Raw genomic sequence first — 1,085,476 nt, 5'->3', positions numbered from 1 at the left:
GGGTTTTTTGACCTTTGCTGGGAAAAGAATGAGCTCACATAATAACTTTAATATATGATGCTTAGTGAAGTAGAAACAATTCATCCAGAATACTATTTCAAATATTGCATCTGCAAGACATTGAGGCACAGCTACAAAGAAATGAAAGACAAGTTCAGGACTGATGTCAGAAAGCATTTCTTCACATCAGTACCTAGAATGCTTCTTTGGCTGGTGTGGTTGCATGGCGTCCACAGCATGGAAACAGGCCAATCGGCCCAACTGGTCTATGCTGCTGTTAATGCTACACACGAGCCTCCTACCACCCCTCATCATTCAGCCTAATCAGCACCTCATTCTGTTCCTTTTTCCCTCATGTGCTTATCTAGCTTCTCTTTTTAAATGCTGTTCACCTCAACTAATCCTTCTGGTAGCATGCCCCACGTTCTTACCACTTTGGCTAAAGATTCTTCTCCTGAATTCCCCATTGGCCTCATCAGTGATTGTCTTATATTTTATGATCTGTAGTTTTGGAGTTCTCCACAAGTGCATCTACCTTATCAAACTTTCATAATCTTAAAGATCGAAATCAGGTTACCCCCAGCATTTTCTATTCCAAAGAAAAGAGCCCCATCCTATCAGTCATAACGGCACAGAAGGAGGCCATTTAGCCCATTGAGTCCACGCCAGCTCTCTGCAGAGAAATCCGATCAGTCCCACATCCTGGCTCCATCACTGTAGCCCTGCAAGTTTATTTCCCTCAAGTGCCCGTCCAGTTGCCTTTCGAAATCATTCATTGGCTCAGCTTCCACTACCCTTGGTAGGCTGCAGGTTCCAGGTCATTACCACTCAGTGCGTAAAAGAGTTCTTCCTCACACCCCCTTGCATCTCTTGTCCAAAACCTTAAATCTGTGTCCCCTAGTCCTTGTGCCATCAGCTAATGGGAATAGCTTTTCTTTGACTATCCTATCCAAGCTCGTCAGAATCTTGTGCACTTCTTTCAAATCTTCCCTCAATATCCTTTGCTCCAAGGAGAACAACCCCAGTTTCTCCAACCTAATCTTGTAACTAAAATCCATCATCCCTGGAATCACTCTGGTAAATCTCCTCTACGCCCTCTCGAGGATTCTCATATCCTTTCTAAAATGCGGTGACCGGAACTGGATACAATACGCTAGTTGTGGCCTAACCAGAGCATTATAAAGATTCGCCATAACCTCCCTGCTTATTACTCAATGTCTCTATTTATGAAGCCCAGGGTCCCATATGCTTTTTAACTATTCTGTCAATATGTCCTGCCACCTTCCAAGATCTATGCACATGAATCCCTCTGTCCCTGTACACTCTTTAGAACTGTACCATTTAGTGTATATTGCCTCTTCCGAGCCCTTTTGCTAAAATGCATCACCTCGTGTTACTCTGTATAAAATTTCATCTGCCACTTGTCTACTTTTGCTGGCCTATCTATGTCCTGTTGCAGTCAATTGGTATCATCCTCACCATCTGCCACTCCTCCAAGTTTGGTATCAGTGGCAAATTTGAAATTTGAGAGAGCGAGAGCGAGAGGGAGGGGGCAGAGAGAGAGAGCGAGAGCGAGAGGGGAGGGGGCAGAGAGAGAGAGCGAGAGCGAGAGGGGAGGGGGCAGAGAGAGAGAGAGAGCGAGAGGGGAGGGGGCAGAGAGAGAGAGAGAGCGAGAGGGGAGGGGGCAGAGAGAGAGAGCGAGAGCGAGAGGGGAGGGGGCAGAGAGAGAGCGAGAGGGGAGGGGGCAGAGAGAGAGAGCGAGAGGGGAGGGGGCAGAGAGAGAGAGAGAGAGAGAGAGCGATGAGGGGAGGGGCAGAGAGAGAGAGCGAGAGGGGAGGGGGCAGAGAGAGAGAGCGAGAGGGGAGGGGGCAGAGAGAGAGAGCGAGAGGGGAGGGGGCAGAGAGAGAGAGCGAGAGGGGAGGGGGCAGAGAGAGAGAGCGAGAGGGGAGGGGGCAGAGAGAGAGAGCGAGAGGGGAGGGGGCAGAGAGAGAGAGCGAGAGGGGAGGGGCAGAGAGAGAGAGCGAGAGGGGAGGGGGCAGAGAGAGAGAGCGAGAGGGGAGGGGGCAGAGAGAGAGAGCGAGAGGGGAGGGGGCAGAGAGAGAGAGAGAGCGAGAGGGGAGGGGGCAGAGAGAGAGAGAGAGCGAGAGGGGAGGGGCAGAGAGAGAGAGAGAGAGAGAGAGCGAGAGGGGAGGGGGCAGAGAGAGAGAGAGAGAGAGAGCGAGAGGGGAGGGGGCAGAGAGAGAGAGAGAGAGAGAGCGAGAGGGAGGGGGCAGAGAGAGAGAGAGAGCGAGAGGGGAGGGGCAGAGAGAGAGAGAGAGAGAGAGCGAGAGGGGAGGGGGCAGAAGAGAGAGAGAGAGAGAGAGCGAGAGGGGAGGGGGCAGAGAGGAGAGAGAGAGAGAGAGAGAGAGAGAGAGAGCGAGAGGGGAGGGGGCAGAGAGAGAGAGACGAGAGAGAGAGCGAGAGGGGAGGGCAGAGAGAGAGAGCGAGAGGGGAGGGGGCAGAGAGAGAGAGAGCGAGAGGGGAGGGGGCAGAGAGAGAGAGAGAGAGCGAGAGGGGAGGGGGCAGAGCAGAGAGAGAGAGAGAGAGAGCGAGAGGGGAGGGGGCAGAGCAGAGAGAGAGAGAGAGAGAGAGAGGAGGGGCAGAGCAGAGAGAGAGAGAGAGAGCGAGAGGGGAGGGGCAGAGAGAGAGAGAGAGCGAGAGGGGAGGGGGCAGAGAGAGAGAGAGAGCGAGAGGGGAGGGGGCAGAGAGAGAGAGAGAGCGAGAGGGGAGGGGGCAGAGAGAGAGAGAGCGAGAGGGGAGGGGGCAGAGAGAGAGAGAGCGAGAGGGGAGGGGGCAGAGGAGAGAGAGAGAGAGAGAGCGAGAGGGGAGGGGGCAGAGGAGAGAGGAGAGAGAGAGCGAGAGGGGAGGGGCAGAGAGAGAGAGAGAGAGAGCGAGAGGGGAGGGGCAGAGAGAGAGAGAGAGAGAGCGAGAGGGAGGGGGCAGAGAGAGAGAGAGAGCGAGAGCGAGAGGGAGGGGGCAGAGAGAGAGAGAGAGAGCGAGAGGGAGGGGAGGGGCAGAGAGAGAGAGAGAGAGCGAGAGGGAGGGAGGGGGGCAGAGAGGAGAGCGAGCGAGAGCGAGAGGGGAGGGGGCAGAGAGAGAGAGAGAGAGCGAGAGCGGAGGGGAGGGGGCAGAGAGAGAGAGAGAGAGCGAGAGGGGAGGGGAGGGGGCAGAGAGAGAGCGAGAGGGGAGGGGAGGGGGCCAGAGAGAGAGCGAGCGAGAGGGGAGGGGGCAGAGAGAGAAAGAGAGCGAGCGAGAGGGGAGGGGCAGAGAGAGAAAGAGAGAGAGCGAGCGAGAGGGAGGGGGCAGAGAGAGAGAGAGAGAGAGCGAGAGGGGAGGGGGCAGAGAGAGAGAGAGAGAGAGAGAGAGAGCGAGAGGGGAGGGGGCAGAGAGAGAGAGAGAGAGAGAGAGAGAGCGAGAGGGGAGGGGGCAGAGAGAGAAAGAGAGAGAGCGAGAGGGGAGGGGGCAGAGAGAGAAAGAGAGAGAGCGAGAGGGGAGGGGGCAGAGAGAGAAAGAGAGAGAGCGAGAGGGGAGGGGGCAGAGAGAGAAAGAGAGAGAGCGAGAGGGGGAGGGGGCAGAGAGAGAAAGAGAGAGAGCGAGAGGGGAGGGGGCAGAGAGAGAAGAGAGAGAGCGAGAGGGGAGGGGGCAGAGAGAGAGAGAGAGAGAGCGAGAGGGGAGGGGGCAGAGAGAGAGAGAGAGAGAGAGAGAGAGAGCGAGAGGGGAGGGGGCAGAGAGCGAGAGGGAGGGGGCAGAGAGAGAGAGGGGAGGGGGCAGAGAGAGAGAGAGAGAGAGAGCGAGAGGGGAGGGGCAGAGAGAGAGAGGGGAGGGGGCAGAGAGAGAGAGAGAGAGAGAGCGAGAGGGCAGAGAGAGAGAGAGAGAGCGAGCGAGAGGGAGGGGCAGAGAGAGAGAGAGAGCGAGAGGGGAGGGGGCAGAGAGAGAGAAAGAGCGAGAGCGAGAGGGGAGGGGGCAGAGAGAGAGCGAGAGGGGAGGGGGCAGAGAGAGAGAGAGAGAGAGCGAGAGGGGAGGGGGCAGAGAGAGAGAGAGAGAGAGAAAGCGAGAGGGGAGGGGGCAGAGAGAGAGAGGGGAGGGGGCAGAGAGAGAGAGAGAGAGAGAGAGAGAGAGCGAGAGGGGAGGGGCAGAGAGAGAGAGAGAGAGAGAGAGAGTGAGAGGGGAGGGGGCAGAGAGAGAGAGAGAGCGAGAGGGGAGAGGGCAGAGAGAGAGAGAGAGCGAGCGAGAGGGGAGGGGCAGAGAGCGAGAGAGCGAGCGAGAGGGGAGGGGGCAGAGCGAGCGAGAGGGGAGGGGGCAGAGCGAGCGAGAGGGGAGGGGGCAGAGAGAGAGAGAGAGCGCGAGAGGGGAGGGGGCAGAGAGAGAGAGAGAGCGAGAGGGGAGGGGGCAGAGAGAGAGAGAGAGCGAGAGGGGAGGGGGCAGAGAGAGAGAGAGAGCGAGAGGGGAGGGGGCAGAGAGAGAGAGAGAGCGAGAGAGGAGGGGGCAGAGAGAGAGAGAGAGAGAGCGAGAGAGGAGGGGCAGAGAGAGAGAGAGAGAGAGAGAGAGAGCGAGAGAGGAGGGGGCAGAGAGAGAGAGAGAGAGAGAGAGAGCGAGCGAGAGAGGAGGCAGAGAGAGAGAGAGAGCGAGCGAGAGAGAGGGGGCAGAGAGAGAGAGCGAGCGAGAGAGGAGGGGGCAGAGAGAGAGAGCGAGCGAGAGAGGAGGGGGCAGAGAGAGAGAGAGAGCGAGAGAGGAGGGGGCAGAGAGAGAGAGAGAGAGAGCGAGAGGGGAGGGGGCAGAGAGAGAGAGAGAGAGAGCGAGAGGGGAGGGGGCAGAGAGAGAGAGAGAGAGCGAGAGGGGAGGGGGCAGAGAGAGAGAGAGAGAGAGAGAGGGGAGGGGGCAGAGAGAGAGAGAGAGAGAGAGAGCGAGAGGGGAGGGGGCAGAGAGAGAGAGCGAGAGGGAGGGGGCAGAGAGAGAGAGCGAGAGGGGAGGGGGCAGAGAGAGAGAGCGAGAGGGGAGGGGGCAGAGAGAGAGATAGAGAGCGAGAGGGGAGGGGGCAGAATGAGAGAGAGAGAGCGAGCGAGAGGGGAGGGGGCAGAGAGCGATGAGAGCGAGCGAGAGGGGAGGGGGCAGAGCGAGAAGAGGGGAGGGGGCACAGAGAGCGAGAGGGGAGGGGGCAGAGAGAGAGAGAGAGAGAGAGCGAGAGAGGAGGGGCAGAGAGAGAGAGAGCGAGAGAGGAGGGGGCAGAGAGAGAGAGAGAGCGAGAGAGGAGGGGGCAGAGAGAGAGAGAGAGCGAGAGAGGAGGGGGCAGAGAGAGAGAGAGAGCGAGAGAGGAGGGGGCAGAGAGAGAGAGCGAGCGAGAGAGGAGGGGGCAGAGAGAGAGAGCGAGCGAGAGAGGAGGGGGCAGAGAGAGAGAGAGAGAGAGCGAGAGAGGAGGGGGCAGAGAGAGAGAGAGAGAGCGAGAGAGGAGGGGGCAGAGAGAGAGAGAGCGAGAGAGGAGGGGGCAGAGAGAGAGAGAGAGAGAGCGAGAGAGGAGGGGGCAGAGAGAGAGAGAGAGAGAGAGAGCGAGAGAGGAGGGTGCAGAGAGAGAGAGCGAGAGAGGAGGGGGCAGAGAGAGAGAGAGAGAGAGCGAGAGAGGAGGGGGCAGAGAGAGAGAGAGAGAGCGAGAGAGGAGGGGGCAGAGAGAGAGAGAGAGAGCGAGAGAGGAGGGGGCAGAGAGAGAGAGACAGCGAGAGAGGAGGGGGCAGAGAGAGAGAGACAGCGAGAGAGGAGGGGGCAGAGAGAGAGAGAGAGAGCGAGAGAGGAGGGGGCAGAGAGAGAGAGAGCGAGAGGGGAGGGGGCAGAGAGAGAGAGCGAGAGGGGAAGGGGCAGAGAGAGAGAGCGAGAGGGGAGGGGGCAGAGAGAGAGAGCGAGAGGGGAGGGGGGCAGAGAGAGAGAGCGAGAGGGGAGGGGGCAGAGAGAGAGAGCGAGAGGGGAGGGGGCAGAGAGAGAGAGCGAGAGGGGAGGGGGCAGAGAGAGAGAGCGAGAGGGAGGGGGCAGAGAGAGAGAGCGAGAGGGGAGGGGGCAGAGAGAGAGAGCGAGAGGGGAGGGGGCAGAGAGAGAGAGCGAGAGGGGAGGGGGCAGAGAGAGAGAGCGAGAGGGGAGGGGGCAGAGAGAGAGAGCGAGAGGGGAGGGGGCAGAGAGAGAGAGCGAGAGGGGAGGGGGCAGAGAGAGAGAGCGAGAGGGGAGGGGGCAGAGAGAGAGAGCGAGAGGGAGGGGCAGAGAGAGAGAGCGAGAGGGGAGGGGGCAGAGAGAGAGAGCGAGAGGGGAGGGGGCAGAGAGAGAGAGCGAGAGGGGAGGGGGCAGAGAGAGAGAGCGAGAGGGGAGGGGGCAGAGAGAGAGAGCGAGAGGGGAGGGGGCAGAGAGAGAGAGCGAGAGGGGAGGGGGCAGAGAGAGAGAGCGAGAGGGGAGGGGGCAGAGAGAGAGAGCGAGAGGGGAGGGGGCAGAGAGAGAGAGCGAGAGGGGAGGGGGCAGAGAGAGAGAGCGAGAGGGGAGGGGGCAGAGAGAGAGAGCGAGAGGGAGGGGGCAGAGAGAGAGAGCGAGAGGGGAGGGGGCAGAGAGAGAGAGCGAGAGGGGAGGGGGCAGAGAGAGAGAGCGAGAGGGGAGGGGGCAGAGAGAGAGAGCGAGAGGAGAGGGAGGGGGCAGAGAGAGAGAGCGAGAGGGAGGGGGCAGAGAGAGAGAGCGAGAGGGGAGGGGGCAGAGAGAGAGAGCGAGAGGGGAGGGGGCAGAGAGAGAGAGCGAGAGGGGAGGGGGCAGAGAGAGAGAGCGAGAGGGGAGGGGGCAGAGAGAGAGAGCGAGAGGGGAGGGGGCAGAGAGAGAGAGCGAGAGGGGAGGGGCAGAGAGAGAGAGCGAGAGGGGAGGGGGCAGAGAGAGAGAGCGAGAGGGGAGGGGGCAGAGAGAGAGAGCGAGAGGGGAGGGGGCAGAGAGAGAGAGCGAGAGGGGAGGGGGCAGAGAGAGAGAGCGAGAGGGGAGGGGCAGAGAGAGAGAGCGAGAGGGGAGGGGGCAGAGAGAGAGAGCGAGAGGGGAGGGGCAGAGAGAGAGAGCGAGAGGGGAGGGGCAGAGAGAGAGAGCGAGAGGGGAGGGGGCAGAGAGAGAGAGCGAGAGGGGAGGGGGCAGAGAGAGAGAGCGAGAGGGGAGGGGGCAGAGAGAGAGAGCGAGAGGGGAGGGGGCAGAGAGAGAGAGCGAGAGGGAGGGGGCAGAGAGAGAGAGCGAGAGGGGAGGGGGCAGAGAGAGAGAGCGAGAGGGGAGGGGGCAGAGAGAGAGAGCGAGAGGGGAGGGGGCAGAGAGAGAGAGCGAGAGGGGAGGGGGCAGAGAGAGAGAGCGAGAGGGGAGGGGCAGAGAGAGAGAGCGAGAGGGGAGGGGGCAGAGAGAGAGAGCGAGAGGGGAGGGGGCAGAGAGAGAGAGCGAGAGGGGAGGGGGCAGAGAGAGAGAGCGAGAGGGGAGGGGGCAGAGAGAGAGAGCGAGAGGGGAGGGGGCAGAGAGAGAGAGCGAGAGGGGAGGGGGGCAGAGAGAGAGAGCGAGGGGAGGGGGCAGAGAGAGAGAGCGAGAGGGGAGGGGGGCAGAGAGAGAGAGCGAGAGGGGAGGGGGCAGAGAGAGAGAGCGAGAGGGGAGGGGGCAGAGAGAGAGAGCGAGAGGGGAGGGGGCAGAGAGAGAGAGCGAGAGGGGAGGGGCAGAGAGAGAGAGCGAGAGGGAGGGGCAGAGAGAGAGAGCGAGAGGGGAGGGGGCAGAGAGAGAGAGCGAGAGGGGAGGGGGCAGAGAGAGAGAGCGAGAGGGGAGGGGGCAGAGAGAGAGAGCGAGAGGGGAGGGGGCAGAGAGAGAGAGCGAGAGGGGAGGGGGCAGAGAGAGAGAGCGAGAGGGGAGGGGGCAGAGGAGAGAGAGCGAGAGGGGAGGGGCAGAGAGAGAGAGCGAGAGGGGAGGGGGCAGAGATCAGAGAGAGAGAGCGAGAGGGGAGGGGGCAGAGAGAGAGAGAGCGAGAGGGGAGGGGGCAGAGAGAGAGAGCGAGAGGGGAGGGGGCAGAGAGAGAGAGCGAGAGGGAGAGGGGAGGGGGCAGAGAGAGAGAGCGAGAGGAGAGGGGAGGGGGCAGAGAGAGAGAGCGAGAGGGAGAGGGGAGGGGGCAGAGAGAGAGAGCGAGAGGGAGAGGGGAGGGGGCAGAGAGAGAGAGCGAGAGGGAGAGGGGAGGGGGCAGAGAGAGAGAGCGAGAGGGAGAGGGGAGGGGGCAGAGAGAGAGAGCGAGAGGGAGAGGGGAGGGGCAGAGAGAGAGAGCGAGAGGGAGAGGGGAGGGGGCAGAGAGAGAGAGCGAGAGGGAGAGGGGAGGGGGCAGAGAGAGAGAGCGAGAGGGAGAGGGGAGGGGGCAGAGAGAGAGAGCGAGAGGGAGAGGGGAGGGGGCAGAGAGAGAGAGCGAGAGGGAGAGGGGAGGGGGCAGAGAGAGAGAGCGAGAGGGAGAGGGGAGGGGGCAGAGAGAGAGCGAGAGGGAGAGGGGAGGGGCAGAGAGAGAGAGCGAGAGGGGAGAGGGGAGGGGGCAGAGAGAGAGAGCGAGAGGGAGAGGGGAGGGGGCAGAGAGAGAGAGCGAGAGGGAGAGGGGAGGGGGCAGAGAGAGAGAGCGAGAGGGAGAGGGGAGGGGGCAGAGAGAGAGAGCGAGAGCGAGAGGGGAGGGGGCAGAGAGAGAGAGCGAGAGCGAGAGGGGAGGGGGCAGAGAGAGAGAGCGAGAGCGAGAGGGGAGGGGGCAGAGAGAGAGAGCGAGAGCGAGAGGGGAGGGGGCAGAGAGAGAGAGCGAGAGCGAGAGGGGAGGGGGCAGAGAGAGAGAGCGAGAGCGAGAGGGGAGGGGGCAGAGAGAGAGAGCGAGAGCGAGAGGGGAGGGGGCAGAGAGAGAGAGCGAGAGCGAGAGGGGAGGGGGCAGAGAGAGAGAGAGAGAGCGAGAGGGGAGGGGGCAGAGAGAGAGAGAGAGAGCGAGAGGGGAGGGGGCAGAGAGAGAGAGAGAGAGCGAGAGGGGAGGGGGCAGAGAGAGAGAGAGAGAGCGAGAGGGGAGGGGGCAGAGAGAGAGAGAGAGAGCGAGAGGGGAGGGGGCAGAGAGAGAGAGAGAGAGCGAGAGGGGAGGGGGCAGAGAGAGAGAGAGAGAGCGAGAGGGGAGGGGGCAGAGAGAGAGAGAGAGAGCGAGAGGGGAGGGGGCAGAGAGAGAGAGAGAGAGCGAGAGGGGAGGGGGCAGAGAGAGAGAGAGAGAGCGAGAGGGGAGGGGGCAGAGAGAGAGAGAGAGAGCGAGAGGGGAGGGGCAGAGAGAGAGAGAGAGCGAGAGGGAGGGGGCAGAGAGAGAGAGAGAGAGCGAGAGGGGAGGGGCAGAGAGAGAGAGAGAGAGCGAGAGGGGAGGGGGCAGAGAGAGAGAGAGAGAGCGAGAGGGGAGGGGGCAGAGAGAGAGTGCGAGAGCGAGAGGGGAGGGGGCAGAGAGAGAGTGCGAGAGGGGAGGGGGCAGGAGTGCGAGAGGGAGCGAGAGGGGAGGGGGGGCAGAGAGAGAGAAAGCGAGAGGGGAGGGGAGGGGGCCGAGAGAGAGAAAGCGAGAGGGGAGGGGAGGGGGCCGAGAGAGAGAGAGAGAGAGAAGAGCGAGGGGAGGGGGCAGAGAGAGGGAGACAGAGCGCGAGAGGGGAGGGGGCGGAGAGAGAACGTGAGAGGGGAGGGGGCGGAGAGAGAGCGGGAGAGGGGAGTGGGCAGAGGGAGGGAGAGAGAGAGAGCGAGAGGGGAGTGGGCAGAGGGAGAGAGAGCGAGCGAGAGGGGAGTGGGCAGAGGGAGAGAGAGCGAGCGAGAGGGGAGTGGGCAGAGAGAGAGAGCGAGCGAGAGGGGAGTGGGCAGAGAGAGAGAGCGAGCGAGAGGGGAGTGGGCAGAGAGAGAGAGCGAGCGAGAGGGGAGTGGGCAGAGAGAGAGAGCGAGCGAGAGGGGAGTGGGCAGAGAGAGAGAGCGAGCGAGAGGGGAGGGGGCAGAGAGAGAGAGAGCGAGCGAGAGGGGAGGGGGCAGAGAGAGAGAGAGAGAGCGAGAGGGGAGGGGGCAGAGAGAGAGAGAGAGAGAGAGCGAGAGGGGAGGGGGCAGAGAGAGAGAGCGAGAGCGAGAGGGGAGGGGGCAGAGAGAGAGAGCGAGAGCGAGAGGGGAGGGGGCAGAGAGCGAGAGCGAGAGGGGAGGGGGCAGAGAGCGAGAGCGAGAGGGGAGGGGGCAGAGAGCGAGAGCGAGAGGGGAGGGGGCAGAGAGCGAGAGCGAGATGGGAGGGGGCAGAGTGCGAGAGGGGAGGGGGCAGAGAGAGAGAGAGAGCGAGAGGGGAGGGGGGGCAGAGAGAGAGAGAGCGAGAGGGGAGGGGGGGCAGAGAGAGAGAGAGCGAGAGGGGAGGGTGGCAGAGAGAGAGAGAGAGCGAGCGAGAGGGGAGGGGGGCAGACAGAGAGAGAGAGCGAGAGGGGGCAGAGAGAGAGAGAGAAAGCGAGAGGGGAGGGGAGGGGGCCGAGAGAGAGAGAGAGAGAGAAGAGCGAGGGGAGGGGGCAGAGAGAGGGAGACAGAGCGCGAGAGGGGAGGGGGCGGAGAGAGAACGTGAGAGGGGAGGGGGCGGAGAGAGAGCGGGAGAGGGGAGTGGGCAGAGGGAGAGAGAGCGAGCGAGAGGGGAGTGGGCAGAGAGAGCGAGCGAGAGGGGAGTGGGCAGAGAGAGAGAGCGAGCGAGAGGGGAGTGGGCAGAGAGAGAGAGCGAGCGAGAGGGGAGGGGGCAGAGAGAGAGCGAGCGAGAGGGGAGGGGGCAGAGAGAGAGCGAGCGAGATAGGAGGGGGCAGAGAGAGAGCGAGCGAGAGGGGAGGGGGCAGAGAGAGAGCGAGCGAGAGGGGAGGGGGCAGAGAGAGAGCGAGCGAGAGGGGAGGGGGCAGAGAGAGAGCGAGCGAGAGGGGAGGGGGCAGAGAGAGAGCGAGCGAGAGGGGAGGGGGCAGAGAGAGAGCGAGCGAGAGGGGAGGGGGCAGAGAGAGAGCGAGCGAGAGGGGAGGGGGCAGAGAGAGAGCGAGCGAGAGGGGAGGGGGCAGAGAGAGAGCGAGCGAGAGGGGAGGGGGCAGAGAGAGAGCGAGCGAGAGGGGAGGGGGCAGAGAGAGAGCGAGCGAGAGGGGAGGGGGCAGAGAGAGAGCGAGCGAGAGGGGAGGGGGCAGAGAGAGAGCGAGCGAGAGGGGAGGGGGCAGAGAGAGTGCGAGCGAGAGGGGAGGGGGCAGAGAGAGAGCGAGCGAGAGGGGAGGGGGCAGAGAGAGAGCGAGCGAGAGGGGAGGGGGCAGAGAGAGAGCGAGCGAGAGGGGAGGGGGCAGAGAGAGAGCGAGCGAGAGGGGAGGGGGCAGAGAGAGAGCGAGCGAGAGGGGAGGGGGCAGAGAGAGAGCGAGCGAGAGGGGAGGGGGCAGAGAGAGAGCGAGCGAGAGGGGTGGGGGCAGAGAGAGAGCGAGCGAGAGGGGTGGGGGCAGAGAGAGAGCGAGCGAGAGGGGAGGGGGCAGAGAGAGAGAGAGAGCGAGCGAGAGGGGAGGGGGCAGAGAGAGAGAGAGCGAGCGAGAGGGGAGGGGGCAGAGAGAGAGAGAGCGAGCGAGAGGGGAGGGGGCAGAGAGAGAGAGAGCGAGCGAGAGGGGAGGGGGCAGAGAGAGAGAGAGCGAGCGAGAGGGGAGGGGGCAGAGAGAGAGAGAGAGCGAGCGAGAGGGGAGGGGGCAGAGAGAGAGAGAGAGCGAGCGAGAGGGGAGGGGGCAGAGAGAGAGAGAGCGAGCGAGAGGGGAGGGGGCAGAGAGAGAGAGAGCGAGCGAGAGGGGAGGGGGCAGAGAGAGAGAGAGCGAGCGAGAGGGGAGGGGGCAGAGAGAGAGAGAGCGAGCGAGAGGGGAGGGGGCAGAGAGAGAGAGAGCGAGCGAGAGGGGAGGGGGCAGAGAGAGAGAGAGCGAGCGAGAGGGGAGGGGGCAGAGAGAGAGAGAGCGAGCGAGAGGGGAGGGGGCAGAGAGAGAGAGAGCGAGCGAGAGGGGAGGGGGCAGAGAGAGAGAGAGCGAGCGAGAGGGGAGGGGGCAGAGAGAGAGAGAGCGAGCGAGAGGGGAGGGGGCAGAGAGAGAGAGAGCGAGCGAGAGGGGAGGGGGCAGAGAGAGAGAGAGCGAGCGAGAGGGGAGGGGGCAGAGAGAGAGAGAGCGAGCGAGAGGGGAGGGGGCAGAGAGAGAGAGAGCGAGCGAGAGGGGAGGGGGCAGAGAGAGAGAGAGCGAGCGAGAGGGGAGGGGGCAGAGAGAGAGAGAGCGAGCGAGAGGGGAGGGGGCAGAGAGAGAGCGAGAGCGCGAGAGGGGAGGGGGCAGAGAGAGAGCGAGAGCGCGAGACGGGAGGGGGGCAGAGAGCGAGAGCGAGACGGGAGGGGGGCAGAGAGAGAGAGCGAGAGGGGAGGGGGCAGAGAGAGAGAGCGAGAGGGGAGGGGGCAGAGAGAGAGAGCGAGAGGGGAGGGGGCAGAGAGAGAGAGCGAGAGGGGAGGGGGCAGAGAGAGAGAGCGAGAGGGGAGGGGGCAGAGAGAGCGAGAGCGCGAGAGGGGAGGGGGCAGAGAGAGCGAGAGCGCGAGAGGGGAGGGAGGCAGAGAGAGAGAGAGCGCGAGAGGGGAGGGAGGCAGAGAGAGAGAGCGAGAGGGGAGGGGGCAGAGAGAGAGAGCGAGAGGGGAGGGGGCAGAGAGAGAGAGCGAGAGGGGAGGGGGCAGAGAGAGAGAGCGAGAGGGGAGGGGGCAGAGAGAGAGAGAGCGAGAGGGGAGGGGGCAGAGAGAGAGAGAGCGAGAGGGGAGGGGGCAGAGAGAGAGAGAGCGAGAGGGGAGGGGGCAGAGAGAGAGAGAGCGAGAGGGGAGGGGGCAGAGAGAGAGAGAGCGAGAGGGGAGGGGGCAGAGAGAGAGAGAGCGAGAGGGGAGGGGGCAGAGAGAGAGAGAGCGAGAGGGGAGGGGGCAGAGAGAGAGAGAGCGAGAGGGGAGGGGGCAGAGAGAGAGAGAGCGAGAGGGGAGGGGGCAGAGAGAGAGAGAGAGCGAGAGGGGAGGGGGCAGAGAGAGAGAGAGCGAGAGGGGAGGGGGCAGAGAGAGAGAGAGCGAGAGGGGAGGGGGCAGAGAGAGAGAGAGCGAGAGGGGAGGGGGCAGAGAGAGAGAGAGCGAGAGGGGAGGGGGCAGAGAGAGAGAGAGCGAGAGGGGAGGGGGCAGAGAGAGAGAGAGCGAGAGGGGAGGGGGCAGAGAGAGAGAGAGCGAGAGGGGAGGGGGCAGAGAGAGAGAGAGCGAGAGGGGAGGGGGCAGAGAGAGAGAGAGCGAGAGGGGAGGGGGCAGAGAGAGCGAGCGAGAGGGGAGGGGGCAGAGAGAGCGAGCGAGAGGGGAGGGGGCAGAGAGAGCGAGCGAGAGCGCGAGAGGGGAGGGGGCAGAGAGAGAGAGCGAGAGAGAGCGAGAGGGGAGAGAGCGAGAGAGAGCGAGAGGGGAGGGGGCAGAGAGAGAGCGAGAGAGAGCGAGAGGGGAGGGGGCAGAGAGAGAGCGAGAGGGGAGGGGGCAGAGAGAGAGCGAGAGGGGAGGGGGCAGAGAGAGAGCGAGAGAGAGCGAGAGGGGAGGGGGCAGAGAGAGAGCGAGAGGGGAGGGGGCAGAGAGAGAGCGAGAGAGAGCGAGAGGGGAGGGGGAAGAGAGAGAGCGAGAGGGGAGGGGGGCAGAGAGAGAGAGCGAGAGGGGAGGGGGCAGAGAGAGAGAGCGAGAGGGGAGGGGGCAGAGAGAGCGAGAGCGCGAGAGGGGAGGGGGGCAGAGAGAGAACGAGAGGGGAGGGGGGCAGAGAGAGAGCGAGAGGGGAGGGGGCAGAGAGAGAGCGAGAGAGAGCGAGAGGGGAGGGGGCAGAGAGAGAGCGAGAGGGGAGGGGGCAGAGAGAGAGCGAGAGGGGAGGGGGCAGAGAGAGCGAGAGGGGAGGGGGGCAGAGAGAGAGAGCGAGAGGGGAGGGGGGCAGAGAGAGAGAGCGAGAGGGGAGGGGGGCAGAGAGAGAGAGCGAGAGGGGAGGGGGGCAGAGAGAGCGAGAGAGCGAGAGGGGAGGGGGGCAGAGAGAGCGAGAGCGCGAGAGGGGAGGGGGGCAGAGAGAGCGAGAGCGCGAGAGGGGAGGGGGGCAGAGAGAGAGCGCGAGAGGGGAGGGGGGCAGAGAGAGAGAGCGAGAGGGGAGGGGGGCAGAGAGAGAGAGCGAGAGGGGAGGGGGCAGAGAGAGAGAGAGCGAGAGGGGAGGGGGCAGAGAGAGAGAGAGCGAGAGGGGAGGGGGCAGAGAGAGAGAGCGAGAGGGGAGGGGGCAGAGAGAGAGAGCGAGAGGGGAGGGGGCAGAGAGAGAGCGAGAGAGAGCGAGAGGGGAGGGGGCAGAGAGAGAGCGAGAGGGGAGGGGGCAGAGAGAGAGAGCGAGAGGGGAGGGGGCAGAGAGAGAGAGCGAGAGGGGAGGGGGCAGAGAGAGAGAGCGAGAGGGGAGGGGGCAGAGAGAGAGAGCGAGAGGGGAGGGGGCAGAGAGAGAGAGCGAGAGGGGAGGGGGCAGAGAGAGAGAGCGAGAGGGGAGGGGGCAGAGAGAGAGAGCGAGAGGGGAGGGGGCAGAGAGAGAGAGCGAGAGGGGAGAGGGGAGGGGGCAGAGAGAGAGAGAGAGAGGGGAGAGGGGAGGGGGCAGAGAGAGAGCGAGCGAGAGGGGAGGGGGCAGAGAGAGAGCGAGCGAGAGGGGAGGGGGCAGAGAGAGAGCGAGCGAGAGGGGAGGGGGCAGAGAGAGAGAGAGAGAGCGAGAGGAGAGGGGGCACAGAGAGAGAGAGAGAGAGCGAGAGGGGAGGGGGCAGAGAGAGAGAGAGAGCAAGAGGGGAGGGGGCAGAGAGAGAGAGAGAGAGCGAGAGGGGGGGGCAGAGAGAGAGAGAGAGAGAGCGAGAGGGGAGGGGGCAGAGAGAGAGAGAGAGCGAGAGGGGAGGGGGCAGAGAGAGGGGAGGGGCAGTGAAAAAAGGTGGCAGAGAGAGGGGGCAGAGAGAGAGAGAGCGAGCGAGAGGGGAGGGGGCAGAGAGAGAGAGAGCGAGAGGGGAGGGGGCAGAGAGAGGGGAGGGGCAGCGAAAAAAGGTGGCAGAGAGGGGGCAGAGAGAGAGAGAGAGAGAGAGCGAGAGGGGAGGGGGCAGAGAGAGAGAGAGCGAGAGCGCGAGAGGGGAGGGGGCAGAGAGAGAGAGGGGAGGGGGCAGAGAGAGAGAGGGAGAGAGCGAGAGGGGAGGGGGCAGAGAGAGGGAGAGAGCGAGAGGGGTGGGGGCAGAGAGAGAGAGAGAGAGCGAGAGGGGAGGGGGCAGAGAGAGAGAGAGAGCGAGAGGGGAGGGGGCAGAGAGAGAGAGAGAGCGAGAGGGGAGGGGGCAGAGAGAGAGAGAGAGCGAGAGGGGAGGGGGCAGAGAGAGAGAGAGAGCGAGAGGGGAGGGGGCAGAGAGAGGGGAGGGGCAGCGAAAAAAGGTGGCAGAGAGAGGGGGCAGAGAGAGAGAGAGAGAGAGCGAGAGGGGAGGGGGCAGAGAGAGAGAGAGAGAGAGCGAGAGGGGAGGGGGCAGAGAGAGAGAGAGAGAGAGCGAGAGGGGAGGGGGCAGAGAGAGAGAGAGAGAGAGCGAGAGGGGAGGGGGCAGAGAGAGAGAGAGAGAGAGCGAGAGGGGAGGGGGCAGAGAGAGAGAGCGAGAGGGGAGGGGGCAGAGAGAGAGAGAGCGAGAGAGCGAGCGAGAGCGCAAGAGGGGAGGGGGCAGAGAGAGAGAGAGCGAGAGGGGAGGGGGCAGAGAGAGAGAGAGAGAGAGAGAGCGAGAGGGGAGGGGGCAGAGAGAGAGAGCGAGAGGGGAGGGGGCAGAGAGAGAGAGAGAGCGAGAGGGGAGGGGGCAGAGAGAGAGAGAGAGCGAGAGGGGAGGGGGCAGAGAGAGAGAGCGAGAGGGGAGGGGGCAGAGAGAGAGAGAGCGAGAGGGGAGGGGGCAGAGAGAGGGGAGGGGCAGCGAAAAAAGGTGGCAGAGAGAGGGGGCAGAGAGAGAGAGAGAGAGAGCGAGAGGGTAGGGGGCAGAGAGAGAGAGCGAGGGGAGGGGGCAGAGAGAGGGAGAGAGAATGAGAGGGGAGGGGGCAGAGAGAGGGGAGGGGCAGCGAAAAAAGGTGGCAGAGAGAGGGGGCAGAGAGAGAGAGAGAGAGAGAGCGAGGGGAGGGGGCAGAGAGAGGGAGAGAGAATGAGAGGGGAGGGGGCAGAGAGAGGGGAGGGGCAGCCAAAAAAGGTGGCAGAGCGAGAGGGGAGGGGGCAGAGAGAGGGAGCGAGAGGGGAGGGGGCAGAGAGAGGGAGAGCGAGAGGGGAGGGGGCAGAGAGAGGGGAGGGACAGCGAATAAAGGTGGCAGAGAGAGAGAGGGGAGGGGGCAGCGAAAAAAGGTGGCAGAGAGAGAGGTGGGAGGGGCAGGGAGTGAGAAGGGGCAGAGAAAGAAGGAGACGGCGAGGGGGAGAGGGGACGATACAGAGGTGGGGAACACAGAGCGATCAAGATCACTCCTGACAGATGCGCATCGATCCGGAATACTCCGCATTGCAACAATAAGTGTGCGGGCAGACATTGACTACTTGTGCAAGCAAAAGAATCACTAAATCAGTCTGCAATGTAATGATGAGAAAGTAAGTCAATAAATAAATCTTCTCATTTAAAGCTTCTTCACAAAAATGCACATTTGTTGTTGTTTTGATTAATAGTAAGCTGCATTTTTAACGGCCTTTATCTTTCCGAAATTTCCAAAATAACCTTGCAGCTAGGTTATTTTTAAACACAGGTTTAAAGGCTTGTGTTATGTAAACTCATTTTAAAATGGCAAAATTTAGGGAATGTCACAATTTCTACACTCTGAGATACATTAGTTTCACTTGGGAAACAAGCTCAGTGACATGGTGAAAGTTGCTGGACTTGTACTTCTGTATAAATGTATGCTGCTATCCATTTGGAATCACGTTGTTCCAGAACTTGTATTGAGGGGAAAACGGGCAAGAAAATCTAAGGAATTAGCAGAGGTCAACATTGTAAGTTCCTCATGAATACAAGAGTACGGCGTAATGGGGCTGAGTGATATTGGCAAAAACAGGATGCTGCTGATCCATATATAATAGCTGGTAAATACAATGTAATGGATTGCTTTTATAACCTTTAAGCTATGATGAGCTGTCTACAATTCCTTAACAATATCCATGTTGCATTTGCAGTTTTAAAAAATGTCAGGGTAGGCATAGTAAAAGTTTATTATGTTTCAATGACCATGTTAGAAATAGTCATTAACTGATTTGCTGCGAATTGGATCAAAGGACAAGTTTGCAAGTATGTCAAAGATCAGTAACTGCAATGTGCATCATTTACTATCCAGTTTGAGAGCAGATGACCTGAGTGGCCAATGTCATTTGAAAGCTATCTGTATCATCTTCTTTGGCCTCCTTGTCTTGAGAGACAATGGGTAAGCGCCTGGAGGTGGTCAGTGGTTTGTGAAGCAGCGCCTGGAGTGGCTAGAAAGTCCAATTCTAGAGTGACAGACTCTTCCACAGGCGCTGCCGATAAAATTGGTTGCCAGGGCTGTTACACAGTTGGCTCTCGCCTTGCGCTTCTGTCTTTTTTCCTGCAAACTGCCAAGTCTCTTCGACTTGCCAAACTTTAGCCCCGCCTTTATGGCTGTCCGCCAGTTCTGGCGATCACTGGCAACTGACTCCCACGACTTGTGATCGATGTCACAGGACTTCATGTCGCGTTCGCAGACGTCTTTAAAGCGGAGACATGGACGGCTGGTGGGTCTGATACCAGTAACGAGCTCGCTGTACAATGTGTCCTTGGGGATCCTGCCATCTGCAATGCGGCTCACATGGCCAAGCCATCTCAAGCGCCGTTTGCTGAATAGGGTGTATATGCTGGGGATGTTGGCCGCCTCGAGAACTTCTGTGTTAGAGGTATGGTCCTGCCACCTGATGCCAAGGATTCTCTGGAGGCAGCGAAGATGGAATGAATTGAGACGTCGCTCTTGGTTGACATAAGTTGTCCAGGCCTCGCTGCCGTAGAGCAAGGTACTGAGGACACAGGCTTGATACACTCGGACTTTTGTGTTCCGTGTCAGTGCGCCATTTTCATACACCCTCCTAGCCAGTCTGGACATGGCAGTGGATGCCTTTCCCATGCGCTTGTTGATTTCTGCATCAAGAGACAGGTTACTGGTGATAGTTGAGCCTAGGTAGGTGAACTCTTGAATCACTTCCAGAGCGTGGTTGCCAAACTTTGTTAAAAATGCAGCTTTGTTAACCGGTGAGAGATTTGGCTTGGACATAAATTGGTTAGTCTCGAGTACAATCTTATAGATAGTGACTAAACATTTTGTTGCTGCATAATGCATGCAGTAGCAACCGCTCAACTTTTATCAGAAATGCTTTTTGTTAATAATTATCTTGTCAGGGCTGAATCAGAATTGACAGATCTAGACATAAGTGAATTTAAGATAATCGCTTTATTGGAGGAACTGAAAGGTGCTCTTTATTTGTAATTGTGTTTATCTAATTTTGTCACTAGCTTTGGTGAGTAAATGACATTTTGTCCATGAGAGATGCTGTTGTTTCTGTATTTTAGAATCCAGTACCCAGTTTAACAGCCTGTCAAGATGAATAAACTAGTCTTGGCGACCTACTGTTAATCTCTCTGACCCTTCCTGTCCCACTCTACTTTTCTGTTATACATGACTCTTCTGAAGTACTATCTGCTCCATCCTATAAAATTCTCCTGATTTGGGGATTACTGCCATTTTATTGGCTGCCCTGTCTTCAGACACATTACAAGCAGGTGGAGAAGTTGTACAAACATTGACCATCACGGGTTAAATTGTCTTGTGACGATAGTGCGAGAAATGGTCCATCTTCCTATTACTGATTTTTCTACTGCCTCACCTCATCTCATCTTCTCATCTTTGGCCTCCTTATCTCGAGAGACAATGGATACGCGCCTGGAGGTGGTCAGTGGTTTGTGAAGCAGCGCCTGGAGTGGCTATAAAGGCCAATTCTGGAGTGACAGGCTCTTCCACAGGTGCTGCAGAGAAATTTGTTTGTCGGGGCTGTTGCACAGTTGGCTCTCCCCTTGCGCCTCTGTCTTTTTTCCTGCCAACTACTAAGTCTCTTCGACTCGCCACAATTTAGCCCTGTCTTTATGGCTGCCCGCCAGCTCTGGCGAATGCTGGCAACTGACTCCCACGACTTGTGATCAATGTCACACGATTTCATGTCGCGTTTGCAGACGTCTTTATAACGGAGACATGGGCGGCCGGTGGGTCTGATACCAGTGGCGAGCTCGCTGTACAATGTGTCTTTGGGGATCCTGCCATCTTCCATGCGGCTCACATGGCCAAGCCATCTCAAGCGCCGCTGACTCAGTAGTGTGTATAAGCTGGGGATGTTGGCCGCTTCAAGGACTTCTGTGTTGGAGATATAGTCCTGCCACCTGATGCCAAGTATTCTCCGAAGGCAGCGAAGATGGAATGAATTGAGACGTCGCTCTTGGCTGGCATACGTTGTCCAGGCCTCGCTGCCGTAGAGCAAGGTACTGAGGACACAGGCCTGATACACTCGGACTTTTGTGTTCCGTGTCAGTGCGCCATTTTCCCACACTCTCTTGGCCAGTCTGAACATAGCAGTGGAAGCCTTACCCATGCGCTTGTTGATTTCTGCATCTAGAGACAGGTTACTGGTGATAGTTGAGCCTAGGTAGGTGAACTCTTGAACCACTTCCAGAGCGTGGTCGCCAATATTGATGGATGGAGCATTTCTGACATCCTGCCCCATGATGGTCGTTTTCTTGAGGCTGATGGTTAGGCCAAATTCATTGCAGGCAGACGCAAACCTGTCGATGAGACTCTGCAGGCATTCTTCAGTGTGAGATGTTAAAGCAGCATCGTCAGCAAAGAGGAGTTCTCTGATGAGGACTTTCCGTACTTTGGACTTCGCTCTTAGACGGGCAAGGTTGAACAACCTGCCCCCTGATCTTGTGTGGAGGAAAATTCCTTCTTCAGAGGATTTGAACGCATGTGAAAGCAGCAGGGAGAAGAAAATCCCAAAAAGTGTGGGTGCGAGAACACAGCCCTGTTTCACACCACTCAGGATAGGAAAGGGCTCTGATGAGGAGCCACCATGTTGAATTGTGCCTTTCATATTGTCATGGAATGAGGTGATGATACTTAGTAGCTTTGGTGGACATCCGATCTTTTCTAGTAGTCTGAAGAGACCACGTCTGCTGACGAGGTCAAAGGCTTTGGTGAGATCAATGAAAGCAATGTAGAGGGGCATCTGTTGTTCACGGCATTTCTCCTGTATCTGACGAAGGGAGAACAGCATGTCAATAGTCGATCTCTCTGCACGAAAGCCACACTGTGCCTCAGGGTAGACGCGCTCGGCCAGCTTCTGGAGCCTGTTCAGAGCGACTCGAGCAAAGACTTTCCCCACTATGCTGAGCAGGGAGATTCCACGGTAGTTGTTGCAGTCACCGCGGTCACCTTTGTTTTTATAGAGGGTGATGATGTTGGCATCGCGCATGTCCTGGGGTACTGCTCCCTCGTCCCAGCACAGGCATAGCAGTTCATGTAGTGCTGAGAGTATAGCAGGCTTGGCACTCTTGATTATTTCAGGGGTAATGCTGTCCTTCCCAGGGGCTTTTCCGCTGGCTAGGGAATCAATGGCATCACTGAGTTCCGATTTGGTTGGCTGTATGTCCAGCTCATCCATGACTGGTAGAGGCTGGGCTGCATTGAGGGCAGTCTCAGTGACAGCATTCTCCCTGGAGTACAGTTCTAGGTAGTGCTCAACCCAGCGGTCCATCTGTTTGCGTTGGTCAGTGATTATGTCCCCCGATTTAGATTTGAGGGGGGTGATCTTCTTGATGGTTGGCCCAAGAGCTCTCTTCATGCCATCATACATTCCTCTGATGTTTCCGGTGTCTGAGGCCAGCTGAATATGACTGCATAGGTGTTGCCAGTAGTCGTTTGCGCAACGCCTAGCTGTTCTTTGTGCAGTACTTCTGGCTGCTTTAAGTGCTGCGGATGTTAAATCGCTGGGGGCTTTCTTGTAGTTCAAAAGTGCAATGCGCTTAGCGGCTATGACAGGTTCCAGCTCTTCATTATGAGATTGAAACCAGTCTGCATTTCTCTTCGCACTTTTGCCGTAGGTGGTCAAAGCTGACTCATAGATGGCGTCTCTGATGTGGGCCCACTTGGTCTCAGCATCCCCTGTGGGAGTGTTTTGAAGGGCTGTTACAAGTGAATTTAGAAATTTTTGTAACAGCTGTGAGTGAGAAATTCTGCTCGTGTTGATAACAGTCCTCTCCTTGAGTTTCATGGTTTATTGGTGTGGATCCACAGAGGTCATTGATGAGGCCCATCTACCACCCTGTGACACGGTGTAGCTAGCTCTATTCTGTCAACAAAAGTAAATTGCATTGGCATTGCATACTATTTTGTTTGCCAGCTAGCTAATACAGTTGTGCTGCACTCCATTGATGTTTGTATGCTTAGCTACTTTTTAGGGAGATATGTGTTTTGATGACATGAGGTTGGCTATACACTTTTTATACTGATTAATTGCCCCCATGTCCGTGGCTGAGTCAATAATTTTGTCAAATGTCCACAGTGCAATATGTTAATATCTATCCCTGCCTTCTCTGTTACTTCATCAAAAAAATCAATTACATTAATCAAGTATGATCTGCCTTTTACAAATCTGTGCTGACTCTCCCTAATTAACTCACATCTCTCCAAGTGCCCATTGATTTTTTTTTTCCCCTGATTATTATTTCTAAAATCTTACCCATCATAGATCTTAAACTGACCAGCCTGTAGTTACCAGCAATGTCCTTTTTTGAATAAGGGTGTCCCATTTGCCACTCTCCAGTCCTCTGGCACCTCCCACATATCTAGGGAAGATTCGCCTTTTTTGTTAAGTATATCTTCTCAGTTCAGGTATCACTGTTGTGATTTTTTTTCTTGCACCTTCAGTGTCTCTATATACTTTTTATAATAGAGACCAGGTTCTTTACAAGTTTATGATAATTTGACACCGAGCCACATGAGATATTAGGGCTGATAACCAAATGTTGGTCAAAGGTAGGTTTTAAGGAACATCTTAAAGATGAAAGAATCATAGAATGGTTACAGCACAGAAGGAGGCCTTTCAGCCCGTCTTGTCTGTACTGGCTGTCTGTAACACCAACTCATGTAGTCCCACTCCCCCGCCTTTTCCCCATAATCCTGCACATTTTGTCTCTTCAGCTAATTATCCAATTCCCTTTTGAAATCCATGATTGAATCTGCATCCACCACACTCTCAGGCAGTGCATTCCAGATCTTAACCACTCTAATAAAGAGAGGCGGAGAGATTTAAGGAGGAAAGTCAAAAGCTTAGGGTCTAGGCAGCTGAAGGTAATGGTGGAGTGATTAAAATCGGTGATGCTCAAGAAGAGGAGCATGGATATCTTGGAAGTTTAAAAAAAATCATTCATTGGATGTGGGCGTTGCTGGCTAGGCTGGCATTTATTGCCCATCCCTAATTGCCCTTGAGAAGGTGGTGGTGAGCTGCCTTCTTGAACCGCTGCATTCCTTGGGGTGTAGATACACCAACAGTGCTGTTAAGAAGGGAGTTCCGGGGTTGGAGGGGATTGCAGGCTTGTGGGGAGATGGGGGGGGGGGGGGGGGGGGTGGTGAGGCCATGGAGGGATTTGAAAATGAGGATAAGAATTTGAAAATAGAGATGTTGTTTCACCATGAGCCAATGTAGGTCAGTGAGCAAAAGGGAGACGGACATATGACGGGACTTGGTGCAAGTTAGGATGCGGGCTGCAGAATTTTGGAGGTCTTCAGTTTACGGAGGGTAGAACTTGGGAAACCTGCCAAGAGTGCATTATAATAGTCATGTCTAGTTGATGAATTAATTCGATTTCAAATTAATTACTATTTACTCTGATTATTTATGTATGGAAGATACTTATTTAGTCCAAACACTTTAATGCCGATTTCCTGTCTTTGTATTTATATAGTCTATTTACCTAAAGGATATTATCCTCTTAATACTTGAGATAAATGATAAGTTAAACACTTAGCTCTAATTCCTTGCGTCCAACACTCCTCACTCTGCTGATTTTGATGCCGCTTTTTTTTTTGGAGTTTTTTGCATCGTGTCTGCTGCTCTGATTCTCCCGAAAAGCTCTGCTGCTATCTCGCACACTCTGTTTGCATCTTTCACTGTGGGTCTCCCCGAAGGCTGTGCTGCTGCTACCTCTGACGTGCTGTTTAAATCTATCACTGTGGGTCTCCTGATAAGCTCTAGATCTATCTCCTGAAGACTAAAACTCCAGAAATATTGAAAAGGCATTTAGATGCTGTGATGGAGCTGAGGGCTGGGGGAATTGTAGACATCTATGGAAGGATCAGCTAGATGGGCTGAATGGCCTCTCTTATCTGCACTGGTTGTTGCAATTGTCACATACCCCCAAGTGGCTAGCTTGAGCTTGACATTGGCAGGGGATGACAAACTGGTCACTGGCTCTCAATTTGAGAAACTGTATGGTTGAACAAACTTCACCAGAATGAAGGTGTTTGTGTGTTTTTGGGGGCAAATGGAAGGGTTTAATTGAAGAGAAGCATCACATTTAACTGGACTAGAATCTGGTATTCTAGTATGTCTGAAGTGGGGAAAAAACTATTCTGCGGTGAAAATTTCTTATCCGCTACCAGTAAAAGTTGGCTGGGCAGCTGGGAATGTGACTTCACAGCTGTAGCTCCCAGTGTTAGCCGAATTCTAAGCCATATTCCATATGTTAATTTTTTTTCAAACTGGGTAAATTTCAATTGGGAAGCCAGCAAATGATTGCAATGTGCAATTAAAACAAGACATACCCTTCTGTGGTTTATTGGCAACTTTGCTACTAATTCCAGCTGTTTCCAAGCAGAGCAGCTGCTTTAATAAAAGCAAAATACTGCGGATGCTGGAAAACTGAAATAAAAACAAGAAATGCTGGAACCACTCAGCAGGTCTGGCAGCATCTGTGAAAAGAGAAGCAGAGTTAATGTTCCGAAGAAGGGTCACTGACCCGAAACGTTAACTCTGCTTCTCTTTTCACAGATGCTGCCAGACCTGCTGAGTGGTTCCAGCATTTCTTGTTTTTATTTTATATTAGAGCAGCTATTTTATTTGATGATTTATTTCTATATACTTTTTTTTTTAAAAGGCAGAAGATAGAAGACTGCCTTTGGGAGGTGAAAGGTTGCGAAGCCATCGGATATTTCAGGCACACTGCTGAAAGATGGGAGATAGAATAGTAATCAATAAATAACACAGGAGTCGAGATGCTGGTTCTGACCCTGTATATTCAGGGGAGTGTGAGGTGAGCAGCATTTTCACTGCTTTGCTTCTGTGCCTGTTTCACGAGGAGAGATGCCAAGAACAGTAAATGCAGTCTTAAAAAGCAATTGCCTATTAGCTGCGTAAGGCATGACTATATTTGTCAGCTAAATATTTTCTTTTTAGCATAACAGTTGAGATCGAAATAAATTTACATTTTTTAAAAAATCCTTTTTAATTGGCTCTTTCATTTAAGGCATTTTGTTGCCGAGAATAGCGCACGTTTTATCAATTGGATGGGAAGGAGGCTCCTTGGTACACATCCTATTACTTTCAAATTTTTTTTCCTTGCTTTTCCTAAAGGTATTGTTTTGCACTGGCCTATGAACATATCAAAATGACAAGGAGCAAAAGACCAGCTGGTCCATCAAACATGCCGCACACTCACCATGACTGGAGCATCGTGACTGGACAGTTCCTACTTAAACCCCGCTCTCCACTTCCTCCCCTCCCCCAATAGCCACGTAATCTCCTGGGAGAGGATTTAAAAAAGAAAATTGACAAAAATGGTGGAAAACTGCAACTGGTTGCACAGATGCCACCCTCTAGTACCTGATTAGGCTGGGCACTGTCCACACAGGACCCTGGACAGTGACTGTCCACAGAGATGTCCAGTCCTCTGTGTCAGCTGTTTGTGGGATCATGCTGTATGCAAATTGGCTGCTGCATTTTCTACATTGCACCATTGAGCACACTTAAAAAGTAATTTCATTGGCTAAAATGCACCTTGTGTTGTCCTGAGGTCATGATAAATGCAACATCAATCACCCTAAGTCTTTATTTTTTCTTTCATGACAGTATGTCCACGTGGACTTTCCAGTGGGAGGTGATGGGTAGCAATGAGAATTGGAAACCATGGCTGATTTATATGACATTCAAGAAGAATAAATAGGAAGCTAGTTAAAGATGGAGGGGTATCACTCTTAATCAAGGATGGCTTTGGTGCAATAGTTAGAGATGAACCTGGTTCAGAAGATCAGGATGTAGAATCTGTTTGGGTGGAGCTGAGGAATAGTAGGGGTAAGAAGTCACTAGTGGGAGTGGTCTACAGGCCCCCTAACAGAAACCACAATGTAGGACGAAGTATACAAGAAATAATATTGGGTGCTTGTGATAAAGGGACGGCAGTAATCATTGGTGATTTTAATCTACATATAAACTGGAAAAATCGAGTTCATAGAATGCTTTTGAGAGAGTTTCTTAGAGCAGCATGTTCTGGAACCAACCAGAGAGCAGGTTATATTAGACCTGGTATTGTGTAATGTGACAGGATTAATTAATGACTTCAGAGTAAAGGCACCTCTAGGTAGCAGTGACCACAATATGATTGAATTTTACATCCAGTTTGAAAGAGAGAAGAGTGAGTCCAAGACTAGTATTTTAAACTTAAATAAGGGCAACTATGTGGGCATGAAAGCTGAGCTAGCTGAAGTGAACTGGGTTATTAGGCTAGGAGATAGATCAATAGAGAAGCAGTGGCAGACATTGAAGGGGATATTTCAGAATTCTCAGAATGAGTATATTCCGACGATAAAGAAAAATTCTAAGGGGAGGATCCACCATCCGTGGTTAACTAAAGAAGCTAAGGAAAGCATCAAGGAAAAAGCATAGAATTGCGCAAAGATGAGTGTCAGGTCAGATGATTGGTCAGAATATAAAGAATGGCAGAGAATGACTAGCAGGTTAACCAGGAGAAAGAAATGAGAGTATGAGAGGAAGCTGGCTAAAAATGTAAAAATGGATAGCAAGAGTTTCTACAGGTATTTAAAAGGGAAAAGAGTAAGTAAAGTGAGTGTTGGTCCTATAGGGAGTTAATAGTAGATAATAATGAAATGGATGAAATGAACAAATATTTTGCTTCTGTCTTCACTATAAGAGGATACAAAGAACATTCCAGTAATAGCTGTAAATCAAAAGGTGGAAGGAAGAGAGGAACTTGGTGAAATTACAATAACCAGGGAAGCGGTACTGGCCAAACTAATGGAGCTGCGGACTGACAAGTCCCCAGGTCCTGATGGGCTTCATCCTCGGGTCTTAAAAGAGGTGGCTAACGAACTAGTAGATGCATTGGTGTTAAATTTTCAAAATTCACTAGATTCTGGAAAAGTTAGAAACATAGAAAAATAGGAGCAGGAGTAGGCCATTCGGCCCTTCGTGCCTGCACCGCCATTCAATACAATCATGGCGGATCATCCAAACTCAGTAACCTGTTCCAGCTTTCTCCCCATATCCCTTGATCCCATTAGCCCTAAGAACTATATCTAACTCTTGAACATATTCAATGATATAGAACATAGAACAGTACAGCACAGTACAGGCCCTTCGGCCCACGATGTTGTGCCGAACCTTTAACCTACTCTAAGATCAAACTAACTACCTACCCTTCATTCTACTATCATCCATGTACCTATCCAAGAGTCGCTTAAATGCCCCTAATGTATCTGCTTCTACTACCACCGCTGGCAGCGCATTCCACGCACCCACCACTCTCTGTGTAAAGAACCTACCTCTGACATCTCCCCGAAACCTTCCTCCAATCACCTTAAAATTATGCCCCCTGGTGATAGCCCTTTCCACCCTGGGAAAAAGTCTCTGACTATCCACTCTATCTATGCCTCTCATCATCTTGTACCCCTCTATCAAGTCACCTCTCATCCTTCTTCGCTCCAATGAGAAAAGCCCTAGCTCCCTCAATCTTTCTTCGTAAGACATGCCCTCCAGTCCAGGCAGCATCCTGGTAAATCTCCTCTGCACCCTCTCTAAAGCTTCCACATCCTTCCTATAATGAGGCGACCAGAACTGAACACAATATTCCAAGTGTGGTCGAACCAGGGCCTTATAGAGCTGCAGCATAACCTCGCGGCTCTTAAACTCAATCCCCCTGTTAATGAAAGCCAACACACCATACACCTTCTTAACAACCCCATCAACTTGGGTGGCAACTTTGAGCGATCTATGGACATGGACCCCAAGATTCCTCTGTTCCTCCACACTACCAAGAATCCTGCCTTTAAGCCTGTATTCCGCATTCAAATTCGACCTTCCAAAATGAATCATTTCACACTTTTCCAGGTTGAACTCCATCTGCCACTTCTCAGCCCAGTTCTGCATCCTGTCAATGTCCCGTTGCAACCTACAACAGCCTTCCACACTATCCACAACTCCCGCAACCTTCGTGTCATCGGCAAACTTGCTAACCCAGCCTTCCACTTCCTCATCCAAGTCATTTCTAAAAATCACAAAGAGCAGAGGTCCCAGAACAGATCCTTGTGGAACACCACTGGTCACCAAGCTCCATGCTGAATACTTTCCATCTACTACCACCCTCTGACTTCTATGGGCCAGCCAATTTTGTATCCAGACAGCCAACTTTCCCTGAATCCCATGCCTCCTTACTTTCTGAATGAGCCTACCATGGGGAACCTTATCAAACACCTTGCTAAAATCCATATACACCACATCCACTGCTCTTCCTTCATCAATGTGTTTTGTCACATCTTCAAAGAATTCAATAAGGCTTGTGAGGCATGACCTGCCCCGCACAAAGCCATGCTGACTGTCTCTAATCAAACCATGCTTTTCCAAATAATCATAAATCCTGTCTCTCAGAATCCTCTCCAATAATTTGCCCACTACCGAAGTAAGACTGACTGGTCTATAATTCCCAGGGTTATCCCTATTCCCTTTCTTGAACAAGGGAACAACATTTGCCACCCTCCAATCATCCGGTACTACTCCAGTGGACAGTGAGGACGCAAAGATCATCGCCAAAGGCGCTTCCGGTAATATCCTTGGGTATATCCCGTCTGGCACCGGGGACTTATCTGTCCTCGTATCATTCAAAATTTCCAGCACATCCTCCCTCTTAACCTCAACCTGTTCGAGCATGTCAGCCTGTTCCACGCTGTCCTCACAAACGACCAGATCCCTCTCACTAGTGAATACTGAAGAAAAGTATTCATTTAGGACCTCCCCTACATCCTCCGACTCGAGGCACAAGTTCCCTCCACTATCCCTGATTGGCCGTACCCTCACTCTGGCCATCCTCTTGTTCCTCACATAAATGTAGAACGCCTTGGGATTTTCCTTAATCCTACCCGCCAAGAATTTTTCATGTCCCCTTCTAGCTCTCCTAAGTCCATTCTTCAGTTCCTTCCTGGCTATCCATTCTTCAGTTCCTTCCTGGCTATCTTGTAACCCTCTAGAGCCCTGTCTGATCCTTGCTTCCTCAACCTTAAGTAAGCTTCCTTCTTCCTCTTGACTAGCTGTTCCACATCTCTTCTCATCCAAGGTTCCTTCACCCTACCATCCCTTCCCTGCCTCATCGGGACAAACCTATCCAGCAGTCGCAGCAAGTGCTCCCTAAACAACCTCCACATTTCTGTCGTGCATTTCCCTGAGAACATCTGTTCCCAATTTATGCTCCCCAGTTCCTGCCTAATAGCATTGTAATTCCCCCTCCCCCAATTAAATATTTTCCCATCCCGTCTGCTCCTGTCCCTCTCCATGACTATAGTAAAGGTCAGGGAGTTGTGATTACTATCACCGAAATGCTGTCCCACCGAGAGATCTGCCACCTGGCCTGGTTCGTTGCCAAGCACCAAGTCCAACATCGTCTCCCCTCTAGTCGACCTATCTACATATTGAGTCAGGAAACCTTCTTGGACACACCTGACAAAAACTGCTCCATCCAAACTATTTGCACTAAGGAGGTTCCAATCAATATTAGGGAAGTTGAAGTCACCCATGACAACAACCCTGTCACTTCTGCACCTTTCCAAAATCTGCCTCCCAATCTGTTCCTCCATGTCTCTGTTGCTATTGGGGGGTCTATAGAAAACTCCCAACAAAGTGACTGCTCCTTTCCTGTTTCTGATTTCCACCCATAATGACTCAGTAGACAAACCCTCCTCGACGACCTCCCTTTCTGCAGCTGTGATACTATCCCTGATTAGCAATGCCACTCCCCCACCTCTTTTCCCTCCCTCCCTATTCCTTTTGAAACATCTAAACCCCGGAACATCCAACATCCATTCCTGCCCCTGTGATATCCACGTCTCTGTAATGGCCACAACATCGTAGCTTCAAGTACTGATCCATGCTCTACGTTCATCACCCTTATTCCTGACACTTCTTGCGTTAAAATAGACACACTTCAACCCATCATACTGGCTGCAACTTTACCCTGTCAACTGTCTAACCTTCCTCACTGACTCTCTGCACTCGGTATCTGCCTGTTCAACAGCTACCCCATCCACTGATCCGTGGCTCCGGTTCCCATCCCCCTGCCAAACTAGTTTAAACCCTCCCAAAGAGCTCTGGTAAACCTCCCGCCCAGGATATTGGTGCCCCTCCAGTTCAGATGCAACCCGTCCTTCTTGTACAGGTCCCACCTTCCCCAGAAGGTATCCCAATGATCCACATATCTGAATCCGTCCCTCCTACACCAACTCTGTAGCCACGTGTTCAGCTGCACTCGCTCCCTGTTTCTAGCCTCACTAGCACGTGGCACCGGTAACAATCCTGAGATTACTACTCTGCTCGTCCTGCCTTTCAGCTTCCAACCTAACTCCCTAGATTCGCTTTTCAGGTCCTCATCCATTTTCCTAGCTATGTCATTGGTACCGATATGTACCACGACCTCTGGCTGCTCCCCCTCCCCCTTAAGAATCCTGTGGACTTGATCCGAGACATCCCCGACCCTGGCACCCGGGAGGCCTCAACTGCTTTCTGTGTTAGAGAATTCCACAGGTTAACCACTCTCTGGGTGAAGAAATCCCTCCTCATCTCAGTCCTAAATGGCTTACCCCTTATCCTTAGACTGTGACCCCTGGTCCTGGACTCCCCCGCCATCGGGAACATCCTTCCTGCATCAAGTCTGTCCAGTCCTGTTAGAATTTTGTAGGTTTCTAGAGATCCCCGCTCATTCTTCTAAACTGTAGCGAATACAAGCCTAATCAACCCAATCTCTCTTCATATGTCAGTCCTGCCATCCCAGGAATCAGTCTGGTGAACCTTCGCTGCACTCCCTCTATAGCAGAAACATCCTTCCTGAGATAAGTAGACCAAAACTGCACACAATACTCCAGATGTGGTCTCACCAAGGCCTTGTTTAATTGCAGCAAGACATCCTTGCTCCTGTACTCAAATCCTCTCGCTATGAAGGCCAATATACCATTTGCCATCTTAACTGCCTGCTGCACCTGCATGCTTACTTTCAGCGACTGGTGCACAAGGACACCCAGGTCTCGCTGCACCTCCCCCTTTCCCAATATATGGTCATTCAGATGATCTGCCTTTCTCTTTTTGCCACCAAAGTGGATCACCTCACATTTATCCATATTATACTGCATCTGCCATGTATTTGCCCACTCACTCAACCTGTCGAAATCACACTGGAGCTTCTCTGCATCCTCCTCACAGCTCACACTCCCACCCAGCTTTGTGTCATCTGCAAACTTGGATATATTACATTTAATTCCCTCATCTATATTATTAATATATATTGTGAATAATTGGGGTCCAAGCACTGATCCCTGTGGTACCCCTGTCACTGCCTGCCACTCGGAAAAAGACCCGTTTATTCCTACTCTTTGTTTCATGTCTGCCAACCAGTTCTCTACCCATGTCCGTACCTTACCCTCAATTCCATGAACTTTAATTTTGCATGCTAATCTCTTATGTGGGACCTTATTGAAAGCCTTCTGAAAGTCAAAATACACTACATCCACTGGTTCTCCCTTATCTATTCTACTAGTTACATCCTCAAAAAATTCTAGTAAATTTGTCAAGCATGATTTCCCTTTCGTAGATCCATCAGACTGGAAAATAACAAATATAAATTCTGTATTCTAGAAGTGGGGTAGGCAGAAAATGGGCAACTATAGGCCAGTTAGCTTGACGTCTGTCGTGGGGAAAGTTTTAGAATTAATCATTAAGGAGGCTATAGCGGAGCACTGAGAAAAACTCAAGGTAATCGGGAATAGTCAGCATGATTTTGTGAAAGGGAGATCATGTTTAACCAATTTATTGGAGTAACATGTGCCGTAGATAAGGGGGAGCCCGTTGACGGACTGTACTGGGATTTCCAGAAGGCATTGATAAGGTGCCACATAAAAGGTTATTGCGCAAAGTAGGAGCTCATGGTGTAGTGGGTAACATATTAGCATGGATAGAAGATTGACTGGCAGAAAACAGAGAGTATGCATAAATGGGTCCTTTTCTGATGGGCAGGATGTGACAAGTGGAGTCTGCAGGGGGCTGTGCTGGGGCCTCAACTTCTTACAATTTATATCAATGACATAGATGAAGGGAGCGATGGCATGGTAGCTAAATTTGCAGATGACACAAAGATGGGTAAGAAAGTATGTCATGAAGAGGACATAAGGAGGTTGCAGACCGATATAGATAGGTTGAGTGAGTGGGCAAAAATCTGGCAGATGGAATATAATGTGGGAAAATGTGAAGTTGTTCACTTTGGCAGGAAGAATAAAAAAGCAGAGTATTCCTTAAATGGAGAACAACTGCAGAACTCCAAGGTGCAGAAGGATCTAGGTGTTCCAATGCATGAATCACAAAAAGTTAGTATGCAGTTACAGCAAGTAATAAAGAAGGTTAATGGATTGCACGAGAGGAATTGAAAATAAAAGTAAGGATGTTATGCTTCAGTTATACAGGGCATTGGTGAGACCACATCTGGAATACTGTATGCAGTTTTGGTCTCCTTATTTAAGGAAGGATGTGAATGCATTGGATGAGGTTCAGAGGAGGTTTACTAGGTTGATACTCGGAATGAGCAGGTTGTCTTATGAGGAAAGATGGGAGAGACTGGGCTTGTTTACACTGGAGTTTAGAACAGTGAGGGGAGACTTGATTGAAGTATATAAGATCCTGAACTGTCTTGACAAGGAGGATGTGGAAAGGATGTTTCCTCTTGTGGGGGAGTCCAGACTCGGGCACTGTTTTAAAATTAGGGGTCGCCCTTTTAGGACAGAGATGAGGAGAAATTTTTTCTCTCGGGGTTGTGCTACTTTGGAATACTCTGCCTTGGAAGGTGGTGGAGGTGGGATCATTGAATATTTTTAAGATGGAGGTAGATAGATTCTTGTTAGGCAAGGGAATCAAAGGTTATCGGGGGTAGATGGGAGTGTGGAATTCGAGACACAAACAGATCAGCCATGATCGTATTGAATGGTGGAGCAGGCTTGATGGGCCGAATGGCCTACTTCTCCTAATTCATATGTTCGTATTTCCACCCAACAACCCCCCCCCCCCTCTGGTTCCTGGCACAGGAACACCAAGGTCAATGAAAACACTCTTTGCAGTCAACCCAGCTGAGACCAGCTAACTTGGCACTATCTGGTGATGGAACCTGGAACCTTTCTGGTCTGTGTAGCTTAGTTCCACAGTACACCAGGGAACAGTAGTGTAATGGTAATGTTACTGGGATAATTATCCAGAGGCCTGGACTGATGATCTGGAGACATGAGTTCAAATCCCAGCATGGCAGGTGGGGGAATTTAAATTCAACTAATTAATAAATCTGGAATAAAATACTCGTCTCGGTAATGATGACCATGAAGCTACTAGATTGTTATAAAAACCCAGCTGATTCACTAACGTCCTTCAGGGAAGGTAATCTGCTGTCCTTACCTGGCCTGGTCAATATGTGACTGCAGACCCACAGCAATGTGGTTGACTCTTAACTGCCCTCTGAAATGGCCTAGTAAGCCACACAGTTGTACCAAACCACTACAGTGAGTATACCTACACCACATGGACTACAGCAGTTCAAGAAGTTGGCTCACCACCAGCTTCTCGAGGGTAATAGGGGTTGGGCAATAAATGGTGGGCTTGTCTGCAATGCTGACATTCCTTGAATGAATAAAGGAAAAACTAATGATTTAATCTATCAGATTCTTATTTGAATGAGGCCTTAAACCAAGGCCTCCTCTGTCTTCTCGGGTAGATGTAATAGATCTCTTGATAGTATTTCAAAACCAGTAGAGTTCTCTCTGGTGTTCCGGTCAATATTTATCCTCAACCAACATCACTAAAACAGATTAACTGGTCATTATCACATTGCTGTTTGTGGGGCCTTGCCAAGTTTTTGTTTAATTTTCAGTGCTGAAATATTTTGCTTTTTACTGCATAAATGCTTCTTAATGATGCAGAACAGTTGATGAATCTGTGCAGGTTCAGCAACACTAGTCAGGCTGAAGTTGGAGACCATGAATATAGCATTGCAGCCAATAAAGCAGTGGCTCCAAATTATTTTTTTATGTTGTGACGCATTTACATCTGGTCTGTGCTGCTTGTTGTAAGTGGTGCTGGTATATGTAATCAGTATAGCAAGCATTGCCTTTGACCTAATGCTTAAATTGATACTGAGCCAAGAGGTTAGCAAGCACGGCACCAATTTATGCAATTGTATTTATTCTGTTTGTTGACATCTCTGTTTCAGATAAAGCAGTTAATGCTGTTTATAGAGACAAAGCTGCTACTGGAGATAAAATTTCTGACAGCCTTAATTCAGTGCACGGAAAATACATAGGGCAAACATGGAAGACCTCCTGCTGTTAAATCTTTGCATGTGTAACAATCGAGATCCGAGGCCAGAAAACTGCCTTCAAACATAAAATGTGTAAATGCATATTTTGCTCTGTAATTAATGCCATGCGCATAAAATTGTAGCAATGTGTGATTTGAAATATGAGCTTTTGTTACCTGGTCATTAATTACGAGGAAAGAAACATTTTTCTATAAAAGAAATATTCCCCCCACCCAAAAAAAAAGCTGGTGTTTTAAGCCATCTGTTTAAAAAATGATAATTGTTCTCTTTATGCAGCTCGATACCAAGAAAGTTAACATGAATGGAATATTACAGAGATAGTGCTGGTTGATTTAAAGGAGTTGTCTTACTTGTCTGATGAACTTCATAAATCATTAACACTCTTTTTCAAGTGAGCGAGCTCTCTGCAGTATTGACAACTCAAAACCATTCCAGAAACTGCTAGTACTTTGATCCTTTAATAATTTTGAAATAAAATCACAACTATCGCAATGAGGTTGATGGAGTGGGGGCGGGGGGACGCGGAGGTGGGTGTAAGAGGTCATGTCCAGCACAGTGGACTGCGATCTGACAGAATAGTGGTGTCTATTTATTGGAAGATTTTTGCATTCCCCGCCCCCCACCTTTCACCATAACTAGACACACATTATTCACTTGCACCTCTTGGAGCTCCTCAGCTCGGTTAGTCTGTTGTTGTCCTTTGTAGCTTCTGATCGGGCCATGATCTCAATATCGCCCACTATCTGATTGGAAGCACAGTTGCAGATGACAGCACTTCCCTTTAAGGTGTCACCTCTTCGTAGTCTCGCATAGCTCAAGGAAATGTTTTAGTATTGTACATGAATAAACAACGGAAATGTCACCTATTGAAAAGTTCATCTAGTAATGTCTGCGTTGAGTTGTTATGGAGTTTACCCATTACTTCTGAGGGAGCTGAGCTGCTAGTTGGGTTTCTAAGTGTGCTGCATTAAATTAGCTTGGTTAAGTAAGGTACACACACTCTCTTTTTGAGTTCAGAAGACTGTGGGTTCAAAAACCACTACAAGAGCACAGAATCCAGGCTGACGTTTCAGTGCAGCACCAAAGGGAGGGCTGTTTTATCAAAGGCTGTACTTCAATTGAGCTGTTAAATCAAAGCCCTGCCTGCGTGCCTGTTGTGCTAGCTTATGCAGATGGTACTGATCCAATGGCAGTCTTCAAAGAAAGAGCAGGGAGCTTTCCTGGTGTCCTGCTGAACACTATAACAACTAACTGCATTTATTTATCACCTTTAGCATAGTAAAACATCCCAAGGCACGTCACAGGAGCATTATTAAACAAAATTTGACATCGAACCATGTAAGGAGATGTTGAGACAGGTTGATCTAAGAGGTAGGTTTTAAGGAGAGTCTTAAAGGAGATCAAGGGGCAGAGATATTTAGAGAGAGAATTTCAGAGCTTAGGGCCTTGGTAGCTGAAAGCATAGCTGCCAGTAGTGGTGGGATTCAAATTGGGGATTCACAAGAGGCCAGAATTGGAAGATCTCAGAGGGTTGTAGGGCTGGAGGAGGTTGCAGAGGTAGGGAGACAGATAAACTTACTCTTTGCTGGATAAGGCTGCCATGTTTGCCCATGTAACAGAAGTCACTGCACACGTCAAAAAATCATTAATTGTATGCCCAGTGCTTTGAGATACAGTGTAAGCTATAGAATTGCAAGTCTTTCTTTATATTTTATTTTGGTGACTTGGGCTATCTGATTTCTAACTTGACAATTTTCAGCTTCCCCTAAATAAAACTCTGCGAAAAGTTGTAAATAGGGAAATGAAATGTTTATTTGATAAAGACACAAATCTGACTTGGCAATACATATGCTGAAGAGAATCGTGAACATTGCAAATCTGTAGAAATCTGATCAAACGGTATACATGCTGAAGAATGGAAACAGAATGCTGGACACCTGAAATACTTGATCAAAGATTTTACCCTAAATGTTAATCCCATTTTTCCTCTTCCAGATACTGCCTTAGGATTTCCAGCAGTCTTGGTATCTGTATAATTAATTAAAATTTGCTGTATATGTAATGCAGTCCTTATTTGGGCAACACCACCATGATGTGCAGTCACTTTCCTAAAGTTGCATTGCTGCACTTGTTTCCTATGAGCTGCCTTCAGGATAGTGCTGTGGGTCCTACAGGATTGTTCAGTGCTTGTTCTTGCAGCCAGTATGTCGTCATCTTTGGTTCAGATTGCCTTTGTTGGTGTTTATAAAGCACACGTTATGTTCTGAACACTTAACTCGGCAGTTCATAGAAGCATACAGCTCAGAAGGAGGCCATTGTGCCCGTGTCGACTCTTTGAAAAAACTATCCATTTGGTTCTACTGCTCTGCTGTTTCCCCATAGCCCTGCAGTTTTGGTTCCCTTCAAATATTTATCCAATTCCCTTCTCAAAGTTACTATTGACTCTGCTCCCACCACCATTCCAGATCATCGTAAGTTGCTGTGTAAAATACATTTTCATCTGCCCTGCTTCTTTTGCTAATTGCCATATATCTGTATCCTCTTGTTAGCATCTCTCCTGATCAAAAACCCTTCATTATTTTGAACATCTCTATTAAACCTGTAAGAGGTTCTGTTCCCGTACCCCTTACTACAGCTCTTGGACTTTGTGAATTGCAAGAACAAAATTGCACACGACACAGGGTTAGGCTGAACCACAAATTTGTTTATTTAAAAAAAAACCCTCCTAACACCCTGTTACAAAGACCTCTAAACTAATTTAAACCTTTTTGGAAAATAACCCACAGGCAAAACCCCACATTTCTGCCCCAAATTCACTCGATTCAAAACACAAACCCTCCCAGGATTTGGTTGCTACACTTAAAATTGTTTTAAAACTCTCATCCTCAAATACCCCTTGGATTTGGCTGATAACTCGCAATCCTCCATGCGGTTGGTCCTTCCAGTGAGAATTGTAGATCCACGAGCCAGATTGACCATTCCTAACCCTCTTCCTCGACTGCAGTGCCAAACCCTTTGATCTTGTCCTTTTTATGATGATCCTTATTGAAATATCATCACATCTCCTGAAGTCATCCTGCTGGATGGTCAGCACTTAGCACCTTTTAATCCTTTTCCTCTGTTACTTGCCTGGTCCAGACAGATCCATTTAGTGCTGATGTGATTTCCCTGACAGAGAACAATGAACTCCACCAAGGTGAGGTAACCCAGGCTCCAAAGCTAATATCCATGAAAGAGGTTTCTCTCCTGTCTTGACAGGAGTGAATGCTGTGCTCTGAACAAAGAACAGTACAGCACAGAAATAGGCCATTCGGCCTCAAAGCCTGCGCCGATCTTGATGCCTGCCTAAACTAAAACCTTCTGGGGCCAGTTAGTTGCAACAATGGCCTCCCCAATTACTTAACATGGTGGCAGTTATCCTGTGTCACTGTTATGATAATGTCCAAAATTCCAGTCCTTTAACAGTATCAGTTCTGTTGTGATGTTGGGATGTTTGCAAATTGACTCATCGGAATGCAGCCTGCCTCTGTGTGCTTTGTGTTGAGGTTTGGCTCTTATTCACAGTACTAGTGTCCATGGGGGTGGGGATTCCTTCCCCATACTCCACAAAGTCCAGTTTTAAAGTCCAGTTGGGCGGGGGAGGAAGTCTGATCCCACAACCTTCCAAATTTTCTCTGCTCTAGTTTGAAATTCTACTTGCTATATTTAATGCGTTTTTGGGTTTCTCGTCTGCAGGCATAAGGAAAGTTATTTACATGTCAGACAAGTACCGTGACATGCCAGAAATGAAGGCCTCCAAACTGATGTTGGACATGGCTGGTGTAGAATGCAGGTAAGTAGATGGTCTGCAGTGTTGTAATCTAAGCCCTCTAGACGACTGAAGAACCAAGTCAAACTAGAAGTATCCACAAAAATAATAATAAAAACAGAAAGTGCTGGAAATACTCATCAGGTCAGTTCTGATGAAAGGTCACAGACCTGAAACGTTAACTCTGCTTCTCTCTCCACAGATGCTGCCAGACCTGCTGAGTGTTTCCAGCACTTTGTTTTTATTTCAGATTTCCAGCACCTACAGTGTTTTGCTTTTATATCCGCAAGGATAATGCATGACTGCGTTAATATTGTACATAACCTTTTTACTAATGAACTGGTGTCAAGTGACAGGGTTAATACAGTCACAAAAGCATAAATTGTGGTTAGTGATTTTGATGTGATGCTCTATTTCAGAGACACACCGTGTGCAGTCTGATCACCTGACTCAGAGTTGCTATCCAGTGTTGTCAATCTGTTTCCCTCTTTCCCCCCACCCCCGCCCTTCCCCAGCCCCTCTTGATGGTTTCCCTGCACTCCTGAGACCACAAAATAAATCAGCTAGTTCACCTAACTGACTCGAGGCACTGCACTCCAAGCCAAGCAGTTGCATTCTTTCGAGTGTCAGGGAGCATTTCTGTCAGATGATCTCTATAGTAATTTGACCTAGTTCCTTTTAACCTATTACTTTTTCTCCATCAAACCACAATTTCCTAATACCTTCCAGCTATATAACTAATTCTCTGTGGCGCTTTCTGCAGCTTCTGAATTTTTTGCCTGGATGGTGGGAAAATGGAGTTGAATCCTAAGATCAGCCATGAATGTTTTGAATGGTGGAGCAGGCTCGATGGGCGATATGATCTACTCCTCCTATTTCTTATGTTCTTGTGCTTCGGGTGACATGAGCTGTGAGAAGTGAAAATTGTGCGGAACACAGATCTGCTTGTGAAGGCGCAGTGCTTTACCACCCAGTGATGACATCAAGCTTTCTGTCTTTGGCCCACTTGTGAAAAATTGAAAAGCCCGCAAGAAGCCCATCTAAGTTGTCCCCTTTTCTAAAATATAGTAAAACTATTCCATACCAGCTGGATTGATTTTTTTACTCTTGCCACCTTCTTCATAGATGAGTCTTTCTATGTCATTTCAAGTTTGCTGTGCTGCTGCTGCTTGTTCTCTGCCTTGGAACTGCAAACAGCTTCCTCATGCTGGTATTGGCGCTCCTGTTCTTTATCCTTGTATCTACGCTGTTCCTTTTTGCCACCCCTGTTCTGCTTGAACTAAACATCCCTGTGCTTACTTCAAGCATTCCTGTATTTGTGCTGTCAGCTTGCACTTCTGGCTAATATGCATATATTACATTACGTAATATCCACAGCACAGAAATAGGCCATTTGGCCCGAGAGGTGTATGCAACTGTTTATGTCGCACACGGGCTACTTACCCCTCTTTATCCAGCCCAATCAGAATATCCTTCTGTTGCTTTCTGCCTCACGTACTTAATGAGTTTCACATTTTAATCACACTCTGGGTAAAGACGTTGCTCCTGAATTCCTTATTGGAGTTATTAACGACTATCTTATATTTCTGGCCCCTGATTTAAAAAAAGCAATGCAATACTATACTGTCCTGTCCTGGAGTAGTTTTTAAGCCAGATGCCCAGCTCTCAATATCAGGAAAATGGCAGAGGCTAGCTTAGTGATCGAAAAAATCAACAAGAGTTTGCAGCATATGGAGATGGATTTATTTTTATGAGTGAGATACATCAAACTAGATGACACCAAAATAAGCACACCTCATTCCAAATGATTGGGAATAGATGGGCTTGTAACCTAATTTGAGTAACCTGCTGCTTTGGATAGCTATAGCAGCAGAAATGTGTAATTCCTCAACACTGCACATTCACAACAAGGTCATGTGTTTGAAATTCAACTCCGTCTCGTGAGAAACTGTCTATCCATTGGTGGCTTGTCCATTTGATGATTTCACAAATCTTTGGAACCCATTCTTTTCGAAGCATCCTGTGCTCCATCTGTGCGGTTTGTTGCTGTCTGTTGGAATATACGAACGGTGCTGCATCTTTTGATTTTGATTGCACGGTAAGATGAAGTACCGTGATGCATATAGAGAATTATTTTTGTTTTCAGGCACCAACATTAGTCCAGTTGATTGAGATTAAACACAAAAGGTAACTACATGTAAGTAATGTCAGGTACTAAGATGCTTTTGTCAGCTCACGGTTCTCTACTTTAAGGTGCTGCTATGAGATAAGTCTCTAACATAAATAGCTGCATTACACACAAAACTGATGTGGGCATTTCAATTTCTTCCAGAGGCCCCTCTCTCAGTGGGGGAAAGAGAGCACCAGACAAGTGGTCAAAACGTCTGTTACCACTTTTTTGTGTCGTAAATGTTGCAGATATTTTTCCAAGATGCAGACCAAACTGTCAGCACTTCATTTGATGTACAGTGAAGTGGACAAATGCACATCAGCTGGGCATGGGTTTTAATTGCAGTTTGTGAGGACACTGTCAACTTTCACCTTTTCTTGGAAATAGTTGCTGGATAATTTTTGGATTTTTTAAAACAATATTAAAATGGGGCTATCAGGCGTTTTGCATGAATTTCCACATTACTGGCTTTTAAAAATAATTTCACAGGATATTTTTGATTGAAACTTCTACAAGACAGGTCAGATCTTGAAAGTGATATTGGTGTGCATGCGTATTCCACATTGGAAAGGAATACAGAGCTGTCCAAATCGAGTGGTACAGTAAGCAAAGATCTGATACTCTGTTAATGCTACAGCCATCTCCCAGAGGTGTGCACAGACTTGTGGCCTTTTGTTGTCAGGGCTGATATTTCACTCTGGCTGAAGGTTGAGCTCTTCAACTCCTTGTACAGTCTCGAAAACAGTTTTAATATTGCTGGTTTGTGGGGCTTTCATGAGAGAATGGCATAATCATAGAAAGTTTAAGGCACAGAAAGAGGCCACTTGGCCCATGGTGTCTGTGCCGGCCAAAAAACAATCCACCCTTTCTAATCCCACCTTTCAGCATTTGGTCCATAGCCCTGCAGATTACAGCACTTGAGATGCATATCCAGACTCCTTTTGAGTGAGTTGAGGGTTTCTGCCTCAAATACCCTTTCAGGCAGTGAGTTCCAGACCTCCACCACCCTCTGGGTGGAAAAGCTTTTCCTCATCTCTCCTCTAATTTTTCGACCAATCACTTTAAATCTATGCTCCCTAGTCGCTGACCTCCCTGCTAAGGTGAATAGGCCCTTCACCTCCACTCTATCCAGGCCCCTCAAAATTTTGTACATTTCAATCAGATCTCCCCTCAGCCTTCTCTGTTCCAAGGAGAACCCCAGCCTATCCAATCTTTCCTCATAGCTGCATTTTTCCAGTCCTGGCAACATCCTCGTAAATCTCCTCTGTACCCTCTCTAATGAGGTTGCATCCTTTCTGTAATGAGGTGTCCAGAACTGCACACAGTATGCAAGTTGTGGCCTAACCAGTGAATTATACAGTTCCAGCATAACCTCCCTGCTCTTATATTCTATATCTCGGCTAATAACGGAAAGGATTCTATATGCCTTCTTAATCACCTTACTGACCTGTCCTGCTACCTTCAGGGATCTGCGGACTTCAAGGTCCTTCACTTCCTCTACACTTCTCAGTATTTTCCCATTAATCATGTGTTCCTTTGCCTTGTTTGACCTCCCTAAATGCATCACCTCTCACTTCTTAGGTTGATTTCCATTTGCCACTTTTCTGCCCATTTGACCAGACCATCAATATCTTCCTGCAGCCTACAGCTATCCTCCTCGCTATCTACCACACAGCCAATCTTTGTGTTGTCTGCAAACTTCTTGATCATGCCCCCTACATTTATGTCCAAAGCGTTAATATATACACAAAGGCAGGGGACCCGGTATTGAATCCTGTGGAACGCCACTAGAAATAGCCCTCCAGTTGCAAAAACACCCGTCAACAATTACCCTTTGTTTTCTGCCACTGAGCCAATTTTGTATCCACCTTGCTGCATTTCCCTGGATTCCATGGAATTTTATTTTTTTAACCAGTCTGCCATGTGGGACCTTGTCAAAAGCCTTGCTAAAATCCATGTAGACACATCAACTGCACTACCTTCATCTATCTTCCTTGTTACTTCAAAAAATTCAATCAAGTTGTTCAAACAAGATCTTCCCTTAACAAATCCAAGTAAATCACTGCTCCACCTGGATGGAGTGTTTGGGGACTTGGATGATGAAGAGAGGGGAGGTAAAAGGGCAGGTGTTGCACCTCCTGTGATTGCATGGGAAGGTGCCATGGGAAGAGGACGAGGTGTCGGGGGTGATGGAGGAGGAGAACAGGGTGTTGCGGACAGAACAATTCCTGTGGCAGGCAGCAGCTCTCAGGACTTCATATTGCCAACAGCGACCCGTTAAGTGGCTGCCGCCGGGGCCGCCGTCTCTATAATGAACAGGGGTCCACCCCCAAGAACGGCACAGCCAATCAGAGGGCCGGCAGCTCTGCAGCACCAGTGCTAGCATGGTTATTGCTGGGGCTGCATCTGCAGGATGAGAACGCATCAGTGGCCATGCACCCTCAAAGTCAGCTAAGTGGTGTCTGGGGGCGCCAGGGCCTGTCAGTCAGGCCCTGGCGAGGCATAGTGGCATTGCGGAGGGCAGGTCGTGCTATTGCCATTGTGGCCTGGGGGCCCCTCTGTGGCACAATGGCAAAAAGGAGGCCTCCACCTGCCCCCCAGAGGCCACTGGGAGGCCACCAGCGTTTACCTCAGTAGCTGGTAAAATGCCAGTGGAGGTGGGAAGAGGCCCTTATTTTACCACTTATGTGGCTCAGTTGGGCTGCGGGTGGGCGGGCCTCCTGCCAGCCTTTCTGGCTTCCAGTCTATCCCCAAAGGGCTGGTAAAATTCAGCCCCACATTTCAGGCTGATGATCTTTCAGCAAAACTGATGAATGACAATTGGCCTGAAATGTTAGCTGTTTCTCTCACCACAAATGCTGCCAGACCTGCTCAGTTTCCAGCATTTTCTGTTTTTTATTATATGCCAAGAATGAGGATATTAATTTTGTTATATGAACATTGATTTTAAACTGTTGCTGGAGTGAAGAAATTATTTGTTTGAAGATCACCAGACACTGGGCTGGAAGGACATTTGCATACTAAGAGACGCTGCTTGTGGAGACAAAGAACTATTCCCTGCTCCAATTAACCCAAATGGATTTTAATCACCACACATTGAAGGTGTAAGGAAGTGCATTCCAGGCCCTACCAGGATGATACAATCCACAGAGCCAGGACTGGTTAAACCATCTGGTCACATGACTAACTAGCTGGTCCAGTTTTTTTTTGAACTAGTCACAAGACAGTTTGAATTCTGATGGCAGTGTGCATCTGAGGCTGGAACAAGCAAGTCTCTCTCTCTCTCTTTCTCGTGCGCGGGCGCTCTCCCTTGCTTTCTCCCAAGCCACCGGACCCACAGAAGGCACGTAAACCTGGAGAGAAAAGACTCCTACATCGGAACAAGTTGAAGCGTGAGCTGGGCCCCAACGAATTGCAAGACTTACCGGCAACCAAAGACTCCACATTGAACTTAAAGGACTGTAACTACCAGATATTGCCTCAAACCTTTCCCCTTTATTCCTTCTCTTTTTCTGCCTCTATCTGCGTGTGTGTTTATCGCGTATGCATGCTAGCGTTGTTGCATCGCATATTCGTAGTCGTTAACCGGATTAGAGTTTAAGATAAATAAACTTCTACTTTTCTTGTTTAAATTTAAGGAAGCTTGTTTGATTTCTTGGCCTTACAATTGGAGCAGTACACAAGGATTCACCAAGGGGGAGCTAAAACCACGGTGTTTTAAAATTAAACCCTGTTGCGGTTAAACCAGGCAAAGGCTGAGAGGGAACCCATAGACCCCTTCTCACCTGGTCATAACAATATATTAATGTATATTTTATTATATTTGTGTGTTGGTTTAAAAATCAATGGGATATATGTGCTAATACTCTTCTTTGTTTTGTTTTGTAGCAAATTTACTCCAAAGAATAAAACAATTACCATTGATTTTGAGTCAATAAACAAAAGTGGAAGTTGTTTAGAAATATGCCAGACTGCCTCAACAGCATCACCTTGAAGCTACGTCGCAGAGAATCTTATTTGCTACTTCCATACTTTCCAAGCCTTTCTCTGTACTTACCCTTTAAAACAAATGTTCTGTAAACACTAGTCTGCTGCCATCCTGTACAAGTGGACCAGTTAATATATCTCAAATATGGTGCAAGATTTTTTTTTGTTGCAGTTAACATTGATCTGCTATTGTGCTTCACCTTGTTCTGTATATGCATTTATATGGTACTTTATGTTTACACAAAGAAATCTTAGGTAAGAAATCGTTGAAGATTATAGAAGAGAAGCAAGCCATTAGTCGCTGGGAACAAAGATCTGTGGCCCTGCCCGTGGACTTCTGGTGGAAGGGCAGCAAATAAGACCAAGTCCTGGCCTTCCTTAAGAGTCCCATTTGGGCCTTGGGATTTAGCCTGGACTCCTGAACACACACAAACATTTCTTTCTGCTCCTTAATTAAACCGGGTTTGGGTGCATCAACCTGTCCTGCTGCTCCTTTAACGAGTGGACTCTGCTACAGTTTTCAGCCTCCTGAGGCGGGTGTATGAGGCACCCCTCGTGGTGTGGGCATTCACTCAGAACATTTAAAATGTGACCTCTCGGCCCTGCAATCTTTGTTTGGTCAGTGCTGCATGGTATGGGTGGGTTGTTTATCCTGCTGCCCTGGATTTCTCACTGGCATCCTGACAAAATTGTGGCAGAGAACCCTTGTGGAGTTTCAGGGCTGATAAGTTATTACCTGTGGCCATCTTGAATTTAAAGATGCAGTTGAATTTTGTGAAAGTATTTTTAATGAATATGAATTGAAATTGTGACCAGACATATTTTCTACTTTTTTTTGCCAGCTCTTCTGGCTGAAGATCTTGTGATTCTACTGCATTCTTTAAAGCAAAATTGTTAGTGAAAAGGATCTACAAACCCACCCCACCTCTAAACTGATTCTATTTGCATAGATCAACTTTTTAAAAATATCTGTTTCCTGGGATGTGATCGTTGCTAGTAAGGCCAGCATTGGTTGCCTATCCCTAACTGCCCTTGAGAAGATGGTGGTAAGCTGTCTTCTTGAACCACTGCAGTCCATCTGGTGTGGGTACACCCACAGTGATGTTGGGGAGGGAGTTGCAGGATTTTGACCCAGCGACAGTGAAGGAACGGCAATATATTTCCAAATCAGGATGGTGTGTGGCTTGGAGGGGAACTTGCTGATGGTGATGTTCCTATGCCTCTGCTGCCCTACCAGGCGGAAGAGGTTGTAGGTTTGGAAGGTGCTGTTGAAGGCGGCGTGGAGAGTTGCTGCAGTGCATCTTGTATTTGGTAACACACTACTGCCACTGTGTGTCGATGGTGGATGGGGTGTCAATCAATTGAGCTGCTTGGTCCTGGATGGTGTTGAGCTTCCTGAGTGTTTTTGGAGCTGCAAGCATCCAGGCTGGTGGGGAGTATTCTTTCACACTCCTGACTTGTGCCTTGTGGCCAGATTTTGAGGAGTCAGGCAGTAGGTTACGCGCCACAGAATTCAGAGGCTCTGACTTGCTCTTGGAGCCACAGTATTTATGTGGCTACTCTATTGTCAGTTTCTGGTCAATGATAACCCCTAGTATGTTGATAGTGGGGGATTCAGAGATGGTAATGCTGTTGAATGTCAAGGGGTGCTGGTTAGATTCTCTCTTGTTGGAGATTGTTGTTGCCTGGCACTTGTGTGGTGCGAATGCAACTTGCCACTTATCAACCCAAGCCTGAATGTTGTCCAGGCCTTGCTGCATATGGACACGGACAGCTTCAATATCTGAAAAGTTGCAAATGGTACTGAACATTATATAATCATCAGCGAAGATCGCAACTTCTGACCTTAAGGAGGGATGGTCATTGACGAAACAGCAGAAAATGGTTGAGTCTAGGACACTCCCTTGGGGTTGAGAATATTGGCATCCAACAACGACAACCATAGAAACAGGCCCTTCGGCCCACCATGTCCATGCCAACCATAATGCCTATCTATACTAATCCCACCTGCCTGCATTAATTCCTTATCCCTGTGCCTTGCTCATTCAAGTACCATCTTCCTTTGTGTTAGGTATGACTCCAACCAGTGAAGAGTTTTCCCCCGATTCCTGCTGACTTCAATTTGGCTAGGGCTCCTTGATACACTTGGTCAAATGTTGCTTTGATATCAAGGGGAATGACCACCACCTTACCTCTTGAGTTCAGCTCATTTGTCCATTTTTAGGCCAAGGCTGTATTGAGGTCTGGAGTCAAGTGGCCCTGGCAGATCCCAAACTGAGCATCAGTGAGCAGTTGTTGCTGTTTAAATGGCGCTTGATAGATAATACCTTCCATCGCTTTGTTGATATTTGAGAGTAGACTGATGGAGGGGTAATTGGTTGGGTTGGATTTTTCCTGCTTTTTGTGGACAGGACATATTGTCAGGTCGATGGAAGTGTTGTAGCTGTACTGGAACAGCTGGGCTAGGAGTGTGGCTAGTTCTGCAGCATAAGTCTTCAGTACTACAGCCAGGATGTTGTTAGGACCCATAGCCTTTGTGGTATCCATTGCTTTCAGCCGTTTCTTGATATCACATGGAGTGAATTGGTTGAAGACTGGCATCTGTGATGCTGGAGACCTCAGGAGGAGGTGGATCATTGACTCGGCACTTCTGGCTTAAGATGGTTGCAAATGTTTCAGCCTTGTCTCTTGCACTGATGTGCTGGGCCCCTCCATTATTGAGGATGGGGATATTTGTGGAGCCTCCTCCTCTGGGTAGTTGTTTAATTGTCCACCACCATTCACAACTGGATGTGGCAGAACTGCTGAGTTTTGATCTGATCTGTTGGTTGTGGCATCTCTTACCGCTATCTATTGCATGCTGCTTCTGCTGTTTAGCATGCGAATAGTCCTGTGTTGTAGCTTCACCAAGTTGACACCTCATTTTTAGGTATGCTTGGTGTTGCTCCTGGCATGCTCTCCTGTGCTCTTTATTAAAGTCATAGTCATAGAGAGATACAGCACTGAAACAGGCCCTTCGGCCCACCGAGTCTGTGCCGACCATCAGCCACCCATTTATACTAATCCTACATTAATCCCATATGCCCTACCACATCCCCACTTTCCCTCAATTCTCCTACCACCTACCTACACTAGGGGCAATTTACAATGGCCAATTTACCTATCAACCTGCAAGTCTTTGGCTGTGGGAGGAAACCGGAGCACCCGGCGGAAACCCATGCGATCACAGGGAGAACTTGCAAACTCCACACAGGGAGTACCCAGAACCGAACCCGGGTCACTGGAGCTGTGATGCTGTGGTGCTAACCACTGTGCCACCCCTGACTAACCTGAAAATAGTCAATGATCCCATTAAATAGCTCCGGTGGGGTTCCCTTCCTGCTACTGAACACATATTCAGCAACACGAGGTTAAGAGAAGGTGTTAGCTGGAGTGTTGAAGTCAAATTTGTCATAGGACAACCCTCTCATCCCAGGAACAAATCTAGTGAACCTTCGCTGTCCTGCCTCCAATGCAAGTATATTCTTTCTTAAATATGGAGGCCAAAATTGCACTCAGTATTTCAGGTGTGGTCTCACCAAAGCCCCGTACAATTGTAGCAAGACTTCTTCATTTTTGTACTCTAATCCCCTTGCAATAAAGGGCAACAGGTCATTTGCTTTCCTAATTGGTTGCTGTACCTGCATGCTAACATTTTGTGTTCCCTGTGTAAGTACACTCAAGACTCTCTGAACATTTAAAAGTTTCATGCCTTCTAAAAAAAAATTCTGCTTTTCGATTCTTACGACCAAAGCGAATAACCTCACTTCCCCACGTTATACTCCATCTGCCACTTTGTTGCCCACTTACCTAACTTGCCTATATCTCTTTGCAGGCTCTTTTGTGTCCTCCTCACAGCTTACATTCCCACCTAGCTTTGTGTCATCAGCAAACATAAATACCTTACTCTCTGTCTCTTTGTCTAAGTCATTAATATAGACTGCAAATAGCTGAGGCCCCAGCACTCATCCTTGCAGCACTCCATGAGTCACAGACTGCCAACTTGAAAATGTCCCTTTTATCCATACTCTCTGCTTCCTGTATCCCTACTTTCCGCTTCTTGTCCGTTAACCAATCCTCTATCCATGCTAATATATCACCCCCCAACTCCATGAGCCCTTATCTTGTGTAGTAATCTTTTCTGAGGCACCTTATTGAATGTCTTTTGGAAATCCACTTGCACTACATCTACTGGTTCCACCTTATTACATCCTCAAAAAACTCTTAACAAATTTGTCAAACAGGATTTCCCTGTCATAAAACCACGTTGAGTTGTTCTAATCATACAATGCTTTTCCAAGTACATTGTTAAGACTTCCTTAATAATAGATTCCAGCACTTTCCCAAATGATGTCAAGTTAACTGGCCTGTCGCTTTCTGTTTTCCCTCTCCCTCCTTTTTTGAATAGCTGTGTTACATTTTCTAACTTCCAATCTGGGACAGTTCCAGAATCTAGGAAATTTTGGAAAATCATAGCCAGCGCATCCAGTATCTCTGTAGCTATATCTTTTAGAACCCGAGGATGTAGGCCATCAGGTCCTGGGGATTTGTCAGATTTTAGTCCCTTGAGTTTCTCCAGTAATTTTTCTCTGCTGATATTACCTTACATTTCCTCACCCTTATTAGCCCTTCAGTTACTCTCTATTTCTGGTATGTAACTTGGTATGTGTCTTCTACTGTGAAGACAGACAAAATATTTGTTCAATGTCTCTGCCATTTCCTCATTCCCCATCATAATTGCTCCTGTCTCTGCTTCTAAGGGACCCACGTTTACTTTAGCTACTCTCTTCCTTTTTATATATTTGTAAAAGCTCTTACAATCTGTTTTATGTTCATGGCTAGTTTACTCTTTTTTTCCCCTTTTTAGTTAACTTTTTGATGGCCGTTTACTGGTTTCTAAAACACTTTCAATCCTCAGGCTAACTACTATTCTTTGCAACATTATAAGCCTCTTCTTTTAATCTAATACTATCCTTAACTTTAGTAAGCCATGATTGGATCTTTCTCACTGAGTTTTTGTTTTTCGATGGAATGTATTTTTGTTGCACATTTTGAATTGAGAGGATGCCCCTGCCTTTCTTTAAATAGTGTCATGGGATACTTTACGTCTTCCCAAGAAGGCAGAAAGGTCTTGGTTTAATGTCTCATCCAAAGGACATTAATTCAGATCGGCATGACTGCAGTATGGGTAGGACGGGGGCAATCAACACAAAAGGAGGATGAGGCAGCTAAGCAGATAGCTTTTCAGTACAAAAAATTGTTATGAGCTTCTCACACATGATGTTGGAGATGAAGATGAATGGAGCAGAAGGGAGTTGAATCAGGTGAATTGTCATTAAGCAAAGTCCTTACTCTTGTGGATAATTCTAGAGTCATACATAAATTTGGCCATGGAGAAGGAAATGCAATATTCTTTAAGGTATTGAACCAGGGTTGATCCCATGGCTTGATGGGTAATGCTAGAGTGAGGGGTATGCCAGGTCATGAGGTTACAGATTGTGGTTGAATACAATTCTTCTGCTGCTGTTGGTCCACAGTGCCTCATGGATGCTCAGTTTGAGCTGCCAGATCTCTTCTCAATCTATCCCATTTAGCATGGCGGTAGTGCCACACAACACAATGGACGGTATCCTCAGTGTGAAGATGGGTCTTTGTTTTCACAAGGATTATGTGGTGGTCACTTCTATCAATACTGACATGGACAGATGTATTTGCAACAGGTAGATTGGTGAGAACAATGTCTAGTAGGTTTTTCCTTCAACACCTGCCGCAGGCCCAATCTGCTTCAGGAGTCGGCCATCTTAGTCAGTAGTGCTGCTACCAAACCACTCATGCTGATGGACATTGAAGACCCCCACCCAGAGTACATTCTGTGCCTTTGCCACCCTCAGTGCTTTTTCCAAGTGGTATTCAACATGGAGGAGCACTGATTCATCAACTGAGGGAGGGTGGTAAGTAGTAATCAGCAGGAGGTTTCCTGGCCCATGTTTTACCTGATGTGATGAGACATCATGGGATCCAGAGTCAACGTTGAGGACTCCCAAGGCCACTCCCTCCCGAGTATACCATTGTTCTGCAACTTCTGGTGAGTCTGCCCTGTCAGTGGAACAGGACATACTCAGGAATGGTCATGGTGGTGTCTGGGACATTGGGAGGTAAGGTATGTTTACATAAGTATGTCTATGTAAGGCTGTTGCTTGACTAGTTTGTGGGAAAGCTCTCCCTATTTTGGCACAAGTCCCCAGATGTCAGTAAGGAGGACTTTGCAGGGCCAACAGAGCTGGGTTGGCCATTGTCGTTTCTAGTGCCTAGGTTGATACCTGGTGTTCCGTCCAGTTTCATTCCTTTTCAACTTTTGTGTAGCAGTTTTGTAAACTGAGTGGCTTGCTAGGCCACTTCAGAGGGTAGTTAAATGTCATCCACATTGCCATGGGTCTGGCGTCACATAGGCAGACCAGGTAAGGACAGCACATATTCTTGCCTAAAGGGTATTAGTGAACTGGATGGGTTTTTACAGTCACCGTTACTTTGACTACCTTCTAATTCCATTTTAAAAAAATTAATTGAATTTAAATTCCACCAGCTACTGTGTGGAGTTTGAACCTGTGTCCCCAGAGTATTAGCTTGGGTTATAAAAGCAAAATATTGCAGATGCTGGAAATCTGAAATAAAAACAAGAAGTGCTGGAAATACTCAGCAGGTTTGGCAGCATCTGTGGAGAGAGAAGCAGAGTTAATGTTTCAGGTCAGTGACCCTTCATCAGAATTGGCAGATATTAGAAATGTAAGAGGTTTTAAGCAAGTAAAGCAGGGGTGGGGCAAGAGATAACAAAAGAGAAGGTGTTGATAGGACAAGATCACAAACTGACCAGAAGGTCATGGAACAAAGGCAAACAACATGTTAATGGTGTGGTGAAAGACAAAGCGTTAGTACAGAGAGGGTGTCAATTGACTGTAAAATGAATAGCCTTGGCTCCAAGCAGAATTCCAAAGGAATCGTTCCCTCCGTGACACCCTTGTCCAGTCCTCCATTACCCCCACCACCTTGTCCCCTTCCCATGGCACCTTCCCCTGCAATCGTAGGAGGTGCAATACATGCCCATTTACCTCCTCTCTCCTCACTATCCAAGGCCCCAAACACTCCTTTCAGGTGAAGCAGTGATTTACTTGTACTTCTTTCAATTTAGTATACTGTATTCGCTGCTCACAATGTGGTCTCATCTACCTTGGGGTGACCGCTTTGTGGAACACCTCCACTCAGTCCATAAGCATGACCCTGAGCTTCCGGTTGCTTGCCATTTCAACACCCCCTCATGCTCACATCTCTGTCCTGGGATTGCTGCAGTGTTCCAGCAAACATCAACGCAAGCTCGAGGAACAACACCTCATTTACCGATTAGGCACGTTACAGCCTGCCGGACCGAACATTGAGTTCAATAATTGCAGAGCATGACTGCACCACCTCCTCCCCCCCCCCCCATTTTATTTTTAGTTCTTTTTTAGTTTGTTTCTACTGTGCCAACCCACTTTTTTTTAATATAATGTTTGTTCTTGGAGCCAGGGCTGTTAATTTTACAGGCAATTGACACCTTCTCTATACTAATGCTTTGTCTTTCAGCACACCACTAACATACCGTTTGCCTTTGTTCCATGACCTTCTGGTCAGTTATTCTCTTTGACCTTGTCCTATCAACACCTCTTCTGTTATCTCTTGCCCCACCCCCGCTTTACTTGCTTAAAACCTTTTACATTTCTGATATTTGTCAGTTCTGATGAAGGGTCACTGACCTGAAACATTAACTCTGCTTCTCTCTCCACTGATGCTGCCAGACCTGCTGAGTGTTTCCAGCATCTCTTTATTATTATTAGCTTGAGTTCGCTGATTCAGTTGACATTGCACCACGACACCATCTCCCCTGACTGTTGAAAGAGGCTGACTGCACTCCTCTGCGTAACTAGTTCAGCTATTAATAGTTTTCCTTCTAACTTAGAATCATACAGAAGGCCATTCAACCCATTGTTCCTGTGCCAGATCTTTAAAAGGGCTATCCAGTTAGTCACACTCCTCGTTCCTCATAGCCCTGCAAATTTCTCTTTTTCAAGTATTTATCCAATTCCCTCTTGAGAATTACTATTGAATCTGCTTCCAGCACCCTTTCAGAAAGTGCATTCCAGATCATCGTAACTCCCAGCGTAAAAGAAATTCTAATTTTCCCCTTTCCAGTTCTTTCGCTGGCAATTTTAAATCTGTGTCTGCTGGTTACCAACTCTTCTGCCAGTGGGAACAGTTTCTCCTTACCCACTCTATTGAAACTCCTCATTGTTTTGAACACATCTATCAAATCCACCCCACCAATCTTCTCTGCTTCACGGAGAATAATCCCAGCTTCTCTACAGAACATGCATTTTTAAATTTGAAAGCATTTCAACAATTAGTGCCATGGGTTTACTTGGGCATTTTACAAATTCCATGGCTGTATCCTGGATATTCAGCATGAAGATTTTAGAAGCACCATACGTTGTTGGGTGGGGATGCACATTGCCCCAGGTTTCAAGGGAGTTATCTTCATTCAGGGGGGTGTTGAGGTTCATTGAAATAATGGTACCACAGTTTATGATGTCTGGAGGTCAGTTTATATGATTGTTGAATACTTCTTATTGTGGTTTTAGTATTGGATTTGAACTCTACTACAACTCTGGCATATAAATAAAAGCAAAATACTGCGGATGCTGGAAATCTGAAATAAAAACAAGAAATGCTGGAAATACTCAGCAGGTTTGGCAGCATCTGTGGAGAGAGAAGCAGAGTTAACGTTTCGGGTCAGTGACTCTTCTTCGGAACAAGAAGTATTTCTTCTAGCATATAAATCTAGGCTAACTATTCAGTGCAACATTGAGTGAGTGCTGCATTGTCAGAGATGCTGACTTTCAGATGAGATGTTAAACAAAGGTGCTATTTGTCTGTTAAGATCCATGTAAAGACCCCGTTACACTGAAAAAAAGTGTCTTGTATTTATCCCTCTACCAACAACACTAAACTCATTAACTGCTCATTGCTGTTTGCAGGATGCTGCAGTGTACGATTCAGCAGTGATTTTACTTCAAAAGTGTTTAATTATTTAGGAAGTGCTTTCCTGAGGACAAGAAAGGTGCTACATATATGCAAGTTGATGTTATTTTAAAAATACAATTTTTTTTGCATCGACAAGTTCTTTGTCAAGCATTGCAGCTGTAAAGGTGAGGTCTAGAGGTGCTGACGGGCATCATTTTGCACTTAAATCCTTTAAACAATTTTGCTCACCACACGACTGAGACACTGCACACTTGAAATAATGTCGGGCTCAAGTAATGTCTTTAAAATGGGACTGAATTGATAAATGTTCAGAAGGCGTATTGAGATTATAGAATAATCATACATGGACACAGGATCAATTAACTTGCTCTGATATTTCTTATCTTAGGGACGTAAACACAGAAGCAGGCCTTTCAAATAGATCATAGCTAATCTTTACCTCTACTATTTACCTGTCTGCTCCATATTCCTTGTTGCAGGAAATCAACCTATATGGCTCTTTGAACAAATGCTAAAATAATATACTGACACAGTCATCCATAGCATTCTGGGCAGAGAGAGTTCCAGATTTCTCCTATCCTTTGTATGAAGATGTGCTTCCTGATTTCATTCCCGAATGGCCTGGCTCTGATTTTAAGATTATGCCCCCTTGTTCTGGACTCTTCCACCAGTGGAAATAGTTTATCTCTATCCAATCCTTTTAACATTCTAAACACCACGATTAGATACCCCCTCAATCTTCAACACTGAGGGGAATAAAACGCTGCTCATAATTTAAACCCTTTTAGCCCCAGTGCCCTTCCGAATCCAGCTGTGCTCCCTTCTATCTAGTTGCTCATTTCGTTTTCTGTTTTGTTTTTCTTCTTGCTCGGGTTCTCTGAAGGTGCCTGTATCTGAGGGAATCAACCTCTTCCCATAAAGTGTGATTCTGTGCCCGTTGGGCAGGAAAATTAGCATTACTGAGCAATTTATTGGTTAATCATCTTTTTTACTTCAGGTCTTTTGTTCGTTAAACAAATTACAGTTTAATACAGTTCTGAAGAAGGGTCACTGTCCCGAAACGTTAACTCTGCTTCTCTCTCCACAGATGCTGCTAGACTTGCTGAGTATTTCCAGCATTTCTTGTTTTTATTACCGTTTAATACATTTTATTTTCTAAACTTGTGCTGACTTTGGTGTGGATATCTAAATTTGTTGTTTTGATCCCAAATCAAAATTGTCTCAAAATCCTTTCTCCATTTCTAAAAAGCATACTTTCAGCACCACATGCGATGTGAGCACAGGCTAACTGATCTGTACTCTGCTTGCATTTAATCCAAAAAAGGAAATCACTTTATGTACCTCAATGAGCATCTCCCGTCTGAGGGAAAGTGAGCCAAATTTTATCATCCGCATTTGTGTTTGCCAATTTATTGCTCTGAAAGGTTTCTAAACTGCTGTTTGGAAGAGCAGTGCCATTTTAAGGTTATGTTTAAGGATTCCAGTGCAGCTGCCTCCTATGTTAGAAGGACGGTGTATATTCCATAGACAAAAACAATTATTGGAGAAGAGATCAATTCCAAATAACCCTTTGTTTCCAATAAGTAAAAAAAATCCTCTTAAAGCTTGATAAATAAAGTTAATACATTGAAATAGCATACATCAATCTAGATAGATGTCATAACCTGACACCCTCAGAAAGGCTAAATGACATGATAATCATTTTATCCTCACTATCAAGCCAAGCCATTAAGATCCTGAAGAAGGAAATGAGCTCTCTCGGGAAATAAACATGTTTCACTTTTAGCTTTTGTTTACCGTTTCATTATAATCTGAGTGATGCGCGACCAGGGCCAAGTCTTTGCAACTTCAGCAATCTGTTAACAGCACTGGATAATCACCCCCCTTTTTGTTTTCATCGTAATGAGTGCAGGTGAAATGGAGGATCTTTGCATATTTTATCAAATCTACTCATTGCCTTTTGGCCTTTTGGGGGCTTTCATTATATACTGCAATTGGCATATGAACTGTTGATAATAGCTTTCATATTCCATCTAATCTGTGGATTGCAAAACGGCTTTCAATTCATTTTTCAGTCTTGGTCTCGGGTGCATTTGTTTTGGACCAACGTCAGTTTATTAATGTGTAACTTTTCCGGTGGCAGACGTGAAATGCCAGCAAGGATCAGGCTTGTGCAATCAAAGTGCATTTGCTTTTCAATGTTCCAATTTGTGAGTTTGAAAATGCATTTCCCATGCATCCTTAGAATTCCAGTAATTGCAGTACCATTCTCAAATGATCAGTGAAGCCCTTCATGTACTGATTAGTCTGAATTTAACTTGTCAGTGCTTGTTCACTTACTGTTTTTACAGTTTTCCTTGGAACGATTTTTATCTTTTTGTGCAAGCTGTTGAAGCATTGGCAATGTCTTGTGGGCTTTCTGCACACAAAGATTCTTGCAAACATTGATAAATGGTATTTAGCCTTTATGTGAGTCCTTCACTTGATTCCACTGGTAAAGTTTGGCTGTGTCAGATTTCAGATCCAAGTTGGATGGGATGCTGTGTTACGACCGAGGCGGGAGGAGTGCATTATTTCTCTAGTTCCACTTCTCCACAGGTCACAGCATATATTTAATTTTTTCCCCAGTTACCAATATGGTCAATCATAAACTCTATTTTTATACCAAAATAAAATACACCACCGGGTTCCTTTAATATTATCAGCTTATGAATTTGGCCTAACCATCAGCCTCAAGAAAACGAACATCATGGGGCAGGACGTCAGAAATGCTCCATCCATTAATATTGGCGACCACGCTCTGGAAGTGGTTCAAGAGTTCACCTACCTAGGCTCAACTATCACCAGTAACCTGTCTCTAGATGCAGAAATCAACAAGCGCATGGGAAAAGGCTTCCACTGCTATGTCCAGACTGGCCAAGAGAGTGTGGGAAAATGGCGCACTGACACGGAACACAAAAGTCCGAGTGTATCAAGCCTGTATCCTCAGTACCTTGCTCTATGGCAGCGAGGCCTGGACAACGTATGTCAGCCAAGAGCGACGTCTCAATTCATTCCATCTTCGCTGCCTCTGGAGAATACTTGACATCAGGTGGCAGGACCGTATCTCCAACACAGAAGTCCTCGAGGCGGCCAACATCCCCAGCTTAGACACACTACTGAGTCAGCGGCGCTTGAGATGGCTTGGCCATGTGAGCCGCATGGAAGATGGCAGGATCCCCAAAGACACATTGTACAGCGAGCTTGCCACAGGTATCAGACCCACCGGCCGTCCATGTCTCCGCTTTAAAGACGTCTGCAAAAGCGACATGAAATCCTGTGACATTGATCACAAGTCGTGGGAGTCAGTTGCCAGCGTTCGCCAGAGCTGGCAGACAGCCATAAAGGCGGGGCTAAAGTGTGGCGAGTCGAAGAGACTTAGCAGTTGGCAGGAAAAAAGACAGAGGCGCAAGGGGAAAGCCAACTGTGTAACATCCCTGACAATCAAATTTTTCTGCAGCACCTGTGGAAGAGCCTGTCACTCTAGAATTGGCCTTTATAGCCACTCCAGGCGATGCTCCACACACCACTGACCACCTCCAGGTGCTTACCCATTGTCTCTCGAGATAAGGAGGCCAAAGAAAGAAGATTATAAAACAAGTGTTAACCAGTAACGATGCAAAGCATTAACACACAGATTGAAATATAAAAGTTCCCTTTTTACCTTAGCCCCTCACACACACATACACCGGTTAACCAAAAAAATAAAGAAATTTGCTCTATTACCAAAAAAACCACGAAAAGAATACTTTGGCCGAATACTTGCTAATTCTTGAAGATAAAAAAGAAGATATGGAGAGTTTTCAGATGTCCTTTGTTTTGATCTGATGTCCCAAATACGCATAGATGGCTGTCACTGGGATCTTCCTAGAACAGTTCTTGTCAGGCAACGTTGAAGATCAGTTTGGGCAGGCTTTCCAGGAAAAATGCAGCAGTAGAGGTTTCAGGCAGTTTCTTACACTTGCTTCTCAGCACTTCTTAAAGAGATGGAAAAAGTAGAAGGCTTTTCAAAGAGCTGGAACAGGCTGAGTTCGGGCTTGTCCTTGGCAGGTTGATTCTTTAACTCCTTTTCAACCATTGTCCATATCTCAACTGCCTGTTCAAAGCAACACCAAAAGCATCTCAGGAATCAAGCCTCATGACCCCTATAAATCTTGACCTGTCACTTCTTTGTAAACATCTTTCCCCAAGTCAAAAACTGTTTACAAGCTCAGTCCAAAGACCTTCTGATGACCTTTTTTTTAAAAAAAAAAACAACGTTCCAGCAGCTATGGAATCATTTTTCAGTTTTAAAAACCAACTCCTCCAAAAAAAATTAACAAAAAAAATGGAAGCACTTGTTACAGTTAGTCGAGGTAACAGTATTTCTCTGTTAACATGTAAAGAAAGACTTGCATTTATATAATGTCTTTCATAATGTCCCAAAGCACTTTACAGCCAATTAAGTATTTTTGAAGTGTAGCACTATTGTAAATACAAAAAAAAGCAACCAATCTGCACACAGTGAACTCACACAAACAGCAATGGAATAATGTTCAAATTGGTTTGATGTTTTGTCCAAAAGACAGCACAGCACTTCCTCAATGGCAGCCTAGTCTCCGGACCAATACTTGAACCCACAACCTTCTAACTCAGAAGCAGGGGATGGGGGAGGGGTGTTATGCTTCCACTGCATCTCTGTTGGAGTTATGTTATCAGGGCCATGGAAATTGGGTCTAGGGGGATTAGGTGGAGTAGTCAAAAGCTCACTCAAGAAAACGGGTTTAGCAAAGGATGTAAAATATCTCATGAAACTATTCAAAGATTAACAGGGGTATTTTGCAAGTATTGCTTAACTTCTACATCTCAATCAACACTACTAAGAAAAAAGATAATCTGGTCATTTATCTCATTGCTGCCTGTGGGACCTTGCTGTACAGAAATTGACACATTTGCCTACATTACCATATGGCTATATTTGAAAAATAATTCGCTGTGAAGCTGAGGGACTGTGAGGTTGTGAAAAAGCCCTATGCAAATAAAAGATATTTCTTTCTGATGTGCTTTCTTAATTTGTTATCAGCAAGTAGGCAAGGTTTGAGTGGACAAAGTTGCAAGTCTTTCCCATAAAACTAGTTAACCTGTAGATTACTGTTTACCTGTATGGCTGTTGAATTATTATGCTTTTTATGTATTTCGGCAATAATGGAATAACATTAACTACTTTAATTGCTGTAAAAGCAATTCTGAATAAGGGAAAAGCTGCTAATAAATGCAGGGCACAATTAAATATTTTGCAAAAATGTAAATATTTAAAGTCTCCTGTTCCATGATTTAAGGAATAATTATAATTTTCACCTGCCATCTATTTTCCCTAATTCCTATTTTGTTGGATCAGAGCAGCATGAATATTTCAAAAAAAGAACACACACTAGCTGATGCCTACACCACAGAGACAGCAACCAAATAGAATGAATTCATTTTTATAATGTCTTGCACTCTATTATCCTTTCATTAAATCAGCAGAAGCTAAAACATCTGTCCAAAATCCAGTAGGAAAGTGTAACTGTCTCTGACGATGTCTGTGGCCATAAAAGCTGAGGGCCTTTAATGAGCTTCACTGCCATTCATTGATAGTGAATGGCAAATAGTTGATTCTGTGCAGGTCCTTGGAGACTAGGTGGCAGACCTCAGTCGCAGTCGCCCTGGTCAGGTTGAACTCTTTACATGCTGACTCTGCCTTGCCTAGGTAGCTGACTCTTGCAACACACCAGATGGTTGCTGAAAGCTTTACACCTCCTATGCCCTTCACATTTCCAGACTGCCCACTCTTTTTCTGACCTGCCATTGAACTACCCTCTCATACAGAAGATACCTTTATTCTCACTGCTGAGGTGATATTTAGACATTTTCCTTTCTTTAAACTTACTGGGGGAATTTTGACTGCAATAATGTAAAATAGTGAATTGGCAGCTTGTTTTACATCTCTCCCGATTTTTATTTACATTGAAGCCAATCGAAATAAAAATCAACATTGGAAAAGGATGGTGTGGTCAACTCTGTCCAAAAACTGCAGAGAGGTCAGGAAGGGTGGGAGTGATAGTGCGCCATGGTTACAGTCATATAGAAAGTTATTTGTGACTTTGACAAAGACTGTTTCAGTGCTGTGGAAACCTAACATACATCGCGAATACTGTATAAATTAAAGTTATGCTATGTAACATTAGTGACAAACACATTGGCACATTTGGAGGGAATTCTTTTGCAAATTATTTTAACCATGGTATTTTAAATATGTTAAGTTTGTTGAACAGGAATTTTATGTAAATTCATTAAAGTGCTTGTTTCTAACATTGAACAATCTCAACTCCACTGACTGCCCCACCCTCCCAACAACAACAATTTATATTTATATAGCACCTTTAATGTAATAAAACATAACAAGATGCCTTACAGGTGCATTATTAAACAAAGTATGATACTGAGCCACTAAAGGAGATATTGGGTCAGATGACCAAAGGTTTTAGGGAGCAGCTTAATGGATGAAAGTGAGGTGAAGAGGCGGAGCGGTGTAGGAAGGGTATTCCTGAGCTTGGGGCCTAAGCAACTGGAGGCGCAGTCACCAGTGGTGAAGCAATTAAAATCAGGGATGCACAAGCGGCCATAATTAGAGGAACACAGATATCTTGGAGGGTTGTGGGGCTGGAGGGAGGGGCGAGGCCATGGAGGAATTTGAAAACAAGAATGAGAATTTTAAAATCAAGACATTGCTTGACCAGGAGCCAATGTAGGTCAGCGAACACAAAGGTGATAGGGGAGCTGCATTTGCTGAGAGTTAAGACACAGGCAGCAGGATTTTGGATGACCTCAAGTTTACAGAGAGCAGAATGTGGGACACCAGCCCAGAGTGGATTGGAATGGTCAAGTCTAGAGGTAACGAAGGCGTGAAAGAGGGCTCTGGTTTGAACAGTGACCCAATAATTATTTGGAAACAATCTAATCCAAAGTATCTGTTTTTGAAAAATGAGTGAACAGAAATGTGTCCCAAACTGGTTCTTGATGTTGAAACACGGCCAGTCGCGAATGGTGATGGACAATTAAACAACTCACAGGAGGAGGAGGCTCCACAAATATTGCCATCCTCAATGTTGGAGGAGCCCAGCACATCAGGGCAAAAGAAAAGGCTGAAGCATTTGAGACCATATTCAGCCAGAAGTGCCGAGTGGATGATCCATCTTGGCCTCCTCCTGAGGTCCCCAGCATAACAAATGCCAGTCTACAGCCAATTCAATTCATGCTGCATGATATTTAAAACGGCTGAGGGCATTGGATACTGCGAAAGCTATGGGTTCTGACAAATCCTGCTGTAATACTGAAGACTTGTGCTGCAGAACTAGCTATGTCCCTAGCCAAGCTGTTCCAATACAGCTACAACACTGGCATCTACCCGGCAATGTGGAAAATTGCCCACGTTATGTCTTGTCCACAAAAAGCAGGTCAAATCCAATCTGGCCAATTACTGCCCCATCAGTCTACTCTCAATTATCAGCAAAGTGATGGAAGATGTCATCTACAGTTCTATCAAGCTCCACTTAAACCGCAACAACCTGCTCACTTATGTTCAGTTTGGGTTCTGCCAGGGCCACTCGGCCCCCAACCTCGTTACAGACTTGATGCAAAGATGGGCAAAAGAGCTGAACTCCAGAGGTGAAGTGAGAATGATTGCCCTTGATATCAAGGCAGCTTTTGACCGAGTGTGGCATCAAGAAGCCATAGAAAACTGGAGTCAATGGGAATCAGTGGGAAAACTCTCCATTAGTTGGAGTCATACCTAGCACAAAGGAAGATGGTTGTGGTTGTTGGAGGCCAATTCATCTCAGCTGAAGGACATTGCCGCAGGAATTCCTCAGGATGGTATCCTAGGCGCAAACATCTTCAGCTGCTTCATCAATGACCTTTCCTCCATCATAAGGTCAGAAGTGGGGCTATTTGCTGATGTTCAGCACCACTGGCAACTCCTCAGATACTGAAGTAGTCTGTGTCCATTTACAGCAAGACCTGGGCAACATTCAGGCTTGGACTGATAAGTGGAAAGTAACATTTGTGCCACATAAGTGCCAGGCAATGACTATCTCCAACAAGAGAGAATCTAACCATCTCCCCTTGACATTCAACGGCATTACCATCACTGAATCCCCCATTATCAGTATCCTGGGGGTTACTAGTGACCAGAAACTGAACTGGACCAGCCACATAAATACTGTTGCGACAACAGCGGATCATAGGCTGGGAATTCTGTGGTGAGTAATCCACCTCCTGACTCCCGAAAGCCTGTCCACCATCCACAAGACACAAGTCAGGAGTATGAAGGAATACTCTCCACTTGCCTGGATGAGTGCAACTCCGGCAAAACTTAGGAAGCTCAACACCATCCAGGACAAAGCAGCCCACTTGATCAGCACCACATGCACCACCTTAAACATTTACTCCCTCCACCACTGATGCACAGTGGCTTTAGTGTGTTATCATCTACAAGGTGCACTGCAGCAACTTACCACGCCTCCTTCAACAGCATCTTCCAAATCTATGACCTCTTCCACCGAGAGGGACAAGGGCAGTAGATGCATGAGGACATCACCATCTGCAGCTTCCCCTCCAATCCACACACCATCCTGACTTGGAACTATATTGCAGTTCCTTCACTGCCACTGGGTCAAAATCCTGGAACTCCCTCCCTAACAGCACTGTGAGTGTGCCCGCACCAGATGGACTGCAGCGTTTCAAGAAGACAGCTCACCATCTCCTACTCAAGGGCAGTTAGGGATGGGCAACAAATGCTGGCCTTGCTAGCAATGCCCACAAATGAATAAAAAAAACCTTTTCTGTAAGGCTGTCTTTGGAGCGTGTCAGTGGTAGTTCCTCTCACTCCATGGAACAACCAAAACATTATCAGAGGTTGTGACAGGTTGAAGAGTGAGATGCCCTTTTGTGTAATACTGCTTCTAGTAAACTATCTTTTGCATCACATCATCTTTCCTATCTACAGTTGCCGCAACAGCAGGAAGCTGTGATTCTTAACACTGCATAATGGATAGGACAAACATACACAAAGCACAGTGTGTGCCAGCGTGGCAGAACACATAGGCTGAAGTATGACAAATGGCTGTTATTGCAGTAAGCCACACATTCAGAAGGAGCTATGAAAGGTGATAATAAATCCTGATTATTATTGGAGCAGAGAGCTGAGATGCTTCATGTCTTTCGTGAAAAGTGTTCATATTTCCATCTAATGTTTTCAATTTCCCACTTGGCGCAATTCCATGAGCATCATCCCATCAACAGTAGAAATATATAAATAAAGTTGCGCTCCCTCATTCTCCATTAGCCTGTGTTGTCAGATAATTCACATGCCTGATGTTCAGTTCCATCAGCAGCAAGTTACCCTGCAGAAAGAGTGACATAATTGTCTGAGACAACACATCTGTTATTTCCTACTTGTGAACAAACATGCTGCAAAAATACTTGAGATCATGACAGATACATATGGGGCAATAACATTCTCCTGCTGTAGCTATGCTAACATCTTTTCAGTTCATAATGGAGTGCACTATTTATATCCATTGTCAGCACTAAATGGCAGCTTTGGTGGTTGCCATCTTGAATGCACCGATTTCACCCAGAATACAATAACATTACGATTGCAATCCAGTCCCCTGCTTCTGTACTCCTGCTTGCAGACATCCAATGTTAAATGGTCTACATGTAAGATTCAATTAAATGTCTGCATCTAAGTCTCATTTGTGAACACAGGAGACTGAAGCGAAATCTCCCTCCAATCCTGATCACACTTACAGTTAATTGGTAGAAATTATTTTTCAAACACTTCAGTTACTCTGAATATCATTCACTCCACCTCATAAAATTAATTACTGATTTAGAATTAACAACTGGAACACTATCTAGTTAACATTGAAAAGATTAAAAATGAAATGTAAGGAACTACCAGATGATCCACTGGATCACCTCGGAAATTTTAAACCTTAGCTTCGTAGCAGCTCCGGTAACTGCAGTGAAGGTAAATCAATGAATACCTTCTCAAGGTGGTTTTACAGCTCTTGCCTAAGTTTAATTTGCACAACTGCGCACCCAAATTACGCACTAAAACAAAAGGAAAATACTGCGGATGCTGGAAATCAGATATAAAAACAGAAAGTGCTGGAAAACACTCATCAGGCCCAGCACCATCTGTGGAGAGAGAAACAGAGTTAATGTTCCAAGTCAATGACCTTTCATCAAAAAAAGTCTATGCTAAATTATACTATACCCCTCAGTGCCCTATTTGCCCCGAGATGAACGTTAAATCTCACATTTGATTTGTCGCCGAGACTGCTTTCTTCTAGCTCCAAAGAAAGAAGTGCCGACTTATGCCTCTACTTCATTCCCAGGGCTGCTGGAACCTACATCCCCTCAAAGACCATTTTCTCAGAAGCTGTTCTTCCTGGCCTCTCCTTATCAAAGCTTCACAGGGTAAATTTTCAAGTTGTTGCCAAGTTGTAAAAACTGGCATTTCATATTGGCCATCGTTTGTAGAATCCACTCAATTCTCCCTTCCCCACAATGCCTGAGAATTGCAAACACTCTGGCCCACGTCCTCTTATAATTCTCCTCAAGATCTCACACTTGCTGACAGTGCCCCAACAGATTCAATTCAAGATCCATGTCCTTTTCCTAAAATTTCAACTTGGCATCACTCCATCCTATCTGAAGAAATCTTCTCCAGCCATTCACCCACATTCCTTCATTTTTCTAGATCTGCTTTACATTGTCTTCCTACCTTCTCCCCTTCACTATTACTACTCACCGGCACTTCCAGAGCCACTTAACCCTGTTGTTCTAGTATAAGTGTTCAACCAGATTGATTTGGATTTTATATGTACATCTCCTGAAATATAGTTGAGCTAAAGCCTTGACTGTCAGGGAAATGGGTGCCTGAGATAGACAGATAGCTCTCATCAATCACAAAAGAGAAGCAGGCTCCTCAGACAATTACTCCCTTCCAACTTTGAATGAAATAGACCAAAGAGACACTTATACAAGATTATCAGGGGAACAGATGCATAGCCAGTAGGCCACTATGTAAATCAGACAGATTGGATGCACACATCAACAGAAGTGAAAAAGAAAAAGGGGGGAAAAAAAGCAAAAATCCCACGTACGAATCAAGATACTGGGAGCCTGCAAAACGCCGAGCCACAGACACGTTTGTCACATTTGCTGCATGGTGTCTTTCATGTACAGATGGGGTAACTGGAAAAATGCCCACTGCTTATTTGATGATTTGATTTTTCTTAAGAAATAGGAACAAACCCACACAAATCATTGGAATAGTATCAAATATTGAGAAAGAACCCTGAATCACCCAACTCAGGTTAACCAGATTTAGAATTATGTTGGAAGTTCCCTGGAGACACAGTTGCAGATGTGTTTTCCAGAATAGAAGTGGACCATGGGGACCATTCCGTCCTCCTTCAGCTGATGAATCAGTACTCCTCCATGTTGAACACCATTTGGAAGAAGCACTGAGGGTAGTAAGGGTAGAGAACGTACTCTAGGTTGGGGGACTTCAATGTCCATCACCAAAAATGGCTTGGTAGCACCATTACTGACTGAGTACCTGAAAGACATAGCTGCCAGACTGAGTCTGCAGCAGGTGGTGAGAGAACCAACAAGATGGAAAAACTTACTTGATCTCACCCTCAGCAGTCTACCAGCTACAGATGCATCTGTCCATGACATTATTGGTGGGAGTAAGCACTGTACAATCCTTGTGGGGACCAAGTCCTGACTTCACATTGAGGACACCCTCCATCGTGTTGTGTGGCACTACCACCGTGTTAAATGGGATAGATTGAGAACAGGTCCAGCAGCTCAAAATTGCGCATCCATGAGGTGCTGCGGGCCATCAATGACAGCAGAATTGTATTTAATCACAATCTATAACCTCAGCTAGATTTTTATTACAATCTATAACCTCATGGCCCGGCATTTCTCCCACTCTCCCATTACCATCAAGCCAGGGGATCAATCCTGGTTCAATGAGGAGTGCCAGGAGCAGCACAAGGCATACCTAAAAATGAGATACCAACCTGGTGAAGCTACAACACAGGACCACATGCATGCTAAATATCAAAAGCAGCATGCTGTGGAGACAGCTAAGTGATCCCACAACCAATGAATCAGTTCAAAGCTCAGCAGTCCTGCCAAATCCAGTCGTGAATGATGGTGGATAATTAAACAACTAACCAGAGGAGGAGGCTCCACAAATATCCTGATTTTGGTTCTATGGGAGTGTCACTGACCTGAAACATTAACTCTGCTTCTCTCTCCACAGATGCTGCCAAACCTGCTGCGTATTTCCAGCATTTCTTGTTTTTGTTTCAGATTTCCAGCATCTGCAGTATTTTGCTTTTATCCCTATTTCCAATGATGGGGAAGCCCAGCACATTAGTGTGAAAGACAAGGCTGAAGTATTTGCAACCACCTTCAGCTGGAAGTGCACAGTGGATTATCCATCTTGGCCTCCTCCTGCGGTTCCCAGCATCACAAATGCCAGTCTTCAGCCAATTCAATTCACTCCACGCGATATCAGGAAACAGTTGAAGGCCTTGCATACTGCAAAGGCCCTGGGCCCTGACAACATCTGGCTGTAGTATAGAAGACTTGTGCTCCAGAACTAGCTGCGCCCCTAGCTAAGCTGTTCCAGTCCAGCTACAATGCTGGCATCCAACTGACAATGTGGAAAATTGCCCAGCAATGTATTGTATACAAAAAGCAGGACAAATCTAATCTTGCCAATTAATGTCACATCAGTCTACTCTCAATCATCAGCAAAGTGATGGAAGGGGTCATCGACAGTGCTATCAAGTGAACATACTCAGCAATAACCTGCTTACTAATACTCAGTTTGGATTCCGCCAGGGCCACTCAGCCCCTGACCTTATTACAGCCTTGGTCCAAACATGGACAAAAGAGCTGAACTCCAGAGGTGAGGTGAAAGTGACTGCCCTTGACATCAAGGCAACATTTGACCGAGTATGGCATCTAGGAGCCCTAGCAAAACTGGAGTCAATGGGAATCAGGGGAAAACTCTTTGCTGGTTGGAGTCATATCTAGCTCAAAGGAAGATGGTTGTGGTTGTTGGAGGTCAATCATCTCAGTCCCAGGACATCACTGCAGGAGTTCCTCAGGGCAGTGTCCTAGGCCCAACCATCTTCAGCTGCTTCATCAATGACCTTCCCTCCATCATAAGGTCAGAAGTGGAGATGTTCAAGGATGATTGCACAATGTTTCGCACCATTCACAACTCCTCAGATACTGAAGCAGCCTGTGTCCAGATGCAGCAAGACCTGGACGACATCAGGTTTGGGCTGATAAGTGGTAAGTAACATTCACACCACACAAGTGCCAGGCAATGACCATCTCAAACAAAAGAGAATCTAACCATCTCCCCTTGATTTTCAGTGGCATTACCATCGCAGAATCCCTCACCAGAAACTGAACCGGATCAGCCACATAAATACTATGCTAGAACGGTCAGAGGCTGGGAATTCTGCAGCGAGTAACCCACCTCCTGTCACCCCAATGCCTGGCCATCATCTACAAGACTCAAGTCAGGTGTGTGATGGAATACTCTCCACTTGCCTGGATGGATGCAGCTCCAACAACACTTAAGAAACTCGACACCATCTGGGACAAAGCAGCCCGCTTGATCGACACCCCATCCACCACCTTAAACATTCACTCCCTCCATTACCGACGCACAGTGGCAGCAGTGTGTACCATAAACAAGATACACTGCAGCAACTCACCTTCTAAACCCACAACCTCTATCACTTAGAAGGACAAGGGCAGCAGACGTGTGGGGAACACCACCACCTGCAAGTTCCTTCCAGTGCACACACAATTTTGACTTGGAACTATATCGCCGTTCCTTCACTGTTGCTGGGTCAAAATCCTGGAACTCCTTTCCTAACACCCAAAGGACTGCAGCGGTTCAAGAAGGTGACCCACCACTGTCTTCTCAAGGGCAATGAGGGATGGCAACAAATGTTTGCCTTGCCAGCGATGCTCACATCTCATGAATGAAGAAAAAAAACAAAGCTTCATGGGTCCAAATTTAACTTTAACCGACAGGTGAAAAAATGGATGATAGCTATTGGCAACTGTGGAAAAAGAGAAATCAGACGAAATGTAAAACAGAGGTAAAACAGGGTGATAATTCACTGGCACTAAAGGTTAACATGACCTCGAAGGTTTTCTCATTGGTTGGTATTGAGTTAACTGATCTCAAACAGAACAGCAGTAATAAACACTTCAATTGGCCCCAGTACCGATGAGTTCATGAAGGGACAAAAGTAAGCCAGGGTTTGTAATGTTGATTGCTATTTATTTATTTAGAGAAACAGCACTTCAGAAACAGGCCCTTCGGCCCACCGAGTCTGTGCCGACCAACAACCACCCATTTATACTAATCCTACATTAACTCCATATTCCCTACCACATCCACACCTTTCTCCTACCACCTACCGACACGAGGGGCAATTTACAATGGCCAATTTACCTACCAACCTGCAAGCCTTTGGCTGTGGGAGGAAACCGGAGCACCCGGCGGAAACCCACATGGTCACAGGGAGAACTTGCAAACTCCGCACAGGCAGTACCCAGAATTGAACCAGGGTCGCTGGAGCTGTGAGGCTGCGGTGCTAACCACTGCGTCACTGTGCCGCCCACTCTGCTATATGATGACACTATTGGACACTGGGTGAGGAATAGAGTGGATCTGCTTTAATGCACTCATAATCAAATGGCCTGTTGACAGGAAGAATAAATTGTCTGAATTCATGCTCCCAGTGAAGCACAGGCCACCATTGGGAGCACATTGTCCAGAACAGAGGCCCCAGAGCATCTGCCCGCCATTCATTTTAATCAAGGGGTAATGCTGAGGGAACAGCCTGACTTCTGTGTCAGAACTGCTGACAAGAAGTGGGAGTTGGTCAAACTTACCCTCAGTGCTCAGAGGCACACATCAAATGTTACTTGGGTACAAGGGGACAGCCAGATCTTGGGGAACCAACATCCTGAATGAATCAGCACCTTCAGGTGAGGAAAATAAAAATAAGAAAAATTAAAATGAAGTTCAATCCTAAAACCACATTACAGTGAATGGCGAACTTTAGATGTTCAATTGCTTTGCTAACAGTGGTTCGAAGGTGGCCTTTGACCTCTGCAATACCATCCACTGGTCAATCATTTATAAAATACCTTGAATTATATGGGCAGAGGAGATGGTTATTTGTAAATTTGTGGAGACTGAAAGCTCAGGAAACGGAAAGGTTGGCTGCTTTTGTAAAGAAAAGTTGTAAAATGGTTTGTCTGGAGTTTGTTTACAATTAGTTAAGAACTCACAGTTGGTGAAATCGTACACTGTGTTTATCTTCTCTGCTTCAATAAATCTTCCATTGTTAATTTATCCTTCTCGCTGTGAGTGCTTAACTAAAGATGTGCGACATGCAGTTGAGATAATGGGTACCAAACTGGCAGAGACTGCATCACTCTGTGTTTGTAACTGAAGCAAATTCATTTGTTAACAAAGTCACTTAATTACTTACACTGATGTAGCACCTTGTGAGGCGAAGAGGGACATTAGGAAGATGAAGCAGGATTAGTGGACTGCATTCAGTTAGAAGGACTCCCAATTATGCCAAAATGATTCAAAGTAATTTAGCCATTAGCTGTAATTTGTCGCCAATCTTAGTTGTGCAGGTATCTGCGATGTAATGCAACTAACTGAAAAGTCTAATGCTCCTCAAAAGACAACTTAATTTGGACAACATTTTACTGAGCTGACATCTGACCCAATGGGTAGTAGTAGGGATTGAATCTGCATGGAGACTGGAAAAGCCAGCAGAGTGTGCTGTGCAGCTGAAGACCTTAATCAAATGACTGCTGAGAGCATACTGCATCACCTAGCTAATGATAGAGAAACAGGTATAGATGGTATTTGTACTCCATTTCTATAAGTTGCTCTGGTGAGAGGGGAACACACAAACTGATAAATGAAAGATAACTGGGCACCACGTCAAAGGTATGAAGGCACTGCTATAATCAAAAGTCGTAAGGGCAAATCTCAAGTTACTCGTTACATCTGCAGAATTCAGATCAAGAAGCAATGATTGGCCAAGCTTAAGCTTTGAAAGCCTGAAGGGAAGACAGATGGTAGGTGGGAGGCAAGGAATTCCACTGTTCGGGAAGGCAAAATGATTTAGAGTAGGAGACACAGTGATGAGATTTGCTTGCCGCAGAGTAGAAATGTAGGAAGGAGGAAAGTCTGCAGAACAGTGTATGTGTAGCCTTGGTGGAGGACCATTGACTGCAGAAGTATTAACAAAATAGAGACAGGTTGTAATAATGTGTGATTGACTGGCTTTCTGTTGTAACCTGTCCAGTAGGATAATTGCAAATGAGGAAGACCATTTGACCCATCTTAATACATCACCCTGAAGTATCCCACAGTTCCACTATTGCAGCATTAACTTGCTTCTTTATGATGACAGGGCTTTTTCCTCCACTGCGTCATCCAAAAGTCCTCGTGTGAAGAAGAGTTTCCTGATATCAGCCCCAAATTAGTTTTATACAAGCTCCCCCTTGCCCAATTTTTGCAATTTAATTTGAAATAATATTCCAGATTTAGCTTTGTCTTTTCTTTTTTTTTGTTTTTTTTCTTTGGCCTCCTTGTTTCGAGAAACAATGGGTAAGCGCCTAGAGGTGGTCAGTGGTCTGTAAAGCAGCACCTGGAGTGGCTATAAAGGCCAAGTCTAGAGTGACAGACTCTTTCACAGGCGCTGCAGATAAAATTGGTTGTCGGGGCTGTTACACGGTTGGCTCTCTCCTTGCACTTTTGTCTTTTTTCCTGCCAACTGCTAAGTCTCTTCGACTTGCCACTCTTTAGCCCCGCCTTCATGGCTGTCCGGCAGCTTTGTCTTATCCTGACCAATATATCAATCTCCCTCTCTCTGTAATCTTCTCCAGCCCCACAACCTTCCTAGATGTGAGGAAAGATTGAGTAGATGAGGCCTATATTCTCTGGAGTTTAGAAGAATTAGAAGTGATCTAATTGATACATATAAAATTCTTAAGGGCTTGATTGGGTAGATGCTGAGCAACTGTCTTCACATTGAGGATACCCTCCACCATGTGTGGCACTACCAGTGTGCTAAATGGGATAGATTTCAAACAGATCTAGCAACTCAAAACTGGGCACCCATGAGGCACTGTGGGCCATCAGCAGCAGCAGAATTGCATTCAACCACAATATGTAAGCTCACAGCCTAGAATATTCCCCATTCAACCATTACCATCAAGCCGGGGACCAACCCTGGTTCAATGAAGAGTGGAGGACGGCGTGCCAGGAGCAGTGCGAAGCATACCTAAAAACTAGATGTCAGTCTGGTGAAGCTACAACACAGGACTACTTGCATGCCAAACAGCGGAAGCAGCATGAGATAGACAGGGCTAAGTGATCTCACAACAAACAGATCAGGTCTAAGCTCTGCAGTCCTGCCACATCCAATTGTGAGTGGTGGTGGACAATTAAACAACTAACATAGGGATGGGCAATAAATGCTAGCCTAGCCAGCGATGCCCACATTCCACATTCCAGGAACAAATAAAAAAAAATGAGGAACCCTTTGGGCCACAGGCAAGACGAAATGAGATGCGCACAAGGGAGGCTCGGGATGCCACGATAATTGTTTCATGTGACCCATCTGCCCTTTCAGAAAAATTCTATTAAAGCCTGATCTGAATCAGCCCTGCTGTCACCTCCTTCATTTGAATGTCCATCGCCCAAGCGCACATCACATAGTGGCAAAGCTAAGGAGCTCAATGGACGTGACTGAGTCCACTGTTCCCAGCCCCTTGAGGGAGAAAGGGTTTAGATAGGATCTTACTGGGCTGAAGTGATTCCATAGATGCTGGATATTTTTTAAAGGGTCACTGGAAGGACTATGTTTAAAAACAACATTTACTGGATGTCACATGTCTTCAGTTAAGTAAACAACGGGTGTCTTCTGACTATGGGAGTTGTTTACAGGAGAAGTGACATGTCAAGATTTATGGTGCTCATGAGTGCCTGATGCTGAATTTCTCTTGAGGAGCTTTTGGAAGACTTGATCTCAACATTTCCTGAACAAACTGCTTCAGAAAAGACCCCAGTGTATTCGGACACCAGACTGTATGCCATCTGGAACATAACGCATCTTATCCAATTTTTTTAATTCATTCACAATGCCAGCATTTATTTCCCACCCCTAATTGCCCTTGAGAAGGTGGTGGTGAGCTGTCTTCTTGAACTGCTGCAGTCCATGTAAGGTAGGTACACCCACAATGCTGTTAGGAAGGGAGTTCCAGGATTTTGACCCAGCGACAGTGAAGGAACAGCAATATAGTTCCAAGTCAGGATGGTGTGTGACTTGGATGGGAACTTGCAGGTGGTGATGTTCCCATGCATCTGCTACTCTTGTCCTTTGAGGTGGTAGAGGTCGCGGGTTTGGAAGGTGCTGTCCAAGGAGCCTTGGTGCGTTGCTGCAGTGCATCTTGTAGATGGTACACACTGTTGCCACTGTGCGTCGGTGGTGGAGGGAGTGAATGTTTGTGGATGGTGTGCCAATCAAGTGGCCTGCTTTGTCCTGGATGGTGTCAAACTTCTTGAGTGTTGTTGGAGCTGCACCCATCCAGGCAAGTGGAGAGTATTCCATCACACTCCTGACTTGTGCCTTGTAGATGGTGGACAGGCTTTGGGGAGTCAGGAGGTGAGTTACTCGCCTCAGGATTCCTAGCCTCTGACCTGCTCTTGTAGCCACGATATTTATATGGCTACTCCAGTTCAGTTTCTGGTCAATGGTAGCCCCTAGGATGTTGATAGTGAGGGATTCAGCAATGGTAATGCCATTGAATGTCATGGGGAGATGATTAGATCCTCTCTTGTTGGAGATGGTCATTGCTTGGCACTTGTGTGGCGCGAATGTTACTTGCCACTTATCAGCCCAAGCCTGGATATTAGATTAGATTTTTTTTTTTAGATTAGAGATACAGCACTGAAACAGGCCCTTCAGCCCACCGAGTCTGTGCCGAACATCAACCACCCATTTATACTAATCCTACACTAATCCCATATTCCTACCAAACATCCCCACCTGTCTCTATATTTCCCGACCACCTACCTATACTAGTGACAATTTATAATGGCCAATTTACCTATCAACCTGCAAGTCTTTTGGCTTGTGGGAGGAAACTGGAGCACCCGGAGAAAACCCACGCAGACACAGGGAGAACTTGCAAACTCCACACAGGCAGTACCCGGAATCGAACCCGGGTCCCTGGAGCTGTGAGGCTGCGGTGCTAACCACTGCGCCACTGTGCCGCCCTTGTCCAGGTCTTGCTGCATTTCTACATGGACTGCTTCAGTATTTGAGGAGTCGTGACTGGTGCTGAACATTGTGCAATCATCAGCGAACATCCCCACTTCTGACCTTATGATTGAAGGAAAGTCATTGATGAAGCAGCTGAAGATGGTTGGGCCTCGGACACTACCCTGAGGAACTCCTGCAGTGATGTCCTGGAGTTCAGATGATTGACTTCCAACAACCACAGCCATCTTTTTGTTCAAGAATTAACAAGTACTTTGGCCAAAGCATCTTTATTTTTCCTTTAGCTGGTGTGTGCGTGTGTGTTGGGTATTTAGAAGAGAATTTATATATTTACAGTCATATTTCAAACTGTGTGTTAAAGCTTTGCATCTTTATTGACTAAGTCTTGTTTTATAATAAATTTATACTTTTGTTGCTTATTAAAGAAACCTGGTTGTTGAATTCTATTCTGAAACTAAAATAGATGTGATGGTGGGGGGTGGGGGGGGGGGTGCGCGGAGGGGCCGCCCCAGCCATTCAAATGAGCCGCCGCACTGAAGATTGTGGCAGCTCACTGACATGCGGCTGGCGCGGGCCGGGCGCCGCTTCATTCACCCGGCTGAACAAGATTCTGGCCATTATTTCAGTTAGATAGATCAGTGAGAACCAAGGGTAGAACTGGGTTAAATTATTCTTTGCCCAGGGGATAATTGACCTGTGGAACAAATTGCCAACTCATGTGGTCAGTGCAGATTTGCTGCATTCCTTCAAAAGAGTGCTGGACCAGTTGCAAGGCTGGGGGGAGATTATAGTATACAAAAGGTAGATGGATTACTAAACAATATCAATCTCAAGCAGTGCTTGGATTGTGTAAAGGGTTCGGAGAGGAATTTTCCAGATTTTATTTTCCCTAAATGAGCAGTGGGTATTTTATCTGTTTTCTTTATTTTTTCCTCTCCCAGGAGTTTACATAGCTGTGGATGGTTGGGGCTGTTGTGGACTCCTGATGCTTGAGGCATCCCTGCTGTGTGGGTCCAGACTCGATGGACCAGCTGTTCTTTGCCTGCCTATCGTTTTCTTATGCTCAAGTGAGTGCATTGGGTGAGCACAACTTAGATGCAAAAGTACAACCAACATCTAAGGGCAGGAAGGTGAGATTTACAGAGAAATTCTCTGCATATTGTGGCATAAACGCACAGATCAGAGCTACCATTAACAGAAGCATTGATAGATAATGTGATATGTTAATATTATATAGTGGGAACATAATAGAGCCTTAAGATACTTGAGGGCTTCAAATGATGTCAGAAACTACTAGAGGAAAGCTTGAACACTTTATGATTATAATCTTGGACACACTCCCACACATGTTTTCATTTTATATATATATCTAAAAAGCAGTCTTTTTTCTGCATTAGTAAGCTATCTTCTTTCAGCTTGAACAGTCGTGCTCATTTTTTTCTGTTAACATCATCAATTTTTCCAGATTGCCCCTTTTTCATTTTCATTAGATGACAAAAAAAAGTTTTATTGCAAAATGATACACTTTTTTTTACTGGGTCAGACGTTCGTACATTTATATATGTATAACATATATAAAATCTCATGTTATAACAGAATTAACTGTAAACACCACTTTCAATTTTAAACACAGCTTGCTGTTTCTCCAGTCGTGTTCTCCTTTTCTCATTATTAAGGTGCCACTGGAGAAGTGGAGGTTTGCCCTGACTTGTTATGTTTTACACAAAATATGAGCTTTCCAACTTACTGGCTTGATATTTGTGACTGGAGCAATCAATGAAGAAGAATGGAGGAAGGCCCCCTTCTGTGCATTATGTGTAACAAAATCATTAAAGAGTAGAATTACAATTTCATTGCACATACAATACAGAGGCAAGCTTTCCTTCAGTTGCTTTGGTAGCTGAATTGCATAGTTCTTCAGCAAATAAGCATTCCTTATGATTCAGAATGTATTTATTTTTGTCATGTGGATAAGATGAGATTCACAAATGGATAAGAATGCTGCAGGACAAAGACCAGAGACATACAAGTCAGGAAACTTTGATCATAATTCCCATACTGCATTGACTTCGCAATCTCAACCTGAGCATAATGCAATCACTATGGTCTCAGCTGTGGCTCATTGTGTAGCACACTTGCCTCTAAATTAAAATGTTGGTGGGTTCAAATCCCACTCTGGAGCCTTTAGCACAGAAACTAGGCTGACACTGCAGTGCAGTACAGAGGGAGTGCTGCATTGTTGGCGATGCCATCTTTCGGATGGGATATTAAACTGAGGCCACCTCTGTTCTCGCAGGTGAATGCAAAAGCTTACATGGCACTGTTTTGCAGGAGAGTTCTGCCTGATGTCCTTTTCAATATTTGTCCCTCGCAGTGGTTAGCCCCGCAGCCTCACAGCTCCAGCGACCCGGGTTCAATTCTGGGTACTGCCTGTGTGGAGTTTGCAAGTTCTCCCTGTGTCTGCATGAGTTTCCTCCGGGTGCCTCGGTTTCCTCCCACATGCCAAAGACTTGCAGGTTGATAGGTAAATTGGCCATTATAAATTGCCCCTAGTATAGGTAGGTGGTAGGGAAATGTAGGGACAGGTGGGGATGTGGTAGGAATATGGAATTAGTGTAGGATTAGTATAAATGGGTGGTTGATGGTCGGCACAGACTCGGTGGGCCGAAGGGCCTGTTTCAGTGCTGTATCTCTAAAAAAAAATACCACTAAAACAGATCATCAGGTTATTATCATTTTGCTGCTTGTGGGAGCTTGCTGTGTGCAAAGTGGCTGCCACATTTCCTACATTACTACAGTGACTACGCTTCCAACAATACTTTGTTGGTTGTAAAGCACTTTGGAAAGTCCTGGGGTTGTGAAAAGTGTTATAGAAATGCAAATCATTTTTTTTCTTTTACTACTGGTTTCACTGGGTGCAAAGTAAAGCATTGGTATTTTTGATCATTATCCAGTGAAATAGAAAATAAAGAAAAACATTTTAGTAAAGGCTGGAATTAGATTTAGAATTAGAGTAGGAGCATTTGAAATTAAAAAGATAGTTTAACGTTTTGAGTGTAGTGTATCTCTTTTTTTGTGTGTGTGTGTGCTGGTATGTGTTCATTCCAGAGGATAGGATAGGCTCAGCGCTGAGGTCTCCTCCACCATCCCAGATGGATAACTAATCAATGCTTCTCCAGGCTCACATCTGCAGTAGAGCTGGACTGGCCCCTCCAACCCTGCCTCACTAACCTGAAGTTCGGGTCTGCAGCCCTGGGCCTGGGTCCAAGGCCTCTGCTGTGCTGGCAGTGGCCACCACTCCAGGTGGCGCTGCCAATACTACTGAGCTGCCGGCCCTGGTCCCTTTAAAGACAGGGATCCCAGTGCCAGGCTGTTAATTGCCCGGGAGCTGTACAATCGGGCTCAGGGGGGCTCCAAATGGCCACAGCGGGGTTCCCTGGCACCACAAATTTCAACCCATAGACTCGAATCATACAGCACAGGAGGTCATTCAGCTTATCATGCCTGTGCTGGCTCTTTAAAAGAGCTATCCAATTAGTCCCATTTCTCTGCTCTTTCCCCACATCTTTGTAAGGTTTCCCTTTTCAATTCCCTTTTGAATGTTACTATTGAATCTGCTTCTATCACTCAGGCGGTGCTCTCCAGATCATCAAAATGCACTGGGCCATTCTACTACATTAAAGGCACTATAAAAATGCCAGTAGTTGTTGTTCAATAAAAAAAATCTCCTCATCTCCACGCTGGCTTTTGTTGCCACTGTGGTATAAGAGAGAGAAAATGGTGGAAAATAATGAAATACAAATAAAATGATGCAACATGTGCTTGTATGGATCGCAGCTGTACACCTCTATCATCTGACCCACAACAGTATGAGTGCAGAACTAATGTTGCCGGTTCATTGTATGGAATGTCCCCATTCTGGATCTTCTAATGAAAGTGTCATGTATCTGCCCTTTAAAAGAACGTTGTGGGGAAGGCACATCAAAAAATCAGTTGCAAAAAAGATGCGATTCTACGTTATAATTCACAAACAGCTGTCTTGTCCTGCAGGACAGCAGCAGTTAATACAATTATGTACAGTTGCATGGCACTTTAAACCAGGTGCGTATCTGAAATAAAATTTTATTGCACCACTCTATTCCAAGCTGACAGCCTCACTGCATTTTTCATCTCTTCAAAAATGATTGTAAAAACAGTCCAATGGGTGCAATCATTCCATGGCACAAGAGAGCTATTTGTGAATTAAAAACGAAACTATCATACAGAGGTAAGTTTCAACTTCATTTTCTTTAAGCTGGTTGATTTTGCTGCAAGGATCACAAGTGCTATTTTTGTGAGCTATCCCTGGGGTATTACTTTAATTGCCTTGATTGTAGCATAGTATCTGCATGTATAAAAACACAATAAAATCTTCACATAATTACTTCGGTATTATTGGGTTCCTTCACAATTACCATTAAGCTACTGCTGCATTACCATTTAATTACCCAGTTTTGACTATTCATGCTCTAGAAAATTGTTGTGGAATCTCTGCATAATTACTTTTGGTTCATCATTTACTTTATTCATAATTGCCAGAGTCAAGGATAATATCTATTCAGTCACAACATTTTCCCCATTCAGCCGCCTTGTTTAATGTATTAAATTCTACTTCGATTTGTGACAAATCCCAACATTTGTAGTGTTTATAGAACTAAAGGTCATCAACGTGTTCATTTTTCTGACAGCAGCCTTGAAGTTACTACTGTGTTATGAGCGACATGGTTATACTTAACAACTTTTGCAAATCGTTTTCATTGTTACGTCAGAAAGACAAAGGCTGCTGCAGGTGACCCTTATTCTGTGTCAATCCCCAGCACACAGGCAAAAGATAAGCAGTGAAGCCTTACACATCATTTCTTTGGCCTGTGGGACTCACCCAAGTAATATCATTCAACACAATGGTTGTACTCAGAAATATAAATGTGGAGTCAGCGAACATCTGATGAAGCAGACTGGGGGCAAGCTTTGAGATAGATTTTGGCCTTGACACTCCAGAAGAAAGTGTGGAGCCATTTTATGCTGTCATTAATTTCATGCCAAGTCTGGCCTTGGCATTGTTTATTTCCAATGGCACCACATTGCTACAAATAAAGACAACAATATAAAGTTGCAATTTTTTGATCACTCTTCATCAGATTGCGATTGGCAAGTAATTGTAAATGATAGCAGTTGTCTTTATGAAGTAGGAACACTGTTCATAAAATACTTGGAACAGTGGAATCTTTATACCTTCTTGGTCACAAAACTGGACACAGAAATCACTGTGAATTTTGTATGCTCTTTGTCTCTTTACCGAAGCGCCACACTCACAAGAAATGTAGGGATGAAAATACAGAAACAAACTGAGAAGTTATAAAACTTAGAACAATTTTAAAAGATTGGGACATTGGCTGTCAAAGAAATGGAGGACAAGTCATGACTCAAACCACTTTTGCACTGTAATCCACAATTATTGTCGACTAAGACGGAAAACCAATCAACCTCGTCTGCATGGAAATAAGACAGATAATCACACATGATTGTGATCTATACTCAAACAAACTAAGACAAAGGCCTTCCCCAGACTTTTCGTCTCCAATTAATCTTCACCGTAATGGAGTGTGAACAGCCCTCATATCTCCAAACCTCCTTTGACAGCACCTTCCAAACGTGTGACCTCTAGCACCTCGAAGGACAAGGGCAGCAGATGCATAGGAACACCACCACCTGCAGGTTCCCCTCCAAGCCACACACCATCCTGACTTGGAATTATATTGCCCTTCCTTCACTGTCGCTGGGTCAAAATCCTGGAACTCCCTTCCGACAGCACTGTGGGTGTACCAACCCCACATGGACTGCAGTGGTTCAAGAAGGTCTCTCACCACCACCTTCTCAAGGGCTATTAGGGATGGGCAATAAATGCTGTCCTAGCCAGCGATGCCCACATCCCATGAACAAATAAAAAAAGGGGCCATCAAAAGGCCATTGTGCAGTCCAGCAAGAACTGAAACCTAAAGTCACATGGGCAGAGCTGACACTTGTAAGTTCACCTTAAAAGGTAATTATTTTAAAGAACAAAGGGTGTCTTGCCAGTACAGAATTTCAGACATCAAGATCAGTCTGGTCTCTCCTCAGCTACACAGAAAACATCTAAAGACGTCTTGAATTCCAGCAAGGCTGAGAGAGAGGTCAATTCCAGTCAACATAGTTGAACCCTGCTGAGACAAGCTGGAAGCCAGCTACAGCAGAGACAAGAGAATGCCTTTGTAAAAACTACTCTTCTACCTGTGAGAATTGAACTAAGCCATCAGCACCATCTTCAACCCGAAGTGGACTGTCAGAAGGCTGCAACAGCCCAGTAATTAACAGATAACCATCAACCAGAACTGCAACTGTAAAATTCACCTTCCGAGATGATCCCACAGGTTTTCCCTTCGCACCTTGAACTCTTACCCTTTAACTTCGATCTATCTTCTCTTGAGACTGCATGCGAGAATACATGCATGCATGAGTGGTGTTGCTAACATTTCGGGCAATGAATATTGTTTAATGAACAGTTAATTTTCTGTTTTATACCTACAAGAAAACCAGTCACTGTATGTTTATTTGGCAAATAAAACAAAGGAGTTGAAACACCAGTAACACAAAAACACTGTCTGTGGTCACTTGGGAGGTGAACAGTGGGGACCAGCCAAGCCATCACCCACCTATCCATGACGTAATGAAGGACATACTTGCTTTGAATGCTGTGCAACAAAGGCTCTCTAGTTTGATGCCTGGGATGAGAGGGATGTCTTATGAGGAGAGATTGACTAGAATGGGCCTCTATTATCTGGAGTTTAGAAGAATGAGAGGTGATCTCATTGAAATGTATAAAATTCTTGCTGGGCTGAAGAAGGTAGAAGCTGAGAGGTTGTTTCCCTTGGCTGGAGAGTCTAGAACTAGGGGTCATAGTCTCAGGATAAGGAGCTGGCCATTTACAAAGATAATTACAGCACAGGAACAGGCCCTTCGGCCCTCCAAGCCTGCGCCGATCCAGATCCTCTCTCTAAACATGTCGCCTATTTTCTAAGCTTCTGTATCTCTTTTCTTCCTGCCCATTCATGTATCTGTCTAGATACATCTTAAAAGACTCCATCGTGCCCGCATCTACCACCTCCGCTGGCAATGCGTTCCAGGTGCCCACCACCCTCTGCGTAAAGAACTTTCCACGCATATCCCCCCTAAACTTTTCCCCTTTCACTTTGAACTCGTGTCCTCTAGTAATTGAAACCCCCACTCTGGGAAAAAGCTTCTTGCTATCCACCCTGTCTATACCTCTCATGATTTTGTACACCTCAATCAGGTCCCCCCTCAACCTCCGTCTTTCTAATGAAAATAATCCTAATCTACTCAACCTCTCTTCATAGCTAGCGCCCTCCATACCAGGCAACATCAAACATTTAGGAGTGAGATGAGGAGAAATATTTTTTTAAAATTCATTCATGGGATGAGGGCGATGCTGGCCAGGCCAGCATTTATTGCCCATCCTTAATTGCCCTTGAGAAGGTGGTGAGCTGCCTTCTTGAACTGCTGCAGTCCATTTGGGGTAGGTATACCCACAGTGCTGTTAGGAAGGGAGTTCCAGGATTTTGACCCAGCGACAGTGAAGGAACGGTGACAGAGTTCCAAGTCAGGATGGTGTGTGACTTGGAGGGGAACTTGCAGGTGGTGGTGTTCCCATGCATTTGCTGCCCTTGTCCTTCTAGTTGGTAGAGGTCGCGGGTTTGGAAGATGCTGTCTCAGGAGTATTGCTGCAGTGCATCTTGTAGATGGTACACACTGCTGCCACTGTGCATCGAGGGTGGAGGGAGTGAATGTTTGTAAATGGGGTGCCAATCAAGCAGGCTGCTTTGTACTGGATGGTGTCGAGCTTCTTGAGTGTTGTTGGAGCTGCACCCATCCAGGTTGGTGGAGAGTATTCCATCACACTCCTGACTTGTGCCTTGTAGATGGTGGACAGGCATTGGGGAGTCAGGAGGTGAGTTACTCGCCTCAGGATTCCTAGCCTCTGACCTGCTCTTGTAGTCACGGTATTTATATGGCTACTCCAGTAAGTTTCTGGTCAATGGTAACCCCTAGGATGTTGATAGTGGGGGATTCAGCGATGGGAATGCTGTTGAATGTCAAGGGGAGATGGTTAGATTCTCTCTTATTGGAGATGGTCATTGCTTGGCACTTGTGTGGCGCGAATGTTACTTGCCACTTATCAGCCCAAGCCTGGATATTGTCCAGGTCTCGCTGCATTTCCACACGGACTGCTTCAGTATCTGAAGAGTCACAAATGGCGCTGAACATTGTGCAATCATCGCGAACATCCCCACTTCTGACCTTATGATTGAAGGAAGGTCATTGATGAAGCAGCTGAAGATGGTTGGGCCTAGGACACTACCCTGAGGAACTCCTGCAGTGATGTCCTGGAGCTGAGATGATTGACCTCCAACAACCACAACCATCTTCCTTTGTGCTAGGTATGACTCCAGCCCGTGGAGGGTTTTCCCCCTGATTCCCATTGACCTCAGTTTTGCTAGGGCTCCTTGATACCATACTCGGTCAAATGCTGCCTTGATGTCAAGGGCAGTCACTCTCACCTCACCTCTTGAGTTCAGCCCTTTTGTCCATGTTTGAACCAAGGCTGTAATGAAGTCAGGAGCTGCGTGGCCCTGGCGGAACCCAAACTGAGCGTCACTGAGCAGGTTATTGCAAAGCAAGTGCTGCTTGGTGGCACTCTTGATGACACCTTCCATCACTTTACTGATGATTGAGAGTAGGCTGATGGGGCGGTAATTGGCCAGGTTGGACTTGTCCTGCTTTTTGTGTACAGGACATACCTGGGCAATTTTCCACATTGCAGGGTAGATGCCAGTGTTGTAGCTGTACTGGAACAGCGTGGCTCGGGGCGCAGCAAGTTCTGGAGCACAGGTCTTCAGTACTATTGCCGGAATATTGTCAGGGCCCATAGCTTTTGCAGTATCCAGTGCCTTCAGTCATTTCTTGATATCACGCGGAGTGAATCGAATTGGCTGAAGTCTGGCATCTGTGATGCTGGGGACTTCAGGATGAGGCCGAGATGGATCATCAACTCGGCACTTCTGGCTGATGCTTCAGCCTTATCTTTCGCACTGATGTGCTGGGGTCCCCCATCATTGAGGATGGGGATATTTGTGGAGCCACCTCCTCCAGTTAGTTGTTTAATTGTCCACCACCATTCACGGCTGGATGTGGCAGGATTGCAGAACTTGGATCTGATCTGTTGGTTATGGGATCGCTTGGCTCTATCTATCACATGCTGCTTACGCAGTTTTGCACGCAGATAGTCCTGTGTTATAGCTTCACTAGGTTGACTCCTCATTTTGAGGTATGTCTGGTGCTGCTCCTGGCATGCCCTCCTGCACTCTTCATTGAACCCAGGTTGGTCTCCTGGCTTGATGGTAATGGTAGAGTGGGGGATATGCCGGGCCATAAGGTTACAGATTGTGGTTGAGTACAATTCTGCTGCAGCCGATGGCCCACAGCGCCTCATGGATGTCCAGAAATCTATCCCATTTAGCACGGTGATAGTGCCACACAGCACGATGGACGATATCCTCAATGTGAAGGCGAGAGTTCGTCTCCACAAGGACTGTGCGGTGGTCACTCCTACCAATACAGTCATGGACAGAAGCATCTGCAGCAGGCAGATCAGCGAGGACGAGGTCAAGTATGTTTTTCTCTCGTGTTGGTTCCCCCACCACCTGCCGCAGACCCAGTCTAGCAGCTATGTCCTTTAGGACTCGGCCAGCTCGGTCAGTAGTGGTGCTACCGAGCCACTCTTGGTGATGGACATTGAAGTCCCCCACCCAGAGTACATTTTGTGCCCTTGCCACCCTCAGTGCTTCCTCCAAGTGCTGTTCAACATGGTGGAGTACTGATTCCTCAGCTGAGGGAGGGCGGTAGGTGGTAATCAGTAGGAGGTTACCTTGCCCATGTTTGACCTGATGCCATGAGACTTCATGGGGTCCGGAGTCGATGTTGAGGACTTCCAGGGCAACTCCCTGGGAGTCAGAGGGTTGTGAGTCTTTGGAATTCTCTTCTCCAGAGGGCTGTGGATGCTCAGTTGTTGCCTGCATACAAGAATGAAATCAATAGATTTTTGGACACAAAGGGAATCAATAGATATGAGGAATGAGCAGGAAAGTGCGGTTGAGGTAGAAGATCCGGCATAATCTTATCAAACGACAGAGCAGGCTCAAGGGGTGAATGCCCTACTCCTGCTCCTATTTCTTATGTATGTAAATTGGTAGTGAAAGGTGAAGATTCCTTAGTTCTTGGACTTAATTAATAACTAGAAGCTAGTGATTTTTATATTGTTAGGAGCAATGTTGATGTGTGTCAGCCCCACAGTGATATGCTTCAAAAGGTCAGTCATCAAAGCTAAGCTGGATTTTTCCTTCTTGTTAGTAATTCCTGTATGAGTCAAAAAAAAATCCCATTTGCTGCACAACGACAAGTAACTGATGCTTTATTGCATAGCAGAGTTGTGTGCTTGCAGATAAAATGGGAGTTTAGCATAAAATCCTTCGTTAGATTGTCTGAGGTCTCAGAACACAGTTGGTTGGCATCCTTCCATCGACAAAAGATGATGGACATGCAGCAAACAATCCATTTTGTTGGGGTGTCTTCTCTTGGTGCACTTTTGTTGATGGCTGTGAAGGCCAATCATGAGAGGCAGGTTCTGCCACAAGTGCTGCATGTGAAGCTGCTAAGTGACACTGTGAGTTGTTGTTTTTGATGTTGGTGCCTGTTACCAAGCTGCTGTAGCAACTGGTCATCATGGTAGTGCACACTAGTTGACAGGATGTGTCGCCATTTCCCTCTTTCACCAGCTAGTGGCTCCCAAGTGCAATAGTCAACAGTTAGGGCCTTCTGTTTCACTTGCAAGCATCTTTGAAGCAGAGCTTTGGACGCCCCACTGGTTGTCTGGCCCTGGCTACCTCACCATACAGAAGGTCCTTGGGTATGTGACCATCTTTCATCCTGTGGATGTGCCCGATCCACCAAAGCCACCACTGTTTGATTGGTGCCAACACACTTTGGAGCTCTGCCTTTGAGAGGACAGCGCATTCGTGATTTTGTCCTGCCAGGATATCCCCATAATGCGCTGCAGACAGCGAAGTTGGAAATTATTGAGCTTCTTTTCCTGGTAGCTGTAAGTTGCCCATGTTTCACAGCCATATAGCAAGAGATTGAGGAAACTGGGCCTGCATTCTCTGGAGTTTCGAAGCATGAGAGGTGATCTCATTGAAATTTACAAAATTCTTGCAGGACATGACAGAGTGGATGTAGATAGGATGTTTCCCCTGGCTAGTGAGTCTCGAACCAGGGGACACAGTTTCAGAATAAGGGGTAGACCATTAAGGACTGAGATGAGGAGGAATTTCTTCACTCAGAGGATGGTGAATTTTTGGAATTCTCTACTCCAGAGGGCTGTGGAAGCTCAATCATTGAGCATGCTCAAGACAGAAATGGATAGATTTTTGGCTACTACTGACATAGCATGGGAAAGTGGCGTTGACGTAGATGATCAGCCATGATCTAATTGAATGGTGGAGCAGGCTCAACGGGCTGAGTGGCCTACTCCTGCTCCTATGCTCCTATTGCCATGAATCTTTGTAGCTGAGTTTCCGTGTGAGCGACTAGCACAGCATCATCAGCGTAGAGGAGTTCTCTGATCAGGATGTGATGTGTTTTTGTCTTCACTTTCAGCCTTGATAGATTGTAGAGCTTGCCATCTGACCTAGTGTGCAAGTAGACTCCTTCCATATCTGCAGGGAAGGTGAAGGTCAGGAACATGAAGAAGAAGGTGCCAAATAGTGAGGCCTAGGACACAACCCTGTTTCATGCCATTCTTCACTCCAAAACTTCTCTTGTAGCTGGCGTATGTAGAAGATATTCCCGGTAGATCTGCCCGCACGGAAAACGCACTCTGCTCCCGGGTACACTTGGTCTGCAAGCAAATGGAGTCTTTCAAGTATGACCCTAGCAAAAGCCTTCCCCATGACATTAAGGAGTGAGATGCCCCTGTCGTCTCTTCTGTCGCCTTTTGTGTGTAAAGTGAGCTGATGTTGGAGGAAGTTCACACTGGTACCCTCTTCTCCCATTAAAACAATAAAAGATTTGAGCAGTGATGCAAAAGTCACTCTGCCTGAGGCAAGATACACTCTGTTATTGCTGGGATGTGTTAGAAAACATAAATATGTCATGCACAGTGCCTGATTTTGCCGCTATATTGTAGAAAATGTTGTTGAATGTTCGGGGAAACCAGATCTCAAAAACATTATTCTACCCATGATTGTTAAATCAATGCAGCGAACATGGTCCAATGAGACTTAACTTGTAAAAACCAAATACTAACCTGCAGTGGCATGAAAAGGCTTGCAGAAGCATGCTACTGTCTGGCATTAACACCAAGCAATGAGGTTTGTGTCCTCGTTTGTTAATCCTGCAGCTTAAATGTCAAATGATGCAAGATTCTGGAGGACCTCAGAGCTTAATTTTGTGTTCTCAATACAGGCGTGGAATGACTCTCGGGAGAAGAGCTTCTGCAAACTGCGAGTGTTTTTTAGACCATAAAGTAGTCTAAAAATAAAGGAAGGCTTCCCTCATGGTTTAAAGGGATCATGTAACATTCCAGTTAACGTGTCTTTCTGTTGCTCTGTTGAGGCAATTAGAACCTTGCCCTTTTCAGCTTCTAAATGGACTCTTTTACACAAGATTATATGCTTGCCCTCATTGTTTCATGCACTTTTTTCAAATGATTGGATACCTCATGTGGTACCAGTGTTAAATTATTTGTGTCCAGAGAATAAGTGCAGCTTGTTACCAGACTTCAAATAGTTTGTTTGCTGCTTCACAGAATGTTCAGTGCATACAAAGCAACTGAGGAATTTCTGTACAAAAGCAAAATACTGCAGATGCTGGAAATACTCAGCAGATTTGGCAGCATCCGTAGAGAGAGAAACAGAGCTAACATTTCAGGTCAACGACCTTTCGTCACCCAGAATTCAGAACTTCAGTTCCAACCAGTAGTTGTAAATTTAAGACTCTTTGTGTTTCTTATTCATTTATTTAGAAATCTTTCTTTTCCTTTATTTTATTTTGAACTATGTGTTAGCTTGGCTCAGCTGATGGCACTCTTGCTGTTGAAGATTAGGATTTGACTGCAATATCTGATGTTGCTAATCCAAGATTGTGTTGCACCACTGGAACAGATGAGCCATTAAAACCACAGCACTTACTGCTTGCTCCCACATTCACCTACTTAACAACAGTAAATAAATTCATTATACTGAATGATTGGAAGATATGTGTGTATAACAGGAAAGCATGTTTATTTTTCGAGAGTCATAGAAGAAAAAGCCTAAAATGGTAGAAGATAGTTATTATGAGACTATTGTCACGTGTGCAAGAAGTGCAATGATGAAAAAATATGGGCGAAAACTGAGCAGTTGTGAAAATTGACTTTGTCTTTGAAAAAATGGACCTTTCTTTTAAAAAGTAAACAATGTGCTACAAAATGGCCGGCAAAGGTAGAGGTCTTGGCCTTTGTATATTCAAACTGCCTGACAGGGATAAAGGAAAATCTTTAAAACTAAGAGATGTCAATTGCACCCGTCCTACACCCCTCCTGAAATATTCCCAAATTGAATAGGTTCTTCTGAAACAAAGAAGGTATGAAGTGGAAACATCATAATTGGATTATTATCATCCTGAACCCAGCAAGTGATCCTTTTGAATTGAATGGGTTCTTCTGAAACAAAGAAGGTGTGAAGTCACCATATCCTAGGCCATTGTCGATCACTACAGGGAAGAAAATACCTGTCTTTCCAGCAGAGGCAAGATGTAGCACATCTTTACCTTAAAAAGCAGCCTGGAGAGAGAGACAGAGAGAAAGAGACCCAGAAAGCAGCATCCAAGAAGCTTGTCTCCAGCAAACCAGAAGGAATGGACCCTGCTGTAGAATTCTACATCTACACCTATACAGCAATGAATTAAAAATGATCCACTGTCTTCAAATGAACTTTTTACCAAGAGAGAAATCTATGAACACATTAGGTCTGCAACCAATGAGAACTTGACTTCCAAGAGACTTCAACAGATTTACCATGACCCCCCAGTTATAAACCCACTTACCCCTTTTCCTCTCTATCTGTCTCTTCTTGTGTGTGTGTGTGTGTGTGTGCGCGTGCATGCGTGCCTGTGTGTGTGCGTGCGTGTGTGTGTGCGCGCGTGCGTGCAGATGAATGAGTGAGTGGATGTGGTTGCAATCATTTTGGGATAAGATGTATTGATCACTAAATAATTGATTTTTCTGTTTTAAACCTACAAGAAAACCTGTCGCTGTCTGCTTATTTGACAAATAAAACACAAAGAGAGTAAACCCCAATAACAAAACACACTTGCTACAGTCAGGTGGGAGTTGAACAGTGGGAACCACGCAAACCGCTCACCATGTGGCTGTAACACCATGCTGGATAATCTATATATCATAGAATTCTGTGTGCAGTGAAAACTATTGTCGTTCATGTCCGGCTGATCCACGAGAAAATGTTTCAAGCAAATGGTATTGGGCTGTGTAGTGGTAGTATCAGAACCATGGCCCTGGCATTGCTCTCTTTCATGCCCAGGGTAGGGCCTCAGGGTCCCGCTAGGTTTTTCCAAGTTACTCTAGTGGATTGGGGCTCATGTTCCCTGCACATCCCCCAATGCTGGCACAGTGCTTGCTCCTGGAGAAAGTGCAACCAAAGGGTAGCCATGTAGATTTGTTGGGAGGGTCCCAACAGGGCTTTACACCTCATTGCCCTGCAGGGAACCTAAAGGCAGGGTTGGCGTTACAGCTTGTGCCTGTTACCCTCAGATCAGAGGACCTAAGTAGGCAGTCAGCAATGCCAGGGAGGCCTAAAAGAATTAAGTGGCAGCTAGTTTACAGGCCCACAATGGATCCTTGGGATTGGAGACCTGTTGGACAGCTATTTTTCCTTGAGAACCCTGCTCTAACATGAAAGAATTGATCTGTTTCTTGCTTAGTCATTCATTCTGATGGTAAAAATTCCTGTTAGAAATGTCTTTCCTGAGTTCACAGAGCCCTGAATAATGTTCTGTTTTACCCTCTCATCAGACACTAGTGAATCTCCCCAACATTACACGCACTGAGCTGGAAGATATCTTGGAAGTTGCTCATTAGTGCGGTAAGAGATGGTGAAGTAAGTGAATTGTGATAAAGAGTTCCTGATCAGTTCATTTTACCAATCACCTTAAATCTGTGCCCTCTGGTTACTGACATTTCAGCTATTGGAAACAGTTCTTTTTTATCTACAGTGAGGTGCTCACTTTCAATCATCTGGCAGGAAGTTAAACTTTTTGTCTGAGAACTGGAAAACTAGGAGAAAATCACAATTGCCTTGACCCAATCAGTTGCCACTGTAAATGCCTATTGTAACTTACTGTGTAAGGTAGCTTGAGATGCAGAATGAGAGACCTTTGTGCATTCACCACATTCAACGAATCCAAATGAGGTTCATCTCACCAGAAGTGTTGTCAATATTCTTAAACACAACATGTGCCCATTTCCCCTGGGTGCTACTTAAGTCATGCTACAGCAGGCATATCTGTTATTCTCAAATTGATTCACATAAATAAACTTATACAGCTTTAGGCTACTAATTCTCCATGTAGGCGAAGCATCGGTAAGTATACTATCAATAACAACAACTTGTATTTATATAGCTCCTTTATAGGAACATAGGAAGATAGGAACAGGAGTAGGTCATTCAGCCCCTCGAGCCTGTCCCGCCATTCAATGAGATCATGGCTGATCCGCGGCCTAACTCCACATACCTGCCTTTGGCCCATATCCCTTAATATCTTTGCTTAACAAAAATCTATCTCAGATTTAAAATTAACAACTGTTCTAGCTTCAACTGCTGTTTGTGGGAGAGAGTTCCAAACCTCTACCACCCTTTGTGTGAAGAAGTGCTTCCGAACATCTCTCCTGAACGGTCTGGTCCTAATTTTTAGACTATGCCTCCTAGTTTTAGAATCTCCAACCAGTGGAAATTGTTTATTTTTATCTAGCCTGTCTTTACCTGTTAATATCTTGAAGACTTCGATCGGATCACCCCTTAACCTTCTAAATTCTAGTGAAAACAGGCTTAATTTGTGTAATCTCTCCTCGGAACTTAACCCTGAAAGTCCAGGTATCATTCTTGTAAACCTACGCTGCACTCCCTCCAAGGCCAAGAGTCCTTCCTAAGGTGTGGTGCCCAGAACTGCTCACAGTACTCCAAGTGGGGTCTAACCAGGATTTTGTACAGCTGCAGCATAACCTCTGTGTCTTTATACTCCAATCCTCTAGAAATAAAGGCTAGCATTCCATTAGCCTTTTTCATTATTTTCTGTACTTGCTTGTGGCATTTTAAAGATCTATGCCCCTGAACCCCCAAGTCTCTTTGGACATCCACTGTACTTAACCTCTTCCCATTTAGAAAGTACCCTACTCTATCCTTTTTTGGTCCAAAATGGATAACCTCACACTTGCCCGCATTGAAATCTATATGCCACAGTTTTGCCCATTCACCGAGTCTGTCAATATCTCCTTGCAAGTTTATGCTATCATCTCGACTGCCTACAATGCTGCCTAACTTTGTATGATCAGCAAATTTGGATATATGACTTACTGTGCCATCATCCAAATCGTTAATGAATAATGTGGATAATTGAGGCCCCAACACAGATCCCTGCGGGACACCACTAGTCACATCCTGCCAATCGGAGTACTTACCCATTATCCCCACTCTCTGTCGCCTACCACTCAACCAACTTCCTAATCCTGTCAATAATTTGCCCTCAACTCCATGGGCTTCTACCTTAGTTAACTGTCTCTTATGTGGTTCTTTATCAAATGCCTTCTGGAAGTCCATATAAATAACATCCATAGACATTCCCCTGTCCACTACCTTAGTCACCTCTTCAAAAAATTCAATGAGATTTGTCAGGCATGACCTTTCCGTCATGAATCCATGCTCGCTGTCCCTGCTGAACTGAATTTTTTCTAGGTGTTCAGTCACCTGATTATAGACTCCAGCAACTTGCCCACCAGAGATGTCAGTCTAACTGGTCTGTAATTTCCTTGGTTCCCCCTTTCACCCTTCTTGAAAAGTGGAGTGACATGTGCAACTTTCCAATCCAGAGGGACCATTTCTGAATCTAGGGAACTCTGAAAGACTATAGTTAGGGCATCTACAATGTGCTCCCCTACTTCCCTTAACACCCTCAGATGGAAACCGTCAGGTCCTGGGGATTTCTCACTCTTTAGTTCCATTAATTTCCTTGTTACTGATGGTTTACTTACGTTAATTGTATTAAGTCCTTGTCCCCTATCGGCTATTAATTTTTTCGGGACTTCCGGCAAGTTATCCTCCTTTTCAACTGCAAATACTGAGGCAAAGTAATTGTTCAACATGTCTACCATTTCCCCATTATCAATGACAATATCTCCAGTTTCAGCTTTTAGTGGGCCGACATTGCTCTTGACCACCCGCTTTCCCTTCATGTAACTATAACATTTCTTATTGATTTTGATGTCCCTTGCAAGTTTCCTTTCATAATCTCTTTTCGTAGCTCTTATAAGCTGCTTTGTGACCCTTTGCTGGTCTTTGTATCGATCCCATTTGGCCGGATCTGTACTGCGTTTTGCAGTTTTGTAAGCCCTTTCTTTTAGTTTTATGCTATCCCTAATCTCTTTAGTTGTCCATGGCTATTTTTTCTGTGAAGTGCAGCTTTTTCCTCTCAGGGGTATATACTCACTCTGTATTTCGTTAAATGTTTCTTTAAATATTCTCCACTGTTCTTCAGTCGTTTGACCCATTAACAGATTTCCCCAGTTTATCATGGACAGTCTCTGTCTCATCCCAGTAAAGTCAGCCTTACCCAAGTCTAAAATTCTAGTAGCTGATTCGTGCTTTTCACTTTCAAACGCTACTTGAATTCAATCTGTTGTGATCACTATTTGATAAATGTTCACGCACAGTTAGGCTACTAATTAAATTTGGCTCATTACTCATAACTAAATCTAATATTGCCTGTCCCTTGTTACATCTAGGACATATTGCTGTTGGAAACTATCCCGGACACATTCCAGAAATTCACTACCTTTCTGACAGGTGCTAGTCTGCCTCTCCAAATCTATGTGTAAGTTAAAATCCCCCATTAATACTACTCTGCCTTTGTTGCACACTTGCCTAATTTGTGCATTTATACAATCTAACACCTCAGAACTGCTACCAGAAGGTCTGTACACCACACCTATTACAGTTTTAGATCCTTTTCTGTTCCTCAATTCCACCCATTAGGTCTCCACTGGATGCTTTCCCCTCATTATATCCTCCCTCACCAATGGGGTAATATTATTTCTAATCAGTAAGGCTACTCCACCCCCTCTGCCATTTTCCCTGTCCCTCCTGTAAACTTTATAACCAGGTATATCTAGTTCCCAGTCCTAACCATGCTGCAGCCACGTCTCCGCAATGGCCACCACATCATAATCTTCAATTTGAATTTGCGCCTGCAGCTCATCTGGTTTATTCCTTACACTCCGTGCATTTGTATATAGAACTCTTATTTGGGCTATGCACCCTAACCTGTCCCTCAGCACTGATGCTTTATTTGCCTGTGTATTATTTCTCTCTTCTGGTTTAACCAGTATACTTCCTGCAGTTTTGCCATTACCTGCAGTTCCTGAAGTAGGGTTCCTGACTGTTTATTCTCTGCCCTGTTACTTCTTTTTGAAACTGTATTGACTTCCCCTGAGGCCTCCCCCTCCCCCCCATTTACGAGTTTAACATCCTTGTGACCACCATTTAATGTAGGGCCGGATTTTATTCTCCTCCCGATGTCGAAATTTGTTGCGGGTGGGGGGGGGGCAGGTGGCCAGAGAATTGGAAAGGCACTGGATGCTCGATGCCGGGATTGCTGGTTCCAATCTTCCCGGCGGCAGCGAAGCTCCATGGTGGCACTTTCACCGCTCTGTGACGGGACCCTACTTTAAATATGGTAGGGACCTCTTTGCATCCATTTTCATGTAATTCATCGTGATCTTACCATCTGTTCCAAATCTTGAGCACAACTTGCGGAACTCACTTGTCCATGAGAAGCTGAGGCCACTGAGGCGGGGAAGGGGCCAACTCTTCATTGTGTATATGGATAAGTGGGGGAGGGATCAACTCTGCGTTGTCTGTATAGATAAGGAGGGGAAGGGGGTCAACTTTTCATTGTGTGTATGGATAAGTGGGGAAGGGGTCAACTGCATTGTCTGTATGGATAAGGGGGGAAGGGGTCAACTCTGTATTGTCTGTATGGATAAGGGGGAAGGGGTCAACTCTTCATTGTGTGTATGGATAAGGGGGGAAGGGGTCAACTCTGTATTGTATGTATGGACAAGGGGGGGAAGGGGTCAACTCTTCATTTGGATACATTGTTTTCAGGGCTGGCAGCCTTTAAAAGATGGCGCCAGCACCTGCTCCTGCATCAGGTGATGTCATTCATGGCATCGCCAATGCCACCTCCATCACATGATTGGGGGGTGTGGGCCACTGTCATTATGGTAAGTGGCGCCTCCTGCCATGTAATCGTGGTGGTGCAGCCACGTGGGTCATGTGTGAGACGGCCGCCATGGTCCATGCCCACTGCTGCTCTTGGCGGCGGTACTAAAATATCAAGCCTGCAGTAATATATCTGAAGATGCTACAGGAGCTCTATCAAAAACAATTGACACCGAGCCACACCAGGTGATAGGGCAGATGACCAAAAGCTGGGTCAAAGAAGTAGGATTTAAGGAGTGTCTTAAAGGAGGAAAGAGAGTTAGAGAGGTGCAGATATTTAGGAAGGGAATTCCAGAGCTTAGGGCCTTGACAGCTGAAGGCACAACTGCCATTGGTGGAGTGATTAAAATTGGGAATGCTCAAGAGGCCAGAATTGGATAAGTGCAGATATCGCAGAGGATTGTAGGGCTGGAAAAGATTACGAAGAAAGAGAGGAGCGAGCTCATGGAGGGATTTGTAAACAAGAATGCGAATTTTAAAAATGATGTGTTGCTTAACTAGGGAGGTGGAGAAGTTTTAAACTAAATAGTGGGGGCAAGCGATCAAGTGACAAAAGATATATTAAATTAAAGAGAGAGGACAAGGAAAGAGAGAAAGATAGCAATAAAGGAAATAATAATCAGAGTGTGGCAGTAAGGGACACAGTGTACAAAATTAAGAGTTTGCAAGCAGCAAAGTCTATTTGAATGCGCGTAGCATTCATAACAAAACAAATGAATTGATAGCTCAAATAGAAATAAATGTGTATGATCTGATAGCTATTACAGAGACATGGCTGCAGGATGACAAAGGCTGGGACCTGAATATTCAAGGGTACATGACATTTTGGAAGGACAGGGAATTCGGAAAAGGTGGAGGGGTAGCTCTGTTAATTAAGGATGACATTAGTACAATAGAGAGAGGTGACCTTAGTTCTAAAAATCAAGTTGTTGAATCAGTTTGGGTAGAGATAAGAAATAGTAAACTCAGAAATTTACTTGTGGGAGTAGTTTATAGGCCCCCTAATAGTAACCACACTGTAGAATGGTGTATACAGAAATAAATAATGGGGGCTTGTGAGAAAGGTACAGCGATAATCATGGGTGATTTTAATCTACAGATAGATTGGATGAATCAGATTGGCAAAGGTAGCCTGGAAGATGAGTTCATGGAGTGTTTTCAGGACAGTTTCTTAGAGCAGCATGTTCTAGAGCCAACCAGAGAGCAGGCTACTCTAGATCTGGTAATGTGTAACGAGACAGGATTAATTAATGACCTCATAGTAAAGGTGCTCATAGGTAGCAGTGATCACAACATGATTGAATTTCACATTCAGCTTGAGGGTGAGAAGAGTGGACCTAAGACTAGTGTTTTAAACTTAAATAAGGGTAATTATGAGGGTTTGAAGACAGATTTGGTTAAAGTAAACTGGGAAATTAGGTTAAGGGATAGGTCAGCAGCAATGTAGTGGCAGACATTTACGGCGATATTTCATAACACTCAGCAAAGGTATATTCCAATGAGAAAGAAAGACTCTAGGGGAAGGACGCACCATCCAAGGTTAACAAAGGAAGTTAAAGATAGTATTAAATTGAAAGAAAAATGTACAATTCAGCAAAGAGTAGTGGCAGGTAAGAAGATTGGACAGAATATAAAAAAATAGCAAAGAATGACTAAAAGAATAATGAGAGAGAAATTAGAGTATGAGAGAAAGCTAGCTAGAAATATAACAATGGATAGTAAGAGTTTCTACAGGTATTTAAAAAGGAAAAGAGTAAGTAAAGTGAGTGTTGGACCTCTAGAGAGTGAGTCTGAGGAGTTAATAATGGAAAACAAGGAAATGGCAGAGGAATTGAATAGATTTTTTGCACCTGTCTTCACTGTAGAGGATATAAATAACATCCCAGAAATAATTGTGAATCAAAAGTTGAAAGGGGCGGAGGAACTTAACATAATTACCATCACCAGGGAAAGGGTACTGAGAAAATTATTAGAATTAAAAGCTGACAAGTCCCCAGGTTGGGATGGATTTCATCCTAGGGTCTTAAAAGAAGTGGCTGCTTGGATAGTGGATACATTCGTTTCCATTTTCCAAAATTCCTAGATTCTGGAAAGGTCCCATCAGATTGAAAAATAGCAAATGTAACTCAAGAAAGGAGGAAGACAGAAAGCAGGAAACTACAGGCCAGTGAGCTTAACATCTGTCATAGGGAAATGCTGCTATCTATTATTAAGGAGGTTATAGCAGGCCACTTAGAAAATTTCAATGCAATCAAGCAGCATCAACATGGTTTTGTGAAAGGGAAATCATGTTTCACTAATTTATTAGAGTTCTTTGAGAAAGTAACAAGCAACGTAGATAAAGGGGACAAAAACAAGAAATGCTGGAATCACTCAGCAGGTCTGGCAGCATCTGTGGAAAGAGAAGCAGAGTTAACGTTTCGGGTCAGTGACCCTTCTTCGGAACTCGTTCCGAAGATCCGAAGAAGGGTCACTGACCTGAAACGTTAACTCTGCTTCTCTTTCCACAGATGCTGCCAGACCTGCTGAGTGATTCCAGCATTTCTTGTTTTTTTTCAGATTTCCAGCATCTGCAGTATGTTGCTTTTAATTTAGTAGATAAAGGGGAACCTGTGGATGTGCTGTACTTGGATTTCCAGAAAGCATTTGACAAGGCACCACATCAAAGGTTACTAAACAAAATAAGAGCCCCTATGGTATAAGGGGCAACATATTAGCATGGATAGATGATTGGTAGCTAAGAGGAAACAGAGAGTAGGCATAAATCTGTCATTTCCAGGTTGGCAAGCTGTGACGAGTGGAGTGTGACAGATATCAGTGCTGGGGTCTCAACTATTTACAATTTATATCAATGACTTGAATGAAGGGACAGAATGTATCATTGCTAAATTTGCTGATGACACAAAGATAGGTAGGAGAGTAAGTTGTTAAGAAGACATAAGAAGTCTGCAAAGGGATATAGATAGGTTAAGTGAATGGGCAAAGATTCGGCAGATGGAGTATAATGTGGGAAAGTGTGAACTTGTCCACTTTGGCTGGAAAAATAGAAAAGCAACATATTATTTAAATGGAGAGATTGCAGTGAGATCTTAGTGTCCTAGTACACAAAACACAAAAAATAGTATGCAGGTACAGCAAGTGATTAAGAAGGCAAATGCAATGTTGACGTTTATTGCAAGGGGAATGGAATATAAAAGTAGAGATATTTTGCTACAGTTATACAGGGTATTGGTGAGACCACATCTAGAGTATTGTGTACAGTTTTCGTCTCTTTAAGAAAGGATATCATTGTATTGGAAGCAATTTTGAAAAGGTTCACTCAGCTGATTCTTGGGATGAGAGGGTTATCTTATGAGGAAAAGTTGAAAAGGTTAGGTCTGTATTCATCGGAGTTTAGAAGGATGAGAGTTGTTCCTATTGTAATATAGAAGATCCTGAGGGGACTTGAACAGGGTGGATGTTGATCTCGCTTGTGGGAGAGGCTAAAACTAGGAGGAGTTTAAAAATAAGGGGTCTTACATTTAAGACAGAGATGAGCAGAATTTTTTTCATGATGTTACATGCCATGATCATAATGAATGGCGGAGCAGGCTCGAGGGCCAAATATCCTACTCCTGCTCCTAGTTCGTATGTTCATATGGATGGTTAACTGGGAACCAATGTGAATCAGTGAGCACAGGAGTGATGGGTGAGCAAGACTTGCTGTGAATTAGGACATGGGCAGCAAAGTTCCGGATGACCTCAAATTAATGGAGGGTAGAAAGTTGGAGGCTGGCCAGGAGTGATTTGGAATAGTCTACCTCGAGGTAACAAAGACATGAATGAGGATTTCAGCAACAGGTGAGCTGCGAATTGGGCAATGCTATAGAGGTGGAAATAGGCGGTTTTAGCAAAGGCATGGATATGTGGACAGAAGCTCATCTGAGGGTCAAATATGCCAACAAAGTTGCGAACCATCTAGTTCAGCCTTAGACAGTTGCCAGGGAGAAGAATGGAGTCGGTCGCTGAGAACAGAGTTTGTGCTGGAGACCAAGGACAATCGCTTCGGTCTTCCCAATATTTAGATAGAAGAAATTACTGTTCATCTGATATTGGATGTCTGAAAAACAGTCTGATCAGTTTAGAGACAATGGAGTCAGTGGTGAGGTAAAGCTGGGTGCCATCAGCAAACATGTAGAAACTGATGTTGTGTTTTTGGATGATGTCACTGAGGGCAGCATGTAGATGCGAAATAGGAGGGAGCTAAGAATAGATCCTTGGGGACATCAGAGGTAATGATGCGGGAATGGAAAGAGAAGCCATTGATGGCGATTGTCTGGCTATGATTAGATAGCTAAGAGTGGAACCAGATGAGTGCTGTCCCGCCCAGTTGGAGGTTGATTGTGTGGTCAACCATGTCAAAGGCTGCAAAACAGGTTGAGAGGGATGAGGAGGGATAGTTTACCTTTGTCACAGTCACATAGGATGCCATTTGTGACTTTGTTAAATATAGAAAATAGGAGCAGGAGTAGGCCATTCGGCCCTTCGAACCTGCTCCGCCATTCATTATGATCATGGCTGATCATCCAACTCAGTAGCCTGTTCCCGCTTTCGCCCCATACCCTTTGATCCCTTTAGACCCAAGAGCTATATCTAACTCCTTCTTGAAAACATACAATGTTTTGGCCTCAACTGCTTTCTGTGGTAGTGAATTCCACAGGCTCACCACTCTCTGGGTCAAGAAATTTCTCCTCATCGCAGTCCTGAAAGGTTTACCCCATATTCTTAGACTATGACCCCTGGTTCATATCTTTTTTATTTTATATTTAGAGATACAGCACTGAAACAGACCCTTCGGCCCACCGAGTCTGTGCCGACCAACAACCACCCATTTATACTCATCCCATATTCCCTACCACATCCCCTCAATTCCCCTACCTACACTCGGGGCAATTTACAATGGCCAATTTACCTATCGACCTGCAAGTCTTTGGCTGTGGGAGGAAACCGGAGCACCCGGCAGAAACCCACACAGTCATAGGGAGAACTTGCAAACTCCGCACAGGCAGTACCCAGAATCGAACCCAGGTCGCTGGAGCTGTGAGACTGCGGTGCTAACCACTGCGCCGTCCCAGCGGGAACATCCTTCCTGCTGTTAAGTCATTTCAGTACTGTGGCAGGGATTGAAGGGATTCAAATATGGAGTGCCAGCTAAGATGGGCACAGACTTATGAAATGACAGCATGTTCAAGGTCTTTGGAGAGGAAAGGGAGGTTGGACATGAGGTGGTAATTTGCAAGGATAGAGGGGTCAACAGTTGATTTTATGAGGAGAGGGGTGATGATGGTAGATTTGAAGGAGAGAGGGTCAGTACCTTAGGAGAGCTAACTGTTAGCATTATCAGCACAAATGGGAGGTAAGAAGGGAAGTTGGGTGGTTGTTAGTTTAATGGGAATAGGGTTGAGGGAGCAGGAGGCGGGTCTCATGTACAAGATTTACTCAGAGAGGGCATGAGGGGAGATAGGAGTATCTCGACAGAATGATAAGAGCTCTGGGCTAGAGCAGGGAGGAGGTTTGGCCCAGTGGGCTAGGGGAGGGCGGGAAGTGGTAGAGGCAGCTGAATGCATTGTCTCAATCCTAGTGACAAAGAAGTCCAAGACCTCCACCCATTTGTTATTGGAAGTGAGGGTAAAGGAGACAGTATAGAGAACTTTAAGAAGACAGTTTCCATTAGAGAAAAGAAGCCGGGGTTTATCTTCGCATTCCAGGACAATCCTGGATTAGTGAGCAGTTTTGGTAGATGAGAGCAGGGCCCAATGGTGTTTTATGTGGTTCAGCCAGCTCTGGCAATGAATGGCTAAGCTAGTTGTCCACCATATCCATTCAAGTCTGTGTCCCTTGTACCTCAGAGAGCGGAGATAAGGGCTGTACCAGGGGAATGGCCAGAGTGAGAGAGAGTAATGATTTTAATGGAGACTAGGGCATCAAATGTGGAGGTGAGGATGTGGTTAGGCAGATCACTAGCTGCAGAAGTGTAGTGGTAAATGGAAAACAAAAAGCTTGCCAGTAGGGATTTTGAAATAAAAGCAAAGGGATTTTGAAAGTTCAGTTGTATGTGAATTGGGACAGAGATTTTTCCAAGGCAGGCACAGAAGGAAGTAAGGTTGGGAGGAGGAAAGAGGGTGTGGGTGGAGAGCAATACAAGGAAGTGATCAGAGATGGCCTTATCTGTGAGTGACATAATGGGAGTAGCACAGCCACGCGAGATGGTAAGTTCAAGGGACTAGTCGTGAATATGGATAGCAGAGGAGGGGGAGATTAAGGGAAGAAAGGAGGGCATTGAACTCTGAGGAGAGAAAGACTACCATGATGATGTAAGAGATCATGTGAGAGAGACTTGAAGCTGGATGCAGTGTGGCTTTGGAGGAGTCACTCAGACTAGTGTGAAGATGTACATAATTATACAATAATAAATATTAATGTTCTAATGACTCTAAACTACAGAATCTCTCTAAGTTAGACTAACAAAGGTGGGGGCAGCGTACCAAACAAACATACAACAATCACCGCTCATTCTTTTAAACTCCAGAGAGTATAGGCCCAATTTATTCAGTCTCTCTTCATAGGACAACCCTTTCATCCCAGGATCCAATCTAATGAACTGTTGCTGTACCACCTCCAATGCAAGTATATTCTTCCTTAAATATGGAGACCAAAACTGTGCACAGTATTCCAGATGTGGTCTCACAAAAACCCTGTACATTTGTAGTTAGACTTCTTTATTCCTGTACTCCAATCCCTTTCCAATGTAGGCCAACATGCCATTTGGTTTCCGAATTGCTTGGTATGCCTGCATACTGATTTTCTAGTTCTTTTTACGAGTACACCCAAATCCCTCTGATCATCAACATTTACAATTTCACGCCTTTTAAAACATATTCTGCTTTTCCATTCTAACGATCAAAGTGAATGACCTCACACTTGCCCACATTATATGCCATCTGCCACCTTGTGACTCATTCACAGAACCTGTCTATATCTCTTTGCAGCCTCTCTATGTCCTCCTCATAGTTTGCATTCTCATCTAGCTTTGTATCGTCAGCAAATTTAGATACATTACTCTTGGTCTCTTCGCCTAAGTCATTAATGTAGATTGTAAATAGCTGAGGCCCCTGCACTGATCCTTTCGGCACTCCACTAGCTAAAGACAGCTGAATTGAAAATGTCCTTACTGTTATGCTAGGCTCCCACCTGCCAAGAATGAGGCACATTAATTTTGTTATGAACATTGATTTTGAATTGTTACTGAAGTGAGAAAAGGACTTGTTAAACAGATCAGCCGTGGCTGGAAAAGACATTTGCATATTAACAGACAGTGATTGGAAGAACAAAGGACCATTCCCTGACACATTCAACCCACAATGGACCTTGATCACCAGGGATTGTGTGTAAAAGGAGCATTGCAGAGACTGCAAAGGTGATACAATCCAAGACGTGGTCAGATCAGTTAGTCATATGGCTAACCTGCTTGGCAACCTGTTTTTTTTCTGAATTGTACAAACAGTTTGAACTGAGAAAGTCTGTTTGTTCCTGGACTGAGAAGATCTCTCCTGTCTGCTCCCATCAGTTTCTCACAAGCCTCTGAATCCACTGAAGACACATGAACCCCAAGAGAGAAGAGTCTGCTACAATGAGCAAGGTTTAAGAAGAAAACTGGGCCCCAATGAAAAGCAAGATCTATCTACAATCAAGGACTCTACAGTGAGCTGGAAGAACTGTAACAAATACTCTTCAGATATTGCCTCAAACTTTTCCACTTTATTTTTCTTCTGCTCTTTTCTATCTCTATTTGCATGTGTGTATCACGTATGCATACTAGCGTGGGCACATCGTGTATCCATAGGCAATAACCGAATTAGAGTTTAAGTTTAATAAATTTCAACCTTTCTTCTTTAAACCTAAGAAAACCTGTTTGTGCTGGTTTCTTTGCCTTATAATTGGAAAGTGGTGAACAAGGATTCACCAAGGGAGAGCTAAAAACATGGTATGTTTAAAATTAAACCCTGTTACGGTAAGACCAGGTGAAGGCTGAGAGGGACCCCTAGACACCTTTCTCACCTGGTCATAACACTACTCTGTGCTTCCGGTCCATTAACCAATCCATCCATGCTAATATATTACCCCCAAGTCTATGAACTCTTATCTTGCTTATTAACCTTTTGTGGCACCTTATCAAATGCCTTTTGGAAATCCAAGTATACTACATCTACTGGTTCCAGTTTATCTACCCTACTAGTTACATCCTCAAAAACAGTAATAAATTAAGGGAGGATGGGAAGGCAGTGGACTCAGAGGAGAGAGAGCATGATGAATTGAGATGGAGATTGAAATCACCGAGGATAAGCTATCATTGCAGATGTAGAGGAAGGAAAGCACTGAAGGTATCTTCGTGAAACAATATTTATGCTAATTCAGTGAACGACAGAGAAGGAGGATTTTAGATGAGAGGTGAGTGGGGTGGAACAAAGTGAGATGCTCAAAGGAGGAGAAGGTGCCAGAGAAGTAAGCGGACAGAACAATGTGTGATTTGGTGGTAAGAACCACACAGCCACCACAACGGTCTGGGCAGGGCAGGTGGTAGAAATGCATAGCCAGGTGGGGAGACTTCATGCTACAATGGGCAGAATATTATGAAAGGGAAACAGATGTTTCGCATTGGAATCTAATTTAATTGCAGCATTGCTAGACAATGCCATAATGCCACCTTTGTTATCCATCCGCCAGTACATTGGGGATTCTAGAGTTGGAAAGAAGCTGCGCACCACAAGCCGGAGGCTCAAAGCCCACCCAAAACTGGGTTACATCAGCCAATCAGGCATACAGAGGCAACTAATTGGTGGCATGACAACGAAGTTGGGCTGGCTGCCTCCTCAGTTGTATTATTCAGTTAAGTCCTAGGAGGAACAGGTTGGTGATTTGGAGGGGGCGGGAGATCGGAAAGGGGTGAGGAGGTGATTGTGAGGGAGGTGGTAATCGGAAGGGAGGGGCGGTGATCAGGATGGGGCTGAGTGAGAGCCAGCAATGGTCTTCGGGACTTAGTGTTTCCGCACATTCAGGGAAGTTTTTTAGAAAACTAATCTCTTTGGTGGCAGCTTGCAGTGGTCCCTTTAAGGAGAGCTACCAGATGTAGACATGGTTTGCCTGAATGCAGCTGGCCCAGCAACGGCAGTGGTTAAAGCAACCCAATTTTGGGAAAGGTGTCTCAAGCAATCTTGAGTTCTCTAACTTTGTATAGGCAAAGGTCCTCACGCCTGTTTCTGGTATCGGCTCTGGATGCCTATATTGGAGCCTTTACCAAAATGGTGGGTGGCGCAGTTCCCACTTGGAATGTATGCACGCATGCCACTTGCTTGTTGCCTGTTTTAGGCCTGCAAAATGGGTGCAGCATCAATGAGTTTCTATCCTGGTGAGGCTTCAGTGAATCTCTGACCCTTGTTCCATAATCAATTTTTCTAATAGGCAGACTGATAAATCGACATCGTTCTCTGAACAGGTTGCAAAGTTTTTTTCTGTTTTCCCTTGAAACTCACTTTATTTGAGGCACAAATTCTACTTTCCAAGAATTGTTATTTAATGCTATGGAAAGCCCATTAAACAAACAGTCACTAGTACTGCATCAAGAAACCAAAAACAAAGAAAATATCTACAATGAATTATTAACCAGCTTGAAGCTGAAGATTTGTCATTATTGATATTTCATGGAATAGTTATCAGCAAGGTCAATAATAGGGAGCAGTGGAGAAAATAAAAAAAAACAATCTCAGGTATTTTCTATTTTGTTGCTATGGAGCTACATGAACAATGAATGTCCCAATGTAGCAATTCTCCAAGTAATAAGCAATGCTCTCGAGTTGCAGTGTATTGCTGAATTACAACATTCAAAATCTGCCTTCTTTTCTTCATATAATCAAGGTTAAATGAGTTGGAAAAGTCTGCACTGATGTAAATTGCACATGGATTGTTAAGAACCTCAGGCTCTTTGGGCTAAGTGCCCTTGCTTCATGTTTTATTTCATTCACTTGGGTTTGCCTGGCATATGGGTTCCACCAGTTCCTCATTAGGTTTTCTGTCCATTTTCCTTCCTTCACTTCCTAAGTCCTGTTCCTTAGAGGGGCTATCAATATGACAGAATTGATGCAATCTTTGTGGCAATGTGAGTGGGCTGGATCATCCTTGCTTCTCAATGGAATTTTCAAACTGATCAAAATTCTGCACGAAAGAGTTTTATTTTCCATCTTTTGTTAGACTGAAGGAAATTGCAGAATTAGATAGAGGCGTTGAAAATTATTAAGGAATGGAACAGAATGGATAGAAACAGACTGTTTCCAGTGATTCAGGGGTCTAGACTGAGATGACATAGAGAAGATTAAATGTAAGAGATTCAGGACAGAGAGCAGAAGAAACATTTTCACACAGAAGGTTGTGAGGCTGTGGAGTGCACAACCACTGTTCGTGATTGAAGTACAGACCATGTCAACACTTAAAACTAGATTAGATAGGAGGTTCAAGGAAAGGGGGAATAAAGGGATCTGGGAACTGAAAAAGTTCATGGGATCAAGACGACTGACCAAGGAGGATAAACACCAACACGGACCGGTTGGGCTGAAAGACTTGGTTCCATGTTGTAGTTTCAATGAAGTTCTATGTAAATTCTATACTGTAAGTTCCTCTTCCAAAAGCAATGACTGATGCTGGGCCACAGTTGGCATTGACTGGTGCATCACCCATTTAACCATTTATCATGTATCAAACCCAGACATTGAGTGTTGACAGGCTATTCAACTCATAGCTCTGTGGAATCCTGCTGTCCCACCGTGTTCACAATCATGCATTTTCCAATAGGGATCAGAGAGTAGGAATCATGGCTAATATTCCCCCATGGGGAAATGGAAAGCTTATTTTCGGCATGCCTACTGTTAACCTGATCTCAATTAACTCATCACAGGTTAGCGAAACTAACTGACCAAATTCTGCCACCAAATCTGAATGGTTCAACTTTTAGAATCAGTGCCTTCTCCTGAAATAATCTGCGCCCCCAGCACCACCCATTTCCCTGGGTCGGGGCTCAGAACCTTGTAAGCTCTGGCCAAGACAAAGGCCTACACAGATGAGATTCACCCAACCTAACTGCAGATCGAACAAACCCAATCAAGAAATATACCCTTTCGGCCATGAATATACAGGATAAGGCATCAGCCATTTAGGAGAAATTTCTTCACTCAGAGGTTTGTGAATCTTTGGAATACTCTACCCAGAGAGCTGTGGATGATCAGATGTTAAGTATATTTAAGGCTGATATCTAAGGATTTTTGGACTCTCAGGGAATCAAGGGATATGGCGGGAGAGTTGAGTTGAGGCAGATGAGCTATGATTTTGTTGAATAAAGAAGCAGGCTCAAGGGGTTATATATTTATTCTTATTCTTAGTCCACTGTTTTGCTTTATGGAGTAAACAGTCAGGAGAATGTATATATTCTTTACATGAATCACTGAGGAAAGCTAAATATCTTCTCTTAATCTCAGCAAATCTGCCTTTACAGTAAAGAATATGCATCAGCAAGTAATGGATGCTGCCTTATGAAGTTCTACAGTTAATAGTACGTCACTTAATTCTGGAAAAATTAATCTTGCCCATCATGGTTTGCAGAAATGGTCTAGAAATTCTGGCGAATCCATTTTTGGGCCCATGGGGATGGAGGGCCCTGCATCTGAATCGTGAGGCCTGAGCGGTTCTCGATATTGGGCCTTAGGCCTCAATACAATGGAGCCGGCAAGGCGCAGCAGCCAGCTGGCAAAGAGAAATGCAAGATCAGGCTGGTTCTGGTGTTGATTGAGCAGACCCATTGGCCTTCGCAAGCAGAGGTTCAGTATTTTGAACATATGGGAAGAGTTGTGTTGTGCAGTCTGCAGCCTCCGAAGTTGTGGTTTGCTGTTGCAAGCTCCATATCTTTGTCCTCCAAAGGAGACAACCTTTAGAACCAACCGGGGAGGAGGAAATGCACCCTAGACCAGGGTTGTCCAACCTTTTTGCGTGTGGGCCACATTACAATTTTTATCCTACATGGAGTCGGTGGGGGGGATGGGGGGGGGGTGGTGGTGGTGGGGTACTGCAGTGAGATGATTTCGTAAAGATAAAGGCATTAAAATTTATCTTACTATTAATCAAAACAACAAAGGTGCATTTTTGTGAAGAAACTTTAAATGAGAAGACTAATTTATTGACTTACTTTCTCTTCACTATGTTGGATACTGATTTAGAGAGATACCTGGGTTTTTTTTGCTTGCACAAGTAGTTCATGTTTGCTTGCTCACTCCTTGTCGCAATGCGGTGTATTCTGAATAGATGTTATTCTGTCAGGAGTGATCGTGATCATTCTCTCTCTGTCCCACTCGCTCTCTCTGACCCCATTCCCCCTCTCTCTATCTGCCCCTTTCCCTCTCTTTTCCCCCTCTTTGTGTCCCCCTTTCATCTCTCTCACTCTGTCCCCCTTTCCCTCTGTCCCCATCTCTCTGTCCCCCTTTCCCTCTCTGTCTCTCACTGACAGTTGTAGAGAGCTGCAATGCTCAGCAGGTTGTTGTTCAGTTTTTAAAAAAAGTCTCAAATCAGTTTGCAGCTGACAGGTCCTGACATTGGGAACAGCAGTTTCTGAACTTCGGACAGATTCGAGGTTTTTTAAAAACATAGAAAATAGGAGCAGGAGTAGGCCATTCAGCCCTTCGGGCCTGCTCCGCCCTTATGGCTGATCATCTAATTCAATACTCTGTTCCTGCTTTTTCCCCATATCCCATGATCCTTTTGGCATTAAGAAATATATCTATCTCCTTGAATATATTTAATGATTTGACCTCCACTGCCCTCTGCGGTAGAGAATTCCACAGGTTCACCACCCTCTGAGTGAAGGAATTTCTCCTTATCTCGGTTCTAAATGGCATACCCGGTAGCCTGAGACTGTGACCCCTGGTTCTGGACTCCCCAGCCATTGGGAACATCCTCTCTGCATTTAGCCTGTCTAGTCGTGTTAGAATTTTATAGGTTTCTATGAGATCCCCGCTTATTCTTCTAAACTCTAGTGAATGTAGGCCTAGTCGACCCAATCTCCCCTCATCCATCAATCCTTCCATCCCAGGAATCAGCCTAGTAAATCTTCTTTGCACTCCCTCCATGGCAAGAACATCCTTCCTCAGCTAAGGAGACCAAAACTGCACACAATACTTGAAAATGTGGTCTCACCAAGGCCCTGTATAGCTGCAGTAAGACATCCGTGCTCCTATACTCATCCAAAAAAACCCCAAATCTGTCCGAAGTTCAGAAACTGTTCTCTATGTCAGGATCTGTCAGTTGTGAAACTGACTTATGATCTTTTTTAAAAGCCAGTCTGACAGTGTGGAAATTTCTTATCTCCAGTCACGGACCCCTGACGAGGATGACGAATGGCCCTGGGTACAGTTTACAGCCGCGGGCCGGATGGAAACCTTCGGCGGGCTGGTTGCTGGCCCGTGGGCCGTATGTTGGACAACCCTAGCCTAGACTGTCAAAAGTCATCATCTGAACCTTCTGCAGCAGAGCTGGGATGTAAGCTCCTCCTTGTGTGAGTAGCTTCCTGGGTTCTCTGATTCCCCTGCCCTTGCTCCAGTGCATTTAGACAGTTAGTGTTGGGTACTCCACTACCAACCTTTCCTTAGTTCAAGCAACACCCTCTGTTTCCCGTCCATTAACCAACTTTCTATTCTGCTGTTTGCTGCTATATTTCCTCTTATACCAACAGTTGGAGTATCCAACAATTAGTGTTAGACCCACTTTTGTTCTTGAACTATATATAGATGATTTGGACTTCAGCTTATTCCTGAAGGTTGATTACAATGCAAAAGTTCGAAATTTGGCAGTGAGGAGGACTACAAAAGACTTAGGAAGACACAGGTGAGAAAATGGGCAGACAGGTGGCAAGTACAATTTAATTCTGGGTATGTACATTTTGGAAGAAACAACAGAAAATTGGAGTATATGCTGAATGGGGAAATGGTAAATGGTGTGGATGATCAGAGAGACTTAAGGTTCAAATACATTTACTTTTAACAAATCTCTTGTGAAGCGCCTTACCAGACACGTTCTGAAAAGTGCTCTTGATTAAAGACTCTGGTTTAGAGCAAATCATCTGCAGTTCTAATGTAGTCTGAGTAACTACTTCACATTCTTAATGATCTTACAATCTTACACAAAGTTTTCTTTGCCTGGATAGTCCTGTGTAGGGTACTGTTACCACAGAACTACTGCTTCTTACTATGTTTGGCTTTGGACCATGGACAGTAATCTAACACTTGTGGTAATTATCATTACTCCACATAACATTAAACACAGCTTTAACAGAAAAGCTCAAGTTCACTAAACAAATCACTAAGGAGTTGAATTGCATTTGAATAAGGAAAACTGGTGCAATCCACAAATGTAAAGCCCCCCTGAATTGAGGTGTTACTGTTTCTAATCTGGCAATGGAACGACTATTGATAAATGCCCTCATTGAGGGGGTGGATTAAAATGGTGAAGGTAGTCTTTTGGGGTGGGTATTCCCGCATTTTGCTCCATTTTATGCTCTGCAACGGGTGGAATCCCAGGATTTTCTATCCTGGAAGCTTAATGTCAAACTGTATTCTGGACTGTTTGATGCAGCTCATTAACTGTCACATACATCAATCACCACCTTTGTACTTACTCTTCCAAAATAAAAGCAAAGTGATCTCTGCTGCTGACCCCAATTGCAGTTCATAGTGTTACGACTGACCACTCCAGTCAAAGCCCCCAATCAAAACATACGATTCTATTTTTGGTGGGAGAAACGCACTGATAATTCAATCCCGTCGCTCCACAGATTGCCGAACATATAATTGAAAACTTTCCAAATTAAAGAAAGAGCCAGCCAAATTGTATCATCTATTTACCCCCGAATGAGGCTAACCAAACCAGGTGTTTTTAAATCAATAAATTAACTCTTTAATTAGAAGAACTAAATTCTTAAACACTATGAAGATATAAACAACATTTAAATTGAAAAAAATAGAGTTCTTGCAAATTTACAGTCCAATGTTGCTTGAAGTCCTCACAGAATGTTGCTTGAAGTCCTCAAGCCATTTGATGTGAAAAAAAGGTTCTTCCACTGTAGAACACTCCGTAGTCTAACTCCAGCAGTAGGTAAGGCTTTCCTTCTCCAGCGAATTTCAATAATTAATGACTTACAAACACTTTCAATAGAATAAATCTGACTTTAGAGTTTTTGAGGGATAAAAGATTGTCACAGTCTAACTTCCCTTCCTTTAGTTTAAATTACCAGAGATCTCTGTTTTGGCTTGACCTTTTTAGAATTTTGAGAGATAATAATTAACAAACAAAAATCCTATTCCTTCAGTTTAAATGGTTGCGAGCTCTTTTTTTCAGGTGCCAAAAACCACAATTGTCTGTCTGTGTGTCCTCTGCCTGTGTTCTGTTAGAACAAACTGTCTTCAACTAAAATTCAGTTCAAAATTGAATTGTAAGAAATGTATCACTTGATACTCAATCCCAGTGGCTGTATCCATGGTAATGAGAATGCACCCTTTGAATCGCCATTTCCAAATGGTTGTTTCTAAAGCAATGAAAATGCACCTTCCTATAACTCCTGAGGCTTGCTGGCTCTTAAAACAATACTGATCTCTTGCAAGCCTTAAAGGCAAACTGCATATTCCCAGAAAAAAAACTACAGGGCTATGACAATGGGGCACAGGGAGGGGCAGTAGATCTTTGTGAGTTTGGGGTGCTTCAGAAACAGAGATGGCTGGAAATTTTTGTGCAAGTCTTTTGGTTGAGCAGAGTTTGATGGGTTCATCTTGGGGAATGGGAAAAGGCTGCCTCAATCAGTGAACCAGCAATATTTTCAAGAAAAATTTTTGTCCAGAATTTTTGTTGTCCAAGGCCCCAATCCAGGGCTGGACACTCAGGTGGTCCCCAAATCACCCTGTTGGCAATATACATCTGGAGAGAGTTGATTTAGCTATTTGACGGAATCCACACCGGCCAAATTGAAACATATTAATTTTGTCATAGGGAATGCTGCTTGAACCCTTGTTACTGGACATTGAACATAACTTGTTTAAAAGGACCACAGAGCTGAACAGCTAAAACCTGGTTACACATTTGCATTCCGAAAGACAATTACATAGACAGACAATGGGAGTGCTCACTGATTCAATTAGTGAGATGGGTTTTGTCAATAGTGGTGAAAAGACATTGAGAGCCACTGACTTTGGAAGAGACAAATCTCCAACCCCTCACTGAGTGTGACTGGAGAACTTTTGAAATCAACAATCGTCACAGACGATGCTGTTTCAAACAAAGAGCTGGTCACATGACTAACCTGCTGGCCAACCTGGGGATTTTTTGAATTGTGCCACACAGCAAAGGCAGACTGCAATTGAACTTCAAGAAGAAAGCACCTCTCTCTCTGTCTCTCTCTCTCAAGCAAAGTCCCAGGGACCCATGGAAGCAGCTCCAGCCTCCAGCCAAAGGACCTCTTCAGCCTTCTGGCACCAGAGAAACAAGTTTGAAAGTGTGCACTGGGCCCCAGCAAGAACTGCAAGACTTCAACTCCAATCAAGGACACTACAGCAAAACTAAAGACAGTAACTGAATTCCATTCACGACTCCAAACCCTCCCCTTTTAATTCTTTCTCTTCCTCTGTATCTATTTGTCTGAGTGTTTATCTCGGATGCATGCTAGTGTAGTTGTGTTGTGTATTTTTAGTAATTTTAACTGAGTTAGAGTGTTAAGGCTAATAAACGTGCATCTTTCTTGTTTAAACCTAAGAAAAACTGTCCAGTTGGTTCATTTTGCAATTACAATTAGAGGGCTGTGAGCATGGACTCACTGAGGTGAAGCTGAACACACTGTGTTTAAAAGTTAAACCCTGTTACGGCCAAACCAGGCAAGGGGCCAGAGGGGAGCCCGAGACCCCTTTCTCACCCAGTTGGATCTCTATGCGAATCCTACTCCAGAGACCTGACAGAGGCATCTTTACCCCCACTTCTGTAGATGGGCCTTGTAGTGATGACAGTTGTCTGCACTCTCACAAAGCCAACCTGGAAAAGCCACCTCACTGTCAGGACATGGTGTGTCTAGGTCCTGGTGGATTCAGACATTTTACGATCTTAAAGACACTCTATAAGGTGCTGTTTGCAGTTGTTCTGGACTCCTGCCAGAGTGCAGTGGGACTCCAACACAACAGCTGCGGGCTTTCAGCCCAAGGAAGTCCATTTTGAAAGTCCATTCCAGATCGCTGCCACCACAAGACAGTGTGTTGTGCCACTGGACCTTGTCTTTGGTGGTTTGAGCTCTGCTTCAATTCCAGCTAAATATTTATTTTCCTCTTAGTTTTGAACATAAAGTAATGATGGACTTTATAATGTAGTAGTCATTGCTACACTGGTCAAATGGACAATACTAAGGGACACTTCCTTGATTGTTTTGAGGAAAGTCTCTTCAGGATAATTTGTCTGTCTCAGTGAGGATCTGATGCTCAAGCTTTTTTGAAAAAAAAAAATCCTATCAAAATGCATTTTATTTTTGTGTATATACTGCATGGTTTATTGATCACTAACGTAATCAAAATGTTTGGCAGTTACGACAAAATGATATGTATTTAGGCAGAATAGAAACTCTTTATGCAGTAAAGAACTAGTACCTTTCACAATCTCAGGATGTCCCAAAGCGCTTTACAACCAATGAAGTACTTTTGAAGTGTAGACACTGTAGTAATGTAGTACACCCTGCAGCAAAGTTGCGCACAGCAATGTCCCACAAACAGCAAAGCTTAAACTGGTTTGTTGGCATTGGTTGAGGCATAAATATTGGCTTGGACACTGGGAGAACTCCCCTGCTCTTATTGAAGACAGTGCAATGAAATCTTTTACCCTCACCTGAAAGGGCAGACTGGGACCATAGTTTAAAGTCTCATTCAAAAGACAGTGGGCTGGATTTTAAAAGCCCGCCATCGCTCCCAGCGTCAAGCTCAAAAAATGGGAGCCCGCATGGCAGGCCGTACGCCGAAGAGCCGCTGCAATCTCCTGCGCGGTGGCTCATTTAAATATCTGGGGAGGCCCGTCCCCCATCCCCCAAAGACGTGGAGGGGGCAGGCTGTCCATCCTCGTATTAAAATCAGTCTGGTTTAAATGTTGCAATAAAATGTGCATCAGCTACCTGTGCACAGGCACTGGTGCCATTTTTAAAGGGCAGCCAGCCCTGCTGGTAAATTTGAATTTTTAAAGTGAACCCCCCCCCCCACAAAAATTTATAACCCCCAATAAAAATTACAGTATTTGCCCTTCTTCCCCAAAACACTTACCCTTGAATTCTGACCTTCCCCCACCACCCACCCCCCAGACTGCACAAAGTTGAAAGTGCACCCCTTCCCACCATCCCCTGTGTTGATGATGCTTATTTGACCCCGAACACCCGCAGTAAAAATCTTAACTCCTTCCTCCCTCCCCACCAGTGTCACGCCTGCTTTCCCGGGACTGGGAATTGAAGGCATGGGAGTGCCAGCCACCACACTGAGGATCGCAGTGGGCCCGGAAGATTGCAGGTAAGTTCATTTAAATGTATTCATGTCATTGATTTAAATATTGAAATTGAGATCTTGTTGCCCAGCGGCCGGGGGGCGGGGGGTGCCGCCACGGAGCCTTGGTGTCACTGGGAGGATTGGGCTAGGCCCTCCCGTCCGTGGCGGGCCTCTGCTGCAACCATCTTCCGGCACCCCCGCCATGAAGCCTGGTGTCGTGGGCTTGATAAAATCCAGCCCAGCACCTCTGACAGTACAGCACTCATATCCAGGTGACTTGATATGAAACAAAATATAAAATGAGTCGATCACATGATCAGTGATTTATTTATAAATGACTTAAAAACAGCGGGCGATATAAATAAAACTAAGTTTCACACCCCCCCCCCACCCGCTTTATTAGCAATTTCTCTGCATAAGTTGTGGAAGATTTTCTGCAATCTTTACCACAATCTTCCACAACACAAGTGCTGCATAATGCAAAGGTCCTTTTCTTACTCTAAAATTCACATCAACCTTTTCACTGACATCAGCAAATGGATGAAAATATACTTCAAAGCAGGTTTATAATTTAGTAATGGACTTTCCTCATTATGCTTTATTTTCTTAATAAATCAAGGTATATATTGGTTTTATGAGGTAATAAAAGGGGACAGATTTGGCCATAAAGTACTTTACTGAATGCAGAATCTTTTTTCCCCTGCTCAGCCAGTTAAAAATCAGATTACAAGACAGTCACTGTATTTTAAAGATTTTATTTTCAAGTATAAACTTCTTTGAAACACTTTACATAAATTAACATCTTTTGAGACTAGTATCTGATGAGCAGTAAATTGGAATTCATATAAAAACTCCATAAGGTACTGGTCTCACACACTTTACAAAAAAGAAAAAGTTTTCCTTCGCTTTGCTGAGAGAGTGATCTTGTACGTTGCGTAACTTCCCAAGGCAAATCCAATGGCGTTGTAAAATCGATTGAGTAGTTTTCTGTTGGTGGCACAGTCACACTACTTTGCACAAAGTGTCATTGTATAAAGCAGCACAGTTGAAAGCAGGGGAAGGCCCTTCACTCCGCAGTACAGTGATGAAACTGCATCGTTGCTTCTCGTTGCTACGGGTCCAATGTGTTTCATTGTTTACTTTGAGGAAAGATTAAGAATACTTCTGGTAAGCAAAGGTTACTCGTCATAATACACAGTTAGTTTCTGTATCTGGACACTGATTCTAATGCTTAATACAGTGCTTCTTAAACAACAGAAAACAGTTGACAGGTTTGGTCAAGTACAAAACAGTTAAGCTTTTTTTTTACATATGTTAGTCCAACCTTGGGTCTGAGTGTAGTGGCATCCAACTGTAAACAATTTTTTTTGAAGCAGTTGACAATCCTGTATATCAAGGGTGATTTGAAGATTTTTGTTTGCAGTAACCACCTTTCTTCTCCTTTGTAGGTTCCAGCTAAGTAGAAAAAGAGTTCCACCAAGTCCAACAGCTCTAGGAAAGAACTTGTGCTACAGATAGATCTGAACAGAGGCCTAGCTCAAGCTTCAGTTATATTTCAGTTTCCTCAGTTTACCCTGTGGTAAATAAGGGCAGCAAAACTAATATTCTGTTCTTCCAGTAAAAGAAGACAGTGTAAAGTTTATCTCTTTGGCAACCACCAACTAGCCTGTGTGTTACCTCTTTCCTATTTCGTTCTGTCTTAAGAACTGAATATTGTTCACACTGTCTGCTAGCTCTGGGTATTGCTCCACAGAGAGTACATAGTACCCATCATATCCTTGCACTTTGGCAGCGCTCAGCAGCTGTCGCTTTTCTCCTTCTGTCCATAATCTGATCCCTTCCTCGCCGTCTCTCACTCTCTGCTGCTCTCTGGTCCAAGCAGTCACCAGCGCTCTCTGCCTGGCCTGTTCCAGTATCCGAGCCTTCTCCTCATCCAGGGTTGTCCCGTAGCGAACGTGGAGGGACAAAGCACTGTACTGCATTTCGACGTCGGCAAACCTTCGAGTCCTGCCATTCACCACAGTGGTGGACTGGGAAACAGTGACGTTGATGCCGTTTTCTAAAGCCTTGCGCCCGCTGGTCAGCCTCAGAGTGCCAAGGTCACTTTCAGGTGAGGCAGTTTTGATGAAGTAGTGAGTGTCTTTGCCCTCGATCGTATAATGTAAGTTGTCCAAGTAGTATGCTCCGTTTAGCACTGCCGCAACTTTTATGCAGTCTTCATTTGCGATGTTGAGCACGTTGGTTGTCACTTTTCCTTGACTGACTGCAAGCATGACCCCCTTTCCGACCAAAGACTTGACCGTTCCAAACCAGAGCCATGGCTTCTCTCCACTGGCCTGGTGTTTGCCGGTCTGAATTTCTGGCATTTTTCCCAGGCCCATAAAAGCCTTTGCTTGTCTTGCTATGGCTTGTTGCACTCCAGACAAAAACTAGAAACAAGGCCAAAAAAGTTTTTTAAGAAATATATCTGAATGAGTGTAGAAAAATTCCCTTTGGTGTTCCAAAACAAAGCACAATAAACAAACTACTTTTTTTTTAAAACATAGTATTTCCGATCTAACTTCCAAGGAAAGCATTATGCCGAGATACATTTCTGAATACAAAGCAGATCTAAAGAAACATCAATACAATTTGCCATGTAAATCAGTGTGGGGAATTGTGAGGTCATTCAGTTTGGACCTAAGCAAGATAGATCATAGTATTTTCTAAACAGTGAGAAGGTAGAAACTGCAGAAGAGCAGAGAGATTTAGGTGTCTAAGCACCGAAATCATTAAAAACTAGTGGACAAGTACAAAAAATAATGTAAAAGGCTAATGGAATGCTGATGCATTCAAGGGGACTGGAATTCAAAAGGGTGTAAGTTGTGCTACAGTTGTATAAAGCCCTGGTTAGACCCCGTCTATGGTACTACGTTCAGTTCTGGGAACTGTACCTCACGAAGGATATATTGGCCATGGAGGAGGCACAGCATAGATTCACCAGAATGATACTGGGGCTAAACTGAGGATAGGCTGTGTAGACTAGGCTTATATTACCTTGAGTATAGAAGTTTAAGAGTGATTTAATTGATTGAAGGATTTGATAGGTAGATAGAGAGAAAAAATGTCCTCTGGTGGGGAAAGTTCTGAACCACCGATGCACAGTGGCAGCAATGTGTACCATCTACAAGATGCACTGCAGCAACGCACCAAGGGCCTTCGAAAGCACCTTCCAAACCCACGACCTCTACCACCTAGAAGGACAACAGCAGCAGATTTTTTTCTTTTAGAGATACAGCACTGAAACAGGCCCTTCGGCCCACCGAGTCTGTGCCGACCATCAACCACCCATTTATACTAATCCTACATTAATCCCATATTCCTACCACATCCCCACAATTCCCCTACCACCTACCTATACTAGGGGCAATTTATAATGGCCAATTTACCTATCAACTAGCAAGTCTTTGGCTGTGGGAGGAAACCGGAGCACCCGGAGAAAACCCACGCGGTCACAGGGAGAACTTGCAAACTCCGCACAGGCAGTACCCAGAATCAAACCCGGTCGCTGGAGCTGTGAGGCTGCGGTGCTAACAACTGCGCCACTGTGCATGGGAACACCACTAGCTGCAAGTTTCCCTCCAAGCCACACACCATCCTGACCTGGAACTATACCGCCATTCCTTCACTGTCGCTGGGTCAAAATCGTGCACCTACCCCACACAGACTGCTGCAGTTCAAGAAGGCGGCTCACCACCATCTTCTCAAGGGCAAGTAGGGATGGGCAATAAAGTTAAAATCAGAGTTAGGCTGTTCAGGGGTAATGTCAGGAAACATCGTAGCAGCAGGGATGAATCAATTCATTTCATTGTATGTGGGCCAGAGCTCCTGCTCTCTATCAAGTTATATGGATGTCTTGTAGGATTAGGCTGAGATGTGATGCCTCCACCATGGCCAAATAGCCCACTGACACACATATTCTCTGCCCACACATGAAGAGCTGCCATTTGGCAAAGTAATAGAAGGTTTGCCAATTCTCCTCGATGTGTCATTTGGAGGGGAGTGAAAAAATGGAAAGTAATTGGAAGAAGTAACAGCACACATTTGAACACATTGCAATCAATAAATGAATCATCCATTGAAAATAATTACTGATAAAATCATTTCAAGAGATGTTGCATACTTAATAAAGATCAATAAAAAACAATAGAATATCTGTTTTGTCAGCTGCAGTGTTGTATTATTTAATGAATTCAGAGGAAAAGAGTTATGTTTTTCAAACTATTAAAACGTGCCTGCACTACTTTATTTTCACCCTCACACTTGGAGGAAAAATAAATGTTCTGCACCACAAAGTGTCAGCAGCTAAATTTACCTTCTGGCCATCGAGGATAACAATCTGCTGCTATACAGAAACATTTCCACAAAGACTGCTGCAAAGATCCTGTTGGCTCAAACCAGCACATCTCTGAAGCCAACAGTCTTTCTATATGGTAATAAATGGTGTGTGTGATAACAAAAAAGGATTCATCTGAAGCTTAATTTTGATCTGGACTAACAGGAAGTGGCAGTAGCACAGGCATGTGGCGGGGGGGGGGGGGGGGCGGGGGGAGGAGGAGCCACCAGTGGGGTATCTGGTGGGGGTGGAGGAGGGAGATTCAGGTCAATGGTGAGGCAGGTCGCATTGTCCAAACCTTCCCTCATTCTGGGTGGGATTGCGGATACGAATCTAGCCCCAACTTTACGAGAAAGGGCCAGGCTTGTTATACCAAACTGCCCTTTTATGTTCTAAAAGGTACTTCATACTGTTTGTTCCTGATTCAGTGCCTTCTTTTGATCAGGGGAGCTGTTGATTTCTCAGCTTTCCCCTTTACGGAGTTGAGTCATTATCCAACAATTCCATAACATCAACGCTGGTCTCAGAAGTCAAAGGTTTGGTAACATCTGTAATACTTAGTCATATGGCTGATAGTGTTGATGAATCTTACCGGTACATCATCCCATTCTTGACTTTTTAGAAGCTCATATGAAGGTTCTTCCAAGCCCTGCCTGGGCACAGGAAAACCAGGAATAACATTGTGGAGTTGGAACCCAAACGTCAGTAGCCAGCTGTTAACATCTGTGGAGACAAGGTAATATTGAGATAGGGAATACAATGAAGGTGTGGTACACTCAACAGTTTAAACTAAAGAGATGATTCACACACTCCAACCAGAATGCTTATTTTACACACTAGAAACACCAGCATGTTCGATGTCTGCATCCTCCTCCTTTATTTAGAAGAACAAAAGCACCTTTATTTTCCACAAACATAAACGTCTTGGGAGCCGTCGTACTAGTTACAATTTTCATGACTCTGCTTTGGTACTGGCTGTAAGTGTGGTGGATAGGAGGTGTGCCAGTGGGAGATGTGTCATTCGGAGGAGTGGTAGTCGGAGGGGTTGTAGTCAGAGGAATAGCAGTCAGAGGAGTGGTATTCGCAGGAGTGGCAGTCGGAGGAGTGGCAGTCGGAGGAGTGGCAGTCGGAGCAGTGGCAGTCGGAGGAGTTGCAGTCGGAGGAGTGGCAGTCGGAGGCGTGGCAGTCGGAGGAGTGGCAGTCGGAGGAGTGGCAGTCGGAGGAGTGGCAGTCGGAGGAGTTGCAGTTGGAGGAGTGGCAGTCGGAGGAGTGGCAGTCGGAGCAGTGGCAGTTAGAGGAGTGGCAGTAAGACGTGTGGCAGTTGGAGGAGTGGCATTAAGAGGAGTGTTAGTTGGAGGAGTGTTAGTTGGAGGAGTGGCAGTAAGAGGAGTGGCAGTAAGAGGAGTGGCAGTAAGAGGAGTGGCATTAAGAGGAGTGTTAGTTGGAGGAGTGTTAGTTGGAGGAGTGGCAGTAAGAGGAGTGGCAGTAAGAGGAGTGGCAGTCAGAGGAGTGGCAGTCAGAGGAGTGGCAGTAAGAGGAGTGGCAGTAAGAGGAGTGGCAGTCGGAGGAGTGGCAGTCGGAGGAGTGGCAGTCGGAGGAGTGGTAGTAAGAGGAGTGGTAGTAAGAGGAGTGGCAGTAAGAGGAGTGACAATCGGAGGATTGGCTTTAGAAGGTGAGGCAGAGAAGATGTTAGGAGAAGTCTTTGCATCTGATCAAACCCAGTCTCTCAATCCCTTTCAGTTAATTTGCACTAATTTTTCACTCCAAGTCTCTTCTCACCCCTCCTCTCTTAAAGGCATCGACCCTCTCACTGAGGTTATATCAAATGGGGGTATTTGTCCTGGAGTTCCTCACCCAAATGCCCATATTCATATAGAGTCTTGATAGTGCCCTTCTTCATTACAGCTGAGCTCAATCCTATCCTCACTTGGTGTACGCATATAACCGCAAACAGCGTGCACACACACGTGCGTGCGTGTACGCTCGCAGGCACGCACATATACACTTCCAGCAGCATGGCCTGTTGGCTTGCAAACTGGAGCAGAAACTCAGATAAATGCCCTTTCCCTACTCGAGAGCACTTCATCCAATTGTAAGGATAAGATTAGTTTTTAATACTTTTTTTTATAGTGAAACAAACTGCAGTCAATATTTGTATCATTTTATTTGGACCTTGTACTGATCCATGGTTTAAACAAATCCATACTGTAAGTGAAACATCGATATATGCTTTAATGCAGCCAATAAACTATTGAAAATTACGTTGCTTGGGTGCACAGCACTTACTGAGGCTTTTTTTTTATGAACTAAAAGACATATTCTAGGGTGCTCTGTGACAGGTTAGTACAGCTGCAGCTTTCTCATCAACTGGTTAAGATGGCTGCAAGATGACATGTCTGTCGATGAAAACTGCAACCCCGTCAACCCAGTATGGAAGATTTGATAACCTGATAACTGTGCCAGGCAGACCCACTTTAACTCCAGGCCACTGGTGATGATTGACCAAACAGCCTGGATCACTACTAGAATCTGTACAGGCAGCCCTGTTTTAGGAGGCCACGATTCACCTCCAGATAACCTTGCCAGCCAAAACTTCAATGGCTATAGTGGTACTGGCTGGACAAATTGCAGAAAGATGTGTGGCTCCAGCAGTACATCTGTGTCCCTAAGTCTTAGCTGCATCTGATATGTGTCGGAGTTCTCTGGTCTTAGGTAACTGAGGCACGTCCTTACAGGGGGGGAGTGCACTCTCCATGTCAGGCAAGCAGAAACTCTACCTGTGTGTCAGACGCACAGCTGACCAAAACAAAAAGAAATTTTCCCCCATTGTGTTTAATTCTTTTAGATAATAATAAAGATGGACTTTTAGATAATAATAGTTTGGACAGCTCTCTAGCCCTTGCCTTTCCTGTTCCTCGAAATAATAGCCCAAACATAATCAGCATTCATTTCTAAGGCATACTCAGCTTAATGTTTCCTGGAATACTTAGTGGTAAAGGTTCTCCTGATGGACTAGTGATGATCTGCACTGTGTGGTGTGGTACTGAGCCATACAATCCAGGAAAAGTCCAAGGTTCATGTTGAACTCAGTGAATGCAATAACCACGGTGGTATTACAACTGGTCTTGGTGTTTCTCAACTGGAAGAGTGTTAAACTAAACCATCAACTAGAATTCCTACTCCTGGTTGCTAAGTAATGATTGTCACTTGTGCATTGGCACTCCTTGTGTATGTGTGTGTGTTGTGCATTGTGTGTGTGTGCTGTGTCTCGTGTGTGTGTGTGTGCTGTGTCTCGTGTGTGTGCTGTGTATCATGTGTGCGTGTGTGTGCTGTGTCTCGTGTATGTGCTGTGTCTCGCGTGTGTGTGCTGTGTATCATGTGTGCGTGTGTGCTGTGTCTCATGTGTGCGTGTGTGTGCTGTGTCTCGTGTGTGTGTGTGTGTGTGCTGTGTTTCGTGTGTGTGTGTGCTGTGTCTCGTGTGTGTGTGTGCTGTGTATTGTGTGTGTGTTTGTGTGTGTGTGCTATGTATCATGTGTGTGTGTGCTGTGTCTCGTGTGTGTGTGTGTGTGCAGTGTCTCGTGTGTGTGTGCAGTGTCTCGTGTGTGTGCGCTGTGTATCGTGTGCGTGTGTGTGCTGTGTATCGTGTGTGTGCTGTGTCTCGTGTGCGTGTGTGTCTCGTGTGTGTGTATCATGTGTGTGCTGTGTCTCGTGTGTGTGTGTGTGTGTGCATAAATCTGCACAGTCAAACTTGTTCTGGATCTCTACTTTGAATAGATCTTCGGCAATCAGTATTTGAACACACAAGTAAACGATGGCTGCACAGATGCAACATCACCAAATATGGCTATGAGTACGATGTTGTTGGACAGCTGGCAGATGTGGAACTACAGCTGACCAGGGCTGGCTAACTTTGAGATAAGATGGAACAAAGGGAAATAAAAAACAGGTTGGTGGTAAATTGCCAGTTTTTCTGGTTTTATAAATATTTATTGCATTGTAACAAGCATTTAAAACTATGTTGCTCGGAACTAATTTGTCTCAATCACTGTCTGTGTACTTTAGAAGACTATTGTGGCATCAACACTAAATTCACCAATATAATCATTCAACTTGTTCTCACCATGTCACAGACACATCACATCATAGTGCAGATTTTGACGGTAACCATGGTAATCGGTTCCAAATAAACACTGTAGATCATGCCTAATTTGTGGTCAACTATTTTCTGTGCACAAGATGATTTTCCTTCACTGCATTTTCACGTACAATATAACACAGCAATCAAATAAGGTCAAATCCTGCTCCAGATCCAGAACTGCAGACTGCAATCTCAGTATCAAGCCATTCAGTGTGCTCCTACCTCAGTCTTCCGTTTGACCTCTCTAATTCCAATTGTGCAGTGAGCTCACTGCTGCCTCACATCAAAGAAACAAAAATAAAACCCTCTCAAAATCTAAAAACCAATACAGGACTGGTCGTTGCGATAATGTAAAGTTGAGAGTACAAAGTCATTTTAAAATTAAATAAGACTCATGCGATTTCTGCAAGCTGCCAGGGAGATGTCTCTATCTGGCTATTCCATGGGAGAAGAGGTGTAGAGTGCAATTTTAGCTTTGGAATTGTGAGGCTCTGCTCCCTGCGTCACTTGGTAAGAGTGCGGGCAGCAGAACCAGAGGTCAGCGCAGCCAATTCAGGATGTTACGCTCCAGGCTAATGAGGCTCCACACTGCGAGTGGAGTCTTGCCATTTCATCTCTTTCATGTCCTGTTGACTTTTTAAAAATTTTAATGTTCATAAAGTAACTTTAAATGCCTTTAATTGGCTCTATTATACTATCTAATAGTTGTAAAACCACTGGCAATACAAATCAGCTTTGCATAAGCTTTCTTCTCCTAACCAGAACAACCTAATGCCCCCGATCATTCTAAAACATTGCGAAGTAGGAAAGAAGTAAAATGTACTGTCGGTGACAACAGCTGAAGTTAAAGAAGTCAGTGGAGGATCTTTCTCAGTAGGCCTCAGCATTTTCAGCTCAGGAAACGAAAATCAGTCGAGGTGTCCACTTCAATCAGTCAGGATTATACAAGTCACTCACTGGAAAATGTGTCTGCGGCCATCAAAATTGGGCCCGGTTACAATGGCCTATGATTAGATAGCATGCCGACATTCACGGTATAGCTCACATGCAAAGTGTGGACACTGGCATCAACAACAATAACTTATATTTATATAGTGCCTCTAATGTAATAAAATGTCCCAAGGCACTTCACAGGAGCATTATAAAGCAAAATTTGATACCAAGCCACATAAGGAGATATTAGGGCAGATGGCCAAATGAGGTCAAACAGGTAGGTTTTAAGGAGCTTCTTAAAGGAGGAAAGTGAGGTAGAGGTGGAGAGGTTTAGGCAGGGAATTCCAGAGTTTAGGCCTTTGGCAGCTGAAGTCACCGCCACCAATGGTGGAGCGATTAAAATTGGGGATGCTCAACGGCAAAATTAGAGGAGTGCAGATATCTCGGAGGGTGGTGGGGCTGGAAGGAATTACAGAGATAGGGAGGGGCGAGGCCATAAAGGGATTTGAAAACAACGATGAGAATTTAAAAATCAAGGTGCCACTTAGCCAGGTCAATAATCACAGGAGTAACAGGCAAGGGGCCATGGTATGAGTTTATAAACAGGCAGCAGAGTTCTGGATGACCTCAAGTTTACGGAGGATAGAATGTGGAAGGTCAGCCAGGAGCGGGTGGAATAGTCAATTCTAGAGGTAACAAAGGCATGGATGAGGGTTTCAGCGGAAAAGAAGCTGAGGCAGGGATAGAGTTGGGCGATGTTATGGAAGTGGAAATATGTGGTCTTAGAGAAGGCCTGGTAAGTGGGAACTCATCCCGGGGTCAAATAGGAAACCAAGGTTCCGAAAAAGTGTGGTTCAGTCTCAGACAGTTGCCAGGCAGAGGGATGGAGTCAATGGCAAGGGGACAGCCAAGTGGTGCCTTAGAACTGTAATCTCTACAGCACCCCTGATTATCTCTGGGCTTTTGATTTTGAGTAGAAGTGCCAGGATTTGCCCTCCAGTTACCTCTATCGCTGACTCTAAGAAGAGGCAGAGACCTGGTGAGCTCAATTAATTACGATACCAGTGACTGACACATCTTGGGCTGGAAATCCTGGCATGGTGTGTCCAGGCACCACCCCCAACCTACTGAATGATGCTGCCAAGTGCACTGGGAGATAAAAAAAAGACAATATTTTTAATATTTTTGAGGTTCCAGGCCTGGATGTCCAGCTTGGAGTCTCTTCTGCTGGTCAGTTCCCTCTGACATGGAGGGCCATGTTTGGGGCTGATAGATACTGCTGAGGAGGACAAAGACCCAGTGTTTTCCAGGGTCCTTGTTGAATTCATGGCTCTTCAGCTTCACTCAAGCAAGAATGTGCTGGTAAGGCAGAGGATTTCCGGCCCTGTCTTCAGGAGAGGTCAGGGTCATAAATTAGAAGAAGAAAAGTAAGTCACTGATGCCATATAGACAGGGCTGTCAACATCAGGGGAATGTATGGGACGGCAGGACAAATTCTCAACCTATTTTAAATATACAGCATTTTCTTTTATACTTTAAAATCAAATCCCATTTGTAAACAAAACTGAGGACACCTAATGTTAATTGTATATTAATTGGGGTTAATTGTATTCAGGTGATGGGCATTAATTGGGGACTCACCTGCGCTTATATATAGGAGCCAACTGAAAGAGGGGTTGATGGTTAGATGTGCACGATTTTGTGTGTGTGCGTGTCTGTCCGTGCACGTATAAATAAAAGCTTGCAAGTGTATAAAGACGAGGCTCCAGTTCTATCCTTCACTACCTGGCTCGCCAAGTTTTAACACCTAATTCCAAAATGAGTACAATTTGATAGTAAGCAAACAAACGGAACGATGCCAGCACTGCCTTCAAATGGTGCATGCATACCAAACTATGCAGTCTGTTTGTGGAGAAAGGTGCAGCGAGTTGACATATCTGCAAGCAGTCACAGCAACTTTGCTTTTTAGCTCAGGCTAGGTAATGAACAACAGATGCTTTTATTTCCTCTCAGAATTTCAGCATCAAAATTTCCATGGAGCTGTTTGCCTGTCTGGTAAATTATAACTGATCTTTCACAGACATCTGCCCTTAAAATATACATCAACCCCATCTTCTCATCTCTTCAACAGCAACATACATCTCTGTCAATCCCTTCTATTTCCAAAAATACCTTTTATTTAAACCATTTATGCCATCTGCTTCTATGATCTCACCATGACTCTTATTTCACAACTCCATTGCTTTTTGGCTGACAATAATTCTCCCCAATTTTCTTTCTCACTCAAGTCATTTCTAACTTGTCTCTTCGCCATACTGAACAATTGGATTGGAGAAATGTTGTCAACTCCTTGGTAAGTAAATGTGTGCACTTGATTTGGTTGACTTGCCTTACCTGTAATGTAATCCTTGATATTCTCGACTTTGCCCACTGGGTTGTTATTTCTGAACATATACAGGTTGAACGGCGCAGGGTCATTGGCAACTTTTGTCCAAACGGTGATGTCAGGTGTTGTCCATCGGCCGGCCAGGATATCATAGTCCCTCTCGCCAAAGTGAATCAACTTAGTTAATGGATCGTAGAGGCCGCCGTGGAACCCTATCACGAGCTGAAAGTCAGGGTTGGAGTCCAGGTATGTTTCGCCATAGGCAGTATATTGAATCTGCTTAATCATTAGACCATTGCTGCTGAATACTGCTAGTGGTGTCCCAGTATTGTCAGAAGCAATGTAGAACTCCTCCCCACTGCTAATCTCCATAGCAAAGAGGTGACCCTGAAGGTCATAATAGAGGGAAGTGATTTCAGAGCTGGAGTGATTGTAGACGTGAGTTATTCGGTTTGGGTAGTTCAGATCAGCATAGAAGAACTGAAGGTGCTGACCGATGCTGGTCTTGCTAGAGACGCGTCGTCCGAGGCCGTCATAACGGTACTGTATGTTCCAGCCGCCGACTTTGCTGTAAACTCTAGTCAGAAGCCCCTTGGAATTATATTCAAAAATGTCACCCCCTCGCTGATGCAGGAAGCCATCTTCATCCAGCCTATACTGGACATCACCTAAGCGAGTGATGCGGTCTCGCAGGTCATAGCGTAGTGGGGTCAGACGGGCACTGCTACCCGGGTTTAGCAAATGCAAGTTGCCATTCAAGTCATAGTCGTATCGCCACATGATTTTGTCATTCAAGTAGACAGTTTGAAGCTGCCCATCAACATCATACTCATAGCCGTACTTGGTGGTGTTGGCAAACGGACCAATCTTCATCTCCCGCTTTGTCACTCGCCCCATATTATCATATTGAATGGTGATCCAGTACATCAGTGACCGGAATATTTCGTACTGAATTTCCTTGATTCGCCCGTGCGCATCGAAATGTTTGGTGTATGTCATCACTGCTGTTGAAATGATCTGGTTGATGTCGTAGTAGATCACGCCAAACTTCCCAAACTGCTCGAATTTGCCTGAGATATCATCGAATTGGTAAAGATCAATCGGCAAGGGGGTCTCATTGATCACGGCTTGCATACTGGTCACCCGGAAGTTGTTGTCGTAGCTGTAATCGAAGCGGGCGTTCACCATTCCGTCTTCGCTGAAACGGAAGATCTGCCTGTCGATCAGAGGACCAATTTGCCGGTATCTGATGGTGCAGATAAAGCCCTCGCTCTGCAGGTTGACCGTCTTGAGCACACCGGCGGTCTCATCGTAGGTGAAGCTGACGCGCGTGCTGTCGTACAGCAGCTCAGACAGCTTAGACATTCGCCTGTACTTGTAGAGCACACGCCGGCCTGTTCCCAGGTAAGCAGTCTGCAGGAGCAGTCCTTCCTCACTGTAGTCCACAATCATGGAGGCGTTACTCTCTGGGGGGTTATAAATATTACGGTAATAGCCAATGGAGCGAATGGTCTGCATGGTGTGACGGGCGACACTGGGCATCGTAACTGCAGATAGACGATCCAGTAAGTCATACTCAAAAATGTACTGCCGCTGGCTGTGGAGAAGTAGCACCATGGACTGTAAAACAGAACAGAATATAATTGCATAGTTAGTATTAAAATGCAAATTACATGACAAAAGAAATTAACGCTCTGAATGATGATGCATTTGTTTAATTAAGTCATCCTTGACCTACAAGTCTTTAGCACAGCTTGGCATAATCTACTTGGACATGTAAATCTGAAGTTTAAGATTATTAGTTTCAACCGCATAATGTACAACTACAACATGCCAGGCTATGCTTGATTTTGTGTCAGATGCACTTAAGAGAAATGGTGCGCCATCAAACTCTTCTGTATAAGGTAGGTGCTTCCTTCTTCCTCACCTTGTCAAGGTACGTGTAACTCCAGGTTTTTCCATCGGTCAGTACACGGGTCACAATTCTCCCCTGGGCATCGTACTCGATTCTTTCACCCAGCGGGCCCCGCTGAATCCCGGAGATTTGGCCGGTTGAGGAATAAGTGATGTTGACGGCTGTTAGACGGCTGCTCGGCAGCCAGAGCGTGGGGTGGCCCGACTGATCATAGAGGATCCTCAACTGAAATTTACGGTGATCGTCATAGATCTTCTCTGTCCGAGTTGTTCGATCAAAGTCAATGGAGAGGAGGTTCCTGCCATTCACCTTATACAAAAACACCCAGAACAAATCAATTAGGAGTGTTCATGCTCCCATCCACTTATTGCTTTTCAGACAACCTAGCTGCTTTCTAAACTGTGTTCACAGTGATCGATTCTTCCTTAGTGCAAATTACTTGACAGACTTCTTAATGTAAATGAAGAATGAGTTTAACTGTCTTTCATTATATTAAAAGACAGCTTGGCTTCTGTTCAAGCCCATTCCACATTAAACCACTGCAAGTTTACTTGTGCATTATTAGCAACACATCTGAGATTGTCCACTTTCAAATCTTCCCAAGGCACCAACCTGCCTGTGCTCCTCCAATATTTATGAGGCTTGTTGATTTTTGTAAAAGAAGCAGGCTTGATCCATTACCCACTATAATTCATAAAATACAATGATGTGCTAATGCACAGAGTAAAGCCAGTCAGTGACAATCCTGATGAATAAGGGGGCGGGTGCAACTGATTAATGCCAACTTCACTATGATGTAGATGATGTTAGCGAAAACTCCACTAAAGCAGGGGGAATGATGTTGGTCAATCATAATACCACTATAATGGAGTTGTGACACTAGTGACTTAGAATGCCATTATACTTTAGCTGCCAAGGCGCCAAGCTCTGGAATTACCTCCCTAAGCCTCTCCCTCTTTCCTCCTTTAAAACACTCCCTGAAACCTACCTCTTTGGCTAAGTTTTTGATCATCTGCCTTAATAACTCCTTATGTGGTTCGGTTTCAAGTTTTGTTCAAATACACTTCTGTGAAGCACCATGCGACAATTTACTGTATTAAAGGTTCTATGTTGTTGTGATGTGGATCAGTGATAATGTCTATAATAGGAAGGGAGAGTGGTTGAGGGCAGTTGGTCACACTCCTCTTCCGATGAAGTGTTGAGGCTGATCAGGGACAATGCCTTGTACTCTCGAGGTTGATGTCAGTGAGTGATGCTTCCAGTGTAACATTTGCATTAAAATGTACTGCACTTTTTATTAATAGACTATTAACAGAAGTGCTGCATGACAATGCATTTTTCATTGTCAAAAACAGCTGTTGCCTTGAACTTCAAGCAAAGCTTAAGGTTTGTATGAGGGATTCCATAAGTATGAAGACTGGTTGATTAAATTTCAACCCGTATCGGTTCATAATAAGCAGAACTCAAACCAACAAGCATTTACCGAATTGCACAAAAACAGGACCGGCAAATCTTTTTTTTCATGTTCATGGTAAGCAGATCTTTTCCCACTAAACTACTCCCTTCTGAAGACATTGAATGCTTGTTGAAATATGATTTGCTCACTACTACCTCACTCAAGTTGCCATGATTCAAGCATGATCTTAGATAACGACTGTCACAGCTAAGTCTGACAGTCATACTCATGTAATCCTAGCAGAGCTCACTGGTTAGAGATCAGGAGCTGCCTCCACAGAAATTTGTTCAAAAATCACCGAGAAAGACTTGCATTTAAAAGTTCCTTTCACAACCTCAGGACATCCCAAAGCGCTTTGCAGCTAATGAAGTACTTTTGAAGTGTAATCATTTTTGTAAGTCAGGAAACGTGGCAGCCAATTTGTGCACAGCAAGCTCCCGCAAATAGCAATGTGATAATGTCCAGATAATCTGTTTTTGTGATGGTGAATTGGAGGGAGGGGGGTGGGTGTGCGTGTAAATATTGTCCAGGACACTGGGGACAACTCCCCTGCTCTTCTTCGAAATAGTGCCATTGAATCTTTTACAGCCACCTGAGAAAGCAGACAGGGCCTCGGTTTAACATCTGCCAAAAGACATCACCGCCAACACTGCAGCATGCCCACAGTACTGTACTAGAGTGTCAGCCTAGCTTTTTATGCTGAAATCTCTGGAGTGGGACTTGAACCCACAACCTTCTGACTCAGAAGGGAGAGTGATACCAACTGAGCTACAACTGACACAAAAATATAAATCAGACCAGTTGCAACGCTTCTGTGCAATGAACATAGGAAAATCAGGTAGTGGCAGTGCGCATTCATGAGGGAGCCAACCCACCTCTTCAGTCATTTAAATTAGTGGGTGAAACATCAGATGGGTTTTGATAGGGGTTGTGTGTTCCTCCCTGCCCAATTTTCCTGTCTTTCTTAGGTGCAGGAGATCCAATAGCCCAATGCATAGAAACAGAAAAATCCGCCCTGGAATATGATTCAATGAGTTTACAATAAGACGATTTTTCAGTTGCTCGCATCCGACTGATTTAAAGAAAATGAACGCAGCAGCTAATGATTTAGTAACAGTAGGCTGTTTACCCTCAGTTTACGCCCAAAGACACTGATCTTTCCTCTGGCTTGTTCCTTTCTGAACCTCCATTCCACCAGGTTTAGACTGTTTTCCATAGGGAGTGTGATATTGCGCCTGGCTATTATTGGATTCACTGTGCCAGCCAGGATATGGGGCTCTGCCTGAAAGCTGGTATCCATGCCGTTGGCATACATTACCTGGAGGGAGCTATCATAACCAACCTGGTAACTGTTTCTCAATTGATCTAAAAGACAAAGGAAAATTAATATTAATCAAAATGTAAATGGATATATAAACATTAATATTCATATAGTAATAACACTGGAGATTCAATAAGTCTGTGGTGCCCCTGCCACAGGCCTAAATTTTCATTGTTAAACAATCAAAATTTTTGAAGAATACAGCTGAAAAATTTACTTTTGGTGATTCTATCACCTATGCCTCTGTTGGAGGAATTGGATGGAAGTGCATTAAATATTTATATGGTAACAATGCACGACAGTAATTTTTATCATTATATTTTGGTGTCTCAATGCAAAACAACACTACACCATGATCGGTTCAAGACTGGCTCCTACGCTATCAAATCCATCATGTGATCCACTACAATTACTTTAGAATTGCAATGGCTGTTTTCTTATAGATGCATATTTGTAAGTCTAACTGGAATTTCAATGGTTCTTTACTACTGGTCATGTTTCAATACAATGAAAACCCAATCTTCAGAAACACGATAACGGGGAGAAAGACTGAAATGAACTTGCAAGAAAAAACACACAGAAACCTGGCTGGAAATACAGTCCAGGACCAATGGCTTTAAACGTGCCTCATACTGCAACCTCTAGAAACTGAACTCACCATCATTACACTAATATGAAAGTTGCAAGATAGTCGAAAGGTGTTTTTTTTTTGATGCATCTCTTTTGTGATTTTTTAAAATTCTTTCCCAATGCAGATTTTTCTGTCCCATTCCCACCTTGCTAGTGAGCAAATAACTGGAGCCAGAGACAGAAACAACATACAGCCATGCCTGAACCTCTTTTATTTACTTGCAGTTTCCAAAGCATTTCCCTATGGTTGAGCTGTTGTGACTGATGCAGTTTTATAGCTGCCTTAGTAGTGTAACAATTGCTTAATCACAAGGTTCCTGCTTGACTGACATTCAAAAGAAGACTGAGGTGTCAGGAGGGTTGGTACAGAGCTGCTTGTTGAATGAACTTCAATGTAACTTGAAGAAGAACTAGGGGGTTGAAATTCCACTGGGCTCCATTAACACTGGTTAATATGTTAGCATCAAATTCCTGTGTGGGATATTTTAACAAAGTTGTTGATTCATTTTTGACAGGCTAATGGCTTTGTTAAATAGTATACACAGGGTTTTTAATTTTAACCCCTAAACTCCAGGGTCATTTAGAATATGCTCAGTCGTGCTTTACTCTCCTCGATATCCCTTCCACTCCTCAGTTATTTATTCCTTCAGTGATCTGCTGGTAACATAAGTGAAAGGGTAGGAAAGTCATGGGAACCTGAAAGCTGCTCCTTGATTAATAAAAAAGCAGGTTGTCTTGAAGCTGGACAAGGTAGATAACCAGGAGCTGATATAAAACCTTCATTCAATACATTTCCAAATGGAATTATGTTGGCATTTTCAGCAACCTACGGCTATTCTCTGGATTGATACTCAATTCACTTCAGGTCGGTGATTGCACAATCTGGTTTCCTTCCAGCCACCAACAGCCATGCTTTAAGGGAGTTGGATTGCCCAATTGAATGCAACTTATACAACAGAATCAGTACAACGGCTGCAGTGTGGTTTGATATACTCATTGGTGCCAGTGAGTTAGATATAACAATGATACTACCCATGGCTCAATAATATTACTAATTTGTGGAATAATGCTACTTGTTCCTTTGGGTAGCTCCTAAACTCAACCAGGAAGGTAATGATACCTAACAACTTTTCACACATTAATTAAAGATGGACATTTCCAATACTTATCATTTTATTCACCTTGAATATTGTGTCCAGCTGAATCTGACCACATAATAGCTCTGTGTCCTTCTTGACCAGGAGCCGAACTTCTAAACCCCACATCCAGTCCATCATTAAGATTTTTTCCCCTTCATCTCCATAATATCTGCTACCTCCATATCTACATTAACCCCTGCCCGCAGCCCAACTCTTCCACTGAGTCTGTCTTCCACCTCTAGGCTGAAATTGTCCAATAGTCTACTTAGTGATTCCCCTGCTCTAGCCTACATGAGCTGCAACTCAACCAGAACTCCACCTCCCACATACAAAAAGGATGAGTAAAAGTCATCAGGCCTAGTGAACCTGCCTCATTCAGTTAACAATACAATCTCACAGAGCCTTTTACCCTATCCCATAGCAACACTGTCTACTGGAAGACAAAAAGAAACAAAAAACAAACCTGTGGCCAATTCAGGGAAAGTAATGGGAAATTTCTCTCTGATTACCTAAACCAATCAAGCCAAGCTTCAGGAGAATGCAGTTATCCATGACTTATCACAATCTCAACTAGCAAGCAACTTACCACATATAATTAGAAATGTTGGCTTCTGTCAGTAATTTGTTGAGTTCCGCTTTAAAGAACTGTAGCAGGTCCATATTCATCTTGTCTCTGCAATGTCCTTCAGAGGGTGATACTTCTCTATAAAAATAAATACTTTCTGGATCTAACCTAACTTAGTCCACAGATTTTATGGGAATAGCCTTTGGTCCTATCATAGCTATCTATTTCAAATTGTTCTGGTCATTAAGACACAAGGGAGACATTCAAGCCCTGGAGGCATTATAGAGAAGAGTCACAAGACTGATTCCTACTTTTAAAAGGCTGAGTTATGAGACGTGTTTGGAAAAACGTTGGATTTTCATTCTTGATGGGAAGTGTCTCATAGAGGCATATGTGATAGCAAGTGAAAGGTCAATTTGAGGAACCGGATGGTGTAATGGGTTAGCCATTAGCATTGTACTTTTAAGATCTGGGTTCAAATTCACCCCAGACGGAAAAGATATTAATTAAGTATCACCTGGGATATTAATTTGGGTGTTCCCAATGGGACTGGGCTTACAGCACAAATCTACCCCGATTCAACAGCAATTAACAATTAGCAATAAAGTCTTTGTCTACAGTTATTAAATAACCGGATTCCTGCATCTAACTGAAGATAGGTTTTAAGAATCATAGAGTCATTTACAGCACAAAAGGAGGCCATTCAGCCCATTGGGTCCATGCCAGTTCCCTGTGGAACAATCCAGTCAGTCCCACTTCCCCACTCAAGCCCTGCAGCTCTGCAAGTTTATTTCCTTCAAGTGGCCATCCAACTTCCTTTTGAATTCATTGATTGTCTCTGCTTCCACCACCGTCATCGGCAGTGAGTTCCAGGTCATTAACACTCGCTGTGTAAAAAAGTTCCTCCTCATATTCCCCCTGCATCTCTTGCCGAAAACCTTCAATCTGTGTCCCCTAGTCCTTGTACCATCAGTTAATGGAACAGTTTTTTCTCATCTAACTTATTTAAGCATGTCATAATCTTGTTTATCTCTTCAAATCTCCCCTCAGTCTCCCTTGTTCCAGCGAGAACAACCCTAGCTTTTCCAACCTAACCTCGTAACTAAGATCCTCCATCCCTGGAACCATTCTGGTAAATCTCCTCTGCACTCTCTGAAGGACCCTCACATTCTTTCTAAAGTGTGGTGGCCAGAACTGGACGCAATACTCTAGTTGGGGCCTAACCAGAGCTTTTATAAAGGTTCAGCATAACTTCCCTACTTTTGTACTCTACGCTTGTATTTACGAAGCCCAAGATCCCATATGCTTTTCTAACCATTCTCTCAATATGTCCTGCCACCATCAAAGATCGATGCATATGCACCCCCAGGTCCCTCTATTCCTGCACACGCTTTAGAAATGTGCTGTTAAGCCTATCTTGCCTCATCCTCGTCCTTCTGCCAAAATGCATCACCCCACACTTGTCTGTATTAAATTCCATCTGCCACGTATCTGCCCATTCTGCGAGCCTATCTATGTCCTGTTACAGGTGGTTTGTATCATCCTCACTGTTCGACAAGTTTGGTATCATTGGTGTGAATTTTGAAATATTACTCTGTATTTTAAGATCCAAGTCATTTATATATAGCAAAAAAAGCAGTGGTCCCAGCACTGACTCTTGGGGAGCACCACTGTCTACCATCCTCCAGTCTGAAAAACAACCATTCACCCTGACTCACTGTTTTCTGTCCTTAAGCCAGTTTTTTTTATCCAATTGGACACTGATCCTCCTATTCCATGAGCCTCAATTTTGTTAACCAGCCTTTTATGTGGTACTTTATCAAACACTTTTTAAAATCCACATAGACAACATCCACTGCATTCCCTTCGTCAACCTTCTCTGTTACTTCAACAAAAAATTCAATTAGATTAGTCAAGCATGATCTGCCTTTTACAAATCCGTGCTGGCTATCCTTAATTAACTCAAACCTCTCCAAGTACCTGCTGATTTTTTCTCTGATTATTGTTCCTAAAACCTTACCCACCAATGATGTTAAACTAACTGGCCTGTAGTTGCTAGGACTGTCCTTACACCCTCTCTTGAATAAGGTGTCACATTTGCCAATCTCCAATCCTCTGGCACCTCCCCCGTGTCTAGGGAAGATTGGAAGATTATGGCAAGTCGTTCTGCTATCACCTATACTTCCTATAGCAACCTGAAATGCAGGCCATCCAGACCAGGTGAATTGTCTACCCTAAGCATTGGCAGCCTTTCCAGTATCTCCTCTCTCTCAATTTTTACCCTGTCCAATGCCTCTACTCTCTCCGCTTCAACTGATATTTTGCCAAATTCCTTTTCCTAAGTAAACACTGATACAAAGTACTTATTAAGAATTCTAGCCTTGCCCTATGCCTCTAAGCATATATTACCTTCTTTGTCCCTAATAGGCCCCACTCCACCTCTTACTACCCAATTACTATTTACATGCCAGTAGAAGATTTTTGGGTTCCCTTTTATGTTGACATTTTCTCTCTTTGCCAGTCTCATTTTCCTCTTCGCTTCCCCTCTCAACTTATTGTATTTGCCTGGTTCTCACTTGAAGAATTCACCTGACATGTATCACACACCCTCTTTTATTGTTTCATCATCATCTCTATATCTCTCGTCATCCAAGGAGCCCTGTTTTTGGTTCCCAAATCTTTTGCCTTGTTGGAATGTACCTAGCCTGTACCTGAAGCACCTCTTCCTTAAAGATAACTCATTGTTCGGTTACATTTTTTTCCTGTCAGTCTTTGGGTCCATTTTATCCTGGCTAGATTCTTTTCATCACATTGAAATTAGTCCTCTTCCAATCTAGGCGTTCTACCTTATATTGTTCCTGGTTTTTCCACATTACTAGTATAAAGCTTATGATACAATGATCACTCTTACCCAAGTGCTCCCCCACAGACACTTGGTCCACCTCATTTCTCAGCACCGATCCAGCAATGCCTCCTTTCTAGTTAGGCCTAGAACATACTGATCAAGGAAGTTCTTCTGAACATAATCCAGAAATTTCTCCCCTCATTTCCATTGACTCTAAAATTATCCCAATTGATATTTGGGTAATTAAAGTCCCCCAATATCACCACACTCTATAGTTCTTGATTTCTCTGCAGATTTGCTCCTCTCTCTCTCTATTTGGAGACCTACAGAATATCCCTAGTAGCACGGTCACATCCTTTTTGCTTCTCAACTCTAACCTTGCCCCCTCAAGGACATCCCCTCATTCTAACACTACAATGTCTTCCCTAATCAGTACTGCCACCCTACCTCCCTTTTTTCCCTTCTGTGTTTTTTCTGAACACTTTATATCCTTGTATATTAAGCACCCAGTCCTCACCATTTTTAAGTCATGTTTCCGTTATTGCCACTACATCATATTCCCATACTGCTATTTGTGATTGTAGCTCACCAACCTTATTCACCACACTTTGCGTGCTTGCATACATGCATTGTAATCCTGTTTTTGCATTCCTTGTAGCCCTTCTCAGCCTGCTCCTATCTAATGTGGAACAAATCCCTTCTCTAGTAATGTCCGACAGTCTCAAATTATGCACCTTATTCATCTTTTCTACTTCTATATGCTGATGCCCAACCCCCTACCAATTTAATTAAACCAACCCCAACCACACTAGTGAACTGCCCTGCAAGGAAATTAGCCCCAGTCCTGTTGAGGCGCAACCTGTCCCTTTTGATTAGGTACCTTCTGCCGCAGAACTGGTCCCAATGCCCCAAGAATCTGAAGTCCTCCCTCCTGCACCATGCTTCAAGACATGCATTGATCCTCCCTGTCTTCCTATTTCTACTCTGATTTTCTAAATATCTGTTGCGATACTTCTTTGTTATTAAAAAGGTCCTGCTTATATATTATGGAAATGAAATTCCACACGCTTCGCCCAATCTCCCACAATAATCTTTGGAGAAGACCGAAGGAACCCTTGGAGAAATGAAGTAGGCAATAATTTTTGGCTTTCTACGCTGTTTCTCTGGGGATTCTGCTAATCTCACATGAGAGCTATTGTGAGAGATCAGGGGGAAAAAACAGCAAAAATTGCAGATCCTCTGTCTAAATTCTGGATTTCTTACCTAAAATTTCTGTCCTTACTTGATTAGTGATATGTTCCTTTCAGTAATTTAACAAAAATGTCAGCCAAATGAGCATGGAGGTTTGGAGCCTTTAATTACAAACACTAATGGGCCTGAGCATGATGTTTGGTGAAATGAGGTTAGCATTGTGACTAGTATGAACTGTACCTTGAACAAGGGTGTAGAAGGCATCCACTGAAGAAAGGTTGGTAGTAATGGTGACGTCATCCTCCCTGCTGGATGTTTCAATATTCACAGTGATTGCCTTCTCCATCTCTCCATGGAGGTTCGAGACAACACCAGTGGGAAATGTAACATTGGTCAGTCGGCCCTCACTGTCATAGCTGAAGAGAACAATTTAAAGAGGAGTCCTTTAAACAGGAGATTTTGAAGGTTATTTCTAAACACTTTACTTGAAGGCAAATGACTTCACTGAGAAAAAATAATATTCCCATTCACTCATCAATAAAATGCAATAATGGACTTCAAAAATCAAATTCTGATTTATTTTTCAAAGACAAGAGCCCCATTTAAAATCACCTCTGATGGAAATCCTGTTATATAACACTCTATGTGCAGAAAATTTCCACTGACTGACTTAGAATTTCAGTCCAAAGGAGCGTGTAGAATCTATACTGTCATAGAATCTTCCCAATTTCTTTAACCTCCTGAGGGAGGTGAATAACCACAGGCCAACACTTCCAAGAAGATCAAACCAAAATTTCTCACTGACCTTGAATGCAACTCCGTGAAAAACTCAAGCTAACACTGCTCAGCCTGTTCTATTGCAATACACAGGGGTTTACATTCTGCTATCACTTGTTTTGCACTATTGGCAAAGACCAATTTTACCATCAATATCTCTACAATCTGAACAAGGCTGGGACATAATATTTCACTAATTATATGAATGTGCAACCTTCAGTCCCATTCATTGTCAAGTATTTGTCAAGCTCTTTTACAAATGAACTGGATTAATATAGCAATAATGGCATCAATGAGGATCTAATCTACCTATGTAACATCATAGGGGATGAGCAGTTCTGGTGAGTTCCAGTCTTGCTTCAGATGTGGCAGTTTTGAGCTCAGGTCCTCCAGGACTGGTCTTTCTTAAAATTAATTCGCAGGATGTGGGCGTCACTGGCAAGGTTAGCACTTATTGCCCATTCCCATACAACTGTATGTGCCTTTTCAGAGGGCGGTTAAGAGTCACCCACATTGCTGTGGGTCTGGAGTCACATGTAGGTCAGACAAGGTAAGGACGGCAGATTTCCTTCCCAAAAAGACATTAGTGAACCAGGTGAGTTTTTACAACAATCCAGCAGTTTCATGGTCACCAATACTGATGCTGGCTTCTTTAAAAAAAAACTTAATTAACTGAATTTAAATTTCCCAGCTGTCTTGGCAGGATTTGAACTCACAATCATTAGTCTAGACCTCTAGATTACTAGTCCAGTAACATAACCACTATGCTACCATACCCCTAAGGGGATAAGGCAGTTCTCCAAGTTTCCATAAGTATTGGTTGCTCTGACAAATATTGAGAACAGTTTGAAAAATGGAAGGGAAAACTGTAACATTCTGGAAAATCTACTGGAAATCAATGTACACATACAGTAAGTAAACTCAGAAAATATCCCCTTTAATGTATAAAAAATATTAGTGAAAAGCAAAGCATGGGTAGTGAGTCTTGCAGCTGAGTAGGGAACCTGCATGTGTGAAAACCAGGGACAAAGACTGCCACATTTCACAGTGGCTACATTCTAAAAAGCAAGGCCTACATCACTAAAAGCAGAACCCAATTGCTTGAAGAGTGTGGGAGATTGGGTGTGGGAATTTGATTCTTGCACAAGTACTGGGAGTGCTGACTGAGGGTAAATCCCCATAACTTTGTAGTGGCCCTGTTCACTGCTAATCATAAGGCGTGATGGATCAAATGGGATAATCCTGTTCCTGCATGTTAATGAGCCATATTAACTCGGAAAATCTCCAGCTCAATCCCTGCTTTGTGTGTGTTAGCTAGTCTCAGGTGAGGTAAGAGTTTGGGTGCTATCATTGACCTTAGTATCATGAGGACAGGGAAGGAAAGGCTCTGCTGTATCGTAAGTCCTGCTGTAAAGGGTAACACAAGTTGCGGTTTGTAGGGCACAGAATACAGCTCAACTCCCTATGGTTGAAGATACTCAGGCCCGGACTCACAGTGCTTGCCAGCTTGTGATTCTCCACCTAGTAAAGATGGAAAATTGGGATCTGATGAGCGTAGAAGTGGAAAATTGTCCACACTCACGCATTAAACTTAGTAACTTAGAAATTTAATGACAAGCTCATAAGGACAAATCTTACAATCTACGCACCTTACAAAAAACAGTTTTATGAACAAAATATAACTCCTTGCTCAACTTTTTTAATTAGCTTTACCAAAAGATAACGGAGAGTCTTACTCAAAGAAAGTAGTCCATCCAGTCTTGTCGCTTTTTGTTGCCAAGAGTCCACTGTAGCTGTGGTAAGTGAGTAAAACCAACTCCTGGCCCTGGGCTGTCATGCCCTTCAATCCTCCATTGGTCCCAATAGTCAGCCAGATCACCTGGTTGTCTGGAGACACAATTCGCACTGGCAGGCGGTTGGGATCCCTTCGGATCCGCAGGGTGTTTCCGTTGTTGTCTGTCACGGCTGTGATGTCGTTTTCGTTGCTGTAGCTGAAGTTGTAGAGGTAGTCACTGGTGATCAGGCTCTTCGTATACTGGTGCGTGCCATTGATGTCAAAGATGTACAGTTCCTGCTCTGAAGGGGATGCCACTTTGTACAAATTCATAGACGTCAACACCGGCTTGTTCTTGGAGGCCGCCCGGATCCGAATATTACCCATGTCAGCAATGTACAGCGTGCCATCAGGGGAGACAGCCAGGGAGGAAGGAGAATTGAGCTTGGCATCTTTGGCATAGCCATCGCCTGTCTGGTAACAGTCGCAGTTGACATCATTTTTGCAGTCGCATTCTGATGGTGCACCCGCAAGCAGCGAGATCTCTCCATCTGTGGTTACCTGCCTCACGCGGTTTATTTTCTTTTCATCCGTTTCTGCGATGTAGAGGACACCGCTGTAGGACACCGAGATGGCGCTGGCCGATTCGAGTGCCGTGTGGACTGCTTGTTTCCCCAGTGAATACTCGACACCTGGTACCTGGCAGTGCATGGGCCGACCAGCTGCAATGCGCACCTGATGATTCTCCGTGATTTGCAGCACAATGTTGTTGTCCAGCACATAGAGGGAGTTGTCCATCGGGTTGATAGCGAGATCTGTTGGCCATTCCAAGCGGACCTGATATTGGAAACACACTTGTTTTTAAGACTGTAAACTTCACAGAAAGGGTCAGATTTCCTCTCTTTGTATGTAGCAACATCAAAAAATATATATTACTGAAGCTTCCCGAGTTCCTCATGAAATTATAGGAGTGTTCTTTTAACAGTTTTATGGTTTTGTTACAGGAAATCTTCACCCATGTAGCTACACATTGTGACTAGACGAATTATTATACCATGGAGCCATATTTCCTTTTGCCTCTCCGATAGGATCCCCATCTCTTCTGAGGCATGGATGCATGCTGTGTACAGTTTAATAGGTTTCACCAGCTCTCCATTACTTTGCCTGGGAGACCAATTTAGGTCACAAGCACAGAAAATGAATATCAGCAGTTGCACCGCAAACACTCACACTTCGTGAACAAATTTGTGACACTGCATTGTCATTTCAACATGCACGATTTGTGGGAACAGAAGGAAGAAAGAGAAAGAAAATGTTCTGGCCTTCTTTCTAGTTTGGAAAATCAAGCACATAAAAGCAACAGCACAAAGTTAGCAAATCGTTAGCGCCACGAGTGGCTATTGGACCAGAAGAGGCATCGCAGCCTTGCCCAATCCTCTCCTACCTGATGTTCACACATACACAATGTGCAACAGAGATCAGTAGACAGTATAGGTTTACTTTAACTTTGATCTATGAATTAACGTTCTAAATGAATCTGAGCATATACTGGTAAACTCAAAGCATTTTATTGATCTTTACTATAAATTTTCTTTTGATACACAAGTGTACAAGATATTAATTGCACCTTAAAGGGAACTCACTGCACTTTTGTAATGTATGATGTACAGCAACCTGAAGCATTGTATTGCTCTCCGAGGAAAGGCATAAACTTACTATCATAAGATCTAAGTGATGCTTTCTGAAGCTCTGGTTACAGTCTGGCACTAAACGACTTTAAAAAAAAACAGTCCCAATATTTTGCACTATTTAGCATTTGATGGGAGAGAAACAAAAGGCTGAAATTGTGCAACATTGGAAATAAAATATTTGCATTAATGAATTTCATCGTTAACATAGCAGCCAAAGAAATTTCACACAGACCTTAATATACTTTTTACTGATATCACACAGCATGATTTCAACCAGTAGAGAGGGCAGGCAAGATGTTCCCATGGTGGGACATTATTGTTCAAAATATTAAATGTAAACAGTCCTCTCTGTGGATTGTAGCAGCAGGATTTTTTGGGGAGATTTCATAACCTCATCTCCACTCAGTTAGTTGCCATGTCCTGAAGTAAGAAATGATGGAAATATACAACCACTGACTGGGATAGTCAGGAGCGTCCCAACCACTATTTAGCACAAGCCCATTGTCAATCATTAATTCAGTAGCAGGCTCCCGCCTCCTTTGAAAGGCCCATTCCCCGTGTCCTTTTAAAGTCTCGCTCCCCAGGTCCTTTTAAAGTCACTACCATAGCTCATTCTAAAGTTCTTTATGCCCCTTATTTTCCCTCTACTGCTTCCTATGTCCTCCTCAGCTGACAGCTCCAACACTGTAAGAGGTTGAGGCAAAAACAAAGAGAAGAAACATAGAAAGTGAAAAAATAAGGGAATAAAACAAGTGAAGCAGAGACAGAGAAAGGGACAAGAGAAACAAAAGTGGAATGGTAGGAGATGCAAGAGAGGGAACGGTGAAGGAGGAGCAAAAAATGTGAAGAATATGAAAGAGAAGCAGAAGTGATATAGCAAAAAGAGACAAACAGAAATGAATAGGGAGAGACAAACAGAAGTGAAACAAGGGTGGAAGAGAAAGAATGAAGTGAGGGAGGAGAGGTAGAAGTGAGAGGAAGTACGTAACAGAAGAGGAGAGAAAGATAAACAGAAGTAATAGAGTGAGAGAATTGTTTTGTGGGCACCAATACAGCAAGTACTGTTGGCTAAAGGAGACTGAATCTTTTTTGATGTGACCAGCCCAAAAACATTTGAGAACCACTGAGTCAGCTAGTTCTGTTCAAATTATTTGTCATGAATGACAACTGGTTTGAGGGAGCTTTGAGTGAAGGCATATAAGTTGAATATTCATGTGGGCAGGCTTCTAACATCTAAGCTGAGAGCAGAAAAATCTGAGGGATTGTGCACATGAAACCACATCTGGATTTCATTTTCACCTTTTTACTTAACAGAACAAAAAGATCTCTCCCGGCAAAAGTCAGACAGGAAATTGTTGGGCAAATTAAATGTATGCCGGGAGTTACACTGATTTACCAGAAGGTGGAGCTGCAGCTTTACATTTGAAAATACAAGGAAAACAGAAAGTGGACAGGAAGGGACAGAAAGTTTAACGATAATAGTACATCAGCGAATAAGTTCTGTGCAAAGTTCTGGTCAATAAAAGGCTCTTTATCTGACTGCATTCATAATAAGACAGATGAACTAGTGACAAAAAAAAATTATAAATGGGTTTGATCTAATCGCCATTAGAGACATGGTTACAAGGTGACCAATTTTGGGAAATAAATATTCCAGCGTGCACTACATTTTGAAAAGACAAGCAAAATGTAAAAGGAAGAGGAGTAGCCCTGATAGTAAAGGATGAAATAAGGACAGTAGTGAGAAAGCATCTTGGCTCAGAAAATCAGTAAGTAGAATCAGTATGGGTGGAGATTAGGAATAACAAGAGTCAGAAAATGCTGGTGGGAGTAGTTTATAGGCCCTCCAACAGTACGTATATGGACAGAGCATTAAGCAAGAAATAATTGGAGTTTCTTAGAACAATACGTTGTGAAACCAGCTAGTGATAAAGAAATTTTAAATCTAGTATTGTGCAATGAGGCAGGGTTAATTAGTAATCTCATAGTAAAAGATCCTCTGGGAAAAAGTGATTGAATTCTGTACTAAGTTTGAGAGTGACATACTTGAGTCCAAACCAAGAATCTTAAATTTAAACAAAGCCAATGTCATAGGTATGAGGGGAGAGCTGGCTAAGGTTGATTGGGTAAATAGACTAAAAGATATGGAGGTAAATAAACAGAGAGAAACAATTAAAGAAACTATTCAAAATGTTCAACAAAAATACATGCCATTAAAAAACAAAAACTCGGTGTGAAAGATCCATCTGCGGCTTACTAGGGAAGTTAAGGACAGTATTAGATTAAAAGAAGTGGCTTATAATGTTGAGAAGAATAGTAGTAAGCCTGAGAATTGACAGTGTTTTTGAGACCAGCCAAGGGCAGCCAAAAAGTTGATTAAAAAAAGGAAAAATAGAATGAGAGTAAACTAGCCAGGAATATAAAAAAAGATTCTAAGAGCTTTTACAAGTATATGAGGAGGAGAGTTGCTAAAGTAAATATTGGTCCCTTAGAGGCAGACAGGTGAATTTATCATGGAGAATAAGCAAATAGCAGAGACATTGAATGAATATTTTGTGTCTGTCTTCACAGTAGAAGATACAAATAACATACCAGAAATAGAGGGTAGAGGGTTCTGATGAAAGGTTACTAACTTGAAACGTGAACTCTATTTTTCCTTCCACAGATACTGCTTGACCTGCTGAGCATTTTCAGCATTTCCTATTTTGATTTTAGATTTCCAGCATCACAGTATTTTGAGATAGCATTGGTTTTGATCTTCCAGAATTTCTTAGGTTCTAGAATTCTTACTACAATTATATAGGGCTTTGGTGAGACCAGACCTGGAGCACTGAGTGTAGTTTTCGTCTCCATATCTAAGGAAGGATATATTTGCCTTGGAGACGGTACAGCAGAGGTTCACTAGATTGGTTCTTGTGATGAGAGGGTTGTCTTGTGATGAGAGGCTGAATAAATTGGGCTTATACTCTCTGGAGTTTAGAAGAATGAGAGGTGATCTCATTGAAACATACGAGATACTGAAAGAGCTTGACAGGGTGGACACTGAGAGGTTGTTTCCCCTGGCTGGGGAATCTAGAACACAGGGACACAGTCTCAGGATAAGAGGTTGTTTATCTAGGATTGAAATGAGGAGAAGTGTCTTCATTCAGAGGGTTGTGAATTTTGGAATTCTCTACCCCAGATGGTTATGGATGCTCGATTGTTAAATATATTTAAGGCTGAGATAGTTAGATTTTTGGTCTCTCGGGGAATCAAGGGATATGGGGTGTGGGCGGGAAAGTGCAGTTGAGGCAGAGGATCAACCATGATTGTATTGAACGGCAGAGCAGGCTCGAGTGGCTGTATCACCTACTCCTGTTCCTAGTTCTTATGTTCTTATGCACAGGAAAGAGGGCAGGTTAGAGGATGAAGAACACAAAAACAAGTGTCCAGCCTTTCTCTTTTCAGATGCTGCCAGTTCAAACATGCACTTCCGGCATCTTCTGCTTTAATGCAGAATCCTAGCATGACAGTTCTTTAAAAGTTTACTCCAGAGTTTACTCTTATTTCAAAATTGCATAATTCAAATGATCTAATAATTCATGTTTTAGCACATAAGCCCCAAGTTGCTGTGTTATTTAAAATAAAAACAGAAAATACTGGCAATAGTCAGCACGTCTGGCAGCATCTGTGGCAAGAGAAACAGAATTAACATTTCAGGTTGATGGCCTTTTATCAGTTCTGAAACAACCTGAAACGTTAACTCTGTTTCCCTCTCCACAGGTGCTGCCAGACCTGCTGAGTATTTCCAGCATTTTCCGTTCTTATTTCAGATTTTCAGCATTTTCTTTTGCTTTTATTTGGCTTTTGTGCTGAGTTATTTGCACTGATTAATTCAAGTTATCTAATAATTGAATTTTGTTTGGTGCAAAAGGTCTTTGAGATATTGGATATTTGGAAATCGGAAAGGATTTTGAGTTTCATAGAAAATGCCTAACTAAATATCAAATTAGGGGTTTCTTTCATTCTTCACTTTAATCTATGTGCACCTAGAGGTTCACATGCATTCTTTCTTCTTTAATAGGCCAATTTTGCAGATTATAGTCCAATTCTATTCTGCTGTCACTTTTAGGGTCTCTGAATACTACAAAGATGCTGCCATTTCTCCTGGAGAATGGTTGCAATGGCTTTTTTACAATATGTGTCACATTAACTCCTCGTGTTCATGTTGTGGAAGCTCTCTGGAAGATAACTTCAACAGTCATTACAGTCCATGTCAATCTGCCGGTTATGGCAGTGAAAAGGTCAGCACCATTTTGAGGCCTGGGCCTCATTTAAACTGAACTGGTGATCTAAAGGCTCAAAATGAGCATCCCAATGCAGCTTGCAGAGTTGGATGGTGCAATACTGAGTGAACATCAGGTGATGAATGGGAGAGAGCGCAATTGTCAAGCCTAAGTAATTTTTACGGAGCCAGGAACACCATTCGTCCTTCTTCTGGCCCCACAAAAATAATTGAAAACGAACTTGAGGCAAGTTCTTTGGCCGCCCCGTGTTAGGCCCCTGTTAAAATGGCAGTGGGCTAAACCATGATATTAATTTTTTTCTATTCGTTTGGGGGATGTGGGCTTCGCTGGCTAGGCCAGCATTTATTGCCCATCCCTAATTGCCCTTGAGAAGGTGGTGGTGAGCTGCCTTCTTGAACCGCTACAGTCCTTGGGGTGTAGGTACAGCCACAGTGCTGTTAGGAAGGGAATTCCAGGATTTTGATCCAGCGACAGTGAAGGAATATGATATAGTTCCAGGTCAGGATGGTGTGTGGCTGGGAGGGAAACTTGCAGGTGGTGGTGTTCCCATGCATCTGCTGCCCTGTACCTCTAGGTGATAGAGGTCTATTGTTTGGAAGGTGCTGTCAAAGGAGGCATGTTGAGTTGCTGCAGTGCATCTTGTAGATGGTACACACTGATGCCATTGTACGTCTGCGGTGATAGTAAGAACGATAAGTTGACCAATCCCAATTTGAGGCCGTAACTGCCAATTATGCCAAATTAAAATTGACTCCGAGGACTTTAAGCACAAAATCTAAGATGACACTTCAGTTCAGAACTTGGGGAGTCGAGTATTGACTTCCAGATGAAACTTTCAAAGACTCTCTCAGTTGTATGTAAAAAAAAAATGCCCACTCCAGGGAGATCTCTTTTTGGCCAAACTTCATCTGTCAACCAACCCTGTCACAAACCGCTTAACTGCTCATTCATCACATTTGTTGATGTGGGACCTTGCTGTCCACTAACTGATATTAAATACACTATATGGATGCAAGTTATTTTTTCATTTCTATGCAGGATCCTGTTCTTTGGGAAAAGCCTCTTCAAGCATTTCAATATTGATCAAAGATAGTTTCCTGTTTAAATGCTGACCCTTTTTACTGAAGATCGAGCCAAGAACAGAGCCATACCTGGCTTATATGCATGGTAGTGTCACAGGTCAAGGGTCGAGCTGATGTGAGGTCATTTGATCCTAGCAGCGTGGATATTATTCCATTCTGGTCCACCTTTCTGATCATGGTTCCATCCACAAAATACATCAAACCATTCTTGTCGATGGCAATTCCTGTTACCAAGAAATAAAAATTATTGTGACACTGACAGACCTCAAAACAGGGGGAAGGAGACTCAGCTTTAGCTGGCTCTCAATAATAATTTTCTGACTGTTATGCTATATGAAGCAAGTGCCTTCTGGCTACAGATCTCCTCAGGTTGGAGGAGGCAGAGAACACAAAAGTATCAGGAGGTGGTTCTGCTCAGTGCCATAACTGGGTTTCTGGGCTTTTAATAAGAATCTCCAACTATCCCCCATTCAAGATATCTGAATTACAGATATACTGACAAATAGGTTTTCTGATATACTGGGGTTTTTTTCTTGAATCTCTCTGTATATAATGTTCTGTTCATTGTTTGCCACTTCCCTCAGCATTTGCTGGTCTCATACAGAAGATCTCAGAGTGCTTTTATGAAAATTCCATCCAATTATAAGACTCACTTGCGTCACTGAGCACCTGGAAATAGGTAGAATCCTCATTATGTGGCTCTCATTTATTGCACTGTCTTTGTTATAAGGTTACTCCCACTGTGACTCCTGACTCTTTCACGTTATGGGACATGCACTACAGCACGGTTCTCATTATTGAACAGCAACATGACTGGTTTGACTGTTGCAGCTTTCTTCAGTGAAAATATAGGCAAACGCATAAAAACTGACATTCCTCGTTTTAAGAATTTAGTGCCTCAGAACCTGTTTTTTTAAAATCCCAAATCCTTCCAAGTTCTGTCACTCTCTTAAATCTACTCTAAAGTTTCAAGCGATCATAACTCTGGTAGATACCCGGGTATAGTTCAGTTTTGAACAAACAGATAATTTCAGTTTGGTTTAAGATTACAGAACTTTGCTAGCAAAGGAAGGTTTTTACGTGTGTATGTATGTGTATATGCGTGTGCATATGTGAATGTGTGTACGTACATGTTTCTCCAAGCGTGTTTATGTGCATGTCTGTGTGTGTGTGTGTGTGTGTATGTATTTCTGTGTGTGTCCATGTGTATATGTATGACCGCCAGTGTGTGTATGTGTTTTGTGTGTATCTCAGTGCATATGTGTGTCTGTGTGTAGAGGTGTATGCAACATACCTTTAGGACTCATCAGTGAAGCTTCTACGGCTTTGCCTCCGTCTCCACATCGAGCTTCATCAAATGGTAGACATTGTTCTCCAGTCCCTGCTACCACTTCAGAGTTAGCTGTCAGATCCTTAGCACCAATCAGGGACTTTGGATGATAGATCCTCCGAGTGTTGGTATCTGAGATGTATAGATCTCCAGTGACTGGGTCTGTTGCCAGGAAATATCTGTGTGCTGGGTTATTGCTGTGAAAAAAAATAGATATTTTTTAATAAAAGGTCTTGTGCAAAGTACTGAATTCAAACTAAGTGATGGCCCAGTGGTATTGTTTATATTGGCTGGAAAATCCAATGGAACCCGCTCTGTACTGGACAGCAGATGGTATGCAGTATCTTTTACAATGGTTCTGTTGAACATTTTAACATGTTTTTACTGCAATAGAGGACAGAGAACTAATTAAAGGACAAGCTAAAGCCAGGTTTAATCATCTCAATGCCCACTATTCTAACCCAACAGACACCAGAGCATTCATTACACCATCCATACATAGGATGACAGCAAGAACCCATTAATAGTGGCTGTTTAAGAACTCCCACTGCTGGTACTCCCACTGAGTAAATTCATTCTACAAATCATCAATTGTCTCCAGACTCCTCCTGTTCTGTAAACTCGCCGACACATAGCTTATGCACACCATATCGGTGGAATATTCAGTACAAAACAGTGGGATATATGGTACCTCTTTCACATACCCTTGTTCTTTATGGGATCTTGGTAAAAACAGAACTCTTCTGTGGAGTGAAGGCAAGCTGCCAGAGTTTCATCATTAGGTTATGGTTTGAAATAACTGCAGATTCAACCTAGTGGGGAAGGTGCAGTTTTGTTTTCAATTGCTGTTCCCTATTTGCTCAGCAATAATGTTTGCCCCTACAAGCGGGTGCTTAGATTCTTGCCCACATATTTCTGGGGAGAAAAGCTGCTCTTTACTGACAGTGAGGAAAAAGATAGTAAAGTATACTTTAATAGTTTAAACCAGCTTAAGTGAAATCAAATAGGCAGTGGGTGAAATTGGTCTCCTCCAGTAGCACAAACTGAACTCACAGAGTCCTATTCCTTTTCCACTGACACCAATTTTTTATGAGTCTGTTTTGCGCTACTGGTTACTGGTATAGGCTAATTTCACCCCCATCGTATTACGGCCTGCCAGCAATGCGGGGCATTATACAACTTACCCCCGCACTCATTCTAATCTTCATATCACAGAAGGTGCATAGAATTATGAAGGGAATCATTAAGTTGAAGGAGGCCAATCTCAGGAAGAATCCAATAATTTGCACCACCGAGTGGTGGGGCTATCTCTGCTATGGCAATTCAGCTATTGAACTTAGTCAGGCTGGTGTAGTCGTCGTGGAGTTGGGGTTACCTCCCCACAAGCAGGGAAAAACCTTCTAAATGTAATAATAGTTCCTCTCATTTTAGTACAGCGTTTTCACTTGCCCTCTGAATGCTGGTGAAGACAAAGATCTTCACAGCTCTCTGGCTCTGGACAGCAAGAGAAAGTCACGCAACAGAGAATTTCGGTTCTGGTAATATTTTGCAGATGGTTGAGACACAAGAGGAAGTTCAGAGACACAAGAAGAGTCATGGCTTCAATACGCTACAGGTGAATCCCAGACCCTAATATGAGTAACACCAGCTCACACTTTCCGATTAATCTCCAGCTACTACAGAACTGTGGCTTTAAAGTACACTGGAACAGTCAGAGACCAAAGTCAGTCAAGGCTCACAAGAAAGTGGGCAAGACAGCACAATCGTTACCATGACATCAGAACAAATAGTTAATATTAATGTGGAACAATATAATTTTTGGAACATGCGATAAACTTTTATTACCTTAAACATGGTGTACAGGTCTGAACCACACTAAGATACACCATGTAAGTTATCAAGTTAAAAGGACCATAACATTGAATGTTGCATTATGCAACATCTATAGTCCACAGATTCAAAATCAATTTAGTCACATATGATACGAGTGGCATTGTAGAAATCTGCTCTGATGCAAGGAAGCAATCTCGATGAGGTAGCAGGATCCCTTGCCTACACACAAAGTCAAAGAAAAATAGAAAGATTCTCAAGAAGGTTGGCAGGAAATAATTTTGGTGACAAATAGGATGTAATATGAAGTGACTGAATAGTAATTAAATGTGAGTGTGCATTGATGATAGATTCAGATTTATTGGATCTCGTTTACTTTGTCATTTATCTTTCAGATCACTTGAATATCATGTTGACAACAGTGTAATGTATAGTTTAATGGCCGATCCAAATCACTGGGGCTGGCTGACCTTTTGACTATGAAGCACCAAGGTCTTCAAGTTTTTATTTTAGCTTTCATCTTGAGAAAACTCAGCAAATTGCAGCGTCTGGCAAATGACCGGCAGATTAAGAGTCACGGAAATAAGCCATTTGGCCCATCGTGTCCATGCTGGCTCTCTATAGAGCAATCCAATCAGTCCCATTCTCCTGCTCGATCCCCGTTAGCCCTGCAAGTTAATTTCCTTCAAGTGCCCATCCAAATTCCTTTTGAAATCATTCATCATCTTCACTTCCACCACCCTCACCAGCAGCGAGTTCTAGGTCATTTCCACTCGCTACATAAAAAAGGTCCTCCTCACATTCCCCCGCATCTCTGGCCCAAAACCTTCAATCTGTGTTCCCTAGTCCTTGTACCATCAGTTAATGGGAACAGTTTTTCCTTGTCTATCTTATTTAAGTCTGTCATAATCTTGTACACCTCGATCAAATCGCCCCTCAATCTCCTTTACTCCAGGGAGAACAACCCTAGCATTTCCAACCTAACCCTGTAACTAAAATCCCTCATCCCTGGAATCATTCTGGTAAATCTCATCTCCTACCTCTCAAGGACCCTCACATACTTCCTGAAGTATGGTGACCAGAACTGGACGCAATACTCTAGTTGGGGCCTAACCAGAGCTTCATAAAGGTTCATCATAACTTTTCTCCTTTTGTACTCAATGCCTCTACTTAGGAAGCCCAAGATCCCATATGCTTTACTAACCACTCTCTCACTATGTCCTGCCACCTTCAAAGATCTGTGCTTATGCACCCACATGTAGTGCATACGGTTCCTGTATACTCTTTAGAACTATGCCATTAAGTCTATATTGCCTAACTCTATCCCTTTTGCCAAAATGCATCACCTCACACTTCTCTGTACTAAATTCCATCTACCACTTGTCTGCCCATTCTGCTAGCTTATCTATGTTCAGTTGCAGGCAGTTCATATCATCCTCACTATTTGCTGTACCCCAGATTTGGTATCATCGGCAAATTTTGAAATTTTACTCTGTATTCCAATATCCAAGTCATTTATATATATCAAACAAGCAGCACTGCACTTTGGGGAACACCACTATTTACCATCCTCCAATGTAAGAAACAACCATTTGCAACAACTTCCGAAGAAGGGTCACTGACCCGAAACGTTAACTCTGCTTCTCTTTCCACAGATGCTGCCAGACCTGCTGAGTGATTCCAGCATTTCTTGTTTTTGTTTCAGATTTCCAGCATCCGCAGTATTTTGCTTTTATTTGCAACAACTTGCTGTTTTCTGTCCTTAAGCCTTTTTATCCAAGCTGACACTGATCCTCCTATTCCATGAACCTCAATTTTGTTAATCAGCCTTTTATGCGGAACTTTGTCAAAGGCTTTCTTAAAATTCATATAGACAACATCCACTGCATTCCATTTATCAACCTTCTCTGTTACTTCACCAAAAAATTCAATTATATTAGTCAAGAGCGATCTGCCTTTTACAAATCTATGCTATCTTTAATTAACTCAAACTTCTCCAAGTGCCTTGTGATTTTTTTCTCCTGATTACTGTTTCTACCACCTTCACCACCACCTGTAGTTGCTACCACTGTCCTTACACACTTTCTTGAATAAGGGTGTCACATTTGCCACTCTCCAATCCTCTGGCACTTCCCCCATATCTAGGGAAGATTGGAAGATTATGGCAAATTCTTCCGCTATCTCCATCTCCACTTCCTCGAGACACCTCTAGGCCAGCAAATGTTACACTGCAACTAGTAGTCATATTCTGGTCAGAGCTAGAATGGGGAAGAAAAATTGGTATCTCATAGATAGTTCATGAAGTTAAATGTAGAGACCGAATGCCCTCCTGTGTTTAGAATTTACAAGCAGACTCATCATAATGTCCTCAGCCATTAATAAACTATAAACAATGACAGCTGTGGCAATGGTGGATGAATCAATTGGAAAGATGGGTGAGACCAATGTTACATGCTGTTTGTTACTTGATGAAGATTTCTTGGAAAGTGATGAAATTTATAGAATACTTTGATGCTGATATGGTCAGGTTTAGATAAATGCATGACGGATCCAATGTACTAAAGAACTTCCAATCACCCTGATTGAAAAGAATCATCAATCCAAACAGATTGGATGGATAAAAAAATCTATCCACCTATAAATAGTCACCCAATGATGGGTATTTAATTCTCGGCACAAGAAGTAAAGTCAATCTAGCCCTAGAGCTCACCGAGAGACAGCAAGAGGTTTGATCAGATGGACCAATGCCTTAAAATGGGGATCACTGAATATTTGTGATTTTAATGGATGAATTGCTTAATTCATTTTAGTATTAAAATAAGGCGACAAAGAAATTGCATGCAAATGCTAATATTCAATTTCAAGACGCATGTCTTTCATTGTCATTTATTTAGACTGAAATATAAGGATTAAATGGACCAAGATGCAAAGATTGTCAATTGGCTATTGTTTCAACATTTAACAGCATTCTAATTATCCTCACAGGAAGTGTTGGTCAGAGATTTGGGCCTGCACATGTGCCACCCTATTTCTGGCCTGTACCTCTTTCAGAATGAAGGATACTCCACTGGGTGTATGGGATCATGGAATCATTCCCAATTGTTTCATCCTCTAGTTAAGAGTGAGGTTGGGGAAGGAGAGGAAACATGTACACACACTTCATATCTACTGAGTCAGTGAGCTTCAGAGGAGCAGCCAGCTGCAATTAACGGTAAGTAACTGAGAGGGTGCTTCAACATAAAATTCTGCCCCTCGAGCTTGCTCCGCCATTTAATAAGATCATGACTGATCTGATTGTGGCCTTAACTCCACTTTCCTGCTCCCTCCACCTCCAGCCCCCCGCCCCCCCACCCCCCCAATAATCCTTGACTTCCTTGTCGATCAAAAATCTGTCTAAATCAGCCTTGAATATATTCAGTGACCCAGCCTCCACTGGTCTCTGGCGAAGAGATTAACAATCCTCTGAGAGACGAAATTCCTCCTCATCTCCATCTTAAACGGAAGACCTCCTATTTTGAAACGGCGCCCCTAGTTCTAGATTCCCCCATGAAGGGGAAACATCCTCGCAGCATCAACCCTGTCAAGCCCCCTCAAATTCTTATATTTTTCAATAAGATTATCTCTCATTCTTCGAATCACCAATGAGTATAGGCCAACCTGCTCAACTTTTCCTCATAAGGACCTTCCCTTCATCCCAGAAATCAGCCTGGTGAACCTCTCTGAACTGTTTCCAATGCAAGTCTGCCCCTCCTTAAGTAAGGAGAGCAAAACTGTGCACAGTACTCGAGCTGCGATCTCACCAATATGTATAGCTGTAGCAAGATTTCCCTACTTTTATATTCCATCCCCCTTGCAATAAATGCTAATATTCTATTTGCTTTCCTGATGACTTGCTGTCCCTGCATGCTGACTTTTTGTGATTCATGTACGAGGACACCCAGATCCCTCTGTACTGCAGCATTCGGCAGTCTCTCTCCATTTAAATAATATTTTGCTTTTCTATTCCTACTGCCAAAGTGGACAACTTCACATTTTCCCACGCTATACTTCCTCTGCCAAATTTTTGCCCCCTCACTTAACCTATTAATCTGTCTTTGAAGACACTTTGTGTTCTCCTCACAACTTCCTTTCCTACCTATCTTTGTATCGTCCACAAATTTGGCTGCTATACACTCGGTCCCTTCATCCAAGTCATTAATATAGATTGTAAATGGTTGAGGCCCCAGTACTGATCCCTGTGGCACTCCACTAGTTACAGTTGGCTGACCTGAAAATGACATATTTATCCCAACTCACTGTTTCCTGTAAGTTGGCCAATCCCTCAACAGCATGAGCTTTTATCTTGTGTAGTAACCTTTTATGTGACATCTTTTTGAATGCCTTTTGGAAATCCAAATATACTACATCTAATGGTTCCCTTTGATCCACCCTGCTAGTTACATCCTCAAAGAACTCTAATAAATTTGTGAAACACAATTTCTCTTTCATAAAACCATGTTGACTCTGCCTGATTGTGTTATGATTTTCTAAATGGCCTGCGACTTCTTCCTTCATAATGGATTCCAGCATTTTCCCAAGGCTAACTGGCCTATAGTTTTCTACTTCCTGTCCCTCTCCTTTCTTGAATAGAGGCGTTACATTTGCAACATATTCAATATCTGCAAAATAGAAGTAATTAAATACAGGCATAACAGGTGTAGGTAAAGTCTTGATTTAGGTCCAGGTAAATTCCTTCCACTTCCCACTTCTGCATTTTGGCAAATACTTGAATTGACTGCTCTAGTTCTTAATGTACCAGTTTCCATTTCTCGGGCCCAACTTGAGTTCTACCCTTTACTATTGCCCTGTTCTAACACCAGCAATGCCATTTTCCATTTCCTAGCTCAAAATCTACGCCTTGTTCCATGTCACTGTTCTAATTCTAGTCATACCCTTCTCCATTTCACTTTTTGACTTCTACAGAGATCCCTCTGTCAAACTCTTGTCATAACCCTCTCCACTTCTCTGCACCAATTTACCTCAATCCCTTGCCATGTCCTTTTCTCTTGTTTTAAGTGATCGTTTTATTTTCCTTCTTCATATCTTGATATGACTCTTTCTGTTTCCCTCAGCAAGGCTCTGGGATTGAAATTCCCTGATATTGCAGTCAAATAACTGCTGCTTATTGCAGTCAATAAGCTCATTTGCAGATGTTTTTTGATACAAAAATTGGTCTGACCACTGAAGGTAGCAACATCATAAATGTGTTTGTGACAAATTGGTCTGTTTGGCAATTCTAGTGAAATCGTAATTACATCCTTTTGAATGTGTTTATCATTTCACTAGAAATCACAGCAGGAATTTTTTGCAAACGCTTTCTGATGTTGCGACACAGAGTGGCAATTCATTTTGCCAAATGGGGTTACTTTGTGAAAATGTTCTGTGTTTATTGAAAGGATCTGGACAATTTTTTTGTAGGGCATTGGTATTAAGGGGAGGCAAGAGATCTGCTCCAAAGAAAATGCCATTCTTTTGGTGGCCAAGAGATGGCGTATGAGATGTGCCCTGGACGATTGCCTCTCATGTTCCTTCTTCCATCTGACCTCCCCTCAGAGATTCCCTGAAGCTAAAGCTGGGTTTTTGCATTGGCACGTCTTACCCTTCCTTGGCGCAGTATATTGCAGCATTGTGGAGTTTGATACCTGGCTCATGGAAACTGAGAATCCATGACCTTCAGCAGTAGCAAGTACATACTAATTTGAGGTCATGATAAAGCAATATTTTTAAAATCACCATTACATTTTCTGTTAAATAAGCTCTTGGAAACCATTTGCATTTCATACCTCTTATTCTGCAAGTTGATAAAACAAATGCCTATTTAAAACCCACTTGATATTTGGAATGATTCGCAGTTCTTTATGTGCCATGGTTGCAAAATAAAGTCAGTCAGTAAAGCAGATTAACTAATGATGCTGATACAAACATATGGAGGCTGCCGTACATATGTCATTAGTCGAAATCTGTTCATACACAAGCTTCACAAAATTTTGGGGTGAACTAGGTTTCTGGCACAGGGCTTTGAGATCAGGTGAAAATATTCTGCTCTTGGTGCATCTTATTTTTATTTCTGGTGTGACATTAACAATGCACATGACTAGGCAGGTCTCCTGAACTTAATTAATCATATGAATATTGTGACTATTTTGGGCTACTAACACTACTGGGGACAGTATTGGAAGATGATTGGTGTTAAACTGGCACGAGTTGACTTCTCTCTATGGTGATGAAAAGCTAACTACTGGGACACTGGATTATGGAAAATGCCTCAAATCATTATTAGATCCAATCTTCCCGCAACCATTCAGACAGTCATAGAATCTTACAGCCATTCAGCCCATTTTGCATGTGCTGGCTCTTTGAAAGAGTTGTCCAATTTAGTCCCACACCCCAGCTTTTTCCTATATTCCTGCAAATTCATCCTCTTTCAGTACATGTCAATTGCCTTTTGAATTTCCTATGGAATCTGATTGCACCATCCTTTCCAGTAGTGCATTCCATATCATAACAACCCACTGTGTGAAGAAATTTCTAATTTCCCCTCTAATTATTTTAAATCTATGATTTGTTTTTATTCATTCATGGGATGTGGGCGTCACTAGCTATGCCAGCATTTATTGCCCATCCCTAATTGCCCTTGAGAAGGTGGTGGTGAGCTGCCTTCTTGAACTGCTGCAGTCCATGTGAGGTAGGTACACCCACAGTGCTGTTAGGAAGGGAGTTCCAGGACTTTGACCCAGCGACAGTGAAGGAACGGCGATATAGTTCCAAGTCAGGATGGTGTGTGACTTGGACGGGAACCTGCAGGTGGTGATGTTCCCATGCATCTGCTGCTCTTGTCTTTCGAGGTGGTAAAGGTCACGGGTTTGGAAGGTGCTGTCGAAGGAGCCTTGGTGCGTTGCTGCAGTGCATCTTGTAGATGGTACACACTGCTGCCACTGTGCGTCGGTGGTGGAGAAAGTGAATGTTTGTGGATGGTGTGCCAATCAAGCGGCCTGCTTTGTCCTGAATGATGTCGAGCTTCTTGAGTGTTGTTGGAGCTGCATCCATCCAGACAAGTGGCTAGTATTCCATCACTCCCCTGACTTGTGCCTTGTAGATGGTGGACAGGCTTTGGGGAGTCAGGAGGCGAGTTGCTCGCCGCAGGCTTCCTAGCCTCTGACCTGCTCTTGTAGCCACGGTATTTATATGGCTAGTCCAGTTCAGTTTCTGGTCAATGGTAGCCCCAAGGGTGTTGATAGTGGGGGTTAGTGATCTCTGGTTACAGACCCATTTTCCAGAGGAAATAGTTTCTTCCTACTTTACCAAAACACCCTCGCAACTTTGAATACCTCTATTAGGTTTCCCCTTATCCTTCTCTGCTTTAAGGAGAACAATCCCAACTTCTCCACTCTCGCTACATTACTGAACTTCCTCATCCTTGGTATCATCCTGGTAAACCTCTTCTGTACCTTCTCCATGGCTTTGATATCCTTTGTAAGATTAAAAATAAAATCATTGCAGTGTTCTAAAACAATTTGACAAAATTCAGTGGTTCTGTGTTCAAATATTCCAGCCTCACTCAAACTTCACGCTGCCTATGCATTGCTTGCAGTCACAGCAGTTAAGAGTGGGGAGTCCCCATAGAAACTATTATGCTGTGGATTTCTTGACTTTGACACAAGTGCTTACGATAGATGCAGGGGGTCCCACCACTGATGTGCTTTCTATTGATTCAAAAGAGGTAGAGTTGGCTGATTTTTGATTGGTACAAAACACAAAGCAGCCCCTTCTATGCCCATAGGTATACCAGTGTTATTCAGCACAACTGGTGCCAACACAATCAACATCTCAGCAAGGCCCTGATGCCAAGAAAGACAATTGCGAGGGAAAAATAACCACAATAAAATGAGCAGTTGCATCTTTCACATGCTAAGAATTTCCCAAAGTGATTCACAGCCAAATCATTATTTTTGAATTGTGGTCTCCGTTGTCACGTGGACATATGTAACAGTTGATATGCACATGGTAAGGTCCCACCAACAACAAGATGACTGGCCAACTAATCTGTTCAGTTGGCATTGCCTGAGGGAGGAACATTGGTCTGGACAGTGGGAGAACTTCCTGCTGTTCCGCAAAAAAAGACCAAGGAATAGTTTATGCCCACCTGAATACGCCTTGCTTCAACATCTCATCCATAACACAGCATCTGTGGCAGTCCAGCACTCCCTCTGTACTGCACTGAAGTGTCAGCCCAGATGCTGTGTTCAAGTCTATAGTGCAACTTCAAGCCACAAGTTTCTGATTTAGAGGAGCGAGTGGTACCACTAAGCCAAGGTGACATTTAAAAGATGATGTATAATGAGTGCAAGAAACAAAATGATGGGAAACCATGCAAAGTGATTGCACCAGAGGAAAGGAAGAGGAAACAAGAGAAATGAGCTGACCTGACAGTACAACATCTCCATCACCCAGGAAAACAACTTCAGTTTTCCTCATACTAAGGGTTCTAGAAATGGTTTAATGGAGCCAGTAGGTCCAAATTTTAAAATATTTTCCTTTAATGTAGCAATAACCATTGAGTAACTAAATCCACTCTGTGGAGAAGATGCTACTCAAAGAGGGAGATGGAGGAGGAAAGGAAGAAAGTTAGGAGCTCAACTGACACAAGAGAAACTTCCAGCTCCTGGTCAAGCAACATCTTGATTTTAAAATTCTCATCTTTGTTTTCAAATCCCTCCATGGCCTCACCCCTCTCTATCTCTGTAATCTCCTCTAGCCCACAACCCTCCAAAATATCTGCACTCATCTTATTCTGGCCTCTTGTGCATCCCTGATTTTAATTGCTCCTTCATTGGTGACCATGCCTTCCTTTGCCTAGGCCCCAAGCTCTGGAATTCCCTCCCTGAACCTCTCTGCCTCTCCACCTCACTTTCCTCCTTTAAGACACTCCTTAAAATCTACCTCTTTGGCCAAGCTTTTGGTCATCTGACCAAATATCTCCTTTTGTGGCTCGGTGTCATACTGTGGTTTATAATGTTCCTGGGAAGCGGTTGGGACGTTTTATTACATTAAAGGCACTACATAAAGATAAATTGTTGTTGTTGAGACAGGCCAAAGAGGGTCAAAGCCGTGATGGATAAAATGGAGAAAACGAGCACAATAAAACGACAGCTTGCGATGCAGAAACTTCAAAATGTTGGTATGCAAGACTGTTCATGAGGGACTTCAGTTCTGTGGAGAAACGAAAGAAACTGTTCTCCTTAGATCGGAGAAGTTGAAAGGGGAGAATTAATAGAAGTGTTCAAAATCATGAAGGGTTTTGATAAAGTAAATTAAGGAAAAACTGTTTCCAGTGGCTGGAGGTTCAGCAAACAGAGGGCACAGATTTAAGATAATTAGCAAAAGAATCAGAGCAACGATGAAGAGGATTTTCTTTTATGAGTCTGGCAATGAGTTGACAGAATTGGCAATGCACTGCCTGAATGGGCAGAGGGAAGTGGATTCAACAGTACCTTTCAAAAGGGATATATACTTGAAAGGGAAAAATGTGCAGGGGCAAGCCACATGGGCTGATAATAGATTTTTCTGATGTTTTTTCCCCCCACAGAATTTGAAATGTTATTCTTAAATGGGACTGGAATGATTGGCTGTTCTCACTTTTGTGCCGATCCAAACCAAATCAATTCAAAGAGTCCGTTTCTATTAATGATTATGATTATGGGGATAGAGCAAGCCAGTGGGATTAATTGGATAGCTCTTTCAAAGAGCCTGTACCGACACGATGGGATGAATGGCCCCTTCCTTCATGATTCTATGATAATGGCCAGAATTTTATGTTGAGGAGGTGGGGCCCCGCCCACCAGCTAAAAGGTTGGGGCAGAGCCCGCCTCTGCCGGGTCTGGAAGTCACACAGCTATTTTGCGTGGTCCAGGCCCACTTCTGCCACTCTGAGGCAGGAAGTCCCGTCTCCAAGAGCTGCCAGCCAATCAAAGGGCAGCAGTTCTTCAGTCCCAGCAGCACCACAGGGAGCAGTGGCCACTGCTGAGACTGCACCCAGCAAGAAGAGGACGATCGACGTTGCCCTTCAAAAAGGTAAGTGGACAATCAGCTATGCCCTGGTAGGGGGCTGTGGGTCAGAGTTTACAGCAGGGAGGGTAGTTTAAGCAGGGGCGTCCCATGTTGTTGGGGGGGGCCCTCCATTGGGCACTGGGTGCCTGATCAGGAGGGGCCCACCACCTAACCCGCATGGAGGCCACCAGGTATGACAGGACTGCCTCCTCAGGGGCTGAAGTGCCTGTCCAGTGGCGGCGGGAGGAGGCCCTCAAGTGACAATCAATTGGCCACTTAAGGGGCTTCAATTGGCCTGGGGCAGGTGAGCTGCTTGTCACTTCCCCTGCCTCTGGTAAAATGGCAGCGGGAGCTGGTAGGCGATGGGAACGCCCACATCCCACATGAGGGAAGGGCTGTAGATGTCATATACATGGACTTCAGTAAGGTGTTTGATAAGGTTCCCCATGGTAGGCTGATGGAGAAAGTGAAGGCGCATGGGGTCCAGGGTGTACTCGCTAGATGGATAAAGAACTGGCTGGGCAACAGGAGACAGAGAGTAGCAGTGGAAGGGAGTTTCTCAAAATGGAGACGTGTGACCAGTGGTGTTCCACAGGGATCCGTGCTGGGACCACTGTTGTTTGTGATATACATAAATGATTTGGAGGAAAGTATAGGTGGTCTGATTAGCAAGTTTGCCGACGACACTAAGATTGGTGGAGGAGCAGATAGTGAAGGGGACTGTCAGAGAATACAGCAGAATATAGATAGATTGGAGAATTGGGCAGAGAAATGGCAGATGGAGTTCAATCAGGGCAAATGCGAGGTGATGCATTTTGGAAGATCCAATTCAAGAGTGAACTATACAGTAAATGGAAAAGTCCTGGGGAAAATTGATGTACAGAGAGATTTGGGTGTTCAAGTCCATTGTTCCCTGAAGGTGGCAACGCAGGTCAATAGAGTGGTCAAGAAGGCATACGGCATGCATTCCTTCATCGGACGGGGTATTGAGTACAAGAGTTGGCAGGTCATGTTACAGTTGTATAAGACTTTGGTTCGGCCACATTTGGAATACTACGTGCAGTTCTGGTCGCCACATTACCAAAAGGATGTGGATGCTTTGGAGAGGGTGCAGAGGAGGTTCACCAGGATGTTGCCTGGTATGGAGGGCGCTAGCTATGAAGAGAGGTTGAGTAGATTAGGATTATTTTCATTAGAAAGACGGAGGTTGAGGGGGGACCTGATTGAGGTGTACAAAATCATGAGAGGTATAGACAGGGTGGATAGCAAGAAGCTTTTTCCCAGAGTGGGGGATTCAATTATTAGGGGTCACGAGTTCAAAGTGAGAGGGGAAAAGTTTAGGGGGGATATGTGTGGAAAGTTCTTTACGCAGAGGGTGGTGGGTGCCTGGAACGCGTTGCCAGCGGAGGTGGTAGACGCGGGCACGATAGCGTCTTTTAAGATGTATCTAGACAGATACATGAATGGGCAGGAAGCAAAGAGATACAGACCCTTAGATAATAGGCGACATGTTTAGATAGAGGATCTGGATCGGCGCAGGCTTGGAGGACCGAAGGGCCTGTTCCTGTGCTGTAATTTTCTTTGTTCTTTGTATCCAGGCAGGGTGGGAGGGGGAGGATGTAAAATTCTAGCCAATGCTGTCACAGTGGATGCAATAAGACAAGTTCGAATTTAATTCTTTAATATTTCTTGTAAGCAGTAATGCTTTGTTTCTGGTGAAGTTTTTAGGGGTGAAGATGTTGAATTACACAGATGGGCTCTCAATAGTTTGAAAATAATCACTTGTACACTCTCAGGGCTGGTTTTCATGCTCATCCTGACGGTGGGTTTCATGGCCAGGGTGGGGGTATGGGGGAGGAAGAATCGCCTGCCACGGAACCCGACGTGGGAATCCCGGTTCCAATTCTCCTGGGGAGGGATAGGCCGACAACATCCTTCCCGCCCAAAGGCCAAATAAGGGCCTCTTACCAGCGGTGCTGGGGGCTTCCGCCACGCCGGAAAGATGCTGTAAAATGAGGTGCCTTGGGGTGTGTCCCTACTCCGTGGGCAATTTGTGGCCCACGGAGGACCCCCACTGGGAACAAATGTACCCCCAAGGACTCCCCCTCCCTCTGAACCAACGGTCAGCCCCCCCACACCCCACCCTGACTGGTGCCTTCCGGACTGGCCCCGGCGATCCTGCCTCACCTACCTCTTGTCCAGAGTTCCACCACTGGGCCTGGGTCCAAAACCTCTGCAATACCGGCAGTGGCCACCACTTCTAGTGGCGCTGCCAATACTGCTGAACTGCTGGCCCGCTGATTGGCTGGCAGCTCTTGGGGGGGGCGGGATCCCCGTCCCTATTAAGCGTTTAAAGGGACAGGGATCCTGCCTCCTTAAATTTTGACCCCAAAAGACCTGCGGATCTCTCCGGGCGTCTGGAAAAATGCAGAGGCGGGGTTTCCCCCCGACTTTACAGCATGGCGCTAGGAACCCGGCCTCCTGCACAAAATCCAGCCCACAGTCTCCCCCTCAAACTCCCAATCCAGTATTGAAAGCAAATGCAGATCCAGCAGCCCTGTGATATTAAATATGGGACTCAGACATTACCATGAAAGGACAGTTTATGTATGAGGAGAAAGTTAATTCAAACATACAAGCTGATGTTAGCATTGTAAAGGAGACAACAAGTTCTCAAACTTACCTATGTCTAAAATCTTTATTTCTTAGTAGGTAGCAAGAAAAAAAGAGAAGAAAAGCATTAATTAGGTGTGAAACATAAACTAAGGAGTCCAGTTTGAATAAAGTGCATCCACATCACTGTGTCAAAGTGGTTCAAACTGTTTACACTATATTAGAAGAGGAGCCGTCACATCATTTTAATGTTATGCGACCAGGCAAATCAGCTTTGCTTCATTACAAGTGCATGCTAATAGCAATCTGCAAGACAGATTGACTTTGACGTGTTTGCCAGCACGCTGACCAGACACTTGTTTATTTTCTCCTTCATAACAAGGCAGATAAATATTCTGAATGCATAACCCCTTTATAGCAATAGCACTGAGTTAATGGTTGTCAGTAGCAGCCCACATCCAAGCAATGATAACCGAGATTTCTGTGTGTACTGCAAAAATGTTCTTATTAAAGTCAATGAACTTTCACACCAATTTGACATACTGTGAATGCAAGTCGAAACACTATTTAACTGGAAGTTGAACAAGGCTGTACAATAATTAGCACATGGATTACTCAAGTTGTGCAAATTAATTTAACCTCGCTAGTTGTACATTCTCAACTGTTGAGCTTTGGAAGTACCATCAGTTCTTAAAGAGACTGCATGCCAATTCTATTCTAATGGGTGCAGTTTAGGACCTTGCAATTTCTTCTCTGTGAAGGGGACTTGAAGCTAATTAAAGCATTTGACAATGACCTTATGCTTTAAATCAACTCTCTTCAGCAGTGAACTATTGTGTTCAAATATTCAGATTAATAGAGACAGGCAACATTCAGGACCCAATGCTGTATTAAAGGCTTCTTTTTGGCCACCTTGGCTCTTGAAGCAGTAGTTAGTCTTTCTCTTATGTTATTTTCTCACAGAATTTCAAATGTTAATCTTTGAAGGGACTGGAATGATTGACTATTCCCATTTTTTCTGTCTATTCCAACAAATCAATTCAGAATTTTACCAAGGTGTGTGTCTATGTTAGTCTTCCACAATGGCAGGGAAATGGGTCTCACAAAGGTATGAAATTTATAATTTATTTTATATAGCATTTCTGATTCCCTCCGTTGGTGGGAAAGTAGTGGAGGGGGAGGGTTGGAAGGAAAAACATTTTCTGTATGCAAAAGCTGTAGCAGTGCGGTATAGATTTTGTTGCTGTAGACCTACCTTAGCTCTAGAATGCTTGTCACATTTCCTGAAGGAAAAATACGGCGGATGTAGTTGAAATCACCGACGTACAAGCTGCCATCGATACCGCATGCCAAAGCTACGGGTGCCAGAAGCTTATTGCCATCTGATTGGCCATTGCAGCTTGGGCACGAGATGCTGCGTCTTCGTCCGTTGCCCATGATGCTGTTGATCACAGCTGGTTGCTGAGAGATAAACTGATTTTCGCCATTTCCCTTGTACAGGATTCCTAATAGCAGAATGATAAAACAACTTTGTCACTGTCACAAGCAATAAGGCATTTTCCTTGATTGCAAAATCATCATCATAAATCATAAAGCACAATTTAAATTTCACATTAGGCCCACACCAATCAAAACAATTGATTAAGACAGGTTGTTCCTCCAGCAATTGCAGAAAGAGAATACAGATTAAATCACTGTTGAATGTCAAGCCTGCATCAATCTCTAAAGGTTAGAATCATTTGACATTCACCTGTTGTTTGATCAGCTATAGTATAAACACAATGATTAGATCTTAGTTATGTCTATCAAGCATATTGGATGAAGTCAGACTGGTTACTCGGGGGAAACAAGTTAGATGAAAACAATTTTTAAATGATGACTGCTACTTATAGACATTTATCCCGTTCTCACTGCATAGAGTTTTAAGAGCGAGTTCTTAACAGTTTACCGCTCTCTCCCATGCCCCTGCATCCTCCCTTAAAAGATGCTGCCTCAACTTGGTTCTTTTAAGGAGAGTATTTTGTTGGAGAGCCACAGATCAGATTTTACTAAAATGAACCTGGCAGTTAGCAATAAAAAAGGAGCTCTCTTCTATGAGTTCTGCAAGCGTGGTTTGGCAGGTTTAAAAAAGGCATTATTTTTTTCCCAATTTTTCTCTGTTCTACCTGAAGGCCATGATGTGCTAGATTACAGTTCCATGGATACCGGTACTGCTCTTGTTCCTCATCCTAGTGGTGAATCTTCATGTGACTGCGGGGGGTATGAGTGTTGCATGGTCATCACAACTGAGCCTGATCATGCCCTCATCGGGCTACAAGCAATGATTATTGGATGGCAACGAGAAACAGGAACAATGGTTGATTTTTTGCCCCCTTTAGATAGATGGATGCACCACGGCCAGCTGCAACTCCTCCACCATTGCTCCAACTGAGATCCGCAGACTCAGCACAGACTGGGGATCAAACCCATCTAACGCCCTTGTGGCAGTGCTACCTCCACAAGATCCATAGTGGCTCAAGAAGGCGGCCCACCACCATCTTCTCAGGGCAACTGGGGATGGGCAATAAAATGCCAGCTTTGTCCACATCCCAAGAACAGCATTTTAAAAAACCTGTTCTGTACAGTCAGGTATTATACTACATGATGCACTTATCCACTGCACCTTCAGTATAACATTGCAGTATGCTTTGAAGGGCTGTTTTACTATAGCGGTATGCCTGGAATTATATATTAATAAACGATTTCAAAATGGCACTCCATCTTTAATTTCATTTTATCAGATATCAACCTGGTTAATGGAAATACAGTAGATAATTTTTTAGAATGTTTAAGTATTTTGAAATGGTCTGTTGAATAACTTTGTTTTTTATAATTAATGAATAAATGATGTTTGGGCCAATAATTGTCAATATTCATTTCAGATCTTAATTTTTGCACCCACCTAGGGCTTTTGACATTTCAGCAACAATTACAAAGCTCAAACTTTAATACACACCTAGAATGAGTTCATGGGTTTAATTAGAAATAAAGAAGTTGTAATAACAAATTTTCACTTCCTGCAGTGAATGTGCTTATGTCTGTGATTGTGGGCCGCAGGCATGCGCAGGTGTGTGGAACCACCCACAGCACTGTACAATCCAGGATTCAAATCAAATCACAGCTTTCAACATAAACATATAGAATAGGATGGTGGATGGGGAGGAAGCAAGGGTCAGGCGTGACTAAGCAGCAATGTTGAAAGTGGGAACTTTTAACGAAAACCAGCACTGAAATATAAACAGTAATTTATGGAAATATTTACTTGGAATTTCTTACGACTGTGCTTCACCATTTTTCTGTGCAAAACCTTTTCCAAGTATTTCTGTATTTATTATTAAAGTACTAAAAAGCCTCCTGCTCTGGAAAATTGGTTCAGCTCCACAGCTGACTTCTGGTAGCCCTTATAAACAAATAGTCTCCTTAAACCGGTTGGCATTGTTTTGTGGCAGAATTAGGAATATGTGGGTTGGAGCACTATTGAGAAAACAGTAATGTAGTGGCATAGGAAGCTGCAATCCTGACCTGAAATAACCCCAAAGTGTTCAAACGAAAGCTGAGAAGCTTTGCAGTTCAGTACATTCACACCTATTAGTTTCTCTAATGGGAACCAGCTGAGCATCTGTGACTTTTTTTCTGGGGGGGGTGTGGTAAGAGGATAGCGTTGGAGGGAAGAGGTTAATGTGGAGGGAAAGTTTTCAGGCAAGAAGAGCGCTAATTCAGAGTTGCAGCTGACTGCATCAATGGGCAAATGTGGGAAGAAGAACATGAACTGTTGTGGGAGGTGGGACAAGAAATCTGAATGTTGCATCTTGCTCTCATCTTTAAAGGAGAACTTGAAAGTCAGAAATACTTTCCTCACACTGTTAAATAATTCATAGCGAACATGATGTTTGCATCTCCAGCCAGCTTGACATTAGCGTTGTTATTTTTTTATTCCCTACACAGATCAAGGACTGCACACATGGTCCTACTGTGTGGATGGTCAGCTTTAAAATAAGCATGGTTCGTGCAGAGGTGAAGAAACCTTTAAGGCCAAATTGTATACAGCTAGGAAAAGAGCATAGTTACCCACTGGAACCTGCACTCTACCGCAACCAATTAAGCAAAAGTTTGTGGTAGCTCTGAAGTAATGATTTTCCTGTGTAACTTGCAAATATTGAGACTATCCATATTACGTTAGCTACAAAAGTCTTCTGTTTGGCATCGGGAAGTCACGTGTGAGATGTCACACTTTTGTTGTGGATGCAGAATATTTTTAAAACAAAAATGGGCCAAATGGCCTACTCCTGCTCCAATTTCTTTCGTTCTTATCATTGACCAGGAGCCCAAAATTAGCAAGCACTTTACAACTTTAACTGGCTTCACCTTCCATTTGTCCAACAACAATTAGACATTGTGGTGTAAACGGGACCCAATTCTGCCTCCATAGCAGAATAATACATTGCAGATTATATGGACTAAAACAAATGCCTTTATATATCATTGGATTTACCAGCCGCATTGCCAGGAGAGGTCCAGTCATTTATATATGAAAACGTAATAACCACATCTCTGTCTAATTAAATCTTTTTTTTTAATGACCTTGTTTCTCAACAGGGCAGGTAGAGAGTGAATTTCTGCAGGGCATCTTCTAATATATCACGGTAACCTCAGCAGGAGCCTTGTTAAGTGGCCCAACACCAGTTTTAGGACCCCTTTCCGCTATTGGTCAAAAACTAAAGAAGTGCAGGGTGGTCAGTGACTTCAGCAGAGATGGGAGAAAATGAGTGATTAAATCCATAAACGCACCATCAACAGGAAAATCATTCAGGGGTTTTGAGTGTATTACAAAATCATAACTCAAGAGTATGTGAAATTTCCACGCTTCACTCAAATCGGGCCTTCACAGATTAATCTATCCCACAGAACAGCTTTAAAACAAGCTGTAACAGCTTTAGTGTACATTTACATCACCCAACTGTGACAATTACTTTCCCCAAATAGCTGAGTTCTGTAATTTTCATCAAAGAATCCTTCCGTGTCAGCATGCTTTGTTATTATACCTCATTCATTCAGTCATTATGATGAAAAATTACTACTTTACAACTCCCCACCATGAAATACAAAGGGAATGATGAACAATATCTTATCTCCATTAGAATATTTATCACCGTTTTTCTGGGTGCCCGCACAAACACCTGCTGCTGTCTGTATTCTGCTTCGGAATGAATCCCTCTGGCTTATGCAGCTTGTCGTAACAACTAATCACTGTGTTTATTCAATTAGACGCAATTTACTTCAGAAAGTTATTGCCTGTCATCGCACATCCCAGAATAATTCAAAGAATCGATTCACCCGCACAATGCATTTTTTGAGAATTGACTTGCTCAATTTTTACTTTAATTGCTCCATTTTGGATTGTTGACCAGATCACGATTCAATTAGCCCTTTGTTCTGGCCCAACTACCCCTAATGTTGCATAGTAACAGCTTCAATGTACGGAAATTGGTAGACTTGTAAAACAAATAGATCTACCATAGATTTCACCAGCAATGGAAGAGAAAGAAATGGATACATTTTCCATGTTTCGCTCAATTCAGGCCACGTTGGATTCATCAATCCGACTAAGCAGTTTTAAAAGAAGTCACAACTGCTTTGGCGTGCACTGGCAGAATCCAACTGTGACAATTACTCCCCCCCAATACTTATATTCTTAACTGCTCATCGTAAACTGTTCAGAAGGCACTATTATCACTAGTAAATATAATTGGACTCAATGGGCCAAATAACCTCCTTCTATGTCGCAAATAAATAATTCTGAATGCATGTTTTCTCGTGGTTTGCTCTGCTCTTCAGAGACTTGAGAGGTTGATTTTCCTTCCACGGCTCACCTTAACATCTGGTGGTACAATTTTGTAAGCGTCCAACTTGAGATCCAAGCTATGTTTCTGGGTGAGTGTTGGATGGAAACTAGCATCTTGCATTCTGCATGGGGCTGTCGTCTTCCAAGAATTTTTGTTGACTTGGCTCAGGAGGAATTTGAGGTTAATTTATAGTAAGATGTTGCTATTAAGTTAATTTCAGCCTGCAGGTATAAAAGTGGTGAGAGAAGCTATTTGGTGCTTTGGCTACAGTCAGAAAGATTAAGAATCCCATTCAACTGGACAAGAGATGTTGTGACAAATATTGAGCAAAACTCCGGATTGTTTATCCATCTTCAAAATGCCAATTTTCAGCCTTGGCCTGCAGTCCTTCAGAGAATATTTCCCTCTGCCTCAGCTACACAGGAGCCATTCAGCTCTGTGCAGTATTTGATCACCTCAATGTATATCTGTCCCTATAGTTACCAGTCCCATTTCCATTCCAATAATGTGATCCAGTTGTTTTTTAAAGTTAATGGTGTCAGATTCAGATGACTTCACTGGGAATTTGTCTCACATATCTGAGACTCTGCAGGGAATGAAAAATGTCTTCTAACCTCTAGTCTCACTTGAGCGATGCTAATTTTAAACCTGAGCTCTCTGGTTTTGGTCTTATAATCTGTGTTTAAATAGCCTGCTTAATTCTACATCAATCTACATCACAACCAGCACACCCAAAAACAAATTAACCTGCACCGGAGGGCCATTGGTTCTGGCACCATTGCCGGAGAGCCAGAGGTTGTAATGTTCATAGACTGCACTCATGTGGCCATCAGGCCTACTGCCAGGCTACCACCTGCAGACATCATCATTAAAGGAGCCCTCTCAATCTAGGTGAAGCTGGTACGTGAACACCGCAGATGCTTGCAGCGAATGTGTGACCGTTTCTCAGGCAGCTGCTATGACACCTTGGTCATGCGCTAGTCCCGGCCGCCACCGCTGTTCACTGAACTGGCTCAGATGGAGGGGTGGCTTCTTGGAGATAAGGGCTATCCTTTGCAGACATGGCTCCCGACACCAGTGAGAGATCCTACCACTGCTGCAGAGGAGAGATACAACGCCAGCCACTGAGCTACATGAGCCACCATTGAGCAGGAGATCGGCATGCTGAAAGAGCGCCTCCAATGCCTGTATGGACAGGGTGATGTTCTGTACTATAGGCCGAAAAGGCTCCTTTCTGTTGCTCAGCACAACTTCACACCCAATAGGGGCCAGGCCTGGCATGATGAGGAGAGACGTCAACAGGACTCTGAAGACCGACAACATGAAAGATGCATGGGAGGGCAGATGGCACCCAGGCTCTGCATGCAGGGCTAACAGTGAGCTAGGGATGTATGGAAGTGGCTTATCAGACAAAGGCTGTTTGCTCCATAGGAACCAACATGAGCTCTGCAAACCACACATCACCCTTGTTCACCTGCTGTGCACCAGTCCACATCTGCAGCATCCCTGTGTAAACCACTAGAGGCAACAGCTGACTGAGCCAATGTCCATGTCACTGAGTCCATGGAGTCGCCCATGAGTAATGATGACATGGCAATGATGTTATTGCATACGTTGGCTCTTCTGAAGGGCCAACAGTGCAAAGGGATGTGACATTGGCGCTACATGCTGGCACACATTATTCACACAGAGAAAAGGACACACATGTTGGCGAGGAACATTTAGTGAAAGACGTATTTACATTGCTGTGACACCTGTGCATTCCCATTTGTGTCAGTGAGTTCTCGCTAAACCTCTGTAATACCTTTTATGGTCTATTTAAGTCTCACATCCTGGAATGTGCAAGTTTAAGATTATTCATCCAGGTGTAGTATGCCTACAAGAAGGAATGTTACACTTGAGTGGGAGAAGAGGATCACAACTTCACAGGACACTGGGACACAGCAGGGTAAGTATGTGGCAGCAAAGTGGAAAGTGCTGGGATAACTCAGCAGGTCAGGCAGCATTTATGGAGAGAGAAGCAGAGTTAACTCAGGTCTGTGAATTTGGCCAAGTTAACTCTGCTTCTCTCTCCACAGATGCTGCCTGACCTGCTGGGTTTTTGCAGCACTTTCTGCTTTGCTACCAGATTGACAGCAGCCCCACTCTTCAGTAGTCAGGTAAGTATTCTTTGACAGCTGTCAGGAAGCAGGTGCTGGGGCGATTTAAATAGGACTCCAGCACCTGCTGCACAGCTGTCAAACACTCTCTCACTGTGTCGAATGTCCCGCTTCTCACCACGTAACATTGGGAGGGGGGCTCGGCGCCGTGATTCTAATCAGCCCCTGTGCAGAATATTGCGAGGGCACTGTGGTGGCCGCTGAATACGGATGCCGTGCTGAGTTGAAAGGGCACAGTAACTGCACTTCAAAAAAGTAATTGATTGGCTGTGAGGCTCTTTCGTAAATCCCAAGGATATGATAAGGCACAATGTAAATGCAAGCTCTTGCTTTCTTTGTATTTAAAAAACCTGGATTACATCCCTCTTCAAACTTTTCAGCAGTGTTAACCATATGGTCAGGCATGGATCGAAAGGGGATTCAGGAAAACTGTAAAAGTGACAAGAACTGTCACTTATTATCTGGAACAGTTCATGGGACATCGTTGCCTTCAAGTTCCTCTCCAAGTCTCACACCATTCTGACTTACCACCATTCCTTTATTGTGCCTGAGCAAAAATCCTGGAATTCCCTACCTAACAGCATTATGGGAATGCCATCGTCAAAAAGACTACAGTGGTTCAAGAAGGTGACCCTTCTCAGGACAACCTGGGATGTGCAATAAATGCAGCTTTTCAATGGCTGGCCACATCTCGAGAAAAACGGTAACAGATAAAAAGTTAACTCATACAAGGGGTACTCCTGGTGTTCTGGCCAATATTCCTCCCTCAATTCAAGGCATTAAAAAAAAAATGATCAACAGGTCTCTTTGCTATTTGTGGAAATTTCCTATTTTATTCCCACATTTTCCGACAAAATGGTCAATAGTTGTTCAAAAGGAATTCAGTGTGAAGGACACTTAGATGTGATAAGCTGCTACGTATATACAATTATTTATTACCAATTTTTCTCTCATACTGTAGCTCCTGCAGAGAATGTATGGGTAATAAAACAGACCTAAAAAATTAGAAATGAATTATTTCAGACAGAAATAACATTTATAATTGTAATGAGGAACTAAAGGAGTTACACAATGCATTCAAAATAAGATGTTTTAAAATTAGTGAGCAATTCAATTCATTATTTATTTAAATGTAGCCAATAAGTCAATTACTAAATGCAGTGAGTAACATCCTATTATCTGCAGTCAGTAATTTATTACGTGTAGTTAGTAAATGTATCAATTATTGCTAAAATCTGTAATGTTTAAATGAAGAAGATTTGATTTACTGCGGAAGGTGATGAATATTTGTTTTCCAGCTTTTACAAGGAAATACCACCGAGTTTTAGAGAAATCTAATCATCCTCTGTGAAAAAATTCAAAAACACATCTGGTATTTGATACAGACCCTGAATTTCCGTGAGGATTGTTCTGATTTCCTGTCACAACTTGGTGAGAGATGGGTGGAAGTTGCTGGAGAAGTGCCATTAATGCCTGTTTCACATTTCTCTGGTAATTGCACCAATCATTTACCGATGTTGCAGCCCAAGAACAAGTCCTATGGAAATCTGGGACCATTGTGTCTTCCCATTAATGAATTGTTAATAACGGCACAGATTTTGTAGTCAGTGGCAAAGTGAGAATACCTGCCGCTGACCGCAAAGAAAGATGACCTTTCCTGACGTCAGTTTGAATCTGGTGCCAAGTCAAGGGTATCTCCAGGTGTACAGCAACAGAGATGTCAGCAAGCAGGGTAAGCAGACAATCACAGTGATGTATTCGCACAGACAGCAAAGCAGGAAGTAAAATGCACTTCTATCCTTCACTTTTCATTAAATTTTACAGTGCAATAAATGATTGGGACATGCACATGGGTGAAGGGAAAAACTGAAATATCAAACAAACTTAAAAAATTTTTTAATGTGATTTTTTTTTTAATCACACTGGAGAATTTTGACATTCCATAAATACAGGTTTTTCAGGGACAGCCAGGCTGTCCAGCAGTAATTATGAACTTAGTACACTGTTAAAAACCCTGTTAAACCTCAACAAGAAGTAGCTTTTTCAAGGGTTTTTACAAGACCAATAGCAAAAAAGGAAAAGTTTCTGTCAGTTCAGTGATTTCTACTTGATTGCATTCATGGGTGGGGCACTTCAATAGTGCACCCTGTCAGGAAATGTAGAATTATTGACAGCAACTTTGGATTTCCACAGTGAATTGTGCATGAGCAGACTCCAGAAGCAGTTGTCAGTTTCAGAGTTGTAACAACAGTGAACGCTGATCGTTTTGTCGTCATTACTGCTGCCAATGTTGCAATGTGTGGTTTACATGAAACGCAGCAAGGAAGCTGCACTGACTCTCAAACCATGGTCACACACCAATTCAATTTACTACATACTTCATTCCATTGGCATAACACTCTGACATGTAGGCTGGAATTTTATGGTGGGTGGACATGAGCAGGCCTCCAACATAAATGTCGGTGGCGAACCTGCTTCCGCCTCGCCTGGGGATCTGTTCTGTATTTTACGTGCCCCCAGGCTTTAACAGTTCCGAGGCGGGACTTCCACCCGCTTGAGGGAATAGGTCCCGCCTCAGTGAGCTGCCGGCCAATCAGCGTGCCGGCATCTCTTAATCCCAGCAGCGCCACCGGGAGTGGTGGCCACTGCTGGGACTGCAGCCCAGCCAAAAAGAAAAGGCAGAAAGAAGATGCGGAGCCAGGAGGAAAGGTATGATTTGGTTGCCTCGTTGGGGGTAATTTATCAGGCCCCGGCAAGGCAAGGGTGGTCACTGGGGGGAAGGGCGACATGTTGGGTGCTGGGGGTGGTTGGGGTAGCGGAGGCAGCCCTCCATTGGGCACCCTGTGCCCGATAAGCATGCCCCCCCCCCAACCCCGGGACGATCGGCAGCTGCCTGGTTTTCCCAGGTGGCTTTTTCCAGCTCCAGGATGCCCACTTACCACGTGTAAAATCCGCGTGGAGGCAGGCAAAGGCCCGCCTTAAGTTAAGTGGCCATTAAGTGGCCACTTAAGAGCCTTGATTGGCTTGGGGCGGGCGGGCCATTTTTCACCCCTCCCGTCCTACATAAAGTGCGACGGAGGCGGGAGCGGGCTGGGAAAGACTCCCGGAGCCTCCCGCCCCATTTTATGCACCCTCCCCACCACCATCCCACTCATACTCATACTCTCCACCCATACTCTTATACATTGGCAAAACAGACTGTATATTTTCTGTTATTATACACTGCAGGAATAACATTATGAGGCTCCACTGAATGGCATCAGAGATAGGACTGCCAGTATATAGCACTGATTTTTAGACCCATGCTTGGAAAACTGGATGGGAACAGAAACCACTGTGCTTCCACACAGAAGATGATGGATGCTGGGTTTTCACTGGGGCATGGGGTATACAGAAATTCCACCCGTTCCATACAAGGCAAGGCTCCCCAATTGGATTTTCTGCAGTTACCCCTTCCTTAGGGCTCAGGGATTTGGATGTCTGAAAGAAACCAGCATCCAGATCCTTGTCAGAGTGGAAATGGGGCCCACTGGGGTCTCCAGGCCAGGAGCCTGGCCTGGCAGACCTCAGAATTGATTCTTCCAATTTTTTGATTGGTCCTCTTACAAAAGGGGCGGATCACATGCAGAGGCTGGAAACTTTGGGGTGCTGTGGATGGGAGTGGGGTGTGGGGGAGCGGGCTCAGCAGCAACATTCCCAAGCGGCCATTCCGTGCTGAATCTTGCTGGCATTGGTGCCCACTGAAAATATTTAAATTGGATGACATTGGAAACACCAGAAGTTGAAGGAGCAGAGGCTAGCGTCACACTGGAATTTTCCATTCTACTTACAACAGGGCAGTGGGTCTGAGCATTTTTGGACCCTTTCAAATTAATTGTTGATCTTCTGTGGCTCTGCTCAAGACAAAGCGAATTTCCCTCAGGTGCGATGCTGGACCTTATAAAACTCCAACTCATGGTTGAAGTGTGGAGCTGCAGGTACGACTGTGCGTCACAGCCAGGAATACAAATAAGGAATGTGTGACATATATAGGTACCGAGAGATAGATTACCACTACGTGCTTTTCACTATCTGAATGACTTACCGTTTTGAACATCTAAAACGTGCTGTTTGTTCAGTGACCAGCCACCCATGTTTGAAGAGTCCAATTCATACCCCTGCAGAACAGCTGTTCTCTTCTCCCAGAGGATGAGATCCAGACAGGACTCGTACTCATAACCAACAGAAACTGGACAAAGAGAAAATATCATTAATTGACTGGTAAGGATGAATATTTTCTATCACAATTCGTAAGGATGAAAGACAGACAGGAAGCAATTCTTCACACAAAGTGTAGTAGAAATTTGCAACTCTGTCCTCCAAAAGGCTGTGGATGCTAGTCTTGAAAGTTTCAGTTGACCTGAGATAGAAAGATTTTTGTTAAGTTAGGGTATCAAGGGATTATCAAACAATGGCATGCAAATAAGGTTGAAATACAGATCAGCCTTGATCTAACTGAATGGTGGACAGACTCGAGGGACTGACTGGCCAACTCCTGTTCCTGTGTTCCAACGAAATGAAATTGGACTTAAGTTTCCCCGAACTGGGCAGCAGGGCATCTTTGGCTCCAGGTTCGATGGAAAATCAAAAAGAAAAGCTGATTTTCCTGAGTCTTTATCTGCCACTGAGCAGCCTTAGTTAAATACATTATAATGATGCAAATAGCCTACAACTCTTGTGCACAAATACATTCCCCCCCCTTTCAAAAATGAATACTTAACCACCTCTTTCTTTCCACAGGGCTGTAGAAGTTTATAACACAGAAGGAGACCATTAGACATTTTGCGTCTGTGCTGTTAGGATGTTCCCTTTGGAGCAGGGAAGGCGAAGTGGAAATTTAAGAGAGATATTCAAAATCAAGAAGGGTTTTTATCGGGTAAATAAGGAGAAACTGTTTCCAGTAGCAGGAAAGTCAGGAACCAGATAACACAGATTTAAGGTAAAAGAAACAGAGGCCAGGAGAATTTTTCTACTTAGAGAATTGTTATGATCTGAATGCTCTGCCTGAAAGGGTGGTGGAATCCGATTCAATAGTAACTTTCAAAAGGAAATTGATACATAGTTGAAGAGGAAAGATTTGCCAAACTATGGGGGACTAATTGGATCACTCTAACAAAGAGCCGGCACTGGCACAATGGGCCAAATGGCTTCCTTGTGTATTTTAGCATTCTTTGATTCTAAAAACTCTCTGCATAAAGAAACTTCATTTAAGCTCTCTCTTCAATCTCAGGGACAATTTTAACTTGATGGTTCCTTCTCATTGACCAAAAGTTGGGCCCATTAAGGACCCAAAGGGAAATATTCATGTAGAAGCAGAGGACATGGTTAAAGTACTGAATGATTACTTTGCACCTGTCTTCACAAATAAAGCTGATACTATGAAAGAGAGGGAAGCTATGCACAGGATAGTAAAAGATAAAGAAAATGTACTGAAAGGATTATCATTACTGAAAGTTGGTAAGTCATCTGGTCCAGATGGAGTGCATCCCAGGTTCCTGAAAGAAGCAAAGGTAGAACTAGCAGAGCCATCTTTCAATCCTAATTGGATATGAGAGTACCGCCGGAGGACTGGATGGTTGCTTATGTTACGTAATTTTTCAAGATATACCAGGAAATTACAGGCCAGTCAGCCTAACATTGTTGGTGGGAAGTTATTGGAAACCAGTATCCGGGAGAAAATAAACTTTCATTTGGAAAGACACTGGTAAACCAAGGAGAGCTGGCATGGATTTGTTAAAAGCAGATCATGTCTGACTAACTTGATATTTTTTGATGCGGTAACAGAGAAAGTTGGTCAAGGTAGTACAGTGGATGTTGTATATATGGACTGTTGACAGAAATCATTCGACAAAGTGCCACATAGGAAGCTTAAGAAGAAGATGGGAGCCCATGGAATTAAGGGGAATGTAGTGCTATGGATACAAAATTGGCTGAGCAACAGGAAGCAAAGGGTGGTGGTGGATGGATGTTTTTCAAACTGGGAGGTGGTTTGTAGTGGTGTTCCCCAAGGCTCACTTTTACTCTTTTCAATTTTTAGCTTAGCCTCGGGTTGGGGAGCAATATTATAAAGTTTGCAGATGATATGAAAGTTGACAAAGCAGTAGACGGTGATAAGGATAGTTATAGACTTCAAGATGACCATGACAGGATGCTGAAGTGATCAGAAGCCTGGCAGATGGAGTTCAATGTGGGAGAAGTGGGAAGTGATGCACTGTGGAAGGGCAAATCTGGAAAGACAGTATACTGTACATGGCACAATTTTGAAAAGTGTAGATGAACAGATAGACCTTAGTGCCCACACAAATCCTTAAAGGTGTCACGGCAAGTTGATATGATGTTTACAACAAAACATGTGGGTTTCTTAGGTTTATAAACTGAAGAATAGAATATAGAAGCAAAGAGATCTTGCAAGAACTTTATAAATCACTGGTTCGGCCTCAGCTGGAGTATTGTGGACAATCTGGGCACCACACTTCAGGAAAGAAGTAAAGACCTTAGAGAATGTATACAAGAGGTTTACCAGGAGGTTACCAGGGATAAGAGGCTTCAGATTTGAGCAGAGGTTGGAAAAATTAGGACTGTTCCCCTTGGAACAGAGCAGGGTAAGAGGTGACCTAATAGAGGCTTCCAAGACGATGACAGATTTTGATAGAGTAGATAGAGAAAACTTAATCCCTCTGGCAAGTCGGTCAATAACTAGAGGTCATAGATTTTAAATCATTGGCAAAAGATCTAAAGGGGAGGTGAGGAGAAATGTTTTCACTCAGAGAGTTGTCGGGATTTGGAATGCTGTACCTGAGAAAGTGGTGGAAGCTGATTCCATAAATAATTTTTAAAGGGCATTAGACAGGTGCTTGAGGGTGAGGAATTTACAGGATTATAGACAAAAAGTGGGAATGTGAGACTAAGCACATGCTCGTTCAAAGAGCCACCACATGCACAATGGGCTGAATTGCCTTTTTCTATGCTGTTAGTTTCGACGACTCCCGAAACAGAAAAAACACTCTATTCACCCCATCAAAACCTGGGTATGATTTAAAATCCACAACTTAATCTCCTCTTAGCTTTTTCTGCTGTAGTAGAAATAATCTAATTATTTATTTTTATTTAGTTTATTTAGAGATACAGCACCGAAACAGGCCCTTCGGCCCACCGAGTCTGTGCTGACCATGAACCACCCATTTATACTAATCCTACACTAATCCCATATTGTTACCACATTCTCCTACCACCGACCTATACTAGGGGCAATTTATAATGGCCAATTTACCTATCAACCTGCAAGTCTTTTGGTGGTGGGAGGAAACTGGAGTACCCGGCGAAAACCCACGCAGACACAGGGAGAACTTACAAACTCCACACAGGCAGTACCCAGAATTGAACCCGGGTTGTTAGAGCTGTGAGGCTGCTGTGCTAACCACTCCTCATGACGATGACTGTCACTCAGCAAATATCATGGTGATCTGGTTGAGGATAAAGATGTGGCAAACATAGAGGAAATCAGCTCCTCAACACTTTGTAGCACCCTCCATTGTCAGTTATTAAATCATGATGAACCACTTCCTATTTCATCAAGCATAGGAAACCATCAGTGATCACCAACAGCTTTAATATTATGTACTATGGCAGAGATCCAGAGCAGCCTCAAGTGAACCAATTTCTGACCTTTGCATTCTACAGCAATACTGGGAGTGGGGTTTAACTGGATACTTGCTGTGTCTGGTAGTGTGAAGGCAAGGAAAAGGGCAGCCCTGTGACTAAAGTGGCATGTATATTTTTTTATAATGGTGAAAGGCTGGAGCTTGTGTTTGTCTTTGGAATCTCATGTAGTTTAAAATCACTTTATTTGAAAAGACTTACTTAGTTTAAAAATATAAAGATCTCCTCAGAGATCCTGTGCACTCATTTCTTGTAGTTCATGCCATTAATTAACATGAATGATAAAATCAACCTTTTTACTTAGAATTATGTATTGCTGCAGGGATCTGGGGACCCTGATAAAAATGTCTAGTTTAGGGTCCCCTGACAGTGCTGAGTGGAACTGAACCACACAAACCAAGAGAGTGCAAGCTTTTCATTTTCAATCTGTGCTAACTTAGTAGGATTCTGCCAAGGTGGCAGTAGGTGCACTACAAGTGGCTCTAGCATTGGTGGGATGGGAAAATGAGCTGCAGTTAGAATGCTGTGTGCAGTACAAGACTCCATGGAGATAGTACAGTCGAGATTCACTCAGATTATATTAGGGGTGAAAGGCTTTAGTTATGAGGAGAGATTAGAGAAATGGAGAGTGGCTCCTTTCATTAGAGAAGGCGAAGAGGGGACCTAACTAAGGTGTTCAAAATTATGGGAGGTCTTGGAGTTGGCAAATAGAGGGTAACTAGAGGGTATGAATTTAAGGTCATTATCAAAGGAACAATGGGAAAGATTGAGAGCACTTCTTTTTAAGCCGTGTGTTGTCAGACTGTGGATACGCTAAGGTGAAGCACTCTTTTCAACTTACCAACTGCCTCAGACAAGCCGTAGACCTTTTGATTGTAAGCATCGGTTTTGTCCCATATGAAGGTGTACGACAGATTCGGTGACGCCGGGAACCACTTCTGGAACAGCCGGCCCACCACAGCCACCATCAGGTGAACCTTCATCAAGTTGAACGGCACTGTGCTCTGGGTCATTGTGATTTTCAGAACCGGTTTATACCCAGCAGCACGTGAGCTCAGGTAGGTTAGCTTCAGATCTGTGCCAGGAATCTCTGTCTCTTCATGAAGCACCTGGAGGATATATGAGAGAGAATCAGAGATAGAGAGAAGACTGGAAAGAGAGACAGAGACTTTGTTTACAACTGAAGTAAAGGCCATGACAATGCATACAACCACAAGGGAGATTTTAAGTCCAAAAGAAAAAAAAAATCACTTATTTCATTTCAACTGTGATTTCTCCTGGGCAGGCATTACCAGCACTCCATTAGACAGTATAGATGGGGCCATCAACATGGAACAAGAAATTTGATTGAAGAATGTAATTACACAGTGCCATAACTTTTATATTATCAGAGACCCCAGGTGTGTGAACGTAAACCTTGTAATAAAAAGATGTTATAGCGCTAAGATGACGCTGTGATGGTGCATGTTGGAAAATGAATGCATGACATTGCAGAGTAAAAGCATTTCCCCAATCTCTGCCATGTCAGTGAAGGCAGATGATGAGAGCAGACGTCAAGTACGTCCCTACTCCAGGGCTGATGAGAGAAAGAAGGGTTACTAACAGCAGAAGTAAAAATGAAAAAGACCAGAACAGTACAGTTTGATAGACCAGGCATCTCCCCAATTTCATTCCTGGTCTGCGATGAGTTAGCTGATTTCAGCTGGACAGGATGTTTCCAGTTGTTGGGGGAGTCCTAAACTAGGGACAATAAATATAAGACGGTCACCAACAAATCCAATAAAGAATTCATGGGCAACTTCTTAACTCAGAGAGTGGAGAGAAAGTAGAACTTAGTACCTTGAGCAGAATCGCATAGATGCATTTAAGAGGAAGCTACATAAGTACATAACGGACAAAGGAATAGAAGGATATGCTGATAGGGTGAGATGAAGTAAAGTGGGAGGAGGTTCATGTGGAGCATAAACACTGGCATAAGACCAGATGGGCTGAATGGCCTGTTTCTGTGCTGTAAACTCTATGTGATGTAATTCTATGTAAACAATTAGGTGTGAAATTAGCTGCATGCTTTTCATTCCCAGATTTTTGACTCCTCTCCAGTAGTTAGTACTGCTAGCAGAGGGCAGCAGGATACACAAGATTGCACTGTTGAGAGCACAGTGTGAGATTCAATGGCCTTTCCTCATCCTTTTTTTCATGTGCTCGTAAATCCAATGACCCCATGTGCAGCTGGTGGGCGAGGACGGGATCAGAGACAGCAGCAATGACTCCCATGGTTGAACGGCCTGCTAGACATGGTCACGTATGAAGGGTGTCACATGTAAAATGCCTTGAGGCGAGCAAATGAAAAAGAGTGGAGAAAGGGGGAAATACAGCCAGAGACACTCTTGAAGAGGTTGCTAAGAAGCACTGACCAACACTCTAAACATTGACTTTTCGTGTGGTTTCCATTGTATGTGATAAGAACGAGGCGCCATTTACCTGGGTCTCAGGAATAATGGGGCTCTCCGAAGGAGATGACCGGAAAAAGGTGGACAAAGGAGAAGCCAAGATGATAGGATTCGGCCTCACAAATCCACTCAGATCGCAGCTGGGAATCTCGTTCTCTTCCTTCTTCATGACCATTGTGTCCATCACATGAAAAATGTTCCAGGGAATCCACACAGTGTGGTGCTGAGTGATGAATGGGACACGTTCGAAGCACAGGGTGAGAGAGGCCCCGCCATTTGCCATCAAGTCAAACCTGACCAAAAGAAGAATCATAACAGGAAAATCAATATCACTCAAGGCATCAAACTACATTACAGAGCTGGGCTTTATCTTTAGTATTACTGAGCACAACACCACCTTGTGCCATTTAATCACATTAAAATTATTCACAATTATTACCATGGCTTCTAGAACAGTAAAACTGGATAGGAAATAGTTTTCTTTCTGACAGAATACATTTCTGGCCTGCAAGCAAGAAAATTCAATTTTCAGAAACTACTCATCTGATTACACTACTGACAACAACAGGTAGCAGCAAAGAAATTGGACCTAACGTAATCATTGCATTGGAAATTGAGTAATTGTTCAATCTGTATATGTATTACTTGGTGCACAGCTGGACCATGGAGACCAGGAAGGCTCAAGATTCCTATCCTGGTTTCTGTTGAGTTAGGCAACCTGAGCAGCATGTGACAGAGGAGCACCCTTAAGTTAGCAGGGGGGTGGTGCGGGGGTGGGGGTTAGTGTGGGTGAAATCAGCCAAAGTTCCCAGTGACTCCTGCTTCCAAGTAAGCATCTAATGAAGGCAGTATTGGGCTCAGAAGATGATGCGCCCAGTGGTCAAAAGCCTACCAGCACTCTGTCTCAGCTCTCACATGTACAGTGGCCTACTAGGCACTGTACCTGAAGGTGTCAAGCGCCTGGGGAACCAAACCCATATAAGAAATGCAATGTTGGGAGAAATGGGGAGAAACCTAAAGGGGGAAAATAAATTTGCACTGGTTAGAACACCATATATTGTGCTCATGATCTTAAAAATCTTACAATTTTAATAGATCAGATTGCAACCTTCTCATATAACTTTCAATACCCAATGCCTAGAATCATCCTGGCTGCTCACCTCTGTAACCTCAGAAGGTCAGTACAACAACAACCTGTACTTATATAGTACTGCTAATGTGATAAAACCTTCCAAGGTACTTCACAGGGGCATTATAAAAGAAGATATGACACTGAGCCACAGAAGGAGATATTAGGGCAGTTGGCTAAAAGCTTAGTTAAAGAGGTAGGTTTTAAGGAGTGTTTTAAAGAAGGAAAGAGAGGTCAAGAGGTGGAGAGATTTAGGCAGCAAATTCCAGAGCTTAGGGCCAAGGTAGCTGAAGGCATGGCCACCAATGGTGAAGCAATTAAAATCGGGGATGCTCAAGAGTCCAGAATTAAAGGAGTGCAGGTACCTCGGAGGGTTGTGGGACTGGAGGAGATTATAGAGATAAGGAGCGGCAAGGCCATGGAGGGATTTGAAAGCAAAGATGAAAATTTTAAAATCGAGGTTTTGTTTAACTGGGAGCCAATGTAGGTTAGCGAGCACAGGAGTGATGGGGAGCAGGACTTGGTGAGAGTAAGGACATGCGCAACAGAACTTTGGATGACCTCAAATCTATAGAGGGTAGAAAGTGGGAGGCTAGCCATGAGTGCACTAGGGTAATTAAGTCTAGAGGTGACAAAGGCATAGATGAGGGTTTCAGCCGCTGATGATTAACAACCTTCCTGTGTTCCGAAGAAGGGTCACTGACCCGAAACGTTAACTCTGCTTCTCTTTCCACAGATGCTGCCAGACCTGCTGAGTGATTCCAGCATTTCTTGTTTTTGTTTCAGATTTCCAGCATCCGCAGTATTTTGCTTTTACCTTCCTGTGGTGTTGGGGGCTGGAGCTGCTTCCTCTACGAATGCAACCCAGTACCCATTTCCACTCTTACTTAAGTTGCAATGTCACAGCTGTGGTCACCTCCTTTTGTTTTCCGCCATCTTTGCCCTTAATGTGTCAATCAACAAACTGGAGGCTAACAAGGTGAAAATTCAAGATGAACCTGAGGAGGTGTCTTCAATCCAGCACTCCAGGCACAGAGCTACACTGGCATAACCCTGAACTCCGCAGTCCCTGTGAGCACAGTTCCCACGCAGGAACCTGGATCGCAGAATCACCCCCACATTCTCTACAGCTAAAACGTATTAGGAAATCTTTGCTTTAAATGCATACAACTTCTTACTTCGTTTTCCTTATTAGTTCTATCAGTCCCAGGATTCTCGACGGCACCTGCCAGCCCTGTGACCTTTGCCACCAAGAAGGACAAGATCTTCGGAACACCATCACCTTCTATTCTCTTGAACATGCATAATTTGGACAGTTATGAATGTCCCTTCATCATCAGTGAGTCAAAATCTTTGAATTCCCTACATAACATGAGAGCACCTTTAACAAAAGGAATGCAGTGGTTCAAGAAAAATATCCTTTGCCTTCTTGGGACACTGAATGCACCTTTGCGGGCATCGCTCAACATCTTGAGAGCAAGGAACAAAAAAATCCAGGGCTGCATTTTTTGAAGCTCGCCACCGGTCTTGGCGGCAAGCTTCAAAAACGGCACGGTGCACACGTGAGATGTATGCCACTGGGCCTCTGCAATATTTAGCGCGGCAGCTCATTTACATGGAGGGGGCGGAACGCCCGCCCCCGATGACGTCAGTCCCCGGCAACAGTGTCTGGTGCCACCACGCAGGCGCTGGCGCCATTGCCATTTTTAAAGGGCTTCAAGTCCTGCAGTTAGATTGAAAGTTTTAAAGGACCCAGTTGTCAAAAAATAAAATTACCATTTTAATTGCACTTAAAATGCCCTCTCCCACCCCACAATGAGTAATCAATATATAAATTGCCCTCTCCCCCCCAAGAAAACATTTCATGCGATCCCAGTCTCCACTGCCAATAAATAACATTGTAAACTGCGCCATCAGGGGAGCTTTTCAACATGATTTTTTTCCCTTCTCCAGGTAACCACCACATCCTTGTTTGACCACCAAGTACTGTGCAGCTGGGCCTCTCACCCACCCTCCAGATAACTGAAAACACTGACCCTGGGGAGGTCTGAGTGAACGTGTCAGTGAATAGTGGGACATGAACTGGAATCTCTTTGTTCAGTGTGTCTGATCCTTTGTCCTAATTTTTATTTCAGTTACTTAAGACACAAGTGAAATAAGATTAATATTTGTAGATGAAAAGGGAATACTGCAAATGCTGGAAATCAGAAATAAAAACAATATCTGTTTGTTCTTGACAAATTAACATTTCAGGCGAAGACGCTGCTCGAATTCAGACCAGTTTTCCACATGAAACCTGAACTTCCCTTTTTTTCTATTTAGAGGTGGATGGGCATTTTAGTGTGGGTAATGATAGAACATAGAACATTACAGCGCAGTACAGGCCCTTTGGCCCTCGATGTTGCGCCGACCTGTGAAACCATCTGACCTACACTATTCCATTTTCATCCATATGTCTATCCAATGACCACTTAAATGCCCTTAAAGTTGGCGAGTCTACTACTGTTGCAGGCAGGGCGTTCCACGCCCCTACTACTCTCTGAGTAAAGAAACTACCTCTGACATCTGTCCTATATCTATCACCCCTCAACTTAAAGCTATGTCCCCTCGTGTTTGTCATCACCATCCGGGGAAATAGACTCTCACTATCCACCCTATCTAACTCTCTGATTATCTTATATGTCTCTATTAAGTCACCTCTCCTCCTCCTTCTCTCTAACGAAAACAACCTCAAGATCCTCAGCCTTTCCTCGTAAGACCTTCCCTCCATACCAGGCAACATCCTAATATATCTCCTCTGCACCCTTTCCAAAGCTTCCATATCCTTCCTATAATGCGGTGACCAGAACTGCACGCAATACTCCAGGTACGGCCGCACCAGAGTTTTGTACAGCTGCAGCATGACCTCGTGGCTCCGAAACTCAATCCCCCTACTAATAAAAGCTAATACACCATATGCCTTCTTAACAGCCCTATTAACCTGGGTGGCAACTTTCAGGGATTTATGTACCTGGACACCAAGATCTCTCTGCTCATCTACACTACCAAGAATCTTCCCATTAGCCCAGTACTCTGCATTCCTGTTACTCCTTCCAAAGTGAATCACCTCACACTTTTCCGCATTAAACTCCATTTGCCATCTCTCAGCCCAGCTCTGCAGCCTATCTATGTCCATTTGCCATCTCTCAGCCCAGCTCTGCAGCCTATCTATGTAACCTACAACATCCTTCGGCACTATCCACAACTCCACCGACCTTCGTGTCATCCGCAAATTTACTAACCCACCCTTCTACACCCTCATCCAGGTCATTTATAAAAATGACAAACAGCAGTGGCCCCAAAACAGATCCTTGCGGTACACCACTAGTAACTAAACTCCAGAATGAACATTTGCCATCAACCACCACCCTCTGTCTTCTTTCAGCTAGCCAATTTCTGATCCAAAGCTCTAAATCACCTTCAACCCCATACTTCCGTATTTTCTGCAATAGCCTACCGTGGGGAACCTTATCAAACACCTTACTGAAATCCATATACACCACATCCACTGCTTTACCCTCATCCACCTGTTTGGTCACCTTCTCGAAAAACTCAATAAGGTTTGTGAGGCACGACTACCCTTCACAAAACCGCGCTGACTATCGCTAATGAACTTATTCTTTTCAAGATGATTATAAATCCTGTCTCTTATAACCTTTTCCAACATTTTACCCACAACCGAAGTAAGGCTCACAGGTCTATAATTACCAGGGCTGTCTCTACTCCCCTTCTTGAACAAGGGGACAACATTTGCTATCCTCCAGTCTTCCGGCACTATTCCTGTCGACAATGACGACATAAAGATCAAGGACAAAGGCTCTGCAATCTCCTCCCTGGCTTCCCAGAGAATCCTAGGATAAATCCCATCTGGCCCAGGGGACTTATCTATTTTCACACTTTCCAAAATTGCTAACACCTCCTCCTTGTGAACCTCAATCCCATCTAGCCTTGTAGTCTGTATCTCAGTATTCTCCTCGACAACATTTTCTTTCTCCACTGTAAATACTGACGAAAAATATTCATTTAACGCTTCCCCTATCTCCTCTGATTCCACACACAACCTCCCACTACTATCCTTGATTGGCCCTAATCTAACTCTAATCATTCTTTTATTCCTGATATACCTAAAGAAAGCCTTAGGGTTTTCCTTGATCCTATCCGCCAATGACTTCTCGTGTCCTCTCCTCGCTCTTCTTAGCTCTCCCTTTAGATCTTTCCTGGCTCGCTTGTAACTCTCAAGCGCCCTAGCTGAGCCTTCACGTCTCATCCTAACATAAGCCTTCTTCTTCCACTTGACAAGCGCTTCAACTTCTTTAGTAAACCACGGCTCCCTCGCTCGACAACTTCCTCCCTGCCTGACAGGTACATACTTATCAAGGACACGCAGTAGCTGCTCCTTGAATAAGCTCCACATTTCTATTGTGCCCATCCCCTGCAGAAAATCAAATGAATTAAATAAATTGCTCTTGACGATGCTTCAAGGAATTGATAGGGTAGATATGACAAGCTACTTCATCTGGTGGGGCAGTCCAGGACAAAGCGACATAACTTCAAAATTAAAGCTAGGCCATCCAGGGGGTAATGTCAGGGAGCAGTTCTTCATACAAAAAGTAGTGGAACTCTGGAACTCTCTCCCTCAAAAAGCTGTTGAGGTCAGGTCAACTGAAAAATTCAAAACTGAGATAGATTTTCTTGAGGGAAAGATGAAAGGATATGGAGCAAAGGCAAGTAAATACTGCTGAGGCACAAATCAGCCATGATCTAACTGAAGGGCGGAATAGGCTCAAGGGGCTGAACGGCCTCCTGCTGTTCATATATTCCAATGTTGAATTACTGGGCATTGTGGCCTAAAGATGGACATGTTTTGATCTTTGCAGCACTGAAAAGTTAAGCATTTGTTTTAGTAGCAGAGACACAAATGAAAGTCATAAATGCTGGAATGGAGCAATCAGGCTAATATAATTGTTATTCTTCTAATTGCAGTGGGTGGTTTCAACCCCTTCCATCACAAGATTACCTCACTAAAAATACCAGCATATCTTTTTTTTCTTTCAGACGCTGACTGAGCTGCAACTTTTAAAGTAGTCATCCCTCTTTTTAACTGAGGAATTTGGAAAATAAAGTTGAAATAATAAAACATAGTCAGTGATTTGTCCAATTGTCCAATACTGTCCAAATTTGACATTATATAAAAAACACAATTTTAACCCACAATAAACCTGGTTAGTGCTTGATTCAGAGGCCTGTCAAGACTGGCTCCCTTGAACAGCACAAGGTAGAGGTGGAATTTAAACTGGTTTCTTCAACGTGTAGCAGCATAAAGACTGTACACTTACAGGCCGATTTCCACTGTCTCTGTCGGGCAGCACTGGGGCAGTAGCACTCCAAATATCACAACAACAGGGCTGAACTCGCTGTCCCATTCTCATTCCCATTCTCATAAGAAACACTTGCCCAAGCCACCATTCAAATAACATTCAGTGGAGTTGCCCAATTGAACACAGGATAACAGAACTTAAAGCACAGCTGGACTATAGAATAACTGCAAACTAGTATTTGAATACACAAACAAAAACATGTTGCTATTTTGCTTAGGTTAGAACGTATAATTCCCTGCTGCCGCCAGACGGGGTTAAATCACATGCAAGGTACATTTTATTTCGACCAGCAAAAACTCACATTCCGTCCTGGCGTGTGATAGTGTAGCCATATTGCGGGTAGTGCAGAAAGGACACGTTTACTCCAATGAGGGGCGTCCCGTCCGCAGTGAGCACTTGCCCTCTGATAACGGAGCTCAGGCTGTGAGTGGGTGTGTCGGGGAAGAGAAAAAAGAAAGGAATCAAACATCTTCTGAAGGAAATGCTTGCACGCATATATGTCCTGTCGAAAAACAAGTTCTGTAGGAAAACACTATCAGAAGAAACGTGATCAAATAATACCAGCAAAGGCATTCCAAACGAATTTATCTTCATAAAACACTGATATTATTTCAGACATTCTGATTTAATGCAGGCATTCCCCTGACAACATATCAAGATCAACATGATCCATGTCTTACAGTTGTAATAGATACAGCTCCATTTCCCTGTGTTCTTTAATTTCATATGCTATATTTCAATTTAGCATGTAAATAAATAATGATTTGATTATTAAAACTTACAGGGAACTGCAAATGGGGTTGCGGGGAGGGGGTGGACAGTAGATAGGAAATAGGACACAGTCATTCTACTGGCTTTAATTAAATTCCGTGGCTAAACTGCAAAAGGTCAGTGAGGATAACTGGAGGTTCCCATGTATTGCTTTACATCAGGAGCTTGTGCTCTGCAAAGGTACATGATAGTTCTGATCGCACTTTATTCCCAGATCATTACAAATTCATAAAAAGCGCATTAAATAATTTGTGCCCCATTACTGCTTTGGTTAGGGCTTTTATTAAATTTGTGCCTTACTTCATTAGTCTGCTTTAAAGTTCTTGACAGACTTTGAAAGAGTTATCCATTTACCCTGAACCAAGGGAATCTACCAGAGGATTAGTCTACTTGCAAAGGATATGCTTCCATTAGCAATATGAAGATGTCACCAATTTCTCATGCAAGGTATTTGTGTGGCTTGCATTAAGGCACCACTCCTGCAACTGTAAATCTTTAGATCATTCTTAGGCAATTTCTGTATTTTGTTTCTATTCTTTCTTTCTGGTCTTCATGGAACATATCCTACACTCTGTGAGATATATTTGGATGAGGTTCCTCACAGTGACTTGCGCTCTTATTTTGTTGCTCACTGTTCCTCGGTAGGGAAGTGTCTCACCTCCACAGGGCTCCTTCACCTCTGCCAGCTGCACATTTTCAAAAGTCAGTAGAAACGCAGAAATGATGTTTACTCCAAAAATGGCAAATTATGAATAAGCCCTTGTCATTTCAATTTGTTTCCCGCACTACAATCTCGTGTAGTTAATTCACACATCTCTTGTAGCCAGCGTGTGGCCAGGAAAATACAGGGCTCTATCATCTAATTCCAATGGCGAGGGAACTATGTCTAAATGTCTGACTTGATCATCACACAGTAACAGCAGGTAACAGAGAAAGGATATGTGACTTTCGAAAACTAACCCCATTTTTGTCCACAGCTACCATGAGATGCATGACCTGCCAATCACACAGAAATACCAACTTTCACAAAACAAAGGTGGCACCTCCACTCTATTTTGAATTCACAAGATGTAAGTAAACAATTCATTTTTCTTCCATGTAACACATCACAGGAGAAGCCCAAATCAAATTGAAGTGAGGAACTTACTGAATGGTCTTTCTTAACAAAACTGTTATATTTTGATTTTGCAGTGAGTCCCAATTTAAACTAATCCTTTAAGCTAATTATATGCACATTCCTTTATTCTGGACTGATAATGTTTCATACCATCCAGTAACTATTATTAAGCAGTCTGCAAATCACTCAATATATTTTTCAAACATTGCCCTCCCCCCTCTAGATTCTGTATTTTTTCCAATGGTACTGATGTATTATCTTTTAGGCTTGGATTCTAATGAAGGGCACAGAATTGTCTTTTGCTTTAAGGTGCTGACCTGCACTGCATTTCCAGTATTTTCTGTTTTTATTTCAGATTTCTAGCAACAGCAGTTTTTTTTCCGGAACTGATCACATGTTTGCTCCTATTAGTTGAGAAATAACTTGGAAAATGAATCAGAGGTGCATTGGATATCCTATGGTACACTTTGTGATCCACTGATTTGCTACTGTGCACAGTGACACAAGCTGAAGCAGAGGAGTAAACCAGGGTTTGTGATTCACAATCACCATCAGGTACTTATTAACTTTATGTTGGATATTTTGCCTGAACACATACCTGTGTATTGGGGGGACTCCCCCGCCCCACCCCAACCCCACAGACACCTCATAGAATGCCCAGATAATACAACTGCAACTTAATTATGTTTGAATCTAAACTGACTGGATATGCTAACAGCCTGTTCAGTCTTTGCAAATCTGCAATCAGCACTATAACGTGTTTTTTTTTCTTGCAAAATGTTTGCACAGAGATTTCCTCTGCATAATCAATTATGCAACAGCAAAGCAACTATACTGAAATCTTTTTGTCTGCTTCTATCCAGGAAACTAAACATCACTTTCCATCAATGTGAATGCGTATTCAACCAGGTGAAATACTACAAGCCATGTAAAGAGAGCATGTGTAAAAACAAAACATAATATTAAATAAAAAGGACCAACGATTATCACAATGTTATGGCCTCAAATTACTCATACTTTGTTTCTTTTTTTAAAATAAAACTGGTACTTCTAAATATGAGCCAGGAGGAGGCCAATTTGTTAGCTATATTCAAAGCTGTATTTGTGACCCCATTTTTACAGATCATTTGTCTTAGATTTAAGCAGACATTAGCTTGTGATTGCACAGTAATCTCATTCTGCACTAAGCCTATCCAAAAGAATTTCCAAACAGACTGAAATGCCTTTGAAATGAGTAAGAAGAAAATTCAGAATTTTGGAAGCATATTAATAGGTTAGGACAGATCTGACTTGCCATGGATCTACCTATACTGTGGGTGCTGTATTTACCTACATAACAAAACTGATTGCACCTCAAAAATAGTTCATTGGCTGTGAAACACTTTGAGACGTCCTGGGAACCACAAGCCACAATGTAAATGCAAATGGTTTTTCTTTCTTACTCTGACTTCACTTTCATTTACAAATATTTTGCTGACAGCTCTCTTAATGTCTTGGTGCAAGATTGTCCAACCTTTTGGAGCTGGGGTCAGATCTATAAGGCACAGTCATCGGGAGGGTTGCATACAATTAAAACACTTTGTGGTCAGGCAGAATCACAGTTTAACAGCATTGCCAACATAACCACTTTCTTTTTCGTGAAACATTTCCACACTTTAATCAACAACATAAGAATGCAAGAAATATGAGCAGGAAAAGGCCGTACAGTCCCTCGAGTCTGTTATGCCATTCAATAAGACGGTGGCTGACCTTCAACCTCAACTCCTCTTTCCTGCCCTACCCCCATCTCCCCGTAGTGTCCAAAACTCTATTGAGCACAATCTTGAATGTACTCAACAAATTTGAAGCTCTTATCAGTAAAAATTTGACTTCCCCCTCATTTGCTAAAAATCCCAACAACCTATATGCTAAAATTCAGTTCCTCCCATGCCCCTACCATGTATACCAACACTTTGTACATTATCTATATTTTTGCTCTTAATAGAATCATACAGCACAGAAGACCATTCAGCCCATAGTGCCTGTGCCAGCTCTTTGAAAGATCTAACCAATCAGTCCCACACTCCTGCTCTTCCCTCTAGCCTGTGATTTTTTTCCTTTGCAAGTATATATCCAATTCCCTTTTGAAATTTACTCTTGAAACTGCTTCTACCACCGTTTCAGGCAGATCAGAACAACAAACTGAATAAAAGACATTTCTCCTCATCTCAGCTCTGCTTCTTTTGCCAGTTATCTTAAACTTATGCTCTCTGGTTACCAACCATCCTGCCAGTGGAAACAGTTTCTTTTTATTTTCTCTGTCAAAACCCTTTGTTATTTTGAACACCCCTATTAAATCTTCTCCTGTCTCTGCTCTGAAGAAAACAATGCCAGCTTCTATAGTCGCAAGAAGACCCACATCCCAGGTATTTACTGGCCTGGCCTGTTCAGCTCCGCCAGCCACCCACTATCTTGTTCTACAGCCCGCCATGGCTCACCGACAAGTGCTCCCTGTCACTCCTGTTGTTGCCTTTTGAGGATTTAGTTAGGTTCAATGTTTTAGGTTCAATCCCTGATCTATGTTGAGTTAGCCTATCTTAACCGAAGGAACATTGGGATGTTTTAATTAACCTCGGTGCTCTTGAATAGTGGAGGAGGCAGGCTGGTGAGGGTAAGGGACGTATCAGCCAGAATTGCTGCTCCTCATCACTATCTAAAGGTTCCAGCTGGAAAGTAGAGTGACTGGCTGAGGACAGGCTTCGACTCAGCTAATAGTCACTGTCCATTTTGATGTGAAGAATGAGCACTTGCGTGAAGTATCAGTGGATTACTGATACCTGTGTGGCTGCATCCAAGCTATGAGTCAGCATCAGTGGTACAGCAGAGGAGAACAGAGCAGCAAATAACGAAATGCAAAGCAACACCAGAAATATGCCACCCTGTGAATGCCTCAGTTGAAATGTTAACAATATAGGAAAAGAATAACTTACATTTATATAGTGCCTTTCACAACCTCAGGACATCCCAAAGAGTTTTACAGCAAACAGAAGTGTAGTTACACAAACATAATGGGTCAAATAACCAGTTAGCTTGTTTGTGTCAGCATTGGTCAGAGGGACAAATCTTAGCCAGGATACTTCACCTGCTCTTCTGTGAATAGGGCACTGGGACATTTTACAGCAATCTGAACAGGGCCTCCTTTCACTGTCTCATCTGCAAGATAGTACATCTGATACATCTGACCCTCCCTCTGCACTACATTGAAGTGTTAGCTGAGATTATATGCTGTGGTCATGGAGTGGGTCTTGAACCCACAACTGTTTGATTCATAGACATAAGTACTACCATTGAGCCAATCTGACAGCCTTGCTACAAGAGCTGGAAGTGTTTTTTTTATGGCATAAAGCAACAATTCAAAATGTGCTTGAGGAATGAAAAATAGTATGGACAAACTCTCTTATTACAGTTCACCAAAATAGACAACATACTACATCATTGTGTGATTGGATTTATCTGCGTTCATTTCAGCACTGACAGACTAACCTCCTGTTGAAAGGATTTTCTCCAGGTAAGACATGACTGCTGTCTGGTCCAATAAGAAACTTGATTCGATCATGGAAAGACCTGGCAGCTTGCTGAGAGGGTGGCTGCTGGCTTTGACCAATAATGTCCAGCGGGTCAGGTGATCCGCGGCAATAGGGCTGGTTCTGGCAGGAACTGTGTAAGCAGCAGTCAGGATCCATACAGTCGATCAGTCCATCTGCAGAATGGAAAAGCAGTCAAGTGAGAAATATGTGCTCGCCATTGTTCAACCACAGCTGAAGAGCTTGAACTGTCGGATTGCTGTCTTAACTCAAGTCCAAAGACAGCACAGTAGAGCAGCAAGCAAACAGTTACATCAATATTCATTTATAGACAGCAAGAGCCTTGTGTGAATGTTAACATACGTACATTTAATAGTTCCTTTGTTTGCAGTTTGAACCCACTTCAGTTTAATGCCTTGGTTAAAGTAACAGAAAAAGGACATCATTGTTGACAATAATATTCACCTAAGTGTAATCTCAAGCTGCATTTTTAAAAATTCTGACACGTGGATTTGCAGAAGAAGCAGGCATATCATGAGCATCTTAGTGGGATGTATTTAAGCGCGCTGCAGAACATGCAGCACTCCTGAAGTAGTAATTTGTCTTTTGCTTTCAGATGTTGATCAATGTGGGGTGAGGAGTGTGTGGGTGGCAGGGATGGGCGGGGGGAGAAGTTGGTGCCAGTGACAGAAACTCCTCCTGTTGACAATTTTGGCAAACAACAAAAGCCAGTGTGATTACAAGAGAGGAAATCACATTTTGTAGTCACGTCAACCATTTTGCCAAGATTATCATTAATTTCGGTCCTCGGCTCTGTATTTCTAGCATCTGTACGCCCAGATTTTAAGCATTTGTGCTTTTCATTTTACTTTAAGTGTTCAAGTGAGGTTGATGCTTTGTTCAGTTTTTCTCCTCAATAATCCAATGGCGTTTGTACGTAATAAAAAAACCCCATTAAATTGTGTATAACAATGGACTGCTAATAAGTGGTTCAAAACTAATTCAATACAACAGCTTAAATAATTTTCATAAGATATGGAGAGAGTTCTAATGCTTCAGGAAGACTGAACGCTTTGTGATATTGAGAGTAGGAGCTGATATTTGCTTTCCTTTGCCCATATTCAGATTTGCAACCATCCATCTGGTCTTATTCCTTGAATGATCTGTATGTGAACTTGGAGGACTTTGCTTGCCTGGGAAATAACATTAGGTGAGCAGAGGAAAAGGGAAAACCTGAAGTTGGAGCAGGAACCTTTAATCTTGCCCTAGTATTTTTCTTCAATAAACTCTTTCATGACTGAAGTTGACTATTAGGGGGCCTAGGTGGGAGGGAACCTCACTTTCTCAATTGCATACTTGAAAAATTAATCTGATAGCTTCCCTTTTGTCTCAAGAAATATTCTGCGAACTGAATGCTCAATATAATTTTTCATATTATTGTGATTATTAAGAAAAATGCCCCTGGTTTGTGCACCTAGCCTTGTTTGCAAAGGGAGATGATGTTTGCTGCTTGAAGTTGGCTGCAGAGTAAATACAACTGCAGCATGGAGAGAGTTAAATTTTTTTGCAGTACTAATGCTGCACAATTCTTTCCCTCAGGAAATATATGAGAGAAGGAGAGAAAGAGGCACACTCAAATTTAGTCATTCATCTTTGTTAGCTTATGTAAAGCAAATGTACATCTGGCACGTAGTCTGCAGGTCATAAAACAGCAAGAGATTGACACCCGCAGAACTAATCAGCTGAAAATGCATTTATACAAGCTCCTCCGAAAACATCAATCAGAAACAAGAATCTCATTTTCAATGGCTGGGAACAAGCCTGAAGTGCTGGTTATTTTTCGATGGAGTTTATCAACTACTTTCCTGAGTGAGTGACGGATGACTGTGGAACTGTTTTCCCATGACTTGAGAAGATATTCATTACTTGATACCCTCATATAGCCAGCATTGTTTACTGTCACTTACTTGGTTGCACCACAGTTTATTGGAAAGGCTGGCCTCTAATGCATAACATGGCAATGGAATACTTGGGCTCCCGTGCTCATGACAGAAACCCATGTACTGAATCTGTTTTGATTGATAGGGTAATCCCTGTCCCACCACCTGGCCACAACCAACAAAACACCCTTCACTCTGAAACATATCACCCTCCGATACCAATATGTACAACTGTTCCTACTGACATATTGCATCACTGTGTCCTCCTACAAATACAGTGTTAGTGTAAACTTTTTTTTATTTGTTCATGGGCTGTGAGCATCAGTGGAAAGCCCATCCTTAATTGCCCTTGAGAAGGTGGTGGTGAGTGGCCTTCTTGAACTGCTGCAGTGCCTAATGTGTAGGCACACCAACAGTGCTGTTAGGAAGGGAGTTCCAGGATTTTGACCCAGCGACAGTGAAGGAATGGCGATATTGTTCCATGTCAGGATGCTGTGTGTCTTGGTAGGGAACTTGTAGGTGGTGGTGTTACCAATTGTCTGCTGCCCTTGTCCTTCTAGGAGGGAGAGATCGCGAGTTTGGAAGATGCTGTCGAAGGAGCCTGGGCGAGTTGCTGCAGTGCATCTTGGAGATGGTACACACTGCTGCCACTGTGTGCTGGTGGTGGAGGGAGTGAATGTTTAAGGTGGTGAATGGGGTGCCAATTAAGTGGGTTGTTTTGTCATGGATGGTGTCAAGCTTCTTGAGTGCTGTTGGAGTTGCACCCATCCAGGCAAATGAAGAGTATTTCATCACACTTCTGAGTCATGCCTTGGACAGTCTATAGATAGTCAGGATATGAGTAACTGACCTCAGAATTCCCAACCTCTGACCTCTTGTAGCCACAATATTTATGTGGCTGGACCAGTTAAGTTTCTGGTCAACGGTAACCCCCAGGATGTTGGTGCTGGGAGATTCAGTGATGGCAATGCCATTAAACGTCAAGGGGAGATGGTCATTGCCTGGCACTTGTGTACCACGAATGTTATTTGCCACTTATCAGCCCAAGCCTGAATATTGTCCAGGACTTGCTGCATATGGACATGGACTGCTTCAGTATCTGATGTGTTGCAAATATACTGAACACTGTGCAATCTTCAGTGAACATCCCCACTTCTGACCTTATGATGGAAGGAAGGTCATTGATGAAGCAGCTGAAGATGGTTGGGTCTAGGACATTAACCTGAGGAACTCCTTGGGCTGAGATGATTGGCCTCCAATAACCACAATCATCTTCCTTTGTCCAATCATTGGAGAGTTTTCTCCCTGATTCCCATTGACTTCAATTTTGCTGGGGCTCCTTAATACCACACTCAGTCAAATGCTGCCTTGATGTCAAAGGCAGTCACTCTCATCTCACCTCTGGAATTCAGCTCTTTTGTCCATGTTTAGACCAAGGTTGTAAACAGTTCTGGAGCTGAGTGGAGCAGATTGTTGCTCTATAAGTGCCGTTTGATAGTACTGTTGATGACACCTTCCATCACTTTGCTGATGATTGAGAGGATGCCGATGGGGCAGTAATTGGTCAGATTGGAATTATCCTGCTTTTTGTGGACAAGACATACCTGGGCAATTTTTCACATTGTCGAGTAGATGCCCGTGTTGTTGTAGCTGTACTGGAACAGCTTGGCCAGGGGCACGGCTAGTTCTGGAGCACAGGTCTTCAGTGCTTTTGCTGGAATGTTGTCAGAGCCCAAAGCCTTTGCAATATCCAGTGCCTTCAGTTGTTTCTTGATATCACGCGGAGTGAATCGAATTGTCTCAAGACTGGCATCTGTGATGGTTGGGATCTCAGGAGGAGGCCGAGATGGATCATCCACTCGGCACTTCTGGCTGAAGGTGGTTGCAAATGCTTCTGCCTTTTCTCTTGCAATGATGTGCTGGGCTCCACCATCACTGAGGATGGGGATGTTTTCGTGCCTCCCCCTCCGATTAGTTGCTTAGCTGTCCACCATTCCCGACTGGACTGCAGAGCTTTGATCTGAACTGTTGGTTGTGGAATCGCTTAGCTCTGTCTATTGCATGCTACTTCCACTGCTTAGCTTGCATGTAGTCCTGTGTTCATCAGGTTGGCACCTCATTTTGAGGTATGCCTGGTGCTGTTCCTGGCATGCTCTCCTACACTCCTCACTGAACCAGGATTGGTCTCCTGGCTTGATGGTAATGGTAAAGTGAAGGAAATGCTGGGCTTGTGGTTGAATACAATTCTGCTGCTGTTGATGGCCCACAGCTCCTCATGGATGCCCAGTTTTGAGCTGCCAGATCTGTTTTGAGTTTATCCCATTTAGCACGGTGATAGTATCTCACAACATGTTGGAGGTTGTCCTCAATGTAAAGATGGGACTTGGTCTCCAAAAGGACTGTGTGGTGGGCACTCCTACCAATACTGTCATGGACAGATGCATCTGTGACAGGTAGATTGGTGAAGACGAAGTCAAGGAGGTTTTTCCCTCTTGTTGGTTCCTTCACCACCTGCCATAGGCCCAGTCTGGCAGATATGTCTTTCAGGACTCGGCCAGGTCGGTCAGTAGCAGTGCTTCGGAGCCACTTTTGGTGAAAGACATTGAAGTCCCCCACCAGAGTACATTCTGTGCCCTTGCTACTCTCAGTGCTTCTTCCAAATGGTGTTCAACATCAGCTGAAGGAGGGCGGTAGGTGGCAATCAGCAGGAAGTTTCCCTGCCCATGTTTGACCTGATGCCATGAGACTTCATGGGTCCAGAGTTAATGTTGAGGACTCCAGGGCCACCCCCTCCTGAATGTATATCACTGAGCCACTACCTTGGTGGGTCTGTCCCGCTGGTGGGACAGGACATACTCAGAGAAGGTGATGGAGGAGTCTCGGACATTGGCTGTAAGGTATGATTCGGTGACTCTGTCAGGCTGTTGCTTGACCATTCTGTGGGACAGCTCTCCCAATTTTGGCACATGTCCCCGGATGCCCAGTTGTTAGTGAGGAGGACCTTGCAGGGTTGATTGGGCAGGGTGTGCCTTTGTCGTTTCTGGTGCCTAGATTGATGCTGGGTGGTCCATTCAGTTTTATTCTGATACAACCTTTCTGTAGCGGTTTGATACAACTGAGTGGCTTGCTAGGCTATTTCAGAGGTGTGGGTCTGGAGTCACATATAGGCCAGACTGGGTCAGGATGGCAGATTTTCTTTCCTGAAGGACATTAGTGAACCAGATTGTTTTTTTTTTACAACAATCTGGTAGTTGCATGATCAGTATTAATTAGACTAACATTCTATTCCAGATTTATAATTAATTGAATTTAAATTCCACTTGCTGGCATAGTTGGATTTGAACCCGTGTCCCCGGATCATTACTGTACCAAGACGTAGAGGTGTTTGGATGGCAGTACAGATGTCCACATCACAGACAGCATTGCACTAAATATATATTCCATTGATTTCACTGAAAATTATGGAATAAAAGTCATTTTCATGTAGGATTACACATAGCTGGGGTCAATACTGACTTTTGTGGGGCTGACCAGTGCTGGCTGGTTGCCAGTTCCAGCAGTGAAGGAACCACTGCGATTTAGAGGTCCTGACTTCATCTGAACTTGGTCGGTGAGCTGCAGATGCCAAATGGGGGTGCTAATGCAGCTCTGGCCGTCAGCAGAGGCCCACAAGTAGCTGCTCAAGGGAGAGGTGCGTCATGCCAAGGTGAGGCAAGGCCTGGCTGGCAGAATCCTGCAGGATTTTTTGTGGAGCCAGAGGAGCACTTATTCCTTCCAGCTGCACAAAAATAAAATCAATGTTTAAAATCTGTCCGTTTCCTGATCACCAGTACATGGATGGAATAAGTTGTGGCCTCGTGTTTCCTAAAATTTCAATCAAGTTCATGATGATGTCATTAGGATCCAGCTTTGCATGGGCAAGAGGCAACTTGCTGTTTCAGGCTGGCACTTTGGCAGCCCAGTGGTAGGCCTCTCTGAAATTCATAGTGGACCGATCATCGGGGTTGAATGAGCAGTAACGTTTTCTAGTCCCGTTAATGCCAATTTTCCCCAGGTGAAAACTGGTGCCAGTGAACAGTTGAAGTGGATTAGAGGGTGGGGGCTTTATTGAGTCGGTGTGTACCGACATAATTCTGTCCCCCATTTTAAAGCTGTACATTTCGTATAATACTTTCGTTTTCTTGTATCATTTACAGTGAAGTAGCAAAACATATGGTAATTTGGGAAGCAGAACAATCAAGTTGTTTGGGATTAAGAGTTTCCCTGCATCACAGATCGATGAGATGGCAGTGGTGAGACACTACAGCACCACTGCTGGCAGGAGGGTATAGTTACATCACAGTCCAATCATAGACACAGAATATCACAGTATCCTAAAAGATTATAATTGAAATAGCTGCCACAGGATGTAGATGTCGGATTTTTAAAAAATATAATCACATTTGTTTATGTGGAAGGTAACAGACACGTAGATAATTATATGAAAAAGTTGTTCCTGCATAAATGTGAATGGTTTTCATTTGAGGCACAGACAATTTTTTAATAACTGAAAGAAACTAGAGAGCACTGACACTATTATTACACACTGCGATGTAAACATTATTGGACTAGACTGAAAAAACATCATCTGAGAAGAAAGATTTTCCTTTCTTGACCTCAAGACATCCCAAAGTGCTTTATAATCCAATTAAGTACTTTTGAAGAGTCATCATCATTGTAATTTCGGAAACTATTCAGCCAATTTGCACACAGCAAGATCCCACAAAGAGCAATGAGATTAATGACCAGATAATTTGTTTCAGTGATGGTAGTTAAGTGATAAATATTGGCCAGGACATTGGGGGAGGGCTCTGCTCCAAAATTGTGCCATGGGAACTCATGTATCCAGCTGAGCGGGCCTAAGTTTCACATTTAATTGGAAATATGGCACCTCTGGCAGTTTAGCACCCCATCAGTTCTGCTTTGGAATGTCAACCTAGATTTTAGGCCCAAGCATCTGGAGAGGGGTTTGCAATCCTTAACCTTCTGATTCAGCAGCGTGAGTGCTACCGCTGCGCCACAGCTGACAACAACAGGTCACACATAATAACAGAGGACAACCAAGTGCAGAACATGAAGAGTGCAAACTGTGACCTTGAAATGTGCTGACACATTCTAAAGGGATTAAAAACAAGAAATAACTGATAAGTGTCATTGGCAGCCCCAGCAGTGGCCAAAAAGCTGAGCTGAGTAGGAATTGACTGGAGGGAGCAAATGCATTGGCTGTCACTGTGTTGTCATATTCTATGTGAATTGACATGATGTTACTTGACTCCCACTGAGTTCGGATGCATTTTTATTCAAGGCCATATCTTGTGTACTATTTATATATGCAACATTTCTTTATTTGTGCAAGTCCCTTTCTTTCTCCATGTCCCTGATCCTCTTCTCAAGATGGTTATGCTGTATGGTAATCGGGGTCCCATTCACCCTCCGGTACTTTGCTAAATTTGCCATGATATATCTCCAAGTCTTGACAGTGAGCCTCATCAGTGAGCACACTATTCGACTATGAGGTGAATTACTAGTAAGCTTAGACCTGCCCTGCCCCAATGTCTATACATTTCCAGCAGAGGGCCTTTTGGATAGTGATCATAAGAAAGGAAAACTGGTTGAATTTATTTTCCCCTCTGAAACCAAAGGCTGCTACACCTGCCCTGGCTGAGGTCAGCAAGCACAGCACAGACTGTGAATAAACTTGAGAATTTCCTAATCCAAACAATTTGGGTTCTCATTGTATAAATCCTTGAATTCTTGCGGGGGGGGGGGGGTGTTATTTTCATTTAATTAAAATATCACTATTGAGAGGCTAACATAAATATAATACTTGTAGAATAAAAGCAACTCCCTCAATTTTTTGTGCATCATTTTTATTCATCGGTTTATTTAAAAAAATTAGGTCGGTGGTACTTACAATGTACTATCACTCAAAGACATCACAGGGCTCAAAGATCATGGTAAAAAAAAATTTTGGTGTTCTAAGAATTGTCAGCAATTTTACTGGAATTAAAAGCAAAATTTTCAGTGAAAACAGAGATAAGTGCCTGGGTGGTGCAGTGACTTTACCTCAGGATTCTGGGTTCAAATCAAGCTGGACTGATGGGATGAAAGTCCTCCCTAATTGCTGCCAGTTTTCTAAGTCAAATGAGTGTCACACAGGATGGCTGATGTGGAAAATTGTAATGTTACATTGTGCAGTAGAGGATGGTCCTCTGATATTGAAACAAAGGCATGTTGTTGGGCAATGTACAGGTCACTTTACTCTTTGCACCTAACCTTAAAGTGCTCAGTTGAGGATAGTGGATGACAAAAGCGGAAAATGCTCCATTCATTGGCAATGATATCTCCTCACTTAGTGAGGTAACAATGTAGAAAAAGCACAGGAAGATCTTGACTAAAAGGCAAAAATTAAAGATGTTGTTTATGGTATATTAAATTGTTTGCTTCTTTCTTTCTTGTTATGAAAAACATGGAATGTAAGGCAGATTCAATTGAAGAAACAACCTAGTCTGGCAGCACAGCAACAGTGACTGAACAATGAATGCAAAGTGCTTTTAATATTCTAATGCTTAAGTGCAAAATCAATAATGGTGTTCTGTCCAGAATCATTCCTAATATAAATTTGTAGGGCTATGGGGAAAGAGCAAGGTTGGGGGTGGGGACTAGACTAATTGGTAGCTGTTTCAAAGAGCTGCCACAAACACAACAGGCCGAATGGCATCCCACTGTGCTATACGATTCTAAATATCTCTGTTTCGATGGCCTTCATCACAGATACGAACTTCAGAGTTTACCTGATCAGAAAGCATACTTTGTGTTTGGCATCCTGTGGATATTTGTCAGCCTGATGCAATCATAAAAGATAAATAATTGATATGTATTGTCCAAGTGGAACTTCAAAGGTGCTCGGAGGTATAACTTGGTAGAGTGCCCCGAGTCAGCAGAGGGAGACAGACGGCTTTGTAGCAGGTTAGTCGTGAACCCCCACACAAAGTTACAGAATGGCACCTTGCTTCAGGTCTTGTTTCACACTGAATTTTAGAAATTTTATAGATTCAGAAGGAATTTTTTTACAAATAGTTTCCTTTGTTACGACAGTAACAACATTTCAAAAAGTACTTCATTGGCTGTAAAGTGCTTTGAGACATGCTGAGGGCATGAAAAGTGTTATACAAATCTAAGTTCTTTCTTTATCTGTCACTTCCCTTTGTTACTGTTTAAAATGTTGGTTTAATTGGTTGGTTTATTCGACAGCCATCTGAAGTCAAGGAAATCACATGTGGGCACATAGTAAGAGTAACTATACGTAGGATATACGGCACAGAAACAGACCATTCAGCCCAACTAGTCCATGTTGATGTTAATGCTCCACTCAAGCCTCCTCCCATCTTTCCTCATATAACTCTATTCCCTTCTCCCTCATATCCTTGCCTAGCTTCCCCTTAAATGCATCTATACTATTCGCTTCAACCACTCCCCGTGGTAGCAAGTTCCACATTCTCACCACTCTTTGGGTAAAGAAGTTTCTTTTGCAGTCCCTATTTGATTTCTTGGTGACTATCTTATATCAATGGCCTCTAATTTTGCTCTTGCCCACAATTGGAAACTTTCTCTCTGTTTTCACTCTACCAAATCCTTTAATAATTATTAGGCCATCCCTCAGCCTATTTTTTTTCAGAGAAATGAGACCCAGACTGTTCATCCTTTCCTTTCAACATAGTGATAAAGGTTTCTTTTTGACCCTGGGTTCAGTAGAATTACCCAGACATTGGGTATGTAAAGCTTTATGAGCACAGATTACAAAACAAAGGTTCTGTTGAGATCTTTCACAAAACAGTGACGGAAACACTGATGGAGATTAGGAAATCCATCACAATATTACAGAAGGAAATGTCTCTTAATCTTAGGAAAGGGGCGACAGAAACACAGCTAAGTGATGCTGACTCAGTGGCAGTGTGTCATCCCTGACTCAAACATACATAAGCCTTACTCTTCAAAAATTGGCGATTGTATTGTTTCCATTCAAGCATAACGCTAACTGTGGATAGGGTGTGAAATGGCAAACAAACCACAATCTTTTTTCCGTAAAACCTACTTATCAGTGACATATTTAACACCCAATAATGTTACGTATGGAAATAAAAGCAAAATAAAGCGGATGCTGGAAATCTGAAATAAAAACAAGAAATGCTGGAATCACTCAGCAGGTCTGGCAGCATCTGTGGAAAGAGAAGCAGAGTTAACGTTTCGGGTCAGTGACCCTTCTTCGGAATATTACATATGGGCAGCACTGATTAATGGTAATTGCATACTTTGGTAGGGAAGACCTTGATTAATGTACAGTACCAATGTCCACATCACTAAAATAGTCAATGTCAAAATTACCAGCCCAAAAGGCAAACTGTTCATTTGTTTCTGATTAGTGAAGGACTATTAACCTACTTCCAGAGGTCTTGGATTTGAACTGTATCTACAACACTGACCTAACTCACATAATTGAAACTCTGTTTACAAAAGATCTGTAGTCAACATGCCACAGTGATGTTCCTCCACTGGTACCCTTCAGGAATCAGGTCATGATTCACTGGATAAGCAGATAATCGGTGCTAGTGCTATTGGGGAGGGTTGAGACTAAATTGGCAGGGGGTGTGAGTGTGTTCAGGAGAATTTTTTTTAGAGTAGCATGTTTCCGGCCCAATAAGAAAGGAGGCATTACTGGATCTGGTTCTGGGGAATGAGGTGGGTTAAGTGAAACATTTGTCAGTGGGGAAATATTTAGGAAAATGATCAGAGTATCTTAAGGTTTAGGAGAGCTATGGAAAAGGACAAGGAGCAATCCAGAATTAAAATAATTAATTGGGGGAGGGCCAATTTCAATAGGGTGAGAACAGATCTTGCCCAGGTAAATTGGAATCAAAGACTGGCAGGCAAAACTGTAATGGAACAATGGGCGGCCGTTAAAGAGGAGATAGTTCAGGTACAGTTGAGGTACTTTCCCATGAGGGGGAAAGGTGGGCCAAACAAAGCCAGAGCTCCCTGGATGACAAAAGAGACAGACAGTAAAATGAAGCAGAAAAAGGGTGCATATGACAGATGTCAGGTTGATAATACAAGTGAGAACCAGGTTGAATATAGAAAGTTCAGAGGAGAAGTGAAAAAAGACATAAGAAAAGCAAAGACAGAGGATGAGATGAGACTGGCAGCTAACATCAAAGAAAATCCAAAAGTCTTCTATCGGCATATAAATTGTAAAAGGGTAGTAAAAGGATGAGTAGGGCTGAAAGTGGAATTTATGCATGGAAGCAGAGGGTATGTCAGAGACATTGAATGAGTACTCTGCACCTGTCTTTACAAAGGAAGAAGATGCTACTAAAGTCATAGTGAAAGAGGAGCTAGTTGAGACACTGGATGGGCTGAAAATTAATAGAGGAGGGACTGGATTTTCTGTTTGGGTCGCAACCCCGACATCGGGTTTGAATGTAGGTCATGATCGCGCAGCAATAGTCTCCTGAGACGATTTTTGCAGAATTGGCTAATTAGTTGCCAGGGTGTGCGCATGCCATCCATTTAAGGTCGGCAGGCGGGCTCCCGAGGCTGGAGGACCATTGGGAGGCCTTCCAGTGATGATACACCTGTTAGGTGGGAGCTGCCGATGCCTGCAGAGAGAGAGAGGGTGCTTCACAATGGAGGCACTCTCTGAAAAGAAGGTTAGAAAATAAATTTACAAAAGACCACAGCTGCCTGGTTGTGACTGTAGAGGGGGAACTCCTCCAATGGACAGACAGCTGCTACAGCTATGGCCCAATGGCCATGACGGGTACGGAGAAGGGTCCCTAGTCGGATTGAACGCAATCCCTCCAACCCCACCCTGCCAGGAGGCCACTTTGTCTAATTGACCATGTTTCAGCCATTGTGTAGAGACCACCTGCTGACTGGAAAATTCTAGCGGCATGGGAGAGGGGCCTTAATTACCTCAATTGGTTTCCTGCTGCTTTTGGGCGGGTAGCAGTTCTGACCAACCCCACCACCACCCCCCGCACCCAGCCTTCCCGAAAATAGATTCGGGGTGGGATGCTGCTGGCAAATTGGCACACCGGTTGGCATAAGGAAATTATGCACCTGCCCACCTCAGCTCCTGCCTCCATTAACCTCCAAAAATCCTGCCCAAGGTATTAGAATGGCTAGCTGTACTTAAAGCCGATAAGTCACCAAGACCAGATGAAATGCATCGCAGGATACTGAGAGAAGTATGGGTGGAAATTGCGGGGGCATTGACTATAATCTTCCAATCCTCCTTCGATACAAGGATGTTACTAGAGGACTGAAGAATTGTAAATGTTACACCCTTGTCCAAAAAAAGGTGAAAGGATAAAACCAGCAACTACAGGCCAGTCAGTTTAATTTCAGTGGTGGGAAAGCTTATAGAAACGATAATCTGGGACAAAATTAACAGTCACTTGGACAAATGTGGATCAATTAAGGAAAGCCAGCACCGATTTGTTAAAGGCAAATCATGTTTAACTATCTGGATTGTGTTTTTGATGAGGTAACAGAAAGGGTTGATGAAGGTTGATGTACATAGACTTGCAAAAGGGTCTGATAAAGTGCCACATAACAGGCTTGTCAGCAAATTTAAAGCCCATGGAATAAAAGGGACAGGAGCAACATGGATATGAAGTTGGTTGAGTGACAGAAAAGAGGGAGTAACAGTCAACAATTGTTTTTCGGACTGGAGGAAGGTAATGTGGGTTTCCCCAGATGTCGGTACTAGGACCACTGCTTCCCTTGATCCATATTAATGACACAGACATGGGTGTACAGGGCACAATTTCAAAATTTGCAGATGACACAAAACTGAGAGGAAGATAGTGATAGATTTCAAGAGGACATAGACAAGTTGCTTGAATGGTTGGACATGTGGCAGATGAAATTTAATGCAGAGAAGTGTTTCGTATACATTTTGGTAGGAAGAACAAGGAGAGGCAATATAAAATAGATAAAATTCTAAAAGGGTGCAGGAGCATGGGGACCTGGTGTATATGTGCACAAATAGTTCACGTTTGAAGGGCAGGTTGAGGAAATGGTGAAAAGGCATAATGGATCCTAGATTTTATAAATAGAGGCATACAGTACAAAAGAAAGGAAGCTATGATGAACATTTATAAAACGCTGTTTCGGCCTCAACTGGAGTATTGTGCCCAAATCTGGGCACCACTTTAAGAAGGATGTGAAGGTATTGGAGAGAGTCCAGAAAAGATTTACAAGAATAGTTCCGGGTACGAGGGACTTTAGTTACTTTGATAGCTTGGAGAAGCTGGGGCTGTTTTCTTTAAAGAAGAGAAGGTTGAGAGGAGACTTGATAGAAGTGTTCAAGACCAGGAGCGGCTTGGACAGAGTAGGTAGGGAAAAACTGTTCCCATTGTGGAAGGGTCGAGAACCAGAGGGCACGATTTAAGGCGAATGACAAAAGAAGTAAAGGTGACATGAGGAAGAATTTTTTTATGCAGCGAGTGGTTAGGATCTGAATGCAGCGCCTGAGAGTGTGGTGAAGGCAGCTTTAATCTTGGCTTTCAGAAAGGAATTGGATAATTATCTGAAGAGAAAAATATTTTTAGGGCAATGGGGAAAAAGCAGGGAAGTGGGACCAGCTGAGTTGCTCTTGCAGAGAGCCAGCATGGACATGATGGGCTGAATGGCCTCCTTTTGTGCTGGAACCATTCTCTGATTCTATGAAATCCTGCACTTTTGGTGGTGGAGGAGGAATTCCTTTTTAACAAAAGAAGTGGGAGAATGACTCTTTTGTTCCATAATTAAAAATATTCAACAAAAATCACATTCTCAAAGAGTGCACATTTCAAAGTCATGAAATCCTGCAATCGCATTAGTGGGTCATGAGTCTTGTGGAAAAACCAACCACTCTCCTATGTTTTGTTGAGATTACAACTCTTCGGGAGTGGGGAGCCTGGCCTAATACCATCACATACTGTCAAATGGACAAGGTTTGCCCCTAAAGCGTGCACCGTAGTTAACGCTTACTGATTAAACATCTGTCTATTCGTCCCCAACCCTGTTTGGGAAGGCTTTGCCCTTGCCTTTCCCTCATGCCACAACTGAGATTGAGAACACATGAATAGCAGGATACGGTCACATAGTGATTATACTACTGAACTAGTAATCCAGAGGGCTGGACGAATGATCCAATGACATGAGTTCAATTCCCACGACAGCAGCTGGGGAGTTTAATAAAATTAATCGGGAATTAAAAGCTGGTATCAGTAATGTTGAGCGTGAAACTACCAACTGTCGTTAAAACAATACCAATCTGGTTCACTAATGTCCTTTAGGAGAGGAAATCTGCTATCCTTATCCAGACTGGCCTATATGTGACTCCAGACCCACAGCAATGGGTTGATTCTTGACTGTCCTCTGAAATAGCCTAGCATGTCACTCAGCTGTAGTCAAGAAGATGGCTCACCACCACCTTCTCAATTGCAATTAGCGATGGGCAAAAAGTGCTGGCCTTTTCCATGAAGCCCACATCCTGTGAATGAATTTTTAAAAAAATTCAGTATGGACTCGATGGGCCAAATGGCCTCCTCTGTGCCATAATGGCTCTATGGGCTGGATTTTCCCTGTGGGCTTCTGAATCCCGCCATCAGGTTCAAATGTGGGTCAGAAGCCCGCACTGTGTGGGAAACAGTCACTCATTGTGATCTCTCACAGAGCGATCAATTAATGGCCAAAGGGCAGGCATGCCATCCAATTAAGAACAGCACATGAGCTTTCGAAGCTGGAGGGCCAATCAGAGGCCTTCCAGCTTGAAAGCAGCAGCAGGCTCCGATGGCAGATAATTAAGGGACAGAGCACTTTTAAATGGATGCGCACTCTCTCCAACTTTTCAACTTAAACTAATAAATGAATTTTGCAGCTCGGCCACAACTGTTGTGGGGGTGGAGGTGGGTAGCCCTCTCCCGGGTGGCCTGTGGCTGCTGATGCACGCAGACAGGCAGGGAGGGCATCTAGGCTTACCTCGAGTGCTGGCCTTCGGGCCTGCTTTTGGGAAGCTGCCTCCAGGCAGCTAAACTGACCCCTGCCGCCTGCAGAAACCTGCAAGCTGACTGAAAAATTTTAGTCGGCTTCCTTTAGTTGGCCTCAAGTGGCCCTTAACAAGGTGGATAGACTACTTGTAGCATGCGGGTGGGTAGCCCTCCCCTGCTCTCATTGCACCTACAATGGCCTGGGGCGGGATGAAGCTGGGGAACTAGCATGCAGGCTGGCAGCACCCCAAGCCCAGCCTTGGCAGGGACTAAAAGTCAAGGCCGATGACTCAATGACTCTAGTGAGAGCAAGGGATGTATTTAACGCAAAGAAATTCCTCTCGACATCTGAATGTCATGTGGCTGTCATTGGATGGTGAGAGTAGGTAGAACATAATGGGATTTTTAAATAATGTGATATTGTCGCCTGAAAATCATTTTCTGTTTAATCATTCTTTACTCCTCACTTGTATATTCTGACATACTTTTGCTTCTTTCTGTATATTAAATTGCATCTGCTGTATTTCCAAATTAACTGCTATTTCTATTTTTCTTCATGTTTCCCATCAAAGTGCTGAATGTTATATATCAATCCAGTTAATCACTTCACCAGCACATTGTGTTTAATGAAAAACTCTCAGCATGGTACTAAGTTCTGACTGATGTGGAGCTGCGTTTGAAGTTTGCTTTTCTGTATTCATTTTTAAAGGCTTCATTCACTGTGTCTGTTTCATGCGTTCTCTATTCCCAGTATACCACGCAGATTTGAAGATTAATTGATTGCATAAAGAAAGAGACTGGCACTGCAAACATTAACACCAACTCGGAGCCAATTTATTGGAGTTGATGTATCTGCTCTATTCACAATGCCATAAGAGGAAGTTGGAATAATCTTGTAGGCTCTGTGCTAAAGGAATGTTAAGGATATCATGAATAATAGTTTGTTCCACTGTTCATGACACCACTAATATTCCTTTATCTTGTAACGTCCAAAGCTATTCTAACCTTCTGTTAGGATGTTACATCTGGGAATGGAAAATAAATTGGCTGAAAGGTAGGAAGCAGTGAGTACTTGTTAGAGGAGTAATATCAGGGCGAGAGGATGTACTGAGTTGAGCAGCTCAGGGATTGTGTTGAGACTGCTACAGCTGTTAATTTACATCACAGCTTGGATTCAGAAACTCAGTGAAATTTCTAGACTATAAAAAGCTTGGAGAATCTGAAGAGGCAGCAATGGATCTACAAAATGAATTAGACAAAATCTGTACAATGGCAGATGGAATTTAACAGACAAGTGTAAGGTATTTTAGGCTGGAAGAAAAAATGGGCAATACATGTACCTCGTGAATGGGCTGAAATAACTAAGCGTGAAGTTGAAAGAGATCGAAGCATGTTAGGTGACTTGGCCCTTAAACATGTCCAGTCAACCGTGGAGCCACAATCAAGAAAGCAAATAGAATGTTGAACTTCAAAGTCAAAGTATTAAGAAACAAGCTGGAGGTTGTCATGGTAATATGTTGTCGTGCTCTGGTCAGACTGCACATTTACTACCGAGTCCAGTTTTGGTCATTGAGACTTAAAGGAAACATTCTCAGTCTCAGTGGAATAAGCTGTAAGGAAAACTAGTGAAACTTGAAAGGAGTTGATGAGAAAGGGGCCTCATATAGATGTAAGAGGTAGTAAAAAATGAATGAAAGGTAAATGTGGAACGCTACTTTAAAGTAAACCATGACGACAAGACAAGAGAGGACATGTGCACACTGGTGAGAAGTCAGTTCAACTCTCCCTCCCACAAGAGCAATCAAAGCATTGACTGACTTCTCAGTCAGTAGCGGAGACAGAAAGGGTAATTTTAACCCCCAAAAACGTGTGAGTTTGGGTTGGATGAAAGATACAATTTTAAAAATCCCGAACCCAACCACAACCTGCTGAATTCCAGGAGGACGCAGGTTCTCCAATTAGATATTATAATGAGGCTGGGAAACTGTCACTTAACCTGCTTTTACCACTGGTTGATGGGTTTCCCAGACCTCGTGAAATGTGCCAGCTCAAGGGAGGGGAGGACACCTTTGGGGAGAGGTTAAGTGCCTGTACAGCACTGCTTGTGGGCCAGGAGGAGCAGGACTGCTTCACCCCCAGCTCCGCAAGCCTACCTCCTTCACTGGAGTCTGACTCCAATACATCCTCCTCCCCATCCTAAGTTGGGGATTGGCCCCTTCGTCATGTTCCCACAAGCAGCTTCAGGCTCCTTACCTTTGGCTAGAACCGAGTCTGGGGTGTTCCCACCCACTGGAAGCCAAGCCTGTCACTCAAGCTGACTTTCAATGGGGATCCTGTTAAAAAAAAGTCCACAGCATACGAGTAGATCATGACTTCTGGGTTTCCGGGCTGAAATTCCACACCCCCACTTACCAAATGTGCCCCAGTCAATATTGGGACCAGAAACTTTGGAATCATATAAGGAACCTTTCCTATCTCTATAACTTCCTTTAGCTCTACAATGACTTGCCTGCACCAACTCCAAATTCTGTTTCTCTGAATCTGGCCTCCTGTTCATCCAGTTCTCTCCTTACTCCACCATTCCTGGCCATGCAATCAGCCACCTAGGTTTCACTCTCTGCAATTTGTCACTTAGATTCCTCTGTCTTGCCACCTCCCTCCCCTTAAAGACCTGCTTCAAAATCCACCAATGTGATCCAGCTTTTGGTCACCCCTCCTCAGCTCTCTTTCTTTAGCCTGACATCCATTTTACTTGTGGCACTGGCACTTAGGATGTTTATGCATGTTAAAGACACAGTTTAATACCAGTTGATTGTTTTTCCCTTATGGATGGATGAATTAGTAAGCTGTATGGCTTTCCTCATCTGCATGACTTTTGTGAACTAGGGCTAGATATATTAGGGAATCTGTGCCAAGTTAGGAGTATCTATATGTGATGGACACGTAACCACCAGCAAACGGGCTGAGGCTGTCTAAACACATAGGTAGCAGCCTTTAGCTGACAGAGCCAAATGCCAGCAAATTCTTCAAGGGTTCTCTTGGTCAGTCACCATTTATCTAAAGTTTCTGCTGATCTTCAGGCATCTTCAGGTTATGGTGTCTGCTCAGGAGAACCTCTGAGGAAATCCCCATCGGTTTGGGTTTAACACAAACTCAACCGCCATAAACGTTAGGCTAAATATGTCCTATAACTTTAAAAGTACTTCATTGGCTGTGAAGCATTCTGGGATGTCTTGAGGTCGTGAATGGTTCTAAATAAATGCAAGTCCTTTCTTTCATTCGGTCGTCTTCCAAATATAGATCAGGCTTTCAATATATCCAATAGGTGCTTTAAAAAAAGCTTCAGAGCACACTAATTCTAACTAAAATGAAAAAAGAAAGACCTAGTTAGCTGCCAACTCAAACCAGCTATTTTGGAAAAGTGCATTATTAACTGGGAGTCGGTGCAGTTCCTGACACATGCATCGTGAGTGCAGATTGTATTTGTGTTGTACCGAGTTCCAAATTAATGTTGCAGTCAAGTGCCTCACTTCACACAATGTTTACCACCTGGGATCACTTGTGCTGGAAAACACATCCACAAGTCAGCAGGGGAACCACAAAATGATGCGGAGAAAACATTACTCACGTGGAGAAAAGAAACAAAATAACACAACTCCACTTTCCTCTCATCACAAACATTGAGATTATTTTCCTGAGAATTGAGTTTGGGAAGACTCTTGAGTGATTGACCATTTTTCAAGAGAGTGGAGCCCTTTAAAATATATCAGATGGAATGATTCAACATTTCTACTATATCAAACAGTTAACATTATTAAACCCTCATCTTATTTGAAAAGTTAATTACTACTGCTTTAATTTCTGCAATCTCTTCTGAGCTGGGTTATGCTGGTGCAAGCATCAGGTTGTCCTGTTCATTAAAAAAGTATATTTTAGAGCTCCTCTAAGGCTCAGAAATTGTTCCCGTGAGCACCTTTGCAATGGTGGGTGGGATGATCCCAGCTGGGTTGGTGGTAGGAACATTAAACTTGGCTTCAGTATATATGACTAAGGCATCAGTGATCCGTGTTCCTCATCGCTATTGAGCGAACGCGCTAGAAACATTTTTGTGGATGGTAGTATGAGGCTTGAACGGCTTATCAATACTCAGTGTTAATTGATGCATGATTAATGGCCACCTGGTTACAGTATTGGTTGGTGACAGTGCCTGTAGGAACTGAACCCAACACAGGATTCCTGCTGGAATTATTACATGAAACTAAGCATTTATGTACTGCTACTCATTGGAATGTGAGGATTTGGCTGAACAAAAAGGGGAGGACTGGATTGGATTGGACTGGAGTAGAATAGGAGGACTGATCAAGACAGTGAGGACTGGAAGAGACAGCGAGAACTGGACTGGACTGGAAGGTTGGCACTGGACATCACTGGAAAGCGTCAACTGCATTGGAAAGCAAGGACAACATCTTTGATTCATTTGATTCTTAACTTCAATATCATAACATATCTACATATTGAAGAGATTTTGCTGTGTTTCTGCAAACCCCTTTATTCTATTCATGCAAATAGATGTAAACGGGTATGATATCGTCAGGATTACAGAGGCAAGGTGACCAGGGATGGGAACTGAACATCCAGGGACCTTCAGTATTTAGGAAGGACAGACAAAAAGCAAAAGGCGGTGGAGGTGAATTGCTGGTTAAAGAGGAAATTAACGCAATAGTGAAGAAAGATATTAGCTCTGACGATGTGGAATCTGTATGGGTAGAGCTGAGAAACACAAAGGGGCAAAAAACATTAGTGGGGGTTGCATATAGACCCCCAAAGTGTAGTGATGATGGAAATATCATACCAGACATGTTGGGGAACATAGGGTTTAGTGAGAGAGAGAAACTGAAAGAAATCAGTATTAGTAGAGAAATGGTGTTGGGGGAAATTGATGGGATTGAAGGCCGATAAATCCCCAGGGCTTGATGGCATGCATCCCAGAGTACTTAAGGAAGTGGCCCTAGAAATAGTGGATGCATTGGTGGTCATCTTCCAAGATTCTATAGACACTGGAACAGTTCCTACAGATTGGAGGGTAGCTAAAGAAACCCCACTATTTAAAAAGGGAGGTAGAGAGAAAGCAGGGAATTATAGACCAGGTAGTGGGGAAAATTCTAGAGTTCATTATCAAAGATATGATAGCAGACCACTTAGAGAACAGTGGTAGAATCGGACAGAGTCAGCATGGATTTACGAAAGGGAAATCATGCTTGACAAATCTGCTAGAATTCTTCGAGGATGTAACTAGTAGAGTTGATGAGGGGGAGCCAGTGGATGTGGTTTATTTGGACTTTCAGAAGTCTTTGGACAAAGTCCCACATAAGAGATTAGCATGTAAAATTAAAGCGCATGGGATTGGGGGTAGGGTATTGCGATGGATAGAAAATTGGTTGGTGGACAGGAAACAAACTTTTTCGGAATGGCAGGCAGTAACTAGTGGGGTACCGCAGGGATCGGGGCTAGGATCCCAGCTATTCACAACATACATTAATGATTTAGATGAGGGAACTAAATGTAATAACTGGAAATTTGCAGATGACACAAAATTGGGTGGAAGGGTGAGTTGTGAGGAGGATGCAGAGAGGCTTCAGGGTGATTTGGACAAGTTGAGTGAGTGGGCTAATGCATGGCCGATGCAGTATAATGTGGATAAATGTGAGGTTATCCACTTTGGTAGCAAAAACAGGAAGGCAGATTATTATCTGAACGGTTATAAACTGAGAGAGGGGAATATGCAGCAAGACCTGGGTGTTCTCGTACACCAGTCACTGAAGGTAAGCATGCAGGTGCAACAGGCGGTAAAAAAGGCAAATGGTATGTTGGCCTTCATAGCGAAAGGATTCGAATACAGGAGCAGGGATGTTTTCCTGCAATTATAGAGGACCTTGGTGAGGCCACACCTGGAATATTATGTGCAGTTTTGGTCTCCTTATCTGAGGAAGAATGTTCTTGCTATAGAGGGAGTGCAGCGAAGGTTTACCAGATTGATTCCTGTGATGGTGGTACTGACGCATGAGGAGAGATTGAGTCGGTTAGGATTATATTCGCTGGAGTTCGGAAGAGTGAGGGGGGATCTCATAGAAACCTATAAAATTCTAACAGGACTTGACAAGGTAGATGCAGGAAGGATGTTCCCGATGGTGGGGGAGTCCAGAACAAGGGGTCATAGTCTAAAGATACGGGGTAAATCTTTCAGGACTGAGATGAGGAGAAATTTCTTCACCCAGAGAGTGGTGAACCTGTGGAATTCATTACCACAGAAAGCAGTTGAGGCCAAAACATTGTATGTTTTCAAGAAGGAGTTAGATATATCTCTGGGGTCTAAAGGGATCAAAGGGTCTGGGGGGAAAGCGGGAACAGGCTACTGAGTTGGATGATCAGCCATGATCATAATGAATGGCAAAGCAGGCTCGAAGGGCCGAATGGCCTACTCCTGCTCCTATTTTCTACGTTTCTATTCTGCTGTGAAGCTGTATTTGGATCGTTGGACTCAGCTGGCAATAAATTTGTATAAATGTTTCATGTCACTCGTGTTAACCTCTGTTCAGGTATATGCAGCTGCATGGATTGAATATCTATGTCCTTACCTCCTTCGTTGTCTTTGCTATCCGAGCATGCAGTCTCCATGGCAACATCACACCCTGCTCCTCTCCACCCCATCTGGCAAACACAATGCCAGCCATTTTGGTCAAGGGTGCACCTTCCATTACTATTACAAAGACCAGGGCAACCCTCTGAGAAAAGAATACAGAGAATAAATACTAAACACGATGCTCTGTCGCTTTGTTATGCAAATAAACACTAATGGAAGATCATCAGCTACAAGCATTTTATTGAAGCACAGATACCATAATTTCACCTGGATAAACTGTACTGTTCTTCAGCAGAAACTGTGATTATTTGTTACTCTTTGAAAGGCACAAATGCCTTGTAACTCCAAAGAAAAGCAGAATCATTGAGTGGTAATTGCAGTGTTATATCCAAATGTGTAATGTATGCAGATATAATTGGCTGAAGGAATATGGTGAAGTCACATCTTGATAAAATTATGTTACAAATAGGGGTCTTTTGAAGAATTTCAAATTATCCATAATTCTTATGAATAATATTATGGTTACCAAGGAAACCAAATATGTGATTGTGGAGTATTCTAGTAATATTGAAGATACAATAGAAAAACAACACAGAAAATAATGGAAAGAAGTGTGAACTATGTAACAAAAGGCTTTAGTCTGTCCTTTTACAATTCCAATTCCAATAACCTTGCTGAAATTCCATGTTAGGTCCAGTAAAGGCCAGTTCAGAGAAAATGATGGAAATTCATTGGGATTTCCTCAAAACTGTGGTTATAATGTTGCTGGCAGAGTTTTCTGCTGCATTTCCAGCAAAATTATGGTGATGGAGCAGGAGCAGCTCTGAGGAAATTCCAGGCTGTGGTGTCTCTGGGCTAGAGGGTATGTTAGTACACAGTACTGTCCCTTTTTACTTTTCAGAGATGGATTCAAGTACAACCAAGGCAGAGGAGACAAAGATTCCATCACTCTGTTGTCTGTTAAGAAAGACAAACTGAACTGTGGTTCAATCCACTTCTCAGTGGACCAGTTCACAGTAAAGATGACCCAAATTCACCTTGACTCTGGTTCTGAGACATTACAAGAGCAGACAGGCCAACTGCTGAGGTGAGTCATGGGTGCATGATGCACTTGGTCTGAGAAATTTAGCTGCTGATGAGGAGAGGAAAGACATTCTGTTCTTTTATTATTTCTAACATGCAAGCCCTGGCTGTCTGCTGAACACAAGATCTTACGCATTTTAAAATTTGGTTGCTCCAACTATAGCCATCAAATTTTGAAAAGGCAAAAAAACGCCTTGTAACAAAGCCAAGCACAAATATTAGAACAGAAATCTGCATCAGAAGAACTGAACATTGGCTCCAGCCCAAAGATTCCCTAATGAATGAGCCCCTTGAGTCTGATTTCATCTGAAACCATCTGGGGAGGTAAAATAGAGGGGAATTTGTTGGTCTTTTCATGCATCTCCTAATTACCTTTGGTGGAGGTATAGAAACAGGTCCTCACTGTCAGGAACCTGGCAATGTGGATTACAGGTTCACAGAACAGGAAAATAAAGCTGGGGGTGGGGTGGTGGGAGAGGGGAACTGGAGATAACGAAGAACAACAAATGGTTGGTCAGTGGTATCTCATGTGCTTAGCCACCCATCTGAAACTAGGGTCAGTGCAACTAACAGCTCAATCTGTTTGCAGCTACAGGCTTTGTATGCAAACTACTTCAAGAGTCCTATTACCCAAGGTAATTAAGTATCGGGTGGAAACTTGGAACCTCAAAATGCCGGCCAAGATTTTTCACACGTGCTGGCATTCCTGATGTATCAGGAATATATAATCTTGGATGAGCAACACAGTGCCATTGAATGTTCATACAGCAGCAGGGTAAGTTGCTGAACATTATTTTCTATTACCCCACCAATTTTCTCTCCTCTTCTAAAAGCACTTCTCTCCAGCTGGGATAAGGTTCCACAGGTGTCACCCATCCCCAATACCTCATTCTGGTCATTCTTCATGTGCGAGGCTAGATAATGAACCGTGACTTTGAAGGTCATCACAATGGAGCCCCAGCCTAATCAAAATCCTGACATACATGCATTTTCCAGCAAAAGTCACTGGATAGGCTCATAATCCCTTGAGTATAGATGATTATGGGGTGATCAAATTGAGATGTTTAAGATGGTTAATGGACTTGGTATGATCGATCGAGAGAAACTATTTTCTCTGGTGGAGGGAATCTAGAAAAAGAGGACATGACCGTAAAACTAGAACTAGGCCACTCAGGGATGATGACAGGAAGCTCGTCTTCATACAAAGGGTACTGGAAATCTGTAACTCTCTCCAATGAAGGCAAGGTCAATTGAAAAATTCAAAACCGAGATTGGTAGATTTTGGGCAAGGTAAAGGTTACGGAACCAAAGCGTTATCTAATTGAATGGCAGAACAGGCTGCAGGGATGAGTGGCTTATGGCTTTTCCTATGTTCCTATAGCAATCAGGAATGAGAACTGCAGCTGACTTTTTCCCTTCCCTGGCTGAGGGATGCTGAAGTCAATTGGTGTCCATGGTGAAATCAGAGAATGGAGAACAGACAAGGAACCCAGTCTGGCTCCATGTGGTTTAGATCTACACTAGGTGGTGCTTTTACTCACCAGGTACCATCAGGTTAACAGCTGAAGTACTTAAACCTTAAGATTTATTTCCATAGAACTAATAGACCTTGCATGCATTTTCTAAGATTTATCTTTTCTCTCCATTTTCCTCTGTGTTTATCCTCTTGTTGGCAGCTCCTCAGCACAAGAGGCTAGGACAATGTGGCTTGACTCACAACCCCCTACATATGAAGATCAGAACACCAATTTGGGTGAGAGCTATGTGGAAATAGGAACTGTAAAGTGCTTCTGTCTCCCGTCCCCATCCACCAAACTGCAGATAGAGTCTCTCACTATTGTGAGGCTTTCAAGTTGATGCTTATTCATGTGAAGTTATGGCAACTGTAATAGATGAACAAAGTATAGGTAAGCTATTTACAAGTGTACTTTATTGATAAAGAAAAAAAACTTTTAAGCTTTAAAAACTCACATTCCTTTCAAAGGAGTAAGCAAAGGTCAGGAAAGAAGTGAGAGTGCTCAGCACCTAATCAAGACTGCGGATGGACTGAACGGGATGGACAGGGTTTTCAACAGAAACAGCAGCTTGGCAAGCTGAACGACTTAAGACGGACAGAACTTAATAACCATAAGAACCACAATGAACAGAGACCAAAAGCCTGAACAGGAAAAATATAAATTAACCAAAAAAAAATTTGAAATAAAAAATCACGCTAAATGACGTGCTTGAAGACAGATAGCGGAGAGGGATTGTCCAAGGAGGAAAATTGTGGAAACATAATTAAAAGTAATGGCATATTCAGAATCTGTATTTATACAAACAGAAGAAAAAGGACGCTCGCAATTACAAAGTTGTGAGTGAGTTGAACAAAACTCCGACTGCTGCTCTTAATAATGAAGACTGGTTTTACTGTCGAAGCTATGAGCTTAAATAATACATGTCTGGAAATGCAACTACATGAACAGTTCTGCAAACTAAATAACATATTTCAGAAACGCTGTTAAAACCCCTAAATACTATTAATGAAAGATGAGGTGCCATGATCATTAAACTTGTATCAAATTTACCCCAAGCCACTTAACAATTTAACACATAGCTACAAACAGTGCTCAACATTGTTACAATTGATTTCTTCTTGCATGATGAAATTACTCCTCAAAAATTCTGAATTCTATTACTTTTTTTTCCTGCATCAACTATTAATGTGTAGCAGGGATGAACTGTTCTCAATTACATTTGAGCAATTTTGCAGTGCCACACAGTAGGTGAGTTAGCATCTGTACCATCAGCTACAATGAGAGTGCAAATGAATCTGAAGCACATCTATTCCAGCTAATTGACTTTCAACATTTTCAGGTACTAATTGCTGTAAAAATATTGCAGACTTAACTCAGTATAAATGCCTCATTAATGTATTAACTGTCAAAGGCTTGAATAATGAAGCCATGCCGCAAATAAAAAGGTAAAAGTGTCAGTTACTTATTTACTGTGTATACAGAAACAGCATAACAACAACAGCAAAAAAAAAACATGCAGTACCTTTAACTATCTTATCCAGAAAGTGTGCTTTGGAAATAAAACATACAGTCATTTAAGAATAGCATCCTACAGAACAGGGAAATCTCTGCATTCTTAGCTTTCACATGCATTTTCAGAGCTGTTTAATATATATACTTCTAAATTGCAATTGTTCCTGAGGTCCAACACATTGTCATACATTGTATACAGTGTACAAGGTTCTCGAGGTCTGAGTCCCTTTGAGGACTTATACATACATACATATGAACATATGAATTAGGAGCAGGAGTAGGCCATTCGGTCTCTCGAGCCTGCTCTGTCTGATTGTGGCCTCAACTCTACTTTCCTGTCCACCCACATCCCTTTGACTCCCTTGTCAATGAAGAATTTATCCTTAAAAATATTCAATGGCCCTGCCTCCACTGCTCTCTGGGAAGGAGAATTCCACAGACTAATGACCCTCTTAGAGAAAAAAAATTTCTCCTCACCTCCATCTTAAATGTGAGATCCCTTATTTTTAAACTGCCCCCTAGTTCTAGTCTCTCCCACAAGTGGAAACATCCTCTCAGCATCTACTCTGACAAGTCCACCTCTTATTCTTCTAAACTCCAATGAATACAGGCCCAACCTGCCCATCTTTTCCTCATAAGCTAACCCCTTCATCCCAAGAATCAGTCAAGTGAACCTTCTCTAAACTGCTTCCAATGCAATTATATCCTTTCTTAAAGGAGAACAAAACTGCACACAGTACTCCAGATGTGGTCTCATCAGCGCCCTGTACAATGGTAGCAAACATTCCCTACTTCTATATTCCATTTCAATAAATAACAACATTCCATTTGCCTTCCTAATCACTTGCTGTACCTGCATACTAACTTTTTGTGATTCCTGTACCAGGGCACCCAGATCCCTCTGTACTGCAGAATTCTGCAATCTCTCTCCAATTAAATAATATACTGCTTTTTTATTCTTTCTGCCAAAGTGGATAAGTTCACATTTCCCCTCATTATACTCCATCTGCTAAATTTGTGCCCACTCACTTAACCTATCTATATCCCTTTGCAGACTCCATAGCCGGGATTTTATTCTGGTGGCAGAGATCTGAACATCCGGAAAAAGCGACGCTGAGATCGCTGTGTTACCACTTCTACGGAAGGCCTGCTGAATTTAGTGCCAATCAGGCACTTATGTGGACAGCAGTGGGCCTTCCACAGGAACAAGGATCCCGTCACCAGAAGTCCCACCCTTGGAAAGCTGCCGGCCAAACAGAGGCCAGCAGCTGCAGCGCCACTGTGGAGGCCAAGGATCGTTGTTGGACCCAGGCCACAGGTAGGTCAGAGGAGGAGGGGTCATGGGGAAGGGGCGGAGGGGAGTCGCTAACAAGGGGAAGGGGTGGCTCTCAGTGGCCCCCCCTTCCCGATGGCACGTCCCTTGTTCAGGCACTAAGTGCCTTTTAACAAAGGACACCCCCCCACCCCACCCTGGAGCCGGGAAGCAGCCTGCATGGTTTTTCATGCTGTGCTTCCTGTGTGGCGACAGGGCTGCCCGCCACACGGCTAATTGTAGCAGCGGTGGGAAAAGGCCCTTAATTGGGGTTATTTGCCCAGTTAAGGGCCTCAGCTGGCAGCAGGACGGGAAGGCCATTCACAGGCTGTCCCGCCCCGGACTCAATTTTGGCGGAGGCAGGATGGTAGCAGGAACCTCCCTCCCCCGCCACAATCCCGCCCCATTCTATTCTCTCCCCACCTCCAAACCCGCAGTGAGGTACAGCATTAAATTCCCCCCCCCTTATGTCCTCTTCACAACATACTTTCATACCTAGCTTTGTGTTATCAGCAAATTTAGCAACCATACAATCTGTTCCTTCATTCAAGTAGATTGTAAATGGTTGAAGCCCCAGCACTGATCCCTGTGGTACTCTACTAATTACAGCTTGCCAACCCGAAAATGAGCCATTTATCCCTACTCTCTGCTTCCCGTTAGCTAACCAGTCCTTTATCCATGCTAATATATTACCCCCTACAGGGTAGTAACCTTTGATGTGGCACCTTATTAAATGCATTTTTGGAAATCCAAGTACACCACATCTATAGGTTCCCTTTAATCCACCTTGCTTGTTACTTCCTCAAAGAACTCTAATAAAATAGTCAAACACGATTTCCCCTTCACAAAACCATGTTGACTCTGCCTGATTGCATTAAGATTTTCTGAATTCCTTGCTATAACCTCCTTAATAATAGATTCCAGCATTTTCCCTTTGACAGATGTTAGGCCAACTGGCCTGTAGTTTCCTGCTTTCTGTCTCCCTCCTTATTTGAATCACTGTGATTCATGACAACGCTTCGTCACCCGCCGACGTCATCAGGATGCGCCGCGGTGCGCACATGCACAGACGGTCTCCTGCCCTCTGTGCATGCGCCGCGGTCCGGCCTGCCAGGACCGTTTTGCGCAATGCGCAGATGACGTCATCGCGTTACGTAGTCTTCCTCGGGGCAACGCGCCAGGTTGGCCTACTGCGCATGCGTCAATCTTCGGATATTCACGCATGCGTCAAAGCTTCGGCGCGACTTTTTGAAAGTGGAAGGAGGAGAGGTTTCGTCGGGCATTTTCTTGCATTTTATCTGAATTATTTATTCGTTTTGGAGACTTGCTTCATTTTTATTAGACACAGGAGATTGTTCCAAGGTAAGTTGCTCTGCCTTTGTAAGTTGCTTTGAAAACATTTCCATTGTCTGGGACACCGCATGTTTCTCCAGTCCCTGTTGTAAGCTGCTCTGAAAACAGTTCCATTGTCTGGGGCACCGCATGTTCTCCAGGCCCTGTTGTAAGCTGCTCTGAAAACAGTTTCCATTGTCTGGGGCACCGCATGTTCTCCAGTCCCTGTTGTGAGTTGCTGTGTGCAGGCAGTACATGTGCTGCAACCTACCGTCTTAAAGGGTCACTTTCGTTTTTTGTAACGTTTTAATGGAGTGCATTCTGTATTTCTTATCTCATCTCACGTTTCCCGTGTGGTCCCTTAATAGCCTTCCTGAACTTCAAACTTCGATCATGGCAACGTCAGTAGATTCCACAGAGCAGTTCCTTGCCACCTTCACAACCCAGGACAGGCTTGCCCCCCAACTGCCGCTGGCCGTGCATCTCAGACACCAACGACGACAGGCATGGCGGCTGCCATTGTGATTACAGAGGAACAGCCAAGGCCCCTCAGCCACAATGAAAAATACCGCTTGCTTTCAGATCAATTGTATCAGCTACAACAGGCCGTTCTGCAGAGTGGAATGGCATCATTCATGAGGAGACTGGACTGGCTGCGGCAACAGACTCTCCGCTGGCAGCAAGGACTGGCTGATGAGATGGAGCCATTTACTGTCTAACGGGAATGTTGGAAACACAACACTCATGTATCCATGCACAGCAGTTCCTCGGATGCTTAATGAACTTAATAAAACTTCTCAATAATTAACCCCCAGAATTGTTTGAGGCTTTGTTTTGGATGCTATTTCCCCCGACTTTGCAACTGCACTTCAGATATTCAACTGTGGTGGAGGGGTGGAGGTAGGGGAGTAGAGGGAGGGGTGGAGGTAGCGGGGTAGAGAAGGGGTGGGTGAAGAGGGGGATAGAGGGGTGGGTGAAGAGGGGGATAGAGGAGGGAGAAGGAGGGGTGGGGTGAAGAGGGGGGAGGGAGGAGGGGTGGGTAAAGAGGGGGATAGAGGAGGGGGGAAGGAGGGGTGGGTGGAAGAGGGGTGAGAGAGAGGGGTGGGTGAAGAGGGGGAGGGAGGGGAGGGTGGTGGATGAGGGTGGGATAGAGGACGGGGTGGGTGAAGAGGGGGCAGGTGAGGGGTGGTGGGTGAAGAGGGGGAGGGGGAGGAGGGTGAGGGGTGGGTGAAGAGGGGGAGGGGGAGGAGGGGTGGGTGAAGAGGGGGAGGTGAAGATGGAGAGGGGGGAGGGGTTGGGAGAGCAGGGAGGGGTGGAGAGAGGGAGCATGCAAAATGAAGGGACCAGACAGTTGCAAAGCCTGAAGTACTGTGGAGAAGTAGGGGAGAAGCAACTGGATTGGGCATCCGCAGCTGGAGGGAACGGCTGAATGGAGAGGGCCGGAAGCGAGAGGCCGTAGAGAGCTGCAGGGAGCGAGTGTGCGAAGATCTTGGTGTCGCCGGATCCAGGGACTGGCCGGTAAGTCTTTTGCTGTTGTGTTTCTGGTGCATGCTCCGCTGCTCCCCACCCCCCCCACCCCCCCACTCTCCCCCACCCCGCCCTTCCCCCCCCCTCTCCCCTCCCCACCCCCCCTCCCCTTCCTCCCTCTCCCCCTTCCTCCCTCTCCCCCTCCCCCCCCACCCCCCCTCCCTCCCTCTCCCCCCTCCCACCACCCTCTCCCCCAGTTCTCCCTCTTCCCCCCCTCCCACTCCCTCTCTTCCACCCCCTCCCACTCCCTCTCTTCCCCCCCTCCCACTCCCCCCTCCCCCTCCCTCTCTTTCCCCCCCCCCTCTCTTTTCCCCTCCCTCCCTCTTTCCCCCCCCTCCCTGTCACCGTCAACGCTGCTCTCCCCGCCCCCCGCGCTGCTCTCCCCGGCCCCCGCGCTGCTCTCCCCGGCCCCCCGCGCTGCTCTCTCACTCCAGCCATTGTATACTGCCACGTGTTCGTTAGGTTTCCTCTGTGTGATTCTTTGAGCAGCGCCATCTTTAGTCCTGGCAGCTGCTACAGTCGCAATCTGTGACGTTTTAGTGGCACATGCTGTATTTGCGCATGTGCCAAAACAGCGCCACCTACCGTTCGCGTTGTCAACAAATCCGGTCTATTTGAATAGGGGAGTTACATTCACTATTTTCCAATCTGATGGGACCTTTCCGGAATGTAGGGAATTTTGGAAAATTACAACCAATGCATTTGCTATCTCAGCAGCCACTTCATTAAGACCCTGGGATCCAGGCCATCAGGTCCTGGGGACTTGTCAGCCTTTAGTTCTAATAGTTTTCTCAGTAGCCTTTCCCTAGTGATTGTAATTTTAAAATTCATCTTAAAATTAGAGTTATGCCATTTAGGGGTGATGCCTGGAAGCACATTTTCACACACAGGGTAGTGGAAAATGGAACTCTCTCCCACACAAAGCAGTTGAGGCTTGGGGTCAATTGAAAATTTCAAGACTGGGACAGATTTTTAGTAAGCAAGGGTTTTAAGGCTTATGGAACTAAAGCAGATAGATACAGCCATGATCTAACTGAATGGTGGAAGGGGCTCACAAGGTTGAATGGCCGACTCCTGTTCTTGTGTTCCTATATCAATCAGGACTGAAAACCGCAGCTGATTTTTCCTTCCCTAGCTGATGGATGCTGAAACCAATTGCAGCCTCTCATCGGTTGTTTTGCTGAGATCAGAGAATGGAGAAAGTGGGTTTGTTCCTATAAGTGGGTCGTTGAAAGTAAACCTGGTGTCTTTTTCTGGGGCATGACACTAATAGAGCTGCTATGTTCATGAGGACCAGTTGACAGAGGTACCACAGATGTGGCCACAGCATGAAGTGCTCACAATCAACTCAAATGCAACATGGTTTTTGATTTTGTATTGTTTTATGGGTTTCGTTTTCACAAAGCAGAAGGGTGTAAGGTGACTGTGAGCTGTGACAGGTACATCAAATAATTGCTTTGGAAAAAACCTGGGAGTTAAGAACAGTCTGTGGAAGATTTCCCAATTGCCAAGTGTTAGTGGCATCATAAACATAGCAGGAAGATTCCCTCCAATCTGTAACTCTAGCAAAAATCTAAAACGTCTTTAAAATACGGGGGCAGGGGGAGCAGGGGAAGAACTGCTCTGCTGACCACATATATCATCATCATAAGTACATTCTTAATAATATGTAATAATAACATGTTTAAATAACAACGTGAAGCAGTTTGGGATCAGCTCTAAAATACTACATAAATGCAAGCCCTTTTTATATATTGCTGCACTTACAATCAATGAACATTTTTTTTTATAGGATGCAGGTGTCGTTGGCAAGGCCAGCATTTATTGCCTATCCCTAACTGCCCTTGAACTGAGTGGCTTGCTCGGCCATTTCAGAGGGAGGTTAAGAGTCAACCACATTACTGTGGATCTGGAGTCACACATGGGCCAGACCAGGTAAGGATGGCAGATTTCCTTCCCTAAAGGACATTAGTGAACCAGATGGGTTTTTACGACAATCAATGATAGCTTCATGGCACGATTACTGAGTCTAGCTTTCAATTCCAGATTTAATTAATTAATAGAATTTAAATTCCACCAGCTGTCATTGTTGGACTTAAACCCTTGTCCCCAGGACATTAGCCTGGGCTTCTGGATTATTACTCCAGCGACATTACCACTACACCACCATCACTCCCTAAATTCTTCCAACAGTATGTTATTACTAAGCAATCAGAGAAGGAATCTTCCCTATTTCTTTGTCTAACGCATCACCAATAATGTGTCTTGCTTGTTCTGATATAACATTAGCAGCATCATCTCTGTATTTCTTTTCAGAATGCAGTCTTAGTACATGTCAGACCTACTTAAAATGGGTCAGTGCAGCTGTGACCTCTGAACCTTACGCGCATTTTACCCATGCCTCCTTCTTAAATTGCATGATTAGAAGTGATGGAGACCATAACATAACAAATTGTAGAATTTTACAGGACATGGTCCCACTGCGGGGAGACCAGAACTAGGGGCCTTAAATACAAGATATTCACTAATAAATCCAAAAGGGAATTCAGGAGAAATCTCTTTACCCAGAGTGGTTAGAATGTGGAAGTTGCTGGCACAACATGTAGGTGACTAGCATAGGTACATTTAACAGGAAGCTAAATAAACACATGGGGGTGAGTGGGATGGAAGGACATGTTGATAGGGTAAGATGAAGGGGGTGGGAGGAGGCGCGCATGGAGTATAAACACAGTGTCATGCTCAGTAAAGGCATGTCCTATTCATAACCTTAAATGTGTACTGTATCCAGCATAGAATCTTCTGGAACTAAATTGTCGTTTTTAAAAAAAAAAACACAATGGACACAGTGGGCGGCACAGTGGCGCAGTGGTTAGCACCACAGCCTCACAGCTCCAGCGACCCGGGTTCAGTTCTGGGTACTGCCTCTGCGGAGTTTGCAAGTTCTCCCTGTGTCTGCGTGGGTTTCCGCCGGGTGCTCCGGTTTCCTCCCACCTCCAAAAGACTTGCAGGTTGATAGGTAAATTGGTCATTGTAAATTGCCCCCAGTGTAGGTAGGTGGTAGGAAAATGGTGGGGATGTGGTAGAGAATATAGGGTTAATGTAGGGTTAGTATAAATGGGTGGTTGTTGGTCGGCACAGACTCGGTGGGCCGAAGGGCCTGTTTCAGTGCTGTGTCTCTAAAAAAAATAAAAATTAATTAAAAGGGCTGAATAAGATGGCTGCTGAGGGCCAGGTGACTTTTGCAATCGAATGGCCATGGTTGGAGTGCCTCCCTTGAATGGGCATACCAAGAATAAACCATTTATGGAATTCACACCTCCCATTGTTTGTGGTCCTACCTAAAATTAACTATCTATGGACTCCTAGACTCAATGGGCTGCATTTTATGTTGCCACTGCCGTAATTGGCGGCGGCTGCAAAAATGGCAGCCCACATGCGCGGGTTTTACTCTGCAGAGCCTTAAACATGGCAGCTCATTTACATGGCCAGGGCGGACCGCACGTCCCCTCCCGATGATGTGGAGGGCGCTCCCTCCCCGGCAACAGCACCCGGCGCCATTGCGCAGGCACCAGTGCCGATTTTAAAGGGCTTCAAGCCCTCGCATTTAATTTGAATTTTTAAATAAATAGTCAATTAGAATTTATTCAAACAAATTAAGTAAAGGTTTCAAACCCCTCTCCTACACCCCCAGTGACCAAACCATTCATTCCTTGCCCTAACCCACCAAAATACTTATCTTGTGCACCTGACATCCCCTCCCAAAAGTTCATAAACTTTAATCTTTAACGCTTCCCATGACCAATGAAATTAGTTTTTACCCCACTCCCTACCCCCCGCATTGAGAACCTTACCTGCTCCCCCTCCCCACCAGTGTTCCGCCTTACATAAATGCACGCAGAACCGACGGCGTGGGAGTGCGGCTGTTGGCTCTAATATGGCAACAGAATGGACGTAGAGAGTAGCTAAGTATTTAATTCAGTGATTTGCATTTTTTTAAATGTGTCAATTTGGCTCCTGTCGCCAAGTGGCGGGGAGGGGGGGCGGGGGGCCGCCGCGAGGCCTTCCCGCCACCAGCAATATGGGGCCAGGTCTTCATGTCATCGAGGCCTGTGGTGGGCCTCTCCCGGAGGCATTTTCCGGGCCCCTCTGCCACTACCCCCGACGTTGGGCAGGCTGTAAAATCCAGCCCACAGTCTCCGAGCTCGAAACTTAACAAAGTGAGCTGTAAGAAACCAGTTAAATCATAGGTAGGTGCGAATAGCCACCATCCAGCTCCCATTGTGTAGCAATAGCCTCAAATTCAAATAACTCTGGGTGAGCAATCGGAGTACTGATCAGGTGGTCACATGACCAAAACTAAACACAGATAATGGATCTTATTACTCCAAGCACCAATGAGAAACTGGTCAGTCAGTGAACAGCTGCAGAGAAGGTAGACAAGGCAGTACCACCATGCCTTAAAAGAACTGGAGGCTGTAACATCCTAAGGTCTCGAAGCCTGTTCCTTTCAAGTCCACAGTACAGAAAACCAGCCTCCTAGTAATGAGACTACAAGCAATTAACTTTGCGACCTGCTGAAAATCCACCTCGAGAGAATCCTGCAACGACTTTGATATGCAACTCCAGCTATCGAATCCACCTAACTAAACTTCAGGAGTGAAAACGCTTTCTTCACAGGGTCCGCAACGCATGCCTTTCCCCAAGATGAGCCAAATCACGTGTCTTGTGAATTATTCCTTTGTTTGCAATTGGTAAAAGTGCACTATCCTCTTTAATGGCATTCTTTCTCAAGTGTGTGTGTGTGTGGTGAGTGAGTGACATAATGTTAGACTTTAGGGGTGAATGTAAATAAAAATAGTCCTCTTTATTTAAATCCACAAAAAGCGTACCGCTGGTTATTCAAATTGGCCATACACTCAGGGGTTAAGAAACACACACATCCTCCTTGTCAAAACCACACTGATTACGGACAGTGAAAGGAAAAAAACTGGGGTTTCAGTCTCTCGCAATTCTGTCTGTACACATAGGCATTGACAGGTTGGGCTGAATAGCCTTTTTCAGTGCTGCAAATACCATATATTATGTACCACTATGTAAGAGGAGGCCTGAAAGAAACATCCACTTAATTCAGTTCTCCTACCCTTTCCCTATACCCGTTAGAAAATTTATTTTTCATATATTTATCTACTTCTGTTGCTTGTCCAACACCCAGTATTGGAAGAACAGAAAATTCCTCCAACTAAATATTGAGAAGACTGCAGCCATTGTCTTGAGACCCTGCCACAAACTCCGTCCTCTAACCACCAACTCCATCCCTCTCTCTGGCAAGTGTCTGAGACTGAACCAGACAGTTTGCAAACTTGGTGCTGTACTTGACCCCAAGATGAGCTTCGACCACATATCTGCGTTTTCACTAAAACCACCTATTTCCACTTCGTAACATTGCCAAACTCATCTGCTGCAAAACCCTCATTCATGCCTCTGTTACCAGCAGATTTGATTATTCCAATGAACTCCTGGATCGTCTCCCATTTTCCACCCTCCATAAACTTGAGGTCATCCAAAACCTTGACGCCTGCATCCGAATTTGCATCAAGTCCCATTCACCCATCATCGCTGTGCTCGCTGATCTACGTTGGCTCCTGGTTAAGAAATGCCTCAATTTTAAAATTTTCATCCTTGTTTTCAAATCTCTCTAGAATTGCCTAAGCCTCTCTGCTTCTCTTCCTCTCTTTCAACCTACCAGTTGTTATTGCTCCCTTTAATGCCCATTATACATTCTGTATTCACCGATGTTTCTTTAAGGCATTCATTCCAAGCAAAACATTTGTTTTTACAATGATTTCCTGACAGCAGAATTCTCTTTTTCAGATGTGCACCATGGCATAACAACTGTTGTATAGCACAACATGTAAAAGTGGAATACTGATGGCATTCATATTAAAAAAGGTAACTATTATTAAATCTCCCCAAACGTGACAAAATAGCTTGGTGTCTCCAGTGGCCATTTATTTGCATTATCTTCAGCCCCTGCTACAAATGCCATATATTTGCCAACAGTTCTATCCCCCTTACTGACCAGTATATGATAGTTTGGCTTCCTACTCAATGCCAAGTTGAGCTTCTGTCCTATAATTTCCTCCATAACAAAGAATGCCAACTTCGACCTTTGTAACAATACTGAATACTGGTCTCCACCACGACCTCAATCCATCTGCCACTGAAACCCTCCTCCATGCACCATCTCTGTTGTTTATGGGATATACACGTGGAAGTGTTTGTACCTTTGCCAGTGTCACTGCCCAACAGATTCAGCCTTCCCTGCCCTCACTGCTACATAGCAGCCGTTGGACCAATATGCAGGGAGGGACCATTTAAACAAATTCTGGGACAGGTTAACTCTACAAGCACCTATCAAGTGATGTCCTTATCATTTGTGGTAACCCTCCTCCCCCACAACCAAAATCAGTGTTTCTTTTTAATACCCAATCTCCTAGATAGTACCAATATTATATTCATTTGTTTTAATCCTGAAACAACCCAACTCTCCCAACTCTGACTACCCTTTCCTCAATCACTGTGGAGCATCCGCGATGCTGAGGACGCGTGGATAGCATGTTTAGTGAGGTGATCACACCGCAGGTAATGGCTGCAAAGGCAGAAAAGGGATAGGTGACCACCAGACGGAGTAATAGGCGCAGGCAGGTAGTGCAGGAGTTCCCTATGGCCATCCCCCTCTCAAACAGATATATTACTTTGGATACTATTGGAGGGGATGACCTCCCAGGGGAAAGCAGCAACAGCCAGGTTCGTGGCACCACAGAGGGCTCTGCTGCACAGCAGAGGAGGAAAAGGGGTGGAAGAGCTAGAGTGATAGGGGATTAAAAAGGGGTGGAAAAGCTATAGTGATAGGGGACTAGGGATAGTGATAGGGGTGCAGATAGGTGTTTCTGTGGCCGCAAACGAGATTCCAGGATGGTATGTTGCCTCCCTGGTGCTAAGGTCTCAGAGCGGCTGCAGGATATTCTGAAAGGGGAGGGTGAGTAGCCAGATGTCGTGGTCCATATTGGTACTGATGACATAGGCAGGAAGGGAGATGAGGTCCTGCAAAGTGAATATAGGGAGTTAGGCAGAAGGTTAAAAAGCAGGACCTCCAGGGTTGTAATCTCAGGATTACTCCCTGTACCATGTGCTAGTGAGGGTAGGAATAGGAGGATAAGGCAAATGAATGTGTGGCTGAAGAGCTGGTGTAGCCAGGAGGGCTTCAGCTACTTGAATTATTGGGATCTCTTCTGGTGCAGAGGTGAACTGTACAAGAGGGCGGGTTGCATCTGAACTGGAAGGGGACAAATATCCTTGCGGGGAGGTTTGCTAGTACTACCCGGGAGGGTTTAAACTAGTCTTGCAGGGAGGTGGGACCCAAAGTAGTAGTCTCTCCGATGAGATAGTTGAGGCAAATGTAGAGGTTAAAGCAAGCAAGTCCAAAAGGCAGGCCGGGCAGGGGCAGGACACAGTGGTTAGCACCGCAGCCTCACAGCTCCAGGGACCCGGGTTCGATTCTGGGTACTGCCTGTGTGGAGTTTGCAAGTTCTCCCTGTGACCGCATGGGTTTTCGCCGGGTGCTCCGGTTTCCTCCCACAGCCAAAGACTTACAGGTGATAGGTAAATTGGCCATTGTAAATTGCCCCTAGTGTAGGTAGGTGGTAGGGAATATGGGATTACTGTAGGGTTAGTATAAATGGGTGGTTGTTGGTCGGCACAGACTCGGTGGGCTGAAGGGCCTGTTTCAGTGCTGTATCTCTAAATAAATAAAGGACAGGGAGCGTGGAAGTTCTGGTAGGCTAAAATGCATTTACTTTAATGCAAGAGGTCTTCCAGGTAAGGCAAATGAACTCAGAGCATGGATCGGTACATGGGATTGTGATATTATAGCTATTACGGAAACGTGGTTGAGGGATGGGCAGGACTGGCAGCTCAATGTTCCGGGGTACCGATGCTTCCAGCATGACAGAGGTGGAGGTAAGAGAGATGGGGAAGTTGCACTATTGATTGGGAAGGAGATCACGGCAGTACTTAGAGAGGATATCCCGGGGAGAACGTCCAGCGAGGCCATTTGGGTAGAACTTAGAAATAATGGGATTTGATGGGATTATGCTATAGGCCCCTGAATAGTCAGAGGGAAGTTGAGGAGCATATATGTAGGGAAATCACAGATAGGTGTAGGAATTATAGGGTTGTAATAGTAGGTGATTTTAACTTCCCTAATATTGACTGGGACTGCCTTAGTGCGAAGGGATCTGATGGGGAAGAATTTGTTAAGTGTGTCCAGGATAGTTTTCTGAAGCAGTATGTGGATGGCCCTACTAGACAAGGGGCTACACTCGACCTCCTCTTTGGAAATGAGGCTGGGCAGGTGGTTGATGTGTCAGTGGGGGAGCACTTTGTCAGTGACCATAACTCTATTAGCTTCAAGATAGTTATGGAAAAGATAGGACTGGTCCTTAGGTTAAAGTCCTAAATTGAGGGAAGGCTAATTTCAATGGCATCAGACAGGAACTCTCAAAAGTTGAATGGGAGAGGCTGTTTACAGGTAAAGGGACGTCTGGCAAGTGGGAGGCATTTAAAAGTGAGATAGGAAGAGTTCAGGGCCAACATGTTCCTGTTAGATGGAAGGGCAAGGCTGGCAAGTTTAGGGAACCTTGGTTTTTGAGGGATATTGAGGGTCTGGTCAGGACAAAGGAGGCATATGTCAGGTATAGGTAGCTGGGATCAAGCGAGTCCCTCGAGGAGTATTGGGGATGTAGGAGTACACTTAAGAAGGAAATTAGGAGGGCAAAAAGGGGCCATGATATTTCCCTGGCAGATAAGATAAAGGAGAATCCTAAAAGATTCTATAAGTATGTTAAGAGTAAAAGGGTAGCTAGGGAGACAGTAGGTCCCCTGAAAGATCAGTGTGGCAATCTATGTGTGGAGCTACGGGAAATACTTACCGTGGAGAAGGTGATGGAAGCTAGTGAATTCAAGGGAGGGAACAGCGAGATCCTGGAGCATATCAACATTACAAAGGAAGAGGTGTTGGAGGTTTTGAAGCACATTAAGGTGGATAAATCCCCAGGGCCTGACCAGGTGTATCCTAGGATGCTATGGGAAGCAAGGGAGGAGATTGCTGGGGCCCTGGCAGAGATTTTTGTATCATCGTTAGCCACGGGTGAGGTACCAGAAGACTGGAGGACAGCTAATGTTGTGCCTTTATTTAAGAAGGACAGCAGGGATAAGCCAGGGAACTACAGGCTGGTGAGCCTTACATCAGTGGTGGGAAATTTATTGGAAGGGATTCTGAGAGACAGGATTTATATGCATTTGGAAAGGCAAGGTCTGATTAGGGATAGTCAGCATGGCTTTGTGCGTGGGAAATCATGTCTCACGAATTTGATTGAGCTTTTTGAGGACCAAGAGGATTGACGAAAGCAGGGCGGTGGACGTTGTCCACATGGACTTTAGCAAGGCCTTCGACAACGTCCCACATGGTAGGCTGGTCCAGAAGGTTTGAACACATGGGATCCAGGGTGAGCTAGCCAATTGGATACAAAACTGGCTTTGTGATAGGAGGCAGAGGGTGGTAGTGGAGGGTTGTTTTTCAGATTGGAGGCCGGTGACCAGTGGTGTGCCGCAGGGATCGGTGCTGGGCCCTCTCTTGTTTGTCATATATATCAGTGACTTGGATGAGAATGTAGGCGGCATGTTTAGTAAGTTTGCAGATGACACCAAAATTGGTGGTATAGTGGACAGTGAAGAAGGTTATCTAAGGTTACAACAGGATGTAGATCAACTGGGAAAGTGGGCAAGGGATTGGCAAATGGAATTTAACGCAGACAAGTGTGAAGTGATGCATTTTGGGAAGTTAAACCAGGGCAGGACATATACAGTAAATGGCAGGGCCCTAGGGAGTGTTCTTGAGCAGAGAGACCTTGGGGTGCAAGTACATAGTTCCCTGAAAGTGGCAACACAGGTAGACAGGGTGATGAAGAAGGCGTATGGCATGCTTGCCTTCATTGGCCGAGGCATTGAGTACAAGAGTTGAGACGTCATGTTACAGTTGTACATAACGTTGGTTAGGCCACACTTGGAGTGCTCTGTGCAGTTCTGGTCACTGCACTACAGGAAAGATGTGATTAAGCTAGAGAGGGTGCAGAAAAGATTCACAATGATGTTGCCTGGTTTGGAGGGCTTGAGTTATAAAGAGAGATTGGATAGGCTGGGTCTGGTTTACCTGGAGCGAAGGAGGCTGAGAGGGGACATGATAGAGGTATATAAAATTATGACAGGCATAGATAGGGTAGATAGCCACACTCTGTTTCCCATGGTAGGGGTCACTAAAACTAGAGGGCATAGATTTAAGGTGAGAGGGAGGAGGTTTAAAGGGGATCAAAGGGGTAAATTTTTCACACAAATGGTGGGTATCTGGAATGAGCTGCCTGAGGAGGTGGTGGAGGCAGGAACAGTAGCTAGATTTAAGAGGTATCTGGACAGGTACTTGAATGAGCAAGGCATAGAGGGATATGGAATTAATGCAGGCAGGTGGGATTAGTATAGATAGGCATTATGGTCGGCATGGACGCGGTGGGCCGAAGGGCCTGTTTCTATGCTGTACGACTCTATGACTCGAATCAACAAAATGTTCAAACAAGCACAAGAGCATCGTCATCTCAGTCTTGTGGAAATATTCCTGGGACGGTTCACAAAACCAGGAGTGAAGCCCTCAGCAGATAAAAACTCCAGGTAAATCCTACCTCCTTTTTTGTTATTTGCTTTTTACTTCCACAGTCCAATACCTGTTCCATCTATTAGGATCAGCCATTATAACATTCAACTGAGGTGGCAGTGTTACATACTGAGACCCTGCCTTCAGTACCGTCAAGTGCTGAGGTAAAACAAAATGTGAAGAAAATACTTCCCTCCAGCCATCTTCACAAGGGTAGCATATCATTATAATAACATTTTATTTTAGTTCAGCTCCAAAGTTGAGGGAACTCAGCATCTATCACTCCACTGTCAATCTTCCAGCATGGTAATCACCCACCGCTGCAAGAATAAAAGATAAAAGTGTTCAGTCTTGAATTCACTTTTTACTGAAGGAAGATTTACTGAGGCAAACTTGCCGAACAGGATTTTAATTTTCACCTCTTTAACAGGTTTTTAATTCCATTATTATTCAACTTATTTTACTTGGTTGTGTGTGCAGTTTGTAATCTACCTTAGTCCTAATAAGGGCATCATACAAACCACTGGACTGAATTACAGATTTTGAGTGCCTTCCCTGGAGTATTCCATTATCATTTCAAGGCATCTTTTAGCAGCACTGCAGTTTTGGATGTACATACAAATCAGGGTGCAGCAGCCGAAATTTAAAATATATCGCCATACTATTTTAAGCGTGTAGCCACTGGGAATTACAACATGGACAAAACCGTTTGGCCCAACCAGTCTGCGTTGTTGTTCATCTGCCACATGAGAAACAGTCCGAATCCCATGTGCCTGCCCATTCCCATATCCCTTTATTGCCCTTTCTTTCAACTACCAGCCTGTATTTAAATGTTGACATGACTCAAATCAGTAATTCTGGTCGTGCAATCTGCTGCCTCAGAACCCTCAGCTTCTCCTGCTGACTGGTTTAAATCTTTTACATTTATTCTTACATCTATTTCTGTCCTCTTGTTCGAGAGGACAATCCCTGAAAATGGCCAGTTTCCCTCCCCTGTGTTCCATCCCTTCATAACTTTAAATACTTCTATTGAATCACCCTGTAATCTTTGAGATTCAAACAAAACAGTCCTCATACTTGAGTCTTTCTTGGCATGACCTCATAACTGGCAGCATCCTCGTGAATCAGTACCATACCTTTTCCATTGCCTCAACATTCATCTTAAGAGGTTGCAGTGCAAACAGTGCATGGTTCTTCAACTTTTTAAAAAATTCATTCATGGGATGTGGGCGTTGGTGGCTAGGCCATCATTTATTGCCCATCCCTAATTGCCGTTGAGAAGGCGGTGGTGAGCTGCCTTCTTGTACCGCTGCAGTCCATGTGAGGTAGGTACACTCACAGTGCTGTTAGGAATGGAGTTCCAGGATTTTGACCCAGCGACAGTGAAGGAACGGCGATATAGTTCCAAGTCAGGATGGTGCGTGACTTGGAGGGGAACTTGCAGGTGGTGGTGTTCCCATGTATTTGCTGCTCTTGTCCTTCTAGTTGGTAGAGGTTGCGGGTTTGGAAGGTGCTGTTTAAGGAGCCTTGGTGCGTTGCTGCAGTGCATCTTGTAGATGGTACGCACTGCTGCCATTGTGCGTCGGTGGCGGAGGGGGTAAATGTTGAAGGTGGTGAATGGGGTGCCAATCAAGCGGGCTGCTTTGTCCTGGATAGTGTCAAGCTTCTTGAGTGTTGTTGGAGCTGCACCCATCCAGGCAATTGGAGAGTATTCCATCACACTCCTGACTTGTACCTTGTAGATGGTGGACAGGCTTTGGGGAGTCAGGAGGTGAGTTACTCGCCGCAGGATTCCTAGCTTCTGACCTGCTCTTGTAGCCACGGTATTTATATGGCTACTCTAGTTCAGTTTCTGGTCAATGGTAGCTCCTAGGATGTTGATGGTGAGGGATTCAGCAATGGTAATGCCATTGAATGACAAGGAGAGATGGTTAGATTCTCTCTTGTTGGAGATGGTCATTGCCTGGCACTTGTGTGCCACAAATGTTACTTGCCACTTATCAGCCCAAGCCTTGATATTGTCCAGGTCTTGCTGCATTTCTACACGGACTGCTTAATTATCTGAGGAGTCGTGACTGGTGCTGAACATAGTGCAATCATCAGCGAACATCTCCACTTCTGACCTAATGATTGAATGAAGGTCATTGATGAAACAGCTGAAGATAGTTGGGCCTAGGACACTACCCTGAGGAACTCCTGCAGTGATGTCCTGGAGCTCAGAAGATTGACCTCCAACAACCACAACCATCTTCCTTTGTGCTCGGTATGACTCCAACGTACGGTTTTCCACCTGATTCCCATTGACTTCAGTTTTGCTAGGGCTCCTTGATGCCATACTCAGTCAAATGCTGCCTTGATGTCAAGGGCAGTCACTTTCACCTCACCTCTTGAGTTCAGCTCTTTTGTCCATGTTTGAACCAAGGCTATAATGAGGTCAGGAGCTGAATGGCCCTGGCGGAATCCAAACTGAGCATCACTGAGTATGTTATTGCTAAGCAAGTGCTGCTTGATGGCACTGTTGATGACACCTTCCATCACTTTACTGATGACTGAGAGTAGACTGATGGGGCGGTAATTGGCCGGGTTGGACTTGTCCTGCTTTTTTTGTACAGGACATACCTGGGCAATTTTCCACATTGCCGGGTAGATGACAGTGTTGTCGCTGTACTGGAACAGCTTGGCTAGGGGCGCAGCAAGTTCTGGAGCACAGGTCTTCAGTACTATTGCCGGAATATTGTCAGGGCCAATAGCCTTTGCAGTAGCAAGTACCTTCAGTCGTTTCTTGATATCACGCGGAGTGAATCGAATTGGCTGAAGTCTGGCATCTGTGATGCTGGGGACTTCAGGAGGAGGCAGAGATGGATCATCAACTCAGCACTTCTGGCTGAAGATTGTTGCAAATGCTTCTGCCTTGTCTTTCGCACTGATGTGCTGGGCTCCCCCATCATTGAGGATGGGGATATTTGTGGAGCCACCTCCTCCAGTTAGTTCTTTAATTGTCCACCACCATTCACGGCTGGATGTGGCAGGACTACAGAGCTTAGGTCTGATCTGTTGGTTATGGGATCGCTTAGCTCTGTCTATCGCATGCTGCTTACGCAGTTTGGCACGCAAGTAGTCCTGTGTTGTAGCTTCACCAGGTTGACACCTCATTTTGAGGTATGCCTGGTGCTGCTCCTGGCATGTCCTCCTGCACTCTTCATTGAACCACAGCGCTTCATGGATGCCCAGTTTTGCATTGCTAGATCTGTTCGAAATCTATCCCATTTAGTACAGTGATAGTGCCACACAACACAATGGACGGTATCCTCAATGTGAAGGCGGGACTTCGTCTCCATAAGGACTGTGCTTTGGTCACTCCTACCAATACTGCCATGGACAGATGCATCTGCGGCAGGCAGGTTGGTGAAGACGAGGTCAAGTAAGTTTTTCCCTCGTGTTGGTTCCCTCACCACCTGCCGCAGACCCAGTCTAGCAGCTATGTCCTTTAGGACTCGGCCAGTAGTGGTGCTGCCGAGCCACTCTTGGTGATGGACATTGAAGTCTCCCATCCAGAGTACATTCTGTGCCCTTGCCACCCTCAGTGCTTCCTCCAAGGCGTGTTCAACATGCAAGAGTACTGCCTCATCAGCTGAGGGAGGGCGGTAGGTGGTAATCAGCAGGAGGTTTCCTTGCCTATGTTTGACCTGATGCCATGAGACTTAATAGGGTCCAGAGTCGATGTTGAGGACTCCCAGGGCAACTCCCTCCCGACTGTAAACCACTGTGCCGCCACCTCTGCTAGATCTGTCCTGCCGGTGGGACAGGACATACCGGGGATAGTGATGGCAGTGTCTGGGACATTGTCTGTAAGGCATGATTCCGTGAGTATGACTATGTCAGGCTGTTGCTTGACTAGTCTGCGGAACAACTCTCCCAACTTTGGCACAAGCCCCCAGATGTTAGTAAGGAGGACTTTGCAGGGTCGACAGGGCTGGGTTTGCCATTGTCGTTTCCAGTTCCTGCGTCGATGCCGGGTGGTCCGTCTGGTTTCATTCCTTTTTACTGACTTCGTAGCAGTTAGATACAATTGAGTGGCTTGCTAGGCCATTTCAGAGGGCATGTAAGAGTCAACCACATTGCTATGGGTCTGGAGTCACATGTAGGCCAGACCAGGTAAGGACAGCAGATTTCCTTCCCTAAAGGACATTCGTGAACCAGATGGGTTTTTACAACAATCAACAATGGTTTTTTGGCCATTATTAAACTAGCTTTTTAATTCCAGATTTTTTATTAATTCAACCTTCTGTTGTGGTGGGATTCGAACCCATGTCCCGAGAGTAATACCCTGGGTCTCTGGTTTACTAGTCCAGTGACAATACCACTATACCACTGTTGTTTTGGTAAGGTCCTATACAGATTCCCCATTGCGTTTCAACTTTCATATTCTATCCTTCTTACCATAAAACTCGTATTTCAGTCGTTTTATGTCGGAGTGGCCTTATCCACTTGAGGTATCTTGTGAACCTACACATCTAAATCTCTTTTTCTTCCACATCACTCAACCTTCCCCCATTCAAAGTATAATTATTACATTTCTTTAACCAAAACGTACCACCACACATTTACTGACTTTGAATTTCATTGGCTACTTTTCTGCCCATTCGACCACCTTATCATTATCTCCTTGCAGCTTTCTTTGGCCCACAGAATTACTTACTATGCCTCCTATTTTAGTATTGCCTATAAATATGGACACCAGTTCCTCTGGCGCTATATCCATATCATTGATGTACACAGTGAACAGATGCAGTCCCAGAACAGAGTCTTACGGTGCTTCTAATTACTCTGAGAAACTGAATTGAATGCTTACTCTTTCCTTCCTTCTAACTAGTCTTAAATCCAATTTTCTACCCTACACCCAATTCTATACTCCTTCCTATTCTCCAATCATGTCTTGTCTGATAACTTGCCAAAGGCACTTTGAAAGTCCATTGTTACAAGGTTTTGATTAGTATTAAAAACTTAGAATTCTGTGTTTTAAAAAACTGCGAAAAGGATTTCTCTCAATGGACACTAACCTGCAAATAATTGGAATTCTTGCAATGTTTTGAAAGGAAGTTCATGACAAAAGTTGAACTTTATGGGTGCTTTGAAAGGAAGTTGAACTTGTACAAGAACAGGAAAGCCAACAATTTTAAGGAAACCACAGGGTTTGGCCTTCTTCAGAGCAGTTTTTTTTGAATGACAAGAGACACTATGTCTGGACATGTGACCATGTTCAGGAAGGTTTTTTTTCACTTTGGACCCTTTAAAAATCCAGTGAGTTGGACAAAGGGCAGGCACTTTAAATCTTTGCTTTGACCTGCCTGCAGCAAGAGAGGAAGACCCAGAAAAGTGTTACCTCTCTCTGTAAATGAATCCTAAATCTCTTGAGAAGAAACCCTGCATCCAATGTGTTTCCTGCTGCCTCCTGTGTTCGAAGAAATCCTGAAATCTGAAGAATTTTTCTACTGCTAGACTCCTGCTGACCCAAGCAGACCTGTTTCTACACTTTTGCTGAAAGACCTGTGTGACACCAGCTACAGTTAAAGTTCCATCAACACCTACCCATCACAGACTGTTCATCAACCTCACCTGGACAGACTCCGAGTGGCAGCCGACTATTCGATTCTGGGACACCTCACCATACCGAAAACATCCTACTAGAACGTGATAATCTCGATTATTTTTATTATTCCTTCTATTCCTAAGAAACAGCTGTAAACCAAAAATCCTTTTTCCCTGGTTAACAGGTTTATTTTTGAATGTATGCATGTGTGCAAGAGGGTTAAGGAATTAAGGACTTTCTCACATATATATATAGATTTATCTCATTAGTAGTTAAGACATTTCTTTTATTATAAATAGTTAATGTTGTTGTTGTTTAAAGAAACCAGGTTTGGGATGCTTTAGTCTGGGGCACAAATCGAGTGGTTAATTTGGCTATTCTTTGGTAGGTGAAAATCTTTCTTGATATGCTGTGACCTGTGGAGTAGTGGGACTGAATTAACAGTGCATTACTGCCACCTTGGTCATAACACCATGTACAACATACCCACTGTATTTCTTCCATCCACGATATCTGTCACCTCCTTAAAAAAAACTCTTTGACAGATTTGTCAAGCATGATCTTCCTTTCTGAAATCAGTGTTGGCTGCTTCTAATTATTATTTTTTTGTCTAGTAATTTCCCCTTTAAAGATTCCAGGATTTTCCTGACCACAAAGCAACTGGCCTAAAATTACCTGGGTTAGCTCAGTATCCTTTTTAAGGAAATGGTTTTACATTGGCCGCTCTCCAGTCCTTTGGCACATATCCACCAGAACCCTGAAATATAGGGCTATTTTAACTTATTACTCTTGTGCAAAACATCAGGCGTTGGCCACTCATTATGGAAACCATCCGGTTTTCTTCATATTGATTTTAATGAATTTGCCAGGCAGCATAGTGGAGGTTATTGGCAATGTTCAAAATGCAAGTGGGGCTATAAAGGGAGAATTAGGATGTTCGAGAAATCCATTTCTAAGGGTGGAGTGGCCTTTTCTCATTCTTGACATTTTTATTCTTCTTCGTAAAGAAGGCTTTCTCCTTGAAAATTTATACTAAATTTCATTCACTAATTTCCATTTCTGATCTCTGTTCTGACATTTCTAACTCACTCATAATCTGAGTGTACTTTATCTATACCATTTATTAATAATACTTGATGTACCTCATTGAAGCCATTCCAGATTAACACTACCTGCTTTCTATACTGTGGAGTCCGAGTATCTCTAATCTTTCCCCAGTTTTCATTGTTTTCCTACTGGGAGCAATCTAGTGCTTCTATTCTCCATCCTTTCCACCATATGTATATCTGTTTTGTGATGTGAAGACTTACAGTGAATAAAATATAGGAGATTTATCAAAAATTGTTTCCTTTTCAAATATGCACAAGATCTGAAAGCCAGCCTCTAGTTAATTATCTTCCTGAATAGCCAGTGAAGAAACTTCATTAACAATTAACCTCACTTTTACAGCAATCTTTGCAATGAATAGTAACCACTGTCATTAATGCTCCATTAAGGAAATAAATAGACGGAACCCATCATCAGACCCAGATTACTCACTGTCAGTTATTAATAGGTATGATGAAATGGTAATAATGTACAAGTGGGTACACATTAACTGTGTTCAGTTCAATCATTGAGCCCTAAATCTGACTAAATAGCTCAAGCACTGTTTCTTCATCGTTTAATTGTTATTCATCACACATTTCTGCCACTTCACAAAACCAGATACATTTATAATAAATGATTTTTATTTGGTATATATTGAGCAATTTTGTTACCTGAAAGTTATCAGCTAATCTTAGAGATCAACTTGAAAAGGAAACTAATATCTATACATGGTCGTACCCTGCATTATTATCAACATCAGCCCAGATTTATTTACAACTGTCACCTCATTTGAATCTATCACTGTACCAGAATCAGTTTTGACTTATTGCTTGAAACTTACAAGGCTGTTTTCCTTCATTTAACAGTGGCACCAATAACTGAATTCAGAATTGATGCTGTAGCATGACAGATACTGCAATACTGTAATATGGAATATATTCTGTAACATGAAAAGTACTGCAATATGTAGTGAGGCTATTCTATGAGTGATACCGTAATATGTAATAGAAATTGTAAAATAACAAGTACTGGCATACCATACTATGAGAGATACTGTAGCGTGTAATATAAACTAAATGGCACATTTTGGAATACTGCAATAGATTCTGCTCTGTACGATAAACTCAGCAAAGGGAGTGATGCTCGAGTAAGTCCAAATCCCACGATGACAGTTTGACAATTTGAATTCAGCTTTTAAAAATCTGGAAATAAAAAATTATGATATCAGTAAAGAGTGACCATGAAGCTGTCGGATTGTCAAAAAAATCCAACTGGTTCACTCATGTCCTTTAGGGAAGGAAACCTGTCTGGCCTGTATGTGGCTGCAGTCCTGTGCACATTGACTCTTCACAGCCCTCTGAAGTGGCCTAGCAAGCAACGCCCACCACAACCTTCTGAAGGCAACCAAGGATGCCAACGACCCCCCCACCCCCATGCCAAGAATGAATTTAAAAGCCCTGTGTTTTTTTTTATTTGTTCTTGGGATATGGGCATCTCTGGCAAGACCAGCATTTATTGTCCATCCCTAATTGCCCTTGAGAAGGTGGTGGTGAGCTGTCTTCTTGAACCACTGCAGTCCGTGTGGTGTAGGTACATCCACAGTACTGTTAAGTAGGGAGTTCCAGGATTTTGACCCAGATATTATGAAAGAACAATGATCTATTTGCAAGTAAGGATGGTGTGTGACTTGGAGGGGATATATACTGTAATGAAACAGATATATGTAATGCAATAATACATTATATACTGAAGTATGAAAGGTAATGCAACGTATGTAATATATCCTGTAATATGACAAATACTGTAATACAAAAATTGTTATAGACAGATAGCTGTTGAATTTTACCAGGCAAAGAAGTCCTATCCAGTCCTGTATATAAAGCTTATCTGAGAAAAGAGAATAGGTATTGAAAATTGAAATAAAGAAAAACCATAAGGACTATGTGAAAGCAGGAACAAGCTGACTACCGGTATATAATTTCTCATTTGGTAGATTTGGAAGAAACGATGCTCAAAGTCTTCATAGTTGAGACATTCGTTGGGGCATTTTGAGGATAATAATGAATTTATATGTCACATCTTTTAGGGAATGAAACTCAGTTCAGCAGGTTCTAATGACGAGGGAAATGTCAACTTCAACTTGTGTGCAGCATTCCAGAGGGACATAGAGACAATGCAGTCAACCATGGAGCATGCTGTCGGCTCTATGAACACTGCAGCTGGGTCCACGGTGTTGGAACCTTCAGGAACAGCTCCGATAAATTCAATGGAAGCTCAGCCTGTTGCTATCTTGGCTCTAGGTTCCAACATCTCCTCTGGTTTTCAAAGCATGACTTTGGAAAGGGTCTTCTAAAGAATTACAAGGAATATAGAATTTAGAGTGCAGAAGGAGGACATTTGGCATAGTGTGTCTGTGCCAGTATTAGCTCTTCAGCTGGGGCTCTCGATTTCCATCTTCCTGCTGTTTCCCCATGTCCTTTTATAGTCTTCCTTTTTCAAATACATATCCAATTTTCTTTTAAATGACAGTACTCACCACCTATGGTAGAGCATTCCATGTTTCTAATATCTCTTGAGAGATAAAAAAAAATGTTTCTGACTTGGCCCTATAGTAATTTAAGTGACAATCTAGTCTATTCCCCTGGCTACCAATTCTTCAACTAATGGAAACAATTTTTAACTACTTGGTCTCTCAAAATCTTCCATAATTGTCAAAACTTCATTACATTGGTCTTTGCACACAACTAGAAATCCCTTTTCATGAGATCAAAGGCAATGTACTGATGAGTGTAGTATAATGTACATAAGCTGTTGCTGGGTAGATTATGTTTATAGACCTTAAGCATCATCACAGGATGTGATGTCACGAGCCTGAACCCTGTATTGCTCAGTGTTAATGTAGATGCCTTAGAGATAAGACCCCTGTAAATAAATTCCTGTTCCTTTAACCCAAAGTCTACTATACTCATTTAATATTAACAGCACACTGACCAGCATAATGCAATGTGGAAGGTCATTCGGCCTAGTTTAATTCAACCATTCTGAATAACCCTACACTTCTCCTGACTCCTTTGCCATTGCAGCATCTGTTTCTTAAATAATTCCAGGGCTTTCACCTCCATCGCTGCCTTCCACACCCATCTCCGTCCCTACCTCAGGGGATCTGCTGCTGAAACCATCATCCACACTTTTGTCATCTCCAGATTATTTCAATACTTTCTTGGTTGGCCTCCTATTTTCCACTATCTGTAATCTTCACCTCATCCGAAACTGCTGAGTGTAATCTATCCTGTTCATCCATCACCCCTGTGCTTGTTGACCTATAATGACTCCCTCATTTCCAACATCTCAAATTTAAAATTCTCATCCTAATGTTCTTGTGCATGTCCTCTTCCTTTATCCCACCAATGTTGACCTTGCCTTCAGTTGCCTGGGCCCAGTGCTCTGGAATTCCCTCCCTAAATCCCTCTAATTCTTCACATTCCTCTCTTCCTTTAAGGACACCCGCCCCTTAAATCCCATCTTTTTGACTAAACATTTGACCAACTCTCCTTTGGTTTGGTGTCCATATTTCTTTGATTATGCTTCTTGTGAAGCACTATGTGATGTTTTTTGTACATTAGCTGTTATAGAAAAAAATGGGACAGGGAGGAGGACATTTAAAGAGTCCATTTGATTTTCAGATGGAAAATTAGGTTGTTCTTCCAGGCCAATTTTCTTCTCAAGGCAAAGAAACAGGAAAATCTACCCCTAGAAATTGTAATCTCCAGCATTTTGACAACTGCCTGAGAAAACAAAAGGGTGTAGAATGATCATTTGTGTTTCAACAGATTTAATTACAGTTAATTTAACAGGGTGAGAATGATGTCAAAATCTTACAAGTAGCTGATCTGAGAGAGACATTGTCAGTATAGCTGTTCCTATCGTGAAAAAGTTCTCCTTTAATCCAGCAATAAATCTAGAAAGTCAGTGTTGTAACTTAGCTCAGCTCTCTCTGAACAAAATTAAGAACAATTTCTGTGGTCTGGAGCCAACAGTGTTTCTCTTCTCATTCATTGCTACCTTGAAGGTGGTGCTGGAGAAATTTCTTCTAAGTGCTGGGTTCGATGAAACGACTGGTAGAATTGGCTATTGTCGTCTTTGAAAGTTTCCTAAACAGGTATTTAAACTTTTGCTGACTTACAGGTTCCTCTCTGATGACAGCAATGCTCACGTTAAGGTAGACAACATGGTTTAAAAAGAGATCCCTACTGGTCCAGTCCTGTTTCATCGCTGTCATCTAGTAACTACTTTGTTCAAATCAAAGTTCTTTCTGGAGGAACAAGTGTGCTGAGGCAGACACAAGTGCAAACCAAAAAGCACCTTCGGGGGACAAAACATAAACTGCAGCAAATACCGCTATCATTTTTAGTGCTCAATATATGGAGGGAAATGAGAAGTTTAAACACCGCTAAACTCTTGCTTCCATTAGCCACAGGGGGGTTAAATAAAAAAAAAACAAAAAGCTGGCATTTAGCTACAGTTATGGGTTTGGTATTTAACAATCATTTTTTCATGTACATAGACATGTGTGGGTCGAAATATTAATTCTAGTCATGACCACGTTCTTTCTGAAGACTAACAATTAAAGAGTCGCAGTGTGTATCTCACTGCGCGAGTAAAATGCTTCAGGCAGACAATACAAACAGCTGGTATCAACCACCCTTGTTCGACATTAAAAACTTTTTATTTTAAAGCAACGTTGACAGGCCAGAACAGAAATGCAAAGACTTCATGTAAATTGACCAAGTTATATGAAAAATTAAGCTAAGGTAAGTTGACACTCAGGCAAAGAATGTTACGCTATACTGGAGAAAGGCTCAGTTTAATGCATTCAATTAGGCAAAATCATTGGAACGTAATTAACATTGACATCACTCCCATCTCGCCCCCAAACATCATTGAAATTCCTATTCCATTAGAAATCAGTAAAGGAAAAAAAATAGCCAAGAAAACAGCAGGGACATTATCTGCAGCTCCTGCTGACGTCTGTTTGCTACATGATTTCAAGAACATGTCCCAAAGGTTCATACGTGAGAAAAAGATGATCTGTCAACCCAGAAAAATACAAGCCTGCTGTTTGCTTCTCCATTTGGAGAACTGCTGTGCACAAAGGCAGGGGATTTAATAACAGCTGATACAAGGCACTTACTTGGGGTCATGATTTGCAGTAACAATGGGAGGATTTGAAGTTCATTGTAACAATTGTAATTCCTCTCGACCTCGATCTTAAATTGGGTTGAAAAATAAGAGATAATGACCATTCTTTTTGTGACACCCGGTCCACTCTTCCATCAGCCCCGCCCCTTCCAACAGAGGCAATGTATCAACTGCCCTTTTATCTCCTCCCTTCTCACAGTCCAGGGCCAAACACTCCTTCCAGGTGAAGCTGCGACTTACTTGTACTGCTTTCAATTTATTATACTGTATTCACTGCTCACAATGCAGTCTCCTCTACACTGGGGATTGGGTGATTGCTTTGCTGATCAACTCCGTCCAATCCGCAAGCTTCTTACAAGAACCATATCAGATATTTTTGAGAACAGAATATTCTTTATCAATGGTTAACTATATGTTTTCAAATTCTCCTTCTCTGAATGCGGTGGCCATGAAGCAAGCTCGCCAATATTTTTTCCATTTATAACTGCTTAATCGTAGCTCCTATGCTTCAGTCATCTGTTAATATAATTCTCTATCCCACTCTCACCCCTCTGTCCTCAACCTGCTACCCAATTCCAATGGAGCTAGAGCAACAGCACTCCATCTTTCGATTAAGCACTTTACGTCTTTCTGGAGTCAACACTGATTTCAATAGTTTCAGATCGTAACATCTGCCCCCATTTTTTCCAGGCAGCTGGTGCTATTAATGATTCTGCTGTTCATTAAATCACTCCTGCCTTCCTCCCCCTCATAGACTTTCCCCTTTTGTTCATTCCACCCCTCCTGCCTTTCCTTGCACGTGTGCTTGCTTAAAACCTGTTCCATTGGCAATAGTTCCGAGGAAAGGTCACAGACCTGAAATGTTAACTCTATTTCTGGCCTGTTGTCTACTTTCAGAGTTTTTGTTTGTATTATTAGAAAATATAAAGTACTAGAAAGGTGGGACTTCAAATGACAAAATCCAACTGGTGTTGCATTCCTGTTTCTGGGTAAATCCATCTGAAATTGCTGAATGAAGGACAGTGGTGCCATCGTGCCAGTCGCTAGTCTGACTTTTTTGTATTTATTTGTGGGATGGGCAATAAATGCTGGCATAGCCAGCCATACCCAGATGTGGGTATGGCTGGCTATGCCAGCATTTATTGCCCATCCCTAATTGCCCTTGAGAAGGTGGTGGTGAGCTGCCTTCTTGAACCGCTGCAGTCCTTGTGGTGTAGGTACACCAACAGTGCTGTTTGCAAGGGAGTTCTAGGATTTTGATCCAGTGACAGTGAAGGAACAGCGTTATAGTTCCAAGTCAGGATGTTGTGTGGCTTGGAGGGGTACTTGCAGGTGTTGGTGTTCCCATACATTTCTTGCCCTTGTCCTTCTCGGTGGTAGAGGTCGCAGGTTTGGAAGGTGCTGTCAAAGGAGCCTTGGTCAGTTGCTGCAGTGCATCTTGTAGATGGTACACACTGGTGTCACTGTGCACCGGTCGTGAAGGGAGTGAATGTTGAAGGTGGTGGATGGGGTACCAATCAATCGGGCTGCTTTGTCATGGATGGTGTTGAGCTTCTTGAGTGTTGTTGGAGTTGCACTCATCCAGGCAAGTGGAGAGTATTCCATCACCTCTGAGTTGTGGCTTGTAGATGGTGGACAGAAATTGGGGAGACAGGAGGTGAGTTAATCAGTGAAGAATTCCCAGCCTCTGACCTGCTCTTGTAGCCACAGCATTTATGTGGTTGCTCTGATTCAGTTTCTGGTCAATGGTAACCGCCAGGATGTTGATAGTGGGGGCTGTTAATCCAAAGTGACTCTCTAATGGATTTACCCAAAAATGTATTAATATTTTGGAGGTGGCCTGTGGAGTATTTCTGTGGATTGCTGAGTAGGTTCAAGATGAATGGTCCCAGAAATGGCATTAAGATTTTCTGAAGTTATTATCCAACCTAGTATTGGGGAACTGTCCGATTCTTACAATAATCATATCAGATAGTTTTGAGAATGGAATATTCATGATCAATGGTCAACTATATGTTTCTAAATTCTCCTTCCCTGAATACTGTGGCCGTGAAGCAAGCTTGCCAATATGTTATACAAATTATAATTGCTTAATCGTTGCTCCTATAACATTTCAGTTGTTAATAAAAATAATCCCATCTCCGATGGCACAGCAAGTCTAGCCAGTGAATTTGATGAGCCTTACAGGCTTCACTCTATGTTCAGTTAGGTGGTCTCATTTGACCAGTAGTCAGGGTGCTACAATTGATCTCAGCATGCCTGGGTTAATGAGATGAAATTTGGCTGGATTGCCCTGTCCAGATCACTGTTGGAAAAATACATGGGTGGGTTTAAATGAGAACCACGTCCAGCTTGGTGAATAGCCTACGAACAAATGAATAATGGCCTCTTTATTGGGCTATCGGTGGGCTATCAGTGCCTGTGGAACTATACATCCATAGAAAAGAGTCAGTGCCTCCAGGAGAGGAGGGAAGGGCAAGAGAGAAAATTGCCCATTGTTCCATCACTCCATAATATGCACAGCAGATAGCTCAACTGCAAGACGAGCTCACCAACTGTCATGTGAAAGTTCAACCAGCAGTGAATGAGTCCTCCATTAACATTCATTTCACGCCCTTGTGAGTAACGCACCATGTGTATTAAATCATTCAGTAAACATCCAATAATTCAAAACGTATTCAATAAAATCAAGGAGCCCAAACCATAACTTCCACTCAACAGACTGTGCGTGACATGAATGTCACGGACTGAGTACTAATTGGGAAAGGGGGAGTAATGATAGCTTCACAGGGGACATTTTCTCATTGACCCAACCACACTTAAAACTGGTGTGGAGAGGATCTGCTTAATGAAATGATCTGTTAAATGAGGAAATTCATCCTAACCGGGATATCCCAATTAATTGCTTTTGAATACGTTACCAGGCTTCTCCTTGCTAGCTTGATAAGAAATGTCAAGGTAATCAAACAGTAGTTGCAAGTGAAGAACATAAGTAAGGACGCAATGAAAAAAAAATACACCTCTGGTATATAATTCCAAAACATGCAGGATGCAACAACTCCCTGAATGCTCCTGAGTACTAATGTGGATGGATGGATCACACACCACAACTGGCTGTAGTTTTGTAAAAGAAACCAGAACAGCCCCTCGCATTTGTCAATGAGACAGTTCCCCACTATATTGAAGCATTAGAATGAAAACAGATTGCTGCTTGTATTCCCCACACTCTCCCTCCACCCCAGCATCACCTTCGCACGCAGCTTAAAGGAATTAGAATTTCCCTGAGGCAAGTGCCCGTTTGAATTGGCTAAATGCACGAGCATGAAAATCAATGTCGGTCGATAAACATGAAAGTGTTGAAGACATTACGGGAAGTGAGTGCCAGAACAAGATTATCACTGAATCAAAACATTTTTTTTAATAAAGGATTTTGAGAATGCTGGTTGGCTTTCCCAGAATTTAATTGGTTTAAGACTAGGACGTGCTGCTCACCAGAGGAGTTGACAGGTAATGGAATAATACATATACATTCAGATGTCATTCAGGTATACTTGCCTGTTTCCTGCTACAGTGCAATATGGATCAGATTACAATGATCAGAAACTGATAGCACTTTCAGTGGACTTAGAAATGCAATTTCAATTTCCATTCAATCTTTTCACAACCTGCTAATGTTTTGGCTAGGAGAAAACCATTGGCCCAAGTGGGCTACTCATCCAAACCTCCCATTAGTTTCATTATCATGATTCTGGAACTGGTATTCCCTTTCCTAATAGGAATTCCACGAAATTGAAATATCCATTTTCTTTCTTTCACACCAAGTCCAGCAAAGTGATCTTCTCCAAATGTTATATTGTTAACCATTTCCCCAATGGGTAAAGGCCAACCAGTAGCACAAGTGCGCCCCAGGTTTGATCCCCTGTCCTATCCAGATATTAGCTGATCTCAGTACAATTGACCTGAATGTACCTGGATTAGGATGAGGCAATTTGATCCTGGTACCTGCTCTTAATCAGTGTTCAGCTCAGAGAAGTGTTGAAATGTGGACATCAAGTGAAGACAAGATCTGGCCTAGGTTTATGCCCTCCCTCCCCTGAATTGAACAACTTGCTGACACTTGCTATCAACCTCACACATTAACAATGCTGGTGTATCAAAGGGCACCAGCACCCATGAAACAATACCCAAAAACAGCTTGCATTTATATAGCATCTTTAACATAGAAAAATGCCCCAAGGTGCTTTGACATTGAATCACTTATTAGGGAAGATGATCAAAGGCTTGATCAAAGAGATAGGTTTTCAGGAGTATCTTAAAGGAGGAAAGAGAAGTAGAGAGGTGAAGGGAATTCCAGAGCTTAAGGCCTCAGCAGCTGAAAATGTGGCCGCTACTGGTGTAGCAATTAAATTCAGGGAAACACAAGAGGCCAGAATTGAAGGAGTACAGAAACCTCAGAGTGTTGTAGGTCTGGAGAAGATTACAGAGGTAGGGAGGGATGAGGCCATGGAAGGATCTGAAAACCAGGATGAGAAATTTAAAATCAAATCATTGCTTAACTGGGAAGCAATGTAGATCAGCGAGCACAGCAGTGATGGGTGAACGGGACTTGGTGTGAGTTAGGACATGGGCAGCAGAGTTTTAGATGAGCTTAAGTTTATGGAGGGTGGAAGATGGGAGGCCATCCAAATAAGGAGTGTGGGGACTGGCAAGGACAAAGATAAATTGCTACTCTGGAATGTGATAGTATTATCAATCAGTGAGTGAGACGGTGGTGTAGTGTGCTGGACTTTCAACATGTTAAGCTGGGGATGCAGACATCTAAAATTCATGGAGCGGTAGGAGCTAGATGTTGGTGCAGCAGCAGCCCACGTAGGGCAAATGATGTAGGGAGAACAATTTAGGGGTTTTAAAAGCTATATATGAGGATGGCTCAAAACGTAATCATAGAGAATGTAAAGTGTATGTATTTGGATGTTGAATGCAATTTGTCTTAGGTACTCAACAAATGAACCTGCTGGGCTATTGTGAGGGTTAAAAAGGAAGATTTAACCATCTTGATTGAAGTCTCAAATCACAATTTTCTACCACTCTTTGCAAAGGATCTTTGACTTTATTCACAGACTCACTTTTAAGAAACATTTGTGCAAATTGAAGGAGAAAAAAATTGCAGTGTAATTTTCTCAGGATAAAACCTTCTCAAAAGGTTATGGTGATAACAGACATGATTTTACGCAATTTTATAACATTGTAAAAACCATCATTCTTTGAATTCCCCTTGACATAACCTGTGTGCCTTCACATTTTCCCTTTATTTTTGTTTTTCCCACTTGCCTCATTACTTTATTAAAAATAAGTTTGCTTACTTAAAAATTATAAATAATGCTGCGCTAATGGAATTAAATATCAAGACAGTGAGACAAAAGACACTGGAGTCTTGATATAGCAAGTTCCAAGGGGGATTGATTAAAAGTTTAATGTGGCAAGACTTCAATATATGGAGATTTCTGCTCGTGACCCAGTCTCACGCTCCTGGACCATCCACATTTGATCTCCTGCTCCCACAGGTTGTCTTTATTTACTCCAGGTACACCACAACAGCTATACTATCAAACTTGCCCTGGCATCAATATGATGCTTCCTACAATACTGTGGCTTCAGTGCCAGTCTCCTCTTTCTGCCTTCTGGTACTAAGTGGAACAATCAGCATTACTTCAATGCTGCTGGGTTTGCCTGAATTTGGCAGCTCCTATGGCATTTTGCTCCTTAAAAGAAAAATCTGTTTTCAGCTTATTCCAAACATTGACCACTCCTTGAGAAAAGAAACGTTTCCTTATATATCTGTATTAAATATACTAAACACTAATTTATGTTTATTTCCTGGGCTTTTACTTTCTTAACATACTTTGAATAATAGTCCAGATGTACCTTCTCAGAGGTTAACAGTTACTTTCACAACCATTACTGCCAAAGGAAGAATTACTGCGAATCTATTGTGTAGAATACTATATGTAGAATAGATATCTGAATACCTACCTTTAGTAGAACACAGGGGGAGAAATTCTGTCCCTCCCCCCCCCACTCCCCCCCGCCCACGATAGTCATTCTGAAGTCCTGCTTTGTAGCTTTAATGAGTTTTTCCATGAAAATTAGAAGCAAGAATAATGTCACTTCCTCCATCTCCAGCTATTTCTCTTAATCAAATCATGTACAGGCATCGGAAACAGTATGAGTGTTACCACTGGACATTCTCATCACTGCACCACAGTAATTTCTGCTGTACAAGACGGCATAATTCATACTACTCTCTACCAAGGGCCTACCTATGGTGCAGTGTTCACCGTTCCAGCCCTGGTTGCATTCGCATTTGCCATCTTTGCAGATTCCGTGCTCCAAGCAGCGAGGGTGACATGCTCTCTGGTCACAAGCTGCACCCGTCCAGCCTTCCTCACAACGGCAGGCACCCGCAAGGCAAACGCCGTGTGTTCCACATTCCACGGCGCAAATTTCTGTGGAACAGAAATAGACCCAGTACAGTCAGTGCGTGTTCGAATTTCATCAATGCACAATTAATACTTGTGGAAGTATGATGATCAAGATACTGCATTAATGTCCTGTCAGATTCCCCAAATCAGGCTTGTAATAATGAACCATTCAAGCTTGTGTGTGGCACAACAGAATGTGTACGAGTAAAGAAAAGTAGTTGCACTCAATGTTCTTCCGTCAAAAGCAACCAATTATTTTAATGTAAAAATACTCCTGTTTCATAATGCACAGTAATTATTTCTTACCAATTATATTATTACATTTACAGGTTTTGTAAATAACTGGCATAAACCCACATCAGGTTATGTAATTACTTCTACACACCAACAACTGTTTGAGGCATTGGACAGCCTGTCTAGGAGCTGCTGCACCACGAGTATGGAGGAGTCTGCAATGTGCACGGCATCAGCACTCGGCAGCCTAACTTGGAGCATGTAGTCACCTCTATCGATGCTGCAGCCAGCCAACTGTATGGCAATCTGCATCACCATCTTTGAATGAAGCTCAAACAGGTGCCACTCAGGCTCTGAGCTTCACCATGTCCATCACCTTCTTAAAGCTGGGGAAGCACAGAGGCTTCAATTGCATCCAGATTTGTTCCCGTCTGCTTTCTTGTGGATCAATGGGAATACTGAGCCACAGCTCCAAGGAGTGGGAGTGTTGCTCTCTGTCAGGATTCCCTTGCCATCCCCTTCAACCATTGACCACCATGATGCCAGTGGGGCTGCACAGCCCCATCATCAGCTGAAATGCTGGTGTCTATGAGACCTAGAGGTAACTGACCACAAGTGTGCCAAAGCCCCTCATCTGAGCATCGATAGTTTTCTGTCATCCACGATGAAGCCACTGAAAGAGCAAAAGGCACTATGGGCCAACATGTGGGTAATAATAAAAGCAAAATACTGCGGATGCTGGAAATCTGAAATAAAAACAAGAAATGCTGGAACCACTCAGCAGGTCTGGCAGCATCTGTGGAAAGAGAAGTAGAGTTAACGTTTCGGGTCAGTGACCCTTCTTCGGAACCTTGGGTAATAATGTTCTATGGCCGTTGTGTAAGCCATTAAAAAGTCACACTGTTGGAAATTGTGACTCAGACTGCAAGCTGGTTCTATAATACCTGCTGAAAGCTGCAATGTCAGTTTTTGTACATATCAATGTTAGTCAGTGTTTGGAAATACTTGATAGAGGGTAAGAATGACTGGAAGAAGACAGTGTTCAGAACTGTAACTGTTTAGGAAGTGTCAGTGGAAGGAGCAGTTCAGATGAAGCAACAGTGATTGACTAATGCCAAAATGACAGAGCTGTAAGGCTGGAGTTGCTACACTCCCGTTCCATCCAGGGTGTCAATGGGGTCTTCCTCATCAAATGGTGAAAGGTCTTCATCATTTGCACCCCCGTTGCTCTGTAAAGCTGTGTCGAATGCAGTCGGTGACCACAATATATGACACTGTCGACTATCCTGTAGAAAACCCTCAGATCTGTCCAGGCAGCAGTAGTATTGTTTGAGCATTCCAGTTGTCTGCTCAATGACAACTCGAATGGTCCATTGGCTCAGGTTCTATTTCCACGCACCTGGCGAACTTGGGATTTGGAGCAGTGTCCATAAGGCAGGTATAAAGAGGGTACCCCTCGTCACCAGTCGCTCGCCTCTGTCTTGCTCTACTGGGTCAAAGAATAAGGGGATGGAGGACTGGTGCAATAAATAGGTATCTTGACATCAGCCAGGAAAACAGGCATGGGCGTGCTGATGTGCTGGTGGTGGTTAGTCACCAGCTGAACATTAAAAAAGTGGAATCATTTGCGGTTATAATGTTGCTGGCTCACTGAGAGGTGCTCTGATAGCTACATAGGTGCGTCAATCACATCCTGATTGGTCATCCAGGCATTAGGCCCCTTAAGAATGGAAACTGGGGTCCTGTGTTGCTTGTAGGACCCCCAAATGCAAATTCCAGGCACAAATGGGTGGAGCTAGATCAAGGCATGATATACCTGACTAGTGACCACCCTTAAAGGGACTGAAGACGGCTCAGGAAACGGTCAGTTTTTATTTTTGTGCACCCATAGGAGGCAGGAATGTTCCTCTTGGGCCCATAAAAAAATGTCTCCTAGCCAAGCACCTTCGAGCCCCCCTCACTTCATCCCCCCAAGACCCGACCTGCTGACTGTCTGAGTTTATAAGCTGAACAATTTACTGTCCTCCCCAACCTATGGATTGCAGAGGGATGGGGGTGGGGTGGTGGAGGCAGAGATGTTTAGCGGTTGCAGCTCACCGCCAGCATTTAAATGAAAGCCAAAGCCAAATTTGCCTTGGGCCTCGGGCCAGCAGAGACTGGCGTGGAGCTGGGTTGGACGGAAGTCGAATTTCTTAGCAAATGTTTGAACACACAGCTTTAATGCTACCATAATAAATAAAAACAAGAATTGCTGGAAATACTCAGCAGATCTGGCAGCATCCGAGAAGAGAGAAGCAGCGTTAACATTTCTGGTCTGCAGATGCCTACTGCTTCTTACCCTGTCGGAAGAACTTTAACCTAAACCTAACCTAGTGCTCCTCCCAGGTGTTACCTGAATGACAGAAGTATGTAGGTTGCCAGTTGCCATGCCAGTACTACTGGATGGGCCCAGCAATGTGCATTAGTTCTGTTTTTTGGTACAAAAATGACACCACAGTCCTATTGATGTCCTAGGACTCTGATGTGAACACCATAATGAGGCTCCTGTCTGCTGCTGCCAGGCACCTGGGTGGTTCTTCTGAAGGCCTCACAACAACGGTAGCGGGAAGATTGGGGCGCTAGCTACTGCCCTGTTCCTGCCTGGTGGAAGCAGTTAAAATCAATCCCTTTGTGTCCATTACAATTTTTACCAGAGAGAAGTCTTGGACCGCATTTGAACAGTTTGTTCTTCATCAAAACATTTAGATTTTGTAGTGCCTTTTGGATTCTTTCTTTGTGATGAAAGGTGTGTTGGATTTTCAGTCTGCAAAAGAACGTGTAATCTTGTGTGAGAGCCTCATATTGTTCTGTAGGCCTCTCACTCTATATGGGCCACCAAACCAGCTGATTTGGGGCCCTACTGCAATGGACAATGAGCTGCGAGTAAACCAATGGGAAGCTCTACAGTTACTTTAAAGTTGATGGTTGGGATCATTAGTGTGCGGAAAGCATTTTGGCGTGCACAGCTCAGTAACCAAATCAGCTATTCCCCCACACCCCCCACCCTAGATAAACTATTATTACATGCAGCAGTCAGGGGGCAATGAAAGCAAAGTCAAATGTCTAACCGAATGATTTAAAAGAAGAGTTTCAATAAAAATTGGCTGCAGTCCCTTATTGCTGCAAACAATGATGAGAAAAATCTATCCAGCACAACTGGGATTAGTCACAGCTTCATCAGTCGCTGCCTGCCGCAGTGCTCGGGGAACACACTGTCTGTTCATTGTATTCCTTCCAATGATTTCTTTATACATATATTCTCCTCTCTTCTGAATCAAGCTTTTAATTAAAGGACCTTGGATGGGCTGATGAAGCGCGGTGCGGCAATGCACTAACTCGGCTTTGCGAGGAGAAGTTTTTTTTATCCTGAGCCTTGTTTCTCCTGTGAATCAATCTAATCAATTTTTCATTAGCACCAAGGTGTTTATCAGCCTTTAACACACCACCTTCAAGCACAGTCGTGTCAATCTTCGCTGCAAACTTATTAATTGAAGTTCATTTAATTGAAGTGAAATTGTGCAGCTAATTAATAGCCAGTCTTCTGTGCAAAGATCAAATAATGTTTTGGCAGCATCAATTTCATCATGGAAGACTGGAGCGTCATACAAGTGCCATAGTGGAGCTATACTTGGAACTGGTCTGCGCTGAACTGGTGGGCTTAAATAGACAATTATCTGTTGTCTGAAGTACGCAGAGCTCAACAAGCAATCTAAAACTGAATCTACCCATTTAGCGCAGGCCTGAACTCCTTCCCTAGCAACATCAGATTCTCTTTTAAACCTTAATGTGAAAAATGGGATTGAGGATAATTGATAGCTATATTGGTTCAGAGTAATACATCCATTAACTTGTTCCCGTCATTGCTTTCCTGATACATTCAAAAGGAGCCTCATAATGAAGATATTACTGGCAAAATCACTGTCAGTCAAGTGGCCACAATTGTTCACATCTGATTGGCGGCATAATCTACAGGAATGCATTTGTCCTCTTACTTTACTACTGTTGCCGTTGCATTGTCACTAAATATGGTATAATCAAACATATATCTTTTTGTTACAGTGCAGGAGGAGGCCATTTGGCCCATTGCGTCTGCACCGGCTCTCCATTTGCTGGATTTATCCTGTGATAAGTAAATTGTTTCTCGTGATTCCTTCCTTGCAATTTTAACTTGGTCGGAGCTTGATTAAAAACCATTCAGCCCATCTGGCTTTCTGTCATTCCAGGTTCTGCTCAGTGTATTTTCATCTTTCTCCTGCCTTGATAGTCAGCTCTGATATACCATGTGGACTCAGGAACCTGTATTTTTGTTTTCTGAATCCACCACCTCATCTATAGATCAATATTAAGTTACTCCTTAAAGAGATCTATGCCTCCAGACACACCACACAACTCATCACATCACATAAAGCTGAAAAAAGAAATCCAACAAACTTAGTCAAAATTTAAGCAAATCATTTGATGGAAACTCAATAGCCAACTCTGCACAAAGTTACCTTTCCAAGTAGATTTGCTTTTGTCTGACCTATTAAATTCAGAATGCTGCCCTGCGTTAAATTATCACCTAATTTACTGACTTTGCAAGTAACTCCAAAAACTCCATTTACTGTCAGTGCACACCAGAGATACAAACCCTGTAAATTAGACAGTTAAAATCTGGAATTAAGCAACAAATAATTCAACACAGAAAGAAACACGATGCCCATATGAACAAGACCAGCATGAGGAACACCACCGCAACCACAGAAACCACCAACCATAATCCAAGTTGTTGGGAGGTTCTCCTTCCAAAATTCCACAAGAATAGGATTTGGGTGAAGGGAAACAAGTACAACAAAAACCAATTACTGGGCTCAAAACGCATTTAATGGAAAAACTTTCAATTAATCATAAGGCTGATCGTTCAGGTGTCTACATCAGACTTCAGTTGTGAAGTGAAAGATTTATATTCTAACAGGATCACTTGTCTTTACTATGAAATTCACACTATATATGTTCAGTTTCTGCCTTTCATTCCAAACACCACTTAATTTCCTCACAGTTGACGCCTTATGCAGACACCTGAACAAGCAATATTATGATTAATTGATATTTCTTCCATTAATTAAGTGCGTTGGGATCAGCTAAACTTTTCTGAGTGCAGTAATTGGTTTTTGTTGTACTTGTAATACTTCACCCATTTCCTTTTTCTTGTGTGTAATCTTTTTTTAAAAAGCATCATATCTGACCATGGAGATAAATTTTTAAAGCATATAATTTTACAATTCAGCGAATTTCAAAGCCTCGTTTTTTTGTTGCTTCTACTGACTAATCAAGACACCAGCAGCGAGCATGACCTGAAAGCAGATTCCTTCCAATAATACTGTAGCAAACAGCTTAGAGGGAGGTAGGGTTATTCTGCTTCATCCTGCAAAGTGCTGCAAGGAATTTTACTGAGCGTCTTTCTCTTCAAACTGGGAATGCATTGAGTATGTTACAGACAGTATGTGTGGTGAACTGTAGGCAAAACCCTTAATGAAGGAAAGACAACTGCTTTATCGCCACTGAGGTTCTTTCAAAGTGTAGTCGCTGTTGTAATGTAAGAAACGTGGCAGCCAATTTGCACACAGCAAGTTCCCACAAACAGCAGTATGATAACAACCAGAAAAATCTGTTTTAGTAAAATTGATTGAGAGATAAATATTCGGCAGGACACTGGGGAGAACTCCCTTGCTCTTCTTCAAAATAGTGCCATGGAATCATTTGCAAGCTGACAAGGGCTTGGTTTAATGTTTCATCCAAACGATAGCACCTCCTTAACACTGCACCAGAGGGACAGCTTAGATGTTGTGCTGAAGTCTCTGGAGTGGAACTTGAATCCACAACCTTCTGACTCCACCTGGGAGTACTACCAACTGACATGATTCGGCATCTTTGAAGGATGCGCCTCAATGGAAACTTTAAGTAACAAGCAGAAAAAAAATTGCTGGTAAAAATAAATAATCCAGTTGTCGCCTGGATATTACCAGCATCGACTGAAACTGAATGCAAGAGAACTGCTTTGAAACAACGCAGAATTGCAACTAGGCTCAGATTTTTTCCCATAATGGAATTTTGATAGATTCATTGGCATGTGGAGAATTGCAAACAGTGACTACGAAGTTTGTAGATTGAAGGCGACATTGTCAGAAACACCTAGCATGCAAGCCAGAAGTGTCTTTCATGGGATGTGAGCATCACTGGCAAGGCCAGCATTTATTGCCCATCCTAATGCCCTTGAGAAGTAGTTGCTAGATTGGAGTATTAATGTTAATAAGGAGAAAAGGAAACCAGTGCCATGTTCACAATAAAGACTCCTCTGCCCAAAAAAATCATGCTGGTGTACAATTCCATGGGCAGGAGCTGTCATTCAGTATCTTGGCCAAATAGTGAATTGTAATGTACCAACTTTTGACAGTGAACAAGAGAAGGATAGAGGGCATTGCACCTGAGTCTAGTCCTGTCCTCACCCTGTCTCTCACACATATTCCAGCAAGACTCACTGGACAGTGATCAGGAACAAGAAGCCAAGCTGCATAATTTTTTTCTCTCACTAACTCAAGAGACACAAGGCCAATTGTCCCAGCTGACAGCGGCAGGCTCAGCACAAGAGAGCTCCTTGTCATCTGTGTGCCTCAGTAGCATGCCAGGTGATGAATTCATCCACTAAACCACTGGAGGAATATTTTGCGACCATCTTTCATTATCACAAAAAAAATTACACCATTGAAAGAATCCAAAGGAAGGTTTTTATCGTGAAGCCCACACTCTGAAACAGCATTCATTGTAATGTTAACTGGTTGCTGTTTCTATAAAGAAGTTTCTCGCCTGCACACCACAAATATTTTGCCTACGAAAAGGCAGAATTCTCTAATCAGCGCAGACTGTTACAATTAAAGATAGATTTGCTGAGGTAACCTATCCATTGATGATGAATATCACCAGGTCACTGGGTAACTCAGTAAGCATACTGCTGCTGCTGCATTAGACCCTCAGGGAATTAAGGCTCTCAACATTTCACCACTTATGGGATGATTTGCAAGATATCCTCTGTCTACTAACCCACTGAGCAGTCTGTGCCTGTCCAATTTGGATCACAAGTGCAGGAACCACTCTCCTGAAGGTAGGTCCCATGGCCAGAGCACTGATCGGGGCACATGGTTTTCGAATTTTCACAGTTTGCACCGCCCCATCCCGGACTGCAGTGGCATTCCCCGTGGATACAGACGCCATGGTTCGAACAGGTCGGGTCGAAGCAGTCCGCTGGAAGAAAAAAAGAAATCATCCTTTGGCCTAAGAGATGAGAAATAGCAGAGACTGGCAAGCCCTGGCCCTCTAATTCACTTTAATGTGCTTTAGATGGTGAGATCTAATTTAACAATTTGACTCAATAAAATTTTACACTTGTAGGGTCAACGACCTGAAAATTTAATCTCTTCAGCACTAATTGCCTTACTGTATGAACAAAGATCAATAAAATCAATATTTCTGAGGTAGGAAAATTGGATTTTGCACTTGAAAAATGAACTGATCTTTTGCAGCATCCTCCTCAAGGCCATTATGACAGCAGAACAAAAGAAAAAATGACCAATTGTCATCATAATTTACCAGCATTGGCTATCTTGTCAGTCCTTCCTACTGACTGAATGACTACAGTCCATGATAGTCGAGTATCAATATATTTGACTGAGGCAATTCTTTACTCTGTGAGGTGGAAAAACATTGATATCTTCTGATTGTTTCATCATCTCAAAGTGAAGGACATTACTCAGCAAGTGCAGACTTCCTTCAGTACCTGTTTTCACTTCCAGGGCAGTTAGGCAAACTAGTTCTAGTATTTGGAAACTCTATCTTTTGAAAAAAATAAGCACAAAGGCATAACAACATGACAACTGTCATTTTGTGCCCATTTAATTCAGACAGATCACCTTTGGTCAAATCTAAGCCTCACTTCTGGTTATCAACTATTTGAAGCAAATTCTTGTTCTTGAGTATCTAATTTTGCCGTACTATTATAGAAACCACCTCATAGAGGGGAGATTTTTAATTCATCGTCCAGGCATTACACTGGTATCGCAGATTGTCAACACATTGTAGAAACTACTCAACTTTCATTTCTAAATTGAAAATGTATCCATTTCTGCATGCATAGAACTGTTTTGTGAATTCCCCATTCATTCCACTTACCTGTCGCTCTTCATTCTCAACCCAGTCATACAGATATCTCCATTCTCCCAATGACTTACTTGCAAATAGCTTTAAGCTAATAAACTGCATTATAACCTGCACATCACTTAAATTTTTACTGCAAGTTTACGCTTATTATGGCATATCTCTAGGGGCGCATAATTTGCCTTATGCAAAGAGAAGGAAGGGTGGAAAAGAGAGACAAATCAGTATCTTTGCAGTGGGCGTTTTCAACTTACCAGTAGATGCCAAGCAGCTGCAGTAAAAGTACTGATGTTGGTGTTCACACAATACATGTTTGAATAGTATTCATTTTAAATAAACTCCTACTCTTACAACAGCAACATTTTGGCTCTAACCAGTATTTTGGTTGCTTTAATGAATAAAAGCATAACTCATACAGTCAGTCGGTCATGTTGTATCTGTGACTGATAACACATCTTGCTCTAGGGGGCCACTCTCGACATGGCTACTAGAGAAGAACAATAGTTCAATTCTGCTTCGCTCAAGTTACTTTAAAATATCAGCAAGTGTTTGGGCGGGACTGGTGTGTTGCATTCAAGTATGAATGCAAAGTGCCTACATTATGGAGAAGATTAGTTTCGTCGACATGGACAATGGAGATCTCCATGGAGGCACAGATTCTGATGAGGGCTAAAAGGGCAAAGCACCACTTCAGCTACTGAAAATAAAAGCAGCAAATTCTGGAAACACATATGAAGGCCCGAATTTTACGGCCCCCCCTGAGCTGGTGGCTCTGTGGGGGGTGTAAAATTGAGTGGGAGGCTAGGGGTGGCTGGGGGCGGGGGGGAGGGGTGGAACCGTTCCCGACCCTCCCCACTGCAATATTACGTGGGGCAGCGACGGCAAGAAGTGGCCCGCCTGCCCTAGGCCAATCGTGGCCTTTAAGTGGCCAATTAACTGCCACTTAAGGACCTCCTCCCGTGCTGTGGGTATTTTACCCTCAGCAGGCAGACGGCAAAGGCCCCAAGAATGCTTGTGCCCTGCGGAGGGCCACACCTGAAGCCCCAACCACCCCCACCGTACAACACTACCACCTCCCCCCACAAACCGACTGCCCTTGCCTCGCTGGAGCCCGGCCGATTGTCCCCAGCGAGGCCCCAAAATCTTAGCTGAGTTCTGGGGCCATCCTTCATCTTGCTTCAGATGGCTGGGTGTAGTCCCAGCAGTGGCCACCACTCCCGGTGGGGCTGCTGGGACTGAGAGCTGTTGGCCCGCTGATTGGCTGGCAGTTCCATTAGGCGGGACTTCCTGCCTCAAGATGGTGGAGGTCCCGCCCAAGTCCAATTGAGGGCCTGGGGAGCGAAAAATCCCAGCCTAGCTCCCCAGGCCCGGTTGAGGCGGGCTCGCCCCCAACTTTTCGGCCAGTGGATGAGGCCTCCTGCCCAATGTTAAATTCCAGCCAAGGTCTGTCAGCACCCCTCTACAAAGGGAAAAATTTATCTTTTTGGTACAAACCCTACATCTACATTGAAAATGTTAATTTGCCTTTTCTCTTTACTGATGCTGATGAACTTGCTGTCTACTGACAGCATTTCAAAGTTCTGCCATTCCTAGCCTCTCTTTCTTCATTGTAGCTGCTACCATCTTATTTTGCATGTTTATTCCCAACAACAAGTTGCAGGGATTCAACGGTTTCCAACCACATCCACTTGGAAGCTTAGATTGAAATCTCTGCAGAGCAATGGCAAATGGAATTTAATCCTGAGAAGTGTGAGATGATGCATTTTGGGAGGACTAACAAGGTAAGGGAATATACAATGGGTGGTAGGACCCCAGGAGGTACAGAGGGTCAGAGGGACCTTGGTGTACTTGTCCATATATCACTGAAGACAGCAGCAGATAAGGTGGTTAGGAAGACATATGGGATATTTACCTTTATTAGCCGTGGCATAGAATATAAGAGCAGGGAGGTTATGATGGAGCTGTATAAAACGCTAGTTAGGCCACAACTGGAGTACTGTGTACAGTTCTGGTCACCACACTATCAGAAGGATGTGATTGCACTGGAGAGGGTGCAGAGGATTCACCAGGATGTTGCCTGGGCTGGAGCATTTCAGCTATGAAGAGAGACTGGATAGGCTAGGGTTGTTTTCCTTAGAGCAGAGAAGGCTGTGGGGAGATCTGATTAAGGTATATAAAATTATGAGGGGCATTGATAGGGTAGATAGGAAGAAACTTTTTCCCTTAGCAGAGGTGTCAATAACCAGGGGGCATAGATTTAAGGTAAGGGGCAGGAGGTTTAGAGGGGATTTGAGGAAAAAAATTTTCATCCAGAGGTTGGTTGGAATCTGGAACACACTGCCTGAAGGGCTGGTGCAGACAGGAACCCTCACAGCATTTAAGAAGTATTTAGATGAGCACTTTGAAATGCCATAGCATACAAGGCTATGGACCAAGTGCTGGAAAATGGGATTAGAATAGATAGGCTTGATGGCCTGCACGGACATGGTGGGCCGAAGGGCCTGTTTCTGTGCTATATAACTCTATGGCTAGTAATCAGGAAGCCCACTGCCCTATCTTACAATTTCTACAAACATTTAATCAGAATTTCCTGTTTACTGAAAACAGTAATTGCTTTTTTATTCTTATTATTCACAGTGCTGCGACAAAGAGTTATACAGAGATATGTGTATATAGAGATCACCGGATGGTTTATTTTGAACTCATCAAAACGACAAGCAGCAAAGATAAAGATTGCTGGCACTTACTGACTGATGCATGATTTTGAACATGAGTCAGCCTCATTATTGGGACTGCAGTACCTTGCATATTTAAATTTCTACACGAGTGGGTTGCAATATGTTTTTTGCAACCTTGAGCAAATTTTGGACAGCCATATTTAAAAGGAGAGGAAATTTGCCCCATCCCTAAACAAATTATTGGAAAATTGATATTCTTAACTTTAGATTTCAAACTCAGTGCTTATTATATCTTGGATATTGGTCACTGAATTTCCCAGGTTATTTTTACATTATTTTAGGTTATTTTTCTGCAATTTAGTTGCAATAATGTTTGACTTGTTAACCACACTTTGGGTATTTGATGAATGACACACAATTTAGCAGCAATCTGCAGCTTTACTGATGACCACAGCTGCACGAAAATGAACTTCACAGGAAAGAAAACACTACACTATAAAACTTACAGTATGCTGCACAAGGAAATAATAGGTACCCCGATGTAATTACAAGGCAGCAATCCTGAGGTTCACACGACAATTAAATAAAACACTTGAGGTTTGGTTTATGACAACATCTGAACTCCCTGATTATATTACTGCATAGCAATCACTCTCGGCTACCCATTAATCTTTCTATAATAATTGTCCCAATATTTCATATACATACAAGTGACTGGACTAAACAGGTGAACACGCAGCTTTGGAATGAAAAGACATCGAAGACACGATTTTGGAGAAGGTCTTGAAGATTTCCACTCAGGAATCAGTCTTGGGAAAGTTACTTTCCAGCCTATAGCAAACTGATGACTAAAGCAGCTTAGTTAGTGAATATTAGGATGCTTGTCCATCAATCCCTTCACTGGATTCTGCTTTCATGTGAACACCGAACCTTTGAGGCCTGCTGCAGCTTTTCCACTGTACTTACAAGCTCCTCATTTGAACTAATGGCGTGTCTCATTTCTTAGTGGGATTAGTGTTGCAGTTCAAGCAATAGTGGAAGAGTCTGACTCACCTATCTGTGAGTGATGTTAAATAATCTGCTTTACAGACACTTTTCCTCATTCTTGGAATATGGCTCATCATCCACATGCATATAACTGGAAGAAACGTGGGGACTCACAGGACGTTGTCCTCTGATGAAGGTTATCAGCCTGTAGCGTTAGCCCTACCTCCCTCTCTCCACAGATGCTGGCTTGATCTGCTGAGTGCTTCTGACATTTTTCTGGTTTTATTACAGATTTCCAGCGTCTGCAGATTTTGCTTTTATTCAACTTTTTCACTTCTCATCTGCAGTACTCGAAAAGCAACAATGATTTCACCCAGCTAGCACTGATTGTAAGGCTTCACAGTGAGTTCCCTCCTTAGTACCTTTGATGGCAGTAGCAGTCGAAGGCACTCAATTAAGATGATGATGGTAATCACACACATAATGAGACACAAAGTGCTAAGTGGGAGGGAGCTTTGCAGGTGGAAGATGAATTAAGTTCAAAAAAATGAGGAAACTGGCGCTGAATATAGGGAATCTAACTGTTCCTTATTTGGTCATCGTCTACATGCAAATGAATTATACCGAATTGGTACAATAACAGGTTTGAATAACTACAAAGTAATTTGCAGACCAATTTGTGCAGACCAAAGCACACAGATCAAGAAAATAAAGATTTGTAAATGCATGCCATTTCTGCATCTGAATGTGCTCCCAGATAGGGATCTGCCAAAAAAACAACAGAGACCAGAAATGCTGATAGTAAACGCTGAATTTGCCTTTGCCTTGCCTAGAAGGTAATGGTCAGCTGTGGGATAACACCAAGCATTTTACCACCTGCTGCTCTTAGACTGGGCAATATTGGTGGTGCTGACTCGTCAGAAGGCAAAGCTGTCCAAACATCAATAATGATGTTATTTTTCTCCAGACAGGAAGAACAGAAAGTGATAAAGCTTTCAAGCTTCAGGCACCATGGTTTCTTGAGAACAATGAAGCAGCAATTTCTGAAGGAAATCTTGGTCAGTGGTTCAGGACTGCATTAAGAGCACCAACATACAAAAAGACATTTTATTCACCAGGTGCACGACTTTGCTAGCCTCCTGCCCTGAAAAAGTGACTGATGATCTATCCCTGCATGGCCTCCGGAAACTCATTCCATATTTGGAAATTAAAAATTTACTACAATTATACACGTGAAAACCCTGACAAAACTGTTTGCCCCAGAATTTCCCTCCTCCAGGAGGTAATAATTTTCCATGTGGCCGCAATTGTATTTAACAAACTAAGGGACAGATCTCGAAAAAGCAAGGGTTACAAAAAAGAGCAGCCGAATTATCACAATCCACCAGCAAAAGATGAAGTTTTTATATTTGAGGATGAAAGTAGATCTGCATGTTCTCAGTGCATTCATTACCAAACAAAAGGTGTTACTTCGGCATTGCTCTCAAGAACTAAGCTATTAAATGGAGACTCTAAGAGCAGTTGAACAATTTTGACCTTTCAGTTCCAACAACAGGGTTCTATTTGTTGAAGACACTTATGGCCAGTTGGTGAGAACTTGATTTACTTTGGCCAGGAGGGAGTTACACCAAGATCACGGTTGTTCCCTCCGATAGATGAACATTGAGATGAAGGGAACAAGGTAAGGTTTTTTTTATTTTTTATTTAACATAATATGGAGCCAGAAAGAGCAAGAGTGTTTCTCTTAGCTCCCACAGCACTGCTGTGGGTCACTGTGAGCCCACACTGACAGACACCACCACTCCCCTTCCCCATCGCCCCCGCCAACCCCCAACTTCCTCTTCTTCCTTATATATGTCTCACTGATCAGAAGCATACAAAAAAGCCAACAGATGTGAACATGGAGATAGGCCCATCAACCATGATATCAAAGTCAATATTAGCATTCTGCCTCCGGCCACAACCACAGAGAAACAGAGTCAACTTTAGGCCTATGCTGCTTATGCATCCATAAAGAGTGTTGCGGTCTCATTGAAACTTACAAAATTCTTACAGGGCGTGATGGGTGGATGTAGATAGGATGTTTCCTCCGGCTGGTGAGTCCAGGACCGGGGACATAATCTCAGAATAAGGGGGAGGCCATTTAAGACTGAGACAAGGAGGAATTTCTTCACTCAGAGAGTGGTGAATCTGTGGAATTCTCTACTGTGGAAGGGATGCGGAAGCTCAATCATTGTGCATGTTCATCACAGAAATCAATAGATTTCTGGAGACAAATGACATCGAAGGATATGGAGATAGCATGGAAAAGTGGCATTGAGGTAGATGATCAGCCATGATCTAACTGAATGGCGCAGAAGGCTCGATGGGCTGAATGGCCTACTCCTGCTCCTATGTTCCTATGAGCTATATTGATGGACTCACAGAAAGCGTAATAAAGTTTATTGAAAGGAGATTGCCTCAGATAGAATAATGGATTGGCAGAAGCTGCAATGGATTAGTCAGAATGGCTGGCTGAGTCTGGAGAGCTGGACAGTAGCCTAGTGCATCCCAGCTAGCGACCAAGTGAACACAGAGCAAACAGAGGCCCAATGCCAAGAAGGTGCCCACAATAGTTTAAATAAAGTCTTAATGCTACGGCAATATACATTTATTCCGTTCAAAATGTTATGATACAGTTTTCAGATCTGAATAATTTGTCCAATTATACAATTGGCAATTATACATAAAGATATAATTGCTGATTGATATTTAAGGGGCTCCAAGACATCTGTGCTTACAGTCTCACAGTGTAGGTCAAGGCTGAGCAAAATCCATTATTAATGCAGTGACTAACTTGGCCTAGTGAGCATCTGAGGGCTAGATTTTCCTGCCCTCGTAGAGATGGGATTGGAGGCGGGGCACCCAGGAAATTAGGCGGAGTTGCGCTGGGATGGCTCCCTGATACATTTCCGCTGCTGGGGAAGTTTTCCAGAGGCAGGTTGGGAAGAGGGTCAGCTGCCTGCATCACGGAGGCACAAGCCAAATAAGGTGAATGAAATCCCAATTAGGGTGATCTTGGGGCCTCGTGACATTTTGCCGCTGGTGAATTGACCACCCGACACATATGGAGGCCCCCAGCTCAATGGAGGTGGCATCCCTGTGGCAGGTTGGGGTGGTGGTGAGGTCACTGCAGCCGGAGTCTCCATGCCCCATTGTTGGAGCCTCAAGCATGAAAGGCTGCAATCATAGCCAATCCCGAACCAGCAGAAGGGTTTCCCTTCCATCCCGATGGATCTGCTGGCCTCAATCTTGTTTATTTCTGCACTGTGTGCAGGCCAGCACGGGCACCTTCATATTGAGGCGCACTCGTGGTCCCCACCCTGCCTCAGCAACAGCCACCTCTCCTGGTGGGGTTGCAAGGCTCTTTGAGCTGCCGGCCTCTGACTGGGCCGACAGCATTGAGAGCCTGCCCACCCTCCTTAATAGGACGGCGAACACGGAGGCAGTTAATTAGGAGGCTACCTCCCGGAAGATTATGTTGCTGGTCTTGCTGCCAGCAAGCGTGGGCTCAGGACACCCATTTGGTCCTGATGCCAGGGTTCTGAAACACATGGGAAAATCCAGCCCTTAGTCTCAGGATTATACAGTGTTAACCAATGTTTCTCTGGCAAACTGTACGATTCACCACAGACTCAGAGTCTGATTGCCAACGCTTTACAGCAGCATGACCGAAATGCTATTCTCGACTCTTTATGCCCTGCAGTGCCTATGTTTGAACTGGACTTAAGCAAGAATGACTGAGAAATACCATTATTCTTCCACGATCAGGTTACAGTCTTTCAGATGTTTTTGCACAGATCTGTTCAGAAGCTAAGAGTTGGCAGCGCACCACAGAAGTTAACATTTGTGGCAAGTTAATGTAGACAATGGATGACCATTACTTTTTGGAAAGATATGATAGCAGGCTGTGCAATATATGAATCCAACCACCTCCTTGATCTTCTGGACAACCTAAGTCACAATAGTGATTGACCTACATTTGCACCAAAGAACCGAAATTGGTTTAAAAAAAATTAGATTTGCAGAAGCTTGTAAGGCTTAAATCAATTAATTTGATTGACCAAGAACAGACTAAGAACAGAGCTAATAAAGTTTGAGAACATTTTTTTTCCTGGCACCCACAGTAGTTAATTGCTGCCAACAGTTGGAGTTTACTGGGAGTCTACAGTAAGGAAGGTTCACAGGGTTTGTGAGGTTGCTGTGAGAGAAATGTTTGAAAGGGGTGACATCTCAACATTTCCCTTGTTTGTGTCATGGCTTATTCAGAAAGCATTACATTCCACAGCACCGAGAAACAGTCACCAATGAGCAGAAGAACAGATATATGGGTAATTGAAACAATGGAAATGGATGTTAAATGTTGCAGATGCACAATTCAGGAGAACAAAACAGAAAATCTGAAGTTAGAACATGTGCACGAACATACAAAAATGATGGTCAGGAGAAGACTAGCTGGTCTGTCAAGACTACCCCACACTCATGATGGCTGCAGCATTATGACAAGGCACTTTCTACCTACCCACAGCCATGTAATGTCCTGGGAGAGGTAAAACAGAAGAAAACCCAGCACAAATAAAGGAAAAAATACAATGGAAAATTCCTCTCCAACCCCCACAGGTAATGGAAACCAGTCCATTGTGTGATCTGTCAAGCCACTCTGCTTGTGAATGATGCAAAATTTAAATGTTGCACTTCTGACAATGGAAAGCGAGAACTGCCCTGTGCTTATCACTGCATTAAATCATAGAATCATAGCATGATACACCACAAAAGGAGACCATCTGGCCCATCGTGCCTGTACCAGCTCTTTGGTAGAGCAACCCAATTAATCCCACTCCCCTGCTTTTCCACCATAGCCCTATAAATGTTTTCTCTTCAAGCATTTATCCAATTCTTTTTTGAATATTATGACTGAATCTGTTTCCACCACCCTTTCAGGCTGTGCATTCCAGATCACAACAACTCACTGTGTAAAATAATGTTTCCTCATGTTGCTTCTGGTTCTTTTGCCAATCACCTTCAATCTGTGCCCTGTGGTTAACAATCTTCTACCACTGGAAACAGTTTCTCTTTATTTACTCTTTCAAAACCATTCACGATTTTGAACACCTCTATTGGATGTCCTCTTAATTTTCTTTGCTTTAAGGAGAAAAATTCTAACTTCTCCAGTCTCTTCATATAACAGAAGACCCTTATCCCTCGTACTATTCTGGTAAATCTCTTTTGCACCCACGCGAAGGCTCTGACATCCTTCCTAAAGTGTGGTACCCAGAAATGCTCCAGTGTTTTATAAAGGTTTAACCTAACTTCCTTGCTTTTGTACTCTGTACCTCTTTTTAAAGATCTTTTAAGATGCTTTTTAATAGCCTTCTCAACTTCTGCTATTTTCAGAGATTTGTGTACCTACACCCCCAGGCTTCTCTCTTCCTGCACCCCCTTTAAAATTGCACCATTTAGTTCATACTGCCTTTCCTCATTCTTCCTAACAGAATTCACTTCACACTTCTCGGAGTTCAAATTCATCTGCCATGTGTGTCTGCCCATTTCACCAATCACTCTATGCCCTCCTGAAGTCTCTTACTATTCTACTCATTGTTTACTGCATTTCTGAATTTTGTATCATCAGTAAACTTTGAAAAAGTGCGCTGTAAACCCAAGTCCAAGTCATTAATATATATCAAAAAGAGCAGTTGTCCTAATAGTCAACCCCGGGAAATGCCACTGTATATTTCTCCCCAGTCTGAAAAACAACAGTTCACCACTACTCCCTGCTTTCTGTCACTTAGCTCATTTTGTATCCATACTGCCTCTGTCTCTTTAATGCCCTGGGCTTGAATTCTGCCAACAAGTCTATTATGTGGTACTTTATCAAATGTCTTTTGAAAATCAATATACACATCAACCATGCAACCCTTCTCAACCCTCTCCATTACTTCATCAAAGAACCAGACCAAGTTATTCAAACATAATCTTTCTTTAACAAATCTGAGCTGACTTTCATTTCTTAGCCCATACTTTTCCAAATGCCATTTACATTTGTCTCAGATTATTGTCTCAAAGTTTCCCCAACACTGAAATTAGGCTGGCTTGTAGTTGCTGGGTTTATCCCTCTCCCATTTTATAACCAGGGCTGTAACATTTGCCATCTCTGGTCCTCTGGTGCCACCTGCATATTCAAGGAAGATTGGAAGATTGTGGTCAGAGCCTCAATTTCCATCCATACTTCCTTCAGTAACCTCGGATGCATCCCATCTCAGTAGATCGAGTGACTTTTCTGTTTTGAGGACTGCCAACCTTTTAAACATCCTCTTTATTTTTTATCCTATCCAATATTGCTACTGCCTCTTCCTTTACTGCCACATTGGCAGCCTCTTCTTCAGTAAAGATAGAGACAAAGTACACATTTAATATGCCACCCCATGCCCTCTGCCTGTGCAAGATCTCCTTTTTGGCCCAAATTGGCCCTATCCTTCCTTTGACTACTCTTTTACTATTTATGCGTTTACTAGAGACTTTTGGGCTCCCTTTTGTGTAAGCTCTACTCTATTCTATACTGTCTCTTTGTCCATCTTATTCCCCTTTTTACATCTCTTCTCTACTTTCTATATTCAATGAACCTTACACTTGTCATCAGACTTTTTCTTGTCTACCTTTAGACATCCAGGGAATTCTAGCTTTGGATGCACTACCTTTCCTCCTCATAGGAATATGTCAACTCTGTACCTGAACCACTTCATCTCTGAAGGTCTCCCATTGTTCATTTATTGTTTTGTTGACCAGTTTTTGATTCCAGTTTGCTTGGGACTGGTCCCTTTTCAACTCACTGAAGTTAGCCCTCCTCCAGTTATGTACTTTCACTCTTGATTGCACCTTGTCCTTTTCCATAACCATTCTAAATCTGATGATATTACCATCATTGTTCCCCAAATACTCTCCCACTGAAACACGCTCCACTTCATTCCACAGAACGAGTCCAGCACTGCTTCCTTCCTTGTTGGGCTGGAAACATATTAATCAAGAAAGTTCTCTTGCTATGTCTGTTGCTACATCAATCTATAGTAGAATAACTGAAGTCCCTTATAATCACTGGTTCTTGCACCTTTCTGTAATTAGCCTGCAAATTTGCTCCTCTATCTCCTTCCCACTATTTGGCAGCCTATAATCTACACTTAGTAATGCAATAGCTCTTCTATTGTTCTTCAAGGGAAAATTTTATAGAATTAGCCTGTGATTTATTTCTATTGTAGGGAAAGGAGGGGACAATAAATGCTTTTGTTTAACAGCAGTGTCTTTGTGGAAAAATAAAGAAACAGACTTTATTTTTTAGCCAAACTCAACCATATCATTACTGACAGAAATCACAGGCGAATTATAAAAATGGCTGCTTCCAACATGGAGCCAAGTAACTGCTTCTGACAACTGAAAATAATGAGGTTTGCATTTAAGTATGACAGTGGTCTTTCATTTTACTCCCAGAATTGCAGGGGATTATTGCTGAACTTGAGCCACAGATTTCTCTGGGAGGTTGATTTATGCAGTTTCCCTTTGCAAAAAGCAAGTTCACTTGTTGCCAAGATGCAATATCCTCTCATGATCAAGTAATTATTTAAGTGACAATACCTATGAGCCTTCTATAGCAGATACACAGACAAGTATATATTATTTCGGGGTGGGCTAGACAACAGCGTTATTGATTAGAATTTAGTACTCCAGTATGGCTATTTAAATACAGTAAGGTAGAACTTCCAAATCAGAGATCATATCCAGCTACAATGCACTATTAATACCTTGCGGCTTGTACTATTGTTCGGAATGTATTCAAACTAAATAAGTTAACGCCTCCATAAAAATAGCATGCATAGGAATATAAGTGCATTAAGCCGTCATTCACGAACTTTGTTGATCAGAAGTTCTACCTCAATATCTCAGTGTGTCGTGCCACTCTACACTTTGAATTCATTTCCAATAGGACAGTGACTGTAACTTTATTGCACTTTTATTTTGCTGTACCTTGCTCACACATTTCTCCTTTGTAACCCGAGTTACAAACACAGGAGCCCATGATGCAGACACCGTGTGCTCCACACAGAGGGTCGACACACTGGGTTGAGGGCACATCGCACTCCGTTCCCTTCCAGCCACTGTAACAAAGGCAACGTCCCTTGGAATATTGGCCATTGCCGCTACATAATATTGGACAGGTTGCTGTAAAACAGAAATGAGAGAATGTTAGCACCCGGGTGGGAATAACACAGCGGTGAAATGTGCAAATAAACAGACATAAATCTTCCTTCAATCAAATGACCCCACAATATTTTCTGTAACACTGGCAGCATTTCTCCATGATATTCATTTGGTTTGAGCTTCAAAAATTAAGATCTTTATCAATGATAAGCAGCAAAAAAAATTACTGTTGCAGACTCAGAGGGTTTGATTTTTAGGCCTCCCTGGGGCCAGGTTTGGAGGCGGCCCAGCAGGGGCTGGGTTTGGAGGCCAGCGAGAGCTAAAAATAGCCCTGCCGGCTGGTGTGCTAGTTCCCTGGCTCCATCCCGCTCCCTGGCTCATTTTTGTGAAGGTGGGTAAGGGCATTGGCAGAGCTACCTGCCACATGTAGCAGGTAGCCAGCACTGCTTATTAAGGGCCATTTAGGCCAATTAAAGGATGCCAACTGGGATTTTCCAGGCGACCTCCAGGTTCCTTCTGGCATCGGGGACCAATTTAGGTGCCTGGGGGCAGCCTCCCAGCGGCACTCTGGGATGGGGGATCAGGTGTTGGTGCCAGTGCACCATACAGGCCTAGAGGCTCTTTCTGTCTGCCTGGGTGTTGCAGCAGCTACCAGCCATCCTGTTGAGGGGCTTCCACCAACCACCCACTGTCCTCGTTCAACTGCCCCAAAGCACCCCCCCCGCCACCACACACACACACACAGGTACACACGCACACATACACACAGGTACACACGCACACACACACACAGGCACACACACACAGGCACACACTGGTGGTTTGGCTGCAAAAACCCAATTTTTAATTTAAACTTTAAAAAAGTTGGACAGATGGTGCCTCCATTTTGAAGAGCCCTGCCCTTTGGCTATTATTTGGCTGAACCAGGGGAAATCACAGTGAGTTACTGTTTCCCACACAGTGCAGAATTCAGTCCCCCATTGCAGCCTGATGGCGGGGCTCAGATGTCGGCTATGAAAATCCAGCACAGAGTTTGTTGCCATGGAGGGCACTACCATAATGAGTAGCAACACTTCAGGTTATTCTGCACCATTCCCAAAACTGCCCCATTTCCAAAATTGCCCCAGTTCCCATGTGTGCACAATCTCCTGTTTTTGTTGATAACAATCAAAAGGTTTGGAATTCTAAACAGATCTTTCTACATACCTCTTGCACAATCAGGTCCAAAAAATCCAGGAAAACAGTGACAAGCTCCAGAAACGCATTCTCCATTTCCATGACAGTTTCGTGGACACTCCACTACAGACTCTGTAGACAACCCAACCTTTAGAATTACACTAGATTCTCATTTTGGAAAAGCACATTGTTAGGTCAAGCAAACTTTACTTTGATGGAAACTTCATTAAGAAAGGGATTCCCTCTCAGGGATGATGGGAATTGGCAGATCATGAAGAGTCACCAACTTTTGGCCTTACTAATTTGTTACAATGGAACTGTAGGCTCAAGAATGTAGACAAGCACAAGGGAAATAACAAACAGAATTCAATCTTTAAAGAAAGAAAGATCTTGCAATTTTATAGCACCCTTTATGACCTCAGGAAATCCCAAAGTACTTTACAGCCAATAAATTATTTTGGAAGGGTAGTCACTGTTGTAATGCAGGAAATGCAGTAGCTAATTTGCACACAGAAAGCTCCCACAAACAGCAATGAGATGATGGCCAGATCATCTGTTTTCGTGATGTTTATTGAAGGATAAATGTTGGCCAAGACACTGGGGAGTACTCCCCGTGCTCCTCTTCAAATAATGCCAAGGGATCTTGTTACATGGACCTGAGAGAGCAGATGGGGTCTCAGTTTAATATTTCATCCAAAAGACGAGTTTAATTAGTTTTGAGGCTGATTGATGCCAGACAGGACTAGACTGGTAGTGTGTTCTCCGAGGAGATGACATCTAGTGCTAAACTTTGTCCTGCTAATGTTCTGGCATAGTCATAGAGTTATAGAGTTATACAGCACAGAAACAAGCCCTTCGGCCCATCATGTCCGCGATGGCCATCAAGCACCTATATATTCCAAACCCATTTTCCAACACTTGGCCCGTTGCCTTGTATGCTATGGCGTTTCAGGTGCTCATCTAAATACTTCTTAAATGTTATGAGGATTTCTGCCTCTACCACCTCTTCAAGCAGTGTGTTCCAGATTCCAACCACCCTCTGGGTGAAATTTTTTTTCCTCAAATCCCCTCTAAACCTCCTGCCCCTTACCTTAAATCTATGCCCCCTGGTTATTGACACCTCCGCTAAGGGAAAAAGTTTCTTCCTATCTACGCCCCTCATAATTGTGTATACCTCAATCAGGTCTCCCCTCAGCCTTCTCTGCTCTCAGGAAAACAACCCTAGCCTATTCAGTCTCTCTTCAAAGTTGAAATGCTCCAGCCCAAGCAACATCCTGGTGAATCTCCTCTGCACCCTCTCTAGTGCAATCACATCCTTCCTATAGTGTGGCATGTAATCAGGAAAGGGGCTTATTGGACTATGCAGAATGGAGGTTCCACTGTAAAGAAATTTATTTCTGGGCGGGATTAGACCATGACAAAGACACTGGGGTTGAATTTCCACAAGGGTTCTCCCTTGAAGTTACAGCAGACAATCAGGTGATCTCCATTAGCATTCAAATTAATTATTTGTTGGGTGCAGTCAACCTGAACATGGGCTCTAACATAAACCTTAGAGTCCTTTTTAAATGTATATTGAAGATAATTTGTTTTATACCTTATTCAAAGTGTTTGATTAACACTTTTTGAGCAGAATCGTCATTATTGTGATTTTATCTCGAGTACTTATAGCAAAATTCTTTTAAATTTGTTTAAAGCAGAATATTATCCCTCCTCCCACCCATCACTTTTACTCCAGCCATAGAATTGTGACTGTGAATAAGTTAACCAGGCTGCATATCGGCCTCCTGTGTCAACAGGAAAGATACAGCTAAATACTCCATCTTACAATTCGTCCAATTTAGAAGGACGCACAATTGGCAGGATAATGGATGCACAGGAAGATTTATCTTTAAATCAAAAGATAAAAGGGATAAAAGTACTTAATATTTTTATTTTAAATGAAGGCCTCGCAGGTGAGACACTGCATTCATTTGGCGGAATGTAAGTTTGCCCCAAGTACAAAACAACTTCCTTCACTACAATATTGACTACACTTTAAAAATACTTCACTGGTTGTAAAGCACTTTGAGACATCCAGTGGTCGTGAAAAGTGCTATATAAATGCAAATCTTTCTTTTCTTAATATTCCCAATCTCAGCTGTGCTCCTGTGAGGATGTGCCAAGTGGAAGCCAGGTCTCCTCACAAGAACGGAATAAATATGGAAGGACAGTCACTACAGGCCTTTGCCCTGGTGCTTCCTAATGTTCTTTCACAGTAATGTTGTAAATGTCCCTCTCAAATCATAGGAAAAAAGAAACTTGTGTTTATTGTATACCTTATCATGTTGCTCAGAAACATCCCATATCATGAATTACTTTGAAATACTGACACTGTTGTAATATTGGTAAAACATGACAGACATTTTGTGCACAGGAAGGCTCCACAAAAGGCAGCTTGGATGAACGACTAACTAATGTCTTTCTGCGTACTTGGCATACTGAAAATGAAAGGAAACCAGAATAACCCCTTCAGGAATGAACTGGTTTGGTCTCAATGAATGCAACAGAGTATGACACTGATTGCTGCCATTGCCAAGTCTCAAAGGGCACCGAATTGGAACTTAGCAGGAACTGCTAGAAAACATGATTATAATCATTGTGAAGTTTATAAAATATATCAAATGCCCAGTGGTTCTCTGCATGTTCAATACACAAAACTGATTATGGCCAAATTTATCAGAAGATTCTCAACAGTATAGAAAATAGTTTCTGGCTTGAGAATGAAAGTGTGTGTTAGTCAGTCACTGCTACAGCTAGATGCATTCTTCAATCAATCCACACGCACTATGCCTACCTATGACGATAGTATTAAAGGAGACATGCTCTGCAGTTTTCCCATCATTGTAAAAAGCCAGATGCCAGACCCCTGAGTCAAGATACTGGACGAAGCCGGCTTCTTGGAGGCTCACTGCCCTGATGTGTCGTCTTCTGTGCTCAGAATCAGCCAGACTTCGCTTTTCTCTGGCGATCAATCTGCTGCCATCAAGTAGCTCCACAAAGTCATACTGAGAGGCAAAGGCACAAAAGAGAAAATCAGACATGATCGTGCAAACAATGTAACAGGCACTTTCCAGATACAATCAAATCCTCCAAGCTGCAAATGTTTGGGACTAAAGAAGCTCATTTACAGATTACCCATAAATGTATTTTTTTTATCCACACCTGTTAATTTTAAAATTATTTGAAAATCAGATTACACGTTATATTTTTCAGCAGTTTGCGTTATTTTTGTTTTTGCAGGCACACCACAAAGTCAGATGAAGGAAACACAAACATTTGGAGCTACATTCGCCACAGGTAACATCTGAATAAACAGCATGGACTTGTTGCAGAAAATTTGTTTTATCCTCTGTGTCGAGCAGACATGAATACAACTGACATAGATGGAAGTGGTGAAGATTGAGATTTTAAAAAATTTATCAACAGACCTCTGGACTAGACTAGTTTAACTAGACCTCTGTCGATGGGCTGGCACTGATTCATATGCATATTAAAATATGAATGATATGAATAATAACTTGCTGGACTTTATAAATAGAGGCAAAGAAAACAAAAGGTTTGATGTTATGATAAATATATACAAAACACTGGTACAGCTGAAATACTATGTCCAATTTTGGACACCACACTTTAGGAAGGATGTGAAAACTTTGGAGAAGGTACAGAAGAGATTTATGAGAATGGTTCTCGGGATGAGGGGTCACAGTTGCATGGATAGACTGGAGAAGCTGGGGTCCTTAGAACAGAGAAGGCTAACAGGAGATCTGATAGAGCTGCTTAAATTCACGACGGGTTTAGATAGAGTAAATAAAGAGAAACTGTTTCCAATGACCGAAGTGTGGATAAGGAAAGCAAAAGGAGATTGGCAAAAGAACTGGAAGGAACAGGAGGAGAAATGTTTTTACACGCGTGGTTAGGATTTGGAATCCACTGCTTGATACATGGGTGGTTACAGATTCAAAGTAGCCTTCAAAAAGGAGATTGGATAAATACTTGGGAGGAGGAAAAATTGCAGGGTTATGGGGAAAGAGTGGGGGAGGGAGTCTAACTGAATTGCTCTTTGAAATATTTGGTGCCGACTTGATGGGCGTATGGCTTCCATCTGTGTTGTACTGCTCTATGGGTTGGATTTTGTTGTCCCACTGCCAGGAGTGGTGGTGGGTGCAGAAAATGGCAGCTGGCCTGTGTGGGACCCAAGCTGCCGCCACCGCGATTCTGCGGCAGGCAGTTACTTCGAATATCCACGGCGGCCGCCTCTCCCCAACCCCAATCATGTGGTGGGGGCAGCATTGCAAAGCCATTCACGGCCTCACCTGATGCGGAAGCAGGTGCTGGTGCCATTTTTAAAAGACTGTCAGCCCTGCAGACAGTTCAACAAAATGCATGTGTTAACCCCTTCCCTTCCTCCACTTCCCTATACACAAAGTGCAGAGTTCAACCCTTCCCTCCACTCTAAAAATACTGCACAGTCGCCCCCTTCTTTCCCTTCCCTATACAAATACTGAAGAGTTGCCCCCTTCTTCCCCCTTCCCTTTAAAAATATTGCAGAGTTGCCCCCTTCTCCCCCTTCCCTATACAAATACTGCACAGTTGCCCCCTTCTCCCCCTTCCCTATACAAATACTGCACAGTTGCCCCCTTCTCCCCCTTCCCTATACAAATACTGCACAGTTGCCCTCTTCTCCCCTTCCCGATACAAATACTACAGAGTTGCCCCCTTCCCTATACAAATACTGCAGAGTTGCCCCCTTCTCCCCCTTCCCTATACAAATACTGCACAGTTGCCCCCTTCTCCCCCTTCCCTATACAAATACTGCACAGTTGCCCTCTTCTCCCCCTTCCCTATACAAATACTGAAGAGTTGCCCCCTTCTCCCCCTTCCCTATACAAATACTGCACAGTCGCCCCCTTCTTTCCCTTCCCTATACAAATACTGAAGAGTTGCCCCCTTCTCCCCCTTCCCTATACAAATACTGCACAGTTGCCCTCTTCTCCCCTTTCCCTATACAAATACTGAAGAGTTGCCCCCTTCTCCCCCTTCCCTATACAAATACTGCACAGTCGCCCCCTTCTTTCCCTTCCCTATACAAATACTGAAGAGTTGCCCCCTTCTCCCCCTTCCCTATACAAATACTGCACAGTTGCCCTCTTCTCCCCCTTCCCTATACAAATACTGAAGAGTTGACCCCCTTCTCCCCCTTCCCTATACAAATACTGCACAGTCGCCCCCTTCTTTCCCTTCCCTATACAAATACTGAAGAGTTGCCCCCTTCTCCCCCTTCCCTATACAAATACTGCACAGTTGCCCTCTTCTCCCCCTTCCCTATACAAATACTACAGAGTTGCCCCCTTCCCTATATAAATACTGCAGAATTACCCCCTTCTCCCCCTTCCCTATACAAATACTGCACAGTTGCCCCCTTCTCCCCCTTCCCTATACAAATACTGGAGAGTTGCCCCCTTCCCTATACAAATACTGCACAGTTGCCCCCTTCGCTATATAAATACTGCAGTTGCCCCCTTCTCCCCCTTCATTACACAAATACTGCACTGTTGCCCCCTTCCCTGTACAAATACTGCAGAGTTCACCCCTTCCCCACCTCTGTGGCACCAGCTTTCCCTGGATGGGAAAGTGAAGCAGTGTGAGTGTCACACATCACGCTGAAGATCGGGAACTAAAGGTACGATTACTGTGGGTTACATTTAAATTCATGCAAATATCTAATTAGCATATGGAAAGCAGGGTCCTGTCGCACAGCGCTGGTGGGGCCACCACAGAGCATCCGTGCCGCCGGAAAGATTGGGCCTGGCAATCCCAGTGTCAGCATCCATGGCAGCCGCTGCTGCTCCTAAACCGCCCCCCTCCCTCCCCCCACCACCGCCACGGAACCCAAAGTTGTGCTGCGAACAAAATCCAGTCCTTTAATTCTACAATACTGAGAATTCTATTTCTACATCTCACACAGAATGAATATTTTCAGCAATTACTAATGTAGAGGCTGTTTCATTTCTTCCCATTTTCAAATGTAGCCCTTTATGATATTAACTTTGAATGGAACTTCTCTTTCATAGGGATTAAAACTGAGACCTGCAATACACTTAGCGTCCACTCCAAATGGAAGAAAAGATTAAACGCATACAAAGGACTCTTGAGCTCTAAATAAGATCAGAACAAAAACAAGCAAACATTTCACACTGAGCTCTGATTAGCCATGCCTCAGGGATTGAAATAACTACCAAGCTGCGGATCTAACATATGGAAAACAGGCATGATGCGACAGAAGACTTGTTATCAAGCATGTCAAGTTGTGCATATCAACAGTGCTCAAAAAAAGATTAGTCCATTTGAGGATTAACATGTGTTGAGGTACAGCTGATGCCACAAGTCTCTGTCTAAGCTACTTTTTTCTTACCCAATTTTCTTCCTTTGTGCACTGAAGAACGTGGCTTTAGCTGAGGTATAGCTCCATTGGCATCAGCTGCCCTCCAGTACCCAATCTAACTGCAACTCTGTGAATAGCCTTGCAGTGACAGACTATGGAAGGCATTGCAGCTGAATTTGGCCGCACCCTAAATCGTCAGCCACAAGGTATGTCCAGCATGGGTCACAAGTCAGTGAGAGTGGGGAAGCCCAGGTTAATTTTCCTGCATCCCCTCCAGCCCCGTGTGATCCAAGTGAGATCAGCTGATTCGGCACAGACCATAATTTAATAATGCTCGTTTTTTAAAATAATGGTCACTGCCCTTTCAATGCATTCAAAGGTTCAGATCTAAAAATATTTTTGAAATGACAATTCCAGGTCGAAATGGCTGAGTAACACATGAAGTGCTGCACTAAGCCACAAAACGATCATGCCATCTTGAAATAATAGGATATTACTGCTGTAATCTTTTTTTTATTCGTTCATGGGATGTGAGCCTCTCTGGCAAGGCCAGCATTTGTTGCCAATTCCAGATTGCCCTCGAGAAGGTGGTGGTGAGCCACCTTCTCGAACCGTTGCAGTCCATGTGATTTTGGTACACCCACAATGCTGTTAGGGAGGGAGGGGGGTTCAGGATTTTGGCCCAGCGACAGTGAAGGAACAGCGATATAGTTCCAAGTCAGGATGGTGTGAGGATTGGAGGGGAACTTACAGGTGGGGGTGTTCCCATGTATCCGCTGCCTTTGTCCTTCTAGGTGATCAAGGTTGGAGGTTTGGAAGGTGCTATTGAAGAAGACTTGGCGAGTTGCTGCAGTGCATCTTGTAGATGGTACACACTGCTGCCACTGTGCATTGGTGGTGGAGGGAGTGAATGTTGAAGGTGGTGGATGGGGTGCCAATCAAGCGAACTGCTTTGTCCTGGATGGTGTCGAGCTTCTTGAGTGTTGTTGGAGCCGTATCCATCCAGCAAGTCGAGAGTTTTCCATCACACTCCTGTCTTGTACCTTGTAGATGGTGGACAGGTTTTGGGGAGTCAGGAGTTAAGTTACTCTCCGTAGAATTTCCAGCCTCTGGCCTGCTGTTGTAGCCATAGTAGTCTGAAGAAGAGTTCAAAATGACTTGTTCATAATGTTCACACTAATTATGGAGCCCATTTCTGCCATAGGATGAAGGACTTAAGGAGTAAATTGTCACATTCACTGCAATGGTGATAATCTGATTTCAATGGAATGAAGATTGCTCTACAATAGGCTAGTGATCCATTCCGTCAAATTACTCATTCAGTGAAGATGAATATTTACCCCGATATACTGTTTGTTTTTAAAGAAGCATGAAAAATCTTCCTGGAGCTCAGCTGCAAGCTGATTGGACTTTTCTTCAAGAAAATAACTATACAACGACAGCTCATATGCACTCCACTCCTCCACAGTGGCTGTGGCAGGTGGTGTATTGCAATTGCCCCGAGCAGTTTCTCAGGTGTTGTATTATAACAGCTTCTGCCCCATTCATAACACCGTGTGGCTGGGAAGAATACAAGGGCTGGGTCTGGGCAAGAGATATGGGCGATGATTTTCAAGCAGCGTCAAAACTGGTGCAGTTAGCGAGGCGGCCCTCCGCCTTCTCAATAGGACCGGCTTGAGAGTGAAGCTATTTTGAAGCCTGAGCATCATTCGCATGCTGCCAATGAGCTGCAGACTCCAAGTGCCCTCCGACATGCTGCTGCCTCTGGGAGGGCAGCAAATTGGCCAGCTCTCGCTCTGCCAGAGACTGGTTGAGTCTGACAGGGGCAATCCCAGTGAGTCTTCGAATGGGTAAGCAGACTGTCAGAGTTCCTTTGACAGCCATTTGGGGGAAGCACATATTATTTTTTTTTTAAATCACACTGGCCCATTTCTTGAGCTGCCGCCAGCTTGTTAGGTTGTTTCATGCCTGATACAAACAGCCGGAGTGTGTGCACATTTCAGACAAGCTTCTGGGTGATTTACATGCCCACTTGAAAACTGTACCTGTTAGGACTTTGCCGTTAATCAGGTGGCTCAGGGGTCCCCCTCCCACCCACCAGTTTCAATTTCTGCTCTACCATTTCTCAGCGAAGGAACAGCTGGCTGGTGGTTGAATATCACCCTTGAAATTTCCAGAGCAGCAAAAAAGTACCTGGATTGTGCTGAGAGGGGAAATGTCTCAGTGATTGTTATGTCCAGTAAAAAGGCATGTCCTATTCATAACTTTAAACATGGACTGTATTCAGCATAGAATCTTCTGGAGCTGAATTTAAATGAACCACAATGAACTTGAAAATGCTGCATAAGATGACTGTCGAGGGCCAGGTGACTTTTGCAATTTCAGCCCAGACCTAGAAGTATCTCAAGTTTCTAGAAAGCTCCTAATTGAATGACCATGGGTGGAGTACCTCCCTTGAATGAATGTACCAAGATGAAACCCTTTGTGGAATTCACACATCCTACTGTTTGTGGTCCTACCCAAAATGCACTATCTATGGACTCCTACACTCACTGTCTCTGAGCTCGAAATTTAACAAAGAGAGCTGTAAGAAACCACTTAAATCATAAGTTGATGTCAATGGCCACCATCCATTCCTCACCGTGTAGCAGATATCGAATCTTATTTATCCAAGCACCAATGAAAGACTGGGCAGTCTTCAAACAACAGCTGCAGAGATAGCAAAAAAGGCAAAACTGGAGACTAATACATCTTAAGGCCTCCAAGCCTGTTCCTTTTCAAATCCACCAGTACAGAAAACCGACTTCCTAGTAATAAGACTACAAGCAACTAACTTCATGACTTGCTGAAAATGCACTTCTTCGAGAAAATCCTGCAATATATGACTCCAGCTATCAAATCCACCTCACTAACTTCAGGAGTATAAACGTCTTTTTCACCAGGCCTGCAACGTGTGGCTTTTCCCCCAGATGAGCCAAATCATGTGACTTACGAACGACTTCTTTGTAATTTGTAAAAGTGCACTATCCATTTTAACAGCTTTCTTTCTCGAGTGTGTGTGTGTGCCTGAGTGGTGAGTGAGTGACGTAGCATCAGACTTTTGGGGTGAACGTGTGAATAAAAATAATTCTCTTTATTTGCACCCATGAAAAGCATGCTGCTGGTTATTCAAATTGACCATACACTCGGGGGTTAAGAAACACACGGATCTTCCTTTACAAAAGACCACAATGATTACGGACAGTAAAGGGAAGAGACCTGAGGTTTCAGTTCTCTCTCTCAATTCTGTCCATCACACTGATGGCAACATCCCTTGAATGTGAACTTTGAAATGAGGTGAAGTTCCGTTATGTTCTCTCTATTACTCTCCAATATGTAACAACAAAGTGACATACCTAATTTTGCTTTGTCAACATACAGTTTTACTATTAAGACCCCAAACTTTTATGTTTATGGTTAAGATTCAATTCTTGTCCTCACGTTAATACAAGACCGTTCAATTTTTAATTTCCAATGTGAATTGCTACTGGGTACATGTGACTCCATGCAGTATTGTTCAGAAGGCAAAAGTAGTAACAACGACAAAAACATAAATAGATCAGAATTTAAGCAACACAGTTTTTCTGCTATAATATATAATTGGAACCCTGTGCTGGCACAGTGTTTAATGTAACAGTGTATTAAAGATACCTGAAGGAGAAAGAACATTACATGACTATCTGTGACACAGCACAACCAGAGTTTGATGGATTCTATGCAAAGTACTCTAACTGTTCCTTTCCCCCAGCTACCCCAAGCTGATCAATGCAGCCTGCTGTAGGCTTTCCATAAATAAATTTCTTTCCTCCTCGCTCTTGACTGGGATTTTTCATCCAAAGACTTTTTTTTTATTGATTTCATGGGATGTGGGCATCGCTGGCATAGTCAGCATTTGTTGCCCATTCCTAATTGCCCTTGAGAAGGTGGTGGTGAGGTGCCTTCTTGGACTAATGCAGTCTATCTGGTTCAGATACACCTGCAGTGCTGTTGGGGAGGGAGTTCCAGGATTTTGATCCAGCAACAGTGAAGGAACAGCAATATATTTCCAAGTCAGGATGGTGTTTGGCTTGGAAGGGAACTTGGAGAGTTGTGTTACCATGCGTCTGCTGACTTGTCCCTCTAGGTGGAAGAGGTCAGGGTTTGGAAGGTGCTGTCGAAGAAGGCGTGGTGAGTTGCTGCAGTGCGTCTTGTATATGGTACAAACTGCTGCCACTGTGCATCAGTGGTGGAGGGAGAGAAATTTTAAGGTAGTGGATGGGGTGTCAACTGTGTAACAGCCCCGACAACCAATTTTATCTGCAGTGCCTGTGGAAGAGTCTGTCACTCTAGACTTGGCCTTTATAGCCACTCCAGGTGCTGCTCCACAAACCACTGACCACCTCCAGGCACTTACCCATTGTCTCTCGAGACAAGGAGGCCGAAGAAGAAGGATGGGGTGCTGGTCAAGCGGGCTGCTTAGTCCTGGATGGTGTCGAGCTTCCTGAGTGTTGTTGGAGCCATACTCATGCAGGCAAGTGAAGAGTAACACATCACACTCCTGACTTGTGCCTGTAGATGATGGGACAAGCTTTGGGGAGTCAGGAGGTGGGTTACTTGCCACAGAATTTCCAGCCTCTGACCTGCTCTTGTAGCCACAGTATTTATGTGGCTGCTTCAGTTCAGATTGAGCTACAGATAATTGAACTTTTAATATGATGTTTTTGTCTAAAAAACAACTGAATTCATACGCAGACTTCCCCAAGGGCTCAATATATTGGGAAGGACACTGCCAAGCGTGGACCTTGTTTCATAATTCTAGTTATTCATTTCTGGTACCTCTCCAGTGAGTCTTTGTTATCAAAGAACCATCAACATTTACAGCACAGAGGAGGCCATTTGGCCCACTGTGTCCATGTTAAACAATCCAAAACTAACTCCATACTTTCCCCATAACCTTGTATCTTCTACTTCAAATATTTATCCAATATTCTTTAAAAGATGCAATGATCTTTACCTCAGTCATTCAGTGTGGCAGGGTATTTCATGTTCCAATAACCCGCTGTGGAAAGAAATGTTCCTACCTTCTCTCCTTACTCTCCTATTAACAATTTCAAATTGAAGATGCCTCATTACTGAGTTCACAACTGGAGAAAATAGTCTATTCACTCTATCAAAACTCTTCATAATCTTATCTGCAGGATCCTGCTAATCTCCCACTGCAACTTCAGCGAGGGATGGGAGTAAACCCTGGAGTAAACCCTGGTGTGAATGGCCACATTTAACTTTTCACATTTTTTCTAGGGATTCTACTGATTGCCCACCAAGGGTAGAGCAGTAGATCATAGGGACAGTATAAACCTTCATTCAGAAAGGCATATATTAATCAACGACAGCACAGATTTGTTAAGGGAAGATAGTGTGTGACTAACTTGATTGAATTTTTTGAGGGGGTGGTAAGTAGGATTGATGAGGGCCGTGCAATGGATATGGTCTACATGGATTTTAGCAAGACTTTTGACAAGGTCCCACATGGCAGGCTGGTCAAAAAAATAAAAGGCCTTGGGATCCAAGGGACAGTAGCAAATTGGATCCAAAATTGGCTTAGTGGCAGGAAGCAAAGTGTAATGGTTGATGGGTGTTTTTGCGACTGGAAGGCTGTTACCAGTGGCATTCCGCAGGGCTCAGTATTCGGCTTCTTGTTTTTGTGGTTTATGATTAGACTCAAATGTAGGAAGCATGATAAAGAACTTTGCAGATGATAATGAGGAGGAAAGCTGCAGACTGCAGGATGTTATGGATGGTCTGGCAGAAAAATGGGAAATGGAATTCAATCCGGAGAAGTGTGAGCTAATGCATTTTGGAAGGTGCGACAAGGCAAGGGAATACATAATAAGTGAGAATACTGAGTCGTGTGGAGAAACAGAGGGACTGTGGAATGTATGTCCTCAGATCCTTAAAGATAGCAGGGCAGGTTGAGAAGGTGGTTAAGAAGGCCTATGGCATGCTTTCATTTATTAGTCGAGGCACAGAATATAAGAGCAGGGAGGTTATGCTAGGACTGTACATAACACTAGTTACACCAGGGCTCGAGTACAGCGTACAATTCAGGTCACAATTACAAGAAAGATGTGATTGCACTGGAGAGGGTGCAGAAGAGATTTATGAGGCTGGTGCCAGGACTGGAAAATTTTAGTTGTGAGGAAGGACTGCATAAACTGGGATTGTTTTCCTTGAAACAGAGGAAGCTGAGGGCATCTTCATTCAGGTGTATAAAATTATGAGGGGCCGAGACAGAGTAAATAGGGATGACCTATTTACCTCAGCAAAGGGGTTAAAAAACCAGGGAGCATAGATTTAAAGTAATTAACAGAAGGATTAGAGGGGAGATGAGGAAACATTTTTTCACCTGGAGGTTGGGAGGTGGGGCTCTGAAACTCACTTTCTGAAAGGTTAGTAGAGACAGAAACTCTCACCGCATTGAAAAAGCACTTGGATATCTACTTGAAGGGCTGTGACCTGCGGAGCTGCAGACCTAGTGCAGGAAGGTGGATTAGGCTGGGTAGCTCTTCGTCGACCGGCACAGACACAATGGGACGAATGGCCTCCCTCTGTCGTAAATTTTCTATGATTTCCACGATTTTAGTCAGTCAGTTTTTCAAAAAACTCCACTAAATTTGTCAGACACTTGCCTTTAACAAATTTGTGCTGCTTGCCCTTGATTATATTGACTTACGTAGCATTTGCAGCTTAGAAACAGGCTATTTGGAACGAGTGGTCTACGTTGGTGTATATGCTCTCTACGAGCCTCGTTCTCTGCTTCATCTAGCCTATCTGCATATCCTTCTATTCCTTTCTCCCTCATATACTTATCTAGATTCCCTGTAAATGCAAAATACCTATTGCCCTCAGCAATGCCATGTGGTAGAAAATTCCATATTCCAACCAGACTCGGGGCAAAGAAGTTACTCCTGAATTCCTTATTGGATTTACTAGTGACTATCTTATATGTATGACCTCCAGTTTTTGACTTCCCCCCGATAAGTAGAAACATCTTCTCTGTGTCTACCTTATCAAATCCCCTCACAATTTTAAAACCTCTATTAGGTCGTCCCCTTTGCCTTCTCATTTCAAGAGGAAATGAGCTCCAGCTTGTTCTGTCTTTCCTGATTAGCTCATGCATTTCTAAATGCTCACTTATTTTATCTCCAATTGTTGATTCTAAGAGTTTGTTCACACTGATATTTGACTAACTAGTCTATAGTTACCTAGTTAATCTATTTGTCACCCAGTTTAACCTTCTTTCACTTCCTGTAACAAATCTGTGATATTAGCCACTCTCCAGTTGCACAGCACAATTTGCATATTTAATACTTATTATATAAGCTCACACATGAAGTATAGTCCCTATACGAAGTATAGAACAAGTTGGACAAGTGGCAGTGGTCCATGCACGTGGATCCATAATCCTGCAGGTGTCAGCACTTTGAGGAAAGGAGTTAAGAGCGTTGGAGAGGAAAATCATTTATTCAGGTTTTTTTTTGGAGCAAATCTTGTAAAGGTTTTTGCATTGTGGCATCCACTCACATTCTATACTTGTGCTAACTTCAATATGGTATGCTGAGGTATTGAAAAAAGGCACATGCAAGCAGTTCTTTATTAGGTGACCATGATGGACAAGCAAATTAGTCAAATAAACTGCATGATGGTACATGTGGCAAGTGTGACCTTTATATTGTTGAGGAATGTATTGAGCTGGCTCCGATAAAAGTAGATAACATCATACCATGTGGTACCAGTGGTCAGCATGGATTCTCATTAAGAATTTAGGTTAAGTTTTCAATAGTTGGTGTAGTTCCTTTTATTCTGAATAAAGGGAGGTATTGATCTGCTGGCTACGTTGAAATTAACATTTTCAGAAAGTGGCTGCAGTAGTTTCAGGCAGCTATTGATCCTTCTTATATAAGCCTTCGTTACCACCTACACTGAACGAATTTATTTAACAAAGCTTAAAGCAATCCCAAGTGACAAGAGAGTGGCGTTTTGTCGAAAGTGTCAATGATATATTCTCTTTCCCTGAATGAATTAAATGGGGCAATCAAAAGTTTCAGAGGTACACACCTGACATCCAGGTTGGACGTAGGCATCTGAAATTTAGCAGCAATAAGGAGGAGTGATGGGGTTTAGCACTGAAACATAGAAACAAAGAAAATAGGAGCAGGAGTAGGCCATTTGGCCCTTCGAGCCTGCTCCGCCATTCATAATGATCATGGCTGATCATCCAACTCAGTAACCTGTTCCTGCTTTCACCCCATACCCTTTGATCCCTCTCTGTATCCTCCTCACAACTCACCCTCCCACCCAGTTTTGTGTCATCTGAAAATTTGGAGATATTTCATTTAGTTTCCTCATCTAAATCATTAATGTATATTGTGAATAGTGGGGTCCTAGCACCGATCCCTGTGGTACCCCACTAGTCACTACCTACCATTCCGAAAAAGACCCATTTATCCCTACTCTTTGTTTCCTGTCTGCCAACCAATTTTCTATCCATCGCAATACACTACCCCCAATCCCATGTGCTTTAATTTTACTAATTTCTTATGTGGGACTTTGTCGAAAGCCTTCTGAAAGTCCAAATAAACCACATCCACTGGCTCCCCCTCATCAACTCTATTAGTCACATCCTCGAAGAATTCTAGTAGATTTGTCAAGCATGATTTCCCTTTCGTAAATTCATGCTGACTCTGTCCGATTCTACCACTGTTCTCCAAGTGCTCTGCTATAAAATCTTTGATAATGGACTCTAGAATTTTCCTCACTACCGACATCAGGCTGACTGGTCTATAATTCCCTGCTTTCTCTCTACCTCCCTTTTTAAATAGTGGGGTTACATTAGCTACCCTCCAATCTGTACGAACTGTTCCAGAGTCTATAGAATCTTGGAAGATGACCACCAATGCATCCACTGGGTTTAGTCTTTTGGTTTGGCGGAGCAGAGTGCTGAGTGCTGTTGTTTGAAGGGACTGGGTGTTTTATGGAACTGGAGCAGGAACCTGTTGGTTGGCAGGTTCTGGAGTCCTGACAGCATTTGAAGCGGATTCCCAAGACCGGACAGTACAGGGGTTGTGGTCTGCTGTTTGACAGCATTGAGGGGTTGTCCCTGTTGCTTTGGTAGCATTGGAGTGGAAGTGTCCTGGGATTTCATAACCTTGGGGGGTGGTGGGATAATTGTGGCTGGCAGCAATGGAGCTGTGATGGCCCTGGGATTGGCAGGAAAAAGGGTGCATTGTGAGGCTTGACCTCCTGAGGGAAACTTCTTGAGTGTGGCAGCAGTGTGGGTGGGAGAACCTGGGTGTAGCAGCACAGTAAATGGGAGTCCCAAAGTTTGGCAACTTTATGGGTGAGGGAACCAGGGTCTGGCAGCAATATGGTGAAGGTCTCAGGGTCAGGTAGCAATGGAGGAGACTCCAAGGACTAGTGGCGCTGGGCGTAGATCCTGGTGCTTGACAGGATGGAAAGGGAAGGGGAGTAAAGCAATTTGATCAAAGATGCAAACTCACCTTTATGCAAATAAAACAAGCAATTTAAACTCTGCCATAGGCCCAACACCCCTTTTCGGTTCCTAAATATCTTTAGGTTTCTAATCAAGCATTTATTTAGGAGCTCTATTTCTAAACAGATACAGAATCGTGTTCTTTTTTAAATAAACATATGCTGCTCTGTATAATTCTGTTGCAAGAATGAAAGCATCAACTCATTATGCACTTATCAAGATTTGACTGCAATGCTGATTAATAACATGAGAATAAAGTCTAGCAATTTCTTGTCACACATATCTGAGAAACCAAGAAAATTATCTTTTATTACTGCGCCGAGGTGGTGCAGAGACACTCTTGCAATCCTCAGGGGTTTATTGTCTGTGAAACTAATACTTTTGAGAATCCAAAGCAGGTTTTTAAAGAGACTACATAATAATATACTGAACAGGCTATAGAATTTCAATCAGTTCAGTCTGGTCAATTTTTGAGAATTACAAATAAAATCTAGAGAATTGAAAACAAACAGATCTGTCTCTAAATAAAGCATGAATACCAATGAGAAAAGAATAAAGAACAGCCCCCGTTTCATTGTTAATGACTGTCAGGAAGCGAAAAGTGATAAGCAGTCTTCTGCGAGAGCTTCATGTTCTGGCATTTCGCTGAGCATTAATAAACAAAGTGAAGAAGCAAATTCCTGCAACTGGCAAATACCATACTGTAATTAAGCAGCGACACTACCAAAAATGGTGGTGGGGTGCTGAGGGGGATTTGTATTGGCTGCAAATGTTCTTTCAATGGAGTTGGAATGGAGAGGGCGTTGGTGGAGGAAATACTGGACATAAGTAAAAATGAAGTGGGATTGAAGAAACAGAGATAATTGTCATGTTATCAGGAAGTAATGATATTTTCCCCCAATTTGTGCATCCAGATAGCTTGTTATGGAGAGAACAGTATACAGTAACTGAAAAAGTGTTCAGCATTCAAAAAGGTAGCAGACATAGATGAATGTGAGCAGGGCTATGGAGACTGTGTAAAATGAGCATGCTACAGAACTTGTACAATCTAGGTTCATCAGGATGCTATATGGATTGGGAACCATAGTTATGAGAAGAGGCATTTGCCACTGGCATTATTTCCAATGGAGCAGAGACGGTTAATTGGACATTTAATAGAGGCTGTTTTTAAAATCATGAGGTGTTTTGATTGAGTGAATAGAGAAAGAGTATTTACCTGCTTGGGGAGTCAGTGGTTGCGGGAGAGCCCATCACATCTTTTTAGAGAAAACTGGACAAGTATTTGGCCAGAGGAAGAATCAGAGGGACGAGGACAATTGGATTGGTTTTGGATTAGCAAGGAGCTAGCACAAGAATGATGGACTAAATGGTATCCTTCTGTGTGCTGCATTTGCATCGTTCACTGACTGTGGAGGATGCAGAAACTGCACAGGGGTCTGGTGACAATAGAAAGAGCTATAAAGGCCCAGGGGCTGGAGGTTAGAGCAGTGATTGGGAGACACAGAAATAAAATGGTGGTTGATAGTGAGTTAATCTATATTTTGGGGCATAGCTCTGATGTGCACAGATACTAGTGGCATCAGAAAATAGTAAGGCTGAGGATCCAGCTGAGGAGCAATTGGGGAAAGGATGGAAGGAATGAACGAATGTGTTGAATGGTTTATTCAGCCTGTGAAAAATTTCCAGCAGTTTAACTCTTCAATTGATAGGGCACACAGTACACTGCAGCCATGTTCAAGACAGAAGGAATCACTGCTAAATGCAAGGTACCTTTGTTACGAGCCTTACCTGAGTGTGTGAAGGAGGTAGCCCTTTCCTGCCATATACTCCAATCAATGCATCCTTTGGAAGTGATATGTTGAACTTCAGGAACTGGGGCTGATCAATATAAAGTTGAGCTCTCCAGAAGACCCCAGGAGGCACCTCCTGTATTGTCCGCCGACCCAAGTCAACCTCACCTGAGTCTATGGTGTTGTTTTCTTGATAAGTGATGCCAAATTTTCCTTGAAATAAAGAAAATACTTTCAGATGCAAGATTCCAAGTCATGGGCTTTCATGATATCCATGCCATTCTTTAGGTCATGAGTCTGGCGGTCCTTCTCCTTCAGTACTGATACAAGCAATTTACTTATGTGTATGGTAATGCAATGTGTATGGTACTGAATGTCCAATCCCAGGTCATGAGGTCAAATTCGAAGAACAAATTAAAAACAACAATAACGGTGACTTGGTCTGTTCTGCTGATGAGTCTCAACTTCATAAGATGCATTCTGATCGAGTTGGCTTTGCAATTTCAAGCATGCTGCAATAAGAAAACAACAAGCGAAGGCGGCATTTACCATTCTTCACCGAGTCACCTAAAGTAGGTAAACTATCTTGGATACTGGCTTTTCCAAAGGCAATGAAAAGGGAATGAAAAGACCATTTTACATCACCAGCCTACTTGTTCCCTCGGCTATATTCAGTCTTGCCAATCTCGGACTCTACCTCATGCACTTCCAGGTAAATTAGCTTAGCCGATGTTCCCAGTGGGGGGGGGGGGGGCCATGCTTGATGGGAGCCTGGGTTTAATATAAGATGCGACGCTGAAACCCAGCTTATTTAACACACATCCCTTCCAGCAAGGGATCAATGAAGTTATCCTTTAATCTCTTGAGGGCTAGTTCTGCATCAATAGTTCCTTATCCCCAAAGACCATGAAGCAGAATATTCATTCATCCTCACTATTCAAGCCTGGCCTTCTATCCTCTCCTCAGAATGGGAACCAAGCGGGAATTGTGAGCAAACAGTGAGGTCTCACCATACATTGGGAATGGCTATCAGATTGTGCTGAAGTCTTTTCTTTTACTTATATTACACAGATAACTTGAAGTACTTACCATGAACATAGCTGTTTTACAAACTAATGATAGGGCATCTATTGCTCAGTCTCTTGAGGATGCTGGATTAGGTTTTAATACGATTATATGATTAGAATAAAGTAGCAGACATTTCCAAGGCACAGTAACTATAATATTTACAGTGTAATTCCAGTGATTATTCATTGTGCCAATCATCAGTCAACCATCATGGCCTGAACAGCAGAACATTAAAATGGAATTTTAGGGTAAATATGGCAGGAGATTTGCTTAGTTTAAAGCCAATTGACTAAAACTTTTTGTCTGAGTTGTTGTAATATCAAATGAGCACTTTTTACCAGATTTCACTGGCAATGGCTCTAAAACAAGCAAACATGGAACAAGCATATAATCTGATATCTTTGAGAAAGTGAGTGTGGAGTTAATTCCTATGATCCCTTTTCTAGGCACTTTTGCCATGAGAAAATTGAAAAAAAATCTGTGTAAAATCTTTAAATATTGAGGTCACTTTAATTTCAGCAGTTTTATTTTCTTATGTTAACTTTAGGTACTTCCTAACCTGGCAGGCATACGTCGTGGGACCATGGTGTGTGGTGTCGATAATGCACACAATCAGTTCTCATTCATGCATGTATCCGTCACCTCTGACTCAACAAATGTTGTAAATTATATTCCACAATATGGGATAAATGAGCAACATGTGGGACATCTTGATTATGTGAAATGTAATATTACTCCTAGGCCAAGAACAGTATGTCAACAGTTTGAAAAGCTTGAATTCCACAATGCTCTCAGCTATGCGATTTGTGTTTTACTCTCTTAATCCCAAAATAGACATTTTTTCAGATGCTTTGTTGCACTGTTGTCTGGCATGCTACATTTACTTATGAGGTGGAATTTTCTCCTGGTGTCATCTGCTTCCACCCAGAATCAGAAACCATAGCAAGAGCCAAGCAATTTAAATATTATTGTCTAGGCCACAGTGTCAGTTGCAATGGATCAGGAGGCAGGGGCATATCTTGGAGTGGCTTGTGCAGGTAAATCACTGGTTGGGGAGTTTGTCTCTGATTATTATTGCAGTCAACAATGAGTGAGAAAGCAGAATTTGGAAAGTCTGAAAGGTTAATTGTCATTCTGAGGGCAGGCTTTGTTGGTGCCATGCTCTCCTCCTTCTCCATACTTACTGGACCTGATGAACTACTCCAAATGCAGGAGCAAGGAAAGCTATATCCTTGCAGTATTCAAGCAAAGTGTTGCCTCTCACAGAATTGTAGAGAACGCAGACTAAAACTGCCAAACTTTGCCCATGGAATAATAAGCAACCAAAATGCTGTGATTAATGGCATCTGTGTTAATAATAAAACATTCAGAGTAAAATTCCCCTAAATCAAGAAAACGTTTTAAATGCTGATCTGAAAATTAGTAATGCTGAAGGGGTTTTCACTGACTCCAAGTGATTTGAGAATTTTCAATGTTAGCACTGTAAGTGACACTAATTAACATGTCAGGAAGCAGAACAAGCAATCTTCTATTAATCAATATAAATGGAACTTCATATTCAATGAAATAGGAGTACCTTTGACCCGCCCACTGTGAGCTGAGAGTAGAAATTGTTACCTATGGGAAAAATGCCATCCAGTGAAATTGCACAAAGCTCGATGATCAACCATTCACCACCCTTAGTTTCCCTATTTTCTTCCCCAATTGACTTTTAGCAGTACCAAGCTTGACCTCTCCACCTCAAAGATTTATGAAGGCAAAAAAAAGTTTCTAATGAATCGGGCAATCTTAATTGCACTAATTATGAAAATCCACAGGATGCCCATAAAACTCTGCTGTTTTGCTGATTTGAAACAGAGTATGTTAGATTCCTTTCTGCTCTTCTGATTATAATCAAATGGACTATTACTTTCAATACAAGTTCAAATGACCAAAAAAACGATTAAAGTTGATTTCCTCATGGAACAAAGGCTCAGAATTTCATAGAGTTGTGGAGTCATAGGGTTACACATCACAGAAACAGGCCCTTCGGCCCATCGTGCCTGTGCTGGCCATCAAGCACCTAACTATTCTCATCCCATTTTCCAGCACTTGGCCCGTACCCTTGTATGCTATGGCGTTTCAAGTGCTCATCTAAATACTTCTTAAATGTTGTGAGGGTTCCTGCCTCTACCACCCCTTCAGGCAGTGTATTCCAGATTCCAACCACCCTCTGGGTGAAAACATTTTTCCTCAAATCCCCTCTAAACCTCCTGCCCCTTACCTTAAATCTATGCCCTCTGGTTATTGACCCCTCCGCTAAGGGAAAAAGTCTCTTCCTATCTAACCTAACCATGCCCCTCATAATTTTGTATACCTCAATCATGTCCCCCCTCATCCTTCTCTGCTCTAAGGAAAACAACCCTAGCATTTTCAGTCTCTCTTCATAGCTGAAATGCTCCAGCTCAGGCAACATCCTGGTGAATCTCCTCTGCACCCTCTCCAGTGCAATCACATCCTTCCGATAGAGTGGTGACCAGAACTGTACACAGTACTTCAGCTGTGGCCTAACTAGCGTTTTATACAGCTCCATCATAACCTCCCTGCTCTTATATTCTGTGCCTCAGCTAATAAAAGCAAGTATCCCATATGCCTTCCTAACTACCTTATCTACCTGTGCTGCTGCCTTCAGTGATCTATGGACAAGTACACCAAGGTCCCCCTGACCTTCTGAACTTCCTGGGGTCCTACCATCCATTGTATATTCCCTTGCCTTGTTAGTCCTCCCAAAATGCATCACCTCACACTTCTCAGGATTAAATTCCATTTGCCACAGCTCCGCCCATCTTACCAGCCCTTCTATATCGTCCTGTAATCTAAGGCTTCGCTCCTCACTATTTACGACACCACCAATTTTCGTGTCATCTGCGAACTTACTTATCATACCTCCTATATTCACGTCTAAATCATTAATGTGCCAATGTCCCAAAAAGCTTCAGTGCAACGATGGCGTAATGCCAACTTTATGCCATTTGTCTTCCTGAGACAAATGCTGGCGCAGACACGATGGGCTGAAGGGCCTCATTCTGTGCTGTAACTTTTCAATAGTTCTATGGTTCTGAGACAATTTGCGTGTAACTGATTTATGTCGGTTTTATGCTGAAACAGCGTTAAGTGTGAATTTCTTCTGCCCTTTGCACCACTTCTGAGACACAACTCGACGAAACCCCCTGCCCATTCCCTATTACCCCTGTTGGTGGCACTGCATTTGCATTTGTTTTATCCTAGTTTTTAAGCATCACAGGAAATTTGAGCATAAGTTTCTGTAGGCAACACCGACACACAAACTGGTTTGGATTTTGGCATAATTTCTGCACAAGTCCAATCCAGGGACTTTTGGGCCAAAGTATCTGCCCCTTAAAGTGAATCAGTGAGATTAAAGGATCAATGAAACTTGGTTACATACACAAGGGGCTGGATTTCCATTCCAGGGTTGGGGACTCCGACGCCCAGATAATTTGCGGGTCCCAACCCCATGCCGTGTTGTGACATTATCTTTAAATCTAAATGATCTAATTGGGCCAGGGGTGAGTATGGCGCACAGTTAGTGATGCTCGGACTAGCATGGAGGCGGGAAGTAGCTCCAGAATGCAATGATGAAAGGCAGACGGCAGCCATGACAGGGCTCGCCGTTGTCTTGTAGAACGGTGCAGGCACAGATCAGCTGGCCAGCAGCATGACGATGCAAACAAATGGCCAAATGGTGAACAGGAAGGGAGGGTGAAGTGCTACGTTTCAATCGCATTTTTTTTTCTGATTTCACTGAATAATAATCGACACCAAACAATGTTCAACTGCATTGCTCCCGACAGCTAATCACTTACATGCACCAAACTGTTCACTCCTCCCGCTCTCCTCTTTAGAATTCGCTTCTGGCCCTTCCCGCCCGTTAGCAAGCTCCTCAAGGAGCTTAACAGACAGTTAATTGGAGACAAGAGGGTTCCTGGCTCCCCAACTCCCACACCCCATTTTGAAAATTGCAGTGTGCTCTGGAGGCCCCAGGATCCAGAGACGCCTTCCAGGGATGCAATCTTCAATTTGTACCCCTACCTGTGCTCGCCTCCAAACCCCAAAGTCGAGCCCGAGGTGTTAATAAGTGAGATACAGCAACATCTTACTGTCTGCCAATAAACAAAATGGGACAACTTCTGGCGGCTCTGTTGGCAATGCCACCTCACAGCGTCCAACACTTTTTATTTATTTCTTCTTGGGATGTAGGAGACACTGGTAAGGCGTAAAAATGTTTTTCCCCATGTCGCCTCTGGTTCTTTTGCCAGTCACCCTATTATGAATGAATTGATGCCAGGCAAAGGGATAGGCTGTTTCGTTTGTAGAGGGTAAAGAGGTTAAATAGTACAGTCACGTGGATGGATAATCATAATCTATATTTTTCCTATAATCAATTCTGTTCTCAACTAGACCAGGTGCTGGAAGGTGGGATTAGATAAGGTGGCTAGTTTTCTTTCGTCTGGCATCGACACGAGGGCGGAATGGCCTCCTTCTGTGCCATAATTCTTCTATGGTTCTAGATATTTAGCGAACTTCCTTTTAAAAGGAATTACATGGCATAACATCAATTGCCTTCGTGCAGAATCTGCTCAATATATCCAATATTTGAAGAGACGAGGGGGAGAGTTTTCAATCTCTAGCTTCGCTTGTGGCTCGTGGCCCGTGCATGTGTTGGTGTGTGTGATGGATGGAAAGAAATGATGACTTATAAAATCTTTTGTCAAATGTTTGGAACCGTTGCAACTTGTGTGGTGCAGCAATCCAGGAAAGTTTTTTTTAAATTAATTCTTCCTTTCACTCTGGGAATGCCATTGCTTCATCAAGTGGTAGATTTTGACAAAAGCTGAAGACTTGTCATATCGAACTTATGCTATATCGATGTGTCGTTGACAATAAAGACACATTTGAAGTTGATAACGAGAATTTTACTTCTTTTTTGTGGGGCCAAAATTCTTTGGAGAGCTTGATACTATAGCAAAGCAACACAAGTGAACGGAGATGGTACCCTTCCCAGAATGCACTGTAATGGGGTCATGGCAGACATAATATTAGCTCTTCAGAAAAAGACTTGCATTCATATAGCACTCCTCATGTTAAAACTCCTCAAAGCCTTTTACAGCCAATTAAGTACTTTTGAAGTGTAGTCACTGTTGTAAAGTAGGAAACATGCAGCCAATTTGTGCACAGCAAACAACAATGTGAAAGTGACCAGATAATCTGTTCTGATGATGTTTATTGAGGGATAAATATTGGCCAGAACACCAGGGATAACTCCTCTGCTCTTCTTTGAAATAGCATCACAAGATCTTTTAAATGTTTCTGGATGAAGATGGATACAAATGCTTCAGCCTTGTCTTTTGCACTGATGTGCTGGGCTCCCCCATTGTTGAGGATGAAGATGTTTGTGGAGCATCCTTCTCCTGTTAGTTCTTTAATTGTCCACCACCATTCACGACTGGTTGTGGCAAGATTGCAGAACTTAGATCTGATCATTTGGTTGTGGGATCGCTTAGCCCTGTCTATCACATGCTGCTTCTGTATGCAAGTAGTCCTGTGTTGAGGTATGCTACTCCTGGCATGCCCTCCTGCACCCTTCATTGAACCAGGGTTGGTCCCCAGCTGATGGTAATGATAGAGTGAGGGATATGCCGAGCCATGAGGTTGCAGATTGTGGCTGAATACAAATCTGCTGCTGCTGATGGCCCATAGCGCCTCACGAATGCCAGTTTTATGTTGCTTGATCTGTTTGAAATCTATCCCATTTAGCACGGTGGCAGTGCCACATAACACAATGGTGGGTATCCTCAATGTGAAGACGGGACTTTGTCTTCACAAGGACGGTGCAGTGGTCACTCCTACCAATACTGTCATGGACAGATGCACCTGCGATAGGTAGAGTGGTGAGGACGAGGTCAAGTAGGTTTTTCCCTCTTGTTGGTTCCCTCACTACCTGTCGCAGACCCAGTCTAGCTGCTAGTCCTTTCGGACTCAGCCAGCTCTGTCAGTAGTGGTGCTACTGAGCCACTCTTGATGATGGACATTGATGTCCCCCACCCAGAGTACACTCTGTGCCCATGCTGCCCTTAGTGCTTCTTCTAATTGGTGTTCAACATGGAGAAGCTGAGGGGGAGTGGTAGGTGGTAATCAGCAAGGGATTTCCTTGCCCATGTTTGACCTGATACCATGAGACTTCATGGGGTCCGGAGTCAATGTTAAGGCCTCACAGGGCAACTCCCTCCCGACTATATACCGCTGTGCTGCCATCTCTGGTGGGTCTGTCCTGCCAGTGGGGCGGACATACCCAGGGATGATGGTGGTGGTGTCTGGGACATTATCTGTAAGGGATGATTCCGTAAGTATGGCTATGTCAGGCTGTTTCTTGACTACTCCGTGGGATAGCTCTCCCAATTTTGGCACAAGCCCCCAGATGTTAGTAAGGAGGACTTTGCAAGGTTGACAGGGCTGTGTTTGCCATTATAGTTTCCAGTGCCTAGGTCAAAGCCGGGTGGTCCGTTCGGTTTCTTACACTTTATAGCGGTTTAATACAACCTTGCTAGGCCATTTCAGAGGGCATTTAACAGTCAACCACATTGATAAAAGCAGATGATTTTGTTTATGAGTTAGAAATCATTCAGATCCTGACATTTCGAGCTAATATAAAAATAATTGATAAGATGGTTTTGTTGTTTGGACAAAAACTGTTCATGTTAACTCTAATGCTCAGAATGTTCTTGGCCACCTAAGGATGTTGTTTGTGCTAAATGAGCGATGACCATCACTGCAGACTACTCCAGAAACAATCTGTAGCTAATTAGTAGGAATTTCTATGGCCTCTCGCATCAAGTTTCCATCCCTGATAGGCCCAGTGTTAATATATCAGTGCAACCTGGAAGGGCGCCATGGGAAACAGCAAGAATCATGATTGCAAACTGCTCTGAGGTTTGGCTGTTCTGGAGTCGCCCAGCCCTGGGAAACCACATCTCAAGCTAGGATGTGGTTTTTTTGGAGCCAGGCAGCTCGGACATAACACATATAATCAGAAGTAGAGATCAACTTGAGGCTCTTCACGTTGGCATGAAAACTGACATTTACAGAAAAAAATGTTGGAGGAAATTAAATGATTATTTTCTCTCATAAATTGTAAGAGCACTTTTAGCAAAAAGGGCTGCCTTGGGCTTCCTTTGCTTTATGTTCACAAATGTCCACAAGGGAGGTTTTGTGTGATGGTGAAAAGCCCATTTGCGGGTAATTATCTCAGGCAATGATCTGGGTGAAGCTGGATGGAAGTTTGTAAATGTAGAGTCAGAGCAGAAACGTGAGGAAAACTCTTGTACATGGTGAAGGCATAAAGTATACCTAACATCTCACAAAATGATGATTTCAAATAACTGCACAAAAGATTTGTTCTAAACCTAAAGACCAGGCAAACAACACATCTCTGTTGACTTCTGTGTCATAAGGGCCTTGGAAATAAAGAGATACTTAAATCACCACCAGATACAGCACAGTTACTGACTATGATGAAAAAGGATTCAGTTTTAGTAATGGCTCTCAAGTGAAGCCTGTTTTGAAATTTAAATACCAACAGGGCTGAATTTCCTCCTATCGATAATTTAAGATGTTTTATTTGTTGAAGGAAGTTTTGGGTGGCAGCTTTAGAAGCAATTATTAAAATTTCAGGTGAAATTAAATTTAAAATGTGCTAATTTTGATTAAAAGGGAAGGTTTTCAATACTACTGATGCAGTTCTCATGCTACTGCTTATAACAAGTCAAAATGACATGCTGTTTTAAAATAACAGGATCATTATTCTGCTGCTAAAGTGGAGCTGCCTTTAAGTGCCCTGCCCCTTTAAAACATTTTCAGTGAATAACCACGAGAATGAGGTCAATTAATGTGGTTAGTTTGCAGATTGAAATGACTTTCATTTTTTCTCTTTTATACTTTCGACATTTGCAAGAACAGGGCTGGATTTCCTTCTTTGCAGCATGGGCTTCTGTCTGGGTTGGAGTTATTTAGTCATGGGAGGTGGCACCCAGTGGGATTCCAGCTTCTGCAAATAAGGGAAATCGGGATGGGTTGAAAATGACTGCAGTTTCTGGAGCCCTGGGCTCCACAAAAGGCAGGTGCTGGGGTCCACTTTTGAGGGACAGGAAGTTTCTATTAGGGCCTCTCCTGTTGTCAGGACACTTTTTTGGACCACGACCACTGCTATCCCAGGCCTAAGCACACGTCTTACAAGATAGTTCAGCAAGTGGAGGTTAAGAAGTAGATGGAGTGAGAATCAGTTGGGAAGCCTCTCTGTCGGCAGGAGGGGAAAGGACATGGCACATGGCGAAAGGAGGCAGCAGGGCCCACTGCTCCATTTGACTGCCAATCATGTTGCTATCTCACTGAATTAAGGACAGGACAGCAGAGACAAATCCAGCTGGTGATGTCTGTAGTGTATGGCTGCACATTAGGACAAGATTTCTATACATGTGTGTGCATGTGTGTCTGTTTCTGTGTGTGTGTGTTTGTGTAGATGCCTTATTTCTTGATGTTGAATTATTTTACAACTTTACATAAAATACACCCAACTGAGCATCAGATTTTACATTGCTATTATTGCTGCTAACATTCTGCTACACAGTCGGCTTTTAGCACAATCAAATGTAAACAAGGTGAATACTTCAGATTGCTAAGTAAAAGATCACTGATGCCAAAATGTTCACCTTAATAGCATTTTACTTAAAGTTGCCGCCATTGTTTTGACTGAAATGCACTGGTTTGTTTTGGGTCAGTTTACTGATTTCAAAATTGAACAAGATGTATGGATTTAGGCTGATTTACAAATGTGCCATTAAATAATTGACACAGCTCATAAAAAGTAACAAATGGAGGAAAATATGAAGGCTCAAATGGAACAATATAGCAGAGTTATCGCAGATTTATTATATGGTGGCAGATCAAGGTGCAATCTTGCAATCGCTGTTTTAATGTTCATAAACAGAGGAGACCATGATGATGTGCCCTATAATCCAAACACCTTAGTTACATTCCAAGTTTTAATTCCGAAATTTAAAAAGCATCAAAACCATTCATGCTACACTAGATATAGCCGTATAAGCTTTCCTATGCCGACAAAATGGTGGCTTTGCAGCAGAATTTGGGCAGTTGACAAGTAGAGTCAAACAAAGCAGAAGGAGGCCATTTGGCCCACCACGCCTGTGCTGGCTCTTTGCAAGAGCTATCCAATTAGTCCCACTACCCTGCACTTTCCCTAAAGCCCTGAGCATTGAGCAGCTGTTTAACCGAGAGGAACTCGGTCAAGTTGGCTCAGTTGGTAGCACTCTTAGCTTCAGGCAGCAGGTTGTGTGTTCGAGTCCTATAACAGGGCTTGACTGAATCAAGACTGAACACTCCTGTGCAGTACTAAGAGAGTAGTGCATTACCAGAGGTGCTGTCCTTTGAATGAGTTATTGAAACTAGCTTCTGTCAGCCTGTCCAAGGGGATTTAACAGTGTAATGGGAAGATGGTGGAGTTGGCAATCTGGGGAGATGAGATCAGATGGGCTGTAAGTTTTCCCTTAGAAAAGCTTTTCTGAGCCAGTGAGATAGGCTGAATAATCTATTCCTGTTACGATTTACTAGCTGCCCCTTCACTGTTGTCAGATATCTCAGTATAGACCAGGACTCAACAATGGGACATTCCTAGTTTGCATGACTGTCTATCCCAATGGACAATACCTTTACCAACTGATTAACAAGGGGAGTTCGATTCATTCTTTTTATAGGTGTCTACTGTGTTCCATCCATTTGCAGTTTCTATATTCTTCACAAGTTAGTTCCCCTTCTCAATGAAACTGAAATATTTACTTTTTTTTATCATTTACATTTTGATTATAGACCCATATCATTGCTTACCACTATCGCCTGAAGTAGATGTCACTGCATTGGTTGGTGAGCTCTCTGTCTTCACTTTCCCATTTTCAAATGTGTAATTTTCAACCTGCTGCAGCTGCCAGTTCAGGCCGAGTAGGTGCATCGCTGATTGAAAAGAAAGTGCATATCAAACCAAAAAAGGTCAGGGTTCCGGCAACATTTTGAAGCAAAATAATCAGAATTGTGTGAAATCTTTGTGTGAAATATTCTGGCCAGGGACATAAAGCTCAGAATAAGTGCCCCAAATGAGTAACAAACCTGCACCAGGAGGAAAAAAAACTTAATTATTTCTGTCATTTCCTCCCTGCCCCCTTCTGGAAAAAGGTCAGTCCCAAGGCTGTTCCAACATACCAAGTGTATTGCAGAATCATACAGGTTCAGCCCAGGCTCAGCTGAATAGGGAGAAGATGTCACTTTTCTGCTTTATCAAGCACATATGGTCTTCCTGAGTAGAATCTAATACATCTATGATATATCCAAAGAAAAGCATTTGGTCATAATACTGTAAGTCCACGAAGGAAATGGAATTCTGCATCAAAAATGTGTTTTGTATCTGAGTCATCAAGCAAATCCAGTGATGGCTTTATCATTTAAATATATACAAAACATTCCAAATTCCCATATCAGGAACAATTCCATAAAATTTCTCATATCGTGTTTTTTTTTTCAGACGTACACAAATAAGAAAATAAAGCATTTTAATATCATTTTATTTGAGCCAAGATGGTAATTTGCACAAGTGCTTCTCTTACAGGCAAGTTTAGCCCTGTTACAATCACCCAGTGACTTACCTGTCCATGCCCTGCTTTCATCCTCCAATGCTCCATTTTACACTGAGTTGGGGGTGGTGAAGGATGCCCGCTGGAAACTGCTGGGGTCCTTTTTTAAATATGTAGATCATTGGGGCCCAACTGCTATTTTAATCAAGGACCTGACTGGGGAAGTGATTGTGGGTTTCCTGCCAGGTCAGCCCAGTGGGAAGAGAAGCCAGGGCCAGAAGAGGCCGAGAGAGGCAAACCTTTTTTTTATTACTTTTCTTGTGGAGACATGAGGAGCTGGAGTGCTCCACTGGGCCTCACAAGGAAAGTTTAGGCCTCCCCTGTACCCAGGGCTTCCCCCCACACTGATCGTGAGGCCTTACTGAAACTGCACAACTTACCTGAATGGCAGGGACTGATCCCTCAGTCCACCCAGTGGCATCCTGTCACCCAACACTTCTCTCCTATCTGCTGGCCACACTGCCACTTCCCCTTCTGTTGGCAACTGACCAAAGGGATGCAGATGAGGCCTGGGCATTAAAATCACTTGGGCCTCAAGCTGCCAAGGTCTGCAAGGTTTGCCTCCACCCGATTCCTGCCTTGAGTTAAAATAGAGGATTTACTCTTTCGTTTGGTTATGATGTTCACAAAAAAAACCCCTCTCTTTTTACTCTGGAAATTGTTGTGTGATTGCCTTTAAGAGTGATGTCCCTTTGGGATCTTAGTATGCTAATGAGCTCAGTACCAGGATGCAATCATGTGACTGGAAGCCTGCGTCACTCTGTAACATCTAAAGGAAGGTTCTTTACTGTACATACGAATTTACTTGTAAGAAACCTGTTTGAGATCTTCAGCCAACTGGACTCCACGCATCTCATTTATGCTGTATCAGACAATAAAAATAACTCATTATATGTTGGCAGCTATGGTAAGAAGACAGAATCTAAGATTGAAGACAACAGGGAAAACAGCTTAAAAATTATCTTCCTGCAGCTAAAAGAGAGAAAGTTAAAAAAAAATACTGGCCAAAACAGGGAAAGAAGAAAACACTTACCTCAAGCTGTAGAAGATAGAGCTTTGAATGACAGGCTGAAAATCAATCACTGCGAACCATCACTGTCCTAATGGTTCAGAATTACTATTGACAAAAAGCTTTGAGGTACTTTCAAAACTGATTTTTTTTTAAAGGGTCAGTTAAAAAAAACAGGGAAAACCCAATCCCTATCTTAAGCTAATTGACTGTTTTCAAAGGTTCCCCCAGTCTGATCGGGGCAGCATCATTACAGGAGGTATCCGATGGCAAAAAGCAAGGGAATTCTCCATTCATGCAGCTAAAGTTATAAAAAGAAGCCATCTGAACACTGCAGAACCCTCACTCACAGCAAAAGTTTTAAAAAACCCATAAAACCAATCAAGCGTGAAGAACTGCCCATTGAATGGCTGTATAAACAAAGTCTAGAAGAGAACAAAAGCACTTGAAATGCCTATTGCACCGCTGCATAAACAAACAAATAAATAATAACATGAATAATTGAACAAAATAATTAAGTAGTTAATTGAAAGACATTAAGGATGGCAGGACAGGTGATGTGTCACAGCTGCAGCATGTGGGAGCTCCTGGATGCCAGTGTGATCCAGGGAAAACACATCTGCAGTGTTTGTGGCTCGAAGAGTTTCGGCTCAGAGTCATTGAACTGCAGTACGAGCTGCAAACACTGAGACACATCAGGGAGGGGGAAAGTTACGTGGACACTTTGTACCAGGAGGCAGTCACACCCCATAGGACAGGGTCTTTTAATTTGGTCAGTGGTCAGGGACAGGAGAGTGTGGCTGCAGCTGAGGCAGGTAAGGGGACCCAGAAGGCAGGAGTGCAGGAGCCTCAGCCTTTGTGATTACCCAACAGGTTTGAGGTTCTTTCAGCTTGTTTGGATGAGTGAGGGCTGCAGGGTAGATTAGCAACCTGACCATGGCACCATGGTACAGGAAGTCATTCAAGTGGAGCGAGAAAAAAGTAATGTAGTGGTAGTATGGGACTGTATAGTTAGGGGGATTGGCGTGGAGTCCAGCAAAGAGCGAGAGTCCAGATGGCTGTGCTGCCTGCCCGGTGCCAGGGTTCGGAACATCTGCTCAGGGCTGGAGAGGAACTTACAGTGGGAGGGGGAGGATCCAGTCATCATGGTCCACGTATACCAACGACATAGACTTGCAGGTTGGAAGGTAAATTGGCCATTATAAATTGCCCCTAGTATAGATAAGTGGTAGGGAAATATAGGGACAGGTGGGGATGTGGTAGGAATATGGGATTAATGTAGGATTAGTATAAAATGGGTGGTTGATGGTCGGCACAGACCCGATGGGCCGAAGGGCCTGTTTAAGTGCTGTATCTCTAAATAAAAATAAAAATAGGCAGGACAAGGAGAGGTTCTGCATAGTCAGTATGAGAAACTAGGCACCAAATTAAGAAGCAGACCTCAAAGGTAATAATCTCTGGATTATTACCTGAGCCACATGCAAATTGGCATAGGGCAAATAAGATTAGCGAAATTAATGCGTGGCTCAAAGACTGGTGTGGTAGAAGTGGGTTCTGGTTCGTGGGGCACTTGCACCAGTACTGGGGAAAGTGGTGGCTGTACCGTTGGGACAGTCTACACCCAAACCTTGCTGGGGCCAGTGTTCTAGTGAGGAGTGGAGTACAGGCCACCTAACCACACTGTAGGACGGGGTATAAAGGAAGAAATAATGGCAGTTCGTCAGACTTTAAAATCAGATGGACAAAGGTAGCCTAGATGAGGAGTACATCGAATGTTTTCGGGATAATTTCTTGGAACAGTACATTCTGGAGCCAACCAGTGCCAAGGGGAAATCTCCAAGGACCGGAACCTGCTCGCAGACTCTGGCCAGCATCAAACGGTGCAGTCTGGAAATCCAGCAACAGCACAACTACACCACACCTTCACTTCTGCTCTCTGGAGAACCACCAGCACCACAACGAGCCAGAACAGACAGGAACTTCCAAAAGACCAAGTTCTCCTCACCCAACAAGTCCTCAACCTTGAGCCCCAAGCCTTCAGACACAGAGGATGAGGAGAGGTGAAGGACACGCAATGTCCTGAAGAGGCAGAGGAGGAATGAGTTGAAGCATTGTCTGTTGGTTCTTCGAGATGAGGTGCTGGAGGTGTCCAAGAATGACAAGGCTTCAAAGGTGGTCATCTTGAGAAAGGCAACAGAATATGTCAGCAGGCTGAATGCAGAGCAACAGAAACTGAACGCAGAGAGGAAGAAACTTCAGAAAGAACAACAGATGAGACTCAAATTCCCCGAGCAAGAGTTGTCAAACCACCAAGACGATATCTGTACTTTTGAGCCTCTTGTAAAGTTCATAATCTCTACACCTGTGTAAATAATTTTGATGCTCTCTAATTTTGTGTGTTTTTTACTTTTAGCATACAAGACTTATCTTTGGAAAGAAAGGGTACGTTGTGTGATTGCCTTGAACAGTGATGTCCCTACAGACCTTAGTATGCTAATGAACTCAGTACCAGGACGCAGTTCATGTGACAGGATGCCTGAGTCACTCTGTAACTCTAACATCTAGCAGAAGGTTCTGTAAATAGTTAGCTCTGTACTGTATAACAGTTTAACTGTAATAAATCTGTTTAAGATCTTCAACCAACTGGACTCCGAGCATCTCATTTATGTAGCATCAGACAACATAAAAAGACCTCATTACAGAAATAGCTGATTGCTTATCACAAACAAGATTTAATTGTTTCCACCTTGTGTGATAATGTCCTGTGTACATGGGTTTCTACTGACCTTGTTTGAAAACACTCATCATTGGAAAAAGAATCAGAAGCAGTCTAATTCACAGCAATCCCTGAAAATGTTCCAACAACTTCATCCCTTTCTTTTTAGAATGACTTACTTTGACCAGCCTGCAACTTTATTGAAGAAATAAATAATAATTGACTGTGTTGGGAAGAAATGTACTTGGTTGAGGCTGCAACTACTTGGTTAACCAAAAATGAAAAGGCCTCGATTTCAAAATGGCTCATACTGTTATTACTTTATTATTAAATTATTTGCAAAATTACAAGACCGATTTGGATGAAACAGGGCTGCAGCCCATACGATCGGATTCTACCCGAATATCAACTCCTCCCTATGACAGTAGCTCACTGTTTCTGAAATGAGTCCTGGGCTCATTCTTTCTCGCACCCCATTGTTGGTATTGATCTCCACTTGTGTAAAGGACACGATGTCTAAGGTACTCTTGAGGATAGCGTTTTTGTTCTCTCGTTCTCTCAAAGGCAACTATCAGCCACCTTTTGACCTTTCCGAACCACGTAAAGCCAATTATAGACATGACTATGCTACAACAAAGACACACAAAAAACCCTCATTATATTTCCCTCCATATATATATAAAAAACAATATCTTGGGGAGGGTGAAAAAAGAAGAAATGAATCAATCACATTCCAGTGTCTGGAAAAGAAAGAGCAAAAGCACCAAATGGCACATTGCCAAGTGATCTTCAACCAAGTCATTTGCATGTTGATGACAGATAAATGCCGCATCAGATGAAAAGATTTAATATCAAGCACAAAAGGGTCAAATTAATTTAATGCTAAATGACATACTAGGCTGCTGATTTCTTTTTTTTTTGTTGTGCAACAGTCTGTGTGCATATTTGGAACTCATGAATAACTAACATACAGTTACAGGTTTACTTTCATGTCCCATATTAAATCTGACAGGATTTCACACAAAGCACAACGTGTGGCTTATAAAGCTTTGAGCAAAGCAGGAAGCAAGGCTTTCAAAATACTCAGAATACTATAATCAAAACAAGAAATGAAGATGAAGCACACAGAAGGGAAGATGCATAGTCATGTTCGCCCCTTCTGGGGTTTCTGTGTGATTATGCACACATAATTCTCCATAAATTAGCCTTTATCTCAAGCCTCCTGCTGAGTTCATATGCTTCCTGACTGATAGCAAGTGAGTAAGTTTGTAGACTGTTTTTGCATGTTGTGCTGCTTCCAAAACAGGGCCCTCACACTAACCAACTGAGTTTGAGCTGCAAATAAAGGGGCTTCTTTGCTGCATGCAGTGTATTATGGGTTTGCCTTGGATGTATCGTCTTCTAAAAATGTGGCAGAAGAGATTTCATGTTTTTTTCCCAAATTATAAATCTTTACCTTATTTTTACTGCACCCTGAGGAAATTTAAACTCAGAGAAACACTGGAAATCTTTAAATGAGTCCAGAGAATAAGAGGTAAAAGATGAAGATTAAAAGCTGTCAGTTCTGTCATGATGATAGTTATTAATGCTGCATTATCAATTAGTGCAGTCAGGAGTTAAAGAAAAATCACTTGGCTTGCAAGGAAAAATGCTCTCTTAACCTAAGGCCTGGGCATTTACCAAGCTTCCAGTGTCCCGAGAGTATCGTGGGCATTCAGTTAACCACTTCAGTTAATCAACATCATTCTCAAGCTCTGCTGCCCGTAACCAGTGGCAAGGGTCAAAAAAATATTCAGAGCAAGAAGCAGCCAAGAGGTTTAGCAAAGAAACAACTGTATGCTCGTCAGTTGTATTAATTTAGAATTTGATTTCACGATCATCCCACTCGAACTTCCCACCCCATGCCACCCCACCAAATTTAAGTTCCCTGAAGCTCGCTTCCTCATTCCAGGCAGAAATATTTACAGCACAGGTTTCAACATGGACATGGGCACTGCACTTCCTCATAAGTTATCCATGGATCCTTTTCCTCACACAGATCCCACTAGGGGGCATTTCAAAATGCAGCATTGCTCGCCTTACTGACTGGGAGGACAAGAGCCACTTGATAGCATGCAAATTCAAACACTGGTCAAGGCTAGAGATGTTGAATCTGCAATGCCATTGTGGAGATTGACTTTAACATACAGACGTATATAGCTGCTGTCGCTAGTACATGAATTTATCGTTCCCTGACTGAGGTCAGACGACAGAACCAAACCTCTGCAGCTTTCTCTCAAGGCACCCGTACAAACCAAGCTTCACGTGGTTGAAGAGATATCAGGAATAAAATTGGGTAAAAATTCGAGCGGGCAAAGAACAATCTACGCATGGCACAGTAGAAGAGCCTCCATGACATTTGCCGCTAAGCAGCATCTGTACGTTTAAGGCACTGCAGCCAAGACTGGGAATTGTGCTGTACCTGATAGGGTCATAAAGTCATGGCTGCAATGCACAAGTATCAGACCACAGCTATACTGCATGCTGATCAGAGTCTGACATGCAGCGAGATGTAATGATGGACACTCAGTGCTGCAGTCTCCTAGCAGCTTGTGGTAAAAGTAAAGAAGAACTAAAGAACTTGTATTTATATAGCACCTTTCACTAACTCAAGATGTCCCAAAGCACTCACAGCCATACTTCTGAATATAGGCTGCATTTTACACCCCCACCCTGGAAGCGGAGTGGGAGGCGGGCCTGGGGAGGCATAAAATTGGGTGGGATAACAGAGGGTACCGTGCCTGTCGCCTATCCACAATGGGGGCATATTGTAGGTGTGGGTGGCCTGCCTACCCTTGGGTCAATTAAGGCCCTTAAGTGGCTAATTAGTTGCCACTTGATGGGCAATGGCCTCTTCCTGCCACTGCGGTATTTTACCAGTGGAGGATGGACCCAGTAAAACCTGGCAGCCTCCCTGCAGGCTCAGTGGGAGAAGGGGTCCCTCCTGATCGGACACCCTGAGCCCCATAGAGGACCCTTCCAGCAGCAAGTGCCTCCCCCACTGGAAGACCCGCCCCTCGCGATCGACCCCTCCCCACCCCCACTTGCAGGGCCCGCCTGCTTGACCCAATGATCCCTGACCCCACTTACTTGCACTCTGGGCCTCCTCAACGGCTGCTGCCCCAGGAACTGCTGCAGTCCCAGCAGTGGCCACTGCTCCCAAAGGCGCTGCTAAGACTGAAAAGCTGCCGGCCATCTGATTGGCTGGCAGCTCTTGGAGGCGGGACATCCTGCCCTTAAGGATCATAAGCCATGTCTGCAGGCAGTTAATTGTCGGAGGACCATAACATACGGTCGTGGCCTCCAGGGTTGGCGAGGTGGGCTCGCCCCCAACTTTCCAGTCAGTGGGCGGGACCATCGCCTCTGCGCTAAATCCCAGCTGTAGTCACTGTTGTAAAGTTGGCAAGAGAGGGTCAATTGCATGGTTTTCCCTAACTTTAAAAATATTTGCAACTTCCTGGGGGCTGGGGGGGTGGGGGGTCCAACATTTGAAATGCAGGCTCATATTGGACTGAAGTTATACCACAGTCAGTGCAAACTAGAAGTGATGTGGGGCATCCTGTGGAGAGCATCTAATACGGCTTGTGTTTAGTGTACTTGGATGTAAAGTCGGAACCTGATACCCAAGTTATACCGCTACTATTTGGATCAAAGACAGGTGAGGTTGTTTCACATTGACACAAACAGATCATGGTAACAGCATACTTCCAATTCTCAGAATCACCACATGATAGGAAGTACGACAGCAGCTGAGGTCTCCTGGATGATCTGCTTACTTCCAACATATTGCACTGATGCCTCTGCTACTCAACTGCCCACTTCTACCACATATGACTAGGAGTCCTTGCACCAAGTCCCATTCACCCATCACCCCTGTTCTTGCTGATCTACATTGTCTCCTGGTCATTCAACAACTGGATTTAAAAATTCTCCTTCTTGTTTTCAAATCTTTCTGTGGCCTTGCCCCCTCCCTATCTCTGTAATCTCCTCCAACCCCACAACCCTCTGAGATATCTGCGCTCATCTAATTTTGGCCTCTTGTGCATCCCTGATTTTAATCACTCCACCATTTCTGGCTGTGCCTTCAGCTACCTAGGCCCCAAGCTCTGGAATTCCCTCCCCAGACCGCTCTGACACTCTACCACTCTTTCTTCTTTGAAGACGCTCCTCAAAACTTCCCTCTTTCACTAAGCTAAAATGCTCCTGTGAAGGTCCCTAGAACATTTTATTTAGTTAAAGGTGCTATATAAATACAGTTGTTGTTGTTATTGTTGGCACTTTTCTTCTAAAATCCACTTGGCCTAAACACAGACAAAGGGATAGATGTTCACTTTGTGTAATAGTGTAAAATGGGTGATAGTAAATTGGCAGCCTGTTTCACATCTCTCCCAATTTTTGAAGTTAATGGAAATTGGGAGGGATTTCCAGGCTCAAATAATGGGCTTTGGCAATGAGAATTGATGACTGTGGCCGGGAATTTCCTTGAAACTGCTCCGCTACCACAACTATGCACATCAACAGGGTTACTGAGAGAGGGCTGCCCAGTCGGAGGTGCCGTCTTTCGGATGAGATGTTAAACCGAGGTTCCATCTGCCTGCTTGGACAGAAAAGATCCCACAGCACTATTTCAAAGAAGAGTTCGCAGAGTTATCCCCGGTGTCTGGCCAATATTCATCCCTCAATTAACATCACAAAATCAGATTTATCTGGTCATTATCACATTGCTGTTTGTGGGAGCTTGCTGCACACAAACTGGCTGCTGTGTTTCCTACATTACAACAGTGACGACACTTCAAAAGTACTTCTTTGACTAAAAGTGCTCTGAGACATCCGGTGGCCGTGAAAAGTGTTATATAACTGCAAGTCTTTCTTTTCTTTCCTGCCGTACTACCAGAGAAATCACGGTGCAGCGGTGTGGCTCCAGGGAAATTCCCGGACAATGCCTGCTTTGCAAATGATTAAGTGCTATCACTGCAAAAATTTTGTCTTTTAATACACTGAAGAAATGATATAAGCAACACCACATCAAAAAATACAGAGCATCGAGTTCTCAGAACACTGAGTCCAGTGCCCCCTCTGGATTTCCTTGTGCCCTTCAGTTTTAAAACCTATGGCCTGTAGCATTAAGTAGCAACAAAAGTGCGAGAAATACAATATACAACATACCAGTGATGGAACTTCATAGGAGGTTTGATGAAGCACCGCAGCCAAAGTTCACATAGGGCTCAACACATCATGGTCACCATGTTTGTACTTTCAGATGGGTGGACGGAGGGCGGAGAGGGAATAGAATTGACCGAATAAATACAAGTATGGTTTGTTTTGCAGTGTAGTGTAATCAAGGAGAGAGATGCCAATGCAGCTGAGGATGTCAAAGTAGATGCTGCACGGCAACATTTTCAAAATGCAAATAGGCCCAGACGTATCAGTATCTCCTTAGAAATAATAATTGGTTAAATGTCTGACGCTCACTTGTTAGAGGCAGGTTCAGCTGGGTCATGTTCCTGGGAAACTAAACGATGCTTTTATGCTAATGCCAAACCATTTTGCAAATGTCAAACATGACATAAATGCCAATAGATGAGGCACTGGAGATCTGAGAGGCAACTGCAGGTTGTGTTCGGTCGAGCAGTAAAGTGAATAGATCCATTCAGAGAGAGAAAAAACGATCATGCCTCCAAGACCAGCGGTTCAGCCGTGTACACTACAGCGGAGATAATGGAGTGCAGATTGCAGATTATAGTGCACAGTTGCTGCCAAACATTAAATTGCACCCCCTGCTCCACTCTCAAAATTGCAATCGCGAGCACAATGTGGAAGATTTAATGCTGTGTTCCAATCGCCCACTTGCATCCCGGTTCCATTAGGGATTGAGCTGGACCACCTCAGTTGCAATTTGCGGCTTCAGTTTGAAGGTTATTTTGCAAGTTGTTGCAAGCAGTGTGTAAAAAAGCTTCCCGAGACGAATGTGGCGAACCGGCTGAGTTTTGGTCCCTCTGGGTGCTTACTGTTAACAAGCACAATGCTGCTTTCCCAATGCTTTTGCCGGCAGTAATAATCTGGGCGACTGAGGGTAGGATGCAGATTAGGAATGGCTAGTTTGAGCTGGAAGTTAAGTTTTAATGACCTTGGTCTACATGTGGGTAGGGCAAGGAATCAACAAGGCTTCCTACTCCAATCAGGTCCTCAGTGGTAGCACTCTCGTCTGAGTCGGAAGGATGTGGGTTTGAGTCCCACTCCAGAGACTTGAGCAAATAAACTGGGTTCACACTTCAGTGCAGTACTGAGGAAAATATGCACTGTTGGAGATGCTGTCTTTCGGATGAGGCGTTAAACCTATCTGCACTCTTATGTGGGCGTGAAAGATACCAGGGCACTATTTCAAAGAAGAGCAGAGAGTTCTTTGTGGTGTCCTGGCCAATACTTATACCTCAACCATCATTACTAAAACAGGTCATCCGGTCATTAACATTTTGCTCTTTGCAGGAGCTTGTTGTGTCCAAACCGGCTGCCAAGTTTCCTACATTACAACAGTGACTACACTTCAAAAGTATATCATTGGCTGTAAAGCACTTTGGAATGCCCTGTGATTGCGAAAGGCGCTATATAAATGCATGTTCTTTTTTCAATTGAACACACTGGGAACTATGGGGAAGATTTCTGGGAACCAATGGGGGCCAGCAGAACCTGTTCCCCGGCTTCATCCTGCCTCCGGGCCATTTTCCCATAGCTGGGATGAGGGGGTGGCAGGGTTACCTGCCCACAAGCGGTAGGGAGCCAATTCCATTAGTTAAGGGCCTATTAAGGCCTATTGTTGGAGTTGCAGTCAGATTCCAGGGGCTGGATTTTGTGGCGATAGCGGGGCTCCCAGCGCCAGGCTGAAAAGCTGGCGGGGGGGGGGGGGGGGCGGGGGGCGGGGGGATCCCTACCTTGGCCTTTACAAGCCCCATGCGGCATGATTCTATGTTGTTCCGAAACCAAAGTGCCGGCCGCCAGAATCTCTGCCTGCACTTCAGGCAAGCTTTGCGGTCCTCCTTGCCAGCCTGGGTTCAACAGCAACTGCAGGCGGCCCTGCGGAGGGCTCACCCCCTGCAATGGTGGCCTGGCTGCTGGGACCATATTTTTATTTAAAATTTTAAAAAGTTGGAGAAAGGACGGGGCAGCCTCTCTCTCACTTACCTGCAAAGGCAGCCTGCTGCTGCTTCTGAGCTGGAGGACCTCCTATTGGCCGTCCAGCTTCGAGAGCCCACCCACTGTCCTCAATTGGATGGCGAGTCCACCCTCTGGGCTCCACTTGGCCAATTCGGGGAAAATGACCAATGAGTAGCTGTTTCCCAGACAATGTGGGCTTCTGGCCCCCATTTGAATCCGATGGCAGGGTTCAGAAGCCCGCAGGAAAAACTCTGCCCTATGAATCTGTGCATATCAGCTGAGGATAGCATCGTGTTTGACATGATGCAGCTACTGATGCCACCTTTTGCCATGTCCAATTCTGGATCTGGGGTGGAGTATGAAAAAGGAAGGGTGGGTTTGTGGCTTGAGCTCTTATATTAGCATTGTTGATTATACGAACACATCAGAAAACATGACTAACAAACAATAATTTATGCCTTCACATCCTGAGACACTGAAGTAGGTGGAATGTGTGGGTTTATACTCAAAACACTAGACTTTCTTGCTTGGGTAACCTCCAGGAAATGCCTGATCCAAACCCAAATAAGTGGTAAGCCAGATGTTCCTCACCCCACCACTGTCAAACTTCCCCTTCAACATTGCACACTGCTACTTTGGTACTGGAGAATATCCACTGACTTTGGAACCATTCTGCAGCATGGCGGGAGGTGAAAAAGGTTTAAACTGCAAGTCTGACTTTAAAGTGATCTCAGGGTGAAACAGAATTACTTTGGGAGTAGTAGGCCTGTTCAAAGGATTTTAGAAAGACCACACACAAGCGGTTTCTAGGTGTTAAACCTGTGTTGTGAGTTCTTTTGATCACGCTCCAATGAAACACATGCCCTTTGAAGAGGAGGTGTACAAACACCAAGGGGAGCTGGCTCACAGCCTGTGGTGTGCATTAAAATCAGCATCACATTTTCTGTTACCCCGTCAAAACCACAGCTCCTTGGCACTGTTACAAAATTTGAATCCTCCGCTATTAATAGAGAGATTTTGACTCTGAGGCTTCAGTTAAACATTCACGTTCAGACTCCTGCAGTAGCCCAATTGGGATCACAGCTGGTGGGTGGGAGCGGGAATGTGAGTGGCAGTAGGCTGCAACCAAGGACTCACAGGAAAGGGCTCCCCCAGCATTCTGGTAAGTGGTGAGGGGGATCCAGAGGTGATAATGATGGGGATGGGATAGGGGAGGGGGGGGGGAGGAACAGGCGGAGTGGTGAAGCGGGGAGGGAAGACCTAAGATTCCTTCTGGGGTCTGGAGCGTGGTTGTAAGTGCTTAATTTTATTTGAGGTGTTACCCGTTTGAACAAGTGAACTTTGCTGCTGAGTGTATAATCTTATCAACATTTATTGAACTTGCACAACTAAGTTGACTAGTTAACGGCACAAAATTGATGCTGGTGGGCACTGGGAACACAGAATATCTTAAAGAAATTGGACCAACATGCAACTAATTTCCAGTTACATAACGTATGATCCCACAATGCCATTCAACAATTTCGACATATTCTGAGGGAAATGAACAGATGCTGAAGTTGACAGCCTGTTCTAAAGAAGCACATCACTGTATTCCAGTGGGTTTACTAGTTCAAAAGAAGGTATTTGACAGCCACCTGACAGCCATCCAATATTAGGACCTCATTCTGCTTAACCTGCCCAACCTCACCAGAAATTGAAGCTGAAGTTGCCTGCCACTCTGATAACATTTTACCCACCCTACATGACACACTGAGGAAATAAACCAGTATTTAAGCAACATGATGTTGCTTAAATATGTGTAAGAGCAGCAGGCTACAGTATTGAAATAGATGGTTAGTGAGTGCAAATTTCAGCCTCTTTTGGCCACGTTGATCAAACTAACCAGGTGCAGGGAGGCACCTGATATAAATATCAAACACTAACTCCTTCGCCTTTCAGCAAGGGACATGTGCCACTGGCCTAGACTGCACTCCTACAAACCACTTTGGCACTAACACTCAGGCTCCATCAACATTATTATCTGGCTTGGCAAAAAAATGTTTATTTTCAAATTCAAATGAACTACCCTCACTAAATACACTAAGTGTCAACTTGTCTCAGTGGTAGCACTACTTCCTCAGAGTCATACACTCAACTCTCACTATAGAAATTGGGCACATAATCGAGAGTGACACTTCAGTGCAATACTGACTTGTGTGCTCCATTGTTGGAACGTTGGGATGAGATGCTAAACTGAGGCCCTATCAGCCCTTTCAGCTGAATATAAAAGATTCTATGCGAGTAGGGATGGTGTCCTGCCCAACATTTATTTTCCATCCAAAACAGATTAGCTGGTCACGTAACTCACTGTCGTTTGTGAGACCTTGCTGTGCACTGATTGGCAGCTACGTTAGCCAATGTAGCAACAGTGACTGCACTTCAAAAGTAGTTTCCTGACTTAGCATATGAAAGATGCTATCTAAATGCAAGATCTTTTTCTTTTCATATAAAAATGTTTCTTGAAGTATCTTAACACTTCAAAATAAAATTGAAAGGATATAAAATCCACTCAACTAGTGGAAAGCAAAAACAGTACTGTGTTATTGGTGTTAATGTGTTGCTGCTGTTGTGAGAGGAGGAATGGGACATTCAACATCTTGAGTCCATGAAGGAGCACCTCTTCCCCCAAACTTGGAAAACAAGTTTAATAAAGTCGACTAGCATGTTTGGATCACCATCCATCTCAAAGAATATATTGGACCTCTAACAGTGAGAGGATTTAAACTGCACCACATATCATTAAATACCTTGTGAGATCCAAGGTTTGATAGATATACCAGGCCTCTGCTAATGAGAGAATTTAAAATACCAAAGCAACCAAAATCATCAAAACTAGTCGATTTAGTTTTGGCGTTCCAAAGGTAAAATCTAGCTCATACCTTGACAAACGACAGTAGTCTACGATTACTCATAAGGCACTTTTAAACTGAATAACTGCCAATAAGAGCAGACTATGTAGGCTGGGAATTTCCTTGGAACAGCTCCCGCTCTGTCACTGTAATAGCAATGAGTCAAGTGACCAGCTAATTTGGTGAAGTTACAGCAGTGAAACTGGAGCAGCTCTGAGAAAATTCTGACCCATAGTATTCCCACCATTAACCACCCTTTGTAATACAAAGCACTTGTCTTCCAGACAGAGGCCCTGAGGGATCTGAGGTTCATCTTTTATTTATTTATTTAGAGATACAGCACTGAAACAGGCCCTTCGGCCCACCGAGTCTGTGCCGACCATCAATCACCCATTTACACTAATCCTACACTAATCCCACATTCCTACCGCATCCCCACCTGTCCCTATATTTCCCTACCACCTACCTATACTAGGGGCAATTTATAATGGCCAATTTACCTACCAACCTGCAAGTCTTTTGGCTTGTGGGAGGAAACCGGAGCACCCGGAGAAAACCCACGCAGACACAGGGAGAACTTGCAAACTCCACACAGGCAGAACCCTGAATTGAACCTGGGTCGCTGCAGCTGTGAGGCTGCGGTGCTAATCACTGCGCCACTGTGCCGCCCCAAATAACTTCGCTGTGAGCAGGGCTTGAACCTGCGCAATGAAACCCTCATTGTATTTCAAGTCCAACGCCTTAACCACTCGGCCCGAGCTTTTGCTTAAAGCTGAACACTCAGATCAGAATTCATTTGTTTTCAGTATGTACATCATGGGTCTCTGATCTTGGATTCAGGCTGTGAGCCGCAGCGAGCACAAAAGGGAAAGGGTGGTGCAAAGAGATTGGGAGTCAATGGACCCTGGTGAGAATACATAAATGCTCTTATGGATGAGAATTCCATGAGACAACTAACGAACTATGACCAACTGCAAAATATATTCATCAGTGGAAAGTGGTGTCTGCCACTATTTGGGGATTGTGGGGCAGGTATTGTACCCCACTTGGAAAATGCCATACCGAAGTATTCAATTCACTTCTGCCAGATCTCTACAACGCTAACATAGGCAAAACAACAAGTATAAATGTGAAATGTGAGATGTGAAATCAAGGCCTTCAGTGGATGTAAAAAATCCTATAGCATAATTTGATGAAGAGTAGGGGAGTTCAATGTGTCGGCCAATATTCATCCTTCAACCAAAACTGCCAAAAAGTAATAAATTGGTCGTTGATCTCAATGCTGTTTGTGGGATCTTGCTGTGCCACCATGTTTATATGACAACAACTATGCTTTAGAAGTATTTTTCTGATGTTATATAAATGAAAATTAATTTTTTGTTATTACTTTAGTTCTTTACATAAACTTGTTTGATCAAAGCTGGTGTCAGAAATGTCTGCGAAATCACATGGTAACTACTGACAAAATGAGAGGGAAGCAGGGCTGTGCTTGCAACAACGGATTTTTCTGTTTCACACATTAACGGATTTTTATTCCACGTTCAGGGGTGGCAGACCTTTTGCTTTAGTAATGGGTTTCTGGGGATGTTTTCCTCTTTAATAACATCTTGTAATTGAACTAAATCTGGGAATCTGTATCCTGAGACATTGCATTCAGGTCACAATCACCAACTGGAATTGAATGTAACTTCTCAATGAGGAAGAGGGGGAAGAAGTGAGGCTAAAATATGAAGTGGGAATGTAATAGTAGTTTCAAAAGAAATAAGCAAGCGTTTTCCCCTCAAATATTCACTCCTCCTGTTCAGAAAGTGCTGACTAATTCTAGAGTTGTGATCCACTGCCAGCTGTTCACTGGTAACCTCACCCAAGTAGCCATTCTGCATGTGTGAGGCTAAGCAGTAAGTGACAGGAGTGTATTCATCCATGGGTAGCATTTGTTAAGCCTGATCTGTTCTTCGCCTAATGCGCATTGTCCAGCATATGTCACTGGCCAGAGGCCAGGAGCTAGAACCTTGACTTGTTTTGCCCAACCCCAGTGAGAGGCAGGGAGGCCAATTGTTGTGACCTTACCACCCTAGTTGTAAAAGAAGCACGGCATTGTCCTTATAAAATACACATAGCAAATGCTTTCACACATGGATGGGGTTACAATTGCAAGAACATATCCATTATTTCCATGACAAATGGTATTTTTTAAAAGATGTACAACAATAGCAACAATAAATACATTCTGATCCAGCCATGATTTATTTATTTTGCATTCTCTTTGGGATTTGTACTGCAGCCTACGTTTATTTTGATGGAAAATTTCAAATTCTTCAGAGAGACAGAGAGATCGAAAACCTGTTTATTCCAGGATCTAATGATAAACTATGCTGATGGGACTCTTTTTGTTTCAAAACACAAGATAACTTTTTCTTCCCTTTTCGATCTGAGCTGACAGACATTCATCAACTCAGTAAGTGACTGGGTCACGCGTTAAATATCTTCAAATATCAACCAAGTTCATGAGGGAACAACAGCACAGAGCATTCTCCCCAAAGGGGAAAAGGCTTCCATCAGATCACTGCTGTCAAACCCTTTGGAAGCACAACAACAACTTTTCCCTAAAGTGACCTTTAGATATAAATAATGCCATAAATCATTCAGGAATCATGCGTGCTTCCGACTGAGAAAATAGAAAAACACAGCCGAGGTAATGATGTGTGGCTGAACACCTACCTATGAAATAAGACAGCAGGACTGCTAGTATGACTGACACGCCGACTGCACACAGGGCTGTGCATTTCCAACTGCAGTACTTGGACGATTTCTTGAACTTAAAAGCACTTCTGGAAAGAGTGTTCCGAGGCAGTGGGCGTGGCGGTGGTGAATAGACGGCACTTGAGGCCATGGTGTAACCAGGCGAGGCTGTGCTGAATAATGGCGTCGTCCCTGTTCCAGTCTTGAAGAGGAAATGCCTGAAAAGAAAAGGTGGAAAAGAATTGTGAAGATGTGTGAGCGGGCCCGGAAGAGGTGAGACACAACAACCAACATGGTGCTTGAAGATAAAGTGCACAAACACCAGGGTTTCTTGCAGTCAGGCTGAGTGTGCAAACATGCTGAAGTGCAGGGATGAACAAGGCAACTTAAGCTGGTTGAAGGGCTCGACAATGGCATTGAATAAAACTCATTCCGAGTTTATGGGGTTGCTCACATAAAAACCAAGTGATTGGTTCTATAGACTGAAATACACTGAGTTAAAGGAAATATTTACTCAACACATTTATTGTGCTAGCTTAATAAGGATGATGGGAAAAGCAATGGTACATTACCCAAGGACTGATCCCTTTAACTGTATTATGAATCTGTAATCACTTACTTCTACACAATAGTTCTAAGTAATTGTTTAATTGTTCATTTTCTAAAGGTTTGTTAAAAAAATTCTGACAGACTTTGAACTAATTTCACTGAAAAGTTAAACCAGAGTCTCGATGACATTAACTTTTAAAAAAAAATTATTTTGTAAGAATTACTGGTACATTTATTTGAATCAATTTACAACTATTGCTTTCTGGGTTTGCAAAATGTTTAGGGCTTACTCTACAAAGAAAAGTTCAGCCCTGAGTGAAAATTCTCAATTTGACATTAAATAGAAGATAGAAAATAAAAGGGCTCGATGTCATTTGCAACAGGATTCAGGTAAACAGCCATGCGCTTTCAGTGCCAGGATGATGTGCCTGTCATGCAGCGTGGGCCTGAAGCTGAGACAAGCGCCCTTTTAGTCAGCCTAAAATCAAAGGCCAGCTTAGAGATAATGCCAACTTTCCTCTCATCAGCCTGGGGCAGTAGAGTGCAATTCCTGTGGACTTGGTTAGAGGGTCGGGTCGGTCTTTTCACACTGAATTTTCCAGCAATGCTAATTGACATTTGAGCATATTGGAGTCCTCTTAAGGTGAGCCACCTGCTGAAGATTGTTCGGGTTGGGACATTTTAGTGGTAAGAGAATTTAAACTAAGAGGCTGGTTGAAAATCCAATATTAACCCACTGGACCACATGATCTCAGTTACTATCCATTCACATCTACTTTTCAGACAACAATGTATTTTGTTTTACATTCTCTCCTATTCAATTTCAAAATGTTGTTCTTCAACAACATTTCCTATGACAATTAACTTTTAAGGCTGTGTTAAAATGGTTTTAAAATCAGTTTGTGGCACATTTTAATTGAAATGACATGGGTACATATTTGACAGTGATTACAGTAACAAAGAACAATGGTGAGTGGTGAAACTTCTGAAACAAGCACCAGTTCTCTAGCCGGTGCAAACTGTGCCTAAGAAATCTTAATGAGTGAACTGTGTGAAAAGATTATGCCATGAAATGTGTTGGATGATGCCAAACTACACTGGACATTTCTTCATTGCACTCCCTTCCCCCTTCCCTTCCCCCACTGGATAAATACACTGCCTGCTATTTTGAACAAATATCTCTGGGTCAATCCTTTGTCCCTTCGGTGCTCACGTATCTCAGCCAGGTAGCGGTGGGAGCACTTCAATTAATCTCTCAGTATATACGGGTTAGGGACATGAGGTAGAATCACTCTGTCTGCTCTGTGGCCACTATCCAGTGACCTCATCCTAGAAAGTGCGAATGTTGGGAGAGATCAAGTTTGAACTCAAGTGTGGTGCTTCCCTAGTCAAATATTTTGCCAGAACTCATTGCCTTGGTTTAGACATATATGTGGAGATATTTAACTATGGCAGGGGCACAGAATGGGTCAACTATACACTGACGGATTTTACTCTCCGTTGAAGTAAACAGAATGGAAAATCTGGCAAGGTGCAAAATGGGCAGCCATTTTGCACCCCAGGGTAGTAGAGTTTCGCCCACATAGGAGGGTCACTTGGAATCAGTACCAAAGGGTGCCAGTGCCAGTGGAACCACAGACCAGCAAATGTTCAAAAATTTGAGTCAAGGAGAGAAACCAGGGGACGAGGGAGAGTGGGGGAAAATAATTTTTTTTATTCAAGAGGAGGTTCTTTTGGTGACATCCAGAAGAGAGATCTTCGGCATTTCAAAAGGCTACTGTCAACTTGTGAAGCGTCTAGTCAGACATTTCAAGCTGGGCAGCTCATGCTATGGCGAAGGACATAGTATTATGCTGTGGCTGAGTCTGCCACTAAAACATGTTACACCTATGTGTAAAGTGCAGCAAAAGACCGGAACAGAAAAAGTGCTGAATAGGGGGCTCATTTCCATGATTGCACAATTGAGCAGAGTTCATTTTCTATTACCCTGTTCCTGTAATGCAAAACTGATTACTACAGTTGAGAATTCTGTGCATTGTTCTGGGCACCATACTACTCCAAAAAGATAAAGTCCTAGAGAAGATGCAACAAAAGATTTACAAGGATGATTGCAGAACAGAGAGGTTATAACTAATAGGAAAGACTGAACAGGCTGGGGCTCTTTTCTCTAGAAAAGAGAAGGCTGAGAGACAACCTTTTAGGAGTTTGACAGGGTAAATGAAGAGAAAATGTTTCCACTTACTGGACAGTCCAAAACAAGGGCCATAAATGTAAGATAGTCACTAATATATCCAATAGGGAATTCAGTAGTGGTTAGAATGTGGATCTTGCTACCACATAGGGTAACTGAAGTCAATAGTATAGATGCACTTCTCCTTGAAGCGACATAATGCATGAGGGAGAAAGGAATAGAAGGGTGTTTGATAGGGTGAAATGAAGTAAAGTGAGAAGAGGCTCATGTGGAGTATGAATGGAATAGATCTGTTGGGTCAAATGGTCTATTTCTGTGCTATAAATTCTATGTATATGTAAAAACTCTCCCCAATGCAGTAACAGCTTCTCCTGAAATAAACAATTTCATCCTCTTGATATGCAGGTTGATGTCAGTAATATTATTCCACTGACAAGAATAAATGTCCAACCTGCGTTCAAGAGGTCTTGTCATTAACCATAAACGATTACAATATGTATGCCACAGCAATGCCTGGGGACTATGGAGCTATTATTCACATCAGCAAGCTTGTGATGCCATCAAAACAAATTTGCTTAAAAATGACTGCTTTATATTTGTGCGGTTTAAACAGAAAGCTTGATAGACAGTGGTGAAGTATGATAAATATCTCCACTCATGAGGCAGTCCAGAGCTCACTTGTTACCTCCGTGCTTATGAACAATCCAGACAGCTTCACACAAAGATATTTATGAGATCCCACAGCTTACCCAAGCAGGTTCTCTCTACATGTTGCTTTTCAAATTTCCTGGCTTTCAGATTTCTTCTCTGTAATCCTGGGGTACCATCCATGGGTACCTTACTAAGTGGCCATTCTTCAAGTGTAAACGCAGACAGTGAAAGTCCGCAGACAAGCCAGACCCAGTCGACGAGAGTCTGACCAAAAAGTCATGATAAAACCTTTTCCCTTTTGTAGCCCATGGACACTGAAGCCTATCTCAGCACCTCTACCACCATCATGACCAGCTAATGAATAACAACTGGGGCGGGGGAGATGGTCAAACATGCAACCTCCTGACCTAAGATCTTTCCATTCTAGGTTGTGCACATAGCAACTCAACTACAATGGAAGCTCCATTTTAGCCAGGTGCTACACAGAAGCTCTGACAGATTTTATCAATATAAAGTTAAGAATATACATGAATAATGATTTAAAACACAGGGTACAGCAATTACACCTGAGAGACAGCGGCACAGAAGACAACCGTGAAAAGCATTTCTAACTTTCATGCAGACGGTACATGAAAAAGTGCATCACTTTCATGGTTCATTTGAGGCCTCTTTTACAAATTAAATAATATTAAGGCTTTTTGCTGTAGCAAATGAAAGATAACAGACGAAAGAACAAAAAAATTAGCAAAGTTAAGGGATTCTCAGCTGCACGCTTTTTTTGCTTTGAGACATTAATGCAAACAAATACTACATTCAGGACAGGGAATTAACAAGGAACAGATAGAAAATGATGCAAGCCGTGACACGAGCTATCAGCAAGGCAAAGATCAAATTTGCTTCAGGCTAAAATCAGGTTGCAATTTTGAACAAATTGTATTCATTTCTAAAGGCTGTATGTTGGCATGTAATCCAGTTAAATTTTACTGCAACCTCCAATGTAATCAGTCTTTGTCCTTAAAATTACTTTACCATTATAATGCTAAAGTCTGGGCATATTTAATGAATAGCCATCTGAGTCCCAAAATCACTCGTCTGCTACCCAGGGAAATGGGATTTTTAGATAAATATATGATTCCAAAAAATTAGGGCTCTTTGATGTGTAGGTTTCTGAGCTTATTATAAGGCACTGTTACTTTCTCCTGTTTGGACCTGCAACAGCAGGCTTTAAATGGTGACATTGCACTAACACCGCTTTACCATTAGGGACAGATTTTTCAGCCCCTGTATCCTCAAATTCTGTTCCCAAACTCCTTTTTTCCTTACCCCTTTCAAAAGCCTCCTTCAAAACTATCTCTTCGATTATGCCTACGGTCACCTCTGCTATCTCTTCAACCTTCTCCTGCAACAATAACAATTTGCATTTAAATAGTGCCTTTAACATAGAAAAACATCCACTGGTGCTTCACAGAGATATTAAGGACATGGATGATGAGCCAAAAAACAAGGGATTCGGAGGGGTGACCAAACTAATGGTGTGTTTTAAAAAGGGTCTTAAAGGAGGAGAGGGAGTTGAAGAAGCAGATAGGTTTGGCAAGTGCTTTAACTGTGTCTGACCTCCCATTCAAAGGTGCACCTTAAGATGTTTTCCATGTTAAAGGTGCTTTTTAAGCACAAACTGTCATTATGAACTTTGCACACAATGACATATTAAAAACAGTGGCATTATTTTCTGTGAATGTATATTTGCAAATGCCTTAGAATATTCATCTGGTTGGAAGAATGGGTAAAGGAAAAAGGGCTTGGGTCAATTGGTAGTACTCTTAGATCTGAATCAGAAAATTGGGGATTCAAGCCCCATTCTGGGATTTGAGAGCACTTTCTAGGTTAAGACCAGTGCAGTACTGAGGGATTGTCACATTGTTCCAGCTGCTGCCATTTACATGGAACATTACACTGAGGACTCTTTTGTCTGTTCAGATGGATGTAAAGAAACAATGGAGGAAAGACAGAAGAATGTTTTTTGATATACTATCTAACTTTCCTCACCTAACCTGTTCATCTCAATTTCTGCTTGTGAGACCTACTGTGTGCAAATTGTCTGCCATATCTGTTATGGTAACAGCAATGACTGCATCTCAGCACTTTGAGCTGCCTTGAGGTCACAAAAGGCACTACTTAAATGTAATTTTTTTCTTTCTTTCAACTATTGCCATTGGGAGATACAGCAAAATGCTGATGCCACAGCTTGCTGACAATACAGCATAAATAGAGCACGGCTTCCCCAATGACTCAGTTGCTAAGTGCACTGCCTATTCTGGAATGGAGTCATATTGACCAGGATGATTGCAGGTTCTGAGTAAGCTGATCTAAACTGGGTAGCAATAGGGACAAAATAATTTGGCCTCAGTACTTCTAAATTATGGAGTGAAAAATGAGCAAGGGATTCTGCGACCTATCACTATCTAGAGACTTGTGTTGGAAGATGAGTGTCTGATGCTCAGGCAAAGACAAGATCAGGCTTGGCTGTAATGCAGATGTAGAAAACGACAATGTCTCTTTATTAAACTCAGGACCAACAGTGTGGAATCCCTGTAGATGTAGAAAATGTTTCAACTGAAACTTCCGTTAACTCCCCAGTGAAAAATCACAGGTTGACTGCAGTACACTTACGGTGATCCCATTGCCCAACATAATCATCCATCCTGGAACTTTATGATGGGGATGAGGAGGGGAGGAGAAGTTAAACCATGAGCCCCTGATTAAAAACCCTACAATTAAAAACGGGACCATACAAGCACGCGAACTAGATTGTTTGAGAACCAGCAGGTGGATTTCTGAATTTTCCTCTCCATTGGGAGCTTCTAAACATCCCCTCATTTCCTTTCAGATGGTTTGGTTGTTACTGGAAGTTCACAGTGAAGCACCAAAATGATGTACCTGTCACACGAAAAACTTCCTCCACTAATCATGGCCGTGCTTCTTTTACTATAACAATTTTTAATTCTGGAGAATCAACCCCAATCTTGTTAGGACTGAATGTGATTACAACACAGATATTTGCATAAGCTAGGTCCTGCCCTAATTAGATCGATTTAAAATGATCTATAAACAGAATAAAATCCCAAGTATAACTTTATTTTGCAGACTGAGCAATGCCCAAAGAAATCACAAACAGGAAAAAAAGTATTGCAGTTGGAAATTAGATGTTTTTGAAAGCTGAAGCCAATCAGTAAAATTAAAAGACTTAAGTTGCATTAACAGCTTTAATTGTTATTATTGAATAGCAGCAGACTGGCTTGTGTGAATGGGAAAGGAGTTGTTGCTTGGCTATCAGACGAGTGATTTTTCTTTATTGCCTTGAAAGAGAGCTTTGCCGCAATTAGAACTTTAGCTTAGTTGCACTGAAGAGAAATCAGAGAAAGGGTCTCTGGCCTCAAAAAATCACAAATGTCGTCAACAACAACAAAATAATCAGAAGATTATTGAGAGGTGAGAGTTTGTACTCTCCTTACAGTAATATACAGGATTCTGTGCTGGCAGCTCGCATCACTTTTTGCTTTAATTTTTCAGAATGACATACCCATCCCCGTAACTCCCATCGTGACACGGTGGAGTAAAAACATCCATCTCTATAAGGTTGTCATGCCCATTTTCAAGAACTGCCTGCTTTGCTAATTTTCTATGTGCAGAAATGAAATATAAAAATGTTAAAGGAGTCAGAAGTATTTACCATCAGCATCGTAAACAGCAATCAGGGAACTATATATATGCATTAGAAAAAGGAACACGTAAACTGCATTCGAATGAGGTGCTTTCTGCTATTGCCAGTAAGAAACCTGTTCAATATACATGCATTTTTCAAACCCAGTGTCTAGGGTGGCGAGTTGTGATAATTATTGCCACTTGTCAGGACAACTGACAATTTCCTCCTGACTTACATGCTCATGAGACAGCTTTGTTTGTGGAGATATTTGTCATATCTTACTGCTGGCCAAGGAATATCCAGTTATTGATCGCTTCCGCATGATTTCAGGAAACCAAAATTATATTTTCAGTCGAGTTACACACTGAGGCAATGAGGTTTCCAGCCAGTTCGTGATTTCTCAGACTTCCAATGAAAATTATTGCCACAAAAAAAACACTCGTTGTGTATATACACATTTAAATAGAATGCAATACAAATGACAACTCTTCATGCTTGTTATTTCCACTCATGAGGTTGTTCAGAACTTGCTTGTGAGGTAGCATGATTGGCTTCACTCATTAAAATAAAATCTACTGTGCTATCTAATTAGACCTTATGTGAAAGTAAAGCTGATTTTTATGTTTCTATTCTTTATTGTTAGAACTTGATAGAAGGTACAGCACAGGTACAGGCCATTTGGCCTAATAGCTCTAAGCAAGTGTTTACGCTCCACATGAGCCTCCTCCCACTCCTCTTCATCGAACGCTGTCAACATAATCTTCTATTCCTTTCTCCCTCACATGGTTGTTGCAGATGTGCCAGTAGCAGCAAGGAACAATTTAAGGTAATGAATTAAGTATCACACAACATTAAACGGTGCCTATTTAGCCAATACTAAAGGGTGTTAGTATCAGTACTGTATAAAATATCTAGTGACATCACTAGTAAAACAATTGCTCTATTCGGAGAAATACAGACCATCTTAAAAAATGTTGAGCAATTCTCGGTTGTGTAGTTAGTAGTACTGGTCACAGTACAGCTAGGAATGTAGGAACAGGAATAGGCCATTTAGCCCTTCGTGCCTGTTCTACCACACAACGAGATCATGGCAGATCTGTGACCTAACCCCATATACCCATCTTTGCCCCATATCCCTTAATACTTTTGGATAATAACTATCTATGAACCCCATTTTTAAAATTTGCAATTGATCTGTCATCGATTGCCATTTGCAGAAGAGAGCTCCAAACTTCCACCACCCTTTGTGTGTAGAAGTGTTTCCTAATATCATTTCTGAAAGGTCTATTGACTATACCCCCTAGTCCAAGACTCTACAGCTAGAGGAAATAGTTTCTCCCAATCTACCCCACCTATTACCCTTAATATTTTGAAGCTTCAAAGCTTCAATTAAAGAACCTTCTCAATTCCAGGGAACATAACCCAAGCTTGTATAATCTTTCCTCTAGCTTAACCCTTGGAGTCCAGGTATTATTTCAGGAAACGTACGTTGCATTCCCTACAAGGCCAATACTTCCTTCCTACGGTGTGGTGCCCAGAACTGCTGGCAGTTCTCCAGGTGTGGTGTAACCAAGGCTGAAGCATGACATCTACCTCCTTGGATTCTAGTCCTCCAGAAAGAAAGGCCAGCATTTCATTCGCCTTTTTGATCATTTTCTGTACCTGTTCATGACATATTAAAGACCTGTGCACCTGGACTCCAAAGTCTCTTTAGGCCTCCACTGTTAATAGCTTTTCACCATTTAGAAAGTACCCTATTTTAGGTCCAAAGTGGATAATCTCACATTTGCCTAAATTGAAATTCATTTGTCACAGTTTTGCCCATTCACTTAATCTATCAATATCTCTTTGTAATTTTACACATCTACACTGTCTACAATACTGCCAATCTTTGTGTCATTAGCAAATTTAGATATGTGGCTTTCTATTCTATCACCTAAGTCATTAATGAGTACAATGAATAGTTGATGCCCCAACACAGATTCTTGATGGACACCACGAGACACATCCTTCCAATGACAGTGTGTGCCCATTATCCCTACGCTTTTGTCTCCTGCTGCTCAGCCAATTTCCTAACCAGTTCAATAATTTGCCTTCAGTTTCATGAGCTTCAACTTTGGCTAACAGTCTCTTGTGAGGGACTTTATCGAATGCCTTCTGAAGTCCATATAAATAACATCCAGAGACATTCCCCTCTCCACTACTTTAGTCACCTCTTCAGAAAATTCAATCAGATTCATCAGGTATGACCTACTCTATACAAATCCATGTTGACTCTCTCTGATCAGCTGAAACTTTTCAAAGTGTTCAGTCACCCGATCCTTAATTATTGACTCTCGCTATTTCCCATCAACAGATGTTAGGCTAGCTGGTCTATAATTCCCTGGTTTCCCTCTCACCTTTCTTACATAGTGGAGTGACATGTGCAATTTTCCAATCTAAGGTCTTCCTCCCCACCCCCCTCTGAATCCAGCACAGGTCTTCACCCCCGACAACCACCACCCCTGAATATTATATTCCCCACTTGCACAAATTTATTGACTCATGCTGGGACATAGATCTGTGGCTGCTGGACACCCTCTGGCACCTCATTCCTGTAATGAATGACAAAGAGGACGAATATGAGAGGGTCTGAAGAACCAGGGAAAGAGTGAGAAAATCAAAAAAGGAGTAGTGGTGGGGCTGCTGAAGAAGCAAGAGTAAGTTGCACTAAGGGAAAGAGAGAAGTACACACAGGAGAATAACTACAGAATCTGAGGGAAGGAGAGTCAAATAGCACCAGAGCTGAAGGCTTCAAGAATGAGAATTTGGACTGAGAAACTGATTTTAAAAATAATTGTAATCAAATATAAAAGGAAAGGCTAGATAAAATAAAGACATTAAAGTTCTTTTTCAATTTAGTTCCACGGAAAATTAGTTTTAAGCTAATAGGTTTTCACTTAATTTATCACAATTAACCTATATTCTTGAAGGACTAATATCCTGTATATAGGTTATGATTTATTGCAATGATTCATAATTAATCGAATTTTCTATTGGAGTGCAATTCTCATTGTGACTTTATTAGAGGAATTATTAACAAATTTAATTTGTTTTTGCTGCTAAAAAGTCAATCTTTTTTGGGCCTCCTTATCTCGAGAGACAATGGATACGCGCCTGGAGGTGGTCAGTGGTTTGTGAAGCAGCGCCTGGAGTGGCTATAAAAGCCAATTCTGGAGTGACAGGCTCTTCCACAGGTGCTGCAGAGAAATTTGTTTGTTGGGGCTGTTGCACAGTTGGCTCTCCCCTTGCGCCTCTGTCTTTTTTCCTGCCAACTACTAAGTCTCTTCGACTCGCCACAATTTAGCCCTGTCTTTATGGCTGCCCGCCAGCTCTGGCGAATGCTGGCAACTGACTCCCACGACTTGTGATCAATGTCACACGATTTCATGTCGCGTTTGCAGACGTCTTTATAACGGAGACATGGACGGCCGGTGGGTCTGATACCAGTGGCGAGCTCGCTGTACAATGTGTCTTTGGGGATCCTGCCATCTTCCATGCGGCTCACATGGCCAAGCCATCTCAAGCGCCGCTGACTCAGTAGTGTGTATAAGCTGGGGATGTTGGCCGCTTCAAGGACTTCTGTGTTGGAGATATAGTCCTGCCACCTGATGCCAAGTATTCTCCGAAGGCAGCGAAGATGGAATGAATTGAGACGTCGCTCTTGGCTGGCATACGTTGTCCAGGCCTCGCTGCCGTAGAGCAAGGTACTGAGGACACAGGCCTGATACACTTGGACTTTTGTGTTCCGTGTCAGTGCGCCATTTTCCCACACTCTCTTGGCCAGTCTGAACATAGCAGTGGAAGCCTTACCCATGCGCTTGTTGATTTCTGCATCTAGAGACAGGTTACTGGTGATAGTTGAGCCTAGGTAGGTGAACTCTTGAACCATTTCCAGAGCGTGGTCACCAATATTGATGGATGGAGCATTTCTGACATCCTGCCCCATGATGTTCGTTTTCTTGAGGCTGATGGTTAGGCCAAATTCATTGCAGGCAGACGCAAACCTGTCGATGAGACTCTGCAGACATTCTTCAGTGTGAGATGTTAAAGCAGCATCGTCAGCAAAGAGGAGTTCTCTGATGAGGACTTTCCGTACTTCATAGAATTTGTACTAATGATAAATTAAGAGTGGGGCTGTTTTTGAGAATTGAGGTGTTAAGTGTGCTCATATCTCACACATTCCTTACATTCCCCACTGATGTTAGGTATATGGACTTTCAAAAAGTGTTTGATAAAGTACTATTTAACAGACTTGTTAGCAAGATTGAAGCTCATTGGATTAAAGGGGAAATGGTTGCATGGATACAAAGTTGGCTAAGAGACAGAAAACAGCGAGTAATGGGGAACAATTGTTTTTCACACTGGAGGGAAGTGTACAGTGGTGTCTCTTAGGGATTGGTATTAGGACCACTACTGTTTTTGATACAAATTAATTTTTTTAATTCATTCATGGGTTGTGGCTGTTGCTGGTTAGGCCAGCATTTGTTGCCCTTGAGAAGGTGGTAGTGAGCTGCCTTCTTGAACCACTGCAGTCCTTGAGGTGTAGGTACACTTACAGTGCTGTGAGGAAGGATTTTGACCCAGCAACAATGAAGGAACGGCGATATAGTTCCAAGTCAGGATGGTGTATGTCTTGGAGGAGAATTTGCAGGTGGTGGTGTTCACATGCATCTACTGCCCTTGCCCTTCTAGGTGGTAGAGGTCGTGGTTTGGAAGATGCTGTCGAAGGAGTCTTGGTGCATTGCTGCAGTGCATCTTGTAGATGGTACACACTGTTGCCACTGTACGTCGGTGGTGGAGGGAGTGCATGTTGAAGGTGGTGGATGGGGTGGCAATTATGTGGGCTGCTTTTTCCTGGATGATGTCGTGCTTCTAGGGTGTTGTTGGAGCTGCACCCATCCAGGCAAGTGGAGAGTATTCCATCACACTCCTGACTTGTGCTTTGTAGATGGTGGACAGATGGTGGGAGTAAGGAGGTGATTTACTCGCTGCAGAATTCCCAGTCTCTGACCTGCTCTTGTAGCCACAGTATTTATGTGGCTGGCCCAGTTCAGTTTCTGGTCAATGGTAACCCTCAGGATGTTGATCGTGGGGGATTCAGCGATGGTAATGCCATTGAATGTCAAGGGGAGACGGTTAGATTCTCTCTTGTTTGAGATAGTCATTGCCTGGCATTTGTGTGGCACGAATGTTACTTGCCACTTATCAGCCCAAGCCTGGATATTGTCCAGGTCTTGCTGCATCTGGACACAGGCTGCTTCAGCATCTGAGGAGTCGCAAATTATGCTGAACATTGTGCAATCATCAGCGAACATCTCTACTTCTGATCCTTTGATGGAGCGAAGGCCATAATAATGACATGGACTTAGGTATACAGGGCATAATTTTAAAGTTTACAGATAACACAAAACTTGAAAATGTAGCAAACAATAAGGAGGACTTCAGAAATGAGCAGACACAAAGCAAATTAAATTTAACATTGAGAAGTGTGAAGTGCTGCATTTTGGTAGGAAGAATGAGAAGAGGCAATATGAAGTAAATGATACAGTTTCAATGGGGGTGCAGGAACAGAGTGCCCTGAGGTGTATATCCACAAATCTCTGAAGGTTGCAGACTAAGTTGAAAAGGCTGTTAAAAAGTATATGATGGGATCCTCAGCTATATGAAAAGAGACACTGTAAAAAAAAAAGCAAGGAAGTTATGCTAAACCTTTTCAAATACTGGTTATGCTTCAGCTTGAGTACTGAGTCTAATTCTGGGCTGCAGAGGAGATTTACTAGAAAGGTACTGGGGATGAGGGATTTCATTTATGTGGAGAGACTGGAGAAGCTGGGGTTGTTCTTCTTAGAGCAGAGAAGGTAAGGGGAGATTTAACAGGTATTCAAAATCAGGAAGGGTTTTAATCGAGTTAACAAAGAGAAACTGTTTCCAGTGGCTGAAGGGTTGGTAACCAGAGAACACAGATTTACAACAATTGGTAAAGGAACCAGCTGCGAGATGAGGTGTTTTTTTTAAGCACTGAGCTGTGATCTTTATTTCACTGTCTGAAAAGGCGGTGCAAGCAAATGCAATAAAAACTTTCAAAAAGGAATTGGATAAGTCCTTCAAGAGGAAAGATTTACAGGGTTATGGTTAAATGGGACTAATTGGACAGCTCCAAAAAGAGCTGGCGCAAACACAATGGACTGAATGGCCTCCTTCTGTGTTCTATAATGCTATGATTTTTTAATAATTAATGACTGTGCTGACTTTCTTTCTTGGAGCTTATTCACATGCTGAATGAGAACAAACACAATGGAGCAGAGGTTCCACTTTAGGCACAAGTGGGAAATTGTCCCAAAATATTGAAGTTACTGTTCTGGGAGCATTAGATAATTAGAAAGGAATATAGGAACAGGAGTAGACCATTCAACCCTTGAGCTGGTTCTGCCATTCAGTGAGATCATGGTTGTACCTTAATGCCTTTCACCCACCTTGGTTCCCTAACATTTTAAATCTACCAATCTCGCTTTTGAAATTTTCAATTGACCCTCCACTTTCTAAGGGTTCCAGATTTCCACTAGCCTTTGTATGAAGACGCGCTTCCTATCATCACTCCTGAATGGCCTAGCTCTAACTTTAAGGATATGCTCCCTTGTTCAGATCTCCTGCACCAGAGGAAATAGTATCTCTTTATCCACCCTATCAAATATTTTATCATCTTAAAGACCTCCATAAGGTCACCCCTTAATCTTCTACACTCAAGGGAATACAAGTCTAGTCTATGCAACCTGTCACCACAACTTAACTCCTTTAGCCTCAGTATCATTCTAGTGAATCTGCACTGCAGCCCCTCCAAAGCCAATATAACCTGCTTGAGGTGTGATCCCCAAATTATGTTTGTCAGTTGGACCTCTTGATCAAATCATTACCTTGTAACATCTCTTGCCACGCTAAAATGACACCAGGATTTGTTTTTAGAACAACAATCTAAGGGCATTTTTAGGTGACCACGTGTTCTTTAGAAATGCACAAGTCAGCTACAAAATGGAATTGCACTTTTCAGGGCTGCTTACAATGCTTGATCAGTTTTGCATTTAAGTACCACATTGTTTCTGTGTGTTTGCTTTGGGGGAAAATAATGGGGAGCTGCACCGGGATGCATTCCCGCAGCCAGGGATCTTATCCAGCTGCAAGCAGGAAAACGGATCGGCTTCCCGCACCATGGAAATGGGAAGCTAATTTGCATAATTAAAGCCCCAAATAGGAGCAATTTTACCAGCTCACCAGCATTTTGCTGGCAGCGGAACGGTTCCTGCCACCGCATGCTAGCTCAATGTCGCCACCAGTAGCCCATGGAGGGATGGGGGTGGGGGTGGTGGAGGAGGGAACCATCAGAGCTGGAGGCTTCATTCAATAGGGTATGTGCCATGCTAACAAACGGCTGCAACTGTGATAGTGCTGGTTCCTCCACCCCACCCCTGTGCGATGGCACGAAACCTTTTGACTCTTTTTATATCCCCCATTTGTGGCCGGCAACCTGGAATGGAGGCGCCCTTGCACCTCCCACATGCTTGAGCAGCACCTCTGATAGCTGGAAGGCCTCCTATTGGTCCCCCAGAGTCCAACTGAGGACAGCGAGCACTCAGGTGGCCAATTAAGAGGGAAAAAAGCTCCGCTGGTCTGGCTCCTGGCAAATGTGGGCTTGGGATCCCTATTTGGTCCTGTTGCCGGGGTCTCAAAGCTCACAGGAAAATCCTGCCCTGTGTCTTTCTAAATGATTATTAATTTTATCCCATTTATGTCCTCTAGAAGCTTAACAACTATCGATTTTAGGCTAACCTGTCTATAGTTACCTGATTTATTCTTTACTCCCATTGAACAGAGATGTTACATTGCTTGCCCTCCAGTATCCTCAAACAACTTCCGTATCCAAGAATGATCTAAAGTGCTTTATGGAAATCTTTGGAGAAGCACCATCATTCCTTCACTCTGGACTATATTTAATCCAGGTGCTAAAACTATGATGCATTTTTCTAATAGAATAATAGCTCACTTTTTTTCTGAATATGCAAAGCTACAACAATGTCATTCAGTGTCATTATTTCAGCTTTGTTCCACAGGGAGAAAAATATCATCTGATGGTATTATATCCGATATTACAACTATACAGATCAAGAACAATTCTGTAGGACTCTCGGGAAACCACAGTCTGAACCTACTGTAAAATGTGACATTTCCTTCTTCCATCTGGATATCTGCAGTCAAATAACTCGGCAGGGGGAAGGTGGGGAGGCAAGGGTGATTCTGACCCTAGTTTCTTCCGAGTTATGTACCCACCCTGGGGTCACCGGGTTTCTGCTGTCTCTGGGGAAGACAGTGGTGTAGTGGTAATGAGGCTGAACTCATAATCCAGAGGCTCAGGCTCATGTCTTGGGAACGTGGGTTCAAATCCCACCAAGGCAGCTGGTGGAATTGAATTTAAAAACCTGGAATTGAAAGCTAGTCTCAGTAATGGTGCCACAAAACTATCACTGAGTATCATAAAAAAAAAACATCTGGTTCACTAATGTCCATTAGGGAAGGAAATCTGCCATCTTTACCTGGTCTGGTCTACAGGTGACTCCAGAGCCACAGCAATGTGGTTGACTCTTAAATGCCCTCTGAAATGGCCTAGCAAGGGCAATTAAGGATGGGCAACAAATGCTGACCTTGCCAGGGACACCCACATTCCATGAAAGAGTAAAAAAAAAAGTGCCTATAAGTTGGAAAGGGAAAGATTAGCTAGTGTTCAGCTATCCATTGAACCCTGCTGGAAATTTGTAAGCTTCGACATCAAGTGAAGAGAGGGTCAACTTTAGCTGCGATGCCCTCTTTGGAGAATTAGTCTGCTGACATACACTATAAAAGCTCACAAATGAGTAATGGCCACTTGACTGACGTAAAGACGGTCTCCTGATGTCTGTGGGATTGTACCACAGCAAAGCTTCAAGGAAATAAAGAGGAGGAGAGAAAATTGAAATAACGGTATAACAAGGAAATTCTACATTTTACAATCGCAATGAAATAAACTTGCATACAAAATACTTCTTGATGTGTAAGAAATATTGAGGTCCTTCATTTCAGTGCAGCTATATAAGTAGTGACTGACTGTGGCTAACTGGAGAGCAACAAGAGCTGTTACGCAGAAGCCAATTATCTTCCTTCATTGATCGAAATGTGAACTGAAGTTTCCATTGGTGAAAGCCAGAGGCTGTATCTAATGATAAGCCATGTTACATATATTCTGAGGGTGTTACCAAGGTAAAGCTCTTATAAGTCATGCAGCAACAAACTGTGAGCTGCCACCTCTCTGTAATACACTGCATACAGGTGTCTCATTTGTGGAACATGTGAGAAAACAGCTCAGCAGACTTGCTGAGCTTGACTGTCTTGTTACATATAAACTGGGGAGTAGAAAACATGCAGCCTGGATTTCAAATAGCCAATTTGAACTGGAATTTACAGGAATATTCAATGGTACACACTGCATATTGACTTTCGATGCAGCAGATTACAATTTAAATTTAAATTTTGAGGTAGGAAGGGGTGTATGTGCTTTGTGCTCATCAAAAGGATGTCAAATCTTTGCTGACAGAGTTAAATTATTTGAGGACCAAAGGACTTTTCCTCAGCAGTGACAAATCTTATGTTCATTTTCGGTGTTAGGGAATGGAACACTTTTCTCCTTTTGCACTTAGTTCCAGCCTCAAGTACTCTGAGGTCAGGTGCAGTTCAGATTCCAGGAAGAGATTCCTTCAGCTTTCCCCAGCTGTGCCCTAACCCCAAAGTCATAAGAAAAACTTTGCCATCTCCCTTTTTCGAACCGAACCATGAGACTGCCAATTTAGTGCCAAACTATGCTTGGATTGACACTGGACTCATCTCCACTAGATTGAGTCAAACTCTTAACATAGTTAACGAGAGATTTCCAGTCAAACCTGATCCTGGTAGCAAAAAAAGCTATGATAAACAAACTGTATCACACTGTTCCCATACATTGCTAGGAATATTTTAAACCTCGCATCATGTTACTCAAGACTGATACAGAAAATGAAGATACAGTTTCCTGGTTACAAACCACCAAAAGACAAACCAATGCAATTGTTCCACTATAAAGTAAAGTACATAAAAGTGCCTTAAGAATGTTAGCTTCCATTCCATAAATGAGCACACAATAAGCGCTGTCAAAACAAGTTTGAAATTTAACTCAGAAAGATCCATCACCTGAGGAATCTCAACACAATAGCAAGTCCCTAAATATAATCTAAAATCAATGATAATTGAGGCTATCTCATCATCCACAGATGCTCTAGCCGACTGCAGTGATCAGAGTAACTAAACAGCAAGAGTCTTGTGCGATGCCTTCCCTAATAAAATAATACTGTAAAAGCCCATATTAACAAATATTTGAAAACAGCAAATTAGTTGGCCTGTGCAGACAAGCTGTCAAAAATACTAAAAAAAAAATTGTGGTCAAATAATTTCTCCTTTTAAAACTGCAGTCAGTGTCCAATCATCTGTTTACAAAGTTCAATAAAGAGGAGGTAGGTAGAAACTTCTGTGAAGTCGGGCTGCTTTAGAAGCAGGAAGGATGACTGAAACATGATAAAAACACAAGTTTGTTTACTGAAAGGGATTCACCTCATTTCATTTTACTCCTTACCAGCAGGTGTTGCTGGACAGGGTGAGTTTAGATTCTGTTTTCAGGATGAGGCACAGCTGCCTTTATTGCCCATCTCTAATTGCCCTTAGAAACAGGTGGTGAGAAGAAGTTTAAAGTGTGTTTAAATGCATGGCCCAAGGCTGCAATGTGTTTGTGCATTGATGGGAAAAGGGTCTGTCTGTGGGGCATCCTGTGATGAATTCAGAACTCATCACACTGGCAGGAGGAAGCAACTGGAGGGAAAATACATACAGACAGGCAGCAAGAGAAAATCAGAAGACGAGTCAATACCAACTCCACTTGGGCACTTATTTGTGCCAAAGTAAACAAGCCTTGCAGTAATGTAGCACCTTTCTGGGCCTCAGGCCATCACAAAGCGCTTTACAGCTAATGAAGTATTTTTTTAAAGTGTAGTCATTGTTGTAATGTCGAAATGTGTGGCAGCCTATTTGACCACAGCCATGTACCACAAACAACAAAGAGATAATGAACAAATAATCTCTAACATAACATTCCAAGGTGCTTGGAATATCCAACGAAATTTGACACCGAGGTACAAATGGAGATATTAGGACAGACGAAATGTAGGTTTTAAGGAGCATCTTAAAGGAGAAGAGGTAGAGAGGCTTAGAGAGGGAATTCCAGAGTGTTGGCCTGAGGCAACAGAAGGCATGGCCGCTAATGGTGGAATTATTGGATGTACATGAGTCTAGAATTGGAGGAGTGCCGAGATCTTGGAGAGTTGTTGGGCTGGTGGAGGTTACAGAAATAGACGGTGGTGAAGCCATGGAGGGATTTCAAAACACAGATGAGAATTTTAACATTTAAAAAACTGAGGAAAGATGGCAAGAAAAAATTGAAAACAACCTCGTGTGTAATAAAAGCAAAATACTGCGGATGCTGGAAATCTGAAATAAAAACAGAAAATGCTGGAAATACCCAGCAGGTCTGGCAGCATCTGTGGAGAGAGAAGCAGAGTTAACGCTTTAGGTCTGTGACCTTTCATCAGAACATAGATCACAGACCTGAAACGTTAACTCTGCTTTGCTCTCCACAGATGCTGCCAGACCTGCTTATGTGTAATAACTTTTAAATTCCAAGAGTAGCATGGGTAGGGGACAAGATAAAATGAGTGACTGAACTGCCCATTCATCTCTGGTATGGTTAAGGAGCTGAAGTTGATCTCCTTGAAGTAAAGGAAGTTAAGGGGAGATTTGATAGAGGTTTACCAAGATTATGACAGGTTTGAATAAGGTAGACAAAGAAAAGCTGTTCCCATTAGATGAAGGTACAAGAAGCAGGGCACAGATTTAAGGTTTTGGACAAGAGATAAAGGTGGGATAGGAGAAAGGGCTTCTTTTACGCAGCGAGTGGTAATGACCTGGAACTTGTTGCCTATGAGGGTGGCGGAGGCGGAGACGATGAATGATTTCAAAAGGAAACTGGATGGGCACTTAAGGGAAATAAACCTGCAGGGCTACAGGGATAGAGTGGGGAAATGGGACAGACTGGCTTGCTCTACAGAGAGTCGGAAGGGGTTTGCCGGGCCAAATGGCCTCCTTCTGAGCCGTTATGACTCTATGACCTAGCTTCAAGTTTCTCAGCTCTAAGGATCCTCTATGAAGACATGAGCTCGTTGTACAAAACAACCCATGATTTGGCAGTGAATTGACAATTTTGACAAATATAAAATCCAGAAGATCATAAGGATAAAAAATAAATTACCATGGTGACAAGCTAGTGCTTACAGACAGTGGCTAGGGTTGCGACCCATCAGGTTTTGAACTGGTCAGTATGGTTTGCTAGGGGATTTCCCAGGCATTTCTAAAATGTAACTCTAAAATGACTGTGTTACTCATAATGTGGAAGTATCAATGATTTACAGTAATTAGGAGGTAAATTTTCATCATATGCAATATTAACCTCAGAAGTCAAGCAATGACCTCATCCCATCATGCTCCCTGTTAGACTTGTCAAAAGTCAGCAACTCTGAGAGCAGCTCAACATAAAATGTACTCCACTTCCTGTTTCTAAAAAGTGACGAGATTACTAATAAAAACAGCAGAGGGCCAGATATTACAAACTTTAATTCCATATCCTTTATACTTTTCTAGCAACTTATGCAGATGACAGACAAACAGAATGGCAAAGGAGGAGGGCTAGCCCTGATAGTAAAGGATGGCATAAGGACATTAATAAGAAGGGATCTAGCCCCAGAAAATCATGAAGTAGAATCACTTTAGGTGGAAATTAGGAATAGCAGAAGTCAGAAAACACCAGTGGGAGTAGTTTAGTAACAGTAGTTATATTATTGGACAGAACATTAAACGGGAATTATTGGAGCATGTAAAAAAGGTAATGTATTAATTGTGAGGGACTTTAATCTGCATATAGACTGGGACAATCAAATGGCAACAGTGGTCTAGAAGATGAATTTGTAGAATGCTTTCGTGACAGTTTCCTGGAGCAATACATTGTAGAACTGACTAGGGATAAAGCTATCTTAGATCTCGTATTGTGCAATGAAGTAGGGTTAATAAGCAATGTCATAGTAAAAGATCCACTGGGAAATAGTGATCATAATACCATTGAATTTCATGTTAAGTTTGAAAGTGACACATTTCAATCACAAACAAGAATCTTAAACATAAACAAAGCCAATTACGAAGGTATGAGGGGAGAACTGGCTAAGGTTAATTGGGTAAATAGACTGGAAGGTATGGTGGTAAATGAACAGTGGGAAACATTTAAAGAAATAATTCAAAGGGTTTAACAAAAGTACATTCCGTCCAAAAACAAAAACTCATCCAGAAAGACCCATCCGTGGTTCACTAAGGAAGTAAAGGAGAGTATTAGACCGAAAGAAGAGGCTTACAATGTTGCAAAAAATAGTAGCAAATCTGAGGATTGGGAGTATTTTAGAAACCAGCAAAGGGCCACCAAAAAGTTGATAAAAAGGGAAAAAATAGAATGAGAGTAAACTAGCCAGCAATATAAAAACAGATTGTTAGAGCTTTAATTATAAGTACAGAAAAAGGAAGAGAGTAGCTAAAGTAGATGTTGGTCCCTTAGATGCAGAGACAGGAGAAATCATCATGGGGAATGAGGAAATGGCAGAGGTATTGAACAAATATTTTGTGTCTGTCTTCACAGTAGAAGACACAAGTTCCATGCCAAAAATAGGCAGTAACCTATGGGCTAAAAAGAGTGAGGAAATTAAGGATATTGATATCAGTCGAGAAAAAGTATTGGAGAAACTTGAGGGACTAAAATCTGACAAGTCCCGGGGACCAGATGGCCTCCAACCTAGGGTTCTAAAAGAGATAGCTGCAGAAATGGTGCATGCGCTGGCCATGATTTACCAGAATTCCTTAGATTCAGGAATGGTCCAGTCAGATTGGAAGTTGGCAAATGTTATGCTGCTTTTCAAGAAAGGAGGCAGAGGCAAAACAGGGAAATGCAGGCCAGTTAGCCTAACATCAGTCATTGGAAAGATGCTGGAAACTATCACGAAGGAAGTCTTAACATTGCATTTGGAAGAGCACAGTATGATCAGAACAAGTCAGCATGGTTTTACTAAAGGGAGATCCTGTTTGACAAATTTATTAATTTTTTTGATGATGTAATTTGTAGGGTAGATAAAGGGGAACCAGTAGATGCTGTTTACCTGGATTTTCAAAACGCATTTGATAAGGTGCCACATAAAAGATTAGTAGACAAGATAAGGGCTCATGGTGTCGGGGGTATTTTACTAGCATGGATAGAGGATTGGTAACAGACAGGAAGCAGAGTGTGGGCATAAATGGGGCATTTTCAAGTTGGCAGGCAGTGAATAGTGGGGTGCCGCAAGGATCGGTGCTGGGGCCTCAGCTATTTATACTCCATATTAATGACTTGGATGAAGAGACAGAACGTAATGTATCTAAGTTTGCTGATGATACAAAGCTCTGTGGAAAGGTAAGCTGCGGGGAGGATGTAGAGAGGCTGCAAAGAGATGTAGACAGATTAAGTAAATGGGCAACAAGATGACATGGAGTATAATGTAGGGAATTGCAAAGTTGTTCAGTTTGGTTGTAAAAATAGAAAAGCGCAATATTTTGTGAAAGATGTGAAACGGTTGATGTTCAGAGAGACCTGTACAAGGAACACACAAAGTTCATTTTCAGCGAAGATTGAGGGGACTGTCCTATGATGACAGGCTGAGTAAATTGGGCCTATATTCTCTGGAGTTTAGAAGAATGAGAGGCGATCTAATTGAGACATACAAGATTCTGAAAGGGCTTGATAGGGTAGAAGCTGAGGGATTGTTCCCACTGGTCAGGGAATCTAGAACATGGGCACGCAGTTTCAGGATAAGGGGTCAATCATTCAGGATTGAGATGAGGAGAAATTACTTCACTCAAAGGGTTGTGAATCTTTGGAATTCTGCACCCCAGAGGGTTGTGGATGCTCCATCATTGAATACATTTAAGGCTGGGTTAGATAGATTTTTGGTCTCTCAGGGAATCAAGGGATATGGGGGGCGGGCAGGGAAGTGGAATTGAAGCCCAAGATCAGCCATGATCGTATTGAATGGTGGAGCAGGCTCGATGGGCCATATGGTCTACTTCTGCTCCTATTTCTTGTGTTCTTATGACCAACACAGCATTGGATATTGCTGCAACAGCAGTAGTTAACAGTGAGGTTACAAATACATCCCAGGATAATAAGAGTTTCTTTTTTAATACAAAAATTTCTTTGTGATATTAGCACATGCGCATTATGTACTTGCATTTGTGACACACAAATAGACATTTGCTATGCAAGATTTAAAAGGTTTTGTCACTGACTGGTCACCTCTAACCAATGGCTTTATCAAAATGAGAGTACCTGGCTTTCATAAAACAACTACAACACATGTGAAGTTTAAAGACTTTAAAAACAAAGACGCACACATACCATGTAGTACTTAAACACAAAACTGACCAAGCATTGTAAGCAGCCATTAATAGTGCTTTTTTTAGCTAAACTTTAAAGGCTATTTATTGCAAAACCATAAAGATTTATTGCAAAATAACTCGGTCACCTGAACAATGCCCAAAGATCACTGTATTTAAAAAAAAACTTGATTACATTTGAGAGGGGAAAATGGATGCCCAAGAGGTTAAAGTTATGATTTCATCAACAGGTTCAGACGATAAACAAACTAGCTAGATTTTTTTTTAATGATCATATACTTTGGAGTTGGTTGGTTTTGTATATACTTTGCTTTCACTGTGGGATTTTACTTTGCAGGTCGTGAAGGATTTAATAATTGCAATTTAAGTTTATTGAGTTGATAAAGGCGGAATAGTTAGTAAAATATTTATGGTAAGTTTCACTCCTGTTTTGGGGTTCCATGCAGTCTGCTCTATTGCCCTGAGGATGTGCGGTTGCCTTGTTGTCAGGTTACTTTGAATTTAGGTGTTAGAAAGGCAAGACAGAGGTATGTGAACGCTACCTCGACTGATTTGCCCTTTATCTCTTTTAGAGGAAGAGCTCTCAGAAACCTTTTCCAGATATCCCTGCGACAATCAATAACTATGCCTATGGTGATCCAAAATTGTGAAAGTAAGGCCTTCCCTTTAGTGATGGTACAGTCCCACAACTGCCAAGTGGCTATTCTTGGTGTGGGTGCTTTATTAGGGCCCACAAGCTATTTGATTTTAGGAGGCAGCAGAGAAATTACAATTGTTTTCCTTGTCCAATGTACACATAGGTGCTCTTTTCAAACAGTGAGATGAGAAAGAATAGTTTTATTCAGAGAGCGGCGATGATCTGGAAAGCACTGCCTGAAAGGTAGGTGGAAGAAGATTCTACAATAACTTTCAAAAGGGAATAAGATAAATACTTGAAGAGCAAACATTTGCAGGGCTAGGGGAAGAGCAGGGGAGTGAGACGACTTGGATAGCTCTTTCAAAGAGCTGGCAAAGGCTCAAGGACTAACATCCTTGCTGGCGGGTTTGCTAGTGCTGTTGGGAAGACTTTAAACTAATTTGGCAGGGGGAGGGGATGCCGACTCCTAGCAGAATAGTGATACAGCTAAGCACAGGAAAGCGAGCAAGTCAGAGGGAATACAGCGGACGTAAGTTTCAAAGGAGTAAGACCAGGATGGAAGGCCTCTAAATTAATGCCAGGAGTATTGCAGGTAAAACGGATGAGTTAAGGGCAAGGAGTGACACGTGGAATTGTGATATAGTAGCCATCACGGAGACATGGTTGCGGGAGGGGCAGGATTGGCAGCTCAATATCCCGGGATATAGAATCTTCAGGCGAGACAGAGGAGGGGGTAAAAGAGGAGGGGACATTGCAATATTAGTTAAGGAGTCAGTTATTTGCAGTAAGGAGAGATGATATCTTGGAGAGGGCATCAAATGAAGCTTTATGGGTAGAGTTTAGGAATAAAAAAGGGACAGCTACATTGCTAGGTGTTAATTATAGACCCCCAGATAGTCAGCGGGAAATTGAGGAGCAAATATGTGCGCAATTTGCAGAGGTATGTAAAAATAATAGGGTAATTATATTAGATGATTTCAACTTTCCCAACATTAATTGGGATAGTCATCGTGTTAAGGGCTTAAGATGGACTGGAGTTCTTAAAATGTATACAGGAGAACATTTTAGCTCAATATGTAGAGGATCCAACAAGGGTGCAGTGCTGGACCTAATTCTGGGGAATGAAGCCGGACAGGTGATTGATGTGTTGGTGGGGGAAAATTTTGGTAATAGCGACCACAACATGGTACAATTTAAGCTTGTTATGGAGAAAGAAACAGACAAGTTGCAAAAAAAGGTTTTGGATTGGGGGAGAGCGAATTTTAGTAAAATAAGGCAGGATCTGGCCAAGGCATACTGGAAAGAGTTACTTGTCGGGAAATCTACAGAAGAGCAGTGGGGGGCATTCTAAAAGGAAATGGGGAGGGTACAGGCCCAACATGTTCCCTCTAGGGTAATAGGTAGGAGCAACAAGCCCAGAGAACCATGGATGACCAAAAATATTCAGGGTACGATGAGAAGGAAAAGAGAGGCTTTTAGCAAATACAAGGAGAGCAAATCAACAGAAGCATTAGTGGAGTACAGAAAGTGTAGGATGGAGCTTAAGAAAGCAATTAGGAGAGCAAAGAGGGGATATGAGAAAGCTCTGGCAGGTAAAAGTAGGGAAAATCCCAAGATATTCTATAAGTATATCAATGGGAAGAGGATAACCAGGGAAAGAGTAGGACCCATTAGGGACCAAGGGGGAAATTTGTGGGTGGAGCCAGAGGACATTGCTAGGGTGTTGAACGAATACTTCACATCTGTCTTCACCCAAGAGAATGAGAATGTAGATATGGAACTGAGAGAGAGAGAGACTGTGAGGTTCTTGAGCAAATTGTCATAGGGAGTGACAAGGTATTGGAGGTTTTGGAAGGCTTAAAAGTGGACAAATCTCCAGGTCCGGACAATTTGTGTCCCAGGATGCTGTGGGAGGCGAGGGCGGAGATTGCAGGGGCTCTGACCCTAATTTTTAATTCCTCTGGACATGGGGGAGGTGCCAGAGGACTGGAGAACAGCTAATGTGGTCCCACTATTTAAGAAAGGTTGTAGAGATAAGCCATGGAGCTATAGACCAGTGAGTCTCACGTCAGCAGTAGGGAAACTATTGGAGAAAATTCTGAAGGAGAGAATCTATCTCCACTTGGAGAGGCAATATTTGATTAAGAATAGTCAGCATGGCTTTGTCAGAGGGAGGTCATGCCTAACAAATTTGATTGAATTTTTTGAGCATGTGACCAGGTGTGTAGATGAGGGTAGTGGAGTTGATGTAGTTTACACGGATTTCAGCAAAGCCTTTGACAAGGTCCCACATGGGAGACTTATCAAGAAAGCAAATGCACATGGAATACAAGGTAACTTGATAAGGTGGATTCAAAATTGGCTTAGCTGTAGGAGACAGAGAGTGATGACAGACGGCTGTTTTAGTGACTGGAAGCCAGTGTCCTGTGTTGTACCACAGGGATCTGTGCTGGGTCCCCTATTGTTTGTCATTTATATAAACGACATAGATGACTATGTGGGGGTCGGATCAGTAAGTTCGCGGATGACACAAAGATTGGCCGAGTGGTTAACAGTGAGGTGGAGTGTCTTAGGTTACAGGAAGATATAGATGGGATGGTCAAATGGGCAGAAAAGTGGCAGATGGAATTTAACGCTGAAAAGTATGAGGTGATACACTTTGGAAGGAGTAATGTGACATGGAAGTATTCAATGAATGGACCGACACTGGGAAGTTCTGAGGAACAAAGGGACCTTGGCGTGTTTGTCCATAGATCTCTGAAGGCAGAAGGGCAGGTTAATAGGGTGGTGAAAAAGGCATATGGGACACTTGCCTTTATCAATCAAGGCACAGATTACAAAAGCAGGGAGGTCATGTTGGAGTTGTACAGAACTTTGGTAAGGCCACAGCTGGAGTACTGTGTGCAATTCTGGTCGCCACATTACAGGAAGGATGTGATTGCACTGGAGGGGGTGCAGAGGCGATTCACCAGGATGTTGCCTGGGATGGAACATTTAAGCTATGAAGAGAGGCTGGATAGGCTTGGGTTATTTTCGCTGGAGCAGAGAAGACTGAGGGGTGACCTGATCGAGGTGTACAAGATTATGAGGGGCATGGACAGGGTGGATAGGGAGCAGCTGTTCCCCTTAGTTGAAGGGTCAGTTACGAGGGGTCACAAGTTTAAGGTGAAGGGCGGAAGGTTTAAGGGGGATTTGAGGAAGAACTTTTTTACCCAGAGGGTGGTGACGGTCTGGAATGTCCTGCCTGGGAGGGTGGTAGAGGCGGGTTGCCTCACATCCTTTAAAAAGTACCTGGATGAGCACTTGGCACGTCTTAACATTCAAGGCTATGGGCCAAGTGCTGGCAAATGGGATTCGGTAGACAGGTCAGGTGTCTTTAATGCATCAGTGCAGACATGATGGGCCGAAGGGCCTCTTCCGCACTGTATTATTCTGTGATTCAATGAGCCAAAAAGCCTCCTTCTGTTGTCATGAGATTGCTTCTATATCTTCTGTAAAATATGTGTTAAGGACTTAATTTGAGTTATGGACATTGATTCATCTCGAATCTTGCAGAGATGGCTGAACTTTGTGGTTTTTTAAAAAAGTTACCAGAAGGTTTGAACTGCAGTTACTGGAAGGCACCTGTTTTCAAATAAACCAGCAGGAGTTGTTTTTGACTTGGACTGATGTTTACAAACCAGTGACAAGCCAAGATTTTTAGACATCAAAAGACTTGACTTCTGGAATGTTTCAGTTTCAATTTGAACTATTAAAAAAGCAAGTTTTCTTATTGACCTGCCAGGAGACTACCAGCCCATCTTTCTCTTGAAAAGAAATCCTGCATCTTTGAAGAAATCTTGCATCGAATGTGAGAGAACTAAACCCTTGTTGCTGCTTCCTGCTGTAAGACCTAATTTGGAACTTTCTGTAGCTGCACCTCTTGGAAAGCTTACCCAAACTGATCTTCAACATCGCCTGGAGGAACTGTTCTGGGATGATCCTACTGAAAGCTGCCTATTCGCATTTGGGACGCCTAACCAACACAAAGGACATTTTTCCATACCTTTTTAGCCAAAGTGTTTTTTTTTATTCCTTCTATTTCTTTGTACAGCTGTAAACAAAAATCCTTTTTTTTCCCCCAGTTAACTGGTTGCATATGTATGTGTGTGTGAGATGGCTAGGATAAATAATGAGCTTTAATATTTCAATTTGTATGTATGGTTTACTTCATTATTGGTTAAAACTTGGTTTATAATAAACCGATAATTTTGTCGTTTATTAAAGAAACCTGGTTGGTGTGCTTTATTCTGGGGAAAAATAGAGTACACGATTGACTGTTTCAGTAAGTGGGAAAATTTAAATATATGTTGTGACCTGTGGAGAAATGGAACTGAATTAACAGTGTACTCTTCCCGCCTCAGTCGCAACATATGCTGTTTCATTCTATGATAATAATGAGTGGACTTCGGCTGTTTTTTTTGTCTATCTCTAGCGTAAGCTTACTGTAAAATATTCAACATATTCCCAACATTGTTCAGATGGGCTGCGATGATTTCCTCCAGTCTTGTTCATTCCTGGCATCCAAATATGGTCCAGGGCTCAACCCCTCCTTGCTCCAGCTGGGACTGACTTAACTCAATGCCGATTGAATCTGGCATCTTCCTTATCTGCAAAGCTGAGTATCCACATCACTGTAACAGGAATTGGTGATGGCATTTCAGAGGGGAGTATCAGGTGAGACAATTTCTCAAAGGGAATGAGAATTGGAGTTTACTGAAGTATAGTGCCAATACAATGGAAGGGCTTGGAATTGGTTCTGTGATTTTCTAGGGTATTTTCTAATTGTTGAATTCACATATAAATGCTTGTCACATTGCATTCCTATATGCCTTACTGTTAAGCGGGCATTAACATCTGTCGAGCATACAGACAAATGAACTATAAGCACTTTGGAGTAAATGTAAGCTTTCACTGCCTGGGCAATAATCTGGTTGAGAGGCTCTCTGATCATTGTAGAATCTCTGCAATATTCAGAATGAAAACCGAAGAGGTACAATAAAGGGAAGGAAATCCGCTATGCCAGATCAACATCCAGGCAGTGAAGACAAGAATTTACTCCATTAAGTACTTGTATGTGAAGTTTGCCAATCTGAAAATATACCTCTCTATACCTGACAGAGATGCCTTCATTACTCAGAAAGTGGTGAGAATGTATTTTTTTAAAAATTCATTTCATAGGATGTGGGTAGGGCCAGCATTTGTTACCCATCCCTAATTGCCCTTGAGAAGGTGGTGGTGAGCCACCTTCTTGAACTGGTGCAGTCCATCTGATGTGGGTACATATGAACATACGAATTAGGAGCAGGAGTAGGTCATTCAGCCCCTCGAGCCTGCCCCGCTATTCGATAAGATCATGGCTGATCTTATTGTGGCCTCAACTTGCCATAATCTTCCAATCTTTCCTGGATAGGGTGGAGGTGCCAGATGATTGGAGAGTGGCAAATGTGACACCCTTATTCAAGGGAAGGTGGAAGAACAGTCCTAGCAACTACAGGCCAGTTAGTTTAACATCAGCGGTGTGTAAGGTTTCAGAAACTATAATTAGGAAAAATATCAACGGACCCTTAGAGAGATTCTGGTTAATTAACTATAGCCAGCATGGATTTGTAAACAGCAGATCATGCTTGACTAATCTAATTTAATTTTTTGATGAAGTAACAGAGAAGGTTGATGAAGGGAATGCATGGATGTTGTTTATATGGATTTTAAAAAAGCATTTGATAAGGTACAACATAAAAGGCTGATTAAGAAAACTGAAGCTCATGAAAGAGGAGGATCAGTGTCCAATTGGATAAAAAAATGACAAGGATAGCGAGGTTACTTTTCAGACTGGAGGATAGTAGACAGTGGAGTTCCCCAAGGGTCAGTACTGGGGCCGCTGCTTTTTTTGCTAATTTTAATGACTTGGATCTTGGAGTACAGAGTAGAATTTCAAAATTTGTTGACGACACCAGACTTGGAGGTGTGGCAAACAGTGAGGATGTTATGAACCTCCTGCAACAGGACATAGATAGACTAGTAGAATGGGCAGTCAGGTGGCAGATGGAATTTAATACTGACAAGTATGAGGTGATGCGTTATAGCAGAAGGAATAGGGAGAGGCAATATATACTTAATGGCACAATTCTAAAGAGTGTGCAGGAACAGAGGGACCTGGGGGTGCATATGCATCGATTTTTGAAGGTGGCAGGACATATTGAGAGAGTGGTTAGTAAAGCATATGGGATCTTGGGCTTCACAAATAGAGGCATTGAGTACAAAAGCAGGGAAGTTATGCTGAAACTCTATAAAGCTCTGGTTAGGCCCCAACTGGACTATTGCGTCCAGTTCTGGTCACCACACTTCAGGAAGGATGTGAGGGTCCTTTGAGAGGGTGCAAAGGAGATTTACCAGAATGGTTACAGGGATGGGAAATTTTAGTTACAAGGTTAGGTTGGAAAAGCTGGGTTTGTTCTCCTTAGAACAAAGGAAATTGAGGGGAGATTTAATAGAAGTGTACAAGATTATGACAGGCTTAGATAAGTTAGACAAGGAAAAGCTGTTCCCATTAACAAATGGTAAAAGGACTAGGGGACACAGATTGATAGTTTTGTGCAAAAGATGCAGGGGGAATATGAGGAAGCACTTTTTCTGCAGCAGGTAGTAATGACCTGGAACTCACTGCCCACAGGGCTGGTGGAAGCAGAGACGATCAATGACTTCAAGAGGAAGTTGGATGGCCACCTGAGAGAAATAGACTTGCAGGGATACAGGGATCGAGCCGGAGAGTGGAACTGACTGCATAGCTCCCTGGAAAGCCAGCATGGACTCAATGGGCCAAATGGCATCCATCTGTGCCGTAAATGACCCTATGGCAGTATTTTTACTTTCCTATGGACCGCTATAACCTTTAACTCCCTTGTCAATCAAGAATCTTAACTCAGCCACAGTACTGTTAGGAAGGAAGTTCCAGGATTTTGATCCAGCTACAGTGGAGGAACGGCGATATAGTTTCAAGTCAGGATGGTGTGTAGATTGGAGGGAAACTTGCAGATGGTGGTGTTCCCAAGCATCTGTTGCCCTTGCCCTTCCAGGTGGAAGAGGTCGCGGGTTTGGAAGGTGCTGTTGATTAAGCCTTGGCGAGTTGCCGCAGTGGAGGGAGTGAATGTTTGTGGTTGGGGTGCTGATCAAGTGAACTGCTTTGTCCTGGATGGTGTCACACTTCCTGAGTGTTGTTGGAGCCGCAGTCACCCAGGAATTTGCTACCACATGGATTTAAAGTCAAGCTAAATAAGTACGTGAGGGAGAAAGGAGTAGAAGAATATGCTGATAAGGACGAGATGAGGTAAAGTGAGAGGCAGCATAAACACCAGCATGGATCAGTTGGGCTGAACAGCCTGTTTCTGTGCTGTAAAATCCTGGTTCTGAGCTGCAAAATCCCATGTAATTCTTTAATATAAGTCATTTGCACAGTGAAGGACCAGCCTCCAGTATTCCAGTTCAACTCTTGAACCATTTTCAGTGGCACTAAAAGAGGCTTTGGAACAGAACAGCTGGTCATGGTCTGTTCATGGAGTGGGAATGGAATCAAATAATTTAAAATGGGAATGAAAAATAGAGCAAAACAAAATCTCTTCTGCTAAATGAAAGGATACCTGAATGGATCATCCCTGTTGCCATGACTGGCTTCTACATTGGTTACTGTGTGAAAATTCCAGCGAATTACTTTTTTTATGTACATGGCAGACAAACAATATGTACACATGATACATTTCAATTTCCCTGTAATTTTGTTTTGGAACTGTTAAATAATTATCTTACAATAAATGCAAGGCTCTTAGTTCCCCTGTAATCGTGCTTGCGAGTTGCTAAATAATTCTCATATTCCCTCCTGTGAATCCTATTAAGCAGTAATGTCATCATAAAAGATTCTGAATAGTCGACTGACCATATTAATGTGAGCTTTCTTTTATCGAGCCCAAAGCATACATTTAAATATGTATTATTGAAAACGAATTGACATCAGAGATAGTCAACCTTGTCATTTAAACCTGGGGTTCAGATGATGTCCATAAACCAGGTGACCTTCGCTCTCACTGTTTAGAATGCCATCTAAAGCTCCGAGATTGAATTACCCTCACTCCCAGCCACTCATAATTACATGTGTCAAGTGTGACGGGTGCAGCCAGCATGGGACTGTTTGAAAAAGCGATCCATTGGAAAGCAAATGTAAGCAGCTTCACGCACATCACAGCCTGCTGTCCGTGTCCTTTTATAAATTTGAGAAACTGAGGTGAAGGATCAAGCTCCTAAAGCAGGAGACCAACAAGTTGAAACGCAAGGAAGAGATGAAGTAGAAGAAGTAGTGGTTGAGTGAGGATGCAGGTTTGTAGGAAATAGGGAACACTGGGGGTGCGGGGGTGAAGGATAGAAGCTTTGCTGCATTGGGGTCTGGAAAAGATTGAATGAGGCTCAGCGGCTGAGTGAATTGTGATCTTAACACCAAGATTGCCGGGAGGTGGAAGAACATGCACGTTTGGAGTTTAGGGGCAACACTGAGCAAAACAGTACTGATAAAATAGCGTGAGTAGAAAGATTACCGTGGGGACAGAAAGGTTGGAGAGTAGAGGTGAAAGAAGGATCACCAGTCAGATAACAAGCTTTAATGAATGCTACAGATGAGCAAAAGGATGAAAGGTGGCAGGTTGCTTTGAAGGCATTCACTGCCTCCATTATTCCTCTTATGCTTGTGCATTACATGTGTGAGGGTAGATTTGGCCTTTTTATGCTTGGCATTAAGTAATCACTTGGGTGTGGCATCCAGAGGAAAGCTGGATGGAGAGGACTGCAGGCTCCAAATGAAACACTTAAATTAATGGACAGAAAATCAGGCAGGCTCTGTTATAGGTTCGAATTTCTCCCTGACTGATTTTGGCATTCAGACCTGGGGATTATTTAATGGTAAGGCATTAAATTGAAAATTCTTCCCTGACGTATGTCCTTAAGGTTTTTTTTTACAGGAAATCAATTATTCTCACATTAACTCATTGGTGTTCAAAGTATACCTTCAAAACACAAAGCAGAAGCTGCCCAAAGGTTCAACAGGTAATGCCTGCTGTAGTCCTGGGTTATTCCTAGTTATGTTGTGAAATGGTTGACCTTAAATGGGTGGGAGTAGGGCCACCATAATTAATCACACTAATGATTTAGACATGAACATAGGAGATATGATCAGTAAGTTCGCAGATGACACAAAAATTGGTGGTGTCGTAAATAGTGAGGAGGAAAGCCTTAGATTACAGGACGATATAGATGGGCTGGTAAGATGGGCGGAGCAGTGGCAAATGGAATTTAATCCTGAGAAGTGTGAGGTGATGCATTTTGGGAGGACTAACAAGGCAAGGGAATATACAATGGATGGTAGGACCCCAGGAAGTGCGGAGGGTCAGAGGGATCTTGGTATACTGGTGCAAAGATCACTGTAGGCATCAGCACAGGTAGATAAGGTAGTTAAGAAGACATATGGGATGCTTGCCTTTATTAGCCGAGGCATAGAATATAAGAGCAGGGAGGTTATGATGGAGCTGTATAAAACGCTAGTTAGGCCACAGCTGGAGTACTGTGTACAGTTCTGCGCACCACACTATAGGAAGGATGTGATTGCACTGGAGAGGATGCAGAGGAGATTCACCAGGATGTTGGCTGGAGCATTTCAGCTATGAAGAGAGACTGAAAAGGCTAGGGTTGTTTTCCTTAGAACAGAGAAGGATGGGGGGGTGGGGGGCATGATTGAGGTATACAAAATTATGAGGGGCATTGATAGGTTAGATAGGAAGAGACTTTTTCCCTTAGCGGAGGGGTCAATAACCAGGGGGCATAGATTTAAGGTAAGGGGCAGGAGGTTTAGAGGGGATTTGAGGAAATAAATTTTCACCCAGAGGGTGGCTGGAATCTGGAATACACTGCCTGGAGTGGTGGTAGAGGCAGGAACCCTCACAACATTTAAGAAGTATTTAGATGAGCACTTGAAATGCCATAGCATACAAGGCTACGGGCCAAGTGCTGGAAAATGGGACTAAAATAGTTAGGTGCTTGATGGCTGGCACAGACACGATGGGCCAAAGGGCCTGTTTCTGTGCTGTATGACTCTATAATTGTCAGGATTTCCTGGGTAGTGAGGGGGGGGGGGGGGGAGGGGGTAAATCAATGGATCAGGGTTTGTGTGACTGATTGCTTTCCCTTAACCTCTACTGGAAAGTGCTTGCGCAACTGTGTATGCGCGTACCTGTGTGTTTGTGTGCACATGTGCATTCGCTTGGCTGCCAAGACCCTCGCACGGTAAAAGGTCCTGTTGATATACACTATTGTGTATCACAGCTCTGTGTGAGGTACCCAATGCTGCTGAACCCTGGAAAGCCATGCCCTATCATGAGTCAGTACCTTCAGGATGAGGAAGAGCAGAAAAGTAGATGTGGGAAAGAAATTGAATCCAACGAATGAAGAAAAGCATCCCATAATTTGAGCTCATGTGCTGGATTATTAAATAGACCCTTATGTGGTTTGGTGTCTAATGTTTCTTTATACCGTTCCTGTGTAGCATCTTGGGGCTTTTTATGATGTTAAAGGCACTATAGAAATATAAGTAATTGTTGTTGATCCTCTACACCCTGTCGGCCAAATGACTGGACTCCATAGTGAGAAACGTATTTATAAAGATTGTCCTGTCTGTTGGTAAGAGGCAACGGGCCCTATTTACTGCTCAAAATTAGATCCAGCCCAATATGCACTGCTGACCCAGAGAACTTGCCTTCCCCTCTGTGCTGAAACCCAAATAAAACCAGCCAGAAACTAAGCTGTTCAAAATACAAATTACTTAAAAAGATGCTAAGCAGGCCGTGGCTGAACACTGCCATAGCTAAGAAGACCCACTCCACGGCCATTTCGCTCTTAAGTGCCCCAGTTCCAAAAAAGAGAGATTGCATGGAATACAAAAATTACAGAAGGAGGCCATTCGACCCACTGTGTTTGTGCCAGCTCTCTGCAAGAGCAACTCACCTATTCCCATTCCCCCGCCTTTTCACTGTAGCCCAGCTATTCTCTTTCCTTCAGATAATTATCCAATTCTCTTTGGAAGGCCTCAATTGAATCTTAGGTAGCTCATTGCAGATCCTAAACACTTGCTGCATAGTAAAGTTTTTCCTCATCTCCCCATTGCTTTTTTTTGCCAATAACCTTAAATTAAATAAAGTTACCACCAGCTTTAAAGAAACACTTTAAAATCCGCACCGTTCATTGGAGATTGACCTCCTTGTCTCCTTGACCTATCTCTTTGAGCATAATCAGAATGATTTGTCTCGAAAAGACTGATGAGACAGAACAAGTGACCAAGAATATGTAGTTGTTCAAATGTGACTATAATGTTCAGTGAGGTCCATAAATGGCCATAATACAAATGAGTGCTGATGCAGGAATCTACCCTGTGCATGTGTGAGGATAATTCCATGATACAAACTTAGTTAAAGCAACAATGACACTTCTGTTAAGAAATAATATTAAGGGATATGGGACCAAGGCAGGTAAATGAAGTTAAGATACAACTGAGCCATAATCTAATTGAATGGCAGAATGGACTCGAGGGGCCGAATGGCCTACCCTGTTTCTATGTATTTTCTACATTATAGAAAAGTGCAAATAGTAAATCTTTCCACAAAGATTCATTTAACAAAGGCACTTTTTTTTTAATGCCAGCAACCGTTTAGTTTGGATTCTGAGAGACTGGAGCAGTCTGTGCTCCCCAACCCTGTAATGCTTGCAAATTAAATCCAACTCTCCTCACCCAGTGGCAGAATTTCAAGCTTGCAAAGATCCTGGGACTGTCATCCTGCCACTGTGAAAAGGGAGCCAGTCCAGGTTAGCTGCAGAAGAGCCAGGAGAGACACCCGGAATCCCAGGCCAAGCATGTGCCAGCAATAAAAAAAAGGTTCAGCTGATGCGTGTTGATCCCTGTATTATGCACTCATCAGAACATTACATTTTTGCCTCATTCGAAATGGCAGCCTCTCTTGACTCTTCGCAAGGGCATTTACGCTGGGTTTACACGTGTACCTGGTCTCCAGTGGCACATTGCTGCCAAGAACCCAGCTGTCCTGCAGCTGAACAGATTCCGGCGTGGTGGGCAGCTCGCTGGGCAGGACGGCCGCGGGGCCCGGGCTCTGGTTCCTCCTCTGGCTCAGCGAGTTCCTGTTGAGCGAGGTGACAGAGGGGTGCTGCTGGGTCAGGTGCTGCTTGTGCACAGGGGGCAGCGGCGGCTGTAATGTCGACTGGCTCTGCTGGTTGGATGGTTGCTCTAAAAGGGACAAAAAAGAGGGGAAGAAAAGAAATTGCAAAAATGTCAGTTTGTTTCAAACTTTTGTCTGCCAGAGTCCTGGGATGAACATGGAAGAGTGACCCGGATGGACTCCTTCGTTCATCACAGTTCCATCTTGGTAACATACATTCTAGTTAGATGCATTAAAGATATGCTGAAGGCAACTGACGTGTCAAGCTGCACTGGTGTTGAATCTCAAACTGTGGTAATGAATGTGGCAAATTTATAGTATGAGACAAATCAGCTCACTAATAGAATAATACAGTACAAGAGGCTATTTGGCTCATCATTGCTGTACTGGCTCTCTGAAAGAGCTATCCAATTAGTCCCACTCCCTGCTCTTTCTCCATAGCCCTGCAAATTTTTCCAATTCAAGTATTTATCCAATTCCCTTTTGAAAGTTACTACTGAATCTGCTTCCACCAGCCTTTCAGGCAGACCATTCCAGGCCGTAACTACTTGCTGCATTTTAAAAAAAACTCGCATTGTGTCTCTTCTCAGCCACTTCACCCAATGAGGTTTAACCGGCCTTACGGTTAAAAAATAACAAATATGAAATAAAGTAAAAAAGCAACATAAAAACTTAAATCATGCTCCTTGATGGCTCAATGGTAAACCTGGTATGGTACTGAGCCAAGTATGGCAGGAAGGACACAGATTTGATTCTCCATTATGTGCTGAGTAAAAGGAAAGAGTTGCAGTTATATAGCGTTGGCAACTTGTGGGACATTCACTTGTTGAGTGCACAAGAGTACTCCACGTTGGTAATGCAACATGTTCCACTGAGAGAGCAGAAGTATTACTTACACACACACACACACCATTTAGCAGAAACCCATTCTGCGGAGCAGATGTTCCTTCATGCCCATTTTACAGATTGTAGCACACGCTGATTATAGCACTCAAACCATCATGTACCTAATGACCATTAAATCCATTAGGCTGCCCATTTCCTTGACTCATGCTGCACATTTTTCCGACTTTGCAAGAGGCACATGCTGGGACACCCCTCCTGGAACTGGGGAACCTCCTCCGAGCAGTCGGTACCGGCTCCGTCACTTACAAGCTGCCTCCTGATTAATACGCCCCCAATCTGCCAAAAGAGGCTGTGCTTGAGGTCTAGTTTCTGTACACAGCTTCAAATGGCATTACCAACTCAATTAGGGGGCTTGTACGTTGGCTCACTTCCTGAAATAGCTGGCTCTGAACCTTCCACTGCTCTGCTAAGTTTGCAATGCATTAGAAACTGTGTCTCTCTGCAGCACAGACTTCCACAATCCAAGCATTCTCAGTTTTACTTAGTTTAACAAAGACTGAGGTGAAAATAACAGATCTCCAGGAGCAGAAATGAGTACATTATTTTACTTTATGAATTCTTGCATTTTTTATAGTGGGGGCAAATCCAACTTGGGCAACTGTGCAAAACGGGTGATTGGGAATGGACAGCCTGCTCCACACCCCGCCGAGATATCAGGGTGAAAAGGGTGTGAAAGGGACAGTCGATCTGCTAATGCTCATTTTGCATTACTGCCCACGATAAGTGTCACCCCCTCCCTCCTCCAGTGTCTTGTTACATCAAAGCACCTCACCGCTTCACCCAATAGATTACTTACAGAGCACTCACTGCTGATATTTAGGGAAGAACTAACCTGGTACAATTGTCTTACAAAATAAATTTAGCAGATTAAAATGTCTGCTTAAGAAAAGATCAATGTTTGCATGTTAAAAGGCACTACATAAACACATTGTTGATGCAGTGTGATTCCTCTCCAGTACATTTTAAAGGTGCCAGTGCTGCCATCGATAATATACACTGAACCTGTTGAAGCAGAATCTGTGCAGTGAAGAGCATTGGAAATTACTGTAACCAATTCTAGAGTCTTGGGGACTTGTAGATAAATAGTTCAAAAACACTTTACAGCACAAGACACTCACAGATGGAGCCAACCTGTGCGTGTTTTCAAGCTGCTTTAGAAAATCTGAAAAATGATCATTTTTCTACAAATGTTTTACCAAATTAGTTTCTCACAGTAACAGGCCATGGTTTGCAGAGACAGGTTATCTTAATGCCAGTAGTTAGACTTGCCCATGCACGCTTGGGTTTTTAATGTTTTTGCGTGGCAGGTTGCTGAAAGTGCGAACTGATAATGTTGCAGTGAGGGACACTAGGCATCTGGGACCCGATGGAACAGGGGAAAGCAACCTACCAGATTAAAGGATTGAGAAATAAGCAATGCTAGGATTAAGCAGGAAGTGTAAATTATACTGAGTGAATTCAATGTCAAATCAGGCACAGAAAGAGACATAGGCTGGGATTTTATGCTGCCAACGGGGATCTTGACCTCCAGCAAAAGCGCCGCCGAGAACCCTGCATTACCCTTTCTGAGGGAGGCCCGCCTATTCAAGTGCCAATTAGGCACTTAACTGGACAGCGGCGGGCTTTCTGCAGGATCAAGCACCCCAGCGACAGAAGTCTCGCCCTCTGGAAGCTGCCGGCCAATTACAGGCCAGCAGTTCTTTAACTGAGCAATGCCACTGCAGAGGCGGTGGCTGCTGCTGGTGGAGTACCCACCCAAGGTTAAGGAATGGCGCTTGACCCAGGCCAAAGATAGGTCAGGGTGGGAGGGGTCTCGCGAGGTGGGGGACGCAGGGGAGGGTATGTGGTGGGGGGGGGGGGGGTGTCAGCAGCAAGGGCAAGGGGCGGCCCTCAGCGGCCTCTCCCTTTCCCGTTGCAGGCTCCCTTGTTCAGCACTAAGTGCTTTTTAACAAGGGCATCCCCCTCCCCCAACCCCGGGAGCCGGCAAGAATCCCGCATGGTTTTTCTTGCCTTATTCCCCGTGCAGCGACAGGTCGGCCCGCCACTGGCCTAATCGCAGCAGCGGGATGAGGCCTTTAATTGGCGACGGGGCGGGAAGGCCATTCACAGGCCTTCCCACTCGGACTTAATTTTGGCACAGGCAGGAAGATGGTGGGGCCCCCGTTTACATGCTCTCCCCACCTCAAAACCCGTCGCAGAGGGAAAGAAAAATTGGGTTAAGAGAGAAAAGAATGAGGCAGTGAAGTTTTTTTAAAAATTAAAATTATTTTTAAAAATAGCAATTAAAACCTGAAGGAATGAGACTCCACATTTAAAACAGTTAATTTTCAGTGCCAGAGAGGTTGACTGGCAGTAATTGCCACTTACCACATTGTTAAAATGGTACTTAGACTGACATGGGCAATACTTAATTTTTTGTGGCAAGTTTAATTTATATTTATTGTGCAATGCAGCAACTTCATGGTATTCAACTAGATTTTAGCGGTGAGGCAGACAGTGGGATGCTACATTTGCGAGGCTAATGGCAGACTGGCGCAACTCATACTGCAAAGTTTGGATATTTGAGTTTAACAGTGCACCTACCCCTTGCCTGAGGTTGCTGCACCATTTACACATAAATAACAGCAAGCACCATTAGCCTCACCGTTCTTTTGACAGGAAATGGTGGCCCATTAAATTGCAAAGGAAGCTGTTCAGGCTGAGAAGGAATTTCTTACAAAAAACACCTCTCTAAAGAAAAATGTCACATGATGTTTCTCCCCCCCAGACATTTATTTTCTTTTTGTTTTGTGTCCCGCACACTCTCCACCTCTCTCAGGGTACTATTTTTGAGAGCTAAGCGTGAGCTGACTCCTACAGTTAACACTGCAATGTAGACGAGTGCAAGACCCCACCATGCTTCATTTGGCTGGTCCCCATGGTTTCCACCTGGCTTCCATCTGGAACCTCCTCCTCATCGATGGTAGAGAGATAAGTGGGAGCTGGCCATCTGAAGGTGCTTTAGACACTTGGTGTTTGTACAGTTTGGATTATGGGAGAACAATTTCCAGGTGCTAAATGCAGCTCCATTATCCTGACAAGTTACCCTTTGAAAGTAGAAGCACAGAACTGGATTTTCTTGCTTTTAACAATGGGAATTCTAAATCTCTGGCCTTGAATAGAGAAAAAAGGAGAAAGCGACTCAAGGAGGTCAAAGGTCTCCACCTGACTGGCCTCCTAGCGTCATGCCACTTACTATATGTGGGCTATTGGGATGATTCCCAAACTCAGCCAACACTGAACATTTCAGTGGCACTGTTGAATGCTGCTTGACATTGGATACTAATCCTGCCAAACTGTAATGGATCAAAGCAGGATGCAAATCCGGGAGGACCAAATGTCATCTCACAGAGAATATGAATCTTTTATCCCCACTTTCTTTGTGGGTGGAGGGCAACGTTCCACTTAAAATCAGGTCAACATCTCTGTCCTGCTGTGGACATATTCTGAAAACATTTTCTTTTTCAAACATATAAATCATGAATTATGGATAAAAAATGTGTTTTTGCAGACAGAACCGTGATTGGGTGGTGTGAAACGCAAGGAAGTTGAGAGTACTTTCCCCCAACTATATTGCAGTATTATTTATGATTGAATGCTATCACTTGGCATCCTGGTGAGAGGCAGCAAAAATATGCTATTGCTTTGTGTCCTGAGGTAACCCCTGGCGAGAGGCAACTAAAGTTCAGAGGAGCGAAGAGGCACGTCAGCCACATAAAAAGAGCAATTTATTAGCAGGTAGAGAGGAGTTGCTTTTTTTATTTTTAACTGCACGATCCTGCACACTCTCAGCACAGAGCTCAATGGCCATGGTTAAGGGGAGGACTGGGAATGAATGGGTCTGTGATTGATTGTGCTCTACTCGGCCACTTAATGCATTAGGTACAGATGCCAAAATATACAGCAGATCATAGCACGAGCCGAAAGGATTACAAAATGAAATTTATGGAGCAGCTAAAAGATTTCAGATTTCTAAGGACAGCAGAAATCTGATTACAAAGCATGTATTTTGCTCTCTATTTTTCAATGTCACGCTGTCGTGGGGTGCCCATCAGTGGGCTGTTATTTCAAAAGCTTTTGATTAATATTTCATGGAACAACTGAAATTACATCCTTTGTAGTTTGCTCTTCAAATGGGGCTGAGTGGTATCCGGCAAATATCTTTTTACGGGCTGTGCCTGATTTAATTTGAGGCTACTTCCACAAATCGCACTCAGTTTTATCGGAGGGCCGTTCAAGCTTTGCTGTAAACAAGTCAAATGCTGTAAAGGTGAGGTGACGTGCTGCAATGCAGCCGCACAATCCCCCTGGACCTGCTTTAGTCTGAGAAAGCACAGGGAGCCAAACACAGCAAAATGAAAAGTAATAACTTAAATGCAGCTCTAAAATTAATAAAAAGAAACATTTCTTTGAGTTATTCCCATTATCAGCAATCGACAAGAGAAATGTGAATTACAGTGAGTGCCCATATCACTAATTGGGCTGATTTTAACCCAAAGCACCCAGCAGAAACCAGGCGGGCAGGCAAATAAAAGCGACTCTGAGTGAGCTGTTAATGTCCCAAACCGATCCCACTACCTGCTGTTCTGACCAGGCAACATGGACACACGCCTGAAGCCACTGATGTTTCTCTTTAAACATACAGATCAGTCATCGGGCCTTGACTGCAATTTTAACTGGTGGCCTGAGCAAAGAATGCAGAGGATCCGAAACCAGAAGAGGTATGTTTTTCTAAACCTTTTTATTAAAACTTTTCTTGTGGGGCCAGGAGGAACAAAAATGCTCCTCCGAGTCCAATCAGGAAAGTTTATGCCTCCCATGCTCCATGCACCTCCCCTTCATGGACAAGAGAACCTCCTGAAATGATATATGAGGCCTGGAGTTAAAAAAATCACCTCAGCCTTCTGCTGCTGAGGTCAGGGAGCTTTGCCTCAGCCCGTCCACCTGCACAATTCCCAATTAAAATCGATGCCCTTGATTTTCCTAGCTTGAAATGCACTATTTTTCTACATTGTGATGATACAGTGTAACTACAAGTAAACAAAGATGAGAAAATGTTGCTGGTGGTGACTTTGTGGTCGATTGGAGGCATCAACAGCTTTGTTGGTGAACTTTCTTTTTTGGTGGGGGGGTGGGGGATGGATCGTGGTGGGCAAGAAGGGTGTGTGTTGCTTGATCACTTTAAATTATAACTTGAGAGACTTTCCCTTAACACCAGTCTGTGCTATATCAACACTACAACTATGCAGCTAGTTCAATCCACCTCAAACCAGTTAATCTATAAGGAGTTTGTAAGCTAGCACAAGTGCATAATGTAACATAGTTCTTTTTATTATTTAGGCTGGGATTATAATGAACACTAAAAGAAGTTCACCACAAAGATAGGTTTTACAACTTCAGAGGATTTAGTGCAGTGGGAGTGAGTATCAGGAACTTCGTGCAGACACCTACATACCCCACAGGATTAACTGCCCATTAGTTTGTAAAATCTATCCCAGTTACACAAGATGCAAAATAGGAAATATTTAGGTTTCCATCAGCAATTCATGGGCTGAATTTTGTCGGGACGGTGGGGGCCCCAATGACGGGCCCAAAAGCCATGGGCAGCCATGCCTCGGCTATTTCTGGAACACATGGTCGCATTTTGGGCCCAGCAAGCAAGTAATTAGCTGCTGGCGGGGCTCCCGTCCCTTTAAGGGATGACAGCCTGCCTGCAAGAACTGCTGGCCAACTGGAGGGAGCAGTGGGCACAGCTGGGACTGCACCCAACTGAAAGGACGCAGTGAAGGACGCCAGTCAGGCAGGCGGTGCTGCCGCGGGAGTAGCCACGGTGGACCACAGAGTGCCTGATTAGGAGGGCCCTCCAACCTCCACCCCCGAGCCTGCAAAGAGGCCACCAGGTTTCACCAGGCCATCTCCCCAAATGCCGCAGGGCCCACCCGGTGCTGGTAAAATGCCAGCGACAACTGGAAGAGGCCGTTAATTGGCCACTTAAGCAGCACAATTGTCTTCTGGGCGGAAGGGCTATCCTCTGCCTTAACTGGCACTGGTAAAATAACAAGGCAGTAGGAAGGCGATGGGCACTCCAGCCCCCAGCCTTCCCTTGCCATTTTACAGCAGCACCACCACCCCCCTTCCACCCCCTCCCAGCCCATTCACAAAGGGCTGGTAAAATCCACCCCCATAAGTGCAGCGTTTCCTCTTTTATATTAATTCAGCTTCGCTCTGATACAGCCGCTGTCTTTGTCTCATAAGTTTCTATGCGTGTCTGAAGGAAAGCACACCGCTGTGTTAAATACATAATTGAGCAGAACAAGGTGAGTGGAATAAATCATGTCAAAACCACGGCAGGGTTGCAGAAGAAAGATGCCATTGGAATTTGACCTCAATTCGCTAAAAACAACCTCAAAAGCATCAGTGCACATTCTGACTGGGCTGACCTGGGCACTGTGTCAGTGTCATTTCCTGTGTGATAACACTCACAGTCCCCAAATTTTACAATAATCCTACGTTTATTATTTTTCCTGAATTCTCTGCCCTTTTGCGCCTCTCCTGTCCCAAAGGCACAGGTGCACGTTTCCCCAGTGTAAGCCACTCATCATTATCTCATCCCAGTGAGTATTCCACATGGGATCAGCAGGCACCTTAAACATGGAGGGCATCACAATGACATCAGTCCTGCGATCAATTTTTCAATCAGCCTTCAGGCCCCCAGAGACATAGGGGAATAGGTCAGCTGCCTGGACGTGGCCTCTTAGTGGCAGACCAGGGTGGGGAGCGGGGAGGGGCAGCGCTCCAGGCAGGCTTTGACACTCCCTCTACAATGGTGACCTGGCTGCTGAGTGGATTTTTTATTTTAAAGTTTAAAAATCTGAAGAGAGGGCGCCTCCATCTTGAGGTGTCCTTTCTCTTGGTTGAAAAGGCAGCCATCTAATGGCCCTCCAGATTTGAGAGTCCGCCTGCTATCCTTAATTTGACAGCGTGCCCGTCCTCTGGCCACTAATTGTCCAATTCTGGAAAATCACTGCCAGGTGACTGTTACCCCAGAGTGTGGGCTTCTGACCCCCATTTGACCCTGAAATCCCAAAGCCCAGGTCTCCATGCCTGCAGATGCACTTTTCAGTGGAAAGTTATCAAGATTAAGAAGACTGGTTGAGCCTCCCTCGCTGAGAAGTACTGAGGCAACTTGCATACACGCCACTGTCACCCTCATTGGAATAAGCTAATTTGACATCATTGAGGAACTTCTGATCTATAATGCTGAATGCACTTGGTGCATCAGCCATCAGGTGAGCTGATAGTTACATATTTCATGCAGTCCACTGCTACCAAAACTCAGTTTATATTTGGTGTTCATCCTTTCCAGTTCAAAGTGTTTCCAACAAGGCTATTTTATTTTACTTAACCTGAAAAACATTGCGGAGAACTTTCAAAGGTTTACACATGTGCACGAGGCCGGCAAAGCAGAAGCTGTCCCAAACTGGACTTATAGAATCATCGGATCATAGAATAGTTCCAGCACAGAAGGAGGCCATTTGACCCGTTTTGTCTGCACTTCAACCTCGACAACATGACCTATCTCCTCTCTTGTGTTGCTGAGGCCCTCATCTATCATCATGCTACTTTCAGATTTGATTTCTCCATTTCTCCTCTTCAGCTTTACAAGATCCAGCCTCCAAACGTCAACTTAAGCAAAACTCTGCCACCTGCATCCTGTTTTTCATTAAGTCATGCACCCATCATGCCCATGCTTGCTGACCTTTATTGACTTCTTGTTCCCCACCTCATTAAATTCAAAATCCTCACCATTAATAAATCTCATTATTGCCTTGCCCCTACATAGCCCTGCATTGTCCTCTGAGCCTATGTATCCTTTAGTCAAATTTCCCTAACCCCCACTGCTGCCAGTAGAGCTCAGAGCCAGCAATACTGGAACTCCCTCCCTAAATCTCTCCACCTTGTCAACTCTCTGCCCATTGAAGGGGCCTCAAAACCTACCTTTATAATCATATTTTCAGTCACTGTTTCTGACTTCACTTTTATCACCTGGAGCCCATTCCTCGACGGAGCACCTTAAGGCATGTAATTACAATAACAGCATTCTATAACTGTAAGTTGGTATAGTTTTCTTTTAATTTATAAATAACTTCTGTCAAACCTGCACTGAACTCATAAATTATCTAGGTGCCTGTGTTTTATTCCAAACTCAAACACAATTTAATCTACAACAGAAATGCCTGAATCAATGTTTTCTGAAAACTTGCCATTTAGTTGACAGTCTAATATTAATTGTACACTCAGTGTACAATAGATTACAAGGGAACAGCAGTACACATACATTCTAGTCAACTTTTCTTCGTGAAATTAAGTAATCTCCTACCAATACCCTAAAACTACTTCAGTACACAAATACTCACACACTCCTCTCACATAAGAACATAAAATAAAAATGTAAGAAATAGGACTCAGAGTAGACCATTCAGCCCCTTGAGCCTGCTCTGCCATTCAATATCATGGCTGATCTTCTGCCTTAACTTCAATTTCCTGCCCGCTCTCCACATCCCCTGATTCTGTGAGAGATCAAAAATCTATCATGAATGTACTTAACCATAGAGCATCCCTCTGGGGTGGAGAATTCTAAAAATTCTAAAAATATGGGGACTCCATAGTTAGGGGAACAGATAGGAGGTTCTGTGGGAACGAGAGAGACTCACGGTTGGTGTGTTGCCTCCCAGGTGCCAGGGTTCGTGATGTCTCGGATCGTGTTTTTGGGATCCTTAAGGGGGAGGGGGAGCAGCCCCAAGTCGTGGTCCACATAGGCACCAACGACATAGGTAGGAAGAGAGAAGGGGATTTAAGACAGAAATTCAGGGAGCTAGGGTGGAAGCTTAGAGCGAGAACAAACAGAGTTGTTATCTCTGGGTTGTTGCCCGTGCCACGTGATAGCGAAGCGAGGAATAGGGAGAGAGAGGAGTTGAACACGTGGCTGCAGGGATGGTGCAGGAGGGAGTGTTTTGGTTTCCTGGATAATTGGGGCTCTTTCTGGGGTAGGTGGGACCTATACAAACAGGATGGTCTTCACCTGAACCAGAGGGGTACCAATATCCTGGGGGGGAGGTTTGCTAGTGCTCTTCGGGGGGGTTTAAACTAATTCAGCAGGGGAATGGGAACCTAAATTGTAGTGCCAGTGTACAGGATGTTGAGAGCAGTGAGGTCAGGGATATGGTTACAAGGACGCAAGAGGGCACTGGCAAGCAAGAACCTGGTTTAAAGTGTGTCTATTTCAACGCCAGGAGCATCCGGAATAAGGGGGGTGAGCTTGCAGCATGGGTTGGTACCTGGGATCTCGATGTAGTGGCCATTTCGGAGACATGGGTAGAGCAGGGGCAGGAATGGATGTTGCAGATTCCGGGATTTAGATGTTTCAGTAAGAACAGAGAAGATGGTAAAAGAGGGGGGGGTGTGGCATTGTTAATCAAGGAGAGTATTACAGCGACAGAAAGGACGTTTGAGGACTCATCTACTGAGGTAGTATGGGCCGAGGTTAGAAACAGGAGAGGAGAGGTTACCCTGTTGGGAGTCTTTTATAGACCTCCGAATAGTTCCAGAGATGTAGAGGAAAGGATAGCGAAGATGATTCTCGACAGGGGCGAGAGTAACAGGGTAGTTGTTATGGGTGACTTTAACTTTCCAAATATCGACTGGAAATACTATAGTTCGAGTACTTTAGATGGGTCAGTTTTTGTCCAGTGTGTGCAGGAGGGTTTTCTGACACAGTATGTAGACAGGCCAACCAGGGGCAATGCCACATTGGATTTGGTACTGGGAAATGAACCCGGCCAGGTGTTAGATTTAGATGTAGGTGAGCACTTTGGTGATAGTGATCACAATTCGGTTAGGTTTACCTTAGCGATGGGCAGGGACAGGTATATACCGCAGGGCAAGAATTATAGCTGGGGGAAAGGAAATTATGATGCGATTAGGCAAGATTTAGGATGCGTAGGATGGGGAAGGAAACTGCAGGGGATGGGAACAATCGAAATGTGGAGCTTATTCAAGGAGCAGCTACTGCGTGTCCTTGATAAGTATGTACCTGTGAGGCAGGGAGGAAGTTGTCGTGCGAGGGAGCCGTGGTTTACTAAAGAAGTTGAAGCGCTTGTCAAGAGGAAGAAGGCGGCTTATGTTAGGATGAGACGTGAAGGCTCAGTTAGGGCGCTTGAGAGCTACAAGCTAGCCAGGAAGGATCTAAAGGGAGAGCTAAGAAGAGCAAGGAGAGGACACGAGAAGTCATTGGTGGATAGGATCAGGGAAAACCCTAAGGCTTTCTATAGGTATATCAGGAATAAAAGAATGACTAGAGTTAGATTAGGGCCAATCAAGGATAGTAGTGGGAAGTTGTGTGTGGAATCAGAGGAGATAGGGGAAGTGTTAAATGAATATTTTGCGTCAGTATTTACAGTAGAGAAAGAAAATGTTGTTGAGAATACTGAGATTCAGGCTACTAGGCTAGATGGGATTGAGGTTCACAAGGAGGAGGTGTTAGCAATTTTGGAAAGAGTGAAAATAGATAAGTCCCCTGGGCCAGATGGGATTTATCCTAGGATTCTCTGGGAAGCTAGGGAGGAGATTGCAGAGCCTTTGTCCTTGATCTTTATGTCGTCATTGTCGACAGGTATAGTGCCGGAAGACTGGAGGATAGCAAATGTTGTCCCCTTGTTCAAGAAGGGGAGTAGAGACAGCCCTGGTAATTATAGACCTGTGAGCCTTACTTCGGTTGTGGGTAAAATGTTGGAAAAGGTTATAAGAGACAGGATTTATAATCATCTTGAAAAGAATAAGTTCATTAGAGACAGTCAGCACGGTTTTGTGACGGGTAGGTCGTGCCTCACAAACCTTATTGAGTTTTTCGAGAAGGTGACCAAACAGGTGGATGAGGGTAAAGCAGTGGATGTGGTGTATATGGATTTCAGTAAGGCGTTTGATAAGGTTCCCCACGGTAGGCTATTGCAGAAAATACGGAAGTATGGGGTTGAAGGTGATTTAGAGCTTTGGATCAGAAATTGGCTAGCTGAAAGAAGACAGAGGGTGGTGGTTGATGGCAAATGTTCATCCTGGAGTTTAGTTACTAGTGGTGTACCGCAAGGATCTGTTTTGGGGCCACTGCTGTTTGTCATTTTTATAAATGACCTGGAAGAGGGTGTAGAAGGGTGGGTTAGTAAATTTGCAGATGACACTAAGGTCGGTGGAGTTGTGGATAGTGCCGAAGGATGTTGTAGGGTACAGAGGGACATAGATAGGCTGCAGAGCTGGGCTGAGAGATGGCAAATGGAGTTTAATGTGGAAAAGTGTGAGGTGATTCACTTTGGAAGGAGTAACAGGAATGCAGAGTACTGGGCTAATGGGAAGATTCTTGGTTGTGTAGATGAGCAGAGAGATCTTGGTGTCCAGGTGCATAAATCCCTGAAGGTTGCTAACCAGGTTAATAGGGCTGTTAAGAAGGCATATGGTGTGTTAGCTTTTATTAGTAGGGGGATCGAGTTTCGGAGCCACGAGGTCATGCTGCAGCTGTACAAAACTCTGGTGAGACCGCACCTGGAGTATTGCGTGCAGTTCTGGTCACCGCATTATAGGAAGGATGTGGAAGCTATGGAAAGGGTGCAGAGGAGATTTACTAGGATGTTGCCTGGTATGGAGGGAAGGTCTTACGAGGAAAGGCTGAGGGACTTGAGGTTGTTTTCGTTGGAGAGAAGGAGGAGGAGAGGTGACTTAATAGAGACATATAAGATAATCAGAGGGTTAGATAGGGTGGAAAGTGAGAGTCTTTTTCCTCGGATGGTGATGGCAAACACGAGGGGACATAGCTTCAAGTTGAGGGGTGATAGATATAGGACAGATGTGAGAGGTAGTTTCTTTACTCAGAGAGTAGTAAGGGCGTGGAACGCCCTGCCTGCAGCAGTAGTAGATTCGCCAACTTTAAGGGCATTTAAGTGGTCATTGGATAGACATATGGATGAAAATGGAATAGTGTAGGTCAGATGGTTTCACAGGTCGGCGCAACATCGAGGGCCGAAGGGCCTGTCCTGCGCTGTAATGTTCTAAAAAAACAATATAGAATAAAGCGTAAAATTCTAAAGGTGGTGCTGGAGCAGGGGGATCTAGGTGTATATGTGCATAATTCATTGAAAGTGGCAGGACAGGTTGAGAGAGTGGTAAATAAAGCATACAGTATCCTGGGCTTTATTAATAGGGGCATAGAGTACAAGAGCAAGGAAGTTATGTTGAACTTGTATCAGACACTAATTCAGCCTCAGCTGGAGTATTAGCGTCCAAATCTGGGCATCGCACTTGAGAAAAGATGTGAGGGCATTGGAGAGGGTACATAAAAGATTCACAAGAATGGTTCCAGGGATGAGGAATTTCAGTTATGAAGACAGCTTGGAGAAGTTAGGACTGTTTTCCTCGGAGAAGAGAAGGCCGAGAGGCGATTTGATAGAGGTATTCAAAATCATGAGGGTCTGGACAGAGTAGATAGAGAGAAACCGTTCCCCCTCGTGAAAAGATTGAGAAACAGAGGGCACAGATTGAAAGTATTTGGTAAGAGAAGCAAAAGTGACATGAGGAAAAACTTTTTCACAGAGCGAGTGGTTAAGGTCTGGAATGCGCTGCCTGAGAACATGGTGGAGGCAGGTTTAACTGAAGGATTCAAAAGGGAATTAGACAGTTATATGAAAAGGACGAATGTGCGGTTACGGGGAGAAGGCAGGGGAATGGAACTGAGGGAGTTGCTCTTTCAGAGAGCCGGTGTGGACACAATGGGCTGAATGGCCTCCTTCTGCACTGTAACAATTCTGTGATTCTGTGAGTACATCCAATTCTCTCTCAACATCAACATTTAAAAGTTTCACAGCTTTAAAAAAAAATTCCTTTCTATTCCTCTTGAATAACCTCACACTCCCCCATATTATACTCCATCTGTCACACACACACACACACACACACACATACACACATACACACACACACACACACACAATCAAATTTGAGATATTCAAAAGGATTTCACTGATTAAAGAAAAAGATTGGCATTTGTGGCGCAGTGGTTAGCACCGCAGCCTCACAGCTCCAGGGACCTGGGTTCGATTCCGGGTACTGCCTGTGTGGAGTTTGTAAGTTCTCCCTGTGTCTGCGTGGGTTTTCTCCGGGTGCTCCGGTTTCCTCCCACAAGCCAAAAGACTTGCAGGTTGATCGGTAAATTGGCCATTATAAATTGTCACTAGTATAGGTAGGTGGTAGGGAAATATAGGGACAGGTGGGGATGTTTGGTAGGAATATGGGATTAGTGTAGGATTAGTATAAATGGGTGGTTGATGTTCGGCACAGACTCGGTGGGCCGAAGGGCCTGTTTCAGTGCTGTATCTCTAATCTAATCTAATCTAATTTATTTCACACCTTCACCATAAGCCCAAAGCACTTTACAGCCAATTAAGTACTTTTAAAGTGTGGTCACTGCTGTAATTTAGGAAATGGGGTAGCCAATTTGTGCACAGAGAGGTCCCAAGAACCACAATGTGATAATGACCAGATTATGATTGACCAAAACATCAGGGAGAACCGGCAATCTCTTTATTGCTACTTTCTTCAGACAGTCCCTCATTTCCCTTTGAAGTCTTTCTTCACTTCAATAGATTCTCATCTGCTTTTGCCAATTGCTGTGTGACCCAGGGGCTGGAAATACTCAAACGTGAACTCAAAGAAGAAAGAACACAGCTATTGTGAATGAACCCCTCCACTGGAAAAGAATTCTGCTATGTTGGCACAGGGCTGTCCTCTCTCCCCTCTCTTGTTTGTTTGCTGCATCAAACCCTTTGCTGAGTCCATTAGGAAGGATGTGGGCATAAGAGCAGTGACAATCCCAGACAGCGGAGGCACTCAGGTCAAAGTCTCCCTGCACATAGACGACCTCGCCGTTTTCTGCTCAGATCTGCTGTCCGTTCGCAGACTGATGAGCATCTGTGACCAGTTCAAACTGGCCTCGGGAGCCAAAGTAAATCGCAGCAAGAGCAAGGCCATGTTCTTTGGGAACTGGGCTGACCGATTCTTTGTCCCCTTCACCGTCAGTTCAGACTACCTGAAGGTGCTGGGGATATGGTTCGGAAGGGCCGGGGTGTGTGCCAAAACTTGGAAGGAGGGAGTAGCCAACGTACACCATAAACTGAGCATGTGGGAGCAGCGTTCTCTCTCCATTGTGGGCAAGTACCTGGTCATCAAGTGCGAGGCACTCACGTTGTTGCTGTATGTTGTGCAGGTCTGGCCCATACCCCACTCCTGCGCCGTGGCGGTCACCCGAGCCATTTTCCGCTTTATCTGGAGATGAAAAATGGACCGGGTCCGGAGGGACACTATGTTCAAACCTCTGGATCAGGGCGGGAAAAACCTACCCAATGTTGCCCTCATCCTGATGACCACCTTTGTGTGCGGCTGCATCAAGCTGTGCATAGAGCCCCAGTACGCAAACACCAATTGTTACTATCTGTCCCCGGTGTTGTGAAGGATAGGTTGGGTCACATTGCCATGGAACGCTCCATCCAGTTGGACCGTGCTGTACCATCTATCTTTCGTGGAAAAGTTTGTGCAGAAAAAACACCTTTGACCACCAATCCATCAGGCAGTGGTCTGCATGGAATATCCTGAAGGCCCTACGGGAAAAGGAGATGGTGGCTCCCCCGAGCAAACTGCCAAAGTCATTTGGCAGAATGCCTCATCACCAGAACTTTCAAACAAGCACCAAGACGTAGCTTGACTGGTGGTGGGAAGGGCCCTCCCCGTCAGATCCTTCCTGCATGCCCAGAATCTCTCCGCCTCTGCAAGCTGCCGTCGAGGTGGCTGTGATGGGGAAGAGACGGTTGCCCACCTCCTTCTGGAATGTGTCTTTGCAAAGCAGGTGTGGAAAGAGATGCAGCGGTTTTTGTCAAGGTTCATCCCAAGCAGCTCTGTAACACAGGAGGCTGTGCTGTGCGGGTTGTTCCCGGGGACGCATATCGAGATAAACATCAACTGCTGCTGGAGGACCATCAATTCAGTGAAAGACGCTCTTTTGTCTGCCCAAACTTTGCGCGTCTTCCAGTGCAAAGAGTTATCCAAGACCGAATGCTGCAGACTGGCACATTCCAAGGTCCAGGACTTTGTGCTGACAATGTAAACTCTGCAGAGGAAGATTTCCTCTGTTTAATATTTGTATCAAATTTATAACCACGAATTACGTGCTTGCATCTATAATACAAATAATGTCAGTATTTGCAGCAATTCAAATTTTCATTTCTTTTAGGTGCATGCTACTTGGTATTGCATTAATGTAAATGACAAACCTTTATTAAGATCTGACACCGCTGCCAATGCAATGATGTCATTGTGTCGCTGACTGCATTACCCTGCTTTGCTCTATTAACCTGTTAATTGTCTTTCAGAACCAGCGAGCAGACAATGAGGCCCTTTCAACTGTGATGCTTGTCCAGTAAGCAAATTCTGCCAGTTGCTCAATCACAGTAACTGAGCTGGCACTCAGACTACCTGATGACTTTGCTCCTGAAAGTGAACAGAAGCAGCTGTTGACAGTCATTTTGTTTTCCTCTTTCAATTTTTCATTTTGTCCCTTTTTTTTCTGAAAGTGGCAGTCAGGACTAATGGCAGCAAATTTAGAACCATACACATTCCTTCCAAATGCTGAACCCTGCACAAACCCGTTGGTGCTTGTATTTCAACATTTTATATTAAAATGGTGCATTCATGTTCAATTTCAACACTTTTTACTTTTTAACCTAACAAAAGTAAAATTAATCACCATTTGGAGTCATCCATATCCAAAAGGGCAATGAGACGATAATTCCATTAAAAAAACACACTGATAAATACAGGCAAGAGTCTGTCAACTGTAGCTTAGCTGGTTGAGCTCCTGTCTCTGAGTCAGTAGATTGTTGGTTCAAGCCTCACTCGAGGAGTAAGATTTTCCCTGTGGGCTTTGGGACCCTGTGGCCATGGTCAAATGGGGTTAAGAAGCCTGCACTGTGTGAGGAAACAGTCACTGGGGCTGTGAGGTTTTCCCTAAATTGGACAACTAGTGACCAGACAGTGGGCTTGCTATCCAATTAAGGTGGGCTCTTGAAGCTGCACAGCCACCAACACTGAAGAAGCAGTAACTGGCCTTTCTTGTGAAGAAAGAGGGTGCCCTAAGATGGAGGTATTCTTTCTCCAACTTTTATTTTAAATTTAAAAATGGCCTCAGCAGCCAGGTCACCATTCTACAGGGCAGCCTGCAGCTGCAGCTGAATCCAGACAGGCAGGCAGGGAGGGCCTCTAAGTCTGCCTGGAGCACTGGCCCCAGTCTGTCGCCAGAAGACCCTCTCCAGGCAGCTACATTGTTCCCCGATGCTTCCAGGGATCTGGAGGCTCAATAGGCTACCCATTGCTTGTGGATGGGTAGTCCTGCCGCCGCCACCACCACCACCATCACCACCCCCCCCCACCCCCACCCCACCTCCAGGAAAATGGCCTGGAGTTGGGATGCAGCTGAGGAACTGGCACGCCAGCCAACGACACAAAATTCCATACCCGCTTGCCTCCAAGGCCAAATGCAGCCCCAAGACTTGAGAACACAAATCAATGTTGATGAGCCAGTGCAGTACTGAGGGTGTGCTGCACTCTCGGAAGTGGCGTCTTTAAGGTAAGTTAAACCAAGCCTCCATCTGCCCTCTCAGGTGGAAAACATAAAAGGTTCCAATGTGCTATTCTGAAGAAATGTTGGGTGCTTTCCCTCCAGCCTGCTCATTATCACATTGTTGTTTGTAGGAGCTTACTCTGCGCAAATTGGCTGCTGCGTTTCTAATATTACAATAACGTCTACACTTCAAAAAAAACTACTTGGGTTGGTTGTAAAGTGCTTTGGAACATCCTGGGTTGTGAATGGTACTACATAAATGCAAGTCTTTCTTTTTTCACCGTTTAGCTCATCTTTCCACTGAAATGTATGATTCTTCCCATCAAATTACTTAACTGCTCCTTGAATAACTAAAGAGTCGCTCTCCCATCACAGAGTAATTCCCCCTTCCTACCTCTCTAGAGGCACTCTTCTCCTCTGACACCCTTCATCAGTTCAGAGGTACTTTTCCCCTTTTATCCATCCAATTCATTGAGGCACTTTCCCTCTTGATACACCGCTCAATGATGTCTGTTATCTAACCCTCTTTTCCTCTGGGAGAGGACACTGTGCTGCGAGTGGGAATTCCTGATCTATTGCAAGGCTAGAAATTCCAACTTGTAGCCTAGGGTGAAAGAGCAATCTCAGGAGAGAGCTGTAGTCAGGACCTGTTGTCAAGATCAACAAGAAGTGGAGCAACAATGATTTCCTGGTCATATCTCCTAGTGTAATATGTCAGCTGATGCACAAGCTCAGCTGCCTCATTCAGCTTAGAGGTTTGCATAGACTACGTAAGCCTAGCCTTATCACTCGCTGGGGTCTTTCAATGGGCATCTTACTCAAGTGGCATTCCTCAACTGGGGACTTAGACAGTTAAGTATTGGCAGGGCATTTGAAAGTGGTGGATATCATCGCTGAGCTCTGGATATCCTGTCCTCATCTGACAAGCACCTTCCAGCAGGGGGCAATGCATAGCGATCATTAACAGAACTATAGTTGGTGTTTCCCTCTCTTAGCTCAAACCAATTCCCTTTATCCCATTACTGAAGTGAGCTATTTCACCACAGATTAGGGTTCAAACCTGGGATCTTCCTCACCAATAAGGGTCAAGGGGCACCATGTGATACATTTACTCTCTGAACCATCAAGTTAGATGATAGCTATTTATTGCAGAGCTAGTTTGCCTTGTACATTGGGAGACTGGAGCAAATCTTTACTGATGTTCCTGGGAGTTGCCAAGCTGAAGGGACAACAGAATTCCCCACTTCACTTGTCTCAGCAACCTGGCATCGCTGGGTGTGGGAGAGGAAAGACTGGCAATCTAACCAAAGGATCCTTCAAGCTTGTCTGGAAAATATATAAAGAGATTACCATGGGAACCAACTTCAGCTGAATTAAATCAGCAACTTCTGAAAGGTGCATGTCATTTATCATCAAACAGCTGCAAAAATTATAATTTGGCAAATATACATTACAACAACCACATCTCCCTAGCTGCTTCTGCTGCTGGTGTTAGTTTATTTCAGATTCAATAAGACTGGCATCTGTGATCTCGCAATGTTAGAATCGCACTGTTAGCATTTTGTGGGATTTCAATTCTGCCACTGGGAGAAGGGAGCCAGGCTTAGCAGTGCAAACGCTGCCTTACATTAGCCAAAAGTGTGCGCGCGTGCAACAGACTCCATTTTGGAGGCAAAACAGCACCTGTAGTGCCAAAAAACATGGGCACTACAGAGACAAATTTTATGGCCAGTGAAGCTCCTACTCCTCTACTGACTCTGGTTGCCATGTGGCATTAGAAATGTGCTCATGAAAATTTCCTCTGACTTAAACCAGCGGAAAAGATTGCCGAAAGTATGTTGAACTGAAAGCAATGTGCGCTTAAAATTCCACAATCTTTTGTGCCAGTTATGCTGATTTCAGCATAAATACACTGAAGAAACCAGTGCAATGAGCAGAAACTTCAAGTCTCAGTTTTTGTGTCAAATCTAAGACAGATGTGTTATGAAGGTGCCTCCATTATTAATATTTTTTGAGGACTTGTGTTTAAAAGACTAGAAAATATCAGAAGAGATCCTGGACTTGTTTTTTTTTAAAAGGGTCACTGGAAGGACACTAGGGACTTTGTTTAAAAACAAACACTTACTGGAAGTCACATGTCTTAAGCTAAGTAAACAGCTGGACCCTTAAGGACTTTGGAACTGCTTGGACTTAGAGAAGTCACGTGTCTGGGTTTACAGCTCAGGAGTTTTGTTTTTGTTTTTGGATATTGTTTGGCGTTCAGTTGGGATTGCAGCCTGCTGAGAGAAACAACGCACTCATCATGTTCCACCTCTTTGAGAAACCCTGAGAATCGAGTGTGATAGCTGAAACCCCTGATGCAGTGATTCTCCAGAACTGCCTGCCAGACTAATCCTCGACATCGCCTGAAAAGAACTGCTCCAGAAAGATCCCAGTGTCAGCCGTCTCTGTGTACCTGGACACCAGACCAAAGGGCCATCTGGAACATTCCATATCATATCCTTTTTCTTCACGAATTGACAATACCTTGGCCAAAGTATTTTTCTTAAAGTTGATCTCTGCAGAGCCAGTTTTTTCATCTTTATTTTTTTCTCTTTAACCTGTGTGTGTGAGTGTTAGGTTATTTTAGAAGGGTATATGTTTATACTTTCATATTTCAAACTGTGTGTTAAGCTTTGCAACTTTATTGAAAAAGTCTTGTTTTGTAATAAATCAATAATATTCTTATTAAAGAATCCTGGTTAGTGGAATTTATTCTGAAACCAAAATAGATCAAGTATATAATTGGCCGTATCGGTAACTGGGTAAAACATTTAAATATATTTTGTGACCCGTGGAGAAGTGGAACTACAGAAAGACTATGCATTTCTCCAACCTTGGTCAGAACAGTGTGTGTTGTCATGACCATTAGTACTGAATTGAGATTGTTCAAATAGTTAATTTAGCACTTCCACAACTGATGATTTCCCCTGATTAAGTTTAGATTGGATTCTAACCTAAGAGTACTTGGGTAGGCTAGTCCAATGCTCTTCTGGTTAGCCACCCTTCCTCCAATCTCCGTAAACATCAGCTTATCCAAAGCTCTTTTGACTGTACCTTAACCCACACTAAGTCCCCACTAAGATCTATCCTATCATCCCTGTCCTTGCCAGTAGACACTGGCTCCTGGTCCTCCAATGTTTCAAGTTTAAAAATTGCATCCTTCTGTTTAACCCTGCCCAAGATTGGACTCTCCCAACTTACTTCTTTCTGGGGCAGCAGCGTCCGATAGTATGGTGGACTGGAGACTCCTGCAGGCACAGAGGAGCTTGTTTGATGCCCGCTAACTGAATGCTAATGAGGCCAGTGCCCTCTAGATAGACTGGGCGCTCCGCCGCTTGGCCATTCAAAAAACGCAGAGAGAGACGATCTATCCTCCAATTGGATAATCCACTGTGCCACAGAGTGCCCCAGATTACTACTTCCTAACAGTTTCCAATATTCCAGCATTCTTTAACTCAAACACCAAACAGAACATGTCATGCTTGCAAAGAAATTGGATCTCAATATAAAAGGGCGATCACAACCATAGAAACAAAACATGATCGACTTGGGGTCTGCATGACAGCTTTCCAGACAATCTCTTAAGAGGCTTTATTTAGTAGAAGCAGCCTAAAGAATTACAAGCCTGTCGTAATCCTGCTTGGCTGGTTCTTATTTTGGTGCTGAAATGTAGCCTAGTGTTAAAAATCACATTAATTAATTTTTAAATATTACCACCACGTTAATTTACAATTGTTAAACAAGTATAGACACCACTCCAAATTTTCATTCATATATATTTATGTTTAGACAGTGCATTTTGGAACAACTGGCCATCAATTATAATTCACAGGGTTCCTGCTGCTTTCTGTTACAGTACAGACTGCAATACCAATTTCCAGGAAGTATTACTGAGACATTCTGTATCCCATTTAAAAGCTATCGTACTCCTCAGACTTTTCCTTTCTTTTCCCTCAAGTGAAAATATTATGCAGTTTTAAAGCTTTATCTGCCAAAGATCAAGGCTTTAGCACTGTTAGTATGCAAGGTAATTTGATTTGCCTTCTCTAGACTACTGGCTGGGCTAGGATTGAAGAAGGGCAAAAATCAGGAAATTAGAGCTGCAGGTAATATGGGCAATACAGTAATAATGGGCAACTTCAATTTACATATAGATTGGGTAAACCTAATTAGCACTAATGCTGTGGAGGATGAATTCCTGGAGTGTGGTCGAGATGGGTTTCTGCAGCAGTACGTTGAAGAACCAACGAGGGATCTGGCTATTTTAGATTTAGTATCAGGCAATTGGAGAAAGGGCGAATTAATAATCTTGCTGTAAAGGAGCCATTAGGAAATAGTGACCACAATATGATAGAATTCTATATTGAGTCTGAAAGAGATATCGGCCGAAATTTTATGGTGGGCGGACGGGAGCCGGCCTCTGACGTAACATTCGGTGGCAAGCCCGCTTCCGCCTCGCCTGGGGATCCATTCCATATTTTAGGGGTCCCCAGGCTTTAATTGTGCCGAGGCGGGACTTCCACCCACTTGAGGGAGGAAGTCCTGCTTCATTGAGCTGCCAGCCAATCAGTGGGCCTGCAGCACTTAGTCCCAGCAGTGCCACCGGAGTCGTGGCCACTGCTGGGACTGCAGGCCAGCCGAAGATAGAAGATGCGAAGCCGAAATGCGAGGTGATGCATTTTGGAAGATCCAATTCAAGAGTGAACTATACAGTAAATGGAAAAGTCCTTGGGAAAATTGATGTACAGAGAGATTTGGTTGTTCAGGTCCATTGTTCCCTGAAGGTGGCAACGCAGGTCAATAGAGTGGTCAAGAAGGCATACGGCATGCTTTCCTTCATCGGACGGGGTATTGAGTACAAGAGTTGGCAGGTCATGTTACAGTTGTGTATAGGACTTTGGTTCGGCCACATTTGGAATACTGCACGCAGTTCTGGTCGCCACATTACCAAAAGGATGTGGATGCTTTGGAGAGGGTGCAGAGGAGGTTCACCAGGATGTTGCCTGGTATGGAGGGCGCTAGCTATGAAGAGAGGTTGAGTAGATTAGGATTATTTTCATTAGAAAGACGGAGGTTGAGGGGGGACCTGATTGAGGTGTACAAAATCATGAGAGGTATAGACCGGTTGGATAGTAAGAAGCTTTTTCCCAGAGTGGGGGATTCAATTACTAGGGGACACGAGTTCAAAGTGAAAGGGGAAAAGTTTAGGGGGGATATGCGTGGAAAGTTCTTTACGCAGAGGGTGGTGGGTGCCTGGAACACGTTGCCAGCGGAGGTGGTAGACGCGGGCACGATAGCGTCTTTTAAGATGTATCTAGACAGATACATGAATGGGCAGGAAGTAAAGAGATACAGACCCTTAGATAATAGGCGACAGGTTTAGATAGAGGATCTGGATCAGCGGAGGCTTGGAGGGCCGAAGGGCCTGTTCCTGTGCTGTAATTTTCTTTGTTCTTTGTTGTTCTTTGTAAAACTGCCTTTGTCAATCCAGTTTGGTGGTGATACTGCAAATAATTCTGCACCAGCAAAAAGCAGAACCGTCAGTAATCAAAGGGAAGTGAAACTCTGCTTGGAGCTGTGTCAATAATTATCAAGTGTGTAGGAAATACAGGATGACCGGGGGTCGGCAGGGGTTACATGTGGCAGAAGAGCCTATGAGTGGATCTGCCTTATTCTTAATGTTGCACAGCTCTAAGTTTGTGGATACTGCCTACCTCAAGTGGGAAATAAATAAAAGCACATTCCTAATGTTAGTAGGTTGAATTCAATGACCTGACATACTGGATTCTTTCCACTTATGGCCCTGCCAATGGTCTCCACCAAACATAAACCGCTTTTACATTGCAGCACCAGCCTCAGCAGCGTGAGACAGTCTTGGCCTCCCAGCACCAATCCCACCCTCATCCCTCCTCAATTGCATATTCACTGGCCAGTGTTCACGATTGGGTTCCAAGTACAAGCAGAGCTGCCAAATCTGGCAGCAGTTCAGAAGACCCGTGACTTGTTTCATTTAATTGTGGGACAATTCAGCTTGGTTCAATATAAATATTGATATCAGCGATCAGTTTAAGATCGTCACCAAGAAATTCAATAGGGAATTCAGAAGAAACCGCTTTATCCAAAGCGTGGTGAGAATGTGAAACTTGCAACCACAGGGTGTGGTTGAATAGCATAGATGCATTTAAGGGGAAGCTAGAGAAGCATATGAGGTCGAAGGTGATGGACAAAAGTGACATGAGGAAAAGCCTTTTCACGCAGCGAGTGATTAAGGGCTGGAATGCGCTGCCTGAGAACGTGATGGAGGCAGATTCAATTGAAGCATTCAGAAGGGAATTAGACAGTTCTATGAAAAGGATGAATATGCAGGGTTATGGGGAGAAGGCAGGGGAATGGAACTGAGGGAGTTGCTCTTTCGGAGAACTGGTGCGGACACGATGGGCCAAATGGCCTCTTTCTGCACTGTAACAATTCTGTGATTTAGATGAGGAAAGATGGGAGGAGGCTCGAGCGGAGCATAAACGCCGGCATGGACTGGTTGGGCCGAATGGTCTGTTTTTATGCTGTATATCCTATTTGATCCTATGTATGTATATAATCCTATGTAATGTAACGGTTCAGTGGTAGCAATCTCATCTCTGAGTTGCATGGTTGTGGGCTCAAGCTCCATAGCTATGAGCACATAATCTAGGTTGACATGTCACTGTGACACTGAGGGAGTGCTGCACAGTTGGAGGTGCTGTCTTTCTGATGAGACTTTAAACCGAATGCCCTGCCCATCCTCTCAGATGGCACTGTTCGAAGAGAAGTGGGGGAATTCTCCCAGTGTCCTGGCCAACATTTAACTCTCAACCAACATCACCAAAACCAAAATAGAATAACTGGTCATGTTTGGCTTAACTTGGTTGCTGCAATTCCTTACTGCAATGACTGCACTTCAAAAGTACTTCCCTGGCTGAAAAGCACTTTGGGATGCCCTGTGGTTGTGAAAGGCGCCATATAAATTTAAGTTCTTTCTTTCTTTGATGCTGATGAGCACTTGCAGGGTAACAGTTACATGGGCACCTGAAGACCTCCAGCTATAAGAAAACAGGCAGGCTATTTAACTGCACAGAATTTCATAGCTGAGACCCATGCAGATCTCATCCAATATCCACCCATGACCACTTGTCAATAGGCGCCAAGATGATGTGGGGAGGATAATCCTTAGCTAGCAATCAGTGATCTCCAATAGCTGCACTGCACCTGACATCATTGAGCATTTTGAAATGCGTATGGCACAGGTAGTTGATAAATTAAGATTCTGATGGAGTCAGACATTTAATGCCATTAAGGAATAACTGGAATTTGATGAGGTACTGGAGGAGTGAAAGGAAATGAAGGGAAGGAAAGATTTTTCGTCTTTGTATTTTGGAAAATTGCACATCCGCAGCTCATGATTTTCCCTTAATTTTAATGTGTGGAAAATGACGGGCTAGAAGTGTGCAATTCCCCAATATACACATGTGACAAGGTGGAAAATCTACCCTGCAGTGGCTGCATTCAAAACGGGCAACACGTCTACCCAGGGAACTACCGCCTTGTAAATTTAACATCAAAAACACGTAAAATAATGCAATCTATTTTAACAGACAGGCTGCAAGAGTACTTCAATTGTACAGTAATACCATAACAACAAACAGCTGCATAGAATTAATTTGGAATCAGCCTGATTAACAAACCTCTTTGACCTCAACACAGACATTGAACTTCCTGTGATATCATTCATTTGGACTTTCAGAAAACGCTTGGCAGCTCCATTTATCAAAATATTTTAATGAAACAAAACTATGCACGTGCATTGTTGGCTGGTTCTTGGGAGATCAATCTAAGTACACACTTTACTGCGTTTTCACTTCAAAAGTGCGGCAGAGGTGGTCTGTGTGTAAAATGGTTGCTGACTTGATCCCAAATTGCTGTGACTGTTGACAGTATGTGTGCGCGATGTGCTGGCATCATGATTTTGGCATTGACGGGCCAAGAAATCAATGCATCCAAGCAAATACATGTGTCTGCTCAATCCAGTACATCCAGGCTAGAACATGGGAGTGCTAAGAAGTTGATAAAGCATGAGGCAAGTTAGGAAGTTGGCTACAAAAATGGGAAACAGAGCACTCATGAGAGGTGAAAGATCAGAGTGCAGTGAGGTGGTGTAGAGTGCGGTGAGACTGGAAGTGGTGCTTAGAATTTTGTTGTTTCTAATCTACATTAATGAGCTGGGTACCAAAAGTAAATGCTGTTTGCCTGATTCCATGATGGCATTAAAACAGGAAAACTAGAGACAGAGGATGCAGCAAAACATTTGCAGAAGGATTTGGATAATTTACGTAATTGGTCGTGTGGCAAATTAAATTTCACACTGTAAAATGTAAAGCATTGCACAAAGGTCACAAAATGTGCAATTTAAGTGTACAGTAATCAGTACTGAATTAGCACAAGGAGATTTGGAAAGGGAATAATCAGAGATACGTCACTTTCAATCTCTCAGCAATGTGATAACGTGATTAAAAATGGGAATAGAATGCTGAAATATATTGCCAGAGCAATACCACACAAGCCTATATTGGCCATGCTAAAACTTCACAATACACAGTTAAGAAGTTGGGAAGGGTTCAGATAGGGCTGAGCCTAAAGCTATGAGGAAGGCTTATGAATACCTGAGCTCTATTGTTTGGAAAGAAGATAGTTAAGGGATGGGATCTTGCTGAGGTACCTATAAAATATTAAATGGTATATCGATGGATAAGGTAAATTCAAAATATTATTTCAAAGTAAGTCAGGAAAGTAGAAGCAGGGGACTTTGTTGAATGTATAAAATATTAAATGATAGACAAGGTAAACTCAGAATATTACAGCAAAGTGTGTTGGAAAAGTAGACTCAAAAAACATGAATTCAGATTAGTGATGAGTAAAGTTAAAACATACATAATAGTGAAGACTTCTTATGGCCAATTTTCTTCGAACCCTCACGCCCCACTCCAATCTGTAACTGTACTCCATTTGACATGTCCTGAACCTGCCTGTATTTCAAGGTTCAAGCCACTTTAATAAGCTGTCTAAAAGCAACAGCCAGAAGGCCTTAAGACCTGAAGCTCCACTGCAGGTTATATTACAAAAAGGTGGTCTAACTTTTCAGGCCCTCCATGTAATTACTGCCTGTATCTCTGAAATTCTTTTGAGTTGAGGTGGGGTGGGGGCAAAGCCTAAGGCCCACTTTTCCTTCCCAAACCCACAATTCGTTGCCCATACACTCACTGACAAAGAAAAATGAGACAGAAGGTAGTGCTACATTCCTCATGTGAATCTGTTGTAAGCACAGGGACTTCGTGCTCGCTCTTCCACGTCGATCCCCATACAACGCAATTGGGCGATGACCCAGCAGCACAGGTCTCATCCCTTTTTCCTCTGTTTTGTGTTTGGCAACTAAAGAGTCTCCTGGCCCAAAATAGAGAACAATCTGCTCTCTTTACTCAAAGAATGGTAAATATTGGGAATTAAACTGCTGGACAGAGTAGTGGAGAGAGACATTTCAGGAATTGTAACAGGAATTGAGCTGAATGCTCAGAAAGGAGAAGCAGGAAGTTCCTGATGGAAAAGGGAAAGAAAGAAGGAATTTGCATTTGTATAGTGCCTTTCACAACCTCAGGACATCCCAAATCTCTTTACAGTGGAGTCACTGCTGTAATGTAGGAAACACGGTAGCCAATTTGTGCATAGCAAGCTCCCAGAAACAGCACTGAGGTAATGACCAGATTATTTCATTTGGTGATATTGATTGAGGGAAAAAATATTGGCCGAGGCATTGGGAAGAACCTTTGCTGCTCTTCCTCATAACAGGATCATGGGATCTTCCAACTCAGAGATGAGGGTGCTACCACTGAGCCACAGCTCACACCTAATGCTAAGAAGGGCGAAAGAAAGATGGAGGGCCAACTTAGCTCCTTCCTGAGCTGCAGGTCTGTGGGATTCAAATTTGAGAGGATGGCTGTAAGTAAGCTTCGGGTTATTTTACCATTTGAGTGCATGAGTGATGGGGTGCACAATATTGAATAAGGACACAATAAAGGCACAACCAGTCGAGTCGATCATGCAAAGTCCTCTTCAGTAACATCTGGGGACAGATGCCAAAGTTGGGAGTGCTCTCCCACAGACTGGTCGAACAATAAACTGAGTACAGTCATACACGCAGAAGAAGTATGCCTAACATCATCACTGGGTATCTCCCATCAGCAGGACAGACCCACTAGAGATAGGTGCACAGCAGTACACGCTGAGAGGATGCATGGAGGATAGCAAGAGCACAAATGCACTCTTGAGCAGGGGACTTCAATGTCCATCACTGGGAGCGAAATTAAGGAACAGGTCCTCGAGGGTCATAATCTCCGGATTACTGCCCGAGCCACGTGCAAATTGGCTTAGGGATCAGAATATTAGGGAAGTAAACACATGGCTAAGGGAGTGGTGTGGGAAAGAGGGGTTCCATTTCATGGGGCATTGGCATCAGTTTTGGAACCGGGGGGATCTGTACCGATGGGACAGTCTCCACCTGAACCGATCTGGAACCAGTGTTCTAGCGAAACGGATAAATAAGGTGGTCTCTAGGACTTTAAACTAGTGACTCGGGGGGAAGGGAAAGGGAAAACGACAGGGAGTATGATGATAAATAAAAAGGTAAGCAGCAGGCTAACATGTGTGCAGGAGGGTTTAAGTTCAAGGCAGACTACGAAAGAAGCAGAAAGGAAGGATAACTGAGGAGTTATTATGAGAGATGTTGGAAATCATGAGGGTAAGAAAGCTAGCATAAAGGCACTTTACCTGAATGCTCGTAGCATTCGTAACAAGGTTGATGAGTTAACGGCACAAATCATAGCGAATAAATATGATTTGGTAGCCATTACGGAGACATGGTTACAGGTTGGTCACGACTGGGAGTTAAATATCCAGGGGTACCAGAATATTCGGAAGGACAGACAGGAAGGTAAGGGAGGTGGTGTAGCTCTGATATTCAAGGACGACATCAGGGCGGTGCTGAGAGATGATATAGGTTCTATGGAGAATGAGGTTGAATCCATTTGGGTGGAAATTAGAAACTCTAAGAAGAAAAAGTCATTGATAGGCATAGTCTATTCTTCTTTGGCCTCCTTGTCTCGAGAGACAATGGGTAAGCGCCTGGAGGTGGTCAGTGGTTTGTGAAGCAGCACCTGGAGTGGCTATAAAGGCCAATTCTGCAGTGACAGACTCTTCCACAGGTGTTGCAGATAAAATTGGTTATCGGGGCTGTTACACAGTTGGCTCTCCCCTTGCGCTTCTGTCTTTTTTCCTGCCAACTGCTAAGTCTCTTCGACTCGCCACACTTTAGCCCCGCCTTTATGGCTGCCCGCCAACTCTGGCGATCACTGGCAACTGACTCCCACGACTTGTGATCAATGTCACAGGATTTCATGTCGTGTTTGCAGACATCTTTAAAGCGGAGACATGGACGGCCGGTGGGTCAATCCGGAGAATCCTTGGCATAGTCTATAGGCCACCAAATAATAACATCATATTGGGGCGGGCAATAAACAAAGAAATAACTAATGCCTGTAAAAATGGTACAGCAATTATCATGGGGGATTTTAATCTACATGTAGATTGGTCGAACCAGCTCAGTCAGGGTAGCCTTGAAGAGGAATTCGTTGAGTGTATCCGTGATAGTTTTCTTGAACAGTATGTAATGGAACCGACGAGGGAGCAAGCTATCCTAGATCTACTCCTGTGTAATGAGACAGGAATAATTAATGACCTCATAGTTAGGGATCCTCTTGGAAGGAGTGATCACAGTATGGTTGAATTTAGAATACAGATGGAGAGTGTGAAGATAAAATCCAATACCAGGGTCCTGTGCTCGAACAAGGGGGACTACAATAGAATGAGGGAGGACTTGGCTAAAGTGGACTGGAAACAAAGATTTTACGGTGGGACAGTTGACGAGCAGTGGAGGACTTTCAAAGCAATTTTTCAAAGTGCTCAGCAAAAGTATATTCCAGTGAAAAGGAAGGACTGGAAGAAAAGGGGTAATCTGCCATGGGTGTCTAAGTAAATAAGGGAGGCTATCAAGTTGAAAGAGAAGGCATACAAAGTGGCCAAAAGCAGCATGAAACTAGAAGATTGGGAAAACTTTAAAGGTCAACAGAAAGCTACAAAAAGAGCTATAAAGAAAAGTAAGATAGAACATGAGAAAAAACTAGCACAGAATATAAAGACAGATAGCAAAAGTTTCTATAAATATATAAAACGAAAAAGAGTGGCTAAAGTAAACGTTGGTCCTTTAGAGGATGAGAAGGAGAATTTAGTTATGGGATATGATGAAATGGCCGAGGCATTCAACAGGTATTTTGTATCGGTCTTCACAGTGGAGGACATTAATAACATGCCAGTAATTGACAAAGAGACGAACGTAGGTGAGGACCTGGAAACAATCATTATTACGGAAGAGGTAGTGTTGGGCTAAGGATTGATAAGTCTCCTGGCCCTGATGGAATGCATCCCAGGGTACTAAAAGAGATGGCGGGAGAAATAGCAGGTGCACTGACGGTAAGTTTCCAAAATTCGCTGGACTCTGGGGTAGTCCCAGATGATTGGAAAACAGCAAATGTGACGCCACTTTTTAAAAAGGGAGGTAGTCAAAAGATGGGGAATTATAGACCGGTTAGCTTAACCTCTGTAGTGGGGAAGATGCTTGAGTCTATGATCAAGGAAGAAATAGCAGGGCATCTCGATAGAAATTGTCCCGTTGGGCAGACGCAGCATGGGTTCATAAAGGGCAGGTCATGCTTGACAAATCTTTTGGAATTCTATGATGACATTACGAGCAAGGTGGACAATGGGGACCCAGTGGATGTGGTGTACCTAGATTTCCAAAAGGCCTTCGACAAGGTGCCGCACAAGAGGCTGCTGCATAAGATAAGGATGCATGGCGTTAGGGGTAAAGTATTAGCATGGATAGAGGATTGGTTGACTGACAGGAAGCAGAGAGTGGGGATAAATGAGTGCTATTCTGGTTGGCAATCAGTCACTAGTGGTGTGCCTCAGGGATCGGTGTTGGGACCGCAATTATTTACAATTTATATAGATGATTTGGAGTTGGGGACCACGTGTAGGGTGTCAAAGTTTGCAGATGACACTAAGATGAGTGGCAGAGCAAAGTGTGCAGATGACTGTGAAACTTTGCAGAGGAACATAGATACATTGAGTGGGCAAAGGTCTGGCAGATGGAATACAATGTTAATAAATGTGAAGTCATTCATTTCGGTAGGAGTAACAGTAAAAAGGATTATTATTTGAATGGTAAAAAGTTGCAGCATGCTGCGATGCAGAGGGACCTAGGTGTCCTTGTGCATGAATCGCAGAAGGTTGGTCTGCAGGTACAGCAAGTAATTAGGAAGGCAAATGGAATTTTGTCCTTCATTGCTGAAGGGATTGAGTTTAAAAGCAGAGAGGTTATGTTGCAGCTGTATAAGGTACTGGTGAGGCCGCACCTGGAGTACTGTGTGCAGTTTTGGTCTCCTTACTTGAGAAAGGATGTACTGGCACTAGAGAGGGTGCAGAGGAGGTTCACGAGGTTGATTCCGGAGTTGAGGGGGTTGGCTTATGAGGAGAGACTGAGTAGATTGGGATTATAGTCATTGGAGTTCAGAAGAATGAGGGGAGATCTTATAGAAACATATAACATCATGAAGGGAATAGATAAGATACAAGTAGAGAGGATGTTTCCACTGGCAGGTGAAGCGAGGACAAGAGGGCATAGCTTCAAGATTAGAGGGAGCAGATTTAGGACTGAATTAGGAAGGAACTTCTTCACCCAGAGGGTTGTTAATCTATGGAATTCCTTGCCCAGTGAAGTAGTTGACGCTTCTTCAGTAAACATCTTTAAAGCTAAGGTCTTTTTGAACAATAAAGGAGTTAAGGGATACGGTGGGAGCACGGGTAAGTGGATCTGAGTCCACGAAAAGATCAGCCATGATCTTATTAAATGGCGGAGCAGGCTCGAGGGGCCGGACAGCCTACTCCTGCTCCTAGTTCTTATGATCTTAAGAGTGGCTCACTAGTATCACCACTGACCGGTCCTGATGGACCTAACTGCCAAACTGGGTTTCTGAGAAATGGTGAGAAAAACCAGCACAAGGGAATGGCCTATCTGACATGGTCTTCACCAATCTACCTGTCACAGAAGCGTCTGTCCATCTTGGTCAGAGTGACCACCGCACAGTCCTCTTGGAGACCAATATCTGTCAATAGCTGTTCATTGTTGTCTCAATTATATCTTGAGCCAGAGCTGAAGAGGATAGCCTTAGTCTCCAATAAACCACCCTTGCTATCTAATGTGTCCTCCAAATAGCCTTGGCAGACGGGGATATCTTAAAATGAAAGCACCATGAAATGCTACCTGGGAATCAGACACTGACCTGCATGATCCTGTGTTGTTGATCATTGACCACTGGAACATTGAAGTGAAAGTCTATGTGGTTCATGGAACACTGTGTAAAGTCCCAATGGAGTGGGGAGGGGAAGCACTCACAACACTCCCTGGAGTGGATCCCTCCAAGGGATCCTGAATGGTGAAAAAACAGCATTGCTTTCTCAGTCTGCTGCTGGGTTTTCAGGAGGAAAGTGGTTAACAATATATCAGTGACCGCCTTGATGCCTGTGTACACTGTGGGTGAACTGATGTTGCTGATGTTTTGTGGGAGCTTGGAATAAGCCTGAGGCATAAAAGTTCACTGCTGCAATGACCATGCCCTTCATTGTACTGCTCCTGCGGAGGAGGCTGACTGCAGGGCAGATTGGAATTGGCAACCTCCCATGTGAATGCAGCCTGCAGAGGCTGTTTTACCCAGGTAGGTGTATCTGAGACTGTAGATATGGATAAAAGCTGGTGCAAACAAACCAGTCGCGCAACCCTCTTTCAATTTCTTCCTCTGTGAGATGACATGAACGTAGAGAAATGTCCAAAGGGATTTCCAGATCCAGATTTTTCACCGTAGCAATGAAAGATCTTGCTGTGGAAAATCTGGGACAAAAACCTTCAAAAAAACAAACTGCCCAAATTGTGCTCTCATAAACCCAACATTAAAGTTCACTTTCATAAATGCTCAAAAAAAATACAGATGCCCACGTTTTAAGCTCCGACTTCCTATCACCCCAGATCTTGTTCAGACAGTTGTGGAGGCTAGGTCACTAATTATATTTAAGAAGGAGGTAGATAGATTTTTGAAATCGCGGGGAGTCGAGGGATATGCGGAGCAGGCCTGAAAGAGGAGTTGAGGCCTGGGACAGATCAGCCATGATCTTATTGAATGGCGGGGCAGGCTCGAGGGGCTGAATGGCCTACTCCTGCTCCTACTTCTTGTGTGCGTTGTGTGTTCTGATTATTTTGGAATTTCAAAGGCGACAGCTCATTTAAATAGCTGAGGTGGCCTGACCACCCCTCCAATCCCATGGAGGGGGTGGGCTGTCAGTCCCCGGCAATGGCGTCAGCTACCTGTGTGCAGGTGCTGCCGCTATTTTTAAAGGGCAGTCAGCCCTGCCGCCCAATTTAAATTTTTAAAGTCCTACCTCACAAAATTAAAGAAATTTCTAATGCCTCTTTCCCAACCCCCCAATAACAATTACAATAACTATTTGCCCTTCCCCCACCCCACCAAAACACTCATCTTTTACACCTGACTTTCCCCCCACCAAACTGCACAAAGTTTAAGGTTCAACCCTTCCCACCATCCCTTTCACCCATATTTGACCCCATTTCCCCCCCGCACCCGACCAGCATGGCACCGCGTTTCCCCAGACGGGAATCTGAAGGCGCGTGAGTTCCGGTCGTCGCACCGAGGATCGCGGCGGGCCCTCAAGATTGGAGGTAAGTGTATGTAAATGTATACATTTTATTCATTTGAATATTTAAATTGTGGTCCTGTTGCCCAGCAGCGGGTAAGGGGCTGTCACGGAGCCTCATCGCCACCGGGAGGATTGGGCCAGGCCCTCCCAGCATCGAGGTCCGTGGTGGGTCTCATCTGGAGCCATCTTCAGGCACCCCTCCCCCCCACCACACCTCTGCCATGGAACCTGACGCCTGGGGGAGAACAAAATGCAGCCCAAGGGATCCTGCCTGTGTTCAATTCCATTCCATTATACCACAGAATAATATTAAACAGTTCTCTCCCATTTTTGGCGAGAGCACTTCAGGACAGCCTAATTGACCAACGTAAGGCATACAATGGGTGGCAAGCTGCTGACAGAAATTTCTGCCGCTTTTGCCCATCCACAGCGGTGCCACCTACCATACAGAATAGGACACCTGTCCTTTTTAGACTCCCTACTGACTTTTTTCCCCAAAGCTTTGATGTTAGAATTCTACACTTACCATTTGGAACAATTTCGACCCTCAGCTCCAAGGATAACATTCTGAAAGCGACATTTTTGTTCTATGGCCAAGGTGTCAGCCTTGGCTCCCTGGTAGCACTCTCTGAGTCAGGAGGCTACGGATTTAAATCTAACTGCAGCGACTTGAGCACATAATCTAGGCTGATGCTTAAATGCAAGACTGAGAGAGTGCTGCACTGTCAGAGGTGCCATCTTTTGGATGAAACATTCAACTGTCCTTCGAATGAGACATTAACGTGAGGCCCTGTCTGCTCTCTCAGGTTGATGTAAAAGATTGGAGGCACCATTCAATATAGCACAGGGGACCTCTCCTGCTGTGCGAAACTTAACTGTCGCATTTTTCTACAATAGTGGCTACACTTCATTAGTATTCAATTGAATGTAAAAGCATTTTGAAAAATCCTGAGGGCATGAAAGGTACGACATAAATGTAAGTTACTTCTTTCTGTTTATATTATGGGAGACGTGCATGGCGCGCCCTAATTGGTATGTCTGTGCATTTTGGTATTTCTGGCTTGCGAGTATTAATTTCTCATCGTAATGTTTCACGAAATCACATATTACAAACAAGACAGGTAGGATAAAAGGAATGTGCAGGGTGACAGTGCATATGTTCAGAACCCACAACAGTACCAGTCAATGGTAGTATTTCTTTCTGCGTCAGATCTCTTATGGTGATTTTATATTTTAAACCGGTTGCTGACAATAGACCTCCAGTTGCCTTGTCGGCAGTTGCAGTTTTAACAGTCAGCAAAGGCCCGGTTATCGGAAACAAAAATACACTCACTTAAACAACACCAACAAAGTACGTATAATGTATTTGTAATCTAATGGCAAAGTGAGCTAACCCGAAAGGTATATTCAAAACATCGAATCATCTCCTGCTAGTGAACAAAAACCCAAAGAAAAGTACAAAGCTTCTAATTTATTTTCGTGTCTTTTTCTTTCCAAACGACTGAAGGGAACCAAAATCTCGCCAAGCTCCCAGCACTGTGGTGAAACAAAGAAATCATACACTAAAATATGTAATCACTGCCTTCCCGAAAGAAAATTAGATTGTGAAGAAAGAGAAAACAACTAAGAAAGTTCTGGCTGGGGTTATTACTGCGTGCTCCATTCAGATCGAATATATCCTACAGTGCCATATTAAATAGTGCTTCAAAATTGTTTGTTTCCCCAAACAGCAAGCCAATAGCTGTGCAAGAACATCTTGAATTTTGAAGCACCTTGTTTAACTGCAATACTTGGCAAACTGCCAACAGAGCTGGCGCTGAGGCACAAGTTTCCAATCAAGCAATTCCTGCATGTGTTCCCATCACCGCTCACTGAAGGAAATGTTATAGGAATTTCTTTATCGTGCTGGAGAATTGCTGCTTCTGCGCCCATTGTCCCTGGCCATGGCAATCTTTAGTTAAATAACAAGTCAAGAGGGTAACTTGACTTGCCTGCAACTCGGATCTGAATGTGCATTAACAAAACAGGGTTAGTACTTGGCTCGGCCCTTAATGGGCTAAATGACAACAAGGTGCATGTCAGTCGTGCGCTCAGATCGAGGGAGGAGGCTTAGAAACTGCCGTGCAATAAAGCTTCTTGTTAGGAGTAAGTGCAGAGAAGAGCAGTTTAATAAGAGGCTGGGAGGTAAATTGACATGTAGGCCAACGCTGCCAAACCTCTTCCAGCTAAAAGAATTGCTCAGAAGTTGGAAAGTGCCAAAAGACAGGAGGAGTTGATAGATGCAGGCAATTTCTTACCATTACTGGGCACACAGGCTGTGCCTGAACTGGCCTGAGCTAGATATGCATTTGTATTGTATTCCTCATCATCTGTGTCAGAGTCATGAACTGGCTGCGTGCCGCTGTTGCCAAGCAGCCGTCTTTGGTTGCCATTGGCATTGGGCGATGAAATTGGGGAACCAGACTGCTCAATGGCTGATGGACTGGACGAGGAGGAGGAGGATGGCATGGGAGGACCTGAGGAGAGACAAAATGAGTGTTTTGGTGTGCGATGGTAACGGCAAAGCAAAACTTTCTACTGTCAAAAAAAAAGATGCACAAGTGAGACATTCAAAAGCAAAATGAATAGAAATGGATTCAAACACTGCCAGACAAAGAAACCAATTTGCTGCTACCCTCTTCTGTTATGTAGAGTAAAATAAAGAGTTGAACAAATACATGCTTTTTGCATGCCAATCCTTTCTACAAAATGCGTTTAGATTCCGTAGTACAATGAGTTAAGCAATTATGTATATTCAATAACAGTGCATGGCTCCTTGTGAACACAGGAAGAGACACATATATTTTCTACAGCTTCTCTGGACATGGTCAAGCTCGGGCTAGTAGAGGACTTGCATATGAGCTATAAGATGCTTTTTTTAATGTGCTTTTTGTTCCTAGTTCAGGAGAATGATTTCTGGGAGCTGTTCTCCCTGCCCCTTTTACATTAGTCTATGTGGTTCGGTCCCCTTGCCAAATGCAGAGACCTGATTGCTGAAAAGTGCAAACATAGAGGGCTAACCCCATATATTCAGCTTGCAGCAACTGCCTCCCTAATCAAACAGCAGACTCACAGCCCTGCCTTCCTGTGGGCATGTAGTGTAGTTAGTTCCCCTTGCTGGTTGAGCCATTTACACTAAGGAATGCAGCCAACAGCTGGAGCACCTCTCATGGGAAAAGGCATTTTGATGCTGCATTATCAGAGAGCGAACCTTCATTGCATTATTTCAGAGCCCACTACTTTGAAATGTTAGTGAGGTTGTCATTGGGTAGTTTTGCCCTGTCTTCGTGTCCGGACTAATTAGAGAAAATCAATAGGGTATTAACAATGAACAATTATTGCCTCTGTAAAAAGTGTTTCAGGTGGTTATACCTCTGTAGGCTGCTTCGATGTGACACTTTCGCTCAAAAGGGAGTTCTCATTAGTAATTCTATAAACGTCTTTTAAATAGTTGTGCTGTCCCCAGCTTGCACACACGGTGTCAGAACCCGACAGCTGTTCCAGCCATGTTTGCCTGCAGATAGCCCTTTCGGAGCCCTGTGTCTGTACACTTTTCTCTGTTATGCTGCCCACATATTCAAAACATTTAAATTATATGTAACATTCAACCCAAGATGACAACTGTAGCAATCTGCCACGGTCTAAAGCTGCATCAAAGCTAAAATAACAGAAGCTGCACTGTACTAATAGAGAGGCAAGGTTTAAAGAAAAAAGGATTTTGACAGGTTTGATTTAGAACCATGCAAAAGGGGATCTTGTCCCTTGAGTAACCAGCAGTCAGTACTGATGAACACTAAATCCAAGCATGTCACTCCCCTTTAACCCAGTCAGTTTGGTATTTTCACACCAAGAGCAATCTTTTCTCAGCTTCACAAATATCATTCAAATAAAAATAAATTTATCAATAATTTTCGATGCAGAATAGTGCAACTCGAGCTAAAATGACACAAACTACATATCCACAAGACAAAAGGGCTCAATGACTGCCCTGTAAATCAGAAGTGAAGAAGTAAGTACTGTGGCTTTGTCTCATCTGTCAAACCCTTCATCAGCTACTTTTCCCAAAACAACTGTGGACTCAAAAGGATTTTCTTTTTTATCCCATTGGGACAGTGGGTTCAGTGGAAGTTTTACAGACAGAGTAACAGGTTTTCTATTTGTTTTGTGAAGTAGTAACAATGAGTTTGAATTGTGGCTAATTATTACGTTACCCCACTCTACAATGTTAAACTGTGGATTTACCATGTACGTATTGCCATCTGCTACTCCACCTGGGGGTAGTTAAAACCAGCTCTGAGTTCTGATGGACGCTCCAATCATCTCTGATTACCTGTGTGGGGATGGTTCCCACAGATGGCAGCCACTATTCCGATATCTTGGTCAGGTGACCATTTTTCAAAAAATGAGTGCAGAGACTGGAGTCTTGATTTTAACACAGGCTGTGGTCAGGGTGGAAATCCCTGCACAGGGAGTTCAGAGTTTAACTCCTGGGTGGGTTGCACTTAAGTAGCATTGAGCTGTCTCCCACCTGAAGCTGGCAGGAATTATGTCAATGCCGGTGGTCAACAGCAAAGACTGCGGCGGGTGCGTGATGCTATTGGTATCCCTGGAAATGCTCTCAGGCAAGGCATGTCATCCAGGAAGTCCAGGCGGTCCATGGCCAGAGATGGCAGTGGGGGTTAAGACCAGAGCAGAGGATGCCCAAGGTTTTCCTGTTGGGTCAGGAGGAGGAGCACTTTTTCATCTCCTGGGCCACAAGAAACCTTACCAATATGACCAAAATAAATACTCACCTGAGTCTCTTTTGGCTCATTGCTGCTCGCGACTACCATTACTGGCGGATAGCACACGCTTTTCATAGTTAAAATTAAATCAGGGGTTGACATTTCTGAGGCCCCGCTTCCACGCTCCTGAACACCCAGTATGGTAAAACCATGCAAGATGGGAATGTCATGGAAACAAAGCGGGTTGTACCTGACCACAGTTTTAACATATCATCTCTGCCAGGCAGGTGGTGGGGTGGGGGGGGGGCTACAAAAATCAGGGCTTCCAGTGTTGGTGTGCAAATCAACAGCAGAAGGCATCACAGCTAAGTCCAATGACGTTCGGGTCTGATATTCGCACAGGTGTGCTTTACAGCGGAGATGAGTGGATAATAGTTAGCCTGGGAACTCTGGCTAATGCCTGTAATGAGTTATTTTATGTTGTCTGATGCAAGTCCAGGTTGCTGAAGATCTCAAAACAGGTTTATTATAGCTAAACTATATGTACAGTACAGAGCTAACTATTTACAGAACTTGCCTCTAGGTGTTACAGCTGCAGAGTGATGCTGGCTCCGAGTCACATGACTGTGTCCTGGTACTTAGCTCATTAGCATACTAAGATCTTAAAGGGATATCACTCTTAAAGGCAATCGTACAACACTCCTCTTCTTTCCAAAGATAAATCTCGTATGCTGAATGTAAAAATACATGAAATTAGATGTCAAAATTATTTACATAGGTAAAGAGATTATGAACCTTACAAGTATAGAGGCTCAAAAGTCCATATATTGTCTCGGTGGTTTGATAACTCTTACTTGGGGACTTTGCGTCTCATCTGTTGCTGTTCTTCCTGAATTTTCTCCCTCTTTGCATTCAGTCTTTGTTGCTCTGCCTTCAGCCTGCTGTTCTCAAGATGACCACTTTTGAGGCCTTGTCATTCTTGGCAAATGGAGGCACCTCATCTCGAAGATCCAATAGACAATGCTTCAACTCATTCCTCCTCTGCCTCTTCAGGACATTGCGTGTCCTTCGCCTCTCCTCATCCTCTGTGTCTGAAGGCTTGGGGCTCAAATTTGAGGACTTGGCCTCATGGAGGTACCTGTCCGTTCTGGCACGTTGTGTTGTTGGCGGTTCTCTAGAGAGCAGAAGTGAAGGTGCGGCATATTTGTGCTGCTGCTGGGTTTCCAGACTGCACTGCTTGATGCTGGTCAGTGTTTGTGAGCGAGTTCCGGTCCTTGGAGATTTCCCCTCGTCAATGCTCTCGTGGATAGTTATGATGTTGAGGTCCTTACATGCTGGTCGTCCTGCTGCTGCTGAGCCACTCATGTGATTCCCATGCTGACTTGCCATAGCTGCATTGCATTATTAGTGTGCCACTGCAAGGGATGTGTAACCCTTTATAAGCAGATAACTTGACAGTTGTCTGTTGTATCATTGATTCCCAATGGCTCTGGTACATATCTCTGTAGATTCGGACTGGTAGGATGTTTGCACTAGCGCCGGTGTCAATCTTAACCCTGAGTGTATGTTTGCCCGCTTTCTTTGGGCACGTGATGTAAACAGTGGCGAAAGCTTCCAGTTGTTTGACTTCATCATGATGTGTCAGGTTCATAATGTGAAATGTTTGCTGGTCTTTTGCTGAGAATTGCTTCTCTAAGTCTCCTCTCAGGTCTGTTTCACTGTGGACCCCATGCATCAGGTGGCATTTATGCCATTCTCTAGTGCTTTCCTAGTGGCTATTTCCCTGTTGCTGTGCCTGTCACCTATTTGTTTTGGCCTACTGTGACTTCTGACTGCGTCTTTGGAGCCAGATTTCTTGCCCAATGCCCTTTTGCACCACACACCTTGCAGAAGTCATGAATTGCAGGGCAATTTCGCTGTGTGTGGGACAGGCTGCACTTACCACACAGCTTGCTTACTTTTTTCGACCTGGTTATGGAGCCAATACTGTTACCTAGTACTTGCATGTGCTCTTGTCCAGCGAAAATGGCTTCATATTTCCTGCCATCTTCCAGCAGCGCATTGATGCTGTGACCTTTCTTTTTCCCCCAAGAGGTCTTTCTGAAGTGCTTCAATGGGTATTGATACAATCACTAGATCAATTATTCAGTCCGACAGCTCAGTTTCTAAGAAGTCTCATTCATTGCCCTTACTATGGCATCTACTGTGCAAGTGGTCTATTGATTCTTGTGGCTGTTGCCTGTAGGACATCAATTCCAGGCAGTGAATTCTGCAAGTAAATCTTCGTGCACTTTCCATATCTTTGTAGGATATTTTTGGTCCTCATCAGATAGTCCAGAGGTGTTGATTCTGTGTAATCCCTCATTTCCAACTGTGAAGAATAACTGCATTCTTTGTTTGAACAGTTGGAACTCAGTTAGGATATCCATGGCCTTCCGGTTCATGCTGGGAAATTTGGTATCCATCTTCCTGCTGTTCTTTTGCTTATAAATTTGCTTTAAGACTTGTTCTATGACTCTGCAATGTTTCCCCTTTCAGAGACTCTGTTACTTATACTAGCTGCTTCGATTGACAGGAGGAGGTGTTTGCTAGTGCTGTGTGTTTATCTTGTTTCCAGCACTTAAGCCTGTTCTGTTTATATAGCTGCTCAATAGACAGTTCAATTGTTTTGTTTTGCTCGGGTTTGTTTATGTTGTTCATGCTTGAGTGGTTTTATGAGGTTTTTAACTCTGGTTTTTGTGAATGGAAGCTCTTATTCACGCTCGAGTAGTTTAATGGGTTTTTTAAAACTTTGGCTGCATGGATGAAGGCTTTGCAGTGATCTGAGTTTTCCCACGTTGTTTCCAACGGATGCCACCTGTAGAATCATAGTGTTACACAGCACAGAAACAGGCCCTTCGGTCCATCGTGTCTGTGCCAGCCATCAAGCACCTATCTATTCTAATCCCATTTTCCAGCACTTGGCCCGTACCCTTGTATGCTATGGCATTTCAAGTGCTCATCTAAATACTTCTTAAATGTTGTGAGGGTTTCTGTCTCTACCACCACTTCAGGCAGTGTGTTCCAGATTCCAACCACCCTCTGAGTGAAATTTTTTTCCCTCAAATCTCCTCTAAACCTCCTGCCCCTTACCTTAAATCTATGTCCCCTGGTTATTGACCCCTCCACTAAGGAAAAAAGTTTCTTCCAATCTATCCTATCAATGCCCCTCATAATTTTGTATACCTCAATCAGGTCCCCCCTCAGCCTTCTCTGTTCTAAGGAAAACAACCCGAGCCTATCTAGTCTCTCTTCATAGCTGAAATACTCCAGCCCAGGCAACATCCTGGTGAATCTCCTCTGCACCCTCTCCAATGCAATCACATCCTTCCTATAGTGTGGCGACCAGAATTGTACACAGTACTCCAGCTGTGGCCTATCGTTTTATACAGCTCCATCATAACCACCCTGCTCTTATATTCTATTCCTCAGCTAATAAAGGCAAGTTTCTCATATGCCTTCCTAACCAGCTTATCTACCTGTGCTGGTGCCTTCAGTGATCTATGGGCAAGTACACCAAGGTCCCTCCGACCCTCTGTACTTCCTAGGGTCCTACCATCCATTGTATATTCCCTTGCCTTGTTAGTCCTGCCAAAATGCATCTGTAATGGTGCTGACCTCGATCAGCTTGAGAAAGGAGTTGGGTATTCCCCTTTTTCTTTACACGGAGCTTTTGAAAAAAAAACGATCTCTTGAATGACTTCAAAGCTTTTTTTTTTACAGGCTACATTTGCTGACAATGCAACCACTAGGTTGCGCAGTAGTGACACATGCGCAAATGCAGCCTCATCCACTGAAATATCACTATCTGCGACGTCTCAGGCAGCTGCCAGTAGTTAAGATGGCGCTGCTCAATTAGTCACAAAAAGCAAACACAGCCTTAAACCCAAATCTCCAGTGGCTGCAATCACCACCTCCATCCCACTACTAACAGTAACTGTGCTAGTACAGAACCAAATAATCGCATTGTAAGGCATTTTTCAATTCACTCCTTGTATGATGCTTATTATTCTAACATATTGGTTTCGGAAATAGATTCATGTGGCTTATTCTCTTGCACAATTACAGCAGTGCAAATGGATTCTGGGCTATAATTCAGATAGTAACCATCGCACTCCTCTTTGCCGCTCCCTCACGTGCCCGTCTGCTTGCCACTTCTCCCTCCTCCGTCACTCGCTCCCCGCCTTGCCGCTGCCTTCCCTAAGCCACTCACTTCCTCCCTCACCTCGGCTGCTTGCTCTCTGCTCTCCCCCCCCACCCCCACACGCTGCAGGCCTCGCCGCTTCCTTCTTCTTGGCCACTGGCTTCTGTGGCGCCCTGTCACCCCTTGGCCACTCGCTCCCCACCTTGCCATTTCGGCAACTTGCTCCCTGCCCCTTCTTCAGGCAGCGCGGTGGGGAGCAATGATCCAAAGAGGGAAGCAGCGAGGCCTGCCGTGAGTGGCCGGGGAGGTGGGGGGAAGTGGCGAGTGCTTCTGGGGGGGGGAAGTGGTGAGGCGGGAAGCGAGTGGCTGAGGGGCCTGGAGCAAGTGGCTGAGAGAATGCAGCAGAGAGTGAGCAGCCAGATTCAGTCCTGTGATGACGTTTTAGAGCACATAGAGTCATAGAGAGCTACAGCACTGCAAAAGGCCCTTCGGCCCACCGAGTCTGTGCTGACCAACAACCACCCATTTATACTAATCCTACATTGATCCCATATTTCCTACCATATCCCCACCTACCTACACTGGGGGCAATTTACAATAGCCAATTTACCTATCAACTTGCAAGTCTTTGGCTGTGGAAGGAAACCAGAGTACCCGGCAGAAACCCATGCATTCACAGGGAAAACTTGCAAACTCCGCACAGGCAGTACCCAGAACTGAACCCAAGTCGCTGGAGCTGTGAGGCTGCGGTGCTAACCACTAAGCCGCCCAATATGCGCAAATTAGTCCTGGCAAGCCGTGTGCTGCCGTAGGCTGTGCATTCGCAGCACCACAGTGGCGTTCTGCACACGCACGCAGCCGGGAACACACTGATGACGTCAGCACTTGGATGCACTGTCGGGAGTCACTTTTGTTTTTTAAAAGCAGTATCCCTCACCCATCAGCACAATGGCTCACCTGATTTATTTGCAGCCTGTCGTTCTGTGCTCTGTCTTCTACAGCTGGAGGTAAATTCTTTTTTCACTGTTCTGAGCCAGGACTTCTTTTTTTGAACTTTCTCTGTTTAGGCTGTACGAAAGGTTGTTTGCATACTCGTTTTATCTGTGGTCTTCAATTTGAGACTTCATTTTCTCACCATAGCTGCCACCATATAATATATTCTTTTATGTTGTCTGATGCAACATAAATGATATGCATGGAGTCCAAGTCTCAAAACATCTCAAAACAGGTTTATTACAGCTAAACTATATGTACAGTACAAAGCTAACTATTTACAGAACTTGCCTCTTGGTGGTACAGTTGTAGAGTGACTCTGACTTTGAGTCACATGACTACGTCCTGGTACTTAGCTCATTCGCATACTAAGGTCTTAAAGGGACATTACTCTTAAAGACAATCATACAACAATGCCCACCCACAGCCACATCGCCCCATCAGCCTCCCCAACACAATGGCTAACTGTAGAACCCCTCCAGCTTCTCCCTGCCATAACCTTAGCAACGCCAGCCACATCAGCACAGGCTGAAGATTGCAGCTGTACTAATCTCGTGGCTCACTTCCATAACAACCTGGGCATTTAACTACTGACATGTCACTGCTGCTTTAGAAATCCTTTTTTATTCCCAAGTAACTGCTAGAAAGGGGACTGTTAAAAACAAAATACAGCTCTGAGTTTGATTTATCGTCTGAACAGCAAGTGATGCTTCACGGTGCGGCATCCTGTGAATTTCCACACCTTTTTCTCAAAATTAGTTCTCGGGCCATGGGCCAAGCTGGTATGGCTGCATTTATTGCCCGTCCCTAGTTGCCTCCCCCAGAGAAGGTGCTGTGATTTTCTGCCCGTATCCCGCAGTGTTACATTACGAGGTGGTGAACATGCTGTCTTCAGAACAGATGGCAGTGGTAACAAATCATTTGCCATAATCATCTACCATTCTCATTTTTAGAAAGTACTTCCTTTGCACAAAGTGATTTTTGTTTAGCACTTCATATTATGACACAGTTATTATCCCTGACAGCAGTTTTTAAATAGAAATATATTCAGCTGCAGATTTTACTGCCATTTCATTGCATAACCCGAGCTGTCATTGCTTATCCATAATTAGCGTACAGAATAATAGCAGTCAATCCAGGATCAAATTTATATCCTTTGTTTTAGTAAATGCTATCCCAAGGTCTAATAATTACTTCTTCCCAAATGGAATTCAACAGACAAAAGGAGCCAGAGATAAAATGCTATTCTCCTTTAATTAATCCACATTTTATTAATTACTGAAATAGGTTTTTGTTCCAACTGCAGTAAACGAAAATTGATTGAGAGAAAAAGCACAACAATGGCAGTCTGCCTCAAAAATAAAGCAATTTGTCTGGCACTAGTTTGCAATAATGAATATATACTTAAACTCACACAGGAAAAAGAGTCTAATCTCTTCATGATGAACACGTCAATCTAACAATATCCAGACACAAATAATGCAGAGGTGACTGCACATTTTTCTTATTCTGGAGCTGTGAGTATATGGATGTGATTCCCCATTTCTGCTTGATGGACCTGTCAGCACGTCTGTAAAACGAGGGAGAGCGCGTCTGCAAGAGGAGGGAGAGCGCGTCTGCAAGAGGAGGGAGAGCGCGTCTGCAAGAGGAGGGAGAGCGCGTCTGCAAGAGGAGGGAGAGCGCGTCTGCAAGAGGAGGGAGAGCGCGTCTGCAAGAGGAGGGAGAGCGCGTCTGCAAGAGGAGGGAGAGCGCGTCTGCAAGAGGAGGGAGAGCGCGACTGCAAGAGGAGGGAAAGCGCGTTTGCAAGAGGAGGGACAGCGCGTCTGCAAGCGGAGGGAAAATGTGACTGTAACAGGAGGAAGAGCGCGACTGCAAGAGGAGGGAGAGCGCGTCTGCAAGAGGAGGGAGAGTGCGTCTGCAATAGGAGGGAGAGCGCGTCTGCAATAGGAGGGAGAGCGCGTTTGCAAGAGGAGGGAGAGCGCGTCTGCAAGAGGAGGGAGAGCGCGTCTGCAAGAGGAGGGAGAGCGCGTCTGCAAGAGGAGGGAGAGCGTGTCTGCAAGAGGAGGGAGAGCGTGTCTGCAAGAGGAGGGAAAGCACGTCTGCAAGAGGAGGGAAAACGTGACTGTAACAGGAGGGAGAGCGTGTCTGCAAGAGGAGGGAGCATCTGTAAAAGGATGAATAAGGTGTCTCTATGACGAGAAGTCATAGACAGATTATGATGATGGGGAAAAGCATGGGTGTTGCAAAATTATCTGATCAATATAAAAAAGGTTGTGAAGCACTGATGTATGGAAAAAATATTTCTCAAATCAAGTTAAAATATGCAGTGTTGTCACCAGCCTCACTTAATGTGTTAGTACAATAGACTATTTGAAAATTCACAAAACCGCACACTTGAAGCTGGACCAATACACTTCTTGTGTGATCACTTCAAGTTACTCCCATCACCAGTGAGATTCATAACCAACAATACCTCATCCTGATTCAAAATACTATCAACACACGTGAGGAAGGACATAATTCACAATTTAATTGTACAGCTGGGTGTTTTTTCCCACTGTCTAGATAGATTCAGTATGAATACATCACCCACCCACGACAACACATTATTAAAATCTGTAATTGTAAATTGTCTCTGATTCACCATTGCATACCTTTAAACGGTTAACTCCTTCAGCCTCACCAGATATGGCAGCAGCCTTAAAGGGGAAGGGGCACTTTACAAGATGCTGTAGGGCCAGGCTTGGTATTTACAGAAACCTTCCATGTACAAGCCTCCATGCTGGTCACTGGGGAATTTTTTCTTATTGGAAAGCAACCTTCTGCAACACCAGCTTTTCCCCAGTGGTTTAATCACATAAACATCTTCATTTTATTTACAGTTTCAAAAGGGTCGAATGGTACCTTATGATGTGTAGTGAGCACATTATTTTGCATTCAAGGATCGGCAAGCATCGTGAAGTGCCTCAGGACTCTCCTGTTGCAGGCTTATTGCCAACAGCATCCTTTACTGTTGATGGTCAACCAGCCATGTAACAGGGACTGACCGTGAACCCCAAAAAAGCAGTGACGTAGAATTACACAGAACATACAGCACAGAAACAGGTCCTTCTGCCCAACAGTCTGTGCTGGTGTTTATACTCCACACAAGTTTCCTCCCATCCCATCTCCCTCATTTCAGCCTTTTTATCTTTCTATTCTCTTTTCTCTCATGTACCTCTCTAGTTTCCCTTTGAAAGCATCTAAGCTATAAAAGGAGGGAAATAGTGTCTGTTAATTGCTTTACTGTTGATGGTCACTCAGCTTTTTGTAACACAGACTGATGGCAGAGATGGTGCACCCCAACAAAACAGATTACATAAACCTCAACCACTTCCTGTGGTAGTGAGTTCCACATTTTAATCAATCTCTGAGTCAAGAAATTTCTCCTTATTTCCCTACTGGATTTATTAGTAACTACCTTGTATTCAAGGTATTGAACCACAAATTGCCTCCAATTAAAATGAGTGGATAAAAACTGCAGAATACATGTGCCCAAATTCCAGTTATCAAGGCCTGCATTGCACAACACACGATATTCCAAGAAACCTCCAGAATTCTCAGCACTGGATTTCTTTTGAACTTAAGGGTGCTCTTATAACTTCCAATATTACTACAAATGTTTGTGCACTGTTAGCCAAAGGTGACAACATTTTACACATGAGTCTGAGATTTAAAGGGTTATACTCACAGCACATTTTAATAGTATTCAAAATAAAGACAATAACAATTTTAAATGAGCTTCCTCAGTACAAAAAGTAGGGGTCATTCACAATACTCCTGTTCCAAAGCTTTTAGCAAGGAAATAAGTATACAATTTATCAGGGTCTGGGGTCCCCTTTAGCAGTCACACCTGGGTATTGACCGAGCCAGTTAAACTACTCTATTTACCTCAGTGTGAGGCGAGTTCAGCCTCACATGCGCTTTACCTCAGGTGTAAAGTCAACTGAACTGAACAGCATGACAGTATAAACGCTACCTTATAAAAGCTTTAAAATTGCCATTTTTATTCAACTAACAAGAAGAACATTCCAATTAAAACTCAAATTAAACCCAGTACTTATTAAAAGCTTATAGGCACTAACCTACACCAACAAGACTGATCTCACAAACTCCCAGTTTCCTTCAATTACACAGCAAGGAGCAGGCCAGAACTTGCCACAATTTCCAATCACTTTGGGCAACAATTTAAAATATTAATTTCATTTCCTTTATAAGTACTCAAATTCAATCTCAAACCAGAAAGGACTTGTTTATGGGAGACATATGTTTCCTTTCACATACATCCCCCACCCATATATTCACTTCTTAAACACAGTGTTTGAATTCTCCTGACTTAGAACAGCACATCTCCATTTCACATTGTTTACAACTAGAAATGGCAATCCAGCTGAAGTGTTGGGGACTACACAATGTTTTACCTGCCACTGTACTAAAAAGCTGCTCACATCCGATATAACTTGGTTCTGTTCAATTGTGGCATTGCTTTGAGTTAAGAGGGATAGGCTTGCAGATCACCGCTGACGGCATCTAATGGGTCTAATCACACCTAATGACATCTAATGACACCTTGATGACTTTTACTTCCTAGCTTCTTTCATTATCCCCATCAAGCTCTTACCTGCTTGCTTGACCTGCATGCCAGGTACTCAAGGATGAGGTGAACACAGAAGACGTCCAGGCAGGCAAGCTGAATGCAGCCAATACCAATATGGTTTTCCAGCTCCTCTCTGTGCATTTATTAACTACTCATGTTCCAAACAGCAAAATATGGGAAATGACATCTCAGATGCTACAGGATAACTAAACTACTGACTGATCTTTTAGGAATTCAGTTTCAAAATACTCTGGAATCATCTTCAAATGTCGTGGATAGCTCAGTCCTCAGAAAACAAAAATACAATTTTTCTCTCTCCTTCTTAGACCATCATAATTTCAAAAGATCATATTTTCCACAACACTAAGGAAAAGAGTCATATCACATGCTTAGCACAGTTATGGTTTTCACACTTGACGCTGTCTTATACTGGTTTAACTAGCCACTGAATTAATCAGTCATTTCACATCACAACTTTTAAAAAATTTGTTCAATCTCTTTTCATTACCATCTTCAAAGCGATTACTTAACGATAGGCCATTTCTTTTGGAAAAGAAGTGCCCCAATAAACTTTTTACTGGTGAAAAGAGGAAAGCCATTCACATAAAAGGCAAAACGCTATACAGCAATGTCCGTACTGCCGATTGACAAAAAGTCTGCAACAAGACACTGAAAGCCAAAGCAAATAAATGCCTAGATTAAATTACATTTAATAAAACTGAGACCTAGAGACAGAGACAGGCCCTGCTACCAAAAGTAGAAGCATCCTATTCCCAATTAGGATTTTGCTTCCCTGAGAAAAGAAAACTTGGAGATCCTCATTTTTCAGCTAAATCAAAAGAACAGGGCCAATTGTATTTTTACTTTTGTCATTTGTGAAGGAGAGCAAATCGAGAATTGTTCCGTCTCCAAACGCTTCCTGGATTCCCTTTAGCAATGTACTAATCATCATGACGCAAATTAAAAGGATCCTAGCCTCTCCTAACTCAGCATGGTAAACATGCACTGAAATGATTGTAATAAACACTGCAATTAACCCACTCACGCTGCTTGGAACCTCAGGAGCATTCAATTGAAATTATGCGTCCGACTGAGCAGTCAATGTTGGGATTCAGTCTGGACGGATGGGCACAAAATTTTACACACATGAACTCCAACACCTCCACCCCACTCTAATCTACCACTCCGATTGTGGGAGTGTCCCATTTATACTTGAAACAGCACAAACACAGAACACTGCCTGGTGAATGCCACAGATCAAAAGAAGAAGGGAGCAGAAAAAGAAGCACTCAGAGTAGCTTTTGTGTACAAGTTACGAGGGCTGAGTCACACAAAGTTGACAGGCACGGAAGAAATGATTAAAATTAAACAAGCATCAAAGTCAGAAGTTTGTGCAGCATGGAAATCGGTGGTACGGCATCTCACTGACATTAGAATGACAGGCAATTTCTAGCATCAATAAAGCAGATCTACACAGTTGGTGCGGAGATCCACGGTTGGGAAAACAGCGAGGACAACTGGGAAAATGTCTCCGCAACTCACCGGGCTGACAGTCCATTGCCTTGTCACCGCTAACATCCATGGAGAAAATGACAAAGAAAGTTTGCCTCTCTGTTGCATGGAGTTTGTTGCTCATCTATTCCCGTCATGTCTCCAGGGGGCTGCTACTGAGAAGTGTTCAGGTTTTAATCCTCGCTGCCGGATGGTAAGAACCACACAGAGCTCTCTCGCTCCTTCCCTCAATCAACCTGGAGATGACGGCACCGATCAACCTATTTCCTACACTTGCATCGCAGTATCAGCCGGGTCAGCATTTCACCAGGCAGGAAGGCAAAGGCCAAGGCGAAAAACAGACAAACGACAGCATTAGGGGCAGCGGCACGAGATCATTCTCTGGAAAATTATTCAGCTATTATAATGGCTTTAAACACTGCCACTTGCAACCCCTTTGGCTAGCTGGAAATGTCCCTCCGAATTGGATGCACTTAAAGAGAGCATCGCCAGAGCTTTTATTTTTGACATTCTGAGTGTCTTCAATTAAGTTGTGTCCTAAAAAGAGAGCTGAAACCTTTTTGCCCTGCCAAGTACAAGGCCTGTCATAATTCATTAATAACAGTGCTTCGCTCAGGCATCCATCAAGCGAGCAGCCTCCAACAAAACTGCTGAGTGAACAGCAGCCTCTCCTGAGACACTGGCAGCGCTCTGCTGTGACTGTGTAGCCAACTAGGACTGGATGGACAACATCAGTGACCTCTTGATACATGCCTGATGTGGTGGTGGGTGGAAATTTGGGGGGGGGGGGGCATAACAGGCGGAAATAAGGGGAGTTCTGCACTGCCTTTACCCACAAAAAGCCACTGCTGTCGCTAATTTACTGCCTCAAATGTCCGTAAGAGATTACAGTGACAAATTATATTCCATTACCCCTCCCTTGACTACTCAAGTAATGAAAATCCTTACATGAGGCCAACACAAAAAAAACCTGATAAATAAACAGTTCAGAAAGACAGCAAGTGGTTTCGAGTCTGAGACCCGTCCAAATATCATTGCTATTACTTCACTAGAGATTCAGACTTCACAGTCAGATGAATAGGCGGTGATACATGCTTACAGATGTTTAAACTGCTGCCAACTGGGACACAATATACCACTGACTGGAATAAAATGACACAGAGTTTTGATTAAGTGTCTCCAGGCAGCATTAATCTATACTTAAAGGGGTATTAGCTGTCCTACAGAGCAGGTGAGTAATTGCACTAATATCTGAAACTTGCCTAGGCTATTACCAGTAATGACAGAGACCTGTAAGACTCTCTCATTGCCTTTAATGAAACTGTTTGAAGAGTTGTAATGTTATTTTCCTCCCATCGCCCTCTGACCCGGAAGGTCCCACCTCTTGTGTGGTACAGCTCAATGACCTCCATAATCTCACACAGTTTGACCACTGTTCACGCAAACCCAACAGTGAATGCTGGCAGGTTAATCATCCTCAGCAGGATAGCCCATTCTGTCCTTAATCAATGTTTCCATGCTTATCCCTTCCCAACCACAGTCACTGGATAGTGATCAGAAGCAGGAGCCCTGGATGACTGTTTATTCTCTCCCAACCTAGTCCCCACCAGCACGGAGATGCTACAGCCAATTGTAACGTCCTTTACAGTGACCAGGGATGAGGTCAGCTACCTCAGCACAGACCGACTTGTCTAACCCAGAACCTTCCTGGCTTGTATGGACTTCCTGGAACCAGACTGAGCTGTGGCTCTGCAATATGAGCCATCCAGAGAACCATAAAAAAATTATGGCACAGAAGGAGGCCATTCAGCCCATCATGTCTGCACCAGCTGAGAAAACTAGCCGCCCAATCTAATCTCACCTTCCAGCACCTCTAATCCTTCTACTAATCATCTTAAATCTGTGCCCCCTGATAATTGACCTCTCTGCTCAGGGAAACAGGTTCTTCCTGTCTACTCTATCTAGGCCCCTTATAATTTTGTACACCGCAATCAAGTCACCCCTCAGCCTCCTCTGTTCTAAGGAAAACAGCCTTAGCCAATCCAATCTTTCCTCATAGCTGCAACTTTCAAGCCCTGGCAACATTCTTGAAAATATCCCCTGTACTCTCTCCAGGGCAACTATGTCCTTCCTGTAATGTGGTGACCAGAACTGTACACAGTACTTCAGCTGTTGCCTAACCAGTGTTCCATACAGTTCTAGCATTACATCTCTGCTTTTGTATTCTATACCTCAGCCAATAAAGGAAAGCATTCCATCTGCCTTCTTCACCACTCTACCTGTCCTGCCACCTTCAGGGACCTGTGGACAAGTTCCATCACTTCTTCTACCCCTCTCAATATCCTCCCGTTTATTGTGTATTCCATTGCTTTGTTTGCCTTACCCAAATGCATTACCTCACACTTATCTGGATTGAATTCCATTTGCCACTTTTCCGCCACTCAACCAAACCATTGATATCATTCTGGAGTCTATGGCTACCCTCTTCACTATCAACTACACGGCCAATTTTAGTGTCATCAGCAAATTTCCCAATCATGCCTCCCATATTTAAGTCCAAATCATTAATATATACCACAAACAGCAAGGGACCCAACACTGAGCCCTGTGGAACACCACTGGAAACCGCTTTCCATTCGCAAAAATGATTACTACCCTTTATTTCCTGTCACTGCGCCAATTTTGGATCCAACCTGCCACATTCCCCAGTATCCCATGGGCTTTCAAGTTTCTAACCAATCTGCCATGCGGGACCTTGTCAAATGTCTTACTAAAATCCATGTAGACCACATCCACTGCACTACCCTTATCAATCCTCCTTGTTACTTCGGAGGACCAGGTTCTGATTTTCTGATTTAAAGTAGTTGAAACTCTTAGCGAACAGCATTACTGAAAAGGTGACATGACGAGCGAAATGGAGGCATTGAGGATCCAGTTTATTTATAGCAGCAGTTTCTGTCCTGCATGCCCGATATTTGTGACCAAGGTGCTCTTTGACCTCTGAACTTGCCTTGCATCTTCTGTAGCTGCCAGAGCATCTCGTGCTGACATTGCTCAGTGGGTGAACTACTTCCAAAACTAAACACAATTTAATCAATATTTTTTAAGTTGCATTGCTCGTAGCGAGGCAGACAACGTCCTATTTTACAATACTAGGCTATGAGGTACTGCTGCAGCGGGGGAGGGAGTCTTTAAACTAAATATTTGTGACACACTCCAAATCAATTCTGATTCTTCAGATGAAACTGAACTGTAGAGTTTATAATCCAACCTCCATACATCACTAATAAATATTCAAACACCAGTTCTGAACTGATGCGAGGACAAGACTCAAATTAAGTGCAGATTTTACTCCCGGGCTCACTGAAATGGCTGGCAATGTCGTCACTGATATAGCACGGTGCACTTTCAACCCATCAGACTCAAAACACTATTTAAACTCTCCCTTCCCCACATGTCAAAACACCCATTCTGCATCCTTTCAGAAAGCTGGTTCAGAGAAGAACACAAGGAATAATTGACAGAGAGGCAAAATGGCAGAGGAAAGCAAGAAGTAAGGCACAGTTTCTGTCTAAGAAACAGTTTCTCCTTAAACTAAAATTTTACTTTTTTTTGTACCTTAATCAATGTTCTTACTGCCATCCTGAAAGAATTTAAGCTCAGACGTTACATAAATAAATGCACTTTTTTAAACCACAAAGAATCCAAGTGTGTAGAAAATTACCTTTCAGTACTTTGAAGGAAAGTAACCTCCAGGTCTATGATACTGTGAATGTTAATCACTTTCCTTTCATGAGTCCCATGAGTCCCTCTTTCCCCCAAAAAAATAAGCTGAAAAGAATCACAACCTAAAGAATAAGGAAAGACCAAGCAGCATTCCTCTTCACTTTGCTTTAAAGAAAATAAATCACCCTAATAATTTTTGAGGAAATATCATAATTCCCGTAATACTTGATTTATTGGGAAGGCCTGCTCTTTATTGACCATCCCTAACTGCTCCACCAAAGTGGTTTGATAGAACTGAGTGGCTTCCACATTGGAGACACATATAGGCCAGATTGGATAAGGACCTCAGGTTTCCTTCCTCAAAGGATATGAGTAAGCCAGATGGGTATTTACAACAGTCCAACAGCCACATGGCCACTTATTTCCCAATTTTTTAAAAACTCAAATTGGATTAAAACTCAGTTTTCCTGGATTATTAGCCCAGGCCTCTGGATTACTTATCCAGCAACATAACCCAACACTATTGCACCTGCTAGTTTACTTGTGGTTTCCTGAGCCACTCTGGTGATGTCAGTTAAATTAGCTCCATTGATACCAATCAGAGCCAGTACTCTAGAGCAGCCGAAGGACTGATACAAAGGTACACAACCTGGAGAAAGCAGCTGAATGGGAAGCGATTACTCATGTGGTTAAGGATTGATCCCCAGTCTGTGGGCCGACCTCAGCAGGGGTTACCAGTTGAAAGATTTGCGTCACGCAAATGCCAGGCAATGAACAACTCCAACAAGAGAGAATCCAACCATCTCCCCTTGATGTTCAATGGCATTACCATCGCTGAATCCCCCATCATTAACATCCTTGAGGTTACCATTAACCAGAAACTTAACTGGACCATCATAGTCATAATGTGGATACAAGAGCAGGTCAGAGGCAGGGAATTCTGCGACAAGTAACTCAACTCCTGATTTTTCAAAGCCTGTCCACCATCTACAAGGCACAAGTCAGGCGTATGAAGGAATACTCTCCACTTGCCAGGATGAGTGCAGCTCCAACAACACTCACAAAGCTCGACACCATCCAGGACAAAGCAGCCCACTTGATTAGCATCCTATCCACCACCTCAAACATTCATTCCCCCCACCACCACCGACGCACAGGGGCAGCAGTGTGTACCATCTGCAAGATGCACGGCAGCAAAATGCACCAAGGCCTCTTTGACAGCATCTTCCAAACCTGCGACCTCTACCACCTAGAAGGAAAAGGATAGCAGACGCATGGGAACACCACCACCTGCGAGTTTCCCTCAAAGCCACACACCATCCTGACCTGGAACTATATCGCCGTTCCTTCGCTGTTGCTGGGTCAAAATCCTGGAAATCCCTCCCTAACAGCACTGTAGGTTTACCTACCCCACATGGCCTGCAGCGGTTCAAGAAGGCAGCTCACCACCACCTTCTCAAGGGCAATTAGGGATGGGCAATAAATGCTGGCCTGGCCAGCGACGTCCACATCCCAGGAAAGAATTTTAAAATATTACAAATTGGTCTCAGCATCCCCAGGTGAGAGAGAGGAAAAGCTCTAATTGCCCTCCAATAACCAAGGCTGCAAACTGCCTGTGTGTGGTTCATGTGCAGATGAGGATTGTGTCAAGACACATACTTATTAACACATTATATTTAAGAAAGACTTGCATTTATATAGTGCCTCTCACAATGTCCCAAAGCACTATCATAAATAGTTCAGCACTCCCTCAGTACTGCACTAGTGCCAACCTAGATTTTGTATTCAAGTGTCTGGAGTGGGACTTGAACCCACAATCTTCTGAAGTTAGAATGCGACCAGCTGAACCACAGTTGACACATTAAATACATATATGTGTGCGTGTCACTGTGTGCACCTTTGGTTGCCATGATCAGGACCAAGCGTGATACATCAACAGCTAAATAGTCTGCTCCTGTGCTTACATGAAGGGTGGCAGGCAACTGTTAAACACAGCCCAGCTTGAACTGGTGGTGGCAGTGTGACTAAATAATACACATGACTCCAGACAAACAGATACTGGATGTGATTCACTCCCATTTTTTGGAATTCCTAATCCGAATATCGTCTGTGCAGAGGAAACCCTGATCCAAGCAGAAAATCTTCCCCAATTATTTGCTTTTCAATGCTCAGCACACTAACAACAAATCTGCTGCCAAATTTCATCTGGACACATCACTGCATTTTAAGGGTCTAATCACTTTTTGTGTTAAATGTTTTTTTTTTAAGTGATCTCTGCAGACCCGATGCTAGCTGACTTGCTGAATGAATGATTAAATGGGCCTCACTACACAGTGGCTTTTAAAATATTATTCTCTGGTAATTTCCTCCACTTTGCTGGTCATCACATCTTTGCTGGAGTAAGGTCCATGGGTGCTGGTTGCTCTTCGGCAACTGATTGTCAGCTGTAGCTCAGTAGTTGTGCTCTCACATTTCAGAGTTCAAAAGTTATGAATTCAAGCCCCACTTCAAGACTTCATTACAGAATCTAGACTGATGCTTCAGTGTTGGGCTAAAAAACTACAGCACTGGTGGTGCTGCTGTCTTCAGATACGGTGTTCAACTGAGAATGTATAATAACTCAAAGCACTATTTGAAGAGGGATGTTCTCCTGGTGCCCTGACCATTACCTATTGCCCAACTGAGACTATCGAAACAGATTAACTGGCCTACTATGTCATGTACTGTTTTTGGAGCTTGCTGTGCACGAAGTCACTACTGCATTTGCCTACAAAGGAACAGAGTCAACACAATTCATTGAGACCTCCTGAGGATGTGAATGGTACTATAAAAATGCAGTTTCTTTAATAAATGCTTGGTCAATTGACTGAAATTGATAAAATATTTGTTAGGCAATGGCCAAGGCAGGTTCGTAGAACAGAATGATAGAACCTTACAGCACATAAGAAGTCCATCTGGCCCATTGTGCCTGTGGCAGTGCTTTGAAAGAGCTATCTAATTTGTCCCACTCCCCAGCTCTTTCCCCCATAGCCCTGCAATTTTCTGAAGTATTTATCCAATTCCCTTTTAAAAGTTACTGTTAAATCTGCTTCTACCACACACTCAGGCAGTGTACTCCAGATCTTAACAATGTACTGCGCTGCACCTCTGGTTCAGTTGCCAATTGCCTTAAAGTGCTGGTTAGGAACTTGTCTGCCACTGGAAACCGTTTCTCTTTATTTGCTCTATCAAAATGCTTCATGATTTTGAACACCTCTATTAAAGCTTTCCTGAACCTTCTCTTCTCTAGGGAGAACAATTCCAGTTTCTCCAGTCTCTCCACATAACTCCTGTTCCTCCTGGCCTCATAACAAACCTTATAAAGAAACTTAACTTTCAGGAGAGGCCTCCGGTGGTCCCTCTAAGATAGCTCAACACCTGGAGCAAGTGGGACTGGCATGCACCGTGCATGCTTTACCTATTTCTCCTTGAAAGTATGTAAGACTATGATTTGCATACTTAAATGGTCTCCTGCATCTTTGGGCGGGAGTGCTGGGCACCCATTTAAAGGCCTGCCTGACAGTTGATTCAGATTGACAAATGGAGGCACAAAATCCTTAGCAGATTTCCAACTCTGGTTCATCCATTTTTTGGGACAGAAACAAGCGTACATCAATTGAGCAAGGCTTTGTTGACGAAGATCAATGGGAAATTGATCCACGCACAAGTAAACTCTTAGTAGTTAAGAAAGTATTTAAATCTAAGTGTAGCTAAGACCACCAAATCAATAAATCACTCTCGCTTTCTCATTCAGTCCAACTTGATTCAGCTGGCCAAAATGCTAAGAGGGTCAATGCATTCCAATGAAGGAGTGTACAGGGTAGTTTACCATTAACCTTTCAGCACAGGCAGGTCATTGTTTGCATCGCAGATACCAACACACTTGTCTGGTTAAAGAAGTCAGAATGATCAGAAGGATGAGTCGGCAGTTTAGACTTGACATGTCCCCTTTAAGAAAAGAAGACCTCTGACCTGATTCTTTGCTTTTTTCAGTTTTGAGTTTGTTCGAAACTTTGCAGGATGGATGAGCTACATTGTTTTTTTCTCTTTCTAGGGGTGGATGACAAGTTGGTCTCGATATGACCAGCAAATCTGGAAGAAACATATTGCAGAGCACTTTTTTTGGACCGCAAGCATTTATTTTCACTTTGAAGAAAAAGCAGATAAAAATAAATCAGCTCCATTCAAGAACATCCTTTAAAGGGTCCACTGAAAGCAAACTTGACTATTAATCAAATACTTCTTTTTCTCCCTCCGCAAAACCCACCAATTACTCCTCCTCTTGCCGTCAATCCTGCTCCTGTTATGATCTTTTGGTGTTACCATACAAGGAAATGCCTGCTTGGCAATTTTCCCTCCCCACTCCAACCACACAACACAGATGGATTTAAGGGGAAGTTAGAAAAGTACATGAGGGAGAAATAAGAACAGGTATGCTAACAAGGTTAGATGAACTAAAGTGGGAGGAGGCTCACGTGGACCATAAATACTGGCATTGAGCAGTTGGGCCGAAAGGCCTGTTTGTGTGCTGTCTCATAGACTCCTCTCATTTGCTTCTGATCTTTTATCATCCTCTCGAAGAAACCAATTCATGATGGATTGTGACTGCAGCCAGACAGGTAGCGGACAATCTGGTGAAAATGCAATGCCAGCAGGCGAGGCCCTCACAATAGACTATCATAAAATATACCTTTTAGTGTTAGTAGGTTATTTGACTGTGGGAGGCCATTACAGTTGAGTCTGACACTGCCCTCAACACAGGGATCATTGCATCATAAGGCTAAGACAGGTAGTGGAGAAGAGCAAGGAACAATCTGAAAGTACAATGTCTAAATTGGAAGAGGGCTAACTTCAATGAGATGAGAACAGATCTAGCCAGGCTAAAATGGAACCAAAGGCTGACAGGAAAATGGAACAATGGGTGATCTTTACGGAGGAGATGCTCCAGGTACAGGATAGGTACACTCCCAACAACAGAGAATAGTAAAGGAACCAGAGCCAGGGTTCCTTGGATGACAAGAGAGATAGAGAATATGATGAAACAAAAAAAGAGGGTGTATGATGCATGTCATGTAAATTCTTCAAGTAAGAACCAGGTCAAATACAATAAGTTGAGAGGGCAAGTGAAGACGAAAAGTGGAAAATAAGACTGGCAAAGAGAGAATATGAAAATAGAATGGCAGTTAACATAAAAGGAAACCCAAAAATTTTCTACCAGCGTGTATATAGTAAGTGGGTAGTAAGCAGCGGAGTGGTCCTATTAGGGACAAAGAGGGTGGTAAATGCTTAGAGGCACAAGGTAAGGCTGGAATAATTAATGAGTACTTTGTATCCGTCTTTACTGAGGAAGAGGATGCTGTCAAGATATCGGTCAAAGCAGAGATGGTAAAGGTAATGGCTGAAAATTGAGAGGCAAGAGGTACTGGAAAGACTGGCTTCGAGTGGATAAGTTGCCTGGTCCAGATGGCTTGCTCACCATAATCTTCCAGTCTTCCCCACATATGGGGAAGGTGCCAGAAGTTGAGGTGTGGCAAATGTGACACCCTTATTTATGTAAAGGTGTAAGGTCAGTTCGAGTAACTACAGGCCAGTCAGGTCAACATCAGTAGTGGGTAAGATTTTAGAAACAATAATCAGGGGGAAAAAATATCAACAGGCACTTAGAGAGGTTTCAGCTAATTAAGGATAGCCAGCACAGATTTGTGAAAGGCAGATAGTGCTTGACTAATCTAAATGAATTTTTTAATGAAGTAACAGAGAAGATTGATGAAGGGAATGCAATGAATGTTGCCTATTTAGATTTTAAGAAAGTATTCTACAAAGTATCACATAAAAGGCTGGTGAACAAAATTGAGGCTAATGGAATAGGAGCGCTAGTGTCAGCTTGGATAAAGAATTGACTGAAGGACAGAAAACAGCAAGTCATTTTAAATGGTTATTTTTCAGACTTGTGAACAGTAGACAGTGGTGTTCTCCAAAGGTCAGGGTTACTACTTTGTTGCTATATGTATAATATTGATATAAATGACTTGGATATTGAAATAGAAAATAACATTTCAAAATTTGTCGATGATACCAAACTTGGAAGAGTGGCAAATGGAGATACAAATCGACTGCAACAAGTCATAGACAGGCTAGCAGGATGGGCAGGCAGGTGGCAAATTTAATACAGAGAAGTGTGAGGTGATGCCTTTTGGCAGAAGGGATGGGGAGAGGCAATACAGGCTTAAGGGCACAGTTCGACAGAGTGTGTAGAGCCAGAAGGACCTTGGGGCGCATGTGCATTGATCTTTGAAGGTGACAGGACATATTAAGAGAGTGGTTGGCAAAGCATATGGGATCTTGGATTTCATAAATAAAAGTATTGAGTACAAAAACACGGACGTTATGGTGAACAGTTACAAAGCTCTGGTTAAGCCACAACTAGAGTATTGCGTCCAATTCTGGCAACCACACTTTAGGAAGGATGTGAGGGTTTATATATATATATGTATATATCAAAAAAGTAGTAATCCTAGCACTGACCCTTGGGAAACACCACTATCTACCATCTACCAGTCTGAAAAATAACCATTTACCATGACTTTCTGTCCTTAAGCCAATTTTTTATCCAAGCTGACATGAGCGCTCCTATTCCATTAGCATCAGTTTTGTTAACCAGCCTTTTATGTGGTACTTGGTAGAATACTTTCTTAAAATCTAAATAGGCAACATCCATTGCATTCCCTTCATCAACCAGAATGGTTCCGGGGTGGGGGATTTTAGCTGCAAGGTTAGGTTGGAGAAACTGGGATTATTCTCTTGGAGCAAAAGAGATTGAGGGGAGATTTGATCAAGATGTACAGTATTCTGACAGATTTGGATAGGGGAGACAAATAAAAACTGTTCCCATCAGCTGATAATACAAGGACTAGGGGACACCAATTTAAGGTTTGGGGCAAGAGATGCAGGGGGAAAGTGAGGAAGAACTTTTTTACGCAGTGAGAACTAATGACCCATGGGAGCGGACGTTTAAAAAGCACGCCAAAAGGGACAGAGTCGGAGGCTGGAGACAGACTGAACGACCGAGAAAGAGAGAGAGAGAGCACAGCAGGAGCGGAGGTTTAAAAAACGCGCCAAAAGGACAAAGTCGGAGACTGGAGACAGACCAACCGAGAGAGGAACAGGGGAAAAACAGAAAAGTGAGAGTCACAATCAAGCGAGAAAGCAAGGAAACAGACAGCAGCCGAGGTGAGTATACAGGTAAGCTTTTACTTTAACTTAAATCAAATATAGAATAAGACTTGATCAATTTATTAGTATATAAACTTAAAACTAAAGTGGATTTTATAATTTATAATAGAGTGAGAGAGACCAGTAGGGAGTATATTAGTTCAAATTCGGACAATTTAATACATAAACTGGATTAAGAATTATTGGGTTTATTATAAGGTTTACAAATAGTAGTATGGTTTATTAGTATTGGCAAGGCTTTATTATCATTGGTAAGGTCTATTAGACTCACAGAGTGCAGATTACAAAGCTGAGTGTGGAGATTCGAGTTTGGTGAGTGGTGAGTTCAGTGATGGGGGTGGAGGTGCTCCATTTTTCCTTTTTTTCCTACTTTTTTAACCTTCCAGTATTTGGTCCTTGCTTCAGTGCAGTAGAAGGAGCTTTTTGGTGAGTATTTGGTAAGCTATTTTACTTACAATAAATAGTCTGTAAAGTTAAGGTATGGCAGGGCAGCTCTGCCAAGTAGAATGTACAAGCTATGGCATTTGGGAAGTCATGGACGCACCATGTGGCCTAGACAAACATCTGCAGGAAGTGTCACCAGCTGCAGAAGCTTGATCTCTGGGTTTCGGAACTCAGAGCGATGGCTGGAGTCACTTTTTTGCATCGCGAGGCGGAGGACTATGTGGATAGCACGTTTAGGGACGTGGTCACACTGCAGGTTAGAAGTATGCAGGCAGACAAGGAATGAGTGACCGCCAGGCAGTCTAAGAGAACCAGGCACGTAGTACAGGAGTCCCCTGATACGATCTGACTTGCTAATCAGTTTTCCATTTTGGATACTGGTGAGGGTGATGGTTCCTCAGAGGAATGCAGTTAAGAGCCAAGTTTGTGGCACCACAAGTGGCTCAGCTGCAGAGGAGTGTGGGGGGAAGAGGAGTGCAAGAGCAGTAGTGATAGGGGATTTATTAGTTCGGGGAACAGACAGGCATTTCTGCGGCAGTAAATGTGACTCCAGGATGGTGCGTTGCCTCCTTGGTTCCAGGGTCAAGGATGTCACAGAGAGGCTGCAGGATATTCTTCTGTGGGAGGGTGAACAACCAGATGTCGTGGTCCACATTGGTACCAATGACAGAGGTAAGAAGGGGGATGAGGTCCTGAAGGCAGATTTTAGGGAGCTAGGAAGGAGATTAAAAAGCAGGACCTCAAAAGCAGTAATCTCAGGATTACTCCCAGTCCCATGTGCAAGTGAGCATAGGAATATGAGAACTGAGCAATTGAACATGTGGCTGGAGAACTGGTGTAGGAGGGAGGGCATTAGATTTCTGAGACATTGGGACCGGTTCTGGGGCAGGTGGGACCTGTACAAGATAGACAGGTTGCATCTTAGTAGGACTGGGATGAATATTCTCGCAGGGAGATCTGCTAGTGCTGTTGGGGAGGGTTTAAACTAAATTGTCAGGGGGATGGGAACATGAGAGGGAGCTCACATTGGAGGGAAGCAAAACTGGTAACATGTCTGGGGTGTGGGAACCAGGAGCAAGTATTAGCGAGGAATACTAAGGTGCACAGAATACTGGGGGAGATAGATAACACGAGAGTAGGGAATAGTACATTATTAGGTGGGGTCAGAGTAAGGGAGAAAGTAATAGTCTAAATCAGGGTTAATGTGCATGTATGTGACTGCACGGAGTGTGGTTAATAAGACTGGTGAGGTACAGGTGCAGATTGCCATGTGGAAATATGATGTTGTGGCTCAAACAGAGACTTGGCTCGGAGAAGGGCAGGACTGGGTGTTAAATATTCCTGCATACAAGGTCTTCAGGAAAGATAGGAAAGGGAAAAAAGGGGGAGGGGTGGTGGTATTGATTAAGGCACTGCAGTGCTGGAGAAAAAGGATGTCCCAGAGAGGCCGAGGACAGAATCAATTTGGCTAGAGCTAAGGAATAAAAAAGGTGCAGTTACATTGCTCTGTGTTGTCTATAGGCCACCAGCTAGTGGAAAGGATGTGGAGGAACAAATTTGCCGTGAGGGGCAAGAGTTCCTAGAGTGTGTTCAGGAAAATTTTCTACAACAGTATGTTGCTAGTTCAACAAGAAAGGAGGCACTGCTAGACCTGGTTCTTGGGAATGAGGTAGGCCAAGTGGATCAAAAAGAGAGCATTTCGGGGATAGTGATCATTGTATCATAACGTTTAGGCTGACTGTGGAAAAGTACAAAGAGCAATCTAGGGTAAGAATAATTAACAGGGGGAAGGCCAACTTCAATGGGGTAGGAATGGAGCTGGGGTGAATAAATTGGAGTCAAAAGCTGGCAGAAAAACCAGTAGATGAACAATGGGCTACCTTCAAAGAAGAGATAGTTCAGGAACAGTCGAGGTATGTTCCCTTGAAGGGGAAAAGTAGAGAAAACAAATCCAGAGCTCCCTGGATGACAAAAAAAAGTAGTATTAAACAGGCTGTCTGAACTTAAAGTGGATAAAGCACCAGGGCCGGATGAGATGCATCCAAGAATACGGAGGGATGTGAGGGTGGAAATCGCAGAGGCGCTGGCCATAATTTTTCAGTTTTCCTTAGACTCAGGGGAGTGCCAGAGGACTGGAGAATTGCAAACGTTACACCCTTGTTCAAAAAAGGGTGTAAAGATAAGCCCAGCAACTACAAGCCAGTCAGTTTAAATTCGGTGGTGGGAAAACTTCTAGAAAAAATAATTCGGGACAAAATCAATAGTCACATGGACAAATGCAGGTTAATTAAAGAAAGCCAGCATGGATTTCTTAAGGGAAAATCATGTTTAACTAACTTGCTGGGAGTTTTTTGAGGGGGTAACTTGGAGGGTTGATGAGGACAATGCAGTTGATGTGGTGTACATGGACTTTCAAAAGGCATTTGATACAGTGCCACACAACAGACTTGTGAGCAAATCTGTAGCTCATGGAATAAAAATGGCGGTAGCTACATGGATATAAAATTGGCTGAGTGATACGAAACAAAGAGTTGTGGTTAATGGATGTTTTTCGGGCTGGAGGAAGGTTTGTAGTGGAGTTCCCCAGGGATTAGTGTTGGGACCCTTGATTTTCCTGCTATAAATGACCTAGACCTTGGTGTACAGGGCACAATTTCAAAGTTTTCAGATGATATGAAACTTGGAAGCATTGTGAACTGTGAGGAGGATAGTGTAGAACTTCAAAAGGACATAGACAGGTTGGTGGAATGGGCAGACAGGTGGCAGATGAAGTTCAATGCAGAGAAATGTGAAGTGATTCATTTTGGTAGGAAAAACATGAAAAGACAATATAAAGGGTAAAATTCTAAACGGGGTGCAGGAGCAGAAGGATCTAGGTGTATATGTGCATAAGTCATTGAAGGTGGCAGGAGAGGTTGAGAGAGCATAATAAAGCATGCAGTATGCTGGGCTTTATAAATAGGGGCATCGAGTACAAGAGCAAGGAAGTTATGTTGAACTTGTATTAGAAACTAGTTTGGCCTCAGCTGGAGTATTGCATCCAATTCTGGGCACTGCACTTGAGGAAAGACATGAGGGCATTGGAGAGAGTACAGAACAGATTCACGAGAATGGTCCCAGGGATGAGGAATTTCAGTTATGAAGATAGATTGTCGAAGTTAGGACTGTTTTCCTTAAAGAGAAGGCTGAGAGGTGATTTGATAGAGGTATTCAAAATCATGAGGGGCCTGGACAGGGTAGATAGAGAGAAACTGTTCCCACTCGTGAAAGGATCGAGAACGAGAGGACACAGATTGAAAGTATTTGGTAAGAGAAGCAAAAGTGACATGAGGAAAAATGTTTTCACGCAGCAAGTGGTTAAGGTCTGGAATGCACTGCCTGAGAAAGTGATGTAGGCAGGTTCAATTAAAGCATTCAAAAGGGAACTAGACAGTTACATAGGAAGATAGGAAGATAGGAACAGGAGTAGGCCATTCAGCCCCTCGAACCTGTCCCGCCATTTAATGAGATCATGGCTGATCCGCGGCCTAACTCCATATACCTATCTTTGGCCCATATCCCTTAATATCTTTGCTTAACAAAAATCTATCTCAGATTTAAATTTAACAACTGTTCTAGCTTCAAATGCTGTTTGTGGGAGAGAGTTCCAAACCTCTACCACCCTTTGCGTGAAGAAGTGCTTCCTAACATCTCTCCTGAATGGTCTGGTCCTAATTTTTAAACTATGCCCCCTAGTTTTGGAATCTCCAACCAGTGGAAATAGTTTATCTTTATCTAGCCTGTCTTTTCCTCTTAATATCTTGAAGACTTAGATCAGATCAGCCCTTAACCTTCTAAATTCTAGCGAAAACAGGCCTAATTTGTGTAATCTCTCCTCTGTAGTCCAGGTATCATTCTTGTAAACCTACGTTGCACTCCCTCCAAGGCCAATATATCCTTCCTAAGGTGTGGTGTCACAGTACTCCAAGTGGGGTCTAACCAGGGTTTTGTACAGCTGCAGCATAACCTCTGTGTCTTTATACTCCAATCCTCTAGATATAAAGCCTTTTTGATTATTTTCTGCACTTGATTTAGATTTAGAGATACAGCACTGAAACAGGCCCTTCGGCCCACCGAGTCTGTGCCGACCATTAACCACCCATTTATACTAATCCTACACTGATCCCATATTTCTACCACATCCTCACCTGTCCCTATATTTCCCTTCCACCTACCTATACTAGGGGCAATTTATAATGGCCAATTTACCTATCAACCTGCAAGTCTTTTGGCTGTGGGAGGAAACCGGAGCACCCGGAGGAAACCCACGCAGACACAGGGAGAACTTGCAAACTCCTCACAGGCAGGATCCAGAATTGAACCTGGGTCGCTGGAGCTGTGAGGCTGCGGTGCTAACCACTGCGCCACTGTGCCGCCCCTGTGCCACTTGCTCGTGGCATTTTAAAGATTTAGGCACCTGAACCCCCAAGTCTCTTTGGACATCCACTGTACTTAACCTCTTCCCATTTAGAAAGAACCCTGCTCTATCCTTTTTTGGTCCAAAATGGATAATCTCACACTTGCCTGCATTGAAATCCATCTGCCACAGTTTTGCCCATTCACCTAGTCTGTCAATATCTCTTTGCAATTTTATGCTATCATCCAGACTGTCTACAATGCCGCCTAACTTTGTATCATCAGCAAATTTGGATATATGACTTACTATGCTATCATCCAAGTCGTTAATGAATAATGTGAATAATTAAGGGCCCAACACAGATCCCTGCGGGACACCACTAGTCACATCCTGCCAATCGGAGTACTTAACCATTATCCCCACTCTCTGTCGCCTATCACTCAACCAACTTCCTAACCATGTCAATAATTTGCCCTCAACTCCATGAGCTTCTCCCTTAGTTAACAGTCTCTTATGTGGGACTTTATCAAATGTCTTCTGGAAGTCCATACAAACAACATCCATAGACTGTCCACTACCTTAGTCACCTCTTCAAAAAATTGAATGAGATTTGTCAGGCATGACCTTTCCGTCATGAATCCATGCTGGCTGTCCCTGCTTAATTGAAATTGTTCTAGGTGTTCAGTCACTCTATCCTTGATTATAGACTCCAACAACTTGCCCACCACAGATGTCAGGCTAACTGGTCTGTAAGTTCCTTGGTCCCCCTTTTCACCCTTCTTAAAAAGTGGAGTGACAAGTGCAACTTTCCAATCCAGAGGGACCATTCCTGAATCTAGGTAACTCTGAAAGACTACAGTTAGGGCATCTACAACGTGCTCCCCTACTTCCTTTAACACCCTCGGACGGAAACCGTCAGGTCCTGGGGATTTCTCACTCCATTAATTTCCTTGTTACTGATGTTTTACTTAAGTTAATAGTGTTGAGTTCCTGTCCCCTATCGGCTATTAATTTTTTTGGGGACTTCCGGCAAGTTATCCTCCTCTTCAACTGTAAATGCTGAGGCAAAGTAATTGTTCAACATGTCTGCCATTTCCCCATTATCAATGACAATATCTCCATTTTCAGCCTTTAGTGGGCCTACATTGCTCTTGACCACCTGCTTTCCCTTTATGTAACAATAAAATTTCTTCTTATTGATTTTGATGTCCCTTGCAAGTTTCCTTTCATAATCTCTTTTAGTAGCTCTTATAAGCTGCATCGTGACCCTTTGCTGGTCTTTGTATCGATCCCATTCGGCCGGATCTCTGCTGCGTTTTGCATTTTTGTAAGTCCTTTCTTTTTGTTTTATGCTATCCCTAATCTCTTTAGTTGTCCATGGTTGTTTTTTCTGTGAAGTGCAGCTTTTTCCTCTCAGAGGTATATACTCGCTCTGTATTTCGTTAAATGTTTCTTTAAATATTCTCCACTGTTCTTCAGTCATTTGACCCATTAATAGATCTACCCAGTTTACCGTGGACAGTCTCTGTCTCATCCCGGTAAAATCAGCCTTACCCAAGTCTAAAATTCTAGTAGCTGATTCGTGCTTTTCACTTTCAAACGCCACCTTAAATTCGATCATGTTGTGATCACTATTCGATAAATGTTCACGCACAGTTAGGCTACTAATTAAATTTGGCTTATTACTCATTACTAAATCTAATATTGCCTGTCCCCTTGTTCCATCCAGGACATCTTGCTGTAGGAAACTATCCCGGACACATTCCAGAAATTCACTACCTTTCTGACAGGTGCTAGTCTGCCTCTCCCAATCTCTGTGTAAGTTAAAATCCCCCATTAATACTACTCTGCCTTTGTTACACACTTACCTCATTTGTGCTTTTTTAAAATTCATTCATTCATGGGATGTGGGCGTCGCTGGCCAGGCCAGCATTTATTGCCCATCCCTAATTGCCCTTGAGAAGGTGGTGGTGAGCTGCTTTCTTGAAACGCTGCAGTCCATTTGGGGTAGGTAACCCACAGTGCTGTTAGGAAGGGAGTTCCAGGATTTTGACCCAGCAACAGTGACACCTCAGAACTGCTACCAGGGGGTCTCTGCACAACACCTATTACAGTTTGAGATCCTTTTCTGTTCCTCAATTCCACCCATAAGGTGGAAAGGAAGAATATGCAGGGTTATGGGGAGAAGGCAGGGGAATGGAACGGAGCGAATTTCTCTTTCAGACAGCCAGTGTGGACATGATGGGCCAAATGGCCTCCTTCTATGCTGTAACAATTCTTTGATTCTGTGACCTGGAACTCGCTGCCTAAGAGGGTGGTGGAAGCGGAGACAATCAATGAATACAAAAGAAAATTGAATGGGCACTTGAAGTAATTAAACCTGCAGGGTAATGGGGATAGCGTGAGGGAATGAGACTGACTGGATTGCTCTGTGGAGAGCTGGCATAGATTCGATAGGCCGAATGGCCTCCTTCTGTGCTCCAAGTGACTCTATGACATGCTTTTCCAGTGAGGGCTGTTGGATGATAATCAAGAATAGGAATTCTGGCTGATTTGATTTCTCTTCGAGCATGGCAGATATTGAAAGCCAACTGTGTGCCACACTGCTTCCAGATAACTCGTTAGCTCAGTGACGCATAACAGACTTATTCGGAGTGCTAAGCTGCAGTCTCCCTCAACATCCGAAATGTCTCCATAAAACCAGAATGCAATGTCAGTGAAATGTGCAGAGAGCTCTTCACTTTATCGTCGGAATAAATAAGTAATAAGGTTAACTTCCATTAAACCGTGCTGCAATTATATTGCCGTGTAGCCAATGGATGGAGCCCTGATTCTAGTGCAGTTCTATCATTTAAACCACGTGGGACTAGTGTGTCTCATGACCTGGAGATCCATTTTGATGCTGAATGGCATCTCTTTGTTTGAAGCTAACAGTCCACCTGTACAATGGTGTTCTTCCAGTGTAGGGTTCCAATTTAGGAAGAGTAACTATTGGGACAGGCTTCTTGTGCTGGCACCATGGCCAGCTTCTACAATTCATGCTTGCTGTTAAATCAGAGGGTCACGCTGATTGTGCGTTTGTATTAATCAGCTGACTCAGAGAAAATAACTTAGGAGATATTGCTGGCAAACAACTCAGTTGGAAAAAATTAACACTTTGAAATTGCCAACCTGGAAAATTACTGATGGCCATGTTATGCTAAGAATGCTAAATGTGCTCATATTGAATTTCTGTCTCTGCTATAATTTGTTGATAGGATTGCATTTGAATTTTCACCCTTATGATGTGGAAGGTGCAAGTTAAATAGATAACGAAGAAAGATAAGCTAGAGAGAAATCAACAGTCTTGAAAACAGATGGGAAGGGCAATTAAATAGGTAGTGGAAAAGAAAGACAAATCATACAATGTCTCCAGGGGACAGAAGGGTGAACTGTACGAGTGTAGGAGTTTACAAAAGCATGTTAAAAGGAATAAAAGGGCCCTATGGATAAGCTTAGCGAAAGATGCTCAGTATAATACTAAAATGTTCTTCCACCATTTTAATAGTAAAGGAGCAGTTCAAGAGGAAATTAAAACTCTAAATGACAAGCAAGCCAACGAAGAAGATATAATAATTGAATATTTTCTAGATGTATTGAACAGAAAGGATAATATAAAACTAATTTCAGAATTTTAATTCCATGTGACAGTGGTATTGGATACATTAAAGGGACTTAAGACTAAAAGATCTCCTGGGTCTGTTGGTAGATATATTCCAGCTCTAAAAGAACCTCGGGAGGAAATTTGCAGGCCACTAGCTGCTATCATGAGAGAATCATTTGAGTGTTGAGATTCCACAGGACTGGAAGCAAGCAAACAATAACCAAATCTGACCTAGGTAATGACTGGGCCATTAGCCGAGCATCAGTAACGGATACTGGAATTTAAGCTATTCAAAAGGGACCCGTTGGAGGAGTTATCTTCACAGTAATAACTTAAACAGGTTAGAAGGGAATTAACCTGCCTGACAAGTCTCTTTGATTGCTTTCAGAATGTTGCAGATGTAAAGTAGGTGGTGGAACTCCCTGTGATATACTTTATTTAAACTATTAAAAAACATTGTGTAAAGTTCCACAAGATTTCAAATAAAAGCCACCTCCACCAGTCTCACAGACCCATATAAAACTTGGGCAAAGGAGCTGGCTTTTACAGCATAAATGACAGGATTCAGCTCACTGGCCCTGGTCTTCCGGAATATGAACTAAAACAGGAATAAACAACAGAGGATGTATCAAAAAAAAAACATTAAGGTAAATTTTACAGTGAGGGAGTCAAATAATAAATTAAATACTGACAATTGTAAAGTAGCGTACATTTGTTTTTTAGTGACTGACTATTGTGTGAAATGAACTAAATGGGGAGAAATTCAACCTTGTTGCACTCATTTTAGAGCATTAAAACGATGTTGAGATGATGAATTTCGGGTCATGACCTTCCGTGCATGCACTCCCCCGGTATTGCACTGGCTGCCAAAACTGAAGTTGGTGACTTTTGAGCAGCCAAACTAGTGAACCTTAAAGAATAGGAGGCTGCTCAAAAAACAGCTAGAAAATTTTTAATAGATTGATTTCTGTGGAGCTAGGAGCAGGGCAGTGCTCCACCTTGTTCCATGAAAATACAGGCCACTGCCACCCTGAGCCTAACTCTCTCCGCTTCGCTTCCTTCCCCTCCCTAGGACCTCAGTCGTGTCAGAGCAGACAGATTTTGTTAGGCCCCGACTGGCTCCCCTTATCCGGATGCCTGATTGGCATCCACGGTTTGCCAGCTTCATCCAGAGGAGGGCTGGGGCTCCATTTTGAGGGAGTCTTAGGCTGGCATTTTCAGATAGACAACGGGAGCTGAACTAATTAAGAGGGACCATCCATTTTGCAACGGCAACTGACATGAATTGAACTTCTTCCCCAAAAACATCGAACAAAGTGTTATATAATGCATCCAATAAACAGTTGAGTAGTGGGTAGATTTTCATCATAGTCATTGCCTTGCTGGTAATTGGGCAGAGCAACTTTCCTACCCATTATAGAAGCTGCTCGATTTCCAAACTGCTTTGGCAAAGGAAAAAATATACCTCTACAAGTCTTCAGAATTTGTGCTGTAGCTTCAGCGTGTATTGCACAGGTGTTAGCTGTGGCTCAGCTGGTAGCACTCTCATCTCTGAGTCAGAAGCTTGTGGGTGACACAAAGTCAAGGTTGACACTCCAGTGCAGTAGTGAAGGAGTACTGCACTGTCAGAGGTGCTGTGTTTTGGATGTTAAACCTGAGGCCCCTTCTGTCTCTCAGCTGAATGTCAAAGATTCCATGGAACTATTTTGATGAAGAGCAGGAGAGTTAACCCCAGCGTCCTGGCCAATATTCATCCCTCAATCGACATCACAAAAACAGATTATCTAGTCATTATCGTATTGCTGTTTGACGGAGCTTGCTGTGTGCAAATTGGCTGCCCCATTTCTTACATTACATTGATTAAACTTCAAAAAGTACTTCATTTGCTGATAAGGACATGAGTCATGTGGTGGTTCTGAAAGGCTTGCATTTATAGAGCATCTTTCTGTTTTTTTACTGGCAAGTTGACATTTGAAGTACTGGGTTCAGTTGTAGTCATTTCACCTCAAAACACATATGCCTACATTGGAGATTGTCGGGCAAAGCAACAAATCTGATCCCAAGAGTAAAGGGGATGAGCTATGAAGAAAGATTAGAGACACTTCAGCTGCATAGTCTGGAAAGAAGGCTCTTAAGGGAGGGATAAGAAACATCAAGAACATTACTTCAAAGTTAGACCAGAAGGCATAAAAATTAAATGAGTGAAAAGTAATTTAAAACACATATTAGAAAGAACATTTGTTCAAAGAATTGTTAAGTATTCAGAACAATCAGTCAGACAAGATTGTGCAGACAAAAACACTGGAAACGTTTAAATATAGTTTGATGCCATAATGGGAGAATCGAAGTACCAGAGGGATGAACTTCAATGTACCAAATAGCATTTTTCTTAATCTTAACTTTTCTTATGTATTTATGTTCAAATATCTGGCACTTTGTGATCTGTAAGAAAAAACCCCAAAAGGCAACTTTTTGATTTTTGTAAGTCAAGAAAGGGGAAACCATGCAAATATTCATTTTTATTTCACACTAGCTCCACAGAGCTCACTTCATCACAATAGCAATGCATTTGGGTATCACAAACTGTCTTGGTCATTGCTAAAAAAAACATTATTGTGACACGTGAGATTCAGATTCTATTAGAGATCTAAAACTGATGGATTTTATTTTCAAGCATTTTCAAATTTCCATTCTCACCTTTCTGTCGCAGCTCCCATTCTTAACAGGGATCTATCTGGCTGTGACCCATTTTCAGTGGAAATGTTTCAGTCATGAGGGACCATAAAAAAAAAATGATCTCTCAAGTTTGGAAGTTTTCCCTTACAAAACTTCCCCAAATCTACCTTTGGTGTTTTATTTTCTGAATAGTTACCTACTTCAAAGCACAAATCTCAAAAGAAAATGAATTCCACTTACTCGAAAACGTCCTGTCAAAGGGGACTCATGAGTCTTTGACCCAGATTTACAGTATGGCAAAACAGGTATGGTATGATGACACAGAACAGTCTCCCTAACTGCCTCAATCTGCAGAAACTGCAGCAGAGGAAAGGAAAATGATGGTGAGGAATGTGAAATTGGAGAGCAAGTGAGTGAAAGATGCAAAGTGCGATGAGGAGTCCTCATTCTAAGAAAAAGGATCTAATGTTCAAATAACCAACCAGATTCGGGTCCAAGATAGCTATCAACTCAAACAACCTGACATGTCTGACTATTTGAGTAGCCACATCAAGGGCTATGATGGAAACTGATGTCCAGCCCACCTCTGGCACTGGACACTGTTGAGATTATTGGGCTGCAATGCCTACATCCATTAGTCAGACGTCTTGTTGGATTGCTTACAAAAGTTGCATATTGAGTCAGTTTGCATGGGATTAGGAGTAATAACAGAACAAGTCAAGTTGAAGTTGACTATGCTGAACAAGGTAGCTTAATGTCCTGGGATAATATATGGCATGCACAAATCCATTCACATATGAACTAAGACGGATTACATCTCTTGGAATTGAAAATGTAGTCTGAGGGTCTGGAAGGGTTAATCCTGAGAGAGTGTAAAGAATACCTCCTACCATAATGAGGTAAGAGATCATGTGAGAGAGACTTGAAGCTGGATGCAGTGTGGCTTTGGAGGAGTATATAGTTATAAATATTAATGTTACTCTAGACTACAGAATCTCTCTAAACTAGACTAACAAAGGTGGCAGCGTAACAAACAACAGAAAACATTACCACTTTGCAACCATCTAGATTGTGTGTATTACCATGGGCAGGATCACTCGTGTTGGCCTGTGAGTCAGTAAGCAACTGTTAGCAATTAACTTTCTTCATTATGCTCTGTGACAACTTACACCCTCACAATTCTTCCAAAGGGAACAGCTATAAACTCAGGACACGGTTATCAGTTCCACAGAGAAAATCATGCATGTAGGGTAATGGGCAAGCTGGACCGTAACGTCCCTCAGAGGATTTATCAGCCCCGCTTTTGCAAAGCTGTCAAAATCTGTGCTGGGAATGCTTGGCTAGCTGAGACCAGCTAGTGCCCAATTTTGCTGGGTTAGCTGGTTTAAATCATTTGGCATAAACTCACTGCTTACTTTTGGCCATTCACCAGAACCAACCTAATGGGGAATGTGAGAAATCTGGGTCGCAGCTCAAATTTAAAGGTGTTCGTGTTTTTAAGAGGTAGGTAGATGCACATGGGAGCAAATATAATGGGCGGCACAGTGGCGCAGTAGTTAGCACTGCCGCCTCACAGCTCCAGGGACCCGGGTTCGATACTGGGTATTGCCTGTGCAGAGTTTGCAAGTTCTCCCTGTGTCTGCGTGGGTTTTCGCCAGGTGCTCCAGTTTCCTCCCACATCCAAAGACTTGCAGGTGATAGGTAAATTGGCCGTTGTAAATTGCCCCTAGTGTAGGGAGGTGATAGGAAATATGGGATTACTGTAGGGTTAGTAAAAATGGGTGATTGTTGGTTGGTACAGACTCGGTGGGCCGAAGGGCCTGTTTCAGTGCTGTATCTCTAAAATAAAAAAAAATAAAATAAAATAATTGGAACCTTTATAATGATTCAAAGGTAACTGTGATTTTTTGTCCACGTTTGCCAAGAGTGGGAAGGAAGCAAAAGTGAAGTGAAAGGAAACTCAATATAGAGGCACAAAATGGAGTCTAGAAAGGTGGCAGAGGGGATCATCTTCATTTACAATAGAAAGGAAAACAGGGCAGCGTATATAATGGGCAGCTAATTTATTGCCACTGGTTTTCTGCCCACCCCCAAAGTGGAAGAGGAAGTGTAGCTGCACTTAACAGCCCTCTCTGATGGCTGGCAAAGTGGATGGATTACTGCATGAGGTGGGCATGAGGAAGGTTGACTTGAAGTGCCTCTGGGAACTGCAGTGCAGCTTGCCAGTCAGGAGATGATTCAATCGTCTGCAGGGTACATGGGCATGTGGGACACTACTACATTTCAGCAACCAACGTTGCTAAGACGGGGTTGTGCATGGTTCTATATTGCAATGCAAGTACAATCAATCACAGGGCAATGATTGTATTTGGCCTACTTGCCAAATTTATAATTTCCAAAAAGCGTGCCGCCTTGTTCAGCTCCCTTGAGCCGACTGGTCACACTTCATAGCCACGGGCCATGAGGCCACTGATTTCATTTGAGAGTTATTTTTCTCTTGCCTTCTCTCCAATAGGGACTATATAGATCTGACTGCTGAGAGTTACATAAGACAAGACTTTCTTTCTGGTTGAGATCAGGATTTTCTCATCCCTACTGTTACACAAACATATTTGCACAAATATGTGCCTGTGCAGGTGGATGCAAAAGATCATATTCAAAGAAGTACAGGGAATGTCCTGAAACCTGAATTTTATAGCTGCTGTTAACATATTAAATAGTCAACCATTCCCTTACTGTTTGTGGGGCCTTGCTGTGTGCAAATTGACTGCCGCATTTGTCCACCTAACAACTTTTGAGGATATGAAAGGGTTCTAAATGAATGCAAGTTCTGTCGTTTATGTATCCTCACCAACTTACTTCAAGAAGTCACCTATATTGGTAAAATTCAGGAGACTTTTGCAAACTGGTTTCCAAGCTTTTCATTTTTCTTCTTCGAAAAAAAATCACAATATTTCAGACTCTGTCCCAAAGCAATCAATTCACTGTGAAAACTGAGAGGTTATTTTTCCTTGCTCCATTGATCATACTAATGATCCAAATAGGTTTAATGCCAGGACATAGGATGTTTAGTGTGGCAGGGTCTGTGTATCAAATTCCAACTTGCACAGTTTTGCCTTTTGAGTCCATAATGGTCATTACTAGAAAGTGGATTAAATTTCAAACAGTTTCACAATTGATCAAAAATTGTTCGGATTTAAATGTCCTCCTGCAGTTCAATGAATGACCAGACAATTGGATTTCAGCAACTCAGTTTGCTGGTTACAACTATTTCAATGGCGGCTGACAATCACAGCTCAGTCACGATGGCTGATAGAAACATAGCAACATAGAATATAGGAGCAGGAGTAGGTAATTCGGCCCTTTGGGCCTGCTCCGCCATTCAAAAAAGATCATGGCTGATTGTCTAATTCAGTACCCTGTTTCTGCTTTCTGCCCATATCCCTTGATCACTTTGGCATTTGTGTGTCCCATTTCTCCTCTGTCCGTGTTATCATTCATTGCTTTTCCCCTCACTTACACGGGCTGAATTTTACTCTCCCGCCGCTGGGAGCGGCAGTGGGCAAAGAAAGATGGCCTGTGCACTGCCACCATGATCTTTAGCCTGGCAGCTCATTTGTATATGCCAGGCGGGCCACCCCCGCCCCCGCCCCCCCCCCCCACCCTCAATCACATGGCAGGGTCGAGCACTATTCTTAAAGGGCTGACAGATCAAAGTTGACCCCCGCCACCGACCCCACCCAACTGCAACAAAAAATAAAGTTTAACCCACCCACCCCCCAAATACACCAGAAAAGCCCAGATTGCCCCTTTTCCATCCCAAATGCACTAAGTGCAGAGTTGACCCCTTTCACCCTCCCAACTGACCTAAGTGCAGAGTACCTCCCATCCCACTGACAATGCAGAGCTGACCCCTTCCCCCCCACCACTTCACTACAAATGCAGAGATCTCTCCTTCCCCACCTCGGTGACGCCAACTTTCCCTGGACGGGAAGGTGAAGGTGCGGGAGTGCTGCACATCACTGGGAAGATCCGGAACTGTCGGTAAGACCGCTCTGCCTTCCATTTCAATGTATTTAAATAGCTGATTTGAATATTGAAATGCGGGTTCTGCCGTGGAGCGGTGGATGTGCTGCCACGGATCTTCCCCGCCACTGGGAAGATCGGGCCCGGCATTCCCTACGTTGGGTGCTCAACAAAATCCAGCCCTGGGAGTGGGTCATTCAGGGTGCAACAAGTTCCGTCCTGCCTCCAGTTACAGAAGTTGTGAAGTTTCACTCTCCACACATTGCAATCTGGCTCACGTTGCCTTGAGCAGTATGGACATATGGGCCACTGCAACGCGCAATGGGAAGGACGTAGATGGATTGACTGTAGCGACACCACCGATTAGCATTAATGATCACAAAACAAAGTCTGACAGAAACTTCAGAATGCAAACTGTTCCACTGTCCTTGAAACACCGACTGCTCTGGAAATGCGAAATGTTCCAGTTTGCAAAGGATTTTATAAATGGGGATTAAACCCCACATTCCTTTTTCTATCCATTTTTCTCCAGTCTCCACACTAATCACTTTCATAATACTGCATAATCTCTAAATGCCCCTTTTGTGCCAGTAACTTCTACAAATCTCCACACTTTGTGTTGCTTTCGAAGGACTTTGCACCATTATCTATTGCCTTTCAGCTGTGAAGGCAGGATGTTTTTGTGTTTTTTGCAATCAGCCAGCAGCCAGAGGCAATACAGTTATGCTCCCTCCCTCTCTCTCCTTCGGCGGCATAACACCGATGGAATGCCATGCTCCAGTGGCCTTGCAAACATATGCTGAAAATGAGCCACCTAAGAGACAAAGCACCTTCAAGTGACAAACAGCCCTGGGACTCAATCCTACATCCCAACTTTCTGTTATTTACATTTCTATGGGTGCAATGTGCAACTTTGTTTAGAAAACGGCACACACTCTTTGTGATGTTCCACTGGATTGGGCCAGCTGGGAGGAGAATTGTGCAAACAGGCAGCAGGATATCTGTTGACTGGGAGCTAAATAGAGAGCAACTGCTAAAAGACACAACACCAACTCGAGCAAATCAATGTGCTTTTCATCTTCCATAACAGCACCACAGTATCACACAATTCCATGCTTCTTATTTACATTTTTCCCTGATATTCCGCCACTGTGTGAATTCCTGGAAAGTTTGCCAAGCTGTGTTTGGGTATATTATTGATTTTCTGAGCAAATTGAAGAACAATAGCTAAAATGTGACTAATTGAATAATAATCGATTTGGTTTCATAACCAATCAATCAGAGAAATAAATAACCTTCACACCCTTAATGGATTACACTGGGCTCTGAAGAACACAACAGCACATAATGCTGACGGTAAGCCACTTGCATTGGTTTCAGGTTTCATGTAAGTGCCTGCTAATATGTTTTTTCGGGAAAAATTATTCTCAAATGATATTTCAGAAGATGTCATACCCGTGAGAGGAAATACAAAAGCCCATCAAATTCACTTCTGGCTTCTTGGTCGGATCTAACAGAAAAATATATCTACAGGTGCACACAGTGTTAAAGAAAGATATGCAGTGAGTTACACAGCCTCAAAACACTTTACATATCTGCTGCATTACTTTTAAGTGCAATAATTGTTATTATGTAGGAAAAAGTGGCAGCCATTTTGCACATCAGGCATTTGTTTTTATTTACTCAAGAGATGTGGGAATTGCTGAAAAAGGCCAACATTTACAGGCCCTTCCAAATTGCTCTCGAGGTGGTGGTGGGGAGTTGCCTTTAGTAGCTTGCCAGGCTATTTCACAGGGCAGTTAAAAGTCAACCACATTTATGTGGCTCTGGAGTCACATGTAGCCCAGATTGAGTAAGGACAGCAGGTTTCTTTCCCACAGGGCATTAGTGAATCAGTTGGGATTTGACAACAATCCAATAGCTTCATGGTTGCAATTATTGATACTAGCATTTTATTCCAGATTTATTTCATTACCTGAATTCAATTCACAAACTGCCATGACAGGATACTGAACTCATAGCTCTTAAGATTGTTAGCTCAAGTCACTAGATTACTAGTCCACTATGTCACCATACCCACATAGAATTCCATAAGCAACAATGAGTCTAATGATGAATTCAACCCTTTTTGGTGATGTTATTTAAATGTGAGCCGCATGGAAGATGGCAGGATCCCCAAAGACACATTGTACAGCGAGCTCGCCACTGGTATCAGACCCACCGGCCGTCCATGTCTCCGTTATAAAGACGTCTGCAAACGCGACATGAAATCGTGTGACATTGATCACAAGTCGTGGGAGTCAGTTGCCAGCATTCGCCAGAGCTGGCGGGCAGCCATAAAGACAGGGCTAAATTGTGGCGAGTCGAAGAGACTTAGTAGTTGGCAGGAAAAAAGACAGAGGCGCAAGGGGAGAGCCAACTGTGCAACAGCCCCAACAAACAAATTTCTCTGCAGCACCTGTGGAAGAGCCTGTCACTCCAGAATTGGCCTTTATAGCCACTCCAGGCGCTGCTTCACAAACCACTGACCACCTCCAGGCGCGTATCCATTGTCTCTCGAGATAAGGAGGCCCAAAAGTATTTAAATGAGGAATGTTGACCAAGGTACTCGGAAGGCGTTATGATCTTCTTCACGTGCACCAACGGACCTTTAACACTTCATCTTGACAGACAGATAGCATCAGTTTAACATTTCATCTGAAGTATGGAGCCTCCGACAATGCCTTATAAGGGTGATTCAGTGCCCCAGCACTCCCAACAGTGGAGTCGCAGTCACAGGGAGCACGGGTCAGAGATGGGGCCAATGGTTTGCACTGGCCAATTCTCCGACCATACTCAATGTCAGCGCAATTCTCTGCTGGGAGCACAGGATTGCGAGAGTATGAAATCACACCCTTGGGTACTGAAGTGCAGTTTAAACCCACAACCTTGAGTGAGCATTATCCAACTTAGCGATGCTGCACTCTGTTTATTGCTAAAGGCAAAAATCTATGTATTTTTAAAAAGGAGTACAAAATGTATCAGTTTTAAAATTCTTATTATTTCTCACTGAGCTTTAAATACAAAGCCGTGCAAATGAGGTGCTGTATTGAGCCAATGGCATAATGATAGAACCCAGCTTCACTCTCTCTGTGCCACATCTCAAACACATCACTGCAGATACTTGCTGCACAGATGATAAGGCGTTCCTCACAACGTAGAATGGAGAATCACAGATAGGGACTTCTTGTTATGGGTTGCACTGATTGTACAAAGCTAAGCAATATCTATAAATTCATGTTTCAAAAAAAAAATCACGAGAAAATTAGCAGAAACTCACCACTAAAATTGCCTGTAAAAATTTCAGATTTCCCATTTTATTTTATGTGTTAAATTAAATTTAATTAGGTGTCAATTTTAAATTTCTACCCACACGTGAGTAAATGTCTAACTCCACTCTTGCTATTCTTTACCTTTTTAACCACGAAAATCAAACCATAACAATGTAAGCAGCTGTGTTATTGTTAATGGGAACATTTTGCTAAATTAAATGCGGAGTCTGATGTTCTTTTGTATTTTATTTCCTTTTCTTTGTGAATAAAAGAACTTCATGTCCTTTGGTTATGTGTAAAATGTTTGTCTTTAAACCTGTGGAGTCAGTGCTCACGCAACCTGTGAAATGTGTCTTTTTGTATGATGAAATCGAACCAAAAATCGCGTAAGAAAATTAATAATGCCATCATATCCAGACTACCCTTGCACATTTTCCAACAGTTTAGAGTGTCAGTAGTAGAGATCCCCTGATCAGTCCTTATCCCATCCTTGCGTGAAATTGGCCCGTGGCCTGAAAAAAAAAGAGCTGACGCCAAAATAAGAATTAAAAATAATGTACGGTGGAACCTCCATTATCCATGTAGCTGTTGCAGGCTGTCTGAGACATTGCCTCATTGCACAGCTTCTTTTGTTAGGTCTAATTCAGTTCCTTTTTTAAAAATCTTTTCTTTCCTGTCCTTAAGCCTAAGTCATGCGCCTTTTGTTGATGAGTTTTGTACTTGTCTTCACCCCTGAGCTTTCAGTAGGACTGTACCACATGGAGATCAAACACTGGGTGATGTTACTGGAGAAGGGAGAAGGAGCAGTGGCCACCATTGTGCCAGAGTCTGGGTGTTTACACTACAGTTAGTCCAGCAGAATTTCTCACCCACAGCTGTTACAAAAATTTCTAAATTCACTTGTAACAGCCCTTCAAAACACTCCCACAGGGGATGCTGAGACCAAGTGGGCCCACATCAGAGACGCCATCTATGAGTCAGCTTTGACCACCTACGGCAAAAGTGCGAAGAGAAATGCAGACTGGTTTCAATCTCATAATGAAGAGCTGGAACCTGTCATAGCCGCTAAGCGCATTGCACTTTTGAACTACAAGAAAGCCCCCAGCGATTTAACATCCGCAGCACTTAAAGCAGCCAGAAGTACTGCACAAAGAACAGCTAGGCGTTGCGCAAACGACTACTGGCAACACCTATGCAGTCATATTCAGCTGGCCTCAGACACCGGAAACATCAGAGGAATGTATGATGGCATGAAGAGAGCTCTTGGGCCAACCATCAAGAAGATCTCCCCCCTCAAATCTAAATCGGGGGACATAATCACTGACCAACGCAAACAGATGGACCGCTGGGTTGAGCACTACCTAGAACTGTACTCCAGGGAGAATGCTGTCACTGAGACTGCCCTCAATGCAGCCCAGCCTCTACCAGTCATGGATGAGCTGGACATACAGCCAACCAAATCGGAACTCAGTGATGCCATTGATTCCCTAGCCAGCGGAAAAGCCCCTGGGAAGGACAGCATTACCCCTGAAATAATCAAGAGTGCCAAGCCTGCTATACTCTCAGCACTACATGAACTGCTATGCCTGTGCTGGGACGAGGGAGCAGTACCCCAGGACATGCGCGATGCTAACATCATCACCCTCTATAAAAACAAAGGTGACCGCGGTGACTGCAACAACTACCGTGGAATCTCCCTGCTCAGCATAGTGGGGAAAGTCTTTGCTCGAGTCGCTCTGAACAGGCTCCAGAAGCTGGCCGAGCGCGTCTACCCTGAGGCACAGTGTGGCTTTCGTGCAGAGAGATCGACTATTGACATGCTGTTCTCCCTTCGTCAGATACAGGAGAAATGCCGTGAACAACAGATGCCCCTCTACATTGCTTTCATTGATCTCACCAAAGCCTTTGACCTCGTCAGCAGACGTGGTCTCTTCAGACTACTAGAAAAGATCGGATGTCCACCAAAGCTACTAAGTATCATCACCTCATTCCATGACAATATGAAAGGCACAATTCAACATGGTGGCTCCTCATCAGAGCCCTTTCCTATCCTGAGTGGTGTGAAACAGGGCTGTGTTCTCGCACCCACACTTTTTGGGATTTTCTTCTCCCTTCTGCTTTCACATGCGTTCAAATCCTCTGAAGAAGGAATTTTCCTCCACACAAGATCAGGGGGCAGGTTGTTCAACCTTGCCCGTCTAAGAGCGAAGTCCAAAGTACGGAAAGTCCTCATCAGAGAACTCCTCTTTGCTGACGATGCTGCTTTAACATCTCACACTGAAGAATGCCTGCAGAGTCTCATCGACAGGTTTGCGTCTGCCTGCAATGAATTTGGCCTAACCATCAGCCTCAAGAAAACGAACATCATGGGGCAGGATGTCAGAAATGCTCCATCCATCAATATTGGCGACCACGCTCTGGAAGTGGTTCAAGAGTTCACCTACCTAGGCTCAACTATCACCAGTAACCTGTCTCTAGATGCAGAAATCAACAAGCGCATGGGTAAGGCTTCCACTGCTATGTCCAGACTGGCCAAGAGAGTGTGGGAAAATGGCGCACTGACACGGAACACAAAAGTCCGAGTGTATCAGGCCTGTGTCCTCAGTACCTTGCTCTACGGCAGCGAGGCCTGGACAACGTATGCCAGCCAAGAGCGACGTCTCAATTCATTCCATCTTCGCTGCCTTCGGAGAATACTTGGCATCAGGTGGCAGGACTATATCTCCAACACAGAAGTCTTTGAAGCAGCCAACACCCCCAGCTTATACACACTACTGAGTCAGCGGCGCTTGAGATGGCTTGGCCATGTGAGCCGCATGGAAGATGGCAGGATCCCCAAAGACACATTGTACAGCGAGCTCGCCACTGGTATCAGACCCACCGGCCGTCCATGTCTCCGTTATAAAGACGTCTGCAAACGCGACATGAAATCGTGTGACATTGATCACAAGTCGTGGGAGTCAGTTGCCAGCATTCGCCAGAGCTGGCGGGCAGCCATAAAGACAGGGCTAAATTGTGGCGAGTCGAAGAGACTTAGTAGTTGGCAGGAAAAAAGACAGAGGCGCAAGGGGAGAGCCAACTGTGCAACAGCCCCAACAAACAAATTTCTCTGCAGCACCTGTGGAAGAGCCTGTCACTCCAGAATTGGCCTTTATAGCCACTCCAGGCGCTGCTTCACAAACCACTGACCACCTCCAGGCGCGTATCCATTGTCTCTCGAGATAAGGAGGCCCAAAAGAAAAAAGAAAGTCCTATGCCAATGGACATCAGCTCACCACAAAGCAGTACCATGAAAAGTGCAATTGTGTTGCTCCTTATTCTACCTTTTCACTCATGCCATCTTGACAAACACCAACAAGAAAAATCATTTTAGACTCCAAAACCCTAACAATGGAAAAACCACACAAAACTGACAAGACATTGGTTAAATTATTGGACATATGATGTTAAGATGGGTTTTTTTTAATGCAAGCTGACTGATGCGCCTATTATTGATAGCTATTGAACACAGAAACAGAGTAAAGCTGCTGCAGTCATTTGGTTCTTAAAATTAAGTTATGTATTGCAGTTTAATCTAAGCCTGCTTCACAAAGATGTCCCAGCACATTATTAAACATATGAAGATAAAAACTCTGAGTAAAAAGTTCTAATCACAAAACAGGGACTGCACTTCAAAAAGTAATTCAATGGATGTGAAGTGCTTTGTGGTGGTCAAAGAGATGTGATAAGATACTGTTATAAATGCAAGTGCTTTTTTCTCTCCTTCTTTAGCCAGTGACATCTAAAGGATAGTGAATATCTGTTTCACTGTCCTCAGCTTGCAGAATACACACACAGATACGTGTATGTGTTGTGGGGTGGGGGGGGGGGGATGGTGGAGAAGAATGTAAGGGGTGAGCCTGCCAGTCAAGTGGCAGATGGTGACAGGAATGTATATTCCAGCAGGAGTTCAGAAATCAGCAATGTCGCTCTTACCAACACAGCGCAAGTGCTTGGGTGCCTTTCCGACACCGCTCTATGAAAGTAGCTTGCTGCACTTCATTCTGGTTACTCAAACAAAAGAGGCATTTAAGCCTGGGAGGCAGTGAATAGAAGAGCCGCAAAACTGATCTCTCATTAGGAGAGTTGTGAGGAAAGACCAGTGGAGTTTGGGCTCTTCAGCCTAGAATGAGGTAATTGACAGGTGATTTCCCCCATATTGGTATATTGAAGATATTCAAAAGGTATGGAAAACAGAGATATGGAACAATACTTCATACAGTAGGACAAGAGGGTACAGGTTCAAATCAGTAAAAGGCAAATTTAGGACTGATACCAGAAAATACATCTTCACACAAGCATCTGGAATGGATTTCAGGTCAGGCAGAGGAGACAAAAACCTTGGAATCTTTAAAGGAACAGTTGAGGGGCTGTGGTGGGGGTAACTGTAGCTTCTTTCTAGATGGATAAGTGAAAAGTGTGCTGGGATGAGGGAGCAATACCACAGGACATGCGCGATGCCAATATCATCACCCTCTATAAGAACAAGGGTGACTGCGGTGACTGCAACAACTACAGTGGAATCTCCCTGTTCAGCATAGTGGGGAAAGTCTTCGCTTGAGTCGCTTTAAACAGGCTCCAGAAGCTGGCTGAGCGTGTCTACCCTGAGGCATGGTGCAGCTTTCGAGCAGAGAGATCCACCATTGGCATGCTATTCTCCCTTCGCCAGCTACAGGAGAAATGTTGCGAACAACAGATGCCCCTCTACGTTGCTTTCATCGATCTCACCAAAACCTTTGACCTTGTCAGCAGACGTGGTCTCTTCAGACTACTGGAAAAGATCGGATGTCCACCAAAGCTATTAAGTATCATCACCTCATTCCATGACAATATGAAAGGCACAATTCAGCATAGCGACGCCTCATCAGACCCCTTTTCGATCCTGAGTGGCATGAAACAGGGCTGTGTTCTCGCACCTACACTGTTTGGGATCTTCTTCTCCCTGCTGCTCTCACATACGTTCAAGTCTTCAGAAGAAGGAATTTTCCTCCACACAAGATCAGGTGGCAGATTGTTCAACCTTGCCCGTCTAAGAGCGAAGACCAAAGTACGGAAAGTCCTCATCAGGGAACTCCTCTTTGCTGACAATGTTGCATTAACATCTCACACTGAAGAGTGTCTGCAGAGTCTCATCGACAGGATTGCGGCTGCCTGCAACGAATTTGGCCTAACCATCAGCCTCAAGAAAACGAACATCATGGGACAGGACTTCAGAAATACTCCATCCATCAATATCAGCGACCACGCTCTGGAAGTGGTTCAAGAGTTCACCTACCTAGGCTCAACTATCACCAGTAACCTGTCTCTCGATGCAGAAATCAACTAGCGCATGGCAAAGGCTTCCACTGCTATGTCCAGACTGGCCAAGAGAGTGTGGGAAAATGGGGCACTGACACGGAACACAAAAGTCCGAGTGTATCAAGTCTGTGTCCTCAGTACTTAGCTCTACGGCAACGAGGCCTGGACAACGTAAGCCAGCCAAGAGCGACGTCTCAATTCATTCCATCTTCACTGCCTCCGGAGAATCCTTGGCATCAGGTGGCAGGACCGTATCTCCAACACAGAAGTCCTCAAGGCAGCCAACATCCCCAGTATATACACCCTACTGAGCCAGCGGCGCTTGAGATGGCTTGGCCATGTGAGCCGCATGGAAGATGGCAGGATCCACAAGGACACATTGTACAGCGAGCTCGTCACTGGTATCGAACCCACCGGCCGTCCATGTCTCCACTTTAAAGATGTCTGCAAACGCGACATGAAGTCCTGTGACATTGATAACAAGTCGTGGGAGTCAGTTGCCAGTGATCGCCACAGCTGGCGGGCAGCCATAAAGGCGGGGCTAAAGTGTGGCGAATCGAAGAGACTTAGCAGTTGGCAGGAAAAAAGACAAGGGGAGAGCCAACTGTATAACAGCCCCGACAATCAATTTTATCTGCAGCACCTGTGGAAGAGTCTGTCACTCTAGAATTGGCCTTTATAGCCACTCCAGGCGCTGCTTCACAAACCACTGACCACCTCCAGGCACTTACCCATTGTCTCTCGAGACAAGGAGGCCAAAGAAGAAGTGAAAATGGTCTAAATGTGCTTCCTCATCTGCATCTCTCCTGTGATATGTGAACAATAAAGTTATTATCTTACAACTGATCACTGATGTCCCATTTACATAACAGCAGTGCCTCTGATGGCAACCTAGCTGCTTCTGGGTGCGCTAAGATCCTTCTGGTGTTTCAGGAGAAAGCATTGTCACTCTGCCAGCCGGTATAACTGCTGTCGCTGGAGGCAGAAGCTAACATCTTTTCTGGCCAATGGCAGTTTCAGGAGCTCAGGGTAGCAATACCTTCTTTGTAATTGTGGCTTGCATGTACTTTCATGAAGGCCCAGTGGTCAGAGACCCCAAACTTTCAAATAGTACATGCAAAATTGGTTCTCTGTAGTGTAGGCTACCATAGTATTGGGAGCTGAGGTACAAACACAGAACTGTTTCCAGCAGGTTTTAAGCAATATAAACAGGGGCCCTTTTTTTTTGAAGATAAACTTAGCAAATCCCTCCTCTGACCAAAGAGTTGGAAATCAATACTTATTCATTCAGAGCAAAAAGACTGAAACACTCTCTAGGAGTTTTGGTGTATTTTTAAATCATAATTTGGTATAGTTCTTTGCACACCAATGCCGCCCCCCACCCACCCCCCCTGCCCCTGTCCCTGTCTCCACCACAGCCTCTCACTGTTTTTTAAATGATTCCAGGGTTTTGATATCAATGATGGTTCAGGAGGACAACAGTACTCAACTCAGAAATAAAGTTAAGAGCTCCCACCTGACTTTCTGCTCTTCAGTCCCCCGAAACTCCCTGCCTGTCCCCAATTCTTTAGTCCATAATCCTAAATGCCTTCCCTAACTTTGTTCCTTGGCCCTTTCTGGTTTCAATGTTTGTGCTACGTGACTGATAATTATGCCTGAAAGTGTGCACACAAAAGTAATTGGGTTTAAAGGGGTCGTGTTTCTAAAATATCTATAAACCCATTTCGTTTTTTATTTCTCTGTAATTCTTCTCTCCAACATTTTAAGCGAAATATGTCAAGGATTTGTGAGAATTATGACTTGGCATCATTTCTGTTTTTTTTTTACAGTCTGATTGTCCAGTACCTAAAATGATTACTTTAGTGGACACAAGCTGACAGAGGTAAAACTGGATGACAGAACTAGCCAACAGCAAAAAAAACTGGTTCTGTTCACATGTAATGAAGATTCAGTGGAATACCAACAGAGGTTGTGGGACGCTCTGGCGGGGTAAGATTGCAATGTGTGCCATTATTTGCTGCCAGTCTTCCTGTGCCAGCTTGATTTTGGAAAATATCCAGATTATAAATAAACTTGAGACAAATCGTAGACTGAAGTTTTCATCAATCAATTGGCCAATACTTGTAAATGGGCTGGACAAGCGAAAATTGCAATCAGAAAGGCTCAACTTGACAAATTAGATGCAATGTGTCCGTTTGGAGTGCTCATCAACAAATCCACTATTCATTTCTCTGGGGTTGGGGATGGGAATTATCCCAAATCCTTCACTAGCACAATGTTTCCACTGACCTTCTGCTGACACTATCGTGAATCCCAGTGGAAATTCTACCTCATCATTACTGTGACAAGATCAAACATGAACTTTCCACAACCCAAAATTTTCCTGTGCTCACATCCTCTGATGTAAACCAAAGAAATGTCAGCAAAACGCGGGCATCTTCATTGCTTAGGATGGGCCACTTCATTCAGCCAATTACATAATGACCTGTTGAAGACCGATTAAACAATTTTAATGCTCACTACAATTGCTGCAGGAACATACCCTGCAAATGAAAATGTGTGCTTTGTAGATTTGAGTACAAAATGGATGACCTGAGGAAAACAGAACAGCCTCTGTAAATTCCCAGAGAAATCCTAAATGTGCAGGTGTGGAACATTCATCTATCAGCACTCCAGATTTACCCAAGAATTCTTCAATCCCTGGTGTACATGTTGCAGAAACTACATACAGTCTGTGAAGCAGACCAGAAAGATGAATCATAATATGTTGTAAATAGTGAGGATGGAAACAACTTTCATTTCAGCATATGACCATACATGAGTTTTAAATCAAGGAAATTGAAACCTCTCATATTTCATAGTTTCTTTTTAAAAAATTAAACCCTAAATTGCTATTGTTTCTTCTGTATTTCTAATGCGAGGTACTCAGATACTCTGTACAGGTGGTGACAGTTTGGTAAATATTCCCCCACCCTCCTCCTTACAATACAAGGCAGATAAGGGCCTGAGAGATTTGGTTTCTTTCAGTATTCAGGGGCAATTACAGGCTTTACTTCCTCCCCAGCCCCAGCATCTGGAGATAGTGTCTTGAATTGGAATCTAGTTCCATGAGTTAACAGCCCTCTAGCACATCGTCAGGTCTGAACATTAACAATAAGTGTCAAAGAGCATATGTTTAAGATTAATATCAAAAGAAAAAAATGGAGAGATTAGAAGAAATTACTTCATGCAGAGGAACAAAGGGAGGTCCGGGACTGGAGAAAAAGAACAGTTTGGTCCATCTGACAAGCCCCAGAGTTCAAAAATAGAATGCATAGTTAACTACATCCATCAACTGATCGTATTGTCAAATACCTGTCCAACTCTGCCTTCAAATTACTGATATTATCAGTCTTGACTGCCTCCCTAGCATTCCACTCTAAACGTGCATCATCCCACGTGCAAAATAGATAGATCTGATCTGTCCATTCACCTTCTCTCTTCTGAGCTTTGTCCGAGAGTTCATCTTGCTGATACCCTTAAGGATCCTGAATACATGAATAAGATCCTGTTCTAGTGTCTGTACTTCCCTTTAGCTGTACCATGAAGTCCATCCTGTAATATAGTCACCAGAACTGCATACAGAACTGCAGCTGGAGATAAACCAATCCTCTGTATATGTTCAATACCTCACCCTGTAGTTTTTACCACTGCTGGAAACCGCGAATGGTTTCAACAAACTCAGGAACAACTTATATGGTGCTCCGGTCAGACACACTTTGTGCAGTGCATCCAGTTCTAATTACCAAGGAACAAGGGGAGACAGTCATGCCTGGAAGCAAAGAACAAACAAACAGCACAGGAACAGGCCATTCGGCCCTCCAAGCCTGCGCCAATCTTGATGCCTGCCTAAACTAAAACCTTCTGCACTTCCGGGGACTGTATCTCTCTATTCCCTTCCTATTCATGTATTTGTCAAGATGCCTCTTAAACGTCGCTATCGTATCTGCTTCCACCACCTCCCCCGGCAGCAAGTTCCAGGCACTCACCACTCTCTGTGTAAAGAACTTGCCTCGCACATCCCCTCTAAACTTTGCCCCTCGCACCTTAAACCTATGTCCCCTAGTAACTGACTCTTCCACCCTGGGAAAAAGCTTCTGACTATCCACTCTGTCCATGCCGCTCATAACTTTGTAAACCTCTATCATGTCGCCCCTCCACCTCCGTCGTTCCAGTGAAAACAATCCAAGTTTATCCAAACTCTCCTCATAGCTAATGCCCTCCAGACCAGGCAACATCCTGGTAAACCTCTTCTGTACCCTCACCAAAGCTTCCACGTCCTTCCGGTCGTGTGGTGACCAGAATTGCACGCAATATTCTAAGTGTGGCCCAACTAAAGTTCTGTACAACTGCAGCATGACTTGCCAATTTTTATACTCTATGCCCCGACCGATGAAGGCAAGCATGCCGTATGCCTTCTTGACTACCTTATCCATTGCCACTTTTAGTGACCTGTGGACCTGTACGCCCAGATCTCTCTGCATGTCAATACTCCTAAGGGTTCTGCCATTTACTGTATATTTCCCACCTGCATTAGACCTTACAAAATGCAATACCTCACATTTGTCCGGATTAAACTCCATCTGCCATTTCTCCGCCCAAGTCTCCAACCGATCTATAATCCTGCTGTATCCTCTGACAATCCTCACCACTATCCGCAACTCCACCAACCTTTGTGGCTTCCGCAAACTTACTAATCAGACCAGCTACATTTTCCTCCAAATCATTTATATATACTACAAACAGCAAAGGTTCCAGCACTGATCCCTGCGGAACACCACTGGTCACAGCCCTCCATTCAGAAAAGCACCCTTCCACTGCTACCCTCTGTATTCTATGACCAAGCCAGTTCTGTATCCATCTTGCCAGCTCACCTGTGATCCCATGTGACTTCATCTTTTGTATCAGTCTGCCATGAGGGACCTTGTCAAAGGCTTTACTGAAGTCCATATAGACAACATCCACTGCCCTTCCTTCATCAATCATCTTTGTCACTTCCTCAAAAAACTCAATCAAGTTAGTGAGACACGACCTCCCCTTCACAAAACCATGCTGCCTCTCGCTAATAAGTTCGTTTGTTTCCAAATGGCAGTAAATCCTGTCCTGAAGAATCCTCTCTAATAATTTCCCTGCCACTGACGTAAGGCTCACCGGCCTATAATTTCCTGGATTATCCTTGCTACCCTTCTTAAACTAAGGAACAACATTGGCTATTCTCCAGTCCTCTGGGACCTCACCTGTAGTCAATGAGGATGCAAAGATTTCTGTCAAGGCCCCAGCAATTTCTTCCCTTGCCTCCCTCAGTATTCTGGGGTAGATCCCATCAGGCCCTGGGGACTTATCTACCTTAATGCTTTGCAAGATGCCCAACACCTCCTCCTTTTTGATAACGACATGACCCAGACTATCTACACTCCCTTCCCTAGACTCATCATCCACCAAGTCCTTCTCTTTGCAAAGTACTCATTTGGTACCTCACTCATTTCCTCTGGCTCCACACATAGATTCCCTCCTCTGTCCTTGAGTGGGCCAACCCTTTCCCTGGTTACCCTCTTGCTTTTTATATACGTATAAAAAGCCTTGGGATTTCCTTAATCCTGTTGGCCAATGACTTTTCATGACCCCTTTTAGCCCTCCTGACTCCTTGTTTAAGTTCCTTCCTACTGTCTTTATATTCCTCAAGGGTTCCAGGTCTGTTCCCAGCCTTCCAGCCCTTACGAATGCTTCCTTTTTCTTTTTGACGAGGCTCACAATATCCCGTGTTATCCAAGGTTCCCGAAACTTGCCAAACTTATCCTTCTTCCTCACTGGAACATGCTGGTCCTGGATTCTAATCAACTGACGTTTGAAAGACTCCCACATGTCAGATGTTGATTTACCCTCAAATAGCCACCCCCAATCTAAATTCTTCAGTTCCTGTCTAATATTGTTACAATTAGCCTTCCCCCAATTTAGCACCTTCACCCGAAGGCTACTCTTATCCTTATCCACAAGTACCTTAAAACTTATGGAATTTTGGTCACTGTTCCCGAAATGCTCCCCTACTGAAACTTTGACCACCTGGCCGGGCTCATTCCCTAATACCAGGTCCAGTACGGCCCCATCCCTTGTTGGACTATCTACGTATTGTTTCAAGAAGCCCTCCTGGATGCTCCTTACAAATTCTGCCCCATCCAAGCCCCTAGCATTAAGTGAGTCCCAATCAATATAGGGGAAGTTAAAATCACCCACCACTACAACCCTGTTACCTTTACATCTTTCCAAAATCTGTCTACATATCTGCTCCTCTCCCTCCCGCTGGCTGTTGGGAGACCTGTAGTAAACCCCCAACATCGTGACCGAACCCTTCCTATTCCTGAGCTCCATCCATATTGCCTCGCTGCATGACCCCTCCGAGGTGTCCTCCCGCAGTACAGCTGTGATATTCTCCTTAACCAGTAATGCAATTCCCCCACCCCTTTTACATCCCCCTCTATCCCACCTGAAGCTTCTAAATTCCGGAACATTTAGCTGCCAATCCTGTCCTTCCCTCAACCAAGTCTCTGTAATAGCAACAACATCATAGTTCCAAGACCAAGTCTCTGTAATAGCAACAACATCATAGTTCCAAGACCAAGTCTCTGTAATCGCAACATCATAGTTCCAAGACCAAGTCTCTGTAATAGCAACAACATCATAGTTCCAAGCACTGCAAAGAAGAGCGCTGAGATTGATCCCTAGATGCAGGGATCTGAGTTATGTGGAATGACTGGAGAAACTTGTGTGCTTCAGCCTGGAGAGGAGATCTCTGGGGGGTGGGGAGGGGGGAGGAGGTGTACAAGACACTTAAGGTAATTGTCAGGGTAACCCCAGAATATTACTTTCGGTTCAATCGTGAGAGTAGGACAAGGCAACATAGATTCAAATGCCGAACGAGTAAATTTAGGGACGCTATAACGAATTCTTCTTCACAGGGAAAGACTGAGCAATGCATGGAACAGACTTCCAGGAAGGGTACTGGAGCTGAAAATTCTGGAATCTTGTAGGAAGTAGTTGGATTTTAATAAGGGGAGGCTTTAGGATCTTTCTGGGTGATGAAATAAGATGGGGCAAATGACTTCCTCATTCATACCTATCTTGTAATCTGCCCACCAAAACCGTTGTGTGCTGTGAATTGGCACAATTTAGTTTCTCATTTCCTCATCTCATGACTTCGTATTTATCAACGATGAATTTGACTTTTCATCCTAACTTCCCAATCTATCTAGATCCTTTGCCCTGGCATTGGTTGTTTGCAAATGCTCCTGCCCATCTAGGTGACACTGACAAATTTTGACAGTTCTGTTAGGATATGGTATGAAATATCATTGCAAGCAAAATCTACAGTGGTTTTTGAAAGTGAAGAAGATAAATATTTGCAAAAGACATTTTATTCACAACGTGGGGGAAAACGGAAGAATTGAACTGAGTGGTGTCCCTTTCAGAGAGTTGGCACAATTGTGAAGAACTATGGAGGGAATTACTGATTCGCCTAATATTATCCACAAATACACACTTTTCAGCCGAGGCTACTGAGATCAGTTAACTCAACACAGATCAGGAATATAGGAGCATCCTTGTCTGTATCGTTCAGCAATACTCCATGCTAAACCTCATTTGCAAGAGAGATTTTCTTATTCACGCTGTGCATGGGCACGACATTTCCCAGATGTAGGGAAGAGGGAACAGGACAATGACCTATTGTGTCATATCTGCCACTCACTCCCCTCTACCTCATGCATTGTGTTGTCCTGGCATTTCCTGGGGCTTCCCACTTTACATAATTGGGCCTGTAGGTGTAGTAGATGTAGATCCGGCATTGCTTTTATAACAAATCTGGAAGGACTTTTCAGGGCTCCCATTCCTCTATCTATCAGCTATAGCTCAATGGGTAGCATTTTTGCCTATGCGCCATAAGGTTGTGAGCTCATGATCTCATGGCACTTACCCCAGTGTCTTGGCCAATATTTATCCCTCAATCAACATCATTAAAAATATTTTCTGGTCTTTATCACATTGCTATTTGTGGGAGTTTGCTGTGTGCAAATTATCTGTGGTGATTATTACATTACAACAGTGACTACACTTCAAAAACTATTACATTGACTGTAAATTTTCTCCAATTAAATATTGTGAAGACTGAAGCCATCGTCTTCGGTCGCTGCCATAAACTCCGTTCTCTTGCCACTGACTCCATGCCTCTCCCTGGAAACTATCTGAGGCTGAACCAGACAGTTCGCAGCCTCAGTCTCACATCCGACCCTGAGAGGAACTTTCGACCACACATCTGTACCATCACCTCTGTAAAAATATGTCCCTTTCTCAACTCTTCTGCAGCTGAAACCTTCATTCATGCCTTTGTCACCTCCAGTCTTGACTATTCTAATGTACTCCTAGTTGGTGTCTCACATTCTGCCCTCCTGTAAACTTGTGGTCATTCAAACCTCTGCTGCGTGTGTCCTAACTTACACTAAATCCCATTCAGCTATCACCCACGTGCTCACTGATCTACACTGGCTACGCAACACCTTGATTTTCAATTTTTCATCCTTCTTTTCAAATCCCACCATGGCCTGGCCCCTCCCTATCTCTGTACTCTCCTCCAGGCCTATAAGTTATAGGCTATAATCCTCCAGGATATCTGCACTCCTCTAATTCTGACCTCTTGTGCACCCGATTTTAATCCCTCCACCACTCAGCTGCCTCGGCCCTAAACTCTGGAATTCGCTCCCTGCAGCTCTCTGACTCTCAACCTTGCTTTCCTCTTTAAAACGGACCTCTTTGACCAAGCTTTTAATCATCTGCCCTAATATCTCGTTGGGCTGGTTTTCCCTGCAGGTTTCTGACCACCACCCCTCCACCGCTGACAGGTTCAAATGTGGGTCAGACGATCGCACTCATTTTGATTGTCCCCTGAGTGGCCAATTAAAGGCCAGAAGGCAGCTTGCCGTCCAATTAATGAGGGTGGGCTCTCAAAGCTGGAGGGCCAATCAGAGGCCTTTCAACTTGAAAGGAGCAGGCTGCAACGGAAGGTAAGTAAGTAAGCTTCAAAATGGAGACAACCTCACTCCAACTTTTTTTAAAATTTAAACCAAAAAATAGCTCTTGCAGCCAGGCCACCACTGTGTGGGGAGCCCCTCTACAGGCTGGCCTGCAGCTGCCTGTGTGCCCAGGCAGGCAGGGAGGGCCTCTAGCCCTGCCTGGAGCACAGGCCCCCCCCCACCGGTCTGCTTCCGGGAGGCTGCCTCCAGGCAGCTAACCTGTCCCCAGAAAATCCCAATTAGTCTCCTTTAATTGGCAGTAAGTGGCCCTTAATTACCTGGATCGGCTGCCCACCACGGGCGAGTGGGTATCCCTGTTGCTCCCCCCCATCCTACCTCCGCAAAAATAGTCGAAGACGGAATGGAACTAGGGAACCAGCACAGGGCCGGTGGCGCTACTGTTACCGCCCACCTGCGTCTGATCCCGGCCCCAGCCGGGGCTAAAAATCAAACCTTCTAATGTGACTTGGTGTCACATTTTGTTTAATAATGCCATGAAGTGCCTTGGGACATTTTGGAGCACTACATAAATACAAGTTGTCGTTGCTATGAAGCGCTTTGGGACATCCTGAGGTCATGAAAGGCACTATATAAATGCAAATCTTTCTTTTCCTTCCTCCAGGTGTGCTCACTGGGCACCCCAATTGAGAGTAGCCTGAGGAACTGTGACACAATGACCTGTCCTGGAATCACTGCAAGGAGGAAGAGAATCACTGGGGGGCCTGTGAGCAGGCACTATTTATTGCCACACCCTCCCCTCAGGATGGTCTAACTGTCTTGATGCCTTTTACTAACTGCTCTCCGGGCACTGGCTGCACGTTGTCTTTGTCCCTGATACCTTGGTGCAGGGTCTAGGCCTAGGGAACCTGGACTGTACCTACAAATGGTTCAGAGAGCAAGTCTGATCTCAGAATCTGATAGTGGAAAATAAATCCATTGACTCCCACCCCCTCCTCATAAAAGTAACCATCAGAACTTATTAGAAATTGCAACCCATATCTACTCCAATATTATTCTCAGCAGGAAGGTAGCAAAGTCACTGATCTGAAAGGAAAGGATGTTCCCATGTTATCTCAGGTTAAGCAGGGCTATCAGATAGTATGACAGCATTTAACTCACTGAACCAAATGATGAAGCTATCCTGACACTTCACCATCTGTGATTGAGAGCTGGTGCAGTCAATGATGAGTAACTTTATTCATTGCAAAACATGTTACAATAGATCTAAACTGATTTGAAGTGAGGTTTATTTGCAGCTGCCCCTAACTCTGTGAGTTCAGTTTTTCTTCCCAAGGATATCTCAATGTTGAAAACCCTGCTTCAGAGGTACGCTGCTGTTAGCTTTGTTCAAAATGCTCCAAGCTAGCTCACCTTCCATCGAGGTCAGGCTGAAAACTTTTGTTTACCTCAATGTGTGATTTATAGAATTGTTCTGAAGTAAGGTGCTGGACATTTGGGCAAACTCAAGGAAAAGCCTTCAGGAGGCTTGGGCCTGAATATGTTTCCTCATCACATCATAAAAAAGGAAATTCATGCACTCTTGACTACTAATAGCAGTGTGTGTTTTAAAGTTATATATCCAGCAATTCAGACTATTTCATTCGTCCATTTACTGGTCAATTGCCCAGTGCTATGTCCAAACTCCAATATCGATCAGCTGCCTGGTAAACACCCTACCGATCTTCCTTACCATTGAAATCAACCGTATAATGGGCAATCGATACATTATCGCCCATTTTGCGCCCCCAACTAAGTTGACTCCTACCTCTGAAAAGACCTGTGCACTACTGTACAAACCAATTACCTGATTCAGAAAGAAAGCATGGGGAAATCTGGTCAGGTGTTTGAAAACTTTGATTTGAGCTTTCAACTGACCAGGTACGATCTTATTGTTGAGTATTTGATTGGATCACTTAAATCTCTAAAGAGAGGCACTCTGCCACCAGATTAAGCAATGCACTGTAGAATATTCTTGGCTGTTTTAACAGGGGTCTGCAAGAACACACTGTAGCTGATGCTCATATTTCAAAGATTGTTTTGGTGCATTTGGCTTTGAAAGGGTTGGTTGACTGTAATTGATAGTCTGTTCACTACACATTCATCTTCCTGATTCTTTAGGACCAGATATTTTCTCCTCAGATGGATGAGTTGCTCAGTACAAGCACCACGTATTTGCTGTAAGTTACTCTTGGGCTCAATTTTTTTCTCTGTTAATACACAGCAGGCAGCTCACTTGAGACGCTCAAGCATGGTGGTAGTTGCTCAAGAGGCTAAGCACAATATACGAACACTGCAGGTCCAAATTAACATTGTAGGTCCTTTTGTGTGAATGAAAGAAGACTGCACTGAACCACCTGGGGTGAAGTCTCGTTGCAGTGCAGACAGTTCTGATGGAGTGCAGTGTTCCCATTAGTGGCAAAAGTAGCCTCTGAGTTGGTGTTTGGAGTTTCAATGTTGAAGTGAAATAAGCCTCTTTGGACAATCGCGTGCCCTCAGACAATAATTTGCCATTATGCAGGACTCTTAACATAGAAAGACTCATGGCACTACACAAAGCATGAAAACAAGTAACAATCCTCTGTGGAAGATCTAGGAGCAGTAACTCAGGGCATGATTTTTTAAATTATTCATTTCATGAGATGTGAGCATCGCTGGCAAGGCCAGCATTTGCTGTCCATCCCGAACTGGCCTTGAGAAGGTGGTGGTGAGCCGCTACAGTCTATCTCGTGCACGTACACCCACAGTGCTCTTAGGGAGGGAGTTCCAGGATTTTGATCCCGCGACAGTGAAGGAATGGCGATATCGTTTCAAGTCAATATGTTGTGTGGCATTGAATACATATGTTTTGAGAAGATCCTTAGAGGTAGGGAGAATCACAGAAGGAGGCCATTTGGCCCATCAAGAGGAAGCCAGGCTGAGAAATATAGGGAGAGAGCTTCAGAAACTCTTCCCCACAAAACTTCACAGAAGTTTTTTGAAATAGACTTTGAAGTAAAGGACAAGACAACCTCAAAATGATCGTATCTGTCACAAACCATTAATGCTAAATCTGATAATATTTCCAATTAATTTGACAATTAATCAAAAGTATACTATGAGTAGGCAGGAGCCATTAAAAGGAGATTGAAAAGTCCCCAATGTTACTTGATGGAGAAGCATTTGCTTTGATTAATAATAGAGACACGTATATAAAATGAATAATTTCAATTCAGTTCTTTTGACCTCGGATAATAATCCTGTCTTATATTTAAATAATGTTAGTTCATGCTTTGCCAGTCTGACTTAATTCAGATCATGTTTTAGGAATACATTTTTTGCTCCATCATTCCTGCACTCAGGATCTTGGTTCAACAACCTATGCTTTGTTTTTCTGGCTGAGTGTCAATAAAGAGAAACTTTTCTAATAGAGACAGATCTTTAGCTTTGTGTCAGGAGGTTTTAAGAAGTCAAGCATGAGCTCATTTTCTATTTGTCCATTTTTATTCTAGCTTAATTTAAGCAAAAATCTCCAACCCAACCAGTATCAAATTTAAAAAAGACTAGGAGCACTGAAATTCTTGTGTAAAATAAATGGACGAGGAGAACCAGCTTAGGTCCAAGTCCTTGGAAGAATTTGGAGTTGTAAGTTCCTGAAAACAGTTAAAAACTGATCAGTAGTTCACCGAATGCAATATAAACAGCGAAGCCACAAAGGGTAATTCTTCTGATTGGCAATGTAATGTCAAAATTGGGGGAGTGGAGAAGGGGACTACAGACCGCAATCTTGGGCAAAAGTACGAAAACTCTATGGGCCAGTAATGGAGTGTCACCACAGAACCAGTGCTCATTGAGCAGTGGTTGTTCCTACTCCTCACTGAGCTGACCTTGCATAATATTGTGAGGCAAATTCATTTTTCAGTATTGCTCTCAGCAAGCAACACATGAACCACTGAGAGCCCACATGTATCCAGACTCAGTACATTGGGCACCAGCAGCCAGTCAAGGGCTGTTGGTCAACTTTGAAGCACTACTATATTTTACTGTGTCAGTCATGAGGCACGACATCCCCATAGGTGAATTGGCCATTGGATGTCTTCTCAGAGGGGGAAGCACAGTAAGGATGGCCCTCTAACAAGGACTGAACATACTCCAGGCTGAAAGTAATACTTTTGAAGCCATCTTACCTGAAGTGCCCAGACACATTATGAGAACAAGAATTTGCTTTTAACATGGTTAAACATCCAAAGCTGCTTGATTTCTATAAATTTTCAGGTCCTAATCAGTTACTGTACAGGTTTCTGGCGCTCCAGGTGCTCCCTGCCCAGAGTTCCCCAAACTCAGCGAATTAGTCACATAATAGGCCATAGGCCTCCATGCCCAATACAGCGTAGCCCAGGTAGCTGAGGTGTTACACTGCTTTGGACAAAGCAGGCCACACTTCCAGCCTCATAGTGATTTCAGGCAGCAAGCTACAATTTGCAGCTTCAAAAAACACTCCAAGAAATGCAGAATAACTGTAAACTGTTTAATGTTGACTATTACAAAAGAAAAATATCAACAAGTCAACACCACTGGTTTATAGTGAGATATGAATTATGTTTGAGAGCAAAACAGCAGTTTAAAATACATGAGTCTTACACTTAAAAGCATGCGACTTGACAGGCCTGCACTGACTCTTCAGTTTTGGTATTAATTATCTGGGATATGGCTGATTTAACTTGAAAGCTCACAGCAGGATTCTTACAATTATAAGAAAAAACATTCAGTGCTGGTTTTGTTATGTGCTTTTCCCCGACAAATAAGAGAATTTTATGTCCACGCTGGAGTATAATTTCTGAAACTTTAAGCACAACACACAGAGCAGCGAGTGGCAAGGCTAATAGATAGATATCATAAGTCCCAGCTAGATATTTGCAAGCTCACTTGTCACAAATAAACCAAAGTGGGTAATTCTCACCCGCTCTCCACTAACGTCAGTAAGTTACTTTCAGCTGTGCCATCATGGGCATGAATCCCACTTTACTGGTCCCTCAGGTCTTCATTCAGAGAGGCATGCTCCATGGTGCATATTTTCCTGTTTCAATTCTGACCTCTTGTGCATCTCCCATTTCCTTCGCTCCACCATTGGCAGCCATGCTTTCAGCTGCCTACGCCCCAAGGTCTGGAATTACTTCCCTAAACATCTTTGTCTGTCTCTCTCTCTCTTTCTCCTCCTTCAAACCTACCTCTTTGACCAAGCTTTTGGTTACCTGTCCTAATACAGCTTTATCTGCTCAGTGTCAAATTTTGTCTGATAACTCTCCAGTGAAGTGTCTTGGGATATTTTACTCTTAAAGGCACTATATAAATGCAAGTAGCTGTTGTAGGTTTTGCACCTGGGTATACTAGATTGCCTGAGCACAGCACGTAGAGGAAAACTGGACAGGGAGCAGCACATTCTCATATTAGAGCCCACCCAACATGCCATCTCTAAGACTATGAATAGCTTCTGATATTTCTCCTAGCGGCAGTGCCATTTGTAACCATGGTCTGCATAGGGTTTATTCTTTAAGAAAATGCAAACCTTTTTTAAAAAAATGTCCAGAAGTGATGCTTTGCAAGTGAATTCATTTAGTATTTTGTCAAAACTGCAAAGAAGCAGTTGATGAGCTGATGACACAAAGCAGATGTAAAACATCCAAACTGGAGTCCCACATGAAAGTATTTAAGAGCCTTTTACTTCTGAGCAAGTTCATTCGAAATCTTTCGATTAATGGTAGTTACAAAGAAAATTGCCCTACAGTTCACACATGGGTTCTCAATTTTTTGATTTCAAAATGATGAACATCCTGAGACAGAAGTATTCCTCATGGAAATAAATGCTCTTTTCGTAACATCATTATCCACCCTTTTTTTGAGGACTCTATCTTTGCCTCAGAATTGATCATCCACTCTTCGGTGCATCATTTTGCGCTATATGTCATTATGGACATTGGCGAGGAAGTAAACAGTCTACCATACCCCTAAAGAGTGTCACTTTCAATCCTGGAAGTGATGTCTAATTAGATCTGACAGCTACATAGAAATAGCTGGTTGGGGGACTGACTTTCAGATTAACTAAAGTATCGGTTGATTTATCAGACCATCACTTAGTCCCTATCAAAGCAGTCTTTTATTGGTACCTTGAAAGGAACACCAACATGGTCTGATATGTAAGAAGTATTGGAATGGGCTCAAGCAGAAAATTGCAACGCTGGTGGTATCTGCCAGTCAAGTCCCAAGAATATATATCTATTGCTGTACAGTGTAACATCTCATCCAAACATATTGTGCAATGACTCGTGACCCTTGTTCAGTGAAAGATCCACATCAGTTTTGTTCACTAGATAAAAATATTTGATAAAATAGACAAGTAAAAAGAGAGGAGCATGTATCTCTGCACCAAGGCTCCTAGACATGACATGGAGAAAAGTTATTAGCTTGACAGAAGTACAAGTTTCAGATTGCCAGCTGTTGGAACCTGTTTAACAATCATAGGTGGGAGCCAAACATCATCAAAACTGGTTGTTCCTGCATTGGGTCCAATGGCATTATCATTCCTTATGAGCAGGACAGAGCTATGTGTTAATCCTCTGAAGAAAAAGTAATTTGTGCATAATGGTTATGTCACTGAACTAGTAATCCAGAGCCCTTGGCCAAATGATTTGGAGACATGAGTTCAAATCCCACCATGGCATCTGGGGAATTTGAACTCAGTTAAAGTAAATAAATCTAGGGCTGGATTTTCAGTCCAGGATTGGGAACCTAATGGCCGGATCATCAGCGTCAGTGACACATTGCGAATTTGAAAGGAACAAGGCCCTAAATGGCTCGGAGGTGAGTTCAGCGCCCAATTAGAGATGCCGGGCATGGGGTGGGTGTTTTTAAAAGGCAAACAGCAGCCATTACTGGGCTTGCCGCTGCCTGGAGGAATGGAGCAGGCCCGAGAGCAGAGGGCCAGCAGCCTCACGGTCAACACAAGTGCCCTGACATTCATTCTTCAAGTACTCAAGCCGCTCTACTCAAGCGATGGCAACTTTGCGCCGCTGTATGAGCACCTCAGTTTGACCATCCTTTTTTATATAAGATTTTTCATCAGCAGCCACAATCAATAATGGCTCCCTGTTGTGCTCCCAACAGCTATGCCCTAATGTGTCGCAGATAGTTCACTCTCCCATGAAGTCGTGGCACACATCGGTACCAATGACATAGCTTGGAAAAGGGATGAGGACCTGAAAAGCGAATATAGGGAGTTAGGTTGGAAGCTAAAAGGCAGGACGAGCAGAGTAGTAATCTCAGGATTGACACCGGTGCCACGTGCTAGTGAGGGTAGAAACAGAGAGCGAGTGCAGCTGAACACGTGGCGACAGAGCTGGTGTAGGAGGCAGGGCTTCAGATATGTGGATCATTGGGACACCTTCTGGGGAAGGTGGGACCTGTTCAAGAAGGGCGGGTTGCACCTGAACTGGAGGGGCACCAATATCCTGGACGGGAGGTTTGCTAGAGCTCTTCGGGAGGGTTTAAACTAGTTTGGCAGGGGGATGGGAACCGGAGCCACGGATCAGTGGATGGGGTAGCTGTTGAACAGGCAGATACAGAGTGCAGAGAGTCTGTGAGGAAGGTTAGACAGTTGACAGGGCAAAGTTGCAGCCAGTATGATGGGTTGAAGTGTGTCTATTTTAACGCAAGAAGTGTCAGGAATAAGGGTGATGAACGTAGAGCATGGATCAGTACTTGGAGCTATGATGTTGTGGCCATTACAGAGACTTGGATATCACAGGGGCAGGAATGGATGTTGATGTTCCGGGGTTTAGATGTTTCAAAAGGAATAGGGAGGGAGGGAAAAGAGGTGGGGGAGTGGCATTGCTAATCAGGGATAGTATCACAGCTGCGGAAAGGGAGGTCGTCGAGGAGGGTTTGTCTACTGAGTCAGTTTGGGTGGAAGTCAGAAACAGGAAAGGAGCAGTCACTTTGTTGGGAGTTTTCTATAGACCCCCCAATAGCAACAGAGACACGGAGGAACAGATTGGGAGGCAGATTTTGGAAAGGTGCAGAAGTAACAGGGTTGTTGTCATGGGTGACTTCAACTTCCCTAATATTGATTGGAACCTCCTTAGTGCAAATAGTTTGGATGGAGCAGATTTTGTCAGGTGTGTCCAGGAAGGTTTCCTGACTCAATATGTAGATAGGCCGACTAGAGGGGAGGCTATGTTGGATTTGGTGCTTGGCAACGAACCAGGCCAGGTGGCAGATCTCTCGGTGGGAGAGCATTTCGGTGATAGTGATCACAACTCCCTGCCCTTTACTATAGTCATGGAGAGGGATAGGAGCAGACGGGATGGGAAAATATTTAATTGGGGGAGGGGGAATTACAATGCTATTAGGCAGGAACTGGGGAGCTTAAATTGGGAACAGATGTTCTCAGGGAAATGCACGACAGAAATGTGGAGGTTGTTTAGGGAGCACTTGCTGCGACTGCTGGATAAGTTTGTCCCGATGAGGCAAGGAAGGGATGGTAGGGTGAAGGAACCTTGGATGACAAGAGATGTGGAACAGCTGGTCAAGAGGAAGAAGGAAGCCTACTTAAGGTTGAGGAAGCAAGTATCAGACAGGGCTCTAGAGGGTTACAAGGTAGCCAGGAAGGAACTGAAGAATGGACTTAGGAGAGCGAGAAGGGGACATGAAAAAGTCTTGGCGGGTAGGATTAAGGAAAATCCCAAGGCGTTCTACACTTATGTGAGGAACAAGAGGATGGCCAGAGTGAGGGTAGGGGAGGTCCTTAATGAATACTTTGCTTCAGTATTCACAAGTGAGAGGGACCTTGTCGTCTGTGAGGACAGCGTGAAATAGGCTGATATGCCCGAACAGGTTGATGTTAAGAAGGAGGATGTGCTGGAAATTTTGAAAGACATGAGGATAGATAAGTCCCCGGGGCCAGACAGAATCTACCCAAGGATATTACGGGAAGCGAGGGAAGAGATTGCCGCGCCCTTGGCAATGATCTTTGCATCCTCACAGTCCACTGGAGTAGTACCAGATGATTGGAGGGTGGCAAATGTTATTCCCTTGTTCAAGAAAGGGAATAGGGATAACCCTGGGAATTACAGACCAGTCAGTCTTACGACGGTGGTGGGCAAATTATTGGAGAGGATTCTGAGAGACAGGATTTATGATTATTTGGAAAAGCATAGTTTGATTAGAGATGGTCAGCATGGCTTTGTGAGGGGCAGGTCATGCCTCACAAGCCTTATTGAATTCTTTGAGGATGTGACAAAACACATTGATGAAGGAAGAGCAGTGGATGTGGTGTATATGGATTTTAGCAAGGCGTTTGATAAGGTTCCCCATGGTAGGCTCATTCAGGAAGTAAGGAGGCATGGGATACAGGGAAATTTGGCTGTCTGGATACAGAATTGGCTGGCCCATAGAAGACAGAGGGTGGTAGTAGATGGAAAGTATTCAGCATGGAGCTCGGTGACCAGTGATGTTCCGCAGGGATCTGTTCTGGGACCTCTGCTCTTTGTGATTTTTATAAATGACTTGGATGAGGAAGTGGAAGGCTGGGTTAGTGAGTTTGCCAATGACACAAAGGTTGCTGGAGTTGTGGATAGTGTGGAAGGCTGTTGTAGGTTGCAACGGGACATTGACAGGATGCAGAGCTGGGCTGAGAAGTGGCAGATGGAGTTCAACCTGGAAAAGTGTGAAGTGATTCATTTTGGAAGGTCGAATTTGAATGCAGAATACAGGCTTGAAGACAGGATTCTTGGCAGTGTGGAGGAACAGAGGGATCTTGGGATCCACGTCCTTAGATCCCTCAAAGTTGCCACCCAAGTTGATAGGGTTGTTAAGAAGGCGTATGGTGTGTTGGCTTTCATTAACAGGGGGATTCAGTTTAAGAGCCGCGAGGTTATGCTGCAGCTCTATAAAGCCCTGGTTAGACCACACTTGGAATATTGTGTTCAGTTCTGGTCGCCTCATTAAAGAAGGATGTGGAAGCTTTAGAGAGGGTGCAGAGGAGATTTACCAGGATGCTGCCTGGACTGGTGGGCATGTCTTATGAAGAAAGGTTGAGGGAGCTAGGGCTTTTCTCATTGGAGCGAAGAAGGATGAGAGGTGACTTGATAGTGGGGTACAAGATGATGAGAGGCATAGATAGAGTGGATAGCCAGAGACTTTTTCCCAGGGCGGAAAGGGCTATCACCAGGGGGCATAATTTTAAGGTGATTGGAGGAAAGTTTCGGGGAGATGTCAGAGGTAGGTTCTTTACACAGAGAGTGGTGGGTGCGTGGAATGCACTGCCAGCGGTGGTAGTAGAAGCAGATACATTACGGACATTTAAGCGACTCTTGGATAGGTCCATGGATGATAGTAGAATGAAGGGTATGTAGGTAGTTTGATCTTAGAGTAGGTTAAAGGGTCGGCACAACATCGTGGGCTGAAGGGCCTGTACTGTGCTGTTCTATGTTACCTTTGAAAATTTGATTCTGTCCCTCTCCAGTCTGTTACGAAGTGAACTTAACAGCAAGTTAAGTAGTGGCGTGCAGATTGCCAGCACCCCTCCATCCCCCACCCCCCGCCCTCCCTTTAAAAATTCCAGTGCATCACAGAGGCACCTTTATTGGGGCATGAAGGCCTTTTTGCACCAATGGCCCCCTCCCTCTCCGGGCTGCCACTGGGAGGCCATCTCTAGAGAGCTGATGGGCTCTCTGCGTGGGAAGATCCAGTCTCCATTGGAAAATCACCGCTAATTGGGCCTTAAGTGACATAATTGGCTGCCCACCTCATTGGAGCGGGCTGCAGACTTTCTTCTTTGCCCACCCCTGGAGAGATCCCCCAGAGGCGGAAGCGCGTTGGGAAAGCCATCCCGACACGGCTCCCCCCATTTTCCTGCCACCCCGCCCCTCCGCCTCCAGCCCCATCTCCACAGAGCCCATTGCCTTTGCTGCTCATGACCTCCTCTAAACAGGTTAATGTACTGTGTAAATAAAAAGCAGCAACCAATCACTGCAGACAAGCGTAGAGGAACTGGACAATTAATGAGAGTGCAATGAATCATCTCCAATTGGACAAGCTGGTTGAGCTAGATGGACAACCAATATTTGCTCACTTGTCTCTGTCCCATGAGCATGTCAATCTTTTGAATTCTAACCTTTCTGCTGCTTGACTTAGTAGTTACATCTGAAGTATAAACAAGTGACAGACACGATGGTGAAAGCTGGTAGCAGAATACTAATCCTTGAGAAAGCTTGCCCTACTTGTACCTGTCAGCAATTCAAGTTGTACAAGCCTACACCTGCCTGGTGATGAAATATTGTAGCTCTTTTTCGCAGTTATAGAGCAGTGTTATCCAAAAGAGATTGCTGACTAGCCACAGCTGTGACTACAGGGACACTGTTTTAGCCAGATGCCCCAGTATTAGTCGAAAACACCTTGTATACACTCAAAATATACGTTGTATGTAACAAACATCTATCACCATTCAATAAGCAAGGAACTAAAGCACTGTCAGTGGGTACAAGACACTTGCAGTCTGCCACTTTACCAAAAATTAAAGTACACATGCATACACTGTGTGAATATGCTTAACAATGGTGTCTATTACTCATTTTTATTTACTCATCAGAAATGCCACATTTAAATTCTGAATTAGCCACACGTGGCTAATGGCTAACATAGTGGACAACTGTTATAGAGCAAACCAAACTCTTTTCCCTGGTGTCAATATAGTCCAGAACCATTCAAGCCATTAACTGATGGAGACGACTTGCTCTATTTTAGAGTCCATCCTCAAAAAATGGAGACATGCAACTTGGCTGTTAATGCTGCAGTGTGTCAGCTTCCCATGTAAAAGTTAGGCTTCCAGGATCAGCCCCGGAATAAAGCTGCATAAGTGCTTACGCCAGGTCTCCGCATTCATGTCAGGAAAACACAAATTACTACAATCCCAAAAATCTAAACTGAATACTTGTTGCAAAAGCTTCACAAACCACTTCTCCTGCCTGTGCCACTCTGCCCCAGAACATGCCACTGGCTTGTCACTTGTTGAGATGAGATTCTATATACACGTCGTTCTATAGAAAACCTGTAACTTCCCTAAGTTTTTCAGTGTTCTGAAGAACTATCAGGAAATTTGTCAGATGTCAGTCTGGTTATGGATACCTTCACTATCTGCTGTTGTAAGGCATCTTAAAAGAAGGAAGCAACACAAAATTCTTACTTACAGGAAATGGTTTACCTAAAATGTAAGCATGATTTAGCCTGAATTCTCTAACAGAAGCAATAGAAATGAGTAGCCTCCACTTTCAAACAGAGCATTAACTGTTGATTAAGTTACTCAAATGGGCAAATATGAAGGTTGGCCAAACCTAGGACTTAAATTAATAATCTTGTGGTCCATTGCCCTACAGCAGAGCTATGAGGCAACCTTGTCCTGCTATAATGCACTGAGCCATTGTTGTCACTGCAGTTAACAACCCATGTTGTTCTAAGTAAATTATTCTTTTCCCCCTCCACAACCCTCTCGCAGCTTTAACAAAAAGTCCATGTTGTTAGCATGTCGAATCTTTAAAGGGTTAATAATACACAAGCCAAAGTGACCACGAAGACCCCAGACTCATTGTACTGTAATGTAAGCCTAGCTCGCGGACCCCAGGGTCTTTCAGCTGAGGAAATAATCAGTAAACTAAACTGCAAATAGCTGTCTACCCATACTACTGAAACCTTGTTGAAACCTTATTCTGAGAACCATCTTGGGGCTTGAAAGCATCAAAGCAATAGTATAATTTTAAGTGAACTATCTGTCATTTACAGAACAATTCGGCACATTCAATATCTCAGACCTGATGACCCCCTCCCCCACAACCCCCTCCCCGGAGGTAGAAATGGGACCATCAGTAAAAATAAAGATGCATTTCAACAATGAAATAACCCTTCCAGGGGATAAACAAGCGTAGAATTAGCAACTTAATGGATGCACTCACTGATATTTTTATGGAATTCAGTTCCAGAGACCTAAGAAAAGGGGATTCTGAAACTCTAATTTTCAGCACAGAATGTTGGTCCCACAGTAAAATAAAACAATTTAATTTGTTGAGATCAATCATCTTGATTTGTCTCAGTGTGGGTAAGTGAGTTTTCTCAATTTCAAAAGGGAAAGATAACACTTTGGGAACTGCCTGGAATTCGACACAGCAGGAAATGTCTGTCCAATTGTTTTTTATTTATACAGGAGTCTCTGCTCAATGACTGATGGACCTTCTTCAGGGATTCAGCTGTTCTGAAACATAATTTGTTCTCCTGGGAATGCTTTAAGCAGGATTTTAAATCTTTCACTGCTGCAGTTGAAGAAACCTCTTGTTAAAAGCCATCAGCTCTTTTCCCATGGTCGGTAATCATTGCTCAAAATAAACACATTTTCTTTTTCCAATCAAAATGCAATGGTTCTTGCAGCATGCACCACCTGTTTGTTCCAGTCAAGTTGGGCATGAGATGGATTTGTTTACTTCAGAGCTCATTATTGACTGTTCCAATGCTTTAACCCCAGCTTTACACAGGCACCCCATACTTCAATACATTCCATTTCCTCCAACAGTCATCCTTAAGCGTATCTCTTGAGCAAGATTGCCCAATTAATGCTGAACTGCTGCTAGTTCCGTACAGTCATACACCTGTTCAACATGCAATTTGCTGGGGCTGGCCAACATCATTCCATAGAATGGCCATCTGGAGAGAAGTTAATCATCCCATTAGTCTGGACTGGATTCAACTCAGCTTCAAGACTTAAACGTTTTGTTCCAGCCCATAATAACACCTACAGATTCTGCTCTTCATCACCCACTTAGATCAGTAAAAACATGTTGTCTTTGAGAAAGAGAATAAAATGACTTGGAAATCAACTCTTCAACGAAATAATGAATGAAGATACAGGATGCTTCCAATTCATGCCATGACTCAATGGAGCTCCCAGGATTGTCTGACCAAAGGCCAGAACACTGGAATAATGCATAACTGAAAAGCAGTGTGAAACTTGCAGTTGTCATCCTTAATGATGCCTAATAGCAATTCACACAGTAGAGTGTCCTCCTTAAATATTTCATATTTAACCTAATATTTATAAAATATTCGAAAACAACTCTTAAGACTGATCCAAGGATCAAAGATAGATGTATTGACAATGACTTGAATGTCCACTAAGGTTTTTGTTGTAATGGTTTTGCTCCATTTCGGCTAGCTATTGCTCACCTTTTATAAGCTCCAACTCCTCCTCCCTCACATTAAGACCCATTCAAAAGAATCATAAGATGACCTACAAGAGCCCACAAAGAGCTGTGAAGGAACAACATGGGATACCTCAAAGTATAATTTCCCTTCTATCCTGCAGAGAAGTACCTAACCTCAGCTTACTACTTCCTCCTTACCCTGACAGCCTTGCTGCAGTGGAGAATGATGAGCCAAATAAATCCTCTGTGCCTTTTGCTACAGTGCATTACTTCCAACAGTACCACCAGTTGACCAATTGATAGCCAATGATTCAATCAGTTGGGAGATGGTTGGAATGAATGGCACAGTTTAATTTTTGTTTCTTTATTCATTCACGGGATGTGGGCGTCGCTGGCCAGGCCAGCATTTATTGCCCATCCCTAATTGCCCTTGAGAAGGTGGTGGTGAGCTGCCTTCTTGAACCGCTGCAGTCCATGTTGGGTAGGTACACCCACAGTGCTGTTAGGAAGGGAGTTCCAGGATTTTGACCCAGCGACAGTGAAGGAACGGCGATATAGTTCCAAGTCAGGGTGGTGTGTGACTTGGAGGGGAACTTGCAGGTGATGGTGTTCCCATGTATTTGCTGCCCTTGTCGTTCTAGTTGGTAGAGGTCGCGGGTTTGGAAGGTGCTGTCGAAGGAGCCTTGGTGCATTGCTGCAGTGCATCTTGTAGATGGTACACACTGCTGCCACTGTGCGTCGGTGGTGGAGGGAGTGAATGTTTGTAGATGGGGTGCCAATCAAGCGAGCCGCTTTGTCCTGGATGGTGTCGAGCTTCTTGAGTGTTGTTGGAGCTGCACCCATCCAGGCAAGTGGAGAGTATTCCATCACACTCCTGACTTGTGCCTTGTAGATTGTGGACAGGCTTTGGGGAGTCAGGAGGTGAGTTACTCGCCTCAGGATTCCTAGCCTCTGACCTGCTCTTGTAGCCACGGTATTTATATGGCTACTCCAGTTCAGTTTTCGGTCAATGGTAGCCCCTAGGATGTTGATACTGGGGGATTCAACGATGCTAAAGCCATTGAATGTCAAGGGGAGATGGTTAGATTCTCTTTTGTTGGAGATGCTCATTGCCTGGCACTTGTGTGGCGCGAATGTTACTTGCCACTTATCAGCCCAAGCCTGGATATTGTCCATGTCTTGCTGCATTTCTACACAGACTGCTTCAGTATCTGAGAAGTTGCGAATGGTGCTGTACATTGTGCAATCATCAGCGAACATCCCCACTTCTGACCTTATGATTGAAGGAAGGTCATTGATGAAGCAGCTGAAGATGGTTGGGCCTAGGACACTACCCTGAGGTACTCCTGCAGTGATGTCCTGGAGCTGAGATGATTGACCTCCAACAAGCACAACCATCTTCCTTTGCGCTAGGTATGACTCCAGCCAGCGGAGGGTTTTCCCCCTGATTCCCATTGACCTCAGTTTTGCTAGGGCTCTGTGATACCATACTCGGTCAAATGCTGCCTTGATGTCAAGGGCAGTCACTCTCACCTCACCTCTTGAGTTCAGCTCTTTTGTCCATGTTTGAACCAAGGCTGTAATGAGGTCAGGAGCTGAGTGGCCCTGGCGGAACCCAAACTGAGCATCACTGAGCAGGTTGTTGCTAAGCAAGTGCCGCTTGATGGCACTGTTGATGACACTTTCCATCACTTTACTGATGATTGAGAGTAGGCTAATGGGGCGGTAGTTGGCCGGGTTGGATTTGTCCTGCTTTTTGTGTACAGGACATACCTGGGCAATTTTCCACATTGCAGGGTAGATGCCAGTGTTGTAGCTGCACTGGAACAGCTTGGCTAGGGGCGCGGCAAGTTCTGGAGCACAGGTCGTCAGTACTATTGCCGGAATATTGTCAGGGCCCATAGCTTTTGCAGTATCCAGTGCCTTCAGTCGTTTCTTGATATCACGTGGAGTGAATCGAATTGGCTGAAGTTTGGCATCGGTGATGCTGGTGATGATAATATTAATTATTTTGCTTGATTGAGCTTTGAAATTTATTTCTGGGTGGTATTAGCCTAGTTGCTTTTTTTTACTATTTATATTGATTAAACATGCACCCAATAGATGCAGCTCAATTAAATGAAAGGAAATATAATTAGATTTTCTGCAACAGAAAGGTCTCAGGGTGATTCAAGCAAAATCTAGCACTGCTTAACAAAACTTAAATGAATTAGAATGACTGGTGTAACCAAAATAATGTGAATGCCCAATGGGAAACCAAGCAGGAACTCAGCCTATGTGGAGTTGATTTGATTTGGCAGTATTCCTTCGCAAGAGACCACCAAGGACAACAGACTCAAAGCTGCTACTAAATCAGCAATGAATGTGAAAACTTGCCTCAACTCTCAGGTTCCCTCCACACTGTACAATTCCTTATTGTACTCAAGTCTTGAATGAATAAAGAATGGTTTCAGGCAGATCAAACTGACTATCTCTAATTTTGGCCTCTTGAGCATCCCCTATTTTAATCACTCCACCATTGGTGGCTATGCCTTCAGTTGCCTAGGCCCTAAGCTTTGGAATAGCCTTTGCACCTCTCTTCCTCTCCATCTCACTTTCCTCCTTTAAGACACTCCTTTAAACCTACCTCTTTGATCAAGCTTTTGGTCATCTGCCCTAATATTTCCTTTTGTGGCTTGGTGTCATACTGTGTTTTATAATGCTCCTGTGAAGTGCTTTGGGATGTTTTATTACGTTAAATGTGCTATCTAAATAGAAGCTGTTGTTATCTCTTTTTTCACTAGTAGGAACTCCCAATGTAATGCCCAAACGATGTCATGTTAAATAACTGACCTGAAATGAATGCAAGTCCTACTAATTGCAGCCCCCTCATTCTTTCCAGCTCTTAGCAAATCTCAAAACTTGATTCAATCTTTTGTCGTAATTTTTGGGTTCGATTTATGGGTGATGGGGTGGAATCCGTAAAAGACTGAACATGGGACATTTAAAGGGAATAAAAGCAAAATACGGTGGATGCTGGAAATCTGAAATAAAAACAAGAAATGCTGGAACCACTCAGCAGGGCTGGTAGCATCTGTGAAAAGAGAAGCAGAGTTAACGTTTCGGGTCAGTGACCCTTCTTCGGAACTGACAAATATTAGAAAAGTCACAGGTTATAAGTAAGTGAGGTGGGGGTGGGGCAAAAGATAACAAAGGAGAAGCTGTAGATTGGACAAGGCCACATAGCTGACCAAAAGGTCATGGAGCAAAGGCAAACAATATGTTAATGGTGTGTTGAAAGACAAAGCATTAGTACAGATTAGGTGTTAACGGACTGAATATTGAACAGCAGCAAGTGCAAACCTGAAAAAACCTGGTTAGCACTGCAGCATCACAGCTCCAGGGACCCGGGTTCGATTCTGGGTACTGCCTGTGCAGAGTTTGTAAGTTCTCCCTGTGTTTGCGTGGGTTTTCGCCGGGTGCTCCGGTTTCCTCCCACAGCCAAAGACTTGCAGGTGATAGGTAAATTGGCCATTATAAATTGCCCCTAGTGTAGGTCGGGAATATGGGACTATTGTAGGGTTAGTATAAATGGGTGGTTGTTGGTCGGCACAGACTCGGTGGGCCGAAGGGCTTGTTTCAGTGCTGTATCTCTAAACAATAAAAAAAAATAAAAAACAGTGGGTAAGCAAACGGAACAAACTAAGATGAAATGAAATAAATGCAAAAAAAGATTGTAAAAAATGTAAGAAAAAAAAAAGAAAAAATAACTAAAAATTAAAGTAAAATGGGGGGCTGTCATGCTCTGAAATTATTGAACTCAATGTTCAGTCCGGCAGGCTGTAGTGTGCCTAATCGGTAGATGAGATGCTGTTCCTTGAGCTTACGTTGATGTTCACTGGAACACTGCAGCAATCCCAGAGCAGAGATGTGAGCATGAGAGCAGGGGGTGGGGGGGAAGTGTTGAAATGGCAAGCAACCGGAAGCTCAGGGTCCTGCTTGCGGATGGAGCGGAGATGTTCCGGGCGATCAACCAATCTGCGCTTGGTCTCCCCAGTGTAGAGGAGACCACATTGTGAGCAGCGAATACAGTATACTACATTGAAAGAAGTACAAGTAAATCGCTGCTTCACCTGAAAGGAGTGTTTTAGGCCTGGGATAGTGAGGAGAGGGGGAAGGTGCCATGGGATGGGGACAAGGTGGCGGGGGTAATGGAGGAGAGGACCAGGGTGTCGCGGAGGGAACAATCCCTTCGGAATGCTGACAGGGGAAGGGAGGGGAAGATGCGACTGGTAGTGGCATCACGCTGGAGGTGGCGGAAATGGCGGAGGATGATCCTTTGGATATGGAGGCTGATGGGGTGGAAAGAGAGGACAAGGGGCACCCTGTCACGGTTCTGGGAGGGAGGGGAAGGGGTGAGGGTAGAGGTGCGGGAAATGGGCTGGACACGGTTGAGGGCCCTGTCAACCACAGTGGGTGGAAATCCTCGGTTGAGGAAAAAGGTCATATCAGAAGCACCGTCATGGAAGGTAGCATCATCAGAGCAGATGCGTCGGAGACGGAGAAACTGGGAGAATGGAATGGAGTCCTTACAGGAGGTAGGGTGTGAAGAAGTGTAGTCGAGGTAGCTGTGGGAGTCGGTGGGCTTATAATGGATATTAGTAGACAGCCTATCCCCAGAGATGGAGACAGAGAAGTCGAGGAAGGGAAGGGAAGTGTCAGAGATGGACCATGTAAAGGTGAGAGAAGGGTGGAAATTGGAAGCAAAGTTGATAAAGTTTTCCAGTTCGGGGCGGGAGCAGGAAACGGCACCAATACAGTCATCAATGTACAGGAAAAAGAGTTGGGGGAGGGGGGCCTGAGTAGGACTGGAACAAAGAATGCTCGACATATCCCACAAAAAGACAGGCATAACTAGGACCCATGCGGGTACCCATAGCGACACCTTTTACTTGAAGGGGTTGGCTTGATGGTCTTCAGTCTCACTCCATCATTTCCTATGTTGCTCTTACTTTTTCAATTGCATCTTTCGAGGTTCAACAACCAAAAGAAAGAGTCTTTACAATTTTCAATGACAACAAAAAAATTACACCAGTTTGGCAACTCTATTAGTTCAGCTAGTCAAATACACTGAAAGAAAGCAGTGACTGATGTTTTAGTTGACAAGATAAAAATCCCTAATGTATATGAAGTTGAAACTGTTCTCCATAATCTTTTAGCTGTGGCAAGGTGGATGGAAATTCACAGTGACAACACTACATACTACATATGAAAAAAACACAAAAGTCTAGATTTCTTATCAATCCTAGCACCCAAAGCAATTGTGTTCATACTGAAACCCAACGTACTACATGTGTTAGTGTATCCTATCAGAGACAGTTCTGCAATCTATCACTGTGCGGTTATATACCAGGACGAAACCAATCAAACAGCGACCACGGACCAGTACTCAAATGCTTCAGTGCGCTGTTCGTGTGATTTGGGAATATATTACTCATGAATCATCCTGTTATGAGTGTAAACACACCCCAGGTCATGTTAAAATAAATGGAAGAACAGAATATTTGCTTATGCTTTATTTTACATCAGTGCTCTTTTTTCACTGATTGTTAATCCAACAGTAATATTAGCACTACTGGCGCTTTTAAAAGCACAATTCCCGAATGTAATTTTCCATTCGCATTTGTGATAAACAAGTCTGTGCAAAAGAAGTACTGCCATTTTCTGGGATTTTTTCCCTTTTTCTTTTGCTCTATGCCTGAGAGATGGATATTTTAAGTCGTTTCTTTTCACTCTGACCCTTTTTGCACTGCTTCTGATGATAATTTACGACCATACGATCTTACGAATTAGGAGCAGAAGTTGGCCATTCAGCCCCTCGAGGCTGCTCCGCCATTTAATAAAGTCATAGCTGATCTGTTTCTGTATCATATTCCACACTCCCATCTACCCTGATAATCATTGATTCCCTGGCCTAACAAGAATCTATCTATCTCCGCCTTAAAAATATTCAATGACCCCGCCTCCACTTCCTTCTGAGGCAGAGAATTTCAAAGTCGCACAACCCTCAGAGAAAAAATTTCTCCTCATCTCTGTCCTAAAAGGCCGACCTCTAATTTTAAAACAGTGCCCTCGAGTTCTGGACTCATCCACAAGAGAAAACATCCTTTTCACATTCACCCTGTCAAGACCATTCAGGATCTTATATACTTCAATCAAGTCTCCCCTCACTCTTCTGAACTCCAGTGAAAACAAACTCAATCTGTCCAACTTTTCCTCATAAGACAACTCGCTCATTCCAGGTATCAATTTAGTAAACCTCCTCTGAACCACCTACAACGCATTCACATCCTTCCTTAAATAAGGAGACCAAACCTGCACAAAGTTTTCGAGATGTGGTCTCACCAATGTCCTGTATAACTGAAGCATAAAATACTTACTTTTATTTTCAATTCCTCCCATATTAAGGATAGCATTCCATTAGCCTTCTTTATTACTTGCTGTACCTGCATCCTAACTTTTTGTGACTGCTGCACTACAGCACCTAGATCCCTCTGCACCTCGAAATTATTTCCCGTTTAAGAAATTTCCAGGTTTCAGCACAGCAAGTAATGTGAAATGTTCCTTTATTTAATTCATTCTTCCTTTTCCCTCTACATCCTACTTCTTCCAATGCCCTGCAAAGTTTTAAAGCCTAAGCTTGACATCACCGAATCATTACTCTCTGATTTATGCAATGTTTCTTTACATTCTTAACAGAAAGACAGACTTGCATTTACAGAGTGCCCTTCACGACTTCAGGACGTCCCAAATCACTTTACAGCCAATTAAATACTTTTAAAGTAGAATCACTTCTGTGTCATGAAAAAGTGCTATGTCAAATGATTTTTTTTTAATCCACCAGCTGGAAACCTGAATTAAATTTTAAAAATAAGGAACAGGTAAAAGGTGATTCTATACTAGCAGCTAAAGACTGCGACTCCAATTTGCATCACTGCACTCCATATTCCAATGCATTGAGGTGGAGACGGATTGTCTGTAAAGACCCATCAAGAACGATGACTTGGGGAATCTGAGTGAACCACCTATCCTGTTCCCATTAGCAAGGCATCAACGCCATCACCTGAACATTCAACTGGTAGAGATGAACCACTTAAACCTAATCACTTGAACAATGAGACCCTGGTTGTGAGAAGCCATTTCCTGGACATGGACTGATTAAGTTGCAAGAGGGAATACCCACTGGTAACCACCATGCTTGAATCACTGGGTGACGGTCATGTGACAGGCCCACCATTTGTGTGCTTAGGCAGGTGGTTTCTCTGCAGCAGCTAGACACTGACAAGAGAAGACCCAAGCGGGGTCCCTTCTTGCTTTCTCTCTCCCCAATCTATCTTACAAGCTTCAAACCCTGCCTGCTGATGTGACAACCTCGGCATATCCCTGCTGCAGACAGCAATGCACCAAGGCTCCTTCAACAGCACCTTCCAAACCCTCTACCACCTAGAAGGATAAGGACAGCAGATACATGGGAACACCACCACCTGCAAGTTCACCTCCAAGCCACACACCATCCTGACTTGGAACGAAATCACCGTTCCTTCACTGTTGCTGGTTCAAAATCCTGAAACTCCCTTCCTAACAGCACTGTTGGTGTACCTACACCCCAAGGATTGCAGCTGTTCAAGAAGACAGCTCACCACCACCTTCTCAACGCCAATTAGGAATGGGTAATAAATACTGGCCTAGCCAGCGACACCCACATCCCCTAAACGAATTATAAAGAGACTTCTTGAAGGAACTCAACCGCACTGCTGTCTCCAGGAGAACCAATGAATAAGCCATCCAGATCTTCAAACCGGAAGCCTCAGGACCACCAAAGGAAAGTCATGCACCTACTGAATTCAGCCTGAAGCCAGACGAGCCACCAACCTCCACAGACTGCATACCCCTTTTATTTCTCTGAACTCTAATTTGACCAATCTCTCCTTCTTCACTCTGTAATCTATTTGTGTATGTGTGTGTGAAGTTCAAGGGCTGTATTTTGTTCTCATCCCGATGGCGGGAATCGTGGCTCGGTGGTGGGGGGGGGGGGGGGGGTCGGGGTCGGGGTGGGCTGGAGAATCGGGGCAGAATTGCCTGCCAGGGAACTTGATGCTGGGATTCCCAGTTCCAATTCTCCCTGAGGAGGGATAGGCCAATGACATCCTTCCGCCCAGAGGCCAAATAAGGGCCTCTTCCTGCCGCCACTGGGATCTTACTAGTGGCGGGGGGGGGCCTCCGCCATGTGGGGAGAACACCTTGGAAGGTGTGTCCCTCCTTCATGGGGAAGCTCTGGCCCCCACTGGGAACAACTTTAACCCCCTTGGATCAAATGCCCACCCACCCCGAGCTCCCTCACTGGGACCTTCCGAACTGGCCCCGGTGACCCTGCCTCACCTACCTCTTCTCCAGGGTTCCAGCGCTGGGCCTGGGACTGAGGCCTCTGCAGCACCGGCAGTGGCCACCGCTCCCAGTGGCGCTGCCGATACTGCTGAGCTGCCCTATGATTGACCGGCAGCTCTTTTATTTTTAGAGATACAGCACTGAAACAGGCCCTTCGGCCACCGAGTCTGTGCCGACCATCAACCACCTACTTATACTAATCCTACATTAATTCCATATTCCTACCACATCCCCACCTGTCCCTATATTTCCCTACCACCTACCTATACTAGGGGCAATTTATAATGGCCAATTTACCTATCAACCTGCAATTCTTTTGGTTGTGGGAGGAAACCGGAGCACCCGGAGGAAACCCACGCAGACACAGGGAGAACTTGCAAACTCCACACAGGCAGTACCCAGAATTGAAAGTGAGATTCCCGTCTGAACAAAGCCCTTAAAGGGACGGGGATCACACCTCCTTAAAGTTTGACCCTAAAAGACTGGAGGATCGCCACGGAGAGCTGAAAAAATGCAGAGGAGTTGTCCCCAACTTTTCAGCCCAGCACCGGGAGCCCCACCTTCTGCACAAAATCCAGCCCCAAGTGTGTGTGTGTGTGAAATTTGCAGCATATTTTATTATTTTACTTAGATCAGTTTAAGTGCAATAAAGCTAACCTCTTTCTTTGTTAAACTCAAGAAAACTGTCCAATTGGTTCTTTTTATGATCACGGCACGTAAACAGTTAAACACTCACTGAATTGGCAAGTAAATCCAATTAAAAAAGAAATAAACCTGTTGTGGTCAAACAAGGAAAGGGGAAAAGAGGGAAGCCCTTTGACCCCTCCTCACCTGATCACGGCAGTTGTAATGCAAGAATAGCATCAAACTTGGTGCTGTACTGCATGATGGGATTGGACTCCTTCTCAAATGAATTGCAAATAATCAGCCCCCAGAAATAAAATAAACTTGTTTTTCCCCCTCTTCATCTGAAAGGAAAGAGGCCAAAAACTTTGTGTTTGTGGGGCCTGGAGGGAGAATCCAGGATGCTCATACCATCCACACAAGGAAAGACAAATAAAAGCTTGCCTTTTAACGAATGTACATGTGAACATACGAATTAGGAGCAGGAGTAGGCTACTCAGCCTCTCGAGCCTGCTCCTCCATTAAACAAGATCATGGCTGAAATGATTACTCCACATTCCCGCCTACCCCCAATAATCATTCACCCCCTTGCTTATCAAGAATCTATCTCCCTCTGCCTTAAAAATATTCAAAGTCTCTGCTTCCACTGCCTTTTGAGAGTTCCAAAGACTCACGACCCTCTGAGAGAAAAAATTTCTCCTCATCTCTGTCTTAAATGGGCAACCCTTATTTTTAAACAGTGATCCCAGTTCTAGATTCTCCGACAAGGGGAAATATCCTTTCCATATCCACCCTCAGGATCTTATATGTTTCAATCAAGCCGCCTCTTACTCGTCTAAATTTCAGCGGATACAAGCCTAGCCTGTCCAATCCTTCCTCATAAGACAGCCCGCCCATTCCAGGTATTAGTCTAGTAAACCTTCTATGAACTGCTGCCAATGCATTTACATCCTTCCTTACCTCCCTTAAATAAGGAGACCAATATTGTACACTAAAGCCTGGCTCGGCTATCCAATTAAAACCCGACCCGACAACAGAAAAACCGAACCCGACCCAGGCCCAAGTCCTTTAATTTTTTTTAAATGCCAGGCCCGACCTGAAAATAACAAACATATTAGATTAAATGTAGATTAAAATGAAAACAATAAGAAACACAACAGTACAGTCCAGCCCGACCCGACCTGAGCCCGAATGCTGGACGCAGAATACAGACCCAACTGGACCCAAACCCGACACATGTAGTCGGGTTTGGTGGGGTTTGGGTTGGGCAGCATGGCTTTACTGTACAAAGTATTCCAGATGTGGTCTCACCAATGCCCTGAATAGCTGAAGCATAACCTCCCTACTTTTGTATTCAGTTCCCCTCGCAATAAACAATAACATTCTCTTCGCTTTCCTAATTACGTGCTGTACCTGCATACTAACCTTTTGCGATTCATGCACTAGGACACCCAGATCCTTCTGCATTTCAGAGCTCTGCAATCTCTCACCATTTAGATAATATGCTCCTTTTTTATTCTTCCTGCCAAAATGGACAATTTCACACTTTCCCACATTATACTCCATTTGCCAGATTTTTTCCCACTCACTTAACCTATCTATATCCCTTTGTAGCCTATGTCCTCTTCACAACTTACATTCTGACCTATCTTTGTGTCATCAGCAAATTTAGCAACCATACCTTCAGTCCTTTCATCTAAGTCATTTATATAAATTGTAAAAAGTTGAGGTCCCAGCACAGATCCCTCTGGCACACCACTCGTTACAATTTGCCAACCAGAAAATGAATAATTTATGCCTACTCCGTGTCTTGTTAGCTAGCCAATCTTTTATCCATGCCAATATGTTATCCCCTACACCATGAGCTTTTTTTTCCCAATAATCTTTGATGTGGCACCTTATCAAATACCTTCTGGAAATCTAAGTACAATACATCCACCGGTTCACCATTGTGGTAGCAGTTTTGCTGAGCTTTTGCTTCTATAACTGTTATTTGAGTAAGTAGATTAATATAATCCTAGTGAATATATATATATATATATACACACTCATATACAAGTTGAAAGTATAGCCACATATTGTTACAAAATGGAGTATTTACCCAAGGCATTGTGGGACAAGTTAGTTAGCTTGCAGCCTTGAGCATGGTACGGCTTAGCACAAACACCAAGCAGGGCCCCTCTTATCAGTGTAACTGCAGACTGCACGAAGCACTCAGGAATGCAAGCTTGATAAAGGTGAAAGGAAGACTCAAGGATAATTGATGGGGTCTGAGAAACATCACAAGATGATCAGGGGTCTTGCACGAGCTGATCATGTAGCCACATGATGCCTAATGAGTAATCTAATTGGTAATATGTGTAATGTATGTAATCAATAACCATTATGATTGGATTATGTCCAACCAGGATGGGCTGAGTAACTGTATATCCGTTGTGGATTCTCCTTTGTTCGGTGGAGTGGCACTGGACCGCCTTTAGGTAAGGTGTGCACCCCATGATATCATGCAATAAAGTGTTTATTCTCAACATCTGAGTCCGGAGAATTTGTTCAACAATTTGGCATAATCTGGATTTCTCCAACAACCATCATCCACAACACATGTAACTCCCTCAAAGAACTCCAATAAATTGGTTAAACATGATTTCCCCTTCACAAAACCATGTTGACTCTGCCTGATTACCTTGAACTTTTCTTCGCACCCTGCTTTAACGTCTTTAATAATAGCTTCTAACATTTTCCCTAACACAGATGTTAAGTTAACTGGTCTGTAGTTTCCTGATTTTTGTCTCCCTTTTGAATAAAGGAGTTATATTCGCTATTTTCCAATCTAATGGAACATTCCCCAAATTTAGGGAATTTTGGAAAATTAAGACCGATGCATCAACTATCTCACTCGCCACTTCTTTTAAGATTCCAGGATGAAGTCTATCAGGAGCCAGGAACTTGTCAGCCCGCAGCTCCAACAATTTCGATCTCTTCGGGCCCCAACTCCTGTTCTCGCTAGGCTGACCTGGCAGGAAAGCCACAACATCGTCCTGGTGTAGGCCACTGTTTAAAATAGGAGGGCAGAGCCCAAAGTTGTGATCAGAGCCTGATCTGCATATTTAAAGAAGGACTCAGCTGGATTCTGGCAGGTATCTCTCTTGCTACCACAGAAGAGATCGGTGTGGGATGTTCACGGGTGAGTCCCACTAGCAATTTTAACTGCCTGTCACCAGGCTTCTGCTGAGAGGTCAGGGTTAAAATTGCCCTTTAAATGTCAGCAGGATACTGGATTATGGCTCCATCACAGCCAAGTCCGACCCCGGTCTCACGTGACATTAAAACATGTAAATTTTCCAGTAAGAATCACTGGATAGAGTCAGAGGAAGGAACCTTGTGATTCTTTCAATTCTTATCTGCGGAGACACAAAGCCCTGTTATAGCCTCCATTACTGGACAGTTAACTCGATGCAGACGGCAGCTTGAACCTGGGACCTTGAACCTGATCTGGAGGTGCACTGCCCACTGAGTGCCAGAAGTAACCATATTTAAACCTCTAAGAGGATAGTGACTGAGCTAAAACGTGGGCAGTAATACAAATATTAATAGTGTAGGAAGAAAACTCTTCTCCATATCTCATGAGTAAGGGAGCATTGTGCTGTGTAAAGCTGTAAAAGTGGGTAATAATGTTACAACAGGAGTGCAAGCCTACTTTGTTGCATGCCAAATCGAAACCTTCTCATTAAATCAGCAGCTCTTCTATATTGAGCACACTGCAAACACTTCTTTTCAAACTTTATTCAAACGAGTGTGCTGCTTAATACTTAAGAAGGAAGACAGTCTAAAGTGGGAAACCTTTTACCAATGAAACTGTTTTTTTCCACACACACACACAAAAGGTTACCATATCAAGAGTTCATTGTATTGCAAACTGTCTGATTGACAGTAACAGTGAAAACCTTTGATGAAACTGAGAAAGCAAGAAAGTTGAGATCTTGAAACTGACTATTTAATGGTAGTGTAAACATTTGACAAAAAAAAACTTACAAGCTGGAGCTTTCCTGAAACTAGGCTGAAATTGGGCCTGGTGTCATCACAACCTTATTAGGTTGTGAGATTGTTCAGATGCTGATCACACTCTTAAACACAAATGTGTTTCTGAGACAGACATTCCAGCAGTTGCCTTTAAAAGTTGCAATTAATCGATTTGAGAGCTGCCCAGATGCAGATTGGGATCTGGCATTGAGTTCCACGCATCACAGCTAAAGAATGCAAATGAGTGCTTTCTCTCTCGTTTGTCAAGCAGCAGTCAATCTGCCAGGTTCTGACAGCATTCAGATCATCCTTGCAAGTGGTAATAATGTTACCACAACAGGAGTACCAGTCTACTTTGTTGCATGCCAAATTGAAACTTTTCACATTATATAAGCAGCTCTGCTATATTGCGTGCACTGCAAACAGGTTCCACTTCTGTTCAAACCTTATTCAAACATGTGTGCTAAGGAGGAAGTCAGTCTATTTAGTGATCCACTTCAAAACCACTTAATACAGCACCAAATATTGAACGCTGCAAAGTCTGATTTGAGTTTTATTGCTGTTGCTTAATTGAAGAACAAATATTAATTGCTGCTCGCTGAGGTCCACGGGACATTAGGCATTGTGTACAGTACTAATAAACTGCTGTATCTGTTTCCCAGCAGAGTACAGGACAGTATGACTACCCAGGATTCAGAAAGGAAGGGATTTATAGGACCCTGCTATACAGATATTCCTAGTATCGCAGGTAGTTATTCGCAGCAGTTGCCAGCTGGCATCAATATCTAGTGACAAAATGATACTAATGAGCTTTCCGCCTTCATTGCTTTACTTTCTTTCTTTAACTTGGCAGTACCACTGAGATCTGCATCTGCATCAGTTCCACTGCGACCTGCATACTGGGCAACCATGTTTTCTGCAGTGACCTTAACGCTCATTGCCAGCAATAGACTACTGGGGGCCCAAAGCCGGCCATTTGATTTGGCAGGTTAGCTTACATGCTCCTTAACAGAATCAGGCTTCCAGGCTTACCATCCTGGGTAATATTTCTCCTGTGCCAGTGAATCAGAAATTAGTTTTTGCTGCATTAGCTGCTCTCGTCGACTGGAGCTGCTGTAATTGGAGGTGTGGGGGAGGGTGGGAGGGACATCAGTTAGGAGTCTCCGCAGCCCCTCCCCAATTGCTGTCAAAGAACTGAACTGTTTCAAAGTACCTGTCTGCAAATAGCAGGTGGGGATAGTAGGGGGTTCGTCTGTGAAGCTGCCAGTAAGTCAAATAGTTCACTGTTCAACTCACACATCACAAGGGTGAAATCACAAGCCCAGACATCTCCGCCGTCACCACCCCCTGGAGTCACACTGCAGTATAAGTGGAGCAGAGAAAATGCTACGGTATGGGGATTGAAATGAAGAGGAATTTCGGTTGGGAAGCAGCTAAGAGTGTACGCTGGCAAATTTGACATCACTTTTTGCATTGGAAAACTCAAATTATTCAGATAATATGAAATAAGCAAAGTAAGTAACACAGCAAAGGAGGAATTTAGTGATTAAAAAAAAAATCAAATGATCAGAGACTTCACATTAAGTGATTTTGAACTAAGAGGAGTAAATTGGCTGTAGGTGCTTTCTGTGAAGTCAGTCTGAAGCAGCATTGAGGTCGGAACTTGTTCTTTAACTTCAGTCCGGATAGTGCTGCTGTTGGAGAATAAATTATTAATAAACTTGTGTAGTTTTCATAATTGCTGCTAATAAAGTGATGTCCAAGCAGTGTGTAAACATTTAGCATGAAATCCACATCTCATTACCACTTCAACAAGAAACCCTGTCTCGCAAGCTCTTTTTAAAAAAAAATGAAGATGAAGAGGTGGAGGGGCGACATGATAGAGGTTTACAAAGTTATGAGCGGCATGGACAGAGTGGATAGTCAGAAGCTTTTTCCCAGGGTGGAAGAGTCAGTTACTAGGGGACATAGGTTTAAGGTGAGAGGGGCAAAGTTTAGAGGGGATGTGCGAGGCAAGTTCTTTACACAGAGGGTGGTGAGTGCCTGGAACTTGCTGCCGGGGGAGGTGGTGGAAGCAGGTACGATAATGACGTTTAAGAGGCATCTTGACAAATACATGAATAGGATGGGAATAGAGGGATATGGGCCCCGGAAGTGCAGAAGGTTTTAGTTTAGGCAGGCATCAAGATTGGCGCAGGCTTGGAGGGCCGAATGGCCTGTTCCTGTGTTGTACTGTTCTTTGATTTGTTTTTAGACCAGACACCATCGTAACGGCCATTTTCGAGGCACTGTGTTATTAGGGATATTCATTTTGATCGAGGGTGCATTAGGGTAAGAGTCCCGAAGCAGTTCAGCGGGGGTCCGAGGCAGTAAGGCGAGATGGTTACATTTATTGTTGCTGCCGGGAACTCTTGCTGTTGCCAACTGTTTCAGAAATCTTAATAGATTATGAATAAAAGTGTAAGTGAAATAGTTTGGCTTGCATTTCACTCGACTGCTTCAGATCCCATGGGGGCCCTCAGACAGCAGGGAAAAGAAAGGGGGAAAAGGAAGCCTTACAAAATATTAAAACAATTTTTTCAAAAATAATAGAACTGAATATCAATATTGCACATTCCAGTCATAGAATATGTCGTAAAAGAGGACAAAGTAGTTTCATTTGAGAGACTGCATTCTAGTATAAAATGACTCAACTTTATATGATATTTTAATATTGCCTTTTAGAAACATCTCAGAGCACTTCACCAACCATGAATTACTGTGGAGTGACCATTGATAAAGAGACAAAGGCAGGAGTCATTTTGTGCACAATGCAAAGAAAGGCAGATAGACCTGTATTTATACAGCACCTTTCCTGACCGAGGGAGGGTTCAACTGGCTTTGCATCCAATTAAATACTTTTGAGGTGTAGCCCCTGTTGTAGTGGGTGGCACTCGAAGCCAGAAGGGTGTGTGGGGTCAATTCCCACTCCAGGGACTTAAGCACAAAATCTAGGCTAGCACTCCTATGCAGTACTGAGGAAGTACTGCACTGTCGGAGGTACCGTCTTTCAATCGATGCATTAAACTAAGGTCCTGTTTTCCCTTTCAAGTGCATTTATAGATCCAACAGCACTACTTTGAAAAGAGCATACAAGTTGTCCGTTGGCCAATATTTATCCCTATTCAATATCACAAAAAAAAAATTGCTGACGTGTTTCCTTCATTACAACACTGGCTAGACTTCAAAAGTACTTCATTGGCTTGGGGGCTGTCCCACTTCAGAAATGGTCTCAGTTTAAGGTCAAATCTGAAAGACGGTACAGCAGTCCTTTAGTCCTGTACTGCAACGTCAGCAAAGTGAAGGGCCACTTAAATCTGTTTTTGGCAGAGGGAGGAATGTTCCACAGGATTCCCCATGGTGTCATGGCATCATTTAATGTAAACGGGAATGAATGGGATTACTCAGTTACACATGCCTCCTGAATGAAGGACAATCCAACACCACAGCAAAGTCAGCCTACATTTGAGGGCCAACTGTTCAGTGCCAGCATAGAACCTCACCCACTAGCCATGTCTATCAGTAAATCGCATGCACACTGGCCACAATTTTACATCCATTGAAGGCCAACTTGGAGAATTGATCTTTATGTTCTCAGGTCCTGGAGTGGAGATCAAACCTACAGGTGACAAGACAGTGCGACTGAACCATATTCTCTGATATCCGTATAGTGTTCATATCCATCTACCTGTTTGCTCAAATAACGAGCTGTGGAATCTACTGTTCTCATTTCAATTTGCTGTAATATTTATTGTGGATTACACACATCATCAGCTGCATCCAGATACATTTCTTGTTAGGAAAAGCTTTGTTATTTTTAGCTGGTTCTTCATTGAAACCAGTGGCACAGTTACCCGAAACATGAAGTCCTCAGTAATATGGTCAACCCTGTCGACTCAAGTAACTACTATAGTGGAGATAATTCCTGTGCCTTGTACATAACAAAATCGTAAACTCGCGCTTTAGAAGCGAGTCCATAGTTTCAATAAACAAGTGTCAGTACAAACGAAGAAACATCCATTCACTCCTACTCTCTTTCTCACCCTTCAGGGTAAAGATTTTTCTCCAGGCAAAGAGCTATTAGAATATGCAATGCATCATCTCAAATGGCTATAGAGAAATAGATAAATATTTAAAGAGAAAAGAAAATAAAGAGTAGAGGGGAAGCACAGGGAAATGAAATTGAGAGTAGACAGTTCCAATGTGCAGTTAGCCCTGGAAATGGCTTGATGGGCCAAATGACTTACTTCTCTGCTGAAGTTTCCATGGGTCTAAAAATAAGTGGAATGACTAACTTTGGTTATTAATATGAAGCAAATTACTACAAGGTCATACTTGGTAATACGGCACTTAATTAGTCCCACTCTCCTTCTAGATAGCCATTTAAATCGTATTTCAAAACACAAAATGGAAAAGCTCCAGAAACTGGGACTTTCCATTTTGCCAAGTACATTCACCAGGGATTTGTAATATTTGTTCACTCAGCATAGCTTTTCAAAAGCTTTTCTATGTTTTTGGTATATAAGAAAGCATACGGTACTTAGGCCCCAGCTTGCCTGGAGGCCTACTGTAACTAGCGTCTTTGAGTTCCTATGTGTTACATTTAACCAAAAGATAAAATCATAGCGACTTTGCCTATAAGGTGAATGTAACTCATGCAGGCATTTCCACTCATAAACCTTTAAAAGTTAGCTTTTCACTTTCTATTGAGAAACATTCCAGGAAACAGCTAAGGACATCAAAAATAGAAAAAAAAGGATGCTTTCATTGCTGTGGCAATGGACGCAGGCCCTTTTCATCTGTTTCCTCCGGTTACAGTATAAATTGTTAAGTGCGTTTGTTTTCTGCTGATCCCAAACAGTGTCGCAGTATTCAGGCGCACTTACGCAGCATATCCCACTTCTTAACAGTTTGTCGTTCATAATTACAAGGTCCAGTACGGTTGAAAGCTTATTGCCCGAGAGGCAAACAATTTTCAATTTTATTATTATATCGCAGCGTGGGATGCAAGCTGTGGGTTTGCACGCAAGACTCTTTCACCCCAGGCTCTGCGTTGGAGTGACTTCATTGACTGTAGTGTCCCACACAAAATATGGTAGGGTAACCCTCGAGGTTCCGATACTGGACTAGCAACCCGGAAGTCTCAGGTTCAAATCCCTCTACGGCAAGATGTAAATCTAAATTCAATAATTCACTTGTGAGATAAGAGCAATATAAATGCAAGGTGTTGTTATGTAGGCTGACGCTGATGCCAATCTAAATAAGCTGCAGGAGATGGATGAGCTTGTTTGCTTTAGTTTCCTGGCTTGACTAGAAATTGTGATCTGGATGCACCCTCTCTGTGGCATTTTAATATGCTTCACTGGAATTGATCCGATAACCTGCTACAGCACACAGTGAAGACTGAGAATTCACTCCCGGAATGTCTGCTTCAAGTGCATGAGAGAACCCTGCGATCTAAAGGTTGAGAGAATTGGCAATCTTCATTGTTACTGGTTGTTCATATCAGCTCCAGAAAGTCTCCTTGGGCCAAATGCTACACCTCAGTCATGAGCTTGAATCTAAAGAAAGCCAGGGCTGGATACTCGATCCAGGGTTGGGATTCTGATGCCCAGATAATATCCGTATCCCGACCCCACACGACGCTAATTTTAAATGTTAATTCCCTAATTGGACCGGAGACGAGCTCAGCACTCAATTAGTGGTGTCACGTGCCTCCAGGAGGCGGGAGCTGGCTGCCTGGTACCAGAGGCAAAGGCAGGTAGCAGCCATGAAGGGACCTTCTGCTGCCTTGCCAAGGAGAACAGGCAGCTCCTCAGACGACCAGCATCACATAGGCATGAAATGAGTGGAAAGAGCCAAAAGCAAAGGTGCTGTGCACGTCCTGACATAGGATTCCGGAGGCCCCAATAATTTTAAACAATTAAAAAAAACTCTTTTTCTCTGCAGCAAACCAACAGCTGTGCACAAATGTGCACCAGACTGTTCAGGTTTGCCGAAACCCTCATTAAAAATTGCAGTTCTCATTAACAAACTCCCCCATGAGCGTAGTGGATCTTGAATTGGAGGCAAGCAGCTTCCCTGTTCCCTCTCCCCCACAACCACCACAACCACCCCCACACTCACATTGAAAATTGTGGACTGTCCCAGAGGTGACGGGTTCTGGAGATGACCTCCAGGTCCGTTATTTTCAAATCGCATCCGCTCTGGTTCCTGACCCTGCGGCCCTTTGAAAATACAGGCCCCCAGTCTCTTCAGTTTTTCCTCATAACTCAATTTTTAGCAACTCGGTCATGTCGCTCCTCTTTGCACTACCTCCAGGGATTGAATATTTCTCATTTCCAGACAGTCTGAATTAATGTTCCCAGACTGACTGAAGGTTCATTATTGGTGACCAAAAGTGTGCACAGTTGTCAAGATGGATCAAATCAGGGGACTGCACAGTTTTAGCATGGCACATTTAAGTGATGCAGTCAAGGAGTCCAGGTGAAAACTTGAAATCACTTATGGGGCACAAATTAATCCTACAAAGAAGGATGGTAGGGTCCTTCAAAGTGGTTGAATTAGGATACCTCGTATTACATGGTATTTACAGCACAGAAACAGGCCATTTGGCCCAACATGTCTACGCCAGTGTTTATGCACCACATGAGCCCCCTCCCACTTTACATCCTCTCATATATACCATTCAACTATATATATCTATGTTTTAAAAAGCCACCTGACTTGCTCGGCTTGAGTTGTACTGTTACTGAGATGATGAAATTTGGGCAGTCGTACAGCTGCCTGCTAACCAGGCTATCACTGCTGTCCTCCTACAAGGTATTAAAGAAAGAGAATATAGTCGAGGAAAAAGAGATCACATTTCAGGGCACTCCACTCCTAGGTATCCACAGAGATAAAAATCACCTGCTCATATCAAACAAAGGGCATCTGTGCTACGGACTGACACGAGAAAATTGATCTCTGACACAACGAGCATTATTTAGTCAGCACTGTTTCCAGGCTATCTCAAAGCCTGCTGGGATGGAGATCTCAGCTTCAGACTGTCATTTCAACAGACCAGTTTAAACCATCGGGCCCCCACAAGTTTTGACATGAACGAAAAGGAAAAAGATCCGGCACCAATTACAATACCAGTGCCATTCAAGAGTGAAATCATACTCGACCCAGTCTAATATGAAACTAAGTTTATACACAATCTCTAGCCTCAAAGTTACAGCGATGAATATCAGCAATTGTTTAAAGAACTATATCCAAATTCTTTGTCTATGTTTTTATAGCAAGCGCAAACCATGCTCATATGTAACTCCTTCGTTTGGAATTTTCATAGTTAAGGCTTCCACAAAAATAGTGTTGACAGAAGTACTGCATTGGTCGACGAATACTGGCAGAGCAAAACTTCAAAGCCATTGTGCTTTGGACGCTGTGTCCTGTCAGCACTTAAGAGATAAATGCTTGGATTGTAGCCAGACTCGACTCAGAGTATTTCTGAAGATTCTTGCCCTTTAAAAAGTTTTTTTTCTTGTTTAAAATTAGTGCGAATTCATTCTGAATTAGTAATTTCTGTACAAATAAATCCTTTGGATCAGCCATTTCATTTTCAAGAACAGCAAGAAAAGCATGCAGCCCCAGAAGACTTTCTATTCTTTCCCTTGGATTTGGGACACATCAAAGTCAAGCTCTCCAGCATGGATATGACTCCTAAAGGAAGGCTCTCTCCAGTAACTTCCTGTCCACACACCTTTCTTTTCACATTGCCAGATGCATTCAGGCTTGCACTCCTTTTTAAAACAATGAGTTACAAGGTGAAAAATGGTCTTATTTTGTTTCTCTCAAACTCAGTTAGGAATACATAGGAACAAGAGAAGGCCATTCAGCCCTTTGAACTTGTTCCGTCATTCAATTAGATCATGGCTGATCTGTTTCTTATTTCCATGCATCACCCTTGGTCCCATATCCCCTAATACCCTTGCCTAACAGAAATCTATCAATCTCAGTTTTGCAATTTTCAACTGAACTAGCTTCAACATTTTTTCTTAGAGAGTTCAGACTTCCATTACACTCAGGAGAAATGTTTCCTGGAATCATCCCTGAATGGACTAGCTCTGATTTTAAGATGGAGGGGAACATTTGGTAACTATCTGCTTGAGAATGGGATGGATGGTTAGAGTGATAGATATGGTCTGAGATAGTTCCTGTGCTGTTGCATACAAGCCAACTATCAGCGTTCGATAGGAGCAGCCAGATGTTTTACGGGAGCCTATTTACTGCCAAAAACCTTGCAACTAGGGCTCCTCTTTCTCCAGCGTCACCTTGCCCAAGTGCTGTGCTTAATTTACCTGCTCCTCCTCTTGGTACTGCTTCTATGTACTGGTGGCAGGAACTTGCGTGAGATTGGGAGTTCCTGCCTCTGATATACAGAAGCAGCAATTTTCAAGTAGTGCTGGAAGCAACACAGAAAAGCAGAATCTGTCTGGTGCATTAGCTACTGGACCCAGGTAGGAGTGGATGGGGTGGGAGTGAGGGGAGGGGGGGGGGGGAAGAGAATGTATTGAGAGAGAAGGGGGCAGATTGCATGACGTGGATCTCAGGATCTGGGCGAGGAAGAGTGAGGGGACAGGTATGATGGTGAGGGAAAGGTGGGATAAATGAAGGTTGTAGGGGTTGGAATAGAAAGGGGAATCAATGTCAAGGTAGGGGGCAGTAAATAAGTGACAACAGAGGAAATGGAAGGCAATGCAGTGGCAAGGATAAGATGCTTAATCTGTTAGCAGTGCTCTATGGGGAAAATGCCAATGGGAGCACTAGCATGATCAGGGAGGGGACAAAATGTGCCAGCATGAACTCAAGAAGGGTGAAGTACCAGCCTGAACGGGGAAGAATGGTAGAAGAGTATCAGCTTAACAGGGTTGGAGGGGGTGATGAGTGTCAGGCTGAATTGACGAGTGCAAGAACAGTGGCAGGATGAACCAGGAGAGTTAGAGAAGCAAGTGTCTTGGTGGATGGAAGGGATTTGGGTAGGGTACAACATCACTGTGAACTGGATCTGGAAGGGATTTGGGTGGGGTACAACGTCACTGTGAACTGGATCTGGAAGGGATTTGGGTGGGGTACAACGTCACTGTGAACTGGATCTGGAAGGGATAGAGTATCTTTGTGAATTGCAGTGGAGGTGGGTTTGGATGGGGGCCAGTGACTTTAAGTTCAAGTAACTTTCGGGCAAATGATGGCCTGGTTGATCTGTTAAAAATGCAAATGTCACTTTTTCTCTTTTAAAGAATGCCCATTTTACAGGGTCGACATTTTACCTTCAATTTGCAATAAATATGGACCATTAAAAATGCTGTCTGCTCCGCTGGTACTGGATGCAGTTTTAGTGGATCATTGGATACTTCAAGCAAAATTTCAAATCACAAACCAAAATAACAGTAAAATAATAAGTTAACCACTTAAAACAAATGCTATCTAGTAAACATTACAAGCAATAGAAATACTACAAAGCTTCACTTGCTTCAGATTGGCAATCTTAAATACCTGATCAATGTTGATTGGGGGGGGGGGATTTTATGTAGGCGACAGGGCCTCGGCCACCAGTTGAAGAGCTGTCGAGATCCCTACATCCCTCTTATTGGGAAGGCCCACTGCATTACGTGCCAATCAGGCACTTAAGTGGACTGCGGCGAGCCTTCCCTGGGATTAAGGACCCCGGTGGCAGATGTCCCGCCAGCTGAAAGCTGCTGGCCAATCAGAGGTTGGCAGCTCTTTCACTGAGCAGCACCAATGTGGAGGCAGTGATTGATGTCCGTAATGCACCCACTGGTAGCTTAGGATCGTCAAGGGATCCAGGCCACAGGTGAATCATGGTGGGAGGGGTTTCCCAGGGTGAGGTTTGCGGGGGACAGGGTTGTAGGGGTGTCAGCAGCAAGGGAAGGGAGATGGCTCTCAGCCAGTTCCTCCCTTTCCGATGCCGGGTCCCTCTATCAGGCACTTAGTGCCTTTTAACGAAGAACCCTCCCACCACTCCCGGAGCTGTCAAGCAAGCTGCATGAGTTTGCTTGTTGTGCTCCCCATGTGGGGACTAATACCGGCTGGTCGCCCACTTTAGGGCCTCAATTGGTTGCGGGGCTGGAAGGCCATCCATGCGCCTTCCCGCCATGGACTTAATTCGGGTGGAGGCTGGAATGTGGCGGGGTGATTCCCTGCCACCATCCCACCTGGTTAAATGCTCTCTCCACCTCCAAACCTGCTGTGGGGGACCAGCGTAAAATCCTCCATGATGTGTGTAGTGGGATGATTGCAGGATCTGATGTAATGCACAGGAGGATTAGTTGCCACTAAGGCTCATTTGGTAGCATTCTCTCCTCTGAATCAGAAGGTTTCACTCCAGGACTTGAGCACAAAGACCAAAAGCTGACACTCAAGTGCAGTACTTAGGGAGTGCTGCACTGTTGGAGATGCTGTCTTTTGGATGAGACATATACCTGAGGCCTGAGATCTCATGCCACTTCTTTGAAGAATAGGGTGCGTTATCCTCGGAGCATAGCTTGAACACTACACTGCCATGTAACCCTCTTGCTATAACTGTCAGCTTGGCTCAGCGAATGCATTCTCACATCTGCTCAAGTCCTGCAGACGGACTTGAATCGATCTCATGTAATCAAGGCTGACTTTTATTGCAGTACTGAGGGAGTCACTGCACGGTTAGAAGTGCCATCTTTTGTATAGATATTAAGCTTAATGCCACATCTGCCTATTCAGATAAATGTAAAAGATCACTTGATACTATATGGAAAAAGTTCAAGGCGTTGTCCTGGTCAACATTTATCCCTCAACCAACCTCAACATCATGAAAGAAGATTGGCTGGTCATTCATTTCATTGCTGTTTGTGGGACCTTCGATGCACAAACCCTCTGCTGTATTTTCCAACATTGCAACAGTGACTGCATTATAACAAGTAATTCATTGACCTGTGAGGTGCTTTCAGACATCGTGAACACATGAGAAGGAAAAAATAAATGAAGGTTCTTTGATTTTTGCAATAACTGATAATGTTCTGGAACACAAATACAGCAATGTCTCCACCATAGAAATCTATGTACTGCTGATTCCAATAACATGGGAAAAGTTGGTTAAAAGTCTCTGATGTGCTACATCAGGCAGACTCTTATAACAGACAAAACCTTGGTGGACACAACAGTCCATTATAAATGGCTGACACTTCACTTGCAAATTGGAAAAAAAAACTAGCCGCAGATGTCTCAAAGCGAAAGACCCAGCCTGATCATTAACGAGATTGAAGAACAAATGATTCAACCATTAAGACTTATGCTTCCTCTCCTTTATGACTCCAATTGTTCTTCTTGCTTTGCTCGACCTACATGTCACATTTTCCAGATAGATGTGGCCCAATAACCACGGATCCCTTCAATTACTGTACCTCAAACTTCCTGCCAGAATCCTTCAGAGAACCTCTGTCAATATTACAAGATGTAAGAATTACTGCAACACGTGACCACAAATCTTTTGCCACAATCCCAGACACAGAGCATAGCAGTCTGAAAGGCAAGATCTGACAGGGATTAAAGTCAACAGACAAGTTCTGTATAAAACAGAAAAAAAAAATCCCTAGGCATTTTAAACTGCAACATTTCATTTTCATAGGTGTGGTAAAGTGGCTAACAAAATATAGAAGATCCAACACTGATAGGATCACTGAGCACAGAGATAGATTGCTCCGGTGCACGATCTTCCTGCCTGCACTCTGCTTGTTACACTAAATACATTTGAAGTCTCTTCATGGGCTCTGCCTCATGGCGAGCATGATGACCAATTTAGACAAATGGTGTTACACACTGCACAATTTGGTGAAATAGATGGATTCTTCTGTCAGTCTTATCCCCTTAAAACAAGTGTTCACATCAGCTTCACATTCCACTCTGGACAGTATATTCTTCCTTTTCACAGGTTACACAGAATTTGAAATTGCATAAGGGTTTAAGATGTGCGATGCCAAGGAAACACATTTCAGCTAAAGCTTTCTCCCAATTCGCTAACATGGGGTAGGTATTTGCAACCAGACTGTTGCAAACGTTGAATGATTGAGACATCAGAGCTTTTCTCCACTGTAGCAGACGAGCATTCTTTCACAACCTTATTTTCATCTTTTTGATCCACTTAAGTAGCATTGATGGATGGCCTGACCTTTTAAGCTCTTTGAAGGCTACTAGCGTGGTCTACCCCCACCTCTCCCCACTTCCAGACATAATGTGATTAGAATATTTCATTTCCTTTTGGCGTATAAGGCAGGTGCCCTTTGTGTGTGTTCAATCACTTCTCTGCCAATGGTAGGAAAATCATTTAACTCCAATATATTGCTCCTTCACCCTTTTCCCTTGAAGGCACTGACCCACACTGACCTTGGACTTCATGGGCAGACCTCCGGAGTCCCACCCAAGTGGCAATTCTTCATGTGTGAGCCTGCAGTGTAGCAGGACAGAGTTTGGTTGAGCTGTGATACCTGCTGCAGTTGAATAGCCTGCCTAAACTGATTGTGCAAGTTCACACTTGAAGAACAGGCACTTGGGCAAGTTACCAAAGGAGGAGACTGGCACATATCAATACTCCAACAGGAGTTGACAGCAACAGGAGAAAAAGCATGAACATTGACATAAATGAATAAATACATTAATAAAGTATAAAGGAATTTAGGAGAAGACATGCACTGATATTATTCCATTACTAATCATATTATTCTACTTTTTTTTCATTTACACATTGATTGAGGGCCAGTTTGGCCCAGTTGGTAGCACTCTCATCAACGAGTCAGAAGATTGTGGATTCAAGTCCTTTTCCACGAATTAAACTTTTACAGTAGGCTGACACTTCAGTGCAGTGTTTGAACGAGTGCTTCTTTGTTTAGAGGTGCTACTTTTCAGATGGGATGTTGAACCAAGACTCATACAGAACATAAAAGATCCAATGGCACACTTCCAATGATCCGAACTTTTCAGTTGTTTCTTGGCCAACATTTATACCTCAACCAACAGCACTAAAAACAGGTTAACTGGTCAATTATCTCATCTGCTGTTTCTGGGACCTTGCTGTGTAAATTGTCTGCTGTGTTTGCTAAATAACAGCACTTCAAAAGTAACTAATTGGCAGTGAAATGCTTTGAGAACTTGAAGGTGATACATAATTGCAATTCTGTTCTTTCCAATATGATTTGCAAGACAGTGAAAAATGCCACATTCAAGAATTAAGTGACCAAATGAGAACAATTATTGGCATTGTGTAAATGTTACACAAAATTATCTCTCTATGTTCCAGTTAAACATCTGAAGGAATGCAACAAAGATACCTTGTTAGCACATCCCCCTCCCTTCTCTCCCATCAGCTACAGACATATCACTGTCCACTGAGCTGTTCTTTCTGCTTTCACTCAGCTGCATTCATTCCATTGGACAGCTTTGTTTGGCTTAATTTTTGCTTGGGGATTTGATTGTTGTGAACAAATCCCACAAAATCCAATAAAACGTGTTGTTTCAATGGTTCCATATAATCCCCTACGATAGCTTTGAAACCCTATAGGAATTCTGGCAAGGGGCTGGCCCAGCAAATACAAGTTTGCTTAATAGTTTTCTGTATTGATCCTTGAAATTATTAAGATTCTTCATTGCCAGGGAACTCATCAATTTGGTAAGTGCAAGCTGGCTATAACAACATATTGATGACACAGACTGATAGAGTTGGGATAGGAATTGAGACAAGTTTTGTTTTTGAGCCCAAGTTGGAATTCTTTTAACTTTAAGGACTAAATTTCAAATGGTCCATTGAGTTACCCTCCATCAGACCACACATGCCAGCCATAGATATTGGGCCCCATTAATTTCTTCCCCTCTAGAGAGTGGGTTGGATCACCAGTGATAGATTGTACATTCGATGTCAAACTGGATCAGGCTGGGATCATATTTTGCCATTGGCACTGTTACGGTCAAGTGAGGAGGGGTCGAAGGGCTTCCCTCTTTTCCGTCTCCTTGCTTGACCACAACAGGTTTAATTCTTTCTTAAAGTGGATGTACTGGCCAATTCAGTAGGTGTTTGATTACTTACTTGCTAGGATCATAACAAGAACCAATCGGACAGGTTTTCTTGAGCTTAACAGAGAAAGAGGTTAACTTTATTGTACCTAAACCAAACTAATAAAAATAATAAACATTCCAACTTTCATTCATACACACAAAAGTAGGTTACAAAGAGTGGGGAAAGTTAGATTGGTTGAGTCAGACTCCATAGAAAAAAGGGGTAAACAGTCTGTGGCTTTTGGTGATTTGGCTGACTTCTAGTTGAATTCAGTAGTCCTGAGGTTTTTAGTTTGAAGAGATCGATGACTGGTTCAGTGGATCTCTTGGAGACAGCAGATGATTTCCTCCAACAGGGTTTCTGACTGTAGCTGGAGTATGAAGAGGTGGTCAGTCAACAGGCAGGATCTGAAAGCTTTCAAGCTGGAATGGAGAGAGAGAGAGAGAGTCCTCCACTTGGGTCTGCACGTGTCGGAGTCCAGTTGCTTCTCCTCTCTCTGCTGCAGAAAGACACAAGCTTAAAACCACAGATGGGGCGAGGCTTGTCACATGACAGTCACGCAGTCATTCAAACATAGCAGTTAGCAGTATCTCTCTCTTGCTAAAAAGAACAGGTAGTTCCTTTAAACTTCCTGGGTCCTGGTTCTTGCTGGGGCATGAGCAGACATTCTATCTCCCTCCTCACAAGCATTGCAGTGGAGGATACAGTGTTACAAATTAGGTAGCCATCTTAAGCTGCCAGCAAAGTCATCCTTTTAGCTGGTCTTTTAAAAATGTCTTAAAAAAATTAATTCAGATCTCCAGTCAGTGGATTAAAGAAAATTATCATTCAACAAAGCACATTGGCATAACAGACACAAACATAACTATCAGACAAAGAACCATTTGGATCAACAACAGAACCTTGCATCATATAGCATTTTTAACATAAAAAACATCATTCACAGAGACTATTAAAACCTATTGCCTCACTCCTGAAAGAGACCACAGAGCAGGCAATCTTCCCTCCTGACTCTTCCTAATCCTGACGAATATATTGTCAGAATTTGTCTGCTATTCCCCTGACGACCTCTTTTGAGGTAACTGAAAAATATTCCCACTGCTACTGCTACCATTTGCTGTCATTCACGGCCACACGGAGACTGTTCAGAGTAGGAGAGTACACCTTTCGTTCGACACAAGGCATAATTCACTTACAGACTGCTTAATCACTGATAGCAAGAAAAGAAACACATAAGCAGCAAGATCAAACCTGCTGAAAAAGCTCCAACAGCAAGAACTGCGTTAAAACCCACCCCCAAATAAAAAGCCCTTTAAATGGCTGAAGGAGCAGCCAAAAACTATTGAACCATATAAAGAATATTAGCAAGCTGCTAGTTCATCGAAGGAATCATTTGCTAACCACCAGTTGATGCAGAAAAATTGATTGCTTTCAAAATGTTCCAAATACAGGTCCTCATGTGTCAGCTGTAGTTCAGTGGGTAGCACTCTCACCTCTAAGTCAGAAGGTTGTGGTTTCATGTCCCACTCTGGGATTTGAGCACAAAAATCAAGCTGACACTCTGGTGCAGTACGGAGGGATTGCCGCATTGTTGGAGGTGCCGTCTTTCAGATGAGATGTTAAACCAAGGTCCTTTCTGTCCCCTCAGCTGGATGCAAAGGATCCTCATGGTGCCATTTCCAAGAAAAGTAGGAGATTTATCCCTCGTGTCCTGGTCAATATTTAGCTCCCACTCAACATCACAAAACAGGTTATCTGGCCATTATCACATTGCTGGGAGCTTGCTGTGTGCAAATTAGCTGCTGTGTTCCCTACATTACAACAGTGACTACACTTCAAAAAAGTACTCCATTGGCTGTAAAGCACTTTGAGATGTCCTGTGATCATGAAAGGTGTTATATAAATGCAAGTTTTTCTCTTTTTTTGTGCATTCAGCTGCCACTGCGTGGCACAGACAGCTATCCCCTTTGAAAGTTGAGGCTCACTGATGACAGATAATAACACAGCATGTTGTTGATGGGATATATCATCTGTTTTCTCATGAAAGTCATTATTTTATTTTGTGGATAGACTGACCATTCCAAGTCCATGTGAATCAAAATGAATCCGAACTATCTTATCTTTGAGTTGCTCCAAAAGTAACCAAAACAGATCTCATCGGGAAAGTTTAAATCAATATGTTATGGTACAGTGCTCAGCCTCCACTATTAGATCCCTTTCTTGCTTAACCAAATCAGGAGCACTATTAACAACAAAAAATCTGCTCAGAAGCACCTCTATACTGCTCTTTTTTGGGATATTCTTTACCACTGAAGCCTTTACAGTCCAGATGTGAATGAGTCACTGCACATTGAGAAAGCTCCCCAGCTTCAACAGTCCCATACGGTACATCTTCTCAATACAGGATTCAGGGGAAATGTTAAAGACTGCAGAGCATGTAGAACACTTGCAGCACCCTGAGGAGTACCAACATAAAACAGATCACATTGCACTGCAATACCTACTTGTGACTAGAGACACGAATAGACATGTTCACATGTTCCCCATAGCAGCAGCTGCAACTCAAAGCTCTGAGGTAATTTTATTATACTATAATAGTTACATTTATTCCTGTTATATTGCGCGCAGAGGCTGAACAACAAATCAGGGGATTAATACATTTTGTTAATGTAAATCTAGACCACATTCTTGAATTTATCTTTCCCTCAACTTTCTCGCCTCCCCTGAAGGTGTTGACTCGCTCACTGAGTACAGCTCCACGGGTTGCAGTCACCACTCGCTACTTTGACATTTTTCTTGTGCGAGTCTCGGCAGCAAGTGTCAGAAGGCTATGTGACTGTGGAGAGCACCACCTGCCGTGTGAGATCCTCTCCTCACCTGCTGCCCATGTGCTTCTCCATAAAGGGCCGCTGGATGGGGATTGGGAATGGGAGCTCGTCTAATTTTATTCCCTAACCCAGAGGTTGTTGTGGCCAATTGTAATGCTCCAACCTTTAAGTGGACACAGGTCAACACCAGAGTATTACACAGAAATTACAGGCTGTTCAGCCCAACTAGTCCATGTTGGTGTTTATCCTTCCCATGAGCAAGTCTTCATTCCATTGTCACCGCCTGATTCCCAGATGCTTTTACTCTTGTTTCTTTCAACCTATCTAAATCTATTCTTAAAAGTCTCTGCTTCAATCACTAACTTCAGTACTGCCTTCCACAGCCTCACAACCCCCTGTATAAAAACGTTTCTCCACTCTTTGTCCTAAATCTCTTACATTTAATTGTATATCTATGACCCCCATTCTCGACTGCTCAATCAACGTTTTTATTTGCTCCGTCCTGTACCTTCAGAATTGTAAAATACTGCAATCGAATCACCACTTAATCTTCTCTGTTATTACAGAAATATCCCTGATTTAACTTGGTATTTCCTCATACCAGGCAGAATCCTAATGAGCTAAGGACTCAATACTTGCAGGGCCTTTGCTGCAGCTTTTATATTTAAGGAGTCCCATTGAAGGCAGATACAGTTCTCCTATCATCAATGGCTTTCATCAGTGCCATGATGGGCGTCTCCAGAGACCTGTGAGCATTTGAAGCTATCCGATGAGCTGTCAAGTTACCTCTAAATGGGTAGAACTAGGTGCTGCTTGGTGTGGACGGGCATATGTGCCATGAAGTGACCGATTGACTGCATCAATGCCACATCAGATCACTTGCATGTGGCAGCAATCCATCAAAGATAGCAGAATTATTTTCCCTTTCCAAAATATAATCACAATATACTTACTGCAAGGGCATAAATATGTCCAGACCCACGCACATTTTATGTATTTAAATGCACACAAACATTTCAGCACTTCTCAGAAGTAGAGTGCAAGTCCTTTCACACTAGATAATTGCATCCAGCTTGGAGCAGGATGGTGTGATCTCAATGTAACCTTGCAGATTCTGTCGCTCAGCTGGACAGGATCAAATTACTGACCTGACCCATGTGTCACCAACCAGAGAGCTCTGAATCATGACTGCCAACACTATTGAGACTCCAGTTCTTATTACTTTGCAGATAGCTCTCAGGATTGAGTGGAGCATCCAGAATTCCTGGGAAGGAGCAGAGCAACTAACTGCACCGGCTTCCAAATGCTCATTTCTAGCTGCACTATCCACACATCTGTCCACAGAGGGTTAAACAAGTGAAAGGAAAAATTGCTTCCTCCCAAAGCCAGCTATGGACATTCTCTGAGATAGTCCTTCCGATTATTATTCAAAAACATTGTTCAGTGCTAGTTCAGCACTAATAGAATGACAGAATTAAAATTCAGTGACTACAATGAATAAATAAAGCAGTTTGAAATTTTTACGCTGAATAAGGCATAGTATTTACATTCAGACCTTTCTTTATTTTCAGCAAATAAAAGGGAGGCTGGATTCTCATAATTGCTCGAGTCTGAACAATTTGACATACGGAATGAGAAGACACTATTAATACAGGTACTATTTCAAGTCTGATTATAGTCTGTAATAAGATGACAATGTATAAATGTGAGGAGGCTGAGGCCATGAATACACAATTCCTTTACATGACAAGGTAAAAGCATGGCCACTTCATCACCTAAAGAATGGATAGAAAGAGATAACATTTAAGGTTGGGAATCTGGTAACCTAACATCGCATCAAACATCCACTAAACTCTTTGTGCAAGCTACAACACAGAACCCAAAGCTCCCTTTTGATTCCGGAAATCATAACTCTAACCAGACACAATCAGCTCCTGCTCTGATATGATTCTTTCTTATAATTACCTGAGAATTTACTGGCCGGGGATTTAGCTCCTGAAATCATGCTTTTGTTGCCGAGAAGCACAGGAGCAGAAATTCATCGTGTTGCGAGAAGATTCCTGCACTGTCTCCTGTTCAAAAGCTTCCCGGCTGCAGATCCTTGAGAGGATATTCCCATAATTTGCTTCTTCTGCTTAAAAAGTAAAACGCAGGCAATAACAGAAAGGCTGAAGAATGGCCAAGTCGACTGGCAAGCAGAATTACTCTGCTACCAAGAGATTTTCCACTGCAGCATGATATGGTCTGAAGCACGTGATCACAGCTACTGTATGTGAAGCTATGAACTTTCAAGTTTTTGTTTCAGTAACAGTGCTTTTTTTTGGGGCAAAAAAAAAACCTGACAGAAACAAACTGCAGATATCCCTGTTGATTATGCCAGCACAGTTTCCAGATGTTCCTGATTTGGGGTTACAACTTCTTCCGACACTTCCCTCACAGCGACCGGAGCAGCAACCAAAACTGTCAATTCAGCAGCTTCATTGAGGGATGGAACCCTGCTGTGCTATCACGGGAGCTCGCAAATAATTAACACTGCCTTCAGCCTGCTCCAACCCAGCCACAATGGCACACCGGCACTTCGTCATTTCAATCTGCACAGTACATTTCTCCTCCCTCCTTTTTTATTCTCTCTCTCTTCACCTTAAGATTGGAGCCACTTCAAGAAAGAATCTGAAGTCCCAAAGCGCATACATCTATCTTCTGAGAAATATTAACTTCAGTTCAATTTCTCCAGCGGCATGGTGGTGCTTCTTTCAATATAAATTTCAGACGCTTCAAGCACTTTAGAAAAAATCCAGCAATTGTACAAATTTACTCTAGCTTATACAAGATAATTCTTTTTCAAAAAGCCCAACATGGGGAATATCACCCTGGTTTTAAGTTGTGGTATTTAACCCCTCTGAGAGACAAAAGTCAGAAGACACACGGCGGGGTGGTCACTTTGACTTTGTGTGTTACTGTAAAGCTGTAAAACCATGCAAGGCAAAGGAAATAAAAATCAGGAGAGATATAAAGGAGATGTAAAACGGGCTGTCAATTCACTATCACCGATTTTACAGTCTCACACAAATCCAAAATGAACCCCATAGTTTAAACATGAATCATGCTCCATGAATACTATAAGCAATCATTCCGAAACCAAGCACTTGTAAAAATACCACAAAAAATAATCTGGAGCAGAATTTCCATGTCATCGCCTCATGGCCTTGTCTGCTTTTTGAATTTAATTTTCATGTAGTCTTATGTCCTTGGGCTGTGCACTTGACTCAGATAATCTGCAAAGGTTCACCTTGCAGAGGCTGAGGTGATAAGGCAAAGTAAAAACACCAACATTTTTGGTAAGAACACCAACATTGATTTTGATTATCATGGAATCATGGAATAGTACAGCACAGAAGTTGACCATTCAGTCTACCGAGTAAGAACCGGCTCTATCGAAGAAAATCCAGTTAGTCCCACACCCCTGCACTTTCCCATATCGCTGCAATTTTTTTCTCCTTCAAACAGTGAATCAATTCCCTTCTGAAGGCTGCTATTGAGTCTGTATCCACCACCCTATCAGGCAGTACATTCCAAATCCTAATCACTCACTGTGTAATAAAGCTCTTCCTCATGTCATCTCTGGTTCTTTTGCCAATCACCTTAAAAGTGTGCTCTTTGGTTATCGATCCATAAGCTATAGGTAACAGGTTCTCTTTATTTACTTCATAACTTTGAACACCTCTACAATCTCCCCGTACATTGATGACTGTATCGGTGCCGTTTCCTGCTGCCGCCCCGAACTGAAAAACTTTATCAACTTTGCTTCCAATTTCCACCCTTCTCTCACCTTTACATGGCCCACTGAAATGAAGAGTAAAGATGGCTACATGAAGTGATTCGTTATTTCTTGAGAGGGGGATTTGGTGAAAAGGTGGCTAAAGTGTCAAAACTAATTGCGTTGTTAGTTCGAACGTTCTTTTTATGTTCCTTTTTTTCAGCTATTATTCTTACTCATGTTTTCTGCAGGGGTGAGCTTGATGGTTTTTCACTGCCTTGTTTTTGGAGAACTAAGGCTGTATGTAGAGGAGGTTGAGAGGACAAACTTTGCATTGTACTTTGGTTGACACCTCTTGGAGGTACTAAAGAGCAGCATTACTGGTATCTGTCTCCCTGTTGCAGATGTCACAAGTGGTTGTCTTATCCTACAGATGGAGAATAGAGTGAATGTGAAGCTATAACTTGAGGCAAAGAAGTGAAGAAATAACTCAGAAGTGAAAAGAAGCAGTGTAAAGTGCTTCAATATGTTGTTAAGGCATCCAATCAAGGAGAGGCTCCAAGAAATATTGTTACTCGACGAGTTATTAGAATATGGAGTTTTTGCTATTGAAATAAAGTCAATCATATGCCTGAGAGGGAATTAGATAGAGCATTTAAAGAAGAAACGAGAAATGAGAAGGGAAATTGGATTGGAATAAATATTTTGGCAGTTGGAATAGGGAGAGGCAATATATACTTAATGGCACAGTTCTAAAGAGTGTGCAGGAACAGAGAGACCTGGGGGTGCATGTGCATTGATCTTTGAAGTTGCCAGGACATGTTGACAGAGTGGTTAGCAAAGCATATGGGATCTTGGGCTTCATAAATACAGGCATTGAGTACAAAAGCAGGGAACATAGGAGCAGGAGTAGGCCATATAGCCCATTGAGCCTGCTCCACCATTCAATTAGATCATGGCTGATTATCTATCTCAGTGCCACTTTCCCACGCTATCCTCATATCCCTTGATGTCATCAATATCTAGACATCTGTCAATTTCTGTCTTGAACATGCTCAATGATTGAGCTTCCACAGCCCTCTGGGATAGAGAATTCTAAAGACTCACCACCCTCTGCGTGAAGAAATTCCTCCTCAACTCAGTGTTAAATGGCTTATCTCTTATTCTGAGACCAGCCAGTGGAAACATCCTATCTACATCCACCCTGTCACGCACTGTAAAAATTTTGTAAATTTCAATGAGATCCCCTCTCATTCTTCGAAACTCTAGAGAATACAGGCCCAGTTTCCTTAATCTCTCTTCATCAGACAGTCAATCCCTCTGTTGCACGCCTTCTATGGAAAGTATATCATTCCTTAGATGAGTAGACCAAAATTGTACACAATACTCTAGGTTATGCTGAACCTTTATTAAGCTTTGATTAGGGCCCTACTGGAATATTGCGTCCATTTCTGGTCATCACACTTAAGGAAGGATTTGAGAGTCCTTGTGAGAGTGCACAGGAGATTTACCAGAATGGTTCCAGGGATGGGGGATTTTAGTTCCAAGGTTCAGTTGGAGAAGCTGGGGTTGTCTTTGGAGCAAAGAACATCGAGGGGAATTTGACAGAGGTGTACAAGATTATGACAGAATAGATAGGTTAGTCAAGGAAAAACTGTTCCCATTAACCAATGGTTCAAGGACTAGGGGGCACAGATTGAAGATTTTGGGCAAGAGATGTAGGGGGAATGTGAGGAAGAACTTTTTTTACACAGCGAGTGGTAATGACCTGGAACCCGCTGCCCACGAGGGTGGTGGAAGTGGAAGCAATCAATGATTTCAAAAGAAAATTGAATGGCCACTTAAAGGAAATAAACCTGCAGGGTTATGGAGATCAAAGGAGGGGCAGGGGGAGTGGGACTGACTGGATTGCTCCACGGAGAGGCTTCCTTCAGTGCTGTGAATAACTCTCTGACTCTATGATGATGTGAAGCTACACCAGCACAAGCAAGAGGGGCTGAAATTTCGAGGATTCTACCATCATTGACCATTTGAGAACTGCAGCAGATTTTCAGCCAAAGGCACAACAAGCTTGTTTGCCAGGACATATTCTATAAACAGAATTTCTAAAAATGCCAGATAACAGCCACTTGGCAAATTTTCGTACCACAGAGCACTGAAACATCAATGCAGCAACTCAGTTATAACACACACAAGACAAACACTGACCTGACACAGATAATTTTACACTGCTGATTATGTGTCTGGGTGAGACGTGCTGGCAGGCACTATATCCAGTGTAGAGAGTGTTGTCAAACAGGTACTTGTCAGATACTTCATGCATTTATCTGGAATCAAATATTTGCTGCTGCTCTACAAGGGCAATAATGCACTACATCAATAGAAGCCCAGCAGCAGCAGAACACATAAAGCTAGCCCAATGTTATGGCAGTATACTGGCCAAGCCAGTGCCAATAGGCACATTTCTTACTGCATTTCACATGCCAGGAAGCTTGGTGAACAAATGGATTAAGTGTGATCCTTCAATTGAGTCAGAATTGAACAAAATATCCTCAGAAGCTGTAATGTCTCATATTAATTTTATACAATTTTTTAATTGCAAAGGATCAATGCCATACAGAGCCTCAAACCTTTTTCCAAAATTGGATGAATTCAGAAATAGTCAATGATTCCTCTGCGGTTTTCCAAATGAACTTTGAATCTTGAAACAGAAGCAGGCTTCTGTAACAGTTAAAGACTGAGATTTTAAAAATATCAAGGATCTTCATATTTTTAGGTGAGTGGATTTTTTTTGACTGTTAGTCAAGATTCAGATCATTTGCTTTAACATTTATTGAAATTTCATTTCAACCCTTTATTAAGCAATGCTAAACTCTGCTCCTCACAGTCACTCAGCAAGTAAATGAAACTTAACATGTGGGAGAGAACTGTAGAGGTTTATAGCAAAGAAAGGGGCCATTTGACCCATCCTGCCTGTGCTAGTTCTTTGCTACAGCATTCAAAAACTAAATCCGCTACTCTGCTTTCTCTCCATTGTGTCATCCTCTGCTTCAAAAGTATGTCCAATTTTCCCTTAAAAGAGGCAATGGTCTCTGCCTCCTTCACAGCTTATAAGAAAAGCATTCCATTTTATTAATTTTAAATTGATGACAACCAGAGAAAATACATTCTCTACTCACTCTAGCAAAACCATTCATCATTTTGAAAACCTCTAATCAATCTAAGTGATACCAGGAAGGCCCGACATTTGATCCACTGTCTGGGTTGAGTTAGCTGATCTGACCCAGATGGCAGAAGTGGTCTAGAATTTGCTTTGACAACCCTGGGCTCAGGACATGAAAAATAAGTAACAGTCTCTCCCCTTCTAATGGATTATCAATAACTTGTTGGGAAGAACATATGTGTGCACGCGTATATGAAGAAGACAGGATATGCCTTAGCCACAGTCCTCCCAAGTTGGCTAACCTTCTTGTCAAATGATCACACATGATGAATAGCTACTCAGCAAGGTATGGGAGGGCCGCAATCATCTGTGGAATTAGAACCCCAAAGAGAGTCAATGGCTGAGGTTGTCCAGACGTAACCCTGATAGTAAGCCATTAAAATGAATGGGTTACCATCAGAATTACGATCAGAAATCCTAGGCCAGTGCCTTTGAGAAGGACGGAAGGTAGATTTAGGGGCTGGGGAGAAAGATAGCAAATAAGAAAACGCTCTTCTGGAAGGCATGTACTCTAATATAAAACCTAGCTCTTAATAAGCAGCAATAACAATTCCATTTCATTTATAATGAAGTGTTTACTTTAAAAATCTTGTACTCTAACTCTGCAGATCATTAACTGAAGATGGATACAATAAAAGGGCACTGACTGACGCCAAGCAAGAGTGAGTCTCAGGCTGGGCAGATCTCGTCCCCCAGAGGATGTCCTGGAGCAGTGCCCAAATCCTTATACACACACAGCACTTAGAGAAACAGGATCCCCTCGGCAGCACCAACAAGAGCACAGACTGCACAGGCAAACACTTAACAACAGCAATTCCAAACACAAACACCGCAATATTCAGGCTTGCACACAGGGATGTTTTAATAAACTTGTGATGCCTTTTCTGTCAATTTATAAAAGTCAGTGTAAACAAAGGCTGGCAGCACAGGTACAGACAGACATATCGATTACGAAGCCCACATAACACTGTTGCATCCTGACTTTTTTGGGTTCTAGCTATGATTTTTTTTTTGTGTTCCAAAAACATTTTTGTTCCAATACTGAATGATGGTAGTATCACTTGGAGAACATGCTTGGAAGAATTATTGAACACGTCGTCGTGGCAGAGGTGAATTTAAGTGGCCAAAGCTATTGAGGTTAATCTAGTTCCTTTTCAGTCAGACTCACTGACTCCTCCAAGTTATTTTGCCACAGTCAGGACCAGTTCTTTTAGTTTTGAATGTAACATTAGGAGCAAGACATTTGTTTAAGAGTGATCTTTGAGGTGGCTCTGATTCTGGTGACAAAGCCTTTACCTGGTGTCTGTTATGGCTCAGTGGTTGCACTCCCACCTCTGAGTTAGAAGACTGTGGGTTTAAATCTCGGCTAACATTTTCCTCAATGCAGTACTGAGAGACTGCCTCACTGTCAGAGGTGCCATCTTTCAGATGAGATATTTAACCGAGGGCCGGTCTGCTCTCTCAGGTAGACATAAAAGATCCCACAGCACTATTTTAAGAACAGAAGCGGAGTTCTCCCCGGTTTTCTGGCCAATATTTATCCCTCACTCAAAAACAGATTATCTGGTCGTCATGATGTTGCTGTCTACGGGACCTTGCCGTGCAGATTAGCTGCTGCATTTCCTACATCACAACAGTAACTACAGTTCAAAAATGCGTCATTGACTCACATCCTGAGCAAGTTCTTTCTTTCTTTTCACCTTGCTGCTTATTATACTTTCTGCCTAACTTCCTAAGATTTGTTTGGAAGGGGAGGAGTGGGAGATGAGACCAGGCAGATTTATGATGGAGGTCAGGACAAGAAATGAATGGAGCAGGATTGTACTAGGCAAGGAAAGAGGGTTATCAAGGTTATCATGATGGAAGTCAGAGGGAGACAATAAACGCCCACAAACACAGCAGTGAATTGTCACACCCTCCACAAACACAGCAGTGAATTGTCACACCCTATTGGGACATAACGGGGCAGGACTTGTGACAAGGATGAAGAATGAAGAATGTCAGGGGAAATGAAATTGTGTCAGTTGACAAGTATGTATCAGAATGCCTCAGTGAGTTACTGCCTTAAAGCATACTCCTACTGTCATGCTAGGCCCCCACCTGCAAAGCATGAGACACATTACTTTTGTCATGAACATTGATTTTACACTGTTACTGGAGTGAAGAAAGGACTTGTTAAACAGATCAGCTATGGCTGGAAAAGACATTTGCATATTAACAGACAGAGCTTGTGTAGACAAAGGACCATTCCCTGACACATTCAACCCACAATGAATGTGGATCACTGGACAGTGAGGGGGTGGGGAAGCGCATTCCAGGCCCTGCTAAGATGATACAATCCACAGAGCCAAGACGTGGTCAGACCAGTTAATCACATGACTAACATGCTTGGCAACCTGGGTTTTTCTAAATTGTACAAAAAGTTTGAACTCAGAGAGTGTCTGTTTGCTCCGGGACTGTGAAGATCGCTCCTGTCTGCTCCCATCTCTTTCTCACAAGCCTCTGAATCCACTGAAGACACATGAACTACAAGAGAGAAACGTCTCCTACAGCGAGCAAGGTTTAAGAAGAATACTGGGCCCCAAGAAAAAGCAAGGACTACCGAGAATCAAGGACTCTACAGTGAGTTCGAAGAACTGCAACAAAAACTCTTCAGATATTGCCTCAAAATTTTCACTATTTTTTTCTTCTGCTCTTTTCTGCCTGTATCTGCATGTGTGTATTGCGTATGCATGCTAGCATGGGCGCGTCGTGTATCCATAGGTGTTAACCGAATTAGAATTTAAGTTTAATAAAATTTAAATCTTTCTTCTCTAAACCTAAGAAAACCTGGCTGTGCTGGTTTCTTTGCCTTATAATTGGAAAGTGGTGAACAAGGATTCACCAAGGGGGAGCTAAAAATACGGTGGGTTTAAAATGAAATCCTGTTACAGTAAGACCAGGTGAAAGCTGAGAGGGACCCCGAAACACTTTTCCTACTTGGTCGTAACACTTACCAACATGCAGCTTAAAAGATTTGAGACCCAGAGTGACAAGTGTACAAAGTGGACCCAACAACTGCAAAGGAGCAGACTGAACTACAGGCTGAGAGCGCTTGTTTAGCTGCTGACAAGAAGGGGCCTTTACTCCTTGAAGAGCTACTTCTGCCACATTTTCACACATGCATTAAAGTAACATTAATAGCACAACAGCAATGTAAGGGACACAAAGAATTATTACGAGCAGAGGCAAAGAAGAATCCAGAAGGAGTTGGAAATCAGCACAGCAGTCATAGAGTCATACAGAGATACAGCACTGAAACAGGCCCTTCAGCCCACCAAGTCTGTGCCGACCATCAACCACCCATTTATACTAATCCTACATTAATCCCAACAGTCAACAGGGAGAGAGGAGACATTTAGTGATACCAACAACCCCTGCAATGGCAGCATAGCTGCTGACTTTAATACTTACATACAGAGTTAATGAAACTCCTCCGGTTACATGAGCCACTACATTCAGATAGATTCTCTCTCTGTATTTGTTTACATAGGCACTTGTAAGAATTGTTTTATTTTTAAATTACCTCCATAAAGCAATAGCTATGTCAGTCAGGACTGGCTAATGGAAGATTAACTGATATTGTGAGCACACTCACAACGAGTGTGAGAAATTAAACTCATGAGGAGAAACAGGTGCGTCTTGTTGCTAGTCTTCCAGGACCACCATCATTTTAGAATTTACAGTAGACTGAGGACAATGCAGCTGTGCAGTCTGTCTCCTATCAGCTGTGGTACATTTACTAACTGAAGCAGCAGGGGAGTAGATACTGCCTGCGTGTTGCAAGTGGGTCCAGTGACTTCAAATGGGCAACGCCATTGGAAATTTTTGTCTTGGGAACAAAGCAGTGACAACTGAAGATGAAAATGAAGATTTTCAAGAGTGCAATTTCTGAAAAGATACGGGTCTGGAAATGAATGTTGGCAATATCAGAGCCGTCAGCAAGTTCATTCAGACTAGTGCCTCAGTTAAAACACCAGACAGAGACTTCAGACCCAAGCTCATTAAAACATCCATGTGCTCTAGTTGCAAACAGCAATTCCTAAGCAATACACAAAAATATGGAGAATGATGATAATCCAAAACAACAACAGAAAATACAGGAGCAAGATGTAACAAGTAAAAGAAAAAAAGACATTTTAACATTTCAGGAAGGGACCCTTGGTCAGAACTGCAAACCCGCTCCTATTTTCCAGTTGAGGACAGACCAGCCTTGTGTTCTAAACATGATATAGAAGTTCAGCCATGATCTTATTGAATGGCTGATCAGGCTCGAGGGACCATATGGCCTACATCTGCTCCTATTTCTTCCGTTTACTGTTATTTCTGAAAGTGTGGAGTGGGCATGTTTTCACACCCAAGCTGCTGTGCCGAGCAACAGAAACTTCAACCACACCAATCAACTGGCCAGGCCTGCTCTGTCACTATTGCTGCAGTTGCTTGATGAGGTTACAGCTATTGTGACACTTGACTCAATCACTCACTACAGCAATCATCCTTTCAAACACACAAACACCCAGAGAAAAGTACATTGATCGCGTTCAGACAATCAGATCTTAGTGTTGGCACCTATCAAAAAATAAATCACGCCAGAATGAATTACTAGCCTGATAATTGGTGTCTATGGAAACCAAGATCATTCCTTCTTCATCAGTAGCTCCAAATATCTGGCCGTGCAGCTGCCTAAGATAAACAAGCCCCCTTAGTTGCTCAGTAATATTTTACGGTAATGCTCCTATTTTTGCTGATACATACTTCTGCTGTTTTCACTGCTAATTGGAAAATATAGACTAATGCTCGGCTTAAGTGCTGTCACCTAATGCTTCTGCTCAAACTGAAGCAACTCTTCCATGCTGCTCCGCCCTTCCTCAGCTCCACCCCTCAAATACACATTTAAAAGATAAAAATAGCCATGTGGATTGTACAGATCCATTCACAGCTCAGTTTGAATTCTGGCACACAGCACAGTACTGAGCCATATACCTCTGAAAAATCCCAGGCCCAATCCCCACGCTTAACTAGCCTACATGGCTTGTGCAGTGGGGCAGGGAAGAAGAGGATGGTGGGGGGGGGAGAGGACACTTTCATTGTCAACGTTCCCTGGGCTAAGAAAAAGAAAAACAGTCAATGATCCAGTGGCCTCATGCGAAAATGTGTGTGTATGTACGCACAGTGGGTAAGGATTGTGCCAGGTTCAGGCTACATTGTGAGGCCACTTGTAGTCAAATAGCCTGCCATTACTCAGTGTGATGGTTCATACATGAAGGATGGCCACCCGGTTGAGGTTATACAGTGGAAGATTGGCACCTGTCAAACTTGGCTGTGATGCCCTCCCCCTGGTCAAATAGTCTGATGAAATTCTCTGAGCTCAGGTGCAGGAAATGGAGACTCATAGCAGAGGATAGCTAATCACTTTGAAGCACCAGCCACCATCTTCAGGAAATGAAGGCAGGTAAACAAGAGGGAAAAAAAACATACACATACACACAACACCCACAGGGACTTATCTTTCTTGCAGCATCCGGCCACCTAAGTTCCCTGCGAGACACACACCATACAGACACGCAGACACATACAACTACCCCCACAAACAAATTACAGGGCACTTTGTGACTTGCTAAGTACCTGTAATAGATTTCCAGACGGGGCCTAAAAACTCCCTATTCTGGTGTCAGGACTTCTCGTCAGCTCTTGATTAATGACAATTAGGCAGAAGTTAGTGGAAGAAAGCTGCAAGGGAGACTGCAATCAGTAATGTTTGACAATCCCTCTCCTGTGATAAAGAAGAGAGCTTTGAGCTGTCATAAAGTAACCAAATGGCTTTTCCCACCCAAACCAAGGTCAGGCATCACATCTGATGATTGTGCTCTACAGGAACGACGCACTTAAATGCTTTCCCAGCACCAAACCTCAACCTTATCATTAATCCAAATGGCCTGTTTAAATAAGCCTGCTTTTTAGTTTATCCCTAAACAAAGATTGGAGTAATTATTATTGTGAGAGATTTGCTCTTCCCTGCCGCACCCGACAAACCCCCCTCAACCCCCTGCTCCCCCTTATTCCCCATCAGCACAGCACTCCCTCAATGTAAATAAACTGCTTTTGAAAACATCAGATCACCTCTCTGGTTGGATGGTGAACTGCGACAATGCATTTGAGTCAGGGGGAGGGGATGAACATCTGGGATGTAACTGCTAACACATCATTCACTTACTACCAATGCCTAATGAGTCATTTGACATGAGACTAGGAAAGGTCACTGATGTGCGGTTTTCACGGAAAAATGGATGGAATCACTGAATTCAAATATTATAGCATCATTATATAATTTTTTGGCAAATCAGTAGCTTTACCCTGGTGTAAAACACATGTTCATCAAGATCCGAGCAAATGCTCTACACAAACCCACCAGTAGTTTAACCCACAGTGAGATGCTGACAAGTGATTTACATTATTCATGCTACACTGGTTTTCACCAACTTCTACTTAATTCTTATAACATTTCTTCCCAGTCATTAAACATCACGTAAGGTCCCACTCTCAACTGTTCTGCCAGTTCTTAAGACTGAATCATAGTCTTGCAGCAAAGAAGGTGGTCATTCGGCCCATCTTCTCTGTGCTGGCTCTTTGATAGAGCTATCCAATTAGTCTCACTCCCTTGCTCTTTCCCCATGGACCTGCAAATTTCTCCTTTTCAAGTATGTAACCAATTCCCTTTTGAAAGTTACGACTGAATCTGCTTCTCCACCCTTTCAAGTAATGCAGGTCAAAAGTTATTAGAAACCAATTATTTCCACAGGAAATGCACGGCAGGCCAGCCACATTAAACAAGATAGACTTGCATTTCTACAGCACCTATAATGACCTCAGGACATTCCAAAGTGCTTTACAGCCAATGAAGTATTTTTTGAAATGTAGTCACTGCTGTAATGTAGGAAACACAGCAGCCAGATTCCACAAACTGCAACAAGATAATCTGTTTTTAGGTGTTGGTTGAGGGATAAATATTGGCCAGGACAGCAGGGAGAACTCTCTTACTCTGATATCATGGGAGTTTTTTATGTCTACCTGAAAGGGTACAGTGCCTTGGTTTAACGTCTACATCAGGAAGACGGCACCTTCAGAGAGTGCAGCGCTCCCTCAGTACCACATTGGAGTGTCAGCCTAGATTTTGTGCCCAGGTCTCTGGAGTTGGACTTGAACAGACAATGTCTGACTCAGAGGCAAGAGTGATACCAACTGAGCCATAGCGGACACAATAAGACTTGAAGTAGGTCCAAAGAGTCACACCGGAAACATCAATCTTTCTTTTCCGGGACAGTGCGACCTGCTGTGCATTCTGTAGCTATGTGTTTTCATTCTGAAACTCAAGTGCAGTATTGAGGGAGTGCTGCACTATCGCAGCTGCTGTCTTTCGGATGACACATTAAATGGAGGGCCCATCTGCCTGCTTGAGTTTTTTTTTTAATTCATTCATGGGATGTGGGCATCACTGGCTACGCCAGCATTTATTGCCCATCCCTAATTGCCCTTGAGAAGGTGGTGGTGAGCTGCCTTCTTGAACCGCTGCAGTCCATCTGAGGTAGGTACACCCACAGTGCTGTTAGGAAGGGAGTTCCAGGATTTTGACCCAGCAACAGTGAAGGAACGGCGATATAGTTCCAAATCAGGATGGTGTGTGACTTGGATGGGAACTTGCAGGTGGTGATGCTCCCATGCATCTGCTGCTCTTGTCCTTCGAGGTGGTAGAGGTCGCCGGTTTGGAAGGTGCTGTCTAAGGAGCCTTGGTGCGTTGCTGCAGTGCATCTTGTAGATGGTACACACTGCTGCCACTGTGCATCGGTGGTGGAGGGAGTGTATGTTTGTGTATGGTGTGCCAATCAAGCGGGCTGCTTTGTTCTGGATGGTGTCGAGCTTCTTGAGTGTTGTTGGAGCTGCCTCCATCCAGGCAAGTGGAGAGTATTCCATCACACTCCTGACTTGTGCCTTGTAGATAGTGGACAGGCTTTGGGGAGTCAGGAGGTGAGTTACTCAACACAGGATTCCCAGCCTCTGACCTGCTCTTGTAGCCACGATATTTATATGGCTACTCCAGTTCAGTTTCTGTAGATCTAAATGATCCCATGGCACTAATTTGAAGAATAGCAGGAGTTATCCCCAGTGTCCTGCCAATATTCATCCCTCAATCAATATGACAAAAACAGATTATCTGGTTATTATCAGGTTATTGTTTGTGAGAGTTGGCTGTGCGCAATTTGGCTTCTGCGTTTTCTACACTTCAAAAGCACTCCATTGGTTGTAAAGCACTTTGAGACGTCCGGTGGTCATGAAAAGCACTATATAAATGCAAGCGCTTCTTATGTTTTATTTATAATTCAGCGCATGTAGGCCAGATTCTAAGAAGTATCTGAGGCCACCATTATCATTCGTATTCACAGCTGTGTGAGCCATGATCAATTTTCTGCTGACCTTTTCCTGAACAGTGTGTGTTTCTTTTTAAACTTTCTGATCGCAGTGTAGCTATTTCTTGCAGTGGTGAGGAGTTGGATTGATCCTGAGAAATGAGCATCACAGAGCCTCTGGGGGATCTTTGTAGGCATGTTATACGCAGCTGTGGACTGCGATGGGACCTATTTCTGCTACCCAACTCCTACTGCACTGAAGCTAGCCCCAGCCTTCAGAACAATTGCTGGAAAAGCCTCCATATCAATTGCTGGAAATGGCACTCCAGAGAAATACTGACACAAGCACCCACTTCAAGGAAGGTATTCTGCCCTGGAAAATGCTGTCATGTAAATGGGTTATGGTCTGAAACCACTGACATCTCCAGGCTGGTACTGGAGTCAGGTGAGCTGATAGGTGGTTTCCATCTGAGATTCAGCCTCAGCTTGGAGCTGTCACAATGTAATACAGTGCACCTCATCAGTTAAAAGAAAGACTTGTGTTTATATAGTACCTTTCACAACCTCAGGATGCCTGCAAGCTCTTTAAAGCCAATAAAGAAGTCACTGTTATAATGTAGGAAATGCGGCAGCCAATTTGCATGGAGAGATCCTACAAACAGCAATGAGATAATGATCAGATCATCTGCTTTCTAGTGAGGGACAAGTATTGGCCAGGACACGAGGGAGAACTCCCTTGCTCTTTTTCAAATAGTGCCATGCAATCCTTTACTTCCACCTGAGAGGGCAGATGGGGCCTTGGTTTAACGCCTCATTCGTAAGATGACATCTCCGGCAGTGCAGCACTCCTTCAGTACTGCATTGGAGTGTCGGCCTAGATTTTGTACTCAAGTCTCTGGAATGGGAAATGAACCCACAACCTTGCAACTCAGAGGTGAGAGTGCTACCAACTGAGACACAGCTGATACCTTTAGCTTAGTATCAGCAATGGAGCTACCAAGCTGTACGCATGCATGGAAATCAAGTGATTCCCACCCAATTGTTCAGACCAGAAGTGTCGTTATGGGCCACTTAGCAGCATCATGTGTCATGGGCAATGTATAAGGTTTAAAAAAGAAAAAAAAGGTACCTGCATTTATTTAGCACTTCTCAAGACCACTGGACATCTCAAAGCAATGTTTTGAAGTGCAGTCAGTGCTGTAATGTAGGAAATGTAGTGGGATGACCTTAAGGATGGACCACCTTAGGGACTACATCAAAGGAAGTGATGTTGAACCACACATGACCAGTTGTTGGTGGAGCGCGACATAGTAAGACGTGTTTAGAAGTGCTCCTAGAGTTAATACAGTTACTACATATGTTCCAGTTCTATTATAATAATATCCCACATTTATTTTGAACATTACTTGTATTCCTGTAATTCTTAATAACAGGTTACACACCAAAGGACAAGTAATATTACATTAAAGACACCAGTTTGGCCTCAGCTGGAGTACTGCATCCAATTCTGGGCGCCGCACTTGAGGAAAGACATGAGGGCATTGGAGAGAGTATAGAAAAGATTCACAAGAATGGTTCCAGGGATGAAGAATTTCAGTTATGAAGATAGATTGGAGAAGTTAGGACTGTTTTCCTTGGAGAAGAGAAGGCTGCGAGGTGATTTGATAGAGGTATTCAAAATAATGAGAGGTCTGGACAGGGTAGATAGAGAGAAACTGTTCCCACTCATGAAAGGATCGAGAATGAGAGGACACAGATTTAAAGTATTTGGTAAAAGAAGCAGAAGTGACATGAGGAAAAACTTTTTTCACGCAGTGAGTGGTTAAGGTCTGGAATGCGCTGTCTGAGAACATGGTGGAGGCAGGTTCAATTCAAGCATTCAAAAGGAAATTAGACAGTTATATAAAAAGGATGAATGTGCAGGGTTATGGGGAGAAGGCAGGGGAATGGAACTGAGGGAGTTGCTCTTTCAGAGAGCTGGTGGGCTGATGGGCTGAATGGCCTCCTTCTGCACTGTAACGATTCTATGAAACACAGCAGCCAATTTGCGTACAGCAAGTTCCCACAAACAGCAACGTGATAATGATCAGATTTTGTGGTGTTGATTGAGGGATAAATATCAGCTAGGACACCAGGGATAACTCCCCTGCTCTTTGAAACAGTGCCATGGGATCTTTTATATCCACCTGAGAGTGCAGACTGGGCCTTGGTTTAACATCACATCTAAAAGGCAGCCACTCCCTCAATATTGCAATGGAGTATCAGCTTTAATTTTTGGGCTTAATGCCTGAAGTGGAACTTGATCCTACAAAGTTGGAAGCTCAGAGACAACAGCCCTCCCAACTAAGCCACAGTTGACACTGTAATGCAAAACTCCTCAACTTACACTTATCTAAATCTGCAGATACTAATAGCCCTCGGATGTTTGATTCACGATTAATCCACCAATAAGACAATGGCGCTACGAAGATCCCTTTCCAAACAGCCAAGCCAATTCAATTAATGCAAAACAGCAAGTGGCAAGTAAATACGTAAATGAAAACAGAATTGCCTGTGCTTCATAGGCTGGATCAGCATGGCTTGTGGGCCATAGTTGGGAGGGGGCAGGCTGCAGGTGCCTTTACTTTCTCTGCAGACTGACACCCTCCCATTTACAATTCTAGACATGGCTCCCTTTTTGTGAACACTTTCCCATGACCTGAGCTACAGAAAGACCAAGTGATTTTTGACTGCATCCCAATCATCCATGGCATTGGCATGTAAACGCAAAAGGAATATAGCTTTGCTCAGAGTCTCACCTACTGACAGATACGCTGATTCCTGGTTAGTGGAGAATGACCCTGATCTGAATAATTCATCATGAGTTAGGAAATGTACAAATAATGCAGCTGATGTTTGTTCGAGTAACTGAGGTCTATATCCATGCAATCACGAGCAGTCAAGTTGCTCTTCTTCAGACGGAGTGACAGACAGGAAATAAGCTGCTGACCCCTGAATAATCACAGAGGATGATAAGACACCATCACCATCATTATGCCCCTCTCTCCTCTGGACAGTGACCATACTGGAGTATATTTTCACAGGTGTTGCCAGGCCCCTGGTACCTCACCCAATGATCATCTATAGCAACGACCTTGGGCAGATTATTTAGTCATAATGGCCATCAGAGCGAAGTCTAGTGATTCCCAACACGGACGCGCATGCAGTCCCCAGCAGAAGTAGCTGCTTTCCTGAAGGTTTCTCTTCAGAACTGTCAGTCTCCCTTTGGAAAGCTCTACCTGCTTCTAAGCTCTGTGGAGAATGCAGGCTCCCAAGGGGGAGGCTGACTGAGCCACTCAGCCTGCTGAAATATTACATAACTAGTCGTATGCATGAGTCACGCTCCCAATAGAAAATCACAGGGGAATCACACAGTGCTTTCTAGGCAGCTGTCAATCCCTTGGCACAGAGCCATGCTGCAAAGGTGGGTGATTTGGACTCTCTGGTAAAATAAGGCCATCTAAATAACTCGGTATCAGTTGCATCAATGGATGAAACAGCAAACTGCACAAGTGGAGTTGCTACCTTGTGTCTCAAAAAAGACAGACAGGTGTCTACATCAAAAGATCATCCAAGTTTCCCAATTCTGTGGATATGCCAGGCAACCCTGCCCCTTATATAAAAACAAGAAATGCTGGAAATACTCAGCAGGTCTGGCAGCATCTGTGGAGAGAGAAGCAGAGTTAACGTTTCAGGTCAGTGATCCTTCTTCAGAACTCATTTCAGAACAGTTCTGAAGAAGGGTCACTGACCTGAAACGTTAACTCTGCTTCTCTCTTCACAGATGCTGCCAGACCTGCTGAGTGTTTCCAGCATTTATTGTTTTTATTTCAGATTTCCAGCATTCGCAGTAGTTTGCTTTTAACCCTGCCCCTTATCCTCAGTGGGTAGATGCGTCATGCAGTGTATAAGTGAGCAGCATAGGGCTGTCAGGTACAAGGTTTGTTAAAAACCTGGAACTCCCTTCCTAACATCACTGTGGGTGTAATCACTCCGGATGGCCTGCAGCAGTTCAAGAAGGCAGCTCACCACCACTTTCTCAAGGGCAATTAGGGATGGGCAATAAATTCTGGCCTTGCCAGTGATGCTCATATCCCATGAGAGAATATATTTCTAAAAAAATGATCTGTGCTGATTCAGATGATCTCAGTCAGGCTGCTACATTATGTTACCATGGTGGGGAATGGGGGACTGGCCACTGATACTAAAGTCAGAGAAACACAGAATCAGCTTCAGCTGTGACAACCCCACGATTGAATAGCCTGACCCTCACTGTTCAGGTTCACCCATGATGAATGACCACTTGGGTGAGGTGTTGGGGGGAAGTAGCGCACACATGGAGCCATACCCCAGTAGGAGTCACAAACTAGAGGTGATGCGGGGCCGGGGGCGGGGGGGGGGGGGGGGTCAAGGCAAAGTGACCAACTGAAGGAGAAAAAAAAGGTCCAAGTAATGCAACAGAGTGGCAAAAGAAAAGATTGTAAAAATCTCAAAGAAGAAAATGCTGGAAACATTCAGTTGCTCAAAGCAGCATCTGTGAAGAAATGTTAGCGTTTCAGGTCAATGAACGTCAACTCGCATGGCAGCTGGCAGTGTAACTAACCTCAATAGTCTGTTAGGGAGAGGGATTGATCAGCCAGGGCTCCTGCTCCCAAATGCTAGCCGCTGGCAAGTGTACTGGCAAGTGCTCGATGAGAAATGGATCCACCTTGCCTGCAATTCTCCTCTTGGTTGAATGGCCTGTTCACTCTCTTGCCTCATGAAGGTTGGCCACTTGGATGAGACATTGAGGGGAGGGAGGGGGCAAGTGACAACTTTGGAACAGCACCCCAGCATTGTTCAGTGCCTTCCGAAGAGGGAGAACATTTGGAGGGGAGGGTGAGAGATGTGACCCTAGTTTTGTGTGTCCAATTGCATATTCCTACATGGTTCGTAACTGGTTCGTACAAATAAGGTTATAATCCAGTAATTGTTCTGCTCCATTAAGCTGCTCTTCATGGCATCTGAATCATTCACATGATGTAATGGAGTGAAAATGGTGCCAGAATTAACATGCACACAGTTGAAGTGAACAATTTCAAATATTTAACAAAGAAACCTGCACTGGCTCTCTTCCTGTTACACTGCCATTCACAAGGCAACCTGGAACAAACATGATCGCCGCTCCTACAGCTAAAATTAACATTCTTCTCCCTTAAGGTGATTAACACTGATTTAAAAGCTGTTGAGGCAGACAATGAACGAAAGAATGCTTATCAGATTCAGATCTGCAAATTCAAATACTTAATCAATTAATTGCCAATGGCAACATTTCTACTCAATAGTCTTTAGATGGTTTTGTAAAAAAGATTATAAGAAAGATTGGCCTTTATATAGCACCTTTAATGACCTCCAGGCATCTAATGCTTTACATCAATTAAGAACTTTTCAAGTGTAGTCACTGTTACAACATAGAAAACCCTGCAGCCCATTTACACACATCAGGATCTCACAAACAACAATGTGACAACGACCAGATTATCTGTTTTACTGGAGCTCGCTGAGAGCTAAATATTGGCCAGATGAACATCATCTAAAGGCATGGGGTCAGCTTGCATATGCATGCTGACAACACACAGCTCCACCCCTCCACCATCTCGCTTGACCCTCCACTGCTTCTGTGTTGTCAGACTGCATGTCCAATATCCAGTTGTGAATGAGACACAATTCCTTCCAGTTAAACACTGGGAAGACCCACGCCACTACCTTTGATCTCTGCCACAAACTCCATATTATTCCCATCAATTACATCCCCCTCCACAGCCACTGTCTCACGTTGAACTGGACTGTTAGCAACCTTGGTGCCCTATTTGATCCTGGTTTGAGCTTCTGACCCCTTATCATCCCCAACATTGGTCTCTTGTGCGTCCCCTACTTCCTTCCCCCCATCACTGGTGCCTTCAGCCATCTAGGCCCCATGCTCTGGAATTTCATCCCTAAATCTCTCCACTTCCCTCCTCTCCTTATAACCCACTTCTTGTCTGATTATATTTTTATGATGAACCTTGGGATTTATTTATTTATTTAGAGATACAGCACTGAAACAGGTCCTTCGGCCCACCGAGTCTGTGCCGAGCAAAAACCACCTATTTATACTTGTGTGTCTTTGGGCCTCCTTATCTCGAGAGACAATGGATACGCGCCTGGAGGTGGTCAGTGGTTTGTGAAGCAGCGCCTGGAGTGGCTATAAAGGCCAATTCTGGAGTGACAGGCTCTTCCACAGGTGCTGCAGAGAAATTTGTTTGTTGGGGCTGTTGCACAGTTGGCTCTCCCCTTGCGCCTCTGTCTTTTTTCCTGCCAACTACTAAGTCTCTTCGACTCGCCACAATTTAGCCCTGTCTTTATGGCTGCCCGCCAGCTCTGGCGAATGCTGGCAACTGACTCCCACGACTTGTGATCAATGTCACACGATTTCATGTCGCGTTTGCAGACGTCTTTATAACGGAGACATGGACGGCCGGTGGGTCTGATACCAGTGGCGAGCTCGCTGTACAATGTGTCTTTGGGGATCCTGCCATCTTCCATGCGGCTCACATGGCCAAGCCATCTCAAGCGCCGCTGACTCAGTAGTGTGTATAAGCTGGGGATATTGGCCGCTTCAAGGACTTCTGTGTTGGAGATATAGTCCTGCCACCTGATGCCAAGTATTCTCCGAAGGCAGCGAAGATGGAATGAATTGAGACGTCGCTCTTGGCTGGCATACGTTGTCCAGGCCTCGCTGCCGTAGAGCAAGGTACTGAGGACACAGGCCTGATACACTCGGACTTTTGTGTTCCGTGTCAGTGCGCCATTTTCCCACACTCTCTTGGCCAGTCTGAACATAGCAGTGGAAGCCTTACCCATGCGCTTGTTGATTTCTGCATCTAGAGACAGGTTACTGGTGATAGTTGAGCCTAGGTAGGTGAACTCTTGAACCACTTCCAGAGCGTGGTCGCCAATATTGATGGATGGAGCATTTCTGACATCCTGCCCCATGATGTTCGTTTTCTTGAGGCTGATGGTTAGGCCAAATTCATTGCAGGCAGACGCAAACCTGTCGATGAGACTCTGCAGGCATTCTTCAGTGTGAGATGTTAAAGCAGCATCGTCAGCAAAGAGGAGTTCTCTGATGAGGACTTTCCGTACTTTGGACTTCGCTCTTAGACGGGCAAGGTTGAACAACCTGCCCCCTGATCTTGTGTGGAGGAAAATTCCTTCTTCAGAGGATTTGAACGCATGTGAAAGCAGCAGGGAGAAGAAAATCCCAAAAAGTGTGGGTGCGAGAACACAGCCCTGTTTCACACCACTCAGGATAGGAAAGGGCTCTGATGAGGAGCCACCATGTTGAATTGTGCCTTTCATATTGTCATGGAATGAGGTGATGATACTTAGTAGCTTTGGTGGACATCCGATCTTTTCTAGTAGTCTGAAGAGACCACGTCTGCTGACGAGGTCAAAGGCTTTGGTGAGATCAATGAAAGCAATATAGAGGGGCATCTGTTGTTCACGGCATTTCTCCTGTATCTGACGAAGGGAGAACAGCATGTCAATAGTCGATCTCTCTGCACGAAAGCCACACTGTGCCTCAGGGTAGACGCGCTCGGCCAGCTTCTGGAGCCTGTTCAGAGCGACTCGAGCAAAGACTTTCCCCACTATGCTGAGCAGGGAGATTCCACGGTAGTTGTTGCAGTCACCGCGGTCACCTTTGTTTTTATAGAGGGTGATGATGTTGGCATCGCGCATGTCCTGGGGTACTGCTCCCTCGTCCCAGCACAGGCATAGCAGTTCATGTAGTGCTGAGAGTATAGCAGGCTTGGCACTCTTGATTATTTCAGGGGTAATGCTGTCCTTCCCAGGGGCTTTTCCGCTGGCTAGGGAATCAATGGCATCACTGAGTTCCGATTTGGTAGGCTGTATGTCCAGCTCATCCATGACTGGTAGAGGCTGGGCTGCATTGAGGGCAGTCTCAGTGACAGCATTCTCCCTGGAGTACAGTTCTAGGTAGTGCTCAACCCAGCGGTCCATCTGTTTGCGTTGGTCAGTGATTATGTCCCCCGATTTAGATTTGAGGGGGGTGATCTTCTTGATGGTTGGCCCAAGAGCTCTCTTCATGCCATCATACATTCCTCTGATGTTTCCGGTGTCTGAGGCCAGCTGAATATGACTGCATAGGTGTTGCCAGTAGTCGTTTGCGCAACGCCTAGCTGTTCTTTGTGCAGTACTTCTGGCTGCTTTAAGTGCTGCGGATGTTAAATCGCTGGGGGCTTTCTTGTAGTTCAAAAGTGCAATGCGCTTAGCGGCTATGACAGGTTCCAGCTCTTCATTATGAGATTGAAACCAGTCTGCATTTCTCTTCGCACTTTTGCCGTAGGTGGTCAAAGCTGACTCATAGATGGCGTCTCTGATGTGGGCCCACTTGGTCTCAGCATCCCCTGTGGGAGTGTTTTGAAGGGCTGTTACAAGTGAATTTAGAAATTTTTGTAACCCTACAGTAATCCCATATTCCCTATCACCTCCCTACACTAGGGACAATTTACAACAGCCAATTTACCTATCACCTGCAAGTCTTTGGATGTGGGAGGAAACCAGAACACCCAGCGGAAACCCACGCAGACACAGGGAGAACTTGTAAACTCCGCACAGGCAGTACCCAGAATCGAACCCGGGTCCCTGGAGCTGTGAGGCTGCTGTGCTAATCACTGCACCACTGTGCCGCCCATGTTTTTCTATATTATCCAAGTGCAAATTGTTGTTGGCTCACTTCTAATTTAAGATTTAATTTAACGGGCAGAAAATCGGAGGCTCCAAAGTATCGAAGCAGAAAACCCCAACTGCTAAGTCCAAAGAAGAAGCAATATTGAAAATTTGTATTCTCAGCCCGAGGACTTTCTGTCCAGACAGAAAATCTCAAGCAGAGTCTCAATCTGCTGAAGTGTAAGTCCTGCCCTCCCATTACCATAGCTTCGGTGCAGAAGTCAGACCAGGGGGCAGATTTTCTGCAAGCAATTATACACATGAAAATAGTTTAAAAGAAACCGAATTAATATAGCACCTGTCAAATCCTCAGCATATCCCAAAGCCCTTCATAGCCAATGGAGTAGAAACTGGTATGCACTGTGACCATTTCTCGGGTAGCCCAATTTAGCATTGGGATAGCCTGCGCCTAATATGAGCAGGCATTGGTCCCACTGCTAAATTCAAGAGCTGCAATCGCTGCTAACTGGGCCAAGACGATGTTGAGAATGAAAGGGTGCTTTTACATGTGTTTCTTGTTTAGTTTGGATGGTGCGCAAGCAGTTACATTGATAATTCTGACTGTACAACAAGAGGATTGGGTTGCAGCAGATCATCAAGCAATTGAAGCGGGATTGTGTCCATCTGAGTTCATGTGCATGTGTGACAAAGATGCACACACGATGCAAATTGAAAGAAATGGTTCAAAACTTGATGCTTACAGTTCTTCCTCATGGTGGAGTTAGTTTGAATACAGTAAATAAACTCTCCGTCACATAGAACATAGATCATTGAACATTACAGCGCAGTACAGGCCCTTCGGCCCTCGATGTTGCGCCAACCTGTGAAACCATCTGACCTACACTATTCCATTTTCATCCATATGTCTATCCAATGACCACTTAAATGCCCTTAAAGTTGGCGAGTCTACTACTGTTGCAGGCAGGGCGTTCCACGCCCCTACTACTCTCGGAGTAAAGAAACTACCTCTGACATCTGTCCTATATCTATCACCCCTCAACTTAAAGCTATGTCCCCTCGTGTTTGCCATCACCATCCGAGAAAAAAGACTCTCACTATCCACCCTATCTAACCCTCTGATTATCTTATATGTCTCTATTAAGTCACCTCTCCTCCTCCTTCTCTCTAACGAAAACAACCTCAAGTCCCTCAGCCTTTCCTCATAAGACCTTCCCTCCATACCAGGCAACATCCTAGTAAATCTCCTCTGCACCCTTTCCATAGCTTCCACATCCTTCCTATAATGCGGTGACCAGAACTGCACGCAATACTCCAGGTGCGGCCGCACCAGAGTTTTGTACAGCTGCAGCATGACCGCGTGGCTCCGAAACTCGATCCCCCTACAAATAAAAGCTAACACACCATATGTCTTCTTAACAGCCCTATTAACCTGGGTGGCAACTTTCAGGGATTTATGCACCTGGACACCAAGATCTCTCTGCTCATCTACACTACCAAGAATCTTCCCATTAGCCCAGTACTCTGCATTCCTGTGACTCCTTCCAAAGTGAATCACCTCACACTTTTCCGCATTAACCTCCATTTGCCATCTCTCAGCCCAGCTCTGCAGCCTATCTATGTCCCTCTGTAACCGACAACATCCTTCGGCACGATCCACAACTCCACCGACCTTCGTGTCATCCGCAAATTTACTAACCCATCCTTCTACACCCTCATCCAGGTCATTTATAAAAATGACAAACAGCAGTGGCCCCAAAACAGATCCTTGCGGTACACCACTAGTAACTAAACTCCAGGATGAACATTTGCCATCAACCACCACCCTCTGTCTTCTTTCAGCTAGCCAATTTTTGATCCAAAGCACTAAATCACCTTCAATCCCAAACTTCCGTATTTTCTGCAATAGCCTACCGTGGGGAACCTTATCAAACGCCTTACTGAAATCCATATACACCACATCCACTGCTTTACCCTCATCCACCTGTTTGGTCACCTTCTCAAAAAACTCAATAAGATTTGTGAGGCACGACCTACCCTTCACAAAACCATGCTGACTATCGCGAATGAACTTATTCTTTTCAAGATGATTATAAATCCTATCTCTTATAACCTTTTCCAACATTTTACCCACAACCGAAGTAAGACTCACAGGTCTATAATTACCAGGCCTGTCTCTACTCCCCTTCTTGAACAAGGGGACAACATTTGCTATCCTCCAGTCTTCCGGCACTATTCCTGTCCACAATGACAACATAAAGATCAAGGTCAAAGGCTCTGCAATCTCCTCCCTAGCTTCCCAAAGAATCCTAGGATAAATCCCATCTGGCCCAGGGGACTTATCTATTTTCACACTTTCCAAAATTGATAACACCTCCTCCTTGTGAACCTCAATCCCATCTAGCCTAGTAGTCTGAATCTCAGTATTCTCCTCGACAACATTTTCTTTCTCTACTGTAAATACTGACGAAAAATATTCATTTAACGCTTCCCCTATCTCCTCTGATTCCACACACAACTTCCCCTACTATCCTTGATTGGCCCTAATCTAACTCTAGTCCATTCTTTTATTCCTGATATACCTATAGAAAGCCTTAGGGTTTTCCTTGATCCTATCCGCCAATCTCGTGTCCTCTCCTTGCTCTTCTACGCTCTCCCTTTAGATCTTTCCTGGCTAGCTTGTAACTCTCAAGCGCCCTAACTGAGCCTTCACGTCTCATCCTAACATAAGCCTTCTTCTTCCTCTTGACAAGCGCTTCAACTTCTTTAGTAAACCACGGCTCCCTCGCTCGACAACTTCCTCCCTGCCTGACAGGTACATACTTATCAAGGACACGCAGTAGCTGCTCCTTGAATAAGCTCCACATTTCGATTGTGCCCATCCCCTGCAGTTTCCTTCCCCATCCTACGCATCCTAAATCTTGCCTAATCGCATCATAATTTCCTTTCCCCCAGCTATAATTCTTGCCCTGCGGTGTATACCTGTCCCTGCCCTTCGCTAAGGTAAACCTAACCGAATTGTGATCACTATCACCAAAGTGCTCACCTACATCTAAATCTAACACCTGGCCGGGTTCATTACCCAGTACCAAATCCAATGTGGCATCGCCCCTGGTTGGCCTGTCTACATACTGTGTCAGAAAACCCTCCTGCACACACTGGACAAAAACTGACCCATCTAAAGTACTCGAACTATAGTATTTCCAGTCAATATTTGGAAAGTTAAAGTCCCCCATAACAACTACCCTGTTACTCTCGCTCCTGTCGAGAATCATCTTTGCTATCCTTTCCTCTACATCTCTGGAACTATTCCGAGGTCTATAGAAAACTCCCAACAGGGTGACCTCTCCCCTCCTGTTTCTAACCTCGGCCCATACCACCTCAGTAGACGAGTCCTCAAACGTCCTTTCTGCCGCCGTAATACTTTCCTTGATTAACAATGCCACACCGCCCCCCCTCTTTTACCATCTTCTCTGTTCTTACTGAAACATCTAAATCCCGGAACCTGCAATATCCATTCCTGTCCCTGCTCTACCCATGTCTCCGAAATGGCCACAACATCGAGATCCCAGGTACCAACCCATGCTGCAAGCTCACCCACCTTATTCCGGATGCTCCTGGCGTTGAAGTAGACACACTTTAAACCAAGTTCTTGCTTGCCAGTGCCCTCTTGCGTCCTTGTAACCTTATCCCTGACCTCACTACTCTCAACATCCTGTACACTGGCACTACAATTTAGGTTCCCATCCCCCTGCTGAATTAGTTTAAACCCCCCCGAAGAGCACTAGCAAATCTCCCCCCCAGGATATTGGTACCCCTCTGGTTCAGGTGAAGACCATCCTGTTTGTAGAGGTCCCACCTACCCCAGAAAGAGCCCCAATTATCCAGGAAATCAAAACCCTCCCTCCTACACCATCCCTGCAGCCACGTGTTCAACTCCTCTCTCTCCCTATTCCTCGCTTCGCTAGCATGTAGCACGGGCAACAACCCAGAGATAACAACTCTGTTTGTTCTCGCTCTAAGCTTCCACCCTAGCTCCCTGAATTTCTGCCTTAAATCCCCATCTCTCTTCCTACCTATGTCGTTGGTGCCTATGTGGACCACGACTTGGGGCTGCTCCCCCTCCCCCTTAAGGATCCCAAAAACACGATCCAAGACATCACGAACCCTGGCACCTGGGAGGCAACACACCAACCGTGAGTCTCTCTCGTTCCCACAGAACCTCCTATCTGTTCCCCTAACTATGGAGTCCCCAATGACTAATGCTCTGCTCCTCTTCCCCCTTCCCTTCTGAGCAACAGGGACAGACTCTGTGCCAGAGACCTGTACCCATTGCTTACCCCTGGTAAGTCGTCCCCCCCAACAGTATCCAAAACGGTATACCTGTTGTTGAGGGAAACGGCCACAGGGGATCCCTGCACTGCCTGCTGGTTCCCTCTCCTTCCCCTGACGGTAACCCATCTACCTACTTCTTTTACCTGAGGTGTGACTACCTCCCTGTAACTCCTCTCAATAACCCCCTCCGCCTCTCGAATGATCCGAAGTTCATCCAGCTCCAGCTCCAGTTCCCTAGCGCGGTTCTCGATGAGCTGGAGTTGGGTGCACTTCCCGCAGATGTGGTCCCTGCCGTTCACAATGGGATCAGCCAGCTCCCACATCATACAGCTGCAGCACATCACCTGCCCAGCCATCTCTACTTAGTTAATTACTTTATTAATTTATATAAATTTATGAGCTAAATACTTTGATTCTTCTCTGCTGTGGTCTTTTTCAAATAACCAATTAATAGATAAGTCAAAAAAGTAAAAGAAGAAAGTAAATTTTTACCAATCACACGATACAGAAGAAATAAAATAAAAAGCTTACCTTATCAACACACCATAGTCCTTTTTTTTTGGTTAGAGGAGGAGGGTGGGTGGGAGACACTACACGTGTAGTGTCTCGGGTTCAGCCACTGCCCAAATATATAGGTTTTGACTTACCCAGCAGTCCGCTGGTCCTCCGAAACAAAAGGTTACATGCTGTAACTTAAATGAAAAGCTAACTTTGTTGCTTCCCCAACAGGAAGTCTTGTCACTTTTGTTGATGTATCTGCCTTGTTCCCCTTCACACACAATTGTTATTCTTTGGAGTTAGCACGCGTTGAACCACAGACTCCTGCATCTTCGTCTTTGGGATCTGTATACTCCAACCCACGCAGTTTGTCTTACTGACAGAAACCACACAATAACAAAGTCCTGCCAAACGCAATTGCCCAGCTGTTAAACCACTTGACTTGTTAAGAAGGTACTAGTTCATAATTAAAGATGTGGGGACAGAGTTTCCACTAGTTGTATCAGCACAATCTGCAGGGTTGGGGGTCGGGGTGGTGGAAATCGACTGAACTGGCACAAAAATTTGGAAAATTTTAAGCGCATGTGAGTAACGCCCAAAACCATTTCAGTTTGTGTTTTTCCCACTGGTTCAAGATTCAATTCGCTTGGATCAGACCAGCCCACAAAATTGGCCACGCCCCAGGTCAGAACTGCGAGATTCTGCCAATTGTGCTGATTCAAGAAGGCTCTTCAAATAGCGCTCATTTTCTTAAGTGCACTAACGTTATTAAAAAATATTTAATTTAGTTTTTGAGATACAGCACTGAAACAGGCCCTTCGGCCCACCGAGTTTGTGCCGACCATCAACCACCCATTTATACTAATCCTACACTAATCCCATATTCCAACCACATCCCCACCTGTTCCTATATTTCCCTACCACCTACCTATACTAGGGGCAATTTATAATGGCCAATTTACCTACCAACCTGCAAGTCTTTTGGCTTGTGGGAGGAAACCGGAGCACCCGGTGAAAACCCACGCAGACACAGGGAGAACTTGCAAACTCCACACAGGCAGTACCCAGAATTGAACCCGGGTCGCTGGAGCTGTGAGGCTGCGGTGCTAACCACAGCGCCGCCCTCCACTGCACCGCCCTAAGAAACTTACGAATTTACTAAGAAACCTTCTGGTGTACACCAATGAAACTATTAAATGTTTCAGTGTAGATTTTTAAAGTCTTTTTTCAGTGATTTTAAATCGGCTTGCTCACAGGTGGAGGCACCCACTAAAAAATGCTTAATTTTGGTGACTACCTCATTTTCAGCTGCATTAATAAAACTGTACCAGGTGACCAATCTTAAATAAACAAAGCAATACTTTTAATGGAAAGAGAAAAAAGAGACAACTACAATCTATTACACTGCCCAATTACAAGGGTTCACCGAAGATCTTACATTTTGATTATGCAAATAAATGTTATTGGAAACTTGAACTGTAATCGATCCAGCGCAATCTCGAGCGCATTTTGGGTGCAATTTTGTAATTGCGCCCAAATAGAAACTCTCCCATATGGCCTTTTTTAATTCAGTGTGCCCATCTTCTCCCTTTCGGGTTCACCCTGCCTGCAGACCTTGCCCTATCTGGAAGAAGGCTTCCCCATGACCTCTGTCACTCTTAGCAGCCAGTAGGGGGAGCTGAAGTACAAGTCTCACAAGATAGAAACACAACCAGTTTATGCTCCCCTCAGCTTAACAATGCTTTCTCGACCTTGGGTGCTGCACTTGACGACCCATACATATTTGCCAACTTCCCATTTGGAATCAATCCAGGATCTGCAATTCTTTCAGCCTTTTATTTTGTAAATCCCCAAGTTGATCTACATGGGAGAGTAAGAAAAAGCAGCACATTTTTTTTAACATTCAGTGCACTGCCTGGACAGATTCAGGGTATCGGTGGATGAACATGTATAAGCACAGTTAAGCAGGCTCACTCATCAGCTAAGTGGAAGCAATAACTTAAAATACAATGATATATTTTTATATTCTATAAATACAAGCAAAGCAATTACAGTTAGTCATCATAACCTCTGTTTAAAATGGGTAGAAAGGTTGATATGAGCATATTAAGGTGTGATACAATTAAATTACTAACAGTAGTTTCTAACAGTCTTATGTGGCAGATTACTGGCAGCACTTACATTTTCCTTCTTGCTAAGTTCGAAAGAAAAGTAGACAAATAAAATCAACAAAGCCACTTTTCCCTTACATCTACATCTTCACTAAAATTAGCAAACACAGGAAAATATACTGGTGGCTTCACATTCAACTGCTAGAACAGATACATTCCACAGCCATACCTTCAAGTAGCCAACAGTGATTACGACACAAATTAACTGCACACACACCTCAATAACCAGCCACATTTATTAAGTGTTGACCTGCTTCATCTCCTACTTTATTAAGTTGAGCTGTTTCAAAAAGGAATCAATAAAGTCATTAAAATTCAATAGGTTTAAAAGGAAAACCAACGCTTTTCTTTCTGCCCCCTCCAAATCGTGTTGTGACACAGACTGCATGTCTCGGTATGATACCCCTCCCTCCCTTGGGGGCTCCCATTACCAGCGTTAAATCCTGGTGCAAGGCTGCAGGGATCTTGGACTCGACTTTGCTTTCAGGTTATGCTGGTTCTGGAACATTTGTTACGGTGGCCACTTCGTTATAACAGCAGTAGGTTCATCTCCCTTAGCTGCACGTTCTAATTAGAGCCTGCCCATTACCTACAGCATTTAAACCACTTCACATTACACATAATCAATCACTTCAAAACATATAATGAAGTATGTACAAAAGAAAATCACGCACACACACACACACTGATTCAACTTCTCTGGAAACAATTAGGAAGCAATTACAAGCTGAACATCAGTCTTTATATTGCACTGTCCAGAAAGCACTGTGTCGTAAATTTTTGCAAACAACTTCAAATGTAACATGTGCTAAATCTTTCATTTCTTCTAAAAGGGGTTAAAGCAGTAGAAAACCTCCTTGTATCTCACGTGTGAATGTAAATGTCCTCTCTGATTCAGATTACTTTTGCATTCCTCACCACCCACCACCACCCCCACACCCCCCACAATCTCAACCAACCCAAAGCACTCCTCAGACAGGATAACATGCGCTGGCAACAAGAGATATTAATGACTGTACATTCTGCCAAGAATCACTGTTTATCCTGGTCGGCCTACCAGGTCAAACGGCCAAGCAGCTGGTCACCCACCTTTCTCCGCCGACTCTTCTCTCACTGTGTGAGAATAGCAGAGAGCTCACACAGTGTCTGTGGGTTTACCCAACATTATCCTGGATCACATTACACAGGCCGGCTCCGGGGGAGCGGGGACCTGCAGTCAGTCAGGATAGGCTGAAGCTCCCAGCTGTTTACTCCCAGTCATGGAGAGAGAGAGAGAGAATGAGAGAGGGTTGGGCTAAACTACCTTCAACCTTTTCTACCGTGGTTAAAATAATATCAAGGAGCAGGCACAACACAATCTCCTTTAACAATGACTATTGCGGGACAAGGGGGGAGGATCTGCAGCAGCGTCTGGTCCTTTCATGAGTGAAAGATCAGCGATCCGCTTGCTGGAGTGGGTGGCAGTTTGCTTGGAATGAGCTGCATGCATTCCTGAACTGTTCTGGGTCAGTTAGTTCTCCTCTCCTCTCCTCCCCCCGCCCCCCACGACCCCCACCCCCCACTTCTCTTCAAGATAGTTGGATCTTCCAACAGGTCCACTTCAATTTTGTGCTACACGTCTGAATTTAACTAAATTAGTTTTGTCTGCGTGCTCAAGCAATAGATCAATTGCATCTGTTTGCACTCTGGTACTGAATTAATAAAATATGAGACAGAATTAGACTGTAGGTACAGAATGCTCAAATCTGTCTCCATCAGTCTATAATAAACCAGCTTATATTCAAAACTCTTCATGCACACATTCCCCGTGAAGCAGTATTTTCTCAATCAGACTGCTGCGAATTAGATTTCAGCTTCAGAGGCCACATTGAAAGCAGTCTCCTGGATTTCTTTTCCCCCCAGTTCCCTGATATGTGCATTGCTACTGGCCACACGTTACAATAAAGCAATGGCACTTACTTTCCAGTTTTAACATGAGGCAATGTGCAATGTTACCGTTTGCTCTTCCACGATCTCCACAATCTTTACATTTACCTCAGTTCGTATTCCCCCACTTCAGTGTTTATCAGAGAATCCTGTTCCACAGTTTGGGAAGAATGAGGCTGCCATTGTTTAGATTTGAACTTGGACGGTCCAGCTTTTAAAGGAAACAGTTTGGAAATTTCTAAAATTGGAACTTGGTCATGAGGTGCATAATTTTTTTTTAACTGTTAATCTGTTTTTTTTAATTCCTTCAAGGTCTTGTGCGGCAGGGTATCTGAACTATGGCTTATGTGGACCATTTCTGGGCTACATGCCCCAGCAATTTGTCTTAACAACATCAAATTGCATTTATATAGAAGCGTAGAATGATGCAGCACTGAAGGAGGCCATTTGGCCCATCGTGCCTGTGCCAGCTTTTTTGTAGAGCTATCCAATTAATCCCACTCCCTGCTCTTTCCCCATAGCCCAGTATTTCTTTTCCCCTTCAAGTATTTCTCCAATTCCCTTTTGAATGTTTTGATTGAATCAGCTTCCACTACCCTTTCAGGCAGTGCATTCCATTCACAACAACTCACTGTCTAAAAAAATGTTTCCTCATGTCACCTCCGTTTCTTTTGCAAAGCATCAGAAATCTGTGTCCTCTGGTTACTGGCTCTTCTGCCACTGGAGGCAGTTTTCCTTATCAAAACCATTCATGATTTTGAACACCTCTTTTGAGACGCGCTTCACCTTCTCTGCTTCAACAGAGAACAGCCGCAGCTTCTCCATTCTTTTCACCTAGTTGAAATCCTTCACCCGGGTACTATTCGAGGAAATCACTTCAGCACCCTCTCTAAGGGCTTGACATATTTCCTAAAGTGTATAATACTCTGGCTGAGCTTTTAAAAAATTTTTTCATGGGATGCAGGCATTGCTGGCAAGATGAGCATTTGGTATCGATTCCTGACTGCTCTTGGCAACTGAGTGGCTTTCAGAGCAAAGTTACAAGTCAACCTCAACATGGCACAGTCACATGTAGAGCAAGTAAGGACAGCAGATTTCTTACCTAAAGGGCATTAGTGAACCAGATGGGCTTTTACAATCAATCAATGATAGTTTTGTGGCACCATTACTGAGACTTGCTTTCAATTCCAGATTTTTATTAATTAATTGAATTTAAATTCCATTAGCTGCCCTGGTGGGATTTGAACCCGTGTCCCCAGGGCATTAGCCTAGGCGCTTAGATTACTAGTTTAATGACACTGCCACAATACCACCATCTTCCCCCATCACTTAACCAGTGCTCTAGAAAGGTTTCTTCCTTTTGTGCTGTCTGCCTCTGTTAAACAAGTGACGAATCCCATATGCTTTTTAACAACCTTCTCACATGTGCCTTCCAGGATTTGTGTCCATACACCCTCAGGTCTCTCTTCCTGAAACCCCTTTAAAATTGTACCATTTAGTTCTTTTGCCTCTCCTCATTCTTCCTACCAAATGTATCACTTCACACATCTCTGCATTAAACTTCATCTGCCATGTGTCTGCCCATTTCACCATTCTGTCAAGGGCCTTCTGAAGTCTGTTACTGTACTCCTCATTGTTTTCTACAATTCCAAGTTTCCTATCATCTGCAAAGTTTGAAATTCTGCCCTGTATACCCGAGTCCTAGTCATTAATGTATATCAAAAAGAACAACGATCCTAATACCAACCCCGGGGGACACTGCTGTATATTTCCCTTCAGTATGAAAAATAACCGTTCACCACTGATCTCTGCTTTCTGCCCATAACCAATTTTGTATCCCTGCTGCCATTGTCTCTTTAATTCCATGTACTTCAATTTTGCTAATAAGTATATTATGTGGTGCTTTATCAAAAGCCTTTTGAAAATCCATATACACAACATCAACAGCATTACCCTCATCAACTGTCCCCATTATTTCATCAAAGAACTCGATCAAGTTAGTCAAACGTAACTTGCCTTTAACAAATCTGTGCTGACTTTCATTGATGTGCCCATACTTTTCCAAATTCTCATTAATTTTGTCCTGGATTATTGTCTCTAAAAGTTTCCCCATCACCAGGCGTTAGGCTGACTGGCCTGCAGTTGTCCAGTTTATCCCTCGTTCCTTTTTTAAATAGCAGGGCAACACTTGCAATCCTCCAGTCCTCTGGTACCACCCAATATTCAAGCAGGATTGGAAAATTGTGGCCAGAGAATCCACAATTTTCATTCTTACTTCCTTCAGTAACTTAGGATGATTTTTCTACTTTGCGGACTGCCAACCTTTAAGCACCTCCTCTTTATCTATTTTTATCCGATGCAATATCACTACTGCCTCCTCCTTCACTGCTACATTGGTAGCATCCTCTTCTGAAGTGAAGCCAGATGCAAGTTACCCATTTAGTAGCTCAGCCATGCCCCTGTTTCCACAAGAAGATCTCCTTTTTTCCCCTAATTGGCCCGACCCTTCCTTTACTACCTTTGACTATTTATGTGTTTATAAAAGACAATTACATTCCCTTTTCTATTAGCTGCTAATTTATTCTCATGCTCTCTCTTTGTCCCTCCTATTCTCTTTTTTTAGATCTCCTCCATACTTTCTATTTTAACCTTGGCTCTCTACTGGATCATGAATGTGAAAATTTTATTAAGCCTCCTTTTTCGGTCTGATTTTACCCTCCATATCTTTCGTCATGCAAGGAGCTCCAGCACTGGATGCCATACCTCTCCCCCTCAAGGGAATATGTCTACTCTGTACCTCAATCAGATCCTCTTTGAAGGCCTCCGATGGCTCAATCACTGGTTTGCCAAACAATGTTTGATTCCAGTTCCCCTGAGGCAGATCCCTTTTCAACTGACTGAAGTTAGTCCTCCTCCAATTAAGTTTTGTTACCTTTGATTGTACTTTGTCCTTTTCCATAACTATTCTAAACCTGATCATCTAATCGAACCTTTAACATCATTAAAGATCCCACAATACTGCAGACAAGCATTAACAGACAAAATTTGACAAAGCCACATAAGGAGATATTCGGCAGGTGACCAAAAGCTTGGTGAAAGAGGTAGGTTTTAAGCAGCATCTTAAAGGAGAGAGAGAGAGGACAGGTTAAAGGAGGGCATTCCAGAAATCAGTTCTATTTGTCCTCACATTTCTTACTGGTTGGTTTGTCCTGTACAAATTTAATGATCCTGGAGGTTTGGACAGGGCCTCCTGTGTGGATGCATCATAAATCACGACAACTAGAAGTGTAAGAATTGTCAGTTTGTGATATGTGAGAACTAATAGGAACATTCACCCAAACTTTAAAAGGGCTGATGTCCAAATATATACCTTTGTGTGAGGTACACTTGCAGAAATTTCTATTTAGCTCCATGGTATGCACCTGAGCGATCCATAAAGATAAAAAGCTCAGCCACATCTAGTACATCGGGATGGGTTCAATGAAAACATCAGGCTTCAGTGCCATGAGTTTATACTTGTGGAGAATGTGGCAACCTGAATTCTAAGAGTGGGCTGAACTTGATGGCTTACGGGCTGACGTCCTGACCATCTCAAAATGATTGCAATCTGTCATTCCATTGTAATCCTCAGTGAGACATTCCAACCAAATACGATTAAACTTCTAACTGAAAAAAATGCAAAAATTCCAGATACTTTTAAAGGAGAACTTTTGTGTTCACTGGTTTTGGTACTTAGGAGATAATTGTGTGAGGTTCCACTGTTAAGGTGGGGTGGGGCAGGCCTCACTAAACAGGAGCATGCATCACAGGTAAGACCATAACAACAACAGGGCCGATTCTGCTGTATTGTTAAATTTGCTGTGTCCATGAATGTTCTTTGGCCTCCTTATCTCGAGAGACAATGGGTAAGCGCCTGGAGGTGGTCAGTGGTGTGTGGAGCAGCGCCTGGAGTGGCTATAAAGGCCAATTCTAGAGTGACGGGCTCTTCCACAGGTGCTGCAGAAAAATGTGTTTGTCGGGGCTGTTACACAGTTGGCTCTCCCCTTGCGCTTTTGTCTTTTTTCCTGCCAACTGCTAAGTCTCTTCGACTCGCCACACTTTAGCCCCGCCTTTATGACTGCCCGCCAGTCAATGTACATGGATGTAAAATGAATGGTATGAGAAAGGCTTGTTGTCTTGTTTACACCATTTTGTAATGCTGCCTTATCACCTTTGTTTTGAGCTATGGTTGACAATAGTTCAACACAATTGAATGAAACAAGGGCAGCAAGATGACTAGCATCACTTAACAGGTTTTTCACTGGATAAAGGCAGCCAACGGAGGGAAGCTGTTTGGATAAGGGAGACAATTATAGTCAGGTAATTGCAGAGATCTAGTCTTTCTTTCTGTGGGATCTGTATGATACCGAGGGACAGGATGCATTGGAAACCAGCGCCCCAGTTCAAATGGAAAAACTGCACTGAAAGACACTGTCGCTAAACTAATGAAGCTCAATGTGAAAACAAAAAAAAAAGCTTCTAGCTTCCTCCACCTCTACATGTCGCAAGAGTTAATATGTAGTAACAAATCCTGCTGTATTTAAACGCTGTATAAAGTTTCAGTGAGCAGTGACCATTTAGATATGCCACGCCGACTAAAACAAATGTGAACTGGATTTTTTTTAAGTTCAGTCACAGGACGTGGGCATGGCTGATAAAGCTAACAATTATTGCCCATTCCTGACTGTCCTTGAGAAGGTGGTGGTGAGTCATGCTAAGCCGTTTCAGAGGGCAGTTAAGAGTCAGCACATTGCTGTGTGTCTGGAACCACATATAGACTAGAAGAAAGAACAAAGAACAAAGAAAATTACAGCACAGGAACAGGCCCTTCGGCCCTCCAAGCCTACGCTGATCCAAATCCTCTATCTAAACCTGTCGCCTATTATCTAAGGGTCTGTATCTCTTTACTTCCTGCCCATTCATGTATCTGTCTAGATACATCTTAAAAGACGCTATCGTGCCCGCGTCTACCACCTCCGCTGGCAATGCGTTCCATGCACCCACCACCCTCTGCGTAAAGAACTTTCCACGCATATCCCCCCTAAACTTTTCCCCTTTCACTTTGAACTCATGTCCCCTTGTAATTGAAACCCCCACTCTGGGAAAAAGCTTCTTGCTATCCACCCTGTCTATACCTCTCATGATTTTGTACACCTCAATCAGGTCCCCCCTCAACCTCCGTCTTTCTAATGAAAATAATCCTAATCTACTCAACCTCTCTTCATAGCTAGCGCCCTCCATACCAGGCAACATCCTGGTGAACCTCCTCTGCACCCTCTCCAAAGCATCCACATCCTTTTGGTAATGTGGCGACCAGAACTGCACGCAGTATTCCAAATGTGGCCGAACCAAAGTCCTATACAACAGTAACATGACCTGCCAACTTTTGTACTCAATACCCCGTCCGATGAAGGACAGCATGCCGTATGCCTTCTTGACCACTCTATTGACCTGCGTTGCCACCTTCAGGGAACAATGGACCTGAACACCCAAATCTCTCTGCACATCAATTTTCCCCAGGACTTTTCCATTTACTGTATAGTTCATTCTTGAATTGCATCTTCCAAAATGCATCACCACGCATTTGCCCTGATTGAACTCCATCTGCCATTTCTCTGCCCAACTCTCCAGTCTATCTATATTCTGCTGTATTCTCTGACAGTCCCCTTCACTATCTGCTACTCCACCAATCTTAGTGTCGTCTGCAAACTTGCTAATCAGACCTCCTATACTTTCCTCCAAATCATTTATGTATATCACAAACAACAGTGGTCCCAGCACGGATCCCTGTGGAACACCACTGGTCACACGTCTCCATTTTGAGAAACTCCCTTTCACTGCTACTCTCTGTAGACTGGGCAAGGATGGCAGATTTCTTTCCCTAAAGGACATTAGTGCACCAGATGGGTTTTTACAACAATTTGGTAGTTCCATGAACACCATTACAGATAGTAGCTTTTCATTCTAGATCTATTTAATTTAAATTTAATTTCCCAGCTGCTTTGGGGGGATTTGAACTCATGTTTCCAGATCATTAGCCCAGGCCTATGGATTACTTGCTTTCTTGTTTATCCTTTGAGGCAAAGATGACCATGTTCATCACCTGGGGTGTTTGGTAGGATACCTGTGAGTATGTAGGTGACTACTAAGGCTGATCTGTGCCTGGATGGTTCTGCTGCAAATCGGTCATGATACTGCAGACGATTGAGTTTTGGATGAGCTGCTGGCTCGGGATTTCCTCCCTTTGTATTTGCTCTCTGCCTCGGATATGCGCTTGCTTTTGAAGGAGCCCACACCCTTTTTTATTTGGTTGCATCAGGTGCAGCGATCCTGGACAAGCTTCTCCCAGGACTCCGGGGTCGATATCAAAACTCCTAAGCAAAGTCTTCAGAGTGTCCTTGTAGTGCTTCCTTTGACTGCCATGAGGGCGCACCCCAGACTCAAGCTCTCCATAGAAGATTCGCTTTGGCACATCCATGGAATACTAGTCCAGTAACATAACCACTATATTACTTCACCTCATGCTTTCAGCAATTAATGTAAAATACAGTTGTCACTAGACATTCAAAATATGTTTTGCCCCCACATGCTATTGATAACATGATAACATGGTCCAAATATGTTACATTATTACTTGCCTCTCTTCTGCTGCCATAATATATTAAGACTATATGTCAATTTCATGGTAATGGCTGTGGAATTTGCCCATGTTCGTTAGCTATAGAAACTGTTCTATAGTCATTGCAATCCAGGTCAGTTATGCCTCCCTCCAATTAGTATGAAAACTGGCTTGCAAACTGATGAGGTTGGTGAAAAAGATAGTTCAAACGAAAAACAAAAACTGAGAAGGCAAAAGTGAAAACTCTGAAATTATTCAAGGAACAGTTAGATGCCACAACGGAAGACTTCGGGTCAATCTGGATGGATAAATTAAAATGGGCTGGATTGTCTTTCCCATCCATATTTATCTTGTCAAACAAATTAATTATAATAATACTGAATCATTTTAAGCTGGAAGTTTCATACGCCCTTGAAATGATTTTGTAAAAGGGATGTGGTTTCTGATGCTTATCTCCTGTGAGCGGTTATTGCGACAATTCTTAGTGTAGTAATGGAAGTAGCAGCTGCTGAGGGGATGCCACCCCTCTGGGCAGTCATTATGGTCGCTAATTCTCTCTCAATGTTAGAACTTGTTGATCACATTACAATGACCGTGGGTTTCCGCCGGGTGCTCCGGTTTCCTCCCACAGCCAAAGACTTGCAGGTTGGTAGGTAAATTGGCCATTGTAAATTGCCCCTAGTGTAGGTAAGTGGTCGGAGAATGGTGGGGATGTGGTAGGGAATATGGGATTAATGTAGGATTAGTATAAATGGGTGGTTGTTGGTCGGCACAGACTCAGTGGGCCGAAGGGCCTGTTTCAGTGCTGTATCTCTAAATAAATAAATAAAATAAATAACCTCACGACTGCCAGCACTTTACATAGTGGCAACCTCGGATTTCAACAGAGCTGCCGATTGCTTACAGATTTATACAATTCATCGGTTAGGCTGCAGTTCGAATATGATGTCCAGTTTTGGATCCTTACTTTCGGAAAGACATAAGAGTGCAGACGATACTCAGGAGAAGAGTTTTTAGTTATAAGCAGAGAATAGAGAAACTGGCTTTCTTTTCATTTGATCAAAGGTTAAGAGTTAATCTGATAAAGGTGTTCAAAATTATTACAGCCTCTGATGCTGGGAGTCAGGAGAAACAGTTTCCACTAGCTGTGAATTGGTAACCAAAGGCAGATCATCACCAAAAGAGCCAAGGGTTAGAAGAATTCTTTTAACACAGAGGGTTATCAGGATGTGGAATGTTCTACCAGAAACAGTGGTGGAATCCTTTTAAGAAGAAAGTGGATAAATATTTGAAAAAAATATGTAAATTTAAAGAGGGTAAGGGGACGAAGCGGATAGGTCGCTGAAAGAGCTGGCACAGGCTTGCTGGACAGAATGGCCTGCTGTGCTGTAAAAGTTTATGTTTTTATTACTCCAGATGGCCATTCAAGTCCACATGCCATAATTAAGCACAGTTTGCCTCAGTTGCTAGCAATTCCACTTGAGTCAAAAGGTTATGAGTTCAGACCCCAATCTGCAACTTGAGGACACAATCTAACCTGATACATCAGCACAATACTGAGTGAGTGCTGCATTGTTGGAGGTACCATATTTCAGATGGAAAATAAATCAAGGCTCTATTCCAGTGGTTCAGGGCACTGTTAAAGAATAGCATCCTCATCATCACTACAAAAAAAACCGAATTGATCACTCAGTCTGTTATTTGTGGAATCTTCTGTATGAAGTGGCTGTCTGGACATTAAGAAGTTATTGCACTTCACAGTAATTCATTGCATATGAAGAGCTTTGGGTGTTTCTGAGAGGTGCGGTGAAGGAGCTCTATAAGCATAAACGTTTTATTGCTGCACATTGCAAGGTGATGCCGCAGAACTGGTTGTTTTTACGTTCCTCTTGTCAGAGCCAGGGTCTGGCTGAGGAGTTAACTAGACAAAGAGATGACCTTGAATGACGCAAAGTTATAACTTCAGCTCCAACTACCTTTACGCCCCCCACACCCACAGCGGCAGCCACCCACCTTTCCTTCTGTGCCTAGCTCTCAAAGGAAGGTTGATTCAATTAGACATTCACTAGAATTGGACAAGCTAGTCACATAAGAAAGTCTCCAGAGAACATAAACAATAGCTTTATTCAGCAAATTTCCCTTCTGTTCAGTTGCTCTGCTCATGGAAAGCGCGGATAATTGTCATCTTTGTGCAAGGCCATCAAACACATTTTTTTAAGGCTGCGTTTTGATTGCCGTCAAATTTTCAGCCACCCTAAACAATAATAAGGTTTTTTTTCAAGTAAGAGGGCAGTAAAAAGCCCCAAGTGAAGTTAATAAGAGGCACTGCTGTTTTATGGCTGTGGGCTTGCAAAGGTCTAACAGTGGGGAGCCAGGGCCTGTTAAGAGAGCCTATTAACAACACATATATGGTGCAGGTGCACTTGCATTTTCTATACTCGCCCAAAGCCGCGGGGGAACAACGTGAAATTGATAAAAACTGGTAAAAAGCGGCATGTGAACAGCAGTCCCATTCATTTTACGGCTCTCCTCCTGATAGATTGCAGCTAATAGCAAATGCAGGGTTCTCTCCACTCTTGGGTGCACTTCGAAACATGGCAAACAAGGCGGAGAGACCCACGTACAACCTGCCGCTAGAACTGGCATTTGCCTGGGTCCATATGATTGACACTCAGTGGAAATGCGGCAAGTAGAGGGTGTCATTAGGATGCTCTCCTCAAACCAGCTCTGCAATCGAAACGGGGCTCAAGCCTTTCACCAGAGGCTCAGACTGATCCAAAAACTGAATTTCATCTTAAACAATATAATTTTTGTACTGAATATTTGGCACAAATTATTGCATCCCACAGTCAATTTAATACATTTAGATTAGCAGCTAATTCAATCAATCTGTGCACTAATTCTTTGCTCTGTTCACCTCTCGAAATGAACACATTAGGCTGGAGACTGTGCTGTGCATTAACAGTGCTCAATGTGCTCGGCTGGAATTGCTTTGCCCTTTAGTCAAAATGTGTTCACTCAATTAATAATAAATTAATGGTTTAGCACCTTCACCAGAAGAGTGGATAAAAGGGATGTCACAGTTAACTGTTCAGCCCTTCTAGCCTATGCTTTTCCTCAGATCACCTCACTATGACATTTTAACATTTGTTCGGTGTGGGTTCAGTACAATTTCTTAGAAAAAGGTAGTGAACCCTATAACACGTCTATTTCCATTCCCGAGCTCCTCGGACCGCTTACGAGAAGCTGATATTGCAGGCAAAGTCATTGTCCGTGGACTTCGACCGCCAATTTCCCAGGTGGGAAATTGACGTAAACCTTAGATAAACTGGCATTAAGGCCTGTACACATGGAGGTTGTCATGGGAGATCGAGAGGACGCCGGTCAAAATTCCACTTCCCACTCCCCCCCTCCACCAAAATAAAATTCCAGTTACAACACTCCTGAAACAGAAAATGACCCAACAAAAATTGTTTAAATCTACCAGAATAATCATTTTTTTTGAATGCATTTTAGTTTCTCGTACAGTGTAGATAAAATCAATGAGCAATTGCTACTCAGATTTTCTCCTCTTTGCACTCCTTTCCTGTGGGCTTCCTATTCTCAAAATTCCCCTCTTGTGCATCTGGGTAATGTCAGCAACTCATTCCTCCCTCCACTCCCCACCCCCACCACCCCCCCTTCACCTGGTGATCTGTAACACATCTCTGCCAACATACTGAGAATGGCTGACTCAGCACAACCCCGGAGATTGACCCTAACTCCTTCCTTATCTGCACTGCTCAATGTCACACTGTACAATACATCTACTGGCGAAGCACTGCTGGAGAGGGCTGCTTCAGCTGCGTTTTGCTCAGGAGGTGGGCTGCAATAATATGATAGGTTTTAGTCTTTCACTTGCAGTCTCCCTGCCTGAGGAAAATTACCTGGTTGCTAATGTGATGTCATCAAGCTTGTTGCCCCTTGGGACACTTCCCCTCCTCCAATATATGCAAAAAAAAAATTTACCTGCATGAAATATTTATAAAATAAGCTGACTTGCATCAGATAGTTGGGGTCAGAACAAGGCTAAATATATTTCATAAATATTAAAGAGTTCTGCTCCATTCAGCACCTATTATTGCTGGTTTCATCCTTTTGTTGGTCAGCCCCCAGTTTTCTGTTTTGATAAACACCTCAGACACTTGAAATCAGTTTCTTGCAAAATTTTTATTTTAAATAAAAGGGGGGAAGCAAACTGAGTATATCATTTATCGAAAACAGTTAAAAACAAAAGCCTTAAGAGGTGAGAGCTGATCGGTGGCTATCGCTTAAGAAAAAGCTGGATGCTGTGATGGGAGGGTTGTGGGGTTTTTATGGATGGTTGAGAGAGGCGCAGACTTCCTGTGATCTTACGGTAAGAGTCTGGTGATAATTGTTCATTCATTTTAAACTCTCGAGAGGTTCAGCAGCTTAGTGAGCTGGTGTACCAGGAATGGTTCAGATATTTTCTGATTCTGGATCAGGGGATTGCGAGAGGCAACAGGCAGAGGTGAGGCATCACAACATGTAACCTCACTATTTAAAAAGGGAGGTAGAGAGAAAGCAGGGAATTATAGACCGGTCAGCCTGATGACGGTAGTGGGGAAAATTCTAGAGTCCAATAACAAAGATTTTATAGCAGAGCACTTGGACAACAGTGGTAGAATCGGACAGAGTCAGCATGGATTTACGAAAGGGAAATCATGCTTGACAAATCTACTAGAATTCTTCGAGGAATAACTAGTAGAGTTACTGAGGGGGAGCCAGTGGATGTGGTTTATTTGGACTTTCAGAAGGCTTTTGACAAAGTCCCACATAAGAGATTAGCATGTAAAATTAAAGCGCATGGGATTGGGGATAGTGTATTGTGATGGATAGAAAATTGGTTGGCAGACAGGAAACAAAGTGCAGGGATAAATGGGTCTTTTTCGGATTAGCAGGCAGTGACTAGTGGGGTACTGCAGGGTTCGGTGCTATTCACTATATATATTAATGTTTTAGATGAGGGAACTAAACGTAATATCCCCAAATTTGCAGATGACACAAAACTGGGTGGGAGGGTGAGTTGTGAGGACGATGCAGAGAGGCTTCAGGGTGATTTGGACAAGTTGAGTGAGTGGGCTAATGCATGGCAGATGCAGTATAATGTGGATAAATGTGAGGTTATCCACTTTGGTAGCAAAAACAGGAAGGCATATTATTGTCTGAACAGCTATAAACTGAGAGAGGGGAATATGCAATCAGACCTGGGTGTTCTTGTACACCAGTCGCTGAAGGTAAGCATGCAGGTCCAACAGGCGGGAAAAAAAGGCAAATGGTATGTTGGCCTTCATAGTGAGAGGATTTGAATACAGGAGCAGGGATGTCTTGCTGCAATTATACAGGGCCTTGGTGAGGCCACACCTGGAATACTGTGTGCAGTTTTGGTTTCCTTATCTGAGGAAGGATGTTCTTGCTATAGGGGGAGTGCAGCGAAGGTTTACCAGACTGATTCCTGGGATGGTGGGACTGACATATGAGGAGAGATTAAGTCGGTTAGGATTATATTCGCTGGAGTTCAGAAGAGTGGGGGGGATCTCATAGAAACCTATAAAATTCTAACAGGACTTGACAGGGTAGATGCAGGAAGGATGTTCCCGATGGTGGGGGAGTCCAGAACCAGGGGTCATATTCTAAGGATACGGGGTAAACCATTCAGGACTGAGCTGAGGAGAAATTCTTCACCCAGAGAGTGGTAAACCTGTGGAATTCGCTACCCCAGAAAGCAGTTGAGGCCAAAACACTATGTTTTCAAGAAGGAGTTAGATATAGCTTTTGGGTCTCAAGGGATCAAAGGGCATGGGGCGAAAGTGGGAACAGGCTACTGAGTTGGATGATCATCCATGATCATAATGAATGGCAGAGCAGGCTCGAAGGGCCAAATGGCCTACTCCTGCTCCTATTTTCTATGTTTCTAACAGGATGCAAATAAGGAGGGAGAGAATTAGAGGAAGGGGAGAGAGAAAGGAGAGAGGGAGAGAGAAGACGGGAGAAAGAGAAAGGCAGACTGGTAACTGGGGAGGTTTCCTGAATTTCCCAGTGAATGTTTCCAAAGCACTGAACCATTGCTGCCCCCTTTCTCCGCAAGAATCCCGTGCATTTTTGAGGGTGCCAGTTCACCCCTGGAGACAGGGAACAGACAAGAGAACGGGGCAAAGGACAAAGGTAGAATATGGGAGAAAGAACAAAGAACAAAGAAAATTACAGCACAGGAACAGGTCCTTCGGCCCTTCAAGCCTGCACCGATCCAGATCCTCTATCTAAACATGTCGCCTATTTTCTAAGGGTCTGTATCTCTTTGCTTCCTGCCCATTCATGTATCTGTCTAGACACATCTTAAAAGGCGCTATCGTGCCCGCGTCTACCACCTCCGCTGGCAACGCGTTCCAGGCACCCACCACCCTCTGCGTAAAGAACTTTCCATGCATATCCCCCCTAAACTTTTCCCCTCTCACGTTGAACTCGTGACCCCTAATAATTGAATTCCCCACTCTGGGAAAAAGCTTCTTGCTATCCACCCTGTCTATACCTCTCATGATTTTGTACACCTCAATCAGGTCCCCCCTCAACCTCCATCTTTCTAATGAAAATAATCCTAATCTACTCAACCTCTCTTCATAGCTAGCGCCCTCCATACCAGGCAACATCCTGGTGAACCTCCTCTGCACCCTCTCCAAAGCATCTACATCCTTTTGGTAATGTGGCGACCAGAACTGCACGCAGTATTCCAAATGTGGCCGAACCAAAGTCCTATACAACTGTAACATGACCTGCCAACTCTTGCACTCAATACCCCGTCCGATGAAGGAAAGCATGCCGTATGCCTTCTTGACCACTCTATTGACCTGCGTTGCCACCTTCAGGGAACAATGGACCTGAACACTCAAATCTCTCTGTACATCAATTTTCCCCAGGACTTTTCCATTTACTGTATAGTTAGAAAAGGAAGGAAAGACTGAGAAAAAGGGGAGGGAGCATTAGAAAAGAGGAGTAAAAGAGAAAGTAGAGTGCAGAGAACGAATAAAGAAAGATAGTGGTCAGATTTTATCCTGGCGATGGGGGTCTCAATGTATCGAAAAAGCAGTGTCGAGAATCCCACGTCTCCTGTTCTCCAATAGGCCCAGTGAATCTAGTGCCAATCAGGCACTTGTGGACAGCGGTGAGCCTTCCATGGGATCAACTACCCTGGCACTGGAAGTCCCGCCCTCAGAGAGCTGCCAGCCAATCGGAGGCCGGCAGCTCTTCAAATGAGCAGCGCCACCGCAGAAGCAGTGACTGCTGCGGAAAGGGCAACTACGTAAGGCCCAGGTGTGGCGCTGGACCCAGGCCTCAGGTAGGTCAGGGCGGGAGGGCTCTGTAGTGGAGGTGCCTGCAAGGGGGTTTGCGAGCAAGAGCAGAGATGCGGCTCTCAGCGGGCCACCCTCCTTCCTGATGCTGAATCCCTCCTTCAGGCACTAAGTTAATGAGGGACCACCCCCCACCCCCCCACACCCCGGCTAATTGTAGTAGCGGCGGGATGAGGCCCTTAATTGGGGATTAATTGCCCTGTTAAGGGCCTCAATTGGTGGCAGGGTGGGAAGGCCATTCGCAGGCCTTCCTGTGAATGGCCTTCCCACGATGGACTAAATTTTGGTAGAGGCAAGAAAGTGGCAGGACCCTCCCCGCCACCATCCCACCTGATTTTATGCTCTCCCTGCCTCTAAACCTGCCGTGTGGGACAGCTTAACATTCCCCCTAATAATTTTGCACTGGTGATGTCTGCTAGAAAGTCGAGATGCGTATGAGAGGGAGAACGCGTGGGCATAGCCACAATGCAACTGAAGGACAGCATTGAATTGGCTGTTTTGCCCTCTACAGTCAAATATCCTGCTGACATGTGTATCAGCTTGCACATGGTTACTCCATTAGGGTTCTGAATCTTTGCCATCACATTCCAGTGCTTTTTCTTTTTTAAAATACAAAATACTGGGGTATAATTCCATGTGCTACTGCCACCCAAGTGGCCATTATTGCTGTCCGGTGCAACTGAGAGAGACACCATGAAACATGTGTGTTTCAGAAGAGGAATAATTAAGATGCAATGCAAAAGCAAAATTCTGCAGATGCTGGAAATCTAAAATAAAAATAGATAATTATGGGAATACTCAGCAGGTCTGGCAGTATCTGTGGGGAGAGAGAAGCAGAGTTAACGTTTCAGGTCTGTGTTCTGATGAAAGGTCTGAAGCGTTGGCCGGAATCTTCCGGATTCATAAAATTCACGCTGAGACCTCAAAGCTAAAATCCCTGTTACTTGTCCATTTGGTAAGGCGGACCTGTTTGTTAAACTCCTCATATCTTCTTTTCCTCATTACATGTGGCTTTGCAAATTCTGGCTTGGCAACTTAAAAAAAAAATCATTACATCGCAGAAAACAATGATGTGCTGAGATAAAAGCAAAATACTGCGGATGCTGGAAATCGGCAGAACTTCTTCAACCCTTCCGAAGAAGGGTCACTGACCCGAAACGTTAACTCTGCTTCTCTTTCCACAGATGCTGCCAGACCTGCTGAGTGAATCCAGCATTTCTTGTTCTTGTGTAATGATGTGCTGAGAGCTGGCTGGTAGGACTTGTATATGGTACATTACTTATATGCAGTTCTTGACAAAAGATAGAAATTTAATGTACTCTGTTCCTTGATAACCGAGATGAACATACTAAAAAAGAGGGGTTCCCACTTTGTATAATAATTACAAGATGGATCCAAAGCTATAAATTCTATCCTTAGCAGTTAATTCACTGCAAATCCAGATGGGCCAGCCAACTTCAGAGATACTTTGAAACAAAGGCTCACAGGACTGTCTCTTTCACCCTCCCCCAACCCTCTTCACCATTTCCCTGCACCATCAATCAATCGATCTATGACATTTCTTCTGCATCGAGAGAAAAAAAAATCATGTTCTGACTTAAACCAGCCAATGTTGTCTGCACAACAGATGCTGCCTGCTTCTAAAGAAATCTTAATGCTTACCTACCCGGTAAAAGCAATACGTTCCTTGTGATTGCTTCTTTTATATGGATGTTGACGGGCTGTTTGCATGTCTGGTTCCTGAAACATGGGCCTAATGCAGCCAGTAGCAAACCCCCAGTGAAACCCCACAAGGTTCCCGATAAGGAAAGACAGTTTTTTTTAACCCTCGTGCGAGCCAATTGACAAGTTTAATAATGGATGCCAGTGATTGCATGGGGTTCCACACTATGCGAAATGGGGTCCAAACGCCCCACTGACACCAGTGCAAATGCTGTTCTTAATTTACACTCGGCAACGCAATTCATTTTGTCCTGATAATGGCTGAAAGCAGCTCTCGAGCTTACATCTCTGGAGAAAATGCTGCTTCTGGAAGCTCTTGACATATTTTCAAGTAATTCTGTGAAAGGGAAATAAATGTACAGCCCTGACAACCAATGGAAATTCCCTCCTGAACTTGGTGATTTGCAGAATTTGATTTTGTGCTGACGTTTCACATGAAAAATCTAAATATGACTGTCATGTATCAGGAGCAATGGGGACTGCAGTGGTTTAAGAAGGCAGCTCACCACCACCTTCACAAGGGCAATTAGGGATGGGCAACAAATGCTGGTCTTGCCAGCGACGTCCACATTCCATGAAACAAATAAAAAAAAAACTTTAAAAATAGGAGAAGCAGCTGAACAAGGGCTTTTCCTCCAGCAGCAGCCGAGATGCTCTTTTCATTTTTTTTTTATCTGCGGGGGAGAGTTTGAATTTGGAGCTGGTCTGAATGGTGTGTCTGGAAATTTCTAGAATTTATACTGGGCTCCAAGCCTGTGTTTTTTTTTTTAACCTGTTAAGCCCATTTATTCACAATTAATTCCTGTTATGAATATTTTTCAATGAATTTACATTAGTAGGAAAGGAAACATCAGAACTCATGACCCAACATCCACTGTCTGGTTTGAGATGTGGCAATCTGAGTGGTGGAGGTATCTACAAGCATATCACCCAGACATAAATTCGCAAAAGGCTGGCTGCATTCAATATTAGCGAAACGCAGTGACCGGCGGGGGGGGGGGGGGGGGGGGACAAAAAATTGAGAAATGTCTGATTTAGATTTATGGTTATTTCTTTTCTTTTGTGGGCTCCGTATCTTTTTTTAAAAAGGCCCACCCAGCATATGAACCATCCTAAAATTTCCCTGGAACTGCCTCCAACATGTTCAGAAGATCAGATTGCATGGGCTGTATTTTCCAGTGGGCGTCAGGACCCCAACGTCGGGACAAGAATTGTGTTCCAAAACCGCGCATGTCATCAGGGCTCCCACCGGTGCAACCGTCCGGAAGGCCCCCTCCTAATTGGCCACCTCTGCATTCACCGTCCTGGGTTCCCAAGGTGGGCGGCCCAATCAGAGGGCCGGCAGCCCCACTGGGCGAGGTGAGTGCGGCTGATGCAGATAGGGGAGTGTGAGGGTGCCTCAAGATGGAGGCAGCCTCAGAAAAATTCAGTCAAGTTAAATATAAAGAATGGCCACAGCTGTCAGGCCATCATATGGAGGGGGTTCCCCTCACTCCAGAGGATGGCTTGTGGCACCTGCCGGGTTTCAGCCTCAGTGGGGGACCCATCGACATCCGGAAGATCCCGGTGACTTCACCAATTTTCCCCAAGTGGGCATTTAATTGTCCTAATTGGCTAGCGGCCACTGCCGGACACGTAGCCAATGTCAGTTTGATCCTGCCTCCAGCAAGACCACTCGGAAGCAGGAACGCGATGGGGAGGCGACCCAATTGAACCATTTCCTCATTTTATTCCCGGTCCCACTGACTAACCCACCTCCACTGGACCGGGAAAATTCAGTCCTGCCTGTCTGTCACATTGACAAATACTAAGAATGCCAGCAATCATAGGACGAAGGAAGAAAACCCTATTTCTGTGCAACCTTTCCCCAGCAAGGCAACTTTGCACATGGAACCAAACGTAAACCTGAGTTTTAGCGAAGTGACCATTTCTACCAGACCACATAAAACAGTGTCACATGAGCAGATTGGGAACCTCATGCTTGTACAATGTCACTTTCTGACTTCAGTGCACTTTGCAATTACATGGCTGATTTTCACTTGCTATTTTCTCCAACTGCATGGAAAGGAATCTGATGTTTAATGCTGTCTGACCCAGCAGTACCACTGTGAACAGGCCAGGGACTCACTATCATGAAAGCAATCAATTTCTTTCACAGACAGAGTTTCACACTGAGGAGAATGAGAAGTGAACTGGAAGGCTCCCATGGTCACCATCATACAGTCTTGAATGATGTTAATATTAATCTCATTGGCTGTTACCTGATGGTTAATATGACCGTGTTATTAAAGTTATACTGCATGGTTCATCCTCAAGGACACTTAAGTATAAATAAGATTGCTATCATTATAATGACAGTTAAATTCTTGCTTTTATATAACTCCAGGACAGCCTAAAGTGTAGTCACTGTTATAATGTAGGAAACATGGCAGCTAATTTGCACACAGGAAGCTCCCACAAACACCAACGTGATAATGACCAGATATTGTATAGGAAACCAGGGAGAACACCCCTGCTCTTCAAATAGTGCCATGGGACCTTTGACATCCACCTGAGAGAGCAGACAGGACCTCAGTTTAAAGTCTCATCTGAAAAATGGCACCGCCGGCAGTGCAGCACTCTCTCAGTACTGCAGTGGAGTGTCAGCAGCCTAGGTTTTGCGTTCCAAGCCTCTGGAGTGGAATTTAAACCCACAACTCACAAGGCGAGAGTGGTACTAACTGAGCCATGGCTGACACAGTCGGCAACTGAGACCAGGGCAGCCCTAACCTTTGCCAAAGGTGCCCAAGACCAATCTGAGAAAGCATTTCCACTGTTCTGTCTGGAGAAAGAGCACTGCCGCGCCCGCATATATCTAGATGCTGCCTCTCGACATGGAGGCTGCCATCAACTTCCAGACTGAATGCTTGGTTTTCTCGCTGCAGGCCCCTGCAAACTGTTACTAGACATCAGGGAAGATCCGGCTGCCAGAAAAGAAAATATTCTCACTTTCAACAATCGCAGTGTGCGCACAGGTTGTGCTCTGCAATGTAATGTGTTTAATCGTTTCAGCTTCAGACACCTTCGAACTAGACATGTGAGGATGCTCACAGCCCCACAGTCCCTTCTAATGGTCTCACCAGAGAAGGCAGCATGAACAGTCAAAAGGAATCTTGAGCAGAGAGTCCCTTACATGTTCCAACTATGGCTGTGATGTAAAAGGGCACCACTTTCAAGAACAAAGCATGGTTTGTGTATTGCAAAAGAGGTTGGCCTTTGTGTTTGTATGATGGTTTTTAACAGTGTGTTTTGTGCCAGCACCAAGTACTTCAAACAAGGCTCCATAAATGGTAACGATCACTAGTATCGTTATTTTTTTGTTGGAATGGCTAGCCAGTGAAATTTGTGTTCGGGTTCTGAATCTGATCACTTACTGGGGCTTTACTGAACTCAATCCATGAACTGTTTTGAAGCTTTTGAAGTGGAGCTCTTATCATGGGTTACTGCACAGTTCTGGGGCTGCCAAATCTCTTGGGTTGCCCAGAAGCCTCTTAAAGAACAAAGAACAGTACAGCACAGGAACAGGCCATTCGGCCCTCCAAGCCTGCGCCGATCTTGCTGCCTGCCAAATGGGGTGTAAATCTCCTGGGGACTGCAGTTAGCAGTCCTGTAAATTTCTCACCACAGTAGCACCCTCCCCGCAACACCTCCCCAACTTCATGATGATCAATGATTTATTGCATTACTGTAGGTTATGAAGTGTTGCCAGTATTGCTGTGCAATTTCAGCAAGTTGCTAGCATATACTGATGGAATCAAAGCTCTTCATACCTTTGCTTTCTCGGGTTCCTTTCTTCCCTGCCCTCGGGGCGGTATTTTATGTGGACAACAGGGATCTCAGCCACCAGCTGAAGAGCCCATAAGAGCCCCGCATTAGCTCTTTTCGGAAAGGCCCATCACATCACATGCCAATCAGGCAATTAACTGGGCAGCAGTGGGCCTTCCCCAGCATTAAGGACCCCATTAACTGCCCATTTTAGGGCCTCAATTGGCAGCGGGGCAGAAAGGCCGCCCACAGGCCTTTACACCATAGACTTAATTGCGGTGGAAGTGGGATGGTGGCGGGGTCCCCACCCACTACCATCCCGCCCGATTAAATGCACTCCCTGCCTCCAAACTCACCACGTGAGAGAGCATAAAATTCAGCCCTCAGTTTCCCTTCGTCACTTCCTGGGTCTCAGAGCTTCTCGCTCAACAGTCGCCGGCACGGCACCAGGAGCAAAGGTACTGAACAAAAAGAGACCCAGCCTTTATAAGGTTAATGCGATAACATTTACAGACATTACGTGATCAGATGCCAACGTGATCAAGCCTCTAGGAATGCCTCCAACCAGAGTTGGGAATTTAATGTCAGCCCCATAGACCAGAAAAGCTTCAGACTCAGTGTGTGTTGAGTTAGCTATTCCCAGCCAGGGTGGCGTCAGGGCAGTCTAGTTTGCCTCAATATTCCAAGCTGGTGAGGCAAAAAGAGTTATGTAGAGCTCCCAGTCCTGGTGGAAAAAAGTGCATGTGTTTTCTGGGTGAGGGCAGGACCTAACTCATCAATGATGTCCCCCACCATGGTTGACTGACCTGGTATTAGGTGTCAGCCTGAGCTCAGTGGTAGCATTATCACCTGAGTCAGAAGGCTATGGGTCCATGAATCACTCCAGGGAGTTGAATACATAATCTAGACTGACACTCCAGTGCAGTACGCAGGAAGTGTTCCACTGTCAGAGGTTTTTAGAATGTGGTGTTAAACTAAGACCCCATCTGCCCTCTCAGGTGGATGTAAAAGATTGCATGGCACTCTTCTGAAATAGAGCAAGGGAGTTCTCCTCTATGTCCTGGACAATAGTTCTCCTTCAACGAAAAGCTGCTGATCCGGTCATTTTCTCATTGCTGTTGTGGAACCTTGCTGCGTACTGACTGACTGCTTTACAACAGTGACAACATTTCATAAGTACTTCATTGGTTGTAAAGTGCTTAGCAACATCCAGAAGTCATGACAGGCTCGATATAAATGCAAGTCTTTCTTCCTTTAGTATTCCTTCTGGAACATGAAGAATGGGCAGTTGGTACCAGATGGATGTCCAGGCTTGTGGAACCAAGCCCTGCAGGCACCAGGGAGCTGCAAGGACCTGTGAAACCGGAAGATGACAGGCCCTGTGCCCTGTAATAATCAGCACCCTGAGCAGGAGAGAAAACTGAGGTGAGGGCAAGGGGATGCGGGAGGTTTGGAGGGGGGGGGGGGGGGGGGGCTGGTGGCGAAATGAATAAATGAAATTATAAAGTGCAGTCTGCTTCAAGTCACACAGCAGATCAACAGCCCTATTTGGCACAATTTTTCACTTTTATCAATGCCAGGCTGTTCACCAACTACAGATAGTTCAATAATGTGTTGACTGTAGGATCCCATTTTCGGACAGTGCCCTCATTGGCTCAGCCTGCCACTTTCAAACAACATGACACTCCATTGATATGGCAAGCTCTTGACACATGGGTCCCCGTAAGGCTGGCTCCCAATACATGTGGCCCTTGCACGGCTGGTTGCACTCTGAAGGTAAAGCCGGTGAATTTGCTGCCAGAAAGACCTGGTCAGAAATGGCCCCAATGGCTCCTGGCAATTTGCACCCACTGGGTGAGACCCGTGGGTCAGGACACACGGTGCCTGCACAGTCTCACAAGGTATAAAAGCAGCTCCTAGGCAGTGAGTTGAGAGGGGAACTCCCTGACCCTGTTGGGCTCCATTGTTTCATATCTACTTCAAAGAAACCCTACTCGCATTGATCTGATAGAACACTGTAGACTCCAAAACCCAACTGTAGTGGTGTAACATCACCCAATGTAACCAGATGAGAGAGAAATGGCACTCTGAAAGAGGGTATGTTAGATAGTCTTAAACAGCCAATAGCGATTACTCATTTCTCCTGATTTTCATGTCCAATGACCATTTTACACTGACCCAAATTATCATCCTATGGTGTGGAGGCATCTTTAAACTGGTATCAAAAATTAACCCTTCTTTTATTGTGCCATCCAGATCAATGTCTCAGGATCATTTTCTCCCAATCCGTTTCCCAATTTAAATCTTTTTGCTCATTTTCTCTCCATTTCCCGACTCCATTTTTTTCTCATTCTATTTCTTCAGGCTTACATTTATGATTCTTAGTGACCTATTAATAATTGAAATCAAATGAAACGCCCTGAGCTGATTAATTCCAATCTCCCGCAGTCCTTGTCTGAATGATTGTATATGTACTGGTCCAGTTGAATTTTCATCACCCCGGAGGTTAACCAATGCTAATCTTCCAGTGTATTTCTCAATGAATTCCCCCATCCCCACCCCTCACTCCATCCCTGGCATCCTCTACTCAGCCATAACTGCCAGGGAGAGCTCAGCCCTCCCCCACTTCCCGATCCCTACAGATTCCCCGTCACTGATTTGCCAATTAATGAGATTCAGACCATGGCTGAAGAGTCAGTCATGACAAATAGTCACAAATGCTCTGAAACTGTCAGGTTAAAGTTTCATACTTCTATCGAAGACAATGCTTTATATATTTAATCAATTCTTTTTTGATTTATTAGAGTTGCACAGCATTTTGGGATCTGTGCATTTTTCGCAGACAAGACATTAAAACTGGCAAATGAGGCTGGGAGGAGAAACAAGGCATCTCTTGACCCTGTTATTTCACCGATACTAGTTTCAACAGATGCTTGAAGCTCAACTGGATGAATGAATCGAATTTTTTTCATAGTTTCCAAGGGTGGATGCCCTCGAACACTCTGATAAACAGAAAGTGAATGATGGTTGAACTAGCCATTATTTCTGGGAGCTGGTTTTCGATGCTGTCTGGTGTATGAAGGAAGACCATCACTCCTGACTCTCATCTGCTACCTAATTTCAATAAATCCTTGTGTTCCTCAGTTATATTTACATCCTTTATTTCAGTTCAAATCTTCCTGTCACACCATCCCACCCCAACACTGTCACCCCCCCCACCCTGACATTGTTACACACCCTCTCCCCCCTCCTCCCCGACACTGTCGCACGCTATTTCCCAGCCTCTCTTGTTGAAAGGCAATGTTTTTCCAGCTTGCGCTTCCAAATTTTGCTTTGCCGTTATCTCCCTTAATGTGGGCTCCTGCCTCTCTGCCACTGGCTTTATATGAGTGAGGTCCAACTTCGAACCCAGCTTGTGAGGAATTGCCTGAGTTCTCCTGACAGCTGGATAATCCTTGATGGAGGAGAATTCGGAAGCTGACAGGGAAGGGGAATGACGTGATTCACTGATGAATTACGAGTCAGAAGACACATCTCAGACCGAGTCCCGATAGGAACATATAACCTCCGGGTAAGTGCATGTAAATCAGAACTGCCCTGGAAGAACCCTGGTATTTAGTAAGGATGCACTTTATAATAATTCCTCCTGGGAATATTCTCCAGACAGGTGCAGAAAAGGTGGTGGATAACCAGAGGTACAAAGCAGACTGCGCTGAATCCAATACTGTGTGCTTTTATTAATTACTAACTTCAGAAACTCACATAGTTCCCCTTCCCTTTTCTTTCTGATGTCTGGTGTGGCTTCACATATTTTCGTGACTAACAAATCGTTGGGCGGATTACCCAGAGTGGTTAAAAAGATTTTCCTTCTCGCTTTCACCAAAGAAATCAATCAGCTCCCAGCCTGTGAAGATGACACGATAATATTTTCAAGTTCGAGGCTGAAGATCTCTGAAGCTTTGTGCATGATTAATCAGCAATCAATGATTAGATCGTGCCTAATAAACATCGCCACTTTGAAATGATCTTCAGTTCTTGGATGAAAGCTTTATTACTTTTTTTGGAATAGCACCAAAAGAATTCAGCTTGCATTGTACTCACATTTTGGAATTCCATTGCAAGTTAATAGATCATTATTCCCCCATCATGCCCCTTCGTTTTATCATGATCATAATTGTTTACCTGTTTCTATCTTTTTAACTGTCATTCCCAGTCAACAAACCAATGACTAGCAGATTTTAAAATTTCTCACACAGAATCTACAACACAGAAACAGGCCATGTGAGCCCTCTCCCACTTGAATTACCTCTTCCCACCCATGCCCATGCCCCACCTCCCTCCAGTTTCACAATCTCGCCACTCAGTGTCAAATTCTTTATTTAATCTGTTAGTGGCTATCCTACATTTTTCCACCTTCTTCTGGACTCAGTAACACATATATAGGTGGTACTCCAAATGTGATTTAAAGTAAAATTGACTGGAAGAGAGTGCTTTATTACATTGCTGTTATGCTGTATAGATGAAATACTGGACTCCAGCAGTACTGTTAACATTTTAACATTAACATATCTGACTAAGAGTGTCATGACATAAGAATTACTTGAGACAATTGGAAATAGTATGAGGTCATCGGAACCTCTTTTACCAGTTTTGGGTCAGTTCTGCGCTCTGCCTCTTCCACTGCCCCTTCATCCACTTTATTATCTCCCCAGTTCTGTCTTCTACCTCTTGCTTTGCTCCAGTGATCCTATTATCTCCTCATATTTCTTGTTACCTCTTGTCTCACCCCTCCATACACCTTGATATCTTCAGAAACTGTGGTTTCCTACTTTAGTGAGTCAGTATTTGGCTTGCAGCCAGCTGCCAGAGACCTACACTTCCATGAACTGGGACACTAGCATGAACCTTGAACAATGTAAAGGTCTTCTTGTGCTACATGCCAAGGCTTGGGAGTGTGACCTCTGAGTACTGCTCTCCTGATTTTATGCTGCATTTGGACTACTGGTTTCCCTCTGAACTACCAACAAATTTCACTCTGGGGATTGTGCATCTGCAGAGCAGCCATGGCAATTTAGCTAGTGGGCATGTGCAATGTGATTGTTTCCCAATGTCATTAACAGATGATGGTGGAATATCATTAAATTACATAATATCTGCAGCACAGAAACAAGCCATTTGGTCCAACAGATCTATACTGGTGTTTATGTTCCACAAGAGACTCGTTCATCTCACCTATTCAACATATCCTTCTATTTCTTTCTTTCTTATGTACTTTTCTAGCCTCCCCTTAAACGCTATTCCTGAATTTCTAATTGGATTTATCAGTAACTATCTTATATTTATGGCTCCTTGTTTTGATTGCCCCACAAGTGGAAACATCTTCTCCACGCTGACCCTATTGATACGCGCCATCATTTTGAAGACCTCTATCGTCAACTACTTTGTGAAAACCCTTGCTAGATGCACTGCCACTGGTCCAGTGCTTTTAGTGGCCGAAGTTAGACTGGAAGCAGTGCTGAGATCCAGTGAAATATATGCCTTCCTGGCAATGGTCTAATAAGCAGCTGACCCTTTATCTGATCACTCTGTATGGGAGGCCCTACTATAGGAGCTTCTGGCTAAACAATCAATATAACAGCAGCTTAAAGGCAGCTATTGCCTGAAGGAACTCCTTTAAGAAGGGATCTCTGTATTTTTTTCTCCAGCTGAGTTAAGCTTTCATCTTGTTGCTCAGATTCAGACCATCTGATCAGCTGTCTCTGCTGCTTCCCTCTCTTCCTTTAGCCTGCCGGGACAAACTGCCTCTAAGGTTCTCCCCTGCCTTGCCATGAATTCACATCTTTCTCTAGTTTCTTTCCTATATCCCCTCACACCCTCTCTGAGCTCATCTTGTCCATGAAACTGAATTCCTGCTCCCTCGATTCTATTCCCACTAAATTGCTGATTGTCCAACTTCCTTTCCTGGTTGTCATGTGAGTTGAGAATTACAGAGTGGTGCAAAAATTATGAGGTAGTTATAACGGGGTAGTTTAATCATCCAAGCATAGACTGGGATAGTAGTAGTGTAATGAGCAATGAGGGGCAAGAGTTTCTCAAGTGTGTTCAGGAAAATTTTCTACAGCCCTATGATTCTAGTCCAATGAGAAAGAAGGCACTGCTGGACTTGGTTCTTGGGAATGAGGTGAGCCAAGCAGATCAAGTATCAGTAGGCGATCATTTAGGGGACAGTAATCATTGTATCAGAAGGTTTAGGCTGACTATGGAAAAGAACAAAGAACAATCCAGAGTAGGAATAATGGGGGAAAGCCAACGTCAATGTGTTCAGAACAGAACTGGGGTGAATAAATTGGAGTCAAAGGTTGGCAAGTAAAACGGGAGCTGAACAATGGGCTACCATCAAAGAAGAGATAGGCACAGTTAAGGTATGTTCCCTTGATGGGGAAAGGGACAGTAAACAAATCCAGAGCTCCCCAGATGACAAAAGAGGTTGGGCTGGATTTTACAGATGCCCTGACATCGGGTTTCGTGGGGGCGGGGTGGGGGAGGGAGCAGAAAATGCCACCGGGAGAGGGCCGCCACGCACCCCGACACCCGGAGGACCCGGCCCGATATTGGTGGAGAGGCCTCGGCAGCGGGAGCCTCATTTGCATATTTAAATAAATTTAAATTAATGTATTGATTATGCTTATGTCCCCGCCTCAGTTCCAGCTCCGATCTTCGCCCTGGTGGCTGGCACTCCCGTGCCTTCTGATCACGTCCAGAGAAATGAGGCAGAACACTTGTTGGGGAGGATAGAGCAAGTACATTTCTCAGTGCGGGAGCGGGGGAACGGGGTCAAAGTAACATCAATGTGTAGGGGATGGTGGGAAGGGTTTGAGGTTAAAATTTATGCACTTTGTCGGGGGAAGGTCGGGTGACAAGGTAAGTGTTTTGGGGGGGCGGGAGAGGGCAAGTAATTATTTTAATTGTTATTGAGGGGCGGGAGAGGGACATTAGAAAGGTCTTTATTTTTATTTCCTTGCGCTTTAAATATTTAAATTTAACGGGAGGGCTCAAAGCCCTTTAAAAATGGCATCAGCGCCTGCGTACAGGCAGCTGACGCCATTGTTGGGGATGGAAAGCCCGTCCCTTCCATGTGGTTGGGGGGAGGGGCCAGCCCACCTCGGCTATTTAAATGAACATAGAACATTACAGCGCAGTACAGGCCCTTCGGCCCTCTGAGTCGCCGGACGGAAGATTGCGGCGGCTCCACGACCGCCATTTTCTTCGCCTATCGACATCGGTGGCAGACTTATAAAATTCAGCCCATAGAAATTAAGATAAAAAATAAAAAAGTGTGCTGGTGACAGATGCCAAGGCAGAAAATACTATTGAGAACCAGGCTGAATATAGAAAGTCCAGAGGGGAACTGAAAAAGCAAATAAGAGAAGCAAAGAGAGATCATGAAAACAGACTGGCAACTAACATTAAAGGGGATCCCAAAGATGAAGGCAGATTTAAAGGCGAGGGAACCATTAACAATATCAGAATCACAGAATTGTTACAGTGCAGAAGGAGACCATTCGGCCCATCGTATCTGCACCGGCTCTCCGAATGAGCAATTCAACCTGGTTCTCAATACTACTTTCAACCTGGCATCTGTCATAAGCACACTTTCCTTACTCAGAGGGTTGTGACTCTTTGGAATTCTCTGCCCCAGAGGGCTGTGGAAGCTCAGTCATTGAGAATGAGAAAGAAGCTGCTTTGCACCTTCCTCACAACACAGAATCGATAGAACTTTGGAAGATGATCAACAATGCATCCACTATCTCCATAGCTACCGCTGGAATGTAGAATATCAGGTCCTGGGGTCTTATCAACTTTCAGCCCCATTAATTTCTCCAATACAACCTTCTTACTAATACTGATTTCCTTCAATTCCTCATTCTCTTTCGTCCCTTGTATCTCTAATTTTGGGAGATTTCTTGTATCTTCTTCAGTGAAGACAGACACCAAGTAATCATTTAGCTTCACTGTTATTTCTCTGTTCCCCGTTATAAATTCTCCTGACTCTGCCTGTAATGGACCCACATTTAGACAAACATTTCCTTTTTACGTACCTATAGAAGCTTTAACAGTCCATTTTTATGTTTTTTGCTAGTTTACATTCAAATTCTATTCTCTCTTTATCAGTTACGTGGTCCTCCTCTGCTGTATTTGAAAATCCTCCAAATCCTCAGGTTTACTACTATTTCTGGCAACTTTATAGGCCTTTTCTTTTAATCTTCTACAATCCTTAACTTCCTTTGTTAGCCACAGTTGACTGCCTTTACTTTTGGGGGTTTTGTGCCTTGAAGGAATGCATAGTTGCTGTAAACTATGTAATAATTCTTTGAAGGCTTTCCATTGTCTATGCACGATCATACCTTTTAATGTATTTTCCCAATCCAACTCAGCCAATTTGCCCCTCATACCTTCATAATTGCCTTTGTTCAAATTTAACACCCTGGCTTCAGATTGAACTACCTCACTTTCAAACATAATATAAAATTCTATCATATTATGGTCACTCATCCCTAAAGGTTTTTTTGCAACAAGATTATCAATTAGCCCCTTCTCATTGCATAATACTAGATCTAAAATAGCCTGTTCTCTTGTTGGTTGCTCAACATACAGCTCGAGAAAACCATCCCTAACCCACTCCAGAAACCCATCCTCCACAGCATTAGTGTTCATTAGGTTTACCCAGTCTATGTGGAGATTGAAATCACCCATAATTACTGTATTACCCATGCTACATGCTTCTCTAATCTCCTGATTAATACCATGCCCCATACTACTACTACTATTTGGTGGCCTATAAAAATCTCCTCCCAGTGTTTGCTGCCCCTTGCTGTTTCTTGGCTCCACCCAAACAGATTCCACATTTTGTTCTTCCGATCTGAGATCCTCCCTTACTAATGTACTGATCCTACCCCTTATCATCAGTGCAACACCACCTCCTTTTCCCTTTTACCTGTCCTTCCTAAATGTCGTATATCCTTGAATATTCAGTTCCCAGTCTTGGTCACCCTGTAGCCACATGTCGATAACGGCAATTAGATCATACCCATCTACCTCTATTTGTGCCTTTATATCATCACCTACCTTGTTGCAAATGCTTTGTGCATTCAAGGAGAGTGCCCTTAACCTTATCTTCTTGACATGATTCTGCATCCTAAACCTCTTGATGCTCGCCTTTGTTTCAGCTGCCTTCTAATGTTGCTTGCTACTTTCCTACCTCCTGTTTGTAAAATGTTGGTTGTGGAGTTTGGAAAGCGCCATTAATTAGCCCTATTGGCTCATTAGGATAAATCCTGATCCAAATGCCGAGACATATATTAGAGTCACCAACTTGAGATGATCATAAATGAAACTGAGCAAGGATTTAAACGTTATATATGGCCCTCAGTCTCCACGGCACAAACCTATGGTGTCAAAGACATAAAGATGGCCAGCACTGCAGGAATGAGGTGCTTGCGCCTCAAGAGTTGGATTACTGGGACATCCCTTCAGGGTTGTAGGTTAGACACTTCAGTTGTACAGAGTTATACAGACCAAGGTGATCCCAGGTTCAATGTCTTAACTAATCTCTGTTGATCTCGGATAGAGAAATACTGTGCAAGGGTTCACATGTGAAAAATGCCAATTTTGGAAGGTTTTAAAAGGAAGTACGCAAACAAATAGTTACTAATTTTGTTTTGCTTTCTTTACAAGTTGCTTCCTTTATCACCTGAGCCCCTGGAAAGAGCTGAGAGCTGAAGTGACTCTCATTTCCTTACTGCACTGCGGGCAGACACCATCGCAAAACCTCAGACTCTCCAAACAAGGGCTGTTCGCACTGCTGCGGCTGCCAAATATCATTGAATTTTGTTTGTTAAGACCAGAACCCTTAACTATTTTCTGAAAATAAAATAAACACAAGCAGCTGCAAATCCCACTTGGGCAGTTGTATTACTTGATGTTTTCACCAGTCTAGTACCGTTCATGGTAAATTCTTGCAAGTTACTTGGCGCCAGTAAAGAAACTGATCAATGCACCTGTTGGGAATAAAACAATGGAAGCGTTTGGCTGGAACCATCATGCTCTGAGTAATAGGTGTCACTGTACAGCCAATCCCATTTAAGTGAACCTTGTGTCCTAGAGGAGTGTGGCTGATGGTAGATTCTCATGCCTCCCTCAGTTTGCTGTAAACGACATGCTATTCAAGCAATGGATAGCATTTTACACTCATTAAGCTGCAGCTCTATGAAGCCATCAACAGGTTACGTTCTCCTGCTTAAGTAAATGCAGGGAGCCAAACCCACAGCTTTGTTAAAAGCAAAATGCTGCGGATGCTGGAAATCTGAAATAAAAACAGCCAGTGCTGGAAATACTCAGCAGGTCTGGCAGCATCTGTTGAGAGAGAAGCAGAGTTAATGTTTCAGGTCCATGACCGATCATCAGAACTGGCAAAGGTTAGAAATGTAATAGGTTTTAAGCAAGTGAAGTGTGGGTGGGGGGGGGGGGGAAGAGAACAAAAGGGAAGCTGTGTGATAGGGCAGAGGGCAGGAGAGATTAAATGATAAAGATGTCAGGGGACAAAAGCAAAGGGAGTGCAAATGGTATGGTGAAATATAAGACATGAGTCCAGAGAGTGTGTTAATGACAGACTAATAGACTGCTCTGTCCAAAAACATAAACATGGAAAATCAAGTTTAAGACAGGCACATGGTTGAAAATAAAATAAAACAATAATGAAAAAGCCCAGTCATGCTCTGAAATTATTATTTTCAATGTTGAGTCTGGTAGGCTGTAGAGTGCCTAATCAGAAAATGAGGTGCTGTTCCTCGAGCTTGCATTGAAGTTCACCCCCACTTCACTTGCTTAAAACCGATTACATTTCTAACCTTTGCCAGTTCTGATGAAAGGTCACAAACCTGAAACATTAACTCTGCTTCTCTTTCCACAGATGCTGCCAGACCTGCTGAGTATTTCCAGCAGCTTCTGTTTTTATTTGAGATTTCCAACGTCAGCAGTATTTTGCTTTTATTTTAGCATTTAAATCACTGCCACCTCTCTTCCCGGAGTGCCTAACTTGAAGAAGTTCTGCTCTTTTATCTTGTTCGCCTTCATTGCTTTCTATTTCCCTCCTGGTATTTGATAAAATGTCTACCAAAACTTGTTTTCACAGCCACATCGCCTTCCTCAGCGACTGTCTTCGGCTATGACTTATTCCACGTGGATTCCAACATAGGTTTTGAATCCACCCAGGATTACCGATATCTCCGAGATATACGTTCCTCGGACTGCTGTTCTTGCCGCATCCTGAGATCCACACTCAGTGCCATGCGCTGCCACATGTACACACTTGACCTCTCTCTCCAGAAACACCAATTCACATTGTTCAAAGCTGTCCAGTTTTATTACATCCTTTGCCTCATCTGACGCATTAACAAACAATCTTTTCTCTTCTTTTCAGGTGTTAAGGAACGCAAGCTCCAGCAGCTCATGGGGACTATTGCCCCTCCAGACCCTTCTTCCCCTTCACCTCCCTCTGATACCATCCCTTCTACTAATCTCACCCCTTGCCGTGTATTCACAATACCCTCTGACCTTCCCATTTTTGATGCTGAATGATCTGTACTTAACAAAGGACTCAGTTTTATCCCCTTACACCCCCACCTCAATTAATTGTGTGCTCGGCATGACGTTGAGCTCTTCTTCCGTCACCTTCGCCTCCAGGCTCACTTCTTTGGCCAGGAATCCTCCCCCTGAACAGCAGACTCATTCACATGCCTCAAGTATTCTCCCTCTACCTGGACCCCTCCCTCTGGACTCTTACCCGCTCTTGAACTTTTCATTGAAAACTGTCGGTGTGACATTGGCTGTCGCAATTTCTCTGCTCCCCTTGCTCACTCTACCCTGTCTCCCTCCAAACTTGCTGCACTCCATCCTCTCAGGTCTAACCTTCCGGCAAGGGTGCGCTGTTGTTATCTGCACTGACCTCTACCTTGCAGAGGCTGAGTGCCAACTCTCAAACACTTCTTCCTACCTCCCACTGGACCATGACCCCACCATCAAACATCAAGCCACTGTCTCCAAGACTGTCACTGACCTCATCTCATCTTCCCTCTGCAGCTTCCAACCTCCTAATCCCGCAACCCCGGACAACCTGTTTCGACCTCCTTCCCAAAATCCACAAACAGGACTGTCCTGGCAGACCCAAAGTTTCAGCCTCTTCTTTCCCCACTGAAACTATTTCTTCCTATCTTGACTCCATCTTTTCTCCCCCTACTCCAGTCTCTTCCCATCTACATCGGTGACTCTTTAGACGCCCCATGTCATTTTGACAATTTCCAGTTTCCTGGCCCTAACCGCCTCCTCTTCACTATAGACGTCCAATCTCTCTACACCTCCATACCCCACCAGGATGGTTTGAGGGTTCTCCGCTTCTTCCTTGAAGAGAAACAACCAGTTCCCATCCACCACCACCTTCCTCTGCCTAGCTGAAATTGTTCTCACATTGAACAACTTTTCCTTCAACTCCACTCACTTCCTTCAAATAAAAGGTGTTGCTATGGGTCCTAGTTATTCCTGTCTTTTTGTGGAGTATGCTGAACACTCCTTGTTCCAGTCCTACTCAAGCCCCCTCCCCCAACTCTTTTTCCGGTACATTGATGACTGTAACGTTGCCGTTTCCTGCTCTCGCCCTAAACTGGAAAACATCATCAACTTTGCTTCCAATTTCCACCCTTCTCTCACCTTTACATTGTCCATCTCCGACACTTCCTTTCCCTTTCTCGACTTCTGTGTCTCCATCTCTGGGGATAGGCTGTCTACTAATATTCATTATAAGCCCACCGACTCCCACGGCTACCTTGACTACACTTCCTCACACCCTGCCTCCTGTAAAGACTCTATTCCATTCTCCCAGTTTCTCTGTCGCCGATGCATCTGCTCTGATGATGCAACCTTCCACAACAGCTCTTCTGATATGGTTTTCTTTTTCCTCAACCGAAGATTTCCCCCTATTGTGGTTGACAGGGCCCTCAACCGTGTCCAACCTATTTACCGCATTTCTGCCCTCACCCCTTCCCCTCCCTCCCAGAACCCGGAGAGGGTTCCCCTTGTTCTCACCTTCCACCCCACCAGCCTCCAGATCCAAAGGATCATCCTCCACCATTTCTGCCGCCCCCAGTGTGATGCCAGCACCAAAGGCATCTTCCCCTCCCTGCCCCTGTCAGCATTCAGAAGGGATCATTCCCTCCACAACACCCTGGCCCACTCCTCCATTACCCCTGACACCTCATTGCCTTCCCATGGCACCTTCCCATGCAATCGCAGGAGGTGTAATACCTGCCCTTTTACCTCCTCACTCCTCGCCATCCAAGGCCCCAAACACTTCTGATGAAGGGTCACTGACCTGAAACGTTAAATCTGCTTCTCTCTCCAAAGATGCTGCCAGACCTGCTGAGTATTTCCAGCATTTCTTGTTTTTATTTCAGATTTCCATCATCTGCAGTATTTTGCTTTTATTTACCCCAAACATTCCTTCCAGGTGAAGCAGTGATTTACTGGTACATCTTTCAATTTAGTATACTGTATTCGTTGCTCACAATGCAGTCTCCTCTACATTGGGGAGATCAAACGCAGATTGGGTGACCGCTTTGCTGATCACCTCTGATCATCTCTGCTCAGTCCACAAGCATGAGCCCGAGCTTCCGGTTGCTTGCCATTTCAATTCAGCACCCTGCTCTCACACCCACATTTCTGTCCTTAGTCTGCTGCAGTGTTCCAGCGACCATCAACGCAAGCTCGAGGAACAGCACCTCATTTTCTGATTAGGCACACTGCAGCCTTCTGGACTCAAAATTGAGTTCAATAATTTCAGAGCATGACTGGCCTTTTTCATTATTATTTTATTTAATTTTTCAAACCATGTGCCTGCCTTAAACGTGGTTTTTCATGTTTGTACTTTTGGACAAAGTTGTCTATTATTCTATCATTTACACTCTCTCTGTCTTTCACCACACCATTAGCACTCCCTTTGTCTTTGTCCCATGATATCTTTGTTATTTAATCTCTCCTGCCCTCTGCCCTATCACACAGCTTCCCTTTGGTTTTCTTCCCCCTTACCTCCGCTTCACTTGTTTAAAGCCTATTACATTTCTAACCTTTGCCAGTTCTGATGAATGGTCACGGACCTGAAACATTAACTCTGCTTCTCTCTCCACAGATGCTGCAAATCCACATCTTTGCTCTCTGGCTTTCCATGTTATACACCAGACCTACTAGTTTCTGACACCTCGGGTGGAATTCTATGCTGGCGGTGGGAGGTCTCGACGTCGGGGAAACTGATGCCAAGATCCCCACATCGCCTCTTGTATGGAAGGCTCACCGAATGTAGTGCCAATGAGGCACTAAACTTGACAGTGGCGGGCCTTCTGTATGATTCAGAACCCCGTTGCCAGAAATCCCATCCTTGCAGATCTGCCGGCCAATCAGAGGATGGCAGCTGCAGCACCATCGCGGAGGCAGTGGCTGCTGCTGTAGCTGCAATGACCAGATACTGAGGAGCGACGCTGGAACCAGGCTGAGTGTAGGTTGGGGGGAGGGATCTCGTGAGGTGGGGTCGCGGGGGAGATTTGGGGAGGGAGGTCGGCAGCAAAGGAAGGGGAGGGGGCTTCAGCGGGCCCCTCCCCTTCCTGATGCCAGCTCCCTTGTTCAGGCACTAAGTGCCTCTGAATGATGGACCCCCACCCACCCCTGCAGCCAGGAAGCAGCCCATACAATATCTTGTGCCGTGCTTCCCATGTGGCGACAGTGCTGCCCGCCGCATGGGTAACTGTGGCCGAGGTGGGAAAAGGAGCTTAATTAGGGATTAATTATCTGGTTAAGGGCCTCTATTGGCAGTGGGGCAAGAAGGTGGTTCACAGGCCCCACCCCGGACTAAATTTCGGTGGAAGTGGGATGGTGGCAGGTCCCTCTCCCACCACCATTCCACCCAATTTTATGCTCTGCCCACCTACAAACCCACCACAAGGGAGAACATAAAATTTCATTGCTAGTGTAAAAGTGAGAGAGCAGCACACAAAGATCACCAAACTGGTTCTGTTAACCCAAAGCAGAAGTCTTAAGATAAAAGTGATAAGAAAAAAGTACAGTCTACAGCACAAAACACCTTGCATTAACGATAGAGTGTATCTACTTAATTAAGTACCTGCAAACTCTATCTAACCAACCTACTTGGCTTTAAACATGGAAGCATTGATGATGGATGCAGCACAGTTCTAATTCATAAAATTGGAATGTGTGCAAAATTACAGTGTTTAAATTTTCATTTAATATTTATTCCATTTACTTAAAATTAGTGATGGTTGAGAGTTCAGTATCCTACTCTGAAAGTGTTCAACACTGTGTGTTTACATGTACCATGGGATTATCAGTGATCGATTCTGTAAAAACCAGGGCAACCTGCTTTTATCACTGGCAGCCTCAAATATCTTTGCTATCATTTAGTGATCATGGCAACTTAAGGTCCATTTTTAGTGACTAGTTATTGAATCTGCCCGTGTTATTTTATCACAAAATCTTGAGCACTTGAGATTAAAGTAAAACTATTTCATTGTGGTCACCACACGTTAGGAAGGATGTGAAGGTCTTTGAGAGGTTGTAGAGGAGATTTATCAGAATGGTTCCAGGGATGGAGGTTTTTTTACAATGTAGATGGTTGTGGTTTTTGGAGGTCAATCATCTCAGCTCCAGAACATCACTGCAGGAGTTCCTCAGGGTAGTGTCCTAGGCCCAACCATCTTCAGCTGCTTCATCAATGACCTTCCTTCAATGATAAGGTCAGAAGTGGGGATGTTCGCGGATGATTGCACAATGTTCAGCACCATTCGTGACTCCTCAGATACTGAAGCGTCTGTGTAGAAATACAGCAAAACCTGGACAATGTCCAGGCTTGGGCTGATAAGTGGCAAGTAACATTCACGCCACACAAGTGCCAGGCAATGACCATCTCCAACAAGAGAGAATCTAACCATCTCCCCATGACATTCAATAGCATTACGATCGCTGAATCCCCCACTATCAACAGCCTGGGGGTTACCATTGACCAGAAACTGAACTGGAGTAGCCATATAAATACCATGACGACAGGAGCAGGTCAGAGGTTGGGAATCCTGCAGCGAGTAGCTCACCTCCTGACTCCCCAAAGCCTGTCCACCATCTACAAGACAGAAGTCAGGAGTGTGATGGAATACTCTCCACTTGCCTGGATGGGTGCAGCTCCAACAACATTCAAGAAACTCGACACCAGCCAAGACAAAGCAGCCCGCATGATTGGCACTCCATTCACATACATTCACTCCCTCCATCACCGATGCACAGTGGCAGCAGTGTCTACCATCGCCAATTTTCATTGCAGCAATGCGCCAAGGCTCCTCTGACAGCACCTTCCGAAGCCGCGACCTCTACCAACTAGAAGGACAAGGGCAGCAGGTGTATGGGAACACCACCACCTGCAAGTTCCCCTCCAAGCCACAGACCATCCTGACTTGGAACTATATCACCATTCCTTCAGCGTCGCTGGGATAAAATCCTGGAACTCCCTTCCTAACAGCACTGTGGGTGTACCTAAACCACATGGACTGCAGCGGTTCAAAAAGGCAGCTCACCACCACCTTCTCAAGGGCAATTAGGGATGGGTAACAAATGCTGACCTAGCCAGTGATGCCCACATCCCATGAATGAATTAAAAAAAAGGTTAGTTTGGAAAAGCTGGGTTTGTTCTCCTGAGAACAAAGGTGATTGAGGGGAGATTTAATATAATGTACTAGACTATGACAGGCTTAGATAAGTTAGAAAAGGAAATACTGATCCCATTAACAAATGGTACAAGGATTAGGGGACACAGATTGAATGTTTTGGGCAAAGGATGCAGGGAAAATATGAGGAAGCACTTTTTTACACAGCGGGTGGTAATGACCTGGAACTCGCTGCCTACAAGGGTGGTGGAAGTGGAGACAATCAATGACTTCAAGAGGAAGTTGGATGGCCACCTGAGAGAAATAGACTTGCAGGACTACAGGGATCGAGCCGGAGAGTGGAACTGGCACCGTAGCTCTGTGGAGAGCCGGCATGGACCTGATGGGCTGAATGGCCTCCTTCTGTGCCATAAATGACTCTAAGGCTCTAGTTGATGTCAAGTTAGTTCCAAGGTGGCATCTCCATGTAACTAGGAGCCAACCTGATCTGAAGTACTGGACCTGCATTGAAAAGTATCTGCACAGAGGCACCACTTAATTAAGCAGCAGTCTCAACAAATGCCCCGTTTGACAGATACAGTCAATTCTTCTCCACAGAACTGCATCACCGTGTGACATCTCCTGCTGGCTGAAGGTTGGTGGCTCTGGAGCTTATGGTCCAGATCATTCAATCCCTCATGATGATACACAGAAACAATGGGGAAGCCGTCAATAGTAACAAGGTGTATCAGCAGCCAATTGTTTTTTGTTCGCAATGTTGGTTGAATGCTCGACATGTCAGTTCTACATCACAGTTTAGGTGCAGAACAGCAGTATTTTAAAACTTCTCATAGTAATGATCTTCAGGCCTCTGCAGCTGTGAGAGTGGGACAGACGGTCCTAAACTTGTGCTTGAGCAGTCTGTAAATTGAGAGCAATTTGTTTTGCATTTATGTAGCACCTCTCATGACATTTCGAAGTGCTTTACAATCCAGTTCAGTACTTTTGAAGTGCAGCCACTATATTAATGTAGGAAACATGACAGCCAATTTGCACAAAGCAAGCTGCCACAAACAACAATGAAACACTGATTTTGGTTGTGGGATAAATGTTGGCCAGGAGATTAGGAGAAACTCCCTTGCTCTTCTTTGAATAGCACAATTGAATTTTTTCCATCTAACTGACAGGTTGGATTGGAGCTTGTTTTAATGTCTCATCCAAAAGTCAGCCCTTTGACAGTGCAGCACTTTCAGTCCTATACTGGAGTGCCAGCCTGGATTTTGAGCTCAAATCTCTGGCTTAGAACTTGAACCCACAACCTTTTAACTCAGAGGCAACACTGCTGCCAACTGAACCCTGGCTAGCACTTAGAAACAGCTCCGTATAATACAGTTTCTTCCCATACATATTGGATTTCCATGTCTGCCCCAGTAAATATAAACTCACGGTGATACAATTACAAAATCGTTACAGTGCAGAGGGAGGCCATTCGGCCCATCGTGCCTGCACTGGCTCTCCGAAAGAGCAATTCCCTCAGTTCCATTCCCCTAACTTCTCCCTATAACCCTGCACATTCTTGCTTTTCATATAACTGTCTAATTCCCTTTTGAATGCTTCAATTGAACCTGCCTCCACCACTTTCTCAGCCACTGCATTCCAGACCTTAACCACTCGCTGCGTGAAAATATTTTTCCTCATGTCACTTTTGCTTCTCTTACCAAATATTTTAAATCTGTGCCTTCTCGTTCTCGATCCTTTCACGAGTGGGTACAGTTTCTATCTACTCTGTCCAGACCCCTCATGATTTTGAATACCTCTATCAAATCACCTCTCAGCCTTCTCTTCTCCAAGGAAAACAGTCCTAACTTCTCCAATCTATCTTCATAACTGAAATTCCTGATTCCTGGAACAATTCTTGTGAATCTTTTCTGTACTCTCTCCAATGCCCTCATGTCTTTCCGAAAGTGCAGCACCCAGAACTGGACACAATACTCCAGCTGAGGCCGAACTACTTTCTTGCTCAAGTTCAACATAACTTCCTTGCTCTTGTATGCTTTGCCCCTATTAATAAAGCCCAGGATACTGTCTGCTTTATGAACCACTCTCTCAACTTGTCCTGCCACCTTCAATGACTTATGCACATATACACCCAGGTCCCTCTGCTCCTGCACCCCCTTTAGAATTTTACCCTTTACTGTACATTGTCTCTCCATGTTCTTCCTACCAAAATGATTCACTTCTCTGCATTGAACTTCATCTGCCACCTGTCTGCCCATTCCACCAACTTGTCTATGTCCTTTTGAAGTTCTATACTACCCTCCTCACAGTTCACAATGCTTCCAAGTTTCGTATCATCTGCAAACTTTGAAATTGTGCCCTGTACACCAAGGTCTAGGTCATTAATATATATCAGGAAAATCAAGGGTCCCAACACTGATTCCTGGGGAACTCCACTACAAACCTTCCTCCAGCCTGAAAAACATCCATTAACCACAACTCTTTGTTTCCTGTCACTCAGCCAATTTCATATCCATGTTGCTACCGTCCCTTCTACTCCATGAGCTACAAGTTTGTTTAGTTTAGAGATACAGCACTGAAACAGGCCCTTCGGCCCACCGAGTCTGTGCCGACCATCAACCACCCATTTATACTAATCCAACACTAATTCCATATTCCTACCACATCCCCACCTGTCCCTATATTTCCCTACCACCTACCTACCTATACTAGGGGCAATTTACAACGGCCAATTAACCTATCAACCTGCAAGTCTTTGGCATGTGGGAGGAAACGGGAGCACCCGGAGGAAACCCACGCAGACACAGGGAGAACTTGCAAACTCCACACAGGCAGTACCCAGAATTGAACCAGGGTCGCTGGAGCTGTGAGGCTGCGGTGCTACCCACTACGCCACTGTGCTGCCCCACTGTGCTTGCTCACAAGTCTTGTGTGGTACTGTATCAAATGCCTCAAATGCCTTTTGAAAGTCCAGAGAGATTTATTAGAAGTGTTATAAAAGTCACAATAGAAAGGTGAATTTTTGCTGCAGAGAATCTTCTAATTGCAGTGTGACTGATGGATGTCATTTAGAAACTAATTTGCATGCTTTATAGAGAGATGTATGATGAACACAAACACGTGTATGCTGCACCAAAGGAATCCCGTCTCGCTGAAGTCCGCTAAGCATCTTGTTACAATGTTGCTGCTGCAAACAGAGTTCAGATGAGTGTGTGTTGAAAATAAATTCTTTACAAAAAAGGAAGACATGTCACAGGAACGTGTAGGCTGAACATGCATTTTTCAACACAAGGCAAGATATGCAAAACTCATTCATGGACTGAGCAGCAGACATGTGCTCCCTCCTCTCCTTTCTACCCCAGCTTAAGGTTTCACAGACGGTGCTACTGAATTCTTGTCAAAGTTGATTAAAACATTCTGTCTGTATTTGAAAATACTCTAAACTTGACCCTTTCCTTTCTTTGTTACCTGCAACAGTAACCTCTTCCTCATTCTGTGGCATCAGCAAAACCTTGTGCTAAATTTGTATTTTATGTTTCCTATGAAATAAATATTTGTTTTCAACGCACAACAGCAAAGACAGAGTGATAACCAAAAAGGTATTTGCTTTCTAACCCTGGTTACAAAGTGGTCATAGTTCCAGCCATAGAGTACATGGGCTTTTGACATAATTATGTGGCCCTTACGCTCCTATATAATTTGAAGATTGCGACTTCTGGCTTTCTCACCAGTTGTGAAACGGCAGCTCCTGGGATGAGCATTTGGTTTATTCGGTTTTCAAATGTCTCAACACTCTGTAAAGGTTGAAATCTAAGCCCAGCAGCTACAGTGATAGCCTGCAAACCACAACAGAAGTCAATGGGATTACCTTAAAATATGTACAAGGAAAGAAAACATTGCTAGTCTTTAGAACCATACTGTTAGATGGAGGGATAAATTGGGCAGGATTTGATTCGGAAAATATCAGGAAATGGCACATGTGTTCAATTAATTCTTCACAAATGTCAATGGTGGACAAACTCCAGAGCCAGTTAAACTGCCTCAGGAATTTATAATATTTGTAGCAGTTAATACTCTATCTCTTCAAGAAAGAAATTTTTTTTTCATGTGGTGCAATAACCTTTTTGGTCTAAATTACCATGATTGGGAGTCATTAATTTTGCCTGCAATCAAGCTTTTGGTCACCGCTCCTCCTCTCTATTCCTGTGCCTTGACATCCATATTTATTCCTTATGCTTCTGTGAAGCATCTTGGGTCATATTTCTAAACATTAAGTTTTCTATTTTAATGCAAGTTCTTATTGTGTTGATATTTGCTCCAGCAGACACTGATTTGCTCTGGGATACATACTGAATTGATGCTGATGTAACCTTGCATCTGCAGTCTAACACAGCAAGAACCTTGACTATTGCCTGCAACCTGGAGGTTTTTGAATGATTGACAGTTGCAAACATGTTTGTTGTGAGAGGGAGAGCAGCTGAACTGAAATGATCTGAATTGGAACAAATTCAAACCCTGGCAAAATAGCTCAGCATAGCTCAATTTAGGCCAAATTTACATTCAGTTGGGTCTGGCATTTATTCATACCACAGTCAGGCGCCGTGATATGACATGTATTGTTTATTGGTCTTTCATTAATAGAAAAATTCTATAAAGCCTCACTGTGTACACAGTCTGATAAACAGAGTCTGCCGTAATTCTGCAAGAGACAGCTTTTAGAGCCAGGGTTCATTTTTCATGGGTTACATCTCATTCGAATGGCAGACACTCACGGGGAAGTCTTTCCAACAGACTTCGGGGGTGGGGGGGGGGGGTGCAGGGGTAGTTCTTGGGCTACAATGGGTTAATTTCCCTGGCACTTAGGTAATGACAGAAATAAATCTTCAAACAAAACAAGCCATTGTTCTTGCCAGTGTTCTGGCGTTTACCCCGGGACATGATGGGGAAATAAATCTGAAACAGACATCATCGATCCACTCATGCACGCTCATGTACCCAAGGCAGGGACACTCAGCACACATTATGAATCAGGCGTTCTGCAAGTGACACTGTACTAACGAGAGACAACACTCGAGCAAAGAGCAGACAGACGATGCCCGGCCTAAATCCACTCACTGCTGGGAATTACACAGACGGTTAATGGTGCTGAGTGATCGGTAAGTCCTCTCCCTTCCTGCCAATCAGGAGGTTGTAGTAGCAACTCATATCTCCAATACAGCGGAAATTAAGAGAGGAATAAGAACATTAAACACTCTCTATATTTCATGCATCATTCGATCTCCTGTGACATTGCACAGAAGGCTATCAAGACCAAGGGCAGTTTTCAGGTGACATGGCTATAAAGTGAAGAGGGCAGGGGATAATTGTACCAGGGCACAAGGATGTAAATTTTAAGTCCTGCATTCTGTCATTATTTTGTACAATGCTCTTGATATTGTTTACAGTTAAACTGTAATGTTTATGGTAATTTGTGAAGCAGAGAGGTAGAATTGGTTGCAGCCTTGAGGAGGTTCACTGCAGCACAGCTCGAGGTGCTGGGAGACACAAAACTGAGGCACGACACCACCAGAAGTGAGAATGTAAATGTAGCATGTCATGTTTATGAAGGCAATTTTTATTAGCTGTGCAGAGAAATTTATAATGGGAAAAACTGACAACAGGAAGTAAGGCTTTGTCACCTTCAGTTGCTTAGGCCCCAAGCTCTGGAATACCCTCCCTCCACCTCTCCGCCTCGCCTTCCTCCTTTAAGACACTCCTTAAAACCTACCTCTTTGATAAAGCTTTTGGTCATCTGACTTAATGGGCTGGAATTTATACTTCCGTAATCGGCGGCAGGCGAAAACAATGGTGGTCCACCTGTGCAGACCACACGTTGTGGCGCCGCCATGATACTCAGTGCAGTGGCGCATTTAAATGGCCGGGGTGGACTGCCCATCCCGATAATGTGGAGGGGGCGAGCAGTCCGTCCCTGACAATGGTGTCAGCAGCCTTTGCGCAGGTGTTGAAGCCATTTTTAAAGGGCTTTCAGTCCTTCCATTTAATTTGAATATTTAAAGAGGTTACAAACATTTTTTTAAACATTTAATTTTCCCCTCTCCCACTACCCGCACCGCCCCCCCCATAACCATGCAATTCATTAATTGCCCTCACCTCTGAAAACCCTTCCCCTGCCCACCTGACCTATACCCCCCCACAAAGTTCATAAACTGTGCACAGTAACCCTTCCCACCATCCCCTGCACCAATCAGATGAGTTTGACAACGCTCCCTCCCCACCCTTCCTCACTTGCAGTTGAAAACCTACCTGCTCCCCCCCCCCACGAGTGTTCCGCCTCACGTCCCCGGATGGGGATCCGAAGGCGTGGAGTGCGGCCACCGGCATCAATATCACTCTGGACGGACAGCGGGAACGTGGCGGTCATTAATTCAGGGATTTATATTAATTTACATATTGAAATTGGGCTCCTGTCACTTAGCGGCGGGGGAGGCCGCCATGAGGGCTCGCGCTGCCGGCAATATGGGACTGGGCCTTCCCAGCATCAAGGTCCATGGCGGGCCTTTCCCAGAGGCATTTTCTGGCACCCCCCCCCCCCCCCCCCACCCCATCCCGGACATCTGGGGGTCTGTAAAATGCAGCCCATTATTTCCTGTTGTGGCTCGATGTCATACTTTGCTTTATAATGCTCCTATGAACCGCTTTGGGATATTTTATTACGTTAAAGGCGCGATATAAATCTAAGTTGTTGTTGTTGGCAAGAAGTGTACACGGATGTAGGATTTTTTTAAGATAATATATATATACAGATATCAAAAACAATGTCCAGACAGTACACTGGTAGTAGGCAGATAAAACACTTTTGGTGCAGACACAATGGGGCAAAGTTTCCTGTGCTTTGTGCCCTAGGTAAGCTTACTTTTAGGTACAAAGCAGGGAAAAAGGGGTGCAGATTGGCGACACTTGTGGCTCATTTTTGGTCGTATCCCTATAACAGAGGCAGAGAGCTTCCACCTGAAACATTCAAGTGGGATGTTAACAAGGTGGAAATTACATCAAATGGCTCACGCCTCTTTTCTGTTGGTTTTTTTTTTCCCAGAATCCCGCTCTCCCAATGAAAGGAGGCTTTGTGGTTAATAAAAACAGAAAGTGCTGGAAATACTCAGAAGGTCAGGCAGCATCTGTGGAGAGAGACGCAGAGTTAACATTTCAGGTCTGTGATCTTGCATCAAAATTGTGTGGGAGGCAGGGGGTGTGTGCCCGTCGCCAACCTGACCCTGCTGTTATTTTACCAGCAGCGGGGGGTGTGGCAAAAGGCCTGCCCGCCCCAGGCCAATTGAGGCCCTTAAGAGGCCAATTAATTGCCACTTAAGGGCCTCTTCCTGCCACATTGGTATTTTAGCAGCGAGGGATAGACACGTCAGCACCTGAGGAGTCCGCCCAGAACCGGGTGGCCTCCTTGTGGGCTGGGCGGGAGGAATGAGGTGAAACACCTGATCAGGCACACTATGCCCCACAGAGGGCTCGCCCCCCAGAAGCATGGGCTGCCCCCGCATAAAACTACCCCCCCTGCTCTGCTCTTGGACAACCACACCCTCGCTGGGGCCCAGCTTATTGTCCCTGGCAAGGCCCGAACACCACTTACCTTTAACAAGGGCAACGTCCATCATTCCTCTTGGTGGGTATTGTTCCAGAAGTGGCCATTGTTCCCAGTGGCACTGGTGGGACTGAGGAGCTGCTGGTCCTCTGATTGGCCAGTAGCTCTTAGAGGTGGGACTTTCTGCCTCAGAGGGGCAGAAGCGCTGACAGAGGCCAATTAAGGGCCTGGGCCATGCAAAGTTGTTACGTGGCTTCCAGGCCCGGTAGAGGCAGGCTTGCCCCCGACCTTTCAGCCAGTGAGTGGGGCCACTCTGCAACATTAAATTCTGGCCATGCATTTGTATAGCACCTTTCATGATATTCCAAAGCACTTTACAGCCAAAGAGGTACATTTGAAGTGTAGTCACTATTGTAATGTCGGAAACACAGCCGCCAAGTTGTGCACAAACAGCAATGTGATAAAGACCAGATAATCGGCGCTCCTCTAATTCTGGCCTCTTGAGTATTCCTTATTTTCATCACTCCACCATTGGTGACCATGCCTTCAGTTGCCTTGGCCCTAAGCTCTGGAATACCCTCTGTACACCTCTCCACCTCCCCGCCTCTCTTTATTTCTTTAAGACACTCCTTAAAACCTACCTCTTTGATCAAGCTTTTAGTCATCTGACCTAACATCTCCTTATTTTGCATGGAATATTGAATGATACATGACATTTAGGAAGGACAGGAAGTTAGGAAAAGGTGGAGGGGTGGCTCTGTTACTTAATGATGGTATTAGCAAAACAGAGATGCCATCTATGACTCAGCAATGACCACCTTTGGCAAACGTGAGAAGCAGAATGCAGACTGGTTTCACTCTCACTTTGAAGACCTGGAGCCTGTCATAGCCGCTAATACCGAACATCTGTTCCTGCTGGGGGACTTTAACACCAGGTGTGGGGCCGACCTTGACTCATGGCCCTCCTGCCTTGGGCGCTATGGCATTGGAAGGATGAATGAGAATGGACAGAAACTGCTGGAGTTGTGTACCTATCACAACCTCTGCATCACCAACTCGTTCTTTCATACTAAACCCTGTCATCAGGTTTCATGGAGGCACCCAAGATCACGTCGTTGGCACCAGATGGACCTCACTGTCACAAGGCGAGCCTCTATAAACAGTGTCCAAATCACACGCAGCTTCCACAGTGCAGACTGCGACACTGACCACTCCCTGGTGTGCAGCGAAGTTAGACTCAAACCAAAGAAGCTACATCACTCCACTCAGAAGGGCCGCCAGCGCATCAACACTAACAGAATTTCTTATCCACAGCTGTTACATATGTTTCTAAATTCACTTGAAAAAGCCGTTCAAAACACTCCTGCAGAGGATGCAGAGATGAAGTGGGCCCACATCAGAGACGCCATCTATGACTCAGCAATGACCACCTTTGGCAAATGTGAGAAGCAGAATGCAGACTGATTTCAATCTTACTTTGAAGAGCTGGAACCAGTCATAGCCGCTAAGCTCAGTGCACTTTTGAACGACAAGAAAGCCCCCAGCGAGTTAACAGCCGTAGCACTTAAAGTAGCCAGATGCGCTGCACAAAGAACAGCCAGGCGCTGTGCAAATGACTACTGGCAACACCTATGCAGTCGTATTCAGCTGGCCTCCAACACTGGAAACATCAGAGGAATGTATGATGGCATCAAGAGAGCTTTTGGGCCAACCATCAAGAAGATCGCCCCCCTCAAATCTAAATCACAGGACACAATCACTGACCAACGCAAGCAAATGGACTGCTGGGTTGAGCACTACCTAGAACTGTACTCCAAGGAAAATGTTGTCACTGATTCTGCCCTCAATGCAGCCCAGTCTCCGCCAGTCACGGATGAGCTGGACGGACAGCCAACAAAATCGGAACTCAGTGATGCCATTGATTCTCGAGCCAGTGGAAAAGCCCCTGAAAAGGATGGCATTACTCCTGAAATAATCAAGGGTGCCAAGCCTGCTATACTCTCAGCACTCCAGCTTTGACTGTGCTGGGATGAGGGAGCAGTACCACAGGACATGCGCGATGCTAATATCATCACCCTCCATAAGAACAAGAGTGACCGCAGTGACTGCAACAGCTACCGTGGAATCTCCCTGTTCAGCATAGTGGGGAAAGTCTTCACTCGAGTCATTTTAAACAGACTCCAGAATCTGGCTGAGCGTGTCTACCCTGAGGCACAGTGCAGCTTTCGAGCAGAGAGATCCACCATTGACGTGCTCTTCTTCCTTTGCCAGCTACAGCAGAAATGTCGCGAACAACAGATGCCCCTCTATGTTGCTTTCATAGATCTCACCAAAGCCTTTGACCTCGTCAGCAGACGTGGTCTCTTCAGACGACTAGCAAAGATCGGATGTCCACCAAAGCTACTAAGTATGCATCACCTCATTCCATGACAATATGAAAGGCACAATTCAGCATAGCGGTGCCTCATCAGACCCCTTTCCTATCCTGAGTGGCGTGAAACAAGGCTGTGTTCTTGCACCTACACTGTTTGGGATCTTCTTCTCACTGCTGCTCTCACATGCATTCAAGTCTTCAGAAGAAGGAATTTTCCTCCATACCAGATCAGATGGCAGGTTGTTCAACCTTGCCCATCTTAGAGCAAAGACCAAAGTATGGAAAATCCTCATCAGGGAACTCCTCTTTGCTGACGATGCTGCATGAACATCCCACACAGAAGAGTGTCTGCATAGACTCATCGACAGCATTGCGACTGTCTGCAATGAATTTGGCCTAACCATCAGCCTCAAGAAAACGTACATCATGGGACAGGACGTCAGAAATGCTCCATCCATCAATATCGCCGATCACGCTCTGGAAGTGGTTCAAAAGTTCATCTACTTAGGCTCAACTATCACCAGTAACCTGTCTCTCGATGCAGAAATCAACAAGCGCATGGTTAAGGCGTCTGCTGCTATGTCCAGACTGGCCAAGAGAGTGTGGGAAAATGGCACACTGACACGGAACACAAAAGTCAGAGTGTTTCAAGCCTGTGTCAACCTTGCTCTGTGGCAGTGAGGCCTGGACAACTTATGTCTGCCAAGAGTGACGTCTCAACTCATTCCATCATCGGTACCTCCGGAGAATCCTTGGCATTAGGTGGCAGGACCATATCACCAATGCAGAAGTCCCGAGGCGGCCAACATCCCCAGCAGTGACACCCTACTGAGCCAGCGGTGCTTGAGATGGATTGGCCATGTGAGCAGCATGGAAGAAGGCAGGATCCCCAAGGACGCATTGTACAGCGAGCTCGTCACTGGTATCAGACCCACCGGCTTTCCATGTCTCCGCTTTAAAGACATCTGCAAACGCGACATGAAGTCCTGTGACATTGACCACAAGTCGTGGGTGTCAGTTGCCAGCGATCGCCAGAGCTGGCAGGCAGCCATAAAGGCGGAGCTAAAGACTGGCGAGTCGAAGAGACTGAGCAGTTGGCAGGAAAAGACATAAGTGCAAGGAGACAGCCAACAGCCCTGACAATCAATTTTATCTGCAGTGCCTGTGGAAGAGCCTGTCACTCTAGAATTGGCCTTTATAGCCACTCCAGGCGCTGCTCCACAAACCACTGACCACCTCTAGGCACTTACCCATTGTCTCTCGAGACAAGAAGGCCAAAGAAGAAGCAAAACAGAGAGGGATTACCTAAGTTCAGGAAACCAGGATAAAGAAACGTTTTGGTTAGAGATGAGAAATGATAAAGGCAAGTCACGAGTGGGAGTGGTGTAACAGTAACCAGATGGTAGGATTGGGTATAAAGGAAAAAATAATGGGAGTTTATCAGAAAGGTACCATGATAATCATGGAGGATTGTAATCTACATACAGACTGGAAAAATCAGATGGGCAAAGGTAGCCTCGATGAGGAATTTTCCAGATAGTTCCTTCGAACAGCATGTTCTAGAGCCAACCAGAGAGCAGGGTATACTAGACCTAGTATTGTGCAACAAGATAGGATTAATTATTGACCTCAAAGCGAAGGCGCCCCTCAGCAACAATGATCAGAATATGTTTGAATTTTACATTCAGTTTGAGAGGGAGAAGAGTGAGTCTAAGACTAGTATTTTAAACTTAAATAAGGGCAATAATGAGGGCATGAAAGCAGAGCTAGCTAAAGTGAACTGGCAAATTAGGTTAAGAGATACGTCAATAGAAATGAAGTGGCAGACATTTAAAATGATATTTCAGAACACACAGAAAAGATACATTCCAAAGAGAAAGAAAAATTCCAAGGGGAAGACCCACCATCTGAAGTTAAAGATAGTATCAAACTTAAAAGAAAACGCATATCATAGAATAATAGAACATTCACAGCACAGAAAGAGGCCACTTTGCCCAGCTTGTCTGTGCTGGCCGAAAATCGATCTACCCAGTCTAATCCCACCTTCTAGCAACTTGGCTCGTAGCCCTGCAGGTTATGGCACTTGAGGTGCATATCCACACATCTTTTAAATGAATTGAGGGTTTCTGCCTCTATTATCCTTTTAGGCAGTGAGTTCCAGACCCCCACCACCCTCTGAGTGAAAATGTTTTTCCTCATCTCACCTTTAAGTTTTCTACCAATCACTTTAAATCTATGCTCCCTAGTCACTGACCTCTCTATTAAAGTAAATAGGCCCTTCACATCCACTCTATCCAGGCCCCCCATAATTTTGTACATTTCAATCAGATCGCCCCTCAGTCTTCTCTGTTCCAAGGAGAACAACCCCAGCCTATCCAATCTTTCCTCACAGCTGCTGTTTTTCAGTCCCGGCAACATCATCGTAAATCTCCTCTGTACCCTCTCTAGTGCAATTTCTTTCTGTAATGAGGTGACCAGAACTGCACACAGTACTCAAGTTGTGGCCGAACCAATGAGTTATACTGTTCCAGCATAACCTCCCTGGCTCTTTTATTCTACACCTCGGCGAATAAAGGAAAGCATTCCATATGCCTTCTTAACCACCTTAGAAACATGGAAACATAGAAAATAGGAGCAGCAGTAGGCCATTTGGCCCTTCGAGCCTGCTCTGCCATTCATTATGATCATGGCTGATCATCCAACTCAGTAGCCTGTTCCAGCTTTCGCCCCATACCCTTTGATCCCTTTAGACCCAAGAGCGAAATCTAACTCCTTTTTGAAAATACTCAATGTTTTGGCCTCAACTGCTTTCTGTGGTAGCGAATTCCACAGGCTCACCACTCTCTGGGTGAAGAAATTTCTCCTCATCTCAGTTTTACCCCGTATCCTAGACTATGACCCCTGGTTCTGGATTCCCCCACCATCGGGAACATCATTCCTGCATCTACCTTGTCAAGTCCTGTTAGAGTTTTATAGGTTTCTATGAGATCCCCCCTCACTCCTCTGAACTCCAGCAAATATAATCCTAACCTGTCCTGCTACCTTCAAGGATCTGTGGACATTCACTCCAAAGTCCCTCACTTCCTCTACAACTCTCAGTATTCTCCCATTAATTGTGTATTCCTTTACCTTGTTTGACCTCCCCAAGTGCATCACCTCACACATCTACGGGTTGAATTCCATTTGTCAATTTTCTGTCCAACTGACAAGACCATCGAAATCTTCCTGCATTCTCCAGCTATCCTCCTCGCTATCTACCACACTGCCCCCTACATTTACGTCCAATTCGTCAATATATACCACAAAAAGCAGGGGACCCAGTACTGAGCCCTGTGGAACGCCACTGGAAACAGCCCTCCAGTCACAAAAACATCTGTCAACGACTACCCTTTGTTTCCTGTCACTGAACAAATTTTGTATCCACCATGCTACATTTCCCTGGATCCCATGGGCTTTTTTTTTTAACCAGTTTGCCCATATAAATGTGCAAAAATGGGTGGCACGTCAGAAGATTGGACAGAATATAAAAAACAGCAAAGAATGACTAAAAGATTAATAAGGAGGGAAAAATTAGAGTACAAGAGAAAGCGAGCTAGAAATACAAAAACAGATAGTAAGAGTTTCTAGAGATATTTAAAAAACAAATGAGTTCACAAAGTGAGCATTGATCCTATAGAAAGTGAGTCTGGGGAATTAATAACGGAAAATAAGGAGATGGCAAATGAACTGAACAGGTATTTTGCATCAATCTTCACAATAGAGGATACAAATAACATCCCAGAAATAGCTGTAAATCTGGAAATGGAAGGGAGGGAGGAACTCAAGAAAAGTACCAGGGAAGTGGTACTGAGCAAATTGTTGGTGCTGCGGGCTGACAAATCCCCAGGTCCTGATGGACTTCATCCGAGGGTCTTAAAAGAAATGGCTAGTGAGATAGTTGATGCGTTGGTTTTGATTTTCCAAAATTCCCTAGATTCGGGGACAGTTTCATTAGATTGGAAAATAGCCAACGTAACTCCTTTATTCAAAAAAGGAGGGAGACAGAAAGCAGGAAACTACAGGCCAGTTAGCTTAACATTTGTCAAAGGAAAAATGTTCGAAGCTATTATAAAAGATGTTATAGCAGGGTACTTAGAAAAATTCAAGGTAATCAGGCAGAGTCAACATGGTTTTGTGACGAGGAAATTGTGTTTAACCAATTTATTGGAGTTCTTTAAAGAAGTAACATGAACTGTGGAAAAAGGGGAACCGATGGCTGTACTGTAATTAGATTTCCAGAAGGCATTTGATAAGATGCCACAGCAAAGATTATTGTGGAAAATAAAAGCTCATGGTGTAGGGGGTAACATATTGGCATGGATAGGTAACAGGAAACACAGAGTAGGCATAAATGGGTCATTTTCTAGTTAGCAAGATGTAACGAGTGGTGTGTCACAGGGATCAGTGCTGGGGCCTCAACTTATTACAATTTATATAAATGACTTGGATGAAGGGACCAAAGTTATGGTTGCTACATTTGCTGAAGACACAGAGATGGGTAGGAAACTAAGTTGTGAAGAGGACATAAGGAAGCTACAAAGGGATATAGATTGGTTAAGTGAGTGGGCAAAGAACTGGCAAATGGAGTATAATGTGGGAAAGTGTAAAATTGTCCATTTTGGCAGGAAGAATAAAAAAGAAGCATGTTATCTAAATGGTGAGAGATTGCAGAGCTCTGAGATGCAGAGGGATCTGGGTGACCTAGTGCATGAATTGCAAAAGGTTAGTACGCAGGTACAGCAAGGAAATAGGAAAAAATTAGGAAAGCAAATGGAATGTTATTGTTTATTGCGAGGGGAATTGAATAGAAAAGTAGGGAGATTAAGCTACAGTTATACAGGGCATTGGTGAGACCACATCTGGAGTACGAGAGTATTAGAGTCATAGAGTTATACAGCACAGAAACAGGCCCTTCAGCCCATCGTGTCTGTACCGGCCATCAAGCACCTAACTATTCTAATCCCATTTTCCAGCACTTGGCCCGCACCCTTGTATGTTATGGCGTTTCAAGTGCTCATTTTATTTCATTTAGAGATACAGCACTGAAACAGTGTGTCAAACCAAGTCTGTGCCGACCGTCAACCACCCATTTCTACTAATCCTACATTAATCCCATATTCCTACCACATCCCCACCTACCTATACGAGGGACAATTTAGAATGGCCAATTTACCTATCAACCTGCAAGTCTTTGGCTGTGGGAGGAAACCAGAGCACCTGGCGAAAAACCACGCGGTCATAGGGAGAACTTGCAAACTCCGCACAGGCAGTACCCAGAATTGAACCCGGGTCACTGGAGCTGTGAGGCTGTGGTGCTAACCACTGCGCCGCCCATCTAAATACTTCTTAAATGTTGGGAGGGTACCTGCCTCTACCACCTCTGCATTCGAGATTCCAACCATCCTCTGAGTGAAATTTTTTTCCCTCAAATCCCCTCTAAACCTCCTGCCCCTTACCTTAAATCTATGCCCCTTAGCTATTGACCCCTCTGCTAAGGGAAAAGGTTTCTTCCTATCGAACCTAATGCCCCTCATAATTTTGTATACCTCAATCAGGTCCTACACAGCCTTCTCTGCTCTAAGGAAAACAACCCTAGCCTTTTCAGTCTCTCTTCATAGCTGAAATGCTCCAGCCCAGGCAACATCCTGGTGAATCTCCTCTGCACTCTCTCCTGTGCAATCACATCCTTCCTATAGTGTGGTGCCCAGAACTGTACACAGTACTCCAGCAGTGGCCTAACTATCATTTTATACAGCTCCATCATAACCTCCCTCCTCTTATATTCTATGCCTTGGCTTATAAAGATAAGTATCCCATATGCCTTCCTAACCACCTTATCTAGCTGCGCTGCTGCCTTCCGTAATCTATGGACAAGTACACCAAGGTCCCTCTGACCCTCTGTACTTCCTAGGGTCCTACCATCCATTGTATATTCCCTTGCCTTGTTAGTCTTCCCAAAATGCATCATCTCATACTTTTCAGGATTAAATTCCATTTGCCACTGCTCCGCCCATCTTACCATCCCATCTATATTGTCCTGTAATCTAAGGCTTTCCTCCTCACTATTTACGACACCACCAATTTTACTGTCATCTGCGAACTTCTGATCATACCTCCTATATTCATGTCTAAATCATTAATGTACACTACAAACAGCAAGGGTCCCAGCACTGATCCCTGTGATACACCACTGGTCACAGGCTTCCACTTGCAATAACAACCCTCGACCATCACCCTCTGCCTCCTGCCACTAAGCCAATTTTGGATCCAATTTGCCAAATTTCCCTGGATCCCATGGGCTCTTACCTTCTTAACCAATCTCCCATGTGGGACCTTATCAAAAGCCTTACTGAAGTCCATGTAGACTACATCAACTGCTTGACCCTCATCAACACATCTAGTCACCGCATCAAAAAATTCAATCAAGTTAGTTAGACACGATCTCCCCCTGACCAAGCCATGCTTACTAACCCTGATTAATCCCTGCCTCTTCAAGTGGAGATTAATCCTGTCCCTCAGAATTTTTTCCAATAGTTTCCCAAACACTGATGTTAGACTCACCGGCCTGTAATTACCTGGTTTATCCCTGCTACCCTTCTTGAACAATGGTACCACATTCGCTGTCCTCCAATCCTCTGGTACCTCTCCTGTGGCCAGAGAGGATTTCAAAATTTGTGTCAGAGCCCCTGCTATCTCCTCCCTTGCCTCACATAACTGCCTGGGATACATCCCATCACGGCCTGGGGATTTATCCACTTTTAAGCCCCCTGTAACAGCTAATACCTCCTCCCTTTCAATGCTAATATGTTCAAGTATATCACAATCCCCCTCCCTGATCTCTACACCTACATCGCCCTTCTCCATAGTGAACACAGATGAAAAGTAATAATTTAAAACCTCACCTATGTCCTCTGGCTCCACACACAGATTGCCACTTTGGGCCCTTCTCTTTCCCTAGTTATCCTCTTGCCCTTAGTATACTTATAAAAAGCCGTAGGATTTTCCTTTATCGTGCCCGCCAGTCTTTTTTCATATCCCCTCCTTGCTCTCCTAATTACTTTATTAAGTGCCCCTCCCTAACACTTTCTATACTCCCCTAGTGCCTCCGCTGTTTTCAATGCTCTGAATCTGCCATAAGTCTCCTTTTTTTTCTTTATCCAATCCCCTCTATCCCTTGACATCCAGGGTTCCCTGGACTTGTTGGTCCTACCCTTCACCTTAACGGGTACATGTTGGCTCTGAACTCTCACTATTTCCTCTTTGAATGACTCCCGCTGGTGTGATGTAGACTTTCCTACAAGTAGCTGCTCTCAGTCCACTTTGGCCAGATCCTGTTTTATCATATTGAAATCGGCCTTCCCCAATTCAGTACCTTTATTTCCGGTCCATCTTTGTCCTTTTTCATAACTACCTTAAATCTTACAGAGTTACGGTCACTATCCCCAAAATGCTCCCCCACTGACACTTCTACCACTTGTCCGGCTTCATTCCCTAGGATTAGGTCCAGTACTGCCCCTTCTCTTGTACGACTTTCTACCTACTGGCTCAAAAAGCTCTCCTGTATGCATTTTAAGAATTCCACCCCCTTTAAGCCTTTTGCACTAAGACTATCCCAGTTGATTTTGGGGAAGTTGAAATCCCCTACTATTATTACCCTATTATTTTTACACCTCTCTGAGATTTGCCTACATAGCTGCTCCTCTATCTCTCCCTGACTGTTTGCACTCACAGCCAAGTGATTGCCCCCTTTTTGGTTTTAAGTTCTACCCATATGGCCTCATTTGAGGAACCTTCTAAGATATCATCCCTCCTTACTGCAGTAATTGACTCCTTGATCACCAGTGCAATGCCACCTCCTCTTTTACCCCCTCCCCTGTCATGCCTGAAGATTCTATACGCTGGAATATTGAGCTGCCAGTCCTGCTCCTCCTTCAACCATGTCTCTGTGATTGCAACAATATCATAATCCCATGTGCTAATCAATGCCCTCAATTCATCTGTCTTACTAGTAAGACTCCTTGCATTAAAATAGATGCAATCCAGCTTTGCATTTTTCACCAGTGCCTTAACAGGTCTATATTTGCTCTGCCTTCCAGGCTGACTCAGTTTCTCTTCTATATTTGACTGTGCATCACCCCCTACTGTACCTCCACTCTGTATCCCATCCCTCTGCCAAATTAGTTTCACCTCCCACCCCCCCAACACCACTAGCAAACGTCCCAGCAAGGATGTTGTTTTCCATTCCGGTTCAGGTGCAATCCGTCCAAAGTGTACAGGTCCCACCTTTGCCAGAAACAGACCCAGTGATCCAGGAAACTAAAGACCTCCTTCCTACACCATCTCCTCAGCCAAGCATTCATCTGCTCCGTCCTCCTATTTCTATACTCACTAGTACGTGGCACCGGGAGTAATCCGGAGATTACAACCTTTGAGGTCTTGGTATTGGTCTCCTTTTTTAAGGAAGGATGTAAATGCATGGGAATTAGTTCAGTGAAGGTTTTCTAGACTAATACCCGGAATGGGCGGGTTGTCTTTGGAGGAAAGGTTGGACAGGCTAGGCTTATATCCGCTGGAGTTTAGAAGAGAAAGAGGTGACTTGATTGAAACATATAAGATCCTGAGGGGTCTTGACAGGGTGGATGTGGAAAGGATTTTTCCTCTTGTGGGAGAATCTAGAACCAGGGGTCACTGTTTAAAAATAAGGGTCGCCCATTTAAGACAGAGATGAGGGTCTCTCAGAGGGTCATGATGGGTCTTTGGAATTCTCTTCCTCAAAATGCGGTGGAAGCAGAGTCTTTGAATATTTTTAAGGCAGAGTTAGATAGATTCTTGATAAGCAAGGGGGTGAAAGGTTATCCGGGATAGGTGGGAATGTGGCGTTGAGGTTACAATCAGATCAGCCATGATCTTGTTGAATGGCAGAGCAGGCTCGATGGGCCGAGTGGCCTACTCCTGCTCCTAATTCATATGTTCGTATGTTCCTATGTGGCTCGGTATCATATTTTGTTTTATAATGCTCTTGTGAAGTGCCGTGCGATGTTTTATTATGTTAAAGATGGTATATAAATACTCGTTTTGTGATGTTGATTGAGGGATAAAAAGAGCCAGGACACCAGGCATAACTATCCCAGTCTTCTTCGAAATGTGCCATGGGATCTTTTATATCCACCTGAGAAGGCAGATAGGGCTTCAGTTTAATCTCTCATCCGAAAAATGGCAACCCACCCAGTACAGCACTAAAATGTCAGCATTGATTTTTTGGTCTGAAGTCCCCACAACCTCATGACTCAGAGACAAAAGTGCTACCAACTGAACCATAACTGACACTGACAAAGGAGCTGGTTTGAGCAATATAAATGCAATGCGTTGACACAGGAACATCACTGAACCAAATGTTAAAGAGCCTGCAAACAGTTGTGAACTACTGGAGAGGAGATCAGGCTTCAGAAACGTTTTACTTTCCTCCAATAAGTTTTTCCTGAGGCAGGCCGTAAATAGACATACCCACCGTTCTTTGTCATCAACATCTGGCCCACATAATCATCAAATGTTTTTCAGGTAGATAGTGAACGTCATATAAAAAAAGATCAAGTTTTTATGTTATTTCTCTAACTGCTATGAAAGGTAATCAGATTCTGCTAGTTTTTCTTAAACTTAAATAATAGCTCTGGAGATATTTAAGCAAGAATAGCTTGTTGAATTGAAACATTTCACTGACACTTGAGCCCTGAGGGAAACATAAACACTCTTTCAAGGGGAAATATTTGCCTTAGTGCTGGTGTTATCTTTCTATCTTTTGACTAAGGACAGATGCATGAGACTTGCAATAACACCTTAAAGTATATCCTGGTCAATGTGACTTCTCAATGAATAATTACAAACCTATTAATTCTGCAGCAGGAGCATGGGTGTAAACCGACACACCCCAAGTACCGCACAGAATAGGTGGATTCTGCAGGGGGCCATACAAAATGTAGATATATCCAGCAACCCTTAGCATATTTTATTTTACTAACCAATCATTATTGAGTAATTATTCATATGATTGCACAATGTTCAGCACCATTCGCGACTCCTCAGATAGTGAAGCAGTATGTGTAGAAATACAGCAAGACCTGGACAATATCCAGGCTTGGGTTGATAAGTGGCAAGTAACAATCGCGCCACACAAGTGCCAGGCAATGACCATCTCCAACAAGAGAGAATCTAATCATCTCCTGTTGACAGTCAATGCCATTATGATCACTGAATCCTCCACTATCAACATCCTGGGGGTTACCAATGACCAGAAACCGAACTGGAATAGCCATATAAATACCGTGGCTGCAAGAGCAGGTCAGAGGCTCGGAATCCTGCAGCGAGTAACTCACCTCCTAATTCCCCAAAGCCTGTCCACCATCCACAAGGCACAAGTCAGCAGTGTGATGGAATACACTCCACTTGCCTGGATGGGTGCAGCTCCAACACCACTCAAGAAGCTCAACACCATCCACGACAAGGCAGCCCGCTTGATTGTCACCCCATCTACAAACATTCACTCCCTCCACCACTGACGTACAGTGGCAGCAGTGTGTACCATCAACAAGATGCACTGCAGCAACGCACCAAGGCTATTCAGGCAGCACCTTCCAAACCCGCGACCTCTACCACCTAGAAGGACAAAGGCAGCAGATGCAAGTTTCCCTCCAAGCCACACACCATCCCGTCTTGGAACTATATTGCCGTTCCTTCACTGTCGCTAGTGGACAGGTCAATTACCAAGGGCAGAGATTTAAGGTGATTGGTAGAAAGAGTAGAGGAGACATGAAGAAAAATTTTTTCATCCAGAGGGTGGTGGGTGGCTGGAATTCACTGCCTGGAATGGTGGTGGAGGCAGAAACCCTCAACACATTTAAGAGGTACCTGGATATGCACCTGAAGTGCTGTAACCTGCAAGGCTAAGGCAGGATTCGGTTGGGCGGCTAGCTTTTTTAGCCAGCGCAGACACGATGGGCTGAATAGCCTCTTTCTATGCCCTAACCTTTCTATGGTTCAATGGTTTTTCAGTACAATGGGGTATAAGCTCATGTTCCCTCCTTCTGCACCAGCCTTTCCATCTTTTTAAAGTTGAAACTGCAGCCTTGAGGAGGTCAAGAGGATTTGCAGCACCTTCAGCGCATCTATGGTCTGTTTTCTGTGGTGAGTTCCACATTCCAACCACTCTCTGGGTAAAGAAATTTCTCCTGAATTCTCTATTCGACGTATTAATGACTATCTCATATTTATGGCCCCTCGTTTTGGTCTTCCCCACAAGTGGAAACTTTTTCTGCAGGTCTATCCTCACAAACCTTTCATCATCTTAAAATCCTCTGTCAAGTCACCCCAGAGAAAAGCACCCCAGCCTGTTCAACATTTCCTGATAATTATATACTTCTCACATGCATTCCGACATACGATTGCTCAACACTATACATTCAAGTGACACAAATGTGCACTGTGCAACTGCAGCTATTAACGGCAATTTTATTGGTGCAAAGTTTCCAATATCAGATCTGCTGCCCATCACTCCTCCTCCTCTGTCTCGGAGTAAAAATAATTTCCATCGAGTAATGGGATGCAAAGCAGCTCGTGTAATCGGAATATGTACAAACCTGCTCAAAGACACAGTGTTGAGATTTGTGGAACGAGTGTCAGTATTCAATATCAATGTGTACACCATGCGGTGTGTGCTAATCATGTTCATTTTGATGCAACTGTGCCAATGAGAAGTGTGAGCTATGACTGTACTGCAAACAAAGTTACAGTAATAGAAATCAGATCAAGCCCGTGGACTGAGACTGAATTATAATGCACTTTCATATTTATACAAAGACCTTGGGAGATCTCTGTTCAAATGGAGACCTGCCCTATTGCATGCGCCACTCTCTCACCGCTCTTAATCAAGACTTATTGGAAACTGTCGAGTCCCAGTTTCTGCAGCTATAAGAGAGAGTGCAATGTAACATGTTTACTTTCAACTGGAGATGTTACAACAGTTCACAAAAGTTTGGGTCCCCAGCGCAGTCGGGTCTCCACAGGTCAAGATCTTTACATTATGAATGACAATTAATGGCAGGAGTATCACATATTTGCACTTGAGTATGTTGTTTTACTGAAAAGGTATCTTAAGATGCATCCTCTTTTACTTCCTGCTGTTTCAGCAAGGGAGGTTTTGATCACTGTACTGAATGATGCTCCGCAAGAAGCTTTTTTTTCTAATTTGTTGCCGGGATATGGGTGACACTGGCAAGTTCATTTTTTTTTGTCCCGAGAAGGTGATTGTGCTCCCATGATACTGTTAGCTCGGGAATTCCAGGAGCTTGACTCAACTGCATGAAGGACTGTTGATAAGTATCCTTGTCAGAACAGTGTGTTCCCACAACATTATTGCATTCAGGGGCCCAGAGAAGCTCCTTCATCCAGAGTTAGAGTTATACAGCAGGTTCAGGATTCAGGGTTAGGTAGCAGGAACCAAATGAAGCATCTCACCAGGCAGATCAAAGCCTCGGCTGGATTCCCAAATGTACATGACAAACCTCAATCAGAGGTATCACTGCAATCATATCACGTCCATGTTAAATGTGCAACAAACCAATGCACTCGATATCAGCCTTAGAAATTAGCAAACAGTTTAATCATTTTTGTCATGGTTATAGCACTCTAAATGGGATCTGAAAGGAGAAAATCTGTTTGAATGGGATATCAGTGTATGCACCATTGTCCATGGATTTTGCTCGACTGAGAGTGCAATCAGGATACAACCCCATACAAAGCAGAAACTTCCAGGTTTGCTCATTTGGTACAGCAGCTAGGATGATACTGTTGCTCTCAGTGCCCCTGGGCTAAGGAGGAGAAATAAATCAACAAAGAACCAGAGGCGAGATGAGGATTTTTTTTAATGCAGCGAGTTGTTATGCCCTGTCTGAAAGGGTGATGGAAGCAGACTCAATAGTAACTTTCAAAAGGGAATTGGACATCTACATGAAAAGGAAAAATTTGCAGGGCTATGGTGAAAGTGCAGGGGAGTAGGACTAATTTGATAGGTCTTTTTGGCATAGAGCCAGCACCAGCATCAGCATGATGGGCCAAATGGCACCCTCCTGTGCTGTATCGTTTATGATCTCCTTCCTGATTGCTTCCCACTGCTGGATTTGCCACATTGGATATCAGATGAGAACAGGATTGGGCTGTGATGGCCTCCACAGTTCAACAGACGCCATTTAAGATCACATAGCAAGACAGACCACCTGGACAAAATGCTGGAAGAGCAGCTTGTGACAGCAGAACCACACCACAGCAAGAGTCAGCAGCTTTTGGAGAGAAAGGAAGTAAATTAGGAGGGAAATCTGTACCGCTCTACTTTGGAAAGGTGTATCATGCTGCAAGGAAGTCACAGAGTAGATTTGAATGCTGGAAAATAATGGGCCGAATGGTAGTTTAATTAGTTTTCTTTAAGGGACAATTCTGTCAATGAATCTGTGTGGTCAGCCAAAAGAACAATTGAGGTAATTTGATCCTTATACTCATACATTACCTCATCAGGTTGCAAATCCATTACTGCAAAGCTTCATAGATTTTATGGCAATCACAATGCTCATGTTGGTTGACTGATTCATTAAACATCACGCATTAGTGTTCTCACTCACTCAGACGATGACAAATGGCTCAAATATCTGACTGATTTCAGGTGACAATCGTGTGAAAGTAAATACTAAGGATCTGCTTAATAAACCTTTCCATTTATTTTATAGCTGAACATCAGACAAAACAAAAATAAAGTAGGCATTTTCATTTTATCAAGTTATTGTGCAGCGGGATAATTTCTTGCGATAGCATGTAGCAGAATTTTCTCTCTTCCCAAGCTGAGGCTTACTCTAACAAGACAGGAGCATGGCATAACTGGGCTTCTGCTCAATGGATACTACAGCAACACGTCAAGAGTGAATCTTGTGTTCACCCTTTTCATAGAAGAACAGCTCTCCCTGATCAGAGTGACTGAATCATGTAATTCCCACAACACTGTTGTAGGTTCAGCATGATGAAAATATTTAACATCTTCAGGGAGCTTCCAGTATTGCTTACAGAGCATTCATTCACCCTTGGGATGAGAGATGTGGTGTGCTCTGAAATCCTTGAGAAGTTGCCTAACAGTTGTCCTGACTGCAGTGTTAACGTTGCAAATATTTATCAGGGTGGCCTCCACACTGGGGGTAGACTTTGTACGATGAAACAGGTCTTCATGAATCTGGAGTCAGTTTACATCTCTCCCAATTTTGATGCCTGTCGCTGATTTGCTATTGTCCATTTTACACCATGGAACAAAATCAAAACCTATCCCTGGATGCCTAAAGTTATCTAAATAAATGAGGCTGCAGAGTGATTAAATAGCATTATGGTGTGTTTATGGCTAGGTGGCACTGCTGAATAACATACTACTCCCAGTTGCTGCCTCTCACATTAGAGACAGTGAAACTGAACTGGTAAAAAGTTGTCGAGGGGGCTTTTATAGTTTTAAACACAGAAGAAATTAAAGGAACAAAACTTCAGGGGATAAAGTCATGCCTTCAATTGCATTATCGATTCTTGTTTGCATTTTATTTGCTGTGTGGATGTCTCAGATATGTCTCGTCCTATGCTCATCGCACACTCTGCTCTCTTGCTTTGTCCAGCTGGTCGGACAAAAGACAATTTTTTCCTGCATGAGTGATGACGATTTTTCTCAAACATTGGGTTATTTTGAGAAATGTTTCTCAGTTAAACAAAAGGTGTGTGAAATCTTGTCAAATGGGTCTGTTACAGAGTTACTTCAAAGCAATTTTGTATGAAAAGACTGACCAAGTCTATTATTTTGGGTAGTTTAGTTGAGTTAGGATTTATTTTTACTTTTGGCAATTCTGCACAGTATTTTCCCAAGAGACAGAGCTTTGTAAAATTATTCTGACAGTGAAGACAGTTTATTTTTTGCAAGTGTAATTTGCAAACTATTTTTTGCAGTATTTGCAAACTTTTAATAATTGCTTGTGATTTATTTGTTGCAAAAGATATAATTTCTTAGCACGTTAAAGACTGAGTTATCAGTTAATGTGTTCATTTTTACTTTGCTCCATTTTTAATATTGTGTTTCCTTTCATTTTGCGTTGGAGAAGCTCAAGGGCTCAGTAAGAAATGCTGTTTGAAGATACACAAAGGTATATCAAACACATTGAGGTGATTGCCATTCCAGCTTCGAACTCACCCCTGCCTAGCCCTGAATCCTCCAGGACAGCATACATTTTGTGTGTAGGTGTGACCTTGGTTGAATATCAAATGCTAACTGAGCTGGAAAATATTCGGGGCAGTCCAAATGAACAGGGAACTCGATGAAGCAGACAAATCCTTTGGGCTGGTTTGGTGCTTTCATCCAGCATTTCTGGGGAGTTCAGCACAGGGAGATCACTGAACTTGCAAGGGATGGACGGAGGAACTCCCAGCACTAACTGGGACCTTTAGTCTTTCTCTTGGTTTATCCTCATTATATTTGAGATTCTCCTTCTTGTTCTTTACATTCTTCCAAACCATATATATCCAGGTTGAAGTGTGATAATGATCAGAAGTATACAAAGTAGATCAAGTCTAGTCAACAAAGTGTGCGATCCATCTTGTTAATAGGTTTTCCCTTTTTTTCAGGTTGGAGGTCAGTGGCTAAAAGGGATTCTTCAAATGACAAATATGAAGTTTGTACTATACGCAGGTAAATTGATACTGTGTGAATTCCAGATGCTTTGGCCTGGATTTGCCTTTTCCCATCCCTACAGTATGGGGCTTCTACCCACTGCTCATCACCATGGTTCCAGCCTGGTTTCCTGGACTGGGGGTTATTATCTATGTATAGTGAGTTCCTGATAGGATTCCTGCCAGCATGCAGAAGCCAGCTAGTGGCTCCCAAGAAAATCCAGTCAATTCTGCAGTGTGACCGCTGCTGAAGTATCAGATAAAGTGGGAGTCCAGGTTAAGGGATTTCAGGATGGTCGCCAATAATTTACTGATCAGCCATGAGCTCATTGAATGACACAGCAGGCTTGAAGGGCTGAATGGCCTACTCCTGCTCCTATTTCTGATGTTTTTAATGAAGGCCTGTGCCAAGACTTTGGCCTTCAGCAGTTAAGTGATTGGGAGGAGGCTGCTTTGGGCCCTCTTCCTCTATCAGGAGATTGTGAAGCCTTCCCACCTGACGCTTGGGACCACTTCTAAGAGCGCAGGAAAGAAATGGGTTGGGAGCATTTGCACGTAGCATGCTGGGTGATGGTGGTTGTGGTGGATGGGGGTGGCTGCCAGTTGCAAGGTTGGAGGAAGTAAATTCAGGTTGAGGGTGGGGAGGTTGTGGGAGGTGGCAGAAGGCCTCACTGTCTGATTTTCCCCACTGTTACCACCTCTCAATTTGAGGCTTGAAAGCAGAGGAAAATCAAAGCCTTTAACTCAGTTTTCTGGTTGTGAATGATGTTTAATTACATACATTGTGTAGACTCCAGTCAGCCCGCACATCCAGCTGCACTAAAGGTAACTTTCCTCCAGTACCCCAAAGCCAATTCTCATCCAAATGCTATTCTAATGAAATGCTTTTTTTCTGTTTCCTACCTTGTATTAATAGTGCACTGTTTTAACCAAAGTTAAATCATTATTTTTGAGAGCAATTTAAATTTACATGTCATTCATCCTGTGTAAGATACAATGTGATTCCCTTTTATTTCTTCCTTTACACCACCCAGCTGATCTCTTAAAGTGGCACACAGTAATTCCTTCATGCTGTGAGTTTTATTCCAGTTCTAAATTGGTTTCTCATTGGATTCTACCTGTATGAATTGGTGATTCAAAGTGAAATCACTTGCATTCACACAATTCATCATGCTTGATGCCACTAAAGGCCAGCAGACATATACATGAGCCTGACACAAGCTGCGGCAAGCATCATGTTTAAATACTTCAATCAAACCTTGTTCTGTCACTTGGGAAAATACAGTGCAGAACCACAAGGAGCACAAAAAAGAGAGCATAACTCCCAACGAGCTACCCAAAATGTTGGATTCAATTTCTCTTTTCTAGAAACAATGTTGTCTTTGCCTTTCTCCTATGAAGAATTAGAAAAGGTCGAAAGTTTTACCGTAGTGCCCCACTTCATGGGATCTTACGATATAGCTAAGTGGAGGCTAGATCAATATATGAGGGAGAAAGGAATAGAAGGTTATGCTGATCAGGTTAGCTGTAGTAATGTGGGAGGAGCTCATGTGCAGCACTGACACTGAACTGATCTGACAAAAGCCAGGCTATGCTGTGACCATATCAAGCTGCATTGGGAATGAAGCTTGCCCTCTCACTGGGGCATTGCAATCATCCTGAAAAAAACCTTGGGATGTGCTTAATAATAATTACTAACAGTAAAAGAAAAAGGCTATTGCTTTACTATATTTGTGCACAATTCTACATCTCCAACTTCATTTGGTAATACAAGTACATTTTATTAAAAGCACTCTCAAATACTAAGATCAAAATGGTGATTTTATATTGAAACAGATAGTAGTCCACTGTAATGCAACAGTTCGGCGGCGTAACAAGATCAGGCCATTTCAACTCTTCAGCCACAAAATACTATTAACAGTTTATTCAGGAACAAATTGACGGGAAGCATGCTAATCTAGCACATATACTAGACAATATTATTATAATAAAAGGGCATATTGTATGCTTCAAGAATTGGCAGATACAGTCTCACTGGTGTTAATCATATTTCTTGGCCAGCAAGCATTTGATCTTATAAAGTCTTGCTGCTATAATAGGGACAGGGGGTTGGGCAGAAATTTAAGGCAATGGCCCAGATTTTGCGATCAGTGGCGAAGCGACGGTACTTGCCTCTGACCTCGATGAAAACTGTCTATGAAGATCTAGCAATCTCTGTGACATAGATTTCACCTTCCCATCAGTTAATTTGAAGCTAGAGTCAAATCAAGGGGATCAGCAACAGTGATATCATCAAGCAGCTTGGGAAGCTCAACATACAGGACAAAGCAGCCCGCTTGATCAGCACCCCATCCGCCACATTAAACATTCATTCCCTCCACCATCGGTGCACCGTGACAGCAGCAGTTACAAGATTCACTGCACCAAGGCTCCTTTGACAACACCTTCCAAACCAACGACCTTTACCACCAAGAAGGACAAGTGCAGCAGACGCACGGGAACACCACCACCAGCAAGTTCCCCTCCAAGCCACGCATCATCCTGACTTGGACTTATGATGCCATTCCTTCACTGTCACTGGGTCAAAATCCTGGAACTCCCTCCCTAACAGCACTGTGGATGTACCTACACCACATGGATTGCAGCGGTTCAAGAAGACAGCTCACCGCCACCTTCTCAAGGGCAATTAGGAATGGGGAATAAATGCTGGCATAGCCAGAGATGCTCACCTCCCATGAATAAATAAAACAAGAGCACGGTAAGCAGCCAATTACATTGAAGTACTCTCATAGACAGTAAAGCAGGAAGTAAAATACACTGATAATCCTTCACACTTTACACATTTTACAGACAGTGAAATAAAGATTGGGATATTGACATTGGAAAATGAAATATCAGAAACAACCATCTAAAAAATATTTTTATTATATTAAAAAACAATGGATGTTTTATCGTAATGGAAAAAAATTGTCATTACACAAATATAATAATCATTTTCCAGAAATAGCAATGGGATACATGACCAGATAATCTGTTTTCAGTCATGTTAGTTGAGGGGTAAATACTACACAGGTAATTTTGTTTTTTTAAAAGCATGCTATGATGCTAAATGGAGGTAAATTAATGGAATGGTTCCAGTCACTTAGATCCCGTTTGCTGCTAATAAGCATGAGAACCAATTCAATACCAACAGAAAACTTTAACAACAAGGCTTTTGATTAAGAACTGCACTCAATCGTAGGTGAATTGACTGCATGGTGGGTTATTTAATTTGGTAATAATAAACAAGTGGACAGGTGTGATTCATGAACAGAATTCAACAAATAATGTCCAAAGATATTTGCCATTATCATTGTATTACTTTCACATAGGTCTCTTTTCCTAAATTGATTATTTTACTACACATTAACCAGCTTCTTGAGAGCTGCAGCCAAGTTAATTCAGCTTGGCGAAGTCCACAACTCAAAGCTGCCAAATTAATTGGTTACTGCTATCAGAGTGCCCAAAGTCTCCTGAAGATGCAAGATAACATTGACTTGGTCATCAATGTGGCAAATTACTTCAACTTTAAGGTCCTGAGAATGCATTGGCTGCAAAACTGCTCTCTGAAAACAGTTTTTGACAAATCAGGAGTCACATTCTGAGTGGAGGTTGGTCTACGGATGGACCGCAAAAATGGCAAAACCGAAATGTGAAAGTTGGCAGAATAATGCAAAAGATAAAACAATGAACAGAGAAAAAGAAACAAGAAAGAATAAATCAGATGAGGGAAAGCAGATGTAATGTTTATCTAGTTATTTATTTAGTAATAGACCATGAATATGACAAATTTTAAGCTACAATTGGCATCTAAGTTGCAAATATTTGAAGATTTTACAGCATCACAAAGCATGAGCTGAACCTTAAAATCTAGTTGAGTGAATCTACAACCCAGCACACTGAATTCCCTGAAACTGCCCCAGTCTAAATGGAGAAATTAAAAAGAAATACTTCTATGTAATTCTTTAATGCTGCAGGGTCAAGTGACACCATTACCCTTGCCTTCATTAGGTTTCATTTCCCCAGCACTCTATTTTTAGCCCAATACTTGATGTGTTTCTGCCAAATTCCTTTGTGTCCTATTTCAACGCAACTGAATAGTCCAAACAGGAATTTGACAGAAAGGCACAGGTCAGTTTGTTAAAGGCAGCACACAAAGGAAACCAAGCCCAAACTGAGGTAAGTATTGCCTGGTCACTACGTGTCATGGCACTGGATGTGCGTTCATGACAACCCTTGATTTTCTATGAAATAAATAAAAGGGTTTCAGATTTTGCTTGAAAAAGCAAAGGAAACCTTGATCTCTCATTTATGATGCCTCAGCACACCTTTCCCTCCCACTGCCCCCACCCAACGTCACAAAATTATACAGAGCCTATTTCCTCATCACTCGGGACATAAAGTGTGATTTAAATCCACACACTAGGGTATAAAAGTTGCAGCTGACACACTGCAGTACAGCCAGTGATGTTAATTGACCATGATTCAGAGTAGAAAGGGCAATTTCTGATGTCTATACACTGCCAGCCTAAATTGCCAGTAAAGAACGTCAGCTGAGAAGCCAGGCAGGTGCTGCAAACTGACACCTCACTTGCTTGTACACATTTCAGTTTTTGTTCCTCATTGACACAGCGATCCATTCACATCGGTCCCTTACATCTGTCTGCAACCTTGGCTCCCTTGAGAGCACAACCCAGCTACAAAATTAACCTGGTTTCTGTGAGTAAGGATGTCATCCATTGCGGAGACAAGATATCCGCTGCCGTTGCACGCTTTCTGAATATAATAGCTGCATGCCGTGCTCTTTTCAATGGCCACCCACTGCTACCGGAGCCAGATTAAGAACTGTCAGGGCCCTGGGCACCAGGAACATTCAGGGACCTCAGCAAACAAGGCTTTGCAGAAATGTAATGTTTCTTTCTGACATAAACTAATGCAACACCAAAAATCAATAGGTACCTGAGAACATAAAAAGGAGCAGGAGTAGGCCATACGGCCCCTTGAGCTTGTTCAACATTTGTTACAACTAAGGTTGGAGAAATGCACTGTCTTTCTCTAGTTCCACTACTCCGCTGGTCACAACATATATTTAAATGTTTGACTCGTTTACCGATATGGCCAATTATATACTTTATATTAGTTTCAGAATAAAAATCTGCCAACCAGATTTCTTTAATAAACAACAAAATTATTGATTTATTAGAAAACAAGACTTATTCAATAAAGATACAAAGCTTATTAATACAGTTTGAAATATGAAAGTATAAATGTCTACCCTTCTAAAATAACCTCTGACACGTTAAAGAAAAAAATAAAGAAAAATCTCCTGCAGGGATCAACTTTTTAAAAAATACTTTGGTCAGGTTATTGTCAATTCTTGAAGAAAAAGGATAAGATATGGAATGTTCCAGATGGCCTTTGGTCTGGGTACATCTGGCTGACACTGGGATCTTTCTGGAGCAGTTCTGTTCAGGAGACGTCGAGGAGTAGTCTTCCAGGCTTTTCGGGAGAATTACAGCACCCATGGCTTCAGCTATCACACTGGATTCTCACAACAGTTTTCAAAACAGGTGGCAAAGGATGAGTTGGGTGGCTTCTCTCTTAGCAGGCTATACACGAACTGAGCATTCAAACAGTCCACGCCCATATCAGAAAGCCAAAAACTCGTGACAACCAAAAACCTAGACTTGCGACTTCATTGTAGACAACTCCAATACCCAACAAGGCTCCTTGTGTTTAGACATAACAGACCAAGTGTCCTTCCAGTAACCTTTAAAAAAAACAGATCCAGGCATCTCCTCAGTCTTTCAAATGAGCCAATTTTCACTAACTTTTAAACACGAGTCCTTAAAAAATATTAATAATGGAAGCACCTCCACGACACATTTAATTATTTTGTGGCTGCGCTTCTACCTGAACTCCACTTTCATGCCCTATCTACATATTCTTGATTCCATATGGTCTCCTATGTTCATTTTAGGCATATACCACTCCCCAGGTTTTTATAAGGGATGCAGGGCTTCCAGTACTCACCCATCACTCCTGTACTTGCAGACCTACATTGGCTCCTGCCTTGATTTTAAAATTCTCATCTTTGTTTTCAAATCTCTTCATGGCCTCACCCCTCCCATCTTTTTAACCTAATCCCGCCCTACAACTCTTTGAGATCTCTGTGCTCCTTCAATCCTGGACACGCACATTTGACAATCTTAATCGCTCACCCACTGGCGGCGTGCCTTCAGCTATCCAGGCTCACAGCTGTGGAATCCCCTTCCTAAACCTCTCTCTCCTCCTTTAAGACCCCCCCTTAAAACAAGTGATCAAGCATTTGGCCACTTGTCCTAAAATCTCCTCACATAGCTTGGTGTTGAATTTTGTTTGGAAACGCTCTTGCGAAGCACCTTGGGATGTTTTACTATGTGAATGATGCTATATAAATGCAAGTTGTTGTTGTATTTGTCTTTGGATTGCATGGTCAGCAGTGAACCTTGGCTTAAGTTGGAGATGCACAACCTCTTCTGTCATGTTACGGATGCATGGCTATGATTGGCATAGCTTGTATGTTAGGGAACCATTGCTCATTCATTTATTGATTTGTTTTATGGATGCATGACCCCAGCTATTTGTGTTGAGATTGCAATGCTCTCTAGTGATAGAAAGCACAGAGAAGCTACCTCTGTTTGTGCTAGGGATGCACAATTCCTTCTTTTCAGATTAGGAATGTACTGGACATAATTTATTTAGGGATGCACTGTTTGGGGATCATTTTGAATTTGAACAACGGTATCGAATTAGTTCTAGTACATACGAACAGACAGATTAGGAGCAGGAGTAGGCCACTCGGCCCCTTGTGCCTGCTCCACTATTCAATAAGTTCATATTGAACTGATTACTCCACATTCCTGCCTACCCCCCGATAACCTTTCACCCCTTTGCTTATCAAGAATCGATCTACCTCGGACTTTAAAATATTCAAAGACTCTGTTTCCACTGCCTTCTGAGAAAGAGTTCCAAAGACTCACGACCCTCAGAGAAAAAAATTTTTAAATAGTGACCCCTAGTTCTAGAATCTCCCACAAGAGGAAACATCCTTTCCACATCCACCCTGTTAAGATCCCTCAGGATCTTATATGTTTCAATCAAGTCGTCTCTTACTCTTCTAAACTCCAGCGGATACAAGCCTAGCCTGTCCAACCTTTCCTCATAAGACAACCCACCCATTCCAGGTATTAGTCCAGTAAACCTTCTCTGAACTGCTTCCAACGCATTTACATCCTTCCTTATATAAGGAGACCAATACTATAGGTGACTGTAGGAGACCGATACTGTAGTGAATTAACTTCAACTGGAAAAACTTCAACTGGAAAAGAACTAAGATGAGGTTTCGATTTGCCATCACCCAGTCGATACTATTGCACAAAGTCAAAATTTCCTACTTTGTAATTTATTTTGGAGATGCACAGCTTCTTCAATATTTATTAGAGATACACTGTTTGCTTGATTTACTGATGCTTTGCATCCCTTGGTTTGTGTTTAGAATGCATGTTCCCTTCTATTCCTGTCAGTATTCCACATCTCAATTCATATTGGAGGCATGGTATGTTGTTGGAAAAGTGAATTCTATTTCACAAGAGGTAAGTGCGAATGAGGACCATTTGGTTCATGTTTGCTCATTAATCTAGAAAAAACCTACAGCGTCCAACTGTCTTCGAGAAGATCCTGTAGTTTTTGCCTTCATTGTCCTACCAGAGGAAGTTCAATTCAAGTGTTCAGTTTTTCTTAAAATGGATCTTCCTGACACCAGACTTACATAAATAAAAAAATTCTGCTCTTTATTCCAGCATCAATAACTCCTAGTTCAGGTACACTGCTGATTAGGTAACATACAGAGACAAAGAGGCTAATTTAATCTAACTTGTCAGGGGATCAAGTGAAATGCCAGTTTTATACTCTGCCCAATATTGACTTCAATGGAGTGTAAAATCGGGTAGGGTGTAAATCCAGCATTGCATCTAATTCATCATTTTTCCGATGGGCAAGTTGAGATAATATTGTTTCTAAAGCTCCCTAATCTCGCTGTGACTAAGCACCTCACCTCAGCACCCATCTGAAGAAGGCTTGCTTTTCTACATGTCTCAAAGCGCTTCAGCGTCAACGAAATTCGTGTAGTCGCTGTTGTAATGTCACTGCTGTGACATTTAAGCTGAACGCATTATTCGCATGGCATCAAACTTAAAACTTGGTGGAACTTAATTTCATTGTGACCTTTTATCCACTGGGTCAACTGACATACTTCTGAAGGAGGAATAACTTTCCCCTTGGAGAGGAACTAAAATCTCTGGAAACAATTTAGTGGTATTCCAATTATTAATTTATAGAAGTATTCAAAGCTATATTCAGGGATGCATATGGAAGTTTCCTGGTTACAATGCATGGAATGGACCACAATTAGACTATTGTGTTCATCTGGTCACGGTATCACAAATAAATATACATTTGCATTAGAAATGATACAGGAGAAAGCAAGAAGACTTGTCTCACATATAAAGAGGATGTTCTATGAAATAAGATTACAGAAGGTTATGGGCGGCACAGTGGCGCAGTGGTTAGCACCGCAGCCTCACAGCTCCAGGGACCCGGGTTCGATTCCGGGTACTGCCTGTGTGGAGTTTGCAAGTTCTCCCTGTGTCTGCGTGGGTTTTCTCCGGGTGCTCCGGTTTCCTCCCACAAGCCAAAAGACTTGCAGGTTGATAGGTAAATTGGCCATTATAAATTGTCACTAGAATAGGTAGGTGGTAGGGAAATATAGAGACAGGTGGGGATGTTTGGTAGGAATATGGGATTAGTGTAGGATTAGTATAAATGGGTGGTTGATGTTCGGCACAGACTCGGTGGGCCGAAGGGCCTGTTTCAGTGCTGTATCTCTAATCTAAAAAAAAAGGTCAAATTCTACAATCTAGGAAAAGAAAGTAGAGAGGAGGACTTTGATGTAGTACATTAAATAATAAATGGAGTAGGTAAGGTTTCGCCCAGAAAGTCAAGGAAGACTGGAGGAAATAAATTGAAGCTAGTGGAGAGTAAATTTAGAACAGATGTTCAGACAAGCTTCTTTATTCAAAGAGTGATAAGTATTTGGAATGATGTACCAAGCAAAGAAATAGAGGTTAAAGTATTCACCTATTTAAATTTAATATTAGATGTGTGATAGGATAGCTAAGGATGACACTCGATGTGATAAAAGTGCTTTTCTCAGTTCTGACTTTTCCTCCTGTTCTTGTGTTGCATGGCTGCCTCTTGGCAGAACATTGTGCCACAAGCATTTTTTTTTTTAGCCTTTTTAGCATTCCCAGCATCAATTATTGAGATTGTTGCAACATTCCATTTAATTTCCCTTCACTGTGCATGGCCCATTTGTTGCACTGCACGGTCCCTTTAAGATTGCCACCCAGCTGTGTATCAGCACACCTTAAAGGGACTGCTGCTTGTGCGGGGCCTGTTTCTCCCCCCTGTCTACCCGACCCGAACCCGACTACATGTGTTGCGTCGGGTCTATATTCGGTGTCCAGCATTCGGGCTCAAGTCGGGTCAGGTTCGGGTTGGCTGTGGTCAGGTTTTGTGTTGTGTTGTTTTCTTTTTAATCTACGTTTTGACGCGATATTTTTTCTATACTGATAACATGTTTGATATTTTCCGGGTTGGGTCGGGCATGAAAAAAAACTGAAGGACTCGGGCCTGTGTTGGGTTCTGGTTGGCTGTGGTTGGGTCGGGCCTGGGTCGGATTTTAATTTTACCGTGTGGCGCATTCCCGATTGTTGAACAACCACACACCTGTGCAGCTTAGAGGTTGGTTTGCTGACACCAAAATGTCAGACACGCTGTGGGTGAGATCACTCAGCATTCACCCTGGCATCAGCTTTTTGCCATCCTTGTTTCTGAAAATAAAGGCACCACAAAATCCAGAGGTAACTTTAATTTGCGTCAGGGCTGGTTGCTGGAATGCAATATTCAGCACTTAGATGCAGAGTTGAAAGATGGACTCATGACTGGTCTGATCTCCAACTTAAAAAAAAAATCATTCTCATGATGTGGGTGTCTTTGGCAAGGCTGGCAATTATTGGTCATCACCATTATTGGGGCGGCACAGTGGTCAGGGCAGCACAGTGGCGCAGTGGTTAGCACCGCAGCCTCACTACTCCAGCGACCCGGGTTCAATTCTGGGTACTGCCTGAGTGGAGTTTGCAAGTTCTCTCTGTGACCACGTGGGTTTCCGCTGGGTGCTCCGGTTTTCTCCCACAGCCAAAGACTTGCAGGTTGATAGGTAAATTGGCCATTGTAAATTGCCCCACGCATAGGTAGGTGGTAGGGGCAGGAGGGGATGTGGTAGGAATATGGGATTCATGTAGGATTAGTATAAATGGGTGGTTGATGGTCGGCATAGACTCAGTGGGCCGAAGGGCCTGTTTCAGTGCTGTATCTCTAAATAAATAAATCATGTGTTGCCGGTAGGTCAATGTATGCTCAAGAGTGATGCCAAGGTATTTTGGTAGTGGGTGAGTGATCGGCCGCAGAACTGCACAATGAAGTTCTTCCTTGGCCTTTAAGTTGTTCATGTGGAAGGCTGAAACTACAGTTTTGATGGCATTTGGTCAGAGTCTCTATTTTCTCAAATAGGCTTCTGGAGAACATAGATCTTCAGTCAGTGTTTCCTCAATGTCCTGAAGCTCTTCAGCCTGGAAAGCCAGGGCCAAGTCATCAGCATATATGAAGAGTTGTATCTTTGTGGGAGGGAGGTCACTGGTCTATATATATATATATATATATAGATATATATATATAGGAGCCTGTTGTTGGTTATGCATGGGTGGCTGATTTGATCTCCAAAGTGCACACGGAAAATGCCAAAATAACCTGGTGACCTTACATTGATCTACGATCAACACCTCGAGAACACCAGAGCCAAGGCCAAGATGAGAGTGAATCTCATAAGGAAACTGACATGTACCACCTGGGGCAGCAGAGCCAACACACTACGCACTGCTTCACTTGCCCTGGCCGACCCAACTGCAGCAGTTCAAGAAGGCAGCTCATCACCACCTTCTCGAGGGCAATTAGGGATGGGCAATAAATGCTGGCCTTGCCTGCGATGCCCACATTCCATGAACGAATAAAAAAAACAGCAGAGTACTGCTACTCAACCTGGCTCAGGAGCCGCCACATAAACAAGGTAGATATCCACCTCCGGAGAATCATGTGGATTATTTCTGGAACGTTGAGACCAACACGGCTCAAGTGCTTTCCTGTGCTAGCACACATTGAACCTCCTGATGTCCACAGGGAAAACATTCTCCTCAAAGAGCACCACCACTGACAGCTAACAAAGCACTCCCACTGATACAGAACCTCAAAAAAACCCACTCACTCACCTGAATTCTCATAGCGCCCTATTGGAACACACTCCACACCCTGCAAACCGATGACAGCCCCACTTCGCGATGGCGCACCTCCTGGTTGACTGCTAACATTGCCAACCGCAACCTGGTAACTGACCTGAGCGGTGAATTCCCAGGTTTCCACCTCCCATGGAAAATCTGGACAACCTTCAACCAGGACAGGCCAGGTTGGATGTAGCCACTTGCTCTGCAAGTGGAACACGAGGACCAGCTCAAATTGTGACTGTGGCCATTCAAGTTAGACCATTACCCATATATTGGACTCTTGTCTGGAGAGATCCATTCCTGGTGGCATCACAACCATTCACACTACATCAGCTGAAGCCATTGAATAGATTGTTCACCTTGACATCAAACTATAACTGCTTCCCCAGCCTCAAGTTACCCTTGAGGTGGAGGTGTGTCTTTTATTGAATTGCTGCAGTTGGTGTGTTGGTGGTACTCCCATGATACTGAGAGATAGGGATTTCCAGGAGTATGACCCAACAGCACAAAGGAATGGTGATATGTGTCCTAATCAGGACATCGTGTGGCTTGTTCCCACAACATTACTGTGTATGGGAACCCACAGTGCTGTTAGGTAGGGAGTCCCAGAATTTTGACCCGGTGACGATGAAGAAGCGATGTCAACTTGCAGTGTGATTGTGCTCCCTAACACCATGCCACTACTACACCGTACAGATCACAACTCGCAAATACTGTTCATTATAAATGGGTCATTGGATCATGCTACAATTTTCAATTGCAGCTCATGAATCTGAATACGAACTGCCACAATTTGCTGTGTAAATTTATTTTCCCTCCTGTAGCCTTTTGCCAATTTTAGCCCTTTATTGCAAGAAAAGTCTCAACTCATGTGCCAGATGATTAATTTGATATCACATTCCCTTCTGACTGTCTAGCACAGCACAGTAAGGAAACTGTCCTTAGCAACCCTATCTTTGGTCCATTTATCCCTGAATTTAATGCAACCTCTGCAGCCGCTATGGACTGAGTGGTGTGCATACTACATAAACCTGCAGGCCAACTGAGCTACTGAGTACTGTTATGCTCCCTGTATTCTCTGAATAAAATGTCAACCACAATCATGTTACATTTTTATTTCTGTTGCTGAAATGCGACTGTCATCTTTAAATGGACAAGAGTTGTTTTTGAACCTCGGTCCTCATCGGATCTAGTATGCAGAGGTTTTTAGGTATCTTCCTCTTTCCCTGAGTAACCACTCCAATGGCCTGGATGCACTTTCTGCCGCTGCTCTGTTGTGTGACGGAATCTCTGCGTAGATGAAACCTCTGTCGTCTGCCTTGCAAAGTTACGACAGCACAATAGCTTACAGTCCAAGGTAATTCAGGGTCAACCGCTCACAGAATGCTGTCTGAGTCAAAATATCAAAAGCAAAGCATCTCAATGGAGCACAATGTCTAATTTGACACTGTGGCACAGAAGTTATATATATTTTAAATAATCATTTCTATCCCATAAATGTACGCGTTTTGAGATGTCTTAGCTTTTGTTGCAGCAAGCTGCTGCAATCAGGCTAAACCATGATTGAGCATTTACACTGTAATTGCAGAATTAATGAAGCATCACGTTGTAGATTGCTTGTATTCTGCCCATCTTCCATACCGTCTGTTTAACTTTAGTGCCTGAATATAAGGCCGCCATAGCAACAAGCATCTAATGGCACACTTAGTTAGGCATATAATGCTGCACTGTACATAGCCCACAACTCGTGTTAACTAGTGGGGAGAGAACGATCTGTAAGGTTAATGACAAATCACATTTCTTCAGTCTACTACATGCATCAAATGGGATACTCACATCATTTTGATTAACTCTTCCAAGTACTGAACTTCTCTTCACAATTTCAAATTACATCAGACAATCTACAAAGCTTTGAATTCTACAAAGCAGGGAAACACTGGGCTATTTTCATCTCCCTGGCCCAGCAGTGTGAAGGCCACCTGATTCAGCTCAGGCACCTCAGCACAGACAGGGGTCTGAGTTTTTGTACTTGCTTTGGATCCTGACGTTGAGTGCATTTCCAGGTCCCGGCCCCGTGTCACTTCAGCGCCTGACGCGATTTTTAACGAGCAGACCAATTAGTGGCCAAGATGTGCACTTGACGTCCAATTCAGGACGGAGGGCAGGCTCCTGAGGCTGGAAGATCGACAGCCCCACCGTCCAAGTTGGGTGTTGCTGATGTAAAGGTGAAAGAGCAGGCGGCTCAAGCTGGAAGCACCCAAATAAACCGAAAAATAAAAAGCCACGGCTGCCAGGCTGTCATCTAGGAGGGGGATACCCTCCATTGGACGGCCAGTGATCACAGCTGAGGCCAACTCACAATCCCGGCCATGGGGGTGGGGTGGGCTTTGGTGGTGTATAAAAATGCTGCATGGAGCACTGGCACCCCCCCCAGTCTGTCACCAGGAAGCTGCCTCCATTCCTCGTCGGTGTTTGGCCTCAGCGGTGGATCAACTGGTGACTGGAAAATTCCAGTCAGCGTCTGCAGAAGTGGCCTTGATTGGCCCATTAGGGAGCATAATTAGCTACCCGCCTCTTGCTGTCAACCCCCACCCAGCCTCTTGGAAAATGGCTCTGAGTGGGGGAAACATACCGGCAGGCTAGCATGCTGGCTGGCAGAGGGAATTTGCAGCCCTTCCAATACCTGGCCCAGGAAATTGAACAGAGAACCTCCTTGGTTTGTAAGGCTCAGCATCACAATAGGCAGTGTACCTTTCAAATAAACCTTCAGGTCAATTGAGCCGCTGAGTACTTCTATACTCCCTATAATCACTAAATAAAATACAAAGCACAATCATATCCTAATTTTTACCTTGCAGCTAAAATGTGACTGTTGCCTTCAAACGGGCAAGAGTTGCTTTTAAATCTCTGTCCTCCTCAGATCTGCTTGAGGCAGGGTATATCTGGCCTTTAAGGTTAACAGATGCGAGTCTTCAATCCTTACTTTCTTGATTTGGCATTTCCACTTGCAGCTGGTCAGATGTTACTACGGCTCTCTCCAGCTGCCAAGGCCTTCACAAAACTAACAGATTCTTAAGAATAAAAAGAATCATTTTTTAAAAAGCAAATGGTTCAACTTGTACTTTTTCTGAAAATAGTTGAATATGTTGTCAGCAATGCTGGGAAGCAAACACACTCCAAGGGCATTCTCTATTCCTGTTTGTACACTACAAAGTGCATCTAAGGCCCTGTGCTGATACCAGAAAAAAGAATGGAATGCAATATTTACCATTCTCTGACAGTACCCCCAATTCATAGCACTTCCAAACTATTCACAGTAATTACCATTCACTCAGTTACTCACTCATTAAAAAACACAGCCATTAAAGTTAATTATTCCATGTTTCAAAACTGTTCACAATATTTACCATGACCGGTCCTTCAAAGCACTTCCCACTCATAAAACTTACCAACTATTGACAGTATCTATCACTAACACACCTTCATAATGTTCATTACTCACAAGCCATTCAGAGTAACTTACCAACCAGCTTGAGCAGGAATAAACGGGTCTTTTTCTGAATAGCAGGCAGTGACTAGTGGAGTACCACAAGGATCAGTGCTAGGACCCCAGCTATTCACAATATATATTAATGATTTAGATGAGGGAACTAAATGTAATATCTCCAAATTTGCAGATGACACGAAACTGGGTGGAAGGGTGAGTTGTGAGGACGATGCAGAGAGGCTTCAGGGGGATTTGGACAAGTTGAGTGAGTGGGCAAATGCATGGCAGATGCAGTATAATGTGGATAAATGTGAGGTTATCCACTTTGGTAGCAAAAACAGGAAGGCATATTATTATTATTAGTGGGCAGCACAGTGGCGCAGTGGTTAGCACTGCAGCCTCACAGCTCCAGCGACCCAGGTTCAATTCTGGGTACTGCCTGTGTGGAGTTTGCAAGTTATCCCTGTGTCTGCGTGGGTTTTCTCCGGGTGCTCCGGTTTCCTCCCACAAGCCAAAAGACTTGCAGGTTGGTAGGTAAATTGGTCATTATAAATTGCCACTGGTATAGGTAGGTGGTAGGGAAATATAGGGACAGGTGGGGATGTTTGGTAGGAATATGGGATTAGTGTAGGATTAGTATAAATGGGTGGTGGATGGTCGGCACAGACTCGGTGGGCCGAAGGGCCTGTTTCAGTGCTGTATCTCTAAACTAAACTAAAATTATGTGAACAGCTATAAACTGAGAGAGGGGAATATGCAGCGAGACCTGGGTGTTCTCGTACACCAGTCGCTGAAGGTAAACATGCAGATCCAACAGGCAGTAAAAAAAGGCAAATGGTACGTTGGCCTTCATAGTGAGAAGATTCGAGTACAGGAGCAGGGATGTCTTGCTGCAATTATACAGGGCCTTGGAGAGGCCACACCTGGAATACTGTGTGCAGTTTTGGTCTCCTCATCTGAGTAAGGATGTTCTTGCTATAGAGGGACTGCAGCCAAGGTTTACCAGACTGATTCCTGGGATGGCGGGACTGACATATGAGGAGAGATTGAGTGGGTTAGGATTATATTCGCTGGAGTTCAGAAGAGTGAGGGGGGATCTCATAGAAACCTATATAATTCTAACAGGACTTGACAGGGTAGATGCAGGAAGGATGTTCCCGATGGTAGGGGAGTTCAGAACCAGGGGTTATAGTTTAAGGATACGGGGTAAACCTTTCAGGACTGAGATGAGGAGAAATTTCTTCACCCACAGAGTGCTGAGCCTGTGGAATTCGCTACCACAGAAAGCGGTTGAGGCCAAAACATTGTATGTTTTCAAGAAGGAGTTAGATATAGCTCTTGGGGCGAAAGGGATCAAAGGATATGGGGCGAAAGTGGGAACAGGTTACTGAGTTGGATGATCAGCCATGATCATAATGAATGGCAGAGCAGGCTCGAAGGGCTGAATGGCCTACTTCTGCCCCTAATTTTCTATGTTTCTATCTTTTCCACACAGAACTCATTTTCAAGAATGTTGCCGGGGCTTGAAAGTTGCAACTATGAGGAAAGATGGGATTGGCTAGGGTTGTTTTCCTTAGAACAGAGAAGGCTGAATGGTGACTTAATTGAGATGTACAAAATTATGAGCAGCCTAGAGAAAGCTGACAGGAAGGACCTGTTTCCCATAGCCGAGAGGTCAATTACCAGGGGGCACAGATTTAAGGTGATTGGTAGAAGGATTGGAGGGCACATGAGGAAAAACGATTTTACTCAGAGGGTGGTGGGTGGTTAGAAATCACTGCCAATGATGGTGGAGGCAGAAACGCTCAACTCATTTAAAAGGGACCTGGACATGTACTTGAAGTGCTGCAACCTGCAAGGCTACAGACCAGGTGCTGGAAGGTGGGATTAAATTGGGCGGCTAGTTTTTTTTTGGCCGGCGCAGACACGATGGGCTGAATGGCCTCCTTCTGTGCCCTAATTTTTCTATAGTTCTATGGTTCCAACCTATCAATCATTCATTCTCACCTTTGACTTAGAAGGTCATGAGTTCAAGGCTCATTCTAAGTCTGATCACAAGGGATTTTGCGGCCAGCAGCAAAAGCCATTCGTTACACTTACCCCTACCCACAGAATTTCTAAGGGCTTCTGCACTAGAACACGCAGTTACTAGTGAGTCAAAAGAGTGTGGCCTCCTCTACACTGGTCTGAGACCAGCGTGAACAAGGCAAGCAAGAGTGTGCCCCCTCAAACAATCAGATTAAGCAATCCTTATTGAGGTACGCAGAGTCTAAACCAGGAAGTGTAAGTAAGAATAGTTATTGCCAAACAATGTACAAAAGGAGAATAAAGAAAAGGGAAAGAAAGATGGGATTAAGAGAGAGATAAAAGACAAAAAGAAAAATCTTCAAAAAAAATTTAACATTTTAAAAATCCCCAACACTAATTAAAATCTGAAGGAAGGAGACTCCACACTAGTAAAAATTGTTTGGCAGTAATTAAGACTTAACACATGTTAAATTTTTGTTTACCCTGGCATGGGAGAGCCTTAACTTTGATTGGCATGTTTAGTGGCTTTCTATCACATAAATTCTACAACTTCATGCCCATCCACCTGTTGCAACGTCAAGTCTCTTGGTGAACTACTGATATGGTGAAGCTTCTGGAGGAACAAAGCAACTTGAACAGCAACTTCCTGATTCCCATGTTTAACTGCATATGTGTGGATGCGAACAGTTGCTGTCCAATTTACTCCTTAATAGCGGTGAGTGCTGATAGTCATTCCTACAGCAAAACTCGGCCCATAATCGAGACTGACAAGTCAGGGCAGTACTGAGGGATTGTTGCATTGCCAGGAATGAGACGTTAAAGAAAGACTGTGTCTGTCTCTTTCAGTTGATGAAAAAGATTCCATGGTATTATCTGAGGAGGAGATGCTGAGTTTTTTTAGTGTCCGAGCCTCAATAACAACAACAAACCAGATGAACTCATCATTTACCTTATTTGCTGTTTGCAGGACTATCCTAAAATTAATGGCTGCACTTTTCACACATAGCACTTCACACTTCTAACAGCAAATATGAGTCAACGGGCTGAATGGCCTATTCCTGTTCCTATACAGTAAAGCATTTGGGAATGAAAGACATGATCTAAACGCAAGGCCTTTCTTTCTAACCCTTTAAAATGCTGACCAATCATTCACAGTCTTTACCGAGTGGAGCTCTTAGTGACTTAAGTGGATCAATTCTCAAGTTAAAAACTCACCATCAGTTCCCCCATTTCAAAATCAAGGTGATTCTTGACAACGCAGCCGGCGGGGACGTCATCCGACTGCGCCAACCTGCGCACATATGCAAACGGGCTCCTGCTCTCTGTGCGTGCGCTGCGTTCCGCATTGCCAGGACCAGTTGGCGCATGCGCGGATGATGTCATCACCTAAATTGCCAGGTCTGGTACACGCATGTCCAGATGACGTCATCGTATAAAGCGGGAGAGAGAGCAAGCGGAGAAGCGGGATGTGGGAGACAGCAGGGGGGAAGCGGGGAGAGAGCAGGGTGTGGGGGAGGAGCAGGGAGTAAGCAGGGTGTGGGAGACAGTGGGGGGGGGGGGGGAACGGGGTTAGAGCGGCCAAAGACCTTGGTGGCGGTGGGTGCACTCTCCTCCTGCCTCCCCACCCACTCTCTCCGGCCAGTCCTCCCGCCCCCACCCTCTCTAGCCGCTTTCACCTCCTCTACCCACACCGCCCACCTTCTCGCCCTCCCTCTCCGACCATTCTGCCTGCCCGCTCTCTCCAGCCGTTCCCCCCCCACCCACCTGCCTTCTCTGGCCGTTCCCCCCGCCCGCCTGCCCTCTCCAGCCGTTCCCCCCGCCCACCCGCCCTTTCCGGCTGCTCCCCCGCCCACCCTCTCTCTCTGGCCATTCCCCAGCCAGTTGATCTTTCTGGCCGTTCCCCCCGCCCGCCCTTTCTCTCCTGCCATTCCCCAGCCAGCCGATCTCTCCGGCCATTGTGTGCTGCCATATGTTTATGTTGCCTTTGTGTGATTATTTGAACAGCGCCATCTTTAGTCCTGGCAGCTTCCTGAACGTCGCTGACTGAGACGTTTAGGTTGAACAGGCTCCAATTGCGCATGTGTCAGTGCAGCGCCACCTAGTGGCTGCGTTGTCAGCAAACGCAGCCTTTCAAAATCAAATTACAGTTGTCAGCTTTGGCTCAGTTGGTAGCATTCTCACCTCTGAGTCAAAAAGTTGTGGGTTTCAGTCCTCCTCCAGAGACATGAACATAAAAACCTGGGCTGAAGCTCCAGTGCAGTTCTGAAGGAATAACGTGCTAACTTTCACATGAGACGTCAAACTGAGATCCTGGCTGCACTCTCAAGTGAATGTATATTGATGAAGCGTCGGGTGTTATCCCTGGTGTCCTGGCAATTTTTATCCTTCAATCAATATCAGAAAACAGATTATCTGGTCATTTTCACATTGCTTTTTGTGGGAGCTTGGTGTGTGCAAAATTGGGCTGCTGTGTATCCTGCATTGCAATAGTGACTACACTTCAAAAATACTTCATTGGCCATGAGATGCTTTGGAATGCCCTGAGGTTGTGTAAGGTGCTATAATAATGCAACAATATAAAAGCAAAATACTGCGGATGCTGGAAATCTGAAATAAAAACAAGAAATGCTGGAACACTCAGCAGGTCTGGCAGCATCTGTGGAAAGAGAATTCTGAATGCTATGGGAAGTGGGGAGAGACTTTAAATGGGAGCAAGTATTGAGAGGGCACATGGAGGCAAGGGGTCAAACCCGACGGCATTATCAGTTTGAAGCTAAAGGGCTACTTTAACTCCCATGGCTTCTTTTACGTTCTGCTCTGAGCCACCCGACCAAGCTGGGCAAAACAAGGCAGCTGGTCACTATCCAGAGACTGCCCGTCCAGCGGCTGAAAGGTAAATGGTACCGGAGCCCGGACTTGGCGCCTGTGGACAGGCCGGCCTGGGCTGTGCACAGCTGGGTGATGCAGCAGGGTGCACAGGAACTGGCGGCGTGTCTGAGAGCTGATCCCTGTCTGGAGGCTAAGGAACTTGATGAGAGCATTGAAGAAATGTTAATCAGACTATATGAATTTTTTGGAATGCTCGACATGATTAGAAATGACTCTTCACAATTTCTGGATGAAAATGTTCCAAATATAAAGGTTAAGGCACTGGGGCCTTGCAGTTGAGAAGGGTTAGCTCGAGGCATTCCTGCTCCCCCAATAAGAAAGGATTAACACTAGCCTTTTGTAGCCTCTTTGGTCTTCAGAGCAGCTTGCACTTAACAGGATGGAAGACACCAGGCGAGAAACAAATACTGCGGTTAAAAGGCCATTAGGGTCCTTGGGTCCTATTGATGTAATAAGACCCCTATTTGCATACGAGGTTGGGGAAATTGGACTTGTTCTAGCTCCAGATGCTTATTAATCTGGCTTTAGGCCTCGACTGAATGTTGCTGAAAAGTTGCGGGCGCCATACAGGCATCCTGCTTCAGCTCACAATATGGGAAGGTTGAGAAATTGGTTGGCTTTCACACAGAGCTGGCCAGCAGATCTGGTATCAGGAGAAGAGGTTAATCCCAGTGGGGTTAGGGGTGGCTTCTAATGCACTGACTCCAAAGCAGTCAGCAGATATTTTCTGCGACCATCTCTTTCCTTCCCATTGCTGTCGCCTGCTTTCAATTCCACAAGATGTTGATCTGCTCAAGTGTGCTGTTCCTCAACTAATGATTATTTTTCAAAAGCAGAAGTTGGTTACCTTAGTGTATTCATTCTCCACTGAAAAGATTACCCGATACCAAACACCCAGTTATTTTGAAATCGCTTTAATGGTCTTTCTTTGCTCTGAAGAAGATAGTTTTCAATACATCTAAACACACCAATTATTTCCATCAGAGAGCTTTGCAGTTTCTGTGTCAGTAATCCACTGATGCAGAATGGATACAAATGGAAAATAATTGATGTATCTCGCAGTTAGGGACCACGTTATACAAGCTGTGTTTCTACAGATTAACAGCTTCAATATTACCTTTCAATATTTCAAAGTAATAATAATACTTGTCAACTCACTTACATCAGCCACACGCAGTGATGCCCTGACAACTAATATCTCAATTATTCCAAAAGCCATCACATGAAACTACCTTACATTGTACCTCAAACTGTTTGGTTCGCTTAGTGAACAGTTATTCCAAATCATTACATTAGCAGTGCGGTGGTATCGTGATAATATTACTAGATGAATAATCTGGAGGCTTGAGTTCAAATCCCATCATGCCAGCTGCGGAATTCAAATGCAATGAAATAAATTTTGGATTAAAAAAACCTAGTACAGTAAAAACTCACCCATGAAACTACTGGATTGTCATAAAAGCCCTTCTGGTTCATTAATGCCCTTTACGGAAGGAAATCTGCTGTCCTTACCCAGTTGATATGTGACTCCAGACCCACAGCAATGTGGTTGACATTTAACTGCCTCCTGAAATGGCCTAGCAAGCCACTCAGTTGTATTCAAAATGGAGACTCATCACCACCTTCTAAGGGGCAGTTAGGGATGGGCAATAAATGCTGGCCTTACCAGTAATGTCTACACCCAGTGAATGAATAAAAAAATCATTCTTCTCCCTCTGGGAGACAGAAATATTACTCAATAACAGAAGCCTTTATAATCCACAATCATTAACAATGATTTGCCTTCGATGTGATAATTTACTGCAGTAATTTAATATATGATCACTTAACAGTTTTACTGCTTGCGTTGGTCCTGAATCTGATCAAGCTCAGTGGAAACTCTGTTAAAGGCCAATGCCCTCCAAGATTTTGGCTTGCACTCTAAAGTGGTTTCTGTTTGAGAGTTTCAAAGATGTGACCGACAGGTATTGCTGCTGCACTACGTACAATGAAGGTGAAACGATGGCAGATTTTTCAATGTCTATATTTTTGACATTTCACATGTTGGGATGTCCACTGACAGCAATGCTATTGGGAAACTTCCCTCTGTTTACAGTCAGCCAGAGATTTTTGATGATCATTCTCTTTTAGCCATTTCCTTGAAAATGTGGCCAAGCAGTGTTTTCTTCTCTCTGATTCGCTCTCCTGAGCTAACGGCATTGATTCATGCTGGACTATGGTTTGCAAGTGCAAGTAGCCCTCTGATACTTTGCCACGTGGCCATTTTGGAATCCTAGACTGAACGCCAACAAGCCATGGAAGACAACCACAGATAAGCCAGTCCTCACCTCTCCCAATATCTCCACACGTGCCATTCCTGAAAGGATTGCTGAACAGGGATCAGGTGAAGGAGCTCTGCCTCCTAACTCAGGGAAGCTGAAAAGTTGACTGTACTACCGTGTTGCCCCAGTTAATGATCAGCAAACTCAGCAGATGTCAGTGATTGAATCTGGGCCTTTATTTGTCCAGAACAAAGGGGCATAACCTTAAAATGAACGACAAGCCATTCAGGGGTGACGTGAAAAAGTACTTTATTGCAAAAAAGTTCTGGAGATCCAGAACGGTCTCTCCCAAAAAGTTGTTGAGACTGGGTCAATAATGTCAAAACTGTGATTGATAGATTTTTGTCTGGTAAGGGTATCAAGGGACATGGAACTAAGGTGGGTAAATGGAGTTGAGACACATGTGAGTCAAAATCTAATACCAGAATAGGCTCAAGTGGCTGAATGGGCTACTCCCATTCCTATGTTTATATAGTTATATGACTCAAAATAATGGGTTTATTTTTACCTGGAGACAGCTGAAAGGAAAACAGGTTGCTGAGAGGTAGAAAATGCTGAAGAAACTGGCAATGAAGAAATTGGGGTATTGCTTAATGAAATGCACAGTCCATGAAAACCTGGTTCAGAAAGTGATAGTTAAACTCTGCAACCTCTGTGTGAAAGGGACAGGGTTGGAGGCAATCCGAGTGTCTGAGAATGTATGACAGGTAGGAGACGGCAGGGTTTGACGATTGCCCCTGGTATCGTGTGCAGACATTTTGACTTGAGAGAGAATGAAGTGCAACTGTAGCAGCTCTCAGGTTCCAGGCAGAGATGTAAGTCTGGCTTTTAAGCAATATCAACTCCTGTGGTGCTGCCCCAGTTGTGGTTCTCTGGAGTGCTAACAGCCAAGCTACAGCTCTCTGCCACAAAATTAAATTCAAGGTATGTACACATGCACAAATGGATCTGCATTTATTAATTAATGTTGGGAAACCTGCCAAGGCAGACAAAAATTGACACTGAGGCAAAGATGGAAATTTTAGGAGGGGTGACCAAAAGCTTGATCAAAAAGGTCTTAAAGGAGTAGAGAGAGTTGGAGAGGTTTAGAGAGGGTACAACAGAGATTACAGTCTAGACACATGAAGGCACAGCCACCAATGGTGGAGCAAAGGGGGTTTGGTGTGCACGAAAGACCAGAGTTGGAGGAACGTAGCATTTTGAAAGGGTTATAGAGCAGCAGGAGCTGACAGAGATAGGGAAGGGTGGGGCCAAAGAGAGATTTGAACATGAGGATGAACGTTTTAAACCTGAGGCTTTGGTGGACCCGAAGGCAATGTAGCTCAGTGAGCAATGTTACTGCTAATCTGCGCAGGTGCACAGCCACACAGCAGCCTGGAAGGTACCGTGCAGACCTCACCCCGTAATAAATACGTTGCATTTGTGCGGCTGCAACAAAAAATTTAAAGGGATTTTGCACTGAAAATATTGGCCAAGCATAACAAAATTTTAAATGGAGCATTGGTGAAGAATGGGCACAACACGATGGAAATAAGGGGCTGAATTTTTTGGCAGAGGCAGGGGTGGGAAGTGGCCCTTAATTGGGCCCTTGAGTGATTCAATTGACCGCACAGTGGGTGGACGCTGCACTGAGGTGCCAGCCATTGGCGATATGCAATGTCAGTGGGAAGCCTCCAGGCTCCCCTCCCCTGCCATATTGCCAGCCCTCCTGCCTCCCAGCCTGCCTCCAATGGGCTGGGGAACATTCAGCCCAATATGTTTGATGCATAAACTTACTTGAGTTACATAACTGAGTTCTTTTAAAGACAGTCTTTCCCTTGTAGCTCAACATTTGTAAGTCTTATCTTTATGGAATATGACTGTATCCACTTTTCTTCAGGGAAACATCTCATTATAATCCAATGCCGATCAGCCTTAATTTTCATATGCAAATGAATTAGCTTCATACAGTCTCCCAAGAAACTGAAAGGAAAACAAATCATTTTGCAATGGAACTTTTGGTAAAAATTAGAATATAAACTTGTCCAATGGCTAAGTCGGGAAATGACTATGTGTGGATGAACTGAGTTTGCTAATATCTGCCAGGGCTGTGGTGAAGGTTGGTGTCAGACCCACTAGGCAAGGGGTGGGAGGACATCAGCCTGGATTCCCTCTCCTGAAGGACCATTGCTTGTGTGTGTAAATGATGAGGCAGAATCTGGGTCAGCTATAATGCCTTCCCTAATCTCCCTTCCCTGGCTGCCTAGCCAGTGGCACTGTCTAGTTTTACACACAAAGGGTTACTTGCTTGACATACTCAAGATGGTGACACATATAGAACCAAACGTGAGCTTGAGGCATTTCCTTCAGGAAAGGGGGGGCAATGCTCTCACCTCTGAACCAAGACATCATCATCTTTTGAAGTCCACCATCCTTTCACTAACAATATGCCCTCTGTGATTTTGTGACCTCTGTTACACTGCATATTTGTCTGTGGGTCCCTGACAAATGGAAGACTCAATTAAACAGTCCCCTCGATAATGCTATGATCACTGGTTCTGGCCAAGTCAAAAGATGGCATTATAGGCAGAGGCTATTGTGCTTTTGCACCATGACTTGCTGACAGACATGCCATGATACTCAATTTCACTTTTGATATTAAAATATTATTTGTCTGTAAAAAGGAGAATTCATTAAAATGCAGGCCTTCAGATTTAGCTTGGGAACGAGTCCTCAAAAGCAATTCTTGTTTGTGGATACCTTTGGCATACACTGATTGACATACTTTATGTCACGCTGTCAAAACTGTATCACAGTAAAATGTTAAGCTGACATTTCAAATTCAAGTTGAGGAAAATGACAGCTGGACGTAATAAAGAGATAGAGTTGAACAAAAAAAAAGGTTGAAGTGGAGTTGCGCATTCACAAATGACCTTTATATTCATGAAAAGCTCGAGTCTCAGCAGAGCTCCCCCACAAGTTACATCTGAACGTATCTCTAATTTATCATGCGAAGCAAACTAACCTGACAGTATAAGCCAGTCATCTATTTTAAGTCCGCAGCAACAGAAAGTGCCAAGTGCAATATTGGTCCCCATCACAGGAGCGGGCTGTCTGTCTTGTGACACAAACAGTACTTAGCACTTGCCCTGTCAAACACCTTATTGATATTTATCAACACGTTAGTCCTAGTATCACAAAGGCAAATTATATGGGGTAAGGAAAAGATTTCGAGCAACGTAACTCGGTTTCCTGGGTGATAAGGATACTTACTTCATGCTACAATGGCCACAGTGCAGGATGACAGGGCGCTTAGGTGGAGCAGGCAACACTTAACATCCTACCTGAAATCAGTTTGGGCATCTGATGCTCCTTTGCAGGTGTGGACCCATGGCACTAAATTACACACAGGATATTGTCAAGCAGAGAGCCCGTCAGGACTCTGGTATGGAAAAATGGAGGCGGGAAAAAATCATATTGCTGTAGCAGAGGTTGCTTTTTGGAGGTTAGAGTTAAAGCACTTATCAGGATAGAGGGAAAAGCAGGTTACTCTGTATATTTGCATATAAAGACTGTTTCCACTGGCAGGAGGGTTGGCAACAGAGGACACAGATTTAACATAATTGGCAAAAGAACAAGGGGGAGATGAGGAGAATCATTTTTACACAGCAAGTTGTTATGATCAGGAATGCACTGGTGGAAGAGATTCAACAGTAATCTTTGAAAAGAAACTGGATAAATACTTGAAAACTAAACATTTGCAGGGCTTTTGGAAAAGAGCAGGGAAGTGGGACTACTTGGATAATTCCCTCAAAGAGCCAGAACAGGCAGAAAGGGTCAAATGGCCTCCTTCTGTATCGATAATTCTATGATTTGACTGCGCTATAACTCATCTGACAGTGCTTGATTCTTTCACGTGGGGTGAAATTTACTACACTTAGAAACAGGAAAAAAATTATTGCCTTGATGGCCAGAGGTGAGTAAGCGATCTGCTCCTCAGCATTAACACCTTTCACCTTGAAAGACAGCACCAAATCAATGGGTAAGCAGACTTTCTAGGAATGAACTCCAAATTGAGTGATATTTGCTTAGGTTGGATTTATTCTGTCAGTGGCATCTCCGCAATTTGGATCTATTTCAACTTCAGACTCTGTTGTTCTCTGCTCTATTTATATACAATGATAGGTGTTGGGGCTGACAAACTAAAAACTGCACCATGAAACATATCTCAGTGTTTGAAAATCAACTCAAATCTCACTTCGTCTGAAAGCTTGGAGTACAAATTGAGCATTGGCACTCCTGACACAGACCATAATTTTCCATCTATTAAAACGAATGGACAGAAAAACGTGGGGCAGGAGTCAGGAGTGTAGAAGTGGAATTTTTGCGACCTTACCTCTAAAATAATTAGCACTACATTAGCATTTCTGCCCTTTGGGATGAACATGGTGAAGATTGGACCCAAGAATGCAAGGTCTTTATGAGAGCGATGGACAGAAAATCCTGGGAGATGTGTTCACCTCTATGCAAAGCCCTGCGCCAAGAGCGTAAAGCTGTAAAATCTACTTGTTTCTCTTACCACAACAATCTGCAGGTAAAAGGTAAACACCAGTCTGCTAAAGTCAGCGAGTCGAAGAGACTTAGCAGTTGGCAGGAAAAAAGACAGAAGCGTAAGGAGAGAGCCAACTGTGCAACAGCCCCGACAACCAATTTTTTCTGCAGCACCTGTGGAAGAGTCTGTCACTCTAGTATTGGCCTTTATAGCCACTCCAGGCGCTGCTCCACAAACCACTGACCACCTCCAGGCACTTACCCATTGTCTCCCGAGACAAGGAGGCCAAAGAAGAAGAGTCTGCTAAAGCAATTATAAATCCATGGGTTTTGCCTTTCAAAGCAGGTCACAGAAACAATTCACAGAGACAGTTTTTACTTCCTGTAAAACTCAAACCTGTAAAAATACAAACATTAAAAGTGACAGACTAATGTAATTTCATTTTGCTATGTTGCTTAACTTCTTCAAAAAGCGACAAGTAGAATCACAGAAATTACTGCAGAGCTTGGCCTATTATGGCCCGTTATGCCAATACTGGTGATAGCTCTTCAACTGTCATCCCAATTTCCCACCATTTTCCACAATGTCTGCTTTAGGAATGGGATTGCAGGTTGTAGATAAGATCACTTTGTCTCTTTCATGGAAAAGTAACCTTGACACTAGCCCATATAATAAAAAGGGAAGTTTATTTATTCAGTCAGTCTAATTCGTGGCCTTCATTAAAGACAATCACAGCTTTAAATATTACATACATACGAACATACGAATGAAGAGCAGGAGTAGGCCACTTGGGCCTTTGAGCTCCCCCATCCAATTATCAAAACACCAGCAAAAATCAAGGAAGTCTATGTTAATAAACTGCATTGGACATATCCAATTGCTGTAAGCCAGTACGCTTGATTATAAGAAGAATATGAACAGAAATGTTTACGTACTTCACAGATTGTGATCCCTGTGCTACTGGACCTTGGAAGACTTCGTCTGTGCAAAGTAACTGGTCATATTTGAATAATGGAGGTACAAAGGTAAATTTTGAGTTTTGCTCAGCTATCTGTGGGAATAAATGTTTGCAGAACTATTCATTGGAGATTAAGTAAGGAATTCAGTTCATGGTGGTGTTGATTTTATATGTTCTGTGGAAAGGAACAGGCTTGATGGGCTATAATAAAAGCAGATTACTGCAGATGCTGGAAATCTGAAATGAAAACAGAAAATGCTGGAAATACTCAGGTCTGGCAGCATCTGTGGAGAGAGAAGCAGAGTTAACGTTTCTGATCTGTGACCTTTCATCAGAACCCTTGATGAGCTGAATGGTTGATTCACATGCACTGTCCTGGTCAAAATTTATACTTCAACCAACAACAGATTAGCTGGTCATTATCACATTGTGTTCTGATGATAGGTCACAGAACTGGAATGTTAACTGTTTTTCTCTCCACAGATGCTGCCTGACCTGCTGAGTGTTTCTAGCATTTTCTGATTTTGTTTCAGATTTACAGCATGCACAGTATTTTGCGGTATCACATTGCTGTTGGACCTTGCTATGCTCAAACTGGTTGCTGCGTTTCCTACATTACAACAGTGTCTATGCACCAAAAATAATTAATTGGCTATGAAGTGCTTTGGGGCATCCTGAGGGCGTGAAAGGCACTACATAAATGCAAGTTGTTCTTTGATGTTGTCCAACAGCTACATCTGGTTCTAGTTGATAAGTGGTCGGACGCAGTGAATTAGCAGCCACTCTCCTGTTAGGTGGCACAGGTCAGGATTACCTAGGAACACGTGAAGTGCAACCAAAAGAAAGAATGAACTTGCCTTTCACAACCTCAGGACATTTCAAAGAGTTTTACAATCACTTCTGAAGGGTTGTCACTGTTGTAATTTAGTAAAGTGCACACAGCAAGGTCCCACAAACAGCAGCGAGACAAAAGACCAGATAATCTGCCTAGGGGGCATTAATCAAGGGATACGTGTTGGCCAGGACATGGACAGCAATCTTCGGCTCTTCTTCAAATGGTATCATGACCCACCTGAGCCAGCCGACGAGACCTCATTTTAACGTCTCACCCAAAAGACACCACCTCCAACAGTGTACTGAACACAACTGAACAGCCTGGATCATGCACTCACATCCTTCAGACTGAGAAGTGAGAGTGCTACCACTGAGCCATGTCTGACACCTAAAAAGTAACAAATCTGTTGCACATTAGTAAGTGCAAAAGATTGGAAGAGACTGATTTGATTGGTTGATTGCAACATTTCAGGACATAATCTTAAGTAAAAGTATAATAGAGGAGCATGATTATTCTGTAGTTACACATTGCACATGAAGGACATCTTCCCCGAAGTGATATTTTTGTTCTTGCCTATCCTCGTGCTCAATTTAGTTTTTTTTTCTGTTTTATAATTCACAGCAGTAAGGATAACACTGCTGAATCAACCACTTAGCACAGACCTGTGCACTAGCATTGCTGAGCTTCCTAAATTGGTCCCTAAATGTTCTTAAAATATTACATAATATTTCTAAATGTTATAGTGGGATACTTTTTAATGTCATTATTGAAACGATTTGCAAGCATTTTGCTGACTCCTTTGTGCTGAAAAAGAAACTCCTAATATGGCAGTTTAAATAAATTAGACCAGTGAAAAATTGCCTGATAATTTTGTTTTGGGATTACTTCTGCAGGATATATCGTCAACACGATTACCTTTGGCATTCCTTGTGCCGAGAACTCATTTTTGTACATGCAGAGCCTACTAATGCTACAGTATCAGGGGCCAGATATTGAATGATCTGTCACTATTCGATATTTAATCCAGCAATTGATGCCACTAAAAGGATGCAGGAGGCATCAAGATGAATGAATTTTGACCTCAAAACTCACAAAAAGACAACACGAGCAATTTATCTTTCTAGCCTTTGCTTCAGCTGCCTGTACGCTGTTGCGACTGGTAGAAGATATTAAAATTAGTCTTCCTCAAATTTGGATTTGTAGATTGATCAATGCCACATTAGCAATATAGCAAGGACACAGTCTGGGGACTCACGCAACGCACAACATATACTTAAGAAGTGCTCTTGAGATAATTTAGCTTAATCCACATTAACAGATAAATTGCTCTCACTTGCTATTAACTGGAAAATTCATCTGTTTTTAATATCAAGAAACAGGAGTCTAGATTTCTTGAACGGCGACGAATTGTGAGAGAAACAGAAAAATCAGACAAGATCCTGTCCCCATCCAAGCTGCAAGCAATAAAATGCTTGCCATTGTCCTCATCTGTAATGATTCTGATCTGATGTGCACTCACTAAAGTGTTAAATACCACATGGGCCCATAGCCCACATTTGCAAACACCGATCTGAAAGAGCAGGAATCCCTTAAAATTGGGTCTACGTACATCAAGCCTTGTCTAGCTGAACCTACAGGCAATCTCAAAGGACTAGTAGGTAGCTTGTACACAAACTTACTGTAGACGACTGTCTGCGTGAACATCACATATTTTACAGTTGGCGATTCACTGTGGCATTGCAGATAATGCCCATAGGGAATGTAGCAGAATATAAATTATTAAACAGCTTTTCCTGAGAACGTCAGCATTGGGCACTACAAAGGCTTGGCATGTCCTGTCAAATACAAAAGCATCTGTGATTCTTGGAAGAGCTACTAGAGCTGAGGAACAGCTGGCTGTGCCGTTCTCAGTGTCACCTGAGATACACTCACCGCTGCTTGTCATCTCCAAGTACGACGCCAAAATTGTCTGTAAAACATAAAGCCAGTTGAAGGATATGGTTCTTGGAGCCATCCTCTGAGATCTTTCAGCTGTTTTCTAAACTGACCTCTCAAAAGTCTGTATGGCACTGAAGAGATTTACAGCAGGAGAAAAGCATGAACGAAAAATCAAAAACCAGCCAATTGGAGCAATCCAAAAGGTCCCTTTATTCATTTGGGCTTTCTGTCCAGTTAGGCTTCTACTAGCTTTAGAATGCCACCGAATTACAATTTCATTACTTCAGGCTTTCTGATGAATGGATGTTGTGTAAAACCATTGCAGCTTTTTTTCTCTTCAAAGGGGCTGACCTGCACTGTAATTTCAGGACAAATTACCTGTCCCATCAAATGCTTCATGTTGTCTCTTTTTGAAGTGTTTCTTGCTGGTGTGCATCCATACATAAGCTTCAACACCAATCAGTGCACACCAACTTGGGATGAATGCAGTGTAACTGGACAGGAAATACCCCATTCTCTCTCACCAAACCAGTCGAAAAGGCCATTCAAACTCATTGACCGGACCAGCATCTCACAAAATGTCACAATTCTCTCTCTCTAATGTACATTGGTACTGAACAGCAAAGCATCTTTACCTCACAACCTCTTCACCAGAAATACAACTGCTGTATATAACACGCCAGATATATCTCCTGGTGAAAGTTCAACACTTCCACCTGCTCTCTAGGCTTAAACTTGGGGTGGGAGGTTGCTTCATTCATTCAGTACACAGTTTGGTTGAAAAAGCACTGTGCAAGTTAATTTCAGATAATATTTGAACTCATAAGGCAGCAATCATATCCATGAATTCCATGTTTGACAATGCAGACCTCCCCAATAGCAACTGTGAAAGGAAGTTTAAAATAAATGCCCTTTAATTTTTCTCTCCTCCCCTCCTTTTCTGAAGGTGTTGACTCAACACATACCAGTTTTGGTACTTCATCCAAGTGGCTGTTATTCGTGTGACTCTTGGGTGGAAGCAGGCTATTGAACTTCAGAGGTTATCACAGACATAACTGAACCTGTGCATGTCCAACATTCACACATTTGCACTTCTAGCAGGAGTCGCTGGAGGCCAATCAGGATTGAAAGCTCTTACTAATTCTGCCCTCCCGAACCAAGAGGTTTTGGACCAACTATAGCACATGGATAACCACATGTGCTGAGACCTAACTCGGTTTGCTCCGTCTTGCAATTTGACCGTGGCTGATTTAATTATTGTCCCGTTATATAACAACAGCTTGTATTTATATAGCACCTTTAACATAACAAAACATCCGAAAGCGCGTCACTAGAGTGTTATAAAGCAAAATTTGACACCTAGCCATAGAAGGCCATACTTAGGGCAGATGGACAAAAGCTTGATCAAAGAGGTAGATTTTAAAGAACATCTTAAAGGAGGAAAGTGAGTTAGAGAGGCAGAGAAATTTAGATAGGGAATTCCATAGCTTAGAGCCTTGGCAGCTGAAGGTGTGGCGGCCGATGGTGGAGCGATTAAAATCGGGGATGCTCAAGAGGCCAGGATTAGATGAGCACAAATATCTCGAAGGGTTGTGGGGCTGGAGGAGATTACAGAGATAGGGAGGGATTTTATTACGTGGATGAGAATTTTGAAATCAAGATATTACATTATCCTGGGAGGGAGGTTTGCTAGTACTGTTCGGGAGGGTTTAAACTAGTTTGGGAGGGGGATGGGAACCGGACTTGTAATCCAGGGACCAGTGGGTCCACTCAGAAAGACAAAGAGTGTAGTGAGGTATTGGGGAAGGTAGCACTGTCACAGAGGACAGATGGGCACGGAGAAGGGTTAAAGTGCGTATACTTCAACGCAAGAAGCATCAGGAATAAGGTGAGTGAATTGAAGGCGTGGATGGGCACTTGGGACTACGATGTTGTGGCCATCACTGAAACGTGGATAGGTGAGGGGGAGGAATGGTTTTTGGAGGTACCTGGTTATAGATGTTTTCATAAGATTAGGAATGGTGGTAAAAGAGGTGGGGGGGTGGCATTGTTAGTTAGAAATAGTGTAACAACTGCTGAAAGAATTTTCGAGGAGGATCTGCCGACTGAGGCACTGTGGGTTGAGGTCAGGAACAGGAAAGGAGCAGTCACCTTGATGGGAGTTTTCTATAGGCCCCCCAATAGCAGCAGGGAGGTGGAAGAGCAGATTGGGAAACAGATTTTGGAAAGGAGCAGAAGTCACAGGGTAGTAATTATGGGGGATTTCAACTTCCCAAATATTGATTGGCAACTCTTTAGATCGAATAGTTTGGATGGGGTAGTGTTTGTGCAGTATGTCCAGGAAGCTTTTCTGACTCAGTATGTAGACTGCCCGACCAGAGGGGAGGCAATATTGGATTTGGTACTAGGTAATGAACCAGGGCAAGTGATAGAGCTGTTGGTGGGCGAGCACTTTGGAGATAGTGATCACAATTCTGTAGCATTCACTGTGGTAATGGAGAGGGATAGGTATGTGCAACAGGGCAAGGTTTACAATTGGGGGAAGGGTAGATATGATGCTGTCAGGCAGGAACTGAGGAGCATAAGTTGGGAGCATATGCTGGCAGGGAAGGGCACGGTCGAAATGTGGAACTTTTTCAAGGAGCAGATAGTAGGGGCCATTGATAAGCATGTCCCTGTCAGACAGGGAAGGGATGGTCATGTGAGGGAACCGTGGTTGACAAGAGAGGTTGAGAGTCTTGTTAGGAAGAAGAAGGATGCGTATATAAAGTTGAGGAAAAAGGGCACAGGCATAGCTCTGGAGGGATACAAGATGGCCAGGAAGGATCTGAAGAAAGGGATTAGGAGAGCTAAGAGAGGGCATGAAAAATGCTTGGCGGGTAGGATAAAAGAAAACCCCAAGGCCTTTTACGCGTATGTCAGAAATATGAGGATGACTAGGGGGACCATAGGTCCGGTCAAGGACAATAGCGGGAGACTGTGTGTTGAGCCGGAAGAGATAAGTGAGGTTTTGAATGAGTACTTCTCTTCGGTATTTACGAATGAGAAGGGGTGTATTACTGAAGAGGACGGTGTGAAACAGACTGGTAAGCTCGAGGAAGTGCTCGTTAGGAGGGAAGATGTGTTGGGGTTTTTGAATAACTTGAAGATAGACAAGTCTCCCGGGCCTGACGGGGTATATCCAAGGATGTTATGGGAAGCAAGGGATGAAATTGCAGAGCCGCTGGCAATGATCTTTTCATCTTCTCTGCTGACGGGGGTGGTACCAGGTGATTGGAGGGTGGCAAATGTTGTGCCCCTGTTCAAGAAAGGGAATAGGAACAACCCTGGGAATTACAGGCCAGTTAGTCTTACTTCGGTGGTAGGCAAGTTGATGGAAAAGGTGCTGAGGGATAGGATTTATGAGCATCTGGAAAGACACTGCTTGATTCGGGACAGTCAGCACGGTTTTGTGAGGGGTAGGTCTTGCCTCACAAGCCTGATTGAATTCTTTGAGCAGGTGACCAAGCAAGTGGATGAGGGTAAACCAGTGGATGTGGTGTACATGGATTTTAGTAAGGCATTTGATAAGGTCCCCCATGGTAGACTTATGGAGAAAGTCAGGAGGCATGGGATAGTGGGGAATGTGGCCAGTTGGATTAAGAATTGGCTAACTGATAGAAGGCAGAGAGTGGTCTTAGATGGTAAATACTCAGCCTGGAGCCCAGTTACCAGTGGCGTGCCGCAGGGATCAGTTCTGGGTCCTCTCCTGTTTGTGATTTTTATTAACGACTTGGATGAGGAAGTCGAAGGGTGGGTCAGTAAATTTGCAGATGATACAAAGGTTGGTGGAGTTGTGGATACCGAGGAGGGCTATTGTCGTCTGCAAAGGGACTTGGATAGGTTGCAGTGCTGGGCTGAAAAGTGGCAGATGGAGTTTAACCCTGAAAAGTGTGAGGTCGTCCATTTTGGAAGGACAAACATGAATGCAAAATACTGGGTTAACGGTAGGGTTCTTGGGCATGTGGAGGAGCAGAGAGACCTTGGGGTCTATGTGCATAGATCATTGAAAGTTGCAACTCAAGTGGATAGGGCTGTGAAGAAGGCATATGGGGTGTTAGCGTTCATTAGCAGAGGGATTGAATTTAAGAGCCGTGAGGTGATGATGCAGCTGTACAGGACCTTGGTAAGGCCTCATTTGGAGTACTGTGTGCAGTTCTGGTCGCCTCATTTTAGGAAGGATGTGGAAGCCTTGGAGAGGGTGCAGAGGAGATTTACCAGGATGTTGCCTGGAATGGAGAATAAGTCTTACGAGGAAAGGCTGAACATTCTAGGCCTCTTCTCATTAGAAAGGAGAAGGATGAGGGGTGACATGATAGAGGTTTATAAGATGATCAGGGGAATAGATAGGGTAGACAGTCAGAAACTCTTTCCCCGGGTGGAGCAAAGCGTTACAAGGGGTCATAAATTTAAGGTGAAGGGTGGGAGATATAAGGGGGATGTCAGGGGAAGGTTCTTTACCCAGAGAGTGGTCGAGGCATGGAATGCCTTGCCCGGGGAAGTTGTTGAGTCAGAAACTTTAGGGACTTTCAAAAGGCTTTTGGATAGGTATATGGATAAAGGAGAATGATGGGGTATAGATTAAATTGTCCTTGACAGAGGACAAAGGATCGGCACAACATTGTGGGCCGAAGGGCCTGTTCTGTGCTGTATGTTCTATGTTCTATTACCAGGAGCCAATGTAGGTCAGTGAGCACAAAGGTGATGAGTGAACAGGACTTGGTGTGATTAAGGACCTGGGCAGAGGGTTTTAGATGACCTCGGGCTTACAGTGGGTAAAAGGTGGAAAGCTAGCCAGAAATGCATTGGAATAATGAAGTCTAGAGATAACAAAGGAATGGATGAGGGTTTCAACAGCAAATGAGCTGAGGCAGGGGCTGAGTCAGGCACATACAGGCACACAGAAAACCACCAAACAAGAAAGACATAAAAAATACATCTAAGTAGCAGACTCTGTGAATTAACCAGAGACATTCAATTGCACTGACTTCGTGAAAGCTCACCCATGGTCACTAGCATAAGTTCAGGATTTGGACTTTGTCTTCAGCTGAATTCAAACTGAGGTTGGCACTTTACACACATTGCACGCATTACCTATGCCTGTAAAAAAAAACCATGCCAGGCTAACTCAATGATGCCCACAGAACAGATGCAAAGCTTTTCCTGCTCTGTCTAGGTTGGCAATTGCAAGGGTTACAATTGGCAGCCATGACTCAAGTTAAGATTCAGCTGGTAAAAATCTCTCCCACTAAGGCTGAGAAATAGGCCTTGCTGGCATTCAGTTATAAAGAGAAATGATAAAAAAATGGAGAGGAAAAAAGGAATCAGAAAAACTGAATAGCTTCTCAGTAAATATTTGAAGTATCATAACAATCTCAACCTATTACACAGTATGGAGGGAAAGAGGCTGCCAAGGGAGAAAATGATTTTCAGCAGTGAAAAAATGAGACCTTGTCTCACTTTCCAGGAAAACACTGACTATTTTAAAATAAACTCACTGCTGTGATACGAAAATTGTAAACATGTGGCAAATATTGCTGCAAGTTTATTTGGCAATGAGCAAAATAAAAGCAATGTAAACAGTCTAATTTGTATTGGGTGCACAAGATGTAGCTTCCAGCAAAACATGGGAAAGGTCAGCATGTTTTTCAAAAGTAAAACATTACAGGGCGATTCTCTCTAAATTGCTAATCATTGTGGATTTCATTTCAATAACTATTACCCTGCTGCAGACCCAGAAACACTTGACAGACACTAGCCTCAAACAACACTCAGCTTTATTCTTATTTCAGATAACATTAAATAGGGTTGCGACTATAGTTGGGCGCATTTCATACAGTGTGGAAACCTCTTCAACAGCAACTCCATAACCTCCACCACCTAGAAGAACAAGCATTTTATGTGCATGGAAACATCACCATCCCCAAGTCACTCATCATTCAGAGTTGGGCATCTACCACCATTCCTTCATCGTCACTGGATGAAAATCCTGGAACTCCCTCCCTAGCAGCCCTGTGGGAATAGCTTCACCAGACAGAAAGCAACGATTCAAGAAGGCCCACCACGACCTGCTAAAGGGCAGCTAGTGATGGGCAATAAACGCTAGCCTTGCTAGCAATGTCCATAATCTGAGAATTTTCTTTTATAAAAAGGAGGTAATTCGGCCCATCATGGCTGTGCTGGCTTTTTGAAACAGCGATCCAATTAATCCCACTCCTCTGCCATTCCCTCACAGCCCTGGGAATTTTTCCTTTCCAAGTATTGTTGTGTGATTGTCTTTAAGAGTGATGTCCCTGCAAGATCTTAGTATGTTAATGAGCCATGTACCAGGATGCAGTCACGTGACTTCAAGCCTGAGTCACTCTGTAATTGGAACACCTCGAGTAAAGTTCTGTAAATACTTAGCTCTGCACTGTATATACATCTTGGCTGTTAATCAACCTGTTTTGAGATCTTCAACCAACTGGACTCCAAACATACACTCAGGGTCAAGAGTGACACCGGCGCTAGTGCAAATAACCTACCAGTCCGCATCCTGAAAGATATCTACCGGAATCATTGGAAATCAATGATACAACTGACAACTGCCAAGTTATCTGCATATAACGGGTCACCCATTCCTTGCAGTGGCACACTATCAATGCAATGTAGCTACGGCAAGTCGGCATGGAAACCACAAACGTTCTACCTAGTAGACACGAGTGGACCAGAAGTGGCAGGACTACCAGCGTGTAAGGACCACAATATCGTAACTATCCATGAGATCATTGCTAAGGGGAAATCTGCAAGGCCCGTAACCTGCTCGCAGCATCAAACAGTGCAGTTTGGAAACCCAGCAACAACACAACTGTGCCGCGCCTTCACTCTGCTATCTAGAGAACCGCCAGCACCACAGGTCTGTGTTCTGATGAAAGGTCACAGACCTGAAACATTAACTCTGTTTCTCCCTCCACAGATGCTGCTAGACCTGCTGAATATTTCTAGCACTTTGATTTATTTCAGATTTCCAGCATCCGCAGTATTTTGCTTTTATTATTATGCCACATCGAGCCAAAACGGACTGGTACCTCCATGAGGCCAAGTTCTCCTCCCCCCAACATGTCCTCGATATTGAGTCCCAAGCCTTCAGATGCAGGGGATGAGGAGAGGCAAAAGACATGCAATGACCTGAAGAGGCAGGGGGGGGAATGAGTTGGAGCATTGTCTGTTGGTTCTTCGAGATGAGGTGCCGGAACTTTCCAAGAGTGACAAGGCTTCAAAGGTGGTCATCTTGAGAAAAGCAGCAGAGTATGTTAGCAGGCTGAAGGCAGAGCAACAGAAACTGAACGCAGAGAGGGAGAAACTTCAGAAAGAACAGCAACAGATGAGACGCAAAGTCCCTGAGCAAGAATTGTCAAACCACCAAGACGATATATGAACTTTTGAGCCTCTATATTTGTAAATTTCACAATCTCTATCCATGTGTATATAATTTTGATATTATCTAATTGTATGTATTTTAAATTTAGCATATGAGATATTTGGAAAGAAAGGGGATGTTGTGTGATTGCCTTTAAGAGTGATGTCCCTTTAAGATCTTAGTATGTTAATGAGCCAGGATGCAGTCATGTGACTACAAGCCAGCGTCACTCTGTAACTAACATCTCAAGTAATGTTCTGTAAACAGTTAGCTCTGCACTGTGTATACTTGTCAGTTGTTAATCAACTTGTTTTGTGATCTTCAACCAACTGGACTCCACGCAGCTGATTTATGTTGTATGAGATGACATAAAAACAACTCATTACAAGTGCATATTCAACTCCTCATCACATCACCTTCCACCTTCAAACCACCACTCAGTCAAACAAGCTTTTTTAAATCATCTCCAATATTTTTATTATCAATAAGCCGCTAAATTTTTTAATGTAAAAAACACACATTTTTTAATACCTCTATAATCTTTCTCTGAGGTTGGCAGCAGCAGTATCCATGAGATTATTCTTTAATTCTTAGAGATTCCAGAACAATTCTGAAGAACACACAAGAACACAAGAAATAGGAGCAGGAGTAGACAATATGCCCCATCGAGCCTGCTCTGCCATTCAAAACGATCATGGCTGATCTTAGGCTCCAACTCCACTTTCCTGCCTGCTCACCATATCCCTTGAATCCCTATGTGAGCAAAAATCTATCTATCCCAGTCTCAAATGTATTCAACGAAGGAGCATCCACAACCCTCTGGGTTAGAGAATTCCAAAGATTCACAACCCTTTGAGGGTTGCTAACGCTAGATGTAAGGGAACTGTCACAGCTGAAGACACTGCCCCCGAGCTGCACTATAGTATTGCATTTTCCTCATGGCTCTCTATCCCACATTATTATTTATAAAAAACACTGAACAATCATGGAGGCAACTTTCCCGTGAAGACAATGATACATGATGGCATACAGCTTATTAGGAGCTGGGAGCTCTCCAGTATCTCATCCAGGTGGCCATTCTTCTGTGTGAGCTGAAGTAACAAGTGATTGCAAGCTATGTGTGGCTATCACAGTTACACTCCCATCTTGTCCTCGTCCAACAATCAGACAAACATGCCTTCAACAGGGTCACTGGCAATGGCAGTCATGATTGCTAAGACTGGTTTCTTCACTCCCTAGTCTGAGGGTCAAGTGACAAAGTTTTGTGCCCTCATCCTGCCCTGCTGAGATCTGCTAAATTGACACAGATTTGGCTTTGTTCATGGAAGCCCAATTTTTTTAAAGGAGGGGGCCTCAAACACATGTTGCGCCCCCTATTTGAAAATGCAATGGGCCTAATGCTCATTTCAAGCAAGGGCTCTGGACACTTCTTTTTCTGCCTTTACCAATACTGGAGGCAGCGAACTTCTGGGGTGTAACGGGTCTGAGTGCCTTGTTTGCCACATTAGATGCTTAGATGGCCATTTTTGCATCTGAAAAATGGCTGTGGTGCCTTTAAATTGCTAAGCCAAAAGCCAGATCATCAGACCTTCAGCTGGGCAGTTGTGTTCAAGAGGATTGACATGTACCAACACTTGAGAGCGCAATAAATGATTTCATATGGCTAATTTCAGAAGAAATCCATTCTTTACCAAAAGTAAGCTGATTAACTATTTGTACAAAATCAATGAGTTGATAGAGCCAGAAAGAATGATTAACTTTGAGAAAACACCTTGTTTGTTTTCACTGGAAGTTCAATGAAAGCTGCCAGGATAGAGATAAAGGGTTGATTTGACGACCAACTGTATTCAGCACCAATCAATGAGCTCACAGCAGTGACTATCCACATTAACAACAAAGGGACCTCGACACTTGTTTCCACATCCATCCCATATTAGGGCTTATAAGGAACCTTGCAGTTGAAAATAACACCTTAAAGTTACATAATAATTTTGAGTATGTGCTGCTTTTGGGTTCATTTTACATCTTAGATCACGGTCATATATAAATCACAACTCTCCATAACTTTAAAATGTTTATTCCTGCTTGGGAAAAGAGCAGCATAAACTGTCTGGGAAATATTTTCAGCAATGAGATTTTTACTATGCCTTCCTAAGATCTCAGTACAGTCAGAGACGGTTGCCCACCCCCTTCTGGAATGTGTCTTTGCAAAGAAGGTGTGGAAAGAGATGCAGTGGTTTTTGTCGAGGTTCATCCCAAGTAGCACTGTAACACAGGAGTCTGTGCTCTACTGGCTGTTCCCAGGGACGCGCACCGAGATAAACATCAACTGCTGCTGCAGGACTATCAATTCGGTGAAAGACGCCCTTTGGTCTGCCCGAAACCTGCAGATCTTCCAGCGCAAAGAGTCGTCCATGACCGAATGTTGCAGACTGGCACATTCCAAGGTCCAGGACTACGTGCTGAGGGACGCACTAAAGCTTGGGGCAGCCGCGGCAAAGGATCAATGGGGAAAGACCACTGTAAGGTCCCCCCTCCAAGCTGAACTGAGGGGCTGGATCCATGGAAATTTTTTGTTTGCTGTAAAATGTATATGGCATGAAAAATGAAATGGAAGGGTTGTGAGGCAACTCACTCCTGTATTGAAGGAAACTGACCTCCTTTGCACTCTTTGTATTTTTGACTTGGTGCTGTTTGGAACTGTTTTGTAATGTATTTTTTTTTTTTACAGATTTTTATGAATAAAGTATATTTTGGAAAAAAAAAGATCTCAGTACAGCCTTTTAAAAGTTGTAGAGAATCACATCAGTCATGCTTTTAAGTTGAACATTTTAAGTTTAGGATTTTACAGATGATCAAGCAAATAAATAACACTCATATAATAGTTATATTTTTATAGTATGCATTTATTTTTACATATATTGTTACAACTGAGGTGGGAGGAGTGCAGTGATTATTCGAGTCCCACTTCTCCACAGTACACAACATATATTTAAATTTTCACACTTACTGATATTTTTCCCAGAATAAAACACACTAACCAGGTTTCTTTAATAAACAACAAAATTATCAGTTTATTATAAAACACGGCTTAACCAGTAATGAATAAAAGCATAAACACATAGATTGAAATATTAAAGTTCCCTTTTTACCATAGCTCCTCACACTCACATACACCAGTTACCAGAAAAATAAAGGCATTTTTGTTTTTAGATCTCAATTACAGACAAAAAAAATCACTTCGGCTGAATAAATTGCTCATTCTTGAAGAAACAGCAGATGAGATATCTTGTGTTCCAAAACTGCCATAAAGTATGGTCTCCGAGTACACGTAGATGGACCACTGGGATCTTTTAGAACAGTTCTTTTCAGGCGGCATTGAGAATTAATTTAGCAGGCTTTTCTTCAAAGACAGGAGACGAGATGAGTTGACACAGTGGACTTCTTAGGGTCTTTTAGAGAGGTGCTGGAAAGCTGAGCTGAGTTGTGGTCTTCTCTCCTTGGAAGTTATGTCTCTCTTTGAAAGTTCTCTCCCTTTTATACTTTTCAACCCCAACTCAAAACAATTCAAAAGTGAAACTGACAAAAGGAGGGCAACCTTTTGACCTCCATCAATCTTGACCGGTCACATCCTCGTAAACAAATTCTCCAGGTGTTCAAAGTTTTCTGTTGTTTATTGAGCTGGAAGTCAGGTGGTTTCCTGGAGAGGCTTGTTGTTGCTGGAAGTCAGGTGGTTTCTCAGAAAGGCTTGTTTTCCTCACAAGCCCTCTCAGTGTCCCTTTTAAAAACATTTCCAGAGATTGTTTTTCAAAGTCAAGTGGCCTTTACATGACCCCCCTTGAAAACCCCAAAGTTTAAAATTGTTTCAATCTTTCAAAAATGAATCCTCCAAAAATATATTCAACAAAACACAGAGGCACTTTTGTAACAACATTTACTCTGTGTAAGGGGCTTGAATAATCCAAACTGCTTCTTGAAAATTTCAAACCAAATTTTCTCTCAAACTAATTGGTTCCTTCTTTCGATGAAAATCCAAGTTGAATCCCAATTTAAACAGAATATCCCTTTTTTATATCCCAAACATGTTACAAATTTGAAAAGATCTTTGAGTCTTTTAGTTTTAATTATTCCTCCTTCCAACTGTAAACAATTGGTTTTGCAACATTAAGTTAGGATCCTGTTGCGATAGGATTCCAAACTGCAATCTTTTAAAAAAAAACTAATGCATTCTGACTATATTCGAAGTCACATGTACTGAACCAAAAGTAGACAAATACTTTTTTGTCACACGTACTCTTCAGAAAATATGCAACTACAATGGAAGATAAGTTGACTGGCAAATGAATGTCCATTTTACAGTTTATATTTTATCCTTCTGACCTGAGTCCCCATGCTGTATTCAGTTTTGTGAATTATTTTCTACTTAAGCTAAATACAACCCCTCTGGGCATTTGGTGATGACCTGGGGTCACTTTACATATAGGAGATAATACTGGCTTAACCTGACATTATTTCCTTCCGTTGGCAATTCCTATGGATTAATTTATTCGACAATTTGTAGAAGGCAAGATACCACAAACTATCATAAAAACAGAAAGTGCTGGAAATACTCAGCAGGTCTGACAGCATCTGTGGAGAGAGAACAGTTAACATTTCAGGTCATAAGATATTAGCGTGTAAAATTAAAGCGCATTGGATTGGGGGTAGTGTATTGCGATGGATAGAAAATTGGTTGGCAGACAGGAAACAAAGAGTAGGGCTAAATGGGTCTTTTTCTGAATGGCAGGCAGTAACTAGTGGGGTACCACAGGGATCGGTGTTAGGACCCCAGCTATTCACAATATATATTAATGATTTAGATGAGGGAACTAAATGCAATATCTCCAAATTTGCAGATGACACAAAACTGGGTGGGAGAGTGAGTTGTGAGGAGGTTGCAGATGCAGAGAGGCTTCAGGGTGACTTGGAGAAGTTGAGTGAGTGTGCTAATGCATGGCAGATGCAGTATAATGTGGATAAATGTGAGGTTATCCACTTTGGTAGCAAAAACAGGAAGGCAGATTATTATGTGAACGGCTATAAACTGAGAGAGGGGAATATGCAACGAGACCTGGGTGTTCTCGTACACCAGTCGTTGAAGGTAAGCAAGCAGATCCAACAGGCGGTAAAGAAGGCAACTGGTATGTTGGCCTTCATAGTGAAAAGATTAGAGTACAGGAGCAGGGATGTCTTGCTGCAATTATACAGGGCTTTGGTGAGGCCACACCTGGAATACTGTGTGCAGTGTTGGTCTCCTTATCAGAGGAAGGATGTTCTTGCTATAGCGGGAGTGCAGCCAAGGTTTAACAGACTGATTCCTGGGATGGCAGGACTGACGTACAAGGAGAGATTGAGTGGGTTAGAATTATATTCGCTGGAGTTCAGAAGAGTGAGGGGGGGATCTCATAGAAACCTATAAAAATTCAAACAGGACTTGACAGGGTAGATGCAGGAAGAATGTTCCCGATGGTGGGGGAGTCCAGAACCAGGGGTCATAGTCTAAGAATACGGGGTAAACCATTCAGGACGGAGATGAGGAGAAATTTCTTCACCCAGAGAGTGGTGAACCTGTGGAATTCGCTACCCCAGAAAGCAGTTGAGGCCAAAACATTGTATGTTTTCAAGAAGGAGTTAGATATAGCTCTTGGGTTTAAAGGGATCAAAGGATATGGGTCAAAAGTGGGAACAGGTTAATGAGTTGGATGATCAGCCATGATCATAATGAATGGCGGAGCAGGCTCAAAGGGCCAAATGGCCTAATCCTGCTCCTATTTTCTATGTTTCTATGTTTATTTTTGAGGTCTGTGTTCTGATGAAAAGTCACGGACCCGATATGTTAACTCCGTTTCTCTCTCCATAGATGCTGCTCGACCTGCTGAGTATTTCCAGTACTTTGTTTTTATTCCGATTTCTAGCAACCACAGTATTTTGCTTTTATTATTATGCCACAAATTGTCGATGAGATCAAGCACCAGTTAGCCTGGTTTTAGTGGTGTTCGTTGGAGGCAGGAGTGTTGGCTTATGACACTAATGAGAACTCCTTAGCATTAAATAACATCTTGGGGCGTAGATTCTTGTCTTCAACGCTGGGCAGTAATTTGGCAGAGTGAGTCGCCTGCCCATTATTGCGCCTGTCCAAGTTTCATTCCAATGATCTTCTCCATCCACTTGAACAGGCAGATTGTCCATCAGTCAAATGACAAGGCAGTGCTTCCTCAATATCGTGCTAAAGTGTAGGCCTAGATTAAGCACTCAGTCCTGGAGGGGAGCTTGAACCCTTCTTCTGGGAGTTAACATACTACTTGATAGGATTCTGAACAAGGAATGGACTTATTATTTCAAACTGTTGTCACTAAAACCTGGCAACTATTTGAACAAAATAAGCAGATTAATCATCAGCTGTACGAAAAATCCAACAAACTTATTTGATAGCAAATGAGAAAAGTTTGAAAGAGAACTTAAGTCACAAATGCAACGAAGAGCACTGATTGGCAATCTGGAACAATCTGCCACATCTTTTGTGTGCTGTCTGTGTCACAGTCCAAAGCATTACTTTATAATGTGGACCCTGTTTTGATCACATATGAACTGAAGATTGCCATTAATTGTTCCTTCTGGCAACTCCCTCAATGGCTTAGAAGGAAACAGTACTTGTCTGGTTTGTACTGATCCATGCACACGAGGGAGCTCCTCCCCGGTTCAATCACTGCTCTGTGCTGAGTAAGCTGTCCTCTTTTAATCTTCCTCTCCTGAAGGCAGTGACTGATCTTGAAGGTAATAGTTGTACAGCCAGCAGCAACTCTCCAGCGCCTTGCCCAAGTGACTATTACTCATTTCAGAGCCCTGACAGTGCCTCTGGACCACTTGATCATAGGGAGCCATCCCCAATAAGCCTGTTGACGTGTGGGCCACTTGCCACAAGGTGCAAAGAATAGTAATAGCAGCGGGAAGCTTGGCCAATTTTGCCTCTTGCTGCGCAGGAGCACTGAGACAATTGTAACATCTTTCCTACTGCGCAGGCTGAGATCAACTGACTCAGCATTCGGAAAGTAGGGAATAGAGCCTGTTTAATTGCTCAATCCAATAAATGACGATACATTCAGGCATTAGGGAAGCTGATTCTGTAACAGCTGTCAATCACCCAGATACACATCCTCTGTGCACAGATGCAGTGATGTGCGGAGCACGTGACTGTGACTATGTTCCAAATTAGAGGTATGCTGTAGTCATTCACTTAACGGGGGATTAAAGGGTGATCTCATTGAGGTGTTTTAATATGATCAAAGAAGTTGATAGGGTATATGGAAAGAAACTATTTCCCCTGGCGCAGAGTCCAAAACAAGGAGGCATCGCATTAAAATTAGCGCTAGGCCGCTCAGGGGTGATGTTAGCAAACTCCTCCTCACACAAAGTGCAGTGGGAATCTGGAACTCTACCCCTTCAAAAAGCTAGTGAATCTACGTCAAATGAAAATTCCAAACTGAAACTGATAGATTTTTGTTTGGTAAGGGTACAAAGGAACAAGGAGCAAAGGTGGGTTAATGGAGTTGAGATACAGATCAGGAATGATCTAACTGAATGGTGGAATAGGCTCAAGGAGCTGAATGCCCTACTCCTATTCCTATATTCTTGGGCTTACCATACAACTGGTCACTATTGTAAGTAGTCTGGGCATTAGACTGGGAAAAAAATAACAACCCTGAGCATTGTGTAACAATAAATATAGATTGCTATTAAAGTTTCAAAAGCAAGATAATTAGGGAAAACTCCAATAAAAGACAGCAATGAAGGAGGAGTTTATATGATGGACAAGCTTTCTCAACTGTTGACTTTCTGTCCTTTTCCAAAACATGAGCTGAGGCTCTACTTTCCTTTCTCTCCTTTTTTACACATTCAGAAGGAAATAAAATGTCGGCATCAGCACATTTGGCCCTCTCCAAATCATTAATTAAAGACTTTGCAAATCCTGCAGCCATCATGAAGGGCAGCAAAGCTGCATTTGAAATCGAAAGAGCAACCTTATCACCTGGAGAGATTTGCAGTACTCTTTAATCCTGAAAAACCAAGGGACCCCCTTCAAATATTACTCGAGAAATAAGGAATGTTCACTCTTTCCAAAAAAGAGGCTTTCTTTCCCTTAATGGAGAACTGGGGATATTTGAACTGTATAAATAAAATGAAGTGTAAAGATCTTTGGTAGCGAAGCATGGATTATCAAAAGCGATGCTTGTAACCTTCCCCATACTTCACCCAAAACTGAAGCAATACAGGAAGATTGCTTTTCACAGCAAATTATCAGTTATCTTGTGTAAACTATGTATTTTTCTATCATGACTGACGTTGACCACAGCAACACCTCTGGTTTCACACAAGATTACATACTGTCAGGCACTGATTATAGTAAGTGGTTAGAAAATAGGGCTCTCAATCCACGCCCCGTCATTGATGTTCTTCAAAAAGACATAGATTTTTGGTTGGTTGCTAGATTCATGCTGTAACAAGGCTGTGAAATCTTATATGAAGAGAAGTACAAAAAAATAGCACTGCTAAAAAAAGAGGGACCCATTTTTCCCAGAACAGATGTGCATGAATACGATTAATACTGGGAGCAGACAGAGGCCTTTGGGCATTGAAGAGGTTGAGGTACACCAGTTACAGAACTGTGAGGCCCTTCATTTTATTCACAGGCAAGAAAAGAAAGTCAAGAAAAAATAGCAAAAAAAAACTCAGCTGGGGGGGGATTTTGATGGGACCTGCAAGAGCAGCATTCGTGATGACAGGGGTTATCTAATAAGGCAGGAGTTGAAATTTCTTTTTCCCAATGGCGGACTGAGAATCAGAGATTAAGTGAGTGGCATGTTTGTGGCAGGTCAGTCTTCATGTCACCCCGTGGCAAGTTCCAACTTTAAATACATTTGCATGCAATGAATACTCATTAGCTTATAATTAATTGCAAGTACGTCCTATCTTCCAGATTAACTGAGGGGCATGTGGGAATCTTGTGGTACGATCGTTTCAGAAGTCAGCGGTTTAGTTTGTTGAACTTAGCAGCACAAGGAAGGGCAACAGGAGAATGGCAGCTTGGCTGGAGGCTCAGGAACAGTAAGGGTGAAACAGGGGTTGGGGGCAGGTTTGGGTTTGGGTGAACCCAGGAGTGGCAGAGAGATCCAAGGGAAGACAGAGGAGGGTTGGGTGAACGGTGTCCTAGGTGTGGTTTGGGGGAGGTGGTTGGGTGGTATCGGTCAGCCAAAGTAAGGGAAATGAGGGGTCAAAATTGGGGGGCGGTCAGTAGTGTCCACATTGGGGTCCTGTACATCAAACTCAGGATGCTGGCTGGCAGAGGAAATGATCACAGTCACGGGTGGGGGTGGGGGTGGGAGGGGATCTAACAAGCACTCTAAGGATAATGCGGGAAGGGTCTAGGATCAGAAGCGGCATGACAACGGGGACAGGTGTAGCCTTGGGGGGGGAAAGAGAGGACACATCCAATTGGACGGTGACAGGTTCTAGGGTAGTGGGGTTTTGTTGAAAGGTTGAAGAGGGAAGGCGCAAGGTGATGTTGGGTGATGGGGACAAGTGTGAGGGTGACAGGAGGAGGGTGGAGGGTCCCGGCCTCGAACTGAAAGCTCACACGCACCATATTCACACAGTATCTCAAAACACGTGTGGGGCTGCTAGGATTGCAGATCGAAGTGGGAGGAGGCCAGAGTACGGTGGGTGCAGTTGTGTGGGTGGACAATAGGAGGATTTAATAAAATTATTGCTCATCGATTCTATGTGGACCAGGATTTTTTTCATTTCCCTGTCTGCCTTACGAATACAGTTATGTTGTTAGAATAACCTGGTTTTCATATACCCAATCTTCGGGGAACCTCGGCAGCAGGTGGAGAGGATGTTGCTAAGGAGGGCCCTTGACGCTCAACAACTGAGTCAGCAGTGACAGCAACAGGCAGCACGACAGTGCACACATGGGAGTGCCAACTGCGCCTGCATGTGCAGCTACGTTGCACAGACTGTCAAGTACAATACTGGACAGTAACATGAACATTCATGGAAATTGATTGTTGAAACTCTGCAGTGCGACTTCCATATTAAATGCAATATCTATATCTCTTCTGTGCCAACCATGATGCATTCCATTACATTTAGCTCTCCCAAACTAAGCTAGTCCAAACACAATGAAGATAATGCATACGAGTGATTTAAAACAGATATGTTGTGCAAAATGTATATTTGACAAATATAGTTGAAGGACACCCGTGCCACCTTCATGCTCTCAATAACTCTTGTGTTTACGCTTACAATCACCATGTCTTGGGGGTGAGGGACAAGAACTGTTTCTCGGAAAAAATAGATATTTGACTAAGGTTATCAAGCTAGCCAGGAATGTTGTGGCCGTGATGCAGAGCATCCCTGTTTATTCAGCGGACTGTTTTTTTAGCCCGGACGTACCTTCTGCATCGTTAAATGACGGTGAATTTCACCAATGACGCGTCATCACACATTTCTCCCGTGACCGTCGCCAGCCAATGATATTTTATTTTTAATTAGCTTTCTCCAAGTGAAGGAATAATTGGCTTTTATTTTTACTTAAATTTAGGCCAACGTTCAGGAGGAATTTCCACGCCCTGGTTTAGGACAATCCAGCCGAAGGTTATGCGCAATGCCAATATCATCACCCTCTATAAAAACAAAGGTGACCGCGGTGACTGCAACAACTACCGTGGAATCTCCCTGCTCAGCATAGTGGGGAAAGTCTTCGCTCGAGTCGCTTTAAACAGGCTCCAGAAGCTGGCCGAGCACGTCTACCCTGAGGCACAGTGTGGCTTTCGTGCAGAGAAATCGACCATTGACATGCTCTTCTCCCTTTGTCAGATACAGGAGAAATGCCGTGAACAACAGATGCCCCTCTACATTGCTTTCATTGATCTCACCAAAGCCTTTGACCTCGTCAGCAGACGTGGTCTCTTCAGACTACTAGAAAAGATCGGATGTCCACCAAAGCTACTAAGTATCATCACCTCATTCCATGACAATATGAAAGGCACAATTCAACATAGCGGCACCTCATCAGACCCCTTTCCTATCCTGAGTGGCGTGAAACAGGGCTGTGTTCTCGCACCCACACTTTTTGGGATTTTTTTCTCCCTGCTGCTCTCACATGCGTTCAAGTCTTCAGAAGAAGGAATTCTCCTCCACACAAGATCAGGGGGCAAGTTGTTCAACCTTGCCCGTCTAAGAGCGAAGTCCAAAGTACGGAAAGTCCTCCTCAGGGAACTCCTCTTTGCTGACGATGCTGCTTTAACATCTCTCACTGAAGAGTGCCTGCAGAGTCTCATCGACAGGTTTGCGGCTGCCTGCAACGAATTTGGCCGAACCATCAGCCTCAAGAAAACGAACATCATGGGACAGGACGTCAGAAATGCTCCATCCATCAATATTGGCGACCACGCTCTGGAAGCGGTTCAAGAGTTCACCTACCTAGGCTCAACTATCACCAGTAACCTGTCTCTAGATGCAGAAATCAACAAGCGCATGGGAAAGGCTTCCACTGCTATGTCCAGTCTGGCCAAGATAGTGTGGGAAAATAGCGCACTAACACGGAACACAAAAGTCCGAGTGTATCAAGCCAGTGTCCTCAGTACCTTGCTCTATGGCAGCGAGGCCTGGACAATGTATGTCAGCCAAGAGCGACGTCTCAATTCATTCCATCTTCGCTGCCTCCGAAGAATACATGGCATCAGGTGGCAAGACTGTATCTCCAACACAGAAGTCCTCGAGGCGGCCAACATCCCCAGCTTATACACACTACTGAGTCAATGGCGCTTGAGATGGCTTGGCCATGTGAGCCGCATGGAAGATGGCAGGATCCCCAAAGACACATTGTACAGCGAGCTCGCCACTGGTATCAGACCCACCGGCCGTCCATGTCTCCACTTTAAAGACGTCTGCAAACGCGACATGAAATCCTGTGACATTGATCACAAGTCGTGGGAGTCAGTTGCCAGTGTTCGCCAGAGCTGGCGGGCAGCCATAAAGGCTTCTGTGTTGGAGATATGGTCCTGCCACCTGATGCCAAGTATTCTCAGGAGGCAGCGAAGATGGAATGAATTGAGACGTCGCTCTTGCCTTTCCCATGCGCTTGTTGATTTCTGCATCGAGAGACAGGTTACTGGTGATAGTTGAGCCTAGGTAGGTGAACTCTTGAACCACTTCCAGAGCGTGGTCTTTTAATATTATTATATGATAAAGTGATCAGAGGTATATCAGAGATCTGCAACTTTCATGCATTGCACTCTATGGGCTGGATTTTAAGAGCCCAACGCTGCTCCTGGCAGCGGGCGAAGCAAATGGTAGCCGGGCCGCTGAGCTGCCGTGATCCACCGTGTGGCGGCATATTTAAATACCTGGGTCGGTCCACCCCCCACAATTACGTGGAGGGGACGGGCGGGCCAACGCTGGCAATGGCGTCAGCTGCCTGTGCGCAGGCGCTGGCGCTATTTTTAAAGGGCAGCCAGTCCTGCTGTTAGATTTAAATTTTTAAAGTGACACCGCACCCCCCCCCCACCACTGTTGCAAACAAAATTCTAACGCCCCTTTCCCACCTCCCCCCTATAACAATTCAGTACAGTATCTGTCTTCCCCCCCCCGCCCCCAAAAACACTTCTCAAACAAATATGACCTTCCCCCTGCAAAATGTAAAAATTCACAGTTCACCCCTTCCCACCATCCCCTACACTCATGACGGTTATTTGACCCTGTCCCCCACCCCACACTAAAAATATTAACTTGCCCCCGCTCACCCCTACCCCCCTGCCAGTGTCACGCCTGCTTTCCCCAGACAGGGAATTGAAGGCGCGGAATTGAAGGTGCGGGATTGCCGACCACTGCACCGAAGATCGTGGTGGGCCCGGAAGATGGGCGGTAAGTTGACTTAAATGTATTCATGCTGCTCATTTCAATATGCAAAGCCGGCTCCCGTCGCCCAGCAGCGGCGCGGCCACCATGGAGACTCACCGCCGCCAGGAAGGTTGGGCTCAGCCCTCCCAGCATCGGACTCCGTGGTAGGCCTCTGCCGGAACGATCTTCCAACCCCCTCTCACCCCCCCGCCATGCAGCCTGACATTAGGAGCCCGGTAAAATCCAGCCCTATAGATCTCTTTCTGATACAGCACCTAATTAGGGCTAAGATCAGGATTTGCACTGCAAAAAGGGAGGGAATCTGACTGTGTATTTTTGTATTTAATTAAAGACCTGAAGGCAGCACCCCAAACTCATGGGAATGTGAGTTTCCAATGCCATAGCTCCAGTGTCCAGAGATTGGAACGTTTATATGCAGAATGTAATGCACATCTTCCAACAACAGCTTTCCTTAAAGCACGCAAAACTGCCTCATTTCACATCCTGAGAAGAGGAGACAAAGGGGCAAAACTGGGAGAGAGGGAAGGAACTCACCCAGGTTAACCCCTCCGCCATCCCCCCCAACTAACCCCAACCCCGCTCTCCACCCTCTACTGTCCACTACTGTCCATTTTCTTTGAAATTTCTATTTAAATGGCAAATATTAATGATTTTAAGGGAAGTGGCAGGAATGACAGAGCCCGACAGAGTAAGGGAGCTGAATTAATATCAGTAGAGACCCCATCCTTAATCTAAGGCACTTTATTGATTCTGTCATTTCAACGGTATGTGTTATTAATATAACTCCCTCACCCTGTCATAGACTGTCAGGGGCAGTAACTCCCTCACTAACTCACCCAATTAAGTCGTTAGCATTCAGCATTTAAACATATTCATCAAAAACAAGGAAGAAAAAAAAAATGTTGAATTCAAACCTCATTTCGATCTTCCATTTTGCAATGACCTGCTTTCTCTGTCAGAAAACGCAATGCGGCATCAGCAAGAAAATTCATAACTCCACCCAACCCCCTCCTCACCACCCTGCTACCCTCTTAAGAAAATATTCTCCTCTCATCTCCAAAGGGGCGGATTGAACTGCTGTCCAATTCCACAGATGTCAGCAACGTCTACAACCTTACTTTGCGGCCATTGCAATGTTCATGTTGTGCAAGTCTGCATCTTTAATGAACAGATAGAAAGGTTAGCATGCCTCCACTGGCCAGCTCAGACTCTGATCAAACTGATAGAAGCAGAAATGGGAGGCCCAATCCGGGGCCTTATAACAGATTCGGTGAGCTGGTTATATTGGAATAAACAGCTACACCAATTGATAGTGTGGAAAGAAAGAACTTGCATTTCTATAGTGCTTTTCCCAAATTCAGGATTCCTGAGGCACTTCACAGAGAATGAACCACTTTCAAAGTGTATTTATTACATATCGCTGACTTCCTTCGCTCCACCACTTTTTTTTTCACAAAAATATACGACATTCATGAAAATCTGTAAAACTACATTACAAAACAGTTCAAAACAGTTCCAGAAAGTGCAAAAGAAATCCGTTTTCTTAAATACAGAACGTGAGTTTCCTCAAAACCCTTTCATTCCATTTTATATGCAATGTACATTTGCATTACACAGCAAAACCATATTTTGGCGCATACAGCCCAAGGGGTTTTACATAGGTTCCAGCCAATAGAACCACAGAAAAATTACGACACAGAAGGAGGCCATTCAGCCCGACCTGTCCGTGCCAGCCAGAGAAAACAACTAGCCACACAATCTAATCCTTGGTTCAATTCCCTGGGCCAGATATTGGAATGGCTGCAGAGGGGGGACCGGAGGTGGGCAGGCCCGCACTGGAAGACCAGCAAGTTTTGGGCAGACCAAAGAGTGTCTTTCACCGAGTTGATGGTCCTCCAGCAGCAGTTGATATTTATCTTTGTACATGTCCCCGGGAACAGACCGTAGAGCACAGGGTCCTGTATTAGAGAGCTGCTCGGGATGAACCTTGACAAAAACCACTGCATCTCTTTCCACGCTCCATCATTGGTGGCTGTGCCTTCAGCTACCGAGCCCTAAGCTCTGGAATTCTCTCCCTAAACCTCTCTCCCTCTCTCAATCTCTCTCTCTGCTCCTTTACATCATGTCTCAAAACCTGCCTGTTTGACCAAGCTTTTGGTCACCTGTCCTTTATATCTCTTTATGTGGCTTGGTGCTAACTTTTATCTGGCAATCACTCCTGTGATGCACCTCGGGATCCCATTTTACCATGTGAAAGGCATGAATTAAATGCAAATTGTTGTTGTTTTAGACAACTGGAATATTGAACTAATTAACGTTTTAGGGAGGGTGTCACATATAGCTTTAAATTGAAATTTCATCTCAGCATGAATGGGGCAATAGCAAGACCAAAGTGTACCACTTGTCAACTGACCTGGTACAATTTTGGCCCCGAGTTAGGTGGGAGTCTTATGAAGAGATTTAAATAGAGTGATAAAACACATTTACACAGGCCAACTTTTCTTTCCTACTGGACGGTCGCATGGTGATTATATTATGTTATTGGACTAGTAGTGCAGAGGCCTGGACTAATGATCTGGAGATACGAGTGCAAATCCCACCACGGCAGCTGGGGAATTTCAATTCCGTTCACTAAATAAATCTGGAATGAAAAGCTAGTATCAGTAATGGCTAGTCGCAGTAAGTGCAAGCAAATAGTAGAGAAGCTCATGAGGTTGGCAGGGGAATAATGGACTCTTCTGCATCACTTGCCTACTCCAGTGCTGGAACAGCACGCAGAAGTAGTAGATTTTTGGGTGGGAATTTTACCAGCATGCCGTAGGACCCGATGCCGGGACCAAACGTGGGTCCCGAGCCCGTGCAGGCGAATGGCGGGAACGTGGAGGTGATTGTACCTGTGGCAGCCAAGTAAGCAGCTGCCACCGGGGCCACCGTCCAATTAAGGATGGCGACCTGCTGGCCCAATCAGAGGTGGTCACTGCCAAGGCTGCAAGAAGAAGGTAACCCGGGAAGCTGCTGGGAAGCACCTTGGTACGTTTTACTATGTTAAAGGCACTATATTAATGCCTTGATGTTGTTGGCTGTCTCCTCGTGCGACAGGGGACCATTCTGAGCTCGTAAAATCCTAATGTCCTGGTAAAATGGCTGTCAATAGGCCAATTAATCAGGTTAATTGACCACCCTTTTGTAATATCCCGTGGCAGCAGGAGCATGTCGGGCTTCACTTCCATTTTACCACCCCTCCAGCCTCGGAATTCCTGACAGATTACAAAGCCTTAGATGCCAGAATAAGGAGATAAAAAGATATTTGTTTTACACAGCGAGTTGTTCAGATCTAGAATGCATTGCCAGAAAGCGTGATGGAAGCAGATTAAATAGTAATATTGAAAGGGAATGAATGGATACTTGAAAATGAAAAAGTAGCAGGTCTAAGGAGAAAGAGCGAAGGTGTGCTGTTAATTGGATAGCTCTTTCAAAGCCGCGATGGGCCAAATGGCTTCTTCCTCTGCTGTAAGATTCTACATTTAAGAAAAGCAAGACAGGAATTAGAGGTAGAAACCTTTTGCTTTCTGTTTGTGGACAACAGTCAGAAGGCCACAAAGCTGGAGGCCATTATGCACATCTACTGATTTTAGATCCAAGCACAAGGCCCCTGCACCCGGCATACATCAGAGGTAAATGACCTGAACTGACAAATACCGGCAGGTTCAGACCAGGCCAAGCTTCAGAAGTCAAGGTGCCTTTGAAGGGACTACTATATGTGGAAAAGGTTTGCTTCTATTAAAGATCTAATTTGCATTTAAGTGGATTTGCAATGAACTGCAATATCATCTCCCTCAAAAAATAAAATTAAGTTGATTACTAGAGGGGAGGGGGAATCAATTTTTGAATAATTTTATCAGTGACAGAGAAGACTAATATTCAAGCCAACTTATATCATGTCCAATGTCTACATGCCTCAGGAGCCAAACAGTCCACCTGCCATTAATACTGGATCTGTAGTCGCAAATGTCTGCTGAACGAACACATGATTTGGCTCCTGTTACCTTGATGAGTGACACAATTTAAAATAAAAATCCAAATTAGGCAAAACCCATTACAGAAATCTGTTGGACAAGATAAGTCTCTTTACTTTCCACACTGTTCAAAACTGCGATGGCAGCAATAGCAAAGCCCCAATGACACGCTGTTGCCACGTCGAGTACCTCTTACTTGCCAAAAGCACAACCTTCAATGCAATAAAAGTGGCTTTTTATACTGAATACCTGACTGTTTAAATTAGTGGAACTGAAAATGAATTATATGCATCTGCCGGGGGATGCCAATAATTCTTCAAAATAGATATGGATTTTTATTTTAATTCCTCCGCTTCTCCCCCCACCATCCACCCCGCCCCTGGCCATTCCCCATTGTTAAAGTCCCTGGAATTGTAATACAGGCTGGAGAGCAGAGATCGATGGCAGCCTTGATTTTAAATTAATGATTTCTCCCTCCTCGTAATAAAAATGCCCAACATTATAGGGGAAATTTTAAATCCCCATAACCCCCATTCCCACTCTGCGTAGCAAGAATAGGGCATGTAGGGAGTACTACCCAGCCTTCCAGCTTGGCATTGAACTCTCAGCGCCAATTGGAAGGTGTGGGCATGGTCAGGAAAGCCTGGCACCAGATGTGGGCAGGCCATGAGGACCACAAGCTAAGTCCACTTTGAAGTTTTCTTGCAAGTCTAGAGGAATGGATATGCTCTTTCCGGCCCCATCAGAAAATCTTGAGCCTCTCACGCCCTGGCCCCTCCCCCAGTCGATTTCCTTATCAGAGCCCCCCAACTCTCCTCAACCGTGACATACCTACCTGGTTGCTGGGACTTGTGTCCTTGAGTCCTTGGTTTCGGCCTGTAGCCAAGCGATTTCCCGCGTTCACCAGACAGCCTTTAGGTCATTCCATGTGAAGTTAGGGTATGAGCCAATCCAGGGGCTAAATGCCATAGGTTTTACACTGGCCCCACACTCACCTCTTGTCCCAGGTTAAAAGCTGGGCTTATAAATTGGGACTGTCATTGTGGGGCAGTGCAACTGTGTAAGTACAGAGCTGCGATTGATGTCGGCTCTGTAATAAATACTGTCGAATATTGCTGCAATTTGGAAATACATAGCATTCGCAGGGCATTCCTAGGCTAAGACTACAGCATCAGCACCAAGTGCTGCTCCATCAAGACAGAACAGCAAGCCCTGTTTAACCCTTCACGGTAAATGCACCACCACGTATGAACAAATCTGCATCCGGGTTCCAAATATGATTGAGTCAAACAATTTATCATTGCACTACACCCTGTGTCTTGAATGTTTTAATGCCTTCAGTATGTTGGTCGCTGCAAAAGGCTGGCAGTAAACAATTGTTGGTTTTGTAACACTTGCCCATATTCCAGAGGGTACAGCATTCTGACTAGATTGTAACTATACTTGTTAAGTAGGCAGGGTTTGCTCAGTGAACGTTATGCCAGAACATATCCTACAGTGTCCATTGGGTACATGAGACTTCATGTTTAGTCAATAAACATGGTGCTATCATAATCTAATAACAGTGAATCTCTTTTTACCTCAAAGCGCACCCCCCCCCCCCACCCCCCCCATCCGTTAATTAGTGGCATAGCTTTGAATTTGATGCGGGTATGGGTCTTCAGAGATTGATCACATGTCCCAATCTCGTGCGGCCAAGTGAACCTGGTTTTGGTCTCAATCAATGCCCAAAACAAACTCCCTCTATCCCCTGTACCAATAAATGGGTGAGTTCCTTCCACTGGCACTGTGAGCTCTTGAGCTCATACTTGTTGAGTTGAGTCCTGTGGGTCAGCAGCGGGTTGTAAGCATACTGCTGGCAAAGAATGGGCTCAGTGAGTTGACATGGCTGCTGAGGAGAGCTTTAACTACCCACGGCAGGTTAGAACTGGGAAAGACTACGCTGCTGTCAGCCAAATTGACAGTCCACTTTGATGCTGTCGTCAACTGCGCACAGGCCCCTGCATCATGAGTTAGCTGCTCCACTCTAATGCTAAAGCTCCTTCAGAGGTGAAGACATGAGGCTTTTTATGCTTTGGATCAAAGCAGCTGCTCAGTTCAATGACCTCCAGAAGCTGGTCTAACATCTGCTCCTCTCAGTCCCCAGGACACACCTTTTTAAAATGCTTTCAGCTCCTAATGGAACAGTGTTTCAACTGCTTGCATTACCTTTGCTTTTTAAGCATGATGAATTTGTCCCCCCACCCCCACCACCCCGATGAGCATCATTAATAAACTGTCATCTATTCACAAGAATCTAAACATTTCTGCTGAGTTTCCTTGACAAGGAATGCACAAAGACACCTTTGCTTTGAGGAAGGCCCAGGGGTTAATTTATCACAATGAGTTGTGCACCTCCACTGAGAACACACAGGTGGCGTGGGCAGATATAAATCTTCCTTTATTCTTCATCTCTCCCCCTCACCCCACTTTAAAACCGAACCCATCAAATCCTCATTAATCTCCCAACAGTTCCTGCTCCCTCAGCCCAGACTGTCAGCAATGCCATCAGAGGATTCGCGAGGCAAATTAATCATGATTTAGACAATGCTCCATCTCAAAAGATATATCCAAGATCACGATGTGGGTCCCTGGCATTTTGAAGCACGTCCGGTGTTACATATTGATCTGGTGCAATTACAGTACTCAAGGACATGACATCTATGGGAAAATATGAAACAAGGGGGCTCGTTGAGCAAGAGAGAGGAAGAGAAAGAGAGAGAAAACTGCTAGCAAGTGCACTTGGGATTTCAAAGAAGCTTCTGAACTCACCGTTCTCACTGTCTGACTTGTTGTTTTCGTGCTCCGTGTCGGTCAGCGTGAGGGCTGAATTGGAACGACTGGATAGGCAGGAGCTGCGTCCGGATTTGACCCCCCTGCCCCACAGCCTCATGGCGTGCTCCGGGGACATCACTCCTTCGTTTTCCGTGTCGGCGTCTGACCCTGCGTTCACAGAGTATCCTCGGTGGGGGAGCCCCATCTCCGAACAGAATGCCAGCCCTCGTCGAGTGGCAGGCTCACAGATTCCCAATTCCCTCAGGGAGAAATTTGCCCCTGTTGTGGGAGTAACAGTGGAAGTGAGCTTTGTTTTCCCCCTTTTCTCCTCCTTTTAAAATATAAAAAAAAGCTAAAGCAAATAAACAGACACATACACACACACAAAGGTTTGAGATTCAGTCAGGCATTACAGAGAGGTGTCTTGTTAAGCTTATGGTGTGAGGTGATCAAGATCTTTCCTTTTGTCTGCTGCATTCCCCAGCATTCACACACATCGCAGCACCTCAGCCCTGCTTTGTCATCTCAAGCCTCTGTCACCTCCATTCAGGTGTCAAACAAAAACAAGCTGGCAGGTATAAAAGAATTTGGGGGCTGGGAGAATGCTTTACAAAGAGCTTAACAACAATGGAGGGAGAATTGGGATGGGCACGAAAGGTGTGAAAGCTGATAGCAGGGCTTTGTCTCAACTCCTCTAAGCTTGACCACTGAAACAATGCTTGAGGGACTTACCCAGACTGCATTAGTTTTGACACCTGTCATGAAGAAGCAGGGGAGAGGATTGAAGGCTGAGATTCCTATCTGACCTTTCAAAAAAATGATCCATCCTCATAGTGTTCCAGACCATTAGAGTGATGATAGAACAACCAGAAACAGTGTGTCAGAGGCTCTTTTACTTCTGTTTACAGAACTCTTTACCTCTTGAAAAAAATATTTTTTCCCCTTCTAGGTCCTTCCCCTCTATTCCTGCACATGGCTCCAGCAGCTTGCATCCAGGCTTTTATCAAAGATTGTTTTGTGTCTGAACACTTCGTTTAATGGGCTGGATGCTGTAACTGTTCAAGGGATCCATGTGCCTGGGCAAGAATGAGTCACCCTTACTTGACAGCACAAGGTGAGGAGTTTCAATCATTTTCTCACCTACTCTTGGCTGGCCTCCCATTTTCTACCCTTCACAGACTTGTGATCACCCAAAAGTCTGCTTCCCATGTCTTAACTCCAACCATGTTCTGTTCACCTATCATCCTTGGGCTCATTGACCTACACTGGCTCCCAGTTAAGCAATGCCTCAATTTTAGAATTCTCATTCTTATTTTCAAATCTTCCCACGGCCTCACCCCTCCCTATCTCTGTCATCTCCTTCAGTCCTCCAACCCTCCAGGATATCGGCGCTCCTCCAATTGTAGCCTCGTAAGCATCTGCTATTAGTGGCTCCACCATTAGTGGCTGTGCCATCAGTAGCCTAAGCCCAAAGTTCTGGCATTCCCTGCTGAAGCCTCTCACCTCTCTATCTCCCTTTCTTCCCTTAAGACACTCCTTAAAACCTACCTCTTTGACCAAGCTTTTGCTTGTCTGGCCTAATATCTCCTCATGTGGCTCAGTGTCAAATTTTGTTTGATAACAGTCCTGGGAAGCACCTTGGGACATTTTACTATTTTATAAGCACTATATAAAACCAAGTTGTTGCTCCAATTCTGGCCTCTTACGCATCCTTTATTTTCATTGCTTGACCATTAGCGGCCATACCTTCAGTTGCTTCGGTCCTAAGCTTTGAAATTCCCTTCCTAAACCTCTCTACCTTGCTCTCCTCTTTTAAGACGCTCCTTAAAATCTACCCCTTTGACCAAGCTTCTCGTCACCTCTACGCATATCTCCTTATGTAACTCGGTGTCAAATTGTGCCTGAAAATTCTCTTGTGAAGTGCCTTGTCACATTTTACTACTTTAAAGATGCAACATAAATGTATGTTGTTGTTGATTTGGACCTATCGCCCGTGAAGCACTGTCAGCATCAAAGCCAGAATCTTGGACTCCAGCAGAGACTAGCTGCCCTTTCAGCACCATGTGGATTTTGTGGCATGAGGGGAAGGTGCACCAGACACTCAGCAGAAGTGGCACAGGGGAGGAAGTAACCGAGTATGGGTGCTGGCTTATTTATTTTTAAGTCTGTGCTTGACTTCCCTTATAGTAACCATTCCAAATCAAAGAGTCATAGAATGATCACAGCATAGAAGGCAGCCATTCGGCCTGTTGTGTCAGTGCCAGCTCTCGTCAAGAGCAACTCACCTAGTCCCACTCCCCCACCTTTTCCCCAGAGCCCGGTAGAGCTGGAGTGCTTGCTGAAGTATGTCAGTCCCATAATGGGGCAACCCATGAATCTGCACCCTTTTGGGGGGCCTTCCACATAGGACAGAACAATTGTAATCCATCTGACTGATGTGCAAAGTCCCAGTGGCATTCAGGTTGAGCACCAACGCCAGAACAATTTTCCAGGCACCAGTCGTCCGTTTGTCATCACCCATGAATTGTATGCATATGGCCGACAATGACGTGCGCTATTGTAATCCCTGGAGAAGTAGTAACCACTATTTACCCAACTGAGCTCAGCACAGCGGTATAAATTTTTGGCTTGGCACTCCCTCCTGCAGCCCCACTTGGTTGTCAGGGCCACTATTCACTTGCTGAGTTACATAAATTTGCACAGTATTTGCAACACAGAAGCAGGCCATTTGGCCCAACTAGTCTGTGCCAGCGTTTAGACTCCACACAAGCCTCCTCCCACTCTACCTCATCTCGTCTCCATCAACATATCCTTCTATTCCTTTTTCCCTCATGTACTTATGTAGCTTCCCTTGAAATGTATCTATGCTATTCACCTCAACCACTTCATGTGGTCGCGAGTTCCACATTCTAACTGTTCTCTGGGTAAAGAGGTTTCACTTGAATTCCTTATCGGACTTACCTCAATATATGTGCAGTCTTTCAAAGTGGACTCAGATGATTATTTAGATGTACATTGCTGTAAGCAGTTTCTTAGCAAAAACAGTCACCATTCATTCCCAATTGATTGTCGTTACATTTTCTCGGACAGAAATTGTCTATTTGGCTCTCCAGTCAATGTTGGTGTTTTTCTCCATATGAACCACCTAGTATAATCTTTTGTTTTTCTATTGCTTTTTCTACAATGTAGTATCTTAAACTGTACACAATGCTCCAACTGCAGACCGGGATCTTAAACAAGCTTGGCACTACCTACATGCTTTTGAATTCTGTACCTCTCGATGTAAAAGCAAGGATTCCATTTGCTTTTTTCTGGCTTTATGATGTACTTGTGTTGCTCTGGTTAATGATTTGTGCATCTGCATATCTAGTTTCCTTTGCTACTCCAGTTAAAAACTTTTTAAGGTGTGTTTCCTTCCCCTCGTCTTCTCAATTTTTACATTGAATTTGTCCATTAACCCTTGGTAGTCCTCAGTGGAGGAGTAAGCAGGTTATTCCGTGTCCATTGTGATATGCATCTGGCTCTGATAGAATGTGCTGGATACCCCAACAGCACATATCTCTGAGTTTTTGATAGCATTTGCCTGGGGCGGGGGGGGCGGGGGGGGGAGGTCCAGCATGTGTCCGAATCCCTGGCAGACATACCCAGCCCTGGCATTCTGTGCCCAATTCTCCAACGACAGGTATCTGAGTCCCTGGCATATATATCTGACTCCCTGAGGGCACTACAAGCTACAAAAGGCTGGGCTTCCTGATCACTGGTGTGCCCTCAATATTCAAACATCAGAATTAAGAGTGAGAGAGAATTCAAATTCTGAACTTCTTGAATTGGAAGTCCAATAAAATGTTTGTCATTCCTGGAAATAAGTAACTGCCTATTTTAGCAATACCGTGTGAGAATAGGGATAGGAGACTAGAGAAGGAAGTGGATGAGAATGTTGGAACTATAAACTAGTTCACTTTCTCATTCCGATACAGAAACAATCCTTAATAGAAATTCATTTCAGCAGGATCTTGGCTGACTTAACGTTAACTCTGCCTGTTAATTGGTTCATTGCCCTGGTCAAATCACCCTACACCACTCAGCATTATCTGGAGCCTGAATGCTAAATGGGGTCTGACAGTGAGACTCATAAATTATGAAAATCAACTGCTATAATTAACTACAAATCAAACATCAGCTGTCACAGATTTGCAATGCAGGAATACCTTAACTGATTGCTTGGGAGACCTAATGAAGTGAAACAAATAGAAAACAGCCAAATATCAGTCTCCAGTGCAATGTCACGCTTCCTAACAATGACACTGCCCAGCTCAGAGGAGACTTTTAACTTGAATTTTATTTTTTCTTGGGATTTGCTGCAGTTCTGCAACAGTTGTTATGGTAAATTGCAATTGTTTCTGATTTATTTTGCTAACCCTTTGGGGACCGAAACATCTTATCCTCGAAAAAAAAAATTCTCTCTGATTCTCTCCCGCCTCTTCTTTCTTGAATTCCAGATTTCTGATTTTCATCACTCTGCCATTGGTGACCTTACCTTCAACTGCCTAGGCCCTAAACTTTAGAATTCCCTCCCTAAGCCTCTCTACATCTCTTTCTTCCTTTAAGACGCTACATAATCTTTTGGTCACTTGTTCCAATAGCTCCTTAGATGGATCAATGTCAAATTTTGTCTGATAACGTTCCTTTGAAGTGCCTTGGATATTTTACTATGTTATCAGTGTCCCTTGATGCAGAGCTCAATACACACATAGGGAAAGCAGGTACCACCTTTGGCCAACTCGCGAAACGTAGTACATGGGATAACACCAAGCTGATCCTTAGGACCAAGCTGATGGTTTATAAGGCCTGTGTTCTCGACACTTTGCTGTATGACTGTGAAACACGGGCGACTTACAACTACCAGGAAAAGAAGCTCAATAATTTCCGTCTTTATTGCCTGCGGCACATTATGGGTATATCCTGACAGGACAAAATCACAAATGCAGCAGCCTTCTCAAAGGCAGAGCTCCCAAGTCCGTTGGCACTAATCAAAGAGAGATGGCTTCGGGACATACTGGATGAGACATTAAACCAAGGCCCCGTTTGCTCTCTCAGCTGAACGTAAAAGATCCCATGGCACTATTTTGAAGAAGAGCAGGTGAGTTCGCCCTGGCTAATATCTATCCCTCAAACAACATCACTGAAACAGATTATCTGGTCATCTTTCTCACTGCTGTTTGAGAGATATTGCTGTGTGCAAAGTGGCTGAAATATTTCCTACAACAGTGACTACACTTCAAAAAGTAGCTGTAAAGCATTTTAGGTCGTCTTGTCATGAAAAGCACTATATAAATGTAAGTAATTTTCTTTCTTTCCAAATGTCAGGCATTGTCTGTGATTCCCTCCATGGTGGAATAGTCTACTGACAATCACTCTCGGCTCACAGAAGCTGAAATGCCTCTTCAGCAACATGCAGCCAGCACCTGTGGAAGATTCAGCTCGAGAAGCAGACAAGATTGGGGGAAAAGAACGCTGACTAAAACAATAATTGCAAATAACAACAACAACTTGTGTTTGTATAGCACCTTTAACATTAAAATTGGCGATGCTTAAGATGCCAGAATTACACGAGTGCAGATATCGCAGAGGGTTGCAGGGTTGGAGGAGATTACAAAGATAGGGAGGTCCAAGACCATGGACTGATCTGAAAACAAGGATGAGAATTTTAAAATCGAGGTATTACTTAACCAGAACCCAATGTAGGTCAAAGAGTACAAGAGTAATAGATGAACGGGACTTGGGCAAGAGTTTTGGATGACCTCAAGATGATGGAGGGTAGAATGTGGGAGTCCAGCCAAGAGCGTGTCGTAATAGTCAAGTCTAGAGATGACAAAGGCATGGATGAAGGTTTCAGCAGCAGAACTAAGGCAAGGGCAGAGTCAGGCCATTTTAAAGGTGAAATCGGCAGTCCTAGTGATGGTGTGGATATGTGGTCAGAAGCTCAACTCGAGGTCAAAGATGATAGTAAGGTTGCTAACAGACTGGTTTAGCCTCAGACAGTTGCACAAGTGCATAAGAGTTTGACAGCTTTTGTTACGTGGGCAGGGGCCCGAGTTCCACACCTTACCAGACATTTCACATTGTTTCAGAGGGCTACTCACTATGGCACAACAACAATATTGCAAGTGCTTGTACTGCAGCAAATGAAGTTTGTGTCTGGACTGTAAACCTAAGCCCAAAATGTGGCACTGTTGAGTCAGGTTTCAGAACCTTGTGTGATAGAAAATCCACAAACACCTCTTCACCTGTTGGCTCCTGGGAACATACTCACAGACAGCATTGTTTTCATTTTGATGCAGAAACACGACTACGGGCCTCAAAGGGTTAAGGGTCTGACAGAAAGATGTACAAATTGCGTGCTCGGTTACACACTTGTAACATGGAATTGAAAAATCTTTAAAACCAACAGTCAAATCAATGATAGCATTGAGCACTTATCCTGGTTACAGCTGATTGTTTTTCCATGTCCTGAAGCTTTGTGAAGTTGGGGAAGAGTGGGGGTAGGGGGCAACATAGTTCACAGAATCTCACCAGAGGTTTTGCAAAACATCTCCAGGAAATACATCTGGTCCCACTGACTCCAAAGAAAACAATCTACTATGTAGGACGTGTAGCCCCTTCCTCACTGCCATGAGTTAACCACCCAGTGTAATTTGAGCTGACTCCAGCCTTTGGGCAGTATTGAATTTATAGAGTCTGGTACTCCGTGTAATCAGAAAACAGCATCAGCATTGCTTTTCAATCAAACAAGCTCTTGCCTGCTGATTTAGAAATTCATCACAAGCAGTCCCTGATCCTCCCCAGCCTCGGTTTCCCTGCGATAGTGGTGGAAACTCCTTCCCGATCACGATGAAACCACCGCCTTCATGATCCCCAGTCAGGTCTGTGACATCCTTCTGCACAATTGCCTTCAGACCCTCTCCCAATAATAACAACCAGGAACCGTTCCCACTCACTGGCTGCAGCCTCCCCCTGCGAAATTCCAGCTCCTGCTCCCACCATCTGACCAGTTAATGGATCTGGTTGGGCACTTGCATAAGACACTAGTTCGGCCTCAGCTGGAGTATTGTGTCCAATTCTGGGTGCTGCACTTGAGGAAATTGGGTATTGGAGAGAGTCTGGAAAAGATTCACAAGAATGGTTCCAGGGATGAGGAATTTCAGTTATGAAGATAGATTGGAGAAGTTAGGACTTTTTTCCTTGGAGAAGAGAAGGCTGAGAGGTGGTTTGATAGAGGTATTCAAAATCATGAGGGGTCTGGACAGAGTAGATAGAGAGAAACTCTTCCCACTCGTGAAAAGATTGAGAACAAGAGGGCACAGATTGAAAATATTTGGTAAGAGAAGCAATAGTCATAGAGTCGTACAGCATAGAAACATGACACAAGGAAAAACTTTTTCACACAGCGAGTGGTTAAGGTCTGGAATGTGCTGCCTGAGAACGTGGTGGAGGCAGGTTCAATTGAAGCATTCAAAAGGGAATGAGACAGATATATGAAAAGGAAGAATGTGCAGGGTTATGGGGAGAAGGCAGAAGAATGGAACTGAGGGAGTTGCTCTTTCAGAGACCCAGTGCGGACACGATGGGCCGAATGTCCTCCTTCGGCACTGTAACGATTCTGTAATTCTAGGGAGACTCTGGGAACTTTTATGTAAATGAGGAGCAGCCATTAAGGCCGGCTGGACCATCACGTCTTCAGAATCGCCAAGTGCTCTTGCCACATTGATGCCTCATGCACCGTTCCCGCTGCGCCCCAACTTTAAAATTAGGGTCACAGTGTCTGTACTATAGGAGGTTTAACAAAAGCAACAACTTGTATATAGTGCCATCGTAAAACATTCCAAGTCACTTTATGGAGAGATTAAACTGGAGGATGGTCAAGAGGCCAAAATTAAAGGAGCAAAGACATCTCGGTGGGTTGTACCGCTGGAGGAGATTGCAGAGATAGAAAGGGGCCTTGAAGGGATTTGAAAGTAAGAGTGAAAATTTTAAAATCTAGATGTTGCTTAACGTTGGTTAGTGAACACAGGAATGATGGGTGAAAGGGACTTGGTGCGAGTTAGAAAACAGGAAGCAGAGTTTTGGATGACCTCAAGTTTACGGAGGGTAGAATGTGGGATGCTGGCCACGAATGCGTAAGAATAATCAAGTCCAGAGGTGACAAAGACATAGATGAAAGATTCAGCAGCAGAGGAGCCGAGGCAGGGGCAAAGTTGGGTGATATACAGAGGTGGAAATAGGCAGTCTTTGTGATGATGTGGATATGTAGTCAGAAGCTCATCTTGGGGTCAAATATAACACCAAGTTTCCAAACAGTCTGATTCAGCCTCAGACAGTTGCCAGGGAGAGGAATGGAGTTGGTGTTTAGGAAGCGGAGTTGTGGAAGGGACCAAAGTCAATGCCTTCAGTCTTCCCAATATTTAATTGAAGGAAATTTCTGTTCATCCAATACTATATGTTAACGAGCAGTCTGACAACATGGAGTGGAGGGGTCGAGAGAGGTGGTGGTGAGGTAGAGCTGGGTATCACCCGCATATATGTGGAACCTGACACTGTATTTCAGATGATGTCACTGAGGCGCAGCATATCAATGAGAAATAGGAGGTGGCAAAGGATAGATCCTTGGGGGACACCAGAGATAACAGTGTGGGAATGGGAGGAGAAGCCATTGCAGGTGACTCTCTGACTACGATTAGATAGATAAGAATGGAACCAGATGAGGGCAGTCCCGCCCAGCTGGACAATAGTGAAGAGGCGTTGGAAGTGGATGGTGTGGTCACCATGTCAAAGGCTACTGACAGGACAGGAAGGATGAGAAGGGAAAGTTTACCTTTGTCACAGTCACAGAGGATGCTATTTGTGACTTTGATAAGAGCCGTTTCAGTCCTGTGGCAGGAGTGGAAACACAATTGGAACAATTCAAGAGTGAACAGAGATCACTGCTGCCTCCACATTATGTTTCCATCCAGACCTGACCTTCAGTTACCTTTTGGTATCCCTGTAACAATGGGCTTTCCTCATTGAAGATGTCTGAAGTTTATTTAAAAACTTTTTTTTAGGAACAATCACTGCGCATCTGAGTGTCTGTATTTATGCTGCAAGTTAGCCCAAGGTATGAATACGAGACTGGTTTGGAGTGTTTTAAGTAAGGATTGAGAAATACAACTTCAGTTGAAGGGCTCCACCCCTAACAATGATTTTGTTTTTTGACAGGAAATGAAAACATTATTGCTGCCCTGAACACAGATTCACTGATTATTCATTTTCAGGAACAAAAACAGAAAGTACTGGAAACACTCAACAGGTCTGGCAGCATCTGTGCAGACAGAAACAGAGTTAACCTTTCAGGTCTGTGAACTTTATCAGAACTGAAATGTTAACTCTGTTTCTCTCTCCACAAATGCTGCCAGTCCTGTTGAGTATTTCCAGCACTTTCTGTTTTTATTTCAGATTTCCAGCATCTGCAGTATTTTGCTTTTATTCATTCTCAAGATGCAAGTGTTGCTGTGGCAAGACCATATTTACATAAGAAAGTAAGAAAAAGGTGCAGGAGTAGGCCATGAGATCCGTCGGGCCTACTCCGCCATTCAATATGATCATGGCTGATCTGATCTCGGCCTCAATTCCACTTTCCTACCTGTTCCCCATAACCCTTGATTCCCCTATAGTTCAAGAATCTGTCTATCTCAGCATTAAATAAATTCAATGACCTAGCCTCCACAGCTCTCTGGGGGAGAGAATGCCAAAGATTCATGACCCTCATCTTAAATGGGCAACCCCTTATTCTGAAACTGTGCCCCCTAGTTCTAGATTCCCCCACAAGAGGAAACATCCTCTCAGCATCTACCCTGTCAAGGCCCCTCAGAATCTTATATATTTCAATAAGATCACCTCTCATTCTTCTAAACTCCAATGAGTATAGGCCCAACATGCTCAATCCCAATAAGCCAACCCCTTCATCCCAGGAATCATCCAAGTGTATCTTGTCTGAACTACCTCCAATGCAAATAAGGAGACTAAAACTAAGCAGTACCCTAGGCGTGGTCTCAGTAGCACCCTGTACAGTTGTAGCAAGACTTCCCTATTCTTACATGCCGTCCCTTAGTGAAAAAGGCCAGCATTCCATTTGCCTCCCTTATTATTTTTTGTACCTGCATGCCAACCTTTCATGTTTCATGTATGAGAATACCCAGATCCCTCTATACTGTAGCATTCTGCAGTCTCTCCCCATTTAAATAATATTCTGCTTTTCTATTCTTCCCACCAAAGTGGATAACCTCACATTTTCCCACATTGTGCTCCATCTGCCCAAATTTTTGACCCCTCACACAACCTATCTATATCCCTATGCAGACTCTTTCTGTCCTCCTCACAACTTGCATTCCCACATATCTTTGTATCATCCGCAAATGTGGCTCCAATACACCCTGTCCCTTCATCCAAGTGATTCATATAGATTGTAAATACCTGAGGCCCCAGCACTGATCCCTGTGGCACCCCACTAATTACAGTTTGCCAACCTGAAAATTACCTATTTATCCCAACTCTCTGTTTCCTGTTAGTTAACCAATCCTCTATCCATGCTAAAATATTACTCCCCAACACCTAGAGCCCTTACCTTGTGCAGTAACCTTTTATGCAGCACCTTTTCAAATGCCTTTTGGAAATCCAAATACACTATATCTACTGGTTCCCCTTTATCCACTCTACTTGTTACATCCTCAAAGAAGTCATAAATTTGTTAAACAAGAGGATCCTTTACTATGCGATCATTAATTAATCCTGTCTCATTACGCATTGCCAGACCTAAAGTAGCCTGTTCCCTGGTTGGTTCAGCAACATATTGTTCTAAGAAACTGTCCAGAATACACTCTATGAACTTGTCCTCAAGGCTACCATTGCCAATTTGATTTGTCCAATCTGTGTGAAGACTCGCTCATGGTTATTGCAGTACCTTTCTTACAAGCCCCCATTATTTCTTGATTTATTCTCTGTCCTACAGTATAGTTACTGTTATGGGGCCTATAGACTACTCCCACTAGTGACTTCTTTCCTTTGCTATTTCTTGACTATCTTCTTGAACTGCTAATATTATTCTTTGTAGGGATTTAATATAAGTAATTTACTTCCTAGGCCTTGTCACAGAGCCAATCACTTTGGCATAGGACTGGTGTCTCATATAAGGATGGCAGATTTCCTTCTCTAAACGGTGTTCGTGAACCAGTTCATTTTTTACAACCATTTGACAGTTTCATGGTCACTTTTACTGACGCCAACTTGTTTTCTGTTCCACAGTTTTAAAACGGAATTAAAATTCTCAAATTGTCATGGTGGAATTTGAACTCACATTCTCAGGGATACGAGGCCTCTGGATTACTAATGCCCACAACATAGCCATTATGCTACCCTACCAAATAGTATGTTATGGCTAACTGAAAGATTTTTGGGAGCTTCAGTAATTTCAACACTTGTTCAGCCACCTCACCCATGCTGGTCATTCCTGATATATCAGCTGGAGAATGTGCAGACTCATGAACTATACAAGAAAACTGAGCCAAATCCTGTGCGCATCTAACACCCAGACAGTACTTTTCACCAGAAGATAATGGATAGCAATAAGGAACAAAATGTACAACAAATTAATGACACTTTCCCTAGGCCAGAGACATTGGGGCAGATCTTGACTTTGTGCAAGAGTGTATAACAGATGTTAGCAATTCTGCAGTCTGTCTTATATCACTGTAAAATACATCATTGACTCCAATGGAAAGAAAAATGGGAAGTCATGTAAACTAGACCAGTGACTTGCTCTCCCCCATTTTATACAATCACACAGATCTGCCCCATAAGTCAAACCTAGATGAGATCAGTGAAGTCAGTGGGAACCAGGGAAAGTACCTTGAAACTTCCAGATACATATCCCATACAATATTTACCAGCTGAGTCTCCAGTTTCCAACTATTTTCAATGCATTTCCAACCAATCTCAAGATGGTAAGACCCTTCCTTTTGTTTTTATCTCTCACCGAATTGCACTGATATCAATGACCAGTACAGTAATTGAGGTCGCAGAGCTCATGGCAATAGGTTAAATCCAGGATTATTTCAAACACCATGCTAAATGCATTCAACAGCCACTAAACATCTGATTCCTGAACATGCGGCTCAGGCAGCCAGGAGTTGATGTACTCAGTGGTTCTGGTGTTCGACTGTCTAGCTCGTAGATTAATATCAGAACAAAAGGAATTGAAGTTAGATGGTGATGTCCAAGTCCCCTCACACCCATGTTGAAGTTATTTACCATTTATTTTACCTGTTAGTACAGTTTGGGTGTGAGCGGGAAGCAGCGGTCCGATTCAGACACAGCCACAGCAGTCAACGTCAGCCTTGGTATCAGCCGTGCCTCTGAGTGAGAAAGGTTGTGGGTTCAAGTTCCACTCCAGAGACTTGAGCATGTAATTTAGATTCACACTTCAGTACGTTATTGAGGGAGTGTCGCACTATAAAAGGTGCTGCCTTTGAAAGCGGCATGAATCTGCTCCATCAAGTGGATGTACAAGATCCCATGGCTCTATTTTGAGAAGAGCAGGGGAGTTATCCCCTGTGTGCTGGGCAACATTTACCCCAGAAGCAGCAACAATAGAACAGATGATCTGGTCACTATCACACTACTGTTTGTGGGAGCTTGCTGTGCACAAATTGGCTGCTGCGTTTCCTACATTACAAAATATACCATATTGGTTGTGAAGTGCTTTGGGATGTTCTGTGCTTGTGAAAGGCGCTACATAAAATGAAAATTTATTTTCTTTCTTTCAAGACAAAGATCACCTTGCTGTCCCCACTTTGTTGGTGCATCCAAAGCAGACTAATGGCCCTTGGCAGATGTTAGCAGCGAGTGGGAGGGCAGCATTAAGCATCTTTTCTGGTCTTTTTACATATTTAATAAAAATCAGAGTTGATTGAATCCATAATGTCTTTTTGACTTGTTTTATATGGTTTAAGTATTTAAAGTCTTCAGAGACCAGAATTAGTAAACCGTCAGTTAATATTAGTGTGAAACCCTTAGTTTCAAGGGATTTAAATTTTATGGCTTTAGGAACACTGACATGCTAATTGCATTTTAATTCTCTTGTCTTCAAGCTGAAAGGTGCATTATTAATGGCTGACATTTAATTTCACTGGAATTTCATCTTAATGTGTTTCTCCGCTGGGCCCTCCCCCACCACTCCACCACCACCATTATTCCTCCTCCTCTCATAAAGGAGGTGAAAGCTTTGCATAAAAGCTACTCTTTAAGCTTAAAGCAGAGTAAAACCTAGGATTTGGATAAGAAACTGGCTGAAGGGTGGGAAGCATAGGATACTTGTAATGCTACTTTAGGACTGCTCGAGACCCAAGCTGTTGACACGAGGCTCCCAAAGTCCATGTCTATCGGGACTTGCTAAGACTGTCTGACAGGAACACCTATTTTTACACTAAGAGCAAAATACTGCGGATGCTGGAAATCTGAAATATTAGAGTGTGCTGGAAATACTCAGCAGGTCTGGCAGCATCTGTGGAGAGAGAAACACAGTTAATGTTTCACGTTGATGACCTTTCCAGCACTCTCTGTTTTTATTACCAATTTTTAAACCTCTGGCATGGCTTGTTCCTGAAGTGACTGCTTGGAGATATTCCCTCCACCTCTCCCTGTAAGAGGGAGGGACTGAATGTCCAATCCCCTGGCTATATAGCTGAGAAGGTTAAGTATATTAACGGGTACAAGTTTGACTACGATGGGTGGCACCAATTAGAGGAGCTGACCATGGCACACACAATGGCCGCCATTTTCTGGCACCCAGGAGTGGGATGGAGGAGGTGGGGGGGGGGGGGCCTTAAATTGAGTGGGAGGCACGGGGTGCCATTTGCATCACTTTCCTGCCCCTGCTGCAATTTTACCAGTGGCGGAGGAGGTGACAAACGGCCCACCTACCCCAAGTCAATCAAGGTCCTTAAGTGGGCATGTTGTCCCCCCGGATGACCTCCTCTCCCCTCTCGAGCTCCGCCCCCCCCCCCCCACCCCCACACCGCCCGCCCAGCCCGAGGCCAGTTAAGGGCCTGGGCCATGTAAAATTACGGAGTGGTTTCCAGGCCTGGCAGAGGCAGGCTCCCCACTGACTTTTTCTGCTGGTGGGCGGAGCCTCTGGCCTGAGGTAAAATTTTAGCCAATGGGCTGAATGGCCTTAATCAAGGATTCCAGCAGTTCGAAAACTTTTCCAAGTGTAGATGTGAGTCTGCTGACTTTCACAACTGGAGCATCAGTGCAGTGTACCACTGTGCGCACCTGTACAACAGATAGTTTACACAGTATTTCTATTAAAAAGAAACCACAATCCTGCTGATTTTCTACTTGCTCTGTGCTTCAATGTGAGCTTTCAGTTTCCACAGAGTGTCCCTGAGTGTGCAGCTGCTAAGAGCAGCCTTTCATGTGGAACCCCATCGGTAAATGAGTTGCGATGCTGTGTCGGACAATTTTTTGTTATTGAAGAAAACAATCCAAGTCTCAATTCTGAACCATTTCTAAGTATCACCATGCCAATATTCTGGTCAGTTACGGCACATGGTTTAAGGCTGTTAGAAGTAAAAGTGGAAATATACTGATGGAGAGCAGTCACCTATGGAAAAGAATTCACCAAACATTACTGGGAGCTTCATTTTAAAGTCTACAGGGGGAATGAGCTGCAAATGTTCGCAGTTTCACATGTCAAATTCATTTTCATCTCATTTTGCATTACATTTAGGTATGAGTGACACAAAAAATCCCATGACGCTATTTGGAAAAAGAGCAGGGGAATACTCCCCAGTGTCCTGGCTAATATTTATCCCTGTTTGTAGGAGCTTGGTACAAATTGGCTGCCACATTTCCTATATTGCTGCAAAAGTACTCTGTTGGCTATAAAACATTTTGGGGCATGCTGAGGTTCTGCCTAAGTGCAAGTCTTTCTTTTCTTTTTAACTAATAAAATGCACAGTGAAGGTGGGACCATAAATATCTGACCTGATCTTGAATGGTATCACTGGTATTATTTCCGGGTTACAATAGGAAGATCATTACAGTGTGAGTTATTCTAATGTGAACGATTATGAAAGTCAATCAGGATAACGTTCCCGTCCCACTTTCTGTCTTTTCCTGAACTACCACTTGCCAGGGTGCAGCTTCAGACCTGCTGGGAACTGTTTCTTCTTTCAAGTATCCATTCTTCATTTGTGAGTTTAAGACACTAAATGCTGGCAGATTGCTTGACAATTGGGACATCACAGTTAACCCAGGTCCTGTTCTCAGTCGATGCCCCCACACTCAACCTCCAAACCACAAGCTTTATCAAAAACTCTAAAAATGGATTTTCTACAGAATTCTGATACAGAACCACATCCATTTTCCCCATTGACAAAATGTAAAAACATTACCTTGTTGAATTTTTAAAAAAACAAATGCCCCACCATTCTCCGATTCTTATTGCTGTGAAACATTGCTTCTAGCTAGTTTCCATTTTGTCTTTAATTGCTTTAATGTGTTTTTGACCTTCTCACACCACAGCAGATCAGATACAGCTCTCAAATTCTCCAAACAGAAGGGCTGATTTGAAAAATTAAACTCTGTACTTGCTTTTCTAAATTGTAAACAAAAACAATTGCAGAAAAAACTAACTTACGCAACCACTGTCCTAATAAGGGACAGTTCTACTCACATAGAAGACTGGAAATCTAGGCCATTGTTTTGGGTTTGAAAGCCAGATGAGGTGGGTGAACATCACACTATACATGACTCACTCTGATGGGTTGTACTGAACTTCACTTTGGGAAGTGCTCTCACTCCACACCTCAGCTTGGATCTGCAACCTGTCTATTCTGGACTCTTTGGAATCACATGCCTTTCTACAGTTAACAGTCCTTATTCCAGCTTCTGGCCACCCATCATCTTTCTCTAGAACCTGAATTCCCACTCCCCTTTCTCATACTCACTGTGCCAAACAGCCAGTGTGCATTAGAATCACATTTCTCACTTCCTCAGAAGTTGTCGTCACAGGGGTTTTTTCTATATCTAGTTCATAAATTGTGAGGAGCACCTTATTATTGTGTTGTCTTGAAGGTTGGGAGATATGGCAAAAAGTGATCCATCATCCCCATAAGAAGAAAGTATATCAATGGAATACATGACTTTTTTTGTTCTTGGTAGGTGGGTGGCACTTGCAAGCTGATATTATTGCCCATCCCACTGGCTTGAGGGCACAGTTTGGGTTTTGAGTCATGTGGAGCCGGATCAGGTAGAAGCAGCAAGTTTCCTTCTCTGAAGTACACTAGTGAACCATCTGGGACTTTCGATCCTTTTTTCTGGTGCAAGGCACCAAGTTTACCAGTTTGATTCATCATAATTGTTAAAATTGCCACAGTGGGAGTTAAACTCATGACTTTGGGTTGCTGGGCCAGTACTACTAAGTTACCAAAACACACAGATATAAACAGTTATGGAATATAGAATGAAGTTTTCTTTTTACCTGGCCTTGTGTACTCATCAGCCTCCCTGTGAACCAAGTCTTTGACCCTGTTTCCATACAGGAGTCTTGTATCGTGATCATAGGCTTTAAGAGTTTCGCTGGAGCTGTAGGATTTCTGAGTGGGCACTCGACACTCGTCGTTGTCTACTGACGAGCTTGTGTAGCGTCGCTCTTTATCGCGCCTGTTTTTTGTGAGGGAGCAGTAGGGCCTACGTTCTTTCACATCCATACTTCAGGCATTATGTGTCCAACCTTCCACTCTCTCGCTCTAATCTTCTCTCGACGCTCAGCTCAGCAAGACCTGGACAAGACAAAAAAAAAGTGGTCAAAGAGAGCCTGCACCTAATGTCCACCACATGGTCTTTGCCATCCCACACTTTCTCATGATTCCTTTTCTATGTTGCTAAGAGTCCACGTCTTTTCCAGCAGAGACATGAAGCAGGTATCGTCACACATAATGACTCATTGGAATGCAAAAATCTATGGATCTATTTTCTTCACATTTGAATTTCCCCCATGACTGTAGCATCATCTGCAAAGCACGTCCTTGAGATAGCTAACAGATTAACTAACAGTTCTGCTCTTTTTTATTTTCACATTTGTTGCAGCTGAGAAAGGCAATGAAACGAAGGAATGGAGCAGTAGGTAAAAAGATTAACTAGATAAGACAGAATGCTCCATTTATATGGAGACTGCAATGGAGAGGCATAGGGAGATGGGAAAGATGGGCCTCAGCTCCTCGTGCTGGCTTGGCTCCAATTTAGCAGGTTTAGCACAGTTTCCATGACAGTGATTGTCAAATTAAGTTTGGATTCACAGTTGTCCTTCAAAAAAGCACATGCCCATTCCGGTTTCAAAATAAAAGTGTTCACCTTCTTGTCATCATAATGCCATGTCTCAGAGATTGTAACTGGTTTATGAATTTATTTATTTAGAGATACAGCACCGAAACAGGCCCTTCGGCCCACCGAGTCTGTGCCAACCATCAACCACCCATTTATACTAATCCCATATTCCTACCACATCCCCACCTTTCCAATATTCCCCTACCACCTACCTATACTAGGGGCAATTTTATAATGGCCAATTTACCTATCAACCTGCAAGTCTTTGGCAGTGGGAGGAAACCAGAGCACCCGGCAAAAACCCACACAGTCACAGGGTGAACTTGCAAACTCCACACAGGCAGTACCCAGAACTGAACCCGGGTCGCTGGAGCTGTGAGGCTGCGGTGCTAACCACTGCACCACAGTGCCGTCCTGTGAAGCAGTCTTGCAATTTGATTAACAAAGCCCAGTTTTAACGCAAAGTTGATGTGAATTAATTTAACTGAAATTATCTATTCTCTCATTGACACTCCAGGCCTATGTTCCCACATTTACATCTTTACATAGCATCTTCTTGCATACCGAGGGGATTCAACTATTATAGAGGTCTGTAAATGGCGTGATGGTAGTGTTGGTGTCAAAGATGTCTGATGATGTGCCGAGCTGGATGGTAACCGTACACATGATGTTCAAGGACAAATTCCGTTTGGAAACTACTTGAGCAAGCTTGCCAATATAGGAAACTGGTGCCACGCATTTAATATTCCCATGAAAATCTGGGCTGACAGTCTAGTCAGAGCTCGAGAGTCATCTCCGTTGTTGGTGATAAAGCCATTCCCCTACCACTAACATTTGTTATGCTAGGCCCCCACCTGCCAAGAATGAAGCGCATTAATTTTGTCATGAACACTGATTTTAAACTGTTACTGGAGTGAAGAAAGGACTTGTTAAACAGATCAGCCATGGATGGAAAATGCATTTGCATATGAACAGATGGTGATTAGAAGGACAAAGGACTATTCCCTGACTCATTCAACCCACATTGGTCCTTGATCACCAGGTACTGTATGTAAGAGGAGCATTTCAGAGACTGCTAAAGTGAGACAATCCAAGGCGTGGTCAGACCAGTTAGTCACATGACTAACCTGCTTGGCAACCTGGGGTTTTCTGAATTGTACAAACAGCTTGAACTCAAAGACTTTTTGCTCCTGGACTGAGAAGATCTCTCCTGTCTGTTCCCATCTTTTTCTCACAAGCCTCTGAATCCACTGAAGACACATGAATCCCAAGAGAGAAAAGTTTCATACAGCGAACAAGGTTTAAGAAGAATAATGGGCCCCAACAAAAAGCAAGATCTACCTACAATCAAGGACTCTACAGTGAGCTCAAAGAACCGTAACAAAAACTGTACAGATATTGCCTCAAACTATTCCACTTTATTTTTCTTCTGCTCCTTTCTGTCTCTATTTGCATGTGTGTATCACGTATGCATGCTAGCATGGGCACGTCGTGTATCCATTGGTGTCAACTGAATTAGAGTTTAAGTTCAAGTTTAATAAATTTCAACTTTTCTTCTTTAAATCTAACAAAGCCTGTTTGTGCTGGTTTCTTTGCCCTATAATTGGAAAGCGCTAAACAAGGATTTACCAAGGTGGAGCTAAAAACACGGTTTAAAATTTAACCCTGTTACGGTAAGACCAGGTGAAGGCTGAGAGGAGCCCCTAGATACCTTTCTCACCTGGTTGTAACACATTACTGACCTAATGTAAAACAACCCTGGATAAATCACCTGTAATTAATTCCAGAGGTGGTCACTATTAACAGGTTGCACATCCACAGATCTCTGCTTAGTTGAACATCTGATGAATAACTACATGCTTTTATTAAATAAATAGAAATTGCAAATTGAACAATTTGTACCTATATTGATAGTACTGGCTTCCAGCTACTCATTTTCTCTGGTCTAATTACATAGTCACATTCTGTATATCAGGCTTTAGTCTTATTCATCCAAATGATATACACTTGGATTTATAGAAAACTTTTGATAAAGTTGCACATGAACAAACAATGGCTAGAATAGAAGGGGAAGCAATGCAGACTAGAAAATCGGCTGAATAATTGCTGACACTAGCCATGAATGGGGCATAATGTACAGATACTAATTATTTTAACTTTTTCGGTACTTGGGCCAATAGATGGCAGATGTAGTTCAATATTGTTAATTGAAATGTAATTATTGTGGAAGGGAAGAACCAGATGTGAAGGCAACATGTATAATTCCCTAAAATGTATTAGGAAAGGCCTTCAACTGAGAATCACAACAACAATCTATTTGGCATACTGCCGAAGAACTCAGTAGTCCCAAATATTTGCTGGAAAACATAGAGCTCAGTTTTTTATCCAGCAGGTAGAATCAGGTTTTCCAGTGGAAATACCAGAGAAAAAAATTCTACTCCCAAGAATCCTTTTAATTGCTTCTTCCAAGTGCTACCCACCATATATGAATGAGAGAGAAAGAGGTGGGAGGAGAGAGAGAGAGAGAGAGATAAAAAGAGAGAAAGAAAGAAAAAGGGAGACAGAGGAGAAAGAGAGAAAAAGTGAGAGAAGAAAAGAAGGAAAAGCAAACTTGGTACATGCTGGCTAGGTTGTGAAAGTTTTTAATTCTGGAACAGTGCCTTACAACTGGTAGAATACAGGACAGTGACAATATTCTGTGTAGACATGAAGTGAATAGAGCACCACAAAGCCAGTGCTGTTTAAAACAAGTTCCTTGCTAGAATTTCATTTTTCCTGGAGACTCAATTACAGTCAATGCTTGGTATCTTGGAGAATTAATTATAGTTGTGATGAAGACTTCAAGAGAGACATAACATTGATCATAAAATTCACTAAGAAAATGCACAATGATCTTCCAACATGTATGAAAGAGGTTGATCCACCATTGACTTAAATCTGCATCTAATGACACTTACAAGTGAGCAACCTACTTTTCTTTTGGCAGCAGATTGATCATATATGCTTGAATAGTCACAGAATTGTTACAGTGCAGAAGGAGGCCACTTGGTCTATTGTCTGCGCATCGGCTCTCTAAATGAGCAATTCACCGAATGCCGTTCCCCCGCCTTCTCCCTGTAACCCTGCACATTCTTCCTTTTCAGATAACTATCTAATTCTCTTTTCAATGCCTCGATTGAATCTGCCTTCACCACACTCTCAGGCAGTGCATTCCAGGTCCTAACCACTCGCTGCGTGAAAAAGTTTTTCCTCATGTCGCTTTTGCTTCTTTTGCCAATCACTTTAAATCTGCTCTCTCATTCTCGATCCTTTCACAAGTGGTAACAGTTTTTTCCCTATCCACTCTGGCCAGACCCCTCATGATTTTGAATACCTCTATCAAATCTCCTCTCAGCCTTCTCTTCTCCAAGAAAACAGTCCCAACTTCTCCAATCTGTCTTCATAACTGAAGTTCCTCATCCCTGGAACTGTTCTCACAAATCTTTTCTGTACTCGCTCCAATGCCTTCACATCTTTCCTGTAGTATGGTGCCCAGAACTGAGCGCAATACTACAGCCAAGGCCAAACTAGTGTCTTATAAACAAGTTGCCCTTGTACTCTATGTCCCTATTAATAAAGCTCAGGGTACTGTATGTTAAAAAAAACAGCCTGCGGAAGGAAGTATTGAAGAATGGAAGATGACAGGATGTCAACACAAACTACTCTCAGAAAGGTCTGAAAGCAGATTGACTCCTGCATTTCCTGCCAAGGAACATAATTTGATAAAGGGATTGGAATACAGATTGAGTAGGTTAAAGCTGAAAGAGGAGCACAGTACTTTCTATTCCCAACCCCAGCTTGAACCCCAACCCTGGCCCCAATCCCAACCCCAGCACAGCCTTAACGCCAAACTCAAACTCAAACCCAAATCCAGCCCCAACCCTAAACCTAAACCCAAGCCCAAGCCCAGCCCCAACCCTCTACTTCAGTTCTATCCCCAACCCTCACCCTACTTCAACCCTCAACCTCAGCTCCCAAACCCAACCCTGGCCCCGGAAACAGTATCACCAGCAATATGGTGAGTTGGAGTATCCTATCTTCCCTGGCCTCAGTTTCCCCTCTTTGCCTGCTCATGTGTGGCCTCCTGGTGCTCGGAACTTCTTGCACAATAGCAGTTGGCACAAAGCTACGAGCGAAGATACTCAACTACAGGGAACTCAATCTTTATAAAGTAACATGTGCAGACATCAATATATTTATAATTGATTATATTTAAAACACTTTGAGACATTTTTGAAAAATGTGTTGAAGTGCCAAATAAAGTTTTTCAAGTTTTTTCTATACCTAAAAGCTATGTATTCAGTCATTTTTGAAGAGCGTTATTAAAACTTCTTTGTGACTGTATGGCACAAAACATTCCGACTGCTTCTGGGAAACTTATCAAAAAACAGTTAAATACTTTCTCATGGTTTTGAAACCCATCCCTCATACAAATTGTTTCCATGCCCTTTCAGCAGCCATATTGCGTTATCACTTACTTCATTCGATAATATAATAAATATTTAACAATATAATTTCTGGATCTAGAGTTTTCTGCCTTGCTTTTCCTCCAAAGACTTCCCAGCTCCAGCACATGCATGACCTCGGTGTTTGTTTTAGAAAGAAGAAAGAAAGGCATGCATTTTTATAATGCCTTTCATGACTGCCGAACATCACAAAGCACTTTACAATCAATGAAATACTTTTGAAGTGCAGTCACTGTTGCAATGTAGGAAACACGGCAGCTAATTTGCACACAGCAAGCTCCCACAAACAGCAATGTGATAATCTGTTTTTGTGATTTTGATTGCGGGATAAATATTAGACAGGACACTGGTGATAATAACTCCCCACTGTTCTTTGAAATAGTGCCATGATATCTTTTACATCCATGTGAGAGGGCAGATGGGGCTTTAGTTTAATACCTCATCTGAAAGGTGGCACCTCTGACAGCACTGCACTGGTGTGTATAGCCTAGATTGATGTGCTAAAGTGGGACTTAAACACACAATTTTCCGACTCAGAAACAAAAGTGCAACCAACTGAGCCACAGCTTCTCGGCATTTTCAGGACAGTGCCAATTACCACCCATTTCTGTGCTCATGTACATGTGTCCCATTCACCTATTACACCTGTGTTCACTGACCTACATAGGCACCCAGTTATGCAACTCCTCGATTTTAAAGTTCTCATCCTTGTTTTCAACCTCCCTATCTTTGTAATCTCCTCCAGCCCCACAACCCTCTGAGGATATCTGCGCTCCTCTAATTCTCGTCTCTTGAGCAGTCCCAATTTTCATCATTGCACCATTGGCGGCCATACCTTCAGCTGCCTGGGACCCAAGCTCTGGAATTTCCTCCCTAAACCTGTCTGCCTTTCTACCTCCTTCAAAATGTTCCTTAAATCTACAAGTGTTTGGCCATTTGCCTGAATATATCATGCTCGGTGTCAAATTTTTCTTTATAACGGTCCTGTGAATATTTTTAGATATTTTATTACTTTAAAGGCGCTATATAAATACAAGTAGTTGTTGTTCATGTGTAACCCTGCGAAACAATTTACAGCAACATTGTTCCCTCTAAGCTGTGGGAGTGCATGGCCACACAGCAATCGGGCATCTCACGCACAGGGAACAAACTGACTACCCACAGCAAATGGAAGTTATAGGGAACATCACTCAGCAACTCTCACTGGAGCCATTGACTGCTCCCACTCAGTGTCATTTCCTGATTCCACTCTCATCCAGGCAAACAAGCATTTTCCCCAGCTTTATCTCAAAGTTGATGGACCTCTGTACTCTTTTCACATCAGAGACTCTGATTATCCTGTGCCACTAGAAAACGTACTGGAAGTTACATTTTTGGGTGCACACCAACTGGTGTTTAGGCTAAACAGGTGTTTCGGCTAAACAGGTGCAGGGTCTGCCATCACTGAAGTAGCAAAGTGAGGGGACATGCAGAAAGGGCCAGAGCTGGAGGAACAAAGGGTGCAAGTGGCGAGAATGTAAGTCTGGATGAAGTCGCAGAGATTAGATGATGTCAGCTCTGGAAGGATTTAAAGGTATGGATGAGGATTTAAATTTTTAAATTAACATGTTGGAAGACCGGGAGCCAATATAGGTCAGGAAGGTGATAGGAGAGTGAGACCGAGTGTGGGAACGGACACGCGTGGTTGCATTTTTGATCAGTAGGGAGTTTATGGTGGGTGGAGGATGGGCAACTAGCGAGCAGGGCATGGGAGAAATTGAGTCTAATGTTAGGGACAGGTTTTAGTGGTGGAGGGGGTAAAACAAGGACAAACACTGTTGGTGACTAATGTAATAACGAATCCTCCCCCGGAAGTTCTCTTAGATCTCAACTCCTCCCAATTTACACAGAACATCCTGCAACCCAGACCACTCTTCTCTGCAACATTGTGACCTCTGTTTTGCTGTACAGAAATGCCACGTAGATCCATAACTATATTATATATATAAAACTCAGATCTCTGCACACTAGCCATTTGGTCAGCACTGGATAATCCACTGTCTCCATGTGAAAAGCTTAGAATGATAGCACAGAATGACTAAATGGAGCTCAGCTTGTCTCAATTGTTTCCAGTTCCTGTACAGAAACTACACAACACTTGAGCTCACTAACCATCCATAAAACCCAAAAACACATTGCAACAATGCCAATAACTCCTGCCTGAAGCAAGTGACAACAAAATAAACCCGACATTTGAATGAAAATTTCCACATCAGAAGTTGATACTTTGTCAGCAACATCTCTAGAATGAACCCAACTGTAAACGATGCTTGGGGGAGGACAGTTAGCATGAACTGGAACCCAGATCCACCAGTCATGAGAAAGACGAACACTCGCCCACCCATTGGAAATCACAGTGTCTTCATCTCACTGCTCAGATGAGTGTGACTAACAACCTTTTCAATTTAATATGTAGTGAGTTGCCATTTGCTCATCAACTAACTGACCTGCCAGATGGTTGCTGAAGAAGGACTCTCAATCCTGAACCATTTAAGCCATTCATTTCCAGCCATTAAATTCATCCTTCAGGGACAGACAAAACCCAGAGGAAGAGAACTCAGTGTGGGGTGCCATGAAATCCTTTCAAATGAACAATGCCTCTTGCATCGCATTACTGTCACAGGTATTGTGCTGCACAGAGCAGGTTTTTAACGACAGTAGTTGTTTCCTTCACAAAATATTAAAAGGGGAACAGGTAATTGAAAGGTACTGCACAGAATTGTAGCCTGCGGAACCATGTGAAGCTGCTGCAACAACCACGTTTCGGTACGAAAAGCCAAATCAGTGCTGCTTAAATGCTGCCACAAAAATGATTTCATATTAAATTATAATTCACATTACATTAACTGACAGCCGTGCTATAGAAAATAGAATTCTTTACAAAAAAAACAGTATTTCCAATTCAAGTGTTTTTTCCCCCCCTTGTTATAGTTTACAGTAGCCCTCCTGGCTCCTGGGCTTACTTAAGTCTTCTTCAAGGTTTTATGACTTTTTAAAATTAAAAATCCCACCCTCAGTTGCAATCTTTCTATTTGTTGAATGAAACAGCAGTCAAGGAGTTTCTGTTTGTTTTTTTAATTCATAAGTGTGGTGTTGGTTAAAACACAGTTAAAGGGCCTGTCCTACTCACCTCTGGGATCAAAGGTCAGGTACCCTATTGACTATGGATGTGTGCAATTTTAAAACTTTTGTTGTGTTATTGCCTTCTTTAGTAATAAGGTACCAAACAATCTTGAGTTGAAAGGTAATCAAGGAGTGGGCTCTTTATTATTAAGTAACAAGTTTACAAGAGAGCTCTATAATATATGTAAATAGATGACGAACACAACTCCAACTGAACTATCACGTGTTGGTTGATGTGTGAGGTACTCAGGCTGTTAAAGTGGTATCACAACATCCCCCTTTCCGAAAATGGAGTTACACAAAAGATAAACTATGTGCATGTTGAAAGAAAACAGTTTTGAACAATATTTACATATGCACTGACTTTCAAGTCCTTCAGTCAAGTGTCTCTATAATGTACAGATGGTCTACTGACTTGACCTGATCTTGTCACTGTACAGCTTGGTTAGGATCTAGACTTGTCAACTTTTTTCTTGACCTGCTCGTGTGTTCTGACAGTCATTCTGTGCTTGAGCATTACATTTATCACTTGTCTTCGCTATGTTCTGTGGGTTGGAATGTGAATGTGTTCTCAAAGCATTCGGGTTGTCAGGCACAATGTGATTCGCTAGTTCCCTAAGCTAACATCAGTTTCTCCTTAGGACTACTCCATTGGGTGTGGTGACTTCATACAATCTTGATTCAGTGCAGAGTTTGGACACCTCCACAGGAAACTACATTCTCTTCTGCGGATGGATCATTCGAACCTTCTGTCCAATCTGTAACAGTGGAAGTTCCATGCCTGAGTGTTTGTCATGTACTGTTTTCATCTTCTCTTGATTCAATGTCAGTGTGTCCTGTATTGAAGAAGATTTCATGAAGCGATAATTTGGTAGAATCGTCTTAATTTGTCTTCCAAATATAATTTCCGCAGGTGATGGTAATTTTGACGATTGGCATTGCCCTTAAGAGTAACATGGATACATGTAGATCATGCTTTGTTTCTTGACACTTCACAATCAGTGATTTGACTGTGTGTAGCATTCTTTTGGCTAGGCTATTTGATCTGTGGTAATGTGGTGAAGATGTGACATAGTTCACTGCCCATTTCTTACACATTTCTTCAAATGGTTTGGTGGTATATTGCAGTCCATTGTCCAACATTATCTCCTCTGGAGGGCCAAATAAGCTGAATATTGCGCTGATAGTGTTAGCAACTCAAAGGCTCGACGTAACGGATTATGAAGAACTTGGAGAAATAATCTGTTAGCAAAAGATAGTCATCACCTTTGACACAGAAGAGGTCAGTGACGACCTGTGTCCAAAGATGTGATGGACCTTTGTGCAGGAGAAGTGGCTCTTAATGTTGGCCTGATTGATGCTTTTGGCATGCATCACATAACTGTACTGCTTGATCAATGTCATTGTTAATTCCCAGTCAGTAGACAGTTTCAGATGCATGTCTTCCGGATTTGTCTACATCCATATGACCTGGGTCATATGTCACTGCCAAAAGATTGTGGAATTAACACCTGTCTTCCCTTGAAGATCACACCATGTGAAACCCCCAACTTATCTCAGTGCGGCTAAAAGATTCTAAGTTCTGCAGGAACTTCTTATCTTGTGTGAGACCATCCTTTGACAATGAGTTGTTAAAGCTCCATTAAGACAGATTCTCTAGAAGCTTTATCCTGTAGTTCCTCACACTTCCTTTGTCCAAACTACATCAAATTTATCTGGTATACATCTTCCAGTTCTGTGTCGAGTTTGTCAACCTGAATGTCTAATGGAATGTCTTCACACTTTCTGGGATTGGTTACTCTGCTAAGGATGCCTGAGATCACCATAAGATTCCTTGGCTTATATCTGACCTCGCAGTCATATCCTTGAACTTTTATCAATAGTCATTGTGTGTGGGGTGGCATACTGATGAGTGGTTTCTGCTGTATATAGCCAATGGTTTATGATCAGTCTCGACTACAAAATGCTTCCCAAAAAAAAAGTGTGCAACTTGGTGATTCCGAATACCAGAGCTGGTGTTCCCCTTTCTTTGTTGGAATAACTTGCCTGTGTGGGTGACAAGCCCTTTGATCCAAAAGCAATTGGACGACGGCCCTCTTGGTGTAAGCACGCTCCCAAACCTTTCAACGAAGCAGCTACTTCGAGAACGATATCCTTATTTGGGACATAATACTGTAAACATGCCTCTGTCGACAGCGATTGCTTCAGCAAATCAAATGCACGCTTGTGGTTCTCATGCCACAGATAAGGTGTATCCTTTTTAAGTAGTTTCCGTCGAGGTGAGTGCTTCTCTGCAAAGTTTGAAATGTAGTGAGATAGGAAATTAAATAGTCTGAGGCATCTCTGTAAGTCTTCCTTGACTGGTGGACTTGACATGGATTAGATATCCTCTACGTTGCTGGGATCTGGTTTTATGCCTGCATCTGTGTAAATGGAATCGAAAAAATTCTTGTGATTCGTGTTCACGCCACACTTCTTGCTGGCAGTATGCATACGAACATACGAATTAGGAGCAGAAGTAGGCCATTTGGCCCCTCGAGCCTGCTCCGCCATTCAAGAAATCAAGGCTGATCTGTTTGTGTCTCAAATTCCACACTCGCCATGAGGATGTTCAGGTTCCTGTCGTGCTCCTCTTTTGTGCTGCCCATCACCGCTATATCATTAGCAATATAGACACACCCTGGAACACTCTCTTGTGATATGATCCATACATTGCTGAAATAAATCCTGGCTTACTGATAAACCAAACGGTAGGAGCGAAAAACAATATCTCCCCAAAGAGAGTCCTGAAAGTTGTTAAACTCTTGTGAACTTTCAGAGAGATGGACCGACCAGTATCAGTACTTTGCATCAGGCTTGGAAAAGAATCCAGCCTTTGCAAACTTTGGATTCAGCTCCTCCAAGGTGGGGATTTCATGAGGAATAAAAACAGAAAGTGCTGGAAATACTCAGCAGGTTAGGCAGCATCTGTGGAGAGAGAAACAGAGTTAACGCTTCAGGACTGTGTTCTGATTCACCTGATTCAGCCTTCTAGCGTCTAAGCATACCGTGATGTTGCCGTCTTTTTTTTTATCACCGCTGTTATAGAACTGCATCAATCCATGTGCTGCTGAAGGCACCATAATTCCTTGCTTCTCCATAGTATCCAGCTCAGCTTTGCTTTTGTCCTTAATATGGACACTACATGTCCATGGTGGATCTATAGCAGGAATGGCATCATCTTTCAGATGCAAAGTGGCCACTCCTCTGAAACTTCCCACTGTATCAAAACAATCCGGGTACATTTGTTGTAAGTCTTGGACTGATTCAATGGCATCCCACCTGTTTTGGACATCTGTGCTTGGCATACTGCTGATCACATGGAATGTCAAATTCGAAGGTCGCTTCATGCCGGTAGCCCTGCAACTGCTGGAATGTTTTTGTTGACAATGTAGAATGTTTGCTGTGACCACAAAGAGTTTCCATACCTACATTCCACCTTTAATGTTCCCATACATTTGATTGGGGTACCATTGTACACAGTGAGTCTTGTGTTTGTAGGTTGCATCATGGCTTCCCATCTTGCCAGATACATGTTCTTCAGTATTCTCAGTGACAAAATATTTGCATTTGTCCCTGTATCGATCTCGTGTCACAGTCTGTGCTGTCCAGCTTTCTCCGGGCAAATGGTGTCAATGGTGGTGAATGCTTCCCGCTGAGTAACCAAGTCCATCTGGTGGGCAACTGTTACTGCGTGAAAAGCTTGCTCACTAGCAGTGGTCTCTCTGTGTTACACATGTCTGTGTCGATCTCGTGGATATGTCTGCATTTGGATTCACCTCTTCTGAAAGTATCTCTGTTCCTCTCACAAGGCGGTTTGTGTTTTTTGTCAGGTCATGGTCTGCTATCACTGCTGGCCAGTTTTTCAGTACTAGACCTCTTGCACAGCCTTGCCCAGTGCCCTTTCCTCCCACACACCTTGCAGTTGCCCATATAATTGGGACAATTTCTCAGTAATGCACCAGTCACTGCCTTGCTGAGGTGATCTGGTTGCCTCACCAATAGTCATTGTTCCAAGTGCTCATATACACTTCTCTCAGGAGACTTTCGACATCATACCCTTTTTCTTAGTCTAGTAGCTCTTTCTGAAAGGCTTCTATCAGGGTAGATACAATGTCCAATTCTTTTCGGATAATTGCACTTCCGAAAAATCACAGGCCTTTCCTTTTTCGCAGCATCTGCTTATGAATTGATTGATGGTCTCCTGTACGCCATTAGTTGAAGACGATGAATTTGAAAATTAATCTTGACCTTCAGCTGGTCCTCCAGGGTGGTCCAGAGTCTCGTTGGCTCCCTCTGGTCTGCTTCAGATAATCTCGAGGTGTTAATACGATGCACCCCCTCGTTGCCAATCATGATTTTTATTTTAATCGCTTGCCTGGCTCGCTCAGTGATAGCAAGATCTAAGAAATATAATTCACCGCTTTCTGAAAAGTTGGAATTCATGGAGAAGGTCTTGGGTTTTCCAATTCATTGACAGGTATTGTGCAGCCATCGTGTCAAATTACTGGTCTGCAAGAATCCTTGGTTGGTGCTTTCCCCTTTAAATTGACACCTTTTTTTCTCCTGAGGCTTTCCCTGAAGGGAAAAAAAAATTGCAGGTCTCTTGTGTGCACAGCGTTGAACTTCATCCACACCCTGTGTTCGGTGCCTGCAGCATGGGCTTTCTGCCTGCGACTGGGAGACGCTGCCCATGAAGAGGTTATGGCAGGAAAACACACAGCGTGCAATGGCGGTGCCGCTCCGCTGCCCCGACGTGAACCGACTCTGCTCGCCTTTCGCGAGCCTGATCCCACCCAATTCATGCTTTTCCTCCCCGACAACCATCGAAATGATATCCCCTCTTGAGGTACTCACTCTTGAGCGCCGAATTCAGCGGATGTTCGGCAAAATTGATAATGTCGTGCCATCGCTGCTACCCCTTCAACAATAAGGCACCAAACAATCTTGAGTTGAAAGGTAATTAAGGAGTAGGTTCTTTGTTATTAAGTAACAGGTTTACAAGAGAGCTCTACAGGAACATAGGAGCAGGAGTAGGCCATTCAGCCCATCGAGACTGCTCTGCCATTCAGTTCAAGAATGGCTGATAATCTCCCTCAATACCACTTTCCCGCACTGTTGCCATATCCCTTGATGTCGTTAGTATCCAGAAATCTATCGATTTCTGTCTTTTACAGGCTCAATGATTGAGCTTCCACAGCCCTCTGGGGTAGAGAATTCCACAGATTCATCACCCTCTGAGTGAAGAAATTCCTCCTTATCTCAGTCTTAAATGGCCTATCCCTTATTCTGAGACTGTGTCCTGTGGTTCTGGACTCACCAGCCAGAGGAAATATCTTATCTACATCCACCTTGTCACGCCCTGTAAGAATTTTGTAAGTTTCAAAGAGATCATCTCACATTCTTCTAAACTCTAGAGAATACAGGTCCAGTTTCCTCAATCTCTCCTCATAAGACAATCCCACCATCCCAGGGATTAGTCTGGTGACCTTCCGTTGCACTCCCTCTATGGCAAGTATCTCCTTCCTTAGATAAGGACACCAAAATTATATACAATACTCCAGGCTCTATACAATTGCAGAAAGACTTCTTTACTCCTGTATTCAAATCCTTGCAATGAAGGCCAACATACTATTTGCCTTCTTAATTGCTTGCTACACTTGCATGCTAGCTTTTAATGACTCATGAACAAGGACACCCAGGTCCCTTTGGACATCAATACTTCCCAACCTCTCACCATTTAAGAAATACTCTGCCTTTCTGTTTTTTCTACCAAAGTGGATTACTTTACGCTTATTCACATTATATTCCATCTGCCATGTTCTTGCCCACTCACTTAGCCTGTCCAAGTCTCCTTGAAGCCTCCTTGCATCCTCCTCACAACTTACATTCCCACCTAGTTTTGTGTCATCAGCAAATTTGGAAATATTACATTTGGTCCCCACATCCAAATCATTCATATAGATTGAGAACAGCTGTGGCCCTAGCTCTGATCCTTGCAGTACCCCACTAGTAGCAACCTGCCATCCTGAGAATGACCCATGTATTCCTACTCTCTCTTTTCTGTCTGTTAACCAATTCTCAATCCATTGCAGTATATTACTTCCAATCCCATATGCTCTAATTTTGTTTACTAACCTCCTGTGAGGGGCCTTTTGAAAATCCAAATACACCATATCCACCAGTTCTCCTTTATCTATGCTACAAGTAACATCCTCAAAAATACATGTGTGACTAGATGACTAACACAATTCCAAATTAACTATCACATGCTGGTTGATGTCACTTCCTGTAATGATGTGTGAAGTACTCAGGCTGTTAAAGTGGTATCACAACAACTTTAACCCTGCTATGAGGAGAAGTATGGATTCACATATTGAAACTATTGAAACAAATTTTAACATAAGTTACACCTTCTACTTTTGTCTTACAAATTTCATTTCCTCATCACGTTAAGGTGGTGTTTCGTTCATAGCACAGCTGCACAAATGATGGAAGCCCTCTAGCACAGGGTTGTCCAACATACGGCTCGTGGGCCAGGATCCGGCCCTCCGAAGGTTTTCATCCAGCCCATGAATGTAAACAGTACTCGGCCATTCCTCATCCTCGCCAGGGGTCCGTGACTGGGGATGAGAAATTTTCCACTGGCTTCTTCTTGCATTTGGCTTTTAAAAAACATCATGCTGTCAGTTTCACAGAAAGAGGGCCAGGCGCTGGGATCAGGAACAGTGGTTTCTGAACTTCAGACAGATTCATGGTTCTCTGACAAGTACTGACTTTTTTTTAAAAGTCTGCCGGAAAACCATGAATCTGTCTGAAGTTGGGAAACTGCTGGTCCTGATCCCAGCATCTATCAGCTGTGAAACTGACAGCTGTTTTTTGAAAGAAGACCAACTATATGCTGAGTGTTCCCACTCTGCAACTGTCAGAGAAAGAAGAACAAAGAGAAAGAGAGAGGGGACAGAGAGAGAGAAAGGGGGTCGGGGGGGGGGGGAGGGGGGAGGTGGTGGAACAGAGAAAGGGCGGGAACAGAGAGAGAGATAGAGAGTGGGACAGAGAGAGAGAGAGGGGGGACAGAGAAAGAGAAACATTAGACAGAGAGAGAAGAACAGAGAGAGGGGGGACAGAGAGAGAGAACACAGCGAGACAGAGAGAGAAAGCGGGAGAGAGAGAGGGGGAGAGAGAGAGAGGGGGAGACAAAGAGAAGGGGAGACAGAGAGAAGGGGAGACAGAGAGAGGGGGAGACAGAGAGAGGGGGGGACAGAAAGAGGGGGATACACAGAGAGCGAGGATGACACGGTGGGGGACCAACAGAGAGGGGGGAACAAAGAGAGGGGAGACACAGAGAGGAGGGACACAGGGAGAGACAGAGAGAGGGAGAGAGCGCGATCAAGATCACTCCTGACAGATGGACATCTATCTGGAATACTCCGCGTCACTACAAGTGTGTGGGCAGACATTGACTACTTGAGTAAGCAAACAAATGCCAGGTATCTCACTAAACCAGTGTTCAACATAATGAAGAGCAAGTAAGTCAATAGTCTCCTCATTTAAAGCTTCTTCAAAAAATGTACATTTGTTGTTTTGATTAACAGTAAGATAAATTTTGAATGCCTTTATCTTTCCGAAATTGTCTCACCATCCCCCTATGAGTGACAAAAATTTTAATGTGGCCCCCACGTGAAAAGGTTGGACAACCCTGATCTCGTATTTCACCATCTGGTAGTTATTAAGATGTCGTCTGTAAAGGTGTCGTTCATCATAGCTGACCTTGATCGTGTCCCTCACCTGAGGGAGGCAATGGTATAGCAAAATTAAGGCCTTAGCAACTTTCGATTTTAAGTAGAATGGGCTTGATATTTTTTTGTTGCTCAGAACGGAAGTGATCTCATTGAAACATATAAATTCTTAAGAGGGCTTGACAGGGTAGATGCTGAGATGATGTTTCTCCTGGCTGCAGAGTCCAGAACTAGTCTCAGGATAAGTCGTCAGCTATTTAAGACTGTGATAAGGAGAAATTTCTTGGCTCAGAGGGTTGTGAATCTTTGGAATTCTCTACCCCAGAGGGCTGTGGATGCTCAGTTGTTGAAAATACTTAAGACTGAGATCAATAGATTTTGTACACTAAGGAAAGCAGAGGAAATGGGGCGAGGGCGAGAAAGTAGAGTTAAGGTAGATTAGCCATGATCATATTGAATGGTTTGAGGGGCCATATGGCTTACTCTTTTCCAAATTCGTATATCCTTATGCTCTGAACAACTGCTCCCATTTTCTCGAATAGTGGAAGCTAGTAATGGAGAATGGCTGCACCAGAGCCATTGGGAATGGAGATGTGAGCTGTTGTTTGTGTTGGGGATCTCCTATCAGTACATGACCGGAGGGTTGTTCTGCACCTCTCAGATCTAGCTACCATTCTCCAGCCACATTCCCGGGCCATAAGAGCCTTATCTTCTTTGCTACATTTCCGATGCTTCCCTCCCCTTCTGCTATTCTGTACTGACCATTTACATCTCCTTTGGACCCACTTCTTGTTCCATTACCAATCCCATTTGTCTTGCACCATCAACATGCCCTCCATCCTATCACAGACCTTTCCCATTGTTCTGTCCTACCCCACCTTCCACCTCTCTTTTTCCCTGGCTCTGTACTTGCTTAAAAGCTGTTAATTTCTACCATCTTCCTGTTCTGATGAAAGGTCTTTGACCTGAAACGTTTACTCTGTTTTTCTTGCCACAAACGCTCCCTGATGCGCTGATTGTTTTCTCGTATTTTCTATTTTTAATCCAGCAAGACTGAGGGAATAGTCATCACAAAATGTGCCCAGGCCGAAATGATCTCCTCCTCACTGGGTTAATGGAGGGAAAATGAACTAGGGAGGTCCAGTCCTCATACTACACAGTGATCCAGTAGAATTGTTCATGTGTGCAAGAATAAGTACTGCAGATGCGAAGGCTTGACTGCGATGGCTCCCATGGGAGAACAGCCTGTCGACACTCACTTTCAAGCTTCATGTATGAATAATGGCCTACTGGCTGAAGTACTGGAGACCAACAGCAGGCTGTGAAACACGACTCCAGCAATGAACTAAGACCTTCAGGACAGGAGGAGGTGCAGAAAACCAGAGAGAAAATGCAACCTAAATAAACATTGAAACCTGAGAGTGTGTAAAAAAAAATACAAAACTGAAAATTCTCGATGTGAGGCAGAGCACAAAGAGAGTGGTTTACCTCCCCAGAGGTTGGGGCGATGTGGGGACGGGCGAGTGTTGGCATGGGGTGCTGTAATTTGGAGTAGAATTCAGATTTCTTGGGTTCTACACCATTTCTGCAACTTCTAAATCCTGGTGGGGATATCTTCCATCACTCCCCCCCGCTCCCCCCCCCCCCCCCACCACCAAGGGCCTGCAAACGTTAAAGGCTTGTCTCAGGTGTTCTGAGGTTATCCTGGGCATTTGCTCCAACCCAGGAAGTCCCACACCTACTGAGAGGTGGTGTGGGTTCCAATTTGGGTCTGGACGCTGGGGAGAATGTCCCCGTTCTTAAGAATCGTAGAATGTTCCAGCACAGAAGGAGGCCATTTAGCCTATTGTGCCTGTTGCTGGCATGAAATAGCACCATGGGATCTGTTAGACCCACCTGGGAGGCCAAAAGACAGTACCTCTGACCGTTCAGCACTCCCTCAGTACTGTGCTGGGGTGTCAGCCTGAATTATGTGCTCATGTGTCGGAAGTGGGACTTGAACCCACAACCTTCTGACTCAAGGTGCGCTTGTTGCAACTCTGAATTGTATTTAAGAAAAATACACCCAGTTTATTTATAAAGCAGACAGCGAGCATGTTAAAATTACTGCTGTATTTACTTAGCTTTGCACTGAGACTGTGGTTACAGGTGGTTGTGGAATGAATAATCAAACTGATATTACAATGCTGGGCAGTATTCCACCTTAGCTCGGAGGTATAATAAGTTGTTTCATTTGCTGTAATATACCATTTGTTGCTTCATCCTGACGCCGTGTTGGAGTTTATTGTCAACTGCAGTGTGCTGGATCATTATAAATTGCCATAACCTGCCTGCTGAGTGACATTGTGATGGGGAGATAACGGAATGTAGAATTATCCATTTGCTTCTACAATATGCAGATGGTGGAAAGTGAGGGCAATAGTGTAAAAGTCAATAGTCAAGTGTTAAATAATACACAAGAGCATCAGCTGTGGCTCAGTGGGTCGCACTCTCACTTCTGAGACAGAAGGTTGTGTTTAAGGCCCACTCCAGGCGTTGAGGACAAAAATCAAGGCTGACACTCTAGTGTGTTACGGAGGGAGTGCTGCACTGTCGGAGCGTACGATCTCTCAAATGAGATTATAACTGAGGTCCTGCCAGCCCTTCTAGGTAGAGGTGAGAGAATAATCCCTGGTATTCTGGCCAATATTTATCTATCAATCAACATCACAAAAACAGATTATCTTGTTGTTACCACATTGCTGCTTTTGGAAGCTTGCTGTGTGCAAATTGTGTTTCTTACATTACAACAGTGACTACATTTCATTCGTACTTCATTGACTGTAAAGTGTTTTGGGATGTCTGCTAGTGAAAGATACTACAGAAATACAAGTCTTTCTTTTTACTAGCCTGGGAGGAAATCCATTTGCAGTGCTGCTTGGAGGGGATTGGATTTGGTACAAAAGGTTGTCCTGACAATTTCTGGCTGATTCTGATGCCTGGAGTAATAATGTATTGGGTGAATTACTCCGCTTTTTGACATTTTCAGTGAGATGGAGAACTTGGGACAGACTAGAGCCTGAAGCCTCGGCCAGTTATGTTATCATGTGAACCCCTAACGTGCCTGCATCAAATTTCTCCCTCCGGTATAATAAATTGATTAACCCCTCTGTTAAAATAGCGGCAAGAGCACATTAAGCATTTCTACATAAATATTGTAAACTGTAATCTGCAGGCTCATATAACCAATACTGTACCATTGCATGTCTTAGATAGTCCTGCATGAACAGAAGTAGGCCATTCAGCCCTTTGAGCCTGTGCTGTCATTCCATTAGATCATGGCCATTCTCTACCTCAACTCCATTTACCTTTGATCCAAATCCTTTGATGCCCTTACCTGACGGAAATGTATTAATGAAGAAAGAAGACTGGCATTCTGCTCACTCAGCTGCACATGAGTAGGGTCCTAGTTGGACAAGCAGTGTAAAGCTTGCCAGTGTTATGCTCTAGGAGGCTGCTTGGATTTAGTTATTTAAACTCCAGCAACACCCCAGCATGTACATGCAGAGTTGGGGTGAAGGAGGTCACTAAACCATGGTTATTGCTGATCTGCACCGAAGCTTTGTGGACTTGTGAGTTGAATCCTTACAGGGACAGCATGTGTACTCTGTACTGGAAAAACATAAACTCGGCCTGACTGGATTTCCATGAGCAAGTAGCTTGCACATGATGATGGGTTTTGCCTTGTCATAGATACCAAAAGAAAAAGGTTTTATTTTTTGTCACCTTTTTAGAAATAGTATTAAGCTAGAGTTGTGCAGTGTTAGGGCATGAATGTGTAAAGGATAAGCAGTGACAGGATGTGGCTTCCAATTCCTAATCCCCTAATTCCTGTTGATTGTAGTACAAGCAGATAAAACCAGAGAAATGTAAAATAACTTATTATAGGGCTCTCAGAATGGTTCAGTGAGTCTATCCAGTGAGCAGCTGAGCCATATAGACCAAGTGTGATCCTTTGTTTTACATAGAATTTTCTTCTTTGGCCTCCTTGACTCGAGAGACAATGGGTAAGCGCCTAGAGATGGTCAGTGGTTTGTGAAGCAGCGCCTGGAGTGGCTATAAAAGCCAATTCTAGAGTGACAGACTCTTCCACAGGCGCTGCAGATAAAACTGGTTGTCGGGGTTGTTACACAGTTGGCTCTCTCCTTGCCCTTCTGTCTTTCTTCCTGCCAACTGCTAAGTCTCTTTGACTCGCCACTCTTTAGCCCCGCCTTTATGGCTGTCCACCAGCTCTGGCGATCACTGGCAACTGACTCCCACGACTTGTGGTCAATGTCACAGGACTTCATGTCGTGTTTGCAGAGGTCTTTAAAGCGGAGGCATGGACGGCCGGTGGGTCTGATACCAGCGCGCCAGTAATAACCCAAAGGGCCCCTAGATTAAAGGGAAGGAAGGTGTGCCAGAGTTCTTGCTTCTGATTGCCATTGCGTGATGCTCACTCGCCCCCCCCCCCCCACCCCCCAACACCCCGCACCCCACCCCACCTCCCCCACTGCAACTTCCACGCCACGCTGGAAAGGCATAGGTTTGGACTTTGGGCTGAGAGAGAATCGGCCTTGGTTGTGAGGCCATGTAGAACCATAGATAAGTTATGACACTGGCTGTAAAAACTAGCCGCCCAATCTAATCCCACCTTCCAGCACCTGGTCCGTAGCCTTGCAGGTTGCAGCACTTCAGGTGCATTCCAGGTACCTTTTAAATGAGTTGAGGGTTTCTGCCTCCATCACCGATCCAGGCTGTGAATTCCAGACACCCACCACCCTCTGTACAGTGGAACTGCTGGCCAATATCCTTAACATCAAGACTCACACATTATGGTCAATTGGCTAGAGAACTGAGGGGAACCAGTGCCCATGAAACTATACCCCAGCAACAAGTTAACATGTTCAGGAGAGAAAACTGATCAGGGAAAGAATATATACATTTACAGGAAAGGAAAAAGTGAAGGGGAATGATAACTACATTTTCATTCAAGTACATTGGCAGAAATAACTGCATTCAGAGGTTAACAGCCCTGTCTGTACCTTCACATTGTAGTGACTACAGAATGCTTTGATTGGTTGCCATTGGGTATTCTGTGATTTCTTTGCTGCGTGCTTCAATGACAGTCACAATGAACGCAAACACATAAGAACAACTGGCAAGTGAGATTATAATCTAAATCAATCCAATGTTTCTGGAGTCAACAGATCTTGAATAGTGAATTAGGTAAGCTTTTCTGCCTTTGGCATATTATTATTTACTAGCTGTATTCCTGAGAGTCGGACATTTCCTAGTCTGCGCTCGACACTCTCCTGCAACTTCCTGTCATGGATGAGTTAGATGAAGAACCCTCATCACTGGAGCTCAAGAAGGTCATAGACCGCCTTGCGAACAGAACGGCACCCAGCAAGCACAGAAAGTCCCATCTATTGCCACACTTTATGACCTTCTCCTTCTCTGCTGGAAAGTAGGCTCTGTTCCACAGGAGATACATGACGCCACAATCATCACACTATAAAAAAACAAAGGCGACCACAGGGACATTCACTCCTTAGCGTCACGGGGAAGGCCTTTGCTAGGGTCATATTTAAAAGACTCCATTTATTTGCAGACCAAGTGCACCCATAAATGCAGTGCAGTTTCCATACTGGCAGATTTACTGTGGACATATTCTTCTCCATACACCAGCTAAGAGAGAAATGGAGGGAACAGAGTATACCCCTTTACCTTACTTCTGTAGATCTTAGTAAGGCATTCGGCACCATCAGCAGAGCATGGCTCTACAAGTTTTTGGGAAAGATTGGCTGTCCACCAAAGCTCCTCAGTCGCATCCGCTCCTTCCATGACAACATACACTGCACTGTACCGTTTGATGGCTCTACTTCCAACAGTTTCGGAGTGAAGAATAGAGTGAAACAGGGTTATGTCCTTGTACCCACTCTGTTGGGCACCTTCTTCTCCATGACTTGACCTTCACCTTCCCTGCAGATATGGAAAGAGTCTACTTGCACACTAGGTCAGATGGCAAGTGAATACACTTCAAGAGTATTTGATTGGCTGGAGAGTGCTTTGGGACATCCTGAGGTCATGAAAGGTACTAACTAAAGGCAAGTTCTTTTTCACCTAACACAGGTTCACTTTCTATACTTGAATAATCACAGCAATTAGTTCAGCAAATTTGCTGAACCATGAAACACTCCATTTACTACGTTCTCTGAATTTATTTTGGTATTCACACACAGATACTGCCTCCATACTGACAGCTGTGAGAGTTTATTTGCTTTAACTCTAGTAACACCATAGAGATCTTTTCCTCAGCTCTGGAAATCCAGACATGTCTCTGGTTCAGGCATGAATTCACACCTCGGTTGAAAAGCAATAGCAGTGCAGCTATAGGTGGAGGAGGGAGATAGATCAGCGGACAAGGGGAAGATATGGAGACGAGTGAGTGAGTCTCTGATTTAGATAGACAGCATAATGTTTACATGGAAGTTTGAGTTTCCCCAGCTGTTCATTTCCATTTTTAAAACAATGGGACAAAATTTATTTGTGACTAGCCACTCAGAGAGCATTAACAGCCAGTCACATAGTGTGAAATTGGAGTCATCTGAAGGCCAGGAGAGGATGAAGTGGAAAATTCTTTTTCTAAATTACAGTTAATAAATCTGTTATTCCTTCCCACCTCATCCACACCACAGGCTCAATTTTTCCAAGGAGGATGAAGTCCTGCCGAAGGGCCTAAAATGGGAGCCGACCCCGTATTGGCGGGCGGCGGGACCCTGGGGCAGCATTTTACCAGTGGAGGCCAATTAGCAGGCCACCACTGGGGCTGCCGTCCAGTTGGACGGCAGCCCGCAACCCCCAGAGTTCCCAGCCCAATCAGAGGATCGGCAGCTCAGCAGCACCACAGCTAGTAGTGGTGAGTTCTGAGGCTGCAGCACGAAGGAGAGGGCTCCTCAATGCTGAAGAACAAGTAAGTCTCTTTAAAAGAGCTGGGGCCAGGCAGGCAGGCCCTGGAGAGCAGTGGGATGGTGGGTGGTAAAGCAGTGGCAGTGCCTCTGCCATGGGAGAGACCATTACCACCAGGGGGCCCCTCTGCTCGGAGGCTGTGAAGGTTTACCTGGCAGTCATCTCACACAGTGGCGGGCCCTCCTGACGCGGGCAAAATGCTGTTGGGGGTGGAAGGTGCCCCTTAATTGGGCCCTTAAGTGGCTCAATTAGCCTCCCGATAGGTGGCCATGCTGCTGAGGTTCCCACGCTGATAATATCCCATAGCAGCGGGAAGATGTTAGGACTCTGGCCTCCAAGCCCATTGCCAATGGGCTAGGAAAATTCAGCCCCACATTTATTAAAATTCAATTTGATAATTTGGCATGGCGTGGTTTGAACTCACAACCTTTACATGCCCATTACTGCAACCACTGCATCACCACGCATGATGTCCTTATGACTCTTTTAATCTGTATCCCTCTAATTTTATACAGGTTCTCCTTTGTTTCCTATGTGGCTGCTTCTCTTCTGTGCCTGTGTCTGTGTAGTCAGATGGCTTTTCCTTTCCAGCTAATGTTTCTCTGCTCTGCCTTGCCTTCCACCTCATTCTCTTAAATGTCTTTCTGGTTTATGTTACCATGCTTCAATGGCTGCTGTGCCTTCTTTTGTTTTCGGGGACTGTTCTCTCTTCTCGCAATGCCATCTTAACAGCCTTCCCCAAGCCTGCAATCTGTTGATCAAACTTCTTCAAAGTCACAAAAGAAAACTACTTCAGCCTTTCAAGAATGTGGGCCTGAACCGTGATTATCAGGAAAGCCTAAGGGAATAAGCCATGTTCCAGTGCCGAGTTAACTGATCTGTGTTCTGGGTAATGGTGAATGCACTACAACTGACCTCAGTAACTGTAGTCTAGTGGAAAAAATAGGTTTGTCTCTCTTCATCTCTATGACAGCTACTGAAAATGTGTGCAAGGATGAACCTCATTTTAAAGGGCCAGTGGGAAGTGGCCACTTGAGATTCCAGAGGACAGCTGACATCCATGGAACTATATCTGGCATAAATCAGTGTCTTCAGGAGAAGCTAAGATGACAAAAATTACACCTTGCTGGTTCCAGAGGTTCCTCAGTCCCAGTACTGGGCATAGGGTCCTTGCTGTTGTAGGTAGAGTACCATTTCCGAAAGCATGACCTCGAGCTTTCAGTTATTGCCTTTTCAACACTGCCTCCTCTCCACCCCCACTCCGCTTTCATGTCCACATTTCTGTCCTTGGCCTGCTCCAGTGTTCCAGAGAACCATCAGCGCAAGCTCGAGGAGCAGCACCTGATCTTTCAATTCGGCACCCTACAGCCTTGTGGACTCAACATGGAGTTCAACAATTTAAGAGCATGACTGGCCTTTTTTATATTTTTCTTTTTTTCAATCATTTTATTTTATTTTATTTTTTAACCATGTGCCTGTTTTTCATGTTGTGCTTTTGGACAGAGCTGCTCATTATGGGCGGCACGGCGGCGCAGTGGTTAGCATCGCAGCCTCACAGCTCCAGCGACCCGGGTTCAATTCTGGATACTGCCTGTGTGGAGTTTGCAAGTTCTCCCTGTGTCTGCGTGGGTTTCCTCCGGGTGCTCCGGTTTCCTCCCACATGCCAAAGACTTGCAGGTTGATAGGTTAATTGGCCATTATAAATTGCCCCTAGTATAGGTAGGTGGTAGGGAAATATAGGGACAGGTGGGGATGTGGTAGGGATATGGGATTAGTGTAGGATTAGTATAAATGGGTGGTTGATGGTCGGCACAGACTCGGTGGGCCGAAGGGCCTGTTTCAGTGCTGTATCACTAAACTAAACTTATTCTGCTATGAACACTCTCTCTGGACTAATGCTTTGTCTTTCACCACTAGTATTCCCACTCACTTTGCCTTTGTCCCATGACATCTTTGTTACTTAATCTCTCCTGCCCTCTGCCCTATCACACACCTTCCCTTTTGTTCTGTTCCCCACCAAACCACCCCCCACTCCCTTCAATCGCTTAAAACCTAATTCCTAACCTTTGCCAGTTCTGATGAAAAATCACGACCTGAAACGTTGACTCTGCTTCTCTCTCCACAGATGCTGCCTGATCTGTTGAGTATTTCCAGCACTTTCTGTTTTTATACCATTTACAATGACTCCTTTTCCCACTCCTGTACTGTTATGTCTGGTGTCCCTCAAGGATCTATCCTTGCCCCCTCCTATTTCTCATCTACATTTCTCAGTGACATGATCCGAAAATACAGCATTCTTTTTCGAATATACGCCAGGAGTGTGTTGGAATAGTCAAGTCTAGAGGTAACAAAGGCATGAATTACAGACAGCTCTACATCACCACCACCCGTCCCGACTCCTCTACTCTTGTTAAATTATCAGACTGCCTGACTGACATCCAGTCCTGGAAGAGCAAAAATTTCCTCCAACTAAATACTGCAAAGACCAAAGCCATTGTCTTCAGTCCCCGCTACTGACTCTATCTCTTTCTCTGGCATCTGTCTGAGGCTGAACCAGCCTGTTTGCAACTTGACCTCGAGGTGAACTTTCGACCACATATCTGTGCCATCACTAATCCTGCCTATTTCCATTTCCATAACTTCGCCTGACTCCGCCCACGTCTCCGGTCAGACTTGACCATTCCAACACATTCCTGGGTGGCCTCCCACATTCTACCTTCTGTTAACCTGAGGTCATCCAAAACTCTGCTGCCTGTGTCCTAACTTGCACCAAGTCCCATTCACCCATCATCCCTGTGCTCACTGATCTACATTGGCTCCCGGTTAAACAATGCTTTGATTTTAAAATTCTCACCGTTGTTTTCAAAAACCTCCATGGCCTTGCACCCACGCCCCCCAATCTCTGTAATCTCCTCCAGCCTTACAACTCTTGGAGATAGTTAAGCTCCTCCATTTTGACCTCTTCAGCCTTATTTTAATCGCTCCACCATTGGCAGTCATGTCTTTGGCTGCCAAGGCCTAAACTACACAATTCCCTCCCTAAATCTCTCCGCCTCGCTACCTCTCTTTCCTCCTTTAATATTCTCCATCTGCCCTAATATGACCATATGTGGCTCGGTGTCAAATTTTGTTTGATAACATTCCTGTGAAACGCCTTGCGACATTTTACCATGTTAAAGATGCAATATGATTACAAGTTTTTGGTGTTGCTGTAATGAAATGGAAATAAACCATCACAGAACCACTGATTAAACTCCAGTCAGAGTTAAAATGAAAATGGTGTTTACAAAATGGTAGATATCAGAGAAGCTAGTTGCTCATTTTATTTCCACACCTCTCTTGAAGTCGCTACAGCAAGGATCAGAACTTTCCGAATGCGCAAGATTGCTTCTCAACTGGCACTCCTTGCAAGGCTTACACAACAAATAATAATCAACTAACCAGCAATTCTTATGATCTATCCATTTTAAAAAAATTCGAAAATCATCCCCAAGAGTGAAGAGACACTGTCCGATTCAAGTGTATGGAATCAACAAATACTGTGGTGTGATAACAGATATGCTTGTTCTAAGAGAGCTGAGAGAAATTTTTTTTTAAATGGGAAGGCAATCTGGAAACTTCCCCTGCATTGTGCCATTCTAAGTAAGAATCCTGATATTAATAGGAAAAGCATGGGCTCCAACTCCCCATGTCACTGAGTTGCCAATCTCCGCTTTGATGGCGATGGAGAGGCTTTAACCTCGACATGTTGAGAGAACATCATCTCTGAGACACCACTGGTCAGCTTCTTGTAATTTATTGAGCAACTGGTGGAGGGTTGACAGCAACTCAATGCCAAGGTGTGCATCTGTCACCAGGGGTGATCACGGGGAATGTAGGTGGTTGTGACAGAAATAGTAGTGGGATAGGGCAATTCAAACACTGCTTTTTCTCAAATCACTAGGGATTATCTTTCTTTATAAGGAAAAATATCAGTTCCAGTTTATTAGTAATTTTGAAGTTGATGCAGTCATGTAAAATTAAAAAGATTTGGGTTTCAGAAGTCTACATACTGTCGCGTCAGTCCAAATAAAAACATGTAGCTATAAAACTACCATGATATTATTTTTTGTTTCAAATCATTCCATATCTCTGTAGCCTCCTCCAGCCTTACAACCTCTGAGATCTCTGTGGTCCTCCAACTCTGGCCTCTTACTTATCCCTGAATTTCTTCACTCCATCACTGGTGGCCATATCTGCAGCTGTCTTGGCCCTGAGCTCTGGAATTCCCTCCCTAAACGTCTCCACCTCTCTTAAATTAAAAGCAAAATACTGGATGCTGGAAATCTGAAATAAAAACAAGAAATGCTGGAAACACTACCTCTCTTTCCTCCTTTAAGACACTCCTTAAAATCTACCTCTTTGTCCAAGCATTTGTCTACATGTCCTAATAACTTCTTGTAGGGTTCGGTGTCAAAATTTGTTTGATAACATTCCTGTGAAGCACCTTGGGATATTTCATTATATTAAAGGTGCTATACAAAGGCAAGTTGTTGTTGGGCCAAATGGCTTGTTTCTATGCTGTAAATATTATGTAATACCATGTAAGTTCCAGGGATTTGATGTTTGATTAACTTAACCTTTGTGACAAAAAACAACTGACTGTTTCGGCAGTGCGGTGGCCCCATTAACAGGAACAATTGGAAGCTTTCACTACCCTGAGTAAGTTTAGATCCCAGCTTCTCCATTCAGGGATAGAGGGAAGGAACATAGCTAGAACAAAACCACCCTTTACAGCTGAAGAACTTTTACTACTACACCAACTTGACTGCTACATGTTGTACTGAGTGTCTGACACAGACCCCCTGAAAGGTCCTTAAGATTCTTTAGTCCTTTTCATCTCATCCTTTGAAAGAAATGCAGGAGTTTTTTTGAAAAAAGTGGCTGAAATGGCAGCTTTCCATGAGATTTAATCTAAAGCCGCACAGGCCATTAGCATTTTTACACTGATTGATCTAGAGCAGGCCTTAACACACTCACATACCTGATGCATTAACTGAAGTAGACCAATTTGAAACCAGAGTTCAGGTCAATAGATTGGTTTACATTTACCCTTTGTGGGAAATAGCAGAGGGCTTCAGTGGTGCACAAAAGGTTTTAATTCCGCAGTTTCCAGCTTATCCTGCTTTAAGTTCATTTAGGTGCACACAGTAAATTGGATAGGTCCCCTGCCTGACCTTTGACATCTCTGCTCTTACACTGGGTGGCTTCCAAATCCCAAACTATCAGCTCCAGCAAATCTTTCTGCCAGCAGTACACACATTGCCATCTACTTAAGCAGATTGTTCAAATTGAAAGCCAACCAAATTAATTTCTGCTTTTATGTGCAGATACAACACATACAAATCAGGCTGCAAAGCTTAGACTCTTTTTTGAGGGATACTGTAGCATCTTTGCATTGTGGCCACAATGAGAAATAAATACAATACATTCAATTATATCATTTAAGTGCTCACAGGGCCATCAGGTAGCTTGACTCAACCTATCTCTGCTCATCCATCCAAAAGGTCCTAAGGTCTTCCTACAACCCCCTGCAACTGTTACTTTTGATGCCTTACATGTGGATTCCTGTTTAGTTTTGAGTCACTGGGGGCTGGCACCCATGCAGCAAGTGCCCAGGTTCACACTGTTAAATTTGACTCCCGTATCCCTGCAACACAACTGTAGACCCACAAGTCGGCTGCTGGGATAAGGGATTTACCAATGTAAACATGAGAAGTATATGGTCCAAAGTAAACAGGCACCGATGTAAAAGCACGATTCAATGCATCCAAAGTTTATTGTCTCCATCACTCTATTCAGAGGTCCTCTGCAGGTGATCATCATTTTGAGGCTAATACTTCATCTTGGACAGTTTGCAAAGTGGGCGGTATTGCACTTATAATGCAGTCAATGGAACTGAATATCGAATGTGGTGCCTAACCGGTAGCCGATGTGATACTCCCCATTTTGAGCTACTGCCAAAACCAAATTTGTACCTCTTTGTTTGAAGAGTTTCGAGAGGACAGCTCTTAATTAGCTTTTACTAGCTCAGGTCTGTGGGCAGTTCAATTTTAAGTCATTATTCTGAAATCTGACCTGGTGTCATTTGGAAAACAGTGAATGGATTTCATAAAGAGCAAATTGCCTTCATTTTTCAAAGATTTAGCTCTCTGGGCTCACCCTGCCCTCTCCTCATCCCCTCTTATTCACTGCTTGTTTAATGAAACACTCCACATTTCCCTCTTGCGGTCACTAATTTGAACTAACAAGAAGGGTATTCTTTTTTAAGGCTGGACGTTTCACTGCCTGCAGCATGAAATTTAAATTGACATTTTGGCTCATCCCAAGATAAAAACACCTGAACCAGAACATCTGGACCACATACCAAGACAGATGATTGAAAAGGAAGGGGAAGAAAACACTCTTCGAAATCTAGGACAATAGGTTTAACATACCCAATAATTTCTCTAATTAACTGAAGTGTGAAAAGTGCAGCAGTTAATTAGACATGTATTTTAAGAATGAGTGTTGCTCCAGGCTTGAAATCTGACTTTATCTACATGGGGTGTGCTTCAGCAGCATTGAACTCAAACTGAGGTCTGGACTCGTAAAGTCTTAACACCGGGGTTCCAGCAAGAAAGTGAAAACCTGGAGTGAGACAGGTTTTCACTTTGCCAGTTTGTTGCCAATTTTCAAGGATTAGATTTGTCTCAGATTCAATATCAGTCTTTCCGCATCAACTTGCATTTATATAGCTTCTTTAACATACTGAAACTTCGCAAGGCGCTTCACAAATAGACACTATGCCAGGAAAGGAGGGGTTAGAAGACATGAGCAAAAGCTTTGTTGAGGAGACAGGTCTTAAAAATATCTTTAAACTGCAAAGAGGGAAAGAAAAAAAACAACTTGAATTTATAGATTGCCATTTAACACTTCAGGATGTCTAGAGGCACCTTACAACCAATGACGTACTTTTGAAGTGTAGTCACTGTTGTATTGTACATGACAGCAAGATCCCAGAGATAACAAAGAGGAAGGCAAGGCAGGAGGAAGTTCCAGCTCAGGGCAGTTGAAAGCACTGTTAACAGTAATGGGGTTGAGACATGGGGATGTACAAAAGCCACATTCACAGGAACTGAATATTCTGGAGGTTACATAGGCCTGCAGGAGGCTGCAGGGACAGACAGGTGTGAGGTCATGGAATAACTTATGGACAAGCATTTTAAATTCAGCACTTTGGGAGATAGAGAGCAAATGTAGATAAGCAATGATGGAGTTGATAAGTATGAAGGGCTGAATGAAGAACTGGTTATTTACAGTAGTGTTTTGGAGATTATGGAAGGTGGCAGGCCAACAAGCAGATCCTTACATTCGTCTTGTCCGAACTTTATAGAAAATGAAGGATTGAAAAAGTCAAGTTTGGTGGGGACAAAGGCATGTATAAAAGTTTTAGCAGTGACAGTGGGGTTGTGGGAATTGAAGCTCAGTTCAGGTTCAGACAGAATGTCAAGGGTAGAGTTGGTGGTACAGGTTGGAGGCAATTCTTTGATCTTCCTGATGTTGAGCTGCAGGAATTTGTGACTTATCCAGGACTCAATATTGAATAACTGAAGTGAGGTGAGAGTGACTGCCCTTGACATCAAGGCAGCATTTGACCGAGTGTGGCATCAAGGAGCCCTCAAAAAACTGAGGTCAATGGGAATCAGGGGGAAAACCCTCCGCTGGCTGGAGTCATACCTAGTGCAAAGGAAGATGGTTGTGGTTGTTGGAGGTCAATCATCTGAGCTCCAGGACATCACTGCAGGAGATCCTCAGGGTAGTGTCCTAAGTTCAACCATCTTCAGCTGCTTCATCAATGACCAACCTTCAATCATAAGGTCAGAATTGGGGATGTTTGCTGATGATCGCACAATGTTCAGCACCATTCGTGACTCCTCAGATACTGAAGCAGTCCGTGTAGAAATGCAGCAAGACCTGGACAATATCCAGGCTTGGGCTGATAAGTGGCAAGTAACATTCGCGCCACACAAGTGCCAGGCAATGACCATCTCCAACAAGAGAGAATCTAACCATCTCCCCTTGACATTCAATGGCATTACCATCGCTGAATCCCCCACTATCAACATCCATGGGGCCACCATTGACCAGAAACTGAACTGGAATAGCCACATAAATAACGAGGCTACAAGAGCAGGTCAGAGGCTGGGAATCCTGAGGCGAGTAACTCACCTCCTGACTCCCCAAAGCCTGTCCACCATCTACAAGGCACAAGTCAGGAGTGTGATGGAATACTCTCCACTTGCCTGGATGGGTGCAGCTCCAACAACACTCAAGAAGCTCGACACCATCCAGGACAAAGCAGCCCGCTTGATTGGCACCCCATCTACAAACATTCACTCCCTCCAACACCGACGCACAGTGGCAGCAGTGTGTACCATCTACAAAATGCACTGCAGCAATGCACCAAGGCTCCTTAGACAGCACCTTCCAAACCCGCGACCTCTACCAACTAGAAGGACAAGGGCAGCAAATGCATGGGAACACCACCACCTGCAAGTTCCCCTCCAAGTCACACACCTCCTGACTTGGAACTATATTGCTGTTCCTTCACTGTCGCTGGGTCAAAATCCTGGAACTCCCTTCCAAACAGCACTGTGGGTGTTCCTACCCCAAATGGACTGCAGCGGTTCAAGAAGGCAGCTCACCACCACCTTCTCAAGGGCAATTAGGGATGGGCAATAAATGCTGGCCTAGCCAGCAACGCCCACATCCCTGAATGAATAAAAAAAAAGTAGTTTGAAAGAACAAAGGAAGTTCAGGGGTTGAGGTAAGACCGAGTGTCATTAACACTCCATGCCTGCAGATAACGGTCACCAAGGGGCAGAATGTAGATAAGAAGGAGGACGAGGCCAAGGATGTAAGATATTCTAAGTACCATGGTCACAGTCACAGAGGATATCCTTTTGCCCTAAGTGTCTCCCCCAACCTATACCTTAAAACTGATATTAAAGTGCAATGGCTGGCATTGTTTACGAAACTTATTTGGCATATTGGTACCAATAAATGATATTTTAAAAACCATATTTAAGCTAGTAAGTTTTAGTGATTTTTTCCGATCACATCTCTAAGATGGTCATTTTTCTGTACGAAAGATACAATATAAATTGTTGTTGCTACTGCTGTTACATTTCTTGTGCAACATTTGGCACGAGTACTCTTATCACTGAATCAGACTCCAGGGTATCAAAACATAATCTAGGCTGACATGTCAGTGCAATATTGAGGGAGTGCTGCATTGTCTAAAGTGCCATCATTTGCGTGAGAAGCTAAGCCAAGGCCCCATCTGTCTGTTCCAGTGGATGTAACTAGTTGAAGTAGAATGGGGTTTCTTGACTAACATTTTCCCCTTAGTCAACACCATTCAAAACAAATAAATTGATGATTTGTCATACTTGCCATTTACGGGATCTTCTTGTGTGCAAAATGGCTCCTCAGTTCACTTAAGAAACCAACAGTATCTGCCTTCAAAGTCATTCATTGTATGTATAAAACATTTTGGAAAGTTTCTGAACAAGGTGATGCAGTGTTAGACTGCTGTAAGCTTTTTCTTCACTCTTCACTCTTGCTCCCCTTGCTGCCAGAACCAGTGACAGGACTTCTAACCCTAGTATGACCCAACACAAAATGCTGCCTCCAAAAATAAGGCAAGTTTGCAAAGTAAATATCTACATCTCTACCTCTGTGGGTGTTTTTCATGGTTTTGGCGGAGCGACAATGATAATCCATTCTTTTTCCCAAAATAGGTTTTTTTGTTGTTTTGGAAAGCCAGTCAGCGTGGTAGAAACACATACAGTCTCACTGCAACTGAGCTTGCCCTTTCGGTGGCATGAGCAACATTTTAGTGAAAATAAATCCTGTCGCAAGAGATGTAGTGAAAGAAGGAATCCCCCCAACTTCCCAGTGGTCAGAAGGTTTCTGTTCTGGCTGAGGCGGGAGTGGTATTACTAAAACAAAACAGTAGCTCACTGTGGTCATTCTCGGTGAATTAGTCCAACCAAAGAGGTTCCCGTGTCAAGTTTCATCCATCATGTAATTCAAGCTGCTTGTCCAGTCCACTGTCTAAAGTTTGACCAGCCTCACAAAGTGATCTTGCAACTATATATGATTGCTTCTGGTGTTCTCTTTGTGCTGTGGAGTATTCAGTGAATGAAACCCAAACCTGCTCCAGATGGTCAGAGGAAGCCATGCCTAACTGTTGCAGAGCTGACAGGCATTAATTGCCCCAGCCAGTAAAACACACTCTCTCAGCCCACAACAAATGGTTTAGATTCTACTGTTTTCTTAAACTCACCTTCCAACTGGGGAAACGGAATCTGATAGAACCACACAAACTTGCTCTGTTCTGATTTAGCACAGGAGGGAGAACCAAAATCACAATACATGACAAATAGAAAGGCTTTGCACTCACATTTCAGGTGATATCTGACCAAAATGTTATGCACATCAAGATAGCATCAATGATGCCATCATTATTTGGCAGTTTTTGTAAAGCGCTTATATACTTGATGAGGGCAATGATGAGTGTCCCAGGGACTTTCAAAAGGTGATTAATAAAGTGCCACATAATAGGCTAGCCAGCAAAGTTGAAGCCCATGGAGTAAAAGAAACAGTGGCAGCACAGATACAAAGTTGGCCAAGTGACAGGAAACAAAATAGGGGAGAACGGTTGCTTTTCAGACTGGAGAAAGGTATACAGTGGGGTTCCCCAGGGGTCAGTGCTAGGACCACTGCTTTTCTCGATCTATGTTAGTGATTTAGACTTTGGTGTACAGGGCACAATTTCAAAATTTGCAAATCACACACGTATTGTGAACTATGAAAAGGAGAGTGATAAATTTCAAGAGGACATCGACAGCCTGGTGGACATGTGGCAGATTGAATGTAGATCGGTGAAAAGTGACACATTTTGGGAGGAGAAATCGTTGAAGGTGGCAGGGCAGGTTGCAAAAGTAGTTAAAAAGGCATATGGGATCCTGGGATTTATAAATAGAGGCATAGAGTATAAAAGCAAGGAAGTTATGATGAACCTTCACAAAACACTGTTTCAGCCTCAACTGGAGTATTGTGCCCAATTCTGGGCATCACACTTTAAAGAACAAAGAACAAAGAACAGTACAGCACAGGAACAGGCCATTTGGCCCTCCAAGCCTGCGCCGATCTTGATGCCTGCAGAAACTAACACCTTCTGCACTTCCGGGGCCCATATCCCTCTATTCCCTTCCTATTCATATATTTGTCAAGATGTCTCTTAAACGTTGCTATCGTATCTGCTTCCACCACCTCCCCCGGCAGCAAGTTCCAGGCACTCACCACCCTCTGTGTAAAGAACTTGCCTCGCACATCCCCTCTAAACTTTGCCCCTCGCACCTTAAACCTATGTCCCCTGGTAACTGACTCTTCCACCCTGGGAAAAAGCTTCTGACTATCCACTCTGTCCATGCCGCTCATAACTTTGTAAACCTCTATCATGTCGCCCCTCCGCCTCCATCGTTCCAGTGAAAACAATCCGAGATTTTCCAACCTCTCCTCATAGACCAGGCAACATCCTGGTAAACCTCTTCTGTACCCTCTCCAAAGCCTGCACGTCCTTCTGGTAGTGTGGCGACCAGAATTGCACGCAATAGTCTAAGTGTGGCCTAACTAAGGTTCTGTACAGCTGCAACATGACTTGCCAAATTTTATACTCTATGCCCCGACCGATGAAGGCAAGCATGCCGTTTGCCTTCTTGACTACCTTATCCACCTGCGTTGCCACTTTCAGTGACCTGTACGCCCAGATCTCTCTGCCTGTCAATACTCCTAAGGGTTCTGCCATTTACTGTATACCTCCTACCTGCATTAGACCTTCCAAAATGCATTAACTCACATTTGTCCGGATTAAACTCCATCTGCCATTTCTCCGCCCAAGTCTCCAACCGATCTATATCCTGCTGTATCCTCTGACAATCCTCATCACTGTCCGCAACGCCACCAACCTTTGTGTCGTCCGCAAACTTGCTAATCAGACCAGCTACATTTTCCTCCAAATCATTTATATATACTACAAACAGCAAAGGTCCCAGCACTGATCCCCGCGGAACACCACTAGTCACATCCCTCCATTCAGAAAAACACCCATCCACTGTTACCCTCTGTCTTCTGTGACTGAGCCAGTTCTGTATCCATCTTGCCAGCTCACCTCTGATCCCGTGTGACTTCACCTTTTGCACCAGTCTGCCATGCGGGACCTTGTCAAAGGCTTTACTGAAGTCCATATATAGATAACATTCACTGCTCTTCCTTCATCAATCATCTTTGTATCTTCCTCAAAAAACTCAATCAAATTAGTAAGACACGACTTCCCCTTCACAAAACCATGCTGCCTCTCGCTAATAAGTTTGTTTGTTTCCAAATGGGAGTAAATCCTGTCCCGAAGAATCCTCTCTAATAGTTTCCCTACCACTGACGTAAGGCTCACCAGCCTATAATTTCCTGGATTATCCTTGCTACCCTTCTTAAACAAAGGAACAACATTGGCTATTCTCCAGTCCTCTGGGACCTCACCTGTAGCCAATGAGGATGCAAAGATTTCTGTCAAGGCCCCAGCAATTTGCTCCCTTGCCTCCCTCAGTATTCTAGGGTAGATCCCATCAGGCCCTGGGGACTTATCTACCTTAATGCTTTGCAAGACACCCAACACCTCCTCCTTTTTGATAATGAGAAAGGATAAAAAAGGCTTTAGAGAGGGTGCCAAAAAGATTTATGAGAATGGCTCTAGGGATGAGGGACTTCAGTTACATGAATAGATTGGAGAAGCTGGAATTGTTCTCCGCAGAGAAAAGAAGGTTGAGAGGAGATTTGACAGAGGTGTTCAAAATCATGAGGGGTCTGAATACAGTAGATAGAGAGAAATTGTTCCCATTGGTGGAAGGATTGAGAACCAGAGAACACCGATCTAAGGTGATTGACAAAAGAACCAAAAAGCTTTTTTCCGCAGTGACTAGCTATGATCTGGAATGCACTGCCTGAGAAGGTGGTAGGGGAAGATTCAATTGTGGCTTTCAAAAGGGAATTGGATAAGCACTTGAAGGGAAAGAATTGCAGGGCTACGGGGAAAGGGCAGAGGAGTGGGACCAGTTAAAATGCTCTTGCAGAGAGCCAACACAGACCCCATGGGCCAAATGACTTCCTTCTGTGCTGGAAACATTCTATGATTTTATAATAATGATGGGACTGCTCAATTCCTCTACGTAAACAGGCAAAATCAAGATGTGGACATTTAAATTGATTTGCTGTAGCTTTAACTTAAGGAGAAGAAGCACTTGGAGGATGGCCGTGAGGACGACTATCCTCTGCGCCGTGACTGCTGAGCCCCACAGAGAGAAACCCTCTCACATCAGAGGAATACTGAGAGTCAGGCTGGAAGCATTTGCATCTGCTGGGCAACAGGAGACAGAGAGTAGCAGTGGAAGGGAGTTTCTCAAAATGGAGACGTGTGACCAGTGGTGTTCCACAGGGATCCGTGCTGGGACCACTGTTGTTTGTGATATACATAAATGATTTGGAGGAAAGTATAGGTGGTCTGATTAGCAAGTTTGCAGACGACACTAAGATTGGTGGAGTAGCAGATAGTGAAGGGGACTGTCAGAGAATACAGCAGAATATAGATAGATTGGAGAGTTGGGCAGAGAAATGGCAGATGGAGTTCAATCCGGGCAAATGCAAGGTGATGCATTTTGGAAGATCCAATTCAAGAGTGAACTATACAATAAATGGAAAAGTCCTGGGGAAAATTGATGTACAGAGAGATTTGGGTGTTCAGGTCCATTGTTCCCTGAAGGTGGCAACGCAGGTCAATAGAGTGGTCAAGAAGGCATACGGCATGCTTTCCTTCATCGGATGGGGTATTGAGTACAAGAGTTGGCAGGTCATGTTACAGTTGTATAAGACTTTGGTTCGGCCACATTTGGAATACTGCGTGCAGTTCTGGTCGCCACATTACCAAAAGGATGTGGATGCTTTGGAGAGGGTGCAGAGGAGGTTAACCAGGATGTTGCCTGGTATGGAGGGCGCTAGCTATGAAGAGAGGTTGAGTAGATTAGGATTATTTTCATTAGAAAGGTGGAGGTTGAGGGGGGACCTGATTGAGGTGTACAAAATCATGAGAGGTGTAGACAGGGTGGATAGCAAGAAGCTTTTTCCCCAGAGTGGGGGATTCAATTACTAGGGATCACGAGTTCAAAGTGAGAGGGGAAAAGTTTAGGGGGGATATGTGTGGAAAGTTCTTTACGCAGAGGGTGGTGGGTGCCTGGAACGCGTTGCCAGCGGAGGTGGTAGACGCGGGCACGATAGCGTCTTTTAAGATGTATCTAGACAGATACATGAATGGGCAGGAAGCAAAGAGATACAGACCCTTAGAAAATAGGCGACAGGTTTAGATAGAGGATCTGGATTGGCGCAGGCTTGGAGGGCCGAAGGGCCTGTTCCTGTGCTGTAATTTTCTTTGTTCTTTGTTCTTTCTTTGCTTGCTGTTCCTCAGTTGCTACACCTACCTCAAGAAGGGTGTGCTATGTAGTTTAGGGATTATCAAAGAGGGGATGCAAAAGGACAATGGTCGTGCATAATGCTTCAAATGGTATCTCCCAGTTGGCGTTCCAAATTTAGTTTTGTGACGAGGGTTAATGGGCCACACAGGAAAGGTTTACAAATGTGAGGAGTGGACTTGTCTTTGTTTTGCTCCTAATACATGCCGAGCGGACATCATTAGAAAAACCATGCAGAGTTGATTGTTTCAGTTTGAATGTGTCTTGGTTCATTTCTCTATCCTAGGAAAGAATTACAAGCATCAGATTTTCAATATTACATCATTTAGGTTGAAAAAAGATCAATAAATATAAATTGAACCAAGCACACAGCTTCATTCAAGCTTGAATTATTTCTCTCTCCGAGCAATAAAATGGCATCTGAATTTCAGATGGTTTGTAAGAAAGGAAGACTTGCATTTATGTCGCACCTTTCACAACCTCAGGATGTCCCAAAGTGCTTTACAGCCATAAGGTACTTCTGAAGCGTCGCCTTTGCTACAATGTAGAGAAATGTAGTAGCCAATTTGCACGCAGGAAGATCCCAACAGATATGAGATTATGATCAAATAATCTGTTTTACTGATGCATTCTGAAGGACTACTGGCCATCACACAGGGGACACCTCCTTAGCTTTTCTTCAAATAGCAGCATGAGATCATTTCTATCCACCTGAAAGGGCAGACAGGCCCTCAGCTTATCTTCACATCTTAAAGGCAGCACTCCCTCATTATTGTAATTCAAGCTGACACTTCAGTGCATGTTCAAGTCTCTAGAGTGAGACACAAACCTACAACCTACTAGCTCAAAGGTGAGAGTTCTACCACTGAGCCACAGCTGACACCAGCAGAGTATTTAAGCTGTTTATGTTCCATGACTGAAGTGATCATAATCCATTACTGAAACAGGAAGGGCCTGGAAGTGGGCATTCTAATGTTTTGGCTTTTAAAGCCATTCTGAGGGACGTGTGTTCCCATATATGCTGCAAGGTGCCACAGGCATAACTGCCCCCTCTCTTCTGACTTGGCGGTGGTTAACCACAATATGAAAATTTCCATGACCTTGGGAGATAGATCTCAATGGCCTCCATCAGAATTTCAGGGCTCCATTTCTTCAGGGTGTATCAGTGTCTCCAGGATAAGAGAGCCAGAATTAGCCAGGTCACAAATGCTAGTACCCAAACTGAAAGAGTGCCAATAGAAAAATGAATTATGACAGTGCCTATCCTCCTCCATACGACAGTCTACCTTTTTTGAATCGCTTAACATTGCATGGTAAATCCATCAAAAGCACCAGTGGATGACAAACTGCTGACTTCCCAGTTTTGTGCCACAGTTACAGACATAATAATGGTCTATTTTAAATGGGTGAGTGCCTTTACTTCTGAGTAATGGATACTCGCGGGGCCTTTCTGAAGTACTCTCACCTTTTTGTGCTCTGTAACTCCTTTATATTTTCCAATGCTGAATATTGCAATGTGGAGTTAAGGGACTCCTCAACGATTTTCCTTATTTGCACAAGATTATAAGGAGCTGCCATAACTGCTTCAAATGCACTATTTAAATAATTAATTTACATTATTTTCATACACTATGCTTTTGGGGATTAGGAACATAGGAACAGGAGGAGGCCATTCAGTCCCACAAGCCTGCTCCATCATGCAATCAGATCATGGTTGATCTATACGTCAACCCTATTTGCCAGTCTTAGTTCCATATAGATCTGTATGGAATTCCACTATCCTTTGTGTGAAGAACTGCTTCATGACATCAGCCTGAACAGACTGGCTCCAATGTTAACATTACATTCCCTTGTACTGGACTCTCCCACCAGAGAAAATAGCTTCTCCCTATCTACCCTGTTTATATAATCAGTTCACAATGTTTTCACATGCTGTACTTTAGTGATTGGGGACCAAAGATAAGCAGAAGCATAGTTTATGCACTCTTGTGAAGAAGAAGATCGCTGAGTTCCCCAATGATTAAGCAGCTAAATGCACTGAATGGCACAGAACAACCAGCACAGACCAGGAAGGTGCAGGCGTAAACACTGGTCTTTATGGAGCTAGCTAATCTCAGCCTGGTGGTGGAAGTGCTACCAAACATATGAAAATGACGGCAGCAAAAGAATAGCCATCCACCAAGTCAACACCACACTCATGGAGCATCATGATGAGACACTTCCCAGCCCCCTGAGCTCTTGCCTCAGCTCATCTGCTGCTAAAACCCTCACCATGCCTTAGTTACCTCTGAACTTGAAGTTCCACCCTCCACAACCTTGAGCTCATCCAACTCTGCTGCCCGTATCCAGGTTCACATCAAGTCCCATTCATTGATTACCTCTGTGCTCGCTGACTTACACTGTCCTCCAGTTCAGCACATCTCAGTTTTAAAATTCTCATGCTTGTTTTGCAGTTCCTCCATGGCCACCTCTCTCCCTATCTCTATCATCCCCTCCAGCCCCACAACCCTCCGAGGTCTCTCCGCTTCTCCAGTTCTGGCCTTTTGCGCATCCCTGATTTTGATTGCTCCACAATTGGTGGCCATGCCTATGGCAGCCTAGGCCCTAAAGGAGGTAACAATTTAATAGGGTGTCATCTTGAGTTCCTCTGTGCCGTGCAACCAGATTTATTTTTCTTTAAGAGAAACTTTTCTATTTCGCATTTTTGAAAAAAAACTCCCATAAAACTAAATCCCAGTGAAAACATATGCAAGACATTAGCACATGTCACTGTTTGGCAACAAAATGAAACATTTGCCAATATTTTTATAACCACAATTTGAAATGCCACAAAATTAAAGGGTTTCAGTAAGGAAGGGAAACAAGCAATTTTGTGGCTAATGTAGGACTCCGTTTTAAAATGTGATGTAGTCTACAAAGTTGCGATTCTCTCTTTTTAGTAAGGACACCTGGTGTGGTAAGCAACATCCAGCTTTAAATGGGTATAAAGATTGCTTCTATGAACGTGCGTAGCGTTAAATCCACTATGCGATGTGTTTTGACCTTGGGTTACATCGCCAAGGTCAAAGCTGACTTACTGTTTCTGCAGGAATGTGGGATACCACACCTCAGCACGTACAGGCAATGGTCATGATGGTGGTCTCACGGGCCATCGATCTGGTCAGGGGGAAATGATTCCCATTCCTCTGGCCTGGGTATTCTGCTGCGGGGAGGCAACCTCACCATCTCCAAAGTTAAGGAGGTGGTGGGCTGTCGCCTCCTCGTAGCAGATGTAATATACAACAATGCGCCGCTCTGGTTAATCAACATGTACGCCCCGGTCCAATACAGCGAACGGCTGACCGTCCTCCAGCAGCTCCCACTGGCAATGTCCAGGCCCATCATTAACGCAGCCGGAAGATCCGGCAGTGACGGCAGCAAACTGGACGTCCAGATTAGCTGCACGACGTCTTCAGCAACCCTGCAGATGGAGCGCAACGTAGATATACCTGGTCAAGACCGGACAGGTCTGTCCGTTCCAGGACTGACTTCCTGTTTGTGTCCTGTGTATTCACGGTCAGATCCACCGACGTCAAGCCAGTGTACTTCTCTGACCACTGTCTCCTACTGGCCCACTGTCACCTACAGGATGACCAGAGAGTTGGCAAAGGGACATGGAATTGTAACACTGCTGACCCCAGAGAACATCGAGGAACCTAAAAGGGATTACAAAGGTTGGAGAACCGTGAAACGCCTCTTTGAGTCTCTGGTGCACTGGTGGGAAGCGATCAAGGTGAATATCAAGAGGTTCATCACCCTCAAAGGTATTCAGAAGGTGAGAGAGAGAGACAGAGGGAAATGTCCCGGCTCCAGAAAAGAATACAAAGACTCCAGAAAAGAGTACAAAATCTGCTCCGGCTGCAGTCGATGGGAGTCGAGGTCAAGGAGGATCTCAAAGAGGTGACGAGCCAGCAGGACTCGCTCTTTGCCACGGAGGTCGACAAGATCATCTTCCGGTCTAGAGTCTGCTCCGTTGATGAGACGTGCTCGTGTTTCTTCCTCCAAAAGGTACACAGAGCGCGCTCTGTGATCAGCAGCCTGAAGGAAGAGGAAGGCTCGGTGACCTCATCGCAGTCTGACATACTAAGGATCAGCAAATCCTTTTATGCCGGGCTGTATGATGTGAAGCCCACGCACAGCACTGCCTCCCAGTCATTCCTGTCATCTATCACAGAGGTCTTAGATGACAGCAGGCGGGAGAGCCTGGAGAAACCGCTAACTCTGGACAAGCTGACAAAGGCCGTCAGGTCCTTTGAAACGAGTAAAACTCCCAGAAGCGACTGCTTAACGGTTGAGTTGTATTCGACTCTATGGGACTGGATCAGCCAAGACCTGCTGGATGTGTACGAGAGTATGCTTCTGGCCAGCAGCATATCAGAATCCGTGAGGAAAGGCATCATCACCCTCATCTACAAGCGGAAGGGGGAGAGGGTGGAAATCAGAAATGGGCAGCCCATCTCACTGCTTAATGTAGACTACAAGATTCTGTCCAAAGTCATCGCCAGTTGGGTCAAGTCTGTTCTGGAGTTTGTGATTCAACCTGATCAGACCTGTACTGTATCCGGCAGGAAGATCTGATAGCCTCGCACTACTCAGGGATATGATCGCCTATGTATGGGACAGAAGGGTGGACACCTGCCTCATCAACTTGGACCAGGAGAAGGCTTTTGACAGGATATCACATACATACATGAAGGACGTGCTTTCCAAAGTAGGGTTTGGGGAGGGAATCCGCAATTGGATCCAATTGTTCTACGCAAACATCAGTAGCACAGCCTCAATCAATGGGCGGGAATCAAAGTTTCCCGATAAAATCTGATGTCAGGCAGGGCTGTCCTCTCTCCCCTGTCTTGTTTGTTTGCTGTATCGAACTTTTTGCTGAGTTGGATAAGAAGGATGCGGGCATAAGTGAGGTGACAATCCCAGGCAGCAGAGGCACTCAGGTCAAAGCCTCCCTGTAAATGGACGACGTCGCCGTATTCTGCTCAGATCTGCCGTCCGTTCGCAGACTGATGAGCCCTTGCGACCAGTTCGAACTGGCCTCGGGAGCCAAACTAAATTACGGCAAGAGCGAGGCCAAGTTCTTTGGGAACTGGGCCGACCGATCCTTTTTCCCCTTCACTGTCAGGTCAGACTACCAGAAGGCACTGGGGATATGGTTTGTAGGGGCCGGGGCATGCACCAAAACCTGGAAGGAGCGAGTAGCCAGGGTACACCATAAACTAAGCATGAGGGAGCGGCATTCTCTCTCCATTGAGGGTAAGAACCTGGACATCAGGTGTGAGGCGCTCATGTTGCTGCTGTATGTGGCGCAGGTCTGGCCCATACCCCACTCCCGCACTGTGGCAGTCACCCGAGCCATTTTCCGCTTTATTTGGAGATCCAAAATGGACCTGGGCCAGAGGGACACAATGTTCAAACCTCTGGATAAAGGGGAAAAATGTACCCAACGTCGCCCTCATCCCGATGACCACCTTTGTGTGCGGCTACATCAAGCTATGCGTAGAGCCCCAGTATGCAAACTCCAAGTGTCACTACGTGCTGAGGTTCTATCTGTCCCCGGTGTTGCAAAGGATGGGTTTGGTCACAATGCCATGGAACGCTCCATCCAGTTGGACCGTGCCATACCACCTATCCTTCGTGGAAGCGTTTGTGCAGAAAAACACCTTTGACCACCAATCCATGAGGCAGTCAGTGGTCTGCACAGTATGTCCTCAAGGCCCTACGGGAAAAGGAGATGGTGGATCCTGTCGGATCCCCGAGCAGACTGCCAAAGTCATTTTGTAGAATGTCTCGTCACCAGAACTTTCAAACAAGCACCAAGACGTAGCTTGGCTGGTGGTGAGAAGGGCCCTCTCCGTCAGATCCTTTCTGCGTGCCTGGAATCTCACCGCCTCCGCATGCTGCTGTCAAGGTGGCTGTGGTGGGGAAGAGACTGTTGCCCACCTCCTCCTGGAATGTGCCTTTACAAAGCAGCTGTGGAAAGAGATGCAGTGGTTTTTGTCGAGGTCCATCCCAAGCAGCTCTGTAACACAGGAGTCTGTGCTTTACGGGCAGTTCCCAGGGACGCACACTGAGATAAACATCAAATGCTGCTGGAGGACCATCAACTCGGTGAAAGACACTCTTTGGTCTGCCCGAAACTTGCTGGTCTTCCAGTGCAAAGAGTTGTCCACGACAGAGTGTTGCAGACTGACACATTCCAAGGTCCAGGACGATGTGCTGAGTGACGCACTAAAGCTTGGGGCAGCCGCCGCAAAGACTCAATGGGGAAAGACCACTGTGTAAGGTCCTCCCACCAAAGTGAACTGAGGGGCTGGAACCTGTGTAGAACCCCTTAGGTTGTATGCACCAAAACATGGTTTTGCTATGTCATGCAAATGTACATTGAATGTAAAATGGAATGGAAGGGTTGTGAGGCAACTCACATTCTGTATTGAAGAAAACTGATTTCTTCTGCACTTTCTGGAATGTCACTTGGAACTGTTTTGTAATGTATTTTTTTTTTACAGATTTTTATGAATAAAGTATATTTTTGTAAAAAAAGATTCTCTATATTTAGCTTCTGAGGACATAAATGAGAAAGCTGGGGAAAGGGACAGGAGGAAGATAAAACTAATTCTGCATGTTGGTCAGCTATGCACACTGAGTCTCACTGAAACAATGCTCACTGTTCATGATCATCCCTCCTCTGGTAATAGAGAATCAGTTAAAGTGCTCCTCTGTAATGTTCTCCTCACTAAAGCACTCCCTTTGTATTGCTCCCAAAGACGATGTTTGATTATACACTGGTTCTATTATATAACAAAGACAAATAAAAAATGTTTTTGTTTGCTAGAACCTCAAGTGTGGAAAAAAAGGAACTGACTTTTATAAACCCTCTTAACTCTCAGAATATTAATGTTTTAAAAATCCACAGTGCGACGGATTGAATTTCTAGATTAAAGGGTAGAGTTTCTGCTTGCAATCGTCAATCCGGGTGCAAAATTGCACTCGTTTTCCAAATTGATTTTATGCTTCAGGGCTTCACTCAAACTCATTTGCATATTGCCAAACATAAAACCTTCCATTAGCCAGTGCTTTAGAATCTAATTGTTTGTTTCTTTCTTGCATTAAAAACGTTCCCTGATATATTTAAGAGTGGTAACCCCTGGTACAATTTTATTAATACATTTGAAAATGGGTTTAACACAAAACAAGCATTTCCAATCAGAGTGTCTATACTGTGAAGAACCTGTGAGTAACCTGATTTTAAATAACTGAAAATGACTTAAATAAGCTATACAGAATGATTGGGTGGTTATATTGGTGTACGTAGTCAGTAGTTAGTAAATTAAATATTTTTGATTATTTAAAAGCTTTTAAAATGTGCCTATTAGTGCCCTTTCTCCTTAAGGACAGCTTAAATGTTTTAACAGCCTTCGCAAAAGCCTGGAAACAGGTGCAATTAGTGGAAATTCGCTGTGTAAAAATGTCAACAAAGCATTTGAAACAGAACACAATTCTACCTGTTTTGTTTCTCCTCTCTCTGACTTTGTGTTGTGGGATAGTTTGAGTTGCTGTTTTCTCGGTCCCTACAGGTTCAATTCAAGTTTTCTTTTTTACAAGAGTCAGACGGCTTTTGTACTGAAATGAGGGTCTGAGCTTCGAGTCACTTCGGCATCTCAGTGAAGGTAATATTAGTCTTTTTAGGAAAGCAAGCAACCAAAAATCAATCATCTCAGAAATCTTTCGATGATCAATGTCCAGCACCAGCAGATTGCACATTTTGGTTTCCCCCTCCGCTTTGTAAAAAATCAAACTCCAGTTACAAATTGAAGCCTGGGTTATGATGTGATCTATTGAAGCAATGGAGAAGTGAACAGCATTTGAATGGTAATACAAATACATTGAAAACAACAAAGTATTGATTTTGTGAAATGCGTCTGCTGGTCCTGTTTTCTGCAGCAAGAAGCAATAAATATAAAATAAAGAAGTAGATTTCTTTAAAAAAAAACTATCAGAGAACTAAAATTGACACAAGATTTTTACAGAAGAGATCCTGCTTGCAATATAAATGCACTTTATGATACTTATGAACCAGGTGATCGCCTGTGGCATTGCTCACGACTGGACTTCCACCTTGCTAGCCGTGTGAGTGCTTTAAGTGTCTCATGGTCCAATGTAAACCTTGGTTTAGCCTCTAATCACCATCTCCCTAAATTACCTGTAGAAACCTTGGTAGCTGGCAACATTGAACATATGACAGTTGTCCAAACCCTCTATGGTACAACATTCTCATACTGGAGCTCACTGTTTCAACAGGTATGGGCTTTAAAAAAACGAAATAATCTTAATTATGTTTGGGTGGGAGGAATTTAAAAATCAGAAGAAGAATCAGACTGGAAAGAAAAAATAAGGTTTTTCCCAAGCCCAAAATGTGAGCATGTAGGTAAGATTAGAAAAATTGGAGAGAGCAAGTTAAGACAGCTCTTCCAAAAGATTGCTGGCAGATGAAATGCCACTGGAAGAACTAAATGACGGAAAGTGGGTAACTCTGGAGATTGCGTGCGTGGGACGGATCCAGAAGAAATGGGCAGATTCATAGCATTGATAAGATGACTGAAAAATAATGCTTTTTGAATCAATTACATTTATAAAATAAACTCCTGATAAATTTTATTTATACTGGACAAGTAGCATTCAATAGTAATGCTAGGAATGTCACCTAATCACTATATTATCAAGTACACCTATTATTTGCTCCGAAATATACAGTTCAATGTTATCCATCTCATGCCTATTGACTGTGAGGAAGTACAGTAATCGACAAAGGACATATCGATCATCATTTGTACCACATTTTCTCAGATAATAACTGCCTGCAAACTTGTAAGCCTGGCCATTTTTTGGCAATAAAAGGGGTTCGTTGGAAAGCTGAAGAAGGAAAACTTGGTAATTTGACTTTCCTCAGTTGTAGTCTGCTGCTTAAACAAATTTAACCCGTGGCTGGCTGCCTGACAGTGACCTAGGGGTGCTGCAGAAACCTTTCATCACTCTTCAAGGGTTATTTGAATCACTTTACTCAGTGAGCCATGCATGGTAGCAAGATGAGATCAATGCTGCTGAGCCCAAGGCTATAGTGCTAAAGTGCACTTGGCAATGAAAAGAACAAGCGGTACATAGTGTGTAAAAGCACTGCAAGACTTTCGCATATGTGACAATGGAGGCCCCTTCATAGCACTGTAATAGCCTCATTACCATGCGTTACTTGTATAAAAAGCAGAAAGCCCTGGTGCAATGGTGTAAAATGGCTCATAATGAATTGGCAGCCTATTTTACATCTCTCTCCAATTTTATGGTGGTTGACTTCAAAGGAAATCAAAATGGGGAGAGATGCGAAATGGCTATACACTCACTTTTGCCTGTTTCAGATTACCCCACAAAGTGAAAATCTTGCCCAAACTACCTTCCAAAATGAACATAACTCATGTCTCATTGAAGAGAAGTTTTCTGTAAACCACACATGCGTTTGCTGAATGGTGAGCTTCTGTCTTATGCAGGAAGTGGAGATGAGACACTGGGCATCACTAAAGTAAGTGGTGGGGACCTTTATTCCAGACTAGAGGTTGTCACCATGTCAGTACAGTGACACCAGTGTCCATGGAAAATAATATTGGAGTAGGAGATTGGTAATTTCATGGATGAGAAATTTCCCATTGGCACTAGCTTTTAAAAAAAATCGTGTTAGTTTCAGAGTTGACAAGTGCTGAAGCAGAACAGCACTTCTGAACCTGGGACAGATTCAGGGTTGTCCGGCAGGCTTTTTTTTTAAACCGGAAGCTGCCAGAAAACCCCAAATCTGTCCCAAGTTCAGAAGCACTGTTCCCGCTCTCAGTAACAATCAGAGAGAGAGAGAGAGAGAGAGAGAGAGAGGGGGAGAGAGGGGACAGACAGAGAGAAAGTGGGATGAGACAGAGTGGGGGACAGAAAGAGAGTGGGGGAGAGAGGGAGAGAGAGAGTGGGAGAGAGTGGAGAGTGGGAGGGGGGGCAGAGAGAGAGTGGAGGAGAGGAGAGTGGGGGAGAGAGAGTGATGAGAGAGAGTCGGTGAGAGAGAGAGTGGAGAGTGGGGGGGGGGGGGTGGTGAGAGAGAGAGCATAGGGAAGAGAGAGAGCATAGGAAAGAGAGAGGGGGCCAGAGGGATAGAGGGGGAAAAAGAGGGAGAGATAGCAGGGGGACAGAAAGAGGGAGAGGTGGGGAAACCAAGAAAGAGAGGTGGGGGACAGAGAGAGGTGGGAAACAGACAGAGAGAGCGAGAGAGAGAGAGGACAGAGAGAGAGAGTGGGGACAACAGAGAGCGATCGAGAGAAAGAGGGGACAGAAAGCGCGGGAACGGCACAGAAGACACAGGGGGGAATGACACAGAGAAGGGCGGGCAATACTTGGGTGAAGCAACACAGAGAGGGGAAGGAGCAACATGGAGGGGGGAAACAACACAGAGAGGGGCAACAACACAGGAGAAGGGGAATAACATGGGGGAGAACAACACAAGGGGGGAACACAGAGAGGGGGGACAGTGAGACACAGAGAGGAGAGAGAAAGAGACAGACAGAGAGATTGAAGGGAGAGAGAGCAATCAAGATCACTTTTTACAGATGGAAAGCTATCTGGAATACTCTGCATCATTACAAGAACTGTGCGGGCAGACATTGACTACGTGTGCAAGCAAAAGAATTGCCAGGTATCTCACTAAATTAGTGTCCAACACAGTGAAGAGAAAGTAAGTCAATAAATTATTCTTCTCATTTCAAGCTTCTTCACAAAAATGCACATTTGTTGTTGTTTTGATTAATCGTCAGATAAATCTTTAATGCCTTTACCTTTCCAAAATTATCTCACCAGCTCACTATGCAAGACAAAAATTGTAATGTGGCCCGCCCACGCAAAAAGGTTGGACACCCCTGCTAGCAGCTAGGTTATTTTAAAGCACAAGTTTAAAGACTTGTGTTCTGTAAACTCATTTTAAAATGGCAAAAGTCACTGAGGGAATGTCTCAATTTCTAGACTCTGGCACACATTATTTTGACTTGGGACACAAGCTCAGTGACATGTTTTAAGGTAGTGGACTTTTATTTCTATATTAATGTCACAATTCTGTTGCTATCATTTGGAATCACATTGTTCCAGAACTTGTATTAATGGAAACCAGGCAAGAAAATCCAAGGACTCTCCAGATGTCAGCACTGTAAGCTTCTCATGAATACAAGAGTAGGGTATATTGGGGCTAAGTGTTATTGGCGAAAACAGGAGGCTGCTGACCCATATACAATAGCTAGTAAATACAATGTAATGGATAGCTTTAATAAACCTTAATCTATGATGAACTGTCTAAGGTTCCTTAACAACACCCATGCTGCATTTGCAATTTTAAAAACTGTTGGGGAAGACATAATAAAAATTTATTATATTTCAATGACCATGTTAAGTAACTGTGATTATCTGATTTTTGCTGTGAATTGGATTTAAGGGCAAGTTTTGCAAGTATGTCAAAGATCAGTAACTGCATCATTTACTATCTAGTTTGAGGGCAGATAACCTGAATGGCCAATGTCGTTTAAAAGCTGTCTGTATCAAATAATTATAATAAGTGCATCTTTGGCAATAGGTAAGAGATGAGGCTTGGACATAAATTGGTTACTCTGGAGTACAATCTTGCAGAAAGTAACTAAATATTTTGTAATTGAATAATATATGTAGTAACAACTGCTCAATATTTTGAGGAAAAGCTTTTAGTTAATAATTATCTCATCAGAACTGAATCGGAATCGACAGTAATAAACTGAGATATAGGCATGTGTTATTTAAGAGAATTGCTTTATTGGAGGAACTGAAGGGTGCTCTTTATTTGTAATTGTGTTTATCTAATTTTGTCACCAGCTTTGGTGAGTAAATGACATTTTATTCATGAAAGATGCTGTTGTTTCTGTATTTTAGAATCCAGGACTTGTTTAATAGCCTGTCAAGATGAATAAATTGGTCTTGGCTACCTACCGTTAATCTCTCTGTCCTTTGCTGTCCCACTCTGCTTTTCTATTTTACGTGACTCTTTTGAAGTACTATCTGCTCCATTGTATAAAATTCTGCTGATCTGGAGATCACTGCCCTTTTGTTGGTTGCCCTGTCTTCAGACACATATTACAAGCAGGTGGAGAAGTTGCACAAACATTGATCACGGGTTAAATTGTCTTGTGATAACAGCAGTGAGAAATGGTCTGTCTTTCTATTGCTGATTTTTTTACTCCCTCACCTCTTCTTTGGCCTCCTTATCTCGAAAAACAATGGGTAAGCGCCTGGAGGTGGTCAGTGGTTTGTGAAGCAGCACCTGGAGTGGCTATAAAGGCCAATTCTAGAGTGACAGACTCTTCCACAGGTGCTGCAGATAAAATTGGCTGTTGGGGCTGTTACATAGTTGGTTCTCTCCTTGTGCTTCTGTCTTTTTTCCTGCCAACAACTATGTCTTTTCAACTCACCACTCTTTAGCCCCGCCTTTATGGCTGGCCGCCAGCTCTGGCGATCACTGGCAACTGACTCCAATGACTTGTGGTCAATGTCACAGGGCTTCATGTCGCGTTTGCAGACGTCTTTAAAGCGGAGACATAGACGGCTGGTGGTTCTGATACCAGTGACGTGCTTGCTGTACAATGTGTCCTTGGGAATCCTGCCATCTTCCATGCGGCTCACATGGCCAAGCCATCTCAAGCGCCGCTGGATCAGTAGGGTGCAGATGCTGGGGAGGTTGGCCACCTTGAGGACTTCTGCATTGGAGATACGGTCCTGCCACCTGATGCCAAGGATTCTCCGGAGGCAGCGAAGATGGAATGAATTGAGACGTCGCACTTGGTTGACATACATTGTCCAGGCCTCGCTGCCGTAGAGCAAGGTACTGAGGACACAGGCTTGATACACTCGGACTTTTGTGTTCCGTGTCAGTGCGCCATTTTCCCACACTCTCTTGGCCAGTCTGGACATAGGAGCAGACGTTTTTCCCATGCGCTTGTTGATTTCTGCATCGAGAGACAGGTTACTGGTGATAGTTGAGCCTAGGTAGGTGAACTCTTGAACCACTTCCAGAGCGTGGTCGCCGATATTGATGGATGGAGCATTTCTGATGTCCTGTCCCATGACGTTCGTTTTCTTGAGGCTGATGGTTAGGCCAAATTCATTGCAGGCAGCCGCAATCCTGTCGATGAGTTTCTGCAGACACTCTTCTGTGTGGTATGTTAATGCAGCATCATCAGCAAAGAGGAGTTCCCTGATGAGGACCTTCCATACTTTGGTCTTCGCTCTTAGACGGGCAGGGTTGAATAACCTGCCATCTGATCTTGTGTGGAGGAAAATTCCTTCTTCTGAAGACTTGAACGTGTGTGGGAGCACAGGGAGAAGATCCCAAACAGTGTAGGTACGAGAACACAGCCCTGTATCACGCCACTCAGGATAGGAAAGGGGTCTGATGAGGCACCGCTATGCTGAATTGTGCCTTTCATATTGTCATGGAATTAGGTGATGATACTAGTAGCTTTGGTGAACATCTGATCTTTGCTAGTAGGCTGAAGAGACCACGTCTGCTTTGGAGAGATTTATGAAAGCAACGTAGAGGGGCATTTGTTGTTCGCGGCATTTCTCCTGTAGCTGGCGAAGGGAGAAGAGCATGTCAATGGTGGATCTCTCTGCTCGAAAGCCACACTGTGCCTCAGGGTAGACATGCTCAGCCAGCTTCTGGAGCCTCACCTCAATAACAATCCTCTCCTTGAGTTTTATGGTTTATTGGATGTATTTACTCTCAGAGGTCATCCGATAAGGTCCATCCGCCACCCAGTGACATGGTGTAGCTAGCTCTATTCTGTCAGCAAAAGTAATTCGCATTGATATTGCATCTATTTTGCTTGCTAGCTAGCTAATACTGTTGTGCTGCTCTCCATTGATGTTTGTATGCTTAGCTACTTTATTTATAGAAAGAAATGTGTTTTAAGGAGGACTGTGTTTTGATGGTATTAGATTGGCTATACACTTTATATACATATTAATTGCCCCCATGTCCGTGGCTGAGTCAATAATTTTGTCAAATGTCCATGGTGTAACATGACCTATCCCTGTTCCAAACCTCATTTTGTCTCAGATCGCTCAAGGCTTTGATGAAAGTCTTTTGTTGGCTTTCCACTCACATGCACATTTAAAAAAAAAACTCACCAATGCCTCAAGCAGCAGAAAACATTACGATTGTTCCTTAAAATATATTTCCGTCTTTCGACTGATCATTTTGCTGCCTTTAAAATGCTCGCTAATGTACAGTATAGGAATGTTACTGGTAGGTAAAACTACTGTGAACCTTGGACAGACTCAGTGCCATACTTGCTGATGGTGGAATTGCTGTGCCTTTAGACATGGTTGACTTGTATTATTAGCACTGAGGCTAGCTCTATACCAATCTTTAAAGCCCGTCAAAAAATACTAATGGAAGTGATAACCCCATAAAAACCTGAAAAATAAAGCACTAGCTAACTCTTGATGGAACAGTCCAAGCTGAGGTGAATTTGGTAAATTTTGTGTGCCTGTTATGTGCAGCTTACTCCTACAAGGAGTTAGAAAGGGGCTGATATTGAAATGAGGCCTTTAAAAAAAAATGCATGCTACCCAAGAGGCCAGCCCAGCAGCCACCTGAAAGTCTGTGAACGTGCAGTACCTTGCATTGATCGCAAGTGTAATATTGCTTGTTTCTTTGGTACGTGAACTATCGTAAGACTCCAAGTAATATCCAAAGAATATGTGGGTAACACAGCTACTACACGAAAACACCAACACGTGTCTCACTCAGCTGGGCTACACTCACAACTCCCTGCTCACGTGTGACGTGACATAACTTCCTCCGGTGACCTGCACTTACAGCGTCTTCACGTGGTCCCACAACATCTGCTTTTTTACCAAGATGAAACCATATGTACAATATATAATGATGTTGCAGTTCACATGTAATTTACAAGTAAGCAAGTTTGTTATCTTAAATCTCTTAGAGCTGAGCTTGTCTTGATGACTCCTCTGAGCCTCTGGTAACTCAGAACTCCAGTTAGCATGTTCTTCCATTGTGCTTGTATCCTCTAAACATGCATCTTCAAACTTTGTCTGTGAATGTGTCCGCGATGTCACTTGGTTGTCACGTGTAGTGTTATCGTACAGCTCTCTGAGTTGAATTTGGTTCCATTTGAGAATCACACCTGGTCGTGTATCTTAGCAACCTCTGCAGGATACCAAGTTCCTGATACATGATTGAGGACTCTGACCTTCTGTCCTACGCAAAATCAAGCTAATTCTGGTCCTGCTTGCCTGCCATACGATGCCTTCATCTTCCCTTGTTTAGACAGAAGGATATCCTTTACTGTGCAAAATTTAGAGAGATGATGACTGGGCAGGGTAGTTCTTACCGACCTTCCAAACATCAACTCTGCAGGCAGCGGTAAGCCGCTGTCTGATAGAGTAGCTCGGACGTGCAGCATTGCAACCTTGACATCTTGTTTCATCTGTCTACACTTTAAAATTAGTGATTTGACGGTGCACGCTATGCGTTTAGCCACACCATTGGACTTTGGATAATGTGGCGATAATCTCACATGATGGACTCCCTACCTACCACACATTCTTGAAATGGTCTTCCTGCATATTGCGGCCCATTATCAGAGATAATTTCTTCCGGCACACCGAATAGGCTGAACAGAGCACTGACCGTATCAGCAACCACTGTACTTGACGTATCTCGAAGTCACTTGATGATCAGAAATTTGGTGAAGTAATCTGTAACAAGGAGGAAATCATCGCCTTGAACTTGAAATAAATCTGTTGATTTTGCCCATGGATGTGAAGGGGCTTAATGTGGGACCAAGGGTTCGGTCTGTTGATTTGGTTGACAACTTTGAAATGCCTCACAAGATTTCACCACCATCTCAACATCATTGTTGATTCCAGGCCAGTAGACCGTCTCTCTGATAAGGCATCTGGTACGGTCTTTTCCTAAATCAGAGAGACGGACTACTGGCCTGGAATCAACAATGATGTTGAGATGGTGGTGAAATCTTGATGCAGTTGGATTAGAATAACAGAATGCAGAGCTTCAGGTATCAAGACTTGTTTCCCTTTGAAAAATCACCCCTAGTGTTATACCGTGCTTGTCTCAATACGGCTAGAAACAGTGTAGACATTCGGTTACTTCCTGTATGGTGTCAGACCATCATTGCACAATCACCTTCTACAACAACGATAGGGTGGTGTCACATGCCGTCTCATCTCATTTTGCTTGCATTTATGAGGTCCAAAACTCATGAGGTCGATCATCAAGACACCTTCAATGTCAGTATCCACACTGTGGACGTGCAAGTCTGGCAAGACATCTGCATCTTTATTTGACTTACAGCCTCTTAAGGTAGTCCCACAACAGCATGCTTGGTATTTGTTGCTTGCAACATTGAAAAGGCCACAGTTCAAAGACAACGGTATGGCAGCCAAACAGATTGCCTTGGCAAAAACAAAGGTACACCTGTGCATTTAAAAAGTTGGAGAACAGTGCTGTGCACTCTTCGTCTGTAACATTTCATCAGCAAAGTGCTGTTAGGATGCATTGCAAGGCGACATAGAAAAACTTGGTGAGGTTTCAGTACAACGACAAATGCAAATTTGCAGACACTGCAAATTTCTTCTTCATGTCTTTGATGTATTTATGGCACTTTTGAGGCAGCATCTTAATCTTTCTTCCAACTCCAATCAGGGTCCTAATCACTGCAGGATGTCCCTCTGCACCAAGAGGAATCACAATTTTCTGCAGAACCTGGAATGAAGCAGGGTTGTTTCACTGACTTGTTCCTAAGCTTTTCTGCCCCCTCCGGAGCACACCTTGGGAACTGAAGCAGGGAACTCAAGGCGCCAATTTCATGGCCCTCATTTTCCGTGCCTGTATTTCCAATTTACATTCCAGTCACACAAAACCCTGTGCAGTATATGTTAAATCATAAAAGTTACTCCCTCCTGTTTCTCATGAGAGCAATTCTGCTCCTCAAAGTGTGTTATCAAGAAAATGAAAGTTGATTTCCATGTTAAATATATACAAATGGTTCCAAGAATTATTAATGCCCTCTATCCTTCTGCAAAAATAAGCTGCCAATGACAATAACAATAAGAAGTGAGCCCTAAGATGAGTCACACTCAACCCATGTTGGCAATGCTTGACTTCTAAGGTAGTAGGTGAAACCAGTGCACATAGATCCCTCTCCCCACCAATGACAAAGCATCCTACATTACCTTTTGCTAGTGCACACATTGCTCAAATTGAGTTTCAGTGTACTGAACAAAGAACAAACATACCAGAGAGGGGGATATTCTGTCAAGTGTAGGAGCATGTTTCAACTTTGCAGGCAGGCGACGGAATTAACCTTTAAGAATCCATCATCCTGCTTTGTCTCTGGGGTTCACACATTGCACCCTTGTGTACTCTTCTTTGGCCTCCTTATCTCGAGAGACAATGGTTAAGCACCTGGAGATGGTCAGTGGTGTGTGGAGCAGCGCCTGGAGTGGCTATAAAGGCCAATTCTAGAGTAACAGGCTCTTCCACAGGTGCTGCAGAAAAATTTGTTTGTCGGGGCTGTTACACAGTTGGCTCTCCTCTTGCGCTTCTGTCTTTTTTCCTGCCAACTGCTAAGTCTCTTCGACTCGCCACACTTTAGCCCTGCCTTTATGGCTGCCCGCCAGCTCTGGCGAACACTGGCAACTGACTCCCACGACTTGTGATCAATGTCACAGGACTTCATGTTGCATTTGCAGACGTCTTTAAAGCGGAGACATGGACGGCCGGTGGGTCTGATACCAGTGGCGAGCTCGCTGTACAATATGTCTTTGGGGATCCTGCCATCTTCCATGCGGCTCACATGGCCAAGCCATCTCAAGCGCCGCTGACCCAGTAGTGTGTATAAGCTGGGGATGTTGGCCGCCTTGAGGACTTCTGTGTTGGAGATACCGTCCTGCCACCTGATGCCAAGGATTCTCCGGAGGCAGCGAAGATGGAATGAATTGAGACGTTGCTCTTGGCTGACATACGTTGTCCAGGCCTTGCTGCCATGGAGCAAGGTACTGAGGACACAGGCTTGATACACTTGGACTTTTGTGTTCCGTGTCAGTGCGCCATTTTCCCACACTCTCTTGGCCAGTCTGGACATAGCAGTGGAAGCCTTTCCCATGCGCTTGTTGATTTCTGCATCGAGAGACAGGTTACTGGTGATAGTTGAGCCTAGGTAGGTGAACTCTTGAACCACTTCCAGAGCGTGGTCGCCAATATCGATGGATGGAGCATTTCTGACGTCCTGCCCCACGATGTTCATTTTCTTGAGGCTGATGGTTAGGCCAAATTCATTGCAGGCAGCAGCAAACCTGTCGATGAGACTCTGCAGGCACTCTTCAGTGTGAGATGTTAGAGCAGCATCGTCAGCAAAGAAGAGTTCCCTGATGAGGACTTTCCGTACTTTGGTCTTCGCTCTTAGACGGGCAAGGTTGAACAACCTGCCACCCGATCTTGTGTGGAGGAAAATTCCTTCTTCCTTGTGTACTGGAGCTGCGATAACAGGCAGTGTGTGACACTTGTTGACAACGACAGGAATTTCTCAGCCTAGCTGATCCTGCCACAGTCAAGTGCTATTCAAAATGCAAACTGTGGGCTTGGAATTTGCAATTTGCTCATGTAAATTGAATTCTGATTAAATTTGTAGCAAATAGCAGGAAAGGGCAAGTGGGCGAATTAAACTGAAATTAAGTTACTTCACACTGTTTGCAGGATATATTTAATCTGAGCACTGGGCCAATTTTAATAGGTGTACATCAGTTCAACGGAAACATGTTGACAGAATCTTTTATGACGAATACAACCCTTCCTAATTTCAGGGACCCAATGTCAGCACCAAACACTCCCAGTTTCTCGAGTGCCACATCTATCACAAATATGCTGCCAGCCTGCAGCAATGCCAAACACAAGCATTGCAATCTGTTCATTTTTGCTGTTATTTTTGGTCAGTTAAAAGGGTTTTGGTAAGAGATCATGGGTTGCATTCTATAATGGCAGCCCGCCTGCACGCCAAAAAGCTTGGGATGGCAGCGGATCATTTAAATAGCTGGGGTGGGCCGACCCCCCACCCCACCCCACCCCACCCCACCTCCCCACCGAATCACGTGGAGGGGACAGGCTGTCCGTCCCCAGCAAAGGCTTTCGCTGCCTATGCGCAGGCTCTGATGCCATTTTTAAAGGCAAATTTAAATATTTAAACAGCGATTAAATGAAATTAAATAGATACATCTCCTTTGTCTCTCTCCCACAATTAAATTATTTATTTGCCCTTCCCCGCAAAACACTGACCGTTACTATCTGACCAACAACCACCCACACCACCCCCTCACAGCACAAACTTTAAACTATCACTATAACCCTTCCCACCACCCCCGATGAACCATAAAGCGGTTAAGTTCACTGCCTGAGGGCTCCTCTCACTGATGGCTGGTGTGGGAAATCAACAAAAATGCCATTCTAGTACAGTAGAGGGTGCTCCCAAAGTTGGGACTGAAGTACATTACTGAGGCCGGGCGCAAAGACCTTTTCTTTTCATCTGCCTGTGCTATATCCAAACTTGGTGCTGAAATGGGAAGAGTTTTATTCACCAGAACCAAATCCCTCGTCCTGATGAGTATTAAAAATGGGACCAGTCATTTTTAAAAAATCCTTTCAATAACAGTTATGAAGTCCTTTCCAGATTGCAGCATTTCCAATTTTAAGCTCTTTGCTACAGGGCATCAGCACTGTCACAGTGAACCTTGTATTCATGGGGTTGGATTCTATAGTGCCCTCGATGTTGGGATCGGGGATGGGGGAGGGGGTGGCGAGGGGGTGAGTAGGTCAGATAGGAAAGGTCAGTATTTTGGGGGAAAGGGAAAATAAATAATTTAATTGTCATGAGGGAAGTGGGAGAGAGGCAAAGGAGATGTATCTATTTAATTTCATTTAATCACTGTTTAAATAGTTAAATTTGCCGGTAGGGCTAACAGCCCTTTAAATATGGCATCAGCGCCTGTGCACAGGCAGCTGACGTCATTGCAGGTGACAGACAGCCCACCCCCTCCTTGTGATTCGGTGGGGTGTCGGCCCACCCCAGCTATTTAAATGTGCCACGCTTTTTGGCGTGTGGGGCAGGCTGCCATTATAGAATGCAGCCCATGATCTCTTACCAAAACCTTTTTAACTGACCAAAAATAACAGCAAAAATGAACAGATTGCAATGCTCATGTTTGGCATTGCTGCAGGCTGGCAGCATATTTGTGATAGATGTGGCACTCGAGAAACTGGGAGTGTTTGGTGCTGACATTGGGTCCCTGAGATTAGGAAGGTTTGTATTCATCATAAAAGATTCTCTCATCTTGATGAGCATCAAAAACGGGAATAATCAATTTAAAAATTCTTTCCTGCGCGATACTAAATCCTGATATCCTATCACTTTCCTGCAATCCGGGTTAACTTCCACTGGCTCCCCATACCGCAATGCTTTAACTTCAAAAACATCAAAATTATCTACAGCTTGGTAGCACCCATACATCTTAGTCAAAGGGTTATGGATTGAAACTTCAATAAGGACTTTGAGAACACTGGGCTTCATTGCAGCTTTGAGGGAGGGCGGCATGGTTGGAGGCACTGTCTTTCATAGAGTCGGCCCACCGTGTCCGCGCCGGCCATCAAGCCTATCTATTCTAATCCCATTTCCCAGCACTTGGCCCGTAGCCTTGTATGCTATGGTGTTTCAAGTGCTCATCCAAATACTTCTTAAGTGTTCAGAGTCATAGCATTATACAGCACAGAAACAGGCCCTTCAGCCACCGTGTCCGCGCCGGCCATCAAGCCTATCTAGTCTAATCCCACTTTCCAGCACTTGGCCTGTAGCCTTGTATGCTGTGGCGTTTCAAGTGCTTATCTAAATACCTCTTAAATGTTGTGAGGGTTCCTGCCTCTACCACCCCTTCAGGCAGTGTGTTCCAAATTCTAACCACACTCTGGGTGAAATTTTTTTCCCTCAAACCCCCTCTAAACCTCCTGCCCCTTACTTCAAATCTATGCCCCCTATTGACACCTCCACTAAGGGAAAAAGTTTCTTGCTATCTACCTTATCTATGGCCCTCATAATTTTGTATACCTCTATCAGGTCTCCCCTGAGCCTTCTCTACTCTAAGGAAAACAACCCTAGCCTATCCAGTCTCGCTTCATAGCTAAAATGCTCCAGCCCAAGCAACATCCTGGTGAATCTCCTCTGCACCCTCCAGTGCATTCACATCCTTCCTATAGTGTGGCGACCAGAACTGTACACAGTACTTCAGCTGTGGCCTAACTAGCGTTTTATACAGCTCCATCATAACCTCCCTGCTCTTATATTCTATGCCTCGGCTAATAAAGGCAAGTAGCCCATATGTCATCCTAACCACTTTATCTACCTGTGCTGCTGCCTCCAGTGATCTCTGTACAAGTACACCAAGGTCCACCTAACCCTCTACTTCCTAGGGTCCTACCATTCATTGTATATTCCCTTGCCCTGTTAGTCCTCCCAAAATGCATCACTACACACCCCTCAGGAATAAATTCCATTTGCCACTGTTCTGGCAATCTTACCAGCCCATTTATATCACCCTGTAATCTAAGGCTTTCCTTCCCACTATTTACAACACCACCAATTTTCGTGTCATCTGCGAACTTACTGATCATACCTCCTATAGTCACGTCTAAATCATTAATGTACACTACAAACAGCAAGGGTCCCAGCACCAATCCCTGCGGTACACCACTGGTCACAGGCTTTCAATCGCAAAAACAACCCTCGACCATCACCCTCTGCCTCCTGCCACGAAGCCAATTTTGGATCCACTTTGCCAAATTGCCCTGGATCCCATGGGCTGTTACCTTCTAAACCAATCTCCCATGTGGGACTTTAACAAAAGCCTTAGTGAAGTCCATGTAGACTACATCAACTGCTTTACTCTCATCTACACATCTAATCACCTCCTCAAAAAATTCAATCAATTTTGTTAGACACGATCTCCCCCTGACAAAGCCACGCTGACTACCCTTGATTAATCCCTATCTCTCCAAGTGGAGATTAATCCTGTCCCTCAGAATTTTTTCCAATATTTTCCTACCACTGATGTTAGACTCGCTGGCCTGTAATTACCTCGTTTATCCCTGATACCCTTCTTGAATAATGGTACCATTTCACTGTCCTCCAGTCCTCGGGCACCTCTCCTGTGGCAGAGAGGATTTGAAAATTTGTTTCAGAGCCCCTGCTATTTATTTATTTTATTTAGAGATACAAAACTGAAACAGGCCCTTCGGCCCACCGAGTCTGTGCCAACCAACAACCACCCATTTATACTAATCCGACATTAACCCCATATTCTCTACCACATCCCCACCATTCTCCTACCAACTACACTAGGGGCAATTTACAATGGCCAATTTATCGATCAACCTGCAAGTCTTTGGCAAGTGGGAGGAAACCAGAGCACCCGGCAGAAACCCACGCAGACACAGGGAGAACTTACATACTCCACACAGGCAGTACCCAAAACTGAACCCGGGTCGCTGGAGCTGTGAGGCTGCAGTGCTAACCACTGCGTCACTGTGCACTATCTCCTCCCTTGCCTCACATAATAGCCTGGGATACATCTCATCTGGGTCTGGGGATTTATCCACTTTTAAGCCCACTAAAACAGCCAATACTAATTTTCAATGCTAATTTGTACGAGTATATCACAACTCCCCTCCCTGATCTCCACACCTACATCGTCCTTCTCCATATTGAACACAGATGAAAAGTAATTATTTAAAACCTCACCTATGTCCTCCGGCTCCACACACACATTGACACTTTGGTCCGTAAGAGGCCCTACTCTTTCCCTGGTAATCCTCTTGCCCTTAATATACTTACAAAACGCCTTAGGATTTTCCCTTATCTTGCCCGCCAGTGTTTTCTCATGTCCCCTCTTCGCTCTCCTAATTACTTTTTTAAGTTCCCCCCCCTCCACTTTCTATACTCCTTTAGGGCCTCCGTTGTTTTCAGCCCCCGAATCTGTCATAAGCCTCCATTTTTTTCCTTATCCAATCCTCTATATCCCTTGACATCCAGGGTTCCCTGGACTTGTTGAACCGACCCTTCACCTTTATGGGAACATGTTGACTCTGAACTCTCACTATTTTCCTTTTTGAATGACTCCCACTGGTCTGATGTAGAATTTCCTACAAATAGCTGTTTCCAGTCCACTTTGGCCAGACCCTGTTTTATCATATTGAAATCGGCCTTCCCCCAATTCAGTACCTTGATTTCCGGTCCATCTTTGTCCTTTTCCATAACTAACTTAAATCTTACAGAGTTATGGTCACTATCCCCGAAATGCTCCCCCACTGACACTTTTACCACTTGTCCGGCTTCATTCCCTAGGATTAGGTCCAGTACTGCCCCTTCTCTTGTCGGACTCTCTACATGCTGGCTCAAAAAGCTCTCCTGTCTGCACTTTAAGAATTCCGTCCCCCTAAGCCGTTTGCACTAAGACTCTCCCAGTTAATATTGGGGAAGTTGAAATCCCCTTTTATTATTACCCTATTATTTTTACACCTCTCTGAGATTTGCCTACATATCTGCTCCTCTGTCTCTCCCTGAATATATTTCAGATGAGATGTTAAAACTCAATTGGATGTGAAGAATCCTGTGGCACTAGTCAAAGAGCAGGAGGTTCGCCCAGTGTCCTGACCAACATTCCTCCCTCAGACACACCATCACAAACAGATTAACTGGTCATTCACCCATCTGTTTCTCATTTGTTTGAAGCATTTGGGACATTCTGGAGATGTGGTGAGGTGATATATAAAGCAAGGTCTTTCTTTACAAATCTTTCTCTCCACCCTATTCTCTGTAATTTATATCATAGCTTGAAAATTGGTCCACTTTCTGCCCATGCTCCCTCTGCTGTCCTGGGCACAGCTCTGACCCCTTGTAACACCGTTCCTTGTAGTTTGCATTTTAAACTTCTCCATCTTGCTCCATCTCGCTCCACCTTCAAAAGGCTCCTCAAAGTCAAACCTTTCAGTCTCCCCGAGCTCTTCTCCCAAACCCTGCTAGTTCATTATGAAGAAATAAAATGAATGATTAAAGTTCAATGAAAACCAAGTTTTCTTACTTCCAATTAATTACGACCCTCAACAGTTCAGAAGAAGGAAGTATATTTACAGAAACTAACTGTTATGCGGCTTTTTCCTTTTATTTACAGCAGCATTAAAAATTACACACAAAGATGTACTTTTCAAGCCACATGCAGGACTGCCATAACACACTCATTAACAACAGAAATAATTTAGAACCAAGTACCACAGGGGGAATAGGAGAGAAATCGGAAGGAGAGAGAGTAAAAGAAAGATGATTGAAATTTGAGAGTGTGGGAAAAGACTGTCAATTTATATGTCAATATGCTTATTGGCTCCTCGTACTCTGTACCCACCCATAGTTGAGTGCAGCCCAGGTGACTGCTGTTCAACTCTGAAACACCTCAAAGACCTCAGCCTACAATGAATTGCTTTAGTTATTTTCCATAGGCTTCATTACGTGCTCTGTGCTATCCCCTCCCCCATGCCAGCAATCATCACAACATCAAACTACCACTCACAAAAACACAGCATTTAAAACTCCAGTCTTTCACTTGGGCAAGCCAGAAAAAAATTTTAAAATGAAAGAACTGAGGAAAAATATGCTTTTTTTGAAAAAAGGGAGGTAATCTAAAGTAAATGCTATTTAGGTGGGTTTTTTGTTTGCTTTTCTGAATTAATTCCTTCCGTGCCTTTCTAAAATCAGGAGTCTTGTATGATATTATTTTAGGAACATGAGGAGAGTTAGAAAGCTTTTAGTTTACTTTAACAAAAAAGCCAAAACTAAATAAAACAATATTTTCTCATAAATTTAAATTGAGAGATTAATTTATAAAAGCACAAGAAAATGAAACCTCATGCATTTCAGGTACGCCAAGCCAAACTGGAGTGAGTTAGATACAGCTGATAGAGCAATGCATGGTTCAGCAGGGAAAGTCTTTCATCATCTGATACAGCAATGTGAAGTGAGAGACAGGAGGTGGATGCAGAACTGTATCTGACCCAAAAATGCTCAATAGACTTGGGGAAGCCTTGGAAAGGGGAATGAAGCAATAAAATTCACTCGAAGATAAGCAAAAATATTATCTAAAGTAGCAAGAAGATGGAAGAAAGACTTGCATTCATATCGCTCCTTTCACAACCTCAAAGCTCTTCACAGCCAATGAACTACATTTGAAGTCTCGTCACTGTTGCAATGTAAGAAATGCAACAGCCAATTTTGTGTAAGATCAAGGAAAGATTGTGGAGAGAAAGACTGTGGAAATCTAGGGAAGACCAGTGAGCAAGAGGCAGAAAACATACCACATAGCTGGTTAGAAATAATTTTTCAACAGTTCTTTCAAAGCAAGTTAAAGGTAAAGACAATTACAATGCTTGCACTGACTTCGGTGTCCTTGCCACAAATGATCACTTTTTGAGACCAGATGATTAAAGACTTTCCCTGCTGAACCATGCATTGCAGTACAGAGCTAAATCCCAGCTAACAGACACCAAACCTGCAAGTCATAAGCTGAGAGAATAGAATTCTGGACCAGTCTCATGAACACTATCTTGAGCAGGACATTCTGTCTGTGCAAGGCTGTCTGGGCTTACCTGCATAGGCACTGGTAGTACTTGCGAAACAGCATGCCCATTTCAACCTGGGTGTCTCACTTTGTGCAAGCATGCCAAGAGCTGATACATCATACTAGATCATTCTGCCCCACTGTAACTCCCAGGTGAACTTTCAGGTTGTTGGCAGCCCAAACAGCCTTGGAATGCATCACTATTAAAACCAATCACCTGATATCCACCCCTCTGTACTTTCCGATCTGAAGGAGGCAACCTGGTTGAGGTTACCCTTTGCAGCCAGGAATCACTTGTTGATTGAGATCAGCTTTTTCCAATAGATTGGTAATGAAGCTTGTGGTCTTCTGATCATATGACTTAGTAAAACCACTGAGCGATGATGCCTTTACCCACTAGATAGGGAAGCTAAATATCAATTTTCAAGAAAAAATGGAAACTTTGCACAAATCACTGAATTATTTTTTCCTTCGCCAATTGGAGGTGCAGAGTTTCAGCAGCAGCTGCTTGTTTCTCTGTAGCCCAATCAATAGTAGGTCCGAACCTTGGTTATATGATCATATTTTCTCATACCTCATACGTCCCAGCAGTTGTTATCCTAGGTATCGGATTTGCTGTATGACAGGCATCTACATTCAGCTTGATGGAAAGACCTAGGAGCAGCTTGCACTCGGCCAGTCACCTGAGTGTTTGAGTTACCCTAATCCACTGTCCATAACAGGCTTACTCATTAATCATTTAATCAGGTGAGGGGTTGGGGGAAAAGAAACAGACCCAATGTGATTACATTCCAATATCAGGATAGTTATCAGCATGGTCCAGTAGTTCTTCCCTGAAAAAATATTTTCCTTTTTTTCACAATTCCACCTCACAACTGACCCTCTATCTCCCACAAGGGTGGAAGGAAGACATTACATGACATGCTTAGCATTCCTAAACCTGGTCAAAGTTGAGAACTTGCTCTTGACGAGTGGCCACTTTTTTGTTTTTTTCCTTCCTCCTTATCTTCAGGAACTCAGCAAACATGCAAATATTAGAAGAGCAAACGTACTCGTGGGTGTCTGTGTACAAATCTTTGAAGCCAGAAAGACATGTTAACAAACACAGTTACTAAAGCATATGGGATCTTGGGATTTATAAATGCAGGCATAGAATACAAAAGCTAGTAAGTTATGCTAAACCTATATAAAACACGAGTTCAGCTCCAGCTGGAGTATTGGTTTAATTTCTGGGCACCACACTTTAGGAAGGTGTCATGCCAATGTGCTTTGTTGAATGATAATTTTTTTTCATCCACTGTCTGGATATCTGAATTTATTTATATTTTTTAGACATTTAAAAAAAGAACAGCTAAAAGGATGACTTTGCCAGCAGCTTAGGATGGTCACGTAATTTGCAACACTGTATCCTACATTGCAAGCATCTATGCTCCAACACTCTGCTCCCCACCTGAAGCTGAAAACCAGTTCTATGAGGAACTCCATCATATCATTAGTAGCATCCCCAATACCGAACATCTATTCCTGCTGGGGAACTTTAATGCCAGGGTTGGGGCCGACCATGACTCATGGCCCTCCTGTCTTGGGCGCTATGGCATTGTAAAGATGAATGAGAATGGACAGAGACTGCTTGAGTTGTGTACCTATCATAACCTCTGCATCACCAACTCGTTCTTTCACACTAAACCCTGTCACCAGGTTTCTTGGAGGCACCCAAGATCACATCGTTGGCACCAGCTGGACCTCATCGTTACAAGGCGAGCCTCCTTAAACTGTGTTCAAATCACACGCAGCTTCCACAGTGCGGACTGCGACACCGACCATTCCCTGGTGTGCAGCAAGGTTAGACTCAAACCAAAGAAGCTGCATCACTCCAAGCAGAAGGGCCACCCGCGCATCAACACGAGCAGAATTTCTTATCCACAGCTGTTACAAAAATTTCTAAATTCATTTGAAAAAGCCCTTCAAAACACTCCCGCAGGGGATGCAGAGACCAAGTGGGCTCACATCAGAGAGGCCATCTATGAGTCAGCAATGACCACCTATGACAAACTTGTGAAGAGGAATGCAGACTGGTTTCAATCTCATTTTGAAGAGCTGGAAGCTGTCATAGCCGCGAAGCGCATTGCACTGCTGAACTACAAAAAATCCCCCAGCGAGTTAACATCCGTAGCACTTAAAACAGCCAGACGCGCTGCACAAAGAACAGCCAGGCGCTGCGCAAATGACTACTGGCAACACCTATGCAGTCATATTCAGCTGGCCTCAGACACCGGAAACATCAGAGGAATGTATGATGGCATGAAGAGAGCTTTTGGGCCAACCATCAAGAAGATCGCCCCCCTCAAATCTAAATCAGGGGACACAATCACTGACCAACGCAAGCAAATGGACCGCTGGGTTGAGCACTACCTAGAACTGTACTCCAGGGAGAATGTTGTCACTGAGACCACCCTCAATGCAGCCCAGTCTCTGCCAGTCATGGATGAGCTGGACGTACAGCCAACAAAATCGGAACTCAGTAATGCCATTGATTCTCTTGCCAGCGGAAAAGCCCCTGGGAAGGACGGCATTACCCCTGAAATAATCAAGAGTGCTAAGCCTGCCATACTCTCAGCACTCTACGAACTGCTTTGCCTGTGCTGGGAGGAGGGAGCAGTACCACAGAACATGCGCGATGCCAATATCATTACCCTCTATAAAAACAAAGGTGACCGCGGTGACTGCAACAACTACCGTGGAATCTCCCTGCTCAGCATAGTGGGGAAAGTCTTCGCTCGAGTCGCTTTAAACAGGCTGCAGAAGCTGGCTGAGCGTGTCTACCCTGAGGCATAGTGTGGCTTTCGAGCAGAGAGATCGACCATTGACATGCTGTTCTCCCTTCGTCAGCTACAGGAGAAATGCCGTGAACAACAGATGCCCCTCTACGTTGCTTTCATTGATCTCACCAAAGCCTTTGACCTCGTCAGCAGACGTGGTCTCTTCAGACTACTAGAAAAGATCGGATGTCCACCAAAGCTACTAAGTATCATCACCTCATTCCATGACAATATGAAAGGCACAATTCAGCATAGTGGTGCCTCATCAGAGCCCTTTCCTATCCTGAGTGGCGTGGAACAGGGCTGTGTTCTCGCACCTACACTGTTTGGGATTTTCTTCTCCCTGCTGCTCTCACACACGTTCAAGTCTTCAGAAGAAGGAATTTTCCTCCACACAAGATCAGGTGGCAGGTTGTTCAACCTTGCCCGCCTAAGAGCGAAGACCAAAGTACGGAAAGTCCTCATCAGGGAACTCCTCTTTGCTGACAATGCTGCATGAACATCTCACCATGAACAGTGTCTGCAGAGTCTCATTGACAGGTTTGTGGCTGCCTGCAACATATTTGGCCGAACCATCAGCCTCAAGAAAACGAACATTATGGGACAGGATGTCAGAAATGCTCCATCCAAAAATATCGGCGACCACGCTCTGGAAGTGGTTCAAGAGTTCACCTACCTAGGCTTAACTATCACCAGTAACCTGTCTCTCGATGCAGAAATCAACAAGCGCTTGGGAAAGGCTTCCACTGCTATGTCCAGACTGGCCAAGAGAGTGTGGAAAAATGGCGCACTGACACGGAACACAAAAGTCCGAGTGTATCAAGCCTGTGTCCTCAGTACCTTGCTCTACGGCAGCGAGGCCTGGACAACGTGTGTCAGCCAAGAGCGACGTCTCAATTCATTCCATCTTCGCTGCCTCCGGAGAATCCTTGGCAACATGTGGCAGGACCGCATCTCCAACACAGAAGTGCTCGAGGCGGCCAACATCCCCAGCTTATACACACTACTGAGTCAGCGGCGCTTGAGATGGCTTGGCCATGTGAGCTGCATGGAAGATGGCAGGATCCCCAAGGACACATTGTACAGCGAGCTCGCCACTGGTATCAGACCTACCGGCCGTCCATGTCTCCGCTTTAAAGACGTCTGCAAAAGCGACATGAAGTCCTGTAACATTGATCACAAGTCATGGGAGTCAGTTGCCAGTGATCGCCAGAGCTGGCGGGCAGCCATAAAGGTGGGGCTAAAGTGTGGCAAGTTGAAGAGACTTAGCAGTTGGCAGGAAAAAAGACAGAAGCGCAAGGGGAGAGCCAACTGTGTAACAACCCCGACAACCAAATTTTTCTGCAGCACCTGTGGAAGGGTCTGTCACTCTAGTATTGGCCTTTATAGCCACTCCAGGCGCTGCTCCACAAACCATTGACCACCTCCAGGCGCTTACCCATTGTCTCCCGAGACAAGGAGGCCAAAGAAGAAGAAGAAGAGAATCCTACATTGCAAGGACTTTGAGGAGGGAGACAAAATGTCTGTTCATTCCTCAGCAAGAACCAAGACCCAGGAAGTTTAAGGGAACCACCTCTTGCTTTTAGCAAGAGAGAAATACTGCTAACTGCTATGGCTGAATCTCTGTGACAAGCCTCTCCCCATTTGTGGTTTTAAGCTTATGTCTTTCTGCAGCGGAGAGAAGGAGAAGCTTCGGACTCTGACATATGCACACCCTAAGTGGGGGGTGGAGTCCCTCTCTCTATTTCAGCTTCCAAGCTTCAAACTCTGCCTGTTGACAGACCACCTTTGTATACTCCGGCTAAAATCAGAAACCCTGTTGGAGGAAATCATCCTCATCGCTGTCTCCAAGAGACCCACCAAACTAGTGATCTACATCTTTAAATTAAAAGCCTCAGGACCACCAAATGCAGCTAGCAGCCAGCCGAATCACTAAACCTCACAGACTGTATACCCTTTTTTTATGGACTCAACTGAATTACCTTTCACCACTCTGTAACCTATTTGTGTGTGCGTGTGTAAACCTCTAGTGTGTGTGCGTTAGTGAAAGTTGATGTGTAGTTTATTATTTTATTAGTTCGGTTTAGGTACAATAAAGTTAATCTCTTTCTTCGTTAAACTCAAGAAAACCTGTCCAATTTGTTCTTGTTCTGATTATAGTAAGTAATGAAACACCTATTGAATAGACCAGTGCATCCACTTTATGAAAGAATTAAAGCTGTGGTGGTCAAACAAGGAGAGGGAAAAGAGGGAAGCCCTTCGGCCGCTCCTCAGTTAACCGTAACAAAGGACATGAAGGCTTTGGAGAGGGTACAGGAAACATTTGCTGGTGTGGTTCCAGGGATCACGGAGTACAGTTACATGGATAGATTGGAGAAGCTGGGGCTGTTCTCCTGAGAGCAGAGTCGGCTAAGAGGAGATTTGATGAAGATGTTTAAAATCATCAAGGATTTAGATCAAGTAAACAAAGAGAAAGTGTTTCCAACAGCTGAAGGCATGATAACCAGAGAGTATAGATTTAAGGTGATTGGCAAAAGAACCAGAGGCAAAACCTTTTTTATGCAATGAGTGGGTAGGATTTGGAATACACCCCCTGATAGGGTGATGGATACAGATTCAATAGCAGCCTTCAAAAGGGAGTTGGATAAACACTTGAAGGAGATAAAATTGCAGGGATATTGGGAAAGAGCGGAGGAGAAGAACTAACTAGAAAGAGCCAGCGCAGACTCAATGGGCTGAATGGCCTCCCTCTTTGCTGTACTATTTTATAATTCTACTGTACCAGTTCAATGTCAGTTGCAATAGTTAAGATCAGTTGAATAATGATTCAGAAGTTGTGAGTTGAAATCCCACCATGGCATGTTGTGAAATGGAATGTTTTTGTGGGCTGACACCAGAAAAGAAATGGCCATGAAAGTGCCTTAGTTGTTGTAAAATAAAAACAACTGGCTCACTAATGTCCCTCAAGAATGGAGATCTTCCATCCCTATCCAGTTTGGTCTATATGGGACTCCAATCCCACACGATGGGCTGGATTTTATGAGACCCCTGAGGCGGTGGGGGGGCACTGAGAATTCTGGCAGCGGTGGAGGGCCCATCGCCAAGCGATCTTACCGAAGGCGGGCTAGACCAACAACGGCCTTCCCGCCCAAAGGCTAATTGAGGCCCTTATGTGGGCTGTTAACGGCCAATTAAGGGCCTCTTCCCAGTGTCGCTGGTGTGAGGGGGGTGCTTCCGCCACACAGGGTGAGCAACTTGTAACACAAGGCATACTGCCTGCCAGCTTTTGGCGGGGGGGGGGGGGGGGGGGTGGTGGTGGTTGGTGGTGGTCCCTCCTCTGTGGCAATCTATGGAGGCCCCCTGCCAGAAATCACTTTACCCGCCCCCGGACTGCACCCACCCTACTTCGGCTGGGCCTTCTGGACTGGCCCTGGCAACCCCGCCTCACTTACCTGAGGATTTCCAGCACTGGGCCTGGGGCCAAGGCCTCTGCAGTACCGGCAGTGGCCACTGCTCCCGGTGGTGCTGCCAATATTGCTGAGCTGCCAGCCCTCTGTTTGGCTGGCAGCTCTTGGAGGCAGGATTCCCATCTTTAAAGGGACAGGGATCGCGGCTCGTGAAACTTAAGATTTGAAAAGACCGGAGGATCTTTCTGGGGTTGGGGGTAGGTGGGGGGTGCACGAAAAGGCAGAGGCGGGTTTTCCCTTGCCTTTTCGGCCTGGCACTGGAAGCCCCGCCTCCAGCACAAAATCCCGTATGTACTTAACTCCAAGCAAGACTTATTTGTAAACACAATCACTATACAAGGCAGCCCAGTGCCTTTCAGGGCAATTTGGGATGGGGAATAAATCTGTCCTTGCCAGTGGATCCCACATACTGAGAATGAATAAAACAGCATCAATGTTCTGCACTGTAGTAGAGCAGTGTTAGAATTTAGCACAAACCTAATGCACCTCATTTGCTCCCAAAATTGGTCCTGAATAGCATTTTTTTTTCCATTGCTGTTAATTGACATGATTTCTTGCAGGTTCCAACATCTTTGCTATATGTATGAGGCTGGCTGTCTTGCTTCACAAGTACAACAGGAGCCAGTTTTCCTCTCTGTTTATGCTGCTTTTGTGGTACTATTGGACAAGATGGAGATGGTAGGTGGAGACCCCTCATGCTAGACCCCCCCAATCCCGTTTTCTGCTGGAAGTAACATGAACCCTAGAAGCACCCATCCAAATATAGGTGTGCATATTCTAAGAATGTGACATGATGGAGTGACAGTTTCCTTCATTATACCCTTGGCGACACTGGATGATGAGCATGCCTGTATTTTTACTGGCATTCGTTGATGCCCAGGCTGGCAGAGTGGGTTTAAAATTGAAGGATCCCTTCCCAGTGAGTCCAATTGAATGTAAACCAAAGGGTGCATTCTCCCCCACTGGCAAATTAGTCTAGGAGGCTCAGAGACCCACACTTCTTTTTGCATAAATGGTAACCAACTGCTTGAAGATTCTTGCAACAGCAGTCGTTTTCTTCCTCCTTCCAGGGAGGCTAAAACTATTTGCATATGGTTAGTGGTAGGCTGGGCAGGTAAAAAAAAAGGCCATCCAACTTACGTTACATTAGCTAATCTGGCAAAGAGAAATTCCATCCAAAAATGACTGTACTGTTATTTCCACTGACATTCTCCCCATCGTTTGGCTGACTATCCATAGAAACCCAGGAAAATGGCATGAATGGCTTTTTTCCACTTCTCCAGAAGGTTCCCTGGGATCTTCCAGCAAAGTTAAGATGGACAATCAGGGTGGGGCGGGGCGGGGCGGGGGGGGAGGGTACCCTACTGAAATGAAACACCAATATACAGAAATATATTGATAAAAAAAGAGGCAGCACATTGTAGAAGATTAAACTATTACTTCATGCTTCCCTGCTTTCTGCCTCTATAAGTGATGACATTTATTTCTTTCCTGTTAAGGCATGTCGACTACCAATCTAACAGACAGAATATCCTAATCCCAGTTGATTATTAAAGCAATATTGCAGTGTAACATTTCAACAGCTTCAGCAGCTTAGCAACCATCACGTTCCACACATTATTCAATTATCTCTCTCTACCTTCCATCTTATATTTCTAGAACATTCAATCACATTATTTCCCATACATTTATTAAACTGGTTTTTGAAAGAATTCTCTGCATCAACTACCAAAATCAAAATAACATATGGAAAACAGCAATCCAGGAAAAAGGGAAGCCTTGTACACTTGACTCCAGCTAATGAGAATGCACACACCTCTTTACGATGGAACAGTTCCCCAGGGATCAAGTGATGGATAAATGGGATAGGCAGTTTTCATTCCAAGCTGGGTTGCAATGCTTTCTGGAAACCCTGCCACCATCCTCAAATGAATTAATTACATTTTTAATTGTTTCTCCAGGATGACTCTTTCCATCTTGCACTCAGCTTGTTTTTAACAATACTGAGAAGAACGGGCCTGTCTGAACCTGCTCAATGCCTCTAACTCACATCTAAAGTTGACAAGAAGTTCAAGGTAGAGTAAAATTAATCAAGTCCTTGTGAGAATTAACTAATCTTTGTTGACAAACTGTGAATTAACAGGCAGAGTGCTGCTGGCACTTTATGAATAGCTGGAGGAGTGTTACTTAATTACTCATTACTCCATGAACACAGTAACTTATTTCCCCCACCACCCCCTTGAGCAAAGGATTCAAATAAAACAAAGGGTTCTGAGTACAAGAGTAAGAAGGAAAATGAGACAGCCAATCGGTTCTTAATGACTGAAGATGTGTAGATGTTGGCAATGCCACGTTGCCAATAGATCAGATTGGACAAATAATTGCAGTGATCTTGAGTTTAATGTTTATCTCCTCATCTTCGAAAGAGCCTGAAATTATTTTTCTAAGTTAAGCAAAGGTGACCAATCACTTACAACAAAATAGTACTCGCTTCCAGTAAAACTGGGATAAAGACCAAATAGCTTAATGTAGGTGGACAGCAGTGATTAAGGTTTGGATTCAAGGACAAGAAAGTACCACTGAAACATTCAAGTATTAAAGGGAGACAAAGTTTAAGGCCAACTGCAGTGGTTCTCTCCCGCAATGCCTCCATTCCTGGGTTTGGAGGCGAGGAGGGTACGAGAGCCACATCCTCCACAAGGAGGTCATTTATTTTTAAATAAGTTGGAAAGTCAGCTCCCTCTGCCCCTCCTATGCCATGTTACTTTCACAGAACCTCCAGCCACAAGCCATTTACAGAGAGAAATACAAACAGAAAGTGCTACAAATACACAACAATTCAATCAGCATTCAAATGAATGTTTCAGGCATCGACCTTGCGTCGGAGCCGAGTTACTGCAAAGGAACTCTGCACCATGCTGTTTACCCATCTTTATGGATGCTTACAGACTCGCCATGCGCTTCGACCATTTTCTTTAAAAAAAATTTTAGTTACTCCCACTTGCAGCTTTTCTTTTAAAAAAAAACTTCTGCTGGGAGATTTTGGGGCAGATTTTCATCATGGAGGTAGGAAACAGGAACTGGGTCTGGTTTTGGGTCTGAAACCTGTCTCCTCTGGGAGGCTGATTCAGATTGCAATTTTCAAGTGGGAAAGCCTGAACTGGTATGGAGACGGGTTTCCTGTTCTCTGAGAGCCAATGAGAATGAAAATGGCTGCAGGTCAGATCAAATGTAGGGCTCATGTAGACTTCCATGGCAGCCATCACTGAGGCTGCTGGTTGTCCTGAGGGACAGAACTGCTTTCTGCAGCACCAGAGGGAAGTGAAATGTCACAGGGGAACTGGAAACCCAGCATGAGGGGCAGGGCAGACCCATACTTCATCGATGCCCACCTGGATCTAATGTTGGAGGCCGTGAGGGAGAGAAGGGAGGTCCTCTTCCCAGAGGGTGGCAGGAGGAGGCTACCTTATCGTGCAGCAGGGGCACTTCTCTGTTATCCCCCTCTGCCCCCACCTCCCCCCACCCCGTCTTTCTCTCTGAACTCCTGCTCCTCCCCCAATGATCTGCCTCCTTCCAGGACCTCACTGTCTTCAAGGTCCACTTCTCTGCGTAATGGAGAGCGCAGCAGACCACCACAATGACCGAGACCCTGGCAGGAGGGCATTAGAGGATGCCGCCTGACCAATCCAGGCACCAGAATCGCATCTTCAGAAACACGATGGCTTGTTCAACGGTTGGCCTGCTGAGCATATGGCATTGTTTTTTATTGCCTGTGTCTCTGTCTGGGGCTTTCATAGAGGGGTTAGTAGCCAACTTTTCAAGGCATTTCCCTTATCCCCTTGGAGCCAGGCATGCACTTTGGGGGATCGAGTGAAAGACTGAGGCAGCCTGGACTAGTGGAGGATGAAGGCGTCATGGCAGCTGCCAGAAAAGTGAGAGCACACAGAGAGGAAGTCCTTGTTGTGGTTGCAGACCAGTTGGAACTTGAGGGAGTGGAAGCCCTTCCTGTTCATGGATCTCAGAGGCCGGTCGCTTGGTGCCATATGAAGCAGAGAATGCGAGCGAGTGATCAGCTGGGAAGGTCAGTTTCAACTTAAACTTAATTTTCCTTTTGTTTTCGGCGGACCAGGGGGCTGCTGGGTAAGTAAAAACCTATATATTTGGGCCGTTTCTGAACCCGAGACACTACACTTGTCGTGTCTCCCACCTGCCCTCCTCCTCTCACCAAAAAAAAGGACTCGGTGGTGTGTAGATCAGGTAAGGCTTTTTCTATTTCTCTTTTTTTTTATCGTGTGATTGGTAAAAACTTTTCGTTCCTTTTTCATTTATCTAAGTTAAGACTAAGTTAAGCTTAAGATTAAAAATGGCAGGAGATCTCAGACCCGTGTTATGCTCCTCTTGCTCAATGTGGGAGCTCAGGGACACGGCTGATGTCCCTGACTCCTTCACGTGCTGGAAGTGTGTCCAGCTGCAGCTCTTGTTAGACCGCATGACGGCTCTGGAGCTGCGGGTGGACTCACTTTGGAGCATCCGCGATGCTGAGGAGGTCGTGGATAGCACGTTTAGCGAATTGGTCACACCGCAGATTAGGATTGCAGAGGGAGAAAGGGAATGGGTGACCAAAAGGCAGAGAAAGAGCAGGAAGGCAGCGCAGGTGTCCCCTGCAGTCATCTCCCTCCAAAACAGGTATACCGTTTTGGATACTGTTGAGGGAGATAGCTCACCAGGGGAAGGCAGCAGTAGCCAGGTTCATAGCACCGTGGCTGGCTCTGCTGTTCGGAAGGGCGGGAAAAAGAGTGGAAGGGCTATAGTCAAAGGGGATTCGATTGTAAGGGGAGTAGATAGGCGGTTCTGTGGTCGAAAACGAGACTCCCGAATGGTATGTTGCCTCCCAGGTGCACGGGTCAGGGATGTCTCAGATCGGCTGAAGAACATTCTGAAGGGGGAGGGTGAACAGCCAGTTGCCGTTGTGCACATAGGCACCAATGATATAGGTAAAAAACGGGATGAGGTCCTACAAGCAGAATTTAGGGAGTTAGGAGCCAAGTTAAAAAGTAGGACCTCAGAGATAGTAATCTCAGGATTGCTACCAGTGCCACGTGATAGTCAGAGTAGAAATGAAAGAATAGTCAGGATGAATGCATGGCTTGAGAGATGGTGCAGGAGGGAGGGTTTCAGATTTTTGGGACATTGGGACCGGTTCTGGGGGAGGTGGGACTATTACAAATTGGACTACACCTGGGCCGGACTGGAACCAATGTCCTTGGGGGTGCTTTTGCTAACGCTGTTGGGGAGGGTTTAAACTAATGTGGCAGGGGGATGGGAACCAAATGAGGAGGTCAGTGGACAGTAAGGAGGTAGTAACTAAAGCCTGTAAGGAACCAGATAATGAAGTCAGCGTGACTAAGGGAAAGAGTAGGCAGGGAGCAGATGATGTACGCAAAGGGATTGGTGGTCTGAGGTGCATTTGTTTTAATGCAAGAAGTGTAGTAGGTAAGGCAGATGAACTTAGGGCTTGGATTAGTACCTGGGAGTATGATGTTATTGCTATTACTGAGACTTGGTTGAGGGAAGGGCATGATTGGCAACTAAATATCCCAGGATATCGATGCTTCAGGCGGGATAGAGAGGGAGGTAAAAGGGGTGGAGGAGTTGCATTACTGGTCAAAGAGGATATCACAGCTGTGCTGAAGGAGGGCACTATGGAGGACTCGAGCAGTGAGGCAATATGGGCAGAACTCAGAAATAGGAAGGGTGCGGTAACAATGTTGGGGCTATACTACAGGCCTCCCAACAGCGAGCGTGAGATAGAGGTACAAATATGTAAACAGATTATGGAAAGATGTAGGAGCAACAGGGTGGTGGTGATAGGAGATTTTAATTTTCCCAACATTGACTGGGATTCACTTAGTGTTAGAGGTCTAGATGGAGCAGAATTTGTCAGGAGCATCCAGGAGGGTTTTCCAGAGCAGTATGTAAATAGTCCAACTCGGGAAGGGGCCATACTGGACCTGGTGTTGGGGAATGAGCCCGGCCAGGTGGTTGAAGTTTCAGTGGGGGACTACTTTGGGAATAGTGATCACAATTCCGTAAGTTTTAGAATACTCATGGACAAAGACGAGAGTGGTCCAAAAGGAAGAGTGCTAAATTGGGGGAAGGCCAACTATACCAAAATTCGGCAGGAGCTGGGGAATGTAGATTGGGAGCAGCTGTTTGAAGGTAATTCCACATTTGATATGTGGGAGGCTTTTAAAGAGAGGTTGATTAGCGTGCAGGAGAGACATGTTCCTGTGAAAATGAGGGATAGAAATGGCAAGATTAGGGAACCATGGATGACAGGTGAAATTGTGAGACTAGCTAAGAGGAAAAAGGAAGCATACATAAGGTCTCGGAGGCTGAAGAATGACGAAGCTTTGAAAGAATATCGGGAATGTAGGACCAATCTGAAACGAGGAATTAAGAGGGCTAAAAGGGGTCATGAAATATCTTTAGCAAACAGGGTTAAGGAAAATCCCAAAGCCTTTTATTCATATATAAGGAGCAAGAGGGTAACTAGAGAAAGGATTGGCCCACTCAAGGACAAAGGAGGAAAGTTATGCGTGGAGTCAGAGAAAATGGGTGAGATTCTAAACGAGTACTTTGCATCGGTATTCACCGAGGAGAGGGACATGACGGATGTTGAAGTTAGGGACAGATGTTTGATTACTCTGGGTCAAGTCGGCATAAGGAGGGAGGAAGTGTTGGGTATTCTAAAAGGCATTAAGGTGGACAAGTCCCCAGGTCCGGATGGGATCTATCCCAGGTTACTGTGGGAAGCGAGAGAGGAAGTAGCTGGGGCCTTATCAGATATCTTTGCAGCATCCTTAAACACGGGTGAGGTCCCGGAGGACTGGAGAATTGCTAATGTTGTCCCCTTGTTTAAGAAGGGTAGAAGGGATAATCCAGGTAATTATAGACCGGTGAGCCTGACGTCAGTGGTAGGGAAACTGCTGGAGAAGATACTGAGGGATAGGATCTATTCCCATTTGGAAGAAAATGGGCTTATCAGTGATAGGCAACATGGTTTTGTGCAGGGAAGGTCATGTCTTACCAACTTAATAGAATTCTTTGAGGAAGTGACAAAGTTGATTGATGAGGGAAGGGCTGTAGATGTCATATACATGGACTTCAGTAAGGCGTTTGATAAGGTTCCCCATGGTAGGCTGATGGAGAAAGTGAAGGCGCATGGGGTCCAAGGTGTACTAGCTAGATGGATAAAGAACTGGCTGGGCAACAGGAGACAGAGAGTAGCAGTGGAAGGGAGTTTCTCAAAATGGAGACGTGTGACCAGTGGTGTTCCACAGGGATCCGTGCTGGGACCACTGTTGTTTGTGATATACATAAATGATTTGGAGGAAAGTATAGGTGGTCTGATTAGCAAGTTTGCAGACGACACTAAGATTGGTGGAGTAGCAGATAGTGAAGGGGACTGTCAGAGAATACAGCAGAATATAGATAGATTGGAGAGTTGGGCAGAGAAATGGCAGATGGAGTTCAATCAGGGCAAATGCGAGGTGATGCATTTTGGAAGATCCAATTCAAGAGTGAACTATACAGTAAATGGAAAAGTCCTGGGGAAAATTGATGTACAGAGAGATTTGGGTGTTCAGGTCCATTGTTCCCTGAAGGTGGCAACGCAGGTCAATAGAGTGGTCAATTTTTTTTTATTTATTTAGAGATACAGCACTGAAACAGGTCCTTCGGCCCACCGAGTCTGTGCTGACCATCAACCACCCATTTATACTAATCCTACACTAATTCCATATTCCTATCACATCCCCACTTGTCCCTATATTTCCCTACCACCTACCTCTACTAGGGGCAATTTATAATGGCCAATTTACCTATCAACCTGCAAGTCTTTTGGCATGTGGGAGGAAACCGGAGCACCCGGAGGAAACCCACGCAGGCACAGGGAGAACTTGCAAACTCCACACAGGCGGTACCCAGAATTGAACCCGGGTCACTGGAGCTGTGAAGCTGCAGTGCTAACCACTGCGCCACTGTGCTGCCCTGGCATACGGCATGCTTTCCTTCATCGGACGGGGTATTGAGTACAAGAGTTGGCAGGTCATGTTACAGCTGTATAAGACTTTGGTTCGGCCACATTTGGAATACTGCGTGCAGTTCTGGTCGCCACATTACCAAAAGGATGTCGATGCTTTGGAGAGGGTGCAGAGGAGGTTCACCAGGATGTTGCCTGGTATGGAGGGCGCTAGCTATGAAGAGAGGTTGAGTAGATTAGGATTATTTTCATTAGAAAGACGGAGGTTGAGGGGGGACCAGATTGAGGTCTACAAAATCATGAGAGGTATAGACAGGGTGGATAGCAAGAAGCTTTTTCCCAGAGTGGGGGATTCAATTACTAGGGGTCACGAGTTCAAAGTGAGAGGGGAAAAGTTAGGGGGGATATGCATGGAAAGTTCTTTACGCAGAGGGTGGTGGGTGCCTGGAATGCGTTGCCAGCGGAGGTGGTAGACGCGGGCACAATAGAGTCTTTTAAGATGTATCTAGACAGATACATGAATGGGCAGGAAGCATAGAGATACAGACCCTTAGAAAATAGGCGACAGGTTTAGATAGAGGATCTGGATCGGCGCAGGCTTGGAGGGCCGAAGGGCCTGTTCCTGTGCTGTAATTTTCTTTGTTCTTTGTTCTATGACGCAAGCGATGATGCCCTGCATCTGGGGGAATCCAGTGATGGAGTCTGAACACAATGCTGCACAGGCCTGTCTCAAAGGAGTGTAGTCCCCTGCCCTCCTGAAAAGGACATCTGTGATCAGCCTGATGGCCTGATGAGCTGCCAACTGCGAGATTCCAGCTGTGTCCACAGCTGATTCCTGGAATGAAACAGTTACATAGAAGTTCTAGATCACAGGCTATCCTAGACTGGGTGTTGTGTAATGAGAAAGGATTATTTAACAATCTTGTTGTGAGGGTCCCTTGGGGAAGAGCGACCATAACATAATAGATTTCTTCATTTGGATGGAGTGTGAGAGAGTTGATTCTGAGACTAGGGTCCTGAATCTAAATGAAGGAAACTATAAAGATATGAGGCGCGATAGAATAGATTAGGGAATGTTACTTTAAGGGTTGACAGTGGATAAGCAATGGCTAGCATTTAAAGAGCGCATGGATGAATTACAACAATTGTTCATTCCTGTCTGAAGCAAAAATAAAACAGGAAAGGTGGCTCAACCGTGGCTTACAAAAGAAATTAGGGATAGTATTGGATCCAAGGAGGAGAAATATAAAATGGCCAGAACAAGCAGCAAACCAGAGGATTGGGAGCAGTTTAGAATTCAACAAAGGAAGACAAAGGGATTGATTAAGAAGGGGAAAATAGAATATGAGAGTAAGCTTGCAGAGAACATGAAAACTGACTGTAAAAGCTTCTATAGATATGTGAAGAGAAAAAGATTAGTCAAGAGAAATGTGGGTCCCTTAAAGTCAGAAACGGGGGAATTTATAATGGGGAACAAAGAAATGGCAGACCAATTAAATACATACTTTGGTTCTGTCTTCACAAAGGAGGACACAAATTACCTCCCAGAAATGTTGGGGAACATAGGGTCTAGTGAGAAGGAGGAACTGTATGAAATCAGTATTAGTAGGGAAATGGTATTCAGGGAAATTGATGGGATTGAAGGTCGATAAATCCCCAGGGCCTGATAATCTACATCCCAGAGTACTTAAGGAAGTGACCCTAAAAATAGTAGATGCATTGCTGGACATTTTTCAAAATTCTATAGACTCTGGAATAGTTCCAACGGATTGGAGGGTAGCTAATGTAACCCCACTATTTAAAAAAGGTTGAGAGAAAACAGGGAATTCTAGACCGATTAGCCTGACATCAGTAGTGGGGAAATGCAAGAGTCCATTATAAAAGATGTAATAGCAGAGCACTTGGAAAACAATGACAGAATCGAACAAAGTCAACATGGATTTACGAAAGGGAAATCATGCTTGACAAATCTACTGGAATTTTTTGAGGATGTAACTAGTAGAATAGATAAGGGAGAACCAGTGGATGTGGTGTATTTGGACTTTCAGAAGGCTTTCAATAAAGTCCCACATAAGAGATTAGTGTACAAAATTAAAGCACAAGGGATTGGGGGTAAGTTACTGACATGGATAGAGAACTGGTTAGCAGACAGGAAACAAAGAGTAGGAATAAACGAGTCTTTTTCCGAGTGGCAGGCAGTAATAGGTGGGATACCGCACGGATCAGTGCTAGGACCCCAGCTATTCACAATATATATTAATTTAGAATTTAGAATATTACAGCGCAGTACAGGCCCTTCGGCCCTCGATGTTGCGCCGATCATCTGACCTACACTATTCCATTTACATCCATATGTCTATCCAATGACCACTTAAATGCCCTTAAAGTTGGCGAGTCTACTACTGTTGCAGGCAGGGCGTTCCACGCCCCTACTACTCTCTGCGTAAAGAAACTACCTCTGACATCTGTCCTATATCTTTCACCCCTCAACTTAAAGCTATGTCCCCTCGTGTTTGCCATCCTCATCCGAGGAAAAAGACTCTCACTATCCACCCTATCTAACCCTCTGATTATCTTGTATGTCTCTATTAAGTCACCTCTCCTCCTCCTTCTCTCTAACGAAAACAACCCCAAGTCCCTCAGCCTTTCCTCGTAAGACCTTCCTTCCATACCAGGCAACATCCTAGTAAATCTCCTCTGCACCCTTTCCAAAGCTTCGACATCCTTCCTATAATGCGGTGACCAGAACTGCACGCAATACTCCAGGTGCGGCCTCACCAGAGTTTTGTACAGCTGCATCATGACCCCGTGGCTTTGAAACTCGATCCCCCTACTAATAAAGGCTAACACACCATATGCCTTCTTAACAGCCCTATTAACCTGGGTAGCAACTTTCAGGGATTTATGTACCTGGATACCAAGATCTCTCTGCTCATCTACACTACCAAGAATCTTCCCATTAGCCCAGTACTCTGCATTGCTGTTACTCCTTCCAAAGTGAATCACCTCACACTTCTCCGCATTAAACTCCATTTGCCATTTCTCAGCCCAGCTCTGCAGCCTATCTATGTCCCTCTGTACCCTACAACACCCTTCGACACTATCCACAACTCCACCGACCTTCGTGTCATCCGCAAATTTACTAACCCACCCTTCTACACCCTCATCCAGGTCGTTTATAAAAATGACAAACAGCAGTGGCCCCAAAACAGAACCTTGCAGTACACCACTAGTAACTAAACTCCAGGATGAACATTTGCCATCAACCACCACCCTCTGTCTTCTTTCAGCTAGCCAATTTCTGATCCAAAGCTCTAAATGACCTTCAACCCCATACTTGCGTATTTTCTGCAATAGCCTACCGTGGGGAACCTTATCAAACGCCTTACTGAAATCCATATACACCACATCCACGGCTTTACCCTCATCCACCTGTTTGGTCACCTTCTCGAAAAACTCAATAAGGTTTGTGAGGCACGACCTACCTTTCACAAAACCGTGCTGACTATCGCAAATGAACTTATTCTTTTCAAGATGATTATAAATCCTGTCTCTTATAACCTTTTCCAACATTTTACCCACAACCGAAGTAAGGCTCACAGGTCTATAATTACCAGGGCTGTCTCTACTCCCCTTCTTGAACAAGGGGACAACATTTGCTATCCTCCAGTCCTCCGGCACTACTCCTGTCGACAATGACGACTTAAAGATCAACAACAACGGCTCTGCAATCTCCTCCCTGGCTTCCCAGAGAATCCTAGGATAAATCCCATCTGGCCCAGGGGACTTATCTATTTTCACTCTTTCCAAAATTGCTAACACCTCCTCCTTGTGAATCTCAATCCCATCTAGCCTAGTAGGCTGTATCTCAGTAATCTCCTCGGCAACATTTTCTTTCTCTACTGTAAATACTGACGAAAAATATTCATTTAACGCTTCCCCTATCTCCTCTGATTCCGCACACAACTTCCCACTACTATCCTTGATTGGCCCTGTTCTAACTCTTATCATTCGTTTATTCCTGATATACCTATAGAAAGCCTTAGGGTTTTCTTTGATCCTATCCGCCAATGACTTCTCGTGTCCTCTCCTTGCTCTTCTTAGCCCTCCCTTTAGATCCTTCCTGGCTAGCTTGTAACTCTCAAGCGCCCTAACTGAGCCTTCACGTCTCATCCTAACATAAGCCGCCCTCTTCCTCTTGACAAGCGCTTCAACTTCTTGAGTAAACCACGGCTCCCTTGCTCGACAACTTCCTCCCTGCCTGACAGGTACATACTTATCAAGGACACGCATTAGCTGCTCCTTGAATAAGCTCCACATTTCGTTTGTGCCCATCCCCTGCAGTTTCCTTCCCCATCCTACACATCCTAAATCTTGCCTAATCGCGTCATAATTTCCTTTCCCCCAGCTATAATTCTTGCCCTGTGGTATATACCTGTCCCTGCCCATCGCTAAGGTAAACCTAACCGAATTGTGATCACTATCGCCAAAGTGCTCACCTACATCTAAATCGAACACCTGGCCGGGTTCATTACCCAGTACCAAATCCAATGTGGCATCGCCCCTGGTTGGCCTGTCCACATACTGTGTCAGAAAACCCTCCTGCACACACTGGACAAAAACAGACCCATCTAAAGTACTCGAACTATAGTATTTCCAGTCAATATTTGGAAAGTTAAAGTCCCCCATAACCACTACCCTGTTACTCTCGCTCCTGTCGAGAATCATCTTCGCTATCCTTTCCTCTACATCTCTGGAACTATTCGGAGGTCTATAGAAAACTCCCAACAGGGTGACCTCTCCTCTCCTGTTTCTAACCTCGGCCCATACTACCTCAGTAGACGAGTCCTCAAACGTCCTTTCTGCCGCTGTAATACTTTCCTTGATTAACAATGCCACACCCCCCCCTCTTTTACCCTCTTCTCTGTTCTTTCTGAAACATCTAAATCCCGGAACCTGCAACATCCATTCCTGCCCCTGCTCTACCCATGTCTCCGAAATGGCCACAACATCAGGATCCCAGGTACCAACCCATGCTGCAAGCTCACCCACCTTATTCCGGATGCTCCTGGCGTTGAAGTAATGATTTAGATGAGGGAATTAAATGTAATATATCCAAGTTTTCAGACGACACAAAGCTGGGTGGGAGTGTGAGCTGTGAGGAAGATGCAGAGAAGCTCCAGTGTGATTTGGAATGGTTGAGTGAGTGGGCAAATACATGGCAGATGCAGTATAATGTGGATAAATATGAGGTTATCCACTTTGGTGGCAAAAACAGAAGGGCAGATTATCTGAACAGCGATAGATTGGGAAAGGGGAAGGTGCAGCGAGACCTGGGTGTCCTTGTGCACCAGTCGCTGAAAGTAAGCATGCAGGTGCAGCAGGCAGTTAAGAAGGCAAATGGTATGTTGACCTTCATAGCGAAAGGATTCGAGTACAGGAGCAAGGATGTCTTGCTGCAATTATACAAGGCCTTGGTGAGACCACATCTGGAGTACTGTGTGCGGTTTTGGTCTCCTTATCTGAGGAAGGATGTTCTTGCTATGGAGGCAGTGCAGCGAAGGTTCACCAGACTGATTCCTGGGATGGTAGGACTGACGTTATGAAGAGAGATTGGGTCGATTAGGCTTGTATTCGCTTGAGTTTAGAAGAATGAGAGGGGATCTCATAGAAACCTACTAAATTCTAACAGGATTGGACAGACTAGATGCAGGAAGGATGTTCCCGATGGTGGGGGAGTCCAGGACCAGGGGTCACAGTCTAAGGATAAGGGGTAAGCCATTTAGGACTGAGATGAGGAGAGATTTCTTCACCCAGAGAGAGCTGAACCTGTGGAATTCTCTACCACAGAAAGCAGTTGAGGCCAAATCATTAAATATATTCAAGAAAGAGTTAGATATAGTTCTTAGGGCTAATGGGATCAAGGGATACGGGGAGAAAGTGGGAACAGGTTACTGAGTTTGGATGATCAGCCATGATCGTATTGAATGGCGGAGCAGGCTTGAAGGGCCGAATGGCCTACTCCTGCTCCTATTTTTCAATGTTTCTAAGTTCAGGGAGCCTGAGACCTCGATAGCTGCAGGTAGGGAACTGCTATGGGGGCCGTGAGGCCTCAGGTCATTGTGCATCACAGCATACAGTACTGAGACCATCAGCCTGGATAGGTGCAGGCTCTAACGGCACTGGTTCTCTTTCATCTGCAGGTAGCTAACACTTGGGCTGTGCACCCGATGTCTTGGGTAGCCCCTTCATCCCCTTGCATCCCCGCACCCCCCTCACCCCCCCACCCTCCGCTGTGCTGCTCTGGCCTCTGGCTGTGCAGGAGGTTGCATCTGCTGCAGATCATCCTGGCTGCTCTGTCCAGTGTCAGAGTAGCCTAATCCCATCAGACTTCCCTCAGCTGAGCTTTGTACATTCACCAGCCTTTCCCTGCCAACCCCAGGTGCCACAGTGATGACAGCGGCCTCATGTCCCTCTTCGGTTTCCTGACACTCAACACTGAGAAATTCAACTCTTCCAGCTGCAGAATCGCCACACTGAGGCACATCTGAATCAGCTGAGCTTTATTTGCTGCCTCTGCTTTATTTTAATCAGCCCTTTGCATAGCCCTCATGGCTCTCCACACTGTTCACATCTTCACAACCCTGCTGTACTCCCTCCATGGCGTCTTCCCCATTCCCAACCTTTGAAAATTGTTCCCTGAAACTGACAAGCCTGTTAATGAGCTCTTTAATGAGCTCAATAGGCAATTAACTGGATGCGGGCACCTGACCCGTTCCCTCCCTGCCAGCTGCACTTTGTAAAAATAGCATCGTGTTCCGGAGGCAGTGGGACCCAGTGACGACCTCCAAGAATGCGATCTTCAAATCACGTTTGCAGTCGTTCCCGCCCGCAGCGGGCTTTGAAAATCCGGCCCATTCTGTCCCCTGTCCCCACAGTGAGACAATGACACACAGAAAATGGGGGAGGGACATTTAAACAGAAGGGAGTAAAATATATTATTCAAATAAGGGGTGGGGGTGAAGGATAGAAAAATTCTGGCAAAAAGCATCACATTGCAAATTAAACAGCAATTCTTTGTGCGAAAGGTCTGATTACTGCACCCTTACGTTAATAATGACAAGGCCTTTGCAGATTTGCGTATTTTACAAATAATGACAAAATTACCAAAATTGAAAGGAAAACATTTTTCAAAATGAGAACCGTCAGAATAAATAAAGTGGCACCAGATATCACATCATTATTTCTGCATTGAATCATGATAAATTTGAATGAAAGAAAACATCAGAGCAATGATTCCTTTTCCTGGCTTTCAGTTAAGAACTTTTGAGAGCATGAGAACAAAAGAACATAGGAAATAGGAGCAGGAGTAGGCCATCTGACCCATCAAGCCTGCTCTGCCATACAATAAGATCAAGGCTGCTCTTGTACTTCAACTTCACGTTCCTGCCCTATTCCTGATCCGTTAGTATCCAAAAACCTATTGATTTCTGTCTTGAGCATACTCAACAACTGAGCATCCACAGCTTCCACACATGGATTGCTAACCCTCCAGGAATTCCCTGGAGTCTCCAGAAGTTCAAGATTAATCTCCTGGGCACGGCTGTGAGCAACATCCATAAAAAAATTTATGGGGAACTGGTGAACGCTCTCCTGCAATATGAACTACTGAAATACTAACCGGAAAATAAGCTTTTCGGCCGGCACCGAAATTGAGAACAATCACGCAGTTCCTGAATCCCTTGATTTAGATTCACATTCATTTTGAGGTTACTACTCCAATTGGTTAGGGGATGTTCCCATTTCTTCACCAGCCCAAGTGCACAGTTGACTCTGAATTCATGAGTCGTGCATGTGGTAGATTGCCTGGGAAAAGAGAACTTAGAGACTGGTATGTATGGTTGGAACTGAATTGGGACTCAGTTCCTTAAAAAGGGAAATTTCTGATGCCTTGACTTTGCCATTCTGATTTCAGGAGAGCAGGGCAATGCTCAGCCTCTTGATGCTGCTCTGCCCAATACTATTTCACCTGTTTTCTATCAGATAAAACAGCCAGAAGATCGTCTGCTGAACACAGTAGCAGTACATGAGGAAAAAAAATGGCTCTTCTGGCACAAAGCAAGGTGACCATTTCTTATTTCAGGCTTGTGCCAACAGCCGGAGGGTGGCGCCCGTGCTGTTCGCGAAGATTCGCCACATGGAAACAATTTCAGCACTTGTGTCAATTGTTATTCCTACACACAGTGTTACAGGAATTTGCTTACTGCAACATCTGTTATTTCAGTGAGAGCAAACCAGAAATACCAGAATATAAAGATGAATAGAAAGGGACTGGTGGTCTGAGGTGCATTTGTTTTAACGCAAGAAGTGTAGTAGGTAAGGCAGATGAACTTAGGGCTTGGATTAGTACCTGGGAGTATGATGTTATTGCTATTACTGAGACTTGGTTGAGGGAAGGGCATGATTGGCAACTAAATATCCCAGGATATCGATGCTTCAGGCGGGATAGAGAGGGAGGTAAAAGGGGTGGAGGAGTTGCATTACTGGTCAAAGAGGATATCACAGCTGTGCTGAAGGAGGGCACTATGGAGGACTCGAGCAGTGAGGCAATATGGACAGAACTCAGAAATAGGAAGGGTGCGGTAACAATGTTGGGGCTGTACTACAGGCCTCCCAACAGCGAGCGTGAGATAGAGGTACAAATATGTAAACAGATTATGGAAAGATGTAGGAGCAACAGGGTGGTGGTGATAGGAGATTTTAATTTTCCCAACATTGACTGGGATTCGCTTAGTGTTAGAGGTCCAGATGGAGCAGAATTTGTAAGGAGCATCCAGGAGGGTTTTCTGGAGCAGTATGTAAATAGTCCAACTCGGGAAGGGGCCATACTGGACCTGGTGTTGGGGAATGAGCCCGGCCAGGTTGTTGAAGTTTCAGTAGGGGACTACTTTGGGAATAGTGATCACAATTCCGTAAGCTTTAAAATACTCATGGACAAAGACGAGAGTGGTCCAAAAGGGAGAGTGCTAAATTGGGGGAAGGCCAACTGCACCAAAATTCGGCAGGAGCTGGGAAATGTAGATTGGGAGCAGCTGTTTGAAGGTAAATCCACATGTGATATGTGGGAGGCTTTTAAAGAGAGGTTGATTAGCGTGCAGGAGAGACATGTTCCTGTGAAAATGAGGGATAGAAATGGCAAGATTAGGGAACCATGGATGACAGGTGAAATTGTGAGACTAGCTAAGAGGAAAAAGGAAGCATACATAAGGTCTAGGCGGCTGATGAAAGACGAAGCTTTGAAAGAATATCGGGAATGTAGGACCAATCTGAAACGAGGAATTAAGAGGGCGAAAAGGGGTCATGAAATATCTTTAGCAAACAGGGTTAAGGAAAATCCCAAAGCCTTTTATTCATATATAAGGAGAAAGAGGGTAACTAGAGAAAGGATTGGCCCACTAAAGGACAAAGGAGGAATGTTATGCTTGGACTCAGAGAAAATGGGTGAGATTCTAAACGAGTACTTTGCATCGGTATTCACCGAGGAGAGGGACATGACGGATGTTGAGGTTAGGAACAGATGTTTGATTACTCTAGGTCAAGTCGGCATGAGGAGGGAGGAAGTGTTGGGTATTCTAAAGGGCATTAAGGTGGACAAGTCCCCAGGTCCGGATGGGATCTATCCCAGGTTACTGAGGGAAGCGAGAGAGGAAATAGCTGGGGCCTTAACAGATATCTTTGCAGCATCCTTAAACACAGGTGAGGTCCCGGAGGACTGGAGAATTGCTAATGTTGTCCCCTTGTTTAAGAAGGGTAGCAGGGATAATCCAGGTAATTATAGACCGGTGAGCCTGACGTCAGTGGTAGGGAAGCTGCTGGAGAAGATACTGAGGGATAGGATCTATTCCCATTTGGAAGAAAATGGGCTCATCAGTGATAGGCAACATGGTTTTGTGCAGGGAAGGTCATGTCTTACCAACTTAATAGAATTCTTTGAGGAAGTGACAAAGTTGATTGATGAGGGAAGGGCTGTCGATGTCATATACATGGACTTCAGTAAGGCGTTTGATAAGGTTCCCCATGGCAGGCTGATGGAGAAAGTGAAGGCGCTTGGGGTCCAAGGTGTACTAGCTAGATGGATAAAGAACTGGCTGGGCAACAGGAGACAGAGAGTAGCAGTAGAAGGGAGTTTCTCAAAATGGAGACGTGTGACCAGTGGTGTTCCACAGGGATCCGTGCTGGGACCACTGTTGTTTGTGATATACATTAATGATTTGGAGGAAAGTATAGGTGGACTGATTAGCAAATTTGCAGACGACACTAAGATTGGTGGAGTAGCAGATAGTGAAGGGGACTGTCAGAGAATACAGCAGAATATAGATAGATTGGAGAGTTGGGCAGAGAAATGGCAGATGGAGTTCAATCAGGGCAAATGCGAGGTGATGCATTTTGGAAGATCCAATTCAAGAGTGAACTATACAGTAAATGGAAAAGTCCTGGGGAAAATTGATGTCCAGAGAGATTTGGGTGTTCAGGTCCACTGTTCCCTGAAGGTGGCAACGCAGGTAAATAGAGTGGTCAAGAAGGCATACGGCATGCTTTCCTTCATCGGACGGGGCATTGAGTACAAGAGTTGGCAGGTCATGTTACAGTTGTATAGGACTTTGGTTCGGCCACATTTGGAATACTGCGTACAGTTCTGGTCGCCACATTATCAAAAGGATGTGGATGCTTTGGAGAGGGTGCAGAGGAGGTTCACCAGGATGTTGCCTGGTATGGAGGGCGCTAGCTATGAAGAGAGGTTGAGCAGATTAGGATTATTTTCATTAGAAAGACGGAGGTTGAGGGGGGACCTGATTGAGGTGTACAAAATCATGAGAGGTATAGACAGGGTGGATAGCAAGAGGCTTTTTCCCAGAGTGGGGGTTTCAATTACTAGAGGACACGAGTTCAAAGTGAAAGGGGAAAAGTTTAGGGGGGATATGCGTGGAAAGTTCTTTACGCAGAGGGTGGTGGGCACCTGGAACGCATTGCCAGCGGAGGTGGTAGATGCGGGCACGATGGAGTCTTTTAAGATGTATCGACAGATACATGAATGGGCAGGAAGAAAAGAGATACAGAACCTTAGAAAATAGGCGACATGTTTAGAGAGAGGATCTGGATCGGCGCAGGCTTGGAGGGCCGAAGGGCCTGTTCCTGTGCTGTAATTATCTTTGTTCTTTGTTCTTTGTACTCACGACTTTGTAAATCAAGAGATTAACAGGTCCAGGCTTTAGGCAAATAATCCAGGCTGACACGTCAAAGCAGCACTGAGGCAGTGCTGCAAACAAACAGTGGGCTGGATTTTGTTTGGCAGATGCCAGTCCCACCGTCGGGACTGGAACAGGGTGTGCATCACATTGGGACCAGGAGCAGCCGACAGTACACTTCAGTGATGACTCCCTCCAGGTGCTCTTACAGGCTGCCAAGGAAAGGCGAGATATGCTATTCCTTCGGGATGGGAGGAGGAGAGCTGGCAGCTTGACCAAGCAAGCCTGGCTGAAGCTTGCGAAGGAGGTCAACAGCTGTGGGGTCAACGCAAGGACCTGGATTCAGTCCCGCAAGCGGTTCAATGATCCACAGTAAATAGGAGTACCTCTTAACGCCTTCATCTCTTGGGCCTTGCATCTGGCAAAGGAGAGTGCATTGGGTGGAGAGGGAGTGCCCACCCAAACATGGGCAAAGGGTCAGCGAGGAGGTGGCCATGGAACTGGCTGGACCGCAGCATGCAAGAAGCATTGTGGGCAGAGAGACAGGGGCACCTTCCAAAGACAGTGAGGTCGTTATGGGGCACAAGGGTGTATCAGCAGCGATGGAGTCATGCTGCTCATGAGGCATCTGGTGCCTACAGGGTCTCCAACGTAGATGTGTGCGCTATGTCGGGAGGGGAGGCCTTTGACCCTTCAATGTCTCGGTTCTCTCAAGCACGTCACACGGTGCCTACTCAAAGATCCTCCAAGATGATGGGAAAGTCAGCCACCTCTGAGGGGCAGGAAGGAGCCTCAGAGGGCCCAGAGTCACCTCATAACCCTGCACCCTCCATCACTGCAGATACTCACACGTCGGTGGTTAGATTTAGGCATGCAACCTGGTGGACACAGCACACACACCCCGAGCAGCTGATGGAGGCGGTGAGAGCCCAGGCCTCGGACAGTTGGAGGACTGTGGGGAGGCCAGGGCCATGCTAAGCCCCAGGTTCATGATGTGCCTCTGGTGTCACCAGCACAACGGGAAATGCTGCAGCTACAGCGTGAGGTCAGGCAACATCTGACAGACATCCCAGAATTAATGCGCATTCAGGCCTTGAGCTTGCCACTGTCACTGACTGGTGCATGAGTGGCATCGTTCATTGACAGATTTGATGGCTCTGATGGATAGCCACATCCAGCAGAACACTCAATGTCTGCAGGACATTCGTGCAGACCTGCATGTCCTTGTATTGACCATGAGCGCAATGCAGCAGTGGCAAGGCGAGAGGGGGACGGCACCTGGAGTCACCACCAGGTCCTCTTCACTGTCCGGTCAGCAGGGAGGCTGCAAGTGTGTCTTGTAAGGGAGGAGGAGCCTCTGGCCACCGCTGCTGGGGGCTCCTCTCAGGGTGCTCCTGATGTGGCCAGCAGTTCCTCTGCCGCTCTGCCAGTGACGCCAGGGCCTCCATCATCCCTGACAATAGAGGGTGCTACTGCTGCTGTGCAGGAGGACACTGACATGCAGGCCTCAGGCAACCAGATGATGACTGCCAAGGTCATCCCAAGCCAAGGTCAGGTCAGCAGCCTGCCTCCACTTCAGCTGAGAGTGCAGGGGGAACATCTGATAGGAGTGCATGCAAAAGAATGAAGAAGAGCACCTAGAAGCACGGGGTTTTCATGGGCGAATGTGTATTGTAGATGGAAAGGGTTGCATTTGCTGTCATGGTCATTCAAGTATTTTTTTTCCAACAAACAACATCTCCTTCCTTTTCCATAAGGCCTTTAGCCCTTTGTATCAACCCAGCCTCTGTGAACAGGCTTGAGATGAGGCATCATGCTACGAGAGGTCCAGTCTGGAACTTGACCAGCTCAACGCTGCACAACTGATCAATCAGCGTTTGTTCCCTGAAGGAAATAAGGTGAGAACAGGACTGCAAATAGGTAAGACTTAACTGGCAGTAAGGATCAAAGGAAACATGAATATCTAAGGAGTCTGCGAGCCTCCCTTGCACATATCTCATGGCATCTCTCCTGTTGTCCCTGTAGCCCTTCATCTGGCGACGCTTTGGCTAGCTTCCTCCTCTGCATCCTCATCGTCCTAGAAGGCATCACGCTCCTCGCATTCCTCCTTGTTCAATACCTTCTCCATCTATAGTGCCAAGTTGCGCAATGCACAGCAGACCACCATAATACATGAGAGCCTCACAGGCATCATGCACCTTCCCAGGAAGCGTGCACAGACCTGCAGGATCCATTTATGGTGGTCGCAGACCAATTGTACATTGAGGGAGTGGAAGCCCTTCCTGTTGATGAAGGCCGCTGGCTGTTGTTCAGGAGCTTTGCTGGCCACATGCGTGCAGTTGATGACATCCTCCACCTGGGGGAATCCAGCGATGCTGCAAACCCAATGGCCCTCTCAGCTTAAGAGTTGGGATCCATGCGATAGCGCACATGGTCGCCGGCCCTCCTGAAAAGGCCACTGGTGACCTTCTTGACACACCAATGGGCCGCAGACTGTGAGATTCCACACGTGCCCAGTGCTGCTGGGACTAAGAGGTGCCGGGGCAGCTCACGGAGGCGGGACCTCCGCACTCAAATGGGTGGAAGTCCCACCTTGGGGCAATTAAAGCCCGAGGGCCCGTAAAATGTGGGACGGATCCCTAGGCTAGGTGGAAACGGGTTCGCCACCGACATTTACATCAGTGGCGAATTCCCGTCTGCCAAGAAGGTAAAATCCAGCCCCTTGTTGCCCACGCACTTAACCTGTTTAAATGCTGGCACTGATCCAGGGATCCCCCAAATTGAATTTTGTCATTCTTTTATACAATCTATTAAGGTCCATGATACATTCTTCCATGGAATGACCATCTGTTTTCCGAAATCTATCAAAGTCCCACTATGCCTCATAAGCATTTAAGAGATCACCTTTCTTGTAAATTTCATCCAAGAGCTCTAATAGAAGATCCAAACCTTCATCACTATCCAATTGATGGGCATTCAGCTCACAAAATACTTTACTTCTGTCTTTACTTCTGGCAGGAAGTAACACCAAGGCCATATCATGTTTCCTCTCGGTAAGGACGTAACCCATGATCACATATCCATTTCATTCTTCCAGTGGTCATTTGGTTCAGACTCCAAGAACATCAGAGGTTAATCATACCCTGACAATTTATACTAGCTTTCTGCCATTTTCTACAATGACTATTAGCATTGTAGCTTTCTGTCTGATTTTTCTTTCTTAGCTTCCGACCTTCACCTTTAGGCAACCATTTTCTGCTACCATATTGTATTCCAGATATCCAGTTGGTGAAGGATGGAACTGCAGCCAATCTTTACACACTTTTATAAGCAGTTATTTACAGATTTACACACTACAAGCACACATCTCCTAATCCAATGACCACTGTTTCAGTCTGTGTCTATTTATAGGGGCACAAGTGAATCCCCAGTTAATGCTCACCACTTGCATACAATTAAACACAATTAATATACAACCCATCACCACATGGAGTGCTAAAATAAAAGCAAAATACTGCGGATGCTGGTAATCTGAACTAAAAACGAGAAATAAAAACACTCACCCGAAACGTTAACTATGCTTCTCTTTCCACAGATGCTGCGAGACCTGCTGAGTGGTTCCAGCATTTTTTGTTTTTATACCACATGGAGTGCAGTGGTTCAAGAAGGTGGCCTACCACCACCTTTCTCAAGAGCTATTAGGGATGGGCAATAAATGCCAGCCTTGCCAGTGGCATTCACATCCTGAGAATGAATTAAAAAAGGGAATGGTATGGTCCCCCAATAGTTCTGTTTTATCCAGTGAGTAGCTGCACCACACAGACCAGAAAGTTCTCATGTTGATACTTGTGCTAACTCAACATCAGTCAGGGCAGTGGTGGGAGCATTACAATTAGACACAGCACTCTTGAGATAGAGGGTAGGTCACAAGAAGTTCAAATCAGTCATGGTTTCCTACTCTGACTGTATCCAGTACTCCCTTTGTTGAAGTGTGGGTGTGAGGGCATCAGGTGAGAACGTTGTCAGGCTAAGCTATGAGGCTCCCCATTGCCAACAGCCACTATTTAGGGCCATGTGTGGCATATTTAACACGTTTGCAACTAAAGGCCAGTGTCCAATGAACTGTAGCCCAGCAAGAGAATCAATGCATTTAGGAGATGATGAGAGGAAATCCAAAACCTAAGGCTCCCATTAGCTTAGCCAGTAAGAGCTGAATAGAAGCGTGAGAGAGCAACCAGGTGCCCAGTGCAATACCCAGCCTGCACTGAGTTAGGTGATTCAGGTGGGGTAACATTGAGAGCACTGAAATCAGTATTCAGTGTCCATGGACCAACTGATTGCTACCTGGTGACCACTGCTGAAAAGTAGGTAGGTGTCAGGTGAAGACAGGATCAGGTTTAGCTGCGAGGCCTTCTGCAGTCAAATAGTCTCACAAGATGGTCACTGGGAAGAATTTCCATTCTGCTGCTAGCACCTGCCCAGCATAAGTCATTATCCTCAGGAGAAGAGTGGATAAAAACAAAAGTGAAAGTGAGTTTGTGCAGTGTTGAAGCCTTAAGAGTTGCCAAGCAATTTAAATTCCTTTGGAAAGAAAATTAAGCAAAGTGCATAACATAGCCTGCGTACTGGCTCACTCCTCCTCAAGAGAACAAGATATGCAGCTCACTTTAATTTTGTTATCTCCAAGTTAGCTGTTTTCCACTTAGTGAAGGCTTAACATGTTCCACACTGTTTACCCGATTGTCTATTAGGGAGACTGGGAGTACAGATTTATAAAGTTCTGATAAACTAAGCATGGCTGATGCAGCTGAAGTTACAGGAGTTTCCATCCCTTGCATCTTTAACATATTAAACATCTCAAGGCACTTCATAGGAGCTGTTAATGATGTGAATGAGATTTTGTGTGGAGGACTGTAACCAAAGCACCATACGTAACCCTGTAAATACAGCTGAGTTGAGGAGTCATGCTTGCCAGCTGAAGTTCTTTGGCAAAGACATGTAATTACTGTAAATCATTTTTATCAGTAGGTTTCATATCCGGGGGAGATGATGGCTGGTACATTATGTTGATAAATGTTACTTTACAGATAGGAGTGGTATTTAAAATCACTGCTTCATTAAGGAAAAATCTGCCATATCTTATGGAAAGGAATGACATTATAACTCAATGATCCTGCTCTCCCAGTGGGAGCCACACTTGAAGGGATTGCAGATCAGAGAGTCAGGGTGACAACGGCCCTTCAGGTTCCAAATAAACAAGGCAAAACTGTATACAAGTACAGGCCCTAAAACAATGATAAGCAATATATTAAGTTTAAAATAGCATGAAATTTGATTCCTGCTCTTAAAATGTTCACAAATGAACCACTTTTTGGTCTGTTAGTAAGAACTACTGCTCTAATCGACTTTGTCTCGCTGCAATTTGATGTGATTTTTGTGGTAAGCAATAAGACAACCGAATAATGTCAAAGCATGAAGGGCAAAGCTCAAATGAGCCATCACAAACTTTTTTACTGTCTTAAACTCCATTATGGGGGATGGTCTACAATCCACTCTTAAAATAACCCAGTAATACTTCTGTCGTGTGATCCAATATACCTCCAGGTTCCTATGCCAAAAATCCAATACACTTCAGATGTTGGGTCACAAAATCAGTCAGTCTTTGTCTTACTCTCTGGCATTACTTTCATCTTCAAACAGTATTGGAAAACCTTCACATTAAACAAACAGACCACACTACTGCATTAGCATGAACCATTTTAAGGTAAAACTACTGCTGCTTGCAGTAGAGTTGGAGGACATGCTGTTTTACAAAGAAAGATGTATTTTGCCACATGCTGCACAATGTATTACTTTGATACTCAAGAGAAGTTGGGTGCAACCCGGCCTGACCCTTTAAGACTTTATTGCTGTAGACACATTTGGAAGTCACCATTTTCTTTAGCTGGGCAAGTTTTTCTGAAGCCAGTATAAAATGTTTTATTTTAAATTTTTTATATATTATATATATTTTTTTTTAATGCAGAAGAAATTGCTAAATGTGACAAAGTGAGATGTCACAGATCAAGAAGGATGCAGGTTCAATTCGCAATCTGTTCTGAGTTACCTGATCTCAGCTGGCGGAAACCACAAGGGAGCTGGTCCAGGCATCCCTGGATGAGGGAGGGGGACATCAGCCTGGTTTCCCTACTCTTGATTGGTGTGTGTGTGTGTGTGTAAGCAAGACATCTTAACTTTGGGCGATGGTGTGAAATGCACAATATTGAATTGCACACTCATTATATACCCTGCTCCATTTTCCCTTCCAGTGACTTCAAGGAAAAGGAAAATTGGGTGTCCCGGATACTGGGCAGCTAATTACACGCATCCCCTATTTTGCAGCATCACCCAAAGTTATAATTACCTGCATGTGTGGTCTGACATCATGCCAGGACTCATCAGTGAAGTTTCTACAGCTTTGCCTCCATCTCCACAATGAGGTTCATCAAATATGTGTGTGTGAGTATGAGTTAGGATAAACTGCGATCTCCCTTTGTTGAATTACCTGCCAACCGTCACAACAACATGTATTTATATCACACCTTTACTGTCAGAAAACATCCTAAGGCACTTCACAGGCATGTTATAAAGCAAATTTTGACACTGAGCCACACAAGGTGATATGGGGACAGTTGACCAAAAGTTGGGTCAAAGGAGTAGGTTTAAAGGAGCGTCTTAAAGGAGGAAAGAAAGGCAGAGAGGCCGAGAGGTTTAGGGAAAGAAATTCCAGAACTTAGGACTTTGTAGCTGAAGGCACAGCCACCAAAGATGCAGCAAGTAAAATCGGGCATGCTTAAGTGGCCAGAATTGGAGGACTAGAGATATCTCAGGGGGTTGCGTGGCTGGAGGAGATTACAGATATAGTGAGGAGTGAGAACAACAACATCTTGCTTTTGTGTAGTGCCTTTAATATAGTAAAATGTCTCAATACACTTCACATGAGCGTTATCCAACAAAATTTGACACTGAGCCACATAAGGTGATATTAGGACAGATGACCAAAAGCTTCGGCAAAGCGACAAGTTTTAAGGTGTGCCCACAGGAAAAGTGGCCAAGTGAACAAGATACAGAAGGTGATGAATGCCTGTAGAACAATGCTCGAGCACAGGTCAATATCTTCAAGAGAGAACGGGAAAGCATTTGGAAAGGGAAGGACGAAAATGTCTGCCTATATTCCCATGGTGGTGGTGATTCATAGAAACCAATGGCTGAAATAAATGGCAAATTTGGCAGACATTCATCATCACCGCTTGCTGCTTCATTTAAGCAGCCTTGCACCATTAACCTTTTAAAAATACAGCTCACACAACACAAAATTGGTTAGCAAATTTTCAGCTATTTGTCAACAGGCCAAATACTGACTTCTCGACTTTATGAGATGATCTAATTGAGCAGCAACTACTATTATATGTTTACAGGGCCCAATGAACTGTTCTGGACAGTAGAACTACCATTTGTACAATGACACCTAGTGCAGTGCAAATGAGTTAAATGTTATTTGGCAAAATGTCAGAGAATGCATGTATCAGCAGTCGTTCTTGCAGAGTTGAAACTGGAATCCAGCTCCACCAATGCCTTAGTTGGCAAAGGCAGCTTGTAACTGAGCAGTACAGACAAAAATATCCCAGCGTAGAGGCTCCGTGCACAGAATTAGCTGATCCTAGCTGGTGAGGGGTCAGGTTCACTGGAGGTACATTGGCTGGAGAGGGGAATGAAGGCTAGGATTTCCTCCAGTGATTACATTACAGTGCTCAGGTGAGGGCAATAATGTGCTTTGCAGTCATGAGGTGAAGTAAACATTCTTGGAGCTCTAGGCACCAAGAACACTTGGGGCCCCTCTCAATTCCCCTGCACAACCTTTCCCTCACCCCCATTCCATTATAGCACAAACATATAGTAAAATTCATGAAGAACTATGGGGATCGAGCAGGGAAGTGGGACTGACTGGATAGCTCCCGTGGAGATCTGGCATGGACTTGATGGGCCGAATGGCCTCCTTCTGTGCCATAAATTACTCTAAAAATAGGGTGCAGATGTTGTCATCAATAGTAAAGCAAATCATATCACAATATACTACACTTATGTAAAACTGACTCAGTGGTTGTATGCCGTTCTTCCGCGCTACGGTGAGTTTGACATGGAGCCCTATATTTAGCAGGGTATCCAAATACCAATATATGAATTAGGAGCAGGAGTGGGCCACTCGACCCCTCGAGCCTGCTTCACCATTCAACAAGATCGTGGCTGATCTGACTGCAACCTCAACTCCACATTCGCACCTACCCCCAATAACCTTTCACTCCCTGTGCAAAAGCCCCACAGCCCATGTGTTAACCCACCTCTGTTAGCCAATTTGCTGCTCTTCTACTATCTGGACTAACAAATGAAGAACAGCTATTCTGGTGGGGTGTCATAGATTGCCCATGAGAGTCAATGTCTCCAGTAGGGGAGAAAGGAAACATGGAGGACAAGGAAACAAGAAGTTTGGAATACATACATATAACAGAGAAAAATATATAATCCAGAAAACTCTCATTTACCAGCAGATTTGCAAGGATTACAACTAATCACATACAATAAACAGAAATTATTACAGTGGGGAAAAAGAGAGAAAGCTTTTGCTGTTTCATTTGGATTTACCTAATTAAAGTGTTAATGCTGCATAATCAATTTATGCTGTGCTACAGTAAATAATTAAAATACTCCACTCACCAAATAAAAACTGAGCTTGCAGTGACAGCTGAAGCAGAGACATTCATATTTTTTCCAGGAGAGATGGAGATTTCACATACGCAAAGTGTTTACAAATTACATGGGTGTCAATCCATGCTGCCTTGATTGGCAGGAGTTAGTGTCATCAAATCAATGCTGCCATCATTTGTAAACAGTGCAATCACCACCTATCGCAGCTCTGAAGGATAAACTAATGGATGGGATCGGAATATGGACTGAGAGACCAGCTGACATCCCTTCAGCTGAGGGTTCGCTGTACAAACTGCTGAAGCCCTGGCCTCAATCAAACTGCATGTCTGCATTGCTCACTTTGCTTGAATTCCTTATGGGCTCACAATTCAGGCCCATTAATTTGATTGCTGGGTTTCACACCACAGGGTTCACTCTTTCATGCTCATGAAGACAATGTGGCCTGATTTTGAGATCATCTTCCTGTGAGAGGCTCCAATCCGTAATAGAATATTTTGCCCATCACTCCTTCAGCAGATTTGCAACATTGAAGAGTTGAACCACGACCAACAATTTTTGAAAGTTGCCTGGCACCAAACCAGCTTGATTATAGCTCCAAGAGCAGCAGCAAAGAACTGAACAGTGCTCGATTCTCCAGTATAGGCAATCGTTCGATACTACTAAAACGTTTCCTACATTACGACAGTGCTGCACTTCAAAAGTACTTTATTAGCTGTAAAACGCTTTGGGACATGCTGCTGTCATGAAAGATGCTATCTGAATGTAAATTCTTACTAACTGGCCTTCACTGTCTCCTCCACACAGGGCTATTACCCTGGGTAGGGCTGTACGCTGCTGTAAAAAAAATTCATCTTTGGAAGCATCTTATGTTGACATAAGTTCATTATGAGGTCAGACTTGACACCAAATCCAGCCTAGTACTTAGAAGGATGCACCATCAATGACTATTTCCAGTGAGGCGACAGGAGGGGTTTGCAATAAATTTAAAATTAACTTCTGCAGAAATGAATAGGGGAAACGTCTTGGTTTAAGGACAAATTTTGTACTCTATCCTGTAAATATTAGAGACTCTATGAACACTCCGTTCATAGAAACAGAAATGTTAAGCACTGGGACATTTCCTCATTCTCATATGCAACGCTTCCATGAAAGCTTAGGACTAATTAAATCTCCAAAATACTAAGAATTACTAAGATCAATAATTCATTGAAAATTACACAAGAACCAGAAGTGCTCTGTGCTGTATTATTGGTAACTCTTTTTGTTTTTACTCAAATGTCTCAAGAATTTTGCAAAAGCTATTCCTGGGATCTGAAGTGTAAATGTAAAAGTTTCTACTGGCAAATATTTGACATCGCTCTGTGCCACCTTTGTGCCAACTTGCTATTTTTGTGCCATGGAGCAATCTAATTATTTCTGTGATATCGAGTGTAACTTCTGTACCACAGATGGCTAAATTGCCATTTTGTACAATGTACTGGAAGTATCATTTCTGAAGCACTGGAAGTCTTAAGGAATCCATTTAGCCCCGAATGGTCCAAAAGAATTATGTGTAAGACTTAAGACTTAGAAAATCAAGATTTGGCCATTTCACGCAAATCTTTAGTGAAGAATAAACTCTTTGTATTACCTGATTTCTAAAGCATCTATTTGGATATTCTCCACAAACAAGACTGAATGTTGAACTTTCAGGTCCGTTCACACAAGGTAGTCATCAACCGTGACCTCCATATATTCTCACCCAGCAATCTTAGTAAGCCAGGAGCAGCTAGTTCCCAACTCAGTGCCCCATTGCATTTCAAACCTTTCTTCTTTTTCTTCTTTTGGGCCTCCTTATCTCGAGAGACAATGGATACGCGCCTGGAGGTGGTCAGTGGTTTGTGAAGCAGCGCCTGGAGTGGCTATAAAGGCCAATTTCAAACCACCTCACAAATATTAAGATTGAAGTTGGCTCAGGTGATGGTTCCATTGTGTGTTGGAACATTAGTGTACAACACCACTGTGAGAAGGGGCTGAGACTTGATTTGTCATGCTGGTGTGTTTCCGATCTGAGCCTTGCTGCATGAGAAGATGCTGAGCAGAGGCCAGTAGCCCCCTCCTGGGGTAGGAACAGATGATGTGGCTCTACCTGACTGCTCTAACTCTCTCACCATTTCCTTGGACTAACTGTTGTTACAATTCATGCAATTCATGGGGATAGAACTAAGCGATAGAATAACTTTTCTCTCTCTCCTTAAAATAATAATCCACAGAATAAATAAATTGTTCATTCATGACTTCTCATTAGCCAGGAGGAAAGCAACTGAGAGCAGCCCTCTCCCCATCAAGCTCTCCTTGCTAGAAGAAGGAGGTGTAAGGAACAAGGTGGAACCTACAGGGGGGAGAAAACCTGTGGTTTCAGAATAATCAGGCAATGTAATTTAAAAAAGAGTTCACATGCAACAATGTCGCAGCCATTTTATCGACACCGGTGTCATATGCATTGCACTGTAGGATGCAGCTCCTAAACTTACATTGCACTACAGGCTGAATCTGAATTAGTATCATCGTCAAGTTGTAATAGCTCAAAGTGTGATTTTTTAAAAAAGTTGGATTCCCTCAAAATTTAGAACGAGCAGCAAATTTACCAGGTTCTGATGCATGGAGGCAAAACCGGGTTTTACACTCAAAGAGTTCTTCTGGAATGCTTGTAGAATGGAAATTTAGATCAAAATATTTTGCCCTTTACTCAAAAGAGTTAAGAATTAGAACTGTGGTGGGATTTTAATCAGGTTTGACTGAGGGAAACCACTCACTCATCCTTACTACAAAATGACTCTTTCACCCAGTGCGTTATCAGCCTTGCAATGACCACTGACTTGGTTTTGATTTGAATCAACTGCACCAAAGTAAAAAGGCCAATGCCAACCTTCTGACAGGGACTCTTCAAAACTCTCAGACTGATTTGCAAACATCAAATCATCACATTCTCAGTCTCATGAAAAATGACTTCATTACTATTCGAGCAAATCACTGGACAGCTACCGCCCGCCTCAAACTGGGCAGCCCCCGGTCAGAAAGGTTCTGTCCCGCCACAGTCCACCTGTTTCCATGGGTGCTTGGAGCTCAGGGTCATTGCTCGACAAGTGGACTGTAACACCGCACCAAAGAGCACGACAAAAAAAGGAAAGAAAGTACCAGCCCTTCGTTTTGCAAGCTGGAACGTCAGAACTATGTGTCCTGGCCTGTCGGAAGACCTTACACAAATCAATGACTCTCAGAAGACCGCCATCATTAACAATGAGCTCAGTAGACTCAATGTGGACATTGCAGCACTTCAGGAGACACGCTTCCCTGCGAGCAGATCTCTAAGAGAGCAAGACTACACCTTCTACTGGCAGGGTAAGAATCCTGAATAACCAAGATAGCATGGAGTGGGCTTCGCCATCAGAAACTCTTTGCTCAGCATGATACAGCCACCTTCAAATGGCTCGGAACGCGTACTGTCCATCTGACTGCTCACCACCTCTGGTCCAGTACACCTACTCAGCATCTATGTTCCAACACTCTGCTCCCCACCTGAAGTTAAAGACCAGTTCTACGAGGAACTCCATAATATCATTAGTAGCATTCCTATGACCAAACATCTGTTCCTGCTGGGGGACTTTAACACCAGGGTTGGGGCTGACCATGACTCATGGCCCTCCTGCCTTGGGTGCTATGGCATTGGAAGGATGAATGAGAATGGACAGAGACTGCTTGAGTTGTGTACCTATCATAACCTCTGCATCACCAACTCGTTCTTTCATACTAAACCCTGTCACCAGGTTTCAGGGAGGCACCCAAGATCACATCGTTGGCACCAGCTGGACCTCACTGTCACAAGGCGAGCCTCTATAAACAGTGTCCAAATCACACACAGCTTCGACAGTGCAAACTGCGACACCGACCACTCCCTGTGTGCAGCAAGGTTAGACTCAAACCAAAGAAGCTACATCACTCCAAGCAGAAGGTCCTCCCACGCATCAACACTAACAGAATTTCTTATCCACAGCTGTTACATAAGTTTCTAAATTCACTTGAAAAAGCCCTTCAAAACACTTCTGCAGGGGATGCAGAGACCAAGTAGGCCCGCATCAGAAACGCCATCGATGAGTCAGCAATGACCACCTTTGGCAAACGTGAGAAGCAGAATGCAGACTGGTTTCAATCTCACTTTGAAGAGCTGGAACCTGTCATTAGCTGCTAAGCGCACTGCACTGTTGAACTACAAGAATGCCCCCAGCGAGTTAACATCCATAGCACTTAAAGTAGCCAGAGGCGCTGCACAAAGAACAGCCAGGCGCTGTGAAAATGACGACTGGCAACACTATGCAGTTGTAGTCAGCTGGCCTCCGATACCGGAAACATCAGAGGAATGTCTGATGGCATCAAGAGAGCTTCTGGGCCAACCATCAAGAAAATCGCCCCCCTCAAGGCGAAGTCAGGGGACATGATCACTGACCAATACAAGCAAATGGACCGCTGGGTGGATCACTACCTAGAACTGTACTCCAAGGAAAATATTGTCACTGAGACCGCCCTCAATGCAGCCCAATCTCTGCCAGTCATGGATGAGCTGGATGAACAGCCAACAAAATCGGAACTCAGTGATGCCATTGATTCTCTAGCCAGTGGAAAAGCCCCTGGAAAGGACGGCATTACCCCTGAAATAATCAACAGTGCCAAGCCTGCTATACTCTCAGCACTTCATGAACTGCTTTGCCTGTGCTGGGATGAGGGAGCAGTGCCTCAGGACATGCGTAATGCCAATATCACCCTCTATAAGAACAAGGGTGACTGCAGTGACTGCAACATCTATTTTGGAATCTCCCTGCTCAGCATAGTGGGGAAAGTCTTCATTCGAGTCATTTTAAACAGACTCCAGAAGCTGGCTGAGCATGTCTACCCTGAGGCACAGTGCGGCTTTCGAGCAGAGAGATCCACCATTGACATGCTGTTCTCCCTTCGCCAGCTACAGGAGAAATGCCGCGAACAACAGATGCCCCTCTACGTTGCTTTCATAGATCTCACCAAAGCCTTTGACCTCGTCAGCAGACATGGTCGCTTCAGACTACTAGCAAATATCGGATGCCCACCTAAGCTACTAAGTATCATCACCTCATTCCATGACAATATGAAAGGCACAATTCAGCATAGCAGTGCCTCATCAGACCACTTTCCTATCCTGAGTGGCATGAAACAGGGCTGTGTTCTCGCACCTACACTGTTTGGGATCTTCTTCTCACTGCTGCTCTCACATGCATTCAAGTCTTCAGAAGAAGGAATTTTCCTCCACACGAGATCAGATGGCAGGTTGTTCAACCTTGCCCGTCTTAGAGCAAAGACCAAAGTATGGAAGGTCCTCATCAGGGAACTCCTCTTTGCTGACGATGCTGCATTAACATCCCACACAGAAGAGTGTCTGCAGAGACTCATCGACAGGATTGCGACAAGACTTTCCCCACTATGCTGAGAGGGGAGTTTCCACGGTAGTTGTTGCAGTCAGTGATTGTGTCCCCTGCAATGAATTTGGCCTAACCATCAGCCTCAAGAAAACGAACATCATGGGACAGGACGTCAGAAATGCTCCATCCATCAATATCAGTGACCATGCTCTGGAAGTGGTTCAAGAGTTCACCTACCTAGGCTCAACTATCACCAGTAACCTGTCTCTCGATGCAGAAATCATCAAGAGCATGGGAAAGACTCCCACTGCTATGTCCAGACTGGCCAAGAGGGTGTGGTAAAATGGCACACTGACACGGAACACTAAAGTCCGAGTGTATCAAGCCTGTGTCCTCAGTACCTTGCTCTACGGCAGCGAGGCCTGGACAATGTATGTCAACCAAGAGCGAAGTCTCAACTCATTCCATCTTCGCTGCCTCCGGAGAATCCTTGGCATCAGGTGGCAGGACCGTGTCTCCAACGCAGAAGTCCTCGAGGCGGCCAACATCCCCAGTACATACACCCTACTGAGCCAGCGGCGCTTGAGATGGCTTGGCCATGTGAGCCGCATGGAAGATGGCAGGATCCCGAAGGACACATTGTACAGCGAGCTCGTCACTGGTATCAGACCCACCTGCCGTCCACGTCTCCACTTTAAAGACATCAGCAAACGCGACATGAAGTCCTGTGACATTGACCACAAGTCGTGGGAGTCAGTTGCCAATGATCGCCAGAGCTGGCAGATGGCCATAAAGGCGGGGCTAAAGAATGGCGAGTCAAAGCGACTTAGCAGTTGGCAGGAAAAAAGACAGAAGCGCAAGGACAGAGCCAACTGTGTAACAGCCCCGACAACCAATTTTATCTGCAGCGCCTGTGGAAGAGTCTGTCACTCCAGGCGCTGCTCCACAAACCATTGACCTCCTCCAGAGGCTTACCCATTGTCTCTCGAGACAAGGAGGCCAAAGAAGAAGAAGAAGACTATTCAAGCAAATCATTATTGATCCATTTCCTCCTTGGCAATCTGTTATTGTGGCAACAACGAGCTCTGAAATACAGTTCACGTGTGAACTGTAAGTGGGTGCATAGCAACAGAATGCTCCTGATCACTGGCACTGCTCAGCAGACAATATATTTCTCCCTCCAACTACAGGAAATGCAACACAACAGTTTAGATCAAACAGCAGCCTGATGAAATCTAAACCAAGGTTGTGATAAGCTAGGTCGTAGTTTTAACTGTGACAAAACATAGATCTCAGGATGTTCCTTTTGAACATATCTTGTATCTAACTCTGAATCTTGATATGACATGGGTTCTGTTTGGGTCCCTAAACTTTTTAAAGAAAGAAAGAACTTGCATCTCTATAGCACCACCCACAACCTCAACACATCCCAAAGCACTTTACAGCCGAAAAAGTATTTTTAAAGTGTAGTCACTGTGGTCATGTCGGAAACGAGGCAGACAATTTCTGCACAGCAAAGTCCGACAAACAGCAATGCGATAATGACCACAAGAAAATAAGAAAGATCCGCAGGAAGAGACCAAATGGCCCTTTGAACCTGCTAATCTGAACTTTTACATCAACTCCACTTTCCCATTCCTAAAAATTTATCAATCTCAGTCTTGAATACCTTGAATATACTCATGGACTGAGAATCCACAGCCTTCTCGGGTAGAGAATTCCAAAGATTCACAGTCCTCTGAGTTGTTCAGCAGGGAGAGACAAAGCGCAGAAGAGCAATAGTTATAGGGGACTCTATAGTCAGGGGCACAGATAGGCGCTTCTGTGGACGTGAAAGAGACTCCAGGATGGTATGTTGCCTCCCTGGTGCCAGGGTCAAGGATGTCTCTGAACGGACAGGGGGCATTCTGAAGGGGGAGGGTGAACAGCCAGACATTGTGGTACACATCGGTACCAATGACATGGACAGGAAGAGTGACGAGGTCCTGCGGGGGGAGTTTAGGGAGTTCGGTAGAAAGTTAAAAGACAGGACCTCCAGGGTTGTAATCTCGGGATTACTCCCTGTGCCATGTGCCAGTGAGGCTAGAAATAGGAAGATAGTGCAGCTAAACACGTGGCTGAACAGCTGGTGTAGAAGGGAGGGTTTCAGATATCTGGATCATTGGGATCTCTTCAGGGACAGATGGGACCTGTACAAGAAGGACGGGTTGCATCTAAACTGGAGGGGCACAAATATCCTGGCTGCGAGATTTGCTGGCGTCACGCGGGAGGGTTTAAACTAGTGTGGCAGGGGGGTGGGAACCAGAGCAGTAGGACAGCAAGTGAAATAAAATGAGGGGGAACTAGTAAATAAGGCCAGTAAGACTAAGAGGAAGAGCAGGCAGGGAGATGTTGCAGAGCACAGCGGGACTGGTGGTCTGAAGTGCATTTGTTTCAATGCGAGAAGTATAACAGGTAAGGCAGATGAACTTAGAGCTTGGATTAGTACTTGGAACTATGATGTTGTTGCTATTACAGAGACTTGGTTGAGGGAAGGACAGGATTGGCAGCTAAATGTTCCAAGATTTAGAAGCTTCAGGCGGGATAGAGGGGGATGTAAAAGGGGTGGGGGAGTTGCATTACTTGTTAAGGAGAATATCACAGCTGTACTGCGGGAGGACACCTCGGAGGGGTCGTGCAGTGAGGCAAAATGGGTGGAGCTCAGGAATAGGAAGGGTGCAGTCACGATGTTGGGGGTTTTCTACAGGCTTCCCAACAGCCAGCGGGAGGTAGAGGAGCAGATATGTAGACAGATTTTGGAAAGATGTAAAGGTAACAGGGTTGTAGTGGTGGGTGATTTTAACTTCCCCTATATTGACTGGGACTCACTTAGTGCTAGGGGCTTAGATGGGGCAGAATTTGTAAGGAGCATCCAGGAGGGCTTCTTGAAACAATATGTAGATAGTCCAACGAGGGATGGGGCCGTACTGGACCTGGTATTGTGGAATGAGCCCGGCCAGGTGGTCGAAGTTTCAGTCGGGGAGCATTTTGGGAACAGTGACCGTAATTCCATAAGTTTTAAGGTACTTGTGGATAAGGATAAGAGTATCCTCGGGTGAAGGTGCTAAATTGGGGGAAGGCTAAGTCTAACAATATTAGGCAGGAACTGAAGAATTTAGATTGGGGGCGGCTGTTTGAGGGTAAATCAACATCTGACATGTGGGAGTCTTTCAAATGTCAGTTGATTAGAATCCAGGACCAGCATGTTCCAGTGAGGAAGAAGGATAAGTTTGGCAAGTTTCGGGAACCTTGGATAACGCGGGATATTGTGAGCCTAGTCAAAAAGAAAAAGGAAGCATTCGTAAGGGCTGGAAGGCTAGGAACAGACGAATCCCTTGAGGAATACAAAGACAGTAGAAAGGAATTTAAGCAAGGAGTTAGGAGGGCTAAAAGGGGTCATGAAAAGTCATTGGCAAACAGGATTAAGGATAATCCCAAGGCTTTTTATACATATATAAAGAACAAGAGGGTAACTAGGGAAAGGGTTGGCCCACTCAAAGACAGAGAAGGGAATCTATGTGTGGAGCCAGAGGAAATGGGCGAGGTACTAAATGAGTACTTTGCATCAGTATTCACCAAAGAGAAGGACTTGGTGGATGATGAGCCTAGGGAAGGGAGTGTAGATAGTCTCAGTCATCTCATTATCAAAAAGGAGGAGGTGTTGGGTGTCTTGCAAAGCATTAAGGTAGATAAGCTTCCAGGGCCTGATGGGATCTACCCCAGAATGCTAAGGGAGGCAAGGGAAGAAATTGCTGGGGCCTTGACAGAAATCTTTGCATCCTCATTGGCTGCAGGTGAGGTCCCACAGGACTGGAGAATAGCCAATTTTGTTCCTTTGTTTAAGAAGGGTAGCAAGGATAATCCAGGAAATTATAGGCCGGTGAGCCTTACGTCAGTGGTAGGGAAATTATTAGAGAGGATTCTTCGGGACAGGATTTACTCCCATTTGGAAACAAACAAACTTATTAGCGAGAGGCAGCATGGTTTTGTGAAGGGGAAGTCGTGTCTCACTAATTTGATTGAGTTTTTTGAGGAAGTGACAAAGATGATTGATGAAGGAAGAGCAGTGGATGTTATCTATATATGGACTTCAGTAAAGCCTTTGACAATCATGGCAGACTGGTACAAAAGGTGAAGTCACACGGGATCAGAGGTGAGCTGGCAAGATGGATACAGAACTGGCTCTGTCATAGAAGACAGAGGGAGAGCAGTGGAAGGGTGCTTTTCTGAATGGAGGGATGTGACTAGTGGTGTTCCGCAGGGATCAGTGCTGGGACCTTTGCTCTTTGTAGTAAATATAAATGATTTGGAAGAAAATGTAGCTGGTCTGATTAGTAAGTTTGCGGACGACACAAAGGTTGGTGGAGTTGCGGATAGTGATGAGGATTGTCAGAGGATACAGCAGGATTATAGATCGGTTGGAGACTTGGGCGGAGAAATGGCAGATGGAGTTTAATCCGGACAAATGTGAGGTAATGCATTTTGGAAGGTCTAATGCAGGTGGGAAGTATACAGTAAATGGCAGAATCCTGAGGAGTATTGACAGGCAGAGAGATCTGGGCGTACAGGTCCACAGGTCACTGAAAGTGGCAACGCAGGTGGATAAGGTAGTCAAGAAGGCATACGGCATGCTTGCCTTCATCGGTCGGGGCATAGAGTATAAAAATTGGCAAGTCATGCTGCAGCTGTACAGAACTTTAGTTAGGCCACACTTAGAATATTGCGTGCAATTCTGGTCGCCACACTACCAGAAGGACGTGGAGGCTCTGGAGAGGGTACAGAAGAGGTTTACCAGGATGTTGCCTGGTCTGGAGGACATTAGCTATGAGGAGAGGTTGGATAAACTCGGATTGTTTTCACTGGAATGACGGAGGTGGAGGGGTGACATGATATAGGTTTACAAAGTTATGAGCGGCATGGACAGAGTGGATAGTCAGAAGCTTTTTCCCAGGGTGGAAGAGTCATTTACTAGGGGACATAGGTTTAAGGTGCGAGGGGTAAAGTTTAGAGGGGATGTGCGAGGCAAGTTCTTTGCACAGAGGGTGGTGAGTGCCTGGAACTTGCTGCCGGGGGAGATGGTGGAAGCAAGTACGATAATGACGTTTAAGAGGCATCTTGACAAATACATGAATAGGATGGGAATAGAGGGATACAGTCCCCAGAAGTGCAGAACGTTTTAGTTTAGGCAGGCATCAAGATCGGCGCAGGCTTGGAGGGCCGAATGGCCTGTTCCTGTGCTGTACTGTTCTTTGTTCTTTGAAGAAATTTCTCCTCATCTCAGTACTAAATGGCTGACCCCTTATCCTTAGACAATGAACCCCTAGTTCTAGACTATCTAGTCAAGAGAAACAGCCTCTCAGCATCTACCCTGTCAAGCCATTTGAGACTTTTATAGGTTTCAATGAGATACTACCTGGAATCAGTTCTGCAACACCAGCTCAGGTCTGGGGTGCTTTACAAAGCATCCCATTGATACTGTGGGCCAGGGACCACAATAGCCCTGAACAACATCAAATAATTGCTTTGTGTAAATCAGTGATCACATTTTCTGTGAAATTCCATTGTCAATCCTAACCAATCAAAAACAACAGTTGCCATGGTGAAGTGCAGTGCTCAAAATTGCACCAATCCACATTGACATAGCATTTCTTCACTCCTCCCTCCACCCACTGCCTTCCGCTGAAAAATTAACAGCCACAGTATCACTGCCTTCATGTTGCTGTACAAAGAACCTGCAAGCTTCTTGTTGCCACTGATAATTTCTTAAAACAATTTTTTTTTATTACTTTGCACAGAGGGAGTTCTATCTGTTTTCTGCCTAATGTCTAGACTTAAAAAATGCTCAGTAACTGGAGATGCAATACTCTGATATCCAACAGAGTTCCCTCCAAGATACATCAGGAACTTTTATAAAGAAATTTTAGGTGACTGCCACTTGGCAGTATGAACTGTAAAGGGGGCAATTTTTCAGATCCACTACTTGTCAGATGAGCCAATGTTAAAACACTGACTAAAGCAAGTAAGCCAACTTGTATATCAGCTGCGTTAAGATAAGGCTGTCGCCAGTGGAGACATTTCCATTTAGAAACTGCACAGCATAGCACCAGCTACTTTGATCGCAGTGGAGATTCTCTGGATAGTGGGGTCAGTTAATGACACAACTGTCAGAGGCCTGAACAATTCGACATTTCCTGACTTCAAGCCAGCAACTCTCCCTGCTCATCAAAAGCCTCTGAAGTTGTCACTACTACTGAAAGGATGTTTTGAGACATATATTGTCCATCTTTAGGGATGCTTTTTACCAGTCTCCTTTAGTCGTTTCATGGAGAGGGGGAGGGAGAGAAGAAAAACAAGAAAGCAACATTTAACCAAACTCATTAAATGAATTCCAATTACACTCTTTTTATTGCTGTAATAGTCTAATGGATTTAATTGCAATCATGTGAGCTGCCAGTGCTTCTGGTTTACTATCAACCGGGGTGCAGGTTGTCATGGATGTTTGAATTGCAATTTATCTTATCAAAGCCCAAATAAACTAACCCAAAATAAGACAAAAAATGATGTTGCATCGAACTGATCTTTGAAGCTAGCAAGGTAGAAATTCTGGCTCACAGTGGCGTGGAATTAGTGCAGTCTGGATAAAGGGGAGATGGCGGCACAGTGGCACAGTGGTTAGCCCCGCAGCCTCACAGCTACAGTGACCTGGGTTCAGTTCTGGGTACTGCCTGTGTGGTGTTGGTAAGTTCTCCCTGTGACTGTGTGGGTTTCCACTGGGTGCTCTGGTTTCCTCCCACAGCCAAAGACTTGCACCATGATAGGTAAATTGGCCATTGTAAATTGCCCCGAGTGTAGGTAGGTGGTAGGAGAATGGTGGGGATGTAGTAGGGAATATGGGATTAATGTAGGATTAGTATAAATGGGTGGTTGTTGGTCAGCACAGACTCAGTGGGCCAAAGGGCCCGTTTCAGTGCTGTATTTCTAAATTGGCAGTGGAACCCATTTCCAGCAGTTTCTTTTCTTTTCTCACTAACCTTCCCTTGAGACCAATGATTCACATTGGGATACAGTCCTTTGGTACTTCACCCAAGCTGCAATTTTTCATGTTTGAACTTGGAGTTTTGAGTGCAGGTGGGCAACTGTACTAGAGGACCATCCCCGAATATAACCTGAACACCACCCACCCACCCATATTTTCATCAGGGGTTGCTGGAATCCAGGCTGTTCATCAATTTTCCCCACCCCTTATTCCTTACCAGAAACACTAAGGCCAATTGCAGGTTCAGGCAGCTAAGATCAGCTAACTCATTACTGAAGAAAGATAGATCTTCATAGCCTCTATGGCAGTTAGTATCACACCACACTGTGTGTTCCATAGCCACAGTCTGCTCAGCACCACTTCATATTTTAAACCCTGGCCCCAGTGAATTAGTGGAAATGTTACAGTACTCAAATTGCTGTTGTCGTATTAAATGATTGAGCAAGTGCTTGGAGAATTGTAATACTAGTGATTCTGCTGTTTGAAGAATTGAAACATTAGTAATTAGATTGGAAAGGCCACCAGTGTAAAGTACACAGTTCTTTTTAAGTTGAAAGAACACAAATGATACACCTACATATCACTGAAGGCCCAAGTTGTTTACTGTTACTTTAATCGACGGAACAATGAAGCTATCAAATGTTCCCATTAGCAGAATAGAAAATGTCTTTTGAGCTCTTCCTACTCAATTTGCTTTCAAAAGCACAACAGAGGACATAGCAGAGATATAACTGTTATTACTTCTGATAGTTTAGGTTGGTAGCAAAGGCTGGTGAGAGCCCTGCTCGAAAGGGATGACTTGTTTGGAATTTGACGTGGTGAACTGAGGAGAGAGAAAGTTGGACTTGTCCACGATTGACTGGAAATCTGGCAGCCCCTCTCCCTCTGCTGATACGGGAATTCTGTTGCCCTGCCCAGTTCCAATGTTGGATCCAATTACACTGGCTCACATCCAAATAATGAAAATCGTCAAGGAGCCTAAGGCAGATAAAATCCACATGGGTGATTTAATACTGAGGTTGATGAAAACCGCGCCATTCTCCTGCAGTTTTCCTGTTACCAGGAACAGAATATGACTGGCAATGGTGCTCAAGGAAAAAAGTTTAACTGTCTACTCTCTTTGCCGACGAATGGTACTGACTTCAAAAGGGATAATGGTTTTCGGCCAATATCACTGTGGGGCGTCACAGTAAAGAAATAAATGAAAACATTATTGATCAGCAAAACAACCGGAGGATAGAGAGGAATAGGAATTTTCTTTTACGTAGTGTATCATTCTGATCTGGAATGCGCTGCCTGAAAGGGTCATAGATGCAGATTCAATAGGAACTTTCAAAAGGGAATTGGGGTAAATACTTGAAGCGGGAAAATTTGAAGAGCTAGGTGGAATGGGACTACTTAGATAGCTCTTTCAAAGAGCCAGCACAGGTGTGATGGGTCAAATGGCCTCCTTCTGTGCTGTATGATTCTACAAGATGATCAAACATCCTGCTTATTCATGAATTAGGCTTTGGGGGGAAAATATACAGTTCTCGCAGATCTGTCAGCAGTTGTGTCACCAGTCCTTATGGCTCAGTGTCAAACTGACTACCTTTCAACTAGGAATGGGGGAAATTGGGAAAATAAGTTACATAGTATTGCAGAGTTACACGGTATTTACAGCACAGAAACAAGCCATTCAGGTCCATGCCAGGGTTTATGCTGCAAACTAGCCTCCTCCCACCCTTCTTCATCGAACCCCAACAACATATCCTTCCATTCTTCATGTGTTTATCGAGTTTCCCCTAAATGCATCTGTGCTATTTACCTCAACCACTGCTTCTGACTGCGAGTCCTACATTCTAACAACTCTCCAGATAAAGAAGTTTCTCCTGAATTCCCTATTGGATTTATTATTCATAGAATCACAGAATGTTTACAGCACAGAAGGAGGCCATTCGGCCCATTGTGTCTGTGCTGTCTGTTTGCAAGAGCAACTCACCTAGTCCCACTCCCTGCCTTTTCCCCATAGCCCTGCAATTTTTTTTTTCTTCAGATAATAGTCCAATTCTCTTTTGAAAGCCACAATTGAATCTGCCTCTACCACATTCTAAGGCAGTGCATTCCAGATCCGAACCATTCGCTGCATTAAAAAGTTTGTCCTCATGTCGCCATTGCTTCTTTTGCCAATCATCTTAAATCGGTGCCCTCTGGTTCTGGATCCTTCAGCCAATGGGAACAGTTTCCCCCTATCTACTCTCGTAGCGTTTCTGCAGCACAATGTCGGCGAATTCCTGCTGGTACTGGCGCCCGAGGCTGTCACTCACCTCCCGGAGGACGCGGATGAGCTTTCCCGGCGTCGATGGTGGGAACTGATGAAATGGTTTATTACCTGCACCCCCTTCCCCCCCACTTACCCTTCCCCTTCCCAGCTCCACTCTCCCAACTCACCACCACCCCCCCGCACACCCCTCCCCCACCCCCCTCACAACCCCTTCCCAGCTCCCCCCTGCACCCCCTTCCCCTGCACCTCCCCCTACCCCCTTACAGCCCCCTTCCCAGCTCCCCCTCGCACCCCCTTCCCTCCACCCCTCCCCCTCGCACCCCCTCCTCCCACCGGCATTCTCCTACACCTGTGTAGGGGCCCTAACAACCCCACTGCCTTGTGGGCGTCTCAGGAGAGACCAAGGCTAAGGCAGTAAACCCTAACAGAAAGTCCGGAGCGGAACCCCGTAGGCGGTCATGTGTCACCTTTGGCATATTTCTGGCAGTTCCTGCAGCCATACACTCGTCGTGCTGTGCACTCCTTTGGACCCCACCAGAAAGGCCGAGAAGGAGGTTTTGATGCTTGGGCAACTCTCAACCTCCATACAATCGCCCAGGTATGCGCCATGGAGAGGTCACTCCATAGTCGCCTCACAGCGACCGAAAGAACACGGAAGGCAACAGTTACGGGTGATAAGCCCAGCTCAATTGGCATAGAGATTGGGCGCCACGGGTTGCCTTTGTCGGTGGGGGAGGTCATCGCACCTCACTGGACAGCTACCGCCTGCCTCAAACCGGGCAGCCCCCGGTCAATAAGGTTCTGTCCTGCCACAGTCCACATGCTTCAATGGGTGCTTGGAGCTCAGGGTCATTGCCCGAAAAGTGGACTGCAACATCACACCAAACAGCACGAAAAAAGGAAAGAAGATACCAGCCCTTCGTTTTGCAAGCTGGAACGTCAGAACTATGTGTCCTGGCCTGTCAGAAGACCTTACACAAATCAACGATTCTCGGAAGACCGCCATCATTAACAACGAGCTCAGTAGACTCAATGTGGACATTGCAGCACTTCAGGAGACACGCCTCCCTGCGAGTGGATCTCTAACAGAGCAAGACTACACTTTCTTCTGGCAGGGTAGGGATCCTGAAGAACCAAGACAGCATGGAGTGGGCTTCATCATCAGAAACTCCTTGCTCAGCATGATAGAGCCTCCCTCAAAAGGCTCGGAACGCATACTGTCCATCCGACTGCTCACCACCTCTGGCCCAGTACACCTACTCAGCATCTATGTTCCAACACTCTGCTCCCCACCTGAAGCTAAAGACCAGTTCTACGAGGAACTCCATAATATCATTAGTAGCATCCCCAACACCTGTTCCTGCTCGGGGACTGTAATGCCAGGGTTGGGGCCGACCATGACTCATGGCCCTCCTGCCTTGGGCGCTATGGTGTTGGAAGGATGAATGAGAATGGACAGAGACTGCTTGAGTTGTGTACCTATCATAACCTCAGCATCACCAACTCGTTCTTTCACACTAAACCCTGTCACCAGGTTTCATGGAGGCACCCAAGATCGCGTCGTTGGCACCAGCTGGACCTCATCATCACAAGGCGAGCCTCCTTAAACAGTGTTCAAGTCACATGCAGCTTCCACAGTGCGGACTGCGACACCGACCACTCCCTGGTGTGCAGCAAGGTTAGACTCAAACCAAAGAAGCTGCATCATTCCAAGCAGAAGGGCCACCCGCGCATCAACACCAGCAGAATTTCTTATCCACAGCTGTTACAAAAATTTCTAAATTCACTTGTAAAAGCCCTTCAAAACACTCCCACAGGGGATGCTGAGACCAAGTGGGCCCACATCAGAGACGCCATCTATGAGTCAGCTATGACCACCTATGGCAAATGTGTGAAGAGGAATGCAGACTAGTTTCAATCTCATAATGAAGAGCTGGAACCTGTCATAGCCGCTAAGCGCATCGCACTTTTGAACTGCAAGAAAATCCCCAGCGAGTTAACATCCGTAGCACTTAAAGCAGCCAGAAGCATTGCACAAAGAACAGCCAGGGGCTGCGCAAATGACTACTGGCAACACCTATGCCGTCATATTCAGCTAGCCTCGGACACCGGAAACATCAGAGGGATGTATGATGGCATTAAGAGAGCTTTTGGGCCAACCCTCAAGAAGATCGCCCCCCTCAAATCTAAATCAGGGGACACAATCACTGACCAACGCAAGCAAATGGACCACTGGGTTGAGCATCACCTAGAACTGTACTCCACGGAGAATGTTGTCACTAAGACCGCCCTCAATGCAGCCCAGCCTCTACCAGTCATGGATGAGCTGGACGTACAGCCAACAAAATCGGAACTCAGTGATGCCATTGATTCTCTAGCCAGCGGAAAAGCCCCTGGGAAGGACGGCATTACCCCTGAAATAATCAAGAATGCCAAGCCTGCTATACTCTCAGCACTACATGAACTGCTATGCCTGTGCTGGGATGAGGGAGCAGTACCTCAGGACATGCGCGATGCCAATATCATCACCCTCTATAAAAACAAAGGTGACCGCGGTGACTGCAACAACTACTGTGGAATCTCCCTGCTCAGCATAGTGGGGAAAGTCTTTGCTCGAGTCATTTTAAACAGGCTCCAGAAGCTGGCCGAGCGCGTCTACCTTGAGGCAGAGTGTGGCTTTCGTGCAGAGAGATCGACCATTGACATGCTGTTCTCCCTTCGTCAGATACAGGAGAAATGCCGTGAACAACAGATGCCCCTCTACGTTGCTTTCATCGATCTCACCAAAGCCTTTGACCTCGGCAGCAGACGTGGTCTCTTCAGACTACTAGAAAAGATCGGATGTCCACCAAAGCTACTAAGTATCCTCACCTCATTCCATGACAATATGAAAGGCACAATTCAGCATAGCGGCGCCTCTTCAGACCCCTTTCCTATCCTGAGTGGCGTGAAACAGGGCTGTGTTCTCGCACCCACACTGTTCGGGATTTTCTTCTCCCTGCTGCTCTCACATGCATTCAAGTCTTCAGAAGAAGGAATTTTCCTCCACACAAGATCAGGGGGCAGGTTGTTCAACCTTGCCCGTCTAAAAGCGAAGACCAAAGTACGGAAAGACCTCATCATGGAACTCCTCTTTGCTGACGATGCTGCTTTAACATCTCACACTGAAGAGTGTCTGCAGAAACTCATCGACAGGATTGCGGCTGCCTGCAATGAATTTGGCCGAACCATCAGCCTCAAGAAAACGAACATCATGGGACAGGACGTCAGAAATGCTCCATCCATCAATATCGGCGACCACGCTCTGGAAGTGGTTCAAAAGTGCACCTACCTCGGCTCAACTATCACCAGTAACCTGACACTCGATGCAGAAATCAACAAGCGCATGGGAAAGGCTTCCACTGCTATGTCCAGACTGGCCACGAGAGTGTGGGAAAATGGCGCACTGACACGGAACACAAAAGTCCGAGTGTATCAAGCCTGTGTCCTCAGTACCTTGCTCTATGGCAGCGAGGCCTGGACAACGTATGTCAGCCAAGAGCAACGTCTCAATTCATTCCATCTTCGCTGCCTCCGGAGAATCTTTGGCATCAGGTGGCAGGACCGTATCTCCAAAACAGAAGTCCTCGAGGCGGCCAACATCCCCAGCTTATACACACTACTGAGTCAGCGGCACTTGAGATGGCTTGGCCATGTGAGCCGCATGGAAGATGGCAGGATCCCCAAAGACACATTGTACAGTGAGCTCGCCACTGGTATCAGACCCACCGGCCGTCCATGTCTCCGCTTTAGAGACCTCTGCAAACGTGACATGAAGTCCTGTGACATTGATCACAAGTCATAGGAGTCAGTTGCCAGCGATCACCAGAGCTGGCGGGCAGCCATAAAGGCGGGGCTAAAGTGTGGCGAGTCGAAGAGACTTAGCAGTTGGCAGGAAAAGAGAAGCGCAAGGGAAGAGCCAACTGTGTTACAGCCCCAACAAACAATTTTTTCTGCAGCACCTGTGGAAGAGTCGGTCACTCTAATATTGGCCTTTATAGCCACTCCAGGCGCTGCTCCACAAACCACTGACCACCTCCAGGTGCTTACCCTTTGTCTCTCGAGACAAGGAGGCCAAAGAAGAAGAAGACGCTCTCCAAATCCCTCATGATTTTTAACACCTCTATCAAATCTCCTCTTAATCTTTTCTTCTGCAAGGAGAACATGCTCAGCTTCTCCAACCTATCCACATAACTGAAGTTATTTATCTCTGGAACCATCCTCGTGAACATTTTATGCACCCTCTCTAATGCCTTCACATCCTTCCTAAAGTGTGATGTCCAGAACTGGACACAATACTCCAGTTGAGGCCAAACTAGTGTTTTATGCAGGTTTATCATAACTTCCTTTTTTTTGTACTCTATGCCTCGACTTATAAAGCTCGGATCCTGTATGTTTTATAAACTGCTTTCTCAACCTGCCCTGCCACCTTCAACGATTTGTGCACATATACCCCCAAAGTCCCTCTGTTCTTGCACCCCCTTTAGAATTGTACCCTTTATTTTATTTTGCCTGTCCTCGTTCCTCCTATCAAAATGAATCACTTCACACTTTTCTGCAATAAATTTCAGCTGCCACTTGTTCACCCATTCCACCAACCTGTGTCCTCTTGAAGTCTATCACCATCCTTCTCACAGTTCAGAATAGTGTTGTGTCATCCAAAAGTTCTGAAATTGTGCTCCATACTGAAACCCCACTGTATTCCTTCCTCTAGCCCAAAAAACAACCGCTCACAACTACTTTTCAGTTCTGATGAAGGGTCACTGACCTGAAACGTTAACTCTGCTGCTCTCTCTACAGATGCTGCCAGACCTGCTGAGTATTTCCAGAATTTCTTGTTTTTATTTCAGATTTCCAGCATCTGCACTATTTTGCTTTTAGTTCACAACTACTCTGTTTCCTGTCACTCAGCCAATTTCATATCCATGTTGTCACAGATCCTTTTACTCCATGGGCTGTAACTTTGCAGACAAGCCTGTTATGTGGCACTTTATCAAATGTCTTTTTGAAGAACACATGCACATTATCGCATTACCCTCATCAAACCTCTCTGCTACCTCTTCAAAAATCTCAAGCAAGTTAGTTAAACACCATTTTCCATTAGCAAATCCATGGTGGCTTTCCTTAATTAATACACATTTGTTCAAGTGACTTAATTTTGTCCCAAATTATCATTTCTAAAGGTTTTCCCACCACCAAGGTTAAACTGACTGGCCTGTAGTTGCTGGGCTCATCCTTACCACTCTTTCTTGAACAACGGCATAACATTTGCAATTCGCCAGTTTTCTGGCACCACCCATGCATCTGCAGGAGGTTTGAAAAATTATGGCCAGTGCCTCCACAATTTCCATCCTTACTTCTCTCAATATCCTTGGATGCATCTCATCCGGTCCTGGTGACTTATCAACTTTAAGTACAGCCAGTCTATCTAATACCTCCTCTTTATCAATTTTTAACCCATCCAGTGACTATCTTATGCTTCTAGCCGATAGTTATTGTCTCCTCTGCAAGTGGCAACGTCTTCCCTACATTTACTCTGTCAAAGTCTTTCAGAATCTTAAAGACTTCTATCAGGGCTCCCCTCAACCTTTGCCTTTCTAGAGTAAAAAGCTCAGCTTGTTCAATCTTTCCTGCTCGGTTTAACCAAAATAAAATGTTTCAGCTAGCATCTCAAAGAATCAAATTTGTTACAGCCTTTATTAATATTAAATACTTAACCACTTACCTCTGAAAGTGCTCACTCAGACCACTCCTCCCAGTTCTGCTGGGCAAACATGCAGAGGCACCAGCTGCATGTGGCTTCGCTGGGCACCTTTCTGTCATGCCTCCTTGCCAGCTGTGAAATGCATCATCTTTGTGCTTGGCCACACTGATTGGGAATCAGACCTCAGCCCTGATGATGCTTTCTGAACTCCTTGTGAACCAGCACTTCCACTCACAGTCACAGAACATATTTTGCCAAATGATTCTTTTGTTCAGGTGCCACAGCTCAGTGGGGGTGCCTGGAATGAATCTGCTGATCGTTGCACTGACGCCCATGATTACTTAATGGTGCAGTACTGTACATAGTAATAATAACATTACAGAGTTTTATGCTCACATTTAGAATGGCAGCTGATTGTTAGTGATAAGGACTTGAATTTCTCTGACGTGCAATGAGCACATGCATTTTTGCTGTGCGTAGAAGCGTTAATATTAGTTGTGTGTAGGCATTTGATGCAGTCGGCCATTTTTATACCTCATGAATGTATTCGGGTTAATACCAGCCAGGAATTTTCCATCAAATTTTGTGGGAAAATTCTGTGTGCTGATAAAACCTGATTAAGCCAAATCTTAAGGGAGAAGTAAAGGCCATTTTTGAAGAGGGACACCAAACTATTACATTTTATAAGAGTTGAGCACTGCTTTTAGCATCACATGTTTCTATAACGTGACATAAAAGCAATAAATTCATGTTTTAAGTCCTGTTTTTTTTGCACTGAATGTTTGAGCGTCGGCACTATTGCCTTATAGGCCAATGCAGCAGCCACATTTGCATACAGCAAGGTCCCAAAAACAGGAAATGAGTCGAATGACCACTTAATCTGTTTTGATGGTGTTGGCTGAGGAATGAATGTTGGCCAGGGCAGGAAACTCCCCCATGCTCATCTTCTAAAATGTCATAGGATCTTTTATATCCATCTGAACAGGTAGACAAGGCCTGGTTTAAATGTCTTGTCTGAAAGACAACCCAACGCTGCAATGCAACATAGATTAAGTGTTCTGGCGATCTGCCTAACAACTTTACAGGGACAAAAATGTCCCTTTAAAAAGAGTGTCCTGAGTATAACAAGCTTGCTGAAAAACCACATTATAGAGGAAATACAACAAGCTTTTAATTGATTGAGAATTTGCATGGGCAGGCCATGAGAAGAAAGACAAAGTAGGGAAGGAAGCATAATGTGTGTGCATTATATGCTTCCATTTTGGCTAATGATTGAGTTGCATAAATCAAATTCCATCATTTCTGTACTGAGCCTAGAGAATCATTGAAAATGAACAACGATTTATATACATTTAAATCAATCAGGAGCACATGAGCAAACTGCCTACGTTCATCATAGAAAACCAAGGGAAGAGGAAGTCACTGCGATAACAATAAAGTTATTTATGTCCATGATGTATCATGGTATTGCTTTCTTTCTTCCTGTCATGGTAGATACAGGGTTAAAAAACAAGTTCACTCAAAGAAAGTGGAACAGTAGGTTTTGCTGCAGAAAAGAATCTGAGGAAGAGACTGTGGCATTCAATTCAAATACAAGCATCTTGTGGGTTATGTTTTAGGTTTAATTGGCAGTTCTTTTTTCACGTTCTTGGGGTCTCCCAGAGCACTTCATTGCCAATGAATTATTTGTTTTTAAAATGCAGTCCCTGTCCTTATGCAAGCAAACATGACAGGAGGCAGGACCACTATCACTGTGCCCAGCTGACACTTCGGCAATGCATAATTAATATTTATTTTGCCCCTGATCAGTTCTTGAAAAAGTGTTTCTCACCTGCCTTTTCAAATTATTTAGTTATTGTGAAGGCTTCAGAGAGAAATGTCGGCGCCAGAGAGTCTGCCTGAATGGTCAGCAATAGACCAGAAAATAAAGGTTTGTATTCAGCGGCCCAGGCTGGGGATTTCCTCAGAAATGCTTCCGTTCTGCTGTCGTCACATCATCGCACTTCGGGCAAAATTACCTGAAGAAGCTGCAAGAAAATCCTTGACAATTATGTCCAGGTCAGTTAACGTAGAAGCTTGGTACATCAGGTGCGTCTGTTTGTTATTTTCTACTTTCCAATGAGACATAGTTGCGGCAGTAATTACTGGAAACCAACAGTGTGTCATTGCTTTTATTCGCTCATCCATGCGCTCTTTAATAAATCACTTTGGCAGTTTATAGCCGAAGCCATGGCCTAATGGAGTGTTTATAATATCCATTCTGAAGTTGAAGATGATCATGTGAGAGCATCCAACATAGCCCCTAACCTGAAGTACAGTATGAGGCTTTTCTGTTCAAGCCCTGGGCTTGCTACAAATGATTTAAGGAGATTGGGCAGGTATAGGAGCACTCCATGGATCATATGGGACACTGAAACCAAGAAAAACATCCAGAGTAAAAAAAACTCGAAAACAGGCACTTTAGGTTGTCCTTGCTGCCTGCTCAGAAGAGTTGTTTAAAATAGGTTATGACAGGGATCGGTGCTGAGCCCTCTGTTGTTTGTCATATATATTAATGAATTGGATGTGAATGTTTGTAAGTTCGTAAGTTTGCAGATGACACCAAAATTGGTGGTATAGTGGACAGTGAAGAAGGTTGTCTAAGGTTACAACAGGATATAGATCAACTGGGAAATCGGGCAAGGGAGTGGCAAATGGAATTTAATGCAGCCAAGTGTGAAGTGATGCATTTTGGGAAGTTAAACCAGGGCAGGACATATACAGTAAATGGCAGGGCCCTGGGGAGTATTGTTGAGCAGCGAGACCTTGGGGTGCAAGTACATAGTTCCCTGAAAGTGGCAACACAGGTAGACAGGGTGGTGAAGAAGGCATATGGCATGCTTGCCTTCATTGGCCGAGGCATTAAAGTACAAGAGTTGGGACATCATGTTACAGTTGTACATAACATTGGTTAGGTTGCATTTGGAGTACTGTGTGCAGTTCTGGTCGCCGCACTACAGGAAAGATGTGATTAAGCTAGAGAGGGTGCAGAAAAGATTCACAAGGATGTTGCCTGGTTTGGAGGGCTTGAGTTATAAAGAGAGATTGGATAGGCCTGTTTTCCTTGGAGCGAGGGAGGCTGAGAGGCGACATGATAGAGGTAAATAAAATTATGAGAGGCATAGATAGGGTAGATAGCCAGAGTCTGTTTCCCATGGTAGGGGTGACTAAAACTAGAGGGCATAGATTTAAGATGAGAGGGAGGAGGTTTAAAGGGGATCAAAGGGGTAAATTTTTCACACAAAGAATAGTGGGTATCTGGAATGAGCTGTCTGAGGAGGTGGTGGAGGCAGGAACAGTACCGACATTTAAGAGGCATCTGGACAGGTACTTAAATGAGCAAGGCATAGAGGGATATGGAATTAATGCAGGCAGGTGGGATTAGTATAGATAGACATTATGGTCGGCATGGACGCGGTGGGCCGAATCGCCTGTTTCTATGCTGTACGACTCTATGACTCTATGACAAGATGTCGGCAGGTAAGTCACCCGACTGAATGTAACTGCTTGCCTGCCCAGCTTCCTCCAGGATAAAGTTAAAATTGCCCCCGAGAAGAATGTTATTCCCAACTAAAGAACTGAATCAATTTTCTGAGCAAAAATGCTCTAATGAACAGATCATTGCTCAGTTTTATTATGGATCATAACTTTAACAATGGATGCTGACACCTTTAAGGATTTGGCACATTCCTGAGATCACAGGGAGTTGCTGTGCTGCAGGGCAGAGGTTTTATTTCACAATATTTTCTTCCCTAATTTTCTGTCTCCTGTTCTTTCCTGAAGACACTAGGACTGATTCAAACCTGGTCCATCCAACAGGAACTCAGAAGATATCAGCCATAATATTGGAGTGTTGCACTTACTGCCCTGTTACCAGGGTTGTTAAAGGGACTGCTGCTAGCCACTCACTTAACAGCCCAGGAGAAACTGAAGTGCGTCTTCTGGTTCACAAATAAAATGTAGGCTGTTATGGGCTCATTCGAGGGCAGCCCCCAACTCCAACCCCCAGGATTGCCTCTGTCCACCCCACAGAATGTTGGCTGCCTCAGTGTGGCAGCCAGGCAATTTTCCACCCTTCAACAGCAGTGGAGTGCCTGTTTGGTGCCTGCTGCTCGCTTGTGTAATGGAAATAAATGAGGCAGGGTCTCTAAACAGCTCAGACCTCCCACTGACAGGGATGGTATGGCAGCAGTTACACTCCAACTACCATCTGCCCATTCTCTACCAGTGGTTAAAACTGAGTTACTGACTCCTTGCTTGGGCACACTTCTGTGTTTGTTGCTCACCCTCTCATACCATGCTCAAGTAGCCTTTACTTACATGCAAGCCTTAAGGGCAAGCAGCTGTTGGCTACATGATTGGGGGAAGGGAGAGTAAACATTGCAACTCAGTTTATCCGATGCCCATATATACAAGAACTTTCCTTCCTTAATCCAGGAGAATGGAGGCCATTTATAGCACCCCTTTAGATCTAAATAAGAATAATCCTGACCCTGAACTAGATTAGGCGAACTAGAGTTGTATTCCTAGTATTCCAAAGTTTAAGGAGTTGATTTTCAAGATAATAAGGGGAGCAGATAGGGTAGATAAGAGAAAAACTGTTTCCACTGGTTGGGGAGTTTAGGGCTAGGAGGCTTAGTTTAAAAATTAGAGCCAAATCTTTCAGGAGTGAAATTAGGAAACACTTCTACACACAAAGGGTGGTAGATGTTTGGAACGCACTTCCACAAAATGGCAATTAATGCTAGATCAATTGTTAACTTCAAATCTGAGATGGATAGATTTTTGTAAACCAAAGGTATTAATGGATCTGGGGCAAAGGTGGGTTTATGGAGTGAAGTCGCAAACCAGCCATGATCTCATTGAACGTTAAAGCAGGCTCAAGGGGCTAAATGGCCTACTCCTGTTCTGATAATAAACAGACAAAATATCACATCCTATCTTTAATCTTTACAGAAAGTGACTGACCTGTTGTATATTCCCAGCATTTTCGGTTTTTCTAGCGCCTGTACTGACTGAGATCAGCTAACTTGGGAGGTGAAACATCAGGACAGGAATTAGCCATTCAGCCACATGAGCCTGTTCCGCCATTGGATTAGATCATAGGTGATTCTGTATCAACTCCATTTACCTGTCTTAGCTCCAGAATTCTTAATACCCTTGTTTGAAAAAAAAATCAGTCAATCTCAGTTTTGAATTTTTCAACTGACCCAGCCTCAATAACTTTGCATGTGTGGGTGTGCATGTGGATGTGGTGGAGCAGGGAGAGTGAGGTGGCGCTGGGGGCAAGATTGATATCCTCAATTCCACTACGCTTTGTGTGAAGTTCTTCCCGACATCATCCCTGGGTGGTCTAGCTCTAATTGATAAGATTTAAAACTAGGACTCCTCTGGTCTGTGGCTCAACTACTCACCACTGAGCTACCAGGGACAGCTTCACAGAGTTAAGAGTTATGAAACATGTAAATGCGTTGGTGGCAGTACAGAGAAGGTTTACTAGACTAATACCTGGAATGGATGGGTCCTGAGGGGTCTTGCCAGGGTGGACGTGGAAAGGATGCTTCCCCTTGTGGGAGAATCTCGAACTGGGGGGGGTGGGGGGGGGGGTCACTGTTTAAAAATAAGGGGTTGCCCATCTAAGACAGAGATGAGGAGAAATTTTTTCTCTCAGAGGGTTGTGAGTCATTGGAATTCTCTTCCTCAAAAGGCAGTGGAAGTAGAGTCTTTGAATATTTTTAAGGCAGAGGTAGATAGATTCTTGACAAGCAAGGGGGTGGAAGGTTATGGGGGGTAGGTGGAAATGTGGAGCAATCAGTTCATCCATGAACTTACTGAATGGCGGAGCGGGCTCGAGGGGCCGAGTGGCCTACTAATTCATATGAAACATTGCTGGAACAGGATCACAGAAGTTCTCCAGGTTAGTAAAGTAATGGCATCCATTGGTGCTACCTAAACTGCTGCATCAGTAAATGTCCCTTGCCAGCACTTCTAACAGATCATCAACATTTTTGTAATGCTTAATTCTCAAAGACGAAGTGATAGCAAGATACCCATTTATTAAAAAGAAACTGACTCTACAGCAGGTTCTATTAAGTACCACAAGGTTTAAAATTTCAAATAACCTGGTGCAAATTCACTGCGCTTCCCCAGAATGAGTGGGCCTTTGTTCAAATAGGAAGCGGGTTCCACACAGTCACATCTGTGCATTGCTGCTGCCACATCGAAATTCAACATGCTTTTGTGTTCAAATACATAGGGAACAAAGCTCCGCAATTTCTGTTGTGCTGACATCTCAGAGAAAGGCGCTGAAATGTCAAAATCACCACTTTCCTTACAGAGAAGCACAAGGAAGTCCAGGACTCAAAAAGATTCTGCAGTTCACGTAGCCAGTCCCAAACAACTAAAGCCCTTGAATTGCCCACTCTCTCAAATATCTATCCAATTCTCCCTTCAATTTCTCTATGCTATCTGCCTCCGTGGCAGTCTGTTTCAAACCCTCCCCCATATGAAGTATTTAGTCCTTTAAAAATCTTGCACAATTCACAACATTCCTTTAGGAATAAAAACCCCACAGGAAAAATAGTTCAATCATGGCTAATTAGAGAAGTTCAAGATAACATTAGATTAAAAGAAGAGGCTGACAACGTTGCCAAAAAGAGTAGTAAATCTGAGGGTTAGGAGGATTTTAGAGTTCAGCAAAGGCTGGCCAAGAAATTGATAGAGAAAATAGAATATGGGAGTAAACTAGCAAGAGACATAAAAATGGATTGTAAAAACTTCTGTAGGTATGGAAATAGGAAGAGACTAGCAAAATTAGACATGGGTCCCTTAGAGGTAGAGACAGAAGCAACTATAATGGGGAATACGGAAATAGCAGTCATTAAATACTCTGTATCTATCTTCACTATAGAAGACACAGCCAAGAGCGACGTCTCAATTCATTCCATCTTCGCTGCCTCCAGAGAATACTTGGCATCAGGTGGCAGGACCGTATCTCCAACACAGAAATCCTCGAGGCGGCCAACATCCCCAGCTTAAACACACTACTGAGTCAGCGGCGCTTGAGATGGCTTGGCCATGTGAGCCGCATGGAAGATGGCAGGATCCCCAAAGACACATTGTACAGCGAGCTCGCCACTGGCATCAGACCCACCGGCCGTCCATGTCTCCGCTTTAAAGACGTCTGCAAACCCGACATGAAGTCCTGTGACATCGATCACAAGTCGTGGGAGTCAGCTGCCAGCATTCGCCAGAGCTGGCGGGCAGCCATAAAGGTGGTGCTAAAGTGTGGCGAGTCGAAGAGACTTAGCAGTTGGCAGGAAAAAAGACAGAGGCGCAAGGGGAGAGCCAACTGTGTAACAACCCCGACAAACAAATTTTTCTGCAGCACCTGTGGAAGAGCCTGTCACTCTAGAATTGGCCTTTATAGCCACTCCAGGCGCTGCTCCACACACCACTGACCACCTCCAGGCGCTTACCCATTGTCTCTCGAGATAAGGAGGCCAAAGAATAGAAGACACAAAAAAAATCTGGAAAAAAACGATGAACTAAAGGTCGAGCAAGAATCAGGAACTTAAAGAAATTAGTATTAGTAAAGAATTAGTGCTGCAGAAATTAATGGGATTAAAAACTGACAAATCCCCTGAACCTGATGGTTTGCAAACTCAGGTTTCAAAAGAGGTGGCTGCAGAGATAGTGAATGCATTGGTTTTCACCTTCCAGAATTCCCTTGTTTCTAGAATGGTCCCAATGAATTGAAAGGTAGCAAACGTAACCCCGCTATTCAAGAAAGGAGGGAGAGAGAAAACAGCAAACTATAGGCCAGATAGTCTGACATCCAGAGGTAGGAAGTCAACTAGAATCTATTATTAGGGATTTGGTGACAGGGCACTTAGAAATTGTTTCTGACAAATCTGTAAGAGATTTTTGAGGTTGTAGATAAGGGGGAACCAGTGGACGTAGTGTATTTGGATTTTCAAAAACCATTCTATAAGGTGCTTGCTCAGGAGGCTATAACACAAAATTAGGGCTCATGTGATTGGGATTAATACATTACTATGGACTGAGGATTGGTTAATGGGCAGAAAACAGTGAGTGGGAATAAATGGGTCATTTTCAGGTTTGCAGGGTGTAAGTAGTTGGGCATTGTAAGATAAAGTACTTGGGCCTCAGTTATTTAAAATATATATTATATATTGATCACAAGTCGTGGGAGTCAGTTGCCAGCATTCGCCAGAGCTGGCGGGCAGCCATAAAGACAGGGCTAAATTGTGGCGAGTCGAAGAGACTTAGTAGTTGGCAGGAAAAAAGACAGAGGCGAAAGGGGAGAGCCAACTGTGCAACAGCCCCAACAAACAAATTTCTCTGCAGCACCTGTGGAAGAGCCTGTCACTCCAGAATTGGCCTTTATAGCCACTCCAGGCGCTGCTTCACAAACCACTGACCACCTCCAGGCGCGTATCCATTGTCTCTCGAGATAAGGAGGCCCAAAAGAAGAAAGAATATTAATGACTTAGATGGGGGGCCTGAGTGTAATGTATCCAAGTCTGTTGACAATACAAAGTTAGGGGGGAAAGTTAGCTGTGAGGAGGGCACAGAGAGGCTGCAAAGAGATATAAACAGGTTAAATGAGTGGGCAAGAATGTGGCAGATGGAATATAATGTGGAGAAATGTGAAGTTATCTATATTGGTAGGAAAAGTAGAAAAACAGATTTTTTTTTAAAATTGAGAGAGACTGGGAAATGTTGGTATTCAGAGAGACTTGGGTGTCCTTGTATATGAATCACAGAAAGTTAATACTGCGATACAGCAAACAATTCGGAAGGCAAATGGTATGTTAAACTTCATTACAAAGGGATTGGAGTACAAGAGTAAAGAAGTCTTACTGCAATTATATAGGGCTTTGGTGAGACTACGTCTGAAGTACAGTTTTGGTCTCATTATCGAAGGAAAGATACTTGTTTTAGACGGAGTACACTGAAAGTTCACTAAACTGATTCCTGGGATAAGCGGATTGGCCTGTGAGGAGAGATTGAGTAGTCTCAGCCTATATTCCCTGGAATTTTGGAGAATGAGAGATGATCTCATTGAAAAGTATAAAACTCGTCAGGGGCTTGACAGGATAGATGCTAAGAAGCAGCTTCCACTTGCAGGAAGCCTAGAATTAGGAGTCACAGGCTGGATTTTACAGCCCCCCCCTCCCCAATGTTGTGGTTTGTGGCAGGGGCCGGAAAATGCCTCCGGAAAAGGCCCGCTACGGGCCTCGACACTGGGAATGCCCAGCCCGATATTGCCGGCGCCAGTGAGGCCTCGTGGCAGCTCCCCCCCCACCGCTGCTTGGTGACAGGAGCCAAATTTACATATTTAAAAAATGCAAATGAAGGAATTAATTAATTACCCACTCCCGACCAGTTCCATTCCAATATTGTTGCCAGTGGCCGGCACTCCCATGCCTTCGGATCTCTGTCTGGAGACCCGAGGTAGAACACTGGTGGGGAGGCGGGGTAGCAGGTAAGTTTCTCTGTGTGGGAGGGTGGGGGGAGCAGTGTTAAGAGTATTGTAATTGGTCTAGGGGATGGTGGGAAGGGGTAAAGTTTAGAGTTTATGAACTTTGGCGGGGGGAAGGTCAGATGCACCAGGGAGGTGATTTGGTGGTGGGGGGGGGGGGGGGTGGAAAGAGGGCAGGTGCTTAATTCTATGGTTGTTGGGGGAGGGGATCATGTTATTTAAATTTTTATTAAAAATTTCCCCTTAAATTTTAAATGGCAATGTAGGGCTTGAAGCCCTTTAAAAAGGGGGGCAGTGCCTGCGCAATGGTGCCTAACCATTGCTGGGGACGAACAGCCCGCCCTCTCCATGTCATTGAGGTGGGCGATCCGCCCCGGCAAGTTAAATGAGCCGCTGCGTTGAATTTCACGGCAGCTCTGCGATGGCTTTTGAAACTCGCCGCCAAATCCAGCCCACAATCTCAGAATAAGGGGTTGGCCATTTAGAACTGAGATGAGGAGAAATTTCTTCACTCAAAGGGTTGTGAATCTTTGGAATTCTCTACCCCAGAGGGATATGCATGTTCAGTCAAGCATATTCAAGATAGAGGTTAAGATATTTGAATACTAAGGGAATCAAGGGACATGGGGATAGGGCGAGAAAGTAGAGTTGTGGTAGAAGATTAGCTTTGATCCTATTGAAAGGTGGAGCAGGATCAAGGAGCCAATGGTCTCCTCCTGCTTCTTTTCCTGTGTTCTGATGTTCAATAACTTCTCCCCTAAGACTTCCCTGTAGTAAATCATCCAAGACTTTTCAACCTCTCCTCATTGTTCAGATGCCTTGAACTCAGTATCAGTCTGGTTGCCTTTTTCTGCACTCCCTCCAATACCTGGCTACCTTTTCTGTTTCGTACCAATTAGAACTGTATACAATATTCTAGGCAAACCCATACCATTCTCTTGTGTGGACCTAATTTATGAGGGCACTCCAACTACAGTTTGGGCCTTTGATGTGGACCAACACATGGCTGTCATTTGGCAAATAGTGTCCCTCTTCAGCTTTCTCTGCTTTGCCATGCAATTTGAGTCTAGATAAATGTTCAGATGTTTCGACGAGAAAGGTGACAGGCATCAATGTGTGTGGTGATGGAAGGTTTATTGAAGTATTTATTAACTTTGTTGCAATAGGAGCACATTCACATGATGCAGATTTGCTAATTGGCCAGATTACATTTCCAACATGTCATCACATATAATATTTATAATTGATGTACATTGGATGATGTCATTACCCAATACCATCTCCTACAATCGACGCTATTGTCTATTTCATTGACACAAAGTATATCCTGAAGGAGGACTGTAGTAGAGCTTGAATATCAATAGACTGCATCCAAAATTTTGACAAATACTTCAGGAGGCAATACTTTGATGAAAAATGTTTGGAAAACTTGTACCAATTATATTAATTGTGTTAGAACAGTTCTCACTTGCATGTAATGTCATTTGCAGTAAAATAATGTATCCAGGCCCTGCCGATGCCCATACGTAGCTGAGTTGAGTAGAACAGGTTTGATATCTGGACCGAGCTGTGTTAGCTGACCCCAGCTGCAGCAATTAAGCTAACCAATGCTGGAAAATGTGATGGGTTTAGCTATGATGGCCCCATGGTTGAATAGCTTGACAATACTAACAAGGTTCACATATGATGGTTGGTCACTTGAGTTGGAGGTTAGCTCTGCCTGTGTAACCATTTCTAAGATTTAGTTGGTGCATTTAGTAAATGAGGGGAAGCGGGCAAATTGGAGAAGATTGTGGGCCGGGTTGGGGGGGGGGGGGGGGGGGGCGGGGTGGTGCGGGTTATTTGGGGAAATCGTAAAAGAAAACGCGCCATGTCCTCTTACATTCATCCCTTCACTAGGTCAGAAGTGTGACTCTTCGCTGATAATTGCAGTGTTCAGTACCATTCGCAACTCCTCAAATACTGAAGCAGTCCATGTCCATATGCAGCAAGACCTGGAAAACATTCAGGCTTGGGCTGATAAGTGGCAAGTAACATTTGCACCACACAGTGCCAGGCAACGACCATCTCCAACTAGAAAGAATCTAACCATCTCCCCTTGACATTCAAAGGCATTATCATTGCTGAATCCTCCACTATCAACCATTGACCAGAAACTGAACTGGACCAGCCACATAAATACTGTGGCTACAAGAGCAGGTCAGAGGCTAGGAATTCTGTGGGAAGCAACTCACCTCCTGAATCCCCAAAGCCTGTCTACCATCTACAAGGCACAAGTCAGGAATGTGATGGAATACTCTCCACTTGCCTGGATGGGTGTAGCTCCAACAACACTCAAGAAGCTCGACACCATCCGGGAAAAAGCAGCCCGCTCGATTGGCACCCCATCTACCACCTTAAACATTCACTCCCTCCATCACAGTGGCAGCAGTGTGTACCATATACAAGATGCACTGCAGCAACTCACCACACCTCCTTCAACAACACCTTCCAAACCTGCGATCTTTACCACCGAGAAGGACAAGGGTAGCAGATGCATGAGAACACAACTACCTGCAAGTTCCCCTCCAAAGTTACACACCATCCTGACTTGGAACTATATCACCGTCCCTTCACTGTCACTGGGTCAAAATTCTGGAACTCCCTCCCTAACGGCACTCTGGGTGTACCTGCACCAGATGGACTGCAGCAGTTCAAGAAGGTGGCTCACGACCATCTTCTCAAGAGCAATTAGGGATGGGCAACAAATACTGGCCTTGCCAGCGATGCCCACATCCCATGAATAAATAAAAATAACTCCTCCAATTAAAACTTTTCCAGGAAGACAGTGGCCCTTTAGTGCAATAAGAAAAAGAAAATTGGACATACCTGAAATATGGATATTTCCCAAACATCAATATTGGGGATGTTTGTTTGACAAATAATGCTTCCAGCACAGGGAATATTGAGATATCAGGTGTGGACATCAACACATTCCTTAGGGATTTCCATAAAATCATTATAATGGAAAACCATGCGGGATGCGCTGACCTCAGCACACAAGTTCCTAACATGTACTCCAGTTGGACAAAGCCTGAGACGGGAGTGTTAATTTGTGAATATGCCCCTATGTAAATAAACCATTAAACATAGCCAACTGAAAAAACTTATAACACTTACAAAAACATTTAGTGATATACATTTGAGGCAACGCCAACAGCAATATGCAAAAAAAAATCTGAATACTATCCAGTTGAAATTTCAATATAAAAATGTACAAAAAAGGTAATAAAACTACAGATGCTGGAAATCTGAAACAAGAAGAGAACATGTGGCAAACACTCTGGTAGCATTTGTGGATAAAGGGTCCACACCCAAATTGTTAAATCCTCTGTTATTCTCCACAGACATGCCTGACCTGCTTTGACATTTATGTGGATCGTGTAATGAAGTGGTACAACATGGGGCCACAGATTAAGGCAAGTTCCTGCCCAGCTAAAATTGATCAGTAGTCATAATGTTTGTAGGTCTTGGCAGAGATCATCACTGAACTTCATTTTAGGGCCACAATTTATCCAATCCTGAGCAGGGAGCCAAAATCCTGAGGAATGATTTGCTTGAGTATTGCTGTCACAGGCCTAATATAAAAAAGACATTTATGTCTTTTTTTAAAATTGCTTTCCACTCTGTAATCCTGGCTCCAGTTGTGTCTCAGAAATGGTGGGCTTTAAGTTCAGGCCCCCAAATACATGGAGCAGTTGGCTTGCTGAAGACTGCAGCTCAGAGGAAGTGAGAGGTACAAGTGGCCCTGATCAGTGGTAGAAGCACCCAGTGATCTATAACACAAACCCACCTTCTGGCCCCACAGCTGACACTCAACCAACTCATCTATGTGGATCTCTCCAATAGTTGGCCACTGATAATGCCACAATATCCTCCCTCAGTTATTGCAAGTCTAGATCCAGCTGCTGGTGGGCCTCCCATTTTAATCTCATTAAATGTCATTGGCAGAGGTCACAAAGAATTATGAAGGCTAAGCACTCTGCCTCCTCATGAGGGAGAGGCCAATTAGAGGTTAAGGGCATTGTCTAGAGGATGAGAAAAAAAAACACATTTGAATTAAAATATGACTATAACTGAAACATGTCATGATTTGCTTTCCAGATTTAATGTACTTGCATGCCCAAATTTGTCCGATACTGATCATCCTGTTTTTCAAATTCAAGGGAATGTTTTCCTAGAGATGGGGTGCTGGGAGAGGGGGGAGGAGGTGGTGTTTGGGAAAAGAAGCTAAATGAAACAGGTGCTGTTTTGTATTTGCTCCCAGCATAGAGAGATGTGGGAAGATGTGTTTTTAAATCAAATTTAAATTGTTTTATATATTGATAACTAACTGGCAATTGGTGAGTTTCAACCATTAAATAATTTCACCATTATTCACAAATGTTTTTTTTTCATTCAGCTTCTATGCCATTAAGCATGCAAAAATGTTGTCCACTATTCCATTTACCTATAGAGATGAACCTGACCTTTGACACAAACTGGCCAATTAGGAGTAAGGGCAGCTTTGAGGAAATTGCCCTCGCGAATGATCTACATTCTTAAATTATTGCTGATTTTATCTTCAAAGTTTTCATAAGTGCACAGTGAAATATCCTCTGAAGCCAGCCCAGCCTCCTGAAGGGATTTGCTCTTCATCCATTATAGTTTGTAAACCTATGCGCTCTTTTCCTATAAGAGATTAACAAGTATAGCCCCAGGTTGGATGTGTTCTGGTCTTATCAGCCGCCCTGGCCTAATTCAATCACAATGGGCTCTAGCTGCTCACACATATTTTATTGAGTGTCATTCACAGGGCAAGCAAAGCTCTTTCATGACATTTGCGCTCAAATGTCAGAGGCATTGGCCCTAGATCTTTGTCAGTCAAAAAGATTGCTGAGTTTCTTAAATAAGACTGTGACAGCCTCGGCCTCTTCAACTACCGCATAGTTGACAGCGAGTTTACGGGCCAGAAACATTCATTTACACCAAAGTACCGCTTTATTGGTTGTGCTGATATTGCAGCAAATATGTCATAATGCCACAAGGTCCCTCCACTATATAATCATAACAAATGGGTCCTGCAGTTCCCTCACTCATCTCTGACAGCGGTGGCCTTTATTCTTAAGGTCTCTCTCATTTATCGCCTCATTGAGAAGTTCTGCGGTGTCCTGTGCAGTTTTGAGAAGTTTTTCTCGTAACTGTGTTATACAGAAGTCAAAGCCTGCTTGAAATGCGGGGCCACAGTAAATACTGTCACGGCCAATTCATGTCAAGGGCGACAACTCCATTTGCCACAATTGAGAAGCAACTTTTCTGTTAAATGAATTACAATACAATTTGTAACATAATTCATTGTCTTCGGACAGGAAGTGCAGTACTTTCATAGTGCACAAATAACAACAATTAGCATGCTGGCTATAAACTTGATATAATACAAATACCTCCGATGATTTTATCTTATGCCAGTGCCAATAGCTGAGGAGCGTTTTCATTATCCCATCACGATGAGTAAACAGAGCCCACCTGGAACTACAGACCTATCAATTAATCCTTTGGAAATCAGCCACACTGTGCAGTATGGGAAGGGGATCCAGTTCCCTGCTGCACCAGCTGCGTGTGCATTTAGTTCCCTTTTACAACAATTTCACCCATCTTAAGGAGTGGATATGTGTTACCACAATTGTAACTTGCAAACGTAGCATCAAATTCAACTCATCACTGACTGGAGCCCTTTTCTTTCCAGCTTGTTATAAGGATTCAGTCTGAGCTCACATTAAAAAGGTTCAGCATCACGGTTCAGCGAAAGTGCCAGCTAGCGTACCGATATATGGTGACAAAATAATGGTCTGAGCAGGAGACACATGTCTTAATCCACCATCTGTTTCTTTACTGTGAGTCTGGAACTAATAGGCCTGTATCCCATATCCTAACTGGAATTCATCCAGTCCTTTTTTAAAAAAAAAATGCTGCTGCTATTTTTGTGTTCCACAATTCTGTCACACTCTTGCTTTAAAAAGTTGCCTCATTTTCCTACTTTCTTCTGACACCTTTAAGTTTAAATGGTGTCCCCAGGACCTGATTCCTGTGCCTGATAGAAGGGTTTACTTGGAATCAAAATTTTCTATATCCACAAAAAGCTTGATTAAGCACTTTGAACACAATTTTCCCCAAAAAGAGTAAAGATCCAGAGGAAATGATCTTCCCTCTTCGCTTAGCCCTTTAGGAATCATATTCCTGCTCCCTCCAATATCTCCACATCTTTTCCGTAAAAAAAAAAAGACCGAGGCTAGATTTTCAAAGCCTGCTGAGCATGGGAACAGAGGTGAGTGCGATTTGAAGATGGCGTAGACAGGGGTCGGCACTGGGACCTGTCGCCTCCAGAATGCGATGCTATTTTTAAAGTGTGCCTGGCAGTGAGGTAATGGGTCGGGCGCAGGCCTTTAATTAACTGCCTGTTGAGCTCGTTAAGAGCTCATTAACAGTCTTGCCAGTTTCAGGGAACAATTTCAGGGAATGGGGAAGACGCCATGGAGGGAGTACAACAGGGTTGTGAAGATGTGAACAGTGTGGAGAGCCATGAGGGTGATGCAAAGGGCTGATTAAAATAAAGCAGAGGCAGCAAATAAAGCTCAGCTGATTCAGATGTGCCTCAGTGTGGCGATTCTGCAGCTGGAAGAGTTGAATTTCTCAGTGGTAAATGTCAGGAAACCAAAGAGGGACATGAGGCCGCTGGCATCACTGTGGCAGGGGAAGGCCTGGTGAATGTACAAAGCCCAGCTGACGGAGTTCAGATGGGATCAGATGGAGAGGCGGTGGCGCAGTGGTAATGTCACGAGGCGAGTAATGCAGAGCCCCAGGCTTATGCTCTGGGGACATGGGTTCGAATCCCACCACAGCAGATGATGGAATTTCAATTCGATTAATAAATCTGGAATTAATCTGGTGATCATGTAACCATTGTCGAATGTTGTAAAAAACCCATCTGGTTCACTAATGCCCTTTAGGGAAGGTAATCTGCCTTTCTTACCCGGTCTGGCCTACATGTGACTCCAGGCCCACAGCAATGTGACTGATGCTTAAAATGCCCTCCGAAAGGGCCTAGCACGCCACTCAGTTGTACCTAACTGCTACAAAGTCTCAGAATAGGAATGAAGCCAGACGGACCATCCCACATCGACCTAGGCAACGGAAACAACAATGGCAAACCCAGTCCTGTCGACCCTGCAAAGTGCTCCTTACTAACATCTGGGGCTTGTGCCCAAATTGGGAGAGCTGTCCCACAGACTAGTCAAGCAACAGCCTGACATAGTCATACTCATAGAATCATACCTCACAGACAATGTCCCAGACACCACCATCACCATCCCTGTATGTCCTGTGCCATCGGCAGGACAGATCTACCAGAGGTGGCAGCATAGTGGTATACAGTGGGGAGGGAGTTGCACTGGGAGTCCTCAACATTGACACCAGACCCCATGAAGTCTCATGGCTTCAGGTCAAACATGGGCAAGGAAATCTCCTACTGATTACCACCAACCGCTGATGAATCAGTACTCCCCCACATTGAACAGCAATTGGAAGAGACACTGAGGGTAGCAATGGCACAAAATGTACTCTGGTTCGGGGACTTCAATGTCCATCACCAAGAGTGGCTCAGTAGCATCACTAGTGACCGAGCTAGCCGAGTCCTAAAGGACATAGCTGCTGGACCGGGTCTGCAGAAGGCGGTGAGGGAACCAACAAGAGGGAGAAAGCTACTTGACATCCTCAACCAATCTACCTGTCACAGATGCATTTGTCCATGACAGTATTGGCAGAAGTGACCACCGCACAATCTGTGGGGAGACGAAGTTCATCGTCACATTGAGGATACCCTCCGTCATGTTGTGTGGCCCGACTACTGTGTTAAATGGGACAGATTTTGAACAGATCTAGCAACTCAAAACTGGGTATCCATGAGGCACTATGGTCATCAGTAGCAGCAGGACTGTATTCAACCACAATCTGTAACCTCATGGCCTGGCATATCCCCTACCCTACTATTATCATCAAGCCAGAGGACCAACCCTCAATGAAGAGTGCAGGATGGCATGCCAAGACCAGCACCAGGCATACCTAAAAATGAGGTGCCAACCTGGTGAAGCTACAACACAGGAATACTTGCATGACAAACAGCAGAAGCAGCATGCAATAGACAGGGCTAAGCGATCCCACTACCAACAGATCAGATCTAAGCTCTGGAGTCCTGCCTCATCCAGTCATGAATGGTGGTGGACAATTAAACAACTGACAGGAGGAGGAGGCTCCACAAATATGCCCATCTTCGATGAGGGGGGAGTCCAGCACATTAGTGCAAAAGACAAAGCTGAAGCATTTGCATCCATCTTCAGCCAGAAGTGCCAAGTGGATGATCCATCTCGGCCTCCGCCTGAGGTCCCCAGCATCACAGATGCCAGTCTTCAGCCAACCTGATTCACTCCATGTGATATCAAGAAACGGCTGAAGGCACTGGATACTGCAAAGGCTATGAGCCCTGACAACATTCCGGCAATAGTACTGACGTCTTGTGCCCTATAACTAGCAGCGCCCCTAGCCAAGCTGTTCCAGTACAGAAACAACACTGGCATCTTCCCGGCAATGTGGAACATTTCCCAGGTAAGTCCTGTACACAAAAAGCAGGACAAATCCAACTCGGCCAATTTCCACCCTATCAGTCGACTCTCAATCATCAGCAAAGTGATGGAAGGCATCATCGACAGTGCCATCAAGCGGCACTTGCTCAGAAATAACCTGCTCACTGATGCTCAGTTTGGGTTCCGCCAGGGCCACTCAGCTCCTGACCTCATTATAGCCTTGGTTCAAACATGGACAAAAAAGCTGAACTCAAGAGGTGAGGTGAGAGTGACTGCCCTTGACATCAAGGCAGCTTTTGACTGAGTATGGCATCAAGGAGCCCTAGCAAAACTGGAGTCAATGGGAATCAGGGGAAACTCTCCGCTGGCTGGAGTCATGCCTAGAATAAAGGAAGATGGCCGTGGTTGTTGGAGGTCAATCATCTCAGTCCCAGGGCATCATTGCAGGAGTTCCTCAGGGCAGTGTCCTTGGCCCAACCATCTTCAGGTGCTTCATCAATGACCTTCCCTCCATCATAAAGTCAGAAGTGGGGAAGTTCGCTGATGATTGCACAATGTTCAGCATCATTTGCGATTCCTCAGACACTGAACAGCCCATGTCCATATGCAGCAAGACCTGGACAATATCCAGGCCTGGGCTGATAAGTGGAAGTAATATTCGCGTCACACAAGTGCCAGGCAATGACGATCTCAAACAAGAGAGAATCTAACCATTTCCTGTTGAAGTTCAGTGGCATTACCATTGCTGAATCCACCACTCACAACATCCCGGGGGTCCCCATTGACCAGAAACTGAACTGGAGCAGCCACTTAAATGCTGTGGCTATAAGAGCAGGTCAGAGGCTGGGAATTCTGCAGCGAGTAACTCACCTCCTGTCTCCCCAATGCCTGTCCGCCATCTACAAGGCACAAGTCAGGAGTGTGATGGAATACTCTCCACTTGCCTGGATGAGTGCAGCTTCAACAACACTCAAGAAGCTCGATACCATCCAGGACAAAGCAGCCCGCTTGAGTGGCATCCCATCCACCATCTTCAACCGATGCACAGTGGCAGCAATGTGTACCATCTAAAAGATACACTGCAGCAACTCATTAAGGTTCCTTCGACAGCACCTTCCAAACCCGTGACCTCCTCCACCCAAAAGGAAAAGGATAGCAGGCACATGGGAACACCACTACCTGCAAGTTTCCATCCAGGCCACACACCATCCTGACTTGGAACTATATCAGCGTTCCTTCACTGTCGCTGGGTCAAAAGCCTGGAACTCCCTTCCAAACAGCTCTGTTGGTGGACCTACACCCCAGGACAAAGAAGGCAGCTCACCACCTCCTTTTCAAGGACAATTAGGGATGGGCAATAAATGCTGGCTTAGCCAGTGACACCCATATCCAACAAACGAATAAAAAAAACTCTGGCATTGAACAGAGCATCCAGGAGGAGCTGTGGCAGATGCTACCTCCTGGACAGCTGGAGGCCAGAGGCGCACAGTGGGGGACTGCAAGGCGAGAAAGGGGCTATCCAAGACGTTGGGTGCAAAGCCCAAGTGTCAGCTATCTGCAAATGACAGAATGACAGTGCTATAGGAGCCTGCACCTATCCAGGCAGTTGGTCTCGGTCCTCTCTACTCTAATCCACAATGACCTGAAGCCTCAAGGCCCCCATGGCAATCCCCTAGCTGCAGCCGTCAAGGTCTCAGGCACCTTGAACTTCTCTGCAACCGGATCATTCTTGGCATCAGCTCTGGACCCAGGTGGCATCCTGCATTGGCTTCTCATTCGGCCCTCAGGCAGGTCACAGATGCCCTTTTCAGGAGGGCAGGGACTACACCCACTTTGATACAGATGGGCCAGCACTGGCACAGTGGGCATTGGGATCAGACTCCATCACTTAATTCCCCCAGGTGCAGGGCATCATCACTTGCGCCCATGTGGCCATCAAGGCACCCAGTGACCGGCCTGTGAGATCCATTAACATGTAGGACTTCCACTCCTTCAATGTCCAACTGGTCTGCGACCACAAAAAGAACTTCCTCCATGTGTGTACTTGCTTTCCTGGCGACTGCCATGACTCCTTCATTCTCCACAGTCCAAGCTGCCTCAGTCCTTCACTCCATTCCCTAAAGTGCACGGTTGGCTCCAAGGGGACAAGGGAAATCTCTTGCAGAGATGGCTACTGACCCCTCTATGGGAGCCCCAGACAGAGCACAGAGGCAAAACAATCAATGCCTCTTGCTCATCAGGCCAACCACATGGAACAGGCCATTGGGTTTCTGAAGATGCAATTCTGGTGCCTGGATTTGTCAGGTGGCACCCTCCAATAGTCTCCTGCAAGGTTCTCAGTCATGTGGTGGTCTGCAACGCTCTCCATAACATGGCCCTCCAGAGAGCTGTGGATGTTGAGGACAAAGGCCCTGGAAGGAGACAGCTCATCAGGAGAGGAGCAGGAGGTTAGAGGGGGTGGAGGGGGATAACACTGAATAGACATGTTTCCCTGCTGCACGACGAGGTGGCCTCCTCCTGCCACCCTCTGGGAAAAGGACCTCCCTCCTCTCCCTCATAGCCTCCAGCATTAGATCCAGCTGGGCATGGATGAAGCGAGGGTCCGCCCTGTCCCTAGTGCCAGCCCTCCATCTCCCCTGTGACATCTCGCTTCCCTCTGGTGCTGCGGAAGGCAGATCTCTCTCTCAGGACAATCAACAGTCTCAGTGATGCTGCCGTGGAAGTCTACATGAGCCCCACAGTTTATCTGATCCACAGCCATTTTTAATCCTCCTGGCTCAAAGAGGACAGGAAACCGGTCTCCATACCAGTTAAGGCTTTCCCACTTGAAAATTGCAATCTGAATCAGCTTCCCAGATCTACAGATAAGATCATGACATAAATCTGAGGAGGTGATGCTGAAATATATCAGGGGTACTGTGTTGTGTTTTGGGGCTGAATTTTCATTATAGAGGCAGGAAACAGGAACTAGGTCTGGTTTTAGGTCTGAAACCTGCCTCCATAATGAAAATTCAGCCCCAAAACTCAACACAGTACCCCAGATATACTTCAACATCACCTCCTCAGATTATGTCATGATCTTATCTGTAGATCTCTATGTTTTATTTGTTTTCCTCACTAACTGTGACCGCTGAAGTCATGGTTTTAATGATCTATCCATCAAAATGTTCAGATTTCTTTCCCAGCCTGCTCCCTCAAACAGATTGCCACTAAATAAATAAACCACATACGTAAGTCTAGTTCGAATGTTGAGTTCTGATGAAAGGTCACCGACCTGAAACATTTGCTCTGCTTCTCTCTCCTGAGCATTTTTTAAAAATTCATTCATGGGATATGGGCGTCACTGGCTAGGCCAGCATTTATTGCCCATCGCTAATTGCCCTTGAGAAGGTGGTGGTGAGCTGCCTTCTTGAACCGCTGCAGTCCATGTAGGGTAGGTATACCCACAGTGCTGTTAGGGAGTTCCAGGATTTTGAACCAGCGACAGTGAAGGAATGGCAATATAGTTCCAAGTCAGGATGGTGTGTGACTTGGAGGGGAACTTGTAGGTGGTGGTGTTCCCATGTATTTGCTGCCCTTGTCCTTCTAGTTGGTAGAGGTCGTGGGTTTGGAAGGTGCTGTCTAAGGAGCCTTGGTGCATTGCTGCAGTGCATCTTGTAGATGGTACACACTGCTGCCACTGTGCGTCAGTGGTGGAGGGAGTGAATGTTTGTAGGTGGGGTGCCAATCAAGCGGGCTGCTTTGTCCTGGATGGTGTCGAGCTTCTTGAGTGTTGTTGGAGCTGCACCCATCCAGGCAAGTGGAGAGTATTCCATCACACTCCAGACTTGTGCCTCGTAGATGGTGGACAGGCTTTGGGGAGTCAGGAGGTGAGTTACTCGCCTCAGGAGTCCTAGCCTCTGACCTGCTCTTGTAGCCACTGTGTTTATATGGCTACTCCAGTAAGTTTCTGGTCAATGGTAGCCCCTAGGATGTTGATAGTGGGGGATTCAGCGATGGTAATGCCGTTGAATGTCAAGGGGTGATGGTTAGATTCTCTCTTGTTGGAGATGGTCATTGCCTGGCACTTGTGTGGCGCTAATGTTACTTGCCACTTATCAGCCCAAGCCTGGATATTGTCCAGGTCTTGCTGCATTTCTACACGGACTGCTTCAGTATCTGAGGAGTCACGAATGGTGCTGAACGTTGTGCAATCATCAGCGAACATCCCCATTTCTGACCTTATGATTGATGGAAGGTCATTGATGAAGCAGTGAATATAGTTGGGCCAGGACACTACCCTGAGGAACTCCTGCAGTGATGTCCTGGAGCTCAGATGATTGACCTCCAACAACCACAACCATCTTCCATTGTGCTAGGTATTACTCCAGCCAGCGTAGGGTTTTCCCCCTGATTCCCATTGACCTCAGTTTTGCTAGAGCTCCTTGATGCCATACTCAGTCAAATGCTGCCTTGATGTCAAGGGCAGTCACTCTCACCTCACCTCTTGAGTTCAGCTCTTCTGTCCACGTTTGAACCAAGGCTGTAATGAGGTCAGGAGCTGAGTGGCCCTGGCGGAACCCAAACTGAGCGTCACTGAGCAGGTTATTGCTAAGCAAGTGCCGCTTGATGGCACTGTTGATGACACCTTCCATCACTTTACTGATGATGGAGAGTAGGCTGATGGGGCGGTAATTGGCCGGGTTGGACTTGTCCTGCTTTTTGTGTACAGGACAATTTTCCACATTGCAGGGTAGATGCCAGTGTTGTAGCTGTACTGGAACAGCTTGGCTCGGGGCACGGCAAGTTCTGGAGCACAGGTCTTCAGTACTATTGCCGGAATATTGACAGGGCCCATAGCTTTTGCAGTATCCAGTGCCTTCAGTCGTTTCTTGATATCACGCGGAGTGAATGGAATTGGCTGAAGTCTGGCATCTGTGATGTTGGGGACTTCAGGAGGAGCACTTGCTATTTTTATTTCAGATTTCCAGCATCCAGTGTTTTGCTTTGATCTGTAATTCAATGGTTTGCCTCATTGTCATTAGGCTAGGAAAGGAAAAGATCAACTAGTGTCCCCAGTCCTGATTACTGTACAGTGACCATTGTAACATGCACAACAAACGATTCAGTTTGATGCTGATGCTCCAGTAATCTAACAGCCTACCAACAGTCCAGAGTCCAAACCAATGGCACATATAATATGGCCCTGGTTCAACTTATAGCCCATTGTTTCCTTGCCTATGGTTCTAAATGGGCTGTTATTTTTTGATTCTGTAGGTCTTCATTCGGACCTGCTTTGACAGGGTCGGTTTTCATTATCAGCACACATTAGGAAGTCAACAGTAAGTTTATTTTTGTTCATTTTTAGTACCACTAATGCCCAGCTCCCCCCAAAAAATGGAGCAGTGGAGAGCCCAAATTGGGGGCCAGTGTTCCGGTGTGGTTTGATAATTTCTGTAAATCTACGTATAAAAGTTGTCCAAAAAAAATCACAGATGCATTGGTCATTAACGTATAGTTATTTGTGGGACACTGCCGGAGCAGAATAGCTGTCATGTTTGCTGAGTCGATGTGACCTTAAAAAAGCTCATTGCGTGAAATATTTGGCACATACGATATGACGGTGCATTAAAAACTGTATGTATTAAAATCCCTCCCAAAACCACTGTTAGTTAAATTTCCTTCCAAGTTTCCTCAAGGCCTGCCTCTTTGACCATGCCTCCAGTTATCTACTCTAAATCTTCACCTACTATAGTCCAGTGTCATTCTGTGAAGCGTTTCGGGATGTTTATTATGATAAAGAAACTATATAAATGTAAGCTGTGGTAGTAGTCAGACTAGAACCAGCTGTTCCTTTCTATTTTATGCAATATTTGACAGAATCCCAAACCCATCAGAGCCAAAGTCATTTGAGGCTATACTTGGACTGACCTCATTCATGGCCCATTGGGAGCATTCACACTGCCAATGAACGAGACCGAACACTACTCCGGATTCATTTAGCTGGCGAATCCACACAAATAAATCCAGGCCAAATGTGTTGTAGGAAAGTATAACATGAAAAATTGACACACAGTCATTCTAAAATACTGCCACACATGAAGAAAGTCTTCCATCAGCTTCTATAACACCAATGTTTCAAAGCAGCGTTCTTGCTATTCACAGACTCTGTTCCCGTCAGAATGCAATATAACATTTACAAGCAATTTGGCCGTGACCCAGAGTGCACGGCCTCGGTGGGAAAGAAACGGAGGAAATGACACTTCCTGCAAGTACCTGCAATCTGTCTGGAAAGATGAAAAATGTTGCAATCTGAGTTGAAGAGACCTGCCGCTTAATTAAGTCATAGATTTTATTTGCAAATAAAAAAGAACATATAATATGGACAGATGTGGATAATTTCTTTTGAAACAGACTATTTATTTTGCTTTGAAGAAATAGGAATTTGATCCCTGAGCCTAGCTGGTCACACCTTCCTGTGTAACGCTATCTGTCAGGCAATTTCTCTAGCTGAAGACTGGCTCCATGTTAGACTGAGAGTGGCGTTCAGTGAATTAAATATTCCCTGAATTCTATGATTATTTTAGCCCTAAACACTCAGTGCCAGAAGTAAGATATCAGAATTGTAACAGAAAATGGAGTAGCTGAAGCCACCTGGATCTTCAAGGCTGGAAGACTCGAAGTGAAAACTGATGAGGTTGGACAAAGCATTTCCAGCTGTACCTGACTGCTGCTGCTGGAGCTGAGAAAAACATTGAGAATCTATATTTCTTCCCCGATCCTAAACACTGTTGGACAAGATGCTTTGGATGACTTCCCACAGATGTAGACCCTTCACAGAATGCCCTAAATGCTAACCTGTAATTTCTCTTTCCAGCTGTTGATGAACCTACTGTGTACTACCAACCTCTTCCCTCTTTATTTCTGAAGCATTTGCACCTTTTTTTCCCCTTTTTACAAGGATAAACTTGATGCACTTTATTGATGTTTGGAAACCTACTTTAGCCCATATAACAATGTAAGATTAAAGACATGAGCTCAGTACTAGGGTGCACTGAGGAGTCAATCACATCAGTGTGGAATTGGACTTCAGTCACACATAGTAAGGAGATTTATGAACCAACTGGGCTTTTCCAACAATCTGACAGCTTCATGGTCACTGAAGCCAGGTCTGTATTTCCAGACTTATTAAACTGAATTTAAGTTCTCAAATTGGCATGGTGCGAACTGAACTCACATTCTCTGGATTAGCCCAAACCTCTAGTCCAGCAACATAACCACCACACTACCTCACCCACTGAGTGTGCGTTATTGGCTTCATTAAAATAGCACAGGAATTTATACAAATGCGTTAACACTGTAATAAAAATAGTGCAGAGAGGAAATTAAACCTGCAGCTGGTTTAATGAAAAAGGTGAATGTCATGACAGTAAACTAGACGAGCGTGGCTAATGTTTTTATAAACACACTTCAATCCCTGCTGTGCACAAGGAAACAACTGTAGAAAAATGTAGGAAGCATAATGATTTGCCTGTACTCAAACCACCTTCAGTGTCACATATATCTGAAATACGTTCTGCAGGTGCTGATTCAAATGGTGGTAATTATGAAGTACAATATTTTTGCCATGGTTACAGTGGATGACGTTAGTCGACCAGAAGTGATTTATGGATAGCATCAATGAGCCTTAATGGAAGTGTCATACCCTGAAACGAGATGCAGGCACTATGTAGTGATAACATTGGATGCACATACCATAACAAGTGACAAAAGAAACAAAAACTGAGACCCACCTCAATTAAACAGAAAGTATTCTTTGGCTGTGGCATATCAATGCTGATCCTGTGTAATGAAATAAGAAAAACACACAGCAACATAATGTATTATTTCCTGCTGGCTCTTCAATCTCTACGAGATCTCCAGGAATGTGAATGAATGTGACGGTGAAGTTTTCTGTAGATGCCCTTGGGATACTTTGGGTGGGAAATGTTGGGAATGATCGATCAAATCGCTAGAAGCTAACATTCTCCAAGGTCTTGTTTTATATTTGCCCGCACAGCATCAAATTGGCAGACAGTGTACAGCCAAAAGCTGAATCTTGTGGAAGGTTATTGTTTGCTCTGACACCACACTCCTGTCAACTGCTCCAGCAGCAGCAACATCTGCAGCCTTCTCCTCAACCACATGCCCCTCCACAGGGCAGATGGGATGGACCTCCAACACAGGGTCTTACAGGCAGAGGGTCAGCTCTCTTGACATGTCTGAGCACCAGTGCCTCAGGACACTCAGGCTCTCACAACATGTCGCTGCTGACATCTGCAGCTTCCTGGAACAAGACCTCTTTCTCAGTGGAGCAAGTGGGCACACCTTGCTAATGTCCAACAAGGTACCTGTAACTGGAGGGCACCCCTGCGCCCCAGGTCTCTGATTCTCACCAAGTTGTGCGCTCTCTTCTCCTGCAAGGAGAGAAAGCAGAGAAGTGTAAACACTCACAATGGCTTGTGTGCAGAGGAGGGAAGGGCACCATTTATGGAGGGTGAGTGTGAGGCATGGATGCAAGAGGGCAATGGGCTGAGGGTGAGTGTGAGTGTTGGCTGCTCAGTTGGGCAAGTGAAGTGCCTACAGGGAGAGGAATGAGTGGAGCTGCATGCTGTGTTGACCTGATGCATACTGTACAGGAGAATGCTGGGCAAGTCAGAGTGTGGGGCATGGTTGCTTGCTTGGTTGGAGAGATTGGCCTCTTCCTCATGTCCTTGGGAGAGCTCACCTCACTGCAGCCTCTCAGCAGGGCCTCCAGATAAGATCAAGAACCTGGGAGCATCCTTCCCAGGTCTCCTCTCCATTCCTGTGGTTGCTGCAACCTGAAAGGTCCCTTTAATTAGATATCCTTTCTTGACAGAATGGACAAATCATCCCACCCTAATTGGTCAGGGAGCCCGGAAGCAGAATGTCAATTGGTTTGTCCTGGTAAAGGGCAACTGCCAGGCACACTGTGCAGAGAGTCAGATTCCAAACCCAAAAATGGTCCCGCTGTTTCAGCAGGTACTAAGGTGGTAAGATTCTGCCTAGGAAGAGCAGTCCAAAATCCTACAAAGACATAGCTGTCACAAAAATAGAAAATGCTGGAAGCACTCAGCAGGTCAGGCAGCATCTTTGCAGAGAAAAGCAGAGTTAAAGTTTCAGGTCAATGACCAGGGTGTGAATTAGCCCACTTTCATCGAAGACAGAATCACAGAATAGGGATGAGTCTTTCTGTTACTTTACTTTTCACTAACCCCGCAACTGCCTTCTGCTCGGGTGGCTGGCGACCCCCTTACAGACTCCCACTTCTTTCTACCTTTTGCTCTTTCCATTTCCTGCCCAAACAATCAGAGTACCCTCGTCTTCCTGCCCCTCTCCCTTTCCCGCTCCTTCCTAGCACCTCCCACCTATTGCCACCTGTCGCCTTGTGTTTACCAGTCAGCAAGTAATTAACATAGACAGAGCACCATAAAAAAGGTAATACAATATCTTGGAATGGCAAATCACTGCAGTGGCATATTCCACACACACAATAATTATGGATATGTGAGCAGGGAAAATTGTGCTAAATGTTGAAAGATTGTACATTGGAGGCAACGATGCTTACAGTCTGAAAAAGCCTATGTGCAAGTCAAAGTGCTGCATAGCTCAGGAAAAATGATGACTGGAAAGCAGTAGGGAATGCATTCACTCAATGACAGACACTGATCAGAGCTAACTCTCCCTCGAATGATCCGACCAATGGCATGCAAGTCCTGTTCACAAACCTTCCTCCCGGAGTCATATGTTTTATGTCAACATTTATGATGAGAAATCCAATGTCAACATTTATAATCAGAAAACCCTATGGAAATAATGCAACTTTTCCAATGTAGAGTTGCCTGTCACCATGTAGTAGCAGGCTCCAGTCACTCAGTGGCACTGTGAACATAGCTGGCCCTTTCCCCCAATTGCAGCAGCCATGTTATTTTTCATTTGTTGGTTGAATGTTTTTACTCAATGGATGCAATTCACTTTATCTTATTTTTAAAAAATCTCTTTTCAGCCTATTTTCAGTTACTGAGCTTCTTACCCCTGGTCAGTTCTCCGCAGCCATCTTGCTTCTCTTTCCACTTTCCAACATTGACTGGGATTCACTTAGTGTTAGAGGTCTAGATGGAGCAGAATTTGTAAGGAGCATCCAGGAGGGTTTTCTAGAGCAGTATGTAAATAGTCCAACTCGGGAAGGGGCCATACTGGACCTGGTGTTGGGGAATGAGCCCGGCCAGGTGGTTGAAGTTTCAGTAGGGGACTACTTTGGGAATAGTGATCACAATTCCGTAAGCTTTAAAATACTCATGGACAAAGACGAGAGTGGTCCTAAAGGAAGAGTGCTAAATTGGGGGAAGGCCAACTACACCAAAATTCGGCAGGAGCTGGGGAATGTAGATTGGGAGCAGCTGTTTGAAGGTAAATCCACATGTGATATGTGGGAGGCTTTGAAAGAGAGGTTGATTAGCGTGCAGGAGAGACATGTTCCTGTGAAAATGAGGGATAGAAATGGCAAGATTAGGGAACCATGGATGACAGGTGAAATTGTGAGACTAGCTAAGAGGAAAAAGGAAGCATACATAAGGTCTCGGCGGCTGATGAAAGACGAAGCTTTGAAAGAATATCGGGAATGTAGGACCAATCTGAAACGAGGAATTAAGAGGGCTAAAAGGGGTCATGAAATATCTTTAGCAAACAGGGTTAAAGAAAATCCCAAAGCCTTTTATTCAGAGATAAGGAGAAAGAGGGTAACTAGAGAAAGGATTGGCCCACTAAAGGACAAAGGAGGAATGTTATGCTTGGAGTCAGAGAAAATGGGTGAGATTCTAAACGTGTACTTTGCATCGGTATTCACCGAGGAGAGGGACATGACGGATGTTGAGGTTAGGAACAGATGTTTGATTACTCTAGGTCAAGTCGGCATAAGGAGGGAGGAAGTGTTGGGTATTCTAAAGGGCATTAAGGTGGACAAGTCCCCAGGTCCGGATGGGATCTATCCCAGGTTACTGAGGGAAGCGAGAGAGGAAATAGCTGGGGCCTTAACAGATATCTTTGCAGCATCCTTAAACACGGGTGAGGTCCCGGAGGACTGGAGAATTGCTAATGTTGTCCCCTTGTTTAAGAAGGGTAGCAGGGATAATCCAGGTAATTATAGACCGGTGAGCCTGACGTCAGTGGTAGGAAAGCTGCTGGAGAAGATACTGAGGGATAGGATCTATTCCCATTTAGAAGAAAATGGGCTTATCAGTGATAGGCAACATGGTTTTGTGCAGGGAAGGTCATGTCTTACCAACTTAATAGAATTCTTTGAGGAAGTGACAAAGTTGATTGATGAGGGAAGGGCTGTCGATGTCATATACATGGACTTCAGTAAGGCGTTTGATAAGGTTCCCCATGGCAGGCTGATGGAGAAAGTGAAGGCGCATGGGGTCCAAGGTGTACTAGCTAGATGGATAAAGAACTGGCTGGGCAACAGGAGACAGAGAGTAGCAGTAGAAGGGAGTTTCTCAAAATGGAGAAGTGTAACCAGTGGTGTTCCACAGGGATCCGTGCTGGGACCACTGTTGTTTGTGATATACATTAATGATTTGGAGGAAAGTATAGGTGGTCTGATTAGCAAGTTTGCAGACGACACTAAGATTGGTGGAGTAGCAGATAGTGAAGGGGACTGTCAGAGAATACAGCAGAATATAGATAGATTGGAGAGTTGGGCAGAGAAATGGCAGATGGAGTTCAATCGGGTCAAATGCGAGGTGATGCATTTTGGAAGATCCAATTCAAGAGTGAACTATACAGTAAATGGAAAAGTCCTGGGGAAAATTGATGTCCAGAGAGAATTGGGTGTTCAGGTCCACTGTTCCCTGAAGGTGGCAACGCAGGTCAATAAAGTGGTCAAGAAGGCATACGGCATGCTTTCCTTCATCGGACGGGGTATTGAGTACAAGAGTTGGCAGGTCATGTTACAGTTGTATAGGACTTTGGTTCGGCCACATTTGGAATACTGCGTGCAGTTCTGGTCGCCACATTACCAAAAGGATGTGGATGCGTTGCAGAGGGTGCAGAGGAGGTTCACCAGGATGTTGCCTGGTATGGAGGGCGCGAGCTATGAAGAGAGGTTGAGTAGATTAGGATTATTTTCATTAGAAAGACGGAGGTTGAGGGGGGACCTGATTGAGGTGTACAAAATCATGAGAGGTATAGACAGGGTGGATAGCAAGAAGCTTTTTCCCAGAGTGGGGGATTCAATTACTCGAGGACGCGAGTTCAAAGTGAAAGGGGAAAAGTTTAGGGGGGACATGCGTGGAAAGTTCTTTACGCAGACGGTGGTGGGTGCCTGGAACGCGTTGCCAGCGGAGGTGGTAGATGCGGGCACGATGGCGTCTTTTAAGATGTATCTAGACAGATACATGAATGGGCAGGAAGAAAAGAGATACAGACCCTTAGAAAATAGGCGACATGTTTAGATAGAGGATCTGGATCGGCGCAGGCTTGGAGGGCCGAAGGGCCTGTTCCTGTGCTGTAATTTTCTTTGTTCTTTGTTCACTGCTGAGTTCTCTCTTCCCGACCTCAGGCCTGCTCCCACTCCACACACTACTGAGTCTTCCACTGCTCCTCTGTCCCTTGGCACACTCACTGTGAATCTTACAGGCTTGATGATCCCTCCATGATGTCCACTCCATTTTTTTTCCCCTCCCTCCCCAGGCTGCAATTGAAAAGCTCCTTTTGGGGACATCACCAGTAACAAGCTTTTAAAATGCTCAGGATTTCCGAAAGGGCTGACCCAAGATTTTGGAGAGGCCCTGTTCCATGACGCATTTCCAGTTTTGAGGAACAGGGCCTTCCCCAAAGTTGTGGGGAAACCCTTTAGGCAATCCTGCCCTCTCAATTTCAAATGCCAGTTCCCCATTCAAGGCCAGTCACAGGCTTTGATTTGCAAGAGACCCATTTCCGAAAAGACTTACCTACAACTTCAGGGAAAGCCACTATTATTTAAAGTGGAAAGGCTTTAAATAACAGAGGCTTCCTTTAATCTATGGATGTCAGTGGCACTGCATATCATTGCTCCTTCTTTCCATTCTGAAGACTCATTTCTTTCTGTTACTTTACTTTTCACTAACCCCACGCCTGCCTTCTGCTCGCATGACTGGTGATCCCGTTATAGACTCCCATTTCTTTTTACCCTTTGCTCTTTCCATTTCCTGCCCAAACAATCAAGTACCACTTCTTCCTGCCCCTCTCCCTTTCCCTGTAAGATTCACTCCTTCCTAGCACCTCCCACCTATTGCCACCTGTCGCCTTGTGTTTGCTACCAGGTTAGAGCCCATGGCCTTGCAACTGAGAAGATATGCATGACCTGCTGTCTTGCTCAACTGGCTGGATGCCTTCTTCACCTCACTGCCTTATAGTCACCATCAATGCTTCCTCTAAGCTGTGTGAGCGCACAGCAACTTGAAAGCCCCCACGCATGCTGTGCACAAGTCGGTCCCTTTAAATTACCGCTCATGCACGGCCGCACAAAAAAAATTAAAGGGGCCAGGCACTGAAACAAATCAATCACGCACTTCAAAAAAATTAGAGGAAATGTCAATCACCATTACAGAATTTTGCCTTCCTGCCAAACTAGCCACTATCTTTCCCAAAAAATGAGTTGAATAACTACGTGAAGGAGAAAGAATTAAAGGGATAATTGCAGGGAAATATGAGGCTACTCCTGCTCCTATGTTCCTATGTAGGGAAAGAGTGGGGGAATGAGATGAACTGGATTGCTTTAAGAAAGAACTGGAGCTAATGGGCCTTCTGTGCTGCACTATTCTTTAATTTTATAAGTTGACATTCCTAATAAAAGTAAGGATGTTATGCTTCAGTTACACAAGGCATTGGTGAGACCTCATCTTGAAAACTGTGTGCAGTTTTGGTGTCCTTATTTAAGGAAGGATGTGAATGCGTTGGAGGCAGTTCAGAGGAGGTTTACTAGATTGATACCTGGAATAAACAGGTTGTCTTATGAGGAAAGGTCAGACAGACTGGGGTTATTTTCACTGGAGTTTAGAAGAGTGAGGGGAGACTTGATTGAAGTATATAAGATCCTGAACGGTCTTGACAAGGTGAATGTGGAAAGGATGTTTCCTCCTGTGGGTGAGTCCAGAAGGAGGGGGCACTGTTTTAAAATGAGGGGTCGCCCTTTTAGGACAGAGATGAGGAGAAATATTTTCTCTTTGCGACTTTGGAACTCTCTGCCTCAGAAGGTGGTGGAGGCGGGGTCATTGAATATTTTTAAGGCAGAGATAGAGTCTTGTTAGGCATGGGAATCAAAGATTATCAAGGGTAGATGGGAGTGTGGAATTTGAGACACAAACAGATCAGCCATAATCTTATTGAATGGGGGAGCAGGCTTGAGGGGCTGAATGGCCTCGTCCTGCTCCTAATTCATATGTACATATGTTCGTAATCATATGACACAAGAGAGAGAGAAAAGACTGAGAAAGATAAATCAGTATGAAAAGAGAAAGTGAGAGAACTGGAAAAAGAAAGGGACCGAGAACCTGAAGAAAAGATACAAACAGACGAGAAAAAAAAAGGAAGATGAAATGCAGAGTTAGGGAAAAGAGAGAATGTATCCTCTGATTTAGGGTGAGCAATGTCACAACAGAACCATTAGTAATATATTAAAGTTGTGTGTACCATGCACTCCTGTAAGCGTCACACTTAAATATATTTTCTGACTCACTCTGAGCAAAACCACAGGAGACTGGCATATATATAGATCAAAATCAAAATCGGCTGTAAGACACTATTTTAAAAAAAAATCACCCCATGATTGTCCGTGAAGAGTAGAAAATTACAGAAATAGGAACTACATGTGACGTACACTCCTGCAGAATAAATGCATGCAGCTGATAGCTTGGCGTGAGACCCTGGTGAAGATTGTCAGAATGCCAGTGATGATGAAGTAACAGCATATGTGCACAGTTTGATAGCATCAGTCCCAGTGTCTGAACAGGGACTTGGGCAAATCAGGCAGGAGGCTGCTTAGGACACAGATACGTGAATTCTCCGAGAGACTACGCAAAATGGAGCAGTGCTGCTTCGAGGAAACAGTGGCCTGTTAGAATTATAGAGATGAGCTCTGAGGAATCAAGTATTTAGTGTTCAGAGGCAGTAGAGTTATAATTCCTCGCAGCCTTCGTTAAAGCAAGTACCCATGGTGTGTTTTGGCATTGAGAAACGCAAGCAGATCCCACGAGGTTCAGTGTTGGTCAGGACTTGACCAGGAGAGAAGCAAACCAGAACTTCATGTCTCATTTATCAGCAACGGGAACAGGACTGTGTCCAGTTAACATCAGACCACAACAGTAAGTTGCTTCAGTTCTCTTGGAATACAGTGATGGACTGTTACTCCAATTATCCAGCAGTCTGCACTTTGACAAATGTCAGGCAGAAACTATTCATTCAAGCAATGAAATCAACATTCTGGAAGCAGAAATGATAAAGCAGAAATTCTAAACAATAGTGGGTCCTGATAACATGATATTTTCTGTTTGTAGAAGAGTTGAACTAGTTCCTCTCTATCTACCTTATCAGATCCCATAATCATTTTAAACACCTCAAATAGAGCACCTTTTAATCTATATTTAAGGGAATACAGACCAAGTCTATGCAACCAATCTTATAATTTAACCCTCTAAGGCCCAGTATCATTCTGATGATCTGTACCGTACCCTCTCAAAGGCCAATATATTCTTCCTGAGTTGCGGTGCCCAGAAGTGAACAGGGTACTCCAAATGTGGTCTGACTTGTCTTTATGCATAACTTCCACTTCTTCACATTCCACCCCCCTTGAGAGTTTTTTTTTGACTATTTTAAGTAGCTGTCCACTAGTTTTAATGAATTGTGAACATGCACCCCATAAATATCTCTGCTCCCCCACAGGTCCAGTGGGCAAGTTACAATGTCACAGCTGGTTGACTGTTGCTGAGCTGCACAGGCCAGGAAGGGCCCAGTTGCCATGCCTATTCGATCCCTGGTCTCTGCTGTCTTTGGCTGGACTGACGACACTGGGTCAGGGCCAGGGATCTACCCCTGATCAGTGACCTGCCCCGGTCATGCCTCAGTAATCCCCGAGTGGAAGTGAAGGAACATGGACAGCGTCTGATCCTGCTGCAATTGCTCTCTCGTGTGTCCGCTGTGGCTCAGCTTGTAGCACTCTCACCTCTGAGTCAGAAGGTTGTGGGTGCATAGTCCTACTCCAGGACTGGAGCACAAAAATCTTGGCTGACACTGCACTGTCGGAGGTCTTTCAGATGAGATTTTAAACCAAGGCCCTGTCTTCTCTCTCAGGTGATGTAAAAGATCCCATGGCACTATTTTGAAGAATAGCAGGGGAATTATCCCCAGTGTCCTGCCCAATATTATCAAATAGTCGTTTGGTAGTACAGAACTTGAGAATTGCTGTAAATAGAGATATGTTGTCGGAGCTTTTCATCTTGTACTCATCAGGGCAATATGCAAGAATAACCAATGTAAGGGAAAACAACAACTGATACTGCATGAGCAGAGAGTGCTGATTGGTTGGCAAGTGAATTCTGACTGGTAGAGGTGTTGTCATGAACTGGTGCATTCTCCATGGCAACGCCTCTACCAATCAGAGTTGTGCACAAACTAGCTACCACATTACCAACATTACAACAGTGATTACACTTCAAAAGTACTTCACGGCTATAAAATGCTTTGGGATGCCCTGCGTCATGAAAGGTGCTTTTTCAATGTAAGTCTTCTTTCTTTTTCTTTCCTCGCTGCTTACCATTTAGGAAGCATAATATGATGAAAATGCTGAGTTCCAACTCACGAAAGTAAATGGCCTCAATATGTTACAGTCCAATGCTGACAAGAATCCTACCTGTTTTTCTGTTTGAAACTTCTTAATGCAACTTATTTTCATCCTGCTGTTACCAGTATTGGAGGAGTCAGTAAAACCTGGAATGCAACAGAAAGGACATCACAACTAAAGAACTGCTTTTCATCTCAGAGTACACTCCCAACTGTACAAGTCACACAACACTCTTGAAAGGAATGCAGAAGACCATGAGCTTTAAACTGATGCTTTTAAAAATATCTTCCATGAAATTTATCTCACTAGTTTAATGATGTAAAATAGTAACATCTACAGTGCAATGTTACTTTAACATGATATAAGAATCTTGTCAGGAGTTTCATGAAATTAGGAGCCAGGCGACTGAGCATCTCTGACTGACATATTGATGGAGTGGAGATGGCCACTAGCACAAACGAAGTTACAATGAAAAGCTTGACTTAGAATCACCAAGCCCTGTTTCTCTGAGTTGTGAAGTGGACCTGAAATGGAGTGGGCATGTTGCGAACAAGATTACAAGTTCCAGCCTTTCTTTTCTGTGACTGAAACAAAAGGAGTGCATTTTAAAAGTGTAGTTCAGGGAGTCAGTGAGCAGATACAGGTCAAGTCCTTTGCTACTGGATGCACTGTTTCTCATCAAACTAAAGCAACATGCTTGACTCCTTATGGACCAAGCTCTGAAAGGTCAGTGCTCGAATTTTACACAGATCAATTGGTACCATCTTCTTTTACATACCAGGAGTGTTCTATTCAGTTACATCACAGCTGAAGGGGGAAATTGAAATAGCTCCACTATCTGTAGGTACTTGACTGTGCTGTTTTAACAATCTCTTGTAATACAAATGCAAATGCACTGCTGTACCATGAGGACTCATTCCTATTCCAGACTTTGGTCATAATATTGAGAAACAAAATGTACCATCTCTGTGCATGAGAAATTGGAGCAATTCCCCAACCTCCTAAAACTCAGTAAAAAGACACAGATGCTTTGCCTTTTGTTCCATTGAGTGTGTTCTCGCCCAGCATAGATGAACTGCAGCTTCCAAATGCTATTTTGACCTCACAGTGCAGCAAAATATTATTTTTGTGATCATGAACCTGAGGAATTCTGGGTACAATGATCTGTGTTGTTCTGAGCACTGCAATACTTGTCTTGATTCCAATAGGCAAGGTTAAAAACAATCTAAACAAGCATACTGCTTTCATTGGTAATCACCCCATGTCACTTCATTTCTGATTGCTTTGGCTGCAAATTGATACATAATCCCATCGAACTCAAGAATTAGGTGTTGTTGTATGTTACTGATAGCGTTTTCATTTGCTAGGCTAAGCTTTGTTTACAGTATCTCGGAGTCTTTTTAAGTCAAAACAGTAACTCCTTTATTACAATTATATTAACCATATACACTTTCCCTAAGCCTGCCGACTCTTCTACTCAAGATGCTACTTGCTTCTTCCAAGCCTATTACACACATAAAGTAACATGGGAGCAGGAATAGGCCATTCAGCCCATCGAGCCTGCTCCACCATTCAATAAGATCATGGCTGATCATCCATTTCAATGCCTTTTTCCCACACTATCCCCATATCCCTTTATGTCAATTGGTATTTAGAAATCTGTCAATCTCTACTTTAAACATAATCAATGACTGAGCTTCCACAGGGCTCTGTGGTTGAGAATTCCAAAGATTCACAACCCTCTGAGGAAAGAAATTTCTCCTCATCTCTGTCCTAAGTGGCTTCCCCCTTATTTTGAAATTGTGTCCCCTGGTTCTAGACTCCCCAACCCGGGGAAACATCTAACCTGCATCTACCCTGACTATCCCTTTAAGCATTTAGTAGGTTTCAATGAGATCACCTCTCATTCTTCGAAACTCTACAGGCCCAGTTTCCCCAATCACTCTTAATAGGACAGTCCCACCATCCCGGGAACAAGTCTGCTGAGCCTTCGTTGCACTCCCTCTATGGCAATAATATCCTTCCTAAAGTAAGGGGACCAAAACTGCACACAGTACTCCAGGTATGGTCTAACCAAGGTTCGATACAATTGAAGCAAGACTTCACTACTCCTGTACTCAAATCCAAGCAAGCAATAATCTAGGCAAGCAAATCAGCGCAGTCCTGAGGCTTTGCAGTCTGTCAGTGGTCTTTTGGTTAAATCATCTGCCAGTTCAGGTGGATGCTAAAGATCCCATGTCACTATCTGATGAAGAATAGAGGAGCTCTGCCAATGTCCTGGCCAATGTATATCCCTTGACCAATGACACCAAAATACAGATTAGCTGGCCATTTATCTCATTGTTGTTTATGCAAAATGGCTGCTGCATTTGTTTACATACCAATAATGGCCACACTTCAAAAAGTAATTAATTGGCTGTAAAGTGTGAAAGTCCTGAGGATGTGAAAGGCACTATATAAATGCAAGTTCTTCTTCACATACCATTACCAGGTTTGCGAGTATTTGCCCTGTGGTATTCAGATCTGTTCTTAATGCTTTGACTCAAGAAACTGCATTTGGCTTCTCAACTGACGAGTAGTTTCACACTGTAAGCTATGAGGAGGGTAAATTGCTTACCCAGTCAGGCCCTGAGTTAGAATGGAGTGCAGGTTAGAGGATGGGCACTACTGTATTAGAACCTGACCAGCGAGGCCCTGCTCGGGGCACAGTATTGGAGGATTTGTCCTGTAGTTTCATACGCAAGATCAAAACATTGTAATGAGTCTAAAGGGTTATTCAAAATCATGAGGGGTCTAGTTAGAGTGGATAGAGAAACTGTTCCCATTGGCAGAAGGTTCGAGAACCAGAGGACACAGATTTAAAGTGATTGCCGATAGAACCAAAAGCAACATAAGAAAAACTTTTTTACCCAGTGAGTGATTAGGATCTGAAATGCGGAATCTGAAATCTGAGAGTGTGGTGGAGACAGATTCAATCGTGTCTTTCGAAAGGGAACTGGATAATTATTTAAAGGGAAAAAATTTGCAGGCGACAAGGAAAGGATGGGGTAGTGGGACTAGATGAATCGCACTTGCAGAGAGCTGGCATGGGCTCGATAGGCCAAATGGCCTCCTTCTGCGCTGTAACCATTCTATGATTCTGTTATTGAGCAGCGAATCAAAGTGAAAATTCAACCATGCAGCTCAACATCCAACGGGCTTTGTTGAAAGCTGCTCTGCATTATGTTGGACACAGTGAGCACTTAGTCCAAGACTCGATGGATCTCTTTCCTCTGCATCCTTGAGATTTCAAAACCATTCATGGAGTATGAATCTCTCCCTTTTTATCCTTCCTTTGAGGAGTATGTCAGATCTGCTATGCTACATTTAATCCGCCATATTTGTCCTACTCAGTTATTTTGTATAACCTGTTTTTACACCTTAGTCATTGGTAAGTGCCGTTTGATTTTTCTTTTGTGTTCTTACAAGAGGTCATCGACCTGAACATTAACTCTGTTTCTCTCTTCACAGATGCTGCCTGACTGCTGAGTGTTTACCAGCATGTTCTGTTTTTATTTCAGATTTCCAGCATCTGCAATATTATGTTTTTGATTTTCTTTGCCTTTTGTTATTCTGTCAGTTTTACACCATCAGTTCAGTTGATGGAGGAAAACCTGGGGCAGGTGTTTCGCCCCCATAAAGAGCTGTCGAGTTATTTACGGCACAGAAGGAGGCCATTTGCCCCATCGAGTCCATGCCTGCTCCCTGTGGAGCAATCCAGTCAGTCCCACTCCCCCGCTCAATCCCTGTCGCCCTGTAAGTTTGTTTCCTTCAAGTGGTCAACCAATTTCCTTTTGAAATCATTGATTGTCTCCGCTTCCACCACCCTCACGAGTTCCAGGTCATTACCACTCGCTGCATAAAAAAGATCTTCCTCATATTCCCCTGCATCTCTTGCCCAAAACCCTCAATCTGTTACCCCTAGCCTTTGCATCATCAGTTAATGGTAACAGTGCTTCCTTGTCATTGAGTCATAGAGTTATACAGCACAGAAACAGGCTCTTTGGCCCATCGTGTCGGTGCCGGTCAAGCACCTATCTATTTTAATCCCATTTTCCAGCACTTGGCCCATAGCCTTAGATGCTGTGGCGTTTCAAGTGCTCATCTAAATACTTCTTAAATGTTGTGAGGGTTCCTACATCTACCACCTCTTCAGGCAGTGTGTTCCAGATTCCAACCACCCTCTGGGTGAAAACATTTTTCCTCAAATCCCCTCTAAACCTCCTGCCCCTTACCTTACATCTATGCCACCTGGATATTAACCCCTCCACTAAGGGAAAAAGTTACTTCCGATCTATCCTATCAATGCCCCTCATAATATTGTATATCTCAATCAGGTCCCCCCTCAGCCTTCTCTGCTCTAAGGAAAACAACCCTAGCCTATCCAGTCTCTTTTCATAGCTGAAATGCTCCAGCCCAGGCAACATCCTGGTGCATTTCCTCTGCACCCTCTCCAGTGCAATCACATCCTTCTTAAACCGTGGCGACCAGGACTGTACACAGTACTCCAGCTGTGGCCTAACTAGCATTTTATACAGCTCCATCGTAAACTCCCTGCTCTTATATTCTATGCCTCGGCTAATAAAGACAAGTATCCCATATGCCTTCCTAACCACCTTATCTACCTGCGCTGCTGCCTTCAGTGATCTACAGACAAGTACACCAAGGTTCCTCTGACCCTCTGTACTTCCTAGGGTCCTACCATCCATGTATATTCCCTTGCCTTGTTAGTCCTCCCAAAATGCATCACCTCACACTTCTCAGGGTTAAATTCCATTTGCCACTGCTCCGCCCATCTTACCAGCCCATCTATATCGTCCTGTAATCTAAGGCTTTTCTCCTCACTATTTCCAACACCACTAATCTTTGTGTCATCTGCGAACTTACTGATCATACCTCCTATATTCAAGTCTAAATCATTAATGTACACTACAAACAGCAAGGGTCCCAGCACTGATCCCTGCAGTACACCACTAGTCACAGATCTTCACTTGCAGAAATAACCCTCGACCATCACCCTCTGTTTCCTGCCACTAAGCCAACTTTGGATCCAATTTGCCAAATTGCCCTGGATCCCATGGGCTCTTACCTTCTGAACCAATCTCCCATATGGGACCTTATCAAAAGCTTTACTGAAGTTCATGTAGACTACATCAACTGCCTTACCCACATCTACATATCTAGTCACCGCCTCGAAAAATTCAATCAAGTTTGTTAGATATGATCTCCTCCTGACAAAGCCCTGCCTCTCCAAGTGGAGATTAATCCTGTCCCTCAGAATTTTTTTCCAATTAATGTGCCTCATTCTTGGCGGGTGGGGCCCTGCATGACACAGAGCTTTGGGCCTAGGCAGCTGAAGGCACAGCCTCTCATGGTGGAGTGAAGAAAATCGGAGATGCACAAGAGCAGCGCAATTATCTCTGACAATTTCATAGATGCATGAAAATGTGGGCCTACTGTTCAGTGTTGGGTTCAGGGAGCCAGTACCAAATGTAAACATGGGGTCCTGGCTCAGGTCCTCTGACCACAATTACAGAAATATGAAAAATAAAGCTGCCGAAAGTGTATCGCAAGGGGAATGGAATACAAAAGTAGAGAGGTTATGCTTCAGCTATACAGGGCATTGGTGAGACCACATCTGGAGTACTGCGTACAGTACTGGTCTCCTTATTTAAGGAAGGATGCAAATGCATTGGAGGCAGTACAGAGAAGGTTTACTAGACTAATAGAAACATAGAAAGTAGGAGCAGGAGTAGGCCATTTGGCCCTTCGAGCCTGCTCCACCATTCACTATGATCGTGGCTGATCATCTAACTCAGTGGCCTGTTCCCGCTTTCACCCCATACCCTTTGATCCCTTTAAGACCTAAGAGCTATATCTAACCCCTTCTTGAAAACATACAATGTTTTGGCCTCAACTGCTTTCTGTGGTAGCGAATTCCATAGGCTCACCACTATCTGGCTGAAGAAATTTCTCCTCATCTCAGTCCTGAAAAGTTTAACCCATATCCTTAGACTATGACCCCTGGTTCTGGACTCCCCCACCATCGGGAATATCCTTCCTGCATCTACCCTGTCAAGTCCTGTTCGAATTTTATAGGTTTCAATGAGATCCCCCCTCACTCTTCTGAACTCCAGCGAATATAATTCTAACCAACTCAAGCTCTCCTCATACATCAGTCCCACCATCCCAGGAATCAGTCTGGTAAACCGTTGCTGCACTCCCTCTATAGCAAGAAAGTCCTTCCTCAGATAAGGAGACCAAAACTGCACACAATATTCCAGGTGTGGCCTCACCAAGGCCCTGTATAATTGCAGCAAGACATCCCTGCTCCTGTACTCGAATCCTCTTGCTATGAAGGCCAACATCTTCTTCTCTTCTCTGGCCTCCTTATCTCGAGAGACAATGGATAAGCGCCTGGAGGTGGTCAGTGGTTTGTGAAGCAGCGCCTGGAGTGGCTATAAAGGCCAATTCTAGAGTGACAGGCTCTTCCACAGGTGCTGCAGAAAAATTTGTTTGTCGGGGCTGTTACACAGTTGGCTCTCCCCTTGCGACTCTGTCTTTTTTCCTGCCAACTGCTAAGTCTCTTCCACTCGCCATACTTCAGCCCCGCCTTTATGGCTGCCCGCCAGCTCTGGCGGACGCTGGCAACTGACTCCCACGACTTGTGATCAATGTCACAGGATTTCATGTCGCGTTTGCAGACGTCTTTAAAGTGGAGACATGGACGGCCGGTGGGTCTGATACCAGTGTCGAGCTCGCTGTACAATGTGTCTTTGGGGATCCTGCCATCTTCCATGCGGCTCACTTGGCCAAGCCATCTCAAGTGCTGCTGACTCACTAGTGTGTATAAGCTGGGGATGTTGGCCGCCTCGAGGACTTCTGTTTTGGAGATACGGTCCTGCCACCTGATGCCAAGTATTCTCCGGAGGCAGCAAAGATGGAATGAATTGAGACCTCGCTCTTGGCTGACATACGTTGTCCAGGCCTCACTGCCATAGAGCAAGGTACTGAGGATACAGGCCTGATACACTCGGACTTTTGTGTTCCGTGTCAGTGCGCCATTTTCCCACACTCTCTTGGCCAGTCTGGACATAGCAGTGGAAGCCTTTCCCATGCGCTTGTTGATTTCTGCATCTAGAGACAGGTTACTGGTGATAGTTGAGCCTAGGTAGGTGAATTCTTGAACCACTTCCAGAGCGTGGTCGCCAATATTGATGGATGGAGCATTTCTGACGTCCTGCCCCATGATGTTCATTTTCGTGAGGCTGATGGTTAGGTCAAATTCATTGCAGGCAGCCGCAAACCTGTCGATGAGACTCTGCAGGCACTCTTCAGTGTGAGATGTTAAAGCAGCATCGTCAGCAAAGAGGAGTTCCCTGATGAGGACCTTCCGTACTTTCCGTACTTTGGACTTCGCTCTTAGACGGGCAAGGTTGAACAACCTGCCCCCTGATCTTGTGTGGAGGAAAATTCCTTCTTCAGAGGACTTGAACGCATGTGAAAGCAGCAGGGAGAAGAAAATCCCGAACAGTGTGGGTGCGAGAACACAGCCCTGTTTCACGCCACTCAGCCTTTTTTACCGCCTGTTGCACCTGCATGCTTACCTTCAGCGACTGGTGTATGAGAACACCCTGGTCTCGCTGCATATTCCCCTCTCTCAGTTTATAGCCGTTCAGATAATAATCTGCCTTCCTGTTTTTTGCTACTGATGTGGATAACCTCACATTTATCCACATTATACTGCATCGGCCATGCATTAGTCCACTCACTCAACTTGTCCAAATCACCCTGAAGCCTCTCTGCATCCTCCTCACAACTCGGCCTCCCATCCAGTTTCGTGTCATCTGCAAATTTGGAGATATTACATTTAGTTCCCTCATCTAAATCATTAAGGTATATTGTGAATAGCTGGGGTCCTAGCACCAATCCCTGTGGTACCCCACTAGTCACTGCCTGCCATTCGGAAAAAGACCCATTTATCCCTACTCTTTGTTTCCTGTCCGCCAACCAATTTTCTATCCATCGCAATCCACTATCCCCAATCCCATGTGCTTTAATTTTACATGCTAATCTCTTATGTGGGACTTTGTCGAAAGCCTTCTGAAAGTCCAAATAAACCATATCCACTGGCTCCCCCTCATCAATTCTACTAGTTACATCCTCGAAGAATTCTAGTAGATTTGTCAAGCATGATTTCCCTCTCGTAAATCCATGCTGACTCTGTCCGATTCTATCACTGTTCTCTAAGTGCTCTGCTATAAAATCTTTGATAATGGACTCGAGAATTTTCCCCACTACTAACGTCAGGCTGACTCGTATATAATTCCCTGCTTTCTCTCTACCTCCCTTTTTAAATAGTGGGGTTACATTAGCTACCCTCCAATCTGTAGGAACTGTTCCAGAGTTTATGGAATCTTGGAAGATGACCACCAATGCATCCACTATTTCTAGGGCCACTTCCTTAAGTACTCTGGGAGCATACCATCAGGCCCTGGGGATTTATCGGCCTTCAATCCCATCAATTTCCCCAACACCATTTCTCTACTTATACTGATTTCTTTCAGTTTCTCTCTCTCACTAAGCCCTGTGTTCCCCAACATTTATGGTATGATATTTGTGTCCTGGAATGGGCGGACTGACTTACGAGGAATGTTTGGACAGGCTAAGCTTGTATCCGCTGGAATGTGGAAGAATAAGAGGTGACTTGATTGAAACATATAAAGCTTCTGAGAGGTCTTGACAGGGTGGATGTGGAAAGGATGTTTCCCCTTGTGGTAGAATCGAGAACGAGGGGTCACCGTTTAAAAATAAGGGGTCGCCCATTTAAGACAGAGATGAGGAGAATTTTTTTCTCTCAGAGGGTCGTGAGTCTTTGGAATTCTCTTCCTCAAAAGGCAGTGGAAGCAGAGTCTTTGAATATTTTTAAGGCAGAGGTAGAGGTGGATTCTTTTTCTTTTGGGCCTCCTTATCTCGAGAGACAATGGATACGCGCCTGGAGGTGGTCAGTGGTTTGTGAAGCAGCGCCTGGAGTGGCTATAAAGGCCAATTCTGGAGTGACAGGCTCTTCCACAGGTGCTGCAGAGAAATTTGTTTGTTGGGGCTGTTGCACAGTTGGCTCTCCCCTTGCGCCTCTGTCTTTTTTCCTGCCAACTACTAAGTCTCTTCGACTCGCCACAATTTAGCCCTGTCTTTATGGCTGCCCGCCAGCTCTGGCGAATGCTGGCAACTGACTCCCACGACTTGTGATCAATGTCACACGATTTCATGTCGCGTTTGCAGACGTCTTTATAACGGAGACATGGACGGCCGGTGGGTCTGATACCAGTGGCGAGCTCGCTGTACAATGTGTCTTTGGGGATCCTGCCATCTTCCATGCGGCTCACATGGCCAAGCCATCTCAAGCGCCGCTGACTCAGTAGTGTGTATAAGCTGGGGATGTTGGCCGCTTCAAGGACTTCTGTGTTGGAGATATAGTCCTGCCACCTGATGCCAAGTATTCTCCGAAGGCAGCGAAGATGGAATGAATTGAGACGTCGCTCTTGGCTGGCATACGTTGTCCAGGCCTCGCTGCCGTAGAGCAAGGTACTGAGGACACAGGCCTGATACACTCGGACTTTTGTGTTCCGTGTCAGTGCGCCATTTTCCCACACTCTCTTGGCCAGTCTGAACATAGCAGTGGAAGCCTTACCCATGCGCTTGTTGATTTCTGCATCTAGAGACAGGTTACTGGTGATAGTTGAGCCTAGGTAGGTGAACTCTTGAACCACTTCCAGAGCGTGGTCGCCAATATTGATGGATGGAGCATTTCTGACATCCTGCCCCATGATGTTCGTTTTCTTGAGGCTGATGGTTAGGCCAAATTCATTGCAGGCAGACGCAAACCTGTCGATGAGACTCTGCAGGCATTCTTCAGTGTGAGATGTTAAAGCAGCATCGTCAGCAAAGAGGAGTTCTCTGATGAGGACTTTCCGTACTTTGGACTTCGCTCTTAGACGGGCAAGGTTGAACAACCTGCCCCCTGATCTTGTGTGGAGGAAAATTCCTTCTTCAGAGGATTTGAACGCATGTGAAAGCAGCAGGGAGAAGAAAATCCCAAAAAGTGTGGGTGCAAGAACACAGCCCTGTTTCACACCACTCAGGATAGGAAAGGGCTCTGATGAGGAGCCACCATGTTGAATTGTGCCTTTCATATTGTCATGGAATGAGGTGATGATACTTAGTAGCTTTGGTGGACATCCGATCTTTTCTAGTAGTCTGAAGAGACCACGTCTGCTGACGAGGTCAAAGGCTTTGGTGAGATCAATGAAAGCAAGGTAGAGGGGCATCTGTTGTTCACGGCATTTCTCCTGTATCTGACGAAGGGAGAACAGCATGTCAATAGTCGATCTCTCTGCACGAAAGCCACACTGTGCCTCAGGGTAGACGCGCTCGGCCAGCTTCTGGAGCCTGTTCAGAGCGACTCGAGCAAAGACTTTCCCCACTATGCTGAGCAGGGAGATTCCACGGTAGTTGTTGCAGTCACCGCGGTCACCTTTGTTTTTATAGAGGGTGATGATGTTGGCATCGCGCATGTCCTGGGGTACTGCTCCCTCGTCCCAGCACAGGCATAGCAGTTCATGTAGTGCTGAGAGTATAGCAGGCTTGGCACTCTTGATTATTTCAGGGGTAATGCTGTCCTTCCCAGGGGCTTTTCCGCTGGCTAGGGAATCAATGGCATCACTGAGTTCCGATTTGGTTGGCTGTATGTCCAGCTCATCCATGACTGGTAGAGGCTGGGCTGCATTGAGGGCAGTCTCAGTGACAGCATTCTCCCTGGAGTACAGTTCTAGGTAGTGCTCAACCCAGCGGTCCATCTGTTTGCGTTGGTCAGTGATTATGTCCCCCGATTTAGATTTGAGGGGGGTGATCTTCTTGATGGTTGGCCCAAGAGCTCTCTTCATGCCATCATACATTCCTCTGATGTTTCCGGTGTCTGAGGCCAGCTGAATATGGCTGCATAGGTGTTGCCAGTAGTCGTTTGCGCAACGCCTAGCTGTTCTTTGTGCAGTACTTCTGGCTGCTTTAAGTGCTGCGGATGTTAAATCGCTGGGGGCTTTCTTGTAGTTCAAAAGTGCAATGCGCTTAGCGGCTATGACAGGTTCCAGCTCTTCATTATGAGATTGAAACCAGTCTGCATTTCTCTTCGCACTTTTGCCGTAGGTGGTCAAAGCTGACTCATAGATGGCGTCTCTGATGTGGGCCCACTTGGTCTCAGCATCCCCTGTGGGAGTGTTTTGAAGGGCTGTTACAAGTGAATTTAGAAATTTTTGTAACAGCTGTGGGTGAGAAATTCTGCTCGTGTTGATGCGCGGGTGGCCCTTCTGCTTGGAATGATGCAACCTCTTTGGTCCGAGTCTAACCTTGCTGCACACCAGGGAGTGGTCGGTGTCGCAGTCCGCACTGTGGAAGCTGCGCGTGATTTGAACACTGTTTAAGGCGGCTCGCCTTGTGACAATGAGGTCTAGCTGGTGCCAACGACGTGATCTTGGGTGCCTCCATGAAACCTGGTGACAGGGTTTAGTGTGAAAGAACGAGTTGGTGATGCAGAGGTTATGATAGGTACACAACTCAAGCAGTCTCTGCCCGTTCTCATTCATCCTTCCAACGCCATTTGTCTTCCAACGAGGTGGATAGATTCTTGATAAGCAAGGGGGTGAAAAGTTATCGGGGGTAGGTGGAAATGTGGAGTAATCAGTTCAGCCATGAACTTATTGAATGGCAGAGCAGGCTGGAGGGGCCGAGTGGCCTACTCCTGCTCCTTTTTCGTATGTTCGTATGTAAGTTCAACAGTGTAGTTGCATCCACACTTCATGTCACAGTGAGGATCAGTGCACAGCAAAGGGATTAAATTTGGCCTTCTATTTCCAAATGTGATATCCTAACAGTACTTCAGTAAAGTGTATTTAGTGCAAGTTTAATTACCTATAAAGCAATACTGACTGAAGGCAATGAAACAACAAATCTTTCGTATGCCCTTTGGCAAGTGACCAGATTTGAAATAATGAAAGTTCTTATATATGCAGGTTCTTTAAGTGTTTATCCTGGAGCCAAGGCAGTGAAGACAAAACAGATACCACATCCTGAAGGTGTGGCACGTCTAAGTGTATGATTGTACGCCAGCATTGTTATTCTTGAGTTGTGTGTTCACACGTGTCTTACAATGCTTTCCTTTGTAATACAACACAATAACCGTTCTTTCTTGAATATTAGGCTGATGAAACAAAGCCAAATACCTGCTGGAACAATTTTCAGGGCATGAGAGTAATTCATGTGCAGATGAATGGCTTCCATTGTTAACAAGTACTTGCAGGGTTATATGGAAGCTGAGTAATGTGCCATAGCAACAGACCATGCCTGCATTCCCCCATCATTCTACAATCCACTGAAAGTGAACACTCATGAAATATTCAACATCCATTCAACTCAGTGACATACAGGGACTCTTGGATACTTTGAAGAAATAAAAGAAGCAGTGGGATGTATCTAACTGTTGCAGCAGTCATTGGCATCAACTACTTCATAGAAACAAGTATAAAAATCATCTAATTTCTTTAATTGACATAATTGTCAAAAGTGTCTAGATTTGATAGCACGTGTATGGATCTGGAGAATAGGATATCGATTTGGTGGAATCTGAAAATCAATCTTTTATATAAAGGAGCATTTGACTGACATAACTGAAGGTGCTGGAGCTGAAGGCTATACTCTAATATATACGCTGTTCTGAATTCAGTCATCATTGGCAATCCCTCGTATAGAGGATGATTCTTCCTTGCAGACGGTTGTGTGGAAGTGAGATGTTAGTGTTGGCTGTGGGTTTGCAGATGGCTAATAAGCCCTATCTCAGCCTTGCAGGCTCTCCCACATTGAGGACATTGGTTGTTCTCTGGTAGAGGTGATGGTGGATTGTTGGCTTGAGCAGCTGCCCTCTCCTTCTGTCTGTCTCACCGTTCTCTCTCATTGGCAGCTCTTGTTGACTGGAAGGTGTTGACACCATTTTTGATAATGGATCACCATTTTGGTCATGATTCAGCATCTGCTTCCTATGTGTTAATGTTAATAGAGCAGACCTTCATAAAGATTGTCTTTGAAACGTTTCCTTTGGCTTCCGTGTGAACGAACTCCCTGGCATAGCTCTGACCACAGCATGGGTTTGGGCGGTCTTGAATTGGGCATTCTGATGAGATCTTCCATCCATCCCAGCCGATGTGAGATTATCATGGCCTCAATGCTTGAAATATCTATGTCTTGTAGGATGCTAATGTTTGTTTTGGTGTCCTCCCACTTGATTCACAGGACCCTTCTCAGTCAGCAATGATGATGTTGTTCTCGGGCCTTGATACGGCGTTATAAATTGTCCAAGCTTCAGCACCATAAAGAAGCGCGGGGAGAACCACTGTCCGACAGACTTTGAGTTTAGCGTCGGGTCTGATATCATGCATCTCGAAAACTTGAGTACATAATTTACCATAGACTGAGCTAGCGCATTGGATTTGGTGGTATACCTCTCCATCCATGTCAGTTTTTTAGGATACATAGCTTCCAAGATATGAGAAGTGAGGGAGATTTTCCAACACTTCACCATGAATCTCAATTGAATTTGATACACTTGGTGTGGGCTGGTAGCAGACTGTGGTCCTCCTGGTGTTCATGGAAAGTTCCATGTTCTCGTAGGCTCAGGTGAGTACGCTAACTATCCATTTCAGTTATTCTTCAGAGCGAGCACTAACTTGTGCATGATCAGCATACTGTGGTTCTATTACAGAAGTGGTGTTGTCTTGATTTTGACCTTCAGCCGGTTGAAGAACTCACCATCAGTGTGATACGTTATTAACACACCTGGGGTGAGCCTGTCAGTTGCTGCACGAAAAATTAAGAAGTCATTGCACCAACACTATTGTGAATTCAGCAGAAGTGTACATATAGTCCCGTACAGAAAATACACAACTGATTTAAGTAGAATATGAAGGCAAGTCACAATTTTCAATATGTCATTGCCACTAGTCTCTGGGATGACCTTGTATGTGTAACTTACAAGTATTATCACAAAGGGATGGATTTAATAGGCCCCCTGGAGATGGGCTAGGAGGTGGGGAGGTCCACGGATTCCATCATCCCACTACTGCTGCTCATGCCTTCAGCCATCTAAACTCCAAGCTCTGGAATTCCCTCCTTAAACCTTTCCTTCTGTCTCCCTCTCTCTCCTCCCATAAGACATGACTTAAAACTTAATGACTGCAAATGGAATTTAACGCAGACAAGTTTAAAGTGATGCATTTTGGGAAGTTAAACCAGGGCAGGACATATACAGTGAATGGCAGGGCCCTGGGGAGTGTCCTTGAGCAGAGAGGCCTTGGGGTGCAAGTACATAGTTGCCTGAAAGTGGCAACACAGGTAGACAGGGTGGTGAAGAAGGCGTTTGGCATGCTTGCCTTCATCGGCCGAGGCATTGAGTACAAGAGTTGGGACGTCATATTACAGTTGTACATAACGCTGGTTAGGCCGCATTTGGAGTACTGGTTCTGGTTGCTGCACTACAGGAAAGATGTGATTAAGCTAGAGAGGGTGCAGAAAAGATTCACAAGGATGTTGCCTGGTTTGGAGGGCTTGACCTATAAAGAGATTGGATAGGCTGGGTCTGTTTTCCCTGGAGCGAAGGAGGCTGAGAAGGAACATGATAGAGGTATATAAAATTCTGAGAGGCATAGACAGGGTAGCTAGCCAGAGTCTGTTTCCATGGTAAGGGTGACTAAAACTAGAGGGCATAGATTTAAGGTGAGAGGGAGGAGGTTTAAAGGGGATCAAAAGGGTAAATTTTGCACACAAAGAATAGTGGGTATCTAGAATGAGCTGCCTGAGGAGGTGGTGGAGGCAGGAACAGTAGTGGCATTTAAGAGGCATCTGGACAGGTACTTGAATGCGCAAGGTATAGAGGGATATGGAATTAATGCAGGCAGGTGGGATTAGTATAGATAGGCATTTTGGTCTGTATGGACGCTGTGGGCCGAAGGGCCTGTTTCTATGCTGTCCGACTCTATGACTCTATGAAAACCTACCTCACTGACCAAACATTTGGTTACCTGTCCTAATGTCCCCTTCTTTGGCTCAGTGTTTTTATTTACCTGATTATGTTTCTGTGAAGAGCCTTTGGACATTTCACTATGTTCAAAGTATTATACAAATACAATTGCTTTAAACAACATATATTCAAGTGTAGGGATCTGTCCTCTGCAGGAAAAAGGAACAAGTCCAGTTGTTGTGCCTTTTTCTTAAATTAAACAAAAGTGTGGGGACAATAATTCTTTGGTGCATTTTCCATGGCAACGCCTCGAGCAATCAGAGCCAACATGCTGACCAATCAGCACCCTTTTCTCATGCTGTATAAATTTTTGCTCCGTTTGAAATTTGACATTCTTGCATATGTCATGATGAATGCAAGATGAAAATCTTCGACAGCATGCCTCTTTTTTCAGCAATAAATACAAATTGTTGTTTTGTACAATAATTCTTTTCCAATTCTTCATTTTTCACATCGGGACCAAAGATACAAGTGCAAAAATACAAGAATCATAGTAAGAAGAAGATATCAAGTTTGACTCACATCTCTAATATTCAATACCCTTAATTCTCATCAGTCAATGCTGCTGCTATGGTAACAAAAGAAGCTGCTCCAAGACCTTACTGACACCATACTGCTTCAATCCCATCCCTGTCGGATGACTTTGCACCCCAAGTACCAGTATTTTTTCTTATTATCTCCCTTCCCTTTTTAAGGTGCTTTCCTTGGTATAACATTTGTCTTTTCCTTCCCACTGGAGCTCAAGATTGATGCAAAGGGATTTGGGATACAGTAGTCTCATGCTTATTGTAGTGGACTCGTAAACCAGAGGTAGGTGAGTTCAGAATTCCACCCTGGCAAGTTGTGAAATTTAATTTAATAACTGCGGTAACTTGTGGGCGAGCAGCAGAAAATTAACACAACATCTGTTAAACTGTTGTAAAACTCCAAGTGGTTCACAAATATCTCTCAGGAAAGGGAACATGCCACTGCCTTCCAGGTCTACAACACACTCCAGTGTGGTTAACTCTTAACCTCCTCAGGGCAACTCAGAATAGGCAATAAATACTGACTTGACAGCATCGTTCACATCCCAAGAACAAATTTGAAATAAGTTTTGTACTGTCATCTTCCATAACAGACACATACTTATGTTAATGAATTGGGAGTTGAGTTGTTCCTGCCCCCCTGCCTATTTTGCAACTTCACGGAACGTTATACGTCTCCCTGTGACATCTTCCATTCCCTGACCAATTGGACAACCAAGTGGTCTAGTTTGCATATTTTAATAATCATAACCCTTATAATTACCCCATTTCCCTTTTCAACAGAACTAATCAACAGAAGTAAGGTTATTCATTTCAATACCATTGTCATTTATGGATTTTTTTCAAACATGTTGACATAAATATGAATAATATGTTACAAAAGCTGAGGAAAATATTTAATAAGGGGTCCTGCAGATTTCCTAGACCTTGGGAGCAATGTACTTGCATCTCAAATAATCATCGACTGTGGAATCATTTAATTTGCCCCACTGCTTTCTTATATTAAAGTACTTAATGATTTGAACATCTGGCCTGAACTACACACACAGACATCCACCATTTATCAGTTGATGTGGCAAATATTTTTCAATTACTGGTCCCACACCTTCAGTTTGCAATTGCCCTGGTGACAACCTTGAATTCAAGAGACTATTGGGACTTGTTAATATGCCACCCATAAGTGACCTTTTATGTGCAGCACTCTTTGCTTTCGTGCAGGTTCACAAAGTTGTATCACTGCATAGTCACTGATAGAATTGATGTCTGAGAAATTGAGGAATGTGTTTCATGATGGAACTATTCATTAATCTCATTTAAAAAAAAGGCAAAGTGGTTGCTTATAAAGACCGTCACACAAAACAACAGGTGCAGGAAGTTTGTTAACCATTTTTTTTTAAAAGCATTTTATTGAAAAATGCAGTCAAGGATTGCGTTTCATACTGTAGTAGTGAAAGTTGTTTCATTTCAACAGAGATCAAGTTATCCATTTTCCTGTACCCTGTAACAGCTTAATCAAGAGCTGAATCAAGTCATCCAATTTAAATGGAAACATCTAACTTTAAGAAAGAGCTTGCATTTGGATAGTGCCTCTCACAACCGCAGGAGGTCCTAAAGTGCTCTGTGTCCAATGTTTTGGGGGAAAATGGCAGCCAAATTAAACATAGGAAGGACCCAAGAACAGCAATAAAATAATGTCCAGATAATCTAGTTTTGAGATAAAAATTGGCCAGGAGGACTATGGGGAAAGAGCATACATATGAACATATGAATTAGGAGCAGAAGTAGGTCATTCGGCCCCTCGAGCCTACTCCGCCATTCAATAAGATCATGGCTGATCTGTTTGTGTCTACACTTCCATCTACCCCTGATAACCTTTGATTCTCTTGCCTAACAAGAATCCATCTACCTCCACCTTAAAAATATTCAATGACCTTGCCTCCACCATATTCTGTGGCAGACAGTTCCAAAGTCGCACAACCCTCAGAGAAAACATTTCTCCTCCTCTCTGTCCCAAAAGCATGACCCCTAATGCATGGGAGTGGCACTAATTGGATAGCTCTTTCAAAGAGGTGGCACATACATGATGGGCTGAGTGGCCTTCTTCTGCGCTATATGATTCTCAGACACTGGGGAGGATTTCCCTGCTATTCTTCAAATAGTGCTGTGGGATCTTCTACATCCACCTGAGGCAGGAGACAGGGCTTTGGTTTAACATCTCATCCAGAAGACAGCACATCCAAAGTACAGAATGCCCTCAGTACCACAAACTGGGGTGTCAATGTAGATTACGTGCTCAAGCCCGTGGAGTGGGCCTTGAACCCAAAACATCCTGATGCGGAAGTGAGAGTGATACCACAAAGCCACCACTGACACTTCAGTTAGCCCATCACTTTTCAGTCATCTCTTCGGAATGTCTAGTCCTGATAAATGATGGGAGTTTTGAAAAAAAATTGGATATAGTAGTGGAAGTTACATCATAAAATGGAACCTGGCTTGTAATGGCAGAAATGTTTGTTGTGTTGTTGAAGGAGTATAAAGAAAAGCAGTGCCGATGCTCTTAACTGTACTCCAATTCCTCATTTGTGGTACACTGCCACTTTCCTTGCTACGGTTGGGTCCAGTCTTAATGCATTGTTGCGCCACCTGATATGCTGCTCCTTTTCAATTCTGATGTTATTGTATTAAAATGAAGAATAAATATTTAATAAAAAAATTAAATAAAGCTTTCACTGTATTTGTTGAAACAATGAACTTGAGACAAGAGGCGGCGGCAACATAATCCAAATGATTTGATTTGAGATGAGGAAATTTCTTATTTATCTTATTAAGATATCACGGGTTTAATTGGCTAAACCCCAAAAATCAGCACGGGGATCGTGGTATACAATTAAACACATTCATTGCATTTCAGGCATCATTGGATTTCGGTGCTGCCTACTGTTTCAAATGATTGCTGTGTGCAACCAGGGCTGCCCGCATTGTTATTTGGCTGCATGCATCAGTAGGCAGACCAACATCGTGAGTGGCTAGTGCTACTTAAAGGCAGCCTGCATCTCTTATATGTGAGGTGCATTATGGCTGCAAGAGGTAGGGGGGATTTTTTTGAAAAGTGAATCTAGGCTGTGATGCTTTGAGCAATGACTGAACATACGAGAGTGTAAGCATCAAGGTTTATTGTCAATCAACTAGAAGTCTTCGTGGATGAGGTGGGAGAAAGGAAAGACATCCTGTATCCACAGAAGGACAGGAGACCCTCCAGACATATGCTCAGGAGGCAGTGGGAAGAAGTAGTAGCAGAGGTCAATGCCAGGTGTGTTGTTCCAAGAACATGGATGCAATGCAGGAAGAAGTTTAACAATCGCACTTAAGTTGCCAAGGTCAGCGAATTCATCGTCAAAATGGTGTATCCTACCAACAGCACCACCAGCCTTAACCACTGCTCAATTTATTACACCGCCCCCTCCCCCCTTGCCGAACCGCCAACAATCTCTATCAATCATAACTCAATCCTTCAATTTGTACATTTACCTCATCATCACACAGCTGAGTGTCAGGTATGACTCTGTTGGTAGCACACTCACCTGAGAGTCAGAAGGTTGTCAGTTTAAGTCCCACTCTAGGGGCTGGGTTTTACCAGCCCCTCAGCATCGTGGATCGTGGCGAGGAGGCCCGTAAAATGCTTGCGGGAACAGCCTGCCACGACCCACAACGCCGAGAAGGCCCCGCCGGATATTAGCGGCAGTGACGAGGCCCAGGTGCGGCCCCCCACCCCACCCCCCGGCTGCTTTATTAAAATATTTAAATGAGGGTACTAAAAATGCTAATTAGCTTACCTGCTCCCGGCAGCTGTCCCACGCCAATTTTACAGCCGCTGGCCGCAACCCGCACACCTTCGGAACTCCATGCAGAGTTCCAAGGCGAGACACTGGTGGGAAGGGTGGAGGACTTAAATTATCAGTGCGCGAGTGGGGGGGGCGGGGGGAGGAGAATGGGAAAAACCTTTTAAATTGGCTGTGGGGATGGTGGGAAGGGGTTTCGGGTCAAAGGGAATAAAGTTCAGGGTGGGAAAGGTCGTTACTGATAACTAATGTTTTGGGTGGTTGGGGGGGGGGCGGGGGGGTGGCGATAGGCCAAAAAACTATTTATGCATTGGCAGGGGGTGGGAGAGGGGATTCCAGGTGTAGAAAAATCTTTATTTAAATTTTTATAGAACCAGCATCTTTAAAAATTTAAATTTCTCCTGAAGGGCTTGAAGCCCTTTAAAAATGGCGGCGGACACCGTTGCCGGGGGCGGCCACTCGGCCCCCTTCATTTAAATGAGTCCCCGTGTCAGAAGGCCGCCAAGTTCACAGCGTGCAGCCGCGGAGTGGGCCGCTGATAAAATTCAGCCCTCGGACTTGACCATAAAAATCAAGGCTGACACTTTAGGTCAATACTGAGGGAGTGCTGTATGGTCGGAGCTGTCGTATTTTGGATCAGATGCTATACCAAAGCCTTGTCTGCCTATCAGGTAGATGTAAAATGGCATCATGGTACTACTTTAAAGAAGAGCAGGGGAATTATTCCTGGTGTCCTGGCTAATATTTAGCCCTCAATCAGCACCACAAAAAAAAACAGATTATCTGGTCATTACCACATTGCAGTTTGTGGGAGTTTGCTGTGCACAGGTTGGTTGCAGCATTTCCGACATTACAACAGTGACTACACTTCAAAAGTACTTCATCAGCTATAAAACGCTTTGAGACGTCCTGATGTCATGAAAGGCGCAACATAAATGTTTTTTTTTTCTTTGTTGCAAGCATTGCAGCCATAAGTCACAGCTTGCACACACTGGCAGCTATTCACCATGGCAGCCACATCCAGTGTTGTCCTTGTCCTGTTTTGAGGGTGCAGTTACAGTTGCAGCATTTGGCAACCTTGGTTGCAAAGCAAAAACATCTCATGCATTGGTCGTCACTGAAGTGGAGGTAAGAGAATTACTCCCTAAAGACCCTCGGTGCATATGGTCTTCCACTAAGAGCCCTTCTGCCCCTCCTCCCTCTTCCAGCAGCTTGTCCTACTCTGTGTGGCATTGCTTAATTCTCAATTCTCAGAGGAAGCCCTACCAGGCCACCCATGTCTGGAAGCAACTTGTTTCAGCACAAGCTTTTAAATGAAGAAAATTACTTAAACACCAACCTGACACTATTGAGACTTTAGGCAGAAATAGGAAAGCTGCAAAAACATGTACAATTGCAGGAGTCCCATGACTAATCTGGAATTAATGCATAGCTCAGTGGAGAGCTGGCATGGACTCGACAGGCCAAATGGCCTCATTTTGTGTCGTAAATGACTCTATGACTCTGATTGGTTCTTGATCCCTTTAAGGGCTGGCGGCAGGAAGAGGAGGGGTGGTCCTTTATTCCATTTAATGTGGCATTCAGCGGTACATGGTCAAAACTGGATATTGGCTGGAGTGTAGAGCTTAAAAATGAAGGCACTGGTGTTAAATCAGCATTGCATACTGATTGATGCCATCACCTGCCTGCTTTGCATGTTGCTGGCGATCATTAGGCACACACATGAAAACCCCTTTGCCAAGATAGCATCGTAAGCACTGCCCGCATCTTCAACCCCATTTTTGAGCGTTAGGCTGCTGAGTACCCCATAATAAAACAGCCCCTAAAGAGCCCAATTTACCCCTCAGTTGTCAGATTTGTTTCTTTTTTAAATCACTTAGAGGCATAGAATCTGAGATTCTTCTCCTCCTAGCCCTGAATTCAAGATGGCATGCCCTCTCGCTCCCATTTAAAAACCTAAAAGCCTTCTATAGGCACAGAAATAGAAAAAAGGGGCCGATCAGGGACATAAAAGGGAATTTAGCATAGAAGCAGAGGCCATGGTTGAGAGTACAAAACGAATACTTTGCATCTGTCTTTACCAAGGAAGAAGATGCTGCCAAAGTCATGGTGAAGAGGAAGTAGTTTGGACACAGGATGGGCTAAAAATTGATAAAGAGGAGGTATTAGATAGGCTGGCTGTACTTAAAGTTGATAAGTCACCAGGACCGGATGAGATGCTTCCAAGTGAAGGAAGTAAGAGTGGAAATTGTGGCGGCACTGGCCATAATCTTCCACTCCTTCTTAGATACAGGTGTGGTGCCAGAGGACTGGAGAATTGCAAGTGTTACACTGCTACGACCTGGTGAGAAAGAGGTCTAGGGTTCCCTTTCAGCCTTCACCTGGTCATACCGTAACAGGGTTTAATTTTAAACATCCTGTTTTTAGCTCCCCCTTGGTGAATCCTTGTTCACCGCTTTCCAATTATAAGGCAAAGAAACCAGCACAAACATGTTTTCTTAGGTTTAAAGAAAAGAAGGTTAAAATTCATTAAACTTAAACTTTAATTTGGTTGAAGCCTACGGCTACATGACACACCCACACTAGCATGCATAAGCGATGCACACATGCAAATAGAGACAGAAAAGAGCAGAAGAAATAAAGTGGAAAAAGTTTGAGGCAATATCTGAAGAGTTTTGTTACGGTTCTTCGAGCTCACTTTAGAGTCCTTGATTGTAGGTAGATCTTGCTTTTCGTTGGGGCCCAGTATTCTTCTTAAACCTTGTTCGCTGTAGGAGACTTTTCTCTCTTGGGGTTCATGTGTCTTCAGTGGATTCAGAGGCTTGTAAGAAACAGATGGGTGCAGACAGGAGTGATCTTCTCAGTCAAGGAGCAAACAGACTTTGAGTTCAAACTCTCTGGGGCTAGTTCAAAAGACTTGAACAGCTAGTTAGTCATGTGACCAGCTGGTCTCACCAGTCCTGGATTGTATCACCTCAGCAGTCTCTGGAATCCTCCTCTTACACACAATTCCTGGTGATCAAGGTCTATTGTGGGTTCAATGTATCAGGGAATGGTCCTTTGTCCTTTCGAGTACTGTCTGTTAATATGCAAAAGTCTTTGCCAGCCACAGCTGATCTGTTTAACAAGTTTTTCCTTGTTCCAGCAACAGTTTAAAATCAATGTTCATGACACAATTAACGTGCCTCATTCTTGGCAGGTGGGGCCTAGCATGACACATCCACACCCAGCAGAATAAAATGTTATTTTTAATGAGATCATTTCATTAAAAGGATCAAGAGAGAAAATATAAGATACAGGGGAGAAACATGCGTCTCTCTCTCTCATTCATTCACATTCATTCATAAATCCTAAAACTTATTAAAACTGCAGCCCCCTCCCCCCCCCACCCCGCTCTTTTGTCAACCCAGTAAACATGTGTTTTTTGGAGGGCAAGTTTTTCTTCAGTTTGCCCATTTCCATGGCTGTCTAGGGTCTTTGAGATGGTTAGGTTTAATTAGCCCTAAGTTGAAAAATGTTTTTCTCAGGTGAGTCAGTAGTGGGCACGCCTATCCTGAACTCAGTTTCAGTGCTTTGCTGGGTCATGCAAAGGCTTTTAACTTTGGGGGCTGGATGGTTCTCTTTGGTTCTGACTGTGGGGAGGATTCTTTGCGAATCTCCCCTCTGCCCTACGGACACTCCTACCTGCAGGTATTTGTGCAGACTCTACTGCACTTCCCTGTGGCACTTCAACTAGGTAAGGCATCACCCTCATGGTTTATCTGTCCCCCTAGAGGTCTTTCTTTGTCTCTGTAGGTTCCTGTAAATGCTGTTAGCAACTCTGGTGTGGTGCTTCTAGTGTCTGCATTTACATAGGAGTATGTAGGGTCTAAGTTCTGACATTTCTCGGGATTGGCTGACCGGACAGTAGGGTTTTCAACCGGGATTCCTCCAGGACTTCCATTAACCTGCCCTCTTGGTCACTTTTTCCCCTTCTCCTTCTAAACTTTTGCCAGCCATGTACTTGCCTGTCCGCACTTGTTCTCAGTGCGGGTCCTTTACAGTTTTAGATTAGATTAGAGATACAGCACTGAAACAGGCCCTTCGGCCCACCGAGTCTGTGCCGACCATTAACCACCCATTTATACTAATCCTACACTAATCCCATATTCCTACCAAACATCCCCACCTGTCCCTATATTTCCCTACCACCTACCTATACTAGTGACAATTTATAATGGCCAATTTACCTACCAACCTGCAAGTCTTTTGGCTTGTGGGAGGAAACCCACGCAGACACAGGGAGAACTTGCAAACTCCACACAGGCAGTACCCGGAATCGAACCCGGGTCCCTGGAGCTGTGAGGCTGCGGTGCTAACCACTGCGCCACTGTGCCGCCCTCTTCACCAGCCTCTGCTGGAGGGTGTTCCTAACACCGGTGCAGGACTTAAGCGTGCAGGTTTCACTGTAGGTTGGGGTTTCCCCTCAACCTGGCACATATGCCAACTTCTGCAGTACTCCACCACATCTTTGAGGAGTTTTGGTCAGTCAAACTGCTGTCTTATGTGAACTTTGGTCTTTTCTTTACTGGCTTGTAGAGCCACTGTAGTCTCGTGGGCCCTTCTTAATATTTCTCTCCGGTACTTCTGCAGCACCACTAACTGGTGAACTACTGTCCACTCCTTGCTCTCAGGTCTGTGAGGAGAACTCCACTTCCTCATCAGTACCTCATTCTTTAAATAGTAGCAATCAGGGACTCCCTCTGCTTCACTTTCAGACTGGGCAGCCTGTGCTAACTCTCGCAACACTGGGTCAGTTCGCTGAGCCTCAGCTAGGGAAAATTTATTTAATTCACTTCCTGGGTCTAACTTCCCAAAGAAAATCTCGGACAGACAGATCTGGTCATCTGTCTGCAGTGCCAATTCAGTCTCCTCTGGGGGAGCTGGTGTGATCATGGCCTCATCCACTACACATTCAGGGACTCTGCAGGGGTCTGTTTCCAGCCACTGCCCTGTCTCTGACCTCCTGCGGTCTTTCTTTCACTACAGGGGGAGCTACCACCTTCACCCCTGCCAGATCATTACCTAGGAACAGGTCAACCCCGTCCACAGGCAAACTAACTTGCTTGAGTTTTTTGATCAGGTAACAGAGAGGATAATGCAATTGATGTGGCGTGCATGGACTTCCAAAAGGCATTTGATGAAGTGCCATGAAACAGGTTTGTCAGCAATTTTAGAGCCCATGGAATAAATAGGACAGTAGCAGCATGGATACGAAATTGTCGGAGTGACAGAAATAAAGAGTAGTTATGAATGGTTGTTTTTGGACTGGAGAAAGATATATCGCGGTGTGCCCCAGGGGTTTGGTGTTGGGACCTGCTTTTCTTGATATATATTAACGACCGAGACTTGGATGTACAGGGCACATTTTCAAAATCTGCAGACACAAAACTTGTAAGTATTGTGAATTGTGAGGAGGATAGTGATAAACTTCAAGAGGACATAAACAGGCTGGTGGAATGAGCGGACAAGTGGCAGATGAAAATCAATGCAGAAAAGTGTGAAGTGATTCATTTTGATAGAACGAGGAGAGGCAATATAAATTAAAGGGTACAATTCTAAAGGGGGTGCAGGAGCAGAGAGACCTGGGGGTCCATGTGCACAAATCATTGAAGGTTGCAGGGCAGGTTGAGAAAGTGGTTAATAGAGCATATGGGATCCTGGGCTTTATAAATAAAGCATAAAAGCAAGGAAGTTATGATAAACCTGTATAAAACATTGGTTCAGCCTCAACTGGACAGTCCTGAGCACCACACTTTGGGAATGATGTTAAGGCATTAGAAAGGGAGCAGGAAAGATTCACGGGAATGGTTCCATGGATGAGGAACTTCAGTTATGTGGATAGGTTGGAGAAGCTGGGCCTGGGAGATGAGCCAATTAAGAGGGTATTTGATAGAGGTGTTCAAAATCATGAGGGGTCTGGACAGAGTAGGTAGGGAAAGGCTGTTCCCATTGGCCGAAGGATCCAGAACCAGAGGACACTGATTTAAAGTGATTGGCAAAAGAAGCATCAATGACAAGAGGAAAAACTTTTTTACGCATCTTAGGATTAGGATCTGGAATGCACTACCTGAGAGCGTGGTGGGGACAAATTCAATCGAGGCCTTCAAAAGAGAACTGGATAATTATCTGAAGAGAAAAATTTGCAGGGCTACGGGGAAAAGGTGGGGGGGCTGGTGGAACTAGGGGAGTTGCTCTTGCAGAAAGCTGGCACGAACACAATGGGCTGAATGGCCTCCTTCTGTGCTGTAACCATTCTATGATTCCATGATTCATTTAATGCAGCCACCCTATCCCATCTTCCCAGTCCATGTAGGTGTTCTTCTCCCCAAGTTACCCCTCAAGTTCTTGCTCCCACGATCCATCATCTCCCAGTTTCTAGTGACAATTCTTCCCTACACACAAGTTCCTGCTAGCACCCTTTCCACTGCTCCATTCACAGTGATATTCTGCTCCCCTATCCCTCATTTCAAGCTGTCAGTCTTTGTCCCTCCTCTCCCTCAGTTGAGCTCATGCTGGCATTCTCCTCCCCTCTAATCCTCAGTGCCGTTTCCAGCACCTACACTCAAGGAGATAATGCGGGTTCTTGACCTTGCTAAACTATGATGAGGATTCTCACTCACAGTGTGCAGTTACATTCGATCACCTGGAGCATCAGTAAGTGAAGGAGGAACAGGAAGTGGGAGCTCTACTACAGGGAAGAGGTGCAAATTCTTGTCTTTGGAGTGGGGGGAAATTGGCACTGCCCTCAAAAGCATACAGCTGAAATTCTAATGATGACATGCAGGCATTATATGTCTTCATCCTATGGCTCAATTTAGCAATAACCTGCCAAAGCAAATGTTGCTGCAATTGTGCTGCAAGCCAAGCAAATATTGAAACTGTTTCAAAAAGGAATAAAACTAGACATGTTTAGAATCCAGGTTATTAAAGGAAATTTAAGAATTTGCTTGCGACCTTGTCTGGTACCCCTGGGAGTTGGCTGGATGCTTCTGCTCTTCCTGGCAGTCCAGCTTGTTACAGAATGTAGCAATAAGGAAAGTTAAGATCTGACTTGTACTGACAATCCCCTTAAACAGAATTTACCTTCAGCAGTTAAAATTACAAAAGCTTTAATGTGATCCAAATAAAACAGGAAGCATCTTTATCTCAGGAACATCTCTGGCCCTGGGTATGTTAAAACTGACAGGAGACAAAATCTCAGATGGCGAAAAGCCTCTAAGTGGATCTTCAAACTAACAGCAGCTTTTAAAAAATAAATCTTCTGACAACTAGTAAAAGGCAGCGTTGAAAATTTCCTCCTCTCAAACTGAATCACTTGGATTATGTTGCTGCTGCCCGCCAACTTTGTCTCAAAGTGCACTGTTTCGACGGATACAATCAAAGCTTTTTTTGGGGAAAAAATAGCAGAGTTACAACCAACATGGCTCAGATTCAACCATAATGATGTCAGGAAGCAAAAAGTTGAATTTGAGCAACTTAACACCGCACTAACATTTAACTACACGCTATTTTCTAAATTATTCTTCAATATTTGACCCTCCTAATGGCGATCCATTCTTTGGCACAGTTTCTTTGATGCTTGAGGCCATTCGGCGAGGTAAGCCGAGCAAGTGAGTGCTGGCAGGCCATCCAAATGTGGAGGAGCATGAAGGTGGTAGAAATTATGGGTCTTTGAAAGACAGCAGATAAACAAAATCTCTGAACGTGGCCACTTAGTGGCTCCTTCCCCTCTTATTTTGTCTCAACACAAGCTGCAAACAGCGGAGCAGCCAGGAGCTCAATATCTCTAATTCTAAATCTAACCCTCATCCAGTTCCCTGCACACCCAACAAATGAAGGAAGAATGGTTAACTTATCTTGGCTGCCAAAGATGTATTGCTCAGTGTCAGCATGCATTCAAATGCCAGCCTGGCTGGCCCTTTGCCCAAGTTTTAAGGTACTTGTGGATAAGGATAAGACATGGCGTGGCCATGTGAGCCGCATGGAAGATGGCAGGATCCCCAAAGACACATTGTACAGCGAGCTTGCCACTGGTATCAGACCCACCGGCCGTCCACGTCTCCGCTTTAAAGACGTCTGCAAAATCGACATGAAATCCTGTGACATTGATCACAAGTCGTGGGAGTCAGTTGCCAGCGTTCGCCAGAGCTGGCAGGCAGCCATAAAGACAGGGCTAAAATGTGGCGAGTCGAAGAGACTTAGTAGTTGGCAGGAAACAAGACAGAGGCGCAAGGGGAGCGCCAACTGTGCAACAGCCCCGACAAACAAATTTCTCTGCAGCACCTGTGGAAGAGCCTGTCACTCTAGAATTGGCCTTTATAGCCACTCCAGGCGCTGCTTCACAAACCACTGACCACCTCCAGGCGCGTATCCATTGTCGCTCGAGTTAAGGAGGCCCAAAAGAAGTCCTCGGGTGAAGATGCTAAATTGGGGGAAGGCTAATTATAACAATATTAGGCAGGAACTGAAGAATTTAGATTGGGGGCGGCTGTTTGAGGGTAAATCAACATCTGACATGTGGGAGTCTTTCAAACGTCAGCTGATTAGAATCCAGGACCAGCATGTTACTGTGAGGAAGAAAGACAAGTTTGGCAAATTTCGGGAAGCTTGGATAACACGGGATATTGTGAGCCTAGTCAAAAAGAAAAAGGAAGCATTTGTAAGGGCTGGAAGGCTAGGAACAGATGAAGCACTTGAGGAATATAAAGACAGTAGGAAGGAACTTAAGCAAGGTGTTTGGAAGGCTAAAAGGGGTCATGAAAAGTCATTGGCAAACAGGATTAATGAAAATCCCAAGGCTTTTTATACATATATAAAGAGCAAGCGGGTAACCAGGGAAAGGGTTGGCCCACTCAAGGACAGAGATGGGAATCTATGCGTGTAGCCAGAGGAAATGGGTGAGGTGCTAAATGAGTACTTTGCATCCATATTCACCAAGGAGAAGGACTTGGTGGATGATGAGCCAAGGGAAGGGAGTGCAGATAGTCTCAGTCATCTCATTATCAAAAAGGAGGAGGTGTTGGGTGTCTTGCAAAGCATTAAGGTAGATAAGTCCCCAGGGCCTGATGGGATCTACCCTAGAATACTGAGGGAGGCAAGGGAAGAAATTGCTGGGGCCTTGACAGAAATCTTTGCATCCTCATTGGCAACAGGTGAGGTCCCAGAGGACTGGAGAATAGCCAATGTTGTTCCTTTGTTTAAGAAGGGTGGTAAGGATAATCCAGGAAATTATAGGCCAGTGAGCCTTACGTCAGTGGTAGGGAAACCATTAGAGAGGATTCTTCGGGACAGGATTTACTCCCATTTGGAAACATACAAACTTATTAGCGAGAGACAGCATGGTTTTGTGAAGGGGAGGTCATGTCTTACTAATTTGATTGAGTTTTTTGAGGAAGTGACGAATATGATTGATGAGGGAAGGGCGGTGAATGTTGTCTATATGGACTTTAGTAAAGCCTTTGACAAGGTCCCGTATGGCAGACTGGTGCAAAAGGTGAAGTCACACGGGATCAGAGGTGAGCTGGCAAGATGGATACAGAACTGGCTCAGTCACCGAAGACAGAGGGTAACAGTGGATGGGTGTTTTTCTGAATGGAGGGATGTGACTAGTGGTGTTCCGCAGGGATCAGTGCTGGGACCTTTGCTGTTTGTAGTATATATAAATGATTTGGAGGAAAATGTAGCTGGTCTGATTAGTAAGTTTGCGGACGACACAAAGATTGGTGGAGTTGCGGATAATGATGAGGATTGTCAGAGGATACAGCAGGATATAGATCGGTTGGAGACTTGGGCGGAGGAATGGCAGATGGAGTTTAATCCAGACAAATGTGAGGTAATGCATTTTGGAAGGTCTAATGCAGGTGGGAGGTATACAGTAAATGGCAGAACCCTTAGGGGTATTAACAGGCAGAGAGATCTGGGCGTACAGGTCCACAGGTCACTGAAAGTGGCAACGCAGGTGGATAAGGTAGTCAAGCAGGCATACGGCATGCTTGCCTTCATCGGTCGGGGCACAGAGTATAAAAATTGGCAAGTCTTGTTCCAGCTGTACAGAACCTTAGTTAGGCCACACTTAGAATATTGCATGCAATTCTGGTCGTCACACTACCAGAAGGACGTGGAGGCTTTGGAGAGGGTACAGAAGAGGTTTACCAGGATGTTGCCTGGTCTGGAGGGCATTAGCTATGAGGAGAGGTTGGAAAAACTTGGATTGTTTTCACTGCAACGACGGAGGTGGAGGGGCAACATGATAGAGGTTTACAATGTTATGAGCGGCACGGACAGAGTGGATAGTCAGAAGCTTTTTCCTAGGGTGGAAGAGTCAGTTACTAGGGGACATAGGTTTAAGGTGCGAGGGGCAAAGTTTAGAGGGGATGTGCGAGGCAAGTTTTTTTACACAGAGGGTGGTGAGTGCCTGGAACTTGCTGCCAGGGGAGGTGGTGGAAGCAGATACGATAGCGACGTTTAAGAGACATCTTGACAAATATATGAATAGGAAGGGAATAGAGGGATATGGGCCCCGGAAGTGCAGAAGGTGTTAGTTTAGGCAGGCATCAAGATCGGCGCAGGCTTGGAGGGCCGAATGGCCTGTTCCTGTGCTGTACTGTTCTTTGTTCTGCTTGTGCTTGGGTATTGAAGAACTGGACCCATGAACTTATGAAGTAAAAATCAAGGTAACTGTTCACATAAGAAATTTAAGCTGATCACTTAGGTATACTGGTTTATTATGAAAAGTAATTAAAGAAAAAGTTTCAGTCTGCTTGCTTACAGATGGTTAAAGGAAGGTTTGCAGGAGCAGAAGGATAGAACAAGTCATAGAGTCATACATTCATAGAGTCGTACAGCATAGAAACAGGCCCTTCGGCCCACCGCGTGAGTGGGACTTATTGGATAGCTCCTTTAACGCTGGCCCGAATGGTCTCTTTCTGTGCTGTACGATTCTGTGATAATTAAACCAACAAGTCACACCACTCAAGAGAATTACAGCATTCAGGGGTGAAGGTTTGACATTCCCTGAGGAATTGGGAGTTTTAAAGTATCACCTTGCTTTCCCTCTCTCCGCACATTTGCCAGAAGCTCACATGCTCGAAATCACTTTGGATATTTAGAAAAATGCTTGTTAGTGTTCAGTCAAAAAGAAATTAGTACAAAGTTACCGCATCCACCATCAGCATATGCACAGTGCAGACTCGTGGTTCAGTCCTCACTTTTCCAAATACTGAATGTTATAGCTTGAATGAGGTACTCACAAGTGATCAGAATTTAAAATGCCATTAATCACTTTATTTTTGGGAATCACTTTATCAGAAACAGTCAAATCCAGGCCTTTCACTGGCCTCAGTTCCAACACTCGCCAAGTGAAGTTTGATATCTCTCATCCCTAACTTAGTCCATGGCCACAGTGCTTTATGAATCTCATCAGTTGTGTTGCATCAGTGATTTATAATGGTTCAGTTAGTAAGGACACTCCCAACAGTCATAGCTCTTGTGTGAGGCACATTTCTTCCCACCAAGTGATGGATAACCTTGGACTTCAGACGCAGAGGAGTCTGTGGCCTCCTCAATGGGAGGCAACCATGTAAAGATGGGTGAAAAGGTAGTGGAATGGGAGATGAAAGGAAAGAATACAGAAACAGCTCACAGACGACAGAGATTTTTTTAACTTCTGAACATGGATTTCAGGATATGAAATATTCCAGATATGAAGACATCCCAAAATGTTCCAACAAATAGCTCAGAAAGCCAAATTTTCAATAATTATTTCCATTTTACAAATTGTCTAATAGCGGAAGATACAATGGTAACCTGTATTTTTAAGGGTTTTTTAACAAGGACATTTAAGTGTAATTTTGCTGCCCTACTGTCAAGTCTTCAACATGTCTTTATTGTGAGAAGTGTTTTCATAAACCTGGCTGCACTGTGAGTTTGCAGGTTAGCTATGTGATCCTTCCAGCGTGCAGTCTACATTAAAAGCTGTCACGTTCCTCTCCTGAGACCATATCTCTTTCATGGAACAATTTAGTGATGCATTCCATTCCCTTGTCAGACTACAATCAGACAGAAACATGTCAGGAAAAAGAGACCTTTAGCCTTTGTCTTTTTGTTTTGTTTCAACGGAAAGCCCTCCCCCTCCATTTCATACCCTTCCAATTGCATAAGCAGAAGCTTCATTTGAACTAGAGTTGAATTTTCAACCTCCCTCCTCCCTCTCCCCAAAAACAAAATTATGTTCTAAATGAAGAATAGTCAATAGTTTGAAAAAATAATTTCACCATTGAACTTTAGTTCCCTTAACAACTAGAGAATGTGCTGTGGGTGTTGCAGCTTTTGAAGAAACCATGGCATATATTCATGAAAGGGTCAGTTACCCTCATTATTACAAAAAAGCAAAATCTGATTCATTATTTAGGGAAAGGAGCAGTGATCTAAAGTGAGACATAAGTAAGGTGTTAAGGTGAAGGGTAGGACTAACAAGTCTAGGGAATCCCAGATGTCAATGGATATAGAGGTTTGGATCAGGGGGAAAAAAAGGAGGCTTACGGCAGATTCAAAGCGCTGAAAACAGCGGAGGCCCTAAAGGAGTAAAGAAAGTGTAGGTGGGTACTTAAAAAAGTAATTAGGAGAGCGAAGAGGGGACATGAGAAAACACTGGCAGGCAAGATAAAGGAAAATTCCACGGTGTTTTATAAATATATTAAAGGTAAGAGTAGAGCTCATTAGGGACCAACGTGGCAATCTTTGTGCGGAGCCGGAGGACATAGGTGAGGTTTTAAATGATTACTTTTCATCGGTGTTCACTATGGAGAAGGACGATGTAGGTGTAGAGATCAGTGGGGGGGATTGTGATATACTTGAACATATTAACATTGAAAGGGAGGAAATATTAGCTGTTTTAGCGGGCCTAAAAGTGGATACATCCCCAGGCCCAGATGAGATGTATCCCAGGCTGTTATGTGAGGCAAGGGAGGAGATAGCAGGGGCTTTGACACAAATTTTCAAATCCTCTCTGGCCACAGGAGAGGTACCAGAGGACTGGAAGACAGCGAATGTGGTACCATTATACAAGAAGGGTGGTAGGGATAAACCAGGTAATTACAGGCCAGTGAGTCTAACATCAGTGGTTGGGAAAATATTGGAAAAACTTCTGAGGGACAGGATTAATCTCCACTTGGAGAGGCAGGGATTAATCAGGGATAGTCAGCATGGCTTTGTCAAGGGGAGATCATGTCTAACTAACTTGACTGTATTTTTTGAGGAGGTAACTAGATGTGTCAATGAGGGTAAAGCAATAGATGTAGTATACATAGATTTCAGGAAGGCTTTTGATAAGGTCCCGCATGGGAGATTGGTTAAGAAGGTAACAGCCCATGGGATCCAGGGCAATTTGGCAAATTGGATCCAAAATTGGCTTAGTGTGAGGAGGCAGAGGGTAATGGTCGAGGGCTGTTTTTGCGATTGGAAGCCTGTGACCAGTGGTATACCACAGGGATCGGTGCTGGGACCCTTGCTGTTTGTAGTGTACATTAATGATTTAGACGTTAATATAGGAGATATGATCAGTAAGTTCGCGAAAAGATGACATGAAAATTGACGGTGTTGTAAATAGTGAGGAGGAAATACTTAGATTACAGGACGGTATAGATGGGCTGGTAAGATGGGCGGAGCAGTGGCAAATGAAATTTAATCCTGAAAAGTGTGAGGTAATGCTTTTTGGGAGGACTAACAAGGCAAGGGAATACACAATGGATGGTTGGACCCTAGGAAGTACAGAAAGTCAGAAGGACCTTGTTGTACTTGTCCATAGATCACTGAAGGCAACAGCACAGGTAGATAAGGCGGTTAGGAAGGCATATGGGATACTTGCCTTTATTAGCCAAGGCATAGAATCTAAGAGCAGGGAGGTTATGATGGAGCTATACAAAACAATAGTTCGGCCACAGCTGGAGTACTGTGTCCAGTTCTGTTCACCACACTATAGAAAGGATGTGACTGCACAGGAGAGGGTGCAGAGGAGATTCACCAGGATGTTGCCTGGGCTGGAGCATTTCAGCTATGAAGAGAGACTGAAAAGGCTAGGGTTGTTTTCCTTTGAGCAGAGAAGGCTAAGGGGGGACATGATTGAGGTGTACAAGATTATGAGGGGCATTGATAGGTTAGATAGGAAGAAACTGTTTCCCTTAGCAGAGGGGTCAAGAACCAGGGGGCATAGATTTAGGGTAAGGGGCAGGAGGTTTAGAGGGGATTTGAGGAAGCATTTTATCACCCAGAAGGTGGTTGGAATCTGGAATGCACTGCCTGAAGTGGTGGTGGAGGCCGGAACCCTCACAACAATTAAGAAGTATTTAGATGAGCACTTGAAACGCCATAGCATACAAGGCTAGAGGCCAAGTGCAGGAATATGGGATTAGAATAGTTGGGTGCTGTATGGCTGGCACGATGGGCCGAAGGGCCTGTTTCTGTGCTGTATAACTCTATGACTCTAAGTAAGGAGTAAATCTATTCTGTTTTTCAATGTATCTGGAATTATAAAAAAATGGGTTCAGCCTGTTAGCTGAAGGCAACATCCTACGATTAGGTGAACAGATAATAGCAATTTTTATAAGATTATTACAGCCAGCTACAGCCAGCTTTAAGCCAAAAATAGTCTTTCAAATGCTATTGTATGAGTTACAAAATTCTGATCCATTTAAGTACCTAAGCACAAACAGCCAAGGGTGAGCATTTCTGTCAATGGTGAGCAGTACAGGAAATCTCAACCAACTTGCCACCACCTCTGCAGTCCAAACTATTTTACTACTTTAAAGGCTCTTTATAAATGCAAGTTGTTGTTGTAGCTGCATCCTTTAAATATCAGGGAAGTGATCAAAAGTAAATCCATAGGTTTTATACACTGGGCTTTTCAGAAGTAACAAGTAGACTTGATTCAGGATAGCAATTTAGTAACAAATATGCATTGTCATTTCAGCTGCAGTGTTGGACTCCCAGAGCATCAAGTATAAAGGCCCCCATTAGTAAACGTACCTGAGGATTAGGGAACGAATTGGGGGGGGGGATGTGTCCAGAATCATTCCCACAGAATGTGGCCCTCTTTGACGATTCCACGGCAAAGGAAGAGAAGTTGTACGTACTCAAATTTGGTTTAATACAGTGTACCTCACCAAACTAATTACTCAGCTTTAACTATCAAAACCATAGATGACATAAAATGCTGACAGCTTTATTCTGCCATTGCCATTGACTCGAAAACATTTACTGAGCATGCATTTATACAAATAAAGATTTTCTTGTCAAAACGATTTCATGCTATTTGTCGACTGAACTGAATTTCTTCCATTGCAGTTTGACAATAATTCTGAAATATAAAGACTCTCTGATGTACTACGTCATTCAGTAGTAGATGGTGAAAGGAAACTTGCTATTTTCTTTATATCACTATTTTTCTCTCAACCCTTCCTCTACTTTCCTTTCTCCCTTAAAGGCACTGACCCCTTTACTGGGTATGGTGCCCAGGTGGACATTCTTCATTTGTGAACCATGGCACTGTGGACATAGTTTTATGACTTCACCGATCCAGAGCCTCACCGCGAGTGCGAATCAGAAATCTGGGCAAGCCTTGCCTGCCATTTTCCATCCATGAAAAGTAATGGGAGTGTAAACCCGCTGAGTGGCAGTGGGCCAATCGATCAGTGAGCCAATGTGCCTACTTGGCATCTGCAGCTTACCGGCGGAATGGCTTGGGTCCCCTGTGGCAAGAATGAGCAAGTGGCAGAGGTGCCCCCATCACACCCGGTCTCCACTGGTAGTTAAAACTGGCCCTCACATTTTACAGAACAATTCTGGATGCATTGCTGAATTCTTTCCCCAAACATTGGGTATGTTTATTGAAGGAGCTTTATATCTGATGCTTTGGAAATCAGCACTGCAGCTTGAATGAGAATTTATATTTGTATCAAAGTTACTGGTGTAAATCAAAAGTACTTCTGATTCAAAAGTTTCAGGAATTATAGGAACCAAAGTAGGCCATTCATCCTCTGGAACCTATTCCACCATTCAGTTAGATCACGTCTGATTTAGAACTCAATGCCATTTATCTGCCTTCATTCCCTATGTCTTGATAGACTCGCAGAACCAAGTGTGTTATACCATAACCAGTCTGCTCATAGTCATGGGGCCATGGGCGGAACCAGGTGTGGACCCATTTTAAATATCGTGGTCCCAGAGGTTGTCTCCAGAATACAACATCGCCAGTACAATCTGCAATTTTTAATGTGAGGGCGTGGTGGGGGGACGGTGGGGGGGGGCGGGAGAATGGGGAAGCCGCTTGCCTCCAATGAAGATGCCGTTAAGCCCCTTTAGGAGCTCGTTAAGTGGGCATTGGGGGTTCCACACCACGATTTTCGAACAGCAAACTGTTGAGCTCAACCAGTCTGCTGCATAATAGTGCACAGCTATTGCGCTCGCAGCAGACAGGGAGAAATGTTTTCAGACCACGGAGAACTTGCGCCAGGCCAGTGCAGGACCTTTTATTTTCATTATGGAACCTCTGCCTCACCTGTGCATTCTGCTGTCCCACTGAGGAGCTGCCCGCCCTCCTCGGCAAAGCAGCGGCAGGCCACATCATGGCTGCCACCTGCCGTTGCCTCTGGCGCCAGGCAGTCAGCTCCCAACTCCTGCAGACGCTCAGCGCTGCTACTTGGGCGCCGAGCTCGCCTCCTGCCCAATTAGGGCATTACTATTTGAAGATTGCGTCATGACAGTGACAGAACCGAGGCCCAGAGTCAGGGCCTAGAAATTATCCAGGCGTCAAGGTCCTGACCATGTTTTGAAAATCCTGCCCATAGAGTCATAACATAGAAGGAAGCCATTCGGCCCATTGTTCATTTTTAAATCTTTTTCCAGCAACAAATGACAATTATGTTGCTGTAATTAGCACAACCTCCTCTTAGGGATACATGTTCAGATTAAATTTAGACTTTGGATTTAGTGGTCCAAAATGCAAGGCCTCAGACTGACATTTCAATTAATATTTGTGTTAATTTCGGCTCAACAAAAGCATTCTTGTTTCTAAGTCCAAAAAGGTCCTGGATTCAAGCCCCACTTCGGGAACTTGAAACCAAATCTAGGCTGACAGTTCAGTACTAAGGGAGTCCTGCACTGTTGGAGGTGCTGGCTTTTGGATGAAATGTTAAACTAACACCCTGTCAGCCCTCTCTGGCGGAGGTAAAAAGATCCCATGGCACTATTTCGAAGAGGAGCAGGGGAGTTCTACCTGGTGTGCTGGCCAATATTATTCCCTCAATCAACATCACACAAAACAGATTATCTTGTCATTAGCACTCTGCTGTTTGTGGGAGCTTGCTGTGTGCAAATTGGCTGCTGCATTTCCTACATTGACGCCTCCGAGTCCATGCAGCACAGTAGCACATCACATTGTGTATCTAACCACTGGTGGACAGCGATTCCACACCTTGCTTTTTGCTGTTGATTTTATGCTGCTGTTCACTTCATTGATACAAGTGACAGCCGATTTTACCAAATTTAAACTAATTTGAAAAAGCAAAACTGCAGAGGATTTCAACTCTTTTAATAATAAATGTCGAGAATACTCAAAGGCCCTTTGAACACTGAATAGGTTTTTGCAGCCTTCAAAACATACATCTTGTTGCCAAATACATCTACAGAAAAAAAGGTTACTCTGCAAATTACCGTCAGTTTGGTAGCACTGAGGCCAGTCAGAAAGAGCTGTGCCGGAATAAAGCAGACGGTAATTAATATTCTTAGGACAAGCTAACATTCTTAATTTGTTCTTTTTTTCATGCAGAATTGTGATTCCAATCCCCGAAACAGTTGTTAAAATAGGGCTGCAATAAATCTGCCTTTTAAAACTCCACAGCTTCAGGTGTTTTTAACATGCTGTGGCTGGCATTGTGGCCAGTGGGGGAACATCAAAACCAGCCCCCCTGCCAGTTGCAGTCTTGATCATACCAGCTCTGGCAGCCAAGATCATGGTGGCAGAGACCATTGCCAGCAGGACCCAATTGCAAAAAAAAATCTTCAAAGCTCCACAACGGACATTGAAGAACTCATGGTGTCATCCTGAAGTTTCAGACCAACCCTAAAGCTTTGTTGCAACCCAAGCTAACTCCTGCAGTCAATTGCTTTTTTTGTTGCGGTAATCTATTTGGCAATTTTACCAATTCAAAATCAACCACGTGCTGACCTAAATGAGGTGAAGTAAGAAACAGGATCAACAATAAATCCAAGCACTCACTAAAGGACACGTAAAGTCAAATTCAATTCTGTCCCAATATCTACCTCACTCCCCAAAAAGATTAAAATGAATTTTCAGTATTCGGCGGAATTATAGATATCAGTTGCAATATTAAACTGGGCCAACGGCTCTGGTAATAGCTTTCTGGGCTCTTAGTCTAGAAGGTTAGAATTATTGAATCATATAGCACAGAAGGAGGCCATTCAGCCTATTGTGACTGTGCCAGCTCTTTGAAAGAACTATCCAATGAGTCCCACTCACCTGTCCTAACACCATAGCTCTGCAAAATTTTCCATTTTATCCGATTCCCTTTTGAAAGTTACTATCAAATCTCCTTCCACCACTCTTTCAGTCGGTGCATTCCAGATCATAACAATTCCCTGCGTAAAATAAATTCTCCTCCTCTCACTACTGGTTCTTTTGCCAATTGCCTTAAGTCTGTGTCGTCTGGATAAGCAAGTCATCCATATTTACCTACATTTTATTTAGGGGGGGATTTTAAACAAGCTCCTAGGCGAAAGACGAAGCAGTGAAGCTCCAGCTGGCTTCCCTGATGACCAGCATTCTGAGCTGTGCTGCTAACTAGGAAGGAAGGTGCTGGATTCAATCTCTAATTGGTGCTGTATGAGGTGGTCTCAGCTGGTCAGGTGATGGCACAGCAGCATTGGTGATGATGTTGCAATTCCCTGGGTTAGGAAAGGGGAAAAAATGATCAGCTAGGGTTCCCACTTTTGATTGCAAAACACTGACCTCCAAGAGTATTAAAGGGGATGGTTGTGTGAGATCAGGGATCTGGCTTGGTTGTAATGCCATTCCTCCCCGACACCCCAGTCTAATACCCTGGTAACATTCAAATGTCCAGGCTGATAGATGAAGAAATGTAAAACAAAATCCGTCAACGCTATTTGAAGAAAGAGCAGGTCCAGTGTCCTGGTCAACATTTATCCTTCAAATAACACCGCTGAAACAGATTATCTTCTGGGACCTTGCTGTGTACAAATTGGCTGCCATGTTTCCTACCTTACAACAGTGACTACACTTCAAAAATTACTCCATTGGCTTAAAAGTGCTTTGGGGTGTCCTGGAGTCATGAACGGCACTATATAAATTCAAGTTCTTTCTTTCGATGCACTGCCATAAATTACCAGCACCTTTAGGAGTGAAAGGGAAAAAAGCACAGGATAGAAAATGAAACCAGTCAACTCCATTCTCATGGAAAAGTGCTTCACATACCCTTGTTACCTGATCCCACTTTGGATTCAGCACTGACATAGCCGCCCTGAGATTTACAGCCTTTTCATCCGTCCCAGCCCAATGCAAAGAACAGATTGTACTGTGCTTGCAAGAGCTTTATGGACATCTGTTAACAATTATATTTCACAGAGTGAGCTGTAAAACGCTAACCCATCTCATGCACTATTTAAAGCCTGGGAGTAGATAAGGTGATTTGGATTGCAAATGGCTCAAAGTGGTACTCACGCTGTAGGAACTTGTTCGACTTTTAGGGGTCAAGAATCAGAACACAGACCATGTTTCTCTTTAATGAAGCTAATGCCTTCAGAGTTGGCATCAGAGCTCAGGGCATGAATGGGGCACAAAGTAAAAACAACAATCTGAAGACGCAGATCTGTGTTTGTGTGAGGAAAGGATTGTGTCTGCCCAGATTAAATGTGGTAACTTCATGGCCTTGAGTACTATATGGATCGAACTGAACAGACCTATAGGAATCAATAGGTGTAATGATTATAAAGAATTAGTGGAGGCCACATTCCTGTACCTATTGTCCAAAGGGATTGCCAGTTTGAACTATGGAACTTGAACAAAGGTTTCTCTGCTTTGATGCTCTTCAGTATATAATTGGCACAGGGGAGTAAAGCGCACAGCACCAAATTCAAGGTTTAATTAAGTCATGGGCCTCAGAAATCTTCCTCCAATTTTTTGAGTCATAGCCTTCACTGTAGGTCAGACTTTTGTAACTGAATACAAAAGTCTTTGTTAAATGCGAAAGAAGTCCAAAGCAGCTGCTGTGGAATGAAGTTAGTCTTTGATAGCTGCGATTGAGACCTTGGAATGATCAAATTGTTTCTCTGCACCTGTCAATCGGAATATAATCTCACACCATGTAAACTACTCCTGAACAATTGCTCGAGTATGTAAAACTAAATCTTCCTGAATGCAAGCAGTAAATAATTCTCTTTGAAGTCTTCGGTCTCAGTGGACTAATTGTCACTTCCAATAGGAGTTTGTATTTACTAGTTTAAGGAGAATAAATTAAACTGCAAGCAGTGTGGAGCCACTTCTGTTTTGGAGGCAATTCTGCTACTTGTGTAAAAAAATGCTTGTCCCGGGAGCACTTGTACATATTCGCATGGATTGGAAGTGAATTCCTCTGGACATGCTGAATCCCATTTTTAGTGTCCCACTGAAATAACATGCATGAACAGAGGGACTAAATGCCCATCTGTGCGTGCAGAATACCACTTTCATTTTCTGTCGCCACGCCAGCTGGCAGGCAAATGCCTGTAGATGGAACAAATGTAGAGGCTGATTTTGTTTTAAAGTATTTATCCCATTTGGTGTGTGCATGTGTGTGGTGGGGAAGTAAAACTATCCATCCAGCTACTTACAACAATTTGGGGTATGTGCCAGTCCTCGTTGGCAGTCTAGTCAGGGAAGTAGGTACATTCAGCTGCCTTGACTGTCTAGGGAGGCCCGTGTGCCAAACGTGGATTTGGGCATCACACTTTGAATGCTTTTCTCTACCAATGGCAATTTGTTCATTTTCCACTAAAGAGCTCACTTTGAGTATATAACAACAACATACATTTATATAGCACCTTTAACATGGTCAAACGTTCCAAGGCACTTCACAGGAGCATATGCAACCTTATGGTGAGCAAAGAATACCCTTTATGTAAATTTCAAGAAACCTTCGACCAAAAAGGAGTATGTAACTCCCCTTACTTGAATAGAGCAATTGAAAAGTGCTTGAGAATACAAACCCCAGCCTCAAATGACCACAGAATTCTATCGTCAGCACTGGCTTCCTAGGAAACACCAAGTTACTTCAAGTGACAGTGGCAGCTCTGCAATGTACCAGCAAAAATATTGTTGTCTTTTTTTCATAATTATTAAGTGGCTTAACAACTTGCATTTTTGCGGGATCTTGAATGTGGAAAAATGTTCCAAATGTCTCACAGAGGTTTAAGCAAAATGGATCCCGAGCTAAAGAAGGAGACATTAGGAGGAGTGATCAGCAGGTTGGTCAAAGAGGTGGGTTTTAAAAAGTTCTTAATGGAAGTAAGTGCAGTGGACAGGTAGAGGAGTTATGGTGGCGATTCCAGGGTGTGGGATCCAGGTGGCAGAAAACACAAGCCTCCAAGTTGGGGCCTGGCATTGTCAACCCTCCAGGATTGAGCTGGAGTCTCCAGAAATTGAAGTCTAATCTTCCGGGCAATAATAAGAGCAACCCAGGAGAAAAATCGCTGTGGGACTAAATGACAAATTTTAAAAATGTTTTCTTTCAACCCTTGAAAAATGTTAACATTGCTTGATTGTCCCCAAATTATTTTTTAAGCAGCATTGATTGTTTCTTTTTATCCCGGGAGGGAGAGGGGATGAAACCGAGCACCTTCAGGTGTCTTATTCTCCTGACAAATCTGAAAAGCTTTTTGGCAGAGTATTGCAAATTACTGATGGAATTCTCCATTCTCTGCCTTGAACTGAACACTGTGTAATCATTATCTTTTCAATCAATCACATAACTGGGACTCATTCTCCTGTCATTTTAGTAATATACTGTTAGTGTTGTAATGCCATGGGACTACATCACTTAAATCAAACACATGTCTAGCATCAATGAGATTACAATAGTACTGTTGTGCATTTTTTAGCAATGTGTAACAAGTTTTACAATATTGATTTGACTGATAATGAATTAATTTGATGATGATTAATTGCAAGGTTTCCTTTTAAAACTGCATTCTGCCACAATTAATTTCTTTAAATCACGAGCAGTCTCCTAAATCCATACCTTATTCCAAAATTTACAATTTAAACCCATTTGTAGTTTGAACTCCATTCCGTCTGGTAAAGAGTGTTGCAAAGAGCCTGAATAGTCCCTTCAGATGGGCCAATGCACCACGATGAGAGGGCATACATTCTGGTTAGTGAAGGGCAAATTTAGGACAAAACATCAGGAAGCATTTCTTAAAGGCAATCAAAAACTGGAACAGGCTGCTAGAAAAATGGCTTAGATGAAGACACCAGACTCATTTAAGAAACAGCTAGATGTGGTCATGGGAAGAACTTTGGTATCCTGAAAGGATGAGATCAGTATTGTTGGAGGGCCTTCTTTATTTGAACCCATCTTGTGACGACTTACACTTTCCGACATTCCCCTCCTGCAATCCTACCCAAAATCAGCTAGGATGACAATGCAGAATCCCACCCATCTGATCACGTACCTTTCCTGTTCTGGTTAGCGCTTCCCAATTTTGAGTTGCCCATTATTCAAATCTTCCCCCCAAAAAACTAAAAATGAGCATGTGCTCTCAAATATTGAGCAAAGGGCAGACCATTTATTCCACATTTCCTATTTTTTGATCTCAGTTGTGTTGCTGTGGGAAGATGCTAAATATCTGCAGGCCCTGTTTTCTCACAGCCCCCTCCCCACCGCCCCAGCTTCTTCACTCAGAGGAGAGGGACAATCAGATAGAGACTGTTGCTTGGCTACTGAAAAATGGGGGTGGCAGATACCTAGGAGCTATTTGTCTTCTTGACTGCAGAATGTGAATAGTCCAGGATCAGGAGGGGGTGGGGCAGAAAAGAAAACAAAACAGTTGGACTCATACCCTCAAAAATTAAAACAAAATGATCTTAGACATAAAGGGGTGTTACCTGAGTGCAAGGTACAAACCATACCAGTCCCTGTTGGTATTTATCCTTCATATGAGCAACAAGTCCTAATCCCATGTCCCCAAACAGATCTCATATTCCTTTACTTCCTTTTCCTTAAACCACCTATCACAATCATTCTTCAAATGTTGGCATAAGCCCTGCACTTTCCAGGGGTTGCTCCTGTAGCTCATTTGCAGCTTGCATGGAAGTGGAGTGGAAACAAGAAAGGTAAACAGTGTTTCTGCCATGCTTCCAGCAAGAGGCGAGTAGGAGCAGCTCCAAAGGAGATTCTCGGCAATGGTCTCTGCTTCAATAACTCCAGGGACAGGATTTTCAGACACAGACCGCCCTGTAAAGGGGAATCCGCACCCACTCCACCCCACCCACGACCAGTCCCACAGTGGTGGCCTTGTTGCAAGATCCATCTTGAAGCGCCCTCTCCCTTATTTACCCTCTATGGCAGCCTGCTGCTTCTTTCAAGCTGGAAGACCTCTGATTGGCCCTCCAGCTTTGAGAGCCCACCCATCATCCTTAATTGGACAGCAAGCCCGTCTCCAGGCCAATTAAGGGGGTGCCCCAATGAAAATCATAATGAGTGACTGTCTCCCCCCGGGGTTGTGTTCAGAAGCCAGAGACAGCCCAACCTCTGTTTCCTGCCCCCGGAGGGAAAATCCTGCCCCAGTGTTCAGCCCACAGATCATGGCCTTCCCTCATCGGCTGACTCAAGGCTATGAAGGTCTGATCTCCACTATTCCTAACTACTGCCTGATCGTGCTTTCTTTCACAGATTGAGGTAGTTCCAGGCGAAGATCCAGTTCAGGCCTCAATACATTTCTTTCAAATTTAGCATAAATTTGGATGCGGTCCCGACTAGAAATAAGCACCACTACTCTTTCGGCATTAGGTCTCTTGTTCCCAGGCATCTAATGATTTTGGCTCATTCGAATACACAGTTAACTGGGCTTCTTTCATGGCTTCCACAGCAGAAAGCACCATGATGTACAATTGTATTATGATGTGTTGGTAATTCGGCGCAAATCCACATCGTCCACCGCACACCACTCCACACCCCCCCCAACCTGCCCCCAGCAGACTCCTAAAAGCTTACATAGGCAAATTATAAATACAAAAAGGAGGATGGTCTCCAAAAATAAATTGAATAAAAACTGATGAAAAAATGCCTGCAAACAATTATAAAGGATTGTATAGGAATGTGACTTAAAACTTCTTTGGAGTTTACTTCTATTTGCACAGAGCAGTTGCTTCCAGAAAACTGCCCTTTTCCCTGAGAGCTCTGACAATGTACAATGGTTACACCCTGGTAACCTTGTTTGAAAGGAACTGAAAGAGACATGGTTAAACCTGCTGGGAGGTGTCTCACGGGGCAGTTCTGCTTAAATCACATTCAAAAGAATCAACACAAAGAGCGACTTGTTCTTTGTGGTTCAAACATTTACCAAAAAAACTCCGTGATGAGTGAGTGAGTAAATATCTATTGCTGTAGATAATTGAAAAAATATCTGAAAAGCCTTCCACACATCAGTTATGGCACCATTCTACATTTAATTATAATTGTGGAAAAGAAATGACAGCGAACAATCCTTCACAAAGTGGCATCTTGCATCACCAAGTCTATACAGAGCCTTGTAGGCCGCTGCATGCTGTTTTTAGAAACAACTCGGACTGATAAAATGACAGAAGCAGGCCCAAACAACTGGTGAGGGAACACGGGTGCATCCACAGCTTATTCAAATGTTGGCCTCAGAAACAAAGCATTTACATTCCATAACAAGGTACACAAACATATGATGAAGGGCCTAGAACACTGCAAAATGTTACACAGTCCAAGTAACCTTGTGACAGATTAAGGGAGAGTCTCATAATGAGTGCAGGTGTTGGATGTATTTGCATTGTGCTAATAAATTAAAAAGTTTAAAATCTGAATAATTCCTCATTTTGATCACCTACCTAGTCATTATTTTTGGCCTTTTCTCTGCTCTTCAAATTTAGACCATGCAGGGTACAGACAGCAATATTGTGATTCTGATGGAGCAAGTTCATTCATTATCATGGTTAACCAGCACTTCACATCATAGGTTTATACTTTTGTCAGCATTACAAAGGGATAGTTAAAAAGGTTCAGTAGCGATGATTAAAAGAAAACATTTTGAAAGAATTCCCTATTCACTGGATCAAACCACTTCAACTACCCAAACTCAGGATTTAATTTTATACAAAATGAATCCTGGGAGAACTAAAAGCTATTGATTATTTTGGACTGTCAGTTGAGTTTAGTCAATAACATTCCAGCCCTCTGTGCCATTCTGGGAATTAAACACACAGAAAACAAACAGCATCGAATAGGAATCTCCACCAAACTATCAGAGCTCGCAGTAGCAAAAGATGAAAGGAACTTTAGTACCAGGGTGAAGGTTTCTGCTGATTCAGCACCCAAACATATGCAGGGAGGAAGAGCAACTGAAAAACTGCAGACGATAGGGCGTAAACAACATTAGAGCAGAAAACAGAAAAAAAATTGCTTTCACAAACTCAGGATGTCCTAAGGTGATTTACAGCCAATGAAGCACCTTTGAAGTGTTGTTGTAATGTAGGAAATGTGGCAGCCAATTTGCACACAGTAAGGCCCACAAACAGCAATGTGTCAATAGCCAGATAATCATGTTTTTCGGTGTTGGGTAAGGGATAAATGTTGGTCAGGACACCAGGGGGAATCCTGTGTTCTTATTCAAAAAGTGTCATGGGATTGTTTACATCTACCTGAAAGAGCAGATAGGGCCTTGATTTAACATCTTATCGAAATGACAGCACCTCTGACAGGCAAGCACCAGAATGGATTTAAAAACAATTTCCTGAGTTAGGGATGAACATGCTACCAACTGAGCCCCAGCATAGTTAAGCTCCATTTTTGCAAAAAATGATTGCCTACGAACTAGTATGACCATTAGCCAAATTCTATTTTTGTCCTATGTCTGTCTTGATGCCACTCTGCCTTGTAGGCCTTCCAGGAACTATTTTTGTTTTCTTCATTTGGCAGCATTAAGCATCATTTGTGATGCCAAACAAACAGTAAAAACCTCATTAACATCAGATTGTGTATTGCTTTTGTTTGGAGAAATATCCTTGTACACTACTTCACAAAATAACAAAAGGCTCCCTTTTCCAACATTGCAGCCACAACGTCGAGATCAATATGCTTTTCTGGTGAGCATACATGACCCCCTATTTTATTTCTACCTTCTCATTGTTTCCCAACTCATATGTACTGTAGGAGTGCTGCACTGTTGGAGGTGTGGTCTTTTGGATGAGATGTTAAATCTAGGCCCCATCTGCCTTCTTAGGTGGATGTACAAGTCCCCATAGCACTATTTCGAAGAAAAGTCAGGGAGTTCTTCCCGTCATCGTAGCCTATATTTATCCCTCAACCAACATCACTAAAACAGATGTCAGGTCATTTATCTCATTACTGTCTGTGGGATCTTGCTGTGTGCAAATTTGCTGCCAGTTTTCCTACATTATTGACTACACTTCAAAAGTACGTCATTGACTCTAAAGTGCTTTAGGGTATCCTGAGGTCATGATTTCAAGTCTTTTCCTTTCACATACCACCTATGGCTGAAAGGGCAGGTGGGTGACATGATGTGAAAGGTTGCATGCACCCTACACTGCCAGCTGGTCACCAAGAGAGATGCAAAACTGTATTGATAATGAAGCTTCTTCCAATTATCCTTCTGCTTGGTGTACATGACTTCAGCTAGGCCCTAGCTCTGGAATTCTTCCCTAAATCTCTCTGCCACTCTACCTCTCTTTTCACCTTAAACACTACCTCTTTGACCAAGCTTGTGGTTGCCTGCCCTAGTAACGCCTTATGTGGCTCAGTGTCAAATTTTGCTTTAGAACACTCCTGTAAAGCCCCTTGGGGTGTTTTATAACATTAAAGGTGCTATATTCGCCAGAGCTGGCGGGCAGCCATAAAGACAGGGCTAAATTGTGGCGAGTCGAAGAGACTTAGTAGTTGGCAGGAAAAAAGACAGAGGCGCAAGGGGAGAGCCAACTGTGCAACAGCCCCAACAAACAAATTTCTCTGCAGCACCTGTGGAAGAGCCTGTCACTCCAGAATTGGCCTTTATAGCCACTCCAGGCGCTGCTTCACAAACCACTGACCACCTCCAGGCGCGTATCCATTGTCTCTCGAGATAAGGAGGCCCAAAAGAAAGAAATAGTACAAGCTACTGTTGTCCAGGAGAGGTTTGCAAAGAAACTAGTTCTCACCATCAATGAGATGTAATTTTATGAAAACATCATTCTGGTGCAGAAGAGAGGGCTTATTGGAAATGTCAGGAAAACTGTGGGGAGTTACTATGTAATCCTAGGTGCCAAGGTTCCATGCTGGCTGCTGAATTTCAAACAATTTACCCCTATGATGCCGGTACATTTTTCCCCTCACACAAGGAAAAGCCAATTGTGACAATATACTGGTATATTCAAAATTTGTAAAATGCAACCTAGATATCATTATGCACATATGTTGAAACTTTCTATCGTTAATGTATGGTGTCTCTTTGGTAACAAACTCGTTATTGCTGAATTCAATGCTGCACTTGCTATATATCGGATGGGCAGGATGGGATATACTTCAACTGGATTAGGTAAGATGCCATGTTGCTAAAAAAATTCCATAATCTCTTGAGAACGGAGAAGGGTGTTAATACTTCAATACTCCACCCCGTTCCTCAAACACATGCAAGAAGAACTGAATTGGTGAGTGCTTGCTTATCTTCAGCAATCAAACAACAAATACAATTTTGCACATCACTAGTTAAGCAGTTTGATAATCATTACCCAAGTAAAGAACATTATAAAAGGATGGTCAAGGCAACAGTATAAAGGTCTAGGAAACAATTAACCAGCAGATTTTTAAACAGTAATACAATCACATCTAATGGCTGTAGGAGTTCCATGTATCAATTGTAAAGCCAGCAACAAGCAATTCAGAATGAATGTCACAGCACTGTGCCAGCATGAATTCCGATAAAGCTTGCAGTCTCACAGAGAAAAATTAAAATAGTGTAGCAAAGGATCACATTGCAAAATTGATTTTTGGTGCGTGGAATGGTTTAAACCCAATTTTTCAAAATAGTTAAACTGCATTTCTGGAGCTTTGCAGTTTTATGTAAGTTAAATTTATTCTTAATAGTCAGATAGACAGCAACATTTTCTTTTATTGTATGTCATACTTTTAAAGATTGATGGGGAACAAAAAATGATTTCCTTTCGACTCCAGCTTCATCCACCTCACTCCACACTGACTTCCTCCTTTGTAAGGGTTGACATTGGCAACAGTGGAATTGCCAGATGGAAGTTTTCCAGGCCCCAGACGACCTGGCTGAGACCATCAACCTATCCATGGAAGGTAAACCTCAGCGCAAAGATGGTTAATGCAAGCATACGAAAATGGCAGACAGGTAAAAGACCGGCTGGTTCACTGATGTCAAAAAAGAACAAACCTTTCGCCAATTCAGAGGGAAAAATCCAGGAAACAAACAAGCTCCAGGAGACTAGTGACAAGGAGACACATTTCCCAATGCCCCAACTAGCTTTTGTAAACTGCAATAATGTCCATAGTTAGGAACTTGTCCAGCTCCCTTTTGGACACTTGCAGTGAATCATACTCACTGTGTGCGGCAGAAACTTGCTCCAGAAGTTGATCACCCTTTGGAAAAAGTCAAATCTCCAGATCCTAACCTAGTTCTCTGCTTATGTAACTTATACGTGTTCCCTGATTCTTCCTAACCTGTATAACTCAAATAGTGTACACAGGCGAATCCATTCATTTTCTCGCAGTCTATGATTTTCTAAAGTAAATTGTTAAACTCTAAACAGCTTCCTGTGGAAACTAACGGTCTTTAAGTATCAGTCTAGTAACCATCCTACAAACCTTTTCCAGGGCTTTTATATCATCTACCATCTTAGAGGATCAAAACTGGACCCATTAATCTAGATGAGGCCTAAGCAAAGGAAGATGTGATTTATTTTGTTTTGAACTGGATCCTCACACCAATACATTCTAAACTTTTACTTGCATTTGCTATAGCCTCATGGCAATGATCATTGACCTTAAGAGATTCATTTACTATAACATCTAGGTCCTATCCTGCTCCACAATCTGAATTCTGCATGGCAAACACATGTTTGTCATTAGCCCTAACCACATGTATAGGAGTACATTTACCTAAATTAAATAACATCTGCAGGCCCATTCCTCCATCTCCTCTTGACCTGATGTCATTTTGTTAGTTCATCAAAGTTCCGAGCACTTGCACAAATCTTTGTAATATTCCCAAACATTATGGACAGGTAACCCCAAAAGTCTTTGCCCAGATCAAATAATTTACTTTTCCATTTCCTGTTATGCCAGACCAAATGGATGGAGCCCTTTCGCTGCAGTCTATTACATAAACAATATTAATGGCAAAAGACAGTTTTTTCCCCCTGTCCTCCTCTTTCTTTTACATCTGATTGCCATTTCAGAAAGTGTGGAATCTATAATATTACCACAGGTACTGGGAGCCTAATCTGTTATGAGCATGTTACAATCTGCAGTGACTACTATTACCACTGACAGAATTATTGCCCATCTTAATTTTGAAGAGCAAAGCTGTGGAAGATCCAGCAATGAATGTTGAGAATTTTTTTGCCATGCCAAAAATCAAAGTGTACGGACTCTTTAAGGCCTATCAATATGGATAGACCTCACCTTCTATAAAGAAGAAACCTGGTGTTTTTACATCCTTTGATCAAACACATCATCCCCTCTACACAATGAGTAAGAGCTGGCGCGGGGTTGTTTCTGTTCAAACACTGTAAGCAGTGTTCAGAAAGGCTGGCAAGTTTGCTCTCAGATACCACAAACTCAATAAAAATACATTCAGCTCGTGATCAGATTTCACAGACAGGCACCATTTTAAATAGACAGGACATGCTGGGCACAGGAACAAGCAACAAAACAAGACAAAAGTAAGCGTAACCTAGGCAGTGCAGTCTTAGTGATGAAACGCCATCATCTCTCCCAATCTAATAATTTTGACACATTGACTAATAGTTCTTTTGTCAACAAATAACAAAAGTATGCCATGAGTAAGATGTAGGGGTTCCACGTGCATTCAAATGACAGTCAATCAGTCTTAGGCAGCGCTTTCTATTATTGAAAAGCGTTCTGCCCATAATTTTAGCTTTTTAAATCTTTATTCCTTTGCCAATTTCTCCAGTCCTCTTCGCTCCTGAAGGCATTGACTCCTTTTATTGTAGGTTGCCAACAGTTTCACAGCTGCCAGTTGCGCTCTAGTTACCTCACCCAACTGGCCACTGCTCATATGTGAGCTTCTTGAGTAAAAGTTAAAGGATATCAGTCAGGAGATTGGGTGAGCATTGCAACTGAACCTGACACCATCTGCAACCAACATCCACTTGTGTGAAAACCCAGGAGAATGCTAGGGAGCCGTCTATATGCAGTGACACAGCCAATTGCCCCCTCTCTAAGCCACACTGAGACCAACTATAGTGCCCCTATCTCCCTCCCAGAACCGCAACAGGGTTCCCCTTGTCCTCACTTTCCACCCCACCAAAGGATCCAAAGAATCATCCTCCGCCATCTCCAGCGTGATGCCACTACAAAACGCATCCTCCTCTCCCCTCCCCTGTCAGCATTCCGAAGGGATTGTTCCCTCCGAGACAGCCTTGTTCACTCCTCCATTACCCTCACCACCTCGTTCCCTTCCCACAGCACCTTCCCCTGCAATCATAGGAGGTGTAATACCTGCCCATTTACTTCCTCTCTCCTCACTATCCAAGGCGCAAACATTTCAGGTGAAGCAGCGATTTACTTGTACTTCTTTCAATTTAGTATACTGTATTCACTGCTCACAATGTGAACCCCTCTACACTGGGGAAACCAAACGCAGACTGTGTGACCGCTTTGCGGAACACCATGATCCCGAGCTTCCGGTTGCTAGCCATTTCAACACACCCCCCTGCTCTCATGCCCACATCTCTGTCCTGGGATTGCTGCAGTGTTCCAGTGAACATCAACACAAGCTCGAGGAACAGCACCTCATTTACCGATTAGGCATGCTACAGCCTGCGGGACTGAACATTGAGTTCAATAATTTCTCAGCATAACGGGCCCCCCTTTTTATTTTATTTTAATTTATTTTTTATTTGTTCATTTTAGTTTTTTAAATTTGTTTCTACTGTGCCTACCCACTGTTGTTTTCATGTTTGTGCTTGGGCCAGCCTGTTCAGTTTTCTGTCAATTAACACCCTCTCTGCACTAACGCTTTGTCGTTCACCACACCATTAACATACCGTTTGCCTTTGCTCCATGACCTTCTGGTGAGTTATTCTCTGTGACCTTGTCCTATCAACACCTTCTCTTTTGTTATCTCTTGCCCCATCCCCGCTTTACTTACTTAAAACCTATTACATTTCTAATTTTTGCCAGTTCTGATGAAGGGTCACTGACCTGGAACGTTAACTCTGCTTCTCTCTCCACAGATGCTGCCAGACCTGCTGAGTATTTCCAGCATTTCTTGTGTTTATTTCAGATTTCCAGCATCTGCAGTATTTTGCTTTTATTATTGTGTCCCTACTGCCATTCTTGCTGAGGTCAGCAAATGCAGTGTTCATCAAGGATAAATGTTGGGATCTTCCTTCTCTGTTGTGAGTCTATTATGGATTGGCCAACCTGCAAGTAGTCTTTTTAATTATTTGCCCAGTTTCGGGAAAATTCTGTTGTTAATAATGCAGTGGCTTGAATAATGTTAAAAGGCAAGCAGCATATTTGAATGGACCTCTCTGTTCAAACAGGCTTGTAATTGACAAGTAACCAATATTTGTAAGCCATATTGAAGGTAACCATTGTCTCTAAAGGTTTGATAAGATAAGGTAAGAATCTGACTAAAGTGGGTAGGAACCGTCTACAAGGCATAGACAAAAATGACTGGACATCTGAAACAGACAAGTTTAAACTAAATGCAGACAGAGATGACTGAATGTCTGGATCCAGATGATCGGGGATGACCAGCACTTTGGGACACAAAAGAAGAATGATTGTGAGAAATCAGTTGCAGTAGTGGAGAAGACAAAGTCATCTGACTTGTGCAGGTGGGCGTAAATGCTGGCTGGAGCCTAACACTTGCCTAGTCAAAGCAACAGAGACGATCAGGACATCGCACACTATTCTGCCCAGTGACTGAGCGGGTAGTACTACTCGAAGCTGTAAATTGCTGCTGTTATATACTATGTTGTATTGATCTCTGACTGTATCTAATAAAGGCCTTCTGTCACCATTTGGTATAAGGTCAAATCCTCAAGTAAAAATCTTACACTGTGTGGCTCAGTTCCTCACTGGATAAGCTCACTGAGCCCAATTCGAAGGTTACATATTGTGGAATATGAACAACAGAATCAATCTGCAACAGGCACCCAATGGAACTAAGCAGGTTCAATTAGATAGGCACATGCTACTACTGATTTGGTATATTCTAGGGTGCAATTCAGAATAACAAATAAAGAAAAGGAAGCAAAGTGCATGAATCGTTTACAGTAGGGATGCTTTAAACATGGATTTTAAATGAATAAATTAGAAGCTTGGAATGGAAATAAACTCATTGTCAAATATACTGCACTACACTTGGGTATTGGCTCAGCAATGGGCTAATTCCACAAAATGTTTCCCTGCATACACTTAGAATATGTTTTCTTTAATTGAAAAGATTATTTCCTACACCATCTTTGTAAAGAGCTGAATGCGTGAAAACCTTTGCCACAGACTGTTCTGAACTGCTGAATGGAACGACTCCCTCCCATTACCATTACAGCCATTCAAGTGCATGAAACTTTGGGCTTGATTTTGCTGATGGGCTTGAGATCCGGACTCCGGGGTCAGGTCTGGGTGGTGCGGATGGCGGGACTTCTGAAGCGATCTTCTGATATGTAAACAATTATGTCAGGGCTGTGGGGTGGGGTGACCAATAATGGGTAGTGGGTGGGAGTTAGCACCAGCAGGGAGCTTAAGGGCACCATTTTTAAATGGTTTCCTGTAGCCTTCATACAGGCTTCACACAGCGAAGACTGCAGAAGGGATGCAGTAGAAGGCAGTGAGTGGAGTGATGGCTGGAGTGTGAGGAAGGGTTGCTTCGCACTTCAGTAATGTCTCCCCAGAGGTGCTCCTGCAGGCTGCGTGAGGAAGTAGTAGTACTATTCCCAGAGGACGAGAAGACGAGGCCAGCCAGCCTCACAAAGAAGGCCTGGCTGGAGGTGGCTGAAATAGTGAGCAGCCGCAGGATTGTGGCATGAACATGGATGCAGTGCTGGAGGTGCTTCAATGACATAGTGAGGGCTGGCAAGGTGAGTGGCATGCATCACAGCAAGATGGCAGGCCCGCATGTATAATATAGTGGGCATGATATGTGCATGACATGCCTCATGCACAGGGACTCAACAAAGACTCATAGAAGGTAGCGTTACAGCAGAGCACCATGGCCAATCATTCGCACTCAATACAGCGCTAAACATGGATGAGCACATGCAGCAGGTCTCTCAGTGGCACTATGACAGCCTTGAAATTGGCACTGCCTTACGGGCAGGACAGGGGCAGGAGAGTTGTATCACACTCTTTCTTTGTGTGGTTGAATGAGAAGATAGCTCAGGGTGGCACAGCGAAGCAGTGGTTAGCACCGCAGCCTCATAGCTGCAGGGACCCGGGTTCAATTCTGGGTACTGCCTGTGCGGAGTTTGCAAGTTCTCCCTGTGACCGTGTGGGTTTTCGCTGGGTGCTCCAGTTTCTTCCCACATGCAAAGACTTGCAGGTTGATAGGTAAATTGGCCATTGTAAATTGCCCCGAGTGTAGGTAGGTGGTAGGGAATATGGGATTACTGTAGAGTTAGTATAAATGGGTGGTTGCTGGTCGGCACAGACTCGGTGGGCCGAAGGGCCTGTTTCAGTGCTGCATCTCTAAATAAAATAAAAATAAATAAATAATGCAAGGCAGTGGAGACAAAAGGGTGGTGGTGTACCCTTTCTCACTATGATTACACAAATGAAGGAGGCAGCTATGGAGAATGGCAGGGTAGCAGCAAGCCAGGCTATCACAGAGGGCAGCGAGGGTATGGAGCCCAGAGAGAGTGAGAGGAGCAATAGTAGCGGATGCAAATCCTTCTCATGTGCTGCCTCTGTGGTCCACAATGACCATATGAAGCTCATGAGCAAGTACAGCCAGGCAGAACGGATTGCGTAGGGACATTGTTAACAGTGCTCTTGTCTCCTATGCAGCGACAGTGGTGGAAGTGGTGCAGCAGAGGGCATTGGAGTCAGAAGAAACCTCAGAGGAGGAGGTACCATCTGAAGATGCACCGTCACATTTGTTCAGTGCACCCTCCACCAGTGCAGATACTCTCACTTCAGTGGGGCATGAAGCATGATTAGAATGGGTGGCACCAGCTGGTGGGCATGGCACAGACACGGAGTTGGTAATGGAGGCAGTGACAGTTGTGGCCAGTCCCCATCGGAGGATTGAGGATAAGCTCAGCAATGGTCAGCTTCACAAAGGTGCCAAGCCTTGGCAGTCATCATCGAGGCGGGTGCTTAATGAGCAGCAGAGGGAAATGTGTGGACACCTGTCTGAATTCCCAGAGGCTGTTGGCTCCCATACGTGGATGATGGAGGAGCCCGTCCATGCCATGAGTGGTGCCATGTCTCTGGCTAATGAGCGCATGGCCTCCTCCATCGACAGAGTGGCGATCTTCATGGAGAGCAACATGCAGCAGGTCACTGAATACATGCAGGAGACACACACTAGTCTCCAAAGTATCACTATTGCCACGTGGTCGAGGTAAGAAATGAAGTGCAGGTAGGCAATGAAAGGGTCAAGCAATGGATGACTGAATGTGATGGCGCTCTGCTCAAGGTGCCCTTGGCCTTGATGGCGGCCCCTCAGCCCCTCTGACTGAGCTTCCCACAATGATGACAGAGGCCTCCACTGCATAGATACAAGTGGGGAAGCCTGCAAAGAAGGAATCTGCAACCCAGAGGTTGTCTGTCATGTGCATCTAATGCACTGGAGCAGAAAGGCCAGCAGGCTGCCCCCACATCAGCTCCAGCCACAGGGGAAGCACAATGTAGAAAACACTCAGAAGTGAATGCATAAACACACCTAGTTGCACAATGGTTATCACGGGTTTGACTTTATTTCATGTATGGCGCTGTGTGTTTCATTTGTGCACTTGCCATTGGTGCCTCCTGTGCGTGGCCACCAGCTCTGGCTCCATCTCTGCATCCCTCTCCTCCTGTAATAACTGGACACTTGGAAAATAATAATATGATTGGGCAGAGTCAACATTAATTTATGAAAGGGAAATCATGTTTGAACAAACCTGTTGGAGTTGTCAGGCAAACCCCCACCTGCCAAGACTGAGGCACACATTATTTTGCCACACGAACATTAAAACTTTAAAAATTGCATTCTCTGATTGGAAAGACATTTCCATGGTAATGGACAATGTTGAAACAATGGAGACTCTGCAGTCGCTCTCCAATACACAGAAGTGGTCAGACTAGATTTAGTCACATGGCTAGCTGGCTGGGGCAGAGAAATTTGAGCCTCCAACAAGGGATGTGAAGAGACTGTTCCATATAAGGAACTTGCCACATGACTAACCTGCTGAGCACCCTGGGAGCTTTTTGAATTTGAACTCCCAAACAAAAGGAATTGCCAGGCAGAATGGCATGTGCTCTCCTGGAACTCAGAACACCTCCTGCCTGCCTACCTCTCAGGAAAGAATGATACCTGGACTACAGGGGTTAAGTTACGAGGAGTGGTTACACAAATTAGGCTTGCTTTCACTAGAACTTAGAAGGTTAAGGGGTGATCTGATTGAAGTCTTCAAGATACTAACAGGAAAAGACAGGCTAGATAAAGATAAACTATTTCCACTGGTTGGAGGTTCTAAAACTAGGGGGCATAGTCTAAAAATTAGGACCAGACCGTTCAGGAGAGATGTTAGGAAGCACTTCTTCACGCAGAAGGTGGCAGAGGTTTCGAACTCTCTCCCACAAACAGCAGTTGAAGCTAGAACAGTTGTTAATTTTAAATCTGAGATCGATAGATTTTTGTTAAGCAAAGATATTAAGGGATATGGGCCAAAGGCAGGTATATGGAGTTAGGCCGTGGATCAGCCATGGTCTCATTGAATGGCGGGACAGGCTCGAGGGGCTGAATGGCCTATTTCTGTTCCTATCTTCCTATGTTCCTATGTCCTAAAAAGAAACCACTGAAGACACGGGAAACTCAAAGAGGGAACGGTTTGCCATGTGAACAAAGTTTTAAGAAGATTACAGGGCCCCAATGAAATGCAAGAATATAACCAGTCAAGGACTACAGCGAGTTCAAGAAACAGTAACAAGATATTGCCTCAGACTGTTCTACTTATCTCTTCTACTCTTTTCTGTCCCTATCTTGCATGTTTATATCGCGTGTGCATACTAGCGTGAGTGCATCGTATATCCACAGGCGTGAACCGTATTAGAATTAAAGTTTAAGGTTTAATAAATTTAATCTTTCTGCTTTAAACCAAAGAAAGCCTGTTTCTGCTCAGTTATTTGCCTGATAATTGGAAACTGTGAACACGGATTCACATAAAGGGGAGTTCAAAACTGTGTGTTTAAAATTGAACCCTGTTACAATAAGACCAGGTGAAGACAGCAAAAGACCTCCCACACACATTGCTCACCGGGTCATAAGAGTTTTTTGAGGATGTTACTTGTAGCATTGATGAAGGAGAACCAGTGGATATGGTGTATCTGGATTTTCAAAAGGTTTTTGATAAGGTTCCATGCAGGAGGTTAGTGAACAAAATTAGAGTACATGGGAGTGGACGTAATATACTGCAACGGACTGAGAATTGGTTTACAAACAGAAAACAGAATAGGAATAAATGGGTAATTCTCTTGATGGCAGGCTGCTACTACAGGGGTACAACAAAGATCAGTGCTGGGGCCACAGCTGTTAACAATCTATATAAATGATTTGGATATGTGGACAATTATAATATTTCCAAGTTTGCAGATGACACAAGCTTTGGTGGGAATGTGAGTTGTGAGGAGGATGCAAAGAGGCTTCAAGGGGATTTGGACAGGCGAAGCGAATGGGCAAGAACATGGCAGATGGAATAGAATGTGAATAAGTGTGAAGTTATCCACTTTGGTATGAAAAACAGAAAGGCAGAGTATTTCTTAAAAGGAGAGAGATTGGGAAGTGTTGATGTCCAAAGAGATCTGGGTGTCCTTGTTCATGAGTCACTAAAAGCTAGAATGCAGGTGCAGCAAGTAATTTCGAAGGCAAATGGTGTGTTGGCCTTCATTGCAAGGGGATTTGAGTACAGGAGGAAAGAAGTCCTGCTGCAATTGTATAGAGCCTTGGTGAGACCGCACCTGGAGTACTGTGCACAGTTTTGGTCTCCTTATCTAAGGAAGGATATTCTTGCCATAGCAGGAGTGTAACATTTGCCATTCTCCAATCTTCTAGCACTTCCCCCATATCTAGGGAAGATTAGAAGATTATGGCAAGCCCTTCCGTTATCTCCCCCCCACTTCCTGTAGCAAACTGGGATGCAAGCCATCCAGACCAGGTGACTTATCCACTCTAAGCATAGCCAACCTTTCCAGTACATCCTGCTACTAATTTTCAGCCCATTACCTTGACCTGCTCCGCTTCTACTGATACTTTGTCAGCATCATCTTCCTTAGAAAACACTGATAAAAGGTAATCATTACATATTCTAGCCTTGTCCTACGCCTGTAAGCATACAGTACCCTCTTTGTCCCTAATAGGCCCCACCCCACCTCTTAATACCTGTTTACTATTTACATGCTGGTAAAAGATTTTTGGGTTCCCTTTTATGTTAACTGCGATTTTATTCTCATATTCTCTCTTTGGCAGTCTTATTTTCCTCTTCACTTCCCCTCTCAACTTACTGTATTTGGCCTGGTTCTCACTCGAAGAATTCACTTGACATGTATCATATACCCTCTTTTTTTGTTTCATCATATTCTCTATGTCCCTCATCATCCAAGGAGCCCTGGCTTTGATTCCCCTACCCTTGGCCCTTGTTGGAATGTACCTAGCCTATACCTGAAAGATGTCCTCCTTAAACATCACCCACTGTCCCCGTTATCATTTTTTGGGGGGAGATGGTGGTGTAGTGGTGACGTCACTGGACTAGCAATCCAGTGACCCAGGCTAATGCCCTGGGAGACATTGGTTCAAATCCCACCATAGCAGCTGGTGGAATTTAAATTCAATTAATTATTTCAATGGAATCACTCGTCTCAGTAAAGTTGTTGTGAAACTATCATCAATTGTTGTAAAAACCCATTTGGTTCACTAATGCCCTTTAGGGAAGGAAATCTGCCATCCTTACCTGGTCTGGTCTACATGTGAGTCCAGACCGACAGCAATGTGGTTGACTCTTAACCACCCTCTGAAATGGCCCAGCAAGCCCACTCAGTTGTCAAGGGCATTTAGGGACAGGCAACAAATGCTGGCCTTGCCAGCAACACCCACATCCCATGAAAGAATTTTTAAAAATTTTCTGTCAGTCTTTGGTTCCATTTCATCCTGGCTAGATCCCCTCTCATCCCATTGAAGTTAGCTCTCTTCCAATTTAGAAGTTCTACTTTAGATTGTTCCTTGCTCTTCTCCATAACTAATCTAAACCTTATTGTACAATGGTCGCTCTTATCAGGTGCTCCCCTTGAGACTCTTAGTCCACTTGGCCCACCTTATTCCCCAGCACTAGATCCAACAATGCTTCCTTTCTACTTGGACTGAGAAAATACTGGTTAAGGAAGTTCTCTTGAACACATTTCAGAAATTCTACTTCTCCCTCCTTTCCCTTTGCTCTAACATTATCCCTGTCGATATTTGGGTAATTAAAGTCCCCCAGTATTACTACTCTATAGTTCTTGCACATCTCTGTGATTTTCATGCAGATTTGGTCCTCTAGCACTCTTTCACTATTTGAAGGCCGATAGAATACCCCGAGTAGTGTGATCATACCTCTCTTGTTTCTAACCAAATGCCCCTTCAAGAATATCCTCTGATTCCAACATTACAATGTCCTCCTTATTCAGTATTGCTACTCCACTTCCCTATTTCCCTTCCCTATCTTTGTATCCTTGAATATTAAGTACCCAGTCCTCACCATTTTTAAGCTATATTTCTGTTATTGCTACTGCATCATATTCTCGCACAGCTATTTGTGCTTGTAGCTCAGCAACCTTATTCACCACACTTTGTGTGCTTACACACATATATTCTAAACCTGTCTTTCTATTCCTCATAGTCCTTCTTAGTCTATTCCTATCTAATATGGTACCACTTCTTTCTCTAGTACTATCCAACACTTGCAGTTTATGCACCTTATTCTGGTTTTCTACTGCGATAGGCTGGTGCCCATCCCCCTGCCTATTCAGATTGACCCCTCCCCAACCACACTAGTGAACCTCCCCATGAGAACATGATCCCAGACCTGTTGAGATGCAACCCACCCCTTTTGACTAGGTGCCTCCTGCTCCAGAACTGGTCACAATGTCCCAAGAATCTGAAGACCTCCCTCCTGCACCACACATTGATCCTCACTATCCTCCTATTTCTATTCTCACTAGTGAGTGGCACTGGTAGTATCTTGATGAAAATTATTCAATGACATAGTGTTAGTTCCACTCTGTGATCCGTCTCCATTTCCAAGTTTGAATTACTTCACTTGATCGAGAGGGTTTTATTTCCTAATTTTTCATGTACATGCCACATTTTATCATCTTTCTTTGCACGCCATCGATTTGCAAGCACTGCACTCTTCTAGAAACCAAATGCGCAGTGTTCATTGAGAAGCCCCTCTATTCACACTGACAACTAGAAAACAACAATGATGATAACTTGCATTTAAATAGTGCCTTTAATCTAGAAAATTGCTGCAAAGCACTTCAAAGCAGCATTATCTAGAACATAACAAAGGGTAGAATTATACTGACATATTCGTGTTAATGCCAAGCAGTTTTAGGTGCATATTGATGCAAATGGCCAGTACGACTCTGTTTTCAGGTCCTGGTCTAACTCCTATGGGCACTAAATGCAAACAGTGTGATGCTCCTCTACAAAGCCATTTCACACCATTTTGGATTTGCTTTTGTTGCAGTATGATTCCAGTCCAATGTAACATTTTAAAGATGCCCAAGAGAGAGTCCAATGGACCTCCTTGGCAATGTACAAATTTATTTTCAGCAATTCTAATGTTGGGAAAAGGTAGATTGTTTCCAGCACCCCTTCTCTTCACATTAAAAATAGCTTGCATGGAGAATGGAGCTCTGTGCAAGAACTCAAATGCACATGTGCAGAACACTTTTGTCGGTGACTGAAGCGCAACTGTCAATGAAGCACAGCCGACGGTATAACTCTGGCATGTTGTCTGTTCATTGCATGCTATAGGCAGTGAAGCAGTATAACTGCTACCTAAAAGAACTCTAGGAACTGGCTAACTATGTCCATGGACGGTAATGCTGTATGTCCAATGTTCATATCTTCTGAATTCTGTAACATTAACCATTCTCACTGCACCAAAATTTGTGTTTGGCGAAATCATCTTACCGTTGGTCTGCCATGACCTTTAACATTTTGCATGCAAGTAATAAGCTGACTTTAAATAACAGTAAAGGTGCTAAAGATGCATTGATACACTGAAGGTTGGTAATTTAAGGGAATAGAACCAGAGATTGCGAGTGACCATCAATTTAAGGGTCAGGCCTGCATTTCACTGTCAAAATCGTTTGAAACAATTCAGTCCTGATGTGCTTTCTCTTCATTTCTCAATTTCCTATACTTTCTTACCTTTGTTGGGTGTTATCCATGGCTCAGTGGGTAAAACTCTCACCGCTGAGTCAGAAGATAGTGGGTTCATAGCTAACTCTAGAACTTGAGCACAAAAAGTTCTCAGCTGCACGGTGGGGGGGGGGGGGGGGGTTGCATTTTGGATGAGGTGTTAAACTGAGGCCACAATGCCCTCTCAGATGGACGTAAAAGAAAAAAAGCAGGGGAGTTATGCCCAGTGCAAGAGCAAAATGCTGTTTATGCCAGAAATTTGAAATAAAAACAGAAAATGCTGGAAATACTCAGCAGGTCCGGCAGCATCTGTGTAGAGAGAAAGAGAGTTAACATTTTGGGTCTTTGACTTTTCATGTGCTCGCTGACCTACACTGACTCCTGGTTGAGCAATGCCTCGATTTTGAAATTCTCATCCTTATTTACAAATCCCCTGTCCCCTCCCTATCTCAGTAATCTCTTCTAGCCCTACAATTAGGGCGGCACAGTGGCGCAGTGGTTAGCACTGCAGCCTCACAGCTCCAGGGACCCGGGTTCGATTCTGGGTACTGCCTGTGTGGAGTTTGCAAGTTCTCCCTGTGTCTGCGTGGGTTTCCTCCGGGTGCTCCGGTTTCCTCCCACATGCCAAAGACTTGCAGGTTGATAGGTTAATTGGCCATTATAAATTGACCCGAGTATAGGTAGGTGGTAGGGAAATATATAGGGACAGGTGGGGCTGTGATAGGAATACGGGATTAATGTAGGATTAGTATAAATGGGTGGTTGATGGTCGGCACAGACTCGGTGGGCCGAAGGGCCTGTTTCAGTGCTGTATCTCTAAACTAAACTAAACTAAACTAACTCTCTGAGCTATTTGTGTTCCTCTAATTCTGGCCTCTTAAGCTTCCCCGATTTGATTCGCTCCACTACTGGCAGCCGTTTCTTCAGCTGCCAATGCCCTAAGCTCTGGAATTCCCTCCCTAAACCTCTCTGTCTCTCTACCTCTCTTTCCTCCCTTAAAACCTACCTCTTTGTTTGGTCACCTGCTGTAATCCCTCCTTAATGGCACAGTGTCAAATTTTCAAATTGCAGTCTTTCATGAATAAGTGGGAATACTGGCATATCACACTTTGACTTCCAGTACTGACCAAGCATACAAATACTGATGTATTTGCTCCCGTGAAGCACCTTGGGATGTCTTATTATGCTAAATGCACTAGATAAATACAAGTTGTTATTGTTGTTGAAATATGGCAGCCAACTTGCACACGAGAAGTTCCCACAAACAGCAATATGATAATGACCAGATAATCCAGTTTAGTGATATCAATTGAGGGATAAATATTGGCCAGGACAAGTCCCCAGCTCTTCATTAAAACAGTGCCATGGGATCTTTTATGCCCACCTGAGAAAACAGATGAGGCGTTACTGTAATGTCTCTTCTGAAAGACAGGAACGCTGACAGTGCAACACTCCCTCAGTACTGCACTACAGTGTCAGCTAAATTTTTGTACTTTGGTCTCTGGAGTGGGACCTGAACTCACAAGCTTGGGAGTCAGAGCTACCAACAGAGCCACAGTTGACACAATAAACGCTTTGGGAAGCCCTGATGTCGGGAATGGCGCTACATAAAGGCACGTATTTCTTTCTTTCTTGCCAGTGTCACCCACATTTTGAGAACAAATACAAAAACTGACAGTTGTATACAACAGGTTTGTATTTTTCATTCAGTCACTGAATACATTAAGCACAAAAGAGTCAAGCACAGCACAGGTTATGCGCGAGGTAACAAGTCTTAAGTGTTCTTTAAATTCATCTCTCACATAAAAGGGTGATGTGTTCTTGTTCCTTCTTTGTACATTTGACTTCCTGCTCATCCCTTTTTATTCATTCATGGGATGTGGGCCTCGCTGACAACATTTATTGCCCATCCCTAATTACCCTTGAGAAGGTGGTGGTGAACCAGCTTCTTGAACCGCTGCAGTCTATGTGGTGAAGGTGTTCCCACAGTGCTGGTAGGTCAGAAGCTCCAGGATTTTTACCCAGCAATAATGAAGGAATAATGATATATGTTCAAGTCACATTGGTATCTCTTTTAGTTCCCATTTAAATACTTCACAGCAATTCTAGTGCTGAGCTAAATTAAAATCTGTGATTATATTTATACATATATAAATTTTGCAACATGTTCAATATCATCTATGACACTTGTTACAGTCTGCCTCTATTTTACAAAAATAAGCTAAGGAATAAAACCACGTTGTTTATTATGCTTGAGGAGAGAGTGTCAACATTTTAGAAAACAGTTCATTATTTTATTTCCACTATATTTCTGGTTGACGAGGGCATATCACAAGAGTTTTCATTTCAAGATTCACTACTTATTTTACTTTTATGTCGGTTAGCTTGAGGCCACATTTGGCCTATTGTGTGCAGTTTGAGCATCTTATCTTCAAAAGAACGTTGAGTCATTTAAGAGAGTTGCAAGAGGAGTGACAAGGCTGATTCTGGGATTTAGCACTAATTTGTGAGAACAGATTACAGGGCTGAATTTATTTTTGGTGAAAAGCAGGATGTGATTCAAGTCCTTAAAATACTGATGTAAGTTGAGCTGGGCGGATGGGGTTCCACACTGCAGAGTGGGTTGCCAACAAAAGCAGCTGCTGCTCATCTGTTCATTCCTTCAAAACCTGAAAGGTTGTGGTGTTAAGAATGAACTGAGATGATTAACTTCCAATGGGACATAGGCCACCCTGTGCTCTGGGCTGTTGGAAGAAGCTGGAGTACAGAAAGGCAGAGAGTTAGATAGTAGAGCTACAGGACAGATGACTATAACAATTTGACCATCTTTAGGGACTAGAACCATAGAAAAATTTCGGCCAAAAAGAAAACTAGCTGCCTAATCTAATCCCAAATTCCAAGGTCCATAGCCTTGCAGGTTACAGCACTTCAGGTACGTGTCAAAAGAATTGAGGGTTTCTGCCTCCACTGTTTCTGCCAGTGAACTACAGACACCCACCACCCTCTGGATGAAAAAGTTTTTTCTCATGTCCCCTCTAATCCTTCTACCAATCACCTTAAATCTGTGCCCACTAGTAATTTACCTATCCGCTAGGGGAAACAGGTCCTTCCCGTCTACTCCATCTAGGCCCCTCATAATTTTGTACACCTCACTTAAGTCACCCCTCAGCCTCCTCTGTTCTAAGGAAAACAACCCTAGCCAATCCAGTCTTTCCTCATAGCTGTAATTTTCAAGCCCTGGCAACATTCTTGTAAATCTCCTCTGTACTCACTCCAGAGCAATTATGTCCTCCCTGTAATGTGGTGACCAGAACTGTACGCTATACTCCAGCTGTTGCCGAATCAGCGTTTTATACAGTTCCAGCATTACATCCCTGCTTTTGAATTCTATACCTCGACCAATAAAGGAAAGCATTCCATATGCCTTCTTCACCACTCTATCTACCTGTCCTGCCACCTTCAGGGACCTGTGGACATGCACTCCAAGGCCTCTCATTTCTTCTACCCCTCTCAATATCCTCCCATTTATTGTGTATTCACTTTATTTGCCCTTCCCATATGCATTACCTCACACTTCTCTGGAATGAATTCCATTTGCCACTTTTCCCCCCACTTAACTAAACCATTGATATCATTCTGGAGTCTAAGGTTATCCTCTTCACTATCTACTACACAGTCAATTTTTGCATCATCAGCAAATTTCCCAATCATGCCTCCCACACTTATGTCCAAATCATTAATATATACCACAAGCAGCAAGGGAACCAACACTGAGCCCTGTGGAACACCACTGGAAACCGCTTTCCATTCGCGAAAACATCCGTCGACAATGACCCTTTGTTTCCTGTCCCTGATCCAATTTTGGATCCAGCCTGCCACATTCCCCTGTATCCCATGGGTTTTTATTTTACTGCCATGCGGGACCTTGTCAAATGCCTTACTAAAATCCATGTAGACCACACCCACTGCACTACCCTCATCAATCCTCCTTGTTACTTCCTCAAAAAACTCAATTAAGTTTGTAAGACATGACCTTCCCTTAACAAATCCATGTTGACTATCCCTGATTAATCTGTGCCTTTCTAAGTGGCAGTTTATCCTGTCCCTCAGAATTGATTCTAACAATTTACCCACCACCGAGGTCAGACAACCGGCCTATAATTATTTGGCCTATCCCTCGCACCCTTATTAAACAATGGTACAACGTGTGCAGATCTCCAATCGTCTGGTACCTCTCCTGTATCAAGTGAGGATTTGAAGATGATCCTCAGCACATCTGCTATTTCCTCCCTGGCTTCCTTTAACAAACTGGGATGCAATCCATCCGGCCCTGCCAATGATCCACTTTCAAGGTTCAGACCCTCTAGTACCTCCTCTTTCATTATGCTTATCGTATCTAATATCTTACATTCCTCCTCTTTAACTACAATGTCTGCATCTCTCCTTTGTGAAGACTGAGACAAAAAACTCATTTAGATCCCTGACCAAAGGAGCAAAGAATATTTATCAAGAATTGTCCCTGAGGAAACTAAATAGACAGGGTCGAGGTGGTACAATCCGTTAACATACAAGCCTTTTACTTCAGGGATCTGCATTTGAGCTGAGCCTAAGATTAAGAGATAAAAGTCTTGTCTGAATGTTTGCCATTAATATCCTATGAGAAATTAATTTAACAACTTCTAGTGGGCACAGATATAAAGCATAAACCAACCCCTAAAATGACAACCTCATTCAGAGAGGCCACAAGAATAAATCTTGTGAAGTTGGGACTAAGGGACATCATTACTGTAAAACTAACTTGAAAGTCTCACTGATTCCAAAAGTACAAAAGAACTGCAATAGCTTCAGTTCAAATCATGCCTGCCTAGTTAATGACCATCTCTACTGAGGTGAATTCGAAGTTCACGTGTTGCTGCATTCTGTAGCTCATCAGAACTCATTGTTTCAATTTAGATATTCTCATAAAAAGTCAAAAGAAAAATATCAGTCAGCAAAGGGATCTCAAAGCCACTCGTAATTCTTTGGAACAAGGCGTTTAATTTTTAAAGGAACAGTACAGTTCTGGTCCCTGTATTGCAAGAAGCATGTGATCGCGCTCGAGAGGATACAGAGGAGATTTACAAACATGTTGCCAGGAACGGAGATTTTTAGCTATGCGGAAAGATTGGATCGGCTGGCATTGTTTTTCTTTGGAACAGAGAAGGCTGAAGCGAGATTTAATTGAGGTGCATGTAGAGTGGGTAGGAGGCACCTATTTGCCTTAGCACAGGGGTCAATAAGAGGCATAGATTTAAAGTACTTGGCAAAAGGATTAGAGGAGAGTTGAGGAGAAATCTTTTCACCCAGAGGATGCTGGAGGTCTGGAACTCACTGCCTGAAAAGGGTAGTAAAAGCAGAAACTCTCATTGTGTTTAAAAATGTATTTGGATATGCACTTGAAGCACTGTAACCAACAGGGCTATGGACCAAAAGCTGGAAAGTAGGATTAGCACTTCTTCAGTTGGCACAGACATGATGGACCAAATGGCCTCCTTCTGTGCCATTACATGTTCTATGATTCTACATACTCGCTTTCAGATAAAGAATGGCCAGCATTAGAGATTAGAACATTGAGTGACAGCAGCTAAAACCCCTCTGAGTGCACAACACAAACCAGATGCAATGTCACGATATTTGCATCAACTACTCTGACAGCCCCTATTACCCCCTGACAGCTTCTCCATTTCCTAATGGTTTATCCTTGGAGTGATATTTTTGAACCAGTACCATTTCTGCCACATTTTGATTCATCTGGGCTCTGGTAGCTCAACCATTTCACTGATAATCCTTTGAAGTTGGTGGTGTAAACATTATTCTACTGAATCAGTCTGGGCTCGATTTAAGCCTATAACTCAGAGATGACATAGACAGCATTCTAAAAGATTGCACTAACTTGTTGAAGAACGGCTGGTGGGCGGTAGTGGAGGTGGGGAGGGGGAAGGGCAGAAATAAAGCCGCATTCGGCTTAGAGTTCATCGCTGCCAAGATCATATCACCCAAGCTAAGGCATTTTAAGATAAACATGTATCCCACACAACTCCCCATCCACCCTGTTAATTTTCTTCTCTTTGGTCTGCTGTAAGGGTGACTCAGAATGGGGCATGCTCCAATGACTAGCTGCAGTTCACCAGCACCTTGTCCTTCCTGTGTGAGCCTGTTATTCAACTGTAGAGTCGTCAGAGCCAAGTCAAATCCTGACTTCTCCAAGCATTCAGACACACACACACACACATTCCGGCTCAGGTCAGTGGATGAGTGATAAGCAGGGGGAAACTTTTCTTTTCAAATTTCTTTGCCCTCTCTAGCCAAGAGGCAATGCGCACAGTATGGCACCACCTCACCACTGCCTCCCACCCCAGGCCCTGACTGAAATCATCTAAACCACATCAAACCAGGCATTAAGCCTTGGGTATTCCTGACCTTTGTGATCAAATGCGAACCAAACCAGGAGAAAAGCAATAGGATCATTGGGGATGATTTTTACCTTCAGCCCCCGCTCCCCACCTCGGTTAGGAAGCAGGCGGAGCGGATTGCCAAACTGTTACCGAGCCCATCCAGTTTTAATTTCGATGATCCGCTCTGCTGATTTACCACCAAAAAACTCTTTTTTAAGTAGAGTAGATACTTTTAACGGGATATCCATTTATTCATTTACTCGCACCAAGTCCCATTCACCTATCAGCCCTGTGCTCATTGACCTACATTGGCTCCCGGTCAAGCAGCATCTTGATTTTAAAATTCTCATCACTGTTTTCAAATCCCTCGCCCCTCTCTATCTCTGTAATCTCTGTCATCCCCACAACCCTCTGAGATATCGGTGCTCGCCTAATTCTGGCCTCCTAAGCATCCCCGATTTTAATCGCCACACTTTCAGCTGCTTAGGCCCCAAACTCTGGAATTTTCTCCCTACACCTCTCCACCACACTTTCCTCCTTTAAGACACTCCTTAAAACCTACCTCTTTGACAAAGCTTTTGATCATCTGCTCTAATATCTGCTATGTGGCTCAGTGTCTTCTTTTGTTTGATAATGCTCCTGTGAAGTGTCATGGCATGTTTTATTATGTTAAAGGTAGTATAAAAATATAAGTAGTTGTTGTTCTGCTTCATTATTGCGAGGGAGTAAACACAGTTGTCAAGAACTCAGTGGACAAGTTGTGCACCTTCTTATTACTAAATGCCAAGGTACCATTAGATATGAGTGAATGGGCTCACTTGTGCTGGCCTGACTGATCTCACTGGGGTGATGGTACAAACATTACAATTGGCTGCTATGCCTCAGTGTAGAGGGGGGAGTAAACACAAGCCAGTCTTGATCGCTATCCAGCGTTCCTGCTGTAAAATGCATACAGGTGAACATGTGGGCAGATCACATTTGGGTCTTTGCAGTGATGCACAATGTGATGAATAGCTGTCAACGTTTACTGTTGCTAATGCAAGGCTTAACAGAGACATGAAGACTGGTCACCTAAATCAGACATCTTTGAGGGAGCTGAGGGGTGGAGGGAGAGGGAAGCCCAGTATGAATCAGCTCCTTTGGGGACCAAGCAATTGGAGAAGACACAAGTTAATAGCTTTTTTTTAAACCATCGATACAGGACATGTTATTACCAAATATGATCAATGCTGAATTCTATTTTTATGCAGAGTAAGTGACACACCATTCCCTCTTGCTCTCTCACACACTCACACAATGAACAAAAGAGGCAGCTTCTTATTAATAAAGCCTTACTGATCAAACGTCATCTCTCATCTAAACTTACATGTGTAATATGCAGCACACACAACTCAAAACTGCTCTGTACTCCCCAACCTGAATCCTTTGCTGATGGCTGCCTTTTATTTCCCCTCATTATCATCTAATTATTAAAACTGAAACTATACACTCTTGAGATTAGAATGTTGGCCTTTCCACACACATACCACTTAAATGATGTAATCATTCTTTAATTACTGGTAAATTTTTAATGTTAATCTCTCAATACAAGCTAGTGCAGACCTTTAATATTCGAGTGTGGAAAGACTTTGGCTGGGCCAATACTGGAAAAATGAAGAGTTTGCAATAGCAAGAAGCAGATGGTGTTAATTAATAACAAAATTATGCGTGATGTCATCCAAAAAAAAAGTGCTACCATAATTGCTTTATTACCAAAGGTAGCTTGGTATTTGTACAGGATCAAGAGGCATTGTGACTGGTTATCTGATTTTTAATCAAAGCCAAGGGCCCATTGAAATTAATCCTCGGAGTTCATATTTCGGAAAAGCTTCTTAGACAGTTTCAAAATGTTGAAGTACAAGAGCTCTGGATCATCGTGAACATCATTTCCTTTTCTTTAATATGCTTATGGTGATAATTATCTTCATGGATCTTCAAGTGGCTTGCCTGGTAATTTGGCAGGAGTGTTCCTGATCTCACACTGTAACCCTGGCAGGAGACCAGAGAAACCACCCCCCCCAACCCCCCGAAATCCCACACAGGGTCTCCTACCTAGCTCCCAAGGAAGATCTGCCTTGGTACCTCCAGGAGCACCCATGGGGAATTTCAGAGTCGGCTTTCAGATGAGATGTTAAAACCAAGGCTCCATCTGTTTGCTTGGGTGGATGTAAAACATCTCAAGGCACTATTTGGAAGAAGAGCAGGGGCGTTATCGCCGCTGTTCTGGCCAATATTTATCCCTCAATCAACATCACAATAACAGATTATCTGGTCATTATCACATTGCTGTTTGTGGGAGTTCGCTGTGCTCATACTGTGACTACACTTCAAAAAGTACTTAATTGGCTGTAAAGTACATTGAAACATCCAGTGGTCATGAAAGGCACTATATAAATGCAAGTCTTTCTTTTTTATATATCCAGCAGAGTGCCTTTTTCTCCGTCTGCATCGGTGCATCAAAGCCTGTGTGCTCTTTGAGTCATACTGACATGCATTTTATATAGTTTTGCGATTATTGAGGGGGCCATAAACAATGTGCACTTCATCAGATTGTGGTGGATCAGAGTATCAAATTGATGCTGCATTTCCAGTGAATCATTTTAACACCTTGCTGATAATAACCACTTTGCCAGTATTTTCAGCTAACGTGTCCGGACACACCAGTTTCAAACTGTTTGCCACAAAAACACTTCTGCAAAAATAATCAGTGCCTTTACCTGCACTGTTTTTAATTAAACAAACTTTGTTTTTTTACACAATTGAATTTTCTACCAGTTACTCAAACAAACATTCAGGCATGTTAAACCACCAAAGAGAGCTCTCCCAATGCCTTGGTGAATAAGCGCACTGTTCAGCATGCTACTGAGGCGTAGAGACCAGCTACCTGCAGGTTTGATTCCCAGACTGTGTTGACTTGGCTGATCTTAAATTCTGAGGTAACACAAATGCTTCGGCAACTTTGGGTTAATACAAGTAAATCAAAATAAAACATCAAACAATATTCCTATTCCTGATAACAATCCAGTGATTCTTACTGGATAAAAGCACAAGTGGACAAATGGTGAGGACAGAACGGAAAGGGTCTGATGCCCTCTATACCTGAACAGCCTGGCAACACTCACAAGCTATGTTCATGTATGAAGAATGACCGCTTGCTTATGATACCAACAGTATTCTGGGGCCTGTGGAACTGTGATCCACATCAACACATTCAGGATGGGAGTGAATGAAGGCCAGGAAGGCAGGGGTGGGGGGGATGCGGGTGCGAGAGGAGGGGGTCAGAATTGAAAAAAGGTTCTAGTTAAAGATGCATTGAATCTTGTGCACAGTTAAAAGCACACTGAATGCAGCTCAGTTCATTCTCATCATACTATTGAACCAGTGTACCTCTGTTACCGAGTTAATAAATTGAAACCCCCAAAATGAATCACTGTGCTTGTTTCTAATTACAGCAATACAGACAGTCCTTTGTAGAGCAGGATGAGAGCAACCAGATCAAAAATGTGCCTGGTTCTGCCACTTCACCGTTTCTGTAGCACACAGGCCAGCTCAATAACAAGTTCATTAATCAGCATACCTTTACACATTAACTCTTTCCTGCAAAGCTGAATTGTCTCGACAGGTTTTACACTGCACAATGTCTATTTTCGAGCACTAAGTACAATGTGTGGAAATTATTGTTTTTAATAGAACAAGGTATAGGCACAGGGCACATCATTTTTAGTATGTGCTGAACAAAAGGAACCTATTCTTAAATAAACACCATTCATATCCTCCCAAGTAAAACTACTTTGGATGCTTTGACAATTGATTGGGCATAGTTCAATTATCAATATCTGAAACATCTAATTTCAAGAATCAATGTCAGTGTATATGTAACCAATTTTCATGACCCTTGTCACAGTCCATGTTATTATCAGATACACTACAGTGCCAAGATTCAAAACATGTTAAATTAGAAGGCATCACTTGTTCAACACAAAACCTCCAGCCAAGTGTAACAGCAGCATTTGTTTTAACAAAGGGTGCAGAAAACATTTACGAGAATGGTTCCAGGGATGTGGAACTTCAGTTATGAGGATAGATTGGAGAAACTGGGGTTATTCTCCTTGGAGAAGAGAAGGTTGAGAGGAGATTTGATAGAAGTGTTCCAAATCATGAGGGGTCTAGACATAGTATATAAAGATAAATTGTTCCCTTTGACAGAGGGGTTGAGAACGAGAGGACACAGATTTAAGGTGATTGGCAAAAGAACCAAAAACAACATGAGAAAACAGTTTTTATGCAGTGAGTGGTTAGGATCTGGAATGCACTGCCTGACAGGGTGGTGGAGACAGATTCAATTGTGGCTTTCGAAAGGGGATTGGATAAGCTCCTGAAGATAAATAATTTGCAGGGTGATGGGGAAAGGGCAACGGAGAGAGACCAGCTGAATTTCTCTCGCAAAGAGCTGACATAAACTCAATGGGATGAATGGCCTCCTCCGTGCTGAAACTGTTCTGATTCTAGAAAGCCTTGTTGTAGAAATGACATTTTAGAATCACAGAAAGTTAAGGACAGGAGGAGGCCATTTAGTTTCCTAGGCCTGTGGCAGCATTTGTTCACCAATTCTTTGTTATTTCCCTTAATTCAATATTATCTTATTTTGGAATTGATCCAATTGCCCCTACAATATCATGAGACAGCAATTACTTCTGCAAGAGAAGTTATCCACAGCAGTGTTTTTTTTAGTCACTCAGGACTCCACAATAAACCAAATGAAATAAATCTGGGAGTGTACAGAAAAACAAATAGGACACCTATCTTAACCTTCTCCTTTTTTTAAATCAATGGCACAGCAATCTATTTAATCCCAATTCCCCAACTATTGTTCCTGTCCCTTAACTTCCTTACTTCTAAGTGAGTTTCCATCTCTTTTTTTAAATACATCAATTGTGTCTGCATCTGTGGTCTTCCATGGTAATGCATTCCACATTCTCATAACCCCTTATGTGATTTTTTTTTCCCTGGATTTATTTTCAACAGGTTTAATTTGAATTCTAAGATTTTCTGACCCCTTGTTCTGGATTACCCTAGTAGAGGATAGAATTGTGGATTCCCTACAAGATCGAATGACTTACCTACTTGAATTGTCAAGATTCAGGATGAGGTGCTGGTGGACTGCCAGTGCCTGTAGAATTATTCCTCAGCAAGTGCCAGTGTCTTCAACAGAGGAGGAACAGAGGAACAGGATCATGCCTTCAGCCTCTTGAGCCTATTTCCCTATTCAGTTAAATCATGGCTGATCTGTACCTCTGTTCCATTTACCTTCAAATCCCTTGTTACCCTTGGGGAGAGCACTGAGCAAAAGGAGGAATAAATCTGGCAGCAGGGCAAAAGGGTTCGCTTTCCATCTAATTTTGCCTTCTCACTGAAAAGGTACATCAATTTTTATAAATGACCTAGACTTGGGAGTAGGTTTATAAAATTTGCCGATGATATGAAACTTGGCAATGTAAGTAGATAGTGGTGTGGACAGTTGCACACTTTTTAAAAAAAATTTGCTCATGGGATGTGAGTGTAACCAATTGCCTTTGACAAGGTGGTGGTGAGCTGCCTTCTTGAATTGCTGCAATCCATCGGGTGAGGGTACATCCACAGTGCTGTAAGGGAGGGTTTTCCAGGTTTTTGACCCAGTGACAGTGAAGGAACCGTGATACAGGTTCAAGTCAGGATGGTGTGTGACGTGGAAGGAAACGTGCAGGTGATGGTTTTCCCATGCGTCTGCTGCCCTTGTTCTTCTAATGGGTAGAGATCGTGGGTTTGGAAGGTACTATTGAAGGAGCCTTGGGAGATGGAGCTTAATACAAAAAAGTGTGAAGTGATGTACATTGGGAGGATTATTATGGAAAGACAGTATACTATAAATGGCACAATTTTGAAAAGTGTAGATGAGCAGAGAGAACTTGGTGTCCTTATAGACAAATCCTTAAAGTTGTTAGGGCAAGTTGATAAGGTGGTTAAAAAAGTATATGGTTTCTAAACAGAATATAAAAGCAAAGAGATTGTACCAGAATTTTATAAACCACATATTCGGCTCAGCTGGACGATCTTCAGGAAAGATGTAAAGGCCTGAGAAAGGGTAAGGCAAGCTTTTTTTATTCTTTCATGGGATGTAAGCATCGCTGCCAAGGCCAGTATTTGTTGCCCATCCCTAATTGCCCTTGAGAAGGTGGTGGTGAGCTGCCTTCTTGAACCACTGCAGTTCATCTGGTGTAGGTACACCCACAGTGCTGTTAGGGAGGGTTCCAGGTTTTTGACTCAGTGACAGTGAACTAGGATGTTACCAGGGATGAAGAACTTTAGTTATGAGGCGAGGTTGGAAAAGTTAGAACTGTTCTCCTTGGAACAGAGAAGGTTAATAGATGACCTCATAGAGGTTTTCAAGATCATGACAGATTTTGATAGAGTAGATAGGGAAAAATTATTCCCTCTAGCAAGTGGGTCAATAACTAGAGGTCACAGATTTAAAATCATAGGGAAAAGATATAAACAGGAGATGAAGAGAAATGTTTTCACTCAGAGAATTGTCAGGATCTGGAATGCTGTGCCTGAAAAGGCAGTGGAAGCTGATACCATAAATAATTTTAAAAGGGAGCTGGACAGGCTTGAGGTTGAGGAACTTACAGGGTTATGGACAAAAAGCGGGATGGTGGGACCAAGTACAAAGAGCCAGCACAGGCATGATGGACCGAATGGCCTCCTTCTGTGCTGTAAGTTTCCATGATTCTATGATACTTGCAACGCTTAATCGGGTCTGCCTTAAAAGAAAAATCAGGAGCTTAATTTAAAAGAAGATCTAACACGGAGTCAGAAAATGTTGTCCAAAATAAACAAAAATCAACTGGGCAGATGAGAACCAATCTTCAGGCAGTACCCACAAGATAAGTAGTCAATCATCCAGTGTTTTGGCAGCCTAATAACATCAACTACTAGCTGATGGCAGTTCTAACAAAGGCTTGATACCTGAAATTTTAACTTGTCCACTCTTTCCACAGATGCTGACTGATGAGTTAGGTGTTTCCAGCATTTCTATCCTTTAGTTTCAGATTTCCAACATCTGCAATTTTTATTTTGTTTTTTGTTTACAATATCAACAATCAATGATTTTCAGACAAACCCATGCAGATGTTTCACTGCTTGCATTTGGAGGGTTGTAATGTACAGTGCTTTTCTGTATGAAGACTTCCAGAGGATTAAAACAGGCTGAGTGACTTACCTGACTTGAAGAAGTTCTAAAGCTGTCTTGCTTGTTGTTCAGTCGTGCGTGTTTCCAGTTCAATAGCACAATCCCCTCACAGATCCACTGGGTTTGGTTCATCAATCTCAGCGTGCCTGTTGGGTGCATTAAAAAGTAAAGTTGACTACCATCGACAAATTGCTAACTTCCCCATTTTGGGTATTCTGTCCTTCATAAGTGATGTTCAAATTCATAAAGAAGTCAAAATAATTCAGAAGATCTTTGATGCTGTACAACTTTCATTTTTATTTTTCATAGAACCATATCAAAGAAACTACAGCAAAAAAGGAAACCTGTGCCACTGCTGACTCTAGTCTCACTTCCTTGCTCCTTCTCCTGTGACCTTTTATATTTTTCTTTTCAATGTACTTACACAATTCCCTTTTAAATACTGCCACAGTTTCTGCCTCAATAGCTCCTTGTGGAAAAGCATAACTCAGTGTGAGAAAAAAAATTGTTCACACTTCCTTGTGCCTCCACTCGCCGAAGACCTCACAAGGTTTTGCGGTTCTCGGCAACTTGGAGAAATCTTTACTGCGCTGACCCCATGCAGGGTAAAGCAGTGACATTTAATGTGCTGTTATCAACTTCATTTGCTGCCAATATCTAAGATCTTAATTCCCCAGACAAGAATGCCAGATTGCCAGAGTATGAGGTGAGACAGGAAAATGACTGGGAGAAAAAAAGAGGGGAAAAAAACAAGATTATGAAGAAATAAAAGGAATTATTAAAGTTTAATGAAAAAAATAAGGTTTTCTTAATTCCAATGAATTAATAAACTCAGCAGTTCTGAAGAGGGGATTATTTTTATAGAAGCTAACTGACCTTCAGTGCATCTCAAGTACATTTTATTTTTGCTTCAGTTATGTCGCTTTTTCCTTTTTATTTATTTTCACAACAGCACAGAAAAATGTACTTTTCAAACATACAGGACTTCAATAACACATTAATTTAGCACAGGAGAGACAGAGAAATAGGAAAGAAAAGAGTGTAAAAGAAAGAGAACAGAAACTCGAGAATGTGGAAAAGAATGTTACATCCTTACCCAGAGTTAAAGTGCAGCCAGGTGACTGCTGTTCAACTCTATAATAATTTGCTTAAGTTTGGAATATATCCTATATATAGCATCATTTACAATCTCAGGACATGCCAAGCACTTTACAGCCAATGAAGAACTTTTGAAATGCAGCCACTATTGTAATGGAGGAAACATGGCAGCCAATTTAGGCGCGTCAGGATTCCACAAAAGCCATTTGATAATGATCAGTTAATCAGTTTTAGTGGTGTTGATTGAGGGATAAATATTTGGCCAGGACACCAAGGAGAACTCCCACTGGATCTTTCACATCTATTTGATAGGGCAGACAGTTTAATGTCTTCTTCGAATCCTCTCCTGAAGGCAGCAACTCATGTTGGGGTATGAATTCAAAGCCTTCAATAGTGCTGTAGTCTCTGTATCCCTGCTTTTTGTGTGATGTCAATGATGAGTGGCACACAGCTATTCAACTCTAAGAAGGCATCATAACTACTTGACAACAATCAGTAGTGGCTCCTGTCCCAACTGAAATCAGTGAAGCCAGCACAAGCCAGAGATTCAGTCTGGGACTCTCCAGGTCTGTAATGTTCCAGAGGGGATGCAACAAGTGGAGGAGGAAGTAATGTATGGAGGAGGGATCAACCAAATATCTTTCCAAACACTGCTCCATTTATTCACTCAGCATTGGGGAGGTTCTGGTAGTGTTGGGCTCTTTCTGAAAAGTGTATTTTTACTAAGTGTAGCACACTTTAAATACTTCCATTGCACAGAAAAATCTGTTACGCTTTCCTGTGGCTCAAATATCCCAGCAGTCAATACAAAAAAAACACACATATTTCAGCACTCTTTGTGGTAAAACAAAATGACAACCTAATAATTTCCATATGCTTTGATACACTGTGAGCAATGCTGATTGAGATACACCATACATAATAGCGTGTGTATATCTAAATAATTGTATACATATCATATTAACCCTTTTAAAAATATGACCTAACAAAATCTGTACCTTTTCAGCTATCAACTACTTTATCATCGCTACTGTCACAGTGAAACCTTTTTGGTTTTCTGGCCAAAATAGCTTTGTGGCTAAAGACATATTTTACCGGCAATTCAAAATATCCGTAGAAAATTCAGGCGAAGGAGTAAGAAATAATGTCATCAACGACATTGCTTACTGGTACAGCCATCGGCTGGGATTATATCTATTTTCAATGAATGTGGTCTGTGCAAATTTTCTCAGCTGTTGGTTTGAAATTACTATTTGAAATGATCTTTAACTAGAATTTTCATTGCTAATCGAATTCTTATTTGCTGTACCACAGTGCTGACGTCTGAATACCTGCTGCCAATAGTGTGGTAACTGTTTTGCATTCAAACAAAGCTATTTGGTTAAGCTAATGAGCTCCTTGATGCAGAAAACCAAGATTGTTCTTTTTAACGGATTAAAAAGTGTGGCTCTTAACAATTTCAACTGCCTGTGACGTTCAGAAAAGTGCCAAGGCACCATCCTTAAAATCAACATTTTTTAAAATGAATTCAAGAAACATCAGTGCAGCCAAAGTGCAGTGGTCTGAGAATATGCTCGGATTGCAAATCATTTCGTTGTAGAACTGGTTTTCAAGTGAAATTGAAGGTGGCTGTTCTGCCTTTTTAATCCAGATCTTTACGATCACGATTCATTATCTGTTTCTATTCCTAATATCAAAGCTGGGAAGATCAATAAAGTACAGAAAAGAAAATCAAATTCAGGAAACGACTGTACCGATGGAAGGCGTTTTCACTCACCCATTTTGAACTTGCTACATTTTTAATTTTCCTGACTTTGACTTCAAAACTATGCCTGGCAGATTACTTCAGACATTATCAACCAGTCAGTAAAGACATTTTTTGGGGAAATTTCAGAGCAATGGGCCATAATCTTAAAGCTAGAGCTAGGCCATTTAGGCGTGAACTCAGAAAGCACTTATTCCACCCAAAGGGTGGTGGAGATCTTTCTCCCAAAAAGCTGTAGTTGCTGGCTCAATTAAAATGTTCTACACAGCAACTGACACATATTAAAGGAAGTGGAGCAAAGATAAGTAATGGCGCTGAGGTACAGATCAGCTATGATCTATCTGAATGGCAAAATGGGCCAGAGGGGCCGAATAGCCTACCTTTCTTCCTAGCATGTCCGCTTTAAATTTAATTTTCATTAATTTACATTTCTGGTCCAACTGGTCTGACTTCTTCTGAATTTATCTTATTGTAATGATTCAATACTTGATGAGATCCCTCCTTACCTCCCCTTACATCATGTTTACAGCACAGAAATATGTCATTTGCCCCAACTGGTCTACGTCAGCATTTTATGCTCCGCACAAGCCTCCTCCCACCCATCTTCATCTAACCCTATCAGTATATCCTTCCATTCCTCTCTCTGTTGTGTATTTATCCAGCTTCCCCTTAAATGCATCAGTGCTATTTGCCTCAGCTACTTCTTGTGGCAGCACGTTCCATATTCTTATCATTTTTTGGGTGAGAACGATTTTCCTTAATTCCCCTATTGCATTCATTAGTGACTACATTATATTTAAGTGGTGCAGTGGTTAGCACCACAGCCTCACAGCTCCAGCAACCCAGGTTCAGTTCTGGGTACTGTCTGTGCGGAGTTTGCATGTTCTCCCTGTGACCGCGTGGGTTTTTGCTGGGTGCTCTGGTTTCCTCCCACAGCCAAAAACCTGCAGGTTGATAGGTAAATTGGCCATTGTAAATTGCCCCTAGTATAGGTAGGTGGTAGGAGAATTGAGGGAAGGTGGGGATGTGGTAGGAATATGGGATTAATGTAGGATTAGTATAAATGGGCGGTTGATGGTTGGCACAGACTTGGTGGGCCGAAGGGCCTGTTTCAGTGCTGTATGTCTCTATGACTCTATTTCTGTACTGGGACTGATAGCATAATTGTTACTGGACTGGAATCCAGAAGCCTGGATTAATGATCTGGGAACATGAGTTCAAATTCCACCATAGCAGCTGGTGAATTTAAATTAGTTAGTTAATTAAATAAATAAATAACTAGTATCAGTGATGCTGACCATGTAACTACTGGATTGTTGTAAAAACCCATCTAGTTCACGAATGTCCTTTAGAGAAGGAAATCTGCCATCCTTACCTGGTCTGGCCGATATGTGGCTCGAGACCCACAGCAATGTGCCCTCTAAAATGACCTAGCAAACCACTGGTTGTCAAGAAAGCAGCTCACTACCACCTTCTCAAGGGCAATTAGGGATGGACAATAAATGCTGGACTCGCCAGCAACTCTCACATCCTGTGCATGAATTAAAAAAATGATGACCTCTGGTTTTGTATTGCCCACAAGAAGAAATATTTTCTCTCTGTCTACCCTATCAATTGCTTCTATTATCTTAAAGATTTCTATCAGGTCACTCCACTGTCTTCTCTTTTCTAGAGAAAGGAATATGAGCCTGTTCAGTCCTTTCTGATAAGGATGTTCTCTCAGTCTGGGATCATTCTTGTGAATCTTCATTGCACCTTCTCCAGTGCCTCTTTATTCCTTCTGCAGAAGGTGCACAGTACTCCATGTGTGACTTAAATCAGGTTTGATCCAAGTTTAACATAACTTCCCCACTTTTCAATTCTATCCCTCTAGAAATGAAGCCCAGTGTTGTTTGCTTATTTATAGCCTTATTAACCTGTATCAGTACCTTTAGTGATTTGTGTACTTGTACCCTTAGAACCCCATGCTCCTCTACCCAATTCAGGCTTATTTTCCAAGCAGTATGTGGCTTCCTTATTCTTGCTACCAAAATGCACCACTTCACACTTATTCATCTGCCAATTACACGCTCATTCTGCAAGTTTATAACTGTCTTCCTGTATTTTGCTACATTCTTCCTTTATGTTAACTACAACGGGATCTGGTGCTGGGGAATGAGGTGGACCAAGTGTCTGTGGGTGAAAACTTGGGTAAGAGTGGTCATTGTATCATGAAGTTTAGAGTAGTAATGGAGAAGAGAAAGGAACAATCTAAAGAAGAACATTTAAATTGGAAGAGTGCTAACTTCAATGGGATGAGATGGGATCTAGCCAGGTTAAAATGGAACCAAAGATTGACAGGAAAAATGGTAATGGAACAATGAGTGATCTTTGAGGAGATGTTTCAGGTACAGGCGAGGTACATTCCAACAAGGGTGAAAGCTAAGGGAACCAAAGCCAGGGTTCCTTGGATGACGAGGACGATGGAGAACATGATGAAACAAAAAGAGGGTGTATGATGCATATCTCATGAATTCTTCAAGCAAGAACCAGACCAAACACAATACATTGAGAGGGGAAATGAAGAGAAAAATAATACTGGCAAAGAGAGAATGAGAATAGAATGGCAGTTAACATAAAAGGTAACCCAAAAATCTTTTACCGTCATGCGGGTAGTAAAGGTGGTGTGGGGCCTTTTAGCGACAAAGAGGATGATATATGCTTAGAGGCACAGGACAAGGCTAGAATACTTAATATGAGTACTTTATATCAGTGCTTACTAAGGAAGAGGATGTTGACAAAATATCTATAGAAGCGGAGATGGTAGAAGTAATGGATGGGGTGAAAATTGACAGGAAGGATGTACTGGAAAGGCTGGCTGTACTTAGATTGCATAAATTACTTGGTCTGGATAGTTTGCATCCCAGGTTGCTAAAGGTAGTGGGAGATGGCAAGAGTAGAAGGGGCACCATAATCTTCCAATCTTCCCTAAATATGGGGGAGGTGCCAGAGGATTGGTGAGTGGCAAATGCGACATCCTTATTCTGTGTAAAAGACATTCCTATTAACAACAGACCAATCACTTTAACATCAGTGGTGGGTGAGGTTTTAGAAACAATAATCGGAAAAAACAATCAACAGGCTCTGAAAGAGGTCTGAGTTAATTCAAGATAGCCAGCATGGATATGTAAAAAGGAGATCATACTTGAATTTTTTGATGAATTGACAGAGAAGGTTGATGAAGGGAAAGCAATGGATGTTGTCTACATGAATTTTAGAAAGCTTTTGACAAAGTACCACATAAAAGGTTGGCTAACAAATTTGATGCCAATGGAATAGGAGGGTCAGTGTCAGCTTGGATAAAAAATTGGCTTAAGGACAGAAAACAGCAAGTCGTGGTAAATGGTTGTTTTTCAGACTGGAGGACTGTAGACAGTGGTGTTCCCCAAGGGTCAGTGCTGGGACCACTGTTTTTGTTTTGATATTTATAAATGAGTATTGCTGAAAATTGTCGAAGCTTTTCATATTGCACTCATCAGGATAATTTGCAAAAATACCAATGTAAGGGAAAGCTACAACTTTATACTGTATGAGAAGAGAGTGCTGATTGGTTGGCAAGTGGACTCTGATTGGTTAGCGGGGGGAAGTGGTTGTTAGTGAGGGTGGTGGGGGAGTCTTCCCGGGCTTTAGCCCCCAAAGGAGGGCCTTGCTAGACTTTAGCTGGCAGTGTCTTCACACGGCTGCGGGCCCTTCTGCCTTCAATAAAATTGAAGTGGAGGCCATTAATTGGCCACTTAAGAGCTTCAATTGGCCTGGTAAGGAAAGGCCGCCCTCAGCCTCCCTCACCCAGGACAAAATGGCAGGGTGCCCGGGTGACGTCGGGAACAGCACCCCCTGCCATTTTGTTTGCCCTCCTGTCTACGTGCTTGCCTGCAGAACAAAATCCTGCCCGTCATTTTTGACCAAGATGTGGCTTAATAATGCCTCTCTGAAGTGCTTGGGATGTTTTGTTATGTTCAAGGCTGTATATAAGTACAAGTTGTTGTTGTTGTCTATCGGCTGAGACATTGAACCGTGGCCCCATCTGCCCACTCAGGTGGAGATAAAAATCTCATGGCATTATTTCAAAGAAGAGCAAAAGAGTCGTCCTCCGTGCCCTGGCCAACATTTATCCTTCCACCAACAGCTTCGCTGACTGTTATCACATTACTGTTTGTGTGACCTTGCTGTACACAAATTGGCTGTTGCGTTTCCTACATTACAATAATAACTACACTTCCAAAGTGCTTCATTGGCTGTAAAATGCTTTGGGACACACTGAGGTCATGAAGGGCTCTACGGAAATGCAAGTTCTCTTTTTTGTTGCTGCCTATCAAAAATTGATCACTTTGGAATTCCAGGTATTTGCACGCTAATCACCGAACTCTGGATCCAACTTTTACATTTCTTTCTATGTTTCTCATGCTGAAAACCAAAGTCTATGTTGGTACTGCAACCTTAAACGATGCATTGTACTCAGTCTCCTGCAGTCAAGCTTCTGAGACAACACATTGGAAATCTTCGAAGTGTGAGCCACACAATGACAAAGAACACAGCTCCCTGCCACCCCCACATTCCTCCCCCCAGACCTCCCAAGTAGCAAATTAAGCACAGCGAGTTTGTATTGGATGTTTATGCAAAGACAGTGGCGTGGTCCTTCCTAAAAAGAGTTATTAATTAAGGAATGCTCTAATTGTGATAATGTACAGTTTCTATCTATCATCCGACAGCCTCACCTTCCCACAAACACTGAGCCCATTGACTGCAAGCTCCTACAGACAGAGCTGTGTACAATAGGATTTCACTGCAAAGCAGAAAAGACATTTTTTTCAGAGAACCTTGAATGGGTCAAGTTCACGAAGAATGAACTGATCCATAAATGATTAGGGTGCAGTAAGCCCCATCAATCTTCCACTTGGTTTTGCCACAGTTTGCAGAGGACTTTTGTTATAAAGATGCCAACCGCTATCATCGAATCATTCCATTGTAAAGTGAAACAGTGCTGTATTTAACAGAATAGGTGACACCTTTAACCTAAATTCCCAAGTGATTGAACTTATATTTCATACACTGATACAGGAATGACAATGAGGCTAATAAGAGCTGATTCTGACTTAGCAGGTCTGCCTTGCCAATGAATCATTCTCGTCAAGCATACACCTTTAATTTGGAAGATTTTTTTCTTTCATTTTGTTTTGTGTGTGGCTCATGGCTGGAGAATAATTTCATACTTTTTGCAGCACCAGCCTGTGATCTGCTGCTCTCTGTGGTTGAAAAAAAGGTTGAACATTTGTTTAAAAAAAAAGCTGGCTTCATTCTCCAGCTTGTGAGTGGCAGAATCACATTATTAGATACTGTTAACAAGTAGTGCCCAAGGCATCCTGTTCTTTTTTAAGTGTCTATTGAGGAAGTGATTTTTGAACATGGCGTGGTGCACTGGGATCTGGATAAGGTTACCGTGAGAATAATTGTGTTTACACACACTTACAGACAAAAATGAACTCACACACATTCCAATCCATGCTACAAAAACTGGCTTCAATTTTCAGCTCACCCATTTTACAAGGCAGGAGGATCTGGTGAACTTCAAATCAATCACCAAAATTATTTTTACAGCTTTTATGATTCTTCTCTATGATCCCAAGTACTCATATCAAAAAAAACAAACGCACAGCAGACATGCAGCACTTTTATTACATAGCTCCCTTGTACTGCTGTTTTAAAAAGCAATACCATAGTTTTAAAAAACAATACCATTGTTTTAAAGGGAACTCTTTTCCCAAGCCGGAAAAATAAAACTGGAAAAAAAAAATCGCACAAGGCAACTGCCCTGTTATCTGTGAGCTTTCTTATATTTAGCACAGGCTAATCACTTGTCCCTTTGAAGACAGCAGTACTTATTTTCCTTACATTCCCACATGCGTTGCAGACTTGCAGTTTGGTCTGTTATACCTCATGAAATCTGTAATGAAATTATAATACTACTTCCTTTTAACTTCTACCCTGGTCATGCTAGAAAAGGGAGGATGGGGCTCTGCCTCCTCCCCCTCCCACTTACACTGGTTTGTTCAGATCTTTGAAGAAGAAACAATTAAGCTGCAATGACTGTACAATGTGGATGTGAATGGATGTTTAATCCGTTCTATTAGTTGTACTATCGCTGAAGAAACTGCGGCATTGGGTTTTTGAGTCACTGTATTGCATTATATGAAGCTGCTTTTATTTACTGTCTGTGGGGTGTTTGCACGGACAGTTGCAGAGGAGCAGGTCTTGTCCAAACAGTGGTCTCCTCAGTGTAAGCCTGCTGGATCTGCCTGCTGGGACAACTAGTTTCATAGCCAGTCTGGCAGGAGGCCACCTTTGCCTCAGGAGGCGGTGCAAACACCTTATACTGTCGCCAGCATAAAGTTAGCCTGGAACAGGAAGTCTTTAGTGCCAGGTTGTTCCCTACATTACAACTGTGACTACACTTCAAAAGTAGTTTGCTGGCTGTAAAAGCGCTTTGGGACATCCTGAGGTCATGAAAGGTGCTATGTAAACACAAGTTCTTTCTTCTTTCTTCACTCAGGAGCCAAAGGCAATGTTTTTTGATCAAGTTTTTAGTCGAACCTGAGCTGGTCCAAAATTCTGCTGCCCGTATCCTAACACTCATCAAGTCCTGTCCACCCATCACCCTGCGCTCCCAGTTCGCCTCATTTTTAAAATTCTCATCCATGTATTCAAATCCCTCCATGACCTCATACTTCCCCTTCTCTGTAACCTCCTCCAGCCCTACAACCCTCCAAGAACTTTGCATTCCTTCAATTCCGGCCACTTGCACATTCTCAGTTTAGGTTTTCCCCACCATTGGAGGTTGTACCTTCAGCTGCCTAGGCCCTAAGCTGCAATTCCCTTCCTAAACCTCACCAACTCTCTCTGCTCCTTTAAAAGCCTCCTTAAAAGCTGCGTATTTAACCAATTTGGTTAATTTGGTTTGTTTTGGTTGCCTGCCCTAACATTTTCTTATGTGGCTCGGTGTCAAATTTTGTCTTATTAAGCTCCTGTGAAGCACCTTGGGTTGTTTTACTACATTATTGGTACTATTTAAATGCAAGTTGTTGTGGTTGTAGTCATCATATTCAGGAGATGAGAGAAAGAAACAAACTTGTGGGACTTTTTTTCGATGCAAATGATTTTCAGATTATTCTGAGTTGAATGGTGTGGCACCATACTTATTGGAGCAACATTCATTGTAAGTCGATGAAGACTTGTAAAGAAAAGGCTTTGTTCAGAATTCTTTGTTACTTCAATATTTAGAAGCTTTACTGATGATCAAAGTGACGTTCACACTCATTCTCTCTTGTGAATTGGGCGAATATGAGGAAGGACAGACATATTTGAATCCTGAATCCTCAAATGGTTAAAGGGAACTGAACCTCAGTGAGAGCAAGTGCTGCACAAATGATTTCGAAACCAAACCATGCAAGCCAACAAAAAGAAGCTCCTCAGCTTTCCATCCCATTCAGCCTTGGCACACTACTCTGTACCACTTACACAGTTCAGTCTGATTCAAATCAGCTGCAAACACAGAGGCTGCATTAAACGGCTCAATGCAAATCAGCAGTTGACAAGCTAATCCAATGCCTGCAGAGTTTGAAATAAGGCAGGCAGAAAACTGAGACAATCCCCAGCACCTGGCTTTCAGGAACCACCAGGGGAATAAGTGAGGTCACTAAAAGCAGTCAAAACATTAAACCAGATTTAGGTGCAGGGTCTTATCATACCCATATCTGTGTTCTGAACCTTTGGGAAAGTTTGTTTTAGTTAAAATGTGATACTGAATTTAGTGCAGTTCACAGACATGGCCATGTAAATGTAGACTGTACATTTTTTAGAAAAAGATCCTGCATTTTCCTCTGTGCTAAGGTCTCCATTCAGCACCTCAAGGTTGGAAGAAAGCTTCCGAAAAACATTTGGTGTCAGATTATACCCAATGTACATCACCTATTTTCCACTGCAGATGATTGCTCGAGTCTCCCTTGTTTCTGCAGGCTAGTGAGTTTCACGCTATTGAACAGCACAATAAAGCTTTCTTTAACTGACAGAAGATAGATGGGCCAACTTCTCCAGGAAACAGAAATTTCTAAAAACACTCAGTGTTTCAGGTATGGACCCGTCAGCTGAAAAGTTCAAGTTAACAGGAGAGAGGCAGCTGAATCGATATAGCTCATTTTTATACTAATTCCTCAAAGTCAAAATTACCATCAGTCAGTACAACCGTCACCACTCCTACATTACACATTGGTTCTTTATGCTACATGGTGCAGGCAGAGGTTTAATGTCCTCACAAGGGTGGTCAAAGGAATTGAAACCAAAGTTCCCTGTACACAGTCTGTCATACTTTCTCAGGCAAGACACTCCTCCTGACTTTATAGAATTACACATTAAGTACAAGCCATTCAGCTCAACCAGTCTGCACTGGTGTTGACCTTCAACATGAAAGCAAGAAAGACTTGCATTTATATCATGCCGATCATGACAGCAAGACATTTCAAAGACATCCCTCATTCTGTGTGATCTGTTCGGGTGCCATAACCCTTTACTTCCCTTTCTTTCAACCATCTCGATGTTAACACGGTCACTGCTGCCATTTCCAACTCTGGTACTGCATTTCACAGCCTGCGTAACCAAGTTACTCCTGCCCTAAATTGCTTAGGTTTAATCTTATATCTGCATCCCCTTTTTCCAGATCTCTGAAAAATAGTTGCAATGCCACAAACCAAATATTGAGTACTGATGAGGATGAGATTATCTCCAGGATCATTAACTGGGTGGAGGAAACCTCCACTGTACACATGAAATCACTGCCATCAATCCTGATTTTTGTTGACTTCATTCCACTGTCTGATGACATTGCCTTCCATGAGGGGATAGTGTTAAAAGGGAGTCACACGTATAAGCATTAGAATCATGCACTGGATGCAGACACTGATGTGAACAGAAGTGCGGGTATTTATCAGATTCCTCGAACACCACGACCTCGGTTTGCAAAGGTAATGGTAGCTCGAACAAGCGACAGAAATCTTGCAACTGGAGGAGGAACATCAACCTTGAAAACTTTAGAATGCGCACAAGGAGAAAGCTTTGTAGCTCGTAGGCAGACGAAGCAGAAAGGAAATGAGGCAGTAAGAGTGAGGTGCCAAGAATAAATAGTTAAAGGCAGGGCATGGGCAAACATAGTTTTTCAGTATCATGCAGTATGTCAAAGTGCAGCAACAGCCATGCTCTTAGCCGTTATTTCTTCCAGGAACCATCTGAGTACTTAAATACCGAAAAACGTTTTTACGTTTTATGACATTCTTGGCCATTTTTTAAAGTGGGATTCTGAAGCCTTAACACAACCGAAAGGCAGGCAGGGCAGTTGTTCACAGGAAAATCCACCCTACTCTATTGTAGTTCTAAATCACTTACATCATAAAAGAATTGTATTATTGGTTCAATATGGTTGTGTGAGAGTGCTCTTCAATGGCAAGTTTAGTTTGGTATGAACAAAATGCAGCATTTTGAATGGGATTTTGATCCATCAGAGTGAATACTTGTTATCTGGATGTCCAGAATCTGGTACAGTTTACTGTCAATGCAACTCTGAAATTTAGCTTCAGATCAGAGCTAACAATTCATTGCATTAAACTAAGCACTCAATTACCCATACATTTTCATTACCCATCATGGTGGAATCCCTCCTGTATGGCTGATAATTGAATTTCCATTTTACTGTTTGTGAATTTGACTCATAGGAACATAGGAGCATGAGTAGGCCATTCAGCTCATCGAGCCTGCTCTGCCATTCAACACGATCATGGCTGATCATCCATTTCAATGCCTTTTTCCCACACTATCCCCATATCCCTTTATGTCATTGGTATTTAGAAATCTGTCAATATCTACTTTAAATATACTCAATGACTGAACTTCCACAGATCTCTAGGGTAGAGAATTCCAAAGATTCACAACCCTCTGAGAAAATAAATTTCTCCTCATCTCTGCCCTAAGTGGCTTCCCCCTTATTTTGAAATTGTGTCCCCTGGTTCTAGACTCCCCAACCAGGCGAAACATCTAACCTGCATCTACCTTGTCGATCCAGTGAAATATTTTATAGGTTTCAATGAGATCACCTCATATTCTTCAAAACTCGAGAGAATACAGGCCCAGTTTCCCAATCACTCTTCATAGGCCAGTCTCACCATCCAGGCAACAAGTCTGCTGAACCTTTGTTGCACTCCCTCTATGACAATAATATCCTTCCTAAGATAAGGGGACCAAAACGGCACAGAGTACTCCAGGTGCAGTCGAATCAGAAGTTTTATACAATTCAAGCAAGACTTCACTACTCCTGGACTCAAATCCTCTTGAGATAAAGACTAACACACCATTAGCCTTCCTAATTGCTTGCTGCACCTGTATGTTAGCTTTCAGTGACTTATTGGTCCCCTTGATCATCTACACTTTCTAATCTCTTAACAATTAAGAAATACTCTGCACATCTATTCCTCCTACGAAAGTAGATAACCTCACATTTGACATTATATTCCATCTGCAATGTTCTTGCCCACTCACTAAGTCTGTCCAAATCCCCTTGAAGCTACTTTGCATCTTCCTCACAACACACATTCTCACCTAGTTTTGTGTCATCCGCATCCCCACATCCAAATCATTGTTATATAGTGTGAACAGTTTGGGCCCAACACACTTTTTCCGAACATACGGGACAGGCACGCACCAAAGTTAGAAAAACCAGAGTAAAGCTTGGCTCTGTGCCATCTTACAATTGGTTTGAACAGCATGACTTTTTAAAATTCATAAACCCAACTTTTTCCTCTGCTAATTCTCAGACAGAAAGAATAACATTGCATGGTCACAGTTCTGAGCTTTCAAAATGCTTTCTCCATTTGTTGCATTGCTGCCGAAACTAATAACTTGCTAGTACTCTCCCTCTAAGCCTACATGGGCGAAAAGTAACTATCCGGTGTGGCCTGTGAGCTGCAGGCTTGCGTCTCCTGGGTGCAATGATGAATCGAAAGCCACTGGAGTTCTCTGCAGAAGCAGCAACACAACCTGATTGTCACCTTGAACAGAAATCAGTCAGGTATCTTCTTCAGCCTGAGATAACATGGGGGTAAAATCTATCTTCTTCTTTGGCCTCCTTATCTCGAGAGACAATGGGTAAGCACCTGGAGGTGGTCAGTGGTGTGTGGAGCAGCGCCTGGAGTGGCTATAAAGGCCAATATTAGAGTGACAGACTCTTCCACAGGTGCTGCAGAAAAATTTGTTTGTCGGGGCTGTTACACAGTTGGCTCTTCCCTTGCGCTTTTGTCTTTTTTCCTGCCAACTGCGAAGTCTCTTCGACTCACCACACTTTAGCCCCGCCTTTATGACTGCCCACCAGCTCTGGCGAACGCTGGCAACTGACTCCCACGACTTGTGATCAATGTCACAGGACTTCATGTCGCGTTTGCAGACGTCTTTAAAGCGGAGACATGGACGGCCGTGGGTCTGATACCAGTGGCGAGCTCGCTGTACAATGTGTCTTTGGGGATCCTGCCATCTTCCATGCGGTTCACATGGCCAAGCCATCTCAAGTGCCGCTGACTCAGTAGTGTGTATAAGCTGGGGATGTTGGCCGCCTCGAGGACTTCTGTGTTGGAGATACAGTCCTGCCACCTGATGCCAAGTATTCTCCGGAGGCAGCGAAGATGGAATGAATTGAGACGTCGCTCTTGGCTGACATACGTTGTCCAGGCCTCGCTGCCATAGAGCAAGGTACTGAGGACACAGACTTGATACACTCGGACTTTTGTGTTCCGTGTCAGTGCGCCATTTTCCCACACTCTCCAGGCCAGTCTGGACATGGCAGTGGAAGCCTTTCCCATGCGCTTGTTGATTTCTGCATCTAGAGACAGGTTACTGGTGATAGTTGAGCCTAGATAGGTGAACCCTTGAACCACTTCCAGAGCGTGGTCACCAATATTGATGGATGGAGCATTTCTGACGTCCTGCCCCATGATGTTCGATTTCTTGATGCTGATGGTTAGGCAAATTCGTTGCAGGCAGCCGCAAACCTGTCGATGAGTCTCTGCAGACACTCTTCAGTGTGAGATGTTAAAGCAGCATCATCAGCAAAGAGGAGTTCCCTGATGAGGACTTTCCTTACTTTGGACTTCGCTCTTAGACGGGCAAGGTTGAACAACCTGCCCCCTGATCTCGTGTGGAGGAAAATTCCTTCTTCTGAAGACTTGAACGCATGTGAAAGCAGCAGGGAGAAGAAAATCCCAAAGAGTGTGGGTGCGAGAACACAGCCCTGTTTCACGCCACTCAGGATAGGAAAGGGGTCTGATGAGGTGCCGCCATGTTGAATTGTGCCTTTCATATTGTCATGGAATGAGGTGATGATACTTAGTAGCTTTGGTGGACATCCAATCTTTTCTAGTAGTCTGAAGAGACCACGTCTGCTGACGAGGTCAAAGGCTTTGGTGAGATCAATGAAAGAAACGTAGAGGGGCATCTGTTGTTCGCGGCATTTCTCCTGTATCTGACGAAGGGAGAACAGCATGTCGACGGTCGATCTCTCTGCCCGAAAGCCACACTGTGCCTCAAGGTAGACGCGCTCGGCCAGCTTCTGGAGCCTGTTCAGAGCGACTCGAGCAAAGACTTTCCCCGCTATGCTGAGCAGGGAGATTCCACGGTAGTGTTGCAGTCACCGCGGTCACCTTTGTTTTTATAGAGGGTGATGATATTGGCATTGCGCATGTCCTGAGGTACTGCTCCCTCGTCCCAGCACAGGCATAGCAGTTCATGTAGTGCTGAGAGTATAGCAGGCTTGGCACTCTTGATTATTTCAGGGGTAATGCTGTCCTTCCCAGGGGCTTTTCCGCTGGCTAGAGAATCAATGGCATCACTGAGTTCCGATTTTGTTGGCTGTACGTCCTGCTCATCCATGACTGGTAGAGGCTGGGCTGCATTGAGGGCAGTCTCAGTGACAACATTCTCCCTGGAGTACAATCCTAGTTAGTGCTCAACCCAGCGGTCCATTTGTTTGCATTGGTCAGTGATTATGTCCCCCGATTTAGATTTGAGGGGGGCGATCTTCTTGATGGTTGGCCCAAAAGCTCTCTTGATGCCATCATACATTCCTCTGATGTTTCCGGTGTCTGAGGCCAGCTGAATATGACTGCATAGGTGTTGCCAGTGGTCATTTGCGCAGCGCCTGGCTGTTCTTTGTGCAGTGCTTCTGGCTGCTTTAAGTGCCACCTTTGTTAAATCGCTGGGGGCTTTCTTGTAGTTCAACAGTGCAGTGCGCTTAGTGGCTATGACAGGTTCCAGCTCTTCATTATGAGATTGAAACCAGTCTGCATTTCTCTTCGCACGTTTGCCATAGGTGGTCACAGCTGACTCACAGATGGCGTCTCTGATGTGGGCCCACTTGGTCTCAGCAGCCCCTGTGGGAGTGTTTTGAAGGGCTGTTACAAGTGAATTTAGACATTTTTGTAACAGCTGTGGGTGAGAAATTCTGCTGGTGTTGATGCGCGGGTGGCCCTTCTGCTTGGAATGTTGCAACTTCTTTGGTCTGAGTCTAACCTTGCTGCACACCAGGGAGTGGTCGGTGTCGCAGTCCGCACTGTGGAAGCTGCGTGTGACTTGAACACTGTTTAAGGAGGCTCGCCTTGTGACGATGAGGTCTAGCTGGCGCCAACGACGCGATCTTGGGTGCTTCCATGAAACCTGGTGACAGGGTTTAGTGAGAAAGAACGAGTTGGTAATGCAGAGGTTATGATAGGTACATAACTCAAGCAGTCTCTGCCCGTTCTCATTCATGCCATAGCGCCCAAGGCAGGAGGGCCATGAGTCATTGTCGGCCCCAACCCTAGCATTAAAGTCCCCCAGCAGGAACAGGTGTTCGGTGTTGGGGATGCTGCTAATGATGTTATGGAGTTCCTCGTAGAACTGGTCTTTCGCTTCAGGTGGGGAGCAGAGTGTTGGAGCATAGATCCTGAGAAGGTGTACTAGACCAGAGGCGGTGAACAGTCGGATGGACAGTATGCGTTCCGAGCCATTTGAGGGAGGCTCTATCATGCTGAGCAAAGAGTTTCTGATGGCAAAGCCCACTCCATGCTGTCTTGGTTCTTCAGGATTCACTGTTAGAGATCCACTGTTAGAGATCCACTCGCGGGGAGGCGTGTCTCCTGAAGTGCTGCAATATCCACATTGAGTCTACTGAGCTCCTTGTTAATGATGGCGGTCTTCCGAGAATCGTTGATTTGTGTAAGGTCTTCCGACAGGCCAGGGCACATAGTTCTGACGTTCCAGCTTGCAAAGCGAAGGGCTGGTACCTTCTTTCCTTTTTTCATGTTGTTTGGTGCGGTGTTGCAGTCCACCTTTCGGGCAATGACCCTGAGCTCCAAGCACCCATTGAAGCAGGTGGACTGTGGCGGGACAGAACCTTATTGACCGGGGGCTGCCCGGTTTGAGGCGGGCGGTAGCTGTCCAGTGAGGTGCGATGACCTCTCCCACCGACAAAGGCAACCCGTGGCGCCCAATCTCTACGCCAATTTAGCTGGACTTATAACCCGCAACTGCCGCCTTCCATGTTGTTTCAGTCACTGTGAGGCGACTATGGAGTGACCTCTCCATGACAGAGTTGTGGAAATGAATATCAAGCAGAGTGTAAAGCTGATTCGCTATTGCCCGTTTTCTGCTGCCACCCAACCAATTTTAGCCACTCTGCTTCGCTTGTTTTGGATGTTTTGATATCATCATTTTAGTTTGTTAAATACAGTGAGCAAGAATGGTTGATAATTCACTTCTGACATTTGGGTTTAGGGGGATGACTTGTTCATCGACAAAAACAAAATCTTTTCTATTCCCTTCTTAGAAGTAAGAAATACATTCATTAAAGTAAGTGGCTCTGTGTCAGAAATGATTGGTTTAGCTTTGTAGAAACTTCTTTTGTTCAGTGACTAGTCACGGGGAGTTTAAAATAAAAATCAGCTGCTAGTATCTCAGACAAAGCTTAACTCGATGTAAATGTTGCAAGTGCCCCAACACAGTGCAATTTTCACCCCTCTTTTTCACCAGTTTTCTCTGCCAAATTTTATCCCTGTCTGCATGGACTCCTTGAAAGGATACAGTTCCATAGGCACAGAATACCCTCTGGTACCTTGGCCATCTGGCTGTTAGTCACACATGAGCCTTGTGTATTACAGGTAATTCCACCATGGATGGGTATCACAGCTGAGCCCAATCATGTCCTCACACACTTACACTTCCAGTGGGAAATGCTTGAAGTGGCAATTTTGGCAGGTTTTACCCTTGCTAGCTCGAGAAGGGGTGGGACTGTGGATCAGGCATGCTCCAAACTGCCAAAGGCCTGTCAGTCACAGTCTCTCCCCCTAACTCAGTGAACTTTTGCAGGATCAGCAGCAGATTCGTTCCTTACAGACGTTTGGGGTGACTTTCTCTTTAAACCTACACATTATGGTTGTAATTCTGCTTGAAAGTCTTGGAAAAGCATACTGGATTTTCATGGATACCAGAAACTGAATTTGTACAGTACAATTTGGGGGTTTATAGAACAAATCCTGTTGTCACTGGAGACAAGAAATAGCAAATCCTCAGGGAGCTCATACAAAGTCAATAGGTTCCCTCCATCAATTTTAAAACTCTACTGTTTTATTTTGCTAAAAGAGGCACTGCTGATGACCATGTCCAGGAAGGAATTTGATCTGTGGACAGGTGGGTCCCACTTGGGACATCCTTGGCTCTGCTTTGGCTTTGACCGAGAGCTCAGTTGAATGCGGCACTCCAGGGAATATTGCTCACAATCACGAAATATAACGCAAGCAAACCTCACGGCATTCAGCTGCATGAATATTTGTTATCTTATGTCTTGCCTGCTTAAAAAAAGGTAGGATTGTTTTTACTGAAAAAGCAGAAGAAACGGAAAAAGAAAATTCCAAGAGCCATAAACGAAAACTCCAATATGAAAAACCTGCGATAAACATCATGTAACTTTTTCAAATGACAAAAGTGAAATAGAAGCACCTGTTAATTTTTTTCAAGTGTTAATTGCCAAAGCTAGCACTCTCTCCATTTTATTGCAGAGTATAAAATACAGTTTTATATCTGGGAAGGGTACACCCTTCTGCTATCATGAGCATAATGATTTTCCTGCAGCTCACAGGTCTTCATTCAGTACTGAGCTAAACACTTACCAAACAAAACCATCTCGGCCATGAGTTTCCTCCTTGGGCACAACCCGGAAGTCGGAGCCAAAAATACGTCCAATGTCACATTCATTTTGCGTGTTAAGTTACGCCCAAGTATTCTCCCAATCTGACTAGAATACATCTGCCCTTATTCTGGACATAAATGAGAAGGGAACTTCCAGGCTCGACCTTATCTAATTTCAGGTGGAAAGCCCCATTGTTTCATTGAAATGAGTACTTTGGGCCTGCACTGATTGCAGGCTCTTCCATCTGAGGAAAACCCTCAGGAATCCAAGAGGAACACAAATGGAGTGGACCCCTGATCCCCTTTTCCTTGTCTTTGGACCCAGGGAACAGTTGGTTCCCAGGGCAAAGGTCAAGGAAATTGAACCTAGAGCCAGTCGACCATAGGAAACCCTTAGCCTTTGTTGCAGAACATTACTATCAATGTGAGTAACAGGTTAGTAAGTCAAAAAGCAATGAAAAATAATGACTGTCAGAAGTCAGAAGGTGCATAGTGAACTCCCCAGAGCTCAGGGACCTCTGTTTGAAATCTCATTGTCTTTGATACTCACTGTCTCCGTTCACACGCAAAGAACGGGAGAGATAGGAAGAAGGACAGGGAGAACCCTCTGGTGTCCATGAGAACTGTAGCCCAACCCAAGCCAGTGCCTTAAGTAAAGGAGTAGGGGGGGTGGGGGGGTAGGGTGGTTAGCAGGGTGAGATTAGTCGGGGGGAGCGGGAGAGGGTCATGAGGTGGTCAGGAAGGGAACAGTATTGCTTCGATCTTTAATCAGTGGAAAATAACAGTGACCAAACGCTAGTTCAGGGCAATATTTTAGAACATTGCTTCCGCTTTATCAATTAAAATAACAACCAAAGCTTAACTGAGCCGTCGTTTCTGCAGACCAGAGATTTGTCACCATTGTCAATTGCTGAGTGATAAACCATTGCCGAAGGCTTTGTAGAACCAGCCATTCCTTCACAAGGATCTCATGTGACAACTCCTGCAGATTCTGGAATATCCTGGCTATAGGCCATTGATGGTATTTTTCCATCCGGAGGGTAGAACAGAGTAAGCTTGCTGTAATTGCATTTACTCTAAGGGAGACAGATCATATGAAGTTATTAAATCTTCAATTTTTAATTTCCTATGTTAGTCGAAGAAATCGATATCAACTTACCCCCTTTCGGCATTCCCAACTCAAACGTGCATTCAACATCAGCTATGCCAGATTGCTTTCTTGCAGGGTGGTGCGGCATAGACTTAAACTGCCACAGGAACACTCACTCCTATATCTTGCTGAGAGTCATATACCTGTGAAACCCTGTACCGACACTGCGCCAATACCCATTCACAATTTTATAGCATTACCTAGAAGTTACAGCACGGAAATAGACCACTCAGCCCCACAGGTCCATGTTGTTGTTTATCTTCCACATCAGCCACCTCCCACCCTACTCCGTCTAACCCAATAAGCATACCCTTCTACTCCTCCCCACTACCCCTCATACTTATCTAAGTTCCTCTTTGCATGCGTTATGTTTCAGGTTTTGAGCTTCTCCCTCCTTACTCTGAATTTATGTACATCGCAGTTGTTATTTTTCCATCTGCAAATACATTGTAGTGATTAACTTCCATAAATGACTTTAAAAGGGAGATGGACAGGTACTTGAGCATAAGAAACTTTCAGGATTACAGACAAAGAGCAGGGTTGTGAGACTACACGGCTGCTCTTTCAAACAGCCAGCACAGGCACGAAGGGCCAAATGGCCTCCTTCTGTGCTGTAAGTTTCTCTGATTCTATAAGCCATGACAGGAAGAATTCATGTGTTACATTCCCCAAACAGGGGAGAAAAAGCAGTCAAGGCAGCCAAGCTCGATCCTGTCTTTGTTTGGCGCCCGCGCCCATAACTGCAGCTGGTGCTTGCTGGATTGCAACCAGGATGCCTGGCCAATTTCCCTCTCCCTAAGCCAGGGGCACTGAGGTCAATTGTAGTACCTCAGTTATTGCCCTGGCTGTCATCAGCTAACATAGCACACACTGGGCATTGGACTTTGAGCTTCCTCGCTGAGCAAATTCACTGAGCCATTGGTAGGGGAGGTCTGTGAGGGGGGAAATCCTTACATTTGAGAATAAAGCAATTAAAAATGTACTGTCGCTGAGCCAAATATGAAGTTACTTGACCAGGTTTATAACGAGAAGTGTGCAACAGCATCATCTATAATTCAAGTTATATTATTGCCTCCACCGGAACAAATTTGTCCTCTTTTCAATTAAAAATATTGAATGTATAACTGATGCCTCAGTTTTGTAAGCGCAGTGTTTCCTGTGGAACTGGGCCAAATGGACCGTGACAGTCTGGAGTTCAATCAAGGGTCTGTTTGGACTTAACTTGATTTCAGCTGAGGGAATCAGCAGGGGCTACTACAAGTGGCCTCAGTTGCCCTGAAGCTAATGAGGCCTAGATTCAGCTTGGGTTCCTGCTTTTGTCTGCTGTCTGGTTATCCCTGTCAGAAAATGTGTGTGGGCACACTAAGTGAGGATGGATTGAGGTGCACTGAGTGTGCTGGTGGGGACTGATGCAACAACTGAAAATAGAAGGAGAAAGCAACCATAAAAACATGAGAAAAACTGCACTAATTGTAGTACACGCTTTCCTCTCGCATTTGCACTGAGCTTCAGAGATTTAATATGTCTGAGAACCCCCCAGTATTGCAGCAGAAGCTCCTTCAATTATTATTAGGAACTACACAAGCACTGAAAAAGGAGATGGGAAACTGTGGTCTTAAAGATAGACTTCCAAATATCCTCACAATCACCATTAAAGGATAGCAAACTCATCCAAAATCCCCACTTTATCTCATTTAATTTCACCCTTCAAAAGGTAGGATCTGAAGTATAAAGTCAAGACACAATGAGACATACCAGTAGTTTAAATTGGCAGGTTTCAGGAAGACAGAAGTACAGTCTGAGCACTGGATGGGCCCTTAAATCCAGTTTCTGGGTTTACACCCTTGAAACTTTCAACAGCAAACTCAATCAATGCATCATCCATCAGCTTCTATTAGTTAAAAATTGTGCAGTCTTCCACACTGAGATTTTAGTGGGATTCTAAAAGCCGGAGGCATGAGAACAAGATCAGGACTTTCCTACACCATCCAAAATAACAGTGCCAAAAACAAATGAAGTGGTAACCAAAACATAGTTAGCCCTTCCCCATCTAAAAGATTAATGAATTATTTTCCTTATTCCTCCCAATTGCCTTTTTTCCCTTGAAGACGGAAGTTCCAAAAATGTCTCAGTCTTAGCGGTTGAAAGCCACCATTAGCTGGGTTGGTCAGTGTTATGACTTCCATGAGACCCTTGACGTGAAAATGCAAGATAGGAACCCCCCAGACCAATTTTAAGAATTACACAACAAGATTTCACATCTTCAGACTTTTATTATAACAACTAAACTAAAAGAAATCCCAAATTAACTGAATAGTACTTTGTAAGTGGCTGAAAACCCAAATGACAAAGAAAGGTATTTTCTTTAATTAATAAAAAAAATACATGGAAACATCAAACCACACTTATATGTTACACCGTCCTTTTTGATGACAAAATTCTTTGGGATTAAAAGTCCTGAACTCCTCCCAGCTGGGTTAGATTTTCCAGACTATTTCAAAAACCAATGCTCTCTTCGCTCACTTCTCTGAGCATTTCTAACCTGGATGTCCGTGAATAAGGCATTTCCTGGTGATCTCCACAAGATTCGACTCTCAAAACAGGTTCAAGTCTTCACAGCCTTTTACTGTCACAGGCTTCCAAGAGCAGGTGTCTCCTCTCTCTCTCTCTTGAGGATGCAACTGCTGAGTTCCCTTCTTCCAGCCTGCCTTGAGGCCACAACCATTGGTTTCTTCTCTTACAGCCTGTTTGCTTCAGAAAGTCTGTTAAATTTATCTGCATTAAGAAATCAGTAGCTTATTGTATTGTTCCAAAAATGCAGAACCCAGAAGTCTGGTTTCACAAAGCCACTTGGGCCTTGCCATTGTTCCCAGGTGCTAACAGTTGCCTGTGTGGACTTTGCAAGTTCTCCGTGTCTGTCTGGGTTTCCTCCGGGTGCTCTGGTTTCTTCCCACATGCCAAAGACTTGCAGGTTGATAGGTTATTTGGCCATTATAAATTGCCCCTACTATAGGTAGGTGGTAGGGAAATATAGGGACAGGTGGGGATGTGGTAGGAATATGGGATTAGTGTAAATGGGTGGTTGATGGTCGACGCAGACTCGGTGGGCCGAAGGGCCTGTTTCAGTGCTGTATCACTAAACTAAACTAAACTAGTACATTTACATTTTCTGAATTACTAACTCCTTGTTTTACGAGCCCAAAGTCTGGGGGCGGGATTTTGTTCTCCACCAGGCGTCAGGTTCTGTGGTGGGAGGGGCCTGAAGATGCTTCCGGCCAAGGGCCGCCACGCACCCTGATGCCAGGAGGGCCTGGCCCGATATTACTGGCGGCAGCAGGTCCTCATGGCGCGCCCGCTCCCCCCCGCCGCTCGCCGATGGGACCCCAATTTGAATATTTAAATAAATTAAAATGAATTAATTAATGACACTCACGTCACTGCCTGATGTCCCGCTGCGATCTTCAGCTCGGTGGCCAACACGCTTTCGGACCACTGTCCGGGGAAACGAGGCGCCACACTGGTGGAGAAGGGAGAGGAGGTAAGTTTATCAGTGTGGGGGAACAGGGTCAAATTAGTGTCATAGGTGTCGGGGATGGTGGGAAGGGTTTTAGTTGAATGTTTGGGCACTTTGGGGGGAGGGGGGGGGAAAAAGGTCAGATGGTAAAGGTAAGTGAAGTGTTTTGGGGGGGGTGGAGAAGGGCATATAATTAATTTAATTTTTATTGGGGGTGCTAGACGGGCAGAAGAGATGTATTTATTTTTAAAAATTCCATTTCCCTTTAAATATTTAAATTTCCCGGTAGGGCTGACAGCCTTTTAAAAATGGCGTCAGCGCCTACGCACAGGCAGCTGACGCCATTGCCAGAGATGGACAACCCACCCTTTCCACGTAATCGGGGAGAAGCGGCCCGCCCCGGCTATTTAAATGAGCCGCTGCATGGAAGATTGAGGTGGCTCCGCGACATGCGGCTCTTTTTTCCCTGCCGCTGAAGTCAGCGGCAAGCACATAAAATTCAGTCCAGGGAGTGCGAAACCCATTGTTCTTCAGGTGTTAGTCCTGCAGTCTCTGTTTCTCAGAAGAAACTCTTTGATCTGTGTTCTCTGTTGTTCTAGTAACCTTTCGCAGCGTGGAGATGAGGTCACCTCACCTTCCGGACTCTATCTTTAACTTTTAAGATTCACAACGTTTAAAACATAATCATGTTACAAGGTCCAGCGTTCATATCAGTCGGTACAGCAACAGGCCAGTTGGCCAGTGTTTATGCTGCACACGAGCCTCCTCCCTCTCTTTACTTCATCTCACCCTACTGACACATTAATTTGCGAACGTGGATGAAAAGGGCAAGGCCAACATTTATTGCCCATCCCCCGATGCCACGAGGTGGTGATGGTGGGCCTTCTCCTTGAACAACTGCAGTAGTTGTGGTGCTGGCACTCGCACAGTGATCCTAGTGGGGAGACGGTGGCGTAGTGTTAATGGCAGGTGGTGGGATTTACATTCAATTAATTAATTATTTTAAAAATCTGCAATTGAAAGCTACTCTCAGTAATGGTGCCATGAAACTATCAACGATTTTTGATTTACTAATGTCCTTTATGGAAGGAAATCTGCTGTCCTTACCTGGTCTGGCCGACATGTGACTCCAGACCCACAGCAATGTGGCTAACTCTGAACTGCCCTCTGAAATGGCCTAATAAGCCATTCATTTGTCAAGGGCAAGTCGGGATGGGCGACAAATGCTGGCCTGCCAGCAATGCCCACATCCCATGAAAGAATAAAATAAAGTAGGGGAAAGTCTCATGATGCAATTCCTGAGGCAGGTCCCCCACTTGTGCCATTAATGACACCTGCCCCACCAATTCATGCACCCTTGAGCCTGGAAAGTAGGACTGGGTCAGTGGTGATACCTGCACTCAGGTGAAAAGATGTTCTGCCCACCTCAGATCCAGCTCCAAAGGTCCTCCTGAAGAATTTCAGGGCTACTACTTTTTCCTGGGTTATTTTCATGTCAATAACCTTCCAATGCCATGCCCAAATGACCATTAACAAGTCAGAGCTCAGGCATGAGGTGCAGTAGAGTATTCAACTGTGTCAGCTATCAGAGCCAAGCCTGATTCCATATATTATGGTCAGTTCCACCAGTGCAGTTTTTCTCTGGTGATTGGAGAATTCTGTTTCAAAAAGAGCGGGTGTAAATACATCATGCACAGCATCTCTGGTCCATACAAGATTTACTTTGCATCTTACTTAAGCTTTTTCTTTATGCAGAACATTCCCCATTCTTATTAAGAAAGAACAAAGCTGCTGGACTCAGTATGGAGGAATGGGAGGAGTTTGGTCAATCAGGCTATCACTTTCAACTTCTAGCTGTTAAAATACCATTCTGGTTACAACCTTGGAAGAAACAGCGGCTGCAACAACAGAACAGGACTGAACAGAACCTACCCACTCTGAGTCGTTCAGTACTGAACATAGTACATATACCCACTGAAGCATTCAAGAGGGCTAACAATTTTTCGTAAAGGTTACTCAACCTGCTTGTGCTTGTTTGTTGCCCCCCGTCACCAGTACTCTCCAAGTGATGTCCTGCTGAAAGATTCCCCCCACTATTCCGAATTGCTCAGTTTATTTCCCCCGACCCCAAAGAGAGACTCTGGAACAGTTCCTACAGATTGGAGGGTAGCTAATGTAACTTCACTATTTAAAAAGGGAGGTAGAGAGAAAACAGGGAATTATAGATCAGACAGCCTGAGGTCAGTAGTGGGGAAAATTCTAGAGTCCATTATCAAAGATTTTATAGCAGAGCACTTGGAGAACAGTGATAGAATCGGACAGAGTCAGCATGGATTTATGAAAGGGAAATCATGCTTGACAAATCTACTAGAATTCTTCGGGTTGATGAGGGGGGGCCAGTGGATGTGGTTGATTTAGACTTTCAGAAGGCTTTTGACAAAGTCCCACATAAGAGGTTAGCATGTAAAATTAAAGCGCATGGGATTGGGGGTAGTATATTGCGATGGATAGAAAATTGGTTGACAGACAGGAAACAAAGAGTAGGAATAAACGGGTCTTTTTCCGAATGGCAGGCAGTGACTAGTGGGGTACTGCAGGGATCAGTGCTAGGACCCTAGCTATTCACATTATATATTAACGATTTAGATGAGGGAACTAAATGTAATATCTCCAAATTTGCAGATGACACAAAACTGGGTGGGAGGGTGAGTTATGAGGAGGATGCAGAGAGGCTTCAGGGTGATTTGGACAAGTTGAGTGAGTGGGCAAATGCTTGACAGATGCAGTATAATGTGGATAAATGTGAGGTTATCCACTTTGGTAGCAAAAACAGGAAGGCAGATTATTATCTGAACGGCTATAAACTGAGAAAGGGGAATATGCAACGAGACCTGGGTGTTCTCATACACCAGTCGCTGAAGGTAAGCATGCAGGTGCAACAGGCGATAAAAAGGGCAAATGGTATGTTGGCCTTCATAGTGTATTGCGATGGATAGAAAATTGGTTGGCAGGCAGGAAACAAAGAGTGATGAGGAGAAATTTCTTCACCCAGAGAGTGGTGAGCCTGTGGACTTCGCTACCACAGAAAGCAGTTAAGGCCAAAATATTGTATGTTTTCAAGAAGGAGTTACATAAAACTCTTGGGGCAAAAGGGATCAAAGAATATGGGGAAAAAGCGGGAACAGGCTGCTGAGTTGTATGATCAGCCATGATCATAATGAATGGCGGAGCAGGCTCGAAGGGCCAAATGGCCTACTCCTGCTCCTATTTTCTATGTTTCTATAAACACTGCACCCAATTTTCTCAGCAGATTGTCATGCTTCTCAGCCACAGTCAGATCTTGGTTTGTACAAGGTCATTCCCAGGACAATGTAAGAACATAAGAAATAGGAGCTGGAGTAGGCCTTTTGGCTTTTTGAGCCTGCTCCGTTATTCAATAAGATCAAGGCTGATCTTCTACCTCAGCTCCACTTTCCTGCATTAGATGACCCTTACCCGCTATTACAAATTTTTTAAAATACAAAAAATATAATCCAGTGTTCTTTAACAAATGCTAAACAATATTGCTTTGCTCTACTTTGGTAAAAGTTTGACCCAGGCAACAACCCCACCTGGGGCTTACGTGAAGTGTACAGCCCAATGTCATACCACGCCACTCACTTATCCACCAAGGCAGCAGGGAATCTTTCCCTTTTCTAATTTGAAAAAAAAAACTGTGTTTCTTGATGCAATTCTTTTTCAGAGAGAAAGGATTCAAATCCGGCCTTAAATCAGCCTTGAAAGTAATTACAAATCACTCCTTTGAGTGAGAACAGTCAACACACGAGGAACACAATACCGAATGGCAGCCGCTGTAACACTGTTTTTCCATGCACCTGTGAGTCAAGACATAACTGATTTGTCAAGGGTGAGACCATTTAACATAGACTGCCATTCCAGACCAGTCCTCCATCTTCTACAGTGTGCTTATTAACAAAGGGCTCTTTTTTTATCCTCAGTCTGCTCCTTTCTTCTCCTGGGATGCAGTTCCCTGCGCACCATCATTATGTTGTGAAAGCAGCCAATCTTTGTCTGCAAGCCCACGTATCGAGTGCTAGCTCATTACTTGACTTGTGGAGGGCATCACAACAGAGTCCAATCTCATTTTCACACGACGTTCACACCTGCGCATTCTCCAGCAGGGGTCACTGGACACTAAGCGAGAAGCCCTGGGACACAGCTTGTTACTATGCCAGGTGAGAGCAGCTCATTCAGCACAGCCCAGGGATTGATCCAGAGACCTTTCTCAGTACCGTGCTCGACAATGCATCTGGCAAGTGAGCCACTGAGCTCCTGATGAAAGCTCTCATGTTCCACTAATATAGTTCGGAGACCTGCTCAAACCCCTTGGACATCCACCTCTTTCTCAGTTCCTGTCCTTTATTCCCCTTACCATAGAAATACCACACACCTATGTGTCACAGTGCTGATCACAGGACAGAGTAATGTCGATTAACCTGAAGCACTGGCAGAACCTTTTGTCTTAAACAAAGCTTGATTCACAAGCGTTAAGTCTACTGTCTTCCCAGCCTCAGGACATTTGTTTATTTTCATCCAGATGGCAAGATCAAATTACATAAACACTGTCAGAAGCTGAAATTCTCTGATGTATTACCTTTCCCCCTAAAGAAGCTCCCAAATAGAAATGATAATTCTGTCACTGATGTGCTGCAACAGCTGGATGCAACCTGACTGGGACAGCAAGTGCTGCATTTGAGGCATTAAGTACTTGTAACCTACTGACTACTTGTGCCAGGGGGTTTCGCTGCTGCTCAGCTGAGGTAGTGTACACCAGAAATTAGTGATAATAGAGGGAGGCATCTCATTATAGTGCTGCGAGCTAAATAAACCTCCAAAACAATTAATTCCTTTCAAGAGGCTGACAAAAACAATGATGGATGAAGGTGCATACCACATGAAACATGCCAGAGTAACAAGGCAAAGCGAAATGCTGGAGAATGGAGTTGTTTGTTAAGAGCAGTTTATACCCTTTCTCCCTTTGCTGCAAGCAGACAGCCAGACTGGGTGACGGCAAAACAACTGCAATAATTTTACTTAAATGTAAACCTCGCCCAAACGCAGCTGTTTTTTTTGTATTGCTTTTAAGTTTTGTTCCAACAGCTAGTGTTGTTTCTGGAGACATTATTGTCAATTAATACTGGGGTATGGTAGCACAGCAGTTATGGTTACTGGACCCACTATCTAGAAGTCATAGAAGGTGGCCATTTGGCCCATTGTGCCTGTGCCAGCTATTTGAAACAGGTGTCCAAGCCAAGAGTTCAAATCAAAACCATGAGAAGTTGTGAAATCAAATTCAATTATATTTTCTCATTGGCCAATACCTGGAAAGCTGCTGGATTTCCCTGTTAAAAAAAAACGGAATCACGAATGTGTAGAGAAGATACCCTACCCCAGTCTGGCCAACATGTCCTCCAGCCCTATGCTACATGGTGAGCTTTAATGTCCCCTCAGGTGGCCCATCAAGCCACTGAGTTGTAAAACAGTTGCTAGAAAGCAAAGCAGCCGACCAACATTCTCAGGCCAACCTGGGGTAGGCAATAACTGCAGCGTGGCTGTCATCCCCAGATCAAATTAGATGAGGCAGCAGCTCTAGGTTCCTGTAGGGCACTGAGGTCAGCCAGACAGCTTTTTCCGATGAGTCTCCAGAAGCAAAGGGCTGACAGTCCAGTTACAGATGGGCTCTCGGCTCATCTAAACAGACAGGCAGCCTGGCTTTTACACTATTGACACGTACTGACTTTCCCTGCCCCCAGTACCTTGATAAGAGTTGTAATGTTGCAAATGTGACGTTCAAAAACTATGTACACAATCTCACATAAGAGCATCAACCCTGGCTCTGGGGCTCAGAATCTGACCAACAGTGTAAAAAGGGACAATTCAGAGCAGCAACAGTTTTCCCCCAGATTCTAAAGCTGGCTGCACACAATATAATAAATAGGGTACAGTAAGCTTCCATGTATGCAGTTATACTCTTCAGCTCTGTGCTGTTTGGCCCCAGCAACATTCTCTTTAACAAACCTCCCACCCACTTACACAAGCATTCATTCACATAGAAGGATTGAAACGCCTTGCTTCATGCACACAGACACAGTTTGAGACAGCAGTGGTTTGGTGAGCTCGGCCCAACACAGACACAAAGAGATTTCCCTGCCAAAAGGTGTTCCGACCTCGGGTGAATGCATGACACGCTGAGGCACTGGACTATATGCTGAGTCAGCTGATCTACAGATGGTGGGCATCAGTGGCTTGAGCGATGAGGGAAGAAGCAAAAAAGGTAATCAGCCAAGCTTGCTGCTGCTAATGGGAATGTACAGGCTTGTTTATCAGGTGAGGTTGGTGGGGTGCTGGGCAGCCTGCTAATATCCACTGTTCACTTTCACCAGCAGCTTCGCATGGGCCAGACATCTCACTCAAACCAAGCCTGGTAATTCTTGAGCAGTATTTTCTCCAGCGAGGTAAAAGCGAGAAAAGAAAGACTTGCAGTTATATAGTGCCTTTTGTTGTGGTATTGCTTTAAGGGGCATATCTGAAACAGCTGTATGTCACCAGGTAGGATGTGATGTACAGACTCATGTACAGACTAGGGCGGCACAGTGGCGCAGTGGTTAACACCGCAACCTCACAGCTCCAGCGACCCGGGTTCAATTCTGGGTACTGCCTGTGTGGAGTTTGCAAGTTCTCCCTGTGTCTGCGTGGGTTTTCTCCGGGTGCTCTGGTTTCCTCCCACAGCCAAAAGACTTGCAGGTTGGTAGGTAAATTGGCCATTATAAATTGCCCCTAGTGTAGGTGGGTGGTAGGGAAATATAGGGACAGGTGGGGATGTGGTGGGAATATGGGATTCGTGTAGGATTAGTATAGATGGGTGGTTGATGGTCGGCACAGACTCGGTGGGCCGAAGGGCCTGTTTCAGTGCTGTATCTCTAAACTTTATGTGATCTCTAGGCAGTTATTGAAAGCAGCTACAGAAACAAGACGTGCATCCTCCCTTCCCTGTATTGTTGTACATAAGTTAGCATCTTCAATAAAAGAACCCACCTTTTTGATTCACTGATCTTGTTTGTGTGATTGGTGTGTTTGTGCCGAGAAAGAGGAAATGCAACACCTTTCACAATCTCAGGATGCCCCAAAGTGCTTTACAGCCGGTGAAGTGTGAATTTGAATTGTAGTCACTGTTGTCGTTTAGGGAAGGCAGCAGCCAATTTGCACACAGCAATATCCCACAAACAGCAATCTGCTTTGGTGCCGATGGCTGTGATATAAATATGGGCCATAACCCCTGGGAGAATTCCCCTGCTTTTCTTCAAAACAGTGCCCTGGGATCTTTTATATCCACTTGAGAGGGCAGACATACTATTATTCTGCTGTATGAACATTGTACTATCCATTGCGATGCCAGCTTCTGCATTCTCTTGGTTTATGTTTCAATGTGTAGGACCCCCCTGCCCCACCACCGATTACTGGGGTGCAAAAATACCAGATTCCAAAGTTTGCAGTCATTATAGACACTACATTTTCAGTGTGGCTTTTGCTGTCTCTGTACCCTTGGTGCTATACAAATCTTTGTACATACAATTCACCAGCTTCAGGGCTGTTCAAAATTGTTTCCTCCAAACCATTCAAAGTGTTCAGCTATAAAACCAGGCTGTGAATAGGGACCACCTGAACTCACTAACAGCTTGTTCTGTCGACAGGACAGATTTCTTTGAGAGTAAGTTGCCAGCAGCAATTTCCCTCATTAAGCCAAACATTGAAAGGTTCCACAGATAAGAAAACGAGGGCTTTGTTGTGAAGTGTCAAACACACTGAACAAGTCAGGAGAAGCAGAATGCTTTGAGACCTCAGTGTTTCTTCATTGGCTTTTAATGATGGATCACAAATTAAAATGTTCACACAACATGGGGTGAAGCTTTCTGCTGATCACAAAGAGGGAAGAATGACCTTCTTCACTCTGTATAGTAACTTCATGAATGCCTTCAAAGAGAATAGGCAAACTATGAATTCACATTCTGGGCTTGCTGCTTCACCCGCCATGAGTGCATATTGGGAATTCAGGTGGTCAGTGGGCTCTGCAGGACTTTTTGGCCAAATAGATGGAAAATCCTGGAGGAATACTTGTGATGGTTTACTAGATTAATACAAGCTGTTGTTGAGCCCACTGATCAACATACTCTGGACGGTCCCATCATCCTACTCTGTAAATCTGAGGTTATCCATTCACCTGCCACCCTCATACTCACTGACCTACATTGGCTCCCAGTTAAGCAACACATTAATTTAAAAAATTCTCATCCCTGTTTTCAAATCTGTCCCTGGCCTCACCCCTCCCTATCTCTGTAATCTCCTCCAGCCCCAACTCTCCGAGATATCTGCATTCCTCTAATTTTGGCCTCTTGAGCATCCCCAATTTTAATCACTCTGCAATTGGCAGCCATGCCTTCAACTGCCTAGGCCCTAAGCTCTAAAATTCCCTCCTCTCTATCCCTCCTTCTTCCTTTAAGAAGCTCCTTAAAACCTACCTCTTTGACTAAGCTTTTGGTCATGTGCTCTAATATTTCCTTACATGGCTCAATGCCAAATTTTGTAGGATAATGGTCTTGTGAAGCACCTTGCGACATTTTCCTATGTTGAACGTACTATGTAAATACAATTCGTAGCTTTGACTATGTGTTGATAGTGCAAACGAACGATAGTGGGTTGACAGCCCATTTTACATCTCTCCCAAAATCCAGTGCATGTAAAAAATCCTCTGGCACTATTTCAAGGAGCAAGGGTATTCTCCTCAGTGTCCTGACCAATATCTATCAATCAACCATATTGCTGTTTGGGGGCTTGCTGTGTGCAAATTGGCTGCTAAATTTCTTACATTAAAACAATGGCTACATTTCAAAAGTACTTCACTGGCTGTAAAATACTTTGGATCATCCTGAGATTGTGAAAGGCGCTATATAAATGCAAGTTCTTTCTTTTTACCATGAAGTTGTGGTACTTTTTTAAAAAATACGATACATACACACAAGCTGGGAACAAAGGGTCAAGAATGCTGCTTCAGAAAGAAAAGGCAGACTTCTGTAACAATCATTAGACTAGGGCTTCCAAGGAAAACACTTTGCGATTATTAAAACTTAGAAGGAGGTGAATGAAACCATGATATTTATTTAAGCCAGATGTAGACTTTCTGCCTGATACTGTGACCTGTCAAAATTAATGCAGAAAAAATGTTGGAATGTGATCCAATCGCTTCTGGAATCACAATCTCCAAGATATAATAACTTACTGTAACAGAGTGACCTAAAAAGGTGACGTTCACAGGAAGTGACAGTGGATGCTGGAGAGCTGCATAAGACTGCTTCATGATTCTCGCAATTTCCCATGCATAGAGAATTTTTTTTCATACATATCTCGGCCCTGCCAACAGCGGACACTGAAGCCAGGCATGCCTCATGGGGTCGGGCTGCCCTGAGTGCCTTCTGGAAGCTAAAGTACAATGAGAGAACAATGACAGAACGGATTGCCCTTTTGGTGGAACGTAACCCACAATTAGAGACAGGGAGAATTCAACAACAAAAAATTCAAAGACAGACGGATAGAAAACGATAAGGATCAAATGAACAGCAATCCATGTGGTGGTTTTTATTTAATGAGAAAAAGCATTATCACTGTCAAAACATGCCAGGAAGTCCTAAACTATTATGAAAAATAATATTTTGATATAGTTTATTCTATGCCACTAAGAATTTTGATCTAACCATGCAAAGAAATGTTTGCTTTACAGGTTCACAGTCACAGGATTGTGCTGCTTCCCTCTGCCTAAGACCTAAGATTGCTGCCTCCACTTGTTGGCTGTGAAAAGAAATGGTGTTAGTTATAGTTTCAGCCTTCTGAAAGGCAACCTACTCCTAGGCATCTGTTGTGGCTATTCCTGAATTGGGGAGATGGGAGTTGCTTAGTGACAGGGAAAGTAGACTGACCCATCCTTCACAATCAGTACCCTCCATCTCTCAGCCATCGCACTTCAATTTTAATATTCTTTCATGAGATGTGAGCGTCACTGGCAAGGCCAGCATTTATTGCCCATCCCTAATTGCCCTCGAGAAGATGGAGCCTCCTTCTTGAACTGCTGCAGCTATGTTGTGTAGGTACACCTACACCTGCTGTTAGGAAGGAGGTTCTAGGTTTTTGACCCAGCAACAGTGAAGGAACGATGATATAGTTCCAAGTCAGGATTGTGTGTGGATTGGAGGGTAACTTGCAGATGGTGGGGTTCTCATGCATCTGCTGCCCTTGTCCTTTTAGGTGTAAAAAGTATTGTCAAAGCAGTCTTGGCGAGTTGCTGCAGTGCATCTTGTTGTCACAAAGGAGGACACAAATATCATACCAGAAATGTTGGGGAACACAGGGCTTAGTGAGAGAGAGGAACTGAAGGAAATCAGTATGAGTAGAGAAATGGTGTTGGGGAAATTGATGGGATTGAAGGCCGATAAATCCCCAGCGCCTGATGGTATGCATCTCAGAGTACTTAAGGAAGTGGCCCTAGAAATAGTGGATGCATTGGTGGTCATATTCCAAGACTCTATAGACTCTGGAACAGTTCCTACACATTGAAGGGTAGTTAATGTAACCCCACTATTTAAAAAGGGAGGTAGAGAGAAAGCAGGGAATTATAGACCAGTCAGCCTGACCTTGGTAGTGGAGAAAATTCTAGAGTCCATTATCAAAGATTTTATAGCAGAGCACCTGGAGAACAGTGGTAGAATTGGACAGAGTCAGCATGGATTTACGAAAGGGAAATCATGTTTGACAAATCGACTAGAATTCTTCAAGGAAGTAACTAGTAGAGTTGAAGACGGGGAGCCAGTGGATGTGGTTTATTTGGACTTTCAGAAGGCTTTCGACAAAGTCCCACAGAAGAAATTAGTGTGTAAAATTAAAGCCCATGGGATTGGGAGTAGTGTATTGTGATGGATAGAAAACTGGCTAGATTCTCTCTTGTTGGAGATGGTCATTGCTTAGCACTTATGTGGTGCAAATGTTACTTGCCACTTATCTGCCCAAGCCTGAATGATGTCCTGGTCTTGCTGCATGTGGGCACAGACAACTTCAGTATCTGAGGTGTCGCGAATTATGAGACGCAAGGCATTGGATATCAGCCCTAACTACTGGCCGTATTATTATTATTGATTTTGTATCATCACAAATGCATTCCATTTACCAATTTGAAAATAACCTGCTCAAGATATTTATGAAGAGTACACAGTTCTGGTGCGACATTAGTCTAACTTGGTCTCGCTTGCAAGGTTAAGTGCAGTATAATTGTAAGAAGGCTCATCCCATTTTCTGATCGACGATGCCTGGGTATCCATGAGCAGTGGATGTGAATGAGCTGTCTAGAAAACATGCTATACCAAATGAGGATATTTAATTCATCGGTTGGAAACCGAGATTAAACCTTTAACAAAAAAAAAAGGAGCTGGTATCCTGCAGTTAACTTTTAAAAAGCTGGCAGCCAAGGTTGTCACCACAATTTACATTGAAGTACCTCACATTCCAGGACATCAAATTGGAGACACATGTCCAACAAGAATCCCATCCAGGGCAATCCTATGACTAACTGAGCAGATTATCCATATCACCTTCGTTAGCGGGATATTCAAAGCAAATTTGTGGAATTCATGAGTGGAAATATCCCTCCAGGAAATAAACACTGACAATACTATCTGAGAGAGGTTTGGGTTTTAGACTTTGGACCTCATTAAAAACAAAGGGGATTGAGAGGACCATGTGACAGCCTCCCAGGCTGCGTAAAACTGGGAATGTTGTTACCACAGCAGTCAAACTTCTGAGACTTTGAAGCAGACAGGCTTCGAGTGCTAACCAGGCAGAACCCCAGTGGGGCTGTGTGGATGTGTGTGTGTCTCTCTCTCCAGATAACATCGCAAGTTTGAAAACCATCTGCGACTGTGGACCATCCAAGCCTACAGATTACTGCAGACAGAGACCTCACAGGAAGAAAGCCACCTACAATTCTGTCTCCAAGAAAACCCTGAACCAGGTGAGCCAGTCATAAAATGCACTTTTACCAGCCAAAGACTTCAAGAGCACAACTTCAGCCGGAAGACAATGGAATTACCCGACCCCCACAGACTGTACCTTAATTTTTACTTATTCTGCTTAATAAGTAAAATTTCTTATACATTCTGTGCTCTATTTGTGGGCATGATTCTCATGTGCGTGTGTTTGAGTGAAAGTACAGTGTAATTTTATTATTTTATCGAGATCGGGTTTAGATTTTTGTTAAGTACAATAAACTCACCTCTTTGTTTAAATTCAAGAAACTTATCCGATTGGTTCTTTTACAATTACAACAAAGGAAAAAAGTAAAACACTCACTGAAGTGGTAAGTACAACCACTGTTTAAAAAGGAATAAAACCTGTTGCAGTCAAACAAGAGGAAGGAAAAGAGGGAAGCCTTGTGACCTCTCCTCATCTGATCGTAACAGAGCCTAAATCACTGTGCTGTACTTGTGTTGCTGGTAGTGCACATCGATTCTTGGGAGGTACCATTGCCCAGAATCAAGGCTATAGTCTCAATCCTACACATGCTGAGAGATTATATGGATGGTTATAAGCAATTTCTAGCCTACTTAACTTTTATGAAAGATCCAAACAGTGGTGACAGTGGGTATTAACACCTGTTGGCACCCAGCTTCAATAAGCCAGCCCACTGATGGTACCTACAGAGACCAACATATCGGTAGATATATTATCTAAATTACCCACTTACTGATTTCCTGCAGTTCAGGAGCTCCATTAAGGCCAATTGGAAATAGCCCTAAACACTGTTTGGAACATTTAAACATCCTGTGAACAGAGAGATCTGTCCCCTTTTGTCCAGAATGGAATAGGACTCTAGGGCTGAATTTTATGTGTCTGCCATCAAAGGCAAAAAAAAGTGGCCCGCATGTCGCAGAGCCACCGCGATTCTAAGCATGGCGGCTCATTTAAATAGCCAGGGCTGGCCGCCACCTCCCCCTCCCAACAATCACATGGAGGGGGCGGGTTGTCCGTTCCCAGCAATGGCGTCAGCTGCCTGTGCACAAACGCTGATGCCATTTTTAAAGGTTTTTCATGTAGTCAGAGCTGCTCATTATTCTGTCATCAACCCTCTCTCTGGACTAATGCTTTGTCTTTCACCACAAACATTAACACACTCTTTGCCTTTGTCCCAGGACAGCTTTGTTATTTAATCTCTCCTGCCCTCTGCCCCATCAAACACCTTCCCTTTTGTTCTCTCCCCCACCCCCCTCCCTTTCGCTGGCTTAAAACCTAATTCTTTTCTAATCTTTGTCAGTTCTGATGAAAGGTCACAAACTTGAAACTTTAACTCTGCTTCTCTCTCCACAGATGCTGCCAGACCTGCTGAGTATTTCCAGCAATTTTTGTTTTTGTTGTTTAAAATCTACCTCTTTCACCAAGCTTTTGGCCATCTGCTCTAATATCTCCTTATGTGGCTCAGTGTCAAATTTTGTTTGATAATGTTCCTGTGACGTGCTTTGGGATGCTTTACTGTGTGAAAGGTGCTATATAAATGGAAGTTGTTTTTGTTGTTGTGAACATTAGACAAGATGGGCAATCGAGCTCTCCTTATCCAACTGAATAGTACAGGGCCTGTCAATTTTATGAATATGATCACATGAACTCATATTGGCTGCTCGTTCACAATTAAGCAAGGATTGGTGTGATTGAAGAAAACCTTACATCTAACCCATAATGCACCTCCAAATGGTGTCTCAGGAAAAAAAGCCCCCACCTTACAGTCATTAAAAAATGAAGAGTTTGAAGAAATGTTGACACGACTGTTCTTCGTTTTTGAATTCAGAACTATAAGCATTCGTGCCCATAGAAACAGGCAAATGTAGCCAGCTATTTTCTGGTTCAGGCGTTAAGGCTTCATTGAATATTTCAATCCACTGTTTGCATCAGTAGGTTGATATAACATTTGAAATCACAATTGATTTGCCAGTGAAAAGGAACGGTGAGGTTCAGCCCAGGAATTTAACAATGAAAGCAGCAATTTTCATTTGTAATGTGCCCCTCATGTAGGCATGCTCAAAGAGAAAGACTTTTTTGGCTTTTGATGGAAAGCAAAGTGGCTTTGGGTGAGATTCCCATAAAACCATGGGCATAGTGACTGAAGAATTGGCCTCCCATGGCGGAGGCTGGATAAAGAGGTAAATTTTAACCTGAACTGCCTGACGGGAGACTGACAAGAGCGGATGCAAGATATACTGCTTTTAATAAGGCTAATTTAAATATTTAAAGGTAAATTGAATTAAAATAAATACATTTCTTTTGCTCCTCTCCCACCCCCCCCCCAATAACAATGTAATTAATTAGTTGTCCTTCCCCACCCCCAAACACTTATCTTTACCATCTGACCTTCCCCATCACAAACTTTCAACTTCAACCCTTCCCACCATCCCCTACACCCTTGATATTAATTTGATCCCATTGCCCCCCTCCCACACTGATAAACTTACCTCCTTACCCCTCCCCACCTGTGCAGTGCCTTGTTTCCCCAGATGGGGATCTGAAGGCACAGCAGTGCTGGCCACCAGGCCGAAGATCACAGTGGGACATCAGACAGTGATGTGAGCTTCCTTAATTCATTCATTTTATATTTATTTAAATATTCAAACTGGGGGCCTGGGATGGTGAGGAGAGAGGAGGTAAAAGGGCCAGTATCACACCTCCCTCAACTGAATGGGAAGGTGCTAAGGAAAGAGTACGAGGTGTCGAGGGAAATGGAAGAGTGGACCAGGGTGCCGCGGAGGGAATGAGCCCTTCAGAATGCTGACAGGGGAGGGAAGGGGAAGATGCGTTTGGTGGTGGCATTACACTGGAGGTGGCGGAAATGGTGGAGGATGATCCTTTGGATGTGGAGGCTGGTGGGGTGGAAAGAGAGGACAAGGGAAGCCTGTCGCAGTTCTGGGAGGGGGGAGAAGGAGTGAGGGTTGAGGTGCGGGAAATGGGCTGGACACGGTTGAGGGCCCTGTCAACCGCCCATCAGCCTACTCTCAATCATCAGTCAAGTGATGGAAGGCGTTGTCAACACTGTATCAAGCGCCACTTGCTTCATAATAACCTGCTCAGTGATGCTCAGTTTGGGTTCCGACAGAGCCACACGGCTCCAGAACTCATTAGAGTCTTGGTTCAAACATGGACAGAAGAGTTGAACTCAAGAGGTGAGGTGAGAGTGACTGCCCTTGACATCAAAGCAGCATTTGACCAAGTATGGCATCAAGGAGCCCAAGCATAACTGGAGTCACTGGGAATCAGGGGGAAAACTCTCTGCTGGTTGGAGTCATACCTACCGCAAAGGAAGATGGCTGTGGTCGTTGGAGGTCAATCATCTCAGTTCCAGGACTTCATTGCAGGAGTTCTTCAGGGTAGTGTCCCAGGCCCAACCATTTCCACCTGCTTCATCAAAGACCTTTTTTCAATCATAAGGCCAAAAGTGGGGTCGTTCGCTGATGATTGCACAATGTTCAGCACCATTTGCAACTTCTCAGATGCTGAAGCAGTCCGTGTAGAAATGCAGCAAGACCTGGACAATAACATTCGTGCCAGGCAATGACCATCTCAAACAGGAGAGAATCTAATCTCCCCTTGACATTCAATGGCATTACGATTGCTGAATCCCCCAATATCAACATCCTGGGGGTTACCATTGACCAGAAACTAAACTGGACAAGCACATTAATACTGTGGCTACAAGATAAGGTCAGAGGCTGGGAAGTCTGCGGCGAGTAATTCACCTCCTGAATCCCCTATGCCTGTCTAACATCTGCAAGGCACAAGTCAGAGGTGTGATGGAATAGTCTCCACTTGAAAGAATGGGTGCATCTCCAACAACATGCAAGAAGCTCAACACCATTCAGGACAAAGCAGCCCGCTTGATTGGCATCCCATCCACCACCTTCACCATTCACTCCCTTCACCACTGATGCACAGTGACAGCAGTGTGTGACATCTACAAGATTCACTGCAGCAACTCCATTAAGGCTCCTTCGCCAGCACCTTTCAAACCCACGACCTCTACCACCGAGAAGGACAAGGGCAGCAGATGCATAAGAACACCACCACCAGCAAGTTCCCCTCCAAGCCACACACCATCCTGACTGGGAACTACATCGCCATTCCTTCGCCGTCGCTGGGTCAAAATCCTGGAACTCCCTTCCTAACAGCACTGTTGGTGTACCTACACCCCAGTAGCACCACTACTGACCGAGCACTAAAGGACATAGCTGCTAGACTGGGTCTGCGGCGGGTGGTGGGGGAACCAACACGAGGGAAAAACATACTTTACCTTGTCCTCACCAATCTGCCTGCCGCAGATGCTTCTGTCCATGACTGTATTGGTAGGAGTGACCACCGCACAGTCCTTGTGGAGACGATGTCTCGCCTTCACATTGAGGATACCATCCATCGTGTTGTGTGGCACTACCACCGTGCTAAATGGGATAGATTTGAAACAGATCTAGCAATGCAAAACTGGGCATCCATGAGGCGCTGTGGGCCCTCAGCAACAGCAGAATTGTACTCAACCGCAATCTGTAACCTCATGGCCCGGCATATCCCCCACTCTACCATTACCATCAAGCCAGGAGCCCAACCCTGGTTCAATGAAGAGTGCCGAAGAGCATGCCAGGAGCAGCACCAGGCCTACCTCAAAATGAGGGGTCAACCTGGTGAAGCTACAACGCAGGACTACTTGCGTGCCAAACTGCATAAGCAGCATGCAATAGACAGAGCTAAGCAATCCCATAACCAACAGATCAGATCTAAGCTCTGCAGTCCTGCCACATCCAGTCGTGAATGGCGATGGACAATTAAACAACTAACTGGAGGAGGTGGCTCCACAAATATCCCCATCCTCAATGATGGGGGAGCCCAGCACATCATAGTGTCATGGAGAGATACGGCACTGAAACAGGCCCTTCGGCCCATCGAGTCTGTGCTGACCATCAACCACCCATTTATACTAATCCTACATTAATCCCATATTCCCTACCACTCTCTTACCACCTACCTGCACTAGAGGCAATTTACAATGGCGAATTTACCTATCAACCTGCAAGTCTTTGGCTGTGGGAGGAAACTGGAGCTCCCGGTGGAAATCCACACGGTTACAGGGAGAACTTGCAAACTCCACACAGGCAGTACCCAGAACCGAACCCAGGTCGCTGGAGCTGTGAGGCTGCGGTGCTAACCACTGCGCCATCCACATCAGGGCAAAAGATAAGGCAGAAGCATTTGCAACAATCTTCAGCCAGAAGTGCCAAGTTGATGATCCATCTTGGCCCCCTCCTGAAGTCCCCAGCAATACAGATGCCAGACTTCAGCCAATTCGATTCACTCCGCGTGATATCAAGACATCAAGAAACAACTGAAGGCACTGGATACTGCAAAAGCTATGGGTCCTGACAATATTCCAGCAATAGTACTGAAGACCTGTGCTCCAGAACTTGCCGCGCCCCTAGCCAAGCTGTTCCAGTACAGCTACAACACTGGCATCTACCCTGCAATGTGGAAAATTGCCCAGGTATGTCCTGTACACAAAAAGCAGGACATGTCCAACCCGGCCAATTACTGCCCCATCAGTCTACTCTCCATCATCAGCAAAGTGATGGAAGGTGTCATCAACAGTGCCATTAAGCAGCACTTGTTTAGCAATAACCTGCTCAGTGACGCCCAGTTTGGGTTCCGACAGGGCCACTCAGCACCTGACCTCATTACAGCCTTGGTTCAAACATGGACAAAAGAGCTGAACTCAGGAGGTGAGGTGAGAGCGACTGCCCTTGACATCAAGGCAGCATTTGACCGAGTATGGCATCAAGGAGCCCAAGCAAAACTGGAGTCAATGGGAATCAAGGGGAAAACTCTCTGCTGGTTGGAATCATACCTAGCGCAAAGGAAGAATACTGTGGTTGTTAGAGGTCAATCATCTGAGCTCCAGGACATCACTGCAGGAGTTCCTCAGGGTAGTGTCCCAGGCCCAACCATCTTCAGCTGCTTCATCAATGACCTTCCTTCAATCATAAGGTCAGCAGTGGGGATGTTTGCTGGTGATTGCACAATGTTCAGCACCATTTATGACTCCTGAAATACTGAAGCAGTCCATGTAGAAATGCAGCAAGACCTGGACAATATCCAGGCTTGGGTTGATAAGTGGCAAGTAACATTTGCGCCACACAAGTGCCAGGCAATGACCATATCCAACAAGAGAGAATCTAACCATCTCCCCTTGACATTCAATGGCATTACCATCGCTGAACCCCCCCCCCCCCCCCCCCCCCCACTATCAACATCTTAGGGGCTACCATTGACCAGAAACTGAACTGGAGCAGCCATATAAATACCGTGTTTACAAGAGCAGGTCAGAGGCTAGGAATCCTGAGGTGAGTAACTCACCTCCTGACTCCCCAAAGCCTGTTCACCATCGACAAGGCACAAGTCAGGAGTGTGATGGAATACTCTCCACTTGCCTGGATGGGTGCAGCTCCAACAACACTCAACAAGCTCGACAACATCCAGGACAAAGCAGCCCGCTTGATTGGCACACCATCCACAAACATTCACTCTCTCCACCACCGATGCACAGTGGCAGCAGTGTGTACCGTCTGCAAGATGGACTGCAGCAACACACCAAGGCTCCTTAGACAGCACCTTCCAAACCCGCGAGTTCTATCACCTCGAAGGACAAGAGCAGCAGATACATAGGAATATCACCATCTGCAAGTTCCTGTCCAATTCACACACCATCCTGACTTGGAACTATATCGCCGTTCCTTCACTGTCGCTGGGTCAAAATCCTGGAACTCCCTTCCTAACAGCACTGTGGGTGTACCTTCCTTACATTGCCTGCAGCGGTTCAAGAAGGCAGCTCACCACCACCTTCTCAAGGGCAATCTGGGATGGGCAGTAAATGCTGGCCTAGCCAACAATGCCCACATCCCATGAACGAATAAAAAAAAAAGAGGATTTTAGTTCCAAGGTTAGGTTGGAAAAGCTGGGTTTGTTCTGCAAGGAGATTGAGGGGAGATTTAATATGTGTACAAGATTAGGACAGACTTAGATCAGCTAGACAAGGAAAAACTATTCCTATTAACAAATGGTACAATGGAATTTAGAAGAGTAAGAGGCGACTTGATCGAAACATATAAGATCCTGAGGGGTCTTGACAGGGTGGATGTGGAAACGATGTTTCCCCTTGTGGGAGAATCTTGAACTAGGGGTCACTGTTTAAAAATAAGGGGTCGCTCATTTAAGACCTAGATGAGGAGAAATTTTTTCTCTCAGAAGGTCGTGAGTCTTTGGAATTCTCTTCTTCAAAAGGCAGTGGAAGCAGAGTCTTTGAATATTTTTAAGGCAGAGGTAGATAGAGTCTTGATAAGCAAGGGGGTGAAATGTTATCAGGGGTAGGCAGGAATGTGGAGTAATCCGTTCAGACATGAACTTATTGAATGGCAGAGCAGGCTCGAAGGGCCGAGTGGCTTACTCCTGCTCCTAATTCATATGTTCGTACAAGAACTAGGAGACACTGATTGAAGGTTTTGGGCAAAAAATTCATGGAGAATATGAGGAAGCGCTTTTTTCCACAACAGGTGCTAATGACCTAAAACTCGCGGCCCACAAGGACGGTGCAAGCAGAGACGATCAATGACTTCAAGAGGAAGTTGGATGGCCACCTGTGAGAAATGGACTTGCAATACTATGGGGATTGAGCCAGGGAGAGGGACTGACAGCGTTGCTCTGTGAGGAGCAGGCATGAACTCGATGGGCCAAGTGGCCTCCTTCTGTGCAGTATTTGACTCTATGATTGTTCAAACCCACATGTTGGAGCATCTGAGGAGGGGGCAGTGGGGAAAGCAGCTTCAATGGGGGAACAACTGTCAGGGAGAACTTGGGGTGTGGAGGAAATCAATATATGTAAGAAAAATAAACTGTAAGCTGGCAATACAAGTGTCTGTAGTCCCAGGAATGGGAATTCACAATGTTTCTTTCTCAGTTAATGTTTATTACATCTTTCAGAAACTATTGTAGTGGGTAGAGAGGTCACTTTCTGGTTGGCTCGAATGACTGGTATGTTCGCCACACCCAGTATATTTTGTTTCTTCCCCTCGACTTCCTTCTGTATTTCAAACAAACTGCATTTTCTTTCTCTCCACAGACCCTCACTGCATGGTTCTTCATAGGAACGCCAATTACTGAAAATAAATAGCACTTCTAGATTGAACTAAATTGCTGGTAAATGAGATGTTAAGAGATGGATCATAACTCCTCATTTCAAACACATTGCAGATGGACAGAAAACGCTGCAGCCATATGTGCAGTGAATTGGCCAATGGCATTTGATAGGTAAAGAAACCCTCCCTGTTTCTGCTGCTCGGTCCCTCATTTGTCATGCCATATTGAGCCTCTTTAAAACAAAATGAGAGCCATTTTCCTTCAGGAAACAGATGTTTACACCAAATGTGGCAACAGAATGGAAGCTCAGCTGGAATGGTTCAGTTTAAAACCCCGGCTGCCTGCTGTAGCAGATCTACAATTTCAGACACCAACGCCATCCCATGTGTGTCTGGAATTACCTTCAGCCAAATTTCTGTTGTGTGGGCCCCAATGATTTCAGTTCTGCATATTTCAGTCATTACAAAATAATTATTTGAACTTGTCCGTCTGATTTAATCAGCGCAGTATGCTTCTGATTTGCATCACACTGACAATTAATGTACAAAAAATACAAAAATGGAAAGCTGATGATATAATAGGTGCGTGCGGAGTTCTGTCAAATCTCCGTTCCCTTTCCTGAAAAATGGTTTAAGCTTGCTTGGCTTCTGCAGAAGATTATGGAAACCACAGGTTGTAAAAGTGATGACATAATATCTAACAGCATTTTGTCCCCCACTTTCTCCCCACAGGGTAGTTATTAATCCCGAAGCCAGTGGAGAACTATTGTATTCTTTAATTGTTTCTTTCTTTCTTTTGGTTCCTCTTGCCCTCCCACGAAGACATGCTTGGGTACGGTTCCAAGTGGTGACTTCTCATGTGTGAGGCTCAGTGATTGTTGCCAGTCCGCTCAACTTTAAGGAGGCATCACGACTGAGTCCAATTCTGTCTTTGCCCTCATCTTAACATCTGTGCAGTTTCCATCAAGTGTCACTTTAACTGTTATCAACAGTTAGAATTCCCCCCATCCCTTTTCCCCAAGGGCACTAATTCTGATGCCCCCTACTTTTGCACACCACCTCCGCAGCTCCCCCCCCCCACCCCGTGCCCCCCACGCCCGACAACCCCCTACCTCTATTGACATCAATTAACTTGGCCCAGGCCAATGGTTGACCATGTACAGACAGTGATAGATTTTTGGATACTGAGGAAATCAAAAGATACAGCGATAGGCCAGGAAAGAGAAGTTGAGTCAGGAGATCAGTCATGATCTTGTGGAAGGGCAGAGCAAGCCTCTGGGATCATATGACCACTCCTGCTCCTATTTCTTATGCTCTTACCGTGTATTTCTAGTCTATATGACACAATATAGATTTGTCCACAAAGCTACAGCTCTTTCCCCTCCCTGAACAGCTTTCCTTCCCTCAACCCATGCCCAGTTGCATTTAATTATGAATGGCCTCCTTCTGTGTTGTATCACTCTCTGATTTTATGTCTTTCATTTCTTGGCTTCTCTCACTCAGCATCCTTAGCTAAGACTACATACAGAGCTCTACTCGCACTAATAAGTCCATTTTCATAGGGTATATGAGATAAAGGGCTCATATACAATTTATCAATCAGCTGACTGCTGTGTGGTACACAAATACAGCCCGGGATCCTGCCCCCTTTATCCAGTGACCTTGCTGACTGGCTGGCTGGACAGTTTCAGCTGTGATGCCACCCCCCCCACCCCCACAACCCCAAACGGTCAAATAACCTGCTGACATCTCACACATGAAGAAAGGCCATCTGACTTCCTGAAAGACCACTGGCATTCACGGAACCATACCTCAGCATGAGCAAGCACATGCAGGAAAGGCAAACAAAAACTTAACAGCAATTTTATATCCACATTTCTCCAATCTCAGAGGACCTGTCACAGAGCCAAGCATTCGAAGGTTCAGGGCTTTTAGAGTCATAGAGTTATACAGCACTGAGACAGGCCCTTCGGCCCATCGTGTCTGTGCCAGCCATCAAGCACCTATCTATTTTAATCCCATTTTCCAGCACTTGGCCTTGTATGCTATGGTGTTTCAAATGCTCATCTAAATACTTCTGAAATGTTGTGAGGGTTCCTGTCTCTACCACCCCTTCAGGCAGTGTGTTCCAGATTCCAACCACCCTCTGGGTGGAAAATATTTTCCTCAAATTCCCCTCTAAACCTCCTGCACCTTACCTTAAAACAACCCTAGCCTATCCAGTCTCTTTCATAGCTATAGCTATTCCCCTTACTGCTGAACTCAGCTCACTCCAGACTCAATGTGAAAAGTAACTCGGCCTCCACCGGGAGCAATGTAATGACACACAAATGTCACATCCTCTAGACCATGTGTGGAGCCATGATTTGTTGAAACATGATTTACAGATGTCAAGGGTAACTTGTGTGGCCTGTTTTCATTTAGCAGCAGACTGTGTAAAACAGTAAAATCACTGCAAATGTTGGAAAGTCACAACCGCAATCTGTATGCCCGTTCCATTCCACCATGTGTCAGAATCTGCCATCAAGGTTACAGACACTCCTCCCCATAAGCCTTTTTTCCTCCAAACCCAACAATATTTTGTACTATAGATGAATGTAGCTCATGGGGGACATGTGGTTCCACCCAAACCCACTCCACCCTTTGGGCACACATCATAGTTCATTGTCCTCATTCTATCCTCCATGAAGTCCCATTGCCCGTCATTCCTATTACTGCCAATTTCCTCTAATTCCCTGTCTTTCAATGCGCTGAATTTAAAAAAACCTTGCCGTCGCTTACAAATCACTTCACAGCCTTCACCATCCAATCTCTGCTACCTCCATAGTCCAATGAAATACACGGCTTATGCCATCCCAGATGACGATATAGGGAGTTTTAATACATTGTAGGTGCTACAAAATGCAAGTTATAGTCGTGAACAAGCACAGCTCCCTTATCCTGACACCATCATCGATCCAAGAAAATCTGGATCTGTGATTCTGCCATCATAATAGTGGGTTTAATAACGTACATATGGAGAGTGCATCTCATGTGCCCAGTCCAAGTGTAAAAGTAAGAGAGTAGCCGTCTATTTCACAAATACACTTACAGCTGTTTTTGAGGAGTTAATCAAAAGGAAGACTGTGAGGAGACAAGCATTTACGAAGCTTGCCTCAGCTATTTGGATTAAACCGCCAAACAAGACTGCCTCAGTGACTCATCAGATGAATGCACTACCTGGTGTGCCATTGAGCTTAAAGATTAGGTCGGTCCCAGTTTTGGTTATGAAGTCAATAGATCTTCGGAAGATGGTGTGGGCACGAAAATTGTCTTCATTGCTGCTGAGCTAGAGAGAAGGAAAGCAAAATCGACCAGAGTTCCCATTGCTGATCACTATCCAGTAACCTCTGCTCCAAAGTGTGCATAGAAACACTGATTGTTGACGTAACTGGGTTTCCCTGTCATTGCTTCTCGATGGTCAAACAGCTCATTGTTTAAGTTCACGTGAAGACCGACTTCTTGTATGAGATACCTGAAGGCCAAAGTCTGCCACAGAACCATACCCCTGCACTGTTTTCAGAAGGAGCAAAATTGGGAGGGGGAAAGCAAATCAATGGCTTAAATACAAAAATGAATTTTTTTATATACTTACAAGTCTTTTGAATAAAGACAGGTGTTGTACACTATACATAGTAGCACCAAAACAGTGGATGGTATCTTTTTTTAAACAGAGCCGAGCCTGATGAGCATACCGTGTGCTGCTGAGATGGTACTGATCACTCAGATATGATGCAAGATGGAAGAGATGTCAAAGCCGGTCGACTGGAATGCTCTTTCCATCATTGCAGTGATGAATCATACACAGCAATGAATACACCAATCACCAGGGGAAAGGATGAAGAAAAAAAAATCCCTCTCATTTCCCCACAGTGAGCTGTGCAGGTTAATTGTTTGTATTACAATCATGATATTGCTACAAAGAAACGATTGCTTCTGGACAGTATCCTCTCTTTCCTGGCTTGGGATTTCTCTGCTAATAATCAATTCTGATTACCATTAGATAAAAATCAGACAAAACAGGATGTGTAATGAGGCCTCGACCAACGTGGACTTGGTTTTTCAAAACATCCATCGTCAAACCCATACTGAAATATGTATACACACACAGGGCACAGGAGTGCACTGCAATAGACTGCACAATAAAACTCTATTCCCTAGAAATTCTGTCTTACAGATCAGATGCTAAAATAAGGCCCGATGTGCTCTCTCAGGTGGATGTAGATGATCCCACGACTCTCTTTGCAGTAATAACAGGGCAGTTATCTCTTAACCAATGTCACTAAAACAGGTGATCTGGTAGTTATCACATTGCTGGTTGTAGGACCTTGCTGTGTGCAAATTAGCTGCCGCGTGGCCTCCATTACAACAGTGACCACACTTCCAAAAGCACTTCACTGGCTGTAAAACACTTTGGAATGTCCTGAGGTTGTGAAAAGTCCAATCGAAACGTGAGCCTTTCTTTTCTTTTATACTTATAGGCATTCCGATTCTGCTGTTTCAGTGAAGGGGTTAATCCATTTAAAATAAACCAAGTTAATGCCGGAGTCAAAATAGTCAGAAGAGTAGTGTCGTATAAATGCATGAAGTGTCCATCCACTAATTTCATTAACAGTCATTACTAGGCTCGTCGCATTGCAGAACAAATCAGAAGGAACGTTCAACTCAGCCCGATGCCCGTCCTAAATCCTGTCAAAAGGAAACAGATTAAGACCGTATCCCACAAACTCCACCTGTTCTTTCACTCACATCCACCCCATATTAACAAGATGAAAGCTTTCTTTACCTGGTGCGGCAAGGTTCCTAAGTAAAATGAACTGTGGCAGATGTATCAAATAACAGAGACCAGAACATGTCTCAAGGGAGTAATATCTCAGCATAGAGATAAGGCGAAATTGCTCTGAGCTTTGCTCTTGCAGGTTTAACAGTATTTGAACCTCTTGGTGGGTTACAACCTTGACACATTCTAACTAGTGCTCTGCTATATACTGCAGTCTGTATGCCATTCTATATGTCCCACACAAATGCAGCAGCTATGCCTGCAAAAATAAATGTAGATGGCCTCTGTCCCATAAAAATCAGTTGCTTTTTCTGATGGGTCAAACATATTTCCATTGATATGACAAGATTTGATGAAAGCAGCATGAGTCTGCATGAAATCAATAATTTTCTCTTTTGTATGCGTGTGCCCATCAATGTGAGAAATATGAGGCAGAAGGAATAGAAGACATTTCTACTTTTGGAAACCCACAAGGTAGAACTGGTCGAGTCACTTGCTGCAATGGAATCACAAGTTCTTCCTGAATGCATTTACAATTCTGTACAAATCAAAACAACTCTTTCACCACCCCCTGCCCCTTCTCTTCTTCTTCAGCCTCCTTGTCTCGAGAGACAATGGGTAAGCGCATGGAGGTGGTCAGTGGTTTGTGAAGCAGCGCCTGGAGTGGCTAGAAAGGCCAATTCTAGAGTGACAGACTCTTCCACAGGTGCTGCAGATAAAATTGGTTGTCGGGGCTGTTACACAGTTAGCTCTCCCCTTGCACTTCTGTCTTTTTTCCTGCCAACTGCTAAGTCTCTTCAACTCGCCACTCTTTCACCCCATCTTTATGGCTGTCCGCCAGCTCTGGCGATTGCTGGTAACTGACTCCCAGCAATTGTGGTCAATGTCACAGGACTTCATGTCGCGTTTGCAGCCGTCTTTAAAGTGGCGAAATGGATGGCTGGTAGGTCTGATACCAGTGACGACCTCGCTGTACCCCCTGCCCCACACCTCAAGTATCTGAATAAAGTAGTTCCAGAATGGAGTGTGTCAATCTTAACTTGGGGCGTGAGTACGACACGTGGGGGCCGAGCGGGAAGTGCCCATGAAGGACATCAGCATGAGGCCCAAGCCGTTTTAACTTCTGGGACTCATCGCCATCTACTGGAATTGCCTTCCGTCCAAAGCTGGGAGGAATGACAAGGAGGCGAGCAGGCAGGGGTGGGAGTTTGGGTGGCATGAGGCTGCTATTGGGAGCCCAAGGGAACAGTCCTCCAGCACTAAAGCGAGTGATGAGGTGTGGAGGTGGTGTTTAGAGGCGATCACGGTTGAGGGAGGCAGGGAATGCCCAAGGTTTCCTTGTGGGGCCCAAAGGAGCAATCCTGCTCTCCTGGCCTGCAAGGGGACCTTCACAAAACGTAAAAAATTAAACTTACTTGGGCTTCTTCTGGCCATGATCCAGCACCGTACGTCACTGCCTCGGTCGATAATTAAAATCATATCAGGGCTACAATGGCATCATCGGACCCCCAACCATTTAATATAAATGGCAACATTGTTGAAAGCTTGTCAGTTGTTACGACCGAGGTGGAAGAAGTGCACTGTCTTTTCTAGTTCCACTTCTCCACAGGTCAGAATATATATTTAAATGTTTACCCAGTTACCAATGCAGTCGATCATAGACTCTACTCTTTATCCTAGAATAAAATACACTAACCAGGTTTCTTTAATAAACAACAAAATTATCAGTTTATTATAAAACAAGACTTATCCAGCAATGAAGCAAAGCATTAACACACACACTGAAATATGAAAGTTCCCTTTCTAAAATACCCCACACACAAACTCTCACACACACTGAAAAATATAAAGAAATACTCTCTGTAGAGCTCTGTTACAAAAAAAGATTTAAAAAAAAAATACTTTGGTCAAATACTTGCTAATTCTTGAAGAAAAAAGAGAAGATATGGAAGAATGTCAGTTGTCCCTTCTGGTCTGGCGTCTCGGTATACGGTGATGGGTCACTGGGATCTTTTCAAAGGCAGTTCAGTCTGGAGATGTGGAGAAATCGTCTAGTAGGCTTTCCAGGAGAAATGCAGCATCAGGGGCTTCTGCTATCACACTCTGGTTTCGCAGAGTTTTTTCAAAGACAGGAGTAAACAGGAACTGACACACACTGGACCTCTCAGGGTCTCTTAGAGAGGTGCAGGAAAGATGAGCTGGAGTTTCTTTCTTGGCAGGTTGATCTTTGGGCCAAGTAGCCTCTTTCTGTACCTGAAACCTTCTATGATTCTATGATCTTCAACTGCTTTTCAAGCACTGCCCACATCCCAACTGTACCAAAACAATATCTCAGAAGCGAAGCCCCGAACTGCAGGTCAGAACCTCCTGACCACTATAAATCTTAACATATCACTTCTCTGTAAACATCTTCCCCAGGTCACCAAGTTTCTGTGTTTATTTATCGTAAGACATGCAACATCCAGTAAAGGTTGTTTTTAAAAACAACATTTCAGTATCCTTTCAGTGAACTGTCAACAATAAAACAAAGTCCGGCATCTATGAAATCTTCAGCCTTCCAAAATCAAATTAATTTCCACCATTTAAAAATGAGTCCTCAAAAAATTTAACAAAAAATGGAAGTACTTTTGCAACACAGTTAAAATAGTGGTGGGCAGGAACATAGTGGGAAATGCCCAACAGCCATTATTACCAACTGCTCATCCCATTCTGGGCCGTAGCAGGACTTCCACTCACTACAAAGAGGCAGAGAGGTTTACAGAGAGAATTGAGGTGTTGCCAGACTGGGAGTCAAAGCAAGTCAGTGATCTCAGGGGTGATGGGTAAACAGGACTTGGTGCGAGTTTTGAATGAGTTCAAGTTTACAGAGAGTGCAAGATGGGAGGCTGGCCAGGAGGGCTTTGGAATGGTCAAGTCTAGAAGCAACAAAGGCCTGGATGAGGGTTTCAGCAGCAGATCAGCTGAGGCAGGGATGGAGTTGAGCAATGTTTTATGAGGGTGTTATGGGTGTCCCTTGTGTCCGGCATACGTATACGGGTCAAATGACGGAAAATATGTGAGATTGTGTAGTCCCATGATTTAAATAGCACTAGATGAAGAGCTGGGAACAAAAACAAACTCAGCCCCACATAGAGGGGAAATTCAGGACCTCAGGAATCAATTATTATAATATTTCATTTATATATTTTACAGTCTAATACTGCTTTTATATGGGCTCCTGTAGGTCAGCAGACTGAGCGTGCACAGTTTCAGGTCTGATCTTTGACTACTGTTAACAAAGCCTACTGTTAGGTTAAATGTCAGCGAACATCACATGGTGGGAACATCAGTCTGGGGTTTGGCTCCTCACAGGACCCTCATTTCAGGCAGTGCAAGTTCAAACAATGCCTTTCTCTGATCTCTAAAACTGGGATCAATTTGTCCTCCATTTAATACAACAAAAAGTGTTCCTGTGAACATTTGCTTCTTGTCTCTGAAGTAAGCCATCACAGAACAAAGAAACAATGACACTCATCACCAATAATTGGCAACAGTCACTTCATTTATTTGGCTCAAAAACATGGCCATGCTTCCTGCAGTTCCGCAAACTTGCTTCTAAAAACGCATTAAAGTTTACCAGCAGGGGGTAGTGACTCTTCTAAAAGTACATTTTCATGGAACACAGCAGTTAATATAGATATGAATTAATAGCAACTATCTTTGCTGTTCAGTCCCACATTTACTTTCATGAGGCTGCCAAAGCTTTCCATTTCAAACATATTTCTGGCCCTTCAACCATAAATCAACTGCTTCACTGCACGTTACTGTGCCGAAATGCAAATGAGATTAATTTTGTCACAACATGCATGTACATTTACATTCTGTAAGTAAGCCAGAATATAAGGGGGTTGGGGGGTGCTGGTGGTGGGGAATGACTTGAGCACTGCATAACAGCGTCTTCCATGTGTGTCTGAGATATTAAAACTGAATGAATAAGTCTGAGAGCTCACCCGCCGATGGCCAAGTTGGTACCACACAATGCAGTGTGTTTTGCTGAGTGATACAGACTTGGAAAGGCCCAGATATGAGCTTGGTATGTGCTGAGTTAGTTGATCTTAATAAGGTCAGTCATGGGAGTTCTACCACTGCCTACATAGAATCTTACAATGCACAAACAGGCCATTTGGTCCAAACCTCCTCCCACCTTACTTCATATCAGCCTATCAACACATCCTTCTATTATTTTTTCCCTCATTTACTTATCAAGCTTCCCCTTAAATAGATCCAAATAAGGGATAGCACATTGAACATAATGCATTGACTATGAAGCCACCGGGGCACCTTGAAGATATGATAAGGTTTTATACAAATGCAAGTTCCTTCTTTACTTAGCAATTGGACTTAGCGCCTCCAGGCACAAGAACTCTGGCTGCTGTTTCCTCTCTCTGATGTGAGAGATGTAAAATTGGCCTGGCCAAGATTAGCTGAGGGTTGAACAGTGGACTGTCATGGTCTGTATGACTTTGCTGCCAATAGCAACAGCCTCATCAGTGGCAAATTCCTAATGTAGCATTGAGTTTAACTTACAAGTCACCTGTGATGACGAGACGATCTCGTTGCTGCAGGCATCCAGTAGAACACATAATATGCCACAGTGCTGACAAAGGAGCAAGACTATCCTCAGGAGGTTGTTTCAGAGGCCACAGTCAAGGAGTCACAAAGGTACACAAAAAGCACGACAAGTCCAACCCGGCCAAGGACCGCCCCATCGGTCAACTTTCAATCATCAGTCAAGTGTGTTGTCAACAGTGCTATCGAGCGGCACTTGCTTAGCAATAACCTGCTCAGTGTTGCTCAGTTTGGGTTTCGCCAGGGCCACTCAGCCCCTGACCTCATTACAGCCTTGTTTCAAACATGGACAAAAGAGCTGAACTCATGAGGTGAGGTGAGAGTGACTGCCCTTGACATCAAGGCAGCATTTGACTGAGTATGGCATCCAGGAACCCCAGCAAAACTGGAGTCAATTGGAATCAGGGGGAAAACCCTCCGCTGGTTGGAGTTGTACCTCGCGCAAAGGAAGATGGTTGTGGTTGTTGGAGGTCAATCATCTCATCTCCAGAACATCACTGCAGAAGTTCCTCAGAGTAATGTCTGAGGCCCAACCATCTTCAATGACCTTTCTTCAATCATAAGGTCAGAAGTGGGGATGTTCGCTGATGATTGCACAATGTTCAGCACCATTCATGACTCCTCAGATACTGAAGCAGTCCATGTAGAAATGCAGCAAGACTTGGACAATATCCAGGCTTGGGCTGATAAGTGGCAAGTAACATTCGCACCACACAAGTGCCAGGCAATGACCATCTCCAACAAGAGAGAATCTAATCATCTCCCCTTGACATTCAATGGCATTGCAATCACTGAATCCCCCACTATCAACATCCTGGGGGTTGATGGAGTGTGATGGAATACTCTCCACTTGCCTGGATGGGTGCAGCTCCAACAACACTCAAGAAGCTCGACACCATCCAGGACAAAGCAGCCTGCTTGATTGGCACCCCATCTACAAACATTCACGCCCTCCACCACTGATGCACTGTGGCAGCAGTGTGTACCATCCACAAGATGCACTGCAGAAACGCACCAAGGCTCCTTAGACAGCACCTTCCAAGCCCGCGAGCTCCACCATCTGGTAGGACAAGGTCAGCAGTTGCATGGCAGCACGACCACCTGCAAGTTCCCCTCCAAGCCACACACCATCCTGACTTGGAACTATATCGCCGTTCCTTCATTGTTGCTGGGTCAAAATCCTGGAACTCCCATCCTAACAACACTGTTGGTGCACCTACGCCACACAGACTGCAGCAGTTCAAGAAGGCAGCTCACCACCATCTTCTAAAGGGCAATTAGCGATGAACAATAACTCTGTGTCAACTGTGGTTCAGTTGGTAGCACTCTCACTTCGTATTCAGAGGGTTTGGGTGCAAGTCCCACTCCAGAAACTTACCCACAAAGAAGCAAGTATCATGCGACTAGTTGAGTGGCCAACTATCAAAAGGCATTTATATATTATGCTTCTCCACTTCTGGGAGGTCCAGGCTATACCAGCCTCTTGGCATCCATATTCCCCTGGAATATGCCCTGGAGTAGCATAGGTGAATCGAGGAGGCTTCACTAGACCAACAAAAATCAGTGTTCTCTGGTGTTGTAGGGGAGGCAGTGGTGTAGTGGTAATGTCACTGGACTAGTAATCCAGAGGCCCAGGCTGGTGCTCTGGGGATACGGGTACAAATCCCACCACCGCACATGGTGAAATTTGAATTCAATTCATAAATCCGGATATTTTAAAAAAAAGCTGGTCTAAAAGTGATGATGAAAACATTGTCGATTGTTGCAAAACCCATCTGGTTCACTAATAACCTTCAGGAAGGAAATCGTCTGGCCTACATGTAACTCCAGACGCACAGCAATGTGGCTGACGCTTAAAATGCCCTCTGAAATGGCCTAGCAAGCCACTCAGTTCAAGAGCAGTTAAGGATGGGCAGCAAATGCTGGCCTAGCCAGCAACGCCCACATCCCACTAATGAAAAAAAAAGGCAAGTCAACTATGCCTCCTACTCAATTTTGAGTGAACGTTTTCCTCAAGCTGATGGATGCGATGCCTCTTTTTATGATGCAAACATAAAATGCTGCAAATACTCAGTTCTGATGAAAAGTCACAGACCTGAAACGTTAACTTTGCTTCTCTCTCCACAGATGCTGCCAGACCGGCTGAGTATTTCCAGCACTTTTTGTTTTTGTTTCAGATTTCCAGCATCTGCACTATTTTGCTTTTATGATGACTTGCTGTCAGTTGTGTTTGCCAATAAACCATGCATCCTGCCTTGACTATCCATATAACAGTGCTCCAAAAGCTATGCAGTAATAAAACAACAGATCTGTTTGATAGGTAGTTGCAGGGTCAGACACATATCACCACATACGGTGGTAAATGCTACAATAAAGCTAACTGCAAAAATCTACTCCCAATTCAACCATGACAGCAGGACAAGGGGTCATGGAATCAAATCAGTGTAAGGATAATGAGGTAAAGCTCATTCTCCCAAGTCCTGGGTGGCAATATTAAAGGGGTTTTTAATCATCTTTATTTTGACAAATTTCTAAGAGGACCAGCTTCAGTTAAAGCAGCAATAGGTACATACAAAAAATTACGGGGAGCTTAAAGAGCTGTGCGTCATGATAATGGCACGGAGTCTTTCAACACGTGAAAGCAACAATATTTGCCACATGTTTTCACGCACAAAGACACTGCATCTTTAAAACAAGCTTTAATTGCTCATACAGTCTTGCTTGCAAGAAACACTGAAGCGCACTGGCTAAATTTATCAAGCAAAACTCCAGGTTCGAAACGATTCAAATTGCAAAATCCACCTCCAACATCTAAATCGCAACAGGAATTAATTTATTTATGCAATAATAAAAGGACAAGTTTCCAAATGAGTAGTTTTGCCTTTCAGAGAAAAGATAATAATAGGCATGGAGGGACTGCAATCAGATTTTAAACTGCTTCCATATTGATCTTCAGGTTGCCTGGATCTCTCACAGCCAGTGAGCAAGTTGAACATAGGTGTTAACTGTGGTTTAGTTGGTAGCATTCTTGCCTCCAATTCAGAAGGTTGAGGATTCAAATCTCACTCCAGATGATCGAGTCATTTATCTCATTGCTGTTTGCAGGAGCCTACAGTTTACACATTAGCTGCTGTGTTTCATAATTACAGCTATACCTTCAAAAAAGAAATAGTATGTCATTGTGTGTAAGTGCTTCGTGACATCTTGAGACCATGAAAGGTACTATATAAATGCAAGCTCTTTCTTCCTTTATAGAACCAGATCAGTGGCCAGGAAGACTCTTTACTCACTGGATGCTCATGCCTGCTGCCAGTCTCACTACATCAAAGAGCTGAACAACCTGAAGGATTTTCACTGTTCTCTTCTGACTTTTCATATGTATGCCCCTCCCTCCTGGTGACATCACACGGTAACGTACCGAAGAAAGCCTGCGATGTTTTGTGGGTTACCTGATAGCAATCATAACACAATTACATTTCCTAAATTACAACAGTGACTATACTACAAAAGTACTTTGTTGGCTTTGTGACATCCTGAGGTCGTGAATTGCACCAAATAAATGCAAGTCTTTCTGTTGTACACTGCACATGTACAGTAGCAGATTTTCACAGCCACTGTGCATAATCCCTTAAAATGTGCTTTCCGCCAGTTCAAAGGAAGACCAGTGCTACCACTGATGTGTGACTTCAGCAGCACCGCACTGTCAGACTGCTGTCCAAAGACCCAGTTTGTACTATAAACTTTAAAATTGCCTGTTCATAATATAACTCCACTCATGGCCGACTGAAATTACTGTAAAGTTTTGAGAACTCTGGTTACATCTTTATGAGTTTATTCATCAGATTACAAGATTGCCATGAACACACCAATTAATCTTTGCTTTTAATCAACTGGCGTGTTTAAAAAAACAGTTTTTGCGGCAGTCTCTGTTTTAAAATAAACCTTTCATTCAGCGACTGCTACAGTTTCTCTTTATATTTAAACCATCAGTAGGACATTATGATGTGCTGACAAAAGGCTGCTAATGAACTCCCTTCAACAATCAGCGTCTGCAGTCAATCAGCCACTTCAGATCTTATTTCCACCGTGTCAATGGAACGGTAAAAATGAATTGGTGCTGCGGAAATATCATATTCCCTGAGTTGTTCAGCTGTTCACCAGCATCAGTGGTGAGAAATGAGCCACAAAAGATTCCAATGAGTAAACTGTGGTAGAGACCTCAAGATATTTCCTGTAGCCTTGCATTGAAAAGTGAAGCATGAGCAATGGGCTGTTATTAACGACCTGTGGTATTGTCCAGTTTTTACAATGTGTGATGAGGTAATTGTACAACTACAATCTCCTGAACAAAAATCATTCCATGAATTTCAAACTGGGACCACGTTGGGAGCAGGCCATCCCACTGCTAAATTGGTATGCTTTGTGCCCGTTACTTGCCTGGAAAATGGGCACAATGCATACCAATTTCTAAAAAAAAGTGAACTCAATGCCTCTGACAGCACACAGGACTTGATTTTCTGTAGATCTCAAGAAGACGTCAGAAATTTGAAAGCAGACTCTCCCCTAACTGGAATTCCAAAAGGGATTGTAGTACTTTGATATGCCAAAAAAGAGGGAACATTGATTGGGTGTGACAGGCCCCTCCTTAGATACTGCTCACCCATAATCCTAACACTAGTATAAAAGTCATGGTCATAGTCATGGATTTATACAGCACAGGAACAGGCCCCATCGTGTCCATGCCAACCATCAAGCACCTATCTATTCTAATCCCATTTTCCATCACTTGGCCCGTAGCCTTGTATGCTATGGCGTTTCAAGTGCTCATCTAAATAATGCTTAAATGTTCTGAGGGTTGCTGCCTCTTGCACCTCTTCAGGCAGTGCGTTCCAGATTCCAACCACCCTCTGGGTTCAAAAAATTTCCCTCAAATCCCCTCTAAACCTCCTGACCCTTACCTTAAATCTATGCCCCTAGTTATTGACACCTCCGCTAAGGGAAAAAGGCCCGTAACCTTGTATGCTATGGCATTTCAAGTGCTATCTTCCTATCTACTCTATCTATGCCCCTCATAATTTTGTATACCTCAGCCAGGTGCCCCCTCAGCTTTCTCTGCTCTAAGGAAAACAACCCTAGCCTATCCAGTCTCTCTTCATAGCTGAAATGCTCCAGCCCAGGCAACATCCTGGTGAATCTCCTCTGCACCCTCTCCAGTTCAATCACATCCTTCCTGTAGCGTGGCGACCAGAACTGTACACAGTACTCCAGCTGTGGCCTAACTAGCGTTTTTTATACAGCTCCATCATAACCTCCCTGCTCTTATATTCTATGCCTCGGTTAATAAAGGCAAGTATCCCATATGCCTTCCGAATCACCTTATCTACCTGGTTGCTGCCTTCAGTGTTCTATGGACAAGTACACCAAGGTCCCTCTGACCCCTCGTACTTCCTACAATCCTACCATCCATTGTAAATTCCCTTGCCATGTTAGTCCTCCCAAAATGCATCACCTCACACATCTCAGGATTAAATTCCATTTGCCACTGCTCTGCCCATCTTACCAGCCCATCTATATTGTCCTGTAATCTAAGGCTTTCCTCTTCACTATTGATGACACCACCAATTTTCGTGTCACCTGCGTACTTACTGATCACACCTCCTATATTCACGACTAAATCATTAATGTACACTGCAAACAGCAAGGATCCCAGCACCAAGCCCTATGGTACACCACTGGTCACAGGCTTCTAAACGCAAAATCAACCCACGACCACTCACCTCTGCCTCCTGCCAGTAAGCCAAATTGCCCTGGATCCCATGGGCTCTTACCTTCTTGACCAATCTCCCATGCGGGTCCTTATCAAAAGCCTTACTGAAGTCCATGTAGTCTACATCAACTGCTTTACCCTCATCCACACACCTAATCACCTCCTCGAAAAATTCAATCTAATTTGTTAGACATGATCTCCCCCGACAAAGTCATGCTGACTATCCCTGATTAATCCCTGCCTCTCCAAGTGGAGATTAATCCTGTCTCTCAGAATTTTTTCCAATAGTTTCCCAACCACTGATGTTAGACTCACTGGCCTGTATTTATCCCTACCACCCTTCTTGAATAATGGTACCACTTCGCTGTCCTCCAGTCCTCTGGCACATCTCCTGTGGCCAGAGAGGATTAGAAAATTTGTGCCAGAGCCCGTCTCAATCTCCTCCCTTGCCTTATATAGCAGCCTGGGATACATCTCATCTGGGTCTGGGGATTTATCCACGTTTAAGCCCGCTAAAACAGCTAATACCTCCTCCCTTTCAATGCTAATTTGGTCAAGTATAACACAATCCCCCTCCCTGATCTCTACACCTACATTGTCCTTCTCCATAGTGAACGCAGATGAAAAGTAATCATTTAAAACCTCACCTACGTCCACCGGCTCCACACACAGATTGTCACTTTGGTCCCTAATGGGCCCTACTCTTTCCCTGGTTATCCTCTTGCCCTTAATATACTTGTAAAATGCTTTGGGATTTTCCTCTACCTTGCCCACCAGTGTTTTTTCATGCCCCCTCTTCGCTCTCTGAATTACTTTTTCAAGGGCTCCCCTACACTTTCTATTCTCCTCTAGGGCCTCTGCTGTTTTCAGCCCTCTGAATCTGTCATAAGCCTCCTTTTTTTTTTGCTTTATCCAATCCTCTATATCCCTTGACATCCAGGGTTCCCTGGACTTGTTGGTCCCACCCTTCAACTTTATGGGAACATGTTGGCCCTGAACTCTCACTCTTTGAATGACTCCTGCTGGTCTGATGTAGAATTTCCTACAAGTAGCTGCTCTCAGTCCACTTTGGCCAGATCCTGTTTTATCATATTGAAATCGGCTTCCCCCAATTCAGTACTTTTATTTCCGGACCCTCTTTGTCCTTTTCCATAACTAGCTTAAATCTTACAGAGTTATGGTCACTATCCCGGAAATGCACCCCCACTAACACTTCTACCACTTGTCCGGCTTCATTCCCCAGGATTAGGTCAAGTACCATCCCTTCTCTTGTAGGATTTTCTACCGGATGACTCAAAAAGCTCTCCTGGATGCACTTTAAGAATTCCATCCCCTTTAAGCCTTTTGCACTAAGACTGTCCCAGTTAATATTGGGGAAGTTAAAATCCCCTAGTATTACTACCCTATTATTTTTATACCTCTCTGAGACTTGCCTACATATCTGCACCTCGAACTCTCCCTGACTGTTTGGAGGCCTGTAGTACACTCCCAGCAAAGTGACTACCCCCTTTTTGTTCTTAAGTTCTACCCATTTGGCCTCATTTGAGGAACCTTCTAAGATATCATTCCCTCCTTACTGCAGGAATTGACTCCTTGATCAATAGTACAATGCCACCTCCTCTTTTATGCCCCCACTACCCCGCCCCCCCCACCCCTGTCATGCCTGAAGATTCTATACCCTGCCAGTCCTGCCTTTCCCTCACCCATGTCTCTGTGATAGCAATAATATCACATTCCCATGTGTTAATCAACACCCTCAATTCATCTGCCTTACTTGCAAGACTCCTTGCATTAAAATAGAAGCAATCCAGCATTGCATTATTCGCTTCTGCCTTAACAGGTCTATATTTGCTCTGCCTTCCAGACAGACTTGGTTTCTCTTCTATATTTGGCAGTGTATCACCGCCTACTGTACCTCCACTCTGTATCCCATCCCCCTGCCAAATTAGTTTAAACCAACTCCCCAACAGCATAAGCAAACCTCCCTGCAAGGATGCTGGTCCCGTTCTGGTTCAGGTGCAATCTGTCAGACTTGTACAGCTCCCACCTTTGCCATAAACAGACCGTGATCCAGGGAACTAAAGCCCTCCCTCCTGCACCATCTCTTCAGCCATGCAGTCATCTGTTCTATCCTCCTTTCCGATACTCACGAGCACGTGTCTTTAATAAATGTGTAGCACATCAGCTAGGGAATATTACCTAACAGGATGAACACCACAGGGACCAACAACATTGCTTATGACCTCAAGGGGCAAATGTGATCTTGTTATGAATGATTTTCTTTGGTGCATACACATCGCATTTGTAAAGTGACTCTGTTTATTATGATTCACCAAAAGTACAATGGGAACTCATGGGTAAAGTTTTGCAATCAGGACAGGAGCTAAAGTGTTCTGATGGCATTCAGAGATGCTAAGCCTCATTAACACCAGAGAGCTTAACAGATTTTTATTGAGAGGAAAAATACCTCTTTTTAGCTGCTTTCATATTGTTCACATGGTACGCTGCAGACTGGTGTTTGCGAGCTGGCTGCCAGTGAGGACACTATTCAGTCAGTCTCTCGCAACTGCCAGAGAGATCACAGAGGCTGGCTGGATGAGGAAGCTGGATATTGGGATGGTCGGGAGCTGGTTCGTGGACATCAGTCTCCCAGAATCAGAACTAAAACAGTGCCTGCATAAAAGTGGCTTTTGTTAGCCTCACTGTAACAGAAGATAACCCCAGCTCCACTGACCTCAATGGGTTTGCAATCTATCTCACAAGTTTTTTCCCCTGATGAAAATCTCCAATTGTCTGACCTTGAGAATGTTAACAATGGAGTAATACACTCCTGGTTTTGTTGAAAAACTGCTTGAAATGTGGAATATTCCCCAGTTATTACATTTTGAGCAAAGCTAGAATAGGGAGCTTTTGATTTCAAAGGCAATTATTAAGGTGCCTGAGCATATTGAATTGACACTCTTTTCTTGTTACAGGATCTTCCAAATTAGCTCTTTACAGGTGCCAAAACATCCTTTCAAATTAACAGCTTTGCTGATGAAAAACATTTGCTCTTTCTTTATATGCCACACTGCCACTTTTTCAGATCACAGAAAATAGTCTTAACAAAATGGAGTGATACCATAATCAAGTTAAAGCTAATGGGACAGTTCTGTGAGGCTCTGCTCCTGGTGCGAGATCTCACTGATCAGCAACATTGGTCGCAGAATTGTCCCTATAGTATGAAGTGGACTACCCATGAAGTGCACCCCCCTCCTGCAAGGCTCTGCGCCAACAGCAGAGCCTCTCAAAATTTATCCCAATATGTTCCAAACATTGACGGGTAGGGAAAAACCGGCTTGCCCCTCAAGCCCGCTCCACTCCATGAGGGCTGGAGCATGATGATGAAACACGTCCTCCATACCCCTCCACAACCAAAGCCTCCCTTCCACCCCCTCCATCTGTTCCACTGTTCCACAAGCCCACCAAAGCCGTGTAATCTCCTGCAAAAGGCAAAAAGAAATATAGAGCAAACCCTGGGCCAATAAGTGTGATCAAAACCAGTCTGGGAGATCACAAGGATCATGTTTCACTAAAATTATTCTTCACGATGGTTGTAATTGTATTCACAATGGGTTCAGGCAGTCCTCCATGTCTTCCTGCACTGTTTCCTCTTCACTCCCAATTGCTTCTTCATGCCAGGTGGGGAAAGGGATGCAACAAGTGACCCTACTGCATTGTTTCTTGCATCATATCTCTGATGCCAGGGTTCATGCTGCTTCAGGTACAGAATCATAGAATCGCAGAAAGTTTACAGCACAGAAAGAGGCCACTTGGCCCATTGTGTCTGCGCCGGCCAAAAGAAAAAGAGCCATTCAACCTAATTCCACTTTGCAGCATTTGGTCTGTAGCCCTGCAGGTTACAGCACTTCAGGTGCACATCCAGGCACCTTTTAAATGAGACTTCCCACATCTCACAGGTGAAGCACTTCACCCCTCTAACTGTCATTTCTAGCACTAATTAGTTAATTAATATAAAATAAATAAATACTTATTAAATCCTTACTGAATTATGATACACTTAACTATATGGTCCCTAGTGCTAGATTTCTACAATAAATACTAAATGCTAACTAAATACAGTAATCTCCTCCCTCTGGTTTAGTTACTCTACTTATTAATTAGCTAATTAGTGCTTTAATCATCAATTTTTATCAGTTTTATTTTCAAATTCGGTACAGATTCCCTACCAGCCAATCAGGTCACAGCTTTCCTGTGACATCACTTTTTCAGTTTTTTTTCCCCACCCGAGGTAACTTACCGCTCTGGAATGCCGCCCTCCGAGTCTGCTCCGAGAATCTCCGAGGTAAGTTTTTTATACTTACCGCTCTGGAACTCCGCCCTCCGAGTCTGCTCCGAGAATCCCCTAGAGAAGTTTTTTTTATACTTACCGCGCTCGAACTCCGCCCTTTGAGTCTGCTCCGAGAATTTCCGAGGTAAGTTTTTTTTATACTTACCGCTCCGGAACTCCGCCCTCCGAGTCTGCTCCAAGAATCCCCTGGAGAAGTTTTTTTTATACTTACCGCGCTCGAACTCCGCCCTTTGAGTCTGCTCCGAGAATTTCCGAGGTAAGTTTTTTTTATACTTACCGCTCCGGAACCCCGCCCTCCGAGTCTGGACAGGCTTCCAGGAGAACTCCCCCTGATCATCGTCAAATATCTCTGGGACCTTTTATATTCAGATTGTTTTAATGTATCATTCATAGAGGAGAGGCAGTGGCATAGTGGTAACGTCACTGATTTAGTAATGCAGAGACCCAGGCTAATTCCCTGGGGATACAGGTTCAAATCTCACCATGGCAGCTGGTTGAATTTAAATTCAATTAATTGATTAAAAATCTGGAATTGAAAGCTAGTTTCAGTAATGGTGCCACGATCTTCTATCACCAATTGTTGCTAAAAACCCATCTGGTTCACTAATGTCCTTTAGGGAAAGAAATCTTCTGTCCTTATCTGGTCTGGCCTACATGCGACTCCAGACCCACAGCAATGTGGTTGACTCTTAACTGCCCTCTGGCCTAGCAAGCCACTCAGTTGTCAAGGGCAATTCGGGATGGGCAACAAATGTTGGCTTTGCCAATGATGCCACATCCCATGAAAGAATGAAAAAGGAGGCCTTTTGGCCCATCAAGTCCATGCTGATACTCTGTAGAGCAATCCAATCAGTCCATTCCCCTGCTGTAGCCCTGTAAGTTTATTGCCCGCAAATGCCCATTCAATTTCCTTTTGAAACCATTCATCATCTCATCTGCACCTTCTCAAGGACCCTCTCATCCTTCCTGAAGTGTGGTGACCAGAACTGGACGCAATACACTGCTTGTGGCTTAACCAGAGCTTTATATGTATTCAACATAACTTCCTTGCTTTTGTACTCAATATCTCTATTTATGAAGCCCAAGATCCCACATGCATTGCTAACTACTCTCTCGAAAGGTAGCACCTCTGACAATGCAGCACTCCCTTAGTGCTACATTTAAAACTCAGTGTGAAGAGCTCAAACTGGAGTGGGGCTTGAACCCACAATCTTCTGACTTGTGAGTAGGTGCGGAGAAAGATTGGGGCGGGTAAGAGCACTACCCCTGAGCCAAGACGTAGATCTAATCATTCCTTAACCAAAAAGGTGGGCAGATCAGCTGTTCCCATGCAGTTGACACTTTAACCAGTTATTAAGAATGTGTGAATCAAGAACACATTCGCTCTCTTCCCCTCCAGGGAAACTACTCAGCATCTGCCTCCAGATAGTGCAATTGAGACGAGGAACTTGAACTGCGTGAATCGCGGAGGATATTGTTGTGATGAGCAGCTGCCACATTTGGCAATGCAACAGCACTCGCTGTACATCAAAAAATTAATGCATTGCCTAGGGCACTTTGAGACATTTTGGCATGGGAAGTTCTATATAAATACAACAGCCCTGAAATTACATGGGATGCCAATATACATTCATCCGAAACTTCTCTCTCGGCCATTTCAACAGAGGCCATAACCTGTTTATTGTCGTGGGGTTAAAGCTGCATTGAAATAAGAATGGAATTTCAGATGACCGGGTCAAGCCTCCATGGAGTAATCCCATGGAATCCCATGGAGTAATTTTGGTGTTGAGTATTATGACTTTCCCATCTGTAGAGCACTGCTTTGAAAAATGTGTCTGCCAACTGTAAGGAGCTCTATTTTTTATTGGATCTTTCATACCCTTAAGCACCTGTCACTCCATGAACCCATTCCTGACAGAGCAAGCTGGAACCCATTCTTAGTTTTTTTTTTGTCAATGCTACTCTGTAACAAGCTATGCGCAGGAATATGGAGGAGATGCTTATTGATTAATCCTTTCATTTCTCTTCGTCTTCCTGTGAGGAGACTTTCCTCAGTTCAGACCTAACTCTCTATGGGGGGAAAAGACCTGCTGTGGTCACTACATAGAACCCAACATCACTAACGTAAGCAAAAAGCGCTAGTTTATGATTGTTCTCTGCACAGGGAATAGAGCAATTCTTCCCCAGAAAATACCCTTCTCAGGTCTGCCTCCTGGAAACAGTGAAGACATTATTAAGAACAAGATGAGGGTGAAAGTAAATGGTTAATGATATTGCCTATAAATATCTTGTTTTTCAATCTTGCTGACAACAGATGGTCAGTTAGCCAAGCCAAGCTTTTTATTCTTCTTTAAAAATTTTATTTTTCCATTCTAGTTTACTCCTATCTCCATAAGACATTGAGCTTCTGCTGGCATCAATCCAGAAGTAACCTCCAGAATTTTGCCTAAGTGGTCACTTTTCACATTTTTTTTCCTTCTATTTCTGCGTGCTATTATTTAGTTATGACATTATATGTAAGCCATGCACGTGGTGTCGGGAGCTGATGCCACTAGTCCTATGGAATATAAAGCAAGAATTATAAAGTAATACGAAGGTGTTAGCCATGCCTCAGTTGGTCGCATTCTCACTTCTGAGTCCAGAAGTTTGTGGGTTTAATTCTACTCCAGGACATGAGCATAGAAAACTAAGCTGATACACCAGTGCAGTAATAAGGGAGCGCTGTACTGTTGGAGGTGCCGTCTTTCGAATGAGACTTTAAACCAATGCCCTGTCTGCCCTCTCAGGCAGGTGTAAAAGATCCCATTACACTATACTGAAGAAGAGCAGAGGAGTTATCCCCAGAGTCCTGGCCAATATTTATCCCTCAATCAATATCACAATGACAGACTATCTGGTCATTATCACATTGCTGCTGCGGAAGCTTGCTGCGCAAAAATTGGCTGCTGCATTTGCTACATTAAAACAGTGATTACACTTCAAAAGTACTTAATTTTCTGTATAAAGTTCTTTGGGATGTCTTGTGGTTGTGAAAGGCGCTATACAAACGCAAGTCTTTTTTTTAAACTAATTGCCATCAAACATGCTGCATTGGATACTGACCCTTAATCAAAGCATAAATAAAAAATCTGTTGAGTAAGGTACCCAAGTGTTTTTAGACAGCAGTTACTATAATTCACCTTCTTTAACAACAGATTTCTATCATCAGTATAATTATTCATTCCACAGCACGATATTATCCAACTCCAATTCTATAATAATGTAATTATCACATGATTAGAGAAAGGTCGCACAGAATCATTGTCTATTGATGCAATATAAATCCTATTTGCATTGCTCCATTATCGTTCCTGGTTGTGGCACCTTAGTACAGCCACACCCGAGCTCAGTTTTCACCACAAACACAGGTAAGGCACTTCACACCGAATGCAAGAGGCAGCATTCATTCAATTAGCCCCATTTGCCTCACTCTGTGACAGTCTGACCTATAAACTGATCACTTAATCCCTTCACATCTGGTTTGCAACACTTCTAACCTTTCTCATCTCTCACACTTCATTTTATTCTGATTACAGTGCACATCCTTGGTTTCTCTGACTGTTTTCCAATTTATATCCATTTCATTCTTGCTTCCGCTTTTAATATTTTGCTCATTTCTGTGAACCAAGCAAGCTTGGCTGAGGAGCAAGTACGACAATAAAACTGCGTGTTATCCCTACGGAATTGGGAACATGCTAACCACTGCGCCACTGTGCCACCCTAACCATAATGTAAGAAATGGGGAGATGATTCACTGGGCCACACAGTGGCAGGGCAGAGAATTGTTTCTGCGGTCCTGCACAAAGTTGATGACTTCACCCAGTTGTAGCATTGTGGGATGTTCTGAAGAAAGCCCAACATTTTTTCAAGGATCTCTCCAGGCTGTTTTCACGCACCTCCAAACACAATTTTATACTGCTGGAATGCTGTCAACATCACCGTGTAAAGAAACTGACATTTGAAGACCCAACAATGGAGACCTTGGCTGGGATTTTCAATTGCCCATGGGGGCGAGATCGATGCAGGCGCACTTTGAAAATCGTGCTCTCGGATAGCATGTCAGGGTCCTGATGCCTCTGGGAAGTGCTGCTATTTTCAAAACGAGGACAGGGTTACGTGGGGGGGTGGATCTGGGATCCCGCTCGCCTCCAATTATCTGCCCGCTAAACTCCCTGTGGGCCAAAAGGCGGCTTTGAAATCACAGATCGGCAAACTCCAACAGTCTGGTGCACATTAGTGCACACATGTCAGGTGTTTTGGCAAAAGGGGTTATTGTCAGTACCTTTTGGCCATTTGGCCACTTCTCTGCGTGTGAGGCTGCTGGTCCTCTGATTCTGCTTCCTCTATTTGCAAGGCAGCAGCAAGTCCAGTCATGGCTGCCATCTGCCTTTGAGGATTGCACTCAGCAGTCAGTTCCCGCCTCCGGGCAGCACTCGGTGCTACTAATTGGTCGCCAAGCTCACCTCCAGCCCAATTAAGTGATGTGCATTTGAAGATAGCATGGCATTAGCAATGCATAAGCACCAAGGGGTCGGGACCCGGAAACAATCCAGACGTTGGGCTCCTGATTGAAAATCAAGCCCCCAGTTTCATGACCTGCCATTGTCAACTCTAGTTAGGTGTATTCTGGAGGCTCTATCACATGACCACTCGCCTCCAACTACCCCATCCAATCAAATAGCCTTTCCCTCCCCATTTCAACAACAACCTATATTTATATGGCATCTTAAGCAGAATAAATAGTCCCAAGGCACATCACAGGAGAGTTATAAAGCAAAATTAGACACCGAGGCACATAAGGCAATATTAGTGCAGATGGCTAAAAGCTTGACAAAAAAGAGGTAGTTTTAAGAAGTGTCTTAAATGAAGAAACAGAGGTGGAGAGGCAGTGAGGTTTAGGGGGTCAATTCCAGAGCTTAGGGCCTCGGTAGCTGTTCCAATATTTTTAGAACTAATAAATGAAAGAGATCAAAGAAAACGAAAAACCAAATTTTTTTTTAAATTCTCCCATGAGTTGGATAGCTTGTAGCAGTGTCTAGGAGATTAATCTTTAATACTGGTGGCTCCAGGACAATTCTGGAGGGTTGGCAACTCTAGCTGCGATATAGTCTCAATTTAAGAATGAATTCTCAAACCTCCCTTTCTGTTAAGGCCATCGGGGACTTCATCCTCCAATAGAACTGAATTAGGAGCAGTGACACCGGTTAAAAGTAAACAGAGCACAGAGATTATGGCCTTGGTATTAACCACCCCACGATGGGCAAGAGAGGATTAGGCACACCCTGCCTCCCCATAAATATTGGGGTCGATGATTCCTTAAGTGCCACCTAAAGAATAAAAAGAATTTGGGATCTTTACATAATTAAGTAATTGCCTTCAGTGGATGGAAGTTGCTCATCCTCTGAGGATGAGGTGTAGGCAGAGGCCAAGGAGAGGAATGAAGGAAAATAACAAAATAACAGATTCAATAGTATTTTTATCAATGTACAGGCAACTATTACAATCATGACAAGGAGAGATGGGAGAATGTCGAGCATTCAGGCCAAATACAGTGTAGGGATACATAATTAAGATCACGCCATCTAATTCAACATCAGATGAAAACCTCCTACTGCGCCCAGTGTGGAATTGCTATTCTTCATGCCAGTTATCTTTTCTGAAAGTGAGTACCAATTTAGTGATGACATTTTCAACCATGGGCTCAATCCCAGAAGAACTGAAGAGAATATAATCGTGTCAAAGCAGCTGCACCTGAGAAGCAATATCTCAATTGTTGACATTGCGAAAGAAATTATATAGAAACCTCATGTTTCATGGTAAAGAAAATTTCATGTCCTGTTTTCCTCCACCACATGTAAGCAAGAAGAAATTTCACATTGTGCTTTTTCCGCAATGCAAGCACCTTGTGCACGCATTTTTGAATATCTCAGAAATTATCATTTCCCATTTTGGTTGGCTGATTAATTGCCATCCCCTTTTAATTTGCAGCTTATGTTTTAAAAAACTAAGGCTAGTGTCAATGTTGAGCACTCAGGTCAAGTATAGAGTAAAGCTCCTGCTATTGAATTCAAGCGCAGATTATTTCTCTTTACTGTGCTCAGTGTGACATCATTATTTCTCACATCAATTCTTCTTACACTGAGATCAGCAAGATTTTTGTTAGGTCAGGATATTAAGGGATATGGAGCTAAGGTGAGTAAATGGAATTTGGGTACAGATCGGCTATGATCTAAATGAATGGCAGGGCATGCCCGAAAGGCTGAATGGCCTGCTCCTGTTCCTATCAGTTATCTTCACTGAAAGTGAGTGTTAATTTTGTGATAACGTTTTGTACATGGGCTCAATCCCACAAGAACTGGAATGAGGCTGCCCAAACATACTTCACAAAGTCGCCTTACATGTCTCATCCTATTTGTCTGGGTTACATTTAAACTCAGGCCGTACCGATGTAAGGGCAACATTTGAATCTACTGCGCTATTCAGTTTTCAAACAGGTCTCAAGTCACATCTGGTGAAATAAAAGAATCAGTGATAGGAATCCAAAGAAGATAAATTTTTAATATCAGGGATGCTGGCAGTGCTTTATTTATTGCAACTGTTTTTACAATGTGGCATGGGGTGAGGGGCACCCTCCCCTGTGCCAGCTGCATTCTTAAAACAATCCAGTCATTTTATCCAGTGCCAGCTCATAAATTAGCCAATTAATTAAAATCAATTTCACAGCCTCTCACGGTGGGATTTAGAACTTGCCACCTTTGGGTTCCTTGTTCTCTATCGCAACTAAACTATTTTTATTTCATTGTGTATACTGTGAATTTGCTGTATCTGTGGGATTTTGTGTTTTTAGCATTTTATTACAAGAATACACTGTGAAAAATAATTTTCAAATGGGTTAAAAATGGTACAACTTTACTACACAAGTAAACTGCTACTGATAGGAAATGACATGACAATCAAATCAACCAAGATAAAAAAAATCATAATCAGATCCAGGGATGACAATTTTGCACCAGATTATCCAGGTTTCTAAGAAAAACGGACACACAAAGTCCTGTTTCTGACATAAAAGTTTATGCACTCCACTTCTGTGTCTCATGCTCTGTTCTTACTCTTCTTCCCATTCCCTGCACTCCATTTTAGCACTGACGGCAGAGGATTCACCCATCATGCCCCGATATGGTGGACATTTTCCTAACCCTCTTCAACTTTCTTCCTCTCTCGCATCAAAACCTATCTTGTTGACCATTAGAAGCTTGTTCATCTACTTCCTGCTCACAATACATCATTGTTGCCTGTAAGCTGCCTGAGGACATTTTGTTATGTGACGAGCACAGGCATTGATTTTAACTGTTCACACGGAACACAAGTCACAATGGGTTGACTGCTCAATTTACACCAGGTCAGTTATTCTTTCTACTGAAATCAGAGGGAAGAAAAATTCAGGCAATGTGTAAAACAAGTGGTCAACTCACAGCTGCCTGTTTCCTGCCCAATGGGAACAATTAAAATCGACCCTCCTGTAAGCTACTATTTTTATTTTTGAACATAAGCATTAATTATTGAGACCATTACAATTTTTGAATGCATTTTCATCAGCAACAAAGCAAATCTCAGAACATAAACCATGATACTGTTTTTATTGACTTTGTAGCAGTTAGATACAACTGAGTGGCTTGCTAGGCCATTTCAGAGGGCATGTAAGAGTCAACCACATTGCTGTGGGTCTGGAGTCACATGTAGGCCAGAGCAGGTAAGGACAGCAGATTTCCTTCCCTAAAGGACATTAGTTGTCCAGAAGGATTTTTACAACAATTGACAATGGTTTCATGGCCATCATTAGACTAGCTTTTAAATTCCAGATTTATGAATTGAATTCAAATTCCACCTTCTGCTGTGGTGGGATTTGAACCCATGTCCCCTGAGCAATACCCTGGGTCTCTGGGTTACTAGTCCAGTGACAATACCACTACGCCACCGCCTCCCCTACTAACCCCAATCCTGCCTCAGCCCCACCCCCTGCACAATCAAGGACTTGACAATAGGAATAGGAAGCCTTTAGTAAAGACTGGGATGGAGCACATTTGGGGTGCTCTTTTCAAAACTTGCACAAGGTGCTGGCAACGGGCGGTAGTGAAACTTTCTTTAACTTGAATTAAAACTACCCAGGAAGAGGTGGTGTTAGGCTTATACTGATATAGAACTTCATGTGGTTTGAATAGTGTAATAAAATGACCTTTTAGATGCGGCAATTCTACGTGTATGCTCGTTTCACTTGGAGGTTGCTATGTGAACACATCCATTCAAGGCACACTAAGATTAGCTACCAATTAACTGTAATCCTTTTCTCTTCCACTCGATCCCAATTGGGATGGCTAGTGAACCACCAAACACAACTCTTTTTCTGACACTGCAATAGGTCAGCTAAAACCATTCTGAATTACAGAAGCTAAAAATGCTTGATCATCGAAGTATAAAATGCATGCTGCAGATTTTCCACTTCTATGTTAACTTTACTCTAATTATCCATTTACGCATGCACTATTCATATTGAAGGCAAAACAGACCAAATTTAAATTTAGGACTCAAAAAGTAAACCGGACATTTGGACAGATGACCAAAAGCTTGGTCAAAGAGGTTGGTTTTAAGTAGTGTCTGAAAGAAGGAAAGAGAGGTGGAGAGGTTTAGGGAGGGAATTCAAGATCTTCGGACCCAGGCAGCTGAAAGTACAGCTGTGAATGGTGGAGCGACAAAAATCAAGGAAAACAAAATTAGAGGAGCACAGATATTTCAAAGGGTTGTGGGGCTGGAGGAGATTACAGGGATAAGGACAGGCGAGCCCATGAAGGGATTTAAAACAAGGATGAAGATTTGCATATCGAGGCATTGCATAACTGGAAGCCCATGCAGGTCAGTGAGGACAGGGGTGACAAGTGAACAGGACTTAGTGCAGGTTAGGACATGAGCAGCAGAGTTGTGGATAACCTCAAGTTTACAGAGAGTAGAAAGTGGGATGCCAGCCAGGAGTGCATTGGAATAGTCAAGTCTAGAGGTAAAAAGGCAGGGATGAGGGTATTCAGCAGCAAATGAGCTGCGGTGGGGTGAAGCCAATCGATGTCACACAGGAGAAAATAGATAGTCTTAGTGATGGCCTGGATATGTGGTTTGTAACTTATCTTGGAGTCAAATATGACATGAAGATGTACGAATACGAATACATTTTTCAGCCTCTCATTCCTTTTTAAAATGAGAAACCAAGATAAAAGGCCCAAGGCCCGCTGCACAGGACACGATGAAGGATGAAAAAAAATTCAAAGAGGTAAATCAAGAAATTATAACCAGGTGATGCCAAGCTCAGTTTTAGCAGTCTGTAGAATGTCAGAAGGAGGAAAGAATGAGGTATTTCACCACCCATTCATTCTCAATCTGACCTGTTCCTGTAAACCCACGTCAAGTTGGATTATCAGTTTGGACAGTGCTCCTCTGTACTCCATCATGAATTCTTTCTCTCTTTCAATTTTCTCCCCCGTGGAACTGGTAAGGGGTGAGGGCAACCAACATTCACAGCTTTAGATTTTAAGTCAAAAAGCAGTGCCAAGAAAGTGGAGGCACAGAAGAGGTTTGAATTCTTGTTAGACCCCCAACTGTTGGAGCAGCATACGTGTCAAAGGTCAGTCTCACCAGCACTGGACATGTTAGTGAGCTCATTGCATCCCTCCCTCAATCACACTTCAAACAAAGGATCATTTGGCAGGGATTTTTGAACATTTGTCACTCCAACTCCAAGAGCGTGGGTCTAACACAGGGACAAACAGCACTCACCATTTCTGTGCACATGTGAACTATTTTGAACCTGAGCAAGTATTAAAAAAAGTGTCTTTTTGTATTTGGTTTTGCAAATGGTTTCTGACAGAATCTACCTTTGAATCAGGAATGGAGTCTAAGCAATATTTCCTGTGATGCTAACTGACGAGTGCAACCACACTTTAGATAAGCCAACACAATTTACAACTCTTTTGTTGTATTCTTCACACATAATTACCAGTAATGAAAATATTCACCTTTAAGGCTGACTTAAATTGCTTGGCGACCAGGCCAAAAGAAAGTGTAGTTGTCTATAAAAAGCCCTTTCTTGGACTAAGATTTAATTTTTTTCAGCAGAATACAACCCAAATCTTAATAAAACTCTCTCAGTTGCAGCACTGTTCTTGCTGTGAGACCACTGGGCCCACCCCTCAATTTTCTCATTAGATTGTATGCTGTGCTTTGGGACATTCACAGTAGCAAGCACCTTTGTTGCAACATGCTAGATACTTGGCTCTCAAAGCCTACACTATAATGAGGGTGGCAAGTATGCTAGCATTTTAATTATGATGCTGTATATCCATGGTGATTACGCAAGTCACTTTAAAGATCAGCGTATTATCTAAATTGCTAACTAAATAACAGAGAAACAAACCATTAATTAAAATATATAACTGTAACAGCTTGGATGAATTTGGTTGAGGAATTCCTTTAAAGCATTTCTTTTATTACTGGAAGGCAAAGTTGAACTCCTGCCCAGGAAAATCAGACAGGGGCTTGCTCACACTGATGACTGTGGAGGGTAATGGGATGATTTCCAGTGGTCTAACACATGAACTCTGTACATGAATTCACGTCAACAGGCAAAGGCACTTCTTCCATTGATGTTGTGCCTTTGATACAAGGAGCAAGTTACTCTCACCGGTAGCCAATGACACAACACAAACTGAACAAATTCTGTGCAACAGTGACTGGATCTCAACTTTTTGTAGGTCCCGAGAGCGAGGTCAGAAAAAGAAAATAATCAACCTCTCCAACAAGGGAGAGCAGATCACAACACAGGAAAAAAACAGGAGTGTGGAGCTCAGAGGTCAGAGGCTCCCGCACCAGCATCATTTCCCCAGAGTCTCCTAGCAATGCAAAAGTTCCTTTTTTTATTTCTGAAATACTCATGAGTCATTCAAGATCCAAAGACCTAAAAAAACACTTGAAGGCATCAATTGGGGTAATCTTTTCATGATGAATTGTAGCAATGTAATGTGGGCTTTGCACAGAACTTTTAATGACCCACATCAGTCTGTGGCTACATTTAATGCTCTCCAACATTAATACTCTATTTTAATGTACACCGAAGTTCTATGTACACAAAAGAACACAACAGCATTACATATGTACACAAGATTTTCACCCAAATGGAAATAATCCTCTGGAAACTTCTAGGAATTCTGTCAAGTGAAGAACAGGCTATCTTGGGATTATTTCCTGTAAATTTACTAAGAATCTACTCCTCGAACTGGAGGTTAGAGAATGTGTTGAAAGATACATCCATCTGGTCCATCTGAGAACGTCTGTTCCTTTAGTTTGCTCAAAGTTCCCTTCAACTTATTATCTAACTCAACCCTGCACCACATTAATCAAAGAGCCATGCCAAAATTCACTACATAGAAAAACAATCCACTTTGGCTCAATCTGAATAAATTCAGATTCTGATTTGGCCATTGTTACAAGAGCATTGTAGTTATTTTACTGGACTTCTAATCAACAGGCTTGAACAAATGATCTGATGATATGAGTTCAAATCCCAACATGGCAGCTGGGGAATTTAAATTCAGTTAATTAAATAAACCTGGGATATAAGACCAGAATCAGTAAAAGGTGACCATGAAACTATCGGATTGTCATAAAAACCCATCTGCTCACTAAGGTCCTTTAGGGAAGGAAATCTTCTGTCCTTACCCGGTCTGGCCTATAAGTGACTTCAGACCAACAACAATATGATTGATGTTTAACTACCCTCTGAAATGGCCTAGCAAGCCACTGATTTATTTCAAGGACAATAAATGCTGGCCTTGCCAGTGATGCCCAAGTGGTGCATTTCTTATGGATAGATGGGTGAATGCAGCAGAAATCTGCACTACTGAGCCTTACTGGACAGCCCAAAGCAGAAAAACGTGCATTGCTATAACAACCTTTCAGGACAACTCAAAGTGTTGACAATAAATGGTCTACTTTTTGGTGTGCGGTGACTAGCCTAGAAATTGGTTGATGCTAGTGTAAAACAAGTGCCAAAACCACCAATATGGCACGTGCGTGCACATTTTGCACCAGAAGTGCACCACCCACCATATTGGTAAAGGCAGAGAAAGAGGCAGACGGGACTCCAAACAAGCTGCCATAAAAAGATAGTCACTAACAAATCTAAAAAAGAACCGAGGAAAAATTACTTTACCCAGAGAGTGGTTAGAATGTGGAACTTGCTACCACAGGGAGAATTTGAGATGATTAGCACAGATGCCCATAAGGGGAAGAAAGTTAAGCACATAAGAGAGAAAGGAATAGAAGGCTATATGGATAAGGTTTGATGAAGTAGGGATGGAAGAAGACTTGTGTACAGCATAAACATCAACATAGACTAACTGGGCTGAATGGCCTATCTCGTTGTTATTAATTCTATGTACTTCAATGTTTCCTCAAACTGTTGAGAGGGTGAGGAAGGGAAGAATCTGTGTTCCCTGTGTGAACGAGGGATTGGAATGGAATGTAAAGTGCCTGGTGGTCTATGCATCCTAGTTCTGTCCCAGCAGGGAGGACCTTTCATTCACAGAATCGCCTACTATCTTTTTTGAGGGTCGGGAGAATTTACCTTAATTTTGATACACTGAAAAGTTATGTAAATCCACATTCTTAACCATCAGCTATTTTTTCCACGTGGAAGCATTTATTCTACATTTCTGAGTTAAGGAATTAAGTGATCACAAAATTCCAAAACTTGTACCAGAAAAAAGTGCAATCTGTGGCAAAGACTGGAAGCAACTAAGAGGGCAATTCGACATATAGTCGGGGGTAAATGAAAGTGGGATGGGTGACAAGCTAAAATCAATAATGAGCGTATCAGGATTGCCATGATAAAACCTATGGTTTGGACACAAAAATTTAAACTTTTCACTGACACCAAGGGCCAATTTTGGTGACTAGCCCCACAACCAAAGGAGGCATTGTTACAAGTACTTCCATTTTTTTCGTTAAATTTGAAGAATTGTGGTTTAAAACTGAAAATGAGTCCATGGATGTTTATTTTAAAAGGGTCACTTAGAGGTCTGGACTGTAATCAGTTACTGGAAGGCATCTGTTTTCAAATAACAAAGTGACTCCTGACAATGCAGCAGCCTGCTGACGTCATCAGAGCGCTCCAAGATGCGCAAACAGTCTCCTGCGCTCAGATGCTGCGCATGCGCAGCCTACGTCTTGCCTTGCCAGGACTAACAAGCGCATGCGCAGAAAAACGCTCTCCCCCATTGGCAACTCACTCCAGGCAGCTCGCTGCTCGCTCCCCAACCCCTTCACCATGCTCTCCAGCTGCTCCCCACCACCCCCGCTCACCCCATCCTCCCAGACGCTAGTTCCAGGCCATGGGCCGCTTCCCTCCTCTCGGCCATTCGTTCCGCCCGAGAAAGCAAAGTGGGCTGTGAGGTGCGACGGAGTGGCCGAGAGGAGGGAAGCAGCGTGGCCTAGAGCTAGCATCTGGAGGGATGGTGGTGCGGGGCTGGGGGGAGGGGGGGGGTGGGGGGGAGTGAGCGGCCAGAGAGCAGGATGGCACTGAAACCTCACAGAATTATGGAGGATGTGCAGCACTGTCAGAGGTGCTGTCCTTCTGTTGAGACTTTAAACAGCACAATGTTCTCCATGTATCAAACATGTCCATTGTGTGCTGCCATGGATTGATGTTCTTTTTCTGTGATTAATTGAGCAGCGGCATCTTTAATCCTGGCAGCAGCCTGAACGTCGCTAACAGCGACGCTTAAGTGTTTGAGGCTGCATTTGCACCTGTGCCAGTACAGCACCACCTCATGGTTGCATTGTCAGCAAACGCAGCAGAGATTGTTTTTGACTTGAGGAAAGATGTATGCAGTGAAGTGACAGGTCAAGATTTATAGGGGTCAGGAGGCTTGTCCCTTCTGACATTGTTTTGGGTTTTGACAGTTGAGATATGGACAATGGTTTGAAAAGACAGTTGGGACAAAACTTAGAGTCATAAAGTTATACAGCACAGAAACAGGCCCTTCGGCCCATCGCGTCTGTGCCGGCCATCAAGCACCTATCTATTCTGATCCTATTTTCCAGCACTTGGCCCGTAGCCTTGTATGCTATGGTGTTTCAAGTGTTCATCTAAATACTTCTTAAATGATGTGAGGGTTCCTGCTTCCACCACCCCTTCAGACAGTGTGTTCCAGATTCCAACCACCCTTTGGGTGAAAATTGTTTCCTCAAATCCCCTCTAAACCTACTTGCCAAGAGAGCAACACACAGCTCAGTCTTTTCCAGCTCTTTGAAAAAACCTGCCAGTTTTCCATCCCTTGAGAAGCTGAGAAGCAACTGTAAGAAACTGCCTGAAACCCCTGTTACTGTATTCTCCCTGAAAAGCCTGCCCAAACTGATCTTCAATGTCACCTGACAATAACCGTTCTAGGAGGATCCTAGTGACAGCCGTCTATTCGTATTTGGGACACCAAACCAAAAAGAACCTCTGACATCTTTTCATATCTTCTCTTTTTTTTCTTCAAGAATTAGCAAGTATTTTTGGCCAATATATTCTTTTTTTTTGTACTAGAGCTCCAAAGAGCTCTTAATTTTTTCGGTTAACCGCTGTATGTGCGTGTGTGTGCGTGTGCATGAGGAGCTAAGGTAAAAAGAGAAATTTTATATTTCAATCTGTGTGTTGATGCTTTGCTTCATTACTGGTTAAGACTTGTTTTGTAATAAACTGATAATTTTGTTGTTTATTAAAGAAACCTGGTCAGTGTGTTTTATTCTAGAATAAAAATAGAGTCTATAATTGACTGTATCGTTAAGTGTGAAAGAATTTAAATATATGTTGCGACCTGTGGGGAAGTGGAACTAGAATAAACAATGCATTCCTCCCACCTCGGTCATAACAGCGTGAAAGACATTTGACCCAATATTGGTTATGGCAATTTCTCAAGCATTCCTAGTGACCACCAAAAACAGGCATTACTTCCCTTACGCAAGTAAATGAGGAGCGTACCACTGTTATAGACCCGCTGCCAATATCTGATGTCACAGGACTGCTCAAAAATACAGGAGAATCCACTGTCCAGGAGCCCACCATACTCCATAGTATACCGATCTCCACCTGCCATCCTCGACATTTCCCCCAAACACTGCTCCAGGGCCTTACCTTCGGTCTGCAACCAGAGAGTCAAGCGGCCTGCGATTCATTTCTTCAAATGGGAAAACTAGTTCTGGAGGTGTGACAGGGGCCATCAGCCTGCTCAATTAATATTAATGAGGCTCAATGCCAATTTTGGGCTAGTCTCAGGCCTCCTGGTTCAGGTATGCATTGCAGTCGCCTCACACCCCCTCACTTCATGCCCAAAAATTGGTGCCAACAAATTTATACCCCTATATTTGTTTGCACCTTTCAAAGCTTTTGATCAATGAACAGAGGCGTGCAGGTTTTACCGATTTATTAAAAAGATGTGCTAAGGGAAGAAATGTGGCAGAGGGTGGTGGCCTTGTTTGGCAATGCACATAGGAGAGGGGTTCACAGTGCATGGGAGGAGGTGGTACTTCATGCAAGTATTATTTCAAACACCCAGGGCACATGGCAGAAAATAAGAAAGAAGTTCAGAGACCTCACCTACAGAAGAAAGACCTTGTATTTATATGCCGCCTGCCACAATCTCAGGGCTTCCCAAGTGCTTTACAACTAATGAAAGACTTTTGAAGAATAGTCACTGTTGTAATGTAGGAAATGTAAGTCCATGTCTAAATAACAGTGACTATACTTCAAAAGTAATTCATTGGATATGAAACACTTTGTGATGCACATCACAGCATGAGGAAGAAAGAGCGGTATGCAAGTTCTATCAGTTAAAACAAGACTACCAGCATTAATTGATACCAAATAGCTTGGAAAAATATGAATGCTGACTTGTGCATACCCATTCTATAGCAGGCTACATTTTTGAGCAGCAGCTTATAGCTGAAACTATTTCCACAATTTTATCCTTACAGGACTACATCCAAAAAAATCTCCAAACAGAATCTAGCTGCATAATGCATGCATATGTCCTCACATCCAATATCGGCTGCAGGAAGTATGCGCTCTTGACACTTCAAACTCTGAATCTCTACGTGAAGAACTTTCATTGTTGCTGGGTCAAAAACCTGGAACTCCCTCCCGAATAACACTGTGATGTACCTACACCACATGGACTGCAGCAGTTTAAAAAAGGCGGCTCACCACCATCTTCTCAAGGGTAATTAGGAATGGGCGATAAATGTTGACCTTGCCAGCAACGCTTACATCCCACGAATGAATAAAAAAAGGACAAGGCAACATATAACAGAAGAAAAAGACACAAACAGGAGACAACCCATGCTCTGAAGCCCTTGGGTTTCTTTGCAGACGTCACAGTCGTAGAGTCATAGAATTACACAGCACAGAAACAGGCCCTTCGGCCCATCGTGTCTGTGCCGGCCATCAAGCACCTAACTATTCTAATCCCATTTTCCAGCACTTGGCCCGTAGCCTTGTACGCTATGGCGTTTCAAGTACTCATCGAAATAATTCTTAAATGTTGTGAGGGTTCCTGCCTCCACCACCCTTTCAGGCAGTGCGTTCCAGATTCCAACCACCCTCTGCGTGAAAAAAATCTTTCCTCAAGACCCCTCTAAACCTCCTGCCCCTTACCTTAAATCTATGCCCTCTGGTCACTGACCCCTCCGCTAAGGGAAAAAGTTTCTTGCTATCTAACCTATCAATGCCCCTTATAATTTTGTATACCTCAATCAGGTCCCCCATCAGCCTTCTCTGCTCTAAAGAAAACAACCCTAGCCTTTTCAGTCTCTCTTCATAGCTGAAATGCTCCAGCCCAGGCAACATCCTGGTGAATCTCCTCTGCACCCTCTCCAGTTCAATCACATCCTTCCTATAGTGTGGTGCCCAGAACTGTGCACAGTACTCCAGCTGTGGCCTAACTAGCGTTTTATAGAGTTCCATCATAACCTCCCTGCTTTTATATTCTATGCCTCGGCTAATAAAGGCAAGTATCCCAAATGTCATCCTAACCACCTTATCTACCTGTGCTGCTACCTTCAGTGAACTATGGACAAGTACACCAAGGTCCCTCTGACCCTCTGTACTTCCTAGGGTTCTACCATCCATTGTATATTCCCTTGCCTTTTTAGTCCTCCCAAAATGCATCACCTCACACTTCTCAGGATTAAATTTCATTTGCCACTGCTCTGCCCATCTTACCAGCCCAACTATATCGTCCTGTAATCTAAGGCTTTCCTCCTCACTATTTACGACACCATCAATTTTCGTGGCATCTGCTAACTTACTGATCATACCTCCTATATTCACATCTAAATCATTAATGTACACTACAAACAGCAAGGGTCGCAGCACCAATCCCTGCAGTACACCACTGGTCACAGGCTTCCACTCGCAAAAACAGGCCTCGACCATCACCTTCTGCCTCCTGCCACTAAGCCAATTTTGGATCCAATTTGCCAAATTGCCCTGGATCCCACGAGCTCTTACCTTCTTAACCAATCTCCCATGCGGGACCTTATCAAAAGCCTTACTGAAGTCCATGTAGACTACATCAACTGCTTTACCCTCATCTACACATCTAGTCACCGCCTCGAAAAATACAATTAAGTTTGTTAGACACGATCTCCCCCTGACAAAGCCATGCTGACTATCCCTGATTAATCCCTGCCTCTCCAAGTGGAGATTAATCCTGTCCCTCAGGATTTTTTCCTATAGTTAAAATCATTGGCACAGAGGGAAGAGAGAGTGTGGAGCAACAAATTTTCTAGACACAGTAATGAAAAATTAAACTCTGTTTATTCCCCTCAAGTGCTTAATGAATCAGCATCAGCAGAATGAATATGAGAAGGATGATACCACTCATGAAAATGAATGGTCAGGAAATCATAGTGAATGCATTCATAAAAGTGGACCACTCTGCTCTGTTTTATGAACCTTTGGAAACAGAGTTTATTGCAATGATTTCTTGGCGATATTGCATCTATTGCTGTGTCTTACAGAACAATTTACTCCAAGGTCTGCTCTGGAAAGCCCATGAAAAATCTATGCTAAATAATGTAACCATGGAATCCTTTAAACTTTGACTTAACTTTGCAATTTGCCTTGAATGGTTGGTTTCAATTGGCAGAAATAACACTGGACTATATTTCTGCTCAAGTATTAAAGAGATTCAATGAGTCATTTAAGGCCTTTCATTGATGTTCAACATACACACTTAATGAGCCTATCGCTCAGAATGAGTGGGAGTGAATAATGTAAGTGAACAGCCAGTCGTGAAATTTACACTGGGGGAGAAGTGGGCAAGAGTCAAGGCAATTCAACTTCTTACTGCACACATACCCAATACCACTGGATTGGAAAGTTTTACCTGAGGTAGGGGCAAATATCTTACAGGCAAATAATAGAACACCACGGGATATAGAGCAGGAAAAAAGCGTTCAAAATGGTTGCAGCTATCTCTATTTAGCAGAATGGGAGAAAAGGGTGAGATTATTTTCGGAAATGGTAGGTGTTCCTGTGAAATCCCTCGAGGCATTTTTCTTTCGTACATCAAAGAATGGCAAGCCTACCCATTTTGCAGAGCCATCGTGAACAGCCTAATCCAGCCACAATGCAACAAATGGTCACAGTGACAACTAGCATGAATATGAAACAGTAATCATTTTCAAAGTAGCCGTAATTTAAGAGATTAGCTTAAATAGACAGAAAAAGCATTGTACAGTCATTTAAAGATATGTTGTTAGTTAAGATGGAGGAATCTTTTGCTGCTGCTAATGTTGCTTTTCGAACATTTACACCATTCACATCAGCTGATTGTGACAATCGCACACGAAATTAATGAGTATTCTAACTGCATTAGGGGAGAAAACACTTAAAACAAAGTCACACATCGTCAGGAGAAAAACAGATCAAAATCACAAAAAGAAATGTAAAAAAGAAACAGAAAGATTAAAGCTATTTGAAACAAACAGCAGCAAAACTCATTTCCGGATTCAGGCTCCATGATTTAATCACATGTCACTATTACAAAGTCTCCTGTAATTGCCTTTACATGATTGCATGATTCAACTGTTAATGAGGATTTGTAACAAGAACATAATCATTAACTCCTTTAAGGAAGGTTGTGAATAGTGTTTTGAACTCTGTATAAAGATTCAATATGGTGATAGTGTAAGTAATAAAAAACATTCCAGATATTTTCAACTGTTTGCAAGCCTCTTCCAAGAATGCACAGCTTACTGTGTGCGTATGCGTCGGGTACCAAATATTGGGTAGGATGCTAAATGCCTTTTGTACTAATTTACCCTTCCATCCAATGGTGTGGAACAGCAAACATTTACTTTTACTCCTTAACTTTACATTTAGTCTAAGAAAAGCAAACTCACTACGATCAATTACCACCGGTGATGAGCTCTATCTATACTAATATCAGCACTCATTTGGATGATTTTCTGCTGAAGTAGTGTCATCTTGGTGAACTGCAGCATTAACCACTCCTTTTATTACTACAGCAAGTACATTGTCCTCCAGAGGATTGCAACAGCATTAGGACACCATGTCCAAACTATATTACATGGTTTAAAAGGTTCCAGTTTGTTAAACTTGTGCAGAGGAACTTGTGTTAATGGTCAATTGTACTGAACTGCAAGATGCCATTAGTGAGCCACTTCTATCAGCACAGATGGGCTCTCAGACTAAAACCTTAGAACTAGAAATTCGATTGCAGCCAAAAGCAGGCATGGCGGGGACGGGCATGCATCTGGCGTGGGTGCAGGGGCAGATCCACGATGGCAGCTCATCATAATGAGTCAGACATGCAGGCAGTGCTACTTGCACTGCTATTGCCTGCCTGCCTGTTTGGGGAGGCAGGAAATCAGGCTTCACTGACGTGAATGATCCCTTCAAATACCCTCAATTGTCAGCCAAACATTCAATTGAATACAGTAAAAGATTGAGAGGAAACCATACAATATAAATGTTGAGGACTAATTAAACAGTCATTGGGGCTGATCAATTTCTATGTTGCTGGAAGCCACACCCTGAGATAACATCGAAATTCCTAATAATAATGTTGGTGAGTAAGTGTGACAAAGACAAGAAGCTCAAAATGAAGTACCCTGACGTCCAACATGTTGTGAACAAGACAACTATACAGAGAATAGCTGTGCATTGTGGCTGAGGAAATACACTCCTGAGCCTACATCTTCAGCAACTTGGCTAATAAGTTTAACAGAGGATGCCTGCTACAGGCCAACTGAATTGCTCCAAGGCACAAAGTTGAGCTATGTGGACAATCTTGGTAGCCACAGACCAAAATTCTATTTATAAATGAATTCAGATTCACAGCGAATAGCTTTCTGGTCATAATACAGACTTTTAATCATATATGAGGATAAAGGTCTTCCGTCATGCAAAGTAAAACCTGGCTCGGGTATAAAGTTAAAACCCGACTGGGGCCCGACCCGACAACTGCCAACCCGAACCCAACCCGGGCCCGAGTCCTTCAATTTTTTTAAATGCCTGACCCGACCCGAACCCGACACATGTAGTTGGGTTTGGTCAGGTAGCCAGGCGTTACTGCAGAGTGCAGAGTCCGGACTGCACATTTCCCGCCTTGACGTCCTGAATGTTCATTTGAAGATTTTTTTTTTATTCATTCATGGGAATGTGGGTGTCGTTGGCTAGGCCAGCATTTATTGCCCATCCCTAATTGCCCTCAAGAAGGTGGTGGTGAGCTGCCTTCTTGAACCGCTGCAATCCATGTGGGGTAGGGACACCCACAGTGCTGTTAGGAAGGGAGTTCCAGGATTTTGACCCAGTGACAGTGAAGGAACAGCGATATAGTTCCAAATCAGGATGGTGTGTGGCTTGGAGGGGAACTTGCAGGTGGTGGTGTTCCCAACCATTTGCTGCCCTTGCCCAAGGCAGCACTGTCCACATCCAGCCCAACCCGACCCCAGCCCGAATACTGGACCCGGAAGAGAGACACGACCGGGGGAATGGGAATTGTGGCTGATTCCTTACCTGGTTTCAGGACGTGAACGCCAAGACAGCACAGGTGCCAATTACTGAACAAATGCCAACTGGATTAGCAAACACTGATGTTTCCAAATTAGGTTGAGCTTGGTGAAATTTTTCTTTCTCATTTTTATTAATGGCTTGGTGAACTGTTGATGTGATGGCAGATGACATAGAATTTACAGCACAGAAACAGGTCATTCAGCCCAGTTGGTCCTTGCCAGTGTTTATTACTCCACATGAGGCTCCTCCCACCTTTCTTCATTTAACCCTGTCTGAATATCCTTTTATTCCTTTGTCTCTCATGTAATTGTTTAGCTTCCCCTGAAAGGCGTCTATTCTATTCTCCTCAATTACTCTACATGATAGCAAGTCCTATATTCTAATCACTCCCTGGATAGAGAAGTTCCTAGTGAATTCTTTATTGGGTTTATATTGTCCACACATACATCCTAAAGTCAAGTACAAAATTTGCAAGTCTGGAGCAATTTCAAAGATGAGAAAAAACTTGCTTCGCTCACGAGATACAAACTCATACCCTGGATAACTCATCCAGGATAAATTACACCTTTAAAAGGGAGCTGGAATGATATTTGTTGATACAGGGGATTATAGGCGAAAAAAGAATATTAAAAGCATAGCCCTGTTTATTCAGGAAAGGAAATTGCCGTTCCGTAAGTAGCAGATCAACAGGCAGGGATGCAGGAGCTGATAGTGTTGGTGGTGGTTGTTGGATAGGGCATCCCTGGTAAAATTCCAGATGAAAAGGACGATCTCATAGAGATGTTGGGCTGGAATTCCCCACTGGAGGAGGGAATCAGAGGTCAGGCCTGTTTCTGGGTCCAGAACCCACTCCTGAGGAGGGGTGGGGGGCTGGGTAATAGTCACTTATTGGGGTTTTCAAAGGGGCACCCCCTTAATTGGCCTGGAGAAAGGTCCGCCGCCCAATTAAGGATCCCCTCTACAGGGCCGGCTGTGGCTGCTCCTGCACCCAGGCCGGCAGAGAGGGCCTCTAGACCTGCCTGGAGCATTGGCTCCCCAGGGCTGCTTCTGGGAAGCCACCTCTAGGCACCTAAACTGGCCCTTGCTGCCTGTGGGTAGCTGGAGGCCGACTTGAAAATTTTCCAGTCGACCTCCTTTAATCGGCCCCAATTAGATTCTTAATGAGCCTGATCAGCTACCTCCATGTGTGGGCGGGTAGTCCTGGCAGCCTCCAATCCCACCTCCACAAAATTGGCCTGGAGGTGGGATGGAGCCAGGAAAACAGCCGGCGGGACCGAAAATCCAGCCCTTTATGTTCTTTTGAATGAGTTAATGTCACCGTACAATTTATTCATATGGAGAGCTATCGTTTATTGATCATGAGAATCAACAACTGACTAGGTGTCTGGCTCCCCTACTGCTCATATGGTGAAAATAATTAAACGAATGGCGGTGCATTCCATCAGCATCCTGAGCATTAAGCACAAGTAGGTCTGTGGTGGTCAATTCTATGTGACTAAGTGGATGGATCCTTGCTGCAGTCATGCGTTGCGACTGACACAATCTTCAAAGATTGAAACATCGTAGGAGTATCACAGCTGTATGAGACGGTACTGGTGAACCCCTTTCTCCATTTTCAACAGCAGAATTGGGCTCCATTGTATTGAACCAAGACTGCTTCTACTGCCACAGCACTGACAGAATATGACATCTCTGTGCGTGCTCCAGTGGATAGTTAGTGGAGCAGCAGCAGCAGAGTCTCTGCTGAGTTTGCACCCTGACTGAGTACATTTGGCAGATCAACAAGGCAGAGAGCAGATTTCATGTGGAAGAACCATGTTCATGAACTGTCCATCATGTACACTGTTTATACCATAGACTGTATTCCTGTGAAATGCTTTACCAGCTGAGTGCCTTATGACTAATGATTATCTGAAAGAACTACAAGTTTCAATGTTGCAGTACAGTGAATATAACCACTGTCTCATCCCTTAATGTATCAAGGCACTTACTAGCTGAGTTTTCAATCGGTTTACAATGTTTGCATTTTGTATTTGGTGCATGATATTACTTAAAAAGAATCCTCAAAAGCACAAAGTCAAGGCACAGTAAGTCACTATCAGAGGATTTTCCACTGCTAAAGAAGATTTACCTGTGTAAAAACATGTATTTGATTTTAATGTTATTACATCCTGGGATTTAATAACAACGTATAACTTCATTTTAAAACTCTTCATCATAAACATCACATCCTTAACTTCCCATACATAAATTTCATGCCTTTAGGGCTCAAAAGGGATCTCCTGCCACCTGCGAAATACTGCCTGACTGCTTGCGCGCAAATTAGGACGGAATCAAAGCAATCAGACAGAAACCATCAGCTTCTGGAAACCGCCAGTCACAAATAATAAACACTGACTACAATAAAGAACCGTGCACAGAAAATAAAATGGGCAATGCACAGACATGATTATAAGGGCTGAGAGGCAAGAGGAGGATCAGCTATTATTATGACTTTGTGGACAAGCAGGTGATAACTGCCAACACAAGTGTCTAATTATTGCCATTGTCTAGTTCAGCCTGAAATTTTCCCTGTATGTTTCATGAAATCACATTTTTAGGTCTTCCTCAAGAGCACTATGCCTGCATAAGGATCATTGTGCAAAAAAATCACCCTGTAAAGTTCACATTTTAAAACTCCTTGAGGTCAATTTTGAGTGCCCTTGTTTTGCCTAAACGAGCAGTAATGGCCTCAAAATGGGGTCGGTAACCTTAGCAGCCCATTTACATTGGCGATGCAGCTGACTCCATTCTAAAAGGCGCCTATCACCAGATGCCTATTGCGCCCAGCAGATTCAAATGATAGGACCCAAACTTTCATATTAAAAGGATGTCATAGGGCCTTGATTGTCATTTTAGCTAGGAAGCAGTCCCACAGGTGATCCCAAAATAACCTGGGCAGCTGCCACCCAGGAACCCTACCCTGCAGAATCGCTGCCACCAACCCCCACACTGGGACCCCTGCTTGGCAACACTGCAGCTCTTAGCAGCCCATTTGCACTGGCAAATTTAAATGGCAGCTGCCCAAAACTCAAAATCTACCAGAAGTGGCCATTCTTTACCGACAAGCCGAGCCAACTAGTGTTGTCCCAACCATGGGAGCCGTCACAGTAAAACTTAACCCTGCCCTTAGTCAATGTCTATACACAGACATGCAAGCTACTACACATGTGTGGACACCAGGTAAGCCCTGCATGACCCTTTGCCAGCTTAGTTTTGGGCACAGTGGTATGACTCCCAACTCTGAGTCAGAAGGGTTGTGGGTTCAAGTCACACTCCAGACTTCAGCCCAAAATCCAGGCTGACCCTCCAATTCAGTATTGAGGGAGTGCTACATGTCCTACATTACAATATTTCAAAAGTACTTCACAGGCTGTAAAATAAAATTATATAGCGCTTTTCACCAACACCAGATGTCTCAAAGTGCTTTACAACCAATGAAGTAATTATAAAACGCAGTCACTGTTGCAATGCAGGAAACACAGCAGCCAATTTGCACACAGCAATCTCCTAATGACCAGACAATCTGTTATTGTGATGTTGATTGAGGGATAAATATTGACCAGGACACTAGGGATAACTCCCTTGGTCTTCTTCAAAATAATGTCATGGGATCTTTTACATCCACTCAAATGGGCAGATGGGACCTTAGTTTAACATCTCATCCAAAAGACAGCACCTCTGACAGTGCAGCCCTCTCTCAGAACTGCACTGGAGTGTCAGCCTTAATTTTTGGGCTGAAGCCCTGAAGTGGGACTTAAACTTGGAACCTTGTGACTCAGAAGCAAGAGTGCTAGCAACTGAGCCACCCATGCAAAACACTAGCTAAATGCAAGCTTTCCCTTCTTTTTTGCTGCACTGTCAGAGGAGCCGACTTTTGGAGGAAATGTTAAACCGAGGCCTCGCCTGCCCCCACTGGGTAGATGTAAAAGATCCCATAGTTCTATTAAGAAGACGACCAGGGGAGTTATCCCTAGTGTCCTGGCCAATATTAATCCCACAAAAACAGATTATCTGTTCATTAACACATTACTATGTGTCGGAGCTTGCCGTGTGCAAATTGGCTGCTGCGTTTCCTACATTACAATAGTGCACTTCAAAAGTATTTCGTTGGTTGTAAAGCGCTGTGGGATGGCCTGAGGGCATGAAAGGTGCTATATAAATGCAAATCTTTCTCTTCTTTCACAGAGACCAACCTTTACTCCATCCACTGCTGGATCAGCACAAATCGAGAACTGAAGCTGGGATTTTCCTTGCTTGTCCAGCTCAGTTCTACGCTGGGCAGCACATATGCCAAGACAGCTAAGACAGTTCCTAACTTTGAAGGAACAACATACACAGCTAAAAAACGCTCCACACAACAACACAGGTCCACAACAAAGTGGTCAGGGCTTTACTGTCCAACTAATACTGTACAAATCCTTGGTGCTACTTAGAATAGTGGGTGCAAGCTTGGATGGCACTCAGCCACCTACATTTCTGATGATTTCTGCCTGCTGTCACATCGCTCGCCCCTGTCCAAGTCCTGTTCCTAGTCGCGCCTACAACATTAATGGATAAGTGTTAAGAGGCTCTCTCAAACTAAAGACCAGTGGTGGGCATATTAGAATCATAGAAAGTTTAAGGCACAGAAAGAGGCCATTTGGCCCATCGTGTCTGTGCCAGCCGAAAAATATTCCACCCTTTCCAATCCCACCTTCCAGTATTTGGTCTGCAGCCCTGCAGACTACAGCACTTGAGGTGCATATCCAGACTCCTTCTGAATGAGTTGAGGGTCTCTGCCTCAATTACCCTTTCAGGCAGTGAGTTCCAGACCCCCACCACCCTCTGGGTGAAAAACTTTTCCTCATCTCCCCTCTAATCTTTTTAACAATCACTTTAAATCTTTGCCCCCGTCCACTCTATCAATCAGATCTTTCCTCACCCTTCTCTGTTCCAAGGAAAACAAACTCAGCCCATCCAATCTTTCCTCACAGCTGCATTTTTTCAGCCCCGGCAACATTCTCGTAAATCTCCTGTGTACCCGCTCTAGTGCAATTACATCCTACATCCTTTCTGTAATGAGGTGACCAGAACTGCACACAGTACTCAAGTTGTGGCCTAACCAATGATTTTATACAGTTCCAGCATAACCTCCTTGCTCTTATATTCTACACCTCGCTCGGATAATAAAGGAAAGGATTCCATATGCCTTCTTAACCACCTTATTGACCTGTCCTGCTACCTTCAGGGATCTGTGGACATTCACTCCAAGATCCCTCACTTCCTCTACACCTCTCGGTATTCTCCCATTAATCGAGTATTCCTTTGACTTGTTTGAGCACCCCCACCCCCCCCACAAATGCATAACCTCACACTTCTCTGGGTTGAGTTCCATTTGCCACTTTTCTGCCAATCTGACCAGACCATCAATATCTTCCTGCAGCCTACAGCCATCCTCTTCACTATCTACCATACAGCCAATCTTTGTGTCGTCTGCAAACTTCTTGATCATGCCCCCCACATGTACGCCCAAATCGTTTATATATACCACAGGGGACCCAGTACTGAGCCCCGCAGAACGCCACTGGAAACAGCCCTCTAGTCACCAAAACACCCGTCAACAATTACCTTGTTTCCTGCCACTGGGCCAGTTTTGTATCCACCTTGCTGCATTTCCTTGCATCCCACGGGATTTTGTTTTTTAACCAGTCTGCCATGAGGGACCTTGTCAAAAGCTTTGCTAAAATCATGTAGACACATCAATTGCACTACCCGCATCTATCTTTCTTGTTACTTCTTCAAAAAATTCGATCAAGTTGGTCAGACAAGATCTTCCCTTAACAAATCCATACTGACTATCCTTGATTAATCTGTGCTTTTCTAAGTTTATCCTGTCTCTCAGAATAGATTCCAATAATTTGCTCACTACTGAGGTTAGACTAACTGGCCTATAATTATTTAGTCTATCCCTCGCTGCCTTTTTAAACAGAGGTAAAACATTAGCAGTCCTCCAATGCTCCAGCACCACACCTGTATTCAGTGAGGACTAGAAAATGATGGTCAGACCTTTCCCTATTTCCTTTCTTGTATCTTTTAACAGCCTGGGGTACATTTCATCTGGCCCTGGTGATTGATCAACTTTCAAGGATGCTATTCTCATTAATACGTCCTCTCTCCCTATGTTGATCACGTACAATACTTCACACCCCTCTTCCTTAACTATAATATCTGCTTCGTCCCCCTCTTTTGTGAAGACAGACGCAAAGTATTAATTAAGAACATTACCAACATTCTCCGCCCCTATACATTGGTTACCTTTTTGGTCTTTCATGGGCCCTACTCTCTCCTTAGTTATCTTCTTACTCTTAATGTATTGATAAAACATCTTTGGGTTCACCTCGATTTTGCTTGCCAATATTCTTTCGTGCACTCTCTTTGCTTTCCTAATTTTCTTTTTTTTTTAGAACATTACAGCGCAGTACAGGCCCTTCGGCCCTCGATGTTGCGCCGACCTGTGAAACCATCTGACCTACACTATTCCATTTTCATCCATATGTCTATCCAATGACCACTTAAATGCCCTTAAAGTTGGCGAGTCTACTACTGTTGCAGGCAGGGCGTTCCACGCCCCTACTACTCTCTGAGTAAAGAAACTACCTCTGACATCTGTCCTATATCTATCACCCCTCAACTTAAAGCTATGTCCCCTCGTGTTTGCCATCACCATCCGAGGAAAAAGACTCTCACTATCCACCCTATCCAACCCTCTGATTATCTTATATGTCTCTATTAAGTCACCTCTCCTCCTCCTTCTCTCCAACGAAAACAACCTCAAGTCCCTCAGCCTTTCCTCGTAAGACCTTCCCTCCATACCAGGCAACATCCTAGTAAATCTCCTCTGCACCCTTTCCAAAGCTTCCACATCCTTCCTATAATGCGGTGACCAGAACTGCACGCAATACTCCAGGTGCGGCCTCACCAGAGTTTTGTACAGCTGCAGCATGACCTCATGACTCCGAAACTCGATCCCCCTACTAATAAAAGCTAACACACCATATGCCTTCTTAACAGCCCTATTAACCTGGGTAGCAACCTTCAGGGATTTATGCACCTGGACACCAAGATCTCTCTGTTCATCTACACTACCAAGAATCTTCCCATTAGCCCAGTACTCTGCATTCCTGTTACTCCTTCCAAAGTGAATCACCTCGCACTTTTCCGCATTAAACTCCATTTGCCATCTCTCAGCCCAGCTCTGCAGCCTATCTATGTCCCTCTGAACCCTACAACATCCTTCGGCACTATCCACAACTCCACCGACCTTAGTGTCATCCGCAAATTTACTAACCCACCCTTCTACACCCTCTTCCAGGTCATTTATAAAAATGACAAACAGCAGTGGCCCCAAAACAGATCCTTGCGGTACACCACTAGTAACTAAACTCCAGGATGAACATTTGCCATCAACCACCACCCTCTGTCTTCTTTCAGCTAGCCAATTTATGATCCAAAGCTCTAAATCACCTTCAACTCCATACTTCCATATTTTCTGCAATAGCCTACCGTGGGGAACCTTATCAAACGCCTTACTGAAATCCATATACACCACATCCACTGCTTTACCCTCATCCACCTGTTTGGTCACCTTCTCAAAAAACTCAATAAGGTTTGTGAGGCACGACCTACCCGTCACAAAACCATGCTGACTATCGCTAATGAACTTATTCTTTTCAAGATGATTATAAATCCTGTCTCTTATAACCTTTTCCAACATTTTACCCACAACCGAAGTAAGGCTCACAGGTCTATAATTACCAGGGCTGTCTCTACTCCCCTTCTTGAACAAGGGGACAACATTTGCTATCCTCCAGTCTTCCGGCACTATTCCTGTCGACAATGACGACATAAAGATCAAGGACAAAGGCTCTGCAATCTCCTCCCTAGCTTCCCAGAGAATCCTAGGATAAATCCCATCTGGCCCAGGGGACTTATCTATTTTCACACTTTCCAAAATTGATAACACCTCCTCCTTGTGAACCTCAATCCCATCTAGCCTAGTAGCCTGAATCTCAGTGTTCTCCTCGACAACATTTTCTTTCTCTACTGTAAATACTGACGCAAAATATTCATTTAACGCTTCCCCTACCTCCTCTGATTCCACACACAACTTCCCACTACTATCCTTGATTGGCCCTAATCTAACTCTAGTAGATTTTGATTTCACCCCTCCACTTTCTATACTTCTCTCAGCTTTCTGTAGTATTGAGTTCTCTGAGTCGGGCATAAGCTTTCCTCTTCTGCCTCATCTTACCTGTAAGCTCCTTGACATCTTCACATGTCCAACATTGTACATTTCAATCCAGCAGGAGCAACACCAGCTGAGTGTGCTGCTCAGTGACTTCTGTTTACGTGCGGACCATGAAGCTGTAGAAATTAGTTTTTTTTAAATTATCCACGGTAAATGAACTAGATAGTAACTAAGTGGAATTGCAGTCTGATATTTTCAAGAATGGGCTATTTTAAGAAGTACTTTACAAATGAAGAAAGAAAATTATGGGGTCGTACAGTTTTAATGAGCCATCAATTTTGTTGCTCATGTTACAGCTGCAGCAGACTAAATACATGTAAACAATTTCTCTGCAATGTGAAATTTGTTTAAATTTAATTCCAGTTAAAGCTGCATTGCACCATGAATCTGTTCATGCAGTTTAAACTTCAGAATTAAATTACTGTATTTGATTCACCAAAATCATTCTGCATGTGATCTGCCTCTGAGATTTATTTCCAATGCAAGGCCAAGACTACGATCACACAGACCTGTCATACTTATGAAAGGTGTCTGCACTGACTCCAGCGATACCTGCTCTCCCCATTGACAGAATCAGGAATGTACATTTATCGCCAAAATAATAATGGTCTCCTATTTCCATGTGAAATTCTGCAACAGCTTGCATTTATTTAGCACCTTTAATCAAAAACATCCCAAGGCGCTTCAAAGGAGCATTATTGAACAAAATTTGGCAATGAGCCAAAGAAAGACACATTATGGTGGGCTGTATCCTTCTGAAACAAAGGTAGGTTTCTTTTTTATTCATTCATGGGATGTGAGCATTGTGGCTAGGCATTTATTGCCTATCTCCAATTGCCCTTGACAAGGTGATGGTAAGCCACCTTCTTGAACCGCTGCAGTCCATGTGGTGTAGGTGCTGTTACAGAGGAAGTTCCAGGATTTGGACCCAGCAATAGTGAAGGAACGGGCGATACAGTTCCAAGTCAGGATAGTGTGTGACTTGGAGGGTAACTTACAGATGGTGGTGTTTCCATGCATCTGCTGCCCTTGTCCTTCTAGGTGGTAGAGATCGTGGGTTTGGAAGGTGCTGTCAGAAGAGCCTTGGTGAATTGCTGCAGTGCATCTTGTTGATGGTACACACTGCTGCCACTGTGCACTGCTGAAGGAGGGAGTGAATGTTGAAGGTGGTGGATGGGGTGCCAATCATGTGAGCTGTTTTGTCCTGGATGGTGCTGGAGCTGCACTGATTCAGGCAAGTGGAGAGTATTCCATCACACTCCTGACGTGCCTTGTCGATGATGGAAAGGCTTTGGGAGTCAGGAGGTGAGCCATTCACCACAGAGTTCCCAGACTCTGACCTGTTCTAATAGCCACAGTATTTATATGGCTGGTCCAGTTCAGTTTCTGATCAATGGTAGCCTCCAGGATGTTGATGGTGGGGGATTCAGCGATGGTAATGCCGTTGAATGTCAAAGGGATATGGTTAGATTCTCTCTTGTTGGAAATTATCATTGCCTGGCATTTTTGTGGTGTGAATGTTAATAGCCACTTGTCAGCCCTAGCCTGAATGTTGTCCAGGTCTTGCTGCATGCAGGCACAGACTGCTTAATTATTTGAGGAGTTGCAAATGGCACTGACCACTGTTGAATCATTAGCTAACATCCCCACTTAAGACCTTGTGATTGAGGGAAGGTCATTGATGAAGTAGCTGAAGATGGTAAGAGGAGACTGCCCTGAGGAACTCTTGCAGCAATGCCCTGGTGCTGAGATGATTGGTCTCCAACAAATTACCATTGGTCTCCAACATTACCATCTTCCTCTGTGCTAGGTATGACTGCAGCCAGTGGAGAGTTTTCCCCTTGATTCACCTTGACTTCAACTTTACTTGGGCTCCTTGATGCCACACTTGATCAAATGCTGCCTTGATGCCAAGGGCTGTTACTCTCACCTCACCTCTGGAATTCAGTATTTCTGTCCATGTTTGGACATAGGCTGTAGTAGGTCATGAGATTTGGAACCGAGCAGTCCAGGTGGAGCCCAAACTGAACATCAGTGAGTAGGTTGTTGGTAAGTGCTGCTTGATAGCCCTGTCAGTGACACCTTCCATCACCTTGCTGGTGACTGAGAGTAGACGGATAAGGCAGTGATTGATGGATTGGATTTGTTCAGATTTTTGTGGACAGGACATACTTGGACAATTTTCCGCCTTGTCAGGTAGATGCCAATGCTGTAGCTGTACCGAAATACCTTGGCTAGTTCCGGAGCACAAGTCTTCAGCACTACAGCCGAGATGTCGTCAGGGCCCATAGCATTTGCATTATCAGTGCACTCAGCCATTTCTCAATATTGCATGGAGTGAATTGAATTGGCTGAAGACTGGTATCTATGATGATGGTGACTTCAGGAGGCACTATCCACTCAGCACTACTGGCTGAGGATGACTGCAAACATTTCTGCTTTGCACTGATGTGCTGGGCTCTCCTGTCAATATGGATGGGGATGTTCATGGAGCCTCCTCCTCCTATTGGTGGACAATTTCACAACTATCATTCACAATTGGATGTGGCAGGACTGTAGAGCATTTGGGTCACTTAGCTCTGTCTATAGCATGTTGCTTCCACTGTTTAGCATGCATGGAGTCCTGTGTTGTAGCTTCACCAGGTCTTGAAGGAGAGAGAGTGGAGAGGCAGAGAGGTTTCGGAAGGCAATTCCAGATGTCACAAACAATAAAGTCAGGTCTTTCAGCAGTGGAATTGCCAAAAATGGACTGAATCAAATACCTTTTTCTTAACACTCTCATCTACTGGGTCCTGATGCAACACACGTTCACACCGAGCCAGTCATTCATGGAAAGATAACATCTAAAAACAGCCTGTATCTCAGAGCTTTCCAAGCTGTTAGCCACGAGCCGCATATGGTGAATTGGAAATCCAGATGTATATAGTTTTCAGGCAGGATAGGGAGCGGGATAAAAAAGGAGGGGGTGTAGCATTACTGGTTAAAGAATCAATTACAGCTGTGAGGAGGGATGATATGCTAAATGAATCATCAAATGAGGCCATATGGGTTGAGCTCAGCAATAAAAAAGGAGTGTACTGTAGACCCTCAAATAGTGAGAGGGAGATAGAAGAACAAATATGTAGGCAAATTTCTGAGTGCAAATACAATAGAGCAATAATCATTGGGGATTTCAACTACCCTAATATCAACTGGGATACAAACAGTGTGAAGGGCACCGAGGGCACAAAATTCTTGAACTATGTTCAAGAGAACTTTTTTAGCCAGCACATAACAAGCCCAATGAGAGGCATCACAATTCAGATTTAATCTTAGGAAATGAAGCTGGGCAAGTGAATGAAGTAGCAGTGGGTGACCATTTTGGAGATAGTAACCACAATACAGTTAGATTTAGCATTATTATGGAAAAGGACAAAGATAGAACTGGAGTAAAAGTTCTGAATTGGGGGAAGACAAATTTTACAAAGCTGAGAGGTGATCTGGCGAAAGTGGACTGGATACAGCTACTTGAAGGAGAATCAGTGACAAACCAGTGAGAGGCATTCAAAAGCAAGATTCTATGGGCACAGTGTAGACATGACCCCACTAAGAAAAAGGGTGGTACTGCTAAATCTGGAGCCCCCTGGTTATCTTGAACCAGATAGGGTAAGATAAAGCAGAAAAAGTTTATGACAGTCAAAAAAACTAATACTTTCGAAAGCCTAGAGGAATATAGAAAGTGTAGGGGTGAAGTAAAAAATGAAATTAGGAAAGCAAAGAGAGGACATGAAACAATATTGGCAGGTAAAATCAAGGAAAACCCAAAGATGTTTTATCAGTACATTAAGAACAAGCAGATAACGGAGAGGTAAATAATGTGTGGATGCAGAAGATGTGGGCAGGATTCTTAATGAGTACTTTGTCTCTGTCTTCACAAAGGAGAGGGATGATGCAGTCATTTTAGGTAAAGAGTAGTGTGAAATATTAAATACAATAAGCATGAGAGACGAAGTACTAGAGGGTTTGACATCTTTGAAAGTGGATAAATCACCAGGCCGGAAGGATTGTATCCCAGGCTGCTAAAGGAAGCCAGGGCGGAATTAGCAGATGCTCCAAGGATCATTTTCAAATCCTCACTAGATACAGGCAAGGTACCAGAGGATTGGAGATCTGCAAATATTGTACCATTGTTTAAAAAGGGTGCGAGGGATAGGCCAAATAATTATAGGCCGGTCAGTCTGACCTCGGTGGTGGGCAAATTATTAGAATCAATTCTGAGAGATATGATAAACTGCCACTTAGAAAGGTATGGATTAATCAGGGATAGTCAGCATGGATTTGTTAAGGGAAGGTCGTGTCTTACTAACAACTGAATTTTTTGAGGAAGTAACAAGGTGGATTGATGAGGGTAGTGCAGTGGATGTTGTCTACATGGATTTAATAAGGCATTTGACAAGGTCCCACATGGCAGATTGGTCAGAAAAGTAAAAGCCCATGGGATTCAGGGGAATGTGGCGAGTTGGATCCAAAATTGGTTCAGTGACAGGCAACAAAGGGTAATGGTTGATGAATGTTTTGCGAATGGAAAGCGGTTTCCAGCGGCATTCCACAGGGCTCAGTGTTAGGTCACTTGCTGTTTGTGGTATATAATTAATGATTTGGACTTAAATGTGGGAGGCATGATTGGACAATTTGCAGACAACACAAAAATTGGCTGTGTAGTTGACAGTGAAGAGGATAGCTGTAGATTCCAGAATGGTATCAATGATTTGGTTGAATGGGTGGCAAAGTGGCAAATGGAATTCAATCTGGAGAAGTGTGAGGGAATGCATTTGTGGAGGGCAAACAAAGCAAGGGAATACACAATAAATGGGAGGATATTGAGAGGGATAGAGGAAGTGAGAGACCTTGGAGTGCATGTCCACAAGTTCCTGAAGGTGGGAGGACAGGTAGATAAAGTTGCGAAGAAGGCATATGAAATGCTCTCCTTTATTGGCCGAGGTATAGAATACAAAAGCAGGGATGTAATGCTGGAACTGTATAAAACGCTGGTTATGCCACAGTTGGAGTATTGCGTACAGTTCTGGTCACCATATTACAGAAGGACATAATTGCTCTGGAAAGAGTACAGAGGAGATTTACAAGAATGTTGCCAGGGCTTGAAAGTTGCAGTTATGTGGAAAGATTGGATAGGCTAGGGTTGTTTTCCTTAGAACGGAGGAGGCTGAGGGGTGACTGAACTGAGGTGTACAAAATTATGAGGGCCTAGGTAGAGTAGACAGGAAGGACCAGTTTCCCCTAGCGGAGAGGTCAATTACCAGGGGGCACAGATTTAAGGTGATTAGCAGAAGGATTAGAGGGGACATGAGGAAAAACCTTTTCACCCAGAGGGTGGTGGGTGTCTGGAATTCACTGCCCAGATCGGTGGTGGAGGCAGAAATCCTCAACTCATTTAAAAGATACTTGGACCTGCACCTGAAGTGCTATAACCTGCAAGGTTCTGGACCAGGTGCTGGAAGGTGGGATTAGAATGGGTGGCTAGTTTTTTTTCAGCCAGCGCAGACACAATGGGCTGAATGGCCTCGTTCTATGGTTCTATGTGGCGAATCGTATTTCTAATTAGTAAAGAAAAAAATGACTAATAGACACCATCTTTGGGTTGTGTATCATAATCCATATTTGGGAGGGGTTTGCATATTGACTTTAACCATTCAGTGTGCTTGTTCATAAACTACTAAGATAGAAAGCAGAATGTGCAAGTGCTTTTTGATGATCGTGACTGCTGTCAGTATTTTTTGGTTAATTAATGATGCTTGAGTAAACATACACGTGAAGTACATTATCCTGTAATCTGAGCGTATGCGGGGTTTTCTCTAAAAATCATTGCACGTATCTAATATGGTGTCACCATAGCCACATCTGTGCTGAGTCAGAGCTTTCTCGTGGATGACACTGTTTTAGATAACACCATGTGCAGTATTGTTGCTGGGCTCGGACAAGATGCAAATTGAAAGACATGACTCAAAGTATCGGGCTCACAGAACACAAGTTCTGTTAATAATTTGTATTTCCAGTCCGAGCCATTTATTTTCAATTCGCTTAATTGTAATTCTCATTTTAACTAGCTATTTCTATTGTCTAATTCTTTTCTCTATTCTTCCTATTGTGAAAAGCTTTTGAATTTATTGGAATCACATTTATCTACAAATGTGGACGCACAGAAATCCCACTTTAACGATACTTTTCACCTTTGAATCTGAGGCTTTCACCCTTCAGTCTGATTGGGTTCATTGGTCAATGTGCATTAAAACCACTTTTAACGTGAAAACAATGTGGAGAGTTTTTACTTGCTGACCTGCTGGGAGCAGGTGGTTGCCTGGTAGTGCACAGGAAACCCAGAGGTCTGAGTTTCCTCGCATGCTGTGGAGTTTTAACTGATTGACGGGTATTGTTTCAGTTGGGTGGGGAGAAATTCACAGGAGGCTGCAGGACCGGGTAGGTCCCAACCCTGTCCTTGGGCCAAATCCTAAACACGGTGGGAAGAGAGGGTTGTATGGGTGTCTGATGGTGGGGACAGCTTGAGGGGCCAGGAGGAAACACTCCTGATCCTCCTGGCCAAGGTGGGCTGTGAAGACCCTTGCCTTCTTTTCTGCCGCACAAGGAGAACCTGCAAAACTTCCAGCACCACTAACATATTTAAAATGCCAACCCAACTCTGAGAGTGGGTTGGCTGCCCGTTGCTTGTCATGCCTTACTAAAACCAGGAATCAGGTGGTTGAAGCCGGCGTCTCTGTGCATTCAGAACTTTTGTCCATTTAAACTTCTCCCCCACCCCCCCCACCAACCCCAACCTGACCCCACCCACACCCAATTGCACCCACTCGCATATTAAATATCCCCCCACTGACACAGGTGAAGTTGAGGACGCCGATGAAGGGGTTCCTGGTGGTTTGAGTGGGGCAGAGCTCGATCGTTTTGTTTTGATGGATGACAATCTTGAAATTTGCAAAGAGAATAGTGATGCAGAAATTGTTTCTTCAGTAAAAGGTGCAAACACAAGCTGCAGAGGATGTAAATGCAAAGTGTGGAGGTCGATAACCTGATTCCATCAAAAAGAAATTCTGCAAAGCATTAAAAAAATCACTTGAGACGTAAGCATTTTTCTTTCATTTCTAATGTGCTATACTACAATCACCTTTAAAAGATGTAAGAAATATTGGAAAATAAAGGTTATTATGCACCAGACCTGGCCTTGAAATTTATTGTGTCCTATTCTACAGCTATTTTTTTTATTGCAATCTGCGAGGTTATCCTGAGTGATTGCAATTAAGCAGGTTTTTTTTAATTCATTCACAGGATTTGGGGTTTGCTGGCAAGGGTAGCATTTATTGTTCATCCCGATTAGGCCTTGAGAAGGTGCTGGTGAGCCGTCTTCTTGAACCGCTGCAGTCCATGTGGTGTAGGTACACCCATTGTGCTGTTAGGTAGGGACTTCCAGGATTTTGACCCAGTAACCATAAAGAAATGGTGATATAGTTCCAAATCAGGATGATGTGTGATTTGGAGGGGAACATGCAGGTGGTGGCATTCCCATGCACCTGCTGCTCTGTCTTTCTAGGTGGTAGAGGTAGCAGGTTTGGCAGGTGCTGTCAAAGAAGCTTGAGTGAGTTGCTGCAGTGCATCTTGTAGATGTTATACACTGTAGCCATGTTGTGCCAGTGGTGGAAGGAGTGAATGTTTAAGATAGTTGATGGCGTGTGGATTAAACAGGCTGCTTTATCCTGGATGGTATTGAGCTTCGAATGTCGGAGCTGCAGTCACCCAGGCAAGTGCAGTGTATTCCATCACACTCCTGATTTATGCTATGTAGGTGGTGGAAAGGCTTTGGCAAGTCAAGAGGTGAGTCATTCAACATAGAATACCCAGCCTCTAACCTCCTCTTGTAGCCACAGTTTTTATGTGGCTGTTCCTGTTCAGTTTCTGATCAATGGTGACTCCCAGGATGTTGATGGTGGGTGATTCAGCGATGGTAATGCCTTTGAATGTCATGGGGAAGTGGTTAGATATGGTTTTGTTGGAGATGGTCATTGCCTCGCACTTGTGTGGCATGAATGTTACTTGCCACTTATCAGCTCAAAGTTGAATGTTGTCCAGGTCTTGTTGCATGTGCGCAAGGACTGCTGCAGTATCTGAGGAATTATGAATTCAACTGAACTCTGGGCAATTATCCGTGGACTATTGATGAAGCAGCTGAAGGTGATTGGGCACAGGACACTGCCCTGAAAAACTCCTGCAGCAATGTCCTAAGGTTGCTTTGGGCTGGGCATGGCTTCAGCCAGTGAGAGCTTTTGCCCTATTCCCATTGACTTCAATTTTGTTAGGGCTCCTTGATGCCACACTCAGTCAAATGCTGCCTTGATGTCAAGGGGAGTCACCCTCACCTCACCTCTGAAATTCAGCTCTTTTATCCATGTTTGGATCAAGGCTGCAATGAAGTCTGGAACCGAGTGATCCTATGAACAGACAAACATGCAAACTAGGAGCAGGAGTAGGCAGGAGTAGTCCTGGCAGAACTCAAACTGATTATTGGTGAACTTACTGGTGTTCACATTCCTGTGAGCAGGTCTGTACATTCCAGCAATCCTGGGACCCAGTGAAAATCAGAACGACCTTGGATGAATTAATGTTCAGATTTTCAGAAGTAAACTTAACCTCTAGGCTGAAACCAAAGTAAGAGCATCAAGAGTTCCATATGCCTGAAAAGATATGTGGCCAAACTAATGGGTTTCCAACAGTAAGAGATCCTATTTTTCATCAGACTTCCCCACAAAGACTAACTGATGCTGAATTTGTGCAGAGGTGATTTGCCCTTTTCATCTCATACTTGGAAAATCCATTATAGCGTAGAAGTTGTTTTTTTATTTTTGAAACTAACTTTTATCATAGTAGGCAGCTGGCAGTGTGACATAAGAAAAAAAAAATCCTGGAGAGATCACCATTTTTGCCACTGAAGTCATAACTGTATATTCTTGACCTTAATAGCAATGCTACCAGTATATCCAGAGGCAATCATTCTGAGACTGGTTGTTAGTGAATGACTAATTGGGAAACCATGAGACAAAAAGGTGCACCTCAACAGTAAGTAATAACCATCAATGAAATCGCACTCCACAATGGTTCCGCAAGTTTTCCAATGAATAGTTCATCTGTATAGACTAGGAAGTTCCCAGATTTGATCCTTGGTCTGTGCTAAGCCCGATAATCTCAATCAGGGTGATGGTGGAGAAATCACAATTGGCTTTTGTGCCTTTAGTTATTTAAAGAGGGAAAATAACTGGTTTAGAATTCCGAATTCTGATCATTAACCAAGAAAGTATGTGTGTCGTCCTCAGATTACACCTAGCTCTGATGGTTTCCCCCACACCTCCCAGATGGAAGTGACTGTTGTCACTCACTATTATGACTTGGTCATGGGCAATAGCCACTTGTACGAGGTGCCAACAAAAGAGGGGCAAACAATTGCCAAAGAAATTTGTGAGAGGAGAAATAGAAAAAAAAATTGCTTCTATCAAAAGTTTGGTATTAGTAAAAATGGGTGAATAAAACTCTGGATCTAATGGCAATGACTGGATAGCTGAATCAAACTTTCCCCCAATCAGAGAAAAAAGAGGAAACTTCCATTTATATAGCACCTTTCTCAACCTCAGGGCATCCAAAAGCATTTTACATCCAATGAACAATTTGCATTTATATGACACCTTTAACATAGTAAAACCTCTCAAGGTGTCAAAATCTGACACTGAGCCACATAAGAGGAGATTAGGGCAGATGGCCAAGTGCTCCTTAAAGAGGTAGGTTTATGAAACGCATGGGAGTGGAGGGTCAGTCTACACTCATAGCCAAAGTGCAGGAGGAGAATTAAGAAAGGTTAAGGGGAGAAAGTATTGAAAAGAAATAGAGGAAGTCTCAGCCTGAGGAAGAAAAAGCATAATCACCAATAGGAACCTGGGTTGACAGTATGTATTATTAGGATCTATCAGCATGAATTCTCCAATGTCAGGCAAAATCATTGAGGTTTGACTGACATCCATTTTACTGACATTTTTTAGAGTAAAATTACTGTAATGTGAACAAAGCTTATGAAACAATTGATCTGCAAAAGTAAATACCTAGATACTAGAAATTAATTAATTTCAAAACTCAGTTATCTCTCAGCCCTTTGCAAAGTTAATTAAACTGCTGCAGTAGAAAGGATTTGAAGAGCAATACACCATACCCATCTCACAGAAGAGCTGTTCTCTCTGAACCACCCAGCATATTACAGTTCATTTAAAGAATGCTGCAAACACCAATAGACACCAGGAGGAAAATGAGGCTAGAATTCTGCAGTGACAGCAGACACCTTACCGCTGGGGCCAAAAGTGGGGGAGGGGGCAGGGGGAGGGGGTGCAGTCCCGCTTTGGGGCACGGTAGGTCCCGGACCCACATTTTGCTGGTGGCTGCCCCCAGGGCTGCTGTACCTATTAAGGACGTCAGCCCGCCCCAAAGAGCTGCCGGCCCAATCAGAGAGCCAGCTAGTGCCACCACAGGCGGTGGCCCTTGCTGGGGCTGCATCTGGAGGATGAGGATGCATCGATGGCTGTGGGCCCTCAAAGTCAAGTAAGTGAGGTCTGGGGGTGCTGAGGCCAGTCAAGCAGGCTCCAGCAAGCGGAGGTCGGGGGGGAGGGGTGGGCGGGTGCTTGCTGAGGACAGGCAGTGCTGTTGCTGTGGGTGGGGGCCCCCTCCATAGACCAAATAATGCCCAAAAAGGTCCGCCCGAACAGGAGGGCCCACTGGGAGTCGGCCAGGGTATACCTGGCGGTCTCCCCCATGCAAGTAAAGTGCACACGGAGGCAGGAAGCGGCTCTTAATTGACCACTTAAGTGACTCAATTGGGCTCTGGGCATGTGGGCCGTCTGCCACCTGTCCCGCCACTGGCAAAATGGTATAGCGGTGGGAAGATGCTGGGCAAGGCCACCTGACGTCCTCCCATGCCATTTTGTCAGCCTTTCCTCCTCCGAACTCTTCCCCAAAGGGCTGGTAAAATTCAGCCCTGAGGGTCAAGCCAGTCACCAATAACACTTTCTTTTTTGGCATGTTCTTCATGTTTGGTATGAAACAATTTTTCAGTAGGCACAGTAAAAACATTTTATTTCCTTCAGTGGAGAAAAATAACTTTTTTTCCTCTGAAAGGGTGTTAAATCAAATACAACAGATTAATTCACTGCAGCTGACAAAATACGGGCTAACAAAATATTGCAAAATGGTCCAAAAGAAATAGAGACATTCAGGCTGTTCACTTTCATTTTAACTGCTGCCCTGTGGCTGTTGCTCCACTTTTCTTGTACTATCCGATGTACGGCTGATTTAAGAATTGAATGCTTAAAGGTGTATTGGAAAAGATTCCAAATAAATGTAAGTAATCGCAAAAAGCAAAGCCTGTTTCAATATAATATATATGGTGCTTAAATGCAGTCGAAACATACACTGTGAGACATTGCCTTAATGTATCTCTGAAGCATATAGTTAAAGGTATAGAATGAAATGCAGGCTTGAACTATTGAGGAACAAGTTTTACTGATTAGACATGGCGCTCCATTCAGCGATTTCCATGGTGGGCAGAGTGATTTGTTCAGGAATAGTCAAACTAAGACTCAGTGGCATGAATTAACTCTTATAATGCTGAACAAACAACCGCAATATTCAGTACTGCTGTCAGAACAAATGCTGCAACTCGGGCTTTCAGGGGTAAATGTAATACCCCACTGCTGGCCTACAGTCACTCTTTTTAATACAAGAGTTTTCCTTTGAAACATACTGTGAAAATAATGGATATTTTACACACTGATTACATTTCTCAACTGCAATTTCCGCTAAAACTCCAGGTAGGATTGATTAGAGTCATAGAGTCGTACAGCATAGAAACAGGCCCTTCGGCCCACCGCGTCCATGCCGACCAGAATGCCTATCTATACTAATCCCACCTACCTGCATTAATTCCATATCCCTCTATGCCTTGCTCATTCAAGTACCTGTCCAGATGCCTCTTAAATGTCGCTACTGTTCCTGCCTCCACCACCTCCTCAGGCAGCTCATTCCAGATACCCACTTTTCTTTGTGTGAAAAATTTACCCTTTTGATCCCCTTTAAATCTCCTCCCTCTCATCTTAAATCTATGCCCTCTAGTTTTAGTCACCCCTACCATGGGAAACAGACTCTGGCTATCTACTCTATCTATGCCTCTCATAATTTTATATACCTCTATCATGTCTCCTCTCAGCCTCTTCGCTCCAGGAAAAACAGACCTAGCCTATCCAATTTCTCTTTATAGCTCAAGCCCTCCAAACCAGGCAACATCATTGTGAATCTTTTCTGCACCCTCTCTAATTTAATCACATCTTTCCTGTAGTGCGGCGACCAGAACTGCACACAGTACTCCAAATGCGGCCGAGCCAACGTTACAACTGTAAAAGGACGTCCCAACTCTTGTACTCTATGCCTCGGCCGATGAAGGCAAGCATGCCATATGCCTTCTTCACTACCCTGTCTACCTGTGTTGCCACTTTCAGGGAACTATGTACTTGCACCCCAAGGTCTCTCTGCTCAAGAACATTCCCCAGGGCCCTGCCATTCACTGTATATGTCCTGCCCTGGTTTAACTTCCCAAAATGCATCACTTTACACTTGTCTGCATTAAATTCCATTTGCCACTCCCTTGCCCACTTTCTCAGTTGATCTATATCCTGTTGTAATCTTAGACAAACTTCTTCACTGTCCACTATACCACCAATTTTGGTGTCACCTGCAAACTTACTAATCATGCCCCCTATATTCACATCCAAGTCATTAATATATATGACAAACAACAGAGGGCCCAGAACCGATCCCTGCGGCACGCCACTGGTCACCGGCCTCCAATCTGAAAAACAACCCTCCACGACCACCCTCTGCCTCCTATCACCAAGCCAATTTTGTATCCAATTTGCTAGCTCAGCCTGGATCCCATGTGTTCGAACCTTCCGGACCAGCCTACCATGCGGGACCTTGTCAAAGGCCTTGCTGAAGTCCATGTAGACAACATCCATCGCCCTGCCCTCGTCAATCCTCTTGGTCACCTCCTCAAAAAACTCAATCAAATTCGTGAGACATGATTTCCCACGCACAAAGCCATGCTGACTATCCCTAATCAGACTATGCCTTTCCAGATGCATATAAATCCTGTCTCTCAGAATCCCTTCCAATAATGGGCGGCACAGTGGCGCAGTGGTTAGCACCGCAGCCTCACAGCTCCAGGGACCCGGATTCGATTCTGGATACTGCCTGTGCGGAGTTTGCAAGTTCTCCCTGTGTCTGCGTGGGTTTTCGTCGGGTGCTCCGGTTTCCTCCCACATCCAAAGACTTGCAGGTGATAGGTAAATTGGCCATTGTAAATTGCCCCAAGTGTAAGTAGGTGGTAGGGAATATGGGATTACTGTAGGGTTAGTATAAATGGGTGGTTGTTGGTCGGCACAGACTCGGTGGGCCGAAGGGCCTGTTTTAGTGCTGTATCTCTAAATAAATAAATAAACTTTCCCACCACTGATGTAAGGCTCACTGGCCTGTAGTTCCTTGGCTTATCCCTGCTGCCCTTCTTAAATAAAGGCACATCAGCTATCCTCCAGTCTTCCGGTACCTCACCCGTGGCTAACGATGATACAAAAATCTCTGTTAGGGCCCCAGCAATCTCCTCCCTTGCTTCCCATAGCATCCTAGGATATACCTGGTCAGGCCCTGGGGATGTATCCACCTTAATGCGCTTCAAAACCTCCAACACCTCCACCTTTGTAATGTTGATTTGCTCCAGGATATTGGTGTTCCCTCCCTTGAACTCGCTAGCTTCCATGACCTTCTTCATGTTAAATACGGACGAGAAATATTCATTTAAGACCTCGCCCATTTCCCATGGCTCCACACATAGATTGCCACACTGATCCTTAAGGGGACTTACTCTCTCCCTAGCTCCCCTTTTACTCTTAATATACTTTTAGAATCTTTTAGGATTCTCCTTTATCTTATCTGCCAGGGAAATCTCATGGCCCCTTTTCGCCCTCCTAATTTCCTTCTTAAGTGTAGTCCTACATCCCCTATACTCCTCGAGGGACTCGCTCGATCCCAGCTGCCTATACCTGACATATGCCTCCTTCTTTGTCCTGAACAGACCCTCAATATCCCTAGTCAACCAAGGTTCCCTAAACTTGCCAGCCTTGCCCTTCCATCTAACAGGAACATGCCGCCCTGAACTCTTCCTATCTCACTTCTAAAAGCCTCCCACTTGCCAGACGTCCCTTTACCTGTCAACAGCCTCTCCCATTCAACTTTTGAGAGTTCGTGTCTGATGCCATCGAAATTAGCCTTCACCTAATTTAGGACTTCAACCCGAGGACCAGTCCTATCCTTTTCCATAACTATCTTGACACTAATAGAGTTATGGTCACTGGTCCCAAAGTGCTCTCCCACTGACACATCAACCACCTGCCCATCCTCATTTCCTGAGAGGAAGTCAAGTGTACCCCCTTCTCTAGTAGGGCTATCCACATACTGCTTCAGAAAGCTATCCTGGACGCACTTAACAAATTCTTCCCCATCTGATCCCTAAGCACTAAGGCAGTCCCAGTCAATATTAGGGAAGTTAAAATCACCTGCTATTACAACCCTATAATTCCTACACCTATCTGTGATTTCCCTACATATATGCTCCTTCACTTCCCTCTGACTATTGGGGGGCCTATAGTATAATCCCATCAAAGTGATCACCCCTTTCTTATTTCTAAGTTCTACCCATATGGCCTCGCTGGACATTCCCCCCGGGATATCCTCTCTAAGTACGGCCGTTATGTCCTCCCTAATCAATAATGCAACTCCCCCTCCTCTCTTACCTCCACCTCTGTCACGCCAGAAGGATCGGTACTCTGGAACATTGAGCTGTCAGTCCTGCCCATCCCTCAACCATGTTTCCATAATAGCTACAATATCACATTCCCATGTATCGATCCATGCTCTGAATTCATTTGCCTTACCTGTAAGGCTTCTTGCATTGAAGTAAATGCAGTTCAGCCTACCAGACCTTCCACGCTCCCTGTCCTGCCCCTGCCCGGCCTACCTACTGGACTTGCTTGCTTTAACCTCTACATTTGCCTCAACTATCTCATTGGAGAGACTACTACTTTGGGTCCCACTCCCCTGCAAGACTAGTTTAAACCCTCCTGAGTAGTACCAGCAAACCTCCCCGCAAGGATATTGGTCCCCCTCCGGTTTAGATGCAACCCGTCCTTCTTGTACAGTTCACCTCTGCACCAGAAGAGATCCCAATGATCCAAGTAGTTGAAGCCCTCCCGCCGACACCAGCTCTTCAGCCACGCATTCATTTGCCTAATCCTCCTATTCCTACCCTCACTAGCATGTGGCACAGGGAGTAATCCTGAGATTACAACCCTAGAAGTCCTGCTTTTTAACCTTCTGCATAACTCCCTATATTCACTTTGCAGGACCTCATCTCTCTTCCTGCCTATGTCGTTAGTACCAATATGGACCACGACCTCTGGCTGCTCACCCTCCCCTTTCAGAATGTCCTGCAGCCGCTCTGAGACATCCTTGACCCGAGCACCAGGGAGGCAACATACCATCCTGGAGTCTCGCTTGTGGCTACAGAAACACCTATCTGTACCCCTTACCATTGAATCCCCTATCACGAGTGTGATTAGTATGATGAAACTGCAGAGATAAGGTTGGCAATTTATCCTGACAAAAAAAAGGCACTCTGTGTTTTTGGGGCAAAGGATAAAGCATGTTTATGTCAATTGTGGTGACAAAGGTTAATTCTGGGAAATTGGGTGCATTTTGATAACTTTTTGCTCAGTTTCAGCATCAAGTATCCCTCAACTAAGATACCACACAAATTTACAGAGTCAAGCTCTCTGTACTTCCTCAGTCATGTGACCTCAAAAGCACAGCAGTCCATGTCCTCTAATGCATTTTCCACATCTTCCATCTTTATATTGGTACTGTTTTAATTCCCACACCCAAGTAAAAAAAAACTGGTTGAACAAATCTGTGGAGATGACGAAGTTGGATGTCGTAACGTAACTGTGGGAACTGGTTCCTGGATGCCAGTCGCCAGACATTGGAATTAAACTGGGTGCCAAAACAAAAGCAGCTTAAATGAGGCCATCAAACTTAGTAACAAATTCAAGGGTGATTTTGCACTCTCCGGCCACTAGAACTAGGAATGAAGCCACTCAAATTAAATTCACGCAGGTTTCTTCTTGATAGAAAGAAGACTTTATCCCTTCAATAGCCTCAATTTGAATCCAGGTCTCAGAGGTGAAAGGGTAGTATTCTAACCCTTTGCTCCATCCATTCCCTGCCACTTCCCTTTTTAATTGCTGAATTCACTCTGTTGCCATTAGCTGCTATTACAAGAACCATCTTGTAATAGCATCAAGACACCACTCAGGATTCAACATAGACCTTTCACAAAGGCTCAGTGCTGTCCTTATCTAGTTCCCATTTACTCTAAATTGTAAAACTTTCAGGAACGAACAAGCTAAAAACAATGGCGAGTCGCTGCAAGCATTCAAATCCTCTTCAGCATCTCCTGTCCTTCTCCTCCAACAAATGGCATCTTAATATGCAGAAGTGCTTCAATCAATCACCAACAAGGTTAATACAGCCTAATAACACCCGTTTGGATAGAGACTAACGAATAACAGAGCAGCTCATTTGAAATTGATTACAAGTATAGCACTCAGCATTCACAATGAATACAGCCCTCCAAAGCATTTCTGTGCACAAAACCATTAATCTTCATTATAAGCAAGGATACATAATGAAACTACTCAGAATAAAAGAAGGGGGGTGGTGGTTGAGAATCAGATTTCTATTAATGTGCAGGTAAAACCTAAATTTCAGGGATATGATAGTAAATGGACAAAATATCAAACGAAGAGTCCTTACCGGTCAATCAAAACTGAAATGTAAACCTGCAATTAAAACTCACAGGACAATAACAACATAGCATGAGGTACGCCGACATTTTGGAAGGATTTTTCATGTTAATCTGACATATTAAGTAATAACAGCAAAATTTAGGGAAGATGAAAGACTAGAAAATTTACAAGGGACATTGTGAAAAAGTTATAAATTAAAGACTTTTAGATAATTAAGGCTGAATTTTGCTGGTTGCCATTTTTTTCAGAAAGCATTTGGGGTAAAAGTTGCTTCTTTTTCACATGGTGCTGTTTCTTCATTCCGTTTGAATCCAACACACCACAAGGTAAGAAATGTTTAAGTGTTTTCCCTTGGTGCAACACTAGCACTTATTTTCATATTGCAATAACAAAATATAAAACAATTTAAATGTGCTGTGAGATGCAAAGAAATTTCATTACTCTAAGAGTTAAGAAGTCAGTGCACTATCCTACTGCATATTATCTGAGTAATGATGGGTAAACCTTTCCCCTTTTAATTGAAATTTCTATTCTCCTGGCTCACTGTGCAATGGGGAGAGACTTTACAGCTGCAGTACTCCTTTGTACATGGATCAATTATTAGTCTATCAGAAACACAATGTACCAAAATTTCACACAGAAAAAAAGTGATCATTTTTTCCCCAGTTTTATTCCTTCCTCTTGTCAGCAATTAATGCTGGGGTTACGGTTCCACAGGCACAGCAGTCCTCTTGCACTTTCCCTAAGTAGCTGTGCTCGAGTGTCGGCACTGAGCAGTGACAGGTTAATCGACAACAGGGGACAACAGAGCTGAGCCTGATCCTACCCTTGCCTGATTCCCACAAACACAAAGACAGTTCGCTGGCTAGCCATCAGGGGCAGGACTTCGAGAAAAATTTCCCTCCACCCCAGACGGTCTAATTGAAGATAACTGCAGTATTCTCACCCCTGTGCTGGTTGATATTACTTTACTCGGGATAGAAAAAGGGATCAAGCCTGGAGACCCTCAAGATCTGTATTGCTTGGTAGCATAACATATAAATAAATGTACCCACTAAGTCATGAGGTGAAGTCAAAATCTGCTCAAAAACATTTATGGATCAGTATATCCCCAAATTCAATGTCACTTACCTCGGCTGCACAGCATACTTCTATATCTCTGCTACATTTGCACAATAAAAAGCCTGTTTGCAGATCCAATTATTTTTGCTGAAAATCTCAGGAAAGGTGGGAGAATTTTATATGATCCTTGCATTAATGTACACAGTACAAAAGAAATATTGGCTTATCCCCATGTTCCATGAAAAATAAATGATAGCAGCGCATCCAATAGGGTAATTGGGGACAGATTGGCTCTCCTGCCCTTCACTTTGTCTGCATTTCAGTCAGAAAACAATCTTGACTCACTACTCACCATTACTCAGAGCAGTCCACAGTTCTCTGATCGGTAAATTCAGACTGCATCAGCATATAGGTCACCAGCAAACATCATTAACTCGAGAGTCCAGGCTGCACTCAGCATCGAAGCTGAATGCTTTATGTAAGAAAGTTACATCACTTACAGAGGTACCCTTCTTCCTCCTACCTTCTCTGCTGGATACCTTGCTGCCAAGATGTGTAATTGGAAGATATGTAGAGTTCTGAGGACAGATTGACTTACTTTCCCTGTCTGTTCCTATGACTTTGCACTGGCATATCAAAATCTCAACTTCATGCCTTCTACCTTACCCTCTTGGGCAAAGAAGAGTAATTTCACACAAAATTTTACTTACCTCTGCCCTATTCCAACAAATATGGCAGAAAATCAGTCCCTAGGGTACTGCACAAAAACATCTACACATAAAATTTATTCCTGCTTTATTATGTTCGCCTATATAAATATAAAGCCTTTTATTAGTCATAGGTATTGTATGAAACTGTTTCTAATCTGTAATGCTGATGAACACTTAAAAATGCCCTAACAATATCTATCACTGCTCCACTGGAAATAGCAACAGGGTCAACTTTTTCACACAGACAAACTTTGCACCCCACATAATACAGGTCCTGTTTCTCCTGCTGTCTAGCACTAACCCAGTTAGCTGGTGCAGTATGACGCTAATTTCTCCTTTCTGGGCTGTCCCAAATCATCGAAAGCAGTAACATTGTCAAACTTACTTCAGAAACTGCAATTCTGCCCTGAGTTTGAATAAAAACAGAAAGCTCAGATTACACTTAACTTTACTGCAACTGGTAAATGACTACAAAAAGCACCAAAACCAAAGAAAATAAAGACTGGTAATCAGAAATTGTACCTTATATAACAGAAAAGTCTTAAGTTACACATCAAAACTTGAAATGCCTCGAAAAAAAGGAAAATCCTTCAATCATTTTCTCCTAAATTGAAGTTCATCAGTTGTGATCACCTATATTAACTCTCAATTATTTCAGGTGTAAATTTCCAGTCAGGAAAAATGCAAGTCACCAAAAACCTACAAAAAAAGTCATTCCCAACTTGCTTTACTTCCCCAAAATTTAAATATACATCCATAGATTGCCTTCCATGGAAATAGAACATCGAATCGTCCTATCTCATCAAGCTGCTTTGAAGATTTTAAAATAAGGGATCTGTGCTCAGGATCTGAACAAACTTAATTTCCACAGTATTCCCTACCTATTGTAAGGCATCTGAAAATGACTTCAGGAAGCACAAAAACCTCTTACCTAATTTATTTTTAGATGCTAACTGACCAGTCGAACATTTCCAGTAGTTTCTGCCTTTTTAGCATTGGTTCCCTTTACCGCGACTATATCTCATGAATCTAAACTTTTTCAACGCCACCTGATTAGTTAAAAGAAAACGTGTCCCTGCGTGTTTTTTTTTTAAAGTTCAATTCTTCAAAGACATTTTAAATATTATTACAACAACCCGTTCATTAATAGCACCACCACAACTAGGTTGGGTGACTTTCAACAGAAGAAAGAAATGAGCGTGCAGATTGCTGGGTTCAGGCGAACTGCACTTTGGAAATTACAAGAGCGGTGAACAGATCAGTTTGTTCAATCGAATGAACCTCGGGGCGGTGAAACTGCCCGTTATTTTTGATGTAAAGTTGGAAGCCCGTCCCAGTTTACAGGTCACCTCGGCCCTTAAAAATAAAACTAAACAACACCTCGCCGCTCAAACTTTTAAGTCTCCTCCTACTGCTACTTTTCAACTTTTCTGATCTCGCTGCAGTCACACCAAACTTCAGAATGTTTGGCTCACACTCCAAATCTCACTAACCTGTTGGGCGACTATTTTATAGTTGGGAAAAAAAAATGAGCGCTTACTCCTTACAAAACATGTGTCAGCCCAGGCTTTTGTGCACAAATACATCTCTTTTTTTGATTCGTATACTTGGATTTAACAATCCTTTTCACTTAAGACTAAATATTAGCTTGTGATCTGCTATTCCCGTCCCAATAATAGTATGGGGAGTGAGATGGGAAGGTGGTTTACTTGCGAATTGTGGCGGCTTGCTTTAATCGCCTGGGTTCTCTGCAACTTGGGTCGTGGAAAGTCACGACTCGCAGTCTTGTTCGGAGGATAGGCAATTTAAATTAGATGCAGCTTTCACAGAGAGAGACGGGAAGGGAAAAAAGAACATGGAATTTGAAATGGAGCCCGAGTGGGATAGTGCAGATTGCCGGATGTTCGGTCCTGAGGAATGGGGAGGAAGCTGAAGCTGTTCAGGGTATATCCAAAAGCAAAGCGGCGGTATCGAGTCTCCATCTTAAGGCGCTGAAGGAAAGAGGTGAAGAGTCGGTGTTACTGACTGCACTTGTACAAGGGACTGTGGTAACAGTAAGGCCAAGGGGACACTCATCCAGTCTCCTCCTCAGTACATCCAGCGACCACCCACCTCCCTATTCACATCACAGCCAACGAGGGTCATAGTTAGTGTCATGCAGGCCCCCCCCCCCCCCCACCTGTCAAGAATGAGGCACATTGGTTTTGTCATATGAACATTGATTTTTAACTAGTGCTGGAGTGAGGAAATGACTTGTTGAGCAGATCAGCCATGCCTGTAAAAAAACATTTCCATACTAACAGACGGTGCCTGTGTAGAAAAAGGACCATTCCCTAACACATTAAACCCACAATGGATGTTGATCACTGGACAGTGAGGGGGTGGGGAAGCGCATTCTAGGGCCTGCTGGGGTGATGCAATCCACAGGGGCCAGGACTGGTTAGACCAGCTAGTCACATGACCAATTGCTGGCCTGAGAAGATCTCTTTCTCACAAGTCTCTGAATCCACTGAAGACACATGAACCCCAAGAAAGAAAAGTCTTCTACAGTGAACAAGGTTTAAGAAAAATACTGGGCCCCAACGAAAGCAAGAACTACCTACAATCAAGTACTCTTCAGATTACTTCAGATATTGCCTCGAAGTTTTCCACTTTATTTTTCTTCTGCTCTTTTCCGTCCCTATTTGCATGTGTGTATTGTGTATGCATGCTAGCGTGGGCACGTCGTGTATCCTTAGTCATCAACCAAATTAGAGTTTAAGTTTAATAAATTTCAACCTTTCTTCTTTAACCCTAAGAAAACCTGTTTGTGCTGGTTTCTTTGCCTTACAATTGGAAAGTGGTGAACAAGGATTCACCAAGGGGGAGCGAAAAACATGGTATGTTTAAAATTAAACCCTGTTACAGGTAAGACCAGGTGAAGGCTGAGAGGGAGCCCTAGACACCTTTCTCACCTGGTCTTAACAGTTAGCAATACTTTCCCCTCCCCATTAAACTTAATAACCAAAGATAGAACATTAAGCACCATTTCCAAAGATAATGATGTGATGTCCCTTTTCTATCGCCCTGCCCCCTGTTGTGTGAGAACCGGCCGTTTCATTCAAACAAAAGTACAAAGAGGAGTGAGTCCCAGTGAGCGAGGGCACATGTGGAAACTGCGACCTTCTGGCCGCATGCAACAGTTCGGAAACTGCATAGGTAGCGTTTGCGTGGCAAACTTCTGCTTAACGTGTGTCCAAGAGAGGGAGCAGGCATTGCAAATGATAGTAACAAAGCTGAAAAAGCATTCTGCACAAACTCCCTTTCCAGAGACCGAATAACTGTGGGGGAAATTGACCCTGGACCGCTAGTCAATGTTGGGTTGCTTTTTTTGTTGTTGTGTTGCAGCCATTCAAAGAGGCTGATGAAAGGAATCCCAAACACCACATGCAATGACCTGTTCCCCCCCCCCCCCCCCCCCTTCAACCACTTTACACCCGCGCGGGTAAAGAACCCCAGACACCAGTCAAAATAATTCCATTGTTTTCCTTTAGAATAAAGACAAAAAGCGCTTTGTGCGGCTCTGTTTTATCAAGAAAAAGCCAGTTTGTGAATCACAAATGAGTAATCAGGAAGGTGGAATAACATGTGTCTGAGAGAATACATCGCTACTTCCGGAAACAACTGGCCAAAGAGGCAGTATAAATAAATCACACTAAAGCCCGCAATGGCTGGGGGAAAACAACGTCTCGCCCCCCTCCCCCCCAGCTAATTCTTCAATACAAACTCTCCTGTCAGGCTGCACAGGGCAGCAAGCTCTCTCCCTGCCTGTGGAACACTCGCCCCTCACTCACTGTTCGGGCACCTCAAACCCACACAAAGCCACACAGGAAAGAGAGAGAAAAAAAACACAAAGTTTGCAAAACGATTAAAAGTCTCACAACTTCATTCAGCAAACCTTCCAGGCTTGCACGAAAGGACAATTTCGAAAACATGCTCGTTAAACATTTTACACAGCTAAGTAATTGTAAAAGCTGCTTGTAAAAAAAAAACTGTTTATAAATACATATCCAATAAAACCTCATATTCCCCCTTTGTGGCATGCAGATGAAGGATGCACGCACAGATACTCACAGCAGATGCAGAGAGAGAGAGCAGCTCCAGGACCGCGATGTGCCTGAACAGCTCACAGTGTTGTGTGAATGGAGCCGGCTCCAGCGACTGATCCTTGTGCAGTTCACTGACAAGCACACATGGCAGAGCGCCGCCACAGGACCTTACCTAGCAACTGGGGCCAGCAGGCTTCCCCCCCACCCCACGCCACACACACACACACAGCCTCGCTCGCAAAGCTCATCGCCAAAATGTCCCCATCAGTGCGGCCGATCTCTGCTGCCGTGCCCCCGGAACGAACCCTCCCTTTGGTTGATGAAGGCGGCTGGGTTCAGCTTTGTCGGAGGTGCTGCCGTTCACTGTGTGAGCGGGCTGCGAGCTTCCACATACACACACACGCCTCTGCCTGGCTAAGCTGATGCAGAGCGCCCGTCCTCCCATGCTGTGTCCAATCAGTGCATCTACGATGCAATGATTTAAGGGGTCAGCCATAAATAAACTTGGTGGTGAATATTGGTTTTCTGCTCGTTTTCTTAAGCTATCGTGTGTCGGGGTGCAGCTAATTACGAATAACACCAAATATATACATATATATGGCACTTTAAGGCTTTGCAGCCCCGTGCTCTGGTTAACCCCCGTGTGCCAGCGCCAAGTCCCCAATAAACGTCAAATGAATATCGCCTGTTATTTCTTAATGTTATGATTGGAGGTTGCCTTTGGGGCTTAAATTATTGCAGTGAGAATCTCCCCATTAACAATCTGTTCACGCCAGCACAGTTTCCGCGCTGGAAACACCACTGTTTCCAAAGCACAACTGTTGAAAGTTGAGGTTATGAGTTCACATTTTGTGGGTCTCCCATGCCCGAATTCTCCATCTGTGCTCCCCTTGTATGGAGCTCAGTACCAAAGACCGCTAAACCAATATATTTCTGCTGTACGTACTTTTGGATATGGAGACTATATGTTGGAAAGTGGCACAGTTTGCTGAGTGATAGAAGTTCAAATCTCACATGACAAGTTGTGAAATTGAATTCAATAAATTTGGTCATTTATAGGCTGGCACCAAGAAAGAAAATGAGTGCAAAAAGCTGCTGGATCATTGTGGAAACTCAACAGGTTTGCTGAGCTCTTCACAGAACCTGCCACCCTTACTAGTCTGGCCTCTGGGATATCCCAGATGCAAAGTATGTGGTTAACTTCTAATGCCCCTCAGGCCATTAGGTCAACCTTGCCAGCACCACCTGCATTCCAGGAACAAATAACTGTATAACATGGTAAGCAAACCATCACAAGTGATTAGTTATCAAAGTCACAAATGACATTCTATGTGACAAAACTTTCCCTTCTCAACCTGTCTGCAGCCTTTGACAAGATTGACCACACCATCCTCCATTGTCTGGCTGGGTGAGACTGCTCTTACCTGGTTCCATTCTTAACTAATCGTAGCCAGAGTATCCCTTGCAATGGCTTCTCTTCCTGCTCCCACACCGTTACCTCTGGTGTCCCCCAAAGATCTATCATTGGCCTCCTCCTATTTCTCATCTACATGCTGCCCCTCGGCAACATCATCCGAAAGCACAGCATTGGTTTTCATACGTATGTTGGCAACACCCAGCCCTACCTCACCTCCACCTCTCTTGCGTCCTCCATTGTTGCTAAATTATCAGATTGCTAATCTGACGTCCAGTACTGGATGAGCAGAAATTTCCTCCGATTAAATATTGGGAAGACTGAAGCCATTGTTTTCAGTCCCCACTCCAAACTCCATTCCCTATCTACCGACTCCATCCCTCTCCCTGGCGACATTCTGAGATTAAGCCAGTCTGTTCACTACCTTGGTGTCACATTTGACCCAGAGATGAGCTTCAACCTCATATTTATGCCATTACTAAGACCGCCTAGTTCCACCTCCCTAAGATTGCCCGATTTTGCCTCTGTCTCAGCTCATCAGCTGCTGAAGCCATCATTCCTGCCTTTGATACCTCAAGACTTGACAATTCCAATACACTCCTGGCTGGTCTCCTACATTCTGCTCTCCATAAACTTGAAGTCATCCAAACTCTGCTATCCATGTCTTATCTCACACCAAGTCCTGTTCTCCTATCACCCCTGTGCTTGCTGACCTACATTGGTTCCCAATCAAGCAATGTCTTGATTTTAAAATTCTCATCCTTGTTTTCAAACCCCTCCATGGCCTCGCCCCTCACTATCTCTGTAATCTCCTCCAGCCCCACAACCCTCCAAGATATCTGCATTCCTCTAATTCTGGCCTCTTGTGCATCCCTGATTTTAATTGCTCCACCATTGATGGCCACACCTTCAGTTGCCTAGGCTCCAAGCTCTGAAATACCCTTCCTATGCCTCTCCGCCTCACTTTCCTCCTTTAAGGCAGTCCTTAAAATCTACCCCTTTGACCAAGCTTTTAGTCATTAGACCTAATATCTCCTTTTGTGGCTCAGTGTCATTATTTTGTTTTATAATGTTCCTGTGAAGCACCGTGGGATGTTTTATAACTTAATGGTGCCAAATAAATATAAGCTGTTGTTATTGTAACTTGCTGTGATCCCGATATAAAAATGTATGTGTGATTATATATAATATGGGGGATTATATGTTTGTGTTTTAAGGATATGCTCCCTCCTTTTCCCCATTATTCTTTCTTCCCTCACAGGTCTTCCTCTTTTTGTGCATTTTTTTAGTTGAGCAGTGGAAGGATTGAACAGCATGCCTACAGGCTACTGCTACTTTTGTCCCTGCTCACTGCCTCTCTGATTCCATTCCCCAGCATCCAGCAGACATCTGGGTGAGAATTTTACCAAATCAGAGGTTGTCCTGCCATTGGGACCGAAAGTAGGTCCCCAGCCCGCACGGACGGTGGGACTCAGGGTGGGATTTTACTGGTGGCAGTCAATTACAGAGCCGCCGCTGAGACTGGCATCCAATCGAGGATTGTAGCCCACCTCTCACCAATAGATGTGGCCGCTGCTGAGGCTGCAGGGAGAGGAAGAGGGCGCCTCCATGTTGGGGTGCCCTCAGAGGCTAGGTTAGTGATATTTTACTGTGCCGGGGGACCAGAAAGGCAGGCACCAATGATCGGAGCGATGACCCCTCCAGTGCCTGGTTGGAGTTGCGGGAGTGGGAAGTGCCACTGGGAATCCATTGGGAGGCCACCACGGTTTACCTGAGAGAGGCATCACAGTGGTATACTGCTGGGAGGGAGTTCCCTGGTCATGGGCGGTACTTCCACCTCCTTGAGGCAGGAAGTCCCACCGAAAGGAGCTGCCGGCCAATCAGTGGGCCACTGATGTACCTGCCATTGAGAATATCCCGTGGTGGTGGGAAGACATCGGGTCCCCTCCCGACACCTTCCCCTACCATTTAACAAGGTTTCCCACTTCCCAGTCCACCTCCAGAGGGCTGATAAAATTCAGTCCCTGATGTTTGCTTTGGCTGTTTTGTGAAGGAGGTTTGAGATTGAGAATTCTGGAAAGTAGGGGATCAAATGTCCTTCCTTGCACTCTATGATACTCCACTTCAGTGCTTGAACATGTAGTGATACCATTAACATGAATTTTGTTGGTAACATACATCTGGTATGCAGAGGCCAACTACCACTCACATGGAGTGTGAATCATTTATTTTAGTTTAAAAATGTGACATTTTTGAAGCATTTATCTGGGTCTATCATCAATCTCAATTTATTTTTATTTTAAGTCTTATACCTGAAAAACCTATGGTGTTAATACCTTTTTTCAAGTAAAGAGAAATGTATATGTTAAGTGGACAGAATGGAGTGGAATCAAGGAGGAAGAAAACGGTTCCCATTGCGCCTATTTTGTGTGAAATATTGGTGTTGCGGGATCAATTTCCCATGCCCAATCTTTCCCAGAAATGCGTCAGCTGAAAAATTGGAAGCCAGCAACTTCCAAGTGCCCAGAGCACCAGCCTGAAATGGATGTTAGGTCCCTTGCATATGCTAATCAGTGTTCCGAACCACTATTGTAGAAACCTAGCTCCCAAATTTGACATAAACTGGGTGAAGCCTGTGCTGTGCATGCTCCCCTCAGGTTTTCCAGGTCGGTGTACAGGAGCCTATCCAGTGGTTTTCAAAGAGGCTACTGGAGGCCACTGACAAAAGGTCTTATTCATATTTTTGTTAGTAGTGCCCCTGGCTCCAGAACAGTATTGTGGGTTCATCCAGTCTCAGCACCACCTCCTTCTGGATTTACTTGCGGCTTGGCTCGGTGTCAGAGCCAGCCAATTCTCCTGTGGCCCTGACTGCTGAGCTGTCCCAGAACATTTGATTGGCTGCAGCAGCTTATCAATTTTATGCAGTTTTATGAGCAATTTCCAGCGAGCTTCAGGCTGCACATTCTCTTTATGATGCCTATTTTACACTCTTTCCAGCACTATTTCAATTTCTTGGCCTGGAGAACAAAAGGATGCAGCCAAATGTATAGGAACAATATGCACCTCACATATTTCAACCTAGTGCCTCCGGGGACACCTCAAAGGCATTTTACCTTATTTCATGTGTCTCTGAAAGTGCGTAACTCTAATCCAACATATCAGTCTGACTAGGGAGGCAGGCTGAGGTATTTGCAACCCAGCATCAGAGTAGCAACCAGTGTAGGCTCTGCTGTGTAGAGTAACCACATGCTTTGAGAAGGTGAAATCCAATGTAAAGTAAATACAAGAATTGTGTTTAATTAGCCCAACATAAATCTTGAGCAATCAGTATTTCTTGTTCCAATAATTCTATTTTCTATTTTGTTATATCCTTCTTTATTGTTTGCTTTTTTGTCTCCTTTTCTCCATTGTATCTAGTATTTCATCAGTCATCCACTCTTGATATTGCCTCCTCTCTTTCTTAGGGACCATCTCAGTTACTGCGTATTTCATGCCCTGCATCAACCTTTCCCAATGCCTTTCTGTCGTTTCCTCCTTACTAAGATCTTGATCTGTCACTTCCTGAAGTAAAGCTTCATACTTGTTAGTAACCTCCACGCCATTCTTCTTCATCACATCTCCCTCTCTCAGAAAATGATTCAGACCAAAAAAAGGAACAAGAGAGGGCATCTTTAATTTGAGACTAGTCCTGGAAGTGCAAAAACCTGTGCATGTGTGCTTCATGCACTATGAGAAGGCATTTAATAAGACTACCATCAGAAAATAATGGAGTGCTTAAACAAATTACAAATTGACAGAAATGATAAAAGGATAATTCAGCATCTATATTGGAACCAATCAGTAGTGATGAAACTTGATAGCGGCTTGTCAGACAGCTTATCAATCAAAAGAGGAGTGCACCAGGGATTATTATGTCCCCAAAACTGTTCTACCCATACACTGAAGCTGTCTTCAGAGATATAGAAGATCTACCAGGTTGCTGCATTGGTGGGTTGAACATCAACAACTTGAGATGCGCAGATGATACTGCACTGATTGCAGAGTCAGGAGAGGGACTACAGGAAATTGTGAAGTGAAAGCAAGGAGTATGAAACATGGATTAAGGAAGATTCATGTATGTGAAGACCAAACCCCGGAAGTGAAAACTGAAATAAATGGACAAGTCCTGGAACAAGTGAAAAGGTTCACATACCTTGGGCAGATTATCACAGACGATGGGAGATGTGATTGTGCGATGCAAAGGAGAATTGAGATAACCAAGACCAGCTTTGTCAGAATGAAGGACGTGTTAACATCAAAGAAACTGAACCTGAATCTTAGGAAAAGAATACTGAGGTACTACATTTTGTCATCTATGTTATAGACCTCAGAGACAGATACAACAAACAGAGACTATTGATAAGCTGAATGCATTCGAGATGTGGACATATTGGAGGATGACTAATGAGGAAGTGCTTGAAATGGCTGGAGAAAAGTGGAAATTATTGCATCACATCAAAGAGAGAAAGATACAATATTTCAGTCACATTAGAGCAGAAGGTAGACAGACACAATTATTGGAAGGAAAGATCAATAGGAAACATAGGACAGGGATGCAGAGGAGAAAATGGATGATGGGTATAATGGATTGGATGCAATATGGAATGTGTAAGGAAAGCACAGGACAGGTGGATGTGGAGATCCATGGCAGTCAATCTTCTGGAAAGAACATGACACCAACGAATGAACACATTTTATTTTGAGGGGCTTCCTGATACAGCCATGCATTCATCCATTTTAGAGGAATTAATCTGCAGGAGGAGCACACAGTTGCGAGAATATTTAGCTACTTTTACTTGCAGCATTCCTGTAGTTTGGACTATGGGAGATGGGCGCCTGTGTGATGGTTGCTTGTGTTTTTATTCCTCAACCCATGAAAATAGGTTTACAATTCTGCTGTCAGAACATGTGAGCTAGATGTAGCAATATAAATACTGGGGTGTGGGGGCTGACTCACAACTGTCAAAGTTCCTCACTCCAAACTACAGAAGGATTAAGGTATAAAGCATGATGTGCCATATCACTGATGGCCAGTGGTATGGGTAATTTAAGTCAGTTTCAGTCTGTTTTACTTTAATATTTTGCTTTTCCCGAAGGAGCAAATACTCATCCGAGAGAAAAGATACACAACCAATTTCAGTCTGTGAACAGACTGTCACGAGTATGAGCCCACTCTTCTGAAATAGATGGATGTTCGACTCCACTGGGGCAGCCAATTATTAAGGTTATTGAGAAAATGAGCAGAGAGTAAAAAACACCAATTTCTCTGTCCTGAAGTGGATAACAGCTTTCGGAGTAGAAATTTGGAGCTGTCATTACTTCTGTTATCAATAGAGTTGAGAAAAGTTGTGCAGTCCATTTAACTAACTGTCTGACATAGTCCAAAAACCAGACACAAACCATTTTGCAAATTACCCGCGCAGATAGATAATTAGAAGAGGATGGTGAGCAAACTGACTCATTTGATTTTAACCTTCCAGAATATCAACCCAACCACATTTTCATTGGAGCAACTAACTGGTTCAACTGTTTCTTAATTGAATTCAACATCATGTCCTCAACCATTCTTCCTAGTAAACCATTCCAGCTGTGGATTTGCCCTGCGTGAAGAAATACTTCCTGACATAAGAACTAGGAGCAGGAGTAGGCAATTCAGCCCCTCGAGCCTGCCCCGCCATTCAATACAATCATGGCTGACCTCATCTCGGCCTCAATTCCACTTTCCTGCCCCTTCTTCATTACCCTTCAACCATTTACTAATTAAAAATCTGTCTATCTCCTCCTTAAATTTACTCAATGTCCCGGCATCCACCGCACTCTGGGGTAGTGAATTCCACAGACTCACGATGCTTTGAGAGAAGTAATTTCTCCTCATCTCTGTGTTAAATCTGCTACCCCTTATCCTAAAATGATGACATCTGCATTAAATCTTACCCTTCACAACTCTCAACCTGCACCTCTTTTTCTGCTGCAATAAAGTATTGTTCCAGGTTTACTTTCTCTGTCTTGTTACATGAATAATCATAATGATCATAACTTTCCTCAACTGGAATTTTGTAGAATCTTTTGTGCATTTATGATCCATATTCATGAACAGGGACAAATTACTTCAACGCTTGTTATCCAGGAGGGTGACTCAGGGATTTGGTCCAAGTGTTTGCGAAATTGTGTCCTTGGTCTTTAAAAACCAAACCCAATTTGCATTGGAAAGCCCTTACTGGAGTAAATCCACTACAGATTCTATGCTGGCACAAACTTAACAAGCGTATCAACTCTTCATACTGGCCTGAAGCCAATGTGCAAATGCATCCCGTTGACTGTGGGTATCAAACAGGTAAAATCAACAGGAATTTAGTTTGATACAGAGAACCTTTGATGTAAACGATGTGTCTCTGAGATTCAGGGGGAGACTAAAGTGATGCCAACCCAAGGCCATCTGTACCGGCCAGCATGTCTGGATTTAAAGGGCAGTGTATTAAGAAGTTTCTGCCAAGGCTCATATCTGTCAGGTATAGTTTTCTCTGAAAGCTGTCTTGTGACAGTGTGATGTTAGGAGAGGTTTCGCACCACAGCAGATGCTATCACTACCATAACTTTCCACAGTGATTCTTTTTGTGTGTGGTTTTAAATTATGTAAAAATAATAAATGAACGCTCTCACTCTGATCCCGAGTTATAGGTGAAGTTGGGATGAGATCTTGGTTCTTCCAGTAAAATCTGGCTTGGTTAGTTTGTTTTTCTCTCCAATATTCCCCTCTCCTGTTTGCCTAATCTGAAAGCACTGACTTCCTCACCAAAAAACAACTCATACTCACATGTGGGTCTTGATAATGAGTGTCAGCATGTATTTTTTGACATTATTCTTGTGATGTCAGTCAGCAATCAGCGGTGTTACAGTTGTAATTTGTGCAAAACAAATGAAAAGCTTTACCTTGAAAAGCATCACCCACTGTGTGTCTGATAGTGGCAGTATTTTGGGGGAAGAAATTTGTGGGTTTAAGCTCCATGACAGAATCTGACAGCATAAAGTAGTCTGACACTCGAGTGCAATACTGAGGGAGTGCTGCATTGTTTGAGGTGTAGCCATTTGCATGAGATGTTAAAGCACTGATTAAAAGGCATGATTGTGATTTAGGTTGACATTAGTGATCCCATACAAAAACAAGTTAACTGGTCATTCATCTCAATATATTTTGTGGGATTTTGCTGTGTGAAAAAACAGCTTCTGTGTTTGTCTACTTCAGTTATGAGGATATGTTGGAAAAATTAGAACTTTTCTCCTTGGAACAGAGAAGGTTTAATGGGAACTTACAAGCTTATGTCATTGAGTTTCAGAGTTACTCACTGTGTGAGAAGCTCTTTGAGATGTTTCTGGAAAATATGGTAAGGGACTGCATAAATACAATTATAAGTCATGGAGACCAAAAGGCTCCTGCTGCTAAGTTCATAGAAGCATAGAAGTAGGCCATTCATATGGTTGAGTCTGTGCTGGTTCATTGGAAGAACAGTCGCGCTTAGTCCTACAACCACACCCTACTTTTTGTCTGTAACCCTGTAAGTTCCTCATCCTCAAGCACCTATCCAGCTCCCTTTTAAAATTATTTATTTTCCAGTTCCGCCACCTTGTCAGGTAGTGTTCCAGACCCCGACAACTCCGAGTGAAAACGATTCTCTTCATCTCCTCTCGATATCTTTGCCAAAGATTTTAAATCTTTGACCTCTCACCAGAAGAAATAGCTTTCCTCCATCCACTCTATCTATGCTCACTGACTCTCAGTTTGGGTTCTGCCAGGGCCACTCAGCTCCTGACCTCATTACAGCCTTGGTCCAAACATGGACAAAGGAGCTGAACTCCAGAGGTGAGGTGAGAGTGACTGCCCTTGACATCAAGGCAGCATTTGACTGAGTATGGCATCAAGGAGCCCTGGCAAAACTGGAGTCAATGGGAATCAGGGGGAAAACTCTTCGCTGGTTGGAGTCATACCTAGAAGATGTTTGTGGTTGTTGGAGGTCAATCATCTCAGTCCCAGGACATCACTGCAGGTGTTCCTCAGGGTCGTGTCCTAGGCCAAACTATCTTCAGCTGCTTCATCAATGACCTTCCCTCCATCATAAAGTCAGAAGTGGGGATGTTCACTGATGATTGCATGATGTTCAGCACCATTCATGACTCCTCAAATACTGAAGCAGACCATATCCATATGCAGCAAAACCTGGACAACATCCAGGCTTGGGCTGATAAGTGACAAGTAACATTCAAGCCACACAAGTGCCAGGCGATGACCATCTCAAACAAGAGAGAATCTAAATGTCTCCCCTTGATGTTCAACGGCATTACCATTGCTGAATCCCACCCCCACTATCAAGATCCTGGGGGTCACATTGACCAGAAACTGAACTGAAGCAGCCGCATATATAACGCGGCTACAAGAGCAAGTCAGAGGCTGGTAATTCTGCGGCGAGTAACTTACCTCCTGTCTCCACAATGCCTGTCTACCATCACTGTTGCTGGGTCAAACTCCTGGAATTCCCTTCCTAACAGCACTTTGGGTGTACCAACCCCACATGGACTGCAGTGGCTCAAGAAGGCGGTTCACCACCACCTTCTCAAGGGCAATTAGGGATGGGCAATAAATGCTGGCCGAGCCAGCATCAGACACATCCCCTGAATGAATTAAAAAACCTCTCATCATCTAAAACCTCTATTAGGTCACCACTTAACCTTTTCCCTTTTAAGGAAAAAAGTCCTAATTTTTCTAACCTCTCCTCATAACTGAAGTCCCTCACTCATAGTAACATCTTGGTAAACCTCCTCTGTACCCTTTCTTAGGCCTTTGCATCTTTCCTCAGGTATGGTGTTCACAATAGTCCAACTGAGGCATAACCAGTGATTTATACAGGTCTAGCATGATATCCTTGCTCTAGTTTTAGTTAACAGGAGCAGCAATTTGGGCTTGCAATTGTGCTCAGTTTCATTGATCGACAGAGGGGAAAATGCCCTTCACAGTTAAATAGTTTGCAATTTTGATCATGTCTTTTGTTGAATCCCTCCTGTTTACCAAGTCTGCAAGGTAGCATACAAGCAGTGCTGTAGCATGATAGGGACGCAAGAGAACACATTCTTAAAGTGGGAAGAGTTAGGTGTTTTCTTACAAGACAAACTTTGAAAATAAATCATTTTAAGATTCATTTAAAGAGTTATAAATTTGCTATACTTCAATCTGATTTACTTTTGAATATTATGATGGTGCTTTTATCTTACTTTTGCATGATAAAACTCCCAAGATGCTGGTTTTGTGTAGCTGATAGTACGCCTAAGTATGCATCACCCAACCTACCTTATCTGGCAGCACATTTTTGCAGGTCACTATATCTGTGATCCAAATGGGCTGCAGACAACAGTGATTGCAGATTACTGATGTAAAAACAGGAAATGGTGGCAGTTTTGTGTTGGCCTCTCTAACTGGGACTGAACCAAGCCAAAAGATAAAAGAGGTTTGAGTTTACTGTTCACAAAATTTGCTAACTGAACAGGTAAAGTGTGACACCTTGAGCATTTACATAGAATTTTAGCACACAGAAACAGACCATTCATCCCAAAACTGCACTATGCCTGTGCTTCATACAAGCCTCCTCCCACCTTACTTCATCTAACCCCATTGGCATATCCTTCTATTCTTTTCTCCCTCATGGATTCATCTAGCTTCCCCCGAAAGGCATCTATGCTATTCAGCCCTACAACTCCTTCTGGTAGCAAGCTCCACATTCTAACCACTTTTTGAGTGATAAAGTTTCTCCTGAAATCCTTATTGGATTTATTAGTGACTATCTTATACCTATGGCCCTTAGTTTCAGACTCCCCCACACATGTAATCAACATTTGACAAGGAGCTGCTAATTGTCAGTGTTTACGAGCAGAGATACAATGCTTTGTAACTGATCTTGCACTGCTGAACTACAAGAAAGCCCCCAGCGAGTTAACATCCGTAGCACTTAGAACAGCCAGAAGCGCTGCACAAAGAACAGCCAGGCGCTGCGCAAATGACTACTGGCTACACCTATGCAGTCATATTCAGCTGGCCTCAGACATCGGAAACATCAGAGGAATGTATGATGGCATTAAGAGAGCTTTTGGGCCAACCATCAAGAAGATCACCCCCCTCAAGTCTAAATCAGGGGACACAATCACTGACCGACGCAAGCAAATGGACCACAGGGTTGAGCACTACCGAGAACTGTACTCCAGGGAGAATGTTGTCACTGAGACCGCCCTCAATGCAGCCCAGTCTCTGCCAATCATGGATGAGCTGGATGTACAGCCAACAAAATCGGAACTCAGTAATGCCATTGATTCTCTAGCCAGCGGAAAAGCCCCTGGGAAGGACGGCATTAACCCTGAAATAATTAAGAGTGCTAAGCCTGCTATACTCTCAGCACTCTACGAACTGCTTTGCCTGTGCTGGGATGAGGGAGCAGTACCACAGGATATGCGCGATGCCAATATCATCACCCTCTATAAAAACAAAGGTGACCGCGGTGACTGCAACAACTACCGTGGAATCTCCCTGCTCAGCATAGTGGGGAAAGTCTTCGCTCGAGTCGCTTTAAACAGGCTCCAGAAGCTGGCCGAGCCTGTCTACCCTGAGGCACAGTGTGGCTTTCGAGCAGAGAGATCGACCATTGACATGCTGTTCTCCCTTAGTCAACTACAGGAGAAATGCCGCGAACAACAGATTGCTGTTGCTTTCATTGATCTCACCAAAGCCTTTGACCTCGTCAGCAGACGTGGTCTCTTCAGACTACTAGAAAAGATCGGATGTCCACCAAAGCTACTAAGTATCAACACCTCATTCCACGACAATATGAAAGGCACAATTTAGCATAACGGCGCCTCATCAGACCCCTTTCCTATCCTGAGTGGCGTGAAACAGGGCTGTGTTCTCGCACCTACGCTGTTTGGGATTTTCTGCTCCCTGCTGCTCTCACATGCGTTCAAGTCTTCAGAAGAAGGAATTTTCCTCCACGCAAGATCAGGTGGCAGGTTGTTCAACCTTGCCCGTCTTAGAGCGAAGACCAAAGTACGGAAAGTCCTCATCAGGGAACTTCTCTTTGCTGACGATGCTGCATTAACATCTCACACTGAAGAGTGTCTGCAGAGACTCATCGACAGAATTGCGGCTGCCTGCAACGAATTTGGCCAAACCATCAGCCTCAAGAAAACGAACATCATGGGACAGGAAATCAGAAATGCTCCATCCATCAATATCGGCGACCAGGCTCTGGAAGTGGTTCAAGAGTTCACCTACCTAGGCTCAACTATCACCAGTAACCTGTCTCTCGATGCAGAAATCAACAAGCGCATGGGAAAGGCTTCCACTGCTATGTCCAGACTGGCCTAGAGAGTGTGGCAAAATGGCGCACTGACACAGAACACAAAAGTCCGCGTGTATCAAGCCTGTGTCCTCAGTACCTTGCTCTACGGCAGCGAGGCCTGGCCAAGAGCGACGTCTCAATTCATTCCATCTTTGCTGCCTCTGGAGAATCCTTGGCATCAGGTGGCAGGACCATATCTCCAACACAGAAGTCCTCGAGGCGGCCAACATCCCCAGCTTATACACACTACTGAGTCAGCGGCGCTTGAGATGGCTTGGCCATGTGAGCCGCATGGAAGATGGCAGGATCCCCAAGGACACATTGTACAGCGAGCTCGCCACTGGTATCAGACCCACTGGCCCTCCATGTCTCCGCTTTAAAGATGTCTGCAAAGGCAACATAAAGTCCTGTGACATTGATGACAAGTCATGGGAGTCAGTTGCCAGCAATCGCCAGAGCTGGCGGGCAGCCATAAAGGCGGGGCTAAAGTGTGGTGAGTCGAAGAGACTTAGCAGTTGGCCGGAAAAAAGACAGAAGCGCAAGGGGACAGCCAACTGCGAAACAGCCCTGACAACCAATTTTATCTGCAGCACCTGTGGAAGAGTCTGTCACTCTAGTATTGGCCTTTATAGCCACTCCAGGCGCTGCTCCACAAACCACTGACCACCTCCAGGTGCTTACCCATTGTCTCCCGAGACAAGGAGGCCAAAGAAGAAGAAGAAGATCTTTAGGAGTTGTTAAACTGTAACTTGGACTGCAGTATAGCAATGGCTGTATTTACACTGGTGAAACCAAGGGGTAGAAATTCATCCTGGCAGTGGGTCTAAATGGGAACTATCAGATTGGCCGCCCATTATACGCAGCGCCTGATTTCAGTTCTATTGCAGTCAATGGGCTTAAGGATCAGCTGTATGTATAACAGGCAGCTGATCTGACAACACCCGTTTTACGTCACAGCCTGAGAGCAATTTCTACTCACAGTGTCCTAATCCCAACAGCAGCATCATTGACTGGCTCTACAGTTCATAGGTATACATAGAACATAGAACAGTACAGCACAGTACAGGCCCTTCGGCCCACGATGTTGTGCCGAACCTTTAACCTACTCTAGGATCAAACTACCTCCATACCCTTCATACTACTATGATCCATGTACCTATCCAAGAGTCGCTTAAATGTCCCTAATGTATCTGCTTCTATTACCACCGCTGGCAGTGCATTCCACGCACCCACCACTCTCTGTGTAAAGAACCTACCTCTGACATTCCCCGAAACCTTCCTCCAATCACCTTAAAATTATGCCCCCTGGTGATAGCCCTTTCCACCCTGGGAAAAAGTCTCTGGCTATCCACTCTATCTATGCCTCTCATCATCTTGTACCCCTCTATCAAGTCACCTCTCATCCTTCTTCGCTCCAATGAGAAAAGCCCTAGCTCCCTCAATCTTTCTTCGTAAGACATGCCCTCCAGTCCAGGCAGCATCCTGGTAAATCTCCTCTGCACCCGCTCTAAAGCTTCCACATCCTTCTTTAATGAGGCGACCAGAACTGAACACAATATTCCAAGTGTGGTCTAACCAGGGCTTTATAGAGCTGCAGCATAACCTCGCGGCTCTTAAACTCAATCCCCCTGTTAATGAAAGCCAACACACCATACGCTTTCTTAACAACCCTATCAACTTGGGTGGCAACTTTGAGCGATCTATGGACATGGACCCCAAGATCCCTCTGTTCCTCCACACCACCAAGAATCCTGTCTTTAAACCTGTATTCTGCATTCAAATTCGACCTTCCAAAATGAATCACTTCACACTTTTCCAGGTTGAACTCCATCTGCCACTTCTCAGCCCAGCTCTGCATCCTGTCAATGTCCCGTTGCAACCTACTACAGCCTTCCACACTATCCACTCCAGCAACCTTCGTGTCATCGTCAAACCTGCTAACCCAGCCTTCCACTTCCTCATCCAAGTCATTTATAAAAATCACAAAGAGCAGAGGTCCCAGAACAGATCCCTGCGGAACACCACTGGTCACCGAGCTCCAGGATGAATACTTTCCATCTACTACCACCCTCTGTCTTCTATGGGCCAGCCAATTCTGTATCCAGACAGCCAAATTTCCCTGTATCCCATGCCTCCTTACTTTCTGAATGAGCCTACCATGGGGAACCTTATCAAATGCCTTGCTAAAATCCATATACACCACATCCACTGCTCTTCCTTCATCAACGTGTTTTGTCACATCTTCAAAGAATTCAATAAGGCTTGTGAGGCATGACCTGCCCCTCACAAAGCCATTCTGACTGTATCTAATCAAACTATGCTTTTCCAAATAATCATAAATCCTGTCTCTCAGAATCCTCTCCAATAATTTGCCCACTACCGACGTAAGACTGACTGGTCTATAATTCCCAGGGTTATCCCGATTCCCTTTCTTGAACAAGGGAATAACATTTTCCACCCTCCAATCATCTGGTACTACTCCAGTGGACAGTGAGGACGCAAAGATCATCGCCAAAGGCGCGGCAATCTCTTGAAGAAGCTGTTTTTAGCAAAAAAAAATGAAGCTGGCATATAACCGGAATTACAAAAGCTTCAAAAATAAATGTGCCTTTTTAAAAATAAAAAGCAGTCTTTATATTAATTCCGTATTAATTACATCTCATCTTCCCTGTTTCCATCTTGTATTGTGCTGATGGAAAAGCTCTTGGTAAAGCTGGAGGTTCTGAGCACTAGATATTTGTTAGATATTTGTGCTTCATTTATCATTTTACTAATTTTCATTCTGAGGAATGTTCTGTGTAATGTGTACCTCACTGAGGAAGACCTGTTATGTGTTTTTGTAAGCTGTTGTGTAATGAACGTAAAAGGGCAACTGAAATTTATATGTTACTCAACAGGTGGTGCTCATTTCTTTACCACAGTGTAACTCAGTTCGGAAATAATGAGTAAAGTATGTGCAATTTTTAAGAAGTTGTAATAGAAGGTTTTTGCCATTAGTACTGTTACACACATTAACCTTCCATAAACTTGAGCTCATCCAAAACTCTGCTGCCTATATCCTAACTCGTGCCAAGTCCCATTCATTCATGACCTCTGTGCCCCTTCCACCAACATTTGACCCTTGTGGCTTGTTACAGGGCTGCACTTGCAGAGGATTGGGAGTAGGTCATAAGTTTTCAATTGGACAGAGGAGTTCAAGAAATCTGATCAAAAGAAAGTGATGGATTTTATCCAGCCCTTAGAGATGGGTTGGGAGGCCAGTGGAGCAGACAAGATGTGAGGGGTGGAGTTGGGTGGCGTGCCCGACATTGTCCAGCCCCATGCCATTTTGTCCACGGTGGGCACTGTGCCAGATGGGTAGTCTGCTGTAAAGCCTAGTTACCCGAGCTGAACTTGACCAACCCCGACTACATGTGTCGGGTACATGTCGGGTCGGGTCTATATTCTGTGTCCAGCATTCGGGCTCAGGTTGGGTTGGGCCGGGTTCGGGTTGGCTGCGATCAGGTTTTGTTTTGTATTGTTTTGTTTTGAATCTACATTTTGACGCAATTTTTTTCTGTACTAATAACATGTTTGATATTTTCGGGTCGGGTCGGGGGGTCGGGTTGGCTGTGGTTGGGTCGGGTTTTAATTTTATACCCGAGCCAGGCTTTAGTCTGCTGGGAGGCCAATTAAGCCACTTAAGTGGCCCATTAAGGGGCCTCTTGCCTTCACTGGCATTTAGTCAATGTCGGAGGGGCCCGCCGCTGCATGGAAACATCCCCTGGTGAGAACTGGAGGCCAACAAAGAACCACCCCCATGGCAAGACATCCCCCCCGCATTCACTGCCCCCCCCACCCAATTGCTGGGGCCTGCCTGACTGGCCCTGGCAACCCCAACTCTGCTTACCTTGGTCCCAGGGCCTTCTCTATGTCTGCTGCCCTGGGCCCCTGAAGTACCACCAGTGGCCACCACTCCTGGTGGCTCTCTAATTGGCTGGCAGTGCTCAGAGCAGGATCTTGCCCCTTAAAGGAGCTGGTGTCCCCAACGACGGGCAGTTAATTGATTGCGCACTGTTGAATTCCACTGGGGGTCCGATAAAGGGTCGAAGTGGGGTCGTCCCCCATTTTCTGGTTCGTCGCCAGAATAAAATCCAGCTCAATGTTTCTAGTTCAATACGCAGCTACAGATTTCTCCCACCAGAATTCTGTAAGCAGGAAGATGGTCTGGAAATGTTTACCATTGGGACTATTCTGATCGAGGTCAGTTCCACTGATTATTGGAATATCCCTTTACCAAAGCGCAAACAATAAGACTGATTTAAGCTTACTGATGTCTTGCTTTTTATTTTAAGAATATTCTCGATGGTATGGTGATGACAGTCTTACTTCAGTAATCCTATACTGACTTGCAATTTTTTTAAAGAAATCTGTTTGATTTAGGGGTGTGGCCTATGCATTGAATACATTTTTTTCCCCCGAGGAGCGTTCACGTTTGATGTGCGACGTATATGCAGGGGCAGATCAATGCACTACACACTGCCAGGCGATAACATTGCACAGTACAGGGCAAATACCATAATTTTATTTCACCCACTTTAACTGTCATCGTTTTCTTTTTGACAGGAAAATTGTGGTCGCCAAGGAATAACATGAGTTAAAATATCACAAGGTCATCCTGTAAAAATAGTTAAAAAGTCCTTTCACCTCTGATGTTTGAGTTTGAATCTGACGGGATGGAAGCCTCTTTTTTTAGACTGGCTATGAATTGAATTTGGGGTGTCTCACTCTAGCTCCTAGTTGAGGACGCCTGAAGCACAAAACTGCTCCTAAACTAGGGCTTGTATAATCTCCAAGGATATCTGAAATGGCAAGTGGAAAAAGATGCATTTACGGGAAAGCTGGATAAACATTTGATGGGGATAGGAATAGAAGGTTATGCTGAGAGGATTAGATGAAGAGGTTTGTGTGGAGCATAAACCCTGGCACAGGCCAGTTGAATGAATGCTTGTCTCTGTGCGGTACATTGTTTATAATTCACCCTGCATTAGGGGCTTTTTTTACAGTCTAGAGCCAAGAACAAAGAACAGTACAGCACAGGAACAGGCCATTCGGCCCTCCCAGCCTGCGCCGATCTTGATGCCTGCCTAAACTAACACCTTCTGCACTTCCGGGGCCCATATCCCTCTATTCCCATCCTATTCATGTATTTGTCAAGACGCCTCTTAAACGTCACTATCGTACCTGCTTCCACCACCTCCCCTGGCAGCAAATTCCAGGCACTCACCACCCTCTGTGCAAAAAAACTTGCCTCGCACATCCCCTCTAAACTTTGCCCCTCGCACCTTAAACCTATGTCCTCTAGTAACTGACTCTTCCACCCTGGGAAAAGGCTTTTGACTATCCACTCTGTCCATGCCGCTCATAACTTTGTAAACCTCTATCATGTCACCCCTCCACCTCCGTCGTTCCAGTGAAAACAATCCGAGTTTTCCCAACCTCTCCTCATAGCTAATGCCCTCCAGACCAGGCAACATCCTGGTAAACCTCCTCTGTACCCTCTCCAAAGCCTCCACGTCCTTCTGGTAGTGTGGCGACCAGAATTGCACGCAATATTCTAAGTGTGGCCTAACTAAGGTTCTGTACAGCTGCGACATGACTTGCCAATTTTTATACTCTATGCCCCGACCGATGAAGGCAAGCATGCCGTATGCCTTCTTGACTACCTTATCCACCTGCGTTGCCACTTTCAGTGACCTGTGGACCTGTACGCCCAGATCTCTCTGCCTGTCAATACTCCTAAGGGTTCTGCCATTTACTGTATACCTCCCACCTGCATTAGACCTTCCAAAATGCATTACCTCACATTTGTCCAGATTAAACTCCATCTGCCATTTCTCCGCCCAAGTCTCCAACCGATCTATATCCAGCTGTATCCTCTGACAATCCTCATCGTTATCCGCAACTCCACCAACCTTTGTGTCGTCCGCAAACTTACTAATCAGACCAGCTACATTTTCCTCCAAATCATTTACATATACTACAAACAGCAAAGGTCCCAGCACTGAACCCTGCGGAACACCACTAGTCACATCCCTCCATTCAGAAAAACACCCATCCACTGATACCCTCTGTCTTCTATGACCGAACCAGTTCTGTATCCATCTTGCCATCTCACCTCTGATCCTGTGTGACTTCACCTTTTGTACTAGTCTGCCATGCGGGACCTTGTCAAAGGCTTTACTAAAGTCCAAATAGATAACATCCACTGCCCTTCCTTCATCAATCATCTTCGTCACTTCCTCAAAAAACTCAATCAAATTAGTAAGACACGACCTCCCCTTCATGATAGAGCCATTATTCTTTTAACCCATTTGTCCTGTCCCCATAACCCAGCACAGACCTACTTGGTGCTCTAAGCAGATTAAGTTCTACTCGCCAGAAATGTCACAGAAGTACTTCAATGAATTTACCTTGCAGTGTCAGTTCATTTAGGAACAGCCACCAGTAGTTCATCAGGAGCACCATCATCTGCTGGGACCTTACTGTCTGCTTATATGTACATTTATTAGTCTTTTATCTAGTACATGCACATCACATGCTAGATGATATACTTTTCAACAGATTCAATCTTAAGAAAAAAATGCCAGCCCTTGACCTGGTTAACGGAAATTTACAAGCAGTTACAACTGCCCTCTGATTGACCTCAGCAGTTTATAAGTCACTACAGTTACCTGGATTTGCCTATTTGGAGCAGTGGCTTTAAGGCACAGCCAAGCCAGTTGCTGAAGATTACAATCATAATCCCAACACAAGACTAGCCATGAGCAATGCCACAGGAAATCCACTGGCACCAGCAGCAGATCTCCCACAGCCTGGCGAGCGGCTTTTTTAAAGAAAAAAGACAAGGATTGGAAATGTACACTTTTTTTTTATTCATTCATGGGATGTGGGTATCAGTGGCCAGGCCAGCATTTATTGCCCATCCCTAATTGCCCTTGAAAAGGTGGTGGTGAGCTGCCTTCTTGAACCGCTGCAGTCCATTTGGGGTAGGTATACCCACAGTGCTGTTAGGAAGGGAGTGCCAGGATTTTGACCCAGCGACAGTGAAGGAACGGCGATATAGTTCCAAGTCAGGATGGTGTGTGACTTGGAGGGAAACTTGCAGGTGGTGGTGTTCCCATGTATTTGCTGCCCTTGTCCTTCTAGTTGGTAGAGGTTGCGGGTTTGGAAGGTGCTGTCTAAGGAGCCTTGGTGCATTGCTGCAGTGCATCTTGTAGATGGTACACACTGCTGTCACTGTGCGTCGGTGGTGGAGGGAGTGAATGTTTGTAGATGGGGTGCCAATCAAGCGGATTGCTTTGTCCTGGATGGTGTCGAGCTTCTTGAGTGTTGTTGGAGCTGCACCCATCCAGGCAAGTGGAGAGTATTCCATCACACTCCTGACTTTTGCCTTGTAGATAGTTGACAGGCTTTAGGGAGTCAGGAGGTGAGTTACTCGCCTCAGGATTCCTAGCCTCTGACCTGCTCTTGTAGCCACGGTATTTATATGGCTACTCCAGTTCAGTTTCTGGTCAATGGTAGCCCCGAGGATGTTGATAGTGGGGGATTCAGCGATGGTAATGCCGTTGAATGTCAAGGGGAGATGGTTAGATTCTCTCTTGTTGGAGATGGTCATTGCCTGGCACTTGTGTGGCTTAAATGTTACTTGCCACTTATCAGCCCAAGCCTGGATATTGTCCAGGTCTTGCTGCATTTCTACAGGGACTGCTTCAGTATCTGAGGAGTCATGAATGGTGCTGAACATTGTGCAATCATCAGCGAACATCCCCACTTCTGACCTTATGATTGAAGGAAGGTCATTGATGAAGCAGCTGAAGATGGTTGGGCCTAGGACACTACCCTGAGGAACTCCTGCAGTGATGTCCTGGAGCTCAGATGAATGACCTCCAACAACCACAACCATCAACCTTTACACTAGGTATGACTCCAGCCAGCGGAGGGTTTTCCCCCTGATTCCCATTGACCTCAGTTTTGCGAGGGCTCCTTGATGCCATACTCGGTCAAATGCTGCCTTGATGTCAAGGGCAGTCACTCTCACCTCACCTCTTGAGTTCAGCTCTTTTGTCCATGTTTGAACCAAGGCTGTAATGAGGTCAGGAGCTGAGTGGCCCTGGCGGAACCCAAACTGAGCGTCACTGAGCAGGTTATTGCTAAGCAAGTGCCACTTGATGGCACTGTTGATGACACCTTCCATCACTTTACTGATGATGGAGAGTAGGCTGATGGGGCGGTAATGGGCCGGGTTGGACTTGTCCTGCTTTTTGTGTACAGGACATACCTGGCAATTTTCCACATTGCAGGGTAGATGCCAGTGTTGTAGATGTATTGGAACAGCTTGGCTAGGGGCGCGGCAAGTTCTGGAGCACAGGTCTTCAGTACTATTGCCGGAATATTGTCAGGACCCATAGCTTTTGCAGTATCCAGTGCCTTCAGTCGTTTCTTGATATCACGCGGAGTGAAATGAATTGGCTGAAGTCAGGCATCTGTGATGCTGCGGACTTCAGGAGGAGGCTGAGATGGATCATCAACTCGGCATTTCTGGCTGAAGATTGTTGCAAATGCTTCAGCCTTATCTTTCGCACTGATGTGCTGGTCTCCCCCATCATTGAGGATGGGGATATTTATGAAGCCACCTCCTCCAGTTAGTTGTTTAATTGTCCACCACCATTCACGGCTGGATGTGGCAGGACTGCACAGCTTAGATCTGATCCCTTGGTTATGGGATCACTTAGCTCTGTCTATCGGATGCTGCTTACCCAGTTTGGCATGCAGATAGTCCTGTCTTGTAGCTTCACCAAGTTGATACCTCATTTTGAGGTATGCCTGGTGCTGCTCCTGGCATGCTCTCCTGCACTCTTCATTGAACCAGGGTTGGGCTCCTGGCTTGATGGTAATGGTAGAGTGGGGGATATGCCGCGACAGATTATGGTTGAGTACAATTCTGCTGCTGCTGATGGCCCACAGTGCCTCATGGATGCCCAGTTTTGCATTGCTAGATCTGTTCGAAATCCAGCCCATTTAGCATGGTGATAGTGCCACACAACACGATGGACGGTATCCTCAATGTGAAGGCGGAACTTCGTCTCCACAAGGACTGTGCGGTGGTCACTCCTACCAATACAGTCATGGACAGATGCATCTGCGGCGGGCAGATTGGTGAGGACGAGGTCAAGTATGATTTTCCCTCGTGTTGGTTCCCCCACCGCCTGCCGCAGCCCCAGTCTAACAGCTATGTCCTTTAGGACTCGGCCAGCTCGGTCAGCAGTGGTGCTACCAAGCCACTCTTGGTGATGGACATTGAAGTCCCCCATCCAGAGTACATTTTGTGCCCTTGCCACCTTCAGTGCTTCCTCCAAATGGTGTTCAACATGGAGGAGTACTGAGTCATCAGCTGAGGGAGGGCGGTAGGTGGTAATCAGCAGGAGGTTATCTTGCCCATGTTTGACCTGATGCCATGAGACATCATGGGGTCTGGAGTCGATGTTGAGGACTCCCAGGGCAACTCCCTCCCTACTGTATACCACTGTGCCACCACCTCTGCTGGGTCTGCCCTGCCGGTGTGACAGGACATACCCGGGGATGGTGATGGCAGTGTCTGGGACGTTGTCTGTAAGGTATGATTCCATGAGTATGACTATGTCAGGCTGTTGCTTGACTAGTCTGTGGGACAGCTCTCCCAACTTTGGCACAAGCCCCCAGATGTTAGTAAGGAAGACTTTGCAGGGTCGACAGGGCTGGGTTTGCCGTTGTTGTTTCCGGTGCCTAGGTCGATGCCGGAGGGTCTGTCCAGTTTCATTCCTTTTTATTGACTTCGTAGTGGTTAGGTACAACTGAGTGGCTTGCTAGGCCATTTCAGAGGGCATGTAAGAGTTAACCACATTGCTGTGGGTCTGGAGTCACATGTAGGCCAGACCAGGTAAGGACAGCAGATTTCCTTCCCTAAAGGACATTAGTGAACCAGATGGGTTTTTACAACAATCGACAATGGTTTCATGGCCATCATTAGACTAGTTTTTAATTCCAGATTTATTAATTAAATTCAAATTCCACCTTCTGCTGTGGTGGGATTCAAACCCATGTCCCCAGAGAAATACCCTGGGTCTCTGGGTTACTAGTCCAGTTATAATACCACTATGCCATCGCCTACCCTAATCGCCTACTTCATGATGGGTGTGTGGATGCACAAGGAGATCTGAGCTTCAAATATATAATTACCCGAAAGTGCAAAAGAAGGTGGATAAAGTCATAAAAAGGCAAAGAATTTGTGTTTAATAAATAGCAGCAAAGAGCATATGAGTATAGAAGGATGGATGAATGTATATGAAACATTGGTTTGGTCATGAGATCAAACTGCAAAAATGGCCAATCATAAGGTTGTGTCATTTGTTTTCTAGCACCAGTGAACAAAATGACCATGAATGTTCCTGTGAACAAATGTCAAAGTATGCTTCACCTTCTCTAAAATGCTGCACATATCCAGTCTCATATTAAGTCCTGCTTGTCCATCATCCCAGTCCTTGTTGACTTAGATTGCCTGCCTGTCCCCAGTGCATTAAACTTTAAATCCTCATTTTCAGATTTCTCCATGGACATGCCCAACCCTCATCTGTGCTGCAGGGCTGTGTGTAGTTTTGGGTGCTCCTTTACAGAAAGGGCCTCAAAACCATGGACAGCCTACTGGCTGCGGCCAGGGATGAGAAACTGAGGAGAAGCTTGAGATACTGGGCCTCTTTCCACTGGAGCACAGAAGGCAAAGAGGAGCTCTCGAGGTTTTTAAAGTTAGGAAGATTGAATGGTTCAACTGTTGGTGGGATCAGTGACAAGGAGTTATCACTTTCAAATTATGAGAGAGAATAGGGGAAGGATTAGGAGAAATATTTTCACATTGCATCCTTTAAGGGAAAATTGGTTCAATGTTTGAAGCAGGGGGCGATCTAAGATTATGGGGAGTGAGCAGAGCAATGGAATATGTTTTGAATTGCATTAGCTAAGAGATGGCATGAATATGATGAGCCAAATGGCCTCCTTCTGTGTTTTAAATTTCTGTATTTTTATGGTGTATCCTCAGTGCTGTGGAAACCCTCATCCACACTCTAGTCAACTTTTGTCCGACATCCTCCTTGCGAGCTTTCCAAACATAGACGGGGTACTATCATACAGTGGTTATGGTGATAGAACAGATCCCAGAGGTCATGAGATTGAACTCCACGACAGCCTTTCGTAAAATCTGGTCATTTGTTTGAGAGCTACAGAAAAAGAAATGACCATAAAAGTCATTGAGAACAAATTTCTGTCACGTCTCCTAATACAAGCTTTATTCCTGTTATCTATTTTTTCTTTTCCTTACAAAGCACCATAATTTCTAAGTTAAAGAAGTTACATAAACTGGAATTTTCAAGCTCTATTCAATTGAAATTTTCAAGTCTGAGATTGATAAATTTTTGTTAGGTAAGGGCATCAAGGGATATGAAACAAAAGCACACGAAAAAGAGTTGGTGTACAGATCTACTTGAATGGAATAACAGGCTCGAGGTTCTGAATGGCTTACTCCTGTTCCTAAGTAAATGTAAGTTGCAGTATGGCTCAGCTACTCATTAGATAACTAGCAGAGCTGTTGCAAGAGCCTGGTAACAGTTGACATATATTGTCCCTGATACTGACAACAGTATGAGAAAAGTACAGTAATATCCTATTCCCCAGCACTAACAATCCACGCATGATCAGCCTAGAAATTAACCTAAAAAATTAAAATATGCACAAAAATATTGAAGTGATCTTCAGAGAATTAGCTTGAGCAATAATACCACATGGTGCTATTACAAAAATATTAATATTGATACTCCTCAAAATACAGGTTCTTCAAGCTAACACAGTTGTCTTAAAAATAGCAATGATTTTTTTTTGTTAATATGTCTAATTCTCATCTCTTGCATGTCCACGATTTTAATCGCTCCACCATCAGCAGCCATGGCTTCAGCTGCCTAGGCTCTAGATCTGGAATTCCCTCCCTAAACCTCTCCAGATCTCTACCCCTGTCTCCTCCTGTAAAGTACTCAGTAAAACCTACCTCTTTATGTGACTCGGTGTCAGATTGTGTTTGATAATGCTCTTGTAAAGCATCTTGGGATGCTTTACTATATGAAAGGCACAAGATAAATGCAAATTGTTATTGTTGTATTTGCCATGGCGTTGCTGCATTTGCCCTCATCCTGAGGTCTGCCCTTTTGTCTCATCTTCCATCCCACGCAAAATAAAAAAAAAATTGCCAGGCACTTTTCCCTGAAGGCAGTACTTCTTTAAATTACTAATTCTGGCCAAGAAATGATTGGAATAAAAGATTTAAAAGCTCTCTTCAGTCAGCAGACCTTATTTTTACAGATTACAAATGCAATCTTTATGGGCCTGGCATGCAGACTGAACCAGCTTTTTTTTTTGAAAAAAAGATCACATTATTGTATCTTTTATGCAACTCATTTAAAGCAGAGAGTTGTATCAGGTCTGGGGCCCACATTCAGACACACAGACACACGCACAGAAGGAGGCCATTACCCTGGGCTGATTTTCATAATAACCTGGAAAACAAAAAGAGCCATAGTTTTGAATACCAGTCTGTAAATACATTGCAATCCTGGTTAATCTCCCCATTGTGCACAGCCCAACAGTCACCATTTCCCGCACCAACAGTGCAAGCAGTGTAAAAGAAATGATTTGATACAGGTGTAACTTTGTTTCCATAACATTCAGAGGCTTGAAAAAAAAAAGCTGGAGCTGGTTTTAATTGTGCACCAGAATTTATCCCACCAGTAAGAAAGAACGTCCTGCCAAGCCTTTTCTCTGACAGAGAATGACACACAATGCCATAACAGTTCAGAATTTCAGCGAAAGGCAGCAGCAATGAACACTGCGGGGATCTGAATGTTGCTCTGACTGTGTCATTTTTTAATCCCCTCCTGGTTTTCTCCTGTGCCTGACTTCATGCTGTGATGAAGTTATCATAGAAGACAGCTTTACTTTCACCAATGAATTCATATCCAAGTCTGCATTATCCCCAGCAGATCAAAACTCCGCTTTCATCGAATGGCATTATCTGCATAGAGAAAAGCAGGCAATTGCTCAATAATTTCACACAAACTAAACAGACCATTCAAGGTTCTGTGGAGAAATGTAATTCACCAGGGCACACAATTCCAACCACGCACATGGGGACTGATGAAAAGAAGCCCCTTTGTTGTGGCTCAGGGAGAGGATCGTTCAAAACTTTTTTTCTCTCTCTCTCCCTCCAGCCCCCTCGCATTTTGATCTGAGTGAGCTTCAAGTGCTGGGAAAAACTGTCTAATTGTTCAAATACCTCTGAGGAGTTTGAGTGACAAAAAAACACTAGTTCTGTACAAAAATTGGCAGTGAAAATTCAAAGTGCAGGTTGGGAGCTGTGCCACTGACTCTATTAGCTATGCTTCTGTGAAGCCCAACAAAGTCGCTGTCATTTAAATGACTGCATAACATAGAAATGAAGTTAAATATGTCCTACATAAAAATAACAGGGAATATGCCATAGTATCTCTGATTCTAAAATTATAGCGATTAATATATGAATGCGGTACTTGAATTACATCTGCAATCATGTCAAATTAATTTCTCACTTTTTTCTTCAAATTCCTATTTTTGAAACATTTGCAACAGGACAACCTTGCTGTAAAACAAGGTTTAATCTGGCTGTTCTCAGTCTGTGGCCAATTGCTGTCGAAGCTGAATGCAGCAAAGGTACTTCGTGCCTTCTTTGTATTCGTGCAATTATATGGTTATCTTAATTTCTTCTGATTTCTTTACTTTCTTTAACCCATTACATAATTTCTGACTCAACCTGAATGTATAGTGGATAATTGGCTTCATTTGGAATGCATCAAAGTGGCATGAAATTGACATGGCATTCAGACCCACCGCTGTAGCCATAGAATGTTACATAAACCAGTGTTCCTACGAAACTGGCTTGGTTCACAGATATAATCGTTCCTTTTGAAGACTTCATGTAAAACCATCAAGCAAACATGATATTTTAGCAGTGAATTTAAACCTGCCCGCTCAGCAGAAACTGGGCAGACACAGTTAAAATTGCTCGTCGGACTCACCTACAGATTCCAATTTTAACCTCCGAGGAAGGGTCACTGACCCGAAACGTTAACCCAATTTTAACCTGTTCTTCTGAGCAGATGGGTGGGATGCCTGTGGAAGACTGGCAGGGTCCTTCGTTAAACATGAAGATTAGGCTCCGATGATGTCGTCAGCCCACCTACTATTTTAGGTATGGGCCTGGGTGGGGAAGCCACTGTTGCTTTTCCTGGGGATAGAGGAGCTGGGGTCAGAAGAAGCCCAAAAGAGAAAGTTTTTTTTAAAACCTTTTTGACCACAAGAGTGGGCCCCACAAGTAAAGTTTAGGTTTCTCCTGTCCCAGGCTTTTCCTCCCTCATGTCCTAATCATGAGGCTCTCCAGAATGATCTCCCTGTGACTTACTTGAGCACTGGAGACTATTCCCTCGGTCCCCAATGACAAACTCCTGCCACCTAATAATGTGCTCCTGCCACTTTCTGCTGATTTCGGGCAGGAGCCTAACTGAGGCTATGCAGATAGGACCGAAGAGTTCAAACCTGATGGCTCTCACGCTGTTGAGGCCAGGACAGTTTGCCATCCACCTCATTCCCTCACTCAAAGTTAAAATCAGAGCCTTTGAATTTACTCCAGTTCTCTTTTAACTGTTCTGGTGCTTTGCATCATTCCTTAGACAATAGTATAACAAACAGGCAGCCGGTTGTGACACTGACCTGTAACAATCCTTTAGGACATGTGTGAGGCTGTGCATAGAATGACAGTCAAGAACTCACTGTTGTATGATATCACAGTGTAGATCTGCTATTGTAAATCTCTGGAAGAAACAGCACTACCTTTGGATTGCTGCTGTAAACTAAACCTTTATTATTGACTCCCTCTAGTGGCACACTGCGCATGCTCCACCAAGCATGTCCAATGGCCTCAAATGAATGATACACTATGTATCAAATGAACAATACACAACAACTGTATGGGGATTTGTGGCACTCTTTTTCCATGGCATGGTGCAGCAGAGCTCCAGTGAGCTCTTGCATCATACTCATTTTGATTTGGACCAATGTTAAAAGTCTGTTTGTGAGTGAGTGCTAGCACAGTCTTTAAATACATTGGTGCTCAGCTTCTTTGTGACACTATTTGTTAGTTTAAGTTAGAGGAGAGCACCAACATCAGCATAGGAAGGAATACATTGTGTGAAACAGAAAGCTGTGAGGTGTTATGATCAGGGGCATCAGCAAGGAGAGGTTCACTGAGAAATACAGAGTTAGGACATCCCACGCTGTTCCAAACCCATGCCTCAGCTTTGAGAATAAGTCTCACCTGAGTTTTGCTCTTTGTATCAATGAGACTGCAGCAAAGTAGCTGTGTCTCTTTGAAAACTAAAGTATAATAATGGAGGCATCATCACTAAATGTTAATCTGAGGTCAGGTAACCCATGGTATGTTTCCATAATGAGTATCAAGCAGCTGTTTCTGATGAGAATTTATTTCATTTTAAAAGATAAGATGTACATTTTATAGTGAGGTACATATTTTACATTAGGAACATAGAAATAGGGCCATTCAGGCCCTTAAGCTGTTCCACCACTCAGTTAGATCATGGCTGATATGTATCTCAACTCCATTTACCTGACTTGGCTCCATATACCTAACAAACAAAAATCTAGCAATCTCAGTCTTGAAAATTTCAAGCTACCATTTGTGGTGGTCTCTATGACACTGACTGTCCTCTTTAAGAGCCGACAGACAATGGTGTCAGGTATCCAAATTCTGATTAGTCTTATATTAAAACATTGCTATGTAATACTGAGTGGCTTTAAACTTGTCAAAAAATTAAACATAGCTTAAAAAAAGCATTAAAACATCACAGTTGTGATGCTACTTTGCTAAGCAACATGTATCTCTTGTTCACTTCATAGTCTCTTACTAATTTATACAGGAAAAACACTGCACTTACAGAATAAGCAGCCTGTCACAGCTGGAGTGCTTGCAGCTTAAGGAGGACTGAGCCATGGGTTCAGTTGTTCCTGTGTAGATTCAGGTTTTGCTATGTTTTTCTATAAACATGTCAACATAGATTTTACGATTGGGTTCGCATGATTTACAGGTGCGAATTAGACTATTCCAAGTGGAAAGCTGGGTGGAGTTCTGTAATGCCAGACATCTGCGCACTTTGTGCATCATGTGAATTTTGGAGAGGAGGAGGTAGGAAAGACTGAAAGCACCTGGCTGAAAACGGCAGGGGTTTTGTTTAAGTATTTCGCTGAGGCACCAAGTGGTTTGCACATTTTCCAAAGTTGGCACGTGCAGGATGCTCAGCGATAATGGTTGCTAGGAAGTCAACTGTAACCAGCATTTCATGTAAAAGGCACAGTAAGCGAACTGATTCCATGGTTTCAAAGCATTTGCCTCATTTATTATTCTGTTTTGTTGCTGGCACATAGAAGCCTTTGTGTCAAGTCTTCTCATTTTTATTTCGTCCCAGGAATTATTACTACCACTGGTGGGCGTCCCAATGGGAATCACTCTCTCAGCTGCTATGAAGGAGAAGATGAGGGTCAAGGGAGGAGGGCCAGCCTGGTCAGGCAGCAGCAGAGCTGCCCATGCACCTGCAGACAGAGGTGAGAGTATTTTGCTTTAGCAGATGAACTTATGCTCCAACAATGCTGAGACAACAGACTCAACAGCACCACTAAGGCACATAAATGCCAGAATAAACAATGTTGGATTCTTCCTCCAAAGCATCCATTCACACTACAAAGGACAAAGAAGAACAAAGAAAATTACAGCACAGGAACAGGCCCTTCGGCCCTCCAAGCCTGTGCCGATCCAGATCCTCTATCTAAACAAAAGAACAAAGAAAATTACAGCACAGGAACAGGCCCTAGTGTCCCTACAGGCCCTACTGTGTCACTCCTTAACACAAAGAGTGATCTTGTGGCATTTTCAATGATATTTGTGTATGAAAAGAAGCCATTTCAAGTTGATCAGCAGTCAGCATACTCTGGTTACACCCGTCAAAATAGAACTGAGCATATCTGTTGATCCATGGCTTGCCTACCTAGTTATGATGATTGGAAACAATCTTTGCAGGCTCTGAGTCACAGAAAGTTAGATGCAATATAACATCTGCTGCAAGGCCATCAACAATAACAACACTTTGCATTTATATGGCATCTTTAACTTAGTAAAATGCCTTTAGGCACTTCACAGGAGTGTTAACAAACAAAGTTTGACACTGAGCCACATAAGGAAATAGTAGTGACCAAAGGTATACAAAACTTGGTCAAAGAGGTAGATTTAAGGAATGTCTTAAAGGATGGGACAGAGCGATGTGGAGAGGTTTAGGTAGGGAATTCCAGTGCTTAGGGGATCTCGGCAACTGAATCCACTGCTGCTGATGGTGGAGCAAAGAAAATCAGTGATGCAGCAGAGGCCAGAATTGGAGGAACGTAGAGTTCTCTGAGGTTTGCAGAGCTGGATGAAGTTACAGAGATAGGAAGCGATGAGGCCATGGGAAGAATTGAAAACCAGAATAAGAAGTTTAAAATTGAGACAGCACAGGGCTAGCACATTCAATGACTGGGCCTGGTTAGCTCAGTTGGCTAGATGGCTAGCATGCACTTCAGAAATATTGCCAACAGTGTGGATTCAATTCCATTCTGGCTGAAGTAGACTTGTGGACCTGCCTCTTCAGCCTATCCCTGTGGTGGAATATGGAAGTTAGTCTGTGATGCTGGCCAGAAACTGCAGTCTGAACTTTAGTTCCTTGTCTTTGCAGGCATGCTGCAATGCTGACCTATGGGGAGGGTGCATTCAGGGCCACATGTCAGGTAGCATTACCTCCAATTCTGAAACTGAGGGATTAATATCTGCATCCTGGATTTCCCTTCTTTTCACTTTGATTGTCACTTTCCAGTCCCCTCCCCCATCACCCTTAGCAAAGGTTGCCATTGAAATGAGCTTTCTGAAGCTTCCCAGCTTTCAGAAATGTGACTAAATTGTGTCACTCCCCTTTAATTCTTCTCATCCCTTCAAATTTTACTTACACATAATTTTCTTGACCCTCCACTAGTGTGCTGTCTCCAAATCCGTATCTCAGAAAAATATATCAAATTTGCACATATCGGCAGATATCACATTTCCACTAGTGTCAGCATAAAACCTGTTTCCAACCATTCTGATGTAAATTGCATCCATATCATAAAATCCAAGCTATTAGTCCTTGCTGGGATACAGTTCCATGGATACCAGCAATAATCCTATATGTCACTGAAGTGGTTATTCTTTATATTTGAACCTGGATAATAAGAGTTGTCAGGCTATTCCACCATGGAGGGTGCACAATGGCCAAGCTCAATATTGACTTCAACCTGCTTCCATACATGCAAACATTTCTGATCGGAGCCACTGGATAGGGATCAGAAACACTGATTGATTGCTTTTATTCCCAGCACAGAGACGAATTCCCATTACCAACTTCAAGCACTGCTCCATTTGAGATCAACCACAGTAACAGACCGAGGATCCTTCTGGTCTTTATGGCTCAGTCCCACAATGGATGATGTATTTACCCACCAAGTTATGTTTAAAAACAAAGATGCTGCACATAGATATCTCATTGTATGTTCAGCAGCCAATCAAGGAACCTGCCAAGTTTCCTGCTTTATATTTTTAATTTTCTGTCATTTTCTGGCACATTTCAGGCTGCATTTTTCAACTGGAGGATCAAACACTTTGTGGTTTTGAGATTGTATCTCTGCCATTTACCACCCAAGTGCAAAGCTCCAGTTTCTGCCAACACGAATATGGTCTTTGTTACCTGTTGGTGGTAACATCCCACACAGCATGATTTCAGGGGCGCTCCAACTGCCAAGTTGTACAGCAGTAACCAATAAGATTGGTGTACCACAAAACTCAAATGAGAGGTGTAGTTCACCCAATAATATCAATGTAAATAAGGCACATACAGATTCTGAGAAAGGACCACATGTTCAGTCACTTCATATGGATATGGGAAAAGATGTGGTATGGCCAGCTTTTATTGCCCTTCCCTAGTTGGCCCTGAGAAGGTGCAGTGAGCTACTTTCTTGAATTGCTGCAGTCCGTATGGTGAAGATGCTACTGCAATACTGTTAGATAGGGAGTTCCAGGATTTTGACCCAGCAACAATGAAAGAATGGTGATATGTGTCCAAGTCAGGATGATGTGCGACTTGGATGGGAATTGATGTTGTACCTCTAGGTGGTGAAGGTCATGGATCAGGGAGGCACTGCTGAAGTCTTGGCGACTTGCTTCCTGTAGACAGTATTTCTTGCAGCCACAGTGCACCGTTAGTGGAGGGAGTGGATGTTTAAGCCAGTAGATGAGGTGCCAATGAAGCAGACTGCTTTATCCTGAATGGAGCTTCTTGAGTGTTTTTGCAGCTGACCCATCCAGGTAGGTGGTGAGTATTCCATTACACTCCTGTGCCTTGTAGATGGTGTAGTGACTTTGGGGAGTAAGGAAGTTGGCCACTTCCCGCAGATTGCCCACTCGCTGACCTCCTCTAGTAGCCAGAGCATTTATGTGGCTGTTCCAGTTGCATTTCTGGACAATAGTGACCCACAGAATGTTGATAATAGGGGATTCAGCAATGCAATTGAATGTTAAGAAGACGTTTTTAGGTTCTCTCTTGTTGAAGAATGTCATTGCCTGGCACTTGTTTGGTGGGAACGTTACTTGCTCCATGTGGACATGGACTGCTTCATTATCTGAGGAATTGTGCTGGAACTGAATGTGCAATCTTCAGCGAATGGCCTCACTTCTGACCTTATGATGGATTCAGCTTATTGATGAAGGAGCTGAAGATAGTTGGGCCTAGGAAACTGCCTTGAAGAAGTTCTGCAGCGATAATTAGCCTTCAACAACCACAACTAAAATCCTTTGTGCTATGTATGACTCAAGCCAATGAGGAGTTCTCCTACTCGAAGTCATTGAGAAGCATGCTCCATCTGTGTTCCTAGTTATGAAAGGCTCTACATAAATGCAAGTTCTTCTTCTTTAGAAAGGTAGGCATCTAGCTGACCTTAAGGAAGCTTGTGTAATTACTCCTTCCAGCAATGTATCACATAGAGGAAGTACAGTAGAAAAAAATCACTACACAGTAATACATATACCACAAGGTGGAGGCACAGGGCACATCACATTTACACAAAATACAGCTTTATCATTATCTTCAATAAAGGCAGAAGACATCACCTAAAACTTCAAATTCGTTGCATTCTTTACGTAATTATGTTATTCACATAAACCATAAGTAAAACTACAAGTAATAAGTAAAACAGCAGAACATTCAATGAAGCAAGAAGGTAGATCTCAGGGAAAGTACTCTAGTCATGTCGAATCAATGCTAATTTCTGCAGTTATCTCTTCTAGTTTTGTTTGTTCCTTATCAGGATCCTCTTCAATCTACTACATTGCTAGATGTCATCTATAGGCAGGTAAATGTCTCTTTCCGTGGCTATATGTATATGTACAGAGCTGTTGGATTGGCGTAAAAATCTAACTGATCCACAAATGTCCTTTAGGGAAGGAAACCTTCTGCCCTTATCCAGTCTGGCCTAATTGTGATTCCAGTTCCACACCAATGTGGCTGTCTCATAACTTCCCTCTGAAGTGGCCTAGCAAGACAGTCAGTTGAATTAAACAGCTGGGCAACTTGGGATTGGCAATAATTGCCAGCCCTGCCAGCAACGCCCATTGTCAAGCCAATATGCTTTGTTGAATGATAATTTTCTTTAATCCACTGACTGAAGATCTGAATTTATATTTTTTGAAGAAATTTAAGAACAAATTAAAAAAGATGACTTTGCTGGCAGCTTAGAATGGCCAGCTAATTTGCAACACTGTATCCTACATTGCAAGGCCTGTGAGGAGGGAGGTGAAATGGCTGCTCATCCCAGCAAGAACCAAGACCCAGGAAGTTTAAGGGAACTACCTGCTCTTTTTTTTTATCAGGAAAAGAAACACTGCTACCATGCTTGAATCACTGCATGACTGTCATGTGACAAGCTTCCCCATCTGTGGTTTTTAAGCTTGTGTTTCTCTACAACAGCAAGGAGAAGCTTCTGGACTCTGACATGTGCAGACCCAAGTGGGGGTCCTTCTCTCTCTCTCTCTCCATTTCAGCTTACAAGCTTCGAACTCTGCCTGTTGACTGACCACCTTTGCATATTCCGGCTACAATCAGAAACCACGCTGGAGAACATCATCTGCATCGCTGTCTCTAAGAGACCCACTGAACCTTTTCAAACTAAATGCCTCAGGATCACCAAATTCAGCTAGAAGCCAACCGAATCACCAAACCCCACAGACTGTATACCACTTTTTTTCTATGGACTCTAACTCAACCAATCTATCTTTCCCCACTCTGTAACCTATTTGTGTATGTGTCTAAACATCTCGTGTGTGTGTGTGTGTGTGTGAATGAAAGTTGGCGCGTAGTTATTACTTTCATCAGTTCGGTTTGGGTATAATAAAGTTAACCTCTTTCTTTGTTAACTGAGGAAAACCTTTCTGATTGATTACTTACTTGCTATGATCATAACAAAAACCAAACACCTACTGAATTGGCCAGTATATCCACTTTAAGAAAGAATTAAACCTGTTGTGGTCAAACAAGGAGATGGAAAAGAGGGAAGCTTTTCGACCCCTCCTCACTTGACCATAACACCCACATTGAAGAATGAATAAAAATAAGAAAGCATAGCATTACCATTCTACCAACTCCTTTCAAGGTATACTGTAATGTTATATAACTTGGTGTGATCCGAACATTAAAATTACTATTTCAATACAGGAAATGTGTGCTCAAATGAGGTTTCTGCCTTTTAAATGAAATGGCACCTATCTCTTGATCTACTATGTGATCTCTATCCTGTCCAACTCTCTCTTGAAGGTATACAGTGAATCAGCAGTCACTGCACAAGTTGGCAACTTGTTCAATAGGTCTACTATTCTCTAGGAAAGGAAGCACCACACAACATCACTACTCGTAGCAGGCTCCAAGCAGATCCACAGCCACTGATAACAACTTGCTGCCTATCAGAATACAACTAAGTCTTTATCCACTGTAACAACTTCCCACTAATTCCACAAAATGTTATCTTGTGAAGTAACCTATTGTGAGCCACGTTATCAAACGCTTTCTGAAAATCCAGACAGACAATGTTGACCGGTGTACCCTCATCCACGAACCTGGTGACTTCGTCAAAGAAATTCAATCAAATGAGTAAGACACAACCTTTTATTCCGGTATCTGTGATAGGTGTTCCTAATGACTCTTTAAATGTCTAGCTGATGATATAGAGCATCTCTTTTGATCCTATTGAGTATCTTACTGTTATTTCAGTGTCAAACTAATAGGCCTAAAGATCCCTGGTTCTGCCTCATTTCCCTTTAAAAAAAATACATGGGCATCCTTCCAGTCTGTCTGTTTGACCGACTGCCAGGCAGGAAGTAGAATTTTTAAAAAATGATGATGCCCTGCGGTTAAATCTGGCAGAACTCCGCATTCCTGGGATTCCTACCTTGCAACTACTCTGGCTTGCTCCATCCCCGTAAATATCAGGGCCCACGGGTTTCCTTAGCGGTATGATGTAATGAGTCATGATTTGAGTGAGGAATTCATACTCAAGGCACCTGTCATTTAAGCTGCTGTTACCCTTGAATCAGTGGGAAAAATATTATTCCTCTAAGATATGGGCACTGCCTGCAAACCCTGTGAAGCGAAATGTATTTCAATGTAGATAGAGGGTGGAATTGTCCATTGATGAATGCCAAAGGATTTTGTACAGGTGCTTTAATGGGTACATGATTGTCAATGGTGCCATGTTCCCTGGAAATGCTACATTCTTGAAAATAATTTGTACAACACTCCTGGTCTGGCTGTATACTAACCCTGAATGTAAAAAGCCTTTGGCAAAAAGGTTGAGTGCCATCATCAGCCTGCTACTGAAAGCTGCTCCATGGTTCTGGGTCTGATTTTGATGGATGGCACAATTGATCAGTGGCTTCTTAGTGCATATAGCCTGCTCACACATTTCTGTTCCTAATAGCCCTGATCTCCTCAACTATCCTCACCTGCTGCTGCTTCTCCACCTCCCCAAGCAACAAGTCCAGCAAACAGAGATTTACTGGCAAGCTCGTGGTGCAGCTTTAACGTAAACAGTTGAACCGCTCCTTAGAATGTGTTGCAATCTGCTTCATGCTGGACAGTTCCACTAATTAACTCCACATGAATGGCAGGTTTCATTAATGCAACGTGGGCTGAAAAGACAACACGAAGCAAAATTGCAAGTTCACCTTTAATTGGGGCTTAACAAGCCCTCAACAAAAAAATGCACAAGTGGTCCATTCATGTGTGTTGATCTGGATTTGACCCTTGAGGAACTCTTGGGGTGTGAGTACAAATGTGCTAATATTGTACAAGTGCTATTTCACCAAGTTATTCCATATTAATGCACAATTAAGGCATAAATTTGCTCTAATGCACAAAGGAATTTTACACATGAACTGTTAGAGAGGGTAAGGAACACTTATACATATACACTTTAATTTTAATTCTTCAGCAACAACGTGATAGATCAACAATGATGAAGATGTTTGTGGGCTAGTTTGTTGTAGCCGACTGTTGCCAATAAGGACAACTTGCTAAAGTTTTCTGAGCAATTTCTGTCTCCGCTAGGAACTCAGCTTGATCTCCCCAGAAGCTCCCCAATATGCTGATCATGCCAGATTCAAACTATACGAGACCCCAGGTCACCCCCATGCAAGCTTATTGATGCAGTAACTGAGTTTTACGAAGACCCCAAGTTCAAATGTAGGTCTCTGATGCGTTAGCTCATTTCAGTTGGGGTGGCAATCAGCTTCAGCATCCTGGGTTAGTAAGGAGAGAAGCAACTAGAGTTTCCAGTCATGTTTGCTATCTACAGATCCATCCATGCTGGAACTGCATGTGTATCAATGAAAGAAATAAAGGCTTGCATTTCTTTCGTGTCTTTCACAACCTCGGGACGTTCCAAAGTGCTTTACAGCCAACAAGGTACTTTGAAGTGTAGTCACTGTTGTAATATAGAAAACACAGCAGCCAATGGGTGCACAGCAAACTCCCACAAGCAATACAATAATGACCAGATCATCTGTTTCAGTGATATTTTTTAAGGGATCAATATCGGCCAGGACACAGGGGAGACCTCCCCTGCTCTTCTTTGAAATAATGCCATGAGTTTTGTTTTACATAGCATGTTAGGGGTGGACAGAAATAGACTTGGTTGTGATGCACATTACTATTGATTAACATTATAACATGCACCAGGCTCACAACTGAAAAATGGGCACTTGTCCATGAGTCAGAGGGCCTCAGGTATCTGTACAATCAGAGTCCAGTTAGTCAATATCTTCAACATTGAAGGGGAAGAAAGAGAAAATTGTGGGCAAAATAAAACAGTTAGTGTTTTATATAATGCAAAATAATGTTTTAATGATTTTAGGGGGTAGGAAGTTGGGGCAATTGGTCCAGATAATTTATGATGATTTTGAAAGTTGATTTTTGTTGCTCACCAGATGAGGTCTTCCCCTGGCAATATCTGTCAGATTTTGTGTTGCTGTGGAATAATCCAATCAAAGAGACCTTCTGCTGGCACTTAAATGTCTGTATGTGTGACACATTCACATTGCAAAAGCATCTTGCATCTGTCATGGGTTGATAATAACGATTAATGAATGAACTCCTCACACAATCTTTAAGAACATATCATCTTTAATAGGTTAAAATGTTATTACCCTTTATTACATTCAAGTAAATTCAGACTCAGTCAGCTGTTTCTCATTTCTTTCTTGGCTTGGTCTGATTTCTTTTTCTTCTATCCATTTTTAGAAAGTCCTTGCAATTTAAAACGTATTTAAAATGATTGGGTGGTCTATCACTAAAGGTATACCACAGCTTAATGCTTTTAAAGCAACCTTAAACTAAGGAGACAATGCAGGAAGCCAAAGGTAATCACGTTTCTTTGTAAGGGTTTGATTTTTAAAAGGGGTCCTGAAGAGAAGACTTCCCTTTTTTAGCAGTCTTTGGCCCAATCAGTTCCCGCTGAGGCATTTTAATCAGCACAGGCACAAAATGGCCCAATTTATTTAGAAAAGTAGAAAATATAGGGCACTGACAAAGAAACATGAGATTTAAGCAAGCTCTTTGGAAGATGATGGGAATAAATGCTAGCCATTGAAGAACGGTAAATTATTACCATTAAACTCAGCATCACATTGATGGAAATCTTACAAAGGGATTAATGACACTGGGGTTGTGCAAGGGGGCCATTCAGATCAAAAAATGTGATGACATCACACTAGAAACCAATAATGTGAAATGTTATGAAGCTGTTTACAGTCTAACATTTTTCATCAGATATGTCAAGGACATAGCATGAACGCTGTAAAGCTTCAAGACTTAGGGTCGTCACCTCTGACTGGACGTATTTCAGAAGGTTTCATCACATGACCTTCCGGCGCTAAATGCTCCACCCAATAACACAGCCTTTTCCCCCATCTTCAACACTTTTACAAGTAATGCACAAAAGTTCAAAGAAACTAAAAAATAATTTTTGTAAAAAAATGCTATGATTTTTCTCCCAGGCTGCTTGCAATAGTGTCCTGGAGATTAACGTTTAATTCCTATAGAGTCCAGGACAATCCTGGAAAGGAGGCAAATCTGTTCAGAGTTACCTCTGTTGTCACGGTAACAATGGGAAACAAACTGTAAAAGAATGGCAACAGAAATGGGAGACTGTAGAAATTTTTCCAAGCAGTCTGGTTACACAGGAAGAGTGAGCCACCGCATCTGCAATATTGTGTGTCGATTCTTTTATTTTGGAGGGTCGAGGTTGAAACTCGACTTGCCCATAATTAATTATTTTTATCACTAGTACATAGGAACATGGACCCAGACTCAAAGCTGTGTGAGCAACACACATCTTAAACAGAGAGGCCCAAGGTTCTCCCAAAATTGGGTCTTGGGCCTCATCTACATCTGCTGCCAGCGGTTCTGCCTTTTCAGGCAGCTCATCTCATGAGAGAAATCAATTCTGAGCTATCAGCAATGACCCTTCGGTAAGGTCCTGGCGGAGGTGGGGTGGGGTGGGGGGAGGTGAGAATTGGGAGGCGCGGTGGGGTCAGATCAGGCAATGAGCAAACATTTTTAGAAAACCTTCCCTGCAGTTGGTGGCCACAAGGTTGCTGACAATCCTGGGCGGGGCTGGCCCAATGCCTGCCATGCTCATCTGGAACAAGTGGGGTCCTTCAACAGTCCACAGGCTCTTCATTAACATATTTAAAGGGCCAATATTTGTTTCAGTCATTTGCCTGGGACACCTAAAAAATAGCCCCCATGAATTTAGTCACGGGACCAATGATTGTACAGATTGGGTGTAAGCCACTGCTAAATTGATATGATTTGCACTTGTTTTTATACCTGAAAAATGAGTGCAACACATACCAATTTCTATACCATAGAAGTGTGCAGGACCAGAAAAGACCATGACAACTCATTTGGGCAGTCGTCGTGAGACTGAAATGTTCAACAGATAATAGCAATGGTGGAAGTGGGAGAGGATTCCATGGATCACTTTGTGTGGCAACATTGCAAAAGCATTTGTGAAGATTTTATCTGTTGGCTGTTTCTTCCAAAACTGTGAACATATTTTAAAAGAGCATATCGACTCTCCCTCATAGCTCACCTATGTCTCAATGGGATAGCATCCGCCACTGCTAGGTATCACGTGTGAATGCTTGGCAGAATATTGAGAAAGCTCTCCTGCTCTTCTTCAAAAATAGTGCCATGGGATCTGTTACATCCAACTAAGCAACCGGAATGGTCCCCAGTTGAGTATCTCAACCCTTCAACAATGCAGCAGTTTGATAGTGCTGCACGTGAAGTGTCAACTAGATTATGTGTGGCGTAGAGCCTGAACCCATAACCTTCTAGTCTGGAGGCAAATTGACACTTAATAAAAGCAAGAAAAAGCTGCATAGTAGCACTGATGTGTCTCTTCGTTTTGATCTGTCGGTGCCCATGTGACAGCAGAGGCTGCACGGTAGCTCCCCATTCATTGCTCTGCAGGGGCTGGCCTAATTAATCTCAGCAGAATCTTTTAAACAATCACATGCTGGTATCTACGGATGGCTTCAGAAATCTTCCCAACCCAATACACATCACAAATCTTTCTGTTCCCAGGGCTGTAGTTAAACATCACACGCCTTCCGTCGAGCTTAAAAGAAGAAATTCACTTTCTTAGCCAGTGCAGGAAGTACTTAAGACTAAATTTGGTCCCTCAGGAGGTTTCCTCATTCTTGACGGCTATCTCTTCAATGGTTCAAAAAAAGTTATTTTTTACATTTCCTCTCTTTTCTTTGCCAATGCTGGAGTACAGTTGCCAGTTGTCCTCTGTATTTTGTCAAAGTTGCCATTTTTTATGTGTGCACCTGGAAAATGAGTATTGGCAAGCAATTCAGCATCACAATTGAATCATATGCACTAGACAATAATCAAGAATGCGAATCCTGGCTGACTTTTCCTCTCACCAACTCAAGGGCATTGAGACCAATTATAGCACACTGATAGTAATCCCAACTGTGGTTAGCCGTAGCTCAGACTTGGAATTGAACCTGGAACCTTTCTGGTCGAAAGGACTCACATAGCCACTGCTGTAGTGAAGTCTTACCTCAACTGTATAGATCCTTGGTCAAACTGCACCTGGAGTACTGTGTGCAGTTTTCGTCCCCTTACCTTAAGAAGAATATTATTGCCATGGAGGGAGTGCAATGATGGTTCACCAGACTTGTTCCCAGGATGGTGGGGCTGTCCTATGAAGAAAGATTGGGGAAACTGGGCCTGTATTCTCTTGAGTTTCGAAGAAGGAGAGGTGATCTCATTGAAACCTACAAAATACTTAAAGGGATAGACAGGGTAGATGCAGGTAAGATGTTTCCCCTGATTGGGGAGTCTAGAACCAGGGGACATAATTTCAAAATAAGGGGGAAGCCACTTAGGACTGAGTTGAGGAGAAATATTTTTACTCAGAGGGTTGTGAATCTTTGGAATTCTCTACCCTGGAGGGCGGTGGAAGCTAAGTCATTGAGTATGTTTAAAGTAGAGATTGACAGATTTCTAAATACCAATGACAGAAAGGGATATGGAGATTCCTTTCCTTTCCTTTTTGGCCTCCTTGTCTCAAGAGACAATGGGTAAGCATCTGGAGGTGGTCAGTGGTTTGTGGAGCAGCGCCTGGAGTGGCTATAAAGGCCAATTCTAGAGTGACAGACTCTTCCACAGGTGCTCGGGGTAAAGTTGGTTGTCAGGGCTGTTACACAGTTGGCTCTCTCCTTACACTGCTGTCTCTTTTCCTGCCAACTGCTGAGAGTCTCTTAGACTCACTTCTCTTCAGCCCTGCCTTTATAGCTGTCCACCAGCTCTGGCGATTTCTCGCAGTTGGCTCCCATGATTTGCGGTCAATGTCACAAGACTTCATGTCGTGTTTGCAAACATCTTTAAAGTGGAAACATGGACGGCCGGTGGGTCTGATACCAGTGGCGAGCTCGCTGTACAATGTGTCCTTGGGGATCTTGCTATCTTCCATGCGGCTCACATGGCCAAGCCATCTCAAACGCCGCTGGCTCAGTAGGTCACACATGCTGGGGACGTTGGCCGCCTTGAGGGCTTCTGCATTGGAGATATGGTCCTGCCACCTGATGCCAAGGATTCTCCAGAGACAGCAAAGATGGAATGCATTGAGACATCGCTCTTGGCTGATATATGTTGTCCAGGCCTCGCTGCCATAGAGCAAGGAATTGAGGATACAGGCTTGAAACACTCAGACATTTGTGTTCCGTGTCAGTGCGTCATTTTCCCACACCCTCTGGGCCAGTCTGGACATAGCAGCAGATACCTTTCCCATGAGCTTGTTGATTTCTGCATCGAGAGACAGGTTGCTGGTGATAGTTGAACCCAGGTAGGTGAACTCTTGAACTACTTCCAGAGTGTGGTCGCTGATATTGATGGATGGAGCAGTCCCATGATGTTCGTTTTCTTGGGCATAGTGTGGGAAAAAGGCATTGAAGGCATCAGCCATGATCGTATTGAATGGTGGAGGAGGCTTGATAGGCTGAATGGCCGACTCCTGTCCCTATGTCCCTATTAACCAACTCAGCTGTTGGGAAAGCCAACAATAGTCATTTGAAACAAAGTCATCCTAAAAAGAGCTGCTTTGCAGTGATGAGCAAAAATCAAGTAAGGGATCACCAACATTGTCTCCTATAATTAACATTGTCTGCTGGTTTCCACCAAAATCCTCCACTGCCTAAGAACCATTTTCAGAATTCCTAGCTGAACACTGGCCTCTTCAATTGGAGTGGCCATCAATTAGTTAATATGCCTTTTCAATTTGAAACAATCTTGTGATTACATAAATGACAGGACCAACATCTGCAATCAATTTTCTCATCAACATATTTTTTCACCTTCTCTCTTTAATTTAATTTTATCAAGACTGAGTGGTCTGGGCTAAGGATTCATAGAAAAACACTTCTAATCCATAGTTTTAACAAGATTGGTTTTCACAAGATTGGCGGCACAGTGGCGCAGTGGTTAGCGGCGCAGCCTCACAGCTCCAACGACCCGGGTTCAATTCTGGATACTGCCTGTGCGGAGTTTGCAAGCTCTGCCTATGACCGCATGGGTTTTCGCCGGGTGCTCCGGTTTCCTCCCAGAGCCAAAGACTTGCAGGTTGATAGGTAAATTGGCTGTTATAAATTGCCCCTAGTATAGGGAGGTGGTAGGGAAGTTGGGGATGTGGTAGGAATATGGGATTAATGTAGGATTAGTATAAATGGGTGGTTGATGGTCGGCACAGACTCGGTGGGCCGATGGGCCTGTTTCAGTGCTGTATCTCTAAATATGCTGAACCTGCCTGTTGTTCCTTTATTCAAATAATTTATTGGAGATGTCCCCCCTTTCCTCTCCTGTCGGCAGCAACTCCTTGTTTGACCTGGTTGTCCTCCAATCTGTCGAGATTGTAATTATGCTGAAGTTTTTACTTTTCATTTTTGCCCGCGTCCACACACAGCACCTTTCAGTTGATATTCCCTGTCTCGATTCACATGAAGAATGCCTACTTGCCAAGGTACAGTAGGGCAGGCGTGTCCAGCTTTTTGGAGTTGCTGAACTCTGATTAACACTAACATAGTTAGCAGATAACTGTAGTGTCAGCCGTGGCTCAGATGGTAGCACTCTCAACACTGAGGTAGAAGGGTGTGGGTGCAAGTCCCACTCCAAAGTCTTGATCACATAATCTAGACTGACCCTTCAGGGCAGTACTGAAAGTGGGGCTGCACTGTCAGAAATACCAGGCTGAAATTTATTCTCCTGCCAGCAGGCGGAAATAATGGCAGCCCGCATGCATGGGCGGTGCGCTGCCACACCGCCGCGATCTAGCACGTGGCGACTCGTTCAAATATGTAGGGCAGGCTGCCCTCCACCCCAATCATGTGGCAGGGGCAGCCTCAGTGACACCGTGAATGGTATCAGCTGCCTCTGCGTAGGCGCTGGTGCCATTTTTAAAGGGCTGCGAGACCTACACAGAAACTACAGAGTTGAACCACATACCCCTCCCCCACTATGCTGTAAATACATTTCTGGCCCGTCCCCCCCCCCAATACAATGAAAATAAATGGCCATCCCATTGCCCCCGCCCCCCACCGCACCAAAACACTTACATTGAAGATTTGACCTCTTCCCCCATAACTGTACAAAGAGCAGAGGTCACCCCTTCCCCCCATCCCCCACAATAGAAATGCAGAGTTGACCCTGTTTCCCCCCAACAACCGCCCCCCCCCGGCACTTCACTAATAATCCTAAGTTCCCCCCTTCCCCACCTCGGTGGCGCCAGCTTTCCCTGGACAGGAAAGTGAAGGCGTATGAGTGCTGCCTGTCGCACAGAAGCTCCCGGACAGCCGATAAGATCGCGGGGAATTGTAGGTAAATGTATTCATGTGGTTTATTTAAATATTTAAAGTCAGGTCCCATCGCTGAGCAGCGGAGGGGCTGCCACGGAGCCTCGCTGCCATGGGAAGATCAATGCGATCTTCCAGCACCTGCCACGCCCCCTCACCCCACCCCAGCCACGGAGCCTGACTTCGGGAGTGCTACAAAATTCAGCCCATCGTCTCTCAGATGAGATGCGAAACTGAAGCCTATTTTGAGGAACAGAAGAGGAGGTTGCCCTGGTATTCTGTCCAATATGTATCCCTCAACCAAAATCACTATTGCAGATTATCTGGTCATTTTTATTTTATTCATTCATGGGATGTGGGCATCTCTGGCTATGCCAGCATTTATTGCCCATCCCTAATTGCCCTTGAGAAGGTGGTGGTGAGCTGCCTTCTTGAATCTCTACAGTCCATGTTGGGTAGGTAGGTACACCCACAGTGCTGTTAAGAAGGGAGATCCAGGATTTTGAACCAGCGACAGTGAAGGAACGGCGATATAGTTCCAAGTCAGGATGGTGTGTGACTTGGAGGGGAACTTGCAGGTGGTGGTGTTCCCATGTATTTGCTGCCCTTGTCCTTCAAGTTGGTAAAGGTCGTGGGTTTGGAAGGTGCTGTCTAAGGAGCCTTGGTGCATTGCTGCAGTGCATCTTGTAGATGGTACACATTGCTGCTACTGTGCGTTGGTGGTGGAGGGAGTGAATGTTTGTAGATGGGGTGCCAATCAAGTGGGCTGCTTTGTCCTGGATGGTGTCGAGCTTCTTGAGTGTTGTTGGAGCTGCACCCATCCAGGCAAGTGGAGAGTATTCCATCACACTCCAGACTTATGCCTTGTAGATGGTGGACAGGCTTTGGGGAGTCAGGAGGTGAGTTACTCGCCTCAGGAGTCCTAGCTTCTGACCTGCTGTTGTAGCCACGTTATTTATATGGCTACTCCAGTTCAGTTTCTGGTCAATGGTAGCCCCGAGGATGTTGATAGTGGGGGATTCAGCGATGGTAATGCCGTTGAACGTCAAGGGGAGATGGTTAGATTCTCTCTTGTTGGAGATGGTCATTGCCTGGCACTTGTGTGGCGCGAATGTTACATGCCACTTATCAGCCCAAGCCTGGATATTGTCCAGGTCTTGCTGCATTTCTACACGGACTGCTTCAGTATCTGAGGAGTCAGGAATGGTGCAGAACATTGTGCAATCATCAGCGAACATCCCACTTCTGACCTTATGATTGAAGGAAGGTCATTGATAAAGCAGCTGAAGATGGTTGGGCCTAGGACACTACCCTGAGGAACTCCTGCAGTGATGTCCTGGAGCTCAGATGATTGACCTCCAACAATCACAACCATCTTCCTTTACACTAGGTATGACTCCAGCCAGCGGAGGGTTTTCCCCCTGATTCCCATTGATCTCAGTTTTGCTAGGGCTCCTTGATGCCATACTCGGTCAAATGCTGCCTTGATGTCAAGGGCAGTCACTCTCACCTCACCTCTTGAGTTCAGCTCTTCTGTCCATGTTTGAACCAAGGTTGTGATGAGGTCAGGAGCTGAGTGGCCCTGGCGGAACCCAAACTGAGTGTCACTGAGCAGGTTATTGCTAAGCAAGTGCCACTTGATGGCACTGTTGATGACACCTTCCATCACTTTACTGATGATGGAGAGTAGGCTGATGGGGCGGTAATTGGCCGGGTTGGACTTGTCCTGATTTTTGTGTACAGGACATACCTTGCAATTTTCCACATTGCAGGGTAGATGCCAGTGTTGTAGCTGTACTGGAACAGCTTGGCTCGGGGCACGTCAAGTTCTGGAGCACAGGTCTTCAATACTATTGCCGGAATATTGTCAGGACCCATAGCTTTTGCAGTATCCAGTGCCTTCAGTCGTTTCTTGATATCACGCGGAGTGAATCGAATTGGCTGAAGTCTGGCATCTGTGATGCTGGGGACTTCAGGAGGAGGCCGAGATGGATCATCAACTCAGCACTTCTGGCTGAAGATTGTTGCAAATGCTTCAGCCTTATCTTTCGCACTGATGTGCTGGGCTCCCCCATCATTGAGGATGGAGATATTTGTGGAGCCACCTCCTCCAGTTAGTTGTTTAATTGCCCACCACCATTCACGGCTGGATGTGGCAGGACTGCAGAGCTTAGATCTGATCTGTTGGTTATGGAATCGCTTTGCTCTGTCTATTGCATGCTGCTTACGCAGTTTGGCATGAAAGTAGTCCTGGGTTGTAGCTTCACCAGGTTGACACCTCATTTTGAGGTATGCCTGGTGCTGCTCCTGGCATGCCCTCCTGCACTCTTCATTGAACCAGGGTTGGTCTCCTGGCTTGATGGTAATGGTAGAGTGGGGGATATGCCGGGCCATGAGGTTACAGATTGTGGATGAGTACAATTCTGCTGCTGCTGATGTCCCACAGCGCCTCATGGATGCCCAGTTTTGCATTGCTAGATCTGTTCGAAATCTATCCCATTTAGCACAGTGATAGTGCCACACAACACGATGGACATTATCCTCAATGTGAAGGCAGGACTTCGTCTCCACAAGTACTGTGTGGTGGTCACTCCTACCAATACAGTCATGGACAGAAGCATCTGCGGCAGGCAGATTGGTGAGGACGAGGTCAAGTATGTTTTTTCCTCGTGTTGGTTCACCCACCACCTCCGCAGACCCAGTCTAGCAGCTATGTCCTTTAGGACTCGGCCAGCTCGGTCATTAGTGGTGCTACCGAGCCACTCTTGGTGATGGACATTGAAGTCCCCCATGCAGAGTACATTCTGCGCCCTTAACACACTCAATGATTCCTGCAAGTGGTGTTCAACATGGAGGAGTGCTGAGTCATCAGCTGAGGGAGGGCGGTCGGTGGTCATCAGCAGAAGGTTACCTTGCCCATGTTTGACCTGATGCTGAGACTTCATGGGGTCCAGAGTGGATGTTGAGGACTCCCAGGGCAACTCCCTCCCTACTGTATACCACTGTGCCACCACCTCTGCTGGGTCTGTCCCGCCGGTGCGACAGGACATACCCGGGGATGGTGATGGCAGTGTCTGGGACATTGTAAGGTATGATTCCGTGAGTATGACTATGTCAGGCTGTTGCCTAACTAGTCTTTGGGACAGCTCTCCCAACTTTGGCACAAGCCCCCAGATGTTAGTAAGGAGGACTTTGCAGGGTCGACAGGGCTGGGTTTGCCGTTGTTGTTTCCGGTGCCTACGTTGATGCCGGGTGGTCCGTACGGTTTCATTCCTTTTTATAGACTTTGTAGTGGTTAGATACAACTGAGTGGCTTGCTAGGCCATTTCAGAGGGCATGTAAGTGTTAACCACATTGCTGTGGGTCTGGAGTCACATGTAGGCCAGACCAGGTAAGAACAGCAGATTTCCTTCCCTAAAGGACATTAGTGAACCAGATGGGTTTTTACAACAATCGACAATGGTTTCATGGCTATCATTAGACTAGCTTTTAATTCCAGATTTATTAATTAAATTCAAATTCCACCTTCTGCTGTGGTGAGATTCAAACCCATGTCCCCAGAGAAATACCCTGGGTCTCTGGGCTATTAGTCCAGTGATAATACCACTACCCCACTGCCTACCCTGTATTGTCACATGACTGATTGTGGGACCTTACTGTATGCATTTCAAAAAAGTACTTCATTGGCTGTAAAGCACTTTCAGTCATCCTGAGGTCATGAAAGGTGTTATATAAATGTCGGCTCTTTCTTTTTTCGAATAAGAAAGCAAGGGAAGGCTACTGGAGAGGTAGCATTACCAGACAGGCGCTCAGTGAGCCAGCCAATGAGGTGATGGTTATGACAGCCAAGATCTTCTGGACAACTTGCTCCGATGTTGGAAATCAGCTGTGATCAGAATGGTTCACAAATCACACAAAGACTCTCTGTGGTCCCAGCAATTACTGACCTCTCAGCTGGTTAAGCTGCCTGGGAAAGCTGCCAAAGCAAATCATCACATACTGCCACCAACATCACCTTGATTTCTTCAACTCATACCAAGCAGGATTCAGGAGAGGAAGAAACACCAGATACATCCAGACCATAATACCCACGTCTTCAATGGGAAAAAATTTGCATTGGTGGCATTCCTGGTGTTGAAAAAAGCTTTTGACGTGGTTTGACATAGAGAATCTGATATGCCATCTCCCAGCTCAACATCCTCAGAGCTAATTTGATGGCAATTGAATTTTCTGGCAGAGAACACAATCAGCATCAGAGTGGGCATTGTACTTTCCACCAGCCTTTTCCCAAAGGTGGAGGTTTCTCACTCTTGCACTTAAAACACCCACTGGCCTGAATTGATTGTCATAGCTTCCAGAATATCTGCTATAAAAGCAAGTGATAAGGGCAATAAACCCTAAGCTTTTGAAGGAATAGGGCAAGTATAAAGGCAGTGCTGTTTTGGGAAAGACTTCCAACCTTGGGATTGTGGAGGCATCAACGTACCTTTTGGCATCATTGATGGACAATGGAAGCTGACATGATGCTCACGTATGATGTTACTGCGGAATAGAAAATAAATGATAAATCAGAAGGCACAATTTGGAGCTCTGATGCACATGGAGGTAATCGTATGAGCTTGGAAGAAAGATCATTTGAGGAGATGTAGTTACTGCATTGGTGCAGACATGAGTGGAACCATGAGAGCAACGTTGCAGAGATGGGCTGTAAGGATGGGCATTGATGCAAAAGGCAGTGGACTACAGTGTTGAGGCAGGGAGGTCAAGGAAGGACAGCAAACCATTTGTAGCTATTTCACAATATTTCATTTGTGACTATTTTACTAGGTTAATACCAATGTTAAAATAGCATGCAAGGAATTTCATAAAAATGTGTTTGATATCTGTATATTAATATTTGCTCAGCTTCATTTCAATAGCCAATGTTTATTTCTCCTTTTTTATTGTTGCTGCATGAGCCTTGTCCCATAACAGGGGGGGAAATCAGACTGGGTGTTAAAATAGACCAAACCTCTCCTTTTGCTGAAGTGCATGAGTTTTGAACTGACACTAAAATGCACCCACTAAAAACCTTCTCCCAGATAAAGCCAGCACTTAGATCTTGAACTTTGGCAGGTTTCTCAACTGTGGGGAGCATCGTCCTGCATCCTTATTTTGTCATTTTTAGCAATAGTGGCTGGATGATGACCAGTAAAAGAAACTCTGCCTGATTTTCTCCTTTCCAACCCTCGGCTGTGTTATTTCTTCCCCACTGAGCTGAGATCAGTTACCTCACTGGCTATTGGGGCGTAAACCTTAGTTTTCCAGATGACTCAGCTACTCGCTGCTTTAATCAACTCACCCATCGAAGGAACAGTGGTCGATAACTTTACGTGAACTGTTTAAGTGGCAATCAATCCTCCTTCCAACTGATTACAAGTATGAACCTTATACCACTGAACAGTGAAATTAGTAGGGGCACATAATAACAGCTTATTATGAATTTTTAACACTGGTGTTTGAACAGGTTTCTCTGCAGTGAATAAGTCCATCAATACATTATGAGTTGTGCAATCAACTACCATCAGAATTACTGCACCTCCTTTTGCTGGCTTCTGATAGTTTTGCTTTAAATTATTGCCCCAAATATATTTCTAAACTGCTTTATCTGCATTTGTGTGGCATGAATGTTACTTGTCACTCAGCAGCTCAAGCCTGGATGATATCCAGGGTCATACATAGACTGCTTCATTATCTGAGTTGTTCTGAATGGTACTGGACACTGTGCAGGTATCAGTGAACACCCACACTTCTGACCTTATGATGGAAGAAAGGCCATTGACCAAGCAGCTGAAAGTAGTTGGGCTGAGGACACTGCCCTGAAGAAGGCCTGCAGTGATATCCTGGGGCTGAGATGCAACAACCACAATCATCTTCTCTTGTGCAAGGTATGACTTCAGCCACTGTTGAGTTTTCTCCATGATCCCCATTAATTTCAGTCTTATTAGGGCTTCTTTGAGTCACATTAGACCAAATGTTGCCTGAGGTTGCCTCACCATGTTTCGACTAAGGCTATAATGAGTAAGTGCTACTTGATAGGTAACTCCTTCCATCACTTTGTTAATGATTGGGAGCAGGCTGATGGTGCGGTAATTGGCTGGGTTGGATTGGCCTGCTTTTTGTGGGCAAGACGTAACTGGGCAATTTTCCTCAGTGTCAGGTAGATACCAATGTTGCAGCTACACTGGAACAGTTTAGCTAGTGGCGAGGCTAGTACTGGAACATAGATCTTCATCACTACAGTTGGGATATTGTTGGGGCCTATAGACTTTGTATCATGCAGGCCCCCACCTGCCAAGAATGAGGCATATTAATTTTGTTATATGAACATTGATTTTAAACTTGCTGGGAAGAGAAGGCCTGTTACAAGGACTGCCAGACACTTAGCTGAAAAAAAATTGCATACTAACAAACAGTGCTTGTGGAGGCAAAAGGACCATTCCCTGACACATTCAACCTACAATGGGTTTTGATCACCAGACATTGAAGGGGTAAGGAAGAGCATTAAGACTGTTGAGGTGATACAATCCACAAAAGCCAGGACTGGTTAAACCAGCTGGTTACATGACTAACTGGTTGGTCCAGGGTTTTTTAAACTAGCCACAGAGTTTTTGAACTGAGGAGAAAGACTGTTTACTCCTGGAGTAAGAAGACCTCTCCTGTCTGCTCTCATCTCTTTCTCATAAACCTCTGGACTCACTGAGGACACATGTACTTCAACAGAGAAAAGTCTCCTAGATTGAACAAGGTTTAAGAAGAATACTGGGCCCCAACGAAAAGCAAGACCTACCTACAATCAAGGATTTTACAGCGAGCTTGAAGAACAGTAACCAAACCCAGCTTCAGATATTGCCTCAAACTTTTCCATTTTATTTCTTCTGCTCTTTTCTGTCTCTATCTGCATATGTGTATCGCATATGCATGTGAACGTGGCCACATCGCGTATCCATAGGCGTTAACTGAATTAGAGTGTAAGTTTAATAAAGTTCAACCTTTTGTCTTTAAACCTAAGGAAACCTGTTTGGCTAGTTTATTTGCCTTATAATTGGAAGGATTCATCAAGAAGGAGCTAAAAACACAGTGTGTTAAAAATTAAACCCTGTTACGGTAAGACCAGGTGAAGGCTGAGAGGGAACCCTAGACCCCTTTCTTTCCTGGTCGTAAGATTTTGCATGTAATGTTCTGAAGTTGGCTCATTAGCATAGATCCAGGTACAGATTTTGATGAGAGCAAAGAGCATCTGAATGGTGGGAGTGAAAAACTGCATTTGAATGAAATTTAAAATGATGGGGCCAATGAAGGGGATGTGTCAGAATAGAAGGTCAGAATTTCCAAAACCTTCAGAAAAACTCAGACGACATCTAAATCCATCAGTAGCTTTAGCTAATAGTGAAGGAGTAAAAAAAAAGAATCAGAAATGAAGGGAAAGGAACCCCAAGTGCAGGAATAATCCAGCACCCAAATCCTTGGCTCAGCCTCTGGGGCCCATCAGACGTTACTCATTTCAGCCAGGCTAACACACTGGCACTGTTGCATTCACAAACTTTTCATAGCTCTCTCCACCCAACCATCAACATTTTTTGTTTCAGTCTTCTACTTCTAAACCTATTCAAATATACGAAGACTAATTAAACTGAATTCAATTTGCATTGGCTGCATAAGCCTGATTAGATTTAAATTCAGTTCTATTGGTGACTCCCGCCAAGCTACATGGAGATGTCAATCATGTGTCAGCATGGACAAAGCTTTATGGAAAAGTGATTTCAATTTGGTTTGGTTTCTGGAGACTTTGAATTACCTTTTTGTTTAAATGCATGCGACATCCCTTTTTATTGAGGCAGACTTCAGAATTGCACAGAATTCCCACTGGTTGGCACAAACCTTAGTTTCAGCTTGGTGCACTGCCATTCATTCTTTGCAAGTTTGATTTTTTTACAATCAGTGAAACATGCTATGAAGTAAAAGCAATTAAATACCACTTTTTCACTGGAAAGAACTGACGTTCATTATAACTATATTTTCTGATTCCTTCATTTGTTGTTTTTCCTCTCTCCACTAACTTCTGTCCTGACACGGCAGGCACTGTACTCCAATCAAAAGGGCAGACCACCCCTCCTGCTTCCCAACCTCCAATAATGCTGATCCTTGGCCACAAAAAGTTGTCTGAGATTGGTCCACAGCAGACACATTCTCTGATTACACTTCCCTCCCTCTATATCAGCATGCCAAACCTCTGAATGATGGATTATCAGGCTGACAGGGGAATTTGCCACACAAAGAAATTTAACGTAAAAGCTTGTGTCGCCTTTGCTTCATGGAATATCACATAATTTTCTTGAAAGCCAGCAACTTTTGCTCATGAGAAAATGAGGTAGCGCAGCCCCTTTAGAGGTTAGGGTCAACAGTCAGGTAAATAGTGACACTGTAATGGCTCTCAATTTGGGTATCAGATACTTGCAACTGGGTGCCAAGATGCTGACCTCCAACTGCAAGGTTACTGTACAGTTTTCTTCCATGATTAGCATCTCAAATATACCTTCTTGTGTATTATGAATTGGTGTCTTGAACCAAAATGGTGGAATTATCGTTAACACACTGTTCTCTGTAAAGCAGAGAGAACAGCAATACATTTCATTTTGTTTGTTATAAAAAATGCACTAAGTGCACAACATAAGGGGATGAATTCCTCTGTAGCTCTCTGTAGCAACACCATACATGTTTTTGACATAGATTTCCACTGTGTGGCGTTTCTAGTGAAAAGGCTGTGTGTAAGTATTTATAAGGATACCAATGGACCTTTGATACCTTGTCCAAGAAGCCGTTATTCAAGTATGAGCCAGGCATTGTCAGCAAGATGTTTAATTGTGCAGAACAGCCGAACCCTGATTCTGTCCTCACCCAGGGGAAAAGGTCACATACACAAATTTTCTGAGCTGTGCTTAGAATGTCTCTTTAATGAGAAAATTAGCATTCTCCTGTAACTTAAAATCTGCTCATTTAATATGGAGAAACTCTTATGTATTTGTTGTCATAAAATGAAGACTGGAGAAATAAAGTATGGTAATCTGTTTTCAATCCACCTCATTTTGACAGGCAAGATTGAATAGACTTCTTAAATAACTCAAATATACAATAATTTCTACCTCAATGAAACTCAGCGAGAAACATTCATTACACTAAGTATAACACATATTAACCAAACACATATATGCAAATTACTAATTAGGGATAAACTCTCCTGTAACGCAAAAATCATGCTCCATCTGTAGAAGACTTTCACGTTACAGTTGTTGTGCTAGAAGGAACTTGAAAGATACATTAACAAAAGTACCATATCAAGAAGGTATGCTAATTAAACTCAATTTACATTTATAGATTATGTTGATTACAAATTAGAAATTCTTTTGTAATATGGTAAGTAGCAATTACACAGGCAAAACACCAAGGTATTGTTAGATTCTGAAGGGATTAATATCCTTTCCCAGGTGGTGATGCTATTTATTTCATATCATTACTCATTGTTCTCTCAACTTATCCTCCATAAATGACAGCCATTCCTAATTACTCTGGTCAGAGCACTCTGAGATCGCTTGTGTAAGATGCCTGCGTAGTCGTGGTGTATTTTCCTCAAAGTATTAGGGGAGAAATGATGTAGTTGAAAATTCATAATTCATGTAACACATGGGCGTTTATGCCTTCATCATGTAAAATATTTTTCTTTCCATGAAGAAAATGTAATGTGGGTCACTTTTGGCCTTGGGAAAGAAAAGTATATGACTAAACTTATAAATTTAAGTTCATAAACTTAAGCTCATCCAAAACTCTGCTGCCTGACACCCAGCTCTACTGCATTACCACCTTCTGGGATCCCTCTACAGTCTCTAAATTGTCTAACTGCTTGGCTTACATCCAGTATTGGATAAGACGAAATTTTCTCCAATTAGATATGGAAGAACAAAACCATTATCTTTGATCCCTGTCACAAACTCCATTCTCTAGTCACAAATTCCATTTCTCTCCCTGGCAACAAGGCTGAACCAGACTGTTTGCAACTTTGGTGTCGTACTTGATGCTGAGATGAGCTTCCGACCTCATATCAGCGCCATCATTAGTACTGCCTATTTCCACCTCCGTAACATCACCTGACTGCACTCCTGCCTCAGCTTATTTGCTGCTGTAACCATCAAACATGCCTTTGTTACTTCTAGACCTGATTATTCCAATGCACTTCCATCCTCTGTAAACTGGAGGCATCCACAACTCTGCTGCCCGTTTCCTAACTCACTCCAACCCCTGTTCACCTGTCACCCCTGTGTTCGCTGACCTACACTGCCTCCTGGCTAAACAATGCCTCTGTTTTAAAATTCTTATTCTTATTTTCAGATCCCTTCGTGGCCTCATCCCTCCCTAACTCTTTGGGCTCCTCCAGCCCTATAACCAACCAAGATATCTGTGCTCCTCCAATTTTGGCCTCCTGCGCATCCCAGCTTTTAATCCTTCCACTGTGCCTTCAGCTGCCAAGGCACAAGCTCTGGAGTTCCTTCCCTAAACCTTTCTGCATTGCTACCTCTCTTTCGTACTGTAAGACACTCCTTAAAACCTACCTCTTTGAACCTCATCTGCCCTAATGCCCCCTTATGTGGCTCAGTCAAATTTTGTTTGATAATGCTTCTGTGAAGCACTTGAGGACAGTTTATGATGTTAAAGATGAAAGTTGTTGTTGATAAAGAATGTTTTGACAAAATGAACAATAGATATATAAGAAATGTTAACAAAACATTGCTGAATTTTTCTTTATTCAATGAGAAGAATCAATTAATTACCACCATCGGTGTTGCGTTACAGTTGTATTTTATTAAGAACTTTTACTGTGATTGAGAATGTGGTATACAAATAGAACTGATCCTTACTTCAACTGTTTTCCCATATTCCAGGTTGCTGCTCCTTTTTTTTAAAAAAGCAATTGGAAAAAGAACCAAAGAGGGAGATGAGGATTTTTTTACACTGAATATTATGATCTGAGAGGGCGGTGGAAGCAGATTCAAAGTAGGTTTCAAATGGGAATTGAACAAATACTTTAATTTGCAGGACTATGGGATAAGAGCAAGCGAGTGGGACTAATCAGATCGCTCTTTCAAAGAGAAGGTACAGGCATGTTGGGCCGAATGGCCTCCTTTGGCCTTGTATCATTCTAAGATACTATGATACTTCTCCCTGCACAGATAAGCTAGGCTACTGCGGCTGCTGCTTTCTGAAGGGATGTGCCTGGGTGTTGCCTCTGCACGGACAGGCTTGATTGCTGCTTTCTGCAGTGATGGCTGCATTTTGCTCTGTTCTGGGAAAAAAAGCCAATAGCTGACTGCTCTATGTGAACTGACACCTTTTCTGGTTGCAGTTAGCATGGTACAAAGCATGGAGTGGGCTATAAGCTTTCTGCATGGCAGCGTCTGAAAGTTATCTACATGCTGATAATCACTGGACTGATTACTGCTGTTGGAGAACACAATAGTGGAAATACTGACATGGAGTCTCATTAGCCTAGTAGTTTCTGAGCCAGGATCCTGGATAAAAATTTATGAGTCAGGATTACCGCTGGGGTCATGTCGGGAATCTCCAGTGAAACATTCGAACTTTGAATTTTATTAACACGACCAAAACCCTGCAATATTTGGTGATTTTGAGTTTTGCCTTGAAGATAATTATGTTTGCTTTTTGAACTGTGGCTCTGTGGCCGAATGCACCCACCTCATAGGTCACTGGGTCAGATAGACCAAAAAATTCTATACTGGGTGAGCTGAACTCACCCAGGTTTCAGCCAAAACTGTGCTGATCAATCTCCCTCTGATCTAGCCAAGCAATAAAAGGTTGTTTTATTTCCACCCCCAGCTTGCCATATAAAAACCCATAATGGGCCCTATTTTAACTCTGTTTCAGTGAATAAAATTGGACCCAATCATTCTAAGAAGGCAATATTGGTGGTACAAAGATACTTAGCATTACATTAAATGTAGCAATAATGCTGATAACGAAGAGATTCCAGTGCGGGTAACAGGATGCTATGCCAGTCTAGTATGCTGAAGAATGCTGGCCTTGCCAGTGATGCACATATCCCATGAAAGAATTTTTAAAAAAGGAAGTGAGGTAGCAAAGAAGGTTGTTGCTCAAATCTGCCATTCAAGGTAAATGATAGAACAAATGTACGCACCTGTAATTTCACACAAGCTGGGTTCCAGCTTGTCTCAGGATGCTGTCAGAGGGAGGTGTAAGGAGGGACATGGGATGGAAATTAAAAGATGTACCACCTGGGAACATTATGGTATGCCATTAAACAATTGTTATAAAGCTAAGGAGTTCTGGGAATGTTGTATACAAGATAGGGACTGAAAAGAGGGAAAGTGGACAATATACATGTTATCACCAGAAGGAAAATCATTGGGCCTCATTCTGCAGTGACAGTAATGGCGAGGCTAACAGGACTTATCGTTACTGAAGTGCAAATTGAGCAGCAACTGTTGGCAACTGCACAGGCACAGTTACTCTCAAAAATCTGGAAGGTGCTCTCCGGGATGTGCTGTCCAGAAACAGCACCTTACCACCTCGTTTCTCATTCAAATGTATTGAAGGGCCTGATGTTCCTGTACTGACATTGGAGATATGAACTAAATGCACCACAAAAATTTAGGGCTTATCCATTCTCGTGCAAGTACCGTTTTGCACACCTGATAAGAATTACTGCCAATCCACCTCCTCAACACCAAAGATTAACTTTCACAAATGTGGAGTCTCATTCCTTCAGATTTTGATTACTGTCAGAGAGTTTTAAAAAGTTATCTTTCTCTTTTATCTCTCTCTCTCTTAATCTAATCTTTTATCCCTTTTTTTGGGCTGAATTTTCCAGACATAGAATATTTCGGCCATCGGAACCATTTATGGGTCTATAACTCGGTCGTCATAGCAGCGTGCCTACTGGGTCAATTTGCCGAAAGGCGGCCAATTAGCAGGGCGCCTCTGGATTTGCCATCCAATGAGGGATAGCGGGTGGGTTGAGGAGGTTGGGCCAATGAGCATGCCGGCAGCCTTCACAGCAGCTGGAGTATCAGTGTGCTGCTGAAGAGAAAGCCTCAAAGGAGGGCGGAGCGAAATGGCTGCAAGAAAAGGCTGAGGGAACCGGCAGTCATCTCTGCACCCTGAGCACTGTCTGTGAGAGCAATCTCCAGGTGCTGTTCTTGCAATGCCAAGCCTCTGCCTGTGGATACCCTCAGGCTTGCCATTTGCCCCATCAAACAGTCAGATTGCATCTTATTTTCATGCTGCTCCAACCTCCGGCTGTGCAGCTGCCTCCTCTGAGCAGCCGAGGTTCTGACTCAGCCTGGGGCCCATGCACTGGTATCAACATTGCATTGACCTTGGAAATTTGCTGCTAATTGTCCATTTCGCAAGCTTAATTAGCTTCCCGTCACTGTCGCAGAGAAGCTGCCTCCAGGAAAAGCGAGAGTAGGCGGGAACACGTCAGGGAACTGGCACAACACATTTTTCTCTGATTTTGCTCACTCCCCAGCCTTAATGGGCCTGCTAAAATTCCCCCCATTATTTTGCTTTCTGTATCTGATTTGACATTGAATTTACTTCTAGCATACACGTCCTGCTTCAGGCACTGTGCTGCTCATTAACGATTCTTCAATCTGATTGGGTAAGGAGATACACTGTTCCTTTCCCTTTTTTCACAGGTCCCAGATGTTGTGTAGAGGGTGCTGTGCCATTTGGATGTCCTGCTGATGGCAACTTGCAAAGCAAAACCCATGGAAAGTCAATGGGATGTCCCGCTGATGGCAAAATATGAACAAATATCATTGTTTCTCTCTAATCTCCAATTCTAATTTGTCACTCCCTCTTTGGAAAATTGCCCTAACTAAAGGGTTTTCTAGCCGACTGGCTGTGGTACTAGGCCAGCAACTCGAGTTCAAATAGCACAACCCCCAGCAAGTTAGTAATTTGTAGTCGGGCAGCAGGAAAAAATTACAATGAAACCTACTAAAAGGTAGAAATACCATACCAGCAATTAAAGCTACTATAATTGTTTTTGATTAATTTCATATCAAATAGCCAGGGAATTTAGTATGAAGAATTCTGCACATGAAAGGAATTATAGATATGAATAATTTTTTTTATATGGCTTTCAAATGTAGCTTTGCAATGCCAAAAAAGTATTGTTTTTTTTAAGCCACTTGATCAAAAGATTTAAATTGAGTGGATATGATTGAATCACCTTCTGCCCCAGGTGCTTGCAGAAATTTCTCTTCAAATCATTTTGAATACTTCCACACTGTGCACATTGCTTAAATCTCCAGTGCGGAACATGCATAGAGTTAGGCAAGGGAATTAAAAATGGGAGAAGCCAGAGAGTTCAACATTAATTCAGAGATCTGAACACTTGACACAGATGGCCTGAATATGGTTCCTTCAATTCAGTTTGAAACAAAAACACATTTCATTACACTGATTATTAAAACCATTAGAGCCTTGTCATGAGTAGTGATGCCAGCAGTGAACAGTCAATCCGCCCTGGGCCCATATATTGTATGTTCCGCTGTTCAAAGCCTCTTGTGTAATAAGATTGGACAGGACCTGCCATTTTATATGTAAATCCATCCAATAACTACAGGCGAGTCGGTGGCCCCCTCTTTTTCTTAGCAAGTGGCCAGAACAATGCCTCCAGCAAGTGTCCTTTCTTCCCGAGAACTGCTTCAGTTTCCCTGAGCTAATGTTAATTGGTACACTGAAGCCCTTAGTATATCTATAAAAACAGTGATCTAATTATTTCAGCTTTCATGTGGCGCAGCGTTAAGACATAGAAACATAGAAAATAGTAGCAGGAGTAGGCTATTCGGCCCTTCGAGCCTACACAGCCGTTCAATACGATCATGGCTGATTGTCCAAACTCAGTACCCTTAGACATGTTAGAAATATTAACTATTAGGGATGTCAGCAAAGGAAACTTCCAAAATGCAGAAAACTAATGTCTTTCTTCTGCTGTAGGCCAAAGCTGAGACCATAGTGTCTGACTGTCATCTTTTATTTCATTCTGGCAAGTACATTATGACAAAACCACTTTAGCAGAGCTGACAAACAGTCCTGAAAAACCATCATGGTGTGTATGTCTATCACATTGATTCTCTAGCTGGGGTTGCAGAGACCTTCCAGGGGTTAGCCCACAGGTGAGTGCCTTGGGTGACCGCCAAAGGTGCTGTGGCCAAAGATATGATGCTTCCCAACTCCTTCCTAACTCCTCCGGGCTTCTGTTCTCTTTGTGTTCCTGATCTTTCCAGGCTCCTAATCTCCTCCGGGTCCCTGCTCTCCCCTGGACTCATGTTTTCCCTCGTGTTCCTGCTGTTCTGCGTATTTTTGCAATCCCTCGTATTCCTGCTGTCCCTCATGTTCCTGCTGTTCCCTTCCTACTGTCCCTCGTGTTCCTGCTGTTCCCTCGCGTTCCTGCTGTTCCCTCGTATTCTTGCTGTCCGTCGTATTCTTGCTGTCCCTCGTGTTCCTGCTGTTCCCTCGTGTTCCTACTGTCCCCCGTATTCTTGCTGTCCGTCGTATTCTTGCTGTCCCTCGTGTTCCTGCTGTTCCCTCGTGTTCCTACTGTCCCCCGTATTCTTGCTGTCCGTCGTATTCTTGCTGTCCGTCGTGTTCCTGCAGTTCCCTCGTGTTCTTGCTTTCCCTCGTGTTCCTGCTGTTCCCTCGTGTTCCTACTGTCCCCCGTATTCTTGCTGTCCGTCGTATTCCTGCTGTCCGTCGTGTTCCTGCTGTTCCCTCGTGTTCTTGCTTTCCCTCGTGTTCCTGCTGTTCCCTCGTGTTCCTGCTGTTCCCTCGTGTTCCTACTGTCCCCCGTATTCTTGCTGTCCGTCGTATTCTTGCTGTCCGTCGTGTTCCTGCTGTTCCCTCGTGTTCTTGCTTTCCCTCGTGTTCCTGCTGTTCCCTCGTGTTCTTGCTTTCCCTCGTGTTCCTGCTGTTCCCTCGTGTTCCTGCTGTTCCCTCGTGTTCCTGCTGTTTTGTATTCCTGCTGTTCCCTCGTGTTCCTGCTGTCCCTCGTTTTCCTGCTGTATCTCGTATTCCTACTGTCCCTCGTTTTCCTGCTGTTCCCTCGTGTTCCTGCTGTCCCTCGTTTTCCTGCTGTTCCCTCGTGTTCCTGCTGTTCCCTCGTGTTCCTGCTGTCCCTCGTTTTCCCGCTGTCCCTCGTGTTCCCGCTGTCTCTCGTATTCCTACTGTCCCTCGTTTTCCTGCTGTCCCTCGTTTTCCTGCTGTCCCTCGTTTTCCTGCTGTCCTTCGTGTTCCTGCTGTCTCTCGTATTCCTACTGTCCCTCGTGTTCCTGCTGTTCCCTCGTGTTCCTGCTGTCCCTCGTGTTCCTGCTGTTCCCTCGTGTTCCTGCTGTCCCTCATGTTCCTGCTGTTCCCTCGTGTTCCTGCTGTTCCCTCGTTTTCCTGCTGTCCCTCGTGTCCCTCGTGTTCCTGCTGTTCCCTCGTGTTCCTGCTGTTCCCTCGTTTTCCTGCTGTTCCCTCGTGTTCCTGCTGTTTCGTATTCCTGCTGTTCCCTCCTATTCCTGCTGTTCCCTCGTGTTCCTGCTGTCCCTCGTATTCCTGCTGTTCCCTCGTGTTCCTGCTGTCCCTCATATTCCTGCTGTTCCCTCGTGTTCCTGCTGTTTCGTATTCCTGCTGTTCCCTCGTGTTCCTGCTGTTTCGTATTCCTGCTGTTCCCTCGTGTTCCTGCTGTCCCTCGTATTCCTGCTGTTCCCTCGTGTTCCTGCTGTCCCTCGTTTTCCTGCTGTCCCTCGTTTTCCTGCTGTCCCTCGTTTTCCTGCTGTTCCCTCGTGTTCCTGCTGTCCCTCGTATTCCTGCTGTTCCCTCGTGTTCCTGCTGTCCCTCGTATTCCTGCTGTTCCCTCGTGTTCCTGCTGTCCCTCGTTTTCCTGCTGTTCCCTCGTGTTCCTGCTGTCCCTCGTTTTCCTGCTGTTCCTGTGTTCCTGCTGTTCCCTCATATTCCTGCTTTCTCCATGCTCCTACCGTTCTCCCGTGTTCCTGCTTTCCCCATGCTCCTGCTGTCCCGCATGTTCCTGCTGTTCGCTCGTGTTCCTGCTATTCCTGCTGTGCCCTCGTATACCTGCTTTCCCTTGTATTCCTGCTGTTCCCTCATATTCCTGCTTTCCCTCGTATTCTTGCTTTCCCCGTGTTCCTGCTGTTCCCTCGTATTCCTGCTGTTCCCTCGTATTCCTGCTGTTCCCTCGTATTCCTGCTTTCCCCGTGCTCCTGCTGTTACCTTGCATTCCTGCTGTTCCCTCGTATTCCTGCTTTCCCCGTGCTCCTGCTGTTACCTTGTATTCCTGCTGTTCCCCCGTGTTCCTGCTCTTCCCGTGCTCCTGCTCTTCCTGTGTTCCTGCTCTTCCCTCATATTCTTGCTTTCCCTCGTGTTCCTGCTGTTCCCATGTTCCTGCTGTTCCCTTGTATTCCTGCGTTCCCTCATGTTCCTGCTTTCCCTCGTATTCCTGCTTTCCCTGTGCTCCTGCTGTTCCCTTGTATTCCTGCTTTCTCTTGCGTTCCTGCTGTTCCCTCGTGTTCCTGCTGTTCCCTCGTGTTTCTGCTGTTCCCGTGTTTCTGCTGTTCCCTTATATTCCTGCTGTTCCCTTATATTCCTGCTGTTCGCTTGTAGTCCTGCCTTCCCTCGTGTTCCTGCTTTCCCCTTGTTCCTCCTGTTCTCTCGTATTCCTGCTGAACCCCGTGTTTCTGCTGTTACCCCTTTTTCTGCTTTCTCTGTGTTCCTGCGGTTCCCCTTTTTCCTGCTGTCCCCCGGGCTCCTGCTCTCTCCCAGACTCCAACTCTCTACGGGATTCTGCTCTCTCTATGCGCTTGCTCTCTGGGTGCTCCTCCTCTCTCCAGGTTTTCCAAAATTTGGCAGATAGAGTATAATGTGAGAAAATGTGAACTTGTCCACTTTAGCAGGAAGAATAGAAATGCAGTACAGTATTTAAATGTACAGAGATTGCAGAACTTGGCAGTACAAAGGGATCTGTGTGTCCTGGTACATGAATCACAAAAGGTTAGTATGCAGGTACAGCAAGTGATTAGGAAGGCAAAAGGAATGTTTGCATTTATTGCAAGGGGCATCAAGTATAAAAGTAAGGAAGTTTTACTGCAGCTGCACAGGGCCTATGTGAGACCACATCTGGAGTACTGCGTACAGTTTTGGTCTCCTTATTTGAAAAAGGATATCATTGTGATAGAAGCAGTTCAGAGAAGGTTCACTCGACTCATTCCAAGGATGAAAGGCTTATCTTATGAAGAAAGGCTGAACAAGTTGGGCTTCTACTTGTTGGAGTTTAGAAGTGTTTAGGTGATCTGATTGAAATATGTAAGATCCCGAGTGGACTTGATAGAATGGATACTGGGAAGATGTTTTCCCTTGTGGAGGAGACTAGAACTAGGCGGCACAGTTTAAGAATAAGAGGTCTCCCTTTTAAGACGGAGATAAGGAGAAATGTTTTCTCTCAGAGGGTCGTTAGTCTGTGGAATTCTCTTCCCAGAGAGCAGTGGAGGCTGGGTCATTGAATTTATTCAAGGCTGAGTTCGATATATTTTTGATGGACAAAGGAGTCAAGGGTTATGGGGGGCAGACAGGAAAGTGGAGTTGAGACCACGATCTGATCAGCCATCATCTTATCGAATGACAGAGCAGGCTAGAGGGGCCAAATGGCCTACTCCTGTTCCAAAATGCTCCGTTCCTGTGTTCCTATAACACTCTGTGAATGCCAGACGAAACAAGTTACAAATCGACCCTGTGGGGCTCTGTTTATTCTACATGAGACATGGGTCACATCTTAAACTGAAATGACTGAATCTCAGTCCAGTTAAGTGATAGTTGAGTAATTTTCACAGGAACAGGAGAAGCTGGTGCTGTCATGATGGTGTCAACTCCGGCAAATTCTAAATGGTGCTGAAAAATTCACTTCTGCTTCAACTTTTACACAGTAGATATTTTGGAGTCACTTTAAAACTTGTAGAGGTTTAATGTTTTTTAGTTTTAGTTTTAGAGATACAGCACTGAAACAGGTCCTTCGGCCCACCGAGTCTGTGCCGACCATCAACCACCCATGTTATACTAATCCTACACTAATTCCATATTCCTACCACATCCCCACCTGTCCCTATATTTCCCTACCACCTACCTATACTAGGGACAATTTATAATGGCCAATTAACCTATCAACCAGCAAGTCTTTGGCATGTGGGAGGAAACCGGAGCACCCGGAGGAAACCCACGCAGACACAGGGAGAACTTGCAAACTCCACACAGGCAGTACCCAGAATTGAACCCGGGTCGCTGGAGCTGTGAGGCTGCGGTGCTAACCACTGCGCCACTGTGATAAGTGCGATATGGAAGGTGCACTTTTGAAAATTTCCAACACTATTTTCATGGCAAATCACTGTGTTATTTTGATCCTCCAACTTAAATATTCTGCCTGGTTGTTTATAAATGGAGCTAACTGGTTTGCAAGCCAACAGTTCCTGGTGACATAATTACCTTTAAAAGCACAGTTGCCTGTATTACTCAGCAATTAGACACCAGGAAACACACTTATAGTAATGCAAAAGGGATAAAATTATTCTGTTTTGCAAAACAGGTCATCTTAACTGGTTCTCCTCTCCTAACTAATTGAATAGTGGAACAGGCTGAACAGCTGACTCCCGTGTCTATCTTCCTATAACTTAAAATGGAGGCTTTTCTTTTTCACTGTATTGTAAAGCCTTCATTATTAAATATTTAATTTTTAGTTTGGACTGACACTCTCTTTCCCTCATTAGTTTGGGTGTTGTCCCACCAAGCCCTGTGAATAACTTCAGAATGGGATTATCCCTTAGCAGGGAGAGTGAATGGTGTGAACCCACCAAAAACTGATTGCTACGAAACAAACATTCCCTGAAATAGAAAGATACAAAAGCGTGGAAGAATTTGTTTTATTTGCATGGAGCAATGTTGGAAATTGGAATGAGGAAGACAGATTGTGGGCTTTTGTAAGACTGCTGTGTATCTCAATATTTAGGTTAACGATCCCAGGCTTTCTATGTTGGCTTTTAACCTGGAAAGTGAGGCTGTTTTCATGTCAAGGAGTGGATGAATGCTCTGGGATTCTGAGGTAGATATAGAAAAATATATATTACACCATGCCCCCTGGATTTTCAAGGCTTGGGCTCGTAAATGGCAAGTAACCCACGTTCGCCCCACATAAGTGCCAGGCAATGATGATCTCTAATAAAAAAGAATTTATCCATCGCCTCTTGACATTCAATGGTATTACCGTTGCTGAATCCCCCACCACCAACATCCTGGGGGGTCACCATTAACTAGAAACAGAATTGAAGCAGCCACATAAATGCTGTGGCTACAAGAGCAGGCCAGAGGCTGGGAATTCTGCAGCAAGTAACCCACCTCCTGACTCCTAAAAGCCTGTCCACCATCTACAAGGCACAAGTCAGTTGTGTGATGGAATACGCTCCACTTGCCTGGATAAGTGTGGCTCCAACAACACTCAGGCAGCTCGACACCATCCAAGACAAAGCAGCCCACTTGATTGGCACCCCATCCACCACCTTCAATATTCACTCCCTCCACTACCGACGCACAATGGCAGCAGTGTGTACCACATACAAGATGCACTGCAGCAAATCACTACACCTCCTTCGACAGCACCTTCCAAACCCACGACCTCTTCCACCTAGAAAGACAAGGGCAGCAGACGCATGGGAACACCACCACCTACAAGTTTCCCTCCAAGCCTCGCACCATCCTGACTTGGAAATATATTGCCGTTCCTTCACTGTCGCTGGATCAAAATCCTGGAACTCCCTCCCTAACAGCACTGTGAATGTACCTGTACCAGATGGACTGCAGGGGCTCAAGAAGGCAGCTCACCACCACCTTCTCAAGGGCAATTAGGGACGGGCAACAAATGCTGGCCTTGTCAACGACGCCCACATCCCATGAAAGAATACAAAAAAGTCTGCAAATTTTTAATGTATTTCTTTGGGATCAGCAATTAGGTATCCCTTTGCTTCCCTGATAGGTGGAACTGCTGTTGTTGGTATAGCGTGTGGGAGTTTTTCTGGCTTGTCCCACTGTTCCTACTTTTTAACCTTCATCTGTTGGAGGAGTTTCTCTGTTCCTGCTGACAATGTGCTGTTGAGTTCAGTCCTGGCACGTATCAGGGCTCACTCAGAACTCTGCGATTGGTGTCTGTCATGCTGGGTTCCTATTCTTGTCTCCGCTATTCTTTGGAGGAGAAGGAAATGATATGACCTCTAAGGACTGTGTTGGTCGTTTCCAAGAGGAGCACAAGGGCAATACTGGATTCTCTGTTCTAAAATATGCAATGTGTGAACTGCAAACTGCCAGGACCCTAGGCCATCAAGGAGCGCTGGATTTAGTCACTGGTTTCAGGTAGTGGGATGGTAAGTGACTGTGAGTTGGATGATAACCAGGCAAGGTCAGAGATGGTTACGAGCCTGTTATTGCAACTTTGGACTTGAAGTAGGTGGACCTGCTTCCGGAAGATGTAGTCAATTCTAACTCCCATACCCTGGTTATTACCTTGTTCTCTGATGATTTGACTAGGGCCATCCTGTGGCTGTTGAGAGCTTGTCTAACTGTTAGTGAAGGCCACAATTAATGGCTCCTCACATAATTAGTGCATGTACCAAGTGGGGAGAAAGTGGGAGGACTGTTGAGGTATGGAATGTGGGAGAATTCATAATTGATGTACATACACTGTGAGCCAAAACAAAAACTAAAACAGCCAAGGAAACACAAAACATCTTTCAAAACTTGTACTTCCCTTTCCTCCATCCCTTTTAATGAACACTTGCATATTTGACAGTTCCCTAGCAATCTTGGATGCTTGTTGTGCATAGGCATTTTTATGAATGAAGGCAGATCTGCTGCATACGTAGGGAAATAAGAGGGAGGTGGGGAGGCCTCTTGACCACCAGGGGTATAAAGGCAAGGAAACAACAGGGGAATTCAAATGATGGAAATGCCTTCTCATTAAAAGTTTGAAACAAAGTTCCTTCTCTCTGCATCTTTTTGCTGAGAGTTTCCTGAGCCATTCAAAAAACCTGCCTGAAATGCATGTGATGTGCATTACAGCAAAGACTGGGCACAACAAATCTCCGCCCACATTTCCGCTCCGTTACACCCTGATTGTACTCCTTTATGGTGTAAAGGAGCTGAACGTTTACTCTACCAAATGAATAGAAAAGATTAATGCTCAACATTATTTCAAGTTAAACTACGACTGCAGGTCAAGGTGCAAATTGGTTATTGGCAGATTCAGGACTGATGTCATACTGAAGGATCAATTTTGACCATTTCTGATGGTTGGATACTGTAGCCAGCTGGCTGGCCACCCTTTCACGTGGTGAAGAAGTGAACATGCCTTTGAGGCCCTGGCCACATGTGAATTTGACAGGCAAACTGCAGACACCAGACAGGACTCCTGAAACAGCTTGGTATTCCTTGATCTCAGAAAAGTTGGCTGATCAAAATGTCAACAGTGGCCCACAGATAGGGGAGGGGAGGGTAGACAGGAATGACCAGGCTGGACAAGGATAGAGCAACAGCGGCCCAAAGTATTTTTGTACAGCTGGAAGGGACACATGAAAAACAAAGTTTAAAGTCATTCTCGTCATTTCCTGATCACCAGTACATATGGGCAAAGTGTTCGTGTTGTAAGCTCTGCCCTTGCAATTGCAGTCATAACTACAGCATTAAGACAGCCATTTGCATGGGAATGGGTCCTACCACTTGTTTCAGGCAGGAATGTCAGCCGTCCAATGGTTGGCCTCTGTGAATGATACAGCGTATTGATCACCAGGGCTAATGGGGAAGTTCGGCTGCCCACCTGGCCACTTTACACCAATTTTTTCCAAGTGAAAATTGGCCCCAACCAGACCTGGAATGTCTGGTTAGGAGATGAGAGGCAAAAGCTCCGGAATCATTTGAGAGACAGTTAGAAAGTGTGATAGTGGAAACAAAGCATTCTATGGAAGGATGATCCAAGCGGACTGAATATCCTCTCTCATCTATATTTATCTTTTGTAATTTTTGTAATAAGCTTAAGTTGGTGAAAATCTACAGTAAAGAAAATGGCTGAAGGTAGGCAACACTGGATAGCTGTTAGGGATTGATACCAGGGTGGGTGAGAAACATTAAATAGAGTGCTCCAGGAAGCAGTATTGGAAACCCTACTGTTTTAATTTATATTAATATTCTGGATTTAGAAATTCAAAGAAAACTCAATCAAATTCACAGATGATACCAAACTAGTGGGAGGTATTTGACTCTGAAGAGGCAGTCGAGGACCTACAAAATAAAATCTGTATGGGCTGATAAGTGGCAGATACGACCTAAGGGCCTCAGTCGATTTGGCATTTAACACGTTCAGTCACTGAGAAGCAGCAATCAATATAATGAATAGAATGCTGAACTAGATACTCACATACAATTTAAAGGATATTATACAAGAACCAAAGTATTATGGTAAGAACACATCTTGAATATTGTGCTTTGTTTTGGTCAAATGATGGAAAGAAGAAAAATGAAACCTGTGCACAGAAGAGATATTTTGCTGATCCCTAGCAACTGTGAACTGGGATGTGCACTAATATTTCCTGGGGGTCCCGGCAATGTGCTAATATTTGCGTGGCATCCCTGGGAGTTTGTTAGCATTTACAAGGGACCCCTCAGAATGTATTATTATTTTCCCAGTAGAAACTGGGTGTATGAGCTGGCAGCCATTTTCCCTCTAAGCTGTATGGCCCACGCAGGCTGTCCACAAGTTGGCCCCTTTAAGTTACTGTGCTTGCATGGCCGCGCAAAGAAATTTAAAGGGTTCATGCATTTAAACAAATTGTCCGCGCACTCCAAAAAGATTCAGAGGGTACATTGGCTGGCAGTTAAAATTGCTTGCAGAATTCACCTCCGCAGTCCCCCACTGATTCTGCAGGTTACCATACCTCCCAGAAACCAGTGAGATCTTTCTTTTAAAATGCAGACTGGACTATGTTGGCATCTGTTAAGTTGTTATTTAAACTGTGGGGCTGAGCGCAGAAGTGGCTGTGGCTTTCCCACCAGGTCCATCGAGTGGAAGAGGAGTCGGGGCCCCAAGAGGCCCGAACCGATCTTTTCACTTTTCTGGACTTTCTCTGTAGGGCCCAGAAGAGCAGAAGTACATCGTGTTGCTGTCCATCAGCCATCTGCTGCTTCCCGCTGGTTTTTGGCTCAAAAACTGGATGGTGGCACACAGATGAGGTCCAAGAACTAAAATCGACAGATTCCCACCCATTAAAATAGGAGTTAATGTCCTTGGTAGGATGGCAGGATCCCCAAAGACACATTGTACAGCGAGCTCGCCACTGATATCAGACCCATCGGCCGTCCATGTCTCCGCTTTAAAGACTTCTGCAAACGCGACATGAAATCCTGTGACATTGATCACAAGTCGTGGGAGTCAGTTGCCAGCGTTCGCCAGAGCTGGCGGACAGCCATAAAGGCGGGGCTAAAGTGTGGCGAGTCGAAGAGACTTAGCAGTTGGCAGGAAAAAAGACAGAGTCGCAAGGGAAGAGCCAACTGTGTAAGAGCCCCGACAATCAAATTTTACCTGCAGCACCTGTGGAAGAGCCGGTCACTCCAGAATTGGCCTTTATAGCCACTCCAGGCGCTGTTCCACACACCACTGACCACCTGCAGGCGCTTACCCATTGTCTCTCGAGATAAGGAGGCCAAAGAAGAATGTCCTTGGTAGAGAATGGTGCAGGAGAGAACTAGATGAAATAAAGTGCCTGGGTATGATTTATAGTTTTCTATATATGGCCTGTGTTATGTTTAGTGTTTAAGTGTGCCTGCTATTGTGTGTACAATCATATATTTGCATATTATTTCTGACTGTTAGTGCAGTGACACCCACTTATTATCTCAGCAATTTATATTCGAATCTAATTATACCGTAAACCCAAACTATATCAAATTTATTACTGCATAATTAACCAATTTTATGTCCAAATAAAGACTAGTTCCTGTTACAAATAATAACAGTTCAAAGTACTTCATTCAGCTCGTCATGTACTGCCCTATCATTACTGTTGGAAATACATTATGTTAATAACTCTAAGGTCAGCTTTCATTGGTGCTTGTTTACTTCACATCGTGGGAGAGTGGGGTCCATGAGCTGCTAAACCCAGTCCAGTGGCAGAATCATCATGGAGCTGGTGTAAAAGCACTAATGGTCCGATTATGGGAGAGCTACAGCTGTGTGCTGCACTTCCTTATTTAAGTTTAGTGTCGGGTGCCAGTATCTGAAAGCCTGCTCAGCTGCGCTGTGGAATATGGAGACCCAATTGTAAAGCAATATAGCCTTATGGACTATTACCCCACTTGCATGACAAGAGACTCAGGATCTGAAGCAGATTTGTAGACTCACAATTTTCTGCATCTATAATGCCATCAGTTCGTTGCAAGTTGAGCACACGATTGGACAACTGTGCATGTGTCATGGGAAAGTGTCTTAACTCAGAAATATCAAATTCTTTTTCAGTGTTCAGACAACTCTTACGATATGATTTTGAAGTACACTTCAAAAGTGCTCCATTGGCTGTAAAAGGCTTTGGAAGTGTCGTGAGGTTGTGAAATGTAAGTATTTTTTTCTTGCTTTCTTTCTTTCTGGAGACTGTTGATGTGGAGCTATCACCAGCACAGGGATATTGGCCAAATGGACTCCTTCCATGTTGAAATTTTATCTTTATATTTTTCCCTACATTGCAACAGTGACTACTCTTCAGAAGTATGTACTTCATAGCAGCCAGTGCATGCAGAGGTAGAGGCTTTCTAATATTTCAACTGATAGATGGTAGGGAGTATGTAATTATTGGAAGGGAAAAGAAACTGGAACATTCTACTGCATTCAGTCCCCATTCTGTGGAAAAGACTCACAAGGGAAAGCTCCCCTTTAGTTGGTGTTACCCCTGCCTGCATCTCCTACCCACAATGTTTCCACGACAAGCCAGTGGCTCCAGTGAGCTTTCTTGTAAATAGAGTGATTTATTTTAGAGTCATTTATGGGAGGAGGCCCATCGAGTCCATGCCGGTTCTCCAAGGAACTATGCAGTCAGTCCCACTCCCCAGCTCAATCCCTGTATCCCTAAAATAAATTAGTTGGTGCCAGATTATTGTAGATGATATGAAATTGTGACTTAGGGCAGCAATTTATGTACTACCTATGCAATGAACAAATGATGGAGATGGAGAAAAGGGTGTCAGAGGAGGAGGAGGTGGTGGTGGTTGTTGTTCATAGCTACAGATCCAACGAAATCCAACTGTTAATGATAGCAAGGTGCCACTGGAATGTATGATGGCATTAAGAGAGCTTTTGGGCCAACCATCAAGAATATCGCCTCCCCCCCCCTGCACCAAGTCTAAATCAGGGGACATGATCACTGACCAACGCAAGCAAATGGACCGCTGGATGGAGCACTACCTAGAACTGTACTCCAGGGAAAATGTTGTCACTGATACCGCCCTCAATGCAGCCCAGTCTCTGCCAGTCATGGATGAGCTGGACGAACAGCCAACAAAATCGGAACTCAGTGATGCCATTGATTCTCTAGCCAGTAGAAAATCTCCTGGAAAGGACGGCATTACCCCTGAAATAATCAAGAGTGCCAAGCCTGCTATACTCTCAGCACTCCATGAACTGCTTTGCCTGTACTGGGATGAGGGAGCAGTACCACAGGACATGCGCGATGCCAATATCATCACGCTCTATAAGAACAAGGGTGACGGCGGTGACTGCAACAACTACTGTGGAATCTCCCTGCTCAGCATAGTGGGGAAAGTCTTCGCTCGAGTCATTTTAAACAGGCTCCAGAAGCTGGCCGAGCGCGTCTACCTTGAGGCAGAGTGTGGCTTTCGTGCAGAGAGATCGACCATTGACATGCTGTTCTTCCATCGTCACAGGAGAAATGCCGCGAACAACAGATGCCCCTCTACGTTGCTTTCATCGATCTCACCAAAGCCTTTGACCTCGTCAGCAGACGTGGTCTCTTCAGACTACTAGAAAAGATTGGATGTCCACCAAAGCTACTAAGTATCATCACCTCATTCCATGACAATATGAAAGGCACAATTCAGCATAGCGGTGCCTCATCAGACCACTTTCCTATCCTGAGTGGCGTGAAACAGGGCTGTGTTCTCGCACCTACACTGTTTGGGATCTTCATCTCACTGCTGCTCTCACATGCGTTCAAGTCTTCAGAAGAAGGAATTTCCTCCACACAAGATCAGATGGCAAGTTGTTCAACCTTGCCCGTCTTAGAGCGAAGACCAAAGTACGGGAAGTCCTCATCAGGGAACTCCTCTTTGCTGACGAGGCTGCATTAACATCTCACACTGAAGAGTGTCTGCAGAGACTCATCGATAGGATTGCGGCTGCCTGCAATGAATTTGGCCTAACCATCAGCCTCAAGAAAATGAACATCATGGGACAGGACACCATGGGACAGGCAACCATGCTCTGGAAGTGGTTCAAGTGTTCACCTACCTAGGCTCAACTATCACCAGTAACCTGTCTCTCGATGCAGAAATCAACAAGCGCATGGGAAAGGCGTCTGCTACTATGTCCAGGCTGGCCAAAATGGTGCACTGACACGGAACACAGAAGTCAGAGTGTTTCAAGTCTGTGTCCTCAGTACCTTACTCTACGGCAGCAAGGCCTGGACAACGTATGTCAGCCAAGAGTGATGTCTCAACTCATTCCATCTTCGCTGCCTCCGGAGAATCCTTGGCATCAGGTGGCAGGACCGTATCTCCAATGCAGAAGTCCTCGAGGTGGCCAACATCCCCAGCATATACGCCCTACTGAGCCAGCAGCGCTTGAGATGTCTTGGCCACGTGAGCCGCATGGAAGATGGCAGGATCCCCAAGGACGCATTGTACAGTGAGCTTGTCACTGGTATCAGACCCACCAGCCGTTCATGCCTCCGCTTTAAAGACGTCTGCAAACGCGACATGACGTCCTGTGACATTGACCACAAGTCATGAGCGTTAGTTGCCAGTGATCGCCAGAGCTGGTGGACAGTCATAAAGGCGGGGCTAAAGAGTGGCGAGTCAAAGAGACTTAGCAGTTGGCAGGAAGAAAGACAGAAGTGCAAGGAGAGAGCCAACTGTGTAACAGCCCTGACAACCAGTTTTATCTGCAGCGCCTGTGGAAGAGTCTGTCACTCTAGAATTGGCCTTTATAGTCACTCCAGGCGCTGCTTCACAAACCACTGACCACCTCTAGGCGCTTACCCATTGTCTCGCGATACATGGAGGCCAAAGAAGACTCTGAATTGGAAGATTATGGAGCATTCAGTACATCACATTACAAAGTATGTGTCAACTTTGGTTAAGGCCAAAAGAGTTCGGAAGAGCAATTAAGCTACTTGAACTGCTGTGCTGCCAGTCAGTGTGTTTGTTCTATGATGGAGGCTATAAATTTAGGTCCTGGTTGTATTCATTATGCCTCAGCTTTTAGGCAAAGTGCAAAGGAGCCACTAGTAAATTTTTAGAGCCCAACCCATGGCTTCCCAAAAAAAACTTAGGTTGCATTCAATTGTTTTGTTCAAATAAAGAAGGTACACTAGATTAGTTAGGGTCGGAAGCATCATGGGGTAGAAATTCGATTTGAGCATTAGTGTAATGGTCATTATTGCACTGGCCACCTGTTATTCAGCTCCTTTTCAGTCAATGAAACCAAACATCGGGAGGGGCCTAGAATAAGCTTCCTATGCGATATCTCCTGTTTTATGTTACCGACAAAGGTGAACATATAGCACACTGCACCGACCAAGAAGATAGTTTTCTTGGTACCATAAACTTCTTGCTTATTGAGGAATCAATGCCCTCAGTTAAGTATTCAATTAGATTGGCAAATGACATCCTTACCTGTAGGCAGGTCTGTCCATGATTCCCAGCTAAGAATGGCTTAACAATGTAGCCAACTATTTCTTTACACTTCTAGAAAGCAATTAAACAAGCAAATAAATTGGCCATCCTTCAGTGCACCTTCTGTGTCCTGAATATAGCTGGGCATTGTGTTTTGAGCATATCACTGTCGTCATCCCAAGAGTATGGCAAAATTGTACCATAAAAGTTAATGCCTGTTGTGACTTTTATGGAAGAACAGGAGTTACTGAGGTGCCTTTCAAATCTAGAATGAGCCTTTGCTTTATCTCTTTATCAGCAGGCCAAAGGGCCTGTTTTGGTGCTGTATCATTTTTATTTTTATTTAGAGATACAGCACTGAAACAGGCCCTTCAGCCCACCGAGTCTGTGCCGCCCACTTATACTAACCCTGCAGTAATCCCATATTCCCTACCACCTGCCTCCACTAGGGGCAATTTACAATGGCCAATTTACCGATCACCTGCAAGTCTTTGGCTGTATCTCTCTGTGACTCTGGTTATCCTGAGTCTCTGGACACATTGCTGCTCAGATAAGGCTAGATATTTCACTCGTGATCTTGACAGATTTTCACTCTGGTGCAAATATCCTCCGTTTCTGTGCTCATATCACCCAATCAACAGTTTATTTTAAGTATGGCTGGAAACGTGGGTGTGGAAATTTGTCAAGCCGAGGTGCACATAGATCAGTGATATGACAAACCTCACCCAAACAACACTGCAAGCACAGAATTTTTATTTCATGTCTGAAACTGTATGAAATACTTATAAAAAAGATTTTTATTTCTGAAGTTTTTTTTTTGCCTGCTACACATGCCTTACATGCTTTATTGGCTGTTTCTGACATTATACTGTAGGTACTGAAGTTCTACAGAAGCAGAGTGAATGTAACAATTCCCATTAAACACGTTTGTCTGTCTTACTCCAGCTCTGATATTCACAGGACTCCGTTATTGTTCTCGGGGTAGGAGTTATGGATGGAAATTATGGGTTTCCCAAACTGCAGGATGCCTTTTAAATTTTTTTCTCTCCAGGTTTCCCTCTCGACAGCCAGCCAATCACGGAGTGGTGAGAGTGGGGGTGGTGGGGGGGGGTGGTGGTGGTGAGGTGGGGGGTGGTGGTGGTACAGATGGTAATCGGAAAGCAGGACTGATCGAAATTGGTTTTACATGATTGAGTGGTAGTGGCTTCATGGAGCACAAACCTGCTGTCATAGAGTCATACAGCATAGAAACAGGCCCTTCGGCCCACCGCGTCCATGCCGACCATAATGCCTATCTATACTAATCCCACCTACCTGCATTAATTCCATATCCCTCTATGCCTTGCTCATTCAAGTACCTGTCCAGATGCCTCTTAAATGTTGCTACTGTTCCTGCCTCCACCACCTCCTCTGGCAGCTCATTCCAGATACCCACTATTCATTGTGTGAAAAATTTATCCCTTTGATCCCCTTTAAACCTCCTCCCTCTCACCTTAAATCTATGCCCTCTAGTTTTAGTCACCCCTACCATGGGAAACAGACTCTGGCTATCTATCCTACCTATGCCTCTCATAATTTTATATACCTCTATCATGTCCCCTCTCAGGAAGGCAGTACTGATCCTCTCAACTCACCACTCTGCCAGCGCCCTTGCTGTTGCCTGCTGCCCATGCTCAGATGGTGTTGTTCGCAGCCTGGCCTTCTGGGCCCAAAGCTGCTCGAGGTCATCCTCCAGGACCATTTGCAATGCCCTCCACTGAAAGTCAGCAGCTTTTCACCACATCCTCTTAAAGAGGCGCACTGTGGCTGGGAATACTTTGTGAGTGGAATCTGACCTTGGGCATACAGAACAATGGCACAACATGGGAGTGATCAGGTTCCAAGGTTTTTGGACACTGCACTGGAGGTCTTGGTGAAGGAGCTGCAAAGGAGAAGACATCCTGTATCAGCAGGGGGCAAGAGGCCCTCCAGTTACATGCTCAAAAGGCAGTGAGAGCAGATTGTTGTGGAGATCAATGCTAGGAGTCAAGCCCCGAGGATTTGGATACAGTGCTGCAAGAAGTTCAATGACCTCACATGAGTGGTCAAGGTCAGTGAATGGGTCTTCAAAAGCCATACCCTACCAACTGCACCACTAATCTCAGCCACTGCTTAATTCATCAGAGCCCCATCACTCACCTAACGACAATATCTATCAAACAGGACTCATACCTCACATTCATATGCTACACATCACCCTCGCACACTTAGCACTTTTGAAAGCCTTACACACAAATCTCACAGCTTACACACACTGCCAGCTAGTCAAATATAATAGCCACATGACCCAAATGGATTGCACCACACTAACTGATGAATTTTGCCCTCTCATGCAGGACAAGGTGGTGCACAACTGGAGGCAGCAGGAGCTAACCAAAGGAGGACAGGCACGCCTGCATATCCTAATGCACATGATGAGATGGTGCTGGCATCATTACTGGGGCACCCATTGCTGAGGCTGTGGCCAGTGGAGGCACTGAAACCATCAAAGATGGCAGTGTCCTCATACCTAATCCTCCTTCTCTCATCCCACATCCCTCTCTTCCACAATAATCAAAGCAAAATACTGCAGCTGCTGGAAATCTGAAACACAAACAAGAAATGCTAGTAATACCTCAGCAGGTCTGGCAGCATCTGTGGAGAGAGAAGCAGAATTAAACCTTTCAGGTCAGTGACCCTTCACCAGAGTTCTGCTGCAGAGGACTCAGATGAAGGGTCACTGATCTGAAACGTTAACTCTGCTTCTCTCCCCACAGATGCTGCCAGACCTGCTGAGTATTTCCAGCATTTCTTGTTTGTGCCTCTCATCCACAATCTCTTCTGATTTGCAAGGTACAGATGGCGTTAGCATGCACCTCTTATTTATCCTCCTCTCCTCCCCACCCCACATCACAAGCTTACCCTTGTGCCTTTCTCCTTTCAGATACCCAAGAAATGCAACTTGGACAGGGAATGGAGGAACAGCAAGAAATGAATGATGATCAAGACACAGCACCGTCACTTGATTTCACACTTGCAGCCAACAGTTCAGATAGTGTGTGTAATTTAGAAGAGAACTTAGAGGGTGGGATCTCCACGTAGTGAGACAGCGAAGAAAAGTGGCCTGCAGTTCGCTGGAGAGCGAGGTAGCACATATAAGTTCTGCTGCAGATGACTCAGATGAGCACTTTGATGGGGAAGCGTTAAGAATGCTGATGGGTACGCAAAACAAAATGCATTAGCAGGCCTGCATGGAGGAGTCCGTCACCAACTTGTCACATGGCTTTACGCAGAGCTTGGAGCTCATCCTTTCAAGTATGGAAGTGGTGGCTAACTCTACCAGCATATTTATGGACCCAACCATGGTGTCTCAGCTTCCATTGCAGCACAAGCAGCTTCCACCAGAGATCTGAGTGCTGCAGTGGAAGCTCAGACTGTAATCGTGCAAGGTCAGCTTGCTACCATGCAAGCTCAGACTGCTGCAATTCACGGCAGTGAATTACAGTGTGAAAAGGGACTTGTGGTGTGTCACAGCAGTCCAGCTACCTGTCCTTCAACAGATTACTAGGATTGCTGAGGCGCCACCCCACGCAAATAGTAGTGGCTTTGTGGAGCATGAACCTGCTGTCCTCTCTCAGGAAGGCAGTATTGATCCGTTCAACCCACCATTCCGCCAGTGCCCTTGTTGTTGCCTGCCACCCAATCTAAGATGGTGTTATTCGCTGCCTGGCCTTCTGAGCCCAAAGCTGCTCAAGATCATCCTCCAGGACCATCTGCAATGTCCTCCACTGAAAGTCAGCAGCTTTTCACCAGCTATGCTGTAGCTACTGGGATAGCACTGCGTACAAAAACTAGGGCAGGCAAAGGCACATGGCAGACAGGCACTAAGGGAATATACAAGGATGATTAGTTGATGTTTGTATTCAATATGGAATGATTTGATTTATAAATTTGGTTTGGGTTGCTTATTTTTTGGTTGCTTTTATTTTTGCTTTGTGGCCAAGTGGATGCTGTGATAGTCCATGACAGAGGGAAGGTAAGGTGTGGGACTAGCCCCAAAAGTGTGCTGTGGGTGCCATTTTGGGCACCAATGGCTGTTACCTCTAATTGCACATAAGGAGGCCATGCAACCTATTATGCATTTTCTGGCTCTCTGAAGGATCTATCTACTTAGTCTTGTACTCCCACCCTTTCCCAATTACTCTATATAATATATAAACAGATCTAACGTTGCAACTTAATGTTCTGAGACACATGGAAAGATAAGTAATTGACATAAAGTATTTGCATGTAAGTCTTACACTGACAACATTATTCCCTTTAAGAACAAAGGGAATAATGATTTTTATGACCTGAAACCACATATTTGATGATTCCAACACTTGTTTACTGCCAGTGTTTAATCCTTTCAAAAGCGACCAATGGAGCTACTTAATAATTCCACTAATAAGTGCAGCATACACTGATGCATAACTAAAGGGATTCGCAAAGAATCAACCTAATGGCACTTCAACTGGTCATTCATCACAATACTGCATCTGCACAAAGTGGTTACTGTACTTGTCTAAATAACATCAAAGCATAATAATGTGAAACACTTTGAGATGCACCCGAGAGATGTGATACAAGATGCTCCATATAAAAATGCCGAAACGTCAAGCTTTTGTCTTTTAATTTTAGTTCTAAGTGTTTCTGGATGTTTTACACATAATATTATACAATGTGGCGCATATATTAAAGCCAGTCTCTGCAAATCTTTCTTCTTTGTTGCAGAGGCTCAGATCATGGAGTCTCCGTGAACACACATAATATTTGAATCCATGATTCCATTCATTTGCATGTATGTCCAGTTGCTCATACTAATAGATGTTGGTGCTCTGACTTTGGATTTATCCACTGACATAAGCAATGTTACCAGATCTTTCAAATCTCCAGACCCACACAATTCAAACAGGACCAACCCTGTGAAGATGTACAAATGGGATTGAGTTGAGAGTCATGTTGCCAGTGTTTGAGACTGCATGTAGCCATAGAATGCAGTTTCGATATCCCTACTTTAAGGAATAAAATATCTGAATTCAGCTGCCAATGACAACTACTTTTGTGTTTTCAATATCATCCAAGTTCTTTGATGTGTTCTGCATTGCAACACACTTCCAGCTATGAGTTAGCGTGCATGATTCACACAAACATACAGTAAATAATTCAAGATTGTTAAGAAAATTGTGAAGAAAGTCTAAGGAGATACTCCTCATTGAAATCAAATTAGAACTAAGATACACTAATGTATTGCACAAATGAACCATGCCTCTGTACATATCCTCCAGTGTCTTTTGATTCAGAAAAGCTAGATTAGTTCTGTACCTGAATTTGTAGCTTCAGATTCACCTGCCTCAGTTCAACAGATGCCTTTATCAGTCATAAGGCTCATTTGATCACATTGGTCCACAGGGACGACACAAATACAGTATTCAGCAGTAATTAAACCAATCAACATTAATGGGAAAACTATTTGAACTAAAGACTGACAAGTCCTCTGGACCTGATGGCTTGCATCCTAAGGTCTTAAAAGAAGTGGCTGCACAGATCGTAGATGTATTGGTTGTGATCTTCCAAAGCTCCCCAGATTCTGGAAAGGCCCTAGCGAATTGGAAAATTGTAAATGTAACACCTCTGTTCAAGAATGGAGGGAGACAGGAAGCAGGAAACTATAGGTCAGTTAGCCTAACATCTGTCATCGGGAAAATGCTAGAATCCATTATTATGAAGATAATAGCAGGACATTTGGAACACCATAATGCAATTTAGCAGAGCCAACATGATTTTGTGAAAGGAAAATCATATTTCACTAATTTATTAGAGTTCATTGAAGAAGTAACAAGCAAGGTGGATAAAGGGGAACCTGTAGATGTGGTGTACTTGGATTTCCAAAAGGTATTCGATAAGATGCCACATCAAAGGTTACTGCATAAAATAAGAGCACATGGTGTAGGGGGTAACATATTAGTGTGAATAGTGGATTGGTTAGCTACCAGGAAGGAGAGAGTAGGGAGAAAAGGGTAATTTTCAGGTTGGCAAGCTGTTACTAGTGAAGTGGCACAGGGATCAGTACTGGGGCCACAACTATTTTACATATAACAAAGAACAAAGAACAGTACAGCACAGGAACAGGCCATTCGGCCCTCCAAGCCTGCGCCGATCTTGATGCCTGCCTAAACTAAAACCTTCTGCACTTCCGAGGCCCATATCCCTCTATTCCCTTCCTATTCATGTATTTGTCAAGATGTCTCTTAAACGTCGCTATCGTATCTGCTTCCACCACCTCCCCTGGCAGCAAGTTCCAGGTACTCACCACCCTCTGTGCAAAAAAACTTGCCTCGCACATCCCCTCTAAACTTTGCCCCTCGCACCTTAAACCTATGTCCCCTAGTAACTGACTCTTCCACCCTGGAAAAAAGCTTCTGACTATCCACTCTGTCCATGCCGCTCATAACTTTGTAAACCTCTATCATGTCGCCCCTCCACCTCCGTCGTTCCAGTGAAAACAATCCAAGTTTTTCCAACCTCTCCTCATAGCTAATGCCCTCCAGACCAGGCAACATCCTGGTAAACCTCCTCTGTACCCTCTCCAAAGCCTCCACGTCCTTCTGGTAGTGTGACGACCAGAATATAAGGTATCTATATATACATATGGTATCTGAATTTGCTGATGAGACAAAGACAGGTAGGACAGTAAGCTGTGAGGTGGACAGAAAGGATGGCATTTTATGCTCACCCCCACAGCGGGTTTGGAGGCAGGGAGAGCATAAAATCGGGTGGGATAGTGGTGGTGGGATTGGGGGGGGGTACCCCACCCTCATTCCGCCACTGCTGAAATTTCGTCCGGCGTTCACAGACCTTCCCGCTTTGCCGCCAATTGAGGCCTTTAACTGGGTAATTAATTAAGGGCGTCTTCCTGTGCAGCTGCAATTACCAGGGTGGCGGGCAGCCTGAGGGGACTTGACAGAGTAGATGTTGAGAGGATGTTTCCCATTGTGGGGGAGTCCAGAACTAAGGAACACAGTTTAAAAATTAGGAGTCTTGCATTTAAGACTGAGATGAGGAGAAATTTTTCCTCTCACAGGGTCGTTAGTCTGTGGAATTCTCTACCCCAGAGAGCAGTGGAGGCTGAGTCATTTAATATAATTAAGCCTGAGTTAGATTTTGGATCGATAAGGGAGTCAACAGTTATGGGGGGGCAGACAGGAAAGTAGTGTTGAGGCTACAATCAGATCAGCCACGATCTTATCGAATGGGAGAGCAGGCTCAAAGGGCCAAATGCCTACTCCTGCTCCTAATTCTTGTGTTCTTGTGTTCTTTGTATAGTAATTTGGTAGTACAGAACTTGAGGATTGCTGAAAATAGAGACATTTTGTCGAAGCTTTTCGCCTTGCACTCATAAGGACATTCGCACTCATTCGCAAGAATACCAAGGTAAGGGAAAGCAACAAACTGTATGAGAAGAGAATGCTGATTGGTTGGCAAGTGGACTCTGATTAGTATCATGGAGAACGCACCCAGTTTATGGTGACTGAAAGTTGACTGTCCAGCTTTGTTTGAAATTTAAACCAGGCAGCTTGACTGTGACTGGTCAGATGTAGATGCAGAGATGTAGTTACTGTATTTAATGCCATACAAGTTCTGTATGGGGCACTTAGCTCTCTAAACAGTTGTTGAACAGCTTAAAACAGGAGCACTGCAGCAGCACAGTTCATGTTATCACCCATACAGCCCTCCATTTGAATACAGTTTAGTGATTCTTAAAAAATTGCATTGACTTAATGCATCTGCATGTTGTTTAGAACTAGTGTCGATGGCTAACCCTCTAGTGGGACATGTTCCTGCTGGCACAACAATCTAAACATCGCTAGCAACAGTGTACATGGAGTTTTGCTTCAGGTGTTGGAGCAAAGAAAGGGTTAGATGACAAGCTATTCTTTTCCTTCCACTTATATCTTTATTTTTTTTAAATGAACAATTGACTTTCTGGACTCTTTCCTTGATGCTTACAACAATCAACTTGCTTTCTTTCTTGAATTTGAGAAAACAAATTAGATCAAAAACCTTTGATACAAACAGAGGGATCTCAGGGTGATCTTTCTTCAGATTTGGTGGTGGAACAACATGGCAGAGATAACAGGATTGATATGGATGAGGGGGACTACTTGGCCATTCTAGCTAATACAGAAAGAAAGAACTTATGGTCTTCCCATTACAGCAGCAAACTGCAATTTTAAATTTGAAAAAGCTGCAGATGCTGGAAATCCTAAACACAACTGGAAAATGCTGGAAATGTTCACAGGTCAGTGAGCATCTGGAAAGACAGATGCGAACATTTCAGGTTGAGTCTTAGAGGAACGGACTTACTCCTGAAACATTAACATGTCTTTTTACAGATGCTGACTGACCTGCTGGGCATTTCCTGCTTTATCTGTGTTTGTTGAAAGTACTCAACTCTTCCCTAGATTTACTTCCTCTTCTAATAAATCATTATGGTGTCTCCAGTTGTGCGAACTATTTTGAAAGCTGAAAAAATTGAATGCATCTTCTCCTTGCTTCCCAGTTCAATCCTCTGATAGCCTCTGCTTTGGCACCCCCTCCTTGGGTTTCAATAGCCTCAGTAATTCCTTTTGACTGTGCCTTTGAGTCCCCATTGTTAAACAAAGAACAAAGAACAAAGAAAATTACAGCACACGAACAGGCCCTTCGGCCCTCCAAGCCTACGCCGATCCAGATCCTCTATCTAAACCTGTCGCCTATTTTCTAAGGGTCTGTATCTCTTTACTTCCTGCCCATTCATGTATCTGTCTAGATATATCTTAAAAGACGCTATCGTGCCCGCGTCTACCACCTCCGCTGGCAACGCGTTCCAGGCACCCACCACCCTCTGCGTAAAGAACTTTCCACGCATATTTCCCCGAAACTTTTCCCCTTTCACTTTGAACTCGTGTCCCCTAGTAATTGAATCCCCCACTCTGGGAAAAAGCTTCTTGCTATCCAACCTGTCTATACCTCTCATGATTTTGTACACCTCAATCAGGTCCCCCCTCAACCTCCGTCTTTCTAATGAAAATAATCCGAATCTACTCAACCTCTCTTCATAGCTAGCGCCCTCCATACCAGGCAACATCCTGGTGA

The 1,085,476-nt window shown here is 44.1% G+C and overlaps 3 protein-coding genes and 1 long non-coding RNA gene across 20 annotated transcripts in view; 2 read left to right on the top strand and 2 right to left on the bottom strand.

The window, feature by feature from the left end:
- dctd (dCMP deaminase) overlaps positions 1–44,774 on the top strand; it is a 74,852-nt gene extending 30,078 nt beyond the window's left edge. The window contains exons 5-6 of the mRNA XM_068029349.1: positions 37,735–37,831; positions 43,866–44,774. Of these exons, the coding sequence (XP_067885450.1) occupies positions 37,735–37,831; positions 43,866–43,971 (203 nt within the window). The 3' untranslated portion in view covers positions 43,972–44,774. The remainder of the gene's footprint in view (positions 1–37,734; positions 37,832–43,865) is intronic.
- A 66,909-nt stretch (positions 44,775–111,683) lies between these two features.
- Positions 111,684–1,003,450, bottom strand: LOC137368959 (teneurin-3). 16 transcript variants are annotated; one of them, XM_068029332.1, is made up of 33 exons: positions 1,003,238–1,003,449; positions 887,226–887,341; positions 812,875–812,951; positions 659,209–659,509; positions 642,630–642,911; positions 387,782–388,000; positions 351,708–351,948; positions 323,159–323,257; positions 316,167–316,405; positions 298,842–298,964; positions 287,818–288,032; positions 272,871–273,081; positions 270,065–270,166; positions 268,685–268,879; positions 255,858–256,058; positions 248,346–248,531; positions 211,098–211,244; positions 189,406–189,622; positions 184,297–184,416; positions 177,481–177,742; positions 175,841–176,108; positions 171,386–171,529; positions 160,516–160,765; positions 159,331–159,351; positions 144,696–144,928; positions 143,471–143,625; positions 136,305–137,179; positions 134,032–134,207; positions 127,230–127,465; positions 124,657–124,953; positions 122,738–124,349; positions 115,865–115,995; positions 111,684–113,326 (listed from the first exon to the last, which is right to left on the bottom strand). In XM_068029332.1, exons 4-33 carry the CDS (start codon positions 659,435–659,437, stop codon positions 112,571–112,573), a joined length of 8,442 nt encoding a protein of 2,813 aa, XP_067885433.1. In that variant the 5' UTR covers positions 659,438–659,509; positions 812,875–812,951; positions 887,226–887,341; positions 1,003,238–1,003,449; the 3' UTR covers positions 111,684–112,570. The 16 variants fall into 16 exon arrangements, with proteins under 16 accessions (XP_067885433.1, XP_067885438.1, XP_067885435.1 ...); XM_068029337.1 differs by lacking the exon at positions 298,842–298,964 and having other exon boundaries at positions 1,003,238–1,003,450; XM_068029334.1 differs by lacking the exon at positions 159,331–159,351.
- On the top strand, positions 160,266–186,859 carry LOC137368960 (uncharacterized). Of its 2 annotated transcripts, none has more exons than XR_010974845.1 (4): positions 160,266–160,368; positions 179,774–179,917; positions 185,744–185,836; positions 186,747–186,859. It is a non-coding gene; the product is annotated as an uncharacterized lncRNA (long non-coding RNA). The 2 variants fall into 2 exon arrangements; XR_010974846.1 differs by lacking the exon at positions 160,266–160,368 and adding an exon at positions 171,507–171,561.
- Positions 1,003,451–1,062,692: 59,242 nt separating the features above from the next.
- Positions 1,062,693–1,064,294, bottom strand: LOC137368787 (dentin sialophosphoprotein-like). The gene has a single exon (XM_068028991.1). It carries the CDS (start codon positions 1,064,292–1,064,294, stop codon positions 1,062,693–1,062,695), a length of 1,602 nt encoding a protein of 533 aa, XP_067885092.1.
- Positions 1,064,295–1,085,476: the final 21,182 nt, after the last annotated feature.

The sequence above is a fragment of the Heterodontus francisci genome, chromosome 4 (assembly GCF_036365525.1).
Source record: "Heterodontus francisci isolate sHetFra1 chromosome 4, sHetFra1.hap1, whole genome shotgun sequence".
Classification (NCBI taxonomy): Eukaryota; Metazoa; Chordata; class Chondrichthyes; order Heterodontiformes; family Heterodontidae; genus Heterodontus; species Heterodontus francisci.
Note: the sequence above shows the minus strand (reverse complement) of the source record. Positions and strands in the feature narration are given on the sequence as shown.

Bases quoted from the DNA above. Each gene is read 5' to 3' on its own strand.
- LOC137368959 (XM_068029332.1), bottom strand. From the start codon at position 659,437: ATGGATGTGAAAGAACGTAGGCCCTACTGCTCCCTCACAAAAAACAGG. The intron at 323,258-351,707 runs GTACACGTGTAA...TTCTGCACATAG, and splicing joins AATGTGCCACTGGAGACCAG to AAAATTAGCAAAGCAGGCAG. The intron at 288,033-298,841 runs GTAAGCAATGAT...CTTTATTTCAAG, and splicing joins ATCTACTTCAGGCGATAGTG to GAAAATTTGGCATCACTTAT.
- LOC137368787 (XM_068028991.1), bottom strand. From the start codon at position 1,064,294: ATGAGGGAACAGCAGGAACACAGGAACAGCAGGAAAACGAGGGACAGC.